Below are 1,149,699 nucleotides of genomic sequence, written 5' to 3'. Positions count from 1 at the left end.
TCCTTCATTCGGAAGAGCACCCAGGACAATTAAGACCCAGATGCCTCTCCTGCGCCTCACCTGAGGTGACCACGCTGGTGCAGCACGACCATCAGCCAAACAGGTACCTAACACTATGTTCAAACCTGATGGGCGGAGGGGTGGTTAGGGATAAGCCGGAGGGCCTTCCCATCGTAGAGGGTGAAAGTGCTCCCCCTCTTCAGCCCAGGCCAAGTGAAAAAGGAATGAGTCAACAAGAATCTCTCACAGAGGATGAGCTTGCCCATCAGCAACTCACCACAGATACTTAAGTAGGTAGGAAAGAGAGAGAAAGAGGCTGTGAGTGTGTGTGTGTGTGAGAGAGAGAGAGAGAGAGAGAGGGAGAGGGAGAGAGATTAGCAGCCTACATCATATTTTCTTGTGTCAAAAATGTGTGAGATCCCCATGGATGAAAAGAATATGGTGGTAGGTCACGTCCATTGAGCCATTCTGGCGTCCAAGAGCCAAGCCACCAGGAGACGAGGCTGCAGCCTTGAGAAGCTATGGGGTAGACTCCAAGATGGGAACTGATCGGGTTCCAGAAGCAATTGAGCAGGAGGAATCAAAAATGACTGAGTGAGGGCAGAGCTTTCAGAACACAACACACTGCACTGGGAAGCCCCCTCATGCCACCTCCACTAACATTGTCTCTAGATATAATTCCCGTGTGTGTCCTAGGAGAAAGAGCATTTATCTGGGAGCCACTCACAGGACATCAGAGACGGATAGATCTTGAACAGAGAAAGAGCAACCGAGGAGACAGGACCACACCTGCGTCTGCGAAGTTAGGGATATTTGCAGCTGTTCTCCATCTTGGATCCCAATTCTTTGGAGGAGTAAAGGTCTCAAAAGAAAGGGAGGAGAGAGGGTGAGAAGTGGATTCCATTTCTTTCCCCATTCAAATCCCGTAGGTGGAAACTTTGCTGAACAGGGAAAAGGGGAAGAGATGAGACTTCAGGCAGATATGAGGTGACCTTTTAAAATGGGTTAAATTGGACTGAACTTATATTTTAATAGCTGGGAGTGATCAGGAAGTTATGATCAAGCTGTCATTAAGGTCTGGGAGGGGACTCAGCGGAGCACAGGCAGGAGCAGTAACTAGAGAAAAATGGAACTGTTTTGTCTGTACCTCGACCCAGACCCAATTGCAGAATGTTAAACAAACCAGTTATTTAATAATAATAAAAAATAATAGGGGCATCTGGGAGGCTCAGTTGGTTACGCGTCCGCCTTCGGTTCAGGTCATGATCCCAGGGTTCTGGGATCGAGCCCTGCATTGGGCTTCCTGCACAGCAGGGAGTCTGCTTCTCCCTCTCCCTCTGCCCCTCCCCCCTGCTTGTGTTCTCTCTCTCTCAAATAAATAAAATCTTAAAAAATTACAAAAATTAAAAAAAAAATTAAAAATAATAATATCCTATCAAGTCTTCCAATCTTCCCAGCAACACTGTGGAAAGAAAAGCAGGGATTTCGTTACTTTATAACACATGAGAAAATGTGAAGTTGGATAACTGGAACAACTGGATAATAATGAGAGGTCAGGTCTTCTGCCAGCTTGTGTTAAGCTACCCCAGTGATTTCAAACTGGGGTGCACCTGTGACCTGAGCCCATGGAGCTGGGCCAGGAAACTGGAGTAGAAACTTCTATGTCCTATTGGAGAACAACAATGTTAGTTGATGGTAAGAAATTAAAAGATGAAGCTATATATGGGTACAACAGACATTTCTGCGGGACTTAAAAAAGAAAAAACGTAAGACTTCAAAGAAATTTGTTTTGGTCTGCATCTTCAGCCTTTTCCCCACCCAATCTCCATCAATGTCAACCCTCCTCTCCAGCTAAGGGGTCATTTGGTAGACTTGCTGAAAAGCTCATCACTAACATTCTTGAGCCAGATTCTCTTCACTACTCACGGTAGTGAAAGGGAGAAAGACAATATCTAAAGGGAAGAATGCCCTACTTCCACAAAGCGCTCCAAGGGTTTGGAGAAGATTAAATTTATCTCCCTAATTATGCGTTGAAGTCGTTGTCATTTCAATATGGTGAAGGAAGTTCTCAGGAAAGCTGACTTGAGTATTCTTACTTCAGATGTAAATGGTTGGGTGTTTAGCTGTGAGGTCCTGTAGTGTGATAACAGGATGTTAGTGTAGTCTATAAATTGTTACAAATTTTTATCGTAAAAGGATGAATGTCCCAGACAAGAGTTGATCACAAGGTAAGAAGCAGTGTTTTGTTTTGTTTTGTTTTTTCTTAACTTTTGGCTAAAAATCTGCAATGTCAACATTGACTGGATTATCCTGACATTAGCCAGAAATATGTAATCTCCCAAAAATCAGGAATAGCAAATTCCAGTAAATTAGAGAACATGTCTATTTTGTTCATTACTATACTCCTAGGACCTAGAAGAGTGTCTTGAGTAAATTTGTAGCAGAGGCTCAAGAAATTCTCGTTAAATAAATAAAGCCAAATTTACAACGACGTTAGAATTGTATTTGCACCAGTGATAGATAGTAATAGAGACATGAGTCTTGCGTGTATAGAAGACAAAGGTGAATCCATAATTTGGCGCAGATTAAGAAATGTAGCTACGAGACTGTCTTTTCAGATTGTACCAACCACTATCTGATGCATTAGGAAACACTTTGCAGTCTATTTGATTTCAGAAACTTGCTAACAAAATGAGAAGAAGTGATTTATTGGACTAGAGGAGAAAAGAAAGATTTATGGTGATACTTTCGGAAAAACTTGAAGGTTAAGATGTTCTATAAGCAGATGATTTTACAGGGATATGGGGGATGAGAGTGAGTAGGTTAACCTTGAAAAATGTGATTATTGTACAAGGGTCCAGAAGAGAAAGAGGAAAAACTGAAGGAAAGAAAAGGAAAAAAGAGAAATAAAACACGAAACTTGTATATTTCATCAGCATTCTCACTGGCAGTGCTACAGAAATCTGATAAACAAAGAGCATTCCTTCATCAGGGAGTGAGAAGGATACTTAAAATGACAAAGAAAGAAATATTTTAAAAATCTCAACTTTTGCAGAATTTAAACCAAGGCTCGGAGATGCAATGAGAAGTATCTTCCAAATAAGTTTGCAACAGTATGCATTCATCAGCCATTTCTGATAATTCTTACTTAGATAACATTTGCATCGTACCAAGATATGGGATGTTATACTTTTGTCCACCATCCAGACAATGTTTACTCACAAACCAATTTCTGTTCTCTCCATCAAGGAATATGAACACACCAAAATGAAATCTATTCAGCAGGATAAAGACAAAAAGACATTGTATTACTTGTTCATTATTCTTTTCTCGTTGGGAATTGTAACACTATTTTGATACGTTGCATCCCAAATCCTTATTTAGATTAACAACTCACTATGTTAATAGCACAAGTGCCGACAAAGTACAATCTATTAATGAAATTCCATGAGACAGGGACTTTGGTTGTTCAACTCGCTATCCCCAGGGTCTAGAAGAGTAGTCGGCACACAACAGGCATTCGATAAATACTCCTTGCACAAATGGGCAAAACTATGATGGATTTTAGCTCGTAGATGGACTTGAAACCTGACCTCACGTGATCTATTTGACTAATATCCTCTATTATAAAGAAAAATGTAAAAATATTAAACATTTTCTTGGAATATTCATGTGTTCAAAATAAAACGTTATATTATTTTTTTAGATTTGGCCAGCGGCTCTCTACCTTTGTCAAACTCTTAAGCTTCCGTTTTTTAAATGTAGACATCAAAAGTCTTCAAGGACTTTCTCCTATTTCATAATTGGACCAATACAGAACCAAACACACCATCAGATCTCCAGGGGTTTCTTTAAATTTCAAATATCCAAATTCACATCACTGTCTATCTTGGAAAGTTTCCCACTGAATTTAATCAGAAGGCTTAAATAAATTTATCATTTATCTACGTTCCGTCAAATTCAGTGGTGATTTTTTTAAGATTAAAGTAAGTTTTTAAGATTTAGGAAAAGGGATCGGATACTCCACTTTCCTTCCTTTTAAAAAGCATTCAATGGTATAACAAATGCGTTGCAATGGACCCAATTATTGCCCTACCCAAAGAGTTAACTTAACCACTTCTGAGACGAGAGCCTACGGAGTGCTCATCTTACACAAATGCTGGGTTTCTTTTCTTCTTGTCCTTTCCCTAAAGCGTTTCTGCTAGATCAATTAACTTTCTCCCGACCCAGCCTGGTTCTCATGAGTATGGGTGCCCCATGTTATCATTTTGATATGAAAAGGTAGAATTCATAGCAGTTCCTTGAATGCATTAACTTCAAATCCATTGAAAACAAACAACGTACTTCAGTCTGGTACCAGGAGCAAGACAAAATTATTCTATATGTTTTTGTCTCCCAGTCCTCTCAGATCAAGGTCGGCTCTATCCAAAGATAATAAGTATCCAGACATGTTACTCACTTTGGTTAAAATTTCACTCATCGAGATATTTTGTGTACAGGTCCTACCCCCGAAAGAAAGTCTTTGTATTAAACTGTTTTCAATATTTGTAAATAGAACCCCTCGAACAGGCTCAGGTTAGCTGTTTGGACCCTATCAGATAGAGCTTTCCAGATTGAAGTCTCAAACATGAACCTCCACACATAAAAAAAAAAAAAAAAAAAATAGAGCTAATTTAATACATTCCCCCCTTAATTTAAGGGTTTTCTCATTCAGCATTGCTCTTTCTTTTTCCTACTTTTTCGTGTCAGCAAAACAGAAATCCATTTAAGTCTAGATGGTCAATATTCAGCCAGCCTGAATACTTTATTTCCTCTGTGGCCACATGCTATTAGGATGTGTAGGAATGTACGAATCTAGCAAATTAAATATAAGTAAATAATGGAGGATGAATGCCAAAGTGCCCGTGAATCTGTAGTCTGAAACATAGATACTGCTGAGTTTAATGGAGAAAAAAAGCAGAAAAACCTCAAAATAAGCATCTTTGAAGGGCGGAAGATTTCCTATTGAAATGGAGCTCGGCATTTCCACAACTATTCTGGTACCTAAGTAATCTTCAGAAACATACACTTTCAATGCACTTATGTTTCTTCTAGAAAAGAATCCTGTAGGTTACCTGGCATCTGGGTTTGGTTTTTTTTTGTTTTTGTTTTTATTTTTGTTGTTTTTCTTTTGTTTTATCACCTGTCCTTCCCACGCACTTAAGGATACTGATTTCTTTTCTTTTCTTCTTTCTTTTCTTTTCTTTTCTTTTCTTTTCTTTTCTTTTCTTTTCTTTTCTTCTTTCTTTTCTTTTCTTTTCTTTTCTTTTCTTTTTTTTAAAGATTTTATTTATTTATTCGACAGAGATAGAGACAGCCAGCGAGAGAGGGAACACAAGCAGGGGGAGTGGGAGAGGAAGAAGCAGGCTCCCAGTAGAGGAGCCTGATGCGGGGCTTGATCCCATAACGCCGGGATCACGCCCTGAGCCGAAGGCAGACGCTTAACGACTGCGCCACCCAGGCGCCCCAAAGGTACTGATTTCTTAGACTCACAAGTTTTGAAATGATTTCACCAAAGAGGGAAGAAGGTGAGTTTTTTTTAAGTTGGCCTGCTTTTATTTTTAGAGTTTTAATTTGTTATTTTAAAATATTTCAATAAACTTAGAGGATTGAATGAATGATCTGAAAAGACATCACCTTAAAAAAACATAAGGCTTATTTTGTGATACTGTAAATGGTTATTGAAATCTCTCTTCAGTGTAATTCAACTTCATGATCTGATACATGAATTATTCACAAAGAAATGTATCTTAATCACTTACCGGCACCGATATTTTAAGATTAGATCTCAAGGACATTATAGGTAAAGCATAGTTTAAGCACAAATCCTGTTATTGAGATTTGTTTCATGATCATCGGCATTTTGTGATGCTAAAGCCCTCATTTCTTATAACCAACCGTATTATTATGCTGTATTTAAAGGAAACGTTTAGTATTAATATTTAAGATGCTATTTAAGGGGATTAACTTAAATCGATAGTTAGAGACTAAAGCAGCTTCTCTTTCCCTATTCATTCCAATCTATAAAGTGAAACTCAGTTCACACTAGAATCATGAGCCTGTATTTTGAGGAATTCTTCAATATTACGTACATCGTATCAGTATTAGGATGCTTTCAGCTGTAAGGATGGAGAAGTTTACCCCCACTGGTTACAGACTAAGGGAATGGTTGCCGCTGGGGCTTTAGCGGCAGGGGGGGTGTCAGGCTGGGGGTGGTCCCTGTGTGTGTGTTCTTCAATTAGAATTGTTTCATTTTCTTGTCTGCTTCCTTCACTGGGGAGAGCCTGAAATTGTCCCCGGCTTCCCGGCTGCACAAAATGCCTTTCAGAGAATGAACTTGTCTCTTCTGGGGGCTTTCTCCTAACGATAAGGAAATTTCTTTCCAACCCGCTGAAGTCCATTGGCTCACCTTGACCACTGCTCATTCCTGAGCAATCCCGTGGCTGGGGAAACGCCACGGCTGATTGCCCAGGCCCTATTCCTAAACCAGTCACTGTGGCAAGGGTTTGAGATTATCTTTAAATCAACCAGGCCTAGCTCTGAGGCTGGAAAAGAAGTCACCTTTCCCTGAAGCACGTGGGTTTTGGAGACATGACAGAAAAAGACACAGTGAGGAAGGGTGAAGGGAGAATGCTCACAGTATTTAGCAGAAGACAGCAAAGCTTTTTTTTTTAATAGGTGATGTTGATCTAATAAATATACAATAAAAGGCAACAAAATACTAGAGAGCAGTAATTCTCGGGGGAGGGGGGAGATATCAGAAGCAACTAGAAATAATTTTATCCAAGGAGAATCACTCCACGCTGTGATTTACAAACATTATGAGGCTCCCTTGCCTGCCTTGTGGAAAATTAGTTACACTTTGGATCCATGTTGGGTCTGCTGGATGATAGGGGTTCAAAAGATTGAGAACCGTTGCCACGGAAAGACCTTTATGATGTGGGAGGCCAAAACAAATGGTCCATAAAGAAACAAAATAAAGTATCTGGTTATTGATACTCTATCTATGTGCCTGCCTCTATTCACTTGTTCTTTTGGCTTCACAAATCCTGTGATAAAAGCTAGGACTGTTTTTTCATCTGTTGGGGGGGAAAAAAAAAGAGTTCACCTATCCTAGTGCTAAGAAAGTCAGCCAAATGTGTTTTGTTTTGTTGACCCTGTATCTTAGCTAAGACCATGCTTCTTGGTAGAAAATGGTTCAGGACTGGCCAAAGCATTCCCATCCCTTTCTCAGCAGAGGGCAAAAGAAATTTCTCAGAGAGCCTGGCCAGCAGTGGCTCCGTTGCCTTGAATGGTAGAGGCTTCGACCTGGAAACATTTGAATAGAAGTGTTTGTTTGCTTCCCCGCCTGAGGTCTGTTTTAAATTTAACAATATTTTGAAAATTTTAGGGGCACCTGGGTAGCACAGTCGTTAAGCGTCTGCCTTCGGCTCAGGGCGTGATCCCGGCGTTATGGGATCAAGCCCCGCATCAGGCTCCTCTACTGGGAGCCTGCTTCTTCCTCTCCCACTCCCCCTGCTTGTGTTCCCTCTCTCGCTGGCTGTCTCTGTCAAATAAATAAATAAAATCTTTAAAAAAAAAACAAAAACAAAACAAAAAACCCAATATTTTGAAAACTTTAAACAAAATAAAAATTAAATGTAGAAAACTGAGAACATGTAGGAAACTATAAAGAATAAAATTAAAAACCCTTATACTCTCTTCAGCAAAAGAACCATTACTAACATTATGGCATAGTTTTCCAATTACCTATGAATCAATTGTTATATATAATATATGTATACATAGAATGCTTCGAAAAAAGTAATACTTTACCAGAAATGCTGTTTTGTAAACAGTTCTCTTTGTTTAAAATACATTTCCCCCATGGATGCATAATTCTTCTAAAACCATCATATAAATAAGACTGTTTCACCAACCTCAACTGGGGAAAGTATCTGACTCTTGCAGATAAAACAGTTTACAAAACCAGAAGGTCTCAAACACAAACATAGGCCAAGCTCCTTTTTGAGCTACCTGAGTCCGAAAATTAGTGTGAAATCAGAAATCCGGTAGGGAAGCGAGGAACGAAACCACAATTGATAGAAGTGTGACGAAGAGACAGAACAAGCTTGGAAAAGAACTATGAATCCAATATAGGCTGGGATTTCCTGGAAGTTTCCAGATCCAAGCCAGAAATGGTGCTTTTTCTACCCACGTCTGCACTCAGCTTCTGTTATGAGCCGCTCCTTTATGAAGACGAGGGCCTTACTGATGTCAATGCTGGAACTGAAGTAGGGAAAGGATCCAGAGGGGGGACCTGTGCCCTACGGGTGGATCCTGGGTAGGGGAGTTTTCAGGAGAACAGCTGGGGAAGACAGCTGTGACCCACTATCTCCGTCACTCTGGGGAGGGGAGCAGGACCCTGGAAACGAGTATTGACCACACTACTGACAGTGATGGCTCAGGTTGGCTCTAGAAGTGCCTTTGCTCTTAGGGAGCATCCCCTCGTGGACAACTCAAAAACCGGAAGACCGATATTTCTGCTTATCTTACATGTGAAAACAGTATCTCTAAGATTTTCAATCCTTGGTAAACAGCCTTTCTGATCCTTCCATTTGTGTCTATCATAAGCATGATCATTAATACTTTTCTTTCAACTGAGTCACTTTTTTTAACTTGAGGACTTCATGTAACATAAAAAAGAAATCATGAATTTAATGGGAAAACAGAATTGCCACGAATGGAATGGTGGGTGACCTCATCAATTCAATGAAAACGAACGCACAACAAAAATAGTATTTAGTTAGGGATGGGCGCTGTGGCTTGCCAAAGGCTCTTGAGCCTGGGACCTGATTTCTCTTTGTTTAAGGAAAAGGGGGTGGGTGGGGGAAGCAATGGGTAGGGAGGAATTTGCAAGTGTTAAAAACATTACCAAGAAACTCAAGACGGCCAGATGACTTCCTCAGAGCTGCAAGGGAATTCGGTCACTTTCACTATGTGATTTAACGTTATTTATACCACCTAGCTTCCTGTCCAGCGGCATACAATCCTCTCTAGCAAACACTGTGCTGGAGGAAGCTGCCCTCCTCTGTAAAGACTACCTCTTTGGGAGGATATCGCAATGCCACCTCTAGGCCAACCTTAGCAGGTATTAGGAGTTGAGGACTTAACATAAAATCCTATATACTCTGTAACTGAAAAACAGATTGGATAGGGAATGCTCTCATATCTTGTCAATGCTCCTGTTCGTCCCTGTAATTTGCGCTCACCCCACCCACCCGCAAATTCATCTGGCAGAAGCCCTAACTCCCAGTATTTCAGAATGTGACCGAATTTGGAGATAGGGCTTATAAAGGGGTAATTAAGTTAAATGAGGTCATTACAGTGGGCCCTACTCCAGTATAACTGGTTTCCTTATAAGAAGAGAAAATAGGGACCCACACAGACCCAAACACAGAGGCCCATGTGCATGGAAGACCGCGTGAAAACAGAGACCACAGCCACTTACCAGCCAGGAAAGAGGCCTCGGAAGAAACCGGCCATGCCAACACCTGGCTCTTGCACTTCTCGCCTCCAGGACCGTGAGAAAGTAACCTCCTGCTGTTCAAGCCACCTAGCCTGTGGTACTTCGATATGGCAGCCCCGGCACACTGAGGCATCTTCCAAGCAGGACGAAGGTTAAAAGAGATTTTATACAACCGCTGTGGCTTGTTTCCTGGACTATTACAAAGGTCGTAATGTCTAGAGCACATGTGGAGACCATTTGGATTGGGTTCTCCGGGTGGTAATGGGTATTTTGAAGGCTACTAATGCGAATTAGGCATTGGGGGGCCATCTAGGGACGTATGGACAAGGTACCTGTCAAGTGATTAAAAGCAATCCAATAGGGGCGCCTGGGTGGCTCAGGCGGTTAAGCCTCTGCCTTCGGCTCTGGTCCTGATCTCAGGGTCCTGGAATGGAGCCCCGCATCCAGCTCCTGCTCGGTGGGGAACTTGCTTCTCCCTCTGCCCCTCCTCCCCACTTGTGTGTGCTCTCTCTCTCAAATAAATAAATAAATAAATAAATAAATAAATAAATACAATCTTAAAAAAAAAAAGCGAGCCTGAATGTTGTTGATGTCATGAGGTGTGCCCTTCAAGGGAGGAAACAGTCTTAGGTTAAAAGGGAGCCCTGAGTCTGACTGACGTGTTCTCAGAGGTGTGGCCCTTGACGTAAGAAGTAATTGGAACTTATTCCAAAATATGGCCCCTGTAAAATCATAGAATAATCCATAAACGAGATAGGCATTGTCTCTGTCAACTGATAACCATCTGTTCCGGTGTACACATTTTAAAAGTCTGACTGTCCACCAGGTGGATCCGAGACCCCGTCTGGACACGTGGAGGGAAGCTTGACTCCTGAGGTGGGCAGGGAGCCTCTGATATGGAATGTGGATCTTCCCTCCAGACACGTTCCATATGTGTCCTTCATGGTGGAAGGGACGGGACGAGCCAGATGATAGATTGGCCAGTAATACGAATCAAAGATTTTTCTGTATTTGTTACTTCAACCTGCTTTAGAACTGCAAGGGTGCTGGGGCGCCTGGGTGGCTCAGTCGTTAAGCGTCTGCCTTCAGCCCAGGGCGTGATCCCGGCGTTCTGGGATCGAGCCCCACATCAGGCTCCTCTGCTGGGAGCCTGCTTCTTCCTCTCCCACTCCCCCTGCTTGTGTTCCCTCTCTTGCTGGCTGTCTCTCTCTCTGTCAAATAAATAAATAAATAAAATATTAAAAAAAAAAAAAAAGAACTGCAAGGGTGCAGTAGACTATCAATGAGCTGCTCCCGCATGAACTCGACGAGCCGGTGTTATTACGGAGAAAGATCGGACTCAGCAATGCCACCTCCCAGGAGGCAGAGATCCCTGGGCTAGAGCACTTCACACGGAGGTGATTATTTTCACCATTTGTCTTTTTAACTTTTTGTTTTCATCCCTCTTGCTAATCCCCATTGAGATCCAGAATTTTTTAGTTGACTACGTTATCCTCCGCATCTAGCAGAGGGCTTGACACATAGTCTATGCTCAATTAGTACTTAGTGAAGCAATGATAAGAGCCAAGGGCAGAGACTGCGAAGCGAAGCGAGAACAGCTAGATGGAAATCTCAGCCAGGTCGTTCAGATCGCTCTGTGACCTCGGGCGAGTTACTGACTCTTCTTAAGCCACAGTTTCTGTATCTGTAAAATGGCTGAAGTAATACCTACTTCACGGTGCTGTTTTAAGGGATCAGTATAGCACAGCACAGAGCACGGAAGTGCCTAATAAATAGTAATGTCATTATAATTATTCTAAAATAACAGGAAAACCGAATCTGTTTAATTGACAGAGAATAGAGTGTTAGGGAAAAGGAGATCATACAAATCATTGGTTTCATTACTTTTTGTTTTCCCGTGTGCCTTGTACAATTTTATTTTTGAAAAATCCTGAATTCCTGGGGTGCCTCGGTGGCTCAGTTGGTTAAGTGTCTGCCTTCGGCTCAGGTCATAATTCCTGGGATCGAGTCCTGCTTTGGGCTCCTTGCTCAGTGGGGAGTCAGCTTCTCCCTCTCCCTCTAGCCTTCCTCCCCACTTCGTGATCACCCTCTCTCTCTCTCTCTCAAATAAAACATAAAAATCTTTTTAAAAGTCCTGAAATCCTGGCAGCCAAAACATGTTTGGAAATTCTCACAATATTATACTGTAGTAATTATAAGAATCAGTCTATTTTTTTTTATTTTAGAATTCTGGTGTTCAAATCTAGTTGGCATATTTTGTTTATAATTAATGCACAATTCAATATATAGGCTATTGCATATATTTGTCGAAAAAAGTCTATTATAGCACACAATGTATTTCAATGTTTTTACAATTATTTTGTATTTAGTGGAACATTCCACATCTTTATCTATCATGAAATGTCCTTAAGGGATAATGACGTTAACACAATTGTTACAAAAACTTCAGATTATAACCGATTTATATAAGCGTCTGAAGGAAACCCTCTGTAACAGAAATGCATGCAGTAAATGTCTTGTAATCGGCTCTTATCTAGAAGCAAGTGTGGGCGTGTGGGTGTATATTTCAGGAACATAAGACACTCTTGGGTCCTCTGAATATAAAGGGCTGTACTTACAAAGGGAGGCTAACAAAACTAGAAGTTCCAGTTTAGCTTTAGAGATATGTCTAATGACAGCCTTTCATGCAAGAACAAATCGCTGATGGTCAACTGGCCGTTCGGTTGCTGTTTTTGCAGAAAAAATAAAGGTTTTTCATAATGTGTTCTTACCCGGGATTCAAACTGTTACAAAATGGTGTTTATATTGTTGATTATTTTTCATATCTGGGACCAGAACTGATTTTCCACCATGGTAGTTTCGTAAAGCAGACAGATGCGTGCGCACACACACGATACACACAAAATGCATAATGGCCTATTTTTAGGAGATTCACTATACTCTCTGAAAATTATTAAATGCAACTTGATTCAATTCTTTTGTAATCCAACCTGTCTGGCAGAATTCTTTGATGGAGTTTATAATATATTCTTCAAGGCATAATTATAAGTAAACTGTGTCACACAACTGTAGATCCTTTTAGCTCATTTGCCCAAAGCCTTATAAAGCAATCTATAAAGAAATACTTGTTTTATATGTTGTGAGAGAATACAAGACAATTATGAGATAAATCCCCGCCCAAAAGGAGCTGTCAATCTAATTAGGAAATAAGATATCCTTATAAAACCAGCAGTGACCCTGTGAACAAGACAGGATTTTGTACGCATGCACATTTTGCATTTTATTCTGATTTTATACGCACGTTTGGTCCCCCTCCCCATCCTTTCTCTAAAAGACAGAGTGAAAGGCAGAAGAAAATCACCCTTTCATTTTTCATCTTGCATTATTGTGGCTTTACCACGTGAATGATCCCATGCCTTTCAAGGATCTGTCTTTGAACCTGTATTGTGTCAAGCCATACCGTGGAGTGAAGAGCTCATTCTTTCCACTGAAAGGGGTGAAAACAGAGCTAAATTAAGTAACATGCTTCCTCTCTCCTCGAGATGTGGCCTAAGAAACTCTCTCGTGGATCTGTTTCTCGGTGACCTAGAATTTAAACCCGAGTCTCCACTCACTGTTTCTATATAAGAAATCTGCATACATTGTATTACATCCCACATATTTTGTTCTTCCATTTTTTGACTCTCATCTGCAAAGCCTGGAAGGGTGATTTCTAAGGCTCAGAGAGAATAAGAAAACCTTTCGTCTGCCTCTACATCGCGTTCTTTAGAGACCCTGGCACAACGCAGACCCTCGAGACTTAGCGGGCGTCTGAATTTACTGTGTTCCTCGGGAAACAGCGGAGCAGCAGTCATTCAGGGTGGCTTGGTCTCCCGACATGATGTGATGTGATCCCCTAATTAAAGTCTAAGTGGGGACACAGGCGGCTACAGGATTTTCACAAAGGCGGCATCCCGTTGTCCTCATTTACCTCTTGAGTTTCAGGTTCTTTTGTGTAAATGAGACAGAGAGAGATACTACATCCTGCCATTTTAGAGACCTAGGCAAGACTTCACAGGGACCATAGCCTGAAAGCGGGCGGATGCGGACCTAGATTGGTTCTGTGTTCTTTGGTTTGCCTTGCTTTTCACTGCTAGGGACTCACCGAGTTCCTTCCATAACGACTATTAGATATTATTCTTTGCTGCTGTCATTTGAACTCTCTCCCGAATGGAGAAAACAAAGCCTTTTAAAGCATTTTGTCCTAGCAACGTGCTTTTTCTTCTTCTTCTTTGTTTTTTTAACTCTTAGCAGAATTCTAGTGGTTTGCCTGTACATGTAGGGATAACATTTTACATTTGAAGCTTCCAAACAGAAATGTAGAAAAAGCAGCTCCTTTAGAAATTCAATACGTTCATTTTGCTTAGGCTAATATATAGTGAGATTTTCAGTCAGTAAGAGAAATATTCTCTAATAGAAATACGGGTGAAGGATAAAATGAATACGAATGCCCAATAGGCATATGAAAACAGCCTTTGCTTCAAACTTAAAGACATGTAAGGAGATACAACACTGACACAGAATTTTTCACCTACAAGAACCTTTAAAAAATCTTTCAAATGTCCACGGTTCGTCGGCTGGAGAGAAAAATGCCAACTCTTTTGTAATGTCGATAGGATTTAGATAGATACAAACCTCTTGGAAGGCAGTCTGGCAAAACACAACAACCTCGAAAAACTGCATAGGCTTTAACTTGATATCTCAGGAAGCTAATAAAGTAAATCCTCAAGATTATTTTTGGGGACTATCACACCAAGTCCTTAGAATAGTCTAATGGTTCATCAGTAAGAGGTTTGTAAAATAAATTAGCCTATAGTCATACATCAGAATATCACGCAGCCATAAAAAAACAACAACGATGAATTGCATGTGTGTTGAACATGGAAGATTTACAGAACACGATGCAGATTTTAAACAACAGATTACAGCACAATCTGTATGGTATTCTCCTAATTTTGTAAGCCTCTATATCAAAAGATACTTGGAAGTATGTTACTCAAAATATGCACAGCAATTACCTGGAGGTGCTGAAATCTGGCATGGTTTTTGTCATATTCTTAATATTTTTCTGCATTCTTAAAATTATTACACTGAACATACTTGACTTTTATAATTTGAACAAGAAAGCAGATGATCTCTCCTCACTTTCAGGAAAAATCTTTTTTTTTTTTTTTATTAATGACAATAGTACTTTTTTAACAATGGAAAACACCTCAGTCCCTCGCACTGTGTAGAGGCACATGCATTTTATAATTATGTAGCTATTTTTAGTAAATCAGTGTGAGTCTTTTATGTCTGAAGCTTTGTCTAAGAGTAACCAGTAAAACAGGTGTGCTAGGTGGGGTAGCCCATCTGTTTCTCTTCATAGGGATTTTTTTTTCAGAGGCTGGAAAAGGATTTAAAATATATCCTCACTGGCTGAAAAGCTAGAAAAAGAAAATTAATACCTTTCTTACAATCCAGCATCACCTTCTGTTGCTTTTTTCAGGGAACGTGTATTTAGAAACAACCAACAATGCCATTCGAGAAGTTTTGCAAATGCAGGCTTTGATTCAGGCCAGAGTCTCAAAGTTTACTTGCCAAAAAGATGTTAATTAATAGCTTAGGGTAAAGTGAAAACAGCTATAAATGACTCGGTTCTTTCCAGAAAGTCCCACTTGTGATTAAAGGCTTGTTTTGTACTAGAAAGATTTGGGGGTCTGGAATGGAGCAGCGAAAATCTCTGTTTGAACTCCCTACTTTATCGTTTCCTTCCACTGCCTCAAGAGAAAATCACAGCAGGTGATTCACAGAGGGATTATTTTTGTCTTTTAAAGGGGGTCACACGATAGCTCTCTTATTTGGGGGGAAAAAAGTCATTAATGTGTACAACCATTTTGGAAGACAGATTGGCAATTTCACCCAAAACTAAACATACTCTTAACCATGTAACCCCGCAAACATACTCCTTGGTATTTATATGAATGGTTTAAACCCTTAAACTTAATGGTATTTACCCAAATGAGTTAAAAACTGCCGCATGAATGTTTACAGCAGCTTTATTCATTACTGCCAAAATATGGAAGCCACCAAGATGTCCTTCAGTAGGTGAATGGATAAAGAGACTGTGGTTGCGTTCACACAATGACAAAAATAAATGAGCTTTCAAGATATGAAGAATTTTAAGCACACATTGCTAAGTGGAAGAAACCGATGTGAAAAGGCTACCCACTATATAATTCCCACTATGTGAGAATTTTCTAGAAAAATGAAAATAATGGAGATCGTAAAACAGTCGGTGGTTGCTGGAGGTTTGTTGGGAAAAGAATGGAAGAAGGGCCAAAGAAGTGGGTGGAGCGCAGGGTTTTTTTATAGCAGTGAAGCTCTTCTGTATGTTACTATGATGGTCAACACATGTCACTGGACGTTTGTCAAAACCCATGGAATGCACAACACAGAGAAGTGAGCCCAAATGTGAACTATGGACATTAGTTAATAATAATAATGTATCAGGACTGGCTCATCACCTGTACCACACTAATGCCAGACACTAATAATGGGGGAAACCATGGAGGTGGGAAGCAAGGAGAAGTGGTACTTGTGAATTCTTTGTACTTTCCACTCAAATTTTCCACAAACCGATAACTTCTCTAAAACAGGAAGTCTATTATTTTTTTTTAAAAGTCATTAACGACGTTCATGTGAACTTCTGGGTCCACCCGAGAGCTCTGCAAAGTAGAGCTCTGAAAGGCACTGCCTGACCGGGGTTGTGGCTTTTTGTCCTATAGTGTACAGCACACCATATGAATGGTGGAATGAGAATGACAATGCGTGCAACCCATGCACTGAATATGTGCAAGCTATTACACCCATTGTTTCACGTGATATATTACAATATTCTGGGATCCACCCATATTTTCCAAAACTTCAGCCCTCAATTACTTTACAAATACCTTAGTCACCATTTTTTGTATTCATCTCCGAGATTTCCAAGTATGAGAAAGACGACGTCGCAGATCTGAGGTGTGATGCCACTACGTCTAGATGACTATGTAGCTTGACAGAAGGGGCATATACTGGTTTCGCAGTTATGCATTTTGTGCTTTTGAAACGACTTGGCTGAAAACTCCAGTAGCCATGAAAATGCACCGGTCAGTTGTCCTGCTGCAGGGTGCAGACCTGATGGACAGCCCCGCATTCTGGATGGACCTCAGTGTATGAGCTGAGGACACACTTGCCCTGGGCTGTCCCCAGCCAGTGACTAAGCACAGAGGGCTTCCTAGGGCACCTCGCTTGCTGCCAGACGTGAGAAATTTATTACAACTGCAACTTCTAGGACTCTGGCCCAAACCTAGTGAATTCAAAATTTTAGAGACACCCTGGGATGCCAGGGTGGCTCAGTCGTTAAGTGTCTATCTTTGGCTCAGGTCATGATCCCAGGGTCCTGGGATCGAGCCCTGCGTTGGGCTACCCTGCTTCTCCCTCTCCCACTCCCCCTACTGGTGTTCCCTCTCTTGCTGTGTCTCTCCCTGTCCAATGAATAAATAAAATCTTAAAAAATTTGGAGAAGCCCAGTAGTCTTTGTTTAAATGTGCTCTCCAGGTGATTCTGGTGTACGTTCAAACACATTAGCTAAATCCCAATGGGTAGTTAGGGCGAATTCCAGAGGGTTGTTAAAATTATTGAAAAATATCCATTTTGCTTCATGAAAAATAAATTTCCAGCGGATGCCGGATGGTGGTGATGGCGGCCCATGCACCTCTCTCTGAGAACCAAAGGGTGAAAACCACAACGACCACAGCTAACTCCGTGTGTTTAGAAAGTAAGGTGGAACAGCTCTGAGCTCTCTGAGAGTGAAAACACAGCTGGTGAAACTAGTTGGTTTTTTTTTTTTATCTGTCAATGTGTAACAGACAAGATGGGGAAACAACCAAGTCCAGCCAATGTGCAAAGGTTGTTCTTTTCAATGAAATGGAATTACTAGAAAGTGATATTGACATAGAAAGTTGAAACCTGATTAGCTGAATTGCAATATGTCCAAGGGAAAAAAAAAAAAAGCCATCCACAGAGAAGAAGTGGTCTGGATAGATTCTGGAAAAAGCCAATCCTTCAGAATAACATTTGCAGTGTTTAGCATTACCCGGAAGAGAGAGACCTTGACTAATGGAAATGAATGGTCAACATGGTATCAAACGTAAAGTGCTCATGCATGTATCAGACTTGACCACACTGACCCTTGAGAACACTTTATTATCTCTGTAATTATTACACCTGATGTGTATATAGAAGGGACATGGCACTTCTTTTCCAGCAAACTTTAGATCTGCTTGGAAATATGTTTTATATCAATGAACAAATCAGCCTTATGGACTATATCTCAGACTCAAAGGAGTTTGGTTAGTCCCTAACCTGCATCGACTCCACGGACCCAGACAGCATAGAATTTCTGAATCTGCAAGAGCCTATTGGCTTGGTCAGTCCGATTTTATTCAGACACCTGTATCTCGTCCGCATGCTACACATCCTGAAAAATCATCCATTTTAAACACATGAAATTTTTCATTACCTACCAGAACTCCAGAGAAGAGACCACTACGTTTCCAAGGTAATTACCGATGTGAGTACTGTCAAGAACTGTGAGGGTTCTGAGATTTGTACTCCACTTGCTAGCTCACAAGTTAGGTGCCGCATTGTCACGGATGCTGGCAGAAACCACCAGAGTTCCGTATCAGAGCTTAAGAACAGCAATAGCCATAGCCAGGGTATCGGCATTTCTGGGCGGGTTCCCCGAGCCCCATCTCTCACAGGAAACATAAAGAGGGCCAGGTGACAGCTGTCATACACAGGTGACTGCACTGTAGGAGAAAGACCCTGAGCCTAGAGAGGCAGCATCTTTTATAATGAGTAGTAAGCATGCCTGGCCTTCGCTCTAGAGGGAGACGTCATCTTTGTTATACTGGATATGACGTGTGCCCGCCCATTGCTCCAGCGGCTGATACTATCTCTCTTCTGGGCTATAAGGAAATCTGCCCTTTGCTCCAAAGGGCAACACTGTCTCTATTTTCCAAGTGTGTTCACTCCACAAATATCTTTGAGATTGACCAGAACAAAAGGCAATCAGTACCTCGCTTATAGTATGTGCAGAAATGTGAAAGACCCACAGAGGATTGTCTCCCAACAAGTATATATAAAAAAATTCCCCATCCTGAAAATATTAGCCCATAGATAAATGGTTTCTTCTAGAAATCTTGTCCTTCCATAATGCTATTCATATAAATTAGAGCTAGGTAAAAGTTATTATCCAGGCTAGTCTACTTCGAGATAAAGACAGATTTGTTATAATATGTAATATAAAATGGCAGAAGCTATAAATTTTTTTTAGGTCGTGCCCTTTCAAATACCAGCTCTTTTTCCCTTGATATTTTTAATATTTCTATCATTGCAAGTTTTCATAATTTGTTTTACTTGCCTTTAGAATTGTTAGGAAATACTGATTCTGATCTTACCCAGCAAAATGACTCACTAGCTTAGAGCCACTCCTGAATCTTGGACACTTTGAAAGGTTAGTAAAATGTTACGTTGTTTCATTATTGCTGTTGTGGTTACAGTTTTCTTCTCCCTTCTGCTTGCCGAGCTTTTGTTTATGTCATGCTGCAAAATACTTCTGATGCTCCCTTGATAACTTGTCCCAGACATAATGTCTCCTATCAGAGATCTGAGAGGGCAGTTGAAAAGAAAATCTCTTTATGCTAATGGGAACATATGGTCTTGTTCTCTTTTTCTCAATGAGATGTAGAAAATGAGAATTTTATCTTGTTCAATTTTTTTCCAAAAAAAAAAAAAAGCATTTAACATTTTATACAGAAGCAGTGTAATCCTTTAAAATACAGTGGGTAACCTTGAAGAAACTCCCTGTCACAAATGGTTAAACTCTAAGGGCAAAATTATGACAATCATTTCTAATTTTTGCAACTCTAATTGTCTATGGCAGATTCATTTGATGTGGATATTAGCTTTGACTCCTAACTTGAAGTCAGTTATCCTTTCATTCTAAGCAGGCTGCTCACTGTAAGAATAAAAACAGTTTTAGCCTCTTCAAAAGCTCATTATTTTGAGGGGCAGGCTTTGGCTTGATCACTCGAACCAATTCGGGCTCATGGCCAGCTTTGTCTCCTTCTGCACAAACATGGAGCAGTTGACTTGACAGAACTGTGATGGGGAAGACACATTCGGGAGTCCGGAGGTTCTCGACATAAGCTTCAGGGTCCCACCGTCATAAGAACCACAGAAACAAAAGCAAAATACAAAATTTTCTTGAGGGGAGGTTTTGTACTTTCTGTCTGTATGATAATGTCTTAGAACGTGTTCAGAAGATGCAGGCAGGGGCGCCTGAGTGGCTCAGTCTTGGGTGTCTGCCTTGGGCTCAGGGCGTGATCCCAGGGTCCTGGGATCGAGCCCCGCATGGGGCTCCTTGCTCTGCTGGGAGCCTGCTTCTTCCTCTCCCACTCCCCCTGCTTGTGTTCCCTCTCTCACTGGCTCTCTCTCTCTCTGTCATATAAATAAATAAAATCTTAAAAAAAAAAAAAAAAAGGAGATGCAGGCAGGCCCCGTCTACTACGTTGAGAGCCACTTGGTTGAGAGCCACTGCTAGTTTCAAGATTAGGGAATAAGCCTCGATGGGCCAAGGTCATGCAGCTGGCTGGTGGCAGGGTCAGGAGTAGGAGACACTTCTCTTCCCTCTCAGAGGTGTTTTTCAGTATCTTCCCTCCTGGGGCACTTGGCTCCTGCAGTGATCTGCCCTTCTGGTCGTGTCTGTGGGTGGGACAGAACTTCGTCTGAGCAGTGAGTTAGCCTCAGGCATAAATGAGGCAGTTTTCATTAATGCTTAAAGGTCATTAGGGTGCCATTAGCAAATTAGAGTTTTAGTTTAACTAAAGGCCTCCTGGTAGCTTGAAAGAATTTACCTTCCTCATAGTATATTAAACAGGAAGTGAGTAATTTAATTCAGTACTTTAAGAAATAATCCAAAACTTTTGTCCCCCTCTAAATTACTTAAGAACCTACACTTTTCATTTGAGGAAAATTCTATTGTATTTGCTTCTCATATTCACCTTGGTGTCTATTAATGAACCACTGATTGATTGCATCATCATTCATCTGTGTCACATACTTCTATTGAGTGACATGATTTGAGAGTAAAGATAAATCCAATATTCCCTGAACTCAAGACTCTCAAAATCTAAGAAAGAATAAAAAAATACATGAATAGAAAGGTACCTGGCTTGACTAGGAATGTAGAGAGTCAAAATGTTGTAAGACCTTTACTTTCTAAAATACGTTTGAAAACCCCTACTTTTGCTACTAAGATAGCATCCTATTACATAAATATAATCAAGATTAGAGGGGTCCTGGGTGGCTCAGTCAGTTAAGCGTCTGCCTTCGGCTCAGGTCATGATCTTGGGTTCCTGGGACCGAGCCCCACATCCCGGCTCCCTGCTCAGTGGCGAGTCTGCTTCTCCTGCTCCGTCTGCCCCTCCCCCCAATTCACACTCTCTCTTGCTCACACACTCTCTCTCTCTCAAATGAATAAATCTTAAAAAAAAAAGATAATCAAGATTATTAATTAATAAAATCATATATTTGAATAACTGCTTTTAAAAACAAAAGATTGTTGTAGTTTTCTAAGAACTTACATGTACGTTGTCTCATTTAATCTTCAAAACAACTCTGGGAGGTAGGATAGATGATTCTGTCATCATTTAATATGTGGGGCACTCCGAACTCAGAAATTTGGCATCTAGCATATTGCAACAGATTAATACACTGTGAACTTAGTGGTATTTATCTCCCCTCTGATCTCTGCCCCTGTTCAAGGTCCTCTGAGCTGAGGCTCAAACTTAATGCAGATTTCAGTCGCAGACCAGGTTTTTGGTCCCTGAATCCTTTGCCTATATCATGGGCAGCCGGAAAGCAATGTAAACTCACTTAAGCCTGCAGTAAAACTTAGAAAGTAGCCCATTGTATGTTCCTGGCACGCTTGCCGAAGATCAGTTGACTGTATGTGTGTGGGCTTATTTCTGGGCTCTCTATTCTGTTCCACTAGGCTGTCTTTATGCCAGTACCACGCTGCCTTTGACAGATGAATAGACAAAGAAATGTGACATATACATACAATGGAATATTATTCAGCCTTAAAAAAAAAAAAAGGAGGAAATCCTGTCATTTGTGACAATGTGGACCAACCTGGAGGACATACTGTTGGGTGAAATAAGGCCCGATGCCACGTATAGGAAGCATCTAAAGTAGTCAAACTCATAGAAGCAGAAACTGCGATAGCGGTTGTGAGAGGCTGGAGGGTAGGGGAAAGGAGGAGCTGATATTCAAAGGACGTAAAGTTTCAGCGACGCTAAATGAGTAAGTTCCAGAGATCAGCTGTGCAACATAGCACCTATAACTAACAGTATTGTGCTGGGCACTTCAAGGTTTGTGAAGAGAATCGCTCTCATGTTAAGTGTGCTATTTTTTTTTTTTTAAGATTTTATTCATATATTTGACAGAGAGAGAGAGACAGCCAGTGAGAGAGGAAACACAAGCAGGGGGAGTGGGAGAGGAAGAAGCAGGCTCCCAGCGGAGCAGGGAGCCCCATGCGGGGCTCGATCCCAGGACCCCGGGATCACGCCCTGGGCCGAAGGCAGACGCTTAACGACTGAGCCACCCAGGCGCCCCTCATATTAAGTGTTCTTAACACAATCACGAAATGTAGCCTTGATGAGAAGGCTGAAGAAGATGGTCTTCACCCAACAGGCTAAATTCTCGAAGACCAGAATGAAAAAGAAAAACAAAAACAAAAGCAAAACACAAAACACAACAACAAAAACTGTGTCTAAAAGACATCTCCAGCATTCCTAATGATCAGGCAGAACTTTCTCTCATCAGATGCACATCCCATCCTCGAGGTGCAATCCTTCTTTCCAAAGGCAGAATGATTCGAAGGGAACAAGGTTGGCCTTCCTCGTCCCCAGAGTTTGGCCTTCTTCTATGTTCTCTCCATCTTCTCCTAGCTCACTGCTATCCACACTGCTTAGAGGGTTCTGGTGATCTGGGGCAGGGGGAGGTGCTTCTTTCCTTTCTTGTCTTGGACGAGGACCTCTCAGAGAGGAAATTCAAGTGAAAATGGTAAAAAAGTGTGGCCAAAAAAATCAGTATGTGACTTGTTTTGTCTCTCTTCAGGCTCATTCCATGCATTAAGCTTCCCCATCGAACCTCTTTATATTTCAAATTTCACTTCAGTGATTTGAGGCTTGTTCGTGAGTATTTAGATAAACTGCTCAATTAAGGAGTAAGTAATACCAGCGTTTTTATATACTGATTAGCCACCCCTGAGTTAAAGAATCATTTATCTTTCAAATCAAATTATATTTATAAATCTTTCAACACTAAGTAATTTATGGTAATAGAAGTCTCTAAAAAATTAGAGAATTTTTTAAATTTTTTAAAAATAAATTTTTTCCAGGGTGCCTGGATGGCACAGAGGTTAAGCGTCTGCCTTCGGCTCAGGGCATGATCCCGGCGTTATGGGATCGAGCCCCACATCAGGCTCTTCCGCTATGAGCTTCTTCTTTCTCTCCCACTCCCCCTGCTTGTGTTCCCTCTCTCGCTGGCTGTCTCTACTTCTGTCGAATAAATAAATAAAATCTTTAAAAAAAATAAAATAAAATTTTTCCTTAGAATTATAAGGGCTAGAGGATGTTCCTAAAATAAAATAGAAAATTACATACATAAATTGACTGTTTTTGGACTGTGGGCTAATATGGTAAGACAGTGGGATAAAGGGCTCAAGAGTGGGATCTGGGGTCCAGCTACCTCGGTGGGTCTGATCTGGGACCTCCCACTTATTCACTGTGTGATCTTAGGCAAGTCATTCACGTTCTGTGTGCCTCAGTTTGCTCATCTAAAAGAAATCATGGATAACAATAGTATCTATCTTACAAGTTTGATGATTGAGGACATGTAAGGTGTTCAGAAGAAATGTCTTTGGTGATGCTTGCACAACGAGCTAATATTCATGTGAGTACATTGGCTTATTCCCCCTGTCTGTTGTTGTAGGAATTCTCGCACCACCTAAAGTCTCACCAGTTTATTTCTGGAATTTTCCAATAATGGTTCCCATGAGCTCACGAAAAACTCATGTTCTTCCACTTTGGCCTAAGCCACCCAAGGGCATCATTTGACTTGTGTGATCTTGGCCTTGTGGTAACCTGATTAACCACACCCAGGGTGCCATCTCTAGATGCTTCCAATCTTGGACTCCCACTGCACCAAAGCTGAGGTCTGTTCCACCTGGAAAGGAATACCTCTCCAGCCTTCTGATGTCATGTTCTGCCCTCAGGAAGGTATGCCTCAGGGAATTTGCTTTTATGCCTCATGCCTTCTGCCTCTTTCTCCATAAGCTCCACACTTCGGGCCCTGGCTGGGTGGGATAGTGATAACTGAAGCCCAAATCCCCTTGTGTTCCTACACCCTCTTTCGTCTTCAATGAGAAGCTCTCCTGCAAATGGACCCAGGAAGTGCCGCCCAGTAGTGCCTCACGTGAGCTTGGTGGGCTCAAACCTTCCCTCAGGCTCCATCCAGGACTCTGATTCCCCCTACATGATTGCACAAAGAAGCTCGTGAAATCCTGACACCCTCTTTCAGCAACCAGTAGAGAAAATTTCTTTTTAATGCTCCCTTTTGTGCAATTCCTGCACTATTTTCAGTAACTACATTTTCTAAACAAAGAGAAGTTTTCCATATGCTTTTGTGATTTCACTCAGGCTGCTGAGTGAGGACAGTAAAAGTCTGAAATGTGTGCACTGCTGCTAAGACAGTCCCACATGTGTCTACTTCCTTAAACAACTTTCCATCAAAAGTACTAAATTTCTCCATAATATCAACTATTAACAACATTCTCAGTTCCATGTTTTTATCAGTTGAGGCAATCAACTCATTTAATGTTACCTAGGAGGCTTCTTCTTTGAGATTCAAAATGGCAAACAGAAAGGGAATTTCTACGCAACCGATGAATTACTGAAATCTACATCTGAAACTGATGACGTTCTATACATTGGTTGATTGAATTTAAATTAAAAAAAAAGAAAGGGAATTTAACATGCATAAAGCTCTGGGAAAAAGATATGAAGGCTTTCATGGTAGTGGGGAGTAGTAAACTTTTTTTCTTCAGAACATTCCTGACGGATAATGTTTATGTGTGTGAATATATATATCCACTGTTTCTACGAGCCCAGCAGAGGCACACTTGGCTGCAGGCTGTGCGCGGTACTCCGAAGGCTAGCTGTAAGCCCCCCTCTTCACCCCCGACTAACCTGCCACACACTGGTGATTAGGAATTCTGGCTCCCACCCTTAGTCCTTTCTACCATGAACATACTGCCATACAACTTATGGCTGCAGTTGCTACTATATCCCGAAGTATAGCTAACCTTCAGTTGCTGTCCCATCTGGTGGTGTTTCCAGTTTTGCGAGTTTTATCTCTGAATCAGCTTTAATAGAAAATGGCAATGTCCCGAAGCATTCCTAATCACTTGGGTCTGGAACTCTATTTACCGCCGAATTTCAATAATGTACATTTCCCCTTGAACTTCAGTGATCTGGGGATGTTGAAAGAATGCTTTGTATAGTGTTTCCCTAATATCTGTAGAGAGGTTCTCTAAGCCTCTAACTTTGTGCCGTTCAAGTGTATTGTCAGATAAGGGGATGGGTTAACCTGGCATGGAGCAATTGGAAACAAGGCAGCTTGCCTGAAATGAGGGCTCAGGAAAGATAATTAAGACGAGAGACACCTGCTTACCATCAAGGCCAGGCAGTACAAGTAAGCAGCAGTGCAAGCCTGAAACCAAAAATTGACACGTACGAGTGAAAAGGGCTATCATTCCTGCGCAAAGCTTTTCAAAACTGCGATGATTACACTAACACCATCTTGCAAACATTTCTATTCTAAAAATGACTCGCAGAGTTTGACTTCTTCTTTGCCATTTCAGATGCCTTTTTTTTCTTTTTATTGTCTGACTGCTGAGGCTAGGACACCTAGTACTATGTTGAACAGCAGTGCAGAGAAAAATCAGGAAGCTTGTTTAAACATACAATGAGATTTTATGATATAGTAAAGGATATATTATTTATAAGCTGTAAAAGGAAGAAGAAAGCCCATAAAGGAACTACCCCAGTCATTCAGAGATCACTAATGTTCCTCTTTGGGTTATCCATCCTCTCTAATTCAGCTCCCAGGATGACTGGAAACTTCGAGCAGTTTTTCTGTGGCTAGGAACTACAGCACATAAGCCAACATTCACTTAGTCTCCTACAGATGACTGAGCTAACAGTTTGAACTTTCACAATTTTAGAAGAGGCGGTCACCACCCTGGGACACTGTAGTGCATCTGAACATGTGCAAGACATACAAATTATCTTTTCTTCCCATCTTGTGCAGCTAGAGACAGAGACACTGCACCAGACCTCCAAACTTCGTTACGGTGCCACTAGGCTGTCCATCACTGTCAAATTCCTATTGGTATTTCCATTAAAGAGGGAAGAGGGGGAGAGGAAAAGGGATGTGAAAGGGGAAAAAAAATCCTAGTCCTTGAAAGTCGGCTCACATACTTGCACTAAATATATTCTACGCGTTGATGATTGGGCAGGTGCAGCGGTAGAGACTAATGCCCGACTTTGGCATTTATCTCCACTTATCCTCTAGACCCAGACCCAGAGTCAGCTGGAAGCACCATGCGAAGTGTTCCATGATGGAAATACCTTCGACCAATGGGCTATTTTGTCTATGAAGCTGTCCTGCCAAATGAATCATTTCTTATTTCTTGAGTGGGATTTTTCCCCCTAAAGGAGTAATAGATTTTCACCTCACCATCTGTATGCACTCACTCAGTTCCTGCTGGTGCCAAAGTCCAGTCTTTTATCAAGCGATTACCTAAGGCATGCTGTATAACGTATGACCACATCGACGGGGATCATTCTCCGTGGAGTGGGAGGAGAGCCATATAGTGAGCCCTTGACCTGGGACTCATAAAGACAACGTGCTCACCAACTGAACTCTCTGGTTAAAGAAAAAGAAAGTATTTCAAGTTAGGAAACAAACCTGGTTGCCCAATATTTTCTACTGAATAGTAAGTATCCTCAGCACTTTTGCCTCAGGTTAAATAATTCAATCACTTCTATTCTTTACTCAGAAAGCTCTCATTTCCAGACACCTAACAACCAAATACACCTGTGAACTTGGATTGGATCCTGATTTGAAAAAAAAACATAGAGAAGATATCTTTAGGGTAGTTGGAGAAATTTGAAAATGATTATATTAGGGAATTACTGTTGATTTTCTTTCTTTTTTTTTTTTTTTAAAGATTTTACTTATTTATTTGGCAAAGAGAGAGATAGCCAGCGAGAGAGGGAACACAAGCAGAGGGAGTGGGAGAGGAAGAAGCAGGCCAGTGGAAGAGCCTGATGTGGGGCTCGATCCCAGAATGCTGGGATCATGCCCTGAGCCGAAGGCAGATGCTTAACACCTGCACCACCCAGGCGCCCCTACTGTTGATTTTCTTAGAAGCAATATGCTATTATAGTTTTACATGAAAATATCTTTACTTTTAGAAGTTACAGCTGAAATATTTAGGTGTAAAATATGATGTCTGCAACTTTCAAATGTTATTCCCATGCACATACACACACACAAACAGAAGAAATAATGAAATTATTAACAAGGTGGTATTGGATTATTCATTGTACCATTCTTTCCACTTTTCCACATTTTTGAAAATTTTCACATTAAAAATTGAGGAATAATAATTTCTCTTTCACAAGTTGGGATAGCTTGATGAACACTCCAGGCAGGGCCAACGGTTAAAATTCAATACAATAAAATAGAGAGAATTCTTTTCCCCAGTTAGGTTGCAAAGCAAAACAAGTTTGAATTTGTTTCACTCATTCATCTACTCAACAAATTTTTATTGCATACTTACTCTGTGCTACATAATATGGGATAAAGTGACAATCAGAAATTCCTTCAGGAACTTGTAATTCAATAGAGAAAATCAACAGTAAGTATTGTTAATTTCGCCTCTTACAGCTTTCCATCCCCTTCAAGAACACTGTTCAACCGTCATCTAATGCAGGTACAAGCACTGCTGAGTATTGTCATCAACTCTCGCTTGAATCACTGCAATTGCTGTGGACTTGGTCATGCTGTTCCCCTGCTGAAGGTCCTGCCTCTCCATGGACCTCATACCTCTATGATTAATTGGGTCTCCAGGCTTATCCATCATCTCTTCATACCTCAAAATCTACACTCAATATAAATTAAATTGCTTTCCATTCTCCAGATTACTGTGCTCTCTCTCCCTTTAAGGGTATGCACATGACATTCCCTTTCCTTGAACCATGTTCTCTACTCCCTGCCTCCTCTACCTTTGCCTGTCCACCTCTCATCCTTTAGGTCTCATCTTACATGTCGCTTCCTGCAGGAAGCTTTCTTTGACCTCCAACGTCAGCACCTTGACAGTACCACCATCTACTTTCCATATCATTCCTCTTAGCACAGCATATCGTAATGGCCTGTTGAATAAACCACTCAGTGCTTAAAAATTAGGATGGTACACTTCTCACTATGAATTCTGGCCTCACTGATAAGAATAATAATATTGGCTGGAAACATCAAAGGGATATTGGAAGAGTTTTCAGCTCTTTGCATATGGGTACCCTGAAAGTAATGGTTATTATCATATATCACCAGGGACAAAAAGTCTGTGGATGAATACAGACCAGATGGCAGTATTTTAGCTGCTTTTTGTTTGAAGTGATAATATCTTTAGGAACCTAAAGGAAGTCAGAACTTGACCGCATTATACACGCCCAGTATGATACCATGTGCCTTTAAATGGTGCCCATGTGCACATACACATACGCACTTAAATTGGAATGGAATAAATGAAAAACTCACAATCTGACAATATGCTGATCAATTCTCCTAGTTATTTGTTGAGCTTGTCACTAGAAAGCCTTTCCTGAGTAATCTGGTAATGTGAATAATCCTTACGATGGTACACTTTGTGCTTTGTTGAATATCTTGTTACTGAGGGCTTTCTCCTACCTTTCCTTCTCTTTCTTTTCTTTCCCTTTCCCCTTCTGTCACGGATTATTAATGATGGCGGGCTGTGATTTATTAGCCTTCTTGCACAGTGTCCCTTAAGTGCATGGTTGACATTAGCAAGATGCCAAGGCCATAACCCTGCCATAATCCCTGTTGTGCTGTTTTCCACCGAAACACTTGCTGTTTTGCCCAAACTTCATTCATCACTGATATCTTTCTAAACAACAAACAAGTATAATGCTGTCTACTAAGCTTTATTTTTAGTAATGCTTTGATTCGGCATATTTTAATTTTGAAAGTTGGCTTAAAGGCAGCTCAAATACAACTTGGCGCATTATCACGCATGTATCTTTAAGTATTCCCTGTATAGCTTTAAAAACCAACTAATTCACATAACATACCAGTTACTAGACCGAAGTGATAACTCAGCCTCTTTGACAAATAAGGAATCACCCTGATTTATATGTATCACAAAAGCATATCTACCCAGCTTTCTATTATCTGACACTTTCAAATACGTACAGTAGAGGATGCTCATCGTGGTGAACTTGAAGAGTCTACAAGATCAGGAACATTAAATTACGGGTGGTGTATTTTTAGTGTTGAGTGCTTTTAATCTTTCATCCCTTTTGAAATGCAACGCGCGTGTTGTGTAGGTAATCCAGGCAGGTGTGTATTTTTAACTGCTAAGTGTCATTAGTCTCTTTTCCTTAATAGAGCGCCCTGCGTGCACAAAGTTGTTAAACACTCCAGGTATTTTTTCGATTCTCATTCACATGCTTTTTTCCTTTTCTTTCTTTTTTCTAAAAGATTTTATTTATTTGACAGAGAAAGAGACAGCCAGCGAGAGAGGGAACACAAGCAGGGGGAGTGGGAGAGGGAGAATCAGGCTTCCCACTGAGCAAGAAGCCCAATGCAGGGCTCAATCCTAGGACCGCAGGATCATGACCTGAGCTGATGGCAGACGCTTAACGACTGAGACACCCGGGCACCCCCCATGCTTTTTTCATGTACAGCAATGTTAAGTAGGTCATTTCAGAACTCAGAAAGGAAAAGTTATCATACATAGTTATGAAAGTTATCTCTCTACAGTTACTAGCAGGAAGAGTCTGACATTAAATTTTCCACCAACTATCCTTTAATTGTGTGGTTTAATGGCAATAAATGTGAGCATTGATTGCAGTAACTTTAAACAGATTCCAGACCTACCTGTATATGGTTCTGTGCTCCATCCCAGTCTCTGCTTTCTTCCTTTGAGAAACTGAGGTAGAAAGTGTTCATAATTCTATATAAGCAGAGCATAAAACTTGGCCTTGAATCTTTGGGTTTCCTAATTCATGCTTATTTTGGTAGGCCAGCCATGAATCTTTTCTTTAACCCAAGTGCTCTTAGAATTCTCAGGAATAGAAAAAAAAAAAAATCAGCATCTGTCGTTGACTAATCCAGGAAAAAAAAACATGTGACGTGTCTTAGTTTATATTTTAATGTGTTTTAAAATAATCTTTACATTTCTGAAGTTGTTGATTAGAAGAGATGAAGCAGACCCAAAATGCTTTGTTTGACTTTTTGCACTCAATGAACTTTGTGTCCTTTCTGGTAGCACAAGGCTTGTTCTAAATACAAAGTTTGAAAAGTAAAAAGAGCATATGGGAACAAATAGAAAATCATCCGTAATCTTTCTTCATTTCCAGAAAAAACACTGTATTAATACGGTGACTTGTGCTCCTCCTCTGTTGCATATTCCCAGAGCACCAGATATTGTCCCCTTTATAAGAGTCATCATGCTTGTATAGTTTAAGGCTTGCTCTTCCCTAAATGCTGCAATCTTCTGGAAGCAGCATTGTCTCTGCCCTAGGCACTGTCCTATCTAGAGTGCCTAGTGTGGGGTGTGTCTTAGAGCCGGCACTTAACAGATACTGGCTGTGGAAAGAGGACTGTTCTCTGTGCATTTTTATACATATATTTTTTGCTTCCAAAAAATAGTACTATATAGTCCAGGTTGAATGTGTTTTTTTTTTTTTAAGATTTTTTTCTATTTATTTGAGAGAAAAAAAGAGAGAGACAGAGAGAGGGAGAGCATGAGCGGGGGTGGGGGGACAGAGAAAGAGGGACAAGCAGACTCCCTGCTGAGCAGGGAGCCCAACGCCCGGCTGGATCCCACGACCCTCAGATCGTGATCTGAGCTGAAGGCAGACACTTAACCGAATGAGCCACCCGGGCACCCCAGATAGTATGTGTTTTCAAGTAAAAAGCCTTTTTATATACAATTTAAAAGATTATCTCAGGTGATACAATGGTTGATACCTTACTCTACTTCTAGTATGAAAAATATATATACGTAATACCTCAAGTAACTACTTCACAACGTACAACATGTTCCCAGCCAGATCACGCTCGCACAGCAAGAAATCAATAGAGCCAAGCATAGATACCCAGCAAAAGATATTTATCTAAATAGTGATAATGCTATAGTGGCTTTTCCAAATTTATAGTACCACATCTTTTTAATTTGTGACAATTTCTCAATAGGAAAGCTGTTGCATTTCAGTGCTCTCATGAGAATAGCCTAAGCTTTGACAAAAAGGAGGCTACAGGGACTGGGACAGAACAAATCACTAGCCTTATGCAGAGGAGATGGAACCTTCCAAGAAATTTTATTTTATTTTATTTATTTTTTAAAGATTTTATTTATTTATTTGACAGAGAGAGACAGCGAGAGAGGGAACACAAGCAGGGGGAGTGGGAGAGGAAGAAGGAGGCTTCCCGCTAAGCAGGGAGCCCGATGCAGGGCTTGATCCCAGAATGCCAGGATCATGACCTGGGCCAAACGCAGACGCTTAATGACTGAGCCACCCAGGCGCCCCCAAGAAATGTTAAAACCAATAACCAATGTATAATTATAATGGTGACAGGTGCTTTAATGTGGAAAAAAATGGATAGAACCTTTCATCTGATGCCTCATAACTATATTTCTCAGAAGATCTGAAACAAAATCTACAATTAAAATATTGGGTTTGATGCTTATACTCACTGTACAACTCCCTATGGGTACCAAGAACTCATTAATCACCAAATATAATCATTAGCTCTTTTCAACCATCGATTTCATTGATCTCTTTTATTTTTTTTCTTTCTTTTTAATCTATGCAAGGCACATCCCCACTGCTGTCACTTTCTTTACCTTCAATACTTTGTATTGGTTTTCCTCTTCCCTATCTGGCCATGATTTCCCATTCTGTTAATGTACCGGGCTTCCTTTCCTTGCTCTGTAAATATTGACTTTTCATTTTCTTGTTTTCTGAACTCTCCTCAGGCAATTTCATATACTTTCATAGATTCAACTATAGGACCCTCCAGAGCCATATTTCCAACAGCCTTGTCATTTCCCCTCCATTCTCTGAAATTTTTGGCACCTCGCTCCCTCTTCCTCTCCACCACGAGCTAGGTTTCCATCCGAGGTGAGTCAGTATCCTGGATGGCCCATCACCCGCCTCCCACGTCTTCCATGACCTACCCATACCACCTCAGCCACCCACTCCTGTGGTCATTCCTTGCAACTTTTTATGAACTGAAAACACTCTGCCATCAGAATGACTAATTTAAATATTTCTGCTGTGACCAAAGCTTCCTCTTTTTCTAGTTTCATCTTGAATTATATTCTCACCATGATTTTTCTAAAACCTCATTAGATCTCTAGTCTTTTGAGCTTTTTTTTTTTTAAAGATTTTATTTATTTATTTATTTGACAGAGATAGAGACAGCCAGCGAGAGAGGGAACACAAGCAGGGGGAGTGGGAGAGGAAGAAGCAGGCTCATAGCAGAGGAGCCCAATGTGGGGCTCGATCCCATAACATCGGGATCACGCCCTGAGCCGAAGGCAGACACCTAACCGCTGTGCCACCCAGGAGCCCCTAGTCTTTTGAGCTTTTATCTTTCCCTGACAATCAACACTTGGACTTGACTTCTTTTCCTATACAGCTTAGTTACTATAATCCAACACTTCCAACATTCTCTTCCTGATATCCTAAAAACTTCCTTCACTCGACTATTCTTCTGTCTTGCCTCCTTACCAAGCCCTTCAGGCTGCAACGCAATGGTACCGTCCTACACTCCCGTGCTCCTACACTAGACAGGTTAACATTGCCATATAGTCATGACTGTTAACCTTAATTCTCACAAGGCCTGAAAAGATACTTATGTTACTTAACCAACTCTCCAGTTCTTCATATATTATTCCAATATATTTCCCATTATCCTCAAAATTCTGATACTCTCTCTTTCGCTTACAAATTCTTAGTCACCCACAGATTTTCTCATTTCCTTCTTCATGGAGAAGAGCATAATCACAAAAGCAATCTCCTCAACTTGTCATTTGAAGACCAAAGACTTACTTACAGCTGCATTCACTCTTCCTTCCTTCCGTCTTACTGCAATCCATTTAACAGATATTTATTGAAGGTCTTCTTTGGGCCAGTCACTGTGCTAGGTGCTGGAATTACAAAGAAGATTAAGATCGACATAATCTCTTACTTCATGGACCTTAAAGTGTGGTGGAGAAGAGATCCATTAAATAACTATCCTAATAATGAATTAATTTCATTTGCGATAGGTATTGTTATGAGAGCAGGATGCTGTAAGATCATGCATCAAGAGGACTTGACCTATATCTAAGTAAGACTTCAAGGTAAGTAGGCTTTGTTCAGGCTAAGGTACATATATGTAGAAGGAGTTTCAGTCGAGAGAATGGATAGGAAATGTCATGTCCAAGGAAATAAGAAATGGTTGACGTGTCAGTAATACAGAGAAATAAGTATAAGGTGAGATTGAAGACAGATAGGTCCTTGTTAATCACGCTGAAGATTTTGGCCATTTTTCTAACAACAGAGGGACATTTTGAGCTGGGGAGTATACAGTTGAATTTCTTTTTGTTTTGTTTTGTAACACACCTAATTCTGGCATTTAAAAGAGATTGCTCAAAATTGGGTAGGGGTCAGTAGAGCAGAAGTCTGATTCGATTGTACTGAGGAGTGAGTATGAGAACATGGATCAGGAAGAGCCTATTCCACTTTCTAATTTGGTTACAAAGAAAAAGATGGTTACTGCAGTGGGCTATGAAATCATAGGGTGGTTTGCTTTCACGTGCAACACATTGGAGTATGGTTATTGTAGAGAGTGCAAGAGTGAAGGTAAGAAAGATGTTGCATTTGCAAAGATTCAGAGAAAACTAAGAAATCAGATTTCTTTCAGGGAGCTGACACTATAACTAGTATACTTGCACTTGAAAAGATCCTTCCTAGAACACATGTGACAATATGGTGCATATAATAAATTACAGATAGATTAGCATGAGGAAAAGATGGGGAGGGGGAGTTAGGGAGGATGTGGTATATAAACTGAGCCTTGGATAAAATGGGTAAAATAAAGATGTGGTCAACTATGATGATGGAAGCTTAGATGCAAGAGACATTTCAAGAGTCTATTTTACTCTGTGATTACATCAGTATAGACGCTAGGACTGAGGGAAAGTCCAAGGTTTCAAACCTAGGTGTGTGTGAGCTGGTGGTACTAATTTGGGAAATAAAAGCACTGCTGCTCTGCTTCTGTCTCAGAGAGGAATCTTTTTTCTTCCTCATTAGAGGAAGCACAGAACAAAAATAGGGAAATGTAGGGCGAGGAACAAAACGGAGAAATTGACCAATATCCAGAAAATACCAAACTCAGTCTCCATTTTGTGGCTCCTTTTCTTTTCAAGGGTCCCAGAATGGCAAATCTACACACATTCAAGTGTAAATTCAACATTATTATCTATTTTTGTCTGTCAGGTGGCAGAAAAAAAAAAAAGAGGGCAATAATGCCTCATACTGATGAGGGTATAGAAAAATCTGCACTCTTATGTAATTGGAGTCAGAGAGTAAAACAGAACAAACTCTATACAGTCTGACTATAAGCAGAGAAACTATACGCTTGGGAAAAATTCCATGTCTAGATATTTAGTTCAGAGGATGAATTGCAAAAAGGATAGGTATGAGGATGTTTACGGCAGAGTTATTTAAAAAGAGTGAAAAATTTAGAAAAAACCGACATGTACATTTTTTGAGTAATAATTAAACATGTTATATGTGTACAAGGAGATACCATAAGTTGTTACCCAGAGATACGGATCTATACGTATTAACATAAAAAGTGCTTCACAATCCAGAAAAAAAATAGCAAGTGACCGACTATGGCGTGTCTGTTTGCATCTATGAAAAAACCTATTTCGTGACACATAACAAATGTTTGAAAAGAGACACAACCAGAGAACCAATTATTTTGGAAAGACGTGTAGCTAAATGGTATACGTGGATGAGAATGGAGAGGTGGCTGCTGCCTAGTTGATTCTTGCTTGTTTATATTCTGTTGTATTTTGGGGGTTTTTTGATTTTTGATTTTTATTTATTTATTTATGTATTTATTTATTAATGATTTTATTTATTTATTTGACAGAGAGAGACAGCGAGAGAGGGAACACAAGCAAGGGGAGCGTGAAAGGGAAAAGCAGGCTTCCCGCCAAGCAGGGAGCCCTATGCGGGACTTGATCCCAGGACCCTGGGATCATGACCTAAGCTGAAGGCAGACGCTTAATGGCTGAGCCACCCAGGCGCCCTGATTTTTTATTTTTATTTAAATGATAAGAGTCGTGGTATTTCACCTGTGGCCCACAAGGCTGGCAGACCCCACCCCGCCCCCTCATGGGGATGGAGGGGCTCCGGGGTCCCCCCACTTATTCTACACCTCTCATGTCTCCTCACTGTGCCAGACTAGAGTCAAGCTCAACATCGTCTTCTTTCCCTGATGATTCCTCCAAGCCCGTTCCCTTGGCTGTGGTTTTGCTGGATAGTAGGTAGGGACAGTGGGAATCTTGTTCATCCATTCATGCAGGTCGCTAATTAGATGACGAGGCATTTGGCTGCCTTAAGAGAGTCATACTTACTCCCTGCATTTACCCACACTTCATTGAATTTCTTCACTTTCATCTCTTGTATTTTCTAATGATTCAGTAATTGATACGGACTGTTCCTATAAGGAAATGTGGTTTTTAAGCTTAAAAATCCAAATCTAAGTAATTTGGCACGATATATAAGTATCAACATTCTTATCCATCTACATGTTTCATGGGCTATCCACTATCAAGGGGGAAATAAATAGAAATTTTGGGGTTAAGATAAGTAAATGAAAAGCCTTTTCATACTTACGATACCACAGACTATTTTCTCCTCATGTGATACTACCCTGAATGGTTCTCTAGAAACCTGACAGTGTTACATCACCTAAGTATTCAATGAAAAGTAAGATGCAGTGAATAAAACTGGCCTTTCCAAATTGGACAAATGCCCATGTAAAATGCAATTCCTCCAGAGTGGAGACCAAGAACCCATTTTCCTTAGAGTGGTCCCTGCTCCAGATCAGAGATCATTCTGTTGGGAATTCAGGTCCCTCCATGATGGACCCAGCTCACTTTAGGATTCTTGGGAATCTTAATGCATAAAGTAACTATGAAAATGCCTTTCACTTGGAAGGCTCACCAAAATGAATGAATGAAGGAAAGAATAATCTGATAAATAATCTTATGGCCAACAGGCCAGCCAGAGCGTCCGAAATTTTAAGAAGCTAAAAGTGACAAAATGATAATCAGGCCGCTATGAAGTAAGGCAAATACATTGCTCTTAGCCTCTACTGAAAATGACACCGATAAATGATATCAGAAACATGCTGTCTCAGTTAGTTCTGACTGCTACAGCAAGTACCGCACGCTGGATGGCTTAAACAGCAAACATTTCTTTCTCACTGTTCTGGAGGCTGGAAGTCCGAAACCAGGATGCCTGCGAGGTCAGATTCTTGGAGAGGGTCCTCTTCCTGGTTTTGTCCTCGCCTGGGTGCACACACTCAGAGATCCCGTGTCTCTTTCTCTCTTCCTAAGGGTCTTGATCACATCCTGGAGACCCCCCTCCGAATGCCATCACAAAGGGGAATAAGACTACAACATGTAATTTTGGGGGAGACACAAACATTCAGCCCAAAGCAAATGCCAACCTAATTTCCAGAAGCAGAATGTCTCCATCCTATTGTTACCAGTTATCCATCAATCAATGCTATTGTTTTTCTACTGGAAGAAAGGAGTCAACAAAAGTTGGGTAGTCAGCATGAGTGCTTAGAAAAAAAAGAGATGTCAGAGGAAAAAAAAAAACAAAAACTTGGCTGTACCCACTCAGCATGTCCAGTGAGGAGGGGATAGTCTAGCCCTACAACTGCTCGACCCAATCCCTGTGGCAAGTGCCCACAGCTCAGAGGCTGAAAAATCAGGTTATTATAGGGTGATGTCATTAAGCATTTAGACATTACAATTGTCTCTCCTCCCCTCTCAACCACCACGGCCCTCTCATTCCATGTTCACTAAATAGCTTCTGATTGTAATGTGCTTTCCCGTACAGATTGTGCACAGGGAAGGAATGTGCTGCTCTTGCAGACTTGCAAAGTCCATGGGATGCCCACATCTCCCCTCTCAGCTAGCTGTCATTCTCATCTACCCAAGCCCCTTCCATGAGCTCACTTGGTGCATGCTGGATGTCTAGAGATTAAACACAGTCTAGGAATGCTGATTGAAAAAGATACCATCTCTTAACTATTTGCTCACTCATAGACTTTGACCCCTGGCTCACAGTCTTCCTCTTGATTTCACGCTCTGCCAGCCTCATGGGTGATTGACACATCCAGATGGATGTCGTTCCAACATTCTGGCTTCTTGGTTCTTTGACATGCAAATGTTCCCATGAGTTTTTCCATCACTCCACCTCACCCACCTGCTTGCTCCCAGGGCCAGATCCTAGACCTCATCCCTATCACCTGAAACTGTTTTACATTCCAAATCATTAACTCATATTTCTTGTTCTCGGATCACAACAGCTTTCTAGCTTGCTCGTTCACTGCTATCAGGTCAACTGCTTCCTAAGTTCCTTTAAGGATCCAGAGCCGTTCAGAGTTTTCTCCCAAATTTTTGGGACCATTTGCTAAAGGTATTTTCTCATTAGCTTTCTTTTTCTTTCTTTCTTTCTTTCTTTCTTTCTTTCTTTCTTTCTTTCTTTCTTTCTTTCTTTCTTTCTTTCTTTCTTTCTTTTACTGGGATAAAATAGCACAACATAAAAGTTACCGTCCTGACCATTTTAAAGCATACGATTTGGTGGCATTAGGTACATTCTCGCTGTTGTGCAACCATCCACTTCCAGAACTCTTTTCATCTTGCAAAACTGAAACTCTGTACCTATTAAACACTAACTCTCGGTTCCCTCTACGTCTCCCTGCCTCCAGTCCCTGGCAGCCACCAGTCTACTCTCTGTCTCTTTGAATTTGACTATTCTAGGTACTTCATATGTCATATAGTAGTTGCCTTTTTAGGACTGGCTGATTTCACTTAGCGCGATGTCCTCATCCATGTTCATCCAGGAGTTCATGCGAGGTTCATCTGTGTTGTAACACGTGTCAGGATTTCCCTGCCTTTTTAAGGCTGAATAATACCCTATTGTATGAATAGACCATATCTTGTTTACCCATTCATCTGTTGATGGACACTTAGGTTGCTTCCACACTTTGCCTATTGTGAAGGATGCTGTTACAAACATGGGTATACTCATTCATCTTTCTTATTGCTGTCAATCTCTGAAAGGCTTTGTAATTTACTCAATTATGAACCAAACCACTATTAAAATGATTCTTCAAACACTTGCCACTTATTTTCTCCCTTTGCCTTCTCTGAAAAATGTAGTGATAACGTAACGATGATTGTGATGGTGTCATTGACTAAACCATTTTACACTTGCAAAACGCTGTTCATCGATTGGCTCTGCGATCAATGGATTTGAGTACTCCATTAAAGCTGGCTAGCTAACATTTATTTCTTAAACATGAAAGGTATGTGAAGTACTTCCTTAAGAGGGTTCAGACCAATCACATGGTGGTCAAATATAGTTTTTCAAAGAACCTGTAGTTAATTGCATGGACAGCGCTCCTCTCCGGCAGGTGGGAGAATTTTACTTCCTTACTGTCATCGCAGTGATGCGAGGCCATGAGATAAATTCTGGAGAATCGATGGCATGAAGAGTGTGTGCATCTGTTTTAGGCTGAAGCAATGGAGGTTTACTTCTGGGCCAAAACTCTCTCTTCTGCTGCGGCATCAACTAAGGAGGCCACTTGACCCAGATGGTACAGCTATAGGACGGTGGAAACGCGAACAAATGATTGCTGAGTAGCCATATGGAAAGGCATTTGCCCTGGACAGTTGCCCAGAACCTCAACAGACATTCTGTAAGCAAGAAATAAACCACTGAGATTTGTGGGATTATTTGTTTCTGTAATATAACCTAGTCTATCCTGACTAATACAATAGTGGACTACTTAAGCAAATTGTGAGTTGGTATCTGTCCATTAACCATACAATTAAAAAAAATGAGGCTAGTATGGTTAATATAGAAAGAACCTCCAAATATATTAACTTTAAAAACCAACATATAGAATTGAGTACATATCATGTTACCGTTTGTATAAAACACAAATAAATAGAAACATATGTATTGAATATCTATACAGATATACAAAAAAACTGGTAAGAGGGGTTGCCTCTGGGAAAAGGGAGGGAGGACAGACAAGTGTGGGAGAGACATTTTTCACTGCCGGAATACTTTTTAATGTTTACTATTTAACGATACTTTAAAATAATAAATGTACGGATTACGTGGTCATAAACATTAAAAGCTGTTATGAAAGTTTAAATCAAACCAGTGGTTAGGGGGAAAGAAAAAAAAGAATATATTTGAGAAATCATGCATTAATCAGTATGGCACAGTTTGAGAGCTTGTAAATTTTAGGAATACAGGGAAGGAAGAAGTCAGAGATAATCATAACGTAAGTTCCATGTGGGCAAAAATTGTAGTCTCTTTTGTTCATTGACAGTACATATGAACTGACTATAAAGTATCAATTATTGTTATGTTGAAAAAATGTTTTTGTCCTTTGCCGTTTACATTATGTTTAAAAGTTGGTAATGTCTTTCCTTTTTCATGAAATGACATTTCAATAAAGGGCTCCTTTATTTCTAATTTGGCCTACTTGTTACCTTCAACTGCAGGTAACTTTTTAACGAGAACATGTTAACAAAATATAAAACCACTCCATGGAAATACAGAATTAAACATAATGCTTTTATCAAACATTAAATGGTTGGGTCTTAAAGGTTTTTATGAATTGGGGTGCCTGGGTGGCTCAGTCCGTTAAGTGTCTGACTCTTGGTTTCGGCTCAGGTCATGATCTTGGGGTGGTGGGATCGAGTCTGGGTATCAGGCTCTGAGCTCAGTGCTCTCTCCCTTTCCCTCTGGCCCTCCTGCTTGTTCTCTCTCTCTCTCTCTTTTTCTCTCAAATAAATAAATAAATACATACATAAAATCTTTTTTAAAGAAAGGTCTTTATGAATCTATGGCAAACTAGAAAAATGTAAGCTGTTTTAGAATTCAGAAATCACTTTACAGAAAATAACTTTGGCTTTAAGGTCTGATACCATTTGTATAAAGCTATTCCCAAATTTTTTTTAAATTTTATTTTTAAGTAATCTCTACACCCAACATGGGGCTTGAACCCACAACCTTGAGATCAAGAATTGCATGCTCTACCAACTGAGCCAGCCAGGTGCCCTATTCTTGAATTCTGCTTAAACAATTTTGTTTAGGAGCGTCTTGGTGGCTCGGTGGGTTAAGCAACCGACTCTTGTTTCAGCTCAGGTCATGGTCTCAGGGTTGTGAGCTCGAGCCCCACACAGGGCTCCATGCTCAGCAGAGAGTCTGCTTAAGATTTTCTCTCTCCCCCCTCTCTCCCCCTTTCTCTGCCTCTCCCCTCCACTCACTCTCTTTCTCTCAAATTAAATAATCTTTTAGAAAATAAAAAAATAAATACTTTTGTTTAGAACCTTCCAAAACAATAGCACTCATTTATTTCAAGTTACTACACATTTTGCCTACCTGGTCTGAATTTGGGATCCTTACTCTTCTCCTGTAAACTGTTGGAATTTCACATTGATGCACCATAAATAGCATTGCCCAGCAGAACTATTGTGCTTTCACTTGAGAATTTTGAAGCTATTTCAACCATGTAAAGCCAACAACGTCATATGTCATAGAACAATTTCTAATCTGTCAAACATGTAAGAGGAAGATGAATTGCTAGGTGTGGAGGGAACCCCGTGACGTGTAAGCAGCCCGGTTCTTTTTCCAAATAAAGGTGGAAGGAGTGCTGAGAGTTCTCATGTTACTTGAAGAGGCGGGGGATCACCTTTCTTCTTCACAGGCATAGGTAGCCCAGTGACCCAGAAAGGGATATGGGAGGCATCCCCCAGTGACAGAGTTCTGCCTCCCAGCGACTGTGTTATGGGCACTGGAGCAGGTGAAAGTGTATCTGACTCCCCCTGGTTTGTTAATTCCTATGCCCAGGCTGAGCTCAAGAGGCTTTACCATGCTAAGCTGCCACCTGAAATTCAGCCTCTCTGCTCTGCCCCAGAAGATTCCTGACTAGTACCTGGTCCTACGTGGCCTCAACATTTTCTGGGCTGTACCCATATCACACAGCAACGTTGGCATCTTGTATGAACTCTAGGCAGAAAGCTTTCCCCCTAAACCTTCTGCTTTCAGATTTATTTCCACTTTCCCAACAGCTGACCTCATTCATAACTTTTTCCTTGTTGTTGGCACCCCTCCTCCATCATGATTGACAGTCACCCCCTTGATTATGCTGCTTCTGGCTGCTTAAGGGAAGCATCTTACCTTGCCCCGCTCAGCCTCCTCGTCCTCTCAGGCTTCTGCAGGCAAGACCTTGCCCTGTATCCTGAGTCCCCCAGTGGAATCTAGACAAATAAACAGGAGATTTCCTGGGATTATATTCAAGAACAACTCACATAATTGGTCACCTCCAGTATCATAAGGAAATAGGACAGTCAACTTGTCACTGCATTTGTTAGCGTTACATGATGTTCTGACCCCCAAGAGTTAAATCTCATTTCAGTCAACTATAAGGAGTTGTCAAAATTCTTTTGCACTGTAGGAACTGTGTTGTCTTGAAACAAACTTGTTTTAAATATAAATTGCTTTTCCAGCACCATAGATTTGTTTTAAACAATCTTTCTATTTATTTTACTTGTAGGTTGATTTAATCTTGTTATACACATGCCAGATACTTATTAGAGGAGTGTTAGATAGTTGAGTTTTTATTGCCTTTTTGCGGGGTTAAAGAAGGGCTGCCGGCACCTCAGTCCCCTTATTATTTGGATAGACTCCTCCCCTGCATAATCCCTTCTGGTACAGAAGTCACCATAGTCAAGTAAGCCATCTTCCTCTTCCTGGAGGTTTCCATTCAGGCACGTGACCAAGACTCTCTTGGATGTATCTCTTGAGAAATGGGAGTCATCTGAAAATCATTCACGGTAATTTATCTGAGGAATTTATCTTATATATTTTTAAAGATCTATTTATTTATTTATTTGATGAAGGAAGGGCAGAGGGAGAGAGAGAATCTCAAGCAGACTCCCTGCTGAGCGCGGAGCCCAACATGGAGCTTGATCACTCTTGATAGATTTGATCCCGTGACCATCACGGTAAGCAGGGCTACCTCCTCTATGTGTAAATTAGGAAAAGATGATCCGTCTTCCAGGTGTTTTATGGACATCTGTCAGAAAATTGTTATAACACACTGATTTTATTAGAACAAGACATTGGGCTACCTTAAGCCCAGAAATATTTGACATGACATGTATATGATTCCATAATGAAAAGAGCATACGTTCTATGTGGCAGACACGATTATAACCTTCTTCTGAGTTTGCTTCCCAATGGCATGAGGAGACCCAAGTGGCTAAGTGGAGGTAGTTGTTTCTGGTTTCATGGAACCATAATTGTTTACCTGGCAGAAGAAATCTTGGAGTACTCAGCAGAACCCCATGAAGGAAGGAAAAGTGGATCATTAGATTTAAAAGTGAGAGGTGCCATTGGGTTTAATAGTGAGAGGATCCACCCATTTGTTCTCAGACCCATATATGACTATTTCTCTCTGGTTCAGAGAACATACCATATCTACCCATTACCACCCCAGACTGGCACGATGTTGTTCCCTGACTACATAACTGAATAGTCAATAGGCATTCTGCTGGTGTCTAAGGCAAACTGCTTTCAAGTGATGGCACACATGTGACCAGTGATCCCATGGGCATCAGTACAATGCCTTATCTCACTAAAAAATAAAATATTAAAAGCAATGTTTTGAAAGAGAAGTTGTGAATGAGTCAAGTGTTCAGGAAATTTATAGACTGTGCTGCTTGCGGGTGTATGGCAGTCAGGAAAAGCCAATCCAAATCCAAAGTAAGTGCCTATTCCGTGAAGAAATGTAATCGGTTTGCCGCCAAGCACCATTTTGGTCTCGCGAGAGTTGGGTCCCACACTGGAGGCTCAGGCCTGCTTCCTGCAAATGTCAAGTTGGACGCTGAGCAGCAACAGGCCAGCCTTGGTGAGGGGAGGTCTGAATAGCTGAGCCCGTGCACAGGTTCTATTTAGTCTCAGGGTCACCACTTGGTTTATGAGCTCATCGCAGGCACAGAGGATCTCAAGGGGTGTCCTGTTTTATTACAAACATCTCATTTACAATGGGAGGTTCATTAATGGAGTTCTCAGGACCGGTATTCAACCCCTACCAGGAACTGAATGCAAGCCAAAAGCTGTTTCTCAAAAGGAGAATTATTACTCATCAAAGAGGATGTGCTTATGCTCAAATATCCTATGGGCCTCTACTGTGATTTGTTTATTGGAACTTTCTTTTTTTTTTTTCTTTTCTTTTCTTCTCAGAATTTATTATTTTTTTTTTTTAAAGATTTTATTTATTTATTCGACAGAGAGAGAGACAGCCAGCGAGAGAGGGAACACAAGCAGGGGAAGTGGGAGAGGAAGAAGCAGGCTCACAGCGGAGGAACCTGATGTGGGGCTCGATCCCGGATCGCCAGGATCACGCCCTGAGCCGAAGGCAGACGCTTAACCGCTGTGCCACCCAGGCGCCCCTCAGAATTTATTTTTTATTTGAGAGACAGAGAGAGTGAAAGAGAGAGTGCATGAGCAGGGGCAGGGCGGGGGGAGAGGAAGAGGGAGAAGCAGACTTCCCATCAAGGAGGGAAACTGACGTGGGGCTCCATCCCAGGACCCTGAGATCATGACCTGAACCCCCTGTTTATTGGAATTCTCATTGGGTTTAGACAGTGTTCCAATCTGCGGTGGGACTTTTGAGTTCTGTTGGATTCACTAGGTCATAAAGGTCAAATAGCAGAGCTGCCTGACGTGAAGCTTTCATTTCCCAGCCTTCTCAGATCCCTGGTCTCACTCAAAATTTGCAGCCATTTGGGCCACCCTTTAAGTGAATCAAAGAAGCACACCTATAGTATATGTTACTTCCAAAATTCAATGAGGCTCATCGAGTGTTATGCCTTTTTTCTCTATCGCTGTCAGGTACAAGATATATTAACTTTCCTTCATATTGACAAGGATAACCCCACGGACTTCAGACAGTTGAGAAGTCATTGCTACTTTCTGTTACTGGGTATGTTCAGCAGGAAACAATAATGTATTAGATTAGCTTGAAGCCCCATGAAATGATGAAACTATCAGGTACCCTTTGGCCAAATTGTGGCCCACGTTTCAAGAGCTACTGTATTCCTGAGACCAGATAAGTAAACGAGTGCTCCTGTCAAGTGAAAAGAACCTTCTGAGATTCTTTATTGAAATAGCATTGGTGAGGCCAACAGATGTAAACCGAAAACTGTTCTTTTTTACTCCAGTATAGAAATTATATCTGGATCGGCTACTAGAATTTGGAAAATGGATTCAGCTAATGATAATCAACTGGATAAGGGTGTTTGTGAAACATGTGGGAGACTCTGGTGATTTCTGCATAGGTCAAGCCAGCTACCTCTGCATCTTCTAAGTCTTGGAAGGTAGAATTTAACGCTGTATTTCCACCCCACCTTTCCCAGCCTCCTCCTGAGGATATGGTGTGGCTTTCGATTTATTTTCTGATGGGGAGAGGGAGCTATAAGGGTTTTCCTTGGTCCTTTCTACCATAATAGCAGGGTAACCATGTAATATATCATTAAAACCAATACATTTTTAAAAATATTTAATTAATTAATTAATTAATTTCAGAGAGAGACAGGAGAGAGAGAGAGAGCATGAGCAGGGGTGAGAGTCAGAGGGAGAGGGAGAAGCAGACTATAGAGCCCCAATGCGGGGCTCTATTCCAGGACCCTGGGATCATGACCCTAGCCGAAGGCAGACACTTAACCGACTGAGCCACCCAAGTGCCCCTAAAACCAGTACATTTTTGAGAATGAAGAGGAGGACTGTTAATAATTATGCTGGAAAGACAGACACAAGCTTGTGCTTCAGGGGGTCAGGCATCCAGTGTGGGGATTTGGTATTTGCTGAGGTCATCTGTACTGGTAATGCACCCAGGAACCAGGAAAGTCATCATCAGATATGATCCGGAACCCACTGAGCCTCCATAAGCTGGACTGGGTTCACGACTCTAGTCACTACGGGATCTCTTCCTGCCTCCACTTTAACCGCTGAACCCCACTGATGACAGTCTCTCGGCATTCCCGGAAATCAGTGTTAAGCTCAGAGCCAACGTCCAACAATCCCTCGGAGGTCTGGGTATTTGCCTTTCCCCACTGCACTGTCAATCTGGTAAATGAACCTTTTCCCTGGTGGAAAGCTGGAAAGAAAATCACAGAACATGCTAGCATATTACAGGATGCTTTCTTCAGCGTATCCTGCCTCTTCCCAATGTGCTAGGGATGCGTGTGTACAGACTCTGGTCTGAGAATAAGGTGAAAAGCTGTGATCGTTGTGGGAACTGAAAACAGGCCTCTCCAAGCCCAGAGGGGTGTTGCTGTTGTTACAGAAATCAAACAGAACTTCCATGGGCTCTTCTCCAGAGACTCTAATTATAGGCCTGGAGATTATCAGGGCCGGTGGAGGTCAGGTACACAGACTCAAATTTCCCTGGCTTGATAACTTCCTCAGGTAAGGCTCTTAACAGGCGCTTCAAGCAAAGCAGCTGCAGACTTCTCCAAAGAGGAAAGAGACGACCCTTTGAGACATTCTATTCCTTCCAAATATCTTTATTCCTATGCTTATAGATCCAGTCTTTCTCAATCACTGCTCTAATTTTCACACGAGAGACCGAGAAGAGCTGTGGATTCCACTGATACTACTCAGTAATCCACTGGATCAAATTCTATACTTTATTTTGGCCAGAAACTTAAAGAGATAAAAGGTTTTGTGTGTTTGTTTGTTTGTTTATTTTTGGTAAGCACTGCTATAGGCATTTGTTGTCCTTCACTAACTTCGAGCTTTTTGGAACCAACTGAAACTATTCCATCCAATTTCCCTCAATCTCCTTATCCTAGGTTGAGCCTGAGATTCATGGTCCACACTGGGACACTTTGGAGCGTGACATGGGTATGCCAAAGAAAATTATGCTGGGGTAAGAAGCATAAAACATCTAGGAGACACTGGATATGTAATCCCTCAACTCATGCCCTGCATATTGTCTTATGGTATTAGCCGTGTGGTTGTCCAAAGTCTTATCTTTAATGGGTATTTCATTCCAGATGATAATTTGATTCAATCTGAATGAAAAGGTTGCCAGAGCAGCATGCCTTAATACTTGCTTCCTCTTAAGTCCAAGCATACCAGATAACCAGTCCCAGACTCTCCACATTCCCATCAGGATCTATGGATAGAAATTTCCCTGTGGGCGTGATCCCGGCATGGTGGGATCGAGCCCCACATCAGGCTCCTCTGCTATGAGCCTGCTTCTTCCTCTCCCACTCCCCCTGCTTGTGTTCCCTCTCTCGCTGGCTGTCACTGTCTCTGTCGAATAAATAAATAAAATCTTTAGGGAAAAAAAAAGAAATTTCCCTGCAGTCACTCATCTTGCCAATTTCTTCTCAGTTAGAGTATTAGTATCAAATGATGCCTAACAAAGAGTGTTGGAGTGCCTGGATTCCCATTAAGTAACTGTTTAACTTCAAAGGATGGTATATTCTGGGGTGCCTGGAAGATTTGACATCTAATTATTATCATGTGTTCTAATGGACCATAGCCTAATTTAAAAAAAATTGACACAAGGCATTTGCTTTGTACATTAATGAGGGTCTACTACTTAGTCATTCAAATGTGTTTTGGACAAGCAATACATCTGTGGAATTTGCAGACTCAATTGTACGGTTTTGAGCTAAAGCTTTTGTTTTTTTTGTTTTATTCTCTACCCAGACAAAAAGACTGATTCCAGCGTGTACAATGAGACAATAAGATCAATGCCAATGGAATCACAAATGTGGCAAAAAGGAATGAATCATTTTGGAGGAGAAGGGAATCACAACCAATCCTCTGGCTCCAGGGCAGAATTTCCTCATCAATAAACGAAGAATTGGATTCGGTGAATTATTAAGTAACTTCCAGCTCCATTAATTCCATGAATTTATAAAACTCCAGCATGGAAAAATATCTGAATAACTAGCTATCACTCAATGTTAGAAAAGGAGAGTTATTGTAATTCATTAAAATGTATGTGCCTACAAAGCTTAGGGTGTTTTTTGTTTTTGTTTTTCATGCATGCAGGAGAGGCGGGCTGGAGGGAAAAGAACTGTCAGGCTTATTCCACGCTTTGGCAGAAGGAAGTCAATGTAGGCGTAGTTCAGGAAATCATTCTGTCACCAGTCTGGAAGGTTCTGAAAAGAGGTGCTTGACAAGAGGGTGAGCATGCTGGAATAGAGGGAACCACCCATATGGATACGGCAGATTTCTGTTTGGGTGTGGTGCTGTTGGCCTTTTCCTTTTTGACATGGATTACACCCTTTCCAGGCCAAGTTGGATCTCAAGCCTTTCCTACGTTGGCTTTCCTACCATTTGCAACAAGATATACATTTCCTATGTGGTTACAAGAAACTTTGCTTTGGGAAAATGAACCATGACTCATGTTCCAAATGTTGCACTCCAGAAAATTGAATGATCTTTTCATGTTTCTGTTTTGAAAAGTTCTTTGACGATTATTTAAATGGTCCATCTTAGTACCTTTGATGTCAAATAATTGTGGCCTCTTTTGGATGTAAGCCTTGATACACAGTAAATGTTTCCCAGAAACTGTGTTTTATAAAAGAAACTAAAGAAAAGAAGTATTTAAAAGCAGATGTCTCACAACTGCTTTGGTGATTTAGAGGCAGACAAAGTTCATCTTCCGCCATGCTGGCTCCGTGTATATGTGTGTGCGCGCGCACGCGCTCTTGGATTTGATTAACAATGATGAAAAACAATATTATAAGATCAAGAAAACAAACATAGATGTGTCCTTGGAAAGTCATTTTTATTGAATTGCTCGAAAACTACTGAACTTACACTTAACCAAGCAAAGCTCTATGATTTGGTGTTCCTTTATTTTGAATCCAGGTTTCCCAGTTGAAAATGTGGGCTTTGATCTTTATCTGTGAGTTGCTCAACGTAGGCCTCAACATGTTCCATTTTGTAAGAAATTACTGTGCTCCACTTCTGGAATGAATTTCCCCAGGGCTTCTTAAATGCTTTGTGCTTTAATGCATGATAGCTTAAAATTTTTCCAATTTGATCAATTCCTTTTAAATTTGAATGAGATTCTGCTTTTCCTCTTGTCCTCATAATGCTATTGACTCATGGTCAGTGGGGCATGAACTTGGAGTAGATTTTGTAGGAGTGGTGATGTGAATCCATCCAGACCTGGGCACTCTCAATCACTTCCCCTTGGGACTAAACATGCTCCCATTAGGATACTGGTGTAGTCTTTCGCTGTAGATCAGCGTGAAACCTGGAAGTTCACACGAGTCTTACTCTTAGCCTGGGTCACCTTGGCACCGTTTCCTGACCAGCAGAATTAACTGATAGCAGACTGTTATTTTCATCTCTGAAGTAGATCCGGCTTTTGCTGTCTTGTTTTCTCTTTCCATTTCCTTAGGTTGGAGTTGCTTGATTTGCTGATATTTCCTAACTTAGGTTGAGTTTCAAGCCAAGGACATGACTGCAAGAGTAGCAAGAATAGAAAATCAATACCGTATTGATTGCCTCTGAGAATGATTATGAATAACTTCAGTTTCCTCTTTGTAGTTCTAGGCTCATTGTTTTATCTTCCCCATTTGTGGCTTTCCGAGTTTTTGTAATAAAAATGTTGTGATTGAATCAAAGACGTGGAAGAAAATTATCTTGTCTGTATGAGTCTGTAAATTCTTAAATGGCGTGCTTTAAAAAAAATCTTCCATTATGGACGTAAAAAGAATAATTTTCCTCTTCATTTTTTTCATAAGTGTCATTTTCCTGGTCACATTTATAATAAAATGGCCATGTTTAGCCTGATCTAATTTAAGGTAAAAATCTTTACCTGTTCACAATAATTTTCACTCCATTTCAATATTAGAAAAAAATGTATGATAATGCATTTATTTTCGATCTGGCGTTCCTTTCAAACTTTGAGCGTGAAAAAAAAATATTTAGCAAACCTATGAACTTAGAAATGTTTTAAATTTTAAAGAAATCATAGAGAACTAGGTCAAGCCTTAAGCATTTTTGGACTTAGGAGAATGTATTCTTTAGCTGTCAGAAAGGGGGGAGGGAGGAGGTGAGATGGGGAGTCCGCCGGCCTTGGTAAGCTCCTAAAGAAATATCATTCTGCAGATAGAGGGCAGCTTTGGGGGCTCTTTAAACTGCAGGGACATTGATCTGGACTCTACCTTTGGGAAAGCTGATTCGGAAAAGAACCGGAATCTTGCTGTCATCTTCAGTGCTCCATCACTTATGCTACTTCGGTTGCAGGCAACAGAAATGACGTTAGCTAATATAAATGGAAGTAATTCACTAGAGGGACATAGATATTTCCAAAACCCAGGAAGTGCTGAAGACACAGACCTCAGCAAGGACTGGAATCAGAACACTGTTGGTGATCTGGGTGTTCACTGAAGTCCAGACTCAGGACTGAAACAGTATCAATTATTTGTTGTCCCATCTGTCTTTCCTTTGAGATTCAAATGCTGAGAGAGAGAGAGACCGAGAGAGTACCATTTGCCTAGCTGGACCTAGAGTGGGCAAGGCTCTTTGATGGACATACAGCTATGACTTTATTCATGGGGCATGGGGAGGGGTCTCAAAAGGAAATAGGAAACTATTACCAGAAGGGCAGGGAAAAACCCAACAGATCCCCTATGGGCAGTATCATTCTCCCCCTCACATTTTAGGACGTGTCATAATCATTGTCTGTCCCCATACCCTCATAGCCCTAGACTCTTGACACAGTCCTCAATTCTTCCCCACCCTTTCCACTACAGGATTACCCACCCCCCAAAAAAAGGATTTTAAAATTCTAGTTCAGCTCTGAGAGGACTGTGCATTGAGTTCTTACTTGGGTTAAGCTATGCCGTGTGGCTGAGTTCTAGCATAGGCTCTGCCTGCTCCTGAGGTCCACCATCTTGTTTCTGAGATCCCAGTTCTAACGACTGTGACCTTATCTTATTTCTTGGATCTGAGAAGAAATAAAACCCAGATGTGCTTTTCGATAGGCTTGCGTGTTTTTCTCCACGTCCGGTGGGGTGCCTGCTGCCCTGTTCTCTACCAGAAAATTCCCTGGAGCTCTCAGTCTGATTGCTTCTAGATTTTCCAGCACCATGCCTCTCGTGCTGCTTCCATCAGAACACTTCTGATATTCCTGGCAGGATCCTGCTCATGCCAACTGACTATCTGCCAAATGTTCTCTCTTTTTTTTTAAATACAGAAACACCTCTTTATACAGTTCTGGCTTATCCACTGTTCCCATTTAATTCTACCTTTTAAATTCATCTTAGTAAATATTGACTAGCTATAAAATCCTAAGGGTAATTTATGTTAAGTTTTAAGAAATATCAAATAATGACCTCCAATGTACCTGCCGTTCAGTTTAAGAAACAGGATGCAATGTTATTCTCGCTTTTTTTCCTCATTAGATATTAGTGTTTTATTTATTATTTTTATTTTTTAAAGTTTTTATTTAAATTCCAGTTAGTAAACATACAGTGTAATATTAGGTTCAGGTGTACAATATACTGATTCCACACTTCTCTACAACATACAAGGCTCATCACAACAAATGCCCTCCTTACACGTATTGCATGGTGCATTGGGTGTTATACGCAAACAAGGAATCATGGAACACTACATCAAAAACTAGTGATGTACTGTATGGTGACTAACATAAAAAAACAAAACAAAACAAAAACCCCAAATGCCCTCCTTAATACCCATGACCTATTTTCCCCATCCCCCTGCCCACCTCCCCGCTGGTAACCATCAGTTTGTTCTCTAGAGTTAAGAGTGTCTTTCTTGGTTTGCTTCTCTCTCTCTTTTCCCCCCTTTGCTCAGTTGCTTTGTTCCTTAAATTCCACATACGAGTGAAATCATATGGGATTTGTCTTTCTCTGATTGACTTATTTCACTTAGCATAATACTCTCTAGCTCCATCCCTGTCATTGTAAATGGCAAGATATCGTTAATGTTTATGGCTGAGTAATATTCCGTTGTTTGTATATATACCACATCTTCTTTGTCCATTCATCAAAGCAAGAAAGAATATCCAATGGGTAAAAGAACGTCTCTTCAACAGACGGTGTTGGGATAACTGGACAGCAACATGCCAAAGAATGAAAATGGACTAGTTTCTTACACCATACACAAAAATAAATTCAAAATGGATTAAAGAGCTCAACGTGAGACCTGAAACCATACAAATCCTGGAAAAGAACACAGGCAGTAACCTCTTTGACATTGGCCTCCACAACTTCTTTCTAGATGTCTCCTCAGGCAAAAATAAACTATTGGGATGACATCAAAATAAAAAACCCCTGAACAGCGGAGGAAACAATGAATAAAATGACAAAAATGTCATTCTCTCTTCAAGTAACTCTCTGCCTGACTGGTTAGAATGGGCCCACTGCACCTTTGAGGTCCCAGAAACTGTTAGAACCTCAGCTCTAACGTTGCCAGTGTGATTTTAGGTTACTGCACCTCCCTGAGGCTTCACTTAAACCTATAAGTTTAAATTAGATGACAGCAGAGTTAGCACTCCACAGATAGAAATGTTCTTTTCTCTGAGTGCTCTCAATGAGGGTCTAGCTCTCTGCCCCTCCTCTTAGACTTGCTTCCCATTGCTATAACCAACCTGTTTAAGTCCACTTTGCCCTGAAGTAGGATGTTCACAGGTAGCTGGATTGGAAATCTTTAAATCCTTTTCAAATGAATACAAGATTGGCCTTAGAGCAGAGCCCCGTGGGGACCCAGGGGTCTTGATATGGGAAAGAAAGATACACAGAGGGCCACATTATTTGAGGATTCATTATCCTCACCCCTATATTACAAGATTACATACAGAATTCAAGGTATCATAACAGGACATTATCCATCCTTAACCTGACCCCTGAAACACTGATCCCCTTTAAACACCCCTCCCATCTTGCCACCAGTGTTCACTCCAGCCTACTGAATCATCTTTGCTGTGGGTCAGTCTTCGCTGGAGCACACGTCTCAGTTGTAAAATTTATTACAGTAGATGTTTATTATTTGCTGAATTGTCTTCCTTCACACTAGACAGATCTCCTCAAATATAGGGATCTTTCTTGCTTTTCTAATGTTGTTATCTCCCTGAACACAGCACTGTGACTGACTCTTAGAAGGTGCTCAATACATGTTTGTTTCATGAAAGATGGAGAGTCAGGGTTCAGCCACCCAGGCTTTCTCAACATCACTTCGATCTAAAAAGAGCAATTAAGTATTACATGTGCAAAAAAACCAGCTCTAGGATTGCTGCCTTGATACTAAAAAGAATCAATAATCAAATTTCACACCAGTCACGCAAACAAACAAGGGTGTCAAATTACCTTTTTTGTATCAATTTTAAAACTCTTAGCCTGTATTCCAAACTTCTGCCTTGTTATTCCAACATTAACTACAACCCAGTTGCAATTCTCTGTTTCAGGCTGGCCTTGTCTGTTTTTGAGTGGGCAGGGAGAATACTTTATATTCAGCCAGTAGCAGTGAGCAGGAGCTCTTAATGGGAACACCGAATCTCCCCCCACGGCTACCACCTACACCCCACGTTCCCCACCCCCGGTGTGCGGTCACATTATGAGTGTGGGGAATGCTCTCCAATGTTGGCAGACAGAACCACAGCCAGAAGTTAGTTAATTTCAGTTTAAATGGTTATGTCCAAGTGAATTGCCACCCATAAGCTGAAATTCCCTGGCTTATATAATACCACTTGTTTTGTTTTTGTCTTAAAAGAAACCCCATTCTGCTAGCAACCAGAATTACTCAAAATTCTAACAATTGTGACATTGTCTTGCAAAGATCATTAAGGGTCTTTAAAAATCCAATTTAGGCAAAAGGTCTGTAAATATGTAGAATGTTGTGTTCAATTAGGGAAAAAAACAGAATTTAACATATCAGATTCTAAGGAGGACATAATAAGTACTTTAACAGCTACTGTGTGTGGGTTGATTCTGAAGTGGCTGAACAGCTCAGAATATTGAAAGAGCAGTATTTCTATGCGTGGGTAGTGGGCGGGAAGGGATGTCCTATATGCAGGCAGCCAAGCGACAAACATGCTTGTGATTGCAGGGCAAGGGAAAACATTCGTAAAGCTTATGAGGGTGAAACAATTAAATATAGACTTCTTGTCATCCCATATGCATTAAAGCCAGGGTCAGTAACCTAAAACCCATACTCTAATTCTGGCTTGCTTAAAAGAGTCCTAAAGAATTGTTGGTCCAGCTCTCACCAGCCCAAACCAGATCTGGCCAGACACACGTTGCTGGTTTGAGATACTGTCACTTCCCTTTTCCCCCAAAGCCACTGGGACCTAAACAAAATTGTACCAATCAACTCCATTCCAGGTTCCTGAATTCAGAATTCAACTGTGGTTGGCTTTATGTGACTAAGAGATAACTAGATGACATTTTAATAGCTAAATTCCAAAATGTATCATTCTTAAAAAGCTGAATTTCCAGGCTTTTTAGGCATACTGTGCTTTCAGTCAGTCTTCTCATATCGGTTCCTGTGTGTTTAAATGCCTTAAGAAAGTGAAACCTATTTGTTTTGGAGGGGTGGGGAGGATAAAATCATATTCGAAGGCAATTTGAATCTGGAAGTCTTTTCTAAGTGAGGATAATTATTATTAAGGTAAGTGCGGTAGAGAAAAGAACCATCGAAAATGAAACCGCCATCACACACACAAAAACATCAATCAAATAACAATTTTTAAATATACAGAAGTGCTTGAAAATGTATGGGAGTGGGACAAGAAGAGGTTCCAGTGGGAGTACTTTGGGAAGAACACAAGATTAATGGGGAAAAGGCTATACTTCTGGAGAAGAGACAATTTGGCATGCCAGGAAACTCATTCATGGAGGTAAGGGAAACAATCACTTCCAGAGTTTAAGCCCAGGGATTCTGGGAAGGTTTGTCTGCAACGAAATTCTCACCCACGTTTTGGCATCTCTTCCCCTTGAAATTGCTCCTGGAGAGATTCTTGGGGGCAAGGAGTGTGAGGGGCTGTATCCACCAAGTATCATGATAGATGTTGCAAATATCCCCTGAAAGTGGTAATGCATTGTTATTATTAATGTTGAATTGTTTCCTCTAACACCTAAAGACATAGATGGTTAATGAAAATTGAGAGAGGGACATCATTTTGGAGCATGGACCACTGCCTTGAAAGTATGAGAGCACTTGGCTGGGGTTGGAAAGACAGGAAAGATTCCAATGTACTGGGGAAGGTGGAAGTAGAATGGTGGGAATTAGGGGACGGGGTGGAAAAGACATTCAATTTAAATCATATTTCTTTTTAGGATTTTAGAACTGTTTTAGTTTTAGGGGTGCCTGGGTAGCTCGGTCAGGTAAGTGGCTCGGTCAGGTAAGTGGCTGACTCTTGATTTTGGCTCTCATGATCTCAGGGTCATGAGATTGAGGCCCGCGTCAAGCTCCACGCTCAGTGGGGAGCCTGCTTGAGATTCTCTGTCTCCCTCTGCCCTTCCCCCACTCTCTCTCTCTCTCAAATAAATAAACCCTTTTTAGAAAAAGAACTATTTTAGTTTTAGTTTTCCAAAGTTAGGACAAGGACAATGTTTTATGCTGTCTGGTAGCTTCTCCAAATACTTGATGAAATTTGAAGTGAGAAGAACAGAAGCTTCAGAATTAGAATCCAATTCTAAACCACTCTCCCCCTCACACAAGGCTTAAACTCTCTGAGACTAACTGGGGCTAACAAGAAGTCTAGTGGTCATGGGTTGATTACCTATCCAACATTCAGTTCTGTTGTCTGCTGTCTCAGGAAAATCCTGTATTTCCCAGCTAGTGGAAGTTTGGCAAGGATTAAACCCAATCTTAACACTAAGAGTTGACTTTAATGGGAGCAAGCCAATCATTTCATCTGATGTAGGCTAAAGTTGTATGGAGAGACATTTGGCGGGGGCGGGGGGGGGGGGTTCTGGGATATGTGCTAACCCTTCTGCTCAAAGAGATACTCTCTATCCTGATACACGGTGCCATGTGTTGACGTGAGTCTTGGGATGACTGTAGCCATTATACTACCAGAAGGAAGTCAGCCAAAATTGAATTTGACACACAAAGCAGAACTAAGAGAACTATAGAGAAATTCAGCCAGAGCAGTCTTGAAACTATATTTAAAACCTCACCTACCTCCGGACTCTTTAGTTATATAAGCTGGTAAATTCTTTTTGTTACCTAAGCTGGGCTTGGTTTATGTTCTGTTACTTGCCACCAAAAGATTGCTGACCAACACATGAATTTCTTGTGGGTTTTGTGAAGATTATGGTCTAGTGCAATGCTGGGTATATAAATATTACTTCAAGAAATGATAGTTCCTTTACAAAAATTAATTTAGCAAATACATGGTGAATACCCATTATGCTGTTATATTTAAGACATGGAAACAAGTTTTAGGTCTATGCATATAAGTAAGACTGGATCCCTGCTCTCAATGAGTTCACAAACTACTAACTGGTATATGTTAGTCTTTCAGTAAGTCCTTGGCTATCACTAAAAAAATGTAAGCAAACAGACTGGGTTCTTTCTTCTGGAATAATAAGTTAGGTTACCCAGAATTTAAAAAGTTTACTCATGAATATAGAAATTTGACTATAATGCTAAGTTACCTGAATATAGTAATGTGTACTATAATAAATAAAGCAGTATAATAATTACTTTAGAAACTTACAAACTGGGGCACCTCGGTGCCTCAGTCAGTTTAACATCAGGCTCTTGGTTTTGGCTCAGGTCATGATCTCAGGGTCGTGAGATCAAGCTCTGTATCAGGCTCCATGCTCAGTGAGAAGTCTGCTTGAGATTCTCTTCCTCTCCCTCTGCCCCTCTCCCCACCTCTCTCTAATATACAAATCGTAAAAAAAGAAAAAAGAAAGAAAAAAGAAAGAAACTTACAAATAGCAAAGAATCAATGTTAGATAGGTTTTAACTGTGCTTTTCAATTATTCACGATTCCTATAACTGTGAGGATTTCTCTTGGTATCATTTAAAAATATAAACATTCTTCTCTTCTGTGATTAAGATGAATTCTGAAGTAAGTACAGCACAACTTCAAACATATTCTATTTAAGTAAATTTAACACAGTTCTAAAGAATCTGTAGATATTCCGTAACACAGAAGCATTCTTTTCAAGATTTCCAGTTGCAACTCTGCTGCTGCTAGTGTTTTTGGAATGGAAGAGTACTATTTTTAGAGCCCAAATACAGTTGCTATTATAAGCATTTTCTTAAGAGTAGTAATACTCATCAGTAAATATTACTTAAAATTCAGTTGGCTTTTGTAGTGAGTTAGATTTTTTCCTTGATAGTTTGGGGAATACTACCTAGTATATTGTTATGATTCTATCTAAAGTACTTCCTACACTAGCATTACACTGAATTGGGTATTATAACAACTATGTGCATCGTGTAACTTTGCAAAGTTGATCATAGTCATTTTCTTCTGCTATGTCATTCTTTGCGCTTGGGGCACCAACCCTAAAGTAGGTGGATCGTCCTTAAAAGTTAGACTGCAGGACGCCTGGATGGCTCAGATGGTTACATCTCAGGTCATGATCCCAGGGTCGTGAGATCAAGCCCTGAATCAGGCTCCGTGCTTAGTAGGGAGTCTGCTTGAGATCGTCTCCCCCTCTCCCTCTGCCCCGTGCCCCCCACATGACTGCTCTTTCTCTCAAATAAATAAATAAATCTTTAAGTTAGAATGCATCAATAAAGAATTTAGAAAATATCACCAACGTGGTAATTAGGCTGGTTTCAAAATCAACAAACACAGGACACAAGCTGTACCTAAACTAACTTTCTGTTATTTCAATGCAAGCCACTTGAGCAAAAGGATGTGTGACACTCTTTCAGGATCTCCAGTGTTGGCCTACTCAAAAAGGAGTTTCAATAAATAGTATGTGGTTTCACTTTCACAGGCAGAAGTTAATCAATAATGAGTGTGTGGAATTAAAATAGCTTCTCTACCAGGTTGGAAATAATATCCATGTAACGCTTCTTAAGGAAGCAAGATGGTTTTTCAACAAATGATAATTGAAAAAGAAAAGAAGGAAGATAAGGTAATAACAGAAGGAATAAATACATGTTCCTGCTGATCACCATCCTCATATCTTATTTAATTTATGGCTGATGGATGTTAAAATGCTCTGTGCTTGCCCAAGAGTCTGAGCTAAACTTTTGGGATCTCCGGTTTGATTGAACACTATTTCTGCCCTGCAAGTTTCACAAATTTTTCACAGTCCACATCATACAACATCAGACATAAACAACTTTGCTTTACGTTGAAAACATGAAGCAGAGAGGTAAATACCAAGAAAAGACAAGCTGGCCAGCAGCTATTACAAAGAAAAGACCTTTGTTCCCTGTTTCATGTTGTTGGTTTGTTTTTTCCTCTTTGTTCATTTGCGCTGTATCAGCTGGAGGTCAATTCCAATGATGAATGGTTCTGTCTCCTCGTCTTCCTTGTCTTCATAGTAAATCCTTGTCCGCTTATGCAGAATTCAAGTAATTCAAGACCTTTTGGAACTGAGTCAGTCCTTGTGTATCTATGATTAAAAGTGAAGGTCATTTCCAAACAAGTCAAGATGGTGTAGACCTCTTTTTCCCTGCTCCTTCCTGCTAAGTATAACTATAAACCTTGGAAATGGTGAAAAAGACAAAGGAGAAATGTAAAATGTGTTAAGAAGAAAGGTGGTTTGGGACCCCAGGACTGTAGGAACAACAATAATCTCAAGGAGTCTCATGTACTTCTACCCAACAGAGGAAAGCCACCCAGACCCAGGGTTTCTTAACTTTCAACCTAGCAATTGAAGGCCCCTCGAGTGGGCTCATTCCTTTCCCTAGATTACACTGGAGTCCCTCTAACAACATCAAATGAACCTGATACCACCAGTAAAGGGGGATGGATTGGGAACATTGCCGGAAATAAGAAACCAGAGGGGATACTGTTTTTCTCTGCTGGGTCTGAGACTCTCCTTTTCAATTCTTTTCCATTGACAGATACTGAGATAGATAGGCAAAGCTAGCAGGAGTGACCCAGTAGCCTGATCTAGTGGACCGCCTTGTCCCCACAGGCCTGTAACTCTCCTCCCTCATTCAGAAACACCCAGGGCCGCAGGAGGACGTCAGGTGGGGAGTGACCAGTATGGGTACCCTTTTAAAGATGAATTAATGCCAATTTTACACAATCTCTTCCAGATAATAAAAGAGGAGATGATGCTTCCCAACTTATTTTATGAGGCTAGTATTGCCCTGATACCAAAACCAAAGTCAGCACTAAAAACCAAGGACGCAGCAAATGTACAGACTAATATTTCCTATGATGCAAAAATCTTCAATACAAATATTAGCAAACCAATTCTAACAATGTGTTTAAAAATTATATACCACGATCAAGAGGCATTTATTCCAGTTTTACAGGGCTGGTAAAATATTCCAAAAATCAATCCATGTAATCTACCATATCAATAGGCTAAAGAAGAAAAATCATAACATCATAGCAGTTGATGCAGAAAAAGCAATTGTCTGCAAAATCTAGTACCTGTGTATGATCAAAACCTCCAGCAAATTAGGAAGAGCAGGTAATTAACACAACCTGATAAAGAGTATCTATAGAAAACCTGTAATTAATATCATACCTTAATGGTGGAAGACGAATGTCCAGGTAAGGACATCCACTCTCACCATCTTAATATAGCACTGGAAGTTCTAACCACTGTGATAAGGCAAGAAAAAGAAATAAAAGGCATACATTTTGGAAAGGAAGAAATAAAATGATCTCTATTGGCAGGTGACATGATTGTCCTACACAGAAAATCCCAAGAAATCTACAAAATAAACCCCCACAAACAATTAAGGGAGTTCAGCAAGATCTAAGAGTATAAGACCAACACACAAAAATCAAACACATTCTATATACTAACAATGAATATGCAGAAAACACAATTATTAATGCAATTACCATTAATAATTGCTCCAAAGAAAAGGGAATTCTTAGATATGCACATAAGAAGTCATGTACAGAATCTGTATGCTGAAAATTCTAAAATGCTAAAAATTCTAAAATGCACACAAAAAAAATCAAAGAAGACACAACCAACTGGAGAGACATATCATATTCATAGAATGGAAGTCTCAATTGAGTAAAGATGTCAATTCTCCTCAAATTGTTCTGACACTTGATTTTGGCTTAAGTCATGATGTCAGGGTCCTGGAATTGAGTGCCCCCTCCCACTCCCATCAGGCATTGCATTCAGCAGGGAGTCAGCTTGGGAATTCTCTCTCCCTCCCCCTCTACCCCTTCCCCTGTTCTCTCTCTCTCTCAAAAAAAGAAATAAGTAAATCTTTGAAAAAAATAAAATAAAAAGAAAGGAGGGATCCTTGTAGTGTAGTTATCACAAGTGTGGTGGATATATGAACCTACACAAGTGACAATATTGTATAGAAATTCACATATGCACCCAACTGAGTACAAATAAAACTGGGGAAATCTGAATAAAATTGGTGGGTTGTATTAATGCCAATATTCTGGTTGTGATACTATCCTGTAATTTAGCAAAATGTTATCATTGGGGTAAACTGTGTGCAAGGGATCTCTCTGTATTATATCTTATAAATGCATGTGAATCTATAATTATTTCAATAGAAATTTCAATTAGAAGGACCAAAAGTCAGCTTTATATACTGAAGCTTAGAGTTTGTAAATTTAGGACAATTAAAAGGAAGTTGGTTACAAGTGTATACACCTTATTGCTCTAATTTCAGACACTGAAAAATGTGTACAGAATAAAATAATCTGAGATAATTTTATACAAATGATCCATCCAGGGATGCTTACATGGCTCAGTCGGTTAAGCATCTGCCTTCGGCTCAGGTCATGATCCCAGGGTCCTGGGATGGAGCCATGGGATTGTGCTTAACCAACTGAACCACCCAGGTGTCCCAAGAAAATATAATTTTTAATAAAAACATAAATTATAAGAAGACCTTGGCCATCCACATCTATTTTCCATGTTTGTGCTGAACCAAATCGTGGTACAATATACTGGGACGTTAAGTTTTCTACACTGCCAACTGTATCCTTTTTACAATAATTAAGGTCATTGTGAGGAAGGTAAAATATAAATCATTCCAAGATACGTTAAATATCACCTGTCCAATGCTCCTTTCAGCACAGTTTCAAAAGGCTTCCTATAAGCAACCTTCAAACATGAATTTTTTTTGGTATGATGATTTATAAGATACCTTAATCTCTGTTGTCCCCCTTGGTGTAGACTGGAAGAGAGCCAAAAGGAAATAAATGAAAATATCAATTTGTGTTCACATTCTTTTTTCTGTATAAGATGAATATGTAGAACAGCTCAGACCATAAATAGATAAACCTATGTCTGATGGTATGCCAAAAGGCTCAGTGTATCAATACGGTTTTCATTGCAATGTGGCAATATGATTTCCATTTGAACTTAGTTCTGAGGTTGTAATCTTCCCTAGTTCATCCATTGTCTATAGAAAGTTCTTTAAGGGTTTAAGTCTAATCAAGGGGTAGGTCTAAAATGGCAGTAAGGATCCCAAGACAATAACATCAATAATAAATTAATGTATGAGAATGCAGTGAAGTTAATTCAAACATGCAAGCAGACCAGAAATTACATGCCTAACAGCCCTTCAATTTGGAAATGGTCTGAGTCAGCCAGAATTCCCCTGGCACTCCCACCTCCAAGAGTCAGTGGAAACCACATCAATTCTCAGAAGCATGTGTGCATTTGGAGTGGTGGGCATATTGCCAATGCAATCTCTCCATGGTGATCATCTTGTTATAACATCAACCATCAGAGAACCGTCAGCCCGTGAAAGACAAAGCAAACGCAAAGGGATACTTCAATATCCAGTATCTAAAATGCAGAGACCATAGTTAATATTTAAAAAATACATATCATTAGGAAATATTTTGTAGTTGGTACTAATTTTATAGGTATGGTAAGTGTGATTATGATTTCAACTTTTTCACAGTCATTGTGTTATCTGTTAATTTTTCAAAACGTACTCCATGGTCTTTAAACCCTTGAGAGTTAATTAAATTAAAATGAAATGGTATCCTGAGCATCAAAGAACAATTTTGCTAATGAGGAAAATAAAGGAGGTCTTTATTTGCAAGAGTTTCGCTATCAAACAGGATATTATTATAGAGAAGTGTATTTTGTGATTTCTAAGTGATAAAGAATAAAGGAAAAAAGCTACTCTTGGCGAGCATCAATATTCAGAATTTTTTTTTTTGGTAGGACCTCTGTTGTTACCAAGAGGTATTCTTAGTATGGTAACCAGGCAGATTGAAACAGTGTTGTGCTAGACAGCCAATTGCCCAACAACAAGGAATTTTGTAAGATGGTTGATACCACATTGGTAGCTTGACATTGGCCATGGTGGGAATATTTACACCATGGAAATGAACCAATTCTGCAAATCACAGCTCCCTTCTCCTCTTCAGAGAGCCAGTAGTTAAACACTGACCGCCATACCACTGGATTTAACTCACATTGGTGGAGTAAGTGGTCTCTTACATTTGTGATTTGAGAGGAGGAACTGAGGAAGGTCCTACCTCTTTTAAATTAACTTCTTAACTAGTCTGCTACAATCATCATTAGGCCACTGTGAGATAGAGAAATGTACCCAGAAAGTCTGTGTGATAATGAGGATTGCCTATGTATAGTTGTGTGTAGTTTACAGACCTCTCAACGTGGCTGGTGCTGTTTGATCTTTACAAAAGTCCTGGAAAGTAGGTTTTAGTACCAGTCTCATTTTACAGGTGTGGTAACTGAGGCTCAAATGAATTTAGTGTCTTGTCCAAGGTTACACACCAATGATGGAATGCGTAAACTTAGGTCTTCCGTTGCTAACTTCAGGAAACTTCTACTATGTCATGTTTCAGAAGTAAAAGTACACTGAGTTGGGCATACAAGCTAATTTGGTTTGCATTGGGAAATCTGGGTTGGAGAAGGGTGTAGAGCGTGAACTGCTGCTCGAGTAATGGGTAAAGCAGTCCCAAGCAACCAGAGAACAATAAAATAGGACCAGATACTTAGGTGGTGAATAGCTCAGGAGAAACTATAATATCAAAAGAAGGCTAGGAATTGTGTCAAAGGCAAAGCTGCCTTGAAACACAGGTGATTTACTGAAGGCATTAAAAAAAAATTAAAGTATTGTAAGATCTGGCAGGTAAGATAGGGAAGGTGATGTCTAGAGATTGGTAATTGCAGGAAGCTGTTCTTACTCCTAACCTCGAAGATATTTAGAGAACTAACTTTGGTCAAGGGTCACCTGAGAAGCTCACATCATTCTGGTTAATGGGGTGGCTTGTGTGTGTATTGAAGTGGGTTGGTGTGGGGAACAGGAAAGGTAACTAAAAAGGTTTGGGAGAAATGATCATAGGGACTTTGTTCTAACGTAGAGAGGCCCAAGATGAAGGTGATTTGAAACAAAGAGTGACCTTGAGATTAGCTCAGGTTCTAGAAGTGGGATTAAAGTGGAATTTATTTCATGACACTCAGATCTGACCTCCCTTCCAAAAACAGAGGTACCCTTCACTTCCTGCACTTTACTTCCAATGATTTTATGAAGCCAGTCCTCATAATCCAATCTGAGATCTGTTTAAAATGATCTGGGAGTCTATAGTTTGTAAAAAGGGAAGGAATTAAAGGTAGAAAAAACCATTTACTTCACCAGAGAGCAACAAAACTTTACTCTGAAAAGGACATGCGTCCAGGAGGTTTTTGGAGGTTAATGTGGTTCAATTTGTTTGCTCACATATGGAGTTAATGTCACCAAAAGTATGTATGGGTTGACGGGTAATATGAAAACAACCATACTCCACAACAAAACACCTACCTATCTTTCCATTATATGTAATATACATAAACACATTTATATATTATACACATATATATGCCATATAACACGTATTATATGTATACATTGTAAAGGCATATTATATCACACACACATATGTTTAGAATGTGGACAGCTACAAACTTTGAGTGACACCCTTTGTGACTGCCCACCCCCTCCTGAATCGTGTTAGGGCTTGCCCAATGACACAGTGGCAGTCTCACACCACATTAGAGAATCCATAAAACATATAATCTCCTTGCAGACAGTAGAGAGATATATGGGAAACTCATATTAGTGAGACCACAATGGAGAGATCATAAAGGGAGGAAATACGTTTGAAGCAAGAAGAGGGTAAGAATTAGAACTTTGGCAGAGCTGGAGTGTCTACGACACCCTGCTAGATCATTCGGAGACACATCTTGTCTTTCAACAGCATAGATTTGGTCACCCACGAGAAACTCATTTGAGTCACGTTCCTTCGGCTGAGATGTGACAAAGATTAAAGCTGTTTCTCACGTTTTCACCTCAGACTTTCCAGGCTGTTAGAGTCCCTGCTGCATGGTTTACGTTAAGTGGGAAAACTGTATTCGGGGGGAGGGGTGGTGGGAGGCAGGGAGAAAGGAAAAGTCAAGAAATCACCAAGAGGTTTTGGATCTTAGGCTGTTTCTGAGTTTTGGTCTCGCTAACATTTGCTCCCCTGTGTTCCTCAACACAGTGGTTATGATGGTTTATTCAGTGGAGAACTGACGTGGCATCTGCCAAAAAGGAACAGAGTAAGGATGGAGGCAGTTGTCCCTCATTCTCCCCACGACAAAATCACAACCCTTCGTTGGAAGGCAGCCCACAAGGGTGGCATGAAATCATCAGGAACAGAAGGCCCTGGCTTCACCCTCAGCATGGACTGGCATGACAGGGGCACTTCGGATTCTGAACACTTGACATGAGATAACCTTCAGTTAGCCTAATGAAAGGCTATTGGCTTTGAGAAAGAAAAATGGTGTGCCGTAACACACACACACACACACACACACACACACACACACACACGTTAATTATATTCTGAATCCAATACCTCTCTGTCCCCCCATTATTACCTCTCTGGTCCTGGCCAGCACACCGTGCATACATTGTTAGAATCATCTCCTAAATGGCTGACTGTACAGTCTTGTCCCATCAGACCCACGGGAGGGATCTTCTTCAAATGGAAATTGGTTTCTGTCAGGCCTTTTCTAGTATTCTCCAGTGGCTTGCCTTTACATACCTCGCTTGCAAAATGGACTTAACAGAAGTCCATACTTACTGGGGTTCTGAAAATTAAGTAAGTACTTGGCCTATGGTAGGCACTCAATAAATGTTCAGTGCTATCTGTGCTATTATTAGTATTTGTATTATAGTTATTCAATGTGTAATGAGTTGAGAGTTATTTTGCACTTAACGCTACCTGTTTTTCAATCACTAGTGATGGTTCTAGTGATAGTTGTTGGGAGAATCATTAGCCACCGCCAAATAAATAAGTTCCAGCTATTACACATTTTGAGGCAATATATAAAGAATGCCCATGTGAAGAGCATCTTCTTATGCAAATGCCTACCTGCCTGCCCTTGCTTCTTTGTCTGGGACTAGATTTGAAAATACTGTTTTATCTGTGAAAAATAATTTAAGAGCACATTTGTCTTGACAGTCGTACAGGTTTCCCTGTACCTCGGTTTCGGCTGCTTCAAAAGATGTGAATGTGTGTCTCCTTGAGGTACTCTCTGGAACTCCTAGTGTGAAATTTAGGAGTGGCATATCTAGGTCAGACTAGCCCAGATACACTCTCCACATTTGGAAAAGGATAAAAACTGATCATTTTCATGGAATGTGCCACATCAACAAATAGAACATTTGTTCATGTGTATTCAACACTCTGCTTCATTATTACTCTGCAGTTCATGCAAATACTTACAGTATAACAAGATAAAAGTAAGGGGCGGGGAGGAGTAAGAATTTATAAAACAAGATTATTCCAGAGTTGGTTAACCCACATGCATGTCATAAGGTACATGAACTATTTAGAAACAGGTTACAAAGCTGGTTCTAGGCTTCCTAGAAATTAGCATCAGAAGTAGACATGTCAATTAAATGATTTATGACATCCGAAGATGAAACCAAACTAGCTGTTGAAAAGAAGCATGGCTCCACCTGAGTTTGTAACTAAGAAATTTGTTCCTTGGGTCCTCATGGGGAAGACATGATATGATATAGCAAATGTCATCCCTAAACATATTCTTATAGTAATTCCTATAATGAGTTTCATAGGGCTGTTCCTTATAAGGTCCCTCGATGTAAGCCACATCGGCACAGAAAGGAAGGGTTTGGTAAAGCAAGTCTATGAATGTGTGTTTTGGGGGGCAGCGGAGGAACCACCAAAAAAAAAAAAATATATATATATATATATATAATCTGCCTATATATATATATATATATATATATCTGCCTAAATACAATGATACATTAGAGAGTATCTCTAGTAATTGGACTGAATATATTTTAGAAAATCCTCCAAAAATATTTTTTGGATTCATTTTCAGTAAGTATCATGTAACGAGGCAGTTTAAAGTTATACTCCCAAACAAATAACCTCTCTTGCTAATTAATGGCAGGCCCTTTAATACACTGACATCCTCTTACAAAGCCAAGTCTAACCAGGGCATGTTCGAACAAACACTAATTTCAAATACTGTAACTTCCTATGGAGTCCTTGAGGATAAACTAGTTGAAAAGAGTACCTGGTATATAGAATTTTAAGCAGTTGAAAGTTGGAGAATGTTGACAAAAATTAATTCATAACTATTGTATACATACGTGGCTGAAAAGAGCAATGTACTATACCATGAAGCCAATTGTACACAAGTAATATTGATTCTTTGGTTTGAGGAACCTATCATTCTTTGGGACTTGACATTTGGAAGAAGAGTTGATTAAGCACTGTGACTACAAACCACAGCAAGTTCTCTGACTGGTGCTGTTTCCTGGAAGTGTGCTACATGCGACAATTCTCTAAGCTTTGCATAGAAAAAGGTCTTACTTTTCCCTCTGCCTGTCCTTCTCCGACCCTCTCCCCGATACACACTTAGAGTTGCTCTAAATCAGCTTGGTATAAATTACTAATTTAGGATCCCTCTTTCCTTTCCTATCTTCTTCCTTCCCTCCTTCTTCATTCCTTTGCCAGTTTCGATCTGGAGGAGTAGTGTTTTCATAAGTAATTCCTAAGTCTGGATGGCATGCACCGGGTCTCCTTATTTACCTCTCCTATCACATCAGGAGCCGCAGCATAAATACATGGACTCTGGAGTCAGACCTCCCTGTATTCAAATCCTAGCTCTGCCATTTACTAGCAGAGTCACCTGAACACTCTTCTTAAACTCTCTCCAAGTCTTAACTTTTCTCATCTATGAAAAGAACAAAATGATACCTATCTATGATAATTAAAAGAGCTGTGTTCTAGCAAGTACCTGACTTTCTTTAGGCACTCAGTAGTTGTTAATTTCACTCTATCCTAGTTACTATGACATAAGGCTTGCAAGCGATAGTGACAAAATTATTCTAAGAGTGATGTTCATAAGTATTGGGTGCTTACCTCCAGCAACTGGCGTTAGGATCTACCTTTTAAAAACAAATACTTGCGGTGTCTGGGTGGCTCAGTTGCTTAAGCATCTGTCTTCAGCTCAGGTCATGATCCCACGGTCCTGGGTTCAAGTCCTACATCGGGCTCTCTGCTTAGCGGGGAGCCTGCTTCTCCCTCTCCCTCTGCCCCTCCCCCTGCCTGTGTTCTCTCTCTTCTTCTTTCTGTCAAATAAATAAATAAAATCTTAAAAAAACCCACAAATACTCAAACTCAATGAAACAAATGAATAAGCAAACAAAAAGCAGAATCAGGCCTAATATAGAGAGAACAAACTGATGGATGTCAGAGAAGAGCGTTGGGCAAATGGGTGAGAGGGAGTGGGATGTATAGAAGCTTCTGGTTGTGGAATGAATAAGTCACAGGAATAAAAGGAACAGCAGAGGGTGCATAGCCAATAATATTACAATAATAATATTACAATGATATTGTAATAGTACTATATGCTGCCAGATATTACACCTGTGATGAGCACAGCATAACGTACAGAGGAGCTGAATTACAACACAGTGAACTAATGGAACATTGTGTGTCACCTATCCTCAAATTTAAAAAAAATTTAAAAACATAAGAAATGCTCAAGCCCTTCTACTTCACTTGGTCCCAGTGGAAGGCAGAATAATGTCCCCTGAAGATATCCATACATTAATCCCCAGAACCTGTGACTATATGATCTCATATGACAAAAGGGGCTTTGCTTTAAGATTAAGTTAAGAATTTTGAGACAGGGAGATTATCCTGGATTATCCCCGGCAGACTCAATGCAATCACAGGAGTTCTTCTGAGTGAAAGAGGAAGACAGGAGAGCGAGAAGCAGAGGAGTGTGAGGGGAGAAGCAGAATTCAGTGTGGTGATGCTGGCCTTAAAAATGAAAAGGGGCCTAACCAAAGAATGCAGGAAGCCTCTAGAATCTGGGAAACACAAAGAAAGGAATTCTCCTTGAAAGCCTTCAGAAGAAACACAGCCCTGCCAACACTGAGATTTTAGTTCCGTGAGAACCATTTTGGAGTTCCAACCTCCAGACCTGTAACGTGAAAATGTGTGTTTTCTGAAGCCTCTAAATTTCTGGTAATTTGTCATAGCATCAGTTGGAAACTAATAGCACGCCGTTTTCTGCTTGTCTTTCTTCCAAAGGTTCCGCTATTTGTAAAGCATGGGGGCCCAAGGTGTTCATTACAACTGAGCTGGGCTTGTTTCAGAGTCTACGCAGTGCACTGAGCTAAAAAGCATCTATAGAAAATACACGTGAGTTCATGATGATTTTTGTGTGTGCATGGCCTTGGTCAAGTATATTTGAATTTCCAATTCAAATTCAGGATACAAGACTGTTTAGTGGTCTTTTTTTTTTTTTTCCATCTGTATCAACACCAGGGATGGGAGGATTAAAATACGTCACAATTACTCATTTTGCCTTATCCCACGGCACGTATATAACCGTCTCAGAAAAACAACATCAACACTGCTACCAGCAACATGATTACTCAAAAATCAAAATAACACAAAACAAAACCATATCTCTTTTTTTTTTTGTAATTTTTTTCCTTACGATATATCCCATGAGGAATATATGGTCCAATTACTGTATTTTAAAGTCACTTAGAATTACAATCTTTTTTAAAAAATCATTTAACATGCGCAGGATAAAAATCATACTTCTTTCCCTCTACTGACCAATCATCTTAATATCTGCCAGATAATTATTTCTATTGCTGTGAACAATGTTTTCGTCTATTGAGTTCAGTACTAACAACAACAATTATTATTATTATTATTGTTATTATTATGAAGTTACCATAACAATCACATACAATTGGGTTGTCTGTTATCTGGATATTATTCTAAAGACAGCTTCTATTCTCTTTTCTGCAACCTTGATCATGACTCGGTAGCCTACTCAACATCATCGATAGATTTCCGGTAAGATATTAATGTCAGGTTTAAAGGCATGCAGGAGGAAACTGAGGACTGCAGCCCCGGACTGTAGCCCAAACACTGAACACATCAATTCTCTTTAATATTCCAAGATCAGAACAAAGTTGATAAGGCAGCTTGCAAAAACAAGGGCCACTCCATCACTAAGTACCGAAATAGCTGTAGTAACTTCATAAGACAGAATGTGTTCCACTGTAAAGAGACCAAGCTGATTTGTCTTTGCCGATTTGAGTCAACAAGATCAAAAGAACAGAGGTAATATATGGAAAGGAAAGGAGATACAGAAAGAGATTGGCTTTATGATCATGAATATAAATTGACAAATACACACTAATACGAATGAGAGTCACAGTTCTAGAAAGCAGCAAGTATTGGCATTTGATTGAAGTTTCTTCTCAGTTATATCTGGCGGAACATAAAGCATGAAGTCACAGCCCAAAGGGTCAGTTAGGTCTGCAACTGGCAGGGTTTCTGCCAGAAGCTGAAGTAGAGCTCTTGGTGACTGAAGAAGGCAGCTGCCTTGAAATACAAAGCTTCAGCAGGGTGTGGCTTTGTCCAGCAGGAGAATATGAGCCTAAAGCCGGGGAACCTCACAACAGCAGCAAGACAGAGATTATATATATTAGGGAGAAGCCAAAGAAGCGAAGCAGGACTGAACCACAGCTTGGAATTCAAGTGTTCCTGTGGACACAGAACCAGGCCACACAAGAAAGGAGACAAGTAGGAGATGGCACTGAGCTGAGCCAAAAGCCAGCATGAAAGCCTAGTGATCAAGGTTTTTCAGTTGCAAACAACAGAAATGTACACTGGGGAATGCAGGCAAAACAGAATTGTGTGAAGGGCAATTGGGGGTGGGAGATCGTGCAGAATTGACAGGAAAGGAGGTCCTAGTTGGGGCTCCAAAGGGTAAAATCTTAAACCCAAAAAACCAAAAACAAAATCAAATGCTCCAAAGGCTAGGATATGATCCTATATCCTAGGTTAAGTGTGTGCTGCTCTCGGAATGGGGTGCCATTCCAAATGTTTTTAGATTCCATGTCCCTCTGCTCAAGATTCAAACCCATGGAGAGGATCCATTTGGCATTGTTTAGGCAATGTGTTCCCCATTACTCCTCTCCCACCTAAAACTAGACTTATAGGAAGGCAGAGCCCCTGGTCAGGGACAACAGGGAGAGGGAGAAAATTCATCAAAAGTAAATCTGGAGGATAAACAGGTGCTGGATAGCCACTATACCATAAACGACCAACTACGCATGGTAGAAGCAAGTGAAATAGGGCCCGAGGCAAATTTAGATAATGTTTTGCCTCCAGACACAAATCCCATTGATGATATGTCTTAGACTTTTATTTAAAAAAAAAAAAATTTATGGGGCGCCTGGGTGGCACAGCGGTTAAGCGTCTGCCTTCGGCTCAGGGCGTGATCCCGGCATTGTGGGATCGAGCCCCACATCAGGCTCTTCCGCTATGAGCCTGCTTCTTCCTCTCCCACTCCCCCTGCTTGTGTTCCCTATCTTGCTGGCTATCTCTCTTTCTGTCGAATAAATAAAATCTTTAAAAAAATTTTTTTTTATAATACTTTTTTATTATACTATGTTAGTCACCATACAGTACATCCCTAGTTTTTGATGTGAAGTTCCATAATTCATTACTTGCGTATAACGCCCAGTGCACCAAGCAATTCGTGCCCTCCTTAATACCCATCACCGGCCTATCCCATTCCCCCACCCCCTCCCCTCTGAAGCCCTCAGTTTGTTTCCCAGAGTCCATAGTCTCTCATGGTTCATGCCCCCTTCTATTTACCCCCCCCCCCTTCTTCCCTTTCTTCTCCTACTGATCTTCCTACTTCTTATGTTCCATAAATGAGTGAAACCATATGGTAATTGTTTTTCTCTGTTTGACTTATCTCGCTCAGCATTATCTCCTCCAGTCCCGTCCATGTTGCTACAAATGTTGAGAGATCATTCTTTTGATGGCTGAGTAATAGTTCATTGTATATATGGACTGAATTAAGAAGATGTCTTAGACTTTTAAAGCTAGGGAAGAGGGACGCCTGGGTGGCTCAGCTGGTTAAGCCTCTGACTCTTGATTTCAGCTCAGGTCATGAACTCAGGGTTGTGGGATCAAACTCCATGTCGGGATCCCCCATCAGCAGGGGGGTGGGGGTGGGGGAGTCTTCTTGTGATTCTCTCCTTCTCTCTCTCTCTGCCCCTCCTCCATACCCCCAAGTAAATAAATAAGATCTTAAAAAAAATAAAGCTAGGGACCAGCCTGGGACCTGATATTTTCCACTTTGTATTACAGTTCATGTTGGTTTAGAAAATGCAGGTGCCTAAGGGTCACGTGATAGCTAACAACATACATGTATTTACTGCTTCCACTACACCAGACACTGGGGTAAGCGCATTACAGATATAACATTGCATTTAATCTTCCTGATATCACTGTGATGTAGGAAATACTGACTCATTTTACAGATGAGCCAACTGAGGTTCAGAAGGTTTAAATTGCGCAAGGAAGGAAGATAGGAGGAAACTGAACAGCAGTCTAATCCTGTGATTATACTAGAAAGGCGGATGAGCAGTACAAGGAAGTGAGGCTCTAAGTAAGGTATCCTCCCACATCAGTTTTGACCTCTGTGGACCCAGCGATCTTGTTCAGTCGGACATGGCAACAATAGCATAATAGGAACAGGTGGGAGGATGAAGACATGTCAGGAATTCGCAGTACTGCTTGGCGAAGAGAGGGATGAAATTAAGACCAAGCATGACAGAGACTAAAGAAACATCATTAGACACAGATGTTGACCGCAAGAAGGTAGTCCTCTGTCCCCTGTCCAGAGGGCACATGAAGGTCAGACATGACTTAGACAACTTTGGTAGCAATGTGGTCTTGTCCAGAAGAAGGTTATAGTAATCCAGTAAGCCCACTCAGTGTGTGGTATTTGGAGAAGTTCCATCCTAGCAAGACCCTGGCCAGGGACCTAGGGTGTAGTCAGAACTGGGACTGGAGAATAATTTTCCACCTTGGATGGGGTTCTGGGAAAGCCTATAGCTTCAACCAGAAGACACCAGAGGAGGAGTTCAGGGCTATAAACCGGGAAAACATTATTGGGGGGGGGCAGACAGGGAAGTGGCACAGTTGGAAATCTATACTCTTAGCCAGAGTGGCACTCTGAATCTTCAGCTGGAGGACTGCGTAATTCCCATAGGTGAAGGCTGATGAGACACTCAGTCTTGGTCAGATTTGGCTCATGTACTGGGATGGGCTGCTGAGATAGTTATCGGAAAATATAACTGTAGGGAGCAAAAGAATACCAAGCTATGGAAAGTGGAGCAGGGGCCAATCATTACAACCATCTCAACCATCTCTAAACCTTAGATTCACATATTACCCAGAATTCAAGCTGTTCTTAAAACCAACACCAAAAAAAAAAAAAAAAGGAAAAAAAATCACAGCTTTAGCTAACTCTACCTCTCCCATTTATCATAAAACATTCTTCAGATAGCCAAATTTGTTTAAAAGCTGCCAAAATTCAGGCCTCCTAATGGAAAAAAACAAAAATTAAATTGCCTAACTAGACATTTAGCCTTTTTTTTTTTTTTTTTTGGCAAGACTCTTTTACACTTTTCATGGTGTTTATAGCTTGCCTCTATAGGCAGTTTTCTTTATTGAAGTTCTTTCTCTTAAGAATATATTCTTTTCCTGTATGAAGTTTTAAGATTATTTGTCCACAAGTTGTCTTCCCTAATAAATATCCTGTCTAACCTTTAACATCTCTTTCATTTATAGATGGTATATTATACATAGAAATTATTCCTTCAAGGACTGATATAGACCGAATTGTGTCCCCCTCCCCCCAACCAAATTCATATGGGGATCATGACCTGAGCCAAAGGCAGATGCTTAACTAACTGAGCCACCCAGGCGCCCCAAACATTACTTAAGATTATTATTATAAAATACAATAAAGCCTTTTAGAAAAGTTTTGTGATTCTTGTACCTGGCTGTTGTCTTTGACTCCCTTTCTCCTGGCATCCTTCCTTTCCCTCCCCTTGACTGCAGGCTTGACTGGGTAAGAGGTTATCTTCCCACTCTTAGTAAAATACTTTGCTCTGCTCCCAGGCTCTGGCTACTATTATACAATTTTGTATCCTTCCTTCTTCTATTTGAGCATTTACTTTTTCTTAATTATATCTTTCTTCCGGGTAGTTTACCTTAAGGATAATATTGAAAAAGGAACAAGTGGTTTGCCAATGCCTTGGGCCCTACCCTCTGTCAATAAGTAAATCACCATCCTGGGTTTACCATTATGGTTAAATAAAATACTTGGAAGAAGAGAATGAATGTTTCCTTTTTTTTTTTTTTTTGAAAGGTTTTGCAAATAATTTTAATCTCATAATTTTGTATTTTATATTTAACAGGTTATCAATTGTTGCGTGATCTTGGGCAAGTGAATTAACCTTTATGAGCCCATCATCCCTCATTCCTAACAGGGAAAAATGGTAACAGCTACTATATTACTTCACAGGATTGTCAGACTCAGATGGAATAATATAAATGGAACTTGTTCGAGCGTTGGTGGTTACATTGTTAGTTGGAAAATATCTGCCTGTTATTTAACCCAGCCAGATTGGCCACATAGTTGATACACTGCACCAAAGTAGAAGGCTAGGTTCATCTTTGCTGCCTGTTTGTATTTGGGGGTTATTTCTTGATCAATTTGTGCAAAACAAGTTTGGCTTATTTTAATAGTATGAACGAGGTGTAGGGACTAAATGACTATAGCACAAACCTGTGTGTCAGTGCTCTCATAATCTTTAAGGATACACTAGGAATTTGGACATCAAAAATTTTTGGCAAAATGCTTTTAAAAAAAAAGATTTTATTTATTTCAGATATAGAGAGTGTTTGAGAAAGAGTGCATGCATGGAAGAGGGGTAGAGGCAGAGGGAGAGAGAGAATCTCAAGCAGACTCCCTGCTGAGCACGGATCCCCAATCTAAGGACCCTGAGATCATGCCCTGAGTGGAAATCAGAAGTTGGATGCTTAACTGACTGATGCACCCAGGTGCCCCAACAATATGCTTTCTTTTCATGCCCTACAAGTGCTTTGCTTGAGAGAGAATGTGGGTTATTTTGTGGAGAGTAAAGCTGGACATTTTCCCTTTTTTTTTAAATAAGCAGTAAAACTTCAAGTGTGATAAAGAAGGACATGGAATACTTTTCCTACTTAAAATTTTAATTGAAGGCTTTAATTCTACACTCTCTCCATGGGTGTGTGCGTGTGTGTGTGTGTTGTGTAGGTGGGGCTAGGTACCAAAGTGAGCATGCGAAGAGTGAGAGGAAGAGAAAGAGAAGAATCAAAACATGTAAGGGAGACACTGGGATATTTATACTGTTTCAGATGTGAAATCAAGGCCCCCAGAAATTTTACTTTCTTTTTTTCCCTCAAACTCAATTCCTGATTTTTTTTCTAAGAAATTTATGGTAGTCTTAGACTGAAGTCATTTTGAAGTAACCCCCCTCATTTTAATAGAAATATATGGGCAAAACTTTTGTTGGCTGTTTCATCCTGTTTTTCATGGAAATCATTATAGTTGTTGCATGTCTAAATATTGGAACAAATATTTACTTGTATAAACAGAGATCTACATTGAACAGAATAAAGTTCTGGGGGGGGGAATGTGACACTGTTTTGAAAAAATGAAAAATATTAATAGAATATAAATACTTGAAGAGTGGCAATGATAGGAAACAAAAATTAGCTGTATTTGATGTATAATATACATCAAATTTGTGATTGTCTGCTTATGTTGAGACATTATGTTGCAAAACAACGAGTTCTGGTTGAGATGCCTGCGGCTTTTCCTTAACGTAAGCGATTTTCATATCGCCATATTTTTCTTACAAAAGAATAATATGAAAATCTCATTGGCCTCCTACCTAGGTTACTTGCCAGTTTTAATCTATAGCAATTTCTAGGCCTAAGTTTAACAAGAATCTTAAGTGTTAAAAATGTAAACCTTGGGGCGCCTGGGTGGCACAGCGGTTAAGCGTCTGCCTTCGGCTCAGGGCGTGATCCCGGCGTTAGGGGATTGAGCCCCACATCAGGCTCCTCTGCTATGAGCCTGCTTCTTCCTCTCCCACTCCCCCTGCTTGTGTTCCCTCTCTCGCTGGCTGTCTCTATCCTGTCGAATAAATAAATAAAATCTTAAAAAAAAAAAAAAAGTAAACCTTTATTCCTATCCCTATCTGAACATGTGATTTGATCATATATTTATATACCTACATTTCTTAAACATTTATTGGACTTGGAGAGATGGGTACGAGGTGTTCTTAATCTAAACTTTGTTTTTTTGAGGCAGAGAGTATAAAATGGTTTGCTGGTTGTCAATGACAGTTTTTATAGTTCCCTGTATTGCAGACATTTCTTTCATTTATTGAGATAGGATTAACTTTGTTTCCTGTCTGGTATTAGACCCTGGGATAGATGAGAAACTTTGGGATATGTAATTTGAATAGGCAAATTATTCTCTAGTCTGAGCAGGCAAAAATCTTAGTTGCTTCTAATAAAATGATGGTGGTGTGGCAAACACAGAAGCAGTACTCTTATTATCTGTACCAAGTAATAGCAGTCACTTCACCTCCAGTTTAGGAAAGAGCGTGAAAAGAGAGTTAAAAAAAAATGTTAAAAACATATTGTAATTAAAACAAACAAAACCAAAAACAGCATCTTTCCATATAACTACACCTCTGAAGTTTACACATGAACCTTATCATCAGTCTGGTACAGTATGGAGGGAGAAAAAGATAAATCCTCCATGATTTTAAAGTGCATTTGTTTCATTGGAGACTTTTAAGTTTTTCCTGAGTGAGAGAGAGAGGCGGAGAGCTCATCTTTCTTGATACAGTGTATCAAAACATAAAAATGTTTGATAAATGAATTTTTAACAGCGCTGGGCTGTGATTTTTCTTCATGCACATCTTAATGTCTGACTTTTGAAAGATCTTTAGACATAAGTAATATTAGGTAATAATTAACAATTAAAAAACATATTTTCAGAGTCCTCTACAAACGCCTTCATGGCGGATCGACTTCCACAGCGGTTTTTCACAGTGCCATATCTTCATCCTACTTAACCATCTGTAAAGACAGAGTATGGGGCAGATGGGACTGCAAACTGGAGTGAGAAAACACCGGTTCCACTTTGTGCTCTACAACTTGATAACCTGAGTGATGTTTGGCCTCTCGAAACTTCAGGAGGTTCATTTACAACACTGAATAATAACTATCACGTTATACAGTTCCAAGGATTGATTACCTGAGCTCACAAACGGAGTTCTCGATAGACCGTAAATGAGATGCAAACGTGAGCCACAACTCATAGTTCCAAGCAGCTGCATCCTTGCTGTAGCACTGAGGTCAGAAAAAAGTGGGGGAAAATGTTAACCAGGTGAGGTCACTCCCTTAGGCCAGGGCCCTAAAATTCTGCACCTGGAGGGCTGTGCTCGGCAATGCCTCGAGAACCTGACTTGGCACAATGGCGCTCTTAGGCTCTTTGCTCACCCGAGCCGCGGAATTTTTAGTAGCTGTCCTTCATAATAGGATCGTTTTCTCCCAGTTCTCCCCCAGAGACCTGGCCAAGCCTCTCCTCTCCTAACCTCGCCCAGAGAAACGTACCCGTATCCACTATTACTCCACGCTCCCCCTCACGCACCACTTGTGCGGAGGTGGGGATGGAGGCGTGGCTTGGCTTTTATAGGCCTTGCCAGCCAATGAACGTGCCGCCTTTCTTCCGGTCGGCGAGCCGGCCAATCCGAGCAAGTCGCTGTAATCTTCGGCTCTACTCGGCTCTTTTCGCTGATGCGGGAGCTTGGGGGCCGCCGCCGCTAGAGAGACGCTTTCCTTTTTTATTTTTTTTCCATGCGTTCACTTCCGGGTCCGGCGCCGATCCGGATGCCCGAGGCAGAAGGATGTTTGACCTCCGGATAAGCGAGGCGCCGCTGTGCATTCATTCCCGGCTGCATCGGTGGCGACAGCAGCGGCCCGGGCGGCGACTCTCCGGCCAGAGGCGGCGGTAGAAGGCACCGGCAGGAGTGCAGGGAGCGAGTCCGAGCCGAGCTGCGTTCCCTCCCTCGCTCGTTCCTTCCCCCCCTACCTCGCTCGCTCCCTCCCTGCGTGGCTTGCTTTCGTCCTCCGGTCGCCGGCGGGTGTGATGTGCCGCCGCCGCCGCCCCCGCCGCCGCTGACTGACGGAGCAGGGGGCGCCGCCCGCGCCCGGGACCGACCCAGCAGCTCGCGGCCGCGCCTCTGAGGTAAAGCCCCCCTCCGCGGTGGCGCGCGGCCGGCTGGCCCCGGCCCGGCGGCAGCCTCTGCTCGGCTCCCTCCTTCCCGGGTGGGGCTGGGTGGGCTGGGGTCCCGGGCTGGGAGGGCTGGGGTGCGGCGGGGGCGGCGCCGCAGGCGGGGGCCGCGGAAGAGGGGTGGGCGAGGACCCGGGAGAGCAGGCGGCGCGGAGGGAGGGAGAACGGGCGGGAGGGGCCGCGGCCGGGGGTGAGGGCGCCGAGGGCTGGGCGGCAGAGGAGGGGGCCGCGGGCGGCGGGCCGGGCGGGTGCAGAAGTTGCCGAGCGGTGCGGCGCGAGTGGGGACGCGGGGGAGGTGGGCGAGCCGGGAGAAGGCGGGGGCTTCTGCGGGGAGGGGTTTTGAGGTCGGGAGCGCAGCCCCGGCGCTCTTGATTGTGTCCAGACAATTATCCTCGGAGTGGGGGTTTGGACAGGAGGGAGGGAGGCATCGGGCTGCTGGAAGGAGGTGTCAGGGGCCAGCCTTCATTTCAGGGGTAAACTTCCCGCTGGGGTGTCTGTTGGGGGTGGGGGGCAGGGATTTACCTATTTGATAGAGCTTTTGACTTAGCTCAAAACTTAACCAAGGCATTAGTCGGGGGTAACACAATTTCTGTGCTGGCTACTGTTAAGGTTCTGGTTTGTTTGTTTATCCCACATGCAGAGGAAGTGACACACCGAAGCGTCGGTGCTCTTGGTCCCTTGCTCCTACGTTTCTTTTCTTTGGGGTGGTGGTGGAGATGTGTGTGTGTGCTCATAGGGTGGGGGTAGTTAGGCCTGTGTTAGGATCATTCCAGGTTTCCCAGGGAAGGAGGAAAAGTTAATGGGTGGGAGAGAGAAAGAGAGAGAGAGAGAGAGAGAGAGAGAGAGTGTGTGTGTGTATGTGTGTGTGTGTGTGTGTGTGTGTGTGTGTGTGTGTGATGGCTACTGTTGCTACACTGTGCGAATTAGTTGTAACTCTGTTGTAATGAGTACGGAGGCTGGCCAATAAGTGACCCCTTTTTAACCTTTTGTTTTAGAAGGTCGACTTTAATTGGAAAATGAAAAACCTTCTGATTTTTAATAAGTTAGGAAAATAAGTCAATATTTATTTCTTGTGCAGTTACTAGTGAATGACATTTGCTCACAGTAAAAGATGTTGAACTACATCTGAGTTGGAATACTTTTTAAAATTAAAAACATTTAATTTCTAAAGCTGTGGATGTATTTTTGAAGAACATTTGCTTTCCCTATAAATAAAAAGTGGAGGAAAATAGCACAAATTATATGAGTTAGGGTTAGAAAGATAGGAAGCCAGTTTAAGAAACCATTTTCCACCAAAAATCAGTTACAGTTGGTGACATTCTTAGTAACATTTTTCGGGGTGGGGTGGAGAGTTCTGCTTAGTGTTATTTCATAACTCTTTCCAAACTTTGCTCTGGCTGTATTCTGAGCTAAGATAAAGTATATTTTGTATATATTAGCTCTTATCATTGCACATAAGGTGAAAATCGTATTTATTGGCATTGAAAGAAAGATATTATCAAATAAACTGCATGGCTTTGGTATAGATTCTCTGGAATGTACACACTTTGGCTTCCAGTGAGCTTGCATTTATGCATATGCATCTGGTATTAGTACTTCTCTTTAGAATGGGGACAGAAAGGTTAATTTTAATGTTGATATATATGAGACTTTTTGGGGAGAATCTTAGAAAATTATAATCTTCAGTGATGATTTACTGTGCTCAGTGACCTCTTCTGCCATTCATCCACTCAGAAATTAATGCGTTATGTAATTATTGACATTTTCATTGTTAGATTTACAAAGCGTTAACTCTTAACAAAATCTTCAACACGTGGTATTCATTTATTCCTTCAAATACAAAGACTGGAATTAAAATCAAGGAATAGTTCTGTTCAACCCAGACCTTTACCATGTGCAAAGGACCTTTACTCTGTGGTGAGGATGGAAGAGAGGTTATAATATGAAGATGAGTCAGATCCAGTAGCAGTCTTCAAGGGAGAAGCAGACATGCACAGAAATAATGGCAACACAGGACACCTGTGGGATTTGTTAGAGGTGCATGGAAGCGTGGTGTGTGTGTGTGTGTGTGTGTGTGTGTGAGAGAGAGAGAGAGAGAGAGAGAGAGAGAGGTACTAATTTTTGACTGTGGAATTATGAATGACTTTAGAGCTGTTAACACTCCATTTGGGGATTCAGATATTTTAATGGGCAACATGGAGGCTTGGTGTGTGTGTGTGTCTGTATGTATGTGTGTGGGGGGGTAGTTTTCTAGGCGAAGAGAACAGCTGGGGCACAGGCATGTTGGTTGGGTACTACGGGGCTGTTGAGCTGCTGTGCCAGGTGGTCTTTGTGGGAGAGGAAGCTGTGAAAATAGGTGGAGATCTGGCCGTGGGAGTCAGAATGCCTTGTATTTAGAAATGAGTCAGTTTGAGGTATAAAGGTCCAAATGTCCAGATTTTATGCTTCTAGGAAGTAGTTAGGCAAATAAGGATAGTAAGTTCAAGGAAACAAACTATAACAGAATAATCAACTTGTTATCATTTATGCTAATGGAGGAAAGCAGAGAAGTATATAATGTACAACACTCCATACCTGGCTTTGTCATATGTCTGTACTTGAATTTGAATATGGGTGTGTCTGGTAATCTGGTTATTGGTTGTATGTGAAATGAATTCAGGCTATAAAAATGAGCCTCCAGAAGAAATGGGAAGCTCTCTGTTTATTTCTCTGTCCCCTCTGTAATCCCCTCTATACTGGCAATAGGCTGGTTTTCTGGTGTAGTGTATTGATTCAGAGTTTTTCAGAAGGGAACAAGTGGTTAAGTTTCAGAGGGTTTCCCAAAAGGATATTTCAAACTAAATTGAGGGAATGCTGTAATATTAAACAACAAAACGAAGCACAGTTCATTGGATAGTTATATTATTGTTAATATATTTGAAGCTGAGATTCACAATGGTTAAAGTGAAATGTAAGGAATCTACAGACAGGGAGAATTGACCATAACAGTGGGATGATAAAATGGGAAATGTTCACTGTTCTGGATAATATGTGTAAGGTTTTTAGTTATCTTAAATAGTAAATGACCCTAAAATAATTTAACCCCAAACTTTATCTCAATCAAAGAATGCTTAGAAAAATACCACACTCACAATGACAGTGTTTAAGTCTATGTAGACTCACCTTTTGGGGAAGATTGTTTGATGGATTTTACTAACTATTCCCCTCTAGGTGTCCGAGAAGTATATATATATCGTAACTGAATTTGTGAACCTGAATATAACTAAATTATCATGAACCTCCCATTTAAAACACTAATACCTGTTAAAATTTATTAAGTGCCTACTTTGTAGAGGGCCCATAGATGATACTGTCAAGACAACTCTTTTTGTTAAATGATGTATAACCCTTGCTTTTGACAGTAGGAAACAGTTATCCAGAGTTTAAGCAACCTTTTTAGGATATAACAGAGTGCTTATTTAAATCATTTTTTTCCTGACTTCAGAGTCTTAAACCACCGATGATCTGTTTTTTCCCTAGTCTTCCATCCTCTTCCTTTTTTATGTTTTCTCGAGAGGTTGGCACTTAGTGGTATTGATTGGTGTTGTTAGTGTATGTTTGGGTGTTGGTTCTTCAAGATGGTACTTTTTTGGAAATGGCAGTTTTGTGGGGCATCTGTAGTTCTTTAATTGTAGAGATTCCTTAGGAATGGACAGTCTGGTTCTAGTGACTAAAGCTACCTCAGGGTATCCTTTTGTGATGATCTATAGGTCAGAACTATATTTAGGATTCTTAATGTGTAAAATTCAAGTGTGTATTATCCATGAATGTGAAGTGATTTGGGAGACGCTCTGCATTATTCAGAAAATAAGGAAAGAGAGAGAGATATAAGGACAGATAAGTTTTACAGACACATTAGAGGCTGCTGTTAGCCATGTTTTTTTCTAGCTCCCTTCTGAAAGCTGGGATTTAGAAACCGTAAATGTTTCCTAAACCATAGGGTTTCCTCCTATTATGGGACCTTGGGAAGGTGTGTAGTGATTTGTTCTTAAACTATAGTAAGTGATTAGTTATATTCTCTCCTCCCACTCCCTGCCCATCATCTTTGTTATGAGAAATAATTCTTAAGAATGATCTTGAAGTGTTTATGTATTTGGTAGAGAGGACACACACTTTGGTCATTTTCTTGACTAATGATAGATCACAGAGTTATAAGTTAATTTAATGAAAGTCTATAGTTGAGTTATATCCACATATGCCTAAATCACATCTACATTTTTTATAGCTTTCACTGGAAGTAAGTAAAATCTCATGATACTCTTTTTCTTAAGATACTTATGAGTTGTTAGAAGGTTGACTGGTGGGTAGAATAAGCAAAGACTCTTGGGAACAGCCTATTTCAGGAGACTCTGTTTTAACTCACCTGTTCAACCCACTTAAAAGATTGATACTCTTCATCCATTTACTGCTTGATGCCCATGCTATATTAAAAGGCAGTAGACTACTCTCCAGTTCGTTTTTGAATTTTTAATCCCACTAGTTGTTTTATACTTACAAAGAATTATTGGTAACAACAAATTGTTGATGACACTTGTACTTGATGTTGTAATTACACCATTTAATGAAACATTATTTAGTGAAATATGGAGGCAACAAGTCATTTGTATAAGAACTTCTGGCTCCTTTGAAAACAGGTGAGTAGCTAAAATAATTATAGTTAAAATAGGTGTGGGTGAGATAACTTTAAACAGTGAGGGGAACCCTCATTAGACCCTAAAAATCTAAAAAGAATCTGCAGTAAGATTGCTTTTAAGTTTTGCAGGATATCTATCCATGTTTAAACTCACAGGAGGCCTGGTTTTTGCAAGACAGAATAGAACTGTGATCTGTAGACCCATAATTGAAGAAAAGGCCTTGGCCTTGCATTGAAAGATTGTCTTGGGAGTGTACATTTTTTATGTTTTCATTGCAATAAAATGTTCAAGATATGTAGATTTTTCTATGATTCCCATTTCATGTTTTTTAAATTTTTTTTTAAAGATTTTAAAATTTATTTGAGAGTGAGGGAGAGCAAGAGAGAGAGCATGAGTGTGGGGGGGCTGCAGAGAGAGAAAGAGAATCTCAAGCAGACTCAGTGCTGAGTGCAGAGGCCTATGTGGGGCTCGATCTCACAGCCCTGAGATCATGAGCTGAGCTGAAACCAGGAGTCAGAGGCTTAACTGACGGAGCCACCCAGGCACCCCATGATGCCCCTTTTAAACTAACTTAGGAACTCTTGGTTGATAATATATTAAAGAGAGTATCTGCTTCTAAAATATCATCTGTTTTATACCCTGTCTTAGAGATTGATTTAATAGCATTCTCTTATAAAAAAGAAATAAATTCTGGTATTTCTGACTGTGTTCATTCATACCTGAGGGTGAATTGTTTAATTATCTAGTCAGGTGATCAACCTAGGGTTTTCACATATTTCTCTCTAAGGTCCTTGATCTGATTTTGTATTCTGCCTTTCAGCTTTTATACAGAGAGGAGCCTTTCTAGAATCCCAGCATCTCCTCAGCCTCAGTAGGGACTGCTGAAGTGAATTGGGAAAGGAAATTGTCCCTTGGAAAAGGAAATGCCATACCCTTAGTGTGTACCAGGAGCTTTTGAGCTTGGTGCAAAGCATGCTGGTCTAGCAGCTCTTACAGGAGCTGCCCTCCTGTCTTGCCTAGCACAGCTCAAGTGAAAACGAAAACTGTTAGGTTATAGGAAAGGAGCTGCAGGTTGGGGAAAGAAATATAGATAGGTTATGCTATATTATCTTGGTGTCGCTGCATTTTAATGCCTGAAATGCAGTAGTTTCTGGTATGGAACACTGAAGTATTGAGGTAGGACTAGTTTTTCAGAGCTTTGGTCTGCCTCTCTGTGATTTTTTTTGGCTCTGCTCTCCTCTTTGTGTTGGATTCATCTACAGGCTGGTAGCAAGATCACATCTAGACATGCACTGGCCAGGAAATGTTTTGCACAAGCTTACCAGCATACTTTTCCTTTCATGTTTTATTGACCAGAATTAGGTCATGTGTATTTCCTAACCAGTCACGACAAGGGGAGTAGGGTTATCATGGTTGATTTCTGTTAATCAGGATATATTCCCTGCCGTTGGGAATGGGGTCACATTTTCCTGAGTTACATTGTGGAGGGAGGATATTTTAAAAAATTGTGGGAAGGAAGAATATGGGGGAAATGGATGTTAGAGGGGCAATCAATAGTGACCACTGCATCTGCTTGTTTTGAGAATGAAAATAAATAATGCATATAAATGCACTTTGAACTTTAAAGGGTTGTACAGATGTAACGGATGAAAGATTGGAAAGCTGCTTCTATGTTGCTATCTTAAATATGCTCCGGTATGAATATTTTAGGAGCTTGAAACAGTGTCAGTTTTTTTATTGACTGACTTTGCATCAATAAAATCAGTTACTCAAATTGTAAGATTATATCTTTTTTCCATGAAACTCATAAAGCTGTTATAACTTTCAATCAAAAATCTGTACCTGTAGGGGCGCCTGGGTGGCGCTTCAGGTTCGAGCCCCACATTGGGTTTCTCCACTAGGAGCCTGCTTCTTCCTCTCCCACTCCCCCTGCTTGTGCTCCCTCTCTCTCGCTGGCTGTCTCTGTCAAATAAATAAATAAAATCTTAAAAAAAAAAATCTGTACCTGTAAACTTACTTAAATTTTTTAGAGTTGCTGACCTCCCTCCTTTCCATAAATTGCCCACGCCTTTGATCTCGTCAGATTTCTTTTTTTCTTCACATTTAGAGGACAATAAGTGAGTTGAGGAAATGGGAATTTGTCAGTCAGGAAAGGTTTATTTTGAGTCACAGAATCCTAGTGAGATAGGAGGAAAGAACAGTTTTTACGTATCTTGAGGGAAGCAAAAAAATTGGTGGGGGATTGGGGAGATTAGGGGAGAATCACAGAATTTTGCAATTGAAGTGAAATGAATCACGGGAAGGTTGAGTGAAATGCTCACGTCACGCACCTGGTGGGTAGACTCTCCTATCCTAATTGCTAGTATGGTGTTCTTTCTGACCTAAGAGGTGGGAAGCCATGAAAAGATTTGTCTGCTTTGCAGTTTTGCTTGGGACCGGGGGTAGTTCTGTAAAGCAGTCAGCCAACTGCTGTTAGAACAGATATATATTTCCAGGTTTTGGAAAATTTTAGCTAGAGACTGGGTCTTTTTTTTCTTTTTCTTTGTAAGTAAAGCAAACAAACTGACAGATTTTTTAATCTTTCCTCAAGCACAGCAACACACACACAGACGCGCACACACACACACACACACGCACACAGAGAAGTAACCTCAAACCTGGCCTGCTTAAATGAAAATGCAGAAGCAGAATGAGTGCTTGGAACAATTTACGTATGTTCAAATTCAAGAAAAGTTATCTTAGATTTCTGTGCCTGTAGTATATGTAAAAGAATGCATGTGTGTGTGTATTGTACATATATATTGAGATACATGCATATATATGTGTGTATATATATATATGCACACACACACATAGACACACACACAGGATTTCAGTTGTTGTAATTCTTCTCATTGTAATTGTGGCACTTGTAAATATACAGAGCAAATCCGTCCATCCTCTGCAAGGGTATTTATGTTAATGACAGTTATTTATAAATAGTGAGATTTGGGGTGATTTTTATTTTTACACTTTTTATACTTCTCTATATTGTTTGGATTTTCCGCTGTAATTAATCATTATTATTTACCATCAGGAGAAATAGCAAGATTTTTTTTTTAGGGAGGAAGAAAAAAATAGAATCCTGGGGTAGGATGTTTTTTACCAACTTAGATTTTAACATACTTCTGGTTTTGTTTGTATATTACCTTGAATAAAGTATGCCTGGAATGCAGGGCTTCTTGTAATTGTCTTTACTTTTAGAATTGTACTTTTTAAAATTATTTACCCTAAAATTTTAAGTTGAAATTGGCCATATGATACCTTTTGATACAAGTGTACTGTGTAGAAGTAATGGATGTCTGAATATTTTGTAGTTATTAATTGTGTCACTTATTTTTAAAACTTGTTTGTTTTTGATTTCAGGTGGTACACTTGGCAGTGTATTAGAGGATGCTGTATTAGAGTCAAAGTTATAGTCAGAGTTTCCTTTGGTAAAAAGGGAAGTGAAAAGATTTTTTTTTTCCCTTACAGCCAGTCTGTGTCATGTTTATTTTCTGTTTTTGTGAAATACTTATTTTATTTTCTAGCAATGAATACTTTCAAATGGCAGGCAAATATAGTAGGTAATGTCATAGGTAGAGAATAAAGAACATACCTGGTATTTCTCTAGTTTTATGGTGTGCGAATATATGGCTACAAGGCCTTCTAATAAAATCCTGATTTGAAGTGCAAACATAACCTAGTCTTGTTCTGGAGGTGAAACTAGTACATGTCATTGTTCGTGACATTTTTAGAAACTGGTGTTTGTAGGTGCATATTTTTATAAGACATTATTTTATATTCTTTTATTCTAGAGATCTGAAAACAGTGTGAATCAAAAAAAGTATACATCTTAAAGATGTGGAATCTTGTGATGTCAGTTTTCATTTAAAAATGGTAGATTATTTACTGAGTTCTTTTTTCTGTCATATGAATGTCTGGGTATATTGTGGCTCATATTCTTTTATACATTTGAGGTTCTGAAAATATTTGTAGTTAATGAAATATCAAAATGTAATCAACTCTTTAAAATCACTCCTTTGAGTATTTTCTGATAATCTGTTAAATGTGGGTAACTGAGTATGTATCATATGTATGTTCATTGTATGTTCTGCTGATACATATTTTAGTTACCAACTACTGATGAAGTTTTTTATGAAGACCAATTGAAAAATAAAATCCTGAGGATTGGGAATGAGAATGTGAGATAAGTCAAAATGTCTTTTACTGTAGGCACTTGTTTAAAATATTCCAATTCAAAATTAGTAAATTTTTTTCTCTGACGGAGTAAGTGAGAACAAAAAGGGGTAGTTTAAAGATAATCCCTACAGTCCTTGCTGTAGGGCTAGGAGTACTGCTACTGACTAGACATAAGAGAAAAGTGTTTGTGGAGGAGGCTGTGTGTACCATTGGTTCTTAGCCCTGACTTCACGTTAACACTTTTAGGGGGCCTTAAAAAACATGACGGATAATGGGATTCTACCCCTGCTAACTGATATTTGGATTTGGGGGTGGGGCTGGGGCACTGATATATTTTAGGGTTTCTATAGGTGATCCCGGTGTGTTGCAGGGTTGAAAATGACTGATTTCTCCTTCTCTTTTTACACATCTCTTAGCTCTTAACTTTCAAGTTCTCTTTTTAATTGGGGTAGGGGTATAAAAGTGAGACAAGAAATGCATAGGAAACATTTGCAAGAGGATCAGGTTAGTGAAGTGACTTCTCTCCCTGGTTTTGTACCCAGAATCCTTAGTGATGCCACTATATTCATTGCTTATTAGCAGTTTTTGCTACACACAGTGCCAAAATTGGAGGATTTTTAACGTTTGGAATATTTGTTAAAGGGAAATTTATCAAGAATAAATTAAAGCATCATCACAGATGCCCCTGAAAATCTTAAGAAACATAAGTGATACAAACAGTTGTATCTTTAAAGTTCTTTAAACTATAAGAAGGCAAGAATTGTTGCTAATCAAAAGTTTATTAGTCATAGCATATATTTATCATATTTATAATATCATTGAGTTGTATTTTTCCTGGAACATAAGGTTGAAAGAGGCCTTAATAGTTTAGTTTAACTGCACGTGTACTGCTTTATTCTCTTTTATACCACTGTTGATGAGGAATATCTCTGTTTTCCCCTAAGTGGAAATAGTTTACTTCGGTTATAGTACGTTGTATATATAGTATGTTGTCCATATCCTATGTAGTCATTGTATACATGTAAATGCACTATGATAATAGGGTTTTGTGGTCACTGTATCTTGTTATTTATGACAAATCAGGATCATGTTTTGTGCCATATTTGGTGTAGTTTCCTAGGTCACAAACACCCTTACCAGTTATAGTCTTTTGTGATACAATGAGAACAAGCCATTTTATGATGAATTCAGTATGTTAGATTCCACTCAAGGAACATTGTTTGCGTGGTGGCAAAATTGGGTTTGGCAGTTCCTCTGTCATTTTCAAGGGTTAGACTTTCGTAAACTGCCCTAAAAGGACAGTTTGTGGTAAAGAAATTTAAGAGTGGAGACAGTGTAGAGGGCATGTTCTGTGTGAACCTGGAGAGGACTTTTAGAATTCTTTTCCATTCACCAAAATTCCACAAGAAAATCAGCATGTGATAACAAGGCTCCCAGTAATACTTTACACACACAGTTAGTGATTGAGTGATGGCTTCTGTTCTATAGGACCATAATTCCTTATCAACAATTTTAACATCCAGAATGCTCTGAAAACCAAAAATATTTTCTTGTATGTTTGGCATGAATTGGTTTTTTTCATAAAACTTTTGTTGAACTGTCATGTCTTTATTTCATGGATTTGTTGGTTTCACTGTAGAAATAGTAAATGTTTGATTGTAATGTACTGTTCCAGACTTCTCTGTGTCATCCCAGCCTTTTTATAAAATACGTGGTGCACACACACTGTATCACCTGTCAAAAGTCCCCTATAATTCAGGATTCCAAAACATGCTTGGCTGCAAGAACTTTGGAAAAGGGGCTGTGGAAACTGCCTTAATTTGCTTCTACTTCTTGTTTCTTCATAGAAACTACTCAGCATCTTATTCTTCTGAAATGGAGTTTCATTAAGATGCTGGTAAATTTCTAGGGGTTTTTTTCTCTTGTAAATACATACATACCAAGAGGCACTTTATTTTAATCTGTGTTTGCTTAACAGTTGTTGAAAGCTTTTCTGTTTTTTTGGCACTGAGTTATTAACCCCGGTCCTGTGGGCCCCAGTGTGGTCCCAGGAGCATTGTGTAATTAGGATGCCCGGGATGGAAAATGTTTCGGGTAACTGGCATAGCTGAGTATTCATCACACACTCTGTTCAGTCCTTGGGGTTATATAATTTTACCTCCGCACATGGTAACTTCATGCCAAAACACCTGCAAGCAGTCCTCTTTTTACGTATCTTGGCTTCCTTTTTCATAACAGAAAGAAGCAGGGGTGTGGTTGTAATGCCTCTGTTTTAGTTTCCTTAAACTTCCTTAATTTGTTTTTAAGACCTCACTGCAAAAATCTATATACTTAATTCTGGCTTTTTTCCCCTGACCATCTTTCCTGTTTTGTTTTTTCCTCCCTCTCCTTTTCTTTATTACTCCACCCTCCCCTCCTTTAAAATAATATTTCCCAACAAGAGAAGTCCATGATTGTGGTATTCTGAATCAGAAAAAAATGCCACCTGCGGGTGGAAAAGTGACAAATAAATCTGCATATTCTGGTATTTCCCTGAAGAGGACCTTACTATAGGGGAGTGATTATTGTACTTGCTTGGTTGTGTTCTGTGTACCTGGTCTTTGCTTTCTTTCCCTCCCTAAACCCTGAGGGGTGATGGGGTGCTGAGCACTGTGCTGTATGCTTTTTCAGTTGTGGTTTTGAATTCACCAAGATAGTAGGCATTTTACTGCGTAGTTACTAATGGAAGATTTAGAGCTTAAATAGATTATGTGCACTTGTGTGTGCTCTGAGAGTACTGTAATTCTCTTGTACATGTCATACTTTATATTATTGTTTGTTTAAGCTGTGTGATGTCAGGGATTGTGATTGTCTTGTGTGCCATTTCATTTCCTATGTTTGGCACATGATAGGCCTCTCATGATTACTTGTTTGTTGACTGAATGGATTAATCATTTCATCTTTTTTATTAGGGAGAATTAACATGGAAGAGCCTTGATTAAATGCCTCCTGAGGCACCGAGCTCACTCCAAACCAATTTAGTGTGGATCATCATAGTTGTATGAGAGATCTCAAACAAATAAATTGGCCCTACTTTAAATACGCTCATACACACAAGCATCTGACATAGTTACTCAGGCTTGAAAGTAGAGAAATACTTTATAGAATGATTTTCTTTGTTTAAATGGCAGAAGTTGAAATTAAATGCATTTATGGGCTAGCCAGAAAATTTAAAGGAAGTATTAAATTTTTTGGACATTTCACTTAATTATGATTTTGTCGCAAGGTATTTTTTTATATTAGATTAAGATTTTTTTCTTTTTCGTGTTTTTAATTTTTTGCACACTAAAGTTCATTCGCCCTACTATCAGTGCACAAAACAATTCCATTAGCTCCAGATATTTCTCTCCTGCTGCACCTTTGTAGTCAACCGCTTCTCCCATTCCCAGCCCCTAGCAACGCCTGATCTGTTCTCAGTTTCTGTAATTTTGCCTTTTTCAGAGTAGCATATCAGCGGCACCATGTGGTATGCAGCCTCTTGAAGCTAGCTCCTTCCCTTTGCATAGGGTATTTGCGATTTATCCATGGTGAAGCATTTGTCAGTCATTTCTTTTTGCTGCTGAGCAGTATTGCATTATATGGATGTACCTCAGCATGCTTATCTATTCACCATTTGAAGCATTTGCTTCCATTTTTTGGCAATTAGGGATAAAGCTGCCCCGAACATTTGTGTGCAGTTTTTTTTTTTTTTCCTTTTTGGTGAATTGAAGTTTTCATTTCACTTGATAAGTTCCTAGGATTAGAATTGTTGGTCATACAAGAATCCATCAAAATTCTAGAGGAGAACATAGGCAGCAACCTCTACGACATCGGCCAAAGCAACCTTTTTCATGATACATCCCCAAAGGCAAGAGAAACAAAAGATAAAATGAATTTATGGGACTTCATCAAGATTAAAAGTTTCTGCACAGCCAAGGGAACAGTCAGAAAAACTAAGAGGCAGCCCACGGAATGGGAGAAGATATTTGCAAATGACACTACAGATAAAGGACTGGTATCCAAGATCTACAAAGAACTTCTCAAACTCAATACACGAGAAACAAATAAACAAATCAAAAAATGGGCAGAAGAAATGAACAGACACTTTTCCAATGAAGACATACAAATGGCTAACAGACACATGAAAAAATGTTCAAAATCATTAGCCATCAAGGAAATTCAAATCAAAACCACACTGAGATACCACCTTACGCCAGTTAGAATGGCAAAAATAGACAAGGCAAGAAACAACAATTGTTGGGGAGGATGTGGAGAAAGGGGATCCCTCCTACATTGTTGGTGGGAATGCAAGTTGGTACAGCCACTCTGGAAAACAGTGTGGAGGTCCCTTAAAAAGTTAAAAATTGAGCTACCCTATGATCCAGCCATTGCACTACTGGGTGTTTACCCCAAAGATACAGAGGTAGTGAAGAGAAGGGCCATATGCACCCCAATGTTCATAGCAGCAATGTCCACAATAGCTAAATCGTGGAAGGAGCCGAGATGCCCTTCAACAGATGACTGGATTAAGAAGTTGTGGTCCATATATACAATGGAATATTACTCAGCTATCAGAAAGAACGAGTTCTCAACATTTGCTACAACATGGACGGCACTGGAGGAGATAATGCTAAGTGAAATAAGTCAAGCAGAGAAAGACAACTATCATATGATTTCTCTCATCTATGGAACATAAGAACTAGAATGATCAGTAGGGGAAGAAAGGGATAAAGAAAGGGGGGGTAATCAGAAGGGGGAATGAAACATGAGAGACTATGGACTATGAGAAACAAACTGAGGGCTACAGAGGGGAGGGGGGTGGGGGAATGGGATAGGCTGGTGATGGGTAGTAAGGAGGGCACATATTGCATGGTGCACTGGGTGTTATACACAACTAATGAATCATCGAGCCTTACATCGAAAACCGGGGATGTACTGTATGGTGACTAACATAATATAATAAAAAATCATTATAAAAAAAAAAAAGAATTGTTGGTCATAAGATAAGTGTATGTTTAACTTTCTGAGAAATTGCCATTCTTTTCCTAAGCTGCTGTATACTGTTTTGCATTCCCACCAGCGATGTCGAGGAGTTCTAGTAATAAGCAGTTCCTGAAATTTAAATTTGCTATATTGAATTACTTTTTAATAATTAGTTTGTTAATTTGGTTGCGCACCAAAATGTCATGACAATAATATTCGTTCTGAACATGACATTTTCATTGCTGTAGACCTATGGGATAGGTAGTGATTTAGGGGAACTTCAGTTTTTAGGGAATGCAGTCTTCATGATGTTTTGGAGCTTTTCTTTCTGGCTCAGGTGAGCCAGCCCTGATCTCTGTAAAAAAAAAAAAAACTAGGCCTTCAGGCTCCTGGGTGGTGTAGTCCGTTAAGCTTCTGACTCTTGGTTTTGGTTCAGGTCCTGCTCTCAGGGTTGTGAGATTGATCCCCACATCAGTTGGGTTCTGCACTCAGCGTGGAGTCTGCTTAAGACTCTCTCTCCTTTTCTCTCTGCTCCTCCACCATACTCTCTTTCTCAAATAAATAAATCTTAAAGAAAAAAAAAAAAAGAGAAGAAAAGAAAAATTAGGCCTTAACCCTGGTGCCCATATTGGGACTTAAACTATCTTTCAGTTCTGTGTCTCTGTCTTCTGGCTACACTTATTTGGAGAAGGATTCTCGTGGTTTGGTCTGGGCAGAAAAATACTTCGTCTGGGGAAGTGGTAGTTTAAGCTTTTCTATCACTTGTTGCATGTTACATTCGAGAATCTTGTAGAAGTCAACTTGGTTATTCATGATTTATTGTCACTTACAATATTAAGTTCTTTCTATGATAAGAATTGACAATATTAGCTTCCTAAGTAAAGTTCTCAAATGTCGATACTCTTTTCCTTTCAAAGGTTTATTTATTTATTTGGTAGAGAGAGAGAGCGCGCGCACGCTCACGAGCGGGGAAAGGAGTAGAGGGAGAAGCAGGCTCCCCGCAGAGCAAGTAGCCCGGTTCGGGACTCCATCCCAAGACTCTGGAATTATGACCTGAGCTGAAGGCAGACGTTTAACCAACTGAGCCACCCAGGCATCCCTCAAATGTCGATTCTCTTGAGTGAACCTTATAGTTTTGTGACCTTTGCCTACATTTGACGGTTATTTGTAAATATGTATTTTTACAAATTTAGGGAATTAGCACTGTAGTTAAGAAGAATTTCATTATGAGAATTGTGTATGAAGCAGCTACTGACTTTTTTGAAGTACTTCCTCATTTACCTGGCCTTATCAGTCCGCGACCTGTTAGATAAATTAGAAGATTGAATTTATACTAAAATATTTTATTTTAGCATTTTTTTTAAATGATCAACTTTATGAGGTAGTACTCTTCTCAGTGTTTTCTAAACATATTCAGATCTTGCTTAGCCAGGGCTCTCATTCTGCACATCAGTTATAAAGTGTGCTGTGATGCATAGATTGTCTGAATTTATCGAGGTATATAAAGTTGTCTTTGTTCTCTGTTGTATTTTTACTGGTCACTTCAATTGTTCCTTCTGTGTTTGATTTTCTAATAATAAACTCACTAGAATCATTTTAAGATTAAAGTAAAATATAGTTTAGGGGCTTTTTTTGTTTAATGAGCAAAATAGGCATTTTGTGACCTCTTTTAGTACATTTTTTTTCCTTCCGGTTCATAGCTACATTTTGGAGATTTGAAACTACAGTATAAATGACCTTTGATTCATGAGGTGTTATTCCACTTGTAGTATCTCTTAGAGCTGTAAATTGCCTGCCTGTCCATACCTTTTTCTTTCCTTTTTTCCTTGAAAAAGACATGATCTTATAAATTAACATTCCTAAACTTCTGAGAGGTAGTTTGTATGTTCACTCGTTCATTCATTCACTCATTTATTCAGCAAACTTTTAATAAACGTCTGCTATGTATTACGTATTATAATAGATAATGGGGAGATAGAGTTCAGTAAAATGTCCCTGCCCTTCAGGACATCAGATAAAATAAATGGGCTATCCTAAGGTTGAAAAGTAAAAACGCTGTACCTTGTTTTTCCTGTAAATTGCTTGTAAAATGTAGAGGTTTCATCAGGTTCACTTTAATTTTTTTTCTTCCATCAGGAAGCTCAGAGATTTTTTTTTTTGTTTTTTTTTTGTGAAGTTAGCAGTAAGTGTGATACTTGCCTACTTCTGTTAGTTCATTAGGAGTTGCATAATGATGATCTTTGAATTCTGTCATTTCTTACTTACTAGATGGGAATATATTTAGAGAGAAAATTCCCCTCATCAATTGGGGTTGATCCTCATTATTGACAGATTCTATATTTGCAGATTTCTCTGCTTGCTGAAATTTATTTGTAACCCCCAAATCAACGTTCTTGGTGCTTTCTCAGGCATTCATGATATGCACATGTGCAGAGAGGCAAAAAAATGTGAAATACCCGATATGCATGTTCCCACCCAAAGCTGAACAAGGTGATGCTCTGCCTTCTTGTTTTGCTTTTTGGGGCCTATTTAATTCTTTTTTGGGGTGATTTTGCTGTTTAAAATGACCCCCGAATGTAGTACGGAAGTGCTGTGTAGTGTTCCTGAACTTTTTAAAAAAGCCTGTGTGATATGCTTTATTGAGAAAATGTGTGTTATATGGACTTAGTTCAGGCATGAGTTTTAGTGCCGTTGGCTGTGAGTTCAATATTAATGACTCAATAATACATATTAAATAAGGCATCTTTAAACAGGAATATCTGTGAACAAGGTTGTATATTAATCATTTGATGAAAATGTTGTGACCAGAGGCTTGCAGGAACTGAACCCTTTATCTTCCCTAGGAGCATTGGTCCCTTGTTCCTGTTTCAGAGTTTACTGCAACTTTATAGAACATAACTCCTGGAAGCCAACTGTTTTTAGTTTTGTGCTGGTACAGAGGATATCCTTTTTAATCAATATAAAAAATATACTATAGCGCCATGGGAGTCATGAAGGAGATAGGCTTGAAAGGGCATGGTGAGACCTGTTCTGGGACAAGTTCATTGCTATATCCCCAGACCCTTGGACTGTGCTTGCCTTGGTACAGTAAGTATTTGTTGAATGCAACTGAGTGCACCAAAACAGAACATGGCTTTCCTTGACAGCTTGGAGTTTAAATTTAATACTGTTTCTGTGACTGGGATTTGCAGCCATGTTTGTATTTTTATAGTGAGATGACCTGCTCTTAGAGATTGATATTGTGAATTTTTCATTAATAGAAATTTGCTGTGACCTCTGCTTGATTTTTCATTCCCATCATGCTTAAAGGGGCAGGAGATTGAGGGGGATGTATGCTTCTCTGGCTGCACATATAATAAATGTTTAGGGGGCTGGGCATTTTCAAATTAAACATTCCTTCCCGTTGCAACCATTGAGACTCCTTAGCTGTGTTAAGGGGTATTACCAATGAGAGTATAAATTCACCTGTGAAAATGAAAAGAGGAGGCACAAAAGATACTTTGAAGACCTATGATATAGTTGTATCCTAGTTACTAGAAAAGAGTCAGATCTGGATAGTTAGAAAATTTATTTAATTAGATATTCAGTAGTGTTTATGTATGTTAAGAAAATTTCTCTTTAAAAATGTAATAATCAGTTATAACTGATTATAATTTAGCATGTTTTGATACTCCTATGCAGTTTTGTATTTATTACATCTTTCAAGCTTAGAAATACTTTTTGACCATAACTCATAGAAATCTGTTTATCACAACCTATAAAAATTTATTTTACATTGTGGCCCATGGATACATATATATTGATATAAAGAACAAAAACAAAATCTTATTGAATAAAACTGTTCTTTATGACATAGGTGTATTCCATTTTCTTTTCTATATAATACTATTTCATTTAATAAGTGGTGCTTGAGACCTCTTACATTAGGTTAACAACCCACTAATTTAGGGTCATGATCCACACTTTGGAGAACCCTGCTCTAATAGAACTGGTGGCAATTTTTAAAGACTAGAGTTTCCTGGATCTTGATAGGAATATAACAGGGGGCATCACTGAAGTCAGGTTTCAAAGATGTAACGTGTTGTTGACGATGGTTACTAAATGTTTCTGAAACAAAATACGTTTCTGTAGTATGTAATTAGAGAAATCAATCTCCATTTTTGACATTACAGTTAATGATTTAGCTTTTAAAAATAAGTGTTTAGTCTTTTCTTAGACAACCACAGTTGAGCTCATGCCAGAAACCAGTAACTGGGACGCTTGCTGCTAATAGAAGCATGTGATGTACCGGCTAGCCATCACATCACAAATATCCTTACTCATTCAAATTTCAGAGAAGCCTGGAGACATGTATTGTAATGTAATTTTTAGAGACTGAATAAGGCATTTGAAACACTGAATGGGTCATTTCATATACTAAATATGGCCTTTTTCATTTGAGTTATAAAGCAGTGAGAAATCAATGCCGTGACATGTAACATGTGAAAAACAAGTAATTTTAAAATTTCCATTAATTCTAATTTTGTATTTGCAGAAAACATTGACTAACATGTTGAACATGAAAAGATAACCATAGAAAATTTTCATGCTTAATATTATAGTTACATGAAACAGTTCTGTATGTATTACAGCAATATTTTAGAAGCTAGATGGAGTATTAATAAGCATTTTAAAAAATTTAGCACTGCTCATTAATATTTGAAAGCTTTCGCTAACTCTGGGTGGTTTTTTATGAGGTAGAACATACTATACTGATATGTTCTCAGAGTACTTTATTTTACGTTGCGATCTAAAGACGGTCTGTTGGCTCTGTAATGTATTAAATTATTGGCCCATGAAGATTAGAGAATCTCATTTTCTATTTTATGTTTTGAAGATTCATCATTGATCATCAAATTAGAGATATGCAGTGGCCTACATTTCTGTTCATCAAATCCGATTATGTCTAATGTTTTCTGTATTTAGCAGCTCTTTTTAAAATCTGTATTAGTGGGTGTTACTACATCAAAATTGTATTTGTTTATGAAAGCAAAACAATTGATTATTTGTATTTGTTTAACAATTCTTGAGGATGATTTAAAAATACATCCCTTTAATAAATTCTGTCTTTTAAATGCAGGTATATAAGTCAGTATGCTGAGAATAGTGATAGAATCAAACACAATTTGTAAATATTTTGTTACAGTTTATGCACATTCATGTAGTTTTATGCACATTAACTATAAATCCATGTCCATTCTTTTGGTTCTAGACAGTTTAGAGTTTTAGTTAAAAGGGTAATATCTGTTAAATAAAAGTTAAAATATCCTTAAGCCATGATTTATAGATCATTATTTAATTTGCGTTATCAGGTGTATGCTAGGCCTATTTGTATGATACTTGGTTCTCCCAGTAGCTTTTATTTCTCTGGATGCCTGATTTTTGTTTTCAAGCTGTGTTTTTTCCATTCTCTTGCTTGTAGCTTTGAATTTAAAACTTCTGACAGAAATTTTCTCTTACTACTATTGACTCCATCTATAGGTACAATACAGTACTAGGATTATTTGTGGGCTCTTAGCAACATGGGTAGGTTTAATGGACATTCTGAATCTTGTATCTGCTTGTATTTCTGTTTTTGCTTGACTATTAGAAATCAGAAAAATAAATTTGTTAAGTATGGATACTGAACTCCATGGTATCCATTTTGTATTTAGTATTACACAGTTACATTTCTTTTTTTTTTTTTTTTTTAAGATTTTATTTATTTATTTGACAGAGATAGAGACAGCCAGCGAGAGAGGGAACACAAGCAGGGGGAGTGGGAGAGGAAGAAGCAGGCTCATAGCAGAGGAGCCCGATGTGGGACTTGATCCCATAACACCAGGATCACGCCCTGAGCCGAAGGCAGACGCTTAAACGCTGTGCCACCCAGGCGTCCCCACAGTTACATTTCTAACATGACCTAGCTTCTTGCCTGATTTCCTTACTTGAAATTTTTCTCAGTTGTTTTGTGGTGTGTATATTGTAAACTGCCCTAAATACTTTTCTCTAACAAGGTTGGCTTTTAAATAAAGTACAGATGTTATTTAGTTTTTAGGATAGATTGTTGCTAAAAATGTATCTATAATTTAGTGAGAAAATGATACACTTTTCAGTGGTTCTTAACTTTTTTAGGGTCATATAATCTTTTTACAGTCTGTTGAAAGTGGCGGATTCTGTCTTAAGAAAATGCACAGGAGGTCCATGGATTTCAGGATAAGAATTCCACAGCTGTTTCCAGTATTAGTGGACTCTATTTTCATTTGAAGTAAAGTAAACCAAACCAAAACAAAACCTGTGATTTGTAAAGGCACATACTACTTTACTTTTCAATAACTTGAAATATTCTTATTGGGTTTTGATGGTGTTTTTTAGTAATTTTAGCATGAAGGCTACTTATTTATTCATAGTAGAATTAACATTTTTATTAAATTAATGACTGCTAGAATATTAAAATAATAGAGAAAGATGTAAAACTAATAGTGTCTCGCCTCATATCTCTAGTATTTGATTTTTTTTCCCTTGAGGAAGAATTAAAAGCCTGTCATTAGGTCATAAAAGGAGAAAAAAGATTGCTTTGTAAAGGATTGTTTAATTAGGATCATAGATAAAAGAAAATTTGGTATTTAAAGGATGGGTCATTTTGATATTTTTCACGAAGGAATACTGGGAAACTGAAAAGCACGTTTTAGTAAGTTTTCACAGACTTTATTATTTAAGTATATAGATTATAAACTTTCCCATGTCTGCTTCTAGAGTCCTTTCTCCCAAACTCCTTATGTAAACTATCTCAGAATCTGAGGATGTTTAAAATAACTTTTAATTATTTCAGGTTTAAATGCTTTAGGTAGTTACTTCTGTAATTTAAAATAATATGCATATACTATTCTCTTTGATTCTATGCCAAACTATTTTATTTTAAGAAGCCTCCATGCCCAGCGTGGAGCTCCATGCAAGGCTTGAACTCACTACCCTGAGATCGAGACCTGAGCTAGATCAAGAGTCAGATGCTCAACCGACTGAACTACCCAGGTGCCCCTTATGTCAAATTAAAATTTTTTTTCTATTTTTAATTTTATTTTTTTCCAGCTTTACTGAGGCATAATTGATAAAATTGTATGTAAAGTGTACATATGATGTTTTGTGCACATTGTAAAGTGATTATCACAATCAAGTTAATTAACAAATCCATTACACAGTTACCTTTCTTTTGTGTGTGTGTTTAGTGAGGACAGTTATCTACTCCCAGCAAATTTTAAATATATAATACAGCATTATTAAAATACAATACAATGTAGTCACCCTGCTGTATGTTAGATCCTCAGAACTTACCGATCTTATAGCTGAACATTTGCCCTGTGACCTACATCTCTCCATTTCTCCTAGCCCTTGGCATCTGCTGTTCTCTATTTCTATGAGTTTGACCTTTTTTTTTTTTTTTCAGATTCTACAAATTAGTGATTCCCTGTAGTGTTTTCTGGTATATTTCACTTAGCATAATGTCCTCAAGGTTCATCTATGGTGTCTCAGTGGCAGAACTTACTTCTTTTTTTATGGCTGAATAATGTTCCATTGAGTATAGACTATTTTCTTTTTCCATTCATCTGTGACAGACATTTAGTTTGTTTCCGTATCTTGGCTATTAGGAAATAGTGCTTCAGTGAACATGGCCGTGCAGATATCTCTCTAAGATACTTATTTTAGTTTCCTTTGGATATATACCCAGAAGCGGGATTACTGGATCATATGGTAGTTCTATTTTTGATTTTTTGAGGAACCTCCCTACTATTTTCCATAATGACTGTACTAATTTATATTCCCATTAACAGTGCACAAGGGTTTGCTTTTCTTCATATCCTTGCCAACATTGGCTAATTCTTATCTTTTTGATAATAGCCATCCTAACAGATATAAAGTAATATCTGATTGTGGTTTTGATTTGCACTTGCATGATAACTAGGGATGTCAAGGAGCTTTTTTGTATACCTGTTAGCTCTTTGTATATCTTCTTTGGAAAAATGGCTATTCAGATTCTTTGCCTATTTCTTAATCACATTACTTACTATTGAGCTGTATGTGTTCCTTATGTATTTAAGACTTTAACCCTTTATCAGACATATGATCTGCAAATATTTTTTCCCGTCCCATAGGTTGTCATTTTATTTCATTGATAGTTTCTTTTTGCTACAGAAGGCTTTTAGTTTGATGTAGTCCTACCTGTTCATTTTACTTTTGTTATCTGTGCTTTTGGTATCATATCCAAAACAATCATTGCCAAGACTAGTGTCAGGAAGATTTTTTTGGTTTTGTTTTCTCCTAGGAGTTCTGGTTTCAGGTGTTATATTTAAGTCTTTGGCCCATTATGAATTAATTTTTGTGAATGATGTGAGATAGGGATCCCATTTCATTCTTTTGCATGTGGATATCTAGTTGCCCTACCACCATTTATTGAAGAGACTGTCCTTTCCCCATTTTATGTTTTTGGTGCCCTTGTCAAAGATTAGTTGACCATACATATATGGATTGATTATTGATTTCTGGGTTCTCCATCCTGTTTTATTGATTCTTGTGTCTTTTTTTGTTTTTTTTTTTTTAATGCCAATACCATGTTGTTTTGATTACTGTAGTTGTGTAATACAGACTGAAGTCAGGAAGTGTGATGCCTTCAACCTTGTTCTTCCTCAGGATTGGTTTGGTATTTGGAGTCTTTCATGGTTCTCTGAATTTTAGGATTGTTTTTTCTGTTCTGTGAAAAAAGCCCTTGGAAATTTGATAAGGATTGCATTGAATATGTAGATCACTTTGGGTTATTTAATAATTATAACAATACTAATTCTACCAATTTAAGAACATAGCCTATCTTTGTTGTATTTGTGCCGCTTCAATATTTTCCATTAATGTCTTACACATTTCAGTGTATAGGTCTTTCACCTCCTTGGTTTAAATTTATTTCTAAGTAGTTAATTCTTTTTGATCCTATTGTAAACAGGATTGCTTTCATAATTTCTTTTTCAGAGCATTAGTTGTTAGTATATGGAAGTTCAACTGATTTTTGTATGTTGATTTTTGTGTCCTGTAACTTTACTAAATTTGTTTATTATAGCTAACAGTTTTTGGTAGAATTGTCAGAAATACATCATACCAAAACTGATGGCATATAGCAAAAACAGTTCTTAGAAGGAAATTTGTAGTGATACGTGCCTATATTAAGAATAAAAACCTCAAATAAAGGAACCTAAGTTTATACTTCAAGGTAAAAGAAAAAGAACTAGAAAAAGAACAAACTAAGTTCAAAGTTAGCAGAAGGAAGGAAATAATGAGATCAGAGCAGAACTAAGTGAAGTAGAAACTAGAAGAACAACAGAAAAGATCACAAAACGAAGAGCTGTTTTTTTAAGGATAAAATTGATAAAGTCTTAGCTAGACTAAGAAAAAAAGAGAAGACTCAAAATTAGAAATAAAAGAGGAGATACTGCAGCTAATACCTCAGAAATACAAGGGCTCATAAAAGACTCTTGTAGGCAATTATATGCCAACAAATTATGTAATCTGAAGAAATAAAGTCGTAGAAACAAACAACCTACCAAGACTGATTCAGAAATAGAAATAGAAAATCCAAATAGGCTTGTAACTACTAAGGAGATTGAATTAGCAATCAAAAATCTCCCAACAGCAGCAACAATAAAAACGCAGGACCCAGTGGCTTTACTGGTGAGTTCTACTAAACATCTAAAGAAGAATTAATACCAGTTCTTCTGAAACTCTTCTAAAAAATTGAAGAGGAAGTAATACTCCTAAAGTCATTTCATGAGTCCAACACTATCCTGATGCCAAAGCCAGATAAGGGCACCACAATAAAAGAATATTACAGACCAGTATCCCTAATAAATATAAATGCAAAAATCCTCAACACAATACTAGCAAACTGAATTTACCAGAACATTTAAAAGATCATACACTATGGTCAAGTGGGATTTAACCCTGAAATGCAAGGATACTTCAACATTTGCTAATCAATAAATGTAATACACCACATTAACAGAATAAAGAATAAAAATTGTATGAGCACCTTAATAGGTTCAGGAAAAGCCTTTCACAAAATTCAACATCCATTCATGATAAAAGTCTTGAGAAATCATGTGTAGAAAGAATGTACCCCAACATAATAAAGGCCACATGTGACAAGCCCATAGGTAACATCATATTCAATGGTGAAAGGTTGAAAGCTTTTCCTGTAAGATCAAAAACAAGACAGGGATACCCCCCTCACCACTTGTATTCCACATAGTACTGAAAGTCCTACCCACAGCAGCCAGACAAGAAAAGTCAATAAAAGGTATTCAAATTAGAAGGGAAGAAGCAAAATTGTCTTTTTTTTGGAAATGCATTATCTTAGAATTTTCTATTAACAGTGATGAAAATTTAGCTCACAAATTTCCAGTTACCCTTCTGTCTTTAAATGTTTGAATAGTTACTATGTTTACTTCCTCTCTTGCTTACCTTTGATACTTTAAATAACATTCTTACATCTCTGTTTTATTCTAGCACGTTTTACATTATTTCTTTACTCTTTACTTTGTAAGGCGCAGATATTCTTACTTCTCTTGTTTCTTTTAGCACTTCTACTTCCCCTTAACAGCTGATCATTTGTCAGTTGTATCAAGGCTGGAAAAATTTATATTCTCTTCTGTAACATTTATCTTGCATTTTTTTTGGATAAGATTGATTCTAAAAGCTGAAAATCAATTAACCATGTTTGCACTGTTAGGACATGCAAGAGAACCAAGTTGTATGCTAGGGTTAATGATCTTTTTTAAAAAATTTTATTGTTTTTTATTTTAATTCCAATAGAGTTCACATACAGTTTTTTAAAAAAGATTTTTTAAAAAAAGATTTATTTGAGATAGAACAACAGTGAGAGAGTGAGTGAGAGAGAGCATGAGCCCAAGCAGGGGGAGCGAGGAGGGAGAAGCAGGCTCCCTGCTGAGCAGGGAGACCGGATGCGATATGATGCCATGCTGGGGCTGGATCCCAGGACCCTGGGAACATGACCTGAGCCGAAGGCAGACTCTTCACCGACTGAGCCCCCCAGGCGCCCCAGTTAATATACAGTTTTATATTAGTTTCAGGATACAATATAGTGATTCAACAGTTCCGTACTCTACCCAGTGCTCGTCGTGGTACGTGTAGTCTTTCATCCGTATCACCTATTTCACTCATCCTTCCACCTACCTTCTGTCTGGTAACTATCAGTTTGCTATAGTTTAAGAAACCGTTGCTTGGTTGGTATTTGTCTTTCTCTGACTAACTTATTTCGCTGAGCCTTAAACTTTCTCGCTTCATCTGTGTTATTGCAAATGGCAAGATTTCATTTTTTTAGGCTGAATAGCATTCCATTGTATACATATACCATATCTTCTTTATCCATTCATCCATTGATAGACACTTGGGCTACTTCCATAATTTGACTGTTTTAAATAAAGAATGGTGCCAGAAACAGAGGGTATCTTTCCTGATTAGTGTTCTATGGGCCCTTTTTGCTCTAGCTCAGGAAAATTTTCTTTGAAAATTTTTCTTAATTTTCTCTGTCTTCTGCATTACTTAAAATTATTAGTTGGAGGTGGTGGATTGCTTCATCCTATGTGTTTTCCTTTATTTGTTTTCTTTTTTTTTGTTTTACATATTAAGATTGTTTTCCCACTTGGCCTTTGCTTATTCCATTTAATGTAGCGTTATCATTCTCCCTCTATGTTACTGTTCTTCTCAAAAGCCTTTGAGGATCTCATTTTTTTTTATTTTTTGTAGTTTTTCTCTTCTTTTGTGTGAGTGATCTTCTTTCCCCAGATTTTTTATTTGCTTTTTTTTGTTTGTACTTTTCTTTCGTCTAATTAGTTTTCTTGACAAATTTGGTAATTCTGGATTGTCGGTTCATGAGTCTCTTGGTGTCATGTACACACGATGGTGCTTATTGACTGTTAGTTTCCACATTAGAATGAGTGCTCAGGGAACCAGTCTTGAGGCAAGGAATTATTCAGAATGCCAAGTGGGGTAGGTTTTATTCTGTAATGCCAGAGTATAATTTCCCCTCTCCCATTCTCCTTTGGATCCTCCTTTGGCTTCTTTAGAGGTTTGTTTTTATTTTGTTTTGTTTTACATAGGAAATAGTAATAGTAGTAACAATTTTCCCATTCCCCCATTTTGCCCCTGCCTCCCTTCCCTTTTTCATTCCTACTTACTATTTCACCTCACTTCCTTTAGGAAGCCGTTGTGGACTTCTTTCTGGCAGATGACCTCCTTACTCACCTGTTGTATTTTCTGGTACTTAGTTTGGGACTTTACTTCCTTTGTTGTTTCATCTGTAGTGTATGCATTTCTTCCCATCTTCCAAAAGTTTATCAATATTTCATGGCTCCAAGTGTTTTTATTGATGTGGATATACATAGTTACAGTTGTTAACTCTTAAAAAAATAAAATATTTCAACAGAAAGGTATATATATCATAGGAAGACAGCATGTTGCAATTTTGTAAGTTAATGACTTGTTTCTTCTGTGTGTGCGTGCACGCGCGTGTGTGTGTGTGTATGGTCTTTTTATTCATAAATGTCTTGGAGCCCTGTGTACATGAATGGGGCTTGTTAAATGGTGTGTTCCCCCCCCCCAATACTCCAGGTTGGTTCAGACTAGGATCTGGCAACATCGAGGTGTTGTAGATATTGAGAATATAGTCTGGCAGAAGGGGGAGGTCCCAGGCTGCAGATCCAGCTAGAAAGGTACAGTCGGTGTTTTGAGAGGTCAGACAGTTAGCAAGAACAACACTAGGAGGTAAAATGGGTAAGAATATGAACTCAGGAATTCTACTTTTTGTTAATCATATTCTCACTGTACCACTTACTAACTTCATGATGCTGGTCATGCACTGTAATTTCTTTAAATTTTAGTTTCCTCGGTAAAAATAGAGATTCATTGTAATAGTATCTTAAAGTTGTGAGAATTGATGAATTAATCTATTAAAAGTACTTAGCATAGTAAGTGCTCCGCAAATAGCAACTACAGAGATTTAAAAAAAAAAAAAAAGTCTTCTGTATTTTCTTGAAAAGTTAGAACGTCTAGATTCCTGAATGGCAATGATACTGTTTACAACTGAGTAATAGCTGCCCCTTTCAGGTGGGGTATTTGGTTTCTAGTTTGCTGTAGTCCACAGTATTCCTTATGGTCTTATTCTCTGCTTGATTCATTCACACATATTACCTGCCTTACTTGTTTGGGCATTTGGATTTGTGACTCATGGTCTGTTGGTGTTAGGTATAGCTGAAAGATTATCTTCAGTTTTCAGAACTGATTTTTCTTTGGTGCTAGGATGAATCACTACAGAAGGCAGAAATACAAACTGTATTAACAGAGTAATTCAGGCGAGGGAATGCCATCTCATCCAGGAGATTCTTGGGAGCCCTGGTAGCACACTGGTTAGCATATGTGAATAACGGCTCACTGAGGTGTTTCAGGTGAATGAAGAGCCTGATGTTAGGGGGCCTGGTGATAAGTAGCTGGGAGGCCTCTAAGTAGGAATCATACACCTAAAACCTGGAAATGTTTAGAGATAGAGAGAACTCATTTATTGATCCATAATATCTGTTGACTGCCCTACATGCCCAGTATGTACTAGGTTCAAAGATCACAAAATTACATATAATAAGAGTCATTGTCATCAAAGTGGACAGGCAATTTTAATACTGTGTGTAATGTAAGAGTATCCTTAGAAATCTCCTAGTCTAATCCTGTTTTATAATTTCTAAAATAAGCGTAGACAAATTAAGCATTGCCCAAGTCTTTGCTACTAGTTGGTGTTCCAAGAGTTCTTTTTTCTAATCCTCCATGGGCAGGTAGCATCAAAAAGGTCTGGAAGCATGTAGTGAGGATCCCCAGACCTGGGAGAACTGTTGTAATAGAGCAGGGTACAAAGATTGGAACTTAGATATGAGAGAAGGTCATATTACCTTACATAAAACTCATTCTTAGAAAATTGGAGTTAGAGATTCTTTTCGGGGACTCAAAGAAGTAAGTGGCTATGTTGGAGAAGCCCACATGGCAATGAACTGTAGGCAGTTTCTAGGAACTATAAGGCATCATATAGGACCTGAGGGTGGCCTCCATCTGAGAGCCAGCAGAAAGTAGGGGCCCTTACTTTTATGTGGCAAAAAATGTGAATTCTGCCCATAATCTGAAAGGGCTTGGAAGATAATTCTTTCCTGCTTTAGCCTCCTAATGAGAATGCAGCCTAGCTGATACCTTGAATGAAGCTGTGAAGCCCTGAGCAAATGACTCAGTTGAGCTGTGCCCAGACTTCTGATCCACGGAAACTGAACTAATAAGTGTGTATTGCTCTAAGCCTTTAAGTTTTTGCTAATTTGTTACACAGCACTAGAAAGTGAGTGCTTTTGGTCGTGTCCAAGTATACTGTGTTCTTTAGTATAGTGTTATAATGAACACAGTGCTTACCATCTAATTTGAAGTACCTAGTCCACGCTGTCCTTTGCTTTAAAAGCATGACAGCCATAGCAATTTGTGGTGCGCTGTGCAGCAGTGGGAAATGACAAGTGTGCCACATATGGTCTCTCACAACTACTCAGCTCATGTAGCATGAAGCAGCCATAAAAATATGTAAATGAATTAACATGGAATCATTCTTAGAAAAATTTATTTATGAACAATAAGATTTGAATTTCATATGATTCTCATGTGTTACAAAATGTTATTATTCTTTTAATTTTTTTCCCCAACCATGTAAAAATGTAAAGACCATTTTTAGTTTGCAGTGTACGAAACAAGCCACAGGCTGGATTTAGCCTGTAGGCTGGAATTTGTGGCTATAGCTAATAGCCAAACTTGTAAGCGATACAAGCACTGCTAGATAGTTGCTGTTAATAGGGAAAGTACTAGCGCTGCTTGAGATCCTTAGTAAGAAAGTATTTTTATAAAAAAATCTAGTTTGTAAAAATATTTTAAAAGACTAAAAAGTCTATTATTACAGGTTTATGAAGAGTTTCTTGAGTGTGGTGAACTGGATGGACTAAAACGGAAAACAGCTTCATTTCTCACTAGCCAGTGTTATCATGTACCTACTTTGATTATTCTCCTTTCGCCACTCATAGATGATATCTTAGTCAGTTTCCATTGATTTCATGTCACATATTTATAAGAATAAGTTCACTTCTGGCAGTGGGCTTATTTTCAGCTATCAAAAATACCCATTCCACTTTTGAGGTTCAATTTTAAGCTAATTCATTGCATCTTTCAACCACTGTCTCCCCACCTCTCATTTTCAGGCCTGGCTCTTGGCTCTGGAACTTTGGGGAAAGGATTTGGTTGTCTCCTGACTCTTTCTCCCCCCCAATTCATCATGCTGGCCCTTGTTCCTCTACAGTTCGGATTGGGTAGCGGGGTATGAAAGCAAAAGGGTGAAAGTCCTTTCATGGATGAAATGCTTTCATATGCTATTTCTTTTGTGACGAACTTTTGGTTCTTCAGAGGCTTCATGAGGACTTCTGTAAAACAAACAAGCAAACCCATAAATATTGCTGTACAAAAGTAGGTGTATGCGTTACAAAAAAGGTCTGGAGCACGCACGCCAAACTGAAAGTAATGGTTATTACCTCTGCATAGGCAAGTGGAATGGAAGACAAGGGGTGTGGATATCTCAAGGGGTATTTTTACTTTATTATTTGAATTCTTATTACATGTAGATTGTGTTTTGGGTATTTGATTAAATATAAACAAAAAGCTTTGTATTGAAAATAACATGAAAGATTGCAAAAGGAAAATTACTTCTAGAAGTAATAGAAGTATAGAAGTATAGAAAGGTGCTTTAAGCATCTAAAGTACTGATATATTCATAAACTTTAAGAAAAGTAGCATTTTCAGATAACTTTTATGGTAATGTTATAGGATGGAAAAACATGATCTTTCAGATATAGCATTAATTTTTTGGAATGTGGGTTATCTCTAAAAGTCGCATTTTGAAGTGTCGTTGACATATAATACAATGTGTAGGTTTTAAGTATCATTTTATGAGTTTGGACAAATGTATACACCTGTGTAATCCTTTCCCAGTTAAGATGTAGAACATGTCCTTCCCCCAGAAAGTCTCCTCATGCTACTCCTCACTCAGATATCCCAACACCCTAGGCAACGCTGATGTGATTTCTATCACCACAGCTTATTTTAGCTGATTCTAGAACTTCACATAACTAGAATCATTTAAAATATACTCATTTGTTCCTGACTTCTTTCACTCAAATATCTGAGAGATTTTGCTAAAAAAAAAAAAAAAGTTCTTTTAATATATACAGAACTATTGATATTTTTTGTTTCATCTTGTCATTTTATATTGGATTTTTTCAAGAAGTTTGTTCATTTCCTTTTTTTTTTCTTTTTTTAAGATTTTATATATTTGAGAGAGAGAGAGAGAGAGTATAAAAGCGGTGGGGGGGGATGGAGAAAGACAAGCAGACTCTACACGCTGAGCTTGGAGCCCTCGGGCTGAGTCTCATGACACCAAGATTATGACCTGAGCCGAAATCAAGAGTCAGTTGCTTAACCAACTAAGCCACCCAGACATCCTAAGAAATTTGTCCATTTCATCTGAGTTATCAAATTATTGGCATAAAGTTGCTCGTAATTGTCCTTTTCCTTTTAAAATTTGAGAGATCTTCAGTGATGTTCCTTCTTTCAGTATTGTTATCGGTTATTTGTATATTTTCTTTCTTTTTTTTTTTTAATATTTTATTTATTTATTTGACAGAGAGAGACAGCCAGAGAGAGAGAGGGAGCACAAGCAGGGGGAGTGGGAGAGGAAGAAGCAGGCTCCCAGCAGAGGAGCCTGATGTGGGGCTCGATCCCAGAACGCCGGGATCACGCACTGAGCCGAAGGCAGACGCTTAACGACTGAGCCACCCAGGCGCCCCTGTATATTTTCTCTTTCTATTTTTGCTAGGAGTCATCAGTTTTATTGTCCATTTTCAGAGAATGAATATTTTGGCTTTATTGACTTTCTCTATTGTTTATTTTCTATTTTATTTATTTTGTTCCCTGGATAGTTTCTTTGGATTTCCTTGCATGTTCGTTGACACTTTATTCTGCTTTATCCAATCTACTTTTAAGTGTCTCCAGTGAAGCTTTTCATTTCAGATATGAGTCTTTTTATTCTAGAGTTTCCATTTTTTGGTATGATATTTTTGGCATTTATCTGCCAAGACTCCTGTTTTCAGTCATTAAGGCTATATTTTCATATAAGTCCATGGGATAGTAATAATAGCTCTATGAAAGTACTTCTTAAAGTGATACCTAATTTGCTCTTTTCTAGCTTTTTAAGAAGAAAACCTAGATCATTGCCTAAAAAACATTTTTAAATGTAGGCATTTATAGCTTCTGATTTTGTTCTAAACATTGATCTAGATACAGCTTACAAAATTTAATGTTTCATTATTATTTTGTTAGTTTTTTTCTAATTTCTTATGTGATTTATTTTTCAACTCATTATTTAAGTGTATTTAATTTTCAACTGAGGATTTTCTAGACATCATGTAATTTTTGATTGCTTTTTAAATTCTATTTTGATCAGAGAATGTGCTCTATAATATTTCAGTTACGTGAGACTTAAATTATGGCACAGCATATGATCTTTCTTGGTGAACATTTAAAAGAAATACTATTCTGTAGTTTTTGGATGTTGTATTTTATAAATGTCAATTAAGTGCAGGGTATTGATGGTATTATTTAGATCTATATCAGCATACATCCTGATATTTTTGCCTCCTTTTAAATTATTTTAAAGATTTATTTATTTTAGAGAGAGAGAACATGCGAGAGCAGGGGGAGGGGCAAAGGGAGAGGAAGAGAAAATCTCAAGCAGACTCCCTGCTGAGCATGGAGCCTGATGTGGTGGGGCTTGATCTCATGACCCTGAGATCATGACCTGAGCCAAAATCCAGAGTCAGTCCTTCAACCAACTGAGCCACCCAGGTGCCCCTTGATTTTTTTGTCTTCTATTTTGTCATTTATTGAAACATTGTTAACATTTTCAACTTTGATGGTCTGTTTTCCTTTAGTTTTCTTAGTTTTAGTTTTGTTAATTTTAGTTTTTTATTTTGCTCATACGTATTTATGATTTTTATGTTTTTCAGCTTAATTGATATTTTTGGCATTATGAAATGGACATCTGTGTCTTTGGAGATTTTCCTTTGTTTTGCTGTTTTCTTTGTATGATAATATTATAGTTTCTCAAGCTTTCTTATACTTGCAATTTGCATAGTGTATCTTTGTCTCTGAAAGAGACTTTCAGTCTCTTTGTGTCTTTGTGTTTGAAATTGTTTATAGAGATGAATATAGTTGGATGTTTCTTTTTTATACAGTCTGACAATTTTTCCCTTTTGAGTATATGGTCCATTTTCTTAGTCCTTTGTGTGTTTTTGACTGTAGTGTCTTGCTCTTTGTTTTCTTTTTGTCCCATATGTCTTCTTTCTCTCTTGTAATCAGGTGTCGTTTATTATTTTTATGTTTTGTCTTAGCTGTTCAGTTATTCCTATTGCAATTAATTTTTTTATTTGGCCTAAGTGTTAAAATATACATTCTTTACTTGTCATTGGCTACTTAATATTGAACCACATCATCCCCCACAAATATAAAAATCTTAAAATAATGCAATTATGTTTACTACCCCCCATTTTTGTTGTCATATATTTTACTTCCATTTTTGTTATAAATGACACTAAAAAATTATTTGTGATTTAATCAGTAATTTATCTTTTAAGGAAATGAATACCTATGCATTTCTGATTTCCAGTGCTCTTGATTTCTATTTGATGTTTCACATTTCCTCAATTTGTAGGTTAATGTTTTTCACTGAATTTGGGACAGTTTGAACCATTATTTATTCCAATATTTTTTTCTGCCCCATTCTGTTTATTCAATTTAATAGGACTTTAACAACTAGTTAGTAGTTTCAAAGTCCTGTTTTCTAATTCTATCAGGATCATCTTGGGGTCTGTTTCCTTTGACAGCTTGGTTTCCTGGCTGTGGGTCACATTTCTGCTTTTTTGCATGTCTGGTAATTTTTAATTGTATGCTAGACATTATAAATTCAACATTGTTAAGAGTCTGAGTCTTTTGTCTTTTTTAAGTATGTTGAGTTTCATTGTGGAATGGAGTGAGTTTAGTTGATGCTTTTCTTTATCCTATCTAGGCTTGGTTTTAGGCTTTAGTTGAGCCACTGTAGCGTAGTCTTTACTCTAGAGTATGGTCCTTACTCTGAAGACTTGGTCTTTGTGGTGTCTCAGCTGAATTCCTGGGATATTAATGAGTTTCCTCCACCATGACTACTTATGAACTTAAAGCTCTCACAGCACTGTGCAGCCTTTAATATGTTCATTACTCATTTAACCCCATAGTAGCCATTGTCTACTAGGTATTTCAGAATATTGTCACCCACACAATATTCTGCCTACCACTACCGACCCCCAGCACTGTACCACCGCCTCACCTTGTGTAACAAATCCTACAAATTTCACTTGTTTCAACAGTGACTGATCTCTGATCACTGTGTACTACCTGTGTTTCATGAACTCCCTGTACCATAGCCAGAAAATTATCCCTCCCTAGAGAGCTTGGGTAAAGGTGGGACTCACCTTATGTGTTTGCTTTTTCTCGAAGATCACAGACCATGCTGCCTATTATTCAGTACCTGAAAACAGGTGCTTCGTAAGTTTTATCCAGTTGTATAGTTATTTACAGCAGGATGGGAAGTTCAGTATCAGTTATTCTGTTATATTTGGAAACAGAATAAACAGTATATGTGGAACTCATTCAGTTTTACAAATACCAAACAGAGGCTTACAGTTTTATCTGCAAAATATGAGTATGGCAGAATTAATATGAAACACCTTAAACACATTGGGTGTTAGGACTAATTGCCTATTTGGGGGATTGCTGGGAAATAATTAGAAAGTACTATTTGTTTCAACTCTTGTTATGATTGCATTCTATAATCAGTTTCAGAAATAAGAATAAGAAGTCCTTGATATTGATCCTGGTTTCCTTATTAGTGACTATGCTTTGAAGTCACTTCTTTAATTGCAAAGAACAGGAATGTACTCATATTGTTCAAACAAAGTAGGAGAATTGCTTAAGCTTGCAGAATTGAGGTATGTTAGATGGGTGAAATTCCTAGAGAAAGTGAATGGGGAAGACTCCAAAAGCCTTTTTTTTGAGCTTTAGTGTTTTCATGTATATATTAGAAAATATAAAAACTAATCTTCTCCACCTTATAAGGTGGGTACCAGTATTTCTTAACCTTATGAAATTATGTTTTTTTTTTAAAGGCCTAGTTCAAATGTTATATAAGAATTGTTTCCCATAATGGGTGGCAAGAATGTTCTTTGTGTTACCACTTCTGAAGGCCATTTCCATATATAGTTGTAAATAATAATAAATATTTGTTATTAATAGTGTTTTAATTCTAATAAATATTTGAAGTTCAAATGAGAATGTATATTGAAAAGATTTTGAAAATTTGTATGTGTGTGTGTATGGACATGTGGAAGACATTTTTATTAGAATCTTTTACTCATTTGCAAAATGTATTCTCTTTTTCTGCTTTTAAGTGGAAAATCTTATATTGACTTACTGGTAAAAACTGAAATGGTTTTAAGTTATAAGGTCTAGGTTAGTGAATGGATATTGGCTTATGAAATAGCACATTTTTGATATATTTTTTATTTTTAATATCTCTTTGGTATTAAAGTGTAGGAAAGACACTAATGGTTACTTTAAGTCTACTGTGGTTTGATTATTTAAGTGGGAATCAACAAATAGCAATAATCCACTGCTTGAACTTATTAATATCCCCAAAATATGTTTTTTAATTCTTTAAGTTGACTAATTTTCTTTTCTTAATATTCTAGCTCTCTATCAATATCAGCTTACATCACCGAAAAGATAATTTTGAAGACATGTTTTGCTGAAAAGACAACTGAGAAAAATTTTACGAATGGGATGAACACGCTCCAGTTAACTGACTACCTGCTGCAATTTGAATGTTAACAATTACCCACCTGGTACAGTTAACCTAGTGATGTACCTATTCTCACAATATCCTATTTCATTGTGCTTGTCTTGATTAAAGAATTCAAAGTGGAGTACCGCAAACTTGATATGGATAATAAAAAGAAAGACAAGGACAAATCAGATGATAGAATGGCACGACCTAGTGGTCGGTCGGGACACAACACTCGAGGAACTGGGTCTTCGTCCTCTGGAGTTTTAATGGTTGGACCTAACTTTAGAGTTGGAAAAAAAATTGGATGTGGCAATTTTGGAGAATTACGATTAGGTAAGACTATTTTATTTATTCCATTGTGTTGGAAGCGTTTTTTTTTTTTTAAACTGAAAGTACTTTCTAATGAAAATGATATTGTTTAGTTTAATTGTTGTGGTAATTTTAAAGAATATAAATGTTGGAAATTTCTTTCATACTTGTATTTTCATTTGTAAGGAGTTCCCCAGTATATGAATGTCTCTTTACTTGAGATCACCCATCTGGAATATGAGAAAAAGAAAGGAAATTAAAAGCCCCAATAAACTGAAAAAAAAAAAAAAAAAAAAAAAAAAAGGACCCATACGGAGCTATTTGCGGTGTATTATTAAAGAATGATTATTTAAGCTACTTTTTCAAATTTGAAAACATGTAGTAACTGATCACTTTAAGAGGGTATGTGTGGCTTAAAGTCAAGGTAATATACTGAAACTGCATAAAAATCAGTGAAATTGGGGAGCCTGGGTGGCTCAGTCGGTTAAGCATCCAACTCTTGGTTTCTGCTCAGGTCATGATGTCGGGGTTGTGATATCGAGCCCCAGCGTTGGGCTCCGCATCCATCGTGGAGTCTGCTTAAGACTTCTTCTCCCACTGCCTCTCCCCCCTTCTCTCTCTCTTTCAAATAAATAAACCTAATAAAAAAAAAATACTCCACGAAATTTACATTGTAATTCCATCACTACCCCCTCCCTAACCAAGTACATCCAGGGTGGGGCTCCGAAATCTGTATTCTTTTTTTTTTTTTAGAGAGCCAGTGGGAGTGGTGGGGATAGGGGCAAAGGGAGAGGGACAGAGAGAATCTTAAGCAGGTTCCATGCCCAGCTTGGAGCCCTAGGTGAGTCTCGATCACACGACCCTGAGATCATGACCTACACTGAAATCAGTGTCTGATGCTTAACTCACTGAGCTACCCAGGCGCCCCAAGAAATCTGTATTCTTAACAAGGGACGCAAAGTACTGATTCAGTTTATTTTTGTAATCAGGCCGATTTGGTAAACATTGGTGTAATTAAACCTCCTAAGTCTGCAGTTAAGGCAATTGAAACTCAGTGAGGGAAGGTTGCCTGCCAGATGTCACACAGCAATTTAATGACGGATTCGGGACCAAAATCTAGGCTTTTAACTGCTAGTGCAGTAGAGATACGGCTATCTTAAATGAAGGGAAATAAGAACAGAGAAGCATGGTTATATGGGTGTCAGTACTGAAGTCCTTGAGGGCTGTGGTCATGGACCACCAGTAATGGAAACTTCGTTGTAAAAAGGAAAAACTTGGCTTTACAATTTTCCTTAGATACAGCCCCACTTATTAGAACTAAATCCAATTGTATGTTTATCTACTCAATTACTTCTCCTTTTCATCTTGTAAAACACCCTAATTTGTAGTTAGTTGTTCATTTTAATACTATTTTGTGTTGCTAATGTGCATTAAATCTTTTCATGGAGCAAGCCAATAAAAGGCAATGACATACTTTGTAAAGAGCTGTGATTGATGTGTCTGGCAGACTCTTGCACTTCAGTAGGGACTCACATATTTGAAAGGGTGAATGTTTTACCCCTCATATTTTGAAATTCTTAAACTGTTTCTGATTTTGAAATTAGAAAAACGAGGTTATTTACTTGTGTACCTTTGAGCACCCTTCATCCATCCAAAATGTACTGCATGTCTGTCATTTGGGGGCATGATTCGGCACTGGTAATACTGGAAAAATATAAAAATTGTCCCCGCTATTATGGAAAATACAAGTCAAGTAACCACTTGGGGCCTCAAACTCCTCAACTTTAAAATGGAATTATTTCTACTTCCTAGTTTATTGTGGAGATGGAATTTAGATGATAATGTAAAAGGACCAGCACTGTACCCGCGTATTTTAGGAAAACAATGATTGTTCCGCTTCCTTAAAAGATATATCAAGATATCTGTTCTGTTTTACAATTAAATTGATGTCACGTTGTATGTATTTTTATTTAAATTTATATGTATAAATTAACTCTACAGGTATATATTATTTTATATGTATGTATTTGTATTCTTCCTCTTTGTGGATATGACTGTAGTACGTTGGCCATTTTTATTTAAAAGTGATTTCATGTAATTTATTCCAAAATAACTACATATATACATGTTTACACACACATTTATGTGTATGTATACCTCCGTGTGTGTGTGTGTGTGTGTGTTTGTATACACACAAAATGAATCTAGCTGACCCTTTTCACTGTGGCAATATGAAAACTATGTGTACCATATACTGAAACTGTATATGCTACATATAGTGAAAAAGCAGTAAAATACCCCTTTCTTTTGCAGTCTGTGAATAATCAGGGATAGGAATAAAATGATTTATTTGTCCGTCCGTCCATCCATCCATCCATCCATCCATCATCCACCTGGCTGTGTATCTGTATCTAATCTGTCTATGGTTATTTATTGTATATTTGTATATATTTATTTATTTAAATGTATGATCTGTACTCTGTATTTGTGTTCTATGCATATTTATATATAACATCTATACTTATATAGCTAATTTATTCATTTCATTCCTTTTTATTGATAGGATACTGAAGAAAGCAGCATTTTACTCCTTTTTTAAAGGCCCCAGATAATTTCTCTGTATAAAAAAATTTGTTCAAAGCATCATTCTTTATATACCTGGATAAACATGCTAATGTTATAAGCTGGTTTGGATTCTAAAAGTGCTTTCTTTAAAACAACATTAATAGACAAATCTTGAATATTTGATTCCTGGCCCTAAAATTTTTGTGATTAATATTGTGTCAGAAAGAATATAAGGTATACATGTTATAGGTAAGTAACTTTCAACAGAGATACTATTGGCATTTTGGGCTAGACAGGTTTTTTTTTTTTTTTTTTTTTTTTTTGGTAGAGGATTGTTCCAAATACTTCATGTTGTTTAGAACTTCCTTCTTGGGCACTAAATAAAAGTTGTACCTCCACATATAACCCCAAATACCTTTCCCTTGCCATTTTCGAATGCTGCAGGTATTATGCACTGTTGAAACTGCTCTTACAGGTAATTATTTAGAAAAAAAAAAGTTGGACATAAAGCTATCCAAATGCTTTGAGATTTAAAAAAATAGGTAAACATTGTAAAAAACCTAAATTACATGCAAGTAATTGATAGTACATTTCTATTTGTTTTTTTAATTGTAAAATGATGAATTAATGTATTTTCAGTATTATTTTATCTTTATATGTATTGGTGGTAAGGCTTGCCTTTTTCCTATTTGTAGATCTGTGTCTAGCTTAGACAGTCAACTGAAACCCCTAGAAATACTGATAGGCACTGAATGAGAACAAACAGAGCTAGCTAAAATACAGTGTTCTATTGTATATATTTTTCCATTTTTCTTCTATTATGTTTTGACATCTTAAAAAAATCTTTCTGCCTGGGGAGAGACTACTCCTGCTGGGGCTAGCAAGTTCTTAGAGATAGCAGAGGACTCAGTTAGGAGCGTGCCTTTGATCTGCAGAGTAACTGGTCCAGAGCCATACCTCCTCTGTCTGGCCTGTGTATTCTAGGAGGCAGTCTTCATTAATCATCCCATGGCTAGGTACGACATGAGAGACCATCTATATAGCCCAAAGACCCTGGAATTATTTGCCACCAGAATTATTCAAACTAGGTAATCCTGAACTGTTGATACTGCCTTGCCTTGGCTTTTTGCAGAAACTCCAATAAAGGCTTTGGCACAAGCTCCCTTTCCTTTGTTTCTGTCTCCCATCACTTGATCAAAACATGATACTTCTCCTGTGACTCCCTGTCTAGGATCTGTGAGGATAATAAACTTTGTTTTCCTGAGCCTCTTCTATGTCCCCTCTCGTGGCTACCCCTGACTGACCATCACATAACACAGAACAAGGTTGTTGTATATAGCTTTATGAGATACTGTATCTGACGTGAGTTATTGTAACTTTAGACATAATGACGTATACCACAGGAGTTTCAATAACTTTTTGGTTTTGTTTCTTTTCTTCTATATAGTTCATAATTCTTCTTGTTTGATTGCTTTTATTTAAGAATTGTTTTATTGAAAATTCTGCAGGCCTTACAATATATATCAAATAAATATGCAGATTTGAGTGCACGCATCATTTTTATGCTTATTGATTTTCTCCTGCTACTCGCTGAACCATATTATGGTGCTTAACTGAGAAATGTTAAAGAACAGATTGTGATGCTGTAACAAAGAGATTCTAGAATATAGTGGTATTAAGCAAAATCGGTGGTGGTTGTTTTTTGTTTTTTCACATAACACAAACCAGAGGGAGAGCCCTCTGGGCTGTCAGGGCACCTCGGCATCCTCAGTATATGGCTTCAGTCTCTGTGTATGAGGAGATTGCTCCTTTGGTTGCTGTCTCCCAGCCGGCCGGCCAGCCAGCCAGCCAGCCAGAAGGGGAAAATGGGCGAGAAGAGTACACGTTCATTTCTGGAAGTGAGGAGTGACGAAACTTACGTGCGCTCATATCTGGAACTTAATCCCACGGCCACACCAAGCTGAAAGAGAGGCTGGAAATGTAGTCTCTAGCTGGACAGCCACTTAAAAATTGAGTCATTCTCTTATTATAGAATGGGGGCTTTGCTATTGGTGGGCAACTAGTAATTCCTGCTGGAAACATATACATAGTTTCTGTAGAACATACTTGTCTTAATAATTACCACCCAAATATCACCAAGTTGGTAAAACCATCTTTTCAAGTTCATAGCACAAAGCTTTACCAGGAATGTCCTTTGAAATTGGATTAAAACATCAGTTAATTGGAACCAGTCTGCTTGGAGCCCTGTCTTAACTGGATTCCCTCTACACATGCACTCCCTCCCTCCCACTCACATTATACACGCAAAGAGATACTTTGTGCGTCATTTGTTTGTTCATGCATAAAACAAACATTGATTAAAAGCCAAGTGTGTGAGTCTGTGCCTGTGTTAGGTCACACAAATGTATTGGTAGTATTGTTTCATCATTGTTCATGTTTAAAAAGATAATCCTCAGAGTTCAGCAAAATCTTTAATGTTCAAAAAAAGAGGATGCTTTAAGGATTTAGTGCTTTCTGCTCTGACCTAAAAGTAGACATTTGAGCCTATGAATGCCAGTAAAAACAGTACTCATAGAAGAATTTGGTATAGTTTGGTTCTGTGGACTTTGTGCTTAACCTCATTTCTTGTCCTGTGGATATTATTCCTTGGGTACCTGTGACTAAGCATCATATGTATAGTAGTTGTGAAAAGATGATAATGTCTTGAGGAAATACAAATTCTGTCTTTGAGCTCAAAACAGAATTATTCCTTTGTGAGACACCAGTTCCTGAAGATGAAGTTCCTCATGGTATCATTAAATGATTCACTCTGTGCTTACTCGAGGAAGCCTGCAGTTTCATGCATACTGCATTCTTGAAAGTGTAAATGAAAGCACATCTAAGTGTTGAACAAATTGACTAAAAATATGATATGTTTTCTGGTACGATTTTTACGGTTTTGTTTTTTGTTTTCGTTTTTTTTTGGGTATTTATGGGATCAACGAATACCTAAATGTACACTGCTATGAATTTCATCCCTGTGCTAGCTCTAATGGTTTTTTAAATCTTTTTTGCCATTCATTTTTATAAAATAAGGGCAAAATTCAGAAGAGTATTACTGTATTTGTATGAATAAACACTGCTGTGTGTATCTGACAGTGAAATTTTGCCTAGTTTTACGGCCATTCATTAACTACTGTAGAAAAGGAAGTTAGGGGTATTATGGTAAAAAATCAAATCCTTTATCTTTATATGTATTGGTGGTAAGGCTTGCCTTTTTCCTATTTGTAGATCTGTGTCTAGCTTATATATAACACATTAATTTATGTATCAAAGATATTAAGTCTTTTTTTTTGCTTTTGGTTTGTTATTTACCTGTTCTTTGTATGTGGTAAATTTTTCAACATACAGAGGTTTAACATATTTTATGCTTTCCAGTCTGTATAAAATCTTAACTTTTTCCACCTTTTTAAAATGCTCAGAAAGCCTTCTACATATTGGGTGATATTTTTTCTTGTTTTATGGTGTATATCTACATTTTAAAATACTCACAATTTAATTTGGTTATAAGGTAAGGTGTTAATAACCCTTGTTCCCCTCAAAGTATTTAACTAGTTTGTCAGAGCCAAGTATTGAATGTTTCTTTATTTTTAATATATTCCAAATTTTTTCTGTGTGTTAATATATTTACTAGCTTACACATGAGCTCTAATGAGATTATATCTCATAATAATGAAGGCTTTAAAATGAGGCAGTGACTGGGAAAGGAGTTTTGTATTTCTGTTTTTGTATAGGAGTTCTGTTTTTGAGATTTATTTTAGCATGTGTTTGTTGATTTACTTTCTGAGTTGTGTGCAGTATTCCAGCAAAATAATCTTTCCATTTTTGTAAGTGGGCTCATGTATTTATTAGTATCACCTTCTACTCCGAATCCAGGTGAAATGCTAAGTATGTCATTGAATTGCTGTATTTTAAAGATTTCCTTGTCATTGAGGTTTTTGCTACATTGTTGGAAGCAAAGACCTTCGCTTTATTTAAAGATTTATTTGAGAGAGAGAGCGAGAGAAAGAGCATGCGTGTGCATGCACGGGAGGAGGTGCAGAGGGGGAGGGAGAGGGAGAATCTCAAGGAGACCCCCGCTGAGCAAGGAGCCCAAGGCAGAGCAAGATCACAGGACCCTCAAGAGTTGGATGCTTCACCAACTAAGCCACCCAGGTTCCCCCCCCCCGCCTTTGCTTTATTTAAATATATTCTATGCTTTATTTTTTTCCACCCAGAGTAGAGTTTTAAATAATATATCTTTAAAAATTAATTATTGGTAGAATCTGACATTTTTTCTTTCTTTTTCAAGGGAAAAATTTATATACAAATGAATATGTGGCAATTAAACTGGTAAGTTCATGTTTCTAATTTTCCTTATTTTCCTGTTTTGTCTTTGGTGATTAGCTTCTATTTTAATTACTTGTCTGTTTTCATATCATTGATAATTTGAGTGTTTATTGGGAAGGTGATATGTATAACTGGGTTTTTTGTTGTTAAGCTGTGAGCATCAGCACACCCCTCAAGTATGTGATAATGTGTAGATGTCTGTGTCTTTCTGTGCCACTAAAACTCCATCCCTTTGATAGCATTACAGAATTTCATTTTTGAGTTTTGGCACAATTTTTCATTTAAAGAAGCTGGCACATTGGCATTTTTAACTACTGAAAAACTAGAAAGCAAAATTTCTCTTAATGATTCCAGCATTTGGACAAAAGTGTCCTTAGTATCTAGGATTACGTTCTTGGAAAATATATTTCCAGGTAGCTTCCAAAATCTCTTTTTCTACTGATATTTTTTATGTGGTAATGCTGGCTCTTGTTTGACCTTCAGGGATTCAGAAATTATTGATGTGAGTGGAGGATAGCAGGGAAAGCAAACTCCCATGGGACCTTTCTGTAGTCCTCACTGTGCCAACAATGACAGCTGGAAGGCGGCTCTTATCTGGAGGAATTGGGATCTGGGAATTTTTATGAGACCTAACTTTCTTCAGGCACAACTTTTCTCTCTGGTTTGCCAGCCAGGTTTCCCTGAGGTTAAGCATGGCTTGGTTTTTCCAGTCTGCTTGCCATTGTCAATCTTGCTTCTGCCAAAATAACCACTGTTATTAGGATAATGTGAGATTAATATATAAGGAGAGACTATTAGGAGAAGAGGCAACAGAAAGAAATAGAAAAATTTTCAGGATGAGATAGAAAACTGTACTACTTAATTTTAAGTGTCTTTGTGATTGCAGACCAAGTTTCGCTGTTTGTTTTCACCGGGAAGTAAAGATACACAGTAGGGTGTGACTCCAGCAGGAGAGACTGGCTGGCTGACCTGTAGTTTGGGACTGGCTTTTGCCTGGATGAGTTCCCCTTAGTTTTAAGGTCTGCTCCTTGGCTTTACCCTGGCAGATCTGGTTAGGTCATGTCTTAAGATTGTCACTGGCAATTAAAGGTGCATTTACAGTAACCATTCAGTTCACATAATCAGTCAAGCTCTCAGAGATGTAAATATTTGGAAGCATTAACTTCTAATTTAAAATGAGATATTTTACTATTACATGTCCCGAATGCCCGAATCAGTATAAACATGTAAACATGTTTGCTTTCTGTAGGCTGATCGGCACAGAAAGCAAGTTAAAATGACAAGGTTCTCTCCTGAGCATGAAATCAGAGCAAGGGGCGGTAGTTTGTATGAGTCACTATAGGAGAGCTGAGGTTGCAGGCATTGGACAGTGTCTGAAAGGGCATTGCTGACTTTCATTTCTTTGGAATTCTTCCTTTTTCCATGTTCTAGGCCAGCGGTCTAGGATCTAGACATTGCATGGTGTTGGGAGTGGGGGTGGCACGCAGGGAGGACTGTGGCAATGCCCCCATTCTGTGTTACTGCTCTAGCAGCCCGCAGTGAGCAGCTCCACTCATGGGAGCCCGGGAGTGATGTTGAACTGACAGGCTGAGGCATATCAACCACGGGGTCAAAGCAAGAGCCACTGCTTTAGGCTGACCTGGCCGTGTCTGTTTCAGTTATTAATTGGTGACCCTTAGGTCTTGTTCTCAGATTTGGGCCTTGATTACCCTGCTGGCACCATTGATGCCTTAGTAAATGTTTAGTATGTTATCTTTCAGTCTTATATATACACACACGTGTGTACAACTCTTTTTAGTTTATCTTCATGCCATATCACTCTCCCCTTAGTTACTGTTTTCCTTCTGTTTTTTGGGACAGTCTCCCTCTGCTCTGATTTGCCCCTTCTTACAAAGCACAGTGATCAGTACTACATTTAATAATTGTGTTTTTTTGGTGAAACTGCCAAATTTTTTTGATCTGTGTCTAGTATTTTGAGGTTTAAGTATGGGGGAGTCACCTTTGCCTTGAATTCATCCAAAGATAGATTGGTAGGACAGAAGACTTTCACACAAACTATTGGACCATAGCTTGGTACTTAGTTTATTAAATATTTTTGTATATAAAATATGTATAAAATTTCCTTATATATTTTCTTGTTTGTATGTATTGTATGTTTTTAACATATAATTTTGTTCAGCACCTGCCTGAAAAGTATTCTCTTGAAAATGTTATGTCTGTCTACTTTCAGTGCCATCTGATTTCTATATTTTGGTACAAATAGGGGCATTTTGATAACATGGTTGTTCACAGAGCAGATTTCAGTGACTACTTTCAGTTCTGCTCTTAGAAAGGTTTTCCCATTTAATGTTATCCTAGTGCAGATTGATAGTTTCTTTCTGGGTAATTTATTAATCTGACCTCAGCTGGTACCCTCATCTGTTGTTGTTTGCACTTATCTAATAACCTGGTGTTCATGAATAATGAAAATGTCAGCCTGTTAGACTTTTGTTATATGGTGGTGTAATAAAATTTTACTGCAAGTAAAGTACTGGAATCAAACTGAACTGACTCACCTAAATTAGATCTGAGTTTCTGTTTTTATCTAGGGAGTTCTAGTGAGTGAATAAGTTATGTATTTAATTTCACTGGTGATTGCATAAGTGGGCATCTTTCATTACATTTTATGGTTATGTACTTCTTTAGAGTTAAGTGAAGAATTTATAGATGTTATAGCACTTACTGTATGGAAGGCACTGTTTTAAGTCATATGTATCAATGTGTGTGTGTGTGTGTATATATATATGTAATAGAAATATATATATATGTAATAGAAATACATATGTAATAGAAATAATTATATGCATATATGCGTAATGAGAAGGATGACGTTTTATTCCTCTTTTATAGAGGAGGAAACTGAGAAGTACAAAAAGGTTAAGTAATTTGCCAAAGCCACTCAGCTAGTACATAGTAGATTTAGGATTCAAACTCAAAACAGTGTAGTTTTAGTGTCTGTGCTTTTAACTAGTCTATCCTGCCTCTCAAGACCTAAGCTCATTGTTTTCTCTTGCAATAATGTTTATGACTGTAATTGTTCCCCTGGGATTTCACTCATTCCTTATCTGAAGTCTTTGTCATGGGTTATAGTTTTCATTATGATATGTCTTGGTATAGATTTGTTGTTAGTTCTTTCGTTTGGGATCCTCATTCCTCCTCAGTCTGTGGTTTGTTGTCTTTCATCAGTTGTCGAAGATTCATAGCAATTACTTTTTCAGTCGTTACTTCTGCTCACTTCTTTCCCTCCTGTCCTCCTGAGACTCTTATCAGATGTCTGTTGGACTTTCTCATTGTATTGTCTAGGTCTCTGATCTTTTTTTTTTTCTGTATTTTCCATTTTTCTTCTTTCATAATGCATTCCATATAATTTCTATGGAAGCATTCTACATCATTTTCTAGTTCTGTAGACATTTTCCCATATATCTTCCAGTTTCCAAAGTCTCTTCTATTGTGTTATTTTCCTGGCAGACTGAGTTTGCAAGTTCAGTTATTGAAGTCTTAAAGTTTTGAAGTTCTATTGGTTTTGTTTAAATATTGTTACTTTGTTATACTTTCCTACTGGATCTTGTACAGATTTCCTATTACTTTGTTAATAGTTTCCTGTTTTCTGCAGATATTTTCACACATTATTTATTTCTTATATCTAGAGTCTCTGATGCTTTGGTTTATGTTGTTTTCTTTGTGTGTGTATATAAATCTTAAAAACATTATGTTGAGTGAAAAAAGCTGGACACACACATATAAAACCTATAGTGTATAATGTCATTTATATGAAATCCACCAACCGATGAAACTCATCCAAAGGTGTTAGAAGTCAACAAGTGACTGCCTCTGAGGGACGGATGATGGAAATGTTCTAAAGGGTTTTTGAAGTGATAATTGTGGAAGTATATGTCGTTAACTAAGCTCATGGATGTAATGCTATGAACTATGTATTTTATTGTAAGCTATACCCTAGTTAAAAAAATTTGAAAAACATCTTGCTCCTGTCAAAATTTTCGTATTTTCATCTTTGTTCTTTCTCACTTGTCTGTGACTTCCTTTAACCTAGAACCTTTACATCAGAAATACACAGTTCAGAGGTGAATTCCTTGGGAGCGGAAGAGAAAGAGTAAGGGCCACTGTTTTCCCTAGTCATGAATGTTCGGAGTATAATTTTCTTCAGGGTCAAAGAGTCAAACATATAGATTTCCTCACTGCTTCTTCTAATAGGCATTTAACCTTATGTACATTTATGGCATCAGTTGATTTCAATTAAATGTAAAGTTGATTTTTATTTGGATCTAACCTTAGAGAAAGATGCCTAGTAGAATATTAAATTATATAAGAGGTGACACCAAGATTTATAACATTTGGGATTGGGGCCTAGTGATGTTTTAATAATTTAAATATTTTTTTGTTATTTTTGTTTATTTTTTAATTAGGAGCCCATGAAATCCAGAGCACCACAGCTACATTTGGAATACAGATTCTACAAGCAGTTAGGATCTGGAGGTAAAGTCTTATATTAATTTTTAAATTTGTAATAAAATAAATTGTTATAATAACTCTTTGGTTTCAAAGAATAGTATTTTAAATTTGGTTGGAACGAATCACTTCTTAAGGCTATGCTGACAAGACATTTCCTTACCAGAGTCTTAATGTTCTTATTTTATTTTATTTTTAAAAAATTTTAAAAAGATTTTATTTATTTATGTGTCAGAGAGGGAGAGAGAGAGAGAGGAGGGCAGGCAGAGGGAGAAGCAGGCTCCCTCCTGAGCAAGAAGCCCTATGGCAGGACTTGATCCCAGTACTGTGGGATCATGACCTGAGCCAAAGGCAGATGCTTAACCGACTAAAGCCACCCAAGTATTCCTCTTTTTATATTAATGATGACAGTTTTTGGAGCTTACTGTGTTGGTGCTAATATGAATAGAGAACATTGTGAAAAAAATTCAATTTGAGTATACAAGATGCAAATGACTTCTATAGTTAGCCTTTTGGGATATTATAGTTACTGAAATGACTTATGACATAATGGTAGGCTGAAGAATGGTCCCGTAAAAGATATCCATATCATAATCCTTGGAACCTGTAAATTTACCTTTGCAGGTATGATGAAGTTAAGGATGTTGCAATGGGTAGATTATTCTTGGTTATCTGAGTATCTCCTAAACACAGTCACAAATATCTTTGTAAAGACAGGCAGAGGGATATTTTATATACACAGAAGAAGAGAAGGCAAAGTGGCTACAAAGGCAGAGATTGGAGTGATAGAGCCATACCCAGGGAATGCTGGCAGTCACGAAAATCTGAAAGAGGCTTCTAGGATTCTCCCTTAGAACCTTCAGGGGAAACATGCCCCTGCCAACACCTTGATTCAATTTAATGAGACTGACTTCAGATTTCTGGCCTCCAGATCTGTGACAAAATAAATTGCTGTTTTAAGCTACTAGTATGCAGTAATTACATTGGCTGTAGGAAGTTAATACAGGTGAATTTTTTTTTTTTAGTGCAGGTGTATTTTTATGTAAACTCTAAAGTTAGTGAGAATGGATATTTTTTACCATTGGAAAAAACTAACGAGAAAATTTCCTATAGTATGTTGCATTGCCTTTACGTGGAAGCCTCTCACAGCTATACTTTTTCTGTTTACTTCTGTTCTGCTAACTGTAATGATTTTGTATGTGTAGTTTCTTATCAGATAGGGATATTTTGTTTCCCTGGATTTAATAAAATGAAATTTTTTCATGTATCTTTTTGGAAGCACATGTTTACATTCTAGATGATAGAGCTGAGCACTTCTTAACGCATTATTAATTTTGCACATTCTTTTTTTCTAATAGCATACTTTCCAAATGAGTGGTCACTGTGGGGACAATATGTTGACATTTTATATTACTGTAGGCTTTTTTTTTTTTATCACTGTAGGCTTCTTATAATGCATATCTAAGTCTGATACAGACAGCCCTCTAGGAGTTATCAAAATTATCACTGACAACTGAGATTTAAAGGATAGGGGAATAGAACTAATTATATGTGAAACCGTACATATTAGTTAGGACTAGCAAGTGATAGAAAGCCCTAAGAAACTAAGTGGAAAAAAAAAAAAAGTTTATTGGCTCATCTACTGGAAATTCAGAGAAAGGACCTATTTATAAGACGTTGTATCCAGGATTTCAAATACTGCCATCAGGGACATTCTTGAATTTGTTTCTATGCTTTGCCTTTGTGTGTCTGTGTGTGTGCAGGCTTCATTTTCTGATTTGCCATTTTTATGAGATGGCAGAGGTGGTTACCAGTAGCCTAACTCAGCAATTATAATGTCATTTCTTTCCTGAAAATTCTAGCAAAAGTTCTAGGAGTGAATCATACTGTCTTATTTTGTGTCCCATGCCTTTCCTTGTTTTAATTGCTATGAATTTGATTGCACAGACTTAGATCTTTTGCTCATCTCAGAAGCTACCTGAAACTCGGACTGAGAATGGGGCGAGGTGGTTGCCTGTAGGGAAACAGAGGTGTTAATCAGAAGGAAGATTGGATGCTGGGGAGATACAGACAACAGATCGATCATTACTTACATAGTAAAGCTATCATTTGGAAAAATAGAATTGAGCACTTTAATTAGAGAAGAATGAATAAGTCAGTTTAGAGTTTAGGGAGTCATTGAATTGAATACCAGAGGTACACTTAATTTTATTATTAGATTCTTTGCCTTTTTTAACTTTTAAAATTATGTCAGAGTAGTAATAAAAATGAAGCCTATGTCTTTACCACTTGAATGACTTAGGGCTGCAGTGTTCCACAGTGACAGGGCCCACCATGTAGAGGACAATCTGTATATGTCAGAGTGCTCCCCCGTGCTCCATGGCATAGCATTTACATAGATCGAAATATGAATGGTATTGCATGAAGCTGACAAAAGTGTGAATGTTTTTGAATATTTTATGTGAATCATGTGAATGTAGGTTACTACATAGTTTTTTTTATCAATCATGAATTTTAAAAACATTTTTGAGTGCCCATGTGAGCTTTGTAGAAAAGCAAGAGTTTAGTTGTTTGGGGAGGGACTGATGATTTTAAAATAGTTTGATTTTGGGGGTGCTGGCTGGCTCAGTCAGTACAGCATGTGACTCTAGATCTCAGGGTCCAGAGTTCAAGCCCCACAGTGGGCGCGGAGCCTACCAAAAAAAAGAAAAGTTTGATTTTGGAATTGATGCTTGAGAGGATTGTATTTTCAAACTGCTCTTAATCATAAATGAGCCGTTCAAAGTAATTTAACTTATAACTCTCTTAAGGTACTTTAAGTTTTATTTAAGTAGCAGTTTGCTTGTTAGTGTTCTCTTTAAAAATAGGTAAAATTAATCAATATCCAGACTATTTAGTGAATTCAAACTTGACCACAAGAATACAGGCAGTCCATTTCAAAAGTGGGGAGAGGGCTTGCATAGAAGTGGGGAAAGGGCTTGAATAGACGTTTCTCCAAATATATACAGATGGCCCATAAGCACCTGAAAAGATGCTCAGTGTCAGTAATCATTAGGGAAATGTAAATCAAAACTACAAAGCTATACCACTTCATACCCATAGAATGGCTGATATCAAACAAATGAAAAACAAACCAGCAACCAATAAACAAGTGTTGGTATGAATGTGGAAAAATATAGATCTTTGTGCATTGCTGGTGGGAATGTAAAATGGTACAGCTGCAGACATTATGGAAAACAGTTTCTCAAAAAAAATTAAACATAGAATTATCATTTGATCCAGCAATCCCACCTCTTGTTATCTGTCCCAAAGATTGCACGCTAACAGATATTTGTACACCCGTGTTCAGAGCAGCAGGATTTGCAGTAGCCAGAGGTCGAAACAACCTAAGTGTCCGTCAGTGGATGGATGGATAAACGTGATCTATACATACAATGAAATATTAATCAGCCTTTTTTTCTTTTTTAAGATTTTGTTTATTTGAGAGAGAGAGAAAGAGAGTGCACGAGCAGGGGCAGGGTCAGAGGGAGAAGCAGACTCCCTGCTTAGCTGGGAGCCTGATGTGGGACTCGATCCTGGGACTCTAGGATCGTGACCTGAGCTGAAGGCAGATGCTTAACTGACTGAGCCACCCAGGTGCCCTGTAATATTATTCAGTCTTAGAAAAGAAGGAAAGTTTGGACACATGCTACAATATACATGAGCCTCGAGGACATTTTGCTAACTAAAATAAGCCTGTCACAAAAGGACAAATACTACGTGATTCCACTTATTTGAGGCATCTAGAGTAGTCAGATTCATAGAGACAGGCAGCAGAATGGGGGTTGCCAGGGCATGAGGGGTAGGGAAATGGAAAAATATTATTTCATGGGTATGGAGTTTCTGTATGAAGTGATGAAAGAGTTCTGGAGATGGGTCGTGGTGACGGTTGCACTGCATTGTGAATATTTACCTCATGTCACTGACCTGTATACTTACAAATGGTTAAAATAACACATTTTATGTCATGTATGCCTGACCATAATAAAAACAAAAATTAAAAGGTGGATTTATTCAGAATTATTTATTTATTGAGCTGTCTGTGAAAACGTATGTAATTTCTCTAGTTCTGCCTGTCTGGGTTTTGAACCTCCTGTAAATCCGTAAGTCTCTCGTTCTCTTTCTCTAACTGCCTTGAGAATATCCCTGTTTTCTCTCTCATTTGTTCACTGAATCCGTTCTATACAGACAGTGGGACTGTACAACTTTAGTACATGGATGAGGGGCTGCTTCTCTCTTACTGTTTAGCTTTCCATAGGATTCGAATACTGTTTTATACCACGATCACTTTCTGTGGTAGCGAAAATGTAATGTATTGAATAGTCTTGTTTTGTCACATCTAGTCAGCACATTTACTGAGTCAAACGAAGATCTAGATTTGGGAGTCATCAGCGCATAGGTGGTTTCTACAGCTAAGGGAATGGCTGAGATCCCCCAGGGGAGAGTACAGAGCGTGACAGGGGAAGAGGAACAGAGACAAAACCACGCTGACCACGGCGTTGGGCACGAATGACTTTGTCAGTAATAAAAGCCATGACAGCAGTAGTTTACACAAGTGAAGGATGTTTTGTTAGGAAAAATAAACAAGGAGTTCTCAGACAATTGTAGGGTTGATACAGCTGCTCCAGAGTAAGGTATCGGCTCTCTTTAGCTTCCTGCTTCTGTTTTTAGTATGTGGCTTTCATCGTAAGATCCAGAATTTTTTGAAACCAGAGGGATGGGGAAAAAGATGAAATTGGTGTCTAAAAAAGGATTACTTCCAATTCTTTATCTCTTTCCTCCATTCTTAAAATTTAGTCATGCATGTATGTATGTCCCTAGTGGAATGAGAAATTCTTTATACCTAGCATTTCGCTCCCTCCATTCTTTTCTCCTTACTTTTCCAGTGATTTTTCTCTCTTCCCAAAGACCTGTTTGTTCTTTTGGATTATCTTGTGCCATCAGTGGCTCACCCATTCCAGCTGAAAATGTTAGTTGCCTTTGATTTCTGCCAACTGGGATGATCACAAAGTTCTGTCATACCGTTTAGCATAAAATCCAAATTTCTTTCTCTTTCTACTAATCCACTTTTTGGTTGCTCTCAACTTACTGTTCCTTGAAACGATCTCATTATTTTCATCTGTCTGTATTCTCCTTTGTGGAGTGTCTTTCTCTCTCAGTGAATTCCTTTTCTTCAGGCCCTAAGTAAATGTCACCTCTTTTGCAATGCGTTTCCTGACACTGTTTTGTTTCTCTCCAGAAATGCTTCTTCTTTGACCTGACATTATTTTGAATATATCTTTAGTTTTCTTGTATCATATTATATTACATTATTATTTGCTTATGTCTGTCTTCTCCACTAACATTTGAATTCTTTGAGGGCGGTGAAATGATATATTTGCCTTTTTATCCTTGAAACTGAGCAGAATGCTTGACAATTGTAGTTCCTTTGTAGATGGTTGAAATGGTAAATTCTTAAATGAGCAAGACTGTTTTCTCTTAGTGGATGTGCAGTTGTGATATATAATTCCCAAAATTTCCTATAGTTTTTCTTTTAACTTCTGTGATTGGTGTTGGAAGTTTGATATGTCAGTATTATAAAGATTGTTATGTTATTAAATTTTTAGTTCATTTCATTTCTGACATAGAAGCATAGCCATACCATTTCAAAAATTTTATTTGTTTTAACTTATTTCATTGGTATTATTCTCTAATTGGGCAAATTTAATTCCTCATTTTAGGGATCTGGAAGTAGAAGGAAAAAATAATACGTATTTTTTAAAATAATGGAAATGATAAAGTGAGAAGATAGCCAGATAATTATCTAATTAACTGAACTGTAAAGTTCAGCCATCTAAAAATAATCACTTTCTAGAGAAGCATAGGTTTTAATTATTAGAATAATCCATTTTTTAATTTACTTGAAATAAGTTTAGTTGAATTATTGATACTTGATGAGAATGCATGGACTATGTTTTGAAATTTATGGGGTATTTTTCTCTGAAGATCAGTGATTCTGCATATTGCTTCTTTATGTTAATTCTTCACATCACATGGTTTTCATGGGCTCTCTCGGGGAAAACTTTGCCTTATTTATTCCTCAGAATTTCTTTATTAGCTGATAATCTTTCTAACAGAAAGTAAAATAACCTTTTTGTCATAAATTCTTACCGAAGGAAGTAGAATAATCTTTTTTCTGTTATAAATTACTGTTGTTGGCAATCTGCAACTAAGTGCTGTTAAACACCATTTGAGACCATGTGTATGTTAAATCATTGTTTGTAAGTGAGTGCCTTGGCTTTTTGATGTGCCCTGAACTATGTAGTTCTAAACAGTAATTTGGTGATAGCAGCAGTGGCTCTTTCTAAAATGATACCTCTCCATAGTATTGCCTTTCAGGAGCTGTTAAAAGAGCTCCTCTCCCTGCCTTGTTCTGACCCCTCTGCCTTCTTGGTTTGTGCCTTGTTAAAAAGTCAGGATTTAGGTGTTGCCTCTGTGTTTTGCTCTGGTTTACAGATGCCTCCATTTTCACATCCTTTTCAAGACAAATTAGTCTGTCTGCTAGCTAAATGTGTGTTGGTGATTCCATAATGTATGGAAATTTGATCATACTGTTTACTTTAAAGAAAGGTTGTGAGTAATAGTACAAAGCTTTTAAACCTGGCTATATCCATTTATTAACATCTAAATTTCCTTTTGTTCATTGAGAAGCCTGATTAGAGTTTTTCTGTGTTGAAGAAATTTAAGAAACTCCATTCTTTCTGTGTCCATTTTTAAAGTGTCTATTTGAGAAAACTGAAAGAAAATATTATAAAAACCATGAAAGTGAAGTGAATAAACTAATTAGAATATCACCTGTTGTATTTTGGTATTAACAAACATAATAAAGAAAAGTATATGGGTGAGCCAGTGGTGAGTGTAGACTTAATCTCAGCTCGGATAACCAACAGTTGATGAAGCAGCTTCCGAGAGTTCCCTTTTCTGTCTTAGCTGAATTGCATTTAGAAGACCTCTTAAGTATACGTACGAGTTCTCATTCCTTACAGAGGCCTCTCTGTATGGGAATTTCTGTCAGTTATGCATTGCTGAACTTTTACTGATTTATACGTGAGTATGTATGTATATTGCTGCTTTTGATAGAAGCATACAAAGTTTTTGTGTTAAAGTCCTTACAGTTGATGGAGAATGTATACATTTAAAGAATGGTATGTGTTACCAATCTAAGAAGCAAGGGCTAACTGTTAGTGGTTTTAGTTTGGTTTATATGGAATAGTTGTATGTGATGTGGTAATTATAGTATTTTTAGTGAGAAATTAATCACATAAGCATCTTAAATTTAAAAAACCAGACCTTTGAATAGGGTAGGACTAAATGGTGATCGATTTAATTTTCTAAAATGCAGCATCGTTTTTAAATTTCTCTGTGTAATAATATGAAGATTAAAAGTGTAAAGCCATTAAAAACAGTTTGATGATTTCATATTTCATTTTTATTTTTGATTTAAATATTAAAGTAGCTCATTTTAAGAAAATCTGTAAACTAGAAGCTTGGGGGTAAAAATGATACAGAGAACTTATTTTTTCCTTAATTAATTAGGCCCAGAGGATAATAACTGAATAATGACTAATGTAACATTACATAACAAATATAATTTTATTCAGTATTCATGCAGTATATATATTTTTTAATATATTTTTTTAAGCATTTTATTTATTTATTTGACAGAGATAGAGACAGCCAGCGAGAGAGGGAACACAAGCAGGGGGAGCGGGAGAGGAAGAAGCAGGCTCATAGTGGAGGAGCCTGATGTGGGGCTCGATCCCAGAACGCCGGGATCACGCCCTGAGCCGAAGGCAGGCGCTTAACCGCTGTGCCACCCAGGCGCCCCTCATGCAATATTTTTTTATTCATGTAGTATTCAGTATAATGAACAATACTTGTTTGTAGGTATTGTTATTTTTTTAATGTTCTCTGAGATTTAGAATAATCTCAGTGTGTAAATAGAATTACCACAGAAAGGACTGTTTTTTTTTCTTCTTTTTACAGTGGGGTGGCTTTATTTTATTTGGGGTTAATTGGTAGAATTTTCTTACTAAATGTGGGTGCTGGAATTTAATGGAGCCGCTGTTGGCCAAGTGTGGAACTCAGTGCACCTGCTTTTTCACATCGGAACTTGCTGTTCAGCTGGGTCATCAATTCTCAAACTTTTGGGTCTCAGGATCCTTTTTTACCCTTCAAACTTTGAAGATCCCAGAGACTTTTTGTTGTTGTGAGTTATAGCTACCGATATTTATTTACCATATGAGAAATTAAAACAAATATAAAAATGTTGCTATATTAATTCATTTTAAAATAACACTAATGTTTTAAAATCACAACTAACCCATATTTTCCAAATCAAAAAATGTGAGAAAAGCATCTTTATTTTACAAATTTGCCCAGTTCTTTAATGTCTGGCTTACTAGAAAACAGCTAGATTCTCCTTATCTTCTTCTTTGTTCAGTCCGTTGCCATGTCATATGTCACGTAACCTCTGGAAAATTTGTTTGCTTGTGAGAGAAGGAGAGTGAAAAAGGTAAATGACATCTTAGTGTTATTTTACAAATAATTTTGATGTCATTGACCTCCTGAAAGGGTCTCATGGGCCCCTCCCTATGTGTCTCCAGGTCAGGTGTTGAGCACTGCTGAGCTAAGAGTGTGAGCATTTATGTTAAAGGTTAAGAACACCTTAAAGTAAAACTTCCTTGGAAAAGAATATAGCCTATGTGATAATTCTGTATAGTATTTCTAATCAGATTTTATGTTTTCTTGAGCACATCTGTAGAGTTCAAATAACCTAATCAGAATGTTAATGCTTTTGTTCTAGTTCTTCCCATAAGAACAATACCAGACCTGAAAACGGAAAGAAACATCACGATATTATTTCTTTTAATGATAATGTTTAACTATCGCCCAACTCTAAGGAACTGAGGTACTTCAGTACCTGGCACAAAGTACTAAGCAGTCTTTTAAGAGTGTTTGTTAGACCTCCTAATGTTGTCCTGTGACTTAAATTAATGTTTTGTCACTTAAATGGAAGGCTGAAATATAAAATAAAGTGTTTAATAAAATCAGTTTTAGGAGACTAAGGGTGAGATTGTATTTTCAAATAACATATGAAATTTTGTATTTTTGCCCATTCTTCAGCTTTCCTTGGGGAAAGATATACTTGTCTTGAAGATTGGTATGAATAAGCAGCCCTGAAAATAGTGATATTGGAAATTATCAGAACTAACTTCCATAAATTCACAGGGGATGGCTTTTTATAGTAGTCTCACAAAGAATTTTAGAACAATTCAAATTGGGTGCAGTGTAAGGTTATAGTTGAAACTTCACTGGTTTAAGACCAAATGCAAAGCTTTCTTCTGCCTCTGAGTTGGTTTGCCTTCGTGCAATTCAGTAGCCAGGTACTTTGATCAAGAGGCATGGGTAATAATGTAACACCTCATTACTCTTCCTTCTAAGCCTTCTTTCTGCTTTTCTCTCTCGCCCTCTTTTCCTTCATCTCTCCTTCCATAAATCCGGTTCCTGATGGTCTCGCCTCCCGTATTCATATTGGCTGTGATTGTTCTGTTTTGTTTTTGCTTAGGGTACTCCCCAGCTCCTGTTCATTAGTTGCAATGTTTCCTAACTCCTAACAATTTAATTTTGTTTGCTCAGCGTTAGAAAACCGCCCAGACTTGTCCTGGGAAATGAAATTCTAGTTTGACCTTTACAGTGTTTGCTTTACGTTCTTGATTTTTTAAGAAAAATGATAACTCTTGATTTTATACTTCAGTGACATGAAATTTAATACTTCAGTGACATTATTAATACCTAAGAAGTTTGTACACTCATTGATTCATAGAACAGTATGTATCTTAAAGAGTCATTTAGAGTTATCTTTTTTTATTCCCCAAAGATTTATACTGAGTCATATTTTAAGGTAAAATTATGTTGCATGATAAAGCTGAAGTATTTTCATTCAAATTGTAGACTAAGTGTTAAATTTACTCGGTAAAGTGTAATGCTATTTATGGAATTTAGCCATCATGAGTAAGGTAGGGATACGTAATTTTGAGACACTTTGAAGCCATTAAAGAAAGGAAGTTTTTGAGAAAACCGAAAGAGTGTTTGTCCCTTTGCTGATCTTTCTCATGATGTTCTTTGAGAAACTCCAATGTATGTTATGTAAATAGCTTGATTGAATGTGCACGTTAGGTACACGGTAATTCTCCTGGCAACGAGCTGGCTTATATGAGGGAGAGCAGAGCAGATTTACTTACGCATGCCTTTCCTTATCTATGAGAAATTGTGTGTGAAAAATTATAAAGTTCGTTCATGCTTAATAGAGATAGCTTGATAAGAGGAGATTTGAAGGTTGGGTAAAAATAAAAGTTGGCAGTTTGGATGGCAGAACTACAGTAGAAATTTTTGAAATGCAGGTTTAGAAGAGATCAAAATGAGGCAGAAAAAATCTGAGCCTTTGAATAGGTCTGTTCCTTGTGTTAGTGAGGTGCGCTGGCAAGGCCGGGGAAGCCACACACTAAATTATAAGGCGACAGAGTCCGAGCAGTGTATACCTACCTTTGTTCCTAGGAGCAATGAGTGAAGCTAATAGTTAATAAGAGTAGAGGTACAGCTGTATAATTTTCAATATTTGGGTGAATGTTTAAGAAATACTTGCTCAGTGAGGTAAGACATGGATTAAATATACGTAGTTGCCATCATTTTCCAGTTCAAGACTTTCTTTTGTGGTCCTACAAGAATTTAAAAAATGAGCATTTTATTCCTGATTGTAAAAATAGCATGTGTTCTTCATAACAATTTGGAAAGGTTTAAAAAGTATAAAAATGGAAGGAGAAATTACTTGTGCTTCCAGTAACCTGTTCGCTTTCTAGTTTTTCCTTCCAGTATCTTTTCGTATGTGTGTTTAATGACTCATTAGAACCATTTTGTTTTAAAAGTAACATACGGTTGTTATAAACAACAAAATTGATCACTTCAGACTTGTACGAAGTAAAAAGCAGAAGTTTGTCTTTCACAATTTATTTCCATAGGTAGTTAAAGGCTATGTTATTTTCCACAGTGTGGGTATGACATAATTGGTTTAATTAGTCTGGAGCTGATGAATGTTTTAGGTGGTTCCCATTTGGTTGTTTCTTCTTCTTCTTCTTTTTTATTTTATTTTTTATTTTTAAATTTTTTTTACTGTTACCAACAACACAGCTTCAATATAGTTGTATTCCTGTTTTTGCTTATTTTGAAAAGGTTAGGGTAATTTTCCTCCAAAAATGTCCCAATTCATATTTCTCCAACAAGATTTTAACTCACAGCTTTGTTAGTCTAGGCTAATTAATTAACCTTTAAATTATAAATATCCTTTTGGCACTACACTAAAACTTGACCAGTGGTAGTTTCTTAAAGTTGCAGTATAGAGTTAGAAGCCATATAGAAAAACCTTTTCCTATTCTCTCTTACATTAAAATCCATTATACTTTAGATTATTTACCTGTACATGGTTTTATAAACACATGCATTGGTCACTTGGAAAATACTGGTTTACTGAAATAGATTTTCAATTCTCATATTTGTTACCTAAAATTAAGTCATAATAGTTAATGTCACCATGGTTTCATCAGAAAAGGTATTGTATTTTTCTCTTTTTAGTACTGGGAAGCTTTCAAAGGTCATCCTGACAGATACGAAGACAAAATCTGATTTTTATGTGAAAGCTTTTATTTTATTATTTTATTATTGGTAACAAATAGGAACAAGTAAATTATTTCCCTTTTTTCTTAGAGTAACGGACTGTCCTCGTTCATTTTCGAGAATGCCTTTTATTTATTTATTTATTTTTGCTTCATTGTGCTGTTGAATAGAAGAGGTAAAAGTGGACATCCTTGTCTTGTTCCAAGTCATAAATGGAAAGCATTCATTCTTTCACCATTAAGTATGATGTTAGTTGTGAGTTTCTCATAGAAGCCCTTTACCAGGTTGAAGAAGTTACCTTCAATTCCAGATTTGCTGAGAGTTCATGTCAGATGCTTTTTCAGTATGTATTAAGATGATGTCATGGTTTTTCGTATTTATTCTGTTACTGTGGTGAGTTGCATTGGTGAATATTTGAATGTTAACGTAAACTTGCATTCCTGGGTTAAATTATCCTTGATCATGGTGTCTTGTCCACCCTTAATCCATAGTGTCCCACCCTGTGCATAAGAATATAGCAAATGTTCTGTAAGCATTCATTGAATTACTTAGGACAGTGAGATTTCTTAAATGACTTTCTGTTTTTGGAAACCTTTGAAAACATTTGAATAAATCAGTCATTTATTTTTAATTTTTAAAAAAGATTTTATTTATTTATCAGAGAGAGAGAGAGCACACACAAGCGGGGGGAGGTGCAGAGGGAGAAGCACACTCCCTGCTGAGCAGGGAGCCCGAAGTGGGACTCCATTCCTGGACCCCGGGATCATGACCTGAGCCGAAGGCAGAAGCACTTAACCGACTGAGCCACCCAGGCGTCCCTAAATCAGTCATTTAATCAACCAAAGTATATTGCTACCTTATTGAGAGGTCATTTCACAACAACTTCAATTATTAGGAATACGGATGGTGACTCAGAAGGAAGTCAGAAAGCCCTTTGACAGTCCTTTCATGGAAGAACCTCAGAACCTGTTTATTTTTACATTCCATATATAGTTCTAACAAGCTTGATGATCTGGTTTGCTTGCATCCTGCAGATCAGAAGCAGTAAACTAGAGTAGACGTGAGTTATTAGAGATTGCTAAATTATCAGCATGAAAATTAACTTTTGGTGGTAGAGTGGGGGAAAAAAAGGCATTGTGGAAATAATGTAAAAACGTAGTAGCTGAGAAGTTTTAATGTCTTAATTGCAGGTCCAGGCTCTTAATAGCATAATAAAAGCAGTGTATAGCACATTAAAAGTAGTATTTCAGAGTTGAAATAAACTTTAGTGAACTTCTCATTCACTACTTCCGAACTTTTTTTTCTGCTTTTACATGTGTGAGGGGTAGATTTGACACATGGATGCAAGACAGGATCTGATAAGAGTGCCTTACACTAAAGTAGTGATACCCTGTGATGAAGGGAAGTGCAAGTGTGTGTGTGTGTGTGTGTGTGTGTGTGTGTGTGTGTGGCGGGGGGTACTACATGTACACATGGAGGGGTTGGATGCGAATCTCATTTTGGGGAGGGGTTCACGTATGGAGTTTGAACTTGTCCCCTTTTCCCCACCCCCGCCATGCCTTCCTATCCCCAGATGTCCTGCTGCCTTGCTCATTCACATTTGAGAAAAACGGGTCTTATCCAAACTAGTAATGTTATGGAGAAGCAAACTGAAATGTATTTAAAAAAGAATAGGACAGTTTAAAAAAAAATAGGAAAGTTTTATCCTGAGAGAGTCTTTTTCCCTTCTAAAATTACTAAAGACAAACTAACAAGCAGAAAAAAAAAATCACTTGGAAGTAAACGTGAGACATTGAACATGGAAGAAGTTTACTTTGTACAAATGAATAAATAAATATATTGTTAAGATAAATTGAGCACTGATGATATGTTAGTTTATTGTGAAACTCTTAGTTCTAAAAATCAAATACAGATGATTTCTGTGCATTTAGACTTCATATTTGGAGTTTGTTTTATTTTATATTGTCATATAATAAATTACTTAGTATTTGGTGGCATAGTGTAAGAGACTTCCTTATTTCCCAATTTCCATGGGCCAGGACTCCAAGGATGGCTGAACTGGGTCCTCTGTTGAGGGTTTTACCAGGCCGAAATCAAGGTGTAAGCCTGAACTAGAGTCTGGTCTGAGACTCAGAGTCCTTCTCAAGCTCACTGGTTATTTCCAGGGTTCACGTCCTCGTGGCTGTGGGACTGAGGCCTTCAGTTCCTAGCGCCTGCTCACCATTCCAGGGCATGTGGCATCTTCTACAACATGACAGTTTGCTTCTTAAAAATCAACAAGAGAGCTTCTCTGCTGCTTTGAGTATCTTTGACTTTTAGACCCTCTTTTTTAAAGGGCTTACCTGATTAGGTCAGGCCCACTGATGGGACCTTAATTCCATTACCTTTGTCACATAACATAACCTAATCACAAGAGCTAAATACGGGGTCTTACCTGCACTCACGGGGAGGGAGTTGTACGGCATGTGTGCACCAGAGGATGGGAATCTTGGAGGGTGATGCTAGCATCACTCCTCCCTCAGAGTTACACAAGATAGCAGTGATGTCTTTGTTTAAAAAAAAAAAAAAGGCATCTTTGCTGTGTGGCAAGTATTTCTCTAGACCCTGGAGATATGAGGCTACAAGGCCGCGTTCCTGTCCCTGGGGAGGTGTTGGAGATCAGCACGGAAGCACTGTCTGTGATGTAGTTCCGTATCGCAGCTATTGCGGCTGCAGGACACGTGTAACCAGGCTGCCCGGTGAACACGAAGAAGGTATAGGGAGGGAGAACGTTGGCTCAGAAAAAGTTCATTGTGTGTATGGAAACAGTGCAAATACTGCCGCAGTTCTTAAAAATACAAAAATATGTTTAAAGTTGCTTAATAATTTTTTAGGAAGAAAAGGTTGATATTTAACTTGAGGAAATGATTAAAATCCTTTTTCTTTCCCCCCAGATGGTATACCTCAAGTTTACTATTTTGGCCCTTGTGGTAAATACAACGCCATGGTGCTCGAACTGCTGGGACCTAGTTTGGAAGATTTGTTTGATTTATGTGACAGGACGTTTTCTCTTAAGACAGTTCTCATGATTGCTATCCAGCTGGTAAGTCAAGCAGGAGGTTCTGAAGCTGTTTGAACGGTTGTACGGTTCTTTTGGTCACACATGTATATTGAAAGTTTCAAGTTTCGTGACATTATCTTTACAGAACATTTGATCTAATGAAGTTTCTAGTTTCCATCTCACTGTCTTTTTAGGATGCATAGAACTTAAAATAGCTGAGCCAACTGTGTTTTATTTGTGTGAAAGAATTAATAACTTACTGCTTTAAGATCAGAATGTTCTCAACCTTGAGAATTGTTTCTAGCCCTGTTTTCATATAGAATATGAATGCTTAGAAAAGAGAACCCTCAGAAACGTGGATTTATAATGTTAGTAATAAATTCTAATGGCCTAGAAAAAGAAGAAACAATGAGGAAGTCTTATAAAATATTTAAATTTTAGGGAACCTATGGGGAAACAACTTAGAGGATGATTTAAGGCCATTTTGAAATCCGTACCAGTAATACGTCGCAAAATCTTAAAGTTGTTTTTCTCCATTGACTCATTAATTCCACCTCTACAAATATATCCGGTGAAACTGTTCATGTATACTTAAAGCTTTTTGTGCAAGGATGCTTATCGTAACGTGGGAAACACCCCAAATGTAGAGAGATTATAGGATTAGTTGAGTAAATTATTAATAGCCATAAAATAATATGTAGCCATAAAAATTGCGTATTAAAAGTATGTCTTATAACCTGGAAAATGCTCAACATGTATCATTAATGAAAAGTATGGGTCATAGAAATATTGTATATTATGATTCATAATTTGTTAACAACGAAAATGGCCCAAGTGACTCAGTGTTTACATTGTGTTGTCAACCATTATCACTAAATGAAGCAATTTTGTTTTCTTGTTTGTAATATCCTACCTTGTGACAGTTTGTACAATGAACATTATTTGAGAATGTGTAAAAACATTGGTGAAAATGTACTATAGTATCATTAGAGTGGTCTTCCAAAATTTTCTGGTTTCAAGATCTTTTAAAACGTTTAATATCTAAGGAAAGACATAAGTAAGTTATAAAGGAAAGATTTCCTAAAGGGTACTGTGTTGTTTTTATTTAACAGTTTAGACTCTAAGTTTCTTTAATAGAACAGTAACAGTTGCTCAATGATTGGGTTGTTAAGGAAGAACAAGTGCCAGCTTTTGAATATGCCTCTTTCCTTGTCTCGGTTCAAGACTTGGTATTAGTAAAGCTTTTTGATTGTCTGAGGTGGCATCGTCTGTAAGTGCTGATGGAATCCGGCTCAACGGTATGAAAGGAATTAATGAGATTCAAATACTTTCATTTATAAATGACCATTATAGTGAAAGCAAAGACTTTTGGTCATAATTGGATATATTTTTGAGAAACTATAGACTGATATTATGTTACTTCTAAAGGGTTGAAACAGTGTCTGATAGTTTTCTTCTTTGTGTTGTTTTCATTGTAAGAATTTTGTCCTTCTCTATTATGCTTTTTTATGCTAGTCAATGCCTAAAATAAAACTTTCTTTCTTTCTTTCTTTTCTTTTTTTTTTTTTTTTTTTTTTTTGTCACTCAAGATTTCTCGCATGGAATATGTCCACTCAAAGAACTTGATATACAGAGATGTAAAGCCTGAGAACTTCTTAATAGGACGACCAGGAAACAAAACCCAGCAAGTTATTCATATTATAGATTTTGGTTTGGCAAAGGAATATATTGATCCAGAGACAAAGAAACACATACCATACAGAGAACACAAGAGCCTTACAGGAACAGCTAGATATATGAGCATAAACACACATTTAGGAAAAGGTATGTGTACCTTTCATAAATGCAGAAATTTGAATTCAGTAACTATGCTAACAGTGTGAATTTTTGTTTGTTATTATGGTTCAATTTTGGGGGGATTACAGTTGCTTCTGTCGTAATTTTTATTTATCACATCTAGCTAGAGTTTACTTTGATTTATATTTCATACAATTCTTTTAAAGGAAGTTGCTCTAGAGTAAATAAATGACAGATATCCTTACTTTCACTCTGTCTTGCTTTCATATGACAACTTAGAAATATTCAACTTTGATACAGTTGAATATCTGTATATGATTATTTTTATTAAAGACTATGAGAGAATACTTAATTTTATTTATTTATTTATTTATTTATTTATTTATTTATTTATTTATTTATTAAAGATTTTATTTATTTATTTGACAGAGATAGAGACAGCCAGCGAGAGAGGGAACACAAGCAGGGGGAGTGGGAGAGGAAGAAGCAGGCTCATAGCTGAAGAGCCTGATGTGGGGCTCGATCCCATAACGCCGGGATCACGCCCTGAGCCGAAGGCAGGCACTTAACCGCTGTGCCACCCAGGCGCCCCAGAATACTTAATTTTAGCTGCATTTAGTGTGTGTGAAGATTTTTGGTTGAGACTATGGCTTTCTGATACAGCCAGCCAAGGAGATGGCATCCTGCCCAATACATTTAATCCTGAGCGTGCATACCTTACTGGTTTTGTTTACAGTGTAGTAACTATATGACTTGGGGCAAATGATTTAACTTTTTAAAGGGGGTTCCTTATAAAATAATATCAACCTCACAGAGTTTCTTGCAGCTTTTTTTTTTCCCCCCTGTCCAGGATCCATTTCAGGAACATATATTTCATTTATTTGTCACCTCTCTTTAGTCTGCTTTTATCTGGAACACTCCTTCACCTTTCTTCACGGTTCATGACCTTCATATTTTTGTGGAGTACCTATAGGCTATCTTGTAGAATGTCTTCAATTTGAGTCTGTCTCATCATTCCTTCATGATTATATTCGAGTGCGTTTGTAGCACAAAAGCACAAGTGATGTGTTGTTAGTGCATCACGTCAGGAGACGTATGTTGTCGTTGGTTAGTTCCAATCCCTTGCTTAGTGTCGTGTCTGCTAAGTTCCTCCACCTGCAAGTTTCTTATTTTCCATTTGAAATTCAAAAGTATTTTGTAGGTGAATTTGTGAGATTATGTGAATATAAATACGTTGTTCCTCATCAGATTTTACGCACTTGATTTAGCATCCATTGATGATTTTCTAATTCATTGTTCCTTGTGTATTTATTGATAATCTAATGTAAGCTGAAGCTTTTTCTTCTTTTCCCATTTATTGACTAGTCAGTATGGACTCATGGGTTTTTACTGAAAGTAGTATAGGGCATTACTGTCATTATTTATATTGATACTCCCATTGCCCCAGGTTTGGCCATTTGTTGCTCCATCAAGCTGGCTGCTCTGTTCTTTTGGCTTTTTCTCATGATTCTTTGAGAACTTAACTTTCTGAAGCTACAAGTTGTTCCAGATTCATCTTGTAGTTTCTCTGCTCTAGCCCAGAAACAGACATTTGTCCAGGTTTCCCTGGGTCCTTTTATTGGATAATGTTATATAGAAAGCAAGATTTGGGCACTGGGTGTACTCATTGCTACTGGTGTGTTATTGCTTCTAGGCCCTTTCAGCAGAACTACAAAATGCATATGTGTATGTGAATCAGTATCCACACATACATACACACGCAAATATGCATATGTACGCATATATTAATACCTATCTACTAAGATCATGAGTTGATATTGATACTTTTTTTTTTTAATTATTTTTTTATTTATTCGACAGAGATAGAGACAGCCAGCGAGAGAGGGAACACAAGCAGGGGGAGTGGGAGAGAAAGATGCAGGCTCATAGCGGAGGAGCCTGATGTGGGGCTCGATCCCACAATGCCGGGATCACGCCCTGAGCCGAAGGCAGACGTTTAACCGCTGTGCCACCCAGGCGCCCCGATATTGATACTTTTAATTTCAGTCCAAGACCACAAAGTAGTATCCCTGTTTTCCATATGTGTAATTCCCTTCTATTTTCTCTATTTCTGTCTTCCTCTGCCAACAGTGAGAAATCTGGCTACCACTACTCTGTTTACTCATTGTTAGAAGCCTAGGATCCTCAGAATGTCGTTTCAGAATTGGTAACTAATAGCATATGTAAAGCAAGCTTACTAGAATTGACAGTATTTGTAATTCTTATTTTATTGAAAAGTTCATTTTTTAAAATGAAATAAAATTTACACTAAAGTTTATAATATTTGAGTAAATAATTTGTGATTTTTGACATATGTACACATGTGGGTAGCCCACAACCCTGTCAAGATTTATGATATTATTATCATCCCCTAGACTTCATTCTTGCTCTCTCCCCACTTTCTCCAAAAGTAACCAGTGATGTGATTTCTGTCACCATAGATTAGTTTTGCTGAGTCTGTTACTTCATATAAATGGAATCAACTGGCTTCTTTTGCTGAGTATGAGATTAATGTTTGTTTTTTAAGTATCAGTAATTTGTTTTGTTTTGGTTTTTTTTTAGAGAAGGGGGAGGGGCAGTGGAAGAGGGAGAGAGTGAGAGAATCTTAAGCAGGTTCCACACCCAGCATGGAGCCTGACGTGGTGGGGCTTGATATCATGACCCCGAAATTATGACCTGAGCTGAGATCATGACCTGAGCCAAGATCAAGAGTTGGACACTCAACTGACTGAGCCACCCAGGGACCCCAGTAATTTGTTTCTTTTTAAGGCTCAGTAGTATTCCATTGCACAAATATACCACACTTATTGTTTATGTATTCTACTGTTGATGAACATTTTGATTATTAACAGTGTTTTACTATTAGGAATTTTTAAATCTTTCGGTGGGCATATGTTTTCAGTTCTTTTGGGTAAATACCTAAAATTGGAATTGCTGTTGGGTCATATGGTAGGTATTGTTTAACTTTATAGGAAACTGCCCATCAGTACGCCAAAGCCTTCCTACCATTTTCTTTTTCCACCAGCAGCGAAGGAGGGTTCTGTTTGTTTCAGTCTTGACAACATTTGGAGTTGTCATTCTTTTTCATTCTGGCTGTTATAGTGGATGTGTAGTTGTATTTTATTTCTCCCTGACTCATGCTTCTGAGCACCGTTACTTGTGCTTTTTGACCATTTGCGTATCTTCTTTTATGACATGTGTGTCATTTAATTGTTGACTTATAGAAATTCTTTATATATTCTGGATATAAGTTCTTTCCCAAATATATGTACTGTGAATAGATTCTTCTAGTCTGTGGCTTACCTACTCATTTTCTTAGTGGTTCAGTGTTTTGGTTTTATGATTATTGCTTTTTGAATTCTAAGAAATCTTTGTCCCCAGGAGATGAATACATTTTATATTTTCTTCTGTCTACAATTAATTTTTGTAAGGTGTGAAGTAGGGGTTGAGGTTCTTTTTATGATACCATATTCTTTCCCATTGAGTTACCTCTTTGCCTTTCTAAAAAAATCGGTTCTAGGTTATATTTATAGTAGTTTATTCCTAAGTCTTCAACCAGGGTCAGTTTTCATATCAGAGAAAGTCAGACTTTATTTTCTGCTTTTAGATTCCATCCCTGCCATCTCACTCACAAGGAAGAATAGACAGAAATGTAAACCAATCAGTATTTACCCATCATCACCGCTTAAACGTACCCTGCAGTATACAGTCACTTTTTGTTCAGGACCTTAGCAGTCATCTGACGCAGGCTTCAACTCCTGCTCATAGCTTCTTCTCTGACCATTCTTCCCAGACTTATCTGCTATATAGGCATGTCCCTGCTTCTTCCTCTTACTCAGAACTAATAGCATTTGCTCACTAACAGCCTCCTGAAAGTAGAGCCATGGTATTTTTTCTCTTCAGCTGTCTGAAATGCCTGAAAAATGTAAATCTGCCTTACTTGAAGAAAAGTAAGTGTCAGATATTTAAAATTAGTTGCATTTAGGTAGTGTTTGTCTTTGTGTGGGAGATGCCTTTCAATAGCAAACTTTCGTGATAGGTTTAAAATAAGATTGAGATACACAACTTTCAGGATCATGTCTTCCATTAAAATCAGGCACACCTGTGTTTATATGAACAGTGTCTGTGAGAGATTTTCATTTCATGGTAGTCGTTAACAGATTATTTCAGAACAACTAACAAAGGTTCACCACCATTTTATTGTGAGACATGAAGTCACAACTTCCGTATGGCCCGATGTTTTTTTATCTGAACAATGGTAAATGTAACAGCATTCTATTTGTAGAAATGGCAAAGCGAATCTGATACGTTTGTCCTTGTTAGGAAAAGCCTTTGGAGCTTGGGAAACGGCATTTAACTATTACAGTAATCTCTTTTTACTCCTTTTTCAGGAAGAAAACAAACAAAATATTTCTTTGGCAAGTATTACAAAGAATAAAAGCTTTAATCCTTACTTTCTCTTATTTACAAAAGCCCTGCTTCTCAATTTTTATGTAGTACTTGGGAAGTAGATGGGCAGTATTAACAGAGAGAAAATTTGTTTCCCAGATTACATGATTTCCTGTTTTTTAAGAAATAAGAGCAAGCTAAAGTCACGTGAGTTTAAGTGCTGAATAGTTAAAGCATTTTTATAAGTGAGATGGCTGTGAACATTGGGATTATTAGTGATGTTTTGAGTTTAAAGCACCAGCTTTGTGAGGAGTCAGGAACAGATAGAAAAGAAAAAGTAGTGAAAATGGGATCTTTTAGTGGTGATTTTAATTTGTGTATATGTTTTTTCCTTTCTGCTTTGCCTGGACTTTGGTGATTCCTCTTTTAAGAGGAATTAAAGCTTTCTTATTCATTCATTTACTCTTGTGCATTCAGGGACTTTCTACACACATGAGCATTTCAAAAGAGAGAATTTGGCCAGACTGACCTTTGTGCAGACTTACAAGTATTTTTTCCTTTGTGGAGATTGGTGCACTGTATCAGATATAAAAAAGAAAAAGCTGGAAGAAAAGTGTAAAATCACAGTGTGGATTTTAGCCTCTTTATTCCTGTGAGATATCTATATATCTATATCTGTATCTATCTATATTTATATATTTATTGATCTTCGCTGGACAATTAATGTTAAGAAGGCAGATGTCGTGATTCACTTGTGTACCTTCTTATACCTTCTTAAGTCACTGTTTAAGATGGAGTCAACTAAAGCCGTTTGTGACACGTGGATTTCTGTGGTCTGCTCTGGTGGAAGCTTTATTATTATGTTGAAATGTTTTTTAAAATTGTGTCTGCTTGAGTGTCTTTATTTTTAATATCTTTTTCAAGACTTTTTTTTTTTTTTTTTTTTTTTTTTGGTCAACTACTTTGAACCTCATTTTATAATCTTACTTTGGATCACTTTTTTTTTTCTTTTCATGAAAAAACTGTTCTTGTTGAAGTCATTTGAAATAAAGTAAATACTCTTTGTTTCTCTTTACCAAGTAACATTAGAATTGTCTTGTTTTTATTAATATTGAGTATTCATGAAATAAGAGACTAGGATTTGAGGAATAAACTGCCAGTTGCTTTGTGTTAATAAAAATCAGTGTTGATAGAAGAATAACATTCCAAGCCTGTAAGTGGTAAGCTCTCTGAATAGGAGTGAAGGAATCACAGAATTTATGGTTTTACAAAAATGCTTTCTTTCTGTGTTGTCATCTTATGATGTGATTCATATAATGTCTAGGTTAATTGCCCACATTCCTGAGGATACCTCTTAGGCTCCCAAACAGCTTCTTAGCAGTTTAAAAACATGTATTTACATTTTATAATTACATTTTAACAGTTTAAAAATGAATTGCACAATTCCTTGCTTTCTTAAACAAAATATGATGAGCATAATTTACATTGTCTGGATGATTCAGCTTCATTAAGTTTTGTATGATTACTATTATATAGTGATACCCTCAAGTTGAGTTGGAGAATATTAGGATGTATACCTTGATCTACATAAATTTAGAGAAAATGCATTTAAATAGTAGTGCTTTTTTTAAATGTATTTTTTTAGAACAGATTTTTTTTTTAAGAACATTTTTTGATTCATGCAAAATTAGGCAGAAGGTTGAGAGATTTCCCTTATACTCCCTGCCCCCACACAGGCAGCACCACTCCCACTCTCAATGTCCCTCACCAGAGTGGCACCTTTGGTACAAGTGATGAACCTGCACTGACACATCACTATCATCTAGAGTCCATAGTTTACTTCATGGCTTACTCTTGGTCTTGCACATTCTGTGGGTTTGGGTACATTTATACTGACATGTATCAGCCATTGTAGTATTATACAGGAGAGTTTCGCTTCCTCTATTCCCTACCTAATCAGCCCTCCCTTCCCACTCCCTCCCTCCAGACTCCTGGCAACCACTGGTCTTTTTATTGTCTCCATAGTTTTGCCTTTTCCAAATGCCATATAGTTTGAAATAAATAATATTAGCCTTTTCAGACTGACTTCTTTTACTTGGTTATATGCATTTAATGTTTCTCCATGTTTTTCCATGGCTTGACAGCTCATTTCTTTTTAGTGCTGCATAATATTCCATTGTCTGGATGTACCACAGTTGATCTACCGATTCACCTACTGAAGGGCATTTTGGTTGTCTCCAAGTTTTGGCAATTATGAATAAAGCTGCTATGAACATCCATGTGCAGATTTTTGTGGGACCTAAGTTTTCAACTCCTTTGGGTGAATACCAATGACAATGCTGGATCATATGTTAAAATTATGTTGTAAGAAGCCCCTAAACTGTCTTCCAGAGTGGCTGTACCATTTTGCATTCCCACCACCAAGGAATGAGACTCCTCTTGCTCCACATTCTTCCCAGCATTTGGGATTGTTAATGTTTTAGATTTCCACCACCCCAATAGTTGTGTAGTTCTTTTAGGATTCCTGGGACAAACTACTCTGTAGAGAAGGACTTTTCCCCTCCACAACAACAAGCACTTCTCAGACACCAGCAGCATGTCTGAAAATTCAACTTAAATTCTGACACTGTCTACCTGGAGATACCATCAAATCCCAAGGTTAAGGATTCCGTCCCACAAGACTGCTCTCCACCCCCAATTTCAGATAACACTTGCAAGCTCTAGATTGTTACCTGTGCTTCTGACTGATCATGTACAGATTAGAGACTCCAGCTACCTCCTCTTAAAGTTTAGTTTATTTGCTAGAGTGGTTTCTTAGACGCAGGGAAGCACTTACTTAGGTTTACGAGTTTATTACAGGACATGATGAAGGATACAAATCAATAGTCAGATGTAGGATGAGATCCCAAACAAAGGACCTTCTGTCCTTGTGCAGCTTGGGCCCTGGCTTGGTGACACGTGCAAGTGTTCTGGTTCCCCAACTGTGGAAGCTCTCCCAGAAGGGCCAAAAAGCTGTCTTCTTGGGTTTTTATGGGAGCTTCATTACATCGTCATGATTGACTAATGCATTGGCCATTGGCTAATTCAACCTCCAGCCTCTCTTCCCTCCCTGTAGGTTGTGGGGTGGGACTGAAAGTTCCAACCCTCCAATCATATGGTTAGTTTCCCTGGCAGCTAGCCCCTGACCTTGGGTAGGTTCAAGGTTCACCTTCATAAGTAACAAGACACCCATTTCACCGTTAGGGCTCAGAAGTGTTTTTAAGAACTGTGGCCAAAGACTGAGTATATCTTGAGAAATATATTCTGGTCGTCTGAATGACCAAATATATATTTCTTATAAATCATTATGTCATAGTAGTGTTATATCATTGTTTTAATTTGTGTTTCCTGATGACATACAATGTGTAGCATCTTTTCATATGCTTACTTGTCATCTATGTATCTTCTTTTGTGAGGCGTTTTTTTAAGGTCTTTGGCCCATTTTTAATCAGGTTGTTTGTTTTATTGTTGATATTAAGAGTTCTTTGTGTATTTTGGATAATAGTTCTTTATGAGGTGTGTCTTCTGCAAATATTTTCTCCCAGTCTGTGACTTACCTTTTTATTCTCTTGAAAGTGTCTTTAGCAGAGCAGAAGTTTTAATTTTAATGAAGTGCAGCTCATCAATTATTTCTTTCAAAGGTCATGCCTGTGGTGTTGTATCTAAACAGTTATCTCAAAACCCATGGTCATCTAGATTTTCTTCTATGTTATATTCCAGGAATTTTATAATTTTGCATTTGACAGGTCTTTGATCCATTTTGGTTTATTTTTGTAAAGGGTGTAAGATTTATTTTTTTACATATTGATGATATCCAGTTGTTTGAGTACTGTTTGTTGAAAAAACGTAACTTTGCTCCGTTGTTTTGCTTATGCTTGTTTGTCAAGGTGAATGTATTTATGTGGGTCTATTTCTTGGCTTTCTATTCTGTTCACTGAGCTATTTGTCTATTTTTTTTTCCACAAATACTACAGTGTGTTGATTATTGTAGGTTTATAGTTAGTCTGAGAGTAGTTATTTTTTAATAGTTTTTTTGGTATGTAAATATCTTGTAGCATACTATTTGTTATCATGTGTAGTACTGTTGCTGACAGTACTTTGCTATTGTCTTCTGATTTGCTTCTCTTGATAGACAAATTTATTGGATTTTATCTAAATTAACAGAACTGGATTTCAAGAGGACTTCTTTAGGAATCAGATGAATGCATGTGCTGTGTTCCGTTGCTCAGAAACCTTTTTTTTTTTTTTCTTTATGCGTTCTTGTTATTGCTAGATTGGGTATCTGGTGTGGTGAGTTGTTGCTGCACATTGTCTGCATAATTGTGCCTCTTCTTTTCCTAAAGAGGTTTGTGTTTTCATTTAACAAAAACCATCTTAATTATGTCATTTTGAAAAATGTTAATGAGCTCAGTGAATCTTGAAGAAGAAGAGTGTTTTGGTTTTTTTTGGTGGGGTGTTAGGGAAAAAGAATTTTCAACATTTTAGGAGGAAATATAAAGTGAAACCTTGACCTGTAGTAATTTTTTATTGTTGTTGTTGCTTATATATAAAGAATGATTTAAATTTTCTTCATGGAGACTTTTTTTTTGTTGGGTTTTTTGAGCTCTCTTGTCTTGCCTGTATTTAGTTAAAACTAACATGTCTTTTGGCCTCATTGTTTTTCATTTCTGTAGGAAAATGCAGTAATGAGCTTATTTTGTGTAAATACATATGTGTATTTTAGAAAGTTTTCTGCTTCTAAGCATTTGGGATGGATATATATATATTATGTATACATATATTTTGATAAAGGTAAATTTGAATTAATAAAGGAAATATTTTCTGTTGCTAAAAGTTGAATTGAAATTCAGTCAAAATAGAAACAGTTCTAGGCATGTGAGGAATTAAATCAGTTTAATAAAAGAGGAAAATAATGTTGAGATAAGGAGTAGAACTTTTAAGTAGAAAAGTGTTGCAGAAGGTGTAAAATCAATATTTGGTTAATTGATTAGTTCTACTTTGCTTTTGCTTTCTGAAATGAAAAAAGTGCAGACATGTAGTTTAGAATTCTGCCTTTCTCTTTTAGGTGCATAGTTTTAGGCTAGTCTCTTAAGCTTTCTGAGTCTTTCTTTTCTTATTTGGGATTACTGTTGCTTTAAGTGTAGCTAGAATTTTAAATGATCATCAATATGGTACACTGACCCATACTAGGCTCTTAATATGTTGGTTGTGTGTAGTTTATATGATACATATATTCTTAAAAAGCGAAATTTTAATTGACTCTTTACATAACTTTGCACTTTTTGGAAAACCTATTTAAAAGATTCTTTAATGATACCTATTGTAAAGTAAATCATCACTTTCTCATTTCTTAGTTGCTCATAGTAAGGGTGCCTGTAAGGATTCTTGGCTTCCAGGGAAACATCCATTTTCAAACAGGCCTTTGTAGTTAAGTGCTTTTATAAAATGTGAACGGGGTTTAATAAGGGCCAGAGTACCTTTGGGAAATTTTTTTCCCCATGAAACAGAACTGTTAAAGACCTGAGGAGGTATTCTTTAGTTACTGTGTTTCAAAGATAAAACCTTCCCCTTGACTTCTGTTACTCACTACATGGTGAAATTTACTTCCAGATTTGTCAGTTGATGAAAGAACACAAAGAAAAGAATTATGAGGGTAAGGATATTTGAGGCTGAGTTACAGAAGTGGTTTATTTTACTAGCTTATATTTATGACTTGAGTTTTTAAATACTGTGTAGTATTTGGGGCACCTGGGTGGCTCAGTTGTTAAGCATCTGCCTTCAGGTCAGGTCATGATCCCAGCGTTCTGGGATGGAGCCCCGCATCGGGCTCCCTGCTCGGCAGGAAGTCTGCTTCTCCCTCTCCCACTCCCCCTGCTTCTGTTCCCTCTCTCGCTGCCTCTCTCTCTGTCAAATAAATATATAAAATCTTAAAAAATAAATAAATAAATACTGTGTAGGTTTTGAGACTAATACTGCTTTCTGAGACAACCATATAGGCAAGATACCCTTACGATCATGGCTTGTTGGCACTGTGGTAACTAAAGCCCCACACCTTGAATTCAGAGGGAAATGGCCTTTTATAATGTGTTCCTCTCCTTAACAAAGAATGCTACTTGGAAGGGGTCAGTATTTAGGTATCGTTCAGTCTTTTAAATTTATCTCTACAGTATTTCATATTTTTTGATGCTGCTGAAAATGGTATTATTTTTTAAATTTGTTTTCCAGTTGTTGATTGCTTTCTTAGAAGTACAATTGATTTTTATATATTGATCTTGTATTCTGTAACCTTGCTAAAACTCATGTACTAGTTCTAATACAGCTTTTTTGTAGATTACTTAGGGTTTTCCACATATATGGTCATATGGTCTGCAGAAAAAACTAGTTTCACTTCTTTATTTCCAATCTGTATACCTTTTAAATATTTTCTTGCATCCCCCACCCCTTTTTTTGTCCTAACAAGGGCTTCTAGTACAACACTGAATAGATAATGTAAGAGGGAACATCCTTGTTTTGTTCCTGATTGTAGGGGTGCCTTTTGCCATGTCAGAATTATGTTAGTTGTAGGTTTTTTGTAGAAGTTCTTTGTCTGAATGAAAAGGTTTTTTTTTTGCCTGTTCCTTTTTTTACAAGTGTTTTTTTTTTTTTTTTAAGATTTTATTTATTTGACAAAGACAGAGACAGCCAGTGAGAGAGGGAACACAGGCAGTGGGAGAGGAAGAAGCAGGCCTCCAGCGGAGGAGCCTGATGCGGGGCTCGATCCCAGGACTCTGGGATCACGCCCTGAGCCAAAGGCAGACGCTTAACGACTGAGCCACCCAGGTGCCCCTACAAGTGTTTTTTTTTTTTTTAAATCATAATTGGTTGTTATGTTTTATTAAGTACTTTTTCTGTATCTTTTGAGGTGGTCATATGATTTATATCTTTTATTAACATGGTGAATTACATTGATTGGTTTTTAAAAGTTAAACCAACCTTAAATTCATAGGATGAACTAGTCATTTTGTATTAGCCTTTGAAGAATTTTGCAACTGTGTTGATAGGAGACATTTCCTGTACTTTACTTTTCTTGTAAATGCCTTTGACTGGTAACATCAGTAATGAAAAGAGTTGGCAAAGATTTCCTTCTCTTCTGCTTTCTGAAAGAGTTTGTGTAGAGCTAGTATTATTCCTTAACTGTTTAATAGAATTCACCAGTGATAATAGAATTCACCAGTGATGCCATCTGGGCTTTTGGTTATATTTTGGGAAGATTTTAAATTATAAATTAAGTTTCTTTAATTGGTATAGAACTTTATTCACATCTTTGTAATTTGTCTTTCAGGACATTTGTTCATTTCTTCTGAGTTGTTGAATTTACTGATATAGTGTTAGTTCATAATACTCTTTTGCCATTCTTTTAATGTCTGTAGGATCTGTCCTGTTGCCCCCTCGTTGCTCCTGATGCTAGTAATTTGTGTTTTCCTTCTTTTAGCCTAGTGAGATGATTATTTTATTGAATTTTTCATGTAACCAGCTTCTGATTTTGTGGTTTTCTCAATTGATTGTCTATTTTGTCATCATTGGTTTCCTCGTTTATCATTAATTTTTCCTTTCTTCTTATATTCGGTGCTATTGGCCTATACATAGATAAATTGGTCACATTACAGAGTCCTGAAATGGACCCCTACACAGATGCTCAAATGGTTTTTGAGAAGGTTCAAAATTAATTCAAGGGGGGGAGAGGATTGTACTGTAATGAAACTATATGATAATAACTATGTATTGGTATTGAAGAACATGACTTTAAACCCTTACCCCACCTGGAGCAAAAAGAAGAAAAATTACTTCAAATGAATCTTAGATTTAAATTTAAGAACCAAAAGTGTAGAATTTCTTGAAGAAAAAAATGGAAAATCTTTGCAACCTTAGACTAGTCCAAGATTTTCAGATAGGACATAAAAAAGCATAAGCGAACAACCACAAAACCCTGATAAGTTGGGCCTCATCAAAATGTGAACTTCTGTTCTTTGAAAGACACTGTTAAGAAACCAAAGCAAGCTACAGTGTGGGAGAATGTGTCTGCAAAACTTGTATCTGACAACTACTTGTAGCCAGGATACACAAACAACTCTTACAACTTTTTAACGAGACACATAGTACAATTTAAAAAAAAAAGTCAAATATTTAAATAGACACTTCATAAAAAGATGTATGAATAAGCAGTAACACGGTTGAAACAATGTTCAAAAATATTAGTCACTGGTGAAAATGAAATTCAAATTAAATCACAGTGAGCTAACACCTCCGAGCCATTAGCAGGGCTGAAATATAAGAGTGACCATGCTAAATGTGGGATAGGCACTGCACCAAGCGAAATTCTCATACGCTGCTGGTGGAAAACAGTGTAGAAGTGTCTTAAAAAGTAAAATCTACACTTTCCATGTGAAGCAGTAATCCTGCTCCTAAAATTTACACAAGAGAAATGGAAACATGTTCACACAAAGACTTCTACAAGAATGTTTGTAAAAGCTTTATTCACAGTAGCCCCAAACTGGAAGTTACTCATGGCCCATCATTGGTGAATATATAAATATATTGTAGTATACTACTCAGCAATAAAAAGTAATGAAGTACCAATGCACACAACAACATAAAAAGATATGTTGAGTGAAAGAATTTGGACCCAAGGGTCTATGTTTATGATGCTTTTCATATGAAACCCTATAAAAAAATCAAATTTAATGTAGCCTGACAGAAAGCAGATAAGTGGTTGTTTTGAGGCCAGGGGAGGGGCGAATAATAGGATAACAGGCAGTGGACCTAAGGGAACTTTTTGGAGTGTTGGAAATAGTTGTTGATTGTGGTGGTACTTAGGTAATTTTTTTCGAAAATTTTTCAAACTATACCCTTACAATGAGTATTTTAGTATGTGGAAAGTATACATCAATAAAAGGAGTTTCCTTTTTAGTGCTTATCAACTCTGGCTGTATTTCAGAGTCATCTGCTAAGCTTTTTAAAATGCACATTCTTCTAGTATATGTCATACCCAAGGAATCAGTCTCCAGCATTAGGCCTGCTCATTTGAGGCATCTAAAAGTTTCAGAGGTGATTCTGATTCTCAGCGGGACTTCAGAAATATTTTTTTTTCTTTGCATGACTCTTTATTCCTAAGGTTCCCAGGATCTAATAAAGGCAGATTGTATATATAAAATATATTACTCATTTTTCTCATGTTATTCATATACCCACTTTTATTACTGGGTTTTAAAAGACCTTGAGTCTATTTTATTTATTTTGAAAGTTTTCTATTTTTAATAGCATATGTTTACATTGTTATAATAGAAAATAGAAGCAAAAAAGAAAAATTTGCCATTATACTTCAGTTTGAGTATATAAAATGAGAAGGTGGAATTCTCTAATCTCATAACTCTCTAATTCTCTAATCTCATAACTCTAATTACTAACAACTTGATGCATTTTCTTCTGGATATCGTTGTTTGCTTGTAGAAAAGGGACACATATCTAGTATTATATATTTTTCAAGGTTCATTTTTCTATTTAAGTTGTCTGTGTTGCGTGCCTCCTCTCTGGCAGCCGTTATACTCGGTCCTGAGGGTAATGAGCCAAGAGACATCTGCTGTCCTATAATCTGCTGTCTGGTGGGAGGCTAGATCATGACTAGATAATAACACGACATATATATACATATACTGTAGCAAGTGTTACAGAAGACAATTGTGGAATGAGATTACATAGAAATTAAAACCTTTTCTGTCCTATTCATGCTAGTTCAGAGCCATGCTTTGAAAAGTTTGCTTTTTCAAAAGCATTCAGTGCTGCTTAGGTAGTATGATGACTCATTTGGATAAAACATCTTACACATTTATAATTAAAGAACTATTTTTCCTCTTATTGTTAGAGTTTTTGTATTGTTTTACAATAGTAAGAAATAAGCATTTAACTTCAGTGACAAAAAAATGAAAAAAATTTCCCTTAGCAAATATAAGTACCTTTCCAAGTATTCCTCTGTAATTGTCATGAGTTATGTGCTATACAACATTTTGTTACCAAAACAACAGTAGCAATTTGAAAATGGCAGTTTGTTCTAGCAGCATATTTTTGGTGGTGGCAGAGGGGTTATTAATGTTGGGATGTGTCAAATACAAGTGTTTTAAAGAATATATTACATAAAATTCTAATTGCATTTAATATTAATGGAGACTCTATAGGATGGACATTTTGTGCTCATATAAGTTCAGGAAATGCAGGGTTCAATGAAGTTAAACATTTTTATCTCTGGGGTTTTTCTTAAATCTTTTATATGTTACATCCTGGATCTTTAAGATGGAGTGACACAGTGACTCTGTCTTTGACCATGGAACCCTTTCTGACTTGCTTATATACCTCCATGAATAGATATCTAAGGAGAGAAATGAGTGCCCAGTAGAATCTTAAAAAACAAAACAACCCCCCCCCAAACCCGTAGTGGCATATTTTCAAGATGCACAATAATTTTAATGTGAAAACATTGTTTAACTGGACATGATTTGTTGCTTATAAGCGCCAGATATTTTATATTTACAAACTGAACTTTGGGGATTAATTTATCTGTAACAAAAGAGTCAATTCTCCGTTCTTGAATCCTTAACTGGGAGAGGAAAGTGAAATCGATGTTTCTCTTGTATTTCAGAACAGAGTAGAAGAGATGACTTAGAAGCTTTAGGCCATATGTTCATGTATTTTCTGAGAGGCAGTCTTCCTTGGCAAGGTTTAAAGGTAATTGTTTTTGTTTCCTTTTGAATTTTATAAATCGTTAATATGTTAAGGTTCTGTCTGCCAAGTAGTTAATTTTAAAATTACCGGCTTCTCAAGATTTTTTTCCTTTCTGTTTTAGGCTGACACCTTAAAAGAGAGGTATCAGAAAATTGGAGATACAAAACGAGCCACACCAATAGAAGTGTTATGTGAAAATTTTCCAGGTAATGAATAACACCACACTGGTACCTGTGCTTATACACAGAAAACTAGAGCAGTTAACTTCCGTTGCTCAGGTTTATAATGACTGGTTTTCATGCGTAAAAAAAATGTGTTCAAAGTATGATTTAAAAGATGTCAGCATTTGATGTGTAGACCAAAAGGACAATTGGTATATTTGCTCTGTTAAGATGGAATTAATATAAGAAAATCCCCCTTTTTGGTAGTGTTGACCAATAGTAGCTAAAATATCAGTGACATACTTTTGATAAGTTAAAATGCTTGCTGAGAAATGCCAGCTTATAGTTTTGGTGCACAGTGTTAGTCATTTGAGCCTCATTGTCAAGCTCAAAGGAGGTGTGTGATGTATGATTTAGTCTTCAAAGTACATTAAGATCTTACAAACCTTAGTACTTCTAGGCTAATGTTACATTGGGGAGCTTTATAAAAATAGTTTTACTTCCACGTGGAGTTCTGGCAACTCAGATTAAGCCAACAAAAATTTACTTAAGATTCCTAAATAATTAAGGAATAAGAATAATGTGTTGCTAATGTAGTTAAGCAGAAAGTGAACCGAACCTGAAGGTCCAAGACTGAGTTCATGCCTCACTTCAGTATCGCACGTCCTCCTGTACCATGCTGGCGTCACTGCTGTGCTATCAGCAAGCAGCGTGGTCTCAGGTAGCCCTTCCTCACGTTCGCTTACGTTATTCCTTGACAGCAAACTTTAATTGTATATTTTTCGTCTTTGCTGTAACATCTAGAACTGGAAGATTAAAAAAAAATAAACACTAGCAGAGTAGCTGTAGGCAGACTGGCTATGTGTTATTATGAAGCACATACACATTTCTGCAGGATAAAACGGGGGCGTCAGAGTCCCTTAACCAGGTAATTAGCTAGAACACGGAATAGTGAGAGTCATCCTGGGAGGAAGGTCACTGGGTGCCACTCTCATTGCCCGTCGGGCTGTGCACAATCCTGTTCTCACTGGCCACTGTCAGTGAATTGAATCAGAAAAATGCCTGAGAGTAATCTTCCATCTCTCACTACAGTGATTTTCTGTGCCGTGATGGTGAAACCCTCTTTTACGAATTGCTCACCATTTCTACCTGTTGATTTCTGTGGCTTTGTCTTTCTTTTCCTTTAGGAAAGTAGGATCTTTAAGAAAAATACTTATCTCTAAAACTTTTGGGAATTACAGCGGCACAGAGAAATTTATATATTACCAAATAATTGTTGTATGACCAGAAATTAAAAGTAAAATTAAACCCTGCTGCTGTGTCTTATTTCTGAGATCTCTTAGCTTTATTTTGTTTGGTTAGAATTCTGCTCATGGCCCAGGTTAGGAGTTTGAATCCTCTGTTGGTCAGTTAGTGAATGTGCCTGATGGTAAAAGAAATCCATCAAGGTAGTGCAGATGCTTTCATTTATATATAAATCAATTCCCATCAATATTTTAAATAAATTTTTAAGTTTATGAGCAGAGTACGGTGCTTGTGTTTAAGTAATTATGTGTTATTAAGTTGCTTTCAAATCTTTAGTACTATCCAAGGTTTCTATTCAAAATAACAACGTAAAATAAAAATCTTAGCCTTTCCTAATGAAATGAAGCAAACATATTTGTTAAATAAAACCTCTCGTTTCTCTTTTGACCCTATTTTTTTCTTCTCTTCTCTTCTCCTTTTTAATTTCATTGTGATTAAATTCCTAAAATTTTAAATTGCAGTAGAATTTTGTTACCTTTTCATGTTTTTATAACATGTTTTAGTTTTTAGACATTTAAATAATTTTAATGAGTATATAGAAAAGTATAATCAGAATAATTTTTATTCCTTTCTAGAAGAAATGGCAACTTATCTTCGTTATGTAAGAAGGCTAGATTTTTTTGAAAAACCAGACTATGACTACCTAAGAAAGCTTTTTACTGACTTGTTTGATCGAAAAGGATATATGTTTGATTATGAGTATGACTGGATTGGTAAACAGTTGGTGAGTACTCTGTGCTATATAACGAAAGATTATTTGTAGTACTTTTTTCCCCACAGTACACCTTCTTCAGTGGAAAGAGTTGAGTACAAATAATTTTTTTAAAGGATTCATTTTATTTCATCTTCATGGGCATTTTAGGCAGCATTATACTAAAATTATTCTTTGAATTTTATAAAAACCCTATATTTGGACCCCCTGCTTTTTAAAGTAATGAGTTATTTTCATCTTTTCATTCGTGATTTATTTCTTACTGTCAGATATAATTTTTTGGTATAATATCCTGTTACATTAAATGATCAGTTAGTCTTGTGTGTATTTCAGCCATTTCTCAAAACATTTGTAATTTAAAAATATAGGTTTTTGTTTATACTAGCAGTTTTAGGTTATGTCTTGAATAGACTGGTACTTAAAAATTGGAGCATGTTTTGGGTTTTTAAAACTGTTATAAGTTTTTTAACTTAAAAAAATTAGTCTTGACTATAACTGCAGGATTGGTGCTCATCACTTAAAGGGACATGTCATAAAATTCTTTCTTTGAAGAGACAACTTTCAAAATATTTATTCTCACTAGTTTCTTTTTTCTAATAAGTAAGAAAGTCTTACAAAACTTTTTTAATTGTGGTTTGCAGTTGGTGAATTTTTATCCATATGTGGAACCACCAAACTCTCAGATTTAGGTATTTTTGAACAATTGACTTATTTAAGTGTTTAGGTTATATTTCTCTTAGATCCACAGTGATTTGACTGTATATGGTATCTGTGATGCAAATCTGAATAAACTGTGCTTAAACTGTTTATATTGAATTGGAAACATATTTGAAAAGTAAAAATTTTTGTAAGTCTCTCCTGAGAATATTGACAATAAGCCATTTTATTAGCTTATTTTAAAAATCATGTCCTTATTTTCTTAAAATGATTTATTCTGTTTATATATTAGCTTTGCAAATGAGACATAAATACACTTTCATCTTTCTGATATGAAAAAGTAACCTGAAAGTAAAGACAGCATTAGAAAGTCTTTTATTGATACAAAAGTGAACACTTTATAAAGTATTTAAACATTTTTGAAAACAATGTAAAAAGTAGCTCTATTCTCGTTTTAACTTGGTATTTTTAGTGACATGTTTCGAGAATGATATCATTTTGCACGGCTTTACTCTACGTGTCTTATTATTTCCTTGATTCCATGAAGCAGCTGAATAATTTCGAATACGACTTCTGAAACAGAATGAACTGATGCTAATTCTTGTATTGTAGCCTACTCCAGTGGGTGCAGTTCAGCAAGATCCTGCTCTGTCATCAAACAGAGAAGCACATCAACACAGAGATAAGATGCAACAATCCAAAAACCAGGTTTGCTGCCCTTTCAGATATGGAATGTCTTGATTTGCTTCTGTGTTACATTCTGACAGTTGAAAAATAAATTTGGTTTTTTTCCATGCCCACATGATAGCTTTACAGGTGTGCCTATGCGCATGTGTGTATGGGAGCATATATCTACACAGGTAGATAGATATTGAAGGACTGAAATACATTTTTTTCTTCAATAGATAAGACAGATGCTAGACACATGCATATTAAGGATTGAAAATGCATAGGCTTGCAACAAATAAACCAATTCCCCCTAACGTTATCTCTTTACTAGTTTAAAAATCACGTGAAAATGTTTAATGATAAATTTCTAATTAGTGGTATAAATTAGTATAAACTTTGAGCAATATTTGATACTCTATTAGAGTGGAAGTGTTTGGATACCTTGTTGGAATAAATTATAATGGCAGTTGATCTTTCTAACTACAGTCTAGTTTAGCTCAATAAATTATTTGCTGAGTTTCTGCTATTTGAAAGCTACTATTCGGCATGTTGCAGAAATGCACAAGTAAGGAAAACAGCCTAACCTATAAGAAATTATTTTGTAATGAGTGGCTAAGAGCTCACTCAGTCTCTGGAATCAGACAGACCTGGATATGACTTGATCTTAGACAAATTACTCTGTCTTCCCAGGCCTTACTTCTCTTATCTGCAAAACAGAATAATGCTTGTTAATTCCTATAGGCATTCAGTAAATCTCAACTCTCATGGCTGGTGTTACTGTTATCATGATTATTACGATGAACTCATAACTATATTGCCAAACAGTGTAACCTCTGTCACATGAAATATATTAATAAAGTGCCGCAGAAGATCATTGAAATATGGGGGATCTGTAAAGATTTTATGGAGAAGATGGTGTTTGAGATGAACCTGAAGGATGAATGGAATTTTTTTAAAGGCAAATGAAGGAATAAGGGTATTTTGGGGAGAGTGAACAGTGTAAAATAGGAAGCAGAAGTTTAAAAATGTAGTTTGAGGATTAGTGAGCATTTCAGTTTGCTTTGAGCAGAGAATAGGTTCTAGGCAAGGCATAGCAGAGAAATAGAGAGTGAAGAGTTTGTATTTCCTGGGTAAGGTAATTGAAAGCTGTTGAAATTTTTGAGTGATGCTTCCACCTTTCTCTTTTTTGTAAAAAGAAGCTTGATTTTAATCCATCTTTGACCTACATTTTGCTAATTGGGAGTTAAATAGTGTCTTTAGAATTTTCACTTATAACCCTTTCTGGGAAAGGATAATGTGCTATATCCTTTCTTACTCTTATATCTTTTATCCACCGGAGTTCAAGTGAGTTAAACAAGAGACGAAAATCAAAGGAAAGAACACAGCACAATAAAAATCAGAGCAAATAAAATGTTCCATTTAGGGGATAGTTAACAATATTATGCTTTAAAGTACAGCCAATTAAAACAGAGTAGTTTTAGAATTTTGCCTTAGAAAAATTGGGGCAATAAAGGATCTTATATATAAATTTCTTCAGACATAAATTACTAGTTGATAGTTTTGAATACTCTGGTAAGATGTTGTGTATAGAAAGAAATGGTTCCAAAGTCAAGACTTTGGAGTTCGTGTTTTATACATCAGAATTAATTTCTCAGTGGGATGACTATCAATAATTCATGTTCTCTGGAGATGACCTCTTGAGCTGTTAGGTTATTGTAATAAGTGAAACTCTTCTTTTAATGTTGAATTCAATTATAATTCAAATATCTTCAAGTTTAACTTTCTCCGTGTTTCAGGCTTGTCTTCCGAGCTAGATGGGACCTATGTTTTATTTGTGTAGTCCTTGTTGCACTAAATGTAGGGAGTCGATGTTTCTTTTTGTTTCTTTTTTGTTTTGTGTTTTTTCAGGAAACCCTTTAGGGTAGCTAATGTATTAAATTTGAAACCTGTGTATTCAGACTGTCATCATAATAGAAAAGTTGTATATCCCAAAAAGTTTTCCTAAACATCAGGGAAGCAGTAAATATTTTAGGTATATGAGAAACTCAAAATTGACAATTGCAAAAGAAGAACATTTAGTTAAATGACTGAAATGTTGCAGTGACCCCAGAGAAGCAGTTTGTCACCTAGAGTTGATGGTTGAAGTTCAGGATCTCCTGACATTTTAAAGTGTTAGATGCATGTTGGTTCTGAGGAGAGGCTGGAGGGCTGTTCCTGTCTTCTTAAAGAAGTCCGTGACCCTTACGTGTTACCTGTTGTTCTAGGCAGTATTTAGGTGTTTGTCTCCATTTTAGCATCCTTTTCATTCTTTCTTCCTCTTTAGATTTAATCTCATCTAATTTATCTTAGTTTAAGCTACACACCTGCTAAATTCTGGTCATGAGCGCAGAGGGTTTAATGAAAAGGACCTAGAACTGTCGTAATTGCTTTGATGATAGACTTCATGCCTTTTCATACTTCTTATGTAATTTTGCATTGTACAGTTTAATTTGGGAAGCATGGTGCCAGAACATTTCTTCATTGTGCCTATTTGGACTTAGCATCTCTTCTCCCATAGGCCTGCTCTGGCCACTGATGGGCTCACGCTCCCAACAGCCCAATATACTTGGCACTTTGTGGCAAGTGTCTTTTTGTTGTTGTTGTTGTCGGCAAGTTTTTCTTGACTTAGGTTGAAAAGGAAGAGAAGAAAAGAGCACCGAAGACTTTAAACGTTTGTCATTGTATTAAGGAGCTAGTTAGTACTACTGGCAGAGCAGTGGGCTCTTGAGCTTGAATCCCTGCTGTGCTTCTTGCAATGTCTTTGACCTTAGTCAAGTATTTAAAGTCTCGGTCTCTTTATCACTGAAGTGAGGATGATACTGTCTGTCTCAGAATGGGATAACACACGCAAAGCAGCTAAAGCATTCCTTCCTCATCTTTTTATTAGTGCTGTCCACATTTTCCTGAAACATAAAAACTGACCCCTATTAAGCAGCTACTCCTAATTCTACTAGTAGATTATTTTCAGTTTCTGGTTATTGCCATGCCAATTTGCCAAGTCATGTAAAAGCTTCAGGAATTATCAGCCTATCATGGGAATGGGTTCCTTAATTTGAACCAGATAAAAAGAGGCCAGGGAAGCAAAGGGATTCATATGAAGTAGGATTGTCACTTAATAAAAAAAAAAAAAGTTGCTTTTCATAGCCTCATAGTGTTCTTCTGTATAACACTTGTCACTTTTCAAAGAACTTTTCTCTTTTCTCATAGTAACCTCACAATCGGAAACATGGTACTGAGCAAGAGGGAGAAGTTTTCTAGGATCAAAGTACAGCTCTTTAAAGATTATTTTTTTAAAACCTTGCTAGAAGTTGTTCCTCATCAGGAAACCAAGGGGGACCTCTACTGTAAGAAAATATAGTGGATGGCATTTTAGTACTTAGAAGATTTATTTGGAATGCTTTCCTGGGCACATCGTTTTTACCTCCCTGGTTCTTTGTTAACTTCGTTTATAAAATTGGAGGGTGGAGCATATGATATCTAAAGCCCTTTGACTTCTAAAATCTATGCAAACAATGAGTCATGGAACACTACATCAAAAAAAAAATGTTACATAGACTTTATTACTAAAAAAAATAACTTAAAAGCAAAAAAACCAAAATCTATGGTTCTGTTTTATTTTTGTGGTTGATCATTACCTAATGGTAGCCATGTGACAAATTCCTCTCCACATCCAGTATGCAAAGATAATTGCATCTGTGACTCAGAATAGCAAGGGTATTTTAAATTTCCTTTTATACGTTTGTTTTCTATATTATAAGGATGAGATGTTTAACATATTGGGTTTTTCTTCTTCCACGCATGCCACATAAATTAAATAAATGGCAGTCGGCAGACCACAGGGCAGCTTGGGACTCCCAGCAGGCAAATCCCCACCATTTGAGAGCTCACCTTGCAGCAGACAGACATGGTGGCTCGGTACAGGTATTTTCTGATTTTTGCATGAGTGATTATTTCCCAAATTTATACGACTAACCCTTTTTTGGAACTCATGGCATGACTTCATATCCTAATGAAAAACTTGTTGCTGAACTCTCCATAATTCTCTTCCTTTGTATTTAACCAAAAAGCAAAATTAACATGGTCTAGAAAGACCACCACGGATACTACGATTTTGCCTTTGTTCATTTTTGCAAGTATATGCAATAATACTTAAGTAAATCATACAACAGGTTAGAAAATCAAACTGTATTACTTGAAATACGTGTTAAGCTTGATTTTTCAGTAATAGGTTCAGACTTTTTAAATGCTGTAAGTAACTATAACTTTTTCCCTTTCATCGATTTTCCTTCTTTAAACTCCAGTCAGTTAAATAGATAGGAAATTTTTTATCCTTAATACTCAGCATATACTTTCTGATTAATTGGTCAAATAAACATGACCACAACTGCTAAAATGGTATATTTTGTTTCTAGAAAATATCAGATGGAGAAAATAATTTCAAGAATGAGTATTTATTAAATACTCCCCTCAATTTTCTGGATATTTCTAAAAATTTAAAGCAGTCCTTTATTTTTTTGCAGTGTTCATCCCCCCCCTCTGTGCCGTTAGAATACCTTATCTTGCCCTCCCATGCCCCCTAAATTTTCATCTTTTATGTTACTTATAGAAAGGGAAAGGTTACCAAGTCTCCAATTTCTTTTAAAATGCTAGCTTGAGGTAATTTAAATGCTGGTTTAAAGTAATTGAGATAATATATGTTATCTCCGTCCATTTCAATTTAGAACTTCCTTTAAAAGTTTTGATTTTTTTCCTCCACATATTTCCACTTGAATAATTTTCCATCATGTTTTACCAAATTTGCATTTTTCTTAGTATGTATATATATTTAGTCTGTTGGATCTCTGCTCTGGATTTTATTCTTTCTTGATTTGAATTCTAAAAGTTAGTTCTTGATTAAATCTTTTAAGTTCTCATGTTTTTCTCACCATGAAATATTAGAGGTAATTTGAAGTATGTAACCAAATATTTTTATAGAACTTTGTAGTCTGTGGACCCTTCAGTCCTGTGTAACAGGGGTATTTGAAGAGGTCTTAGAGGCAAGGATGCCTGAATTGTAAAAAATTTTTATGACCCCAATTCATATCTTTGGAAAAGTTAATAGAGCAAATAATATTTAGTTTCATAACACAAACTGGATGGTGTGTGTGTCTGTATACGTTTACACGTTTCTAAGTGTTGTATGTTACGATAGCAGGTGTCTTGTCCAGTGTTCAGGGATATCTGCCACAGTTACGACACTATTAGAAAGCTTTCCGGCCATTTCGGCACCCTTACGACAAATGTGTTATTTTCTTAATTTTTTCTTACTCTGTGGGATTCCCAGAGGTGGCTCATGGGGTCTTCAGACTATCACAGGGTAGGTGAGTTTGATTATTGGCTCATCACTCGAGTATTGTATGTTCTCTTTTTTTCATCTGTTCCCCAAGAGACATTTCCACTCTCTTCCTTTCTCACCATCTCTTTAAAGCCTCTCTGCCTGCGGAGACTACGTATCTGGCTTCATCCTAATATTCAATACATGATCAGTTTTACTTACTAGAATTTTAGTAATACATAAGTAAAACAAAACATTTTACACTATTTTCATTGACTTCCTAAATATATTTCACACCATTAACTAACCTGACATGATGGACATTAAGCAAGCTTAACTTGTGAAAAATTTACTGACAGCCTAGGTAGGCTCATGCCTGAATCTTGTTCTGTCCTAAAATATTGACTTCATTTATGCTTTATATCTGGCGCATATAAAAAGTTTGTAAAGTCACAATATGACACTTGTATAATTGGGCTAATGAAATTGTAATTTAAAGCTAGTAATAAGAGGAGAGCAAAGTGCCTAAAATCTAAGCTAATGTGATCATTATAATAAATGAATAGTACATTTGATTCTGAACAAAGGAAGGGAAACAACGTATTCAGTCATTCTCATTGTCTGATAAAGGGAAGAGATAAAGGGAAGAGATAGAGATTTATTAATAGAAAAGTGTGAGAATAATTTGCCTTGAGATTCTTTGTGTGATGATCATTACACTACCTATTGGACAATTTCCAGTGTTGACTTTATAGGAGATGCAAAGACTTTATATGGCAATTAAAAAAAATAGCCTTCAGCAAATGCTAAGATCCTATCATTGAATAGTTTCTCAGGAAAGACATTCCCATGATAAGTTGATAGCTGTCTGGTGAGAAATAAATATGGTACAGATTTAGGATATTTGGAAGCAGAATTAGAAGTTACCCCAAATAAGCGAGTTGGGGCCCTTGGCATTCGTCCCTCATCTATCACTGCAGTGTTTTCCTGGAGCTCAGATCGGCTCTCAGTGCGGCACCACAAAGCATTCCGGGCTGCTTCCAGGTGACCTGAGAAATGAGACCTCTTGCTGTTTTGACTTGCAGAAGGATCCTCGGATATTCATTATTTCAGGTGTGCTTTCAAAAGGAACTGAATGGTGGAGTCTAAATTTGAACTCCTTGTTTTTCCAGAATTACTATATGTATTACCGGTCAGACATCTGGATTGCCAAGTTGATGTCATTGTATTTAAGAGCACAAGCCCCAGAGTCAAATTCGAGTTTAAAATCTTATGCCACAGATTATTTTTCAGTAAATTGGAATTTTTTTTCAGATTTTTAAAGATTATTTATTTATTTGAGAGAGAGAAGGAGAGAGAGAGCAGAGTGTGCAAGAACGCGAGGATCAGAAGGAGAAGCAGGCTCCCTGGTGAGCACGGAGTCGGATGAGGGACTCGATCCCAGGATCCTGGGATCATGACCTGAGCCAAAGGCAGACACTTAATTGACTGAGCCACCCAGGTGCCCTGGTAAAATGGAAATATTAATAATACTTCTACCTCATGATTTCGTTGTGAGAACTTAGTTTAAAAAGTATTTAGCATAGAAGGTGGGCCTTATGAAGTACTAAATACTAGAATATCTATTGCTTTTTCAGATAAAGAAACTTGATTAGTCTCTGGGAAGTGAAGTCTAGTCGTACGGCCCCAAAAAAGCATTGTCAAATTGGAATTTATCTAATTTTATTCTTTATCTTTAGTGTAATCATGTTAATCCACTGACCAGAAGGCTCCAGCTACACGTTTGATAAACTTTTCCCACACAAGAAATTAAAAATTATATTCAAATATCTGAAGACTATATTTTGAATTTGTTCTTGGCTTTTATGTGTTTTGGAAAAGCTCACAGGGCAATCGGGTGTCTTCCTCTCTGCTCTCTTTCGAATCCTTGGTAATAAACGTGGCTGAGAAACTTAGACCTAGCACTTTCAGTTTCGTGGCCAGTCATTATTCAGCAAATATATATACATGTCTACAGGAGGTACTAGGCATTGTACTGGAGTCTTTGAATAAAAGGAAGAATACAAAGATAGGGTGCCTGTCCCCGTGCAGCTTTCGGCCAGTGGGAAGGTTTATTAAGCAGGTGGTGTGGTAAGCGGAGAACGTATAGCGAAGCATCTAACATGGGTTTGGTGGGGTAAGGTTTCCTGGTAAAAGCGAAACCTTTTTGTATTCTGTTTTTTCACCTGTTTCTAAAGTAAAGCATCAGTAGGAGGAGTTAGCTGATGGAAGGGATCTAGAGAGGACCGTGCGAGGCCAGAAAGCAGCACACATTAAGGTGGTGGAGAAGAGAGAGACATCGTGAGCAGTTGACTACAGTCCAGTCCCGTCAAGCTGGTGTGTGTATTGAGAAATGAGGCTGAGAGGTAGGCAGGAGGCAAGTCATGAAGGACCTAATAGGTCTCGTTATTACATTTGGACTTCATTTGAGGATATTGGGTAGCCGTAAAGAGAATTAGATAAGCAAGGTAACTCTATTAGTGTTTTTTCTAAGGATGACTTTTGTTGGAGACTAGACTGAAGGGAGAACACGTCTAAGGCAGGGACACAGCTCTGAGAAGGCCAACTGAGGGAAAGTGATGGGCAGCCGAGATGAGAACTGAGAGGATTTGCAAGATAATTAGAAGGTTGAATTTAGTGTGTCAGGGCTGAGGGGGAAGGTCATGTCACTTGCCCCTTTTTGATGTGTCTCTGCCTGGCAAACCAGAGCTCCAAAATGACATGGTTTCACATGGACCCCTGACGGCAGGCAGTCTCATTTGGAACCCCATGGGAACTGTGCCTTTCGCCGGAGCACGGCTCCTCTGAGCTCAAGGTCAACCGAAAGCCCGGTCCTGGGAGGCGGAGCAGCAATTTCGAGCTGAGGGAGGAAGACACATGTTAAGGGCGCCACCGGAAAACAACTTCACGTGCGGTGGAGGTCCCGGTCGTTGGGAGATCTCCGCTAGTCGCACAGCCGGTGCTTGCAGTTCAAGGACACGGTTGAGCGAGAGCCCCCGCGGGGAGCCGCCGTGTTGTGCGGCCAGGCTCCGTGTGTGGAAGCGAAGGACGAACATCCCCTGTGGTGCTGGGCACCCTGGGATTTTCGTCCGTGTAACTTGAGACGTACACACGCAGGGGAGGGTAGCAGACGAGAGTGAGACCAACGTATCTGGCAATGGTAGGAAACGTGTGGTTACAGGTCAGAGGAGCAGCGGGGGCCACGCCTCAGCCCGGCCTCCATCGTGCTCGTCGTTCATACTCCTCTTTCTCTTCCCGTGACCACGTTCACTTTGCGCGCTCACAGCTTTCAAAACACACGGGTACTAACAAGGGGGAGAGTTGAGTGATGAGTGCAGTCGTATCTTTCTGTTCCATTTTCCAGGGCGCTGCAATCCGTGAAAGAGCGTTTGTGTCAGGAGAGTAGTTGGGTGCGGTTTGGAGATAGGTAGTGTCCAGCTCAGCTCTGTCAGTTTAGCTTAAGAAATTTACTGGGGTAAATCAGCATTACAGGTTTATTTTCATATCCTTTTACCATAACATTTACAGTAACGGCTCCGAAGGCTGAAATACTCAGAGTATAGTGCTCTGCTTAGTACTTCTGTAAGTGAAAGTTAGATTGAAAATCCACTTGGTTTATCTTTGCTGAAAGTCGGTGAGAATCTCACTGTGCCTTCAGGTCATCAGTTGGAATATCAAGAAGATCACTTATAAGTCTAGCTCTGGGTTTTAGAATATGTAAGAAAGTTGGTTTCATGTAGTATATGTGAACCCTAGCACGGGTCCAGAAAACTCTTTGGAAATTACTCTTAACTATATCTCATTTATTACTGTACTTTCGTATAGATGGCGTTTAGAAAAAGCTTAAGGCGTAAGTAAGATATATAACATTTTAGTCTTTCCGATGTATTTATTGGCTAGAAGGAGATCTGGTTAAGATAGTGAGCCTCTACTCTGCACTTGGTAGCATGCTTACACTAACTCAAATAGAAATTAGGAAGGTGGCACTGTAACTAATTTGTATGAACTCATTGTGTTTGGGAAGTAAATTAATTGGCCTTATAAAGTCATTGACTACAAGGATACCCTGTGTTATCTTTGTACTCAAAAGTCTATGCGAATGACTTCTTTTGGAATTAGATGTGGCAGGCAGCCATCAAGTGGACCATCATTTCTCTCCCATCCTTTCCACACCCACTCCCCTTAAACTATGGTACACTAAAAGTAACCCTGCACCTGGATGCCTTTTTATTTACTTTATTTTTTGGTAACATCTTAAAATAAGAACTGTACTAAGTTTCTTATCAAAGTGGGACTATCAGAAAAAATTTCTTTAAGAACAACAAGCACAAAAGCCCTGTAAAACACCTGAATTATTTTTTTATTTTTTTTATTTTTTTTTTTTAAGATTTTATTTACTTATTTGACAGAGATAGAGACAGCCAGCGAGAGAGGGAACACAAGCAGGGGGAGTGGGAGAGGAAGAAGCAGGCTCATAGCGGAGGAGCCTGATGTGGGGCTCGATCCCATCACGCTGGGATCACGCCCTGAGCCGAAGGCAGACGCTTAACCGCTGTGCCACCCAGGCGCCCCTGAATTATTTTTTTAAATGTCAAACCTCAAAGCAGCTGTCATTTTTAGCTAGGCTTTCTTTAGAAAAATCAGCTGATGAGCACCAATATTTCAGAGACTCCTATGTTCTACTTCAAGTTATAATTCTAGAAATTTTACCTAAGTGGAATCATTCTTAAGCATTTGGTTTATAAAAATAATTTGTGCATATTTGTTTGGTTGATTTAGGTTTCTAGGAATATAATGACATGCTATTTATAATATTGTGTCTTTGTTTTTTCTGTGTAAAATCCCTTGGCTAAAAGATACTAGTTTTCTTAAGTGAAAACAATTTTAATGCCCTGATATACTCTTCACGTCACCAGTATTTAAGCCACTTTTATAGGAAGACTCTGTTACCACGTTGATTTTGTTCTTAGCCCAGTATATTAGCCTTTACTCAGAGAGTTAGGGAAACTGGGAAACCAAAGAGAAATTACATTTAAAAAAATACATAAATGAAGATTTTATTTCCTTCCGGTATGGTCAACCAGGTGGAATGAGATTTGAAACATTTCACTAAAATAAAGCTTATTAAAATCAGGTATGACTTTCTGTGAATTGAAGTAAGTCAGATTATATAATTACCGTGTTCATACGTTGCTCTTGCTGGAAATTTAGAACACTTGGGTTATGAATTTTCAATTATGCCGCTTAAAGTCAGAGAAGGCATGTTCAAGGAGCTACCTGTAGTTTGAAATGGGGTCCCTCCTGCTCTCTCGGGCCATTGAACGCAAAGGAGGAAAAGAAACCCATGAATATCACGTTGAGGGAAGAGCAATGGAAATTGTTCAGTGAGCTGTTTATCTTCTGCATGCAAAGCATTCTGCTAATTACAGATAATGATGAATACAAAAGTGTAAGGTAAGAATCCTGCTTTTTAGCTCCTTTCCAATTCAGCGTAGGAGCTCTGACGTTTTAAAAATGAAGAATAAAGAATTTTTATGTTTGATAATTAGAACAAAAATGATTGTTAAATGTTTTCAGAAAGAGTAAGAAATAAAGAGAAAAATTGACATGGAACTCACTAGAATGCCAGAAAGGAGGAAGCAGGTGCCCCAAAGCAGAGCAGCGGACTGAGACCCAGGGGTATTCCTTTCCTTGGTTTGGTTGTCTCTAACAGCGATCAGGGCAGTTCTGTGTGCTTCCCGCTGTGGGCACAAGTGCAGTGTTCATTTCTAAGTACTTGTTCTGCGTAGGGTGCAGGTAACTCAGCCTCCGTAATCCTGCATTCATCTAGATTCGTTGGTTGACTTCTAGTGACTTTTCTCGGAGTTGTGGGGTGAGAGGCCTGTTTCTGTGTACTGGAATGTCAGGTCCACAAGGGCAGGGGTGTTTTTCTTGTGGTTTTCCAGGTTCTTGGAACGGTACCTGGCACATTGTGTGGTCTCTGGTAAGAACATGAGAATTAGTTAAGTTTCAGTAAAATGGGGCTCTGTAAATGGACCTGTTAAGTCTAGTAGTCAGCTGTGAATCTGCTGTCCAGGCCTTTGATATATTAGCATTTTTTTCTCTTATGATGAGCTGAGGTAGGGAAAGCAGCAGAGGTGATTGTTAGGTTTTGAGCCTGGAGCTCTGGAAAGATGGTAGGGTTTACTAGAAATTGGAACCACAAATAGGAGGAATGACACATTTGAGAGGAGTATGAGAGATTCAGTTTTGGAAGTACTGAGTTTCAGGTACCCCATGTGGTCTAGGTAAGCATGTGGGTGAGTGGTTGGGCTCAGCAAGTCCTTCACATCGAGGTTGTAGCTGAAGCCACGAATGCAGGCAAAACTGGCTGAGGAGCAAGGGCCACCATTCCTGGAGCTCTTAGAATATCCCTGTCATTGCCCTTTACACAGTGATTCCATTTCCTCCTGTCAGTCTTGGTAAATGGATGATACTACTGTTTCCCATTTCATAGTTGAGAACACAGGTTTAGCACGATGAGGTATCTTTCCCGGGTCAAATAGCGGGTGAGTGTTAGAGCTAGGCTTTGTTTCTAGACCTGTCTACTCCAGAGTATCAGCTGGTGCTAAGTGATACAGAAATGTACAGGAAAATGAGGACCGAGCAAAGGCCACTGAATACATTTTTCTAGGTATCGTCGGTAACCTGCAAGAATACTCTTACTAGAAATCTGATGTAGCCACAGAGTACAGATTGCAAAGAATTAGGGGAGAAATGAGTGGAAATTTTTATAAAAATGGAAATGATAAGTTAAGATTATTGTTTTGAAGAAGTTGTGCGGAAAGCGAGAAACAGGACGGTAAGGTGACTTTATAGGACAAAGAGGATTTGGGAGAATGTGGGAATTTTGCTATGATTTTTATTTTGTTTTAGGATTTTCTTCATGCATGCATTCATTTATTTCAACGAATATTTAGTGATTGCCTGTTCTGTGCCAGGTTTAGTGGGGAAATATAGCAGGGGAACAGTCCAAAGTTCTTGCTGTCATGGAGCAGGAGAAGGCGAGAGTGGGTGTCAAGAAGCACAACCCGGAAAATATCTCTCTGGATAAATGCTATACAAAGAGTTAACAGTAGAGTGTGACATGACATCGTGTGTCTGTATGGAAGTCTTAGCTTGTATGATAGAAAAGGGCTGCTTTCGAAATGTTCTCTGAGAATCTGAAAGATAAGAATATAGCCAATCAGTGGAAAGAGAGTTTGTTCAGGCATCGAGAATAGATAATGCCAAAGCCTTAAGGTGGGAACAAGTTTGACATACTGGTTGGAGGCTAGTGAACACAGAGGAAGGTAGTATGAGATCAGAGGGGTAGGCAGGATTCAGATGGGGGCTTTGTCAATTGGGGTAAAGAATATGGATCTTTATTTTAAGTGAAATGGGAAGTTGGTACTTGAAGAGATTTAAGCAGGTTAATTATACATGATCTCATTTCTATCTTAAAATGAGCGCTGTGGTTGTTGTGTGGACAATACATTAATGGAGGGTGGGGGCAGATGAAAGCAGAAGACCAGTTCATAGGTTGTTGCTCTTACTCACATAAGAGATCATGGTGGCTTGAACTAAAGTTCTGGGAGTAATAGAGGTGAGGACAACTGATTAGACTGGGGATGTGTTTTGGGGGGGGGATTTAACTGGCCCCACTGATGGATGAGATGTGAGGTTTCAGTCAAAGAGAGGAATCACCGTGATTTTAGGATCTGGGCATGAACAACTGGGTAGATGAATGTGCAGTATGTGAGGGAGATGTAAGTGTGGTTACACACTGGGACGAAGGATCCGTTGGAAGGAGCAGGATTGAAGTTTGCAAGGGAAATCATTAGTGACGTAGCAAGGTGCCATTGGAGATGGGCACACCTCGGGGAGCTGATTGAGACCGAAGTATAGGAGTGAGCTTACACAGCACAGGGAAAGAGACAAGACAGAAATTTCAAGATGAGAAGGAAGTTGAAAGGCAAATGTTGGATGGCCTTGAATTTTAACAAACTATTAGACCTATTACTATATTCAGTTATAAACAGCCCAACTACATACTAATTGTTTTATGTTCTGCATATTAACTTTCTAATTTAACCTTAATTTTTACCTTAATTTTTATCATTGTATAACCTGTTACTTTGTGTATATATAATTTTTTTTTTTCCTTTTTGGCAGGTTGTAAGCTCGACAAATGGAGAGTTGAACACAGATGACCCTACTGCAGGACGTTCCAATGCGCCCATTACAGCCCCTACGGAAGTGGAAGTGATGGATGAAACGAAGTATGTATTTGTATGACTTCTTTTGGTAGCTTTTTGTGCTTCAAATGTGCATGTTTGAGATTTATAGTCATGTACAATTATACCAGGAAATTTTTTTCAGGGAATAGGTGCATGCAAAACAAGTGATATTTTTAGTTATTTCAATCACTCAGTTTAAAATAGTGCTATTTCAGTAAATATTTTATAATACAAAAATAATTAGTTAAGGACTATGCTCAATTTCTTAGAATTAATAGTGCATTTTTGGCTTTTTATTTTTAGGAGTATTGATGCATGAAAATTATTTCTGTAGGGTAGATGCTCAGTTTTTTTCTGTAAGCATAAGTATTAATTTTATAGTACGGTGCATGCATTCATATTAGTTTTAAAGTAGTTTTTCTGTGAATATAAATGATAATGCTGCTTGGAAAAAAAAGTAAGCATGAAAAGCAATGTGATAATTTCAATGTGGGCTATTTCTGATGATCTCTCTCCCTCTCTCTCCCTCCCTCCCACCCCCTCCCGCCCTTCCCCCCTCTTTCTCTCTCTCTTTTTCCTTGTATTTTTTTTTTTTGTGTATAGCTGCCAGAAAGTGTTGAACATGTGGTGAGTTTTCAAGTGTAGGCAGGCAGAAATAGCTCCCTTGACTGTAATTTCAAAGATTTAGCATCATTTTTCATTAAAAAAAACCAAAAACCTTTCAACATAGAAATTACAATTGGTCAAAGTTGTTCAAAAATATTTGGTGTCATTTGCATTAGGTCTGAAAAGCAAGAAATAATTGTTTGAGGAGCTCTTTTGCCTGCTGCAACTTTTTTTTTTTTTTTTTGTTCAAGTGACGATAGATTTGGAGGCACTTTTTAATTGAGTCGTTGATAACACCCACTCTGCTTGTGCTTGTGCGTTTGTCCTGCAACGCTGAGGCTTCATCTGCGATTTGAAATAGAAAGACAGGATTTTGAGTTTCAAGCTCTCTTTTTTCCTGTTGGAAAAATTATCAAATACACATAACAGATCCTTCACCTTCACCCACCCCAATGACTATTTCGTTGACTAATTGTATTGCCATTGAGTACACACAGGATACACTGAGAAATTTATGATTAACTATAGTTAGAGAGTGTTAGGGCAGTCCTCATCTAAATAGTTCCTGCTCATTGCAGATATCATGTAAAAATATTCCTATTAAGTTGAGTTAATGTCAGATTTAAACTCTTCTCTGATATTTGCCTCTAGTCGTGATGCCACATTTCATATGTTCTTCCCAGTTTCAGGGCTAATCTTGAGAGAGCCTGGGAGTGAATAAAGAAAGTTGCTTAGAGTAGCAAATTTTGGAACATTCTACTCCTATCCAAAAGGAACCTTACATAAATTCCAACATAATGCTCATTTGCTGGCTGCAAGATGAGGAGACTCTCTTTGGGGATATTTCTTTTTATAGAGCAGTGATCAAGTATCCCTGTGTATCACTTTTGGCTGTCGACTTTATTGACAGTATGACCTAGCGGCTTTGAGGATGTAACGAATCAGCTACGTACTTGTGCATTTTTACAGTAGAACAAATAGCGTCGTTGATGTTTGCTCGTGCAGTCGTAAGCGCGGTTCCGAAAGTGGTGTGGCCGAGTGGGGCACGCATGTCCTGTGCGGCCGGCATGGGTCGTAGAATCCTGCTTCTGCCACTTAGAGTGACCTTCTTCAAGCATGTTTCCTTCTCTGTGAACTGAAGCTCATAATGTCTGCTTTGTAGGTCGCTGAGGAAGTTAGCTGTGATAAAGCACTGCCTTTTGGTCCGGCCCATGGCCTGTACCCGGGAGCTGTTCCCACCCTGTTTCCTTCCCTGCTGCCAGCTGCCAGCGACCTCTCCCATCTTCATTCTCTTCAGCCTTGTCCTTCCAGCAAGTGTCCCCGGTTTTTACTTCCACACCCACCCTCTTCGCCGAGACTGGCTGTTCTGTGTCCACTTCATCCTAGACACCTGCTTTGAGCCACATCGAGTCCCCTTTCCCATGTTTTCAGCGACCACTTACACGGCTTGGATTTCAGCAGTAATCTGCACCCGGCCCGGCCCTTAAGTAGATGGCACGCCAGTAGGGAAGATGGCGGTGTGTTAGCACACCTTTGTTGTTTGAGACCTTCTGAGGAACAAGGTTACTGATGGGCAGGCTGGTCAGGGAATGCTTTGTGGAGGTGCCTTTGCAGAATGGCGTAGTAATTTATTTAGTTGGCATGGGCGTGGGTGAATAGATGTTTGTGGGTTTAGGTTTCTAGTCATAGGTGTTAGAAGATGAGAAAAAAGCAAGTATGGTGGGAAAGCTGTTCCTGAAGGAGAGGTCCTCCACAGCCTCGAGTCCAGCTTCCTTGGCATGGCTCACGGCCTTCGTACCTCTCATAGTCTGACTCCTGTCTCTCTTGACCTGCCCCGTTTACCATTCCCAATGCTGTATTCCATGGGTTCCCTAAGTCTGCTGTTGGTATTTTATTCTCTCTCTCCTGCTCTGTGAAACTTCTTGAATTTCATGAAAGTAAGTCCTTTTTCATCTTAAGATCCCCGGTGCCTGAAACAGTAGGCCTCAATGACTTAGTACTAAATGGTTACGACTGAATAATGTGGTGTGTCAGTGCAGTGGAGTATTACTCGACAGTGTAAAATAATGAAATGGAAAACATGCTAGGTGAAAGAAGCCAGGCACAAAAGGCCACGTGTTTTATGACTCCGTTTATGTGAAATGTCCAGAATAGGCCAACATAGAAAAATACAGTGATTGCCTAGAGCAGGGGAGAGGAGGATGGGAGGGGCTGCTAGTAGGTTAGGTTCTGTGGTTTCTTTGGGGGTCAGTGGAAGTGGTTTCAGGTTTGATAGTGGTGATGAACGCAAAACTGTTTGAATGTGTTAAAAACCACTGAATTGTATACTTTAAAAGCATTAATTTTATGATAATCGAATTATATTTTAACAGAGCTGTTATTTTTTTTAAACATGGAGAGCAACCCATGCTTTTGGTAAAGCCTGACTCTAGATGGGTTACAGAAATCCTCTGACCTTCCCTGCCTCCCCACTGATTAAACACTTTCAGCATTTCACGTTTGGTTTCCTTTCATCAGGGTGACTCTCACATTCCCGCAAGGTTGTCACTGCACTCCTCGTACCTTCTTAGTCTGCGGTGAGGGACTGTGACTGTGGTTTTTTCCTAAACTGCCTCTCATGCTTGCTTCTCTTCTTTCTCCCACCATTTTATAGGTCTCTAGGAACCTGCTGAGAATTCCCTTTCAAACTGTGTTTCCAACTCTCTTTCTTCGTTTTCACCTGTGATTGGCGGAGGCCCCTCTCACCCCACCCCATTAATTATAATGTATTTCACATTGGACATTTTAGAGGCTCAGGGTTCCTAGAATAGTACCTTATAGGGCTTGATAGATCATTTCCAAGTGATGAAAAATAGTCTGTTGTCCTGCATATAAAATGGCTCATTCATTAGTAATGAGATTTTGCCTTCTTTATTGTGGCTAAGAATTTTCTTTTTCTCAAGACAGGTGATACAAGTGATATCACCCTCATCATTCCTTCCAGGAATCTAGGAAAACAAGGCTTCCTTTGATTTAGTTACTGAGTTTTTAAGTAGTATGTAATTATCTTTCTTCACCTTTATTTCTCTTTGTGTCCCCTTTCCAACATTTACTGAACAGTTACTGTGTATTTGGTAACATCGTGATTACAGAGATAAGTCAAGGCCCCTATGCTCCCTCAGAAAAGATAGCAAGTACACCAGTAACTTTCACGTAGTGGTCCTCAGTGCTGGCTTCGAATCACAAGCATCTGGGGAGTTTCAGACATACGCTAACACTTAGGCTGCGCTATCGGAGTTTCCAATTTAATTGTTCTGTGGTGGGGGTCTGGTTGACAGTATTTTTTTTTTAAGATTTTATTTGTTTGTCAGAGAGAGAGAGTATGAGCAGGGGGAGCGACAGGCAGAGGGAGAAGCAGGCTCCCTGCTGAGCAGGGAGCTCGACATGGGGCTCAGTCCCAGGACCCTGGGATCATGACCTGAGCTGAAGGCAGACGCTTCACTGACTGATCCACCCAGGCGCCCCTGGTTGACAGTATTTTTAAAAAGCTTGTAAGCTGATTCTGAGGAGCACCCAGGATTGAGAATCTTTGGTCTAATACCAGCTATTACAGGATTCGCTCCTAGGATACAGTGTGACTGGATTGAAGAGACTGGAATGTGCTCTTCCAGCTGGGAGATCAGAGGCATCTTCACGGGTAAGGGCACGTTTGCCCTGGTTCTGGAAGATGAGTAGACTTGGCAGAGGAGGTGGGTGCAGGCGTCTGAGGGACGTGGCTGAGCAGCTTGTGGCGCAAAGACAGAGTGAGGCGGTCTGAGAAGTGACCCATTTGTGTCTAGCGTGTGCGAATGCATCCCAGTGGGAGCGAAGGTAGTCCGAGTGCCCGATCTCAAAGGGCCTTAGTAGGCAGGTTAAAAAAAAAAAAAAAAAAAAAAAAGACATGATCCTTTCTCAACACAAGAAAGCAAGCTGTGGGTTTTAAGCCAAGAAATGGTATAATCAGATTGAGCCTTGAGACAGTTTGGTAGCACTTTTGAGGCTTATGTCATTTCCTGGGGTTCATTAGATTACGTAAAATCAATCCATCCCCCCTCCTTCTCTCCCTTCTGTAGAACAGACTGCCTGGAGAGGCAGCTTGATGCAGGACAAGACTAAAAGGAGAGGGAAATAGATTGGAACCGAATTATAAGAGCTGTGTGGCCCTAATGCCTTAGACCGTGGAGAACCAGTAGTGAGATTTAAAAGGCAGAGGGCGAGGCCCTCTCTCTGCAGAGGCAAGTTTGGATGGCACATTGGAGAGAGGAAGACCTTTAGCCCGGACGTCTGTTAAAAGGCCCTTAGCAGTGGGGGAGGCAAGCCGTCCTGCAGTAAGCCAGCGTGAGAGGATGGGACAGCTTTGCAAGTCATTCAGACTTGAGGGACTAATTGCGTGTGGATGGAGAGGAAGAAATTGAAGACGAGGATGGACTGCAGGTTCCCAGCTGGAGCATTTATGTGGATGGTCTTGGGCTTCTAGCTGAACTCTTCCTGCATGACTGATGAGTTCTGCATTTTTTACACCAAGAGGTCCAGAGATATGAAATTACATTTTCATGTCTAGATTTGAAGGGGGCAAATCCTTTGTCAGAGTTAAAGACAGATAGCTTAAAAGCTGTTTTTTGTATACTCGTCAACCTCGATAAGGAGAGGCCAGGCTCGGGAGTCCTCAGTGGGAGGGCCCAGCAGGCATCAAGCAGTCTCTCCACCGGAGGTGGAGCCAGTGAGTCATTGCAGAAAGGACAGATGGGAAATTCTGATCCAGACAGAGACAGCTTCAGGTAGATATGAGAGGAGGGAGTCTCTGACATGAATCCAGGAAGACAGTCAAATCCTAGAGGCAGGAAAAGGCCACGACTGAAGAGAAGTGGTGCAGTGTCACTCGCAAAGCCTCCGCCCTTCTCCTGTATGTTTTCTACACAGTGGAGGACTTTGATCCATTATGATTTCCTGTTTACCACCTTAAGAGTATTTACAGCAATAGCCCTCAAGTTCATCAGAAGCAGGATTTACCATTTATTTCGAAAGAGTTGAGAGTAGAGCTGTGGCGGGGTCCCTGGGTGGCTCGTTCGGTTAAGCGTCTCAGGTCATGATCCCAGGGTCCTGGGATCGAGTCCTGCATCGCATCGGGCTCCCTGCTCAGTGCAGGGCCTGCTTCTCCCTCTCCCTCTGCCCCTCCCCTCTGCTTGTGCTCTCTCTCACTCTCTTTTTCAAATAATTAAATAAAATCTTAAAAAAAAAAGAAAGCTGTGGCTTCAAAGCTTTTATGCTAGCTACGGAATCATGTCAGAAGCGTGAACCTGACTTGAGAGAGCGTAACTGGTTTACTGGAACCACGTAGGCATAATCAAGAAAGAGCCAAGCAGAGAGAAGCATTGACAAGAACATGATTTAAATGTCTGGTAAGCCTAATCAGTTTCCCCAGGGTTGTCAGTAGTCTGGGTCTGAAGAGACCCCAGATGAGGCCTGGACTAACGAATAAGGAAATGTTACTGCTGAGCAGCTTGGAGAAGAATGCGTTTAAAAATTTTAAAGGTGTGGATAATTTTCTAAGACCAGCTAGTTGAATGTAGTGATCGAAGTAACCTGTGGGTTACTTCACCTCACCTGTGGGAACTTCCGTCTGTGCTCATTCCTGCACTATTTGCTATTATTTGCGGTTATTGTTATCAATAACTTTTTCCCCCATTTGCCTTGTGCCAAGTGTTAGAATTACATTGTTTCCTATTACACGTTGGCCACACTCGCGTAAGTGGATGGCGTGGTGGCCACTCAGTATCTGCAGTGCTCAGCTCACAGCTTCTGGAAATGGAGAAGCCGGAGGGCAGGCCTGGCAGGTGCACGCAGGCAGAGCAGGGCTTCTTGGGTTTAGACTCCTGTAAGAATCTGAGGCACACTGATTTTCCACAGGCACTCAGATCTGCATTTTGTGAGGTTTTACTGGGACTTGTGGGCCCGGGGTAAGGACTCCAGCTTTAGAACATGGTGTAGAGGTTTGACTCGGTTCTTACTCCAGGAGTCGCACTTACGAGGCAAGTCACCCATTTATTCAGTAAATATTAAATGAGTGCCAGGTGTGTGCCCGTTTATGGGATGTAGCCTGTGGACAAGCCCTTACAAAGCTTACATCCTATGTGGAGGCAGATAAGCAGTAAATAAATAAGATAAATTCAGATTAGTCTGAGGACTGGGATGAGCGTAAAATGGTCATGGGACAGTGACCATATGGGAGCTGCACTGTTTTAGATGGAGGGCAATTGATACGAGACCTGATTTCTTAATCACAGAGAGTAAATCAGCTGTTTTGGTAATGAGTTTTAAGAAACCAGACACCGGTTAAATATCAATTTTCTTCTTGTTATAACTATATTCTATTTTGAGGGCATCTCTCCTTTAGATGGATGCATTTGTATTGCCTGGAGCAATGCTGTCCTCTGGTGGTAGTCAGTTTAATAGCATGCCAGCTTCATGGCAAATCTATTTCAAGGGTGTACTTTTATTTGGTGGGATTTGTTTCTAACAAATAGATGTCTTTTTTTAGATTACCTTTTAATTTAAAAGATCTCTACAGTTATGATTCATTTGAAAGTTGTACTTAGTCTCAAGTAAATGCTTAGACTGGTTTTCTGTGTTAAATAATACATAATTGAAGGAAAGATGACCTAAGAAATAGGAGGGACTCCGCTGTCTCAGTTGGAAAGCAGATTGATGATGCTAGAAAAATAAGTCAGACAAGGTGAATTGCTAATACAAGTGTGGAAAATCTGGAACTTATTGACCAAAACATGTATTATATTAAATTCCCCATTCCAAAAGGCTTATAATACTTATTAAAACACCTTTTCAGGAGAAAAGTCTTAAAAGATTGTAGTTTGGAATTTGAAGAGACAAATGACAATATTTGGAAACAGTGAACATTATTAATATAACTTTATATTAAATAATAAATTTCCATTGAAATGTGATCATATTTTCTAAATATTTGGTCTGTTTCTTCTAAATACCAATTAAAATTTTTTTACAATATGAGCATTTTATGACTTTTCTAAGTCCTTTATTGAAAGGTTTTCTTTCTTTTTTTTTTGAATAATGGTTTTCATCTCTTAGAATCTGAGTTAAATAATTTTTTGTTTCATTTTTTTATTTTAGAAGACTCATATAACAGATTTGAGAAGGTGTTTAGGTAGCTGACAGTTACAAATAAAGTTGACTTATTTTTATAAATCCAGGAAAAATCTGTTGTACACAGAGTCCTCTTTTACAGAGGTAGCTCTTTTCAAGGCCCTTGGTTGGGTGATTTGTTTCTGGTTGCTCTGGTGGTCACCTCAGTAAGAGTAAAATTCATGAAGATTGATAACTGCACAGATTTTCAGTTGAGTCTGTAGCAGCTGATATGTACAGGTTTGAATTAGTCACACTCCATGGTCTAATCATTAGATGCTGTTTGAATGGAGTTAAAAAATCCAGTCGTGTAATTTGCTTTTGAATGCCCCATAGTGATTTCATATTCATGGCATAAATCACAATAAATGGTCTGAAATTATTTTTGACTAATGATAACGTGGGTGGAGAGATTGTGTAATTTAGCTGGACAGGATGGGTTTCTGTTTACATTTCTTTCACAGAAAGACATAAAAGACATCTAGCAATTATTTCATCTTCCCCAATCTTTTGCCAGAGAGGACACTTGAAGCTAGGTGGTCTCCATTAAGCTTAGCTTGAAATGACTCATTTACTATCCTTCTTTACAGGCGGGCTGGTAAGCATTAGAGGAACATCGTTAAAAGGTCACATTCTGTACGAGCTTTGAATTGGCAGCATTTTGTTGGGTGAATCACCATATAGATAGATATTTCTTTAATCACAGAACAGGATTTACATATCTACGTACGCACACACACTAGACTTCGATGGACAAGAAACAAGAGCTTCTCTGTGTCCTCTGTCTCCTTGGTATCCTGTTAGATGGGCTTTCCTGTAAGTGTGGAGGGGAAGAGCCAGACCTGTGTTTGGAGGAATGCCAGACCTTCAGAGTAGATACATGCATGTGTGTATACGTGTTGTTTGTGAGTTTCTCCTCTGACAGTGAGTTGGCACCAGCCTCAGCGTCGCGCCCCACATGCTACGTGTGCTTCGTCTTCTCATGACTAGGAGAACTTCCCGTGGAAAACACCAGGTCTCTTAGGCATCGTCTCTCGATTTTTTTTTTACTTAGGAATGAAACTCCGTCTGCTTTTCCCTCGTACGCTGCAAAACTGAATCACCTTGATTATGCTATTTTAAATGTTAAGCACAGTTTTTACCTTAATTAACTTAGGATCAGTTTGCCCTTAACCCTTAAAGAATTAAAAAGTGCCAGTCTTGACATGCTAATTAATGCCTTTTCTTTCCAATTTGTAAATGTGGTGGAAAGTGTTCGTTGAAGAGTCTGTTTAGGCTTTCTCTTTTTCTTTTTGGAATCTCAGATCCTCAGTGTTTGGATCATTATTGCTTTTCTAACAATGACTTTAACAATCATATGTAAATATCAGGAAGAAAGGGAGAGAATGCATAAGGTGAATTTTATAAAACCATGCCCCTGCTAGCGGTTAATGAATATTCAAAATAAAATACGATGGGTATTTTAGAATTCCACAGCTCCTCAGTTAGTCTTGGTGCAAAGCCTTTTCAATTTAGTGGCTCCTTGTAACGTTGTGTAGAATGTCTGGCTGTCTCCCTAAAAGGCACGTTGATGAAACAGTAGTAATAACTCTGCCCTAGGTTCACTAATATATATGCTTCCCTGGCATGTTCTCCATGTATCTTGCATTAGCCTGTTGCTTTTTACGACCGTTGATATTAATATGCTAAACTCAGCCTTTATTTTGTGACCCTTTATTACCTTTATAATACAAGAAGTGTTTCCCTCCATCTGCAGGTGCTGCTGTTTTTTCAAACGAAGGAAAAGGAAAACCATACAGCGTCACAAATGACTCTGGACACAGACAGATCATGGGGAGTTACTTACGTGTTCATCTGCTGTCTTGTGATTAAAATCATCTCTGTAGTGACCACACATGTTTTCAAGGACTCACTCTTAGAAACAAAATGTCATACTTTCATACTTCATTTTGTGGTTGTCTTACATTCATATTTTTTTCTAATTTAACTTTTATGGAAGCTTTAAAGTTCTGTCCAAACATGAGTGCTTTGCCCATCGATGAATGGAATGGACCAAGGAGGTGGAACTGACGGATACAGTTCTAAGGACATTTTTCAGAAGCTCTCCTCCTGTTGTAGAAAGCAGTACAGTCTCTTCAGTGTCAAACAGTTACATGCCTAATCTGGTTTTTTTTTTTTTTTTTTTTTTTTGTAACTTCTGTAAGAGCATAATCCAGCAGGAATTTTCTCCCCAGTGGATAATGCAAGAGAAGACGCAGTTGCCCAAATATGTAAAAGAAGTTCTTTTGTGAGAAGTTCATTTCCTGTGTGGCATCCGCATTGATCTCAGTGTTACTGATGGTACTGCTGTTCATACGTCCTGTTAACATTCTCTCTGTGAAATCATGGTACAGTCACTGCCCAGAGGTACTGACGGTTTGGCAGACGGTAGCGGTCAATCGAATCACAAGTAGCGCGCTAGATAGGAGCCCTGCTCTCGTGGCATCACGACGTGAAGTACGGTGTTGCTGAAGTGGCAAAAGCGCTTTTTTAAAAAAAAAAAAAAGCAAAATATTTGTATAATGTAACTTTATGCTTCCAAATAATAATGTATGTTAGACAGCAAGAAATGAATACTTTGAGAAATGAAATATGTTGGAGTTTGTTTGTTTGTTTGTTTGTTTGTTTTTTAAATACACTAAGGAGAAGAAATAAATGTGAATCTCATTGCAACGTGTAAGGTTGAAGTCTGAGGAGACCCCACGGAAACCTACTGCTGAATGATTACATTCTCCCCGAAGCAGACAATTTTGGATGTGCCATGCAGTGGTCTGTTTATTAATTATTTGCTCTTTGATAAGAAAAAAAAGGCCCCCAGCAATAAAAACTGGGTCACTCTATTGCCCTCTGTGCACATTAGTCTCTTGTATTCAACTTTGCTGGTTCTCTGGAATTTTCCTACTTTTTAGTATGATTTTGATGATCGAAAACTATTTTGGAAAGGATGGGTCAGGTGCTTTGCCTCCATAGTCTTTTGAAGTGCCTGCATATGAACAAAGTCACAGGTCTGTAAAAAAGGAAACCCATTCCACTTTTTAAGTATGCTTTGTTTTAAGCCATAAAGACACAGGTGTACTTTGGTCGCATTCTACTAGCCAGATTCTTCAAGAAGAGTTAAGACAGAAAGACTGGCTAGAAAGAGAATGATGTTTTTCAGATCTCACATTCACCTTTCATTTGTAAGATCGTTACTCACTCCTCCCATGCAGCCCTTTCTTTGTCTTTCAGCGCATGCCTTCCGGTGTGCTTATTTATTTTTATTGTCTCAAGGTAACATTTGAAATGTGTAATTAAAGTAAATAAATTACATTTTTGACTTCATTATTACATTTACAGGGATTTAATTGTACTTTGTAATTTATTTTTCTTATTAGCCAAAAGTTCAGTGTGCTGTTTTTTGATGAATTAGGCGCCCATATGAATACTGCAAATCAGGACATTGTTTCTCATTGTCGCTCTGAATCTTCCGAGTGATCTTCTCGAGTTCTTGGTTTTAAAGGCCCACGCTCAGCCTAGAAGACATTTGCTGTATAATTTGGTCAACAGTTTCCATTCTATTTGTATACTGTCATGATGTCTTAAACGACAGGAGTTACATACTGAGTTTTTATTTTTGTTCGCCTTGAGCAAGGTAGATGGATGTTTTGGCCATTATAATGTGAAACCACTTTTTTCTTTACAGTATTTGACCAAATTTGTGTGTCTATGATATTTGTAAATACATGCGCTATCTGTATTTCTTATCATAAGCCTATTTAGTTTTATTCTCAGTAGGGTTTTTGGACTGTACAGTGTTTATATGATCTGAACTCCTTATACATAAGAAGGTGTGTATATTAATCCAATTATGGACTTAAAATATTTTAAAAGTATAAATACCCTTATTTGCTGCAAAGACCAGTGTGTAGACATTTGCTTTTTAGCAATATTTTTAAGTGCTCCATTTTAATGCCAAGGAATAAGTCTTTTGGCGACACAAACTGGTCAATAATAGGTAATGCAGGTATGTTCAGGTTAAGCCAACAATGTTTTGCATTTTTATGCTTCTTTTCTGTCAACACTAATGAAGTCAACATTGCCTGAATGTCTGAATAATGAAACACATCCCTGTTTAAAAGTATGTAACTGAAAAAGAAATAAAAAATAAAGGTAGTTTTTTTAAACTCGCTTTTTCCCCCTTCCTCTAATCACGGGTGAAGTGATGCAGCTCGTAATAAGCTGAGATAGGCATTTTAAAAATCCGGTTCGTTTACTTTTGTGTCTGTGAGAAGCCGAGCTAGAGGAATACGCTTTTGTGTTTTGTGTTTCTGTTTGGGTTTTGCTTTCCGATGGAGCCCCATCGGAAAGAGTGCATACGAGGAAGTATCTGAGCTTTCTTTCATCAGAGTTCGAGAAAAAGCCTTTTACACTTCCCTGAACCATTTAATAGAGCAATTAATTAAAACTAATGCCGCTAATAAAGCAAGGAAAAGAAACAGAATCCTTTCATTCCTTTTAAAAAATGAAGTCCTCCTGGGGTGTGCACAGAAGTGAAACACGATGAATCCACTTTTCAGTGAATGGCTTTATCATTGCAGATGGAGAGCATGTATCTGGGACAGCGTCGCACAGCTCAGCCTGTGCAGGTGCTCTCAGAGGAGTTTTCCAAAACGGTATTAATGGTGCTGGGCTTACTGAAAGACGCTCCAGGTAAGATAAGGCAAAGCCGCGCACGCCGAGCACCCGCGTTTCAGAGACCCTAGAAAGATCTGGAGATGAAACAGGATGGTCCCAAGGCCCCATGTAGAAAAATCTGATGTCAGACGGGGAATCGGTCTGAAGGACCATGTGGCTGCATCAGCCAGCACCCTCACAAGAGCAAGTCACTCACACAGTAGGGCTGTCCGTGGCGGCGCCTCCCCGAAACGCCCAGTGGAAGCCCTGGCTTCCGACGTGCGTGGTCCTGGCATGGAGTCGGGGTCTCTCTGTGTCTCCGTTTTGCTTCCTCCTGTGCTGTTTTCATGGCCAAGGGACACTTCTGCGAGCTAGTGATGTGGCCAGCCGGCAGCTGCAGCCAAAACAAAGAGCAGTGTCTGTCAGCCGTGCTAACAGAGTTCTGAGCCTGACATTTATTACTTCATCGGTTCACAGGCCCACTCCTGAGCCAGTTACTGTGGCCAAGGGAAGGCCAGGGTCCTCCCTCAGAGGACCCACTGGACCGAGAGATGAGGTACAGGGGTGTTAGCCAGAGGAAGTGAGGGCATTACTATCAGAAGTCAGAGCGCACAGACACTGTGGAGGCAGAATCCATAGGCCATTGTCTTGGTGAGAAAAACAAAGAGAGCTGAGAGGCAAACCTCATCATTTTAAATTCGAAAATGTTATTATTACCGGACTTTCACTAATCTGAACATGTTATTAGAAATCATATATAGGAAGCAAATACATTTGAAAAATATTCTAGACTCAGGTAAAAAAACAGAGGCCCTAAGTACCTTCTTTGGTGTGCTTTTGTTTTTTCTTGAGTGTTTAAGGTGTTTGTGATAGAGTTGGATTCGTAGAGTAAAAAGCTGATTTTTCTGCAGGGGTACAAAGAAGGGGAGTTATAAAGCTTTGCTGACATTCAGGATAACTAGTGTCCTCTCTGCCTATGTCTTATGCAGACCCACATGTTATTTTCTTCTTTTTTTTTTAATTTATTTATTCGACAGAGATAGAGACAGCCAGCGAGAGAGGGAACACAAGCAGGGGGAGTGGGAGAGGAAGAAGCAGGCTCATAGCAGAGGAGCCTGATATGGGGCTCGATCCCATAACGCCGGGATCACACCCTGAGCCAAAGGCAGACACTTAACCGCTGTGCCACCCAGGCGCCCCCACATGTTACTTTCTTAGGAAATTTACTTAATACACGGAATTATAACCAAGGGAAGAACTACGTATTATCAAGTAGTATTGCCGGGATATAAAAATGCTTTTGCTAGAAAGAGCAGTTGTTCACAGGCAGTTTCGCCATTTTATTGAAATTGTATTTAAATGTAAAGACACTCCTGCACTGGTCTAGACTGAGGGTTGGCAAACTTTTTTTGTGGACCAAGAGGCAAAATTGAGGCTCTTGAATACTTGTGAAAACAAATTTCCACTAATTCTCTATTAATGAAATCCAAATTATATATTAACACCTGAGTACAATTTTTTTTAAATACAAGTCTAGTAATGACAAGAATTGAATTATTTTGAGGGGATAGTATTTCACTTAATTGGGGTTTGAAATCGTGGCAAATGTTCATCTGTTCTACTGATTCGTAATGCGACTTTACATATTTCATCTTTGAAAAGTGTCTTCCCGCAGATAGATACTACCAAATACTCTTATCAGTCCTCACATGTATGATTTTAATTGAACATATTTATCATTTGGAAGGTACTTAGAGAATTCCATTAGATTCCACTCTTGGTATTTGCCCTTTGGTATATCATTCCTTTGCAGGTATAATCACTTCCAATTGAAGGCTAAGTAAATACTCCTCAGTTGTATAATTACATGGATTTTGAGATCCAAAAGTCCAGCTGGAACTGTGGTTCAGTTTGGAAAATAGATGCACTGCACATTTGTGTGGGAATGGAGCTCTTCCATTTGAACTTAACCACGTGGGAAGTTGTATAAAGCAGCTTGACATTACTCGTGATTTAAGCATGGGTTGTTACCGTATTGACTTTGCCGCAGTGTAAGTTTCACACATAAGTGCTGTTCTACCTTGTAATTTTAAGTGAAGTTTATTAAGCAACATGATCAAATCTGCAGCACAAGCAGAATTCAGTGTTCATGTATAATAGGCACAGGTGATTCTCATCCGGCAAATTTGCAGTGTTGGTCCTGAGCTGAAAAAAATCGCAGTAACACTTGACCGCTGCCCTCAGACTGCTGTATGGTTGGGCAAGTCAGGATCCTCAGTTTTATTTCTGATACAACTTAACGGAAGTGATGATGGCTAAGAGCACAAGGGTGAATGAAATACACCATTGGCTGCTAGGTCAATAACCTGACAGAGTCAGGTATATTCCACCAAATACCTTCTGAGGAGTGACATAAAGTATGAACATTGACTTTAAACATCTTACATTTTGACAAGCTTTGTGAATTTGTCCCGTATACCTTTTTCTGCTCCACACATTTTTACCACCCTCTGGTGCAACGCATCTTAGCAGATTCCACTTCATTCTGCACTGAATTGGTGTTTTCTCAAGTTCCTTAAAAATGTCCCGTGAAATACTTGCTCTAGAGAGGCTCTTCCTAAAGGCTAATTCTTGAGTCAGTTTGAGCTCAGCACTGACTTCTCCAGTGAACAAAAGCTGGGCAGTATTGCTAATGTCTGTGTGCCCAGCAAAAGCTAAGGAGAGTTGCTTGGGATCCTTCACTTTGCTTTTTAGTTGACTGTTGGTGTTGTCGCATCTTCAAGCACCTGTCCTTGCTAAAAAGCTAGTCTTTGACAAATTTATTTTCTCTGCGCATACTTTCTAGCTGCTGTAATCAAATACGATTAACCTTAACTTACATCAGTAAATAGCTCTGCCTGGCGAACAGCGAGCCCCTTGGGAAGTAACTGGTCAGTCGCCCCCTTTTCCCCTTTTTTTGTGTGTGAGAAAGAATTCTACCGTGGTGAGATACTCTGTTCTAAGTTTTCTAACCGTTCTGACTGTTGCTTTCCTGTGAGCTGGGGATATTGTGATGAGTGCTTAGTCTGGAAATGTCACAATAAATTGTATTCTTTTCGCTTAGCTGAAGTGTCATTGCATAATAAACACGATGCTTTGCTATATAATTGTATAACAAATAATCCACATTCCACTGTGCCTTAAAAGTGCTACACTTAACGTTCACTTTTCTTTACTTTTTTTTACATGATTAATATGCACTAGTAATATAAAATAGTAAAATGTCTATGTGACAATATGTGTGGCACTTGAAATGCTGTTGAATTATAAGTGCATCACTGAGATTTGGAGTGTGTTGAATGGCAGCGTGTAGCAGTGAGAATGCCACAGATGGTCTCTGTCACAATTATTCACCTCTGCTTTTTGTAGCATGGGAGCAGCCATAGACACTGTGTAAATGAATGAGCTTGGCTGTGTTACAATAAAACTTTATCCATGGACACTGAAATTTGATTTTCATACAATTCTTATGTGTCATGAAATACTCTTCTGGGTTTTTTTTTTTTCCCAGCCTTTTATTAACGTGAATATCATTCTTAGCTTGTGGACCAAAAGAAAGCAGGAGATGGGCTGGATTTGACTTGCTGACCATAGTTGGCCAACCTCAGTTCTAGTCCACATTGGACGGATTTGGATATTTGAAGTAAATTATTTTGGTACCTGATGGAATGTCACTACGTACCAGAAGATAACCTATCCTCCCTTTATAAAAGGAAGGGCCATTTTAAAATAGCATCAGGAATTATGTTAATAGTAAAGGAAATACACCACAGTGCATATGGGAGTTGGAAATAAAGCCAGTGAGGTGTCCGACTCCCGTACAAAGTTAGATGTTGAAGCAGGAGAGAGCCTGCATTTTGAGATCAGACTAATTTGATTCTCACTTCTTCACTTCTTTTGACTTCTTAGTGTCAGTGTCCTCCCCTCAAATTGTGGATAATGCCTTCCCTGCAGCATGACTCTGAAGATTAGCGGTAATATTTATAATCGCTCTTAATTCAAGGTGCCTTTTGCCATTACCTTTATAATAAAGCAGAGTTTAAACCTGAGCAGCACCTTGACTTCTCATGCAGGGAGTGTGCCTCTGCTCCGAGACAAGAATAGGCCTGGTCTTTATCAAACTTTGTCTTGGATGGAAGCCGTCATTCCTATCTGTTGAGAAATATTTGTACCCTAATCCTGTCACATTGCACCATTAGCTGTTTTACCTCACTTGATGGCATTGATAAATTCAAAGCCATCAAGTCTATAGCTTTATTGATAAAAATGTCAAACTGCGGAGAGCCAGGGCCAGACTCTGTGTCGAGTCCCTGTAATCCCAGCTGAAGGTCAGTATCAATTCATTGAACCGATACCACAATCTCCAAGCGTCTAATGTGTGATAACCCTCCATCACGTTCTTACCATCAGCTGCTTACAGATGCCTTGTGGAAATCCAGGGGAACAATCTAGTTCATTTCTTTGGCCATTTCCATTATCCCATCAAAAAAAAAGAAAAAAAAAAGAAAAGAAAAAGAAAACAGAGAAAAGGGAACTGGATTTAGTCTGATAGGACTTCTAGTGATTCCTTGTATATTGCTAACAATCACCATTTCTATTTCTAATATTACAAACTGCCTTTTAACTGATTCAGTCTAATCTTACTTACAATCAACATTATCAATCTGTAAGCTACATAATCCATCTTTTTCTTTTTAAATAAAAGTTTCATTTCCCGTCTTTCTTCTCTCTTGCTCTATTTACCACCCACACGAGTCTCTGTATGAAATCTGTCCAGCTGTGGATACTCAGTTTTCCTATTTAAATATCTGTACCTGTGATAGGCTTCATTTCCTTCTTGCCCTATCTTCTTCCTTAACTCTCCTGGCTGAAGGTTATTCTTGATTTAAAAAAACCCAAAAAACAAAAAGAGATACCAGAAAAAAACTGTAATAAGAAACTAAGCCTTATATTCTCTTTGTCATCACCCTGCAGTCCTTTTTCTTCATCTGGCTCGACACACGGTTTATAAACCCTTTTTTGTTGGCTTTAGTATTTTTTTAAAAGAAATCTTCAATTCCATAAACCTCAATTGAGATTTTACCTTTTTTCATATTCGTTGGCTATGCACACTGTTTAAGCTTTTGTATGTATGCTTTTAAAAGTTGAGCTTGCAGCACCTGAGTGGCTCAGATGGTTAAGCGTCTGCCTTTGGCTCAGGTCGTGATCTCAGAGTGTTGGCATCTAGTCCCGCATCGGGCTCCCGGCTCAGCGGGGAGTCTGCTTCTCCCCCTGCCTTTCCCCCTGGTGTGCGCTCTTGTTCACTCTCTCTGTCTCAAATAAATAAATAATTAATTTAAAAAAAAAAGTGGAGCTTGTCTGAAGAGATGCCTTTTGGGCGGGGGGGGAGCGGGCAAGCTTACTCCTTTTTTCCTTATCAGGATCATTTTTAATAGCAGAGCTGGAATCACAGTCTTGAGCTCCCTTCACGAGGTAGCAGAGATCTTCACATGAGTCGCTAACATTCTCTCCAAGTGTTTGGCATTTCCACTTTATCACTCAACTCCCTCTTGCTGGTCGTATTTGTGGTCTAGAGTAGATTTTTGCTATCTCGACTCCCAGGGAGATTAACTTTCTGGCATAGAGAAAATTGTCAGATGCTCTGCTTTTAGAAAAAAAAAGAAGAGATATTCTTTGGACATTTGGGGTTCTCTATCAACTACTAAATTCTATGTTTCTATATTTTGTGTTCTTTTAACTAAAGTGAATGTATTTAACGGTTTTTTTTTTTCTCCCCCCACACTTAGTGCCCAATCTGATTTTTCTTTCTCTGTCCTGGCATTCTGTAATATATTTTCGTAACTGTGTCCCAGTTTTTCCTCTCTTCTTTGCCCCAGTATTTTCCACAGTGCATTTCACCTTGCGTGTCCTTGACTTCACTGCAGGTGCATGTCATCTCAGGTGACTGCCCTGTGACTCGCTTCTCGTGTGAGTGGTCCAGTCAGAAATCTTCTACCCAGTGGCAGTGACTTCTGGGTTATATTTATGGTGCTCTGTTTTTACCCGAGTCTTCCTGTTCGTAGCTCCTGTCTGTGCACTACTGTGAAGACGGCTGCGTACTGTTTTCAGGATTACTGCTAAGTTCTCTGCTTGAGTGAGTGACTTGGCCATCTCTAACCTGCTGGTGTAGACAACAGCTGCTTCCGTGGCTTTTCTCTGCTCTTTTCACCTTCATCCTCATTCAGTGTAAAAATTACATTAACAAGTCAAGTAGGCGCTTCCCTGGATCTCATGAGGTAACACTCTAAGCCATCTTAAATCGTGCTTTGGAAATGAAATTCTCATTTTATAACATCGTATGAGTAGGAAAAGCACTCACTTCATTCTTACATTTGTATTGTGTCCTGCATTCCATATTGACTTCGTCGGGATGCTCTCGGTATTCTATATGCAGCTTTGTTTTCAAAGGATAAAAATTACAAGTTACAAATGGATGTGATACATCAACATATATATAATGAATTATCAAAGTTTGGCAATTAGAGCTCTTTCTTCCTCCACAGTCATTGGTGCGCAAATCACGTCAGTGACGTCACCAGTTGAAAATCATACCTCCACAAATCAGCATCTGGATGATCCCTTAGGGTCCGTCCTACAGGTTTGACTGAGGGAAGACCAGAAGCGGGGACTAAGACTTGGATGTACCTGTTTTTCATATTCCAGAAAGGAAAAGAGTCTTCTTTAGCCAAAGTCCCAAGTTGGGCACCAGTAACCACAGTTAATTCAAGATGCCTTCCGATTAATTCACCAGCTCTGCCGAATCAGTGACATCACTCCCGTGGCCGGTGCTTCTGAAAAGGAGCTGGTGGACGGCAGCCTCACCCCAGCCCTCTGAAGGCGAGCAACTCCGTGACAGCCCCACGCTTGCAGCCGACAGCTAGGCAGCGAGTGCCACAGTCCTGCGGCCACACTCCCACAGGCAGCCGGCCACCCACAGCCTGCCCGCAGGGACAACGCCCCAGGTATTGTTTTCAGCTCCTTCTGCTCTCCCTCACCCCCGCCGCACCCCTGTAAAGAGTCCACGTAGGACACTCCTCCACCACCCGTTGGTGCCACCCCCTGCCTTCTGTGAAGCTGACTGACACACTGCATTCTAGGAATAATTTTGTTTGAATGATGGGTCTGCTTTAAAAAAAAAAATGCTTGCTAAGTGCTTCCTTAAAGAACTGTGAACTGTTTATTCCTTATGTGGTGCTTAAGGAAACGGACAACCGCATATCCGACATAGTCAATAGCATGTAGAAAGGTTTCTCTCCGAAGGCGGGAAACAGGTCTGACACCTGCGCTGACGGCGCTTTCGTGGCTCAGACCCCCAGCCGTTCCGAGTCCTGATTCCTCGAGCCGGTCTGTCTGGCACAGCGGGCGAAGCTTCCTTCATCCTCATCTTAGAAGACAAACAGCTCGAGGTGTGTCACAGGAGGATGCACTGTCATCCGTGGGGGTGGGTGGCGGTCTCAGCTGCGGGGGGAGCACGGGGCCGAGCAGGACCTCGGGACAGGACGGGGGGCCCTGGGCACCAGGGTAGAGGCGGCTGTGGGGGACGGTCTGCGCTTCGCGGTTGGCTAGACCTGCTCCGTGGCTCTCAGGCTCGCTGGCTCTCCGACTGTGGCCAGCTCTTTCACCTCGCTGAGCCTCAGTTTCCTTGTTTCAAGGAAGAAATGACTAGAACTCGTTTCGTGGAGTTTCCGCGAGGAAGATGTGGTAAGTTCATTGTGCTGCACAGTTTGGCTCCCAGTAGGGACTCCATGAATGGAAGTCGTTATTGGCCATTATTTTAAGCGGCACAGGAGAGGACAGCTGTGGGGGCGGGGGGGGGGGGGATGAAATGGCGGAGGCCCCAACTACACGCTTAGTCTGCAACTGAGGCAAACGTTTGGAGTCATCCAAATATCGGCAAGTGAGGGTGTTTTTGGCAAGCAACAGATCAGTGGGAAACTTCAGTTATTTTGGAGAAAACAAGAAAAAACAAAAGACTGCTGAGAGCAAGGGTAGTGATTCCACGAAGTGAGTGTCAAATGTTCCTTCTCTCTCTGTTCTTCTCTTCCACCTCATCAGTGACACAGTGGCCTCAGAGAAAGAGAACCGGAATAGGAAATCGGAAGTGTGTTCTATTTGGGGTTCAGCTATGACCCAGCTTCATCACTCAATCTTTCTGGACTTCTCTTTCATCTCTGTGAGGGAACAGTTCTGGACTGAATGTTTGTGCCCCCCCCCCAAGATCATTCTTGAAGCCCTAACTCTCAGTGCAGTGGTATTTGGAGGTGGGGCTTTTGGGAAGTAGCTAGGTTTCGATGAGGTCATGAGGGTAGGGCTCCCATGGTGGGATTAGAGCTTCTGAGGAGAGGAAGAGAGACCAGAGCTCTTGCTCTCTCTGCCATTGAGGGCACCGTGAGAAGGCAGCTGTCTGCAATCCAAGAAGAGGACCCTCACCAGGAACCAAATCTCCTGGCACCTTGATCCTGGACTTCCCAGTCTCCAGTACTGTTACTTAAGCCACCAGTCTATGGTATACTTTTCTGTCAGCTTGAGCAGACTGATTCAGGTTTTGGTACCCAAAATGGAATGCTGCTGTAACAAGGATCTGAAAATGAGGTAGCTTCTTTAGAACTGGTAGTGGGTGGAGGCAAGAGCAATTCTGAGGGGTGTGCTAGAAGAGGCTGAGATGGCCATGAAGGAAGGACGAAGGGCTGTCTAGGGAGCACTCAGAAGAGGAGCGCTCTGGAGAAAGCGTCCATCTTCTTAGAAAATACATAAATAGCCATCAATGAAATGTTGGAAGAAACACAGGTGGCAAAGTCCATTCTGGGAATGCCTGGCTGAAGTGAGGACCGTGCTGTTGGACAATGAAGAAAAGGTAACCATGTTATAAGGTAGCAAAGAACGTGGCTGAACTATGTTCTAGTGTTTGCGGGAGGTAGAGCTTGCAAGGGATGAAATTGGATATTTATTTATTATTTATTTTTTTAAGATTTATTTATTTGAGAGCGGGGGAGGGGCTGAGGGGAGGGAGAGAATCTTAAGCAGATTCTTGGCTGAGCGTGGAGCCTGACAGTGGGCTCGATTTTACAACCCTGAGACTGTGACCTGAGCTGAAAGCAAGAGTCTGAAACCAAGAGTCTGATGCTCAACCAACTGAGCCACCCAGGCGCCCATGAAATTGGATCTTTAGCTGAGAATATTTCTAAGCTAAGTGTTGAAGGAGCATCTTGGTTCCTCCTGACGGATTATAGTAAAATGTGAAAGGGGAGAGACGGATTGAGACGGGAATAGTTAAGGCAAAAAGAAACCAGAGCCCAAAGATTGGGAAGATGCTTAGCCTATGCACATGGCAAAAATTTAAAAAGTTTGTTCTGAAGAGAACACAAAAGACATGAGCAAACAACTGTTTGTTGAGACTAGTCTGGGTGTGAACCACAGGCCTCATTAGCTGGTCCCAGTAGAACCTCAGGGGACAGAGACAGGATGAAATGACAGAAGGTTGTCGGACTTCTGAAGTTGTAAGTCTAGATGCCAGAAAAAAAATGAACAACTGTTAGAACTCAGAGATGTGATATTTAGGGAGATTATTGGCGAAAATGCTCCTCCTGACCAAGCCCCAAGTCCATCAGTTCTTTTTATAAGACAGTGAATAAAAGTTTCAGAACACCAAGGGACAGGAAGGCTCTTCAACAGAAACCCTTTGATTTCCCACTTAGGATAATATCAAGTGATGATTAGATCATACCCTCACTAGTTTCTCAGTTCTCTACTGGTGTGACTGTTTTCCTTGAAATAATTTGAAAACCTGTAGAATTAAGATGTCCAGCAAGAGGTTTGTTGGTGATAAAGCTTCTGGATACAGTCTGGTCACTGCTGTCCTTTTTAGATAGCCGAGATCATCAGTAGTGAGGACGAGCATGTCCAGCTTTTCCTTTCACATTGAGGACACCGAGAAGTAGATTTCCTGTATTCTCTACTAGAAAAGTTCAAAGCCTGCTTCAGCGCTCATGCTGCAGAGAAAGCTGAAGTGATTGAAAAGGGTTGCTTGCTTTTGTTGCCTCCCCTGGCAACAAAAAATCTAAATTAGCCCTGGGGAACAAAAGCTCACACTGGATCCATCCAGAAGATGTCTCATCCAGTGGAAGGAAGATGGCTTATCCCAGAGGAAGGAAGGATGGCCATTCGGCCAGAGGTCAAGGAGCCTTGGCAGAGTTTTCTTAGAGCCCCCCGACAGAAATAGGCATGGATGGAGAAAGGGAGATTTTGTTTATTAATTGAAATAGCTCTTCTAAAAAAGTGAGATCATGAATGCATTTTATGTTTTAGACTTTTTAAAAAGTGTTTTACAAATGAAAGATTAAAACCAGTGAAAGGAGTGAAGAGACGAGGAAACAGACTTTGGGAGGCTTGGCTAGGAGGAAAGGTGATGAGGAAATGACTGGATGGAGGAGCAGCGTTGAGGGAGGGGAGTGATTTGCTTGTGGCTTTAGGATAGGAGGAGCTTGGATGGGTTTGTCTACTGGGGGAGGGATCTATCCATCCATGGGATGAGGTGGAAGCCACTGGTGAGGAAGAATGACTTGGAGGAAAGGAAATCTCTGGGGAGATGAGCTAGGAATTCAAAGAAAGGGGCAAGTGAGGGAGAAGGGGCTGATCAGATTAAGCTTTGTAGAGATGACTTGCCTGTGGGGTGGAGGGAGCTGAGAAAGTCATTCGAAGGAATGGCTCTACTGTCCTCGTTGGATTGAGCTATAAGTGAGCCAGAGAGGAGGCTGCTTCTGGGTTGCTTTTTATCTGGAAGAAAAATGGAGCCATCAGGAGACTGGGGGTTGGTTCTCAAAAATCAAAGACCAAACGTAATTATTTCGAACTTCATTTTGTTACAATATTTGCTACCCCGACCTTCACTTTTCCTTTAGGCAATGTATAAAGTTGCTGACATAAGCATTATTGAATTACAAACTTGTAGTTATAATGAAAGAAATCTTTCCCATGCTGTTACAATGATAACCCACTTTTTAAAAAGAGCTTTTTATATAAGAAGTGTTTTGCAAGCAAGTTGCTCTTTTTTTAGAAGAGTCCTTGGTGATATGAGTTGTATTATGTATCTTGCTGACATTTTATGAATGTTTCATATTAATCATCTTCCATTATTTTTGGCATGGGTATAGAAATCTAGTGAGCTCAAGATTGAAAAATTCAGTGCCAATACAGCATAGTGTTTTGCTTTCAGATATGTGTAGACCATAAATGGTGATCGTCATGTATTTACATTGTGAGTATTATACACGAAGGATAAAGTTTTCCTAAATCTGATGTTAACCAAAATGAAAACAAGGGAAATGCACAAAATTCTTTTGCTTCTGATTTTGCTAATGGAAGAAAATGGAAAATAAGTAGGACAGGAAATTAACTTGATTACTCTGTTGTCTATTTACAAGTGATTAAAATATACATTTAAAATTTCATTTTATCTCAGAAAAAATCAAATTTTATGTTTTAACGAGCTAAAGTCTGAGCCACAGAGACAAATAATTTTGTATATATGTCAATTTACACGAAAAATTTCCTCCTTTTGGGGGAGAATTAGATTTTACTTACCCCTTTCCATCTTTTGTGCTTCAATAATATATTTGGAGTGAATAACACAGTGTGTGATGCTAAATAAAGATAATACATTTAGGGGCCAAAAAGAATATGAACGCAGATCAGTAGTGCTCTCAATTGTTAATCTAAAAGTGTTCTTCCTACTAGACATTTTGTCATTGGAAGGATGATATTCCCTGATTTTAAAAAAATCCTGAAAATAGGCAGACTCTTGTAGGTTTCTTCTATATGCAACACAGATGTATAATTCTATCTATCTATCTATCTATCTATCATCTATCATTGAGAGCAAATTCATATTGCAAAAATTCCTAATTTTGAACTTTTTAAATTGTACAGTTTTGTGGAATTAAGTACATTCACAGTGTTGTGCAACTGACACCACTAAATTCCAGGACATTTTCATCACCCTAAAAAGAAACCCCATACCCACTAAGCCATCACTTTCCATGTCCCCTGATACCAGCCTCTGGCAACCTCTCCCCTACTTGCTGTTTCTGTTGACTCAACTACTGCAAACATTTCATCTAAGTGAAATCACACAACCTTTTGAAAATGGATGTTATACCCAACTAATGAATCATTGACGACTACCTCAAAAACTAATGATGTTGGCTATTGCATTTAAATTAAAAAAATGGTCCTTTCCCTCAGCATCATGGCTTCAAGGTTTATCCATGTGGTAGCATGTATCAATACTTCATTCCTAGTTTAGGCCTAGAAATGTTTCATCCTGTGGTCACTTCTGTGGATTTTATTGCGTCTCACCCCTGGAATTCCTACACTACATGTGTTTCTGTAAGGGTAGACTCCTTAGGAGATGACAGGTTGTTAACTTGTGGAAAGTTCTCAAGAGCCTTCTTCTTGGATTTCTGCACCCAAACAGCAATGATTGTCCTACACTCCTCTTTACTTGCCTTCACCAAGTTGAAGGTACCATCATCATATGCTTTAAAATGCAGTCTTCTTCTGCAAAATGCTTTCAGAACACAAAGGCATAAGTGAATGGGTATGTCATTTTCATGTGAGCTACTCTATAGGCCTTAATTTCTTTCTGGCTCAGATTAAGTTCATGTGAAATTATGGCTTCAAGTTTACTTTGGGAGTCCTGACACCTAAGGAAGTATCACTAAGGATATGGCAAAGCTCTGCCTTGTGAATGGGATCTGTTCTCATTAAGCACCTGTAAATCAATTAGAAAAATTAAATGTTTGTGTTAAATTGGGCCTCACAAGAGTTATTTTGGCTGTGATACTTGTATTTGGGGGCCTCAGTTATACCAAATATTTTTCACAGTTTATCCTAATTGTGTCTTGAAATCACAGCATCTACCTTAAGTAAAGGAGATCAGATTGGATACTGAAGTGAATTCTGTAATTCCGTAATTTCCTAAGCCATATTTTGTTTTTTAGAGTATATGTAATGAATATAATCCTTCTGTTTTCACAACCTGGTATTAAGATATTAGGCCACGGACTCTAAAATTAACTCTTTGGAAAATGATATATTAGACCAGTAGAATATCACTCTGACTCCAGGCATCTTTTATAACTTACCAAGTATTTAATGACTTAAGTTAACAAGTCCATTGTTACTGCAGTCCTTGGGTTCCAAGAGGTTCAGCTCAGCACCCAGCTTGTCTGGCCCCTGTGCTCTTTGGAGCTTCTAAGTATCCTTTTATTAATTCAAATAGCAATATATGCCAGTGATGGAAACCTGATAGTACAGATGTTTGTACAGGGAAAGGGAAGTCTCCTTCTAGATGCCCAATGAGCGGTTCACCAGGCTTCCTCTCCAGAGACAACCAGTGTTAAGTTTCTTGCCTATCTTGAATAGAAATGTTCTATGCATGTGTAAACTTTGTACATATTATATATATTACATATATATAATGTATATATATGTATGTATGCACATTTACACAAACATATATCATATATCTCATATTTCTCTATAAGTAAAACATAGTAGACATACTGTTTTGTAACTTGCTCTTTTCTTTAAAAATAGATCCTAGAAATTATTTCATATTAGCATAAGAACTACTTATTAGCATCTGTGTAAGTTGGACAGATTTCTAGAATTGGAATTGCTGGGTCAAAGAATAGGGGCGCCTGAGTGGCTCAGTTGGTTAAGTGTCCGACTCTTAGTTTCGGCTCAGGTCCTGATTTCATGGATCGTGGGATCACGTCCCATGTCAGGTTCCACGTTCAGTGGGGAGTCTGCTTGAAGATTTTCTCCCTCTGCTTCTCCCTTACTCATGCACATTTACTCTCTTTCTCTTTCTCTCTCAAATAAATAAATCTTTAAAAAACCCAACTGTGTATATTTATAATTTTTAAAAACTTTTGATCTACTTGAATTTATTCTGATAGGAGTGAAGTAGGCATATAGCCTGATCCATTTCCAGATGGGTACTGGTTTCCCCCAACACTCTCTTATTGGGGAAATCTTTTTCTACTGCTCCAAAGTATATGGTTTTTATCATATATTAAATTTATATATATATATATATATATATATATATATATATATATATTTATAATTTCTTCAGCTTTTCAATTACCATAGCTTTGTAATACATTTTAATGTCAAATTAGGTTAGTTACCTACATTTACATGTTTAACTTTTCTTTTTAATGGTTGAATATTTTTTAGCAAGGTAAAATTTGTTGAGGTATATAACGTTATACTAGCTTCAGATGTTCAACATAGTAATTCGCTATCTGTATACACTACAAAGTGATTACTACAAGAAGTCTACTTACTATTCATCACCATACAATTGACCCTTGCATGTGTACTTTTTGACCTTAAAATTCTTTTTTATTTTAGTGTAAAAAAATTATCCTTTATGAGGTTTCTTTTTCTGGACTCACAATTTATGGGTTGATCTGATGGAGATTTAAAATGAGAGTCCTCTTACGTAATAACAGGTGCATATTATTTTAATTTACCTGGTCGCATCATTTTTTGTTTCATCTTTAAAGTGTTTCCCTTTATATTCTAAAATAAGATTATCTCCACTGCCCCATTTGTCAGCTTTAAACAATATCTAGTGATAATCTTGCAAAATTATAAAATATCTATGTGCTTATATTCTGCATACCATATTCTTTCCTTCCTTCCTCCTCTCCGTATTCATTAGATTTTTTTCAACATGCTCACGATGTGTAACATCTCTATTCTTTTCTTTGACCAAAGTTTCCACAGTTTTAAAATTCAAATGGAATCAATTTACTCCACTAGTCCTTCGGCTATTATTTTTCTCAGTTATTCTTGAGTCCCCTCACGTTTGGGAATTTACGTTGTTTTTATTTGTGAAAAATAGCTTGGCAGGGAATAAAATTTCTGCATCAGCCTTTTGCTGCTGGGCCGTCTAGCCCTGCCTCACTGTCTTCTGGTGACGGAGGAAGCTCCAGGGAAAGTGGGCTCTGTTCCTCCTGCACCCCGCCCCCTACAGGAGACTTCATGGATTTGGTTGCCTGGTACTCACAGTATCTTTTGAGTTCATCTTTGACATCTTGGGGTTGATTTTTCTATGTCAGTTTGGGAGGAGCAAAATACACCTTTCTTTCTTTTTTTTTAGTGAGAGAGAATGGTGTAGGGGAAGGGGAGAAGGAGACAGCAAATCTCAAGCAGCCTCCATGCCCAGCATGGAGTCTGACGTGGGGTTTGATCTCACCACCCTGAGATCATGACCTGAGCTGAAATCAAGAGTTGGAGGCTCAACTGACTGAGCCACCCAGGCGCCCCCAAAATACAACTTTTCAAACTTTTATTTCAGGAAAAAATTTTTCTTTTTTTTTGTCTTTAACAAACTTCTGTCTTACTTGTTTTGTTTCATTTTTCAGCAACATCGATTTTTCCTGCCTTGGAACTCTTTTGTCTGTTTGTCATATTCTTCCATCTTCTGTTTCTGATTTGTGCATTGTTTTCTCTTTTTCATTTTATTTTGCTCAGTGTTATCAGCGTGGTTCTCCCTATTCATGACTTTCTTTTCAGTTGCCTTAGGGATATTTTTTGGTGCTTCTCGTGTTTGATACATTTAAATCACAATTTTATTTTTTTCTGTTTATTTTATTTCATTAATTTTATATAAAAGCTCCCTATAACCTTCATCTGTTTTTTTTAATTTGCTTGTTTTGTGACATATATGTGTGTGTGTGTGTGTATATATATATATATATATATATATATATATATATATGGTGACATACGTGTGTGTGTGTGTGTGTGTGTGTGTGTGTAGTACCATGGCGTAAATACGCTTTGTTGTATGGTGTTTCTGGTATAGTATTTGGTTGTCTTTTAAGTTTTCTTCTTGAAGTGTTTTTTAATATAGTTTAGCATTTTTTTCTTGGACTATCTCTTTATTTAATGTTGGCTTATTTCTAGTAATTATCTTGGAATTAAGGCTTTTGAAAATAAGGGGAGGGAAAACTGAGTCATTTGGCAAAATAAAGAAATATGGGCCTTTGAAATAGAAGTGTTGCAAGAAGATGAAAAAGCACAAAGGCAAAATGATAAAACAGCAGAAAGAGATGAATGGTGAACTGGTAGAGCTCAAAAAGAAATGGGAGAGAAAAATAAAACCCTAAGAGAAATCAAGACAACATTAGACGCTGCGGAGAGTAGAGTAGACAGCATGAAAATACAGTCAGTGATGAATAGAATAGGCTTGGGATTCCATTTTTTTTAGTGGGCCGTCTATTTCTTTGAAGATAAAGTAGAGTGGAAGGGCCACAAGAGTGAGCTGGATTAATTAATTGTCTCTGTGGGCTTTGCAGATGAAAGACCAACACCCCTCGTGGGTTGGATTCCGCCATCATCTAGCAGGACTTCTTGATGGCTCTTACGAGATTTCCTGTGCCACGGGAGTCCTTGCATATGGACTTCCTGTGTACAACTCATCTCACCAGCAACTGGTTCGTGTCTTCCATCTCTCTTGTCTTCTCTCACCCCAGCAGCCAGATTTTTCTTTCAATATGTCACGTTTTCCTTACTAAGCTCCATCCCCCTTGCCACGGCTGGTTGTCAGGTGGCTGTAGGGACTCTCAAGCGTTCTGTCATGGCCCCAGATCTTGCCTTTGCAAAGAAGGAGTTGTTGATTTCACTCCTCATCTGATGACGTCTCTGTAATGCTGGAGATTTGCAAGCTCCTGTGGCTGCCAGTCAGCCTTCTCTCTCACTGAGGTCTGACACTCACTGTCCTTGTCAACTCCTAGAAGGGAGATACTGAGTTAATGACATGATGGCCCTTTAAGTCAGAAACATTGGAGTCTGAATTTATGTTTACCACATTTCGTTGGCCATGGAAAAGTGCCAGCGAAGCGTGAGAGGCAACTGCCTGCAGGGGAAGAAGTATTGCCTTGTTGCTCCAGGCATGGACTCTCCCAGTGAAAGACCTGGGTGTCCTCCTAATGGCGCTGTACTTCTGTGTTTCCTGACACGATCCTGAGCACGGTGAGACGCGAACAGTCTCAGATCTCTTGGTTGGCAAGACCTGGAGTTAGGAGTGCTGTCCAAGATATTCAGGTGGCAGACAAATCACAGAAACAGCTTCCTACTCCCCACCTTAGATGAAATGATTGGACCATACCCATCACATGTGGCCCTCCATAAAAGAGCTGCCGAATAAAGGAGTAGTTTAATCCCCTTCTAGGACTAGAGTCAGGCTTCCAACCTCACTGCTCCTCTGGGATGCTGTAACCGTGCCTCCTGTCTCATGGCCTTCCACACCATGTCTGTGTCTTCTTTTCTGGCTGTAACAACGACATTGTCATTGCATTTAGGGCCCACCTGTTCAATAAGCATGATCTCCTCTTGAGATCTTGAACTACAACTGCAAAAACTCTTTTTTTTCAAATAAGGTCACATCCACAGATTTTGGGTAGATAGATATTTTGGGAGCCACAATTCGCCCCATTGTGGAAAACACATATTGGAGAGCATTCTCATGTCTGTATGTAACAGGATGATGTATGGGAGAGTTAGAAGCTGGGTGTATGTGAAATTCTTGAGGAGTTAGTTACAAGCCCCAGCTGCTTCTTGCCCTCTGATCTCTAACCTGACGGTGAATTGTTACAGTTTTGGTTGGAAGCCAATGGACTATTGTGCCTTAAATGCCTGTCTTTGAAGATCACCAGGATCTTACTTGTTGCTTTGCCTCACAGGCAAGGTTGGAGCCACCCGATTTTGATCCTGTCCCAAATCCATCTAGGCTTGCTGTGTTCTTTTTGCATTTTCTTTTGCCAACCCTGTGTGTGGGCACAAACTTTGACACACTGCCTGGTCCTAGAGAACATCCCTTCTCATATTCTAAGGGTCCTGACCAGATTTCAGAGTGAAGTGCATTTTCAGTGCAGAAAATATTTGCAAATTCTGCAATTGTACTGAGGTTTATTTTGCCACAATTCCATAAGCAAGGGGGTAATAATAATCAAACAGTGGGCATTCATTTTGTTGAATGCCGCACCAAGAAGGTTAGACAGCCTGTGTTCGCACAGCAATTAACTGACTAGAACTAAATTTGGGTCTTTCTGAGCCCAAGTGTTGAGCCACAGTGCTGGAATGCTTCATTGGAAAGCAGCCACTTAAATTGGGGGTGGGCTTACATCACCATTGTGTACAAGTTTAATTGGAAACCCACAGGAGGCAGTGTGCGAGATCATCTGAGTCCTCAAAACAGTATAGAGAATGAAATAACTTATTTCATTGAAGGGATTAACTCCTTGACGAGGGAACTTTGCAGAAGTGTTTCATGCACCTAATTCTTGCTTTCTGGTAACAAAGGCTGTTTTTAACTTAAATTTTTGGCGCTGTGCATGTTCCCTAACTCCTATAGATGGGAAGGCATTAGAAGTCATCTTGCACAGTTAAAAAGGGACTGGGGAGAGGGCAGAGGAGAACAACAGAGAACACAGTAGAATGAGGACCGGGTGAAGGCGCTCCCATCAACAGCAAGAAAAGCATCGAAATTATACCGCACAGCCTAAAGACACAAAACATTTCATTTCCCTTTGCATGAAACTGGTCTGACCTTCACCATTCTGAAATAACAGGAAATATTATTTTTCTGGTAGCTGTACTGCATTTTAGGCGAGTAGTTAAGCAGAATGCTCAGCATGAATAAATACAGTTAGGAATTGTTAGGGCAGGTTTCTATGAAGAGTGCATGTTAAGCAGTAATATAAATGTAAGAGCTTGCAGCAAAATGAAATTCATAATGTAAAGGTCAAACCTGCCTAAGAGAGACTTTTAGGTAAACTATCGGCTGAAAAAACGATTCCCATTTTGTTTTAATAGTTAGCAACGTATGGTGGCAGAGGTGATGTGTTTCAGTTGAGTGGATCTTGTAGCATTATCTTGTGCTTGATTCAGCAGAAATGTGCATGACTTCTGCGGGGCTATGAAAAATGGCTGAATTCCCTCTTCCTGAACCTGAAATTAATGACTAGAAATATTATCAACCAGGTAGGTTGTCAAAAAAATAGCGTAAGCACTTTATCTAGAGATGGTATATTCTCCCTTAGATAAATGCGGGGGATTTTATGGGATCGTGTAGGAGGACCAATTGATGTCACGTTGAAGTTAGCCACCGTTATTAGCTAAAAACAACTGGAGATAAGAATCAGAGATACTTATTTTATTTATTTACTTTAAAAAGATTTGTTTATTTTGGGGGGTAGGGTCAGAGGGAGAGGAAGAGAGAGAATCTCAGGCTGACTCCCTGCTGAGCGCAGAGCCCAATGCAAGGCTCAGAATCCTGAGATCAGAAATCTGGAGCCGAAATCAAGAGTCGGATGCTTAACTGACTGAGCCACACGGGCGCCCCCCTATGTATTTACTTTTTTATCTCCTGCCTAATTTTTGAGTTCGAAGTATATTGTCTGGACTTGTTCCTAAGTGAGAAGGCTGGTGGAAGCCCTCAGCACTTGGAGGAGAGCCAGAAGATCGTTAATATCCTATCTGGAAAGGCGGATGAGCCATCAAAGGTTGTTCTTATCCTTTGGGGAATTTTGTACTTACTTATTTAATCCTTACATTTGTAACACATTTATTAAACCCCAACCAAATACCAGCCATTCTTCTAGAGATAGAGAGATAAATGGAGCATAGTTATTGTCTTCAAGGCTGCGTAGAGGGAGAGAGTAGGCACAGTGAATGAGCAGGGTGCTCGTTAAAAATCAGAGTGCTCAGGGAATGCTGCAGTGAGGGTTTGGGGGAGCCCAGCTAGTGCCACCCAATCCTCAGAGAGAGGACAGGCATTCAGGAAAAGCTTTTTGGCAGGTGTGTGGTTTGAGGGGAATGTAGATGTTACTCAATCTCTGGCCTGTTTACTCCCCTGTAAAATATTGAGAAAGTAGCACCTACCTTTCAGGGGTTTAGCAAGGATCCCGTAAAGCAGTATGTGTGAGAAAGCCCGGCACAGGTAGGAACTCCACGTTTTCATGACGATCATTGTGGATGGATTTCTGCTCTCTCTCGCTCTAGTCCTGAAATGCTTGACTCCCAAAGGATAATTTAATCTCAGTATTAGAGCGGTTTAACTCGTACGCCAGCCATGTAAAAGCACAATGTAAATTATTAGGCACCATAAACTCATGATTCATTACTCTGAATGAATATGGAAAAGAAGAGATACGTATTAGTTTCTTACTGCAGTTGTAACAGATTATGAAACTTAGTGGCTGAAAATGACACAAATTTATTGCCATACTTTTCTGGAGGACAGAATTCTGAAATCAATTTCACGAGGTAAAATCAGGTTGTTGACAGGGCTGGTTTCTTCTGGAAGCTCTAGGAGAGAATCCATTCCTTACTTTTTCCGGGTTCCAGAGGCCCCCTTGGCTGGTGGCTACATTTCTCCCCTCTTTGCTTCCATAGTCACATTAACTTCTCTGCCTTCTGATTTCCTAACTCCCTTTCATAAGGACACTTATGATTACATAGGGTCTACCTGGGTAACCCAGGTAATCCCATCTCAAGATCCTCCAATGATTATCCACAAGGTCCCTTGTGTCATATAAAATAACATTTATAGGTTCTGGGGATATTTCACAGGGATGCTTTTCAGCCTGCCACAAGATAAAAAGATCAGAAGACACTGTCCTTGCTTGCAGCGTTACCATGCTGTGCCCCTGACACATTTTAACTGGTGCCAACATGTGTGTGAGCCCCTGGACAGAGACAGGGCTGGCTTGTAGAGGAAGGTGTCAACCAGTGGCGTTGAGCTGTTCACACCCACCGTAGTGATAGTCGATCTCAGCAAGTCCATAGCAGTCCTAGTGATTCACCTTGAATTCAGAATTCTGTCCCACTCCCACATAGATTCCATCTCACTGCTAGTAGATCACCACGTTTCTTAACATTTGAATTTGGACAGTGTCCGAATAGAATGGTGGTACGCTAAGGGGCGCCTGGGTGGCACAGCGGTTAAGCGTCTGCCTTCGGCTCAGGGCGTGATCCCGGCGTTATGGAATCGAGCCCCACATCAGGCTCTTCTGCTGTGAGCCTGCTTCTTCCTCTCGCACTCCCCCTGCTTGTGTTCCCTCTCTCACTGGCTGTCTCTATCTCTGTCAAATAAATAAATAAAATCTTAAAAAAAAAAAAAAAAAAGAATGGTGGTACGCTAAGACCGTGGGGGTAACAGTTAAGTTAAATACAGTGATGCTCTTTGACCATAACACATTTTTGCTGAAGAAAAGGTTGCGTTGACTGTATGACTGAGAAAGCCAAATGAGGCAGAGATGTATTTGTTCTATAAAACTCATGTGCAAGGTATTAAAATATATTAAGTTTTATTAAAATTTTATTAAGTAGAAGATAATAAAATATCCTATTGCTTTATTTTCCTAAATCAAATTAAATCTGAGCCCCTGCTTACAAAGGTTGGCAAGATTTTCCACTATCAGTCATGAGCAGAAGGCCCTTCCCGACTCTGGGGTGGAAAAAGTGCTTGGTAGTGTTATCAGGCCAGGAATCTGGGGTAAGGGCTATGGTCTTCTGCGAAGCATAGTTGATCAGACACTGCTCATAGTTTCAGGCCAGTTGGGACATTTAAAAGGGAGTTCGTATGGTATTCCAAACGTCCATTTCCCCTATGAACAACTAAGCCAGTACATTTTTTTTCTGTGGTCCCCTAAGGCCATAGCTCCCAGCGTTTGTTGTTCCCGTGCTCTGTTCCACCGAGGTACTGTGTTGGAGGAAGATTCTGGTCTCTTCTCTTCAAGAAGACCATCCTCCCTAGCCTTCCAATCATTCCCCAGCCCATCCTCAACCTTAGAACTCCTTAGAACAAAACCCCATTTCCTTTTCAAGCCCTTGAACTGGCTCACTGTGGATTATATGCGGTAGCCTGTGTGAGGCCGACCACACGGAGGTACTCCAGGTTTTCGCTATGATCATCGTTTGCCACTTGTCTTAGTATTTACAAATTAAAGCTCCTGAACTCTCCTTTGAGGAAAGGGAAACCCTAAAACTTGAGAACATGAAATCCAGCTCGGCTTCTCTTTTTTTGTGTGATGAGCTGTGTGAAATGAAGGCATAGGCAATTTCTCAAGCAGGTGATTCTGATAAAAGTGTTCATGGCTTAGGGGCGCCTGGGTGGCACAGCGGTTGGGCGTCTGCCTTTGGCTCAGGGCGTGATCCCGGCGTTATGGGATCGAGCCCCACATCAGGCTCCTCTGCTAGGAGACTGCTTCTTCCTCTCCCACTCCCCCTGCTTGTGTTCCCTCTCTCGCTGGCTGTCTCTATCTCTGTCAAATAAATAAAATAAAATAATCTTAAAAAAAAAGAAAAGTGTTCATGGCTTAGAAGTGAGTGGTTGGCTCCATGCTCATCTAGCTGGTCAGGAAAAGTCAAGCCTTAGTTCACTGTTGAGACTGTCGTTTTTTGATGTCTCTCCCTTTACTCTTTCTGTGGCCGCCTTCCCCTTTAAGTATGCCTCTTGGGTCCCTTGTGCCAGAGACAGCAAGAGACGTAATGTTCCCAGCTAATCTCACACAGGGTAACACCAAGTGATGCATTTGCAAAGTTCATTTAGATATGATCCATTAGCTCCTGAAAGTAGTGTGAATATTGTGTCATGACTTTATTAGAGGATCATAAGAGATCAGCTTTTCCTGGTGATTCATCTCTGTTTTATGGGCTCCAGTAGTCACTCAAAACCTGTTGGATCCATTTTAGTGGAAAGGTTGAGGTGAATCCACTTTCAAATGTTACAGCTTAACTAGAAGGAATTTTAAGAGCTTATGGTTAGGTCTACATAAGTGCTGCTATTTACTTAGTTATTTAAACCAAGTGAGACCATTTACTCCTCTCTTTGGGTACATACCATATGTACTAGAATTTTCTGCCAAGGTTTTCTTGCTTTACTAGTATGCCCAGCTTTGTGATGTTTGTGGTTTCTTTTGAACTTGCTATCTCCCCGGGAAAACTTCCCTCACTCATATCCTAGTGGCTTCCTGTTCCAGCTCCAACTTGTGACCTAGATTGTCACTTGTAGCCATCACTTCCTCAGGAAAAGACCCATCACCCCCAGGTTAGTGGAGAATGAGGTCGCTGTCGCTGGGGGTCCTGTGGTTCTCCTAGTGTCAGGACACCTCATAGTTTCCACAACTCTTCCAGTTCTTCGAGGCTGCTTGGAATGAAATCAGGACATCCTTTCCCAGAGGTCTATACCACAGTTTTCCAGGGGCTGTCCACCCACTCCAACTCTTTGCGAGCAATCATTGAAACAAGTTATGAAAATCATGCAAAGGTGAGAGGAAGGATGTCAAACTCAACCAGGTACCATCACCTCTCAGATGAACTCCTTTCTCCTCTCCTCTCTCTTGACCCTTGTGCCAGCAAAATGAAAGAGAGTTAAAAAAAAAAAAACACGATTGCATAAAAAAAGGGTAGTATTTTTATAGAAGCCATGCTGAAAGGCAACTGCTGAAAGAAATAATCTTTAAAAAAGTTCTGAATAGACTCATCTACATTCACAGTTGAAATTGTCTTATTCATACAATTATAGTGAAAAGTGTTTTTTGTTTTCTTTGACACTTAATTCTGTTGTATAAATGTCGAATGAGGTAATGGGGTGTATTGAAATGGGGCTATGATTTATTATAATTGTTTAATTTTGGTTTCCCAGTCTGGATGATGTACCTTCTGCAGGAGGGAATGGGCTTCATCGTCCTCACCAGGGAGGACGGAAGAGGAAAGCCTCCCGTCTCTCCAGGGACATTTGCTGGATTTGGCCCCTCCTTGACCAGCACTTTCAGGTCTGTCTGTTTACTGTTCTTTCTTTGTCTTTTCTTTTTCTTTGGTCTTTGTGGAATCACTCTATTCCATAGCAGATGATTTTTCCTTTTTGATCAATATGAGGACATTAGATATAGAAATATAGAGGGTAATTTTTGCTTTTTCCCACTTAGTGTCTTGACAATCATGTTTTACTTTTGAACCTATCATTTTTTATGATCTGTTTTTTTTTTTTTAAAGTGGGCTCCATGGTGGAACTCGAACTCACTACCCTGAGATCAAGACCCTGAGCTGAGATCAAGAGTCAGGTGCTCAACTGACTGAGGCACCCAGGTGCCCCAGCTGCTTTTAATCATTTGTATTTGCCACATGGTTTGAGGTGTTCATATTTTTTCCAAGCGTTTATATATTTAAATCACGATTTAATGAGGTGTCCCTTTAAGACTCAATATCTATTTGACTCCTTCAAAGAGATAGAGAGATGAATATGTTTTCTCTTTCTTCCAACTTCCCCTGCTACTTCTCCTTACCTTTTATCACCTGAGGTAGATTATAGTAGTATTTCTAGGTTGTTGTGGTCTATTTCATTTATATTCTGTTCTACATATAATTCTTAAAGTCTTTATAACAATTTCTCCATTTATCTCTAAATTTATGGGATATCATACTACAGGAATTGTTTTAAAGAAGAGCTCAAAGGAGATGTGTCCCTGATTTCTTGTATGTTTCTTATTAGCTGTTGATGATTTTATACTTGAAATGAAAACTTGTTTAGATTGATCATTCTTGGTTTCTTTTTTCCCTTCTCTGAGAAGTTGGTAGATACCCCTCTGTTGCCCTCTATAGTGACCTCTTTTTAGTTGGAGGCCAGCCAAATTTTATTCTTTCTTATAGGAAAAATTGATTCTTTCTTGTTCCCTACAGAATACCCTAGCATTAAATTCCAGTAAGTTTCGGGTTATGGGCTGATCATTCTTCAGAAACTGTTTTTCTCAAATGCAGCGTCCACATTCTTATCAACATGTTTGATTCTTCCTTTATTTCAGGAATTTTTCTTTCATTATATCTTTGAATATTTATTGTTATGTTTCTTATTTAGGAATGTCAATTATATACGTGTTGGATCTCCTTTGGCTCCAGAACAGTAATTTTCTTTCAAATATGAAAAAAAAAAATCTATGCTCTTCTCTATTTCTGTGATTTTAGAAATGGCTTGTTTTTTTCCTTTTAATGCCTTTATTGTAACCTTCATTTATGTAAAAGTTGCATTTTTCTCTTCTTCTTTTTTTTTTTTTTTGACTCTGACACATCACTTTTCATTACATTTATTTTGTGATTTTTCCCCCCTTGAGTTCTAGTATGTCTTGTCTGAGTTCTTGTTTCAGAGGGTTGGGATTTTAAAAATAACATATTTAAAGAGTATGGTGTTTATCATTTTTGGCCTGACATGTGTTATAGTTTTGTGAATTTTTATGTGCCTTCTGCTTGCCATATTCTTTTTCTCAGGCTTTTGGTACTACTTTTATATAAGCTCCAGGTGATTTTTTCCTACTATTCATCTGTAACGCACTCCTGAATCAGCTCTTTGATGATGGATAGTATAGAGAAGGCTTAGGTAGAGTGCAGCAATATGTTTGAATTTTATATAGACCCTGGCTCTGAGCACATTCCCACTAATGTTCTACCCTTGGTATTTAAATCAACTCTCTTTGAGTTAGCCAGAAGTCTCTTGGCACGCTGTGAAGCCACACACGTGTTTCTTCTTCCTCCTCTTCTTCTTCTTCTTCTTCTCCTTCCTTCCTTCCTTCCTTCCTTCCTTCCTTCCTTCCTTCCTTCCTTCTTTCTTTTTCTTTCTTCTTTCTCTTCTTTTTTTCATGGTGATTTCCCCTGCTTCTCTGCAGGACTCCTTATCAATGATAGTGTCTCTGTCATCCTGTTCACTTGTAGCAGCTCTTGGAAAGATGGCATGTCTGTGTGCTTTCTTATTTAGCTGGGTCGTATCTGCTACCCTGTCATATAAAGTAAGGTTTATTGAGGGTCCAATAGCTTCTGCATAAACCCAGCTGGCCATTCAGGTGAAGAGTGATTCTTTCTGTCTTGGTATATTCCACCCAGCCAGTGGTGACATATGCCTCACTCTGCTCAGGGCCTGTGGTGGCTCGTGTCTCTCCCGGAGCCCTCCCCTGTGTTTGTATTACTTTCATTGTACTTGGCAGCCGTTGTGGTTCAACATTGTGATTGTTTCTTCATATGTTGTGGTTTGGGGTTATGGTTGTTCCTTAGTGTATTAATTATCTGTTGTTATGTAACAACCACCCCAAAACTTAGTGGCTTAAATCAACCACAAGTTATTACGTCTTCTAATTCTGTTGGTTGCCTGGGCAGTTCTGCTGGTCTCACCTGGGTTCATTTATGTGGCTGCGGTAAGCTGGAGAGTCCATCGTGACCGCTGAGAGAGCTGGCTTGTCTGGGCCTCTCCACATGGGTTTCATCCTCACTCTCTCCATTGCGGGGTGCCCTCTGTGTTCCGAGGGGGTGAGGAGCTTCAAGACCTCTCATGGCTGAGCCCAGGAAGTCTCAAAGCAACCCTTGTTCAGTATTCTTCTGGTCAAAGCAAGTTAGAAGACCAGTCCAGTTTCAAGGGTTAGTGAAGTCACAGTATGTCTGGTCTCCAGTTTCAGAAGGAATTACTGTTCCTTTCTTTGGGCAAACAGTCCGACACATGGAAGTTCATCTTTGGATTTATGTTTCTTGACCTTGTTTTTGTTTGGCTTCATAGTAAACAAAGGAGTGGGGACCATTTTACACTGTTGTCTTCACAGAAATATCAGCTATTATTAGTTTTAATGGTGATGAATGATGAGAAAGGAAAACTCACACTGTTTAAACCTCGTTAATAATGTAGCTCCTTTTTAAAATTTTTTTTACTTGTTAAAAAGCATAAGACATACTTATGAAGTGTCTCTTCTGTATGTAGTCAATAGTTCACTATCATAGTGCAAAGAATTTGAGGTCTGATATGGTAAATTATTTCCCAGTTTATATAGTATAGGATAATGAATTTTGGACTGGAGGGTGGAAGACTGGCTTCTGTTTCTGATTCTAATCCTAACTTTGTGATCTTAAGAAAATCAGTTCATTTTGGTCTCTCATTTACTCAAATGAGGAGGTTCTTAAACTTTAAGGTCATAAAAGTAATTTAAGGGATTTGTTAAAAATTCAAATTCCATCCCTTTCTTCCTTGGAATTCTGACTCAATAGGTCCAAGATAAGGTCTAAGAATCCCATTTTTTAAAAAAAGATTTTATTTACTTATTTGAGAGAGAGAGAGGGAGAGGGTGAGCATGAGCAGGGGGAGGGGCAGAGGGAGAAGCAGACTCCCTGCTGAGCAGGGTACCTGATGCAAGTCTTTGCACCCAGGACCCTGGGATCATGACCTAAGCTGAAGGCAGACGCCTAACCTTTATCTGAGCCACCCAGGTGCCCCTAAGAATCCCAGTTTTTAATGAGGATTTGATGTGATTCCTTTGCAAGTGGTCTCTCGACCACAATTTGAGAACTACTTTACACCATAGGCATTATAGAACTTTGAAAACCTCAGAACCAGCTCTTCCAAAATTCTGTTGATTCTGAAATGTATATTTAAAATGTGTTTGTTAATTGAGCAGTGATGAAGTAATTGCCTGCATCACTTAGAAGGTCTTTGAGAATAACCATGCCCACTTGGGCTCAGTGCTTTCACATACACCATTATGTAAATGAAAAAAAAAATTGAGTTTCTCATGAACATCGTTAAACTCTGTTGATTCGAAAAAATTGCACGTTTTTGTAATTTTCATCTCTATTTTGTGCTTTTCTTCCCCACCACGCGAAACGAAAATAAGTTAACATTACAATTAATCACAAGAGATATGGGAGCCCATCTTTAATATGTTAAAACTTATACCTCCCATCACCTACTATGGGCATATATCAGGCTGAGTTCCAAGGAAGCTGTTTCTCATCACTCAGATATCCAATTGCTTCAAAGTTAATTATAGGTGACGAGCAATGAAAGTTCTTAAAACCGTTTGGCCATATTAGGTGTTAAGATTATTAAAACAATTTCTTTATTAACATCGGAAGATAAGAGTTCAATGCCTTTTAACGTTTAATAGTTTAAGTTCAATGCCACCAACATGTAACGTTGCCTTAAACTGGTTTTGGGGTGAGGGCATATGATTTAGTAATAAGCTACTAATGCTAATACCCTAAAGAATATTCACTTGTCGAGTATTATTGTAGTTTTTTGTTTTCGCTTTGTGGACCACATTTTTAGCCTGAGGGCTGTACAAAAACAGGCCATGGGACACCTTTTACCCAGCGGTCATAGTTTTAAGGCCCCCGTTTATGATACAAATGCTCGTCGAACTCTGAGTAAGATTGATTCCAGGTTTGGAACGTTGTGTTCGCAATTTGGTTGACAACTTTATTTTTTTGTTAGGGCAACGCTCTATTTGGCCACTTGATGGCAGCATTTACTATGTGCTAACCTTGAACGTTATTATTTTTTTCCCCCTAGGTTGTTCAGCCTCGTTTAACATTGGTAGTGGAAAAGATTGATAGCAATGCAAATGTATTTATAACCACAAGAGATAGTCACCTTCCACCCCGATTAGCCTTTGCATTGATTTACTGAGGAAAAACATCTATTACCGAAAAAAGTCTCAGAGATTAGTGTTGCATTATTTTTGTTACAGTTGAGATATGTAGGAGAAGTGATCTCAGAGAAGATACGCTTTAATCTAACCAAAAATGTACTTTCCCAATAATTAAAAAAAAGATACATCATTGCGAATGCAACTCGTGTTCACAACACTGTCCCACAATTTCCCCCCTTAAAGCTATATACTTAGTTATTTGAATATTTTCTAATAATGAGCTTGTGTCACATTTTAGATCTTTAAAAAAGAGATTTATTCATGAGCTGTTGCTTGGATAAAGCCATTGATCTACCAAAAAAAGAAAATCCCATTTCTCAATTTCTTTGTGAGAATATAATTATGGTTGGAACTAGAGTCTTTTTTTTTTTCCTTAATGAAAAGGCTCCCTGCCTCCTGAAATACATTTTTGTATCTCCTAAAGAATGGAACCACAGCCATGACTTTTTTTTTTCTTGCAGAGAAAAATGCACCAGTAATGATTCTAGAAACATCCTGCCAGGCACTTTCTAGGGGAGGGTTCAGTAAGAGAACTCCTGTTGGAGATTTACATGGAACACAACTTGGTAGAGATTTACAAGGCAGTTACGGTTTAGTGCTTTTGGCTCGAGAGAAGGGAATGGTGTTTTTGTTGTTTTTGTTTTAAACCATCTCGTCTTTTCCCTTGGTCCCTTATTTCTCTGACAAAAAAAAAAAAAAAAAATCGTGGCATTTGGAAAAGTTGGGTGAGTGCGTATGTTCTGAGCTGTCACCAGAGAGGACTCCCCGTATTATAATTTATTGCCGTTTGAATTTATCTGCCAGGGCGAGGTGAAGGTGCTCAGTGTAGGGTTGTAAAGGAGACTGGCTGGAGCGTCAGGGCTGCGTAAATGGCAAGACAGTAACATGAGAAATCTCAGATGGCGAGTTTGTATAAATATCGTTGTGGGTGTGTATAAAAATATTCTGGGGAGGTGATTCCAGCTCTGCTGGGTTTCACAAGCTCAGATCTATTTTCCTGAGCTCCGTGTATGTTTATTTACATACAATTGTACATTTCCTTCTGTTTATATGCACTTGGCTCTTCCGGGTCTGGAAGGAGACCTCCATTCCTGCAGCTCATCTCATGCTAGTTTAAAACTTTTCCGTTATTTTGTAACAAGAGCAATGCGAGATTCCTATAGAAACCTCGGAAAACACAGGTGTGTGAAAAGTACATAAAACATTTCTTTTTAAAGATTTATTTATTTATTTTAGGGAGAGAGAGCAGGTGGGGGAGGGGCAGAGGGAGAAGGAGAGAGAGAATCTCAAGCAGATGCTTCGATGAGCGCAGTCCCCGATTAGGGCTTGATCCCAAGACCCCGAAATCATGATCTGAGCCAAAATCAAGAATCCAAAGCTGAACTGACTGAGCCACCCAGGCGCCCCTAATAACATAACTCTTACCATGCCTTTGTTAGAGTTTTATAGTCCTCTAGTTGCATATATATATAATAGATACACAAATATTGTAAAAGTTGGATCACACCTTAGTTTTGTACAAGTGTTCCCAATCCAGCCGAATACAACTTTTATGGCCACACAGTTTACTGATCTTCCTTTTTCTTTGTTACATAAGCACGTAATTCTCATTTTCGTATTTATCGTTATGAGAGAGGCTACCTGGCTTGCACCCTTGGAGGAGCAACCCTGAAACGAGACCACTGTAGCCCCCCGCCAGGTCTGATTGTGTCCATATGGGGATTGGTAAAGAAGACCCAACTCCAGATGGCCTGGTGTCAACAGGGGATACTTTGAAAATTGTATAGGAAGTTTCAGTCTGGATTTGACAGGCATAATTGCTGATATGTTCAGTCTCAGATGAAATCAACGTGGAAAAGAAGAAGGAAATAATAGCCCTGACAGCTTCCCCGATCTGTAGCATGTGCTGTAGAAGTGCTGTACATTCCAGCCATCAGCGTAGACAGGAAGGAAGAGCTTAAGTGCATGCACTCAAGAGGCGGTGGTAGTTTTTCCCAGAGAGCCTGGTTTTCTTCCTGCCAGCTCTGAAACCCCGCGCGCCCCCGGGATGGTGCTGGCTCCCTCCCTGCGGATGCAAGGTGCTGTAAGCCACCTGCCCATAAATACCCGCCGGAAGTCAGCACAATCACAACCCCGTCACCAGTGACGTAAAGGGGTGTGTATGCGTGTGCGTGCACGTGCGCGTGGACGCAGGTACGCGTGTGTGGACGCATAGACGTGTGTTCATGCGCATATTCCGTGCATGCCGAGTTTGCCGCTTGCATCGTTCAAAGCCTGGCTGCTGGAACCTGAGTCTGTATTTGGGGGGTAACGCACCTCAAACAGTGTGCCGCCTTGGGATACAGGTAAATCCCCATCAGGCTAGAGCGAGGACTGCTCCCTTGTGCTCGGCCGGGCCTCAGCTAGAGCAGGACAGAAGCGTCTCCGAAAGGAGAACGAAGCGGAGACGGTGCTGGTGGTTTATCTGAGGGGGGAGGGGAGAACCAGTGGAAGTGATTGAGGGGCCCTCACCCGTCGTAACATTTGGGAAATCTCCCTGTAGACCGAAGCACGCTCAGATCTGGCAAGCTTGCTCCGTGGGTTTGGTAAGCCCTGTAGCCAAAAGCTCCTTTCTGGGTTTCGTACAGTCAGTGGCGTTCTGGGTCAGATCTCGATTTTGTTTTATTTGTCGTTTGGCCATTTGCAAATGTTCAGCACCTGTGAAATTTTTGTCGGTTCAGTAAAAAAAAAAACAAAAACAAACAAACCCAGAGAGTTGAAGTTGGCATTGATTTTTAATTTATACAGAAGTTATTACAAATATATATCAGTGTCAATTAAAACAGTTTCAGTGCCTACAACATATAGGAAATCAAATCTCATAATTGCATTTACCATGTGGGCCGTAGCCCTGGTTTCAGAGTGTAAAGGTCATTGACGATTAGGCTCTGAGTTTAAATTAAATTGCATTACATATTTTCCTTTCCCTCCTAGAGTGCGAATGTGACAGCCGGGAAATATTGGCTATCATTAGCATTTTCTAGTAAAAGAAATGTGATGCCTGTTTTCTGTTTGCCTTTTTTCTGGCGTCCCACCCTCCATAATTGCAAAGATAACTTGCAGGTAAAGATATCATTGTTTGAACAATGAGCGCGATAATTCCACTTTGTGTAATAAAGTACAAATGGGACCTTTGGCTTTGATTTATAAAAGCGGCGTGCAGAAAAAGGCCGATTCTCATTTATTATCATGTGGTAATTTAAGTAGTGTTCTCAAATTTATGTGTCCCCAATAAATTGCTTTGTAGGGTTCGTCCCTAAGTTCTGTTACCCCTCTCACACCCCTCATTCTCCATCCTCCCTTGGTCACTACCAAGTCCTTAGCGTCTAGGAATTTTTTTTTTTTTATGATTTATTTATTTATTTGGAAGAGAGCTTGTGTGCGTGGTGGGGGGGGAGGGGTAAAGGGAGAGAGAGAATCTCAAGCAGACTCCCCACTGAGCACAGAGACAGGCTTGATCTCATGGCTTTGAGCTCATGACCTGAGCCAAAATCAAGAGTCGGTTGCCTAACCGACTGAACCACCCAGGTGCCCCCAGAATTTTGTTCTTTTTCTAGCATGTTCCAATAAGGGAAAAAAAACAACTCAGTCTCTTACCAGTTTGTAATCAGTGATCTAGTGAGTTCTGGTTCTCAGGGGTCATCCAGGGCATGCCAGTTTTCCAGGCCAACCCTTGAAGTGCAAAAAATGAGGGTGATGAACTATTTGACATCTTTGGTCACTTTTAATTTTAAAATCCACTTTTAATTTAATTTAATTTAATTTATTTATTTATTTTTAAAGATTTTATTTATTTATTTGACAGAGATAGAGAGAGCCAGCGAGAGAGGGAACACAAGCAGGGGGAGTGGGAGAGGAATTAGCAGGCTTCCAGCGGAGGAGCCTGATGTGGGGCTCGATCCCAGAACGCTGGAATCACGCCCTGAGCCAAAGGCAGACGCTTAACGACTGAGCCACCCAGGTGCCCCTAAAATCCACTTTTAATTTTAAAAACCCTAATTTAATTTTAAAATTCCCCTGTAAAGACGTTCAGAAGGAGCTCACTTTGCTTTCTGTCTTTTTTTTTTTAAGAAAGTATGTACAGGGAGGTCTCCCCCAGCCTGCATTTTTTATCAATGGAAATAGAAATGACTTTTTTTGTTTTCTGAGGGAACGTAATTTATATTGTGGAAAATGCTATTCATCATGATGTGGTAACTGCTGGAATAAAGCTGTTGCAAGAGCAACTCAGATGCTTTAATGTTCTAGTGGTTTCTTTATCATAACAATGGGTAATACATTTGGCATGATTGAGGTGATTAGTGGGTGTGAGAGGGCTAGACTCGTAAAAATACTGGCCTTAATAGTGAAGAGAACCCATTGATCTCAAGCACTATCTAGATTTAAATAAGGTTTTGACTTGCTTTATGATATATTGAATTTATAGTTGTACAAAACATTTTTATAAGAAAAATGTCTGGAAGACATTAACTTTATTATCGTGTCTAAAGGTCTTTACAGAACAAAATCAAAAGCTGGTTGGAAGCAATTTATGAGACAAACCTCCATCAAGAGTGATCTAAACTAGACAAGAAGGGAGAAGACAGAATACAAAAAAAAAAAAAACCTTTCAAATAATCACAGATAGCAGAGATTTAAAATAATAGAAATATTGTGAAGAAACATATGCATACAGTTCAAAAAGGGGGAATAAGTGATTTCTGAAAATGCCGAAATTGATATGAGGAAGGATCATATGAATAGGTCAATAATCATTTCATAAAAAAACAAAAAAATAAACCCATCAAAGACCTCCTACCGTTAAAGTCTCATACCCAGAATACTTAGTAAGAGAATTTTACCAAGAAATTGAGTAATAGAATCTCTATGTTATACAGTTTGTTCTAGAAAATAGAAAGACATTAAAGCCACCCAACTCACTTAGAAGCTACTGCAGTCTCGGTTGCAAAGCCAAATAAAATTACAATCCTATTTCACTTATGAGGCTGGATGGTAAATTCTAAGTAAAATATTAATTAAGAGAATTTAATAGTATAATCAAAACAATAATAGCTGACATTACATCTATCTTAATAGAATTAAAGTGTTCATATTACAAAAAATCCGGACATTGGGAAAAGTATAACAAATCTCCCTAAATGTGTAACTGAGCTCTAAGAAAGTAAAGGAAATCATTAGTAATACACAATGGAAGTGGGTGATGGTGCTAAAACCAGAGAAACAAATATGAGCTGATGTTGCAGTTGCCTTAGACGTGGGTCTAGTCTCATTAACCGAAGGACTTGGTCTTCATGGTCAAACCAAACATGCCAAATGAGGTAGACAATTTCAGTTTGGAGGTGCTTAAGGTTTAAACCCTTCAAGAGCTACACCCTGAGTGCAAAATGGGCTAGAAACATTGTGGCATTTTCTAGTCTTTTGTTAACCCACCAGCATAGAAGGAAACATTTTTTCTCGTAGAAGAAAAATTCTTCTCAAATAATTTTTAATTATGAGTGTGCTATAATGCATGTGTACATTTTTAATTAACATAAAAATCAGTCCCAGGACAATACTACCCCTGAAGTGCTTTAGAAGAAAATATAAAATGACACAAACAGCATAAATCGGGTTATACTGAGTTCCTGCCAGTAATGTATCACTAAAGTGGAGATCACAACTTCCAAAACATAAAACATACGTGGAAATAACCAATCATCTGTAAAAGTCAGTGGCCAGTGGAAATAGACGTTTAAGAATTCAGATATAATTTTTTATGATATTTATATTATAGAAGTAATATATTTTAGATTCTTAAGGACTTCAATGTTCAAAAAATGAGAAAAAGAATGAGAATAAAAAAGTAAAATAGAAGACCTGAAAACTGAGTTCAGCAAGGTGGCAGGATATAAGATAAACATATAAAATCAATTTTTTTAAAAGATTTTATTTATTTATGTGACAGAGAAACAACCAGTGAGAGAGGGAACACAAGCAGGGGGAGTGAGAGAGGAAGAAGCAGGCTCCCAGCGGAGGAGCCTGATGTGGGGCTCGATCCCACAATGCCGGGATCGTGCCCTGAGCTGAAGGCAGATGCTTAACCGCTGAGCCACCCAGGCGCCCCAAACATATAAAATCAATTATATGTCTATATACCAGCAATGAACACGTGGACACTGAAATTAAAATACCATGTACACTCGCTCAAAAAAATCAGTGCTTCAGTGGAGCTCTGACAAAACTTGTACAGGACTTGTATGCTGACAAGTACACAATACTGGTGAAAGAAATTAAAGATCTATCTAGATGGAGAAAAATCTGTGTTTCTGTATTGGAAGGCTCAACAGAATAATGTCAGTTCTTTCTGAATTGATGAACAGCTTTAATACAAATCCTATCTAAATACCAGCGAGATAGATATATATCGATATATATCGATATATATCTCTATATATATAGATATATATCGATATATATCTCTCTCTATATAGATATATATATATCGATATATATCTCTCTCTATATAGATATATATATATCTATATATATATATTCTATCTATGTATCTATCTATCTATATCTCCAGATCTGAAAAAATAAATATATATCTAAAAATATATATATCCAGATCTAAAAATATACATATATTTTATTATTTATTGTATATGTATATATTTTTAGATCTGGACAAGATTATATAAAGCTTATATGGAAAGAAAAAAGAACTACATTAACTAGAATGATTTTGAGAAAAATAGAGTGGCAGGACTCCATCTACCCAATCTCGAGTTATTATATAGTTACAATAATCATTATTATGTGCTATTAGTGGTGGGATAGGCATGTAGATCATGGAAACAGAATAGAGAACCCAGACATATGCACAAACATGCCTGACGGAGTTTTTGCAAACACACGAGAGCAGTTTAATAGACTTAGATAGAATTTTCAACAAATAGTGCTGGAACAATTGAACATCTGTGGGTTAAAAAAAATAAACCTCGAACCTAAACCTCACACTTTATAAAAAAAAAAAGTTAAAATGAATCACAGATTTACATGTAAAAGATAAAACTAAGACACTTTTAGAAGAACACATAAGAGAAAGATTTCAGGATCCAGGGCCAGGCAAATGTTTTTAGATTTGACACCAAAACACAACCTGTAAAAGGAAAAAATGGATAAATGGGTCTTTATGAAAATTTAAAAATATGCTCTGGGAAAGACTCTGTTAGAAAAGTGAAAAGACAAGCTCGGGAATGAGAGAAAACCCACGTATGTGACAAAGGCCTAGCAAACATGAGACAAAAGACTAGTACCGAGGGTCTATAAAGGACTCTCAAAACTCAACAGTAAAAAAGCAAACAGTCCAATTATCACATGGGTGAAAGGCCTAGACATTTCACTGAAGACACACAGATGGCAAATTAAGCCCCTGAAAAGAGACTTGACATCAGCAGACGACAGGGGAATTCAAATGAAAACCACTATGATATTATCACTACACACCTGTCAGAAGGGCTCAAATATACACTAGTGGCAACAGCAAATCCTGGTGAGAAAGTGGAGAAACTGGGTCACTTGAATATTGTTTATGGGCATGGACCTCGGTACTCTGGACCTCGGTACTCTGGAAAACGGTTTGGCAGTTTCTTTAAAAAACTAACCCCCCAACTGCCACGTATGCAGAGTCATTGCACGCAGGTTCGTGTAAGCCATGTAAATGAAGACTTATGTTCACCTGTGCCCAGGTGCGTATGGCAGCTGTACTCGAACAGCCCCAGCCTGTAAATAACAGGTGAATGGTTAATGAACTGTGGGATGGCCATAGCGTGGAATACTACTCTGCAGTAACAAGGCAAGAACTATTGATACACAATGACCCGGATGAATTTCCAGAGAATTCTGCTGAGTGAAAAAAGCTAATCCCAATAGGTTGCTGAATGTGTGATTCCATTTATAGAACATAATCAAAATGACAAAACTGTAGAAATAAAGAATGGTATTGGTGGCACCAGGGGTTGAGACTGGAGGGAAGTAAATGTATTTATAAAAGTCAACGTGAGGGCACCTGGGTGGCTCAGGTGGTTAAACATCTGCCTTCGGCTCAGGTCGTGATCCCCGGGATCGAGTCCCGCATCGGGCTCCCTGCTCCAGTAGGGAGTCTGCTTCTGCACCCCCCACCCCCGCTGCCCCCACTCATGTTCTCTCTCTTGCTCTCTCAAATAAATAAAATCTTTTAAAAAAAATCAATGTGAGAGATTCTTGTGATGTTGGAAATGTTCTTTTTTTCTTTTTAGATTTTGTTTATTTGTCAGAGAGAGGGCACAAGCAGGGGGGCAGCAGGCAGAGGAGAAGCTGGCTCCCTGGTGGGGGGAGCCCAAGGCAGGGCTCGATCCAAGGACCCTGAGATCATGACCTGAGCCGAAGGCAGATGCTTAACTGACTGAGCCACCCAGGTGTTCTTCATCTTGATTGTATCACCATCAGTACCCTGGTCGTGATATCGTACTACAGTTTTACAAAATATTACCATTGGAGGAAACTGGGTAAAGGATTCATGAGATATTGCTATAGTATTTCTTATAATTGCATGCTAATTCAAAGTTAGAGTTGACCCTTGAACAGCATGGGTTTTAACTGCACTGGTCCACTTATACATAAATTTTTTTGTGTGTGTGATGAATGCTGTACTGTGAATGTGTTTTCTCTTGTGATTTTTTTTAAGGTTTTATTTATTTATTTGAGAGAGAGCACAAGAGCACACTAGAGAGCACAAGTAGGGGAAGGGGCAGAGGGAGAAGCAGACTTCCCGTTGAGGAGGGATCCTTACGCCAGGCTCGATCCCAGGACCCCAGGATCAGGGCCTGAGCCAAAGGCAGATGCTTAACCGACTGAGCCACCTAGGCGCCCCTCTCTTATGATTTTCTAAATAACATTTTCTTTTCTCTAGCTTGCTGTAGTGTAAAAATGTAGTATATAATATATATAAAATACAAAATATCTGTTAATCAACTGTTTCTTGGTAAGACTTCTAGCTAACGGAAGGCTATTAGTAGTTAAGTTTTGGGGGAGTTGAAAGTTATACATGGATTTCTTTTCTTTTTTTTAATGTAGGCTCCATGCCTGGTGTGGAGCTTACTGTGGGACTTGAATTCATGATCCTGAGATCAAGACCTGAGCTGGGATCGAGTTGGACACTTAACTGACTGAGCCACCCAGGTGCCCCAAAAGTTATACATAGATTTTTAACTGCATTGGGCTAGCACCCCTGAATCCCACGTTGTGCAGATGTCAACTGCACATCAAAATAAAAAGCTTAATTAAAAAAAAAAACAGGAAAAATGAAACAGAGAGCTCTCTAGTGCTCTCTAGTGCCCCCAAACTGGGGCAGATAAAAAGAAAAAGTGGTTACCCTGGGTCAGGTGGTAGATACGATCAGCAAGTGGATAGGAGTCAGTAGTAATAGAGATACTTTTTAGTGTATACCTTTTCCTTAACATACTCATAGGAAAATGCACAGATCATAAGCTTATATCTTGATGAATCATGACAAAATGGACCCACCCATGTAACTACCACTCAGATTAAGAAGTAGGATATGACCCAACTCCAGAAACTCCCTTTGTGCTTGTAATTTCTTCCTGCACACTTACAAATGTAACCAATGAGTTTAAGGACCATAGATCAGTTGTGACTTTTCAAATTTTATAAAAATGGAATCATTCAGAAATTATTCTTTTGTGTCTGGCTATATAACTCAACATTACATTTATGAGATTCCTCTGTGATGCTGCGTCTCGCGATGATTTGTTCATTTTTATTGCTGTATGTTATCCTGTTATGTAAACTGTCATATATTCATTCTATTCTTCATTGACATTTGAGTTTTTTTCCCCTAAGTTTTGACCATTATTAATCATGTTGCTGTAAAAATTCTTTTTTTCTATGACTTTTGGTGCCCATAGGTACACATTTTTCTTGGATGGGTAAATGAGGATGTAATTGTAGTTCTTAAAAGACTGGTGATGATGAATTCCCTCAGCTTTATTTCTCCTTCATTTTTAAGTATAGTTTTGCTGGATATAGTATTTTTGGTTGGTGGGGTTTTTTGTTGTTGTTGTTGTTCAGCATCGAGGCAGAATTTTGGACACATTTTCCCATCTTCTCTTTCCCCAAGGGAGAGCTCCTGGAGCTGTATCACCCTGTCTCCTGTAGGAACGGTCCTCAGCAGCATGGTTAAGCTGCCAGCTCTTGCAGCACTCAGTATTGCCCAGGCATCTAGGGTACATTACGTCCTATCAGTGCTCTGACCCAGGAGGCAGATACAGGTCCCTCAGGAAGCCCCCAGAAAAGACAGTATGTGGGACATATGTTCCAACTCTTTCCCTTTCCAGAAGTTGGGAATTGGGTTTTCTCCCGCATTCCACACTGAGCTATGGAAGGGAATATGGCAAGTGAGTGCTCCCAACCCTTGTTCTCCTTGGTTCCCATTCTCGCTCTTTTCTGTCAGTGCTCAAACTGAGGAAACCAGTCCCTCAGGCAGCCCCCTCGAAAATCTGAATGTTAGACATGTTTCAGTCTTCTCTTTTCCTCCCCAGGAAGAAGCTGGGAGCTGGGAGTTTTCTCCCAATCGTGCCATGTTGAGAAGAGGGAAGAATTAAGGTAAGTAAGTGCCGTGAATTCTCCTACTGGCTTCGTTGTGACTGTTTTTGTGCTCTTGGGGGGTACAGGAGTTTCTTAGTTGGTTTCTAGGTTTCTCACAAATGAGAATTGGTCCACGTATTGTTGTTGAGTTAATGTCCCTGTTGGGGGAAAAGAGGGTCTGGGGCTTCGTATTCTGCCATCTTGCTGTGGACTGTAGTCTTACATTGGTTTCTTTTTGCATCAATACATCATGTCTTAATTAAAGTAGCTTTATATCTAGGAGTAGAAGTTTTCCAGGTTGTTTTTTTCAAGAAGTCCTGGCTATTACTGATCCTTTTAATTTCCATTTAACATTTAAGCCAGCCAGTTTCCACACACACACACACACACACACACACACACCCTCCCCCTTGCTGGGATTTATTTGGAATTTCACTGAATCTATAAATCAGGAATGCAAATGGCTGTCTTTACAGCATTAACTCCCAAAACATGAATATACTCCATCTCACTATTTTCTTAGGTCTTCTTTAATTTCTGTCAGTAGGATTTTGTAGCGTTTTTGTGTAGTTCTTGTTAGATTTACTCCAAGCTATTAGGTGTTTTTCACGTCTGATTATAAATGCTCTTTCAGTTTTAAGAATTTAACTTCTGTTTGTTTGTTAGTATTTAGACATAGAACAGATTTTGAATATTGTGATGGCTCTGAATTTTTGTGTTAATTCTAATAGCTTATAGAGTTTTTTGGATTTTTAAAAAATATCCTTATTATGTCATGTAGAAACAAAAATAACTGTTTTAGTTTTTTTCTTCCAGTCTTTTTCTTAAGTTTTTCTTGCCTTGCCTTATTGTAGTAGCTAAGACAGTGAGGCTTAGAAGTGGTGACAGCAGGGGCGCCTGGGTGGCACAGCGGTTAAGTGTCTGCCTTTGGCTCAGGGCGTGATCCCGGCGTTGTGGGATCGAGCCCCACATCAGGCTCCTCCGCTATGAGCCTGCTTCTTCCTCTCCCACTCCCCCTGCTTGTGTTCCCTCTCTCTCTGCCTGTCTCTATCTCTGTCGAATGAATAAATAAATAAAATCTTAAAAAAAAAAAAAAAGAAGTGGTGACAGCAGACGTCCATATCTTGTCTTCATTCTCAGAGGTAAAGCTTTCAGTGTTTTATCATTCTGTATAATTTTTGCAGTAGAATTCACAGATAGCTTTTTACACAGTAAGCTCTTCCCCTCTATTTCTAGTACAGTAGCATTTTTATTTTATCATGAATAGATGTTTAATTTAATAAAATCATTTTCCTGCATCTACGGAGATGATCATGAGATTTTTCTAATTTAATCTTTTGATGTAGTGAATTACATTGATTTTCAAAGGTTCAATCAGCAGCCTGTATTACTAGAATAAACCAGATTTTATCTTGATATGTTGTCATTTCATATACCTTGTTACTTTGTTAATATTTTATATGGGATTTTTACATCTCGAATCCTTACCTGAGGGACTGCTTCTGGGAAAACCTATAATAAAACAAAGTGTATAATTTAGGATTCAGCTTCAAGTCGAAAAACTTAGCCACCCTTAAACAAATAATGGTTTACTTTTCTCCCATAATAAAATGATAGTGCTTCAGGTTGGTAGAATCGATTCACTTACTTACTGATGCCATTAGAAACCTAGTTTCTTTCTCACCTTCCTTTACCAACTTTATTACTGCCTTTTTATCTTCATGGTGGTTACCTCCTACTGTAACTTCTAGCCTTACAGCCTTACACTTTGCAAGGAAAGAAACAGGTAGGGTGAGGCTTTCCCCAGGTGAGGCCATTTATACAGGAAGAAAGGAGGGTCCCAAGCACACCTCCTATTATATCTCTTGGCCAAAAATGGATCACACACCGATACCCAGAGAAATCACTGGTGGAGAGAGTGAAATTCCTTTGATTGGATTGAATCAATCATTCATCCTCTAGGGTCAGAGAGACTTATTTTCTCTCGAAATCAAGGGATCTATCTCTGTGACAGTCTATGTTCTGTTAGCCAGAAATAAGTCGGGGAATCACGTCTGCTACAAATAGCTCAAGGAAGAATAATTTTGTGTGGTTCTCACATATGAGTACAGATGCAGACGTTCTTACTCAAATGTCAGTAAATCGAATCTAGCAGCTAAAAAAAGTCAAAATGTAGTTGAGTTTATTTCAGAAAAATGTAAGTAAATCCTGGAGGAGGATCACTACAAAGTTGTAGAAATGAGACAGTGTGGTGCAGAAACATGCCGATAGATCTGGGGAGTAGAATGAAATGCTCAAAAACAAGTCCAGGTTTGCATGGGAATCTGATATGTGTAGGACCGGAATTAAGAGAAAAGAATGATTTTTTTGTTGTTGTTGTTACATGAAAGTGAGAAAACAGGCCACGATTAGAGAAAGATAAAATTAGTTCTCAAAAATATAGTTTAGATTAATTCCAGGCTTAAGAATGAAAGGCAAAACTATAAACTGAATAAAAAGTACATCAGGAAATATATCTCTGTAATTCTGAGTTTTGGAAGAATTATTAAATAAGACCCCAAAAGTACAAGGGATAAGATTAAAGAAATGATAAATTTGACTACATAAAAAATTATAAATTTCTATTTAATGAACGGCACCATCAATAAAGTCAGTCGACAGGGAATTGGCTAGGAGAGGTGATCTGAGAAGTCAAAAACTGACAAGGAATAATACCTATCATATTTTTTAAAATGTTACAAAAAAGAGAAATCCAGAACAATGGAGAAAGCAGAGACTGTAGACTCAAAAAGCTAACCTGGAGAATGACCTGGAGATAACTGAGTTTAATTTAGTATGCATGGGTCTTAAGACACACTCATTCCATTCCCGTGGAACTTGTGTTCTGGTCCATGAGGAGGCATGTGTAAGAATGGTCGATGAAGCATTGTTTGTGGTGCAGGGTGTGGTTGATAACCTAGGTATCTAACTCTAGGGAAGAGATGGGTTAAATATTGTGGATACTTACAGAGGTAACAAATTAGAAATAGTATTAGGAAATCTTTCTAGAGAAATCTTTCAAACATGGTGCTGAGAGGAAAAAGTGAGGTAACAGGCCCTATCACATGGTTTACTTAGGCAAATTTAAAGCCAGTACACAACAAAACAGTACCGTGTTTCAAATACACATCAGTGGTCCAGGAAAAATGTTAAACACTAATTAGAGTAATTTCCTACAGATGGAGGAGTGGATTGGAGTGGAGATTGAAGTTTAGGAAGAAAAAGAAAGTGACACAAGATGAAGGCCTCACATGGCCAGTTGATGATGATTATGTCAGGAACTTGGGAGTTATACCAGCTCAGTTTTCTGTATTTCAGGTTTTATGTTTATTAGCTAAGTTATGTTAGGATTCTCGCTTGCACACCAGGTCCAAATTAGATAACTGGCCATGATTTTACATAATGTGGCCAGGAAATAAAGTAGAGATTGTCCTGTAATTATTTAATTTCTAGATGCCACTGTATACCAGAATTCTGGTGTCGCTGTTAAACAAATGGGTATCTTCTTCCAAAATGATGGTTTTTTTAAGAGAAGATTTATTTATTTATATGAGAGAGGGGGATGGAGAGAATCTTCAAGCAGACTCCCTGCTGAATGTGGAGCCCCACTTGAGGGTCCATCCCAGGACCCATGAGATCATGACCTGAGTTGAAACCAAGAGTCAGTCAGACGCTCAACTGACTGAGCCACCCAGACGCCGTCAAAATCATGCTTTTAAATTATCGGTGGAAGTACGTTGTCTTTTCCATTCTTTCTCGGAGGTGTTGGTTTCTGGAGAACCATAATCAGCTTCATGTGTGATTTTACTCAATTGAAGTTCATTTTGCGTAGTACTTTCTTACTTATCATTGACCAAGGTTAACATTTTAAAACTCTTCTGCGCTAATGATCAGGTTTGCACTCCTTTTCCATTTTCTTGAAAATGAAGTTCACGAAGAAGTTTAAAAAAAAAATTATACCTTGGTCTGAAGATATTTTAAAACTGACGGTTTGCCTGGAAATTTAACTTGGCTCAAAGCTGACCACCCTGTGCTCATTTGATACAAAGTTCTGAAATTCAGTTTAAGGCCTAGGAATGAGGAGATTTTTCATGTAAACGCTCCTCTTGAAATTACTAGGTCCATTTCCTTGTCCTTTCTATAAACCGAATTTACTGTCTTCCTGATGAAATTCTGATTTAATTTTTTTTTATTGATTGCTTATTGTGTGCCAAGACACATATGTTATATTATTAATCATAGGTAAGTTGGCCTTGCTGGAGAAGTTCAGTAAGATTTTAATGATGGTAAGACCAACTAGTTGATGCTGATAGGATATTGCCACTCCAAATGTGGTCTGAGCCAGTAGAATCACCTGGGAGATTTTCAGACATGCAGAGACTCACGCACAATCATAGACCTGGTGAATCAAAAGTTGTATTCTATAATAAGATCTTTAGGTGATTCCTAGATAATTGCACGTTTGGGAAGCCCTGGGCATCATTCCTTGGCATCTGGACAGTGATGTCAGGTTGAAGAAAAGCTATTTTTAAACTAAATCTACTTTTACGTGGTTGTGCTTGCTTTTCTGATTCATTCTATCTTTCTTTCTTTCTTTCTTTCTTTCTTTCTTTCTTTCTTTCTTTCTTTCATTCATTCATTCATTCATTCAAATAAGCACCGTTTGAGTGCCTATTATATCTCAGGCTCTATATTAGGGATGCTACAACAAAAGATGCTTAGGAATTCCTGGTTTTTTGAATGCTAAAATAAATGCAGAAAAAAGCACAGAAGCTGGGTGAAATGTGCTTTTGGTCCTCTGGGAAAGGTTCCCAGCTCAGCAGTCTGACGGTAGCAACCCAAGTTATGGAGACAACCATCCAGACCCTGTTCAGTGGCATTGGCTGTGCTCTCAGCAGAGCATTCAGGCCGAAATCAGGCCCTGCTTGGCTGGAGAAGCTTGGTGTCTGGGCTCCCAGTTGGGCCTGAGCCAACCCCAGCTCTCCAACTCAGAGCTGGCAGTTAGCACCCAGGCCTGCCTCCCGAGCTCCAGGGATGGCTTGGTGAGCAAAGAACGAGAGAATAGAATCTGGAAGATAGGGTGGGGTAAGACGTGTCCAGTATGGGCCACCTTTTGTAGGCCTGTGTGGTCTGATGCCAGTGCTGTGAGCAATGATTTTCAGAATTGTGAAGGAACAGGAATGATTGAGTGCGTTCCAGTGGAGAACACTGGAAAACATTGCATCTGGGCCTAGTCCCAAAGGGCAGCAGGAAAAGGAAATGCCACAGGTAAGTTCTTTTATATTAAGTTTTATGGCACGCGAAAATCACGTTCCGTTAGAATTTTAAAAGTAACATGTACATTGATGTCATAAATCTTGCTTCAGAACTAAGAGTTGAAGAATATCTGATAGCCAGTCTCTTTTATGTGAATTAGCCGCATAGTGAATTGGTCCAGAAGGAGACATAAGAAATGTCTAATAGCACCTGCCATGTGTCCAGATCCAAATACCTGCATTTTTGGTCTTTTTTCTTTTTCTATTTAGTGTCTGTTTCTACTAAGTTGGAAATATGGTTAAGAAAAGGGCCAGGAAAGCAAACTCCAGTTGTGGGAAGAAAATAGCTTTGGTGACATGAATTTTCTTCTTCCTTTCCAACCCATGATGCAGAGAGCAACCCTTAGGGTCTGTCTACATGGTGTCTCGTGGCCAGGTGGAAGAGGAAGGAAGAAAACATTTGAGGTATCTGACTGCTCACTGGGGTAATGCATGAAATACTGTAGATTTGGCTGTAGAATTGGCTATAGATATGTCTTTATCAAATCTTTGTCATGTATATAATTTTGTTCATCCTTGGATAAGCTATTTAATATTTCCGAGAGCCAGTTTCCTTCCCTGTAAAGGGAAGGTAGTTAGGCTACACCAAGAGTAAATGAAATAATGTTTATGGCATTTAATTAGGGCAGGGACTGACACTTGGCAACCGCTCAGTAAATTCGAGCTATTAGAGTAGGGTCAAAATTTACACATAATGGCGATGGGTTTGTCCACAAAAAAATTCTGTTTTCTGTAATTCAGCACACTTTGTCCTTGAGTCTCCCAGTCTGCCTTGACCTGACAACTTATTCTTTTCCTATTCAGGTATTTTCAGTACAATCCATGACTTCTCAGCTAAATTCAAATATCATCTTGATCAGCGTCCAGTTTCTACCTTACCTACCCTTCTGTATATTCTCAGTTTGCCATGTTGTCTTTATGCCTCCTTTTTGTCCTTCTTTGCTACTCATGGGTGATCTATGTTCACAAAAGAGCTTATGTACTACTCTGGCATTAAGAAAGTACTATATGGTCTCATTGGCCTCTGCTTGCGTTTTCTTGTACCACTTGGACTTGGGGCATCAGTTCCTGTCACGGTGCCACCTGAAGTGATATTCCTTAGTGAGTCTGTTCCCTGAACTTCCTGCCTGGCACCACTGAGGTGTTGTTGGCCTAGCTGGTCTTGGGGTGGCATGGTGGCAGTTGGCCTTGGCCTCACATTGGCAGCTATCCCTCTTTTGACCTCAGACATCTTCCTGCTTACCTGCTGCCTCCCAACCTCCATAGTACTCTTTTTCCCTCATGGGGGGCAGGGTCAAGAACTCCTAATGGCTTTCTCTGCATCACTCTAGAGTAGAACATACATAGTTGTCCTTACGCCCACCTGCCCTCACCTGCCCTCAGCTATTCCCACTTGAACTCTTTCATGTTGAACGTGGGACTTTTCTAAGAAGCTTGCTTGTCTTCCCAGGTTAGGAGAGGAGAGGCATCAGCCCTGATATTTATCAATTCAGACCTGAGCTCTCTGGGTAGTTCCTCCTTCCACAGGCTTTTGTTGTTGTTTTACCTTCTGAATAGTGAATGAGGAACCTTGAGTCTGGATACTTTCTGTCTTGCCTTCTGCTCGCTCCGCCTCTCCTGGTCACTGGAGAGGCTCACTGGGTCCCTTGTAGCAGGAACTCCTTTACGTCACACCCCCATCTTTCATGTTGTAGGAGTCATTGTAAAAATTCTGTGCTACACGAGGGCCTGGGTGGCTCAGTCGGTTAAGCCTCTGCCTTCGGCTCAGGTCATGATCCCAGGGTCCTGGGGTCGAGCCCCGCATCAGGTTTCCTGCTCAGCGGGTCAGCGGGGAGCCTGCTTCTCCCTCTCCTCCCCACTTGTGTGCTCTCGCTATCTCTGTCACAATCTCTGTCTCTCTCTCTTTCTCTCTCTTTCAAATAAATAATATTAAAAAAAATTCTGTGCTACAGTTGTCTGTGCTTAGATCTTGACATATAATGCTTAGATTTCTTAGAAAAATGTTTTTCCCCCTTAGCTTGCCTGATTGTTGCAAATCAAAGAAAAAGTAGAAGGAAAACAATATGAGGAGAGCTGTTATAAATAGCTAGTTCGGCAGAGAATGCTTAATTAGGTGCTTACAAGCTAGTCAGAGGGCCAGGAAGAAACTCTGGGCTGAGCTTCCAGGGATAAATCAGAGGAGTACCAGGAACTGCCCATCACTGAACCTGATCTGCACCAGGACGGGGAGTCTGCGATGCAGATGTTTGTTTCTGGACCGGACCACCTCAGACGTGATCCAAACCATGAAAATGGAGGCTCTGGTCCTGCCTTTTCACATTCACAATGTCAATCACCAGACACTGGGTTCCTTATTGCTTCTGCTACAGAAAAATCAAAACCTTCCATGGCTGTGCATGTCCAAGCTCAGACCCTGCCTCCTGTCCTCCTCCTGCATCACCCAGGGCATCTACTGGGTAGAGATCATCCGTGGATGAAACCCAAGCTCCCAGGGCCTGGGGCGTCCTTAGGTCTCCCTTCTCTAGTGGACAATACAGGACACTTCAAGAGTCCTGGGTTGTGGGAGAAAATCCACACTCAGTGCTGCAGGGAGGGAAGTTTACAAAGCGAGTTAGAATTGTGAGATAGAGTCTGTGTTGGAGATTGTGGGTGGAGGGAAGGGTAAGGTTTTTGAGAGCACCTGCCATCTGTTCTCCTTGTGGATTTTTTTCCCTTGTAAGTGGCATGTATATAAATATTCATGACTACAACCATCTTTGGACTACAGCAGGAGCAAAGCTCCTTCAAAGTCAAACAATGGATATGGCCTGGATCCTGATGAATAACTTTTACATTTTTTTGCCTCAAACAGACGTTAAGTTCAATTCCATGAGTGTTTATGGGACATGTACTCTATATTTGAGGCGTTTCAATTAGTAAGGAGGAGGTTTACATTTATCGATTTATTCTTATCAAGCTATTAGGTTTTGCTACCATATAAGAAACTTAAGAGGCTATCTACATTATCAAAACTGCCCAGAAGAGGAAAAAAGATCCCCAAAGCAAATAACACGCTGAAAGAGCTACCATGAAGGATTTGCAGTACTGCCATTCCAAGTCTTCATTGTTGTTCCTGTTGTGTTGTGTGAACTCCACGGCCATGGCCCTTGAAACCGCCCCCCCCCCCAGTGACCCATCATGAAAATAGGAAATCTTTCCATTCTCTCGCATTGACTTCATGAAATTGGAATTTTATGACCTTATTTGTGGCTCTCCTTCTCTGTCAGGAAAGAGTCAGCCAGGTTCTTGCGGGCTTTTCACATATATCTAAATCACCTGGTTTTCCACCCCTTAGGAAAAGCATCCTTTTTCTTCCTTGAAATGCTGACCCTGTAAACCATTTACCCCACAGCATAGTCTCCCTTGGAGGAGGAAAGACCTTATTTCACTGAACGAAATGGCTTGGCTGCCCTTCGCGTCTTGGCGTGCAGAGGCACGTAGTCTGGTGTTGAATTATCCCGCCTCCTGAAATGCCGCCATTGTGCTTGGTTGGACCTCCTTGATCCCACTAGTGTCAGCTCCTGTATGGTTGCATTGCACTTAGTTTCTTTGCCATTACAGCGTGGGAAGGGGAGCCTGGTTAGCAATACTGTTTAGGGAGAGAGAACTGACGATGACGTAGAGTGATTCACAAGTCCATTTGTCCTTAAACATTATGAGCGTAGCATTTTCCAGACATAATACATAGTTTTCAGTGGGCAGTCTCTCCATGTCATGGACACCCTTCAGGGAGTCTGCTGTCCTACAACAAAGAGGTGCTTTCTATACTACAAAAGTTCCAAAATTGATAAATAGAAAATACTTTTGTTTGGTATTTTATTATGAACGTAGAACTCTCCTAAAGAGAGGAAAGTAACAAAATGCATCTGTCAAAGTTCTGATTTATCAGTCCCGAGAACCTATACATCTTAATGACACAGACGACACCTGATGCTTTCTTGCCCATTATAGAATTTTGCAACCCAGTTCTATCCTTTTGATTTGTCAGGTGGGTTATTCTGGTGTGTGGAAATGCCCTGAAGGACAAAGTTTTACTATATAGAAGGACTCTCTGGCTTTATAATTGCTTACTGATGATGTGTTCTGGAAATCCAGGGAATGGATAGCAAAGGTTTTGTTTGTTATTTTTTGTCAGGGATTTTTTTTTTTTTTTTTTTGGTGCTTGTTTTTGGTTGTTTACTTAGGGTGCTTTTCCTGATGCTTGAATTTCAAGTTATATCCCTTTAGTGTGTTTGCATCAATACCATTCTATTTGAAACCAAATCTGGCAAAGTAAAAATAAGTGAAGAGTTGGAATTATGATCTTGGTAATTCAGTCAACAGAAAAAATTGTTTAACCTTTTAAAGTAAAGAGGTGGTTTCAAGGATACGTGATTATTTCTGGCTAGTTGTGTATATTGCTTTTTGTTTCTTTTGCTTACATCTCCATTTTAGGGGTTGACCTATAGTCATTCTAGCTTTCTGGCATTACAGTCATGTCTAAGGAACTCTTAATGAAATTCCAAGGCACGGAGTGAAGTGAGGTGTTAAAGATTGTGGGTTAGAATTGCAGACTGAGTAATTTGTAATCAGAATCCAGACTATCTATTAATCTCCAGGTAGAAAGAGATTCACTTAGCATACACATGAGTTCAGTCTTCAGTATCTTAATGGACTTAATGTCACCTGGATAAGGAACTTTTTGCTCAGAGCCTTGATTTTTCCACTCAGATACTGATATACTCTGGGCTATTACCTGAATATTCTGAGGATTAGTCCTTAAGTGATAGTTTACTTACCCAGGATTCACGTATTGGTATTATGCCGGAAAACCAGATAGAACCAAGAATTTGATAAATAACCAAATAAAGTAACAGCCCCTTGTACTTTTCATATAGGGTCATCTTTCACAGTCTCCTGGAGGTCAGTACACTACAACTTACATTAAGGTGGCTTTTGTTTTCTAAGCGATGGTCACTTAGGAAGGTGTAGATTTCTGCCTGGTAGAAGAACTCCTCTAATCAGACACAGTGTGCACAAGGACTTTCATAACAAGAGAAGCCTATAGTGTTGGAGCTCTGGGGAGACAAGGGGCAAGAACAGGTAGAAGGTAAATGTGAACTCAAGAGTAACAGGGAGCGGGGGTGAATACAGACATTGATAGTCTCCATGATTGTGCTGATTTGATCAAGAAGATGTCCGGTTACCTTTGATACCGTTTGGTTAAGAACATGAAATCCATTTTGGAATGTTTGCCAACCCCATAACTTAAATAAATGAAAATTAAAACCTTTTGATATGCAAAGGGTTATACTCTGCATTATCTGTAAAACTTGGCTTCCTGAGCAGCTAAAAGAGACCGGAAACTAGCTCATACTGGCTATATTTGATCTACAGATGTGTGGATTCGGTGGAATGGAAGCTTTCCGTATGTCACTCAACCCAGCTCCAGCCCAGACCTGTGCCATTTGCTTTAGGAACTCACCTGTAAATGTGAACAGGAGATTTCCATATATTCACAAACAAATAATAAGAAAAAAAACAAAAAAACCCAAACAAACAAACAAGAAAATCAAACTCTGTCCTCCCCCCATTTCCTCCCCTTCTTTGATTACTAGGATTTCATTTTCTGTAAAAACTTACAGAAATTATTAGCTTTTAGTTTTGATTTTATTCAAAACATTTATTCAAAACTAAAACAGCTACATCTTCTCAAGTACAAAATGGGTAGAAAATAGCAAAAAGAATTGAAAGCATGTAGATTTGAAATAACCCAAAGATTACTTTTTAAAGGATTGCTTTTAATGATTATGGAGAATTAGAAGCATGGAAAATTCCAGAACTAAAAAAAAAAAAAGAAAAAAAAAGATCTATGTCCTCAATTTAGCTGGTCTGAAAGAAACATGATACTCAGAAGTTCTTGACCAAAGAAGTTCCTTCTTCCTCTGGGACTTGTGTATCTTCGACCAGGTGAGCAATGTGGGGAGAATGTGCATGACAAATATGGGAGAGGGAGCTGGTGCAGCCAGCTGCACAGAACTCATCTTGTAGATCCTTGGGGTGGAAGACATTATGGCTTATTCTCTTTCTGTTTGGAATAAGAAAGTGGGCAGATTGTTAAACATTTTATTTAAAAACAGATTTTGTAAGAAGTGAACAATATTCCAGGTTTATTAACTGTGTGCTATAAATTCTTTCTGAGTAAATGGCTTCATGTCCCTAAGAGAGGGATATTTACTGTCCAAGGCTCTGCAACTTCTAGCCCTCCACTTCGCATTTCGTATTGATCTGCTCCCCACTGAGTGAGCTGCTGTTTTCTGGTGCTTTCTCCACTTTCTGTAATTAAAAGTGCTCTCTGAAAGGGAGCTGGAAGCCATTTATGTGAAGGGCTAAAACTAAGGAAGTGAAAAGAAATTTGGGCATCACCTAGAAAGTGGAGGAAGGACCTGGAGCTTTCTAACTATCTCATCCTTACTTTATATGATATAGACTCATAAAGACCAATTGTTTTCAAAGTGAGGGAGGGGAGCATGAGTATCCCAGAAGGGGCTCAAGATAATCCATGTTAGAATACATATGCATGAAGGGCGCCTTGGTGGCTCAGTCAGTTAAGGATCTGCCTTCGGCTCAGGTCACAATCCTGGGGTCCTGGGATTGAGCCCCCAGTTGGGCTCCCTGCTAAGTGGAGGGTCTACGTCTCCCTTTCCCTCTGCCCTTCCCCTCTGCTCATGCTCTCTCTCTGTCTCTCAAATAAATAAAATCTTTTGAAAAAAAAGAGTACGTACACGTGTACATGTAGACACACATCCAAACTCATGTTTTAAATTTGCATTTCTGGGTATTGTTTTACATAGATGATTTGTTAGCACTGAGTACATGTATATGATATATAAATAAACACAGGAGCTGTAATGGTTACTTGTATTTGTCGACTTGACTGGGCTGGGGATTCCCACATAACTGATAAAATACTACTTTTGGCTATGTCTGTGAGGGTGTTTCCAGAAGATATTAACCTTTGAATTGGTAGAATGAGTCAAGAAGATAGCTCTCCCCAGGGTGGGTGGGCACTGTCAATTCTCTGGGGTCTCGGTAGCATGAGGTGGTGGGGGAAGGGGAAATTGTCTCTCTACTTGAGCTGGCATCTCCACCTTCTCCTGCTCTAAGACAGCTGCAGGTCTAGTGGTTGGGCCTTCAGACACACCCAGGGACTTACACGGGTGGCCTCCCTGTTCTCAGGTCTTGGGCTTTGGCCTGAAACTATACCACTAGCTTTCCTGGGCTTCAGCTTGCAGAAGGTGGGTCCCAGGAATCTTCAGCCTCCACAGCTGTTTGACCCAATGTCTCATAATAAATCTTTCTCTCTATGTGTATGTATATGAATACATATGTATTTGTATATGTGTATATATAGGCATACGCATATCTATATCTGTATCTTTGTGTCTATAGCTATATCTGTCCTCTGGTTCCGTTGTCTTGGAGAACGCTGACATTTACCAAGGTCATGATCCATGATTGTTTTTTCTTAATCAAACTGTAATTTCAAATATTTTAGAGATTATTTAGATGATCGTCTGTGCACTTGCCCATAAAGCTTATTTGTTATAATACTTATTTAATGAAATCATTTGTCTTTATAGTTACTCCTTTTGGTGTCTCTGTTCTCACACTTGACCATTGGTCACATGTGTTCTACTCTGTCAGGCGGCGAGGGCTCTCAGGTGGTTCTTATTTGGGCTCTGGAAGTTTGACTTCTGCAGACTACCCTTACCTTTTTCATATATCAACTATGCCTATGGGATGATGTTAGCTATATTTAATCCAGTATTTCTGCGTGCTTTTAAAAGATATATACACCATAATTCCAGAAATGGAGCATATTAAATTTCAATCAGGGTCTATGCTTCCTTACTAGCTTTCTATTTTGTTTTAACATGTAGCTGAGTAAATTCCTTGTCATTACTTTGATTTTTTTTTTTTTTCAAATTCCTAACTATTATTACCTGGTTATTCTTTCAGGAAAATTTAGTGTTAATTTTTTCAAGTTCAAAAAGAAATTGCCATCGAGAATTTCCTTAATGTGTCGATTAATACTGTGATTGCAACCCACTTGGAGGGCATGTCCTCTAGCTATTTCCTCCTACTTCTAGTCAGAGAGCTACTCTGTCTCATAGAAATAGAAATTTTGAAACCATCATTTCCTCCAGGTCTGACATATATATTAGTAAGATAGGGCTGTTTTGAACATTTTCAAATTTACAGAAAAGTTGAAAAAATTTGCAGGTGTGAACTCCCAAGTACCCACTCCTTGTCTCTAACAGTCTATCGTACTTGCTTTACCATATCTCGGTCTTTCTGTCCATCTGTATTTTATCTTTGGTGTGCTGCAAGGTAAATTGCAGATATCAGTATCCTGCCCAATGTATCAGACTTCAGTGTGCATATCATTAAACGGAGTTCAACATTTGTTTACAGCTTTTATTCTCTTCATTAAAATTTAGATGCAATTCTCTGTGAATCCTAAATGCACATTTACTGCCTTTGAAAATTGCACACTTGAACCTCTATCAAGGTATTGAACATTTTCACCCCATCAAGATATTGAACATTACTGTCACCCTATAAATTTTCCCTATGCTAGAGGCAGCTCTTTTCATATGTCTGATTTGCAGACTTGCGGTGCATGAAGTGACTCTATAGGTAGGAAATGCTTTTAGCTGCAAGTAACAGAAAACCGAACATACAGTGAATATCAAGTAGAATTAAATTTTGTCATATAACAACAGGGTGGGAGGCAGCTGTTGGTACTAATTCAGTGGCACAGTGATGTCAAACATGATATCCCTGTGATTCACCTGACTTTTCTCTCTGTATTTTAAATAGCTGGTGTAACTGCTGGCATTGTTCGACAATATTTATGTATTTAAAAAATATCTATGTATATTCTAGGTACTTTCTCATGCTTGGAACAGAGCAGTAAACAAACAAAAAAGCTCTCGTTCTCTAAGTAGGAATACAAGGGAAGACACAACCTAGGTCTGACTGTCCATTTATCATGAAGGCAAAAGCTTTCGCAGAACACCATTGATCCCTTTGGCAGACTTCTTATTTCTCACTGAATGGTGTAAAAAAAAAAAAAAGAGAGAGAGCATTTGTATTTTCTAACCTCTTTTCTGTGAGGAGATTTGGGATAACTATCACGGTGTCAGCTAATCGCCATTGTTTGCCAGAGGAATGTTGGGAATGAATTTATGATCTACTCAATCTCCTTGCACCTATAAATTGTTTCAGCACTTTCCCTAGCGTTGAGATGAAAGGGGGATGGGTTTTTATCACACCGGAGGGAATGGCATCATTTTCATTTTCAAGAGCGATGGGTTCTGTACTCAAACTTCTCCCTAATGGCAACAGAAGGAAAGTTATTGAAGACCCTCAGTCACTGCATGTGGCCTTGGATAGGACAGGAACCTTGAATGGCGAATCAGGAGACCGGGTTTCTAAGGCTGTCTCTGGCTTGCTTAATGTGAAATTCGTCTCACCTCTTTGGACCCCTGTTTCTTTATCTGTGACATGAATGGCTTTTATGCTTTCACATTGGAGTCGCTTGGAGCAGCTTTTGCAGTCTAGTCAACAGACGAAGCACCTCCCTATTGTAGAAATGTGGACACTCCTAAGGGCATTCCATGTGCAAAGACAGCGGGCCTCAGCCACCCATGCATAGGAGAGGGGAACTGACCATTACAAATTACATATTTTAGTTTTGTAATGACAATAGGTCATGACTTTTTTGGGAACAAATGGACGTGTAAAAATGTTCTACATCTTTGGTCTTTCCTAGCTGTTATTCCCTCCCCTTCTGCAGTAGGCGGGATAATGGCCCTCCTCTAATGTCCACATCCTCATCCCTGGAATTTATGAATGTGTTCTGTTATATGGCAAAGGGCGATAAAGGTTCTGATCAGCTGACTTTGAATTGGGCAGATTATCTCGGTTTATCCTTGTGGACCCAGCCTAATTACAAGGATCCTTACAAGTGAAAGAAGCAGGCCGGAGAGTCACTATCAGAGTGATACGAGGTGTGAGAGACCTGGTGGTCATTGATGGCTTTGAGGATGGATGAGCTGAGTGGGGCATGTGGCCTGTAGAAGTTGAAAACAGTAAAGAACAATTCTCCCCTAGAGCCTCCAGAAGGAATTCGGCCATGCTGACACCACAGTCTTAGCCCAGTGAGACCAATTCAGACTTCTAATGTCCAGAACTGTGTGAAAATAAATTTGTGTTGTTTTAAGCTACTAAATTTATGGTAATCTGTTACAGCTGCAGTAGGAAAATGGTATACTTTCCCATATGTCTATGTCTGATAAACTAAGTTTAACAAAGCTAAGCAGAAGTTAGCCCAAGTGGAATTGTGTAAGCCAAGGCAGACAGAATGCTGCATTTCAGAAGGATAGGGAAAGTCATATTAGAATTTATGGGATTTTTTAAAAAAGATTTTATTTATTGGTCAGGAAGAGAGAGAGAGCACAAGCAGGGGAGTGGCAGGCAGAGGGAGAGCAAGGAGCCTGATGAGGGACTCAATCCCAGGACCTTGGGATTATGACCGGAGCCGAAGGCAGACATATAACCGACTGAGCCACCTAGGTGTCCCTAGAATGTATGTTTTTATACATCAAGATATAAAGGGAAGTGAAGCGATCACCTCTAGAGAATCAAATAAGAATTTTTTTCTCCTCAAAGAGGCACTATGTTATGGAGTAAATTTGTTATAAGGCCAGGGTTTCAGGAGGAAAAAGGATACTTTTCCTTAGTGCTAGAAAACGGGTGATTTAGACATATGCGAACAGTCCAGAAGAACTTGGCTGACTCTTCCCTGGCAGAGGAAAGCCACAAATAAGGTAATACGATCCCCGATTCATGAAGCCAGAATGGAACCATGTCCCCTGTTGGTCATGGGTCATTGTGGAGGTGGCTTCACGCTGGGTTCACATGCTACTAAAAGGACAACAGGTGGAGACAGGGAATTCAGGATTTTCATTTTCTAATCTTGCAACTTTATGTTACACTGTTATATCCCTGCTCTTTGCTTTGGGTCCCCCAGCCCCAGCCCCCGCTCCATGCAATCTTGAAAAATACAAATTTCCTTATAACAGGTTTTCTTTTAGACTGTTGACTGTTTTGAGAAGAACAAGTGGAGACCTAGGAAACCCTTCATTGCACTGCAGAGTGCCGTAGATAGAGGACGCACTCCATAGTATTTGTTGACTCCAACTATGTTTCATCAACATGAGTTTAAGGTAAATCCATGGAAAACAATTTTCACTCATGTCCAGCACACTTCCTTTGTTTGTCTTTGAATGAGAGAACCTCATCGTGCGGTCTGAAGAAGAGATTATGTTCAAGAATAATGTTATATTGCAGGTCTTTACCTTAAAGGGAAGAGAATCTCTGAGGAGATACTCACATTAATTCAGCATTTCCGAATGTTAAGACAAATGCTGGATTATGAGATGTATTTGGGTTTATGAAGCCATTCCTTCTTTTTTGTTGAGTTTGAAGATATGAATTCCAGGGTTTGGGCTGCACGTTCAGGAGTGTGCTGGGGCCCCCTCGCATCAGCTGGCGAGCATCACTGGTGCGCATCTATCCCCGAATCTGTGTTCAGTGATGGCGTATCGGTAGCTTGACCTAGGTCATGGTGGGAGTATGTGCACAACAGAAATGGGCAAAAGCTACCAATGAGGATTTACTGCCCTTGGAGAGCTGGTTGTGAAACTTTTACCTGCACATGGCTGACAATAGACCAAACCAAAATAGACTGAGAGCTAAAAAGTAAATCAAAGTGGCTTAAATTGTTTTACAGGGAGATGGGTATAGCAGATCACTTTGTTCCTATAAATGGCCTTTGTGAGGGCTCAGGTTTTTTTCCTTACTCCTGGGTGTCCTCCTTAGACCTTGGGTGCAGCCCTCTAACTACACAGAAATTCTAGCCCTTCTCGTTTGGCTTGGGCCTGGAACTCTAACACCTGTCTCCCAGCACCGGGAGGCTGTTCGGCTGTGTGCTTAACTTTGTAGACTTGTAGCTGCTGTGTTCTGCTGTGTGTGCCCGTGTGTGTGTGTGTGTGTGTGCGTGTTATAATTCTATACACATGAAGCCTACAGGCTGACTACAAAAGGGAGATTGGTTGGGAAATTTTGAGGTTCTCTTCTCTGTAGTTCCCTGGTCTCTGACACCTTGCCCTTATATTTTAGCCTCTGTGGCTGCCCTGGCTTGGGTTTCTGCCTTGTCAGCCCAGCAAGACCACTGTTTTAGCCTGAGCAGATTCCTTCCTCACCTTAGGGAAAAAAAGCCAAAGTGAGCATAGCATTCATTTTCTACGTTTTCCTTTTCTTAAGGAGAGCAAAGCCCCTTAAATAGAGCCTGCATTGACTGTCTATAATGCCTTCAACCAATTTTAAATTATGTCGCCCTGCTTCCATAACTACGTTCTGTAGGAGGATTAGTCCAGTACCATCTATGTTGTCACAGCCAGAGCTAAAATCTGAGGGAAAGCTTTTACATGTAAAAGCATAGAGTCTTCAGCAAAACTAATTTCAAAAGCCAATCGAATCATCGAACTTTACATCAAAAACCAGGGATGTACTGTATGGTGGCTAACATAATATAATAAAAAAATACTATTATAAAAAAAAGCCATTCAGTATTGGATGATCATGGTTGGAGGTAGTTCCTGTCATTCAGAAAAGTTTCAGTCTTGGCCTTGAGCTCAAAAAACAGAAATGACGTTTCTCCAAAGAAGACATTCAAATGGCTGCCAGACACTATGAGAAAATGCTCAACATCACTCACCATCAGAGAAATAAATCAGAACCACGATGAGATACCACCTCACCGGAGTCAGAATGGCTAAAATGAACAACTCAGGGAACAACAGATGTTGGGGAGGTTGCGGAGAAAGGGGAACCTTCCTACACTGTTGGTGGGGATGCAGGCTGGTGCAGCCGCTCTGGAAAACAGTACGGTGGTTCCTCAAAAAGTTGAAAACAGAGCTACCGTATGACCCAGCAATTGCACTACTAGGTGTTTACCCCAACGGTTACAAAAATAGTGATTCAAAGGGGCACCTGCACCCCAGTGTTTATAGCGGAAATGCCCACAATAGCCAAACTGTGGCAAGAGCCCAGATGTCTATTGACAAATGAATGGATAAAGAAGATGTGGTGTGTATGTGTGTGTGTGTGTGTGTGTGTGTGTGTGTGTGTGTGTATATATATGTGTGTGTGTATATATATATTATATGCATATACATCTCTCTACACACACACACACACACACACACACACACACACACACACACACACACTGGAATATCACTCAGCCATCAAAAGAATTGAAATCTTGCTATTTGCCATGACGTGGATGGAACTAGAGGGTATTATGCTAAGGGAAGTAAGTCAATCAGAGAAAGACAAATACCATGTGATCTCATTCATGTTAATTTAAGAAACAAAACAGATGAACATAGGGGAAGGGAAGGAAAAACAAAACAAGATAAAAACAGAGGGAGACAAATCATAAGAGACTCTTAACTATAAGAAACAAAGTGAGAGTTGCTGGAGGGAAGGTGGGTGGGGGGAATGGGGTAACTGGGTGAGGGGCATTAAGGAGGGCACTTGATATAATGAGCGCTGGGTGTTATATGCAACTGATGACACACTAATTTCAACCCCCACATTAATAATACACTATATGTTTACTAATTTGAATTTAAATAAAACAAAAAAAATGGAAATGAAACTTCTTTTCTACCAAACCTTGGAACTGCTATATTGGTATGACATATGAGAATTTTCAGCTTTGATTCTGACGAAATGCACAGAACTGACCATGGTTTAATATAACGTTCGTGTGTCGTGAAATGTTCTTCGTATTTTTTTTAACCATTAAAAAATTTAAGAACTATTCTTAGCTCATGGGTCTTAACAAAAACAGGCCAGGGGCCAATGTTTGCCAAGTCCTAGTATACAATATGAATTTTAAACATTCATTTTGAAAGTCAGAAGCCAAGAATTGTGCCTCTAAGTTCATCCTGTCTCTAGATGCTAGACTTCCTAAATTTCATTCCCCATCTCTCATTTATAAGACCATATTCTATGGTCTTAGACCAATTGGCTAACTTCTGTATGCCTTGATTCCCTTACTGGTGAAATTAAGATACTTTAAGAATAATGTTTGTTTTAAAGTATATCGTGTGTGATGTTATTATTGCCATTCTCATTCTCTTTTTTTTAAAATTTTTATTATGTTAGTCACCATACAGTACATCCTTAGTTTTTGATGTAGTGTTCCATGATTCATTGTTTGCGTATAACACCCAGCGCTCCATGCAACACGTGCCCTCCTTACTACCCATCACCGGGCTAGCCCATCCCCCACCCCCCTCTCCTCTGAAACCCTCAGTTTGTTCCCCAGAATCCATAGTCTCTCATGGTTCATTCCCCCTTCTCATCCTCTTTTGATTCCTGCTTGCATGATGTTGTTTTCTACTCTTTTACTTTCAATTTTCCAGTCTCTGAGTTTAAAGTATGTTTTATATAGTTGGATCATATTTTTAAAAAACCTGTTCTTCCCTCTCTCTCTCTCTCATATATATATATATATATATATATATATATATATATATATATATATATATATATATATGTTATTTTCTTTGTGATTGCTCTAGGATTAAAATTAACATCCCCATGCTATTAAGTGTGTAGTGGTGTCTCACTGTTGTTTTGATTTGCAGTTCCCTAATGACATATGTCACGGAGCATCTTTCATTTGTTTATTTGCCATCTGTATACCTTCTTTGGTAAGACAGCTGTTTAGATCTTTTGCTGATTTTTCAGTTGGGTTGTCCGTTTTCTTATTGTTGACTTTTAAATGCTCCTCGTATATATTTTGGATAACGGTCTTTTTTTGGGGGGGGAGGGTAACAAAAAGCTGTGCTTTTTGCAAATATTTCCTCCTGGTCTATGGTTTGTCTTCTCATTTTCTTGGTCCCTTAATTCTTTGTGTATGGTTTTCCTTGTTTCTTTGAATATATTTATACTAGCTAATTTAAAAGTTTTACTGAGTAAGTCTAATTTTAGGGTCCTTTCAGATCAGTTTCTGATGACTGTTATTTCCCCTGTGTATTGGCCATACTTTTCTTTTTCAATGTACAGGGAATGAGGATGGGAGTAAGTCAAGTTAAAATTCCTGAAAATCTTACTGTGATTTTGCAGTATTTCTTGAATATTTTGTGAACATTCCTGAGATTGTTGCAAGCCTTTGATTAAATTTTTGTTTTATGGAAAGTTAATTTTGACAACTTGTGCTAGGGTTTTCACTGCTTTTATGCAGAAGCAGATTTATAGAGGTTCTCATGCCATCATTCTGTCCACCGTTTTCTGAGTTTTAGTTTCACTTCCCTTAGTAGGAGTTGATTCTGTGATTGGCATTTTTAACATTTGAATGTGGTTATGATACTAATGAAATAAAATAACAAATCTATTATCTATTTTAAGGAGCAGAACATTTAAGAACTTTAAATATACTGTGTATTCATTTCCCCCAGAAGTAGATAGTATACTGAATTGTGTTGTCTTCCTCTTTTGTTTGTTTTTCCTTACTATTTACTATATATATGTGTGTGTGTGTGTTTGTGTAGCATATATGTACATATATGGTATATATGTATATATAGTAAGTATGCTATACTATATACATACAAGTATATACATGCATACATATATACACATATACTACTATATATATGTATGTAGTAAATATACCGTATATAGTATGTTCACCATATGTATATTTTTACATATGTATTTTACTATATATTTACAGTAAATTTACTATATATAGTATATATGTATATAGTATGTATATGTATATATGTGTGTATATATATGTATAGTTCCTAACGTATCATTTAGTTTTGCTTATTTTTATGAAAATAGTTTTATAGTGAAGCTCCTTTTCTTATGAAATGCCTCCCCCCTCCTCAACCTTGTTTCTAAAATTCATTGGTATTGGCAAGTATAGCCATACATCTTTCATTTTCATTTTTGATGTAGTAACATATTTTGTTGTAAGAATGTATAACATTACATTGTATAAAAGTCGGTTACATCGAGTTGGTTGATACTGTCTTTCTGTCTCGTTCTCTTAATTAGTGAAAGTAAGGTATTAAAATCTCCAACTACAATTGATGAAATCAATAGGGATGAAGAATAGAGGAGATGATCCAATTTAAGGAAAATAATCGATAAATTGATAAATATAAAAAATATAGGGCACATGGCTTCATCAGGGATGAAGAAAAATTTTTTTTCATAAGCTTGAAAAAATTTCAAATTAAAAATGCTCACTGTGCTCTTCACCAAGTGAAATGAAAGTAGCAACACATCTAGATTTATTATGGCAAAATTTTGAATTCTCGTGATATAAGAAAACCTCTTGCAAGTTTCCAGGCAGGAAAAAAAGTGCTGTGTTTCAGTGGGCTCAAGTAAGGTGAGCCTCAGTATTTCCTGCAATGCCGAACACTGAAAGATAACAGAGCACCTACCAAAGAGATGTGTAAGAGCGGTCTGTGCTTCACGTATACTGTTGTTAGTGAAAATGTTATTCACACGTATAAAGAATAGAAAGACATTCTGAAATATGCAAAGGTGCAAAAAACACCCTCCTTATATATCGTCGAAACATTTACTGGAGCTCCTTGCCGATCAAAAGGGATGCGTCAGCATCACCTGGGAGCTTGTTAGTCGTGCAGGATACCACGCCCCTCCCGGCCCTGCCGAAATTAGAACCTGCATTTTAACAAGATCCCAGGGCGATTCTACGTACATTAAAGTTTGGAAAGCACAGCTCCTAATGATCAAAAAGTCAAAAATAAGAAGTAAAAATTGAGGAAGGCTGGGTAAAAAAAGACTATCTTATTCTTTGATACAAGTTAAACATACAGAACTGTCTAGATAATTCTTGAGCATTAAAAATTATCCTTGGAAGACACTATATATAATATAAAAGTGTAGTAAAATGGTAATTTGTGTTTAAATCCCATTATTTTGGCCAAGATCAGCATAGTGTGGAAAATAAGATTGTGCTAAATTCCTCACCTTTGTAAGAGTGGGATCATTTTTCAAAGGAAGCCGTGTGAAGTGCTTAAGACAAGTTGACACGTGAACTTATTAGCTATAGAAATTAAAGTGAATAGATAAAACCTTTGTAGAAAAATATACCTTAAGTAGGAGTGAAAGACATGTCTGGAAGGAAGAAGATGGGGGAGCAATGATTTAGTCTTATTATTTTGTGTTTCTAGTCCATGGCCTGCCAAAAATGATCACAATGTTTATTTTCTCGAGCTGAGATCATGCTCTGAGTCTCTCTTTTTTTTTTAAGATTTTGGTTACTTATTTGAGAGACAGCATGAGTTGGGGAAAGGGCAGAGCAAGAGGGGGAAGGAGAAGCCAAATCCCTGAGGAGTGGGAGCCCAAAGTGGGGCTGGATACCAGGACCCTGAGATCATCAACTGAAGAAAAGACACTTAACCAACTGAGCCACGAAGGCGCCCCTCTTTCTTTTCTTTTCTAATTTCGACAAGGTAGGAGTTAAAAAGATACCGAATGACAGAATGCTCAATTAAATTTGTATTTCCTATTAATTACAAGGTTGAGTATTAGCGGACCATTTCCTGTCTTCTTCCACACTCTTCCTGAAGGTGGGCTTCTCCATTGGTCACAGTCCTTGGGCTGATGGGTCACTAGCAAAGGCATTTTGTGTCTAGCCAGCCACCAGCAGGCAATCACTGCAGGGATAACCAGGTGACAGTGATACTCTGAGAGTGAGGGCACGGGGAAGCGGACGGTAGAAAGAGCATGGCCCAATTCTTTTAATTTGTTTTGTTTCCTAACGGACAGTGTGAGCCCATGGTCTCAATTTTTTTTTTTTTTGCCTTATTTCAGAGACAAAAGGAGCAAATTTCATCTAATTTTATTTTCTATTCCCTCTTCTTTAAAAACCAGTCATGTTACTAGGAAATATTTCACATCTGTAGACAAATATAGACAAGTACAGGCTACAGTTGGGAGCACATACATATCTACCAATCAGATTTATTAAATCTTAAGATTTTTGTGATCTTCACTTGAGATATTTTTAAAGAAACAGAACATTGCAATTAGAGTGGAGCACTGCAGTATGCTGTTCGTTAACTTTATTTCTCGACTCCCATTCCAGAAAGAACCACCACTAGGAATTTAATGTCTTTTATAGTAATGGTTTTCAGAAATCTTTTTTGAGGGGAGAGGGGCAGACAGAGAGGGAGGGAATGAATCTTAAGCAGGCTCTATGCCCAGTGCAGAGCCTGACTTGGGGCTTGATCCCAGAACCCTGAGATCATGACCTGAGCCGAAATCAAGAGTCAGAGGCTTAACCAACTGAACCACTGAACCAGATGCCCATTTTACAAATACTTTTATACAACTCTAAACCTCTATAAGTATTTAGCTCTTTTTTGTAGATTTTGAAAGGATATGTTATCGTACTCTGTGTTTCCTTCTGCAATTCATTTTCTTTGACTCTTGTGTTTCTGAGGACTCTCCATGTTAATTAAATGTGGCCCCGGTTTATTCATTTTAACAGCTGCAGGTTTGCGTTGCTGAATATGGTATAATCTCTGTAGTTCCCTGCTCATGGGGATTTAATATGCTTCCCAAGTTTTGCTCAGAATACACAGGGGTGCGAATGGAAGAACATTCTCAAGCAGGTCTCCCTGAGCCCTCAAGCAAGCTGTTTCCTAGATGTTACCAAATTGCTCCAAAATGTATCTTCACCATCTCCTCTGTCCTCAGCAGTGACTGAGAAGTCCTGTTGCTCTTCATCCTCATCCACACTCGGTACTGTCTGACTTTAAAATGTTTGCCTATTTGGGGCACCTGGGTGGCTCAGTCGGTGAAGCGTCTGCCTTCCGCTCAGGTCGTAATGTTGGGGTCCTGGGATTGAGCCCCACCTCGGGCTCCCTGCTCGGTGAGGAGTCTGCTTTCCTTCTCCCTCTCCCCTGTTCATCCTCGCTCGCTCTCTTACTCTCTCTCTCAAATAAATAAATAAAATCTTTAAAAAAATGTTTGCCAATTTAAGGGGTGTAAAATGACTTCTTCTTGCTGCCTTAATTTGTGTTTTCCCTGTAACTTAAGGGGCTGATCACTTTTTCATAAGTTCATTGGCTCCTCTGATTTTCTCCTTTATGAATATACTGCACATGTTGTTTTCCCATTTTAAAAAGTAGGCTTTTAATCTTTGTTTCCCTTCGATTTGAAGGAATGCTCTATGTATTCTGGATACAGATTCTTTCCTGGTTATGTATGTGCATTCTTCCAACCAGTGGCTTGATTTTTGTTGCTGTTGTTTTTTTGCAGAAGCTTTGAATTACTGTGTAATCAAATAGAACAATATGGATTTTGCTTTGTCTCCTGTTTAAGAAACTTTTTCCTACTTTAAGTTCCTACAAAGAGTATATTTTGCATCTTAGTCTGAAACTTTGTTACTTGTTTTTATGTCCAGTGTGAGGTAGGGATCTAATTTTATTTTATTTTGAGTGGATGAACAGTGGTTCCAACACTGGTTATTCATGGGTTTATCATTTCTTTTCTTTGTAATGCCACTTCTGACCTAGACCCAGGGTCGTTTTGCTAGAATGTGAGATCTTTACTGGCAGAGATCTTGGTCTGTCCCAAGCATCTGGGTCAGGCCTGGTACATAATAGCTATTTAATTTTATTAATGAATGAATCAAAGTGTGAATGGTGTTTCTGGTATAGAACATGAGTAAGCATGATTTCTAAGCAAGAGATTTTAATCAGGGGGTTAAAGGGCGTTCATTATTCTTTTCTTTCTGAAAGGCACCTCATGTCTCTGAAAGTTCACAGATACCTTATAATACTTTATATGGGAACAAAAACCACACCAACCACATCTTTTCTTGTGAAAAGGAAAAAATTGTATCACTTCAGTAATGGATGTCATAGGACCCATTACCATGGGCCTTACAAATAGATCTTAGTGATAATATCCTGATCTGAACGGGAGAGGGTAAATGGTGACATTTGATTGGTTGGGTTTATCACATGACTTTTAGCCCCACCCCCTGTTTCTTTTTTTTTAGGGCTTATAATTGAGTATATTATTACAGTGGTTGTCCTGAAAGGGGATGATTGGCCGATAGGGAAGGAGGTATAGGGTGACGAGTGTGCTCTATGACAACAGCCATAATCTTAGAGGAAATCGCCATAGCTTTTTTCCTGCAGGACTTCATTCAGATCTAAAATTGAGATTTTCTTGAGTTTACTCTGTATTGCTCATGACTTGATGCGGGCTTCCTTGGTGGTAATAAAATTGTAGGAAGAAAGAAGAAACAGGGATGGGTTCCTACAATGAAGTTCATTGAGGAAAATCAGCGAGTTTTGTCATCAGTCACTTAAACGAAGACTTCAGTTGGAAAGAGTTGCTTTAATCAAACATTTCTATCTGGTGAGATCACTGCCATGATGTCTGAGAAATTAGCACCACAAGGAGCTAGAGTCTGATCTTTGCAGCGTCATAGTCTAAAGGACATTTTGGGTTGGCCGATGGAATCTCTCTGATTCGCGTGGGTGCACATAGATGCACATCCTATCAGGTACCTTGTGACATAAAAGAGGCACCTCACTGTGCTTTGGCCAAACCTGATGATGCGCCTGTTTCAAGGGGCCTGGTAGAGAAGGGTGGATTGAGGAGTGCAGAACCCTGAGCTCCTAGCCTGTTCCCAGGAAGTCTGATCGCATTACTGTGGTCACAGGTTTTAAGTCCACAATGAGGTATTTGTTCATCCATTGCTACAAACGACATCATCTGATCCCCTTATCACTTTTCTGAGGCAGAATCTTTATTTATCTTATGACATGAGAGGTGTGAGTTCCTCTGTGCTTGAGCCTTGGTTAAATCTTCATACCCTTCCAGTGTCTTTTGGAATAAGAGGCAGGTTTCCCTCCTGTCTCCATCCTTAACTACTCAGATTCTCTTCTCTTAATACCTTTCTCATGAGTTATGCAAAGGTTTGCATTTTATCTCCTCTCTCTTAGTAAATGGAGAGGTTTTTGGAAGCCGGAGTTATTCAAATATGTATCCATGGGACTAGGACAGGATCTGGATCCTAAAGGGAACAGAGTATGTGAAGTGAAATGAAGTAGAAACTTGTTTCAGTCTACTGGATCTTTCATTTGGGCTCTACCAACTTTCTTGTGACCCAGACCAGAGTTCTATGATTAATCAGCTTCCTTTAGCTTCAATTCGTGTGTGTAGTTTTTCATTTTTGTCTGTTTTTACCTGCTTCACATTTTTAAATGTTTGTAGAAATTAGTAGAGTAGGTGTCTATGTCAGATTCAAGGAGTGACAATGTATTTAAGGCTCCTTCTTCTTGTAGGTGGTCTGAGTCATTGGCTAAGAGTATCAGGACAATTTATAACATTAAAACAACTGTTGAATTCCAGGTGATAATATCAAAAGACATGGCGAACATTTTAAGTTAACCAGTATATCGGTATTTGGATATCAGAGCTAAAGCCCGCCCATCTGAACAACTTGAATTTTTATATCCAGCTCTTTTAGTGCATTTGTCTTAGATCCATTTTCTAAGTACAAACTGTCCAGGGGTGAACTCTGTCGTGAGGCTGGTTATCAGAATTGGAACAATCTGGGATCCCAATTCAGCAACATTTTATTGAGTCGTTGCACTGCATTTGGCAAGAATGGTCCCACGAAGTAATGATCTTGTCTTGGATGGACGGCTGGATCTTAGTCATACATCAATGTGTAGGACACCGAAAAGAAAACAGTAAATAGGCAGACATTTAATTCTCCTTTTTTTTTCTTTTTTTCTGATGTGCTATTTTTGTTGATGGATTATATTTCTGGGAGAAAAGAGGTTTCTAGATAAGTAGTACCATTCTTTCAAATTGAAAAATATGAAATGTGTTAAGAGTTCCTGGGGACTTGGCTGAATAATCAGTTCTCGGAGCTTTGTCTGTCTACAAGACCCAAATTTGCTTCCCTGCGAGAGTGTATTGGTCCTCAGGGCCCCCAGGAAGCAAATGTTGACAGGAGCGCTTAAATCAGTGTGTCATTCTTTACTGCTGGCGTTTTCGCCTCGTAGAGGCTCATGGTCATGCTGTTGTACACTTTTCCCCCACCTCACTGTAGATTACATTTTCCAGGTGAATAGAACTTGCCGCCCTCAGATGATATAGCATCCTTGTGAGAAATTATGTAGCTGGCATAGAGACCTATCCCCAAACAATTACCAAATAAAGCAGCCTTCAGAGCCTGCCATTAAACCACTGTTACACTCAGTCGGGGACGGCCGTGCATATCATTTCCGAGGCAGGAGGCACGTCATTTCAAGTGGCATATGCTGTGGCCCCTTGTGTCAGAGAGACTTTGGGTGCCGGGCCTGAAAAGGTCTTATTTGCTCCTTTGGCAGGAACTCGTCTTGCCCGCGCCAAACGGCTTTTAACGAGGGGGGTGTGATTGGTTAATGCAGACTCGCTCTCCTTTCTTTCAGTATTTATAAAGCCAGGAGCCCTGCAAAAGTTTCCTTTTGTGTGTGCTCATTGGGATACATATTTTGCTAAGTGCTGACACGTATTTTTTTGCAGGGCGATCAGCTGTCTCTTTTTTGCTTACCTTGCTACGCTTTTATTTTTAATACCCCGGTCACTCTTTCGAATGCCTCGGGGAAGGCAGTTGACAGTTCAGTGGGAACAGGGAGAGGGAGAGATTTACAGAAATGTTTCCTGGTTTGTATTATTTATGAATTCCGTGGTGGTATTTGTTACCTTCCCAGTGAATGGGGAGTTTCAATATGGTAACTGTCATTTTGATATTTTGTTCTAAGCAGCAGGCTAAACTCGGAATTGTCTAAAGAAGGACCACTTGGGAAAGAGTCCCCAAAAAGGAACATTAAGGAACCTAGCAGCAATCCACTGACGTGTATATTTTTGCAAAAATCACAGAAGCTTAGCTCATTTGATCGAAATCATATTTGTTTAATAGCAATTTCTTTTCTTTCAACATTCCCCAACACTTTATCCACTGAGTTACCTAGTTGGGACAGATAAAGATTTTTAAAAAGATCTTTGGTATTTGTAGCTCATCAATTTAGTGCTCTGAGATGCTGCCTGATATTTCTGAAACTTCCCCAGCCTGGCACACAGTGCTGGTGCCCTGGGTATGAAGAAATACGCCATGTTGTGGAAGGACAGAATCACAGGAAAGGAAAACAAGAGGAAGAAGTGAGTGCCAGTGTACTTTACTGTGTGGATGTCTCATCGGAGCCTCAAATGTTGTAAGGGAGGCCTCACTGCTCCATTTTACAGATGACGAATCTGAGGCTTCACGGAAGTGAATAATTGGTTGAAGAATAGGAAGCCGAGAAGCAAAAAAAAAAAAAAAAAGCCCCCATATTTTTCTGATGCCAAAGTCCTTACTCGTTCTTTGCTACATCATGTTTCCAGAACGAATTCCGTGTACAGGGAGGTAGAAGTGCTGTTCGAGAAGCATGTTCTTTTGCATCTAGTATTTGTTTCTGGTAACATGAGAAATGTCACTCCTTACTCCCCAGGACATAAATTGAGGGTTTTTTAGGGAGGGAGGGAAGGAGGTTTTGGACGCGTTCTCCGGGCTGTTTTCTTTACAAACCTATTAAGTTTACTGTCTTACCGATGAGTAGAGAGCTTCAATAACCTGAATAGTTACTTTGAATCATCTAGGGAAAGAGACACTTGAAACAACCCTTAGCCCTAAAGTCGAGCCCGAGCCTTATTTGCATCTTCTCCTAGAAAACACAGTGCATCCAAAACATGGCCTTTCAACCTTTTTGTTTGCTAAGTACGGGTTTCTCCAGTTTGTGACCTGATCTGGTACTTCTTTCTAGCCTGATTATGCTCTGAATCTTATTCAAGTGAACCAGAATTTCTCTGAGTGACACTGGGTCTCAGGATTCCAAACAGCATTGGGCCCTGACTGGTAAACAGTACGTTAGATGCGATCTGTTCTCTTTGTGCTTTTATGACCATATTGACTTATCTGCACTGTCAGTGACCTTTCAGGAAAAGAAATGTAAAAGGTACAAAGGAATTTTGGTTACTTGAAAAATAGTAAGTACCGTGATGACAGATGGATAACGAATAAATGGTCGGTGCCAAGGGACACTTTTTCCTTAAAAAATGTTTTGAAGCATCTTTATTTCATTGTAAATCAGAAAATTGTGACTGTTCTTTTTTTCCTGTCCTAAGTATCTGTGTTAATCTTACCATGTTTGCAGTTGTATCACGTTTATTTTTAATAGGAGCATTAAATAAAGATGATTAGTTTTAGCTGGAATTTAAAATGAGGTTTTAGGGGCGCCTGGGTGGCACAGCGGTTAAGCGTCTGCCTTCGGCTCAGGGCGTGATCCCGGCGTTGTGGGATCGAGCCCCACATCAGGCTCCTCCGCTATGAGCCTGCTTCTTCCTCTCCCACTCCCCCTGCTTGTGTTCCCTCTCTCGCTGGCTGTCTCTATCGAATAAATAAATAAAATCCTTAAAAAAAAAATAAAATGAGCTTTTAAGATTTATAACTATCAGATCCCCCACCTCTTTTTTCCAGTATACTCTTCCTCCTCCCCATCCTTCCATACAAAGTTTAGAATCCAAATGTTGGGCAGTCAATCTGTAGATGAGAAGATTGTCTAAGTCTGAATGCAAGCATGGGAACAGCGACATTTGAAAGGTAACTGATCTCCAGATTTATTGCAGTGACAACAGGTAACGTTATAGTGAAACTGATTTACCTTGAATCTCTGCATTCAGAGATTTAAACTCATGTCGGGACCTGCTCCACTCCCTTCAGGCTGTATACAAACATATGTCAACTTGGAAGAAATAGGTCACAATGTAATTCAATTTAGGGAGAAGCTGGGAGAAATTTACAAAGGGAAGCATAAAGGTAAAGCTCCATGGCCTTGGTTCTTTGGAGGCCACGTGGTAATTTTCTCTTCTCAAAATCTTCGCAGACCTGGCTACTAGTGTCAACCCATTCACACCCCCTGGGAGCTCCAGGGTCTCAGGGATCATGCTGAACTACCTCCAGAGTCAGAAATTAGAAGAAAGGTGAAGACAGCTCATGAAAAATCTATCATCGTTTATTGTTGTTGCTTTAATCGGGCTCAATACTTTTAGGAAAAATTTTACAGATAAAAGAGATTGTTTGATGCCATATTTGATTGCATGTTATATCCTAAGGTGTGTCTCTTAAAGCTTGGCATTAGGTTGGTATCCCATGATATTGTATTAGTTTTAGTGTAAGTGCTATTGGTGCATAGAAACTTCTCTGGGAAGGTAACCTGCAGAATTATGTAAGGATGGCTTGTACTTGTTTTTATAACTTTGGTTCAGCTAAGTACTCACTGTCATTTCTTGTGTGTACAGAAAGAAAAATCGCACAGTAACACATTAGTGGACAATATACAAATAGAATGATCAAGACCCCCATGGCCTTGCTTTTCTCAGGTAATCAGTACAGTGCTGGGTAGAATAGTATTGAACTGCATGATTGGAAAGACATTATTGGAAAGAGCCCTCAGCCTCAGACTCAGTGGAATTTTCAATCTGATGGCGAGACAGAACCCACAGATGTGAATCACTTGACCTTACAGTGCGTCCTGCAAACGAGTGGAGGCCTCTTACTCCATGCTGGGAGACTCACAGTGTGGAGGTGTTCGATCATCTTCCATTGAGGAAGACTCCCTGAAGGTAGTAAGCCTTTCTGAATTTTTAAAAAAACTTTAAAAAGTACTGCGCACACTCTTTGAAAGTTTAAACAATTCAGAACTCCGTATACTGCTGGATATCACTTTCCCTTCCCATCCTTCTTCATTCACAATTCCACCCAACTAAAGGTAACCTCTGCGAGCACTTACTGTATACCACCTATGTATCTATTCAGATATCTGTCTTTCTGTGTATGTATCTGTCTGTCGTGTCATGCTATAGGTATTATTCTGCAATTTGCTTTTTCACTTGTCAGTATGTCTCAGAGCTCTTCTCATGTTAGCATACGTGAGTAGTGTGGGCAGATCTTGTCAGTTTTCTATGAAAAATTTATACAACAGAGGTCTGTCGTCATTGAAATTCTCCTTTCTTGATTGATTTTTTTCTGTTACAAAGAGCAATGCAGTGAAAACGCTTGCAGTCACTTCATTCGGTTATTTGCTTGTTATTTTACTGAACATTTACTATATGTCAGGCTTTGCCTTAGGTGTGGTAAAAATGAACACAAAACAAACCAAGAATAATAAAAAATAGATGGTTCCTGTCAGAATTGGGACCAGGGTGAGAGGAAGTGAGGTAATGTTCATAAATGTTCATAAAATATGAACATTTTAAACAAGCAGAATCTCTCCTTAGCTTACAGTCTAGTCAAGGAGATATTACATTACCACAAACTTATTGTTACTATTATTCACAAATTATGAAGGGAAAAGTAGGGTATTACAAGAGAGGCTCTTCCGCTAATTTAGATTGAGCTGTCACACGCTATCACGAGGTTGGGTTAGTTGGAAAAGCCTGATCTGAGACGAGAATTTAGAGGATTTATTAAGGCGCGTGCATGGGGTCAACTCCTGAGAAGCAGGGTTTGCTAGAGCGAGAGCTCGAGCTGCAGTATTGTCTCATTGGAAACCTCAGGTGTCCCCTTGGGGAGGTTCAAAGATGGCGTGATGGCTCTACTAAATTAGGATGGGAGGTCTAGGCTTGTCAGTAAGTCACTTGATGTGGATTGCCCAGGGGCGGGGGATGTGCCTCTGGACCAGGTGGCTCTCTTCAGTTCAGGACGTTCCAGCTCGGGGACATCTAGAGTGGAGTGCAGACTGCTGGTTGCACTCCCAACAGTTGGGATAACGAGTCTCGTTCTCGAAGGGGGTTGCTGAGTGACACATCAGAGAGATGACAGCGTCCACCACAGACATGATTTCACCCAGGAAATGTGGCCTGCGGGAGAACTAACAATAGGAAATTCACTCAACAAATATTTATGAAGCTCCTGCTATATGCTGGGCACTGTTCTCAGTTCTGGGAAATACAGCAGGGAATGAAGTAAAGGTTTTTTATTAAAAGACTTATGACGTGCCATGCCCTGTGTTAAGCCCTTCACATGAATTATTTGGTTCTTTCTTTGCTGTGAACTTGTAAACTAGGTCCTACTGCTATTCCCGCTTTACAGATAAGAGAAGTGAGGTTGAGAGATATTGTATCTTTCCCAGGGTCCCACTGCTGACTAGAGTTGGAAGTGGGATTTGAACATAAAGTTTTCATACGTGGATTCCTCAGTTTAATATTGCCTTATGGTTGCGTGCATGTTAGAGCATTTCTGTATTACAGATTCTTAGAAGTACGATTGTTGGGTCAAAGTGCATACGCATTTCTGGATGTTGGTAGATATGACCAAACTGAGCTTCAAACAGTACCGATCTATATACTCACTCAGGTTCTGTGGGATTGCACATTTGCTCACAGTCTTGTCAACTGTGGATATTAGTAATTCTTTTAATTGCTGTCAAAACTAATGGGTGAAAATAAAACATAACTTATTTTAATTTGATTTCCCCTCCTCAGCTATGTGGTTAAGTTTTTCTCATGTTTATTGGCCATTTGAAGTTTTTATTTCCTGTCAATTGTCTGTTTATACTTTTGTGCACTTTTTATTAGGTTATCTTATTTCTCAATAGTTGGCAGAAGACCTTTGCCTGTTATAGATGTTTCAAACATTTTTCTCAATGTCTTTCTTGCCTCTCAAATTCATTTATCCGTCTTTCCTAATATAAGCTTTTTTTTTAAAAAAAAATTAAGTAGTCAAACTTGTCCATCTTTCCTTAACGTTTCTAGAGTTAATGTCTTGTGTAGAGAAGCTTTTTCTAGCACAAGACTATTAAAAACATTTTGTATTTTCATACATATATTCATGTCATTAAATATGTTATATGTTATTTTATACGAATTCATTGTATTATTTATAATATACAATATATTTCCTATAACTACTTATAATATCAGAATTTTATGAATATTATGTTGATGTAAGTAATTCAGTATATTCTATCTCATATATGAATTCATTATATTATTTTCATATCTCTGTATTTATCATAAATATGATATATTTGGAATTTATTTTTATGAATGACCTGAGATAGAAATGGAACTTTTTCAAGGGGATGGCTTTTTGGCTTCTCCACCCATATAGTGATTTTTTATTAGATGTTAGACATTTTGATGAAGATCTTGGTTTTCTAGTTTTCCCTTCAAAGGTATGGGATTTTGTTTTCACCTTGATCTTTTCCAGGCTATTTATTTATTTATTTATTTATTTTGATTTTGTTAACATATAATGTATTATTTATTTCAGGGGTACAGGTCTGTGATTCATCAATCTTGCACAACACACAGCACTTACCACAATGCATACCCTCCCTAGTGTCCATCACCCAGCCTCCCCATCCTCCCACCCCCCTCCCCTCCAGCAACCCTCAGTTTGTTTCCTGACATTAAGAGTCTCTGATGGTTTGTCTCTCTCTTGGATTTCATCTTGTTTCATTTTTTCCTCTTCTGCCCTATGATCCTCTGCCTTGTTTCTCAAATTCCACGTATCAGTGAGATCATATGATAATTATCTTTCTCTGATTGACTTATTTTGCTTAGCATATACCCTCTAGTTCCATCCATGTTGTTGCAAATGGCAAGATTTCATTTTTTGATGACTGCATAATATTCCCTTGTATGTATATACCACCTCTTCTCTATCCATTCATCTCTCGGTGACCTACAGTAGCCTTTACTTAGCTAGTTCAGTCCTGCTATTCACGCATACCCCCTTGGTGACCTTTCCTCAGTGTGTTGGGAGATGCTCAGTGAGGTCTCTTCACTGTGACACATCAGAACATTTCTCAGCTCTGTGTGGGCTTGGAGATTGTTTAGGTTTGAATTTCTCTACATTTCTTTGCTTCCTAGCTTGGTAGAGGTTTACCTTACTCATCAAGTGTGATTTGCTTAGAGTCCCACTCTATGTTCTATGCTCCAAAGAGTGCCTGCAGGCAGAAAGACAGAGTGACCTCAGTGTTTCCCTCTCCTTAGAGATCACATCCATGTGCTCCCTGTTACCCAGTGTCTGAAGACACTTGCTTCTTGGAATTTTTCCAGTTTTCTGTTTATTGTGAGAGAGCAGGTCTATTACCAATTATGCTTTCCCTGCAGAAGTGGAAGTTTACTTCCTGGTTTTTAATTCTATTTATGTACTGAATTCCATTGCTAATAATCACATTGATATTTGAAATCCTACTTTTTATGATCTGTTACTCATTTAAGACTTTTTTTTGGATAATTGTACTAGTATTTTAGTGAGGATTTTTGTGTTTGCTTTCATAAGTGAGATTGGTTTATAGTATTTTTAAAACCAATTTTTCTTTGACTGCAGTATTACTTCTGGTAATTTGTAAATTTACATAGGACGGTTAAAAGTTTTTAACATGCTCTGGAATAGTTTTTAAAAAAATAGTTTTAATAGTTTTAAAAATAGATTTATATATTGTGTATTAGGTTTCCCATGAAAATATCTGCATCAGATGTTTTAGGAGGTGACGAGGTTTGATATTTTCACTTGCCTTTGAAATAGTTTTTATTATTCCTAATACATTTGGATTTTCTATCTGTCCTTTTCAACCTTTTTTTGCTAAATTTTTTTGCATTTCATCTGTGTTTTAAAATTTACTGCTATGTATTTAAATATATAATTCCCTCATTATTTAGAAAATCTTCACTTCTTTTCTACGTAGGATCCTTTCTCATTTCTAATGTTTTCAGGTCTGTTTTTCTTCTCTGCCTTTTCCACAGTTTTTCCTATTTTATTTGTCCTCCCAAATCATACCGTTTGATATTTTCAAAGTGGATGAGTGCTTTTAGTGAAGGTCAGGCAAACGGCAGGGCTGAAGAGAGAAGACGGCATTCTGTGCAGAGTCAACACCCACACAGGCTTGTGGGCAAGGGAGGAGAGCTGGGGAGAATAATGACACAAAAGAAGGGGGTGAGGTGAAGAATTCTGAGAAGTGTCTTAAAAGTTAGGGAAGAGGGGCGCCTGGGCTCGTACAATTGGTTGGGCTTCCGTCTCTTGATTTCGGCTCAGATTGTGACCTCGAGGTCGTGGGCTGGAGCCCTACGCTGGGCTCCGCGCTCACTGGGGAGTTTGCTTGAGGAGTCTCTCTCCCTCTCCCTCTGCCCCTTAGAATGCAATGTTTGTAAGCTTCAGAAGTGTATAGCAGAACAAGACTTTGGAGATATTGACAAGCTTTGAGTGTATCAACCTGTGCAGCTTTTGAAGGTGGAGATGTCTTCTTAGAGTGCTGGTGCACAAGGTAAAGGGAGAACATGGATTGGTTTCGATGAGTCATTTGGAAAATGGAGCAACAGACCCAAAAATATGTTAGTGATGAGTACGTGGTGTATATTGACTCTGAATATGGTGTGTGTGGTTAGGGGTGGGGAAAAGGGAAATTTTAAAAAGAAGCCCACTGCAAAGTGGCAAGAGTTTGGGGATCGAGAAGTGGCGTCATTAATAGGGATGAAGAATTTGGGTAGAGATACCTGATGAAGATGGAAGTTGGTGCAGGGCTAGCTGCGGTTGGCTCAGGAAGTGTAGTTGATGTGAGACACTTATGTACAATTCTATAGATATTCCTGAGACATGATGCAAATGCTAGACCATGATCAGGGTCACCAGGGACCTCAAGGGTCTGGTGACCCCAGGCTTCAGAAAGCACTTCCGGGTAATGGTTTTCTCTTCTTGGCTGTTTCTACCCTGAAATTAGAGTGGGTTATGACGTTTGCAGGTGCCTTTTACCGTGTGAACAGGAGAAAGGTCAGGTAAATTAAATTTTTAAAGAAGAACGCGCTCTCCAGCAGCTTTCACGAAGGGTATTTGAGAATAAAGGCGGTCTTTATGAAAGAAAGCTCAGGGCAAGAGCATGCATGGTACAGCTCTTCATTTCTTTTTTGTCTTTTTTTTTTTTTTTTAAAGATTTTATTTATTTATTTGACAGAGAGAGACAGCCAGCGAGAGAGGGAACACAAGCAGGGGGAGTGGGAGAGGAAGAAGCAGGCTCATAGTGGAGGAGCCTGATGTGGGGCTCGATCCCGTAACGCCGGGATCACGCCCTGAGCCGAAGGCAGGCGCTTAACCGCTGTGCCACCCAGGCGCCCCCATTTCTTTGTTGTCTTCTGATGACCAACGGGAACGTTCACTTTTGAAAGGAGGTCACCAGGCTGTGATGGTCCTTTCCTTTATTCCCTGCATTCGCTTTCCCTAGGAGGACCAGCGACTGTCATCATAGCACCTGCAAATGCAAACATTAAGGACCAGACTGAGAACGTGAGGCCGTAACCCTTGACCTTACTGCTTTAGGCCCTCATAATACCTGTTGTTTTTAAAACGCAGCATTTGACAGCCCGTGTTTTCCCAATACCGTAGTATGTTTTCCCCTCCTCTAATAACTTATTTAAAGAGCCATTTTCCCCAGTCACCCATGGATGTTGGAAATAATTTCTGCATTTCCCCTGGCTTGTATTCTAGTTTTCAAAAAGTCAAAACACAAACACTAGCTGAACAGACTCAGTTACATCTCAACACGGTAATTGTTAAATCACTCAGTGAGAGGAAAACCAAAAAGGAAAAAAAAAGTCACACAAGGAGTTATTATTATGCATATGCATTTTTAATGTCTGAATCTCTGTATAACCTTAAATTACAATGCAGGTTAAATTTCCCTTGCTGATTTATAAGCATAATGTAAACTCTAGACACAGTTAATGATATTGCGATGTAAAACCGTTCTGTTGCAAACTAAAGACCTTGCTTAGCGCTGCAAAGCTCCGGGTTCATTTCAATGTGATCATTGAGGCACTATGCGGAGATTATGCATTTATTGTATTTTTTTCATGAATACATGAATGAATAATAAGTTCAACAAACAAGAGTTTCCTACTGGGAATGTCAAACAAATCATTCTGCAAAGTGCTCTGAATTTCAATCAATCACTCTCCGTAACACTCGGCCCGGTGAGGTCTTCGGCTTCCGCAGAGTCAGCTCTTGGAAACACTACCGTCTTGGTGGAAGATCTGGGGTGCATAAGTTGGGGTGCCAGCAGGCAGGGTGTCCCTGCCGGGGCCCCTCCAGGTTGCCCCTGGGCTGGTGGAGAGGAAGGGTCCTGGTGCCTCATATTCCCATCGTCTTGCTTCAGCCACACCCCTGCTGTGACTCAGGAGCTGGAATCCAGAAGCTTTAGGGGATGTTGCTGGGGAGGGGAAGTCCACGCGAGGAGCGTGGAGAGGGCGGAGCTTCAGCAGGAAACAGACCGCATGCGTCGTGCTAACTTGTCCCAGGCCTGGGTCAGGGGGGTGATTGGGGTGTGTGAAGGCGCCGTGGGAAATTTGTGCAGAGAACCTGGAGTCTTTGTTGTAGGAAGTATCACTCGAAGTGCTGAAGCCGTATGTTGGTGTCTGGGTCTTAGAGAATCCTTCTCAGCTTAGAAAATGTAGTGCTCGGGTATGGACCTGATGTATATGGAGGCGGGGAAGGAGAGGCTTCAGGAAGAACGTAATCCTTGATTTGGAATTGCTTCTCCCAAGGAGGTTTGAGGACAGACAGCTCTTTAGATGGAACTGTTTCCTCTTTTTGTCCCTTTGCCTACATCGTGACCGGAGGGAAATGGTCCCCCGGAGTTGAGAGCCTCCTGTGGGGGTGGGGCGGGTGCCAGTCTGAGGTACAGCTCCTGGGGCTTGAATGCGCACGCTCGGTCTGCAGAGACTCGGCCCTGTACCGAGGAAGCTTCGCCTTTGTCACCTACCCAGTCAACGAACAGCCACGGATTTTGAGTGAATTCCAAAGGCTGTGATAACCAGCTTTCCACTTCAGCAGAAATGGTTGTCTTAGCTCCCCCCAGCCAACCAAATGTAACCAAACAATACAGTGGCTGATGGTTTTATTTGTAGCCTCTGGAAGAAGGATCTGACTGTTACGAACTCTTACTAGACCCTTCCGCCACAGGATCTTTCCTTATCTGTGAGGCTCAGTGCCCAGAGTGCCGAGCTCGGTGATAGCTTAATACAAGTTGGTTCCTTTCCTCTCTTCCTCTTCTTTTAGATTAAGCATAAGACCAAATACCTACCAGTTGCAAATCCGTCGTGTTTTGTGACTAAGATACCTTCCCCACTATGAATCTGATATGAATAAATAACGTGACTTACTGCATTTTCTGCAGAGGAAAGTGACTGGATCAAATGTGACAAGCGTGTCTGCCTTCAGGGCGGACCCTGGATTATTCACTGGGGGCTGGGGAGTGTTTCCGATTGAACCAGGCAGTCGGGTTTTTGCGATGGGCTGATTGTCCTGACCATCTGCGTGGTAGAGAAGACATACAGCACCAACGAAAGCCTCAGTTTCCTCTTCTGCAAAATGCAGAAGTTGAACAGATTTGCTCCAAGGACCGTTCTGATAACACAGCATCATTTTTGGAGCACAGACGTGAGTGCTGAATTGTTGGAGGCTCGAATTCGTGGAAGTGTTGTTTAAGCTCTCTGTGTCTCAAAGTCCTCAACGTGAAACAAGGAAGACGAGGCTGGGCGCCAAGTGCGTTACCCAAGGTCCCACAGTTAGTTAGGAAGTAGACAGGCAGGACTCCAAATCTAGGTCTCTATGCAGACCCTCCTTCCCACATAGGGTCCGCCCCCCGCAGCTGGCCATGGGGACCACGGAGCAAGGAGGAAGTCTCCTCTGTTGCCGTTGCTTAGCTTCATGTCAGGCTGAAAACCAGTCTGTGTGGAGTTGATTTCCACCGGTTCTGTTGTTGACTTCAGAACCTGGTTTCATATTTAGTCAGTGTGGGTCTGCACGAGTTCAAGCTACTTGTTTTTTTTGCCACTAAACCCATAATGATCACTTGCTTCTGAACTAGTGAGGGGTTCAATGTGCTGCTGTTGGCACGTCTGCTTCTTTGTCCCCCACTTGCCTTCATGGTCCTGTTGCCTTTCCCCCCTGCTTTTCATCTCTCCTCCTTCCTCCTCCCTGTCCATTCCTTCCCCCAAATAAAAGGCAAAAGCAACTAACTCCAGCTCACACGGCGCCCTTAGAATTTCTCATGGTTGCCATTCCTCTTTACTGTGTGTGTGTGTGTGTGTGTGTGTGTGTGTGTGTGTGTGTGATAGTAGGGGTGGGGAGGGGAGAGAGACTGCACTCACCCACCAGAATTACACTCAGTACTTGCGATGGGTTTTGGTGGTGGATGGCAAGACAGCCATTTCTTCCCTAGGAGTCCAGGCAGGCTTCTAAAGCTGGTAAGCAAGAGATAAAACCGCGGCATATTTCTCTAAGGCCACTTAAGCTATTTATTGCCCCCAAGTCTCTGAATCAGAATTTGATGTCCCGGGAGAGTGCCTGACAGTCTCTCTCTGAGGACAGATGAGCTGATGCTTCTTCAACCAGAGGCAAGTGTATTTACGTAGTGGATTCACACGGGAGGATACACTTGGTTACTGACTATGGTGCTAATTTTAAATACAATTCTGCATGTAATGCTTCATCAGATCTGATTTTCTGCAATTCTTTTAATTGGTCACCCTAAGATTGTAAATCCAGAAGCAGGTTGCAGCTGGAAAGAACATCAGGTTATCCTAAGTGGGTTTACCTTTGAATCTCTACATTGACTAGGCAAAGGATTCTAACATTGTCCCCCGCGTCCTAGCTACACAGTAAGGGACAGTGAAGGAGAGAAGTCCATGTCTAGGCCAGGAATTGGAACAGATGATCTCCCTCTGCAGTTCTCGCTCCCATTTTTCCTTTAGTCATTGGTATTCAGTGAGGTCCATGTGCGTTTAGCATTCAGACGACACGTAGACAGCAATATAGCGAGAGCTAATAGACAGGGTGCCTTATTGGGAAATGGGGGGTATTGGGCATTCGGAGCATGTTTCGTCATTTGTTGAGAGAGGAAAACATCCAACACTCTGTGACTCCACACAGATGTAAAGGTGAGTCACATTGCAATTATTACCTCTCGAGTCTAGAAATTACAAAAACACCAGTCATTATTCCACAGAATACAGATAGAAGAAACGCTTTCTATCAACCCCTCTTTATGTCCGTGGAACACATCTGTGTGCTGTTGCCGTGGGAGGAGTGGTTACTCGCTGCTGCTCCTCTTGTCTCTATCACTCTGATTTTGTTTCTCTCGCTCCTGTCTTCAACCTGCGTCCTTTCCTTAGAGCGGAAAGAATCCCTGCTACCTTGTACTTCTTGCTGTTCTTACACACACACACTATCCTTGGAAGTCTTCCCTTGCACATCTTTGTTCTTCAGAATGTCAGCACATTTCCCCTTTGATTCTAGGGGTTTGGTGTATAGTTTGCCAAGGAGCAAAGGCTGATTCCGTCCTGTCTATTGACGTCACCCCTGAAATATCCTCAGGCCTGTCAAAGCCTGTGGACTCCCTGATTGATGATCTCTGTCCTTTCCTTTCTTGCTCCAGAACCCATTCCTCCTACCGTGGTCTCTCTCCTGGTTAACAACCTCGTTATTCTTTTCAATTGGTGCTAAAAGTTTCTCCTGGAAACTTTTGGTCTTATCTACACCTCTTCCTTCTTCTGCTCATCACCCTCAGCCCCCCATTGCTACCCCCACCGCTGCACACACACTTGCCTTAGGTTTGAAGTCCTACTAATTGCATACGGGCCACTTCTTCCCTTTTAGGTTCTTACTTTCTCTTCACCGGTTTACTTCTGTATCCTCCTAACCGGATATCCTGGTTTCAGCTTCTTCTCTCTTAAATGGATCCTTCCAGGCAGTGCCGGGAAAATCACTCTAAAATTCAAGTTGTTCTCACCTCATTCCTATTCTCAGACTCGAGCGATGGCTCCCCCATTGCCTGAGACCAAACTTCTGAACAAATCACACAACTCTTCTCGTGCCAGGTTATCCCCCCGGAATATCTACCATATATCCTGCACCACACTAAACAATTGCTTACTGTTCTTTGAACTTATCACGGCATGTTTTATCTGTGCTCACGTTTGCCTCAAATCCTCTTGCGTTTTTGTTTGAAAAACTGAAGCAAGGAGACCATGTGTGTCCTGTCCAGTCTTGAATCCCAGGAACCCTGCACAGTATCAAGCACGGAATGGATGCAGAAAGGGAAACTGATTTACCCAAAGACACACACATACTGGCAAGAGAGAGCTAGTGTTTGGATCTGTTGGTTCTCAGCTTTACATTTTCTGTTTGAAAATATTTGAATGGTTTGAGGAAACAGGTTTCTCTAATGGTGTCAGGGAGATCCTTTGGCTTTTACTTGTTCAGCCCTGGGACTTTATACAATATATATCAAATGCAAGTTGACATTTTCCATGGGCTACAAGAAAGAAAGAAAGATAATGCGTTGGGTTCAATTCTTCTCTTTGGTTCTAACGTCATAAACACAACTACATCAGTGCTTTTCACAATTCAGTGTCCACATAAATCACCTGGGGATCTTGTTAAAAAGTGGATTCTGCTTTACGAGGTCTGGTGGTGTCTGAAATTCTGCATTTCTGACGTTCTCAGGTGAGGGCTGCAGTGCTGATCCACTTCAAGTAGCAGGGAGATAGATAATTATATACAGACTACTCAGGTTAACTAGTTTGTTTCTCTTCTCCAAGAAATTTGGTGAATTTAAAAAAGTCTCTTTTCTGTATCCCATGATAGCAAAAGTTAATAATTATTTCAATATTGAGAACAAATCATCTCAATGCAATGTTTTATCAGTCAAACCCCAGTACAGTTATATGAAAAACAAGTAGGTGGTGGGAATCAATGTTTATCTATAACATGTCTCTTCCTGGACCCTATTTCAGAGATGTTTTCTAAACCACCATTTCTCCATGCCAAGGCAATGCTTATTGGTCAATAGTTCTTTGAGGAAATTGTCAGTATAATTAATCTGAAGGTGTATCAAAACTGATCTGGAGAATGCCCTGGGAAGATATTTGTGAGAGCATGGTTCCTTTCCATATCCAGGTGCCTGAATCCACATAGTAACTCTAACAGGATTGACGTCGTCTATCCTTGCTTGAGCTGCTGTCTTCGAAATAGCTAAATGCACACCTGTGATCTCACTATTGCCCTGTGGACTTTGACTTTAAGGAATCTAGAGTAGTAACTGCATACCATGTTGAAAAGAGATACAACAGCTCTCACTGGGCAGGGAAATCTCAGGGCCTAGATGGCAGTGCCGTTGTTATGTAAGCTGGTCAATGTCCCATTACTGATGATTAATATTAAACTTGGTTTGTGTAGCTATTGCATTGTGTTAGCAGATAAGGCGTGTACATACTTTGGGCATATAATTGCTACGCTTTCAAGTATATTGATTTTTTTTTGCAAAGTGACAACGTACAACATCATGGATGGTACATAGCTTGGTTCCTATAGATGTTTCTGTGTACTACGTTTAATCTATTAAAAATGTCTTATTGAAAGTTAAAGTAACAGGATAATTTCCACTATAATTGGCTCGATGGAAGAGTGGGGTTTACTGAGCCAGGGAAGGAATTAGAGTAATTAGTCTGGGAGCAGAGTCCTTTTGTATATCTGGCTAATGACAGCACTCAGAACCTTATGAACAGTATTAGATATTGAATTATTAGACGGTTGGGAAATGATTTTATAACCTAATAAGAAGTTCTCATAAGCCACAATCCATAGAAGACCCAGTACTTCTGTAATAAACATAAAAATGGTCTGTTTTAGTAATGTTTTAAAAAATTACCTTTCTCCTTCCCCCCCAGATCCCGAACTGGGGCTCTCTGGCACAATTGTTCAAGCATGTTCAGTTTGAACCCACTGAATTCCTATTATAATCCTGGTTTTGAGGGAATGTTCTAGGCTGGAGCTCTATTTGTCTTGAAATGAAAACGATGTTCAAAAGGAAGCAGTTACTGTCCTGATTTAATTTAATAAGAATCGGTCTGGATAGTTGACATTTCAGTGTTAAGAAAGTTCCTAAGTTTCCGTGGGGGGGGGGAAATGCATTTTGAGTGATTGGCCAGGTTTCCTTAAAGTTGATATTTTCTATCTGGGTATATGTCTGGAATTTCACTTGAGTGATTTGGTTGAACACTTTTCAGGGGTGGTGGGTCCGGGGGGAAGCTCTTCTTGTTTATGCTGGAGGCAGATGGGCTGGAAGGGAGGAGGGATGGAGAGTTACATAATGTTGAAGTGTGCACTTGAGAGCCATACATTTTGCTGTAATTTTCAGGCTTTTTCTCTTTGCCTTCTAGTTACGGCTGCTGGTGGTGGTAGTGGCAGCAGGAGGGAGGGGGCTTCGGCCTATGTGAACTCTGTCTCTGAAAGTGCTCTGGAGGAAGAACAAACCATCCTTTTTAAGGCATTTTCCATGGAGCCCATTTCAGGATTAAACACTTTTAGGCTCTGTTATGACTTTCATGGAGCCATGTCTGTTTTTCTGTTGAGGTCAGCCTCTCCTTCTGTTCCCCAGTGAATCCAGGGGAAGTGTGAGTCATTGTCAGTGAAATCACACTGGGAAAGGAGCGGTGTCATTACCCTGTCAGGCCCAGAACTGGGTGTTTCCGCAGATGATGTGCTGGACAACCGATGAGCTTATGAAGACTTAAAAATATATATGTGTTTTGAGTAAATATGAGCAAATTAGGGTAGCTTTAATTTGGGGGCTGGTCCGGGAACCAGGAGACCTGGGACTCTGCCACGAATGGACTTTGTAATCTTGGGCAAGCATCTTGACATTTCGGGGCTTTAATTTTTCCATTTTAATATAAGACCACGTGGGGCGCCTGGGTGGCGCAGTCGTTAAGCGTCTGCCTTCGGCTCAGGGCGTGATCCCGGCGTTACGGGATCGAGCCCCACATCGGGCTCCTCTGCTGGGAGCCTGCTTCTTCCTCTCCCACTCCCCCTGCTTGTGTTCCCTCTCTCGCTGGCTGTCTCTATCTCTTCAAATAAATTAAAAAAAAAAAATCTTAAAATAAGACCACGTGATCTCAAAGGTCCCTTTTGGCAAGACGGTTCTATAATTTTCCTTTAATTTACCACAGAGAGAGCCGGGCCAGAAAATTCTCTGAAAACTTGTTTTTAACATAAGATCAACCTCATGAATATCACCAATGTAAACAATAACTCATTAACAGGTGCATATGGTATTTGTAGTGTTATGTGTTTCTTAAATGCTAATCTTCAGTAAATTGCTTGATCATTTGGTACGCAACATGCTGTAAATGTATTAAATACTGTATTCGTAGTTTGTATTTGGAAGTGCCATTGAGCATTACATATGGTGGTTCTGAATTTGTCAATAATATTCCCTGTGTAATCCATATGGGAACAGCCATGCGATCCTTATATGGTAGTATCCTGTTTACTTGTATCTAGAGTGTAATTAATGTTTCGTACAATTACTGCATGTATAGTCTTACACTTTCCCAAATTATACTTTTGAGATGGAAGTGGTGATTAGAGCAGTTCTGTATAGCAAAGGGGCTAACTTACCTATCGATCGATCGATCAGTCTATTTAAATAACAAATTGACTCTAAGAATATTATTTTCTGGAGGAAAAGCTATAATAATGTTAACTTTCAGGAATGTTTTTGGCTAGCACTATCATATGTATTCAACTCACACATTATCAAATCTTAATTATGACTTTTCAAATCTTATTTCAAGTCTTCCAATCTCGTATTTTGATAAGGGCAAACTTGTAGAGTTGTGACTATATCTCTTTATGCATCTTGCATGTTAATGCCCTTTGTATTGTGAAGGCTTAAAAAGATTGATAATTCATATCCTTTTGGCTTAAATGTGTATGCTTTAATTTATGGGGAACATAGGAAGTGCTTTTGTGTGAGGAAGTGTCAATTTCTATTGTTATGAATTAACTATGAAGTGGTCTCATTTCCAAAGAGATATGCGGGACATATGCTTGCACATTCTGTTACCAGCTAGGGATCCAAATGGAGAAAACCATTTCCATGAGAAAAGTGAGTCATCGATTGAGAAGGATCCTAATAATCCAGAGGAGACTATTAAAAACATTCCAGATTGTCCACGTTGATGATACGCACTATGAAATGTTTTAAATCCAAAGTCTTCACTTGGCCATTGCTCACTGGATTTAGTTAACGACCTAATGATTCCCCCAGGTTATTGCCTTGGGTCAAATCCTCCCCTGTTCTGAAAAGCATGTTTATTTAAGACAAAGAGGTCCTCCATCGCTGTTGGGTAGAGCACGGACCATGTACACTCCGCTGTTCCATTCATTTTCCTGATTAAAAATTACATATTTGTTTGGCTGTTTGCAAAACCCTGACAGTTTTTTTTTTGTTTTGTTTTGTTTTTGCTCACGTCCGAAATGGTTCCCATTAAAGCTTTCATAATACCCTTCAGTTTCTGTATTAAATTGATGTTTAAGTTGGAAAGAAAGTGGGAACTTTGGCCGTTAAGATAATTCCCTTCATCTGGTGGCCAGCTATGTGAATGGTCCCTTCATCTGCGAGCCCTCAGCGGAGATGAAAGGAGCCCTCGGGGCCCCAAAGCGACATTTGAGGAGCAAAGAGAAAATACAGTTAGAATTCTTTGTTTCATCATTTTATTCGATAAAATGGGGAATTATTTTGACCGGAATTTGAAAGTGCGAAGAGAGCCATTTAAAGGTTATGCGGCGGGCTTAGCTGTGCGAGCTGAATGCGGATCGTTGATCAGTATGCTGGATGGCAAGCGTGGAGCCCCATGTCAGCAAATGATGTCTTTTATTCCCTGTGTATTGAGTGCTGCGAGGAAATGCTGATATTGTTAGCATATGAATAACATCAAAGCCCTACGCTGGAAGATGAACCTCCATCCTCTGAAACAGAGTGCATAGCCTCCCCTCCAGTACTGAAGTGTCTCTCTTTCCAGCCGTGTGCTCTGGCCAAGCCCAGAGCGGTTTCTTCCAGAACAGGCGAGTTGATATTCAGCGCCGGGTTGCTGGTCCATGACCGCACATTCCGTCACTTAGGAGAACACATTTTCACATCAGATTGCCTTTTTACATGAAGGGTGGGAAGACTATTAGGTTTATTTATTTATTTATTTTGTTTGTTTGTTTGTTTGTTTACATTTATTTCAGGGCGAGGGGTTGGAAGTGGCATTTTCTTTAGAGCTACCCTAAGAGGCTCACAATTTTTATGATTATTTGTCCTAAAAATGAGAGACTGATCCAGCCAGGTGACAAGAAACAGAGTGGATGACTGCCCCTTCATCTGTGAATGCAGACGTGACTCTTCTCTGCCGCTGGATTCTTCAATCAATACTGACGTGCTAGCTGGACACAATTTAAGGAATGCACCAGGCCCCTTCTTCTGTTCTGTGCATATTATTGAAGCGTGATACGTAGTTTTGTTCAAGTCCTTTCTCTTTCCACCTGTCCTGATGGTCCACCCATGCTGCTTTTGCTCCAAATGGAATTTTAGGTTAGCCGTAGAATTACTGGGGCTTTTAAGAGCACCAGCCACGTCCAGTTGGCTGTGGGATGATAAACTGTATGACAGCCCATAACAGAGCAAGTAATTCCAGATGCTTTGGATGGTTCGTCTATTAGCTCATGGGGACATGTAAGGAATAGTCAGTTTCCATTAATGTTCAATTTCTTATTGGCCCAGATGCGTAGGGTATGACGCCGCTAGGCATTTTCTATAACAACTTTATTTATACAGGAAATCTTTTTCTGAAAGGTACATGGCTGGAACTTCATTTCTGAGCTCATATGTTATGCTGACCAAAAACGTCTGTCAAAACTTAGATCAATGTCATGGGCTATATTTTTGTTTTCATTACTCTCAGAGTCCGTTTTTTTTTTTTTTTTTTTTTTTAAATTCCCGTTGCCAGCTGTTACATGAACATTCTGTCAAGTTTAGGCTAGCTGAGTTCCAGCCCACGGTTTAGAAATAAGCCGAGCATAATGTTGACATGATTGATTTCCAGTTACTCCGTGTGGTTTCTCTTGCATGTTTAAAGACATATCTGTGTACAAAAACAAAGGAGCAACACATTTGTTTCAGAAAGAGCCGAATGTACTCTTGGCGGGGAGCCGTTTTACCGCATACCTTTTCTTACTTTCTGTCTCTTACCCGGTTCACCAAGTCATTGTGCTCATGTCCTCACTGAGTGATACACATTGAGAAAGTAAATCTTGGTGAGTCGAGCTTGTCTAATTGTGAGATTCTGGATCGCTTCCAAATGGGAGGTTGGAATCGAAAGAACTCACACAAAGGCTTCCGGGACATGTTAGGAATACCAAGTACTATCTCCAGATTTTCTAATTAGTTTTCAAGACAAATGCTCAAGGAAGTTGCAGCTACGTACTTGATTCAGCTCCAATTTCAAAACGAGTAGATTTTAATAAGAATTCCTAGTCCTGCCTTTAGATGATTCCATTGTAGGCTTCAGGTTATTTAGGTCTTATATTTTAAGTCTCAGGGGGTTTCGTTGGTTTGTTTGTTTTTGTTTTTAACCCCTGTATTGATCAGCCAGTGTCATTGTTCTGAACTGGCTCTTCCTCTCCGAAGAAGAGGCAGCCTCATGTAGACCGTTCCGGGAAGGTGAAAGGAACACGATATTTAATTCAATAACGGGAAGTTTGTGTGCATGGCAAAGCATCAGGATTTGCTTGTTACTGTTGTAATTATCTTTCAGAAAATCTCCACACGTTTTGAAGAACACTTTAGGGCGAATGTGGGAGGGCAGACGTTGGAAGGTACCAAGTGATTTCACTGATACAAAGAATAGTGTTACTTAATGACGTCAGAGTTGGAGGAACTCATGGCTTTGTATGTCAGAGATTTCAAGGCATCCAATTTACTCTGTTATTGCCAGCTATGCTGATTTTTTGGGATAGCTAATCCCCCCTCCTGGCAAAAAGGATGGTCGGAGTGGCCTGTAAAAATAAGAAACATCATACTAACAGATAAAAAAAAAAAAAACACCTGGCCACGTATTGTTTTGAAGCTAAATAGAGTATGGAAAATGTAAAGCCTTTGACTCCTTTTACTGTAATGATGATTCAGTAAGGTTATAGTTCTGTCCTGGAATCAGGACTTGCGATTTGAGAATTGGCCAGCAAGTCTAGTGACTAAGTTTGTAGCCCGGCGAAGCTCGGAAAGCACCTCGACGTGTTTCATTCCGTGAGTGATACGAATAATCTCAATTCCCCAAATCCAACCCTTTTGAGAATTCTTAAGGTCATAGGGAAGTTCCAAATGTCAAATTATGAACCTCAAAAAGTTAGAAATAGAGGAAGAGAAAGAGAGACAGAGAGAAAGAGAGAAAGATGGTTCGTGTGATCTGCTCCTGCAGGGATGAGCAGAATTTCATGGAATAATAATTTCTAAGCCACCTTCAAAGTCTGTTTTTATTCAGAAGTCTGCTGAGTTATTTCTACTCCTCTTACAAAGTAATTCCACTCGTTTGGTAGGAAACATTACTATTTAGCCGGGATTTAGAAATCATTTTATTTCAAAGCAAGATAACAGCCTGTGAGGCAGCATACTCTAAATCTTCAGGCAGCTGTTTGATTCATCTCAACACTTAAGAAATTGGTTAGATATATATTTTTTCCCTTTACTCACATTATATATTAATCGGTCAAATGAATTATTTGGGGGAGTTAGTGAGGAAGAAAAGAGTACAGAAATATCTATGTACTTAAGTAAATAATTTAATGACATGTATAAGGCTTGAAAATATGCTAACACGATTTAAAATATGTATATTACCGATTAAGTAGAAATTTCCCTTCATAGTAGAAAAACAAAGTCTAGAGAACTGAAGAAATGCTTTATAATGAAAATTACTTTTCTTGATTGAATAACTAGGAGGATCACGAGGCTGGAGAGTCCCAAATAGATTTTAATGAATGCAAGTCAATAGCCGTTCGCTCTTTTGTTCATTCAGTGCCATTGGGGGGTGGCAGATACAGAGCTGGGGACAAGGCGTGGAATGGCAAACAGCCCATTGATGAAGGTGAGAAATGATAAAGGCTTGAGGGTTAATAGGGGTAGAGGGGATAATAAATAGAGGACTTTGAGATCAATCTAGAAGGAAGCGCACCAGCCCTGCGCAGACTGAATGTCAGAACACTCATCTGAGATGTGTCCCCGAGCTGTTTATGAGGCCAGGATATAATGCCATATGTGCTCAGGAAGAGGCACCTTGGCGCTTTGCTTGGACCTATTCATCATACCTGCATGACCTCCCCTGTGGTTGGTATCTCTTGAGAAGTCACCATTCCAGCCGAGCACTGGAGTTGTTTGCCAGTGCCCACCACCACCGCCATCTTCCTGATATGGAAGAGATCCTCTTTGCTCAAAGTATGGGCACGCGTATTTTCCCAATTCCCCATGGTACAAAAGCCTTAGTTAAAGTATTAAAAGGGGCGCCTGGGTGGCTCTGTCGGTTAAGTGTCCGACTCTTGATTTCGGCTCAGGTCATGGCCTCAGGGCTGTGAGATAAGGGTCCTGTATCAGGTTCCATGCTCAGCGGGGAGTCTGCTTCTCTCCCTCTCCCTCTGCCCCTCCCCCTGCTCATGTGCGCTCTCTCTTTCTGTGAAATAAATAAATAAATCTTAAAAAACTAAAGTATTAAAGTAATGCATATTTCGAAGCACAAAAAAAATTCCAACTGTATATTCCCCCATTGTTTCTTGCTGCCCCCAGCCAGACTTCCAGAGGTAGCGATTAAAGCTCAAGAAAGTATTTTAGGTTCTCAAGGGAGTATATGCATATGAGAGAGGTTTATATTTTGAAATATATTAATATTCTCTCCCATTTTACAGTTCTGTGTCTATGGCCCTTCCTCTGGTTAACTTGTATCAAATTGCCTAGGGGAGTAGGATTAGAATCTTTACAATAGAAATGCAGACAGACAAAAATGAATCTCTGTTCAGCTTCTGAAATCTAACAAGGGATTGTTGAAGTCAAAGCAAAGTGAGAAGCTTGAAATCTACCAATCTCTGAGAAAGATAGAAACTTTCTAAGTTCCTTTACTTAACTTCTCTCACACATAAAAAGGCAGGCTTGGTGGATAAGACCATAGAGAGTTATATGCCTCAAACACAGCAAACGGGGGTCCAGCTAGAAAGAGGGAACGCCCAGACCTGTTCCTTTGGTTCCTATCGGTTGAAACCTGAATGCAGGAGACAGTAGGAGATGTGGCATTTTCTGGGCAATTCACTGCAGCGGGGAGATCATGTTAAATAATTGAGGTGAATGCTTGTTCCTTGATTGGGGCAGTAGAACAAGGCGTCCCATAAACTTCAGAGCCAATACGGGGTTCACAACACTAAAGTGAGCTCAGTGTCCCAACACAGTTGGGAGGAAGTAGCCAGGGTTTATTTTCTGAGCAATCCTGAGTTCCCATAGGAGATATGGAAGTTGGTAGAGTTGCAGGCCTGGCATGCTGTGGCAAGGAGTGAGGGGCTCCAGCAGCAGAAACCATGGGGTCCAGAAACTATGAGGACCGCGATCCAAGTGGGGCACCAAGAAGAGGCTAAGGGAGTTCCATATGCCTTCGAGAACTAGTGAGGCCACACTAGCCAGGGAGCATCAGCAGGCCTGGCCCTCACTTAGCCAAAAGAGACCAGAAACGGATGATAGCAGATTCTAGAATACCCGGAGACAAATAAGGTCAACTGTTAAAACGAGCAGTCCCAGGATCCCCCAGTCCTGGTACGCTGCAGTAGAGATGAACAAGAGTCTAGGGGGCGCTCGCGGAGGTAAGGAAAGGAGGTAAGGTCTTGTCCAGTCTCATGCTGCCTTTGGGCCACACAGTTACATCATACTCTTCCTTCCCCAGCTGCCATCTTGGGGGGAGCAGAGGGAAGGAGAGGAAATTAAAAGGACAGAGTTTTACCCGAGGAACTTTTAAGATGATTGCACTGGATTGAATTTACTGATTTGGCCTAAAATACAGGTTTCTGCAACTGATGAGGTGGTGTTGCGTGAGGATGATCACATTATGTATCTATAAAGAAATAAAGAAGTCACTTAGGGCATCTGAATTTGAGTAAATTAATTGGATGTTGGTCTTCCTGAATCGATCATGTCTGTCTCCTAACTGCTTTTTCTCATATATCCCATTTCCTCCTTTTTATTCTGCATTCTGGGAAATTTACTCAAATTTTCCTCCCAGAATTTCTATTAAATTTTTAATTTTGATACTAATACTTCTCATTTTGAGGAATGTTTTCTTGTTCTCTGATTGTTCCTGTCATAGCACCTTCTGCTTTTAATTGGCTTTATATATACTCTCAAAGACTTGATGATATCAATGAGAATTTTTAAGGCACTTCTCTTTTTCACTATGAATTATCTTTGGTCCTTCTGTGGTCACTCGTTCTGTTAGTTCATTCTGGCCCCTCCCTCTTAATGTTTATAGATGCATGTAGATGATATCCGCAACTTAAGTCTAGATTTGGCTTCTGAAGCTCCAGCTGGGTCCCTTTTATTCACTCCTCACCAAGGCTTAGGGAGTCTTGAGTCCTGCTTAACCATGGTTATGTTCTTAGAGTTTCACAAGAAGTAGGTAAATACAGGAGAGACTCAATCATTATATTCATGCCTCCTTATTTTCTCTACTCTCATGATTTCTAAAATTATATCCTAGTCCAAATACCTGTCCTGAGATTCTGATGCACGTATCCATTGCCTACCAGACATTTCCACTTGGGGGGAGGGATCTTAAATGTAACATGCCCAGACATAATTAATCATAAGCCCACCTCTCCAAATCTCTGCCTCCTCCCATATATGTTATCTCGGCAGGTAGCCTGAGTATCCGCTTGGCTACCCTCAGCCAGAAGTCAGAATCTTGAGTGTGTTGTCTAGTCTTTTCTCTTTATTCAGTCAGCCACCCAGTTCTGCCAGTTCTTTTTTCAGAATACCTCTGGAGTCTGTCCACTTTTTAATCTTCATTACCCCTAGGGTGTATGTACGTCCTGACCACTGTTGCATTATGGCAACATTTCTTTCCCTGGTCTTCCTACCTCTGGTCTTTATACACTCAGTACTTTCTCTAGAGTGACCTTCTAAAATAAGAAGTCTCATTATTTGACTGCATAGTTATCATCGCCTATTGCAATGGCTGCCCACTGACTTTAGGGTAAAACCTGAGTGTCTTAGTCCAGTTTATAACACCTTTCAGGGTCTGACCTCTGCTAACCCACCTGGCTGGTCTTTCATGAAGCCCTGTTTCACCTTCTGTAATCTCCACTTGCTGAGCAGGAGGAGCTGATGAAGTTGAAAAGAAGAAGCTAAGATGATTAGAGCCTGTAGAAGAGAGAGGTGTTATGGTGGAAAATTTGGGTCACGGTGAATATGGTTAGGTGATAAATCATATTGGCTCTCTTGCAGAGTTTTCTGATAACAGAGGATGAGGAAGCAGAGGGGTAGAATAACAGCTCCCCATACCTGTGGGCTTCTCGCCGTGCTGGAAACGTACCTTTCCCTGGACAAGGCCGATGGAAACATAAGATGAGGTGAATTTGGTCAAACGACTGGCTCTCTCTATGGGAGGACAGTTCATGCGGGGCATGATATTTTTAGACACACTGGAAACAGAATCTTAGAAACAATAATAAATAGCAGTGTGTATAAATTAACCATCTTTATGACTTACGATCTGACCAAGAGGAAAGTTACGCAGTTTTGTCTAACTTCTCTTATTTAGTCGAAAATGGAGGCTTCCCTTTCCATCCAGGTGCTTGGTACTTGGAATTGAATGAACTCTGAGAAGTTTCAATGTAACACATTGATTCTGAGTAAATATTATAAATGATCCTGTCAAAAGAGTATCAAAGTACACTTTGGCATGGAGTGTATCATTTTTAAACACCTTTATATTGATATTTATTTTTAAAGGGACATGTCTTTGGCAGCTTTCTTGAATTGTTACAAATCTCTTCACATAGGTAGATGTTCTATAGATATGTTGATTAAGTGTGTTCTAAGGTTTCCTGAACTGCTCCTGGCTAAGTTTTCAATTTGTTGATTACATATTGCCATTTTATTCTTCGTGTGTGTGTGTGTGTGTGTGTGTGTGTGTGTGTGTGTGTGTTTTGTTTTGTTTTGGTTTTGGTTTTCTGAGTGGAGTCGACACACAGTGTTACATTGGTTTTGGGTGTACGATGTAGTAATTTGACAGGTTTCTCCATTATGCTGCAGTCACCAAAGTGTAGCTACCATCTGATTGAGGTATCATGATTACAATCTGATTACATGATTACAGTATCCTTGACTGTGTGGCCACTTTATTCTTGGTATGGTTCTAACACCTTTATTTTCTCAGTTTGACTCATGTTGTCTGAGCCTGGAAATGTCAGAGGAAAGCAAAGGAGTGAAGGCACTCTGAGCCGAGCATCTCTTCAAACACTGCCCGCCTCGCCTTCCAACCATTTTTCCAGAAAAGGGAATTTATTGCTATTACAGTCACTACTAAAGATAAGTTGGGATATTGGATGTTTTGGTATCCACATGTCTAAATGATAGTAATTATTTTGCTTCTAGCTTTCTCTAATGTAATTTGGTTGTGAGAGCTAATGGTATTTCTGTTTTATTCCACAGTAAATATCACTTTCACTAAATCACTAGGGTTGGGTCCTATAGTTATAAGAGTATCGATTTTTATGTAAACCAGCAGAAAATGCTAACACATCATATAAAATGTTTGATAGTTTATGGGGGCTTTTCTGATGGCCACTTAGCTTTCCGTCAGGCAGCATAAAGATTGGAGATATTGAATCAGGGGTGGGTTGAACGGGCAGCTGGAGAGGGAAGGGGTTATGACAAATGCCTTGACGTTCATTCTCGCTAAATAAAAAGCTAGGTCATATTCACAATTGGAAAGAGTGACAGAAATACTGTGCAGATTAAATGATTAGGTTAGGGGCTTGTGTTTCGAGATTATATGATTTAGTAGCTGTGCATTGGGTTTTATTATACACAATGTACTCAGAAAAGTCAACTGATAAAAAGAAAACATAGAATAACTTATTCTATGTTTGTCTGTGGCTTCTGTTTCATTTTGCCTAGTAACTTTAAAAACACAGAGGTACGAGTGTTCAAATGAAGAAATTAATACATATGGGGAACGCTGAAATAGTCCTACTATTTTGGAAAATTAAGTTCAGGGTTTCTATTGTGGGAATTCAATAAAACTTTTGGCTTTCAATGTAAGATAGACCATAAATCAATAAAGTTTAAATAGTTCTGCTCTCTTGAACACCTGCTTATCTGTCTTGAGAAAATTCTGTAGTGTTTTAACCATCATTTTATGACATTAAAAAGTAATGCTCACTATTGCAGTACTTGGAAAGGCTATTAAAGTTAAGGGTCTGTCAGCCATTCCATTATAAACCCTGATTTCCAGGAGTTTAATATAACCCAGACATTACGTGTAATAAACCCTAATGCAGGATTCTGAAACTTGGATCATTATTTTCTCTATTTAAAGGCCAATTGCCCCACAAAGACTATCTCTAGCCACGGCAAATATCTTTAGGATAAGTTATAATTTTAAAAATTTACCAAATGCTATTTTTTCCTTCCTGTGATATTTTATCTCTAAATTAAGAGAAGCCCTCTGCAAGGCAGGCTATGTGTAAAAGAGCCTTTGAATGAATTTAATCTACATCTTTTCAGAGCTTCCCCCAACCCCAACGTGAACAGAATTTAATGTTCCTTTGCATAGAGAAGAAGCTTTGGGTCCATAAATATGGCGGTATTAGTTTTCTGTTGTTGCCGTAATGAATGACCACAAACTTAGTGGCTTAGAGCACCATAGATTTATTTTCTTGAGGTTGTGGAAGTCAGAAGTCTGAAATCAGTCTCACTGGCTCAAGTCAGAGGTGTCAAAAGGCTGGTTCCTTCTGGAAGCTGTGAGGGGATAGGTCTCCCTGTCTTTTTCAGCTTCCAGTAGCTGCCTCCATTCCTTGGTTTAAGGTCCCTCCTTCCATCCTCGAAGTGCATCAGTCCATTCTCTGCTTCCATTGGAGTCATGAGCGGGGAAACTATCTTGTCTAGTCTATGAACTCGTGGGAGTCCTGAGTGCTGCTGTTAAAGGGGAATGAAAGGGAAACTTGAGGAGTTGGCATTTGATGGCCTTCGAGAACTTCCTACATGCCTCATGAGCTAGACATGAACTTCAGTTTTCTTTAGGATTGTGGATTAATCACAAGAAAAGCCCTCAGAGGCCATTGATATGAATTACCTAATTTGAAATTAAGGTGAGTTTGAGATGCGGTTCAATGTAAAACTGAGTTTCATGTATGTGACCTGCGCATGAAATGTGCATATCAAGATGGCCGATCTAGACCCACCCAGAACTGGGGAGAAGGGAGTATGTTTAGGAGGCATAAAGAAGACAGATGTGGCGAAGCAGTTCTGTTTCTTGCTCACTGACGATCTTTACCACTGGGCGGGCTAAGACCTGGTGGTCCACAGCGTCGGGGGCTGGCATCACAGACCTGCACCCAAAGCACGACAGTGGCTTTTTGATGGGTGCCGGGTAACTAGTAGTAACTAACCAGTACTGGGAGGAGGTGTTTGGAGGTAGGAGTTCCTTGACCTGTTGTATTCCTTTCTCCTTGTCTGGTACAGAATGTATTTTCCCCAAGAAATCATGTTATAAATAAGATTAAAAAAAGAAGCTTAGGGTCCCAGACCAGCTTGCCAACATAGCTTTGTTCATCCTTGGTGTGGTCAAAATACTTTTTTTTTTTTTCTTGTAAGGAATCAGCGTAAGGAGTGTGAGAACACGAGGCAGAGTCAGCAGTGGTTATGGTCAAATGGGTCAATCAAGGAAATAAGCCTGTTCTCAATCGATTTCTACTTCGTGATGATTTAAATGAACGCTGGTTTTGTTAGCTACTGAGAGACCAGCCACTCTGGATCGTTGTTTCTCTGAGTCAAGTATTTTCTAAGAAATGAATAACCGGCTAAAGAACAAACATTCGGAGGGCCGCCTGGCTGAAAGGAGGGGTATCTTTATGTCCCTCTGTCAGAGGTTCTCAGGACAAATCTCAGGCTTCATGATTCATGAGAAGGACCCAGAGAACTCAGAAAGGCACTTGTGCTCCCATTTATGGTGTATTACAGGGAAAGGATGCTGTTCAAAACCATCAAAGGAAAAAGGCCAACGGGTGAAGTTCGGGAAAACCAGGCACTAGCTTCCAGGGGTGCCCTCCATGTGGAGGGGTACGGGGAGCAGCTTAGCCCTCCCAGCAATGACGTGTGACAACATGTGCCAAGGGTTGCCCTGCAGGCAGCCTTACCTGAGCCCTGGTGTCCACGTGTTTTATTAGGGGCCAGTCGTAGAGCGTATGGCACCTGGTTAGGATATGACTTGGCAACTGGTATTTAAAATTGTTTCTCAGGTGACTTAGAATGTGCAGAGGCTGAAGACCACACAATTGATCAAAGGGGAGAGAATTAGGAAACCCGTGATCTTCACAAGCCAGTGACCCCCAGCCCTGGTTGCGTGTTCAACCTGCCTAAAAGACTGACTCCCTTTCTCTACTCTCAGAGATCCTGATTCAGTTGGTCTGGGGGGATGTTGCATCCAGGGCACAGTCAGGGTTGCGAGCTACTGCTCCCAGCAATTCATGTTCCTCTGTCCTCTCTTTATCCTAGTCACTTGAATACAGTATCATCTGATCCAGTTACAAAAAACAAGTCACGACCTTTAGGAATCTCAGGGAAGAAATGATGCACACATTAGGTACACATGGTCTCCGTGGAGGTGATATCTGATCTAAAATCGGAAAGATACAGTGAAGTCAGTTATGGGAAGACCTATGAGAGGGCCAACCACGCAGAATCTATGGCTGATGCAAAGGAGGTGAGAGAGATTGTTGCCATCAATGGATAGAAAAGACATTGTGGTTCAAGCGTGACAAGTGAGGTTAAGAGGTGGAACACGCTGAAGTTGGGAAAGAAATTAGTCGCTAGATCATGCAGGGTCCTGTAGGCCATTTTAAGGATTTCAGAATTTATTCTCGGGTTAATGGGAAGCATTGAAAGATTAAGGGTGTGAAGTAACATGATTTGTATTTTGAAAAGATCTGTCTATCTGCGATGTGGATAGTAGATAGATTGTAGAGGGCAAGAGTGAAAGTCAGAACACAAGTCAGAGAGCCTTTGTCATGGTGTGAGCAGGAATAAGTGTGGCTTGGACCAGGATGGGGGTGAAGGTATGGAAGGAAGCGAAGGGACTCTAGACGGATTCTGGAAACACAGGACCGAAGTTACAGAGGTGATGAGCATTGGCTATATCAGAAGGGAAGGAGCAAGCCTGTTTAAGAACTTCTGGGGCTTGTGCAACTGGAGATAATGGCGGACGGAGGGTGAATAGAGTCTGGGACCAGGGAATCAAGAATTTCTTCTTTTGACCTGTTAAAATTAAGACACCTACTAGATATCAAGTAGAAACTTAAAGTCTACAGTTCCACATGAACAAATATGGAAGAGAAAATCTTGGACTGAAAATAAACGTTGGGCATTATCAGCATACAGGGCGGGGGTGTTTTAACATACCAGACTGAATGAGACTTTTGCGGGGAGAATGGGGCCAGGGAAGGTTGGTATGATAGAGACACAGAAGTGTTCAATGAGGTTAGCAACGAGAACATTCAAGGGGCAGGTGAAGGATGAGTCATTGGAGTCAGGGATGAGTGAATAGGAGGTGAGAAGGTAGAGACAGTTAAGCTCAGAAAAGCTTAAAACAGCTATGAGAGGAAGAGAGAAATGGGGCCAGTTGGCAGAGGGCCAGTGGGAGTCAAGGGAGGATTTTTTGAAAGGAGGACTCACAAGAATGTTTGTGGGTTGACAGAAATGATCCCTGTAGGGTGTTGAGATTAATTATGGAGGACAGAAGAGGAGAAGGAGAAACAGAAAGTTCCTTGAGAACATGAAAGGGGAGAGAACCTTGAGCCCTAGGGGATGAACTGGGATTTATAGCAGATTTTCCACTGTATCCAGAGGGAACGTAGGTATATGCTTCTAAATATACCTCATTGAAGCCAGATAGTGTGTATTTTTTTTTTCTCCTTTATTCATACTTGTAAAAAAATCCATACTTTCTGTCCAGGTTAGGATCATACTCTGGCTCTCGATCTAAACTGTTCTCAAAACCGATTGAATAACGTCATGAATTCTTATCCCAAAATGATTCCGGGTTTTTTTTTCTTCCTTGTTTTCATTATAAGTTGCCTTATATGGCTTTCGCTTTTGAAGATTTTTTTTAAATGGAAGGGAATACAGATATAATAAATATATATTCACACAACGAACCAAGAATTAGTAACTGTTGACATTTTCATCCTCTTTCTCTTTTTTTTAAAGAAAAGAAATATCACAGAGAGAGCTGGAGCTCTCCTAACCCACACTCGTTGCCTTTCCCAGACCTCCCCGAAGCACCCACCGTCATGAGGTCGGTGCTTTTCTCCTCTCTTGCTTATGCTTTCACATACATGCCTGTCATTTCTGAACTGTAAACAGTAGGATTTTTGTAACTTTAAATTTATATAAATGAGGCCATACTTCCTGTAGCGTGCTACACATTTTATTTGAAAATCATACTGTGTTTTTAAAAAATCCAATCTTGCTGGTATACGTAGATCTCGTCATTTGAACTGTTATACTGAATTCTATCATATAATTATATGCCACGTTTTTAAAAAGCTTTATTTGAGAGGGAGAGAGTGAGCGAGCACATGCACGGGAGAGTGGGGGTAGGAGTGGAGGGAGAGGGAGAGAGAGAATCCTCAAGCAGACTCCCCATCGAGTACAGAGCCCACACACTCGATCCTAGGACCCCGAGACCATGACCCCAGCTGAAATCAAGAGTCAGGCGCGCGGGGCACCTGGGTGGTACAGTGGGTTAAGCGTCTGCCTTCAGCTCAGGTCATGATCCCAGGGTGCTGGGATCGAGTCCTGCATCAGGTTCCCTGCTCATTGGGGAGCCTGCTATCCCTCTTCTCCCCACTTGTGCTCTCTCTCACTATCTTTGTCTCTCTCAGATAAATAAATAAAATCTTAAAAAAAAAAAAAAAAGAATCAGGCGTCCAACTGACTGAACCATCCAGGAACCCTTCTACACCATATTTTATTTTTATATTTAGTTCTCGATGGACATTTATGTCATTTCCCATTTTCCACTATTACAAGCTATACAGCAAAGTACATCTTTGTACAAGCCACATATATGATTCTGTTTTGCGAGGCGTCTCTAGACTGCATCATTCCATAGCCTTGAGCACAGATGGAAGAACTTCTCTCAGCTGTATTAGTAAATGGATTCCCTGAGTTTTGGAACATGGGTATTTGCACTCTCACTGGATTCTGCCCGTGGCTCTCTAGTGTGGCTGTACAGCTCTACCCCCCGCCCCAAGCAATATGGGAAAGGACTGCCCTCTCCACTTTCTCACCAGTGCTTGATAGTGTCAGTACTTTAACATAATTGCCCGTCTGACAAGTGGAAAACAAAACATTGTTTGTTGTTTTGATTTGATCTCCATGGATATGAGCGTGTTTCTTGGCCTTGGAACTTTCCTTCTCGAAGGCAAGGGTACGCAGAGAGAAGTATCATTTTCCATTCCTCGGATTCCTTTCTGCTCTTTAACCTCATCTGAGACTTAGTAGCTTTTCGAAGGAGTTGTTCATTTATTAATGTGTTTTCATTTCTGAAATATTTAAACTCATTCCTGCCATGCCCCCTCTTCTTAATAGGAAATTTACTGAAGTGCTCGGAGTTATACTTGCCCCATCTTTCTTGGCTGATTTTAATCTGTTGGCTTTAAAACTTAACCTTCTTTGACTCATCTATTCTCCAGACCTCCCTCTGCCTTCTTGACCTCTATGGGCAACTTTATCACCTGGGACTTGCCTTCCACTTCTCTGGAAATTACTCACCTAGGCTCTTCCCTCTGAACCACCTGTTCAGTCTTGTGACTCATACCATCATTTTCTCTCAATACGGTCATGACTCTGATCTATATCTAATTGCACTACTTTGATGGTTACTAAGAAAGCTTGTTTTTGTCACTTTTTGTTAGCTTTTAAATTTGATTGCCTCAATGAACACCTACTTGTTAAGCTGTATGTACTGGACACTGTATCAGGCCATGGGTCCCAGTTATTTCTCTCAGAACAGTAAATCTTGAGTTCTTTTAAACAGTTATTTGCATCTTTCCTTTCTCTCCATGAGACTTCTGGAATTTATTATTTGAGTTCTCGAGTCTGATGCTTCCTGTTTTGTCTAGTGTTTGATTTGTGGCAGGTCGGTGGTATCAAAAATCCAGAAATAGCAACATTCAAGCAATACTGTTTAATAGATACATAGTTTAATAGATAACTAGTGTTTAATAAATAAGTCAATAAATAGTATTTAGTAAGAGTCTATTGTGCATATAAGGATAGTTTCCACAATGGGAGCTTTCAGATTCATAGACTGATTAGACATGAAGCTCTGAGGCATGAACTTCAGGATGGCTTGAAATTACAAATGAGGAATGGTTTACCCTTTACAGTGATTGGTTATTGCAATGGGGGTTTCCAGACAACAGGGGATTGGTTAAAAGTGATTATCTCATACCATTTTTATGAGGATGACACTCTTTTTTTTTTTATGATTGTCAGAGACGTTTACAAGAAATAACCTAAGTGAAGTTTTATGTTCACTAAGTAAGATAGACTTAGTTTTGTTGATGTGGCTTACATGTTTTTTTTTTTTTCTGCTCAGGGAATTCTCAAGCTCAGCCTCCATTTTGGATTTAATTTTAACAACTCCCCCCCTTTTGGTCATTCTCTCAATAGGCGAAGAGTATGACTAGTTTGTACGGTGTTACTCTCTGTTCCCACTGTTGATGCCAAAGAGTCTTGTGTTCCTTGTTTCTTCTAGTTGAGTCCTTAGGACAGGGGGTCATGTAGTTGCTGCTACCAACAGAGGTACCATTATCATGGACACGGGTGGTCAGACCATTGATTTTTTCCAGGTCGTCTAATCCTGATGGGTATCATTTGATGTGTGAGTGGCTGCCAAAAGGCATTTAAAACCCTTGAAAGGATACAATACACTAGAGAGGCTAATATGACGATTATAATGAGAATAATTCTCCAGAGCAGAGATTTCCAGGGGCTAGGATTGAACCAACTAAATAACTCAAATGGGTTAAAATCAAAATGAGCTTTTGCCCTTTCAAGTCAATCTGGTTTGTTGTTGTTGTAGTTTTGGTTTTTTGTTTTGAATTGTTTTATCTTTTACTTACATAGGAACAACTTGATGTGTTAGCATTCACTTATCCTTATGATTACTTAGGACAGGATGAACGGGAGGATGCTTTATTTGATGAATCAGTGTTGCAGGTAAGCTCTCACCTAAATAAGACCTCTGTATGATGTGAGCACTCAGATAATGTAATGAGAATTTTCTATGACAGTGAAAGTAAAACAGAAGTTAATAGTTGGAGTAAATTCTAAACTCAGTTTTTCAGTTCAGAGAGCATCCAGTTGAGAAAATTCCTAGATTTGAGTTCAAGGCATCTTTAGATGGTGGAATGAGGATGACAGTTTTCATATGATGGAATTTTCCTCGTTTGTAGTTTGACTGTCTTTGATATCATCTGGTGTTCTGTTGAACTTTCTTGATCAGCCCATCCAGCAAAAGGCATGAAACTTGTCCATATGTGAGCTGTTGTGGTGATTTCTCCAAAGGTTTTAAGGAGATAGCAGAACTTTAAAAGACACTTAACAAAGCTAGAATTTGATAATGGATATACTATAGTTTTCCATTGCTACACAATTTTGCTTTCAGTCATCCCATTTTTTAATCGTTTCAAATGAAACTAATTTGTAAAATAAGTCTATTTTGATTAAAGTTGGCTTGATTATTTACATAAATGTAGTTAAGAATCATGATTCTATGCATATCTTCAAGTATGACATTTCAGGCAAGGCTTTGGTAATAACCAAGGGGTTTTATTGGCTTCATAGAGTCAACCTTAGTGTTTTAAAATTGTGTGGTAATAAGAAATCTGAGGTTAAACCTTTAAAGTCTCTTTAAGCTATGAAGCCATCCAGAGACTTAATCTAATTGTGTCTGGTTACCAGGAGAACAGATTCTTACTGAACTTATGTAAATACATATATTATCATGAGAAACAAGAATATTTAATAAGAGTCTCCGAATTCTGGAGAGATTCAGTAGGGAGAGAAAGGTAAATGTTCCAACTTTTGTTTACAAAAGCATACTTTATCAAATTGTCATTAAGTTATAGATAGTTTAAAGGGAGGAGAAAAAGGCATCCATTCAATCTGGAAAAAAAAAAAAACCTTTTAAGAACCAGCAGCGATTTAAATGAAATCACAGTTATAATCATCTTCATCAGTTTACTCAATGTCATATGATTAATTTTTGTTTTGCTAGATCATGGCTTAGCAGTCTTACGAGTCAATTCAGCAGTCCATCAGAGTTTGAGAAATTCTCACCCGGTACAGCGTTACTCTCTTAAGGTTATCAGAGCCCTATATTCTAGAGTACTTCTCAGAGTCTTTTCCACGAATCTCTTTGAAGATGACGCATGTCTGCCTGAAGTTGAGTATAAATGCTTTTAGACAAAAATCAAGAGTAAGCCAGTAACTGTGAGTGACAAAAGACTTCACAGTGTCCTGTTAAGGAGGTGGTGTGGCTCACCAAGAAAATGATGCCACTGAGAAGCAAACAGTGTTTTTGTTTTTTAAAGATTTTATTTATTTATTCGACAGAGATAGAGACAGCCAGCGAGAGAGGGAACACAAGCAGGGGGAGTGGGAGAGGAAGAAGCAGGCTCATAGTGGAGGAGCCTGATGTGGGGCTCGATCCCACAACGCTGGGATCACGCCCTGAGCCGAAGGCAGACGACCGCTGTGCCACCCAGGCGCCCCAGCAAACAATGTTTTAGTGATATACAATATTGTAGAATAATAACCGGCATTATAATTGATATTATACTAGGACATACCAGATTATTGGGGTCGTCATATAATTTCCAGAACATTTACATTAACAGTATACACCCATGTAGGTATAATTGAAGAAGGTTGAACATTACTTTTCATTTGACATTGTTTCCCATAAAATTTAACATATCAAATAAGCCCAAATCAATTAACATTTCTCTTTTATAAGGTGAAAGAAAAACTCTTTTGAGATCTTCCAGAAACCCTCTGGAAAATTCCAGTTAGTTTAAGGTCAAAAATACTTTGTTCAGAATTTGATTTGGGAAAGTTTGTTAAAAATGTCAAAAGATTTAAAATACTGGACCAAATAGGATCACGGGTCATTGTGAAACAGTACTTGGTCATCCACTCAACCAAAGTGGCAACTGAACGATTTCACAGGCAAATACAGAAATTTACCTAGTTGTAAAACACCTTAGTTCTTTTTAAAATAGAAAAGGCTCGGTGTTTCTAAGGAATCTAAGACCTGACGAAGGCAATGGTGACACACAGGAAATATTTTCATAAGACAAAGAATCCTTGTTTCCTAGGCAGATTACATTAAATATAAAGAAAAATCTTTTATCATCTTTTAAAAAGAGTGGACCAATAATCTAAGAAGTTTTGTGGCTTTAACAGAGAAGAAATGAAACTCTTTTATTGGCACATCACCGACCTCATTAAAAACAATCCTTTTAAATATATCAATTAAATTTAGCCAGCTTTGATCTCATAACATAACATTGCTTTCCTGCAAACTTTCTGCAATTTTATATCCATATAGGTCTTGTCTTAGTCTTTTCCTTTCTTAATCTGGAACAACCAGATTTTATGTTAAACAACATTACTCTCTTTTTCCTTCACAAAAACACATCCTCTTCCTTGCATATTCTTTGTATAAAGATACATCCCATTTTCTTCCCATAGTTTGTATACAGAGTGGGTTCCCTTTGCTCTAAACAAAGCAGTTTCTGGTAGTTTTCCGTATTGATTATTAATTTTAACCGTCAATAACATTTACAGTGAAAACTAGGAGCAGGCAATTGTGAACTATCACATATTTGCATCCTGTATAGGTTAACAAATTTCCAAATATCTAATTATAAAATGTATAATTCTTAGAGATACATGTTTTTCATAGTACATTTTTTTTATTTGACCTAACACACATTTGTTGATAGACCCAAGTATCTTTTGTCTCTCTGTACAAAATTAAGAAGTCAAAAGTAAATGAATCTATATTTAGCAGTTGTCTCTGTGTATTATCTTTCTGGGAAATGATCTAGATATTCAATGAATATCCATTATTTAGTTTAAGTTGGCATCAACTTATCTTATTTACATCTATTTGCATTGGTTTTTAAAAAATTATGCTTGGATTAGACATCAAACAGCTAACCGTCAAGTTATTTTTCTTGTTGGCCAATTTTTTTGAATAATATTTTTTATTATATTATGTTAGTCACCATACAGTACATCCCCGGTTTCCGATGTAAAGTTCCATGATTCATTAGTTGCGTATAACACCCAGTGCACCATGCAATACGTGCCCTCCTTACTACCCATCACTGGGCTAGCCCAACCCCCCACCCCCTCCCCTCTGAGGCCCTCAGTTCGCTGTTGGCCAATTTTATAACACAGAGATAACAGGAGCTTATTTGACTGCTAAGCCCCGGAAGAAAGAGCTGTATATTTGCATTACACTTAATGTTGACGACTCTGAGGACTCGCCTGCTTTTCTTAAACCAACAAACTGAAACTAGCTTTTATGTCTCAAAGGTGATCTCAGATCATGTGAACTTGCAAAACACTCGGGTTACTTTCCGTATTTCTGAGAGTTTTAGGAATGCCCCGTCAATATAAGCCAGTTTTTCTTTACGACAATTAAATAGAACTCTTTAAAAATACCACATATACATAATATATTTACCTACGGAGATGTACATAAACACATAGACACAAACAGATCTTAGAGCTTCCGTTGAAAAATTTTAGCCATGTTTCAGGTACAATAATACACATTTCAAAAGAACAGCTGAATCCATATTGTGTTTCTGACAGATGGACTAGGTCAAGGACACCTGAATTACTTAAGGATTCTTGTAGGGAAGCTAGTTGTGGAGTCCTTTTGTCTTTCAGAAGCTTCTGCAACCCAATCAAAGTATGTATTCCAGCATCTCACAGAGGTTTGAGATTCTCTCTTTTCAAGATTCTCCTTAAGGTGGATTGTCTTGCCTGAAGTTTAAGGTTCCCCAAGGTGGCCTCCACGGTTTTAAATTATCCGAAAGTTCACCCATTTTCCAAAAAGGCAGAAGATCCTGGTCCACGGTGGTCACACATGTAGGAAGCAGCTTTTGAGGAAAGTGGAGAAAGAATTGCAGACCAGGTGGAACCCCTCTTTGCCTTTTCGTTCCCTAAGACACCTTAACATGAGGGACCCTCTTTCTTAATAGCTTTTACAGAACACAGGGAATCATGTGTTTTCCTGTCTTTTGAACAAAATAGGGCGACTTCCCCAAAAGCCTCAACAAACAAGATAGAAGAATGCACCATAAAAGTGGAGAATTCATGGGCGCCTGGGTGGCTCTGTGGTTAGGCATCTGCCTTCAGCTCAGGTCCTGATCCCAGGGTGCTGGGATCGAGCCCCATGTTGAGCTCCCTGCTCAGCGGGAGCCTCCTTCTCCCTCTCCTTCTGCCTGCCTCTCTGCCTGCTTGTGCTCTCTCTCTTTGTCCTTCATATAAATAAATAAATAAAATCTTAAAAATAAATAAATAAAAGTGGAGAATTCAAAACAAAGGAAGCCGAGATTGGATCCAAAAGAAATCCTCAAACGCTAATGTGGGTAAGAAAGCAGGGGACCCAGTGGACTCTGAACCAGCACTTGCTTGCTCACTGGCCTCAGAATTATTATTATTGTTATTATTATTTAAGATTTTATTTATTTATTGACAGACAGGGGAAGGGGCGGGGGGGGGTAGGAAGCAGGTTCCCCGCTGAGCAGGGAGCCCAACATGGCGCTCTATCCCGGACCCCGAGATCATGATCTGAGCTGAAGGCAGATGCTTAACCAGCTGAGCCACCCAGGCGCCCGTGGCCTCAGAATTGTTGGGGGAGGGGGGTCTTCTTTGGGTCCCACTATTCAGAAATAGCAAAATTAAAATCACCAAATCAATAAATAGTATTTGGAAAGTTTGTTGTGCATAGAAGATCAAATTGCAAACCGGGAGCCTTCAAAGTCAAAGAAGGACATGAAGCTCAGGGGCATGAAGTCACAGGTTGGCCTATAAAGTGAAAATGAAGAGGCTGTTTACCCTTGACAATGATTGGTCATTACAATGGGGGTTTCCAGAAGGCAGGGGCTCGGTTAAAACGGATTATTTAATTTTTAGGAAGATGACTTAAATTTCTTTTATGATTGTCAGACATTTACAAGAAATAACTTAAGTTTTGCTTTATGTTCATGAAATAAGATAGATTTAGTTTTGCTTACCATGGTTTAAATGGTCTTTTCTGCTCTGGGAATTCTCAAGTCTAGTCTCCATTCTGTATTTAACAGAAGGTAAATCTGCTCCCCGTTACGCCATGTTGGCCAAAAGCAGTAGTGCCAACAATGTTTTAAAGCATGTAAATGCTTCCATTTGAATGGTTATTACATACAGTTCATTTATTGTAATTTATTCTTTTTCATAACTTATACTCTCTTAACCAACCTCCTCATACTTCCATCTGAGAAGACATTGTATGGAAAGACTTTTCCAAAGACTCCCCTCAGGATTCAAGGGAGATATAAAATAAGGGAACAGTTCACAGTGTGAAAAACAAAAAAACGATTAGGAACAACAATTTTTAAAAATTTTTAGTTTATTTGACAGAGAGAGATAGCAAGAGAGGGTTGACAAGCAGGGGGAGTGGAAGAGGGAGAAGCAGGCTCGCCACTGAGCAGGGAGCCCGATGTGGAACTCGATCCCAGGACCCTGGGATCAGGGCCTGAGCCGAATGTAGATGCTTAACGACTGAGCCACCCAGGTGGCCCTATGAGCAATAACTTAGATGATACATACAAACTGTACCTAACTGTTTACGAACAGGACAGTCTCCTTCGGCGGGAAGCTCTTAGAGGATAAAGAATGAAAAACAAGGAAGGGACAAATAGAAAACACCTGATTGGCCGGAGCCAGTAGTCAACCTTGTTGAGGTGATTAGGCCCAGGTTGGCTTGCCGTTTGGTGATTGGCTGACTCCCCATGATGTGTTTCTCATCAAGCAGAGCATTTACAGGAACTGGGAAACCTGTTTCGGTTTGGCCCACGTGGCATCACGGGCAGAAGCGGCTCCATCTTGGGCCTGGAAAGTTACTTAAGGGACAGAGAAAGGATTTGCTCATTGCCGTTCCTCGTTCTTCCTGACTTCTTTTCCTCCTCCCCCTCGGTGCTTAATGCCTGGGAAAGCAAGGTTGTGAAGAGCCAGCAGAGCCCTGCGTGAAGGACCATCCCCTGTTCTGTCACGGAACCTGGAGAAAAAGTACGTGAAATCTTAAGCATGTATTTATCAGGCGTGTGAATTGGAATGTTTCGGTTTGGTAAGGGAAGTAAGTGGATTAAACTTTGTGGCCCTGAAAAGAGGCTGTTCGAGGGAAGACTCTCTGTTCTTAACTTGAAATTGGCTTGTTTTGGTGGGTAATGCAATCCCTCTAGCTTATGTTAGCATGACAGGATTGGGTGAGTGTGTTCCAGGGTGAGCCGAAGGGGTTCGGTGTGTGATTGTACCATTATGTCATGAGTTGAGAGTCGTTTGAAGTTGACTGCTGCCTTTATTAGAAAAATACCTGGGCTTTTGGGAGAAAGCCAGCGTTGTCTCAAGTTCCATGTATGGTTGGAAGGGATCCATTTTCTCCCTTGTAAATAGAAGCAGCATCGATTTTATTGGTATTCCCCAAATTTTCATTCGAGAGAGCCATAGATGCAGGACAGATGTCTGGTTCTTGTCCTTCGTTCGAGGAGAAGACAATACCTGTGACGCTGGGTGAGCCTTTCATACCTCAGCCCAGGAGGCGTCTTGGCGACTATAGTCTCAAAGTCTTCGAGCTACTGCATCTGGCGCTCGTGACGTCCTGTGGGCCTTTCCTTCCTGTCGCCAGGGAATTTGGCACTCGCGTCGTTTCCATTCCAAGCAAGACAGGAAAACACATCATTTTGGATCAAAATAACCTCTCTCAAGATTTTTTTTTTCCCCCTAAATCACAAACATCTGTCAGCAGTATGAGACCCGCAGGATTTATAAAAGGCATTTCCTTAAGGGCCTCCTTCTTACTGGTCCGGTACAATCGAACCTCTGCGTCTCTCGACCTTTGTTTGCCTTGAAGTCTCCCTGAATGGTTTGTGGGCTATATTTGGAGCCAGTGGCAGGAACCTGGCCGTATGTCATGCGTTTCTCGGGAAGACCGTGTGTTTGCAGTTGGTGAATCAAAGCCTTGCAACGGGGGCTAATGGGGAAGAAAGCCGTGTCCCTGTGTCCCCGTGTCCCTCCCGTCCCCCTCCCTGGCTCCTCTCCTCGTACCCTGAGCCAGGGAGACAGCTGTTTTCTCCCACACGCTGGAGGAGAGGCTGAACTCTCGGCGGCGGTATCTGGCTGCCTGTCAGAACAATGGTAAACTGCACACCTGTCGGCTCTTGGCACGCGGGGATGGTAAAATGACTAACGTTGTTTTCCTAGCTCTCCCTTCTGGAAGAGCGCGGCTCCGCTCCCCGCTCTCTCCGTTGACAAAGGCTCGGGTTTCTCCCTTGAGGCGCTGAGGGAATTAAGCAGTTTTACTACTGCTTCTAATAAACAGTTTCCTTTAGAGAAGGTGGATTTTCTCGCAGGACATGGTTTATTGCCACCTGCTCCCCCCTTCCCACCCTGGCCCCCTCGCTCTCCCAGGAGCACCGATACAAGAGTTCTTTCTCCCTTTTTCTAATCACTGGTTTGCATCTGTAAGCATTTTTCTCCTGCAGGCCACTCTGGCTTCCTAGAGGCAGTCTGAAAGCCCCTTCAGCCTAATGGCTCATTTAGCGATCAATTTGTCAAATAATGTTCACAGATGTTTTTCTGATGGAGCAGCGTGCCGTGCAGGTAATGACTGAGTGAGTGATCGCTTTTGATAGGTGACAGGATCAAGGCATGGCCTGACCAGGCGGCTCCGAAGCTGGGGGTTCCTGGGCAGCACAAGAGAGGCACATGCTCCTTTTTAATTGTAAAGCATCACAACAGCCTCGTGATTCTAAAGTGCGATGGAGTCATGGGCTTGCAGCCTGAGTCGTTCTTTATATGTACCCTAGAAGAGTCACTGTGGTGGGACAGCGAGGGGACTGTGAGAGCCGCCGGGTCCCTTAACTCTGTGCCTCCCAGTTCTCGAGCTTGGATAATTCTGTGGTTGTACGTGTAAAAAAACAAAAAAAAAAACAAAAAACAGAACAAAACAAAAACACAAAAAACACAAAAATCTACAAAAATACACGCAATAATATCACAGTGGCTGGAAACCATCTTCCTACCTGTTGACATTGCCCCAGCCTCCCCCTCCCCCCGACTCAGAATCAGTCCAAAGAAACACCACCTCTGCCTGAAATGGGGGAAAACTTTGTAGCCCATTAATCTGCAATGATTTGTCAAGGATCTAGAAGAATGGAATCCAGCTGAACTGTAACCACCAACAGCCAGGACAGGACTGCTGAGCTGAGCAGCCCCAGATTCCCACAGCTGCGCCAGCTCTCCTTTCTTTCATGGTCCTGAATTGTTTCCATTGCCCTGAAAAGGGTTATAAAACCTACAATCAATTGAGTTTCTGGGGCATTGTGTTTTGAATACCGTTTAATAGGGTGTGACAAAAACACATAATTTCTCCACATGTTCTTACATTGCAAGCAGATCTTACGTGGGGCTCGGCAGTGCACCAGGGAACGTGAGCGGGCACGGAAGCTGGGGAGTTGGAAGTCAAGAGCAGCAGCCCTCGTGTTGGGGGGAATGTGGGGGGGGGGGATGGGAGAGCTTGAAGCTTACTCATTGCCGGCAAGGCAGTAACCCGCAGTTTTCTCCTCTGCTTTGAACTCACCGTGGCATTAGCCGGAGATAAACAAATGTAATTATTTCCTACATGAGAAGTGAAATGGTGTTTCAGAAGGGGAAAAAAAAAGATGAGTTTGAATACAGATGGCAGAATACATTTAATAAGAACATTAATAAGGAGAGATGGGCTGAGTGTGATGTGCAGCTGTGGGTGTTAAGGAGAAGGATTTCGGCTCCTTTTGATGAGCGGGAATGAACTGCTCTTCCAACTCGATGCCCCAAACCTTTTTTTTTTTTTTTATTCTTCTGAAATGAGCAGGCTCATTTATTTTAATGAGAGTTTTTAACTAAGGAGAGAGACCAGGGTAGCTCTGCAAATGCTCCTAATCCATTTAGGCGCTGTCTGAATTTGTCTTTCATGGTGATGTAGTCTTCTCACATGGCATCGGGTTACTAGGGAATGGGGTCTGCCGGTGCTTGTTAAAACTGTGCAATTTACATACTCTGGAAATTTCATGATTTGGCACACTCGGGATATGGGTATGTTCGTGGACTTAGAGCAGACAGGAGCCCAGGTTGCACCGGTGTAGTAGGCAGCACATGGAAACAGGTGAGCCAAGGGCTTTCAGAGAGGGTTCCTCCGCGGCTCCCCGCAAGGGGGCGCTGTTTCAGGACAAGCGTGCTGTGCCTGTCTTCGTTTATCATGAGCCGCACGTGGAGATCTTAAACGCCTGGGGGGAGACCGAGCTGGGCCCGTGTTTCCTTGACTGGACCTTCGTATGGAGAGTCCATGATGTTGGAAGATTTTTACAGTTCGCCGCTCACGTTTGGTTGGGAAGCTTGACAAGGATGTGCGAAAAGCTTTTCCAGGCAAACTGATTCACCATTTATTGAACTCCTTGAGTGAACACTGTAGGAGCATTTTATGGATATTATTTAAATTTTTTCTCACTGGGTTTTTGTGTGAGGTGTTATTATCTCTATCTTATAAGTAAGGAATCTGAAGATGAGAGAGATTTTAAAAACTTGCCAACACAGGCTGTGGTAGGAATGAAATCTTATTGCAAAATCCATGCTGTGACGGGCTTTAATTAAAAGTACGGTGTAAAAAATTTTAAACCAAAGATTTCAAGGAAAGTTGATCACTTACGTTCACGTTAATAAAATTTTGGTGGATATGTTTTCAAACATCTCACCTTATCTACATATATGCGTATAGACGTCTGCACTATAGGTCTGGAATTTCATGTAAATGAGATCATAATAAATTTGCTTAGGAATTTGTTTTTATAAGAAATGGTTTTGAATATATCTTTCAATAAATATCTTTACCATCATTTGAAAAAGCTTTATGATACTGGAATGTATATTTCAACCAAATCTATTTAATCGGTCCCATACTGATGGACATGTAAGATGTTTTCAGGTTTCACTATAATCAGCATCCTGGTGCATATCTTTTACCTTTTTCAGTTATGCTTAATTTTTTTTTTTAAATTGGGTTAAAAAAACAGGGGAGCATAGGGGGAGGGAGGGGAGCATTTGGGGAGGGAGGGAAACAGACAAAACCAGATAGGGAGACAAACCATAAGAGACTCTTGGTCATAGGAAACTGAGGGTTGCTGGAGGGGAGGGGGCTAGGGGCTGGGATAATTTGGTGTTGGGCATTAAGGAGGGCACATGATGTGATGAGCACTGGGTGTTATATGCAACTGATGAATCCCTGACCTCTACCTCTGAAACTAATAATATACTATATGTTAAATAATTGATTAAAAAAAAATAGTAAAACAAAAACAAAACTGGGTTAAAGACTACTCGGGTTTAAATGTGAGGTAGGATAAAAGTATATAATTAACGAAGATCATAGACACTGGAATTAGTTTGCCTGCACTTGAATTCCTCCCCTTAGTCTGTGTTGATTCTGGAAAGTTCCTTAATGTTTCATCTCAGTTATGTCATTTGGAAAATCGGGATGAAAATAAAACCCATCCTCTAGGTTTGTGGTGGGGACAAGACAGGATGGTGGATGCAGGACACTTCACGTCACAGTGTCACACGACTGATGCATAGTAAATTATAACTGATAGCTACGTTGTTGTTGTTGGGTCTATGCCGTGAAACTTATTTCCTAGAAAAGTTGTACCATTTTATATCCCCATCAACAGTTCTAAGACGGGCCATTTTTACACACCTGGCCGGTCACTGGGCTTAGTTAGGCCTTTCAAATCTTTACTGCAATAATACCGCCTCCTTCCCTCTCCCTTAAAAAAAAAAATAAAAGGACAATAGCTTTTTTCCATTTATTTCACTGTTACTGAGGTTGGTATCTTTAAAAATGTATGTTGGTCCTTTTTTAAAAAGCGTGTTCTTGCTCATTTTATGAGATGCAATATTCTCGGTTTTGTTTAAAGAGTTTCTTGTGGATTGACGGAAGTAAGCAGTGCAAATATATTATGTTCAAGTGTCCTTCAGCTTTTTTCAACTAGACTTTGTGTGTGTGTGTGTGTACATGCCATTCAAGACCTTGACCTTTTTATGTAATTTGAATGGATTATTTTGTGGTGGTTTTGCTTTCAATTTAATCCTTTAGTAAGGGCTTTTTCACACCTAACTCATTCACCCACATTTTATTTCAGTATTTTCCATGGTTTTACTTTCATTTGCAACAATATTAAATCTGTAATTACTTCTTTACAACACAGATCCTTGAAGTTTAAAAAATAGCTGAGTAACTTTTTTGTATTTTTTTCTTCATGGATACATTATGGAGGAAAGCCTTCAGTACTGTGTCTAGAAATGTGGTTTTAATGTAGGTTTTGGCGGATGTGCTTTACTGGGTTGAGGAATCTCCCCTCAGTTCCTGTTGACTGAAAATTTTTATCACAAGTGGATGTTGAATTTTTTTTTCTCTTTTCAAATTTTTATTTAAATTCTAGGTAGCTAACATATACGGTGCAATATTAGTTTCAGGAGTAGAATTCTGTGGTTCATCACTTAAATACAACACCCTTCATAATCCTTCATAACAAGTGCCCTTTCTTAATGTCCATCACCCATCCACCCACCTCCCTCCATTAACCCTCAGTTTGTTCTCTACCTTTAAGAGTCTCTTACCTTTTGTTTCCCTCTCTCTTTTCTTCTCCCCCTGCCCCTGTGTTCATCTGTTTTGTTAAATTCCACATGTAAGTAAAATCATATGGTATTTTGTCTTTTTCTGAATGACTTATTTTGCTTAGCATAGTACACTCTATCTAGCTCCCATCCATGTCGTTGCAAATGGCAAGATTTCATTCTTTTTTGATGGGTGAGTTAATAGTCCATTATATATACGTGTGTATATATACACATATGTGTGTGTATATACATACACACGTATATATACCTATATACGTATATGTGCGTATATACACATGTGTATATATACACACACATTGTATATATACACACATATATATATACACACACACACATATGTATATATATTATACATACATGACATATATACCACCTCTTCCTTACCCGTTCATCAGTTGATGAACACTGGGGCACTTTCCAAGTTTGGCTCTTGTTAATAATGCTGCTGTAAACCTTGGGGTGTGTGTACCCCTTCGAATCTGTATTTTTTAATCCTTTGGATTTTTTAGTCCTTTGGATAAAGACCTAGTAGGGAAATTGCTGGGTTGTAGGGTAGCTCTATTTTTAATTTTTTGAGGAAGCTCCACACTGTCTTCCAGGGTGGCTGCGCCAGTTTGCATTCCCACCAACAGTGCAAGAGGATTCCCATTTTTCTGCATCCTCGCCAACACCTGTTGTTTCTTGTGTTGTTAATTGTAACCACTCTGACCCGGTGTGAGGTGGTATCTCATTGTGGTTTTGATTTGTAGCTCCCTGATTAGTGATGAGTGATGTTGAACATCTTTTCGTTGGTCTCTTAGCCATCTGGATGTCGTCTTTGGAAAAGTATCTGTTCATGTCTTCTGCCCATTTCTCAACTGGATTATTTGGTTTTTGGATGTTGAGTTTGGTAAGTTCTTTATAGATTTTGGATACTAACCCTTTGTTAGATACGTCATTTGCAAATATCTTCTCCCATTCCCTAGGCTGCCTTTTAGTTTTGTTGACTGTTTCCTCTGCTGTGCAGAAGCTTTTTATCTTGATGAAGTCCCAGTAGTTCATGTTTGTCTTTGTTTCCCTTGCCTCTGGCAGTGTGTCCAGTAAGAAGTTGCTATGGCCGAAGTCACAGAAGTTGCTGCCTGTGTTCTCCTCTAGGATTTTGATGGTTTCCTGTCTCACATTTAGGTCTTTTACCCATTTTTGGATTTATTTTTGTGTATGGTGTAAGAGAGTCATCCAGTTTCATTCTTCCTCACGTTTGCTGTCCAGTTTCCCCAACACTGTTTGTTGAAGAGACTGTCTTTATTTCACTGGATATTCTTTCCTACTTTGTCAAGGATGAGTTGACCCTGTATACAAGTGTGGGTCCATTTCTGGATTTTCAGTTCTGTTCCATTGAGGTGTGTGTCTGTTTTGGTGCCAGTACCATACTTTCTGGATGACTGCAGCTTTGTAATATAGCTTGAAATCTGAAATTGTGGTGTCTCCTGTTTTGTTTTTCTTTTTCATGATTGCTTTGGCTGTTCGGGGTCTTTGGTGGTTCCATACACATTTTAGGATTGTTTGTTCTAGCTCTCTGAAAAATGCTGCTGGTATTTTGATAGTGATTGCATTAAATGTGTAGATATCTTTGGGTAGTACAGACATTTTAACGTTTGTTCTTCCAATCTGTGAGCATGGAACGTTTTCCCACTAATTTGTGTCTTCCTCAATTTTTTTTTTTTTAATGATTTTTTATTATGTTAGTAACCATACAGTACATCCCCGGTTTCCGATGTAAAGCTCGATGATTAATTAGTTGCGTATAACACCCAGTGCACCATGCAATACATGCCCTCCTTACTACCCATCACCGGTCTATCCCATTCCCCCACCCCCCTCCCCTCTGAAGCCCTCAGTTTGTTTCTCATAGTCCATAGTCTCTCATGCTTCATTCCCCCTTCTGATTAGCCCCCTTTCTTTATCCCTTTCTTCCCCTACCGATCATCCTAGTTCTTATGTTCCATAGATGAGAGAAATCATATGATAGTTGTCTTTCTCTGCTTGACTTATTTCACTTAGTATTATCTCCTCCAGTGACGTCCATGTTGCAGCAAATGTTGAGAATTCGTTCTTTCTGACAGCTGAGTAATATTCCATTGTATATATGGACCACAACTTTTTAATCCATTCATCTGTTGAAGGGCATCTCGGCTCCTTCCATGATTTAGCTATTGTGGCCATTGCTGCTATGAACATTGGGGTGCATATGGCCCTTCTCTTCACTACGTCTGTATCTTTGGGGTAAACACCCAGTAGTGCAATGGCTGGATCATAGGGTAGCTCAGTTTTACCTTTTTAAGGGACCTCCACACTGTTCTCCAGAGTGGCTGTACCAACTTGCATTCCCACCAACAATGTAGTAGGAGGGATCCCCTTTCTCCACATCCTCTCCAGCAATTGTTGTTTCTTGCCTTGTCTATTTTTGCCATTCTAACTGGCGTGAGGTGGTATCTCAGTGTGGTTTTGATTTGAATTTCCCTGATGGCTCATGATTTTGAACATTTTTTCATGTGTCTGTTAGCCATTTGTATGTCTTCATTGGAAAAGTGTCTGTTCATATCTTCTGCCCATTTTTTGATTTGTTTATTTGTTTCTTGTGTATTGAGTTTGAGAAGTTCTTTGTAGATCTTGGATACCAGTCCTTTATCTGTAGTGTCATTTGCAAATATATTCTCCCATTCCGTGGGCTGCCTCTTAGTTTTTTTGACTGTTTCCTTGGCTGTGCAGAAGCTTTTTATCTTGATGAAGTCCCGTAAGTTCATTTTGTCTTTTGTTTCTCTTGCCTTTGGGGATGTGTCATGAAAAAGGTTGCTTTGGCCGATGTCGTAGAGGTTGCTGCCTATGTTCTCCTCTAGAATTTTGATGGATTCCTGTCTCACATCGAGGTCTTTCATCCATTTGGAGTTTATTTTTGTGTATGGTGTGAGATAGTGGTCGAGTTTCATTCTTTTGCATGTAGCTGTCCGATTTTCCCAGCACCATTTATTGAAGAGACTGTCTTTTTCCCACCAGATGCTTTTTCCTGCTTTGTCAAAGATTAGTTGCCCAAAGAGCTGAGGGTCCATTTCTGGGTTCTCTATTCTGTTCCATTGGTCTATGTGTCTGTTTTTGTGCCAGTACCATGCTGTCTTTGTGATCACAGCTTTGTAGTACAGCTCGAAATCCGGCATTGTGATGCCCCCAGCTTTGTTTTTCCTTTTCAACAGTTCCTTGGCGATTCGGAGCCTTTTCTGTTTCCATACAAATTTAAGGACTGTTTGTTCCAGTTCTTTGAAAAATGTCCTCGGTATTTTGATCGGGATAGCATTGAGTGTAGATTGCTCTGGGTAGCATGGACATTTTAACTATGTTAATTCTTCCGATCCATGAGCATGGAATATTTTTCCATCTTTTTATGTCTTCCTCAATGTCTTTCAAGAGTGATTTATAGTTTCTAGAATATAGGTCCTTTACGTCTCTGGTTAAGTTAATTCCAAGGTAATGTATGGTTTTTGGTGCTATTGTAAATGGGATGGATTCCCTAATTTTTCTTTCTTCAGTCTCGTTATTTGTGTATAGAAATGCAACTGATTTCTGAGCATTGATTTTGTATCCCACCACGTTACTGAATTGCTCTATAACTTCTAATAGTTTGGGAGTGGATTCTTTTGGGTTTTCCATATAGAGTATCATGTCATCTGCAAAGAGAGACATTTTGACTTCTTCTCTGCCGATTTGGATACCTTTGATCCCTTTTTGTTGTCTGATTGCTGTTGCAAGGACTTCTAGTACTATGTTGAATAATAGTGGCGAGAGTGGGCATCCTTGTCGTGTTCCTGATCTTAAGGGAAAGGCTTCTAGCTTTTCCCCATTGAGAATAATATTTGCTGTAGGCTTTTCATAGATGGCTTTTATGAGATTGAGAAATGTACCCTCTATTCCTACACTCTGAAGGGTTTTAATCAGGAAAGGATGCTGTATTTTGTCAAATGCTTTTTCTGCATCAGTTGAGAGGATCATATGGTTCCTGAGTCTTTTCTTGTTGATATGATGTATCACGCTGATCGAGTTGCAAATGTTGAACCACGCTTGCATCCCAGGTATGAATCCCACTTGGTCATGATGGATAATCCTTTTAAGGTACTGTTGGATTCTATTAGCCAGGATCTTGTTGAGGATTTTGGCGTCCATATTCATTAGGGAAATCGGTCTGTAATTCTCCTTTTTGGTGGGGTCTTTGCCTGGTTTGGGGATCAAGGTAATATTGGCCTCATAGAATGAGTTTGGTAGCTTTCCTTCTGTTTCTATTTTTTGAAATAGCTTTAGGAGAATAGGTATTATTTCTTCTTTGAATGTTTGGTAGAATTCCCCAGGAAAACCGTCTGGGCCTGGAGTTTTGTTATTTGGAAGGTTGTTTATCACTGTTTCAATCTCTTCATAATTAATTGGCCTATTTAAAAAATCAATTTCTTCCTGTTTCAGTCTTGGTAGTTTATAGGTTTCCAGGAAGGCCTCCATCTCTTCCAGATTAATTTATTGGCATAAAGCTGTTGATAAAAGTTTCTAATAATCCTTCCAATTTCATTGGTGTTGGTTGTGACCTCTACTTTTTCATTCATAATTTTATTAACTTGGATCCTTTCTCTATTCTTTTGGATAAGTCTTGACCGGTTTGTCAGTTTTATTGATTCTCTCAACGAACCAGCTTCTAGTCCTGTTGATTTGCTCTACTGTACTTCTGGTTTCTAATTCATTGATTTCTGCTCTCATCTTGGTCAACTGCTTCCTCGTGAGTGGATTAGGCCTGTCCCTCTGTTGCTGTTCCAGCTTCTTGAGGTGAGAATATAAAAACTACATTTTAGATTATTCTTTTGAGTGAGGCTTGGATGGCTATGTATTTCCCCCTTAGGACTGCTTTTGCAGTATCCCATAGCTTTTGGACCTTTGTGTTTTCATTCTTGTTGGTCTCCATAAATTGTTTAAATTGATTTTTGATTTCCTGGTTTATTGAGTCATTCCTGAGCAGGATGGTTCTTAGTCTCCAAGTGTTTGAGTTTCTTCCAAATTTTTCCTTGTGGTTGAGTTCCAATTTCAGAGCATTGTGGTCTGAGATATTATGCAGGGGATAATTTCAATCTTTTGGTATCGGTTGAGACCTGTTTTGTGTCCCAGAACATGGTCTATTCTTGAGAATGTTCCATGGGCATTAGAATAGAATGAGTATTCTTTGGTTCTGGGGTGTAGTGTTCTATATATATCTATGAGGTCCAACTTGTCGAGTATGGCATTCAAAGCCTTTGATTCTTTGCTTAGTTTTTGCCAGGGTGTTCTGTCTATTTCTGATAGTGGAGTGTTGAGGTCCCCTACTATTAATGTATTTTTATCTATATGTCTCTCTATCCTGGTTAAGAGTTGGCTTGTGTATCTTGCTGCTCCCCTGTTGGGGGCATATATATTTATAATTGTCATATCCACTTGTTGAATACTTCCCTTAAGAATAATATAGTGCCCTTCTGCATCTCTAACTATATTCTCCAGTTTAAAATCCAATCTATCTGATATGAGAATTGCTACCCCAGCTTTCTTTTGAGGTCCATTTGCTGAAAGATGGTACTCCATCCCCTTACTCTCAGTCTGAATGCATCTTTGGGTTCGAAATGAGTCTCTTGTAGACAGCAAATGGATGGATCATTTCTTTTTATCCAATCTGCAACCCTGTGGCATTATGGGAGCATTTAAACCATTTACATTGACGCTAAGAACTGGGAGAGAGAATTTTAATGATGCCATGTTGCCAGTAAAGTCTTTGTATCGGTTGTGACTTTCTGTTCTGTATCACTCTTGGGGCCTTTTTACCTTTATAGAACCCCCCTTAATATCTCCTGTAGGGCTGGTTTCGTGGTTACAAAATTGGTTAATGCCTGGCGATTCTGAAATGTCTTTATTTCTCCATCAATTCTGAATGACAGCCTTGCTGGATAAAGGATCCTTGGTTGCATGTTTTTCTCTGAAAGAACTTTAAAAATGCCCCCCCCCCCAACCCTTTCTCTCATTCCAGGTCTGTGTAGACAGGTCTGACGTAATTCTGATGCCTTTGCCTTGGTATGTGAGAAATTTCTTTGCCCTGGCCGCTTTCAATACTGTATCCTTGGATCTAATGTTTGCGAATTGCACTATGACGTGACGTGGCGTAGGTTTGTCGTGGTTGAGCTTGGGAGGGATCCTCTCTGCCTCTTGGACACGAATGTTTGTTTCCCTCGCTAGATTAGGGAAGTTTTCAGCTACAATTTGTTCAAATATCTCTTCTAAACCTCTGTTTTTCTCCACCCCCTCGGGGATGCCAATGATTCTGACATTGGATCGTTTCATTCAGTCAGTAATCTCCCGTAACCTATATTCGTGGGCGTGGATTTTTTAAAGACCAGCTTCTGTTTTCGTTTTTTCTTCTATTAACCCATTCTCAATTCACTAACCCGTTCCTCTGCTTCTGTGACCCTGGCCATCAGAGCCTCTAGTTTTGCCTGCATTTGGCTCATAGAATTTTTAATTTCTGTCAGATTTGCTCTCATTTCTGTCCTTAGGGATTCTATATTCTCAGTAACCTTTTCGTTAACACTTTTTTCAATTCTACTCATCATTTTGACCATCGTTACTCTGAATTCCATTTCTGATAATTTGGTTACATCCATATCCATTATTTCTGTGGCAGAGGCCACAGTCTCATTGTCTTTTCTTTGCTGGGGGGGGGGGGATTTCTCTTTCTCGTCATTCTGATGAGGAGAGGTTGCGGGGTTGTCCAGAGCCCAAATTATTGACTGGGTCCCAGGCCGTGCCCCTTGTTTTATAGGGATCTTAGGGATGTGGGCTTCTTCTTTAAAGATTTTATTTATTTATCTGAGAGAGAGAGAGAGAGTCAGCAAGAACGGGAACACAAGCAGGTGAGTGGGAGAGGAAGAAGCAGGCTCCCAGCGGAGGAGCCCGATGAGGGACTCCTTTCCGGAACGCTGGGATCACGCCCTAAGCCGAAGACAGGCGCTCAATGACTGCGCCACCCAGGCGCCTCGGTTGTGGGCTTCTTGATTTTTCAGCCTGCCTTCTGTGTTCTGGGGGAGGGGCCTGCCGCGCCGATACTCAGGCAACCCTGTTTGGGTAGAGTCTCCGTGTCCCCTGCGAGGGGGGATGGGGACGGGCACTCTCTGAGCCGGTATTTCCAGGCTTTTGTTCTCTGGCGGCTTTCCCTGGCGGTTTGCTGTGCCTCTTCTGAGAGTCAGAGCAGCAGCGGCCGAATCTCAGCCTCTGTCACAGAACAGAGGGATCGCGGACCGTTCTCCACTGATGTTCTGGCCACTTTAACTCTGTTTCTGTTGGTGCTGCTCAACCCTGCAGCGTCCCGGGATGTGCGCCCCACACCCGGCGTCCCAGCCCTCACTTCCAGGGCCGGCGCGTCTCTGTCCTTTGTGTTTCTAATGCTGCCAGCCGCCCCTCGCGCGCTCCCGGATCTCCCGGTCTCAGTCTGGATCCAGTGAGCGCACCAGGATTCCGGGGTTCCGCGAGATGCCTGGTGGCGCGCGCACCCGGCTCACGGTCTCAGTCTGCTGTTTTGCGGGTGCCGTCCGCGAGCCCCGCCCGCTCCCCCGTGCAAGTGGCTACCGCTTCCCGGCGCCCGAACGCGGCGGCTCCCTCCCCCTTCCGTTTATCTTCCGATATCTGTGCGTGGTTTCATGGCTCCCCGCTTCGTACCTCAATCCTCAGCGCTGGAGATGTTCATTTGTAGAGATCAAGATGCATCATCCTGCGTCTCAGGCCGGTTCTGTGGTTGTTTAGGCTGGTCTGGTTCCTATCCAGCTCGACTCGGGGGACCGGCTGAAAAAGGGGTCCCCTAGTCCTCCGCCATCTTCGTCTTCCTCAATTTCTTTCATAAGTGTCTTATAGTTTTCCCAGTACAGATCTTTTTATTCTTTGGTTAGGTTTATGCCTAGATATCTTACTTTTTTGTGGTGCAGTTGTAAATGGGATTGATTCTTTGAATTCTTTTTCTGCTGCTTCATTAGTGGTGTATAGAAATGCAACAGATTTCTGTGTGTTTATTTTGTGTCCTGTGACTTTGCTGGCTTCTTATATCCGTTCTGGCAATTTTTTGGTGGAGTCTCCCGGGATTTCTAATTTTAGTATCATGTCACCTGCAAATAGTGAAAGTTTGACTTCTTCCTTGCCGATTTGGATGCCTTTTATTTCTTTTTGTTGTCTGACTGCTGAGGCTAAGACTTCCAGTACTCTGTTAAATACTAATGGTGAGAGTGGACCTTCCTGTCTTTTTCCTGACTATAGAGAAAAAGCTGCCAGTTTTTCCCCATTGAGGATGATAGTAGCTGTGGATTTTTCATATATGGTCTTAGTGATATTGAGGTATGTTCCATCTGTCCTTACTTTGTTGAGGGTCTTTTTTCAAGAATGGATGCTGTACTTTGTCAAACGCTTTTTCTGTATCTGTTGGGAGGATCAAATGGTTCTTATCCTTTCTTTTATTAATGTGGTATATCATGTTGATTGCCTTGCAGATATTATACAAATCTTTCAGAAAATAAAGGCAAGAATATATTCACTTACCAATATTCATAATGCCAGCATTAGTTTGATACCAAAATCAGACAAATACATTTCTAAGTAGAGGAAACAAGACCAAACTACCTCAGGAGCATAGATGTAAAAATCCTTAATATGAGCAAATTTGCCTCGAGAATAAAGAAAAATCTCAAGACAACCTAACCTTATACCTAAATGGATACATAATGTTTTCATTATTAATCATTTTAAAATATATTGCAATTTCTTTTGTGATTTCTTCATTGACCCATAGATTATTTACAAATATGTACCTTAATTTCCACATATTTGGGACTGTGCTAGAATCCCATTGGTATTATTTTCTTTTCTTTTTTTTTTTTAATGAGGAAAAAGGATTTTTTTTTAAATTTTTAATTAATTAATTTATTTTTTTATAATGATTTTTTTATTATATTATGTTAGTCACCATACAGTACATCCCCGGTTTTCGATGTTAAGGCTCGATGATTCATTAGTTGTGTATAACACCCAGTGCACCATTGGTATTATTTTCTAATTCACTTTTATTGTTGTTGGAGGTCATCATACTCTGCCAGATTTCAAATGGTGTTGATTGGATTTTGTATGCCCAGCACATGTTTTAACTTAATGAGTCTTCCATGCGCACTTGAAAAGAATGTTGTAAGTAGTGTGACACAAATGTCAATTAAGGTTATTAATAGTTTTATTTAAATCTTTTATATCTTCTGTACCTTTTCTGATTTTTTTTTGATTGGTTACTCAGTAGAATGGTTTTAAATATCCAACTATAATCGTGGATTTTCCTATGTCTCTCTATATTTTTGTCATTTTTTTTGCTTCATGTAGTTAGAGTATCTGTTAGTAGGTGCATATGCACTTAGATTTATTATGTTTTCTGGATATATTGATAATCATCAGTGAAATACTGTCACTATCAAATATCTCTCTCTTCTTTTTTTTAAGATTTATTTATTTATTCATTTGACAGAGATAGAGACAGCCAGCGAGAGAGGGAACACAAGCAGGGGGAGTGGGAGAGGAAGAAGCAGGCTCATAGCGGAGGAGCCTGATGTGGGGCTCGATCCCATAACGCCGGGATCACGCCTTGAGCCGAAGGCAGATGCTTAACCGCTGTGCCACCCAGGCACCCCCAAATATCTCTTTTTCTTAAGTCTACTTTATCAATATTAATATAATCACTCTAGTTCTATTATGCTTCCTATTTGTATGGAGTATCCTTCCCGTCATTTCATTTAACAACTTTGTCTTTTAAGAATGTCCACCATAAGAAGGATACTAGCTGGATCTTGTTTACTTTTTACCCATTTTGACATTCTCTACCTGTAATTGGAACATTTAATTCAGATACATTTGAGATAATTATTGATCTGTATGATTTTAAATCTATTTGATTCTTGTTACATCTGTGTTTTGTTTTTGATTTGTTTCCTTATTTATTCCTAATAACCACTATTCCTTATTGGTTAATTGACTACATTTTATTTCCTCTAACTTTTTAGCTACACTTCTTTGTGGGTTTTTATTGCTTGCTTTCACGATTAACATATGTATAATTATTATGATTTACCTAGAATTAATATTATTTTACTTAAATAAGAACCATAAAATAGTATAATTCTGTTTATGTCTATCCATTGAGCAATTAATGACATTTATTTTAATTCTACATCTATTATGATATCTGACAATACAGTGTTATTTTTTTTTCAAACCTTTACCTTTAATACAATCCAGAAATGAAAAAAGAGCCAATCTTTTATATTTTCCTATATTTTAAATTTGCGGTGCTCTTGTTCCCTTCCTGGGATCTGAATTTCAGCCTGACATCATTTCCCTTCAGCCTGAAGAGGTTTCTTTGCTTTTCTTGTGGTTTAAGTCTACTGATAACAAATTTTCTGTTTTTGTTTAGAAACAGTCTTGTCTTACCTTTACTTTTGAAGGTTATTTTTGGTACATATTTTTGAGTTAATAACCTTTTTTTTTTTCCCAGCATTTCAAAATTGTTATACTATTTTTTTCACCTCCATCATTTTGATGACAAATAGAATTCATTTGTGAAATAATTCGTCTGCAAGTAATGTCTTTGATCTTCTTAGCTTTTAATATTTTATCTTAAAAGATAAAATATGTGCTTACGTCTTATTTGTTTCTATTGTTGGAGGCTTGATGAGTTTCTTCAGTCTGAAAGTTGACTTTTTTATTGAACTTTGTACATTCTCAGTTACATTTTTCTCACGAGATTTTTTTCTATTTCACTTTTGTCTTTCTGGGATTCCTATTAAACGTGTACCGGACTACTTGTTACTTGCCACAGAGTGTTGATTGTCTTCAATCCTTTTGCCTCTGTTCTTCATATTGAATTATTTTTAGTGATCTGTCTTCAAATTATTGACACTTTAATGTACAGTTTCTTATCCTCTGTTACCCTATTTAATTTTCACATCCATTGAAGTCTTTGTCATTTCCATTTTTCTACTGATATTTCCCATCTATTAGCTCTTTGTGCCTTTTACTTGAACTCTTTGACAATAATAGGTATTAAAACCTTTTCTACTAACTTTAACCTCTGTGTCATCTTGGAGTCTGTTTCTATAGACTCTTTTCCCCCTGTAATGTAAACTCTTTTTTTTTTTTTTTTTTTTTAGAGTTGTTTTAAGATTACAGAAAAATTGAGAGGAAAGTGTGGGGAGTTTCCACAGATCCGTGCCCCACAGTTTTACAGCCTCCATCACTATGCGTTCTTGAATCAAAGTATTGCATTTGTTGTGGTTGATGCACCTATGTTGACAGATTACTATTGCCTGAAGGTCATTAGGGTTCATTCCTGGCATTCTACACTTTGGGGGTTTGAACAAATGTGTCATGATGTGTATCCATTATTATAGTTTTATACTGCCCTAGAAATCTTCTGTGTGCCACCTGTTCATCCTTTCCCCGAACCCCAGCTCCTAGAAATCACTAAACATTTTTACTGTCTCCGTGGTCTGAGTTTTTTTAGAATGTCACATTGTTGAAATTAGATGGTATATAGCCTTTTCAGACTGGCTTCTTTTCCTTAGTAATACGCATTTAAGTTTCCTTCATGTGTTTTCATGGCTCGATCATTCATTTCTTTTTGGAGATGAATAGTCCATTGTCTTGATGAAGTATAGTTTAGCCAGTCACCTACCGAAGAGCGTTTTTGGTTGTGTCCAAGTTTTGAGAATTATAAATGAAACTGGTATAAACATTTATGGGAAGGCTTCCCGGGGTCATAAGTTTTCACCTCATTTTGGTGAATACCAAGGAGCCCAATTGCTAGATCATATGGTATGAATAGGTTTAGTTTTATAAGAAACCACCAAAGTGTATTCCAAAGGGTCTTAGCATTTTGCAATCCCACCAGCAATAAATGAGAGTATCTGTTGCTCCATATCTTTGCTAGCATTTGGTGGTGTCAGCAGTGTGATTTTGGCTGTCGTAATAAGTATAGTGGTATCTCATTTTAATGTCCATTTTCCTTATCACTTAGGATGTGGAGCACTTTTCCTATACTTATTTGCCATCTGTATATCTTTGAAGTGGTATCTGTTAAGGTTTTGGTCGATTTTTTAATTAGATTTTATATTCTCATTGTTTTAAAAATTCTTGGTATATTTTGCGTAATAGTCCTTTATCAGATGGTTTCTTTACAACTATTTTTCTCTGGTATGTGGCTTCTCTTCTCATTCTCTTGAGATTGTCTTCACAGAGAAGTTCAAATTTTAATGAAATCAAGCTGAATAGTTCTTTGATGGAACATGTCTTTGGTGTTGTATATAAAAAGTCATTGCTAAACCCAGGGTTATCTAGATTTTCTCCTAAGTTATCTTCTAGAAGTTTTATAGTTTTGCATTTAAATTGAGGTCTAAGATCCGTTTTGAGCTCATTTTTCCAAAATGTCTAAGGTCTTTGTCTAAACTGATAATTTTTAAAAAAAAATTTTTGTGGGTCTCCAGTCAGTTGAGCATCATGTGTTGAAAATACTATCTTTGCTCCATTGTACGGCCTTTGCTCCTTTGTCAGAGAACAGTTGACTATATTTACGTGGGTCTGTTTCTGGGCTCTTTATTTCAGTCCCATTGATTTGTTTTTCTATTCTTTTGCCAATACCACATCACATTAATTACTATAACTATATAGTAAATGTTGGGTGTTGTTGATGTTTTGCCTTTCTGTGTAAACTTCAAAAATGATTTGTTGATATCCATAAAATGACTTGATGGAATTTTGATTTAGATTGCATTGAACTTATAGATCAACTTAGGAAGAACAGACAACTTGACAATTTGAGTCTTCCTATCTAGGTAATCCATGATATTCCACAAGATGGAATATTTTTTCCATTTGTTTAGTTCTTATTGATTTTTCTCATCAGGGTTTTGTGGCTTTCCTTACATAGACCTTGTACATGTTTCGTTAGATTTATACTTCAGTATCAATTTTTTTGGGGGGGGGGGTGTTAATGTAAACAGTATTGTTTTTTTATTTTAAACTCCACTTGTTCATTGTTGGTATAGGAAAGTGAATGACTTTTGTGTACTAATCTTTTATCCTGAAACCTTGCTATAATCACTTAATTCCCACAGGTTTTTTTTTTTCTTAATTCTTTAGTATTTTCTGCATGTATGATCATTGTCATCTGCAAATAAACACAGTTTTATTTCTTCCTTACTTGTGTGCCTTTAATTTCCTGTTCTTGTCTGATTGCATCAGCTAGGATTTTAGGTACAGTGTTGAAATGATGTAATGAGAGGGATATCTTTGCCTTGGTCCTCATATGAGTAGGAAACCTTCTATTTTCTTGCCATTAAGTATGATGTTAGCTGTAGGGTTTTTGTACATGTTATTGATGTAGTTGAGGAAGTTCTCTTTTATACTTAGTTTGAAGAGTTTTAATAATGGGTGTTGGACTTAGTCAAATGCTATATCTGCATCTGTTGATAGTATCATGCAGTTTTTCTTCTTTAGCCTGTTGATGTGAAGAATTACATTGGGGCACCTGAGTGGCTCAGTCAGTTACACAAGTCTGCCTTCAGCTCAGGTCATGATCATGGGGTCCTGGGATTGAGCCCCACATTGGGCTCTTTGCTCAGTGGGGAGTCTGCTTCTCTCTTTCACTCTGCCCCTCCCTCCTGCTCATGTTCTTTCTGTCTCAAATAAATAAAATCATAAAAAAAAAAGGAATTAATTTATTTTTTTTTTAGTTTTGAGCCAGGCTTGCATATATGGGATATTCTCACTTGGTTGTGGTGTATAATTTTTTAATACATTGTTGGATTTGATTTGCCAATATTTTTTAAGGATTTTTATATTGATGTTCATTAGGTATATTAATACGTAGGTTTTTCTTTTTAAGATTTTATTTATTTGAGAGAGAGAGAGAGAGCGTGCATGAGTGGAGAGAGGAGCAGAGGGAGAGGGAGAAGCAGAATCCCTGCTGAGCAGGGAGACTGACACAGGGCTCAATCCCAGGATCCTGAGATCAAGATTTGAGCCAAAGGCAGATGCTTAACTGAGCCACTCAGGAGTCCCCACTATGTGGTTTTTTTTAGTGTCTTTGGTTTGGTATTAAGATGATACCAATTAAGATGATACTTACAGAATGACTTAGGAAGTATTTCCTCTGCTTCAGTCTCTAAAACAGATTGTAGAGAAGTGGTATAATTTCTTAAATATTTTGTCATTTTCACCATTGAACCCATTTGGACCCAGTGCTTTCTCTTTTGAAAGACTATTATTGATTCAATTTCTTTAGTAGATATAGGCCTATTTATATTGTCTTCTTCTTGTGTCAGTTTTGGCAGATTCTATCTTTCAAGGAATCCATTTCATCTAGGTTACAAATTTGTGGACATAGATTTGCTGATAGTATTCTTTTGTTCTCTTTTTAATGTCAATGAGATCTGTAGTGATGTCCCCTCCTTCATTTTTGATTTTAGAAATTTGTGTGCTCTTTTTTTTCTTACTTAACCTTGCTGTAGGGTGATCAATTTTACTGATTTTTGCAAAGAACTAGCTTTTGTTTTCATTGATTTTTTTCCCCCTATTGATCTTTTGTTTGTTTTCAATGTCCTAGACTTCTCTAAAATTTTTATTATTTCTTCTTTTACTTTGGATTTAATCTGTTTTTCTTTTGCTAGTTTCCTAAGATGGAAGCTTAGAGTATTGATTTTTAAATCTTTCTTCTTTTCTAATCTGTGCTTTCAATGCCATAGCTTTTCCACTATGCATTGCTTTCACAGAATCCCACAAATTTTGGTAAGTTGTATTATTATCACATATTTTAGTTTATAAATTTTCCCTTGAAGTTTCTTTGACCCATTTTTTTTAAAGATTGTATTTATTTAAGATAGAGAAAAAGAGTGAGAGAGAGCATGAGCAGGGGGCAGAAGAAGAGGGAGAAACAGACTCCCCACTGAGCAGGGAGTCTGACACGGGGCTGGATCCCAGGACCCTGAGATCTTGACCTGAGTCAAAGGCAGATGCTTAACCGACTAAGCTACCCAGGCACCCCTTTGACCCATGTTTTATTTAGAAGTGTATTGTTTAGTTTCCAAGCATTTGGGGATTTTTCACCTATCTCTCTGTTACTAATTTCTGGTTTAATTCTGTTGTGCTTTGAAAGCAGACATAGTATAGTTTATTTCCTTTTAAAGTTGTTCAGGTCAGTTTTATGGCCAGAATATGGCTTATCCTGGTGAATGTTCCAGCTGAGCTTGAGAAGGTGTATTCTGCTGCTTTTTGGGTGGAACAGTATATAGATGACAGCTACATCCAGTGATTGATCGTGCTGTTAAGTTCAACTATGTCCTTACTGATTTTCTGCCCACTGCATCTGTCCATTTCTGATAGAGTGGTATTGAAGTCTCCAACAATCATAGTGAACTCATTTATTTTTCCTTGCAGTTCTATCAGTTTTTGCCTCATGTATTTTGACACTCTATTGTTAGGCACATACACATTTAGGATTGATCCGTCCTCTTGGAGAATTGAGCCCTTTATCATTATGTAATGCCATCTTTATTCCATAAAACTTGCCTTGCTTTGAAATCTGCTGCCTGAAATTAACTTAGCTACTCCTGCTTTCTTTTAATGAGTGTTAGCATGGTACATTTTGTTCCGTCTCTGCTTTTAGTGTATGTGTACCTTTCAATTTAAAATGGATTTCTTGTAGATAGCATGTAGTTAGGTCTTATTATTTAATCCATCTGATAATCTGTCTCCTCTTAATTGGTATATTTATTCCATTGACATTTGAAGTGATTATGGATATTGTTGCATATTATGCTAACCGAAAGGAGCATTTATATGTAGGCTTTTAGTAATTCTCTTGTGCTATGACATTGTCTAGGGCTTTCAGTGAGCCAGTGGTCCTGGGTTGTGGACTTGCCAGGTGCCTCTTGGGTTTTTTCCAGTCTAAAATGGAACCAAATGACTAGAGGGTGCTGGAGTTTGGTAATTCCCTTCCTCCATGTGGAAGGCTACAGGGATTTCAGTGGTGTATTTTCTTTAACCTGTGTTGAAGGCTAGAGCTGGCTGGAGTTGAGTATTTCCTTCCCCTAGGTTAGTTAGCCTCTGATAAAACCCCAGCAGGTTCTGCTCTGGTTGGATAGTTTATTTTAAGGGAAGGTCTTGTTAAGAGTTACAGAAAGCTCTGGCATATTTCAAAATGGCTACTTTCTCCTTCCTCCTGCCAGAAACACGACACGATTTTTCTTCAGTATTTACTGTGAAAACCTGGTAGGTTCTGGGATGTAAAACTCAGTGTGGGAGCTCCCCCTAGATTTTAAAAAAATCTTTAGACTTGTCTACACTGAGCCACTGGAGATCCACCAGTTATAGTTCAGTTATTCCTGTCCCAGCACTGGTTCCCATGGAGATTTCTGCTTGTGGGTTTCTGCTCTAGTAAGTTGTGATTCTGTGTATCCTTGTTTGTCCAGTATTGAGGACAGCATTTTGTCCTGTGACCTCACTTTTATGATGGATCTGGGAAGAGTTGCTGATTTTTCAGTTTGTTCAGCAGCTTCTTACTTGTTGGGATGGAGTAGAGCCTTTAAGTTCTGTACATGCTGGACTGGAAACAGGAAGTCCTCCATTAGCTATTTTATTTATTTTTTGGTCTTAACTTTCTTTTGTCTTCATGTCTAGTAGTTTTTTATTTTCTGCTGGAAATTATAATTGTACATTTAAGGGAAGGAGGTTGAGTTTTATTCAGGCAAATTCCTAGCAGATCTTGTTCATCTTTTTCGGCCTTGTTTTGTGATAGGCTTATGTGTATCCATTTTGGTTTTGCTCTTAAGCCTAAATCATGGTCCTACTGTCGAGTGTGGTCATTACTCACGTATGACCTTTTGTGGTCTCAGATGAGTGCCTAATGTGATCAGGGAGGTCTTTCTACTTGATGTTGCCTGTTGTATACCTAAGAGCAGTGGCCTCATAGACTTTGTCCGGTTTTAGGCGTATTCAGTGGGAGGGCATGGCTGATACTTTCTATTCTGTCTTAGCTGAAAGCAGAAGACTAGCATAATAGCTTTACCAGGTTCTAGTATCTGTCACAAAGACACTTCTATGTCTTCTCCCAACATTGTCATCTTTTTTGTGTGTGGCTATTCTCTCATAGGTGTTACTCTGGGTAACTTAGCCAAGTTAGGACACATTCTATTGGGATTTGATTGGGACAGCATTAAATTTCAGCTTGATTTAGGGAGGGATAACCCACATTTTTTCCAATATGAACTCTTCATATTTAAAAAAAAAAGATATAAATTAAAGTTTATTAAGTAAAGTTTCCTTTTTTGCCCCTCAGTTACTTTTAATAAATGTGCAAATATAAGTTCTACCCCCATAAATTCATTACAAAATTATTGTTTCTGTTGGTGCTTTGGTTAAGCTTTATTCTGCTTTGCAAATCTCCATTATCTGTATGAAATAAGTAGATTTTGTATTTTAACTCTAAGCAATTTTTTTGATCATATTTTTCCGGTTTTCTAGCTGATAATCTTGTGTTTTCTCCCTTAACCATCTAGGTATAAATAATACTTTTAACTCCACCTTTCCAATATACTTCTGTTTTATTTATATTGTCTAATAATAGTTGATGGTACTTCCAGAATATAGTTATCTAAAAGCATTCTTCCTGTCACTAAATTTAATGGTATTTCAAAAATAAGTATCATGATACCTTAAAAAGTTAAGTTATATATACCCTTTCTACTAATTTTTTTTTGAAGATTTTTATTTATTTGTCAGCACAAGCAGGGGCAATGGCAGGCAGAGGGAGAAGCAGGCTCCCCGCTGAGCAAGGAGCCTGATGTGGGACTCAGTCTGAGGACCCTGTGATCATGACCCAAGCTGAAGGGAGATGCTTAATTGACTGAGCCACCCAGGGATCCCATCTTCTACTAATATTTTAAGTTAAATTTTGACAAATGTTACATCTGAGACTTTTTTAGTCTCCATAAATATTGTCCTCAAGTTTTTTTTTATTGAATGATTAATTTGGTGGTGAATATAATTAGACTTTCTAACATTTCATGTCTCTTGCATTTTTAGTGAATCTCACTAGCTTATGCTGAATTTTTTTTTTTTTCCTGGTTTTATTTGCTACGTATTTATTCCTAAGTAAATTTTTGGTCAACAATATACAAGTAAGTTTAATTGGTTACATTTTTGTTGGCTAACTTTTTCAGATTTTAGATTAGTGTTAGACTGATTGATTTTCTGAAACAGTTATAGTAACACGGGCAGTTTTTCTTTTGATGGATTGACACAAATCAACTTCTAGATCATTCAGCCTCTTTGGTGGTGGTGGCGGTGGTAGGGAATGGAGAAGAGGACTCTGACAACTGACAATTTGTCCCTTGTTTATTATTGTTTCAGCTTTCTAACCTTTCTTAAGTTTTTGAAATTCATAGTTTCCTGAAAATGATCCATTTTACCCAGGATTTGAATACATTAGCATATGCTTATGCAATATAATACCTTAGGGGGCTATGTTTAATAATTTTTTTTTAAATGGAAAGAAGCAAATGACATTCATTGTAGGTAAAGAATCAGAAAATACAGAGTATACAGAATCGTGTTGATACTAATTCTTAATTTCATGACCCAGGAATGACCTCTGTTGATATTTTAGGAATATTTCCTTCCAAGTTTTATTGTTTAAAGTCTGTACTGTTTGCCTGTGTAGTTGGTGCTGCTTCTAGGAAAGGGTGATACGTTGAACAGAGATCATTGCGTTTGCTCTGTTCTGGAGTTCTGAGAGCTGGCGATGGATGTGCAGACCTAGCCCACAGTAGGAGGAGCCCAGGAAAATTGAAAACGATGTTCTGCACATGGTGTGGAGAAATAGATGGACAGTGGGGAGTTTTACGTCTACGGGGGTGAGCTCAGAGACAAGATCTTGTTCAGGAAAAAGGCTCTGTTGTACAGGATAGAAAACACAAGGCAAATGAATTCAAGAGGTAGAACCACTGTATGACGAAGAGGGGAGGCGTTGTTGAATGGTGTCTGAATTCTGACGGTGAAAGAGTTGATTCACGTTTGGAGTTGACTCAGATGGAAAAGTCAGATTCTTGGGCTTTATCGTAGTGTTTTGGGTTTTGTACATGGAGATGCTCTTGGAAGCAGCAACAGAGCTGCTTTTGTTCAAGTTTTCCAAGTAAATACATAGACGTGATCTTGGAGATTAAGGCCAGCTTTGGGACTTCGAGTCACTTGCCTATTTTTAGCTCTTTGATTTATAGTGTCTTTATATCTCCAAGTATGGGGTCAAGTGCATCCATGTACTACCGTTTGCTGTTTTAATGACTACAGCTGGATTTCCCCTTCTTGAGTTTGATACATTTTCTTTAATATACTGAGAGTCAGTGAGCTGCCGTACTGAGGAGGGAGAAACAGATGCGTGAGTCTCAGCAGTAATCATACTAGCCAAAGCTAAGAGGAAACAGGGTTGGCAAAGATGTTTTTCAGGATATGTGAACAAGGAGAAGTAAGTGGAGGGTCAGCGGTACTGAAATGCATGTAGCACGGGCTTTGAAGGTGAGAGGACCTCTGTGGTGGAAAACGGGTTGGTATTTCTATTCGAATATGAACTACCTGAGTGATCTTTTACAATCCCTTAGTTTCTTTAAGACCTGATTCTTCCTGAGTAACTGAGGATACTCAGTCCTCTGTCTTAGGATTTAAGCTTCAACTTAGATAAAGAGTATGAGCTAAATTTCTGTGCCGTACTGTTTATTGAGTACCTTCTGTGTTTGGGCAACACCTGGACTGACCCTTGATGCAAGAGTAATAAGAGACAAAAATGCCTGGGTTTAAGGGGAAAGAGACCATAGGGTTCATAATTTACTAGCAATTGAGGACAAGAAAAGACAGCCTTCCATTTCAGCAAGTATCGAAATAATACATGTTCTTAAGAAGATAGGGTAGCACAGAGAAGTAGAAAGAAAAAAGGGGAAAAATTCTAAAACTTTACCACTCTGAAGTAACTGTTTTTACCATGAAGTAACCATGTCTCCCTGAATTTCTCTGTGAATACACAAAATAGAAAGTAGGATAGGTAGACACAGGCCGATAAATAGGCCCAACTAATGTGAAAATGGTATCTTTTAAATGGTAATAAATTAAATAAATAAATAAATAAATAAATAAATAAATAAATAAATTACAGAACTTGATTTGATTTGATTGTAAAATGTAAAACTAAAATGACACCAGAGGAATTGATGAAACTTGAAGAAATTTTTTTCCATTGCAAATGATCGTAGCGTTCCAACAGATCTCACTAGGGGTACGATGCAAGATTCTGTAAGTTCAGAAATTCGAGTCAGTTTTTCCACCCTCTGTATATTTCAGATTTCGTCAGTAAGAGTTGATGTTTACATTACGAAAATTGGAGCCTTTCATTATGAAACCTCTTCTACTTTTTTGTACCTTCTCTTTCTCTACTCCTGACTTGTGGTTTATTTTACAATTATACGGCCAACGTCACCCTCTCTTCTATAATTATAAATGCCGCAGATGTTAAGTCTTAGTGTTCTATTGAATGCCGACCGAAATCTATATTGATGCCCACCTGTCTGTATAGAATGCTGTATTGGTGCTCGTGATCAGTCCTTGTATCATTTCCAGTTTCTCTGTTGTATCTCTTGGGTAAATGGATACAAAGCCCACAGAAACTCCCGTTTGAAGGCATCAGAGAGCTCCTGAGCAGCCAAGACATGTAGAGCTATGAGGCTAGAGAGAATGAGGTGCGGAAAAGGAAGACCTACACTCAGTCGTTTTCCTGTTGAGGCATTCGCTAAGTTCTTTTTTTTTTTTTTTTTTAAGATTTTATTTATTTATGTGACAGAGAGACAGCCAGTGAGAGAGGGAACACAGCAGGGGGAGTGGGAGAGGAAGAAGCAGGCTCCCAGCGGAGGAGCCTGATGTGGGGCTCGATCCCGGTACGCCAGGATCACGCCCTGAGCCGAAGGCAGACGCCTTAACGACTGCGCCACCCAGGCGCCCCGGCATTCGCTAAGTTCTTAAGGTACAGGAGGTGAGAGGCTGAGTTGAACTAAATTTTTGGCATTCTCACTGTGCCAAGAGAAGAAAACCAAACTGGAGAGCGTGACCTGATTAGGAAGCAGAACCCTAGTAAACACTCCCAGTCATGGTTGAGATGCCTAAAGAGCCAAATTCTAGAAATGAAGGCAAGCCAGAGGTCAAAAGATGTGATGCAGTCTAGTTAGCTCACTTCCTGATTATATTAACATGCCCCATTTCACCTGTGCAGGAGATGTTAGGGGGAGCTCAGTCGGGAGCAAGATATTTTCTAGGGCTATTGGTTTTCATTTGTATTTCATGTATGTTTCATATATAATGTTAGTCTGTTAACAAAAGATGGCCACGTGTACCAGAAACCTAGAACACAAATTATAAAAATAGGTTTATAGATGTCCCAGGTAACAGAATTCTCAAGCACAGACATTATTGTAACTGTGATTAGTATGTTCAGAAAAATGTATGACAAGGTGGAGAATTTTACTAGAGAGAGGAATGTATTTTAAAAAAGACCAAATGGAAATTCTAACACTACAAATGTCTCAAAGGAACAATCTATAATCTCAGAATTTGAGATCTGAATCACTCCTCTCTTGCCTTCAGTGGAAAACCCTTTTATTCCTTTTTAACTTATTTTCTGTTTCTTTTTCAAAGCGGTCATTCTCACCCTTCTCTATGGAAAAGAATGTCCGTATTCTGGAGTATATTTCAAGGCTGGCACAGTTCAGTACCAAGCATATCAGATTGGTGAAAGTTCATTCTGTTACGGAAGGAAATTAAAAATTTTGCGTGATGTGATTGAACATATGGTTGAGAGATATTTTTTTTTTTAAATCGCGTTTAACATTCTTGAACTAAATGCGAACATTTGGAAGACTTTGCTTTTCCAAAAAAAAAAAAAAAAGGCCATCTTTCATTTGAACAATTATATATTTTCTTTCTTTTTTTTTCTTTTTAAAGATTTTATTTATTTATTCGACAGAGATAGAGACAGCCAGCGAGAGAGGGAACACAAGCAGGGGGAGTGGGAGAGGAAGAAGGAGGCTCCTAGCAGAGGAGCCTGATGTGGGGCTCGATCCCATAACGCCGGGATCATGCCCTGAGCCGAAGGCAGACGCCCAACCACTGTGCCATCCAGGCGCCCCTATATATTTTATTTCTTAAAACCCTAATTTTGAATATAAACATTACTAAGGTGACATAGTACCACATTTAGGAATATTGCCAAGACCTGGGGACTATAAATTGTAAATTTGTTGAAAATCATATATAGTTCTTTCTGGTGTCTGAATTATTCTCTGTGAAGACAAAAATAGGAGGTGATAACACTGGAACATCTGACTATTGATAATGTTGGTATCTATAGTTGTCATCCAAAAGTTTCTTTGACTACTTATTTGTGGTTTATTAAGCCAACGTTTACTGAGTATCCAGTGATGATACTGTCCTTGCTTTTGAGAAATTTGAAATCTAGTGGTGGAGACAGACATTTTTAACTTTAGAAAGGACAGCAGAGGTATCAAGTGAATATGAGCAGGAATGCCTCGTCTTAGCGAGGTTCAGCGTGGATGAGGGGAAGGAGTCTTCCAAGAAGTCTTCACAGTGGAGGAATGGTTGAAGGAGTCTAATGCGAGTCCCCCTCGCAGAAAAGGGCTGAGAACATGAGCAAAGAACAGAGCAGTGGTGGTTTGCTTTAGTCTTTGTGAAGATGGCTGGATACAGTCGCTCCTCCCTTCTAGGAAGTGACCCTTTCAGGGACTCGCGGGGTTCCTCAGGGTTCCCTCAACTTGGCCTGCGCTTGTTTCATAAAGATGGGGCTCAGGTCCACATCCGTGGACCAACTGAGCTCTGTCCTCTATGCTGCTGCTTCCATCATACGGTCGCAGAGTCTGTGCACTGACTTCACTCAGTATTCCCGGGGGCTGCTTCCCCATGAAGTTCAACTCAGGGATGATGAGGTTTTTGGGGCAGATGCTTTCCTCCCACCTCAAAGCCCCCTGCACTGAATCAGGTATTCCTAGAAGTTAGGACGACCTGATGAAATACTGCCCGTGGGAAAGAAAGAATGAGGGACTACAAACACAAGAGCTTCCGTTCTCAAACTTGAGAAACACCTGGAGGGGTTAGGAAACCAGACAGCCAGAGTCTCTGTTATGGTCGTTGGGGAGCAAGGCTGACGATGTGTCCCCAGGTGATGCTGACGCCGGTCTAGGGAGCACACTGTGAGAACTGCCGCCTTAGTGAAAGTAAGATTTCCTTACCTGAAAAAAGAAGAGACTGGACTAAAAAATAACAACAGTCCTCTGATAGTTCTCTTCTAGACTGATAGGAAATCTTTGGTAATGCCTAAAATGTCTATGATATCATTATGGCTCCACTTGGTAAAGTGATGTGTCAGAGAATGGTAAGCCTTTAACATTTTTCTTTTTTTTATTAAGAGAGGGAGAGCGAGGTGGGAGGGGCCCAGGGAAAAGGAGAGAGGGGCTCCACCCAGCGTGGAGCCCCATGTGGGGCTTTAATTTTTCTCATCTGATCAGTCTGTTCCTAAAACATAAGAATTTAGAAGCACACTCCCATGGGATAGGTAGCTCTGGCCATTCTTGGACGACTGACCTCACTCAGTCAAGCTTCTGTGAAACAAAGAATTAGACGTTTATATAATGTATGTGGCTGTGGTTTTCAGCTCTTGCGGAACCCTAGAAGCAATGGAGGGGATCTGGATATGACGCATTTGTGATCCAGGCATTAGTATTCTTTTTTTTTTTTTTTACCCCCCCCCCCCCCAGGTAATTCTAAAGGGTCCCCAGGGTTGAGAAGGACTGGTGTAGTCACTGAGCTCGGTGTCACCTCTCTTTGATTAGTGGCGCCATTACTCATTGTTTTGCCATGAAGCCCACAACAGCTAATGTCTGGATGAGGGCTTTACATTTTACATATGTCTCAATGAGCCCAAATCCCCCAACTTTGGTAAACAACACTTTGCAATAATGCTGCACTCCATTTATTGCCAGTTGGTACAGAGATCATATTTATCTTTCTAATGAGTATCATTACATATGCAGACTAGGAAGAAATTTTTTAAGTGACAAGTCACGGCAATGAGGAAACCAGACCGAGCATGTTCCAGCAACATGACAGAGATGATGGAAGTTTTCAGAAACTTGCTGGCAGCACTTTCACTGCCAAAGAGCCACAGATCGTGTTAATGCCTTGTTGGCTGTCATCCTGTTAGTGAAAGTGAAGGGAGCTTTTGATGGAGGGCACAATCCAACCTAGCTCCAAGTGGAAATGACTCTTGACACTTGGGTTTTGTTTAAGAAGGAGGAATCTGATGAGTCCCTCATAGACTTGACTGACCACCTAGAAGGATGTAAATTACTCAGTAAAATAGCTTCCCGTTTAGAATCCTACAGATCACAAGAGAAATATCACCAATTAATGGTTTGTGCTGGTTGCTAAATTCAGGATTTATTTTACTCGGGTCCCCAGATTGAGCTAATCAAAGTATAGGGTGTCCAATTAAATGTGAACTTAACCTAGACAATAAAGGATTTTTAATACAGTTAAATATGTCACAGGGCTTACTTCTTCTAAAAAGTGACTTAATTTTTTCATTTGAAATTCACATTTAGCTGGGCATCCTGTTTTGTTTTGTTTTTTTTTAAAGATTTTATTTATTCATTTGACAGCCAGCGAGAGAGGGAACACAAGCAGGGGGAGTGGGAGAGGAAGAAGCAGGCTTCCAGAGGAGGAGCCCGATGCGGGGCTCGATCCCAGAACCCCGGGATCACACCCTGAACCTAAGGCAGACGCTTAACGACTCAGCCACCCAGGCGCCCCTGGGCATCCTGTGTTTTATCTTGCAAGTTGAACTCTAGAAACCCCTGTCTTAGAAACATTAGCTCTGACCAGCACTCACCTCTTCTTCCTCCTGTATGTTTGCATTACTGCAAAATACACACCTCTGCTTTACTATCGTAAAGTGAGGAAAATAATAGTAAGGGAGACTTGGCTCTGTTCATTGGGTGTATTGGGTGTGTCTAAGTAGAAATCTCTTCATAATTGTCCAGTGAGTTTGTCCTCCACATTTCTCAAGCTCTCCCAAAACTTGACCTTCCCCTAGTCTCTGAGTTTGTAAACCCTTTGTGATTGCGTTCTCTCTTTTTCTCAACCTGGATCCCATGACTCCTCTTTTATACCTCATTGTCACCAGTCGTCTGGAATCGTTCATTCTCGTGGTCCATCTACTCAAGGACTCTCCCTGGCAAAGGAAAGGAGTTGGAGTATTAGAATGACCTGGGCAACTTTTTGTGAGTAGACTTGCCCGCTCTCCTTTGGTGCCTCTGCACAGGAAAGCACTGGTCTAGAGTCAGTGGGTGAGAAGCCACGTTCCTCCTCTCAAGTCCTCCTAGGAAAAAACCCAATCATGTATCCAATTTGCCTTTTTGGAAGTTGTGGTTTGCAAGAAGAAGGAGTAAACTGTTCTACCAGGACACATGTAGTTCTTTAGTTGTCCCTTCTTGGCTCTCATGACTTCCACTAAACAGGGGTCTTACTGTACACTTGAAATGAATATATTATATGTCAGGTAAGAAGGGTGGGGGGTAGTTTTGCCTTCTGTTATCTGAGTGGCCCCACTTACCTGTATTCAGAGCACTTGGCACAAATTATGGGATGCTCCCCGTCATCTGGGAGCTGGCTGAGTACCTCCCCTAAGTGTGGGGTTGCTCTTGTGGTGGTCACCCCAGAACCTGCCATGAAACAGGTTTAAAGTACTTAACGGTGTATGATAACTGGTTCCAAATCGTGGCCACAGAATCAGAATCGGAGACTCCATTTCACAGCCCTTCTCTGGCACAAACTCAGATTATCACATGTTTTCCGTTTGGGCACATAATTTACAAGGAAAAATTCACTCCTAGCTTTTATTGTCAGGATTTTTTTTTTTTTTAAACACTGTAATGGTAGAATTTTTGGTCAATACTGAGGAGGTAAAACATCCTAAAAAATAAGGTAGCCTTTCCAACCATGCATTTTATGGGCTGTTTTCTTTACTTGTAGCTGTTGTAGGTAATCCTTCCTGTCTCATGACGTGTGAAACCTGATTGACTCTCAGTTGTGCTAAACGCAGTTTGAAGCCCCAAAGAATGGTGTTTGGTTGTACTTGTCAGACAAGCTGGTTGATGTAAAAACGCGTAGTTGGAATGCAGTGCTTTCTCCTTGGGGGGCGCGAAAAGGAATGGTTGAAGTCACTGTCACGTTTCAGTCACGGAGCCGGTCATTCGGACGTAGACGCGCTGTCAGCGGTGTCGGAGCAGGAGTGGGCAGCGCCCGGCGTGGAGCCGTGCACGGTGGCCACCGGGATGGGCTAGGCCCTGGCACCGGGAACGGTGGCTGGAACGCTTCAGCAAGTGCTCCCAGCCCGCTGCACTTCCCTCCTTGGAAAGCGCGCTTACGTCGGGTGGAGGCTGACTGCACGCCAGACACACCTCATTATTGTGGTGTGATTGGGGTCATGCCCTCGAGTCACTTCATTCTAGTCTCCGGTTGGAACTGAGAGGAAAGCACCCAGAGTGAGTTGTCTTGAGGACGAAAAAGCATGTTTCGGCTCTCTGTCGCACAGAGCCCGTGACGGCCCGGCCTGCGTGCCAAGGTCATTGTCCGTGTGTCACTGCTTGTCCCAGCGCAGGTGGTAATGTGCGGACACGGGAGGTCAGAGCTTGCTGTCCGGGTGTGTTGCACAATCTGGCACAGAAACAGCAGCTCCGTGCGAGAGGGCGGGGCCTCGCAGGTCCGTCTGGTCCGGGGGCCTCCGGACCCTCGGGCTGTGTGCGGAGTTGAGCGGTGAGCTTGCTGGACGAGGCGGGGAGGAAGTTATGTCCCCTTCGGGCTCTGCGGTTCCCGAGCCGCTGTGCAAAGCTGCGGGAGTGGAAGTAAGTGCCCCTGTAGCTGAGTGGTCCTCGTGCCCAGCAGGATACCACTGAGTGCTCCTAAAGGGCCCAAGAATATTTGTCGTGGGTGCCAGGGAGGGGGTGGGCTGGTCAGGATCATGGCAGGGGGTTGCTGGGAACAAAGGCTAAGACAGAAAGCTGCACGTGTGTGCGTGTTTCCAAAATGGGTCCTACCCTCAGGTGGTGATCTCAGGGTCGTGGGATCGAGCCCCCACATCAGGCTCTGTGCTGAGCATGGAGTCAGCTCAAGTTTCTCTCCCTCTGCCCCTCCCTGCCCCCCCCCCCAAAATCTTAAAAAAAAAGGAAAGAAAAGGTCCTACCAAGAATGGATCTTTGAGAACCGATCTGGGTCTGTGAAAAAAAATATTTTTAGTACAATAAGACAGTTGAGGCTAATTTGATTTAGTTACTTGAGGTAGGTAAGGGCAACAGTATTGCCAGAAAAATGAATGGAAGGAAGTTTCACTTAAATACCTGTGAGCCAAGGAGTGGCTTCAAGTCTCTAATCTAGGGGTGTGGGAGTATGAGTATAAAGTGGGACTACAGAATTCTTTATCTCCTGGAAAAGATTTCTGTTTCTCATGTATATATGCCCTTTTATATTTACATGCCATTATATATGATTAACGTATGTATTTAGCATTATGCCTATGAACAACGTTGGGAACTAAGAAGGAATCTTTGTTGCTGATAGAAAGTAAGTTTTAAAAGAAAGCAATGAGGGTCAGGTGTGTTAGTTTGCCCTCAGAAGCCAAGATAGAGGTCATATTATGTAACTAATGGTTTAGGACAGCATTCTTTAATGTGGAATTATGTGTTCTTCTGTCTTCCAGGGAAGCTTTACAATGTATAATCATAAATCCTCCTGAAATCTACAGATGCACGCTCACACAAACGAGTTTGTGCACACACGTGTGCGTATGTATACACACACACACACAAATGGCTGTGTCTGCACTGGAGTTGCAGCTTATGTTGGCATCAAGTTCAAAAGTCAACAAGCAAAGCAGAAGTCCTGTATTACAAGCTTATCCTTAGAAGGGCTGAAGTCACGCATAAAAACAGTATGCCCGTTTTTGTTTTTATGGCAACACTCGTGCATTCTGAAGTTGCAATGTGCACAAAATGAGCTAGACTGAAGAAGGAATATAAACTCTTCAGCTGATGTTGGGGTGTTCACACCATTCCCCTTGGCATGGACAGCAGGCCTGAAAAACCGCTTTCAAGTCCCCAGCAAGGTGACGGGTGATGACAGGAAGGGATTTCTGCCCTCTGTCACAGTTGGCTCTGTTTTGCCGTAAAAGTAGGCTTCTGTCCTTCTAATATCTTTTTTTTTTTTTTTTTTTTTGGTGATGTTTAGCCTTAAAAGAGACGATGGTATCTCTCAACTCTTTGGGGTAAGGTCTTTGCAAAAGGTCAACGTGTATGGGGTGCAGTTACACTTTATTTTGAGGAAAATGAACTTTGAGTGAAGGGGGTTTCTCTTCGGAAGTAGTTTTCTCCTCATTGTGTGCACCTGCTCGTACCCTTTGCTGGCGTATTTGGCCAGCAGGTGGGTTTCATCTCCTTCAGTAAGTCGCCTTTGATGGGCTGTTGTATCTTCTTTACCATACAACCGATCGTAATTTTTTAAATTAATTTATTTGTCAAGATTTTATTTATTTGAGAAAGAGAGCACAAGCAGGGGGAGCGGCAGGCAGAGGGAGAAGCAGGCTCCCCGCTGAGCAGGGAGCCCGATGCGGGGCTCGATCCCAGGACCCTGGGATCATGACCTGAGCCGAAGGCAGACGCTCAACGACTGAGCCACCCAGGTGCCCCCACAACTGATTTTTAAAGACAGCGATAGCCATATCGGTCTCATCGTACAGGTCATTCAGCGTGTGTGGTGTGTGTTGCGGTGAGTGTGTATGTGCGGGGTGTGAGAGTGTATCAAGATGTCTCGTGCACTCCTCTCTCAGAGCTGGAGTGTGAGGAGGATACAGACATGGCTGGAATTTCCTAGGCACTGTGGGAGCAGGCCCAGCGAAAAAGAAGCCTCAGGAGAGGAAGACAGAGGAACTCCGTGTGACAATTCAGCCTGAGGGAGGAGGGAGTCTGGCACAGGGAGGTTGGCTCGGTACGAAAGGCTTGGTTGAGGTGGTACGGAGGACACATCAGAGCGCAGCGTGGTACTTTCCCACAGCTGTGTCTCAGAGCCCAGCACTTCGTGGATTCTTTCCTGGTGACTTTAGAGAGCAGGGTGGGCTCTTTTACCAGAAATTCTGTAAGAGGCCGTGGCCCACATGGCACTACCTTGGTAACCCTCTGATAGGGGATGACTCAAAAGATAGAAGGGGACAGAAGCTGTGACCATTTAGCCCTGTGATGCCGGACACAACAGCCAAGCAACAGGTTAAGTATCTCTTAGAAGCACACGTGAGGCCCGGTCCGCGGATCTGAGAGATTGGTGAGCGCACAAAGCAGAGAAATTTGAATTATTACTGTTACTGTGACCACATGGTACCCACAGGCTGGTGAGGCCGAGAGAGAAATTCAGTTTTCACCTCTGTTATTACACTGCTCGTGGAACAGTCGTTACTTGTTTACCCTTCTGCTCCCCTCCGAGGCCCTGCAGGTCAGAGGCTGTGTTCCAGTCATCGCTGTTTTTCCAGAATCTGGCCTTTGTTTCCAGTGCCTAGTAGGTGCTCACTAAAGGGTAGGGCTTTTTTTGTTTTGTTTTTGTTGTTTTTTTCCAGATGAAAGAGTGATTTCTGTTTGTATTTGCTGATGATTACAGACCCAACCGTCTGGAATAGAAACGTAGTTGGTAAGGTAGAAGAGAGCCTGGGTTCTGACTCTCCTTCCACATTTGGAGCCTCTTCCTCCAGGCAGGCGGTCACCACAAACACACAACAGAGCTGCCCACCCGACGTGTGGGGTGGGGGGAGAGAAGTTCTGTTGTGCCTTCAAATTTGGGGCAGGACCCCCCACCCCTGCCCTCCGATGAGAGCAGTCACGTGTCATTGCCCCAAGGTCTTTCAAAGAGAGGAGCACTTCAGCGGGAGGCTTTGCACAGGGGCCCATGAGAGCGGCACAATGTGAGCCTCCGTTCATTGTGCGTTGGTGAAAGCCTCGCATTTCTAGACTGTAACCTGCACCATCTGCCCGACGGGGGGAGGGGCGCGCAGGAGCCAGAGAGGGGGATTAGGGCTGTAAAAATAGAGCGAGTGTGAGAGACCTGGAGAGCGGGCTGTTAGTGACCCGGACGCAGCTCTGCCACATTCCTCAGAACAAACAGCTATTAAAACCCACGCACACAAAGCCCGCAGCAGGCTTAGTAGTGACAAGCACTGTCAGCACGCTGTAATTAACACGGGTGGTATAATTTATAAGGAATGCACTCTGCAGTTTAACGCCAGCCGGGTGGGGGGGGGGTATCTTTTGGTAGCCCCGCGGCATCAGAAGTAACCCTAGCCCTTGCTGCAAGCATCTTGCTTTCCCAATGTGCTTTCATTAATTTTTTTTTAACTTACGAAAGCCTTTGTCACACTGAGCGAGTCCTGTGCGAGGCACGAGGAAGCCTCGGAGGTGACCCTTCACCCCCCTCCCCCTCCCATCTTAATCAAGAAGGCAAGTGTCTGCAGACTGTCTTTACTGTACATAATTAAGCAGTTCTGAATGCTCCGTGCAACTCAGATGGGATGGCACGGAGCCTGGTAATATGACAGTTAATGGGATGAGACCAGCACTTACTCTGCCTCTATAATAAGCAAAGGGGTTTTTTTGCTTGCCAACTGAGGACAGGAAGAGAAGGACACAGTCACACAAGCAACAATGACAACACGGGGTTCTCAGGCACCTCTGTCTGCCTTTCATGATCGGCTCCTAAAAGGAAAGTGCACCCTAACTGGAAGAAATTACCTCTTAATTATCCTTGTTCGGGTCCTGTAATAAGCAAAGGCTTTTACTTCTGCAGAGCTGCGGACTGGGAGGAGAGGCATGCCCAGAAAATAGCTCTAATGGGAAGGTTTATACCTCTCTCTCCTCTCCTCTTCTGCCTCCTGCAAGCCTTTAAGCGAGCTGAAATATCGCCTTAATCCCCCTTCTTTGGTGATGAGGATGTTCAAGAAAATGATGTGTTGTTTGGCTTTTAGAGGATGGTCGACCTAAGAAGGTGTCATAAAGGGCCATTTGCTGGGTCTGTGGCTTGCCTCCGCCCCCCCACCCCGAACACACACACACACACTCACACACACACACCGTCTCTTTCCGTCCCTTAAAGAAAGAAACTGGGTAAAATTACCTTTGCAGCAAGACAAATACGGTGACAGAAATCAATGGCTATTTTTAGCCACATGATCTTTGTGTCCCAAATTAAAAATACTCGTTGGCTTTGTCCATGGAACAACTTGGTCACAAACCAAAACGAAACGACCCCCTTGGTGCTGTCTGAGCTGTGGGGATAACTGGCATGATGCAGTCGTCAAATGATCCTGCCAAAGAGGGAACAGAGCACACGTTCATCTGAGAGGCAGGGGGGCTGCACCGGGAGGCTCTCCGGTGAGGAGCCTTCCCGGGGAATCCAGAACCAAACCCAGCACCATGGTTCAGGAACTGTCCGAGGGGAGGGACTCATCTGAATCCCTTCACTGTCGTTGTCTATACAGAGATACCGAAAAGGGTTGTCTTACTGTTCGTGTTTCCAGAAGGGAAGCCGGGCGCTGGCCCAACAGACGAGGATTTGCAGAAAGCTGACGTGGGGAGTTGGGGTTTGTGTGTTGGGCTCTGCTGCCTTTAGCAGGCGCCTTGATTTCCTGAAGAAGAAAAGGCAAACCCTTGCAGTGATCTGAGCCTTTCAAATGCAGGGGAGTCATCTGAAGGCTGCCTGATCAGCATCCAGAATTCCCTTTCTTTGGGGATTGTGTTCTAAGATTAGAGATAGCGCTTGGCTCCTGAGAGTGTGTTCTCCGGGTTTGATGGGTAATGCAGGTGTTTTGCTTCAGACACTGGGGCTGGAAGCAGTGAGAAACCCTGTGTTTCGGAAAGGTAACAATTTGGAGAACTGAAAACCTCCCCTTCCTTTCCATAAGGCTGAACAGAAGCCCTTTCATTTATATCCATCATATTTTATTTCAGATTCAGAAACCTTTTAATTTCAGCAGAAATCTCAGCATATGTTATCTTGCTCCCAAACAGCAAACGGTGGCTGAAAATACATTCACGCATTTCAAATGCTTGTTCTCCAAACAATATATATGTATTTCTTACTCAGACGGCCCACATCTCAGCAAATTTGTAGGTTTTTTTTTTTTTCTTTTTCTCCTCCTCTTCTTCCCGTTGCTTCAAACCGCGCAGGCACAAAGCAAAGGTAAAGAGCATCCAAGAGCATTTTGTAATTCTTGAAAGGTTAATTGCACTATTTATAGACCAAACTGTAAAGCAAAAACCCTCCGTGTGACCCTTCAGGGTCACCGTCGTAATAGCAACCTCACCGGAGCCCTGACCAGGCATGAATTACTGTCTGTGATCCTGCGAACACTGACAGTTCAATCACAGCACTGTTTCAATAGAGAACTCCATATATTTAAAGCGCTGATACTGTTTTCCCTCTAAATGACAGCCTTGACAGATGGGCCAAAAGCACCGCAGACGTTTGAACAAGGAAATAGAGCGGGAGCCTGCTGGAAGCTGGGCCTCATGCAGCCAGCCGAGAATGATGAATAGAGTGTGATTGTGTCTGACAGGTAGTAATATAACTATTCATTCACCACCCAACACCTGGAGCACACTATATTAAACGGTACAAGATGGAGAGATGCTGGGACAAGAACAGGAAGTGTGACTCCCAGGCTGAGTGGGGGGACGGCAATATACAAGGTCAGGGGTCAGGCAATACGCACTGCCCCGGAGAAGGCTGTAATTAAATTATTTGCTTACCAAAGTGTTTCTAATGTTTTGCTAACATGTTGCCAGGATCATTACTTCGGCACGTCTGAACACTTCAAAGGAAAGCTGCTTCCCCGGGCTCTGTCGGTGACTCCCTCTCCCTCCTGGCCGACTCCAGTTTTTCCAGTTATTTCCTATCTCCTCTGACGCCTCTTGCTATTTTTTTTTTTTCCCTTTCTTTCTCTGCTGCTGTTGCTCTGGCCCCAAATAATGGTACGAGAAAACTCAAGGAAAGGAGGATGACCCAGAGGGTCCTCGTCAGGGCACCATGGTAAAAGGTCCCCGTGCTGACTGCAGGGCATGGAGGCCAAGTCAGTGTCAACCCCATCACGGGGTGGGCCGGGGGGCTCCTCCCGGGTGCCGGGCCGACCTCATGGAGGGAGAAGCCTGTGTCTGCACCTGGTGGTGCCTTTTGTCTCTGACGTCAGTGAGAACCCTGAGATGCCCCTGCCCAGTGGCACTGTTGGCAGAGCAAAGGGAGAGGAGGGAGTCACAGGATTGTGTTCAGAGCACGTGACCTCTCCTGCAACCACACGGTGCACACATGGCTCAGTGTTCCTGCACCTGCTTTGCTATGACTTTCTCGGACCCGGTCTGACTGTCGCATTCTGAAAGCTTGATTCCCGGCGAAGTGTCGCATCACACGACGTGATGGAGGGGACTCTCACACGTGGCATTTTAGCTTCGGTGTGAGGCTGCTCTGTGAAACTAGACGTACACAGAAGGAACGTAACCTGTCCACGTTTGCACAGTGCTGGCCTTCACGCTGTGCGTGCGAGCGCGTACCCACACATTCTGGGATGAGTGTCCCCCTTTGCCAACAGGGAGCCTCTACAGGAGCCTCGCTTGTTCCCAAGAGCTTGGAGAAAGGAGTCGCTCGCTGGTGGCTCGTCCATGGACGCCTCCTCATCCACTGCCACCACCAATTAGTTTTGCTTGTCACTTTGCTTATTCACAGGCCCCCGTGATGGCCTGGAAGGTGACAGTCCTGCTATCGTGGGCTCTTTGGAGGGTCCCTCCGGGAGCGGGGATGCTGGTCACTTTTGTCTCTGCACATTCCAGTTTCCCTTCTTGTCTTTGTGGCTGCTGTGGCTGCTAGGACGATGACTCCCTGACAGCGGGGTCACTGCCCGTGTAGAAAGCCCTGTGTACCCGACTTGACCATTTCAGATTTTCCTTTCTCATGAAAATCACACGTTTAATAGGTGCAGCTCTCTTTCCCAGCCTACTGCAGTGTGACAGCAGGAGTGTAACCCTCGGAGAAGGATTTTTGCATGTGACCTCTCTGATGAGCTTTGGAAGACAAGAAAACAAAGTCCAGTGAGCCGCCCTCCCCCTCCCTCCAGACGCCCCCCCTGCCCCAACCCTGCTCCTTCCCTCCTTCCCACCCTCCTTTTCCAACTGATCTTGCTCAGCTATTTTGAAATATCATTGGTTATTGATTTCTGGGCATGTGCATTTCTATGTTTTCATCTGTAGCTGCACATCCATATATATTTTATCTGACTCATCTCGTGAAAAAAAAATTTAACAGCCATTGAGCTCTGTTCCGGCCTCCAAAGAATGAGTTTTGGGAATTGGGCAAACTTGCAAAATCCTATTTGGCAAGTCTGTTAAGAGAGCCCCAAATGAAAAATTAAAGTAAAATCTCTCATTTTTTTCTACCTCTTGGTAAGATTTCTCCTCCCTCTTCGTCTTCATTGTGGACGTTTAGTGCATATGCCTCTTATGAGCATAAAACGAAATGCTGCTCCCAATGTTGCCTGACTGCGTTCTTTTATCAGTGAGCCCTGCCGCGTGAGCTAAATGGCGCACGGTCATTGTGCGGCCCTGTAGCTAATGCATATCCTTTTCCACCCCAGTTGAGAGCCTGCACAATGCTTAGTGCTGCCAATCAGGGGAAAGAAACTGTTTTTGCAAAATAAGCAAATTGGATTATCCAGTGCATCAATAGGCACTCTGTCTCTCTGCCCCCCCCCCCCATGTAAATCAGGAAAAGCAATTTACTTGTGCAGAAGAAACCCACACCACTGGTCGCCCCACCCCTGTCTTGGCCGGCACTGGGAGTTCATTATAGGTGAAGAAAAGGAATTTGTGAGCACCCATACCATTGGAGACAGTAGTTAACTAATTTGCTTCCACTTTTTTGCAGCTAAAATATAGGTTTCATGAAAAACACTCTTGAATAACCCCAATTGTTTTACGTTATTTTTGTATGAAGACAATAAAATGAACAGCTGGGTATCTCGATTCTTCAAGCTTTGTTAAAGAAAAAGTGATAGGCCAGTTTGCCCAGTAATTTAGAATTCGTAGTTAGAGTCAGACGTGCGTAGCCCAAAGACAGATTCAACGTGGTTTCTTTTAAGAAACAGTGGGTCAAGCTTGCCATAGTGGAGATTGGGCCTGATGTGCAGTGGGAAGCCACGTCACTTCTTCTGTGCATTGCAGAAGCAGGCTAATTTTTAAGAACCGTTTCCATCCTACTAGATAGAGTAAACCTGAAATGCAGTCTGTATTAACAGTAGCAATTTAACGGTCTTAGACACCATGTGGGTTAGGGCTCTTTATTCATGGCTGGGGCAGAGTTACAGAATAGCAGAGCTAGAAGCCTAGCAGTGACTTTGTCCTGTTCTGACTCAGTGCAAGTGGCAGAGCCGGAAACTCAAGCTCTGCAGGGTGGCTGGATGGAGCGAGCATCCAGGTCTGTTCCTGTCTGTCGAAGGCCTGTTCCCCTCCCTGCAGCAAGATAGAGGGGGAGGCAGAAATACCAACTTGTGCAGGGACACGTTACCCAGAGCTGCTGGAGATGGCAGGACGGAGGCTTAGCCTGTCTAGTTGGGAGTCGATTTAAAATGTATAACAGGCGTCTGCAGTTGATGATTCATGCTTCTTCTCACCTGTTTTGTTTTTTTCTTTGAGCTGGGTCAAAGGTGGGCATTTGTTTTTCATTCTGTCTTTTTGTCCATTCTGTTGGTCTAGTTGTCAGTCCTGGGAAGCTCCATGTAGAAAAACGAGAAGAAAAATGCTCAAAACTCTTTCAGGAGGAAAGCTCAAGTGTCTAAACAGGTGATCTTAAAGGACGAGCTGGGGGAGCAGAAGTACAAAATAGCACTCATCCTTGTATCCTTGTGGGGGGCACGCAGCTAACTGGGGTAGGTTTCTGATCTTCGCTGCAGACCTGAGCGCAGACACCGCCCACGGCAGCTCAAGCTAGGGACCGCGTGTGCGAGCGCGATGGTGAAAGATTCTTGGCCGCCTCCAGCACCCTGCTGAGCCTTGTGTTGGACGTGGGGAGCAGTGTTTCTAAGCACAGATTCTGACTGGTGCACACATGTACTAAGAAGTGGTGTCTGTAGTCCTGTGTCTCCGAGACAAGCCGCCGTGTCCCCAGGCAAAATGAAGTCAGGACGATAAAAACAAACCGAGCAGACAGCCAATAAAAAGCCGAGAATCTCATCGTCCCATAGTTTTAATTTATGGAGGCAAATGGTAAGGGATAAACTAAAAAAAAAAAAAAAAAAAAAAGGCAAAACAAAACACAACAGACTTAATGAGGCATTCTGCTTAATACTCTTATTTTGAAGCACAAATGGCATGCTTGTAATGGAGAGAGGCAGAAAAATAATAATAAAAAGAACCCCCCCCCCCCGCCAAAAAAAACCCCCACAACCCTGGTGAAAGAGCATTGTGCTGAAGCCCGCAGGTAAATATTAGGCTTGGAAATGAAAAGCTGCATTTTGGGAAAGTGTTATTGATTGGAATTTTCCCTGCGAGTACCGTTTGAGGCCACATCTATAGGATTTCTTCCATACAATAGAGGCTTGCATTCCCTGTGTCAGGATCTGCCTGGCTCGGGCATCAGACTTCAATTAGATAATGACCACGGCAGGGAGTGACTAGCTGGAGAGCCATTCATCTTCCTCTGTACATGACACAGTGTAACGGGTGTTTCTGACGATCCGTGCACACTGAATTAGGTCATTGCCGAGTTTGTCGGCCTTTGAGAGAGTCCGGGCATTTACATGTGATGATTGTACTGCACCCCCTTTCTCTTCCCAGTCCATCCTCTCGAACAGCGTCCATTGTTCCGGAGCCCATACCGGAGGGGGGAGTGGGATTTAGGTCCATGGATTATAAGCGAGGGACACCACCGCAGTCCATAATCAGCTCATTAGCATTCTGCTCATGGGAGCCAGTGTGAGTACAATTTTCAATGGCCTAATGTGACAGGTAATCATAAATTAGTATTTGCTTTAAAACAACAGCAGAGTCCACAGGCTGCGAGCTTAAGGAGAATGACTCCGTGCGCAGTACGGCTCCGTAATGAAGTGGGAGCTCATTAAGCAGATGCTCCGTACTTCACTGAGCCGCGCAAGCAGCAAACAAACCAAATGGAAATGTTTCAACGGCACACGGCAGTCAACCAGGACAAGTTCAGGTTCATTAGCCATGGCACCATCTACAGGAATTAGTCACAGTAATAATTAAATAGTTGCTTGCTAATGTATCATTTTACATTTGTTGCTACATTTGCATAATGTGTTGGGTTGTGTTTTTTTTCCCCCCCTCTGCATCTCTAGTTACATTATAACGCCCTCATCTGTGGGTGAAGACTGAAAACTGATGGGGGGTGGGGAAGAAGACATGGGACGTGGCCTGTGTTTGGTCGTTGGTCATTGGTTGGTGATAACCTTGTCGTTTGCTTCTGCTGCAGACGCTGTGCCTCCGTTATGATATTGGTATTGTGTCATTTTCATGGTCTTCACTTAGGAGGCCATCCTGGGAGGAGCTAAAGACCCAGGCTTGTCTTAAAGCCTCGAGGGGGCGAGCTGGGTGAAGGAGGAACTCAGCAGCCGGTATTGCTAAATTAACCTGCTGTTAGAAAGAGCTTGGCATGTGACTTTGTAATTTCGGTGTCCAAAAATAACAAAGCCATGGAGAGAGACTGAATGCCATACAGAGGTCAGGAATAGCATCTCCGTGGGTTCTCCGGGGCTGTTATGGGATGATGTGTCCTTCCTGAGAAACAAAGTCCTGTGGTCTCTTTTATGTGGTTCCTGGTCACTTAAAGCCCATGGAAAGGGACCGCATTTCACTAGTTAGGAACCATTTAAATTTTTTAAAGAGAACTAAAAACCATTGATGAGCGCTAAGATGACCAAGAGGCCACAGGATTGAGGGGGGCGGGGGGAGGCGGTGAGAGGGTGAGGGGTGGGGAAAGCCGCATCAAAACCGAGGGGAGAGGCACTGCTCCTTCTGTACTGTCCCTGTGTTGGGGTTGGGCGATGATGCGGTGATAAATTATTCAGTGGAACAACATGCAACAAGGACAATTTCTCAAGGTTTTAATTAATTATCCCTTATTGTTATTGATATGAGGTCTATTTATAATGTAAAACAAATCACTGAAGGAGTTCTTTGTATTTCCCTTCTCTTCTTTCCCAGGGAACTTTGGCTCCAGTGGCAGCCTAGAAAGTGTGTTTTGGGAAGTGAGGGTGATTCTGAACACGCTTGGGGCTCCAGGGACCCCGAGAGGCAGAAACCAGTAGTGAGGCCGACACCAAAGGCCAATGTTACTCGCTGTGTTCGGTGGAAGGAACAGTATAGCCAGAGAACATACACTTGTCTCCCCTCTTCATGTCCGTCGTGACTGTTGGGAAACCTAATGGTCTTAGCAGTGCCCACCGCTAACTGGTAATTCTGAGACGGTAGAATCTTTACAGGAGCGTGTGTGGGTAAAATCCCCCTACTTGGTGCACCCTGAGAGGAGGTAAAGACGTTGGGAAGACACGAGTGGTCAGTTAGAAATGGACATGTGCAAGCTGAGGACAGACGAGAAGCACGTCACGTTCGTGACAGAACAAACAGGCCGTGCAAACTGCCGTTCAGTGTGTTGGCGAGGGCCACTCGAGCTTTCTCAAGAAATCCGAACACCCGCCTGGTTGTAGAGGGTCTCGGAATCTGCACATTGCTTGTGTTCTGTCAGCAAATTTCGGGTAGGAGAACCTTTATTTTTAAAAATGTTGTATTCAGTATAGTGGTCATGCAAACACCTTTTCGTTTGGTGGCATCTGTTCCTTCCAGAAATTGTCTCTCCTTTGTCTGGGGAGGCTGCAAGCCCGTGGCCCCGTGGCAGAGGCCCCAGGAGTGGACATGCTCCTTGAGCGGGTCCCCAGAGGGTTCTGTGCTTCTGGCAGCAGTGATTGGCTCCCGTATGGCCACAGGAACCAGTTAGAGGCCAATCAGAACCTTTCCTGAGAATTTTGCTGGACTCGAGGAAAGAACACTCTATTTCCGTGGGCACGGCTAACTACGAAGTTTTAAGCTGCCACGGGCTATTGTTGATACTGTCTAGCAAAAGCTCCTTTAGGAATGAAACCAGTGTGGTGAAAAACCAAAAGGAGAGAGAAATAAGAGCGAACCACTGTTTTCCCTTCTTGCTTACGACATTTGGTGACTATTGTCGAGGACCTGTAACTGGAAGAATCGTGAATAACGCACTTAAACCTTCTTTTGAAGGCCGTAACCGAGGCACATTTTGTGGAAATGCGTAGTCTAATAACTTGCAGCCCTGTTCCTTCTCCTCTTGCACCCAAATGAACATAGTTTAGGTGAGTTCTGTGATCTCAGTGAGTCCTCGTAAGTAATAGTAGCGAGTGAGAAGATCTATGATAATACTAAAGAAGCTGTCGTATTTGAAGAAATACTTCCTTGGGCTCATTTTCAGAAAAGCAAATCTTCCCCTGTGCTTAGCTCAACCTCATCTTCAATGCCTCCACACTGGCTTGTAGCCTGTCAGGCCCTCTCTGTGTCCTTAACCTCTTGGTCTGATGCACTCAGCTCAGAGCTGTCTTCCTAAGGAAAACTTGCCCAGCGCCACAGTCTTTGGGGAGCCAATCCAGCTACTGTGTGGCCCATCATTTTCTTCAGAGCTCTTACTGTATACTTGGTGCTTAATGTGTCTTTCCACTGTGCTTATTTGACTAATGTCCGTTCCCTCTGCCGTTGGAATTCAGCAGTTGGGGGGCAGTCATCGTATTGTTTTTATTCACCAAAGTATCCCCACACCTAACACACACAGTGTGTTAGAAAAATCGGGATTCATTTAATAAGTCTCTCTCTGTATATATGGTTAGTCTATTCATTTAGTAGAGTCAATAGTTACTAAGTGAATAGCTGTGGAGGATAAGAAATAAAAATAAATGAAGTCTCTGTCCCTGGCACAGACATTCTAGAATCTTTGGAATTTTCTGTGTTAGAAATATCTTCTGTTATTCATAAGGAGGCATTTTTGATCACGTTTGAGCTTACATTAATGAGATGACTGAGGGTGGGGTCCCTGGGTCATCTCAGGATGGGGCTGGACACGTGACAGTCCAAGTGACGAGAAGGTTGGAACTTTCAGCCCCATCCACCCACCTCCAGGAGGCAGGGAGGGGAATCTGGATTAAGCTCTGCAGAAAACTTCGGAGTGAGATTTTATGAGCTTCTGGATTGACCAACACATCCATGTGCCAAAAGAGGGGTGCACCCCAGCTCCGCAGAGACAGAAGCTCCTGGATTTGGGACCTTTCCAGACCTCCATCTATGAATCTCTTCACCTGGCTCTTCCTTTGTACCCTTTATGATAAACCAGTAAGCCTAAGTAAAAGGTCTTCCTGAGTTTTGTACGTTGGTCTAGCCAAGTATTGAACTTGAGAACAAGGTCCTGGGAACAACCAGTGGGTCAGCAGGTGGTCCTGGACTTTTGACTGGCACCCGAAGTGGCAACAGCCTTGTGGGACTTAGTCCTTAACCAGTCAGGTCTGTGTTGACTGTGAGGCGTTTCCTCATTGAATTGAATTGTTGGGTTACCCTCTTGGTGTCTGTGAATGGAAGAATTGGCTGGTATCAGAGAAAACACCCCCACAAGCCTGATCACGTAGAATTTCTAGATAAAACGGAAGAAGCTGCAATTAATGTTTCATTAAACAAGTTTTACATTTCTCAAAGTGCTTCAAATTTGGCTAATAATTGCACTGTGATAATGTTGATCTATGAATGCCAACGTTTTCATCAATTTGCAACATTGGAGATAGTGACGGGCAATGCCAGTGATAGTTAACTAATGATCATCGCTGTGAGATGGACCCACGATCATCTCCGAAGCAAGAAAGCTTGAGTAATGCTACAAGCTCCGCCTGGGGCTCGGAGAATATTCTAGGAAATAGACTTGGCATTGATCTGAGTGTTTAATCAGTGAATTTTTTAAAAGGCCAGTTCGAATAATTCATCTTTGCTCCCTAAGAACGTACATAAAGTTACTTGACACAATGCCAAAGGATAACTTACTTGGACGGCTGGGTTGAAAGACCAGGCAGGGGGTTTGGAAGGCCCGAAATGTGTTTTCAATTGCAGCTGAATTCCACCATCGCTGTCATTTTTAGTTTCACAGTCATAAAATTTGGCTTAATATCGCCTTCATGGAGGGTGGGGACATAAGGTGGCTTTTAGCAAAAAATGATGACTCCAAATTAAAGAGACTCAGGGGTGATAGAGTGTTGGATCCTCCTTGTGTCTTTCTCCACCACTGGAGGGGAACTAGGCACTAGCAGAACAGAATTAGCCATTGTGCCTAGATTGAAAAGGCATAAAATCCCTTCTTTACCTCGCTTGAAATGTTGCTTCTCCGGACCCTCCAGTGACTGTCAAATTCAGCCCACACCTTGGTTAAGTCTTTGATCTTTCCCTCGGTCCAGGACCCTTCAATCGTAAGATGGGATGGGATACATTGAGGGGAGTTGTAGTGTGGTAGGTGTCAAGATGGGGCTAGTGAGTTAGCATCTGAGAGATAAAGCATTGATGGCCAGGAAGCTCAGGACCACTTGCATGGAGAGAATCAAGTATTATTTTACCCGAAAGGTCAGGGTCTCCAGTCCCTGCCACCTTTCCTTAGCGCTCATTTAGAGCCCATATGAGCGCAAAGGAGAACAATGGTCCATGGTTGCAACAATACCTTGGATAGTTACAGAGGACTAAGGATAAAGGTAGTCCTCATTCTTGGTCTGGTTATATGTTTTCATTTTTAATCATCTCCAAATGCTTCCCCCCCCCATACAAACTACACTTACTGGTCTCATAAAAACTGTATCACATGGCAATAACCACCAGTCTGACAGATCTAAACTTTACATAGCTGACATTTACTCTTTAGGCTGTGAATGCAGCTATCGTTGTCTGATAGAAATTAGTAAATGGAAGGAAGGCCGTGCTTGTTTAACTGGTTAGTGGCTCTGACCCAGAGCCATCATTTCATCCTAATTTGTTAGGGAAAAATGGGTTCAGTGGACAATGTAATGTGCGTGAGTACTGGCTATACTTTTCTAGACCAGGAATGTTGGAAGAAGACAACCACACGACTTCATTAAACACATTTGTTAACTGGTCGAATATTTTATAGGTCTGAAGCTATGTCCTATTTGGAAACCTTGTTCTCCTTTAAAACAGAAACTCACAAGAAGGTCTGCATAGACAGTGTGCTGGTTTATGGCTAGTTTTTAAAAGATTTATTTATTTGAGAGACAGAGAATGCGAGTGTCTGGGGAGAGGGAGAGGGAGAGAGAAACTCAAGCATTGACTCCATGCTCAGCAGGGAGCCCGACACGGGGCTTGATCTCAAGACCCTGAGATCATGACCCGATCCGGAACCAGGAGTCGGATGCTCAACCGACTTTGGCACCCAGGTGCCCCACTAGTAATGCATTTCAATACATGAATGCACCCATGTGTAAGATAAGCCATTATTGACGACAGTTTCCTCTCTGCAATCTCTGGTATTTTCCTGAAGCTCTAACACAGCAATTGTGTCCACCCGCGTTTTGACTTAGCCCTTGTATATTTATTTCTGAGTGCCACAGGTGCCTAGCAACCTGGTGATACACTGGCCTCTTTTTCCAAGTACTGAACTTATTTTTAATACTCTGAGAAGTTTGTGGCCACGATGACTTGGATGGGATCAATTTTCTATTAAGTAGATACGATGTCTTTGCAAGTGGTTTGAATTCCTGATTCTCTTTTACACTCATTATAGATTATGGATTTGCTGCATTGGATAATCGTACTTTCAGACCATGTTGACAAATAAGTAGGACAACTCATTCGGTTTGACACCCACCCCATACTGAATTATTAGAAGGGGATGGCAATAATAATTCTGAAAATACCTAAGGTGATTGTGTTTCTTAAAGTCCTCTTTGTCCTCACCTTAAAACAAAGCAGCAAAACACCTCCCTTGTTCGGAGTTGACATTTTGCTCCATGTGAAATACCTTGTGTGTGTACACACACATTTTACACACACACACACACACACACACACACACACACACACACACACGGACAACTGCATTATTGACCTAGGCAGCAATATAGAGCCTCTTTGTTTTGATACCATATTACTGCTCTCTGCTTACTTTTGGAGGGTGACTTATATGCGAATACGTTCCACAGGAAAATCAATGTCACCATTTCTTTGACCAAGTTTTTTTATCGTCGATTCTTGTTCCTAAAAAAGCCACGAATTACCTGATGTCCTAAGAAAGCACATGGAGCTTTTGGTCTTACGGTGTCATCTCAGAGACCCGAGCCAATCAATTTTGTGCAACCCAATTTATCTGCCTTCAAAGGGTGAAGGACTGAGTTGAAGCTTCTGAGATTGGAATCTCTGGTTCCAGGGAAACTTGAGTATTTTGACCCCGGGGTCTCTACTACTAAGCCAGTCCTCTAGCATCTGACAGTTCATATTTGTTGAATTCCATAACCTTGATCCTGGTCCTGTTCCCCTGTGAAATGTGTCATCATTTTTGTTGGCTCCTGAAATGCACAGCACACGAGGCAAAATATATCTCCTTCTCAGTGGTGAAGCCACAGGAATTGTGCAACGCGTGTGACAGTAATGGCATCTGCCAGGAGTTGAATGGGTCCACATTAGCAGCTTTCACAAGGACAAGTCGGCCTCCCCTCCGAGTATCTACATGGGAGCTGTTAACAGTTCTTGGTGATTTCCATATCAACGTCCATTAAGGTGACCTTTCCGAATACCCTGTCTCTTAGCTCCTTAACCTCCTTTCTTCCAATGATGTGGCCCACCGTTACCCTAGTTCACTCCAGGGGGGATACCCAAGAGCTTGTCATGATCAGTCTCCTCTGCTTTTCCAAATTCACAATTTCAGGTGTCTCCCTCCCCAGCTACAACCACTATTTTTTAACTTCACTCCTTCTAGGACCACAACTTTAAAAACATATGTTCTTCCCTCTCGGACACACAATACCCACCATTCTTACAGCCTTTTCATTATCCCCCACTTCCCCTTCTCTGTCCAAATTTGCATCCTCACTCAACTTTTGTCTGCCTCTGCTCCCCTCCCTTCCTCTTACCTCGGTGTATAATCACCTAGCAAACCTTCCCTGGTTAAATCCCACTCTAACCCCAGCCTGTGCCTCTTCAGTTCTGCGCGGCTGGGAAAAAATGTACAACTGTGCATACTGTCGTCTCTTAAAATCCATGCTGCTCTCTGTTTGGCTCCGAGTACTAACTGGCAATTTGACTGCATTTTCCTCTCCCACTGCCTGGATAGCTGTTTCTGTCTTTTTTTCTTCAAAGCTCCAACCTCTTCTGCCCCGTGATCGCTTTCTGCAGTCGGTTATGCATTCTATTTATCTGGGAAAACAGAAGCCCCGACACTGAGAATTCTGACTACGTCTTCCCACCTACCAGCACCTGTGCACATAGACCATTCTTTCCATGCTCTTAGTAGGGGTGGATTGGCCATGGTCCCCCCCAAGATTCCGTTCCTTGTTCACCATTTCAGGACCCTCCCTGTCTTTCTTTAATGAAGTACCATTCCTTCTCCTCTTCATTGGCTCATCTACATTGGCACTTTGTAAACTTGCCCATCTTCAAACACTTGCTCTGTTATTAATAATAATAATAATAATATTATTATTATTATAATATGTGGTTCACCATACAGCACATCCTTAGTGTTTGATGTCGTGTTCCATGATTCATTGTTTGTGTATAACACCCAGTGCTCCATGCAATACGTGCCCTCCTTAATACCCATCACCGGGCTAGCCCATCCCCCACCCCCCCAAGCCCTCAGTTTGTTTCCCGGAGTCCATAGTCTCTCATGGTTCATTACCCACCCTTCATTTTTCCCCTCCAAAAAAAAAAAATGGTTTAAATTATATAAAGATTGTACAAATTTCAGAAATATATTTTTCCAGGGAAAAGTGAAAGAGGCCAGCCTCTAGAAATTTGCCCCATGGATATACTCACAAAAGTTACCCTGAATCTTCGTTGAAAAATATAAACATAAAATTGAAAAAAAACAAAACACTTGCTCTTACCCCTCTATCCCCTTGAGTTTTGCCCTTTGTTGACTCCTTTTTTGCAGAAAAATTCCTAAAAAGCTATGTCTCCAGTCAGGGTGTCTAGTTCCCTTTTTTCCATTTCTCTTAAGATCATAGGATTAGGGCTAGGCCCCCTCACATTCCCCCAAACTTCACTACTCAAGGTGAATGACCTTCACTTTGCTAAATGCCCTGGAGAGGTCTTCATCATACTAGTTCGTCTGTCTGCCATGACTCATCACTCCCTCCTCCTGGCAACACTTTCTTTACTCCCAGGACATCGTGTTCTCTTTCTTCTCAGTTCACTGGCCTCTCCTGCACGCTCTCCTTTGCTAGTGCCTTCTCATCTCTTCAAACTTCAGACAATGTAGTATGCCAGGATATCCTTTGAACCTCTTTTTGTCTTTATCATTGGTCCCTCCCTTGGTATTTTGTGTTGTTCATTTTTTACAATTGCTAGGTTTCATTTTCTTAAGTACAATTTTAGATTTATAGGATGATTGAGCAGATAGTAAATAACAATCCATATACCCATCTCTGACCTCACCAGTCCAAAAGTTTGCCCTCTATTAACATCTTACACTAGTGTAATATATTATTTGTTACAGGTAATGAACCAATACATTTTTTTTAAGATTTTATTTATTTGACAGAGAGAGACAGCCAGCGAGACAGGGAACACAAGCAGGGGGGGTGGGAGAGGAAGAAGCAGGCCCCCAGCGGAGCAGGGAGCCTGACGCGGGGCTTGATTCCAGGACCCTGGGATCAGGCTCTGAGCCGAAAGCAGATGTTTAACGACTGAGCCACCCAGGTGCCCCTGAACCAATACATTTTTAACTACATTCCAGTGGTTGCATTAAGGTTCACCGTTTGTGTTTTATTGTTGTCTGAGTTTTGGTGAATGCGTAATGACATGGGCCCACCATTACAGTTCTGTACAGGATAGCTTCAATGCCTTACAGACCCCTGTGCTCACCTGTTCACCTGCCACTTTCTCCAAATCCCTGAAAACCACTACTGTTTTTATGACCAATATAGTTTTGCTTTTTTTCAGAATGTCATGTATTTGGAGTCCTAGAGCCTTTTCAGCCTGGTTTCTTTCACTTAGAAATATGCATTTAAGCCATGTCTTCTCATGGCTTGAAAGCACATTTCTTTTTAATACTGAATAAAATTTCATCGGGTAGGTATACTGGCTTATCCGTTTACCTCCTGAACTTGTCTTGGTTGTTTCTGGTTTGGGGTGACTGTGAATACATCTGCCATAAACATTTGTGTGCAGGTTGTTGTGTGGACATAACCTTTCAACTCAATTGCACAAATGCTTAGGCACTTGATTGCTTAGATTTGTAGAAACTGTCAAAGTGTATTCCAAAATGTACCCTTTTGCCTTCCCACCAGTAGTGTTTCTGTGGTTCCATATCCTCGCCAGCATTTTGTATTAGCAGTCGTGATGGATTTTAGCCATTCTAATAAGTGTGTAGTTTTATCTCCTTGTTGTTTCCATTTGCAATTATCCAGTGACATAAGATGTTGACCACCTTTTCATATGCTTATTTGCCATTTGTATATCTTCTTTGGTGAGGTGTTCCGATTTTTCCACCCATTTTGTAATTGGCTTGCCGGTTTACGTATTGTCGAGTTTAAAGAGCTCTTTGTATATTTTCTATACCACTCCTTTATCAGGTAGGTGGCTTGTAAATATTTTCTCCCAGTCTATGCATATTTTATTATCCTTACAGGTGTTTTCCCCAGATGATGCGTGCTTAGTGTTGATGAAGTGCAACACACTAATTTTTCCCGTGGATCGGCTTTTGGTGTTGTATCCGATAGCTTAGTGCCAAACCAAGGTCACCTAGATTGTTTTCATGTGCTATCCTCTAGAATTTTTATAGTTTGACATTTTATATTTAGGTCTATTCTCTGATCCATTTTGAATTACACTTTGTGAAATGTACGAGGGCTGTTTCTAAATTCTTCTCTTTTTCGCCTGCATATAGACGTGTGATTGTTCTAGCACCATTTGTTGAAAAGACTAGCCTTCCTCCAGTGGATTGCGTTAGCTTGTTTGTTAAAGATCAGTTGCTTATACTTGTGTGGATCCGTTTCTAGGCGTTTGGTTTTAGCCCACTGATCAGCTTCTCTACGATTGCACTGATGCCATCGTGTCTTGATTAATGTAGCCGTACAGTAAGTCTTGACGTCAGGCAGCGTCAGTCCTCTGACTTTTGTTCCTTTTCTGCAATATTACATTGACTGTACTGCCCCCCCCCATATAGACTTCAGCATCAGTTTGATGATATCCACAAAATAACGTGCTGGGATTTCGATGGCCAGTACGCTGAATCTGTATGTTTATTCAGAGAGGATTGGCATCTTAACAATGTCGAGCCTTTCTACACATGCACATGGACTATCTCACCATTTATTTCATTCTTCGATTTCTTTCATCAGAGTTTTATATTTTTCCTCATATAGATTTTGTACATATTTTCTTAAATTTATACCTAAATATTTAATTTTGTAGTGCTAATGTAAATGATACTGTGTTTTTAATTTTATATTTCGACTATTCATCACTGATATATGGGAAAGCTGTGTACACATAAGTATTTATAATATAATTTCGCACACTGGGCCTGTACCCTGCAACTTTGCTACAATTAATATTTCCATGAGGTTTATATTTGCTTTTGTGTTGTTGTCATTGATTTCTTTGTTTTCTTATATAGACAGTCATGTCATCTGTGAACAAAGACACTTTTATTTCTTCCTTCCCAATCTGTATCCTTTTTATTTCCTTTTCTTGTTTTACTACATTGGCTCGAACCTCCATTATGATGAATAGGAGTGATGAGAAGAGGCAGTCTTCATTTGTTCCCAATTTTAGGGGAAAAGCACCTAGTCTCTCAGCATTAAGTATAATGTTATATGTGAACTTTTTTTTTTTTTTTGGTAGATGTTCTTTATAAAGTTGAGGAAGCTCCCCTCTATTCTGAGTCTACTGAGAGTTTTTATCATGGGGGTTGGATTTTGCCATATGCTTTTTTTGCATTTATTTATATGACCATAGGATTTTTCTTCTTTAGCCTACTGATGTGATGGATTACATTTATCAATTTTTGCGTGCTGAACCAGCCTTACATATTGTCCAGTATTGGTATGACTTTAAAAACCCTCCATGTCTTGGTGACTCCCAAGCTTAGATTTATATGCTGTCAGTCATCTGTCATTTCCTAAACTAAACTCTGATCTTTGTTATCAAAAAATGCATCTTCTGTAGTCCTTCTCATGTCATTAATTGTAAACCCTATTCTTCCACTGCCTCTTCCAGAAAGGACAGTTCTTGATTCTTCTACAATGGAACTCACGACTATAGTCACCAATATTTCTGTGCTTTTGCAACATGCTTCCATGGTGGAATTGCTACTCTGGGACAGGGCAGAGACATAGAAAAGGCAGAGGATATCAAGACCATTCTATGATGGCATGAATGATCAAAAAAGGAATTGTGGAGATAGAAAGATTGTGGTTAATTAGAGTCCCCGAGGGAGCACAAAGTTCAAATATAGAAGTTTAACTAGGGAGCCAGGATTTTTCTTTAATTTATGAACCACTCAGGCTGATCACAACAAATTTTCAGCATGAGGCCACAATTGAAGTTAGCCCATGGTAAGAAAGTTATAATTCAGGAGACCATATGTCTCTTAGGACAGTTCCAGTTTACGCTTGTCGTCTATCAGTTATTTATTTTCAATGCCATATTTCATTTTTCATAGGGTTCCAATTTTGATGATGTATTATTTGGTTACTTAATATCCAGGGGACAGTAGAAAGTTGGATAGCTTCTGGAGATGGAAACTTCATACAAAAGATGTTTGGGAAGATCCAAACCATCTTCTTGTTCACACTGGATCCTTGGGTCGGTAGCTTGGAGGAAGCATTGGGACCAGCTTGTATTTGAAGCTTTGTGGTACTGGAACCTCATGGGCACTTTGGGTGGAGGGTTGTGGAGACGTCACTAGGGGAAAAAGAAAATGACCTGTAGTATCAGTGACGCACATGTCCATGATGGGATTATTTCTGAATCTGAGAATCCATCCATATTATAGAGAGCTTAATCTGGAGAGGCCAGCCAGGAGGACCCTCAGGCACTGCCAAGGAGTCTCTAACTTAGGAGTCTGTCTGAGGAGCAATAAGAAGGGAGGGACAGAGAGAAGGAATTGCTGATGCTGGTGGACCAACTAATCAGTACATCTCTGCCGACTTTCGTAGCCTCGGCAAGCCCACAAACTGTACATACACAAATACCAGTTTAGAAGACATGAGGACCCCAGGAATTTGAGAGAAAGAAGCCGTGGTCTCTGTTAATTAAGTCACTTCGAGAGTGGGATCATCTACTCCATTTTCAAACCTGGGTTTTTAGTGCTTATATGGTTTTAGGAGTATGTATATTGTTTACATATGGTGTATATATATATATATATATGCAATATACATATGTATACAGTACACAAATGTGTATAGTACACATACAAAACAAATATATACAATATATACCAATATAATACAGAATACAAAATATAAAAATACAAACGTACAAATGCAATATCCATACAATAGACAGATGTATGTGTATTGTACATATATTGACGGAGTGTCCTCTTAAATTTATCTGATAAAACCTCTGGAGTATCTTTACATCTATGAATAGATGCCACACGCAACAGGATAGCTCTGGTTATATTAGAGGAACAGAATATCAGAATTTATTTCTGATGGAGGTTAAGAAACAGAGCTACATTGGGAAAGTCAATGAAAAATAAAAAATAAGAATAAAAATTTAATTTTAAAAAATGGGAGTAGTTCAGGGAAGACAGAATCCTTGTCCCTCCCAGCAGTCTGACCCTTTGAGGAGGGGAGAATGGGTGGATAATGATTGGGAGGAACCGTGGGAAACACCCAGAGGATGGGACTCAATGGCTTCCCAACTTCTCATGGGGTTGATGTCCCTCCACCCACCATTCAGGATGCCCAAGAACAATCCTCCCCAAAAACCTTTCCACCAGAAGCCTCAGATTTGTGCCTTTGGGATCGAGGGACTATGTCCAGGAGGAGGAAGCACGGAACAGCCTCACAAAGCAAGGGGAGCGCCTTCAGAAGCAGGGAATGATCTCATAGTTAAATCGGCAGAATGGTCCTTGCGGAGGGGAAGAAATGGATGATCCGAGGCAGGAAGCAGCAGCTAGAGACAAACAAGAAAGGCTGGATATAAATAAACTAAAAAGAGGGGCTCTGCTAGGCAGGATGGTCGAGCAAAACTTCTGTTCTTCCACGCTTATCCCTGCCTGCTGAGCCCCGGGGATCACAGCCTGGGAGGCTCCAGCCAGCTCTGGCTGCTGGGAGCTGTCGGGGCACATCTCTTCCCAGCTCCACAGTCAGTGAGGTCACCCAGGGAGCCTGAAATCGTAGAAGTACTGAGGATTTATGCCATAGAAATAGACGAACAATGTAAAATCCGAGCTTTTTTTTTTTTTTTTTTTTTTTAATGAATTCTTCTAAGAGGACCGGATGTCGAGTATTAACCAGCAAGCACACCCCCGGTCCTAGACTGTTTGGTAGCAGAAGTCAGAAATTCACATGCTGAATTGTGTCATGTTTTATAGTGCGCTCCTTCCCATCTGTCAGCTTGCTTTGTTGACACAGAGACCCGTGTGACCTGACGCCGTAGTGACTGAAGGAGGTCTGTCTCATTAGACTACCATGGCCTGGGATTTGATCCCGAGTCTCCATCAGGCATTTCTGCTCTGGGGATGTGCTCTGACTCCAAAATAACCCTGTCGTGAAATTGGTGCCCTGGGCTTTTTGTTGCTTTGGAACTGCCGGATTGTAGATCTGGGGGTGAGAAGGTTGGAGAAAAACAATAGCGTTGCCCTTCCTGACCTGCATGGCAAGCCAGGAAGTCTGTGGTTGGTAGTCGGCCGCCTTATCCCAGTCTTTCGGGGGATCCTTTCTAAATCAGAAGTATTTCTAGAAACTGCAGTCCCTAACAATTGCATATGGTTTTGATAAGCGATGTGACTCTGATCAGATTTTGTCAGGACCTCAGCCTGTGATTATGCACGCGGCCATTAACTGTGCTTTTGAGCCTGTTGCTTAAATAATGGGGCAAAAATGACTGCTATTTGTAAATGAAAGACTCCAGTGGACACTAAAAAGAAACATTTAACTTTCTTAGAGTAAGTCTGTGGCACCCAGAATAAGTCTGATATTTTCACACAATGGGGAACCATATGTGTTTGAAAGAAGAAGAAAATAGCTTCCCCTGTTTATGGCGAGGTGACGTGACTTGTTGACAGTATGTTTATCTGAATGACACTTGAAAGAGGCAGTTAGCGGGTGGTGGGCAATATGGCCGCATCGGGCTGAATGGATGCGGGATAGCGTAGGTCGTATTTCGGAATGAGAAAAAAGAAGGTGGCTGGTTGACTTACGGACCCCACAAAATTTGAGAGCACGTTGGTAAGGAATCCTTTCAGGTCATTTGCTTTTAAATGTAGTCATTGGAACACATCATCATCGTTACTGGAGGCTCCTGGAGTTCTGGGATTTGTCCGTGATTTTACTGTCATATGTGTCCTTGGAGTGGCCTGGGAGTCACCAAGCTTTTTCTGAGATTTCTTGCACCAAGACTTCCCCAGCCTTGGACAGGGGGTGGTGTCCCGGTTGGCAACCCTCAGTGACTTCAGCCTGCCATGAAGCCATGTGCAGTTCCCCCAAACTCAGCCGGCATGAGGGAATATGGGGTAGAAGCACGTGGAAGCGAAGCTCTGTGGGAAGGAACTGATGCACTTTGCTATTCAGGCATTTCTCTTCTTCCTTGAGAAACGTGTTTTAAGGAAGTTAAAAAAATATATATATAAGCTTCAGTGCACTGAAAATGAGAAAGTGATGATGCAGTGAGAACCCTAAGGCGAGGGAGTCTTGCTAGGTCACAGCTCATGTTGGAGTTCCCAGTGCTCACCAGAGACGGAGCGTGCCGTAACTCGAAGCTTCTGGGAACCGGCGTCCGCGGCCAGACAGGATTGGTTCCATGTTAGATTGTCTTTAAGAGGGACGCCAACCAGTTACACAAGGGTGGAGGTTGCTGGGGGAGCAAAAGTCTTCCTGCCTCTAAGAAAGATTTCTCCTCTGGGTCCCCTTACAGAGAGGGTACTTTCTAGAATACCAAGCAGAATCCTCAACGGCATCTTCAGAGAAAATTGCTGGAAGGTTTCAGCAGGGATCTCACTCGCGGTATTGGTCCGCGTGAGCTCGTGGCCCTGCACCGCAGTGGAACAGACACAAACACACAGGGGCCAGGCCGCTGTGATGGCAGCCGGCCTAGAGCTTTCTGGCACTGTAGCGTCATGCAGGAGCAGACTTCCGAGGTTTTAGCGAAGGGACAGACTTCTGTCTAGGTAGACAGACTATCCTTTAGGTGATTCTGCATAAATAATATATCACGCAGATGAAAGTTTGTTATAGTGGGATAGTGAATTCAACATTAGCTTGTCTGATGGATGTCTGGGTTAGATTTTAAATGCAGTACTGGTTTTCAATTTTACCTTGCTAATTGCACTTGGAGTGACGTTTTATTATCCCCATTTTATAGAAGAGCAAATTGAGATGCAAATTTGATCCTTTGCTCAAATTCACTCTGCTAATAAGAGCAAATGACATTGAGTTTAGGTCTTTTTACTCCAGTGCCCTTTTCTTTTCTTTTCTTTTCTTTTTTTAGTGTTTTTAAATAAATTCCAGTGTGGTTAGCATACAGTGTTATGTTTGTTTCAGGTGTACAATATAGTGATTCAACAGTTGCATACATCAACTTGTGCTCATCAGGACAAGTGTCCTCCTTAGTCCCCATCACCTATGTCACCCATCCCCCTGCCCACCTCCCCTCTGGTAACCATCAGTGTGCTCTCTAGAGTTAAGAGTCTGTTTCTTGGTTTGTCTCTCTTTCTCTTTTTTCCTTTGCTCCTTTGTTTTCCTTAAATTCCACATATGAGTGCAGTCATAGGGTAGTTGTCTTTCTCTGACTGATTTACTTGGATTAGCATAATACTCTCTCTAGATCCAACCATGTCCTTGCAAATGGGAAGATTTCCCTCTTTTTTGTGGTTTACTACTATTCATTGTATATATATACCACCTCTTCTTTATCCGTTCATCTATGGACAGACACCTGGGCTGATTCCATCATTTGGCTCTTGTAAATAATGCTGCTCTAACCATCAGGGTGCACGTGTCCCTTTGAATTAGTGTTTTTGTATTGTTAGGGTAAAATACCCAGTAGTGCAATCGCTGGGTCTCAGGGTAGCTCTATTTTTAACTTTTTGAGGAATCTTCACGCTAGTTTCCACAGTGGCTGTACCAGCTTGTGTTCCCACCAACAGCGTTAAGAGGGTTCCCCTTGCTCCACTTCCTTGTCAGCACTTGTTTTTTGTGTTTTTGAGTTCAGCCATTCTGACAGCTGTGTCTCAATAACTCACTGTAGTGTGAATTTACATATCCTTCATCATGAGTGATGTTGAGCATCTTTTCAAGTGTCTGTTGGCCACCTGGATGTCTTCCTTGGAGAAATGTCTGTTCATGTCTGCTGCTTATTCTTTAATTGTATTATTTGTTTTTTGAGTGTTGAGTTGTAGAAGTTCTTTATGTATTTTGCATACTAACCCTTTATAGGATATGTCGTTTGCAAATACCTGCTCTTTTTCAGTTTTATTGATCGTTTCCGTCACTGTGCAGAAGCTTTTTATTTTACTATAGTCCCAATAGTTCATTTTTGCTTTTTGTTTCCCTTGCCTCAGGAGATAAATCTAGAATGTTGCTATGGCTGGCATCAGAGACATTTCTGCCTGCGCTTTCTTCTGGGATTTTTATGGTTTTGGGTTTCATGTTTAGGTTTTTAAAAACCTTTTTGAATTTATTTTTGTGTATGGTGTAAGAAAGTGCTCCAGTCACTTTTTTTGCATGTAGCTGACCAATTTTCCCAACTCCATTTATTCAAGAGACCATCTTTTCCCACTGGTTATTCTTTCCTGCTTTGCTGAAGGTTAATTGATCGTATAATTGTGAGTTTATTTCTGGGTTGTCTTTTCTGTTCCAGTGATCTATGTGTCTGTTTTTGTGCCAGTACCATACTGTTTTGATTATGACAGCTGTGTAATGTATCTTGAAGTCTGAAATTGTGATGCTTCCAGCTTTGATTTTCAAAATTGCTTTGACAATTCGAGGTCTTTTCTGGTTCCATATAAATTTTAGGATGTTTTCTAGTTTTATGAAAAATGCTGCTGGCATTATGATGGGGATTGCATTAAATGTGTAGATTGCTTTGGGTAGTATAGATATTTTAACCCTATTTGTTCTTCCAATCCATGAGCATGGGATGTCTTTCGGCTTTGTTGCATCATCTTCAGCTTCTTTCATCTGTATTTGATAGTTTGCAGGGTACAGGTCTTTCACCTGTTCGTTAGGTTTATTCCTGGGTACCTTATTATTTTTGATGCAATTATAAAGGGGATTGTTTTCATGATTTCTCTTTCTGTTGCTTCATTATTAATGTACAGAAAGGCAACAGATTTTTGCACATTGATTTTGTATCCTGTGACTCTACTGAATTTATCAGTTATAGTAGGGTTTTTTTTGGTGGAGTGTTTAGGGGTTTCTGTATATAGCATCATGTCATCTGCAAAGAGAGAAAGTTTTACTTCTTCCTTAGCAGTTTGGATGCCTTTTATTTGTCTCTGTTGTCTAATTGCTGTGTCTAGGACTTCCAGTACTATGTTCATGAACAGTGGTGAGAGTGGGGATTCCTGTCTGGTTCCTGACTGTAGGGGAAAAACTCTGTTTTTTCTCATTAAGGATGATACTAGGTGTGGGTTTTTCATAGATGGCCTTTGTTATGGTGAGGTATGTTTCCTCTGGACATACTTCGTTGAAGGCTTTTATCATGAATAGATGTTGTGCTTTGTCAAATGCTTTTTCCGTGCCTATTGAAATGATCGTGTGGTTTTTATCCTTTTTCTTGTTGATGTGATTTCTTGTGAATATGGAACCACCCCTTGTATCCTGGAAATAAACCCCATTTGATCATGGTGAATGATTTTTTTTTTAAGGTATTGTTGGATTTGGTTGGCTAGTATTTTGCCGAGGATTTTTGCATCTTTGTTCATGAGAGATATTGGTCTATTGTTTTCCTTGTTTGGAGTGTCATTATCTGGTTTTGGCCTCAAGGTAATGCTGGCCTCTTAGAATGAATTTGGAAGTTTTCCTTCCTCTGTGATTTTTTTTTTTTTTTTTTAGAATAGTTTGAGAAGAATAAGCATTCACTCTAAATGTTTGGTAGACTTCACCTGAGAAGCTCTCCGGTCCTAGACTTCTGTTTGTTGGGAGTTTTTTGATGACTGATTCGATCTCGGTGGTGGTAATTGGTCTGTTAAAATTTTCTGTTCCTTCCTGCTTTAGTTTTGATAGTTTATATGTTTCTGGGATTTTATTCATGTCTTCTAGATAGTCCAATTTGTTTCCATACAGTTTTTGTAATATTCTCTTAAAACTGTATTTCTGTGGTGTTGGTTGTTACTTCTCTTTCCTTTGTGATTTTATTTGACTCCTTTTTCCCTCTCTCCCTTCTCTCCCTCTCTTTTTTATGGGTCCGGCTAGAGGTTTACCAATTTTGTTGATCTTTTCAAAGAACCAGGTCCTAGTTTCATTGATGTGTTTTGTTTTCTTTTCTAGTTTCTACATCATTTATTTCTACTATAATCTTTACTACATACTTCTTTCTGCTGATCTTGAGTTTTGTTTGTTGTTTTTTTTTTTCAGCTCCTTAAGGTGTAAGGTTTGGTTGTTTGAGATTTTTCTTGCTTCTTGAGGTTGGCTATAAACTTCCCTCTTGGAACTGCTTTTGCTGCATCCCAGAGGATTTGGACTGCTGTGTTTTTATTTTCATTTGTTTCCACATATCTTTTGCTTTGTTCTTTGATTACTTGGTTGACCCCTTCATCGTTTAGTGGCATGTTATTTAACCTCTATGGATCTGTGGTTTTCCCAGATTTTTTCTTGTGGTTGATTTCTAGTTTCATAGTGCTGTGGTCAGTAAAGATGCATGGTATGCTTTCGATCTTTTAAAATGTGTTGAGGCTTGTTTTTTGGCCTAATATGTGATCTATTCTGGAGAATGTTCCCTGTGCCCTTGCAAAGAATGTGCATTCTGCTGTTTCTAGATGGGACGTTCTGACTATATCTGTTAAATCCATCTGGTCCAGTGTATCATTCAAAGCTATTTTTTCCATGTTGATTTTCTGTTTGGATGATCTGCCCATTCATGTAATTGGGGTGTTAAAGTCCCCTACTATTATAGTATTACTACTGATTAGTTCCTTTATGTATGTTATTAATTGTTTTTATCTGTTTGAGTACTCACATGTTAGGTGCATAAATATATTTAACTGTTACAACTTCCTGTTGGATCGTCCCCTTTATTATCATATAGTGTCCTTCTTTGTCTCTTTTTACAGACTTTGTGTTAAAGTCTATTTTTTCTGATATAAATATTGCTACTCTGGCTTTCCCCCACCCCCACATCTGTTTGCATGATAAATGTTTCTCCATCATTGACTTAAAACCTGCATGTGTCTTTAGGTCTAAAATGAGTCTCTGTAGGCAGTATGTAGATGGGTCTTGTTTTTTTATCTACTAACACTTTGTTTTTTGATTGCAGCATTTAATCCATTGACATTCATAGTAACTATTGATAGATACATATTTATTGACATTTTCTTACTTGTTTTGTGGTTGTTTTGATAGTTTTTTTCTGATCCTTCCTTCTCTTTCTCTCTTTTATGGTTTGCTGGCTTTCTTCAGTGATACACTTGGATTTCCTACTCTTTTTTTTTATTTTTTAGATTTTATTTGTTCATTTGACAGAGAGAGAGACAGCCAGCGAGAGAGGGAACACAAGCAGGGGGAGTGGGAGAGGAAGAAGCAGGCTCCCAGCAGAGCAGGGAGCCTGATGTGGGGCTCGATCCCAGAACCCTGGGATCATGCTCTGAGCCGAAGGCAGACGCCTAACAACTGAGCCACCCAGGCGCCCCCCTACTCTTTATTTTTTGTATTTCTATTACTGTTCTTTGATTTGTGGTTACCATTTGGTTTATATATAACACCTTCTGCACAGAGCAATCTATATTAAGCTGACGGTTGCTTAATTTTAAATTTCATTCTTTACTCCTATCCCCTCCATGATTCTTATAGTTGGTATCATATTTTATATTATTTTGTGCTTTTCTTTTTATAAGCACATTTAAGTTTTTTGCTTTTGTGCTTCCTATCTTTTTAAACTGTTACTTATGGTTTTTGTTTTCTATCACAGAGTCCCCCTTAATGTTTCCTGTAGGGTTGGTTTAGTGATCATGAATCCTTTTACCTCTGTATGTCTGGGAAACTGTTTTCCTTTCATTCTGTTGTAAATGTTAGTGCTGCTGTGTAGAGTATCCTTGGCTGCAGATTATTTCCCTTCAGAACTTTGAATATATTTTCCCACACCCTTCTAGCCGGCAAAGTTTCTGCTGAAAAATCAGCTGATAGCTTTATGGGGTTTCTTTCATATATAACTGTCTTCTTTTCTGTTTCAATCTTTAAAATTCTTTTATATGACTTTTTTTTTTTTTTTGCCATTTTAATTGCTATGTGTCTTGGCGTGGACCTCCTTGGGTTGAACTTGTTGGGGTATCTCTGTGCCTCCTAAATTTGGATCTCTGTTTCCCTTCCCAGATTCAGGAAGTTTTCACCTATTATTTCTTCAAATATGTTTCTATCCCTTTTCTCTCTCCTCCTTCTGGGATCCATTTATTGTGAATGCTGTTATGCTCAATGGAGTCATTAAGCGTATTCTTATTATGCAGTATCTGTCTCCCACCTGTTCAGCTTAGTTCCTTTCTGTTACTCTGTCCTCCAGGTCATTGATACTTACTATATAGCTTACTACTTACTTCAGCTATTGTATTTTTAATTTATTGGATTCTTTGTCTCTCTTATGGTATTATTTTATCTGTGTTTCAAGGTCTCATGATGTCCTTCACCCTCACCTAAAGTCCAGTGAGTATTTTTATGATCATTATTTTATATTCTGTATCAGGTATATGACGTATTTCTGTTTTGCTTAGATCTCCTGCTTGATTCTGTCCTGTTGTTTCATTTGGGATATATTCTATTTCCTCATTTTATCCACCTCTCTGTGTTGGGCTCTGTGAGTTAGGAAAGTCAGCTATGTCCTCTACTTTAGAAAGGAGTGGCTTCACGAAGAAGAGGCTCTACCGTGCGCTGTAGTGCAGTGTCTCCTGTTTACCTGCACCTGGCGCTGCGGGGAATCTCCTGTGTGTATTGCTTGTCTCCTGCTGTTGTGTCTGGGTCACTTTTTCTTGCAGTCCAGATGTCTGCACTGATTCTGTGCTTGTTTTGGGTGATGCGTGATCTCTGTGGGGTTAGACACAGGCAGGTGAGCTCCGAGGGGAGTGACTGCAGAAGGGCTCAGGAGTGGGGCAGCAGTGTTAGCAAAATTTGTACATGGCTGCTAGTCCGATGCTGGATCCCTGAAGCACCGCGGTCGCCTGGGGTGCAGTGTGGGGCAGTGCCAGTGACCGGGCTCCTGGCGCCTTTGTGCATGCGTGGGCTGGTAAAATTTGCACTGAGCCCAGGGCTGAGGCCAAAGGAGTGGACAAGTCTTCAGGAGGACGAATGGGTGGGGCGCGTTATTAGCAGGAGAGGTAGCGAGGGTGCAGGGCCGCCTCTCATAGGTGGCTGTGTGTTTATGCATCGGGAGAAAAATGGTGCCTGTCTACTTTTTTTGTTCCCAGAGAAGTCCACCAACATACTCCGAAATCGGACTAAACAGATCTTCCTCCAGTTGGCATCAGGCTTTGTGCAAACCTTTGTTTCTACATTGACTTTCCATGCGGTGCTGTCTCTTTAAGGGCAGGGCCGCAGCTATCACTCTCCCCTCCAGGCTCACCCTGTGCTGAGTCAGCTGACTTTTAAAGCTCCAGGCTCTAAGTTTGCAAAGCCAGATTTTATGGGGATGCATCTTCCCTGCGTGGGCTCCTGGTGCTTTCCCCTCTGGGCACCAGCAGTTTCCTCCCCGCGGGGGGCAACTCCTGGCTGCCATTTCTCTCCTTCCTAACTTCACATAGGCAGCTTTTTCTCTGCATTTAGTTGCGGAGTTGGCTTTGCCAGGCTTCAGATGGCTTTCCGGTTTATTTACATGGACGTGAGTGATACCCAGTGGTAAACATGGGACAGGGTGAGTTCAGGGTCCTCCCATTCTGCCATCTTCCCAAGCTCTGCCCAGTGCCCAGTTCTTGACAAGTGACCCTTCTGCTCCTGCTTCCCTAGGATGTGGCGACTGAGGGAGATGACCCCAAAAGCAGCATGGCTGGAGCCATGAGACCCTGCCCACTCTGAGCTCCTCCAGTCCCGGTACTGGACCCACTATGCCTCTAGAAAAGCACATCCAGCAAAGTCTGGGCTTCTCACTACCCCTGGAGCTACAGTAGGTCTCAAGCATTTTTGTTAGGTAACCGTTATTACAAACCCGTGCACCTGTGTATGTGAGAATTGAGTATTTTCAGACTTGCTCGGGATGCCCTTTGGGGAAGGCAGTGGGTAGGAGAAACTGGTAAGCAAAAGCTAACAGCTGGACAACCTCTGCTCGAGGCAGCTTTGTTCAGGGTGAGGTTACTCGCCATGGTCATCGCAGACCAACAGAGAAAGGCGGTTTCTTTTCTGCCTAGCTTCTCAGAGCATTAGAAGGCTGCTGCATTTGTGAGAGGCCATGAGCGCGTGCACCACAAGGAACTCCCTCAATACACTGTGCCCAGGGCTTTCTTTGCAGAGGACCCTGCAGCACCAACAAACACTGCGCTCGGTTTCTCTGGGGAACGCAGTCCTACAAGTGGGGTTCTCGATGGGAGCTGCCAAGGAAATCTTGAAACCTACTGGTATTTGAGCTCCAAACCAGAGAAATTGCATTAGAATCTTGGTCGTGAGAGAGCATTGGTTGTTTTTTTTTTTTTGTTTTTGTTTTAGAAATTCTTCCAATGATTGTACTGCCCAGCGGTGTTGAGTACGTAGTCTGGAGGCACTAGGTCTTCAGTAATTTGAAGACCTATTTAGCCCTGGATCTTAAAGAATTTTTGCCGCTTTGTTAAGAGTGGCCAGGTAGAAAACTGATGTCAGTATCTTGAGCAATACGACTCTTTTAAACTCTATCTACCTTGTCTTTTTGAGCTACCGCTGCCCCTGCCTTCCAGCCCACATCTGCAAAGATGAGTCTATAACGACGTGTCTTACACAGCTCCCATTCACTCCCAGGTCAAGTGAACTCTGGCTGGTGTCCACTCTGTTCCTAAACTCACTGCTCATTAATAAGCAGCTAATAACCACCTCATCCAGGGCGAGTCCAGATTGCTACAACTCTGGGCTGTTCTAATCCGAGATTTATATTGCCCATGTTGACTCTGATTGATATTATATACATCACTTTCCCCCTTCCTTAGTCTCTTGCCCCTGATTTGGACATTAGTGCAATACAATTTTTTGCCTTTTTTTCATAATATGTTTATTGCATTATGTTAGTTACCAAACAGTACATTCCTGGTTTTTGATGTAAAGTTCAATGATTCATTAGTTGCGTATAACACCCAGTGCACCACGCAATACGTGGGTAGTAAGGAGGCACATATTGCCTTTTTTTTTTTTTAGATGTCTGGAAATGGACATTATATGTAGCTATCATTGACTCAGGGTCTGTTATTTTACCTTGACTAGACACGTTTGACAGTTTTCACTACTATATTATTAGTTACCTACTTCTGAGCCATTGCTTTTCACTAAGAGCGTCAAGAAGTTGATGGAACAATAAAATACATTTTCAGGAGAAATTTTTGTTTTCAAATGCTGCTAATGGTCATCTTTAATTGAAATCTGGACCACAAAGGCATAACATTGAGGGAAACATGGATTTTTAATACACTCATGGACTTACGTGGCAGAAAACTCCACACAGGACCTAATTTGAATCTGAATGCCATGAAAGAAAAGAACAAAGATTATGAAGCCATTCGAATTTCTCTTCCACATAATCCGATGTATCTTGGGCATTTTAGGTTTTGAGGCATTCACTATAACAGCAGCTCATGAAATACCCTCTAAAACCCAAAAATGCTTCTCAGCTATGTTTGGGTTACACCTGGGATAATGAGAGCCCCCAGAAGTCATCACGTGCACCGTCTGAGATCATTGAGCTCACACACGATCTCCATGACATACAGGAAGATGGAAGTTGGAACTCCTCAATGTGTGGGCAACGAGAAGGAGAACAGAGGAATGGATCACTGTGTGTGTTAGATTTACTTTGTGACAAGAGCCTTAGAAGAAATAGAGTGAGTTCTTGGGGTGTGTAATCCTGTCCACCATAGAGGTTGGAGTGATTTTGGCTTATACTGTGTCCAAGAACTCTGGCATCAGAACAATGGAGAGAAGCAATAAAGAAGCAGAAGGAACATGATAGGAGAGGGGCCATGTCTACCCTGTGCCGAGAATAGAAGCCCTGCACAAGAAAGCTGGGAAGGGGAGATTGGACTCGTGATCTGGCTGAGAAACCTCCCAAACAAGGATTGAAAAGGAACTTAAAAGGCCAATTGAGAGACAGATCATTGAATCATCAGTTGAAGGCAAACTGGATTGAACTGATAAAGGCCCAAAGGGCACAAAGTTCTTCCTGAAAAGAATCCCTAAGCGGGCTGACGTGGAGAAAGGACTGTATAAAATGACACATGAAGCCTAAGTTCAGAGGAGAGCAGACATCTCCTGGCTACCCCTGTCGGCCGGCACCAGAAAGATGGGACAAGGAGTGGGAAGTATGTGGGGGATGAGCAGTATGTGACGGCTCGGGCTTGCGGACTGAGGAGGAGTTACTGGAATGTTACACGTGCAAGCACAGGGACGGGCTCTCCCATCGATGCTGAAGGAGTTGAACCACACTGGGACTTGCGTGTTCTGGCATTCTGCTGTGGGGAGCATTGTGTCTTCCAAATTCATACGTTGAACACACAACGTCCAGAGTCTCAGCATGTGACCTAATGGGACAACAGGGTTGTTGCAAGGGTAGTTAAGGCGAGGCCGTACTGGAGTAGGATGGGCCCCAATCCCATTGGATTGCTGTCCTTAGGAAAAAAGGATAGTTGGACGGAGATGCTTAGGGAGAAGGCCATTTGGAGACTGGAGTTGTCCTGCGACAAGCCTCGCAACTACCAGAAGCTGGGAGAGGGGCCTGGCACAGACCTGGCCCCGGAGCCTTCAGAGGGAGCATGACCCTGTCAACATCCTGCTGTCGGACTTCTGGCCCCCAGAGTAGTCAGATGATAAATCCCTGTAGTGAGAGCTCTTCACTTTGTGGCTCCTTAATGCAGCAGCCCTAGGGAGTCACTATGGGCTCTCGTGGCATCTTGTCCGTGAGAGCTTTCTGCCTCTCTGAGCCGGTCCAGAAGACAGCAGAGGTCTGAGAGGAGGGCGTGTTGGTCAGGGAGCTTCCAGGCAGCGTGGGCAGAACATGCCTGGGTAGCAGGATGCTAGTTTGGGCAAAGGCTGGGGAGGCTTTGTGTGATGGGGGTCAGTCACCGAGAATGTGAAAGGCTAATCTGTGGAAGTGGGAAGCAGGTTCTCTGTAGCAAAGCCTGGGACTAGAACAAGGGGTAGAATGTTGGAGAAGACAGCCCCACTGTGCACTGAACTGCCTCAGAGATGCTGAATGAGAGGAAGGGAGAACCCGTGGCAGAAGACGGGGGAGGCGAGTCCTCTGGACTTGAAGTGGATGTGAGCTGGGGCAGTCCTGGGGCTCTGTGCGCAGGGGTGCTGTGGCTGCAGGGCCGAAGCTGAAGTTCGTACCAGCCAGGGGACCCTGGGGCTCTGTACACAGGGGGCGCTTGGCAAGGCAGCTAAATGCTGAGGCAGGTGCATCGGGTGTCCCAGGGCGCTCTGTGCTGGGGGTGCACTGGCAGATTGTCTGGAGCTGGAGTGCAAGCCTGGAGTGCTTTCTGTCCATGTCCCCTTGGGGAGACAGATGGAGCTGGACAGAGCTCTGAGCAAGGGTATCCTGGTGTGTGCTGTGCCGGGGGGCATGACCCATTGTGGTGGGACCAGTGACCTGGTACAGTTGGTTGGCCTGGGGCTCGCTGAGATGGCAGGTGCTCTGGGTGCCTGGGTCCTGTGTCCACCTACCAGAAGGTAAACGGTGACATTCACCAGACCCCTCAACGTGGAGAGAAATTCAGCCCCTCTCCCGCTCTTGGCGGAGGGCTGGGGCCAGACACTGTCCATCCTGGTTGGTCTTTACAACCACAGGGTGGTTTCCCCTGTGCCCCAGGGCCTCCTTGGCCGGTGTGGACGGGAGTCCTGGGCAGGGGGAGGCTCCAGGCCCGCTGCGGCAGCTGCTCCGATCCAGAGAGAGTTGCAGCAGTAATTTGGCAGGATTGGAGGGCTGGTTCCTTTATGTCCTAGTTGCCCCTTTACATCTTTTTCTGTGTCCGCATAGACGACGCTGCTCACTGACCCTCGGCACTGGCCCTCCTCATGGCAGTTTGCGGCACCAGGGGTGGGCGTTCCCTTCCTCACCGCGTCTCCATCTCTCTGGGTCCTGTCTGTGAGCTCGGTCTTCGGTCGTGCAGCCCTCAGGCCCTCAGGAGGGACGGTCCTGTAAATACACGGGTGGGTGGGTGTGTGTGTGTGTGTGTGTGTGTAGCAGGTGAATTCAGGGTCTGTCTTTGCTCGGGTGCCTCTGGCTGTGTCTTTAGATGTGAGGCGAGTCTCTCACAGGCAGCATGTAGATAGGTAGGTCGTCTTTTTTAAGGAAGTGGTTAAGTTTCAGCACCAGAATATGTATTTTTTAGGGTAAATGATACAATGTGCCATTTCAGCATGGCTGCAAAAATTGAACTGCAAAATATAAGAAGGAAAGAAATGGGCAATTGGACAATTAAATCTAGTGTGAATGCAAGTCTAGTTTAGGAGTCTTGATACATTGGAAAATTACACATACTGAAGATGACGATAAAAGAATAAAGAGATTACGTGGAACTCTTTCCCCTGAGATGGAAAAAAAAAGTCAATAGGTTGAAGATAAAAGAAGTAAGAATAAAGACCTGTTGAAATGAAAGAAAAACGACTAGACGGCACAGACAAAACCTAATCTTGACTTTTATTTTGTATTATTTTTTATAATAATTTTTTATGTTATGTTAGTCACCATACAGTACATCCTTAGTTTTTGATGTATGGACTTTTAATATGGTTGTCAGTCATCTTATTTCTATCACATGTATTATCCCTAAATTTGAAGGAATTATCAACCAAACATGCATTTCTAGCACAAACTTCAACAGCAATTTTTAAATACCCACAGTATAAGGCAAAGCCTTAAGCAGTGTGAATTTGCTTCTAAGAGGACAGGTTAAGGGGACGAGATGGAAAGAGTTTCTGAGTGTGTGTGAATCAAAACTACAGTAAGATATCATCTCAAACCTGTCAGAATAGCTATAGTCAACACCACCAGAAACGACAGGTGTTGGTGAGGATGTGAAGAAAGAGGAACTCTCCTGTACTGGTGGGAATGCCCCCTGCTGCAGCCACCCTGGAGAACAGTCTGGAGGTTCATCAAAAAGTTAAGAATAGAACTACCCTGTGATCCAGCAATTGCACTACTAGGTATTTACCCAAAGATACAAAAGTACTAATTCAAAGGGATACATGCACCCCAATGCGTATAGCACACTGTCCGCAATAGCCAGTTTATGGATAGAGCCTAAATGTCTGTAGACCAATGAATGGATAAAGAAGATGTGTGTGTGTATGTGTGTGTGTGTGTGTGTACACACACACACACACACCCACCCACACACACCCACTGGAATATTACTCAGCCATCAAACAGAATGAAATGGGGTGATGAATGTTATGTAGACACTATAAAAAAATACTTGCAGTGATGTGGATGGACCTAGAAGGTATTGTGCTAAGTGAAAGAAGTCAATCAGAAAGATAGACTGTATGATTTCACTCATATGTGGGATTTAAAAACCAAACAAATGAGCATAGAGAAAAAGACAAACCAAGAAAACAGACTCTTGACTCTAGAGAACAAGCTGATGGTGACCAGAGGGGAGGTGGGTAGGGGGATGGGGGAAATAGATGATGGGGATTAAGGAGGGCACTTGCTGTGCCCCAGCTGACTTATGCCAATGTCAAATCACTCTATTGTACCCCGGAAACTAATAGTATTACACTGTATGTTAACTGGAATTGAAATAAAAACTTGGAAAAAAAAAAAGGTGACCTTGAGAAATTAGCTTCTATTACCGTCGGCTACAAAATTGGGGTAGTAATTGGTATTTCACAAGGTAGTTGTAAGGACTGAATGAGGTTGTGTATATACTGACTTGGTGCACAGGTGCACAAATCATGGTTATCACGGTCAACCTGTTTACCCCAGTGTTATGTGATAAGATCAATTTTAAAATTTCAAAGGATGAAAACTCTAAACGTTAACATCAGCTATCAGATCATCCCACTTTTCTTCTTTTTTTTAATATTAAGTAAAACTTACTTTTTTTTTTTATTACGTTGTTAGTCATCATACAGTACATCCCTAGTTTTTGATGTAAAGTTCCATGATTCATTACTTGTGTATAACACCCAGTGCACCATGCAATACGTGCCCTCCTTACTACCCATCACTGGCCTATTTCAGTCCCCCTGCCCCCCTCCCCTCTGAAGCCCTCAGTTTGTTTCCCAGAGTCCACAGTCTCGTGGTTCATTCTCCCTTCTGTTTACTCCCCCTTTCTTCTCCTACTGACCTTCCTACTTCTTATGTTCCATAAATGAGTGAAACCATATGATAATTGTCTTTCTCTGCTTGACTTATTTCACTTAGCATTATCTCCTCCAGTCGCATACATGTTACTGCAAATGTTGGGTAATCGTTCTTTCTGATGGCTGAGTAATATTCGATTGTATGTATGGACCACAGCTTCTTAATCCAGTCATCTGTTGAAGGGCATCTCGGTTCTTTCCACGATTTAGCTATTGTGGACAATGCTGCTATGAACTTTGGGGTGCATATGGCCCTTCTCTTCACTGTGTCTGTATCTTTGTGGTAAATACCCAGTAGTGCAATTGCTGGGTCATAGGGTAGCTCAATTTTTAACTTTTTAAGGGACCTCCACACTGTTTTCCAGAGTGGCTGTACCAACTTGCATTCCCACCAACAGTGTAAGAGGGATCCCCTTTCTCCACATCCTCTCCAACATTTGTTGTTTCCTGTCTTGTCAGTTTTTGCCATTCTAACTGGTGTAAGGTAGATCATCCCACTTTTCTTTTCTTGGTCTTTGGTCTTAGTTCTGGTCACAGAGCTTTCTTTAAAGTTGTGTTTCGTTAAAGCAATAAAGAACTATGGATGGAAGGAAAGCCAGAGTCGTGTCTATCAGAGTTGCACACGAGAGTCACGAAAAGACAGAATCTCTGAACGTGGGACCCCCAAGGTTTTAGGTGGGATAATGTTTATTATTGGTGGTGGTCCGGTGAGCTGTTTAGCCACATCCTGGCTAGATGCCAGTAGCATATCTCTCCTCCTCAGTTGTGACAATCAAAAATACATTCAGATATTGCCAAATGTCTTCCGTAGGGAACAGAATTACCTCCAGTTGAGAAAGAGGGACTAAGGAGAAAGTCGTGATTTAAATGCTTTGGGTCAGGGCACAGGGATCCATATTTTTAGACATTCCCTGGATGATTTCGTTGTGGAACCAGAATCACATTTGCAGTCAGCTTTAGAGCAAGTGGGCAGGGAGTCTATATGTTATTTATTTTTATTGAGATACAATTGACCTATAACCTTACATTAGTTTCAGGCGTACAACATAATGATTGGATTTAAGTACAGATAGTAAAATGACCACAGTGAGTCTAGGTAACATCCGTCACCACACATGGTTAGTTTTCTTCCTTGCGATGGGAACTTTTAAAATGTATTCTCTTACCTACGTGTAAATATTTCAAATTTGAAAAAGTTAAAATGTTTCAGTGTTACTATCTCTAGTTACCATGCTATCTATACATTATGTCCCCAGGATTTGTTTTAAGAACTGGAAGTTTGTACTTTTTGATCCCCTTCATTTTGCCCACCCCCCAGCCCCTGCCTCTGGCAACCGCCAATCCGTTCTCTGTGGTTACGGTCGTTTGTCACGAGATCATACGGTATTCATCTTTCTCAGACTGACTTCATGTAGCATAATGCCTTCAGTATCCATCCATGTTGCCACAAATGGCCAGATTTCATTCCTTTTTTATGGCTCGGTAACACTGCGTGGTGTGTGTACGTATGACAGACACATCCTTCCGCAGTCATCCGTAGAGGGACACCCAGGCTCTTTGCTTCTGTAGCTACGGTACATGATGCTGCAGTGAACACGGGGCGCAGATAGATTTTTGAGTTCGTGTTTTCATTTCCTTCAGAGAACTACCCCAAAGTGGAATGGCTGGATCATACGGTGCTTCTGTTAGTAATTATTTTGACGGCCCTCCATGCTGTTGACGTAGTCATCACAACAGTTACCATTCCCACCAAGGGAGTGTAATGTGCATGAGGGCTCCCTTTCGCCACATCATCCCCAACACTTGTTATGTCTTGTCTTTCTGATAATAGCCCTTATGTTTTTTTCATAATAGTGTGAGGTGACAGCTCATTATGATTTACCCATGTTTTGAATTTGGTTTGTTTTCTTGTGTTCTGTTTTCTGTTTTGTTGTTGTTGGTTTGTTTTTTGGGTTTTTTTTGCTACTGAGTTGTATAAATGGTTGGTATATTTTGGATATTAGTGCCCTATCAGATAGATGACTTGAAAATATTTCCTCCCATTTGGAAGGTTGCCTTTTCATTTTGTTGATGGTTTCCTTTGCTGTGCAGAAGCTTTTTAGTTTAATATAGTCCCATTTATTTCTGCTTTTGTCGCTTTTATTTTTGGTGTTAGATAAAAAAAAAAAATCACTGCCAAGGAGCTTACCAGTTATGTTTTCTTTTATGAGTTCTATGGTTTCTGGTCTTAAGTTCAAGTCTTTCATTTCGAGTTAATTTTTGTGCATGGTATAAGATAGTGGTCTAGTTTCTTTCTTTTGTATTGTGGCTGTCCAGTTTCCCCCACATCCATTTGTGGAAGAGACGGCCTTGTTCCACTGTATATTTTGAGGAAATTTATATTTTAACTAACTTGGTGGCTGACTCTTCTAAAATTCAGAATACCAGTTATTTAATAAGTGAGGGATATTCTGAGGATTTAACAAAAGCTATTTAAGGTCATAGTGATGAAGTATTATAACACTGCCTCTCCTGTTTCGATAGAAATTTTTTGGGGAAAATTCATATGAATTATAAAACAACTAGGACAGAGATAGTTAAGTATATGGCAGTCACTCTCTATGTAAGGGTAGTTTTAATTACTATTTTGGTCAGCTAAGGCTGCCATAACAAAAAAGGATAGTATGTGGCTTATATAGTGGAAATTGGGTCCCACCCCCAAATACGGTCACATGGGGGGTTAAGGCTTTAATATATAATTTTTTCTATGGGGGCACAATTCAGTCCCTAGCAATTACCAAGGATTTTGCATTTCTCTATAAGTGTAGAACTCAGTGTGGTAGGCAGAATATCTCTCTCAAAGGTAAGAAATCTTCATCTCCAGGTACTGTGAATGTTACCTTCCGTGGCAAAAGAGATGGGGCAGATACGACTGAGTTACAATTCTTGATAAGGGGAAATTATCTGGGTGCTTGCACTGTGATCACATGGGTCCTTACAAATGAGAAGGAGGCAAAAAAAAAAGTCAATAGTGTACATGAAGAGTGATCTCAGTATTTATAACCATATTTTCACTTCCCATGTATTGCATTTAAAATAAGAGATCAGGTGTCACTTAACGTTTTCTTGGATTTTTCTCTACTGTCATGACATCTTACCTACAAATATCCTTTACTATTTTTCCTAAAGCGTCGTAAATCCTCCCGTCATTGATTTTTTTACTTCAGTCCTGACTTCTCCAGTAGCACCCTCTCTCTCTGTCTTGTCGTTGGGCCTGCAGAGAGTCTGGGTCAACTACAGAGTTGAGAGGGACCATAGTCCTCACTACAGATCAGTATTGTAGAACAAATACCGTGAGGCCAAGTCCTGAACGGTGACAGAGGCTCCACCTGGCACCTTGAGACACTCACTCTTAGAACTCAGACATCGTGACACGGGGAAGCCAGACAAGCATGAAGAGGCCACCTCTTCCAGCCTCAGTCCCAGCTAAGGGCCAGCCAGTACGTGGCACCCACTAGCAGACATGTCCGCGAGCGAGCCTTGAGATTGTCTCAGTCCCCAGTCTTTGCTTCACCCCTCCTGAAACCAAATGGCCCTGAAATGACCTGCCATCGCTTTAGGCAACTCATGTGTTGTGGTTACACACACTTGGCAATAGAAAACTGCAGGAACCTCCACACTCGTACCACACCCCACACACATTCTTTTATCCTCAGTTCTCACTGACACCTCGCTTTAACCTCGCTTCCCAGCGTGATTTTTTTTGCCCTGTCACTCATGTGCTGCTTCCTTCCATTCCTCTCAGTAAAGAGCCTTGCAGTGGTGTTCTGTTCCACTCATGCTCGTCTGAATCTTCCCCGTTCTTCGAGGTCCATAATTCAGGCCACGCCATTGCCTATCCATTGTGTGGGTTTGGCCATATCCAAGCACACTGGAAAATTAGCAGCCTCGTTTTCTTTGGGGGAACCATCTCTTCTGAACACCCTATCCAGAAGCTTTAGGTATGATGGACTTGCGCTTCCCGTCTGAGGTGGAGAAGGGGCCCAGACTCACCCAGCTGCCATTTGCTGTCTTCCTAGTCACGGGACTAGCTGGAGAGTGAGCACACGCCCCGAGGTGGTCCAATGAGATGGAACCCTGGACTTTTCCCAGGACGATCGTTTAGTAGTGCCTGCTGAACCATGAGGCCACGAGCCCAGGACTCAAGAGGCCAACAGAGCGAAAGGCCACCTGAGGCTGAAGCCAACCCAGAGGAAAGCAGGGCCAAGTGTCCGCTTTCTCACGGCAGTACTGGACCCTGTGGATTCCGTCATGCCTGAAGATTGAGCCTCGCTCCACCCACTGCTTCTCAGTTTTCTGAACCAAGCAATTTCATTTTTGGCTAAAAGCCAGACCGAGTTAGATTCCTGTCACCAGGTATATATATCTTGAGTCAGTCTTCGTCATCAATAGGGCAATAACTGAATGTCTCTTTCAGATGTGATTCTGTACTTGGAGTTGAGACGTGAGCATTAGTAAGACACGGTCCACGAGGCTTCTGCTTATTCACCACTCCTTCTATCCCTTCAGTGGAATTCCTCATGATGGCATTTGGGTGCAGCACTTCTCACAGACGTTGCGAAGTGTAATTAGTTGCACGCGTGCCATGCGATGCTTTGTGAAGACCGCAGTCTTTCACTTTCTCTGACGATGTAAAAATAGACAGAGGAGAGGGTGGGCACAGGCTACGTACTCCCTAGCTATTACTTGCTCTTTTTTCCCTATTGCACTGAGCATGGGTGCTGTCCCTAGTTGTTCAGCGACATGTATAAATTGTTCATTGTCTCTAAGTAACACTGCATAACATTACAGAACAATTATCACACGCCAGACTCAAGGGCCACCTCTGACTTCTCAGGGTAACGTGAGGAGATGGATGCTATTCTTCCCTTTGTAGAGCTGGGGGAACCTCAACACCTTAAAACTTGGAGACCTAACAATCTCGTCCATAGTCTCAGCTCGTACCTAGCAGAGTGAGGACTCCCAACTCATGTCTCTTTGACACCCCACACCTCCAAGCCACTGCATTGTGTAAAATGCATGGGATTTGCTGCTTGGAAAATGTTCTAAATACCTGTTTGGAATCCAGGGAAATTGGCTGCGTGAAAAAGCCTTGAAAGCCTGAGAAATCAGCCCTCTGATGAGTGCGGCGGTGCTGCCCAGGCGAGAGAAGCCACTTAGCGACGTTCTGGGAGGTTGGGTAGGGTGAGCAGAAATTTGGAAGGCATTGCTACAAGCCAGAGAGCGGGAGCAAATTGCTGGAGCTTTGTTTTTCCCACATCAGCCGCAGATGTGAAGAAAATGACAAGAGTAAAAATTGCAAAAGCCTTCTCTAAAAAGTGTTGCAAATTCCATGGCTGGCAGCCAGGAAAGTGTAGTGTCCCTGGTTGTCACAAAAGCCTAACAGAACAAAGAATCTCAGGCTGCCGGGAAAGATGATGGGGTTGGAAATGAAGAGCTTATGAGGAAGCAAAATAGAAAAATCTAACCAAGGGTAAATGGGGATAATAGGTCCTTGAAGGTTTCAGGAAGACTTGTACAGAGTTCCAAGGCGTACGTGCCGAGAAATAGGCTCTTCGTCGTAAGTTTCCCACCCACCCTTCCAGGAATACAACAGGGTCACTATTAAAATTCTGGTCATTTTTTGGGGGAGAACGAAATGCATTCACAGGCAAATTGAAAAAGATGACCACAGAATCTGTTTTTTTCTTAGAGTGTAATGAAAAATTAAATATGTATTATAAAAACAGTCTTGAAAAAGGCAGAGTTTTTTTATCTTAATTTCCTGGTGTGTGTTTTGCAGACCCCCATTGCAGGACTGCTCCCCTGAGTCGTGGCGCCTCCCCAGTCAGTCCTGTGGCCGGAGTGGGTCCTGGAGACAAGGCGAAGATGTGAGGCTCATCAGTGCACCTCGAGCTGCAGGAACGGCAGTGAGGTAGGAATTTCTGAACTTGGGTTACGTTCGCGTCTTGGATCCTCAGCTTTGACATCTGAACTCAGGTCATGAAAACACCATTTGTGCTCGGTTATTTGTCCGATGAGATGGATAATCTCATTCACATGGGCACTTCCCACCCCACCCCCCCCCAGTCCGAGAACCCCCACGAAGGTAGAGAGCAGGTCTCTCTTGATCACTCCTGTGCCGCCAGTGCCTGGCACAGAGTCTCTGCTACGTAGGCATTGACTAAACTGATGCTTATTGGTGTTTAGGAAGATGCGACGTCGGTTTTCTGTTTATTCTAAAGCAGCTTGGGTCAAGCAAATGCTCTTCTAAGAATACTGAATTTGCCTTGAAGTCATCTGAAAGGTCCTGATGATGGGTTAAAATTACCAATCACATTTAATGACAGAGATGTATTGCGCGGTTGGGGGAGGGGGAGAGCAGTGAAAGAGAACTTCCTCTCACAAACGGTAGTCCGAATGAACGTGCCCTGTCTAGGGAGCATTGTCTTAATCAAGATGCACCTTAAGTGACCAGTTACATGGGGTCTTTGAAGGATGATGCCAAGTGGTAAGAACAAATCCTTTGAATGTTATTTATTTATTTATTGCATCTGTCCCCAGAAGAAATGAAAATGACATTGGGAAATTTGCTAGGCTTTGCTTAAAACCAGGGCACTTTTGCTAAATGGCATTCCAGTTTCAGCTTACGGATACCTCTTCCCCAGATCCTTCCCTGGCGTGAGTGATACGTAAATACAGTGGAGAGGCACAGTGGGAACAGATGAGATTTGTTGAGGGCTATGGTAGCAGACTGGACAGGTGGCTGGTGGGGATCCAGCCAGAACCTGGCTGATGGGTGAGTTACCTCGTCCATCGGATTTAGTCCAAAGCCCGGGATTGAAACTATGGTTCTTATAAGACCCTAAAGCTTTTTGAGAGTAAGTTCCTCTCCAAAACTCCTGTTCTTTTTTGTTGTGCCAGCACTTTACAATTTTTTTGTGTTTTGGGTCTCTTTCTTTGACCAGATTAAATACTTGTGAGCCGATTAGGATTCTTGTAAGCATTCTTTCTTCTTTTTGCGTAGTGGAAAACATTCTCAACTCTCTTTTATTAGGTGAGTATATTAATGGCCATCTTAGAGTGTTATTTTCATACTCTTGGACTGTATAATGTGTAATTTTGATTTCATAAACACTGCACACTATTCGAGTACCGACAGTATAAGAAAAAAAATCACGATTTGGTCACAAATCTGTAAGTATTATACTACTTTTTATTTAGAGATTGAAACCATAATACAGTGCAGACTTGGTATAACTAACTAAACTATGGATTTTGACACCCAGTGGACAAAAATTGTCTTCATTTACTGTTTGGACATTCTCAATTTTCCACGGAAAAATCTGTTAATTTTCGTGTTTTACGTATACATACAGAACACGCTAGAAGGCATCGGGCTGCTATTTGCAATAATTCACCCACGAGCAAGACATTCCAGATGTTGGTATCTTTAATTCCCAATAAATAAAAAGCTAAATCAGTTATAATGTTTTCTTTATTATCAGGAACTTTCTGCTGGCCTCTATGAGGAGCATATGCGTCTGCCTACAGAGCTGATGGGGAGCCTCTCCGCGCACGGTCCGAGCTTGGGCTGCCGTGACCAAGTAGCACAGACTGGCTGGCTTACACACACTGGGGTGTATTGCTCACGGTGCTGGAGGCTGGAAGTCGAGAGCAAGGGGCCAGCATCCTGTCCCAGGTAGGGGCCCCCTTCCTGACTTTGAGATGGGTGCCTTCTTCATGGCAGAGAGAAAAAGCTCTGTTCTTTTTTTTTTTTTTCTAAAGATTTATTTAACAGAGATAGAGACAGCCAGCGAGAGAGGGAACACAAGCAGGGGGAGTGGGAGAGGAAGAAGCAGGCTCCCAGCGGAGGAGCCCGATGTGGGGCTCGATCCCATAACGCCGGGATCACGCCCTGAGCCGAAGGCAGACGCTTAACCGCTGTGCCACCCAGGCGCCCCTGTTCTCTTTCTCTTCTTAGAAGGATGTTCATGCCGTCATGGGATGGGGGGGGTCCCACCCTCATGACTGCATCTAAACCTAAGTCCTGCCCAGTGGCTCCATCACCAGAGATCTTCATATTTGGGGTTAGGGTTTCAATATATGAATGGGGCAGGAATAGAAACCCCCAGGCCCTAACAGAGTTGTAGAAGTGCTTTGGCGTAGACAAGAGGGGCCCCGCCTCGCTCTGGGGGACCTGCCGCGGCCTTCCTAGTAATAGGGGGAGGGTTCTACAGGTCTCAGAGCTCACACCCTCCCTTCCAGGTGCTACTGAGTGCTTGGTACCCAGGACCAGCCTGCGGCTGCTTCTGGGGCCTGTGTGGCCCTTTCCCTGGGCCACCCCTCCTGACGGTGAACTGCACCACCACAATGGAATCTTCTAGGCAAGAGAAGGCCAAGGGGTGGCTGTTTGGGTTGAGGGGAAGAAGTGGCTGTAACTCTCCAGGCACTGGCTGCAGGCAATGGGCACAAACACAAGATGGAATTGAGGACACAGAGAGAAGGGAGAGCTGCCTCAAGGTCCCCGTGTTTGAGACCAAACTCTGAAAAGCACCAGAACTCTCCATGCACACCTCAGTTAGTTATTAAGAAGGTACAAGGGGGAAGGTGGGAGGATAAAATGGATTTTATGTCAAAGGGTTGGGTTGATGGGTGTGTGGGCTTCTCTTTGTACTCTGGCTCTTTCTCTACAGGTGTTAGGAGTGGATCTCTGACTCCGTTATCTTCATGAATTTGTATTTTACGATCAGTAATTTTGATGCATCTTGTCTGATGTTACACAGATTAAACCATACATGCCTGGGGGGGGGGGACAACTGTAAAGTGATACCGTGAATACTGGTCCGAAGGGTCCTGGTGGCTGGTGGTGCTGAGCTGAGTGATGGGCCAGCCGAGTGCTGTGAGCAGAGACCGCTGTTCGCTTAGGACGGAAAATAAATACGTGATAGTAATTTCATTAGTAATTCTACAGAGAGAGCAAGAAGCAGACTCCCCTCTGAGCGGGGAGCTCCCATCCCAGGACCCCGAGATCATGACCTGAGCTGAGGGCAGATGCTTACCCAACTGAGCCACCCAGGTGCCTCAGTAATTTCACTGATTTAAACAAATTTTTCTTTCTTTCCTGGTGCAACTTGTGTTCCCCTCATGGGTCACACTGTGATGTCCTTGTTATAGGAACATAACAATTTGCAGTACACTTTGTGTATTGGTTTGTATGCATATTTAAAAAAAAAGTTATGCATGTTTTCCTTGGGTGTTTGTTTGTTTTTAAGATCTGTTACTATTGCTCTCGGGATGGAGTTGATTGCTTCTAACTCCTGCGTAGTGTCCACGGAACACATCCATCGTCTTTCAGTTACCCACTCCCCTGGTGGTGGGCATCTGGGTCGCTTCCAGATCTCTCTTACCACAAACAGAGTGTGACCCTCACGAACGTATTCTGTGTGATCCTTACCAAGCGGAGAATTTCGCTGAGGTATTGACCCAAGAGTTAGGTATTGCTGACAGGGCTTACTCTAACTTCATTAAATACCGTGCGAGCGTTTCCTAGAACTGCTGAATCGACTGTAACTTCCGGGAGTGGTTTGCCTGAGTCCTCTCCTGTCAGTATTGCCTCCGGTTCAAAATTCTGCCATTCTCATGCACTCGAGCGGTCCCTGTGTTGCTCTTCACAGTCCTTGTTGACAGGAAAAAAGAATTACTAAGTGTTAGAAAAGTACACTTTCCTTTCCCAAGTCATTCTGTTGTTTTCTCTTCTGTAGTATTGTTTTCAGCGGCTACTGTAAAGCCTTCGACCTATCTAATATTTTTTGTATATATGGCTGCTATGGGCCCGGTACATAAAAAGTCATTAGACGGTGTTATAATGGGAAGTGCTGGCCATGGTGGTGTCGGGGATGACTGTTTCATCTCCAAACAGGGCACTGAGCTCTAACCACTGTTTGTTTCTTCTTACTACCGTTCTTCCATCCTTTCTCTCTTTATATTTTCCTAAAGAAATACCCATGTTACCATATGTACAAATTCACCCTCTTCATTTTTCGGTGTTTCCCTGACTTAAGCATTTATTTGTTGAGCTTTGCTACCAGAAGATTCCACGACATCATTCCTCAGGGAGAAGCGGAGTTAAGGTAAGAGGTGAAACAAACACTTCTGGGACAATTTGCCTTTAAAGAGAAAATAATCTTTAAAGAGAAAATAATCTTAGGGCATGAAGGGGAAAAAAATGTGTCTAGAACCTAGTCATTCACTTTTCAGACATAGGTAAGTGCTTGGCTATAACAGCACGAACAGCATGATGGGTACCAAGAAGCTGAAGGTTGCCTTAGCATCTTTCCATCTCATTGGGGGTGAGACAGCCCCAGCATGTTCGCCAGGAAGAGGTTTGACTTGGAGCCGGAGAACTTGATGATGCGGCCAAATTGCCCATTTATGGTCAACTCTGGTTTTTCTGTCCATGCCATGGGCTTTTACTTTGGATGAGAAATATGCATGGCTTTCTTCTGGGCTCTCTGCCTTTTGTGCTACTGCTTCCACGGTTGGCTTGCAAGCTGTTCTCGTCCCAGAAGCAAGGCAGGGTTCTGAGGGTGGGTCGAGAAAACAGCGTTCTGCCAGGTGGTTAGTTAGCAACGTGTGGGCGGCCATGGTTTTGAAACGTGCGAGGACGCTGGAAGGCAAGAACCCCAGCTGGGGGTACTTAGGAGTTTGTGGAAGAATTCTTCAAAAAAATGTGAAAGGGTACCGGTATAATGAAATTTGTTCTCTGGAGGTTGATGGAGCTGCGTGACCTTGTGAACAAGGCTCGTTAAATTGAAAGTATTGTCTCCATCTTTTTACCGTGGAGGCAAACATCCATTTCACCGTGGCGGGTCTTCTAGGCATTCCAGAGATGGACTCCTGTTCCCTATTAATGCGCAGGAAAGAGCCGCTCCAAGTGCTTTGGGCGCCAGGATTCCGAATCGCATCTGTGCTGAGCCCGTTTGTCACCATGACTCACGTGGTAGGTGATCTGCGACTTCCCTTATTGCTAAATGATAGTTCTCCACTAATACAGAGGTTTCCCCTTTTGACCAGTACGGTAACATAGAACGGGGCAGCAAAATCTAGAAAAAGAAAAGCAGTTCTTCTAGGCAGATAGGAATGATCAACTATAGATCATACCTCACACTGGGGTAAGCATCGTGTTTTCATAGCTCAGGAAAAGTCATTTTGTCGCTCACAAGCTGGGAGAAAATCAACGTCCAGTAAAAAGCTATAAAGCTCTGCTCAGCAAGAAGTACTTCTACAAAAGAAGCACAACGTATTGTCAGCGTAGAATCTTCTTCAATCCATTTTCAGATGGTCTGTGGGCTTTCTGTCGTGAAAGAAAAAAAGCTTTCTCTCTGTTGCTCAATCAGAGTTGCATGGGTGTCTGAATGAAGGAGACGGGGTTTGCCTTACATGGCCTGAGGCGGGGACTTGGTTTCAGGGTGAGGGGTGGGCTTCCTCCTCAGCTGGGTGGTTACTATGCTCTGCCCCCATCTTGATTGATTGATAGATGTTTCTGGAGATGGAGCAATCCCAGTCTTCCTTTAGTATGAATGTGTGGAGCAGGTCTTTCCTGGAGCCGGCACTAGACCAACCTGGTTGCTCTGCTTCTTGCCCAAGGTTGGCGTGGTGCTGCCGCACGTGGGCGCAGAACCCTCAAGTCCTGGACTCAAGTGTGGGTTTCCATCTCACCTGGTGTTTCACCTTCTAGGCAAGGAAAAGAGCCCTCATTACCTCCCAGTGTGATGCAAGGTACTACTACTATTAGCAAACCCACACAAATACTCCTTTGTGACCTTTTCTCTTGGAAAGGATTGTATTCTCCGCACACCCGTGCAGAGCATTCCCTGTTCTGGCCGGTTGAGGACAAGCCCACCCTTTACCCACTTGTTGGGGCTTTGACGTTTTGACGTATCTGGTTTGGTGCCTGACTGCTTGGAGAACTTGCTCGTTACCGCTCCAGCGATGGTTGCTGCTTGTCATGTTTGAGGACGTAGTTTCTGGTCCCTATTAACTTGGGTGTGTTACTAGCTAGAAATGGATTTGAAGACAGGTTCTTTCCTTAGAGGAGAACTATTCTGGTGACATTCCAGGCACATAGGAGGAAGCTGGTCTTTTTTTTCTATCCACCTGGAATTGATTTTTTTATAAAGGTTTTACTTCTTTTTGCGAGAGAGAGAACATAAGCAGGGGGAGGGGCAGCGAGATAGATAGGGGGAGAAGCAGACTCCCCACTGAGCAGGAAGCCACATGTGGGGCTCGGTCCCACGACTCCGGGAGCATGACCTGAGCTGAAGGCAGATGCGTCAGCGACTGAGCCCCCCAGGTGTCCTCCAGTTGGAATTTCTAAAGCGCATCCATAATGCAAGAATTCAAGGGCCTTAAGTCCAGCCAACGTCCTCTAACAAACAAACGAACAGCCCCTGAGGCATAGCTGGGGTTGTAAACATCCAGAATTCTACTACTGCTTTTCTGAAAAGACACTGTATCATCTTCTTAAATAGGGAGGTTTACTTTTCTAAGCAATCCATCAATACTGTGCTAACTCAGAGTGTGGATTTGGGAACATCATTCTTAGGACTGTCTGATATAACTAGAAGTGGTTAGCAGCAATCAGGTTTCCTAAAATACGGACTTCCCTTCAGTTAATGAAACATTTATATGCTACCACCTGCATCAGATTAAAGCCTGGCATGCCTTAGTCTCTGTCTATACAGTGTGGTCCAGGACCCACAGCAGCACCTGGGTGCTTGTTAGAAATGCTGCTTCCCAGGCCCACCCCAGACCTAAAGGTCAGAGTCCAGATTTTAAGAAGACGGCTGCTGGCGATTTGAACGCCCACTTCTAATCCACATTGTCCCAGTACACCTTACCCACCGTTCTGAAAGGAGATGAAGCAGGCAAGAATTATTTGGGGCTCTTGTCACAGAAGAATAATGACAATCAGCAAAGCAGCCTAATTAGTAACTTGCTCATCGGTGTAGACCCGCACTCGCCAAAAGAAATAATGAGAGCTACGTGTGTAGTTTTAAGTGGATACTCAGCTCGTTAAAAAAGAGGAGCAGATTAATGTAACCAAAATCAAACATGAAAAACTATTGAGACGTTCTCCATGGTTTTGCATGAGAAAGCTTAGGTGCGTATTAGACTTACAGCAACATCTCAGTTCGTCCGAGCCACGGGTCCAGGGCTCGGGAGCTGCCATACTGATGGGGCGCTCACAGAGGAGGACGTCTCCTTTCCCTCCTACTCCAGGGTGCACTGAATGGCCCGGGAAAGGGGACAGCATGAGGCTTATACACCTGCACACTGGAGACAACAGACCCAGACTCTCAACCCTCTGGGCTCTCCGAAGGCTCTCAAAATGACCAAACGTTCTCATGCAATTGGACATAACGTATGTGCAACGAAGTATACTCTGTTGATTGACAGTTGTTATTAAAAGGTCGGTACTGGTACGTTACATGATTACTGATGAGCGCTCTTACACAGGCTTATCAGGCAGGGTCCACCGATTCCGAGAGTTTGCCTTCCTCTCTCTCTACACACACGCACATGCTTTTCCTGAACAGTCACCAAGCTCATTTGTGCCAAAACACGCCAGGATTGAGTCCCTGAGAACATTTTCCTATATAATGAGGATGTAATTATGAATTTATGGACTTAAAACACAATGTTCTTTTCTAATCCACAGTCCAAGTGAACATTTTGCCAATTGCACAATATGGGTGTTCCTTCCTTCTCATTCCCGGATTCAAGGAGGATCATATGTCACATTCAATTATTGTATTCTTTTCTCCTGAAATCTAGAAAGGCTTCTCAGACTTTTCTTTGGAAATAGAGGGGATGGGTGAGTGAAAAGAGCTCGACTTTTTTTTTTTTTGTAGAGCGAACAGGCTAGTTAAATCATAGAAGTATACCCCTCACCTTGGTTTTCTCTGGTGTTTCCTGAGGACTGCCTTTGGGTTATATATTTGGGAAGGTTAGCCATACAGTTTTAATGAAGGTACTGGTAAATAGCAGGAAAACAGCACTACAAGGATTGAAGGTATCTTCCTACCCCTGGATCTCTTACAGGTGCTCGCAGTGGCTGAACTTAGCTTCACAAGAAATGGACAAGCAAAGCAGTGGACAAAGCAGTACAGGTGAGGGAGTTCTTAGCAGTCAGCAGAGGGCAGTCCGACAGCACATAGAGCGGATGGTGGTGGAGCCGGGGGAAATCCCAGCCAGTACAGAAATCAGGGCGTAGAATAAGCAGAGGCAGTGGGCTATCCAAGGACAAAACGTATCGAAGACCAGTGGGGCTAAGAAGCGGGACTCAGCCCATTCTGTGCATGCGTATGTATCAAACTAAGGACTTGGAGCGTGACACGATCAGATTCGTGTTTGAGAAACTAGCTCTTGGGGGCCAGGGAGTGGAAATGCAATCGAAGTCCGGGATTTAGGGCAAAGCTCAGGTAGAGAAGAGACCGTGGGGACTTTTAAAAATTACAGGAGAGGGTCCAAGATGCATGGGGTTTAATTAATAAGTAGTGTTATTGGTAATGGCAGCTGCCAGACAGTGGGTCCCCACTCTTTGACAGATGAGAGATCTCCTCAATCGTCAGAGTGGCTCCTTGAGGCAGGTGCTACCATCACAGTGGTAATTATAAGAAATACAAACGTTTGAGTGGATGATGATAGTACCAGGAATCTAGGCAGAAAGTATGAAGTTGCCAGCGGGCCACAGAATGAACCTTTACCAGTAAGGCTTTGGAGACATCACATTGTTGACGTAAGAGCTGCAATCATATTGTATCTGAGACTGACTAGGGTAGTATTTAACAGGAACAAACACTACCATATGCTAAGCAATGTTCCAAAAAATGTCCGCTATTAAATGGAAAGAAGAATACCCTATGTGGCCATTTTTGGTGTCAATATAATTGGCCTCTCCCAAGATAGTCTCACGGTCATTGTCACTTTCCAGCTGGGCCGGACTTGTCCAGGACACACAGGTTAGTACTTTGAAAATAGCAGTTCTGGTTCAACACGGCAACACTGGAAGATCCCGTGTGCCCACGGAACCGACAGACGCATATGGAATACTTTCCTCTGAAAAAAACCTAGAAACTAGCTGTGTGACGCCTACACATGAGGTGGTGAAGAAGAAGAAAAAAACCACATCGAAGTAGGTAAGACCGGCTGAGACACCGTTTAGCCCTGTGACTCACCATCAGAAGCGAATTCAATGCCCACAGCTTTTTCCTGAGGAGCTAAGGGTTTTACATCCCCCATCAGGCACCCCAACTTTAAACACCAATGTGGCTTGCATCCAGGAGGTCCATGAGGCTATGGAAATAGGACTTGAAGGGCGCCTGTGCCTGTACTCACCTGCCTCAGGGCCCAGGACAGCAGCAGACTCGTCTTGAGGTGGGGGCAGAGGCTCAAGTTTCATGCTCACTGGCCACTGTGCTCGCAGGGCACCAGTATCTACCCCTGGAGGTCTTTTACATGCATCTGGCACCCCAGTTTTTATGCCTGCCAGCCAGGAGGTGCCAGCCTCTGCTAGCCCGGGGAGGCCGAGTTTGCAGTCCGGTAGGACTGTAACAATCAATCAAAGGCAGTTCTTGGCAGGTGACCAGCCCCAGGGTACTGCACAGACAGATGAAGACACACCCTTTTTGTGTGAAAGAGGCCTGTCATGCAGTTTTGGCACATCTCTAGGGGTCTGCAGAGGCCAGTGGATGCCAACTTTGCGCTTGCCCTCAGCCATGATCCGCCTCGTTGGTATCTCCCAGAAAGGACCTTGTACACTTGTCTGGTACCTCAATTTTTGCAATGCCACCAGGGGACACCTCCAGGTAGCCTGGCTATGGTGGCCAGCAGTGCTTATGCCCCATGAGACCATGAGTGGAGGGAGAGAGAGAAGCTTAAGCAGGCTCCACACTCAGCATGGAGCCTGGCACAGGGCTGGATCTGATGACACGATCCGAAACCAAGAATCAAACAAACACTCAACCGACTGAGCCACCCGGGCACCAGCTGACCATCAGCCCCCGTCCAGGTGCTGAGATCCTCCACGTCTGAATAATGACAGGTGCGGGCACGCCCTCTCTGACTGAGAGCCACTAAAAACAAAATCAGCTGTTTGCCTGGAAAATCTCAAAGGTTTGAGAGAGAACCAAGAGCTAAAGCAAGGTGGAAAGCTGAGGTTCGTCTCCTACCCGAGGCCACTGCTGCCAGACTGGGAGAGGTGGCTGTCTTATGTAGTGCGTGAAAAGAAAAACAGATTCAAAACCTCAGGAGAAAAGTCCTTAATGAAATGGGGATGGATAATATTCCTGATAAGGAGTTCGAAATAGCGGTCAACCAGTAAATCCCAAAATCAGGAACTTCAAGGAGATCGAAAATGAAGTACCAAACAGGAGTCCCCGAGCTGAAGACTACAAAAGTGCAATGAAAATCACCCTAGACTGAATGAAGCAGAAGGCGGTGGCAGTGAACTCAGCCCATTGGAACACAGCCAAAAAGTAAAAAGGAACTTCCGGGACAACACAGGCAGACCAGCGCTCAACACGCACATTGTAGGACGGCCCGAAGGGGAAGAGAGAAAGAGGTAGAAAACTGACTTGAAAAAATTAGTCTGAAAACACCCCAACTTCGGGGAGGAACCAGACATCCAGATCTGGGAAGCCCAGAGCATTTCAAATAAGATGAAGCCAAAAGAGAAAAATCGTGTTAAGAACCAGGAACCCCCAAAAGACTCTCAGATCTTTGTAGGCCACAGATGAGTGGCAGGGTATCTTAAAAATCTTTAAACCAAGAACACTGTCATCAGAATCGGAGGACAGAGTTCCCAGACGAGCAAAAGCTGAAGGAGTTCATCACTATTAACAAGCCTACAAGAAATGTTAAACTAAGTCATTATCAGACTGTGCTTACAATGAGGCTTACATACAAGCAAAAACCTGTGCACAGGTGTCCCTTGAACAACATGGGTTGGACCTGAGCAGATCCACGCATACTTGGATTTTTTTTGTGTATCTATGAAGTGTATTTTCCATATGATTGTTTTCTTTATGTAAGAAAGGTGTTAATCAACTATGTATGTATGTTATTGGTAACACTTCCAGTCAGCAGTAGGCTATGGGTAGTTAAAAGTTATATGCAGACTTGGAACTGCATGAGAGCAGGGGTCAGTGTTCAACTGTAGGTAAACAAAAGATGAACATAATCTATGAATACCACTACCGGAACTCACGAAAAGAGAACAAAAAAGTAAACGAGAAACAGAACTAAGTAAGTACATACCGTTCTTAAATTCTTCAAATAAAGACACAGGCTTCACAGGGGAGGGGGGTGGCGATTGGGATAGGCCGGTGATGGGTAGTAAGGAGGGCACGTATTGCATGGAGCACTGGGTGTTTACGCAAATAAGGAAACATGGAAATGTTACATCAAAAACGAAGGATATACTGTATGGTGACTAACATAACATAATAAAAATTATTATAAAAAAAAACAATGACTAGAAAGAAAGAACAAGACCCGTCTCTATTCTAACTATGGAACACTCACTTCAGATATGAGGACACACACAGACTGAAAGTAAAGGAACCAGACAGAACCAACCTCTTAAGACATGGATCCAGTTCTGTCAACAAGTCTGTGAGGCAACACTAAACCCATTTTACAGATGAGGGAACGAAAGCACAAGTTTATGCAGCCAGTGAGTGAGTGACATCCAAGACTTCAAATTTTTCTATATTTATATAAAAATAAGGAAATGAGCAAATATTTGTAAAGTGACAAAAGATAAAGAAGGGCATTACGTAATGCAAAAGGGGTCAATCCAACAAGAGGAAAGAACATTTGTAAAAATATATTGGACCCAACATAGGAGCAGCTAAATATGTAAAGCAAATATTAACAAATCAAGAAGGAGAAATAGCAATATAATAATATGGAACTTGAACACCCCTCCCTAACTGATGGAGATAGATCATCTACACAGAAAATCAATAAGCAATAGGGGACTTAATTGACACATGAGACGACTTTCCATCCGAAAGCAGTAAAATGCACATAGTTCTCAAGTGCATAGGAAACAACCGCTGAGATCATATTTTGATTTTCCAGAATGGTATAGGATAAGTCAACTAGCGGGAGAAAACTGGGAAATTCACAAATATGGGGATACTAAACACCATGCTACTGAATAACCAATGGGCCAATGAAGAAATCAAAGGAAAAATTAGGGGATACAGAAAAGAAGTTCAAAGAGGGAAGTTCATAGCAATAAAATTGCCTACATCAAGAAATGAAAAATTCAGGCTGTGTACCTCAAGAAACTACAAAAAGATTAAAGCCCAAAGTTAGTAGAAATAAATGCAATAGAGACTAAAAGGAAAACTGAAAAGAAGTGAAACTGACAAACCTTTAGCTAGACTCATTAAGAAAAAGGAGAAGTCACTCACCCATAGAAATGAAAAAACGAGAAATTACAACTTATACCACAGAAACACAAAACACCATAAGAGGCTGTGAGGAAAAATACCTGGAAGATACAAATTTCTGGACACATCCAACCTACTGAGACTGAGTCATGAAAAAATTACTAGGAACAGAATTTGTTCAAAGTCCAGGGCAGGGTATCTTAACTGGTGAATCCTAACAAAGATTATTAACACCAATCCTTCTCAATCGGGGGAACATTTCTGAACTTACTTACTTTACAAAGCCAGTTTTATCCTGACACTAAAACCACACAAACATACCAAATGGTAAGAAAACACAGGCCAATATCCCTGGTGAACACAGACACAAAAATAACATATTAGCTAAGCGAATTCAACAATGCATTGCAAAGACAAAGATGATGCACCATGATCAAGTGGGATTTATTCCAGTGATACAAGGAGGGTTCGACATCCATAAATCAACAGGATACATCATATTAACAAAATGAAGGCTGAAAGTCATGATCATGGCAATAGTCGCAAAAAAAAAAATCAATTGATAAAATGTAACAGCCATTTATGATAAAAACTCTCAACAAAGTCTCTAAGAACTGTGCCTCAAAGGCCATATATGGCAACACTACAGCTAACAGTACATTACAGCAACAGTACAAAGCTGAAAGCTTTTCCTCTAAAGATCAGGAATAAGACAAGGGTGCCGTCTTGCCACTTTTATTCAACATAGTAATTGGCGTCCTATCCAGAGCAAATTAAAGATATCCAACTGGGAAGGATGAAAAGTGTCACTGTTTGCACATGACACATTAAAAAAACTCCCCAAAAAACTTTAGTCCTAACAAATCTGGTCAAGTTGGAAGACACAAAATCTATATACCAAAATATGTTTTCTATATACTAATAATGAAATTCAGAAAGAGAAATTAATAAACTGGTCCAATTTATAACTGCAGCAAAAACAATAAAATGCCCAGGAACAATTTAACCAAGTAGGAGAAAGACTTGTACTCTGAAAACCGTAAGACCATGGTAAACAAATCCAGGGAAAGCTATGGAGTGTTCCTGGATGGTAACCATTTCGGTGAAATGTCCATACTACCCTATCTACAGATTCAGTACAATTACTGTCAAAATTCTAATGGCCCATTTCATAGGAACAGAGAAACCCATTCTCAACTTTGTAATGAATCACCAAAGCTCCCCAATACCAAAGCAGTCTTGAGAAGAATAGAGCCTGAGCCATCACACTTCCTGACTTCAAACTTTATCACAAAGTTATATTAGAATCAAAACACTAGGGTATGGGCATAAAAACAGACACATAGATCACTGGAACAGAGATCCCCAAAATAAATCCATTACTTATATAAAATTAATATGGGGAAAGGACTGTCTCTTCAATAAATGGTATTGGGCAAGCTCAACCACTCTTTTATATCATATAAAAAAAAACACCTCAAAATGGATTAAAGACCTGAAACAATCAAGTTCCTAGAAGAAAACATAGGCAGCGCACTATTTGACACTGGTCTTGGTGATGATTTTTTGGATTTCACACCAAAAGCAAAGGCAACACAAAGAAAAACACACAAGCAGCAATACAAAGGATCTGAACGGATTTTTTTCAAAAAAAGAAAAGATACAGATGGCCAACAGGTACATGAAAAAATGCTCAACATCACTCATTAGCAGAAACCTGCAAATCCAAACCACAGTGAGCTATCTCCTCGTACCTATTACGGAAACTATTATCACAAAGACAAGAAATAAGCAATGGCAAGATATCGGGAAAAGGGAACCTTGTGTGCTGTTGTTTGAAGTGTAAACTGTTGTAGCCTCAAGGAAAACAGTATGGCAGTTCCTCAAAAAATTAAAATTAGATCCACCATATGATCCAACAATTCCACTTCTGTGTATTCATCCAAAGAAAATGAAAACACTAATTTGAAAAGATACATGCCCCCCTATGTTTACTGCAGCATGATTTACAATAGCCCAGATATGGAAACAGCCACATGTCCGTGACGGATGAATGGATCTAGAACATGTGCGCGCACACACACACACACACACTGGAGTATCACTCAGCCATAAAAAGCAAGCAGTGTTGCAACCCAGAGCAATCTACACTTTCAATGCCATCCCGATCAAAATGCCGAGGACATTTTTCAAAGAACTGGAACAAACAGTCCTTACATTTGTATGGAACCAGAAAAGGCCCCGAATCGCCAAGGAACTGTTGAAAAGGAAAAACAAAGCTGGGGGCATCACAATGCCGGACTTCGAGCTGTACTACAAAGCTGTGATCACAAAGACAGCATGGTACTGGCACAAAAACAGACCAATGGAACAGAATAGAGAACCCAGAAATGGACCCTCGGCTCTTTGGGCAACTCATCTTTGATAAAGCAGGAAAAAACATCCGGTGGAAAAAGGGCAGTCTCTTCAATAAATGGTGCTGGGAAAACTGGACAGCTACATGCAAAAGAATGAAACTTGACCACTCTCTCACACCATACACAAAGAGAAACTCCAAATGGATGAAAGACCTCAATGTGGGACAGGAATCCATCAAAATCCTAGAGGAGAACAGAGGCAGCAACCTCTGCAACATCGGCCAAAGCAACCTTTTTCATGACACATCCCCAAAGGCAAGAGAAACAAAAGCTAAATTGAACTTGTGGGACTTCATCAAGATAAAAAGCTTCTGCACAGCCAAGGAAACAGTCAAAAAAACTAAGAGGCAGCCCACAGAATGGGAGAATATATTTGCAAATGATGCTACAGATAAAAGACTGGTACCCAAGATCTACAAAGAACTTCTCAAACTCAATATGCGAGAAACAAATAAAAAAATGGACAGAAGATATGAACAGACACTTTTCCAATGATGACATACAAATGGCTAACAGACACATGAAAAAAGGTTCAAAATCATGAGCCATCAGGGAAATTCAAATCAAAACCACACTGAGATACCACCTTCCGCCAGTTAGAATGGCAAAAATAGACAAGGCAAGTAACAACGATTGCTGGAGAGGATGTGGAGAAAGGGGATCCCTCCTACATTGTTGGTGGGAATGCAAGTTGGTACAGCCACTCTGGAAAACCGTGTGGAGGTCCCTTAAAAAGTTAAAAATTGAGCTACCCTATGATCCAGCCATTGCACTACTGGGTGTTTACCCTAAAGATACAGACGTAGTGAAGAGAAAGGCCATATGCACCCCAATGTTCATAGCAGCAATGTCCACCATAGCCAAATCGTGGAAGGAGCCGAGATGCCCTTCAACAGATGACTGGATTAAGAAGTTGTGGTCCATATATACAATGGAATATTACTCAGCTATCAGAAAGAATGAGTTCTCAACATTTGCTACAACATGGACGGCACTGGAGGAGATAATGCTAAGTGAAATAAGTCAAGCAGAGAAAGACAACTATCATATGATTTCTCTCATCTATGGAACATAAGAACTAGGAAGATCGGTAGGAGAAGATAGGGATAAAGAAAGGGGGGTAATCAGAAGGGGGAATGAAGCATGAGAGACTATGGACTCTGGGAAACAAACTGAGGGCTTCAGAGGGGAGGGGAGTGGGGGAATGGGATAGACCGGTGATGGGTAGTAAGGAGGGCACATATTGCATGGTGCACTGGGTGTTATACGCAACTAATGAATCATCGAACTTTACATCGGAAACCAGGGATGTACTGTATGGTGACTAACATAATATAATAAAAAATCATTTAAAAAAAAAAGAACATGTGCACACACACAAACACACTGGAGTATTATTCAGCCATAAAAAGAAAGCAGTGTTGCTATTTGCAGTCACATAGATGGACCGCTGAGAGCATTATGCTAAGTGGTGTAAGTCAGAGAAAGACAAACCCCAGATAATCTCACTTACGTGGGAAATCCAAAAAAAAAAAAAAACCCCCCAGCAACCACCAAGCTCATAAATACAGAGATCAGGGGTGGGTGGAGGGTGGGCAAAATAGGTGAAGGGTCAAAGGTTCAAACTTCCAGTTGTAAAATACGTCATGGGAATGTAAGAACAGCACGGTGACTACAGGTAATAATACTGTATCATGTATTTGAAAGTTGCTAAGAGAGTAGGTCTTAAAAGTTTCCATCACACACACAGAAGTTTTCTAACTACACGTGGTGAGGAATGTTAACTAGACTTATTACGGGGATCATTTCTCAACATACTCAAATATCGAATCATGTTGCACATGACAACTCCAGCTCATTAAGGAAGCTGGAACTTATCCTGAATAGAAGTATACCGGGTTTCTTCTAGACTCCGCTCGTATTTTGTTACATAAACTTTCATATACCATTAACTTCTGCCGGGAAATTTGCACTTTTTGAGATCCTGAACAGAGAACGCTGTTTTCTTGCAAATTATTTCCGCAAAATATTTAAGTCTTTGATTCCAAGAGAGAGATTGTTTAGATGTTAGTTTTATCTAGCTAAGATTATAGCTAGATCTTGATCAAAATCCAAAGGTCTCTTCCATTACATAGATGCCTACATTAGTGTTTCTTAATAGTTTGAAATAGTTGTATTATATATTTTTCATTTTGAGGAACCAAATTGAAAATATTTTGCATTGCACGGATCCTACATTAGTGTTTCTTAAGAGCCTTGAAATAGTTGTATTATATACTTTTCATTTTGAGGAACCAAACTGAAGATATTTTGCATGTGGAATAGGAATCATTTAAGGAAATATGGAAACCACTCATCTCGCTTAATGTTTTCTATTACCTTGGAAACATTTATTTCATCCCTTGGTTACTGGCAGGTCTATTACGGTTTAGAGACAACAATGGAAGATTTCATGGTTTATGCTTCATTGGAAGAAAAAATAGTCTTCAGATATTTGACCTCAGATACCTGTGAACCCCCCAGGGGGGCACTACGTATTTGTAGCGATGATAGGTTTTTTTACCCACAAGGAAGTGCACACCACCCTTTATCCTGGGAGCTTTCCTTGAGCTACAGTAGCTTTTTGTGGATTTTTAATATATACTGTAGACGGTTGTATTGTATATTCTATCTCTTATTAACTCTAGTGCCATCACTAATGTTTTAATATATAACTGTATGTGCCTCAAGGGAGCAGTTTGTGTGTTTTACTGGGAAAGAGCACACACAAAAATTCTCCCTCCTGTTCCCTTCTATTATAAATTAATATCCACTACCAGGGGACCTCTTACGATATAAAATTGTCATCCTGTGAGTGGTATGGATGAAATTACCATGGAGGGAAGCTGAGCCAGAATATGACGAAGACAGCACCTCGTCTGCTGCACGTGGGACCCCCTGGTAGCGTCTAGTAATTTATGATAAATAATTTACATTGCTAATTTTCAGAGTGTAATCGTCGGCATTATATTTTCCGTCCCTAGTCTTCTCTTAATGGAAGTGCATTTTCTGTACTGCAGAAGAATATTCTAATAACGTGGACTCGTTTTTGCCACCTCCAGAGTATTCTGCAGTTGCCACGGGAGAAGATTGTAGCCACTCCGAGTGCCTGGAGGATGTAGGCTTTTAAGTGACATCACTGCCTGCATGGCTTTTTAGGTTGGCAGGAAAGGAGTTACAGGGAGAAGCAGGTTGATCCAGAGTGACAGTCCTGTGTATCGTCGTGTGATGGTTGCCTGGCAACTCTACCAGCAGAAAGGAAATATTGGACTTGTATCTGTATTAATCCCCCCTCGTCAACTTTTGTAGGTATTTAATACATTAAGCTCAGGCAACACTTGAGAGCAAAAAAAGCTTTGCTCAGTTGCTGGTCCTCCGCCACGGGAGAAGGTTGCCGGAGGTCGACAAGTCAGTGGTACACAATGCTGTGAGCAGGCCTGGCAAGTGTGTGAACATCTCGTCAATGAGTCTGAGCCTCACCTTACTTCCGTCCCTTACTTGTGTCTCTTCCAAGGACAGATCTCTTCACGAGAAGCACACTTACTGCCTTTCACACGTGAGCTTCTGCGCTCGGTAGGGGCTAGGGTAAAATGGGAGGAAGCCCAAACCCCCAGTCTTTCTTTCTGTGGGGTGCCGAGTGTGTCAGCTGGAGAGGAATATTCTCACTTGTCCACTCAGCACACACATACCCGTCCATTAGCATGTCTTCTTTCTACACCTGTTCAGGGATCAAAGCAAGCTGTGCCCAGCCCACGGCTTGTGGCTCCAGTCTGGGGCCAGGAGCTTCTCCGCCTGGCCTCGTGGTCCCAAAAGCTTCAAGTCTCTTGCTCAGGACCCAGCAGTACAGCTTACCTTCACCCCATCACTGATCCTCTCTACTTCAATCAGGGCCGCACAGAAAAGCTGTGTGGGGAAGTTGGCTAGAAGACAGCCCATTTTACTAATGAGAAAACCATCCTTAGGGATAGGGGAATATCTCCAAATTCTAGAAATGGACCAGGTCTTGAGGTGAAATATATTAAAGTGTGTTTCCAATGCATGGGTTAAGAACCTACATTGCTAATGAGAGGAAGAAACACTTTTTATCATTCCAGCTGTTCCGCCGGCTGTCACCTGGTCATTAATCTTCAAATACAGACCTTATTTTAGTTGGCTGAGGAGGTTGAAAAGTACTCACTCCTTTGATCTTGGCTGGAATCATATGAATGAAAAGCCTTTTTAGTGGCCACCGAAACACTCATGACTTCCATCCGTTGATTTTACCCCAAACCCATATATCTGGTCAGAAGGAACGAAGGGGTGAGGGGACAGAGCTGAATCAAAATGACCTATCTCCCTGCCTCTGTCACTCGCTCAGACGGCACGGTGTCAGCTGCCACAGCGCAAGAAGGGGCACGTTTAGATGTGTTGCTGAATCCGCTGGCATGCAGTAGGGGAAGCTGTGCTGGTGTGTTACGGGAAAAAGACCCCTTACAGGAATGAGACCTTCTATAATTGTCAGAGAAGCTAGGGAAGTCAGGATGAAGAAGCGAGAAACGAAGAACCAGAGAAAGTCACCAACAGCTTTCCGGAAGCCCTGGGGCTGTTGGGCAAATCAGAGCTTGCAGGGGGCATTGGGAAGTGGGCACGGCCAGTTACCAGGGGAGGCCGGCCATGAAGGGAAGCTGGGGAAGAGCTGCTGGAAAGCGACCTCCTGTGCTGGCAAGTGCTTCTGTAGGTATTCAGCCAGATGTGTGGTGGTGAGCCTGGGGCTGCGACGGGTCAGCGGTGCTGCCATTCATGAGGAAGAGCTGGACACCAAGCTGGGGCCAGTGGGGACAAGCGGGTTCCCACTGGCCCCTCTGCATTGGTTTCCGTTAACCACAGAGAGCAGCAGAGAGTAATGGCTGCTTCACTTCTGTCTCCCCAACTCAGACCAATTCCTAGCCCGGGACCATACAGGGAAGAGGATTTCAGAGATAGACATACATTGCTTGCTTTTAAGGGAGCTGCAATCAAATAGGGGAAGGATGACAAAGGCAGAGAAGGTTAAATATTAACAGTGAGAGAAAATAAAAATGAGATTTTCACAGATGCCATGTTTACAGGAGGATTTTCCTCCTGTGAATCAGCTCCAGGAGCGAAGGGTTCTTGGAGGAGGTAGGAAATGAGAAAAGCCTGCAGAAGAGCAGGGACAAAATAAGCTCACCGCCTGCCTTCAGTGTCAGCCGGCCTTGGAAATCAAGGGAGCACAGGGGACCACAGAGGTCTAAGTAACCAAATCGTTTAATTCTGCACAAGGGAAAAAGTCCTTATGAAAAAAACCTACGGGCGAATATCAGAGTAACTCATACGTCAGGAAGGAAAAGGAGTTCAAAAATTATTTGATGACAAAATGGAGATAGAAAAATAAACACCTATTCTTGAATCTTTAATGACAACCACATATGTGCCTGAAAGTGGCAGTGTCTTGTGGTAGGAATCCTGTTTTTCCTGTGTTTCAGACTTTTTGTCTTTAAATGATTAATGTGTCCGGTTGTGAGTTAACCCTCAGCATCAGCATACAGTTTTTTTGGATCAGAACATAATTCGGGTCACAATGATAATTTCAAAAGATCCAGTAGTTTAATTACCAATTCAGAACAAGAAACTCGAAAAATGACCCAGGAGAACAAAGGAAGACACGGATTATAGGGAGATTCAAAGCCATGAAGTGGGTCATCCTTTGAGAGTAACAGTTCCTCTCTTTCAATAGCATTTCTTTTACCTTGTCTTTAATTTCTCCCCTATTTTTACTCTTCCTCTCCCTGTGAGAAGGCCTGGATCATTTCCACAGCGGATCAGCCCCCTGACTATGATGCTCTCTCCAAAAGCAGACATGCTAAGTGCTCCACTCTTCTGTGGCAGAACTCAGTTTGGACTGTAGTTTAAATCCACATGAAGCCTGCCTACTGCTATGGGCTGAACTGTGTCCCCCTGCCCCCCAAATTCACGTTTCAGTCCTAACCCCCAGCACCTCAGAATATGACCGACAGTATTTGGCTTGCCAGTTTTGCAGATAGGGCCTTTAAAAAGGCAATTAAATTAAAATGACGCCATTCGAATGTCCTCTAATCCAGTATGACTGGTGTCCTTATAAGAAGAGATTGGGACATAGACACACACGTGACAGCCATCTGTAAGGCAACGAGAGAGGTCTCAGAAGAAACCAATCTTCCTGACACCTTGATCTTAGAATTCTGTCCTTCAGAAATGTGAGAAAATAAACTTTGATGGTTTAAGCCACCTGTCATGGCAGCCCTAGAAAATTAATACAGCTCCTACCCTCAAATTGGAAGCAGTGGATATACCACAATTACTTAGAACCACTTCATTCTATCCTCTGAGTTAAACAAAATGGATTCAAGGTTAAAGGTCTATCATTTTTGTTCTTAAAATAAAAACAGCAGCACAGGATCTGATGATAGCATAACCCCATTCGGGAGCTGAGACCACTGTCGGAGTCAGGGTGGTTTAATAAAACATTGAGGACATTGAGAGCCCAAGTTTTGTCTTTGAAACTCCTCCCTCTGCAACTTAATTCTACTTGCGTGATCCAACTATTAAGATTGACTTCCTCTCTTGTGAAATGTAAGAATCCTCTGATAGGTTCAAGATGTCAGCGTGGTAAGATCCTGAACTCCCCCTCCTTCCGTGGACACACCAAAGAGATATGTAATTGTTTCCTTTGGGGGGGGGGAACCCCAAACTAGCCAAGCAACTCCTATACAATGGGTGAACAAAAAAACCCCGTGTCGAAGCACGTAGCAGACATTGACAAAATCACATCATAAACCCTACTTGTGGCATGCCACCCACCATCGGGGGGAGGTCAAAATCCTGAGCTACTCCTTCAGGAGCCAAGGGTTTGAATCACACCTTGGGTCCTACAACTTTTAAGATTTGCACCTGAGAAGTGAGCCCCAAAACCTCTAACTTTGAGCGTCAAGAGCACTTCTGTCTTAGACCCACAAGAGAACAGCAAACCGAGCAACAGTTCTTGAAGTGCTTGTGCATGGACTCACCTGCCGCAGAGCAGAGCGCAGAGGCAGCAGACCAAAAACCCTCCGCTTTCTGTGACAGAGGCTAGTGTATCTTGGTGCGTCGACCTAAGGGGCAGGCATCTGTTTACCACCTATCTAGAAGCCTACAGAAATACTCTCTGGGGCCAGAGACCAGCAGGCACCATATTTACACTCTCCCCTCTGTCTTCCTCCAGATCACAAGCATCTCCCAGAAAGGAGCTTCCAGCCTAGTCTGGCACCTGATTTTGGCAGCTGCAGCCCAGGGAACACTTACAGGTGTTCCCTGCACCACTAGCCGGGGAGGTCTTACCCTCCTTGAATCCCGCAGGACTGTAACAAATGGAGAAGGAGTTAAGTGGCTATTCTTCCTACTGCACAGTGAGAGGCAGCAAACACAAATGCCCTGTCTTTCCATGAAAGGAGCCTATCAGTTTGTCTTCCGAGCTGGGGCCTTAGAGGCAGGCTTCTAAATAAACACCCATTTGAGGGTAGACTATACTCCTCTCCAGAGACCTTAGAAGGTGGGTACTATCTTCCTATTCTCTGTCCACCATGTGTCAGAGTTCCAGCGTCTCCCAATGCGGGGTTCTCACAAGTCTAATACCCTCGCTTTTATGTCTGATACTCCAGTTGTTATCACTGCGGCCCAAGGAACTGGCCTTAATCACCTAGCTCTGGTAGCCAGCAGGGCTTGCAATTATGGGTCTCATGGGAACATAACAAACAGTTATTGCTTGCCTACCACCTGCAGGGCAGAGCACAGACAATGAACTGAAACACGCCCCCAGTCTTTCTGTGAAGGCGGCCTATTTTCTTATCTTGGAACTTTGGCCTAAAGGGGGATCCTGATCCAGCATTTATCTAGAATACTGAGATGCTCTCTGGGGATGGAGGCCGGTGAATGCCATCTTTATGTCGCCCTCTGCCTTGCTCTAGGTCATTGGCATCTCCCAGAAAGGAGCTTGTACACTTGCCTGCCACCCCAATATTTGCACTTGCCATTTGGGGATACCGTTTAGATTGCCAGACTCTGGTGACCAATGGGGGTTACACCTGCAGTTCCACAGAACTATATATGTTTTAAACTTTTATTTGTCAGAGAGAGAAAGATAGTGCACAAGCAGGGGGAGCAGCAGGCAGAGGGAGAAGCAAGCTCCCTGCTGAGCAGGGAGCCCAATGATGCAGGACTCGATCCCAGGACCCTGAGATCATGACCTGAGCCAAAGGCAGACGCTTAACCCACTGAGCCATCCAGGCATCCCTATCTTTGCATTCTTTAAAAGATGCTGGTAAAGGTCTAGTTTTCAATCAGGTGTTGACTGAGATCCTCCCCTTTAGGACACTGACAGGTCATACCTTCAACTACTGAGGACCGTGAACAATAAAATCAGCTCCTGGGACAATCCCAAAAGTTTGAGAGACAACCAAAAGCGATGGCAGGTTAAACAATTAGATTCATTGCCTACATGAGGCCACTCCCTCAAAACTAGGAGTAGTGGCTGTTTTATCTAGTGCATAGAAACAAGCAAAGTCAAGCAAAATGAAGAAACAGAAATATGTTTCAAATGAAAGAACAAGAGAAAACCTCAGAAAAAAATCTTAATGGAATAAAGAGAAGTCATTTACCTGCTGAAGAGTTCAAAATAATGTTCCTAAAAATAATGTACTAAACTAGCTTGCTGTACTTGGGGGAATAATAGATAAACACACTGAGAACTTCAGTAATGAGAGAGCACCAGCTACAACTCAGTGAGCTGAAGAATAAAATAAGTGAACTGAAAAACACACTAGAGGGGTTTAACAGTAGACTAGATGAAGCAGAACAGATCAGTGAACTTGAAGAAAGGGCAGTGGAAGTCATCCAATTAGGGCAGCAGAAAGAAAACAGAACAGATGAGGACAGCTTACGGGACTTAGGGGACACAATGAAGCAGACCAACATTCACATAATAAAGGTTGCAGATGGAGAAGAGAAAGGAGCAGAAAACTTACACTGGCTGACAACTTTCTTAACCTGGAGCAGGAAAAGACCTCCAGATCCAAGAAGTCCAAAGACTTTCAACTGATAAGAACACAAAGAGACCCACACCAAGACACAGTATAAATAAAGCATAAAAATGTAAAGACAAGGACAGAATCTTAAAAGCAGCAAGGGAAAATCACTTTGGAATGTATAGGGGAACGGCCATAAGCAGACTTTCAGCAGGAACTATCAGCAGAAGCTTTGCAGGAGAGAAGGTAATATATTTTAAGTGCTAAAAGAAAAAAAAAAAAAAAACTTTCACCAAGGATATTCCACCTGGCAAAATGGTCATTCAGAGTTAAAGAAGAGATACTGAATTTACGAGACAAGCAAAAGCTAAAAGAATTCATCTACAAGAAATGTTAAAGGGACTTCTTGAAGCAGAAATGAAAGCATGCTAATTAATAAGAGGAAAACATATGAAAGCATAAATTGCATGGATAAAGGTAATATATATTAAAATTGAGAATAATATAATGTAAAAGTGGTGGGTTAATCACTTCTAAAACTAGGACAAAGGTTAAAAGACAAAAGTAGTAAAAATACATTAACTGACAAGGGATACCCAAGAAGATTTAAATTGTGATGTCAAAGTCATAAATCAGTGGGGGTAAAAATGTAGAACCTTAGAATGAGTTCAAAATCAGTTGTCAACGTAAAATAGACTATGTAAGTTGTTTTATGTAAGCCTCTTGGTAACCACAGAGAAAAAAAAAACACCTATGGTAGATAGACAAAAGATGAAGAGAGAGGTATCTAAGCATACCTCTCAAGAAAACCATTGAACCACAAAAAGGGCAAGAAGAAAGGAACAGAGTAACTACAAATCACCCAGAAAACAATAATATCGCAATAAGTACACACCTATCATACTTAAATATAAATGGACTAATTTCTCTACCAAAAAAGTAACCAAAGAGATTTTTAAAAGCCATCTATACGTATGCTGCCTACAAAGGACTCTTTTTGGATGTAAGGAAAGACTGAAAGTAAAAGGATAGAAAAAGATACTACATACAAATGGAAAACAATAGAAATCTAGCTATACTTAGACAAAATAGACTTTGACAAAATTTATAATAATAGAAAAAAAAACTATTACATCTGACAAAAGGGTCAATCAAAAAAGAAGATTTAACATTTGCTAATATTTACGCATGCTACTTAGGAGCACCTAAATATATACAACAAATATTAACAGACCTAAAGGGAGAAATAGGAATACTAACACAGTAGGGAATTTTAATACCCCACCTTCACCAATGAACAGATCATCCAGACAGAAGAAGAGTGAGGAAACATTGGCCTTAAATGGAACATCGGACTAGGCGGGCTCAATAGACATATACAAAACATTCCATCCAAAAGCAACAGAATACAGACTTTTCTCAAGGGCACTGGGAACATTCTCCAGGAAAGGCTGTATGTTCGGCTACAAAACGAGCATCAATAAGTTTAAGAATACTGAAACCACACCAAGCATCTTTTCCAAACACAATGGTATGAAACTAAAGTTGCAAGAAGAACACCAGTAAAATCTCAAATAGATTGAGAAAAACAACATGCTCCTGAACAATGGATCAAAAGCACCAATAAAAAGAGAATTAAAAAATGACGCAAATAAAAATGAATACACATATACCAAAACTAATGGAATACAGCACAAAGCAAATCAAAGAGGGAAGTTCATAGCAATAAATGCCTATATTGAGATAGAAAAATAATCTCAAACAACCTAAATTTATACCTCAAAAAATGGAAAAAGAAAAACTAACAAAGCTCCAAATTAGTGGGAGGAAGGAAATAAAGATCACAGCAGAAATGAATGAAATAGAAACCAAAGAGAAACTAAGAACGACTTTTTTGAGCAGATAAAACTGACAAACCTTATTAGCTAAACTCACCAAAAAAAAAAAAAAAAAAAAAGATGTCTCACATAAAATCAGAAATAACAGAAGAGTTGTTAAAACTGAACCCACAGAAATATGAAGTGTCATAAGAGACTACTAAGAACAATTATACACCAGCAAATTGGACACCCTAGAAGAAATGGAAAATTTTTTAGAAACATAAAACTTAGCGAGACTGAAGTATGAAGAAATAGGAAATCCGACAGACTAATTACTATTTAGGAGACTGAATCAGTAACCAAAAACCTTCCAATTAAGAAATGTGCAGGACCAGATGATAAGTTCTACTCAACAGAGAAGAATTAATACCATTTCTTTTCAAACTCTTCCAAAAACTAGAGAATGAGGGAACAATGCCAAACTAATTTTGTGAGGCCAGCATTACCCTGGGCAAAACCAGAGGAGAATACACCAGGAAGAAAATAATAGGCAATATCCCTAATGAACATCTGTGCAAAAATCCCCAATAAGATCTTAGCATGCAGAATTCAACAACATTAGAAGGATCATGCACCACATTAGGTGGGATTTAATCCAGGGATGCAAGGATGGTAAACATCTGCAAATCAATCAATGTGATATACCACCTTAACAAGATGAAGGGTGAAAATTATATGATCACCACAATGTATGCAGAAAAACACTGGCAAAATTCAGCCTCCATTCCTCATAAAAATTCTCAACACATTGGATACAGAAAGGAGGTACCTCAACATAATAAAGGTCATACATGACAGGCCCACAGCTAACATCATACTCAATGGTGAATGCCTGAAAACTTTACTTCTAATAGAAATAAGACAAGGATGCCCACTCTAGCCACTCTTACCCAACAAAGTACTAGAAGCCAGAACTATCAGGAAAGAAAAAGAAAAAAAGGGGGGGGGATCCAAATAAGAGGAAAAGAAGGAAAATGATGGCATGATACTATATAAGAAAACCTTGAGGACTCCACTAAAAACTGTTACAACTAATAAACGAATCAGTGAAGTTGCAGGATACAAAGCTAACAATAATCAGTTTCCATACACTAGCAATGAACATTTGAAAACAGAAATAAATAAAATAATACCATTTACACTGGCATTAAAACCAGTAAATACCTGGGTATAAATCTAACCAAAGAGGTGTAAGACCCTGTACACTCAAAACTATAAAACACTGATTAAAGAAACAGGAGAAAACAGAAACAAATGATAAGACAGCCCATGTTCATAGATTGGAAAAAATTCGTACTGTTAAAATGTCTTTTCTATATAAAGCCATCTATAGCTTCAATGCAATCCCTATGAAAGTTCCATGGCATCTCTTAGAGAAGTAGGAAAAATACTACTAAAGCTAGTATGGAAGTACAAAACGTCCAAATAGGCAAAGCAACCCTGCAAAAGTAAAACATTGCTGGAGGCATCATACCTCTTGATTTCAAACTCTATGACAAAGAGTTTGAAATTAATATTATGGTATAAGAACAAACACATAAACCAGTGCAACGGTACTGAGAGCCAAGATATAAACTCTCACATATACAGTCAACTAATATTCAATAAAGGAACCCAGATACTCAAGGGGAAAAGAAAGCCTCTTCAATAAATGGTGCTGGGAGAACTGGATACCTGTCTGACACTTCTCACAAATATACACTTGAAATTCAAAAGACTGAAATGGATAATCTTAAACTTAGAAAACCCCTATAAAATGTGTAGAAAAAAACAGGGAAAAATCTCTTTGACATTGCCCTTTTGGAGTTGGCACCAAAAGCAAAATAAACAAGTGAGACTACACCAAACTAAAACACTTATTTACAGTAAAGGAAACCACCAACAAAATGAAAACACAACCTACTAAATGGGAGAAAATATGTGGAAATCATGTATCTGAAAAAGGGTTAATATGCAAAATATATGAAGAACTCCTACAACTCAAGAGCAAAAAAATTCAATCCATTTAAATAATGGGCACAGCATCTGAATAGACATTTTCCCAAAGAAGACATAGACATGGCAAACAAGTATGGGAAAAGATGGTCAGCATCACTGATAATCAGGGAACTGCAAATCAAACCTGCCTCACACCTGTTAGAATGTTATAAAAAAGACAAGAAATATGGAGAAGGATATGGAAAAAAGGGAACCTTGTGCAGTGCTGTTTGGAGTATAAATTGTTGTGGCCTCAAGAAAAATAGTATGGCAGTTTCCCCAAAAAGTAAAAGTAGGAACACCATATGATAGAACAATTCCTCTTTTGTGTATCCAAAAAACAGAAAAATACTAACTTGAAAAGATACATCAACCCCCCTCCTATTCAATGCAGCCTATGTACAACAGCCAAGATATGGAAGAGTACTGGATGCTTGCTGATGGATGGATAAAAAAAATGTGTTAGAGATACACAGTGGAGTACTATTCAGTCTAAAAATGAAAGTAATCTTGCTATATGCGACAACAGAGAGAGATCTGGAGCCTATTATGGTAAGTGAAATAAATCAAATAGAGAAAGACAAACACCACAGGATCTCACTTACATGTGGAATCTGAAAAACGAAAGAAACTGAGGTCACAGATAGAACAGATTGCTAGTTGTCAGAATGCGTGAAGTAAGTCAAGTGGGTCAAAAGGTACAACCTGCTAGTTGTGAAATAAAGAAGTCATTCCAGGGAAGCAACGATGATTCACTATCTAAAAATCAATCAACGTGATACACCACATTAACAAAATGAAGGCTGAAAATTATATGGTCATCCCGACAGGCAGAGAAAAAGTGTTTGACAAAATTCAACATCGATTCATGGTAAAATCTCTCAACAAAGTGGGTTTAAATAAAGAGAACATACCTCAACGTAATAAAGACCACATATGACAAATCCACAGCAAATATCATACTCAATGGTGAAAAACTGAGAGCTTTTCCTCTAAGATCAGGAGCAAGACAAGGATGTATATTCTCACCACTCTTATTCAACATAGTACTGGGGGGAGCCTCGGTGGCTCAGTCGTTAGGGGTCTCCCTTTGGCTCAGGTCATGATCTGAGGGTCCTGAGATCAAGTCCAGCATCGGGCGCTGTGCTCAGCGGGGAGTCTGCTTCCTCCTCACACTCTCCCTCTGTGTTCTCTCTCTCTCTCTCGCAAATAAATACATAAAATCTTTAAAAACAAAACAAAGAAAACATAGTACTGGAAATCCGTGTCCCAGCCATTAGGGAAAAGAAATAAAAAGCATCCAAATTGGTAAAGAAGTCACAATACCACTCTTTGCAGATGACAGAAAACCCCAATGATTCTACCAAAAAAAAAAAACTATTACAAGTAATAAATGAATCCATTAAGGTTGTAGGATATGAAAATCTTATACAGAACTCTGTTGCATCTCTGTACACTAATAACAAAGTACCAGAAAGAGACATTAAGCAAACAGTTCCATTTACAACTGCATCAAGAGGAATAAAACACCCAGGAAAATAAGCTTAATCGTGGAAGTAGAAGAACAGTACTCTGAAAACAAACACTGATGAAAGAAATTAAAGAGGACACAAATGGAAATATATACCATGCTCATGAATTGGAAGAATATTGTTAAAATGTGCTTATTATCCAAAGCAACTTACTGATTCAATGCAATCCCTATCCAAATACCAACAATATTTTTCAGAGAACTAGAACAAATAATACAAAAATTTGTAGAGAACCACAAATGACCCCAAATAGCCAAAACAATTTTGAGAAAGAAGAACAAAGCTGGCAGTATCATAGTCTCAGATTTCAAGATATCTTTCAAAGCTATAATAATTAAAACAGGATGGTACTGGTACAAAAACAGACACACAGATCAACGGAATAGAATGGAGAGCCCCAAAATAAGCCTATACTATATGGCCAGTTAATTTATGACAAAGGAGCCAAGCATATACAAAAGACAATAAATGGTGTTGTGGAAAACTGGACAGCTACATACAAAAAAATCAAACTACTTTTTTTCATCATACACAAAAATAAACTCAAAATGGATCAAAGACCTAAATATGAGACCTAAAAACACAGAACTCCTAGAAGAAAACCTAAGCAGTAATTTCTTGGACATGGGCTGTAGCAACACTTTTCTAGATATGTATCCTCAGGCCGGGTAAACTAAAGCAAAAATAAATTATTGGGACCAGACCAAAATAAAAAGCTTTTGTACAGCAAAGGAAACCATCAACAAAATCAAAGACATCCTACTGAATGGGACCACATTGGCAAATAATATATTCAGTAAGGGGCTGATACCCAAAATATACAGAGAGCTCATACAACTCAACACCAACCCCCCCCCAAATAATCCAACTAAAAATGATCAGAAGACCTGAACACACATTTTTCCAAAGAAAACATACAGATGGCCAACAGACACAGGAAAAGATGTTCAACACCACTAATCATCAGGGAAATGCAAATCAAAACCACAATGAGATCTCACATCGTACCTGCCAGAATGACTAGTATGAAAAAAACAAGACATAATAAGTGTTGACAAGGACGTGGAGACAAAGGAAACCTCTTCCCAGTGGGAATGTAAATTGGTGCATCCACTTTGGAAAACAATATGGAGGTTCCTCAAAAAATTATTAATAGAAACACCATATAATCCAGTAATTCCAGTATTGAGTATTTATCCAAAGAAAATGAGTATCATAATTGAAAAACCTATGGTGCACCTCGGTGGATCAGTCAGATAAGTGTCCAACTCTTGACCTGAGCTCAAGTCTTGATCTCAGGGTTGTGAGTTCAAGCCCCAATTTGGGCTCCACATTGGCCATGAAGCCTACTTGAAAAAATATATATATATATTTAAACATACACATATGTCTATGTTCATTGCAACATTTACAATAGCCAAATTACGGAAATGACTGATGTGTCCATTGATAGAGGAGTGAATAAAAGAATGCTGTGTATGTATACAATGGAATATTATTCAGGCATAAAAAGAATGAAATCTTGCCATTTGCAGCAATTCGGAGGGGCCCAGAGAGTATTACGCTAAGTGAAATAAGTCAGAATGAGAAAAGTACAGTATGTTTTCACATATGTGGGAAATGTAAAAAGCAAACGAACAAACATATTTTATACACAAACACTATAAAAACAGAGAACAAACTGATGGTTTGGATAGGGGAGGGGAATGAGAGGAATGGACAAGGGCAGTGGGAGGTACAGGCTTACAGTTATGGAATGAGTAAGTCTCGAGGAGGAAATGTACAGCATAGGAAATACCGTCAAAGGTACTGCAATAGTGTTCTATGGTGACAGATGGTAACTACAGTTGTGGTGAGCACAGCCTAGCATGGAGTTGTCAACTATGTTGTACACGTCAAACTAATTTAACATAGCTTGTCTACTGTCCGTCAATAAACAGTAGATAAGAAGTAATGGGGATGTAATGTACAGCATGGTGTTTGTAACGATACCACACTGTGTACTTAAGAGTTGCTCAGAGAGTACATCTTACAAGTTTTCACCACACACACAAAATTTCTATGTGAGGTGATGGATGTGCTTTAGATTTATTGTGGTGACCATTTTGCAATATATACAAGTATTGAACCATGATGCTGTAAACCCAAAACTGGCATAATGTGACATGTCAATCATGTAATTTTAAAAAATTATAAAAAAATTAAAAAGATGCATCGGAGAGAATCCAAGTGAGATAATGTTAATGAAAAGCACTTTGTAAACAGTAACACTCAACACCAATTAGTCATTAACGTGAGTGACAACCCCAAATGCTACATGGTGGTATCAGATAAGCACTACATTGATAACTGGATACAAGAAATCTCAGTAAATATCCATTAATTAATAATATTTAGATAGTCACAGTAGAATCATAGTAGCTAATGGTGACAGTGTTGTACAATCTTGCTGGTTCAAAATTCCAAAATTTGTACCAGAAATGGCGGCCTAAATGTCTACCCAGTGTCGGAAGCTCCGTGATTATTAGTCAGCCAAGCGTCTATTTCCTTTGTTCCTTCGAGGTTGTTTTCCTCCTCGTCTTTGTGTTTTTCAGCTCACAAGCATGACTTCTGACTTTCTGAGCAGCTGACTAGGCGCTTCTAAGATCAATGAGTGGAAACCATCATGAGGGACCGCAAGTGGCTGAGATGGGGGTGCCAGAATAAATGACAGCTAGTCATTCCGGCAGAAACACTCCTCCTCCTTTCTTTTTCTGGTTTTTTTTTTTTTTTTTTTTTTTTTTTACTTTGTGATAAGAGATGGTGATAGAAAACTGTGGGTAGAGCAGGGTGCAGAGACCCCCAGTATTTCCTCTGTGTGTCACGAACAGTGATCGCAGAGGACTGTGTTAGTAGGGCAAGCAAGCTTCTAACCACTGCTTTGACCACAGAGGCCAGAGATGTTTGTGTTTGTTTCAAGACACGGAGTCCAGAGTCGGGGTCTGGTGTTTTGCTGGTGACTACTGGAAGAGGAGGGATTTGGCTTCTGGCAGAACATAAAGCCAGGCTGACAACAGAGCTTTCCTTTCAAGCTATCCAAGTGAACACATTTCTAATCTGAAATTCAAATACTTGACAACAGAGAGCCTGCGAGCCGGGCTTTGAACAGGAAATTGCTTCATGGTTTTAGCATAATGAATTAGGCAGTTAGACTAAATCCATTTACTAGGAAAAGAATGCTTTCACATGCTCTCTGAAAGAAAGGAAGGGGCGGGGGGAAAGCCTTCTTAATTTCCCAAATTTCTCAGGACTTAGAGCCACATATGCTCCATGTAAATTTTCTGTTGTGTTCTACGGTTGGTATGTAAAAAGGCATCTGAGCTCAGTATTCTTTGTTAGAAAATGCTGGACCTTTTCATGTTGGGGAATGGAAGGTGAGGAACACAGGTGAGAAGGGCCTCATCCTTCTCTGTGTCCTGTATTTTCCCTGACAATGGTGAACACATTCTAATTCTGAAGGCCCGTCTTAGTCACTGGCAGTGTTAAGTTCAACAGATGCGGCACGGCGCGCTCTAAGGAATGGGTGGATATGGAAGGAGGGAAAGGGTAGATACGGAGGAAAAGAGCGAGCCCTGACAGCAGAAGCAGATGGAGACCAATGCCTTCCACAGCACAGGCTTTCCCACATTCCTAGTCCTTGTGGTCAGATCCACACCTCTAGCTCTCAGTCCTGAGCACAAAAGTGGCCACTCCATCAGCTGGGTTTGTGACCACAGGGGCGGCAGGGAGACCTCCAGCAGGGCGGGGGGAAGGCTGCGGAAGGAGAGGTGAAGTTTGCTTGTGTCAGGTGCATGTACCAAGGCTGACCTAGAGAGGGTCTGTTGACAGACATCCCTTGGGAAAGGCACAACTAGGGGGAAAAATCAAAAGGAAAAGCACGAGTAAGGATAGAGTAAACAAAAAGGACAAAAAGAACCTGGACGGAGAGGTGGTTCAATCCCATCCTGGGCAAGTTTGCCAGAGGAGGGCTGATTTGTAACCAAGCCACAGCAGCATTTCCTAGCAGCGCTGACTCTCGACGCAGTTGTGTGGGGCACCGCCTCCGAGCTGGAGCCCAAGACAGCCAAGTCACCAGCGTTCTGCGTAATGATTCTTACACCAGAGCAAATATGTAACTAGGTCTGACATCTCTGCCTTCACAATTTGCAAGTTAATATGTCCAAACCGTTTCCTGCTCCCCTCCGCTATGGTAACAAAATGTCAGTAAATATGCTTTCTTTTTAGCCATTGTTTTCAACTTTCCTATCAGAGGGAACAATAAAGTCCTTCCAGTTGGCATGGTGATGGAGACACGATGACAGATTCCATTACGAAGAGACGTTTTAAAAATCATTACTGTGTGCCAAGCATCTAATTCAAGTTTACAGTTAGAAATAAAAAAAAAAAAAAGGAGCATGTCCCAATTTCCTCATTGTTAAGGACTCGCCCCTCCTGGCAGGGGAGGGGAGACCTTGGCATATACACGGACTGGCTCTATGACTGCCTACCTGAATGGGCCCACGGTGAATTAAAGCTGAGCAATACTGACGTTTCAGTGCATTGGAACAGTTCTGATCTGGAATAGTAATGATCACCCCAGGATCAGAATATGAATATTTAATGGACACTGTGCCTCATGAGTTCTGCTGAGGCACCAACTAGAATGAGTCAAGTCCATTCGGCACAGCCTTTCAACCCAAGGAGTGAGAGATGGGCAGAGAGGAGAGTCTGAGGGTCAAGAAGTTTGCACTGACCTTGGTCAAGCAGGCCAGAATTCCAAATTCGAGCCTGCCACTTAACAATGAGCTTTCCTTCAGAGGAATGTTTGGGAGTCTAGGGGTAGGGAGTGCCAGCAAAGGCGATATTTGGGCCATGGGCTATGTGCAGCAGTGGTTCCTCTCTCTTGCCTGTGGAAGCCAAAATCCTTTTTATTTGGGGCAAACGCTTCCCTTCTTTGATCAAGGATAAAGCAGACAACGTATGTAAGTGAGCCTGGAGAGCAAAAGAGACTTAAATTCATGTTGAAGAGGACCGAGAGGACTGTTATCTGAGCTTTGTTATGGGGTGGAGAGAAAGCTCCAAGGAAGTGTTTCTTAAATAAAGGTTCTTGCAGATGCTGAGGACATCTTTGTGGACACCCCCCACACCCCCCGCCAAGGTTTTGCAAATCCTGGTTCAAGGCCAAGTGCACCAGGCTGCAAGGAGCTGAACGGACCAGGGAAAGGAAGTACGTGGATGAGAAGGGGTCAGAAGCACCAGGGACAGCCAAAGGGCTCCTCAAATGTTTCCACTCAAGTCCTTGTGAGCAGAAAGAAGAGAGGGGGTATGTGTGCCCCCCCCCACCCAGGGAACTTAGAGTGGTGGGGGGAAAAAGCCTAAAGAGACCTGTTAAAAGCTCACTATTTCTTTCAGATGTGGTGATTGATCTTAAAAAACCTTGAGTAATTTATTTTCAGTTCCAGGATCTGCTCATGTTTACTCTGATATAAAAATGGTTTAAGATGGCTACCATGCTAATCTGAGCTTCAGCAAGAGGTACCATGCTTATTTTAGGATGTTGCCTAGCTCCCCACGCCTGGGCCGTGTCCATCTTGAGGAACACGGACCTGGGGCCAGCTCTTGACAAAATTGTTACGAAGCGAGTTGCTCTAAAGTCCAGCTCTGACTGGTGTCTTCTTATTCAGTCCTAACTCAAAATAGACAAAGTAATCTAAGGGGAGTGTCCCCCTCCTTCCGGCTCTCCCTCACTGCCTTTAAGGGATTAAAGGAAAGCATAACTTGGTGACTTCCTCCTTTGTCTGTACCTCATCCGCCAGTGAGTTAGCCTCTCCTTTGGGATGATCTCCCCTCCCCCCGCAACCTTCTACTATGAAAATACAGTTAGAAACAAATCGCTAGTAAGAAATCCAAATTGATGGCAAATGGAAATTTATCCAACCCACTGGAATTAGCTTTCTCTTCTCACCCTTGTGGAAATAAGAGATCTTAATTAAGTATCAGCAGAGGCACAGGGCAAGCCTTACAAGTATTGAGGAAAACCCTCTAATGTTTCCATGTCTGTTAAAGGCCATTTTTCTGCTGGGTTTTACCACGTGGTCCCTTAGCATGGGGACTACAGAGTACTCTCGGGCCTGTGTGACCCACCCCTGCTTGGTAGGGCTGACAGAGCTTTTCCAACACTGCAACAAATCATTCCCCTTTAAAAATGAAAACAAAACCTAACCAAAAAAAAAAAAAAAAAAAAAAAACAAGTTCGGAGAAACAGGAGCCATTCATCTGTATCATTTCATTAATGTTCATTAACATTTTTTTAATGAAACAGCTAATATTTAATGTTTATATGTGGGCATTCCTAGAAATCACTTCTTCCTTTCTTTAATCAATTTATTCAGTTACAATATAGGCAGAATGATACCCTTGGTCTTAGGCATAATCTTGTGTCGACCGAAGAGTCAGGATAGGACAACAGCCTTGAACATCATATCTGTGTACTATCTTCATATACCATCTACATCTATTTTTCTTTGTATAACTTTAACTTACTTTTTGTTTTCTTGGGCTTTTTCTAGGCAAAAATACCTAAGAAATGATGGTTTCGATATCATAGAAACACACTTAGGTGTGTATTAAAGTAAGTAAGTACACAACTATTAAAATACAAGACAGAAAACTACATTTTCATCTGCCATCAAAATCATCCTGGGAAACCCCAGTAACACTCATAAAATAGCTAACACCAGATCACATCGTGTCCTACCGTGGCCACTAAGGGATTAAACACAGAGGGAGGAGGTTGGAGGGATGGCCCATATCTGCAGGTGCTGGTAACTTCTGAGGATGAAGCTGGGCACAGAGTTCCGAGGAAGAATTTGGGCCACGGGCAGGCCAGGAGGAGAGTGAATTGGGCCTTCTTTTGGAATTCCAGGGGGAGGCTGAGGGCTGAAGAAAGTGCTTTACTGAATCCATATGTGTGCAGAGCTGACACTGAGGCATGGTGGTCCAGTGTTCCTCTTATTTGTCCTGGATCACTAATATTGCAGGAATGGGGAGGGATAATCAATCACTTCTGAAGGAAGAAGCAAACAGTGCCTATTAAAGAGGAGCAGAATATGCCACTTTGACCTAGGATTTGGGAACATTTCCCCAAAATATGGCACTTTGGACATGAGGATTATTTTGAACTGTAGGCGATGGAAAAGAAGTGGCTAAAAGAAGAGGTTTCTGCCCTTCCCTTATTTGTGTAAAATGATGACATAAATTTGTAAAGGTGTGTCCTGTACTCCCCTCTCTACCAGTAATAACAGAAGTTAGTCACTGGAGACAACTCTGGACCTCTATCAGCGCAGAGATGGCACCAGAGAAATCTACGTAACAAACCTTGTTAAAACTCTCATCTATCATGTTTCCTCTGTACATTTGCCTTCCTACAATTTGCTACCCCTAGAAGCTCAAAGTCCTTTTCCTGTATATTATCACTTCTCTATACATTTATTGTTTCCTTGTTGATTTGTTAAATTGCTCTATAAGTTGAAGTTCTAACCACACCGTTGAGTTACTACTCATCACTAGGTACTCCCATGAGTATATGTGATACACATGCGAATACACTTCTATTTGTTTTTCTCCAGGTAACTTGTCTTTTGCCACTCTAAGAGAACCTGAGATGGGTAGAGGAAAAGATTTTTTCCTTACCCATACTACCTCTTAGTTTCCTCCACATGTGTGAGTGCCTATAGATGATTTTCTTCTCACCATAATAGTTGTAACAGAACGAGATCTGTTGATTAAAAAAAAATCAATGTTTTTTTCTTTGGAGGCAAACCTGTACTGAGGGCTAGCTAAACGACTGCTACTTTTGTGCCTGCGGTCCATGAGCATGGCAAAAGAGATGGACATTTTCCTTGGAGAGTGTGCAGATTCTGCAAAAGTTTTCAGCTGAAGCATAATGTTCCTGTGAAAGGGCCCGGGAACTGGCCCAAGAGTGGCCAGCAAGATTGCATGCTGCCATGGCACTGACTGGGGGAGCATCATGTCCAGAGTGATCCTTGAAGGGCCTGGGAAATGGGTTGCTCTAGGCCAACTTCTTGTTCAGAATCATCTTTATTTTCAGCCATGCTTCCTTTGGGGGTACGAGTATCATTTGGGAAAATTAAAATAAATGAGAGCGTGGGATCAAGGAATAGGTCTTGTTACTGTTCTTGTTAGTTATTCAGCAAATCACTAAGTACACCAAAGTTATATGACTATTTGCATGGACTATTGTCTAAGGGCTACCATCGTGCCCCAGGATACTGTTCTATTACTAATAGTTATGACAATAGTGACAAGTATCCTCTGCTTACCATGTAAGGGCCACTCTTCTGAGTTCTTTGCCTCTACTAATTTATTTTCTTAATCTATTTAATCCTCACTATAAATGATCTTTAATATAGATATATGAGTCCCATTTTACAGATGGAGAAACTGAGCTCAGAGTGGTTGACTGGCCTACATGATGGAGCTAGAGTGAAGCAAGGCTTTGAGAATCCCAGCAGCTGGGTTTCAGAGTCCGTGCTCACAACTTCTATGCTATGCTGCTTTGTTTACTAAATATGGGAGGGAGGGAGGGGAAGATGGATGGATGGAGGATGGAAAGGAGAGAGGGGATAGCAGCTTATGTGACTTAGTGAGACCCATGTATGGGACCAGAACCTTAGTGGCTCTGACTCTTCTGCCTGTAAGAGAAAGATTATGGTTTTCCTTTCCCCTTAAAAACACAACTAAATAAATGAATGGAAGGTAGACTCAGGACTGCCTATGAAGTATTGAGGGAAAATTTTACCAGGTCCACAAACCCACTCTGGGTGAAAAAATACTGTATGTACCCTAACATTGATATTTGTCTTTAAGGCATTAGTGGTGAATCAGAGAATTCAGAATCATGTGTTGTTTGTTTGCTTTCAAAGAGCAGACAGGATGTAAGTTATTTGATCCTTCATCTGTTTTTCTTATTGTATCTCCTGGTGAAAATCCATTCAGAATGGTCAAGTTCCTTGAAATATTTAGTATGTGCACATGAAATTTCTTTAATATTATAATCGGGTTAGAGTTACTTTGAATTTTAACAACACTTGTCACAATGGCATCTTCAAATTAAAGCTCTGGGCCAGTCTTTAGATATGAAAATGCTAAAAGCATAATAGGGTCTGATCATCCTTCTTTTAATGGCATTCAGTATCCATTACCGAAATATATCCCATAGGGTGTTACCCAGGGGCTAGGCTATCGAGTTCTGGAATCATACACCCAAAGCTAGAAATCCACTTGCAGGCTGTGTGACCCAAGGCTAATTACGTAGCCTCTCTGGGCCTCTGTCTCTTCTTGTGTAAGATGCTCTAATATTACCCCAAGACCATGAGATGGTCTGTGTAATTAGTTCTCAACACCATGACTGATACCTTGTAAATACTTAATAAATGTTAGGTAGGAATGAATAAACACATGTGCAATTTTCATCTATGTTATAATAAATAAAGATTTCATTCAATAAAAATATTTGTATTAGAAAAAGGGTCTGGGCTCTAGGTCTTTCACAGAACGTGTGCTCACCAGGTGCTAAATGTGTGTCTTAATTATCCAACTGCTGGCCTCCTGGTGCATGCTTTTTCTGACATGCTATATGTAGAATAATCCCCCCGGAGGCGTTCCAGTGAATAAAGCAGGCAAATAATCTGACTGTGTCTCCTCTACAATAAGCACAATTGTGGTTTGAAAATAGCCTTTCAGGAATGTAACATCATTTTTTCTTAGCTGTTTCCCTCCTGTACTTATCTCATAACTTTGAGGCAAATTAATCCATTAAAGGGTGTACTCCTAGTGTTTAGTAATTGCCAGTAAAGTCTAATCAGATAGCAAGTGCTACAGAAGAGCCTTCAAGAAATACTATAAGATAATTAAAACATAAAGGTTACGCAAAAGTAGCAAATCGATAGAGACAGTAAACACGGTTTATCAACAGTCCTGAGAACATTTTTTCAATTCTAAAATGTAAATGGACTTGGGGCAGGACACGCGGCTAGGATGACAGATAGGATCCCGGTAACAGTTTAATTAACTCCAGTTTCCTGCATGTTAAAGGTTGCCTCAGCCCACTGGCTCATGTAACAAACCCTCTTAGGATTTCGTTAGCTGGTGTCTGATATGAAGACCAGGCAGCCTTTCCTTCTCCCAGGGTTACATTTTGCCCTCCTCCTCCAGAGGCCTTATCAAAACACGGTCCTCTGTTTTCTCTATAAATATACAGATATTTTTAATTTCAGCTAAAATGGTTTGACTTTGTAATCAAGGTAAAGGAAACACACACACACTGCCTAAGTAATGAGAAGGGTTCACTGGTTCAAGAATTGCGTAATTAAAATTATATATTAAAATTCACATGTAGTGTGTGTAGAATTTTAGAACTACCATGGCAGCTCTCCAGATGATTCATTTGCTGTTTTTAATTCTTCTATAATGTAGGCTATTTTATAATTAGCTGCAGAACTGTGTCACTTGGTTAGTTCAACCGATGAAAGGGATAATACGGAATGTTTACTATTCATGGATCCTGCAGTGCTACTCTGAGCACCCCCGGTAAAGAACAGTTATTGACTGTTCTTAGCCATTTTACATGGAATATATCCTCCAGCGGGTTTTGTGTTTTTGCTTTTGTTATTTATGTATTTATTTTTTCCAATCATGAATTAGTAAAAAAAAAAAAAGAGTATAGGAGACGATGACGGTAAACATCATTTGAAGAATTGCAATATTTAAAAAAAAAAAAAAATCACCGTGAGGGCCAAGAGTTAGTTAAAAGACAAATTCTTTTTCTAGCCTGGCAGAATTAGGTTTCACACAATTAACTTTATCATTAGTAAATAAAGGAGTTACTTAACCTCTGCCCTTGCAGAAAGAAGTTCTTGATATTTTGCTTAGTAAAGGGCGAGAAACCTATTACGGCTTATTTATTCACGTTGTTAAAAGGTTATTCTTGAAGACTGGGATAGAGAAGCACATAATACGTAATCTTTGTTAATAAAGATCTATTTACTCCACCATTTAGAGGAGCTGGTTATTATCGGATGCTCATGAGTGCCGTGAACAGGAGACTTCGTTCTGCTGTTCCCACGGGAAAGATTATCAAGCTGTCGGTAAAGGACTCATTTTCTTTAAATTAGAAGTCAGCGAGGTATCCTATGTAGAGGATATTAAAAGCGAGCGTAGTCCTGCCATCTTACCGCAAGATGAGCTAGAGGTTAGTACAGCGCTAAGGTTCTGAAATGACGTGTCGAAAATGCCAACCACCTGTGCTTTAAAAAATTTCTCTTGCAACACTTAGGGCAGAAATCTAAGCTTGTCCTTTTAAACAATGATTTAGAAGAAGAAATTCAACACCCCCTGCTTGCAACGGCTATTTTTCAGTAAATCTATACTTTCTCTGCCCTCCGCCATGTTATCAGTCATCCGCATCCCAGAGGAAATGCTTCAGGCTCGGGGTTAAATTAAGGTCCTATCTCTAGCGATTGTCTAGAAAGCTGTCTACATTCTCAAACAAACTTATCTGCATCATATACAGCCATAATGCTTCCTGTCAGGCAGACACACTTTTTTCCTCCATTAATGTCAGTGGTAAGATTACTACTTGCTAGTTGAAAATTAAAAGAAAAGCCACAATTACATTTCATTATAAATTGCAAATAGGTTGAACTCAAATCAATTTAGTTGGGATGCCGAAATCAACATGGGATACGGGATGGCCCGTTAAAAAAAAAAAAAAAAAAAAAAAAAAAAAAAAAAAAAAAAAGAAAGGAAAGAAAAGAAAGCAAGAAAGAAAAGAAAAACAGGTCTAAGGAGATTCACTGTCTTCCTAGTTCTCAAAATAACATTCCGTAAGTTATACTATGTCATACCATCTTTCTTTAACAGTTCGGTGATATCTCTTCTGCTCAGGTGGGTTAAGCATAGCATCTGACAAGACCCCTTGTTTTACAATTTCTTGCTTAACAATTAAAAATTATAAAAACCTATGTAATATACATTAGTTTTTTACTAAACAGAATTATCTCAGACATCAGGGTTAGTCCAGGTCAAAGGTAACTAAACTTTCTGGTAAAAACATTAAGCATGTCTCACACACACACACACACACACACACACACACACACACACACACACACACACACACAGTTTCCCCCCAACTTAAACCAAACCTATTTAAAGGCTCTGTGTACATACAGACTGTAAAATACATATGATTTTTTCACCTTCCATGAAAGAGAATTAACGAGCCACTATGTTTTGGAGCTCAACAAAGCCCAGGTCACAAAGTAAGGGTGGCTGCACAGTAATTTGCCATAAAATCTCTGTGAGGAGTAGCAGTAGGCATCACAGAAAAATACCTGAGCAGGATGGGAGGAGCTTATCCTGCCTCACTAGCAAACCACATGGAGGAAGGAATGCTTTGCCACTAAATTCATTAACTCATTCGTTCAATACATATACACCGAGGACCTACTAGGCACAGTTTTCCAGCCTTAGGGATATGGGAGTAACACAACAGATGAACTCCATGCACTCACGGAGCTTATATTCTAATGGGAGAAGACAGATAAACAAATATAAATACGCACATATACACACACTTGACAAAGGTTAGTGCTAGAGAGAAAAATTGGGTGGGGGAGGACACTGTTTTGTATAAGGGGCTCAGAAAAAGTCTCACAAGTAAGGTGACTTTGAGCAGCTATCTTTATAGAGTGAGCGACTATGTGTAGGCTGTGTGTGTGTGTGTGTGTGTGTAGAGAGAGAGAGAGCACCACAAGCAGAGAAAACAGCAAGCACAAAGGCCCTGGGGTACTCATAAGAGCAGGGAAGGCAGTGTGGCTGGGTTAGAGGAAGAGCAGTAGGGGGTGAGGGCAGAAAGTTGGTGGTGGGCTCCACAATGATCTGTGAGTAAGCTTGAGATTGAGCGTGGAGCACCTTGAAAGCCACTGTGAGTACTTTGAGTGCCATGAAAGGAAGTATGGTGGTCTAACAAAGGTTTTTAGAGCATAACTGTGTCTGCTGTGTGCAGAACAGACTAAGGGGATGGAGGTGGAAGCAGGAAGAATAGTTAGGGCACTATTAAACAACCATCTAAAGCAGAGATAATGGTGGCTTGGACCACAGCATTGAAAAGAGAGGAGGTGAGAAGTGGTCAACTTTTAGATACACTGTGAAAGCGCCTAAAGAATGTACTGTCAGATTGGACACAGGGTAGGGATAAGGATGACTACTAGTTTTTTGGGGAGTAAAATTGGAAAAATGCAATTGACATTTACAGAGATGGGGGTGACTTCAGGGGAGCAAGATGTAGGGACAGAAGCGGCTGGCATAAGAGCTTGATAGGTGGACTCAAGCTTGAGATGCCTAGGAGACATCCAATTGGAGATGTCAACAGGAGAATGTGATACATGAGCCTGGAATGGAAGGAGGAGGTGCAGGCTGGAGACACAAATTTAATGTCATCCCAATATGTATCAATATAGCACTTCAATCCATGAGATTGGATCAGCTCACTGAAGAAGCACATGAAGAAGAATTCAGATTGCTGAGCTTGGCAAACTCAGAGGTTGAGAGAGCTGATAGGTGGAGGAGAATGTGCAGAGAAAACCAAGAAAGGTAGATGGGGAGCTAGGGGAGGGTTATCAAGCAAGACTGTTGTTCTGGAAGTCAGGTGGAAATGCTTCGAAGAAGGTGTAATGAATTATGTCAATTCTGCTGATAGAGAAAGTAAGAGGAGGACAGAGACATGATCAATGAGTTAGACTGTGAAGGTCATTAGGGATCTTGGCTAGAGCCCCATCAGTGGAGTGATGAGGACAAGACTGCAGGAAGGAAAAGAGGTAGCACGTGTCTTGTAGTTTTACTGTCAAGAGGAGTAGAAAAATGGGCCAATACCTACAGAGGGGTCTGGGTGGGGTTATTTTTAAGGGGGGAGACATCACACTACATTTGTACAATGATGAAAGTGATGTAGAAGAAAGGAAATCCTTCAGCTCACACGAGAGAGAGGAAATAATAGCGCACATGTGTTTTGGGTAAGCACCAAAATCTATTAATAAATTGCCCTTTACAGCCTGCAAATCCCGTGTGGCCTTACAAGTTCACGTCAGCTTACATAAAGAGAAATGGGTCAGGGGTCGGACTAGATGACATCAAAGCTCCTTAACTAGCTGACCCTAGGATTGTGTATTTTCACAAAGCTAAATGAGTGTTCGAAACTAGGGGTGACAGTCACTTTGTAAAGCAGAACCATGAATATGTCAGAAGCAACCAAAGTTCAGTTCTCCTTCTTTCTGCTGATAAAAGTCATGTCCAAGTAACAAAGAGATGGTAGGGTTGGTCTTACAACAAAAACATAGGTGAAAAAAGGTAAACATACATTTGTCCTGGGTAGTGTTGGTTCAGATTGAATTCAGAACCCGGACACAAGAAGAAAACCATTCTACCACAGCACTACCGGAGCTTACGACGTGTTCCATGCTATCTTTGTGAGAATGACACAGCCTGAGGTTGCAGACAGAGCATTTGAATGAACACAATTTTAGGGAACAATGTCGTACGTCCCATCATGAATGCCACAAGCTCAGTCCCCTCCCATGTGCCTCCCACTTCCACCTCTGAATATCTAGCCCACACGGGAAGGTATGTCCCGTTTTTACGACCATCTATTGAGAACATTTGATATAATCCAGTAGCCCGAGTGTCTGATCCACATTAAGATTCTATCCTCTTAGGAGGTTCTTTCATAGTTTTTGTAGGTGGATTTTTAAAAATTCAACTAGACAACAGACGAGAGGAAGAACAATTTCCTGTAGTTCTGCACCACGAGGAGAGCTACCCCTTGGTTCTATGAAGCATATGCTTTCTACGTGCGCTAGTCAGGTGCTTTCGTGTTGTGAGAAAATAGATACTTTGGATAACTTCAATGGAACGGTATTTACTGCAAGGCAACACAGGAGAGTAAGGAAGACAAGAAATAATTTCACCTGTTACATGTCCAGATATTGAGGGACGGCAGTGCTATTCAAGAAATAGCACATTATTTAAAAGACTTTATATCCCCAGTGAAGGTAGCATGCATTTGCTGCCCTGGTGTTTGGGAGACATTACCCCTGTCTTTGTTTAAGTCATTACCCACAAAAGCCTCTCTGTACTCCCCTCCCCTTTAAAGCTTGTGCTTATGCATGGTTTTCCAGCCTGGGAGATCGCCTATTTCGTAATCCCTGTATTTTGGCCTCTCACGGTGGCAACGACTATTCACCCTCCTCAAGAGAAAGGCTAAGATCGATTTAGTCATTTTCCTGCTTTTCCGTCAACATCACTGGCCGCTGCTGCTTTGTGGACTCATTTCCAGATTCGAAATCTTCCCCATCATTAAATGTTGTGGTTTCATGAACATCAGTCCTGATCTCTCATTTCCTGCTCTACTGTCCCGCAGGTGATGTCATGCAGCCATGCTCTCGACTAATCTCCACGCCCCTGTAATTCCAACTGCTCAGCTGCTTCTCTCCCTCACCTACCAGCTCAAGTGTCACTTTTCCAGAAGTCACATTTGCTTCATCCTGCCTCTCGCTAGGACTCCATCCTCCTTAAAATCTGTTGTGACAAGGACACATTTCGACATATACGTAGCACACTTGACTACTATTTATTTCTCTTGCTAAACTGTAAGACGCATGAGGGTGAAGCCTGGGTCTCTTTGGATTAAGCACTGTGTGTCACCAGTTCCCTGCAGAGCATTTGGCCCTTCGTAGGAGTTCAAAAATTAGTAAAGTATCAAATGAAACCACCTCTGATTTAGATTTTTCCCAGTGAACAGAGTTCCTGTGCTAAACAGTGTCACAGGCAGGCCCCCGTGTCTGATGTAACAGCAGCAATCTGACCAGGGGAGTCACACTGAACAAAACAAAGAATCTTCTCCATCCGTTTTCTCTGGGAGGAAGTTTGGGGAGTGGTAGACCTGCAGGCTAATTTCTTATATCATCTCTATTTACAGCTTATTAACAACATCCAGGTTTTCCGTATAGGACTGAGTCAGCAGCTAAGAGTCTAATATATATTCATCACTGTAACTCCCAGTAACGTACCCCTGGGAGATTAATGTATGTCAATGACTCACTATACTCTATAAATATTTATTGACAAGATACACCAGGATGTTATGGAAAAAACACACAACAAAGAACACTGTTTGGGTGTGCTTTGATTCTCAAAATTTGGAGGTGCTGAGACAAAGAATGTTTTCTTTCTTTCATTTAAAGATATTACACTGGAGGAAGTATGTCAATCGTTTAAGATTTAATGACCTTTTTGTTCTCAGAGCTACAAATAATCGGATCCCAGATCACTGGGCTCTACACTATTTTTTTTTAAATCAAGACAATCATTTAAAATTTTTATTAGTTTTGTTTTGAACTCTATCAACACTTGTAAATTAATTAGAATAAGAACTGTTTATTAAGTTATTAGCCATAACTAATTCATAGTTGATAATTAGAAACAAGCCTTTCTCTTGCATTGGTGTGCTCTGTTATTGATTTAACTTTCATTTTCCTGGTCATTTTTTCCCTATAAAATCTGTGGAGTCCCTTAGTTAAATATCCTGCATTACATCAAAAAATTAAAAAAGATAGTTGAAATCCAAATGTGACTAATTTTAACAATTTTTTTGAAGTGAATAATGTTACTATTACTAAAAAAAAAAAAAAAAAAAGATTGGTGACATATCCAAAACAATATATACTATACCTGGCAGGGATAAAACAAAGGGCTAAAACTAATTACTATTCTTGTTTCCATATAAAAATAATGACTTTATTAATGACAGTATTAAATAGTAGAGAAAATAAATAAATTAAAAATTTTAAATAAACCCAAATGCAATTATCCAAATATTACAAATGGAGAAATCTGATGAACATGGATACAGGCCAACAAAAGGATATACAAAGAGAGAGAATTTTATGAAAACTATGCTATGTTTTGAAAAGCATGAGATTAATTTTTCTAAATGAATGAAAAGAAGAAAGAAATGTAAATTACTGCATCACAAGTACATGTTGCACTTCAAGAAAAAAGATTATGAAAAACCTAAAGAGAATGGAGTTCTTCTTAAAAGTCCAATTCTTGGGGTAACCTGGGTGGCTCAGTTGGTTGAGTCTGACCCCAGATTTTGGCTCAGGTCATGATCTTGGGGTCCTGAGATCGAGACCAGCATTGAGCTTCATACTAGGCATGGAGCCTGTTTAAGATCCTTTCTCTCTCCCCCCTCTGCCCCCTCAAGCTGCTTGCACATCATTCTCTCAAAAAAAAAAAAAAAAAGAAAAGAAAAGAAATCAAGTTTTCTAACTTTAGTCAGTACTGATCCAGGGCCGGCTATGAAAGATGTTGACATCTACACATGAGGGCCTCCAAAAATTTCCCTCATTCTTTCCTCTTTATCTCCTGGTTTTTGGCAGTTGTTAAGGGTTATAACATTTACATTGTATTCTGTAATCATATTTCCCTAGTTTTTACAGTCCCAATGGGCTATTGGTCTACTTGTATATATCCATTTCCCTATTCTTAAGTTCTTTGCTTTTATTTATTTAGGAAAAAACCTTTTTATTCCATTAGGTTTTAAAAGGTGGGCTCACGGATGATGAGGTCTTGAGGTTGTGCGTGTGCTGTAATGCCCGTTCTGTATGCATTCAATCAAGGTCCGCTGGGGAATTGGGACAAGCATTCCAGGCGTTTCAAGAAGGGTGGAATTTGACAGAAGGAGTTAGATGTTGACTAAACTGCATAAAGAGATCAGTGCAAGACAAGGAAGCTGATGGTTAGGAAATTGGGAAGGACAAAAGCCCGAGGAGGCCACCACTGATGACTTCACTGGCCTCTTGCACCGACATCCCTAATCTGCAAGAGGATGCCGAGACATTGCCACGGGCCAGAGCCCATGTGCTTGTCTGTTGCCAGCACCAAGCCATGGTGGCTTCTGTGTCTATTCTGCCTTCTAAATCTCATGCAAGTTCTTCTCATTGGCAGAGTCCAATCTGGAACACTGTTGGCTGGGATGGGAGAAAATAGCATCCCCAGTCTCCATACTTTAAAATATGAGGGGGTGGGATGGGTACATAAAAGGGTCAAATTACTCCTGGTTGCCAACCAGACAATTGTGACTTATTTTAACATTCTGGAAACATATTCTTTTCTATAGAAATCTTCACCTTACAACTAATAACTACTGACAATGAGTATGGCTGGCGAGCCTGGTTAATTTCTTCCCACCCTCTTACTTTATTTAATCTATTTAATCTTTTTAAAACCTAGAGAGCAAAGAGCTTTATTTTTGAACTCCAAATCACTCAGACTCTTGCCATTTGTATCTAATTATATTATTATTCCCAAATGTGTGCTAATTCGGCTCTAAGAAGAATATATTTTTTCTAAGCTCTTACCAAAGTTAGCCATATGGTTTGCACAGACCAATGGAATTTGAGGAGAAATGGCATGGTAGCATGGAGAATAAACATGCCTAACATTTTTAAGGTCTAATCTATCAAAATGTATAGTGGATGTTTCATTCTGATATCTGTTCTAAGGCAACGTTCAACTATGAGCACAGAGGTGTACACAGGTGTTCATGCACCACTGCTCATTTCTAGCAGCGGACCATGGGATAATGGAGTAATGATCAAATAAATTATAGGACTATCCAGAATTCAGACTACTAAACGTGTTGGCATAGGTCTATATTTAGAGGCTGGAGAGATCTTCAAGAGATTGTTAGAATATTGTTAAATTGAAAAAGCAAGTTGCATGGTTAAAATTACATATTAAAATTGCAGGTATGTGAAACACCAAATTTATGTATTATATACATATGTACAGGGCCAGGAAAAGGTAAAAGAACACATTTATTCATGCTAAATATGGTTACTTCCGGAGTGGTGATGGTTTTGGGAGTCTGAGGAATGGGGCAGGAAGACATTTTATACTATGTCATTCTGTAGTTATTTTCACAATGTATTTGTGTTACTATATAATAAACTAAAAGCTGTTGTTTAATGGATAATCCTTAACACTGTTTTATAGGTGATGTGAGGAGAGAATTGGGATGAAAGCAGCAAAGGAAACCATCATTTACTGAGTAAATATGTTTGTTGCTGTGTCATGCATTCTACTTAGCGATGTTCATGCCAGTCTCTGAGATACAATAGTGTAACCCACCTGTCAGCGATGAGGATACCTAATTCCATGATCTTTACTTAATCCAATATCATGCTACTGGTAAATGGCAGAGCCAAAATCACGACCCAAAACCTCTCTCTAAGCACCATATTGTTGCAGTTCATAAGACAAGGCAGTGGTGGTTACATAGGTTTCATTTATTTTGTAACAACCACAGTAAGCTATGTGTTTGGAAGTGAGTGACAAAAATATTGGGCAGCATGGATAGGATTTCCAAATTAACCTTGCACTTCTCTAAGCTTTTATGCTCTTTTTTCTTCCCCTGCTTCTTCCATACTTGTTTATTCTTCTTTCCTAGATTCCTGCACCTAGATATTCTTTGACTTTGAGTTATTAATTTTTCAAAAAAGACTTATTCTCCTCATATTCTCTGGGCCCAGCAGAAATTAAATGTCTTTATGTGGGCTAAACTTAAAATGTATGAACCAAGAGCATTTGATATTTTAATAATAGATCTCATTCTAGATGATCATAAAGGTTATTTTAAAATTACCAAAGGTAAAATTAGCTAGTCCAGATACTATCCCAAGAGAATTTTATTAAGTTTTTCTACCTAATTTTAGCTGCTTTATTAACTTGGACCATCAAACCAAAATAATTCTTCCCGTATATACTCAGCAAGTTAACATTGAGCTGGGATTTTCAGGAAGACATGAGTTCATAACTTTGTTATCTGTCTAAATAGCCTCATAAAATCATACCAAGAATATTAGTAGTGATATAAATTGTATGGATACCATAAATGAAAGCATCCTACTCTACTTCATAACTATTGAGGGATGGCTTCTGGTAATTTACATAAAGGCTTTCCTAGTTTTCCTTAGTTACTGGAATGTAATAACCAATATTTTTATTTTTTAGTCTCAGAAACTTAAAGAGGAACAAAGGCCCTTCTACTGGTGTGTACAAAGAAAGGACATGAGATAAATACCAACAACTCTCAATGCTCATCTTTTCAGGGGTAACACTGTCTAGGTTTTAGAATCCTTTCCCCCTCAGAATGAAAAGTATTAGAATACATATGGGACTGATATTTCCCCGAGGCAATGAATGCCAACTATACCTTCTCTCCACCCAAGTCCATAAAGCTTTTCACTGACCCAAGCTTCAGTCCACCAGAGAGAGACCATGTCTTGCAATTCTCTCATTCAAAATTGTTATACTGACCTTGAGAGACTGATCTCTCTGGTGTATAGCCTCCTACCTCCCAGTCACAGAAAAGGGGCTCTAACTATGTTTGGCCAAACTGTTTCATGTGACCCAGAGAGACAAAATAATCCAAATTAGTCTCTGGCTATGACACTGTCAGACACTTCCAACTAAAAAATTCTCACCATCAGAGCCCTGGAACTGTGTGTGTTTTCCATGACAGAAAAACTAGAGCAACATTTTGAAGGAAAATGACTGATACAAAGGCTCTGATCTCGTTTTACCCTTTTCATCTCAATCCACCAGGTTAGGTAAGTGACAGAACTTTAAAGAAAACCACATTCCAGAATGAAGCACATAAATATCTATGAAGTAGTCTGAATTGGTCAAACAGAACAGAAAATCCTAAGGAATCTTGAAAAGGTGGCACTAATTAGGATTTCAGAGATTATGTGATTCAAATCCCTGATTTTCCAGACGTGGAAGCAGCATCTCAGAAGAGGAAGGAAATAATGCAAGCCCAAAACGGATAATTCAAAGCGAACTGTGACCTGATTTAGTTACCTGACTCCTGACATAATTCTATTCCTAAACTGCGTAATGAATCACCAATAAAGAGTTTGATGACACTGAACGGGAATTTTGAACGTGGGCAAGTATACTTGTGGAATAAGTATGTTGTGCTGAATGGGTACAATAATTGCTGTTATATCAATGTAATGTCCATATTTTAATATATAAAATATTGTCGGTGTCCTTGGATATTTACATTATAAATTTATACAGGTTTATAATTTCCTATCTTGCTTCGGACTTTGACACCATCTATCATTCCATGTATGCAGTTCTTAATATTACAATCACACTCTCTTACATTACTTCACTGGAACTTCTCAGCTTTAAAAATTTACATTAACCACATGAATGTATTTTTTTCCATCTTGCAAAGGATGAAATTGAGTCTCATAAAGGTTAAGCAATTGGAACCAGGATCCATATCTTCACACTTTCTCTTCTAGCTTGATAATCAGGTTTATCAGTGCCATAAAGGGTCATAAAAATTTAAAACAATCACTTTGGCTAGCCAAGGTATCTTTTCAGCCCATCATTTTTTCTGTCTCCTCATTTTCAGATGACTGAGGAAGAGGACCAGTCTTGAGGCAGAGGCTCCACGTTGGTTTAGCCAACGCTTAAGTTTCATGGTTGTCTCCCTTTTCAATCGTTTTTTAAAAGACCATTTATTGTTAAATTAAAAATATTCCTTGCTGCTATGACTTATGACAATTCCTTTTTTACCAGGAAGGCTAACTTGGAGGACATTAAAAGGGTAACACTTATCTCATGGATGCCTTGACGTCAACGGTTTTGACAATACTCTGACATTTGTCAAGACTCACTAAAATTACAGGATTCTTTCATTGTTTTTGAATACTATGATATAGGAGATTCACGTGTGGTTCTGAGTAACAAAAAATACTTGATGAATTTAGGAATGTTATAGGCTAAATCTTGAATGCAAGCGAAGTAACTATCACATGTAATTTCTGAGACTACTTGACTACCTCCTAGCTATTTAATAGCAATGACTACATGTAGCCATTTTTAACCCGATTTAACTTTGAACCTATACATGATAACCAAGTAAAAAAAGGCCAAATAATACTAAAGAATATAGAATTTGGTATACTGTCATTGGATTAAAGGCTAAGAATTTCATGTACGAGAGATAACCTCTATATCATCTGAAATTACTTGTTTCTTTGAAAAATCAAAGATAAAAATTGATTATACTAATAAGCTGTTAATCATTAATATTTATTTTGATACTAATAATGGTCAAATTAGGTAAAAGAGAGGAAGTATTCCATTCTTGGTATAAATATGTTCCTTCTTACTTTTCTATTCTAATTTTCAGATATTCGCCATGATACAGGTTTGGTGCCCCCCCCCACTACATCTCCTTGTGTGACAGAATTGTAATTTGTTCTTAAACTTGATGCAAATCAACAAATTCCTTACTAGCTTCCATGACTAAAGGTAGAAGATGCTTCTTCAACTTTCTCATCAAACCAAGTTGTAAATGATGGCTACAGTCTTGTAAAGCATAAAGATTTGGAAAGAATCTTGAAAAAAACAGAAGAAAACAGTAAAACTATTGGGTAGAAATATAGTAAATGAATTATCCACTGAAGAGCCACCTGAGTTAATGCTAGAGGTTTTACAATAATTTTTTTATGTACAATTTTCCTCAGTTAGAAAACTCCAGTAGCCATTTCCAGTTCCTTAAAATAATAAAAAGTTTAAAGAATTGTCTTCTCTAATCTGCTCAACTGAGAAAATTTAAAGACATATTAAAATCAGTTTCACTTAAAAAATTCAGTTTTCAAATGAAAGGCTGATTGTAATAATTGACATTAAGTGCTGTTTTGAGTAGCAAACCAGTGACTTCTTAATTGACATTAAATAGAAAAAGTTTGTGAAATGATATTAAATTAACATTTACATTAAATTAATAAAAAATAGTTTGGAGTATGAAAAAAGAACTTTCCCATTAGTGGGAATTTCCATTAATAGAGTTGATATTAAATGAACTTGATAATAGGAGGCATGGGGGAAAAGATGTCTGGCTGCCTGGAAATGAAAAGAAACTCAGTGAGCAGGGAAGAAACCGCTAGAAATGGCATCAGCTTCAAGAGAAAAGACTTGATTTTTGTTAATGAGCTAGTTAAAGAAATAGCATGAACTGCTTAGCAAAGAAATAAAAATGGAGGGTCTGTTCAATTGCCCAGAGAATATATATATATTTTTAATAAATACAGCTTTCAAAAGCTGATTATCATCATGTTTTGGAAAAAAAGTAGTTTGGAGAAAAGTTCCTTCAAGAGGAAAACAGAAATGGGATATTATTTTCAACAGGCATGATTTAAGAGAACCATTTTAATGACTGTCAGTTTTGTGATATTTGTTTCTCAGGTTTTATGAGCATCAAGCTAAAAAAATAAAGCCTCAGATGTTTATCGACTAAGATATTGAAGTACTGAATGTTTAATCTATGCTTAGAGAATCATCCTGTAAATTTATGTAGGTAGTTTTACCTCAATGAGAAAAAAGTAGGGGGAAATTTCCGTAACCACTGATCGTCCAGATGTGTCCTGTTACAGCCTTACTATGAAGATTAAGTCCAAAAAGGCTTTGCAGAGCTCCTATAATTATGCTTCAAAATGCTCCTTTCCTATTAGCACCATCAGGATTATCATATGATAGAAATGATAGATCGTCACAATGACTGCTGGTTTTAGCACACTCCCTATTTCCAAAAACAGAGGCTACAAAATACCCAATGCTCATTTCAGTAGGACTCAGCTACTCGGATATAGCACCCCTCATTTTACTTCTGGAACTAAAGACGTCGGCAGGGATGGGTAGGACAAAATGTTTCGGTTCGTGTTGGTGAAGGCATCAACACCCATTCTCTGGGATGGCAATATCCAGGTGGAGTGAGCTATGGTGTGCAACATCTTGTCACTGGTGTTGGTGGCACAAATTACAGAGAACAGTAGCCATTCGTGGTGTTCTCATTACACTGGGTCAGTGGCGTGTTTGGCTGTGGTACTGGCTATATGGCTTTCCCTCTATTCTGAGCCAGTTTGGCCCATACTCTCAGTGAGTCTGTGACCACTTTTTTCAAGTTCAGCCATTTCCTTTTCTCCAGAATAAGTCTGAACTAGTCCCTCTTGGTTGCAAGTAAGAACCTTACTGATACAAGTAACTTGCACTGAATTACAGGGGAATATAATAATATATACTGGGTATTCAATAAATATTTGTTGAATGAATCGAAAACGTGAGTAAGGCTCTTGATTCGCAAATATAAATTTACCTTATCTTGACACTAGTGTCACTGCTAATAAATGAAATGTCTCACGGAAATGTATAAGCTGTCCTTGAAATACCTTTACCAATGACAGGCAGACAGCTGTGAGCACTCTCAGGGAGAATGGCCTGGAAAGCTGTACTAACACTCCAATGAGAAGCTTGAAACTCTTGTGATCTGCATCACAGGGACATGTGTAAAAAACCAACGTGAGGATAAGAGAAGCTCATGGTCCGCCATCTCACAATCAACATATACGTTGTTACAAGTAATTTCGGTACTTCTGCTTCAAAGAATGCCTCATCTACTAACCTTAATTTTTCCTTTGTGCAAAACATACCCGATGCAGATGAAATGATCTATTAGCAATGAAATGCATATGACAAGGAGTTTCTTTTGTCCTCTTTCTTGTGGTTTGCATTGTCACGAGAAAGCGATCGCTAAAATTACCACCTCTTATTAAGTATTGACTGTTAATATTTTCTGCTTCAAGTACAGTTTTTTCCAGCATAGGCATTCCATCCTTTTGTTATTAAAACAAACCAAAACAAAACTAGTTTTTACATTTGTTCCCCTGGTTACTTTTAGTTACTATTCCTCAAAGGAAAGAAGACCATTGTCCTCAGAGTTTTTTGCACTGTTTCTACAGAGGGCATGCAATGAGTCTATGCGAGAAGCTGGTAACTTCCTTTAGAACATGTTCGCTCATTACCAATGACTCTCCTTTGTTTTGGTGAAGTACCACTTCATTAGGCCATCTAGTAATCCATCTCAAAACTGGAAAGGACAGAGAGTGTCATCCAAGAACTTAGAATAAACTTGCAAATCAGGGAAATAAAAATCAAAACCACAATGAGATACCACCTCACACCAGTAAGAATGGCTAAAATTAACAAGTCAGGAAACAACACATGTTGCTGAGGATGCAGAGAAAGGGGAACGCTCGTACACTCTTGGTGGAAATGCAAGGTGGTACAGGCTGGTACAAGTACAGTATGGAGGTTCCTCAAGAAGTTAAAAATAGAGCCAGCAATTGCACTACTAGGTATTTACCCAAAGGATACAAACATTGAGATCCGAAGGGGCACCTGCACCCCAATGTTTATAGCAGCAATGTCCACAAGAGCTAAACTATGGAAAGAGACGAGATGTCCATCGACAGATGAATGGATAAAGAAGATGTGGTGTGTGTATACACACACACACACACACACACACACACACACACACACACACAGTGGAATATTACTGAGCCATCAAAAGGATAGAATCTTACCTTTCGCAATGACATGGATGGAACTGGAGGGTATTATGTTAAGCAAAATAAGTCAATCACAGAAAGACAATTATCATATGGTTTCAATCATATGTGGAATTTAAGAAACAGAACAGAGGATCATAGGGAAGGGAAGGAAAAGTAAGACGAAATCAGAGGGAGACAAACCATAAGAGATTCAACTATAGGAAACAAACACGGTTGTTGGAGGGGATATGGGGGGGGATGGGGTAACTGGGTGATGGGCATTGAGGAGGGCAAGTGATGTGATGAACACTGGGTGTTACACGCAATGGATGAATGACTGAACTCTACATGTGAAACTAATGATATCCTGTATGTTGACTAATTGAATTTAAATAAGTTTAAAAAAAGAAAAAAAGAATGAACTTGCACAGCCAGTAGCTAATGATACAATAATTAGAATATGTCAAATTAGTGTTGTAGACTATAACTGTGGGTTTAAGGAGAAGTCAAGGAATACTAGAGCAAATGGGAGTTGAGCTCAACAGAGTGAGAAATACAGTACATAAAGTCCCTTAACAGGTGGACTCTGGCCCATGGATGTGTGGTATTGGGGGCAGGATGGGAAGACGCCGAGAGGTGGGGATGTTTGGCTCTTCAAAATTTCAGCGAAATATTTCTCCTGTACTTGGGCCACACATTGGGTTAAAGGGAAGTCCTGATTGGAGAGGTTTCTCCAGTTATAAAATTAGGGTAAAATGTCAATGTGATTTTAAATTTCATCTGGTCCTATTCCATTTGCTGTACAGAGGATCATGCAAATTGGACATTTTTTTAAATGTTTTACTTAAAGTCTAATTTTATAAAAGAATAAGGAACTGAAGAAAATATTTGAAATTCCAGGAAACAATGCAGAACCCCCAAGTGCCCATGATTAGAAGGAACTCAACAGAGTTCACCGTATGGTAGACGTCAACTAAACAGAGCTACAGTTGTGAGTTGGTTTGACTTGACAGCTACGGGGTTGATCTCCAGCCACTTTACATTGGAGAGTCAGCCAACCACAGTAATTAGGAATTCTTCCCTATTAGTCTTATGCAGCATGGCAAGACCAGTAAATAGTAACAACTTCCAAAGTACAGTTTCCACACAGAGACAATCCTAACCTGGGGGTTTTATGACATGGAAGTCATCTTTAGGTTTTGAGTCCTAAATACACTTATCCTCACCTGCACTATAGAGACTGATTTTATAATAACGTTTTGGATAGTCGCTGTTAGCAAAAAGAAAGCCCCAGAAACCCAGATAACCTACAATGGATGAATCATGTTAAATATGAACGCTCCAAGATGACAATCCTTGGGAAACTCAAGCATTTCAGACGCTGTTTGGGAAAATGCACGGTGAATCTTACTTTCTAATCAACATCAGCCTAAATGATAGCAATTCTTTGCTGAAGGCAATTTTCTGCTGAGTTTATATGTATATGTATGTCTGTTTAGCAAAACCACAAATTGCAAGATCTTATTTTTTGCAGGAAAAAAAGCCAGCTGTTGAGAAACCTGAATAGCTCCAGATTGAGGGTAGATAAAAGGAGCAATGTGGGCTTGAGGAGCTCCTGACTGGCAAACCCAGGGGCTCGGCTCTTGCTCTCCTCTTATTCAGGATATTGCTCATGTTATCCTCTCTCAACTTCTGTTCATTGGCTTTATCACCATGTGTGATTCTATGTGTCATTTAATCACAGTCTCTCCCAAATGGAGGTCAGAGATGTTTGTTCTGTTCAATGTTTAATCCCCAAACCTAGAAGGACTGTGACACACAGTAGGAGCTCAATAAATACTTACTGAATCAGAGAGAAGGAAGAAACTGCTGACTTTCCCTTCAAGAGATGTCTGGCCCCAAATACTCAAGCTGCTATGGTATCTACTGATCTTAGAAGTGGAAGTGTGAACATAGAGGCAGAGTTTTTATGGTTTCATCTGAAGCCACAGGAACGAGGGGGAAGTTGGTGGGCCTGCTAAGTCGGGAACAACCCATGATACAGAAGGTGTTTGAATTATGAAGTGAGAGGGGAAATATCGGGCCACCGTCTAGGAGTATTGAGAACTACCAATAGCTGATAGTGTGGAGCAGAAATCCTCTGAGTTTGATGACTTCCCCCTCCTCTCCTGAACCCTTGAGCCTTAACATAGGCAGGAGCTCTTCTCTGCTTACATTTCTGTCTCACGCTCTATACTCTTGATTCCTTTGCTTCTCTGATCCCTATGATAGGTAACATGCCACTAACGTATTCAAGTTCCACAACCTAAAACAGATTTGATTTTTTGTCTTTTTAGTTGTGATTTCAATATTCCTAGGGAAGAACTCTGGTCAGCTTAACTTGGACCAACTGGCTACCTGGGGAGGGGTAGACAGAGTCACACTGTATCATCGTTAGGATGATCAAATATCCTCCCAGACAGGGGCTAAAGTAACTATCTAGTTTTTGAAATACTGTTTACTGAGCCACCAATGGGTTTTATTATAATGACACCCTCTTAAAAATAATCTTACTCAGAACTATCCCAAGAAAATATTCATTACAAAAGAATAAGATGATTTAAACCCATCTATAATAAAGCAAAACAAAAAATAACTTCTTTATGTCAATTACCAGAACGTTCAAAAACAACAGAAGCTTTTAGTACCACATGAAGAGTAGGCACTCAGTAAATATTTGACAGATAAAGAGAGGAAGAAGACTTGAACTAAAAGTCAATGACCTTTTATTGCTCTGAGCTGCTAACAGGAGAAATTCAACAACTGTCCTTAAATCCTCTATTTGAATAAGTCTGGATTCCGACACCTGCTCAGCTATAATGTCTACCTGGAGATTCTGCGACCATTTCCGAGATCCTTGGAGGAGAGATGACGCCTGTTTGAAACATTCCCTATAACCAACGTGTGAGACAGCACTTCTGGTCACCATAGCTAGCCACACCTCTCTTGCCTGCAGCGTTTCCTCCAGGACTTCCATCCCGCAATCTACTGGTTTAAATAACCTTTCTCAAAGGTCAGTCACCACCACATTCCCCACTGCTGAACTGTTTGGTTCTACAGAGTACCACCCTGGACTCTAACTTCTCTACTCATGAGCTCCAATTCTTTCCTTCTAGATGTGTCTCTTTAGTTTGTACACTTGGGGATCTTGCATTTGTAAACTTCCACAGTATATGTTTAATAGGTTTTGTATCTTTCTTCCCCCCAAATGACCAGAAGTGTCCTTTCTACATATTCATGTACTTTAATAATTTCTTAGGTTAGATTAAGAAATAATCTTGGTTAAGATATCTGGCTCTGAAGTCTCTTTCTATAAAACTTATTTTGATATGTTCTCTTAAATTTTTTATGAGTTGCCTGCAATTTGTGTCAAAAGTGTATTTAGTGGTTAATAAATTTGAAATTGCTGGCAGCTTTAGTTGACTCTACCTTATAGAGCACAATATTTCTGATTGAGAAAATATTCACTCTATAGATCTTGAAGCAGAGAAAGAATATTCTGCTAAATCAGGGTTATCACTTTAGATATTCTTAGTTCAATTTTTTGTGTTGACAAATAATAATATTTCAGATAAAATACTTTCAGAGGTCCTATCTTTTTGCTTCCATTTCAAACTCTCTTACCCTGAGAAATGATTCGAAAACATAAAATTCCATAAAGATACCGCTATGATCTCTTGAAGATTTTTCCAAATTTAGATGTCATAACATAATGGGCCTTCTTAATTCCATTCTATTTTAGTATACGGTATGTATTTATTCAATTAAAAAGAGATCCCTTAAAATGCTCTTCCCAATACTGGATTAAAATGAAAGAACAGAAGGGAGACTAGATTCTTAAAAAAAAAAAAAAAAAGAAAAAAGAAAAAACAAAAAACCCTCAATGTTGTCAAACAAAAAAAGCTGTGAAAATGTCTAATGTTGCAGATTAAAGGAGACTAAAGGGACAAGACCACTGACCATGAAGTGTAACATATGACCGCAGAGAGGGATCCCGTACTCGGTGAGCAAATTGTTCTCAAGAACATTATTAGATCAACTGACGAACGTCGAACACGACAGGGGATTAAAGTATTCTACCAGTAGAAATTTATACTAGTGGTAACTGGACTGTGGTTATACAAGACAGTATTACTGATATCAGGAAATACGGGCTGTAATATTTAGGGTGAAGGGTCACCAGGTACGTAATAAACTTTCAAATGCGTTAAGATAGGAGAAGGGGACAGGGACAAGGAGAATGAGAAATCACTGAGGCAAAATGGGAACAACAATGCGAGGAAAGGGAATATGGGTGTTTTTTGTGCCAGTTTTATTTTAGCAACTTTTCTAAGTTTGAAGCCTTTTCCAAATTAAAACTTCAAAGAAATAGATTTTAGGGGTGCTTGGGTGGCTCAGATGGTTAAGTGTCTGCCTTTGGCTCAGGTCATGATCTCAGGGTCCTGGAATCCAGCCCCACTTCAGGCTCTGAGCTCAGTGGGAAGTCTGTTTCTCCCTCTCCCTCTGCCTCTCCCCATTGCTCCTGCTCTCTCTCTCCCTCTCAAATGCATAAATAAAAATCTTTAAAAAAAAATCTATTTTGCTCCAATCAACATATTCCAAAACATAGGTACAGCACTTGAAAATGAGATGTTTTATGCTCTCATCCCAGTTTACGGTTTCTCTTTTCCTTTGTAGAAGTAACTGTCAATTCTGATCATCTGATTTAGTCACGTGCCCAGGGCTGAGAAATCTATGTCCACGCCTCTCACAGGCTGCTGGATATGGCGAGGGCAGAAGTCCACGTGTCTAGTGGAGCCCACCAAACCCAACTTGACTTATTTCAATCTAACTCTTGATCATGATACCTCAAAACAAGTGGGAAATCCTGCACAAAGGCAGAACTGGAAGACCCAACAGTGGTGCACAGGACTGTCTCAAACCGACTGGGTGTGTGGGTACTGTAATTAAAAGGGAGACCCCCGTGAAAGCCATGTAGAAAGATCCAGAGTGAAGCGACTCCTGGAATAGGGATGAGGGTCAAACAAACCCCGTGACTTCACTACTGGTGATAGAGGCACGGAAGAAATAAAAGGTCAAAACATCAATGTTAACTAGTCACACTGAAGAAAAGAGTTTGAAAACAGAGTTATGCTATTTTGACAGCTGGGGGTCAGCGGTGCTTGATATTTGAAACAATTGTTGGCAGTTCATATGCATTCTTTTTCAAAATATAAAAACACTGTGTTTGCCCTGTCAGAAACAGATGAAAGATGACAATTTATAGTTGGTTGCTACCAAGAGTGTAAGTCCTTTATATTTCTATCTTAGTGACATTCAGTTTCATTTCTTTGTGTGTGTGCATGCACGCGTGTGTGTGTGTGTGTGAGAGAGAGAGAGAGAGAGATTATACAAGCTCAATAAGCTGCCAGGTGTCAAATGTAGAAAAATCTCTATTTCTTCTTCTGGCAAGAAGAAAGATTACTTAGAATATGGCCTCAATTATACATGGACAAATGTTATGTATTTGCCTTCGATCACACCATGGTTAGAAGAGTGCCTGACATAAACTTTGTTCCCAGTCATGTAAGAGAATTTTTTTAATAATTTTTATTTCGTTATATAAGTCCCCAGTTTTGATCCAATATTCCATGCATGGAAGAGAATTTTAAAGCAGGTGTATCCTAGTAGGAATGGTCAGTCTGTTTTGGATGATGTCATCTGTCTAAAGAAGAATTGGTAATATGGAAACACATCAGAAACTTCGAGGATGATCAGTATCAGAGCCTTTTTCCTTCTTTCGTTCTCTGCTACTTTCAATGATTTTTGGTGTTTTCCCTGTGCCAGACACTGCAATGTTTTTACCTGTATTTTCTCATTTTATCCTTATTCCTATTTAATAGATGAGAAAAATGACAATGGTGAAACATTTACTTCCTTCCAAGTCCGTTTGATGAAAAATGGTGTTGGCAGACCGAGGACTGGTTTCAAGTTGGGGGACTCTAAATCCTAGGCTCAAAACCACCATAGAATTCTGCCTTTCAATGAATAATGGCCTTTATTCCTATGTCAGCCATTTTCCTTTTGAAAAATACATTTAAGGGACTTCATTTACCCTTTTCCAGTCATCAGGCATACATTCTGACTCCTCTACAGGCATCTTTCACATGTTTGTAACTGTATTTAACTTCAGCAAGTCAGCCTGGTCTGTGGATTTGAATAATAACTCAAGAGCCTTACGTCATTACAAATGAGTATTTCTAATGCATTCTGCTTTTGAAGAATCTAAGTGTAAGACAACGATTTTATGTATTCAGTTGAAAGCTATCTTTATAACCAATTTCTAAAATCTGTCTATACCTATCTTTCGGAAATTAATAGAAGTCCAATTCTTCTTCTGTTTGTAAGTTTTCCAACATTTTAAGGCAGTTATATTTTGTGCTATTTTTTGTTCTTTTCTATTAAAAAAACCAAACTTTTCAGATCATTGGTTGTCTACCTGGCTCCAATGAACAAACCTGATTCCTCCCCCCACCCCCACCCCCCCAGAAAGGCAGAGATGAGGCCAACACTTTCAAAGTGTTCCCCTTTCTAAGATCAGACTTGTGGTTTCCTTTGAACTCCAGCCATCCCCAGATTTCACCCCAAGTTGATCTCACTGGCTCTCTGCCTCATGAGTTAGAATATCACCAGCAGATGCCTAGAAGTCAGGGTGCTGCCTTGGTCCTTTTCCTCAGGAGACATTCCAACCACCGTGAGTGGATGATTCTGGGTGGCCGGGGAGGGGGGAGCTGCTGGACCTGAGTGGAAGGCCCTTCATTCATGCATCTTCTCCTTTATTTCTTGCAACAATCCTCTCAAGTAGATGTTATCACTCCCGTTAAATAAGAAAATGGCCTAAATAAGCCCTTCATAAAAGTTCCTCCCCTTTCTTTTTCCCATTCTAACCTGCAGTTTAGAGTGATTATGTAAATGTCCAACACCACGGAATCCGAGATTCAACACCAGCTCTTTGGATTCTAAAACCTCTTCACTTTCTACTAGATTCATTCTGTTCTTAAGCTCTGAATCATTTTCTTGAATGAAGTCATATGTGGAACTCAAGGTCTAAAAAAGGTGAAGGTGCCATTTAACAGAAATAATGTTGAGTTTCTGAGTTAAATTGAAAACATTTACTCACTCCAAAATCAATTAATCAGAACAATGAGGCTTCTTGGATGCTGAACACAAGCTTTCAGTTTGTGGCTCTAAGTATTACTTACAGTCACAGCATATCAAATTTCTTTTCTTATGATTTACATATGTACCTGTAGATAACGTTTTAATTAAACTGATTCGGTAGCTTCAAAGTGGAACGACAGCACTATTTTGTTGAAAGTGCAGTCATTAAGACTGAGAGGGGTTCACATTCCTTATCCTTGAGAGACGGGAGGGGTCAGAAGGGTTCTGCAGTCTACTGCGGGTCTTTAAATATTAACTCTTCTGAGAGACTAGCCTTGGGCCAATCACTTAAACCTCACTTTCTTATCAGTAAAATAGACACACTCTTAGGGCTTCACAAATATTAGCTATTATTTTTAGATATAAATATCACAAAATATATTCCAAACTACAAGCTGTACAAACAGTAAATAATACATAAAAGTATCCAGAGTATCATGATGAGTAAACACTGAAACATTCTTGGGCTTGCCTGCAGACTATTATATAGAATGGGCTTGTTCTCCAGGCAGATCTTACTGGAACCTTTGTGGGCATTATTTGAGTAGCATGAAGAATGGGAGCGGAGGATGGGATATCCAATTTTATTAGCACAAACGTTCCTTGAACTGAAATTTCAAAAGGGCCAGTCCTGAGCTATAAACTGCTCAATAAATGACACATTTATAACAAGTCCAAACATGTTGCCAGTATGAAGTTTTTTTTTTCCAAAAATGAGTTAAAAATCAAGGTGCAAGTCAACCCCTATGTTAATATACACTGTGTCATCAACTATGCTTTTTACAGTTTTAATATGGATTCATATGTAACATACAGAGGTTTAAATCAAGTGCTTTGTGGGACATCTTAAGTGCCAGCAGAAAACAGTTTGAAAATTTCTGATCATGATATATCTTGAGGTCGGACAGTTTCCTTATTAGTTGATCAGTATTCCTTTCAAAATTGACATGTGCTTGTCTTTTATTTTTTTCTTTTTCTCACAACAGGCTCTATCTACTTTAACCAGATATGTCATCAAACTTCCCTAAACCTATTTCCTTACATAAAAACAGATTCTAACGGTGCTCTAAAGACTAAGTGAAATAATATTTATCATGTACTTATAAGTAAACAGAACATGGTTAAGTATTTATTAAGTAACACCTATGGGCATTACCGCTTCGGCTTTTTTCTTATATTAGGTATGTTTATGTGTTTTGAAGTCTACACATTAGAAACATTATTCTAAGAAGGAAATTAGAAAGGTCTCCACAACTCTGTTGCTTCTCCAGAAGCAAATATAATCGATTTTACTAGCTTCAAACTCAACTTTCACCTATTAAGGGAGCCAATTGTGGGAAACTGGCTTCAATTATATGTATGCAGATGGTTTTATAATTCCGAATATTGCCCATGTGGGAAAATTTGGTAGGTGAATAAAATAAGAACTTTAATGACACGATTGCTTTTTATGTGACCACAGATATAACTAATTTAAAATGCTTGGCGCTTGGTAGATTGAAGAGAGTGCCTGGTTTGAGTCTGAATCAATTTTGCTGCAATGAAAAAGCATGGAGCAAACAACCTCCAAGGAGAAATATAAAATCCTCCACGAAATTTATTTTTACCTGTTACACAAGTAACCTTTACTGGTAATAGGATCTTCTTTCTCTTATAAACCAGGTTATTTCAAATACTTCAAGATCACTCTTGGTCTGCTAAAAACCAGAGCTCAAAAATAGATTCCTAAATAATAGCCTAGAAAATAATTCAATTACAACATACTTTAATATAATCAGTTTATACAAAAACACATATTAAAATAGACAATCTGTCTCATTAACATTCAGCAGACATCTCGCTCAGCTGGAACTGAACTTATTTCAGACTCACACATACAGAAATCTCAGATAGATTACAAATATATGGGCATGCACAAAATTAATTAAAATACACTTTATAAGTGGTTAAGGTGCTAAGATTATTTCGGTGGGTGCGTCTGCATATTTTTATGTCATACTGTGTCACTGCCTTTTCAAATTTGAGTAAATTATAGTTTTGCAAACCATAATTACATTGGCTCATGCTTGATGGCTATGCTTTGTAATACTGGGCCAATATTAATCAAGATTCCCTAAATTTATATCTCATTCCCTGTATGTCATGTTACTGCTTATGTGCTTTGGATAATTATACTCATCTATTGCTTTTATTATGAGGCTGGTTACCACTCCCTTAGTCCCATAGCCCTTATCCAATTTATAGTATTCAGACCAGAGTTTAAAATACCCTTTCTTTTTTTCCTTTTGGCCAATACTTGTTACTGAGTGATACTTTAACCTTTCTGTCCACCATCCTACATACTCATCAAAACCAGATTGCATTTCGTTGCAGCAGAAAGATGTGTTCAATACAACTTCGCCAAGAAGATGGTTATTGATATGTCTTTGAAGGGTAGCTGGATTGCTTATGTACCACTGGGGACTGGAGAAGCGAGACCTAAATTGCTTGCAGTACCACACAAAAGCAAAGGGGTTTCTTTGCAATTTAAAAATCTGAAATAAAGTCGTCTCTATGCCTTTTGCACATTTCAAAAAAGAGCTGTGAGTAAAGAAGTGGTCCTTGGAAACAGCCTCAAGAATGAGACTATCATTATGGAAAATGCTATCCATAGGTGCCCTGAAATAGGTTATGGTCATAGTCCTAAGGATGTCATTAGATTTAAAGCTAACATAGTAAAATAATTTACAGTTGATTTGTAAGTCTCTCTAAAATTCCTGTAGAGTTATCTTTGCAAAAGCCAATGCATATTTAAAATCTTTAGAAAGGCTACAGTAGCTCTCTGTGAAATGTTTTATTTCAGAGAGATTTCATTTGATGGCTTTTACTAACTTGGGCATGGCGTGTTTGATATCTAAGGAAGCCATGTGAAAGTCTCTGATTAATGCAAAGGAAAGTGCGTGACTTGTACACATAGTAGGAACTTATAAAATAAGTTCACTGAAAACATACATACATACATCTATCACTTACATACAAACGAGGTTTCAAATGGGAGGCGATTTAAATCCAAGAACTTGCCCCTTTATGCTGTCCAGTGAGACATGTCAACTTTAAAATATGCTTTGCCAAGGGCGGTTAGAAAAGATTCTCTTTTTGTGGTACAGTCTGAGGTATAAATACAGTTTTTTAAGGCTTTCCTAAACAGCTTCCTTGTTAAGGTTGAAAAACATTCTTGGCATTTTTTTATTTCTTCATAATCCCTAATTAAAGAATTGCCACCTCAAATTACAGTGTGTTCAGTGTGAACCAATTCAAACTGTTTATTTCCAACATTAAAGATTTGTTTTCCTTTCTTATTCTTTTCTTCTAAACAAAGTTCTTCTCTTAACTTAGCACGATGCATCTGGGAATTTTCACATTATTTTCATCATGTTATCAATGAGAACATAAATGTTTACGGAGAAGCTATCTATCTTCACATTTTATTCTCCTGTGCTACATACATGAGGAGATAGCAAGTGTGATGCTTGGGCCCTGAGGGAGTTTCCCCTCTCACGAGAGGGTGGGAGGGCTATGTTCTTACATGCTACTTTTGCCTCCAGAGTTTTCTCCTCTCATTCCATCTTCTAGAATATCAACAGGTACAAAAATGCAAATTTCCAGGTAATCTGACAAAATGATATATATTTATAAATCTCTCTTCAATTCCCTTTCTGTATCTCAATTCAGACACAGAGGAAATGCAAAAGGACCCAGCAGGGAATAAAATCAAGGCAATCTTGAAGACTGAACTTTTAACGTGCTGCCCTGCAGATGATCATTATCCACTGGGAGATAACTGAAGCCTTACTAGCTTAAAGTGCTTGCAAACCACCTCAATCCACTCAGCGGATGACAACTAAGCTATGCAAAAAAAACAAAAAGGCAACCCCTAGGAGGCCAAACACAAAAATAAAAACAAAATTTTAAAACTCAAGGAGAGAGGTCACTGACCACACAGAACAAGTGAGATCTCAAGTTTAGACCAAATAAGTTATAAAACAAACAAATTAAAAATATAAACAACCAGCAACAATATTAACTTCAGGGACGAATTCAGAATCTGTAGTTGGTACTATGTTTTCTCTTAAATGCATAATTTTCAACAAAAACAATTATAACCTATGCAGACAACAAGTGAAGTGTGACTCAGAAACAAACAAGCAAGTAAAATGAGGTCACTCTGATTGTCCAAAGATGTGGGATTTAGCAAAGACTTCAAGGTGGCTATTACAAAAGTGTGCAAATAACTCAAGGAAATCATGTTTAAAAAATTAAAGGAAAGCATGACAATAATGAATCAACAGAGAATGTCAGTAAGAAGATATCAAGTATTTTGAAAAACAGAACCAAACAAAATTGACATTGAAAAGAGCAATTAATAAATTTAAAAATAAAGTAGAGGGGATCCATAGCAGATGGAAGATGGACGAAAAGAGAAGCCATGAACTAGGAAATAAACAGAAATCAGTTTGAAGAACACAAAGAACTAAGATTGAAAAAAATGAGCAGAGCCTCAAGATGTGAGGGACCACATCAAGTGTACCAATATATATATATTTACAGACCAGAAGGAGAGGGGAGAGAGGAAGGAATAGAATTTTTTTTTTGAAAAATAATGGCTAACTTCCCAACTTGATGAAAAAAAAATTAATCCAAATATTCAAAAAATTCAACAAGGTGAAGGGAGAATAAATGAAAGAAATCTATAATCAGGCACATCACAGTGTTGAAAATCAAAGACCAAGAAAAAAAATGGAACTGTCAAGTAGTCCATGTAATAGTCACGCCTGTATTTCAGGAGACAGTGAATCTAGGCTGGAGATAAAAATTAGGGTGTTACCAGCATTTCATTGGTATTTAAATCCATCAGAGTGGGTGACATTATAAAGAGGCCAAGGATTGCTCTGGAACACTACAGTATGCAGAAAATAAAACAACGAATAGGAGCCAGCAAGATGGATTAAGAAGAAGCTGCCAAAGAAGTAGGTGGAAAATCAGGAGAGTATGTATCCTTGCACCCCAAGGATACCCAAGAGGAGGGTGTGATTAGTTGGGTAAAGAATCCTATGGCATAAGAACTGAGAACTGTTGTTAGGTTTAATGATATGGAGATCTTTGGCAAAATAAGAGCAGTATGATGGTTTGGTGGGGGGAAAAGTTTATAGCATGGGCTTAAGAGAGACTAGAATAAAAGAAATTGTATATATCCAGTATAAAGAAATATTACATGTCTCATTGTGAAGGTAAGAAGAGAAATGGAATAAACATACAGAACTTCATAGTGTGTTCAAACTTAAGCTGTTAGCAACTTAAAATAAAATGTTACCGATACAGATTGTTGCATGTACGCCTCATGGCAACCACAAAGCAAACACCTGTACTAGATACACAAAAGAGAATGAGAAAGGAATCTAAAGATACCACTAAAGAAAGTCATCAAACCACAAAGGAAGAAAGGAAGAGAAGAAGAAAGGAACAGAGGTGAAGTGCCCAACAGCCAGAAGACAATTAACAAACTGGCAATAACTAACTATCAGTAAGTACTTAATATCAAGAAACCAAGTGGCCAAATGGATGAGAAAAAAAGACCCACCTACATGCTGCCTACAAGACTCATTTCAGATCTAAAGGCACACCCATCTGAAATGAAGGCATGTAAAAGATGTTCCACACAAATGGAAACCAAAAGATAGCTGGGGTAGCAATATTGCTACCACACAAAATAGACTTTAAAACAAAGGCTCTATTAAGAGACAGAGAAAGGCATTACATAATGATAAGGGTGTCGAATCCAACAAAAGGGTTTAAAATTTGTAAATAGTTATGCCCTTGAAACAGGAGCCCCTAAATATATAAGCAACCACTAACAGACTAAAGGGAGAAACAGACAGCAACAGTACAAAAGTAGGGGACTTTAAAACCCCTTGTTAAATCAATGGATCAATCATCCAGACAGAAACTCAATAGGGAAATAGAAGCCTTAAATGACCCATTACACCAGATGGACTTAACAGACATATACTGACCATTCCATCAAAAAGCAGAATACACATTCTTCACAAGTTCACCTGAAACATCTTGAAGACAGATCACATGTTAGGCCACAGAGCAAGTCTTCATAAATTAAAGAAGATTTGAATTCTATCAAGCATCTTTTTCAACCACAATGATATGAAACCAAGTATCATTTACAAGAAGAAAATTGGAAAATTCACAAATATGTACACGGTAAACAACATGCTACTGAGCAACTAATGTGTCAAGGAAGAAATCAAAAGAGAAATTTTAAAAATACCTTGAAATACATGAAAATGGAAATAGAACATACCAAAATTTATAGAATACAGTAAGAACAGATCTAAGAGGGAAGTTCATAGTGATAAATATCTACATCAAGAAAAAAGAAAAATCTCAAACCTGACTTTACAACTCAAGTAACTAAAAATAACAACAAAAATCCAAACGTAGCAGAAATAAGGAAATAACGAAGACCAGAACAGAAATAAATGAAACAGAGACTAAAAAGCCAATAGAAAAGATGAATGGAACCAAGAGTGTGTTTGGGAAAATAAACAAAATTGACAAGCCTTTCACTGAACTCACCAAGAACAAAACAAAACTCAATAAAATAATCAATGCAAATGGAGATACTACAACATATACCATGGAAATACAAAGGATCATAAGACACTACTATCAACAATTATACACCAACAAATTGGATAACCTAGAGGAAATGGATAAATTCCTAGAAATATATAATTTTCCAAGACTGAATCATAAGAAATAGACCAATTAGTAGTAAGGAGATGGAATCAGTAATAAAAAAATTTTCCAGCAAACAAGTCCAGGACCAGATGGCTTCACTGGAAAATTCTAGCAAACATTCAATGAAGTAATTCCAACCTTCTTCAACTCTTCCAAAAATATAGAAAAGGAGAGAACACTTCCAAATTCATTTTACAATGCCACAATTACTCTGATACCAAAATTTGAGAAAGATATCACACAAAAAAAAACAATTACAGCCCAACAACCCTGAACATAGATGCAAAAATCTTCACCAAAATACTGGCAAAGTGAATTGAATAAAACGCTGAAAAGATCTTACACCATAATCAAGTAGGATTTATTCCAGGGAGGCAAGGATGGTTCAACATCCCTAAATCAATCACTGTGATATACCACATTAACAAAATGTAGGATAAGAATCATATGATCATTCCATCAGATGAAGAAAAAGGACTGGACAAAATTCAACATACATTTTTGATAAAAAAAAAAATCTCATCAAAACAGGTATAGATAAAGATCGTAAGTGACAAGCCCACAGGTAATATCATCCTCAAAGCTGAAAGGCTGAAAACTTTTAAGACCAGAAACAGGACAAGGATGTCCACTCTGGCCACTTCTATTAAACACAGTATTGTAAATGCTAACCCGAGCAATTAGGTAGGAAAAAGAAATAAAAGGAAACCAAATTGGGACGTGAGAAGTAAATCTGTCACTAATTGCAGATGATGTATTATATATAGGAAACCCTGAAGGTTGCACTAAAAATCTGTCGGAACTAATACAGAAATAAAGTTGTAAAATACACTATCGATATATATAAGTTTCTGTACACTAATAATGAATATCAGAAAGAGAAATTAAGACAACAAACCCATGTACAGGTACATCAAAAAGAATAAAATATCCAGGAATAAATTTAGCCAGGAAGTAAAAGACCTGTACCCTGAAAATTATATAACTGATAAAAAGAATGAACAAATAAATGCAAAGATATTCTATGCTCGTAGAAGTATTGGTATTGTTATAATGGCCATATTATCTACAGCAATCCACAGATTCAATGCAAGCCTTATGAAATATGAATGGCATTTTTCACAGAACTAGAACAAACAATCCTAAAATGTATGTGGAACCACAAAAGACCATGAAAAACAAAAGCAATCTTAACAACAAAGCTGGAGGCATCCCACTTCATGATTTCAAACTGTATTTCGAAGCTATAGTCCTCAAACCAGTATGATGTTGCCCTAAGAACAGACACATAGATCAGTGAAATAGAACAGAGAGTCCAGTAATAAATCCATGGTTATCTGGTTGATTAATTTATGACAAAGGAGTCAAGAATATACAATGGGAATAGGTCATCTTCAATAAATGGTGTTGGGAAAACTGGATAGCCCCAGGCAAAAGAATGAAACTGGACCACTAACCTGTACTACACACAAAAACTAATTCAAAATTGATTAAACACTTGAATTTAAGACTTAAAACCTTAAAATTCCTAGAGAAAAGCATAGGGAGTGAGCTCCTTGACATCTGTCTTGGCCATGATCTTTACGATCTGATTCCAAAAACAAAGGCAACAAAAGCAAAAATAAGCAAGTGGGACTGCACCAAACTAAAAATCTTCTGCACAGAGAAGGAAACCACAAACAAAATGAAGAGGCAACCTACTGAATAAGAGAAAATATTTGGAAGTCATATATGTGATAAGGGGCTAATACCCAAAATGTATGAACTCCTACAACTCAATAGCAAAAAAAAAAAAAATCGATTTAATAAAATGTGAAGAACGGAATAGACCTTTTTCCAAAGACAATCTACAGATGGCCAACAAGCCCATGGAAAGATGCTCAACATCACTAATCCTCAGGGAAATGCAGATTAACATCACAATGAGAGATCACCTCACACCTGTCAGAATGGCTAGTATCAAAAAGACGAAATAACAAGTGCTGCCACGGATCCTTGTGCACTGATTGTGGGAATGTAAATTGGTGCAGCCACTATGGAAAACAATATGGAGGTTCCTCAAAAATTAAAAATAGAACTACCATGTGATTCACCAATTCCATTTCTGGGTATTTGTCCAAAGAAAATGAAAATAGTAAACCAAAAGATATATTCACCCCCATGTTAATTCCAACATTATTTATAACAGCAGAGATAGGGAAACAGCCTAAGTGTCCAATGATGGATGAATGGATAAAAAAGATGTTGGTTAGGTATATGAAGGACTATTTTCATCCACATAAAGAAATAAAATCTTGCCTTTTGTGACCACATGGACAGACTTTGAGGACATTATGCTAAATGAAGTCAGAGAATGACAAATTACCACATGGCCTCATTTTTATGTGAAATCTAAAACAAACACAAAAACCAAGCTCAGAGTACAGAGATCAGAATGGTGGTCACCAGAGGTGGGGGGGGGCGGTATGGGGAGGGTGTGAAATGGGTACAGAGGATAACACATACAACTTTCAGCTGCAAAATAAAGAATGAAATATAAAATCCATAAAATAAAGAATTTTCTGTATGGCACATTGAAAAATTGCTAGGAGAGTAGATCATAAAAGTCCGCACAAGAGAAAAAATTTTTTGCAACAAGTATGGTGATAGATGTTAACTAGACTTACTGTGGTGACCATTTCACAATGTATACAAATAATGAATCATGTTGTAGTCATGTCCAAACAGGTTATATGTCAATTTTACCTCAAAAAAGAAGGAAGAAAAGAAAAAATTGGAGATATGCAGCACAAAAATAATTTCAAATTTTATTTTGAAGGTAAGGAGACACATGAAGTGAGTGATAGCTGGCGGGGAGTGGGGAGGGAGCTTTACAGACAAATTGTTTTTTTAAATAGGAAAACCAATTATGTATTTGGTTGCTATTGGCAGCAATTTCATGGAAAGACAGAAAAAAAATCTAGTAATTGCTGCAGTCATCCTCTTGAACTGCAGAGAGGGGATGGGAGGTGCACAAGTTTTGGAACGGTGTGAGCAAGGAGTATAGACACTTGACCCACATTTGTGGGAGTGACCATAAAGTGGGTACAAATGTCAGCAGGTTGGAGACTACTTCTGTCCCCATCCTCTGGGATAACCATCATTTTCACAGGTCATGAAAATCCTGATTCTACATCTGCTCTCTTAATCAATATTACCAGAATTATCCTTAGAAACCAGATGAATTATACAAGTCATCCTCTTTTTTTCAGCAGACTCTGGGTGTACCCACATTTCTCTGAGCCAAATGCACATCTTTGATGGTATTTTCCTTGATATAGAGAGACCCTCCCCTGCTTTGTCTTTGTGGACAGGTGTGTTACAATTTCCAGAAGGTTTGGTTGGCCAGAATAGAACCATCTAGTAAGTAAGATATTAAATGCCAATATACTAGTAATTAGTATTTGTACAATGCTGTGTGATTCCCACAACATTTCCTATACTTTACCTTATTTAATCTTCAAAAATATCTGAACCGTAGTTTTTTTTTACTGTTATCATTTCATAGATTAGGACACTAAAATAAAGTGGCAGATCCAAGATAAAAACCTATAAAGTGGTGGATCTAGGATTCAAACTCAGATACTCTGATTTCAAGAATATTGGAATCGTTATTTACCTGTGGAAGCACTGGAATTTAAAAGTTCTTCAACTTAAGGGAGGAAACAGACAATTTCTTTGTTGGAGTGTTAGCCTTTAACAAGTTTACCAAAAACATGGGAAATAAGAGCAACCCTGACAGAGGGGGGGCTACATGGGGTGTCAGAGCGGGAACTATGGGAAATTGTGGTAGGTTTTCTGCCCAGATAGATTGTAATGTATTTCCGAAACTTTTGTTATTATCGTCATAACACAATCATTTTAAGATAATTATCCATTCTAGCAGTCCTCAGTAATGCTATCATACTATTGCATATTTTATTACTGTATGTGTAAGAATGTATTTCTATGCATATTGCATATTACTGTAAATCCTAGCAGTATTCTGATGACAGAGATGGTTTTCATTTGACTTGAACAAGATCAAGAGTAGATGTGAAGTAACCCCGTGGTAGGTGAAATTTACAACTGCAGTCCTAGTGGTACATGGCTCTGATTCTCACCACTGAAAAGGAAGCATGTTTTGTTGAAACTGCTGCTGAAATTAGGAATTTCACACACCAGCATGTGCTCCCTACAGAACCAGAGGAAAGAGACCAGAATCAATAGCAAGAGCGCTCCAAGCAAAGTTTGCAGGATACAGATTTTGCGTCACCGTCTTTTTCTAACTTCCTCCAGCCCTGAGCTGTGGGCATGGCCATCTAATTACTTGCAACTGGATATTTGACTCTTTGAGGCCAAAAGAAAAATATAAAATTTACGGTAATTTTTTCCCAGTAAAATTAAGGGAAGTACCTGATTTATTAGGTAAGAGCTAATTTAACATGCATATTTAAACAACCTATCATTTGCACTTAATTTTTTAAGGTGTTTCCCAACAGGGCAGAGCTGGCAGATGATCTGTCCTCCTTGTTTTTAAACGTGGGGATAGTCATTCTTTATTTCTCTTTAAGTCATTGGGAAGCCGGGCACTCCTGGCTCCTACTGCCTTTCCCTTTGCCACAGGTGTGCAGCACTGGTGTGGTATAGATCATTTTCGCTGCAGAAAGGAACTGAGGAGCCAGTGAATTGTAGTGGCTTTTAAAAAAGAGTTGGAAAAAAAATCAATAATAAATTATCTTCCTATACAGCAGTTAAGGTTCTTTGCACGTCCCCTCTGACGTGTAGATGTACTAATAAATTGATTTAGTTGGGGACCGTAAAGAATCCTACTTGCTCCTGGACTGCCTCGTGAATGTGCATTAGCAAAATAAAAATAACCCACCTTGTCGGAGAGCCTTTCTAGGAGCTGTGAAACCCACCAAGTTTGTGTGGTTTTTTCTTTTTTTATAGTTTAATGAGCTAGGCCCTGGCTTCCATGGGGAGACAGAGCAAGTGGAGTGCTTCGTAATTTACTGCTGTAAAATGATCAGGATTCATGTTGTCTATAAAACATGAAAAACATTCTTCATTCCTTACCAATTAGATCATAGTTACAACTCACAGCTCCTTTGAGCTTAAAAGAAAAAACTTAACTGCGAGACATAAATGAAGGCTGTGGTTAAATTAAACCCTTCAACAGCCCAAACAGGCTTGAAAGAAATGCCTTCTGGATGTTATTAACACGCATATTTAAGTGCTATTTTTAAATTTTAACTGCAAGCCATAGCTAGCACAAATGTTTAGAATAGCTATCCTGGCATCTCAGCGTTGCTCTCACATTTTTTCATCTTTACTAATTCTTTCCGATAATTCTTTCACCTTTTATTGTTTGAAAAATTTTTGCAGAGATAAGGAACTTGCTCTTTCGTGGTAAACGTATTTGAGGAAGCCGAAAGTCATTTATGGCAATGTCCCTTTGTAGTAAGAAGTTCAATGATCCCAACAACAGGATCACGTTTCCTTCTCCATGAGAGTTCTAAAATGTGCAACAACTGAGAAGTTGAAGTCAATACTAAGTTTTAAATGTTTCATTTGTTTCTAAATATTGAAAACGATCTATTCATTGTAGAAAAATTTAAGTATAACTCGAAGAAAGACAATAAAAGCCACCCCCTAGCACACAATGTAAAATTTGGGTATAAATCTCTTCTCTCTGTGTGTGTGTGTGTGTGTGTGCATGCATTAAAGAGAGAGGGAGAGAATTTGGTTTTCCATATTGTCTATATCACCGCAAATCCATTTTCTTACGACATTACATACTTCTAGAAACATGATCTATTAGTTTGCCAGGACTGCCACAGAATACTTCTTAAAATTATGAATGGGTGTTCAAATTTCTCCAACCATTTTTTCCCTGTCTACTGAGATATTCTAATCATATACTCTTTCTTTTTTATGCTGATAATATGGTGAACTGCACCAAGTGATTTTCTAATGTTAAGTCCAATTGCTATGCTGGCATAAATGCCTCTTAGGCATGACACATTATCCTTTTTATGTATGTCTGCATTTGATCTGCTTCTATTTTGTTCAGGATTTTTGTATCTGTTTATGAGGGATATCAGTCTATAATTTTTTCTTTCATAATGTTTTCATTAGATTTTACAGTTCAAGTTGTACTGTCCTCAAAAATGAGTTGGGAAATACTTTGTGTTTCTCTAAATTCTGAAAATAAGTTGCAGTTTGGTATTTTTATTTCTTAAAATTTTAACAGAATTTGGTTTTCAATTATGGGATTTCTTCATGAGAAGGTGTTTCATTTCCTTATAAGATACAGAGCCTTTTAGTTTCTTTCTTCTTGTGTCAGTTTTTATAAGTTGTATTTTTTAAGGAAGTTGTCCATTTCATCTAAGCTGTTAAATTTATTGGCATGGCATTGCTTAAAATGTCCCCTTATTATACTTTGAAAGCATGAAGGATCTGTAATCATATGCTTCTTTCTGTTGTAGATATTAATACTTTGTGTATTTTTTTTCTTTAGCCTTGCTAGAGTTTATACATTTAAGAAGCAACTTTCAACTTTGTTGATTTTGCTAGTTTTCTAGTTTATTGCCTTTTAGTCCTGTTCTTATTTTTTTGTTTCTTATACTTACTACAAGTTTAACTTTCTCTCAATTTTTCTAGCTTCTGTCAAAGAAGCTTAGATCATTGATTTTATGTCTTCTCTTCAAACACAGTTATCACAATTTTTACTCTAAGTGCTATTTTATCTGCATCTGATGAATTTTATGCGTGTGTTTTCATTATTACTCACTCTGAAATATTTCCTAATTTCTGTTGTGAGTTCCTCAATGGGTTATTTAGAAGTATCTTAATTTCAAAAATTTTAGGGTTTTCTATATATTTTTATTACTTTCAAATTTAGTAACACCGAGGATTAAAAACACATGTTTTAGTCCTTCAAAATTTATTGTGGTCTATCATGGTGAATATTCCACATGCTCATGAGAAGAATGTATATTTTGCTGTTGGTGGCTGCAGTGTCCTACTAAAGAAGAATGGTCTACTGAAGTATTCTAGTAAATCAAGTTCATTGATCGTGTTTCAAATATGCTATAGTTATACTACTTTTTATCTCTTTATTCTATCAGTTACTCAGAGGGGCTGGCAGGATCCACAGCTATGATTGGACATGTGTTTCTCCCTTTTTTCTTTTTGTTTGTTTCAGGTAGTTTGGAGCTCAACTGTAAGACAGTTACATTTTATTGGTGAACTGGGCTTTTATCATTATGGGATGTTCATTATCTCTGATAATCATTTTGTCTGGAAACCTACACTACTATCAGGATTAAATTATCAATACTACCTTTGCTATGCTTTGAGTCCACACAGTCTATCCTTTTACTGTTTTACTTTCAAACTTTGTGTCTTTAAATGTTATTTTAGATACTTGTAAATAATTGCTGATATTTGAAATATGCAGCTAATGGTGAATTTTAATCATATACTAGTTAGTAAATATTTTCAGCCTCTAGAAAAGAGCATCCCCCTTCTTTTGTCATGCTGCTAATAGAGACAGATAAATTCATCTAACCTGCAGCTGAATTTGGTGGGGGATGTGTGAGAGCTTTACATAAATTTAGTATATCAATGACCGCAAATGGTTTGAAGGTGAAACTAAAACTTTTACTTTAACAATGCTTGGGATCTGGGCACTAGCTGGATTTTAGATATGTCTTAATGTTTTACATCCTAAATGCCAGATTTTTCTCTCTTTTAGAACCTGGTTGACAGCTTTGTGGCTCACCAGGGAGTTTCTTTTTTCCTCTCCAGCTCTTCCTGGCTTTTTAGGACTTTAAAGACTTGTCTCAGCCCTGCTAGCACTTCTGCCCCCAGCATTCAGTATGTGCTGCCTTCCCCATCAATGAAGGCTCAGTCTACCTATGAGGGGTTTTATTCCTTCTTTTGCCCTGATCTCAACCTTTGGCAGGCCACTGCTTTGCACTTGTGAACATCGGAGGAGCCTGGTCAGTGGGGATTTCTCTCCGTTTCTCCTGTCCTGTGTCCTACCTTCAGCAAGCCATATAGCAATGAATCCCCCAAGTGATATGGAAGAATTTTCTCAACTCTCCTTTTCTCCTACCAAGCTTCAACATACCATTCCCATGCACTCATGTAGGCCTTTAGGAAATAGTTACTGGATAGATGCAGATTTGTTCTATGGCTGGGAATCCTTAGTACCGTAATCCATCTTGTCTGCCCCCAAGACCATTAAAAGTTAATTAAAATTTCAGCAGGTTTATTCCTTTGTCTGTGGTGGATTTCTTCTCTCCGCACCACCTCAGCAACGTAAAATATCCATAGGTCTTTATCCTGTGGATGAGCCCACTGCTTTTAAAATTTAGTTCATTTAGTTCTCTTTGTGCCTTCAGCTCTGATTTTTTTTTTTTAAACAAAACCGAATCTTGTCACTTATCCAGCTTGTGTTCTCATTGTTAGGAGAGAAGCAACAGTCTTTTGTGGCTTTCCCTACCTTAATTGGCAATGGAAGGTCCTCACTGGAATTCTTGAAAAATGTAGTTCAGCTAATGAATCGTTTGGCAAAAGCCAGTAACTCGACTAAATTTACCACCCTGAAACATACCTTATTTCTCTATTTAATGTTTATATACTTTTATACAGTTCCCACTTTCAACTATGTATCCTGAGAAGAAAATTTTAACTGTGCTTAAAGTTGAGAACATTTAAATACATGAGAAACTGTTAGCCAGACTAAGGGGAAAAAAAGACTCAAAATCAGAAATAAAAGGAGGGACATTACAACAAATGCCCCAGGGGGAAAAAAAAAGATCATAAAAGACTACTATGAATAATTATATGCCAGCTAACTGGATAACTTAATGGGTAGATCCCAAGAAACATACAACCTATCAAGACTCAAACAGGAAGAAATTATTAGTCTGAATAGACCTATAACTGATACGGTGAATGAACCAAAACCTCCCAACTTACAACAAAACAAAACGAAACAAAAACCAAAAACCAAAAACCAAAGAACCCAGGACCAGCTGGCTTCACTGGTGACTTCTACCAAACATTTAAATAAGAGTTAACACCAATTTTACTCTAATTCTTAAAAAAAAAATTGAACACTTCCAATGTAATTTTAAGTCATGTTAACCTGACACAAAAGCCATCCAAAGATACCAGAAAAGCAAAAAACTACAGGATAATGCCCTTGATGAATACAGATGTAAAAATCCTCAACAAAATACTAGCAAACAAATTCAACAGCCCACTAAAAGGATCAGATACCATGGCCAACTGGCATTTATCTCTGGGATGTAAAATGGCTCAACATACAAAAATCAACTAGTGTGATACTCCATATTAATAGAATGAAGGATTGAAATCGTATGATCATTTCAAAAGATGTAGAAAAATGATTTTGGTAAAATTCAACACCTTTCATAATAAAAACTCTCCAACTCAGAAGAGAAGAAAATTAACTCAAACATAATAAATATGATATCTTACCACTAACACTGCACTCTTGATGAGAACTGAAAACATTTGCTCACAGATCAGGAACAAGGCTAGAATGTCCCGTCTCACCATTTCTATTCAACACAGTACTGGAACCCCTAGCCAGATCAATTAGGAAAAAAGAAAGAAAGAAAGAAAGAAAATGCATATCCAAATTGAAGTGGAAGAAGAAAAATTGTCCCTATTTGCAGATGACATGATCTTTATATGGAAAATCCTCAACATTCTATCTAAAAACTGTTAGAACTAATAAAAAAATTCAGTAAAGTTGCAGGGTACAAAAATCAACATACCAAAATAAGTTGTGTTTCTATACACTGACAATGAACTGTCTGAAAAGGAAATTAGGAAGACAATTCCATTTATAATAGCACCAATAAATAAATAAATAAAATATGTAGGAGCAAATTTAACCAAGGAGGTCAAAGACATACACTGACAACTACAAAATACTGATTCAAGAAATTAAACAAGGCAAGGGTGCCTGGGTGGCTCAGTCAGTTAAGTGTCTGCCTTCGGCTCAGGTCATGATCCCAGAGTCCTGGGATTGAGCCCCACGTTGGGCTCTCTGTTCAGCAGGGAATCTGCTTCTCCCTCTCCCTCTGTCTCCCTGCCCCTGGCTTGTGCTCTCTCTCACTCACACTCGTTCTCTATCAAATAAATAAAATCTTAAAAAAGAAAAAAGAAATTAAATAAGGCAGACCCCAAATCCTAAAAATCTTCAAAGGGAGCAAAGGCAGTAATTTTCTGACATTGGTTATAACAACATTTTTCTAGATGCAAGGGAAATATAAGCAAAAATAAACTATTGGGACTTCATCAAAATAAAAAGATTCTGCATAGCAAAGGAAACAATTAACAGGACTATTCCTACAAGACAACCTACTGAATGGAAGAAGATATCTGTAAAAGACTTATCCAATAAAGGGTTAGTATCCAAAGTATATAAAGAACGTATACAACTCAACACCCCAAAAATAAATAATCCAATTAAAGAATGGGAAGAAGAAATGAACAGACATTTCTCCAAAGAAGATGTCTAACAGACACATGAAAAGAGGCTCAACACCACTCATCATCAGGGAAATGCACATCAAAACTACAATGAGATACCACCTCACACTTGTCAGAATGCCTAAAATCAACAACACAAGAACAACAAGTGTTGATGAGGATACAGCGAAAGGGTAACCCTCCTACACTGTTAGTGGTATGGAGATTCCTCAAAAAGCTAAAAATATAACTACTCTATGATCCAGGAATGGTACTACTGGGTATTTACCCTAAGAATATAAAAACAGTAATTCAAAGGAATACACGCACCCTATGTTTATAGCAACATTGTTTACAATAGTCAAATTATGGAAGTAGCCCAAGTATCCATCAAGAGATGAATGGATAAAAAAGATATAGTATATATACACAATGGAATATTACCCATAGGGGCACCTGGGTGGCTCAGTTCGTTAAGTGTCTGTCTGTGGGTCAGGTCATGATCCCAGGGTCCTGGGATTGAGCCCTGCATCGGGCTCCCTCCTAGGTGAGGAGCTTGCTTCTCCTTCTTCCTCTGCCTGCCCCCGATCCCTGTACTCTCTCTCTCACTCTTTCTTGCTCTTTCAAATAAATAAAATCTTTAAGGAAAAAAAAAAGGAATGTTACCCATAAAAAGATGGTATCTTGCCATTTACAACAACATATATAGATATAGAGAGTACAATGTTAAGTGAAATAAGTCAGTCAGAGAAAGACAAGTACCATATGATATCACTCAGATGTGGAATTTAAGAAACAAAATAAATAAGCAAAGGAAAGAGACAGAGAGAGACACAGACCAAAAAGCAGATTCTTAACTACAGGGAACAAACTGGTGGTTACCAAAGGGGAGGTGGGTGGGGGAGAATGGGTGAAGTAAATGACGGGGATTAAAGAATCACTTATCATGGTGAGCAGAGTAATGTATAACATTGTTGAATCACTATACTGTACACATGAAACTAATATAACACTGTATGTTAACTAGATGGAATTAAAAAGAATACCAAATATGAAACAAAACAAGGCTAAGAATGGGAATTCACTTTCAGAACCAAGTAAGATTAAAATGGAAGTAAAAGAAAATAGATATATTAACCTGATAGGTCAACTAAATACAGCAATTGAATTCAGGAAACAATTTTTACTTGTTAATCCAAATGCATACATATTATAATGTAATAAATTAAATTACATAACTGCATCTTTAAAAAAGGTACGAAATAAGAAACAAACAAATGGAAAGACACCTCCTGTTTCTGGACTGGAAGAACTAATATTATTGAAGTGTCCCCACTTCTGAAAATAATTTACAGATTCAATGTAATCCCCATGAAAATCCTAATGCCATAGTTTACAAAAGTAGAAAAACAAATTCTGGAAGTCACATGAGTCTCTGACACACACACAAAATGTAAGGAGTTAAATCAATCTTGAGAAAGGAGAATAAAGCTAAAGACATCACAATTCCTTTCAACATATGTTACAAAGCTAGAGACATCACACTTCCTGATTTCAAACTATATTACAAAGCTACAGTAATCAAAACAGTTTGGTACTAGCATAAAGATATAAAGACCAATGGAACACAACTAAGAGTCCAGACACAAATCTAAGCATCTATGGTCAACGGAGCTCTGACAAGGGAGCCAAAACGGCACAATGAGGAAAGAATAGTATTCAACAAATAGTGTTGGGAAAATCAGACAGCCGCGAGCAGAAGAAGGACACTGGATCTTATATCATATACAAACATCAACTCAAAACGGATTAAAGACTTAAACATATGACCCAAAACTGTTAAAATTCTGAAACCCCAACATAACAGAAAAGATTCATGACAGTGGTCTTGCCAATGCTTTCAAGTATAGGACGCCAAAACAACAAATTAAAGCACAAAACAAAACCAGACAACCAAGACAAAATCAGACAAGTAAGACTACATCCAACTAAAAAATTCTGCACAGCAAAGGAAATGTAACAGTGAAAAGGCAATTTACAGGATGAAAGAATCTATTTGCCAAGCATTTATCTCATAAGAGGTTAACCTCCAAAAAATACAAGGAACTCCTACAACTGAATAGAGGAACACTAATAACCTCATTTAAAAATGTGCTGAAGGCTTGAATAGACATTTCTCCAAAAAAGACCTGCAAACGGCCAAAAGTTCTATGAAAAATGCTAAACACCGTTAACCATCAGGGAAAGGTAAACCAAAACCGCCATGAGGTATCACCTCGCCCCTGTCAAGATGGCTAATATAAAACCAGAGACAACAGTATCGGTGAGGATACGGAGAAAGTGGAACCCCTGTGCCCTTTTCAAAGGAAAGCAAAATGGTGCACGGAAATTTTTCTCAAAGAATTAAAAATTTACAACTACCCTATGACCTAGCAATCCCGCTTCTGCGTATTTATCCAAAGGAAGACAGCTCGGTGCTTTGAAGAGATATGAACACGCCTATATTAATTGCAGCACTATTCACAATAGCCAAGATGGGAAAACAACCTGAGTGTCCACAACAGATAAAACGTATAAGCAACATCAGAGAAAATGTGGCATGGCATATACGTACAATGGGATATTATTCAGTCTTTAAAGAAAAAAAGTTACGCAACAACATGATGAACCCTAAGGACACTAAGCTAAGGTAAATAGATCAGACACAGAAGGTAAAGTTCTACGCTACTCTCCTAGGAGATATTGAAAAGAGCCTCACTGAAGTGGTTGCCAGGTGGTGGGGGAAGGAAGAAGTGGGCAGTAACTAATCAATCAGCATACATTTTCAGCTAAAATGAATTAAATACTAGAGATCGGAAGAGCAACATTGTCCCGAGAGTTATCAATATGGTACTGCACACTTAAAAACTTCAGAGGGTAGATCTCCTATTAAATGTGTTAACAATAAAATTAAACGTTAAAAGATTAAAAAAAAAACAACAAATACATTAGCATGTTAATGAAAGACTTACAAAAACTAAATATTTAATGATAATGAATGATTAGATCTATTGTTCTTCATTCCTATGTTGAAATATATTGCAGCAAAGAAAAAGATCACATTTTTGAAGCCTCTGTAGTACCAAAAAATGTTCAGGTTTTCTCAAAAGGTATTTTTTGAGGACCCGATAGATATCAAATAGAGTACTAGGGGCTGATTATGCGTAAATAAATGAAGTATGCATGGCTTCTGCCTGAATAGAGCTTATAATGTTGTAGAAAAGACAAGATCGTAAACAACTGTGTGATCACAAATTCTGGTGTGATGGGAAGTGAATGCAAAGGTGCAGATCTCTAGTATCAGCAAGTCCAAAAGCCTCTCTTAGCAAAGTTAAGACCTAATGAGAAAGATGCAGTCCCAGGAGTGGCGGGAACGTCATTCAGGCAGTGGGAACAGCATGCATAAAGAACCTAGGAGCAGACAGACTTAGCATGGTTTGCAAGCTAATGAAGTACCGCATAACCAATGCATACTCTGCAAAGAGGGAGTCACGATGCACAAGGTTGAGTAAGGTGGCCAGGGACCTGGTCGTTCACAGCTTTAAAGGCGTTACAGAGTTTTAATAGTAAGGGGTTTAGAATTGTTTCTTAGTACATGTTTCTTGCCTAACTGTTCAAACTGATTTGAAACACGGGGTAGTTTATGTTATTAAACAAGTACATCTTTCCTGAGTAGAGAGTTAATTAAACAGAAGTGTAACAAGAGACCAGAGAGCAGGCTCCGTAGCAGTCAAGGTGAAAAAGAAAGGTGGTGTATAGTCTGCAATCTGTTTTATAAGCAGGATGCTCAGCAGGAAGTTGGATTTGAAGCTGGTGGGGCGGTCTGGGCTGATGCTACCTCGAAAAGTTGTCAGAACATATTTTAAGTTAGAAAAAACCAAGTACAATGAAGGCTGTATTCTGTGAGCTCAATTATAGTGAAGAAATATGCAATTAACTTCCCAAATAGAATGTTATTGGCAGTTGTCTCTGGGTGGTGGGATGATGACTGGGTTTATTTCCCTTCTCGTGACCTTAAATATTTATTGAGCATTTTAACAAATCTTGCTTTTTAAAGGGATTTTATGGAAAAATATTCAGAAGAACAGTCTCTGAGGCTCTGGGAATATCTGATCTCCCCATCTCTTTTTCTCCTGGTTCTCTTGATCCCCACTGCAAACTCTCTCACACTCCACGCGTTACATTTTAATTAGAAAAAAATAAATGCCACTTCCAATACTCTTAAGAGTCTGCTGTCTTTTGGTGTTTGGCGCTGCGGGAGAGAATTCGGAAGGCTTTGTACTTTCCGTTATTTGGATATAACTCCCCTCCTCCTCAGATGTGCAGAGAATGATTTTCCATCTACAAACATATGCATCATAGTTCTTGACCTTTCTTCATTATTTTACTGAATCTCTTCAGTATGTATAGCCAGGCCTTTTAAGTTTTTTTTCCAATAAAATTCTCTAGATTTTCTTTAGTACTTCAAGCCAAATGATCCATTTATCACACACACACACACACACACACACACACACACACACGCCCCTTCTTGATCTTTCCTATCTTTTCTCTGTATTTCATTCCCTTTTCCTTCTGTGGCTTTTGAATCCGGGTTCCCTTTTACTGCATGAATTCATTTTTCTTCCCTCCTGCAAGCTATTCACTACATTCATCACTTTTTGAAATTGGCAAATTTTTATTATCCGTGGGATCTTTTGTGATCACAGGTGATTTCTTCCTTCTAATTTATTCTTCTAAACGCACATGCGCTTTATGGACTTGTGAGGAAATGAATCAAATTAAAAGGATTATTTTTTTAAAAGTGGTTCCTGTATATTTTTCAAAGGCCCCCAATTTTTTTTTCTCGTGTTTGCCTATTGTGGAGGAAGCCCTGCTCACAGGCTAACTGACGGCTCTGCCCCCACCTTGCCTTTTCTACTCCGAGAAGAATCCCCACTAGTCCAGCTCTTTGCAAGTGAAGTTATCCTGCCCCTCAAAGAGAGGGAGCCGAAAGCACATCTCCATTTGCCTCACATACAGTCTCAACCACAGGAAGGTCCTTACAGAAAGTCAGGGGGCATGCCCCCTTTTTGAGAGAGGCTGGTATCACCATCAGTTCTCCACACCACCTCCTTCCCACCTCGTCTGTCCTGCGGCATAAATTCCAAGTTTCTGGAGTGTTCATGGCACCTGTATGAGTCTCCTATTGCTGCTGTGACAAATGACAGCAAAATAAATAATCGAGAAATACTAATTTACTATCTTCACCTCCTGCCCAATACTTATTATCCCACATCTTCTGGAAATCAGAAATTTGGTGGGACTGGCTTGAGCCTCTGTTCTGGGCCTCACAAACCTGAAATGTCAGCTGGGTTAGGCTCTCTCCTGGAGGCCTTGCAGGACAGAAGGCCCCATTTTCTTGCTGGTTGTCAGCCACGCTCTGTTGTCTGCTCCTAGATGCTGCATGTATTTCTTCCTATCTGGCCCCTCTGTCACCAAAGGCCCAGTGACACAATGAACCCCCCTCACCCCTCCAATCTCTCTGGCTTTTTCCCCCTTACTTCCCTCTTTTGCTTTGAAAAGTCCATGTGATAATTAAGTTGAGCCAAAAGTACATATAACCCAGATAACCTCCTTATCTTAAGATCAACTGATTCTTAGCCTTCCACGAATCTTCCAAGTGTCCTTTTCTATATAAGGTAACATAACCAACAGGAGGCAGAGATCATTGATGCATTGTCATCCCCACCATTACATGCTTCCCCAAATGCATGGAAGGGAATGAGAGAACAGAAACGTAACAGGACAATGTATGTGTGTTAGAGAAGTCAGTCCCTTTTCATCAGAAAACAAGCATAAGCTATCTACTCTTACTCTAATTTAACTCCCAATAAATCATGAAACAACTAAGATAGACCAGGATAATGCATATAAATATGCCCTAAACATGAAATGTTATGCAAAGAACCAGGAATCTTAAAATTCCAACAAGCTTATAAAGCAGCCACTTGGGGGTCTTTCAAGCAGAACTCTAAAGGTTAGAAAGCTATTTTGGGGAAATGGCATTCTGGATAGTCTCTTCAAAATTAGAGAGGGAAGTAGAAAGTATTTGTTTACTTTTAATTAATAGTCATTAAATGAAGTGTTTAGGTAAATTTGATTTGGTAAAAGAAAGAGGAAAAGGAGAAAGGAAAAAAAAACAATTTATTCAGTGAATACATTTCTGGGAGCCAATGACTATAGCAAGACTGTAAGATACAAGGCTAATACACAAAAGTCAGTTCCTTTCCTATGTAACACAATGAACAAGTGGAATTTGACATTAAAAATACATTACCATTTACCTTAGCACACCCAAAAAGAAGTACTTAGGTATAAATACAACCAAGTACGTATAAGACATCTATGAAGACAACACAGATGAAAAATATCGAGGAAGAACTACACAGAGAGATACTCTATGTTCAGGTGTAGACTCAATTCGGTCAAGGTAGTTGATTCTTTCCAACTGGACTTACAGATACAACTCAATCCCAATCAAAACCCTAGCAAGTTATTTTGTGGATATTGACAAACTAATTCTAAATTTTCTATGTAGAGACCTAAGACCCAGAACAATGAACACAATACTGAAGGAGAGGCACAGAATTGGAGGACGGACACTACCTTGCTTGAAGACTTACCATAAAGCTACACTGTCTTGATTGTATAGCTTTACAGTTAGTCTTGAAGTAGTGTACTTTTTAATACAACTTTGCATTTTTGCTTACTTTTTTATTGCGTCTTATACCCACCTCTCGCACTACAGTATGGTATTGGTGAAAGGATAAATAGATCAATGAACAGATTAGAGAGCCCACAAGTAGACCCACATAAATAATAGTCAACTTTCCTTTAACAAAGGAGCAAAGGCAATGCAATGGGGCAAAGAAAGACCCTTTAACAAACAGTGCTGGGCAAACTGGACACACGCACACAAAGAAATCAATCCAGACACAGACCTTACACCATTCACAAGAAAGGGCTCAAAATGAATGAGGGACCTAAATGTAAAAAGAAGAAACTATAAAACTCTGATGAGATACCATAGGAGAAAATCTTGGTGACCTTGGGTATGGCTATAACTTTTTAAATATAATACCAAAGGCACAATCCATGTAAGAAATATCCAACAATATGGACTTCATCAAAAACTTCTGCTTTGCTAAATACGGTATCAAGAGTATGCAAAGAGAGGCTACAGACTGACAGAAAATATTTTTAGAGGCATGTATGATAAAGCATTGTTATGCAAACTATACAAAGATTCTTAAAACTCAACAATAAAAAAAAGACCCAATTTTAAAAGTAGGCCAAAGACCTGAACAGACACCAAAGAAGATATACAAATGTCAAGTGAGCATATGAAAGCATGTTTATCATCATATGTTGTTAGAAAATTACAAATTTAAACGACAATGAGGTACCACTCTATCTACCTGTGAAACTGACCAAAATCCAAAACGCTGACAACACCCACTGCTGGCGAGGATGGGGAGCAATAAGGACTCTCATTCATTGCTGGTGCAATTGCAAAATAGTGCAGCCGCTCTGGAGGATTGTGAAGCCATTTTGGTGGTTTCTTAGAAAACTGAGCATGCTTTTACCATAGGATTTAGCAATAATACTCCTTGGAATTGACCCAAATGAAAACTTACATCCACACAGAAACCTGCCCACACATATTTATAGCATTGTTATTCCTAATTGCCAAAACCTGGGAGCAACCAGGATGTCCTTCAGGAGGTAAATGGGTAAATAAACTATGATACATCCAGACACTAGTATATTTCTCAGTGCTCAAGAGAAATGAGCTATCAAGCTATGAAAAGACATTCAGGAAACTTAAGTACTTACTACCGTATGAAAGGAACCAACCAGAAAACTCATCAAACTGTATGATGACATTGTAGAAAAGGCACGAGAATGGAAACAATAAAAAGTTCACCAGTTACCAACACTTAGGGTAGAGGGTGGAATGAACAGACAGAGCACAGAAGAGCAGTAGGACCATTCTGTGTGTGATTACAACAGGAGATACATTTGTCAAAATTCATAAGATGTACAATATCAAGGATGAACACCTATATAAACTACCGACTTTGGGTATAATTCCATGCCAATGTGGGTTCACTGAGTGTAACAAATGTACAGTCTGCTGGGGGGGATACTGGTAATCAGGAAGGTTATATGTATGTAAGGAGAGGGGGTGGAGAGAATTCTCTGTACTTCCATTCAAGTTTGAGATAAATCTAAAATTGCTCTAAAAAGAGTTTAATTAAAAAGTCAACTGCCATTATTTCACTAGAGTATTAACTGTGCAAAGATGGTGCTCATTTTTTAAAGACATAAATATAACAGAATTAAACATAAAGAGTAGCTAGGGTAGAGGAATAAAAATGTCAATGTGTCACAGAAAATTATAAGAAAAAATTAAATGAGTCAAAAAGTATTCCAAAAAAGAAAACCAAAAAAATGATAAGCATAAATATAACTTATTATGTGGTATAATCAGTATAAGTGAATTCAGATATTTGAAAGAAAAACATAAGATACTTCATTTGATTCAGAATCCAACTGCTGTTCATACTAGCTGTTACATAAACACTTAAGAGAAAGTACCTCAGAAAATGGGTAAAATGCTCGAGGAAAATGCAAAGAAATAAAGAACCCAGGGTGACCATATTAATAACAGATCCTGTGAAATTCAAAATAAAAACCATTCAAGAGGATAATTTTTTGAAGTATAGTTGACATATAATATTCTATTAGTTTCAGATGTATGTCACAGTCATTCAATACTCTTATACATTATGAAATGATCCCCACAGGAAGTCTAGTTACGATCTGTCACCATAAAAAGTTCTCACAATATTATTGACTATATTCCCTATGCAGTATATTACATTCCCATGACTTACTTTATAACGGAAAGTTTGTTATTCTTAATGCCCTTCACCTATTTCACGGGCCCCTAAAACTTCCCCCATCTGGTAACCACCAGTTTGTTCCTCCCTCTGTGAGTCTGTTTCTGCTTTGTTTTCTTCCTTTGTTTTTTAAAGCTCACCAGTAAGTGAAATCATACAGTATTTGTCTGCGTCTATCAGACTTAATTCATTTAGCATGATACCCTCTAGGTCCATCCACACGCTGTCATGAATACCAAGATTTCATTCTTTTTTATAACTGATATTCCATATAATACGCATACAAATATTCCGTACACACACACACACACACACACTACACAAAGCACAACTTCTTTATCCATCCATTCCCAGATGGCCAACAGGTTGCTTCAGTATCTATAGCCCCCTAAAAACTACAGTGAACATACAGTTGCAAATATTGGTGTTTTCATTTTCTTTGGATAAATATCCTGAAGCTGAATCACTGGATCACATGGTAGTGCTACTTTCAATTTTTGAGAAACGTCCATACTGGCTATTCACAGTGCCTGCACCAAATTACATGCCCACCAGAAGCGCATGAGGAGTCCTCTTCCCCACATCCTCACCAACACTAGTTATTACTAAGAAAAACAAAAGTAACAAATCTAACGGGTGTGAGCTAGTATCTCATTGTGGCTTTGATTTGCGTTTCTCTGATGATTAGGAATATTTAGCACCTTCCATGTGCCTGTTGGCCATCGGTAGGTGTTCTTTGGAAAAATGTCTATTCAGTTCCTCTGCCTATTTTTTAAATTGTTTTTTAAAAACATTAAATCGTGGGGCACCTGGGTGGCTCACTCAGTTAAGTGTCTGACTCTTGATTTCAGCCCAGGACATGGTCTTGGGGTGAGCTTGAGCCCAGCGTGGGCCTCTCCACTGGGCCGGAAGTCAGCTTGGGAGCCTCTCTTTCCCTCTCCCTCTGGCCCTCCCCCTGCTTGCATGCTCCCTCTCTCTCTCCCTCTCCCTCTCTCTCAAATACATAAATAAATATTACCCAAAAAACCCACAAAACACATTAGAGGTGGCTGGGTGCTCAGCTGGTTAAGCATGTGACTTCAGCTCAGGTCATGATCTTGGGGTCCTGGGATCTGGCCCACATCAGGCTCTGCACTCAGCAGGGAGTCTCTTTCTCCCTCTGCCCCCCCCCGCCCCCACTCATGCTCCTGTGTGCCCTCTTCTCTTTCAAATAAATAAATTCTTTAAGACAAAACGAAACAAAACAAAAACCATTAAGTCCTGTGAGCTCTCTCTATATATGAGCTCCACACCCTTTATCAGATGTTTGATTTGTACCTATCCTTGCACATTCACTAAGCTGCATTTTCATTTTGTTGATGGTTTCTTTCAGCATGCAAAGCTTTTCAGTTTAATGTGATTTCATTTACTTTAGCTCTTGCTGCACGTGCCTGAAGAGACTAGTTCCAGACTGTATTGCTAAAACCAAGGTCAAAAGACCCTCCTGCCTGTGTTTTCTCCTAGACGTTTTATGCTTTCAGGTGTTACATTCAGGTCTTGAAACTATTTTGAAATTATTTTTGTATATGGTGCAACATGTGCTCCAGTCTTACCAACACCATTATTTTGAAGAGACTGTCTTTTCCCCATTGTCTATTCTTGACTCCTCTGTCATAGATCTTATGATCATATATAGGGTGGATTTATTTCTGGGCTCTCTATTTCATTTCACTGATCTAGGTGTCTGTTTTTGTGCCAGTACCATGTTATTTTGGTTACTAGAGCTTTGTAGCACACTTCGAAATCAGGGACCGTGAAATCTCCACCTTTGTTGTATTGTTAAAGAGCCTAACTTTTTGAGGAAAGATACTGCCTAAAACTAGGGCATGTTACAAAACTTTGTTCAAAATTGAAGAATATTAAAATTTAAAGCAAAAAATGAAAACCTAAGATTATCTTACAGAACCACAGAGTAGTAAAAAATACAGAGTATTTGAACACAGAACCAGGAAGGTCATTCTCATTAGTGTTTTATGTCAAGCTCCAATTTTTGAAAACAGAAAATGCATCGTTTTTTCAAGTAGCATTCATGGAATATTTAGTAGAATTGAGCATACATTAGGAAGTGGTTAAAATCAATTTTCACAGTATGTATAACATAATGCATGTCATGTATGCATAGTATTATATGCAATGCATGCATGTATAACGAAGCATTAAGTATGGACAGCACAATAGTAATACCTATTTGTATTTAAATCTTGTGAATCTGACTTGGTTTTCTTTTTCCTTTTTACACACTTCAGTATAATGCTAAGGTTTTACAATGAACTTGCATGAACCTTATTGAAATGGTCATGTTTTTACTATCAAAATTAAATTTAACTATTGAATAAATTTTCAAATTACAGTTTTGTTTTGTTTTTTTCCCAAAACAAGAGGAAGCGCCCTTCTCTTAGGAAAACAGAAAACATTAGGGTGAGAATCACAAAGATGTGAGACTTTGTTAAGCGAGGAGTGCCTTGGGATGTAATCATTCTGATATGGACGCCTCCTGCATTTTTCTCTTCTTTTCCCAAGTAGGCATATTCTAAACCCACACATGATACTTGATCCTGTCAAACAATGTTGATTACTGGTCCCCAGTGACTTCAGCTGTGGCTAGGAGTTGACTTTGTAAATACGCTCAGATACATCTGCTAAAAAGAAGATGTCAACATTCAAAAAAGATCACTTTGTTACCAAAACCTAAGACACATGACCACCCAAAAAACTTTCAATTATAGGAGAGCTAAGAACAAGAAGAGCTCACCCCTTTGTCAAGAAAAAATATTAATGGAAAACCAAAACTTAATATTAGGCAAAAATACTATGGTTTGTTTTTAAAATGTACTGCGTTTATTTGTTAAACAATACAATATTGTACCCTAAATATACGATCCCTTTGATTCTTGGTTTAAAGCAAAAATCACAAAAAGAATAAATTTTTCAGACCAAATGCACTTGTTCAGTTCTTCTTTTGGGGGCCAAGGGAGGCCTGAGGTAGAAGACCACTCTCTCGCACCCAGGTCTGAGCACTTTGAGAGGAAACTAAGATGGCACTTGAGATCAGGTTGAAGGACAAGGCTTCATTCAAGTTGATTAGCCAACTAGTGTTGCGAAGGCTGAACAACAGAACATGGGGGAACTCCCCAGGCCGACCCAGGCAGGTGTGGGAACCGTCCCCCAGAGGACGAGCAATGGACCCTGTCCGAAGACATACTTCACCCCACTTAGCGCTCTTCTCCCAGTCTCCTCTGTTGCTCATTCCTTTGTTTTCAGTTCTAAATGTCAAAGTGTCCACGGATTACACCTTGCACCACATTTATTTTTCTGACCATATTCACCTTCTAGAATGATCTCATGCAGGTCCATGCCTTTAAATCCCCCCTCCAAGCTGATGTCAGGTTTGGGCTTCTCCTCTGAAGCACCAAACCACATCTCTAATCCCCTGATTACTATCGCCACCTGGATGTCTAATAAGCATCTTCTACTCAATCAATGTATCTAAGACTGAACTCCCGATTTTTACTCCCAGCCCCACCCCAAACAGGTCCTATCCGTCTTTCCACTTCACTTCATTGCAAATCCTTTCTTCAGTTATTCACTTCAAAATCGTTTTTGATGCGTATCTCCATTCTTGATGCTTACCTTTCCTCACACTGCATGCCATCTGTCAGCAAGTTTTGCCATCCATACTTCAAATATGCTCAGAACCCCGTTTCTCCTCACCACCTTCCCTGCTTCCATAACGTCACTTCTAGATGTGTGCAATGACCTCTTCTCACACCCTCCCCTCTCCTCTAGCTGAGGCTTAGGACAGGAGCCGAGTGATTTTATTAAAACACAAGTCAAATTTGGTTAATTCTGGGCTCCAGCCAATCTGGTTCCTTGCTCTTTGTCAAACCCTGCAGGAATTCTCTGGTTTAGCCTCTGTCCTTCCCTTCTAAAATTTCGGCACCCATCCCTTGATATTTCTTCTCTCTGCCCCACAGTTTTTCCTTCAACACTTGCCACCTTGTTTTTTGTATTAAGTGTTTCATCTTATTTCCAGTAGAACTAACACAGTGTTATATTAGTTTCAGGTGTAGGATAGAGTGATTCAACAATGCTAGACTCGGCTCAGTGCACATCATGGTAACACTTGCCACTTTAAAAGCACTTATGTTTCTCATGTTTATTGTCTGTACTTCCTATTAGGTGTTCTTTGTCTATTTCATTCACATGCATCTATTTTATTTGCTTTAATACCAGTGGCTACAAAGGTATGTGATAATACGGAAGTCCTTGATACCAGCTGTTGGCTGATGTCTACGAGGAAGAAGGGGTGGACTGAGCCCAGCGTGCTCAGCTGTTTTGCCCAAAGTCACCGTCTTACCAGAACTGCCCTTCCCTAGAGCAGAGTGAGGAAAGGAGCAAAAGGGAGTCCATGTGTGTTGTACCGCGTGGAGCTCCAAGAACACAGGAGGAAACACAAGGACTAGGGAATAAGGTGCCCTGTAAACACATTCTTTGTTTTCATACTCTCAATGAAAACCTAAGGTAATATTGCAGTCATGATCCCAGGCAATCTAAAACCGAAGTCTTCTTACTACAGTCTGAGAGCCCAGTCTGGCTGGCAAAGGGTTTTCTGTACAGCTCTTGACTTAAGAATTCCCTTTCAATTTTGCAAAGATTGTAAGGAAGAGCAGGAGGGTAGCCTCCTACTCAAATGCGTCACCTTCTAAGCAAGAGAACATTTGAGTTTCATTATGTTTAATTTTCCATATGTGATCTCGCTTGTGCAATCACTGCTACACTAAGAACTACCCCCACCACCACACACACACACACACACACTACTGACTTCAGAAAACACTGGAAGACTCTGAAATTCAAACGTTCTGCATTTACCCCCATCTCAGTGGGAAAAACAGTGCTTCCTCCTGACATATTCTCAGGCCCTGAGTGAAGAGCAGCAGGGTGGTGTCTGTCCTTAGCTTTTTCTTCCAGCTGGAGACATCAGGTGCTCTCTGTAAGGGCACTTTGAAGAAGAGGCTGACACTGCAGTGCATTTGGGAAATGGTGTCTGAGAGACAATAAAAGGGGCCCTGGCTTAAAGTATATTAAGGGATCACAGGAGTACATCTTGACTGCACGCTCAGATCTTTTGATTCAAAGACACACATCTTCTCATCTCCCAAGGGGTGAGGGCAACTTAGCACAGAATATAGACGAAGCCTCACAAACAGGGTTGCCAACTGCATGTCAGAGATAATTAGTGAGAACACGGCGAGAGGCTGCCCTCAGTGCAGAGGAAAAACGGATTAGGGAGGAAACTCCAGGTGTGTGCGTGGGGAGCCACTAGCCTAGATGTGCAAGGCACACACGCACCGAGGTGGCACTCATGGGTTCCCTGTTTCCCTGGGGCTATGCTGGGGAGGAGACGTAGAATATGCTGGCACTTTCGGGTGGCTTTGCTGGTCCATGACTTTGCTTATTTCACGGACATCCTTTTTCCAAGAGTAACAGGAGGCCAGACGGTGGGAGTGGGCGCAAGCAAGGAGAATGCCAAATGTCATATTCACAAATCAGATTCAGGCTACACCCTAGTTAAGATTCGAACCAACCCAGTCCCATTTTATGTCCATTTGTATAATGTATTTATATACATTGTAGTATACATTGTATTAGTATTAATGTGTTCCATTATATGCTTTCTATTTGTAGAAATACAAAAAATTGTATTTGTATAATTGTATACAATTTATTTGTCTCATTTCCCAAGAGGATTTGAAATTAACCATCAAAGGCAGGCCTACCATAAAATGCAAATATTGGAAGTTGTGAGAAGAGAAAGAACGCAGGAATGGGAAATCTGTGGCCTATGAACAGCTGTTGTGATCAACTTCCAAATTTTTTTCAGTTTGCCATCAGCCAACTCCTGTTTCCTGGTTAAATGACAGGGGTCTCACAGCTCATCAATCCCTGCGAGCCACTGATGAACCACCATAAGACAGTCTCGTCGTTCCTTTCTATAGCAAATTGCCCAGGAAACTCATGGAACAAAACCCCTAGCTTTGTAATTCAAGATGCTTCTCTGAATTCAACGTTGCTTACATTTTATCTGGAAATGCAGCAAACGGAAGCATATCTTATCAACCACTGCCAATTAATAAACAGAGAAATGGTCAGGGAGGAAAACTGACAGAGCTGGTGAACTGCTTTTTTTTTTTTTTTTTTTTTTTTCATTTTTTTCCAATTCTTTTTAAGCTTATTTGCTTACCAGAGATACTGTGGTTTGATTTTGTTTCGTTTTGTTTTTCTTTTTTTTACAAAATTTCATTTACCTCTATCATCCCACTGAAATTTAAGTGGGCTGTTTTTCCACCTTCCACATCCTATTCACTCACTCGGCGGCTCCTGCCTCCTCTCCTGCAGAAATGAAGATGGGTGAAGGTTTCTTTGAAGTCATTTCAGCTCCCACGAGAGAGTACATGCTACCTCATTATCCAAAAAAAAAAAAAAAATCACTGGAGTACAACTACAGACATAGCCAAGCATGTTCACCACAACTCCAAGAGCTCCCAGCCTTATCTAGATTCTTTAAAATCATGTTTTATTTAATGAATAGAAGACACCAGCAGGACAGATGCCAATAATCCTGATATTTAACTATACTCTTCAAAGGCTAAAGCCGTTATTCAAGGATTCTTTCTGGGGCATTTTTTTCTTAATGGGACACCCTGCCGTGGTAGGAACCATGCTATCTTGCCTGTCTGCAGACCTCCAGACTGAAATATTCTACGGCTTATTCAACGAGTCCATTTTGATATCAAAAATGCACCTCCCATCTCAACATATTTAAGAATGAATCAAAATGTCTTCACTACGTGATGTTCGCTTCAATGGCTCTATCCCAATGAATCACACTTCCCAGCATGCACATGCACAAGCCCCCAAAACAGACATGTGTGAGAACACCTCAAACCTTAACCCTCAACCCAACTCAATTCCATCACCAAGTCCTCTTTATGGTACATCTGAAATGGTTCTCAGACATATTATTTTCCCTTTAATGCCACAGCATCCTGGCCTGTAATTCAGCCATTTGTAACATTCGCTCCAGTGCACTACTCATCTACTTTCTACAGAGAAGCTGGGATTTTAACAATGCAACTATGATCAGGACATGTAGTAGTCACACTCCACTCACACAGAATGCATGTAACCCAGCAGTGATTTTTCCTTTGCTTTTATGATCAAGGCCAAAATCCTCAACTCATTATTCACGGCTCCTACATGGCTGGGTCTCATCATCAGCCATACTCAGCTTTCTCTTCCTCTGGTTCTTCTAACACTCCACTCTCATTCTGCCATAGCACCTTTGTACGTGCTGTGGTCTTGCTGAGTAACCAGCACTCTTGCCTTCCAGGTCTCAGCTAAGTGTCCCTTTCTCAGTGAAGCCACCTCTAGGCGCTCAGGCTACATCACATGAATTTCTTATACTCTCCTCTATTTTTTCCCTCAGATCACTGATCTGAGAGTTTGTGATTTCATTTTTTATATCAACAGTGTGATTTCTGAATCACTATTTTTATCTCCCATGAGACTGCCAACTCCACGAAAGCAAGAGCTGTTAAGTTCAGGAACCACTCTACCCCAGTGTCCAACAGAGTTGCTGAAATGAGCAATCAGCTGGTTGCCTGAATGATTACCAATTTTAAAACACAAATTTATGGACTCTCCCTTAGATTTACAGAAGTAGAGTCTACAGATTAGGTTTCTAGACTCCCTCTTTTTAAAGTATCTCAATGTGCTTTTGATCTAACCATGGCTGGGAACCACTGTTTAAACAATTGTTTCTTTACTCACAACAACTGACAGCAATGCGTGTGGGTTTTCTTCTCCAAGTGTCTGGACACCAACTGGGTGTCCTATAATCCAATTCTGACACTACCTGGAGTTAGTGTCAGACTCCACAGATTCAAGGGCTCATTCCTACAAGACTGGCCTCACTTTAGATGACAGTCTCAAGTCATGGAACCCCAGAGTAACCACAATTCTGTTCAACTTGGCTACAAAGTCATGGGGTCCCATAACCACCACCCATCACTCCAAGGTTTGATAATTTACTGGGACAGTTCATGAAACTCAAGGAAATATTTATTACACCCAATTTATTATAAAAAAAATACAGGTGAACAGACAGATGAAGAGGTATGTAGTATAAGGTCTGGAAATGTCTCAAGCACAAGAACTTCTGTGAAGTTGGAGGATACCACCCTTCTGTTACATGGAGGTGTTCCCCAAAACCACAAATCTGCTGAAGCGTGCAGTCGAGGGATTTTTCTGGAGGTTTCATCATATAGGTAGGTACGATCAATTAATAACTCAATCTCCAGGCTCTCTCCCCTCCCTTGAGTATGGGGCTGAAAGTTTCAAGCTTCTGGTCATGCCATATTCTTTGTGGTGACCTGCCCTCATCATGAAGCTACCCAGGAGCCCACAAGAGTAACCTATTAAAACAAAAGATTATCTTACTAGCCCAAAAATTCCAAGAGATTTAGGAACTCTGAGAATGAGCCTCCTATCACCCCTACCACTCAGGAAATTAAAAGGTTTCTAGAGGCTCTGTGTGAGGAACTGGGGGTAGAGACCAAATCTCTTTCTTATTATATCACAAGTGTCTCAGAAAATATCCACACAATACAGTACAATGTTGTATTTCATACAACTTCAAGAGGTGATGATCTTAACTCTGAGTAGGCATTTTCAAAGTGTGTGAGGGGGTTGGTGCTACTAACGAGTGACAACTTAAAAAGCTGTTTATTTCATTTTGGAAGAGCACTCATTGTTATAATTTGAATTGCAGTTCCTCCAATATATACAGGTGTGTGATACTCAAGAATTCACGTGACCTTTCTGAGGCTCGGTTTTCTCATTTAAAATTGTGCTCATTTCAAAGCATCACTGAACAAATAAAGGATTCTATATACAAGTGCTATGAGACAAATATGCTATACTAATGTAAGTCATTCATGTTAAGAAAAAAATGCTAGGATGTAAACTTTAGGGATATGTAAGAAACATTTGAGTTTCCAGAGAAAGATGGTGGTTGCTTATATTCATCTCTCTCCATCTACTATATGGCAATAAAAACAAAACAAACACAACTTCAGATCAACAAGTATGGCAAACAAAGCATTTCAGAGCCCACACTTAGAGCCTGAGTAGGATCAGTTACTACTGTAGACTTCTGATTCTGCTTAAGAAGGGAAATCAAAACCTTGAAGCAGCAGACAAAGCTCCAGAGCTCAGTGCACAGAGCATGTGGGCAGCAATGATACGGGGCAAGAGGGGATCAGGGGCCTAATGATAGAAAGTGGGTAAAAACAATCTCCCAAGAGGAAAGACTCACATCCTAAATGCCAAATTGGAACAGTGCTGAGCCACAGAGGTTCTGTGCACTGGATGCTGAAGAATCCACAGGCAGAAATTTGAGAATGCAGGGCACAGATCAGAATCTCAAGAAGACGTTACACTGGGGAACAAGAGTTGGAAGGGTTTTGTCTAGGATTGGTGGTGAAAGGGAAGAAGGAACAAATATTGGAAATTAAAGGGTCTACAGAATTTTTAGCAATAATAATAAAACGAGGAGACATAAAGTACCTCTCCCCACCAAAACCAAGCAGTATTAATTTTTAAAGACAGCAATGCAATGAACACAGATAAGAGGGCACCCACAGACTAGGAACGGGGTCAAACACATGTTCATCTCTGCCTATGTACCCCATTACTGTTCATACAGAAAAAGAAGCCATTTCAAAATGAGCATGCATTGGCAAACAATATCCACAAAGGTATTATTAACAGAAAAAAGAATCTGAAGAGGTTAGCTGAAAAAAATTCTCCAGTAGAGATAAAGCAGGTGAAATCTTAACAGCACAACCTGAACTAAACATTCTCACACAACTATTTGCAGAAGTAAGTATGTCAAATCAGATTCAGCTAAAAAAAAAAATACAGGACATTGAAGAAAAAGATACAATAGGCACAAGATGGAAAATATAGAGACAAAGATTCATAGAGACATGGATAAAAAAGAGAAGACCAAACAGATAACTAGAGAGTTTAAAGAAAAGCAAAGCAATGCAATGCAACGAAATATTTAAATTTAAAGATGCAATCTAAGAAAACTTTCTAGAAAGAAAACAATGTTGTTAGGCATTCCCAGAGTCCACTATATACCTAGAGTAATGCAACCAGGCTCATGAGTTCTAAGATATAACCTGGTAAAATTGTTAAATATTAAGGATAAGGAAAAAAAAAATCCCCTGAACCTCCAAGTAAAAAAGCGAAGTTACTTTAAAAAAACAATCAGGTCGGTATCAGACTTTTACACAGAGATATATAAACACAACGGAGAGCACCATTTTAAAGAAACTTCAAAGACAAAGCATGAGCCCGGAATCTTACATCCAGCCAAGCTCTTCTTCACACGACAAGGCTTCAAACAATGGAAATGTACTAACATCTCAGGAACACTGCCCCCACGAACAACTCCTCAGGATCTGAGGACACAAGCTTAATCCCACCGGGAGAGAATAGGGCAAACTCCGGAGTAGGACTAATCATAAGCATTAAATATGTGTAAGCACAGATTCAAGGTTAAAGGAAATGTAGACAGTCAAGGTAAAAGAACAGGACACCCAGGTTACGTACTCTGACCTAGTAGAAGTAATTCAACAAAAAATAATTCAACAAAGGAGAAAGAAACACTAAGAGAAGTTAGGTTAGCTCACTGATTATCACATAGGTGGAAGTAGGTCAAAACCAACAGGAGGTAGCTAAGTAAGGGAAAGAGGACTAAGGGTAGCATACAAAGTATTACCATAAACATAACCACTAGCACAGAAAAAAACAAAACAATTCTTCCTAATAAACAAGGGCACTCTGGACAAAGAGGCCAAGAAAATGGAACACAGAGAAAAAGAAAAGCAGTAATTATAGCTTCTTATGATTCAGCAGAGAGCAAATGTATCATTTAAGTAATGGACATATACATGATTCAAAGTATCAGCAGTTTAATATTAAAGAAAGATCTTCTACTTTACTTCTCACTGGTCACTCTGGAATGCTTGGAATACCAGAATCAGCCGGAGCCAGAACCTTCCCAGCAGCTGTACCCTGTTAAGTTGTGATGCCACCGTCATGGTAACCATCGATCCTAGGAACTAGACCAGAAACTCAGTTCAAATTTCCTAAGGCAGGGCAGTGGTTGGTAGGTTGATTCCTTTAGCTTTGCCTGGTCACATCCTTTTCAAAATCTGTCCCAGCACTAATTTTCATAATCAGCTGGAGTTTAGACTTCAAAGAGGACTCCCCTCCCTGCAAGACACAAACAGTCTGCACTTGGGGTTCTTCGAGCTTTCTGGTAAGCTGCTGTATTAATTACCACATGGAGAGCCGTACTCCCTTTTCCCTGCCCTCAGGGGATCAGGAGCTTGCAAAGAACTCAGGGGCTCTGCCCCAGACTGCAGCACACACCTACATAATACTGAATGTAATAATGCATGTATATGTGATCATATATGACATATTCTCAAAACAATATAAAATAGCCTTATTTTGCCTACTTTAAAAATCCAGAGTCACACAACAAAACCCTACGACACACTAAATGCAAAAAACACAGTTAAAAGCACATGATTCATAAAAGCTAAAAACAAAAGAAAACAAAACAGGGCTGAGGAACTATATACCATGAGAATACTTGTGCTGAGCCCCGGGTGTTGTACATAAGCAATGAATCACTAAATCCTACGCTTGAAACTAATATTATACTTTATGTTAACTAAGTGGAATTGAAATAAAAACTTGGATGGGGGAAAAAAGAAAGAAAGAAAAGAAACCAGGGACAGCAATTCTGAGAGCAAACAAGGTAGATTCCAGACCAAAAAGCAGTCAGTGTGACAAAGACCTTTGAACTTTTACAAATACAAGAACCAAATACAAGCATATCACTAATACTAGGAACTTTAAAACACTATCAAGGCTCCAAAGGATGCTTCTCCCTCCACCCCCCAATACATCAGGGGTTCTCAGCTGTTACTGTGCGTTGCCATCACTGAGGAGCTTCATATACCCTGACTGTGCTCTGTGTTCTGTCGCTCAGACACACTGAGCCAGTGTGGGAGACAGCTGAGCCCTAAGACTGAGAGGTTTGCCAGTTATTTCTAAGGTGCTTAGCAGAATGAAAACCACTGGGAAAGATGCACAATGACCAGAAAAGTAGTAAAATGTTCTTTCTACATTGAGCATATTCACAATAGCAAGTAGATCACATTTTTAAAATCCCAAAGATAAAATATAAATTTAATGCAGTCCCAGTAAACATGCCAATGAGTTTTCTGGGGGCTACAACAGGCACTTCTAACATTCATATAAAATGAGAACACAGCTAGGAAACTCCAAAGAAAAGCATGCAAGTTTGACTAGACCTAGGATTTAATACATTATCAAAACTGTAATTAATTAAAATAGTGTGGTGTTGGTGCAAGTGTAGACTGATCAACAGAACAGAATGTGAAATCCAGAAACAGACGTCAAAATGTGGAAATTTAGTGAGTGATACTGATGGCATACCGAATGGCTGGGGGGGAAAGGTGGACTTGACAACAATGTTTTGAGGCAACTGTTGAATGGTAATTTTGGACTCGCACCTTACACCAAACGGAGAGGAGATCTAAATATACCGGAAAAAAACATGGGTGAATTTCTTTACATCTGTGATGTAAGTCGAACTCAAAATCCAGTTGCAATTAAAAAAATGATTTCACATAAAAGAAGTTTGCATTGCAAAACAATATCAATGAACGAATAGCAATTTGGAAGAAAACAATTTTAACACATTTATCAACTCGAAGGCTAATTTCTCTACTACATCAACAACTCCCAGTGAGGGGGAAAAAAAACCCAAGCTGATAGAAAATGGGCAAAATACATGAATGGTTCACAGAAAAAGTTATAACAAAGGTCTACAAAACTACAGAAAGATGTTCCAGCACATACTAAAACCAAAAGTAAACTAAGACATCAAAGTCACAATAAAAATCAGTCCTCCTTCCCCCATTAAATGAAACTGGGGCTCCTTGGGAAAATGGTGGCGTCCAGGTTTGGTGTAAAAAAAGGGGGGGGGCTTAGGTTAACCCCAAATACTGAACTCTAGAAAGTAAAAAAGAGCTAAAAAACTACTGAGGTTATGCCAGGTGGGCACAGGAGTGTGCTAGAGGTGGCTACCATTGGTCAAATTTAGGAGAAGCAAAGGATCAAAAACATAATGAGAGGAGTAAGTTACAGAACTCTGAATTTTAAAAAGGAGTCTATGCGTTCATAATAGTATTCAAGAGACCAAGGGGGAGAGACAACAAAGAAGAAGTCTTAAGTTCTTCTCTCACAAGAATGCTAGCTACCAAATAAGGAAAAAGCAATACAGTAAACACCATTTTCAAGTCCCCAAATCAGAAATGATTCAGGCAAAGATCATCGAGAAATGCTAAAATGAATAGATCCAATTTTAGGGGGTGTATTAGTTTTCTTTTTTTTTTTTTGTGACATACTACCAAAAATTTAGGAGTTGAAAACAAAACACATTTGTGAACTTACAGTTCTGGAAGGGAGAAGCCAGACGTGGACTCACTGTGTTAACAACACGGAATCAGCAGGTGTGTGTTCCTTTCTCGAAGCCCTAGCGGCGAATGTGGTTCCTGGCCTCGTCCAGCTTCTAGAAGATGCTTGCACTCTTGATTTGTGGTTCCTTTTCTCCACCTTCAAAGCAAGCATATTTTAGATTCCTGGTCATTCTACCTTCATCACATCTCCCTCTGACTCCTCTAGCCGTTTTCACCTCCAAAGATGCTTGTGATGATACCGGATCCAGCTGGATAACTACAGGCTAACTTCCCTCAATTCGGGTCAGTTGGGTGGCGGCCTTAATTCTGACTGCTACCTTCACTGCCCTTACCCACCATTTAAGCTCACAGATTCACAAGTTCCAGGGATTAGGGCGTGGACATCTTCAGGGATGTGGGCATGGAGGTGGCATTATCCTGTCTACCATGGTAGGGGAGAAATTTGCATGTTCTCCAAGTTTTATGCCCCAGATTACTATTTTTTCTTAAGATTTTATTTATTTGACACAGAGAGAGAGCACACAAGCAGGCAGAGCAGCAGGCAGAAGGAGAGAGAGAAGCAGGCTCTCTGCTGAGCAAGGAGCCCGACTTGGGGCTCAATCCCAGGACCCCAGGATCATGACCTGAGCTGAAGACAGACGCTTAACCGACTGAGGCACTCAGGTGCTGCCCCCTCCCCCCAGATTACTACTGATTCTCATAAAGGGATGAAAAGTGCCTTTCCAAAACAGAGTTCCAGCTTAATGAAGGACTCAAAAGTAGCTTCCCCAGGAATGGGACAAATGAGCCTCTGGATATAAAGCAATAGGAAGAATATCGACTCACCCATGTAATATTTTTGTCTAATATATGTAATCTTAATTAAAGCATGAGGAAAGAAACCCACAAATTCCGACTGTGACATATTCGACAAACAACTGGCCTGGATTCTTCAAAAATTTTCAATGGCATGAAAGGAAAAGTGCCAAGTGAACTGTTTGAGATTTAAAGAGCCAAAGAGATGTGACAGGGAAATGCCATGAGTGATCCTTGATTAGACTGCGAGTGAAAGGGGAAAATCAGCAAGAAAAATATTTCTAGAGAATTAGAGAATTTTAAAGCTTGTCTGTTTAATGCACACAATTTATCCGTATTAAACGCTTATACATGACCACAATATTGTGCTCATGTGAGACAATGCCCTTGCTGTGAAGAGACGGCATTTTGGGGGGAGATACCATGATGTCTTCCCTGTGCTTTCCAACAGTTCACCAGGAAGAAAGGGGCAGTGCATAAGATTTGTGTGGGAGGACACACAGAGAAAAAGCAAAAGTGAGTATGACAAAAATAGTAACATTTGGTGAAATTAACCAAAAGGGGAACTTCATGGCTCAAATTTTTTGCTTGTGCTTGCCATGTGCATGGTCTATTTCACCCCAGGGCACCAGCTATCACCTCATTTGTCTCAAACCTTCGACCAAATACGCCAAATACCGAGCCCTCAGTCTTCTGAAAAGCTAAAACTTTTCCTTCTACGTATTGTTGAATTGTGTCTTGTCAGATTTTTGAACTTGGCTTAAATGCTTCACCACTGAGCCTTGAAATCATCTGGCTAAAATGAACTTCTCCAGCTAGAAAACTTGTCTCTTCGCTTCTTTCAAGACTTCGTGGAAGTTGTGCTCCCTTCAGGAACAGATGGTTAAGATGAACACAGCAAGAGAGCTCCTGTCTTTCAGATCTAAGGAAATGTCTTCCTTCCTCTGTCCAGGTCAAGAAAAAAAATGGCAATTTCTCTCTTGGCTCCAACTGGACAGGTTTGAAGACTTGTTTGTTTGCAAACAATTCCGTAACAGAAGAGATTCTTATTTGATCTAAACAGCTTCTACCACACTACAGACATTTCGCATGCTAAGAGATACATAAGGGAGATATTTCTAAGTCGCATTTTCACACATTCTTTAGAACGGAAACCTTTCAAACCCACGCCACCCTATTTTAAGGGTGTAACTTTGATTTCTAAACAGCAGACGTGTGGATAACCAGAAGGGACACGACACAGGAGCGTGTCCCCCTTACAAAGCTGGTATCAGTGTTTCAAAAGCTATTCTCTCTAACGTTTAGGGGGATTTTTTTTTTTTTCCTCACAGAAGTTTCCTTATGATTCCAGTATCATATCACCTGATGAGCTACACAGTTCCTTACTATTCCAGATGATACGCAACTGGGTTTTGGAGAACTCTTTATTAAAATGCCCTTAAGTCATAAAAGCGTACTTTGAAGAAGAACAGTAGGCAGCTGCTTCAGTAAGTTGAAGATCAAAGATGTTGCTATCCCCATGGCCAACGAGAATGAAAACTTGATTTTAGTGCAGAAGTGTTTGGGGAGAAGAAATGATTTCTTGCTGATGAAAGAATCCTGGAAACAGAGCAAGGAGGCTGTGGACCTATCTTCCTTACTACGCGCACGGTTCATGTATTTCCCCAAGAGCCTATCAGACCTTCTTTCAATCAGTCTTTTCAAATTTCAAACCTTTTCTTCACTTCACCATTTTGTCGCTTCTCAACAGCTGGCCCCTTATCTTTGCCCTTAAAAGCGAACACACTGGCCTGCCCCCCTACAGACGGGCCCTCTGAGGCGGCTGTGCGCCATGTCTTATTCTCAGCGCCCTTGTTCTGATACGAGCCATGCCACATTAGACTACTTTTCTTCCTCATTATTTTCCCATTCGTGCTTTGTGAAAGCCAGCAACGGGACCGCAGAACAAAACCGCTCACAGCAGCCACTGCGAGAAGCTGTGTGGTATCAAATTTTGAGACAGACTGTTGACTAGCCATTTGCTTTGTACGTTAGCGGTTACTGGCTAGTGAGTGAAATGGAGCCAGTTCAATATCTCTTGATCATAGAGCTCCCGGGGCTTTCCTGAATTCTGAAGCAAAATGGTCAGTTAATCTCAGCACATGCTGTGAAAGAAGGTGGAAGTGGGGTGGGGAAGCCAGACTGACCAGAACCCAGTCCTATACCAACGGGTCGGCGTCTCTGTCCTAGAGCCCAGAAGACCTTCTGGGGTGACCTGAGAGAGGATGCCTGCGTCGAGCCAAGCTCAGTCTTGAGGCTTCCAGTGAAATCTCAGTTTGTGTTAAATAATGTACTCATCACACTATTTGATATTTGATTCACATTCAAGGATGGTTACCAAACCAGGAGAGGTAGAGTTTTAGATCTGAGGATAACCCATGTTGTATTCTCTCAGAACTAATGGAGGTCGTAGCTTAAGGAGCCATTCCTTTTGAAATTTCAAGAATTCCCACAACTACACAAAGATCACATGGGGATGCCCCAAAGAGCTCAGCAGAGCCCAAAGCTGGTATCACACAGCCCATGCCAAGTGGATGGATGGATATATGTGTGTATATCAGAACAGAGAACTAAGTATGGGACTGAAGACAGTTCTGCCCTCAAACCTCCCTACAAAATCAGAGCGCTGTCTAAGAATTTATGACTATTTCCTAGGACTTAATTCTGCACCTAAACACTCCCAGTACACAGAGAGACTACAGATATCAACACATAACATGAATCTCTACAGTAAGTAGATTTTTCCCTTTTTATGTAATTTTTTTCGAATGCTTTAAATTTTAAAAAAGGAATGGCATGGAGTCAACGAAGTCACAAAGATACATGCAGTCATATAAATATTTCCAACTGCATATTGATATACATATGGATGTATTTTGATATGCTTTTATATATGATCTTCCATATTTAAAAGCTCATTTTCTCTGGGCATTTCCTCCTGCCCCTACCTCAAGTAAACAAATGTGTTTGAGGACAAAGAGTTCTAGCTGAAATATGCTTTCATAAAATTGGCTTAAACTTTCTAAAATTTTATTTTTTATTCAAGTATAGTTAACATACAGTGTTACAGTAGTTTCAAGGGTACAATTTAGTGACTCAGTAATTCTACATGCGACTCAGTGCTCATTCTGATAAGTGTACTCTTAATCCCCTTCACCCATTTCTTCCATCCCCTAACCATCCTCCTCTCTGGCAACCACCAATTTGTTTTCTACATTGAAGAGTCTAGAGTCTTTTTTTGTTGTTGTTTTTGTTTTGTTTCTTTCTTGAGAGAGCGTGAGAGTGAGTGAGTGCACATGCAAGCTGCGGGGGAGAGGCACAGACTCTCAAGCAGACGCCATGCAGAGAGCAGAGCCTGACACGGGGCTCAATCCCACGGCCCTGAGATCATGACCTGAGCTGAAGTCAAGGGTCGCCGCTCAACCAGCTGAGCCTCCCAGGCGCCCCCAGCGTCTGGTTGTTTCTTTTTTCATTCATTCATTTGTTCTGTCCTTAAATTCCACACGAGTGAAATCATATGGTATTTGTCTTTCTCTCACTTATTTCTCTTAGCATCATACCTTCTAAATCCCTTCTTGTTGCAAATGACAAGGTTTCATTCTTTTTTATGGCTGAGTAATATGTTGAAGCAAACTGTGCCACCAGGACTGAAGACTGTGAGTCTCAGCTTATTCTAGAGTGAACAGTTTGGATCAAACTGGGAATCTGTTGGCAACCCCACTAATTCATTGGTCCACCTTCATTCTTCCTTGCCTCACTCTACCACAATTACTTCTTGTTTTTGAAAGATTTATTTATTTATTTATTTATTTATTTATTTATTTAGTGGGGGAGGGGCAGAGGGAGAGAGAAACTCCAAGCAGACTCCACGCTGAGTGCAGAGCCCCATGCCTGGCTCAAACTCAGGACCCCGAGATGACCCAGGCACTCTCCTCCACCACGATTACTTCTATGTAATAAAACAGCAGCTCCATGTTCAAGGGCTTAATCAGGGAAAGTATTTTGAATATCTAGTTCAGGGAAAGGGTGATGTGAGCCTCTTAAAAAAAGAAAAGTTGGAAACATTTAAATTTAGAATCCACTTTTGGGGGAGAGGAAATGAGAAGACCTCGTGATCATGATATGATGCTTCCTTCTTTTGTTTCCCTGTGAGGTTGATAATGATAGTCCTACATCCTGCTTCCAAGAAGTCAGCCACAGGAATGAGCAAGGCAATGAGGAATCCTGTCAGTGTTGCTGCTGCTTCTTCATTTTAATAAAGAGACTACTTTAAAAGCAGTTTTAGGTTCACAGAAAAACTGGGTAGAAAGTACAACGATTTTTCACTTATCATAACCTCCTGATTTCCATGCACAGCCTTCCCCACCATTACAGTATTATCACCCAAAGTCCATAGTTGATACTGTGGCTCACTCTCAATGTTGTGCATTCTGTGGTTTTTGACGAATGCATAATGACATATATTCACCACTGTAGTGTCGTACAGAATTGCTTCACTGACATAAAAATCCTCTGTGCTCTCTGCCTATTCATCCCTCTCTCCCCACCAAACCCTGGCAACCACAGTCATTTTACTGTCTCTAGAGTTACACCTTTTCCAGAACGTCAAAGAGTTGGAAGCATACAGTTTGTAACCCTTTCATATTCACTTATTTTACTGAGCAATACGCATTTACATTTCTTCCACATCTTATCATGGCTTGATAGCTTATTTCCTTAGAGAGCTAAATAATATTCTACTGCATAGGTGTTCAATCTACTGTCCTAATGAGGGATATCTTGTAGTGTCCAAGTTTTGGCAATTTGGAATAAAGCTTCTAGAAACATTTTAGTACAGGTTTTTGTGTGGATCTAAGTTTAGGACTTATTTGTGAAAATATGAAGAAGCATGACTGATGGATCGAATGGTATGTTCACCTCTGTCAGAAAGGGTCAAATTGTCTTCCACAGTGGCTGTTCTATTTTTCACTCCCCCCAATATGAGTTTCTGTTGTCCTATAGCATGTCCATCATTTGGTGGGTGTATTTCAAATGTTCTGAATTTTAACCATCTTAACAGACATATCGTGGTATCTCGTTGTTTTAATTTCTAATTCCCTAGTAACATACTGGACATCTTTTCATATAGTGTGTGCCCTTTGTGTATCACTGTTGCTGGCGCACCTGCTCAGATCTCCTGCCCCCACTTTTCTTTTAAGATTTTATTCATTTATTTGAGGGGGGGGGAAGCACAGAGGGAGAGGGAGAAGAAGACTCCCTGCTGAGCAGAGAGCCCGATGTGGGGCTCAATCCCAGGACCCTGGGATCACGACCTCTGCTGAAGGCAGATGCTTAACCGACTGAGCCACCCAGGGACCCCTCCTGCCCACTTTTAAACAGGACTATTCAGTTTCTTACTATTCAGTGTTAAGAGTTCTTTGTGTAGGGAGGTAAGATGGACCCCTTTTTCAGCCGGTCCCCTGAGTCAAGCTGGACAGGTACCAGACCAGCCTGAACATCCACGGAATCAGCCTGAGACGAAGGAAGATACATCTGGATCTCTACAAATGAACATCTACAGCACTGAGTATTGAGGTATGAAGCGGGGAGCCGTGAAACCGCACACAGATATCAGAAGATAAACGGAAGGGGGAGGGAGCCGCCGCGTTCAGGCGCTGGGAAGCGGTAGCCACCTGCACAGGGGAGCGGGAAGACTCACGGATAGCACCCGCCAGACAGCAGACTGAGACCGTGAGCTGGGGAACGCGCACGCCACCAGACTTCCCACGGAGCTCCGGTGCGCTCACTGGAACCATACTGAGACCGGGAGCTCCGGGAGCGCTAGGGGGGCGGCTGGCGGCTGGTGGTGTTAGAAACACAAAGGGCAGAGACTTGCCGGCCCTGGAAGTGAGGGCTGGGACGCCGGGTGTGGGGCGCACATCCCAGGACACCGCAGGGTTGAGCAGCACCAACAGAAACAGAGTTAAAGTGGCCAGAACATCAGTGGAAAACAGTCCGCGATCCCTCTGTTCTGAGACAGAGGCTGAGATTCGGCCACTGCTGCTCTGACTCTCAGAAGAGGCACAGCAAACCACCAGGGAAAGCCGCCAGAGAAGAAAAGCCTGGAAATACTGGCTCACAGTGTGCCCATCCCCATCCCCCTCGCAGGGGACACGGAGACCCTACCGAAACAGGGTTGCCTGAGTATCGGCGCGGCAGGCCCCTCCCCCAGAAGGCAGGCTGAAAAATCAAGAAGCCCACATCCCTAAGATCCCTATAAAACAAGGGCGCACAGCCTGGGTCCCGGTCAATAATTTGGGCTCTGGACAACCCCGCAACCTCTCCTCATCAGAATGACGAGAAGAAGTCCCCCCAGCAAAGAAAAGACAATGAGTCTGTGGCCTCTGCCCCAGAACTAATGGATATGGATATAACTAAATTATCAGAAATGGAATTCAGAGTAACAATGGTCAAGATGATGTGCAGACGTGAAAAAAGTATTAATGAAAATGTTAATGAGAATATAGAATCTCTAAGGACGGAAATGAGAGTGAATTTGGCAAAAATTAAAAATTCTATGAGCCAAATGCAGTCAAAACTAGAGGCTCTGACGGCCAGGATCAATGAGGCAGAAGAACAAATCGGCAAATTGGAGGATGGGTTAGTAGAAGAAAAAACTAAAATAGAATCTGGGCTCAAAAAAATCAACGCACAGGAATGTAGGTTACAGGAGATTACTGACTCAATGAAACGTTCCAATGTCAGAATCATTGGCATCCCCGAGGGGGTGGAGAAAAACAGAGGTCTAGAAGAGATATTTGAACAAATTGTAGCTGAAAACTTCCCTAATCTAGCGAGGGAAACAAACATTCCTATCCAAGAGGCAGAGAAGACCCCTCCCAAGCTCAACCACGACAAACCTATGCTACGTCACGTCATAGTGCAATTCGCAAATATCAGATCCAAGGATACAGTATTGAAAGCGGACAGGGCAAAGAAATTTCTCACGTACCAAGGCAAAGGTATCAGAATTACGTCAGACCTGTCTATACAGACCTGGAATGAGAGAAAGGGTTGGGGGGGGGGGGGCATTTTTAAAGCTCTTTCAGAGAAAAACATGCAGCCAAGGATCCTTTATCCAGCAAGGCTGTCATTCAGAATGGATGGAGAAATAAAGACGTTCCAGTATCGCCTGTCACTGACCAATTTCATAACCACGAAACCAGCCTTACAGGAGATATTAAGGGAGGTTCTATAAAAGTAAAAAGGCCCCAAGAGTGATACAGAACAGAAAGTCACAATCTATAGAAACAAAGACTTTACTGGCAACATGGCATCATTAAAATCATATCTCTCAATAATCACTCTCAATGTAAATGGCCTAAATGCTCCCATAATGCCACAGGGTTGCAGATTGGATAAAAAGACATGACCCATCCATTTGCTGTCTAAAAGAGACTCATTTTGAACCTAAAGATACTTTCAGACTGAAAGTAAAGGGATGGAATACCATCTTTCACGCCAATGGACCTCAAAAGAAAGCTGGGGTAGCAATTCTCATATCAGACAGATTGGATTTTAAACTAAAGACTATAGTTAGAGACACAGAAGGGCACTATATTATTCTTAAAGGATGTATCCAACAAGTGGATATGACAATTATAAATATATATGCCCCCACCAGGGGAGCAGCAAGATACACAAGCCAACTCTTCAACACAATAAAGAGACAGATAGATAAAAATACGCTAATAGTAGGGGACCTCAACACTCCACTATCAGCAATAGACAGATCACCTAAGCAAGAAATCAGCAAAGAAACAAGAGCTTTGAATGCCATACTCGACAAGCTGGACCTCATAGATATATATAGAACACTACACCCCAGAACCAAAGAATACTCATTCTATTCTAATGCCCATGGAACATTCTCAAGAATAGACCATGTTCTGGGACACAAAACAGGTCTCAACTGATACCAAAGACTGAAATTATTCCCTGCATATTCTCAGACCACAATGCTTCGAAATTGGAACTCAACCACAAGGAAAAATTTGGAAGAAACTCAAACACTTGGAGACTAAGAACCATCCTGCTCAGGAATGACTCGATAAACCAGGAAATCAAAAATCAATTTAAACAATTTATGGAGACCAATGAGAATGAAGACACAACAGTCCAAAACCTGTGGGATACTGCAAAGGCAGTCCTAAGGGGGAAATACATAGCCATCCAAGCCTCACTCAAAAGAATAGAAAAATCTAAAATGTAGTTTTTATATTCTCACCTCAAGAAGCTGGAACAGCAACAGAGGGACAGGCCTAATCCACGCACGAGGAAGCAGCTGACCAAGATTAGAGCAGAAATCAATGAATTAGAAACTAGGAGTACAGTAGAGCAGATCAACAGAACTAGAAGCTGGTTCTTTGAAAGAATTAATAAAATTGACAAACCACTGGCAAGACTTATCCAAAAGAATAGAGAAAGGACCCAAATTAATAAAATTATGAATGAAAAAGTAGAGGTCACAACCAACACCAATGAAATTGAAAGGATTATTAGAAACTTTTATCAACAGCTTTATGCCAATAAATTAAGCAATCTGGAAGAGATGGAGGCCTTCAAGGAAACCTATAAACTACCAAGACTGAAACAGGAAGAAATTGATTTTGTAAATAGGCCAATTAATTATGAAGAGATTGAAACAGTGATAAACAACCTTCCAAAAAACAAAACTCCAAATGCTAAGTGAAATAAGTCAAGCAGAGAAAGACAATTATCATATGGTTTCTTTCATCTATGGAACATAAGAACTAGGAAGATCGGTAGGAGAAGAAAGGGATAAAGAAAGGGGGCTAATCAGAAGGGGGAATGAAGCATGAGAGACTATGGACTATGAGAAACAAACTGAGGGCTTCAGAGGGGAGGGGGTGGGGGAATGGGATAGACCGGTGATGGGTAGTAAGGAGGGCACGTATTGCATGGTGCACTGGGTGTTATACGTAACTAATGAATCATCGAACTTTATATCAGAAACCAGGGATGCACTGTATGGTGACTAACATAATATAATAAAAAAACATTAAAATAAAAAAAAATTAAAATCTAAACAGAAAAAGAAAGAAAGAGAAACCCCTGGGAGATGCAGGCATTAGTTATGAAAAGTAGAAAGGAAGAGTTCAGCATGAACATTCATCTGCTTTTTCATTTAATTTTTTTAAAGACTTATTATCTGAGAGAGAGAGAGCACGTGCATGCTCATATGGGGGACAGGGAGGGGCAGAGGGAGAGAGAGAATCTCAAACAGACTCTCCACTGAGCACGGAGCCTGGTACAAGTCTTGATCCCATGACCCTGAGATCATGACCTGAGCCAAAATCAAGAGTTGGACGCTTAACTGACTGAACGACCCAGGCGCCCCACTCTTTCATTTAATAAATACTTAATGATTAAAAAAAAACAAAAACAAAAACAAAAACAAAACAAAACAAAACAAAACTCCAGGCCCGGACGGTTTTCCTGGGGAATTCTACCAAACATTCAAAGAAGAAATAATACCTACTGTCCTAAAGCTATTTCAAGAAATAGCAACAGAAGGAAAGCTACCAAACTCATTCTATGAGGCCAATATTACCTTGATCCCCAAACCAGGCAAAGACCCCATCAAAAAGGAGAATTACAGACCAATTTTGCTAATGAATATGGATGCCAAAATCCTCAACAAGATCCTGGCTAATAGAATCCAACAGTACCTTAAAAGGATTATCCATCATGACCAAGTGGGATTCATCCCTGGGATGCAAGCGTGGTTCAACATTCGCAAATCGATCGGTGTCTTAGATTTTATCGAGAAGGAAAAAGCCAAAAATCATATGATTCTCTCAATAGATGCAGAAAAAGCATTTGACAAAATACAGCATCCTTTCCTGATTAAAACCCTTCAGAGTGTAGGTATAGAGGGGACATTCCTCAATCTCATAAAAACCATCTATGAAAAGCCTACAGCAAATATCATTCTCAATGGGGAAAAGCTGGAAGCCTTTCCCTTAAGATCAGGAACACGACAAGGATGCCCACTCTCGCCACTATTATTCAACATAGTCCTAGAAGTCCTTGCAACAGCAATCAGAAAACAAAAAGGGATAAAAGGTATTCAAATCGGCAAAGAAGAAGTCAAACTGTCTCTCTTCGCAGATGACAAGATACTCTATATGGAAAACCCAAAAGAATCCACTCCCAAACTATTAGAAGTTATAGAGCAATTCAGTAATGTGGCGGGATACAAAATCAATGCTCAGAAATCAGTTGCATGTCTATACACGAATAATGAGACTGAAGAAAGAGAAATTAGGGAATCCATCCCATTTACAATACACCAAAAATCATACGTTACCTTGGAATTAACTTAACCAGAGACGTAAAGGACCTATATTCTAGAAACTATAAATCACTCTTGAAAGACATTGAGGAAGACATAAAAAGATGGAAAGATATTCCATGCTCATGGATCGGAAGAATTAACATAGTTAAAATGTCCATGCTACCCAGAGCAATCTACACTTTCAATGCTATCCCGATCAAAATACTGATGACATTTTTCAAAGAACTGGAACAAATAGTCCTTAAATTGGTATGGAACCAGAAAAGGCCCCGAATCGCCAAGGAACTGTTGAAAAGGAAAAACAAAGCTGAGGGCATCACAATGCTGGATTTCGAGCTATACTACAAAGCTGTGATCACAAAGACAGCATGGCACTGGCACAAAAACAGACACATAGACCAATGGAACAGAATAGAGAACCCAGAAATGGACCCTCGGCTCTTTGGGCAACTAATCTTTGATAAAGCAGGAAAAAACATCCGGTGGAAAAAAGACAGTCTCTTCAATAAATGGTGCTGGGAAAACTGGACAGCTACATGCAAAAGAATGAAACTTGACCACTATCTCACACCATACAGAAAGAGAAACTCCAAATGGATGAAAGATCTCGATGTGAGACAGGAATCCATCAAAATGCTAGAGGAGAACATAGGCAGCAACCTCTACGACATCGGCCAAAGCAACCTTTTTCATGACACATCCCCAAAGGCAAAAGATAAAATGAACTTGTGGGACTTCATCAAGATAAAAAGCTTCTGCACAGTCAAGGAAACAGTCAAAAAAACTAAGAGGCAGCCCACGGAATGGGAGAAGATATTTGCAAATGACGCCACAGATAAAAGACTGGTATCCAAGATCTACAAAGAACTTCTCAAACTCAATACGCGAGAAACAAATAAACAAATCATAAAATGGGCAGAAGATATGAACAGACACTTTTCCAATGATGACATACAAATGGCTAACAGACACATGAAAAAAGGTTCAAAATCATGAGCCATCAGGGAAATTCAAATCAAAACCACACTAAGATACCACCTTACGCCCGTTAGAATGGCAAAAATAGACAAGGCAAGAAACATCGATTGCTGGAGAGGATGTGGAGAAAGGGGATCCCTCCTACATTGTTGGTGGGAATGCAGGTTGGTACAGCCACTCTGGAGAACAGTGTGGAAGTCCCTTAAAAAGTTAAAAATTGAGCTACCCTGTGATCCAGCCATTGCACTACTGGGTATTTACCCCAAAGATACAGACGTAGTGAAGAGAAGGCCCATATGCACCCCAATGTTCATAGCAGCATTGTCCACAATAGCTAAATCGTGGAAGGAGCCGAGATGCGCTTCAACAGATGACTGGATTAAGAAGCTGTGGTCCATATATACAATGGAATATTACTCAGCTATCAGAAAGAACGAGTTCTCAACATTTGCTGCAACATGGACGGCACTGGAGGAGATAATGCTAAGTGAAATAAGTCAAGCAGAGAAAGACAACTATCATATGATTTCTCTCATCTATGGAACATAAGAACTAGGAAGATTGGTAGGGGAAGAAAGGGATAAAGAAAGGGGGGTAAACAGAAGGGGGAATGAAGCATGAGAGACTATGGACTATGAGAAACAAACTGAGGGCTTCAGAGGGGAGGGGGTGGGGGAATGGGATAGGCTGGTAATGGGTAGTAAGGAGGGCACGTATTGCATGGTGCACTGGGTATTATATGCAACTCATGATTCATCGAACTTTACATAAAAAACCAGGGATGTACTGTATGGTGACTAACATAATTTTTTTAAAAAAGAGTTCTTTGTGTATTTTCATTAACAGTCCTTTATTAGAGATTTTTTTTCAAATACTTTCTATTCTTTGGCTTGTCTTTTCATTCGCCTAATGACCACTTCTGTTTAAAGTTTTTCTTCTTTTTTTCATTCTTCATTTGACCATGGGTACTAGAAAGAACAATTAACATGAATAATGCCAGTTCACTGGAGTGATTTTACGTGAACAACATATGAAGGTCTCAACCATCTGTCATTTGGTCACTGAGTAACACTGAAATGTTTTGCTTGCATAATCTATTGGAACAATGTGCTCAAAAGTTCTTCTGTAATTTATTAAACTCTTCCTGGAAGGAATGAAGGGAGTAGATAAGCATTTTTTCCATCTGACAGATGGGAACCTGGATATTCAGAAGATAAAGAGATCTCCTGACCTTTACTTAGTAAGTAAGCAGCCAAACTCATCAGCAGCCACTTTCCTTTATCAGGTTATTCAAGTCTGTGGAGTTTTCTGGTGTGCATGGATTGCAGCCGTTTCAGGGAGGAGTTAAGTCTGTATACACCATGATTAGTGGTCCTATGTAGCACTTTGTAACGTGCTTTTATGCCACATAATAAAAAGAAAAATGACAAACAAAAAATCATCCTGATGGGAAGGGATTCAACGTGTACATGAAATAAGAAAATGATGTTTTAAATACTGGTCTGCTTCTCCCTTAGCAGTTCTATTGATATATAAGTGATATACGAAAAAAACCCCTGCACATTTAATGTACACAATTTGGACATATGCATATACCTGTGATCCTATCACCAATAAGGTTTATTATCAAGATAATGTTTATAATAAACATATCCATCACCCCCAAAAGTTTCCTTGTGTCTCCCTCACCCTATGTTTTGAGTTTTTAATGATTTGGATCAATAGCCAAAAAAAAAAAAAAAAAAAAAAATCTGCTATGACATGTTCTAGTTTAACAGGTCCAGCGCTTAACTGTTCTATGAAAAGGTATTAGATAATTCGTTTCTTCGACACAAACTCTCTGACTTCCCATATTTTGTCCTTTGGACACTAAACGTGTGAACTGATTTTTCCAGAGGGAAGAGGTAGAACAGAATTACATCTGTGTCTCAAAAATGTGTCTTGAATGTGTTTTTGTGTTTCCTTTTCAATCACATACACCATACACACACACACCTACCTCCTACACACACACCCTACCAACACACACATGCACACACACTGTCACACTTGGAAAAGAAAAGAAAAAGAACTCTTTGTGCTATCTAGTTTTCTTTTTTCCCTCTGTGCTTTGAAACAGCAAGTTCTACCACCTCAGAAGAGCAGACTATCCTTTTTCTCCCTGCTTAGGAAAGGGGAAAAAAAAAAAAAACACCTCTTTTTTTCTGGCTGAGCTGAGAAGTGGCAAAAGACTACCTAGCATGTTCTCTTCTACCAGTGTCCAGGTGCGCAGTTTGAGTATATTTTACAGTGCTAGGAGTGTAATCTGAACTCAGACATTGTCATAGGCTGAATGTGGGTTTCCCCTGCAAATCTGAAAGTTGAACTCCCAGGGTGGCTGTACTTGGAGAAGGTATCTCTAAGGAAATAATTAAGGTTAATTAAGGAAGTCATAAGGATGTTTCTCTCTCTCTCTCCCTGTCTCTTTTTCTCCCCCTTTTCCCTTCTTATTCTCTCCGCCTCCCCCATCATGCACACATACTGAGAAAAGGCCATGTGAGGATGGACTGAGAAGGCGGCCATGTGCAAGCTGGGAAGAGAGCCCTCACCTGGCACCAAATTAGCCAGGAACTTAATCTTGGACTTCTAGCCTCCAACACTGTGAGAAAATAAATTTCCGTCATTTAAGCCAGCCAATCTGTGCTGGTTTTTATGGCAGTCTGAGCTGACTGACGTAGCCTTCTTCCACTTAACTACTGCCACATAATGAATCATTTTAAAACCTAGTGTCTTAAAACAATAACATTTTCTAATCTCTCGTGACTTCTGTGGATCCGAAACTCTCGAAGGGTTAAGCTGGGCATTTCTGGCTTGGTTGCTGTTCTCATGGTGATAGACAAAGTTTGGCTAGATGTAGAAGAGCTGAGGTCTAGCATCCCCCTCTTCTCAAGTAGGCTCAGGGCCTTCCCCATGGGGTTTTTCTGCAGAAGCTGCTGGATTCCTTAAGAGCATGAAACCTCAAGGTTGTCAGATTGTTTCCATGATGCAAGGAAGGGTCAAGAATTAGTATTCTGACAGACAAGGCAGAAGCACCACCATCTTCTATGACCCAACCTCAGAAACCATTGTGTCCCTTTCATCCATTCTGTTGGTTATAAGCAAGTCACAGCCTGATGAGTTTGAAGAAGACAGTAGCTAGGCTCCACCTCCTTAGGGTTTCAGAAGAGCATGAGGGATGGGAGCTCTTTTTGTGGCCACAGATATGTTCAGTTTCAAGGACCATCATTTTCCCATAATAATTTTATGATACTAAAATGAAAACCCTTTCCCTCCTTCAGGAATTAAAATATGGAGGTAAGGAAATAAGAGATGAGTCATTATGAGTTGTTTAGGATGAAGTGAACAGTGCCCTACTGTACTTTGTTAAAAGACCTAGGGTCACAGAAGTCATGTTCAAAAGACATCTTTTTAACTTTCTTACCCAAATTCTCTGGAGAAGGCTTGGGGTCTACTTGGTCAAGTGCAAAGATGACTCAAATTCTCATTAAGGGTGAACTACAGAGCCCTGAGCATCAGCTCAGGGGACGTGACCCAGGACTGAGCCATCAGGAACTTTGGTTGGACCCCATATTCCCTCCCAAGGCAGAGGCACCATCAGTGGGAGATGGGGGAGTACAGAAGTAGTGGTAGTGATGGTCGTGTGTGAGGGAGGTGGGTACCAGGAAGTCCACAGAATGGCAGGACTACATGGGGTTGGAGCTGCTGAACCAAAGTGCCCCGCAAAGACACTGAGAAACCAAATCCTACAGCAGCACCACTTAGCAAAGACAGAAAAGAGAAAATTCTGCTTAATGGCAGTAAAGCCTTAGTTGTTCAGACTGGAGGAAAAATCAGAAAACCCTATGAGATGATCCAAAGGCACTATCTTATCCACACTTCCTGTCTGGAAAGGGATTGTCTCCTAGAATGGAGTCCTAGGTACACAATTTTTCTCCTCTTATCCCTGGAAGAAATTTGCTAGAAAAGAGATCATGTAAGTTTCATAGTCACAGTACCTTCCCCAGTCCTAAAAGTATCAAAAAGTGAAAAGAATGAAAAAAAAATGCACTCTCAAAAAATCTAGACTTAGTTCACAAAGAAAGAACAGATATCGCTCAAGGCTCCCGAAGCCAGTATTATTCAAGACCCTGAAATGTTAATTGCAGGTCCTGATGCTCCCTCTGTCCACGGTTTCCCCAGTCCAGGTCACAGGCTAAGAGTAAGAGGGCTAGCTGCCAATTAAAGGTAAATCAAGATGATATTAACTCAAAACTGTTTTGAAAGGCAGAAAGGTTCTTCAGAAATGCATATTTTAAAACTGAGTCTGACTGCACTGTGGACAATCAACACGGCTGGGATCCACTGGTATAAAATGTGTATAATTGAGTTGACTTTCCAGCGCCCGTTACCTCTTTTGCACAACCAGCTGTAATTTCATTTTTTTTTTCCTTTTAAATGATGAATCTCCCTGAGCAATACTATATACTATGGAGGACTAGTCTCAGCCTAAAGCAGACTGAGGTACAAGAGTTCACAGAAGGAAACATGTTTTAGAGTGTTGTCACTTCTTTTCCACTTTCTTTCCCAATTTCAAGAAGATATTCTACTGTTCGCAACAGATTAGCATGAAATCTCTCCAACCTGATTTTCCTCCCTGTGCCTAAACTGGTAACTGAAACTGGGAGGGCAGCACATTCATACAGAGGAACAGAAGATAGGCACTGAAGCCCTGGAGAATAAATTCTAACTTTTATTGAATATTTGGAAGAGTGTAAGAAGATGATCTATCTAGTGATATATTTTCCTTCCAAGCTTAGCATATTCCATCTTGATCATCTTTCGTCATAGAAATTCGTGTCTAACCTCTCATTCTTGGGGTGTCTGGGTGGCTCAGTCAGTTAAGCATCTGACTCTTGAATTTGGCTCAGGTCATGATCTCAGGGTCCTGGGACTGAGCCCCACATCAGGCTCCATGCTCAGTGGGGAGTCTGCTTGAAGAATCTGTCTCTCCCTCTGCCCCTCCCCCTACTCACTCACTCTCTCTCTCTCTATATATATATATTAAATAAATAAATCTAAAAAACAACAACAGGGGGCGCCTGGGTGGCGCAGTCGTTAAGTGTCTGCCTTCGGCTCAGGGTGTGATCCCGGCGTTCTGGGATCGAGCCCCACATCGGGCTCCTCTGCTATGAGCCTGCTTCTTCCTCTCCCACTCCCCGTGCTTCTGTTCCCTCTCTCGCTGGCTGTCTCTATCAAATAAATAAATAAAATCTTTTAAATAAATAAGTAAATACATACATACATACATACATACAACAACAACGACAACAAAAATCCTTCTCATTCTTACACCCAACCACCTCAGCAACACTAAGCGGTCCCAGGAAACACTGCCAACCTAAGTGTGCACGGCCAGAAGAATGAGGAACGTTCTTCTTCCATTTGGGAAGATTTGCAACTCAGCTACTCAGCTTTGGGAGAAAGAGAGAAAACACCACGGATTCAGGGGGATTCCATCTCAGTGCTCAGTGGAGGGGCAACCGACCCAGCCTAATTACTGAGCTCACCATAAAAGTCACTGCCTCTCCAATGCCTTCCTGCCAATTAACCCACAGTACTGTTTGATCACCCAATGGCAGGAATTTCCTGTGAAGTGTTATCTTCAGAATTGCTTTCCCTAGAAGAGTCACATCCCTGGAATATTTTTTTCATCCTGTTTCAGCAACCCACAGATTTTGGAGTAGAATTCAAAGCCAAATGAATGGGAAGGCACGCTGGGTATCCACTGAGGCTGTAGATGGAGAAGGGAACTGAGATAACACTGGAATAAATTGGCTAAATGTAAATTGGTTTAACTCCTCACTGGTGTCAAGCTGTCTGTTGAGTACTTTTTTTGTGACTCTCACATGAGCTTGCTGTCAGCTGAGTTCAAAAATCAATAATGCATGTTGTTTTGCTTACCAAAAATAAGTGATTTAGTCGAATTATCTAAATGTCAAATCCCTTAATTTGCCTCCCAAGATATTGTCTCATCTAGAAAATTGAAAAAAAAAAAAAAAAAAAAAAAAGAAGGGAACTACAGAAAATGGGGAAATATATTTTGGGGTTTTTGTTTTTTTTTTTTGGTCTTATTTTTCTTTTGGCTACCTTTCTGCAGCCAGTGAAATGAGTAAGTGACTATTTATATAGTTTCTGTTAATGAAAAAAAAAATCAGTTTGTCTTACCTTCCCTAAAACAAGGATGTACACGTAAAGAAAATATGATATAAGAGGTGCCAATTTATTAGTCTCTCACCACATGTCTCATGTCGACCTTGAGACACACAAGATCCATTTGGTGAGCTTTTCAGCATCTTAGTTGTGGGAGGCAATCCATAAACGGAAAGTATTGAAAAGTAGGGTTGACCTTGAATGGCCACTTCCTAGGTATGTTTTTATTAAATAATCCACTCCTTTAGCTTTAGTGAATCATGCTTTTGCCTGTTCCCCACCCCCAGCTCTTTACTAATAACTTCTCTGAGCTTGTAGATCGATTTCTTTGCTTTTATTTTAGGACATTTTTTGTTGTTTGGCTAACCTCCAATTCATCATCAATTATGAATTATCTCTGTCATTTATAATTCACTAGGAAACATCATGAAAATTTTACATCAAGTTAATTTGGTTTCATTCAGTCGTTTGAAGGCTACCCATAGTTTTTAAGGACTGACTTACTCAGGGACTAGGTTAAGAACTCCATACGTTTATATAATATACATTTTATCCTCACAGTCACCTTCTAAAAGAGACACTGCCTCCATTCAGGACAAGAAACTGAAGCTAAAACACCCCGCATTTATTTTTTTTGCCCGTCTCATAGACACTAAGAAGCAAAACTAGATGTGACCCTTGCTATATTAACGTTTGAAGCCAAAACCTAAGCCCTAAGCCTCTGCACTGTCATTCATATCTACCATTTATTGACCAAGTGAGAGGTACTGAGCCTTGAACTGTGTGCGCTCTGCATTCACTCCAGAAGGACTCGCCAAGATTCAGGGCCACTAAGTAACTTTCTCTGTGGTCTCATAGCCTGTGAGTGGTAATGCTATAAGTCAGATGAGTGCTTAGGCTGTGTCAGACACTACGCTATGATCTTTAGGATTATATTACATTAACACTCAACATCTTTTATTATTATTATTATTATTATTATTATTATTATTATTATTATTATTACCCGTCTGTGTTTTCCAATTCACAGATGGGAAAGTGGAGCTTTAGGGAGGTGATGTGACTGGCTCATGGTCATAGTAAGAAGTGAAATGAGGCTAGAAATCTGAATCCAGACCCTATGTCTCCCGAGGTCATACTCGCACACTGTAAAGTATAAAGAAAAAGAATTTCTTAAAAGACTCACCTTTTGAGGAGTAGCTTAAGGTTCACAGCAAAAATGAGAGGAAAGTACAGAAATTGCCCCCAGGTCCCCAACCTCTACACATGCATAGCTTTCCACACATGGAACACCCCCCTCTCCCACAGGTGCACGTCTGTGATGAATGATGAACCTACAATGAAACATCACAGTCACCTCAAAATCTGGAGTTTCCATTAGGGTTCATTCTTGGTGTACACTGTAAGGGTTTGCATAAATGTATACTGATAGGCAACCACCAGGATAGTTTCATACAGAATGTTTTTCCTGCTTTAAAAACCCTCTGTGTTCATCCATCCTCCATCCCTAACCCCTGAAAAGAAAATCTAAAGTATTAAAAAAGTCATTTAAGCCATCACAAATCTACAAATAACTTACGTTAACACAACGACCTATTTATTTGGCTTGTGTCCTAGTTTCTCTTCCTACATATATATGTAAATATGTATTTTATGGGGTATGTAATTCTGCTTTTTCCATTTAAAATTGTATTGTGAGTGTTTTCTTACGGTATATTTTAGAAAACATGATTTCTATCATGGAACATTGCATCAAAAAACTGGGGATGTACTGTATGGTGACTAATATAACAAAATAAAAATTAAAAAAAAAAAAGAAAACATGATTTCTAAATCATACAAAATATTCCAGCATATTACATATTTTAATTTTTAAATCATTAGGTTATTGTTGGACATGTCTCCGAATTTCTCCTAATGAATAATGCTGCAATATTCTTGAACATGAAGATTTATATTAAAGAATATAATCTTTAAATGCATACTTAGTGCTTGATTATTTTCTTAGCATAAATTCATGGAAGTGGAAACACAAGGTCAAATGCACATCTTTAAGGCTCTTGGTATATATCGACCAAATGATTTTCAGGCAAGGAAAACCAAGTCACACTCCCTTAAACCATTTAAGTGCTTGCATGCTTGCCAGACCTTTCCCAGTGCTGTTATTTCAAATTTTCCAATTGCCAAAAAAATTCATCTTGAAATTATTTTTTACTGAGTGTGAAAAAAAATTACCCAAAGGCTCATTCATTTATTCCTAACTTGATTAATTTAGTCCTGTGTTTACAGAGGAGGGACAGGAGGTGAGGGTGTGAGGAGCAGAGGAAACAAGTGGTGACGAGGCACAGAGATAGGAGAAGGCAAGACTTGAAGACAAGTGAGAACAATTACAGACTGTATGGAAATGACAGGACGAGAATGATATTTTCCTGAGATTGCTCTGGAGACCAGGTACAGAAAAAACTTGCAGAAACTGGAATAGAAGGCATGGGGAACTATCATGGCACAACGTCACTTAGAAGCGAGTTTGGTAAGCGCCACAAGAAAACGGGAGTCAAGGCAAAACGAAGGCAGTAGCCATCGAACTGGAGATCAGGGGACAGGTTCAGGTGACGTTTAGGATATGGAACCCAGATGGGCCTGGAGGCTTCTTGGATGTGGGAAGAGAAGGAGAAACGTGAGGTGACTGCCGTGTTTCTGGCCGGTCACAGCTGAGAGGTGGTACCTCTGTGGATTCAGGATTTGAGGAGTGTTGGGACAATCCATGAAGACACCCAGGGGCCAGTCAGTTGTCTAGATTTATCACGTGGCAGAGAAGTGGGAATTAGACACAGAGGTTAGAAAGTTCCAGGTGGGACCTGAGCTGCTAAGCCTCTGTGTTATCACTGAGAGTGTGGAAAATAATTCTGAATTTGTGGGGCTGTGGAAAAGATCGAGGGAATTAACGTTTATCAAGTTTTCAGGTTAGTGCCTGGAGCTTAGTAAACGCTAAATAATGAGAGCTGCCTTACTGTTAGTAGAAAGAAGGCAGGCATGGTCACCAAGGTACCACCCTTACACATGAAGGATGATAAGCCCTAAAATGCATCAGGTTAATACTGCAGTGGGGAGAACCTAGGTGACCTTGCAAAGGGCAGTTTCTGAGAAGAAATAGTTGTGGTTGGGAGAGTCGAGGCCAAAAGCCACACTGAAAGCAAGAGATTGGATGAGGTTGAGTATCAAACCAGAAACGGAAAAAGAAATCATGGTGTTGGGGCACCTGGGTGGCTCAATCGGTTAAGCATCTGCCTTCAGCTCAGGTCAGGATCCCAGGATGCTGGGATCGAGCCCCCGCATCGGGCTCCCTGCAAAGTGGGGTGTCTGCTTCTCTCTGTCACTCTCCCTCTGTGCTCTAATAATAAATAAAATCTTAAAAAAAAAAAAAAAGAGAGAGAGAGAGAAATCACGGTGTTTAGTCCCTGGTGTAAACAGAATAGTGACCCCTCATTATCGCCCGTGGTCTGATCTTTGTGAGCTTGTGAATATGTTACTGTGTGCGGCAAAAGGGATTTTCCAGATAGGATTAAGTTAAGGAACTCAAAACCGGAAGATTATCTTAGATCACAGAGGTGAGTGCCATGTCATCACAAGTGTCACTAGAAGAGGGAGGCAGAAGGGTCAGAGAAAGAAGAGAGGTGCCCACAGAAGCAAAGGTCAGAGCAGTGCAGCCAGAAGCCAAGGGATGTGAGCAGCCTTTCTGCAGTCTCCAGAAGGGACGTAGCTTTGGGGACATTTCGATTTGAGCCCCTAAGATCCATTCTGACCCCAACCTGCAGAACTGTAAGAAAACTGTGTGGGTTGTAGTCCTGAGTTAGAGCAGCCACAGGCAACTGATACAGTCCCTGAAGAGGGTGCTGGGGGGTGAGGGCAGTGAGATCCAGGGTGGGTGTAGAGGGCTCAGCCTTGGCTTGGACAGACACCTGAACTGCCCATGGAGGGTCAACAGTTGCCCAGATAATCACCAGGTAGGTGGCTGATCAGCATAGCTAGGACTGGACTCTAGAACCATACCTGATGCATGGGAGGTGCTCAACGAATAGGTACTGAATAAATTAATAATTCAGAGCATTTTCGGTTTTTTTAATACACTCTGATCTCACTTCTGTCTTTCCAGCCTCCTCAGGTGCTCATATAAAAGCTCCAAATTTTATTTTTTAAATTTTATCTTTTTTATTTAAAGATTTTATTTATTTGAGAGTGAGCGAGTGTGTGTGCGACCAAGGGGAGGGGCAGAGAGAGAGGGAGAGAGAGAGAATTCCCAAACAGACCCCCCTCTGAGTGTGGAGCCCAATATGGGACTTGATTTCATGACCCCGAGATCATGACCTGAGCCAAAATCAGGAATCGGATGCTCAACCCACCGATCCCCCCAGGCACCCCAAAACCTCCATATTTTAAAGGGTGCCTTATCTGCTTTGGAAATTGTTCTCATCTCCCGTGCTTTGCTGAAGGGAATACAAAAGGGGACACATCACCTGAAGGTTGCCGTGCCAACTACAACTTGACGAAGCTCCGCTCCTCCCTACTGAAGAACTGATTCGAACCCACATTCTCTCCTTTCTCTCTTCCTCGAATGAAACACTGATCTGAACAATTCACTCTCCATTGAGACGAATTAGAAATTAGAAGCCTTCTCTGCAGGTTTAAGCAGCTCCGGGATTTGTCATGACGCTTTTACCCAATTCTTTAGAGGGAGAGAACAATAAAGATGAAAAGCAATAACCCTGCAAAGCACATATTGTAGCTGGATTTGAAAGGGCACAACAAGCTCCTACTCGCAAAGAAAAGTGCCCGCAGCTGAGGTTCTGGTCTTGCGTGTGTTCATTTCTTGCTCCCACTGACATGCTTTGAAAGCAGCAGCTGCGTCGCTTAATTCGGTGTTCAAAGAAACCACCGTTACCCTTGCTGTCCACGGTGAGAAAACCAAAACGTGGGCGAGCTCTCCCCCAGGAGCATTGCAAGGGCCTGGCAGCATCTACCTCCTTTCCAGAGACTGGTCATTTGAATCTAGTCACGTGATGTGCTTCCCTTCCACTAGGGCCCCGGACACCTGTCTCACCCGCCTAAAGAGGGCTGTTTGAAGTCGCTTGATCTCTCGCCAACTGTGAGTTCACATCATCTTTCCTCCCCCAAGCATTTTATCCTCTATTTTAGAAGATTACATGTTTAAAATACAATTCACAGTCCCTGTCTCCTTCCTACCTCTCCTGACCTTCTTTACCTTCCTTTGTTTCTATCTGCCTCCAGTCAGTAAGAATAAGAATCTGACCTTAATCCTGATGGGAAATTCAAGCCAATATTGGGAGGAGAGGGTAGGGAGTGTTCTGGGAAATACAGATGAACAGAAGAGTAGAGAGGGAGGGAGGGAGGGAGGGAGGGAGGTAGACAGGTTTATGGGGAAATGAAAATTACTTTAAATATTATTATCAGGTATCAAAAATTGCACCTGTGAGTGACTTCTTCCCTGCCCATTTCCTCCACCATCCAGGATTGCCCAGATGATTCCCATGGCAACTCTCCTTAATTGTTATTATGCCAGTGTAGTAATTATCACATCCACAAAGTAAGAGTGGTCATTTTCTCAGTAGGGAAAGGAAAGAACTATGGTATACGGAGGATCCAAGGAGACGAATCATTTATAGTCCTCCCACCTAAGTACATCCCGAAGCATTCCTTATCACTTCTGCAAAAACCATTAGTTGTAAGGGTGTTAATTTTGGAAGGAGAAGGCACCCTTTCAGGCTACCAAGGCACCCTGCAACAATTCATCATCTACCATGAGCCTACATAAATAGGGCTTACAATGTTGGCTTTTACTGGCTTGTTTGCAAATGGACAGAAGTAGGATATAAGGGAAATTTACAGGCCTATGGATGGTAACTAGGGAGAGGCTTGAAGGTGCAGTGATACACACACACACACACACACACACACACACACACACACCCCCTCCTCCAACCTTAGAAGACTCCTGAGTTATGATTATCTGGCTCTAGTATGTAGATAAGAGCTTCAGAACTTCTCGGCATCTCCCATAATGTTTGTCAATAAACCTTGGTTACTCTATGTTTGAGAACGACGGTCAATACGGCAAGGGAATCCATAAAACAAAACAGCCTAAAGCCTTCCCACAGTATAATTTTCAAATGCTTCAGTGGACAAGCTGGGCTACAAACAAGCAGTAATTTGTGTGTAATATTCTCTCCTCTTCAAAAAATAATGATGTACTGTATGGTGACTAACATATCATAATAAAAAAAATATTCTCTCCTCAGCCTTCGTTAGAAGGTGAGAACAGAGAAATGCCTACTGGGTTTCAGGGAGATTTTCAGCTTCAGTGCCTCAAAAGCATCATCCTGTCTGTCTGTTCTAGGGTGGAAGATTCTCTACCACTTGACAGACACTCAGCTTTGGAGCCCCTACTATGAGGCAGCCAGGCACCATCCTAGCCCTAATGAAGACTGCAGGGGAGGGAACACCCACACTCCTGTACCCACTGAACTCACATTCTGGCTTGGAGAAATAGTCAACCAATCAATAAATATACCCTATGGCAGCTGATGATAGGTGTGGTTAAAAAAAAATAATAAAGTCAGACAAAGAGGACAGATAGTAATAGGAGCGAGGTTTATTTTATGCGGGGTGGTCAAAAGAAGGCCTCTCCGAGGAGGTGACATTTGACATCTGGGGAGGGTCTTAAAAGAAATGGCATTTTGGTATTGCTAAACGCTCTCAGATCTCCAACACGGCTTTCAGTGAAGCTGAAGATGAAATAAACATCTGCCAGACAGAAGAAGAAAGAAGGGAAAGACAGGAAACTTGACTGATAAATCCACACCGATCCAGTTCAGGGACTAATTTATGTTTCCTAAGCATGTTCAGAAAAAAGTGAGAAAGAGATCCCCACCGTGGGACCCCGTGATGAATCACCAGTAGCTAATTGTTGCCGAGCACCCCCCTCAAGAATGACATATCATTTGAAATCTGGGCGGATTTCAGAAGAGAAATGTTATTGCATTTAAACAATACCATTAGCCAATCTGATTTCACTTACTGGTATGCACTCTGTTCCAGCTATCTAGTCTAAAGATGAATTGCCCAATGGTTCTATTGTCAAAATGACAGCGTGAAAAGAGAAGCATGTGGGTTGTAATAATAATGTGGTACATGTGTAGAAGGTCAGAGAAGCAACAGATTAACATTCCAGTGAAAGATTTCCCCTGGGACATCTCTTGAAAGTATCAAAGGCCAAAGATCAGGACACTGATAATGTGTCTGGCATTGGTGGTGAAATTGTTGTATGTATTTAGCTCTGTGGAGGACAGAGATGTGTTCTTTTCAATTAGTTGATGAAATCTCCCCTGAACAATGCAGAAAGCCAACCGTGGAGACCGGCTTCAATGCAGCCGAATGAATGGAAATGAGGTTGGATGAAAATATGAGTTGCTTACATCAGATTAATGAAATAAATTTGAACATGTTCCCTCGAGAAGACGACTATATTACCCCCCCCCTGCAGACTGAAGGCTACCATATATTGCATGACGTTTCTTCATTGCATTTTAAACCAAATTCTCAAGGCTGCAGTCTTTCCACAAGATGAGCCTGGGATTACTGGGTGGGGGAGTGTCTGGGGTCCTGTCTAGCTTCTGGCAATGTGGAGCTATAGGGAGAGGGGGCTGTGTAGACTGCCGGCAGACAGACTCTGCAGGGTTAGAAACTGGATTCCAGAATTTACAGCTGGGTAAAAGTCAACTTCGCTTTCCTTAGTTTTGGGATGACCAAAACACATACAGCACCAACATTTGTAGGGCATATTTAAAAAGATAATGTTGATGGAACATTTTAGTAAAGTCACAACGAATGAGAGCTATTGATCAATTTCATGGTCTGTTTGTCCTTTCTTTGATATTCCTCCTGCCTGACCTCTCCTAGTGGATAAACCCCGGGGTGACTCCGGGCACATTAAGAGGGAATGGCAACTTTTGTTTCTGTTTCTAAATACAAGCACCCTTTAACTTCAGGCAGATACTTTGTGTGAAAGGACACTGAGGAGTTTACTATCAAAAAGGAAGATGTGAAAAAAGGAAGGAGGTATTTATTAGGAAATTTCAGAAAATGAGTAAAATATGGTAAGTGATTTATTAAGTACAAACAAATTATCACAATAACCATGTGAGAGGAGTGTATGTGATGTTTAGAGTGTAGTCACTGGATCCGGGGAACGGGTTTAAATTCCCACTCTGCGGGGCCCCTGGGTGGCTCAGTCGCTAAGTGTCTGCCTTTAGCTCAGGTTATGATCCCAGGGTCTTGGGAACAAGCCTGCATCAGGCTCCAGGCTCAGTGGGAAGCCTGCTTCTCCCTCTCCCACTCCCCCTGCTGGTGTTCTCTCTCTCGCTGTGTCTCTCTCTGTCCAATAAATAAATAAAATCTTTACAAAAGTAAAAATTTAAATTAAAAAAATAAATTTCCACTCTGCTACTACTAGCTGGGTAGCCCCCAGCAAGTTCCTTAACTTCTCTGGGTCTTACCTCTTTATCTGTAAAAATGGACAAACAATAATACGGACATCATGGGGTCAGTGGAAGATAAACTACATTTGCAAAAAGCTCAAAAGAGTGCATGAGACTCTTCACAATTCGCAATTACTTAAACTGTCGGTAAGTGTAATTCCATCCATAAAAGTGTTTTAAGGAAACGTAAAAATGTTTTTCCGATGGAAACTTTGATGGTGATTCCTATTTTTATTACTAATGTGGGCGGTTGTTGGTGTTATTACCTCTTTGCCATAAGGTTTTCTGTTAGATAAACATGAGTGCCCTATGTTGCAATAAAGGAGGCTTAGGCTGAGCTGGCTTGACTTGGAACCATTTCGAGAAAGCAGGGTTGTCCTCTTCACAGAAGATCCCTGGAGATTGTCAGAGTGGCCCCCTGAAGCAGACAGAGCCTCTGCCTGCCCCCCGCCCCACCCCCCGCCCCGGAGAGCTGCTACTCACAACGCCATTCTCAATTCCTACCTTCAGAGCAAACCGGGAAGACCTGAGTGGGTGACCCTCTCAAAACAGGTTAAGACTACAGGACTCCGAAAGAAAAAGTTCCATGAAAATATACTATCTCAAGGTGGGAAGGGCAAATCTCCTCTTAAGAAACATTTCCAGCCTCTTTTACGACTTGGACAGCCAATGTTTGGGTAAGGAGTTCAAAACCAACGGACAGAGTTCCTCATCTTTTTAAGGTTCCCGGACAATGGTGTCAACTCCTCTTCTCGGGCTCTTGACAATTATCGCTTGATAGCCTTTGAATCAACAATGAAATGAAAATGGAAGAGATTCTCTGACCTGAACCTTACGAGGAAGCTGTCGAGGGCTTACAATGATTACCTGGGGAAGACGCGAGCTGATGGGCACTAAAGCAAGGATTAATACATTCAACAGCCGCCTGATGAATTTCTCTGACAAGAGAGGCCTGAAGGACCCTGCCAGAAAGAAACGGGAGAAAACATAAATGCCCCGTGAGAAAGAGCCAAATGGCCTTTTCCTGTTTCCTAAGAGACTGACTCTCCTGTGCTATCGAATGTGCTGTTTCTTATAAAAGCTTCTGAAAATGCACTTTCTTACCCAAATTCAAAGCAGGGCCACCAATCATTTATAGGAGACAAAAAACAATAAGGAGTGTCAGCACAGAGGAATATATTTTACTTTGCTCTGCCATGAGGAATTATGGTGGGTTGTGATGAGTGGAATATCAAGTAACATAAGTTGCCTGTTGACAACAGAGTTTGAAATTATAAAATGTAAAACCAATATATTTCCTACACGCTATGAAACAGCTGGGGTGTTTTTATGGCTTCTAGCAGGATACCATGCCATCTCTCAAAACCCTATAATTCTGTAAGCACGTTAAGTGCAGCCTGTTATTTATTCTGTTTTGTTTATTTGAGCTTCAAGGATTTCACGGGCGGCTTTGCATAGAATCAGATGTAAAGAAGTGAGCCACAGTGCATTGTGCTATCTTTAAGAATGTCCAGCCCTGGCTCTATTATAGGGTGGCTTGGTCATTCCGTTCAACGTGCCAGTGTAGCTGGGCAGAATGCCATCTTTTTCTTGTAGGAAGGCCAAAAAAAAAAAAAAAAAAAAGGCTCCATCAAAAATGCCTCAGGAATGTTTCCTCCCATGGTCCGTCCAGAATCTAAGTATAAAAATTAAGTCTTTTATGAGGTTGACAGCCGTGGAGTTGATAGAAGATCTCTTTAAATGACAGATGGCGATACGCGAGTCCACACTTGTGATGTGCTAGACGTTAGTGGTGTCGTAACGACTGACCCGCATTAATGCAGCACGCCGCACGAACAAAAGGCAGAAAGAACACTCCAGGCCGAGCAGCCTACCCCAAACAAGGACTCGTTTCTATCATCTTCGTTCTGGTTGCTGAGTCTAACCCAGGCCCATCAATCGGTACGAAATACTTTGCTTAAATGTTGCCGCTGTGAAATGTTGGGCTTTTATGTTTTAATCGAATATCGCCCTCTTCAATTATTACTTATAGGCTGAACTCCTGGGATGTAGAATTGACTGGAAACTCGTGGGGACGTGGGGAGCGCAAGGGGTTAGTGATTTCCAGCGTCTAAGGGGCCAGGGTTGAGCAGAGGGCTGGGAGGGGTCCACGGTGGGGACAAGATAATGCTGTGCGTGGGGACGGATGGAACCACCCTCCCCCCGACACATACCAGCTGCAAGAAAGCAGCAGAGAATTGAGGCAAACATACTCTTCCTGTTTTAGACAGAGGCCTTTTTTTTGCCTCGCAGGCTCAGAAATTTGGCGGGGAGAAGCATCCCCCTTCACACAGCAGTCTGTCAGCTGTCAGCAGCTCCTGACATGACAAAATCCCAAAGCTGGGGTACCGGGGAGGCGTAATACAGAAGGGCCCAGTTGTGTGAGTTGAAAAGAGAGGAAACATCAGATGTTGCTTTTCAAACAAAGACCCAGTTTCATGCTTAACACCACAAAGATAACTTGGTTTTCTGTTCTTAGGATTAAAAAAAAAGAAAGAAAGAAAGAAAGAAAGAAAGAAAGAAAGAAAGAGAAAGAAAGAAAAGAAAACCTTTGTTCCTTTGAAGTAAGAGCAAGCTATGTGAAATGAATTTTAACCAGGTTCTGCCAATATCTATCAGCGCACAGCATTTCATATTGCAGATAATAAGAGTCTGGAGAAAATGACAGGCAGGACAAAGGGAAATGTGAAGGCCAGGGCTGGAGTTGGCAGGATCCAGGGCACTCAAGGGTTTAGGAGCCCTTTTGGGAGGAGAGTGATGGGTGCATTCCTGCTTGCAGAGGTTTTTTAACAAAAAAAAAAATAATTCAACCAACAAGGTGGGGGATTAATCCTCCTTTTTAAGATGCCCACCCATAAGAAAGAGATAGTCTATTGATGCAGAAAGGACTTAGTCATTAATGAATGGGGGATGGAACCCATCATTCATGGTAATAAATAAATATCATTTATTAATAAGTTTTATGAAGACCTTCTCCTTTAGGTAAGACAAAGATGTGAGGATTCCTTTTCATTTAAAGAAAGAGGCCAATATAAAAAAGATGACCTGTCCTCTAAAAGACAGGACATGATAAAGGACATGATAAGATTTAGTGGGTGTGATGCCCAGAGATGGAAGGATAGACACTGAAAAATAAAGAGCAATATAACCATGAGGGGGTGGTGAAAGGGTTAGGTTTAGGCATCCTTCTTAAAATAATGTTTTTAGATTGCTTTAGAGCACTAGAGAATTTTTTTTTTAATGTGAAAGGAAAATGCCTTAACCACAGCTGGTGGGAATGAATGATGAATGAATGAATGAATGAATGAACGAACGAACGGGAGAGAAAGCCTGAGATCCCATTATTAATGCTGGTAGCTGTTTCTTGGATCCTGAAAAGAGAAGCCAGAAAGCCAGAAGCAAGTTCAAGGAATATCTCTAATACAAGGCTTTTCTGTAGGTAAATTCTCCACTAAGGGAAACGGGGGTCAGCAATCAGATTGCACTGAGATTTCAAGCTAGCACGTAAACGTGTATTTCCCTATGGTTTATCTTTTTTTATTCAGTACCATTTTTTTCTCCTTCTCGTGTGTGTGTGTGCGTGTGTGTGTGTGCATGCGTGTGTGCAGGCGTGTGTGTTTTGTTGGGTTTAGATGTGGCTGTGCAAAGATAAAAACAAGTAAATTTAGTTAAAGTTAGGAAAGGGGATGTGGTGACAAGGGCATGAGACAGTTGTGGAAGACTGAAGGGCAAACCAAAGCACTAACTCGTCACATAATGGCAGCCCCACAATGAACTTCCCTGGGCCTCTCTCCCTCACCTGCACTGGGAAGATTCTGCATGAGGCTACCCTGAGACTCTTTCTAGGGTTTCCAATTTGAATGTTCTCCCCATTATCCCAGGGGCAAAATCATCAATGGTGCACACCTAACAGTGGGTGGGTTTCTAATAGCACAATGCACAGAGTGATAATTTTAATTGCATGCCGTTGTATTTCCTATTCATCTTAGAACAGAACTGCTGTGTGTCAAGGCAAGTGTGGAGGATGAAGCAACTTTGAAAATAATTATTGGGCAAGAAAAATGTGATGTATTCTGAAATTCTGCATGCATCGCACACTAAGTAAAAGGGTACTACACGGAGGCTTAGCATTTCTGAGTCTCAATTTTGCTCTCTGAGACACCTGGGCAAAGCTTCCATTTTCCATTACTTCGAAGTGAAGGGAGGATTTGGGGTAAACGATTTCTTAGATGACTTCACAATTCCCTTTTCATGATGTCCTGAGAGAGAGTGCGGAGTAATGGAAAAATCTGGACTTTTCAATCAGCGAGACCTGGACTTGAATCCCAGCTCAACAACTCACCGTGCTATGATGTTAGACAGGTTGGCTCTCTGAATCCCTCTTGGCTTTTGGGATTATGTCAAGCACAAGGCTGCATATAAAGTGTGTGTGCATGTGGGCATCTGTGTGTGTGTGTATGTGTGCGTATGTGTGTGAGAGAGAGAGAGAGAGAGGGATGTAACTGGAATTGAAGGAATGTTAGTGATGATTATGGAGCTTGATCTGATTTCCCTTGGACTCTGGGCTTGCCGACCCACGGTCATTTTCACAGTTTACAGACAATGATCTGTCGGCAAAGAATCATCTTAATGTTCATCACACGGCAAAAAGCCCTCTTGATTTGTATGTTAGCATGTAAGTTTAAGTTGAAACCCCTATTGAATCCTTCCAGGACCTCAGAGTCCTCCGAGACTGTCCCTGCAATCTTGTTCACAGCAGAAAGCAAAGCCTGAGATACTGGAACTCGTACAGAGTAAACCCAAAGGACACAGTTCCACCTTAGCGGGGAATCCATATAAGCCCAGATTGACTCCTGAATAAACTCAGGAAAATGAAAGGTGTCCAGTGAAAGGGCTCATAAGGAACCCCCCTGGAGGGAAATCAGATGAGCCCACGTCCACCGGGCTGTCTAGAAGGTCCGTTTTATTCAAAGTCTGCAACAGATTTACCCCAGAGGCAGGGCCTCTCCCACAGCAATTCTGCACTGTTAACTGGAAAAAGAAAATGAGTTTTTAGAGGAAAAAAATAATAGAGCAAATAATTACATTTCTTAATAGCAAAACGTGTTTGCATGCATAGTCCATTTCTAGGGAGGAAACATAAAGAAGATACTGATTTTTACTTCTCAGAGATAACATCTATATGAAATGGTTTGACTTGAATTCTCTATTTCTGGAAAGAGGGACACCCTGTGTATTCGAAGTTCAGAAATTCAGACATGGCCGACACACTGAGATCATTGAGTCAAATATCAACAATCATTTTTAGAGGAGGAAGCTACTTTAACAATACTTCCCTGCACTTCCCTCCCTAAAGTTCCCCGTGTCCCTTGACTTACGTCCAATGTAATATTTTACATATAACTTGGTCACTGGAGTCAATGTTCCCCAAGTAGTGAAGTGATAGATGCACTCACCCAGGGACCCTTTCTAATGTCATTTCCAAGAGACTGCACATTGAACACATGTTGTTTGTGGCTAAGAACCTTAAAGAAACACCGAAGGATGAAATTCAAAGCACTCTAGATGTAAACTATGCTTTTCCAGACTCTGCTTGACTACCAAGTCCTGGATTCTCAACTGCCCTGCACAAGAAACTCTCTATCTCACACAATGCAACTTGTACCTCAATCTAGGGTCTTCCATGCTTATTTCTTTTTCCAGTGTCCAGGTCACCTCCTAGAATAGAAAATAGTCTCTCAAAAGAAGAATTTTCTTGGTCAGCCGAAATTGCTTCCTGCAGCAGGTCAAGCAACTGAGGCATTTACTCCCCCAACCCAGGAAACACTGATACAAGGTGAGTCGTACAACAGGTTTCCTGCCACCACAGGCAAATATGGAAGCTGATCGAATCAAAGGGCGTAGAATAAAATATCGAAATGCAGCCTAATCCCATGCACGTCATGCAGTTAGCAGTTTTAGGAACATTTCCACTAAGTGAAAGTCCATAAATAAACATCTTAGTTTCTAGAGTTTCTGGAAAATGAATAGGCTTCTGAGCACCCAGGGCACACATGGAAGGCCTGGGAAGACAGAATCCACTCTCTGCTGGCTTCTTTTACTCTAAACAGAGGAAATTCTCATATTCTGCTGAGCCATCTGAATGCTGGTAGAATGGAGTTTGGATTGAATCATGCCTTTCTTTCTGCATGGTATCATCTTCTACTCTTGCATTTTCAGATTTCTGGGAGGAAGTTAGCCAGAGGGGTCAAATGGTAAAATTAATTTTCTAGAGTATATTTAATTATTTTTAAAGATTTTTAAATTTATTTGAGAGACAGATGGAGTAGACAAGCAGGGGAAGGGGAAGTGGGAGAGGGAGACAAGCAGACTCCCCACTGAGCAGGGAGCTCAATGCGGGCCTCCATCCCAGAGTCCTGGGATCATGACCTGAGCCAAAATCAAGAGTCAAGTCAAATGCTTAAGCAACTAAGCCACCCAGGTGCCCCTTGGGTATACTTATTAGTACAGTAAGTGATGCATTATTATCTTACTAACATCACTGAGCTTAATTTGTTCATACTCTATTATCAACTCTGGATTTCCTCATAATTAAACATAATATGTAAAAAAGGTGAAAACCTGATTCGCCTAACTTACAAACAAAACTATTGATAAAGTATTGAGGCACAAGAGGATACAAGATTTTCTTGAAATGTATAGGAAACGCTAACCAGATCTGCCCCAGATAGTCAAGATTCAGAGCTAGGATTGTTTTTCAAAATTTAATTAGCTCTAAACTATGTCCAGGTATCAGGAAGCTTTATTTACTGAAGTCAAAAAAAGGTATCAGTATGTCCATAATGTTCTTTCCAGCTATTTATAATGTTTTCATAGGAGAGAGAAACCCAGATTACCTAAAAATGTGGTACGCACACATCTTATTCTGCCCAAGAGGGTCTCACTTTTTGTCTGTTACCTGAGAATAATTATTCATCGTGTCTACCTTCATTTTCAAAGGTGTCAATAAGTTATGGCAATAAATTATGTAGTCCGTTTACCAAAAAAAAAAAAAAAAAAAAAAGCGATTCATTCTAAGGATATGACAAGGAAAGAAAACGCAAGCAACTGGATCGGCCATCAAATGGCCAGGCAAGATGGAAAGCTGGAAGTTTGATGAGAATACCACCGCACTCCAGAGACCCATAGAGACTCCCTAGAGTCTGACTGTAAACATTAGCAGGGGCAGAAATAACAGTAATGAAATTGTCAGTGATGGTTATAAAAACGGCAAGGAAACTGTTAGCAAAGGCCAGAAAAATGTGGAGAAGATATTTATTGAAAGTTGGAAAAATGGTGCTCCATATTACTCCGTAAGCAAACAAGCAGAAAACTGATTCTGGTGGAAAGGTGGAACGAAGAAAGTAAACTGAATGTACTTTGGGGCCATGGAAAGACAATTTTCAGGTAGAACATGAGAAGGGTCAGATGGCTTCTTTTAGTTGAAAAGGTGTGGGAGAGACCAGATATGTGAGAAAAATCTGAAGGGACCACAGAGAGACGAAGAATTGCTGGGTTGGAAAATCTGTTTCTCATTTCCATTCCCATCAATTCAAGTGTGTGGCTGGAAGACTTTGTTAACATTGCGAACAGATTTAAGGCAGTATTGAAGAGACACCGTCTCAGGTGTGTATACACACACACACACACACACACACACACACACACACGGACTTAATCCCATCAGTATGCCATTTTATTTGTTAAAAGTTTCATTTCTCTATTGGGAACTTGTCTTGATATTACAATATGATTTCCATAGGATTACATACATCCTACAGGGTCCCTCAAACATCTCTGACCATGGGATCCTTCTTAACACAGAACACTAATCTTGAGAACTAGTGCTTTGGAGAGCAGAGTTTGGAAAATATGACCTTACATTAAAAAGAAAGAAAGAAAGAAATTCCTCTTTGACCTCTTCCAGACTGGGAAAACTATTTGTCAGGTGTTGCATTAGCTGCATTTGGTTTAATATCCAATATAAACAAGTTAAAAGAAATTCTATTACTGATTAGTGAGGAGACACACAGTAAAGCATGTGGCGAAGATAGAAAATACGCAAATGCACTATCTAATCCAAGGCAAGGGAAATGATGGATCTGGTGATGTTCCGCAGTTACTGATCCGGGCTTTTTGTGTTCTTGTTTAAATAGAAAGCTACCTTATTTCTCTGTAACGACCACCTCGATGCTTTATGCTCACATACTCACATCAGGAATTTCAATTTGTCTTTATCATTGGTGAATCAGGGGTGCTACGTTAGCACTGTGATGTGAATCATTTGAGCTAGGTCAAAATTAGGAAATGGACAAAGTTGTGATACGTAACATGCAGGACAATTATGTCAAACAAATTTATAGAGTAGATGATTCTATTAACTGGCTAACATGTGTTTCACTTTTTAATTATTGTAAGTACACCTTTAGGAATGTGTTACTGATTTTTCACTTCCCTCATAGGGTCATTTCTTTAAATCCAAAATTCTATGTGGATGAACTCTGAGTAATGGATAGAAATGTTGAATCACTATATTGTACACCTGAAGCTAACAGAACACTGCATTTTTTTCAAGATTTTATTTATTTGAGAGAGAGAGAGAGCATGAGCAGAGGGGAGGGCCAGAAGGAGAGGGAGAAGCAGACTCCCTGCTGAGCCCGGAGCCCAACATGGGACTCTGATCCCAGGACCCTGAGATCATGACCTGAGCCGAAGGCAGACGCTTAACCAACTGAGCCACCCAGGCACCCAGAATATTGCATGTTAACTAAACTGGACCTTAAAAAGAAAAAATTCCTTCTGACAAAGACAGAATAAATAAGCTCCATGTGGGGAGCAATCTTTGTTTAGTGCATTGTCCCAGCTGCCTAATCTCTGGCACAAATATTTATTCAAATAAATAAAAAATCTTTGTTTGAATAAAAATTTGTTGAATTAAAAAAAAACCTCTATGCGTGAACTAGACTGGAGAAAGTCAATTCTTCTTTTAAATTATTTAAGGCTTAATGAAGGACTATACTTAATAAATGTCCAGCTGTGTTGTTGACCTTGCTTCCTTTGCTTTTGTAACGTGTTAGAAGATAAAAGATGTAATCGTTTTTAACATTAAAAATTAAGTATGGAAATGACTTAGCTCTTCAAGGATGGATCTTTTACTAGTCATTTAAGATCCTTACAAAATGTACTACATTGATGCATTGTAGCCAATGTCCAAATCTAGAGATGAAGAATACATCATAGTTATTAAACACAATTAGTTTACCTTCATTTAAACATGAGATGTGGTATGTGATTTCTAAAGAAAAGTTCCTAATGATATTAGATTGATTTATCCTAGCAAACAAGGCTTTATTATTTGGAACAAATGATTAATCTTTCTCTACCAAAGTTCCTGTTGTGCTTTCTCAACTAGGCATTTTAATTTCTACGCTGACAACCAGTCAGAAAGAATCTATTATAAATGATCAAAGCATATGCTTGATAGGCTGGTTTCTTGAAATGACAAGTAGGACAGTTTTGTGATAGAGAAAAATTGATGAGCGCTTTAATCTCCATATTTTGATGCGTGGCACACCATGGTGGCTTCGCTGAAATGCATTTTGTTCTTTAAGCTTTCACTAAGTGTTTCCTCTTTAAACACTTTGTCAGGTAGAGCGGTGCTCTGGATGGAATCTCTGACTAATGGCATAATAACTGTTTTTACTACTTAACATGCAGAAAACTGGTTTGCCTTTCTAATATCTGACCCTAAACTCTAGCTCATAAACTGAAAGAGAAATGAAAACAGAAAAAAGGACAGAAAAAAAAATCGATATTTTTCTTTTGACTATTTTAATAGTCAGGGGCTCATTGTAACAAAGAAAGTTGTTAACAGCAACAACAACAACAACTAATAGTATTTGGAGTTGTCCAGAAATGGAAAGGCCTGGCCTGGAGATATCAGAGCACAAAACACTAGATGACCAGACAAACCACCCACCTTAGGAGGCTGAATGGCGTAGGAATTTTCCTCTGCCATTTTAGGTACATAAAATGTAGCATCTCTTCTTATTTCTAAAGTATATCTTATCTGTCTCCAAGCTCCAATGGCCAAGGTTCATGCAAAGGTTAATATTTTATTGCTTCCATATCCTTCCTAATGGAATACCAGGATGTCTAGGGCTTGTGAGGTTCAGGAAAATTCTGGAGAGGCTTCTGACGGCAGTTCTTCTTGGTTGAGCTGCTCACTGTTTAGTCTTATGTGGTCCTCACAAGAGCAAGCGACTGCTGGTGTCATGGCAGGTTCAGCCACAAGGGCTTGATCCCAGCTTCCAGGGCCATGACATATGCTGGTCAGAGAGATGTGAATGAGGGTACGAACCCACCCCTTAGACAGCAGCAGATCAACACAACTCCTGGGACCAGTCATGTGTCCCTACAAATCAGCCCACAGAAATGCAATTCACTCTGCCTTGGAGTCATAACACCCCTTTCCTCTGACTCCCAGGGTCCAGCCTTTTTATCCTCAGAAAAGCCACTTTGATGCTCCCAGTCTTCCCATCACCTTCGAAAACAAAACTTGCCTGCAGTTATTCTGTAAGTACCTAGTAACATGACTTTTTGTACTCTTGAAGCAAAAAGATGTCATTCCTTCCTGACACAAGGAAGCAAGAAACCTATGAGCCACACCCCTGTCTACATCTCCTGGATGAGAGGATCATCTTGTAATTCTTTGAAAACATGGAGCAAAATAGAAAAGGCATTACTGATCCTCTTCATCACTAACTCCGTTTCATTTCATATCAAGGCATTTCACACAGGGTATAAACTTGAGGAAGAAGAAGAAGACCTAGTAGAAATCAGTAGATACCCGAACAGGGGAAAAAAGGTTAAGAATTAAAATGTGAGGTCCAGCGGCACGTGAGAAAGTCCTAAATACTTTCCTACTGCAAGTAGGGTAAAAGTCGCTAAGAGATTAGATCTTGCTCAAATCCTGTTCCTCTTCCGGGATCCCCTCCCCCAAAACAAAGAGAAATTGACATTTGCCCAGATTTCTTTGCTGGGAGAAAAAGAGCAACAGCTACGTTTAATTGAGAACTTCCTGTGCACTATGCACTACAGAAAGCTAAGTGCTTTACATGTATTGTTTCTTCTAATCCCTACAAAAAACTTGATGAGGTAAATTTATTGTTTCTGCCCTTATTACTGAACTTTTTGCCGCAAGTCAAATGGAGTCTGTAATGAGCAGAAGTCTACAGAGAGGAAAGGTTTCAGGTTAATCAGTTCCTCAAGGGTATCATTAAAGAGCTGTCAGCGTCTCCATCCTCCCTGGACATGTTGGCTTCATCCTAACGCTCATCACCCTCATGCTCATGAGATATCTGCCACCAGCAACGGAGCATAATTCCTTGTCCACATCCAACAGCACCAGCCACTCCTCTGTATCTTGTTGACCCCAAGTAGCACAGGCTTGTTCATCCATGAAATAATGACTAGCAAGGAGCCCGCATGGCAACAAATATCTTGGATGAACCAACAAAAGTGGAAGGTGACTACTGTGTGCTGTATTTTACACACGAGGGGAATAAAGAGCTAGGAAGTTAAATGATTTGCCCAAGATCACATAGCTGTCAAAGGCAGATGCAGGTCTGCTCAGCCCCAAAGTGCATGCTCTTAACTTTTGTTTTAGAACACGCGAGTGCTTTCTGAAGGTTCTGAGAACCCAACTTTAGATGCTTATTTATACAACAAATAAGAGAGATCTACCCAAATCACCTTGTTTTTTCAAATACAAGAAACCAAACAGATAAAATTACTTAGGTGAGGGAACACTGTGATACTGTATTGTGAGACTTGGGACGCTTTTGAGTTTTTGTATTTGCTTATTACAACAAGAAGCAAGAAAAGCATGGAAAGAAGAGGGTATGTAATGATCAAAGCAAAATACAACAGTTGGTTACCCAGCTTTATTTCAAGCCAAGAAGATTGTCTGAAGACTCACTTGTTTCTCTTCCATGACTGTGTTTTAACTACTTCTCGACTCATCCATGTCATGTGAATTGCACTCCAAGTTAAAAAAAAAAAAAAAATTATTCACTTTAACAAAATGTTTTCCTTCCCTACATCAAAAAAAATTCAAAGTGGCCAAATAAAATTCATCATTCAAATATAAATCATTTTTAACAGGTCGTATAAATGACTGATTCTATTAACTACGGAATCAATAAAGTAGAATCTCCTTCAGCGCCCTGGGAATTGTATGATGGATCTTTCCTTTTCATCAATAACTCTGAATAGCTCTGTGTTAATAAATACTTCATATTTCTCTTCACAGATTATTTGTCAAGTAGTAGATTATTTCTAAGTAGCAAGACGAGAGGAACTTCCCAATCTCTGATGTGATTCACTGTCTATGTGAACTTAGGGATAAAGACTAAGAGGTCCTGCCCCCAAACGATGAGAATGAGACTCATTAGGAGAAACAGAATTATTCTGAATAAATGAAAATCAAAGTCTTCCATTTTTTATCTTCTTTCATTCCATCTTTACCTTCATCATGGAAACACTATGTTCTTAATGATTTTTAATTTTTTTTTCTGATTTTCTTCTTTGACGCCATAATGGAATTAATACTACTTTTCCTCTCCCATTTTATTCAGCTATTCCTCTTCCTTGTCTGATGGGGGCTGATGATGAGTTAAAATTCATGGATTTTTTTTCCCCCCACAAATAGGTCATATGGACAAAATAATTCTAAATGACCTCCAGTAAAATTATTCTGTAATGTTTTAAAACTCAACTTTCATATTTGACTAAGTGTACATATTTGAACCTCCAGATAAAATGAGAGCATTTTTTGTTGTTGTTGAGATGGTTTCCTTTTGTGTGTGTGCATGATCTCAACAGTTAAAACACATGACAAAATATCTTCCAGTAACTTTTAACTGGGCCTGTTTATCAGTGATAAGAAATCTGAGGTTGATGAAGGGGGAATTCTAAAAAATCTGCCTGAGTACAGAGATGAGCAATTTATTTTTTAATGAACCTAAAGATAAAAACAAAAAGATTTAATTTAGTTTTAATGACCAATATTTAGAGATGTCAATCTCTTTTTCCATTTTGGTCATTCTTGTGACTATGAATGGCATTCCATTGTGTATGTGTATGTTTTGAAGATCTAATTGGCTTTATTAAATGATTCATGAGTTGGACAGCATTCCATTTACCAAGAAGAGAGCTCCAAAGTATTATATACAATGGAAGGATGGAAGATTTTTACAAGGCGAGTGGAGCAAAAAAGGTTACTAGCAAAAGAAAAGGATTGTTTCAGCCAAGGTTGATTTCCCTGGGGGTGGCACGGGGGAAGAGGGTCTTAGAATGCAGATCACCTCATCTTCCTTTGGGGTAAGAAGAGGGTCCATGTGGCAGACTCAGTGGCACCCACTATAAAATTCCTGACTGACTATTAAGACTAAATTTCTAGGGGATGTCAAAAGGGTAATCAGATGAGGTATTAAACCTCACTTTACTGACTTGGGACCTTAACCTAAGTGGCCTGTGGTTACTGTTTAACAACTGACCCTTTTGGATCAGACTCTCAGGTTAACTGAGAGATGTGATCAAAATTTAAGGTATTAGAGCCACTCTCACCTACCGCTCTATAGTTGTAGAAGCCTTTGTTGCTCCTTTGTGTGATATCTCATTATGGTTTTAATGGCATAGCCCTGATGACTGACGATGTTGAGTGCCTTATTCATGAGTTTTGTGACTATTCACATATACTTCCATCAGGTCCCTAAGCTCTTCTCTCACTTTTTTGGGAAGTGAGGGTATTTGTCTTCCTATTATTGATTTGCAGGTGCTTGGTAGGTATTCTAGGTGTATTTTGATACTCACATAATTTTGCTGCAATACTTTTTTTCCCCAGTCTGTGGCTTGCCTATGCATTTTTTAATGATGTCTTTTGATGAGCAAATATTCTTAATTTTGGGGAGGCCCAATCTATCAATTTTGTCCTCATGATTAGTACTCTATCTCAAGGCAATGAAGATATTCTCCTATTGTCTTCTTCAGGGAATTTTATGATTCTGGTTTCATATTTGCACCTATGACCAACTCAAATTAATGCTTATAAATGGAATGAGAATTGGATTACAGTTCATTTCCAATTGTCCAAACAACATCTGTTCAAAATGTCTTGGCCATCCATTTAGGCTTGACTTGATACCTCAATCAAAACTCAATTTGACATGTGTGTGTTTGTCTATTTCTGGAATTCCAGGTCTTCTCCACTAAACACTGTCTAACAGTGTGTCAATGTACACAGTCTTGATTGTCATAGCTTCATAAAATCTTAAAATCAGGTAGGATGAGTTTCTGGAATTATCTTCTCAGTGTTGTTTTGGTTATCTTAGATCCTTTGCACCCCACATGAATTTTAGAATCAGTTTATTAATTTCTTCCAAAAACAATTGGTCTGCTGGAATTCTGACATTGTTTTCAATCTATATATCAGCTATGGAAAATGAATGTTGTTCCTACCCATCCAAAAACATTTTGTATCTTTCCATTTAAGTAAGTTTTCTTTAATTTCATTCAGCCATGCCTTCTAATTTCAATGAAGAGGACTTCTCCGTATTTTGTAGCTTTCTACAGATTTGATTTATGTTACTATAAATGCAATTGTTACTTACATCTTATTATCAATTTTACAGAATAATTTTTACCAATTATATAGAAATATATACTGATTTTTATCCTGAAAACTTAGGTCTTCTTGACAAATTGATCTTTTTGTCAATAGAGAATGTCTTTATCTCTAGTAATTTTGTCTTGATATTAATATAGCTACTAACTTTATATTTAATATTTACATAGTATATACATTTACGTTCCCTTTTACTTTTAACCTGTGTTTTCTGTAGACAGTTTATAGTTGGGTCTTCCTTTTCATTCTAGAATTTTGCCTTTTAAGTGAAGGATTTGGTCCATTTGTATATAATGTTATTACTAATATTGTGCTCTTATTTCCCCAATTGGTGTTTTTTCTTTTTTAAAGATTTTCTTTATTTATTTGGGGGGGGGGGAGAGAGAGAATATGACTGAGCACAAGCAGGGGGAGAGGGAGAAGCAGCCTCTCTACTGAGCAGGGAGTCCGAGGTGGGGCTCCATCCCAGAACCCTGGCATCATGACCTGAGCCAAAGGCAGTAGTTCAACCTACAGAGTCACCCAGGCACCCCTGATGTTCAGTTTCTATTTACTCCATTTGTACTTTGCATCTCTGCAACTCTTTTCTTGTCATTTTGGGGAAGAAGTGGGTATTACTGAGAATTCTATTTTGTGTATTAATTGTTAAGCTATACATTTTATGCAAAATTTTAATAGTGGATCTGAATATAATGAGCATCTGTATTTCTTTCAAATAGTAGTATACTAATTCATAAACAGTATAAAAACTGTATAGTAGTATTCCATGTATCCCTTCAACCATCACTTTTTCTACTTTACTTCTGTATTTGTCTTCGTCTTTACTTTGATATATGTTAAAAACCTCACAATGCATCACTACTGTTTTTGCATTAAATGCTTGGTCTTTTAAAGAAACAGATACATTTAACTGTAACATAAAAGGATTAAAAAAAAAAAAAAAGCTCGAGTTCCATTTGATATTATGTGCTTCAGCCTGAAGAATTTCTTTCTGCATTTCAATGGTGAAGGTCCCCTGAAAATAAATCATTTCAGCTTCCTTCCATTTGAAAATATAATTATATTGTCTTCCTTTTTTTGAAGGATATTTTTGCTAGATATAAAATGCTAGGTTGACAGATATATTTTGTTCTTTCAGCATTTTCAAGGTGTCTTCCCTTTGTCTCCTGGCTTCCACTATTTCTAGTGAGAACATAACCATCCTGTCTCCTGCTGTTCTCTTAGACACATGAGTCTTTTTTCTCCAGCTACTTTTAAGCACTGCTTTTTAATTTTGGTTTTCAGTAACTAACTACAATGTGGTTTTCTTTGTATTTATCCTCTTTAGATTTGCTAAGTGGCTTGGATCTTTCATCAATTTTACAAAGTTCTTAACTATTATTTCATCAAATACTATCGCTGCCCCATTGTCCTTCTCCTCTCCTTCTTGAGCTATTTGCTATTTTCCCACAGATCTCAGGTGGTCTTTGTTTTTCTTTTTACTATTTTTTTTTCCATTTAGGTATTTTCTATTGTCTATTTCAAATTTATTGAAATCTTCCTCTACTCTGTGCTATATTCTCTCAACTTTATCTAATGAAGTCTTCCTGATGTTACATTTGTCATTTCTAGCATTTCTATTTAGTTTGATTTTAAAAATGGTTTTTGTCCTTCTGCCAACATTGCCCGTTTCTCCATGACTGCTGTGCACCATTTCTACTATATCTTTCATCTTCTCTATAGTATATATTTTAAAGCCATCTCTGATGATTCCAACATTTAGTCTATCTCTGGACCTGTTTCTATTGCCTACTTCCTCTCTTAATCATGGATGCCATTTTCTGGGGCGCCTGGGTGGCGCAGTCGTTAAGCATCTGCCTCTGGCATGCCAGGATCAAGCCCCGCATCAGGCTCCTCCGCTGGGAGCCTGCTTCTTCCTCTCCCACTCCCCCTGCTTGTGTTCTCTCTCTCGCTGGCTGGCTGTCTCTGTCAAATAAATAAATAAAATCTTAAAAAAAAATGGATGCCATTTTCTTGCCTTGTTGTGTGTCTTGTAACCTTGAAGTATGTGCCGGACATTTTACAGAAGAGATAAGAAGAATCTAAAACAGTATTTACTCTCAGAAGGTGCAGGCTCCTTTCTCTGTCAATCTACTAGAGGTGGGCTAAGTATGTTTCTTGGGTCTGGACTTTGCTGCTGTTTTAGTCTGACTCAGTTCACCACTGGCTTGAAATATTTTGAGGGTGGGATTACAACTTTCATATCAGCAGGAACTGAGATCTGGACACTGACAATATTCCAGAAATATGTCTGTGCTTCATATCCAAGCCACCAGCTTTCAGAACTGTTGCATGTATCACCATATTGTACTACCCAGTTACAAGATTTGGGGGATTACTGTGTAGAGTCTCTTTCCTTTCTAGTCTTACCACCAACTGCTTTGTGTACCTCAGGAGATATTTTGCAATCTTTCCTCCACCTTTTCTCTTCTTTAGAAAGCAGATGGACTTAAACTTACGAAGGGCCTCAGTGCCTCAGAGCAGTTCTCTTAGTTCTTTGACCCGCTGTCAATCTTTGGTAATTAAAACCTAGAGCTCCTGGGCAGCGAGAGTAGAGTGTCCTCTGAGTTCTCCTGCAAGCCCCACAATCTTCCTAATGTAAAAGTCTAGATTGCCTCAAGAGGTTTCTCTTAGCTTTTTAAGTAAATATTTATCCTAAGAGGATGTGTCTCAGAGCCATTATTTAGAGATACTATCACATTACTACTTCAGAAGACATCTGTTTTTAAAAATCATGCAATCCGCACAAAGATGGTTTGAGAGTACACAGGCTAGTTGACATTAGTTCTATCAGGTAGAGAATGTATTAAAATATCATTATTTTAAACACTCTAACTATATTGCTTAGAAAGCTTTTTGGTCTAGTGGAACTCTGTCACAAGGTGATTCTTGATTATACTCTTTGCTTCTTCATTGCTTACTAATGAAGCTTGGGAGCACCATGTGACTTCATTGCTTCAATTTTCTCAGTCTGTTCATTATGCACTCCAGGGAGAAATGTGAGAATTAATAAGTCTCTAAAGTACCCTGAAAACTTTTAAACAGGAACTACGTAAATCGAAGCCGTCATTACCACAGACACCTTCTATTTTAAAAATTATTTTTATAATTAAACAAATCATAATAGTCTTTTCAATGGTATAGTATTCACCATCAAGCAGATGAGAATGAGCTAATGATTCGTCGATCTAGCTTCTAAGTTTCTAAACAAAATCCTAACAAAATACAAAACTGGTTCACTTTAATTTTAAACTATAATGATATCTACGCATGGGAGCCCTCACAGAGCTTTTAAATCTTGGAAGGAAAGAGAGTTTACAGAATTCCGGTTGGGTATAATAGTCCACTTGAATCACTGGTAGTCCATGAATTGCATCTGTGATTATGCCCCCATGATAACTAATGGGAAGATAGCAATCTCTCATGTCATCCTGGAAAACAAAGTGTGCCTGGTGGTCTTGGTAAGGGCTCTGTTCCCTCTGGGGACAAAATTATTAGAGTGTTTGTCACCCAGCACAGCAGGACCATTGAGAAGACTCCTTCTGATAGTGTTCCAAGGAGAAAACTGAAGTTGCAAATGGGCATATCTATTACTGAAGCAACTAAAAATGCTACTTTCAAATTAGGACATTTAAACATTGGTAGAAGTGAAATTAAATTCCCGAAGAGTGTTCATCATTCCTTCTCTCAAGGCCCACATTCTGCAGTGGATACTTGGACATACTATGATATGCAGAGCAAACAGGAACCCAACCTATAAATCAGTGCCTGTGCTATGTGGCAGTTCACCAGAATGTCCGTCTATATCCTTGGGGCATAGGTCAATAAGGAAACTTTTGAATTTTGCTGTGTATTAGTTTAAGGAGAGATAAGTATATTTTTAAAAACCTTGAAAATCTTCTATTCTCAAAGCTACATTTTAATGTTGTAGGGACCTTACTGCTTTATCATTTCATGAAAACAAAACAAACTACTCCTATTCTCCAATTAAAAATGCACTAGATCAGAGGTCTCCGAACTGTTACGGTATACTATTAGCAACATGATGTTGAACAAAAATCTCCCACTACATGCATATTTATTTATTTATAAATTATTTGCATGTAGTTATTATTAACTGGGATCTAAGGGCATGATATACAGTTGAGTTTATAACCATTTCTAATACTGCTACGCATAAAACAATAGTCGCCACAGTCTTCTTAATAATTTCAATTTTGTTGACTAAGTACATGTCCGATCTTCTTACAGCTTGAGTGTTTGGTTTTTTTCTTAAATGAATATTGGCTGATGTTAAGCTCGCTTGAAAAGTAACAGTGACAACTCTGCCAATGTCTAGCTGTTTGCCCGTGCTCGCATCACAAGTATAACCTTGACTCCATGGTTTTTCTGTCATAACCTTTTAAAGTCACTTGCGCTTTTTAATGAAGAATGGTCTTTCATTAAAGTGGGTGGTAAAAGGCACAGACTTCCTAAACCTGGCACACATCAACAGCAATCTGCCCCAGGACACTGAACATTTGTAGAGCACATGTGATAGAGGATACTGTGACCTATGGACTAGGTAAGAAGGTCTGGGTCATTCCAAAGACTAAGTATTAGGAAAAGTTAATTGACTTCCTATTTTTCAATAGGAAAGAGGGACATAATAATACTTCCCTTCTGTATTCCATCTTTCTCATCCACTGGGCCCTGTGCCTCCACGCTGGAGCCCATTGGCTTAAATGACTCACATTTGAAAATGGAAAAAAAAAAACAGAACATGATGAAAGGAAAGAAAAGTGCTACTATTAATCCTCAAATACATCATGCTCCAAGGAAAAATCACATTGAAAATCAAGAAAGAATGACAACACAGGCAAGAATCAAATGCCGTTAATTTCTGGTGATACTTATCCAAAGAGACAAGACGATTCCTCTCCCTGATGAGAAGAAACCAGAGTAACACAGGATAGGGAAAGGTGACTCTGAGGGGCCGGGGCGGGGGGTGTATGGGCAGCATGTGGGACACTGATGTGGCTGGCTGGGCAAGCATATAAAAATGAAGAGGAAGAATAAGACAGCTGATGAGAAGCAATTTTGGTAAGGACGAGAGTTAGAAATTCCAGGGTGCCTGGGTGGCTCAGTCGGTTAAGCATCTGCCTTCAGCTCAGGTCATGATCTCAGGGTCTTAGGACTGAGCCCCGTGTAGGGCTGTCTGCTCAGTGGGGAGCCTGCTTCTCCCTCTGCAGCTCCCCCTGCTTGTGCGCGCTCTCTCTCTCCCCCTAATAAATACATACAATCTTTAAAAAAAAAAAAAAAAAAGATAGAAATTCAGTGGAAATCAAACTGGGGAAGACGAAATATATTTTAATTATGGGCGGGCCTAAGAATATGCTTCTGTCGTTATGATACAGTGGTAATAAAAAAGGGCGTTACTATCCCCCTCAGATACTGCCGTTAGCATTTATGCCCCTGGCAAGATCAAGCCACCATCTGCAGGAGCATTTAGCCACTGTGACTCAGGGACAGGACTTTCTCACTTCTTATCCTCGTCTCTATCTCAAGAAACAAGTCTTCTCTAAAGCTCAGAGCGCCTTTTTGTGCCCTGCTGCTCCTCTCTTCCCAGGCCTGCCAAGACCCTATTTCTCAATTTCTGCCCGCCCACCCCTCTCAGGCACCTTCAAACCGTCTCCACAGCTATCTCTCTATGCCTTAAAACACGTGCAGTTCTCTCCTCTCCTAGAAAATATTCTCTTGACCCGGCTGCCCTCTCCAGCTACTGCTGTAAATTTCATTCCTTTTGCTGCTGAACTTCTCAGATAAGCAGACTACATCTGTTGCCTCCATTTTCCCCTGACATACCCTGGAACCAGACTTCTGTTCTTACTACTTTGCGGAAAAGAATTCTCCATTGTTTTCACGCAATTGTTGCTATGGCCTACTTATGTTTCATAGCTGTCTCCTGTCACCGCTCTGCTTCCCTCTCCTTTATACCCCCCAGCCTGGTTTTTTCCATTTCCTGCCCTGAATCCAGACGCTCTCCTTCCTCTCTAGGTTCGTCACTGCTCCTCTAGGATACCTCTCTGTTCAGAGTATTAACATTCCTGGTATGAAGACACAGAATTTTGAATTCCTCATCCTTACTTTTAAGTGTCTCCTATTTTTCCCATCCCCACTTAGCAAATCATTACTTGGTGCAAGAGGAGGGCTGGCATAAAAATGTGTTGAGTGAATGAAGAAATGAATGGACCTGCAGTCTACGCTCAGGTCAAGAAGGATCCTTGTCCTTCTACCAAATCCAGAGTTACTTTCTATCTTTATTATGTTAATAAATTATAGCCATTTGGTTGTGGCGGGTCACTGAGTCGCTTTATATAATTAAATGTGCCAAGACACTTAAATTCATGTTAACTAGCCACGAAACCTTAAACTGCAGTATGTGATCACTACCAGTACGCAGCGGGGTTGAGTCGAGCAGTTTTTCATGGTTGCATTCTTGGGTAAACTACACGGCAACTACTCTCCGGGACCATCTGCATTCTATCTTTAAAGCACGGTGAACTACAAAAAAATGTTGCTTACAAGGCAAAAGTCATAAAACAGAGGCAAAGGGGGATGATCTTGACTTTCTTCTCTTTCCACCTTTGATAAATTTCAACCAGTTTTGTCCTTGGGTCGCTTGAAGCTTGGCATGTGTTGAAGCCTTTCAATTAAGTCACTAATATATTGAAGCTTTTCTCTGGGAGTGACATTCACTACTTTCTCTTTGAAAGCACTTGCCAATCGATACCAGTAGAGATGAAGTCAAAGTGATGCATATGGTGATTATGTGGCTTTTGTGCTTGCCTGACTAAGCTGCTGCCCTCCAAGGAAAACTTGACATGCCTCAAGTTCCTACATCCCATGCCACATGATATCGCTGAGTCTCAATGTGGTTGATTTAGTACAGAATGAAAATCACATACACCCTTTCTCCTTCTCCCCAACAGCTTATTCGGGAGGTAGGCAACCTTAGCAGAATGTGATATCCGTGAACAAGCCTTCCTTTCTGGTTAGAGGCCTGCATCAGCCAGTTTGGAAGCTAATGTCATAGGTTCCTTTGATGAAAAATCAAAATTCCATAAAACCACCAAGTGAATCAATGTAATACATGACAGAGCCTTATAAAAACAATGATATAATGTACTATGTTATTCAATTTTAAAATCGTTTTTTGTCCTAGGAGCCTTGTATCATGATACCCACCATTACTGATGTCTTTTGCCTCTGAACCCTTACAGAAAGTAACATTTTGCATTGAACGGTACAGTGCACATGCCATGGCTTTGTTTGGTGTTGTCAACCACCTGTCTCTCTTTCTAGTTGGGAACCCTATCTTTTAATTTAGATCTCCACCACACTGCACACTGTAAAATACAGAGTTGTGAATTAGCATTCACCTGTCTCCTAAACAATTCATGTTGGCTAGGAGGGAGGGAGGAGTGAAGAAAGCAATGACCAAACTGGTGACAGAATGTGTAAGTCAGGAATTTCCAAATTACAAGTAACACAGGTCCGACCCAAATTCGTACTGATTCCTTCTTTCATTCAACTAACATTTATTCAGCACCTACCACATGCAGACGCTGCCCTAGATGCTTAGAATCTATCAGTGCACCGCACACAGCAAGAGTCCTTCCTCCTCCTGGGGAACTTGTACTGAAATAGCGTGAGAAAGACATTATGCGATAAACTTAATAAATCATTAGAAAATATAACAGAGGAGCCCCTGGGTAGCTGAGTCATTAAGCATCTGCCTTCGGCTCAGGTCATGATCCCAGGGTCCTGGGACTGAGTCCCATGTTGGTCTCCCTGCTCAGCAGGGAGCCTGCTTCTCCCTCTCCCTCTGCTGTTCCCCATTTGTGCTCTCTTGCTCTGTCAAATAAATAAATAAAATCTTAAAAAAAAAAAGAAAATATAATAGAAGATTATGGAGGAGAAAAGACAAAAGAACAGGGTCAATGGTACTGAAGAGTTGGTGGCAGGAGATTTTAGGTCAGGGTGGCTTCATTGTGAAGGTAAGTTTGGTAAAGACCTGAAATAGATGAGAGTGAGCCATGCTGGCCTGAGTGTGTTCTAGGCAGATATGGCCACCAGTGCAAAGCCCCTGGAGTATACTCATGCCTGACATGTTAAGGTCAAGGCCAGGGTGACTACAGCAGAGTGAGAAAAAGGGGAGAATAGTAGAAGAAGAGATCAGAGAACTGATAAGGGGTATGTGTGCATGCACGCATGTAGTTGGGTAGAGTATTATCACATGGGTTTTTTAGGTAATTGAAGAAATGAAATTTTACAGAAAGAAATGAAATTTTAGTCACATGAAATGGAAAGCCAATGTTAATGGAGGGTTCTGAGCAGAAGAATGATATAATGTGACTTTCAGTTTAAAAGATTCCCTCTGCAGGGGCACCTGGGTGGCTCCGCCGGTTAAGCATCCAACTCTGGATTTCAGCTCAAGTCATGATCTGAGGGTGGTAGGATCAAGCCCCACCATGGCCTCTGCACTCACCGTGGAGTCTGCTTGGGATTCTCTCTCTCTCTCTCTCTCTCCCTCCACTCCTTCCCTGCTTGCACTCTGCCTCTCTCTAAAACAAATAAATAAATCTTTAAAATAAGTAAATAAAAGATTCACTCTGATTTATGTGAGACAAAAGCAGGGAGACCAATGAACAGGCTATTGTAAAAATAAAGGTGAGAGAGGGGAGTGGCTTGAAGCCCAGTGATGGCACTGAGATCATGAGTTTATAGTTTAGATTCTAGATATGCCCAGGGAGTAGAATCAAGAAAATGTTCTGACAGGTGAGAGCTGGGGTTGGAGAAAAGGAAGGAAATGAGGATAACTTCAAGGGTTTTGGCTTGAGCAGGTGGAAGGTGGCAGGGGCCATTTAATTAAGATGGGGAACACTGTAGGTAGAACCAAGAGTGGAAGAAGGGTTAGGAGTTCCATTTGGGGCATTTCAATTAAAATTTTCTATTACGTATCTAAACAGACATCGAGTAAGCAATTAGATATGCAAGTCTGAAGTCTGGATGTGAGATGCAAGCCGGAGCATTGTTATGGCTTTCAACCAGAATGGCCAACAACAACCCACTCTGGACTGCTAAGTAGTTAGATGGTATATGACAGCTCAGATGTCCACATTAATTTGTGTGAAATCATCCAGGTGCTGATAATAAGGGGAGATAGCTCGTAGATCTGCTTTCACCACCTTCTACTTGCATTCTGAATATCTGTTAAATAGAAAAATCTACTTCTTACACTGACCCCCACCCCCCAATTTCTATTTTTCTCCAAAGCAATAAGTTCTGTAAAATGAAGCATCATAGAAAGATACTTCCCTGAAAATTTAACTGGTAGGTCCCCTGAGATGAATTTGGATGAAAAAGAGCCATCCATCACTCCTGGATTTTCCTATAAGCATGCATATACACACACACACACGTGTATGTGTGTGTATATATGTGTGTTAAACGTATATAACAAATGTATGTTTTAGAGACAATAACTTACATGCTAATTTATTACCACTGAATCAGTTCCACTGATTCAAAAGTAAAATGGCCGATCAAAGTAAAACACTGCTCTCACTCACACTTATGGGAATATGAGTTAGGGATGCATATTCTCCAAGAGTGACTTTTCTAAAATGTACACGTTCACTTTGCTAGCTCAAACACAGGTACTGCAAAATTTAAGCCAGTGTTAAGCTGTGCTAATTTTAAGTACCTGTAGTCTCACAGTGTGGTACAAAACAACACATTCTCATTGTCAACAGTTCTCATTCTAACTCTGCAGCACAGGAAGCTGGAGCCAAATTTATCTTGAAATAATTAGGACTTGCAGAAAGTGTTCCTAAACAACACACAATGGAGCAACAAATCTCTACTGTCCTGGGATGGCAAAATAAAAAATAGGAAACTACTACAGCAGGTTCAGAAAACCAACACCAGGAAGCAAATACAACATTTGACGATATGCAAGAATTGTTTGCTGTGAAGCTGACCTAGCATTTTAAGAGAAGCACCCCAAAAATCTTCTCATACGCATGTTCAGCCTAAGACCTATGAAATTTCTCTGCAATTTCTCCCTCTGGAAAATAACATTTCCCCTGAAAAGTGGGAGTGAAAAGAGAAATCATATGAAAGACCCCAATAAAATATACTTCCCTAAAATGCCATGCAATGCCAAGAATAATTTTATTAATTATAATAATCTCATTTCCCAATATTAATTTCATACTCAACAGAGATAATATTTAACTGAATTCCTGTATCAGGAAATCCTGACAAAGGTCCATCAATAATTCTATTTAATGTGTATAACACTGGTCTCTGCAAAAACTTGATACAAACGTATACATCAAAGTCTTTCCTTTCGGCAACATAAAAGCTGTTTTATGACCAATTCATTGGCCTTCAAGTGCCTGATTTTGCAGAGCATGGATCTTAAGAGGACGAGGTACAAAAATTTCAAAATATATAACCTTCCTGAGCTAACTTGGGTGCTGACAGAGAAACCTTAGACTATAATTATTCTAACAATAGCATCAGGTTACAAACTCCCTCACCACGTGGGGTCAAACGTTTCCCCTAGAAAGGCAAAGGTTTCTCAGAGAACAGTCGGCAACGTGGCTCATAAAAAATTCATTATATTGCCCTTCTCCTCCAGTGGTAAGACAGATGTAAAATCAGGAATTTTCCCAGTAGATCCTTCTCACAGCACTGAGAAAATGAACTTGGAAACACACACACACACACACACACACACACACACTGACAGAGTGTGTTGGGTTTGATGAGGGAGTTGTAGGTAAAGCATGTCACATGCCTCAGATCAAAGGTGCCATGCATTCAATGGCAGTCTCTCAATGCCAAGGCCCACCATATGCATTGCTAGGAACCGCCACTGCAGACAGAGTTATGGGAAAGGCGGGTGGAATGTCGAACATGTAGAGAATAGGCCTATAATTATTCGCAAAACTTCAGGAAATAAACATTCACTTTCAAAAAATTGTTTTCAGCTGCTTTAAAGCCAAGTGACAGCTAAATTACAGTTCGGGGAAAGAAAAGTTTCCATTTTCTAATTTGATGCATTTTGTTGCATCGTCCTACATTATCCAGAGTCAGGCCTGCCACATCCTGTCAGGCTTCAAACCACAGGCTGAAAGCCCCACGCCGCTCAAAGAGCTGTTTGTCCAGCCACACAGTGTGCTAAGTGTTCTGGGAGAAAAGTGTTTGGGGACTCAGGGCAATTCTTTTGGCTAACATTCCTAGGATTTCCACAAGTGCTTTTGGCTGTACATGTTGTGGCTTCTCCTTCAGCATCTTCTTTGTGCCAAGCAGTGATATGTTTATGGAAACTCTGTTGGCCCTGCCAGGGAACAGCCCCAGACTCACGTTCTCCCAGCTAGGACAGGAGGATGGGGAGGTGGGAAGAAGAAATGGTGGGAATCAGAATAGCAAGTCTTCAGGGCTCGCAAGCTGGCCGGTAGCTGTCAGAAAAATAAATAACAGGCTGATATCTGACAGTCTAAGAAGGAAGAAAGGAAATTAAGTTTTTATTAAAAGAGATAACAGAAATGCTATCAGCCAGGCAGTTTCCTATGGCCCGCTGAGTCGAGCGATGAGGATTCCTGGTCCTGTGAATGATGGACTGTCAGAAACGGTCTATGGATGCACACTACGAGATTCCTAGAAGCTCTGTTCCACTGCAGGTCCTACTCTCATTAAACACTGAAGATACTCAAACCAATTAGATATGAAAAAATTAAAAATCCTATATACTTTCCTCACTCCAGAGCCTTGAGCTAGATTTTCCTTCAATAAATCCTAGGCCATGATCAATCAGAAATACATATTCCGAAAGAAAAATATTCAACACAATCATCTTACACACAAAAGAATGAAACCAAAAGTATGGGCTGGAATGAATGTTTATTACAAGAAACTCAAGGTAATATTCCCTGACTCTCTCTTAAAATTTTATGTTTCCATTTATCATGACTTTGAGCAACTTCAAAAACAAATTTTTTAAATGACACCTTAACTTCGAGTATTAAAAAAAAAAAAAAAAGGGAAGTACTCATCCCTCCCTTCAGATCAATGCATTCGCCCATCAAAGTCAGCTACACAAGCAACTGCTGATGTAGCCATTTTTCTTTAGCCCCAAATAATACCCATGCCTTGAAAACTGTTGACCTTTTTAAAATTGTGAACAGCTCAAATAATTTAGGATAGGAAAAATAAAGATGAAGCAGAGGACTCGTTCCAAATGAGGTAGACATCTTTATAGGCACAAACTAAAGGTGTTCCTATGTACCTGCTCCTTTCAGGACACTGAAATGGGAATAACCAAGAGGTCCCAAAGAGCACCTCTTCACCCTTCCCCAATTTCCCACGAAAAATTCCTGGGATGCAGTGAAAATCTTTTTTTGTTGTTTTATTTTGTTTCTAAATACGTTTTCAAACTCAGATATTATGAACCATGTTTGGCTGGTTACACGATTCATGGCAGTGAATCCTTTAGTACTGGTGAAGTAGAAGACTGGAAGACTTCAGTGTAGTCAGGTTACAAGCACAGACATTCCAATTAGCAATTTAAAGGGTTATTTTGGCAGGGAAAGGGCTGAAGCTTCAATGACGAACGAGAAAATAATTGTCTGGGCATGAGAGCAATGTAGTGTGGCTTTGGATTTTAAATAAAGTTATTTTTATAGAACCAAAAAAAACCATACTACATTTTCTGCCAAAAAGCATGGCTAATATCTGACTTTATTTTTTAATAATAATTTTTTATTATGTTATGTTAGCCACCATACAGTACACCCTTAGTTTTTGATGTAATGAATTTAGTTTTAAAAAATATTTAATTCATTTATTTATTCGAGAGAGAAATTGTGCTGAGTGTAGAGTCTGATGCAGGGCTTGATGCCAAGGGTCTTCGACCTGAGCCAAAATCAAAAGTTGGACACTTAAGCAACTGAGCCACCTAAGTGACCCCTGAATTTATTTTTTTTAATTATAAGAAAGAAATGCAACATAAGTCACATTTAAATTACATGTAAAATCTCTGGGAGAACAAAGCATGATAAAAATACACAAACTTAGTTACTACATGTGTATTCTTTATTGAAATAAAGGAGTTAAAATCAAGCTTCTCCCAGAATATGTGTAGCTCAGTTTATACATTCAACAGGAAACCTGAGAACATGAATTACTAAAATCTCTGAAGAAAGAGATGAATTATGGAAACATAAGACATCTAAATAAGTTTTAATAAGATGTCTCATTAAGACGACTCTGTAAATTCACAAACACATAGTTCTTTTCCAAAAAAATAAGGCAATGGCAGATAAAATCAATGAGAAATAACTCAGCTCAAAGAACAATATAAATATATCCATGTACTACAAGTACAGAAATGCAAAGGAATATTAGAGCTGAAACTCAGTGCTTTCTGGGTTCTGGGACAGGCTGGCCAGAATTGTGGCTTCAGAATTGTGGCAAGGTGAGTAGGATCTAGAAATACTTCATGTGAGATGGCAGATGGAAGCCAATCTTACTATCTAAGCCAGAAGCTGAAGCAAGGACTCTCTCCAAACCCAACATGAAAAAAGGCCAAAGAAAACCGCTGTTGACAACCCAGAAAAATCAACAACTAAAACACTGATTTATTACAAATAAAATTAATTTGGGGGAGCTCAATTGGCAGTCTTTAAAATGAGGATACTTATGATGCTCAGTCCATCTTTTTCAACATGGAAAAGAAATTACAAAATAAAATGTGGAGAACTAAAGAATGAAAAAACTGCTACGTACAAAGCTTATTAGAAACCTTAGGGATAAAAAAAACAAACAAACATGATCTTAGAAGCCTCAATAAATTGTAGAAACACTGAAAAAATCACAAAGCCAGAACTAAAGATTTTTTTTTTTAAAGATTTGATTTATTTGAGGGGGCGAGTAGGGGCAAAGGGATAAAGAATCTTCAAGCTGAGCACAGAGCCCGACACAGGGCTTGATTCCAGGACCCTGAGATCGTGACCTGAGCTGAAGCTGGATGTTTAAACAGAGCCACCCAGGTGCCCCAGAACTAGAGAATTTTAAGAACTGATGAGTTCACTTAAAGTGCATCACAGAGAGATAAATAAAATGAAGAGCAGTTAAGAGGCAGAGGATAATTTGAGAGGCTCTAATGGAAGTCCAAATTTATTTCTAAATGAAAGGAAGGGAGGGAACAGTAATTTGAACATTCAATAACTGAAGAAACCCACAAATCTTCATACCAGAAATGTATTCTGAATGCCAAAAAAGATACATAACAATAAATTTCACATCTAGAAACATACCGTAAAATTCGATCATTAGGGAAAAAAGAAAAATCTTAAGCTACCAAAGAGAAAAGATTGTGTATCTATCAGGAATAATCTTTAAGCTGGGAAAATCTTCATGCAGCAATAGCTGAAGCTAGAAAACAATCTAATAATGTTCAATACTATCTTCCTAGCGCCGAGAGAAACTAACTAGTAACCTAAACTTTTATACCCAGCTAACCTATCACTTAAGAAAAAAAATTAATAACAACAACAAGAATAGCTAACTTAAGAGAGTATAAAAAATGTATTTTAGGAAGAAGAAAAATAAAGTGAAAAATTACTGGGTGAAAAAGAAAATGTTAAGCAGAAGTTGATAAAAATCCATCAGTAAATTTGTTATTGACAGTTAAAATGAGAACTACTTTTAAAATGTAAAAACTAAGCTCTAACATGTAAAACAAATCCCTCCCCAATAAGAAATAAACTACAAAAAATACATACTTATTTATGTATTCTCCAAAGAGAATATAAATATCTCCAGCAAAAATTCCTAATATTTCTTACTTCTGGCTGTGATGCTACTAACACTCCATGTTCATACTCAGGACCTTTGTACTTGTTCTTCTCCTTGTTTGGAAATGCTTCCCCATAATTTTCCTCATAGCTTTTGTTTCTCACTTTCGTTCAAGTCTCTGCTCAAATGTTGCCTTTTCCAAAGTTAGAGGCCAGAGAGAAGGTGTCAAGTCTATCTGAAATAGCCCCTCTTTTATTTGTCACCACAGGACAGTGTATCCTCTTTGATTCATGCCTCATAAAGAGATTCACCTAATTTTTGAAGAATGAATCAAAGAATAAATGAAAGAAAAACAACTAAAATAATTGTAGTATTGACCTTTGCAACCAAGTATTTTCTGAAGTGTTTATTCAAATAGTACTGTACACTAATACAGTATTTGAATAGCCTTTGTAAATGTTATTTTAAGTACTGCGATATTGCCAACTATCTGGAAAAGCAATGGACCATGTTTACACAGCAAAATCAAGCTGCATTCCATACGTTATCTCATGTAGTCCTCATAAAAGTGTAACCAATGGAAAAAATGAAACTTAAAAAGATATAGCCAGTTGTTCAAAGCTCTTGAGGTACTGAGTAGTAAAATAAACATAGTAACAGAGGCCTATTTGACTCTAAATTCTGTGCCTTTCTTACCGCACTGATCTTCCTACTCAAATGCCTCCCAAGTACCTATTTTGTGGGTGGTAAAATGCCTAACATTAGCCATGCTTAATTCAGCATCATCATTACTCTTCGCAAGTTCTCCACTTCACAGAGGAGGAGCTACATTTCCCAGAATTCCTTTCCTTCCATGATTCCAAGTTACCATTTGCCAGTGAGTGAATTTCACATGAAATTGGGAGAGTGGGAGAGGGAAGGATGGGCATTGTTGCCTTAGACACTTGCAACCAGACATATAGACAGTAATAAGATTCACAGCAGCTTACCAGGGAGCTGTTGAGAACCAACTACCTTATAACTTCAGCCTGAGATCAGAGGTGGCTCTTCTGATCTTTGCTTACCCAGTTCTCCCAATGTAAACCTGCAACTGTTGTATTAAAGCCCTTTATACCTGGGGCACATAGAGGGGGGTCTGAGTTCCTGACCTAATCCTGAATACATGCATTTTGCATGTAATATTTAATTTTATGACTACCTCTCTTAATCTTGTCCCAGATGAAAAAACCGAGGCATAAAAAATTGTGGCTCTAGATCAAAATAAATGACCAGGAGTTGATCCCTCAAGCCTCCGCTGATTCTGCTTAAACTGGGGGAGCACTGGGAGGGAAAATTCTGAGGCAGTTGTGCTCAGTGAGAAACAAGGTCATAATCTCCTAGCAGTGTCATTAACGGTGTGAGGGAACAGAAGTAGGAGGTGATGACAAATGTATTTATCAGTCATGTACTAAAATATCAAGGAAATGATAAAATGACAACTCTGGGTTAGCCCTCAGTGACCCAGGCTGGTCCTCTAGAAAGTCACACTTCCATTGGACAACTGTTTAGCCCTCTGCACAAACCACGATCAAAGATGTCGTCTCTTGTGTTAGACACTGTAAATTAGCTATATCATTATGTTTTACTTTCATATTTTTAAAGGTCTCCCAATCATTTTTTATGGCCCATTCAATTACAATAAACCCTTAGTGGGTAAATAACCCTTCTTCTAAAAGGTATTTATAGTAATGTGTTCTTTCCTGGGCTTACTCAGACAAAACAGAGGCTTTTACAAAAAGTCCTTGGTCACTCAGTCAAATGTGTCATTCATTCCACGGTGCTGAGTAACCTTGCAGAGAATTCTGCCTCATACATAAGATCAATAAGAGCTGTAATGTACTCTGTACAGGCAAGATTGGGTATTTCCTTCGTGAAAGACTAAAGGACTGTAAAAAGAATAGTGTTACTGTTTCCCAGCACTTTTATTCTTGTTTTACAAGCAATACGCAATTTAATTTGGATTTAACTTCCCCATTCAGTAATCTGTAGTTCTTTCAGACCGCCGATATGAAGGAAACAGAAAATCAGAAGAGTCTGGTAAATGTGCATTTTTAAACATAAGGCAGGCTTTATGAGATCTACCATGTGTCCGATCTCTGTTCTTGGTTCATCGGGCCACGATTCATGTCAAATCATTTATCTTATTTTTATTTCAAGACTACAATTGATACATGATGCAGCTTAGCCGTTAGAGAAAATGATTAATAGGCCTCCTTAGCTTCTGATGAATGGGTGGGAATACAAAAATAGAACAAAACCAACAACCACCACAGAATACACAACTAGCGACCCAGAAGCAGAGGCAGTCATTCGCCTGTTTCTGGGAAAGAAGGCAACAATGTGATGAGAACCTGTAGTTTTCCGCTTGGGGCTTCTGATTTACAAGTCAATTTATATTCTTAATTTACTTTCTGATAATGCAGTCGATCAGTACTATATTTTAACCAGATTGTGTCGCAGAGGTTTTTAAAACTGCTTTCGCTATGTGTCTAATTTGAGGTTAATGGGTGCTTTGGTTCCGCGAGGGGGGTCTAATGTCTCCTGTTCCCATTTCCCAAGCAGAACGTTTGGCCCACAATTTGTCAGGTGATTATAATCTGCTTATATCCATTCAGGTGGCCACTGAATTGCCCGCAATCTGCACCATTAATCAACTTGCCTACGTGGTTGTTAAGGGAACTGAAAACATCAGCTCAGCTATTTTTTCCAATCTGGTGTTTTTCATGTTTTCCCCACTTTATCGTGCTAGTTACTTAATTTCTCTGTTTTGCATTCACTTTTCCACTCACAGTGGAAAAATACATCAGTGTTTCAGTGTTATCGTGATCTTTTTTTCAGCTTGCATTAAAACCTGGCAATGCCTTTTCACCTGACCTTGATAAGCAGACTACTAAAATTTTCACAGTGAGAGATGTAGGAAGACTCAAACAAACAAACAAAAAACCAAAAAAGCAAAAACAAAACCACCCAAAACCAAAAACAGGTTAGTTCAGAGGCATGAGAAATAATGAAAGCAGAATCAGTTTTCTATTTACCAACCAAAACTATGCCCATGTATTTCCACTACCACTGTCTATGTCATACTTACTGGAAAGACTTAAGCAAATATTATAATCACTATTCCTGAGGACTTCAGCTCTGTCTTCACAGATAAAATTAAGGAGAAATCTGGGAAATTATCCACGGTTTCATTCACAAAGACAAGCGTGTGTAATAATATGGTCAAAGCCTTATAGCCTTGTTTTCAATTAAAAAAAATTCTTTGTTTAAATGTTTTCAACCCATTTTTTTTAAAACAATAATTCAACATATATTTGATGGGTACTTAATGTGTTACAGGCTTTTACATAGTCAAAAGATAAAAACACTCGTAAGAAGTTCTGGAAATGGAGACTCACAGTGTGAATTCAATCCCTTGCCCCTCCTCATCCCCTATCCACTCCCCAAACTGTACCACTGAAACGGTGATACCTCTATGAAAAATAGAGGAAGCTACATAAATCATGAAATACACTCATGATATCTTCAGCTAAGTATAAAGCTGTGTACACCTTGCAAGAGAGAAAAACAGATTCAAAGTATATTTCTACAGGGATGCCTGGGTGGCTCAGTTGGTTAAGCGTCTGCCTTGGGCTCAGGTCATGATCCTGGGGTCCTGGGATCAAGTCCTACATCGGGCTCCCTGCTCAGCAGAAGTCTGTTTCTCCCTCTTCCTCTGACCTCTGCTCATGTGTGCTCTCGATCTCTCTCTTGCAAATGAAAAAATAAAATATCTTTAAAAAATGAGTTTTGACCATAGTCTTTAGGAGAGATGGGCTACTATACCATCCAGGTTGTATGTACTATACCCCATTCCAAGCTATTCCTCCCTGTATATTCCAGTAAAGACAGAGAAGCTAAACAGCCTTGATAAAGACATTGACAGAGTGCGTGTACAAAAGCACCAGCTAAACAACAAGTCTATCCGAGACTCCTTGCTTCAAGTAGGAATGAATGTCCTCCATGCAATGTGTCGTTTCCTCTTTTCCCTGATCAAGAAACTGGATCTCTAGGAGACAGCAGCAAGAAATAAGCTGCAGGCACTCACTTACTAAATGTTTGCTTGTCGTCTATTATTCATTAGACATATGTTCAATAAATATTTCCTGAGTATCTATCATGTGCAAGGCATATGGCGTTTACCAAGAATCCCTTACGTGCCAGGTATTGCCTTAGCATCAGTGACGCTTCTATGTCCTTCGGAAGGAAACTGAAAATTCTAGAAAGAATTTTCTAGAAAATTTTTCTAGAAAAAAATCTATTAAGAAAGAATTCAAATCCATTCTTTTCCCCCCAACCCATTGACGACCCGAAGTCTTCTAACCTCTGTTTAGGAAAGCCACACCCATCTTCTTGGGGTAAGTTTCCCAGACATTTTGTGGGGTTAAAAACCTTCCCATTATGAAAATCATACATTAAATAACTTCAACTAGTTCTTTCTAGCTTGTAAGCCACTGTGAAAGAGAAAAAGAACACCCCAAGCCTAGAGCAAATCCTAGATGACACCTAAAAACAGAAATACTTCTGGCAGGGGGATATGGAGAAGACACCACAGAAAAGTAATTCTTTGATCACCTTTGTTTCTACAGTCCTGGAAATTGTAGAAGACTGCCCTTTTAAAAAAAAAGAAAAAGAAAAAGAAAAAAAGTTACACTGTGGGCCGTTTTGCTTAAATGAAATGCACCTTTACCTGAAAGGACTCTTTTCTTCTTTCAGGAATTTAATTGTGGAGACTGTTAACCCCTGAAATGTCAGATATATAAATCATATTAAAACCACCTTGAAATTTGTGGGGAGCAATGAAATAGGTCCCAAGACCAGGAAAAGAGTTCAGCTCAGTAACTAATCTAAAATGTACGGCAGGTAAGAAAGAAGAAGATCCAGGCTTAATTAAAGGCAAATACCCAGTTTCCTTTTCCTACTTTTCTATATTTGTCTCTTTACTCAGATAGAGTTTCAAAGTAATTTTCTGATTCTTCCCATAGAGATTTCTTCTTTTTTTTTTTTTCTTTCTCCCTCTTTTTCAGACAGGTTGTCACGAGTTTAGAATCTACTGCAAAGAGCCTAGCTTCATTAAAAAAATCAACCAACCTGCTTCTCAAATATTTGATAAGAAATTCTGCCTGTCTTAAGTCTACAACATACTATTTTTTGGAGGATTATATTATACTGATGATATTGTTCCCAATTAAAATTTTAAAATGTTTTGGGGCCACTACATTCACGTTTCATAGAAAAGGAAATAGGTTTACGACTCAAATTTAACAGGTACTTTGAACAACACATTAAAGGAATCATTCCTTGTGATTCAAAATCATATCTTATTTTTTTAATGGAATTCATTTAAAGTTCTATAAATAGCACCTATTTCATGTTATATAAAGCAATGCAATATTGCATAACCTTTCTATCAACTGCCTATATTGAATTTTTGCTATTTATCACTAGTAATGACATCTTTGCTAACAGAGTAAAACAATTTTTAGAAATGTTCACTGAATTGACACAGCCACTAGACATCTGCTTTTCCTCATCCTGCTGTCCTACATCGTTACCAATCTCTGAAATACATTTCAGCCAGTACTACTGTTTGTTGTGAACCGGAAAAAGGTCATGGCCCGCCTGGGGGGAGGCACTGAACTGTCTCCATTATCAGCATGTCAATAGTCAAAGGGTGCTTCCTCATTTTGCTTCTTCCAGAGCGGACCCTACTTCAGGACAGCACACACACTAACCCAAGAGAATCTTCCCAGTATTGGGGTTTCTCCTGCTTGCAAAATCTACAACTGTAGGAAAAGCGCAGACCCGTTTGGGTGGGCAGACTTTGCATGCACGTCTATGTCTTTATGAGACTTCTCTATGCAGGCTCGGGGTCTCCACAGAAGGGGGCCTACAGCCAGCTCCTGATCTCAGTTATGCAAAGAGAATGCACTCGTTTACCAGAAACACTTGTACTGCTTCTAAAAGGTCCTCTGTGAGAAACGGGTACTGGGGAGACTCTTAAAAGTGAAGATGAGTTAGTTCACGGAGGGACAGAATTGAAAGAATTAGATATAGAGGCATATTTTAGCTTTGGTTCAATCCCAGAGCAAAGGAACAAAAGCAAAGGGGTGGGGTGGGGAGTAAGACAGGAATGGAGGGAAGGCCTGAGGGGTGGAAGAGTTACCCTTCTACCCTTATAACAGGTGCAAGTGACTTCCCAAACACGACAGAGGTTCTCAGAGAGGCCTTACACACTACTGTGTCTCAAGAGTGTCTGTGGTAGGAAGACAAAGAATAAATCTGATAGCTCCTTTTCATTCAATGAATCTCTCATCCAAGTCTGCCTTAGGAATGTTAATATCCTTGCATTCATCTATTTGTCTCTGGGCGGCTCTGGGTAACAACCATACAAGCTAGAGGCCCCAGGTCGCTAGTTTGGCCAGTGTGCATGTGCCATGACCAACACTACGTGTGACATTTCTAAACCTGCATCAGATCTGCACAAGCAAACCATCAGTAGGGCTGCACGAGCAAGCCAAGCAAATGTGTGCATCTCAAATAGTGCAGAAATCGACCCTGTACAAAGAGTAAGTCTAGATGGAGAAAGCTGATCACCCCAGGGAGGATTAGTCACTTCCTCCCTTGTATTTCCGTAGCACCTGATATATGCCAATATTCTTATTTTAACCCAATGAATCATAATTAGTTACTTATACGTCTGTCTCTCCCCAAAAGACAGTGAACTCCTGAAGTAGGGTGACCTCACTTCCAGATTTGACTGAGTATTGCTTTCACTCCAGTTCAGATCAGTTAACACTGGATAATTATTTTAATTCTCTCTTTCACAGCCAAAGGGTCCTGGTTTGGATAATGAATTACAGGATTACCATAGTCATACACGACATGGGCCATGTCTTGTTTGATAGTGAAAGTACATTAGTACCTAGTGTAATGTATGGATCATCACACGTGTTCAAATAAGGACATGAAAATTTTTTTCAGGGAACAGTGACAAGACTGAACACCTTGAATAATTTGGAATGCTAAAATGAAAAGGCGAAGATCTCAACAGTATTTGCTACATTAAGAAACATAATTGGGGGGCGCCTGGGTGGCACAGCGGTTAAAGCGTCTGCCTTCGGCTCAGGGCGTGATCCCGGCGTTATGGGATCGAGCCCCACATCAGGCTCCTCCGCTATGAGCCTGCTTCTTTCTCTCCCACTCCCCCTGCTTGTGTTCCCTCTCTCGCTGGCTGTCTCTATCTCTGTCGAATAAATAAATAAAATCTTTAAAAAAAAAAAAAAAAAAAAGAAACATAATTGGTTTCACAGAATTTCATGGACAGGAGGCAAAAATGTTAAAATTTAAACACCTCTCTCTATGTAGACTTCCATTTTTGGTTATCAAGAGAGTTGCAAGAAGGAAATAAAATTAGTTGACAAATAAGCAGGAAGAGCTAGAATTTATTCTGTGGTGACTCTGAAGCAGACATCAGCATTTCACACGCTGGTGCACATTTCTCGTGCCCACCCAGCAAGTATTCTCTGAGTTTGTTTGGAGTGGAAATGTGTCCAACCAAAAATCCCCTCATGTTTTAGCTTCCACTGCAGCAAGCGGTGGCCATGAGATGCAGTAACTAGTCTCAGAGACATAGTAGGAACCTACTCAAAAGATTTTTGAAGAAGGAGAGGCTACCTCCTTCTCATTCAACTAGCCGAAGTGACAGCAACCTCACAACCATAAACACGAAGAACACCTTGGTATATGCCCCGATCCTGTTCTGCCAAATTTCACGCTTATCATGTTGTGAGAAATGAATCCCTAACTGTTCAAGCCACCATTACTTGAATTTCTATTACCTACCCAATTTCCAACTGATAGATTATTGAATTCCTCCAATACCCCTACGGAGTGGCATCATATGAAATTCTGACCTACAAAAATGCCAAGTGCCTTCATTCATTTTTCAAGATTCATTTACCAAATATTTATTGAATGCCTCCTATGGGCCAAACAGTAACACATAATAGTCAGCTGGAAAAACAGCACCCCTTATTACCAAAATATTATTATTTAGCACCCCATTTCATAAACTAAATTACTAAACTAGTGAACCACATGCAAAGGATAATTACTTGAGCAGAGTCAGACATGACAAGATGAAAATTATATAGAGGAATTAATTTAAACCAAACAGATCATTTCCTTGTAACATCAATATGGGAACACTTTGAAATTCAGTGTCCTATACAGAGACAAGGGCAATTCTTCCAACAGGCTCCAGTTTCGAAAGGAAATGCTACGACTCAGGATCGACTGGTGGGGTGTTTTCGTTCCTCTACAATTTATCTTTCAGATGCAGGCCATGGACCTGGGACACCAGCTTCAATCTGAATTCACATCCATGTGATTTTGGTTTGTTTGCTTTATTGCCAAGAACAACTAGACTTGGCAGAAAGCTCTGACTCCCAAGTATTCGTTCCCGAACGTGTCTCGGAAGAAGAACTGTGGTCAGACATTCTAATAAGGTTCTTATGGAGGAAAATAACCACCTTTGACTTAAGATCTCAAGAACAACACAGCAACAACAACGAAAAAGAGTTACTTTAGTTGACTTTTAAATACTTTTATAAAATTGGAGGAATTTCTCTTTATTGTTTAATTTTTAAAATTTTTCTTCATACTCTTCTACAAATTCTTGATTTGGGAAACCAAGTATATACTTTCCACACATCTACACAGAAAGAATATTCTAATGGTTCAGGGGGTGAAGCAATAATTTTGAGATTTAAGGACTGCAACATCAAACTTGAAAAATGGAGAGAAAATTCAGCTTTGCTTTGTGAAATTTTGAGAGAGATTATGAAGACTACTTAACAAGACCACATGTTATTTTGTCTTTGCAACTAGAAGGACAAAAAAAACAAAAAACAAAAAACAAAACCTGTCAGTGAAAACAGTGAAGATTTTCACTAAATAAATATTTAGTAACATTTGAATAAAAATGTCATATTATATATTTATGGCTCACGTGCTTTAGTTAATACCAAACACTAGCAGATGATAAGAGTCTACTGCAAACATCATGGATGTTGAAATACCTCTTTCTCCAGGACACAATGTTTGTTTGGGTGCTTTCTGGCTTTATTGAGATTATTAGCTTATCAGAAAAGTACTGGGGCACCTAGGTGGCTCTGATGATTAAGTGTCCAACTCTTGGTTTCGGCTCAGGTCATGATCTTGGGGTTGTGGAATTGAGCCCTGCACCCGGCTCTGCATTCGGTGGGGAGTCTGCTTGAGATTCTCTCCCTTTCCCTCTCCCACCCCATCTGCCTCTCTCCCTGCTTGCTCACTCTCTCTCTCTCTCAAATAAATAAAATCTTGGGGAAAAAAAAAAGGTATTGATCTTTTCTGAGAGAAGCTAAATAAAGGTGACTTGGGGCTCCGGTCTGCCTGACACCATCTCCTCCAAAGCAAAACTTAGGTCCCACGCGCAGGGACCTAAGGAACCCCTGACCCTGTCTGTGCAGGGCAGCATTACTGTTTTAAGGATGAAAGCCCCAAAGGAATAAGAGATAACAGCAACCACAAATAATCATATATTAAAGAAAGTAATTTCTTCTAAAAAATTGTTTCTTAACATTCTTAAAAAAAAAAGTTAACCACAAATAAAGGCTTCTAGATCCGAGAATGAACCAGCTCCAGTTCACGGAAGAACGACATTGCAGCCCTCAAGCAAGCATCCCCCTTGGAAGGAGTACTTGCATTTCATCACAGACTAAAAAAAACAAAACTTCTAAAAACAAGTAAAAATCTTGGCCCATTTTGATAATGAAAATAAGGATAATTTGTAATGAAATGAACTTACTTTTGAATTCTCAAAATCATGAGTTTAAATATAATCTATGTCCTACAGAGAAATTTATGTGGACTGTGGATAAGTTAGAACACACTGAAACGTCTGAGTGCCTATAAACCAGTAATCAACAACGTCTGTTAGGAGTTTTTGCTCTGTATGCGTGTCTATTTTCTTTTTTCTTGTATTTTTTTATATACTTAATAAAAGTTGGGACTTTATTTAACGTAAGAGCTCATGCTACTTTTTTGGTCTGTTTTTCAACCTCATGTCCTACATGGAGCAATTTCTCACCTCTAAACCCATGTTTTCGAAAGCCTAATTTTCATGTTGCAGAGTATGGTGAAGTGACTCGAAGGGTAGCCCACCTTATCCTCCTCTCATGGGGCTCACACTCCAGGTGCCCTCTGAGTTTGTGTGGGACCTGGAACTTGCTTCTAATCCACAAAATATAGTGAAGTTGACAGCGTGTATGAGGGTTACTCGTATTGTAAGCTATTATGCTTTCTAAATTGGTAGCTCCCATTATTCCGGGGTCTCTCACCCTTGTTAGCTTTGAGGGGGTACCTGGCCACATTGGGGGTCCTAGGTGGAACAGCAGGTGGACACTGGTTGCTGAGGATGGAATTCTAGGTGACAGCCAGCAAGAACCTGAGGCTCTTAGTATTACAGCTGGATTTCTGCCAACAGCCGGAGCGAGCTTGGAAGCGGATTGTTGCCCAATCAAGCCTCAGATGACACTGCAGACCTCGGTGACACCTTGCCTGCAGCCTTGCGCTCACCCAAGCAAAAGACACAGCCAAGCCCTTCCAAGACTCCTGATTCACATACACTGTGAAACACATGCTGCTTTAAGTCACTAAGTTTGTGGTACTATTTCTACGTAGCAACAGATATACACAAAGTATTTCACCTTATGAATACAGTATGATTTATGGGGATAAACCCTTATTGCATGGGTAGCTTGTTTTGTAATTTTAAAATTGTTATAAATAAGTCTGGAATGACTTGCTTGAATATGCAAATATTTGATTAAAAAGTGATCAACATGGGGTACATTTATTTTACTTTTTTAAAGGTATAACTGCATTCTGATATGATCACTCAGGTACATGTTTCCTGGTTGCTGATGGGCACTCTTCAGGACTTACAAACTGGTAAAAAAAAAAATAATAATAACAGAAGCGCAACGTACTGGCTAAAGTCAATAGGACTACCTAAGGATTATTAACGTGGGTAAGGGCTGGCGAGCCAGATGAAGGTTTGCTGAATGAACTGGGGATATGCGAGTACAAAATTATTGATGCTCAGTAGGCTCTCTAGCAACTTATTATCCAAAGCAAACAGATGTATTTTGTCAAGCAGTCCACATGAAACACACTTGAGATTCAGTTTAACAGGGAATAGGGATTTTTTTTTTTTCCTAGAGGCCCACAGGCTAGATTCGACCCACCTGATTATTATGTTTTACAGGCTTCTAATATTCTCTTGAAAGATCCGAAAAAGTTGTAAAGCTTTTTGCACACCCCATCCTACAAGACTGCTTTCCAATTGTAGGGAGCAGATGTGTAAAATATGGCTCTGAACACCATGTATTTATGAATACTGGTAAAGCAAATCCCTAATGGCAAGTCATGTTTTTTAAACTTTTGGTCAGAGAATTGTAGGTACTGACTGTAATTACGAAGCCAAATGAAGATCCCAATCAGCACTGTCTTAGTGGGAAAGGCTGGACTATTTTAAAAGATCAGGATTTACCTTGCGGGGACTTCCACCCAAGCCTCTTGCAGTATTCAAAATCAAAACTCGGTTTACGCTAAGCCTGCAGGGGGACTGATGGGCCAATAATGACTGGGGAGGCCAGGGCTAAGGCTCCTGAGGGTCAGGGAAGAATCCTGTCTTTCTTTCTCTGTTGCAGGCACTTGTGAATCAGCATGCATGAGAGGTAGGGAGAGTGATGACAGACCTTTGGATTTTTCAAGACAAAGCGGGGAGACTTCCGGTTTTAAATGTGTTACAAACCAAATCAAACCTATCTGCTGGATTCAGCCAACCAGCTTCCAGTTTGAGACCTGCAGTTTCAGTATTTACTTCTTAAATACGACAACTGCACACCTACTGAGCAACTAGGGGAAAAGAATGTAAATTAAGTGCAACTGGGAATTAATAGGATCTAATTTGCAGAATGCGATTGCTAGTCAGGCATAAAATCAATCAATCAATATATGTCCTTAGATTCATGCACTCTCCATGGGAGAACAGAACACCACCAAAGGAGTGTGTCCTGAAATTCACACTCCTTAAAATTTTAGGATACATGCTTGTGAAGACTTTCATCAACACATTTTTTTTGGTGGAATACATATTATAGGTAAATATGCAGAGAATTAATTATTCAAAAAGGGGAAATGAAAGCAACAAATCACATGGAAAAAAAAAGGTTCTGCTCCTGCTCTATCTAGTTGTCATGAATGTAGGCAAACAATTAGCAGACTCTCAGTTCTGCTTTCCAAATACGCAGTGTTTGATCACTGAACTAGATAGGGCTCTATTTGGCAAAGCTCGCTCTGCCTCTTGAATTTCAAAAGCACTGAGGTAACCTTAGGAGCCAGCTTTCTTGAAAGAGTTCCCCCATGGTAGACATAAAAAATGCAAAGTGTTCTATGAAAATATACTCTCAGAGCCACCCGATACTACATCCAGCCAAACTCCAACTCTTCTGATAGAAGCAGGTCAGGTTGGAATGTTCTTTTAATTTTAGCAGAGACCTGTTTTTTTCTAACTCGCTATGGCTCCCTCCTTGTAAATTCACATCTTAATTTTAAGCAGTCTAGGGCATCAGACAATTGCTTATGCAGTTACAGATATAGGACAGCACACTCAGAAGAGATTTTTTTTCTCCCCCAATTTAGGTTGCACCTCGACAGGTCAAATACCGTCCACCTCAGTAATGATTCCCTCTGCTTACAGAAAAGTGTGCAGTGTTTTTGCAAGGCTATTGAGATTCACACCGAAGAGGAAAAAGAAGACACGTACAAGGACTCGAAGTGGGAAAACATTCTGCTTTCCAAAGATGAGTAGACAAGGGGCGGGGGGGGGGGGGGTCTGGAAGAATGTGCAAGGGGGTCTGACGCATAGGTCAGAAGCTGACGAGCAGGGAGAGGCCGACAGCAGGGCAGGAAACCAAAGAGGCTAAAAGAAGCCCCAGTAAGAGACAGCAGACAAGAGAACAGGAGCCTTCTGAACAGCAGATGTGAAAAGTTACAGAACGGATCCTAGAATGTCCTGCCTTCTTGCCATCGTTTTATATGTCAAAGAGTAGGAGGTAAATGGAAGGTTCTGCCTACAAATTCTTCTTTGAATTTAGATTTCAGGAAAAACTAAGTTCCAAAACACATTCTGTTTTTGTTTTTTTCCTCCTAAGCTTCTAAGTCAGGATGCTAGCGACAAATATGGACAATTTTAAATTGCCCATATCCTACAATCTGGTTACATAACTATGTTTTTGGATACGCCTTTTAAAGACACAAGTCTTTTCTGACATTACTGCATTCCCTATGTTTCTGACTACTTTATTTCAGAGAAAACTACTGCAAGTTACTGAGTTTGAATACAACTTCCAAAACTTACATTTATTTTTTAAAGATTTTATTTATTCGACAGAGATAAAGACAGCCAGCGAGAGAGGGAACACAAGCAGGGGGAGTGGGAGAGGAAGAAGCAGGCTCATAGTGGAGGAGCCTGATGTGGGGCTCGATCCCATAACGCCGGGATCACACCCTGAGCCGAAGGCAGATGCTTAACTGCTGTGCCACCCAGGCGCCCCCAAAACTTACATTTAAATGATCAGGAGCCTATTTTTAAAAGGGAGGAGTCAAACCTGCGTTGAGCTTGGAATCCAATGGATCAAATAACCCAGAAAGTCAAAATGCTGAGACACAGGTGGTGCCATATATGTTGTATGCAGATAAAATTAGCCCACCAGCACCCCCTTCTCTGAAAATTGCTTGCTGAGGGATAAAAGGTCTTGATCAAGCCATCTATATCTGAGGGAAGAGAAAGAGAGATGAGGCAGAGTGAGCATAGTCAGGGGTACAGTTATTTTGGGTTGTCCAAAGTACTCGGAAAAATCTCAACAAAGAATCACACTTTTCTAAATCAGACCCCAAATTAAGATTCTTGCAAACTGGAGGCAAACTAACGTCAGAGGCTTAAAGACGTTGAAGTGTTCTTATCTTTGGCTAATTCAACTTTGACAAAGAATCCAAAAAGAAAGTAAATATCTTAGTAAAAGACGCTCATGATAGTGGCTTTTTTTTAAATCAGAGTAAAAACTATCTGATTTCCTAAGAACAGGAGGGGAAGATAATTCAATTAAATTTTACAGACTATTTAAGAGCAGGTCAATTATAAAATATTCTTTGAAAATCAGGCAGGAGGCAGACCTAAAAAGAAAGATTCTTTTTACATGAGAGAAAATGCTGTTTTGCTATATTTCTAGGTTTTCCCTAACAAATTTTTTTCTAACAAAAAATTAACATTAAGATAAAAAGATATTTTTAAAAAATACTCCCGAGGGGCACCTGGGTGGCGCAGTCGTTAAGTGTCTGCCTTCGGCTCAGGGAGTGGTCCCGGCGTTATGGGATGGAGCCCCACATCAGGCTCCTCGGCTGGGAGCCTGCTTCTTCCTCTCCCACTCCCCCCTGCTTGTGTTCCCTTTCTCGCTGGCTGTCTGTCAAATAAATAAATAAAATCTTAAGAAAGTTGCCTGCCAAAAGTAAGCACTTTCCTCCTCCTCCTGTTTAAACATTAATGCATTTTGTATGTTTCCTGTTGACATTTTAGAGAGTCCGGCTCACTGTTGTCTATCATTTGACAATAATCCCATTGTGTTCTTAAATTACAGATTTGTTTCCTTCCAATGCCTTATATTATTATTCGTGTATTTCAAATGAGAGTCACTAGACAAGACAGCCCCGTGGATTCCCAAAGACAAGGGTCTGATACATTTGCAGACGTCAGCAGACTTCTCTGAACGCCTGTCCAAGCGCCCCAAACAGTCTGAGTTGCTCCCTTGTTTCCTGAGTTTTGCATTCCAACATCTTTTTGTTCCCTGCCTAGATGTGAGTAAACCTCCGATTTTCTGTGAATTAAAAAAAGAATTACTTGGCAAGATTTTTACTAACTGCTTGTTTACTTTGTAGTCGCAAGTCTCTGAATTCATAAATTTTCAAAGTTCCAAATATTTTAGCTTCATTTTAATAGTGTTTGATTAAATCCAACAAGTTCCTTTCCCATTTTTTTTTTCCTATCAAACTCTAATGACTCTACCTTTTTGATAGTCCATGGGACCCTTTACTCCAATTTAAATAAAAATTAGTAGTTCTTCTTTCTTTGTCATTTCTATCATTTCATGTTTCCTTCTTCCTTTTAGTCCCCCTTCCTGTCTTTTGACCCATTTATTCTTTTCTTGTCTCTTTCCCAGAAGCCTTTAGGAACTCTGATGCATTGCTCTGTACCACATCATTCTTTTCTTACAAAGCAATGCTTAAAAAAATCATCTACGACAGGACAAAAATGCCATTCAGGCATATACATGTTCACTTTTCTTTATATAGAACTGCAGTGTCTCCCATGATCAAAGACTTTTTCCAACAAATATTCTACACTTTCTCTTCCATTTACACTTCACTAACCTCGTCAGAGAAGTGGTTTCTATTAACCATGCAGAGATAGTGACCACATCTGACCTGTATCTTAATGGAAAGCCAGGGTTGGAACAAGCAGAATGTGGGGGGAAACACACTTGTGACCTAAAATGAAAACAAGGCAGTTTAAAAGCAAGGAAGGTAACTTGAAAGGCATATGGGAAACCATCCCTGAAGTCTTGTAAACTTCAAGATAAATCGTTTTCTATTGATGATTGAGAAAATCTACAGAGAAAGCCACTGCAAGTACAGGGCTCCCGTCTTTTGCGTGTTTTCTGGGGTCATTACCAGCAGTTGAACAAAATAAAGAACAAATACCAATGGTAGGTGCACATTTAACAGTGCCTGAAGACGCTATGTGGGTATCCTCTACAAAGAGCACTAGTGAATAGGGCTAAAATCTATGTGAGTCAGAGAGGCACTTTCAAGTCTTCCAGGGTAAAGAAGAATCATGTCAAGGGCTAGCTTTCTGGCACCGTTCTGTTTAATGTCACTATTATGAGATTGCTGATCAACTAAAGCACAGTTAAATTCAGGCTCATCTACCTCCCTAAGATGTTATCTCCTTAAAGAATGGACCACATTGAGCAAAGACCTAATAGGTACTTCCTGACTGACACAACCAGGCTGTGGCTCCGAGAGCAATGTATTGGGAAATCTTCTCAGCTCTCCAAGACTGAAGTCCACAAGGAATGATGGCTCTCCAGGTGTAAGAAAGATGTCCAACCGGATTTTTTTCTATTGTATTTTTCATTGGGAGTGAGGCTCAAAGGTGCAAGAAAAGATGTTTCTTATCTCACAATCTCAGTTGGAGGGACACCAGGGAGCCCCCAGCAGTGAGGACCAGCTATCCACCTGTGGGTCCTTTGGTGAGGGGACTGCTGTGCGCCCACTACCAGCACGATGGCCTTCACCCCCACCTCAGTTTATATAAGGCTAGCAGGCATGTGGTTGGACTTTGAGTTGCATGTCTGTGAAGAAAGTGCTTTCCTCTGTCAAACTAGGTGTGGGTTGGGGAAGGCCTCCCTAAGAGTCACTCATAAAGAGAGGAGAAAAGCTGAAAGGAGGGGGATGCTGGCCCCTCGCGCCCTGGATGAGTGCTTGCTGAGCTGCAGAACCCACACATCTACACTGGGGTGGCCGTCAGAAGGCAGTGTGAAGACAACCATTTTAGGAAAGATACATAGAGGCCTCAGTTTCTATAACCTGTCATTTCAAGTAACCGCCATGCCCTCTGCCCCATGGGAAAGACGAAGAGAGGCACGAAATTATGTCATAACATTTTGGGGAATTATTGAACACAGAACCGGGCCCAGGAAGGTCTACAGTATGACACCAGCTGGAGTAGCTCACTCTAGAAGGGTTTGGAAGAACCATAATACCAGGTGCCTGATAAAAGACGGCATCTTCCCAGTTTTCGGTGGGCTCAGAAGAACACAGAGAGGAACCCAAATACCTCCAAGGTGTCCTTACGTTGGAGAGCTGAGGGTGACAGAGCACAGGAACTATGCCACATCTAGATGGTCACTGGGTCCCGCAAAGGGACACCCAACCCAGGAAATGGACTGGGTAATATAGTAACTGGCTTTGGCAGAGACAAAAGAGGTAGCGCCTTGCCCCTCTGGTTCTTCAGCAACAAAGCAGCCAAGAGAAAAGGATATTGTTCCGTGAACTGGGACTACAACTCAACCGTGGCCACCAGTACCAAACAGACGAGGCTGAACTCAAGCAAGCCAGAGACACTTTCTGTAGGTGACGGGCTGTGGCTTCATAAGCGGGGTCTTCTATTACTCACTGATGGGAGACAAGAAGGTGATGCCAGAAAGATCGAGTCCCAAGGAAGGAGGGAAATGAGGTCTACTAGAGAAAGTACGGAGGAATCGGGTAAGGAAGAGATCATGCCTCTCCCCTGTACCCTAATTCCAGCCACTGTATCCACAGCCAATGCTGGCTCTCGTGGAATACGAGAGAAGGCGGGCGGAGAGGGGAAGAAGGCAAGCTTGGAATTGAGTCTGAGACCTGTCTTAGAAAATGAACAAGACTGAATTTTCAACAGCAATTGAGAATGTCTGAAGCCAAAAATGTCTGGAAGGTTAAGAAATCTGACCAAGATTTCATTACAAAACAGCAGAACTGTCACTCCAGCACAACTGGGGGAAGATGCAATTAAAACATGTAATCAATGAACTTATAAGACATTCAAGTGAATTGGAAAAGGCGCTTCCATTCTTCATTCTTCATTCCACAGCTAAAGAAGAGTGGGATGACCTTGAAGGAACTACTTAATTGTCACATCTCCCCATCAGGCCACAACTATGTTGATGTGTTTAAAAATAAAAGTATGAGCCAAGGTCTACTCTTGAGTATGGCATGAATGGTTGAAAGGATGAGCTTTGGAGTCACAAGGTCATGGGCTGGAATTCTGTTAGAAGCCAGGTCACTTTCATCTAGTGGAGCTCCATATTCTTTAGCCGAAACAATGGAGAGAGTTCTACTAACTTCAGACAGTTGATACAAATATAGATTGGAATAATTTACGAAAAACACTAAGTCCTTAGGAAGCACACCATAAATACTGTCATTGTTGATATAAATAAAACATTTCTCTGCCTCTCCACCTGGACGGGAGCTGTGATCATAGTGAAATTTGATTATTGCCAATGTACCAATTCTCTGCCTTGTTCCAATGAAAAGTGTCAAGGCCAAGTTGACACGAGTTCACAATGGTACCCTGTAGCACTACTGATGGACAAAATGTCCTGCTGAGATATTTAGAAAAAAAAAAGAAAATACTGGAAGTGCTTGCTAGCAGACTAACACTTTGAGACTGTAATTAAAACTAATCATTGTTTACTTATGATTTAAGACGTACATGAGACATTAAATATGACTCTTCTAATACTTACACAGCTCTTTCCTTGAACACTCTTTCTTCCTCTTCCCCTCATTTGATTTATTCTCGATTTTAATTTAGCTCCATGTCTAAGGAACTCTGCCAAGGTTGGAAAGACTGAAATGTGATCTACTTTTAAATACTTTTCATCAAACTCCAGTGTTTTTCCAAGTCAGCATTTCGGTGCACTCAACTCCCTACCCCCTGAAGGCTGATGCCAGCAGCCCAGGAAGCAAGAGTAGTCCTCGACTATCTAACCAGGCTGTTGGAACAGCAAAGAAAAACATCTCACTATGCAAACGCCCTCAAGTCTCAAAAACTGGGGGGAAAAAATGAAAAAAATAAAAAAGAATGATTTGAAAAATTATTCAGAAATAATCTGGCAAAGAATTTCTGTAGCCATCATAAGACTCTTCCTAGAATGAATCATTTTTTGCCACTTCATCTTGTTCCGTGTCTTCTAATGGTGACTTCCTCCTCCTTTTCCTCTAGCTATGATTGTTAAAAATCGCCACCCCTTTCGTTTCCCATTAACAGTAACACTTACTCTGGGTTTCATTCAAAGTCAGGGTCTAAGGTTTTGCTAGGTGCCTGCCCTGCCAACAGATGATTTTCAGGAATATTCTTGGCTACCACCTTTCCCACACCAATGTGCTCAAAATAATACTGTCACAAGAATATTTTTTTAATTTTCAGAATCTCAATTCCAGCAGGTCTAATATCACCCACCACCATCATCAAACACACACCAACACACACCCTTCATTTCTCCTTGAGGCAAAATGAGATGAGGTCACAAGCACAGGTGCCAGTGACAAGCCCGAAAATGTGACTGGAAGAAAAGTCACAACAAGAAAAATGCCAAAAAAGATGTTGCAGAGGAGAAGAAGGGAAAAACTTTGGGTGCCGAACTAAAAGAAGGAAAGACAGAGCTGAGAGTGGGCGTTGTGTTGAAGTCTACCCCAGGAGCCAATCTGTTCCATTAATTGCTTTTAATTCTTTTGCTCAAGATAAGCTGATTACAGAACCTTTCTGAATTCCCATTATGGTTCATTTTTTTTTCTTCTTCTGAACTCTCTTCATCATTTCAATTTCAACTAAAAATTATCCTCTACTGTCACTTCAATTTGCCAAAATTTCACTTCCAATCAGTTCTATTCATTCTCTTTAGGACAGGTTGATTACACACAAATGCTAAACCAAGACGATGTTGGCCATCTTTAGATAAGACTATCTAAGACAAATCCCCTAATAGCTCATCATTTTAAAAATGCATCTAAGATTTTTTTTTTCTAAAATCCATTCCTGTCCTAACACAGTGTGCGCCAAAGCCTGAGAATATTTAGTTAACTACTTATATAGACCAATCCCAGCTGATCTGACCAGAAAGAGTCTGAACTTCTGAGGCTAGACCTCCCAGAAAGACATTCATTGAGAAAGGAAGGCAAAGATGTGGGAGAGTCAGAGTTGAGAGGTATAGTTCAGATCTCTTCCAAGCCAGTACTATTAGAAGCATGTCAACAAGAGCAACAACCATTCACTGAATTCCTACTGTCCTCCTTGGGCTTTATAAGTACACAAGAAATTCTGATAACCACCCTGTGAGTCCAGCACTACAATCACCACACAGCGGACATCTGCTTTTACCTCCCTAGCATCAATTACCCCTTTGTGGATGAGCAGAAGCCAAAATTTCACAGGATATCTTTCCATTTCCTATGCTCAGTCCATCTGTTTGGATAAGGCTCCATGCTCACGTCCAGGAAATAGACAGTGTAGCCAAGCCCTGCTCTGCTAAACACTTCATGCCACAGGGGCATGGGCAAAGTGACTGAGAACAGGCAGGACTGGGGAGAGCAGAAGTGTCCTCTTTAAATGACCTTTAACCTGATGGGTTGTATATGGAAGCTTCCAGTAATGGATCGCCACCAGCATGGGAGAACCACATAAGAAGGAAACTAACACAGAGCAAAGGGAGCTGAGATCTGTGAGAGATAAACACAATCTGAGTCACCATGACACATCACATTTGGGCTGGACCAAACTGAATCCCAAATTCATGTCAACTCAAATCTGCAGTCACCAGAACCAATCCATTCTCCCTTTCTCAAGTGTGAGTAGACTGGGTTTTCTGCAATTTGCAATAGAAAGAATCTTAATTGAAATGCATGATTTTATAAGTAAAATTATAAAATTTTATTGTACACTTGCTCAAGGACATACAGTAAGTGTCAGATCTGGATTTTGAATCCAAGTCTCTCTCACTCAAAATACCATATTCTTCCAATACAACATGAAGCATAAACACTACAGTTTTTTGTTTGTTTGTTTCTTTGTTTTTCAAAGGCTGTGATGGTAACTTGTCTGTGTCAGTTTGGCTAGGCTAGGCTATGAGGTTATGGTACTAGTCTAAATGTTGCTGTGAAGGTATTTTGTAAATATGATTAACCTTTACAGTCAGGTGACCTGAAGTAACGTAAACAGTCCTGCATAATGTATATAGTGGGCCTCATCTAATCAATTGAAGGCCTTAGAACCAAAAACTGAGGTTTCCCAGAGAAGAATGAACTTTGTCTCAAGACTGTTACACAGAAATACTGCCTGAGTTTTCAACCTGCTGGTCTGCTCGATGGATTTTGGACTTGCCAGCCCCTATAATCAGATGAGCCAATTACTTTAAATCTCTCTCTTTCTGTGTGTGACAGAGAAAGAAACATAGGGATATATTCTGCATATCTGTATATACTCTATATATCTCTGCATATATATATTCTCTGTATCTACATAGACATTCAGTGTATCTATTTATCTCTGTCTTTGTACTGTTTCTCTGGAGAACCCTCACTGATAGAAAAGTAACTCAAGGCCACCCAGAAAACCCGGGAAAGGACCCAAGTCAATTTCTTCTTCCCTTCAACAGATCATTTCCTAGGTGACTTTCCAGAATAAGGCAAGAAGGACAAATCTCCAGGATCAAGGTCATAAAGGTACTTTTTCTGTCAGAAGCCTCATGAGAAATTTTGTTGGCTCCCTTTTTTTCCCCAAAGTGAAAAGGGCGTGTGGATATTTACAAGTAATTCGTGTCCAACTGTCCCTGTGATACACTTTTTTAAATGCAGACTGACTTTGACAAAAGGCAACAAAGAAGCACTGGTTTGCACAGGTATGAGAGGATTTTCACGTTCTTTCCAAGAGCTTCATGGCAACTAAGTGCACAGGTGGAGTCTCCAAGAAAAACGGACTGGTTCCACCTTGATTCACACTTGATTTCTCGTATCATTCCTTCCTATAGTCATAGAATCCACTCAAAAGATGCAGCGTTTTTCAATATAACATAGAGGGAAACTGAATGATCAGCTTGGCTCCACTGCAAGTGTGCTGACGTTCGCTAAAATGCTCAAATCCAATGGGATAAATAATTCAGTTTCCCTGAAGAATGGGAGGGAAGGGCTCTCCCGGGCGGATACAGAAGAATGCTGCGATCCTCACCGGCTTTCAAAGGCGGCGAAGGATTGTCAACTGTAGCCTACTTCTCAAATAAACCATGAAATTCACAACCCCAAATTGAGATTCTCATTTTCAGCCAGAGCCATTCTTAATTTCTGTTCCACCAGCACGAGAGGCAGTGAGAGACGAGTCAGATGATTTGCAGCTCAAACGATAAAAGAAGTTTCAGAGAAACAATAGGAGAAAAAGAAGGTTTGGTGCGTTTAGAAAATTCTTTTTCTTTTAATACGCTATAAAATGTGAAGCAGACCCACAATGGCTTAATGAGTTTCTGTCTCTGTACTGTGACAAATCTACAATTTGGCCATTGTAAAAGTAATGATATGTTTCATTAATTTCATATGTTCTTTTAATCGACTATTTGGAGGGAAGGCATTTTTGCTTTAGAAATTAGAGCAAAGAAAAGCTGATAAAAGCTTCAAGTTGGTGTTCACCACTTCCTGGAATACATTAATAATGTTCAACTGCCTTTTCAAACACAAAGACAAATCTCAAAGCGCAGCTTTGTCTTCCCCGTCGTGACGCTAATAGTGGAAGACTAGAAATCCTTACCTAGTCTCCCCCCAGGAAGCCCCCCGCCCCTGTGTGCACATGAACACACACACACACACACACACACACACACTACGCTTTTTATTAGCACGTTTGGATTTGGAAATGAACATTCTACAAGCCGCCACCCGTGGGTTTGGACGCTCCTGGGCCACATCCTCTGTGCCATTTCCAAATCTACTAGGAGGATCACTGTTCTCAAGCCAGGCACCTAGTTCCCATGGTCTCACCTCATCCTTTCACCAATATCCTCGTGTTGGGTTTTCATAGGTTGGGATGCTGCAGAAGCTGACCAGAGACAAGGGTTTGAGGACCAGAACTTTATTTGTGAGGGGATCCCTGAAGCAGGGTAGGGGAAATGAGACCGGGAAGGCAGAGAAACCATTCAAGGGCGCACAACAGAGCAAGTTACTGTTGTGGGCAACGGGGATGCTTTCCCACCAGGGCCTGTCGGGAGCATGTATAAAACTGATCCTGGTTATCCACACTTGGGGCGCTTACCCTCCAACTCCCATGAGCCAGAGGCCAAAGGCTGCTCCCCTGGGATGTCATTCATCCTATTTGTGGATCAAGGGAAGCTGTGAGGCAGACAGACAGGAGGGCTTGCAGTAGAACCCCATCAGCAGGTGCAGGATATGAGAGCTGACAGGATGGGGAAGAGCACATGGGGCTGTTAACGGTGTTGGAGGACATGTCTGCCCCCTGCGGCATTCACTCAACAAGCTCCTTGGACCTCAACTGTCCAAATGCGACTGTCCAGGAGTCATTTGACAGATTTGTCACTGAATCACTTTTATCTGCTGCATTTCCTCTGGCCTTCCGAAGTTTGACCTTGGTGGGTTTTACTTGACTCCATCTTTATTATTTTAAATATTTTATTTATTTGACAGAGAGAGAGAGAGAGAGAACACGCTCACAAGCAGGGGGAGCAGCAGGCAGAGGGAGAAGCAGGCTCCCCGCAGAGCAGGGAACCTGATGTGGGGTTCGATTCCAGGACCTTGGGATCATGACCTGAGCCGAAAGCAGACGCTTAACCGACAGAGCCACCTAGGCACCCTTTTCTAACCCAGGCATTAGAAAACATCTTGGGCTTATTCTGTAACTCTCTAACAAAGAAAGCTAGACTCTACAAACCCACTGTGAAATGTAGACGGGATCAATGCATTTATCCCCTAGGAATATTATTTCCCTTAGTGAGATTTCTATCCCAATCCCACGAACAGAAAAATGAAGCATGGTGGGGTTGTGGGAGCGGGATAAGGGGAATTTTATATCCTAGAGAAAGTCTGTATCTAGAAAACATTAGCAGGAGTAGGGTAAATCTCAAAGTTGGTGGTGGTTTTCCAAAGGAAGGAAAGTAGACTTTTTTGGTTGGCTGCTGTTTTTCTTAGAAATACCCATGACCCTGGAGGCCTGGAGAATTCAGTGCTGTCCTAGCAGCCCCTCGGACATGGACATCCTGATTGTGGATTCTGTTGGCATTCTGCAGTTTCGGCAGAGGCATTTTCTTTTCTTTTAAGATTTTATTTATTTGACAGAGAGAGAGAGAGCACAAGCAAGTGGAGCGGCAGGCAGAGGGAGAGGGAGAAGCAGGCTCCCCACTGAGCAGGGATCATGCAGAGACATTTTCAGTGGATGCTGCTCTTAGCCAGGGAGACCGATTATAAGAGACTCACTCACTGCCAGGCCTCTCTTTACTTTTATAAAAGCATAAGCCCTGCCCAGAGAAAGCTCTAATTAATACTGGATTGCTAATTACAACCTAGTTCTCATTATCATCTCACCTGAATGTACCCTGAGAGCAGGGATAGTGAGGAGGAAGGGGATGGAGAGAGACTGAGGCGAGACCCAGGGGACTGCCCACCAGTGGGCTAGAAATTCAAATACCTCTAAAAACTAAAGCAAAGAAACTAATTTGCAAGCTAGGTATTCCTGGACCCACGGACCCACCCACGTGAGCTCCCTCCAGCACATTCACGGTCTGCAGTCCTGAGCCTCTGCAGGAAATCTTCAGGCTCATCCTTGGCCTTCACCTTCATGGGTCTAATAAATGAGCAGGTATCTCTCTCCAAGGACTTGCACATCTAGGTCTGATTTCCTTATGTTTAAAGTGATGAGATTTCTTACTTGAAGTCCTAGTATTCCTGAACCTGGCAGGACAGTGGGCGGCACTCCAGGGCCCCGAAGCACCCATCCAGAGAAGCGCTTTTCTCACTGTGTTCACACTAGTTAAGGGCACCGTTCACTCAGGTCCTTGAAGACCCACAAACACACACTCAAATGGAGACTGGGCAGATCTGTGTATGTGTGTGTGTGTGTGTGTGTGTGTACGTGCATGTGCCCTCTGCATAAGCGCACACACATTTGTGTGAGCTGAAGGGGAGCATAATAATTCCCCAGCATGCCACAAATAAGAGAACAGCTGCTTGTTTCAGATATTAAAAGAACGTAAATTGGGTTGAGTTTGCTTTTGGCACAAGAACAAGGAATGCGTAAGTTTCCCACTTGCACTTAATTTATTTTTAGGTTTATTCACCACCATTTGTCAGGTTTCTTGAGCTTGACCTGAAACTAACCTCTAGATAAACGTGAAGGCAAACAGAGCCCTGAAACTCTATCTGTATGTTCTTTTGTCTTGGGAACTGTAAATCGGGGCATTAGGTGAATAACACAGCTTGGCTTTGTGTCATGAAAAGTAATTCGGGGCTGCAGTAAGGGCAGGATTTATGAAGCTGTCTGGCCAAGCTTGGGCAGCATGCCAACTTACACCTGCTCCGCAGACACAGATGTGTGTACTTGGACACAATGCTGAAGGAGCCGAATTTCCTCTGCCCGGATGGCGGCATTGCAAAGCCAACAGCAGGTAAGGGAGGAGCCTAGGCTGGGGAGGGCTGAGGGAAGGGGGGGAGCAGATCGGTCTTTAGGAAGCCAATCAGTGACAAACTTCCCTTTTCTCATACGCGAGCAAAAGTCCCTCAAAAAGAAAAAAAAAAATCCAAGTCTATTTTCTAACTGCTGTAACTCAGTAATCTAGCGGGGTTGGCAAGAAAACAAAAGTAAAGCAGTTTGTAAAGTTTTAAAGCTTTTAAAAAAAATAAAGGGCTGTGTCCTAAGTCAGGTTGCTCTATGACTTATCACCCAAATAGGGACAGTGATGAGGGGGAGGGCTGTAGTTATTAGGCAGAGACAACACCTGTAAACAGGGACAGTTGGGGCAAACGGGACGAACGGTGACCGTAGTCAGGCACATTTACACTGCCAGACAATGAACCCGTGAAATGGCTGTCGTGTTACAAGGATGCTTTTCTAAGAAGTCGACAGAAATGATATTGTCTCTTTGATGGAGCTGGGCTACCTCCACCAAGCAGATGGCCAAATTGTCACAATGCCAGAGCGCACTGCAGAATACCCATAGTAAAATCACCATGCTCCCTTTTACTGGATTGTTTCCCCTTCTCAGCAAAGCGCAAAAAGCCCAGCGAATCTCTGCTTTTCCTGACAGGGAATGGCCAGCGGGTAACAGACAAGGCTCGTCAGTAACTGACTCATGAGGCTGAAAGGCACGAGATAGAACGTATATGGGGAAGAGCACCGTTCTTTGGGATCTCAGCACTAATGAAATTTGACATAAACCCCTGCCTCTCTAGCGAAGCCACCTCTGAGCACTTTCAACCTTCTTCCCGCTTTCCCGTACTTAGAGGTTCATTAGAGCACCTGCTTCCTATATATGCCGTAACAAATTACCAAAAACTTGGGGTCTTCAAACGATAGCCGTATATTATCTGCGTACTGGAGGCCACAAGTTCAAAATCCAGGTGTGGGTAGGGCCGTGCTTCTTCTGGAAGCTGTGGGCGAGAATCCTTCATTGTTTCTTCCAACTCCTGGTGGCTCTGGGCGTTCCTCGGCTTGTGGCAGCATCTCTCCAGTATCTGCCTCTGTCTTCATGCAGCCCTCTCCCCGGGTCTCTGCATCCTCTCGTCTCTTACAAGGACACCAGCCATCAGATTTAGAGGCCAACGAAATCCAGGATGATTTCATCTTGAGGGTCGTCATTACTTCTACCAAGACCTCATTTCTAAATAAGGTCACATTCTGAGGTTCCAAAGGTGGCATGAACTTGGGAGGAGTAGCCATTCAACCCACTACAATTAGTAAACATGTTTATCCCTAAAGAGGAGTCCTTGAACTCCTTCTGTCTCCTCCACCCCACACATCCAGGTGACCGACTACTTACATTCCACCACGACCACCACCCTCTTTATTTTCTGCAATGCTTGTGGTTCTCTGCCTTTCATGTTTTTGCTTCCAGATAGTTTGTATAGGACCTGAGGATGCCTTCTTCATCCAGTGATGGCTTACCCTTTCCATGTATCCTCAACCAACTGGCTCACTACACTGCAGAGAATGGCCTCAACGCTAATCTTCCAAGACTCTAGGTTGTAGATTTTAGGACTTATACACACACAAAATAACTGAGCAGGGGAACATACGCTGGACACCTCAGGAGTTGTACCAAGAGGTGAAAGACCAGAAGAGTCCATGAACCTGAATTCAGCCTTACGAGGAGCTTAACAGACGTTTGGAAGAGGTGGAGGAAGGGTAAGGACATTTGAGGTAAGAGCTTTAAATCTCCCTTTTAATCTATAGCTACAGTGGGAACCAGAATGTTCTCCCTTGGCTGAGAAATTAGTGAGAGCCAGGAACTTAAACAGGTTAAGTACAAACGGACTGATCTATCAGTTCCAGTAAAGGGAAAAACCACGTGTAAGCCCAGGAATGACTTAATGTTGCTTCTCTAAGAATGCTTCCAGAAATAGACCTTTCTCCTCCTCTTGGCTTGGGCTTCCTCTCCTCTGATTTGATTCTCTGATAAATGGCCACCAGTGGGTCCAGGCTGATCTCATATCAGGTCAGTACATCCAGCAGAATGTGCAAGTCTCTTTTGTAGGATTTCCAGTAAAATCATGTGGGGTGATGCGAAATGGCTGTGACTGTCACACATCCACTCCCGAATTATCATTCTGGCAGGAGGCCACTGTGCTCCTGCTCTGGTCTGAGTTACCTGCCCAACTCGGTGACGTGCAGGGGGGTCAGCCACACCCACACCAACTCAGTGTGGACTCAGAGTGAGGGAGGAGCCATTCCTCATGGGGAAGCCATGGTGGGGTGATCAGGGAAGGAAGAGTGAACGTGAGCAAGCGAAAACTAGAGCTGTCCACTCAGCCTACTGTGACAACATTTACAGATGCTTCGGACGCTCTCAGAAGAATTTCCAGCTGGGTCCTAGAGCTGTGTCTGCTCCCAGATGTTTCACGGTGATACGAGACGGCCATTTTGGTACCACAGAGACTTAAACACATTTGTGTCGACCCAAAGTGCCCAAGCTCCTATTCTGAAGGAACTAGACAAAGGGTGTGTTAGTCTGATTAGTCTGCTAAGGGCTGTCAGGACAAAATAATAACAGACTGTGTGGTGTAACTAAGAGAAATTTATGTTCTCACCGTTCTGGAGGCTAGAAGGCCAAGATCAGGTGTTGGCTGGGTTGGGTTCTCCTGAGGCTTCCCCCCTTGGCTTGCACATGTGTGTCTCCTCCCTCTGTCCCCAAAAGGACTGTTCTCTGTGTGTTCCTCCCTAGCAGCTCTTTTTTTCTTAGGAGGACACCAGTTTTATTGGAATAGGGCCCCACCCTCATGACCTCATTTAACCATAATTACCTTCTTAAAGGCCCTATCTCTACTCAGTATCACACTGGCAGTTTGGGTTCTAGCAATGCTGGGGTGGATGGCTGCTGGGGGATACAACCCCCTCTGTAACAAGAGACCAGACTTATTTTCATTCCTTTACCTCTTACCTCTAAGAGTAAGATGTGGAATAATACGTTTTGATGCTGATTAACTGTGGCATGTCGGGCTGCTTCAAACATTTTTTCAAGTGCAAGAACTAAAATGTTTTCCAGTTTCCAATTCCTGATGTCTCAGAGGTCACATTGTGACCCCCAGCACAGCCAGAATCCTATTAGTCTTCCCCTATCAATTAACCCTACAATTTTTTCCATTTAATTGCCAGATGTTTTTCCTTAGGTCAGCAGGCCCCAGCTAGACAGCTGCACAAAAAGAACACTTTCAGATATGAACTATACGCATGCACACACACAGTACACACAAATATTTTACGGCATGTTCTATGATTAGACCCCAAACATGCACTGATGTGACAGCAAAGTGCGACTTATGCCTACAATCTCACAGGATCACCGTGTTTTCTTATTTGGCATTCCTTTTCCCCCTAAGCAACGTCAGCATACAGAAAAGACCAAAGACCAAAAAAACACGTGATACCTGTTAAGTATAACATGAAACATGACACTTAAGAGCAAATTGGTGACTAATTCCTGGGGCTGTTTGTTCACTCCCGTTGAAACCAAGTTACCTGCTCGAAGGAAACACTCAGAAATCAAAATCCAGAAAACAAAAGCAAAATTGGACTCTGACTCCACGCTGCCTTAATAAAATCCATTCTGACTCATTTCTTCAGCTCCCTATGGTGCTAGATCCTTCCAGCACTTGTAACACAATCCTCAGTTAAGCTGCCGAGACACTCATTACCCGTGATGGCCAACGCACCAAGTCAACAAGTCCTGTTTTTGCCAAATAGACTTCCAAGTCATATGCTAGAATTCATAGGCCAAATACTGAACTATCCCTTGGTTCCTAGTGTGCAATTAGAAAAGAATTTACAAGTAAAAAAGGAATAGTATAGAAGTCACCTCTAAAATGTTTCCATTTGGGGAAAAAAAAATAGTATCCACATAACCCATGAGATACTTTTGACAAGCCTTCGCTTTGGATGATTTGAGTTTGGTATGCCATTCCTGGCATGACTTTCTCACTGGAACGGTGACAACATCAACACCTCCATTTTTGTAAAGACTAACACTGGAGTTATTGCAAATCTTGGATTAAATGTATCTCATTATTTATGCCCACAAGTTGCCCCTGTCTCACAGCCTCCTTTTGAGAAAAGGCACAAAAAGCAGGGTAAGGATTCACAGAAGTTCAATCTCTGAAGACTGTATATATACACTACACCAAACAGAGGCGTCCACATTGATGTGGTGGTTCCATTTCAAGGGGTACAATTAAAAGCTGTTTTGTATTGATGAGACCAATTTTTAAGAAGATTGCATATCTATCTTTTGCGCTGTAGAATACAACATCAATGGAGACTAGCCATCCACTGTGGGGTTGGACTTCGGTGTTACTGACATTAGCGGGGTTAACAAAAGGAAAATAGTACTGGCAGGTAATGAGCATACCCTACCTTCACAAGGACGATTTTGAAAAAAAAAAAAAAAATTTTTTTTTCTCAACTGAAAATGAAGAGGAGGACGTTGACAGATTCTATTATGGATTCTGTCACCTTTTAGTATATTTGCTAACTGGGCATCCTATAGAAAAGGGCAAGGAATTAATCAGTTTGCCGAAAGAGCTGGGTTACACAGCATGCAGAGAGCACTTCAGCTACATTATTTGCACAATTTCTGTAGGGAGTTGGGCAATAGAGGCCTTAAATTTAATATGTCTGGCCCCCTTCCACCTGGACTCAGTTCAAACCCACCGCCTGAAGCTCGCTGAATCTGGAGTGGGAAATCAGTCATTACATTACGGACGGATGGCAAATGATTCCAATTCACATTTTTCAGCGGGTATGTTTTTTAACCTGGAGCAACACCAAATTGGAAAATTCTGCTCTTCTGCAAGCTGGGCATTAGATCTATATTGCCGCCTAAATGCATTTCTCGTTTGAGGACGTTGACAAGATGATTTTTCTTTAGAATTTCCTTAGTGGCTGTGCCATAGACAGAAATTTCAAGGTTTACCACCTCCTCACCTTCCTGTTGGTCTTTCGGTTTCTCCCTGGGGGTGGAAGGAGGGTGTCAGTGCAATTCAACTGCACTGATCTATACACACATTGACCTGATTCCTTCATGCTTCTGGACACATTATGTAGACTGAAGGGCCATATTCAACAAAGATCAAAGTCTCTCGGAGATCGTGTTTATGCAAAAAGGCAAGTAAAGCTATTAAAAAAAAAAGGCACAGGAAATGAAGAAACAAGTGATACAAAAAGAAATGTCAGCTGGCTCTTCACCACATGGAAATGTGGTCAGTCATTTTAGCAGCAAAGAAATTCAAAATATAAGGTAAACAAGAGCTCATTTGTTGATGTTCAAATGTTTCAATGAAACACTGAAACCAACATCCAGTGCTGGTGAGGATATGGGGCAACATCCCCTGCTGGCAAAACAAGAAATTGCTATAACCTTCGTAAAAGTAATCCATAAATGTAAATGTAAATTATCCATTCTAATGACTTACACTTGGCTGTTGTCGCCCAACGGCCTTCATCTGACAGGTTAAGGAGCCACGGTGGGGACTCTGCCTTGCTAAGTATGTCTTTTCCAATTAGGCATTCCAGAACTGAGGAAATAACTACAAGATGGGCTCATAAGGACCCACTGGACCCACTGTGAGACGGACCTAAACCAAAACTCCAAAACCTGACCTTCATAAACCCCTACTCTGTCTGGTAGACCACAGTGACATTTTTGGTCTCCTGGAATTAGTGTCCATACAGAGCCACTGTCTAGTAATACCTCAAAGTCTTGATTATTTCCTTTTCCCCAGGACACAGTCAGTCTTAAAAGGCCTTTGCGAAGGCTGGGATAAAGATTTTTGCCAGTGCACGAAGAGCCTTCCTCAAGGGGACCTGCCTTGATCTTCATTCAACGGGCTCTGGATCTGAGAACTGGCTTCAGTCTGAAGATCGGCTGAGGAGCCCTGACTTGGTTTTTGTGATTCAAGTGAGACTTTTGGTCCCTTGACCTAGAACTCTTCCACTGATACAGATCAAGTAAGAATTGAGTAGGCTTGCTATCTATCTCACTTCTAGGCATACCATGATCAACTAGCCAATGCCATAGGTCTTTGTCAGACTATTCTAAATGCTGCTTTGACTCTGCCATCCAGTATAGAAACTATCCCTACCTTGCCCCGGGCTACCAAATGTTGCCACTTGGCCCCATCACCCTGGGATACAATTATACTTGCTGCATAGGCTTCCCAAATCAAATGCAGCAGCTCCCACTGTAATCTCCTACATAAAGAGTGATCACACAGTACTTCAAGGACATTGAGCTACCCTCACAAATTTATTCCTCACAGATGTAGTGAAAGGCGTGTCCTCTGGACCCTCCCATGGCAATGGGGCAGGTCTAAAATGATAAATCCAGGGATGCCTGGGTAGCTCAGTCGGTTAAGCATCTGCCTTTGTCTCAGGTCATGATCCCAAAGCCCTGGATCGAGTCCCACTTCGGGCTCCTTGTTCAGTGGGGAGCCTGCTTCTCCCTCTGCCTGCCCTTCCCCCTACTTGTTCTCGCTCAATCTCTCTGACAAATAAATAAAATCTTTAAAAATAATAATAAAGTAAAATAAAATAAAATGATAAATCCACTCTAACATTCATTCATAAGCCTTTGGATCCCTTCCTCTATGGTATACCAAGACAGGTCAGTGTTTCAACTCCACTTACCATAGGCCACTTTTTGGTGCATATTTTAGCCAACCAACCAACCAATTAGAGGCCTAATACCGAATCCCCAAGCTGCGACATTAAACCCCCAATCTCTGCCTCATGCTCCCACAGCAACCAGGTCAGCCTGATCCAACCTCGTGTTCCTTCCACCATTATCCCACACCCTTCAGATCCATTCCCACATATGTTCCCCAGATTTCTGTCTGGATATAGTGGAACATGCAGTTCTTCTGGAATGCAGTGTACCCCATCATGGGCTACTCTTTGTACCCCCCCCCTTTGAGACCTCCTGAGACTTCAATCAAATTATAAGTCTAAGGGGAAGGGGGTGTCATGGAGATGGGTCCTGAGGAGATCAGCAGTCACCTACCACCTTGCCTTTTATGAGTGTTTGGTTAGGAGTGTCTAATCGCGGTATTTTGTGTATCTTTACTTCCACATTACACCATGGACATTCAGTGTCCTCTTTACCTCTTTATTTGTCCCCTTTACCTCTTTCCCAGAAAGAGTCACTACACTCTTCGAATCTAATTGAATTAGAGAACCAATTCCAGAAACTGCAGAACCATTACAGAAAACTTCTAACATTCTGTTCTTCTAGAACCACTCTTAGTACCAAACTTTTACAAGTCAATGTTTCCAGAGAGATAGAACCAATACGATAGGTAGGTAGATAGGTAAGTAGGTAGGCAGGCAGGTAGGTAGATGTTAACCAAATCTACAAAATACCTTCACAGAAATACCTAGAGTAGTATTTGATTACATAACTGGCTGTTATAGCCTCGCCAAGCTGACACCTAAAAATTAACCATCGCAACAGGTGACAACCAATAGTAGCCTTTATGAGAACATTATGCTTGAGTCTGGCCAAGGGTGAACTTTCCTGAAGTCGTCCTGATTATTCTAAAAACATTTCATCCCAATCTAATGTGGACATTTCAAGCAGGAGATCTAAATTGAATTACATATAAGATTCTGTAAAAGCAAGTAGTGAAGTTGTGAGATCACCCAGGTTTGTGCACTTGCTAGTTGAGGGGCTAACATATATTGTGCCCTCATCAACAGTCATCACTGTTGGACACTCTAACCCTTCTGGGCTGCTCAAGCGGAGCTCAGAACACCTGGCGTCATCTTCTCGCACAACGTTGTTCCTCAGGCAGATTACTTCACCTCTACAACCCCAGAGTTAAGACTCTCATCTCCGCATTTCTGTTACTCCAATTCTAACATCAAAATAATGTTCAAACCTTGAAATAACAACATAAATGTATGGAGATGCTACAAAACGTTGCTTTATTTCCAAAGAGTTTCCTTGTTTTCACACAACATGCTTTTGGAATCCTGAGTAACAACAACAACAAAATGTATACTCCCATTGGAAGAGGGTTCATGGGATTTTCCCGGCGCCATGTTCTGCATTCTGCAGCAGAAGCTGTCCTAATGGGTACTGTGCGCCCTTGTGTTGAGGCAGTAGCCATGACACTGGTATGGAAACGGTGGACTTTGCTAAATGAAAGTGTTTGATCTACTGGCTGCAAAGCTTCTACTCTGAATTAGCTCCCAGGATTACACAGCCTACCTTCCTTTTTTTTTTTTTTTTTTTTTAAGTTAAGAAACAAATTTATAAAGTACCTGAAAAGTCGAGACAACTGCTTGGGTAAGAGAGGTCTTCTTGGCACAAAACTAGTCCACTAACTGGCCTGAGGCATCTTTTACTTTTTCTCTAATACCCTGAACATTCTGCTGGAAACCTTAGAGCACTTGCTATAACTACTTCTGGAGGCCTTGATAAAACAAACAAAACCACTTTATATCCAAATAGAATGTAGCAGAGTATCTTCAAATATCATCTCTTACAGTAAATGAGTGCTTGTAACAAAACAAAACAAAAAAGGGACATCAGAGTTGGTAGTGAATTTAAGACCTGAGATGAAATTTTCTAGCTGCATGACATTGGACAGTTCACTTAGACTCTCTGAATCTCAGCTGCCTCATATAACTGGTAATACTAATGTCTACCATTAATTATTATGGAGATCATCAATAACCTACTAGTGAACATGAGAGAGATTTATAAACATCACAATGCTGACAATTTTCATTGTTCTCCGACCATGTTACACTCTTGTAAAGTCAGAAAAGAAGCAGATGCTATTTGAAAGTAACCACAAAAATATCTTCTTAAAATGAAATCGGGATATCTCAAACACAGCAACATAAATCCACAAGTGTTGGTCTCTACAATGAGGGAAACGTTAGCAGTCTTTTGTGCGAAGAAAGCGTGGTTCTAAGTTCAGAACAGTGCTGCACCGTGAGTTTCACTTCTCTGTTCCTACCAGGCAGAAAGAGACAAGCCAGGAGATAAAAGACAGAGGGCTTGAGAGCACATAGCTACCCTTTCTGGAGAGAGCCTGGGGACAGCCTCTTTGGGGGAAGTCTGCAGATGGGAGCTGTGTAGACCACTCTAACAGGCGGACTGTCAGTAAATGTCATGACTTGCAACAGAAACCTCTCAATACAGACAGCATCTGTTTCTCCAGCTGGTTCTCAGCCTGAAGTTAGCAGAAAAACAACGTGGAGGCAGGAAAGGATCAGTTTGGGAAAGATTAGATTCTACTCCAGGAGCCACAGAAGCAACAGGAAGTTCTTGTGTGTGATCTGTATTCAAAACCAGAAGGGGAATCCAGTAGAGAATTTGTTCAGAGGTAACTTTAGTTTGGAACTGACTCCTCGCCCCACTCCTTAGGGATCTGACTACTACTACTACTACTAATTTTTCGTAACTGGTCTCCTGAACTTTTTAGTAACGAAAGAACTTAGACATTATTCTTGACGCTCCCTCTCAAATAGTTCTTACATGTACCTCTCTTCATTTCCACCTCTCCTTTCTAGCCCTCCGTGAGACCAGGCCCTCTTGACTGTAGGCTTGCCACTTCGCACCTGGCATCCAGAATCATCTTGTTAAAACCTCAATATGCATTCCTGCTTCACAAGGTCAGTGGTTTCCCACTGTACTTAAAATCCATGCTTCTTCCCATGGCTGCTAGACAGTATATTTCAAATTCTTCCCCTTCCTCTAGCCTCTGTTTCAGCCACTCACCTGACATGGACCTTGCTCTGCCGAGTATGGCCATCCTTAAATGTTCTTTACTACATCTATACCTTCTCCACACACCCTCATCCCTTTAAGTGGAACATTGTGTCCCCCTACCCCCAACCCCTGCTCAGCCCTCCACTGGCTCCTTTCTACTTAGTCTTCAGCTCACAGCCTGAAAAGTGATTCTGGGAGAACTGGTGACCCCCACATATTGATGGGCCCCCTGGTATTCTCCATCACTGCCCTCAGATATCCTCCCTCTAGGCAGCTCCCATAGCATATCCTATTACAAAGTTGGCTCTGTTTTCATATAGTAGCCTCTGCCTCCAAGAGAGGTGCCATGAAGGTAATGACCCTGTCAACTGTGTTCAAATACCCAATGCCTAGCACAGGGCCAGAAATAGTTGTTGAATGGAAAAATGACTTGGTGTTAAGTATAGGTTTTTAATAATTATTCATTCATTGGAAATAGTAAAAGCATCTTAAATCTTGGTTGTTATTGCTCGAAACCTGCCCCCCCAAAAAAGCTAAAACCAACTACCTTCCTCAAATTTTAAGAATGATCCTGAAGGATGTTGAATTTGTATATAATTCTGTCTCCTTAACAAGCAACTTCAGACTGCAGACTGTTTTGTTCTTCTGTAGACACGTAACATTTGACAGCGAATAAAGTCTACACAATGTTTTTAACCTTTAAACTCAAATTTGTGAGTTGGGGAAATTAAAAATATGGAAAACATCTTAATTTTTCAAAACGCATGTGTAGATCTCTCTCATCTGCTCAATTGTCACATTTTCCAAAGTGTAGCCCAGACACGAACAAAACACCATAATACTGAGAAATCCCCACGTCCTCATAAAGGAAATCAGGGCAAACAAGATTCCAAACATAACACTGATTTCTCCATGTTTTCATGTGTTTGATGATGATGTGGGATATGGAAGCATTAATGTTCCCACCTTATTTGAAAAAGGCAAGAGAGCGCAGTTAGGAAGAAGGACTATATGGATCCAGAATGCCTGAGGAGAATCCAACCTTGGGCACTAATAACAACGTGACCTTGACCAAGTTCCTTAATTCTCTCTGCATTTCAGTGTTGTCATCTATAAAATGAGAATGCTAACGATCTTGACTTCACAAGTTTGTGAAGTAAGAGAACAGGCATCAGCAAGATCAATGGGGGCGATAGGAAGGAAATCCAAAGTCAAAAAAGGATGGAAATGTTTTAAACTAGAGCTTAGTATGCAAGAGGCGGTGTGATAAGAAATAAAGTGGGATGGTCAAAACCTTGAGTGCCACACGCAGACTCTGGATTTTATGCAAGAAGTAAAAAGGATCATTTGGATGATCTAAGAATGGCTTCGGCAGGATCAGAAATACAGGACAGGTATAGTGAGTCAGTGTGACTTTTGCTGCCAGTGGACCATCTGCTGGTAACAACACACTAGTTTTCCTCTATATAAATATTCCTTACCCCTATCCTAGGCTTTTGCGTCAGGTGGAATTCAGGGGCAACTCTGTGACTGGGATGTGACACCCAAAGGATTACTTTCCTCAGCCACCAAGACTGGTTCAGATTGTGGATGTGGTCCCTACAGCCAATGGCAGAAAATGGGACTCTTGCTGATACTGACGAGAGAAAGGTAAACCATCTTTCTTGGTACACCCAGATCTAGGAGGATGTGCACCTAGATTTGCTGGCAGCTATTTTTGCCACCATGGGAAGCCTGAGAATGAAGCCGGCATGGAGAACAGAGTTGACAAAGGCAGAGAGCCTGGGTCCTGGTAACATTATGTGAGCTGCACTTGAACCACCCTGCCCTTGGACTTCACCTGTGTACCCAAGTCAGGAAATGCTCTTTCCTTACGTTGAATGTTCTGCCCCTTGCAGCACAAAGAATCTTGACTTATTGTGAATTGACAAAGATACGCATATGGCCAAAGGTGTCAAAACAGAAATAACGAAGGGACGAAATAAGTTATACATATGAGGGAGGGGAACTTAAATGAGGGTGGCAAGTTTTCATTTGGCTAGAAAAATTCTATTTTTATTTCTCTTTCCCTCCCAAATTATTATCAGATATGATATTATTTTGAGGACAGGCTACCCCATTTGTTATACATACTTTAAACATTTACTTAAAACATTACAATGCTTAAATGAGACAAGGCATGGTTATCATGACTGAAAGGAGACCCACTGTGACTTCTAAAGACTCTGTTTGCCAGGAAATGTATATCATTGGTACACAGTAAATCCTCATCGATGAGTAATAACAGGCAACACTTCCCAAACACGATGCTCCAAGAGCCATACATATGTTAGCCAGTTTAATTTTAACTGTAACTTTTTCAGGAATGTACTTTTGATTTCTATTTACAGTTGAAAACTGCAACACAGATAGGATAAATACTTGCCTTGGCTCCAAATGGTGCCAGGACGCAAAGCTGGAGAGTTTAGCTGGAGAGCCATACGGTTCGGTGCTACACTTGGAGGAAGTGAAGAAACGAGTGAAGATAGAGGGAGCTCCCTTCTTGTCCCCTGGGGGGGGGGGGGGAAACCAGGGCAGGTGGCCCGGGGTCCTCTGACAACCCGGTTATGTTGCTCTTCAGTAAATTCACATTATATGATGTCTCGGTTCCTACCTGATGATCAACGAGACATTTCGAGGAAGCTCTCTTCAGCATTTCCAATCTCCCAGATACAATTCAGTCCACTGAAAAGGCAATTTGCTCAGATGAAAACCTCACTAAATGCCAGCATGGTAAACTGGATGACTAAGTGCTGTTTCCCTGTATTGTCTACCAGTGGCAAGGGAGTGACTGAGTCATTGAGAGAATATGGCTTATTACCAGCCTGATACCTAGTACCTGCATTTCCTGCCCATGACAAAATGGACACTGTGCACCACCTGGGTGTTTCAGATGCGAGCCTTGCCCAGACGCCAGTGACAGTTTGCTCCCCCCATATTTATAGTCTGTAGTATTAGGTGGGATGGGTGGCACTGTAATCACTAATCTGACATGAATCAACACTTACCATAATGGCACAGCATTTTCCACTTGAATTTGCACCTGAGTTGGTGCCTCTCAGCTTGCAAAGAAGTGCTAATCATATCTCATACAGACAGCAATTTAAAAATCAATCTCTGTGTTCGTGGAAATATGACATTTACTTTAGGGCTGATGTCACCATCATGGGAGGGGTAAGATCCGCCTCTATTTAAAAAATCAGGCAGTTCATTCATTTAATTGTGGACGATCTCACGGTCACAGAATGCCTACTCTCCGTCTGGAGGATGTATCTTTGTGAGTTCATAATCATTCTTCCTGCAGCCTTTGATATGGGCAACCAGTGGCTTCTTCACCTTGAGGCATACGATCTTAAAGGCTTTCCTTCAAAGCATCAGAAGAGACGTTGGCTTTGTTTATTTCTTTAGATGAAAGTAATTCCATACTGGTGAGTGAAATAGGAGTTCTTTCCACCCACCTGAAGCTCATGTTTCTGTTGTTGCTCAGATATGGGCCGCCATCAGTTATGCCAGGACTTACAGCAAGGCTGTATGAGCCAGAGAATTACTTCTTGGGCATCTGTTTTGCCCCCAGTCAAGGTTTATAAACATTTTGATTGTCTCCTATGGGTGTGATTTCCAGAGGCTCAAATTACTATCTGTTGCCTCCTTTGCCAAAGGATACAGAGCTACATTGAATGACTCCTCCCCCAATATGGTTTATACCTAATGGAAATTTAAAATAAGATTTTCCTTTTCTCTTCTTCTTTTTTTCATTGTGCCACGCACGTGCAGATCTGTGTCAACGTTAAAATTTACCAAGCACAGTACTGTTTGTGGGGGAGTTCTTCTAACTTTAATTCCTAGAAGCCATGTACTTACTCTGAAAAGTAATGAGCTCCTAATATTTAGGACTTTTTTCTCTCTCGACTCTCTGGTATTGTTCTCGTTTGAGTATTAAGAACTTACATGTCTATTTATACATAAATGGGGTCGTTTACTTCTGACATTCTCACTTGAGTTGATTTGGTCAAGAGATGCTTGAATTTTCTTCACACTGAATCCATTTAGCAAATCTCACTCTATGTCCCAGTAGCTCGGACAGTTCTGCTCAGGACTTGTGTTTTGAAAGAAGGCTGATGGAAATGGATTCCTATACCTGACACGTACTGTCTTGGAAGGTTTGTAGAGTTGATGTTCCCCACCTATATTTCTGGTCTATTACCTTGATGAGTTTCTCAATCAAAATTTTCAGATATGTGGTGATTTAGACAAAGTTCCTCTGTATTTTTTTCCCTCCACCATTTTACTCCATCAACTCCTGACTAATTCATTCACTCTCTCCTTATGGTCCTGAACTAGAGTTCAAGTTTCTTGAATAACTTGGCCTAACCTATTCCTTTTTCTCAATACCTAGTAGAAAGTGCTTCTTCATTTATCTCCTGGCAATACCAACCACTTTTCTATTTTATTTAGGACTTTTCTCTGTTGTATATGTATTTAATGTTTATTATTACTTCTGAGAAAGCTGTGCCCAGGAATTTCCAGGGGCTTAGACAACGTCTACTCGGACTCTTTCTAAAGTGGGAAAGTCAAAAGTTGACTGTTGTTTCAGGATGAAAAGAGGCAAGGCAAAGAAAAATATGGAGGCTGGGGGATAGGGTGGGGAATTAAGTCTAAATGACAGGCAAGCCCCAGCCAATCTCCTCCCTCTTTCTGCAGAATCCCAATCAGTAGGCCATCAAAGACTCATCTTCCAGTGATATCCCCCTTTCCTTTTAAACTGACCAACTTGAATCCCGGCACTACTATCCATCCCACCTTCCTGAGTCAATGATGATGTTAAGGCCTCTTTCTCCTACTCCACTAGCTAATGATGTGTACCTAAGTTGATATTTTATTCATTTAATTTGTCTGTTGACTGAGTTCTTCATGCTTGTGCCCAAATAGTTCACGTGTCTACTGAAACTACTGAGCAAAGGGGAGAAAAAGTAATCAAAGCTCCAGTAATCAAAGCTCCAGGCTGATGTTTACAATGAGGAGCTGAGTGAGGATCTGAGCAAAGGGGAACAGTGTCTGCCTGCTCTGCTCACCATCTACATTAAAGAGTAAGATAAATAGGACAGTGAGAAGTTAGAGATGCCTATTTTACACTATGAGCTTTTGAGGGAATGGAGAGTAACTCTTCAAAATATGTTGCCCAGCTTTTAGAATGATAATTCTAAATGCTTAATGGCACTAATTTGATTCAAACACAGAGGTTTTACTATAGCAGTGATCTCTAAACCTTCTTAATTGTGCATCATTAGTAAAAATTTAACATACAATCCCAGCAAACATACGTTAATATGGATTATTCACACGTGTTACTTTTCTATATCACATGCATAATCAAGCATTGACAGCAAAAATAAAAAAGGAACGATGCTAAAACAATTTTTAATGAAATTATTTTTCCCGTAACCTGCTGCACTTATACCCAACAAAGAAGGCAATGGTATTGGACTCTCCATTTTCTGTCAAATTTCTTACATGAACAATGACTAAATCCTGTCCATTTGCTCTCTAAATTTATCTCAATTACCATTTCTTCTCCATTCCCAACACAGCCTTTGGGTAGAATCTCATGAACTTTCATCTGGACTCCCCCGCTAGTTTCCTGATGCTCGTTAGCTTTTTCTCTCCTATGACAGCTTTACTTGGTGGCTGGGTGCTCCTTCCAGAACTCGGTACTGGTCACGTATCTCCCGTGCCCAAGTCCTTCAGTGGCTACAGGACAGAGTTGAAACTCCCAAGCAAAATATAGATCTGTCCTTGTTCATCTTTCTGGTTTTCCTTCTTCCTTCCCACCCGACTCTAGTTATGTCAAACCAATAACCTTCTCTTATTTTCACCTTTGTATGTGATATTTATCAGAAATGGCCTTTTCTTCTTGTCTACCTGGCGAGCCTCAGCCTTCAGTTTAAATATCACTTCCCTTGGAAGGTTCACTTTACTTCCCATTGCAGAATTAAGCACCTGCCTTTCTGTGCTCCCTAACCACTGTGTATTGACTCATTTACTCAAATAATTTCCTTCCATGTCTCTGAGTTGCTCAATGATAGAAACTATGCTGCATTTTTTGTATTATCATGGTCTATCACAGGTTGGGCATGGAATAAACGCTTGCTCTTTCTTAATAAATGGAGATGGATAAATATTAATTGAACAAATGGTTTATTTTGGTACCAGTCAAGTAAACCTTCAAGTGGGAAGTCCACAATAAACAATGAAACAAAAACACTTCCATAATATATGTAAAAAAAAAAAAAATGCCACCTACCTAGAGTTTTTAATATTTGCTTACAGCTCAACAGCTTGAAGGTCATTTTGAAAATCATGCCTCCTTTATTACCCCATCAACATAATTAATGATGACAGTAATAAATAACATTTATAAGTGACTACTCTGCATGTGATACGGTGGTAGGCAACTCACAGCAATGTCTAATTTAACCATCACACTAGTCTATGAACTATGTACTAGCACTTCCTCCCTCTACCTTACATGGGAGAGAGCCAGTGAGGTTCTAAAGGGTACAGAAAGACTGCCTGCATGTGAGTGAAACAACAGATCTCCAACTGTAGGCTCTTAACCCAAACACTCTGCTGCCTTCAGGTCAAAGATCCCCAAATCTCTCTCAGAATGTCCACCTGACATTTAGTTCCTTCTACTGCCAGACTGGAACATTTCCAGTGTTCTTATAATAGCTGCAAGTATGTATAATAGATATGATGGTTTTACAAACTGTACGCCCCATAAAGTTCCCAAGACCCAACAACTCTTTGGAAGTCTCCAGACCAGGCTGTTTATCTGTAAGTCAAATGATTTGTTTCACTGAATGGTTTGGCTCCATTGAATTTTACTTCTTCCAGCACCGTCTCTTGAGGGGCATTATCTACTGCCATGGTTGAAATGCATATTCCTGCACGTGAAGTTTTTTATTTGTTTATATTTGCCCCGCCTAATTCTTACTACATCAACAACCTCAGCTGAAATTTTTACTAAATTCTTTACTGCCTTTTATCATTCTTCGTGGATACTATATTAGATTAGCCTTGCAAATAAGGAGGTGGGCAGGGAGACAGCTTAAAAATGATGTGTGCTTTGTATTATGTTGAAATGTCTGCTAATTTCTTCATGACAAAATTACAATCCATAGGATGTTCATTAGAAATACTCCTCGAAGAGGAGACGGGGCAGAACAAGGAGAAATGAACAGCATTTAATAAATTTAAAATGTGGGAAACATCTATCTGTTTGCTTAACTTCATAAAAATACACAGGTGTTACAATACTTTTTATTCTCCTGATTTGGAATAAGTCATTGCTCGATAAAGGATGCAAGTGACTGTTTTAGTAAGTAACCTAAAACAATTCTGTTCTTCCAACTGTGGGACTAAAAGACTTATTTTGCAAAATTTTAATAAAAACTATCAACAACTCAAAGTAAAAACATATTGAAAACAAACTGGATTTTACATTTGATAAAGGCAATATTTTGAAGGTCCTTTTGAAAAATGTAAGCTATTTATTCAGATTCATTTATCATTGTCTCTATTACATAATATTTATTATATTTCCTCACACACAAGACTGTACCAGTCTCCACAAAGGCAAGTAAACAGGTGTCTGCCTACTAGAATCAGACACGTACTGCAACAGAAAATATGCCCAGAGTGGGACATAAATACCCAAATGGAGCATCTTAAGACCTGATATGTGGATAATTACTGAGTATCATGTATCTAGACCTTACTGTCTTGGTATTTGATGGATGACTGGTGGCCACGTTGCCATCAAGACTTCAATGGGAGTTACCACTTGCACTTTGTTCCCATTTAAATCTAGGCAAAGCTTTACGAGCAAAAGGAATTTTCAGGAGGAATCTGAGTATAAATGGAGGAAGCCAGCCATGGGGTGAAGAGAAAATACACAGAATTGGTAAAGAGAAATCTTAAGAAGGATCTCATCTCCTATACTCCTATACACACACTTGTTAACTTGGCCTCTCCACTTAAGCGTCCAAGAGGGCTCTCAAATGTACATGTTCAAAATAAAAGTCTTGATCCTCCCCTCCATCCCCCAATCTGTTACTCCCACCCCGTGTTCCCCTCAGCAAATGGCACCACCATCCAACCAAACAGAAGTCATCTGAAAAGTGACTCCAAAACATGTCCACATGCATTCACTTTCTTTCCCTCTATGCTCCCACCACTTGCTGTCCAAGCCACCATCATCTCCTGCCCAGACTACTTCAACAGCCTGTCATCAGCCTGCAGTGTCTTGGTAGTCACTGCATTTTCCAAATTAATTCAGATCATAGCACATCTCTACTTAAAATGCTCCAATGGCTTTTCATTTCCACTGAAGTAGAACTCAAAACTCCTGAACAGGACTTCAAGGACAGACATCATCTGGTTCCTATTTCTTCCACCTCATTTTCTATTACTCTCCACTTAAAATCCTGCCTCAAAAGCCATCTATCTTTATTTCACTTCCAATTTTTCTTGCTTTAGGCTCTTTGCACATAGACATTTCCTACACCTAGACTCTTTCTTTTGATCTTCACTTGGTTTCCTTCTTCTAGCCATTCAGGTGTCATTTTTTCAAAGAGAAGTATCACTTCCTTAGCACAATCTGACCCTCCAATCGAAAGGAGCCCCTCCCCATTCCCACAAGTCCCTTTCTGAGACATCAGCTTATTTTATTTCTTCCCTGGCACTTCACAGTATCTGAAATTGCTGTATCCATTTCTAACCTTATTAGATCACAGCATGCCCTATGTTGTGAGCCACCTCAGGGGAGGGCACTGCTTCACTTCTGTAGCATGTGTACGGAAGAGTTCCTGGCCCCTGATAAAGCATCAATAAATGGCTAATACATAAACATGCAAGTCACAGAGTCAATGATTTTCCAGGTGTTAGAAGAGAAAAAGAAGTTTGGAAAACTTGATGTTCAATGGTGTGCAGTCTTAGAACATGGAAAGAAATAGCTGAGCCCGTTTGTGCATCAACTGGGGTTAAGCGTCCATTCTCACTCATTGACCAGATTCAATTTATACCTGTCCAAGGAATGCATATAATCAAATATGTTCTCAATAATAAAGTGATAGACATTCTATTTTCATACGCATTTTTCCGTCAGGACAGAGCTACAGAACTGGTGCTTGGATATTTCTGATTTCTTGCACAATTTATGAAAACAGGTAAAGCTGGAGTATGGCCTGCGACTTAGCCAGGGGACAAACCTAGCATGATTCCTCACTTAAGCACTGTCACAAGTTCCATAGTCTTTGCAATTCCTTCAGAGATGAGAGATGAGAGCATAAGACTAAACTGTTAAAGTGAGCCAACTACAGCTGGAGACCATTAAGAGCAAAATTGGGTATGCAGAAAAGAGCAGTGGGAGGCTGAAGTTATCACAACTGGAGAAGCCACATGGAGGTTAAAAAATTGCACTGAATCCTGATCCACAAAGAATACCAACAATGCTTTCGATGTTATTCTTTCTGCCTCCAGCTTCATAAAGTATTCCATTTATTATTTCATTTATTCTAACAGCTCTGAGTGTGTGTGTGTGTGTGTGTGTAAAGTGGAAAATATAAGGCACAATAGTGGGTGCCCTTGGAAGTGGAAACAAGATTTTAAGACACCTCTGAAACTGAAGCCAATGGACATCAACACATAGTGGTAAAGATGAGCCTTAGGCAAAGTAAATGAGGCTCATGGAGGGGCTTTGTGAATGTTTTTGCTGCTAGGACCAAGGCATCCCCAATATTTTATCAACACTGCAAGGTTTTGTAATTTCCCTCTGGGAAATACTTAAAGCTAAAATAAGATGTCACCAAACCCATGTAATGTCTACCAAGAAGCTGATTCCAGAACAGAAAGTTTCTGTGTGACGTGGGGGGGGGGGGGGGGGGGGGGCGGGGGGGGGGGGGGGGGATGGACACATGTGACTCCCTCAGCTTTCCTCTGAAATGCACACTGATCACATTACCAGCGGCCACGCTCTCCACCACATCCCTCCCACCTGCAAAATGTCATGTGAGATCCCACAGTACTTGTCTTTTTCTGACTTATTTGGCTTGGCATAATATGCTCAAGGTCCATCCGTGTTTGCACAAATGGTAGGATATCCTTCTTCCACAGGGCAGTCACATTACAATACATAAATGTATCGAATTCATATGTTGTACACCTTAAATGTACACGTTTATGTCAAATATATTTCCATTAAAAAAAAACCCACGTGATGGAAGCAAATACCCCTTCTTCTTACATGTTAGGGGCTAAAATCGTATTTCCTAAGAACAAAGAACACTATTCCCGTCGTATGCTCATTTAGGACACTCCCTTGATAAAATTGCAAGAACAATGACAATAATAAAAGGTATTTAGCCTTCTCTTGGGATGTTATTGATTTATACTTAATCATGTGTTCTTTTAATTAAACATTAAAACCTTGGATGAAACCATCCATCCCTCCCACACTCACAGAAGAAAAATGACCTTCCTCCTCCTTGGGTGAGCACAGCTGCCAAACAAAACTTAGAAATGCTGAGTCATGCCAGATTTTTATGTCCCCCCCCCCCCCCCCACACACACACATTTGGAAAGCCCAGCCTCGCCGTCGCCAGCTGTAACCAACAACTGAACATTTTGTTATCTGGTTACAGTCCATCTTTTCCAAAAACACAAGTGTTCAGAGACCAAAATACAACTGACATTTTCTATTACATCATAAGAGAAAATTATCATCCAAGTCAGATAATACTTCACTTATTTCAGTAAATAAATATTTTTTTTGGCCAGCAATAACCTTAGCAAAGGAACTTTTTATTATTTGTCATTTTGGAGGGGGTTTTAGGAAATCAATTACTCATGGCATCAATTTCATCCAACCCCCCCATGATATCATTATATGTAAATTAGAGCCACTTAACCTCTGCAGGAAGACTCATCCTTATAATAAAATCATTAGACCATAATGACAGATGAAAAGGAGAACGTGGCAGAAGGAAACAGGTGTGTGTGAAAGACATTCATGCAGTTCTTTGGAAAGATTGGTGGCAGTGGCGATGTTACTAGTAGCTGGAGGGTCTTATTATGCCTCTAGTCTGAGACCTAGTGATCTGTTTCTCTCCTTTGTGCACAAGCACAAATGCAGGGCAGCGGAACCTGGGAAGATGAGGAAATGGGTCCATCTGAAAGGCACAGCATGTGAATTTGACTGGGTGTGTGTGCCCTATGTGTCTGTCTGCTGGTGAAGGAGTGCTTCCGGTTTGGACAAATAGGACTCTGAGGCTTAATGGCCACATGTACATTAGGCTCTATGTTTTCGGAGCTGCAGCGTTCGCGCACACAAGACATGTACTTTAGTTCCTGTCCAGTGATGTCATCGAGGCTTTAAATAATTTCCTTTACATTTTTATTTGAAAGAAGAGGAGCACCAGTGACTTCACCACGAGATTTTAGGGATGTGAAAGCCATCATGCCACGTGCCCTTTTTCAAATAATGATTGTTTTTGTCCCTTCTTTTTACTTTGGTAGGTGCATCAACCTAGGGCTGCTTTATTGAAAGGGATTCATCTTTTTTTTTTTTTTTTTTAAGAAACATGACTTAGGGATGTAAGATTCACACAATGTGCGGCTGATTTCCCCTCAAGACAGAATGGCAATGAAATGAAAGAGAAACAGTGGTGATGTAGAGTCTAATCCTTCCTTAGAATAAAGAGCTCAAGTTAAAAGGGCAAAAGTAGCTCATGCTTCTTAAGAGGCAAGAGGTGGAGGGAGGGTGGCTATGTTGACCTAATGGGAACAGCAAAGAGAATAATGAGGTTACCTGACCCCATGCTAGTTTGTAAATGACTACTTTCTTAGCAAACATTTCCATTTTAACAGTTAGCTGCCTACCCACTGCATTCTCAACATCCCCCACACACACACACACCCACACCCACACCATGAGGGCTGTGCCTCTTCCTTTCTACATCCCCAAATACTTCATTTCCACCTCCACTGCTGTTTCCGTGGGTTTAGATCACATTCATTCAAAATAATCCTACATTATTCAGCTAGATGTTTTGCCTTTCCCTTTAATTATCCTTGTGCAAGCTTTTTTTTTTTTTTAAGCATGTTTCATGTAGGTACTTGTCTTTCCTTTGCTGCCTTATGCAAATTTTTAAAAGACATTTGGGTACGGACACTTGAGCCACGGCTGTGTCTCTTTAGGGACCCACTCAGAGAGAGAGAAAGATTCTTCCTGCATCACCAATGCCTGCCGACACGGATTTTAACCACGCAGCCCTGTCAGAGAGCCCTTCTACTTTTGCAAAGTAAATAGATTTCTGTCTTGCCTGTCACCGTTTGATCAATGTCTTTATGATAACACAATAGCATTATGAAAACAGTAAAAGGAAATATGAAGATGATTAACACAAATGCCAGTTCTGTAAACCGAAATGGGACTGCCGAGTGGGGGGAAGGGGAGAATGGAGGATGGGGTGGGGAGTAAGAAAGGAAACCAAGTGGCTGTAACTCCAGATGGGCTTCGATTGGCTTTATTGATTCCTTTACCCGCTCATCACTTCTACCTCCAAAACAGGCAGCCAACTCCAGACTTAATTATTTTCTTTCTAAGAAAAAGAGAGCGTGAGAGGGAGGAAAAAGCCAGAATTGTTCATAAGGGAAGCAGTCATCACTGCTCACTTTTTTTTTTTTTAAAGCACTTAAGGGTCATTAGTCTAACACTGCAGCAAATGTATTATTCATTTTGCCTGAGCCCAATTTCTCGGCTAAGACTTTTGCAAGAAAACGATACACAGTTCAGTAGGGAGGTGATTGATCAAGCCAGAAGGAAGAGAATTTGGGCATCCTGATAAAAAAAATTTTTTCTCAGTCTTCTCAGTTAGCATAAATCAATTTTATTTATGTAGTAACACTTGAATACTAACTACCCAATGCCATCCGTCAGAGCAAAATTGATGACTATACCTTTAGGTTAATATTACTTGAACATTTCATTCTGAATAATTTATACACATTTCTGTCTGAGTGTCAATTCGAGATTGTTTATTTGGTTTCAGCAAGTGCAGCTGAACCACGGCTTTTATTAGGAAAAGGTTCTCATCTCTGTTTATTCTGAGCATTAAAGGGGCTTGTCCTATTTGGGGGCCTTGGTGTTATTCCACAGGAATTGAAACATGCAGCAACAATGTTGCACCCAGACTGTGGTGGCTTATGCCTTTTTAAAGGGCCTTTTTCTAAATGCTTTGTACTCTTCTGTGGCAAAAAGAACCAGAGCTATACGCAACCAGATAAAAAAGGCGGCAAAATAGAAGCCAGCAGGTGTCTAATAACAACGCTTAAATGTTGTTTGTGAAGAGGATGCGAGCATATTGCATTAGGAGTGTCAAGTGTCATGTTCACTCTTCGGCAAATAATCGAATGTGTCCACCAAGACTAGTGCTACCATTACCCTTTCCTTTTGGGTGACTCTCCCTGTGCTGATTATTCTTCATCTTGTACAGAACGTGATAGGTTTTATAATCACTCTATCTGCTTCTACTTCGGTTTTACGGTGTAATCACCTTCCTCTGGGCACATCACACGAAAACCTGTGTGCATTCCGACTCCAGGCAGGAAGTGGGCGGTCAATTACTAAATGCTGGTAAGTTTCACAGAGTAAGAAAACAGAAGGGTTTTTTCATCTCAACTTCCTTATTTATGATCTTGACCCAAGTCATCCTTGTGTCAGACTGTGTTTCTTCTTGGCAGAAATGCAGCCGTAGTAACAGGCAAGTGCATACGTAGCTCAGAGGTCTTAGTACCTAACTGTGTATTTTTACATGGAGAAAAACAGTCTTCCATTTAATTGGAGAAATTCTGTCTCCTACGTGAGTTCCCTCTTCCTCTCCACCCTCCCCCCACTCTCCTTTACAAACACGCTGCTCTACTTTTGAGAAACTTTTTCTCCAGCAGTTATCAGAGTTGTCTCCTGAGAATGTCTGACAACCAAGAAGAGGAAGCAGCATCTTATACCAGGTAATGCCTTTCACATCAGAGGAAAGACTCAAAACAGGCATCAATTCCAAATAAATCACTCTCCGGTTGGATTTATAGAAACATTTCTTCTGTGTTCAGAGTCCTCATTAGCAGAAACCAGCAGAGGTGCTGGATTTTATAGATATGCACAGACCCACCATAACACACACACACTCTCTCATACACACACACACACACATACACACACTGTTGGAAATGAAATCAGGGCTGCCATTAGAAAGCACGCTTTCAGATCAGCCTCAGAGGTAATTACAATGTTAAAGGAATAAAGATAAAATCTGCCCATGAAAGACACAAGTATTTAGGCATTGATTAAAAAGTAGGCAGTGCTTAGCTCTGCTTTGACGGTCACACATACAGCTTCAGCTCTTAACTACTCTGAATCATTTATTCAACTCCAAAGATATTTACTGAACTCCAATTACGTGGAAGACACTGTTCGAGAAACCACACAGTTGCCAGGCTGAGTCAGTCATAATCCTTAAATAACCTTAGGGTTAAAAGAGGTTGAGAACACAATACAATAAGTATGTTATTATGTATGTATACATAGATATGCATAAACAAAACAAAAACAAATTTCATAAAAGCAGCATAAAAATACTTTTGAATTACTAGAGCATGGTATATTTTATTGGAAGCATTTGTTTTAGTTGTGTTATACCCATTATGCATAACGCTATGTGTTGATTAAAGTTTACATGACAAGATTTTAATTAAGAATTTTTTAAGTACTTTGTATACTCTGTATCACTATGCAAGGATTAGCAGTTAGTAGAGCAACAAAGCCTTACTGGCTAAGAGAAGGAAGGTACGGTGTATGTTTAAGGCTCAACTGTGAGATCAGACTCCTAAAGCATTAGGTAAAAAGTAGACAAGCTGTAGATTACATCCAGTAAATCTAAACACTCTGATATTATTGTTATAAAGGCCAATCTCATTATTATGTCGCCAATACCAAATTATGTGTAATCATGACATATTTAGTCCAACTCTCATTAACACTATAACATTTAACAGTGAATATCTATTGTCAGTATTAAGAATATTGCCCCATGACATTAATTTGCTTTTCTTATTAAATAAAACATGCCTAAAAATAAGCAATTGTTATAAACAGAAATTTAATCATATATTTATTGCTTGTATAATTGTACTTTATTAAGGAATAGCCTCATATATATTACTTATTAGGGTTCAATAAATATCCTTAATAATCAGTGCTCCTGAAGCAATCATTAGACCCCTTGACCATGTCTGTTATTATTAAGTCTCAATACAATACTCATTTTAAATACTCAGTTGTCTGTGTTCCTCAGCCACATGACTTCTGAAATCATTTTAATTCAGGGTTATTTCTTTCTTCATCTTAAGATTTGGCTTGGGACATATTTAAAAATCTATCCAGATGGATCAAAACAACTTGATGGATGTTTTTAAATGACTTAAGTGAGACACAAATGCCAACACTGTTACACCAAGTCAATGCCTGGATTCTTGTCTTTGATAAAACCTCTCTCTTCAAGCTTCCTGGACTGTTTCATTGAGCTCAAGTGACAGGTGTTTATTGAGTGCTCAGAACTAACATCTACTGCTGATACGTCATTAATGTTTTCAGATAAGTCTCAATACTGCATACATAAATGGGTTTGGTTATGGGCTGGTGGGTGCCAAGATAAACTCATGATGCAAGTAGCTCAGGTTGACCCTTTCCACAATTCCGATGGTGGGGCAGGCGTGGGGTGGTTCTGTCAGGAGGGCTGTTTGGTCACCGTGCATCCTTGCCACCAAAGCAGCGCTGAGAATAAGACGACCAGTCGTAAAACCTACACTCACAAGCCAAAGATCTTCAAAATTCCTTGGAGTTACGTAAATGCCCCCAGTAGTCTAGGAGATATGTGATACCATCTACATTATATAGGACAGGACAGTGAAGCTCAGAAGCTATGTACCTAATAGGAAGTAAGCCTTGAATTGGAATCTAGAGTGCTCTGAATAACAGAGCTTTTGGTCTATCTGCTACAGAGAGTTTCATTTTCCCTGAGAAAACAATCCACAGTTTTCAGGGGGGAGTCTAAGTTCATGACTGTTTCTCTGTTGGCCTCCCAGTACAATGAACACCCAAACATGGTTCCTTGAGGACAAAAATATCTGATTTTAAAAAGCATTTTATGTAGATGTTAATCTAATAAGCAATAATTGGCCTCCTGGTTGTACTGTCCATTAGGGGAAGTAGTCACATGGTCATAAAATGTTAAAGCCAGAAGTGGTTAGGGATGTAACAAAACTCGCCCCTTTTGCTCAACGTTTCCCACAGGTATCTTAAAATACAGCTATGAGAAATCATGTTTGTTTGCTTTCCCCATGTTTCCCTTTGCCAGTGCTGATTTAAGCAAGGAAAATAGGGTCTTGTTAAAATTTTTCAAGTGAGTAAGAAAACAGAAAGACAGAAAACAGAAAAATATCTGGTATATTAGATTAATCTGGGAGAACTTCATATTATGAAAATGTGAAATCTATGAAGTGTAAAGTCACCAAACTGAGGTCATTTGGAAGGTTTAACCATTCTGGGCAGTGAGGAGTACTGCTCACCTCGTCTGCTTACTCTAAGTATGAGAATTTGCCTTATACTTCTCCCTTTGATATGCCTGAGTGAGAAAGCAGTCTTTAACAATCCCTGAAGGAGTTCTTTAGCAGGTGATTTTTGAAGACAATAAATATGGAATAAACTATATATAGTTCACCTAACATAGTACACTATGTCCATAGTGATATATGAATATATAAGTTTATACAACTATATTCCACAAATACATTTTTTTAAGGTTCTGCCTCTCCTCATTTATCTAGTTTTTCATTAACACATATTCAACAAATATTTGTTGCGTATCTACCAGGCATAAGAAATAGAGCGTGAATAAGACATGTGATCTGAATTTTTTAAAAATCTATTATTGTAGAGGATTTTTGGAGTAAGTAGCACCACCAGGTAAAATCCTGAGACATTTGGAAATAGATCAGACCACAGAAGGGGATTCAAAATTCTTTTAAAAAAAATTTTTTTTTTAAAGATTTTATTTATTTGTCAGAGAGACAGAGAACGCGTGCACAAGCAGGGGGAGCAGCAGGCAGAGGGAGAAGCAGATTCCCCCCTGAGCAAGGAGCCCAATGTGGGACTTGATCCCAGGACCCTGGGATCATGACCTGAGCTAAAGGCAGACACTTAACCGACTGAGCCACCCAGGGACCCTGGGGAATCACACTTAAGTAAAACATACCTGAGTAATCTGCCCTTGGTAAGAGATAAGCTGCATCTTTGCACTGAGGAAAACCTTCAAACATCCAAAAAACAGCCCCTCTGTTGAGACATCCTTGCTTGACATTTTGGTGTGCATGTCTCTATAACTGAACTGGGTAGAAAATTTTTACTTGGTAGCCAGTAAGGCTAAAGAAAGTTATCAATGGATGTTAACACAAATTTCAGAATTTCTGCACCTAGGGAGTAGTTAGAAACAGACAACCTTCTCACTCCCTCCCCTCCACCACCTTGCTGGAAAGGTCTTAGCCTGACTAGATGCCATGGGAAAAATGTCTTTCATGCTAGCTTTAAAGTATAAAGGGCTTTGTGGAGAACATTTAGAAAGGTATATAAGGAATAAATTACAGAAATATCCTCTCCCCATGAGAGTTTTGAACATGATGGCCCCCTTCACACCTCTGCCCATCAACCTACTGCTTTCAATTGGCACCTCTTTTTAGAAGTCTCTTTTGTACAAAAGCAACGGGATTTTTTAAAAGAAACTTAAATAGAATCATGTTGCAGACATTTTGTCAATTAAATGTTACTGCCTTTGATATCTTTTCATATCAGCACATAGAGATCAATCTCATTATTTTAATGAAATATTTCAAATATAGAAATATAAGAATGTATTTAATCCCTACTGATATACTTTCACAATTTTTCCAATTCTTTGCCAATGCAAGCAATGGTTCTGAATATACAAATGACATCATCTGAGTAGCTCTGGGAATATATTTTTGGTGCATGGTTTTCCACAGAAGAGCTTGTTAGGAGAATTCTGAATCACAGTCTCCAACTATTGATAGATACCGCCGACTTCTTCCCAAGCAGATGTGCTTCTTAGATCAGTGGTGCTGTGGAGTGCTGTTGCCTTACATTAGCAGCAGCTCAGGATACGAATTAGTCAGTATGATGGGGTCATTAACTCATTATTGCTAATTTGCATTTCTGTGATTACGAATGTAGTTGAGAAAGATTTTTATGTTTGCCATTGCTTTGTAATTCTACTTCAAATTGCATTTTGAAACATTTGTCCATTTAAAAAAATTTTGCCTTTTTCTAGCTGGTAATTTTGGAGTTCTAGCATACTCCATAAATTCATCCAGTGTATATGAAATATGAAGTTATTTCTCTGTCAATGTCTCACTTGCCTTTTAAGTTGATGATATTACTTGTGGTAAAGAAATTCTAAAAGAATTTCTATCAGGTCAAATCTACCTTATTTTCTGATATGTTGCCTTACTTAGGAAGTTTTTACCATCTTTTACCATCTCAAGATGATATACATCTCAAGAAGTTTTTTTTTTTTTAATTCTTAATACTTCTGTATTTTTTTATTTTTTTCATGCTTTGCTCTTCTAGTCATCAGATATTTATTTGTGTGAAGTCTTAACTAAAGGTCTAATTTTATTATTCATTTGCCACAAATTACTGATTGGATATTTTATCTTGTCTCCATTGATATGAAATGCTACATTTATCAAAAAATTTTTTTCCATAATACAGTCTGCTTCCAGGCTGTTTATTCTGGTATGATCTGTGTTTTTACTCATGTACCAAGATCACGCTGTTATAATTACTATAATTTTTAAGTATGTTTTGATTGTTTCAAGGACAATTCCTCCTTTTATTTTCCTAAATATCATTCACTACAGAGTATGGATGAAATGGACAAAGGTGGTCAAAAGGCACAAAGTTTCACTGATAAGTCATAGCTACGTAATGTACAGCATGGCGACGTTAAAAATACCGTATATTTGAAAGTCGCTAAGAGAGTAAACCTTAAAAGTTTTAATCACAAGAAAAAAATTCTGTACTATGTATGGTGATGAATGTTAACTAGACTACTGTGGTGATCATTTTGCAATATATACAAATATTGATCATTATGTCGTACACCAAAAGCTAGTGTTACATGACAACTGTATCTCAATGTAAAAATATATTATTGACTATATATTTTCTCTAACATATAAACGTACCCATTTGCCAATATTCATTGTAGAAAGTGTTGGGACTTGGATTAGGTTTGCATTAAATATACAGAATTTTATGAGAATGAATATTTAAAAGGAAAAATGTTTCCATTTGTTCAAGTTTTCTTTTAGGCTCTTTGGTAAAGTATTATAATTTTCCTTATATATGTTACATCTTGTTAGGTTGATTTTCAGCTATTTTATGGAATTTAGGGGGTGGTTATTATAAATAGGCTCTTTTTTTCAGTACATTTTTAAGTTGATTATTTTTGATGTGCAAGAAAACTGTTGCGTATGCATATGCATCTTATATCCAGCAACTTACTGGCTTCACAAAATTTATGTCTGCAAATACTGAGAGTTTATTCTCTTCCTTTCTGGTATCATTACTTCTGTACTTTTTTCCTATTACTTTGGCTAGGGCCTTAAGGACAGTTTTCTTGTTTTGAGTTTTTTTTTTTTTTTTTTAAGATTTTATTTATTTTAGAGAGAGAAAAAGAGAGTGTTCTGGGGGAGGGGCAGAGAATCTGACTCCACACTGAGCACGGAAGCCCATCATGGGGCTCGATCTCCTGACCCTGAGATCATGACCTGAGATGAAACCAAGAGTCAGACGCTCAACCAACTGAGCCACCCAGGTGCCCCTGAGTACTGTGTTGAAGACTAATAGTGAGAAGAGAAATTTTTCTGTACATCTTGACTTTAGTGGGAAAAGTATTAATGATTTTCCATCGAATATTTTGTTTTCTATAGGTTTCTGGTAGATAGTTGTTGTCACTTTTTGGAAATGGTTTGTTTTACTCCTTAGGGAATAGTTTCTAAGAATGAGAAGTAAATTTTATCAAATGAAGTTTTTTAGGCATCCATTTAATCAAATTGATTTTTGCAGTTAACATTCTTTTTAATTTATTAATTAAGGAATCGCAATGATCAGTTTCCTGATGTTAAACCATCCTTACATTCCTGAAAAACCCATGCTGTGGTTACAATGTGATTCTTCAATTTGCTAGTAATTTATTTAGATATTTGCATCTTTCTTCCCAAGTGAGATTTCCCTACATTGCATGTATCATGACCCTCACAGAAAAGGGTAGAGAGGCTTTCCTTCAGCCTCCATGCCATGGAAGATTTTAACAAAGAAACATTCAGAGACTTGATTGTTAAATATAACTTGTCTATATCACCACTGGAGTTTGGTATCTTTTCTAGCATTAACATCTATATGACCATGGTATATTTGTTAAAACTAAAAACTTAACTATTAACTAACCTATAGACTTCTCTAACATACATGTTCAAACAACCTTCACAAATAATAGCTAGTGTTACTGGTATTTATACTCTTTTCCTCCCACCTCTTATTTCAACCACATTTCTTTAGTCCACACTAGCCTTCTTCCTAACATCCCATTGCAAAAAAAAAAAAAATCCATATGAAAGCTACAAAATAAAGACAATCTAAAGCATTAGTTCTAGTTATCTTCTTCTCCGGACGGACCTCTTCAATCTGAGTGTACTGCTCTCTGTCTCTGCACTGGGTTCTCTCTATTCTGAAAAGCCAGGAAGTGGTTTGGAGGAGGAAGACAAAGATAGAAGGAAAAGAAAGAATCAAAATCAACCACACTAAATGCAATGTGGTACACCCTGGATTGAATCCAGGAACAGAAAAAAGGAAATGAATGGAAAAACAGGTGAAATCCAAATGAAGTCCATAGTGTAATTAAGAGTATTGTACCAATATTATTTTTTTAGTCTTAACAAATACACCATGGTTATATAGGTGTTAATACTAAGGCAAATAGGAAAAGGGTATTAAGGAACTCTTTATGCAAGTTTTCCATACCTAAAATTTTTTCCAAAATAACATATTTACAGTTTTAGCCATAGATTTCAATAAGAAAACAGCAACTTTTAAGCTTAATAGACGTGAAAAGAGTCAGCTTCTCTGCCATGCATCATTCTACATCTTCCCCCACCAAGAGCCCGACGTTGCATTATTTATTTATTTTGTGCCTATGAGGCATGAGTTTTCCATGTTGATGGAAGAGGCTGTGGGTATGTGTGCATTCACATATGCATGTCTGAGTGGTTCTGTGGATACCTCTTCAGAGATAAAGTTGCAGGAAAAACAGTGATTCTAAAAATAAGATGATTAGCTACCAAGTACTCGGCATTATTTCTGTGTGAAATTCTATGCTGAAAAGTTGAGGTGTGTTATTTCTTTTCATGCTCACAACAGCCCTGGAACTTAGGTTTAGGAGTTTAAAAGTGAGGAACCAGCCTCACAAAAATAGGTCATGTGCCAAATTCACAGTGCCAGCAACCTCCACAGTTCAAACACTGATCTCTTTCAGACTTCAGAGATCATGTGTTAAAACGCCACTCAGTTCTGACCCTTACTTACAATATTAACAATGTGGTTGAAACTTAATTAAAAAAAAAAAAAAACGAAAGACTGATGCTTGATTTAATAATCTGGTTATTTAGGGTCATTCAATTCCAGTGCCACCCCTAACTCACTATGTGACTCTATGGAAGTCACAATGCCTCTATAGCTTCCATTTTTTTCATCTGCAAAAGGGTGTAATACTTACAATTCTACAGAATGATGAGGAGGATTAAATAAGACAACATAAGTGACCCATTAGTGACACATGAGTTTCTTTCCCATAGCCCCATGTTTTCGTGGCTTTAAAGGGGTATATCTAGAAACAGTGGCATTTTTCCAGCCTTATGTCTGTTTTTAGTTATACTTTAGAAACTAACAGAAACCTTCCATTTGGGGCACCTGGGTGGCTCAGTCAGTTAAGCGTCTGCCTTCAGCTCAAGTCATGATCCCAGGGTCCTGGGATCGAGCCCTGCATGGGGCTCTCTGCTCAATGGGCGAGCCAGCTTCTCCCTCTGCCTCTGCTCCCCCACCCCCGCTTGTGCTCTCTAATAAATAAAAATCTTTTAAAAAATTCAAAAAAAAGAAACCTTATATTTAGCAATAATTTATATAATATTGATAGAGCACTAGACACTGCTCTATATGTAGATAACATAAATTTAGATATATATATATATATATATACAAAGATACATATACATATAAACATAGAATATGGACTGTTATCTAATATGTAATATATACATATATGCAAACATATATCATAATGTACATATATATTCACATAATTATCAGAGTGGCTGGATGAAGTAGATATTGTTATCCCATTTTACAGTTGGGGAACTAAATCACAGGCTCCTAATCAAAAGCTGGTAAGAAGAAGGTCCAGAATTTGAACTCGGTCAGGCTGGCTGTTGAGTCCAAGCTAGTAGCCACTACTCACTGGTTTTAAATCGGCTCTCTTGATGATAACATTTGGTATGGATTTTAAAAGCTGTAACATTATTATACCTAAGATACCATGGCACCATGTGATAGAAAGGGAAGCCGGAAACTTAAGGACCAAAAACTTTCAAGCTGCATTTCCAATGAGATGTATAGAGCTTTCTATTCAGCTCAAGCTGAGAACATTTGGAATACCTAATTCCTTAAAGACGGTGGGACATATTCTTTAATTGATGTGATTAATGTAGGAAGTATTTATGAGTGTCTCACAGCTGAACTCTGTGTCCCTATTGACAGAATGCCAGTGGAAGTCATTACTGGCTAAGGAGTGACATCGCTGAGTGATGGTTAGAAAACCACATGATGTACCCTAGCCTTGCACTTGATTGAAATGACAGATGTTAAAATGACATTATTCTGATTGCTCTGGGAAATGCATATGAAAGAGGTCAGGAGTGCAGACAATTTTACCTTAGGTCATCATTAACTCAGGTTCATGGAGATAGTTTCAGACATAATCAAAAGAATTAACATGGTTTGGTCTGAATCCCCTCAACTTTGTATTTTATTGCCTTTGGCGGGGGGGTCTTTTGTCAGAAGATAGGAAGAATAGTGGGGGTGGGGTAGGAAATGCAATTCCAAATTCAGGTATAAAATACTTTAGATTTTAAATAAATCTTTAGCTTGCAAAGTGGCATCCTAGTATTTGTGGAGTACAAAGTCAGCACTTTAACCAGATGACACTCTAACCATTGTACAGGTGGTGTTGTGTTTTTTTAGTCAAGTGCACAGAATGGATAATTATCATTCCTGATTCACAGTATGTTCTTATTGTCCAAGTGTGTGGCTGCTTCATACTTATTTAGTTGGCCATTTATTTTAAACAAAAGAAACACCTGTAACTCCACTATTCAAGGGGGGAAAAAAGCAAAGTTCTTGACAAGAACCAAAAAAACAGCTCTGTGATCTCCCATCACCTCCCCCTGAATCCCCAAAACTAAACATCACCTTGAATTCCTTGATCACCAGTCCCTTTCTTGTGTGATTTTTATTCTCTATTTACTCCTTAAAAAATTAATATGTCCATATTACTGTTTTTCACTCTATGAGAAGGTATCACGGCATATATAATCTTCTGGAACTCTTTCTACTTCATATATTGCTAAGATATGCCTATATTTTTTGCATGACACTGCCATGCATCTATTTTGAGCTGCTACAGAGTTCTATGTCCGAAGTCTGTTCATCTACTCTTCCCCTGAAGGCAGTACGTTGCTTCCAGGCTGTTTTTAATCCCTGCTGCGAACACCAATACCACAAATATTACTTTGCTCTATATATGCAAGTGTTTCTCTGGAATATGTGCGGATTCCTACGTGTGGAATTGCCAGGTCACAAGTAACGAGAGTTCAACTTGAGGAATGCTCACTTTCCCAAATGATTATGTCAATCTTTATATTCGCTCAAAATGCACGAAAGATCCAGTTGTTCCAAGCCCCCCAACACTTGACATCTGTCAGATATTGTAATTGTGCCAACTGAATGGGTAAAATGGTCTCTTGATTTAAACTTAAATATTTTCCCTGATCATTAGTGATGATGAACATCTATTCACAAAGGAAGAAGTCACTTCTAAGTGACAGGACTAGCAATTTTAGGAACTTAACTTTTCTTAAAATTTATTTATGGACAGATCTCAGTTTGATATGAATTAACCATAAAAGGAAATCTGATACCCAAGGCAGGGTGGGGAGAGGAGAATGATTCCTACCTTCTTAACAGATCAATCAGGAAGGAACTCGAAGGTTCATAGAAACTCCTTTGCTAGATAAAACCTTTCCTGAATTCCCTTCTCTCTCACCTGTGGCATAAAAGGTTAGTAGCCTTTTGTGTATTTTTATTTTTCTCTGTATCTTGATTTTATATGTCTGTATGTGAAGAATTCTGAGGTTAAAAATCAGGGTCTCCACAGCTGGGTCAAGCCCCCATGCAGAATTCAAAGGCCCCTACATAGCTAGATCTCCTAAAGCAGTATCACTGTCCTGGGCATTTTAATCTTAAAATGTTTACAACCCACAAATTTTCTGAGCTAAGGAAACATTTCATTATACTTTATTAATTTAGATTAAGGGCCAGCAAAATGTTCTGAAAAAGAGTGAACATTTTAGGATCTGCAGGCCAGATGATCTTGGTTACAACTACTTAGCTCTCCTTTTCACAAGACAGGAGCCACAGGTAATACAGACACGAATGAATGAATGTGAGGATGTTTCAATAAAACTTTATGTGAACACACAGTGGACTAGCTTTGGCCTATGGGCCATAGTTTGCTGACTCTTACTTATTTCACCAGAGGCCCCCACAGCCCTGGAGATCCTGAATATGTTACTAGTCTCTCTCCTAACACAGTAGCCAGTCTTTTAAAATCATCACTCTGTAGTGAACGTACCCTTTCTGCTACCGTCTGTTGCAGTATATGATTGTATTATAATATGCATTTATGTCTCAGGCTATTTCTTTCTAAGTAGCAAGAAAGCTACATCTCAACTTTTCCTATGATAACTTCAAGTCCAACTAACAAATCAAAACTTGGCGACCACTCAGCGAGGTAGACACAATTCTGTCCAATGCACAGGGGAAGAAACTGAGGTTCATAGAATTTAAATATCTTGCTCACAGTCACACAGTGACTGAACAGCCAAGATGAGTATGTGAGCTTGGATTTTCCTTGTCCCGGTGCTAACCCATCCTTGAATCGAGTGTGCCCCCAGTGTGTCCACACAGAATGCGGAACCCGCGTGGTCTTTCTTTGTGGATCCTAACAGCTAGCATTACAGCATCTATTAGAAGTTGTTTTCCTTTCTTTCTTTCTTTCTTTTCTTTTTTTTTTTAAATATACCCAACACTGGTCCAAGCCTTTTGCATGCAGCAACTCATGTGATGCTTACTCAATTCTTTAATATTACTTTTTTAATATTGATGTTATACTATCCTATTGTAAATATGAAGAAACTAGAGCTTGGAGAGGTACAGGAAGTTGCTCATAATTTACTGAATCAAAAACCCCACAGGAGCACCAAAGCTGAAGCCCTTGGGCATCTGACCACATCAACACATAGTAGGTGAGGAACTCCTGAGGGAAAAACGAAGACATAGTCTTACAAATGCTGGCCATGTTGTTCTCTGGCTGTGAGCTATCATCATAGACCTTATCACCATTCATATTTTCTTGCAGTGCATACTTTTCCTCCAGAGCCATAAAATATCTTATACTCTAATGTCCTTCATTTCCATAACCCAGGGTACCTCTTTCTCAGAAATACTGTTACTGTTTACTTGGAAGGGCAGAAAGAAGGTACTTTTGGAGAGATTATAATTTCTGGCATGACTGTCAAAATACTGTGGAAAGGACTCTACAAAAATTTGCTTTTAGAGAAGGTATGTTTATTTGCCTGAACTAAGAGACATTTATAATAACTGCCTCCTTCCTTCCTCCCTTCCCACTCATCCATGCATCCAACCATCCATCCATCCATCCATCCATCCATCTGCCCTTCCTTCCTTCCTTCCTTCCTTCCTTCCTTCCTTCCTTCCTTCCTTCCTTCCTTCCTTCCATCCATCCATCTATCCATCCAACCATCCGTCTATCCATTCAACCATCCACCTATCCCTAATGCACTCAATCATTCATCATGTGGTTGTTCATACATGCAGCATTTAGTGAGTGACAGCTGACTGTCAGCAACTGAACTCAGATTTTGGCACTGTCCTTAGAAATTCTACAACAAAGCCAAGAGAGGTATAAAAACACTTGAATTCAGTAAAGCCTAAAGTTCACCTCCGAGCTTGTTAAAAGTTCAGAATGGCAGGACCCAGCCCAGATCTACTGAATCACAACTGGCATTTAAAAAATGTGCCTATGTGTACGTTAAAGCTTGAGAATCCCTGTAAGATAGTACTGTCACAGATGGTGGACAGCCAGTACACTCATGGGGCACAAGGGTAGCAGAGGTCACTTCTCCCCAGTTGGAGAAGGTATTTTTAGCAATGTTTCATAGGGGGTGATGCCTGAGCTCAGTTCTATGCCAGGTACAGATGTGTGCCAGGGACTAAGAAGTAATGGTAACCTAGGAAAAAGGGAAGCATGAGCCCTAACCTTGCTACAGCCCTGAAACAACCCAGTGCTCTTGGAAACCACAGGGAAGTCAGAGTGGATAAGAGATACGCCAAGACAATATAGGAATATGTGTGTGGGTAATAGTCTGGCCAACCACTGCGTCACTTGGGAACTGGGAATCTATTCTATGGGCCCATGTTTTACTCCTAGCTACAAATGAGAATCTCTGTGGGAACTTTAAAATCACAGATAGTACCCTCAGAGTGATTTAATTGGCCTGGGGTGAGATTTTTTTTTTTAGGTTCCTCAGATAATTCAGATGTGCAGAGTGGGTTTGGACCACTGTTTAGGGCATTGGGAAGGCCATGACAGGTATTATGTAAGACAGCAGGGTGATCTGATCATTCTGATGTCCTGAAGTCACCCAGGAGAGACAGTGGGGCTGTAAGGCAGGGCAAACCTAAAGCGACCAGGTAGATGGTGTAACTGCAAGAGAGTGGGCTGGGGTCATTCCACAAGGAGCGACGGGGCCAGGAGCAAGCTGAAGAACATATGCCCACGTGAAAGTGTCAAGGTATGGATTTGAAACTGCATAATAATGCAATAAGGAAATTAAAAGGTTAAGAAGACCGCATTAATGGACTTTGAAAGTTACCTAAAGTAGCAGATGAAAGAAGGGAAGTAAATTAATGCATGGTGCTCTCATTCAAAAAGTAGGGACCAAAACAAGGAAGGAAAAGGTTGTGGGAGAGATCAAAGTCTATTATAGGGCATGTTGAGTTTGAGTTGCTTGTGGGACTTGAAAAAAGACAGTTAAATATCCCCCTTATGCTTTGCTGGAGATTTGGGGTTGGAACTAGATTAAGGAGTTGCCAATGTGTAAAAGTTGGCTGACACCAGAGGAATGGCTGAGAATCTCTTGAAGGTTCAGGTATGCCTAACAGAGGGAAACATCAGCATTTCAGGGACTGAAAGAAGCCCACCAAAGGCTGAAGGAGACATGTCAGTGGGCTGAAGAGCAACAAGGGGGCTGTGTTGGAAGATGGGCCAAGAATGAAGAGGGAGATAGGGTTTACTTTACTCCACACGTACAAGGGCTTTGTCACGTGCTTTCTTAATATTGTTAATATGAGCGATACAGCCTAATTAATTGATTATAATATCCTCCAATCTGGAATACTCCAAGACCCACAGAATTTTAGAGCAGAAAAGACCAGGGGTTGACCGACCGTGAACTCCCCCCAATACACCCTCCATACTGTTCCTTACAAATGGATGCCAGATCCCAATTTAACATTACTGATGCCATGCTGTTTCCTCACAAAAGAGCTCTCTTATATTATGCAAAAATCTACAAACCTAAAAATTTTAATAGCTATAGAACACTAATGTACATACGACTCTAGACTCTGTGGATGACAAGCGAGGTTCATTTCAACACTTATCTAATCACTGCATGTATTAGACATTAGGGATATCAAGAAGAGTGAATCTGGGTTTCAGATCCTTAAGGAATGCATAACCTAATGGTGGATCACCAAGTGCCTTCCATATAATATGCCAAGTGCAGCAATGGCATGCACTTGTGTGATGAAAGCTGCCTGGCTTGACCTCACCTGACCTGGTCTGAGTTTCTGGCAGTAGCAAACATCAAAAGATTTCTGGAAGCCATTATACCTGAGCTGACTGATCAGGGGGAACTGGAACAAAGCAAAGAAAAGAGAGTAAGAGTTTTCCAGGCTGTGGGAATGAGATGAGCACTGAGCGCTGTGTGTGGAATGAAAGGCAGTCTGGTATCAATGGGAGGCTCATTTAGCCAACCAAGAGACAGGAGAAAGAGTCCACTGGACCAACTGATGTGTCAGCCCAAGAAGCTGGGATTATCAAATGCCTCAATCTTAGTACCCTTGTTCACACAAAAGCTAATGCAGAAACCGATTAAGGAAAGACAGAACTTTCAAGTTATTTCAAGTTAACACACCCATAGCGCAATGTTATAATTTGCATTATTGGTCAATCTCTGAGGTGCCTGTGGAAGATGAACTTGAAGGGGCAAGACCAGAAGCAGGGGAATCAACTAGGCTGTTGAAACTTTCCTGGAGACAAAGGATGAAGTTCTTAACTAAAAGAATCGTGAGAAGGCCAGGAGAGAGGGGAGGTCACCAAATAAAAATGGCAGGTGAGGAGGCAGGACTTTATGACTGAGTGGATATAGAAACTGGGAAGCAAAGAGGAGTCCCAGAAGACTTCCATGTTTGACTCAAGCAAATCAATATGAAACACTGCCTAGGAAAACTTTTAAGTGAGTCAGCAAGATAAATGTGCATATTGAAAGAACACAAAGCAGGGCACCAAGGGACGAGCGTGACAAAAGTGAGGAAGAAAATCATTTTCCTCCACAGAAAAAATAGAAATATGCTTGCGTTTGCTCAGAAGAGCTGAATGAAAGCAAAAAGGCAAAAAAACACCTGAAACGGGGTTCCCTCATTTTATTTTATAACCATGTAGTTTCAAACTCTACACTCTAATGAAGAGGGTGAAATAGGTTCAAAATACTCAGAGTATGGGCTTGAAAGTGTCATGTGCAAACTTTCATTCTGATTAATATAATTGAAGTGTTAAATGTGTATCTGCTAAATTGCAATCAAATCAGTAAAACGTTATTCAATTTTTGAAGCAATCTGTCAGAAGTTCTATGGGTAATCTGCCAACGGTGAATTGGATTGACACAGTTTAAGTGCACATATGACTGTTTAATAAACAGGTAAACTGAGACATTGAAAAATTCAATCCCTTGATGAGGGAGAGTCAATAGTTGACTATCAAATAGACCACCAAGGTCCCTAATAAACCAACCTGGTGTCGTCCCTGGTGACTCCTTTGTAAAGTGGAACAGATTTAATTAAGTTCTAAATCAACATATTGAGAGGCACCTAGGTAGGTTATAAAAAATTCACTAGTTCATTCTATCCTAATTCACCACAAACACAGATACAGACTCAAAAAATATCTTGAGACTCTCTATAGGGTTCGTTCTGCCCCATATAAAGCATAGTTTCCAGCAGAGTACCTTAATTAATGAAGAATTCCTGTCCTTGTGTTTATTTTTCCAAGCCAGACGTGTCAGTAGTAAAGCTCCACCCCTGCCCTCCAATTCTGCTTCCCCCAATCTCCTCTTCCCCATCCCACCCATGTCTCCAATGCCTCTTTGTTCTCCTTGGCAACTAGTCTTTAAAATAGGGACTCAGAGAAGTACCATGAGCCCTCTGAGAAATAGCACTTGCATCATTATTCAACAATAAATATCATTAAGTACTCCCTGAATTTCCCTTCCATGCCAGGAAGAAGATGATCAAAAATCCAGTCAGGACCCTGCCTTCGGGGAGCTTACAGCCTACTACGGGAAAAACCCATCTAAGTAAACGTATTAAATGCTATGAAAGGAGGAGTTCAGTGTCCCCGGAAAGCCTACAGCACAGGTGCCTGGCCCAGGCCTACTGGGAGGGGTGTGGGTGTGTGTGCGCATGAGAAACTTCTGAAAGGGACAGTGTTCCTTCAATTTCCTGGAAAGCAAGACATTAAAGAGAATGAACAATCACAAACATATGTGGCAGTGGATTCCCACCCTGGCCTCATACAAGAAACCTTTTGAAGAACTTGACAATTTTAAAATGTCCACCGTGCCATTTCTATCAGAAGTCCTAGGGATGGGACACACGAATCAGTGTGTTTCAAAAACTCCTTAGGCAATGCTACTGAGTAGCCAAGGTCAGCATCTACTGACAGACTGAGGCAAAGGCAAAGAAGAATTTCTAAATAAAGTATTGCCAGTTACTCACTCTAGGCATTAATTTTTCTCTTGAGAACACTGCTAGAATTCTCTAGAAGTTTTAAAACCTTAAGATATTTAAAATGAACAAGACAATATGCAAAAGCAATACAAAATGAGAGAAAGAACATAAGCCCAGATTCTACCTTATGTTGACCAACATATTTAAAGGTCACACACAAAAAAACAACCGAGATAAAAATGGCACTGTTTTAATGAAATAATGCATCTTTTCTTTAGGACTCATGCAAGTTTTTTACTCCACTGTCATGATCAGTTTCAGTTCGTACTTGAAGAGATTATACTACCAAACTTAAACACTTTCTGCACAGATCTGGTGATACTACTCACAAGAGAGGTTTGGGGTTTTGTTTGCTTTACAGTAATAATTATGATTATTTTCATTAAAGCCTCTTCACAAAAGAACCACAGTGTTAGGTGTAAGGGAAGCGCTGGAGGAGCTGGTTTGTTTCCTTGGGAGAGAGGAAAATCCCAACAGCACCTACTATGTGCCAGGAACTGCGGAGGGCCATTTTTAAAACATGACTGAAATCACGTTTGAAATATACATTATTATTTCCATTTGCAGATAAAGAAACCAAGGCTCGAAGAGTCAAGTGACCTGCCCTGTGTCTCACAGGGACTTGTTCGCAGAGCTGCCTGAGCCAAAGCCCACACTGTGCCCCCTGGTCGCAGCGGGCATGACGGGGTGGCCCTTCAATGGGGGTGCTGTCACTATTGCAGACAGGTGGAATTTACATGAAATGACAAGCTTCTCAAAAACCAACTTTGCTGCTCAATAAAGTAACTTTTTCATAACTTAACTTTTAACTGACAGCTCCTTAAACGCGAGGTAACACATGCCTAAAATTTGGAAACAATTGTCATCTTTATTTAACTTATAGAATTCTTGCAGGGGAAAGGTGATGTTAATCTATTAGACTTTCCGAACCCCCAAAGCAATCTAATACGAGAGACCCGAATGTCTGAGTCACATGAATGGACACTGGAACAACACATTTTAATTCACGATGTTTAAAGCTACTCCTAAGTACTACCATTAAATCATGAAAAAATGTTTTAGACAGCTGAAGATTATAGATAGAACTGGAAAACGTTCAGACAATGTTGAGGGCTGGTAGTTATTACCTATCTGGTAGTAGGGGAAAAGCAAACCAATTGTCTAGTCTATTTAAGAAATATCTATTACTTGAATCTTTAAATTGATTTTGGTAAGTTAATATGCCTATCACACTATGCTTTGTTCTACAAATGACTTGCAGAAACTCATGGCTCACTTCTAGTAAATGTAGGATTGCTTGGTGTATCATTTGTGTGCCAGTTTCATTGCTGTGTACGTTTTTCCTTAATCTCATTTTCCTTCTTTATTTTGATAAAGATTTTATTTGAGAGACAGCGAGATGGAGAGAGAGTGTACACACGTGTGTGCGCGAGCAGGGGGGAGGGGCAGAGGGAGAGTGAGAAGCAGACTCCCCGCTGAGCAGGGAACCCCATGTGGGGCTTAATCCCAGAACCCCAGGATCATGACCTGAGCCAAAGCAGACGCTTAACTGACTGAGCCACCCAGGCACCCCTGTTTTCTTTATTTTAAATTAATTTTGATTTTATGGAGTGTAAGCATCTTCTCTGTTGCAAGAGGAATATATGGAAATTAAATAATTTTTATATAGATTATCTACTTGGGTGCCATAGTACATAAGATACTATAGCTAATTTTCAGTAAATACTTTCTAACCAATCAACCCTTAAAAGCCAAATTATTTACTCTGAGTGACATCATGGGAGGGGAGAAGCAGGCTTGGTAGACGGCAGGAACTAAGGCAGCTGTGGAGGACCAAGAGGCAGGAGGTACTGAAAGGAACCTTTCAACAAGAATAGTCTGGCCAGGACAAAGAGACGTTGGCGTGGAAGGGTGGCTGCAGGATATCAGCCTCTACTGGACACTGTCCTCCCTGCACACTGACACTACTGATCACATGAATGCAAATCAGCCCTGTGCCTTTTTGTGATTCACTCAAAACAAGACATCCTCGGTAGGACCACCGCCATGTACTCACTTTCCAGTTGCCTTACATGGGAGAAATGGGTACCCTCTGCCCCAAGCAGGGACTTCTGCTGGTGAACACCGCCACCAAGGGTTCATTCCATTTGGGTGGTGTCAGGGCACTATGAGTTGGTTAGCATTTTGAATATTACCGCAGAATCACAGCTCCGTTCTGCTGGACGCAGACTTCTGAATTCCATCAAGATTCACACCTTCTGACATTCTCATGAACAGAAAAATGCTGGGCAGCCAGAAAGTTGACCAATCTCACTACAGGACTTGAATGAGATCAGCTCAAGAGTCCTCTTAGGTCCTAGGTATCTAAGCAGGATGGACAATTATGTACATTACTGGGGGGAATATGATGTAATTTGGGTAATAAAAACACATCTCTGCTGGACAGGAATCAAGGAATTGGAGGACCCGTGGCCTACAGATTCCATCAAATACTTACTAACAGTCATTTCAAAGCTTCGACTGGGGCTCTATGTATTTGAAGGAGAGGTCATTAATGACTAGGTGGCTTAGCAGTGGGCCCTTCTTTATGCCTGGCAGGCCTTTAGTTTCACAATTTGAAAGGAAGGGGAAGGAGAAAAGAGAAATAATATTGCTTTCCATAATTATGCAAAGTACCAGCTCCAGTGGATGGACAACCACCTCCTCCACTAACAGAGTTCAGGCTGCAGTGTCTCTGGGAATTCACGTTTGTCCTGGGGAGCTCCAGGTCTTGTCTGTGTGTTGAGTTTAACTGCCCCAATGGTGCCTGGTGTAATCACAAAGGAGATACCTAAGTAGGAGTAGCCCTAAAACGTCTGTCTCTTGCAGAGAGCTCTCAAGAACACTGGTCATTTACCAAGGTATCTTCAACACATGTGCCCTTAACAGAAGGTTCCCATACAGGGGTGCCCCCCTGGCCAAAGATTTCAGGAACAGAACTATCTCCAGTAACAACTGCTCTAGGTAACACTGGTAGCTGTCCTAGCAGTCCCACTGTAATCATGAGCACCGCAGATCCATCAAAAGCTGTTCAGAACTTCCTTTTCCTTTGCCTTCCTCTACCAAACAGGCTCAAGGATAAACATAATCACCTTCTCAGATGTCAGTGTAGCCAAAGGTCGCCATGAATCACAGTCCTGACCAAGGAGTACCTGCCAAGCCCTGGGGTGAACATTCCTTATCAAATAAAATGAAAATGTGTGCTCGATGACACCACTTCTTCTCTCACCTGTTCTCTTCCTTCCTGCCTGGAGCAAGGACTCAGTATCTTTAATCGCAGCAGCCATCTTGCATATTTGGGAACAAGAGTCACAAGATGTGCATGACTGAGTAGGAAGTTCTAATGAGACTAGTGCTCTCATTGCACCATTGGGCCACCGACCCACTCCTGGGCTATGTACCCTAAGATGTCACATTGCGTGAAGCATATTGACCCTGACACGTTTAAGCTTCTGAGTAGGGGATTTTGTTACTTGCAACAAAATGCCATCCTAACTGTGCAGCGTCTCTAGTTTTTTCTAACATGAGTGACTCCTATGACTGTAATGTCCCTGGCAACAGCTCAGGAGCACTGTCCTTACAGAGCCAACAATCTTGCTCTTACCATGAAAATGACACTTGCACTCATGCATTTAACAAATGTTATGTTGTGAACTATAAAAGTCTTTCTTCTGTGATCCGTAAGGTATTTGCGTGGCCATGCTTCTTTTTCTTCCTAACCATGTCAGTGGGTGTTGCAATGGAATCCCAGGTTCCACTGCTGTGATTATGTTATCATTGTATTTTTTTAAAGATTTCTTTATTTATTTTAGAGTGTGTGTGTGTGTGTGTGTGTGTATGCGTGAGTAGGGGGAGGAACAGAGGGATAGAATCTTTAAGCAGACTCCCTGCTGAACGCCCCTTAAGGATTCTGTTTTGTCTGGCTTGTTTTGAGCTGCTCCCAATTGTAAACTTGAAAACAAGGAATAAGAAAGTAAAAGCTAACAGGGCGCCTGGGGGGCTCAGTCAGTTAAGCATCTGACACTTGATTTCAGCTCAGGTCATGATCTCAAGGTGATGAGATCGAGCCTCACATTAGGCTCTACACTGGTGTGGAGTCTGCTTAAGATTCTCTCTCTGCCCTCCCCATCCCTGCACATATGCACGCTCTCTCTCTCCCTGAAAAAAAAAAAAAAGAGAGAGAGAGAGAGAACTTTATTTATACAAGTTATTTTTAATTACACAAATTATACAATTAAACAAAATATAGTGATAATAAATTTAGTTCCACTGATGGTGGAAATTTTTCAAATTGTTTTTCTTCATAACATTAATCATACTTTTTAGACTGCAACACATTACTACAAATAATTTCATTCTTTTTATATTATACCCTCTTAAAACTTCATTTTCTCCCTGAACTTGGTCAAAGTTATGATCAAAACTATTGGAGAAATCTGTTTTAACTTTAAAAATGGATTTTTTCCAACAACTGAGATACAGAAAGTATGACTCTAGCCTTGTCATTTAGAAAAAAATGAATGCATTTTAAAAATGTGTTTTTCAATTCCTGTACTTCTAGTTTTATTTGATCAAAATGTTTCCCCTTATAACACCGTGTAGTCTTTTTTTTTTTTTTTAATTTTTTTTATTTATTTGACAGAGATAGAGACAGCCAGCGAGAGAGGGAACACAAGCAGGGGAAGTGGGAGAGGAAAAAGCAGGCTCATAGCAGAAGAGCCTGATGTGGGGCTCGATCCCAGATCGCCGGGATCACGCCCTGAGCCGAAGGCAGACGCCCAACCGCTGTGCCACCCAGGTGCCCCAACACCGTGTAGTCTTAATGCCTGTTTGCAGTGGCTTTTAAATGGGAATATTCTGTGGTCTTCTCTTAGAACCACAAAAGACTTCTGTCAGTCTACAGACCTAAGGGCAGAATGGCTTCTCTGTCAGAGGCCGCTGTTCAATACTAGCAGCGTACGGTGAGAAAACGTATACAGGAATTAATCGTCCTTGGTTTTTTGTTTTCGTTTTTATTTGTAATGATGTGCTTGTTATTTCAGAACAATTTTATTTCATTAAACAGAGTGGCAAAAACTCAGTTTGTTGTGTGCCTAAACGGGTTATAGCTTACAGTCAATCAAGGCCAAGTCCAACATGGATATATAGTAGGACATATGTATAATTTCCTTCTAAGTTGAAATTTCTTAAACACTCACCACAAAGACGACTACCAGTCTCTGTTTGGAAGTTGAATTTGGTAGATACAGCTGCTAACATTTGCAATCAACAAAGGCCAGCTGTTAAGTATTAAATTTAAAAGGGTCATCCTGAATTTTTATCTCCAACTGTGCTGATGCATAAATTATTCATTTAACAGTGCCTTATTTGTTTCATCGAGGAAAAGAGAAAACAGGAAATACATCCCACTTTATTTCAGGTTTTAGGACTCAGGTGCAATTTCCAAATTTTGTAAAATTAGCTCCACATTATTAATGTCTCCTTCATCTTACAGAACACAGAGCCCTCTCGTGCTTAGAACACATAGAGGAAACAAAGGGCAAGAAACACATCTCGGCTGAAGGCATCGTACGAACAGGACAGATGTACCTGTCAGACCAAGCGCAACGGAGAGAGCTGAAATTCCTAGTTAGGAATTTGTTCCCCAAAATGACTCTGGCTTTCAAATTCCAAAAACTTATCTATTTTTAAATCTTCCAAGGCAGTTCACCTATAGGGATTGCATGAGAAAGAAATCCATTACCAATCGTGAAACAGTATTACGAAGTGTCCAAATGTAGTTGCTATTGACTCTCGAACTTCTCTACAAACTTAGTAACCCTAATCAAACATAAATAGGAAAAGACTACCATATGGGGGGGGGGGAATGAGTATGTTCATAAGGACAAGAATGGTAGTAAAACAAGAAAATATCAAGATTAGAGGTCTAGAAGTGAAATTTCCAGATCCAAATTCAGCTGTAATATAATGGTTCTCAACCGTGGTCAAGACCAAGTGCCTGAGCAACACAAGGGAACTTATTTAAAGTGTAAATTCTCAGGCCCAACCCCAAATCTACTTCCTTAGAAACTACAGATGGGGACCAGCAACCTGTCTTAACAAATCCTTCAGACAATTCTTGTCCTTGCTAGGGTTTAAGAAGCACTGATCTAGGGGTGCCTGGGTAGCGCAGTTGTTAACAATCTGCCTTCGGCTCAGGGCGTGATCCGACGTTCTGGGATCGAGCCCCACATCAGGCTCCTCCGCTGGGAGCCTGCTTCCTCCTCTCCTACTCCCTTGCTTGTGTTCCCTCTCTCGCTGGCTGTCTCTCTCTGTCAAATAAATAAATAAAATCTTAAAAAAAAAAAAAAAAGCACTGATCTAGTACTTACCATCTATACATGATCTTGACCCCGATAATAATTTTGAACCTTGGTTTTTTCATTTATAAAAGTGGAGGGGGAGCAGTACATAACGGTCTCTTTCTCTTTCTCTCTCCCACCTCCACCCCTCTCTAACACTAAGTAGTCAATGAGTCTTAGCTCTAGATAAGCCAACACTGGTTTAAAGGTAATATTTTTAAGTGATTACTTTGTGTAGACCAATGTGATGACATATTCCTTTTCTGTACACAGTGATTCACATACATTATGTCGTTCTACCCTCATTTATGCCCTTGAGATAGGAGAGGCAGGAATTAGAGTCTTCTTTCCACCTATACCCAATCAATATTTATTAGTTAGCCAGCCACCATGTGCCCCGCTGTGTGCTAGAGGCTGGGATAGGATGTGAATGAGATAAAGAAGACCCTACCCTCCAGGAGCTGACATTCTCTTTTAATTCAACTCAACCAATGAGACACATAGTTCCTCATAAAATGTGTAACAGCAGTGGAAGGGCTTACTGAAAATGAGATTCTTGGGCCAGACTTCCTAAGAATTAGATTCATTTGTATTAAGCTGGAGCCCTGGAATCCAAGGCACTGAAACCTTACCAGATGATACAGATATGTGGGGTCCAGGAAAAACATGGAGAAAAGTCAACCAAGCACATGTATCCACATGTGTAAGAACAAGTCCTTACAAAGCAGGATTAGTCTCATCATGGGAGGAATTCAGGATGATATGGGAGGAGACCATGCCTTGACCAACAGATCTCTATCAGGCTGATCTCCAAGGATTACACATCAGTGGTTTAAAAACAACCAAGACAGAAAAGCAGGAAGTAGTTTTTGTCTTTGTTACTTAGGGTTCCTGACTTACGAAGCAGCCACCATCTTGAATGCTGCCATCTGCTGTGACAAAAAGTAGAGACACCTCTGAGGGTGTTGCACCAACAATTAAAGGTGTGGGTAGGAAACAATGCGTGCCCCTTCCTTTCACAAACGCCCACTCAGAATTGGACATTTGACTCCTCTTACCTACACAGGGGCTGATAAATGCAATCATACCCACAGAATTAGACAAGAACTGGGAAATCCATGAACAGCATCATCTTGGAATCATTTCAGCCATGATGAAACTGAACTTCAGCAATAAATAACTTCCTCACAGTAAGAGGCAGTAAATACCTTGAGAAAGATCCATTCGCCAGTGTTTCCTATAGCATCTATTACAAATGAAACTAAAACTCCGGCCCATCTCTAAGGACTTGTTAGGAGCCTGAATGAATTTAATACATTTGCTTTTTGTGAACCCTGTTTCAGGTGCTGAGGGTTCAAAGATGAGTAAGACATCAATCCTATCTCCAAAGAATGCACACGCCACTGGAAGAGACGGTCATGGCACAGTAAATATAGGACACCACAGACTGGAATGAGTAATGGACCAGAAGGATGAATGTGAAAACCAAGTGCCATCCAACCACAATAGGGGAAATTAATTCTGCAGGGTGAGTAAGGGAAGGGTCACAGAAGACTCTGTATTTGACATGAGCCTGGAAAAATAAGCAGAGTTTTGCTTTAGGAAAGGAGAAGAACACTCCAGGCAGAGCTGAGAGGATGGATATACAGCTGAGGAGGGCCTTATTTTAGGAATTGGGAGGAGCCCAGGACAGTTTTCCGTAAGGGTTCCTAAAGTCAAGAGTGTCAGAAACATTCAACGTACTTTGGAATTTCAGAGTGAAGGACCCAGAACAATATGCCAAGGATTTTTTCCTTTTTTCCCCCCAAGTTGAGATGCTGATTAAAATTTTTGAGTAGCATAGTAATATTTGGGTTAGAGAGAAAATTGAGGCAATATGGAAAGAATGGGGCCAGGAAGAATTTCCAATGATGATTTCAGGCTAGACCAAGAAATCACAGTAAAGATGGGGACTCTGGTTATCTGGGCCAGTAATCCTAAAATCACAAATGATCTTCTATGATGGAAATTAACATCAACCAAAAAGACAATGAACATGGATAGAATGGGACATAAAAGGTCAATCCAAGAAGCAGCTGCACAAATGTTTGAGGACTCAGGTGATCAGACATGAGGGTAAAGGAGGGCAGGCAAGCTGGTCTACAATATCCATTAGCCCATTAGAATGTTTCAAATAACCTTCATATTCCAGGATTTGAACTGGACAACATCCAGACTAAGGGTCTTTGGAAATCTTTTGATTAAAAACCCATCATGTGATGAAAATGCAAGTGCAGAAATGCTTGTATAAGGACCCAATTCCTTCAGATTTTAGCAGACTCAGTTCTAAAATCCAAGTCCAATAATAATTTTATCATAGACTGGGTTCACTTTTTTTAGATGTGATCACTGAAGTCCTCTTCACAGCAATGGTTCTTTTATTGCCTTTGGCCTCCACTCATAGTCAACTCCCTATGACCAAGGAGGCTTTCCCTATTTCCTCCTCCAGAAAAATAGTTTAGAGAATTCTTATGGGCACTTTCACTTACTATATGTGTACAAAAGAATGTATGTATTGAAAAGTTCAAAGACTAAGAGTTTTGATGAGTAATGATGTAGAAAATCCTTAATATTTGCTTATACGCCACCTCTTGATTATCCTGTAATGGAAGATCTAATTTCCATGTTATCCATGCTCTCTGTGTCTGTTTTTCAAAAGAAGGTTTAAGCAGAGAGGAAAAGAAACACATTTTTGCAGTCAGTTCTTCAATTTGCTAACAGTTGGTGTATGTATGAAACAGGATCCTGGCATCTAACTAGCGTCTAAACTCTGTGTTTAAAAAAAAAATGACAGCTGTGGCATCTGTATGCTTCCTCTTGTTCCCTGAAATGGGAGACCAAAGTGTAAGAAATTTGATAAAATACATAATTTGATACTCTTCATAAAATAGAAGTCCATTAAGCTGGCATCACGTGGCACCAATTACTACAGCAAATGTTAAAATTCAACATGGAAACGTGTCAAACCCATGCAATGACCAGTACCTTTAAACAGTAAGGGTTAAAAGTTGGTGGTAATAAACTTGAAGAGAACAGTCTTCCTTACCATACTAGTCCCTTTCCACAGTCAATTTCAGCCATGCCACAGCAAGGATTACCACCTATTTATAGTTGATTTAAAATTTTGTCTCTTCTGAACTTCACATCTGATTTGCTGTTTGTTAAGAAAATCAGACTCAACTGAGAATTTAAATCTCAATTTAAATTAAGGGATATTGCCACCAGCCAAAAGTTCTACAAGTATCATATTGCAGTTTCTTCAAAATGACCGCTTCTCTTCCATTTTGTAAAATCATTACCTCTGAAAAATGCTTAGTCAGCAAAGAAGGATGGAGAGTTGAGAAACTCAAGTTGAGAATGGGAGTCTGATAATAACTCAGGAGGGAAGGAAAGGACAGACCTATATATTAGCAAATTTCCAAAGAGCTATGTGAAAAGAGAGCTGATATGCTTTTGAACACATCCAAATTATTACTCAAATTTCAAGATTTTTGTCTGCTGGAAAATTTTTCTTCATCAGTCCCCCAGGTTACATGGTGTATATAGTGTATAATTAGGCCCGCCATGCCTCAGTATTTTCCAACTGCCCCCCCGCCCCTTGGCATTTCCACTTGGATACTCAAGAGCTATCCATCCACATCCAAAATCAAAGTCAGGACCTTACTTTGAAAGCCTCCCATATTGTCTTCCATAAAGCTAATCAACCAGAAATCTGAGCATTTTTCCCTGAGATTGCTCTCTCCTTCCTCCCCCCTATTCAATCCATGACCCAGTCCTACCAAAATATGTGCCTCCTTCCCAGCCTAGGCTGAAATTCTTCCAATACTCTCCCATTGCTGTTAAAAGTCTGGTTTGGACTTGGCAGGATCTCCACCTTGCCTACTGCTCAGGCCTTACGTTTCCTCACTCTGCCTGAGACCCTTATTCCACTTGGCTTCCTTTCAGTCCTTTCAATACACCCTGCTACTTCCCCCTCCCAGTTTGCCACATAGGCTCTTCAGGGTCTTGGAATACTTCTACATAAGGATGGATGTCGCAAATCTATAGCAAAACCCAGAAGGAGCCTCGGACTGAGAACTTTATAAAGACAGCATCATCAATGGATAGTGATTAAACTGTATCTTGAAAAGACAGCTACCTACTAATATGAGCATGAACAGAGTCGAGAGCGTATATGGCACAGAATACGGCAGAGAACCGGCATTTATGGCACAATTACCAATGATGTATAGTCATCTTCCATCTGCTCAAAGTGTGACTAGTGGTGGTTTTGAGATGATGTACTTTTTACGTTTTGTACCAAAAATTTTTAAGGTGTGATTTGTTGTTGTATTTGCAAATACGTAAAAAGTGTTTTAGGTCGCCTAGAATATAAAGCTTGAGGGAGATCTGATCAAACAACACTGCTGTGGTTCCTGGAGAGCAAAGGAGAATGGAAAAGCAAAGAAGATTCACAGTGCTCTAAAGCCATTTAGTTTGGGAACTGGGTGACTTCCAGGACCTTTATGTGATTCTGTGTTTCCCCTTTATCTCCTAATTCTCTAGGATACCCTTGATCTTGTCAAGGTGACTCTGCCAACCAGAATACCTTTCAGGGATGTAACTTCTTGAACAGATGGATAGCTGGAGGGACTGGGACATCTTTTCCAGATGTAACACCATTTTTTTTTCTTCAAAAACAATGAAACACAAATATACAGATAGGACATTAAAACTGATGACAAAAATTATGACACAAAACAATAAAATACAGCACTGAAAGCTCAAATCTAAGATGGTTCAAAGGATGGTGTGTCTCTTGGTGTGCTGGCTCCTCCATAAATGTTAAGCAAATGATACTGGGCCCTGTCCCTGAAAGCCCATCACTCCATCTCCCCACTGCTCTTACTCCCCCGGATATGAAGACTAAGTTAAGTATCTTCTCTGGTTAGCAAGAGACTTTTGGTATCACTTTCTCATTAGGGAAAAGACTCCTTCCGCTTTGACTTTGGACAATGTCTCTGTCCCTCACCCTCTTCATCCATTCATCGTGAGACGCTGGCCCACACTGTCTGCCCTCCGTGCACCTGCTCCGCCTCACAAAGGCCTTGAAGACAAAGAATTCCCAGCCTCTCCAGGTACACTTGCTCTGAACTGACTCAAGGCTACAGTCGCAGGGACTATGCTTTTAAGTAATGGTTTCTGCCCAGATTTCTGCAATGAGAGCAGTTAAAAAGCTGAGTTTTCATTTATGCCCCTTAAGATGCTCACTGAGACTCCATGACCTGTGAAATGTCCCTCTCTGCAGTTTGAGCTCTTCTGGGCCCAGAGATCTGAGTGACACAGGATCTATAAGAGAATTTTATATTAAATTCTGGCTTTTAGATAGGGGTATTAGCTTCCTGATTGTTTATCCTGAATAAAACCACCCAATATCCCAGAATGGTGAACACGCTGTTTCTAATATACTTAAACATCTCCTTTTCTACTGATTCCCCTACTATAATAACCTCGAGTTTTGAATTTTAACTATTCATGCCAGATATTAACACTGCCACATTTAGCTCAGTGAAATAACTGGATTTATAATATTCAAGAGTCCACCACTTGCCCCGAAGCCATGTTTCCACCTGTGGCCATGGGAATTCATAACACAGCCGTGGTGAGCATCCCTGTCTCCTTGTTTGCACAGATGGCTAATTAGTCAGGAATTTCTGGGTAAAAAGGTAATTTTGTGCTGTCTGTGAATTTCGTTTACCTATCCCAGCTTGACTCCTCGGCATGGATCTCTAAAACCTAGCATCCTTTTTTTTCTCAAAAGAAAAAAAAAAGTATTTTTTATTCATTTGAGAAAGCAAGCAAGCATGAGAGAAAAAGAGATCACAAGCAGGGGTGAGGGGAAGAGGGAGACTCCCCACTGAGCAAGGAGCCTGATGAGGGACTTGATCACAGGACCCTGGGATCATGACCTGAGCTGAAAGCAGATGCTTAACCGACTAAGTCACCCAGGCATCCCAAACCTAGCATCCTTTCTTTGTAGGAGAGGGGACAACGGATATGGTGGTGATAAAGAAAGCGACTGGTAAAACACTCTTCATGGCAGCTGTCCTCCAAAACCATTTATTCACATTAAAGTTTAAGATGGACGATGCCATGTTCAAAGAAATAAAGCCAGTTTGGGCCATAGGAGTCTAAAGACAGCTTAAAAATCTTATTGCTGTTCATCCATAATTAGCATTAGTAAATGGTTCCCCCTCTTTTTTTTAAGCTTCTCAATTGAAACTCTGTTTGTGATGAGGCTCTGTGCCAAAGTGAACGACCATTCCTAGGGAAAAAAATAAAATAAAGCTTTATAACAGCACGTCAGGAAGATTCCTAATAACAGCCCAAGGAGTCACTCTGTGACAAATCTGGTCCCAGAAACTAGTAATCAACTTTGCCTCTGGAGTGATGACTGCAACTCGCCACCAAGACTATTAGACCAAGTCTCAGAATATCTGTATGAGGATCCTAAGATGATTGCTGAGTCAGAAGCGTGGGTCATCCTGCAGGAGGCCCTCTGTGTGTTTTCTTGGAATTATTCGTACCAGTCAGGGGAAAAATAGACACCAGCACTTCAAGCCGTGTTTAGCCTGAAGGGTCACAAAGGACTTTTTGTACTTGGTGTCTATTAGGCCTTGCTCTGAAAATCTTCGGCCATTACTGTGGGCAAATCCTGGCTCATGCCCGATGTCAGGCACATGTAATAACCTCCATGGCCCCTTGGTGTACCCTCCTCTATCCCCAGCCGGTGACACTACCCTGAGAGAATGTCTGGGCTCTCCTATTTGTAGAAAGACCCTCTGTTCAGAAAGCAGAGGGTTCACTTAATTTCAGCAACTCACTACTGCAGCTATATAAACACCTCTCTCTGGGTTTCCCAAATAAGCATGGCCCACATAGACCACTTCTTCCATTTGCCCAGGGCAGACAACGCGAGAGGCACAACAGAAAAGTAAAAGGCTAATGGCTTTCTAGGAGCACATAAGGAGATGTAACAGAATATATGTATAGACATACACATATATACATTCAGAAGCACATAACCACAGAAATGTTAGCCCTTCCCCTTTAGATGGTGGGAATATAAAATAAAGGATTCAGAAACGAGTGAAACTAGCTGGGAAAGCTGAAGGGCACGGAAAAGTTCCTACATGAAGTTGCTGGTCCCAGGTGGCCACGCATTCATGGAGCTGGGGGTCCCACCAGCCCTCATGGGGCTGGTAGGGCTCCCACACCACCCTCCCTGGGCTGAACGCAGCCCGCCAGGCAGCTCTCCCTGCGACCAACCAGAGGCTGCCTCGCTGCAGACTATAGCATGAGCGCCTTGTGGGTTTTGTGTTCCCCTGAGTTGATTCAGGTGTAAGTATAAAACTGATGGCAGTTGGAGAAGGTCAGCATTACATATTCATTTTATTTTAAATAATTGATGATGTTTCCTGTCTCTGCTTACATTAATTGCTCTCAGGTGTTAGAAAATGGCTCAGTGAGTTGCCTTTTAATGTGTTTCTTTAGAGAGACAGTGTGGCTGCTCTTTGGAATACTAAAAGCATCATGTACGGTGCAGGACTTTCTAACTGGAGGTTAATAAAGGGGGGCTGAACATATGCACTGATGCTCTCTGCCATGTGGTGGGGAAGGATGGATTTAACTACTCACCTAAGGATGTGAGCACTTTATCCAATCCCAGAATCGGGCTCATGTTTACCCAGATTCTCCCAGTTGGATATGGTAGTAGAAACCCCTTTGGTATTTTCTGAGATAGTGACAGTAATAATGGAGTATGAAATACAGAGTCATTTTTCACCATCAGTCCACAGGGAGAGGTTTTCTCTCAAGTACAAGGCACAAGTATTTTTTTCAAAGAATGCAAAGCCTTCCAAAGGAATGGGGGGTTATTTGTTTAAAAATCTCATCATACATATAAAGGAGCCGGGTTCTTGAAATAGTAGTGATTCTGCTACTTTTAAACATATGAATCGTCTTACTTAGAGCTATATATAAAAAAGTCTGTTCTTTTGCTTTAAACATTATTTTTAAGGATAAGTTGGGCAAACAGCATAGCTGATTCTAAAGTTCTGCTCCTCTTGGACATTCTGCACTGATACTTGAAGGAAGTAAATTTATTTTATTTTCTTTTAACATGTATTTATTTCAGACAGAGAGAGCGCATACATGCATGTGGGAGGGGAGGGACAAAGGGAGGGGAGAAAGAGAATCTCAAGCAAACTCTCCTCTGAGCAGGGAGCCCGTCAAAGGGCTCGATCCACGATTCTGAGATCATGATCTGAGCCCAAATCAAGAGTTGGACGCTTAACTGACTGAGCCACCCAGGTACCCCAGAGGAACTAAACTTATGCATATTTATTTACTTAGAGAGGTCCACGAAACTTAGTTTTAAAGACTATTCTGTGATGTACGCTTCCAGAATGAAACACTAATCCAACCTAAACTGAATTAACTCAGAGTCAAGCTAAAACTTAGAACAACTGGATTTCAAGAAAGAGCTGGTGGCTTTGGATACCTTCAGGGGGAAACACGCTGTACATGGGATGGCATCATCCAGTCATTCTATGGACAACTATGTGTATACTCAGCAGTCTCAGATCCCATTGTGAAGCAAGCATTCTGTGGCCATCCAGCTTCCTCTTGCTTCTCTTTTCAGTTATGTGTATTACACAGGAGGAAGACCAAGAGCGTTCTAAGTAACATTCGGATCTAGGGTCTACATTTTTAAATTTTCAGTAAGGCAGCCACAGTGACCAGAATAGCTCTGTTCTTGGCCAAATTTTGGTTAATTAGGAGACAAGATATTTTCTAACCATTATGATCCATAGCCTAATCATTGGATTAACTTTGCCAAGTAGATACGCAGTACTTTACATAATATGGACCTACACATGTGCACAAAATATGTGTGCAACATTCAGCAATGAAGCTAGAGGGGAGTGTGTGTGTGTGCACAGAAAGAGAGCAAGTCAATACAACAGCTGCTCAGCGTTATTTACAATATATTGGCATCACTGCTGACCTAAAGAGCTGAAGAAAATAACAGGCCATATTTTCAGCTTAATAAAATCCTGCAGTAGGGAGCCCTTTATGAACAATTACAAGCATTTGCTGGAAATACATTTGCTGATTTAACAAACTGGGTAGGACAAATGTTTAACATGCTGTCGTAATGATGTTCAGATGCTTTTCTTAGAATTCGTTGATCTGAGATAATGCGTTCTTGCCCAATCATGCTACAAAGAAGCAGCAGAAATAAATAAATAAATACATGTAATGTGATGCGCTCTCACAATAGCAGAGCTGCTGACTGCCCCTGACAGATGGGGAAAAAAAAAAGTCAATATGATGTCTGAGACAGCCCAGGCTCGGCACTGCAGAATAAATTACATGATTCGCTGAATGCCTGGGCTTTGCTCAGACATACAAAAAAATTGGAAAGATAAAAGCTTGCATTGGCTTCAGATGATATTTACTGCTTGATGGATTTACTAGCAGCCCCAGTACAGTCATACTGTATTGAATTATTGGCCTCTATTTAGCTGTGTGTCCGTCGGAGCTTGAGTGTCCATTTAAGCGTAAGTGAGCTGGAGGCCCGCCAAGCCTCTTGGAGGCTCTGGATACAGAGGAAGACGCGAGCTAATGGCCACCAGCTTGAAGAAGAGGGAGCTTGAGGACATTGGGGGAGGCAACAAAGCCCAGATACAAAGTACTTTCTTATCAATATTAATGCCAAAATAAATATTAATGGAGGCTGCCCGGCACACCATTTTTGAATATGCCTTGTTTTCTTTGTATTTTAACACAAATGGTTGGAAATGACTGTGTGATTTTTTTTTCCTCTCTCTCTTTTGCGCTTTCGTTCTTGCTCTGAATTTATGAAGGAATTTGGAAAAGACCATTAGCTTCACGACTACCCGTTGTCACAGCAGCAGGGTTTCTATCAGGCAATGGAGGCAAATGAAATGCCAGCTTTAAGAGGTATATGGCTTCCAATAAAATATATGATTAGAATAGTCATGTACAGTACAACAGCTCTTGTCATAGATTCTTTATTACATTGTGCTATGGGGGTTCCATTGAGAAGTAGCATCTCATGGACAATGAGCCTGTTAGCAAAGTTGCATTATCAGCTTCAAAAAAAAAAAGGGGTGATATGTGCGGACAAAGGGTGGATGGGAACTCTGTACTTTCTGCTCAATTCCGCTGTGATCCTATAAGTGCTCTAAAACATGAAGTTCATTAATTAAATGAACACACACATACACCGAGAAGGTGTGGGTGCGGTAGGGGAACAAAGAGAGCTTAGCGCAGGAGAACTGAGCTAGCCAGGGTCTCAAATGTGGGTCAACTCGAATTGTGCACAAAGTGTGCCTGATGGGGAACAGAGGGTAAGTGGGGAGACAGTGCAGTTGAAGAGAAGATCTGGGTCTGGTGATCATTCCCGGTTGACCGCTATTTACGGAAGCGATCAGGAGGATAACTGCACAGAGCTCCAGGGTGAGAGCTTGCAGACATCTGTGCAAGGGAACGGCTTCCATTAGCAGCACGGAGCAACCAAATGCTCTGGGAAAGTGCACATGGAGTATGCCAGACGACTAAGTGTACAAGGTCGGCATCAAGTGGATCTTCCTGCTCTCACAAGAGCACACGTCACACCTCCAGGGTCAGAAAACGGGCTTCAGGTTAAAGTATCCCTGCATTAACGTGCCATGTAACCACAAGCAACTGCTAAATTTCCTTTAGTCTCTATTTCATAGCCTGTAAAAAGCTGATGCTATCATAATAGTAACAGTTTACTACCTCACAAGATATTTAGGGGATCAGGTGCAGCAAGAACGATGGAAAGGGTTCAATATTACAGCAACTTATACTTACTGGGGTTTTCACACTCTCTTCGCAACAAAGTGATGTGGGTCTCACTGTACCCATTTTATAGAGAAGATAAGTTAAGGCACTGTGACTTACCCAGGTCACACAGCTAGATGCCAGAAATGCTGAGATTGGACCTGTGCCTCCCCACTCTGGTCTACTTCCCTGGCTAATAAGGTGATGAGTGACCAGCACCACCCTCTGTGGGTAGCACGATTAGCTGTGACTCACCTTGTGGACCCAGAAGTGCATCACAAACTTGAACTGGATTGCTGTGAAGCCTCTGATCAGGTCCTCCAAATCCCCCACCCCTCACTCCAACATGAACCCATTTCTGCTGAGAGGGTCCTGGATATGTGAGCAGGGGGACTCTGACACCCAAAACATCTCAGCTGGCCCTAGGCAAAGCAGGCTATCCAGGCTGAAGGGGCGCTGGGTGTTATCATGGGTCCCGCCCATTTGCTGCTGGGTGCTATACACCCCTGCACGTGGCTCACAAGCAGCAGTCCCGCCATGTATTTCAACCTCACCACACCTGCCAGCAGAACACTTACATCCATCCTTCGTATTGCCTTCTAAGGACAAAAGGATCCACATGGCAAATGGAAACGATCGTTGTAGCTCAGACTTAAAATAATGGAGAGTCATTGTTATTTTCGTCTGGGTGCTTGACACTCACTCAGCACCTCACCACCTTGTCAGAAGACTGCAGCCAAGCGGCTGGTGGTGTTTCCAGTTCCCATGGATAAGTCAACTGAAGTTCCAGGGGGTTAAATCCTTGCTCAGGCTCACTTGACTAGGTAGTCAGTAAGCTCTGCTTCGAAGCCTAGGTTCCCTGCCATGGGCGTGATGCTTTCCCTGGGGGTGATCCTGAGAAGTCTCTATTCAGTGATGGTATGTCCTACATTTGAGAACAATTTCTGTGAAACATTATTTCTTTTTCTAATGATACTTTTAAAAAGGAAGGAGACTATTACTTGCTGTATTATCACTTATATTGTCACTAGTTTTAACTCATCTATTCTCATGAGGATTTTTTTCAAAAAGCCCCACATGGTTTTGCCGAGTGTCACATACCTAGACTTAAAAATCAGACTGCCTGGAGTTCCAGGCCCAGCCCCACAGAGGACCCACTCTTGCAGACTTCGGACAAATCTTCCTGGGCTTCACTGTACTCAGGTTCTAGTAAAAGGAGTAACACTTTGTGGCACCTGCTTCCTCTCCTTCTTATTATTAACATAAGAGCAAACACTCCTGTCTGTAGAGCAGTGTAACTGTAAGGCCTGGGCCAACTGGTGTCATAAAATGAGCAGATGAGAAAAGTCGGAGTGCTTTATTACTCCTCATAACTACCAAAATTGATCATGTTAGTAGCTAAAATCATCTGAAGACTATAAATAGGTCAGAGCTGCAAACACAAACAGGACATGGATGTTCCTTTATGGGACACTATGCTTCAGAGAGGAAGGCAAGAAGGACCTTGAATTTGGCACTCTCTGACATCTGCTTGAGGAGGTGATGCTAAGAGACCCTTTGTTTTTTGGCCAGGGTGACAGTTTGTGATTTACATCTCTTCTCACGCAAGGACTCGGCAAGCAGGAGCCGCTCTGCAGGGAAACACACACAGCATTGCCATGACAGGAACCCAACTGTGCTTTCTGGTGACAACATAATTTCATGTGATGGCAAAAATGTATATATCATCTCAGGAATTAATAAGGGAAAAGTGATTTAAAAATTTTTTATTAATATATATGTTATACACAACTAATGAATCATCGAACTTTACATCGGAAACCGGGGATGTACTGTATGGTGACTAACATAATAAAAAAGAATTTGTTTTTAAAAAAATATATATATATATATATATATATATACACACACACACACACACATTTGGCCAGTCTAACACTAGGGTGCAAGTCTTCTTAAAAAAAAAACAAAAAACAAAAAAAAACAAAAAAAAAAACAAATTGAACCACTTTAATAAACACTGCTAAAAAGTATGACATATAAGTCCCACATTTTGACTTATCAAAAGCAGCAACAACAAAGGCTTCAATTCCGTGTTCTTCTATCACTAACATCCATACGTATTTTTAATCCATTAGCTTACAGCCTTCAGCTTTTTGTGAGGAGTTATGTGAAAGCTGACTGTGGATTAGCCCTCAGTATGTGTGATGTATGTCAAACTGAATATACTATCATTTGCCAACAGTCATTTGTAGACAGAAGAGCTCAGTTGAAATCTACCAGTAATTAGAGTTAACTCTAGATGTTAATGGGACCCAAGTTAATGGATGTGCTAATTATTCTTCTCCGTGACAGACAGTGGCACTTGTTTGGTTTCTACTTGGGACAAAGATAGATCATTGAATGTTAGAGTAATGAAGTCATCAGTGCAATGCCCGCATTACACACTATGGGCATGGTTTCACACTCGAAGATGCCTAAAAATTGTGGAAGTGCTGGACAGTTGTTTATGACAAATACCACGTGGTAAAAATCAGCTGTTATAGTATGAATATTTAAAACCCATACACAGAATGAATGGTAGTTAATGGGAGAACACAAAGAATAGATGGGTAATCTGGGCTGAAGTGATTAATAGAAAAGCTCCCTTGGGATCCATCGATACCAGGACCATGATCCTCTGGTATATTTATTAACAACCTGGAAGATGGATGAGATGAAAAGTAGTTGAATTTGTTGATGACAAAATGGAAAGATTAAGGAAGATAGTGAACTACTGTAGGAAAAAAAATGTAAGAAACCACATATTAAACTAAAATGAAAAAGAAAAGGGAAAAAAATAAGCAGCAGCAGCTTGGATGCCTTGAAGTCTCAGGAAACAAAAAAAAAAGGATGAGAGAAACCATGCATTATTCAGGAAGAATCTCTTCTAAATATGCAAGAGCAGACTAAATTTGATTAAGGACTCAGATAATTGCTGTGAATAATTCTGTTAATAAATAAGCAAAAACCGAACTAGTAGACATTCATTCCGTAGAAGACGAAAGTAAGTCAACTTCAGCCATACTGTGACTCTTCTTGAGGGCCCTGTTGTCTCCAGTCTTTGAGAACTCTTCCTTAACCTGACCACCCTATCAGACATTTTACCCCTCCAGCTTTGCTAATTTCTGCCCAAATATGACACCTAAAACCAAACAATCTTCAGAAGTGTGCCCCCAGGTATGCAATTCATATGCAAGACACTTCAAAGAAATTTGGAACCAAGAGACGACACCTGGTGTTTTCTGCATGATCAAGAGAGGAAAGCACACGTGAAGTATTTGGTGTAGTAGATGTGCACTGTGAAAACTGCCTTAGAAACCTGAAGTCGTGAATGAATATGGAGCCTCCTTAAATCGCTCATAGTCCCAGCAGTGGAGTTTGCCGTTCCTTCCTTTAACCTTGGGGACCACCGGGTCTGGAAGCCATCTTTCCCTTTTTGTCCCTGGTAACTGCTGTCACTGGTGACCCCAAGGATGGCTCCTAACATGGCACTGTGGCCTCTCACAGCTCTAAGAAAATGTGACAACATGAGAAGAGAGACAACAATAACATTCAGGAGTGAATGAGAATTTCCCCAGGTAACGTGTCCTGATTTGCAGGAAACCGTTGTGTCTCATGGAAGATTCATTTGACTCTGCCCCACCTCCCTTGCTTCCTCAGATTTAGTGGGGCCGGTGCTCCCACCTGATGTGCTGATGGCCCAGAGAGTCAGCTGAGGGATGGTTTCCACATTTTCTGGAGATTTCTTTGGAAATCTCTTCATTTCGTTGGATAGGAGCCCAAAAGATTAAGGTCCATTAAGAAGGAGTCAAAGGATAATAGAATTTTAATACCCTCAGGTACTAATCTTCTGGCCATTACAAATATCTGTGTGTTTGTGTGTGTGTGTGTGCACGCGAACGTGCATGCGTGCAGGAGGTGAGACCACTCCACTGAGAAACACGTTCAGAGGCAAACTTCTGTATATGCAGAGGATCCCATAAACTTGACCCCTCATAAGTAAGACTTATAAAATTTGGTTCTACTAAATGCCATCACAGAAAGTAATTAGAGTTGGAGTCTAAATTATTACAATAATCATTGAGCTTACAGGAATAATAATGAACCCTGAATGACAATATATAAAACTCATGGCCAAGTTGCAGCACTCAAGGCCATGTGGAAAATCCCTGCTGAGCACGATGTGCAGTTTATCACCCAGGGGCCAACTCTTCCACTAAACTAGGTGATAGTTAAAAGCAATCAAATAAAATCAACTACAAGATATTAGTCACACATACCCACATGACCTTATGGAACACCAAATAGACCACAGTCATGAAAATTCACACACATACTAAGAGACTCTCCAACTTCACATCATGGTGCCCGTAGCCATAATATGCATATGCATGTCCATAATTTTTTTTTTTAAATGAAGTATCTTCATGCCGCAGGTAGATGTTTCCTGATAGGATCCTAACTGGAAGCCTCCAGATAGAGGCAGATATTGACCGTGTTGAACAGTACCCAGAGTGGCTTTACCCCCTAACAACTTCTTTGATGTAACAAGTCATCTAACCTAAAGGAACTTGAAATTTCTACCTCTGTTAAATGAGCATAATTATGAGACTAAAATGGTAACACACAAATACTTTATGAATTCTAATATCCGACATATACATATAAATATTATTTCTGCATCCTGGAGAAAAATCTATGTGCCACAGTGGAGATTCTGTATAAACGTCGCATCTTTTTTTTTTTTTTTTTTTAAAGACTTTGAGAGAGAGAGAGCAAGCGAGCACAAGAGCAGGGTAAGGGGCAGAGGGAGAAGCAGATTCCCCACTTAGCAGGGAGCCCAATGAGGGGCTCGATCCCAGGACTCCGAAATCATGACTTGAGCTTAAGGCAGCCGATTAACTGACTAAGCCACCCAGACACTCCTAAATGTCACACTCTGTTGTGGAAATTTTATCTGAAGAACTGAAGGGATTTTGCTAGGCCAAAAAAAAAAAAAAAAAAAAAAAAAAAATCCTGAGTGGGAGAGCTCTTCCTTAGAAGAATCTCAAGAGTAACACTATAACCATGAGGCTCCAATGCGAAAGAGAGAACTATGATCATGTGTACGGCATACGTGTATTTTAAATGGGATATTGTAAAGGGAGAAATCTCCCCCAGTAGAATCATTCATACTTAAGGAACTAATGAGATCATCTGCCAAAGATAATGAATCCATTAGCTGAAGAAGAAATCAAATTGTAAATCTGTATCTTATATTTACACTGTTATACCTAAATATTGAATGAAATATGAACCAAAAATACCTCATCTTATCACCCCCGTGTCCAACTGAGCCATTTCCAAAGTAAATCAAAAATCTCATTGAAATTGTTTCTAGTTTTCATGATCTCACTGGGAAGAGAAAGGATTTTCTTCAATAGTCTGTGGTAACTCTGTCATTATGCTGGAGTGAGGTAATTTGCTAAAACAGCTGCCTCTAATGAGAAAACCTTTCCATCTGGCACATCCAATAGAGACACAAACAACCTCATCAGTTTAAAAAAAAAAAAAAAAAAAAAAAGGAAAGTAGAACTCCACGAAGAAGAATTCTATTTTAAGAAGCATCTCTTAGCACTACAGAAAAGTTAAGATGCATTTTGAAGGGATGACGATCTCTGTTTCTCCTAGTGGAACCATTCTGTTTGCTCCCAGGCTAAGGACATACACACTTGGCCCGAACTTCTGCCATGTTGATAATGGGTTGCTCTGGATGGATTACAGAAGAATTCAGAATTACATGTTCATAACAGAAGCATCCAGCCCCAAAAAAGGAGACAAAAGGAATGCTGTTATATCATGTTAACGCTGGACACTGGAATGAGGAGATACACATGTCTTTTTATATACTTCTATTTTTTAACTTCCTTTTCACTCTGAGAAATTATTAGGCTCTTAGTGTAAAGTCCATCCAGAAATCTTTGACACTTCCCGCTGCACTTCTGATAACAGATATTCAAAGAAAGCTTTGTTATTTGAATAACCTGTGGAAAACCGCTAAGCATTTTGGGTGAGTGCCTATAAAACATTAACTTTTTTTTTTCCCCTCGCCATGTATCTGTTACTGTTTTTCAGCAAATATCTGGGCTTAGATTTGAACATCCAAATTGCCTACTGTACTCCATTTTGAACTACAGACATTTTGGTGGGTGAATCAATGAACCAAAAGCTACGCAGTTTTTCTATTTCACAAAGCTGATTTATTTAGTCTTTGTCTTAGAAATTCAGTCACGTTTTCTCAATCTCCCAATACTATAGGATTCCTAGGTTGAAATTACAGCTAGACTTATGTGGAAATGTAGAAAAAGAAAAATCATATAGTGTAGGTTACAATCTGATTACATAGCTCTGACCTTACTGAAATGTTTCTAAACAAAGGCTAAATAAATGCTCATTAAAACGGAAGACAGAGAGGTGAATGTGTTAGGGATTTTCGGTCCAAGGGCTGGCATTCTGGTTAAGAGATCATTACATGATGGATGACACAGGCGCGGTCTTGGCCTGCCAGAAGGTTATCAGCCCTTTGGAGGAGATAATAGCAGGAGCTTTCATTCCACCCCCCCACTCCTGGGTATAACATAAAATTAACGTGCATCATGTCAAGGTTATGGCGAGGCGTTGTTATCTGGCAGAGAAACCGCTTGCTCCCCGCCCTCCACACACTTCCACAGACCATGAAAGTGCAGTATTCAAAAGCAAATTTCTTTGCATTGTCAAAACTGGCAAGCTGGTAAAGGATATTTTCCAGCACGAATCACGCAGGAGGAAGTTAGGAGACCTGTATAAGTCAGTCCGAAAACAAAGGAAAGTGTTTGTTCATGAAACAAAAACAGTTCTGCCTTGCCTGACCTTTATGTAATAAAAGGAAATTTAAAGAAAAACATATGTTCACAACTATCCTGTGCATACCACTGCTTCCTGTATGAATGTGCTGTAAGGAATAGTACAGAAACAGCACCTTCTGAGAATCTGAGTTTTGTTTTGTGTTTAAGATTTTATTTATTTATTTATTTATTTATTTATTTATTTATAGCAGGGGGAGGGGCAGAGGGACGGAGAGAATCTCAAGCAGACTCTGCACTGACTGTGGAGCCCCATGTGGGGCTCCATCTCATGACCCTGAGATCATGGCCTGCGCCAAAATCAAGAGTCAGACACCCAACTGACTAAGCCATCCAAGTGCCCCAGAATCTGCATTTTAAATCAGTGCTTCAACTCATGTGATCTGGCAGACTTCTGAATGGCCCAGAAATCTGTATGCTTATCAAGAACCTGTCAGATGATTTTAAAATAAATAGTTGGTAGAAATCACAGTTTTCTACCTGAAAAGATGGGCCGAGCTTAATACCAACAACATATCCCATATGCCATCACTGTCCAACCTTTCTGTTAAGTCTGACCTTCCATACAAACCCATAGGTGGAAGGAAACCCTAGTATTTGTATGATACAGTGATGTGTTCTTTTGGGACAGAATACAGGGTTAACCTTTTCCTAAGGTAAGTTATGTAAAAAGGCACTTTTTCCCCTAAGATAGAAGAAACCAAAAGAAAATAAATGTTTGCTTAGTAAATTTTAAAAGAACCAGAACTTAAGAAAGGGAGTTGTAAAGATAAAGTTAAGGCAAAAGAGTTAATACAAAACCGGTCCAAACTAGTATGTTCCTAGCAGAGAAGACGACAAAAGGACAATATGACCCGTTATTGGATTTAAAATGTTGAAAGATGAGTATGGATCTTTTTTCCCTCCAAAATATTAAATGCAAGTCCAAGTAGTCCTCCAAAGGTGAACTGATTTTAATGGTGTCCACGTTTGCTCTATTTCTCTCCTCAGTAACTATAACACATACTATTACACGTGAGTTAGGCATCATGCTACGGCTTTGTGCAGAAGTCAGACCCTTAGGAAGAGGACATGGAAGAGCCTGCTTGATGTTTATCTAGCTTTTGGGGAAAGCTAGAATAAAACAAGGAGGTACAAAATTGAGCTTAAATAATTAGAACAATGTATTAATAAGGAAAAGTGAAGATAATTTTTTTATTCCAATGTAATTAACATACAGTGTTTTGTGAGTTGCAGGTGTATCATATAGTGATTCAACACTTCTCTACATTTTTCAGTGCTCAGCACGGTAAGCGTACTCTTAATCCCCTTCATCTATTTCATCCATCCTCCACCCACCTCCTCTCTGGTAACCACCTGTTTGTTCTCTATAGCTAAGAGTCTGTTTTTTTTGTCTCTGTTTTTTGTTTTGTTTCTTAAATTCCACATGTGAGTGAAATCGTATGGTATTTATCTTTCCCTGACATTTCACGTAACATTATACCCTCTAGCTCCATCCACGTTGTTGCAGATGGCAAGATTTCATTCTTTTTTGTGGCTGAGTAATAGTCCATTGTGTATATGTGTTTATCCATAAACATCTTCTTTATCCATTCATATACGGATGGACACTTGGCCTGCTTCTGTATCTTGGCTACTGTAAATAACGCTGCAATAAACATAAAAGTGCATACTGCATATATCTTTCTGAATTAGTGTTTTCATTTTTCTTCAGGTAAATAGAACTGGAATTACTGGATCATCTGGTAATTCTATTTTTAATTTTTTGAGGAACCTCCATACTGTTTTCCACAGTAGCTACACCAGTATGCATTCCTACCAACAATGCATGAAGGTTCCTTCTTCTACACATCCTCACCAATAGCTGTTGTTTCTTGTGTTTTTTGGTTTCATCATTCTGACACGCGTGAAGCGTTATCTCCTTGCAGTTTTAATTTGCAGTTTCCTGCTGATGAGTGATGTTGAGCATCTTTTCATGTGTCTGTTGGCCATCAGTAGGTCTCCTTTGGAAAAAAATGTCTATTCAGGTCCCCTACCCATTTTTAATTACATTATTATTATTATTATTATTATTTTGATTTTGAGTCATATGGTTAATGATTTTGTTAATGGTTAAGTCAGGGTCATTTTTTATTTTTTTTTTTTGGTTTTTAAAGATTTTATTTATTTATTTGACAGAGAGAGAGACAGCCAGCAAGAGAGGGAACACAAGCAGGGGGAGTGGGAGAGGAAGAAGCAGGAAGAAGCAGGCTCATAGCAGAGGAGCCTGATGTGGGGCCCGATCCCATAATGCCGGGATCACGCTCTGAGCCGAAGGCAGACACATAACCGCTGTGCCACCCAGGCGCCCCAAGTCAGGGTCATTTTTAAGCACTACCTCAGCTTGCCACATTTATATATGGTTGGTACTTAGCCTGCAGATTTTTGGGGAGTCTTTTCTGGGGTCATTCTACGTTGCCTCCATATGGTAGGAGGGTTTATTATTCTCCTTAAGCTATAATAACAAAACACCACAGATTGAATGGCTTAAACAACAGACATTTATCTTCACAAAGCTCTGGATGCTCTAAGTCTTTGACCAGGGTGCCATCAAATTACATTTCTGGCGAGGACTTTTTTTCTGGTTTGTAGGTGGCTACCTTCTGGCTGTGTCCTCACATGGCCTTTCCTTGGAGAGCAAGGTCAGATGTCCCATCCTCATGTTGTAAAGACCCTACCTTTATGACTTCAGTTAATTACCTTCACAAAGGCCCTAACAGACAGTTAGGAAACCTTTGGGGCAGGATCCCATGTAGCCCATGGGCCACCTGTGCATGTATTGGAACAAGACACCTGTTCCTCTCCACAGATGTGGTACTAATGCCATGCATCGGGGTGGGCAGCCTCAAGATTTGTAATATGCCAGACTCCTTTCTGGCACCCAGTTACCCTCTTCGTCATGAGCTCTTTACAGGACACAACTTGTACAGGCAAAATGGATTTGAAGCGAAGCTCCTAAAAAGGAGCGTGGGACCACTTGAAACGTGATTATAAGAAACTGGGCCTTCAGCAAAGATAGTCAGAAGCCAACTTTTAAGTATGGATACAATGAAAACCCATCCTAAAATATTTGCCTTCCATGTTAGAGAACTACTAGATAATGTGGCATCCCAGACACAGAACTCAGGTGACATCAGTCTTGGGTTCAGATCAGAGTAGGCACCCAAACATCCTGATGTATACCTGAAGGATATGCAAGAGCTTCCGTAACACATGCAAGAGTCCACCCGGGATCTGAGCCCAGTATAAAGGTATATCCTTAGACCATGTGGCACAGAATGTGCCTCCTAGTTCAGATCACCTAGTGCCCAAGAAGCCCTCTGCCACGAAGACTACTGAAAGTCAGGCTTGACTTCCTGAAAGGCCCTAGGGGGATGCTCCTTGAGGAGGGGCAGTAAGACGTAATGGTTAAGAACTAGGATTCTGAGGCCAGGACACTGGATTTGAACCCTGGGTCTACCTTTTGCTGTCTCCGTGAGCTTGGGCAAGTTACTTAATTCCCTATGCTTTATTCCCCTCATTCGTAAAATGGTCATTAGTATACTGCCTGTTTTAAAGGATGATTTTGAGAACTACATGAGTTAATATATCATTCCTCCATCCAAAATTCTCAAACCAAATAGCTAAAAACCTTTAAAAAAATGACAAACTTAGTTGGCAGCAAATCTTGATCTAAACTGAAATTAGGCTATATATAATCCTTATTTATCCTTAGTGCTAATATTCATGGTTTTGCTACAGAAACATGAATGCATTTGATTACGGAGTGCTGCCTCAGACTCAACTTGGGGTATAAAGTTATATTTGGTACATGCACCTTTTTAAAATAGAAAAATACAAAACTGGCTCCCAAGGGGTGCAGATCAGGGATTGTGGCCTTAGAACAGTAACCAGCACTTAGCAAATCTATTTAAGTTAGTTTTTAAAAGTGTGTCCTATGATTAAGTGTTCCACATATAAGAAGTGAAAGCAATGACTTTATCCACTCCACAGACTTGAACTTCAAACTAGAGAATCATAGGATAAAGGAGCTAGAGGCAGGCTGCGAGCTCATTTATTCCAGTCACACACTTTGCGAACGTCATAAACAGATATTGAGCTTCTGGCCATAAAGGAGTAACAGGGACCAGATTGACCCTCCCACCTGAAATAATGAAAAAAACAAAACAAAACAAAACCCATATAAAACAAGTTTTCACTAGGACATTAGTCAATGAAAAACAGTGATCCCACAGAGATGGGGAAAAATAGAAGATGAGCCCTATGATTGCCACAGCTTATTGCCTTGAGAGTGTTTCCAGGCTTCAGTGCAGGGAGGGAAAACCAAGGGAGAGCCCAGCAGAAGCCTTGAATTGTGGATACAGAGCTGAGAGGTCAGAGTAACCAAAGTGGTTAGTTTGCAAGTCAGAATACCAGACAAAAGAAAGGTGTATAGAGACAGAACTCTGGAGATCAACAGAGGGTCCCTTGGAGTATTCAAATGAGTACGATCTATGCATGCATGTGAAGAAACTGCCCAAGGCTAGGGAAAGCAACACCCACAAGAGTAAGAAATTAGTACCCAGCACTTAACATGGTACTGGGAATGGTGCCTGTTTCTATAGCCAGAATGGGGGAAAAAAAAAAAAATCAAGATTTATGGGGCACTGGGTACACAGAAGGGTCTTTCTTCAACACTGGGGGATAATTAGCTCTAGACTGAGCACTGCTCTAGTCCTGTCTACAATCTCTTAAAAATAAGATCCAAACAGCTTAAGCTGTTTCCAAGTAACTTAAATGAGTCCCAGAACAAAATTCAAGAATATCTACTGGAATACAAAATATCCAGCAACCAATAAGTTGAAAATAAAGTCTGGCATCCAAAAAAAAAATTACCGGGTATACAAAAAAGCAGAAAAATAGACCCCTAATAATAATAAAAAGCACTCCATCAAAACAGATGCTGATTTTTCCTCATTTCTCCTGCTGCCTTCGACCACAAACCCTGGACAGTATACATGAAACAAACGTAAGACCCTGAAAGGCAAAAACCAGAAGGCAGACCAGCTGCAGAACTGATGACCCAAGGAACAACTGTGCCTCGGACTTGTTGCTGAACAGTGACAAGCCCAACATACCAACGTGTGCAAACAAACAAAAATGTTAACAAAATCTCCTCTTTCTAGCCAAAAGATCACAAAAGGGCAGCATAGCAAGACAGAAAATTTTCAACAACAGCCTCTCTACTCCAGAAAGAGATCACGGACAAAAACTATAGCCTCACTGAATCAACACTAGCAAGGGCCCAGTGCAAAGCCTAGGTCTCCAATGTTGTGAGGCACTACGACACCCTTGTTGGGGGCGGTATCAGAGAAGGCCAAGAAGGGAACCAGGTTTTTCATCCTGACCAACCAGGAACAAGTCTACCCCCTAAGGTGTCGTCAAAGATCAGGCACGAAGCTCAAACAGAGAGAACAAACAAAAACAAAATATAAAATGGCAGACTTGAACCATGACATACCAATAATCACATTAAATTTAAGTGGTTTAAACTCATTATTTAAAAGACAGAGACTGACAGAGTAGATTTTTATGCTGTCTACAGGAAACTCACTCCAAATATAATGATATAGTCAGGCTGGAAGTAAAAGGCTATTAAAATTATATCATGTAAATATTAATAAAAAGAAAGAGTGGTGACCTTAATATCAAATAAAGTAACTTTCAGAGAAAAAAAAAATCACCAGCCCCAAGGAGAAACATTACATAATTATAAAGGGGTCAAAGTACAAAGACGACTTATGTAACAAACAACAGAGCTGTGAAATACATGAAGCAAAACTGATCCAACTGAAAAATTAGACAAACCCACAATGAATACATCAACACTATGCTCTCAACAATGGATAGAGCAGCTACACAGAACTCAACACCAACCAACAGGATCAAATCAGTCTTTATAGAACACTGCACCCAAGAAGAGCAGATGACACATTTCAAGTGTCCATGGAATACATACCAAGATGCACCACCATATCTTGGTCCACAAATGTAGAAGAATTGAAATTATGCCAAGTGCATTACTCAACCATAATGGAACAAAACTAGAAATCCTCAACAGAAAGAGGGTCTTTTAACATATGTAAAAGTAAGCTACATGACAAGAACAACACGGGGTTGGGATAAGAGAAATCCAAGTATACTACCGCGTACAGATGACATAACCACCAACATGGATGAATTTGGAAATAACTCTGCAGAATAGGCGAAGTCAGACCAAAAAGTACATACCGTATGACTCCATTTACATAACATTTAGGAAACAAGTATTGTGTAGAGACTGAAGATAAATCAGTGTTTATGTGACGATGAACAGAGATGGAGAGAGAACAAAAGGGCACAAAGAAACTTAGGAAACTGATGGGTAAGTTCATTACTTTCACTGCAGTGGGGATGCACAAGTGTACCCTTTGTCAAAACTTACACAATTATACACTGTGATCTTGTGTAGTTAATTGCATGTCAGTTACACTCCAATAAAAATATTTAAGAATATAAAAATATAGAAATCACCGGAGGCTACATCATTTGATCTTCTAAAAGGATTTGCTTATCCACTTACTGCTTTTAAATTTGAGCAATCCTAACTTTTGTTCACTTTAAAAGATTTCGGCATTTGCAGGCAGAAATTTATGCTTTTCTACTTTTCTATAATTAGACTGTAGTCTGTGTGGCTCCTCTTAAGTATGTCCAAAGGATGCAGACATGATCATCGGCACAGCCAAGAGAGGGCATAAACAAACCAAACGCCGCCAGAGGTCAACATCAGCTGCACATTTTTGGGCTGTTATTTTTAAGTAAATAAAATTAACGTGAATATTGAAGTATCTCTGTCTTTGAATGTGGATCTCCAATGTGGATGTGAAACTTTTATCCAGTGCCAAATAATGAAGTGGAAACTGGCTTCCCAAAGTTGTTTTTACTTGTAAGATTTCAAGCAGATATATTTCCATGGTTGTTAAATATCAGTTTCTGGGCATTCTGCCATAATTTTGAGACAGCTGAGAAAAGTGATTTTTAAAGTGTGGTCCACAGCCTATTGGAAATCTTCAAAGGGCTTCTGGTTGGTTCGTAAAGTCAATGAAAGGACAAATCACAGGAAACTGTGGGCACTTAAGTGTTTTTCTCAATTGCAGATTTAGATCTGCATTACAAGTCACAAAAGAAACGCGCTCTTCCCCTATAGCTTTAGTTTAATAAAAAAAAAAAACCCTCAAATTGGATATAAAGGGGCTAATTATGAGTAGCCACTTTTGCATTTTTTCTCCAAAATATTCTGCAAACCAACTGTACCAAAACCATCTGATGAAGTTTTAAAAAAAACACAGATTCCTGCTTCCCACCCAAATCTACCACACTGGACACATTGGGGATGAGGCCAGAATCTGTATTTTTGACCAACATCCTAATGATTCTTACGGACATCAAGATTTGAGGGCTGTAAGTTTTCTGCGTCTGGATCCAGCCCCACCTGAGTCACAGAACGTACTCCATGAAACTAAGAACATGCTACTCCACTGTTCGATTGTGGACTGTTTTCTCGGCAGTAACTCCTTTTATTCTTCCATTTACCTTTGTCATTGGTGAACTGAGCTGCAAGTACAATTTTAAGATCACATTTAAAGATGACCAAGAAAATCAAGAAACTTCTGAGAGAAATGGTACGAAGGATGAATGAGGAAGCATTCAAGTTTGTGTCTTTATCAGTTTTGATGAAGCAAAGTATTATTTTTAGATGGCAATGACAAAATTCCCTTCTGGTGGTAAAAATAATTATGAAGGCATGACAGTGGGGGGGGAACGATTATAAGGCTGAAACCCTCTATTTTGTCACTGAAAACAATCATTTTTGTAATGTAATGTTTACTGTGAGAAATTTAATAACATAACTCTAACAGAACAGATTGTACAGAAAGATTGTTCTCAAAGATTCCTGAGCCTTTATGGACTTAAAATGATGAGAAATATAGGGCCAGGAGAGGATACTGACCACAGATAAAGAATCTGGCTGCAGCTGGCCAGCTTTCTAGAAATTACTTCAATTCAGATAGCGACAGTTTCTCATTCGTAACAAATTAAATTCAATTAGCACTGTAATAACCTAATGGGTATTTATAGTTGTAGGTTAACTATAAATGTTGTATTCCTTGGGATAAATAAGAGATGATGTGGTGTCTACAAAGGGCAAAGGGCATGTCTACCCAACATCTGAATTAAAATATAGCGATAAATGGAGCACAATCTCAGCACAAGGACAAAGTGATGGGTCCTCGTGGGTTCTGCCTCCAACACATTTTCATCTACGACTCACTAGCACACCACAACGTATGAAAGGAATAACCCTGGACTTGGAAGCCTGGGCTGTATCCAGCACTGGTCTCAACATGGGAGGGTCTCAAGGTGTGAGCCTCCAATTCTGGCCACTCTTGCAGTGCTAACATCTGAACATCTACAAATCGCCCCTGCCTTACTGAGTCAGGTCTGCAGGAACAGCAAGCCAGCCCCTAACAGGAAAAGAGTAAGGCCTAGGCTGTGAGTTGCTAAGGGTTGGCTGTTTCTGTGTGATACTTACTAAGTGTTTCACTATTTCATAAACCAGAACAGGAGGCTTAGAGACATTAGTGAGCCAAGTAAAATGGAGTGTATTTACTGTGATTTAAAGAAATCACAGAAAGAAGCCAAATAGTAGATGTGAGGATTAGAGTCACACAAATAGAAATTGCTGGGATGTGAGCCTCCTATGAGTCTGTACTCTTCCTGATCTTGATGCTCTGTGCCCCTTTCCTCATCCCCAAAAGGTCTCAGGAGTTGATGAGAAAAGATATGGCATTCATGGGACATCCTCACCACCACCTCTTCCCACGTCGAAACGTCTGTCTGCCTCAATTACTATTACTTCCTTGTAGCCACACTGCCTTCACTTCATCGGAAAAAAAAAAAAAAAAAATCACTCTCTGCTTCTGCTTTGTTCCTAACAGATCATGCACCTCTTTTATCACACACGTCCATTTCATGATTAACTTGCGCCCGTCTGCCCCCCCCTTCAGCAAACTCCTAAAGATAACATCTACGTTTGATGATCTTTGTACTGCCTGTAGCACCAAGCACATTATCTTGCATGGAACCGACATTTTATAATGTTGAGTCAACTCAAGTTAAAGGCGTTCTAAAATGATCGTGGCATTTTCAGAGTCAATACAGTTAGCCAGATAAAACAATGGATCTTTAGTCTGATTTTTTTTTTTTTTTTTTTTTTACAATCATAGAAAATAACCCCCAAAGTGGTTAGGAGAGTTACCCCAATCTCAACATGGATCTAGCCAGATTGGAACTGACTACACGGTGCTGCTCGTGTATTTAAATGCGTTTGCAAAGCATGATTCAAGAGTATCATCCTCTCCATCCTGAGAGCTCAGAATACATTACTTTATATTCATATACAGAGGCCATAACATCTTCTTACAATCACGGTCTTTTTTTACCCTTCTCCCATTTTGACTTACAGCTAGAAAGGGTTTGATGGAATAATTTAAGCTTAGATGAACAGTCTTAATTGATGTTTAATCTCCAAATGATCAGAGATCTATTCAAAGGCCTACTGTTCAGCCATATTTTATAGTGGAAATGCATAACTAAACATCTGTCCATAAACAGACACGCTAAGTAAGGAAAATAGAAATAGATATATTTTGGAAACTTGATAAAACTCTATTTATATAGGGAAACATTTGAATAATACCACTACTGGAGTCAACTTTACAATGGTCAAATCTTTTGATCCCTTCCCTCCGAGTTAGCTAAATACATAGACTTATATTCGAAGATATCCATACAGAGACAGGAGAATTGTTTTCCATGCTCTGGCCATCTTTGCATTAAATATATATACGAATGTATAAAGCATACCTGTCCTGCCTATAATCTACCTCTGGGGAAGTCATATTTATTACTTTTCTCAAATGTACAGATCAGCTAGACAATTTAGAGGTTAATAGTGAGCAGTTGGTAATTTAGGAATGATTAACAGTATTTCCAGCCATAATTTCAAAATCTGAACACTGCTAGGATCTAGGGAGCAATTTTATTGGCCATTAAAATGTTCTTAAGCTGTAAAATAACATGAAGTCTCTACTGATGAGCAGAGCTATTAGTGGTCAGCTTCATTTTAAACAAATTTAAATATATTAATTTTCCTAACAAATATTTAATTATGTATGCTAATGACAGTAAAGTAATTCTGCGGACTGGAGTTATCTTAAGGTCATCAAAGCCTCAGGAGAATGGAGGAATTTTGACTGTGGTTGCTTCTCATAACCTCAGGGTGAATTTATTTTTCTTAACACAAAAGGCCCGTCTTCTTGCTAGCCAAGCCACATGGTGAATGTGAAAACTTCAGTTCAGTTCAACAAATATTCATGAGGTGTCGTCTGCAAAAGGAGTCAGCTTCACACAGTGGTTAATGGGGGGCTTCAGGAGCTAAATGCTGGGCCAAATCCTTGTACTACCACTTCAAACCTGGGGGAATGCTAACTGCTAAAGTTATTTCATACTTCCGTGCCTTGGTTTCCACAACTGTAAAATGGGCATGACAGTAATAATACCTGTCTCACAGAACAAAATAAGTTTAAACAAAATCACGTGCATGAAGTTGTTTAAAAAGGCTTGATGCTGGAAGTACTTAATTAATTTAAGGATCCTCCACAAAAACAGAACTAAGAGGATAAATTATATGTAAAATGTATATAGTATATATCCCTATTACATATTATGCATAAGATATACGTATTCCATATACATCTGGGTAGATGTGTGTATATCATTATAGACATTTGTATAACATGTACATATTTTATATATAATACGTATTCTCTATATATGGTGATTCATTATGAAGAATTGGCTCATAGTATCATGGAGGGTAAGTCCCATGATGCGCCATCTGCAAGCCGGAAACGCAATAAAGCCAGTAGTGTAATTCAGCCCAAGTCCAAAGGCCTGAGAACCAGGGGAGCCAATGGTATCAATCCCAGTCTGAAGGTAAGAGAAAATAAGATGTCCAGGAGGAAGGCAGGAAAAAAGGGGGAAAATTCCTTCTCTTCTGCTTTTTTGTTCTATGAGGGCTCTCAGGAGACTGAGTGATGCACACATACTGGGAAGGATAATCTACTTTGTGGAGCCCATCATTCAGATGCTAATCTCATCCAGAAACATCTTCACAGACACACCCAGAAATCAAGTTTAATCTGGGCACCCCGTGGCTAGTCAAGTTGACATATAAAATTAACCATCACAGAAAAGTCAGCTGTGCTGGGGGCTACAATACACTGTCATTACAACACAACTCCCTCCCATAAAACAAGGCAGTTCTGCAAAACTTGGGCAAACAGCCATCATTTTGCCCTTTTCCATAATCCCAACTGGGAGCATTCTGTCGTGGACAACTAAAGGGTCGCAATGAGAGATATTCATTGTAGACTCCCCACATATCTGCATAGTGCCAGAGTTATTTAAAAAGTGAGAGAGTTTGGTCTTGAGAAAAGAGCTAATATGAATGAAAGTCCAAGGAGAAATAATTTCCCTTCTGTTGGTGCCCACCAGCTCTCCAGACACATTCCCCGGGCATTGTCTTTTCTGGTCTGTTGTTATAATTCGTTTCCAAGTGTGGTTGATCCCTCACCAGAAAGTGGCTGGAAAACATGAATTCATTTCTAGTTCCTTTCCCCTTGAGATAAAATTTAAATTTCTAAGTTGAAATGTAAAAGATCAATACACAATTCCAGGCCAGCACACCCTCTCATTTCAAAAAGGCTCTTTTTAGTTTTAAGAAGCAGACAGCTTAGGTGAGTGGACCCTATCATTTTCAGAGGGATAATGTGGATTTCAATAGTGTCATGGGGGGGGGGGGAGGGGGAAGAGGCTACAGCAGGCTCAGAAAGAGGGGGAGCATCCAGCATTACTTAGGAATCTTTAGAAATTCTGCTTTTTCCCCCTCTATCACTCAGTAACATTTCTTCCCTCCATAAGAGAAATCCAAACGCAATTGGCTTAAGCAAACAAAAGGAACCTTTTGTCTCACATTAAAGCAAAAAACAAAACATCCTGATGTAAATTGAATTTAGGGACAGCTAGACCACAATTCAATAAATATCATTAGAGTTTCACCTTCACGTGTGATGGGCATGCCGCTCCCTAGCAACCCGCGGCGGAAGCCCGCATGAGCACCTCTGCACCTGCACCATCGCGCTCCCACTGGGCGACGGACCCAAGCCTGAACTAACCTCTTTGTCCAGGAGGCTGAGACACAGCCCACCTGCCTGCGCTGAGAGCAATACTGGAGTGTGCCAGATAAAAGCACAAGTCTGAAGACACGGGACCCAGATCTGGATCTCAGTCCCACCCCTGACTAGTGTGCCATCCAGTGAATGGTTCAGCCAATCTGTGCCTCAGTATCTTCATCCGAAGAATGGAGGCAATCAATTGTACCTGTCTCATCATCTCGTTGCACAAGTAACTGAGCTAATACACTGAAGGCATTTACACCAGAGCCAGATGCCTAGTAACCACTGGCTCAGCGAGCATCAGCAGGACAGCCTAGTAGGAAGAAGAGGAGGACAAGGGGGAGGAGTAGGAGTCAGCGACTGACAATCCTTCCCCCGCCCCCAGAAGCACACGGAAGAGGAAAGAGACGAGGGATCCAGGGATCGTCCGAAATAGGAATCAGTTCCTGGCAAAACAAATAAAACAACAACAAAGCCCCCCCCCCCCCCCCCACCGACTAGCAGGTATTTGTCCCTGGCCCCTCCATCAAGCCCTACCCTCTGCTTTGTTCCCTAGTAGATTCCCACCTACTCTGGGAGCTAGAAAGAGAGCATCTGCAGTGAGTTCATCTTCCTGGATATCCTGACCGGCTCACATAAATATAAACGTGGAGTTTCTCTGCTTTGAAAATCAAAGCACTCTGGCATGGTCAAGGTACACAGTTCAAGGCTGCCCCCCACCCCCACCCCCACCCCAGCATCTTCCCATCTGTACATCAGGTGAGCAGGTGTAGGACAACAATCATGCTACTCTTGAGCGCGTTAGAGGGTGGGAAAAAACAAAAAACAACAAACAAAAACCCAAAACATGCCTAGGTCAGACATGCCCTGAAAAAAATGATGGTACTCCCTAAAACTTCTTTCCTCCAGAAAATAGATGGCACATTAGTCGTGCAGGCAGGGAGAAAGGAGGTGGGAGAGGCAAGGGAGCAAGCAAGGAAGGAGGGAAGCAAAGTCAGTCCACTTCACTCCCTGTTGGGCGGAGTGAGCCCTGGCAGGGGCGGAGCGCGGGGCTGGGGGTGTTCTCAGCTGCGCGGAGCTGATTATAGAAGATGAAAGGGCTTGGCAATTTATTCCATCTCACACCGAAGCACCGCTGACAACTCCAAGTGAGGACAGAAGGATTCATTTGTTCAACTTCTGTTGTAAAAAGCAGACTTCAAATGATACCACAGAGAAAAAGGCAGAAATGCCAAAGTGTAATAAAATGTCGATTTCTTTTCTTTTTTTAAATACACGAGCTGCAGCATCTGTATTTTGTAGATGGGCTTAGAAGGGGAAAGGATTGGCTTTTCGTGGTGGTTGTCAATTCCAGGGAGGGAAATGTGTGTCTGTAGGATCAATTACTCATCAGATGGGGCAGCCTCCCCTCCTCGGCCCCAAATGCTCACGTGCCTTCAAGCCCTGCGTCTAAAGACCAGAAAGGATGGGGGAAAAAAAAAAATCCCACCCTGCGGTGTTTAAAAGCTGCTCGGAAAACTGTGGAAAAGATTTCCTGCAGGATCTTTATGCTAACAGTGAATTAACAGACGCTACACAGCAGAGAAACTAGTTTAAATTTTATCATCCTGGCCTGTTAACATTAAGTTCACCAATCTAGAGGTGCCAAGTACATGTATATTGTGTGCACTTGGAATTCTAGAAGAAAATGTTCTACTTCCTTTTAAATAAAATGTGGTATTATTTTTCATTAACATATTTAGTGTTTGAGAATGAGGAATATTTCTCATTTCAAAGACTCACATAAATTATTTTGAAATCTAATCTACCTAACAAAGTGGTCTTATCCCAAAAGATTTATAAAGACGGGTAATATCCCATACTGGCAGCACATCAGTCATTAATGATTAAACACAAATACATACCCAAATGTTAATGGCAAAGATAAAGAAATACATTCTGCCCATAATCATTAATATTAAACTCAAGTATCAGTAACAAGAGCACATCATTCTTAAGCAATTCAGTTAAGTCACTGATTCTTTGTGATTTTTATTAGAAATTTGGTTAGTTTCACTGTGTATTCAATGTAGGGTTTGGTTTTTTATTGGCGGTGGTGGGGTTTTTTTGTATTTTGCTTTTTGGGTTTTGTTTTTTGTTTTTGTTTTTGCTTTTTGAAAGAAATCAGCACATGAACACAAATGGAAAAGCTCTGGCTGAAAAAAATTCACTAACTCCCTTAGCCGCTTGAAAGCATCAATTCAGGAGTTCATTTTTCAACAAATATTTTCGGAGAACCTGCTGTGTGCCAGGCACTGTTTTAGGGACTAAGAATAACAGCGTTTCGCAAGAGCTCTGGCTGTTATGGAGGGCCTCTGTGGGAGGCTGTGCACGTTTATCCAGCCCTGCTCTGGGGGGCACTGTTCACATAAAACCACAATGCAACAGGACCCCCTGGAGTTGTGCAATGCACAACGCTAGTTCAATAGAGGAAGACAGAAAATGTGCAAGCAAGCCAAGAGACAAATGCGGGAAGAGTTAGGAGTTTCACAAACACAACAATACAGGTAATGATACAAGTAACATTATAAAAAATGCCTGGAAGTAGAAAGAGGGCCATAACGCAAGGGGGGGTTCAGAGAAGGTTTCACTCACATACATACACACATACACACAATGATAACTATATGAGGTGCTGGATATGTTAAATCACCTTGACTGAGCTGCTCATTGCCATGATGTTTATGTATCTCAAAACATCACATTGTATACCTTCAATATTGGTGTGTGTTTGTAAATTATACTTCAATCAAGCGGAGAAAAGACAAAAAGAAGTAATATTTAAGATGAGGTTCAGGGATAAGAAATATCCAGCCTTGTGGATGGATTATCTGAGGAAGAATATTCTAAGTACCAGAACACAACGAGTTCGTCAGCCCCTAGGGTCAGAGAGAATATCTGAGCAACTGGAGTGGTGAGCAAAGGGGAGAGAAGCAGAAGCAAGGTCAGGGTACAGAAAGAGGCCATTCTTGGGGCGCCCGGGTGGCTCAGTCAGTTAAGCGTTCAACTCTTGATTTCGGCTCAGGTCACGATCTCAGGGTTTTGAGATTGAGCCCTGCGCCGGACTCCATGCTGGGTGTGGTATGTGGCTTAAGATTCTCTTTCTGCCCCTCTCCACCCTTAAAAAAAGAAAAGGAAAAAAAGGGCCATTCTTCAGAGGAGCCCATAAGCCAAGGGGTTTGAAAGTTTTCTAGGACCAAGGGAAGTAGGCTCCGCAGAGTTTCTTCTATTCAAAACAGTGATGCTGGATTTCCCAGTAGCATGAAAGTGTCACAGCACTGAGGGTCTTGGTCCCATCCTGAATGATTCAGAGAATCGGATGATGGAATTTTGAGGCAAGAAGAGTGGGTCTGGAGATAAATTACCACTAAATGGCGAGGATTGTCCTGAGTTTGAATTGTAAAGTCATAATGATCCAAACCCTACAGAAGCAAAACTCAAGCCAGGGGCACTATAGATTTGTCTGATTACTCTTCAAATACACTTGAATGCTAAACTGTACATTTTTTTTCTCTGTTGTTATGAATGGTATTTAAATGAAACAGCAGACTGAACATACTCGGAAAAGGGTCTGTTACAAGAGCTGGTCCAGGCACCAGCAGGTTCTGATAAAGCTGACACACTTGGCTTCACTTATATATACCTTAATATTGAGTATAACATTGAGCATATTCAGTAATATTCCCAGCTTAATTATATATAGCCTAATATAGTATGTTTCTTATGTATACCGAGTCACATATAGAATGTAACCGCTTTTCTACACAAACCAGTATTTATTATTAGAAAGACCACAGGTATCTGGGAGTAGGTAAAGCACAAAAAAATCTTGCACCTACTCTAAAAGAAAGTTAAGAAAACTTTGAATAAATGAATGCCCAAACTTCCATTAATTGCCATTCAATAAAAATATGCCAATTAGTTGGAATAGTATGAATGTCTTTTTTTTTTTTTTTTTTTTTTAAGATTTTTAAAAATTTTTTTGAGAGAGCACAAAAGTGAGAGAGATCACAGAGGGAGAGGGAGAAGCAGATGTGAGGCTCGATCCCAGGACCCGGAGATCATGACCTGAGGCGAAGGCAGAAGCTTAAGGGACTGAGCCACCCAGGCACCCTGTCTCTTCATTTTTATGACAAAATTTAAGGCACTCTGATGGAAGGGATGCAAGATACTTTATCACATTTTACTACTAAAGGAAAAAGTTATTGATATGGTGCCTCAACATTAGCAACTCCAACCTAATATATAACATATTGGGCATTATCAGAGATATACTAAGTTTCATTTCATTTCCATAGGAACAGCCCAGGAGAAGTAAGGACTGCTGTAGTGTTTTGATAAAGACTGTCATAAAATACACTTTTCTTAAATTTGCTTTCACAAAAGAGTAAAATCACAGGGAAATGCCTTAAAAATATGTCCAAAGATAGTACTTCTGGCTAACCAGAAAGGTGAAAAATAAATCTCAAACTCAAGCACACAAGATTATCAACAAACGAGGATGACAATTGGGCAGTGCCCCTGGTTATTTTTCCTTCCCTGCCTTTTTCCTTCTCTGGATATAGAAATTACACACAGTGAAATGCATCTATCTTAATACAGTCGAATGGGTTTTGACAAATGTGCACACCCTATAAACAGCAAGCACACTACAGAAACTTCCCTCGAGGCCCTTCCCAAGTCATGTCCTCACTCTTCTGCCAGAGGCAAACACCCTTCTAGCACCACACCCTAATTCTACTAGCTTCTAATAATTCATTAAAGAGAACTGTATTACTTAGCAATAAATAAGAACCAACTACCGACAGATACAACAACATAGGTCAGCCTCCAAAACATATGCGTAAAAGAAAAAAATCAAAAAAGAAGTACATACCATGGTTATTCCATGTATGGAAAATTCTAGAAAATGTAAACTCACCCTTAGTGACAGAACAGATCATTGGTTGCCTGGAACCAGGGAGAGGGACTAGGAAGAGAAATTACAAATGGGCAGAAGTGAATTTGGAGGGGTATCTTCACATATCAAATCTTACTGAATTGCATACTTAAAATATGCATACTTGTTTTGGTCAATTATATCTCAATAAAGTTTAAAAACCCACTTTCAAATGGCAAATCAGTTTGCTAGGTAAGAAAAGTTCACCCTGCAAATCATACTGAGATTTTATGTTCAATAAATAATTAAGCTTTCATAAATTTTTTTAATTTGGAAAATGTTTCACCCATTTTTCTCCAAATACTTTTCTCTAATGCAATCTCCCCCTCCCCCCAATCCTATGATTCCAAATACAGGTATGGCTGATGTCTTGATATTGTCCTATAATAAAGAGGTCAATAGTTTTTTTTGTTTTTTGTTGTTTTTTACTCTGGGCTTTGTTTTGGTTTATTTCTACTGACTTATCTGCAAGTTCACAGATCTTTCCTCATCGTCCAATCTGTTGCTGTGACCTTCAATTTCTCAAATTTCCATTTGACCTTTTTGCAGTTCCAGTTTATCTACTCGGAACCTCTATGTGTTCACAGATTGTATCCATCTTTACGTTTTTAAAAAATATTTACAGTATTTTCCTAAATTCGTTTCAGCTAGAAGGCTCTGGCTAAATTTTCTTTCAGTTCAAATTATGAAACAATTGTAAATACATATCATTTTGACCTGCATAAATGACTTCCTTGTTCTATGATATACTACTAAAAGCACAAACACTGTAATCTTTATACCCAAAGTCTCTACATCCTGTTTATTCAATAGTTTAGACACATATAAGGTTCTGATAAAACCCCCAAGTTTTCAATTTAACTCCAGAGGGACTACAGTCTAAGAGTGAAGTTAAACTAGAAATAGACCATCCTGATCTTTAACATCACTACTCGTTAAGGAAAACCAAATTAAAACTACAATGAGATACTACCTTGCACCTTATTAAAATGGCCATCAATAAGACAAGAGATAAAGGCTGGCATGGGTGTGGAGAAAAGGGAACCCCTGCACACTGTTTATACTGTTAGGCAATGTAAATTTGTACAGCCACTACGGGGGGAAACCGTATGGAGAATACTCTAAAGATTAGAAAGAACTACCATATGGTCTAGAAATTCCACAGGAATATATCTGAAGGAAATGAAAACACTAACTTGAAAAAAGTCCTTCACCCCTATGTTCACAGCAGCATTACTTACAATACCTTAGACATGGAAACAACCTGAGTGTCCATCAATGGATAAATTGTGATACACACACACAGAATATTATTCGCCCATATAAAAACAAGGAAATCCTACCATTTGTGACAACATGTGTAGACCCTGAAGTCATCACGCTAATTGAAAAAGTCAGACAAAAAAGGCAAATACTGTATGCTCTCACTTATACAGAATCTTTTAAAAAAATGTAACAGAGAAGAACAGATCAGACGTGGGGTTACCAAAGATGGAGAGCAGGGGGATTGGAGGAAGGTGGGAGGGTGATCGAAAGGTACAAACTTTCAGTTATAAAATAAACAAGTACTATGGGTGTAGCATTTAACATGATGACTGTAGCTCATACTGCTATATGTATACAGGAGAGCTGTTAAGAGAAAATCTTAAGAGCTCCTATTACAAGAATTTTGTCTTTATTTCTTATTTTATTTTCCTTGTATTCTATTTATACAAGAGGATAAATGTTAACTGAACCTATTGTGCTAATCATTTCATAATATATGTAAATCAAACCATCAGCTGTATGCCTTAAATTTATGCAGTGATGTAGGTCAATTATTTCTCAATAAAAGTGAGGGGAAAACTACTAAAAAAAAAAAAAAAGAAATCGACCAGCCTTACAAAGACTGAAACCCAGCTGTGAATCAGCTCAATCTGTTTGGATTTAAGTAATCCATGCCTACTCTAATTGCCTGCCAGAAGCTAAAGAAATCCTCTCTAGAGAAAGATACCATTTTCCCCCCAAACCTCTGTAATTTTTATACATAATTTCCATAACTCAATAAAAAAAATGTCCCAGGTATACGAAATAAAGGATAAGGGGAAAAAAGGCAATGGAAACTGACGCACAGGTGACCCAGATACTGGTTTTCAGAAATAGATTTTAACTGTGATTAGTTTATCACAAGTGATGACAAGATGGAAAAATTAACCAGAAAACTGGAATTCATATCAAAAGAACAAAATGGAAATTGTAAAACTTAGACTAAAAAAACAATACTATCTGGAACCGGGAACGCCATCGAGACCATCTCACACCAGCCAGAATAGGTAAAATTAAAACTACTCACAGCAGGTGGGGGTAGTAGCGGCTGCGGTTTCTGCAGGGATGGGAGCCTCAGGCGGGCGGAGGCTTCGGAGTTTCGGTGGGCACCGCTTACTCGGCTCTCCGCCGGCGTTTCCGTCCAGTCCAAGGGCGTGAGCGCGGCCTCCAGGGCCATGCTGGGCGTGACCGGGGGCTCCATCCAGGTTCACTATGCGCGGGGAGACCTAAGGGCCCAGTTCGCAGACGCTCACCCTGCTGGACACGGAGGAGGACGAGCTCCTCCGGTGCATGGCTCCGAGTTCAAGTGGGTGGACTTCCCCCTTCCCAGCCAGGCGCAGAGATTCCCAGGTCGGGGGTGGCTGCCACAGTCCCTCCCGCTCACACGGGCGGGTGCAGTGACCCTGACAGCTCCAGGCGCAGGTCGGAGCACTCAGGTCGTCCTGGGTCTCAGGTCCGTGGATAACAGCGCGGTCTAGACCAGCCAGTTTTTCACCGAGTTGAACTTCGAATATGTATCAGTCCTGCAGAATACACAGTAGTGCTAGCATGACTTACTGTAATACCAGCACGAAGTGGGTCTGTAACGCCCGTTACAGCCACACTGTAAGTCACCTCCTGGGGTGCAAAGAGGCGACTTGCCGCAAGGACGGGCCTCTCTGGGAACCGGCTCTGGAGGTTATAACTGTGGTGCCACGATGTCTTCCTCCACCGCTTCATGACTGCCAAGGCCAACTGGGTCGTGCTGTTGCTGCTGCTGCGTGGACCGCCCTGCGTCAGTCAGAAAAGCTTCAAGGACGTGAACGGGAACAGCGCGGAGCGGCAGCCCCCGAGGCAGGACGCCTGCTTCCTGTGCTGACTAGTCAAGATCCCGTCTGAGGAGGAGCAGCTGTGGGCGGGCACATTGCCACGCCGCAGATAAGCAACCACGGGGAGGTGCTGCGGCCGAGAAATCCTTCCGCCAGGGAAATCCTTCCGCCAGCTTGGAGGACCTGGAGTAGCCGGAGGTGGTGAAGAGCCACAGAGCATCCTCCTGCCATAGGACACTTACCAGCACCAGAGCAAAGTTGGTCCCCTTATCTAGGTGCAGGCCAACTAGCATAAGAAACCTAAAAGAGTCCCAGTCTCAGCATAACATCACAATCAGGTGGGACCGAGTCCTTAACGAGAAGACAAATGCCTACTTTACTTCGCCCAAGATTGAGTTATCAGCCCTCTAGTAATGAGGATTTAGTCCTAATTTGGTTGAGATATGCGGCTTACTCAAGGGAACAAGATACGCCTGCCTACAAAGGAAACCGTGGTTGGCATCCCCTGTGGAAAACAATCAGCCACGTCATCAAGGTCCCTGTTAATTGTGGGGATGACATCACCAATGAGCTGCACAACAGTTTGGGCGTGCCCGTGGAGGAGATCATAACTTGCAGGTGGGTTTCAGGTAGGAGTCAACCTCGTTCGACAGGATGCAGAGCGCACCGAAAATGTTTGCCCTGGAGGAGACCTCCATGTGGGGTTTACATCAGCCACCAGCTGGAGGACATTATCATCAGATCTCAGCTGCCCAAGAACTTCAGCGCACGAGGACGCCCCAACCTGAACCACTCTTCAGGTTTATACCATAAAGACTAAGCAACAAAGACCAATGAGCCTGATGCAGGAACCACCAGGCACCAGGAAGATGGCTACCTTGGCCCCCATCAGCTGCTACCTGACTGGGCAAAGTAATGCACCCCTGCTTTTCTGTGCTCCAACTGATACAGTCGTCCATCAGCTGACTGAGAAGATTTACCAGACCGGGCTGAGAGTCATGCTGTTCTGCTTCAGGACTCAGGATCCTATCTGTCCCTGTACAACCAGGTCAGGAACACGGATAGTATGCTGAGCTTCAGAAGCTGCAGCAACTGAAGGAGAAAGCTGGGGAGCTGTTGCCTGCAGAAGAGGAGCCATACCTGATGCTGAAGCTCGCCATGGAAAGGGAACTGCTCATGAACACAGATGTGTGTGGAGGTGTGGGCAACTGGGGCCCATTTTAATTGAAGGGAACACCCAGGCCACTGAGCTGGGGTGCATGGTCCCATGGTCCTCGGAGTCAACCAGCTCATCTTCATGGGTGACCACTGCCAGCTGGGCTCCATGGTGATGTGCAAAATGGCAGACCACGTTGGGCTATGCCAGTCACTCTTCAAGCAGCTCGAGGTGCTGGGCGTCTGTCCCATCCACCTCACCCACCTCCTGGTCCATCATGATGCACCCTACCCTCAGCGTCCTCCCGTCCGATATCTACAAATTCTCTCTTCAGAAAGGCATCGCTGCAGCAGACCTTAGGAAGAAGGGATATGACTTCCAGTGACCCCAACCTGATAAACTGATGTTCTAGATGACCCAGAGACCAGAGGAGATTGCCTGTGGAAGTACCTCCTCCCTGAACAGGAAGGAAGATCTACACACAGAGTAGATCATCACAGAGCTGCTGAAGGAAGGTGCCAAGCCAGACCAGATCGGCCTCATCATGCCCTTAGCCAGGGCTGACACTCTGACCTCATTTAATTCATGTAGCTCAGTGGCTCCCCTCACACCAAGCTCTACCAGGAGGTGGAGTTGGCCCACATGGACACATTCCAGGGGTGGGACAAGGACTTAATCTTAATCTCCTACATAGGGGCTAACGAGCATTGGATTTTTAAACAACCCCAGACAGCTTCACAATACCCTGACCGAAGCATGATATGAGGTCATTATCGTAGGCAACTCAAAGGCCCTGTCCTCACAGCTGTTCTGGAACCACCTGCTGAACTACTACAAAGAACAGAAGGTGCTGATGGAAGGGCCCCTGAACGATATGGGAGAGCCTCCCGATCTGTGGGAGAGCCTCACACAGTTCAGCAAGCCCCGGTCGCTGGTCACCGTCCTCTACCCAGGAGTTACGTATGACCCCAGGAGGCTATGATCCCAGGATCAGTCCATGATCAGAATAGCCAAAGCTGGCCCTGGAACGTGAACTTGCAGACCCATGACCAGATGGCATGACTGATGCCATCCCCGGCCACCCCCCCTTCGAACTTTCCCCACCCCCTCCTTCAACCTGCTTATGCACCCTATGCTGTCACTGGGGTATTTTGGACAAACAGACCCAGGAAACCCCCCAAAGCAAGACTGGTCCTGGAGGAATGCCAGAAGAACAGCTTTGGGCTTCCTGGGCTCAGCCAGAGGAATCTTCCTGGCAGCCAGGCCAGCCAGGAGGTGGCATTTCAGCTGTTCTCGCAGGACACCTTGGCTCAGGGCTGTATCTTCAGGAGCCAACCGTCCCAGGGGAGCCAGCCTGAGCTGTCCCAGGACAGTTACCTTGGTGATAAGTCACACATTGATGAGGCACTGTTCCAAGACCCCTCCCATCAGCACGGTGGAGTGATGGGGCTGTCCCAATACTAGAAGGGGACTTCGTTGGTCATTATCTTATTCTGAGCGATAGATAGATGATAGATAGATAATAGATAGATAGATAGATAGATAGATAGATAGATAGATAGATAGATACCTGTTTTCTGCTGCTAGAACTGAAGGACAACTGTCAGTAACAGGAGAACAGGAGCAAGTGAGGGACAGAAGAGCCGAAACAGAGGGAGCACCCACCACTGGCCAGCAGGGCAAGGAGAAAGGAGACTGAAGGTGGAGCCCGAGGGATCCATCCAGGGAACCCTCTGCCAGCCCTTGGTCAGGGAGGCCCCACGCCAACACAGCCACGTGTGAATCTGTGGCTAGGGCAGAGGGAAGAAGACCCTCATCTCCGTAGGCCTTTCCTCTGTTCTATTCTCTCTTCTCTTTTATTGAAAGGAGACTAGGTTTTAGAAGAAAACTTCTCATTTGAGTGCCCTGGCAGACTCCTTGCTGGTGGCCCTCTGTAGGTGGCCAGGCTCCGTGCTGGCTTGCTGTTTGCATTCTAAGAGAGTTTTCATTTAAAGCAAATACAGTTTTTTGGGTTTTTCTGTTTTTTTAAAGATTCTTTAAAGGAGTATGGAAAAATATCCTTACTGAGTTTGTCTGTCACATCTTAGTGGTGGACCTGGGAGATGCTAGAGGCTTCCATGAATGGAGTTTAAACAAACCAACACAACTGGACATTAGGATCAACACCTGTGACAAGATCTGGAGAAAGATTTCTGCTTTCAGTTTGAGCTGCCAGTGACTGCTGCTACATTCAGAGTGGTGAGGGGGCACATTTCCAGGCTGGGCAGCTCCCCATTCTCCCCTGCATTCTGAGAAGCAAAGCACTTACCATGTGTGGTAGCCTCCCCCCCCCCCCCCACCTCAAAGGGTCTTGGCGAGACTGGCCTTGAGGCCAGAGGCCCGGAAAGTGGCTATTCTCCAGCTAATGCCTTTTGCTCAGAATCGTTCCCAAGGATTTGGTGGAAGATAACAGCCAAGAAGGCCCATCCCCCTCCCCATGGAAATGCTCACAGACCCTGTGACTTGTTAGACAAGCCGAGGGCCCCACCCCTCCATTTTCTCCAAGCCCACCCCCAAGTTTAAAGCCCCTCCACCTGCAGACACAGGTTCAGTGAGGTGGGGGTTGTTTCTGATTTGCAGAGGGGAGGAATAAGTATCAGAAATAAGTTGGTTCTGGGGCGCCTGGGTGGCTCAGATGGTTAAGCATCCAACTTTTGGTTTTGGCTCAGGTCTTGATCTCAGGGTTGTGAAATGGACCCCCCCCACCCCATCGGGCTCTGTGCTCAGTGCGGAGTGATACACAAGCCAATTTCCTACTAGCCAGGGCTTGTATTTATTGCCACTGCTACAGGGTTCTTAGTTCGCCCTTTTTTTTTTTTTTTTGTAGGCTGCATAGAGAAATCGAGCTTGGACAGATTTCCACTGTCACCCATTGTATGAGGCACAGCTGTTTTAACACCAATAAAATCTTAATAAACAAAAAAACACATAAAACAATAATAATGTTGTAAGAGACAGTGACAAAGTAGAGCAACCAAAATTGTCACACGTTGTTAGATGGTATACAAAATGGTATAAAATCTTTGGAGAAAGATTTGACAGTTTTTTATAAAATTAAATCATATGTTTTTCCTATGATCCAGCAATTCCACACCCAAGTATTTAACTAAGACAAATGAACATTCAATCACCAAAAGACTCGAACAAGGGTACTTATAGCAGCTTCGTCATATCTCAAAACTGCAATGGGTTTAGTTGTCTGTCAACAGAACAAACTAAAAATAAACTATAAAATATTCATACAATGGAATACTATTCCATGATAAAAGGGAATGACCTACTCTTATGGGCTGAATTGTATCCTCCAAAAAAGATACGTTGAAGTCCTTATCCCCCATACCTTAGAATTTCACCCTACTTGGAAATGGGATTTTTAGGGAGATAATCAAGTTAAAAATAGAGTTAATGACCAATATGACTGGTGTCCTTATGAAAGGGGGAAAAATTTGGACCAAAGACAGAAACTCAGAGGGAAGAGGGTATGAAGATTCAAAGGGAGAAGACAGTCATGTGACTACAGTGATGCATCTACAAGCCAAGGAATGCTGCAGGTGGCTGGCAAACTCCAAATGTTAGAAGATGGAAGAAGGAACATACCCTAGAAGTATCAGGGAGCACGGCCCTGCCAATGCCTTGATTTCAGACTTCTGGTCTCCAGAACTCTGAGACAATAAACATCCATTGTTTCAAGCCACTCAGTTTGTGGTGTTTTTTGTGCCCACCCTAGGAAAGTAATAAAACTTCTAATACAAATGAACCTAAAAAGACTTTACATATGAATAGATGAATCTCAAAAGTATCATGTTGAGTGAAAATGAGTAAAAATGTCTTACGTGAAGGACACACTGTAGAATTCACTTTATAGAAAGCTCTAGAACAGGCCATTCTATGGTGGAAAAAACTCAACAGTGCTTGCTTATGGGTGTGGAAGTTGGGATTGACTGGTAAGGGGTATGAGGAAACTTCCTAGGGTGATGATAATGTTCTATATCTTGATAGGGGGTGGGTTAACACAAGCGTTTGCATTTATCAAAGTTCAGCAACTGAATAGTAACAATTTATGTGTTTCATTGTATGTAAAGTCTAACACCCACAAAATCCACACTAGAAACAAATGCTGAACTCCAATGGTGTGTGTGCTGAAATTCAGAAGGAAGTGTACTGATGTCTGAGTTTTAATTTGAAATGCATTAAAGAGTAAGATGGATTGATGAATGGAAACAGAGATGGGTAAGGAGATATGTGATAATGCAAGTAGAATACAATACTAATGATAGACTATAGTTGATGGATATATTAGTGTTCCACGTAAAAAATTTTTCATTCTTTTGTGTGTTTCAGTGTTTTCATAACAAAATGTTAGAGAAAAAAGAATGCAATATAGGAATTTACCAGCAAATTAGACATAACTAAAGAGAGGTTTAGTCAGGCTGAAGAATTAAGAACTGAAAATAGAGAAAGTGTATCACGTAAGTGATACTAGAATCAGTGCTAAAGACTAGCATAAACATAACCAGAATTTTAGAAGGGAAGGAGAAAGAGAAGGGGCTAGAAGCATTTTTTTTTTTAATAACTCAGAATTTTTCCAAGCAGATGAAAGACTTCAAGCCACATATTCAGTTAATGCAGTGAGCTACAAGCATTTCCTTCGAATACAAAGAGAAACACAGATTGTTGAAAAACGAAGAGAGAAACCTCTTCAAGCATTCAGAGCAGCTGTAGGACCGAGAAGTCACTTCTCAATGGAATGACATCTTTTAAGTGAGGCACATGGATAGAGCTAGCATTCCTTAGGCCAAACCCTTTACACACATCATCCCATGTAATCCTCATATCCACCCCCAGGCCCCTAATTGGGTTGAATTAATATCCCCATTTTCATAAAATGAAATTGAGGCTTGAAGAAGTTATGATGTACTTGAACGCAGACAGCTAGCCGGTGGTGAAGATTTTAATTTTGCTGTGACGCACTCCCAACACGTTCACTGTATATATTATGCTTCCTCCTGTGTAATACATGTTCTGCTTCTTTTCTCCATTCTCATCCATCCGCCTAGGCTCAAGGTCTCAATATTCCCTGATTTGGCAATCCCCCTGCCAAGTCTTGTAGCAGTTATGACAATATGCTTGGGGTTAATACTGAAAAAGGAAAGAGAGAAAGAGAAACTGTATGTGGTTGAACACGAGTATCTAATACTGGATAACAAGGCTACAGATCACATTATTGTATGGGATTGGAGCACTGACTGCACAGAGAATACATTTAATTGGCACCTTTTCTTTGAATACAGTATATCTAGTCTCCATTTTGACACTATAGTAAGATGACTGAAATGCTACCTTGTGTCTTGTTAACACTGGATTGTAAAGTGTATATTATTATAGAAAATTGACAAGGCGATGAGCTGTCACTTCAGCTGAGAGACTATCCTATTTTTAATGAATATTATTTCATAAGGAAATGTGCTGATGACAGCTTATTTCAGTGGAAACTGTTGATGCATAACCTTTTTGCTAGACAACATTATATCAGTAGTGACTGAACCTAAAAAAAAAAAAAACTATAGTAGATGCTAGAAAGGTGGGAGAATAATTTTTGAGAAATGAGTACCTAAGAGTGAGCAAAAATATGCTTAATGTATTGTGTCAGCATATATATTGGAGGAAATTTTGTGGGGGGTATACTTTTTTCCTGATAAGATAGTAATTTATATCCCAATAATATTGTTATTATATTCTTCATTTAAGCCTGTGATAAGATGTAAGGCTGTGTCTTCAGAATAAATGTGTCTGTGTTTGTACCTACCCAAATGCATGTGTGTACTGATAGGCACATAGGTAAAATTCCAAAGTCAATACCCATAGACATGCATCCAATCTGGCACATAAGCACTAACCGTCTACTGATTACTGGAATTAGGAGAACCAAGGTCAAGTCCTGGTTCTATCACTTTAAGTTTGTAATCTTGGGAAAGTCCCTTAGTCGCTCATTAAAGATGATTTTACTTCTCAAGGAGAAAATAATATTGCTCTATATACTTCACAAGGTGGTCAGGCATTTCAAAGACATAATGTGCATGAAATGAACTTGATATTGCAAAAAGATACTACAATTAGGTATATACTTGTGTATTGTTATATAGATAATATACATTAAATAGAATTACAAATATAAATACAAATATTATGATATGGCCTGGGTTTTCTAGGAGTCACCGACAGAGGAGTTCAAATAAGGTCAAATGATTCTCAACAATAATCCAATTTCACCATTTCGTTGCCCACATGCTAACGGAGGTACCTCAAACTCTGACCCAGCTTGTTTCAGGAGAAGGGGGAGCAGAGTTTGGGGAGCTTATGGAAGATCTTCTCATGTTTCAGGGTCTGCTCACTAATACTTCCATGAAGCCACCTGAGGGGCCCATACCACCTCTTCCCAACCTACCACCCAGATTGACATCCGCATCCAGGCACGACCCTCCCACACCCACGAAGTGGTGAACATCCAAAGGGCCAGAATGCTTCTGTGTTCCTGTTCCACACACGAATTGAGAAGAAACCCATTACACTGGCGCCATGTCCAAGTCACTCTTTGTCACACCGGCAACAAGCTGCATGTCCAAGTGCCCTCTGTTACCTCCTGCCACCCTCTCTGCCCACGGGACACTATCAGGAGTCCAGGCTTACAGCCCAAAGTCTTGAGCAGACAATGCTGTTTTTCCCATTCCTTCCAGGCTCTCCCTTTCCTTTCTCCCTATATATGAAAACCCCTGTCTCATTTTCCTCTAACCAAAAAAGTATTTTTTCAATCACATCCTGTCAGGCATATTTCGCCAGTTTCCCAGACTTGGCTAGAAATGTCTGAGATCTGGATGGGGACACTTAGCACTCCAGGTACTCATTGCTGGGTCACATACTACAGCACAATTCAGTGGCCTCAAGCAGAAATGATGTTTTGTTGTTCACCATTCTGTAGGCTGGCTGGGTGGTCTTTTGTTGGTCTTCCAGAGCTTGCTCATGGACTGGAATTCAGTGATGTTGACTGGCCGGGGGGGGGGTGCGGTGCTCAGCTAAAACACTGGGAGAGCTGTGCCCCTTCTCTCCACGCCGTCTCTCATCATTCAGGAGCCTGGGCTGGGATCCGTCATAGCAGCAAGTGTAGACCAAATAAAGACAGAAGCTGCCAGCTGCCCCTTAAAGCCCAGATTCTCGAATGCACAGCACCATTTCCATAGCATTGTTGGTCAAAGAAAGTCATAAAGCCAACCCAAGTCCAGGGAGAAAAGGATTGTACTTCTTGATGGACAAGGTATACAAATAGAGAGATGACAGGAATTGCTGCAGTCTCATCTTTGGAGACAAACAACTACGTTTCAGCCTCTGGCCACAATAGTGCAGGCCCCTGGCACATGTGAAACACACTGTCCCCCTCCCTAGACCCCCAGGTCTCATTCAATTACAGTATCAGCTCAAAGTCACGATGTCATCATTAAATCTGTTCCAGATAAGGACAAGCCTCCATAATTCCACTACTCACACACACCTGCGCAAGTACAGCTCTTCTTCATTTGTGAACTACAATGACCAGCTATCCTGCCTCCCCCCATCACCCCCCCACACACACACACACGCAGAAAGCAACAGTGACAGGCAGGGTAGGATCACCATAACAGACACTCCTGTTCAAGAAAGGGGACAATGGAAGGTATGTAGAGCCGATGCTCCATAGCAATTCTGAAATATGGTCAAGGACCTATTTTTAGGGCCCCCTACTCTGGGAACAGGGAATGTTACTTGATTAGGGACCAGCTCCGCCCTCTGGGAATAACTCCCCGATTCATTATTCTCTTGGCTCATGGCTTATGTACGGGGCTCTTGGCTCTGCCCCCGGAGTCATTACTTGCTCTCAGCACAAAGAAAGAAAGAGCCACCGTTTCACAATTAGTGTACCATTTTGGGTCTCTAACAATGCATTCTGCTTGCCAACGGCTGACCAGGCCTTATTAAAAGTTCAAGAGGCGGTGTGTAACCTTTCCATTTGTGTAAACATATCCGACTGTGTATGTGGCAATGCTTAAGTCATTTGTATAAACTCATCAGTGTAATTATATAATGAATACATGAATAATCTATATAATTTATGTACTAAATTGAGCTGTCTTCTACTGCAATTAAGCTGCAAAGAAATATTTCTTATGACCTAAGGAATGCAATCGTGTTTTAATGTCTCTTAAATCTGCTCTTTTCCTTAGTCCTAGAAAGGAAAGGAAGGTACGGCTTTATCCAGAAGCCAGAAGTGGAACTAGGTGCCATCACCGACTTCCAGAAGTATGTCCAAAGAAGAAAAGAGAAACAATAAATATTTTCTAGAATCTGTCTCTCTTTCCTGGATATCTGTGGTAGAGAAGTGAAACTTCCTAATTGGACACAGTCTAATACCTTTTGGGAATAATACTAACAATACTTCAGCTCTCTGGCTCTTCGATGCTTCTTCAAAGTTTCTCCCGCAAATTTTAGGTAGAAGTCCAGAATCTGAGAAACTCTGGTGCATATCTAAAATATTGCTAGGAACCCTTGTAGTGTACCTACGTTAACTGCTTGTCAACTGAATCGGGTTCCAATAATATAAATAGTAATTGGAATATTATTGATCCTTTTCACCTTCCTTCCTATAATTGCTTAAATAGCATATATTCTCTTCTAGACTGTCTTGAAAGGGCATACTGGAATATAAAGGTAGAAGGATTTCATTTTCTTTGGCATTTTTAGTCCTATCTAAATCACACATGCCTTGGCAAAGAAAGGCTTGAAAATCTGTAGGAGTTGTTGGTACTATGTCATCCTGGAAAAATCATTTGTTTTTAATATTATATGTATTTTTCAGTTCTATATATAGTGTATTTCTCCCAGACACCATGTTAGGCAGGCTACACTAGTTTTCCCCTTCATCCTGTTCGGACACCTTCAACATTGTTATCATTCACATTGAGCTCGGGGATCTTAGTTACCTCATGTATGGTCTTATGCCTAATGTCCCCTCTCTGTCACACTTCAGAGCCATAACCCTGTCCCACCCCTTCCTTACCTTACAGCTCTGCTACTTTCTCCTGCAGAATCTTTTACAGCTTCCTAATAACTAAAACTGACTACTACAAAGTTTTCCCTAGATAAAATGGCAAGTTCTTATCTGAAATAACCAAAACTCAAGTAACTAGTCGGGGAAAGCTGACTGAAAGATAATGTATTATTTTAAGGGCATCCCTCAGAGTTATAATGACAAATGAAATTATATTACATTTCTCAATAAAGAGGAAATGGTGTTCTCCAAAGCACATAAAATTCCAAAATTAAAAATTCAGAAGTTAGACTTAAATGAATGCCATCAATTAATTTTTATAAAAGAACTGGAGCCATTTTGAAAAAGTTCCATTGTCTTCTAAATGAAAATTAGATAAATAACTTCATTTTATTGAGAAAAATTATTATGATCTGAGAGAGAGAACTAGCAGGCTTTTAGCCTTCAATTAAAAATATCAATCCTCTGGTGGAATTCCCCCAAATTATTCATCCACAAATGAGCACAACTCAAAGGAGGGGCTCACCTCGAGAGCAAAGGAGCAGGAGCCAACAGAGATGCTTCTTTTTATTTGTGATTCTATTTTCATCAGTGCTCATGAGATTTCTTTTAAATACCCTTCCAATGGTTGAATAAATATTTAACTTGTTAAAAGCTCCAGTTACTGTCTTGGAAGTTGTACCCTATATTCTGAAGGGACCTGAAAACAATGAACACATCTGACTAGCGACATGGAAAGACACAAAATTTTGGCCTTTGGACAGTGTTGCACATTTTCACTGTCTCCATTCTTCTTTGAAGTACACATAAGAAAGGGGCGCCCAGGTGGCTCAGTCAGTTAAGCATCTGACTGTTGATTTCAGCTCAGGTCATGGTCTCAGGGTTGTGAGATCAAGCCCCACATCTGGCTCTACACTCAGTGGGGAGTCTGCTTGAGATTCTCTCCCCCTCTTCCTCTGCCCCTCCCCCTGGGCTCATGTGATCACTTGTGCTTGTTCTCTGTCTCTGAATGAATGAATGAATGAAGTACATAAAAGGAAGAAAACAAGTTATTTCTGAGTCCCTGGCTCTCCTGTTTATTGACACGGTTTTTTTTTTTTCCCCCACTCCTGGGAAAGCATTTGTCAGTGTGCGCTGAACTAATTTAAAGAACCAGAAATACCTATGAACTGTGTAGAAAATTTCAGGATAGAGCTAAAAGGGACCAACCCATTTGTTACCATCTTCCCAATGGCACAAATGGCCTAGATTCCAAATATCATAATCTAACTGAAACAAGATGAAATGGGCTATTTTTCTGTGCAGCACCACTGTTTCTTTTCTTTTTGTAAGGCATGGAAGCATTTGCTGAAATGTGATATCTGTAATAACAAGCCACAAGGGAAAAAAAAAAAAAAAGCAAGATACCCTTACACAGTGATGGTATACTATTACATGTAGCCTACCCACACAAATTGGTCCCAGCAGTTTTCTCTTTAATTCAGGATTTATGGAAACATCTGAGATTATAAAATTAACCAAACAAAAACAGATGCTATAATTGTGAGGGGCCCAATTCTTGGATGAATACCAGAGCTACACATGAGTATATGGAGTGGAAACATTTTAACTTAAGTTCTTATATATCAGTTTACAAGCTGATGTGAATATTCCACATGAAAATAACTATCTTAAACAGCGTGGAGAAATGAAATTATGTTCACATAAGTGGCCCATTTTTCTCCCTTTTTAAAGGAAGACAAGGGCTATTAAAATGATAATTTTCTCAAGTTTCTTAATTAATAATATAAAACGTCCCACCTATATTTATAATTGCAAGGAACGATCAGGGGAGAAGCACGTCTTCGATGCAGCTCCCAAATGATGCTTGTGTATTACCCTGGGGTGATACATACTAACTCCACTGTCATCCCATTTGTTTATTTATTGCAGAAGAGCAATTCTGAGCAACATGTATCATCTGGTCAGAGGCTGTGCCAACCAAAAGGAAAAAGAACATCTTTACATTTAAATAAGAGTAACTATTTTTTTTTTAATTTAAAGATTTTATTTATTTATTTATTTATTTGACAGAGAGAGAGCACAAGAAGGGGGAGCGGCAGGCAGAGGGAGAGGGAGAAGCACGCTTCCCCACAGAGCAGGGAGAGCCCGATGTGGGGCTCGATCCCAGGACCCTGGGATCATGACCTGAGCCGAAGGCAGTTGCTTAACCAACTGAGCCACCCAGGCGCCCAAAATAAGAGTAACTATTTAAAGGCAGTAGAAAATACCCTTCTGGTTTAGGCTACACTTAGACATTGTCGATGACATGGAAATTATCCCTAGGAAAGAGACATAAAAATGAAGTGTGGTTGTAGCAATTGACTCCTTGTGGCTATGCCTTTGCCAGGCGTGTTCTTAAGGTAAAAATACGAAGGAAATTAGAGACTTAAGATCAATCAAAAATGTGTTCTTTTTAGGAATGAAGCGCTTTTAAGTGATCTAAGATGTTTTTTCTGTAAACCAGTGGGTTTCTTTGAATTCAAGAACACATGGCAAAAGCTAGGGCTCTATGACTGGGTAAAAGAGCTTTATAAACACACTCAGAGAAATGTCAAGATAATACCTCCAAGGGACCTTGGCCAAGATTTGTTTATTGGATTTACACAATTGAACCAATCATGATTAAAATGCCTTGGGGCAAAAGTTCAAAGGGATAACAATCAGAATGCATAAAAACTAGAGCAACAACTGGCATATATTAAAATAAATAAGATGTCAACGTAAAGAGATGTGTCTTTCAGTTCTTTATAGTTCTGCTTATAGAAGGTCCCTAGAAAAGGATTTGACCAAACTATGGTGAAACAAAAAAATCCCACAAACAAGGGCCTTCCACAGAAATGCAATTCCTTCTTGAGCTCTTTATGGATGAAATGTGGTAAATGTTAGCTAGAGCCCTCGGCTGATTTATATTTCTATGAAGTTGAATCAGCAGTGTTTCCCACAGTGTATTCCAGGGAACACAGAACTCATGGAACGTTAGTAAGTATTAGCTAACTGTTCTCCTCTGCTACGAAGGTGAGCCATCTAGGAAACACGGATTTAAATCTGGTTTACCAGTTTGTCTGTTTTCCGGGAATCCGGGTTTCTCAAAACTTATGAGACTTCAGAGTTCCTTCTTCTGAGACAAATCTTACAGGAAGAGTGTTCTTCTGGAAAACACTTTGGGGAGCCCAAATCTAAGGTAACTAACATACAAGTTCTGTACATGGTTCTAGGTCCAAAGGTGAAGATACCTGGGCGGTTGGTCCAGTCTGACCCTGAGGCCCCCTCAGCCCTATGTTTCTTCCATAATAGGCAGCCTGTCTTCCCACTTAAGAGCTTAACCCGTTCATCTTCTCTATCAGATGGTGATCTGACGCTCCTTAAACGCAGGTAAAAATGCTTGATCAGAGCCTGTTTTCTTTCACAAATACATTTACGTGCAACAGAAATGAAACTTCGATGTGAAAGAACATAATACTTATTCAGATATGTTAGGCAAGCAAGTAAAAGCAATGTTTGGAAAATTAATGAAGGTTATCATCTGATTACAGAGTCACCATGATGTGATGACCTCAATGTCATTGAATCACTGACCCTGCACTAGATGTTTCCTGCTAGAAAGGAACCTGGCCCAAGAGCCACCTAAGCTGGCTAAGGCTCAGGTGATAGTGGATGCTCTGAGGTTTGTCTTGGCATCCAAGTGTAGCCCGCTCTTCAAGGGGTGTTCACACAAGGTGTTAGGACCACAACTCCACGAAGTAACAGTTCCCCAAGGTGTTCAGAAAGTCACCACTCAACACTCCAGGCAGAAAGGCATTGAGTGCCTTGACTCATTTCCCAGCACGGGGCTGATTCCTTCACTACACTGTTACTGAACAATGTTGTTCTACGTACTGGAGAGAGAATAAAGAACAAGACAAATAAGGCCCCCCAAATCACAGTCCTTACATTTTAGTTGGGGGGAGGGGGAGAGAGCCAAGAAACAAACAAATAAGAAAATAGCACGTGATGTTTAAGTACAACAAAGAAAATATAACTAAGTGCCGTGAAATAGAGTGGCAGGGCTATTGGACCATGTTCAGAGAGACGACTCAGGTATCCGGAGACAGAGTGACAGATGCAAGGCAGGGTCCGAGAAGGCAGCTGAGACATTGGGACAAAAGTAGACATACACGTAGGATCTTAGATATATGACCACAAGTGAGTGAGGGACCCGGGAAGTCAGGTACAAGAAGAACACTTCATGGAATGGGGGGTGTGTGGGATGCAACATGGCCACCACTCTTTGATCATCCTTGAGCACGTGATGATTCTAATTGCAAGTGAAAAATTTAAAGGTTAACGCTGGGACAGCAAATTCCCTGTAAAGAGTAAAAAGAGTGAACCAACCAATGTTCTTGCTCCAAAGGGTTGCTGTTTGATTTTCTCTCCCAATTACTATAGATCTTGGACCCGGAATAAAAATACCCCTACTGCTTGGGGAGATGAGTGGAGAACAGGGGACAGCATCTGGCATTTTACAGTTATCAAGTGATTATAGCCTGAAGATTCAGATACGAAAGACCCACACCCCATTTGCTTATAGTGATAGCAGCAGAACTCAGCTGCAAATTCGGTCCTGGCTCCACACATGTAAGTCATTTCCTGGGCTGGTGTGATGGTCAATTTGACGCGTCAACTCAGTGGGGCTACGGGATACTCAGAGAGCTGGCAAAACATTTTTTCTCAATGTGTCTATCAGTGTATTTCTGGGTAGTAAGGAGGGCACGTATTGCATGGTGCACTGGGTGTTATACGCAACTAATGAATCATCGAACTTTACATCAGAAACCAGGGATGTACTGTATGGTGACTAACATAATATAATAAAAAAACATTAAAAAAAAAAAAAAAAAGAATGGGACTTACACCACTGGCTCCCCTGTCTCTCAGGCCTTAGGCTTGAACTGGAACCACACCACCTATCCTGGTTCTCCAGCTTGCAGAGAACAAATTGTGAGACTTCTTGGCCTCTGTAACAATATAAGCCAATCCCTCCTTATAAATCCCTTTATATAGATTCTTCTATATCCTATGGGTTCTGTTTCTCTGGAGAATAAACCTAGTATAAGAAATGGCAATCCAGGGGGCGCCTGGGTGGCTCAGTCGTTAAGCGTCTGCCTTCAGCTCAGGGCGTGATCCTGGAGTTCTGGGATCGAGCCCCATGTCAGGCTCCTCTGCTGGGAGCCAGCTTCTTCCTTTCCCACTCCCCCTGCTTCTGTTCCCTCTCTTGCTGGTTGTCTGTCAAATAAATAAAATAAATCTTTAAAAAAAAAAAAAAAAAGAAATGGCATTCCCCTACACTAACTTCGGAAAATACTACATATGACAAGTTAGCTAGACAGATATTTGAAAGGATATGCTTTTTCTTTTGATGCAAATCCTTTATCTTTCAATCTGGCTAAGTTAGCAGTCACTAGTAATATTTGCATATAAGCTCTAGACTTTGTATCTCTTGTGAAAAACAGAAGGTCAACAGTAAATTTTCCACAAATAAAGATTTCATTAAAAAAAAATTCTTCACAGTCTCTTTGTTTCCCTGTCTGCCTATGTAACAAAAGGTGGTTCTGAAAACTTTGGGCATCCTGCCTAAGAAATTGTTGTCAGGGTCAGTTTTTATCAAGTCCTAAAATGAAAGAGATTGAGAAAGATAGAGAGAGAGATGGGGGCCCCGAGAAAGGCTATTTTTGGTTAAATTATAGAAAAAAAAAATAGAGGGACGCCTGGGTAGCGCAGTGGTTAAGCGTCTGCTTTTGGCTCAGGGCGTGATCCCGGCGTTCTGGGATCGAGTCCCACATCGGGCTCCTCCGCTGGGAGCCTGCTTCTTCCTCTCCCACTCCCCCTGCTTGTGTTCCCTTTCTCGCTGGCTGTCTCTCGTCACATAAATAAATAAAATCTTTAAAAAAAAAAAAAAAAAGAAAAAAAATAGAAAACAGATTTGAAATTCACTTGCCCAAAAATTTGATTGAGCTTAATGCCTTACACGAAAAACTGATGTTTTTGAACATTAATATTTTCAAAATGTGCTCAAAACTTATTTTCTATTTTCAGTAACCCTAAGTGAAAAGCATTACATTCTATTACATTCTATGAAGGATAAAAAGATAAAATTCATTTCAGTTCTAGAAAGGCCCTTTATGGAGGTTTTATAGGTTGTAAACCCTATGAGTTCACACTTGGTGCTACCAAAGGATGTCATGGAGGCACCTTTACCCTCTACATAACCTTCACTAATCCTAAAACCTTCACTGGACATTCACAACATCAGTAAGTGTCGCATGCTTGCTGCACAATTACAGTTTGTCTCTCTTCCAGTTTGCTACCTTTAAGCCCCTTCCTGTAGAAATCCTAAACCCTCCAACGGATCTTATGCTGTATAACGGAGGAAGAAAGATTGACCCCCTTCGGGAAGAAAGGACATGAAAAGAATGGGGGAAAATCTCAGAGAGGAGGCATGATTGAACTTTATGTGACTTGATGGCTCTATTCCATTTTCCCAAGTGGGATAAGAGCAGGCCAAATGGAGAGCACCCCACAGAAAAGGTCTGGACAGACACTGAAAAGTCAGGGGAACCATCAGGAAGGATCAGGAAGACCAGTGAGACTTCAGGTTTGGACTGATTCTGGGAGAAACCATTCGCAGGTACGTGGTATAGGGTTGTGCTTCAGAGGACCCCCGAAAGGTCACGGAACCTGGCCAGATAATAATACTGATTGTTCCCCCAGGAGTTTACATTTGAGAAAAAAAAAAAAAAGCTCTTTCTGATTAGAACGGACTCTGTAAAGACTTCATAATGGCAAAGCACTCTCCAGGTTGCACATAGTGCTGAGTGCTTTCTGACGTTCCTATCTTTCTTGGGGGACTGCTTACAGACACTTGGGTATATGTGTCTTTTTCCATGGCTTCATTTGTCTTTCCCTTTCTCCTGTAATAGGCCTGTCTCCAGTTCTCACTTCCACCTCTATCAGAAAAACGCCTCCCCAATACTGGGTCTGCTGTTCCCTTCCCGTAGATCTTTCCATCTCTGTGAGTCCATCTTGTTTAATTTCAAGCTCTCTACAGACCTTCCCTTCTTCTGTCATAGCTCTTACTTTGAAGAATCTATTGTGTTCTCTAGGTTCTCTCCTCAACCCTGCCCTGTCCACTGTGCTGACATCTCATTTCTTTCCCTGCTCTGCAATGTACGTCCGTCCGCTTTTATTTAACACTCCAGAAAGGGTGAACTGGGAAAGAGTGAGCTTATAAATTACAGCAAGAACCAATCTCTCTACTACTAAAATGGTGTTCTACTGATCTAATTTGTCAATAGATTGTTTAGTACCTCACAAAATCAGACATGCACAATTGGTAGTAAAAATTGACCATGGTGGGAGACGTAAATTCCCTCTGATTGCAGGTCCAAGAAGTGGAAATCCATACACTGGAGTAAAGAAGTATTGATGGAGCTACATTAGCTGAGGGCTTAAAATCATATTACTGACGTTTCACGAAAGTGTTGGGCTCCCAACTCCCCAGGTGCATTTCGCAGGACCTAGCAGTGTGTCTGTAAGGAGACACGAAACCTTTAAATACTCCTCCATATGTCCTTGTCTTCATGAGCATCTACCGAGTATTACGCGAGCGTGGGAGAGATCCAGACACTCACAAGGACAATATAAACCGGAAGTATCACAACGTCACAGGCTCCAGTACTTCTGACCGAAAATGTCATAAAGATGCAGGTGTTCTCCCTAGGAGTCGCGGAGAAGACGGTTGCTATGGCTTTGCCGGACGCCCCTCACTGATACCACATTCTTCTTAAGAGGCAAATGTGGGTCTTTCCCATACAACATCTTTTACCTAGCTTTTTCAGATAGTGAATGCCTTTACCATAAGAGAAAGGTATTAATGAGGAGCTCTGGAATGGATCAGGACCATTACCATAGCTGTTGTTTTAAAATAGCTCAATTTTTTTTTTTTTTTTAGGCTTTGATGACCCATACAAACTGCTTTCACCATGGCGAATGACTTTGGAAACTAGGGATTATTTGTAACCTGCCCCACACCAACAAAAGCAAACTACTGACGATGGCTTATGAGCCCAGACCTAACCTGTGCCTTTCTTCCAGTCTTTTCTTTCGTCCCTCTTGCCTCTCGTTTATTTCCTTTCTTCTTCCCACTGTTTTACACCAAGCGTCTTGATAAACTTTAACTGCACTGACTTATTTGTGACCAAAATTTCTAATTCTTAATCTTTGCTTGGAAGATATTTCGGGGAACTGTGTAAAACAATTGCTCGTTTCTCCTACAAAGCATGTTAGTAGCGTCTTCTAGCTCTGTGTTTACACAAGCTTTCCTCCCATCCATTACAACCAATCAATGGCTGATCAGATTCAGCTTGCTTGAAGCATGAGCTTTCCTGTTTCCACTAAATACTAAAATATGTCCTTTGGAATGATGTCATTGGGTCTGTGGAGCTAATCAAATTGCTGAAAACCAGAAAAGCCCTTACCGTTCAGATAGATAGGTAGATGGATGAACGGATGGATGGGTGGACAGGTAGGTAAGGAAAATAAAAGAGTACTTCTTGGAAAAATGCAAAGAACCAAACATAGAAAATAAAATATTCTTTCAAGTGCTGATTTTATTTTGTGTAACTTCCTGAGCTTCTAAGTTCCTGAAATCTGAGAATATAAGAAAAAATTGGACTTCAGTAGAGCGAAGATGAAGTGAGGGTATTGGACCTTCATGACTTCTGTATATAATAAAGCAGTTTCTGGGCAAAATTAGGACTGTTATCAGATACAGACGCACATGCACAGATGGGAGATAGATATATACGTGTATGTGTGTGTGTGTATATATATATATATATATATATATATATATATATATATATATATATATATATATATATATATATCTCACGGGGTGATTTTTATACACCCTGACTTTTCCAGTACTTGATTAAAAGACTAGACATTTCCCCTTGAGATGGGTTCCTCCACGTAATGTGCCGTAATTGCCACAGAGCGCTTGGTACAGCAGCAATGAGTACTCTTCTGTAATAAATTTGGGTCGTGGCAGAGTTCATCATGCAGTCCTTAGCAACGGGAGATAAAGCGCTGGTTAGTTCATCTCTAGCTTTTAGCTGTGGTGTCACTGGTTGTCCTACTTAATGATATTAATGGAGGTAAATGTACGCAAACTGTCCGTGTCCTAGGTCCTTCTCTTGCCATCGTCTACATAATATGTCATCTCTAGAAAATATTTCTCATAACAGTAATGCAGATCAGAGTGTGGAAGTGTGAGCTGCCCAGAAAAAGACAATTCCCCTTTTCTTTAGCTCATGCTTTTTTAGTAGCCTATATTTCTTCAAATCAATATTTTAAAAATCTTTTAGTTCATGTAAGTTGTCTCATCTATTTCTCCGGCGGAAAAATAAATAGGGCTTGGTGTAGGGTTTTCTAAAGTGCTGACTGCAAGAGCTAAGTGGTCAAATGAGTTTAGTGAGTGCTTTTCTTTAGAGAAATGTTTTTTTTCCCCTTGCTTCATTACCCTTACACTTCAGAGCTTCTTATTTACAGATTGCTGATCACAGGAATTAATTCCTGCCACCTCTAAACATATTTCACAAGGCCGCCAGTAAGATTTAACCCTCTGCTTTAGTCTGCACCACATTCCAGGCATCTCCTTCTAGATTCTTCTATGTCCACACCCACATCTCCCTCTCTTTCTTCCCCTCTCCCCTCACCAGGCACCGAAAAATCTAACATCCATTAATTCTCAAATTGTCTTCTGCCAAACTTTCAAAAATCATTATTGTAATATAAACCAGGGGGTGAGGGAGTCTAATAAAAGGAATTAAAGAAAGCAACAGAGCAGAAATCAGAACTCGGAGAATTAGAGAGACCGTGCGGCCCCCTTTCAACTCCAGCACACATACTGAAATCCGTGAGCCCCATGCAGTAGGCTTCAGACCGAGGGCTGAGACATGCGTTTTGCTTTTGAAGATCTTTGCCTTAAAACACTTTTGAAGCCTTTAATAAGTGAGTTAGGACTGTGTAAATCTTGTTAAAGCGAGTGAACATAAAGTGCACAGCCAAAAAGGCAGCCTGTTAATGCTTGGAGGGAAATAAGCGTCCTTATTCTGTTCTTACATCAACATCAGCGGTAGAGCAAGAACGTGCACTTGCCCTCACTTCTTGTCAATGAAAATTCTCCACCTTTTAAAGAGAGAAGAGGGGGCACCTGGGTGGCACAGCAGTTAAGCGTCTGCCTTCGGCTCAGGGCGTGATCCCGGTGTTCTGGGATGGAGCCCCACATCAGGCTCCTCCGCTGGGAGCCTGCTTCTTCCTCTCCCATTCCCCCTGCTTGTGTTCCCTCTCTCGCTGGCTGTCTCTCTGTCACATAAATAAATAAAATCTTTTAATTAAAAAAAAAAGAGAGAGAGAAGAGAGTCCCCCCCACACAGACACCCGTGTTTGCTATTTATTTACTTACTTTTACGGGAACTTTTTTTTTTTCTTTTTACATGATTTCTTTCATCCTATGTAAATGTGGAGGATAATCTTCCCCCGCTGTGACCAGTTACAGAGAAAATCCTCGAGACTCCAATTTGTTATGTATCAGTAAATCCCTCAAAATGGAGGGAGAGGCTCAAAACAGCAAAAGACTACCCCCAAGCGCTTTGCCCCAAGCACACACACACTCACACACAAAATGCCTCAAGGGTGTGGGTTCCCCCAAGAAACCAAGGACCAATGTCTGAAACATAGGGAAATTTTGGATGGTAGCAGAGAACCCAGTTCTCGAAGTCACATGTGCCATGGGATCTTCCCACAGAAAAAAAGATTCACTTGACCGTAATTCCAGTTGGCATCAAATATTCTGGAAAAGGCACAGATAAGTAATAATTTTCTACAGGCACACCAGCACGGTTTTGAATAATGAACCAGAGATTTTGCACACAAGAAATTTCTTATCTACAGGGGACCTTGAGCCTCTCACTGAACCTCTCCGGATCTCCCTTTATTCCTCCGGATTATGGACAATGTCTAGTCTTGCATGGTTGCTGAAAAAATTAGGTGAGCAAATAGAACCACGGCATGTGGCACGGTGTCCCCACTTCACAAAATTCACGCCCCTACTATCTCCACTCTGAAATACAAAAACCATGTCTTGTTACACAGAGAAAATGTATTTCAATAATATTGGTAGTAGACTTGGGATTTTATCAAAATATAGTCTACATTCAACCCACTGTAGACTGTTGGAGTGCTTACTGCAGTGAATTTCACTGTTTCCTTCCTTCCTTCCTTCCTCCCTTCCTTCCTTCCTTCCTTCCTTCCTTCCTTCCTTCCTTCCCTCTTTTCACCAAAAAGAATGCTGGAGTTATTTATTTCCTTTCAGGAGCCCTGTGGATGTCTTTGTAAGTCTGATAGCATTATCTGACAAATAATCAATGTTTGGCTACAACCCAAAGGCCTCCCAAGCTAGAGGACATTACTCAGCACCGTATCATGAGGAAGGAGGCAAAGCCAGCTCTATTGTTTTCTACATGGAAATTATCATGTGATTTTTGCCCGGGACTCTCCATCATAACACTTCCTATAGGCTTGGCTCTGGAGCGCAGAATTATTTTGATTATTCATCATGTCATCCTTTGTATCTAGACAGCTTTTCTTTCGCAAACTGACGGCAGCGCAAGGCCAGCTGAATGTTTACTGACGCGTATTGAAGTGACAGAAAAGCTGTCTGTCTTTATGCTCTTCACTTTGCGGAGAGGTTAAAGTGACCTTTTAACAGACCCACAATAAAATTGGAATCTGAAAAGAGTGCAGGGCCCAGGTATAAAACACTCTCCAACCTAGCTGACATAAATACTAATAGGATGGAATAATTTGAGTGGACACAGGAAAAATAAATCAAATTCACTCACACTTAAATATATAAAACTATTGTAGAGACACAGACCATGACTAAAGGTGTGATTTATTTCTGACAAAGCCCAGTAAAATTGAAATACCTAAAACCATATCCCAACCACCTTTAGAAAAGTACCCATGTTCAGAAATTTTTCCTTGCTTCCATAATATGTTCTTTCTCTGTTATCTGCTCCTGGTGAGGCATAAAGCATACAGGCTGATAAGAAAATTCCCCAGTATATCCTTTTGACCTGCATGAGGAGCGAGCACATAATTTACATATAAGGTCTTGCATCTTAAATATGTGATCTTCCCTCGTCTTAACTACCTGACTTTATCGAATATACTGCAAGTAGAGATGTGGAGTTAGGCAGGAAAGCCTTTAAACTTGAATGTGAAACGGACAGACACAAGCAATGCATGATGAGTTCTTTTAATTCCTTGTATGTATTAGCAGACAACTGTGAGAATCTGGGGCGCTTTGTGACTACAGCTACTTGTTATTATTTTGAGGGATCTGCAAAATCAGAGCCATTGCTGAAGAGCGAAGTGAAAAATACAATAGGACACCCCTACTGAGATACAAGAGTTAGGGAACAGCAGAAGAGCGGGGAGAGAACAGTTCAGGGCAGTATTGGGGTCACTGGACACCCTTGAGAAATTGGTCGTTATTAAGACTAACCACACCAGGAACGATGGTCCTGCTTACAACGGTATCCCAGACAACAGGCTTCAGAATTTAAGACTTTGACCTAAGACACAGAGGTCTGTGAAAGGAGCTACTCTTGGAATATTAACCATATAAATTAGGTTCTGAATTCCTACTGTCTCGTTGCTGCCAACCAGACAACAGCAACTGGCGCCCTGAGCACCTGGTTGCAGACTCCCATCCGGAGACTTGCTCCATGGCCCCCGCGTCCGCAATTCAAACCAGAGACGGTCCTTGGGACGACTAGAGTACAGCAACTGATCCTGGCATTTTAAGGGATGTTGAAAATGTTTTTACCATGAAAATTCTTTCATGGTTTGAACCTCAAAGACCATTCTGAAGAATACAGCAAGAGTGAAACAGGCCGTGCAGCAAATTCTAGGTCATGGAAGAGGCTTTTTGAAAGGTCTTAAATTCCAACATGGAGTGTCCAAAAGACCTGCGAAAAGGGGAGACTTCAACTTGCCATTTCCATTTTGAAAATGACGAAGAGGAAATTGACAAAAGCAGCAGCATAGTAGGGGCGCCTGGGTGGCGCAGCGGTTAAGCGTCTGCCTTCGGCTCAGAGCGTGATCCCAGCGTTCTGGGATCGAGCCCCACATCAGGCTCCTCCGCTGGGAGCCTGCTTCTTCCTCTCCCACTCCCCCTGCTTGTGTTCCCTCTCTCACTGGCTGTCTCTCTGTCAAATAAATAAATAAATAAATCTTAAAAAAAAAAAAAAAGCAGCAGCATAGTATCTCTTCATTTGGGGAGCGAAATCAAAAAAGGTGATTATTTAACAAAGACGACGGAACTGCAGATGCTCACGCCCCGAAGCTCATCTGCCATGACTCATTTGACTGCAAGCATTTGTGAAGCACCTACAGTAAATGCTTGTTGAGCATCTAACATTACAACGGAAGCAACAGTCTGTAGCCCGGCTCTTGTGAGAATCAGCTCACTGACAGATCGATGACTGCATATTCAAGGGTTCCTCCCTCCTGGCTTTAGATTTGAGGCTCGTGTTTGAATTCGTGCTTGGTCTTCTCTGTCCACAGCATCTTCATACGTACCCCATGGCCTCTCTGAGGCGGGCACACAGGTCTTTCCCTGTGCACCTCAGTTCGGCCATCCTGAGAAGATGCCGATCTGTGTGGGGTGCTCCCAGGGGCTCCTGAAATAAACTGAGCACAGGCCACACAGCCCATACTTTAACTGACCATTCTCGGTATACCTTTCAAACTGAGTAAAAATCCGTATCATGGTCCCAAGTGTTAAACGGCATGCAACAGAGACAGAAGATAATATTTCATTATATGAATATCTCCCATAAGGGTCATCATAGTTCACGTCTATTCACTGGTATGTCTTTCTTCCAAATGCAGGACAAAGTAAGATCAGGAGTGCTTTCACAAGGATTCCTGCATTGGTTGACTAGTTGGAAGAACAGAGAGGGTATCAACCCATATTTGAGCATTACCTGGGCAACTCTGGTTTTTTGTTTTGTTTTTTTAAAGATTTTACTTATTTATTTGAGAGTGAGCGAGAGAGAGAGAATACAAGTGGGGGAGGGGCAGAGGGAGAAGAAGACTCCCCACTGAATAAGGAGCACCACGTGGGACTCGATGCCAGGACCCTGAGATCAGGCCCCTGAGATCAGGCCCTGAGCCGAAGGCAGATGCTTAACCGACTGAGCCCCCCAGAAGAGATAGGGAATCAACCCAAATATGACCATTACCCGGGCAACTTTGTAAAAGCACAAAAGCCCAGACACTTCTCTGGAGATCTGGACTCAGGAGGTTTAAGGATGAGGCAGGGATATCTGATTTTTTTTTTTTTTTTCCTATTCTCTAATAACACTGAGGCACAGCCAGGGCTGAGAAACACAGACTGAGAATTCTTAAATCCCATTAGAACTCATCGTTCATAGCCCCACGCTGGGTGTGGGCGGGCATCAGAGCCACGTAGACTGCACAGCTTTGATGGAGGGCAGGGAAGAAGGAAAGCGAAACACACAAAACATGCAATTTGACCCCAAAGCAGCTGGGGTCCCCTTGGGACTTGGCAGCCGAGTTCCCTGGGTTTTCAGAGGGGTAAAAGGAAGTCAAAGCTGCCGTGGATGGTGTTAAAAGATACACTGAAATAAAAGGGTCTAGAGGCAGAAGAGTGGTCTGCCAATTAATTCTGAACGCTTGGCCATTCTGTTTAGTGCCTGTGTTGCTTAGGGAACACGAAAATGAGAGCAGAGTGAGCTTAGCAGGTGTGATATGGTTGCCCTAAAAGGAGTCAGCTCAGAGGAAATACGATTCTGTTGTGAACCTTGAGAACGTTTCCGGGTTTTATGAAAAAGACTAAAGGCTCCAGAAGCTTCTTGGCAGTGATCATGCTGTTTGGCTGTTACTTGCAGCGAGGGCCACGCGTGTTCCACCTTACAGAACACATACGCTCAGAGACCGTGACCCCGTCTTGCAGTGACAAAACTGAGGTCTAGGCGCCTTTGTTCCCCACCTGCACGCATCAGCCCCCGACGGCAGTGTCAGCAATGGGCCCCCGACATGGGGTCCCCACCGACTGTCACCCCGGGCACCACGTTTCCAATAAGGCCCAGCAGGCACAGTTTAGGGTCCACAGGAGTTTCAGGGCCGTGAAAATGCTTTAGTGTCTTTTAAAATCAGAAAACAAAAATTCGGTCCAAGAAGATGTTAATAATAGAGTCCTCTTTCTACCAGCGCAGCTGTAAAACCTAATTCTTAACATTTTTACAGGAGAAAGGGCTCATAAAGGCAAAAGCACCTAGGACCTGCGAAGGTCACACGACAGACCTGGTTCTCCCCGATCACGGCCAGCTACAGACTTCGCAGGGTCCTTCTTCAAAATGAAAAAGAGCAAGGCCCCTTACAGATTTCAGGGTGGCGACATCAGAGTGTTAGTTCAGGGCCCGGTACAATGGCCCTTGCTGGCTGGCTGAGGGCACCCTGACACCGTTAGGAGCTAGCCTCGCATGAGTCCAGACCAGCGTCCTCATCTCTGTTGTACCCTGTCTTTGCACGTTTCCAAACCCCGTCCTCCTTCATGCAACTCCTTCAACAGAGGTAACAAGGACACAGGCCCAGAGTGCTCAAGAAGGTTCCAGGTGCCCTGAACAGCCGACTGAGAAATTTCCCTCTCTCTGCATGACGATCATTACTTCAAGGATACTTTACGTGCCAGCCTGTCATTCTTTCCCTGTTCACCCGCAAAGCCCACGTTTAGCGACCTTGAAAAATAAGCATTAAAGACACCATACCTTATCTTACACATGTCACAATCGCCAGGGAAAGCCTCCCCCTTCTCACTGCTTTGAAACATGCGATGGTGGCTAAAGGAAGCTTCGCTGTGAAACCTACCTCAACACAAAGCCAGAGTTATTTATTTATGATGCTACATGAATCATCTGCACTTTCCCTGATAAGCCCTGGGTTGTGTGTCTTTCATTTCAGCTGACATTTTCCTGCCATTTGCCAGGCTAAGTAACTACTGTGCAATCACTCCGAGCTGATGCATGGTCATTGTTTTGCACAAAATGGATTTTTAAGTCAGCTGAAAGGCTTTGTGCAGAATATAATTTGACAAAGTAAATTTTTGCCCATATAACAGAAATCAGCCAGGGCTGCACCAAATGTATTTTTTAAGATAGCTAAAAGGATTTCTGTGCCGAGTTTGACAAAGTATTTTACTTTTGTGCACAAAGCAAAAATTGATTAGTTTTGAACAAAAAGGATTTCTCAGGGCGCTGAAAGGCTTTTTCTCTGGAATTAAATATATTCTTCTGCTTGTGGGATAAGATATTTGAAAGTAGTGTCTTTGATAAGACAAATAGTTGTCAGTGACATTTTTTTTTCAGGAACAAGTTAAAAGAATCTACTTAAATGACATTTTCAACCACCTCAGCCTGGTTTGGCTCCAGGTGTCTTACTCCTCTCTGAACGATGACCCATTTTCCAGCATATGAGTCTTATTGCCTGATTCATTCGCTTGTTTAATCCTGTTCCTCAATTGATACAATCACTGAGTAGACATTTCACAGAACATGTTCCCCCTTCGGTTTAACTACAGAAGACAAGACATCTGAACGAAGTGGAAGGCACGAGTTTTAACTGAAATTGTTTAGCTTCAGGGACGTTTTGCTGACAATTGTCCCAGTATCCACAGCGCTTCTATTTGAGGAGAGGAGGGGATTCGGAAACACGCAGCTTCTATAAAAACGGATTCAATTTATTCCAACACCATTGGGCTGCTGTTATGGAAAATTTCAAAGTTGGGAGATACGTACTGTGACCTGCTTAGCCAATGCGCTGCGAGAGTTTTCTGCGCACGTGTGCGTATATGTGTGTGTGTGTGTGTGCGCGCGCGCGCGTGTGTGTGTGTGTGTGTGTGTGTGTGTGTGCGTAAATGGGGCAAAAACAAAAGTATGTAGTGTGGCTATGACATCAATCAGACTTTTGAGTAGTGACTGTTTCTTAAATACAAAGAACCAAAGAAGTAATAATTTGGAGGGATATAGCTTGAATCTTTTTGTGTGCTTTTATAATTCACTGCTACAAATTTGGAACGCTCTGGGGCGCCTGGGTGGCTCAGTCAGTTGAGCGTCTACCTTCAGCTCAGGTCATGATCTCAGGGTCATGGGATCGAGTCCCGCATTGGGCTCCCTGCTCAGTGGGGAATCTGCTTCTCCCTCTGTGCTCCCCCTCCCTCCCTCTCTCTCTCCCTCAAATAAACAAATAAAGTCTTTTAAAAAAAATTTGCAGTGTCTTTTCTCAGCTCCATTTGTGGTCTCTGCATAAGATCATGACAGGACCGAGCCAAATCATTTCTGCTCCTCATTCTTTGCTTATGCCATTCAATTAAATATAAAAGCCAAAACTAGATTTTCTTTATTAAGAATAAATTGCTGAAGCTTCAGAAATTATGTCTCTTATTATACATTTCATAGCTACAAATTAAGGACCGCTTATTTTTAATACTCTCATTATTCAACAAGGCTGGATCCATATTTATGAAACAAGTCCCTGATTTGTTTACATTGACACAGAAGACTGTAATATGTAATCTCATTTTTGTCCTCTTCTCCTGTCCAACATCAAGGTAATTTAAGGTAAGTAGAATCCTCTTATCTGCAAGATGTTCCTTGTCATGTTTTTTTAAAGCCCCAATAGTCAAAGAAAGGAACTGGGAATCAGTGAGTCGGCTTCTTTTCATTTTATTATTCACCAGAAGGAGGAACACACGCGTATATCTGCTATCACACATACTATGATATTATGAGGACTAAAGCTTGACAATGAACAGCAAAAACAATTTCTTTATGGACCTAATTCTCTGGCTTACTAACAAAACAGAACAAGTACTGCAAACCTATAGGATTTTGATTACTCGCCTCTTTTTATAAAACACAACATGGCATGTCACCTCATGTCTGGACTAATGTCACAGTGGGCCTTACCCCTGTTGAGGCACCAGCAAGTCTAGGAGACCAGGATCTGCACCCATGGCTAAGCTTCCTAAGCCCGTTCACCGTGGACATCAAATCCAGGGAGGCCAGAGATGAGTGATTTGTCCTGGAGGGGAACTCTCTTGGCACGTGGTTCCTGGGTGTGTGAGGGTTCATGGCCCCGGGGACAAACCACAGAACAGCTATGACACACAGCAGGCATAACCAAGCTTCCAGAACGCTCTGAGAAGTGTTGGGGCGAGCATCTTGCAAAGCGACACCAAGCCATTAGATTCAAATGAGTAGGTGATGCTATACTAATTTTGAGAGGCAGCGGATAATACCAGCCCTTCAAATGGAAAAGGCAGGAAAAAACAGCCGTGTATCTTTAGATGTTTCAGAAACAACAGCGGAACAGCGACGTGAAAGCCAGATGAGCTCCTAAGAACCAATGAGGAGCTGAGTGCTGATAGAAACAGAGGAAAACGTAACTGTCCATGAGGGACTATTTCATGATGACAAATCATAGCATTTGCTTGGGAAATGGGAGAATATAAAGCGTCGGAGTTGCCAAGGAATAAATTGTCATAGAAATGCTCACTCATAACCATTGCTCACTCAGAAGTGGCAGCTAAAGTTAAGACAAGCACAGCACGGACACAGGGCTTCCTCCACTCACACCCACAACTATAAACTCCTTGAGAATCTGCAGCTACTTTTGAAGGTGCTTTTAGCGAGGTATTTTCTTGATAAGTCAGCTGAGTGATTTTTCATTGATGGTACAGTCCAGTCTGAGTGTGCATTGCTGCCTTTCCTAAAACTGACATTAACGCATATTTGCTCAAATTTCTAGGTGAGCCTTGCTCTATCTCTATCCCTGGGGCAAAGGAGAAAGAAATCCCAAGATAACAGGTAATGAATCTTCTGCCAAGCCATCAAAATATGGGCTAGAATCCGACTGAACCTGATTTGGGGGAAAAAATAAGTACTTGGATAGTTCTGGCAGCTGAGTATGGCTAATTCATACCTACGACACCTATGTCATTATGAGCCAGGCACCTGCTAGGCCCCATGACGAAAAAACTGAGACTTTGAGAAGTTAAGTACTTGGCAGGGCCAGGTTTCAACGCCGATTCTGGCTCAAGCCAAAGGTTCTGCTCCTAATGTCTACACCGTACCATGGCAATTCCAAGGCCAGCACCCATGAGCCACATAACCGTAGATGAGTTATTTATTACTTCTACAGGTCCGTTTACCCACCTAGGAGATGGTTACAGTAATGCCTACTACGTGGGATTTTTATTTAGAGAATTAAATGAGTAAATATTTACCTGCTGCCTGGCACACTGAAATGGTGTCTTCTCATTTGCCCAATTGTGGTTTCATGCCAGGCCAGGCGTTCCTGACCTAGATCCACGCATGACCTTCAGGGTGGCAGAAAAACCCATGAGGCTGAAATGGTTAAAGTGTGCAGATACGCAAAGGTGCGTGTTTATAGTACAGGGTCAGATCAAAGAGCTGGGCCATGGGGGGTAGGGGCTGGCTAAGGGAGCCCAGCCCCACCAGCAAAATGTGTGCCAAGATTTCACCAAGAAGAGAGGCCATCTACCCTTCGAGGAGCCCATGACAGTTAAAAAGACCCTTAGATCACTTTAAAACTCTTGTCAACGCCCAGAAAAACCTTCACAGAGCAGCCAGCGGTCAATTTCCCCAAGTGAAAACCTACTTCACTTAAAGACTACTTCAGTTAGAAGGAATTAAGGAAAAATCAGCTTCAGAGCTGATCCTTCACGTTCCCTGGATACGATATTAAGGCTCCGTTGGTGAGATTCCGGATGCCCGTTAAGCTTCACACCCTTCCCAAAGGGCCATTGTACAAAACGCCCATTTTGAAAGGGGAAAAACACATTCCAGGAAAGGTTCCAAGACAGGGATGAAAATCGTCCCGTGCTTTGTCAAAGTTCTACGAATACTAAATAACATTGAGGTAGCTTCTTGGCAGCTTAGGACATTGGTTTTTTTTTTTTTGTTTTTTTTTTTAAAGATTTTATTTATTTATTTGACAGAGATAGAGACAGCCAGCGAGAGAGGGAACCCAAGCAGGGGGAGTGGGAGAGGAAGAAGCAGGCTCATAGCAGAAGAGCCTGACATGGGGCTCGATCCCAGATCGCCGGGATCACGCCCTGAGCCGAAGGCAGACGCTTAACCGCTGTGCCACCCAGGCGCCGCTGTTTTTTATTGGGAAGTTGCAAAAGAGTCGTCTACTTTATTTTCCTTTCCCACTGTATTTTTAAAATCTGGAAATGGCACAGAAAACTCCAGATTTGCATCTTGCCTTGAAACACTTGAACGTCCGCCAATAGGCCAACAGTAGACCCTTTGTCAAGTGGCAGTAACTGGCGTGACCTTATGAGTACACATGCCCTCCAATTTTTACCACAGTCCCCACCATTCTCTTATGGCTAACACCGGCTCATTTTCTCATTGACGCTGCCTGCCTTTGAGTCTGCGAACCCTGATATGGAAATGGAGAAGGATGACAAAAGCAGCCATGCTCTTCGAATGTTGGAGTTTGGTTCATCTATCTACCTAATACTGCCTCATGAACTGGACTGTCATACACAGCACTTTAGGTGGTGTTCTATGGAGGTGATTTAGTGTCCAAATCTTGCTAGATTGACAGCCCAGGAAATAAGCAGCGGAATCTAGGCAGCAGTAGCAAGACAGGTTAGGGAAGTGTTGACAAATGAATCGGTTTTTCCTCGAGTTTCCCACATGTTTACCTAACAGCAATGTGGATGATCATTAGCTAAAGCATTTCACCACTGACAGTGGAAGATAAATCTTGGACTTGGGTTTTATGTGCTTCCTTCCATAAAACTGGACTCCGATGGCACTGAAGAGTGAATGAGCCTTTATCTTCCCAGCTCATTTATTTACTGAGCTCCCTTCACTCGGAGGTACTGGGAAGAAAGTAGGAATAGAAAGATAAGGAAGACGTGGCTTCTGCACTCTTACAACTGAATGTAATTTGGGGCAGATGAACATAGCACAACTGACTTGGAGTCATATGATGGGGGAGAGAAGACAGGCTGGATGCTGGAGTCTGGAAGCAGGAAGTGGGGGATGGGTTAAACCTAGGAGAACACTCCAGAAAAGTAGGTCAGAGAGGCTGAACTAGCCTAGAACAAGGCATTAGGAATGGACAGAAGGCTTCATGTATTTAACAACAGGCACTCAGGAGCTCACTGTTCAAAAGAAAGGCCAGTTCACCCCCATTCCCACAGGGCAACTCTGGTCAAATGTGAACGGTGGGGGTGAAAGTGTGACCCTTTAGGCCCCTTTAGACCGGATCAAATGCCCAGATACTACCCTTGCTCTCCTATTCACCACAGACCCCCACAATTCTCCAATGTCCAACACCAATCCATGTCACTCGCCATCCACGATTAAAATAACCAGATTTGGGGTACCTGGATGGTTCAGTCAGTTAAGGATCTGTCTTTGGCTCAGGTCATGATCTTGGGGTCCTGGGATCGAGCCCCACGTTGGGCTCCCTGCTCAGTGGGGAGTCTGCTTCTCCCTCTCCCAATGTGTGCTCTTTCTCTCTCTCATAAACGAATGAATAAATCAATCTTTAAAGAAAAAATAAAATAAATGGATTTATTTTTAAATATGATTTTTAACCATTTTTTAAGAGTCTTTTGTCAGGGCCTGGACTGACTCATCATATTTTGGCCTGGAATGTCATCCATCTACTGTACTGTGTTATAGTTTGTTATTTAAACCTCACTCACAGCAGCTCACGTTCAAAGTATCTGGAATGTAGAAGGGTAGCATACTGAATGAGGCCTTCCCCAATCCCTCCAAAATATATGTCCACCCAGAACCTTTGAAGGTGATCTTATTTGGAAAAAGGGGCTTTGAAGATGTAATTAAGTTAAGGATCTCCAGATGACATCATCCTGCGTTATTTGAGCGGGCCCTAAATCAAATGCTGTGTCCTTATAAGAGACAAAGGAAGAGAAGACACAGAGGAGAAGACCACACGAAGACAGAGACAGAGGTTGGAGCGTTAACAGCCATGACGCTGGAAGAGGCCAGGAGAGAGTCTCCCCTACAGCCTTGGGAAAGGGTGTGGCTCTGCCAGCATCCTCATTTCTCAACTCTGGCCTCCAGAGCCGCGAGAGAATAAATTTCCATGGTCATAAAACACCCAGTTTGTGGCAATTTGTTCTGGCAGCCCTAGGAAACTAACAGAAGGTGGTATTCAATGCATACTCTCTTAAATAGGTATTCATTTGATTAATAACTAATTTAAGGCTAGGATGATCCCCAGTCCAGTGAGTGCAAGCCAAGAGAGGAAGCAGTCAGCTTCTCAAAAATAAGATGGCAAAATTTAATTTTTTTTTGAGAGAGAGAGAGAGACAGAAACAGAATAAGTGTGTGAGTGGGGGGAGGGGGAGGAGAGCAAGAGAATCCTAAACAGGATCCAGGCTGGGCATGGAGCCTGATAGGCATGGAGCCTGATGCAGGGCTCGATCTCATGACCCTGAGATCATGACCTGAGCTGAAATGAAGAGTTGGATGTTTAACCCAGTGAGCTACCTAGGCGCCCTGGCAAAATCTAATGTCTTAACCACAAAACCATTGGTTGTCCCTGCAGTTATTAAAAACTAAAGTACTCCTACCTTCCCCCATCACCTTACAGAGTATGGAAATGGAAAAGTGAGTACAACAAAGGGAAGATTCCTCGATTGGCTCTGCCAGGTCTTGAGGTCACTATGCATTGGCTGGTGCCCCAATGTTGATACCCAAACTCGCAGCTACCTCCAGTCCCTATGAGGGCCAGAGGAGGCTCTCTCCACTTGCTTAAGCCTAAGAAAAGCCACACCTGCAGAAACCATAACCACAAAGGTTATAATACCTCTTTGTTCTCTGGGAAGAACCTCCTTCTTCCACCCCGACTCTGATAATGAGTCTACTATTAATGTTTGGGTTTTACACATTTTCCAGAAACACATCACTTACGAAACTGTGGAACTGTGTGCAGAATGTTAAGATAAAGGGGGGGAAATGAGTTAAAATAGTGTATTCATTTCAGTACCACTTATAAAAGGTTTCAAACTTAGATTAGATAGACCTAAATGAGGACCGGAGGATAAAGTCATAACTGTAAATATTTCCAGGTAGTGAGAATACTGGTTAGACATTTTTTGAACTCTTCTCTTTCTGTATTTTTTTAACTGACCACATTTTCTCTATTAGATAAAAACAACAACAACAACAACAACAACAACAAATACTTGAAAATTAGTAAACAAGTAGTAAAAACACTAAGTCAAGCATATAACGTCTTGAAGCACAGGTGAGCACTGATCCAGGAGATTAATATTTGCATGCAGGGTGTCCAGCTTTGAATACAGACTTACTAGAGAGTGTCATCCACATCAAGCCCATGAGGGAAGGGACAGAAAATGCAATACTGTGGTTAGAAACTCAGCTTGTGGAAAGCAGACCTGAGCTGGAGTTTCAGGGCTTCAATAACCACGTGACCTTGGGCAAATTCCCTAACCGTTCAAATTAAGGTAGTATACAAAAATCACTTAGCATAACATCTAATACATAATAAGCTTCAAGGAAGTATCAATAATCCATCAATTATCATCACATAGGTTATCCATAATTTAGACTCCCATAAAAATTAATTTCCGATTGATATTCCTTCATAGAATTAATAATTCATTTCATATGACATTAAGCAGAACAAAATTAAGAAGGTAAATAATTTGAAGTTGAATATTCTCCTATTATTTCAGGGTAAATTTGTGCTGTGACTAACTTATATCCTTACTCTGGTCCATGAGAGTAGATATTTTCCAGCTGACTATATATTTATGTAATATTATAATTAATTAATCTTCTTATTTATGAGGAGAGCCTCTGGTTAGGTCTCTTACAATATTTGGCAAGAACTGGGTTTTTTTCAGATGTAATGTCCACAAGATTGTTCGGCAGGTGAGAACCACTGAGGCTTTTTAATGTAATCTATTACCCAATTTTACAAAAGAAGAAATAAGACCTGGATGTCCCCACAGCTGCCCGGCTAGATACTAGTATGGAAGTCAGGAACTGCATTTCCTTGACCAGCCAAGAACTTTCCATTGGGCCATTCCAGTTCATCTCTAGCACAGAGGCAAGCATTGCACCCATTCTGTTTCCATAATACTGAAGGGGGTAGGGAGCTGTCAAAGCAGCTTACCGGGGACAAGTCATGCTCAGACAAGGGCATTACGTGAAGTCAAGCAAGACTCAGAAGACTAATTGGTGAGCAAGTGAATGGTGAATCCACAAGAGGATTAGGTGACTTTTCTGATGCTTGGCTGACTACCACTTGAGAGGATTACGTGAAATTAATTACAAAAAGCATCATGATACCACTTGTTTTGTTTTCATAGCATTGACAGATATATCTCCCTTAATCACTCACGATGTCTCTCTTTTCTTTCACCTATTCAGAACAGGCTTGCCTGTGGGATTTTGAAGATCTGTGAAATATGAAGGGTGGGGAGGATGGTTACAGCATGACAATACCTTTATCCACCCTCCCTCTTTGCATCAAAATTATTCTTCATGGGGTCAAATACCAAACCCTGGAAAAAAAATGTGAAAAAAATAGAACTTCATCAAAGGCATCATATGTCTCTAACCCCAAATGTAGGTAAGAGGATGGTGGGAAGAATTTTTCCTGTTGCCTCAGTATCAGGTTGTGGAGACCAGAGCTGAGGTCAAGAGAGTATTCAGACCCCACACTTTGAAGAGAGGATACCCAAAATGCAACTGGTTCATTTTTCTAAGGTTTACAAAGAAGGCAATAAAACTACTGTCAGTCCTAACAGCTACTACCCCAATTCCTCACTTCACCCTTCCTCTTCCTCAAGAGCTGAGGTATGAGATGGTGAGAGATTCATTGGAGTCTTCAGAGAGAGGGATTGGCGGTTATATCTTACTTCCCTCTTTCTTCCCAAAGTGAAGTATTTTGGGGGGGGGGGTGGGAGGAGGATAACCTCCAAGAAACTCACTCAGAGAGACAAGGGATACCAGGGAGATAGGGAAACTAGCATCTCATTCTCAGGTGGATCCCTGAAGAAATGCAAAAATTTGCACACTCACCCATGTCCTGAGCAACAAATAGTAAGGTTCATGGAGGTATGTGACATGTATCTATGGAATTGGGGGGTGGGGAGGAAGGAGGACCTCTAAAGACATAGACACCCTTGCTTCTCACTTGAAAATTTCTCAAAGGCAGCAAGTTTGCCAGAGCTGTCTGAGCAGAGCTTGAGTAGAGACCCCACTACCATGTGTCCAAGAAGAAACTAAGGGAGGATGCCACCACTCTAGGGTCCCACAACCGTTGAAAGGTGCCGTGAATGACCTCAGAGATTCTGGAAAGGCTCCCAGATGTTCTAGCTGAAAGAAGCCGCCATAATGCTGCCCAGGTGGTTTTCAGGTAAATCAAGCAGAGGAAGATCAAAGTCCTGCTTGGAGAAAGGGTTTGAGGTATGGACTACTTAGCAAGGCTAAAGCAATACACGGCTGCCTCTCTCTTTCTGAATTCTTGATATTGGAGGGGATTGCATATAAGGGGCAAACAAACACATCTTCAATGCTACGTCACCCTCACCAGCGGAGGAGAGCTGCAGACGTAGAACTGAACCAAACCAAAATATGACTGGTCAAACAGGATGCTGACCCGAGTTTTGCTGCTTCCCTGAAAGAGGCCCTCTTTAGAATGTACTAGACAACTGTGCTTTCCAAACAGGAACGATCTAAAGATAACACATTCTAAAGAGAGACACTTACATGGGAGGTTCAACACTTCCCCTAATGCTTATTAAAGTTGGGCACCCAGGGCCTGGCACTGACCGGTCCATACTCTAACTGCCCACCTGCACTCGCTCCCCAGTCGACACAAGACTGAAGAGAAGACAGAAGGGCCAACGGTCACCAGTCATGACTCCCATTAAGTCATGGGCCATATGGGGAGTACTGTGTTCACTGTGATACGCCACTCCTCCTGCACTCTGGAGCCAAGACACTGAGGGGGAGACTCCAAGAGTAACTCACCAAGACTACGGTGAGGAGAGGAAGAAGTGGCATCTACTCTTGATTGACTTCTGTTCAGTCAGCGTGCTCATTGATCCAGCCCTGCCTCTGTGTAACCAGAGAAGGTAGCTCCTGGAAAGAAAGGACAGAGAATGGCAAAGAATTGCCCTATACAATTGCTAAAATGGCAAGAATTCAGGTGTTTTCTGGAGATGAACTAGACTCTGCATCAGGGGGCTCATGTTTTGTCTTCCAGCCAGTATCCCGTAAAAGATGTGCCCACTGAGCAAGGCACCACAACAGCAAAGTCTACAGGGTGGAGTTAAGAGACAAAGGAAGATGTTGCCCAAAGCTGGATCTCCAAGGTCAAGGAACAAGGCAATGGGGAGGCACCATCGGGTCCTCCATGGAGTTCATACGTGCGTCCCATGAGAGAGCCAGCGCTTGGAAGCCTAACGGGAAGAACAGACAGCTGCAGTATCAGCCACCGAGTACAGAGACAACAGTCCCCTTTCTCTCTGTGCTCTTTGACCCAACCCACAGGAGGGGCTAGGCCTTGAAGAGGCAAGAAGGTGTCTCCAAGCAATATCACCCCCCTTCTCTACTCCATCCCACCTACTCAAGCTCTCAGGGTCCCAGGCTTCTGCCTATTCAAAGGGGAAGAGAGAAGAGATTTAAGTCAAGTTCCAGGCTGGTCCAGACTTCCTGTTAAGTTATGGAATACGACCTAGAGACTTGACAAAGTAGTTGAAGACAGCGAAGGAAGAAACCTGTTTCCCACATATGGCTCACAGAATCAGCCTCTTCAATATGACTCATTTTTTAAATATAAGCTTTATTTTTTAGAGCACTCGGGGATTCCCAGCAAAATTGGGTGGAAGGGGCAGAGAGTTCCCACATACCCTCCCCTTACATGTGCACAGCTCCCCCCCAGCAGCAGCCCACACCACGCTATGTTTGCTGCCGTGTAAGAGCCGACACCGATGCGTCGTTATCACCCAGAGCTCAGAGTTCACATTCAGTTCACTCTTGGTAGTGTAGGCTCTATGGCTTTTCACAAAGGTATAATGACATGGGCAGACCATTACAATCTCATACAGAATAGTTTTTCACTGCCCTAAAAATACCCAGGATTCCGCCCAGAACATACCTTTTCCATACGGATCTTGTGCGGAACAGGAATGGTCTCAAGTCAAGATGTTCATACCCTAACCTCTTCACAATGGTGAATAATAACCCTCTTTAAGGATATTCTTGGCATTTAATAGTTGATGAATAAGTGGTGGTTGGGTATTATTTTTATGACTCTTTATTCCTTTTTTTTTTTTTTGGTACGAAGTTCCTGTTCCTAGGATATTCTAATTTGCATGAATGGAGTCTACCAGCATCCATTAAAAGAAAACCAGAAAGCATTTCCGCATCTTCCCACAGAAGCATTTATTTATAACTCTGATGTAATCTTCCCTGGGAAGAAGGTGATATTAGCATCATTTTACAAATGAAGCAAAGAGAATTAACATGCCCTGAGTATTCAAGGTTCCACATTCAGCCCGCAGGAAAACTAAAATTAAGTAAATATCAGAGTCTCTTGCTTAACCCAAGTACTTCAGGCCTACAAAACAAAAGGACGTTTTTCCTAAAAATGCTGATCTGGAGCCTATTTTCTTTTCTTTTAAGTGGAAAAGAATTATAATCCATCATAGTTTAATACAAAGCCCCCTAGTGATTTCCTAAAAGGTAACTAAAATACAGCAAATTACCTACACACCTAAGTAACAAATTACCCTGTTAGGTTATAACATGATTAAAATACTGCTTCCTGGTTACCGAACAATGATTCCTGTTAACCGAGAATTGCTGGTAATTCAGCATGCTCTCCAAATGCCCTACACGACACTGCGATGTCCTCACAGCTGAATTTGGAATTGAAGAGACCGATCCAGTATTTCGTTTCAAAAGGTGTGCTAAGTTTTAGGTTCATAAATAAATTTTTTTTTAACAAACATGGGCTGAAACATATCTTGTTAAAAAAAACACACAAGGTCTGTGAAGTTTGGGTATTAAAAACAACAAGGCACGGTACCAGGAAATAAGCCAGGCGACATTCTGCAAGGGACGCGTCAATATCCTCTGAAAGCCAAGTCTAAAACAGCACTTGGGGCAGGTGCTCAACGGTGAACTATCAAGAAAGGCGTTTAGAAAAATCACATCCATACTGGATTTCTAAACAAACTGGAATTCCCAAGGACCGTATCACTCTCTGGGTACATGAATTTTAGTATCACATGCACCAAGCATGGAAAAGTGTATTTATTTGGAAGGCCTTGAAGGCAAGTAAAATGATCAGTTTCCCTACCTTCAGGGACTATCAGCCCTAATTAGGAGAAACCAGGCAACTGTTGTTGAAAAGCAGGGATGACGAGTCTAGTGACTTCCTTGGGCCTGGTCATGGCATTGTGCTTAGATGAGGCAATACCCTTTTGCTTAGGAAGTACACGGGGAAGTATTTACGGGTGAAGTGTCACGATGTCCGCGATGTATAAACAGTTCGTTGCAATATATACATAGTGTTCCATCTCTACGTTATATATATAGATGTTAGAGAGGAAGGGGAGATGTAGCACAGTAACTGCTAAATCTATCTAAAGAGTTTATAACTTGTCAGTGTCCTCCTCGTTCAACTTCTCCACAGGTTTGAATGTTTTCAAGGGGAAAAAAATTGGAAAAATATTTGTTGATGGCAATGCAGTCGAAAATAGTGACAAAGGATCAACACTTTTCTCTGTTAACATGTTACTATTTTATTGCAAATACATGGCATGTTTGTCATAAAAAAATGACAGAAAAGAAAATAAATTACTAGAAAATAATCAATTATCCCAAATGTAATTTAATCCAAACGGACTCTTGTCAGTATTTTGATTATAACAATCCAGATTATTTTAAAGTAGAAACACTGTAACAAAAGTGAGATTTACTCTTGGAGGCTTTTGCTTTCTATGATTTAATATATTAGGACAATATTCCATAAAAATAAGCACTCATCTACATAATTTTAATGGGTCTGTAGAAATTCATTATAAAGATACACTATAATTTGTTTAATCAATACTTTATTTTAGAACATTCAGTCCATCACCTACTACAAAAAACTTGCAGGGAGCAATAAATATAATGATCTATAATATATTTTTGTTCTTTTTAACTCCATTTTCTTACAAATACTTCAAGTATTCATTACAGCTGACCCTTGAACAATGGGAGTTAGAAATGCTGACTTCGTTCACACACTCTCTCTCTCTCAAATAAACAAAATCTTTAAAAAAATTATTTGACAGAGAGAGAGAGAGTGCGCATGAGCAGGGAGGAGGGGCAGAGGGAGAGGGAGAAGCAGACTCCCCACTGAGCAGGAAGCCTGATGCGGGACTCGATCCCAGGACCCTGAGAGCATGACCTGAGCCAAAGGCAGACGCTTAACCGACTGAGCCACCCAGGCACCCCAAAAGTTTTGAGTAATTTTGAAAACAAAATTTTAAAATTATACCTGTTTTACCTGAACACAGTTTCCTTTATGGCTTCTGTCCTTGGGTTCAGATTACACAGCCTTTCTCTCTCAAGACTATACTAATATTCACTGGAATATTCTATAGTTTTTTTTAACACTAAAATTTTCTTCATTGGCTAATCCCATTTTCCCTCAACTTCCCTCCTCATGATTCTTTACAGTTTCATTTCGGTCTATTTGGGGGGTTTTCACTTTGTACCACTGATCTAACTTGCTGTTTTCTGTGTCAGTACCACCCTCTGCTCTCATTACTACGTTCTCATGATTGATCTCTATGCAGGTTTTCCACTTAGTGTAGCTCACTTTCGGTCATTTATATTTCCTCAGGAAAGCATTCGTGTAATTCAAAGATTTTACGTTTGTTGTCCATCAAAACAGAATCATGACAATTCTTCTCTGCATATGGTTTTCTGTGTATAACATATTCCTCTCTCCCTTCCTCTTATCTAGCCTGGCCGACAGTTTGGTTCCATTACTCGGCTTTTCAAAGTTCTTAGATTCACTTCTTAAATCGCCCTTTTCATTCTTTTCTAGTTAATTATTTTATTCTCTTTTTAATTTGACAAAATACAGCATCCTTTCCTGATTAAAACCCTTCAGAGTGTAGGGATAGAGGGTACATTCCTCAATCTCATAAAAACCATCTATGAAAAGCCTACAGCAAATATCGTTCTCAATGGGGAAAAGCTGGAAGCCTTTCCCTTAAGATCAGGAACACGACAAGGATGCCCACTCTCGCCACTATTATTCAACATAGTACTAGAAGTCCTTGCAACAGCAATCAGACAACAAAAAGGGATAAAAGGTATCCAAATCGGCAAAGAAGAAGCCAAACTGTCTCTCTTCGCAGATGACATGATACTCTATATGGAAAACCCAAAAGAATCCACTCCCAAACTATTAGAAGTTATAGAGCAATTCAGTAACGTGGCGGGATACAAAATCAATACTCAGAAATCAGTTGCATTTCTATACACGAATAACGAGACTGAAGAAAGAGAAATTAGGGAATCCATCCCATTTACAATAGCCCCAAAAACCATACGTTACCTTGGAATTAACTTAACCAGAGACGTAAAGGACCTATATTCTAGAAACTATAAATCACTCTTGAAAGACATTGAGGAAGACATAAAAAGATGGAAAAATATTCCATGCTCATGGATCGGAAGAATTAACATAGTTAAAATGTCCATGCTACCCAGAGCAATCTACACTTTCAATGCTATCCCGATCAAAATACCAATGACATTTTTCAAAGAACTGGAACAAACAGCCCTTAAATTTGTATGGAACCGGAAAAGGCCCCGAATCACCAAGGAACTGTTGAAAAGGAAAAACAAAGCTGGGGGCATCACAATGCCAGATTTCGAGCTATACTACAAAGCTGTGATCACAAAGACAGCAGGGTACTGGCACAAAAACAGACACACAGACCAATGGAACAGAATAGAGAAGTATTTCTGTTTATTCTTTACCAGCGCAATTTACTTTTTTTTTTTTTTTACTTTTATTTATGCCTTTCTCCTTTTGGGCTTTAGTTGCTATTTGTCTGATTTCTTGAATCAGTATCTAGCTGATTTACTTTCATTCTTATTTAATAATAAAGGCCCTTAATGCTACGAATTTTCTCCTGAGTAGGGTTGGTTCTAGCCCAGACTTGTTTATGAGCAGGGCTTCAGTTGTGTTTATTTGTAAATAATCTTCAATTTTAATTGTGAGCCACTCTTTCATGCAAAAGTTGCTTAGGGAAGCAGCTAAACTGTAAGGAGGAAGGCAGGTTAACCCCCTGGGGAATATGAGAGTTGCCTTATGGCCTAGAGTATGGTCAGTTTCAATAACCCCTTCATGAGGATGAGAAGAAGGAATATTCCTTATTGTTTGGATGTAAAGTTTTAAATATTGCTTAAAAAAGAAAAGAATAATGACTTGTACCATTTACAGCCTCTACATCTTTATTCCTTTTTGATGTCTCAAAGACCAAGAGTGGTTTATCAAAGTTTCCTCATACTATTATTATGCTTGTCCCACTTTAATAAGAATGAAAGATGTCAAAGTGAAAATGGCAGAGAAAGATATAAAGTACTAGAAAACGTTACTGGAAAATACGTCCATAATTTTGGTTAAGGAACTGGTTTACAATCAAGACACCAAGTTCAGAGACCATTACAAATAGATGAACACATTTAAATACAGAATTTAAAAAACTTTTATGGTGACGGACACTGTCAATAAAACTGTTAAAGATAATAAAATCAGCAATAAATAAAGCAATATTCCAAGTTGACATAGTCTCTCTTCTTCTGAATATTTAGAAGGAATAACGTACAAAGAAACTAAAATGTTGAGAGAAATAAGTTTCAGCACCCTAAACTCTCCTCCTCATCTCTTTCATCCTCATTTATGAGTAGGCAGTCTGTAGAGCCCTGAGACAGCCATGCCCTTAAGCCACTTCTGGGCTCGGGGGTCAAAGCCTATTTCTTTCCATTGACTTCCATTCCTTGTGTAATGTCTCCTGCAATTTCTCCACAACTCAGTGTAATAACAATCAGTGTGTAGTGCAAAAAGACCCCCTGCAAAAAAAAGCAAGAGTAGGTCAGTGAAGTAACTCAGCGTGAAAACTTTCCCCAGTAGATACTCCTTATACCCATTAATGACTACCAGATCTGAGTAGTCAACTCAATTCCTCTCTCTCAGGGAGTTAAAAGTCAGATGTGGGACACAAGCACCGACCCCAGAGAAAAGCAAAAGATAAGAACCACATACAGAGAAATTAGCAAGCAGAACCCATGAGGTTGGAGAAGCCAAAGATCAAAAGAAACCATGAAGTAAGGAGGTGAGTAAAAAGGACAGAAATGATAGAAGAAAGAAACATGTAATACTGTTATAGTAGAAGAGAAAGTGAGAGAGAAACGCAGTAAGGAGTAGAGCAGAATAGATAAAGTATGACAAAGACGTCCTCTGAGATGACAAGAGCTCTTCTTTTCCCTGGACCAGAGGAGTAAGCTTAGGCATGCTTGGAGTCTGACTTTTCGTTTATAGAATATGGTCTCATGTTCCCTGCTTTTCAGGTATCCTTTGCAATACCTCACCAATATTGAGATATCCTAAGCTATTTCTCCATCCTTGAAACCAGCTAAGATCCCAACTAAAACAATTTCTTGGTATCATTGCGGTTGGTGTCATCCCAATGTCACAGTACATTTTCCAAGAATTACAGAAGCCTGTTGAGCAACTCTGTTCCACAGACAGACTTTCCCTCCCACGGAATGTGCCAAATAATTGATGACTTCTTTACTCCAGAACTGTTAACATTCCCTGCAATCATCAGTATAAATACTTTATTAATAATTTGTATTTATAGAACATCTGCCTCCCAAAGAGCTCAGAGCTGTTTACAAACATCATCTCATTAATCCTGATAGCAATCCCCCCCATTTTTTTTATAAGGTAGAAATGTGTAACAGCTAATGGATACTGTCATCTCCATTTGACTCATGGGAAGACTGAAATCCAGAGAAGAGTTACGTTTTCAAGTTCAACCAGAAATCTGAGAAATAGCACAAAAATATAATCTAGAACTTCTGCCTTCTTATACTTTTTGTTCTCCCCTAAAAACCTCTCATTTCAGGTCACACACATATTCACCGGAAGGCACGAGTACAAATTTTTAAATACAGCTTCCTCTATGAAGGGTAAAAAAAAAAAAAAAAAAAATCCCATAAACTCAAGTATAAACACTTAGTGGAGTTTGACTTGACTTTTCAAGAGGTTATCACTACAGTTGGAGTCATGAAGAATGATTACATTCTAGAACTTCAACAGCATTTTTACTAGCATTTTTAAGCTAGTTAGTTTCTGCTTGGCATCTGAATGTGCTTTTCCTCCATATTGGAAATGGAAGAAACAACCTCAGGATGACAGAAGTGAAAATAAAAAGGCTTTTCGAGGAGGATGTAAACAATGGCACCTCAAAAACATTATTGGTGTTGACTGTTGGGTGTTGAATAACTGTCGCATGCTAGGTATATCTGTGTGTTATGTCACTGCAACCCTATGAGGTTGACACTGTTACCTTTATTTCACTGGTAAGGAAACTGAGGATCACTGCAGTAAAACAAATGGGGAGCTGAACTTTAACCCCACTGTCTCTGCTTTTCTTACCTGTGCTCTTAGCCAACAACATCCAACTAGGACACGTAACGGTAATCACTCCTGCTGCCACTTTGGTTGTTTTGAATAATATAATCCTAGACTCAGACAGCCAGCCATCTCTAGCATGGTACGGCCGCCATAGTTTATGTTTCATGTCAGTTACAGGAAAAATCTAAGAAAGGTTCTTAAATAATAGTTGGGTGTTTTCATTTGTTTTGTTTGTTTGTTTAAGAGAGAGAGAGGACACAAGCTGAGGGAATCTTAAGCAGGCTCCACACCCAGCACAGAGCTTGATCTCATGACCCTGAGAACATGACCTGAGCAGAAACCAAGAGTCGGACGTTCAACCAACTGAGCCACCCAGCTGCCCCTACATGATAGTTTTTGATGTTGGGAATCCTTCAATGTTGTTTGCAATCTAGACCCTGAAATACAATTTAGTTGCCTAAGAGAGCTCATTATCAAGACAACTGTACACAAAGATGGTATGGTTAATAAAATCAAGACAAAAAGGAAACTTTTTCAAACTGATTACTTATCCCTAAGGGAGTAGAACTGGGTCCAAAGTTTCCTGTGACCACACAGATCCATAAGAAAATTCCACCAGACACCTAGGGCATATTAACGGAGAACATCTGTACATACCTATAAAAATTTTTCTGGGGTGCCTGGGTGGCGCAGTCATTAAGCGTCTGCCTTCGGCTCAGGGCGTGATCCGGGCGTTATGGGATCGAGGCCCACATCAGGCTCCTCCGCTATGAGCCTGCTTCTTCCTCTCCCACTCCCCCTGCTTGTGTTCCCTCTCTCGCTGGCTGTTTCTATCTCTGTTAAATAAATAAATAAAATCTTAAAAAATTTTTTTTTTTCTGATTCAACAAGCTATCCGCAACTCAAGCAAAGAAAGCAACTTAGCTCTTCCTCCACTTTTTCTTCTATTCAGCCTTCATCAGGTTGGGCAATACCCACCCACATTGGTGAGGGCAATCTTTACTCAGTCTACCAATTCAAATGCTCATCTCTTTCAGAAACACCTTCCCAGATATACCCAGAAATACTATTTTCCCACCTACCTGGGCACGCCTTTGCCCATCAAGTTGACACATCAAATTAACCACCACATTTAATTTTTCGAAGAAACACTGAACTATTTTTCACAGCAGCTGTACCATTTCACATTTCTGCCAACAATATGCAAGGGTTCCAATTCTCCGCATCCTCACCAATATTTTCCATTTTGTTTTTGAGATTTATCTAGATCAACACAGGTAGATCTAATTCATTCATTCTGCCTACTGTCCACCATTTCCTTCTAGGAATATGCCATAATTCATTATCCATCCCCTAAACAACCTAAACCCTTAGGTTGTTTCCTCTCTGGTTGTTATTATAATCAACAGCACCCTGAGCATTTCTAGTATCTCTCTGGTCACAGACGTGAGAGTTTCTCTGGGCTACGTATCTCGGAGTAGAATTTCTGAATCACAGGCACGAATAATTCAAAACCTCAATATACACTGCCAAAATTCTCATCAAAGAGAATTTACACTCCCACCAGCAGAATATGAGGGTTCTTGTAACTCCACACCCTTGAAAATAATTGCTATTCTCAGAATCTACATTGTCTTTCCCAGCATTTAGATAGAACGGGAAGGATTTCTGTGTCTGCTCTGTCTGCAAATTTACAGATTTTCTGTGCTTTTTTGTTTTCTTTTTCTCTCTTCCGTGCCCCACCTATACCTTATACCTGAAGATTCCCCCTTTCCTCTTTTAATGCCAACTTTGTTATGACACCAATCAAGGATTTTTTTCCCCACTTGTGAAACAGTCAGGAGCTCAGCCAATCAGCTCCCTTTTTACAGGAACTATCAAGTGAAATGACTTAAAGATCTTCTGGAATTTTCCTGGTAGTGAACTAACATCGATTCTGATGTTTCCCAGGCATCAGAATCAGCCTCTAAGTCATGCTGGGGCCATGAACCCATGGGCTACAGAAGCAGAAAAATAGTGCCAGGTATGACGAGAAACATGATTTGCCTATACATCCAGAAGCAGGACCGGGGTGGGGCACTCAAGGCACCCAAGAACAAAATGCAAAGGGACACAAAAAACTCAGTGACCAAAAAAAACAAAACAAAACAATACATTAACAACACACTTAAGGAAAATTAATGCAAAAAAACCCACGATAAACAAAATATCAAAATTATAAATACGGGACCAGTATTATGCTCACATCAATATTGACTATAACCTTTACAGTTTTAATCTAATAAACCCGATCTTCATATTAAGAGGGCTTTTGACATTTTTTAACAAGAACCAATTAAGGAAAACTAAAATTCACACACATGCCTCCTTTTAAAAAATCAAAATGAAATAGCTTGATAAATCCTCTTGAATAGAAGACTGCCAAGGAGAAAATGAGAGCAGATTTTTCGCCAATAAAATAAGGATACATTTGAAGATTAGCATCACAGAAGCAGTCCTCTCATTCATCAACTTGAAATTAACATTGACAGCCATTTGTAAAACTTAGTGAACTGTATGGATTACTCATCAGTATCCTATTAAGATTATGATCGTAATGGGGAGTTTCTGCAATCAAACAAAAGGTAGCCCAATACCATCCAACGGAGGTCTATCAGTTTGATAGGACTGCCATAGCAAAATACCACAGACCGAGGGCGGCGGGGGCGGGGGGGGGGGGGGGGCTTAAACAACAGAGATTTATTTTCTCACAGTTCAAAAGGCTAGAAGTACAAGATCTAAGTGCCCGTAGGGCTGGTTTCCTCTGAGGCTCCCCCACTGAGGTTGCAGACGGTCACCTTCTTGCTGATTCTTTACATGGCCTTTCCTCTGTGTGGGCTCATCTTTAGTCTCTCTGTGTGTTCAAATTTCCCCTTCTTATAAGGACACCAGTCATACCGGATTAGTCTTATAAGGACACCCTAAGAGCCTCAGTTTAACTGAAGTCTCTTTAAAGGCTCTGTCTCCAAATAGCCTCACATTGTGAGTTACTGGGGGTTACATCTTCAACATGTGAATGGTGGGGGAGGGGCACAGTTCAGCCTGTAACACAGGGAAGATAAGACATTTGCCATTCGTCTAAAATAGAAATTTCCTCAATCGTTCAACCTACCAAGACAACACTAACATAGCAACAAACTCTGGTTCAAAATGAACAGATATGAGCCCCGAGACCTGCAAAGTCCTTTCAGTTCCCACTCTGATCCTATCCAGGTCCTTGAGGAACCTATGAACCCTACTGGAGAGCCTCAAGGAGTAGGACAGGATCACCCAGGGCAAATTCATACAAGTCCAACCAGTCTAGCCAATAGTACAGGGTTCCCTACAACATCACAACTGTGCCGCAAATGAGGGGTTCAGCAGGATACCCCGGGGCTGGAGGGAAATCATCCAGCAAACACAGAACCAAAGCTTACAGCAACGCAGCCCATTTGGAAACGGCTGTGCAGATCCAGTACCTAACAGCTTAGCTTTGTATTTCTCCATGAAAAGTCTCCTTTTGAGTAAAAGTTCCATACTTTCTGTGAATCTAAGAGGGAGCGTCAGAAAGACTGGTGGACCTTTCATCCAGCCAGCGGACTTAGCACCCATAAGAGCTTGTATATCGTACTTAAGCAGCGTTGCCTGAGGGAAATAAAACAAAACAAGAGCAATATTAAAATTGCTTCCCAAGTCCCCCAGATGCGACAGAACAAGTAGTTATTTGAACAGTCTTATTCCTGTGTTCTTCTTGAAGGAGCTCTATAATCTTCACATCCGTGAGCCTTTACACTCAGAAAATAAGGAGTCCGACATCAGGGGTAATGATGAAATGTGTGGGTGGACTGCTCTTTTGTAAGCTTCTTAGATGCCTCAGAAAAAAAGGATTGTATAAATCTGAAATAACAGTTATAACAGCTCCCTTTAAATGGTGATAGGTTTCAGAAAGGCAATCGCACGTGAGTGATGACAAAAGCCACTGTCCATTGCACATTCACCTCCTGTAAGGTACTGGAATCCGGAAGTCCTCGGTGATGGGGTTTGAATTTAGACTTTGTTTGGGCAGGAAGGATGGTGATTGATGGTTGTTTCTAAAATAATGATATTTCTCCTTTGTGTAGTGGCTGGCATCTTAATAAATGTGAACATGGCTTAACAATCAGGCTGCAAATCCGTTCTAATGTCAGCATCTGGGGGATCTGAGTTACAGAAAACTGCTTTTCTCATTGCCATTCCTGCTTAATGCTTGGGGCGGGGGGGGGGGGGGGGAGAAAGAAACAAAACAAAACAACCACCTTGGAATAAGACCCCCTACTCATCTCACCTACTTGTTAATCTGGAGTCAGTTAAAGGAAGCATATTGTGGAAAGCATATTGTAATGGGTGAATAGCTGTTTTAAAAGAAAAGAATCAGGGGGAAGAAAAGGCATGACATTAAACAGTACAAATGATCCAGGCTTTTGCTCTACCAAACCTCGGGGCAATGTCTTTTCAATGTCATTCTTTAGAAAAAGTCTTTGAGACCATTCCTGTCTTTTTAAACAAGGCAGGCCAGGGGGAGAAAAGAAAAAGAAAAGAAACGACAAAAAAAAAAAAAGGTAAGGGAAGAAAAAAATGGGGTTAAAAAAAAAGCTTTTATTTTAAAAGCAAACAGCTAAGTGATTTGCTGCACACTTGTCATGAATAATAACGAGATTTGCGGTGTGTTCCTCTTTTTAATTAGCACGTCCCCTTCTGCAGCAGCACCCTGTCTTATCACAGAGCTCCTAGAGAGCCCCACTTGAAGCTCTGCACAAAACAAGATGGGCAAACCCCCGTGAGTAGCTTGGAGTCGATTTAGAAAACGTCCACTTTTTTCCCTCCACACCTCCGAGGTTGTTTGCTTTTTGGTTTTTTGGGGTTTTGTTTTGTTTTGTTTTTTTCCTGTTGAGATGAAGTGTCTAAAAGAATCCTGGCTAGACTTTTCATTTTGTTTTGCATGGAAAACACCATAGACATGCATGAAGCTCATCTCCGAATTATTTCTTTGCTGTTCCAAGCCCAGACCTACACCAATTCTGATCTGGGCAAGGTTGGAGATGGACCGCATGCTATCAAGATCAGAGGTGGGACAGAGCCCGCCATACAACCTTCTCTCAATAAAACGGCGTTAAAATGTTAACACAGGCGCTTCAACACCCAAACAACAACAGAGCTTGTGAAAGCCCTCTATTTGGGAGTCCTGATATTTGGAAAAGACTTAGTGGTCTGAAGTTAGGTGTCCATGTAGCATTGGCAAGAAAGTAATTTGGCTAACTTTTGACAACTTTATCATCTTCGGCCAGGGGAACTTGAAAGGCAAAAAAAAAAAAAAAAAAAAAAAAAAGGAAAAAAAGCACTTGGGAAAATGAAAACCCATCTTACAAATCATACTTCAGTCTGCAGTGAAAAAGCACATGGCTGTCAGCAAGCCCTAAAATGCAAGTCAAGATACCAACCAGCTCCTGTGCAGCTCTTAGATTTTTCTTTTGCACACACCTATCCCCGGTACAGAATGTTAATTTGTTTTCCATCACCAGGAATGTTGAGCATGCTGACACAGCTAGGTGAGGCAATCTAAAATTGTTCCAGGATTTGATTTTCATGTGAATACAGCCTACAGCTGCATTTGATAGTGCACCGCACTGATATGACACCTTTTCTACAAGGTCTTTGGTGGAATACATCTGGGGAGCAGAATGAAACAGAATATATGCCTTGACTCAAACTTGTGGCAGAGAGCTATCAAAGTGGCAACTTGCTCAAACTCATTTGCATAATATGCAGATGCAAATCTAATGAGAAAGGTATATTGACAGCCGTTGCCTTGTTATCTGGCAACGCTGTGCATAACAGTATGTGGTACTTAGACATAATCTCCTGTAATGTTATTTTGCAATTTAAATGTTTTTTTTTTCCTCCTCCGAAAAAAGACACACGTCAATAAGTGCCAGGCATTGGTAACTGACACGCGAGAGAAAATAAAGCGCACCAACCCATTCAGACAGAAGCTGCCCTGTTTATTTGGGGACACGGGTCTTCACGTTGGGGGCTAGTTGTTGGCGGAAGAAGATGGAAGAGCCGTAGCCCCAAACGCACACTGATGCCTCATTTTCACTTGGGTTCCAATGGCGGCTCTCTTAGCCCCGGTGCCGGTTCCCAGTATATTTCAAGGAACATTACTGAGAACAAAATCGAAGGCCATCAATATTAATGATCTGAACCAGGAAGATAGCTTTTAGTGTGCAAATTAATTACCCTAATCACAGGGTTTTTTGTATCCATTTTAATGAAATAACTATTTATTTCATTGAATCCTCCGCTTTTCTTTTGCAAATAAGGCACATTTACATGATAAATACATGAAATTTAAAAGGATGACTAAATTAAATTGGGGAAAAAAGACCTTTTTAAATACAATTTTCTTAGGAAAAACAGCTAGATTAATGGGTTGGTTAGCTGACTGGCATCTGTGATTAAATCTTTTTTAATGTACGTCAAATAGAATTTAATGGACCTTGAGAAATGTCTACACAGTCAGTAATATTCAGGGACCGGGAGAGATTCCAGTTGTCTCCTGTCATTTGTTGGTGAACTCCTGAAGCCCTGGCCTTGGGATTCTGCTTGACACATGGAATTCACACTTCCAGTCCCTGCTTTATCACTGGGGTTTTCTTCTTTGCCCTTGCATTCTCTTCTTTAGAGGAGGGGGTCCTTAACAATGTAACCAATACACTGACTTAACGGAAGTGTGGGCCAAAAAGTAACCATACCATCAATGAAACCATTAAAGGAGTTTATATATGTCTCATATTTAATCATCTAATTCACATTTGTTTCAAACTGAGCCTGCCTCGGTAATGAAAGAGGGAGAGAGATGGGGAGAGAAGGGGGGTGGGGAGCAAGGAAAGAGAGAGGCTGCTTAATTCAGAGGAAATTTCAATGAATCTTTGAGAGTCTATGGGTTTTGAAAACTTTATTTATTGTGGATAAGCTTTGAAGGGCTGCACATTCAACAGAAGAGAGATTTGAAACGCGCTCCGGCTCTTTTTTTTTTGATAACAGACCCAAAGAACAGAGCATCTTTCTCTGCTAGCTGCCCCCCCGCCCTTGTGCCACCAGAGACGTCTCCCTCTGCCTTTGATTGGGAAGGATCAATTGCAGCTGTGGCAGCCTGGGCAGGAGGCCCCAGGCACCAAGAACAGGCGCCCTCTCCCCACGCATTACAATTTACATTTCAATGGCTGCCACCATTTTAAAGATAATTATAACCTTTTGAGATTAATAATTTTCGGTGGCTTCTCTAATATTGGCACAACGTAAATATTAATTTAGCTGGTTTAAAGGAAACATCTCTCTCTCTCTCCCCTCGCCCCCCACCACTCCCCTCCGCTCCCTTGAAGAATGCAGAACAAAGGCTCCCAACCCCTATCTGTCTGGGGGCAGGATGGAGTTGGGAAGGTAGGACTGCTGAATCAACAGATAGGATTCAATACCCTGATCCTGACCTGGCCTCGATCTTAGATCTTACAGTAAAGCAAACATGGCCCACAGATGGCGTGAGCAAAAAAAAAAAAAGACAATGAAGCTACTTTCTGCGTTGGGAAGATGTTGAAAGCCATCATTTTTAAAAAGTAAATTGTTTTCGGTTTGATCTAACCCAGGAAGTCGACCTGCAAAAGCTGGCAGATGGGATTCATGTTTCTTCAGTCATATTCCAAGTGTGGAGGGAGATCTCAAAACGATGAAGCTGTCTTGATGAACTCAATAGTCTTGAAGAGAACAAGGGAAATTGCCCACAAAAGATATTGAGACCATAAAGAGGCTTATATTTCACTGTTACTGCAAACTTCCTTTCTGCTTATTATCATTCCAACACTTTATTTCCCACCAGCTGATCAGCTGGGAAAAACACAACATCGCACAAACAGATGTCGACTCACTTAGATTGCCTGACCACGCTCCGCGGACCGTGATCTATTTTTTGCTGCCCCACAAGTATTGAGCATGTTGTAGGCATGAGGACATGACTTTTTTTTTTCTTTTTACATTCATTAGATTGCTACAAGTATTCTCTTTAGGGCCGATTGCCTTCTATAGCTCAGCATCATTCAGACTATTTAAATCAGCCAAATAAAACCAAGGAACAGGTTTCTCATATCCAATGATAAATAAGAGGAATCACGTATCTTAAGAAAATTGATAACGGTTCCGGTCAGATGTTGCGAGCAGGTCATTCGGCTGCTCTCCTTGATAAAGTACAGAGCTACAATAATTGCTCTGAGATCTCTTTACGGACAAGACCTTTATCTCCTAGGCACCAAAGCCATGGGATTGAGCATTGCTTGAAAGTGACTCGGGGAATAAAAGTGCTCATGAAATATGCATGACTAACGCATAGGCTGCCAAGGGAACTTAGTGTATTATGTATGACCCTCCTGTAATTGTAAGGAAATGATATTCATTTAAGTGGATGTTTATCACAGTTAAAGGTGCACCTAATGAAACAAAGGTCAGAAGCCTAAAAACATAAGGTTATAACCCTTTTATTGCACCATTTCTCTCTCTGTTTGAAAAGACCTGGCCTTTATTAACAGCTGTTTTTCCTAACACCTGTGTGCTCTGTTTATGCAGCCTTAAAGAGTTCCTGTCACCCACATTTAAATGCCAAAAGGACTATTACATTAAATGCTCTTCTAATATTATATCCACACATCTGGGAAATATCAGACAGCACGCGGCAGTATATAACAATTTGGGCTTGAGTTTTTAGCTACTGACATTTGGTTGGCTGAAGAGCATTTCCCCCCCTGCTTCTCGCTATGGGAAATGCCTACCAGTACATTCAGAGGAGAAATGGGCTTTCATTCTGAGACCAGCAGTGATGTGATCCTTCTGGAGGAGTCCTGTGTCTGAGGCAAAAACTGCACGAGGCCACATTTCAGAGTAGACGGACAGCAGGACTCTCAGCAGTCAGACTCCCCAGACTGGACTCCAGCTCCGGTCCCCATGAGTCCTGTGACCTGGGGCAAGTGCCTTAACGGCTCTGGGCTTCGGAACAAATTTTCATCGCTAAAGTGACGTCCATCAAGGGTTGTGAGCTCATAGGTTGTCATGGGGGTAAATGAGTTAATATTTTAAAAGCACCTAGAATTGTTGCTGGCACGTAGTAAGTCCCGTGTATTTGTTAAACTAAGCAACACAGACCATTTGTGTGGTTGGTTTGGTCCGCCGTCCCCTCCCCCAAACTGTCATTCTCCTTTGCACCTAATTAACCTTCCTGAGTCACACGTCCATGTTTAGGTTTCCGATGGCTGTACCACACCTCATCTGCCATGGAAGCTTCCAGCTGAAGCCAAGTGCGTGCAGCACGCCTCGCCATGGTGGGGGTGGCAGTGAGCCATTCAAGGGGGGTTCGCTGGCTTAAAAACAATAAGCACCTTTGGACTGTGCCGCTCTCACTGACATTAAGCTAGGAAGTTCACAGAGCACTGGGAAGCAGGTGGGAAAAAAATTACTCTAGAAAAACATGCAGTGGAGAAAACCCCAAGAGTCTTCACGAGCTGAATCCAAATTAATCATGACTCACCAAATTGCTTTAATGTCATTTTGTTTTGCATCAGGTTGTGAGGCAGAAACAGAGGAGAACACAGACATGGCACCTTATGTGAGGAAGCATATATTAACTCGAGAGACTTTCCCAGATTTCGTAACGCTTTCATTCATGACTTCCTTCTGATCTCAGAATGGCCACCTGGGATGGATGAGGTGGTCCTCGCCACGCCCCCAAGGCTTTCAATGGCTTGGAACCCCCTGACTCTCCCTTCCAAAATGGAACTTGTTATGATTGGCCAAAGTTGCCTGACGTCAGATTAAACAGAAACTGTGAACCCACTGAGGAGGATGGGATTTTTACATAGACCACGAGAAAGATAGTCATAAAATAATCTGATAAGTAAAATCATCAAACTTGTTTTCTTAGATTGCAGAGAAAAATCACTGTAATGTGATCACATGGAACCCAAGTGTTCTGGAGCTGGTTTGCTTGCGTTTGAACCCTGGCTCTAGCCCTTACTGTGTGACCTAGGGGAAGTTACTTAACCACTCTGTACATAAGCTGAGGAGGCCTCTGTTTCATCTGCTAAACAGGGATAAGAGTAAGACCCGCCCTTAAGTGTGATGTGCATTTTAAGCAAGAGAACATCCATGAGGTGTCTGGAAGCTAAATACTCTGTTACTATAAGCTATTGTATTATTGTTACTTTCAAAATGAAAACCAGCATTTGAGGAAGTTTTGGCATCATTGTACCACCCCCAGTGTTTCACGGTGGGGAATTTGTTCACAACATCTTAGGTGGTGTTTAAATATGCCCACAGATTCTGTGACAGTCCTACCTTTGAACTCACTTCTCCCCTTGGCTGTGGATTGCACCAGTGACTCACTTCCAAAGATCAGAACAAAGTAGAAGCATGGTATGTGAACCCCAAGGCCAGCTCATAAAAGGCACTGCCATTCCTGCCATGTTGGCTTACCAGCTCTGAGTGGAAGCTGGCTGCCATGTTGTGAGGACCCTCGTAACCCTATGGAGAGCAGCCTAATAGAGAGGTCAGGGGACTGAGCCATCTTGGAAGGAGACCCCTTAGCTCTTCGGCAAATTCAGCCCTCCAGGCTTAGAGTCTTCCTTGGGGAGCAGATAGAAGGCCTCCCTGCTGTGCCCTGTCTGAATTCCCAACTGACTGGAAACAGAAGATAATAAATGATTATCATGGTTTTGGGGTCATTTGTTACACAGTGAGAGGTAACTAATGCAACATCCTTCAACGTAGAGGAGGAAGTTTCACTTGTTAAGCTGAGGACTTGTGTTGATAGAGATGGGAAGTAGGGAAGGGTTTTGAAGGAGGTCAGGCAGAGACCACAGTGCAAATGAGCCAACCTTTTTTTTTTTTTATATCTCAGAATGTATTAATTCACTTTTATGTATCAATTAACATGGGGATCTTTTGTTGATAGGTAAATAATTCTATCCAATGTATAGTTCTCATTTCTAGGATGACCAGACACCCAGTCGGCCCGGGACTGTCCCTATTTCCACAATGCAATTCCCATGTCCCAAGAAATCCCTCAGTCCTGGGCCAAAATGACTGGTCTCTTACTTGTATCATAGATTAAATGATTACTACTATCTCACCTGAGCTAGTCCCACAGGCAAAGAAGGGGTTCCCCATAAAGGTTTTTGTGTGAGCATACGTGTTGTGAGAGGAAAGGAGACATATCTCCTACAACCCCCACCTGGCCATATTACTCCAAACTTCTCCCTATGACCATGCGACTTTGCGTCCTTCTCTTGGGTGAGAATGGGTGGGAAAGGAGGGTATCAGGGCTCTCAGCTCATGCCCCCTTCTTGTGTCATGGGATCTAGAGATGCAGGGTAGACAGTTGATGGTTGTTAGCAGATAAGAAGGTGCCATGGAGGGAAAGCAGGCTTCTAGCAGAATCTCTGCAGCACTCAGCTAATTCTCTACTAACTGAATATAGAAGACAATGCTCAGAATCGGTTTTCTTCCCCTCTGTCCTTCAGATTATCTGCTTTGTTTCGTGATTCAGGAGATCATAAAGGGTGTTACTTGTTTATGTAATAAAAACTTTTAAATCTGGAATCAATGAATGAACGTATCACTTAAAAGTAGACCAAAGAACCAAAGACTCAGTTGCAACTCCACCCTGTCTTTTTCCTGCCTTGTCAATAACCGAAATAGCACAGAAGCGCCGAATCTTCCCGTGGAACTGTCATGTAAGCGAGAGAGAACTAGACAGAGTATTTATTGTTCAGAGTAGATGATGCAGAGACAAGTCACACCCACATGAACAAGTTTCAGCTGCTTAATTCCATGGCGGACCCATAAGAATAGCTTTACTCTAAATATATTGTTCAGATGGAAATTCACCTGGGTTGTGAATACAGACATTTATAAGCAAAGGAAGCGTTAGTAAAGGAAATGTTGGCTCAACATAAACGAGTAACGTTTCCAACCTAGCAATACACGTATACATTGTAAGTTGTTCTTACCGTTTGTTAAAGCCATCTTTTCCCTCCCCCATCGGAAGGGCTACTCTGTAACCTTAGAAGTAGCGATGATATTCCCAGGTAACAATGAGGGAGCAGTTACTGTCTGACAAGTACAAGAGAGCAAAATATATACTCATTTAATAGATACATATAACAAACCTAAAGAGGCAGATGTTCCCAAGTCCCTGTTTTATGGATACGGAATGTGAGGTCCAGAGTGGCAGACTAATGGCTCCAAGGTTGTATCTCAGGTAGGGACACCCTCCACACATGGGCTCTGTCTTTGATTAAGTCAGGCTCCGATGACTCCGTTGTATTCACACAAATCTGCCCCTCCTCCCCCAGTGAAAGTTAATTAACAAGTTCAACTGCCTCCCTGAACCCACTCTGAGAACAGGGATGCTAGACCAAGAAACGAAGATTAAGGGAGGACAATAAGATGAAGAAATGCAAGGGACAGGATGACAGCAGGAAAGTGAACCTTAAAGACACGGGATAGAATGATGGACAAGAGAAGGACAAGGGAAGGAGAGGAGAGAGAAGGAGAATGAAGGAAAAGAGGGCTGGCAGGGTCGGCATGGAGAAAATGTGGACACAAGCAAGGGTTCCAAGAGCAGGTGTCAGCCCGATTTTATATCTGATCTCTGATTCAAGTCTAAAATAAGGTCATGATCGAAGTCTTTTTAGGAAGACGGTTTCCTTTTAAAACAATCATTAAAGGTAATGGAGGAAGCTGCAGAATTTGCGTCAGAAGAAAAAATTTTCCTGGTACGCAACTTTGAGGTAAGTCAAGCTCCTCCCTGCAGAGGGCAAGCCACAGGAAACGAGGAACATCTAGAAAGTGCACAGCGATGCACTTAGAAGCAGAAGGCATAATCCTGAGAACAATCTACCAAAGCCATGACTTTTCAAATAAATTTTAAAGAAATGTATTGGCATTATAGTTGTTAAGATGGTGATGAACATGAGTGCACTGCTTTTCAACCTTGGTGATACAGGAGAATCCCTCTGGCGAGTCTCTCCCTCACACCCCAGCCCCCCAGCCTAACGATGGCAGAATTCTTGAAGGTGGAGAAGAAGGGTTGGTTCAACATTAGGATTTATCAAAAATTTTCTAAGATAAGTCACTCTGAGCAATTCCAGGTTAAAGAAGTAGCAGGAATATTCCTAGCAAGTTACTAGTAGATACTGACAAACTGATTCTGAAGCTTACATGGAGAAGGCAAAACACCCAGAATAGCCAATAAAATATCGAAGGAAAAGAACAAAGTTGGAGGATTGATACTCCCTGATTTCAAGACTTACTGTAAAGTTACGGCAATCAAGACAGTGTGGCAGTGGTCAAAGAATAGACAAATACATCAGTAGAAGAGAATAGAAAACCCAGAAATAGACCCCATGTGAATATAGTTAACTGATCTTTGCTAAAGGAGGAAAGGCAATATAATAAAGATAATCTTTACAAATAGATGGCAATAGGACAACTGGACATCCACATGCCAAAAAATATGGCTCTAGACACAGACCTTACACTCATCACAAAAATTAACTCAGGATGGATCATAGATAGCTTCATATTGTTTAAAAAAAAAAAAAAAAGAATGGATCATCGACCCAAATGGAAAACACAGAATTGTACAATTCCTGGAACATAACATAGGAGAAAGCCCAGATGACGCTGGGTATGGAGATGACTTTTTAGATACCACGCCAAAGACACAATCCATGAAATAAACAATCGCGTAGTCGAATTTGATTAAAATCCAAAACTTCTGCTCTGAGCAAGACACTGTCATGAGCATTAGAAATCAAGCCACAGACTGGAAGAAAGTATTGCAAAAGAAGCCGCAGGAATGTAAGATTATCAGAAGGATAGGATTTCTTTATGGTGAATTACATAATAAATAAAATCAGGATGCCTGGGTGGCTCAGTCGGTTAAGCATCTGCCTCCGGCTCAGGTCATGATCCCGGGGTCCTGGGATCAAGTCCCACATCGGGCTCTCTGCTCAGCGGGGATCCTGCTTCTCCCTCTGCCTCTGTAGCTCCCCTGCTCATGCTCGCTCTCTCTCTCTCTGACAAATAAACAAAATCTTTAAAAGAATATAATTAATTAATTAAAATGTCCTCTGCTCCCAAAGTTGCCTGCCTGGTGGTGTGATCTGGGCAGGACGGGGTGGGGATGGGTACGGTGGGGGAAGGCAGGGCAGGGCTCCTGATTTTTTGGAGATGTCATCGTCTTGCTGTTGCCATCACTAGTTATTCTCGTTTTCTTTTCCAATGCTGAATCTGAAAAGCCTCTTGATTACGAACAAAGCAACACAGCAAACCCAGCTGAGAGCACACTTCCATCTCGCTCCAGGAAAGCCAGCTAAGCGAACGTGGCTACAACTCTTGGTCCGTCCTCCTGTCATGGCCTCCCCGAAAAACTCCTCGGGGGAAGCTCAGCTCCCGTCCCAAACAAGTCAGCCCCAAAGTGCCCTTGTCATTTCCCTTTTTCCGACACCTGCTCTGGTGTGTGTGCCCTAAGCGGCTGGACCCTCGTGCAGTTTCATCTCATTTGCCCGCTGCCATAGGCTCCAGTGCATTACCAAGTTCACTTTCAAGTTCAATCCCACACAAAATGAAGAAGCAAGAAAATCATGAAAGGCAAAGCCGGCCAGAGCCATGAACACGGATCTCCCTGCCAAATTCTTCTGGTTTATCCATCAAACGTGAAGCAGAGGAATCCGCTCCCCCAAGCAGGTGCTGAAACTCTGACCTGGGTTACAGGGCCCTGTCAGTCAGAGGAAGGGCTCCAAAGACGGCCCAGAGGGAGCCCCGGTGCGGGTGTGAGCTGCCGACAGCCAGGCACACCAACGAGTAACACCCACAAGGGCCCTGGACCCCCTTTCTCTGATAACAGTAGCAGTCTCCAGGGGCCTTGCCTTTCAACAGCATGGTGGAAACCATCCAAAATTTATTTCAGACACCAAGTTCAGGATTAGGGAACCAGAGGAAATGACAGGGTTTCCATAGGGAAAGTATGCATTTTCTTTCAAAACAAAAAAATGTTTTACAACCCACACAGAATTCACATCTCTGCTTGAAACAAAGTGGCTAGTTCAGTATTCTTTAAATACATCAGCGGGTCCTGCTGAATTATACATGTGGTCGAAATTAGAGAGGCCTAGGTCCCATGTCTGGGTTGACTCGGACTTGCTGGGTTATCTTGGAAAAAATCAGGAATTCCCAGACAAAATGGAACTGGGGGTTTGGGTACCCACGTGTGGGTGCGTGTGCACACCTGCACACACACACACACACACACACACACACACACACACACACACACCCCATGTGCAAGATGAAAGCTTCCCTAGAGGGAGATGGGCTACAGTGGACATAGAGAGCATCCCATAATTTCATCCTGAGTACTCCTAGAATGAGGATGGCAGAAGTCCTTCACAGCAGACCCAGGGATGACCTGGCATCATGACTATAAAATCAGGCAACATGGTACTTTTTTGGTCCAAAACCTGTGAACGTCTCCTACTTCCTTCCCCCTCAGTTTGAAATGCTATGCGCTGGATGTACTCAGAATAAGTGAGTTTGCTCAATACTGAAGAGTTCTAGCCTTCTAGTTGTTTCCTACAGAAACGCTCTCCCCTCCCTGGCTTGGCGAGGCATTTCACAGTAAGAGGGCAGGACAGTGGCTGAAGTACGTGGCTCACGATCAATGCCAACGGGCGGGCAGCCCTTCTTCCAGGAATTCTACGTGATTGAGCCTCTTTAAATAAATCTGGCTAGCTAACGAAAAGCTTTCCCTTGCCAGCATTTTCTCAATATGGTCTCCAGACTCTTTATGGTTTAAAAAAAATTACCAAATAAAATTCATGAAAAGGCAACAAGAAACATATCTCACAAAATTTCTGTATGGAATTCAAACATTGTTCCTGTGCCAGAAACACACAGCTGTGGGCCTGACGTGGAGAACCATCTGCTTGTAAGCCCCACGCGATGGCTGCTTCAAAGAGCCAGAGCCGGGTAGGTACGTCCTTCGTTGGAAACACACAAACACCATAGCTATGGGAGCTTTCCCTCCCCCCGCCCCTTCATTGCCGTCTGTCCATTTGGACAGAATTGTCACTGGAGTGCTATACGCACAAGATGGCGTAGACAGTGTGAGCAAAATACAATTGCTTAAAGCAAACGGAGGTTTGTACCTTCCCGCCTAAGCGTGCCTGATTTCCACTGGGCTTGGGATCATCATACCTGCTGAAAAGAGGGGAACACGCAGAACATGAGCAGTGATGTGAGTGGTTGGCAACTGGGTAAACAGTTACGTCATCCCTGACCCAGAGCAGGTGTCCCGAGGATCACTTCTATACATCTGTTTCCTCTGAGAACATAATTATCAACATAATAAATTATTTTGTATTAACATGCTTTCGTTTTCCAGAGGACTCTCATCAGTTTGTATTACCGCCCAAGCTTATTAATAAAACTAACGAAGACACCCGCTTTGACAGTTAGAGGGAAGCCTTCCCTTCCCACGCACCTGCAGGATTTGGCCCCCACGCTCCCCGGAGAATGCCTATCTCAGGCACATCAGAGAAGAGACACTGTAAGTGTCTGTAAGTAAGCTGTAAGTAAGTGTCCTCAGACAGGGTGGGCTCACACGCCCTCAGAGCACGTGTGTTGTTCTAGCTAGAACGCTCTTTCTGCGCCTAAGGTAGGGAATCTTAGCAGGTGAAGCCCGTGGACCCCTTTTCACAACAATGTGCTTACATGCATCAAATATAGGAGAATACAAGGGAAATCAGTTCTACTTGAAAGTACTTATCAAAAGCTTTAAACAAATCCATTTGTGATACAGTAATGGATGTGCTTATTCATTCACCCATTAAATAACAGAACTGGGCAGAGGGTCGAACGTCTATCGTAATTCTGAGGTGAGTAATTGGCAGAAATGACATTCCTGCAGAAACTAGAGTATGATACAGAAGTATCGGTGAGTCTCATTGTAACAAAGTCACAAGTACCCGAGACACGAGTTAGTGTGAGGTTTTGCCTACACTCCTAATTGAAAGAAACATCAACTTTAGTTACAGGTTCGTCAAAATAAAGATGTTTGGCTTTCCCCCCACCCCCATCCAAGTTCATGGGCCTCTGATATCTCTGCACAGATCATGTAGGAGCCCTGGGTAAAGATCCCTATTTTTGTTCTGTTTTTCCTTTTAGACCATTCAATCTCTGGACAAGCGGACAAAGATCGAGCACCTGGGTGGTAAGTGAGTGTGTTGGATGAATATGGAAGATAACATGCTTTCAGATTTGTGGAACCTGAGATTTTTCTGTCAAAGAAAATCAGTGTGCTGCTGTTGAGACATCCCGGCATTGGCCTTTCAAAAGTCATTTGAGTTTCTCTTCTCAACTGAATGTTAGCTTTACTCCATCTTCTCCTGCCCTCCTGTCATTCTTACTTCTAGAGGCAATGTTTACCTCTGTGTGTCCTTCCTCCTTCCATAAATACTTCCATTCCTCTCCCACCTGAATGTTCCTTCCTCCCTAACTGTGGACAGGTGCACAGATCCTTTATGTATTATTAATCACCAACAAATACATTGATCCCCATTATTTATCTAGGAGTCACATCATGCTTTTCCAACGATGCTCTAAGAACTTCTGAAGACCCCCTTCTCCCTGCTTCCCCTCAAAATCCCCCCAGTGCTCCTGACCACACCACTACGAGAATTCACTTGAGAACCACCAGCAAACTTAAGTGCTTTCTGAACATATTCTCAGAGAGATTAGAAAGCCTGTTCTTTTCTCCGGAGAGTGCTGGCAGACTGTAAATTATCAGCACCTTGCTCCCTTCTCATTAAATATAAGCGCTTCATGCAGGAAGGGAATCAGGTACTAGGTGGGCAGTTGAATTAAATGACCTTACGAGTCTTGCCTATCCTTGGAATTCTAAGATCCCTGTAGGAGCAACTAAAAATTTCCTACCCAGATCCTCTATATGCAAATTGATTGTGATTGGTACCGTCACGGACTTTCTAATGAAACAGACAACAGAGATTAGAGCAACACTGACTATTCCTGTTTGGTGAATATGTGAGTTGTGTTTTTATGTGCTCGTCAGTGTCTTTCTTACTCCTGCTTTGTTTTGCTAAGGAAGGGTACGGTTAAGGTCCATCTAAATGACTCCTTGTCTGGCATCTAAAAATGCCTCAGTCACAAATGCACAGTGTGTCAATGCTTTCCGATACTGCCCAAGAGGGTGGAATTGCAAAGCTGCTCACTGAAAAAAATCAAGAGAAGAAATCTTTTATCAAAATGAAGGTAGCTTTACCTTCTCCTGCTACTAAATACGAGATTTTCTCACTCTGAGAAATTTTAAAATCACACACACACACACACACACACACACACACACACACACACACCTTATTAGGGAATAAAAGGTTTTCCAACTGTATTGAGATATGATTGGCATAAACCATTGTGTAATTTTAAGGTTTACAGTGTAATATCTGATATATGTACATATTGCAAAATCATTACCGCAGTAAGGTGAGTTAATATATCTGTCACTTCACACAGTTATAACGGGAAACAATTTTTAGTCATATCAAAATCTACCACCCAGAGATGACCAGACTTAATTTATGAATAACCTCCTAGATAGCTGTCTACACAAATAAATATATACGGATATAAAGAGCTATAATTTTACTTAAGTGGAATAATTTTATACATGCTATTGTGTCACGAGTATCTTTCCAGGTCAATAAATACAGTGCTCCCCCATCCTTTCCAGCAGGCGCTTGGTATTTTGCTGAATAAAAATACTATAATTTATTTAGCCAATTCATCTCTTATTATTAAAAATACACTTGCAGAAAAACCTAAGCTCATAGATACAGAGAACAAATTGGTGGTTGCCAGAGGAGGGGTAGGTGAAATGGGTGAAGGTGGTCAAACGGTACAAATTCCCAGTTATAAAATCAGTGCCATGGGAATGTAACACATGAGGACTACAGTGAATAATACTACGCTATTTGAAAATTGCTTCAGAGAGTAGATCTTACAAGTCCTCATCACAAGAAAAAAAGTTGTTTTGTAACTCTGTATGGCGATGGAGGTTAACTAGACTTCTTGCGGTAAACGTTTTGTAGTAGATACAAATATCGGCTCGTGTTGTACACCTGAAACTAACATAAAGTTACGACGTCATTTGTTCCTCAGTTTAAAACTATACTCTTTCAGAAGCTGAATGAATCTAGTGGTACGTGTGACACTTCTCAGCAGGCTCTGAGGTCATGTTTCACTCCAGACCATGTCAACATTAGCCTTGGAGTCACTTTATAAAAGAAGGAGCAAGTTCCTAGGTCGTCCTCTCAGGATATTAAAGACCAAACCAAAGCCACACGGAGAATTTAAAAGAATCACAAAGGCATTAATCAAGGAGCAAGCTCCCCCTTTAGACTCACTGCCGTCAGGACACCTGTCCCCTCCTCCTTCCCCTGGTGGGGACAGGACCTCTGGCTGAACAGGCAGGCTGTGGGCGGGTGGCCACTCTTGGTGCCACAAGGAGAGGGGAGCCAGTCCTCAGGCACACATGGTCAGCGGCTCCCTGGCAAGTCCGACACGTGGGGAAGGGCAGTCACTCTTTCCAGATGGCGCTTTCTGTCCTTTCTCATAGCCAAAGTAGGAAATGGCTGTGCCGGCATTGGCAAGAACATCTTGTGGTCGGCTCTGAGAATGAGAACGGCATCTGAGCTAGAGGATTCATCGTTTTCATGTAATCGTATCACTTATGTGGAAAAAGAAACGGGCCACAGGTGAACAAACCAGGACACAGGATCTCACAGAATGTGCCTTAGAAGTAACGCTGGAGAAGAGCACCAGAAGTCTGTGAAGAAAAGATCTAAAACTTGGCTAGACTCTGACTGGGTACACAGGTGGACTGAGAGAAAAGAAAGAAATTGCCAAGATGACAGCAATCATTTCACTCTCAGGAAATCCTGATGAGACACGTGGCTTTTGACACTGCAGGAGCAATGCAATTTTACTCAAGGCCTCTCTGAACTCTTGCTTCTACTAAAACTTAATGAGTGCTCTGATGAAGGCAAAGGCCAGCTTAGTGGGGAAGTTTCTGGGACCACTGACTATGGGTGTGTCCTTTGAGCCATTAGTACCTTCATGTGTAGACTGATATAAGAATAACTATCCTGTCTCATAAGACTCCTGTGAAAGTCCAACTTGGAAAGGGTTAAAAAGATAGAAAAATGCAAATTTTTTTTCCTACTCCTACATGACATACTTTGAGATGAAAATACTGCCCAGGTAAGACAGGAGGGCAAAGATGGCGGCCATGACTGTCTACAAGAGATGACTTGCCCTGGATCACATGCAGGTATGCACTTCCAAAAAGGTCTACGAGGCAGATACTCCCTTGAAAATGCTGGTCTAAGCAGAGGTAAATATGGAGACTTCTTTGAACTCTCTCACATGTCCCGAGAAGTGGTAGGTGCTGATTTAAATAGTCAAGAAACCCTGAATCCTAAGGGCCAGGGATATCATGACTATGAACCCAACCAGACAGCAAGAAAGTAATGTTGAGTAAGGGGTGGGAGGGGGTGGGGTGGGGGGAGAAATTCAGTCTTGTGTGCAGATAATGTTAATTTAAAAAAAAAAAGCATGTGTTTTGGCATGTCCCTTTAAATAGCCACACTAACTAGAGAGGAATCTGATTTGTTTATTCCACTCAAGCAGACCCTGGCATCCTGTCGCCAAAAATGCCCTTGCCTCCCCCTCCTGCCTTCCTGGCATTGTCTGCAGGTGTCTTCGCCCTGAAAATGAAGTCCTCTGCGTGAGGCTGGGACCGGCTCGCTGTGTTTGGCAGGGAGGGCGGCTTGGCCCAGTTCGCACACGCATTTGGGAGATTTCCAAACAGATGCATATATCTTCACTTTCTTGGCAGAAGGGCTGAGAATTTAAGAATTCTTGTGGGGAGCTGAGACTGCTCTGAAACCTTAACCCGTCGTGGAAACAACATGAAAGAGCTCCCATAAAAGACATGACCTTTTGCCTCCTTTTGGAGTCTGTTGGCTCGGTCTCCTGCGTCTCGGTCGCCTTTCATGAAAGCTCGGGCGACTTTCTTTGTGAATGGGTGATTTCCACTGTCCCGAGCTCTCAAGGGGTCTATTTTATTTCCGACAACTAGATTTCCATCTCATCGGAATCTATTGTCATGGCCAAGATGTGTTTCTTTATTCAGAAAGAACCATCACTAGGGATGGGGAAAAAAAATTGCTTGAAAGCCATGTGGGGGGAATTAAAAAAAAAACGGGCATAGATCAATTGGAGTCACCTATCATTTTATTATCTGGAGGTGCATGCTAACGAGGACAAAACAAGAGGGCCCAACAAAAACTTGGGTGAGCTCGAGATGCATCAGTGGCCTGATTGGCAAATACTAAACAATAACTCTTATTCCTCGGAGGCATTTAATCCCCAAATGATCAGGGAGAACAAAGGAAGCCCTGCAAATCAGGAAGATTTTATAATTTCGTATCTGCCTGTATTTGTCTGGGCTAAATACAGCCAAGAGCTTTTTAATATTCTCCCCGAAGGATACTTTGAAAACTCACCAAACAGGAATTACCCTGTAAAAAGGCAGAAATACAATGCTCTGCAAACAATATTTTCTTAGGCTGGGTAAACTGCAAATAAAATAAACACACGGAGAAAATTAAACAGTGGTTGAAAAGAATAAGAAACGAACCCAGCCTCCTTTCTTTGACATTGAGGATGACTTGAATCACGTCTCACCCCCCCCTTAAATACGCCAAGGGAATGACTTATTGGTATTTTTATGCCTGCCTCGATGGCCGGGGTCTTGTTTTAAATGTGCTCCGTGGGTTGTGATTTTGGCCCCCCCTGCAATTCCTTGCCATCTTTCCTGCCTCTTACCTGTGTAACCTGATTATACCCTGACACAGATACCTCCCAGGGCCTCTTCCCACTGCTCAGAGACTGGGACTAGAGCAGCAGGCATTTCAACACCTGCACTGACTCACAATCCATTCTTTTGCTCAGTAGGACGCCCCGAAGAAAGGTTCTCAAGCAGGGGCTAACAGGATCTTTATGAGTTGGGAGTTTATTTTTCCCTCTTTAGGGGAATCACTTTGCTAGGAGATAACAGAGGTGCTGAGACCCTGCATCAGCCTCCGTCCTGGCACCCAGCACCAGGGATTTCTGATTGGCCCAGACTAGGGAGCGCCCCAATGGAGACTGGCTTGTCAGGCCTTCTAAAACAAAGGAAGTTTCTTCAAGCGGCTTATCTGCATTAGCGGCACTTGATTCTAGATAGACTAGTGCACCAACAGTTCCTCCTGAAAGAGTAACAGTGGCTGAGGAGAACACACTTCCAACTGCGAGGCAATTAGAGAGCTGCTGAATGGCTGATTGCTTGCGTGTGGTCCCCTTCGTTCCCTGGTGGAGCGTGCTTATCAGTCTGCAATTGGATAAAATGGATTGGAATGAGCGCTGTCATATAGAACGGCCAGCTGTTCTGCTGTTAATAAAGACACTATTTAGCTATTAATACATCCCATTCTTCCACGTTGTGCCCATTCAGACAAAATATCTTTGTTTGCGGAGGGGGTGTGACTGCACCTGTTCCTGATTCGGGAATCTGTGGCCTAGGGAGGACCCCTTGTCACTCTCTGCAGCAACTGTGGTTTCCAGGCAGTGTGTGCTTGGAAAAGAAACAGAGCGACCAGACTGTAGGATTCAAACAAGAGCAGGCAAAGCTCCGGGTTCAACTGAGTTGCCGTGTCCGCACTTGGTTTCTATGTAATCAAGAGCCGGGTTTACGGGGCAAGTTAGAATGCACGGGTAAGCAAATTCCATGCGACTGATGATTCCCGCCCTTTCCCAGGGAGTTATTATGTTTTAAACATTCCTGGGGGTGAAGCAGGGCTCGCGATGGTGATCCCAGCAGGTGACAAATGCAACCGAAGGCAGAGGAACTCACATGAGATACCATTTCCCAGATAAGTCAAATAGCAAAGCTCTTTCTCCCCACCAGCAAGGACAATACCAGGCTCTTTAGAGCACGGGCTTCAAGGAATCGACAATGAGAACGGAGAGGTAAGGTTTACACACCCAGGTAGAAATAACCCACGCTAAGCAAGTTATGTTGTTTCCATTTCTATGTGGACAGACGGGAAACCCAAAGGATGTGGAGTGGGATTGATCCAAAAAGTGCAGTAAAGGCCCAAGGTAGAGCCCCCAGTTAACCACTGCCCCTCGGAGCAACTTCCTGGGGTTTATGAAGACAGCTCCGGTGCTGGCATGACTACACCACCATGGCCACCATCACCCGAGTTTGTAGAAGCGTAGGAGACAAGAGAATGGAGAAATGAAATTTAAAATAGTCATCATCAACCTGTGGGAATGAGGGTTCCTAGGCGTATGGGTCTGCTTGAGTCGCCAGAGCCAAACACTGCAGTCTGGGTGGCTTAGCCAACAGAAATTTCTCTCGCACAGTTCGGGAGGCTTGGAAGTCCAAGATTAAGAGGCCAAAAAGGTCGGCTCATTTTGAGGCATCTTCTCTTGGCTTGTAGGTGGCCTCCATCTTGTTGTGTCCTCACATGGCCTCTCTGTGCGCTTGGGGTAAGGAGGAAAGGAGAGGGAGAGCTCACTGGTGTCTCTTCTTAGAAGGACACCAACCCTAACATATGAGGTCCCCACCCTCAGGACCTCACTGAGCCTTAATTACCTTCTAATAGGTCCTATTGCCAAATGCAGTCACATTAGGGACTGAGGTCTCGACAGACCAATTTGGGGGAGTGGACAGTCTTTAGCACTAGGTGATGATTTTCCTTTTGTTCCTCCTGAGGGGTAACAGGTAGAAACACACCGCTCAATCCTATAGAAATAGTGAGCGTGATTTCAAAAAGAGGAGACAGCCTCTGGAAGGCTCAATGATCCTTGTGGCTCAGGTGTCTTTGGTGACTGGGGTGGCTGGATGTCAGCATCACCCCAAGGTCACTATATTCACCTACTCAAGCCCCACTACATCAGCAGAGGTTAACAGCAGCATATGGAACTAGATAAAACCAGAGACGCACAAGCCTGGGCCACTTCTTGCCATGGATGTTTTAACTAACCAGTAACAGACGGCCATCTTTGCCTCCCCCATCTATTCTCTTCATTCCTGCCGCAGGAGGAGATCAGAGGAGAAACAAGAGAGAAGGGAGCAGTGACGAGCCAGATCCATTTCACCTCCTCTCTTCTTCATGCTGACTCCTTCTAACTTTACATCTAAACTGTCCAGGACATATTTAAATTGGAGATCGGAGAATTAAACCTGCTGATCTGAGTTGGAATTTACGGACTGCAGTTACAACCAGAATGGCCTCTATTTTCACAACTGAAAGGATGGGGAAGTTGTAGAGTCCCTCCAATTTAAAAAAGAGAACTGCACAGAGTTAAAAGCAGGAGCAGGAAAAACAGTTGTAAACTTATGCCATCTTATGTTTTACTTATGTTTGTTAGCAGTCCAACTTCTGTATGAGGGAGAAGGTATAAGAATAAATAACTTGGGAAAAATTAAAAAACAAAGTACCTAGTATAGTACCTACCACAAAGTAGGCCCTCAAAATCAATTTGTTGAATGATCACTAAAATCTCCCCTTTTCTCTTTAGGAATTTCTACAAAGGGTCAGGGCAGAGTGTGTCTTTATAGATTGCTCATCTAGGAACCCCAAGCCACCAAAGATACTGAAAAGATGGCAACCAGAAGAATCTGATGGCATGTCTTTAGAGCAATTCTCTAGCCTGATAGCACATCAATTGAGAGCAATTTGTCCACTCCCAACTCGTAATCAGCTGCCCTGGCTCTGTGGCAGTTTGCTCATATGGATTACTTTTGGAGGACAACTGAACATGTGACTTCTCCACGGAGGCACTGCCTTTCAGCTTTAACCCAGTTTCCTGCTTCATCAAGCTTCCCATTGATTACCTCTGTACTGGTATTTGTAGGTCTGGATGTACCGGTGCCTCTTTTCTCAAAATTAGTCCTCATTGCCAGCTCCATTCTTCTGGATATTTCTTTCCCATCAATTCCTGTGGGCTCTTCACAACAGGGTGGCATGATTTGTCTTTTAAGACACATGTCAGACCAGGAATCAGGGGATCAGATTTGGTTCCAGTTCTGCCAGGACCATGGACAAGACCATTTTTTTGTCCCTCGGTCTGGGCACGGACTTCTTCATCAAACCTTTCTTGACCCTTGGGTAGAGGGATTGCTTTCCCTTGCTTTTGTTCTAATGTCTCTCACTCTACATTTACACCTACTTGTTTATGTATCTATTCCCTCTAATACAATGTGAGCTTTGCACAGTGAGGGTCCTATGCACAGCTGGGTTCCCAGTCTGTGCTACGTATTAGGAGCTCAATGGACGTTTGAAATAATGAATGGGCAATCAGCACAGGATGCCTGGTATTTGATCTAGTTCTTAATGTTCCTAGCTTCTATTGTCACTGCGACAACACTGTGCTAGGTGGAACAGTGTGGACTCGCTCTCCTGGGTCTACAACCATTATCATCGTTGGATGAATGTGGTCTCTGGCTCCAACACTACCCACACACAGCAAGTTTCCTTTTTTATTCCATCTCTCCTCCACTTTCCACTGTGACAGCTGGGCCTCACTGGATGCAAAGAGACAGTATTAAGAGAAGGATGATCCACATCAAATCTCTCTACTCTGACAAGATAAAAGGCTTTTCCTCTCCTAGAGATCAGTGAATCAAAGGAGACCTCGGGAGTGGTGCATTTGGCCCTAGACATCTTTTAATCCGAATGGTATGTAATTCTTCTCCTCAAATATATGAGTTCTAACACAGAAGGTCAGGCTACCCTGATGATCTCAACATCCAGAGCAGCAATGGGACCAAAAGAGAACAAAATGTCCCTAGTAAAAGAGGGGCGGAAGTGGGATAAATGGACTCTGTAGAACAAAAAATGAAGGTATAGTTTCTTTCTAGGAGAGATTTTACTTTTTTTTATTCCTTGATACATGTAATATACAACTTTGATATATAGTAGGTATTCAATACATTCTTACTGAGAAGAGGAAGGATATATCATGGAGAATACTTTCCATAGCAAGTAACTGAAAGTCCACCATAAACTGGCTTGCATATTAATATATTGGACCATACAAATGAAAAATTCACAAGGTAAGATTCAAAGGATTTGATCAGATCTACCCTCATTTCTCTCGGATTCTCTTAGGTCTGTCCTCCTCCAAAGCAGCTTTATCTTTGGGTTGGCTTTCTCCTTGGTAGTAAAATGACTTCCTCAGGGCCCGACATTCTATTTGCATAATCTCACCACCCAGGGGATAACAAAAGGCCAATTTAAACTTGAGGGACTGTCCCTTATTTGTGAACCATGACTGGGAAAAGGGGAATAAGATTATACTGACCGGCCTAAGCCAATAAAGATCCACGTGTGGACCAAGACGTGGCATCGACTCCATCATAACAACCAAGAGGGAAATATCTAGAAGTTGAAAGGAAAGAATGGATACTGACGAGGTATCCAGAAAATTCTACAAAAGGTAGAAAGTCAGAGAGGGAAGGAAGGAAGGAGGGGCTGAAAATAGAAACAAACCTGTTCTTATTCCCAGTCTTTAGGTTATTTATAGCAGAAAGGATGTGAGTCTATACTGGGCATGGTGGTTCACAATGGCAAGAAGAATGTCTATGAATTCTCAGGAAAAACTGCTGTCAAATATGCTGTCCTCCAAACCTTAGTTTCCCGCAACAAATATTTATTCAATATTTCTACACACTTATTGCCTGGCTTGAACAACTACTGCATTAGAAATTTAGGAAGGGGGGCGCCTGGGTGGGGCAGTCATTAAGCGTCTGCCTTCGGCTCAGGGCGTGATCCCAGCGTTCTGGGATGGAGCCCCACATCAGGCTCCTACACTAGGAGTCTGCTTCTTCCTCTCCCACTCCCCCTGCTTGTGTTCCCTCTCTCGCTGTCTGTCTCTGTCAAATAAATAAATAAAATCTTAAAAAAAAAAAAAAAAGAAATTTAGGAAGGCCTTCGTGTAGCTTTTTGTATATTACTAATGTGCCATTACAAAGTAACCGAATTCAGCCTTAACAAATGAAATCACAAAAACTGAAGAGCTGAGAAGGGGTAAATAGTGAAAATCAAAAGAACTGCATGTTCGTTTAGGCATGTGAAAAGATGCTAAAAACTAAATAGTAGGTAAATGGTAAGATTCTGCATTTAGCTTACCAATCAACAAAATTAAGACTGTTGGTAAAATCGAAAGACTTTCAAATTGGGAACTGTCGCTATTTCTAAAAGTGGCCCTAGAATATTCTGGAAGCATGGTGACTCATGGGCCTGGAAACGTCATTCTTCATTCAGTTTGGTGCATTTTGTTGGGGTTTAAACAATGAAAATTCTGACGTTTGGGAAGAGTGGAAAAAAAAAAAGCCAGAGCAGGACTATTTTTTGTGTATTTCACCAAGAGATTTACTACAAGGATTAGAAGACATTCACCTCTAATTGTGGGGATCAATCTGCTAAACAATTCAACCCACACACTATTCCTCTCTAGTAAAGCTCTACATGACGGCCTTCCTAAATTTCCAAGATATGGTAAGTACGTTATTTGTGTAGTTCACTTATTCATTGATCCACTTATAAAGATATGATGTTTAAATACGCTTCCAGATCTAAATTCAAGAAGAAAATGCAGTAGTAGACAGAAAGTCCAGTGTTCAGTTGTAATTTTCTCACTGAGAAAAAGAAACACTGGAACGTGTCTGTCTGATGAAGGATTTATGTATAAGATGGCATAGTATATAAGTCTTAAATTATTAATAAACTTGGTAACTCAATGGAAGTTATTCCAGACAAATATTATTCAAAACATAATTTTTTAAATGGCCAAAAAAAAAAAAAACCCCAAAACATAAACAACCCAGTTTCCTTCTAATCTCTAGCAAATGAATAATAAACCAAAAGTTGGTAAATGTTTTTCTTGGATCACCTCATTGAGAAGGTGAAGGAGAAAAATAAACAATATGCAAAATGCTTCAATTTCTTATTCTAAGGATTTAAAATGACTACTAATGGATAGGTCATTTGCAAACATCTTCTCCCATTCCACTGGTTGCCTTTTAGTTTTGTTGAGTGTTTCTTTTGCTGTGCAGAAACTTTTTATCTTGATGAGGTCCCAATTGTTCATTTTTGCTTTTGTTTCCCTTGCCTCTGGAGACATGTCTCGCAAGAAGTTGCTAAGGCCAAGGTCAAAGAGGTTGCTGTCTGTGTTCTCCTCTAGGATTTTGACGGTTTCCTGTTTCACATTTAGGTCTTTCATCCATTTTGAGTTTATTTTTGTGTCTGGTGTAAAAAAGTGGTCCAGTTTCATTCTTCTGCATGTCGCTCTCCAATTTTCCCAAAACCATTTGTTGAAGAGACTGTTTTTTCCATTGGATATTCTTTTCTGCTTTATCGAAGATTAGTTGAACATATAGTTATGGATCCATTTCTAGGTTTTCTCTTCTGTTCCGTTAATCTATGTGTCCATTTTGGTGCCAGTGTCATACTGTCTTGAGGACTACAGCTTTGTAATAGAGCTTTAAGTCCAAAATTGTGATCCTCCCAGCTTTGCTTTCCTTTTTCAATATTGCTTTGGCTATTTGGGGTCTTTTGTGGTTACATAAGAACATTAGGATGGTTTGTTCTAGCTCTATGAAAGATACTGGTGCTATTTTGATAGGGAGTGCATTAAATGTGTACATAGCTTTGGGTAGTATAGACATTTTAACAATATTTATTCTTCTGATCCAAGAGCATGCAATGTTTTTTCCATTTCTTTGTGTCCTCTTCCATTCCTAAGTGTTCTATATTTTGGGGCGCCTGGGTGGCTCAGTCGTTAAGCGTCTGCCTTTGGCTCAGGGTGTGATCCCAGCGTTCTGGGATTGAGCCCCACATCAGGCTCCTCCGCTATGAGCCTGCTTCTTCCTCTCCCACTCCCCCTGCTTGTGTTCTCTCTCTCACTGGCTGTCTCTGTCAAATAAATAAATAAAATCTTTAAAAAAAAAAGTGTTCTATATTTTTCAGAGTACAGGTCTTTTACTTTTTTCGTTAGGTTTATTCTCAGGCATCTTATGGTTTTTGGTGTAATTGTAAATGGGATCGATTCTTTGATTTTTCTTTTTGTGCCTTCATTATTAGTGTACAGAAATTTGATAGATTTCTGTACATTGAGTTTGTATCCTGCAACATTACTGAATTCTTGTGTCAGTTTTAGCAATTTTTTGATGGAGTCTTTTTGGGTTTTCTACATAGAATATCATGTCATCTGCAAAGAGTGAAAGTTTGACTACTTCTTTGCCAATTTGGAACGCTTTTTTTCTTTTTCTTTTTCTTTTTCTTTTCTCTTCTCCTTCCTCCCTCCCTCCCTTCTTTCCTTCCTTCCTTCCTTCCTGTCTGATTGCTGAAGCTAGGACTTCAAGGAGTGTGTTCAACAGCAATGGTGACAGTGGACATCACTGTCTTGTTCCTGACCGTAGGAGAAGGGCTTTCATTTGTTCCCCATTGAGGATGATATTAGCTGTGGGTCTTTCGTGTATGGCCTTTATGATGTTTGTTGAGGGTGTTTATCAAGAATGGATGCTGTCCTTTGTCAAATGCTTCTTCTGCATCTATTGAGAAGATCATATGGTTCTCATCCTTTCTTTTATTTATGTGGTGTGTCACATTGATTGATTTGCAAATACTGAACCACCCTTGCAAGCCCAGGAGTAAGTCCCACTTGATCATGGTGAATAATTCTTTTAATATGCTGTTGGATTCAATTTGCTAGTATCTTGGTGAGAATTTCTGCATCCACGTTTATCAGGGATGTTGGCCTGTAATTCTCCTTTTTACTGGGGTCTTTGTCTGGTTTTAAAATCAAGGTCATGCTGAGCCTCATAGAATGAGTTTGGGAGTTTTCCTTCCCTTTCCATTTTTTGGAGCAGTTTGAGAAAGATGGGTATTAACTCTTCTTTAAACGTCTGATAGAATTCCCCTGGGAAGCCATCTGGATCTAGACTTCTGCTTGTTGGGAGATTTTTTTATTAAGTGAGTGATGGGAATTAAAGAGGACATTTTTTGTGATGAGCATCGAGTGTTATATGTAAGTGAGGAATCACTCAATTCTACTCCTTAAACTAATATTACCCTGTGTGTTAACTGGAATTCAAATAAAAACTTGAAACATTAAAAAAAAAAAAAAAGACTGCTAGCAAATAAAGCCTCTGAGAAATCCTGCAGTTATAACAAATTAATAATAGTGATTGATTTAGTTTTTATTTCCTATGCTTGAATACTTTTTTCGGGTAATACTTGTTAACACCCAAAAGAACATCCTTCTTTTCCAGGAGACATCCAGGAGTTTTAGCAACAAAATGGAATGTCTTTTGAAGACCTAAGAAAAAACGGTCATCCTTATTGCCTTGAACAGATCCAAATAAATATTTGTAAATCTTGACACCCTTAAAGGTGATATAACCTTCCTCATTTATTACATCAACCATATTCTTAGCCACTTAGAACATTACTATGCACCTAATAAACTTGCAACAAAAGCTTATTTAGTGGAAAATACTTCTGAAATTCTAAGGATATTCAAATTTTTTTCAATTTTATATCTCACATAGAAATACTAATTTTTCTAGCGTTACCCCAATTTAAGTCAGTGGAGATACTGGAAAAAAGTATCTGAAATGAAGCAAGAATCAATAAAAAGTTTGGGAAAATATGGTAAATACTGAAGAGATACATTATTTTATCTTAGTGGTAACTCAGTAGTATTCTTCAAAACAGGAAGAATGATTACGTGACAAATATTGCAATCACGTATCTACTAAAACCTTTGGCAATTTTCTAGTAAATATGATCTCTCTCCTTTGCAATTTGTTCTATCCTCTTCACCTAAAACATACTACCTGTTTTATAGTCATTGCAACTGAATGTGGTCGAATACCCTGAAATTTCACAGACCATGAACTGACTGTTCCAGGTGGGAGGCTAGAGTAGGAAGTTGAAAGGAAGGTATCCAATCTCTGAAAAGGGAAAGAAAGACACATATCGGGAAGGCTGTGTGCCCGCATGGTTGACGGTGCAATCAGACGGCCTGAACTTGAATCCTGGCTTTGCTACTTAGAGATACACGATCTTGCACAGTTTACTGAACTCTCCAACATTAAGCTTCCCGTCTGTAAACAGAACCACTAATAAAAGCTGCTTTGCACGGAGTTTATGGGAAAGCTAAATGGCAGTGTACAAATATCAGTACTGTGTTACGCACTTCGCATGGCCAACGAATATTTGCGATGTTCATTAGGTGTTAAATGACTGGAAACAATAGCATACAAGAACGCGAGAGGAGAGGTGCGAACAAATTTCTCTGTGCGTGTGGCTAAAAGACCGATTTATTCTGCCTGGAGGGCACATGCTCAGGGAAGGTGTCCCAGAGTCTTTGCGAGGCCATGGAGTCAACGGGGGGGGGGGGGGGGGGGTTCAGGACACTGCAGATTAGAGGACATGAAGCGGCATGCCACATTCAAGAAAAAAACAAGTCAGAAGGCACATCCATTTCCTAAGGCAGCTGGAATAAAGAACCATGAACTGGGTGACTTAAAGCAATCGAGATGCATTGCCCTACCACACTGGAGGCCGCAAGTCCAAAAACAAGATGTCAGCAAGGAGGGCCATGCTCCCTCCCACACCTGTCGGGGAACCACTCCAGGCCTCTTCCTAGATGCTGGTGGTTGGTGGCAAGCTTTGCCTTTCCTTCGCTTTTAGATGATTTGCTACAAATCCACATCTTGTGATGATTTCTCCCTGTGTCTCTCTACATCCCCTTCCTTCCTTCCTTCCTTCCTTCCTTCCTTCCTTCCTTCCTCCCTCCCTCCCTCCCTTCCTTCCTTCTATGTCTGTCTCTATGTCCAAATTGCCCCTTTTTATCAGAGCCTCAGTCATACCGGAGGGCCTGTTCTAACAGACTTAATTTTACTTGTAAAGAAGTTATTTTCAAATAGGGTCATATTCGCAGGTATTGGGTTAAGACTCCAGCAATTCAACCCGTAACCGGTGCTACTACTTGAGGATAGGATTCAAAGAGAAAGAGGGTAGCTAACAGGCGGAGGGGGTCAAGGAGGCTGGGAGGACCGAACGTTGTGATACTGTGGAGCTTGCCCTTGATTTCAGAGGAAACAAAGAATCACTGATGCCTTTTCCCCAGAGGACCATGGGATCAGACCCAGGTTTTAGAAATTCCCTCAGCTGGCAGTGGTGAGGATGGTCTGGACCACAAGGAACCCGGGAAGAAGGACACTGGGGGCAGGTGTGACACAGTTCGGCATGACATGGGGATGACAATCATGCAGGGTCCATCTAGGGCAGAACCCAGGCTGGAACAGGAGGCAGCAGATACAGGAGAGATTTGGACAGCACAGCAGACCAAGTACCATTGTGCATACTTCTGTTTTCTCTAGAGAGACCTCCTTGAGGGCAGACTCCCCCGGTTATTCACTCTGAATCCTTTCACAACATCTCAACCATGGATTCTGTTTTAGTCAGCTCGGGTTGCCATAGACTGTGGGGCTTAACTGACAGAAATTTAGATGCTCACCGTTCTAGTTCTGGAAACTGGGAATCCAAGATCAGGGTGCCAGCATGGCTGGCTTCTATTCTGTAGGCCTCCTCCATTGGCTTATAGGTGGCCACCATCCTGCTATGTGCTTGTGTGACCTTTCCTTTGTGTTGCAAGGAGGGAGGCAGCGAGAGAGCAGGCACACGAGCTCTCTGGTGTCTCTTCTTACAAGGGCACTAATCCCATAGGTGGGGTCTCATTCTCATAATTTCATCTATCCCTAATCTCCTTCCACAAGCTCCATCTCCAAATTCCATCACATTGGGTGTTAGGGCTTCCTTATACAAATTTCGAGGGGGGGGGGGGGCTACACAAACATTCCGTCCATAACACCTTGTACATAACACTTTATACGGGATTCAAAAATAAGACAAAAGAATATACTCAGCATTGGGATTTAGGTTGCCACATTAAGGACAGGACACCCCATTCAATTTGAATTTCGAATAAACAACAAATAAATTTTAGTATAAGAATGCCTAATAACTAAAAAGTTATTTGTTATTATGCAAAATTCAAATTTAACTGGGGATTCTACATTTTTATTTGCTAAATTTGGCAACCCATAAGTATTTTTTTTAAAAAAGACATACTTCCTAATGCAGCGAGACTCCTATACATTTGAGATATGCGACATTTGGAACACATTAATACTAAAAAAACATTGTTTATCTGACATTGAAATGTAACTAGCCCTGTGTTTTTATTTGCTAAATCTGACAACCCTCATTGGGATGATTTGCGGATCAGTAAGATTGGAAGTAATAAAAAATAATAAAGAAAAATTCCAAAGAACATAAGCAAAACAAAACAACAACAACAACAAAAAGAATTCACTTTCATGTGCCAATAAAAACTGCAGGCTGTCTATTAGACCTGTCAGAGGAAACGGTATCTTGCCCTCTTTCCGTAGTATCTATAAACGCATTTGATAAATATCATCAAATAAACATTTATTGGCATTCCAAAGAACTCTCAATTATGAGAAGTTCCAACAGACAGGAAGAAGATCATACCTCTATTCAACTCCAACTTTCAAAGTTCTAGCCCACTTGAGACCTGCAAGCCGAATTTGATCCAAAGGGCCTGGGGGGTTGGGAACTAACACTGAAACATACACATCTGGAACCGTGGCGGCGCTCAGCGCTCCGGCGCATGCGCCTTGTGGAAGGCTGCTTGCTGCTGCGACTCCCCGGGTTTACTGAGGACGACATGGTCTGCCTTTGATTCTCCAGCTCTCCACAGAACCCGCTGTCCCATTTTACTCTCACCTGCGCTCTGGCCCTGGTGTCCTGGCTGCACGCTGTGATGGGTTTGTTAATGTCGCTGCCTACCTTGCACATGGGAAACTCCTTATGGGAAGCACCCCCAAGAGATTCCGCACCTCCAGCTGGAGGGCCAGGGCTCTGCTGGGGGGGGGGGGCGCGAACATGCCTGAATTTGACATGCACACAATTGCTTTCTCTCCCTTCCCCAGGCTGACCCTTCTCCTCTGTGCGCCCTGCCACACTGTCACCTGCCACATTTCCTACTTACCCTTAAGCCTCTGAGATCCAGTCAGATCCTAATCCTGGAGCTTAATGCATTCGATGCAATGTTTGTTTTGGACGAGATTTGAGATTTGAGTTGAAACCTTGAAAAAGCCAACAGAAACCTTTCCTTGCCCATTATTTACTTAAAGTGATTCTGCTCTGCATTGAGATTTCATACATTAAGATAAGTATCGATGCAGCTTTTAGGACTTAACTCTTAAAGCATTCACGCCCATGAAAATCTCAGAGGTGACCTAGATTTCTCATCCGCCTACTTCCACGCCTACAAACACAGGATGGTGAGGAGGGTCTAAGGTTAACAGTGTCCACTCCATCATTTGAGTTCCTGAATGCTATGTTTTCTCCCTTCCCCCACTGTATTCTCGTATTTTTAAGCAGAGCACTCTCTAAATACCTGCCACACAGATTTCCAGTTTTTGTTTCCTTCCTGGTAAGTGGTCCCTGATGGACGTATATTCAGATTTCATATGAATATCTCAGTTTCAAATGCGTTTAAAAATGCGGAGCCCCAAGAAGGGGCTGACCAGGATTCTTCTCATTCTAAGATTTCCATAAATTCTGGGAATTATTTTCTGAGGATAATGACCTGACCCCCCAAAATGACGTCACTGCTTAGTGAAGATGATGCATTTTATACCAAAGGGACAGCCCAGTGGTCGATAGGGTCACAGGACATACATGCACAATGTCGGTATACTCCCTAACTCAAGTAAGAATAGCATCTTCAAAGCAGGGTTACGAACATACAGATACCATTTTCCTAATGCATGGGGGGGTAAAGGTAACAGACTAAATCACTATGGGAACAATTATGGATTCCCTTCCTTGACTTTGTGTCTTTTTCATTGGGCTCTTCCTCTAAATAGAAATCTTAACAAGAGCCCTCCTTAAGACCAGAACCAGACCTGGAATGACCTTTAGAGGACTTCACCCAGGATCCTATGAAACTTTTCTATTCTTACATTCAACTCCTTCAGCTCACTCCTTATCACTGAGATTTTATTTTTATCTCATCCATTGGTAAATTCTTCACATAGGGCAAAAGCTTTTAAAAAGCTTTGATAAGACAACTTCTTTAGCAAAGCCATTAAGATACCTCCGCAGTGTTGGACGTTCCTGGGATCAGACACCAAGCCTTGCTGTATGAGCCATAGTTTTTCTCTTTTTCTCTCCCTTTCCACCTCACTTTTTTTGGTGTATGCATATAGATATATATAGAGAGAGATATATAGAGATATATATCTTGCTAAAAGTCATTCAGTGTAACAAGTCACCACTTTGCCACAAGTGCTGTAGATTTCTGGCAGTGTGCAAAGCTGTTTCATTTGCAGTGTTATAAAACATTGAACCTGGAGAGGTAGCCCGAGGAGAAAAACTCATTCGAAGTTCAGAGGGGATGTTAGAGACAGCTTATATCGCAGAGAACGTCTTTCTGGACACTTGGAGGACAGCAGGAACGGAAGGGTTAATAAGACGGGGTACAGTATGCATGTTTGCCCAAGAGGAACACATGAATGACATCCTCTAAAAGCACATATGTGCTTATTTAGACAATATTTCGTGGCTGCAGAATTTTCATGCTAACCAAAGACATATGTTCAAACTTCAGTTTACCAGCTGATGACCTCAAAACCCACTGTCAGTGTGAACACAGAAGCATCAACATAGTTTATCACGTGGGGTTTCTAGGCAATGAAGTTGAAGGAGCAATCGGAGTCAGGACAAGAGTGCATCAGCCAAGTTACGCCATCATTTAGGAAGCAGAACACGAAAGGGAACTGGAAGCTTCCAAGTTTCTGCCCAGCTGTTCAGAGCTTCTTCTCCGTATATAATTTATTAATTCAACTGCACACATAATTAGAGGCAATTTGCATTAAACCTGGTGTTAATGAGTCCACCAATGCTGACTGTACAACTTTGCACTCTCAATTTTGTTTATGAAACTGGAAAAGTAATCCAGGTTTGAGAAAATACCTCCTTTGTTCCTGACTCATCCGTTTTATCGGTACAGTCTCTTGAGTACGCGAATGTGTCAAAAACTGTCTTCACTCCCTAATGAAGAAAAAGATGCAGGATGTGGGAAGCTAAGGGAAGTTTTCCTGGATGACAGGATTTTCCTGTTTCAGTAAGAGCTCCGCTGAGGTGACCCTGTGCTGAGGACAAATGTAACAGACCCAGGTAGGGGGCAAACCGTGACCAGAAGGAGGAAGAAAAGGACCCATCGAGGCAAAAGTCAGGGTGTTCCTCAGTGGATCATGAAATGCACTTCTGGTTAGTTCATATCGCCACTCTCTCCAAGGAGAGGAGGCATTACGGCACCTGAAGATGGCATAACTGCTTTTCTTTTGTGACCTTTTACACCTTGGGAGATTTTAAACGCTCTTTACCTGGGGCGCCTGGGTGGCTCAGTTGGTTAAGCATCTGCCTTTGGCTCAGGTCCTGGTCTTGGGGGCCTGGGATCCAGCCCCCTATCAGGCTCCCCGCTCAGTGGAGAGTCTGCTTCTCCCTCTCCCTCAGCCTCTCTGCCCTGCTTGTGCTCTCTCTCTCTCTCATGCTCTCTTTCTCAAATACATAAATGAAATCTTTAAAAATAAATCAATAAATGCTATCTATCCAAAGGTCACAAAAAGTCAGGCCACAAGCCCAATATAACCTCACATATATTCTGCTGAGCTCATAAAACCAATTTTTCAGTATGTATTCACTGTGAACTTGAAAAATGATGTGATTTTATATACAAACATCAATGTCTGACTCCCTTTGAATATCTAGGGTAGGAGTAACACTTGAGGTGAAGCTATGATAGCCTTTTTAGATCTAGTTCATCAGTTTACGAAAAATTTCGATCCAGCCTGCAAACTGTTTGACTTTCTCTGCTTGAGTCCAGCCCAGTAATTTTTCAGATGAGAGCTCCAAGGTTCAGAGAAGTTGACTTGTCCAAAAATCAACAGCCAGCACCAGAGGCAGGCCTAGAACCTAGTTGTTTCCACTGTACCTCTGTACCTGTCCTTTTTGATGTCCTACCTGCTCGAGAGTCCAGAATACCAGTACAGTGGCGCATTGTAAGTACAGTAACCCTAGCTATGAAACACACCTTTTGCAATGCACTGATTCAAGGGGTTATAAAGGTATGAAATGCAGCACAGAAACAAGCCTCAAGATCAGTGACACTTACCGATGGGTGATTTTTAAGGTTTTCACAATATTTTTAGGCAACACAATGTGCTTGTGAAAGCCATATTTAGGGCCAATAAAGGTAGAAAACTGTAGCCACCCAATTATGGTATCCTTTAGTATGCAAGACTCAGAAGGAAACCAAGAACTTCAATGTTTCTACCCAGCTATTCAGAGCGTCCTCCTTCTCTATAAGTGTGCTCGTTAGAATTTGAAAAATATGGAAACCAGTTTTTGGGTTGAATCCAGTTTGCTTTTGGCAAATAGGGCAGATCGTGCCTCTGTCACACGTTTGGACTGGTTCCTGTGAACACGAGGTGTTAAACCAGAAGACTGTGAGAAATCCGTGATTCTTTGATTATTGGAATCTGATTAAATTTTTATTAGGCCACTGTAGTTGTTAGATGTAGATCACTGCTTACAGTGGACTGTTAAGAAATTCTTTGTAAAGCTGTGAATCCTTGGTTAGACCATCCCCAGCTGCACCTGCGCTCTCAACGCTTCCACAGCCCGAGGTAACCACAGACGGAATCAGAGCATGTGCCAGGTGTCTGAAGTCCAGGCCGATCAATGACCACTGAACCCTTCTAACTCCGAGAAGCCCCTTTCTGCTTTTATTTCCACACAGAGCATCGCCACAATGCGGTCGCCATGGGCACTGACTGACCAACAGATGGTACCAAGGCTCTGAGGCTCGAGCTCTCTGAATCCAAAATCCACAACCCACATTAAGTAAGAGTCTCCTGCTCTCTTCTGCAGCATCGTCCCAAACTGTCAGGAATGTGGTCGGATCACTACAGTGTTGCCATAAAATTCATGTTTTACTGCCTGCCTCCTCTCGCCAAGACCTGGGGGGCACAATCCCTTCTCTCTGAGCTGTCAACAGGGAATAAGGGAATGCAGGGGGAATAATGGGGATACAAGGACAGAGATTCAGAGGTAAGCAGGAGGTTGGCACAGACTCCACAGGGAGTGTCAGCCCTCACCAGATTGCTACGTTCCAATCCCAACCATCACAACCACCTGCACACAATCCCATCTTTCTGTTAACTCAGGATCTACACTCTTGCTTTGGAAATCATGAAGGTACTACAGCCCTGGATCCTGTCATCAGAATATCGTAATTTTCTAACATGAGGAGCTTGGACTTATCTCTGAGATCAAAAGACAAACATTCTAAGATCTTGTGAGTTACTTAGTGAAATCCTACTAATTCAGAAACCTAACACCTTGACATTGTGGAGAAGACACCGGTGCGTGGATAATACCCACCTGAAGAAAGGCTATGGATTCTTGTTTTGGCAGCAGGTTTCAGAGATCATGGCACCTTTTCAGATTAGCTTAACAAACATTTCTTTAGCTCTATTAGGCATGGAGGCCACAGATCTGCAATCGACCATTCCACAAATATTTGAGGAGATAACACTGAATCGACACACAGATATTGTGTCTAGGCAGAGAAAAGAGCAAATGCAAGGACACTAAGACTTAAGTTCGGCATGTTGCAAGAATACGAAGACCATCAAGTAGGCCAGTATTTGTCGGGAAGACAGTGGGAGGTGAGGACCACAGGAGCCCAGGATCCGAGTATACAGTCCAGGGAAAGACCAGGTTTCATTCTGAGTGCGCTGGAGATTTTATGCTCTGTGCTCCTAGAGAGCTAAAAAGAGCAGTGTCTTAACAAGACTGGTGAGGCAAAGCAGCTCGAATGCTCTGCAAAGTTTAGGGCTAAGCTGAGTCTTAACCTTTGGATTAACAAGTTTTGGCAGGAGAAAGGAGAGGAGGAAAAAAGGCTGCAAAGACAATGAAAAATAGGAAAAAGAGAAAAGACAGCAGAGGTTGAAGAAACACCACGTATGAAGACACACCATTTTCATGGTGTTTGGGGGAAGCCACGAGGGGTTGGGAGTTGCTGGCGCCTCAAGCAGCAGAGAGGACAGGAAGTATCTGAGACCGGGACAATGGGCAAGTGCCAGAAACAATGACAGAACAATCGTGACTACCGAGAGCTATACAGCACATTTGTGTTACGTACGCTAAGATTCGGTATTTTATTAGACTACACTTGTGGCCAAGGGCTTAGAATCTTATGCAACTTGCTTTTCCTCTCAGCATCTAGATATTCAATAAATACTTGTGGCTTGAGGACCATTAAGTAAACCTCACTGACAGTTTCTGCTCATTGCTGCCCAATATATCACCGGGGTTTTCACCAAGTCAGGGAGATCGAGAATACTTGTATGCGCTGGTAATTGCTGCTTGGAATTCGTGGCGAAACAATGTTCAAAGCAGCCCATCTCCTCCCGTATGCTGGCCTATGAAATTAACAAGGCATCCAATTTGTTAAGACGACTGGTCTTGCTTGAGTGATGCTTTATTACCTTACCTGAAGCATGAAGCACTTCCTCAGGGAAGAAGGGTTCATAGGAAATAATAATAATGCGCATCTAAGAGCTTTATCGCTTTTAAAATGCTTTTATATATATAATGTTTTAGCCTCATAGCAGCTCTTTGAGTTAGGCGAGATCGACATTATCATTTTTACCTAACTTTTATGAAAAGTGAGGCCTGGAGAGGTCACGCAGCTAACGGACTGGGTTAGAAATGAGGTTTTCGAGGCTCCTATTTTTGTCACTGCGTGCTTTCCAACAACTGACAGATGCATCATAATTTTATTATTCAGGCAGAAAAAGGGAAATCAGTTTGCCGTAAGCTAATCTTTTGTGTAAAAGATCTGCGTCTGTTCTTTCATTTCTTTTCTGAACAAATATGAACCCAGCGCCTACTAGGTACCAGATATTTTTCTAGTCACTGCAGCTATAACAAAAACAAAAATCCCTGACCTCGTGTCGTTTACACTATAGCGGGAGAAAGACAATAATTAAGTAAATTACGCAGACTGTCAGATGATAACAAGTGTTGTGGGGACTAATAAAGCAAGGAAGGGAGATGGAAGGGTAGGGTGAGTTTTTAATAGAAGGGTCATGAAAGGGATTACGGAGACGATGACATGTGAGCAAAGGTCTGAGGAAGGTGATGCAGGGAGCCAGGTGGATATGTGGGGAAGGACATTCCAGGCAGGTAGACAGCAACTGCCAAAGCCCTGATGTGGGGTCATGTCTGCTTAGTGCAGAATCACAAGAGGTTCCGCAAGGCTGGAGCAGGGGGGAGGGAAGACGGCATGAAGATGCAGGGGGAGTCAATGATATGTGTGTTGGGGCTGAGGAAGCCACTGGAGGATTTTGGAGCAGAAGACTGACATCAGCTGTCTTACCTGTGAAAAGGATTATTCTGGCTGCTATGGGGAAAACAGATTATGTGGAAAAGGTGGTAATGACAGACATAGCAAGACTCGTATATAGAGAAGGTTGCAAAAATCCAAGCAAGAGACGACATCAGCTGAGTCTGGGGTAGTAGCAGTGGAGGTGAGAAGTGGCTGGGTTGAGAACATATTTTGAACATGGGGCCATAAGGACTGGCCAAGGGATTAAATGTAAGTTGTGAGAGATGAATATTTTTGTGGAGTCCCCAGCATGTGCCAGGACCTCGGTTAAGCGATGGGGGTGCAATGATGCCCGTGTGTAGACAGACCGGGTTCTCGTCCTGTCGCGGAGCCATCTCCTGGTGTGCTAAGTGGCCATACCAATCCGAAGGGCCTCCCTGGCTTCTGTGTTTCCCGCTGACCACGTTCTTACCCATCACGATCATGCCAGGTCTGAGCACGTCCACTATTCACTGGGCCTCAATTCCTCATAGGGGGCTGATCGAACAAGAACTAGACTAAGTGCTTTTTAGCTTCAATACGCTTAGAGTGGGTGCATTGAAAAAAGAGGAGAAGGGTCTCTTTCATTTCCTGCTATGAGAAAGGACTGCATTTTGGAGGGGAGAACACAGAATGTCTCCCAAAACTGGACATATTGGGACCAGGGGCTGTGAGCAAACGTTCCCCAGACAGCATGAGATTGCCAACACATGTCACAGACTTTGAACTATGGTCAAGCACTTGCTAAAACACTGCCTCCGATGGACAGAAAAATGAGATCCAAGAGAGGTCTACCTTTGGGGAAACCCCTGCCTGCTCTCTTACGATGCCAGGGACAGCAATGAGGCAGGACACCTGGCTCTGTTCTTCTCCTAACGATGCTTAGAGAGCCAGCCCTGAATTCAACCTCTCTGTGCCCGAGCTTGCTCTCTCCAAGTTGGTGCAAGGCCCTATTTATATCTCAAAGGCTCAATACTGACCACTTCTCCTTCTTTGCCTCTGTTTCCCCAGGGGATCAAGCTATACACACTTTAGATGATACAGAGGACTGTCCAGTCACGCATTCCCTCTCACTACTGCAGCTGTCCAGCTGGGGAAACCTGGGCAGAACAAAGGCGCAGGTGGAGCCCAGGGGAGGACAGTGACTGGGTGACTTCCAAAACCAGAGCGACTTCCTCTCACAGAGGAGGACTCCGCCCGAGGAGATGCGTGGGAATGGAATGGCTTCCTCCACCTCCGACTTTGTTCCCCACCTCTCTCACTGCTTCCCTTCTCACAGCTGGGACCTCTCAGTCACTCGGGGCCCCTCCCTGCTCCCTCCAGAGTCATGGATGATTTCCCCTCTCTAAGGTTGGAGCTCACCCTCAGCTAACTGTCTCTCAGCCAGGGTAGCTTTTCTCTGCTCACCTGCTGACCAACTGCTCCTGAGACTCAGAACTTTAGAAAATAGTCCGAGCTAAGGAAAAAAAAAAAAATCACGCTTCAGTCAATTTCTGTATACAGAATGCTGTAATGTCAACCCACTTTGTTTCCAGGAAGATTCTTTTCTATGGGAAAAAATTGCCCCACGGTACAACACATCCCTGGACCAAGATCGGGGGGCTTGGTCCTGTTGTACCCCATCTCCTGTATTTCCAGAAGGTGTTGTTCTTTATTCCATTCCTTTGGCCTTTGTCTCATCTGGTTTCTGTCCCTATTTCCAGGTGTCCAGCAGTAATTTTTGCTCTTTCCTCTCCCCTCCAAATTCATAACTGCTTTGAACATCCACCTGTTATCCCTTCCTGAAGGTTCCGTGCTGAAAACGTGAGGATGTTTAGATGGAGCCCATGGTTACTTTCTACACGATCCTGTGTTTCTTCCAGGGCTTGGGAGGGTTCTTCTCGAGATGCTTAGAAATGTTTGTTTGTGTGTGGGAGGAGGCTGTTATTACTTTAAAAGCAAAATTCTTCCACGGCACTGTGTAGCCCTTGCCAGAGGAAGTCACAATCTGGCCGCCTCTCTTCTAGAAAAAACTCTATGCTGCCATTCCTTGAGCCGTGGCCAGAGTCAGCATGTGGCAGTGGCCTGAGGCCAGGAGGGCTCTGCTACTGGCAGGGAGGCGGCGACAGGCTGAGGGGGCTCCGAATCCTCTCATCACACTTTCTCAGGGAACCTGGTCCAAGTTCATTTCCCTGGTTCGTACATTCCATTAGAGTCCATGCCAGCAAACGCCACAGAGAATGGAGATTTGTAAATACACTAAAACTACAGGCTTGTGTTCTCACAATTGGGTTCAGTAAATGACAGGGGAGGCAAGGTCCTGGGAGCTTTCCTCGCGCACAGACATGCGGTCATGCCTTTGTGATTAGGAAATAAAATGAATGCCGGGAACCTGTCCGCCAGGTGGAGGAAGGGAAAGAGAGAGGCTTTAGGAGGTCCTTTGTCAAACAGCGGTGGGACCTGCCGAGTTCTTCTTCGAGTAACTCCCGCTTTCCCGAGGAGGTCCGGGATCCAAACGGCACCAGCCAGACACGGGACAACCCTTCAACCTGTCCACAGCCCCTCCTGTGGCTGGGAAGTGTAATGGCAGGTCCACCTGGCCCTGTGAAAACAAAGAGGTCCTTCTCTTCGCCTGGAGCTTTATGGGTTGGCAGCTCCGGGAAAAGCCTCCCTTTGATCTTCAGCTTTGAAGGGATCAAACAAGCTGCTTTAATGGGTGGGAATGCGGCTCTGAAAATCCTACCTTTTGTCAGTAAAGTATTTCTCCTTCTCCTCCTGGGGCAGGTGCAATGACAGGATCCAGTCTGCTTTCCAGGCTCTGAGCCAGATGTTCCTTCTCGCAACAAGTAGAACAAAGAAGTGAAAGTGAGATCAGGCAGCAACTGACAAGGCCTTGCCCACAAACGAGCTCTGCTGGGTTTGGGAGTTAGTGCTTGATGTGCTCCTTCCTGAAACCCCCGGTAAGTGCACCGCATTTTACAAAGGCCAGAAATCAGCTACTCTGGTGTTAACTGTGCTGATCGTGACTTCTCGGAGCTTTTAGATTTTGTTTGGAAGAGGGCTCACCTTTAAGCAATGGGATTTGGGCTAACATCCTTTGATTTATGAGATAGGTTTCAAACCCTTTTCGACCTAGGATTCCAGACTCCTTCCGAATGCCAAAACAGTCTTTAAATAACCACTTGTATTCCCTCAGCCTACGCTACTACTGTGACAGCAGAAACAGAAAAAGAAAAATTGCATCACCGTTTATTTCTTGAGGACCAGTCCAGCATGACTCTAAGGACACGCTGTTAAAATCTCACATCAGATAAATAATACATTTCTCAAGCTCCCCTGAAAATGAGCAAATTCAGCACACTCTCTAATGTCTGGATCTATGTGTCACTGTTTCCTTATAAATGTTTTCCAGAAACTGCCTTAAAATATCTTGAGAGAAGAGATATTGGTGATTATGCCTCCTAAATGATTCTATAAGTATTCAAGCTAGCAGCTGACGTTTTCTTGGTGACGCTTTTCTTTCATTAAGCATCCTTTGGACCTGGATCTCCCAGGTGACACTCTGCAAATCCCTAGTCCCAGGATGCTGCTCCTTGAAGAGAGAGATTCAGAGCCAAAGGACTGAGGCAAGCGAGTACCAGTTTCTCCTTAAAATTCTCACCAGGCATCACATTTGAAGTCTCTTAGAAGAAATTTGTTAACTGTCTCTTAATCCATATATCCCTAAATGATCTGACCAGGGAAACTCTTTTATCATGACTAATATCTCATGAGACGAATTCTTAGGGGAACACACTCGGAGATAGTCTGCTTAGAGAATGATCATAAAATCCACCTGGCGTACTTTCTGGACAGTTTTCCCAGCCCTTCCTCAGGGATCTCAGTAGGGAGATCTGGAGTAGGGCCCTGGGAACCTCACTGGTAACGAGGACCCTAGGTGATTCCGAGTGATGAGCTAAGCTTCAGCAATTCTGGTTGCCTGTAGACCCACTCTTCCAATGCCCCTGCCCCACCCCCACCCCCACACAAATATATGTGCGTTATGGAAGCAAACCATAGAACATGCCAGCCCCCGACCGTAAGAGAGCTGATTTCTTCTCGGAATACAAAGGCAGAGATATGTCAGCAGTGTCCTTGTGGCTCAAGTTGAGGCATAGAGTGTAGGTCTGCCTTTTTATTGCTAGACCATCTAAGAATAAGGAGCACATCACCTAGGAGCGTAGGAGGTGATACGGGATGATGGTTTAGCAGGCAGATGCGGAACAGGGCCACATGGGTTGGGATCCTTGCTCTACTGCCCTCCATGTTCCAAGCCTCAAATTCCTCATCCATAAAAATCAGAGACGGTAAAAATGACAGTACTCCCCCATACAAAGTGCTACAGAGACAGAGATAAATCGCTTACTATAATACCTGCCAGGCTTTAAGCGCTCAATGAGTAGCTATTATTTTTAAGCAAAGGTCTTAGGAGTCATGAAAACACCTGAAGGAGGGAAAAGAGAGAGTGGAAAGAAGGCGTCTTGGGATCCCTGGAAAATCAGCCCGGCGGAAGGCTCTTGGAAGTAAAACACAGAATAGGACAAGGGGAGTCTACTTGTCACCTTATCTGGGCAGCTATCAGCTGCCCCCAGGCTCCTGCGGCAGGGGTAGGTTGGCATTTCTGGATGCCTGCCCTGTTCGCTGGGCTCTGAAACCATCCCCGTTCCTGGCCACGGGCGCCCAGGGCGTCCTACCTCAGCGTCCCCCGTGAACAGATGCAAAGCAGCGCCAAAAGGGTTACAGCCATGTTTCTAAACAAATAAGAACTGCCAAGGCTTGGTGCTGATATGAAATTATAATCAACGCGTTCGCGGACTGGTAGTATTTATCATGTTGTTAGCATTGTAAATTTGTACCATTGTAGATAGGAGTCACACAGCTTGGGGCCCTGTACCTTCACCTATTGTTTTCCCTGTGTTATGATAAATTTCCAGCAACACTTGATTAAAACTGCCAATTTGTTGGGAATAAAAAGAATCTCTCGACACCACCAGGACTAATTACGTTGTCCTTGCCAAAGGGGTAGTTGAATAATTGCATGCGATTACTGCATAGGCACGGCGCCTTTCACTACGGTGGCAAAGCAATGAAGATTGATTCCCTTTAATTAATCATTCAAAAATAGCCCCCTTGTATCCCTCCCCAAATAGGAGGGAGCACGTTCCTACATCTTTCTTCCAAAAGGCGTCTGGATGCAATGGGTTCCCCAATGAGCTATCAAAATGTGTGTGCCTGTCCGAGATAGGAGGACCTCCTCTGTAATTGATTGTGGATCCTATTCTCCCGATTCTTTATCCCCAGCCCTGAACTCTCTTTGTAATCTTAACAGCCGGCAGCACATTTACATAGCTTTCATTAATTGTCCGCTGGCTTCTCATTAGAAAGGGAGGCAACCACTCTTATCTGATCCAATCTAGGCTTTATTTTGCATTTCTACCAACATGATCTATGGGGCTGAAGCATCCCCTGTGTTTGGTCTGAGGATCAAAGTCTCCCTAAGACAATACCTTATTAGAAGGCAGTGAGAGACACTATCATATATTATTGGCATTATCTGCTTCTTGCCTTTTACAACAATATCCAAATTCAGCCTTATCTCTGCTTTGACAACCCTGATGTCTACTTTCCCAATTCAACCCTTTCAGTGTTAAGATACAGTAAATCAGGATCTTCAAAGGTTGCTTGTTCTGTTTTTCATATACTCTTGTCATTAACGTGAGCAACAGTCTTTGCTCCGGAAAAAGATTCAATCAGCGAGGTTTGCTGATGAACTTCTGCAAGAGTTGTGCTGGATTTTTTTTCATGCGATGCCACAGGAGAAACGCACTGCTTCCTAACTGGGAAGCAAACTGTCAAACAGGAAATGTCCAGTTTGGGCACATGTCCCACTTCCCACATCCTGCTCTCACCAACTGTTCCTTTGTCTTCCATTTTCAAAAGGTACTAGACTAATATTCTTTTTTATACAATCTAGTGTTCAACTTTCGAAGTCACCAGAAGACTAAGAAAGGTGCCCAGCTGCTCTGTTTTTGCTCTGCACCTTCCTCTCTAAAGCTCCTTCTCCTTTGCCACCTGCTCCCTGCCCACATCCACTCCGTGCCCACACAAGCCCATCCAGCAGGGACAAAGGATGACAAGAAAATGGAGCTGTAGCATGTGGGAATTATATCAGGCTCCAGCCTGTGTGTACCTGGGTGCCCATCACGGTTATTTTTCTTTTAAAGATGTGGTCATTGAACCAACTTCAAGACTTAAGTGGCTGAATGTGGCTTGTGTGGGGTTGCCATTCATTCATTCATTCATTCATTCATTCATTTTTAGAGAGGGAGAGAGAGAGTGGGTGAAGGGACAGAGGGAGAGAGACAGAGAAAAGCTTAGCTCCACACCGAGCTTGAACTCCTGACCTGAGTTGAAACCAAGAGTTGGATGCTTAAGTGAATGAGCCAACCAGGTGCCCCAAGGCTTGCCCCAAGGATCCTCAAAGAGCATCCTTTCCAACAGACAGGGATGAGAAAACCGGAGCTCTGAAAGAAGTGGTTCTCAGTGCGGATGTACTGCGGGACATTCTCAGAGGAGGGAGAAAGAACGGCAGATGCACAGAAAGAGAGCTTAGGACAGACACTACAGTCTCTGCAATGCGCTCCATTAGAATCTCGCCTCTGGCACTGAACACATCAGCCCTTGAACTTCAGGTTCCCCCACCGAACATGCAAAAACGGCAACAACTACAGGGTTGTTGTAAGAGCACAAAGTCATACAAGCCAAGCAGTGGACACCAAAGAGATTCTGATTTGAAGAAAGTGAAGAGGAAAATGGCGGCACCCAAGTGCGGTGCCCGCCACCATGTTTTCCAGGCCTCAGTGTCTGGAGTTTTGGGGGGAAAAAAAAAACAAAACTTTAGTAATCAAATGCTCTTCATTTTCCTCCAAGGAGTTTCTTTTTACTCTGAGGTCAGTCAGGAATAAAACAATGTAAAGAAAGCATCCCCTGAGGCTCCAAGCTTCTCCTCCATGACTCATCGACCTCTCACACACCAGAGAGATCCAGAGAGTGGAGCTGGATGAGGAGATGTACACAGATGACCCTTGAACGATGCAGGGGTTAGGGTGCCGCCATCCCACGCAGTCAAAAATCCGCATATCACTTTTGACACACCCCAAAAACTTAACTAGTAATAGCCTACTGTTGCCCGGAAGCCTTATCAATAACAAAGAGTTGACAAACACCTATTCTCTATGTGGTATGTATTATATATTGTATTCTTACAATAAAGTAAGCTAGAGAAAAGAGGATTTATTAAGAAAATTATAAGGAAAATACATTTACAGTACTGTATTTATTGAAAAAAAAAATCACTTGTAAGTGGACCCATGCCATTCATTATCTATGTTGCTCAAGGGTCAACCGTGTATATAATGAATACATGGGAACTGGCAAATTTCAGTCCTTGCGGCTGTGAGCTCCTGGGAAGATGGGTGGATCACTAGAACACTCCAGAAACTCCTGGAAGGAAACTTCTGTTGACCCGCTCCATCTCGGAGAAACCTAGTAGTGACAAAAAGAAGCCTCAACTATGGGCCTGAGCTCTTGAACCCAGTACCTTAGATGGGACTTAGCTGTGCCAGCTGCCTTGTGAGACCCTCATATTCATCGTCTCCATACAATGGGATCCTTTCCTTGAGAGATGTTCCTTACTTGATACTATACATTAATAATGATCACATTTTCATCTGTATTACTCGGAGATTCTGTTAAAATGCAAATTCTGGTTCAGTAGTTCTCAGGTAGGGTCCAAGATTCTGCATTTTAAAAGAACTTCAAAGGGATGCTGATGCCACTGAGCTGGGGACAATGATAGGAGTGGCAAGGGTGTCTATACACCACTGTCTTCGGGGCACCATGTCAACATCCAATTTAAACCTCAATCTCAGATCAGTTTTAGGTAAGCGATCCCTCCATCTTCTTCATGGCTTTACAAGAGTGAACACACATTCTTCTGTCACATGTGTAATGACTGTACATTGTAATATGGTTATACCAATAGTCCATGATTTTCTCCCATAATCCACACTCCTAACCACCAGGTAGTAGATGGAAAGGGCAGAGGGAGATGTGGCTCCTAAGACAGTGAGAATATTCTCCTAAATCTTTCCATTCCCTAGCAATCCCTTGTATCACACGGATTGTGAGCTTCCTCCCATCCCCGAGCCAGTGCCTTCTCGCTACTGCCTAACTGTATTCCAGGCCCAAAAGAAAAAAAAAAAAAAAAAAAAGAAGATGGTCTTTAAAAGGATAATAGCAGTAGACACATAAAGGAGGGCTTATATATGAGAATCATAGAAGGTCCAACATCATATAATATATTAAGTTAATCTAAATATACTCTTGAAACTTACAGTACTGGTTTGCTAGGGCCACCATCATAACGTACCACAGGTTAGGTGCACTACTCAAGAAATATATTTTCTCAGAGTTCTGGAAGCCAGAAGTCAGTGATCAATGTGTCAGCAACACTGGTTTCTTCTGAGTCCTCTCTCCTTGGCTGGTGGGTGGCTGTCTTCTCCCAGTGGTCCCTCCCCTATGGCTATCTGTGCCGTCATTTCCTCTTCTTCTAAGGACATCAGTCAGATTGGATTAAGGCTGCCCATATGACCTCATTCTACCTTAATTACTTCTTTAAAGGCCTTATCTCCACATATAGTCACATTCTGAAGGACTGGAGGTTAGCACTTCAACACAGGAACTTTGAAGGGACACAACGGAGCCCATAAAACTACTGTTTTAGCCCCCACTGGTTCCGCACTCAACCTGCTGATCCCTTGGCAGTGGAAATGTGCTTTCAAATGCATATGCTGGCTTACAGCAGCAGGGTTAGAACCCCTGGAGCAGGGCACAGATGCCATTAGGTCCCCCATATAAAAAAAAAGGGGGGGGGAAATAAGGATATAAATAAAAACTTTCATATTTGTGCATTTCTGGAAGAAGAGCTCTTGTTTCTCCAAGAAAGGCTGGGCCTGCCACAGCAGGTGCACGCAGGCTGGACTGGAGATCTAACACTAGTGGCATCCCTGCAGCCAGAGAGAGGTACACAGGTTCCCTGGATAGATGGGTCAGAGCACGATGGACAGGCTGAAGACTTCCTTCCCTCGGTCTTCACTGTGTTTTTATAGACCAACCTCAATGGAAACCATTTTTACACATGCTGGCGTTTTTACTGAAGAAATGCAAAAAACTCCCTCTCTCTTCCTCTCCGCCCACCCCCGCCTTCCTGTCCCTCTCTCTGTCTCAGACACACACACACACACACACACACACACACACACCCCACCTGCATACACTATCAGGAAGCACCAGCCCTTTTCCCTCGCAGTAACGTGCCAGCAGGCGCCTGACTGCATTACCATGTTTTTAAGTCCTCAGGTAGCCACAGCGGATAATCAACATTCTAGATGTCATCTCAGATTCTGTGCTCTTTTCCAAAAGGGCGTCAGCCTTGAAGGCGTGCATTAGGCGGTGTAAAATTTCTTTTGATTTGTCAGCTACTCTCACCCCTAGGTCTCCTCCTGCCTTTCTGCTTGCCATGTTTCTCCCACCTGCAAGGTCTGGACAATGCTATGTCATGCTATAAAGGAAAATAAAGTACTTTCCAGCTTCCAAATTGTCTCTTCTGGGAGCCTATTTATCAGAAGACGCCATACAGAAGAGAGGAAGTGCTGTAGGTGGATATTATAAATTCCACTGGGGTTTCACAAGTTGAACCATCTATTTTATTCTAGCAGGAGATGTTTTCTATATATCTGCTGATTGCACATTCATTCTTTAATCTTTATACATGAAAAGCTAAAAGCAGAAAGCCACGGACTAAAATTTTCTCTGTAAATTGTTGAACATTTGCAACAGATATAGAAAATCACAGTGTGAAAGCTGTTAAAGCTCTGGAAAAATAAATTGGAGGCACCACAGGAAATGAAGGTTTTACATAAGGACAAGGAGCCAGCCAGAGTTTTCAAGTCCATTTTGTAATAAAGGAAATTAGGAGCCGCATAAAGCCCTCTTCGGGAAATTTACATTTTGATGGATAATGCGCTTTTAACAATTAGTATGAAATGTTTCTGGTTTACCTACGACATGGTTCTAATAGATAGTCCACATGCGTCTTTAGCAGAAGGTAACTGCTAATATTTGAAGTGCAGGTAATTCCTTGGTTCTCATTTAAAAAACCATAATGCTCTCCTTGCTCCAGGCAGGCGAAAATAAAATCTCAATTAAAATAAAAGCAGGCATGGTTCCAGGTAAGCAATGATCATTTAGAGAATTAATGCAATAAAGCTTTTTCCATAAAGTGCCTAGTCAGCATGACGTGGGAGCTGTAACGCCAGATTGGGACTCCAGGCAGTCCCCGGATCCAGAACGGTTTCGCTTTTACCAGGTTGTTTAATTTTGAATACCTCCCTCAACCTCTCTGGGCAGCGACTTCATCATTAAAACATGAAATGGTTGTGCCAATCATCTCTCAGGCCTCATCCAGCTTCCAAACGCTGAGCTCTAGGATCTAAGCAACCCGTGGAAATCCTTGCAATTTGGAGAAATAAGAGTGTTCCAAGGGGCGTGGCTTCATTCTCATCTCAAGTCACGAATTACAAAAATACGACAGTGACCAGGTACCAATATCACAGACAGGCTGCTCCGTGCCCCATGTAGCCTTCAGCACTTTGCCTAACACAGCATTTTAGGAAAAAGTAAAAGACAAGAAATAAAAAAACACCTACGCATAGCCTTTTTGATGTCCACGGTGCCTTGCTACTCTGTCGTCCTCCACCCTGCCTGACCACCCCCTGGCAGGAACCTGACTTTAGGACTTGGATCTGATGTTTGTTCCTTCATTCGTTCATTCATTCGTTCATTCATTCATTCATTCATTCTACAAATAATCTGTTGAGCTCCAACTCTGTGTGTCAAGCTCGGTTCTAAGTACCAGGATTATGACAGTAAATAAAAAAGACGAAATTGCTACGGCACTGACGTCTAGTTGGATCATCTACTTGGAATAGTCATCTTATCTGGAAGTCGAAGTAGGCAGATACGACTTTTCTAAGGCTCCCTTCGTTTCTAATGTACAGAACGTAGATGACTCAAGACACCATACCAGCCGTCATGGGACCTCCGAAAACGCAGAGCTGTGATGCTACCCTCTTCAGTTTTCTCAGGCACCCGAGCGCCATAAATCCATGCCCCTGCCTCCCTCTGCTCCTGGCTAACATTTCCCCCTCCCACATCTCCGGGTTGAAGAGGGCTTTACCACACTGGCAATGAGCAGAAGGAAGTGGATCCTTCTGGCCTAGGTTCTAGCTCTGCGGTCCCCTTGTCCTCATGTCTTGTTCCGTTTCTTCCCTCATCCGTTTCCCATCCCCCATCTCTTTTCAATCCACTGCCAATCTCTGAGAGGGAAAGGGAGGGCAGAGCTTCAAGAATCAATGAAAATTTGCAACAAATACTTAGCTTTCTAGGTCCGTCTGCTTATCTTTGTGGGTTGGGAGGAGGATGGGGAGGGGACAGTTACAGCAGGAAAAGGAACTAGGAAAAAAATGAATGTCACCATGAAGCCAACTGCCCACCAACGTGGGGTGAAGAGGAAGGCCTTCAAAACTAGGGAAACTGTCCTCAGGTCCTCTTGCCCATTGACCTCACAACAACAAGAAAAACTGAAGAGTTGGAGAAAGATAGCTGGACCAACTATCAGGATGCCAACTATCAGCATTTACCTAAGCTCCCATGTCCTGAGTCCCTGCCCAGCCTTTGCTTCTATTTCTAGAAATGAAAAAAAAAAAAAAATGGATTACACTGATTTTCAACTGTGGTTGCACAATAGGACCTGAGAATATATATTTTTAATACGGATGCATACACTTCACCCAGACCAATTAAATCAAAAGCCTTAGAAGGAAGGCCCAGCCAACAGAAAACTGGACTGTTCCCCAAGAGATTCTAATGTCTAGCCAAAGCTGAGAACCCCTGACTTCAAAGATCCATCAAAAGAACATCTGTGTAGCCAACAGTAAATTAATGTTGGTTAAATCAAACTCAATGAGCTCAAAATTTCTAACTCCAAAATTTTTCCATTCTTATTATCTTTTCTAGTAACTCCCATTTTGCTATACAACCTTTCTGAGCTAAAATAGCTTTTCAGTTTTCACTAAAACTTCAGAGTTTCAACAGAAGTGAAACCAAACCCAACCCAGCCAAAACAAAATGTACATTACTCTCTAACTTCAGGATATGGAATTGTCATTCTAAAGAAATGAATAAATAAAGCATAAGAGGAATCTAGACTAATAAATGATCAGAGATCTGAATACAGAAAATATAAAAATATTTTAAAAAGTAGGAATTCTGCATTCTGAAACTGGCAGAAATAGGTGTGCATGCACGAAATATAAAAGGTTGTTTTCCTTACGACATAAAATGTTCTCACAAGTTAATACATAAAATAAATAACCTAAGAGACAAATAAAAGTAAGATGTGAACAAACCACATACGATAGAAAAAGTAAAGAGTAGAGAAACACTAAATAGTTTAATCTTGGTCATCACTCTACTCTGTTAGAGAACCTTTCCAAAGAAATATAATGTGTAATAAGGTAGGATTTTTATCTAACAAATATAATGAATTTTTTTTATCTTTTAAGAAATAATCAAACAACATACTAAAGTGTCAGGGCTCCAGTCTTTGTCTTATAATCAGGACAACACTCTTGCTAAAATAATCACTCCCCAAGTTTGCAAATACACAATATGTGCATGCTTGCTTCTTAAATGTCTTTAAGAACCTCAAAAACTTGTTCTATGTGATGATTAACCATGTCATCTTGTTTTTTCAAATACTTAGGAAAAGGAAGAATTGAAGGTTGAAGCTTTCGCTGCAAGAACGGATAGAGCATGTGGAAGGAAATGAAGCCGGATCTCAAAATGGCACATCTGCAGGGAGAGGGGTCAAATACATGGACTTTGGGGCAAGAACAGTGAGGGCAGGGGATGGTCTGCCTGAGAAATCCCTACAAGGTACATAAAGATCACCAACGATTTCTTCATCTGCTAATCTTTCTGGATGAGGAGGGCGTCATGGCTTCCGGAAGACGAGAATCAAGAATCGTAAATGATAAAATTAGAACGGTACTGAACACGTTTATGAAAAATGAATCTGGGTATGGGGGGAGGAAGAAGTCCTCATATAATATACATTGCCTGCCAAGAAGAAAATATACTTGCAAACATCTCATTGAAACTACAAGGGGAAAAAATGCACTCACTGAATTAAGTTTAAAATAAAATTAACAACTTTGGCTTCTCGCTGTTGTGGTTATTGTTTGTTTAACTGTTGCTTTGTTTTGTTGGATATATAAGCAATTTGCTAACGTTATTTTTTTCCTTTAAAAGTTTTAGATTTGCCTGCCCTTGATTTTTCTACTCAACAGGCTTTCTTAAACAGCCGGCAAGGCAGGCAAGCCTTCTCCAGGAAGTTTACCAACCTCACACTGCTTCTGGGTCCATTCCAGGCCTTTGATTCCTGTTGTGAAGAGGAGAGACCCCTTCTGAGTCTTCCAGAACTATCAAGTCCCATTGATTCAGACTATATATTTTTCTCCAAACCACAACATGATGCTAGCCAAACTGAGACCAGTATCCTACCTAGAGACACTGACTGAGTAGAATGGCTACAGGACCCCTCCAATAATCATCTCCTTATGTAACAGTTTAAATATGTTGGGAGTTTTTGGTTTAAAATATGGTTTAACTGATAATATGATAGATGATAGATAGATAGATAGATAGATAGATACACAGATAAACAGAGGATAGACAGATATAGAGAATGTTGAGCACTGGCTCCCCAGGTACCATCCACAAACCCTCTGGGAGAACAAAGCTGAGTTTATTGCTTACCCCAGTCTGCCAGTGGGCGGCCTCGACAGGATTGGGTGAGAATCACGATATAACAGTTTAGGACTAGGGTATAAGAAGTAAATCTCTTTTCTTCTACTCTCTTAAGCTGAGGGAGGGGGCCTGTGAATTAAACTGACAAAAGATAGATGAACAGGAGAAAAAAAGTTCATTTGTTCGCACATGGAAGCCAGCGACAGAAGTAGCTGACTCACTAAATTAAAGGCTTATGTACCAAACTTAGCAGGGGAAAGGGAGAGAGGAGAAGAGGCTTCTTGTGGGAAAAACAGATACGTTTCTTTAGGAAAGACACAGGGGTTTTTTTAGGAAAACAATGGGGAGATAAGAAAGTTTGTAATAATGGCTATCTCTAAAGTAGGAGAGGTCTTCCTTTTTCCTTCAGGGCCATAAAATTGCCCCAGAGAAGGAATTTGGATTAGTTTTATTCACATTCTCCTTTGTAGGAGTAAATCTGCCCAAAAGAAGGAATTTATGGTAGTCTTATTTTCCAGAAGTTGCTGCTTTTAGTTAGATAAGGGAAGCTCTGCGATGGCTTCTCTCTGCTTCTGTTGATTCTCAATTATTTTCACTCAGAATAATCCTTATGCCAAAGTGGCATGTTTGGGGTGGCCTATTTTGATCTCCTTCAAGCGGAAACAGCAAGGCAAAGATCTCTGAGGCAAAGAATTCAAAGAATTTTGGGACTCTGTAAACCTTTGATCCTTTTCATTGAAGAGTTGATGAGCCTTCCTGGAAAGTTCCTACAATGAACAATCAAGTTATCTGCCTGTGCCAGACCCTCCTGGAAGAGCAGTTATGCTATTAAAGACAATAGAGAAGTCAAGTCCTGTCAATATAAGCTCTGTGGGGTTAGGTAGCTTAAGTCCTGTGTGTGTGTGTGTGTGTGTGTGTGTGTGTGCGCGTAGCTGAGAAGCAGAGGACACTCAACCAATGTTTTTTCACCTCCTCAAATCTGTAAACAGTACAGAAAACTTAGTAATTGCCTACTATTATATATTAGTCTGGATAAAGTTCAAAAAATGTTAAGCTTGCATTCAAGACTTTCACCCTGCCTACACTATCACACACCAGATTTTTCTGCCAACCTGGAATACTCAAGTCCTCCCTCCCCCCAATTTTCTTTCATTTTAAATTACTTTTCTTCATGTGTGTAAACCTTATTATTATTATTATTATTTTTTTTTTTTTTGCTTCATTATCGCCAGAGAATGTCATTAGACAAGTATGGGCAAAGCTGAGTAAAGTGATGGTTAGCAAATTTCTTTACTAAAGGACTTCTCAAGGCCTTTCGTGATTTTTTTAAGGTAAGTTTATAGTATAATGTATTCACCAAATTTACTTGATCACGAAACGCTTTTTCGAAGCCCATGACCTAGGAGTAATGCTCTAAGAAATAAGAGATATGGCTCTACAGCCACCCTTTCCATCAAGACCCAGCTCAGATACCTCCCCAGTGGGGTCTTCCTCCATCTCCCTCTGAGACAGGGGATGTGACACAGACCAATGATTCACAGCGATTTCCTTCCAATGATGACTGTAGTTTTTATTTCAAATTGAAGTCTTGCCCAGTATTAGGAAAACAAATTAATCTCCTTGCTGCCTAATGAGGATTATGGGTATTCTAGACCAGAAGATGAAGAGAACACTCAGAAAAGTCTGGGCGTTCCATGAGCTCTTGAATGTGTGTCTGGGGGCTACTAGAATTTACTGGGAGAACTATACCGTGGAGTCTACGGATGATGGCTCCATACCTCAGTACTGATGGATCTTGCACACACACCACCACCACAGCCATCAGATCAAAATCAACTGTACTGAAAATGAAAGTAAGCTGACACACCAAGAAATCAAGTATCAACCACAAATACCCACCATTCCTCTTCTATTCTCTTTGTTTCTTTAAAAAAGTGTTGCCTTCCTTTCCTTCCTTCCTTCCTTCCTTCCTTCCTTCCTTCCTTCCTTCCTTCCTTCCTTCCTTCCTTCCTTCCTTCCCTCCCTCCCTCCCTCCCTCCCTCCTTCTCTCCCCTCCTACCTCGAAAAGGCATTAGGCAAGCTTGAACAAGGAGGTCACCAGGGTATGCAGACCTGAGCCCCAACTGGGGTGGAGAGGGGCAGGGAAGGGCAGAGAATGGCTCCAGAAAAGTGCAGACTGACCAACTAAATATAAGATATTAAAATAACAGCCAGGATTCTCCCCGTTGGAAAAGAGAGATACAAGCACGGAAAGGAGGAGGCTACAGTGAATCTTGTGGTGGCGGCTTGGAATTGAAGGCACTGACATCAATTCAAGGTTTTCTATGTATAAAGATGGATAAATATAAAACAGACTTGCAAACATGCACATATACGTATATACGTGCACACAGTTGTATAGAGACACCAACTCTTTCCACTGAAAGGGGGAGGAGCTCTGACCATTTAGTGGCCCAAACCTTGGTTTCCAAAGACCACCCTAAAATGTGCCAGAGTCCCTTGGAAAAAAGATGATTGCTGTAACCCGGAGGGCTGTGGTATAAAAGAGCCTGGAATATCATGTGTTACCAAAATGTAAGGAAATACTCCAAGAATAATGAAGTCATATCAAGAAGACACAGAAGCAAGCTTGAAGGAGGCTCCATTGGCTAAAGTTGGGCATCCAGATAAATAATGGGAATGGATTCTAATCCACGGAGTAACAGAAATAAGAAATAGGAATCTACGTGTCAACACTGATATAAATAAATAAGGGAAAAGATAAATAAGAAGAGAAAACTCTTACTTGTAACACAAAGCCACCTAATAAGAATACATACTAAATATAAAGGGGAATAATGCCAGTAGAAAACCATCTTTGGGCCACCATGATAGTAAAAATTAACTGCGCCAGGTAACATCCAAGGACATTAAAACTAGTGAGGGAACATGGTGTGAGGAAGAGAATTTTACCTGGTCTCCAAGTACCTCCCCAGAAAATATTTATTAATCCACATTTTCTTTAAAAAAGTAGCTCACAGTGGAAAATCCTGGTGGATGATACATAAATCAAATGCCAACCTCACCACCACCACTACCAGTGGGAAGAAGGGACATCATGGGCCACCTAGTAGGATATAATAAAAAGAGCACAGTCTCTGTAATATCTCAACTAAGAATATATTACCAGGCTCTAATCATCAACAGGAAACACAGAATAATCCCAAATCAAGAGACAGCCTATAAAACGACTGACCCAGAATCTTCAAAAATGATAAACCTCATGAAAAATCAAAGATGTTGTGAAGAACTGCTCCACATCAAAGAGATTCCAGGGAGGTGACAACCGGGACTAACCCATGATCCTGAACTAGAGCCTTGGCCACTACGAAGATGTTGCTGGAATAAGTTGGCAGAATTGGAATCTGATCTCTGGGCACAGGGTGTGCAGAAGTTCTATATACCGTTCTTGCAATTTTTCTGTCATTTGAAAACACGTTCCTTTTCTCCCCTGGATTAGAGTTTACTTATATGTTGTCTTCCGGTCTGGTTCATCAGTTGCATTGGCTTCAGCATTCACAGCTGGCTCAGTCTGCTAGCCTTCCACAGTGCCTGGAGCAGAGTAAACCTTCATAAATGCTGGTGGAAGACAGGCGGGGAGGGAGAGTGAGAGAGGGAGAGGAGGAGGGAGGGAAGCCAAAAGTAGACATGCTGCCTCTTCTGCCAGACAGTTCGGTTGGGCTAGGTTCCTAGATGACACTGGGCTCGATAATGATGGTGGAAAATTCTATCCTTGCTTTACTTAAAGTGTCTCTGGAGGAAAGAAAAATCATTGAAGTGTGTTTTTGGACCAGCTTGTCATTAAGCTGGAAAAAGCTATTTTGTTGCCTTAATTAGTTTTATTGTTTTGACATTTTAGCTTTTTAAAGGCTTTGTGCTGGAATTCAAGTGCGGTATTTCATTGCCACAGAGCCTATTTTAATGAATGATTATTATACAAATGAACCTGCTAATAGGATCCTTTTTTTCCGGAAAACAAACAAAATCCACACAGAAATGCTCAAGGGCACCCACTTTATATAAAACCTGTTTGTTGCCATCTTCCTTAAAAACAAAACAAGACCACAAAAAAAAAAAAATTGCTTCTACTAGAAAAAACTAAATGGAGGTTATGGTAAATTGACACATTAGTAATGCAAAGTATTTAACGAGGAGGACTTCTCTACCTTATTTTTTTTTTTGTTCAGATTAGAAAAATGAGAAAATAATGCATTCACCTAGAAGCCTCAGTTTGTTCACTTTTGGGGACATAAATCCGCATCACTGCCCCACCCCACCCCCCAATCTGAAAACCTTGCCTTTTCTGTGTGAATGTGTCATCTGCCCTCGGTGGCCATGCCTTGAATAAGCTGCCAGCCCCATGAAACACAAGATCTTGCTCCTGAAAGACATGCCCCACCCATTTGCTCATAAACAATGATAGCATTTGTCGGAGCTAAACCTCCCCCGGGGCCGCGGACGTGGCATTACCGCGTCCTAGGGGATGCCGTGGCATATTACCCAGCAGGCTCCCAGTTACAAGCGCATGGTAAACAATTAGACCTCATTTACATTTTACAATTAGGCTTCACTTACATTTTACTGTGATTTTTACACGCATCAAAGGCTTTATTTCACATCTTTACTAAATCCACAAACCGTGAATTTAAGCATCCCATATTTTTGACATGTTATTCCACATGCTAAATGTCGGTCGTCTACATTTGGTTGAACAAAGGCTAAGAATTATACAAGAGTGTGCCCAAATTGAAATGAAATGACTCTGAAATCTAAAAGCTAAGCTAAATCATTTACAGCAGCTTCGTAAAAGCCTGAGAGATGAAATGCAAATTTCCTCTGGTGTTAAATAAAATATGTTTAACTCATGTCATGGATTCTAAAGGTCTCCCTGGATAGATTTCTGAAGGTCTGTCAGTTTATTAGGGCACAGATGATATCCATCAATTGGAAATCAATACTTACTGCTGAGTTCTAATTATAAATTATTGGGAAAATGCAGGTGGTAAATAGGCAGGGCATTGCTCTGCTAATAGTTTGAAATAAAATTAGTTTGATTTCTAGTATGTGAGTTGAGGAAGATTTTCTTGTGTGTGTGAACATGTATTTGCTTTTAATCCCAATTTTTTTTTCAAAGTTTGGCCACCAGAGGAAGAGTTTCTCTCTATGGATTGTTGCATTTTGAATTCCAGGAAAAGAGTGCTCCACAGATCCAATATGATGATGTTTGTAAGGAAATAACATGCACTTACATGTTATTAGTACAAATAGGAAGGAGTTTCTCTGTCTCTTTTCTTTCCTTTTCATGGTCACTCGACTCCCAAATACACAGCCGTGTGTAGGCATTCACCTTTTAAAACACTTTCTATACAGAATTTCAACCGCTTTTCTTTTTCAAAGTTCCTCATTCCGCATTTATGCCTATATAATAAAGCCAGCCTCCTTCCTTTGCGTTAAAGTATATAAAAGAATTTTACACTCAGCAAAATAAGCTGACACTTCACATAGGAAAAAAAGAGGCTCTTTTCCACATGGGCTGTCTCGCTTCTCCACGAAATTCTGCCACTAATGGTCTTTACAATGTAGTTCCTTAAAAAATTGGCTTTGCTTGCCTCATCCGCAGACGAGAAGGATTCCATGTCCAGGACTAATTCTCTATACTCGGCATTTGCATGAGATCCTGGGAGCTTTCCCAATGTTACCTGCTATTGATTCATCTGTGCCTTCCGGCCAGTATTTACTGGGTGGCCATGCACCATGCACCAAGTACAAATACGACTGCCCCAGTCCTTACGGTACCCAGAGGGTAGTAGAAAACATGACAACAAACAGCGATAGTCATTATGGCGAGTAGAGGAATGTCCTACAGGAAGCGCGATATTAGAGGAAAAGACTTTCCACCATGCAACTTGTGAAAATCAAGGGAAAATCCCAAGCATCTCCAATCCAATTTCCCCGCTGGTCTATTAAAAAGAGGCAAACACCAAACCAACCAATAAAAACGAACAAAAAAACCGAGAGACTCAGACTAAAGGGGCGGTGATGCACCAACTCATGAGAATTGAAGACACAGGGGTACGCCCTTGACTCAAGCTCTGTGGACTGAAAATCCTCAAGTCAGTGATTAGGCCAGAGCTAGAGCATCCTCCGCTGCAAGCAAGTTACCAAAGATCCCCCCCTCTTCTTTTTGGTAAAGACCTCACAGAAGACCCTAAGCCTCAGGAAGTTATTAATAATTTACTTTTAGTCGTGTGCAAATGACAACACTGCTCACAAAGTCCAATACTACAGAGATGTTTCACGTGCAAAAAATAAAAATATCAGGGGGCGCCTGGGTGGCTCAGTCGTTAAGCGTCTGCCTTCGGCTCAGGGCGTGATCCTGGCATTCTGGGATTGAGCCCCACATCAGGCTCCTCCACTGGGAGCCTGCTTCTTCCTCTCCCACTCCCCCTGCTTGTGTTCCCTCTCTCGCTGGCTGTCTCTATCTCTGTCAAATGAATAAATAAAAAATCTTTTAAAAAAATAAATAAATAAATAAATATCAGGAGAACAGTTCCAGCCATCGGTTCACAGCTCTAACCAATTTCCTGAACATTCTATCATACAACATACACTACCCACACATACTCATACGTGCACTACATACACCTGCCCAAGTGCATACATCAAACACACAGACAAGTACACAGACTCATCACACACAGAGACACAAGGAAACACATCAAGATGCAAACACAATACACTGACATAGAATATCATTTAAAAGTAATATCACAGTCATAACGTAACAAAAATGTATGCTCTCACTACTTGAATTTCAATACAGATTCACAAACACTTTTGCCAAAAAACTTTACCAACTTCCCTCTTGGTTGATGTCCTTGATATTAGTGACAGCCTGAAAGCAGTGTCTCCATCCTCAAAGTCCATGTTGGCTTTCTGACCCTAATGTCTGCTCTGATATTGGGTGACACTCCGTCACTATGACCAGAACCAAAAAGCAAATTAAGTAGGAAATAAAAACTGAGGGATAAGCAAAGGAACGCTAGAACACAAAGTACCACAATGGTCCAAAAACCCGAACCACAAAATGCCTCTTGGAACCATTTTAGACACATGTATTGTCCTGAAGACGAGCCACTGAAAGGCCCATGTAAGCCATCTTTGGTGAATGGACCATCTCTGCCAGCACCTCTGTAAGCCAGAGGCAGAGAAACTCCACCCTCAAAGCCCTCATATGAGTTCCCTGATGCTAAGTTGCGGATTTTGTCTGTGTAGAAAAGTGGGGTACAAAGACATGAAATGAGAAAACTTGGTAGCCATCCCAGACCCATTTGTTTCTGGCTGTGAAATACTGTATATGAATCTTATTGGCGTTTCCTCCTCTATAAATATCATGTCTATCCATCTTTGAGTTGTGTAATATGTGTATATGTACATCAAAATAATAATAATAATAATAATAATAATAATAATAATAATAATAATAGACATGAGCACTTTGTAGGGGAGGGAAAAAGTTTTCCTGTACCCATCTTAGGTTCGTTGGCTGGGGCCCTCCTCTGTTGGACTAATAAAAGACAGATGAATGAGAAAGACACAGTCACAAGTGCATTGACATGTGCCTCAGGCACACACATGGGACTACCCAGTGACGAATAGGTCAAAGTGGGAACCAAAACTTGGGCTGACACAGCAGCATGACAAAAAAAGATACATTTTTAGTGAATGAACAGGACAAAGGAAAAGGGCTTTGTGCTTTCCGAGTGAGCACATTTTTAGGAAGGCAAATGCATGGGGGGGCGGGGGGAGACTGAGAGTAGATGAGGGTCGTTTTGGCAAGGTTTGTTATGTAGATTCCTGGGATTCTGGGCTGACAAGGATCGAGAGCTGTCTCTGGGATCAACTTCTGTCCTTCCTGGTAGAAGGGAACCCTTTACAAATGCATATTCCGTTGGTAGTCAAACAGAGGGAAGGCAGAGAGCTTTACTTTCATCTGCTTCTCCTCGATTGACTCCAGCTCAAAATAGTCTTGCTAAAATGACATATTTTGGGCTGGCATATTGTGCTACACTCCAACTCCATTGGCTATAAGGTACTATAAAAATTCAAAATGTTATTATTGCTACCCCAATCATATTATCATCACACAGTAAAAACAGTGCCTAAATATGTATGATTCTATGCCAGATCTACACAGATAGAAATGAGCAGAGTCTTACTCTGTGCAGATTTCCATTCTAAAATATTTATACTTTGATCGGAGTAATTCCCTCATCCGTAATATATTTTACCTTTCTCTGACCCACTCTTTCAGCAGAGCCATGAAAAGCTCATTTAGCCACCGGTTTAGGGGTATAGCCATTTTGCGAAGTTGAGAAGTACTTTCTAGAGCACACCCAGCTTTGTTAAAATACAGCTTTTATGTTTACATGAATACACATTAACCGCGTCTGGCAAGATGTGGATTGTGTTGTCAGCTGACATGTCCCGCTTTTTTCCCCTTCCTTCATAAGTTCATCATTCGTGGATCATCACATGGTTCTTTCCATTCTTGGTCATGAGAATAATGATTTTTCCCCCCTCTGATCAGATATTCAAGCTTACAAATTGGATATGGTGGCAGTTTTCCTCCATCTGGCATGTAAGCAAGAGACTTGGCAAATGCAGGTTTCAGATTATTCAGTGGTGAGATTGACAGTCTTGCGGAGTCAGAAATGGATACAGTAGATTCAGCTGCCATGTCGAATCAGATGGAAAGTCTATCATTGTTTGTGATCTGATGAGGATGGAGGAGTCAGCATTGTGGTATTACATTCTCCAGCTGAAATCAAGTGATAGAAATTTATAACTTTCCCAAGCTATCATTTATCTAGCTGTGGTGGGATCCATGGAAAGAGTTACTCACCCTTAAAGTGTTGCATTTCTACAACGCCTAAAGCAATGAATCTCTAATCACGGTAACCACAACTTAACAACACTTCACATGGACCAACAGATCGGCTCTGTGCCTCTCATGTGTGGTTGATGAAGTTGAAGGAAGAATGACTTTTGTAAATTATGTAATATGCATTTGATACATTTGCTGGTGAATCATACAGCTAAAGCGAGAAATAAGGTTAAGAATCGGTCCAGGGAGAGCCCCACCTTTGGAACATACTGTATATACTCATTTGATAATCTTGTTTTACCCAAGGAGAGACATAATTTTTTAAAAAAGGTCTTCTGGATTAAAAAATAGTCAGAAATGTGAATAATGTTCTTAGTTCAAAGATCTCCATCGCAGATTAATAATAACAAAAACAAAGTAAATGTGCCACTGCACTGGAATGAATAAGTGCATTATAGATCCAGGAGTATGGTGAAATCGTGCCATTTAAAATGATTTTAATTTTACTGACAAAAATGCCTATCACTAAATTAAATAAGTCAGGATGTAAAATTCTATGTACATGATAGCTTTAACTATAGAAGGACTGTGTATGTGTCAAAAAACAATGGACACAAAATACATCTATGTATGATATGAAGTTATTACTGGTAGCAGAAATATCAGTGGTTTCTTTTCTTTCACACATTTTTTTCCAATTTTTTCTTCAATGGGAATGAATTACTTCTATATTGAGGAAAAAAAAATGAACAGAACTAAAAGTCCTTCACACTGACCTATTACGGTGATTGGCTGGTGGGACCTTGTGAATAAACTTGCACATTGCTATTTATCCTTCTTTTAAAAAAAAATCACACTCCAGGGCACCTGGGTGGCTTAGTGGGTTAAGCATCTGCCTTCGGCTCAGGTCATGATCCCAGGGTCCTGAGGTCAAGCCCCAAGTTGGGCTTCCTGCTCCTTGGGGAGTCTGCTTCTCCTTCTCCCTCTGCCCCTCCCCCTGCTTGTGCTCTCTCACTCTCTCTCTCTGTCAAATAAGTAAATAAATCTGAAAAAAAAAAATCACCCTTCCATGAATTTTAAAAAAGTAACCTGCTCTTTGAGGGAGTCAAATTTGTAGAAAGAATTGGACATGAACAAAAGAGGTATATATTTCTACTTTTTCCAGTGTTAAGGGCTGAAAAAGGTCCATTTCCCTTGCAGTGACCCGTATTTCCCTCTTCACCACGCATCTCCGGATGGTGGGCTCTGGCCTGGCCCCCAGGCAGAAGGCAATCCCGCTGTGCAATGATTGACCCTACTCTTCACTGACCTGAGGCGGCGAGGGAATTTCTGACTTGTTCTATTCATTTTATTCATCATCAAAACTTTGGCTTTAAGACATGTTGCTATTGAAATAATTTCACCTGTGGGGTTCATTTTGCTTTAATCATTCACTTCAGCTTTCAATCTCTTCCCCTCTATCCCCATCAGAAAACTGCTCAAGCCTCCAGTCTGGCATGGAGATTAGCGGTGAGGGCTGTTGGTTCAATCAGCCTCTGTGCTTCATTATGATCATGACATGATGACAGTATGTGATTTGCCCCAGTGGACTCTGAAGTGACTTGCTGTTGTGGTTCAGCAAGGCAGCAAGAATTTTTGAGAAGCTGCATTCTTGTTGATAGCACACTTTGTCAGACACCAGATTTCTCACCGATTTTTAGACAATTCAGGGGCTCCACCACTAGACAAATATACACCCTTGTACACACAGTCACGTTGGCTTAAACTGAAAATCTTAATTATCCTTTGATTCTGTAAGAATTGCTTAATAAATTTTTGGATGTATTTTTGTCTGTTTCAATAGCGTGTGTGTGTGTGTGTGCGCGCGCACGCACGCATGTGCCTTTGCGTGTCTGTGTAGGCGCCAAAGATAAAGAGGGCAGATGGCAAAATAATTTTTCAAAACGATGCTGAACTATGTGAACTGTATTTGTTTGCTTCTACTTTTTGTTGTCACATATGGCTACGTGGCTGTGAATTTCTTCACAGGAATTAGAGATATGCCTTCAGCACATAAGGTAAAACCACAGAATCTGACCTCGAGTTTCTGTTTCTATTGGTCACCTCCAGGCAGTGAAAGTTCACTCCGTTTTCAGCCCATATACTTTAACTTCAAAGAGATTCACTCATGACCTCCAAACAGATCTTAGAAAGCTGAGACCTTGCTTGATCTCAAGGATATGCCACCATTTATATGACTTTCTCTTGGATCTAATAGCACAGAGCTCTCTTCACGCCCGGCTCCAGACAGAGAATGGAAACAAATGACATCGAATTTTGCAGGACATCAGATCACTATTCTTTAGTTGTCTTTTTTTTCCCCCTATACTACCACTTCAAATCCAAGCATCTTTTCTTCAGTTGTTTTCTCTACTTTGTTGTGTATTTTTCATAAATGGTCACTGGCCAGACATAGCCGTACGAGCGTACAGATTTATGACTCTTCTTTCTGTGGTGACTTGTTCTTTACTTCTCATCTTGTAACATAAAGCTGGGTCTTCTCTGAACTGAAATTATTGGAGAAACAGAAAAAAACATGCCTACATCTTTTCTGTGCTGGTAACATACCATTTTTAGCATTGAAATGCTGGAAAACGAGTCACCATTTTGGGTAACAAACCTTTCTGTAGACATAGTAAGCACGGCATCCTTGTTGAAATTTAGTATCTTGCTAGTGGAGAACTCCTTTTTGGCCATGAGGAGGTTTCTTGTGTCCTGTACCATCTCAATCACCAAGAAACCTGATGCACTTTTGGAACACACCTGAGGGACATAATGCTGACAGTGAAGAAGGATAAAATGTGTGGACCAAGGGCACCTGGGTGGCTCAGTCGGTTAAGTGACCGACTCTTGATCTCAGCTCAGGTCTTGATCTCAGGGTCATGAATTCAAGCCCCACACTGGGTTCCACGTGGAGCCTACTTAAAAAGCATAGACCAGCCCATCCACTATCTGCCCAACAACAGAGCCAACTTTTAGATAAAAAATAATAATAATTTATATTAGGAGATGTTGGGACGGAACTCTATTGCAAAAACTTAGACCAAATGCTGAGAAACACGCCCAAATAAAGCTCATTATCTAAACTTTGCTGAAAGATGCACTACTTAATTCTAAATCAATTCAACTGAAAAGTTTCATGGAGCTGGATGTAATGCATTCGAAATCGATGCTAAGCAAAATGTGCCTTTAGAAAGTGACTAAGCTTGGAAAAGGAGAAAATCTGATGAAATGCTTAAGAATCAATGCATAGCTCTTCAGAGTAGTCACACAGTTTAGTGTTTGTGGCAGAGCTTAAAGCAGTGTCCTGGAGCTACACTGCTTGGATTCAAATCCTATCTTGTCTCCTATTCCAAGACTCTGGACAACTGGTTTACTCTCTCTTAGCCTTAGGTCATCATTGGTAGAATGGGACCAATCATCTCTCTTGCCTCCTAGGGCTGGGCAGATTAAATTAACACAGGTAAAGCCCCTAGACAATTACCTAATACATGTAAGTACCTCATAAATACCATTAACTATTCCAGACTGGATAAAATTCCATCACTAAAACAGATAATTGGTTTCAGTGTGAGTGGAAAAAATAAATTCTATGATTATTTTGATTTATAGCAAGTGTTGTTCTCTGCTTGACAAAACGGGAGAACCAGTTGATGTTTATTAGATATTTTATGCTATTAAAAGATGCAGTCATTTTGACCTTTGTAGTTGAAACCTCCCCCAAAGCAGGTGGGTTTTAAGATACTACTATGAGATACCAGATGTACAAGTGGTACTGAATCTGTAACTTAAATTTTCACTGGGGACAAACATCTCCCCCTAATTGGCAGACAATAGAAAGAAGCTTTTGTTTTTGGCTACCAGAACTAATCTGCTGATAGACTGAGTTTTGTGTATCTCAAAAGGAAAATCCTGTGGGGCAAGAGAAAGAGAGTATGACCAAGGAAATCATCAGAAACAACCTAGAAAGAAAAATTCAGTGACTGAAGTCGTTCAGCCCCCAAACAAAGAAACACAATTATTGTGAATAAATATATACAATAATAAAAGCACTTTCTTTTACCAGAGAAGATACTAAGGAAGAAGTTGAGGAGAAACTGCTCAGAGTGTAATGTGCCTCAAACAAAAATTCAAGAAAATTATAGAGCGCCCAGGTCATGGGTATTCTTTGACCTGTGTAAGGTCATGGGTACTCTTTGACCATGTAAAATTGTGTAACCAAAAATAAATACTTTAAAAACAAATGACCCATGAGAAATAATATGGATGGAAGAGTGCCAAGGGGTTTAAACCAACCTAAGAGATAGGACAAGAGATGATAGACTATATTCATGAAATGCTGTGTACATAGCATGACTACACAGCATGAGTGGAGGGATTGTTGGAAGGCCAAGTGCTCAGAAGCAACAGAACAGGATAGTTACAAGATGACTGCTGCAAACATGGAGGGTCTTCCCCCCAAGACTTCTGTAGGTTGAGGGCCCTCAAGCTTTCCTTTCTTGGTGGAGAAAGGAAGTCAACAATTAGACAGATCATCTTCTACTGGTGAATCTCACCTATGATCAGGCAGGTAATATAACAAAAGTTAACTTTGCAGTTCAGTGAACACAAACAAGGCACAAATGAGATACTTTAGAACAATGAGGTTGCTGAAGAACATTCATCATCAATGTAGCAGGAACAAATTTCATCACCATAAACTCTGGCGGGCAAAACTGCAGACTTTATTGATTGTCTACTACTCAACTTCTCTCTGCTCCTTCTCTTCTACTCAGGCAAAGAGCAAGAGACGTAATATTGCCAGTTCACGGCAATCTTAGTCAGTTCCTGGTTTTTTTTGAGGCAGGGGGGATAGAGAAAAATTCAATGATTTCTCCCAGTCACTCCTCTTTCCCTCCTTTATCTTTTCTCTCCAAGAGAAGGTTATAGGAGGAACTTCTAAGAGCATCTCGCCAGCAAAAAGACTTCCCTTCCAATATCACTGTCCACACTGGTTTTAACTGAGATACACAGTCTCCAGGGGGCAGGGCGTGTGCCACCTATTCTCACTGGGATATGTTGAGATGGCCGTAGGGCCAAAGCTGGTAAGTACATACACTCTAAATCCTAAACCCCCTGGGTTTACCTGCCTCCTGAGAGACAAATCTGTACCCTCCCGAAGGAATAAGTTTAGATTCCTCTTTTGCAGAATTCCTAGGTGACCACCCATCTCACCACACTTCCTTTCAATACTGTAATATTGGTATAACACACGCAGGTCTCCTCATTTAGACCTTAACAACTTAAAGAGTTATGCAGCCACACATTCATTTTAGAAATAATTTGAAAGCATACAATACTCCAAACACACTTTTAGCCAACTGCATGAACCAGAAATTTCCTATAGTTACATATGCATACATATAGCATCTCTACTCAACAATGCATGACATCTATGCAGCTCTACTCATGAATGTGGAACAGACATATCTATAAATATATGTATATGCAAATGGTACCATTTACTCTATTATGTTACCACTTCCAAAGTGCTGTTTAACCTGCATTCAAATATTAAATATTTAAATAAGATGTTTTTAATACCACAACCACATTTTATATAGAGTTGATTTTTGGAAATGGGTGCAAGTGGCAATGCACTGTGGTGGTGTAGACACTGCTCTAGAACCAGATGCTTGGATGTGAAACCCAGCTCCACCCCCTACTATCAGTGCAATACGGGCATACTACTTAACTCCTCTGTGCATAGTCTCCTGAATTAGAAATGAAGAAGAAGAAAAGTGCCTGTCTTGTAAGCTTGCTGTGTGCATTAAAAGGGATAACACACATGACATGGTTGGATCGGTGTCTGATCGGTATCTATAGACGAAGTTTACTGTTAGCGTTATTATGGAAGCACAAAAGACACACTGTGACTCAGGAAAAGTGTACATCCTGTATGACTAAACACAATCTTGTCCGGGTAAACACCACTTTGAGGTCTCCACTGCGGGGGATGTCTTAAAGGCAAATCAGTCGTCTCTTCTGGTAGGTTCCTAAGTGACGATTCTGCGTCACAAGGTATAAGCAAGCATGGGGTCCTCTTGATGTTCATGACCTATGTCTTTTTCAGCACAGCAACAAGAAAAAAAAAAAAGCTTTTGAAAGGATGGGAATTTTTCAAAGCCTTCTGTCGTTCTCAGTAGCAAAGTTAGAGAGATATCCTAATGGTAACTGCTTATGTTCGTACGCATCTTTCAATTTTATAAAGCACATACACCAGTTGCCTAGGGGTACTTAACAAAGCGCCACCAACTGGGCAGCTTAGAACAACACAGGTCTCTCCCCTCACATTTTGGGAGGCCAGATGTCCAAGATCAAGGTGCTGGCAGGGTTGGTTCCTTCTGAGACCTGAGGGAGAATCTGTCCATGACTCTCTCCTATCTTCTGCTGGGGACCGACAAGACTTGGCATTCCTCAGCTTGCAGGTAAGTCCCTCCAATCTCAGCCTCATGTTCACAAGCATTCTCTCTGTGTTTCCATGTATTCACATGGCCATCTCCTTGTAAGAAGGCCACTCATATCAGATTAAGGGCCCAGCTTACTCCAGTTTGATATCATCTGAACTTCTTCTATCTGCAGTGACCCTACATCCAAATAAAGCCACATTCTGAGGTACTGGGGGCTCAGACATCACCATATCTTTTTGGGGAAGACCCAATGCAACCCCTAATAGTAGCTTAACAGCCATTCATAAAGTAAGAACTATTATCCCCTTTTATATATAAGGGACCTCGGGCTTTAATAATGTACGTGCCTTGCACAGTATGACACAGCTATTTCTTGGGTTAAACTCAGGTCTTAGGATTCCAAGTGTAATGCCATCACCATCCCACAAGGGCTTTCATGTATTGTTTACCTACTATTTATTACAAACTTTATATATTGGGTTAAAATATTTTGGTTTGCAAGTAACAACAGACACAAACCAACCGACCCTCACATTGGCTGAAACCACAAAGATCAGTTGGCTCTTACAACTGAAAAATCAACAGGTATGGTGGGCTGGTAAGGTCTGATTCCTCTTCCTGTTCTTCTTTCTCTTCCTTATCACCTTCCCTTTCTTTCTTATTCCTTTTTTTCATTTCCTTTCCTCTCTGTTCCTAAAATAGTCAGTCCCAAATCAAGTTGGTGGGTTTTGGGCAAAGTAGGCATTGGTGTAAGGAGGGGAAGATGGGAGCTGTGGCAGGCCAGAGCAGAGCGTCAAAGCCTGAGCAGGGTAAGGAGGGTGTTGACGGTAGGGGATGGAGAGACTTGATGTGGGATGTGGAACTCGGTCGAGATAAGGGGGGGCATCTATGCAGACATCATGAACCCCTCGCAAGATACATCACGTTCTTGCCAAAGATGCGTAACCTAAATCCAATCGTGAGCAAATACCAGACAGACTCAGATGGAGGGATATTTCCCACAAAATAACTGCCACATCATCTTCTAAAGTGTCAAGAGGAAGAATGCAAAGAAGGACTGAAGGACTGTTCGAGATTGAAAGAGGCAGAAAGACATAAAAACTAAAAGCAAGGCAACATTCTGGACCAGACTGTTTTGCTTAAAAGTCGCTTATTAGACAACTGACAAAACTTGAACGCGATTTGAGAATAAGATGAAAGTAATGAATAAATGTCAATATCCTAATTTTGAGGGTTCGATTTTGCTTATTCAGGACAATATCCTTACACACAGATAATATATCCTCATTTGCAGAAAGTAAATTCTCAAGTATCAAGTTGCCATGCACATAAACTTCAGATGAAGGAGGTTTAAATAACTGAACGAAAATCTGGGTAGTTATCAAAAGATGGGAAGGGGTTGATGGGCAGGGAGTTACAATACCCACACTGATGGGCCATAAACCATTGACACGAAGAGCCCGGGGTTCCACAGTCGGACTGTTTAGGAAAACATCTTAGTTTTGTTTATTTCCAGCTATGTGACTTTGGGCAATTTCTTCACTCTCTTTTTGCCAAATACGCATATATATGCAGTGAAGATAACCTTACCACCGTCACAGGATGACTGGGAGAAATCAATAATCAGCACATAAGAAGTGCTCAGAATAGCACCTGGTGTACCGCGAGCATTCCAAAACCATTAACTATTATTATTATCTCATTTAATTTTTACAAACTCCAATTTTATAGATGTGCTGATTCAAGAGATACCTGCTGCTTGCTTGCTATATGCTTGTCATGGTCTGTTCTACAAGTCAAGAATATAAAAATGATCCGGACAGACCAGATCTTTCTACGATGCAGTTACATAAGCAGCTTGCTTAAGATCGGACAGCAATGGTCAGAGCTTGGACTTGAGGTCAGGCTTCTTACATTCTCACTTTCCTTTCCAGGACCAACTATGGTTTAAGTGGACAGGGTCAGAGTGCATACTGAAACCAAGCAGAATGTTCCAGAAATGATAATGCTTGAGGCGGCATTTTTTTCCCTCCAAATTTCACATATATTTGCCAGCTTTGTGAATCGCTAAAACTCTGATTGACAGTAGTTTCAAAGACTACATTGGAAAAGGAGAGTTTGATCTTGTGTTTAGCTAAGACTTAACTGAACACTGACCATGTCACATACTGTGTATCAACTCCTTTGGTCTTCAGGACAACCCTGGAGAGTCCCTGATATTATTCTGCCCACATTCCAGATAAAGAAAGGAAGGCTCCTAGAAATAAATTAACTTGCCCAAAGTCACAGAGCAGTGGCTGGTAGGCCAACAATTCAAATCCAAGTAAGTCTAACTGGTTTTTTTTTTCCTCTCCTCCAGTTAACTATGGTACTTGAAGCGACAGCAAAGAGTTAATACTTAATTCATTAGCATTTTTTGAGCAACTACCATTTCCTCAGACACTATCTTCAATACTCCAGGTGCTAGAAAGCTTGGCGATTCCTACCTTCAAAGCAGTCCTCCGCTGGTCTGGTGTATGCTATACATATGAAGTCTTCCTGACAACCAATCGTGAATGAAGAGTAAAGCCGTCCTTGGGCTGTCAAGGGTCAGGAAAGTCTCCCGAGGTTGCTATTCTGCTGCAGCACCTGAGGGCAGGCTCAGCCTGTGTGCCAAACAGAAGTGCAGGTTGATTTTTAATACAGAGCAGAATTCTATGTATCTACTCTAAGGACAATGGCAGGAGAGGCAATCATTCAAATGAGGGCAGCCGAGAACGTGAAACAGACCCAACAGTGGACTCTTCTGGGTTTTATCCCATCTCCCCAGGAGGCTCTCTGGCACAGTAGGAAAATGGTCTTTAGAGAATGTACCAAGCATGCAAGCTCTGCATCCACTCCCACCTCATATGCCTCCTCTCATTCTTTTGCTCTACCTCACGTCCTCTTTTTCTGTGCTCTTACGCATCCCCTTCCTGCCTCTGCTTGCTCCTTGTCTTTCTGCACCTTTCAATTCTTCTCTGCCTTTTCCTTAAGCCTGGCAGTGGCCCTTGAAGGCTCTGCCCATCCTACTGCTGACATCTGGAGCAAAGGGTTTGCTAAACCTGTGTTCTGGGTGATAGGGCCTCAGACGGAATCCCTGACTCATGGCGACTATTAGGGATCCCGTGGAACTTCTCACTGTGGTGTTAACGGAATGATCTGGGCCTGTGCCCTCTGAGCTATTGCTCTGGTCTCCTGCAGGCCCTCGTCTGCAGTTTCAATTCAAGAGTCATCTCTCACATCTTCAAAGTCTCTTCCTCCGATTTGCCCTGGTCAGGGCCATCGCTAGGCACACATTGGCTGTTGGCCTCTCTCCCTAACCACAGCCATTTCCAGCATTTCCCCCAGTGAATTCATGCCATCCCCTGGCCGCCTGAGCCTCTAACTTGAGAGGGACACCCAAACCTGTCTTCTGAGTGACATTACATGCTCTGAAACTGTTCTTTGCTCTGTTCCCCTTTTCCTACCCAACCATGCTAGTCCTCTATCCTATTTTCCTGGGCCTCCCTGTCTGTTAGGGGACAGCTATCTAGGCTGAGAAACTAACCCATTTTAAAGGGATACCACTTGCAAATGATGGAGAGTTTTCCTGAATTCTCTCCCCAAAATTTGACTTCTAAAGCACAGATAATAATCCTCTATTGAGCAATTAGCATGTGTCAAGCACTTATATGGGTGTTTTACATGTGGCTTATTTAATATTCATAACAAATCTGTAAGTGCTATTGGTGCTATTAATATCAGCCCCATTTTATGGACAAAGAAAGTGAGGCAAAAAGAGGTTACGTAACTCACCCCAAGTCCCCCGGAGAGTAAATGACAGAGCCAGGATTTGCTTCCAGGCATTTTGGTCCTTGAGCATCTGCTCTTCCCAAAACCCATGCTTCTTGGCAAGCCTACCTCATCCCCTCAGTGGGATCACGTTGCTCTGCTACTCGCCCTCAAGATACCCTCCAAGGCTAGATGATGCTGCTGGAACCAATGGATAGTAAACAAGCCCTACAGCATCTGGTCCCCACACTACCTTCGAGGAATTAGCCTGTATTTCTCTGCCTCACTTGCTGATGTTTGGAATGTCCCTTCTCTTCCTATAATTCATCGTCTCCTAAGTCGGCCTTCAATCACTCTATTACCCCTGCATGAACGTCTTTTCCCATGCTCTCTGACTGGAAAAACCTTGCTCACTCTTTGAAACCCATCTCAAAATCTTGTCCTCTTCGCAGCTATCCTCCAGGCAGGTAATTAAGTATTTATACTTTTTTGCTCCTAACTACTTCATCATGTATGCGACAGTGTGCAAACGAGCTTGGGGGGAAAAGATGACTTTACATAGCCTGGGGCTCCAAATATATAGCTGGGTTCCCGTTTGCTTGTTCGCTCTCTTTCTCTCTGCTACCACGAAAAGGTTCTCTGGGTATCGCGGAGTGGAGGCTATGGGCAGCCTGAGACGCACGGCCTATTGGTTTAGCAATTCTGGTAAAGAGAATGCTTTTTCTCCAATAGCCTTAAAAGAAAGGTCACAGAGAAGGTTCTAATTAGCCTGGCTTAGAACATCTGTCCAACCCTAAACCTGTTACTGTAACTGGGTAGGGGGGTGGGGAGGTGGAATTTAGTATTTAACACCTGCTTTCTATGACCATCCCATTTGCAGAAAGGGTACCAAGAGCAGACACAATGGTCAGCCTATACTAAATAAATGAAAAGTTGATGCCACTGGAAACTGGGTTATTTAAATGCAGGAGCAAAAGGTGCTGGGAAGATCAAAGATTTCCATGATATTCTACCCACAGGTTGGCTAACATTCATACTACTCTTCTTCATGCATACTATTTCCCAAACACTTTTACTATGAACTCTTCCACTAACGACCAAAGGCACATTATACAAAAAAGAAAAAATAAATTAAAAAAAAATCCCAACCAACCAAGAAAACCCCCCCACAATCAGAAAGTCTGTCTGATTGCCATGCCCACATCCATGTTCAGGACCTCTGCTCTCAGTCCAAGCAAGTGAGGCTCTTAATGCTACAGGAGCCTGTGAAATTAACCACTCAACACACTCCATATATAGTGCCGGGGTCAAACAAGTTAGACATGCCAGGAACTACTATTTAGAAATTACCTACGATGATTACTGCTCTCAAACATGTGTCATATCCTGCCAAGCAGAGATTGCAAAGATTCCTACCCATCAATAAACTAACTTCCTAGATCCCTTAATACAACCGTCCTGGTTCTGTCCTCTGGGAAGATTAGCCATGTCCATTGTCCTTCAATATCACATTTGAGAGAATATGGAATAATATTCTTTTCCTGGGACTTAACTGCCACAGGACCCCAATCCTTATTGATGAAATTTTAGGGGATAAGAAATTGCAGACCTAGACCTTGCAAAATGAGTACCTTAAAATTCTACTTGGCTACCACACAATAAACTTTCTAGAAAACCCACAGATCAGTCACTTAAGTCAGAGAATTTGTCAAGGTGTGGTTTCTGAATCTGGGTTAGGGTTACATTGCCTGTCTCTTAGTGAGAGGTCCCCTCACAGCCCTCAACTTAAAGTGTTCTCACAGGGGCACCTGGGTGGCTCAGTTTGTTAAGCATCAACTCTGGGTTTCAGTTCAGGTCATGATCTTGCAGTTGTGGGATCAAGCCCCAAGTTGGGCTCTATGCTCAACGGGTAGCCTGCTTGTGATTCTCTCTTTCTCTCCTTGTCTCTCTCCCCCCCCACAAAATAAATATTTAAAACCATTTTTTTTTCTCAAAGTGGAGCTCTCTCCTCTGTGCTCTGTGATGACCCAGCTGAAACCTAAGCTAAGACCTTTCTAACAACGCCCAGTTGAGAACTGTGAAAATTGATCAAGAGAGTGAGGTTGTAGGTATGTAGGGATAGGAGCATACGGAAACTCTCTTTACCTTTCATTCATTCTTGCTTTGAATCTAAAACTTTAAAAATTAAATTAAGCTTACTAATTTTTTAAAAGTAAAATATTCCAGATGCTCACATTTTCCCACAAAACCCTCCAAAATTACATTTTTTTTGTAGGAATATTCTCGTATCGGGAAACAACCAATGATATCATAAGAGGCTGCTCTGCTGCCACTCAAGTATTGTCAAGTTCTTGGTCAGAGGCGGGAGAATGTTCATGCCCGACCAGGACATGGCCAATTCCATCTTTTAGCTTTGGTTATCTGCTACGTCCTACTCCTGACACCAATTTCTGCATCAGTTGGGGTCTTTTGATTACAGGCACCAGAAGCAGACTTTAGCTAACAAAAAGCAATAAAAACTAACAACAAAACGACAACAAAAGAAACAATTATACAAGAGAAATTCATGGATGGACTCAATGTCTCTCATGGACTTGCAAGAGGAACTGGATCATCAGGCCTCAGGAAACACAGAAACATGGTAGTTCTCTGAATCTTGATGGTGGAGAGTAATGGGCCATCTCTCCAGAGGGTTGCCACTAGAGGGAAATAACTTCTGTTATCTGTCCTGTGCCATTTAGCTCATGACTCAAACCCCAGGCAAAGAATGGGATTGACTTGAGTCACATGCTCAGGCCTAAAGAAATCCAGGATGTGGCAAGAGATGGGGGAATGGACTACTTTCTCTCAGATTGGCTAAGTCTCATGCTTGGGCCCAAATGTGAGGTTGATAAAACGCAGGGTCATGGTCAGAATTGATTTCCTACTGCAAAGAAAATTTGTGACACCAGAGAAAATGGAAACGATGATGGGAAAGCCAACTTAATAAATTCCCACTAAGATATCAAGTAGAGTCCTTAATTCTTTGCCTTTCATTTTGTTGTTTATATGTCTAGCACTCTTACTAGACTTGATATTGTTTTAAACAATGTCCCAGTGTCTATTTGAAAATTAGATACATACTGCTTTCTCCATACATGTTTTGTAATTGCTAGCTTACAGTGTTATTCATTTAAGACATACTAACAGGGATTTTTTTTTTTTTAAAGATTTTATTTATTTGACAGGACAGAGACAGCCAGCGAGAGAGGGAACACAAGCAGGGGGAGTGGGAGAGGAAGAAGCAGGCTCATAGCGGAGGAGCCTGATGTGGGGCTCGATCCCATAACGCCAGGATCACGCTCTGAGCCGAAGGCAGACGCTTAACCGCTGTGCCACCCAGGCGCCCCAGGGATTTTTTTTTTTTTAAGATTTTATTTATTTATTTGACAGAGAGAGACACACCCAGCGAGAGAGGGAACACAAGCAGGGGGACAGGAAGAGGAAGAAGCAGGCTCCCAGTGGAGCAGGGAGCCTGATGCAGGGCTCAATCCCAGGATCCCAGGATCACGCCCTGGGCCGAAGGCAGATGCTTAACGATTGAGCCACCCAGGCTCAATCCCTCAATCCCCCTCAATCCCTAACAGGGATCTTCTAGTTACACTGCCACCCTCCACCCTTTTAAGAGGTGATATAAATGGCAGGTAACATTTTTGCATGAGTCATTCATCTAAGCACAACAAGTCACTCCAACTGGTAACTCTAAACTTAGAGTGGAAAGGACACTTAAGAGTTCCATTTCCAGGGGAGCCTGTGTAGCTCAGTTGGGTAAGTGCCCAACTCTTGATTTCGGCTCAGATCATCGTTTCAGGGTCTTGGGATCAAGCCCTGCCTTGGGCTCTGCGCTCACCAGGGAGTCTGCTTGTCCCTCTGCCCCTCCCCCTGCTTGTACACTCTCTCACTCTTGCTCAAATAAATAAGTAAAATCTTAAAAAAAAAAAAAAAAAAAAGGAGTTCCAGTTTCCAGTCCCTTTCCTCGTCTTCACATCTACCCCAGGCCCCCCTGTACATGTCACACTGAGAAAAGGACTTTCCCACAGTCTAGAGAGGAAGAATAGCCAAATAGCAGAGCCATTCAGTAGACAGGCTGTGGAGTCATAAACCCCAGGTCTACATATGGGCTACAGTCAGTGCATGAAATGGGAACAACATCATCTACTTCATGCTTGACGTGAAGACTAAATCCAATAATGTTTATAAGGTCTTAGCACAGTTTACCGCACATGGCAAAACCCAATAAATAGTATCGCTTTTATTAAATCTGGCCTGCCATTAGATTTGATATGTGAATACTTCCAGGGGATTTTTCTTTTTACAATAACCACAGATTATAAATAACCTAATAGAACAATCATGTTGGAATCTCTGCTACTTTGCTAGCTCTAATCCCATTAATGATGCATTATCGGTCTTATTAATGATCACCATGCTATCCCTTACACAAATATTAAGTTTTGCCTTTTAGCCCTAGGCCCTTTATTCCTGTGCTCATTAACTTTGTACTGTTATAAAGTCATTCTCTGTCACTCTTTATTCTTGCTCCTCTAGGTGATTTTATACTAATAAGAACTCCTTGCATTGAGCAAACTTGCCACGAATGTCACTTTATCTTTTGTCACAGGTTGGACGTGCTGCTCCCATTAGACTTTGAAAGAAAGCTCAAGATTGAAAGCATACAGTTTCCAGAACTCCTGGTATCACTGAATTTAGCTGTGCTCCCTTTCTATTTTCCTCTTTTCTTTTCCCGTTCTCTCTGTTCCCACATACCTGCGGGAGAAGCTGGACACCGTGCCCACGTAAGGTTAATTCCCTGAGTCTCTAGGTCTTGGGGCTAGAGAATAAGAAGGGCGGCACTTGCGTGGCCCTCCCTGGATTACGTCAACGCGGGACTCATTTGGGGCCCTCTGTAGACATTTGTAAGGATGCCAGGCCAACAAAGTCTTTAATCTCAATCTTCTATTATGCTATGTTCTAAAACACTCTGGAATGAAAGGATGACATTTAAACAAAACTTCTCTTACCTCTTTGAGTGTTAAGTGCATATTTTATTATTATTATTATTATTATTATTATTATTAGTTGAACATAAAATGTATACAATTCTTTTTCTAAACTTAAAAATATTCACTCATCTATTCAGTTAATACTGACTAAGCCTCTCCTTTGTCCTAAACAATAGAGACAGAGAGTGAACAATGCAGATCATGGTCTGGACCCTTACAGCCATACCATCTAGTGTCAAAAACTAATAATTAAATAAACAATTATAAAAGAAAGCAGTAAGCACTGCCATAGAAGAGAGTCAAGGCACCCTAGAAGCATGCAGCAGGAGCCTTTAATACGATGGATATCAGAGAAGACTGGGCTATTGAGTGAGATTTAGTTACATTAAAAGGAGCATGGAAAAAAGAATAAAGGCAGAGTCAACAGTGAAGGTACATACAAGGACCTACAAGTGATTATCTTGCACATAGTAAATGCTCAGTAAATACTCGTCGACTGAAAGAGACAGAAAAAGTATGGCATGTTGGTGGAAATGAAGTAAGTTTACTCTACGAAAGAGTACAAGTAGAGAAAACAGTCAGGATGAAGAAGAATGGATAGGGAGAGGCCAGACCATGTAATCCAAAGAAAAGCAATTAAAATATTGCTTTTTTTTTTTTTTTTACACAAAAGACATTGAGACTAAGAAATGTGAAACACGAGAAGGACTTGGATAGATTTTATTTTAGGATGATCACTTTGGCTGTGGTGTAGACAGTACAGTGGGAACACTACAGGACAAAAACAGACCCTTTAGAAGTATATGGAGTAATCTACGCATGAGAGAACAGTGGCTGGGACTAAGGTATATAGAAAACCGGGTAGATCCAAGCAGTATATAGAGTTGTGTGAAAATGTCTTTGAGACACCAGATAAGGACTGGCTAGGAAAAGGGATCGAGGAGGGATCTCAAGTTCCTAGCCTGGACTACGACGTCATTTGCTGACAAAAGTAACGTGGTGAGAAAGAGCAGGTTTGGAACAAAAGATAATTTGCTCTGTACTGAGTTGCAGATGCCTGTTTAACATCCAGACAGAGATGTCTAGTAGGCAGTTGGGTAAGTGGGAGTGAAGTCCAGCAAAGACACATATGTTGGAAATAAAGATTTGGAAGTTGTACGAATAGGGATGGAAAATTAAGCACACTGAAATGGATGGGCTCACATGTTGAGGGGAGAATCCAACCAGGACCAATCCTAAAGACCTAGGCAGATTTGAAGAAAAAAAAATGAGATTGCAAAAAAAAAAAAAAAAAAAAAAAATCCAAGAGGAAGTAGCCAGAGAATAATGGGGGAAACCAGGAGTCTATGATGCCAGGGACGTCAATGAGGAGAGTGTTTTAAGATAATCAAAGTTATCATCAGTATCAAATGCTGCCCCTGAGTTAAATATGATTATGCCTAGAAATTGTATAGCCAATGAATTTTGCAACAAGCCTATCTCTTGTGACCCAGAAGAGTAGGTTCAGAAGCGAGTGGGAGTAAAACAGATTACTTTAGGTGGAAGAATTAGGGGAGGGAGGGAAGGAGAGAGGGAGGGAAAGAGAGAGAGAGAGGAAAAGAAAGAAAGAAAGGAAGAAAGAAAGGAAGGAAGGGAGAAAGAAAGAAAAGAGGGAGAGAGAGAGAGGGAGAAAGGAAGAGAGAGAGACAGAGAGAGAGGGAGGGAGGGAAGGACCAGTAACGTAGACTTATTTCAGGAAGATTTATTGTTAAGAAAAAAGAAGGAAAGTCAGTCGTCAAAGGAAGGAATGGGTCCAGTGGGAGGGGCTCAAGGATAGATTGGAAAGAGATCGCCAAATGGGACAAAGTTGAAGACGTGGAAAGGAAGGAGCACAAAGAATGGATGGAGAGCTCTGGGAAAGTGAAAACTCTGGGAACAAAGGGAGGGGAATCTATTTGGGAGAAGGGACACACATTTCACCAAAATAGGGGGAGAACAAAATGGGCAGAGATGCAAGTGTGGGCATAGAGGTAGGTGGTTGTGGGAGACCGGGTTGATGGCCCAGTTTTCTCTGTAAAAGACACAGGAGGGGCCTCCAATGAGAGTCAACAGGAAGGTGGAGGGACAGGAAGTTGAAGGAGAATGGAAGCTTGAGGAAAAAGAACACGTGAGGAACACAGAGAAGGATAACGAGGTGACACAGGGAGCCCAGTAGAAGTGGTGGATCTTAAAGGTGTGTTTGACGGTCTTCATACCATCCAGCACTTAACCAATGCTAACAGCACAAACACAGAGAGGCACAGGGATGGACCCACTCGGATTACTCTCCTGGCTTCAGAAGACAAATAGCTTGCTCTCTCCTGGGCTTAAAGGAAGGAGTCAAATCTATTAATTTAGAGAGATTCATACAAAATGGACAAATTACTTAAAATTACTACGGCCCCCAACGCCATGAAAGAAGCAAGAGTAGAAGCAGCGGTGGGTGGGCTAACGCTTGAGACCTAAATTCTAAGCGTAACTCTGCCCCAAACCGCTATGCCTCCTTCATCCAATCACTGGGTCTCAGTTTCCTCATCTATAACCTGAAAGGACTGTATGCGACATTATCCTCCAAGTCAATGATCTAAGTTTCTGTGAAAACATTGCTGTTCCCTTACATCAGGTGGGAGGGTATCTCTACAACATCACCATAAAAAACCCATTTCACTAACAGCAACATGGAGGGAGAAACTTCTAGAAACTCTCTTTTATTAGAGAATAGAGATCCCCTGACTATCTCCAAACCCATATCCCAACCACCGTCAAAAACACCCCAGATTAGGCTTGCAGAATGAATGATCTAGAGAATCTGTGGAACGATCTAGAAAGCAGTTTGATTGGTTAGCCTATCGGAGAGAAAACACAGCACGTCCTGGCCAGGGTGAAGTGACTGATCTGTGATGTCACTTCCCAGATTCACAATAAAAGTCCTCCGCAGACAGGGAAAGACGTATTGGGGGACACAATGAACAAACCTTTGTGTAACTGCAAAACTGACACACAGTTTCAAGCCAAAAAAAAAAAAAAAAAAAAATTAAAATTTTTAAAAAACCCAAAAAACAAAAAAACACCTTTTAAAAAATAACTTTCCTAAAAACTCAGGCCAAAGAGCAGAAGCGGGATTTTTCTTTCATTTTCTTTCTCTGCCAGATGAGTAATTTCAGAACAACTGCTGAGTGCCGAACAATAAGACATTCAAGGACCAAAACGGGAGAGTCATTTTGTTCACAACACCCTGGGGTAGCTGTTCACTGTCTCTGGCAGACAAAATTATTTTCCAGCCGGCTCCTGGAGGGCCATCTATAAACAAATTAGAAATTTCAAAGGGTTTGTTTTCTGCCTTCTGGCTGCCAGTAGGGGCCGTTCCCTTTGTGTCCTTCATATGAAAAAGTAATTTAACAAAGAAAAAAGAGAGAGTGCACCTCAGTTCAAAACAGACAAGCTTGTACAGTCTCTCCCCCTCCCTCCCCGTCATCTCCCTCTGTCCATTGTCATGTTTGGTCAGTTTGCTGTCAAAACAACTTTTATTGTATGCAGCTTTCGGTCCTGTGGGGCTCCAGGAGCTTGAGAGACAAGCTGTTTTCCTACAGCAGTTCCATCAATAAGAAGAAAATGGAAAATGAGCACTGATTTACGGCCAATTCTCCTTAACACGCAGCAGCAGAAAACGCCCACCCGGCTATCAAGGGAGGCAAAGTGGCAAGGGGTGTCCATTCGCCACCCCATTCGGATGCAGACCCAAGAAGGCACAGCCTCAAAATAAGAGAGACCTCTGAACATTTTACAGGAGCTTGTCAAGCAAGGCACAAGGCTCTATTTCAACGGGAAGGAAAAAAATATCAAGTCTGCCTCCTATCAACTCTGAACAGAAGTTAAGCTTCCTATCTGGTACCACTAAAAATTAGCCCTCCCCTGCAAAATATCCTAGCTGATCGCAAGTCCCAGATATTTGGAGAGAAGCAGCACGTTATATTCCCCATGAGAAAACTAACTGAATTCGTCCTCCATTTACTCCTAAGGAGCCCGACCTAAGGAGTAGGGAAGCTCTATGTATAGGGACCCAGCAAACTTTCCCGGAGACGGGGCTGGCAGGCTACGGTCCCTGCTCCCGGTTTTATGTGGCCCGAAGTCACCATATGGAGAACATGATGCTTTCCTGAGTTTTGGCATGCCAAGTCCATTTTCTCGTTATTATCTGAGTTCTGATTCTTTGGGATTGATTTGGGGCTTGGCTGGCAATCAAGAGCTGAAGAATAGGAGGCCGGCAAATGCAGCTATTTCTAGCGTGCGGCTATGCTCCACTAATCATAGTTTAAGTGGCATGCCGAATCTAGCTGGCTTTCTAGAGCCCCGTTCGGAGGTCTGCCCTTGAAGGTGAAGAGGTCTTAAAAGCCTTCCTACCACGGTACATTTCATTTAAGGAAATTCTTGGCTCAGGAAAACCAATTTGAAGCTCCTGGGAGTATGCCAAGAGCCAGAAAAATACTGTGGGGCTTAATGTGAGTCTGTGCATTTTTTTTTCCCTCTATACTTTGCATGCCTCTATTTCCAGATCCCTGTGTGCAGAGTCTCTGGGTTCTGCAGGGAGATTTCCAGCAGCCATTCCTGCCTTGGGGTGCAAGAGGGAAGGAACACTGGCTTGTAGGAGCAAAAGTGTCAGGGCACTCAGAGCTCCAGTCCGAAGTGCGTGCACATGCATGTGCGTGTGGACGGGTGTGTTTGCTGCTGGGGGAGACAGAGGAGAGCGTGCAGGATGCTAGTGAATGAAATGGAGGTGCAGGACAGCAACGGGACACCCCAACTGGGCTGAGACTCAAGGACCACCCCATAGCCTCGGATAAGCAAAATTCTCAGAACAGCATTCAAGTTGGGAGAAGCAACACCCACTCACGGTTCCCCAACAATCCTTTCCCCTACCCCCAAATAGGATCTTCCGCACCTACCCCCGAATGCACGTGCGGCTGCCCATTAAGAAACCACCACCATTTTCAATTCATTTACTTTGAAAAATCCCTCCATGTGAGATGTATTCCTCGTGTGGCTCCCTTGAGCGAGAGGAAGTCATCCCTTGCTGCACACGTTAAAGAAAAGCCTCATCTTGGAAGTACAGAAAGGGAGTCCGATTTCAACGAGAATATTTATAGTCCTTGGGCTGAGATGGTTGACCTAAGTTCAAATGACTAATAGAGAACAGACAAGTACCCCTTCCCGTCCCCCCCCAACCAAGGAATACAGTATTGTGCTGAAGACAAGATTTCATAAGGGTAAACACACCCGTCATCTAAGGACGACGAAATGTAAACCACAGAGGGAGCCTAGCTAGTGTATTCCATACCGTACAGCAGTTTTACTAATTGTTTATTTCCTTCACCAGATGGGCCTTTTAAATTTTCCTCTCTGCATCCTTTAGTTCTAACAGCAAACCCCCTGCCCACCTGATTGGCTTTGGTGCCTGCATGGCCCATTCCTGGATCTTGGCCAGACATCATGTATGTAGGGGTAACGCCAGCCTCCAGCAGCCCTCTGCCCTGAGTCAGGATATTCAACAGGAACATTTGACTCATAATTGGTTCTCCTCGTGTTCAGTAGATTGCAATAACTCAGCTGTCCGGGATCTGTGTATCCACGCTCTTGGCTTTCAGCAGCAAATATTTCATAACCACAACGCTCAGACCACGCATCAAATGAAAATCTCCTGTACTCAGAGCTGGTTTTATCATCACAACCCACCAACTGGAAAGCCCTGGAAAGGTGGCAGCCCTGCCCCCAGAGCCTCTCGGGCTTAGCCAGATCCTCATCCAGGGGAATTCTCTGCCACTGAACGACTTGAATAGAAACTGGCCCACCCCCACAAGAGGCTCTAATGTTTCAGGGATTCTTCAGTGGCCTATCCTGTCCTAGTAAATTGCCAGTTTATCTAGGTTTACTGACTCCTTTACATGCATTCTAATGAAAGTGAAATGACGCGTATGGAATAAAGAGGGATGGAAATGAGAAAAGATGGGGATAAGAAGAAGGCAAAGGAAGGAAAGTCCTAAGGGAGAGAAAAGAGAGAAGAGATCAAGAAGGGAGAAGTGAAAAGAGAGAAAGGCTGAGAAAGAGATCTACTACAGTCTGCACTAAGTTGCCGCTGTATCCATAAAACTACACCATTTGAAACAAATCAAAGAAACTATTATTCCCACCAATATGTTTTCTTCATAATAATCTGGTTTTCATTAATAAGCTGCAGTGGTTCTGGTATTTCTCACTTAGCATACAGGATATTATCTCCAGAATGAAGGCATACAACCGTTCAACTGTCAGATACTGACACTGGCCGCTTGTCAAAGAATTAATAATGAAACTAGATCCATTGACCAAGTATGCCCATAAGGAACCTGTGAGATAATATAATGTTTAAAATAATGCAACAACTGAAAGTTAACATTCTTCCTTTTCATTAGTCAATGAAATGAAGCACGGTGAAAAAAAAATGCTTGTGATTCAATTTTTGAACCAAGCTCCTTAAATTTCTCAGATGCATACACAAATGAATTCCCCGCATTGGTTAAGCTTAAGTTGGGATACTGTTGTTGCAACTGAGGAGTATTGAATAATACCCATATTGTATTAGGAGTAGGGTACTGTGGTTGGCTCAGCCTAGATCACTTGCCCACCGAGAATAGGAGAGAGGTATGGCTCAGAGTCACTGTAGAATAATAGCCTCGGAGGTCTACCCAGAACCTGGGAGAATCATTTCTCCAAAGAAACGGGTCACTGATAGAAGATAAGAAAAGAAATGCAAAGCAGATGAAAGACAAGTACTGTCCTGAAAACCTTTCTCCTCCACTTCATCCCTATTTTCTGTGGGTTACAATAGGCACGTTAATTACAGAGTATTAATCTCATCACTATGACAACTACTGAGAATCTCACAGAGAAAATGATTTACAGTTGGAAGAGAAATAAAAAGATGATGAGAGGAAGTGTCTCATGAGCAAATGATTTTTAAGCTGACACTGAAAGGATAAATAGGAGTTAAACAAATTAGAGAGTGAAAGCCTTTGAAGGTGAAGAAACCCTAAATGTGAAGTCTCTTAATTCTAAAGAACTGGGAAACTACTACTCTAGTTCATATATAGAAAGGAACAAGAAGGGTGGCTCAGTCTGTTGAGTGTCTGCTGCTTGGTTTCGGCTCAGGTCATGATCTCATGGGTTGTGGAATTGAGCCCCAAGTCAGGCTCCATGCTCGGTGGGGAGTCTGCTTGAGATTCTCTCTTTCCTCTCCCTCTACCCCTCCCCCACTCATGCTATGTCTCTCTCTCTCTCAAATAAATTAAAAAAAAAAAAAAGGAGCAAGACACAGCAACTCTCATCCTAACAGCAACAAAAGGTTGAAAAAGCTCCAGAATCAGAGTTTTCAAAAAAAAAAAAAAACAAAAAAACCCATTAGAAGAGAACACAAAGAAATCCAAATGGACTCAAATCCAAAGTTAGGAAATTTTGGTAGGAGAAAAAAGATTTATTATTGCTCTCATACCTGGCAGAACCACAGCGGGAGGAGGAATCCACTTAGAGACTGAGTAGCCAAAATTCTAAAGAGCTTTTAATAGCCTCATGTAAGACAGATTACAATCCAAAGGAGCCTCAACAAGCCACAAAGGTCTCTAATCACTCGCCATGTCTTTTCCATATGTCTTCACTGAGTGTTCAGGAGTAGTGGACCTAAAGAGTAGAGGCAGGGAAGTAGATCAGAAAGAGATACCCCTTGAGATGGTATCTATCTATCTGCTATAGTTTTGTGTGTATACACACACATATATGTTTTATGTAATATGTACTATACACATAGATGATTTCTTATTACATGACATTATGTATTAAATTATTTATGTACACATACACAAACATAACTAGATGATTTTTAAATTTTTTTGGTATTTATTAGCGAAAATACTAACAACGATTATGGTATATGAAATGAGAAGGACACAGTGTGGGATGGGATCAAGGGAATTATTTTATTTTTAGGTTCTTACACTGTACATTGAAGTAGATGACAAATAATTCATATTGTACACTCTAAAGCAATAACTAAAAGCAAATTTAACGTAAGAGATTATACAGACAACACACACGGCAAAAGAGAATAAGATAAATGCAGTTCACTCAGGAGAAGACAGAAAAGAGGAAGAGCAGAAAAAAGAACAAATGGATTAAATAGAAAACATTCACATGGGAGATTCAAATCCAACTATACCAATAATTATATTAAATGTAAACGAACTAAACATACTTATTAAAAGGCAGAAATTATTAGATTAGATAAAAAAAAAAATCAAGACCCAACTGTATGTAGTTTATAAGAAACATGTTAATCACAAAGCACAGACAGGTTGGACTTAATTGGTGGGAAAAGGTAGAACGTGTATGGTAGAAAGTCTCCAGAGATGGTCGCCATCAATCCTACCTTGCCTAGACAAGCATGCTGCTTCTCACATCCAAAAATGCAATCTTATTTTCCTCCCCATGGAACCCAGGCTGGCTTTAGTGACTTGTTTTATGAATATAATATAACAGACATGACATTCTGGGACCTTGGAGGCTACTTTATCATAAACCTTGAAGCTCTGCCTGATGTTCTTGGAATGCTGACTTTTTGAATGCTCTTTTTGACAAACCAAGCCCCACACAGTGAGACACCTGGGTCCTCCTTTGTGGAATGAGCAAAAGGTGTGAAAGGGGGCAAGAATTATACTACAGGAGATCTCCCCCTACAGGGACAGAACATCTGGAATGGCAAAGAAAGATTTCTCCCTAAAATTCCTTACCACTGGGATTTTTCCTTAATACATTGTGCTTAACTATGAAGTATATGGTCAGTTGAAGGTAGAGAAGGGTGGGGGACTATCACACTGGGGGTGAAAAAAGGTACATATAACAATACCAGAATGATCTTCACAAGGTCATTCTCCCAATACCATTCACATTTGGGTAACCTCCTGGGATCATTGGGGAGCAATACTGATCCCCGCACAAGAACACTTTAAAATGAGTTTCAATAATATAGTAATTATCTTCAAAGCCCCGCTGCATCTGAAGTTGAAAAGCTCTTTACTGTTCTATTTCTCACCTTATATAATGTCTAGACACTGTCTAACATAATATATGAGAGTTAGTAATAACATTAAGTGATAACACAAAAATGTCCAATAAAAAATGCATAAACATACTCCAATAATAAAATGTCAACAATGTAGAGATGAGACAGATTTTAATATACACACCCTCCCATTATCACATTACAATTCAAAAGCATTACACTGCAAATAGATGAAAGTTCAAATCAAGTTATTTTGCCCCTGTGTGTAAAAATATTTGGCAGGTTGAAGTTCAAAGGCATGAAGGTTAAATATCAAGGTTCTTGGACCTAGTGAGTTAACGGTCCTATGTGTGAAATTCTTCAAGTTCAAATTCCATCCTCTCTAATTTAGGATTCTTTCCTCTTTCAGGTAGAGGAGTTCTTGGTGCCTCAGGAAAGTGGTTCCTTTAGCAGCTTCATCTTGGGACGTATCTCTTTGTATTGGATACAGTTTCTTCTATACATCAAAAGTGGCATTAGTTCAGTGCCAATTCTCTGACTCCATCCCACAGATTCTGAACCCAATTCTAAACACAGAGAGCACCAGCTAGGTGCCCTGCAACTCAACTCAATTCTGACACTTTCTACCAGGAGACAGCAACACATTCCACAGGTCTCATAAGACCACCCTCCTCTTCAGATGCCAACAGCAAGTCCAGGTGGTTACCTGCACTTCCGCCTGACCAGCTATAAATCACAGGTTCCTATGACCTCTCCTTGGGTTCAACTAATTTACTGGAGCAGTTCAAAGAACTCAAGAAATTCATTTACTCACTAGATTACTCATTTATTGTAAAGGATATTAAAGGGTGTCACTCAGGAACAGTCAGATGGAACAGACACATACAGCAAGGTAGGGGACAAGAACACAAAGCTTCCATGCTCTCTGTGCGCATGACACTCTCCCCAAATCTTCACAGGTTCACCAACCTGGAAGCTATCCCAACACCATCCTTTTGGTGTTTTATGGAGGCTTCATTACATAGGCAGGATCGATTAAATTATTGCCCAATGGGAACTGATTCAACCTCTAGCCCCTCTTCCCTCCCCAGAGGTCAGGGGGTGGGACTCAAAGTTCCAATCCTCTAATCATGTGGTTGGCTCCGCTGGCAACTGGCCCCTAGACTCTGGTGCTTTCCAAAGTCATCTCATTAATAGAACAGAAGACAACTTTATTGCTCTCTTCACTTAGGAAATTCCAAGAGTTTTATGAGCTCTGTGCCAAAAATAGGGATGAAGGTCAGACAGATATTTCTTACTATAAATTGAGGGATCACAATCCCTTTCCTAAGATACTGAACATTTAATGTGATACAGAAGATAATTATAGCCCTGGCTCCACAACCATCACATTGAGAAAACAAGATGATCTCTAGTCTTTAGAACAGTTACTGCAGGCAAAAGTATCATCTGACAACCCATTTTCAGAGTTACTGAAGGTCACAGAGGAAAAATTTGGCACTATTCATTCACCATCTCTGTGATGATCACTCTTAATGTCTCATTTCTCACAGGGCATCTGAGATACTGTTGCTTATTTACAAAGTTAGGGACTTTGAAATGACAGGAATCCAATCACCAGGTATTATTTTAGATGTCAATCTTTTGTACCCATTGTGTCTAACTACTTAGTTTCCCTTGTCCTTTTCCCTTCTGTCTGAGGGTCAGGTCTGTCTTGTCCTGCAGACTCCACATTTTCTTATTAGAAAACACTTCTGAGCTTGGACTGCTACCTTTGCCTCTTGTGCTAGAATTTCTTAGGGAAGAATTTCACCTCCGCACAGAATATGGTCAGCTAGAAAAGTACTCTTGGCTTGTCATCTACTTGCAAAAGAATCAAGTCAGACCCCTTACCTCACAACATCCACAAATGTTAACTCAAAATGGATCAAAGATCTAAATGTAAGAGCTAAAACTATGTGTCAAACAAAAGAAGCCAAACACAGAAGGCCACATATTATACGATTCCTTTATATGAAATGTTCAGAATAGGCAAATTCAGAAAGACCAGTAGTAGATGAGTGGTTCCTAGGGGTTGAGGGGAGAGAGGAATAGAGTGAGACTGCCAATGGGTATGACGTTCTTTCAGGGGTGATTAAAACGTTCTGGAATTAGATAGTGGTGGTGGTCGCACAACCCTATGAATATACTAAAATCCACTGCTTTGTACACTTTAAAAGGGTAAATTTTATGATATCTGAATTATATCTCATTTAAAAAAAAACACTTCAACATATTTTTGAACCAAAGCAGCTGCTCATACTTGAGAATCTTCAGCTCCTGGGGCCTAGGGAGCACCAATACCATAACTGTATCCTGAAGATGCTGTCTTTCCTCCTCCCATAAATTCACCTAACACTTCTCCTGAAACCAGCTGTACCCAAGTTTACAGAACAACTCCAAAACTAGTTACTTGACATGGTAACTACTTATTCAGCTCAAGATTCTGCACGTTGGCAAGGTGAACTAGGCTTAGCTGACTTCTTTTGGTTCCGGATGGTTTCTTGTACCTGTAGTCAACTTCTGGGTCATCTATGGACAACCTAGTCTAGAACAACCTCAGCAAGGTGGGTCATCTTTGTTCACAGGGTTGCACATTCTCCAACTACGCTGGGATTTTTGTCATGGGGGCAGCAGGGTTCCAAGAGCAAGAGATCAAATGTGCCTAGAGGAAGAAGCACACTGTCACTTCCATTGCATTCTACTGACCAAAGCAAGGCACAAAGCCAGCCGAGATTCAAGAGAAGGGACATAAATATCACTGCTGGATGAGCGAATCTGCAAAGACACATTGCAAGAGGAGTGGATTCAAGAAAGGGTAAAGGATACTGAGCAGGCTTGTAATTTATCACTTCCTAGAGCAGAAGTTCCAGGACAACAGCTGTGCAATGGATCAGAGAGGGATAACAGATAGTTTCAGGAGAGAATTTCTAAGAGGAAAAAAAAAAAAGGAATTGATAGACAACTTCATGTGTTAGAGTAAATGGAAAGGAGTTTCAGAGTTCTTTCAAAAATTACTAGTATGGGGGGTGCCTGGGTGGCTCAGTCGTTGAGCATCTGCCTGCAGCCCAGGGCGTGATCCCGGGGTCCTGGGATCGAGTCCCACATCAGGCTCCTCTGCTAGGAGCCTGCTTCTTCCTCTCCCACTCCCCCTGCTTGTGTTCCTTCTCTCGCTGGCTGCCTCCCTCTCTGTCAAATAAATAAATAAAATCTTTAAAAAAAATTACTAGTATGGATGACAGGACCACAAAAAACAATTTCTTTAAGGATTAGGTGGGTAATATAATAGTGTGGAGTGACCAAACGTAAGGAAACAAAGAACGGGCTGCAGAGGGCATGCCCAGCTTACAACATTCAAATGAGTATTTCAGGAAACATAAAAAGGATTTCAAAACCATTAAATATAACATGGAAGTCATTGCATATATGGTCATATTTACATACTTACCTACTTGTAGATTTACATGGTTATAATAATCCAAACACAACATTCATATAACCACCAAAAAATATAATGCAAGTACAATAAGAGAATAAGGTACAGAGAGGTACCAGTTTTGGAGTCAGGATATGGGGTAAAAGTTGGGGAATCAAAATCCAAGGATCAATTGAAAAGTCAGAACATCTCAAATGCTGCTGGAAGACATGGAGACATGTTTTTGATTCACTCAGAAAGTCCCAAGATGCAAGCTAAAAAGTTGGAATGTAAAAACGAAGCAGTAAATGTTAGCCACTTAGATTGTTTTATGTATTAGTATACTAGAGACGTCTAAAAATAAGTTTCCTTGAAGAAATCTGGGCAAAGTAGTACAAAATTCAATTCAAAACATGTGCTAATTACATTTAAATAAACATAGGGAAAACAGTTTTACGATTTCCAATTGCGCATGGTCAATCCTTATGGCTACCCTTAAAAATAGTGCTTAATGTAGCCACAGAATAAGAAATGATGTCGAAACCTCAAAGTTTATTGGAAAGAGTCCCACGATTTATCAGTATTTGCTTGAAATGACTCTTCCCCTTGAGCATGAGTTTAAAATCATTACAGGACAATTACCCTTCTCCTCCTTTAAGAGAAATCTGGTAACTTCGTGTTGAGTAGGGCCTTCTAATTTAAGGACAACCTTGGACTTCATACTGAGAAAACTAGTGTGTATAAATTCATATGAAGTCTAAAGCAGTTGAACGCGAATGGAAACAAATTCCTGAATGATGAAATAATCTCTTCATCCTTCAGTACAGGTCTAGGAACTTATTTTTAGTTCAGAGGCTTCATAATTTTTGTAAAATAAGATCACCCATAAATCTTCCCTGTCAGAAAACCAACAGTAATTGACAGAGCCTTCTGGATCTTGGCTTCCTCGGAGCGATTCTCTTTCATTTTCTGAAAACCACATACCAAAGTTGCTCCTCGAGGCCAATTAGATTGATGTATTGGCTGGTGGGGCTGGGCAACCTACAGAATGAGGAACCGGCCAGCGCCATTGTTCCCACAGGCTTCCTCATGAGGCACACGTCAGCTCCACACAAGGCTTCACTGTGTAATAACCTCATTTTAAACAGAGCTTGTGGATAATAAACAAAATACATTTCAGGGCTAAAACCACTGTGTCCTGTTGAACAGACCCTAAACTCAGAGCCACTGAGAAACCAAACATCTCTTTTGTGATTTTTGAGGCCAACAACAAGGAATCAGCCCAATCCATAACTTCTGGCCTTGGTGTCTTGACGCTCACTTCAAAATTCTAGAAGGGCAGCTGGGGGTTGGGAGGTGGGAACTTATTTTAACTAAACCTTTTAACAGTTTTAAATTACCTTCGTATAGATATACTTCTACAGAAACACAAGTAGAAGAAAACCAATTTAAAGATTAAAGACAAGTTTTTAATTTCTTCATTTAACTGAGTGGACTAGAAATCGACTATGTTTCTAATTAGTGAAGAGGCCTGGACAAGGTACTGAGAGTCTGCAATGATGAGTACTTTAAATGCCCAGCCATATAGATCTTAGTTTAGCCATGGAATCTGGTGTTTAACCAGGATTTACAAACTCACATCCTGAAAGCAAATTTGGTCTAAAGCCCCGCTGTGTTCGCTTGTTTCGTTGAGTCTAATTTGAATGCATCAAGCCCGGCGTGCACTGGCCAGCTCATTCTTTGCTTATTTACATTTGGCCACTCCACACAATTATCCTAACCACCCTGAGCCCTGACGGACGGGACTTGGCAACTCTGAGGTAAAAAACAAACTATACTGTACAGGAAATAAAATAAACAGGCGAACGATGTGTTGTAGAGAGAAACATAGGCCTTTCATCAGAAACAGACTCCTGCATGAACGCTGCTTCTCCTACTCGATACCTATGGGATCTTCGGCAAGTTCTCATACCTCTTTGACCCTTAGTTTTCTTTTTTTTTTTTAAAGATTTTATTTATTTATTTAACAGAGATAGCCAGCGAGAGAGGGAACACAAGCAGGGAGAGGAAGAAGCGGGCTCATAGTGGAGGAGCCTGATGTGGGGCTGGATCCCAGAACGCTGGGATCACGCCCTGAGCCGAAGGCAGATGCTTAACCGCTGTGCCACCCAGGAGCCCCTGACCCTTAGTTTTCTTACCTGCAGATGGAGGTAAAAAATACTGACAAGGTGGCTGTGAGGATTAAACAAGGTAGTATTTCTTATTCGCACATGATCCGTCACATTGTAACGTCTCTGTATAATTTGGGACCCATCCTCTCCCTCCCCTTCAGTAGTAGATGCCCATACACGCTCATAAGAGTGATCCATCGATTCTGGCTGGGTGTGAGGAAACACTTCACAAAAGCAAGTGGTCATGTGAACCGAGCTGGGAAGGATGGAAAGGGGATTATCTCCAGAGGGTAAGAAGAGAACCACTCTGGAATAGGAAGTGCTGCCCACCACTTGCTATCACACGTTCCTATCATGTGCTACAAAGCATCGTTGGCTCTATTTTTATAGTCCTGTCTGGGGTGGAGCAGAAAGCAATTCCCAGGGCCCCGGAGCTGAGATCCGGAGTGTGAGAGCTTCTAAGGCCTCTCATGACAGTCAGGAAAGGGAGTAATAGTTCTATAGCACTGGTCCCTAGTGCCTAAGTATGCATGGATACTTCTGGAGAATAAAGTTAGATGCCATACCTTATACAAATGATTTCTCCTAGGGCTCAGGGACAGGCAGATTATAATTTACACAGTTCTTAGGATTACTAGAATATGTCCCATAAATCCTCCTGAGTGGTCTGGGACTTCCACAGCTGATTACCTGAGATGAGAGAAGAGCTAGTTGCAAGACTGGTTGTACTATGGGTGGATGCGTAGGACTAGGGCATTCCTGAGGGACCAGTTGGCATTGTTCCATCAGGCTAGCAGTCTGTACCAAGTGATGATGAACATGTGTGTGGACATGAAGGTATTTGAACAGTGCATTCAACATCTAAGGAAGAAAGCTGGAACAAGTATCTGAGATTAAGAAGACTGGTCCTTCCAGGAAATGAAAATCCTCCTTCACAACAAGGGCTGCAAAAGTTATCCTGGACAAGGAGAGAACGGAGGGATGGTGAAGTTCAGAGCATGAAGTGTGACATTTAAGAAAGTCCATGCATCCTCAGGACTACAGGAGGAGAGAGGACGCAAGATCTAACATACAGTCCTGTAAGGACTAACCTGAAGGAGTACAGGGGTTAGCAGGAGGAGGCAGTTCCCCCACCAGTGGCGTTGGTTATTTTTCCAGTGGCCCACAGGGTATCTCTCAGACAGCTGACCCAAGCACTAGAGACCTGGCCTTTCCACACCACCGACACTTTTGCCCCTGCCTGGTGACCCATGCTGTTTTCAAGTACCCACAAAAGACCCAGCAGGCAGTTCTTTGTCTGGGCACATCACACGTACCCACACCAGGATGAGGATTAAGCACTGTGGTGTGAGTGTGGGCCAAACTCTAGCCTTGTAAAGGTCTATCAAGTCCAAGGAACTAGAAGATTCTAACGCTCTGCACAACTCATCACACAGTTCTCTAACATATTTTCTAATTCTCTAATCAAGGTGCTGATCCACTCTACTCCAGTGATCCTATGAGAACGCAGAATTCAGGGCAGAAAAATCTACATAATCCACCCCGTCAAGAGTTCATTCATAGCGCTGGAAACGCCGCAACTGATTAAGCTGCCAGACAGAGGGATCCAGTGTTCAGGAAGCTGGGGTCAGTCTTGCATCCAGGCTCATCCTGTTAGAAGCTCCAAATCACCCATCATGGCACTTTAGAGAAACAGCATTTCATTGCATTCTTCCTTGACCTACTAAACCCTGGGTCTCCACGAATAGTTGTTTTTGCCATCCTATGTTGGGAAAATGGGTGGCCTCCCCCAAATCTCTCAGGAGACAACAGTGTGAGCAGGCCTCCACTTCCAACATTTGAAATTCATCAGATGGCTACCCTGCTCCCCTCTTTTTTCCCGTACCATGTTGTTCTATTTTCAACATGCAGCACATGGGATGTGGCCACTGACCTCCCTGGATAATGAGCAGTCGGGTCTGGAACCTTCTGTTAGTACATGAAACATTCAAACTGTTCTTTTTAGGGGATCCCTGATATGCCTATCAAGGATTCCGTTGGACTGAAACTGTTAGAGTGGCTCTAATGGAAGTGGATCCTGGACACAAGATCAACTCACATGGTTGTTGGTGGGTTACAGATACACGCCTGGGAGCCTCATACAAAAATTCACATTTTCAGGTAGTCTTAAAAAATAAACATCTAAAAACAAAGGATCGGCAGTCCCACATGGCAACAATCCACAGGACCCGAATTAAACTAGGACCTTGACAGTGGCATGTTTGCTCCCATTACCAGGATCTTCTTCAATCCCTGTGCACTGTGTGAGCCATTTCCCTCATTTACACTGACATCTGCATGTCTGAATTTAAAGGAGAAGTGAAGACAGAGGGAGTAGCTTGATAAAAGGAAGGAAGGTACAAGGATGAATTACTTAAAAGGATATACACTAAGCTGTGAGGCTAGAAATGTAGGTTGGGATTATGACGGAATGGGCTATGGGTACCATCCTGAGCTCCTGGCCTTATTCTTCAGGTCATGTTAAGACACGGAAGGCTTTTACTTAAGAGTTTAACAAGACAAACACTGCTTTAGAAAGATAACTTGAGAAGCAGCGTGGAAGACATCACATAAAATTTAAAGACGAGAAGCAGGGAAGTTATTACCAAAGAGTACACGCCAGAAAAAAAAAAAATGGGAGTATGACCCGTGGCCTTGCCCAGAGTGATGGAAAGGAAGAAAGGAATATTGGAGAGAATTCAGATGTAATTTACAGAATTTGGTAGCCAAATGGCTGGGTAAGAGTGATGAAATAAAGATAAGTATGATGATTTTAGCCTAGAGTCTGGGAGGAGAACATTAACCCAGGATAGAGTTCAAGGAGAAGCCAAATGGGGGAAAGAGGAACTCCAGAGGAATGTGTTAAAATGGCAGCGGGGGGGGGGGGGGGGGGAGTCATTTAATATGGACACATCCAGCAAATGGAGCTTGGAAGAAAAGGAGAGATAGGGGCCTGAAAATTCTCAACACAGTGATACTGTTAGAAGCCAAGTACTAGGTCAGGTTGTCCATGACAAGGAGAAGAGGAGCAGGCAGAACGTTCAGGAACATTATACTTAACAGACATGGTGAAGGAAGAAGAGCCTGTAAGTGGTCCTAATAAGAAAACCTAAGAGAGATGGGGATGTAGTGGGGTTTGCCCTTCCAAAGCCACCTCCCACCCTGCTCCATGCCCGGAGGCTGACCTATATGAGCTGCCTCCGGGGGCTCCCTTATCTACCGGCAATGGGGCTGATTTGGCCCCTGGGAAGACTGGCCAAAATTACAGGTGGGAAGAAAGTGAAGTTGGAGTATTTATGCCCCTCAATCTCTCCCTACTGGGTTGCTGCGGGTTAGTTCTCTCTCTCTGAAGGCTACCACTTCTGTTGGGGGGTCCTTTCTCCCCACGTGGCAGTTCAGTGTTTCCCACCTCTCAGCCCTGCTGGTGCTCACAGCTCCCCCCATCCCTCTTCCCAGCATACTGGCCCATCCTTGCAGGCTTCCCCACCTTCGTCAAGAGCCCCTCGATTACACTCCCTTGGATTTCTCAGTATGGATATGCCATCTGTTTCCTGCTGGTATCCAGCCTGATCCAAGGGGTAAATCTGGGAGGAGGCAATATCCTGCAAGCCAGGATAGAAGGGTTTACATCAGTGTTGCAGACCACCTAGGGAGCTAAGAACTAAAAAGAAGCAGAGTTGGACTTTTGTTTTTCTGAACACCAAAACGGGGTGGGCAGGAGTCAGGATGTAAGCTGTGGTGGAAGAAATGAATAGTGAGGGAAAACAGAGGCATCAGAAATAGAAAATATGGCTTCAAAACGGCTGGTGGGCTAGGGAGGCATGGGGACTAGGACGCCAGGCTGAAACAGAACTGATCTATGCCTCTGAGGTCAGGGAGAGATGGAAATAGCACCAAACGACTGCCTTTTTTTTTTTTTTTTTTTTTTTTGGTCAATTGTTTCATTGTCACCTGATTCAAATGGATTCCTTAAATTAGCAAATCACCTTCTCTCTGGGATTTTCCTTTGACAGCAAGGTTTCAAAGAGGACCAGGAGACAAGATGAAATGTCTGGTTCAGGCTTACCTCTCTGAGTCATTCCGAAGGTTATTAATCATTTATAGGACACCGTAAGCCACCTCTAGGAAAATGATGATCCTTTATTGCTTGTTAAAAATATTTACATTTTCCTCTACCAGCTGTATATAAGGAATTGATATTTTCTGAATTGCTAAGTCAATAACATCTTCCTCGAGCCATCAAAGAATTTGACAAACCAGCAAAACATGAGCGCCTCTGCGGCAAATAAGTGGGAGGCACTCGGGCTGTCAAGCAATTAAGTGGACCTGAATAAGCTGATGTAATTAAGCCTCTTACTGCATAATTATCTTTATTTTAAATGTGTCTTTTGATAAAACATCTGTTCCCTGCTCCAGATATGAAAAGAGGGACCCATGCTCAGGAAGAAAGCAGAGCTTGTAAGGCCCTCACATGCTGCCTGGGCTGCTCAGATCCAAGGCAACAAATGTTGTCATTTGTTCCACCTTTGCATGCAAGAGGCAGGTGTCCTCAGGTCCGCGGCCCACATTCGCCTGACCTCTGAGCTCACAGCAGCTGCCTGGAGCCCTGGGACACAAAGCAGGCCCTGGGTGCTGTGGGGACCCCCAGAAACAAGGAGGCAATTAGCCGTAAGGGCTACTGTCTCGGCCATCTGCAAAGGACACCAATCAGATGTGGTCGCCAAGCGAAGGTGGGGTACTGGTCAGCAGGATGCCCTCGGGTCCCCATCTCTGGGCAGCAGGGCAGGACCTCATCTCCTAAAGTAAAGGTGCATGTGATTCCTTGAACCTGATAACGGCGGGGCAGCGGAACCTTGGTGTATTTCTGGATGAGCGTCTGTCCGTTCTGCCGCCCCTGGACTCCGGCTTGTCAATTTCCTACATTGTTCTGAAGCAAGGATTTGGGATCGCGCTAATAGATATGCAGGGGAGAAAGTCACAGGATTTAGAGGGAAATAGATCTGGTTTTCTATGCCGGTGCTGCCCCTTGTGGGCCAGGTGAACAGCCACTTACTCTCTTCCAGCCTCAAAGTACTCCACTCCCAACTAGAAATAACAATACCTATCTTACCGCAAGACTGTGAGAGTTACAAGGGAGGCAGAGAGCCTAATGCAGTGCCCGGAATACAGGAGCTAATCTGAATCAACATTAGCTCTCTCCCCTTTGTCTCACCCACCTCGTCCCACGGCCCGTGCAGGAGCCCAAATGTTTACTTCCTCCTGGTGAGAAGTGTGCCACCCACCCAGACCACTGAGCACAGTTCCTGTTCACACGGAAGGATCCTGAACTCCCCTCCTCCCATCAACACACCGAATCTACAGTGTCTGTGGAACCATGTCCTCAGGAAAAAATGTCACAAACTGGCTGGGTAACTTCCATGCATCAGGCCAATGAGACAAGGCCCACATCAAAGTGGGGAGGAGAGGCTGGTCCACGATCTCACTCTAACACCCCCACCCCCCACCCTGGGGCAGCCACCCACAGTTGGAAGGAAACTCAAAACCCAGAGCTTCTCCCTGAGTAAAGGGGTCCAGGGTTTGAAACCCAGCGTCCAAGACTTGAAGCCCAGAGACAAGCCTTTATAGCTATTATTCTCCTTCAACATCACAATATTCGTCCTAGATCAGCTTTTGACCTATTATGTTTAGCCAATGCCTTAGTCTCTCTTCTTTTTTAAGAGCTCCATTGAAAGATAATTCACATATCATACAATTTATCCCTTTAAATCGTCCAATTCAGGGGCTTTATTCTATTCACAGACTTGTGCATCCATCACCACAGTCAGCCGCAGAACTTTTCACCGTCCCCAAGAGAAACCCTACACCCTTCCGTCATCACCGCCCAACCACTCTGTTCCCCTACAGTCCGACTGTCTCTACGAATTTACCTATTCTGGACATTTCATATAAATGGAATCATACAATCAATGGCCTTTATATCTTTTTTCACTTAGCACAATGTTTGAAGGTTCAACCATGTGGTAGCATGTCTCTGCACTCCGTTCTTTTTCACTGCCGAGTAATATTCCACTGTATGGGCCTCCCCGCCCATTGCATTCCTCCATTCATCAGTGGATGAACATTTGGAATGCTTCTGTTTCTTCCGCTATTATGACAAACACTGCTGCGAACATCCGTGTACCAAGATTTTGCAGGAACACGTCATTTCAATTCTAAAAGTCAATTGTTGGGTTGTAGAATAACTATTTTTAGATTTGTGACCAGTGGCCAGTGTTTTTGAAGTGAAGGGGCTACCCTGTTTTAAATTTCCACCAGCAGTGTATGAGGGTTCTAATTTTTCCATATCTCACCAACACATTCTCTGTCCTTTCGATTATAGCCATCCTACTCGATGTGAAGTGGTCATCTCCTTGAGGCTTCACTTTATACTTCCTTGATGGTGATCACATCTTAGTCTTTTGCAGAAAACCTTTCAGGGACATGCACTCTAAGCCACTGCCTCTGGGAATATCTTGCCCTGACTCTTCTGTGCTTCCTAGAGGATGAAGAGTCAGTAGAGGCTTCACCACAGTAAGACAGCTGCCTAAGAAGACACTTACACTGCCCAGACCTCTGTGACAATATGCACCACGTCATTCTGCAACGGGTAAGAACATGAGAAGTTCACTGGGGATAACTCTTGTTCCTCTCAGAGCAAGGACGTCAGAGAATCAGACATCATGTTAATTCACAATACACTGAGGGAACATCACAGAGGCCAAGTCAAGAGGAAAACTTGAAAAAAATTATTAATTCACTAGTTAAAACCAAGCTTTAATACCCCATCCCTAATGATATCTATGATATTATATATTTACATGTCTCTTCAATAGAAGGAGCACAGAAATTTAAAATGGCATCAAAAGAGCCGTTTATGAGCCCCGATTCTAACCTCAGGTTCCCATGATTTTAAACAAGATACGACTACAGGTTAAATTATTCCATATTCTATAGAATGGAAAAAATAATTTCCCCGAGGGGTTATTTTGACATTTAATTAAGATAAAGTTGTTGAGCCTGCTTTATAAACTGTAAAACACCCTGTGAATTATTAGTGGATAATTATTAATAGCCAGAATAGGTCCCATTTACTGAAAATTTCTTTTGTGATAGGGCCGTCCTTCAAAAGCACCATGTAGGATGTCTTAATGGGACTTACAAAAGGGAACCCCAACCTCATGTATCATTTTTTTCTCTTAATTCAGTCTATTATTACACCATCCTTATAACCTTCAGTGGACAGCAGCTTTGGCTGAAGTTGTGAGGGAGCTGAAACCCTCACACGTAATGCAAGTGCCATGTCACCCCACCAGTAGCTCTCATACTTGGTGTCCCCAGTTGTGTAGATGGGAGAGGAGAGGTATAGGGCCTCTGAATGCAGCAAGCTGTCAAAAGAAACAGCCTCAGGAAAAACTGTGGGTGGGATGGGAACACGACTTCACAAACACCTGCGTGCCAAGAGAGTGTGTGTATGCCCTCCCAGGTGTGAGCGTGGCCATGCAGCAGGTGTGAATTTATCACCTGGGTTTTCACACGGGGCACAATTCAGCTGGTGGGTCCACGGGACTGGAAGAGCTGAGATGGCCTCACTCACATATCTGGCAGCTTGCCAGCCTGTTGGCTGGGGCAGATTCTCTCTCCTTTGTGTGGCCTTGCTTCCTTCAATAAGCTCAATCAGCTTCCTTTCATGGGGCAATCAGAACTGCTCTCCAACAAGGCAAAGACGGAAACTACATGGTCTCTGGAAGCCCGCGTCCCAGAACTCACACATCACTCCCGCCACGTTCAAAGTCAAAGCTGAGTCAGAGGCCAGCCTGCAGCCAATAAGGTGAAGGAACAGGACCTGCCTCTTGATGTTCTAGAACATTCTATTTCTTCACTTCTTTTCAGTTCTATTGAAAGCCTACACTGTGAGGATATATGGATACATGGTGAAAGGATTCCCACTGTCAAGTTAATTATCACATTCATCTCACATATTTACTGTGTGTGTGTGTGTGTGCGTGTGTGTGTGTAAGAGAGATCACTGAAGCTCTACCCTCTTAGCATATTTCAATTGGACAATGAAGTATTATCAACTATAGACGCCATGTTATACATTAGCTCCTTAGATCTTCCAAGCACAAGTTTACAAGCTTTCCCCAGACTCTCCCTATTTCTCCACCCCAAAGTTCCTGACAACCACATTTTACTCTGTTTCTAGAAGTTCAACTTTTTCAGTCACTTTTTTGAGATTCCACATATAAGTGAAACTATGCAATGTTTTCCTCTGTCTGGATTATTTCATTTAACATAATGTCCTCCAGTTTCATCCAAGTGGTCACAAAAGGCAAGATCTCCTTCTTCTGAAAAGCCAAATAATATTGCATTGTGTGTATGTGTGTGCACCCCACCATCTCTTTATCCATTCATTGGTTCAGAAGCACTTAGACTGTTTCCCTACCTTGGCTATTGTGAATACTGTTGAAATGAGTACAGGAATACAGATAGCGCTTCAAGATTGTTTTCTCTGTATACGTACTCCAAAGTGGAATTGCTGGATCATACAGTTCTATTTTTAATTTTTTGAGGAACCTCCATACTGTTTTTCAGTGCAGCTATCCCAATTTACATTCCTACCAACAGTGCACAAGTGTTCCCTTTTCTCCACATCCTCAACAGCATTTGTTATTTCTTCTCATTGTGGTTTTAATTTGCATTTCACTGATGATTAGTGATGTTCCGCACCGTTCTATGTACCTGTTGGCCATTTCTACGTCTTCTTTGGAAAAATGTCTACTCAGTTCCTCTGCCCATTTTTAAATGACGCTATTTGGGTTTTTTGTTTTGGGGTTGGTTTGTTGTTGTTGTTGTTTGGTTGGTTTTGGTTTTCTGTTTGTGCTATCGAGTTACAGGAGCTGACTGGGTCTTTTGGATATTAGCCCCTTACTGAACATGAGGCTTACAAATATTTGTTCCCTTTCCATACGTTGCCTTCTCATTTTGTTGATGGCTTCGTTTGCTGTGCAAAACCTCGTTAGCTTCAAGGAGTCACATTTGTTGTGTTTTTGTTTTGTTTTTGTTTTTGCTTTTGTTGCTTTTGCCTTTGGTAAAGTCCAAAAAAATCATTGCCAAGACCGATGTTGAGTATACCCCTGTTTTATTCTCGAGTTTCATGGTTTCAGGTTTTATGTCGAAGTCCTTCATCCATTTTGAGTTGACGTGTATGATGCAAGATAACAGTACAGTTTCAGTGTTTTGCATGTGGCTCTCCACCTTTCCCAACTCCATTTACTGAGAAGATGGTCCTTTCCTCCCTTGCATACTCTTGGCTCCTTTGCCATCAGTTAATTGACCAAAATGTGGGGATATATTTCTAGGTTCTATTCTGTTCCATTGATCCATGTTACTGTTTTTATGCTACTACCAGACTTTGGATCACTACAGCTTTGCAGTGTAGTTTGAAATCAGGGTGTGTTATGCCTCCAGCTTTGTTCTTCTATTTCAAAACTGCTTTGGCTATTCAAGGTCTCCTGCGGTTCCATACAAATTTTAGGATGGTTTTAGCTATTTCCTTGAAAAATGTCATTGGAATTTTAATACGTACTGCACTGAATCTGTAGATCACTTGGGGTAGGACAGATATTTTTACCATATTAACTTTTTCCATTCATCAACACAGTCCATCCATTTGAGTCTTCTTCACTGTCTTTCATCAATGTTTTCATCATTTTTGGTATACAGATCTTTCACCTCCTTGGTTAAATATGTTCCTATTTTATTCTTTTTGATACTCTTGTAAAAGGGATTGTTTGCTTAACTTTTCCTTCCAATAGTTTGTTGTTAGTGTATAAAACTAAAACTGATTTTTGCCATGAGCTTACTACAACGCCATAAGGTCAATTATCGTTTTACTCATTTTTTTGGAGAAGGAAAATAAGAACTAAGATTAAGAGCACCAGTTGTGTGACTCAGCCAGGTTTGAACCCAGGTGTGTGTGACACGTTTTAGTGATCTGAAAAAAGGTAATCTTGCTTGCTGTGCCCAGAGCTCCTGTGGAAATTCCTCTCTCCACCCCCTCAGTGTGCCACGACTCAAAGAAATGGTTTTAAGTATTTCTACCCGAGAGATTCAGCTTCCCCTTTGCAAGACTTCAATCCCTTCTCCTTGATCTTCCATTACACCTTTCTCTTAATGTGTACTGCCTTGTTACAGAAATGGGTTCTAAGCTAGGCCAAATTCAGTCTCAAAATCATGATGCAAACTTCAAAGAAACAAGAATTCTTCCTACTTACCGGAAGAGTCTATTTAATTTTTTTTGGCTAGGAGAGGAGATACAGAAGTTCTATATGCTGGCTAATAATTTGGCCTTGGTTTTACTTTTCATAGTCTTTCACTTGATATTCAGATACACTTTGGAATGGAAATATTTATCTGATATTCAGATATACTTAATACAATGGAAATATTTATCCAAAATCATCTTTTAAATATGAGGACAAGGACCATAGAGAGAGTGTATCACCATCTTTATGGAAAGGTAGAAAGAACAGGAGACAGAGATTATAAAGTCAGATTCAACTAAGCTCTGCAAATGACTAGTCATTTGATCTTGGGTAAACCATTTCACCAGGTTTGGTCCCCACGCTCTCATCATTTAAATGGGTATTAAGCTGGATGCTCTTCAGCTCTGACATTATTTGATTCTAGTGCCAGAGCATAATTTCATGATATACTGTGCACATTTTTTACTCCAAAACACATTGACATCATGTTAAATTAGACTGACTCATGTTCCCCCAAGTAAACAGTTGTGGCTATTGCCAAAATTTCCCTAACAAACAGAAAACAGGCATGGAGTGCTTCAAATTCTTTTTCCTTTAATGCTCTGAATATTTTCAATGTGCTGAGAAACAATGAGGTATTCCTGCATGCTGTTCTTGATGTGACTCATTAGATCGCACCAGAAATATTTCACAGAGCCTCTTTCATACCTCTTCTGGAACATCATCCGAAGTTGAGCAAAAATATTTGAACAAGATGTCTTGATTTAAAAAAGACAAAATACATCCGTGTCAGAGAATAAAGCAAATGCACAAACTAGATGTTAATCTGTTTGATAAACTAAAATATACTGATAAGACCCTGCCAAAAAAGTTGATATACTATCAACGAACATAACTTTTGTTGGCCAGCATGTTCACTGAGCTGTGGAACGTAGCCTGAAGGCGTTTATAGCTACATAGAGATACCAGAGGATATAGAGTTCTCAGGAAAAAAACAACAACATGACTGACATTGTGAAATGTTTTGGAAAGCAGGAATTTCAAATATCATCTTCCCAGAAGATGTGATTACACTCATGTGCTCTGATTTCATGGCAAACACTGATCCAGTTGACATTTGGGGAGGAAGTCTCCCAAACCAACTACTTGTGGCATCCTTGGAAATATGTCTGGATGATTATGCATTCTGGGAAGGCCTGGTATCGTTCTAAACTGAAGTTCATATCCACTGAGTTTTCTGATTAAAAGAAACTTTGAGTAAGGACACAAGCCCAGACTTCAATGTCCACTGCTTGCTGGCACCCAGATGGGTAACTACTTGACCTTCACAAGAAGTCCTGACATGGGGCAGCTTAACCTAAGGCACAGCGGGATAAAGCAGCTCTCAGTTCCTTTTTCTTCCTGACTGCCCCTCAGGGCTCATCGAATGCAGAGCTCCCTTCTTTCTTTCAAGGGACTTGGTATTTGAAAATAGCTTAAAAGGCCAAGAAGCACAAGAATAAATTGAGTCTTCTATGTCCTAACCTTGTCTCCATTCAAAAGCCACAAACAGCTTCTCTTATGATGGGAAGAGGAAAAGGACCTAAGCATATTTCTTCACTAGAATTTTCTCCTGGCCTCAACTCAGTGGCCTTGGGGGCCACCCTACACATAAGCTTTTTCTAATACCCACCAGTCTTTTTGTTCAAATTCACCTGTCTTTCCCCATACCTACCCCCCTTACTGCCAACTCAGGCATGATCATTTTTCTTCTTTACCCCTTTATACTAACCTGGGTTCCCATAGGGACCCACGGAAAAAAATAAGCTTTCTATCTCCAAATGAGCGAAGTAGGCAAACCCAGTGAAAAGAAGAGAAGGAACTGAGATTGGGGTAGGAGAAGAACAAGAAGACACATAGCTCTTGCCTCAGTGAACTGACATGTCACACTTCCCTAGTTGCATTTTGGTCCTTATTTTAACTGCCCTAATTTTCTCTGACTTGCTTTTCATTCAAACCATCTCCCATATGAAGGAGTGACTAAATGCACTAGTGTAAACACAACATTCTTGCACTTCCCTCTGAGTCTTTAAGAAAGATCCCACAGTGGTACCTGGTAAATAGCACCCAGGGACAGGAAGGGAGAGGGGGTTCCTTGACCTGCAGGCCAAGTGCTTACAGAACAGGAGAACGGAGTAATCCAAGCACAACATAGGATTGAGACAAGAAATCCTCTGGATGCAGGCACCCAATTCACAGCCAAGCCTTGAGGGATTTGGGGGACAGAAAGATTCCCTCTTTGACCGGCACATGCAAACAAAAAACCATGGACAGGATATGAGCTTGGCAACCTTCAATGAAGGATAATGGACAGTACATTTCTTCTGGGAAAGGCGCCCTGATTTACAGTGGTGCCCAGACAAGTCCCAACTTCAGGCAGAGGACAAGGAGGCCTGGTCCAGGCAAGTTGGACCATCTGGATTTCAACAGGGTTATGGCGGGTCAGCAACATCAATGTCCCCCAAAGAGGACGCCTCTGTAGGCTAAGCCGTCTCTCAGATTTCCTCTTCTGTGCCTGAGGCTGGGGTAATCAGAACTCATTCTTTGGTCTGAGCAATCATTACTGTTCTTCGGAGTTGTCAGGTGAAGCCCCAGGAAGGAAAAAAAATGATCCTGCCGTCTGGTTCAGGGAGCCAGGGGCTCAGAGTCATTGAATGGCAATGTGTCAATTTGATATCCCAAACTGAGCAAGTAAGGACTGCCAATTTTTCACTGTAGATTTTGAGATAGTTCGTATCTATACATTTTTGATCAGTATTCTGACTCCTTTTGAGAAATGACTTCTCCACCGGACATAGTCTGGTGGGAATATAATCAGGGGCCAAGCCCTTCCTAGCCAAGGGATCAGACCAAGATACAGACTGAGCCAACTGGATGCCCTTTCCCCAGTATTTAAATCTGAGCAGAAGGTCAAAGGGCCTGGAAGCAATTGAAGCTCCCCTCCATCCCCAAGGACGGTTCCTGCCGGGACTTCTAGAATGTCCTGCTTCTTTCCCTCTAGAGCTGCCCTATCTCCTGCCACATCCCAGCATGGTCTTGTAGGCTCCTGGTAATTCTGTGAGCCTCTGAGAGCCTTCCAATAAATTCCTTCTAACTTTAGTTAGCCAAGAGTCATTTCTATGACTTGTAACCAAGGATGGACAGGTAACTGGTTACATCGACATTTATACAAGGGTGACAGTATAGAACTCATTCATTCCTTTACTACCCCATTTTAGTCCCACAACATGGTGACATCGGTAGAGAATATTATTTATTCTCACTTGGTCCATGGAAAAATACACACGCAAAGGGCTTCAGCAATTTGCCCATCTTCTCACGGCAAGGAAGTATCCCCAAGCCAAGACTTTGGGCTTCATATCCAGTGCTCTTTACACTGCACTGCAGTGAAGTCTAAGTTCCTCGTCTGTTTCCATAAAGCAACAAAAGGAGAACAGATTTATTGGAAATACTCATGTTCTTTCATGATTCATGATGGTTACGAATATCAGGGGATTCATGATAGTCATGCGACCACTATCATGGGCCTCATTTTCAATTTTCCTTTTAATGCCCAAGGATCTAGATGGAAACTCATCCTTTCACGTATGGCTGGAATGTTAATGGAGCCAGACCACAACAGGGTGTCTTAGCTACCTTTGTAAAGATTGAAAGTTATGGCGAATTGGCTCTAATGTCACCTGTAATTGTTGCCTTTTAGAAAAGAGGTACCTAAGTCCACCGTCCCAGTGCAGAATAAAACAGACTTGCCTATTTTCCAAAAGGGTGCTGATGCCCATCCAGAAGGGCCTGAAAATGAGCCATGCACTGAGATTATTATTATTCCTCAAACCGTACAGAATTCCGGACTCTTTTCTTTAGCCACAGGACTAAATTATAAGTATCACTGAAACGTCATTGATCACTACAAAATATATCTGAAGCCAGTGACATTCTTCTAGAGTTTAAAAATCACTGTATAATTTGCCTGGTCACACTTCAGATCCCTGCCATTGTTGGTCCAGAGGTAAATCGATCAGTCTGGCATTATAGCATTGAGAAATTACCCCACAGGATTGGCCTGACGCCCCTCCACCCAACACTGTAACTAGACTATAAGCTTAGAGCTTCTACACCCAGCATCGCTGTTAGGCTCCTCTCTTTATAGAAGGGTTTCTCAGAAAAAGAAAAAATTCAGTTCCTGATATCACTTGCTTTACAATCCTATAATACTTCCCAATTTAGAAGACAGAGCCCTTCAAAAGAATGCTTGCAACATAAGCACTAAAAGAAACAAAACATGACAGGAACAAGTTCACGAACGTGTTCAATTCATGCGGGCTTTAAAATTTTTTATTTATATTTAAAAAATGCTGCTTGTCACCATCTGCTCCCTGTCAACATCTATTTTAGACCCTCTTATTTTAAAAGACAACACCATCTAGATAAAATGCATTTTATAAATAATAACCGTTTCATGACCTTATATGGAAAATCTGGAAGACAAAATTTTTCTTACAAGTTTCCAAGTGTGAAAAGCAGATATTCTTTTACAGCAGAGTTAATGTGGAAAAAAAAAAACACAAAAAAACCACAAAACTATTCCCTCTTAATATGTACACACGTACAAATTAGAGCATTTGACCTTACTGGTATCATTCAAGCCAGAGTCGATGCTATGTGACTCCACATTTGTTCTACTGGTTTGATTTGATTTGCTTCTTAATTTTTGCAAAATTGATTTATCGAACCAAAACTAAAACCTTTATGGCCCTAAAATATGTCAAAGTTTACAACCGACCAGTAAGCAGAAGAAACACATGGAGTAAAGCAGTGAATTATTTTCAATAATCACATCATTATGATACACCAGTAAGAATGTCTCCAAACAACTATGGAAAGGGATTCATGAAATAGGTTTTCATTCGCAGACTAAAGGCAGACCTAAAATACCGAACACAGTTCTGACAGTGATGATTGTGTAGCACCAAGGCCAATGTCAGGGCCGTGAGTCAGATTTGAGTACCCGCCTCAGCTCGGCCCTCCCTTACCGACTTCCTTCTTCCAGCTTGGTGACGTTAGTCATTTTCTTCTTCTTCTTCTTTTTAAATACATTGCTCCCTGTTGCAGGACAAGCACATGGGCAATATTTGCATGACTGACAATTACTCTTGATATATACATCAACTAGGGCCAAAAGCGAATCAAATGTTTCGGAAAATCAAGAAATAATTTGTAAGGTGTGATTTTGGAAAAGGGATGGGAGGAGAGGGATGTTGATATAGTTGTGGCGGTTTTGGGTTTTTGTTATTGTTGTTGTTGTTTTTTTTAACCTTAAGAGAAAAAAAAAAATTCTCCTGAAAGAAAAATGTTAGATTATTACAGAGAATAGATTCTTTTGCAGCCTTTCCGTTCTCTCTTTACTCCATTAAAAAAAAAAAAAAAGTTTTTTACATAATTACTTTTAGAGGATATAAATGTCTTTGGAGTGTAAGAGAACCCGACTTGATTTGGGGGGGAAGGGCAGGGAAGAGTTAGTGTTCACGATTTGCTTGCCTTCTTTGACCTTTCCACAGCTGTCTGCTGGCTACACATCTGACAGGCTCGATCTAGGAAGCTGAAGTAGATCAAATATCCTTTTTCCTTTCCCCAGGTTAATGACATTTGCTCGGAAGGCCAGGTGATTACTAGAGAATTTGGAACTGGAGACAAGGAGCCAGAAGGCTAGATCTCAAGAATAATACCCTCCATTTATCTGATGAGAGTATCGTCAAAGTTCCCAAGTTATTCGTCTGTATAAATAACATCGCCGCCCACCTGGCATTTCCTTAGAGAGGGGGGCCCCTGATGCCCATGCTGTCTTTCTATAGAGACAAATTTAAGTCCTATCTTGAGTCACCTTGGGGTGTTAAATACTTCATTTATTCCCAAATGTACATTGCTAAGAAGAGAAAAAAAAATTAGGATCATTTGGGTTTTGTTACTTCTCTAAATATTCTATTTCTCAGATTCATCACCAACCTACTTATTTATCAGGCTTGGCTCCAAATACATTTTGACAGTCTTCCAAATCCAAATACCCTCAAAGGATGCAAAATCACTGATGACATTCTTTTGAATGTTCAGAGTCTGAGGAAATGTGCCTGATAAAGCCACCCTAACAATAAGGGCTGGATGCTAGAGCCAGCTCTTGCCAGAATGATACTGATTATGCAAGAAGGACACTTCGAAGCTAATCAAGACACCTTTTCCTCCACACACACACACACGCACGCACGTGTGCACACACACCACCACCACCACCACCACCACCACCACCACCACCACCACCACCACCACCAAGCCCTCTCAAACAAAGTAAATATTATCCTAAGCTAGAAACACAGAGAAGAAGAAAAAAAACAAACCTTAAAAGTAATTCTTTTGGGAGAACTTATCTCCATCTCCTATCCACATTTCACACTGGCTACAAGTCAGAGCATCACTCACGTTAAAAAGTGTGTGCCTTCTGTTTGTGTTACATCCCTGGATCTTCATGCATACACACTCATCCACAGAATGAGAAACCCCTATCAATAGCCCTTGCCAATTTTCTCTGTGTGATGGTGTTATTTCAGGAACCAAAGTGTAAGCAATTCTTGTGCTTCTTCAAAATAGGAAAGTTTCACGCCATCTTTCTTATGGATTCCATGACAGATACGTGAATTAGTTCCAAATGGTTGGGTTTTCACTCCCCTTAAGGAACTCTAAGGCAATGCTCTGTGGATTCTTCAGCATGGGGAGTCACAGAAGTCTGAAGGGAAAATAAAGGGCAGAATATATGATCCTTGACTCTTGAATGAGCTGAGGTGCCTGAAGTCACTGACATCCTGGAACGAGGACTGAAGAATGGTACTTCTTAGGTAATTATGATCTCAGCTGGTTCTAATGGAGTGATAATAGTTTGGCAGATCCAGTGGGTGGTGTGCCTTTCAGAGCCCTCACAAGTTCCAGAGAAAGAAAGTTATTCTTTTACCTCAGGAAAAAAAGAATAATTGACCTATTGGGACAAAAGAGAAAATTGACTACAGTTCCTTTGGCACTAGGGTCCCTTGTCATTTAGAAAATGGTGATTGGATTACAGAGTGGATTAGCATAATTTAGTAGCAAAAGCACTTGTAACCATTTATCTTCTGGACAAATGGCTACTGAACCTCAGTTCTTCAATTCCTTCTCTTCTACCTCTCAGTTTGGTAGGGGAGAAAAAAGGATGGGGGCCTGAAGGAGTATAAAGTAACTCTAAAACAGTAAAAACACAAAACCACATGGCACAGTACATGTCGCCCTGTGAGGATGACCAGTACTGTGTAGCATTACCAGAAACAAGAGGTGGAAAGGACAGACTCTGCAGATCCATAGGTTACTTAGAGCTAAGGGTTGTCATTTTGAATCATTGTGATTCTTTGTATTGACCTAATTTAATAAATGATTTATCTTAGGGTTTTCATGAGTCTTCCTTTAAAAACCACAGTAATATATACATTGGTTTTAAAAAACATAAAGTACTGCAGAAGTCATTTTAAATTCTCAAAAATCGTCCTCGCCTTCACTCCTCTCCACCCCAACGTCCTGCTTCCCAAAGACAACTAGTGTAATCTTACTGTCTTTAGTTAATGCAAAATGTTAACAAAAATTACTGACTTTCTCTGGGCATCCTTTTTTAAACTTGAAGATGAGGATTTGGCTAGGCGAAGAGAGAACCAATCCAAGTGTTTGGATTAACCTGACAGGTAAATTGGTATTGACTTGCAAAGCTCAGCAGGCTGCCAGGATTATATTTCTTTATTCATAGGTCCAAAGTCATGAGCTTTGTTCCATTTAAAAGAGAAGGATCAAGAGAACTAAGTGCTCAGTCAAATAAATGACTTTTTCTTAAAAATCATTAATTAGAAGAAAGCACTTCTTATCTGAGTTTGTTCCATATTTGGACCATTATTCCCTTGTGTTTGTTTTGCTTTATTCTTTCCTCGGTTTTATAATTGCCTTTTTTTTAAGGGAAAACAAAAAACTCATACTTGTTATCCATAAAACATCACCTTCAGTGTTAAGTCTCCTTCAGTTCTTAATGAGAGGTCAGTAATTCCCACCTTTAAGATCCTATAGCAAGTCTTTTGTCTGTAGTTCTGGTTTAGTAAAAGACCAGCTAGAGGGGCGCCTGGGTGGCACAGCGGTTAAGCGTCTGCCTTCGGCTCAGGGCGTGATCCCGGCGTTGTGGGATCGAGCCCCACATCAGGCTCCTCTGCTATGAGCCTGCTTCCTCCTCTCCCACTTCCCCTGCTTGTGTTCCCTCTCTCGCTGGCTGTCTCTATCTCTGTCAAATAAATAAATAAAATCTTTAAAAAAAAAAAAAAAAAAAAAAAAAAAGACCAGCTAGAAACAGAGTATTTATTCTGCACTATAATTACATAGTTAGGTCTACAACTACTGAAGTAGACTGTGAATTCTTTAAAGAGAAAAAGATCCCATCTTTGCATGTGCTAATGCTCTCTCATGCCAACCTCTTATCTCCACCCTGCTTTTTTTCTAGGTTCGATCGGAAACACCTAAAATAGAGAATATAAGTTTTAAGCTGTTTTCTTAAAAATTCCAGGAGAATATATCCATATGCTATCCACTGACCTTCGAAATAAAACAAATACCATCACAAAGATGTTAACATTCTCCTATTCACCCTCCATATATATAAGTATCTCTCAAAAAAATAGACATTTCATTATGAACTTGAAGAAAACATCGGAAAAGTTTGAGTTCATTTAAATTGTTTTCTACTGCCTTTAAAGCCCAATTTAAAAAGCCAGAATATTAAATACATACACTTAAAGATTGAGAATATATAAAAAATAAAGACACAGATCAACTCCTATGCTAGGCAAATGAGACTGACTACCTCTCTGACATGATGATCAGATTTCTCCCTAAGTAACCTTTGACTACAAGTTTCTGAGGGACTTTTGAAAGTCTCTTTTATTTCATGTTATCACAATATTCCTGTTACAGCAGAGCATTTTAGGATAATATTTACAAAACTTGTATGACAGAGACTTTAAAAATGCCCTCACAATTTATTAGAAGTGGTTTGGTTTTAGTTTCAGGCTCAATGTCAGTTTAGGGAGACATGTTTTTTGAGCTACTATCAATCATCATGGCTGAAGTTTGCCTGACAACAGCAGAGTCATCTTAACCTCAGCCACCCATACCTAAAGATAAAAAAGGAAACTCTCAGGTGAACCATCACCTTGAGTGAGAGTTACCTTACTCCCAATGACAGAATTCACCACACTCCCCATTGTGGCCCCTCCAAATCTTCTCCAGACCATCAGAGTATGTGCTATGCTTGGTTACACCCAATTTGTGTGTGTGTGTGTGTGTGTGTGTGTGTGTGTGTGTCTTTATCATCCCCTTGAAGACATGGCTATGTGTTTCTATCCCAGCACCCCCATACCTTAGGCATCAAATACATTTTTTTGCAGAATAAATGAAGAAATCTTTTATATGGAAATCTTCCTTTAAAACAGTTACCAAAAAATTCCTTACATAAGTAATTCAAAATTAGTACTGTGAGTCTTAATCCTTTGCCTCTAATTAAACAATTTTATTAATAATTGTGTTTTCTAACAGCTCAAAGCATGAGATTTCGGGGAGCTGGAGAGATGGCAAGGCTTAAGAGCACAAACGATTTCTCTAAACTTTTAAACTTTTCTAAGCTCTAAACTTTTAGAGAAGCAGGATGCAGGAGACACTGCTGTGAGAGTCCTCTAATGAATGATGGAGATGGAATGAGCCAGTCCTCTTCTCCTGCTGCACTGGCTCAGACCACTGCACAGTCCTTGCCACACAGGCAGGGCATCCCGAGGGAGTCCCCGTGGTTGATGCTGCCACTGGAAAGGAAGCATATGCTTGGGGAGAGGAGCAGGGCCTGAAGTTGAGAGCAGCACCGAGGGGCAGCGTGAGCACTGAAAGTCACGACTCAACTAGCACGTGTGTGGGCATGTGCGACATGCACCTGGATGTACTCGGGGAGAGTTAATTTTACGAAGTTCAAGGACCTAGAGAAGTAGGTAGAGTCAGAAGTCAATGAAAGGTGCATTAGCTGTTTCATCATTATTTATTTAGTACCGAATATGTGCTAGTCATTGTGCTGGACATGGGTAACTGCAATTAAAGTGACCCCGTCGGCACCCCCAGATGGGATGGCTGGGAAAAATCCTGGCTGCAATAAAATTTAGAGCAGCTGCTCACGACAGCAAAATATAAAAATAGAATCGAAAGGTGGAAAATAGGACTATTGTGCCTATGAAGAAAGTGGGTTTAAACAATGGGACATCAAGTTTTCTCTCATCCGGTTGGCAAAAATTTTAAACATCGGTAACATCAAAAGTTGACAAGACAAAAGGGAAATATGTACTCTCACACAAGATGGATTTGAAATGGAAATGAGTGCCATGTGTGGAAATCAGCTCAGCAATATAAACTATATCAAGGCAGAAATCTCTGCTTCTCTTCTGTCATTGAGAAAGCACCCATACAGGTTCGTGAAAATACTAATACAAGGCTTTGCAGTAGGTATTTATGGTGAAAAACTGGTAACAACCAAAAAGTTGAGCAATGGGAAATGGCTAAATAGAATATGGCCCATCCCTAAAAGGAAGAAGTATATGATAATTTAGAAGAATAAAGTAGTCTAGAATGCAATGGTATAGAAGAAGCTCCCAGACACTTTGTTGTTGGTATAAAATATAATTCCTACCAAAGTTTATCATTAATGGCAGAGAAAAATCGAGCATAGAAGTTTTAAGTATTAACTTGGTCATGAATCCTGGCCGTGCCACGTGCTGACTGCAGAACCCTAAGCAAGTTACTTCACCTGTCTGGGTTCCTAGTTTTCTTATGAGTAAAATACAGATACAAATACTTATCTTCATAGTGTTGTTGAGAAGATCAAATGTAGCATGCTTAGAGCAGTGCCTGGAATATATGTATTCGAGAAATGCTAGCGATCATTAGAATTCTTTTAAAAATTCACAAATTGGGGGCGCCTGGGTGGCTCCATTGGTTGAACATCTGCCTTTGGCTCAGGTCATGATCTCAGGGTCCTGGGATCAAGCCCCGAGTGGGGCTCCCTGCTCAGCAGGGAGTCTTTGCTCTCTCCCTCTCCCTCTGCCCCTCCCCCTGCTCGCTCTCTCTCATATACATAAAATCTTAAAAAAAATTTTTTTAATTTCAAATTTACAAATTGAATATTCTCTTCATGCACACACTGTCAAACACCCACACATACACATTTTTTGCAAAGAAAGGGCTCCTGAAGACTATACAGCAGTCTAGAAAGACTGGTGATGAATGCAGAGGAAATATGGCTTCGAGATGACTCGTGGGAATTTTGACTTTTACTAGCAATCTTAAAATTTTTTTTGCATTATTATGAATTTAAATGTTAAAATGCACTGAACAAAAAGAAATAAACCACATAAGGAGGAGGAAAAGAAAAAGGAAAGAGAGAAAAAGGACAAAGACCCAGGGCCCTGAGCAGAGGCAGCCTGTTGAATATTGGGAGCAGCAAAGCATACCACCCAAAAATATGCCTCTGATTTAAGGATTATTTCAAGGGGGTTGTTTTGAGAAATAGGAGAAGCTCTGAAAACATAGGAGAAGTTAGCCTTTTGTAAGGGACATTTACATTTAGAAATGAAACATCCACTCACAAGGAAGAAGAGGACTCTGGATCACAAGAAAATTGAATTTATGGTGAATACATCTTAAATCTGCATAATGAACCCTACCCTTGCCTTTACTGGCAAATTTTCAGAACTACCTCTACACACACACACACACAGACACACACACACACAGAAACACACACACACACACACATCTTTTGGGGGAACTTTAACCAAGGATGGTATTGAGTCTGGTGGCTAAGGCCACCTCAGAGACTTACTCCTTCTTCCCTGGCTCTCTCCCATATATACAAGGTATGCACACGTTAATAATAAATAATCTGTTTTTCCCTTGTTAATCTGTCTTTTATTACAGAGGTCTCAGCCAAGAACTCAAAAGAACAGAGGAAAAAATGTTTTTTCCTCCCCTATAAATAGAATGAAACCCATGGCTAAAACCCTTCGGTGTCATTACCTGGACCCAATATAATGTTCTTGACTAATGTTACTTCCAGAATAAGAGAAGTAACGATTTTTGAATAAAAAACAGTAAGAATATGCTCCAGGAATTGCCCAGTGATTATCTAAAAAGTCCTTCAATCTTATTTAGAAAGAAGCGAGGCTTTATTCGTGTGTGCATGGGTGTGTATGTGCGTGCACGAATGTGCATGTGCGTGCATGAGTGTGTGTGTATGTGTGTGTGTGTGTGTGTGGCATTTCAGTTTTATATGCCTTCCTATCATTCCATGCCCGTTCCGATGTGCTTTTGTTTTCTTTTGCTTACGTTTCCTTTTCTTTTTTGTTAGAATGTTTTGAGCTTTGTAAAGCTCTGCGTAAATATTAAACATTGAACACTAATTACAAGCTTATAAACTTAGTTTTTGTTGGAAGAGTGATAGTAACTCCACGCTGTCAGCTCAGGGCTTGACAACAAAATGCCTGAGTACAAAGCGCCAAGGCTCTATCAAGAGAAGCAGCTCTCGGTGCCAAGAAGTTAGCCCCAACTGCCGCCTCCGCCGCCACGAGAGAACAATGGAACCTCAAAAACCAAACTTAGGAAAATGTATTTGTGAAAGAGCTGCAAGCAGAGGGAGTGACGGAGCCCTGCTACCTTAATCCCCAGCAGAGAGGAGGAGAGATGAGCAGAGGCAGGGCAGGCAGGGGTGGGGGTTGGGGGTGGGGGGCAGAGAAGCCGCACTGGCAGAAATCAGTGAGCTCTCTTCTTGGCCCTGCACCGCCTCACGCTCCGGTCCCTGGACTGCCCTGCATTGCACTCCCTGCCTCCTTGCCTCCTCCCTTCTCAATGGACCTCTCAGCCCCTTGACCACTGTCAGGGAGAGGAAACAGTCCTGCCAACAAAAGACACCCCCCCCCCCATGCCAACACAGATGAGAGAGGACACAATTCAGGAGTTGGTGACAGATACACACGCACGAACACATGGACAAAGTTTGGGCAGAATGGCACCCAAATGTACACACGAGAGTGGAAGATAGAACAGTTACAATGTTCCTTCCTGAGATTCCCTCCCGTATGACTACGCACAACTTCTCCATTCATCCTCGAAGCGTGTATGGACGGCTCTGAGCGTCAGAAGACCCAGGACCTTCCATTGTAGAATCAAAAAGTCTGAGCCTAGATTAAAAACAGGGCCTATTATGTGTTCAAGGAGACACCCTCAGGAGGAGAGGGTGGGGAGAGGCAGCTGCCCCCCTCCCCTGCGCAAGACACAGCTTGATCACCTTACCTTACAATGTGAAAGCTTACCTCGTAATACAAAGGGAAAATGTGATTCATGTGTCAAAACCTTAGATGATTCACTATTTGGGGCCTCTCTTGTCAAATGCAATTTCAGGGCTTTGTCTGTAATATCAAACAAAATCTTGCCTTTGGGGCTGGTAAGATGAGAATTGTCTTCATTCTTTCTGTGGATTTGACTCAAGAGGGCAAAGAAATGAAGTTTCTATCAGGCTACCTTGGAGCGGGGGTCATCTGCCTCAAGGTCAAACCCCTGGCTCCAGAGAGGCTCACAAGCACCCCCGCCCCTGTCTGCCCACTGCATTGTGGGGTTTGGGAGGGTGGGGGCTGGGACAGGCCCAGGCTCACGGGAGGCTGTTCCCTCCCCTGACCCCTCCCTTTCACGGCCCTTCCTTCCTCACATAAGGGCTGCGGCAAAGCCCGATCCTCTCATTCTTTTCAGTGCTTCAACTTTCCACCCCTATTAAAACAAAGCCGAGGTTCTGGGTTTTAAATGAAAGAATCTTCAGGACAATCCCTAATAAAGCAGCTGATTCTTAGAGAAAGTGCTAATAACACAGTCAATTTAACCCTGGCATTGCTCACCATTTTCCTCAATCCCCATTTATAGGCAACAAAGCTTTGCTGCCCAGCTCTGAGACTGCCAGAGAAAGCAGCTCCCGAATATTTAAGGTTTCTAATGAGGCTTCAAAGCCACAGCCCCCATGCTCTGTCCACCACATCCTTCCCCCCACCCACACCATCCCTTTGTTCTGTTCTGTTGACGGCTGCTTTTTCCCAATCTCCCTTTTCCCCAGTCTGGACAGCATTATCCCTTGTGATGCAGGGCAGCCCCCTAACAACTGGACTTGTAACAAGCAGATCGCAAAGCTGGTTTCTCCGGGCATTGTGTTTCTGCGGCTCCTTCTGCAGCCAAACCCTCGCAGCAGCAGGGACCACTAATTGCTCATCTGCGGCAATGACCTTTTCAACTGGACAGCGCCCCGGATCCGGTTCTGTGCTGATGTCTCTCTCTTCTGTAATTACAGTGCGCGGGCCTGGAAAGCAGCACCCAGTGGCACCGACCACACTAGGATCCAGGGTCTGGACCTGTCTCACTCTGCTTCCCAAAGCAAGAACTGGGGAGCAATGGCACCTTGTTTTGTTCACCTGCTTTTTACCCTTGGATTCTGGCAGGAATGTAAGGCACCAGGATCAGAAGGGCATTAGGAAATAATGGCAAGACGTTTAGCTGGGAATCATCTGTGTTCCAAAGAAAGCCGGACAAGCTGCCATCAGGCAGCCGGTAGAAGAGATTCAGAGAGATCCATTTTCATACTGAATACCCAGACCTTGTAGTTTCGGTAGAGGTCCTTGTCTGGGCTGGATCCGATGTGACGGCATCCCAGCCAACCAGCTCTGTTCCTTTGCTCACGGCCGCTTATGCCTGAAAATCCACTACGATATTTACCCGATGCAGAGAAGACTGAGCCTAGCATGTCAACAACAGTTCCTGGCAAGATGAGCGGGCTGCTGGCTCTTCTGCACACAAGACTTTGTAGGACCAGAACGAGCTTGACAAAAGTAAAGATAAAAATCTGAGTGGAACGTCTAGGTGAACAGATGTCCAAATCCTGGGAGACCACCAGCACGTGGAGGAGAAGGGACGAAGGCAGACAGCAGCAGTGCCACTCAGTGAAGGGACAGCAGAGCGACAGTGACGGGACCCACTTGATGTGGCTTATGGATTCCAGTTCCTCCATCAGGTTGAGCGAGAGCCCAACAATGCATCTCCCAGGAGTGTGGCAGATTGAAGAAGAGATGGGGCCCTTCCCTGCGCCCACCATCCAACCGAATTCCAGTGGAAAATTCACTGGACATTCAGTGATAAAGAAAATAGACCAAGGGGAGAAATAAAAGAGAAGTCTAAGAAGGAATTCTAAACCCCGAAGCATCCAGGGGCACCTAGGAGGTTCTGTCAGTTAAGCGTCTGCCTACAGCTCATGTCATGATCCCGGGGGGGCCTGGGATCGAGCCCCGAGTCGAGCTCCCTGCTCAGCGGGGAGTCTGCTGCTCCCTCTCCCTGAGCCCCTCCCCTCTCACAGGCGCATGCGCTCTCTCTCAAATAAATAAAATCATTTAAATAAATAAATAAAACCTGAAGCATCCAAGAAATAGTTCTTACCCTTTTCCAACATCTCACCTACCCTGTACCAATCAAAGCTGCTGTCTCAAAGATATAAAAAACGTGTTCATTCTAAGGTGTAAATGTGTTGGACATTTGGGGGCTTACATGTATGTATGTGACATATATGTAACAGATGTATAACATATGTAATACATATATTACACATATTTACCTCATCTTAAGTAACTACTAAAAGCCAACCATGGAAGTTGAAAGAGAAATTTAGCTCATCAAATACCTACGTTTTGAGGATAAGCCACAAAGTTAAGCCAGCGCCTTCACCACTTGAAGGAGGCCATCGTGCCTGTGTGTCGGGAAGGGAGGAAGAGGAAGAGCTTTTCCTATCTTCGGACCACATATTAGGAGCCTGGGTCTGGCTCTGGGTCTCTCCAATGACTTCCTGTCATTGTTCTGGTTTTCTCTCTCCTCTCTGGGAAGAACATTTGAGTCCCAGCTACCCCGTTCATTGCCATGATAACTCTATGCAAAAATCCTCAAAGAATTAAGTAGAGGGTATTATTTTTAAATCCCCATTGGGTACTTCACGCTGCTCTCAAATAGCCAGAACTCGGTGATAGAATGAGGTTCTTAATAGACTTTTGAGAAAGAAAAGAAAAGCAATTTTCCCTGTGGAATTCTATGAATAAGCCAGTTAAATCCATCCTTGGAAACAAATTGGTGGCTACCATGATACCAAGTAATGTGATGATGCACTTATAAGAGAAATTGTGCAATTTCCATAATTTCTTATACATGTCACTAAAATGTGCTCTGAATTGCTCAGCTAATCATTAATTCCATTGTCTTTACTTAAAGGAGCATATTTTATGCCCATTCTCAGTCTAAAACCCCCCACTGACTTCAGAGGGAGATTTTCCTGACTGAAGATGACAGGGTACAATTCCATGTGGGCTGAGTGACTGTCTGTCATTTTTACGACTTGGGGCTGGAAATGTTTTCCAGCAGTACAAACCCCAAGGGACCGCATGGTGCCTAAATTATCCATCTGTACTGCTGTTTGGATCCTTGTCCATCTGCCTCCACAAGGGACCCGAATCACTCACCTGCCACAAAGCACAAAGGCATCCTTTCTGTGCCTTACATTACTGACCAAGGGACGCATTTTCCAGCTGCGAAAAGGACAAACACAAAGGTTCTATGCCGAAGCAGAAGAAACACTGGTGTCTAGATGGAGCTAAGAGATCTTTATCAAGGCAAAGCATGTCTCTATACAACCCAAACTAAACTGAGACACACCCATTGTGTGATGAACTCAAAAGATCTTTCCAGAGTCTACGTCAATGACTGGTTGGGGGCCAGCAACAGGTGATAAAGGAAAATGAAACACTGGATCTCAGATTTTTAGTATCCTGGCTCTTCTTGAAATAACCAACTTTTTCACACTTAGATTTCTACTAAACCAAGGACTTAGCATATTCTTGAATATTCCACAAACAATAATTTCTGAGATGTTATTTTGACACTGTATCCTGGCTATGGTACTTCAAACAATCAGAGGGATAAAATAAGTCAGCATTTGTCAATAATTAGTATTTGGCTTCTTTCTCTAGAGTCTCCTCACCCAAAAACTTGAAAATTAGATGAACAGAAATGCTTTTGTCCCCGGGGAAAGAGGCAAAATGTCCAAGCCCATTCTAAGGGAGAATGATACCTAAAAAGCCAACTAGAAGACAACCTTAACATATTCTTCTTTTTCTTTTTTCCAAACATTGATTTGCTTCTTCATCTTTAAGTACTGAAAGAAACATGACAGAGAAACAAATGTCCTTCTATTGTTTATAGTTGAGGTTTACAGAGAGAGCAATCAGCAGATTTTCTCTAAGATCCATCTCTCTGTCACTGTGTTTTATTGGCTATGGCTGCAGCTGAATCTAAAAGGGAAGAAAGGAAAGAAGGGAGAGTGACAAAGATGGTTATAAAAATAGAAAAAAGGAGTGAAATCTCTGGAGTGTAAGAGTGGCCCAAATACAGCTGTGAGCAATGTTCCCTCTGCTTTCGTGAAGTGTGAGCATGTGCCCTTGCCACATGAAAAACAAATTATGAAGACCGAGCATGAAAGAGCATTTTCTGGTACGGTATTCAGACGGGAATCGTGATGAAATTTATCAGATGCATTTCACATCAGGTACAATCGTAGCTGTGCTACAGCAATTAGATAAGTACCACCCTCTTCCCTCCGACACATGCAAAATGAAGTGTCACTCAGTTCTCCTTGTCCAGAGATGAAAGACAAAATTCAATCTGCCTTCTAATAAACCCTACAATCTGCCTCCCAAATTGTTACCTAAATTCTCTGTTACGTAAAGTTGCCTTGCCCTATAAATGCCCTAACCAAAAGCATTCCTGTACTGATGATATCTATTTTCTTCTGCCACTTTCCACAGGATGACAACATCCCACCTTGACCGTCCTCCATTTTTCTTTCAAAAGTCTTCCCTACCACTTAGACAACACCATTCCCAACTCACCGACAGTAGTTTTATCTCACATTTAGACATCACTACCGAAAACACAAAATATTGTTAGCCAGGAAGCAATAAAATACTTGTAAGCAGTAACTTAGTGGCTTCAAAGATGAACAACTATTTGATCTTTTCTCGTGGGGTCTGCGGGTCAAGAATTCAACTGAATAGCTCCGACTCAAGGTCTCTCATTTGGTGGATTTGCAACAATGAAAGGCTGGGCTATCCAGAGTCTCGGAGCACTCTCTCTGGGCTGGTTTGGAATTCTTCACAGTAGCTCTGCTTATTTAGAGGCTAAAAGCTTAAAGAGTAAGTAGTGAAGAGTGAAATATTCCAGTATTCCAGCAAGGCAGAACTGAAATGGCTTTTTATGATTCAGCCTCGAATTCACAGAGAACCACGTCCACCACACGCCATCAGACCGGTCATCAAAGCCTGCCTGATGCCAAAGAGAAGCAATGTAGACCTCAACTATGGTTGGAAAGAATGGCAAAGTCACACTGCAGGAAAAGCATATGAGATATGAAAGGTATTTGTGGCCATCTTCAAAAAATACAATGGGTCAAAGGAGATTAATTTTGGGGGGGGGGGCAAAGAATGACTTTCTAGATCCTGCCATTTCTCTACCAAATAAACCAGAGTTACAAATAGCTACTCAACTATTAGGTTTTTACCCATTTTTTTTCATGAGGGATGCTTTTAAAAAGTAGTATTTTTATAAAGTAATATTTTTATATAGAAACCATCAACAAAACAAAAAGGCAACTTACTGAATGGCAGAAGGTATTTGCAAAATGGTATGTCCCATAAGGGTTTAATATCCAAAACATATAAAGAATTTCTATGACCCTACACCAAAAAAATAAATAATCCAGTTAAAAATGGGCAGACGAACGGAAGAGACATTTATCCGAAGAAGACATACAGATGGCCAACAGACACGCGAAGAGACGCTCACTATCGCTCATCATCAGGGAAATGCAAACCAAAACTACAGGCAGGTATCACCTGACACCTGTCAAAATGGCTAAAATGAAAAACACAAGAAGTAGCAAGCATTGGCCAGGATGTGGAGAAAAAGGAACCCTTGCGTGCTGTTGGTGGAAATGCAAACAGTACAGCCAGTACGGGAAACACTATGGAGGTTCTGCAAAAAATTAAAAATGAAACTACTCTATGACCCGGTAATTCCACTACTGGATATTTACCCAAAGAAAATGGAAACACTACTTCCAAAAGATACATGCACCCCTCTGTTTATTGCAGCGGTATTTATTATACTGAAGATATAGAAGCAAACCAAGTGTCTATCAACAGATGAATGGATAGAGAAGATGTGGTGTAGCTACAGACAGCGGAATATTATCAGCTGTAAAAAAGAATGAAATCTTACCATGTGCAACAACAACAACAGAACTAGGGTATCAGTCAGAGGAAAATAAATACCATCTGATATCACTCATTTGTGGAATTTTAATAACAAAACAAATGACCAAATAAAGAGAGACAAACAACCAAACAAAAAACACACTCTTACATACAGAGAACAGACTGATGGTTGCTTGTTGAATCATTACATTATACACCTCTGACTTATATAACGCTGTATATCAATTACACTTCAATTTTAAATGGAAAGTCACATTTTTAATCATTTGTTTACATGTTGGAAAACAGTCTTTCAAAAAAATCCTAAAATATGCTTAGTGATAAAATAAAAAAGGCGAGTCCAGTGCTACACTGTAGTGTTATGTAACTTACGAAACACAAGAAAAATTGGTCCTGAAGGTGTTGTGATAGGTATGATTGGCAGCAAGCGATCAAAGCACAAATGTATCCTTCTTCAGACTCCAGCAAACAGTAGGGGCGGGGGTGATGCAGTTACTGTAAACATGGACCTGGACCCTACCTACTGTCTTCATCACGGTCTGGTTTGCGCTCAGCTTCTCAACATGACCGACAACATCATGTTCCCCGGTGGTATAATTCATAGACTTTTACCAGTAACACAGTCTTGAATCTGCTAACGGTGTTTCTAAAGTGTAATCCTTCATAACTCTACTGAAGCTATTACTTCTGTAGTCAGATCCAAACTGGGTGCCACCGTCGAAACCCAGGGCCCACAAATCAAAACGTACTTTTGAAATAACTCACATGAGTAACTTGGACTTCTCTAACACCGTGAAGAGGTTACATAGTCCAAAGCTGGATTTCTAAGTCTTTCTTTTTCATTCACTTTGTCTATACCCCACAACACCCCCTAAGACCCTCTCCTCCAAACTCTGAAAATTCTTCTGCTTACGAATCTATCTCATCCTCACATTCAACTCTCTTTCCTCCAAATATACTACCATCTGGTAACAGCATACGCCTTCTCCATAGGGCAAAAATACCCACGTGAACAAAATCACAGCTCTCTTCAATATGAAAACTCATTGCTAATATTTCTTTCCTAAATTGTTCTTTCAAGGTTAGGTGTGCAAAGCAGTCTCCATGTCACCATGGAATTTTCCACTACGAAGAAAGTGTCCACAATTCATATGTAACTAGTGAGTAAGTATTGAGAGACAGGGTAGGACTTCTCAGACTTAGATATGTGAACGAATAACCTGGGAATCTTTTTACATTCTGATCCAGTGGACGTGGGCTGGGCCCAAGACCTTGCATTTCCAGTTCTCTGAAGATTTTGGTACGTAGAGGTAAACAAAGAAAGGCAAAAAGGAAAATCCGGTGACCTCAGTCAGCCAAAGCCATGTCTGTGGTGGTCACTGAAGAGAAAGGTGATAGATCACTACCAGGCTGAGGAGGAATAGGTGGGGCTGAGCAGACAGCGGCTGCAACGTCCTTCCCGAGAGTTCCCAACTCACCACTGATCTGCCCACGCCACTAGACACTTCTTTCTGTCTTGCACCTCGTATCTCATTGGAGTCCCTTTGTGTGTCATTATCTGTTCAAAGGTGAATGATTACTGAATGACTGAGCCGAGTTGCAAGCAAGTTGAGGAGAGAAACCGAACAGATGCCAAGGGGTTGGATGAAACGTGTGCGTGTTTATCTGGGAGGCAGGGAGCCAGGAGAAGCAGGGCGCTGACGGGATTGTGAGGAAGGAAGGGAAAAGCGCCCACAGAGAAACCAAGATGCTGAAAACAACCTTCCCTGATTTCCTGACTTGGCTCAGGGCTGGGCTCCTGGTCCCCTTCTTTCTTTTCTAATTAACTATGGCCGCATGCACAGAAGACATGTACTTAAGTCTCAGTGGGCCTGTTTAGGTCTGTTTATTTAGGTTTTATTTATAGTCCCAGATGAGATCATTTCCTCTTTAAAATGGTACGAGAAGCAAGAAGAGCCTTTATCTGATGGCTACTGGGGACACAGGTGTAACGAGAATTTTGTTTTTAAAAACTTCCAAGGACTATTGAGTTTGCACATTAAACAATGTGAACCTTTTAAAGTGACTACAGAGAAACCCACATTTTCACAGTCAGCCTCTAAAGCTACTGCGGTTTCTCGGTTTCTTTGTTTGAGCCTCAGAAAAACTCGGCGTTCCTAAGCCACTAGAGATGTAAACAGAGGAGAGGTGCTTATCAGATTTCTCCCATCCCACACTGCCCTTTGCTGTTGTCTCCACTTGCCCTTCTTGGGAAAGGATTAATGGATTTCCACAGAACCTTCTGTGGGCCTCAGAGGAGGGGGCTCCTAGCTTGATTTGTCCCCTGTGTGAGTGGTTGTGAAACACCATGACCAGATGACCCAGCGTGGCCAGTAACAGACCCTCCCCACACCATGTTGGATCTCGAGCCAACATGAGCACTGTTCCCTCTCCCTGGTCTCATGAGATGAGCGGCACAACAGTATTTTCTAGTGAAACGAATTCAGTAACTCGTGGCTCAGAGCCCACCATAAAGTCATGGTGACCATTTATAAACATTAAGATGTTAATCCTTTCCAAATAGGCCCTGATGAGAACGAGGCCGACTGCAGCAATGACCTGAAGTGGAGACACTGTTCTCCATTCAACTCCCTCATGGTGGTGGGACGTGTCTCGGGAAATGTTGCCCCCCTGCTGTGCACGGGTCTGATTGTAATAACAAGGCTCCTTATGGGCACTCCTGCTACAGGAGCTGATTTTCATCCAAGAGCAAAAAGGTAAAAAATAATTCTTATTTTGGGTAGTTACCATAATTTAACCGCTCTTCAAAGATGAAGGCTTCTTAAACATCCTTTATGATTCCCATTCCCGCATTCATTTTTGTTTTTGAACTACAGAAAACACTTCAGTTCAATCAAATATTTTAGTTTTTGTTCATCAGCGATTGTATATTTATGTAATATCCAAGCTTACTGCCATAGACACTTGGGCTATCCTATTTCACTTCGGTAACCTGCAAATGTATGTAACAGAGCTTTAAAAAAAAGTTATTTGTAACAGGAATGCAAAATTACCACCCTGGGAAGATTCGCTCTACTTCCCTCTTCTTCCTGTTTTTCCACCATCACCCTACAAGTGGACCTGGTTTGTTTTTGCTTTTGTTTGTTCAGATTTTACCCATTTATTTGAAAGACAGAGAGCACAAGCAGGGGTGGGTAGAGGGAGAAGCGACTCCCTGCTGAGCAGGGAGCCTGATGCAGGACTTGATCCCAGGACCCCAGGATCACACCTGAGCCAAAGGCAGACGCTTAACCGACTGAGCCACCCAGGTGTCCCTGGAACCTGGATTTTAAAGGGGATGAATTTTTACATTCTGGCTCACTAACAAGATTAGTTACTTCATTTGGAAAAGTAAATAAAGACCATCAATAAAATGCAAAGAAGATTAAAAACATCCTTGTCGAAGGTATTGTAACAGCATTGCTTGGTGACAGATGGGATCTACAGTTGCGGTGAGCAGAGCGTAACACATCGAGTTGCTGAATCACTGCACTGTACACCTGAACCACCGTGTATCAGCTATACCTCTATTAAAAATAGAACAAAGAGACACCTTATGAATAACTAAATTCAACTTTCGTTAAACACACACAGAGCCCTTCCATCACGTCTTGGTCATTGTGACAAGATTCAATTTTGTTTTCTTACAGTGATGATGATGATCATTGGTTTTTGATTGTTTACTAGAAAAATCAATTCCCTGAAATGGAGGACTTTGGGGTCTATTCACCTCTGTAATCCCTCACCTATAACAGCCGCTGGTCCGGAGTAGACAACCAACGTTTCCAGTGTAGGGGTGTGGTAACTGGTCAGACAACCTCGGATCCTGTCCTACCCTCATTCCCCATCTGTTCTTAGCCCAGCAACTTCCTGGCCAGCTCAGAACCCACGGCCGAGAACCCAGCAGTGGGCAAATCACAAAGGAACGGAGCGCTGCTGGGCTCACGGTCTATGCTGTCAGAGAAAGTGTGGAGATAAGTACCTCTGTAACTTAACATAGTGCTAAATTAACGTATCAGCTTATGAAGCATTTTAGCGGCTTCGTTAAAAATGTGACAAGAAGGACTTTTCAAAAACTCGTAAAGCACACCCGAAAATTATTTTTATTCAAAGTAGAACTCAAGGTTTTCTAATCTGAGAGGATTTTTCCTGAAGATATGTCTAAAGAAAATTAAATGTCAAATCATTCTACTTTTTTTCCCCAGGATCATGTAACTTATTACAAAAGCTGTCTAACATACTCAAGAGAAGTACAGAGATTAACTTTAAAACTTAGGTAGCCACAACCGACATTCAACAATTATTAATACTTTTTCCAAATTTCTTTGTTTAAAAGTAAAATAGGATGTCTTCATAATTGAAATTAAAAAGAGATTTCAGCCACCAGAAAGAACAGTTTGACTATTACTATAAAACAAAGGTAGGAAGAATTTCTGTTTAACATTTTTTTTTAAGTAATTTCTACACCCAACGTGGGGCTCAAACTCAGGACCCCGAGATTAAGACTTGTAGACTCTGCTGACAGAGCCACCCAGGAACCCCTCTGGTGAACAAATTTAAATATTACTAAAACAAATGGGTACAGGTTCCCTGGAAATAAATTTAAGCAGAATTCCTTCATTACAAATGTCTGAGTCTTTTCTGTTGTTGTTAATAACATTAAAATACTATTGAGGTTTCTATTTAGCTAGAAATCATACATCCAGAAGGTGGATCAGAGGTTTACCCATCTCCTTAGACTGAATTTTGAAATTAAAGATGTCCTCTTCCCTAAAACAGTAATCCTCCCCTAAAATTCTCGTCAACCCTCCTATTTATATATTTTCGTATGTAGATAGGGTAGGTATGCCTATCTAGGGTAGGGAAGGAGATAAAAGTGGGCTTGCCTAGTTGAAGGAAATATTTCAGTGGAGATCTGCATTTTTAAAAAGAAAAGAGAAAACCGAAGAGCATTCCTTTCTTAATTGAAGAACCAGGTAGTCAAAAACCTTTTGATCACTCTTCTTCCGCAAGCTTGCAAATACATATGCAATCAAGTAACGACTTTCTGGTACTGGAAACAGGAAACACCTGATAGACAAGATTCTCTTTCCTATAAACCATACTGTCAGGAACAGAGGTGAATTAAGGGCAGACCAGGCAGGCTTGCCTAGGGCACTCTTCTCTGAGAGGGACTCAAAGAGTCATGGAAATGTCACAAGATGGAGAAACTGGTATTTACCACGTCGCTTCTTATAGAGAAAGTATTATGTTTGGATGAAATGCTTGGGGAGGGGGTGCTGAGATTTCCCTACCACACCCCTCACCAACTGCCAAGAAGGATGGGCCAGGCAGCTGTAGGCTCAGTTCTGCTAAATGGATTATTCAAGGCTGGTAGAGCTGACTGACTTGTGACAGGAAATGGGACTCTCCCCTCCACCTTTTCCCTACCCAGAGCTCAGACTCTCTTCAAAGTAAATGTTCAAGTCTTTAAAGAGTATGATTTTTAAAGGACCAAATTATTAACAAGCCAAGATGTCCACAGTCCCTGTCTTACTTCATTCGGGCTGCTCTAACACGACAGCACACACTGGTTAATTAACACCACAAATGTCTCTCCCACAGCTCTAAGGGCCAGGAAGTCCAAGACTGAGGTGCCAGAATGGTCACATGCGCCGAGGGCCCTCTTCCTGGGTCATCACCAGCATCTTCTCTCTGTGTTCTGACATGGTGGATGGGGTTTGGGATGTCTCTGGAGTCTCTCTTCTAAGGCACTAAGGCTGCTCATGAGAGCTCCACCATCACGGTCTCAACAACCCCCTCCCAAGACCGCACTTTCAAACACCATCCCATAGGGCATTCGAATGTCTCAATGAATTTTAGGAGACACAAACGTTCAGACTATGGCAGTCTCCACCTGGGCCGGGTCACAAAACCTACCAGGCAGCAAAGCTGTGTTCTCATGCCATGCGTCCTCAGAAACATCTGAGTCCTTCTGAGAGCTTTGTTCTTGGTGATATTCACTGTAATGGAATGTTAAGTAAACATCCCATTCTTTATGGATAAAAAGTATAATTAATCATTTTTTTTCAATGTATGAACTGGTTGTTAGCCAAAGAGAAAAAGGATTTTAATTCCATTTTTAATTCCATTGTTTCCTCCCTTCCACGTCCATCCCATTTAATCTCAGAGGGTCTTTCATGGCAGGACTGGTCTCAGCTGCCCTGGGCACGAATGAGGGTGCCCATCCTGTCCCCCAGTCTGGAGAGGTTTGCTCTACCCTATATACTTTTCCCACTGGGAAAAAGCAAACTCACTCAATTGGCTTGGAGGAGACATATTAAGATTTTATTTATTTATTTATTTATTTATTTATTTATTTATTTATTTATTTATTTAAGCTCCAGGTCAGAAAATGACCATCAAAACATCAGCTCTAGGGGCACCTGGGTGGCTCAGTCATTAAGCGTCTGTCTTTGGCTCAGGGCGTGATCCCGGCGTTCTGGGATCGAGCCCCGCATTGGGCTCCCTGCTCTGCTGGGAGCCTGCTTCTTCCTCTCCCACTCCCCCCGCTTGTGTTACCTCTCTCGCTGCCTGTCTCTATGTCAAATAAATAAATAAAACCTTTAAAAAAAAAAAAACAAAAAAAACAACACATCAGCTCCAGGTAAAGAAGAGCTATTACTATAAGAGACGGCAGTCTGAGAAACCGTCACCTGTGAGGAGTGCATGTTGTCTTAGTGCGAGGCCAGGAATCTATGAGACCACGCTTTTCTATTTGTTTCTGACAATTTCGGAATTGACCCTAACAGGAGCATAGTGGAAAATGTAGGGAATTTCAAATGATCCACTCCTGATTCCTCGTTTGTGAAATGGAAGGAAGGATGAAAACTAGAATTATGTTGAGTGTTGCATGAGGTAACAGGAGATCTCATTCTTGGGAGCTAGAAATTGTCCTTGTCAGCTATTTTGTGAGGCATGGATGAGCCCACTGGTGGTAACAAACAGAGCTACGCACTTTTTTCCTGTTTTAAAAGTACATTTACTCAGTCTGAAAGAACATGCTTTGTGGTTGCTTCTAAACCCTCATTGTTTGCTTTTAGTTGGGACCTTAGGAAAGGCATTATGAATTACTGTGATCTCGACAATGTGCAGGATGAAGCTCTAGCCTAGACTTTCGCCCTTGACATTATTACTACCCCAGTGGCAGGTGGGGTAGGGGTACTTTGCAGAAATTAGGAATTCAGCCACAGCAGTGGCTCCTGTCATCTCTGCTGTCGTGGGAGGTACCAGAATAGCATCATTTCAGCCACCTTTACCAAATTAAATCAAGTAAGGCAGAATTACACCTCTGATGCAAGAATGGGTTAAATTCTTTTAGACTGCCTTCTTGGGTTTAAGGGAAAACATGTTCCATGATACAATCATGTTATTAAGGGGTTGCTCTGATAGGATCAAACATATTAAAATCACATATTTCATCATGTCTTTATGTTTGGTCTTTAATCTATCATGATGAGCTCATTGGGTCTAATGGTTCAGCTCGTTGAGTTTTGAGAATTAGAGTTAGGCTTTTACTGACCCTAATTTTTTAGGTTAATAGTAGTTTTTATGAGAGCTGGTCATCTGATGCATGGTGGGGATAAATGAATCCGCTTACTTTAGATTCTGCCACTCAGCACCAGTAACTTCTCGCAAAGGATAATGTTCATGATTTCTCCAACATGATGTATGAGCTGTAGCTCTGTGTGTATCTAATATGCATAATGCAGTTTTAATATATATATATACATATATATATACACTTAATATGAAAATATGTTTTCTTTCTGCCTTAGAAGTGCTTTCATCTTTGTGACAGCCACCTAAAGGCTTATCCCAGCAGATTTTTTTTCTTTTTTCTTTTTTTTTGGGGGGGGTGGGGGCGGAGGGAGAGGGAGAGAGAGAATCTTAAGCAGGCTCCATGCCCAGAGCAGTGCCTGTCACAGGGCTCAATCTCACAACCCTGACATCATAACCTGAGCCATAATCAAGAGTCAGACGCTTAACCCACTGACCACCCACGCATCCCTAACAGATTTCTTTTGTTGAAATAGAGCGTATATTAATTAACCTCACCTGGCTTATTTTTAAAACACAAAATCACAAAATACTAAAGCAGATTTCATTCCAACACCTTTAATGGTGAATGTCTATCTTATGACTTGCATAAAACACCTTCAAAGTCAATGAGTAGAGGTGAAGACAGCCATTAGCTATAATTCCTAGGTGTGACTGCACCCTAAATTCTCCGAGATGCCATAAGGCAAAATGTTCGTTAATCAAATAAACGTTGGTACACTCATTCTCTTATAACGAGCTCCACATCATATTCTATAGAATAGTAAATATTTATTTAAATACTAGTATAGACTTATAAAGGATTTTCACTAACGATAACCCTCCCAATATCCAACCAATGTTAATTGGGCCCAGCTTCACTTCTCACCATCCTCCTCCTCGTTATTTTTGCTTCTGGAATCAGGTTTCGATAGGCCAGACATAAATACTGAATAAGAAACTATTCAGAATTCAAGTCACTCAATCAACTGGTAAGAATTTATTGAGCACCTACCATGCACAAGGCACTTAAGAAATATTGCAAAATATAAAGCAATTCCTTTATAAGAGCAGCCAGGTATCTTTATAATTTCTTGCCTGCCAAAAAATGATTAACATCCATAAAGTTTAATAAATGGTGAACCCAACAAGAAATGAAGATGTAGGGTGTTCCAAAGTCCCTTTGGGCTCTAGGTAATTAGGTTTATTTTCATGGCTTCTATCACAAACCTGGGTATACCAAGTCCATCTGCAGATTCAAGTTCTTGGATAGCAGACCCATGGTCAAAGTCAGCCTGCCTAGCAAAGCACCAGGATTCTGCACGGAGGTGAACACGTTCTAATATCGAGGGGAATAAACCTGGAAGGGTGGCCAGAAGAGGGGATGATGACAAGACTAACATGATTTGGTTAAGAAATAGGTACTTAGACAATCGATGATGATACTCTTTCACTACCAAGCTGACTACAGGTTGTTTCAATCGCCTCTCTAAAGGTGATTTAACTAAAATCTACCCCTAGTAGAGTTGACCACCACTGAGGTGGCATTACTTATCAACATCACTAGGTCACCCCCGAAGCTCAGTCCAGCTCCTTCCTCTCCAGAGCTACGAGGTGTGGGAAGGCCAGGTGGACAATCCCGAGTGGAGCGCTGAGCTCGCTTATTAAGTGTTTTGGGGAAGCAGAATAATGGAGGGATGAAGATTAGGCAATAATGACCTACTTTTAACGCCAGCCACGAAGGCTCCTCAGTAGACTGTGAGCGCTGCACAGTAGAATGCTTTAGAACAAAGAGCGTGCAACGTGAATCTTGCACGCAGAGAGGCATTTGAAACTTTAAAAATACCCAAATATACAATGGCCTCTTGTTTAATTATAGTAATTATTCATCAGCCTCCAGATGTTAAGAAAGAAAAAAAACTTTATCTTTTTATGATTAGAAGCATGAATCCTTTCAAATGTGTGTGTCACGGAAATGGAATGTATCTAATCATCAACTTGCCGCTGAGAGAGCACTGAATAAATAACTGAAGCCAATCCAGAGCCTTATTAAAAGGATTTGTTTCCAAAGGGAGAGACAAATACCTTCCATTCGGAAGAAATGAGCCCTTCATTTCAGCCCTACCAACAACTCAGCCGTACACGGGGCATTTTGGCGGCATCAGGATGCATTTTATGATGTTCTGTCCAATTCTTGTCCAGAAGCCACTGATGGCTGTGCCAGTGAAGCCGCTGCATTCTTCCCATGGTAACTGAGTGGCCCAGGACCCAAAGCCCCCCGAGTCCAGCCTGCCTGAGGTTGGGGGAAGGGGTGGTAAAGAAGGCAAGATGGCCTCCCGCGAAGCCAAGGCTGGAATTCCATAGCTGACATCTAATCCCTCAGGCCTTACTGAATCCCACAAAATTAAAGAGAAGACAAGAAACTTCTTTCTGTCGGGACCCCAAAGATGTATAACAATTGGATGTTAATTACTGGAGTGTGGGAGACAGCCTCCAACATGGCCCCGCTGATTCTCACTTCCTGATATTCAGGCTCTTGTGGAGTCTCCTTCCATTCTGGACAGGGCCTACCATGCAACCAAGAGAATAGTGCAGAAATGACAGCATGTCTTCCCAGGCCAAGACATAAAAGGCATTCTACCTTCTTGTGCTTGCTCTTTCTCCGTGACCTTGCACTCTGGGGGAAGCCAGCCACAGTGGCAATTAATACTGGACATGCCCAATGAAGAAGACCATGTAGTGAGGGACTAAGGACCCCTGACCACAGTCAGCATGCATATGACTCCTGAAAGAGGCTCCTTGCTCCAGTCCCTCCAGCCTGAGTCTCCTCTTTAGTGACTGTAACCTCAGCCACCATCCTGACTGCAAGGTCATGACAGACCCTGAGCCAGAACCACCCCAGTTAGGCCACTCCCAGATGCCTGGCACAGAAAAGCTGTGTGGGATAATGGTGACTGTTGTAAGCCAGTGAGTTTGGGGTTAATTTGTTACACAGCAATAGCTAACTATTACATCAGGTTATCTTCAAATGTTTGACTTTAACCTTAAAGCTGCTCCATAAGTAAAGCCAAGCATTTCATTTCATGGCTCAAACAATTACATTCTGTGTGTGTGTGTGTGTGTGTGTGCGTGTGTGTGTGTGTGTGTGTGTTGGTAGAATCCAGTCAGCTATTAGCCTCTAACCCACAATGCAAAAAGGCTGCCAGGAAGGGAGAGGAGGCAAAGAGGGGAGAAGATGGTCATTTAAGTATAGATACACATCCAACCTCAGGCCTTCTACTAGGCCGTCGTCAGACTGCAGGTGAATGTCCTTTGGAAGTACAAATACTTTGATTTGCATTGGAAACTGTCATCCGAACTTGCAAATAAATTACAAAGCCATCCTACCGACAGATGCAAATATTTTTTATATCCATGGATAGAAATACTGAAAAACTCCAGTAGGCATCACACCCCCCAAAAAACCTGCCTTGCTTTTTTATTTTTATTTTTTGACAAATGAGGTTTCTCAACAACCCCAATCTGACTCCACCCCTAGCTCGCAGGTTTCTAAACAAACTCTTTGCTTGCCACACCTTGATGAAATGGCTCAAGAATATCATTACCTCACCTAGTATTCTAACCCCACCTTCCAGCAACTAAGAGAGGACAAACCTAGGCCTGTCTAACTCCCTGGCAGTCAGCTAATTGTGTGATATACCATGTTCCCGCTGATTTCAACGCACCGCTTCCCTTGCGTATCCGCAAAGCTATGCGCTTAGTATGAGCATTTCCCCACAGCTCAAAGACAGAGCTCTTTGTATCAATGCCAAGGCTTTTATGTAAAGGTAGAGTCTGAATCCAGATCTTCAAGTTAGACAAATAGAAACGCAGTAGCCTATGTATACACAAGGCAAACGTTTACCAAGTACAACTTTTTTTTGCAAATTTGAACTGACGCCGGCTCAAGCGACATAGAAAAATAATGTTAACGGCAACAGCAAATCAGGGACTTAGTGGCACCATTTTTGGCCCCACTGATATAGTAACTCACTTAAATCTTACAATAACACTAGGAGAGGCTGAAATCAACATCTCAAGAGCCAAGATTTAATCTCGGGCAGCCTCAGAGCCCGGGCTCCTGAGCACTGGGTCTGATCAGTTTTCCAGGTATCTTTTGCAGTCATCACCGTATCTGCTTCTAGGGCTGCTGCAGCAGACGACCGCAAACCAAGTTGTTGCAATGACCTAATACCGCATCTCTCTGGGTCTTCTTCCCTAGTGGCAGTTCCCTCGGACTCTGAGCAATTCTGCCTTCCCCCTGCTGCTTTTAAGGACCCCTGTGATATCAGGCCCACCAGGGAAATCCAGGATCATCTCCAATTTAAGGTCAGCTGATTAGCAGCCCTAAATCCCCTCTGCATGTAACCCGATATATACACGGGTCCCAGGGCTTAGGACACGCACAGTTTGCGGGGGCGGGGACTATTCTGTCTGTCACACCCACTAAAACGCTGTAAGTAAGGAATCTAAGAATTCAAGCAAATTTAAAATGCCGGAAATCAGAATGATAAAGCAAGGAGAGGTGAGTTGGGGGGAGTGATGAGAAGGAATTGTTGATGAAGTTCTCACGTGCGGATGAGTGAAGGCGGACTTGGCTCGGAGATCTGCCTCCCAATCCCCGACATTTGCCCATCCCCCCACAACTTCACCATCCGTTCGCTGAGAGTGAACACTAACTAGCTTCCTCTTACCACCTTCCTAGCTGCTCAGCCAGGCAAAAATCAAAACCTGTCTTACTCTTACCGCCCTGAGCCATCATTAGTCGTAGCCTGCGCGCGGCACACTTAACCCCTTAAAAGAGCATGCTCTCTGGGACTGTCAGAGCCAGGGAGCACTGCACAGGGCCCCAGCCGCTCAGACAGGGACATGCACAGAGCACCGACTGCAGTCAGGGAGACAGTGATCGTGGCTGGGCGGGTAGAGCAGGGACGGTCAAGAAAGACGCAAGGAGTGGATGGGGAGGAAGCACGAGGGGCTCATGCGTGAACAGGAGCCAGCTTCTCTGCACACCAGTGTGCGGTAGGCGGGAGCAGGGAAGGGTGAGAATTCAGGCCCTGGGGGCCCGTGCGGTCAGATCCCAAGGCGTGGTGGGCATGGGGAGTGGGGCTGCAAAAGGCCAGGAACTGAATGGTCCAGTCCCAAGGAGCTACTGGAGGCGGTTAAGCAGGAGCCAAGATCAACGTACTCTTGACCAGCTATGAGTTCGCGTGTCCGGCTCCTCCACTGTTAAACGGAGGTAACGGTGCTCAGAAAATGAGAAAGTATATATGTAACCAAGATGGCATTCATGCCACAGTTCCCAAAGTACCTAATGCTGCCCAGTCTGCTTACCTGGAGTCCCGAGCCATGTCTACGGCTTCTGCGAATGGCCGCCAACAGACTGTTCTCGAGGCCCGTGCTACTTCCAGCGCACCTGCTTCCCAGCACCGCAGTGTGCTCTGCCCGGCGTCTATCCAATTGAGAAACTCAGGTGAGCCTCTGAAGTGGGGAGGGGTGCAAGGCCCTGAGGGAGTCGCGGATGGGGCAGGTGATAGGCTCCCAGCGGAGCCAGGGCATCGGTGTACTCACGCGGCCCTGAGAACCCCACAGCAGGCTCTCCGCCGACTGCTGCTCTCATTCTCCTCTTTCCAAGGGGTCCTCTCTCCCGCCCCCCTCCTCTTCACTCACCCACCTCTCTCCCCGGAAGTGAAAACAGTTCGTCCTCTTGTCCGACGCGCAGGATCTCCTCCCTTCCCCTAACATCTTAGTACAGGCTTATCCAGGTGTTTCTTAAAGGCTGAGAAGAGGGACTCTGTCATCAATTAGGAGAGTGGCTCAGTGTTTTCACTCTCTGGGCAGCGAGGTCAATGGCATGTTGGGCTGGTCTTGGGAAATTAGACTCAGACCCTGTGGACCAAGGAAGGAGGCATTGCACTGATGCTGGAGGAGTTAGCACCCCTCCACTGGCAACTCCACCTAGAAAAGGAGCTGGAAGCCTCCTGGGAGAAAAGGGGCTGGCATCTGCCCCATCTTCCACGGAAATGGAAAGGTATGAAGATGGACCGTATCTGAAGTTGGCCAAAGAGGAAGCATTAGAGGATAGAGTCTCTACCCAGTACCACTGACACCAACTCCAAGTTCAGGAGACCCTCTGAAACACCCTCAGGTTGCATAACCCACGAGATGGACCCACAGGCCTCTCTGAGGGCTGCTATCCCCACAGCTACACCTGATGACAGGGCAAGGAGGCAGGTCGAAATCCGCCGAAAGAGGAAGCACAGAGCACAGTCAGTGGAAGGGACAGGGGTCTCAAACCTGAAGCTTCTGCTGTCCCTTCTCTGTGGGGTCAGGAGATGTTACCCTTGCGACACTGACAGGTGGCAATGAGCACAGAGTCATGCCAACCAGGAAAATCCAGGAAGGCTCGCCCAAGCTTTGGTGTCCAGGATTTTCACTGAGGCTCCAAGATGTAAGCCTGATTGACCGACTGTCCACACGACTGATGGCAGTCACCAGGTTGATGGCCAACTGCTATCACATGACCCAAAGCCTCCACCCAAAGTCACATGGTTGGCCTTGCTGGTGGGCCAGCCCCTGCCCTCTATCTGCCCCTGAGATCCGGTGAGGTTGGTTCCTTCCCTAAACAAAGACACTTCTACCAGGTATGATACAGATTACGTACCAGAAACTGAGGGCAAAGGCCAGACCCCTCTTTGGACAGAGCCCCGTTCTTCATGCCACAGACCCCATGAGCCTCATTTGTAAGAATGAACGAGCTCCCTCCACTCTCTGTCATCAACTTCAGGAAGGATGCAGGTGAGCAGACTATTGAGATCCACTGAGGAGAAGACCAAAATCATCAGAGGGCAGACGTGAGCAGCTCCCAGCCCAAGCACCTTACAAAAGCCAATGGCCAGAAAGCTGAGACACACTGTCTAGAGGCTTGGAGTTTCATGGGGGGGGGTGGGGGTGGGAGGGTGAATGCCAGAGAGCACAGAGGAGAAACAAGGAGAAAAAGACGGCTAATATATAAGCTGGGAACAGTCAGAGCACAAGAAATGCCAATGAAGAAAGGGCTAAAACACATCAACCCTAGAGGATCCAAGATCAGGGAGGGGGAGCATGGTCCTGCCTCTAGGATGGGATGGTACTTCTGAGCGTGAATGAAGATCCTACTTACAACTGTGTCAGAACAACAAGCATAAATCCGATTATCCCGGACAACCCAGCAAGGGTGTTCACCAAGTTTTAGGGGGTGACTAAGCATGACAAGAAGCAGAGGCTGGTGGCCAGTATCTCACATTTGGTACCCTTCATTCTGGTCCCAAGCTGGCCCTGTACCTTGAGCTGCATTTGGTCTCACCTTGGTAACAGAGGCACTCAGACTGGGTCGGGAGGCCCTGGTCCCAGTCAGCATCTCACCAATGGACGAATGTCACTGAAGGCTGGGGTCTCACGAGGGGCTGACCAGAATGTACAGACCAGTCCCCAGGGCCTTGGGTGAAAGGAGCCTGCATGGGAGCCTGACCCGTAGCCTGCGGGCCTGTGCGAAGGGCTGGTTCTCAGCCATCTTCCTGGATGTAATCTTTCAGAATTACAAAGTTAAGGCGACCTGTGTTGAATGAGGTCCTCTGGGGAATCAAGGTGGGTGACTGTTCCCTGCAAGTGTCTGACTGGCCTAAGGCATCTCTGTAGTGCAGGCATCAAGCGAACTGAAGAGAGTAACAGAAAACACAGTCTGCTCAACACAGCCAGAAAAAATGCATTTGGCACTGCGTACATAGCATGGGTGGAAAAATGCTTTGCAGCCACACTTAACAGAATCTTACAAGAAATGCTAAAAAAATGGAGTAGAGTGGGAAAATGAGAGAGGGGTAGCCAGAACCTTGGATAGGAGTTGGATTTTAGTGCTGGCCACGGCCCTCGGTTTTATCCAGGTACTGACCCGGATTTTAGTCTTTGTTCATTTGCCAGGAAATGCACAAAACTACAACAGTAATAACAAATATTACTGAGCACTTCCTATTAACCTGCTTAATCCTCCACAAAAACCTATGAAGCCAATACCCTTTTTTACTCCCATTTTACCGAAGAGGAAACAGACACAGAGAGGTTAAGTCATCTGCCCAGGGTGTCACAGCAATTTTATGCCAGAAGGTAAACCCAGCTCCTGAGTTTATCCTCTTACCTGTAGCACGTTTGTTTGTAAAATCAGGCCATTAGAATAGATTATGTCTAGGCCCTTTTTTATCTGTTACAGTCCAGGATTCTCCGGATTTAAGTTTAAGTAAAAAAATTCAGATATACATAAAGTATCTAGTTTCTACGGCCTTCTTTACATGTAATATTTAACACAAAACCTGGATATTTAACATATATTTCTCAAAATTCATTTTAGAAGAGGTTAAAAAAAGCCAAGAAGGTAATACTAAAATGGGTATGGAATGAAAAAAGACCCCAAAAACCCAAACAGCCTTGAGAAAGAAGAACAAAGCTGGAGGTATCACAGTCCCAGATTTCAAGCTATACCACAAAGCTATAGTCATCAAAACACTATGGTCCTGGCCCAAAAACACATAGATCAATGAAAGAGAAAACAGTGGGTTCTCCAGAAATAAACCCACACTTTTATGGCCAATACATCTATGACAAAAGAGGCAAGAATATACAATGGGAAGACAGTCTCTTCAACAAATAGTGTCGGAAAAACTAAACAGCTACATGCAAAAGAATGAAAATGAACCAGTTTCTTATACCATACACAAAAATAAAGCCAAAATGATCTAAAGACCTAAATCTGAGACCTGAAACTGTAAAAATCCTAGAAGAGAGCACAGGCAGTAATTTCCTGACATCAGCCATAGCAACATTTTTCTAGATAGGTCTCCTGAGCCAAGGGAACCAAAAGCAAAAATAAACTATTGGGACTATCTCAAAATCAAGGCTTCTGCACAGTGAAGGAAACAATCAACAAAACAAAAAGACAACGTACCAAATGGGAGAAGATATTTGCAAATAATCTGGCAAGAGATTCATATCCAAAGTATGTAAAGAACTGACATAACACCAGAAAAACAAATAATTTAAAACTGGGCAGAACACATAAATATTTTTCCAAAGACATCCAGATGGCCAACAGACACATGAAAAGATGCTAAACATCACTCAGCATCACTCACGGAAATGCAAATAGAAACCACAATGAGATATCGCCTTACACCAATCAGAAGTGGCTAGAATGAAAAAGACAAGAACTAATAAGTATTGGCAAGGATGTGAGGGAAAAACAACCCTCGTGCACTGTTGATCAGTATGCAAATGGTATAGTTACTGTAACGAACAGTTTAGAGTTTCCTCAAAAAGTTAAAAATAGAATTACCGTACGATCCAGTAATTCCACTATTGGGTATTTACCCTCCCAAAACCAAAAACACTAAATCAAGAAGATCGATGCACCCCTATGTTTATAGCAGCATTATGTACAACAGCCAAGACAAGGAAGCCACCCAAGTGTCCACCCACAGATAAACGGATAAAGAGTAGGCGGTAAACATGTACAATGGAATAACATTCAGTCCTGAGAATAAGATCTTGCCATTTGCAATAACACGAGGGTATCATGCTAAGTGAAACAAGCCAAACAGAGAAGAACAAATACCATATGATTTCATTCATATGCAGAATTTAAGAAACAACGTGAAGAAAAAAGACACAAATAATGAGACTGTGAAGTACAGAGAACAAACGGGTGGTTCCCGGAGGAGAGGCAGGTGGATGGGAGAAATAAATAAAGCAGATTAGGGTACGGTTGTCGTGATGAGCACTGAGTCATGTACAGAAATGTTTAATCACTATATTGTACACCTGAAACTAACACTGTATGTGAATCAGACTTCAATAATTATACTTCAATTTTTTTCTTAACGTAAAAATAAATACAAATAAAAAGGCAAGAAGTTTAGCTACTGAAGAAATACACTTTTTGTTAGTTTCCAATGGCAGTTCTCTTGAGTCAAGTGGACAAACACAGTGACATTCTAGTCGGATAGAGTCTTAAAACACACATACCTTCTAGAACATTAAAAAATTCAGGTTAATGTAAGCCTGTAGTTCAGGCAAGAGTGCCATGTTTCCAACCCAAAGGTAACCAATGGAAACGTCCTGGTTTCCCTTTGGTCTCCTTCCTTCTAGCAGAAGGGAGAGGAAGGCATAGGGACCGAGACACCTGCCCAGAATAGGTCAAGTGGGTCTCCGTCGGGCTCCACTTTCTCCTGGGCAACAACATCCAATTTGTGTTTATTGGTCACTTACCGAGGCATGGACGTGAGGGTTCCCTGACCAGAAGCTGGCTAACTGACAGAAGCTCAGAGATCACAGATCCTATGCATATTTAGGATGTAAAACGAAGGAGAATGTGTGATATGGCAGATGCAAATAGCAAAAACCAACCAACCAACGCAAGGATGGCCCTAGAGTTCCATCTCAGGTGAAAGGACTGTCAGATACTTATGCAGACCTCCAGCCTTCCACAGGGTCCCTAGAGCCCCTGTTCCTGACGCCCCGAGCCCCCAGAGGCTCACGTGTGCTAGGGTCCGACCCTACAGTATCTGGATGTGTATGCAGCTCTAGATTTACATTTCATTAGTCTGTATTTTGTATTTTTTTTCACTGCTTTACAACAAAGGTGTATTACTTTGCACTTTAAAAAGTTAGACATATGTTGAAAATGCTTTTACGAAAATGGTCTGAGAAGAATCCCAGCTTTTCAGAGCTTCTGCCATAAGCATCAATAGATTACACAGAGCCGTAACAATAGGAAGAAGACGCACGGCAGGTACTAACATACTTGAAGTACAGTCTACACAGTAAACTAAATCTCGATGCAATTTTTCTTACAGCTCAGGATATTCTGAATAGAAACATCAGTTTGGCGATGTTTGAATTATCTAGCAAACGTTTCTGGGCCATTATAGGAAAGTCAGCAAATCCTCAGCACTAGGACCAGACACTTGTCATATGGCCATTGGGAGATAAATGGCTTACAATAAAACAAACTGTATTTGGTAATTAAGCTGATGTGCATTGATTCCTGACGCTTATCTCTTTTGAAACATCCTTCTAAGAAAGATCAGAAAAATCAGAGAGCTGAGCTGTCAAAAGGGTGTGTGTGGGCTGGGAGGGAGGACAGCGGGGAGAAAGGGGAGAGGTGTTTTGTTTTGTTTTGTTTTTCCTTAAATGCTGCTAAAATTAATGGCGCTATTTTCACACTTGTGAGGTAGACCGTGTGATTATAGTACAAGCAAGGTTTCTTCCTCTTCCCAGAGACCCGGGCTTTGAACAAGGTATAAACAATCCCCATTTCCTCTTGTAGAAGAATGAGTGAACAGCCTTTTCTAGATGACAGTGGCCTGATGAATTAACGGAGGTATGCTCTCATTTGTGAGAAATGTCACGTTCAGATTGGAGCCTGCCCACGCAGAGATGTGATCCCGCTGGTACTATGTTTGGTTTGACCCCAAGGCAACAGGTTCCGAGGTGCCCCACGTGCGGTGCATGGCAACAGTGGAGGCAGGGGGGCTGACTTACTCATTATCTCTTTAATTCCTAACATCTATATTATTACATTGTCCAACTCACTAGAAGAAGAATTTGGGGTCCTGCTTAAATCTGGGCTTCGGAAGTTGTTTTTTTTTGTTTTGTTTTTTTTAAACTGAGGCTCTCAACATTGAAACATTACTTGGAACCCAAACACAGTTCCCAGATAGAGAGAAAGGGGATTATATCTGATTTCTGACGGTCCTATCTATTTCTATCTGAAGTCCAGAAATTCAAGCCCATTCATGCTTGCATTTCAAACGTGGATCTAAGACGCCTAGAAAACAAATGTTTTTCGGGACACCTGGGTGGCTCAGTCGGTGAAGCATCTGCCTTTGGCTCTGGTCATGATGCCAGGATCCTGGGATCCAGCCCTGAGTTGGGCTCCCTGCTCAGGGTGGAGTCTGCTTCTCCCTCTCCCTCTGCCTCGGTGCTCTCTCTCTCTCGCAAATAAGTAAATAAAATCCTAAAAAAGATGTTTTTCAATCTGAAGTGGAGTCACGATGAAATTTACTTAAGAATAGCAGGACTAGCCATCCCCAAAAGCAAGGGACCAAGGCATCAAACAGGAATGGTTGAATGACTCCCTTGCAGTGCCAGTGCAGTCGCCTGCCTGCCAGCCGATGTCGGGGCCCTCCGGCCTTAGCTGCTCCCTAAATGCTCATCTTTATACAGTATAAGGTCTTAAAGTCATTGAGAAAAATACGTGGAGAAGCCAAGACCTCACAGTGGCACAGGCTCAGATCAACGGAACAGGGAGAGTCACGTTCCTCACTGGATGAAAATTAACTAAATTCAAAATCAAGTCGACATTCAGAGGAGTATTTATTCCCTCCCCCTTCCGAATGCCTTCCTGTAAGCAGGGGGGTTTTCATTCACCTTGCTGATCTAGGCCAACCAATTCTTCCTGTCAGCAGCCTAAGAAGAGCAAATCCGTCTTTCTCCCCCTTCTTCCTAAACAAAAGCTCCTCGCTGCGTGGTGTTTTCGGGGGGGGGGGGGGCTCTTGCGTGGGAGAAGGTAAAGCTGGGGTGGATATTCTGGATAACCCGAGGGTATGGAATTTTACAGATGGTGAGCCCACCTCCAGCCACCAGGGCCCCCTTGTCCTGCAGCATCTCAGCCCTCACGGCTGTTACCCTTGTAGATCGTCAGATTACAAGTCTCCGAGAAACTCCTTTGATTCCCCGTCAAACACAGGCAATAAGAACAACAAATAAGCAGGCACTGACCACCATTGCACCGGGGCTGGTAAGAGAAAGCAGGGCGACTGTTCTGCGTGCCCAGGTAGCCGAGACACCTCGCTCCACCTGTCAGGGATCGCGAAGATTCCCTGTGGCCCCGGCCATCAGATTTAATGAAGGCTTGGGGCCCCGCTGAACACAACACAGCTGAAGGGCTTTGGCTACAGACTGTGCACCCAAGGAAAGATAAAGACGGGGATGGGGAGGCTCTCCCACGGACATAACTGGCTCCCACCGGGCAGCCCCGTGGTGCAAGGCCTGAGACACCAGGCCGACGATGACACCGCGATATGCCTTGCACGGTGCTGCGGACAGGGAACAGGGTCTGTCGCGTGAACACAGAGGACACGGAGCCCAACGCCTCACACAGATTCAAAATAGGAGAGATTTTTATCTGCCATGAATATTTAATTCTCCAGAAAGCTAACCATCTGCATATCACAATGCCCCATGCCTGCATGCGATTTTCTCTGTTGTCTTTCAAAAGAAAACAGACCATTTTGCTCTTCCTGTGATGCCTTGAAAGTTGCTTAAATGTGCATTGATCCCTTTGATCTCACGAGAGTGTGTGTATTTTAAAACAAAGTCAGCACTGCAGCTCTAATCTATTTGGTGGGGGGGTGGGGGGGGCAGCGCAGAACAATGGGGGTAAACCAAGTCGGTTTCCATTGTTTTCCTGGTGGCCCGTATCGCTATTCACTGACATTCTGAATGCTGTTTAATTTTTGTTCGTGTCTTTTTATCTTAGGCTTCACATGAATTTAAAAAAACTTCCACTGATAGGCAGCCTACTGTGTATTCCCATATCCTGCCCGCCCTGTTGCACCGGACCAGCCTACAGCTGCCGGGTGCTGAATTATGCATGCACGCGTGCAAAGCCCAGATGCTGGGCCAAGGGTGCCTCAAAACACTACGCCTTCTCTCTTGTGTCGGTGTAGATTATGACTGGGCAGATCTCTATTTCTGAACCCATTCTGCAGCTGAAGCACACACCTCTCGACCTCCATTGGACTCAGCTTCCTCAAGAAGGAGCCCGTTGCCAACCCGAAGTGCCTTGGAGAGCTCAGAAGGGTCCTTCCTGGGTTTGACTACTCTTTTTACCTCCGTGGCCACATTCAATGGTACAAAAATGACCTTATCCCCCATGAGTTTTCCTCCAGATGGTTGGGAGCGAAGGAGGAGGAAGGAGGAGAAGGAAGGAGGAGGAGGAGGGTGGAGAAGAAAGGAAGAAGGAGAAGGAGGAAGGAGAAGAAGAAGAAGAAGCACAAGCACAAGCAAGAATAGTTAACCAGAAGCCGGCATCTGGGTGGAAACAAAGAAGGCTTAGAGCCAGGCGCGTACAATGGGAAGGAGTATCCGGCAGAAAGCTTTGCACCTGCTGAAAGAAGGTCCAGGAGACTAATGAAAGCAGATTTGTTAAGCGTGCACATCAGAGCCTTTGGTGAAAGCTTTTCCAGCCTACCTAAAGGATCTCAGTCTTGAGGAGCAAAGCATCATGTGAGAGCACAGAACTCGGTAGGGCAGGCACTGCACTGAAAATAACCGAATTAGTGTTACCCTGAGTCACCCTTCATCAAGAGATGGGCAGACAGAGTAACCCTCTCCTACAGAATGGCAGCTGCTGGTCATACCTCCGTGGGAGGAGCTGTCAGACACACCGACATTGTTTTGTAAAGGGAACATAAATGCCCAGATTAATCTCGTGGGAAGTCATGGGCTAATTTGTACTCTTAAAGCTTAAAAAAGTTATAGAAATGTACTGAAACTTCAGAACTAAGCAGGAATCCATGAGGGGATGATGTACTGTGACAAGTTTTAGACATAAAAATCTCAGGGCACCTGGGTGGCTTAGTTGGTTCAGTGTCTCTTGGTTTTGGCTGAGGTCATGATCTCAGGGTCCTAGATCGAGCCCCGGGTCGGGCTCCACGCTCAGCTGGGAGTCCGCTTGAGATTCTCTGTCCCTCTCCTTTTGCCCCTCCCCCACTCACCCACTCACGCACGCGCTTGAGCACGCGCTTGTGTGCTCACTCCCGCACGTGCCCTCTCTCTCTCAAACAAATGAATCTTAAAAAAATAAAAACCTTTGGTGAGGATTTGGCATTCAATTAGATGATTTCTACTTGAAGACAATTCTTAACTAACATTTACATCAAACGCCCCCTACTTAGCGTGCACCATCCCCATTAACTTGAGGCAGATTCTGTTACTATTACCATTTTACAGATAACGACACAGAGACCTAAGGAAGGACACTTTCCCTAGACCAATGGCTTCCATGTGGCAGAGCTGGGATGTGAACTCAGTTGTCTCAGTCCAAAACCCATACACCCAACAGCAACTGTATTTTGCCCACCTACGAACCTTCAACTCAAATATTCTCCAGCACGTTATCTCTGTCTCTCAGATGTATACCAAGTGCCAAGCACTGTTAGAAGCTTTTCACAACTACCCTCTAAGGTAGGTGTATATATGTATTTTTTTACCCCATTTTCCAGATAAGGGTTCCACACTTTCCTGCTCTGCCAAAGAGTCCTCAAATCTCAGCAAGCTTCAGAATCACCTGGACGGCTTGCGCAAGCAGAAATTGCTGACCTCTACCCACACTGTTTCCGATTCAGAAGGTCTGCGTTGGAGCCCAAGCATTTACCTTTCTAGCATGCGGTGCCGAAGCTGCTGGGCTGGGGACCGCACATCGAGAACCACTGCACCAGGCGGTACTGGTGTTACTTATAACTGATCGGGGCAATTTATTATCTCGGATCCTTCACATATATGCTACACACTTCCATCCTCAGAAGGCACATATTATCCCCATTTTATAACTGAGAAAAATTGCATTCTGAAAAAAATGGGTAATCTGCACAGGATCATGCCAATGGTCAGCAGCAGAGCCAGGCTCAAATCAAGAGCTGATCCTCAATGCTCAGGCTTTTCTAAGTACATCCATCCACCCTTCCAGGCCAAATGGTCTACCAAACCAAGTATAGTGTTACCCCCAGGATGTGCCTTACACTCAATGCCAATGTCATATAATACACATTAGTAATCATGATTCCTGGGAATATACCCAACAGTGCCACTGTCTTAATACATAGCTTAGACAATAAAATCATTTTATGCATATTAGTGTGTGAAATGACTAGATACATCCCATCAGTAAAGAAAGGACTTTCAGGATCGAAGATGAAAAAAATTTAAGTCAACATACTAGAAACATCATTTACTCTCCTCGTGAGCAGTGATATGGAGAAGGGGTGGGTGCGGACTCCTATTTATGACTATATGGACGTGTCACCTGAAGTTTCTCAATCGGATAGATCTAATAATTAGAATGGATTCAAAGATCACACGCTTGCTCACCTCGCAGTATCAAGTTAGCAGCAATATTTAAATTATTGCTATTAATCCACCCAAAGATGAGCCAATGACCTATAGCCCAAAGACGACCACAAAGTCCATCTGCACAGTTCGTTTCCTTGTGTTTTATGCTGAAGAAGAGAAAAAAAGTCAAACTGCCTGCGAGAGATTTTTATGTACCATATCGCTAACGTCTTTTTCTCCCTCAATTGGAAATTAAACTCATAAGCGTCACTTTTTATCTGCCTCAAGTGTATCAGTGTAACGTGAATGCTAACTCATGATCCACTAATATCTGAAACAATCTCTCAAACCACATTTTTGCAATTGCCATTTTACGCCACTTTGCAGAAAAGAATGACCCAAGGAACACTCATTTCTTTGTAGAAATGCAAAGAGCTTGATTTCGGCTTCAAACCAATCTGCAATGGAATTTCCCCTTGGTGTCCACCTCCCTGAATAGGTTATTTGACCTCTCTCAAGGTCAATGGGGAAGATCTCAGAGATGCTAATATCTACCCCATAGAACTTGTCATGAGAACATCTGAGAATGTCCTAGGAAATAATGTTTGTGGACCTTTCCCACTTTCATGAAAATTTACATTTGGGTTATCAGTGCCCCTTTCTTCCTTTAAACACACACACACACACACACACACACACACACACACACGGATCTGGGGTTTGGACAAGGGATATGGATATAGAGATGTAACCTGTATTTCCTTATTGCATTAGGTTTTATACTTTTTCCACTTAGTACTTCTTCCCATACACATTTCTCTTATGATTTGCCTTTTCAGTAACCATCTGGTACATGATTACATTACTAGAAAATCACATACTTTTAATATCCCCAATTTGGAACGTTTGGGTTTTCCCCAGTTTTTCCTATAGGAAAACTAGGGAATGTCCTTTGTTTTTAGAGAGTACTTTTGTCGCATGTCTTGGGATCACTTCCTTGTCTAGGAAGTGGTGGAAGTAGAGGACCACATGCAAGGGAGGCATGGAAAGGAGAAGTAAATTTTCAAACCCAAGTACGAAACAGGATGGACTCTCAGAGCTTCTCAGCGAGTTATGGCATTGAGGATGGTGTCCTGTTTTGTGAATTCATGGGACATTGCCCTCCATCTACCTTTCCATTCTTCTCCAAGGAGGGTTCTTCCAAACCAGTCCCATGCTGGGCTCACATCAGATGCTGTTCCTTGTGAGGGCAGATGCTACTCCAGATCCCTGGGAAGGACGTCAGTCAGAAACAACCAGGTCAGAAACCAACCTGACCGAAAGATCGTGCTCGAAATGACAGACTCACTCTCCTACTCATTCTACTATACTCTGAATCACATTTATTCTAGGCCATCAGAAATGATCTATTAATAGAAGGTATGGAACAGAACCTAAAATAAGTAACAAATACTGGGCCCCCCAGGGGGTGGGTGAGCTCACTGCTGGATGCCCTTGAAGTGCCAAAGGTCTACTTTGGTCAAAACCAATTTCACTACTTCTGGAATGAATATCTACTAGCCGATGTCCAAGATTAACAAGGATGCCCAGATAAGATGGGCACTTTAAGAGACAAGGATGCCTAACAACCTCGTAATGAGATAAGCCTAGAATAAAGAACATGCATTGTTTGCTTCTTCTGGGAATAATGTATCATAAGCTGTTCTTTATGGGGAAGTTATTGCAAATGAGCATATTAAAAAGTAGCAATGCATTCATTCAACAGTTATTTGGTGGGAGCTTACTAGATGCTTACATGGTTCTAGAAGCTAGGGATATAGCCATGAACACAATGCCATGTTACCTATCTTCACGGAGCTTATATTCTGCTGAGGTTTTGGTGGGCTAGGAAGAAAAGAAAAATATTTTCAATTCCCCAGAAGAACATCTCAAATGTGTTGAGCCCTAATTTAGCTCATCGGCACTTTTCTAAAGGTCAGACCTGGTTGGGCACATGTATGATTTCATCCCCAACTCTCACCTGATGCAAATCACCCAGCCTGTTCTAACAACCAGGAGCTCCCTACTTCCCAGAGTAGGCCACTGCCTTTTGTATATGCCAAAGGAATCAGAAATTCCTCTTTTAAAACAAAAGATCAAAAATTTCCTTCACCCTAGATTCCCCTCCGTAGCTATATACTACCATCCAATGATCAAAGATGGAGGCGCCATGAGTTTACCCTCAGTGGTAAGATGTTAGCCTCACAAGGATAGCCGGACTCCATTGCTAAGGCAGTGGAAGACACAAGCCCATCTTTATCCAGTTAGGTGGGCAGCACAGCCCCCCACCAGGGCTGCTACATTCTATAGGCGATCCTCTTCCATTTGAAGTTTGATGTCTAAGAAGCTTGCCAACAAAAGCCCTTTCTGTCTTGCACCAATCTCAGTGACGTTAAAATACTGGGAAGAGCCATAGGGTAGGTACCCTCCTTCTGCAGGTAGTTTCCACGGTGTCTTTTTACGGCATCGAAGAGAATCATTTTTTATTGTATAATGTACTTCATGACAGTTTTGAAATGTAACCATTCAACGCTTGGATTTTAGGAGGGTGTATGGTAACAATAAAGAAACACCCCCCGCCACGTACACACATCATACAGACAGGGTCGATCAAGACTGAATTTCCCCCCTAGGATGAAAGGGGGGAGATTTGTGTGGAAGCAGGCAGGTCCCGGCCCCTAACGACTCCGCGGTTTGAACACTGAGAGCTTTATCTTTGCTTCAAAAGGGCTGCAGTTCATTACGGCATCGATGTCAGAGACCAATAAAAAAGCACCAGGGAGAGCGATTGTGGGCTCCTCAAACCCAAACACATTTGTTTTCCACTGAGGACGAACGCAAAGCTTTGTATCCATAAATGAAGCACATTACCGACGACCCTTTCTCGGGCCCCGTTTAGGAAGCAAAGAGCGAGCAGGCAATTATAGACACAACCTACGTATAATATATGTATCATTATTATTAGCCACTACACAGGAAGGTTAATTGTTGCCTCTCTGAACACTTAATCGGCAAGCAGTTGATAAATCCCACCCTGAATAGAAGAGGCTCGTATTTAGGTCACACAAAGTCATTGCCGTGTTTTAATTTAAACTGTGCACTAGATTAAAACACGAGAGTATTGCAGGAGGACCATTCCGAAGGAGCGGCAATAGGCAGGCATTCGGCATAGAAAGTTTCCCCAGTACACCCCAGGGACGTGTTAATCAAAGCTTTTTAATGGATTCAGTCTGATCTGTGACAGGCTTTGTTCCAGGGATGGCATTTGCTGGATGGAGCTCTAAGTTATCAATAAGACACAGTCACTGCAGGGAGCGAAGAAGCCACGTTTCTGGGGCCTCGCGCCGTCCCGCCCTTGTTAATTACTGGCTCAGGCAGGAGCATCTGCAGGCCAAGTCGAAAGGGGACTTGTTTCTTCCCGTCGCCTCCCCACGTACAACGAAGGGAAATTCAGCCACAAAAACCCTGACATGACTCCATTTAGGACAACAGGCACCTGCGACGCGCACCACCTTCTCCTGTTCCTCCACCTTGTGAAGTCTTTGTCTTCGACTCTGAAGCCAGGCTGGGCAGCACGGCTTTTCACCTGATCAGAAAAATCTCTTGTAACCAGAGCCAGGCGGGCGGAGCTCCTCGGTGGGCTTGGGCCGGTTCTGCGGGAGCTTCTTCACCAAGTTCTTTATGATCACTCCAAAATCAAAGCAGCCACCGGCTAAACTAAGGACAGAGGCTCACGCCGGTTGCCTACAGGGACAGCTAGCTTTTCTGCCACTTACGAAGGTTAACGCTCCCCATCTGATGGAGAACGTCTCGGTTGCCCGTTCAAAACCAGGCGTGCCACAGGGACCTAAGAGTTGTTTTCTTTAATAAGTCACAAACCTCACTCAGGAAGATCAAAATCATTCCCCTAGTAAGTAGATGTCAAGGTGGGCGAGCCGAGGTGCGGGGTGGGGGAGGAGAGTGTTCTAGAAGGAGCCAGCCTCATTTAAAGAGTTTCTGCATATCCACATGGCTGTCTGTAGCTCCCACATCCCCGAGCTAATATGTCACCACTAAAGATTCCCACACCCACACTGGATAGCCAGTGTCAACACCTTAGAAAGCAAGGGAGAAAAACGGCCGGACACCTGCAACTTGCCCTAGCCGGTCTCATCCTGTTTGCTTGTGTGTTAATATATACGCAGCTGTTAGCACGGCTCCCCCAGGCAAGGGCTCGGAGAGATTTATCAGCCTTACTCAGCTCAGCTCTGAATCTAGCTAGACACAAACGGCCTGGCTTTCCATGTCTTTGGCCAGGAAATAAAACTGCCGAGAGTTACCAACAGGTGATGTCACACTTCTTACTGTAGGACTCTCGGAGCATTGCCACGCTTTCCCGTCCATGACATGTCTCCTCAATCGAGTCCAGACCCCTTGGTGGGCTCCGCAGGACCCAAGACAAACTGTTCTCAGTCTCATTCCTTCTCCTCAGCCAACACCGTTCTACTTTTGTTGGTCATGTAACACGTCCTGTGATGTCATGCCTTATCTGTTTCGAACACTCCTTCAGCCTCAACTAGCCTTCCTCACTCGCCACTTACGGAATTCCTGCTTCCCCCTCAAGTGCCACTCAAATGCCCTGTCCCCAGTGCCGCCAGAATGAGCTAAGACAAGGGTCAGAGCCACAGAAGGTTGGGGCACGAGGGTCATGGTACCGTGGACTTCTGCTGTCACAAAGCTTTAGGGAGACGACTCTGCCCCGAGCCAACAGATCATTCGTTCTAAGAACTCCAAGCGATGGCTGGTGCTTCCAGGCAAAAGCAAACCTCTAACAGTGATTGAACAAGATGGAGAAAGGAAAGAAACTCACCTGGATTCTAGTGCTGTGAGGGCCAAGCACGAGTCCCTGCAGGAAGCATTCCGAGAAACCATATGCCTCGTTGCAGGCTAACGGCTAGGATACAACGCTACAAAAACTAAGACCTTGAAGCGTGCTGTCGGGTAGAGCGCTGGAGCACACACGGCTGAGCCTCCTGGCCCCTGTCTCCCTGTCTTTGCTTATCTGCCCCTTGATTACATTCGAGAACAGTCATGCTCAGACTTTAGGTCATTGGAATCATCTGGAGGGGTTGCCAAACAGACTGATGAGCACCTCCCCCCCCCCCCACACACACACAGCTCTCCTATCTAGTAGACCTAGGGTGGGGTGAGATAATTTGCATTTCTAACAAGTCCCAGGTGAAGCTGATACTGACGGTCTTGCCGGAGTACAGTCTGAGAACCACTGTCTTAGGAAGTCACCTGACCCCCCTTCTCTCCGTTCTGGGGGTTACAGATGGAAGGGCCATAGGAGAAGAGGCGAGAAGACCCTAAGACAACGAGAGTTCAAATGAGGAAAGTGGCTGGAGGAATGGAGAGAGAAAAGAGAAAGGGAGCATTGCCTGATTAACTAGATTTGGAAATGAGAGACAAAAAAAATCAAGTATGCCCCTACATCTCAGGCTTCAGAAACTAAAAGACATGTGTCCAAGAGAAGGTCTGTTTTATAAGTAGAAGGGACTTCTATTTGATAGCTGGTGACAGGAAGGAGACAGTGAAGCTGACAAGTTGGTACCAGAGGCAAAGGGATAAATGACAGAACAAGGTCTGCGAGGACTTGTGAGCCTGTGAGGTGGTAAGGGCTGGCTCACTGGATCAGAAGGGAACAGTCCCAGGGAAAGGCGGGAAAGGAAGAGAGACAGTGAAGATCATTTGTGGGCAGGAAGTTAGGAACTTGGGGAGTTCACACTTGTCTTTTTGTCGTCTTCTTTTTTCCTGAAATAGATGAAGTTTCAGGATTTGAAAGAAACTAGTAAGGGAAACAGAAGAGTCAAGTGACTAGGGATAAGGACTATTGCTGAGTAGCACTGATAGATGGCAGGACATCCCTCCCATCTGGAAGGTTCATGTAAGCTGTACAACAGCCCTACAAGCTTCCAAATGAACATGAGCTCAAGGTCTCACCGCTATTAAACGGGACAGCCAAGTTTGGAATCCAGGTCTATTGATTTTCACAACAGGTAAATAGTTTCCTTTCAAAGACAGAACCTGTCATTACCGAAGAAAAGAGAACACGCTTTTCGGATAGGAAGGGAAAGGACTGGGACTTTCTTCTGCCCTCTCTCCCCACAGGTGTTCAGAGCCTTCTGTGGTGTAAATGTTTGTGTCGCCTGCCAATTCAGACGCTGAAATTCTAACTCACAAAGGTGGGGACTTCGGAGGGTGAATTGGTCGTGAGGGTGGAACTCTGGTGAATAGGATTATGCCCCCCACACCTCGGCCTCCTCCTCTGTGTCAGGGACACAGTGAGAAGTCTGTGACCAGGAGGAAGGCCCTCACCCAACCGTAATGGTGCCCTGGTCTCAGACCTTCAGTCTCCAGAACGGTGAAGAGTGAATTTCCGGTGTTTATAAGTCTTTGTGTTATTTTCTTACAGCACCCCGAATGGAAAGGCAGAGCCCCCGTGAAGAAACTTTGTCCAAGGAGGTTTCCTGTAGCCCGCTCTGTGTGTACGACCCCCTACTTCAGAAGATGCATTAGCGAGGGCCTCGTCGTCTAAATTCTCAACAACCCACCGGCAGGGTGTGGCCCGTGGGCTCAACAGGTAGCATAAAAGTCTCCAAACAAAATGAATGTTAGCAACTATTTAAAGTCAAAGCAACAGAGCCTGTGTATGAAACCCTGTCCTTTCACAAAGAAGTTTCATCTCCCAAAAGGTGGGAATCATTTATTTCGCTGGTCGTTTCAGATTCATAGGGACCGCATGTCAAAGCTACGTCACATAAGGGCACTGCTGTCTCAAGTAAAGGCCCTTTCCCCACACACACGTTCTCGGGAGCGCGGATCTGCCTGCCACAGTGGAAACAGCGAATTAGAACCTCATTCAGAATCGGTTACGCAGCCCTGGTGTTCACTTTCCTGTGCAGGTAACCTGAGAACCTAACATAGTTTAAGAAACACTCCCCTGGGGGCGCCTAGGTGGCACAGCGGTTAAGCGCCTGCCTTCGGCTCAGGGCGTGATCCCGGCGTTCTGGGATCGAGCCCCACATCAGGCTCTTCAGCTATGAGCCTGCTTCTTCCTCTCCCACTCCCCCTGCTTGTGTTCCCTCTCTCGCTGGCTGTCTCTATCTCTGTCAAATAAATAAATAAAATCTTTAAAAAAAAAAAAGAAACACTCCCCTGTTTTCAGAACCAACTGGATCGATCTGGTTTTGTGCATCGGAGCAAAAGCACTGATCTAAAAACAGCTGCTTTCGATGCCCCCCCAAGTGAAAACAAGCACCCCCCGCACCCACACACACGTGCACGCGGGTGGGGACATACATCCATAGACCTCCACACACATCCTCTTAACCCTCGTCTAAGGGTGGCTAGCCAGTGTCAAGCAAATGGAAAGCAATGTTGGTCGGTTTGAGACAACCAGGTACGATCCCCAGTCTGGAGAGAAACTAGTATAGAAACAAACGATCTGGGGCATTTTTCCTTGAGGTCTTCAATCACGGTGGCCACGTTAGGAAATTCGGGCCACTTCAGGGACTGCTGCTAGAAGCACGTCTCTTCCGCACGCCGTCTGATTAGGCCGAAAACCATGAGCCCAGCCTTGCAGGGGCTCAGCCTCCCTCCCCAGTAGGCACTTGTCTCCAATCCCCGCTCAGGGTCGATTTCATTTCGCAAGTGGGTCTTAGAGCCATCTCACAAGAGGAAAGGAGAGCTGGCTCTTCCTCAGTCTTACGAGTAGCTCCCGTGAAGGCAACAGCCACCATTAGACCAGTAGATTCTTCCTTCTAATTCGATTCCTGAACTTAAAGTCCACAGGGATATCCTTACATTTACCCACTGGAGAAGATTTCCAACGGGACCAGATACCGCGGGAGAAAATGGTGCAATCAAATGTCACGCTCATATTTTAGATTCAGGTTCTCAAACCTCCAACGGGGACTCCCTACAACCAGCAGGCCTGTTCTTTTTTCTCCCATAGACTCTTGCCCACTTCTCAAGATGGCGATTTCAGACCTCCCCTAGCCTCACAACTCCCACAGCTCCTCTGCCCTCACTCCTAGCACACTGCTTTACCTCAGACTTCAGACAGATCCTTCATCTGCCCACTCGAAGCCCACATTCCCACTCCGCTGTTGTTTCTCCATGAGCATGAAAGACGCCCTCTCACTACCAACCAGCCTCTTTACTCTGGAGGTCGACCCCATCACTCTGCAAGGATTTCACTTCCTTAGTCATTCTCTGCCTCTCCCGCATCCTCCAACTCCCAATTTCTAATGGGAAACTTCCATTCTCGGTGCTCCCTTGTTGAGATTAAAAACAAAAAAAACCCACGACAAAAGATCTCCTCCCCCCGTGTCTACCCAGCCACCCCTCTTCAAGGCAAATCCTCTGCAGAAGGGTCTCCACGTGCTGTCTCACTTCCTCACCCCACTAGATCCTCAACACACCGCTCTGTCCTCCTAACCCCACGCCTGCTGACACTGTCCCTGTCAGGTGGTCACTGGTGTCCATGTCATCAAAGCCAAAGAATACCTTTCTAGACCTTTCAGCAGTGCTCCAAATACAGACGTTTACTCCCTTACTCATGCCTTCTTTCGCCTTATATTCTCTCAAGGTTTCCCTCCTCCCACTCCAGATGCTCTTCTCAGTCTGTTTTGCTGGCTTGTTCTCCTCTGGCTGAGCCCAGGGATTAGCCCTGGGTCTCGCCTCTCTCCTCACCACAGGGCTACCTTCTCACATGTGTTTCAAAACCAGCTTTATGCTGATGACTTGCAACCTCCTATCTTCAGCCTACACCTCCCCTCTGAGCTCCAGACTTGTCATTCCACCATCTAACTGATGTCTCCACTTGTATTTCCAATGGACAATTTCAACTGACTCTGTCAACAATGGAACTCTTGATGGTTCCCCTCAAGGCTGTACCCAACTCCTCACACCCCTACCCAGTCTTCCTGTTTAACACATACTATATGCCAGTAAGCAAGTCAGCTACTAATCACCTCATGTAAAGCTCACAGCATTCCTATGGAATAGATATTTTTATTATCCCTATTTTATAGAGGAGAAAACCAAGGCACAGAGATGTTAACTTTGCCAGGGTCAAACAGCTAATAACAATCTCAGATGGCATAAGGACCCCTTCTAGCTTAATGGCCAGTACACTGTACAGTACACAGTACACTTGCCAGAGATCTAAGAGTTGTATTGATGACTCTTTTTTCTCACAACCCCTACATCTAAATCCTCAGCAGGTCTGGTTAACTCCAGCTCTAAGCTCTATCATTGTGAACCTGTCCACTTCCCCCCATAGCCGCGACCGCCATTTTGGTCTTATGTAGCCCAGGTTACAGCCTTCTGACTTAACCCTCTGCCACTTCTTCCATCTGTGGGCCACTCACCATGGATGGGCAAACATAACTTAAAATGGGAAAGATATCGTATCACTCTCCAGTTTAAAACTGTCAAAGGCATCCCACTGCAGTTAGATGGAAACCCAATGTCTTCACCATGCCCTGCAGGGCCCTGCATTTCTGTCCAGCTTCATCACAAACCACTCTTCCCCAACTCATGGCTCGTCACCTGTGCTGGCCTCCTTTCCGTGCCACATATTCTCTCAGCTCTCTCCCCCTATCTCAGGGACTTGGCCCTTTTCCCTTGTCTGGAGTGTCTCACCCCACATGACTGCCTCCTGTCCACCCTATTCCCTCATCCTAGGATTCCCTCATAAATACTGCTTCTCAAGTAAGGCCCCAAGGGATGTGCTACCTTACACAACTTACAACTATTTGTTCTTCTTCTTTTCTTTTTTTTTTTTTTTGGTTTTTGGTTTTGTTTTTTCTAAACCTATCCTCCCTCAAGAAGCTCCATGAGGCCTAAACCAGGTCTTTTTCTTTATGTTACTGCCGCCAGTATCCAGGGTAGGGCTCAGCATAGTTGAGTCCCTCAATCAATCTTAAATCACAAAAAATTTAGAAGTACTCATTCCTGAAAGAGCTATAAGTAAAGGAGAAAAAAAAGAATTTCCCTAGACAAACAGAAGTGTAAATTATTGAAGGAAGCTTAGCTTGGCAGAAAAAAAAAAGGGGGGAACTTGTGGTCTCTGCATCTATCAGCAAATGGGGCACACAGGGTCCTCATGACCTGCAAAGTGAGTATGAAATTGAGTTTAATAAAAATATTCAAACCACTGGTCAGAAGAACCAAGATTATAAACTCTCTAATACAGGAACAATATGGACAGTTAAGTAGTATAGGATGAAAAAAGACAAACGCTCCACCTAAACTGTTAGACTTTCTCAAAAAAGCATGCAATTGACTTGGTCCCCGATGTTTCTGAGATTCTCACTGAAAACAAGAACATGTGTTGCCACCTATCAAGACGTCCAGCTAATCTGTCTCAAGAGGCACCAAGGGCAGCACAGGTGAAATGGTGGGTTCCACGATGGCTTTGTTCAGTGGAGTCCTGGGGCCAGTAAATTCAGCCAACATGGCACGAAGACGTAACGGGACGCTCTGTTAGCGAACACCACCTACCTCAGCCACAGCCCTGGGCTACCTCACCCATGTGCTGCCTTCTAACTTCTCGTTCATGACATTGGGCTTTATACTGCACACCCAAAACACTCCACTCATTCATTCATTCATTCATTCATTCATTGATTCAGCAACTCTACCTCCAGAGTCTCCTCTTTGCCAAGCACTGTTCCAGGAACTGGGGTTGGAGCAGGGAAGAAAATAGGTAAGTCTCAGCTCTTACTGAGCTTTCAGTGTTCTGGGGATGAAAAAGGTAAGCATGATAACGAGCTAAGAAACCAGGAGGTACTTGAAGGAAATGAAACAGGGGAACAAAAGAAGAGAGCGAGTAGGACCCACTTGGGGTGAAAATGGGTGGTGCCCAAGAGAGAGCTGAGGTCTCTCTGAAAAGACAGTCTTTGGGGCACCTGGATGGCTCAGTCAGTTAAGCGTCTCCTCAGGTCATGATCCCGGGGTCCTGGGATTGAGCTCCACATCAGGCTCCCTGCTCAGCGGGGAGTCTGCTTCTCCCTCTCCATCTGCCCCTCCCCTGTGCGCACTCGCTCTCTCTCCCTCTCTCTAAAATAAATAAATACATAAATAAATAAAAGGACAGTGTTTGACTTGAGGAAGAACAATACCAGGCAATGCCCCGTAGCACCCACACAGATTCGAATGTGCGCGGGACTCCTGAACCTTATTCAAGGCCCACGTGTGTATTTCCTTGTTAAATCCACTTTTACCAAGAACCCTAAGTCAGCTTAACCAGAACCCCCCACACACCAATATCTGACTACCCGCCGTATCTTACCACGTTCCGCTTCTCCCCACCGTCCCCCCAGGAGTTGTCTGACCACCTGGTCTGCCTTCAACAAGATTCCTTAGGTCAGTTTAGCCAGAATCCTTCTCACCGGTGAGGTTTCTTCATAGTGATTTTCCATCTGCCAAGCCCACCTGCTCCTTGGCTGTGAATTCTCATTTGTCCATGCCGACTGGAAAATCCCGTTGCAGGGGGCCCTGTACCTAATGCGATGGTTCTCGATCATCCTCCCTCACCACCCATACCAAGTGTCACTGAATGTTTTTTTTTCCTTAACAGCACGAATGGTCAATGGCCCAAGCTCAGTGTGGCTCAGCACAGTGTGCGGTGTGTGAAGATATCAGGTCAGACCACGGGGTTCTGGGAGGCCACAGTGAGCAAGGGCTGACCTGGATCTTCTTTCCACCTTCCTCCACCGTGGGTGCGCACGCACAGGCAGGCAGACATCGGTACTCTCTTGCCCTCTGGCTTCTGCCGAGTTAAGCTACTGCTCCCACCTCCTACTTTGTAGAGAGCAGAAGGTGGGTGTAGAATGAGGACATTCTATGGACAGCTATGGACAGCTGTGACCTTCCAATGAAGGTCAAAGCTCCCGTAAGGAGACCACCCCTACAATTCTCTCTGTGGGTTCCTGTAACTGCTCCTTCCACGTTACCCTTCATGCATGGGATAGTAACAGCCCTGCATTCTTAATATTCCTTGGGGTCCTGTGCCATCCTTCATTGCTTTTTCAAAACCCTGTCCAGGGCCACCTAGAAATTCCCATCAAACACTCAACGAGAGCGTGATGTTCTTGCCAGGACCTTGACTGATAGATTTTCATCTAAAAACACTACGCCAAGCCACACTCTCATCTGAGCAGTTACCTTTCGCTTTCTCCTTAGTCTTGATAAGCCACTTGCTAGAAGCTGTTTCCTGTGAGTGGCACCTAACTCCGCATAACATCGCCTTTGGAATTTTCAGAGGCTTTTGGGTCGATTAGATGTCATGCAGCTCCTCTGGTTGCCTTTCTTTGCACAAAGCTTCCCTGAGATCAGAGCACTCTTTAGCGTGATGCAAGCCATACCAATAAAATGACTCAGGACAGAATCTGGAAACTGAAAGGCAGTGTGGCACAGAAAGAACACTGGGTGTGCAGTTCAAGTTGAAATGTGTGACTTTTCGCCAGTCCATTTCTTCATCTTGAAGAGTGTGATGATAACAATGTGCAGTGATAAACTAATTCAACAACAATTACAGTAAGAAGAGGGGATGGACTCATCAGGCCAAAGTGAGCGACTCAGCTCCCTTCTCGGGAACAACGGCTCAATAACAGCATTAGTCAATCCACCATTCATTCCTTACTTCCTTGATTCTGAGCCACAGAATACCTACAAAATCCATGAAAATTCTTATTTTGATTCCTCCTTAAAATAAGAATGCCCCTACAAACGTTAAAATACAGAGGTTGTAGCAGCCAGCTCAGGTTGCCATCATGAAATATCACAGACATTTATTTCTCACAGTTGTGGAGGCTAGGAAGTCTAAGATCAAGGTATCAGCCAATTTGGTTCTTCGTGAATGTTCTATCCTGGCTTGCAGATGGCCGCCTTCTCATGGCGTCCTCAAGGGTAGAGGGAGAAAGCTCTGGTGTCTCTTCCTCTTTATAGAAGGATGCCACTCTATCAGCTTAAGGCACTACAGCTATGACCTCATCTAACCTTGAACATATCCTCCTCGGCCCTGTCTCCAAATACAGTCACATTGGTTAGAGCTTCAACATATAAATTTGGGAAGGGACACAAACATTCAGTCCATAACAATTACGTGCACCAACTTCATGTTAATCATTCCCTAAATATTATCTATGTCTCTCAGGAACAGGAACAGAGGGATGATTTGGAATTCTATTGGATTCTGAGTGTTTTTACTCTACAATACATAAAGATGTATGCTGAAAATAATTTAAAGCACTAAGTCAGTATAACTAATATCACTAAATTGCTTACTTAGAATAAAGGTGCAAAACTAAACCAAAAAGCCAGTCACCAATTTATGCACTGCGCGGTATCTAAAAACCTAAATACAAAGGGTTATCGTGACTTTCGTAAAATTTTAAGCAACCATTTTGACGAGGAGAGAAATATTTTTACCTCATTTTCTTCCAGACACATGCAGACTTTAATATGGAATTAAAAATGCTTAAATATTATAAAAAAGGCAAGAACCTTGAGGATTTATTTATACAACAGAATATTTCACGACCGTTTTTACGTTAACCACATCTACATGTTTCAACATAAATAAATCTTGAAAACAAATGTGGAATGAAAAAGAAAAAGATTTCAGACAGATCTGTTCTCCCTTTTCCTTCTTTGCTTTCTACCTTAGGAGAGCATGAACGAAGACAAATGTTCCAGCTTAACCTCTGTGGACCCTGAATGGCACCTTCCCAGAGCCTGTTACATTATTTTCTGAACTTGTATGAATTTTGGAAATATTCAAAACTACGCACAGAATATGTTAAGAATAACAGCAGTAATACAAACCAAGATGATCCCACACATTACACGAACAACAAAATAAAGAACTGAAAAAGAATTACATTTGGGGAAAATCCAAAATATCTCCTTACTACATCATTTCCAAAGGATTATAAACCAGAACACCAGTTCCTCCCCTAATAAGTTTGGAAAGAGAAGGGTGAGCAGGTTTCTTTCTTAAAGTTTTCAATATGTTCATGTGCTTTTGTAACTCCAAGGATGGTGAGAAACTGAGAATGGAATACTGGGCAAGATGACAGTATGACATCTCACAGTTCACACACATTCTAGAGCTAAATGACTTTGCCCAGGATGAATCAGACCATGGAGTAGCAGTTGTACTTGCAAGACTCAAATATTTCTGTTAATTTTTTCAACTCTTTGTAGGAAGACTCTCTAGCATAGCAGTTTTCAATCTTTTTGGTCTCAAAAAATTAAGGACCCTGGAGAGTTTTTGCTCATGTGGGTTATGCCTGTCAACATTTACCCTATTGGGAAGGAAATAACTATTGATACTTTTAAATAACAATTATATGCCCATTATATGTCAACCAATATGTTAAATGAAAATAATTTTATTTGCAAAAATAGTGAGAAGAGTGGCATTTCATACTTCAGCAAATCTCTTTCATGTCTGGTTTCATGGAAGACAGGTGTGTCCTCGTGGCTGTTGCTGCTTCACTGTGAGTTTTTGGTTAAAATATATGAAGAAAATCTGGCTTTACACAGATATGAAATTAGAAAAGGGAGGAATACTTTAATGGTCTTTTCAGATGATCTTAAGTATTCTGTAATACTACACCAAAACTCAACAAATGGTAGTTTGGACAGATTCAGATTGCAACAAGCAATCTAGAACTATTTTGATCCACTTTTTACACTTTGTTTCCTTAAAATCCATTGGCCTACCTTGTACTTTGAATGATCTTTAATGCACACATAAATTTTTAATGTGCATTGATTTGGAAATTTTTTATGCCCTCGCTTATGCAGATCTTCCAAAGGCTGACATATTTCATTACACAGCATCAAGTGATCCCATTTGTCAGTATCACCAGTGATCGCATCCGAAGCCCCTCTAAGTCTCTGGACGCTGTCAAGATCACCTTGGCAAAGACACATTTTACAGAGTTCCGATTTTTCTTAAAAGCTCACATATTTTCTCATTGGCACAAACACCATAAGTCGTTTTCCCTAAAGTAAAAAGATCACTTTGTTTTTTAGAAAACGTCTGCCAAAAGCCCAACTCTGAATGACCAGAGTTTGTCTGGTAGTCATTTTCTCAAATGAAAATGGTGCTCCAGGAGAAAAGCAGACAGGTCAGCCCACAATTCAAACAACCAAAACAACCACTGTACTTCCGTTTGCAAATGTGCTTTATGTATACATTTTTTTAGGATTTTATTTATTTGACAGAGAGTGAGAGAGAGAGAGCACAAGCAGGGGGAGCAGCAGGGGCAGAGAGAGAAGAAGGCTCCCCACTGAGTAGGGAGCCCGATGCGGGACTCGCTCCCAGGACCCCGGGATCATGACCTGAGCCAAAGGCAGAGGCTTAACCAGCTGAGCCACCCAGGCACCCTATATTTTTTGACATAAAGAACATGAAAAGGTATGTGCTCAGAGTCCAAATTTCATAAAAATGAATAATTTTACTGCTTCAGCAAGGGTATTCTCAAGAGAAATTGGGAGGAAAAGAAAGAGAAACTGGGGTTTTTTGGCTGTTTTATTTTGTTGATGACAATAGGCGGCAATGACGAGTACGTACCAGTACAATTTGGTGCCACTGTCATGATTTGTACCAAGACACTTTTACCCACCATTGTTTCCCGAGCATCTGAGCATCTGTAACACAGCGCAAAAGGCAAATAGTATTATTATTAAAATAATTTTAAAGCATTATTATTTCAACACAGGGAAGCAGGGAAGTAAAATATTAGCATCATTATAAAAGGAGTTTTGGGGACACCCAGGTGGCTCAGTGGGTTAAGCATCGGCCTTCAGCTCAGGTCATGATCTCAGGGTCCTGGGATCGAGTCCCACATCAGGCTCCTTGCCCAGTGGGGAGGCTGCTTCTCCCGCAGCCTCTGCCTGCCGCTCCCCCTGCTTGTGCTTCCTCTCTTTAACAAATGAATAAATAAAAACTTAAAAAAAGAAAAAAAGAAAGAGTTTTGACCTTGACAACATCCTAAAAGGGTGCTGGGGACTCCCAGGAATCTGAAGACCTCACTTTGAGAACCACTGATGTGGAACACTACAAAGATAAGTAATAGGCTGTCTTAAACTATGTGAAAGGTTAAAATTAAACAAAGGTCCATGCATTTGGTGACTGCTACTCCTTAAAAAACGAATTCACTTATTTCTGCCTTTCTGAATTGAAAGGGGGGCGGGGAGACAGGCTGCTTTGTCTGTCTATGACCGCAAAGCCTCATTTAGACTTGGTCTACATTTTGCCCTGCTCCTTCCATTCCAAAGGTGAAGACGGTAACATTGCATGTGTATAACGTTCATCCCAGAGAACTGCCAGCCATAAAAACAATAGCCTGCAACTTTCACAATAGAAAGTTCTCCATTTCCGTAGTCCATTATCAACATGGGTGGACTACCACCTATGTATAGATATTCTAACGTGTACTTCTGTTTTCAGTCTATATCTGCCTTTTACGATAGCTCATCAGATATCGGCACATTTCAGACCCAAGCAGGTTGAGACACATGCACAAGAAATCACTAAATAAATAAATAAATAAATAAATAAATAAATAAATAAATAAATAAAAATAATAAAAATAAAAAAATAAAAATTTACAAGGTCCACAGTTTTGGAAGCACCACGTTAAGTCTTCAAGTTGAAAGAGCCTTATTTTGGCCACTGCCCTCAAAACTGGGCTGAAGGCCGTAACTAATCCAGGGTCTTAGAAGAGCCCCATGAAACAGCCTCTCTCCTGCGCCCAACTTACCTTCCTGAGCTGAGAGCCACCACCCAGCAGGTAAAACAGCCAATTACACTAGTGCCTCGGGGTGCTATTCAACCACTGAACCCACAGACTCAACATTGAGCTGTTGTGCTCTGGACACAACAATGAGTCTGTGTCCAGAAACACTAGCCTGTCCAGGAGGACGGATTTCATATGAACACCAGAATCATTAGCTAAGGTAAAAAAAAAAATATATATATATATATATATAATAAAAATAAAGCCAACTTTGAATACTTGCTGGGGAGTAACAACAACATTTAAAAGTCACTCAAGTGGAGACTGTTTACCCTGTCACCTCTCTTTCGTGGAGAAAGGCTGGCCATTTGAGAACCTATGTCTACATCCATTTGCTACGTGAAAAGGAAGTCTTTTGTAATAAAACAGGCATTCTTGTCATCTTTTAACAAGACGTCCATTTTATTTTTAGAAATACACAAAGATAAATGAAGACAGGACAACTTCTAACAGGTCCTCTTCCGTTCGGTGAGGCCAGAAAATGAGGCTTAAAATGATGTCAGACACATCGGTCCCCTGCCGTTAAAGATCTACACGGTTGTTCTTAAGGTTTTTAAAAAACAGCATCGAGCAGCCCTACCACGAGTATTATTTCATACGAGACTTAGGGATAGGGAGATTCAGATTTTTTTTAATCCTCTGCTATTTAAGGAAGCATTTACAGTGACTGCTCTATGCAGCAGCTTGTTTTAATTCATTCATGCCGTTTTAAAAGCCACAGGAATATATCAGAAATGGCCAAATCATGAATAACTTATTTACTTTATTCTACATGTAACTAGACTGAGGGAGACTTTGCTAATTACTGGTATCGCAGCGAAGCAGAAATATGTTCATGTCTCATTCAAGCCCTGGATTAGATACAACATTAGTTCCGTGAAGCTGATCACTCTGGAGATTTACTCACTTGCCTTGATGCAGTAAATGTTGGCACATTAGGCCTTCTGGAATATCCTGAAGCTGGCCTAATAACACATCTGCTCTATTTATTTTTGAATGTAAATGGCACTCTGAAGTATGCTTTGAAAATTAATTTCAGCCAGAAAACAATAAACATTAATAAATACAGATTTTGTTTCTGCTAACAATTACTTCATGAAATTGTTAGATGTGGTGGAAAGCTCTAGTTTACAAATACAGTTTGCAGCAATTAAATCCCTTCCGAACCAAACTACTCCAGACTGGATGGATCCGTCCCTGGATGTCGTGAGGGCTATAAACACAGTCTTGCACGATTCTTATAACTTTGTGATACGCACAGAAAGAGCAAAGGCGCCCTGGAGGTCAAGGTCATGGTTGCCCTGAAAACAAGGGAAATTCGTTTCTAATCATTGGATCAAGACAAAAGAACAGCTGCACAATTATTTCATGAAAATGCATTCTCAGTTGACATGGGCAATGAAAACAACAAACATTTTCCCACTCCTAGGTTCTCAACATCTTCGGAACACAGCGAAAATGCAGAAGAGCATTTTTTGGCAAGTCCCCAGTCTAAAATGATCAAGCTGCCGAGCCAGTGCTCTGGCCTGTGGTCTAAATCAGAGATGGTCTCCCCGTCCTAACGGTGGAAGCGGACAAACTGGAGCATCCGGCCGCTTCCATGAACCACGGACCATCTGTTCACATCGTGTGCTAAAATCACAACAGTGGGAGCTCTAGGGGTTCCCTTAGCATGGCCTGCAAACAATCACTCTGGGAATGTTTAGTTCTGTCCAGTCCTTGAGGAGTGGGGAAAAAATCCTGGTGCGTGCATCCAGAACCCTCGTTAGTATCCAGCCATCAACCTTGGACCTCTCATCCGGGGCTCTCTGGTTGTGGCTTCCACGCTGGGATAAGGGGGTACCAACAGTCACCTTAGTTCTCGCAGAGGTGCTCATTGTACTTCTTCTAAGTTTTCACTCTTTTAAAAAGTGACTTTAAAATTGAAATAGCAGTCGATGCAGAAAATGCAGAAACAGGACAAAGGGTTATACCCAGGGAATCAAAAGATGGTTCTCCTTTAATACAAAAAACAAACCGAGTAACTTGAAGATACTGGAATATGGAATTTTACGTACAAGGAGACACTGAGCTAGAGAAAACCAGGGTTATTCCGTGTAGTTCTGACGCGACGATGTCTGGATTACAAGCAAGCTGAAGGACCAGGGTGAGTGTGGGGGATCTCTGTGCGTCTCACCGGCAACCAGAGCAAGCAAGAGACACTCAGGGTGTATTTGGTGACCGCAAAGCGGCTACATTACATTTTTAAAGACAAAGTGAAAAGCAGGTGCATGCATGGAAATGATGATATGTGTGCATTTACAAAGTTTGAGACGGTTCAGGGGACATCCCCTAAAGAACTGCAGGTTAAACCCTCCGGCGGTGCCCTGGTCAGAGTTAAAGCCGGTCCGTGTGGACGGAACTCACAGCACAGACGCAGAACGCAGCAGCACTCAGGGATCCTCTCCGGGGAAGATGGGCAGGGCCCGGAGACAAAGGAGACCCCGCTTTTCTGTTCCACTTGGATGGGCTACATTTCTATGCATTTTATTCACATTTCAGATAAACAAACAGGAAACAGTGTGGTGCGAGTTCTGCTTGGATCCACCTTTTCCCGAGAAAAATGAAATACATTATGGGCCAAGGGGAGAGTGCCCTGTAAAAACCGGAGTTAAAGCCAGAAAGCCAGAAAAGCCACATGCTGCCTTCTCGAATTTCATTCATATCAGACGCCCAAAGAGTTTAGAGAGAGAGAGAAAAAAAAAATCGGGTTCTCTGTTGCACTGTTTACAGTCCATCAGCAGTCCTGCCTTGGGTGTAGATCCGAGAGCTGGGTCAAGCCCAAGACCAGAATGCCCGATACGGTGTCAGTTCCCATTTCAGAAATTGGTTGGTTAATGACATCCTAATGTCGATCATCATATAGCAGGAACTATATTAATATTTTCTTCTCTCCGGCACTGTTACACAGATGTCAGCTCTAATCCCTATAGAAGGCAGCTACAAGTCAATCTTCATGGAAATATATTAGTGAAGCCTGTGAAGTTTCTAGAACTATAAGAGGTGTGAAAATTATAATTGGAAATAAAGAAACCTTTAAAAAAAATCTAAGCTTTGCTTGACATAGGTAAAAATTATTCCATTTGGACGACAATAACTGGCCTGCAAATCCTTCAAGACTATCTTGGCCTACTGAAACGAATAATACAGAGGTGAGAACTGTTCACGTTACCTAAATACATCCGCTGTTTACGACAAATCAAGCACAGCAAAGCTCTCTGTTTCTGCTGAGACGTAACGCCCAGCGCTAATATTTCACTATTATGAATTAAATGCACAAAAAATCAGTTTGTAAAATGTTATTGATGTTCCTCTTTCAACATAACCTTTATGCGGTGTTCAGAGAGCAGCAAGACAGATGTTTCCCAACCTGTGGGGCTGGGGCAAGCCTGCCTTTTAAAAGCTCAATTGTAAACCGATGAAAGGTGTGTAAACAGATGACAGGGGCAATTACAATGTGGAATTGATTAGGCTCTCAATTACTAAAAGCACACTGCCTGCATTATTCTTTTAATGCTGCTCTTTGATGACAAAACACATGAATAGCTCATCAGGACTACAATACGTTTGTATTTTCAATTTCTCGCCATAAGGGAACATCTCCAACCGCAGTTGAGGCTACAGAAAGAGAGTGAGCCGGCGCGATCTTTATAGGAAAAGGACTGACAATGATCCAAGCCCCGCAGGTTATCAGTCACTTCTTAATTTTTCTAAAGCCCACGAAGAGTAAGCGAGGCCCTGAAACAAAGGGACTGCCTTGAAGTCAAAGGGGGAGGAGTTGGGAAAGAGTCAGGAGGAAATCAAGCTGGGGACATATCCAAATTAAGTTAGGAACAGAAGCGTGAGCTGGAGCAGAGTCCGTCCATCAACCATTCTTGGTCATCGAGGATTGATTAACTGTGTCCGCCTCGATACATACATGTAACATGTACATCTTAGGACCTTTCTCCCAATTCATTCTTAGAGTTCTCAGCTTGTTACGGAGATAGAATCTTCCCAAATAATAACAGTGGGATTTTAGTAGTACATATCCCATGGAGGGCGAAATTCATTTGAGGCATCTCAGGACCCTCAGCCTGCCCTAGCATGGAACCAGAACTCTTGGGGTTCAACTCCAAAATGATCCAGCCTCCCGGGAGGTCCCCAGTATTTTCAATTGCACTGCCGTTCTCAGACTGCGTGCCTGGGCCTGGTGGGAATCCAGAGGCTTACACTGGAAAGCAGCCAGTCTTCGAAGTCGTAAGGGAAGGGTGTCATCCCTAAAGCTGACCACTCACCTTAAAAATATCTCTTCTCTGTGGGATGTTTTATGTGGGTGGCTTTCTGTCTTTTGGCTTTTCTTTCTTTCTTTCTTTCTTTCTTTCTTTCTTTCTTTCTTTCTTTCTTTCTTTTTCTTTCTTTCTCTTTCTTCTTTCTTTTTTTTTTTTTTTTTTTTTTAGGGCAACAAAAACAGAGAGCCTGTGACCAATACCAGAGCTATTAAAACAGAAGGATTAATTCTAGACTTGGCCTCAAGGGCTGGCAGATGTTTTTGAAACCAGAGTTGGGGGTGTGTTTAAGGACACGGAGAACTCGAGCTTGTCATGTGCAGATGTGGTGAAGCTGGAGTGAGTTCAGAGAAGTGACAGAGATGATTACAGGGACAAAGAATGGTTTCTGAGGGAAGGCTAAAGGGATTCTTTTTGCCTTTATCCCAAGAAATGAGAAAATAATGATTATTAACTTCAAAGTCTGTTTGCTCTTCGTGTCCGCAACAAGCCCAATGAATGGAACGGGCTTGAAATAAAAGCAGGAGAGAATTTGATGAAGGAAAAGGAAGAATTTCTTGCCCTTCAGAGGGAAAGACATGGTATTCTGATCCCCAGAGAGTCCACACTGGTGTGCTGTTTTTAAGAAAGGGACATACTACAAATTAAAAAAAAAATTTAAATTCATCGACTGATTTAGAAAAATTTTTTTCTTGATAGTCTAGACTTTGGGGAGCAAATACTGGAAATAGGTAAACATTTCATTTCCCCACCACGCTTGGGATCTCTCTGACCCGACAGCCCGATCTTACAAATGTTCCATAAAAGGAAATTCATGGCTAAATCTCCGTTCTCAGGCCACGATATTTTTCTCGATTTTTTTTTCTTTGCCATTTTCACCACTTTGCAGAGCACATGTGGGGAAAAGGAAATGGAGGATTAGGACTCGCCTGAGAGGCTTAAAGTAAAGAGAAATAGGCGCAGATCTGAAAGAGAGCATATGTCATTGATCTTGTCCACAAGCTAATTGAGAACATTCCCAGGCTTCGTGGGGCAATACTATTTCTAGACTCCCAGGATTTAAGAAGCGCTCGATGGTTCGACATAAGGCAGTGTGCCTGCTGGATACGGAGTCGAGCTAAGCAATAACTCAATCTGTCTTCTGAGCCCCCCCAATGCACGAAGACCTCAGGACGTGTGTCCTCTCCTTAAAGGCCCCTCCACACCTACCATGAAGGAAATAACAGAAATAATAATGAAGAGACACGTTCGCGACTTTGTTCTAAACAACGGAGCGCAGGCGGACTCCTTCATGCCCCTAATACTGCTTTAGCCACCGGTCTATCCCAGGGGGCCCGATGAGACTCCAACTGTAGGTAAAAAGAGCAAAGGCTGCATTGTGACCTCCAAGCTGGCTCCAGACCCAGCCGAAAGCTGTCACCATATGGCGTTTCCATTTTCCGGCGAGAAACCACAGGGGTACGGGTGTGGGGGCCGTGAATGGAGGTGCTCAGATGTAAAATGTGATTCACATGCAAGAGATCACGGTTATTGTTTCCTGTAATTATTCTGCCTAATAACAAAGGAAAATAACTGATTCTGACACCCAAGTTTTGCTGTAACTAGGCAGAATGTTGTCATAAATATGCAAAATATTATGATCATTGCCATACCTAACTAATTGCATTTGAAACATGCTGGCCATAAAATAATTAATTAGCAGTGCAGAAAGGCATCATGATACTAGCTATAAATACTAAACATAACTAATTATTTCCGTCATAAAATGGCCCTGCCAAGTAATTTATAACAAAAGCCAGCCTGGGCGGCCAAGCCTCGACTTCTCGTCGGGCACGGCGTTCCGGGGCTGCGTCACCGAAGGCTCTGCATTTTGTCCTACGGCCGGCCTGAGAGGCTACCCATTTGAACCTAAACTGAAATGAAACTAATCTAGGATTTTCAATGTTCTTTGAGCTGTCGGGTGATTGTTGTGGAAAATTCAGGCGGATCCCTTTTGTTGGTGACATCAAAAGTGGTAGGTCACTCCGGACCTGCGGACTACATTCTGAGCTCAAGCAAAAATTGATTTCCTTTTTTAAAAAAGCAGCTGGCATCCCAATGAATAGCCTTCTTTCGATTTTTCTTCTCCAGTGAAGCATTCAGTGAATGCAGCAGGCATAATAGGCTGAAGTAAACAGTGTCAGGTTCTGTTACATCAGGAGCTCTTTTAAACCAAGCAGACAAGCTATCATCAGTGCCCGAAACCCTGCAAATCACGGCGGAGTCGGAAAATGAGTTTGTTTCCTGACCAGTGTGTTGATGACATTTTGAAGAATGGAAGGAGGCGCTTTGCTAATCACTCCGGCTGCCGCATGCTCCATTATGATGCCATCTCGTTAATGAGCAAAAATAATGTGCTGGGATGAGGCGGGGAAAACAATTAGAGCCTCCGAGAGCCGGACTCGGGACTCGGCTTTGGCGTGAGACAGGCGAGAGAATGGCAGGCTGCAAGTCTCTTAGAATCATGCATCAGAATCCTTTGGCCTCATTTTTTTTTCCCCTGCCAGTTTGAAAATAGGAAATTGGCCTACATCTTCACAAAGTACCTTGCCCTAGTTTTGCGTCCTTAGGGTGAAGCCCTCGTGACCGACTGGAAGACAGCAAGTCTGTGTGTGGCTGGTTTTTGTTTCTTTGTTGTCTCCCCCGGTGACTCTGACCCAACAGGCTCTAAACCAGGATGGGGGGGGGGGATGGAAATGGTAACACACGTTCACTGCTGCCTGGCAGCACCCAGGCTGGCCAGGATTCAGCTGCGTACCAAAGGGCGTCAGGACACCAGCATTCGTCTTGTTCGGAAAAGTATTTCTCTCCTAAGCACCCAGCGCTCGCGCCTGCATAACAGTATCGGAGAGGCTAGGGCCCATTTAATCCATCTGCCTCTGCTGGGGGACAGGAGGCGAGCTCAGGGCCTTCAGTGAGCCATTCACATTCAGCCTAGGAAGGCTCCCCGCCAGAATCTCTCTCCACTGCTCTAGGGATAAGAGGCAGCCACTGGGAGGAGAGGGGCTCCCGAGGCACCCCGATGGGTAAGTGCCCAAGGGCAAAGCCGGGAAAAGAAATATGCTGCTGGTGTTTGGGACCCCTTCTTCCCCATCCCTGCCAGAATGACAAAGCCTCCTTGCCAGGAGGGTGCTTCTAAGCCACCGCACCTCTAAATAGAATGTAATTACGGAGGAAATTAACTTCACAGCTAAAGATTGTGTTGTCAGGATAATTTAGAAGAGTGGGAAGGATGTTTTCTGAGCAATCCCTGATCTTTTTTTTTTTTCCTTCTCTCTTTTTGGTTATCACTTAATGGTATTCATTAAAACCGATAACAGAAATTGCTTCTCTTTAAATTTCCTACTGGGTCTCGATTTAGTGGAGTTAGACTTTTCTTGAAACAATACATTAATGTCATGGCCAATTGACTTCTGTTGTAAAAGAAATAAATCTCCCATGTGCCTTTGTGGCTCGCATCTGGAAATGGTTAAAAATATGCACTCTGTCAGCCCATCGTGTAAGAACAACGCAGGTTTCCTTGTCTCCCAGTCTCCGTGCCCCATCGCTACTCTGTTCTCGGCTGTTGAGTCCTTCTTTTGGCTCCAAGCCGTGTTTACCTTTGGGGAGAATACCTGCTTGGAAGACACTAAGGGTTTACCTTCTGTCATTAGCCCACCCGTCACTGTTCCTTCAGTCAGGCTGTCCCTGTGTCCCGGCAAATCAACAGAGCAGTTTCCCAGAGAGGCCAAGGCCATTCTCCCCCTAGAAATATTCAGACTAAAATGTTGGCTCCAAGAGACCAAAAGACCGGGACTTGGATCCTGACATTCCCTAGAAATGTTCAGACCGAAGACACAGGAGGCACCAATAAAATGAGAGCAAGCACTGATGTCACTGAAAATCATTCTTCATCTTCAAGCAATTAATAGGGAAAACAGATCTTTCTTCACTCTTAGGATATGAAGCATAATTTGTAGGTTCGGGAAGCAGAGCCACCGGACATGTGACATGGTTTTTACCATTTACTCCGGCTGGGAGGTTGTATTCAAAACAGAAGGGACGTGAACTTGGAGGGAAAAATGTTAATAAATGCTATCATGGGTCTTGGCTGCATCTTTACCAATGCAGCTCAACTGTGACTGAATCACTGGGTTTCAGTCTTTGCTCTTCAAGGCTATAATTCAACGGGGGCGCCTGGCCAATAGGAAGCTTCTAGATACACTGCAGGGAGTGTGTATGAGCCTTTACTGTGTGCAAACCATTCCAAGCACTTGATACCCACATTACGTCATTTAATCTTTATAGCTCTTATGAGTGTTGCTACTAGAATTTCTCTTATTAGAATCTCTATAGATGAGTTAAGTTAAAGCTTAAAGAGGTCAAAGTCACCCAGCGAGAGTGTGGGAGGTGATATCGGGATGAGTTCCGGTCTTTTTTGGTCTCATGGAGCCAACACATACTTCAAGATGCCTTGGCCACTTCAATCCTCCTTCCAGGTGATCTGACCACCGAGCAGTCCGGCATTAATTTTGAAAAAGACACCACCATTGCTTTTCTACTAAATAATTTCAACAAACAGGAGAACTATCTCTACTTCAGAGTTGTGAAAAGCGTGACACAAAAAGTTGTTTTACCCTAAGAGCAAAGGAAAGTGGGGAGGGAAGGGACATTTGCGGAGTCTCTGTTTAGATGCGTGCACACAGACAACAAGCTTCCCACAGGAGCGTTTTTATCTGTATTTTGCATTTTACACATAAGGAAACTAATGTTCAGAGAGCGTAATGACTTGTTGATTTCAAACAACTCAGAAGTCATGGAGCCTGGCTCAGACCAAGATCTAATTTGCCCTAAATTGCACACTGAAACCTGGATTAGGATAACTTCAAATCTATGGAGTTTGATGATGTGAATGGATGAGAACTGTGCCAGATAAAATGGGTCCATTTAGAGACATCGCTCCTTAAAGCTTCAAATCCCAAGTCTTCCAAAGAAAAGAGAAGGAAGGCACCTTAAAACCACTGTTCTCCATTCCTCATGAGCGAAAGCAGAGTAAATACGCTGGGTTTCCCCCATGTGCTTGTTTGGGCTTTCATGTAAACCATGGCATATCTCTGCTGGATAATAAGGAATTTAAAGTGAAAATACACAAGCAAACCAGAAAGTACTGTGATAAGATCTGGCAGTCAACTCTGCTTTAATACCTTCCGTTGGGGGATTTCTCACTATTCAAGGTCAGTGTGCCCTCCGAAATCTCCCTGCCTTTTCAGCAATGTAAGCAAAACTGCAAGGGTTAGGTAGCTCCTCCTGGTAGCATTTTCTTTTTGCCTCTATTAGAACACTTTCCTAGAACAAAGTCAGTGTCAGATGCAAAAGTGATACACTGTGCGGTTTTGCAGAAACAAAAGGTGTGCTGTGGAATACATATCAGGCAAACACCAAAGTAAGCCAAGGAGCATTGCGTGAATACATGAGAGGAATAAATAGTGAATAGCATTTTGCATGTATAAGTTGCTTTTTACTGAAGCGGTAAACAGTCACATGACCTTGACTATAGCCCTTAGGAATGCAGGAGTGCCAGCTCTGACAGCAGTTCAAAAGTACTGCAGTTCTAGAGAGACAGAAAAGTGCTAAAATTGATCAATGCCCCAGGTAGAGTTGATGCAAATGTTACATAAGAGGAAATAACCATTTCAATCTGAAAATCGTAGGTAAAATTGCATGCCAACTGTCCAAACTAGCCGTATTACCAAAATGGGGAGTCGACTTAGCCATGAATCGTGTGCTTTGATCTCGCGATTAGTTGCAAGATACAACATCAGGTATTATTCTCCACAGAAAACTGAGGGAACAAACTCTCCAGAGTTAGAATGCCTGGTGGGGGGGGGGGGGCAAGGAACAAGGTTTTCCCATGTACACTTGGGCGGCTCATAGCAAATGATTTCACAAACGCCCTAGCTGTGAAAAGAAAAAAAAAAAAAAAACAGTCTAAACATAGTCACCTCCAGTTTGGAAAGTGTGCAACATTTTAAATACATTACGCTGTTGTGGTCCCATGTCTACCTGTCACAGAGCCAACGTGGCTGGAAGTTGAATTCTTGAACCAACGTGACATAAAAGTCTTCCAGCATTAGCAATTTCTGCCTTGTTCAAATAAATTTTATTAGCATAGATGCCCTCTAAAATGGCAGAAAAAATGTTACTGTGGCTGAACATTCTCTCTCGGATTAGCAAGACCGAATGGTTGACATCTTACCACTTAAGGAATAAAATGTCACATTTACTTTCTTATGCAATCTGCTTTTTTATTCATTTGTGCTAACCTAAGACCGCATGCGAGAAAATATATTCACAAAGGACTTACATTAGCTCTTATTCAGAGAGCTGAGTGGAGCCAATTTCTGGGGCAGAGCTGCTGCCTCTTAGAGAAAGCTCAATCTTATTTTAATTTTTAAAGAGTGGTCCTACTGGGCAGTGCGCTATTGAATCACCCTTGTGTGTGTGTGAATTTCATGCCTACAAAGATACACACTAGAGAGTCCTTGGGACTGAAGTTTGTTTATTTGCAGAACAAGTACTGCCTAGACAGCAGTAAATGCAACCCCACTGGGTCCTCCAAGTACTTGCTCCCCATCTCCCCTGTGTATGACCCCTACAGGGAAGAAAGGGGGTTAACCCCTTGGGCATTGTCCTGCTTCTCTAAACTCAACAGCCCATTTGGAATGCAAAGCTACAAATTCCAATCCCTGGATGCCCACTCAGAAAAGCTTTTGAAATGCAACTTTGTTTCTCTGGATTGATGCTTCTCTGCCTTTTATGATAGAGGTGATGGATAACGCTGACCTACAGAAATTAATTAGCATAATTCACTTGAAGGCTTATTGCTAACATCATTATAATTCATTCCCATAGGAGTCATTTGATTATTGCCTTTCTTGCCAATAAGAATTAAAATAGCTGGTTACTAGTTGCAGATCATTAACCCATTCATCTTTGACAGCACACAGCAATGCTGTGTGGAGGGTATCAGGATCCTGACATTCCCTTACGGTCCCTTCTCTCTTCCCGCATGGAAATGCATTCTGTAGTATCCAGGAACCCAACACCAAAGATACACAGGTCACAGAGGGAGGCTAACCAGATAGATGTCCTACAAATATGCAGAGCCATGGATTATTCAAGCGATACGTCCCTTATTACCTCACTAAGTATCTTAGGAGGGCTGCACAGAGTTGGGTAGGAAGACTGAGAAAGCTGGGAGTCCCAAATACTCTCAATACCATAGCAGGCGGGTTGTACGGAGCACAGCGTGCTCGCCGTGGGTAGTTTATAAACAAACAGCATAGGGGCCCCTGGCTCCTTCGTTTAACCGTCCGACTCTTGGTTTCAGCTCAGGTCACGATCTCAGGATCCTGAAACTGAACTCCGTGCTCAACGGGTGGGGAGTCTGCTCGAGATTCTCTCTCTCCCTCTCCCTCTCCCTCTGCCCCTCCCCCAGTTCATGCACACACACACTCTCTCTAAATAAATACTTTTTTTAAAAGATAAAGAAACATCTTAGTTCATTAATTAATTAATTAATCAATCTGACTTCCGAAACACACCACTTCCCAGGGGAAAGAGCTTCGGATCCACCCTTGAACTTGTTCTTTGCACAAAGTGTATTTCATATTCTATGGCCCATGTCACTGCAATTTTTCCGAAGTATGTCATAATCACAACTTAGGAACTATGTTTTTATAGGCTCCACCGTATTTGTACATGTGAGAAAGCTCTTTGTGTCTGTTGTGAATGAGAGTCCAAAGGGTGTTTTCCTGGATTAAACTGGATTTACTGATTCCACACATGCATGAAGAGTGAAGGAGAAAAGTTGAATTCAAGTAGTTGTTTAAGTTGGAAAAAATAACACATGATAGAAGCATGAACCATTAATAAGAGTTACTACTTCACGTTTATGTATTTGTCCTGAACTCTACGGGGCCCAGTTAGGTCACCAGTATTCACATGGCTTTCTTCAGCTCAGCGTTTTTCTAGAACCAGCCAGGGTAGAATTCATCTCGTAACCTTTATCGAAGTCCTTTATTTGGCTCTTCTTTAAGAGAGGTCTCTAAGTTTACGTACATCTCCCCTGAAGCATACATATCATAGCTGGACTTCCACGAACACGTTCTTATTTTTTTTTTCTTAAGATTTTATTTATTTGACAGAGAGAGACAGAGAGGTAACACAAGCAGGGGGAGTGGGAGAGGAAGAAGCAGGCTCCCAGCAGAGGAGCCTGATGTGGGGCTCGATCCCAGGACTCTGGGATCACGCCCTGAGCAGAAGGCAGACGCTTAATGACTGAGCCATCCAGGAGCCCCTGAACACATTCTTAACAGCGCATTTCATGGCACAGATCTTTCTCGCACAAAAAATCTAGTATAAACCACCTCTCGGATGACTCTCTAACTTGTATGCAGCCATGAGGTGTCAGAAATAATAAATTCAAATGAGCTAATGAAAGATGAATTGGGAAAAATGACACTAAAGTCTGTTTCTGGAAAACCTAAATGCTTCTTCACTCCTATAAATATCTGTATGTTTACCACCCCAGCATATCCAACAGTTCTAGATTCACAGAAGATGACCTTACAGGAAAAAAAATCAAGGACTGTCCTAGCAGAAATTGCAAAAGATTGAGACTTATGTGTAGTTTTCTTCTAAAATTGCAGTTGGTGGGGCACCTGGCTGGCTCAGTCAGTCTTGATCTCAGGGGTGTAAGTTCAAGCCCCGTGTTTGGTGTAGAGATTACTCAAAAATAAAATCGCTACTAAAACAAATTGCACTTAATTTCCAACTAAAACAAAACTAAAAAAAAAAAAAGAGGTGCTATTATTATTGTTATTGTTATTATTATGTGCTAGATCTAAAATACTTTTTTTTTTTAAGATTTTATTTATTTATTCGACAGAGAGAGACAGCCAGCGAGAGAGGGAACACAAGCAGGGGGAGTGGGAGAGGAAGAAGCAGGCTCCCAGCGGAGGAGCCTGATGTGGGGCTCGATCCCGTAACGCCGGGATCACGCCCTGAGCCGAAGGCAGACGATTAACCGCTGTGCCACCCAGGCACCCCTAAAATACTTTTTAAAAAAGGCATGAGCGTGTTGCAAAACCAGCGACACCTGGACACCAGCATTTCAGTCCTGATTCTGCTGTTAAGCAGGCCCACGCGCTATGGTCCTCATCGGACTGAGGATTAGTGGCCCACGCATGAAAAACAGAAAGGTGAATAAAAGCCTGAGCTACAGTAAGGGACTGGTGAAATCTACAGATCACAGTGCTCTTTCACTTTTTAAAACATAGAAGTGTGCTCTGAGACTCTTGGCAAGAAAAGAACTGGTTTTGTGTGTCTGATTCGGTCAAAGCAAGTATATACAATTTTACACTCTCACCGAGAAATCCATCGATTCTACAATTACATCTGAATCCCAAAGCTCTTCACAGTGGGTTTCTACTCTATTTGACCATCTGGTTCTTGTACGTTCATTACTTTTGTCAGTGGCAAAGCAGGAACAGCAATGGAAAAAAACAGCCCCCCAGCCACACGCTTGGTCCAAGAGAGGCCTCGGAGCCACAGCCAGAGCCCGCATGAGGTCAAGAGGAAGCCACTGGTGTGGCGGGACACCGTGCGCTCCCTGAAGGTTCGGACAAGGAGAAAGACCACTTCCTCAGATGTGAAAGGCTAGGGTCTGTGGAGTCTGGCCCAGTCTTCCCTCTTGCCTTGTGGGGTGGTGGGGGCTGTTTGGAGGGGACCTCTGGCTGTATGTCTGACCTCCCTACACCAGCTGCCCAGGCTCCGCCCTTCCCGCTCCTGCCATTGGTGAAGGGCCAGGGACAGGTGCGAATCCGAAATCTGCCACTTATATCATTTCAGTGACTCATTTTTCTCATCTGTCCAGTGAACATAATTAGTATTTGCTTCCCAGGAGTATATATGAGGATTTTTGTTTAAAGATTTATTTATCTATTTGAGACAGAAAGAAAGAAAGCACAAGCAGGAGGGGCAGGGGGAGAGGGAGAGAGAGAATCTCAAGCAGACTCTGCACTGAGCATGGAGACCAACGTGGGCCTCCATCTCATGACCCCGAGATCATGACCTGAGCCGAACCCAAGAGTCAGACGCCCAACTGACTGTGTCACACAGGCAGCCCTGTATGAAGAATTTTAAAAAATTATATACTCAAGGCACATTCATACAACGCAGCTGTGTAGTGCTCAGAAAAGACAGCTAACTATGAATAAACTAAGGCAAAGATTAAGTAAGGATTTAGTAAATAAAGACTAAATCAATTGTTACATTGACTTAAGACATGGAAAGACTTCTTCCCGAGTATGTGATGAATTTCACTTTGCAGGATCAGACTAAGGCTTTTTGACTGATAATGTTTCCATGAATATATTGAAGTGATAACATCTAGAAAACGGACTTTTTTACTAAGTATAAGCAAAGCTCTTTTAGGCAACTTAGCTTTAGAAGGGAGAAAGTAGAAAGGAGAAAGGAGAGAAAGGAGAAGGAAGGAAGGAAGGAAGGAAGGAAGGAAGGAAGGAAGGAAGGAAGGAAGGAAGGGAGGGGAGGGAGGGAGGGAGGAAGGGAGGGAGGGAAACATCTCCAGCTGGAGATGTTTCATGAGGTTGTAGGGAAGATGAGCCAGGACTGGGGGCATCCCAAGCTCCTACTGATGCTACAGGAACTGCCTCCCAGACGGCTCCTCTGACACCTGGCAAGTTGGTGCTGGTGGGGGGCTGGGAGGCTCAGCTCCCTGCGGCACATACACCGCTATGGGGTGTGTGACTTTTGGCTCTCCTCCAAGCACCTGATCCTGAAGAAAGCAAGCAGAAGTGGCAACGTCTTTCATGACCTGGTCTCCTAAGTCACACCCCGTCACTTCCACTGATTTCGTTGCTCGTGTGGCACAGCCCGGCTACATTGCGGGCAGGGACTAGTCAAGAGCATGGATGCCCAGAGCGGGATCATTGGGGCTGAACATCGCACTAGTACTTTCTTGGAACTGAACCCAAACCCCTCTTTTTGAGGAACTTGTAACCCCTCCTAATAAAAAGAAGGAATAAATGCCCTGAAATGTCCTTGCAGTGAAACATACTATTTCTCCAGAGATGCACTTCATGCGCAACTGACTTGTCTTGAGGGGATATATTGTACAGAAAGCACATATCTTTAAAATCTTGCTTAGGGTGGTGAGATGCTCACACTGCGGGAGGCCCTAGAGAAGTGAGTTCTCATCTTCCTATCTCCAGCTCTTGCTGGCAGGGTCACTCATGGCACTTGGGATGGTTCGTGCCATGTAAAAAACCACTCTCCTTTCTCTGTCCCTTCACACCTGCTACCCCGTCTGTTTAAATCTGTAGGGGATACTAAAGGGTCAGAAAAAATACAACTGAGGACCCAAGCTTAAAATGGAATTCATTCTTCAAGGCCAATCCAGCAACAGAACACAGAACTTTTGCCAATAGATTTCCATCACTCCTCTGCTAAAAAATATACAGAGAAAGGCATCTAAACATCAACTTGATCATAACCACTTGGGAGCTTCCAGACACAAAAAGAGAAGCCAATGGATTATTCGACAAACTTCTGACAGTCTGATCAGACTCCCTGCAGGGACATTTCCCACCAGGAAACAGGAGCTAGGGAATTCATCATTCAGGGTAACTCAAAGAAGGAATTTAATGTGATTTTAAATACCCAGCTTACTGAGGTGTCATTTAGCTGTAATACACTTCATCCATTTTAAGTATACAGTTGGATGCCATTTGTCAAACACACGCATACACGCACACATACACACACACACACACACACACATATCTCTATCGCCACCATAATCAAGACTCAAGACCTTTCTCTTACCCCCAAAATGTACCCTCAAACCCAGTGCAGTCAAGGTCTTCCCCATTCCCACACCTAGACAACCACTGCCTTGCTTTCTGTCACACACAAACAAGAGTTTGCGTTTTCTAGAATTTCACATAAATTGTCATCATTCCATATTGACTTCTTTCACTCAGCATAATGCGCTCGGGTTTCATCCACGTTGCTGTGTGCGTCACTAGCTCCTTCCTTTTCATACCTGAGTAGTAGCCCACTGTATGGGTGTACCACATCCTTTATCCATTCACCGGTCGTACACTTGGAGCTACAGTGCATAAAGTTGCTGTGAACATTCATGTGTGAGGAACATACTTATCCATTTCTCTTGATTAAATACCTACAAACGGAAATGACGGTCGATACTCCATATGTTTCATATTTAAGACACTGCCAAAAGCAGTTCCGAAGTGCTTCTGCAATCTTACACTCCTGTTGGCAGAGTACGACGATTTCATATCCAACGTAAGTTGTGGAACACTTTTTGAGACCTACAGTATGGGTTCTGTCAGTATTCAGTTGAGAAAGTCACTGGGGGGAAGAACAATGCCGCTATCAGAAATTCTAGACGTTATAAGATACATGAGCCTCGGGGCGCCTGGGTGGCACAGCAGTTAAGCATCTGCCTTCGGCTCACGGAGTGATCCCGGCATTCTGGGATCGAGCCCCACATCAGGCTCCTCCGCTATGAGCCTGCTTCTTCCTCTCCCACTCCCCCTGCCTATGTTCCTTCTCTCGCTGGCTGTCTCTGTCTCTGTCGAATAAATAAATAAAATCTTTAAAAAAAAAAAAGATACATGAGCCTCATTTCTTGGGTTTTGAAGACGGCCCATCTATCCCAACATGATCGCACAGGTGTGTCTGCCGTGTTCTGCGCAATGACAGCAAAAAACTGGGTCAGAGATGAATCTCGCTGCACTGTCAAGGTCCCGCGGCTCGAGAACTTCCAGGAAGGGAAATCGGGTAAAGAAGGGACTATCAGACTGACACAAACAGCTAAACTAAGCTCCACGGAACCAAACCGAGTCGTCTCCCTCTTTCTCTAGATGATTGTGGAGGTTTTCATTGAGCTGACGTGTTTCACAGCTCCCTAGGACACCCTCCTGTGAAGGATTAAACAATGTAGTTTAAAATGCTTTGCCTTCCTGGTCTGTGCCTGACATATGCTGCAGGAACCCAGAGGACCCATTCCTTCCAGCTTTCACTGACCCACAAGTTACAACCGTGACAGTGGCCTTAATGGAGGAAACGCTAAGGGTACCAGAGGGCTGGGAGCAATGCAAAATACACCCTCGCCCTATTTCCGTCACCCAAGTTTGAAATCACCTCCAAAGAAATTCACCTGAGCCTGCCAGCTGTCCTAGGGCCAGGTGTAAGCATGGAGACCATGAGCCCAGACGATGCTGAGCATCTCGGTTCCACTTCTTGAGCACCTGTTACTCTATTTACTAAAAGTGAACAATGAGAATGCAAGCCTGGTCAGGAAGAAGGAACGGCTCCAAGGGGGAGACAGATGTGAACTTACTCCGTAGTGCTGGCCAAGGCCCCGAACCCCTCTCAGCCTCCGCTTCCCCACGCATCCAACAGCAAGAGCGAGATCTGCTCTGTAAATGGGTTGTGAAGATAAGCACAAAATGTATCTAAACCAACCAGCAGATCACGAGGCCACAGCAAGAGCTCACCAATGGTGGTGAGGATCGCTCACAGCGTTTTTCCAAACATGACACGATGCAGTTGTACCGTACCGGCAAGGAAGGATATTTTTGTGAATAAATGAGAGTTTGGCCCTGCATGTGTTAGCAACAACCGTTAGTAGGGAATTTTGACAGAGGCGCCCGAACCTTCTGATGGCCTCCAGTTTCATCTAGATTAAGACTGCAAGTCTTGAACTTGACCTCCCAGGTCTATCTGATGCAGCCCCTGACCACCTCTTTCACTGACATGCATTTGCTCTCTGTGCTCCAGCCACAATGGCCTCTTTCATCCCTAAAGCACTCCAAGCCACATGACCTCAAAGCCTTTGCATTTTTTATGTCCTCTTCCAGAGCCAACTCCAGCCCCAGCTAGCTATATGGTACTCTCTGCTCGAACACATCCGTCAAAGTTGGCCTCTATTGTCCCCTACCTAATAAAGCACACTCATCCATCCCCTTGTGTTGCCTTACCCTCCTTTATTTTTTCTTCATACCATTTCTCACCATTTAGCCTTAAACGTTATGTCAATTAATTAACACAAGAATGTAGTTTTCATTTTTTTTTAAGATTTTATTTATTTATTTGCAAGAGAGAGGGACAACATAATTGGGTGGGGGGTGGGGGGTGGGGGGCAGAGTGAGAGGGAGAAGCAGACACCCCGCTGAGCAGGGAGCCCGATGTGGAGCTCGATCCCAGGACCCCGAGATCATGACCTGAGCCGAAGGTAGATGCTTGACCGACTGAGCCACCCAGGCGCCCCAGGAATGTATATTTCAAGAAAGCAGCAAATTTATTTGCTCACGACTCCCCAGAACAATGCCTGGTGTACAGTAAGACTTATCTACATTTGTACTGATCTATTTTGGAATATTTTCTTGTAAATAGCACAGCATGCTGTTGGTAGGAATGAGTTCACCCCCAAGAGCATCAGTTCCCGAGGACTACTTGATAATCATAAGGAATGTTAGAAATGCATCGGGATTTGGTGGAAATGGTGATGTTTAAGACACGGGATTGGCTGGGGCGCCTGGGTGGCTCAGTCGTTAAGCGTCTGCCTTCGGCTCAGGGCGTGATCCCGGTGTTCTGGGATCAAGCCCCACATCAGGCTCCTCCGCTGGGAGCCTGCTTCTTCCTCTCCCACTCCCCCTGCTTGTGTTCCCTCTCTCGGTGGCTGTCTCTGTCAAATAAATAAAATCTTAAAAAAAAAAAAAAAAGACATGGGATTGGCTGGGAGTGACTTGAGGACCCATTGCTCTTAAATGAACACAGGATAAATCCACCACCCTCATGGATGCTGGAAAGAGTTGCAACTCTGCCTCTTTCCATACTTCTCCAGGGAGGAGCCCTAGCTTTGCTGAACAAAAGCCTACAAACACCCCTGGAAGAAGGTTCTGTCCACTTCACTGTGATGTGAGCCTCCTTCATGCAAGGTGTTGATCTGGGGATCTAAGGACACAGAGAGAGAAAAAGAGAGAGAGAGAGAGAATGAACTCTTGCGGACTATACCCTGAGCCTGCTAATAAATGTCTGCATGATTGGTGGACCTTGCTCAGAAACACACTGTCACTACATGTACCACCGGGTAGCGTGTCGGCACGATGGATACGCACAAGCCTCGCTGGCTTCGAGCCTTGAAGGCTGCGCTAGTCCTTAGGAGAAACTGACACTCACTAATGTTTATCCACATCAACTAAATCAAAGGAAGTTCAGCTCCAACAGTAACAGCACTCAACAGAGAAAGGGGGGGGGGGGCAGGGAATGAATGACTATTCTTTCTTCACTCTTCCAGGATAAATTACAGTGAAGATTTGACACTATAGTCTTTATGTTGTATACTCAAAATCAGGCCTTTTTTTCTTTTTTTTTTAAGAGAAAACACAGTGACCTCATTTTCCTTCTGTGTCTTCATTGTTGCTCTGTTCTTTCTCCTGTGAAATAAAACTCGGTCACATTTGTCTAGCAGGTCTCCTGATCAGTCCACAGCTGGAACGAGGCCTTGGCTTTGCTTGTGTTGTGAACCTACTGTCAATCCTCTCCTTAACAGTCTCGTCATGTCTTGGTGGGGGGGGATGCATCTCAAGGCTTTATGTCAGGAAGCAATAACTTTCTGCTCTAACCCGTCACAAAAACCACAGTAAGGGAGTTCCACAAGTTTTGCCAAATTTACCTGTCACTGAACCAGTGACAGTGGAGAGAATTTCCTGAAAGCAATCTGTCAATGGTGGGGATTATAGGCAACAGCCTCTCTCCTCCTGATTTTATTCAGGAATTGTGCTTTATTCACAATATCCCCTGATGTTAATAGCATCTACATTTTTCGGAGGAGTCTTTTCCTTGTTATACATTCATTCATTGTCAAAGGGCTGTGTAAGCCCCAACAAGCCCCATCAGCAGCTTCAAAGTCGGGGACACACCTCGGTCACAAGTCGTACCCACTGCTCAGGGGCCTCTGGGAACCACAAATCAAATGAAGGAGACTGGCTTCCTTGGCAACCAGAGACCAGTTTCCAAGTGTCTTAAGCATTTAAGCACTGTCACTGGCCTGGTAATATGATAGACCCCTACAGAAAACTCTCGGTATCAACATTCTAGCTTTGTACAGAATGGTATCACAACCCATGAACCCATTCCTGATGAACAAAGTCCATGACCTGACTTAATATCCTACCAGGTTAACGAAACCATATCCCCAGATTTCCATGAGAATGAAGGTCATTTCTAGGGGAAAAAAAATCTCCAGACACAAAAGCCAGGAGTTCCCTCCAAAATTTGTTGGTAGCAGGTGATACTCACTAAATGCATCTGTTCAGGTGACCACTATTCCGATCCTACCCATCATTAGGCAAGGAGGGCTGTTGGCCATGACCCACATTTACCCAACAAGGACGATAATGTTAATACAACAATATCTGTTACATACAATCTGTGCTGTGGTTGAATTCCTTCTTAAAACCAGGTATGATGTCTGCACAACCTTCATCAACAGAATTCCCACCAAGACACTCAGCCAATAAGGTGTATTCTGTGGCCAAGCATCTAACTCATGCCTGAATATGGGTAACAGAGAGAGACTGAAACTTCTATGTGCTTAAGAAATTTTAAAAATAATGTCCAAGTAGAGATAGTGAATCAATACCCAATGACCTCCTCATTCAACCATGCAAATTATTTACATTTCTTTTAAAATAAATTATTTCTAAAAGCTTTTAAATTAGCATCTGAAGTCGTATTAGTCATTTTTTCCGTCAAGTGCTGTCATTTCTCATGACGAAGAAGGATTAGAACATTTGTTTATCATTACATCTGTACAACCTGGGGAAGGAGCCCTTGAAAATCATGAGTAAAGCTCTGCATTTGAATTAGATATAAAATCCTGACACTGAATTCTGCTTCTCTTTAAGAATTTTTTAAAGTCCATCTCTTATTATTTTAAGATGCATACAACAATGATCTGTCTACAGATCTTCTAATTATCAGAGACAGCCCCAATTCAGAATGGGCACATTTTATTGGAGACCCTTTGCTGAACACCCGTCTCTTGCAGCCTTAACAAATATCCAAGCAATTAGTTCTTTCTTTTACCCCCTTCTCACCAGTAACTATTCCACAGAACAATTTCTGATCAATATTAGGCTCAGGGAACTTGGTTAGGCACCCAACACAACACTTTCTAGCACTTACGACACGTTTCGCACTACTATAGGCATCTTAAATGTACTGACTTATTTAATCCTTTCAACAACTCTATACGTGGTACTCTTCCTCACTATCTCCATTTACCGACTAGGAACTTGAGGTAGAGAGAGGTTCAGGCACTTGCTGCTAAGGTCCCGTAACCAGCGGGACACGGGGCCAAGGGTTGAATCTAAGTACTCTAGCACCCAAACCTGTCCCCTCGGTCACTTTTTCAAACTGACTTTCTTCAACTGAGTTGCATACAAAGATGTACCAATGAAATAAAAATTCTAAGTATTTTATTTCAAAATGACTTTGAGAGATCCATCAACAGTACAATGAGTAAATAAAAATATCCATACCATAGAATACTACACTACAACAAATAAGGACAAACTCCTGAAACACACAGCAACATGGATAAGTCTCAAAGGCATAATGTTGAGTAAAAGAAGTCAGACACAAACAGAGCATACTTTATGATTTTATATATATCATACTTCTCAACTTTGACACTATTGACTTTTTGAGCCCGATACTTCTTTGATGTGGGCCGTTGCCCTGTGCATTGTGGGTTGTTTAATATTGAGGCCTTGTCTCCGCCTCCCAGCTGTCAGCAACACCACCGCATCCTCCCATCCCCCACCACTTGCCCATCATGAGAACCAAAAATGTTTCCACATACGGCCAAATGCCCCGTGGGGGGACAAAATCACCCTCAGGTAAGAGCCCTTCATTTCCGGGTAGATCAAAACGAGGCAAAACTAGTCTAATCAAAAGTTAGAAGAGTGTTCACCCTGAGAGAAAGCCCACGGACTTGAGTGAGGGGTGAGGAAGCCTGCTGGAAATATTCTAGACCCGAGAGATGATGTGGTTAAATGGAAAATGCATCTAACTACACACCTGAGATATGTGAGTTTTATTGTCTATGAGTCACACAACACTTAAAAAAATCAAAAACAAAAACAAAGGTGTTGGCGTGGCTATGGGAGGAAGAAAAGTACTTCGGGAACTGAGAGGAAGAAACCATTCTCGTGGGACAGGAAGGCTGCATGAAGGCTGCCCAGGAGGGCACGGTCCTGAGCAGTAAGGAAGCGAAGAGCAGAACAGGCGGAAGCAGGGGGGCATTCCAGCAAAAATGAAAGGCAGAGAGAGAGGATCCTTTTTTGCTAAGAACACTTCACCAGGGGCTGTATTCCTGTGAGTACGACCAAGGGAAATTCAACATGTATGCTGGCATAACACACTTCCAGGTGGTAGTACTTAGGACAGACTGGGCCCACAGGGGGACGTAAGAATCCCCATTTGGTGATGGTGGAAATTAAACCTTGGAAATTAAATAGAATTGAAAAGCTATGGGGCCTTTCAGCTCGTGAGCTCACTCGTGGAGAATCCCCCGCTATCATCCATTCTTGCTGTCTGTCCAGCCTCGCTCTACCCAAGGTGGATGACGCTTCCGTTACAGGTTTCACAGAGCTAGCCGAAACAGGAATCGAATTCTCCTGGGGAGTTCCCCCACTGTGTTTTTCAGCCGTGCTTTTCTTTCAGGCTACTCATCACTGTTAGCTGCATTATTCGCCATCATCCTTAATTGAGCATGAACAATGGCTCAACACGGTAAAGAAGAGGTTAGAAGGGAGTCATTTTACCGAAACCAGAGGACTGGGAGCTGACCTGAAGACAGAGAAGAATGAGAACCAGACATTCTACCAAGGCCAAGGTGGCCACTGTTAGAGCTCTCTGGAATGTGGATCTTCTCCACGCGGGTGAGAAAAAGCTCATGATGTGCCATGCAGCCCTGTGTGCAGAAGAACCACCGATGGCAGTGGAGACGGCCTTTGACATTATGTGTCTGGGAGGAGGTGGGGTTGGGGGGTGATCTAGAACGTGGAGGAGAAAGCAGCACTACTTTATGTCCTGCTGCGTGGTCTTTTATATTTTACAGGGAGATCTAAAGCGAGTGAAGAACCCGGAGGGCAAGATAATCACCGTTCAGACTTTGGGACCTTAAATGATCCCAGGCTATGTGTTCATTTTACCTGCATAAAGGGTTACAACTGAGGTTTCTTTGAATCATCGTCATGTCTCCCTTTCTCGAGTCCTCTGCATCAGGATAGTTTTTGCTGCAATTGAAAGAATGCCAGAGGAAGAACGCTTAAGGCACTAAAAACACTGATCATCTCCCTTATCAGGAAGTCTGTGGACAGGGGGTTCTGAGGTTGGTGAGTGTCCACACTGTCCCACGAGGATGTCAACCACTGCTGTGTTCCTGCTAGGGCATCCTCAGACGTTGGCAATGCTTTCTTTGTAGGTTCGAGTTGGTTGTTGCAGCTCCAAGAATCAAATCCCCAAGAAGCCATATCCAAAGCTGGAAGGAGGGCAAATGAAAAGGTTTTCCTGCACCACCCACTATTTTATGAGTGTAGAAAATTTTTCCCAGAAGCCTCCTTACATCACTGACTAGAACTGCCCTCGTGCAGTCACCGGGCAGAGAAGAATGAGATTTGCGTGACTGCCTTAAATGAATCATCATCCATTCAGGAGCTGGATGGGATTTATTATAGCATCATAAAATCAGAGATCTTTCACCAAGGAGGAAGGGCAAATGGCTGATGGGTGAGCAATCTGTCTTGTCCAAATCCTGACTTTGTATTTATTTTCCTTGAATAGCTTCCTTTCCACCTACAGTGATGATGTGTTCCACTATATAAACCTTGGTCCCCATTTTAGATTATTAATTCAACTAGTCGCGAAGTTCAGACCTCACAATAGAAGGGACTTAAATCTCTGAAATATTCAAGGCTATCTCAGGACCATTTGTACACTGAGTCGTTCACTCCACAAATGCCACGTTCTACACGCCAAGCACTTCTTTGGCTACTGAGGCTATGGCAATGGTCAAGTTCATCCGGGGCCTTCAAGGCTGAGGGAGGGATTTTGTCTTCTACTTTGAGTGACATGGGAAATAACTGGAGGATTTGGGGTAGAGGAGAAGAATCACTCTGCTTGCTTAAAGGGGAATAAACTGTACGTGGGTATGAGAGGAAACAGGTGAGGAGGCCAGTGAGACTAATGCAGGGAAGTTAGTAGTTTAGGCGAGGCTGTTGGGCAAGGCTGGGCTTGGCTGGTGGATTAGATGTGATGTGAGAAGAAGAGAAGGTTTAAGGATGAGTCAGGAATTGGAGCCTGAGCAAAGGAAAGGATGGAGTTCTTAGGCACTGAAATGAAAAGGTAGCAAGGAGCGGGCATGGGGAAAATCAGGCATTCGGCCTGGCATGTATTAAGCCTGAGATGCTCGTTAGATCTCCAGAGGTATGTAGTTGCACGTATGAGTCTACAGCTCAGGGAAGAAGCCAATGTAATTCACATACACATGGTATGTCAAGTTACAAAGTTCAGTGAGTCCATGAGATCGTTAGCACATGAAGTCACGGGGAGCATAAGTGGTTCCAGGACTAAGCCTCTGCACTCTGATGCTGAGATGCAACCAGAAAAGGAGATGGAAAAGGGGCAGTCAATGAGGCGAGAAGATTCTAGAAAAGGGTGGTGTCCTTGGACTATTTCAACAGGAGTGACTGGTAACTGCAAAAAATGCCACAGAGACATCAAACTATGAGTTGAGAATCTAAAAAGTTTGGCTTAACCAAGAGAGAAAACTGGGTCACCTGGCTGGCTTAGTCAGTAGAGCATGTGACTCCTGATTTTGGGGTTGTGAGTTTGAGCCCTGTGCTGGGCATAGAGATTACTTTTAAAAAAGAAAATCAGGGGCACCTGGGTGGCTCAGGCAGTTAAGCATCTGCCTTGGGCTCAGACATGATCCCAGGGTCCTGGGATCAAGCCCCGCATTGGGTTCCCTGCTCAGTGGAAAGCCTGCATCTCCCTCTGCTGCTCCCCCTGCTTGTTTTCTCGTTCTCAAATAAATAAATAAAATCTTTAAAAAGAAAAAAAGAAAATCATAAAAACACGTATAAATAAATAAATAAATAAATAAATAAATAAATAAATAAAAACAAACCCAGGAAGGAGAGAGAAATGAGAAGTGGTTGCCAATTATTGGAAAGGTCAAACACCCATAAGACGTTTAGATTTTATTGACTATGATGTGAACCATTCAGGATTTCCTCTAATTACCTTTTCTCTTGGTTATTCTAGTATTTTTACAGACATTTAAATTGCTTTCAACAATATTTTCATGCTTAACTCAAATAAAATCTGATTTAGAAAATCGAATCCATTGGGATTTGAGGTTGAAACATTGACATTACAAATGGACTCTTGGTTTTTACAAAATGATGTACCAACGATGACAAGCACACTGATTTAATTTACAAAAATTTTACTTCCCTGTTGCCTTTCAAAACTCATCTGCTGCATACATTGAAGCACAGGGGTCTTCCCAACAGATGACTTCGAAGTTGTAATGGGAACCTCTGCGATAACAAGTTCATCACGTCCAAAGCATGCCCTCGCGAGGGTTCATTTTGTTACTGGTTCTACTTTTCTAAGCTCAGTGTTGCTCTCAAAGGTAAATGGGTATCATTTTGCCTGAATCAAGACCTTTAAGTTTCCAAAGAAGAAAGAGAATGCCGAATGCCTGTTTCAAGTTAATCATCTATACCTATCGATTTGTTACTTCTGATGGATACTCTGTAATATTACTTATCATTCCTTTTTTGCTGAAACAGTCAACTTACTTCAAGTAACTACATACATCACTTAAAATTAAACTAATATCATTATACCACAATCAAAACACGTGTGTGTGTGTATACACACATATACATATACATACACACACATATATATATACGTATATATATACGTATATATGACATGTCATGCTCTGGGAATCACGAGAAATAATCTTTTTTACGTTATCCTCTTTTTCAAGTCTGGTCTCTGTGATGCAGCTATTTTTCTTCCGCAGCTGATAGAACATTTATGTGGGGGGAGATTTCTAATTTTACTTGGCTGGTGTATAAATGTGTCATTTCATACAACTAGCTGTTTTTCTTTGTTGTAACTTCTTTCTTTCTGTTTTAGCCTGAGGCTCTCCTCTTTATTTGATCAGTGGAGTTTATATCATATTCTAGGCAGCACTTCTTCCCAAGAGAAAAACAGGGTTTCAAATTGCTACTCGTGATTCCTAAGGCAAACTGAAAGGGCGCTGCCTGAATTAATGTTTTCTTTACTGTTTTCAGTGCTTATTGGTTTTATTTCCATTACCTGATGGATACATTTATTTTCCACCTTTTAATATCATTCTCTCCCTATGGCTGCCAATTCCTTCTTTTGTCTTGATTATTTATCGCGAGTAGTTGGATGGAAAAATAATCCATGGGATAACTTGGTGGCAAAATTTGAATTAAATTCCCAATAAATAACTGAAAGGTTCTTCGGGTGGGCTGAGTTCAATTTTCTTTTGGTTGGCTTCTGAGATGGATGCCGCATTTAAGGAAGGAGAGTTGGCGTCTATATTTTCTACCATTATTCACAGCTTATGTGGATTACATTTACCATTAAAATACAGGGTCTATTGTTAAGAACATTTCTGCACGTGGCTACCTGACAAAACAATGTATTAGCTACACTTAAATACTCCCTGTGCACGTTCATCCCCAAATCTAAAAGAAAATATCCACCACTGCAGAACACAGGAGAAACAGTCAAATACTTCTGATAGGACATTAGTTTCCCTTACACCAAAGGCAAAAGAGATACTCTAAAATACACTCTCTTATGATAATAATCTCTCCAAGAGAAAGAATTTTAAAAAATAAAATAGTATGTTCTTATCAAATGCGAACGGAAGCTCAAAGAGAAGCAGTATGGACATTTAGAGTCAAGAGTAGAGCCGAGAATAGGGGTTGGAGTCCAGGACCCTCTTCACAAGAAACAAGCAAAGCTCCTGCAGCCCAGTTCTGGGGAGATGGTGAATCCAGGTGGGATCGTTTCCAAAATGAGGATAAAGTCCATTTTCATGCCAGCCTTTGGTCAACCCAATTTTTAGTAGCAATTTTTTTTTAATGTTTTCAAGTCATCTCAGGAATTTACTTGTCACTAATCTACTATTGGATAAAAAGATCCCCAAAGTTCCCCCTGTTATGCTTGAATAATTGTTTCTAGCATATTCTAGAATTTAACTAAACCACTGCAGTTCAAACAAGACCTACTTGTCATAGCCATAAATCGCCAACAAAGTGTAAGGATATCTTTAGTTGCAATGCTAAGCTCCATACTATCTTCTCACGATAACCCATTTTTTGCAGTATGGATTTGAATGTAACTTGTCTCAGGACCAAATACCACCCATCCACAGGTTAGAAGGTCAGATGGATACCTGTTTCAAGAGAATCCATTTAACCCTACTTCCCATGTCAATTTAAGTCTAAATTTGGATGATGGATGAATGGGTCTTAACCTTTTCTCCTTAATACACCATAATTCATAACTACTCTGGGGAAGTGAGTACATTTACTCTTCTTCCGTTACCTTAAAATGAAGTACACTGGTAGGGAAGGGCCATTGTGTTTCACCGATTATAAATTAAAATAATAAAATTAATGTCAAATGTCATTTCAGCATATGCTTTATTACTATGGTAACCCATAGGTAACTGACTTGGTAAAAGTGCAAATTACATATTCAGCTATTTAAAGACATCAATGAAAGTCATTTAATCAAGCTTCTCATAGCTTGTGCTGTGTAATCAAGACGACCCGATTAAAGTCAAAGTCAGAAAGCCATAAGCTCCCCTCTGCTGTCTGGCATGTCTCAAGTTCAGCCTGGCTCACGGCTGTAGGTTATGTTTTGTAAGCATATTAATAGAATTTCTGTTTCCTCGAGGAGATGGTACAGAATTAATTTTACTCACAAAAATGTAAAACAGAGAAGGTTGATTTCTTCATTTAGACTTCCAATGCCAACACCACAAGACCCAGAACAAATCTGCATCCCACAAAGAGAGATGACGAGAGCCTTCTGACTGTATATCCCAGCCCCTGCCACAAGCCTGCATTCCAGACTACTCCATGGTCCGTTGGGAGTCAGGTGAGAATCGGACTCCTGCGCTTTATTCCCCTCCAGGCCGTGGACAGAGCACAGGGCGGCCTCCAGCTTCCCCCAGCCCCTAGCCCCTCCCCCAGTCTTCCATCCTGATGCGGAGGCAACTTTCTGAAGTCAACTTCATGGTCTCCTGGGGGCCCGTCCAACGATATACCCTTTTATGACCCCAATACCAGCCTATATACAACCAGGTACATGGGATGCTCTCCAGAATTCCAGATGGATCCATACTTCTCCAGGCCATCTTCAACAGCCACTTAAACCAAGCTGGACTGTGCTTTCAAACGACATGAAGCGAGTGAAGTGAATTAACCCATCTGTGTTTTGAGAGTGAGCTGTGGTAACGTAGGGGCAGCGCGATAGAGAATTCTATGTTTGGAAACACTAGAAGCACAAGCCCGAGAATTAGTTTGCCTGTGAGATTTACATGAGTAATGCTTATTAGTGTGATCTTAATAAGAAACAAATTGACATAAAGCCTCTCTCTTCTCCCCAAGCAGCTTCACCAGCAGATGGAGAGAGCTCTTCAGTCACTCCTGAAATACCTGGAAAAGCCACAGGCAGTGTTGCCCTGGCAACATTCTAGAAGAACAAATCTTGACCCAGATGAGAGGGGAAGGCAGGTAATGTGGAATTTACAAAGCAGAATGAAGCCTCTCCAGGAAAAGACGGCGTAACCGTGTGCAACTGTTAGACCCCTCATTCTGCACTCTGGGCATGACTTACATCAGCTCCCAAACCTGGGCTGAGTTGCTGTACTATTATCATAGCGCTGAGCTTCTTCCTCCACCCACCCTCCAGGGGCACAGAGATCCAAGCCAATTCAGCAAGATTTCCAGTATGGGGGGAGCAGAGCTCCTGGCTCCCCAGGCTCCAGGCATGAAGCACAAGGGGACCAGCATTAGCGCTGATGAGACATGAGGACGGGTGAGAGGTCTGGGCAGGGGTGAGGGGGGGAACGTGAGAGCTGCGGTCGAGGTGTATTCATCTCGCCCTCCTTCCACAGTGTGCAAATGGGCCCAGCGGGGGTGGCCAGGCAGGACCTGAAAATGCCACCTAGGAACTACGACACCTTGGAGGCCACCAACACAATGAGCAGGGCCTGCGGGCAAGGATCTAGAGACTTCTTCCAAACGCCGTGAGGTCAGGGGCACCCTCCAGATAGCTTCCAGGAGAAAAGTGAGAAGGGCACGGAACTCGGCCAGCCCGGATTGCACCCGAGTCAAAATCACCCCACCCTAGTTTATTCAGAGAAAATCTAACTTCAATTTTCTCTAACCGATCTCATCTCCCTCTCGAGACCTTAGACATGGCCTGTGAGAACAGAACCTCAATTTTAGTCGACTCGGATAAAAGTGGTCTGCTTTGATGCTGACATTTACAAATTCTCTTTGGATAAATCCCCTTGTGAATCTGGGTTTATGTAATTTTGTGATCTTGCTCGGCATGTGTCTGTGTGCATACAAGTATCTCTCTAACACACACACACGCACACACACACACACACTCATAATAACATAAAGAGAAAGGAAGATCTGACTACAAGGATACCAAAATTAAAAGTGATTTTTTGCAGAAAATAGGTTTCTAGAAATGCTGTTCCTTTTTTCTGCTGATTCATATTTTCTAAATTTAGCATGATAAACCTACTTTTTAATACTATATAATTCATCTAAAAAGAGAATTATTTAAAAACATAAGTTAAGGAGAATGCCCTGCTTCTCAGGGGGTGTCCCTCTTCAGATTCTATATCCGATCTCTTGCCTGATGTTTTCTGTAAAGCGTCAAAGATAGAAGGTCAACTCCTCTGGTTTGCCTGGACCCCTGGCCTGCAACTGACCACAACTGACCAAATGGTCCAAACCAAACTAAACTAAAGGCTCCAAACCAACACTGGTTCAGCTCATCCAAGCGTGACAATGACAGGTATGTCCATTTATCATGCCAAAGATTATTGCCCCTCAAATTACCAAACTCCGTCTAGGCGCAGTCTCCCACTGGGCACTACGTGGCCGTGCATCTTCTTGAAATTCTCTTTACTTCAAGAAATATCAGGGGAGAGATGGTTGCATTCTGACCATTCTCAAAAGACTCTCCCAAGCACAACTGGCCCAAAGGCTAATTGTCGTAAATGTGCACACTTAGTACCATGTTGGAGGTCAAGTGTGCAAGTGATCAAGATCATTTTGCACTGTTTCCACCATTCCGCATGGTCTAGGGCTTCACCAAGCTCCCACCCTTTCCCAGATACAGCCTTAAAATCTGACCAACCAAGAGACTGAAAGTGCCGTATTTCTGACATCCACAACTACACGTTTATGACATAATCATGACTGCCATTGCCTGTGTCAAGATTTCACCCCAACAGAATGGGTGAAGCAGAACATGAGAAAAAAATCACGTTTTTTTATATGATGGTCTTACTTTCATTTTTTCCATCGAGGCCACAGCCCAAATGACTGCAGAAAATATATATTTAAGATGAAATTCGAGCCAAGCACTCTCAATCCCTGAACATACAAACACTCCTAGAGATAACATGCAACACCTCATTCCACATAATTAAAGCTTATTGGAGCCTGCCTTGATTCTAGCAGTGGAGAATCCAATGCTCTTATCTGACAGGTTAATGAGGATATGAAATGAATAGTATTCCTAATGAGGGTCTTTTAGAAATTAATCATATCATATTATTATTAACAACTGCAAAAGCTAAACTTCCAGAGATTAGATTACATAGGATAATTTTAAAATGTGAGCAAGCCAATATTAAAGTGACAGAAGGCTATTTCCGAGTGGGAATAATAAGACATAAAGCATAGAATAAAAAATAAGAATGGGTAAAGCAATTAAGATATTCCTTCATCTCAACGTCTCTGTGTATATGAAAATGTAATATTTCATTTAATAACAGTTTGTGCTGTTGTTTTTATCCTCTGCCTTACAGACTACAAGAAAGAAGAAAAAGACGGAAGAGGGGAGAACGTTTTAATGGAGTGAAAAATGAAGTACAAAATGGAACGATCCTATTTACTCAGGAAATTTCTCTCTAACACAAGGCATCACATACCTTTCCCAATTCTTCAACTGGCTCCTTTTTCTTGGGTTCTCAAGACTGAGAATGCCAGCTGAGAACCAGAGCTGGCAACTTTTCAAAGGCAAAGCACCTACACAGTCCCCACCCCTATCTGAGTGCGTGATCAAGGACCAGCTGCCAAGCACTGACCATCAATCCCCTACAGAGTTTTGAAATATCCTCTTCTTGGGGCACATGGGTGGTGCAGCCGGTTAAGCATCCAACTCTTGATTTTGGCTCAGGTCATGACCTCAGGGTTGTGAGATCGAGCCCAGCATCAGCCTCTGCGCTGGGCATGGAGCCTGCTTAAGATTCTCTCTCTCCCTTTGCCCCTCCCACTCATGCTCACACGCTCTCTCCCTCTCTCGCTCTAAAACAAGGTATCTTTAAAAAAAAGAAAAAGAAATAAGTTCTTCCTTCCTAGCAGGGAAGAAAGAGGCAGATTTTTACTCAATACACATCGTCATTCATTTGGGATCAGTGAATGAGTGCCTAGTGTATGGCTGAACTGCTAGTGATGGGAACAACATGAACTAAGACAAAAATGAGTTTCAAGGAAGTGGAAGAAGGCAAAGAGCAGTAAAGACAGTATTTGCATGGTGGCCACATTTTGTCATCATGCGAAGATCACTGTGAAGCTATTTAAGGACTGTGGCAGGGGGTCATGTGTAACATAACCAAGTAGGCATTTTTAAAATATCCCTGCCTGTGACATGAACAGTGTGAGCAGTCCTGGAAGGACCAAGTGTAGGTACAGAACATGTAAGAGGCTCTAGCTGCAGCTCAGGAAGAAGGGCCTGGTACTTGTATCTTGACCTATAAGAGAAGGGATAAGATTGGGAAAAAAATGAACGAAATTCAAGAGATCTTGAAAAGGTAAACAAACGGGGCATGGGGATGAGTTGAAGATGATGCAAGAATGATGTTTCCTATCCACTCTGTAAAAGACTTTCCTGGACAGCCTTGTGGGGTTAAGATTAACGTCTTTGAGCTCAGATGTCCATTAACAGATGAATGGATAAAGATGTGATGTGTATGTATTCATACACACACACACACACACACACACACACACACACACACACACACACACTCTCTCTCTCTCTCCCTCTCTCTCTCTCTCTCTCTCTCCATACAATGGAATATTACTCAGCCATCAAAAAGGATGCAATCTTACCATTTACATCTATGTGGATGGAACTGGAGGGTATGATGCTGAGTGAAATAAGTCGATCAGAGAAAGACAATTATCATATGGTTTCACTCCTATGTAGAATATAAGAAATAATGCAGAGGATCACAGTGGAAGGGAGGGATAATTGGGAAGAAATCAAAAAGGGAAACAAACCATAAGAGACCCTTACCTCCAGGAAACAAACTGAGGGTTGCTGGAGGGGAGGTGGGTGGGGGGATGGGATAATTGGGTGACCTGCATTAAGGAGGTCACGTGATGTGATGAGCACTGGGTGTTATATGCAACTGATGAATTACTGAACTCTACATGTGAGACTAATGATGTACTATATATGTTGGCTAATTAAATTTAAATAAAAGAAAAAAGATCATTCTCTTTTTAAGTATAAAAACAAAGGCTCACAAAGGCAGGAAGTTGGCAGAGGACAAAAGTCAGATTTCCGACCCAGGTCTGTCTGAGTTGGAAGCCCCCGTATCTTTCCAGAGAACACGCTTCACGTGAAGCTGAACATGACCTTCACCACTGTCACCCCCGTACATGGGAACATTCTCTTGCTGTATCAGTCCTTCTCACTTCTCTGCTCCTATCTCACTCACAGAACTAACCCTTATTACTATACTCCCTACTCCATCAGGCAACATAAACCCTGTGACATCCAGGTTCCCACACCACTGCTCAAAAAGTAAACAAACAAAAAAATGAAAAGAAAAAAAGAAAACCACAAAACCAAAAACAAAACCAAGATCCCTCCGTTGGCTTTGTAAAGGATAACCAGGATCTTTTTTTCCCATTGTGCTTCATACAAGTACCTTATTCTTCTTCCTTCCGCATTAGCTAGACTAATTTTTTTTTGTAGTATCCATCCACTGGTTTGCTTTTTATACACAAGTGAAATTCAATGCCTCCCTCGCTCCCTTGCCTTAGTCTTTTACATTTTCTCCCCTCTTCTACTAATAACCGTCTCAGCAATCTGTTTCAGTTCTCTGGCATACTTCAAACCAATACAAATCAGGACAGCCGGTTAATTACGTGGCTTCTCCCACACACTCCACTTCTCTTCCTTATATTATTACCTGTTCCTATGTTCCTAAGATTTACTGATCTCATTCCTTGATCAGTCATGTCATGTGTAATATTTTTGTGTCTCTTTTAAATTTATGACCCAGCCAACTTTCTTCAGGGATTGAAATTTTTTTTTTTTTTTAAGCAATGGAACATGTTTCCGACTCTAGCGAACTGTGGCAGCTAATCTCCCCAAACACAGCCACATGACCCCTCAGATGACCATCCACCTTTCTGGGCCATGCTGACACATTAAACGTGCTAGGGTGAGTGAGGCTTGGCACCGGAGGGACTTCAGGGCTGGAATAAACCACAGTCTGGCCTCTGAGCTGAGAGTCTGCCCACTTTGTCCATCAGCATGTCTTTGGACCTAATAACATTTTTCAGGTTTTTAAAACTGCAAATTCAAATTCAAAGCTTCTAAGATGATTTTTCTCTTCCTCCCTTTGCGTATCTGCTCCACAAATTCTTCACGAGCAAAACAAACCACCTCGTGTCATCGCGTCACCCATTTCTCCAGGAGTCTGTTGGAAGGCACCCACCGAAGGTCACAGGGATCAGACTCCTTCCTTGGAAGTCCTTTTGCATCTACGTTCTAGATTAGGGTTTCTCAGACTTCCGTGGGCCCTTCAATCACTTGGGGATCTTGTTAAAACACAACCTGTTCAAGGAAGTCTAAGGTGAAGGCCAAGAGCCAGCACTTCTAACAAGTTCTCAGGGGATGCTGATATCGCTGGTCTAGGGACCACACTTTGAGTGGCAAAGTGTCCCATGCACAGAGTGTCTTCTGACTCTCACACGGCAAGGTAACGACAACACGTTTGAGAGCACATATGGCAATACTGCGCCTAGTACTAACCACCGACCACCACCACCCAACCAGCGCATATCCTTGCCCGAGGAATTCGATCTCTCTTCCCCAGCTTTTCTCATCTCTAATCACAAAATAAAAATATGACCTACTTCGGGTGGCTTGGTCGGTGAAGCGTCTGCCTTCAGCTCAGGTCGCCATCTCAGGGTCCTGGGATGGAGCCCCGTGTCGGGCTCCCTGCTCAGCGGGGAGCCTGCTTCTCCCTCTCCCTCTGCCTCTGTGTGCTCTTTCTTTCTCTCTCAAATAAACACATAAAATATTTTTTAAAAAATGACCTACCTGATAAATTAGGATTAAATGTATAAATACATAGAGAGAGAGTATCTTAGTGCCAGGCACACAATAAAGCCTCAGTAAATACCAGTTGCTACCATTGTCACCACGGTCTCCATTTATTAAGGTCAGAGGTTGTGTTTTCTATCTCGGTGAATCCTCAGAACGTGCCATATAATATCTCTTTATAGTGATGAGAGGGTATAGAGGGGTTGATGTCAACTTCGTTGGGTGATTTTTGAATTTCTTTTAATGTGAACAGTATTTTTCTATCAAGTCCTTCAATAGGTAATATCCTGTCTATGAGAACACACTCCACCTATTTTGGCCACCTAAAAAAGTGTGAAATATTGGGATGAGTGCACATTATCATACGTAAATATAGAAACAATGAATTTCTTTATATTGTTTAAAAAATACATGTATAATTTAACTTCACCTCTGTTAACAGTACTGGGTGTTAAGTAAACAGAGTAAGGATCAACTGGAATCAGAGACAGCCCTCGGAGGAAATCTATTTGTAACAGTAAGTTATGAACAGCTATGGAAACAAAGAGCCCAGAGTTATGGAGAAGATGAGTCGGGTGGTCCCAGGACAGGAGAGAGGATCTTCTCCCTGATCAGAGTGTCCAACAGATGAAAGACAGAGTCCAATCCTCAGGTCATCATTTCATTCCTGACAGCCATAACCAACCGAACAGATTCAAGTCCCCCCACCTTCACCGACCACTTCAGCCCCCATGGAACCAGCCACTCATCAGTTGATAAGCCCTGTTTCACTCATCTACTACGGCACAACAAACCATCACCAAACTCAGGGGCTTTAAGCAGCAGTTCATTATCATGTCTTACAGTTCTTGAGTTGACTAGACTCTGCCAAGCATTCTCCCACTTGGGTTTCCTCATCCCTCATGCATCCCTCATGCATGTCAGGTGGCAACTGGGGCCAGACTCATCTCAAGTCTATAGTGGCGCTGGCCACCTCATCCCTCACGTGCCTGATGCCTCAGGTGGCCGGAATAACTAGGGGGCCCTCAGACACCTCTCTCTTCCCGCAGCTTCTCCACATGGCTAGATTGGACTTCCTCACAAGGCGTCAGTGGTCCCAAGGCAGTACGACTTTGTACGTGGCTGCTCGCTCCCCCTGGAGCAACCATTCCAAGAGACCTGGGCATAAGCTACAAGAACTCTTATTGTACTTCCAAAGGCAGGCGGTGGCACTTCTACCTCATTCTATTAGCCGGCCCAGATTCAGAGGATGGGGACTACCCAAGGGCTCAATTCTGGGAGGTTTACACCATCAGGGAGGGAGCTATCTCGGGAGAGTAGCTACCACAAGCCCACAAGCTTCTAAGGTAAGGTAAGTCCCAGCCACAAGCATATGGAAGAAGGAGTAGGACGTACCACCTTTTGCCAACCCTGACTCCTGCCAAGATCCGATGGGCAAACAGCTGATCAACAAACACACTTTGTGAATGCTTCTGCAAGTGTTCAGCCTTCAAACTCTTTGGGCAAAACTGTCTATCGAGAAGGAAGAAAGTTACAACTTGGTGTTAGGATTTGGAAATTGACAACCAAAATGAAAGCCATTCTAAGGCCAGAGGGGGTATAAATCGATAATGACAGGTAAGAAGTTAAAATAAGCCATCACCTCACCTGCCTCCCCTGGTCTTAGCTGAACGGAGTCTGGACACCAGAATGTTCATTCCCTCCTAAATATTCTTCCTTAAAGAAATGTTTAGACAGCCAATACCGTGCAGAAGCATGTTATCTGTTTCCTGAATAATGAAGTTAAAATGAAAATACAAGTCTGTAAAGAAGTCTCATAGAAAAGGGAAAAACAAGGCTGCTCCTGACTTTATCTTCAAGACTCTTCCTACCCAACCCCCACTCCTCCTGCCATTTCCCAGAGAAACAAACCAAGAGCCACAGATTTTCAAGAGCACACCCAAGGGCTCCCAGGGACAGCCTGGGCTGGATGTGGGCTCTGAGTCACATTGCCAAGCCAGATGTTTTCTTTCTCAGCAATGATTTTGCATCCCTTATCTTTCCCTCCCATTCATAAGTAGGATAATTAAAACTGACTAAGCGTCCACTGGACATAAAGTAATATATTCAGCACTCTTTCCAAAAATCTCTTATCTTCTTTTTGCCATAAAGCAAAAACTAGAAATACAGAGTCGTCTCCACTGCTATTTATTTCTAAACCCTAAGCAGGTGTCAAAGGTAGTTAGGAAGGTTACAGATGTGCTCAGTGTAGACTGCTCACACGGCTCCTGTCTCCTACACACGGGGCCCTAGTGGATCATTTCTGCCTACAGCGACAAAATAGTTCCGATAATAGTTTAGAACTCATAAAGTGAGCATCTGTTACTTCCCATTACCTCTTTCTGTCCAGTAACATCTTCTCCTTCGAGAAATTACCCTTTTTGGATTTAGTGGAACTCTACTGGCCTTCCACACAGACATAGGCCTATCACGCAGGCAAATCAAAGAGAGAGCATTCTATCCCCTAACCTTTGAGATGCTACCTTCAGAATCTAGCTGCAAGAGTGTGGTTTCTTTTCCAGAATCAACAGGGAGTCTGGGGGGACGAAGCTCTCTCCCTTTAGGGCAGTGGAAGCTGGGAGTTTGCAGGGACCTCTCTGACCCAGGCACAAGAATCCAGCCAAGAAAAGAAGCCAACACAGAGGAAAGAGCAGAGTTGCTGAACAGGGACAGAACGACATAGAGTTCGGTGACAGCATCAGGACCTCTAGATCTCGCCATGTCTAAGCCACTATACCCCTAGACTCTAATTTCATGAACCAATAAATTCCCCTCCCTCCCCCATTTTTAGGGATTTTAGGGTGCATGTCTATCACCTGCACCTGTAAAGTTCCGATGAAGAGACAACTGCTCTAGGTCAAATGAAATCAAAGCATCTGACTTATGGTCACAGTACAATCAGCAAAGCCCTGGAAGCGTCCACCATTTGGGTGATACCAATGGGATGAGTTTGCCAAAATCTTACAGTCAGCAGCTGACCCAGAGCTCACACTGGGGCTACCGTGTGAATAAGGGGCTCAGGTGTTGAGGACGCTCTCTGTTCTTCTTCATTAACTTGATCGGTCAGAGTTGGTCCTGTGGACCCGCCCCACATGCTTTCAACAAATATATTTTACTAAAGGGATTACTCACAGAACGGTAAGCAGGATTAAGAAGGGATAGGGTACCTGGAGACTAGTTAACAACTGGGAAGGCTTTACCACCCCTACGTTACCAATGCCCAGAGAGCTAGACTATTCGAGGGGCCACTAACAGGAGCTGTGACCATGGAGGGAGAGAGGGAGAAAGGGAACCAGCCAAGTGCCTCGGTCCTTCTGCCCTCTCATCTCCTGCCAGTGCCTCTCATTGGCCAAACCCAACCGAAAGCCAACTGGCTCCAGAGCCCAATGATGCAGACAGAAAACAGCCAGCTCCCTCGGGAGGAGAGCCGTACAGAGAAAGAACCTGAAATAGGACAAAAGAGAATAACCAGGAAATAGAACCACCCTTATTTTGATGATATTATAAAACATCGTAAGAAATCATTCAGAAAAGAGGTGTAAGTACTTTGTGACCCTATGTGCTTCCCTGAATGACCATGTTCACCTTCCAGAATTTCTTTCCCACCTATGTTCACGGGACACTGTAGCATCTCTTTGGAGATGATGTTAAAGCTTAAAGTATCTCCTTCTCTCTCTTACCCTTACCACACAAAGCTTTTTGCTCTGGATTTTCTCGCTTGTTCCCTAGATAGCCTTCTATGCTAACAACACAGAAGGAAAAAGAAAAGGACCATGGTAGCTCAGCAGGCAGGGGGAGAATGACAAAGGACTCGAAGTGTTTGACGCTCCTCACACTTTCTGAGGAACAGACGCACCCAAGTGCCTGGTCTTTAACAAGATAAACGCACACGCTAGGATGTTCTGCTTTGTTTTCCTGCATTCTCAACATCAATCTTCGGGCAGACATTTCTCCTTAATGCATACAGTATACAGGAAATTGTTTCTTGGCTATAAAAATGTATTAACAGCTCCGAAGGAGCAATTACACCATGTATTGTAAACGCACATTAAGACTAATACACCACACTTAACGGAAACCTCAGTGAAATTCAGGGCTGCGGTATCTCGAGTCCAAAGGTGACTGAGATTAGCTCAAGAAATAAGACCCCCAGGGGGAGAGGGCTTTCCTCTGTTGTGTCCATTACAGTGACACAGGTATAAAGCAAGAGCCTGGATCCCATTTTGTGGCTTTTTAAAGCCTCGGCATCTAGAACGAGGCTGTATGCACAAAGGAGTGTTTATGCCAATACATTCCCCTGGTGAATTTCTGCAGCCCTCCGACGAGGGTAGCCTCTCGCATTCGGAAATCATTGTGTCTCATGCAGACAGCAAGTCAATTACTGAGGCTATATGCCCGGTTTTAGAGTAGACTTATTTATTACCCTTGTTATGGCCGGGATACGGAGGACCCTAACCATACTGTGTGAAATCAGATTCTTCTCCTGTTGCATTACAAACCTCATTGGATACAGTGAATTTGCTTTATTCGGGTCCATTCTGAATTAACGGGAAGGGAAATATGGATTTTTTTTCATCCATATAAACAATGAAGACTTGTTAGAGACTTGTTTCTGATGTTTATGGATTTCTCTTTAGTGCATACAGCCTACGGAAAATTGTTTTTAAGCAATAAACAATAATTGTATTTGGGGACAAAGAGGGGCTAGTACCACGTTGCATTCAGCCTGCTGATAAATTTCTCTGGCCTCTTTTTTTTTTTTTCTTACACAGACATAAAACTACACAGACAAACAATAAATTTCCCTCCCTCCGCGGCAACCTCTTCCTCTTCCACTTTATTTTCCACTACATTTCTCGATTGATATTACCTTTTTAAATTGCTAAATATAAATATTCCACAATGAATGTCTGTAATTAGGATGTCTGCTCCCCTTCAAGGACTTGTTAGGAAGAGAAAGGGCTTTCATCTAAAGCAAATGCACAGAGCTAGAAGTTAATTAGAAATTAACCATATATCCTGGCTAAATCATTTATGCTAAGCCATGTGTTACTGTAAAAATAATATACATTTACACTGACTATTGTAAACATAAAATAATTAACAATAAAAGGGAAGATATTATCCCTTAATAGAATCCTTTTGCAAAGACCAGTTTAATTTTCTCTCTCATAATACTGAATGATAACCTGGGGTCTCTGCTTTATATCGAAAGCACAAAGGTTCTTTTACAGTCCTCTCCACCCCCACCCCCACTCATTCCTCCCTTCTCCTCGCTCTCATTTTCTTCCTCCTCCGCACACAGACCTGTTCCCTGGTTTACCTATCTGTTTAACATGGCTTTTCCTTTTCCTTCCATTTTTCTCCTGTTTTCATCTTTTTCCCTCTTCCAATTTTTTTTCTTTTAATTAAAAAAACAAACTGGTTCCATACCTAAATCTCACAAAACGTTTTTATCCCCGACCTAGCCTGGCCCCCGGCCCCTCTCTCTCCTGTTTCCCCTCTGCCCTCTTGGCTTTTTACGAAATTTTGTTTGAGGTGCTCAAGAAAAAAAGCCCTGAGATACAGACAGAAAACACAGCGTATTTTCATTCTCTCTCCCTTCTCTTCCTATTCGATTAGCAAGGACATAAAGGTCAAGATGGGCCAACCCTGGAACGCTCACTCACCCTACTCAGGGCCCCTGAATTCAACTCCAACACTGAAACACAGGTTTGGCTCCTGGGGTGAACGCAGAGAGGTAGCAGAATTCTACAACAACCCTTTCGGGCCCAGGATCGCCTTGTTCATCCACTCCTGCATGCATAATCAGTATTAACTATAATCTAATGAAGTGTCTTTTGTGTCTAAAACGCAGTTACCTGAGGACTCTCCTTACAAAGCATTCATTGAATTTTCTTCCCATTCATGTCTGGCAGCCACAAATACTGCACGGCTTTTGCATGGCTGGTGTAGGTGTTGGTAATGTACTCTTCACATCCATTTAAATGCAAATCTCCATGCAAATAATCACTTGGAGGAGGGAAAAAAAAAAGAGAATGTGTTTAGCTCAAGACAAAGCTGGGGGGATAATTGAAAGCATGAATAGGGTGTCACTGGAGGACTCCACAATGAAACTCTGCGCGCAAATGAAAACACCTTAACGACAGCACCGAGGATTCCTCACTAGGTTCTTACTGTATTGTTGTATGTAAACTTGATGCCCAGCAGGTGAAACAAAATGAATGAATCCGGAGGAAATGCACCCCTGTGTCTGGGAGAAGTCAAACGTAGAAGGGGTGATACAGAACAGGCAGGGGATGGATGCCCAAAATACCAACCGTGGACAAAGACGAGGGCTTCCTTCAGAAATCTAAAATCTGGAACCAAACAGTTCATTGTCCAAATGACCTGATTATTAAATAATGCTGTGGGGCTGATGTTTCAACAGAAAAGTAGGAAATGAGCTGGGACTGAATGAATGTCATTCTTCTGGAGAACAGCAACTTTTGAGGCTGAATTTGGCTCTGGGGAGGGCTGGATTGTGATCCCAGGGAAATTTCCAATTTGCACTATTTGCAAAGAAAACGTTACACCAACAAAGGTTAAGTGCTGGCATGAAGAAACACAGAATGGCCTAGCGCTTCCCAGTTATTTCTATTTTAAGCGCTTCTCCAAGTTTCCCTTGGACGCAATCAAAGGAGTTGACGAGAAACCAAGGAAGTTGCAAAATAACAAGGCCAGAGGAGGGTAATGGAGTATGAAGGGAAAAAATGATCTGCTCATGTCATGTATTTCCAAACGAATAAACCTATTTGTGACACATGTTGTTATATCTGAAAAAAACACTTTAGTTCCCTTGTAAGTTCCCCGATTCGCAAATGCTCTGTTTGACAGTGCCAATAGAGCAATGGAACTTGGATCACTTAATCTGGGCATATTCTGGAAGGGTTTCAATAGACTTCAGGCAGTATTGTGTGCTCTTTGACTTGGAGTGATTTCACATTTCTTGGAGAGTACAACTGGCTAGAATTATCACTTCTGATTTCCTTGGCCGTATAGAGCCCAACAATCTCCCCATCGCCACGTTGCCAGAAGGAAAAAAGGAGTAAAAGGAAATAAAAAAAAAAAAACTTGGCAAAAGCTAACTCTATGAACTTTAATTTCTGCCCACAATGAAAATGTTTTATCACTTAAATGAATATTCTTTTCAACACCAGTTCCCTCGTTGTTTTCATTCATTCGTTCTTCCTCCATTCATTCAGACATTTCTTGTTCTCTGAGGCAGCATTAAGAATCCCGAGACTTTTCCCACATTCTCCACTCACTGCATCTGAATTTCCTCATTTGCATGCTTGGTACCCATCGATTTCAAACTCTTAAACTACAATCAGTGTTGGATGAATTCTGTAAAGGACTACGCTTTCTGCAAGAATATCAGGTGGTATTAGAAAGGGAAAAAATGTACAGTCATTTTTACTGAATGTACAGAAATAGTTAAGGTTACCAGAAGGACGTAAATGGAAACAACTGGGACTTTGAACAGATTCCTAGTTCTCTAAGCATTAAATTGCTCACTGTCATCAATAACACATGGCTACATATACACATGCACATATATATGTGTATCTATACAGGGATAAAAAGAGATGTATGTATTTAAATTATTAACTTGTATTTAAGCCATATATATTTAAATTATTTATTAAAATAATAAAATACTGTTTATATTATTAAATATATTTGTTATTAGATATATAATTATTGATATTTATACATTTACGTATATGGCATCTTTTCCATAAAGAATAGGCCAGGATGAAGATATATTAGTTAGTATATAATAGAGAATACCAAAACAAAAAGTCTAAAATTCTCAGTGACACAATCCAACAAAGCTTTATTCTTGCTCACAAAAATATCCACTGTGGGTCTGGGAGCGTTTCCAGGGCAAACGACCTCCATGCAGGGACTCAGTCATCCAGACTCGTGAATTCACTGACAACTGCTGGCCTCTCTGTCACCACAGGGGGAGAAGAGCTTCAAGTGCAGTTAAATGCTTTGCCTTGGTAATGGCACACACCGTTCCGACAGGTAGCCCGTGGGCCAGAACTACACCCATGGCTCCAAGAACAAGATGTGAGCTCCCACATGCTCAGGGAGCCTGGAGAACCAGAGATGAGAAAACAGCAGAAGTCTCCAGCACAAAAGAATATAGCGATATGAGATGTAGTTGTTCTTCTTAGAAGATTCATAGTTTATAATTCGTACCTTGTCTATTAGATTCAAAATCCATTTTGCATTGTATTTGTAGACTTGCCTATTATACTCTCACTGGTTTGGGAGACCTTCGAGATCAGGAAACACATTTTGCTCATTTTAATACCCAGCTGATTCTGCATACAGTGGGTACTCTAGAAATACAGACCTAATTAATTAAATGAAACCATTCTTTCTAAAATAATCATAAAAGTTTCCTTGCAATTTCTTGGTCCAGATATCAGGCCACAATCCTTGGAAAATTATCCAATGCCTAGACACACAGAAGATATGGGCAAGTGTAGGATTAAGCATCCGACTAGAATGCATCGGTAAAAAGAGCTGGGTGTATTTTCTACTTAAGATATTCCATATTTCTTTCTGTTTATACCAGAAAAAAAAGAAAGTCAATTTTAAATAAGAGATGTTGTCTGGTGCTATGAAAATAATACTAAACTCAAGCCCAGAAAATGGAGTTCTTGTCCTAACTCTGCCCTTAACTTGTATGTCATATCAACTCCCTCAGCCTTGGTTTCTTCACATGTACAGTGACAGATTTAGAGCTCTGAAGTCCTTTCCAACTCACACATACCACAATCTAAGAATTGTGCTACCCAAAGTAAGTTCTAGATAATTTTTTCAGAAATTATCCAATATTTGTGAAACAGATACAGTAATCTGTCGTATCCTCTTACCCCTCTTTGCTGAGCCTTCCTTAAGCTGTTCACTGTGACCCTTGCTTATTCAGTGTCCCTTCCTTCCCTTAGCTGGTATCCTGAATTCACACTAAAGCTTATTGTTCCTGTTTTCTCTTGATGCAGGTATGAGCTAAGTTCTAAATAAACAGATAAGACTAAAAAAGCTGTGATCGCTAATATATGGAGGCTTTTTGACAGTAGTTCCCCTGCATTCTTTTGTAGAAGCTAAAGGTACCAGATATCCCTCCCACTGAATAGGGGAAGCTAGCCTATTGAGTATGCAACCCAGAGATAGCAAATAAGATGCTCCTGCCCAAGGCTTTGAATCCTCTCCTCGTAGCAGCAAAGCACAAGAACTGTTCGGATTCATTTACAGCAACAGATATCATAAGAACATCCTCATTAATTGCAGGGGGTAGGGCACCTGTCACTTCAGTAGCAGAGCCTCTATCCCTTCGTACTAGTGACAGTTACATCTGGCCAGTCTGCTTCTGCCAAAACATGGAGGCAATGCTTCCTGAATCTTGACCCAATTCATTTATGTCCATTTTCCCGGGCCTGGTCCCTTCAATCTCCTATCAATTCTAAAACCTCAAGGAGCTTTGCAAGAAAATCTTCTGTCTGCTTAAGACCACTGGAGATCACTTTTGCTCTAACAATAAAAAGATTCCAAACTGACTCAGAGAGATCAAGAATGAAATAACGATGTCCCCTCTCCCCACTCCTTTTCCAAATCATACTAGAAGTCTTTGCTAATGCAATTAAACAAGAAAAGGAAATAAAAGGTATACAGAAATAAACATGTATTTATTCACAGATGATATGTCCGTGTAGAAAATCCAGAAGAGTCAACAATAAAAACAAAAACAACAAGAAAAACTCCTGAAATTACTAAGCAATTATAATAAGATTTCAGGATACAAGATTAATTTACCAAAGTTGATTGCTTACCTATCTATCAGCAATGAACAAGTAAAATTTCAAATTAAAAACATAATACTATTTATTTTAGCACCAAAAAAGAAAAAGGAAAAAGAAATACTGAGGTACTTAGGTATAAATCTAACAAAATATCTATAAGACCCATATAAGGAAAACCATAAAACTCTGATGGATTTGTACTTCTGATGGAGAGGCAATCCATGTTCATGGGTAGGGTAAACCAATATTGTCAAGATGTCAGTTCTTCCTAACTTGGTCAGTCTGATCCCAATCAAAATCCCAGCAAGTTATTTTGCAGATTTTGACAAAAGATTCTAAATACGGAGAGGTTAAAGACCTAGAATAACCAACACAATATTAAAGGAAAAGAATGGAGTTGGAGAACTAATATTCAACTTCAAGACTTACTGTAAAGCCATCTGGTACAGAGGTTATAGCTGAAAATGAGTTTGTTACTCTAACCAGAAAATACTGTTGCTGTTTTTTAACTGAGATTGTCTGATTTGACCAGCAATATGTTAAAGGATTTTGTTGTTTACATAGTGTCGACCAATATACTACCATGTCATTTGATCCTCCCATTAACCCCAGAAGGGCACTATATATAGAAACATAAATATTTCCAACTTAAGAGTAGTGAATCAAGGTTCCAACAGAGTAATTTATTTGACCAAGGTCAACACACTATTGAGTACTAGATCCGGATTCATCAACAGAAGTAACCATTCCAAATCCATGCTTTTTTTTTTTTTTTAAATTATACCCCCCGGTATTCCTTCCAAGAGTTACTTTAATTGCAATAGCCCAACATAAAGAGGTTTTTTTTTTTCTCATGAGGTAGAAGGGAGAGCCCCTGAAATTTCCCTCAAAGGATAGACCCTTGCTTGCATGGATTTATGTAACCACAAGCTTTATGCAATTCTAACTCTGTCACACGGCCACTGGATCTCTGGTAGTGTAAAGACAGAAGAAAAATAAGTTCATGATGATTAACAGAGGCTATGTGGTGTAGTCACAGCAACCAAATGGGTATACTAATTTTGTCTCCTTAAAGAGACGTAAAACTTCCTCTTATATTTTAGCCTGTAACTTCTTTGACATTGTCTTACCTCCTCCCTTTTCCCACTGTTTTGACTTCTGGGGAATCTGGACGGACTATGAATTCTAGGAGTATCAATTCTTCAAATGCAACCCAAGAGTCTTAATCTGTTTTCTAAATTTCCACCAGTCCAAAGGCTGCACGCACACCCTCTTCTGTTCTACACACTTGTTTGGAGCTTTGCTTCTTAAAAGAATGAACAGGCCTGAAGAATTCTAGTGTCTTGGGAAAGAGAGGGTAGATGAAAAGTTACCCAAATTATGCAACTCTGAGGGACCAGCTGGAAAGCCGGCACCTTACTTGCGAGCAGCTTGTAAGGAGCAGATCAAAGGTGGGACCAGAAAGCCAGTTAAGCTAGTCAGTGTCAACATGGCTGAAGATGACTGTGTTATAAGGCAGGAAGAAGGAGGCAGAGATGGCAACCACTACCCTCGGATTACATGCATTTTCCTGTACGTCTTTATACATAATCGAACCACTAGAATCCAAAAGCATGGGTGTAATTGTTGGAGCACTTCATTCACGAGTAAAAATAATCTTAAGAAGAATCGTCCTTAAGAATTAAAAAGGACGTAAGAGCTATGTGGGCCTCACTGAAGTATCTGGAAGAGACGTGTGGTGTGCAACTCTAGTTCTTGTTACTAGTTCACTGTGGCCAGAGGACAGCACCTGCAAACTCTCAGGAAGGAAATCTAACCTCTGTCAGCCACATGGTTTTGCGAGCCGCCCGCTTTGCTGTCTATCACAGCTAGTGACAAGAAACTTAGAATGGATATGAGTTGAGTGGGTCAAGGGGGTGTAAACGTTTATTCACACTCTTTTCTCACAGATGATGGTACAAGAATCAGACCCCAGAATTCAAAGGAAAGATAATGACATCCACAAAGTAAAAAGGTGTACAGGCCGCATGCCTCGTGCCAGCAGTCTGACTGGAAGAGAGACACAGGTAAGAACAAGAAGTGTGACCCTTTAAGAAGCCAGTAAGGATTCTTCCAGTAAGACTTTCCAAAAAGATTCCCTCTATCAGTCAATGTGTTGTGTTGCAGACCACAGAATCCATTACAGATAATATTTAAGAAAGGATTATTACAGGAAGTAACAGAGCTCATAAAATCAGTGGAGGATTTAAAAACACAGGCTCTAAAAGGAACTTTCAAGGAGTGGCTTCCAGAACAATTTCAGCGAAGGGGGATGTTACAGGATTTAGTTACAGGATGGGCCTCTGTTGAAATCCAGAAACACCGACCCAAGCAAGGGTCTGTCTTCACAGCCACCTGCCCTGGAACCACACTGCTCTGTCCTACCTGGTTAGATCCCCATGCACGGAGCCCCCACTTCCCTCTTTTCCTCCTTCCCACTCTCACGAGTGTGTTCACTAGCCAAATGGAGGACAGAGGCATGCCTCACCGAAAAGGAATGTGGCGGTTGTCGTTTCCAGCTTTCCAAGGTAACATGTCTGGGGAGGACATGCTAGGAGTAGGTCTCAAGTGAGGCAGTCAGCAGGCTCTGCCATCTTGACCTCTGTTACTCATGGTCACGGGGCTCTAAACCAAGGGTATGTGCTTGTCACAAAGTCATGTGCTCGTTCTTGGGAAACGGCAATCCAGATTTTATCTGAAACACATCCATCAAGCTCCCATTGGAACGCCCTTCCTCTTCAGGCAAAGAGCATCAGAAACACTGGCAAGAAATGTGTCTCTGGAAGAAAACAGGAAGCCTTACCCAGGAAGTGCCCTTCTTCTGAATTTTCTGGAGACGTGGACTGGCGTAAACAGAACAACAGAAAAATCTCTCAAGTTTGTAAAACGGACTTCTGTTAACTATAGAAGGCATCGCCAAAGCCCCGATCCCAGAGGCAGGACTTTTAACTAGGTGCTCTGAGCGTTTAGTAACAAAGCCACCTGACTGGCAAGATTCCTTTTAAATCCCTAAAAACGCATGTGGAATATCCCAGGTTTGCAAATGGGAGGAGAGCTTCGTGTCAGGGGAGCACGTAAGAGGAGGAAGGAAAGAAGCCGGGCTTATGTGACTGGTTCCTAATCTAGTCTCAGGTATCTGGCCTCTACTTTGTTGGAGATAGTCTTTGACGTACAAAACTGTCACGACACCGTACCAACACACGGCTAACTTGTTCTTTTACTTTCGCTCCACCACCTCACGTGCTCCAGTTTTCCCGTGATGAGCAGGACGTGATAAATTAAGGGCTTTCCCACATGAAGCTTCAAGAGCTATTTGCGTATTTTACTGCCATCATCAAAGACCTTCAGCAAAGACACAAATCCCAGCGTTAATTCTCATGAAAATTCATAACAACAGTGGATATTGTGATCGCGGAGGGAAGTAGGCCACGTGACTCTGAGCACCACCCTGCCCTTTCAAATACAGTTGTCCCTCTGCAAATCATGGTCGTTGGTCATTAAACCAGAGTTGTCGTAAAGTAATGTGTTTGTTAATTGGAAATTAGAATTCTAAACTAAAGCTGCCTTCATCTCCAAAATCGCGAGCATCGGATGTAAATCAAGCCCCCACCGAAGCTGCGGTGGGTAACCGTGAAATTCAAAATGACACTGCCATGCTAGAAACATCTCTGGCCCACTTTTTGCGATGAATGATCAGAAGAGGGCTAATTTCCCCGTTCGAAAGGGTGAGTTCTCCTGCTCACAGGAAGATTCCAGGAACCTAACTGCAGTTCGGAAATGAGATTCATCTATCGTTTGTCGTAATCATCTCCTCCTGGAGCGCAATTCATGGAAAACATTCGAGGAACCTGAGCCACAGAGATGGGGTAGGTGGGTCCCCCAAGGGCTGGAGAGGTCACGTGCATTGTTACAAGCTTCTCCTCATTTAACCTCAGGGTGACTTCTGGGCTTAGAAAAAGCACCAGGACTTTGATGTGGGCTGACCCTGAATCGCAGTCAGGTCCCGAAAGCCACACGCCATCACTGCTGTGACCTGTGAGACAGCATGTGCCTTTCCTTAGCGCAGGAATGCTGGGAGATCCCCCTCCTAACCACCAGCTTCACTCCTGCCACGACTCCTTCCCCAGGAGGCGACAGAGGCAGGCAGGATGAAAGAGCTGGTGACTCCCTGGGCAGGGCTGACACTGCCCTGGCTGAAAGGGGCTGCCTCCAGCTGGGGCCAGCGTGGCCTTCCTGTCGGAGCCTCTCCCGTGCGCTGTCCCTGAGCATCACTCTTGCATCCTTCATCTTAGTTCTTCAGTGTCTGTGGCTCTCGGTGCCGCTGACCACCTGCTCTGACTCTGCAATCACCTCGAAGCTTGGCCTGTGACATCTACTTCTTCCCAGTGCCAACCTGCTGGATTCTTCCCAAAGACCTTTGCTCCAAGCCTTGCTGCTGAGTTATAGTGATCTTCTCACCTGTAACTCTGGCCCTCCCGGTCTTTTTGGATGATAAGCCTTCTTCTCTCTGTTTCCTGCTCACCCCTAACTATCCCACCACCACACCAACTGTCTAACCCCTGCCAGGTCGGGGCGTCCTGACCTTGGTCTCTCACTGTAAATTAAAATCCTCATCTATCTGCACTATTTCTCAGAGCGGTTTTTCATCCATCTTCACCCCTACGCTTTTCAGTGACGTAAGAATATGATCATTCCTTAAAAAGAGTTTATACTATTCTAGACTGAGTACCTCGTGATGCATATAAGTAAAATCAAATAGAGTGATAAGCTGGATGCAAACCTCATCCACACATGATGTTATGTTTTGATAGATAAGACGGATTTCGAAGAACGCTTGTGTTTTTAAAGATTTAGTGATCGAAGGAAACGATAAGACTTCAGATTGCTTTTCCTTGTTTATGCTAGTACCAAAATAGAAAATCCATTCTGAGGTCCTGGCATGAGACTAAAAACAACTGCTTTAATGTTACCTGGCCTCATTTAACAGCAAGGAGAGCTGAGAAGGAGAATGCATCTGGACAGCCACTGTGCTGCTTCCAGAACTATGAAAGAGACAGAAAAGTGATTTGAATGGACGCCTAGCAGTGCTCTGCACAACTTCTTAACTAGCTGGTACCAAATGTGTCAGTAACTCTGACTTCCCCATACACCTTTCACAGGGTTATGAATTCCAAATCTTCTTGACTGAAATCAACCCCCTCCTTGTGCAGTTGTTAGGACCGAAATATTTTTTGATACCAGTTTTTTTTCTCCCAATGCCAATGGAATTTATATAGCCTCCCATCTTCCCTCCACAGCCTCCCATTTTCCACTGAAAAATGGCTTTCGAAACCAGTGTGATTTCAGGGTGGCCCACTGGCAGTAAGACTTTCCATTTTGACACAGGGGCAGGCAGCGTCCAAGATGGCGGCCCAAACTTACCCCAAGTGAGACGGTAACAGTCAACACCCAAAGCTCAGCTGGACGTCAGCGGACCAGACTTCAACGTCTACCTTCTGCATACACTTCAGTCTGTTTATCTCTGACTCTAAAAATAAAGCCTTCTGAAAGGAAATCTGGAGAATCAGGAAGGCGTTTTTGTCTTTCTCTCTCAGACCAGCCCGAGTGTTTTACAGCATCCCATGTGCTCACTCAGCCATCCAAGTACTGGAACAAGCTAAGGATTAAGAAATCAGGTGGGAGGCAATCTGTAGCACCGTGCAGTATTTACTGCCAGGCAGCTTAGGGCAAATGTGCCAGGAAAAAAAAAAAAAAGAGCCAGCACATCTATTATAGAAAACAAATCCTGGAAGAGAGACGTGGGGGGCAGGGAGGAACTGGGACATTGCCAAGATTTTAAATAGCTCTGCATGAGCCACCATGCCTTGCACCAAGAGAAAAGGAAAAATCATGAGGTTAGGTAAAAGCAGCAACATTCCAAAATGAGTCAGAAATGAAGGAACCGCTGGGGCAAAAATGGTCTCGTGGTGCTTTGGTCAAAACCCCAAGCACCCGTTCTAAGAAGGTCTCATGATGTAGTGGAGAATGCCCGTAGCCATCCCAGGAGAACATTGCTGTGGTAGCATCATCAACTCCCTGGAAACCCATCCTGAGTTGAATCAACGCTGGGAACAGGCAGCATTCTTCCTCACCACAAGTCGTAGAAGCAACACTACAGATTCAATAATCATTGATTTTGAAATTCAGTTTCTAGAACATTAGCAATTCACCTGTGACCAGGACAACGATACCATGATCTGCTCACCCCAAAACCCCTGGAACTTTCCCATGACCCTGACACAACACTGAATTAGACCTCAAGCAACAGCGGTACTGAATGTTCTGCTGGCCCAATGAGATAAGACCTCAGAGATACATTTAATTTAGGAAAGCAAGTTCAGGTGACATTTCTTACACATTCATGTTTAGAAATCAGGTTCATATTCATTAAGACAGAAGCCAAACAGTGGAATCTCACTGGTGCCTTTATGACTTCTCTTTGACTTGAATTTATTTAAGCTTTTAATATCTTCAAAAAAGGCAACTTTTCCATGTGACTGTGGCACAAGAATTTGCCCGAACATACCAAGCTAGACCTAAGAAGAAGCATGGCTGGCCTGAGGTGACCAAAGGCAATTTTTAAAACATACACCCAGGGGCACCTGGGTGGCTCAATCGGTTAAGCATCTGCCTTCAGCTCAGGTCATGATCCCAGGGTCTTGGGATCGAGCCCCACATCGGGTTCCCTGCTCAGTCTCCCTCTCCTTCTGCTGCTCCCCCTGCTTGGGCTCTCTTTCTCCGTCAAATAAATAAATAAAATATTTTATAAATAAATAAACAAACATACAAACATACACCCAGACAAGGATCACCGTGAGAACTGCTCATTCCAGACTGAAATGTGTATCTTCTATGATGTGGAACATCATGACCATCTTTTCTCCTCTTGGTTTTCAAAATATTCTAAGTAGCCCTATACATTCCACTAGTCGCCTTGGGGAAGGTGCTGGGGGCTTGGATGGGGCCCAGAGCTTGACTCCCCCCCCCCCCCACCCAGGCTCTAAGTGCCACAGCTCTGCTCGTCTCTGTTGGATTCTGGATATAGCTTGGAGTTTATGTGGTTTTATTTCAAAAAAAAAAAAAAAGTTGTGCCACTCCAACAGTATCATAAACCATTTTTAGAGACTGTTATTTTTGTTTTTTTAAAGTTTCTTCTGAACCCCTTCATCTCTGGTGGCCCACGGTGTGATACATCAAGTCGCCAAACAGTCACTTCTGAGCCTGCCAGTACGTGTGTTTACACGAAACGGTGTTAACTCTTTCAGCTTAACGCGGTTCATTTTTACTTGCCTTTACATTCCGATTTCCATTCTAGTTTCATACCCAAACGTCAAACAGCAATAAGGATCTCCTCTACAAAGATATATGGTTTGTTTGGAAATCCATACAATGCTTTGACAGCAGGGGAGTGCAGCATACGCCAATTTCATGAGAATCTAATGTGTTACATACATTTATCTCCAGCATGTGCCAAAGCTTTGAAAAGAAGAGAATCCCATCTGCCTGTCGGGCAGAGATTAGAGGAGATAGATTTAAATGCTGGTGTTCATCCTTCTTATTTAATAAGCAAGAACACACAACTGGAGACATCCAGGGCGCTTTCTATGTTATAGAGGGGTTAATGCTCTCTGTTTGAGCCACAAGACACTCGGCTTTAACTATGTCCTGAAACAAATCTGCTCAAATACAGTCACCTACCTCTAAATCCAGTTCTTGTTCGTTTTTGCCAATAATGTCAGGCTATTCTGCAAGGTTTCATTTAAGCACCAGGGGAGAAGAGAGTCTGTAAAAACTCCAGTTTACGAGAGCTTCAGCTTTCGAATTTTCTTAAAATAAAAAGTGAAAAGACAGGGAGTAAGCTGTTTCGCACTAGCTGAGAGCCAAAACGTCGTGCCGGGAAGGGACAGTCCCTTTCTGGACACAATGGCGTCAGGCACAAGGAGAAAGCGTCAGAGTTGTTCGGCACCCTCTTGGTCCCACGTGGTTGCTTCTGCATCTATCCGGTGACCTGAGATACGGCTCCCTCAAACACCGGATTTCTCAAGCTATGAGACTCGGCCTGCCTCATGTTCCACCCCTCTCACCTCCACCCCTTCACTCAGTTAGTCACCACGCCCTGCTCCATTTTCCTGCCCAAACATCTCTCCAATTATCTTACGCCCCAAGTTACCTGCGCCCCAGGGCCACTGCCCTCATTGAGGCTTGTGTCGTGTATTAAACGGACCAAGGGGACAGTTCCTTAGGAGTCTTTCCACCCTTCTGCCCCACTCCTTTCAATTCATAGGCCATGATCTTTCTAAATCACAAATCCAATCAGGCCTCTGCTTATAATTTTTCCTTGGTTGCCCACCAAAAAGGCAAAGTCTTTAATACCGCATACAAAGTAGGGTGACCCTTGCCTACCCTTCCAGTCTTATCTTCCATTACCCCCGCAGGTATATTCCCTGTGGCCAGCCTTCCCCTCACTCGGCTCCATGATTATGTCTCACCTTTCATACCTCTGGGCATGCTCACTCCTCTCCCATGAGGAAAGACCTTCCCTGCTCTGCCCACTTAGCAGAAAGTTTACTCACCCTCCAAGACTCACTTCTAACATCACCTCCCCTAAGAAATCCCTTTACATTCTGGCAGATACCTCTTTTTGGACTCTTGTCCCAACACACTTCAGTTGTTTGTTGACATGTCTGTCTTCTCACCACCTCATGAGTCCCTCCAGGACAGGCACTAGGACGTCACCAATATATCCGGCACAGTACAGTGTCTGGCATCAAACAATGACCCCCCAAATGCTGCCATACTGATGACTTAATTGTCTATAGAAAACTTCATTAATTGAAGAGCCAGGAGTTCAGCCTCCTATTCTCACTGTTGCAACATTCAACTCAACATCATCGAGGCCCAGAATCTTTAAAAATACAACTATGACACTAAATGATTAGATGGGTTAGTTTCTTTCCAGCTTTAAAATAAAACTCTACAGTTCTATGAACTCAAGGGCTGTAATGATGGCCATTCCTTCCTTTAAGGACTCCTGTGCAGCAAAAGTGTTGCTAGAGGGAAGTTCTGAGTGAACTTCAAGAAACATGGAAAATCTCAAATAAACAACCTAACTTTACACCTCAAGGAACTAGGAGAAAAAAGCAGAGTCCAAAGTTTGAAGAAAGGAAGTAACAAAGATAAAAGCAGACATAAATAAAATAGAAACTGAGCAGATAGTAGAAAAAAAATCAATGAAACCAAGAGCTGAAATAGAACAAACAATTCTAAAATTTGTATGGAACCATGAAAAACCTTCAAGAGCAAATGTAGTCTTGAGAAAGAACAGAGGCATCATACCCCCTTGATTCCAGCTATACTAAAAAGCTTAAATAATCAAAAGAGGGTCGTACTGGTGTAAACACAGACACATACATCAATGGAACAGATGAGAGTGCCAAGAAATAAACCCAAGCACAGGGTCGAATAATTGATGACAAAGGAGCCAAGAACATATAATGAGGAAATGACTGTCTCTTCAATAAATGGTGTTGGGAAAACTAGACAGTCACATGCAAAAGAATCTTACATCCTGGGATACCTGAGTGGCTCAGCTGGTGAGGGTCCAACTCTTAATTTCGGCTCAGAACATGATCTCGGGGTCGTAAGAATGAGTCCTGTGGCGGCCTCCATGCTTAGTGGGGAGTCAGTTTGTCTCTCTCCTTCTGTTCCTTCCCCCCAACTTATACGGACTCTCTCTCTCAAATAAAATCTTAAAAAAAAAATCATACATCTTACAACATATTCAAAATTGATTCAAATGGATTAAGGACTTGAATGTCAGACCCAACTCCATGAAATTACCAGAAGAAAAAAAAAGGGGTAGGTTCCTTGATTTCGATCTTGGTGATGATGTTCTGGATCTGAGTCCAGAAAGCAAAGACAACAAACCCCAAAATAAACAAGTAGGACCGCATCAAACTAAAAAGCTTCTGCACAATGAAGGAAACCATCAACAAAATGAAAATCAACCCGCTGGGTGGGAGAGAGTATTTGTAAATCATATGATCTGATAAAGGGTTAATATCATACCTATAAAATCACCAAAAAACTCCTGTCACTCAATAGCAAAAAACAAGCCAGCAAACCATTCAATTAAAAAAGGGGCAGAGAATCTGATTTTAGACATTTTTCTAGAGAAGACATACAGAGGGCCAACAGGTGCATGAAAAAATGCTTAACATCACTCATATCAGGAAAATGCAAATCAAAACCACAATGAGATATCACCTCACACCTATGAGAATGGCTAAAACGAAAAACTCAAGAAACAACAAGTGTTGGTGAGGGTGTGGAGAAAGGGGAACCCTCTTTCACTGTTGGTGGGAAAGCAAATGGTACAGCCACTGCAGAAAACAGGAAGGAGGTTCCTCAAAAAACTGAAAATTAGAACTACCATATGATCCAGGAATGCCACTTCTGGGTATTTATTCAAAGAAAATGAAAATACTAACTCAAAAAAAAAAAATATATATATATATATATATATATATATATGCCCCATGTTCATTGCAAAATTATTTATAATAGATGTATAAACAATCTAAGTGTCCATCAATTGATGAATGGATAAAAAATGTGGTGTATATATAAATGTGTATATATATAAATGTGTGTATACAAATATATGCATGTATACATATTATATACACACATATGCATACAATAGAATATTATTCAGCCAATAAAAAAGAATAAAATCTTGCCATGAGTGGACCTTGAGGACATCATGCTAAGTGAAATAAATCACACAGAAAAAGACAAATACCACTTACATGTGCAATCTTAAAAAGAAAAAAAGGAAAGAAAAAAGAAAAAAACCACGCTCATAGATACAGAGAACTGATTGGTGCTTGCCAGAGACAGGGGTTTAGGGGGTGAGCAAAATGGGTGAAGGGGGTCAAAAGGTAGAAACTTCCAGTTACAAAATAAATATCATGGGGATATAATACATAGCATAGCAACTATAGTTAATAATACTATATTTATAGCATATTTGAAAGTTGCTAAAAGAGTAGATCTTAAAAGTTCTCATAACAAGAGAAAATCTATTAACTAACTACAGTTACAGATGTTAACTAGACTTAACATGATAATCATTTTGCAATACATACAAATATGCAATCATTATGTTATATCCTTAAAATTGATAAAATATTTAATGTCAATTATACCTCAATTTTAAAAAAGAAAAAAATTTCAATTAAAAAAGAAAAAGACTCCTTAAGTTGTAAACACCAGAACACATACCTAATACCACTTGGGACCTCTAAGTTCCTTAGATGTCAAATTACCTAGGCCATTCCATGCCAGCGAAAATGGGATCCTTTAATGAATGAACATATAAATGTATCCAATATCTTTTTTTAATGCATTCTACTTTGGAATTTAATCTGGGGATTGCTTCTCTATTTCTAAAGACCTTCTTTGTTTTTTGGGGTTTTTTTTTTTTTTACCACCAAAGTAGATTGATTTAATGGGGAGAAGTTATTGTTAATTACACGCACATATACATCTCCCAGGAACAGAGCAGAAATTATATAGCAATATTGGAATCAGTCCAATGCATTCTTATTTTGACAATAGGAGAGGATTAGTTTCTAAAGACTCCAAAGCCAATGACACCTCCTTAATTTGACAGTTTCCGTTTTACTGATGTAAGAAAAACATGTCATTGGCACCCTGTTTTTAATGCTTAATCCTGCGCAACAGGTGACATGCAAAGCTAAAAGAGATCCTAGTTAGCCATGTCCAAAGTCAAATGTCTAATGGCACAGTACTGTCATAGCAGGGGGAAATTTAACATTAATTAGCCAGTTCTAGAGGAAATATCCCGAAGCACAATGGAAGAATACACATACAAGCATCGAACTTTACTGTGATGGCTTTAAAATGTGCACCCACACATGTGCAACTGGCTGTTTTTGCCAGAGATACGAAAGAGAGCGTGACAGTAATGAAGCTGTATAAGTATTTGATGCAGTTTTTCCCAGGCAGACCAATTAGTGATTGTAGCCTTGAAAAGAATCATTTTATAACTTTCTGTCAAGGGAAATACTGCCAAACTTAGCAGGAACGGGGAAAAAAAAAAAGCATTTTATTTGCCTCTGCTGTGACAGCTTTCCTTTTCTCTGAAAAAGATACTGGCCTTGCTCACACCACGGCCCTGAAAGCTTGGTTTGATGTTCCCCTCTTCAATACCTAATCCCGAGGGGCTGAGGTGCAGCATTCTCGCTGCTAAAGAAACCCACTCGAGCACCAGCAGATCCTGGAAAGCTGTATATTAGTGATGTGTTAATCAGCACCCTTTTCAGTTGCAAAAGAAATGCCACCTCACACTGCCTTCAAGCAAAAGGAGATTTGGAGGCTCAAAGCCATCAGGAACCTTGCCTGTTCATCTCCCAGGTCTGCCTTCCTCTACATCCCCTTCAATCTCTGGAAAGATATCCTGGCCCAGATGCCCTCCTATGGTTCCAGTTACACGAGATCAGCTAAAGAGCCCACCTACTACCTGGATCTCTTTCATGTTAACTCCAGGGAAAGGTCTCAGCCAAAACTGTCACTGTCCTAGCTCCGGTCACATGACCTTCACAGACTCGCCTCTGTAGCCAGCAAAGTCCAACGCTCTGATTGACAGGCTGCAGTGCCCCGGGGGCTCCTGGCGTGTGGTGATAGGGGGTGAGAACGGACAGGGTAATTCTACAACCAAAAATTGGGGTGCTATCATCAGAGGAGGCAAAGGGACAACTAAGAAGGCAAAAGTAACCAATGTTGCTTACAAAACGGAGTCTTACTTTTCCCCCGAAGGTATGTGCTTGCTTTCTACACCATTAAAAGAAGAAAGAACAAAAAGCATAAACAAAATGGGAAGCACATTGCTTTTCTGACCAAAAACACACTCCCGGGTTAGCGGCTCAATCATCCTCCCGGTATCACCTGAGAACCATTCCTGTGATAACCTCTCAGGATCTCCAAGGAAAATGGATGGATGGATGGATGGATGGATGGATGGATGGATGGATGGATGGATGGACGGACAGACGGATGGAGAGACGGATGGATGAAAAAGACAGAGGGAGGATGGGAGGAAGAGAAGAAGGAAGGAAAGAAGGGAGGGAGGGAAGAAGGAAGGGAGGAAGGAAAGAAGGAAAGAAGGGAGGGAGGAAGGGAGGAAGGAAGGAGCGAGCTTACTGGTCTTGTATACCTGTACGTGTCAACAACTGACCCCCTCATATTTCCATAGTCTCCGTTTCTGGAGGTGCCACTGCCATTGCCATCATCCTAGGGAGGCTAACACTACAAATCCCAGCCTGCTCCTGCTTTCTCACCATCTCCCGCCCTCAACGGTCCCCATGGCAGAGTCATCACCAAGCCCTGCCAATATTTCCTCCTAAATGTAAGGCTCTGTCTATCCCTGGCCGCCCCGTCAGGGACCACCCAGACTCTCACCCCGACTCCCACGGTGACTGCAAGCTGCCTGCTTCCCCGCCCCCCCTCCCCATTCTCGCTTCCTTGCGGAGCCACCGCTGGAGGGACGGGCCCCTCTCTCCCCACTCCACAACCTTCCCGTGCTTCTCCCTCGTCTATCAGCGCGGTTTCCTGAGGAAATCTTACGTGGAAGCCTAGCGTGTGTGCCTTGAACAATGTGTTGTATCCCTCACTGTCCTGCAGGCCAGAAGTCCAAAACCAACGTCGTGGGCTAACTTCTGGTGGCCCCAAAGAGTCTGGATGTTTCCCGACTTGTAGGTAGATCACTTGATTCTCTGTGCTGCCTTCTCCCCTGCTTCTCCGCAGGGTCTGTGCGTCTCCAATCTCTCTATCTTGTCTCTTATAAGGACATTATAACGTCATTGGATTCAAGACCCACCCAGTCAATCCACGGTGATCTCATTGTGAGACCCTTCATCCCATTACATCTGCAAAGACCTTGTTTCCAAATAAGGTCACCCCCACAGGTACCAGGGGTTAGGATTTAGACATCTGTTTGTCAAGGGCACAGTTCAACCCACTCCTCCAACTATACGCAAGCGTGGTTCCAAGATACAGCCCATGCCCTTAAAGGTCACGATCCCGTGATTATCATGAGTTGGGCCCCCTCCTCCCTGGAACAGAGTTCTCGCCATCGGCCACCTCTGCCGTCACCGGCTCCCATGCCTCCTCTGTGCTCCAGTCCTGCCCTTGGCAGCGCTCATGCCTCCGCCTGGGGCCCTCCTCCCTCACTCCCCTGTCACCTAGGACCGTCCAGAGCTCAGCCACCAAGGCACAGGTGCCACTGATATTCACAGGTAAAATTTAACACCACAGCTTTATTTGGCTTTGGCAACATTGAAGAAAGAAATTGACCCAACTGCCAACTTTCAACAATCAAGAGACTGAGGTCAAAATCCTTCCCCACAGCTTGTGCGAGCAGCACACGCCTGCCTTTGGTGCTGTACCAGGAGCCCGGCGCTGCGTGCTGGCGGGGCTGGCCCCCCTCAGTCCCTCAGTGCTTCCCTGATCACCCCCCGGCTGCGGCGGTCACCTCCATTTCTACTGGAGCCTGTAGCTCCTTCCCTGCCCTCCGACCTGCAGGGACATCTCAGCCGACCGCACCCAGCTCCCCCTCCCCGTTGTCCTGTTCCTGCCCCACCGCCCGTTGGGAGGAGGGGGCATGGCACGTGCACACCCGTCTTTGCGAGATGGGCGCTTCAACAACAGAAATGTGTTTCTCACAACTGTGGAGACTAACAAGTTGAAGATCAAGGTGTCAGCTGACTGAGACCCTGGGGAATCTCTTCCTGCCTTGCCCACAGCTGCCTTCTCCATGTGTCCTCACCTGGCAAGGAGGGCTCCTTCTGGAGTTTCTTCTTACAACGGCACTCATCTCAGGACCCGCCCCCATGACACTGCCAAACCTAATCACCTCCCACAGGCCCTTCGTCCAAATGCCGTCACACTGGGGGGACAGTGCTCCAACATATGGATTTGGAGATGGGGGATGCTTCAGTCCCTCACACACACAATCACACACACACACACACACAATCACACACACTCCCTAACTGCCACTCTTCCTTGTTCTCTACTTCTTTCACAATGTAGTGTACGTTTTATATACACATTTAATGCACAAGCCACAACACAAGATGAGAACAGAACAACACTGCTCCTGTCCAAATGCCTTCCTACCCAGCAAGCCATTAGTCGCAGCCATTTTGTACATACTTTCCCATTTCAAGAGTGTCTTATCTATTCACTGTAGCCTAGTGTTACTAATACCAAGATGGCGTTGACGTTGGAAAAAATGATGGGATGTGTCCTACCCCACATATCCCAAGAAGTGGTTCTTCTCTCTCTTTTTGAAAGATTTATTCATTTGAGAGCGCGCGCACATGGCCGTGCACACATTGGGGAGGGGCAGAGGGAGAGAGACACCCCCCCCCCGCCCCGACTGAGCATAGAGCCCGTCATGGGGCACCATCCCAGGACCCCAAGATCAGGACCTGAGCCTACATCAAGAGCCGGCGTCTTCCCTGAATGAGCCACCCAGGCGCCCCTGCTGATGTGGCCCCATGTTAATTTTACCACACACCTCCCCGCACCTCCCTCATCCCTCTTGGTCACCCCCCATTTGCTGTTCCCACGTTGCCTCAATCCATCTAACCATCTACCCATTCCTCACTGTGTCTCTCAATGACTGAAAAAAAGATCCAAACCAGCAGCTGGCCAGCCAGGCAAATTTTAATTTGCTTCTGCAAACCAGCTCCCTGGGAGCTCAAGAGACCTCCAGATTCTCTGGAGGGTGTTCAAGGTACAATGCTGGACGCTGGGCTGAAGGAAGCCCCGCCCCCACCCCGCCCCCACCCCAGACTCTCCTAGATCTGTCCTGTGCTTAAAAACGGCCAAACGAGAGCTCACCTGACGAGGAAGAAATGCTAAAACGCCACAGTGGAACAATGCGTTTTTTCCCAGCTCCCTACCTTGCCCTCATGTGCAATATATCAGGTATCTAAGAATCCCATTCATGTTTCCAGAATCGGGTCTCACGCATTCACAGAACCACTCAAACTTCCGGTCCCCACCAGTGTGGTCTTTACAGCCACACAGACAAGGGGAAACTGCTGGAAAGCCACCTCGGAATCCACGTCAACCAAGTGCCCGACGAAGAGGAAGTTAGTGTTGTTTCACTGCACGACGGGTCCTCTTTAAAACAACGGTGCCCAGAAAATAACTCGTCTCTCATTGTTTTATTGCTTTACTGTTGTGCTTCTATTTTTTAAATGACTGTGTTGGGCTTTTTGCCCCTCTGTTGCACTTTATTATACCCTCCAGGTGTCATTTAAGGGTATGTGTATTCTCATTTTCAGGCATATGGTTTGTAGTTTTGCAAGAACTGGAACAAGTGGAGTTGTAGTAAAGTAATTTGAGGCGAGGCCAGCCTTTGAAGCTTGTACTTTTAAGGGCTTTGAATTGGGAGGGGAAAAAAAAATTTTTTTTTTGTTTTACTTATTTACTGTGGTTTAAAGGCCAATTACATTTGCTTGTAAATCATTCATAATTTGAGAAAGGGCAGTTTCTTTAGAGCCTCAGAAAATGGCCCACTTGCCACCAGCACATTTTCCATCTTGGCGAGGTCATAAAACAGCATTCAGTAAATGAAAGACACTGGAATGTGTTTGGATTTCGTTCTTGAACTTTTTATATAAAACACTTCTGTTCCATTAGGATAATCCTATTTGACTTGCTTCTCTCAGTCAAAGAAAAGGAAAAAGCTATTATGAGAGACCCGGGAACAAAGGATTTCCCACCCCTGGTCGGGCTTTTGATCCCCACATGGTCCTAACAGGCCTCTGGCCGTAGCCAATAACTTCCGCCTTCAAAGGAGGGGAAACGGGCTTGGAATGAAAAGCACCTCCCAATGATGCCACGAGGTTTGTGGCCAACAGACCGCTCTCCTGACCCTGTGTACGATCTCCTTCTACCCTCAACTGATGGATACAATTACCACTGTTTTACCTACGGAGAAACCCCCACTATGATTTTATGGCCACGGATTTCGACGGCTTGCGCCTCATACAGTCATGGTGTTGAACCCCACCAACCGCACACTCCATTTGTGTTAAGAAATCAAAGAAGGTGAAGCACAGAGTCCTTCCACTTTTTGTGAAAAAGCCGGAGAAGAAACCAACAGTTTTACAAACAACTCACCATAGTACCATTTTTTTTAAGTGAGTCTTTTTTTTTTTTTTTTTTTGGCTGACGTAGCAACTGCTTTATGTAGAAGAAAGAGGATATAAATTTGATGCTGTGCTGGACCGACACAAATGAGAAAAAAAAAACACTCATGATTTTGTAAACTATCTGGTTCAGTAAGTCCATCAACTTACAATTAACCTCAGAATGTAAGGCCATTACTGTTGCCAGATTAGCTGAAAACTCTCTGGGATCCTGCAATTCTGCAAAGCAGACCTTTTCCTTAATTATTTGTCTGTTTATTCTCTCCCTCCCATATCCTTGTTCTCTCCTCTGTCCCCTCCCTTCCTTTGATCCTTCTCCATCTGCCACAGCTCAGGAGGGATGGTGGGCAGAAGTCATGGCGACCATTGTGTTATCAGCAGGACCAACAGCCAACCAGGGAAGTCAGGCAAAGGGAGGCAGCCTCCACCAAACACGGAAAAGACAGAATGGTTCTAGGCCATCATCCCTCCGCTGTGGGCACACCATCCACGTTCTTCTCCTTGTGGGTCCTTCTACTCACTTCCCCCCAAATATGTCTTTGCAGTTCTCGCTTTCTAAACCTTCATACAGACCATTCTTTATAAAGAAAGAATGTCTGCCCTGAGTGCCTTTATACCAATCTACTCTTCATTTCAAAATACAGCTCAATTCCTTCTCTTTCTCCAAGCATTCAAGGACCAAAAGAACAGGCCATGAACCTTCCTATCCTCGACTTCATGGAGAAGTCACCGTCCACAGCCAGTATTTTATTCACTCAGTAGAGCACACCTGAGCACCCACTGTATCCTTAACACAAGGCTAAACCCTGCACTGCAGGATATTTTTTTAAATGACTAAAATTTACTCTAGCAAGGAAGAAAAGATGACACATGACACAAATATCTGTATGACAATGTGAAATGGGATGAGTGTCATGAAAGATATATAAACTAATTTTATAATTCAAAAGAAAGAGACAGATGACTTTTCTCAGGGGAAACTGCTTCAAGGATTTGCTTGTTATGCCAGCCTCGGAGGAATGCCAATCTCTGTCATATCAGTATTTGTGGCCTGGAAGTCATCCCTCTGGCCTTCTACCACTCCTGGCCTTGCATTGTTCACTTACGTTTCCAAAGGCTTCTGCCTTGCCGCTCTAGATGCTGAGCTCAAAAGGGACTGAAATCTTACCTAATATTTTATACAGCCCCCTTTCTGCCTCATACATAATAGTTAAGCAGTGAATGTCTCGTTATTTCCATCCCCCCTCCAAAAAAAACCCAAACCCTACCTCTTACGTAACTCTTATCAGTTTTCAGGTTCTGGCCTGCATTGCAGGGTAGTTATGAAAAGAGAATATAATCATAAAATCTAGTTCCCACTTAAGGGAAATACACAAAGACTTGAGACATTTCCATGATAAGGTGTATGGTACATCAACAGAGAGACACATGAGAGTGAAAAGGATAGTAGCCAACTTCTACAGAGAAGAACCTGGCCAGGGACCGGTGGCCCTAAGGAAGTGAAGAATGAGCAGCGTTTCATAGGTGAGTGAAGGTTTACCAGATGGACAAGGATAGAAGCGGTATTCCTGGCACAGAAGGAACATGTGCAAAGGCCCAGGACACCCAAGGAAGAGTAGATAGACGCTGGCAGGGGGAGGCCTTTATTGGCCACATTAGTATCTCACCCCGGTGCTTCTCATATGCACAATGCAGAATTAACTCAACCACGCTTCTAATTCTTTATGCTAAAAGTTGTATTCATAAAACTGTATGGTAAATTTTAAGGCAAAAACAATTTTTTTGTTTTAGGCTTGTGGTTATCCCTTACTTTTAGTCTGATAGGATAGCCTCAATCTTATCTTCCTGAAATAAACAACTTAGTCAATTAGTCCATCCTTGGTTCACACTTCCCCAGATGAAGGAAGAATTCATTTTAACATGCAAATAATTTCCTTTCAAATACACAGTGTTCCCTTCCTGAAGAAACATTCCACTCAAGATTCCTTTGAGCAACTATGTAAGTTAGCACTGACATTTGCCTAAAGCAGGCAGCCCCAGGGATTATACAAGAAATTGTGGGTAAGTCAAAAAGCCTTTTTGGTAAGGGATCTAGCCAATGGCTGATCCCATGTGGCTTCTCTGAGATTTACCAGGATTCCCAGCAGGGAGCAAGCAACCGCAAGAAATTTGGTCTGAGCAGAACTTTCCACAGTTGGATTTCATCATCACTGGCCACTCTCTCCCCTCTGCTTCAATGCTGCTCTCTCCTGAAAATCAAAAATAACTTCTTCATCCCCAATCCTTCTGGGGATTCCTGACCTAGGAATTATAAAAATTTAATGTTATTGGGCAAGTAGGCATTTCATTTAAAATCTCCATCTCTGTTTTAATAAAGGTATCATTCCTAAGATAAATGCTCCATTTTCTGCACATTTGCATGGATCGGAGCTTATTTTTTCCCACAGGCTATATGCCGAGACACATTTAAAATATCAGTAGGCTTGGTTTCAGAAGATGAAGGGAATTTTGTTCTAAAAGATGACTAAGAAAGCTGTTAGTGGGACAATTCCAAAAATAGCTCCTTGGTAGAGATTTCTATATTATTATTGGGTGGAAATTGGACATAGGAAAGCATTTCATTGACAAATTGGGGGATAAAAATAAATGTGAATTTCATGCTCAGCTAATACGCATAAAAAATACATTACGTGGAAGTTCAGTTAAAGAATGGAAATTCATTTCAGGAGACTCTCTAAGAGATCTGAGGACATGCTGACACTGAAAAGTGGGAACTAACTGTGATGTGGGGCAGGACTGGTTCCCCCAGTGACTCTATGGGGTGAGACCTCACGCTACAGATTTGTCATTTTGCCCAAGAGTCCCACTCTCTAAGCTCCTACACGGAAGAAAGATGTTTGTCTGAAGTAGCAATAACCACGTTTCCATAAATTCTAAAACAATACTATCTGGTTCTACCCCTCGTGGGGGAGACTGCCTGCTGCCTACTCTCCCTTCCTGGTTTCCAGGCCAGGACTGGAAATATAAGACATCAGTTGACAACCTTCAAGCTACAGTTTCTAGAAAAATCTAACTCAGCCTACGCCATTTGTCTTCCAAGTGAGACCTACAGAAATCCTCACGACTCATCACTTCTGTTCTTCCCTGAGCAGCCCCTCCGGCCTCCGACTCCACTTCCCTCCTACACATCACACCCACTGGCATCTATCTATTCCTGACAAGGCTGTGCATGGCACGGCTGCCTTCCCCACCCACACAGCTCCCCTTTTGCTCATATCAACAGTCACTGAGCAGATATGCTCTGCCAGCAGCTGTGCAGGGAAAGGGCTGAGGACGAATCCAGCGATCCCAGACCCTTCAAGAAGACAAGTGAGACCAACATTTCTGTCCTGGGAGGGAGCAAGCACACTGAGAAAGGGAGACAAAGGGACTGAGGGAGAGGGGCTGAATCAGTCTGGGGCCCAAGCAGGCTGTACTTAGGGAGTACCAGTCCTGAAGTGACTGCATTTGCAAAGTCAGAGAAAAAATTAAAATGACACATCTTTATTTACTCCATCAAAAGAGAAGGCAGAAAATAGACACAGCTTTGCCAATGTGCTAAGGAAGTGTAGCCATTAACTGGGTTCCCCATGGCTTGGGTCTCAAAGAAACCTCATGGCCATGGCACTGGCAGCTGGGTCAAACATGGAGCTGGAGAGCAGGCCCTGGGGCTGTCTTCAGGGCAGTCATCGAGGATGCCATATTGGAAACAACAGGGCAGCCAGGGGTTGCTTCCACTGTGGTTTTCTTCCATGAACTGAACTACGGAAGCATAAAGAAATTTCCTCATCAATCGTGACACACTGTAGTAGGGTGATTTGCTGGAAAAGAGACATTTAAGGGCCTCTCTTTGTGTCCATTGGCCCCATTCTCACTATATCTGGGTAAGAGTCTCCATTCAGGAGAAGGAACTGACAACCAGACACTAAATGATCATACCCTTCAACTCACCAACACCTCTGTGATCAAATCCAGATAATTAAAACCACCCTTGACCTTTTGTCCCTATTATTAGCACCTCCTATTCAATTTACTACAAAATCCTATCACACTCACCTTCTATATATCTCTTGACTCCATCCACATCTCTTCTGACCAATGTCACACCCCCTAGCTCAGCCCACCATTATCGGCAGTCCATTCTCCACAAGCTAGACAGAGAGAGATTCCGATATGTCACCATCACTCAGATTAGAACCCATCAACACCTCCTAAGTGACTGCACTTAGAGTAAACTCCTAACTCCAGCAAGGTCTTCACCATCCAGCTCGAACCAGTTCTTCTCCTTCTCTTTTGTACATCATTCTACCCTACCTCCACTCGCCCCTCTACTATACGTGCATGCACACGCGCACACACACACACACACACACACACACACACATGCTCTGTGATACCGCCATATTGAATATTCAGGTCCTTCAATGAGCCACATTCTTTTCCTTAACCTTGATGTTCCCTATCTCGGGAACACTCTTCTTCCTGCTCATTTTTTAGTACTTACCTTACAAGTTAGTTCCTCTGGAAAGTTTTCCCTGAGCAATCTAGTTTGGGAATGCCATTAATATCCAATGTTTCCCCATTAATATCCAATGTTTCCCCATGTTGTTATCTATCTACCTGCATGCAGACCTGTCCCTAATAGATGTGGGGTCAGGACAGAGAGACAAATGGAAATACATCGAGTGGGGTGTACTCTCTCCTTTCTTTCCATTCATGGTTCTATCATAACTGAGAGAAGCCACACATATATTTGGATTCCAGAGCCCATATAGCCAAGTTCTGCCCCACCCCCTCTCTTAACCGCCCCAACCAATTCATGGGCCTGGCAGTTTATGGAGTCAGTGTTGTCTGCTCTTGGGGCTGGATCTGGATGAAACCAATCCATGTCTGAAAAGCTGTTTCAACTGCAGACGCAGGAATTCCCAGCTTGGACTTCTGGAGAAAAGGTAGGAGCAGTATGCTTCTGGTGGGAATTGTTGCCCTGGCCCCAGGAACCCTGCCCATAGAGTCGGCCTCATATAGTACAAAGCCTAGTGCAGGGGCCAGCATGCCTGCATCAGGGTTAGGGGGGGATGCTCCTGCCTCCAAATGAACTTAAACTTCTAATGAAGATGCACCATGATAGCTTGATCACCACATGTATCATGCAGTTCTTGTCAGAGCATGTAGCTGCCATTTAGTAAGTACTGACTAAATAAATTAATGACAGACTTGGGGGGAGGCAAAGAAGAACTGCATGAGAATTCATAAAAAAATATGTCAGATCAGCAAGTATTTACTGACCCTTTAGGGGTAAGACACCGTAAAATATGCAAAACGAACCAGTCGTGTCCCCTCCACTTAACTAGTTACAATCTATGATATATAACGATAGTTGTATTTATAACTGAGGTGCCTGGCAATTAGCTGTGCAAGCTCATGGTGAAATACGACTATGGACACTTGTTTCTTAAAGGAAAATATTTTAAGAAAGATACTGATCAACAGAGAGCTAACGCAGCTTCCCAGTTACTAGAGAATTTTGAGGCAAAATTTAATCAAGATGGCTGACTGCACCGCAAGTGAGACTTTCTGTACATTTCAGACACATTTCATTGTAGGAGCGCTCACCACGGGTTTGCATTCTTGCCCCGTTAGAAACCGTGGAACGCAAATGACCTTTTTGTTTTCCCTTGTCCTTTGTCCCCAGCATAATAATCCCTTAAATAATTGTAGCTTCCCGGGCAATGCGGTGCCCTGTGAACCACCCCAGACCGAGCTCCTTGCAGGGAGAGGACATCGTGCTGACACAAGGCTTATCACGCTGCCTGTACAAAACGCTTCTTGACTCCAGCTACAGAACACCTCACAAAAGGAGCAATACATATGCCAGATCATCAAAACCGCACTCCTTAAAAACTGGAAGATTTTTTTCATTATATATTTTCGTGGTTTTTAAAAGCCTCTTGGGTAAATACGGCCCCTGGCCCTGAGGTCCTCTCTCCCTCGTTCCATTTGATTGCAACTGTTCACCTTGGCGAGGAACTTCACCTGTACACGAGCATGTTCAAGAGAAAGCTTGGTGGGGGTTTCAAGGCAACATGCCGTGGCTTTCAGGCTGCAAATCAGAGATTCTAGCTGTTGATTTTGCTCCTTTCCAAGCGTTTTCTTTGGTTTGGCTACTTGAATTCATTGGGGGCCTTGGATCCCTCATGAAGGGAAGTTCCCAAGGTACTGTTTGATTGCTATCTTGGTGCCCCGATGGTCTCCATTTCAGTACACAGGTCACACCTTAACAGACTTCAAAGGCCCCCCAAGGAACAGAGATTTCCCATAACCTATCTTATTACCTGAAACAGATCACGCACTTACTGCGATGTGGAAACTTTTTGCTCTATATAGACTCAAAGTTATCAAGATGCACAGAAGAGACGTGTACTCAGGTTACCCTCAAAAGGTCATGGGATTTGTTGCCCACATTAAGTAGCCCGAGTTCTTTTATCCTCTCTTCATTACACTATAGGGTCCCCTATCCACACTGCCCTCCTGACTCGTCCTCAGCAAGCAGCGAGGCCCATGGCATTCGCTGCCTCCAGGAAGAGCTGCTGTTGCAAAAAGCAAAGAAGAAGGAAGTCTCCGACTGGATCAGGTCTTGAGGTTCTAGTGTCCTCCAGCAAGAGGAATAGACATGACTCAAAATATATCAAAAACATGAAGAATCCAAATTAGCACCTGTTCCTTGATGACTACACCAAGATAACCTCAGGTTTCCCAAGGCTGCGGGAGAGAGGGGTGGTGAGTAGTGAACCAAAGGAAGGGGACATATGCAGGCCTCCAATGAGGCAGGGCTCAGAGGGACCATGAGGCAGTAGAGACATCAGGTTCCCTGGCCTTCCCTGCGGTGACTGGGAATCGGTCAGCCTCCAAAGACGGACTGGTCCCCACCCTGAACAATGCAGCTCCCTGCTCCAGAGAGCTGTGCCACCTCTCCTTTGCAAGGTTCCCCACAAAAGCCTTGCTGTGACAGCAGACAGCACATCTTCAGGGACCCTCTGGGCAAATAATGCCAAGCTACCCCATGCTTTGTCAATCCCAGTAAGTTAACCTTAGTTCTGGTAACTCTGAACACTTATGGACCCTCAAAGAAGGACAGGCAACTGTGCCCCTCCTGGAAAACAGGTGAGCTGGAAAGGCCCTGCACCAGTATGTGAATGCAACTGGGCTCAACCTTCCCCCACCCCACCCCCACCCCTATCCTCAGCACTGAGCCAAGCAGTGGTAAAACACAACATGGCGTCAGAATTCACCAGAAAGCCAGGAAGTCAGGAAACATTTGGATTCTGCCCTGCCAACTCTCAGAGACTAGAATAGCAGCTGAGACTCACTGCGACACCAGCCTTCAAGCCATCTTGTCCCCTCAGCCGGTGATTTCCACTGTTCCCCGCTCCAGGGCCCTGAGGGGGCGGATGACGCAGCTACTCTCCCTGTGGCTGGGTCCCTGGTTCACCTGCTCCTACCACCACCAACTAATTCTGGGAGTCCGGAGTTCAAGCTACTCACGTGAGAGAGCCAGCTGGTTAGCTCGTGTGGAGCGGCTAAACTAAGCCCTCAGGCCACATCCCTGATAGGCCACAGGCCAGCCTACGAGCTGGCTGCCACTGGATAGGGGACCAAGCACTGGCCAAATCCGTAAGGCCAAACACAGAAGAGGGACTTGAGTATTCTGGAGACTTCACAACAAGGGACACAGTAACTGGCAAGTACTTCACATGCCAGGCCAGGAAAGGACATTGGGATGGGAAGACTATTTATTATCATTTGCAGTTTCTGGCTGCCAAATTACAGGGGACATCAGTGGACCAATGTCACAAAACTCATTACTGGCTGAGTTAGAACTAGAATCTGGTTCTCTCCCTATCGCAGAAGTCAAGATATAGAATATGAATATAAATTGAGGGGCATGCACACCACTTTCCATGTTGCCAAAATTTCAACATCTTTTTTTCTGATGCATCCAGGTAGAAATGGAGAACCATGCACAACACTATAGAGACGACTAAAGATCCCAAACAAAGCAGAGAGTGCGCTGAGGAATAAAGGCTGAGTTGCCTGGATTGGAAGATTCCTCAATCATCTTCAACACAGCCAGCAGCATCTCTGTCCCACAGGACGGGAAGGAGAATGGAGAGGCCACCAAAATCGCTAGTGAGCATTTGAGGCTCCCCGTACTGAGTGTCAGGGGCCCTCGGACTGACATCTCCATGCAGTGCTGTGTTGGGCTGCCCTTCCTGTGTTGGTGAAAGACTGGTTACAGTCATGCCCAAGAATAGTAGTTTAGGGGCACCTGGGTGGCTCAGTGAGTTAAGCGTCTGCCTTCGGCTCAGGTCATGATCCTGGGGTCCAGGGATCAAGTCCCCCATCGGGCTCCCTGCTCAGTGGGGAGTCTGCCTCTCCTTCTCCCTCTGCCCCTCCCCCTTGCTCCTTTTCTCTTTTGCTCGCTCACTTCCTCTCTCACAAATAAATAAAATCTTCTTTTTAAAAAAGGGATATTGATTTGAATTATTCAAGATGTTTTACAAGCATTTCTGTGATAACCATATGTCCACGTATCCCATAACCAGGCATTCTGTAAAACCACGCTAAAAATAACAGGGCTTTGAGGGAAAATAGTGTTGAGGACATCGAGACAAAATCTATGGAACTTTGTCACTGAAGACCTAACAAAAAGACTACCAACCTTCATAAATACATGGACACAGTTAACTTGCCACTGACATTAGCACCCAGCACCATAGTCGATGGATTATCTGGGGTCTGAAACCTGAAACCCTAGCTTCCTCCCTTCAGATCTAAGTCCCTCAAGCCATGTGCTTCCAGTAGAGACCAGTTTCATCAAAACTAAAAATAAGATCCTTTATTTTAATACAGTAGGAAATGTCTTTTTAGCTTCTTTCTCTGTGCTGGTGACCTCCTCAGATGGCTTAACACAGTGAAGAGTTAGCCATCCTTGAACCCCCATGCCAGACATTACTAGCACTAAAGGAGGTCGGTTCTACAAGATTTTTGGATTTTTTTCTTGAGGTCTTCATGTCTGGCCAAAGATTTCTCTTTGTAAGAAAACTTGCTTCTAATTATTTCCAAACGTTAATGTGCTTGGGAAAATTCTGTGCAAATCCACATGACTGCTGCATTCTACTGACATCCTTTCTGTTTACCAATTGTGTTTCAGCCAATTCACATTAAATAAACATGCACTGTAACAGAAGAGTCTATAGTGCTTTAATTGTCCTGTTTTTTAGGATAGAGGAAGCTATTAGAGCAATGCCATTTTTGCTGGCATGTTGGCATTTCTGTTATCAGTTGGAAATAGAAACCACAAATTATAGATAAGCAGCAATAGCTGAAAGCACATTTAAGAAAGTCAAAGTTACCCTCACTTTTTGGGAGGTGAGTTTGGTATTACTGAGCTGAATGATTCAACAGAAGCAAATGGTAAATGGTGGTGTCAAAAATAGAGCAAGGAGTAGAATAGAATTATCCTTTCATGCTCTCTATCAGGGTAGGCATTAGGTCTCTCAAATGAAAACCAGAGCTGAAATCCTTGAAAGCTAACAATCAGATATGCAAGTAAAATTTAGATCAAGGAATAAGCATACCTAGAACTTTCATCTCATTAAAATAAAGCGACAAGGAAGAGAGAGGTGGTAGGAGATGAGGTCACCTGGGTTCTTACAGACATATGAACACTGATGATAAGTACCGGAGAGGAGAACTCTCAAAGGAATAATGTTCTCGTCATGACTTCCAAGTTATTTAATGCCGTGTCCTTGTTCCTTGTAAAATAATCTCCACACTCTCATGCTCCACAACCCAGCATGGGACTTCCTGCCCGACGGCAACGCATCAGACACACTTAGATCCACAACATGTGGGGACCCTTCCCTCACGTACTATCTCAGCACCAAGGAGAGTTCCAAGTCAATCTGGAGATGAGGTCATTTTTCCATGCTTCTCTTCTGAGCAACTAAGGGAAATCTGGTCCAGCTGACTCCTCATCCAGCTTTTGTTGTATGTGTACTCCAGACAGATTCCAACTGCACATTCCAATGAGTTATTTTGTTCCCCTCCCCAATGAGACAGGCCCATTCCTGCCTCATTTCATCAGAACCCCTTGTTCTAGAATTTGTTCCAGACCTAACATCGGCTATAAATTTTTAAGAATTAAATTTAGGGAACAATGGGGCTCCTGGGTGGCTCAGTCAGTTGGGTGTCCAAACCCGTGATCTCAAGGTCCTGGGAGGAACCCCACATAGGGCTCTGTGCTCAGCACGGAAACTGAAATTCACTGCCACTCCCTCTTCCTCTGCCACTTCCCCACTTGTGCACACTTCCAGGCACGCTCTCTCTCTCTCTCTCAAATAAATAAATAAATAAAATCTTTAAAAAACTTTAGGGAACGATGAAAAAATGAAAGTGTAACTGAGAATGGAAACGATGGTGACCCACTAGGCCTTGTGTGTTTGTGCATGCATATGTAAAATCAAAGTCACTCCTCCACTCATTATAGCCATTCTATGGGTATAAAGCCCTTTCTCCTCTAACAACTTGGAAACTGAGATATTAAATATGCCCAGGTAAATTTTTTTCCTCAGCTGAAGACCTGAGTGCTGGAATTAAAATACAAACACATCCACATTGGTCTTCCACTGTACTTGAATCTGCTCCTATTTCTCCGTAAGACTTGTTTTTTTCCTCCCCTCAAAAAGAGAACCAGAAATAAAATAAGGGCATAAGAGAAAATGAGCTATGATTTAGGTTGCCTTTTTTCTTCTTTCATTTCAAAAGAATGATCTGGAACAAGGAATACTTTTGTGAGGGAAAACAGATGATCCTCTAAGAGGGCTGCACAATATGTGAGCATTATTGATTTTTCTTCCTAAGTCATTTCGGCGATACAATCTTGAGCCGAGTGACCATCGATAGTAAATGATTTCCAGCCAGACACTCAATTGTCAGACCTGCTTCTCTCAAAGGTTTAGCACTTCTGGTGAAAATACGTACATGGATTTTGAAGGACGAGTAGTATGTGATAGAAGATGTAAACTCCAGAGGATTTTTACTTATTATAATAAGCCCTATAGCCAGAATTAACAAAGGAGCACGTGAAAGAAAGGGAGCCAAAATTCCTGCTCGGTCTTTTTATTCCTGTATTTTTACTCAAGGCTTGAGAAGTTACATTGACTACATCTATTGCTTCCTAAACCTCAAAGCCAAAGTGAGACAACATTAAATCACCCAGGATGCAGATTGCTCATGTCAAAGGACCCTAAATAAGACAAAACTTTAATGCCTTAAGGAGAAGCCAGCCTCCTTAAAAGGTCAGCAGTGTCATGACGCATGGGCAATAGGGTCCAAGGGACTTTTTTTTTTTTTTTTTTTTTTTTTTACAATCCCTGGTGAGCCCCCTCTACAGCTCTAACTTCAACCATATTCAAACCGAAGTCCTAGGAGAATTCAAGACCATTGGTTCTCTTGAACTGTATAAAATGTTGATGACTTAACCACAAAATTCACATTTCAACACAGCTCTTCAATCAAACAACCCAAGCCTTCAGGTTCAATTCATAATCTTCCAACCATACATAGATTCTCTCCCTCTCCCCACCCTCCCTCTTATTACCTCCATTCTTAGGGCCAAGATGATTCCGGACAGGCTCATGTAAGTCCTTGGAAAATCAGAATGCCACTGGATTGCACTGGATTGATCTAATGAAAAAGAACATTCAACAAAGATAAAAATGTGGACACTCTAAGAACACACTGTAAGGTTCTAGTGGGTTCTCCCAAGATCTCCTGGGCAAAGAGTAGCATGTAAATGTTCAAAGTAGGAGAAATGTAATCGCAGGAGTGAGGGTCGGGGAAGCAGGGCCGAACTTACCACAATGTACCTGCACTGTCATTGTCCCTGAAAAACCCAGGGCTTTGTGTCACCTGCAGAAATGGCATTGCCATAGGTTCATGGGCTCGTGGGTTTGGCCAACCAGGTGGCCAGGCTTTATCTTTGTTTCTTGAAAGGCAAGTCTGCTCGCCAAGTGGATATTCATTAGATCTGCCAGTTCCAAACAACTCATCATCTGATATCCAGCTGATCAATTTAAATTACCACTAACGTCACTATAATTGCTTCTCTAATTACAATGATGCTGCAAGACTCTGGAAATTGTCTTGGCTTCTTCAGCACTTACTATAGCATGAACCACCCAAATGCCAACTGTGGGACTCTGTCCCCCCAAAAGAGAGGCCTGTGGAGAATAAAGACGAAGTAGAAACAACAAATGGGAGGACCTTTCTAAACTCAAGGATTAGTGGCATTTGGAAGGTCTGTTTTTCTCATATCAGAAACAGAGAAGAGTTAAAACCAGGGTGGGCAATTCGTCGTGTCCTGGAGGGGGTTTCAGGAAGGACAAAGCTACTTGGCTGGAATGGGGGACAACACAACAGGAGGGGTGCTCGGGGCCCCAGGCCATAGGTTACCTCCTGCTTCCATTTGGGCTAACTGTCACACAGTAGCTTAAGGGTCCTTGCCAGTCTTCACTGCAGCCTGTGAACTATTATCTCCTAGTTTCCATTAGAAACAATAAATCGTCGCTCAAATTCTTTTACTTTCCTTTGCCTCTCTTTCTCAGACGGCATCTCCATCAGCTTGACAGCAAGCAGAAAGTATGGTGGTAAGAGGGAGACACCAGCACGGACCTTTTAAGTCACCTCTGGGCTGGATCGCAAGGCACGCAGGGTAGGAGCATCTAGAAAATGTGCCATCAATAAACAGCAGCCAGTTCACCTGCCCCTCGGGGCCAAGTTCCCCATGACCTGGCTTCACCTCTTCCCTTTTCTCCTCCTACACAAAGGTGTCTGGGGGAAGGCAGTCTTGGCCATTTAAAAGTTCGTTTTCCAGAGTTTGTGCCAGACATGTCTTTCTGATTGCCTGTGGGCCTCAAGAAGCAAATGTTACAACCACTGAGGTCCTTCAGCTTGTTTCTCAAGTGAATCAAGAGCCGATCTCTCAGTCCACCGGGTAACATTCCCGTTGATTCCTTTGTACATCGTTCAGGCCCATAAATCACTCCAGCAGCGGCTCCTCCTCGCAGGAGATGTAAGGAAATGATACTGTTTTATGCGAGTAATTAATCCTGTAGCAGATGTGAAGTCTCCAAGACTGCCACCATTAGCACACTGACAGGCTTCCGAACGCATATTCCGACCCTGGTTAGTAATGATTTTAATATGCTAATACTACGTTACCCATAAACAAGACACATTCAGGCCTTAAGTTTTATATAAGTGCCATTATTTGCAGAGGCTTTTCGGAGAAGACTAGTGATGAGGTTTTTATATTCTTAATGCTGCTGTTGAATAAACAGTGGCCAATTAACATACCAGCTGGAAGTACACCATTCCTCAGTTCTCGTTTGGCCTGTAATATTCAACATTTGTAAAGTGAAGAAAATAATTCAGATTGAAACTAATGGCCACTGGGGGAAGAGAAAACAGGAGTTCTGTGGGGGATTACTTGCCTAGAGATGTGGCTTTTGGTCCTGGAAATGACAAAAATGACAAATAATGCTACAAAAGAAAATGGAAAAAAAAATACTGGCTGCATTGAATAATTTAACAAGATTTCCTAAAAATGCATAGCTGGAGTGCGCACCGTCCCGGCCCTGCCCTGTGGCTGCGTGGGGGGCGATCCCTGGATGAGCGTGTGTCGTGAGAGCAGCTATGTACCCAGAGCCGACATTCTGAAATGCATTTTATTATTTTCCCCTAGCTTAGGCAAGGTAATAATCCCTAGATAGTCCCGGCACCTTCTGTCTACCTTTCTTGTTGTCACATTTTCTCCTTAAATTGCGATAGTACAATAATAAATTGCTATCCGCGGTAAATGTGCTTCATCATAATTTTGCTACATTCGGAATTCGGAAAATGGCCACGGTCATTGACAGGCAGTCTGTAAAACTAACAGCAGCTACGGTGTTGCTGCGGGAACGAGCTCAAGGTCAAAGCCTCTGTGTTGGAAAGGATAAAGCCTGGGCTCTCCGAGAAGAGCGTTTTTTAGTGTTGCCTGTTTAACTTGATAAGAGAAAAGGACGCCTGTCACAATACAGATTTTGTAACAAGAAGTTATTTCCTAAAGAAAACATTCTAATCAAGCAATCTGGGCCAGCACTGGCCTGTGGGTTGAAACAGAATGCCAAACATGGAGTGGGGGGGATGGATACCAGCACGTTCCCCTGGCTGCGGTCAGCCATCACTCTTCGTTTTATGCCAGCATTGAGAAGCAAGAGTTTTACCAGAAACTTCTCTTGAGTCCAATGTACTGACTACCGCAGAGAGGGTTTTGTTTGTTTGGATCAGTCAGCTATGTTATGTGAATAACACGACCCTGCAGACCCATCATTTAGACAGACCACAGGACCATGCTCGGGCACGATGCAAATAACCTTGGTCATATCCCCCACGGAAGCAGCTAGGAGACAGTGCCCCTCGGGGGACAGAATCCCCTTCTGCAGTCACCTAGAAGACCCTTCTTTCTCTCACCTCTCTGTCCTTTGTGCTCTGGTCCAATGAAAAGGTGTGAACACTGTACGAGTGTCTAGGAGTTCATTCCTGAGCGGTCTCTAACCTTACTTAATCCTCGGAAGGCCCCTATGAGATAGAAATCGTTTTCTCATTTCGGATGAGCCAAAGCAAGGATAATTAAATTGTTCCTGGCCCTGAGATTCAAATCCAGTTTTGTCTGGCTCCAAATTCTGCTTTCCTCACTTCCACTTCTCTTCCTCCCAATCCCGACCCAATTCCCTGGGAATTGTTCTTTACACTCCAGGATGATAAAATCATCCCTCCCTTGGAGAATGGCAACTTTCCGCTAACAATGTACAAGCTTCTACCAACAGACAGGTTCACCTTACAGAATATATCCGAAAGAGTCCATTTACATGGAAAGCTTCATTGGTATCATCAAGAGTGCAAAACTACAGCCAACTCAAATGTTTGCCTTTTCTCACTCTGTTCTTAATATTTTTTCTCATGAACCAGCGAGACAGGAGATGTCAGTCTAATGAGATAACAAGGTGCCTTCCCCATAAACGGATGTAAATCTTCCAAACAAATTTATCAGGTTTAGTGCCTTAACTATAAGCATACCTCCAAGACCGAACTACTGCTAAATGTTCTGCACCCAGAAGGAAATAATATGCCTGAATAATGGTGAATTAGAACTGCATTAGACCCTATACACAGTTAATTCACGCCTTTTAAAAGTCTTTCCATTTCATCGCTCTCATGTAGATACCGGGGGCTTATGTGAGACCCGCAGCCCTCTTCCTTGATCAGTCTGGAAAAAGCAGGCATCCTTGTCTTTCCATTCCCCGGTCTTTACAAATGTATAGTCATGATTCCACTCTGTTATTTTAAATTCTCTCAATCATTCTCTCCATAGCAAACTCACATTTTCATAATATGTTGCTTCTGTAATTCAACAAATAATTCTTTTGCATCTGCAACGCACAAGGCAGGATGTCAGGCTTACGGTCATAAACAAGCTGACAAAATGCTTTCCTTGCTCTTGTAAAGCTTATATTCTAGATCAGGGGTCAGTTTTTTTTTTTTTTTTTTTTTTTGGTACAGGGCAAGGTAGTAAATATTTTGTGAGTCACTGAGTCCCCCTGGCAACGACTCTGGTTTGGCACTGTGGTACAAACACAGCCATGGACAGCAAGTACGTTACTGAGCATAGCCGTGTCTCAGGAAAAGGCGACTTACAAACACAGGCAGTGGTCCAGACTTGGCCTGTTGGTCAGAGCTTACCAGTCCCTGTTCCACAAGATGCCATGTTGTTACCATTCTTGCTTTTCATTATATGTCCTGTTCAAGTAAACATACTATTATTTTTAACTAGACTTTTTAGTCTTGTATAATTACAGATTGACATGAAGTTGTAAGAAATAATACAAAGTGGGGGATGGGGCAAATGGGTGAAGGGGGACAAAGGGTACCTAGCTTCACTTATAAGATAAATGAGGGGCGCCTGGGTAGCTCATTCGGTTGAGTATCCAACTCTTGGTTTGGGATCAAGTCATGATCTCATGGGTCATGAGATGGAGCTCCGTGTGGGGCTTGGTGCTCAGAGGGGAGTCTGCTTGAAGATTCTCTCCCTGTGCCCCTGCCCCCACTCTTGAGCTCTCACTCTCTAAAAAAAATAAATCAATCTAAAAAAATAAGAAGTAAAAAACAAATAAGACCAATAAGGTCTAGGGATATTATACCCAGCAGGGTGACTATATTTAACAATCCTGTACTGTATATTTGAAAGTTACTAAAGAGTAAAAATGAGAAGCGTTCACCCCACACATATAACTGACAACTGTGTAAGGTGAAATGCTAACTAACTTTATTCTGGTCATCATTTAGCCAGATATACATGTATCAAATCATCACATGATACAAAACTTATACAGTGTTACATCGTAAAAGATAAACTGGGGCATAGTAAACCTTTTAAAGTTTATTTGAGCAAAAAGCTATTTCAATTGGGCAGCACCAAACCATAAAGTGGTCAGGAGCTCTCCATCAGCAGGAGCTGGGAAAAAGACTTTTATAGAGAAGACGTGAAAGCAAAGCCGGAGAATTATCTGATTGGCTAGAGTGTAAATGGTAGCATTATTTGGGAAAGCCTAGTTGGCTTTTCGCAGCAAGTTGTCTTTTGATTTCAATTTCTTTATCTTGAGGCATTATAGGCTTAGGTTTTCGTTTGCTTATGTAAGCTACTAAGGCATTAAAGCCATCTCAGTCTAATGGCCTCCTTGTTTGATGAATCTAATAGTAATATATCAATTATATTTCATTAAGGCCAAAAAAAAAATAATTGCTTTTTGGGGCATTTGGCTGGCTCAGTCAGAAAAGCATGTGATTTAATCTCAGGGTCGTGAATTCAAGTCCTGTATTAGGGGTGGAGATTACTTAAATAAATACAACTTTTAAAAATTGCTTTTTTAGTAAAAAGAAATAATACAGAGAAATCCCATTCATCCTTTACCCAGTCCCCCCCCATGATAACATCTTCAAAAACTAGAGTACAAAGTCACAAGCAAAATATTGACAGTGATGCAGTCAAAATACAGAACATTTTCATCACCTCAAGAATCCCATGTCCTGCCATTTTATAGCCTCGCCCACTTTGTGCCCCCAGCCTCCTTCTTATACTCTGGGACCCCTAATCTGCTCTCCATTCCTCTCCATTCCTTCTCACCTCCTTGACTTTCAAGGTTACGAATAAAATGTTCTTCTCTGTTACCACAGCACAGAGAGTCACATCTTACTCAGTAGATTCTCCTTTTTTTTTTAAGATCTTATTTGAGAGAGAGAGAGTGAGTGAGAAAGAGAGAGAGAGAGCATAAGCTGGGGGAGAGGCAGAGGGACAAGCAGACTCCCCGCTGAGCAGGGAGCCTGACACGGGGCTTGATCCCAGGACCCTGAGATCATGACCTGAGCCAAAGGCAGCCGCTTAACTAACTAAGCCACTCAGATGCCCCTCAGCAGTTAGATTCTAAAGCTAGTAAACAAGTTGAATATTGCATATAATCAAATGTATCCTTAGCAGATTTTAAAAAGGCACCCCTTTGTAGATACGCACACTCACTCTAAATACAATAGAGCCCACAAGTCCTTCAGTGGTAGACCAGATGGCTTTCTCTTTGTTCAGGCAATTAAAGAGGCTGTTTTTGCATATCCAGGATTATGTCGCTGAATCACTAGAATTTCATTCAGCACTTCCAGAAAAGAATCATGGGGAAACTGAAGCCACCAAGAAAACAACATTTCAGCTTCTTATCTAAAGGTCTCACGTCCTTTGAGTGGAACATCCTTCTCTGTCCCCCTCTGTGTCTCCTTTTGTTCCCTAATGCCAAGCATATATTAATAGCAAATAATATTAATGCCTCCGATTATCACTCGGGGTTTTACAGTACAATCCACTCTCTTGGTAAAGTTCCTCTAACTCGGTAGAAATAACCAAACTACTGCCTACTTCTGGGCTAGTTCCACATACTGGGTTATGCTTCAGCGAGATGGTCTCTTAGAACTGCATCTGTTCTTAAAAAAATAAAAACACCCTTTTTCCTTTAGTAGACACTATATAGCTTCAGTACTATAATTTTGGATGCAGTGCATGAAGACTTCTTATCTAAAATTGGATATTTGTTTTGTACATTAAGGAGGGCATTAAGTCTGATTTTTTTTCTTCCATGCAGAAAAGACTGCAAACATCTATAAAAAGAATCAATTTTCTCCAATACTAAGGGCTTTGTTGTCTTCTTGTGACTTTCAAAGAGCTTGGCTAATGTAAACCAAATCAGGTTTAAAACAAAACAAAACAAAAAAGGTAGGCATTATTCCAAGGGAGTGCTCTGGCATGGCAAGTTTTCACCTAGAGAGAATTTTTACAGTCAAGTTACAACGGTCTTAAAATGGGGTTATAATGGAAAACACCAGTAGACAAACAGTAGTCACTTCAGAAATTCCCTTTAATATGATAAGCATTGGCTGCTTTTCTTTCCTGAGAAATATTTGGAATACCTAAATGTGTTCACCTTTTTTCAGCCGCGCACCTTCTAAATAATTTCCTAGGACAAGTGGAGGTCTGTGACTAGAAGAGCAGCATGGCTGTCTGGAATGTTCCCCCCGATTTCTGCAGTAAGCGCGTGCCCTCCCCATCTGTCACTCTTAACATGAAAGAGACTTGATTTAACTCCCGCCCGGCTGCACGCCCTTGCGTGGTTATGAAATGGAAGCTTATATTCAATGCAGGAGCTTGACGCTGAGAGCCTCACACGATTCACAGCTCTCCCCGGAGGGAGTGAAGCCCTCGCTCCTTAGCCTTTGCCGTGCACCATGGCTGTGCCTCTATTTGAACACATATTTCACGCTGCCTTGTAGAATCATTTGTGGTGTGCGTGTTCGTTTTTCCAACCAGATTCCCCGCTCTCAGGCATATTGCTCCCCGCAGCATCTAGGGCCGAGTCTGGCCCGGGGTGAGTACTCAGAAAGTGTGTGTGAGCCTGAATGTGTGCCGAAAAGCTATGCATACCGCTGGGAGTGAACCGGATCTGGCGTATGGGAGTTTGGCAATACAGAGGACTGGGGACACACTGATTCTAGATAGACGACAACACCTTTTCTCTGTAGTAGGGGAAGCGTGTAAGGGAATTCCAGAAGAGGGCAGAAAAGGTCAAAATGAAGCCAGAGGGGTGAACAATCAGAACAGAAATCTGGAGTCTACCTGAGGGTAAATTTCAACACTAGTACAGGGCTTGGGTGGCTAAGTTTTGTGAATGCTACCATCTGGGGGGGGGGGGGGCGGAATCTGGGAGCCATGCATTAGCCTACATCCTCCAAAAATGCCAGTGAGGTGTCTGTCTGTCAGGTCAGTGGCACCCCAGCCCCAGCTCCAAGAAGTACCAAACACAAATCCTCTCTGAAAAAAGTATCCCTAATTTAGGCTCATACAATCCCTGGAGATTAACCAGAACTAACAGTATCTCATAACAATAACAACAACAACACCAAAAAAAATCACCAGACACAAGGAAATAAGCAGCTACAAACGAATTCAGCAGAAACACAAACCCATGGATACAATGGCTTGATAGTTTCAATATTAGAATAATACTAAGAGAATAGAAAATACATATGAAATCACTGAATAGGTAATTTTTTAGAATGAGCCAGCAACAAGAGACTTAACAAAATTATCAGGAAGATTTAAATAAGAATCAAACCAAACTTGCAGAAATAAAAGAGAGAAGCATTTAAATTTCAAACTCAATCGAAATACTGAGCGGCAGAGTGTATAGAATGGAAGAAAAAATTAGGGAACTGTGGTCAATATTTAAAAGTCACAAAGCAGCGCACAGAGGGTGAAGCAGGAGGGTCAAACAGGAAGGTTACAAAATCATCCAAGTGCATTCTCAGAAGAGGACAGTGTTCAAGAGGACAATGTCTGATGGCTTTCCATAACTGACGAAAAGCAAACATCTTCAGAGAGAGGATGCAAAACTCGTATCAAATAGCACAGAAAGTGGGGTGCCTGGGTGGCTCAGTCGTTAAGCGTCTGCCTTCGGCTCAGGGCGTGATCCCAGCATTCTGGGATCGAGCCCCACATCAGGCTCCTCCACTGGGAGCCTGCTTCGTCCTCTCCCACTCCCCCTGCTTGTGTTCCCTCTCTCGCTGGCTGTCTCTCTCTCTGTCAAATAAATAAATAAAATTAAAAAAAAAAAAAAACAAATAGCACAGAAAGAAACAAACTCACACCTTGACATATTGCAGTCAACAAGCAAAATGCCAAAGACAAAATAAAAGATCCCAAAGTATACAGAATATAAGACAAATCACCTACAGAGAAACGATTAGATGTATAGCAAGATTCTCCACAGCAGTCATGAAGGCTGGAAGGCAGTGGAAGAACGCCATCGAAACACGAAGGACAACAGAGATCAGGCAAACCGGTGTCCCCAGCAAAATGCGCTTAACAAATAAGGATGAAAGAAGCACGTGTTTAAAGAAGTAAGTACAGGGGGCGCCTGGGTGGCTCAGTCATGAAGCGTCTGCCTTCAGCTCAGGGCGTGATCCCAGAGTCCTGGGACCGAGCCCCACATCAGGCTCCTCTGCTGGGAACCTGCTTCTTCCTCTCCCACTCCCCCTGCTTGTGTTCCCTCTCTTGTTGGCTGTCTCTCTCTCTGTCTAATAAATAAATAAAATCTTTAAAAAATAATAATAATAAAATAAAGAAGTACGAAGAGAGTGCACTCAGGAGACCTTCACTAAAGGAAGATGTATTTTAGGAAATGGAAAAAGCTGCCCCATACAGAAGATCTAAGATGTGAGAAGAAAATGAAAAATAAAACTGGAATATATGTAAATCTAAACAAATATCATATAAAATGATAATGATGCTTACATCTGAAATAATGGCCAAAAGATAACAAGAATTTCTAAGTTCCTGTAATGCTTGGAAAAGCATTTATGTAAGACTGATGTTGGACTCTGTTGAGATACATATACATGGTAAAATTTCAAGTGTAACCTCTAAAAAACTACACACAGTCCATATCCTCCAAGCAAATGGAAGGGAAAAAAGAGAGATGAAAATAAACGAATAAACTCAATTTGGAGAGAGAAAAGTCAAGATATAGGAAAACTACAAAGTAATATGATAGACATTAATCCAATTGATGAGTAAAACTAAACGTAAATGAATATGATTTTTCAACTAAGGAAGAGAGATTATCAGACTGCCTAGATGCTATTCACAAAACAGCGGTTTAAAATGAGGTCATGGGCGGCGCCTGGGTGTCTCAGTTGTTACGCAGTCAGCTCTTGGTTGCAGCTCAGGTCGTGATCTTGTGGGTCATGGGATCCGGCCCTTAGTCGGGCTCGTGCTGAGCCGGGAGTCTGCTCCAGGGTCTCTCCCTCTGCCTCCGCCCCTCCTCCCTCTCATACACTCCCTCCCTCTCTCTAAAATAAATAAAAATTTTTGAAAAAAGAATCAAAGTTGACAAAGTTGAAAATAAAAGGAGAAAAATATATGAGGTCAACATGAACCAAAGAAAGCAAAATGAGATGTATTAATACAGAAAGAAGGACTCAAGAAATACATATTTTTGTAACAAAGGGTGTCATTGTGGTAAAAAGGTTCATGGCAACAGAAATAGGTAAAATTCCAAAAATCACCTGTACCAAACAGAACTCAAAATATATCCAACAACGAAATGATTAAACCGCAGATGAAAATTAACAAATCCACCATCACAAGGGAGCACTTCAGTACGTGTATCTCACTTACTGAAAGGTTAAGTTGACAAAAACCCGGTAATTATATGACCTTTAAATCCACAATCAAATACTTGCCTTAAAGGATATAAGCAGAATGTGTACCTAACAACTTGAGAATATACAGTCCTCCCAAGCACACATGAAACATTTACCAACGAATGACCGCCCAGAAACCATAAAAAAAAAAAAGCACCAACAAATTTCCAATTTAACCGTAACACAATCACGTTAGAAATGACTAAGGTAGGAATGTTAGACTTTTCTCTAAACTCCTGGAAACATAAAACGGACTTCTAAATAACTCAGGGTTCAAAAAAATTCTAATGGATATTTTCAAATACGTACATATAAATGATAACTTCTGGAAAGCAAGCAGCAGAAGAGAAACAGAACCACGCACTAGAAATTTGGAGAACGTAGCTGCCACACATATAACCAAAAAGGGACTGGTGGTCAGAATGTATCAAGAAGGGCTGCTCATCAGTAAAGTAAGCACCCAAATGGAAAAAGTCGACAAAGACACCGAGAAGTGTTTTAGAGAAGAGGAAAAAAGATTCTCAAATAAACTCATGCAAAGAAGTTCAGCCTCGTTCACAATCAGGGAAATGCCGAAACACAATGAGATACCATTTTGTATCCACTGGATTAGCAGAAATTAAAAGACTTGATAATACCAAACATTTGCGACAGTATGGAAAAAGAATCTACCACTCAACCAACCAAAGTATGAATTATCAGTACTTCGGAATAAAATCTTGCATTATTTTGTAAAGTTGAGCTTGCAACCCAAACTGACAGTGGCAGGCACGAGCTGAAGAACGTCGTGCGTATGAGACACGCACAGGATCATTCGGAACAGAAGGACTGTAGCAGAAACTGAGAAACAGACCAAACTGGTAGGAAGGATGTGGATAAATAAAGTGTTTTAACTCAACAGTGAAATGACACTACTATAAAAATGAACGGACTCTATGCGCAAGAGCACGGATGAATTTTAGAAACATGCCGAGTGAAAAAGAGGACATCAAGTCTGAAGAAAATTATTCAGTTCAAATAAAATCGAAGATAAAGCATACAACTCTTGATCTCGGGGTTAGGAGTTCAAACCCCACATTGGGTATAGAGCTTACTTACAAACACACACACACACACACACACACACCAGGGAGGCTTGGAATTGGGGAAGAAAGGTTAGTAATTTTTTTTTTTTAAGATTTTATTTATTTGACAGAGAGACATATAGTGAGAGAGGAAACACCAGCAGGGGGAGTGGGAGAGAGAGAAGCAGACTTCCCACTGAGCAGGGAGCCCGACGTGGGGCTGGATCCAAGGACCCTGGGATCATGACCTGAGCCGAAGGCAGACGCTTAATGACTAAGCCACCCGGGCACCTTGAAAGGTTAGTAATTATTAATGGATACTGTGTTTCTTTGGGGATAATGAAAATGTTCTATAATTGATTATGGTGATGACCACACTACTGTGAATATTTGAAAAACACTAAATTGTACACGAAACTGTGAATGGTATGATACATCAATTATATCTCAATAAAGCTGATTAAAAAAAAAAGCAAAGCAATGATTAAACACAGAAGTTCGGGAGAGCAGTTGCCTTTGAAAATAGAATGAGATAAGGAGATAGACACGTAATTTCATGGATGTTTCTTCTATTTTTATTCAAGTTTATACGTATCTAGGTGTGTAATTCTTCCACAGGCATCAAATGTTATGCAAACAAAAAGGCTAGGAAAAATAAACAAGCAAATCTACATAATTCCCACAGGGAGGCCTTACTTAAAGCTTGCAGGAATGCAAATGAAGTCCTAACCGCAAAGTGTCCCACACCAGAATACTTATTTCTGGAATAAGTGAGTTTGTATGAGCAAAGTGAAATAAGTTCCGAACACTAGAAGCTTGTGGTATAAAAGTTTTCCCGTTGCAATTAAAAAGTCTAAACATACTTTAGGAATATAACAGAACACGGGACATTTATATCATCACTTTGCCCTTGGAAGCATTTTTAAAGTGAAGCTGACTTGCATGAAACCTCTCTACAAATGTTTCCACTGGTCTTGGAAAAGTAAGTACATGGCTTTAACTTGTATTTCCGATTTTTGCAGGTGGCCTCAAGGCATGAAAACCAGGACTGTACTAATGTGGCCAGAGTTAAGCTATCAATTTTACAATGTTTCACTCTTTTCTACTTTCTCAAACAAAATTAATTACTTCACAGAAAGAATAAAATTGCAGAGAGTGAGAATTATTATATCTCAATTGTATTAGACCAACATCAGCTTTAAAAATTACGTCATTCTTTGGTGCCTCTGATTTGTATGTCCAGATACTACAGAAAATGTCGCTTCTGAAGAGTGTCATATGGGGATCCCATGGATCTCAAACACACTCGTTTAGAAGAATATTGTACCTGTGGTATCATTCTTTCAGATGCGTATATATATATATAGAGAGAGAGAGACGGAGAGAGAGACAGAGAGAGAGGTATGAATGCCCTGGTTAGATAAACAAAATCACATGTCATTTCATCTATGGGGGCAGGAAGATAATATTTATATCTATAATATATATTATATCTGTACCCACCTACCTACCTACCTACCTACCTACATATCTATAGCTCAAACCTCCATCCCAGGCCTCCAAAATTAAATAAAACACCCCCCCAACACACACACACACCTCCAGCAATATCAAAGGTCAAGGAATAAAGCCCCTGAGACAACCCACCAGGTCCCATACCTTCATTGCCACTGCCATGCTGTATTTAAGGGCTTAGCCCTATCCGATCCCTCTCCTAAAGTAATTCCGCAATGGTACCCCATGTCTCTATGCATAAAGCACTAAAGCTATTTCAGACGCCATTTATATGCATTGTTCCATTTGATATTTACCAGAGCCCTAGGACGTATGAAGAGGAGAGGTGATTATCTCCATTTACAGATGATGACACAGAGTCACAGAGACCCTAATGAACTCACAAGGTTCTCTTTTGATCAAACCTATAAAGCTATGACATTGTATTAAGCCTCTCTAGGCCTTGATTTCCTCATCTAAAAAATGAAGATAAGAATAGTGCTTATCCTGGGGAGCCCTGCTGAATCAGGTGGTAGAACATGCAACTCTTGATCTCGGGGTCATGAGTTCGAACCTGACTGCTAGGCATAGAGCTTATTTTTAAAAATCAAGGGTAGTACCTAGCTTATGGGGTTGTTAGGAAAATTAAACGTTAGTATGCGTGAAGGGCTTGGAATGAAGCAGACATGTACTATAGGCTGTATGTTGGCTATGATTTTTATTATGCAGGTGTTAGGATCCCTGCTGTTTTCATCATACCTTGCTAACACCTACAGGTTGCCTGGTTCCCCTTCGCAATTGGCAGAAATGTGACCCAGACCCAGTTCTGAATAATAGAATGTTATTGCAGGGAAGACATCACGGAGTTCTTTATGGTCCAACCTCCCACTGCAGAGCCCCCGCCCCAGGAGAGATCCAAGAGCCCATGGTTAGTTAGCTAAAGAACTGCTTAACAACCCATCTCCCAGTTTTCAATCTTTAATCTTCTCCCACCAACTAAGGGAACTTGCCCACTGTTTCTAGAATCCCTTCCTTACTCCTGAAATTTGGTCTTGTCCTTATTACCCCTGGTTATATTCTCCATAAAACTATTTTGTTTCCTTTGATCTAGTAGCCTGGTCTTCAGGTGATCTAACTCATCTGGTCAAGCACTTCCTTGGCAGTTTTCACACCTACGCCAATGTAAATTTCCATAGTGCACACATTTGTTGGACTGTAAGGATGTCCAGGTAGAAGACTGAACAAGAGTGGATTTTCCCATCAGTGCTAGATTCATACCTTAAAGATATGGAAATAAACACGGACTTCATAAAATACTGACTCAGAAAGACATGACTACCAAATTCTTTCCATGTCCACATATTTTTTAAGTGCCAGGCCAAGTATTCTCAAATTGATTCATAATACTAAATTCTATGATGTCATTTGAGCACCTCCGGCAGAGTCTGTAAGCCCCAAGCCTTGACCTCTCTTACTTGTCAAGGTATCTTAAGTTCCACCCAAAAAGATTAAGCTGTTTTCTCAAAGGCAGTTCTGTCTTCCAGAGTCCCTGATTAAAGTACAAATGCCCTTCAAAAAGCAACTATCTCAAGCAGCAATTCAGCAAGACAAACTATCACCTGGGCTCAAGTTCATGGTCTGTAGGGATGTGATTCACGGTAGGGCTGGGGATGTCCCCACAAGTAGAAGAAGAAAAGCCACATATTCAGCTAGAGGACAGGATCCCTGGAGACATTGTGGGGAGGAGTATGATCAAGCAAAACCACATTTCTCCCACTTCCTATTTTGGAAGGAGAGGCGATAGAATTAGACGTGTTTATGGAGGCAGCAGCAGAAGACAACTTTGTGACAAGTCACCAAGAAACAGTCACAGGTCACCAACCCAAAAGGCTTCAGCACCATGATGTTGAGGCTGTCATCTAAAAAAATATGTGCTGAAGCAGAACAAAAGCCTTATGGCCTGTATTATTGGACACGATATTTCTAGAATAACCAATTCAATACCTCTGCGAGCTGCGAGAGGGAACCCTATGGATGAGAGATTCCCCACTGCTACTCGCTACATGCCTAGACTGCATGAAGCAACGTAAGGTACGTCTTAACAGTCAAGCTGAGAGATGTTTTAATATTTATCTTTCCTAATTATAAAGGTGATACACTTTCATCTTGGCAAATGGGGAAATGGAAAAATGACAATAAAATACCATTTCTTATGCATCAGGTAGGAAAAAAGCCAAAAAGCCCAATCATCTCCAAAGTTAGCCAGGATGCGGTGAAATAGAAACTTTTGTAGGCTGCCAAAAGGAATCAATTTTGGCAAGTCCTGGTAAAGCTACAGAGGCATGTAGCCTGTAATCCAGAAACTCTGCCAGCAGGTATCCATCCTAGAGAAACAATCACACTTTTACACCCCCAAACACGCACAATGGTATGCGTTGGAGCACTTTTTGCAATAGTAAAATAGTGAAAACAATCTATCTGTTTCTCAGTAAAGTGTGGAATGGTATATTACATTCAAAACATCTACAAGTATCAACACAGATAAATACCAAAAGTATCTCATCAAATTTTTTTAAAAGGCAAGTTATAAAAGGTTACGTACAGTACGATACCATCTAGTTTTAATATTGACACACAATGTATGCATTGTTTAGGATACAGACATATGTGGTAAAAAAAAAAAAATACAAGACATACGTGAGAAGGATACACAGTAGAGTAAATGGATTAACTTAAGCTTCCTGGGAAAGAAAAACTAAAATCATAGTGGCTTGAGGGGCACCTGGGTTTTAAAATGTAAATTTAAAAAAAATAAAAAATAAAAATAAAATAATAATGGCTTAAAGAAATTAGAATTTCATTTGTTTGTCAAACTGAAGTCCAGGCAAGCTGCTTAGAGCTGTAACGGCGACTCCATGAGCAGAAGAAATCAGGGATCTTCTAACTAACAGCTCCATCTTCCTTCCCTTTCCTTCTTTCCTTCCTTCCTTCCTTCCTTCCTTCCTTCCTTCCTTCCTTCCTTCCATCCCTTTCTTTCTTTCTCTCTCTCTCTCTCTCTCTCTCTCTTTCTTTCTTTTGTATTTATTTGACACAGAGAGAGCACAAGCAGGGCGAGCTGCAGAGGGAGATGGAGAACCAGGCTCCCTGCTGAGCAAGAAGCCCAACGCAAGGCTCGATCCCAGGACCCTGAGATCATGACCTGAGCCAAAGCCAGATGCCTAACCCACTGAGCCACCCAGGCGTCCAGCTCCACCTTTCTTAACACAAAACTCCTGTCATAATGGCCACATTCCAGGTAGCTTGAGAGGGTGGGGGGTGGCTGAGGGGGGAGAGGACATGTCTCCCCTTTCCCTTAAGGATTCTGCTGGGAAGTTGTGCTGGTAACTTCTGCTTTAATTCCACTGGCCAAAATTTAGTCACATGCCAATATCTGAGAAATGCAGTGTTTATTTTAGGCAAACACATGCCGAGCTAAAAATCAGGGGTTACTTCTGTAAAGGAGGGAAGGGGAAGAGACGGTGGAGGGACCTAGACTGTTATGTGTGATGTCGACTTCCTTGCATGTTTTAAGAAGAGATTCGAAGCAAGTACCACATATTGTTAGCATTTGCTTAACCTTGGTGATGAGTACGTGTCCGTTCCGTGATTGTCTTAACTTTTCTGTTTCTTTGAATCTTTCATGATTTAAAATGTTTTAAAGAAAACGTAGAAAATACAGAAAAAGCGTAAAGAAGAAAAACCATTGACCATAGTTCCCCAGAAACATCTATGTATCAATATATACTAAGTACCGGCAGGAACATTTTGGTGGCGGGCCCTTAGATCTCTCCCCCCTACATGTTTTTACACAACTGTGCCTTCAAACTTACGTAGCCTGCAACCTCCTTTCCAATTCATTGAGTCATAACCATTTTCTGTGTCTTTTTAAATTCTTATAAAATATAATATTTAATGACTGCCAGGTCATCTATCACGTGGATGTGTCATAATTTAATTAACCCCTTGTGTTGAACATAGGAAACTTCCAATGGATTTTATATTTACGGATTTTAAACGTACTCATTCTGACTTGTGTTGCCATGTCTCCAGGTATTGCTCATTTCAAGGTAAAAATAATTCACCACGGTCCCCTTCATTTACATTTCTAATTCACTGCAGAAGTGATTTTTGTTTTCCTAAGAGATTGCAGTTTCCCAGCGCTCCCGTTCAGGTCGTATCTATTCCAAAGTCTTTGGACCAAATTTCTGAGCATCAGATGAAATCCCCCAAGACCCAGCTCTTCCTGCATATTTTCCTGACTCTCAGAGAACTCCCACTGATTTCCTGAGAGTCTCATGTTCAAGAGAATCCACACTCATCAGAGGGGCGCACATCAAGGATGCTGGTCCCCTGGGACGAGTAAGAGCCCGCAGCACTCTGCGTCCCCATTTCCGCAAGACCTGGGCTTCCGCATTGGGCCAGCCTGACCCCACGAGACCCCCGCTGCGCATGAGACGGGCTCTGAAAGCCGTATTTTGGCACACTCGGTGACTGTGGTGAGGCGGTCCTTTTTTTAATGCTACCTTTGACTCTATCCTTGAGAAGAATGATTCTCTTCCTCCCTCATCCACTTTTAGTGAACTTTCATTTAGACCGTGCATAAAAGATACCTTCTGGAACCCCTCTAATGGATTCTGCTTTGTCCCACATGATTCCAAAGAGACTTTCAAACCCCATCTAGAGCCTTCTCACCATGAACCAGATTCTGGTGATGCAGTTTCAACACAAGTCCAGAAGATAGCATGACTACAAACCCTAAAACAATCTATTCAAGGACACACTTTCCAAGTGCCCCCCAAACTGATGAAGTCACTCATTCAAAAACCAGTTGTTGGGGACTCAGTGTGCTCCAGAAATGCACAGACTGAATGTGGGAGGTCGATTAGGTAAGTACATGATAAGACAGTGTAATACCTTGGTAAGCTGAAGAGAAGGCGTTAAGGGAGTATTAAATTGAGTGAGTGTGTGTGCGTGCGTGCATGTGTGTGTGTGTGTGTATAAAACACAGACCTGGCCCTTTTCTCTGGTGCATATGTCATTAATCAGTTCCACTAAAAGAAACACATTGACTCACAAGTTCTACCCAATAATTCCATGGGAGCCTGTATCCCACTCAGGAACCTCCCTTCTCCTTCTGGGTCCTTTCCCAAATATTCATAACTGGCATTCCATCCTCATCATCGTATTGTTGATTTGAAGGTAAAAACAATTTTTGGGGTCCCCATTCATTGGTAGTTATAACTGTGGGCGCCTATGTGGATTCTAACCACATGTCCCTCACAACCCCATTCTTGGGGGCTCGTCTTCCATGAGTCCCTCTCTTGGTCACGTAGCAGCCCAGATCTGCTCTGTCTTACCACGACTATTCCCCCAGCACTCACCCCGGAAGCTTCAAGAAGGATTCTACGATAAGATTTCTACACTAACAGATTGGATCAGTTCAGATCATGCTCAAATGACCTTTACCCAGGTGTTTTCTTTTTTTTTTTTTTGTAATGGACATTGTAGATGAAGCCCATGGTAAAGACTCAATAAATATTGTTGAGTGAAAGAATGAATAAATCAATTACTGTGCTTCTAGATTCCCTTTAGCAGAGGGCTGAGCACATAGTTTTCAATACATTGTCAATTGATTTCCTTCTGTGTTACAAAATTATAAATGTATCAACAGATTTTTTTTTAAACTAGGTGTCCTTTTTCTAGTGAGTTAGCTTGGCATTTTTTACTTAATTTATCTTCGATTAGATATAAAGTGTTTGGCAGCACTTTTTCAGAAGGGGTACTGGGATCCATCTCTCAATTTTGAGATAAGAGATATGAAAAAAATTTTTAAAGGATCTCTAGTCCAGTCCAAGGCTCTCAGATGGCTCGTTCAGGGCAGGACCCACACTACTGGAGCCCAGTCCCCCTAAAGCACGCAGAAAGATCCTTCAGTGTGTCCCCTGATGGTCACTTTCCTTAGGCACAGGTGCAGCATGTTACGAGGTACCTGAAGGATAAGATAACGTCCCCCAAGATGCATCCATACGAAGATCTACCGTCACACATTCTTCACTTCCTGATCTAACAGGCTGAATGCTGTCCCCTCAAAACTCATACACTGAAGTCCCAGCCCCCAATACCTGAGAATGTGACTGTATCTGGAGATAGTCTGCAATGTAATTCACTTAAAGTGAGGCCATTAAAGTGGATTCTAATCCAGTATGACTGGTGCCCTTATAAGAAGAAAGGAGGTTGCGACAGAGACAGGTGCACACAAGGGGAAACCACCACGGGAAGACCGAGGAAGAAGACAGCCGTCTACAATCCAAGACGAGAGCTCAGAAAAAAAACAAAACAAAACAAACAAAAACCCACTGCCAACACCAACAGAACGATGCAGCAAACGACTTTCTGCTGTTTAAGCCACCCAGCATGTGGTGCTTTGTGGGGGCTGCTCTACTGAACTAATGTCCCACGGAAACCCCCCCATCTGAACTTTGAGTACTTGGCCTGGCTATCCATGAGCTGCTGGACACTTGCCAATGGGGCTTAAAGATGGTATACCAGTGACCCAGAGATGGACATCCCCGCCCATCCCAGCTCAACTGCTCCCTGCCCGTGGAAAGCATCGCTGGACAGCGGCCCTCCCCGGACCCCGCCCCTCATTCTCGACCACTCCACCTTGCCGTTTAGGTCCGCAGGGTAAGATGTAACCTGTCATGACCTTGTTTATTGTCTGTCTTCCTTAGCAAGAATGGACGTTCCATCAGGGCAGGGGTCCTCTTTGTATCTCCAGTACCAAGCACAATGCCTGCCGCAGAGGAAAAGATATTTATGGAATGAGTCTATGATGTGTGGTTTTTATGAATCCCGTCAGTACGTACAAGCTCCATTTTTGACACATTAACCCCATTATAATTTGTTCCTTTTTTTTTTTTCTTTTTTATTTCAATTCACTGAGCTCTGGGATCTGGCTTTGAAACCTGGAACTGACTTCTGCAAAGGAAGTTGAAGTGCAAGCCAAAGCCTCGCTCAAGGTGCGCTCGACTGCCTGACTGCAACCGTTCACAGGCTTTTAAATGATGGAGGCCGGGCAATGTAGGTGAGCAGGAAGGGAAACCCATCGGAAGAATGATTTAGCATTCAGACGAGTGTTAAAAATGAAGCATGTGTTATAAATAATAAAACACACCCAACTACGCATATTAAGTTGTAATTCGATCTCTGGCTTCTTCTGACGTTGACAAACCACTCCAAGACTCCTTCTCGGGGCTTCTGACTCCACGAGTTACTAACCCCTCTCAATGGAATTTCTACCTTATTATTATCATAAGGTACCATCAGGTCTATATTCCGCACGTATGAAAAACAGGGGGCGGAATGAACTGGACAACTCCCAGATTTGGCTGGAAACGATGCTGAGCCAGTCACGAAGAGCAAAAACGTACTTGTAAATCGGGCACCCAGGGGGGCAGCTGGATCAAGTGAAGTTTCTGGGCTCTGGGTTCCATCTGTGAATTCCGTGAAATGCAACAGCGGAGTGAAGCGCTCCTATGGGCTGTCAAGCGTTGGGGTCCTGGAGCTCCAGCTGTCCCCACCCTGTGCTGACCTAGAGCAACACTCATTGTCCAGGCACAACAGCATATCCTCCAAGTGGCCCGAGGACAGGGGACCGCGGGCTGCTCTGCATGCCAGGGAACAGCATTCCCATCTTCAGCGGAAAACGATGCCCCCAGCACAAGTGACCCTTACTGTGTCTTGCCATCTGATGGAGAGGCTCCACTGAACTTCTCTTTGGAAAGCTAGCCTCGCTGCCACCTGCTCTTCTGCCATCAAGGCGTTCAGTTCCAGCTAAAGGCCATGCCTGGGATCTGATGTGGGCAGGACATCCCCAGGGGCTTGGAGAATAAACAGAAGCTCACTCCTGCACCTACTGACCACGTTAGAATTTGGCTCCGAAGTCCCCCCCCTCCTCTTCCAGATCTGGTTTATTCCCTTGGGGGCAATAGGGCGTCTGTGGAAGCTACTCAATGTGCTGAGCCCTCCTGCCCAGAGCACTTAGCTAAATCAGAGGAAAGGAATCTACACCGCCTAAAAATAGCAAGGGAGCATTGATTTTTTTTTTTTTTCTCACTTCTCTCTACACCCTCCTCCCCTCACCCTGCTAGTCACTTTCACTTCAGCACGTTTTCCCCTGAAATCAAGGGAAGGAAGGTCGAGGAGAAGAGGCGGGTCAGTGGTGAAAGCGGGGAAGGAGAGCGAGAGCAGAGAAGGGAAGGGGACGGAGAGACACAATCGAGGACAGGAATCCCCGACAGGGCGAAACACACACTTCCTATCACTCGGGCCAGCTGGGGGCGGCTGCTCACCGCCCCCCCCCCCCCCCCCCCGTGACTCCTGACACTCATACAGATGGTCTTGCTGGGGACAAAGCAGCCAGGGTATCCCCGAAACGGACATACCCGATATTCAAGGTCAGTCTGCGCCCATCGCACCCCAACCGCTGGGAAATCACTCACTGCTACCCTGGAGTTTATCTCCTTTTCAAAAATCATTCACCAAGAACAGGGTGTGGATGTGTATACACATACACACACACACACACACACACACACACACACACACACACACACACGACTGCTAACAACAGCTTATCCCCGAGGGGTGGGGTACGAGTTAGGAGGAGACACTCTGACTTTTGACGAGATCTTTTTATAAAACCATTCGGGTCATAAGCAGTTTTGACTTCCTTTGGCATTTTCCAAATTTTCCATAAGAAATCATGTGCTTACATAATTAAAAAAAAAAATGCCTTTAAAAGGAGAAGGATGCTTTCCCAGGCATGCTCATACTTAATATTCTCAACAGCCCCGTGAGGGGACCAGGGGGGACACGCCTTAGGATCGGGGGTCACTGGGACTTGGGTTATGAGCCCTCTTCTCCCAGCTGCTGGAGGTGGAAACTGATCAAGCAATGTGACCTACACCACAGACATAATTGGATAAGAAAGTCCAGTATGCCAGGTTCCTAGGAGAATTATAGCAAATGCAACATGCTAACCCTTATAATAATGCTTGGTCTATGATAAGCACCCAGTAATTAAAGGTTACTGTCATTATTATATAATAATAATTATTAAAGAAGTTAGGAGATAAACCCAGGACAAAGAGCAACACAGCTAACAGTGGCCTCTAAGCCAAAACCAGAACCGAGTCCGTTGAACCCACATACCAAGGGGTTCAACAGGACGATCCACGTCACCTATGCTCAGGAGAGTCAGAATAGCCCTGATTCTCTGGAATCCGCCTCAGAGGGAAAACTCTGTGAGATGTGTACGGCGGGGCACGTGGGTCTACCGAGCCCTGGACGCTTCCCAATCCAACCCACACGTGACTGAGAACACAGAATGCTACCAAAAGGAGGCCTGGAAGAAATACTATATGTGCCCGGTGGGCCTGGCCAGAGACGAAGTTTTGAAGGAAAGAATTCACGTTTATGTGGATAAACCTAAAACTGGCCTCCTCTTGCAGATTTTGAAAAGAATTTCTAGTTGCCCATCCAGGGAGACAATGCCCAAAAAGTAGGCTGAATATCCTCGAGCCTGGTCTCTGATTTGGTGTCAAAGCAATCCCAAAATTTACCAATATTTCAGTGTACTTAAGGGCCTCCCTTATCACTTTCGTTGTAGACGAAATGATTGATTTCCCATCTTTTTAAGCATCCCTTACACCATTTAGATGGAAGCCTGAACAATATTTCAGGTTCTCTAGGTGGTTCTGTTCTGGCCTGGAAAGGCCTGGAAAGAGGGGTCACTTGGATTTTCTGCCTGAAACCAGCAGGGACGCATCACGGAGACCCGGAGCCCATGGATGGGGAGGTAGGGTCTGGCTGCGTGGGGGTAAATATCACCCAGCGGTCTCATTCGTTGCTGCCAGTGACGACCCCTGATCTCGGCCTGGTGCTCTGCACTTTTGAAGTTCGTTCTGGTACACTCGTCCACCAGCCTCTCAACAATCTAATAAAAACCAAACGTTATTAGCCCCATTTTTCAGCCCCAGAAACCGAAGGCTCAGCCCACGGAAGCGCGGGTCTCAAGGCCATAGGGCGAGGAAGGAAAAACAAAGCCGGCACTCCGTATCTGGCCCCCTCTCCACTACCCCTCAAATGCCGCTTGCACCTCTCGCTCCAAAACGAAGAGCTTCCCATTCAACCTCTCCGCCGTCCCTGCCATTTGCCTAGACATTCTCCCCTCCGAAACTGCTAAGGCTCAGACCACAGCAAGCCACCGTGCGATCACCCGATGCTTGCTGGAGTCCTGACAACGTTGACAAAGTCCTTGGCAGGCCCTTCTATTTCTGTGATCAATGGCACTGTAGCCGGGAACAAGGGCGGCTGGTGCCGGTCTCTGCCGTGCACATGTGCTCACAGGGTACTCAGGCGTTGACATTCCAAGCACAGAGGATGAAATCATTCTGCACCGTGTCCGTTTTCGTGCTGTTAATGCATACAGTTGCTTTGCAAGCCACACAGTCGATCTTCCATTTGCTGGGGACATTCCACAAAGTGCTTCTAATTCAGCGTTAGCTTATCAGCCAGCCAATCGCCCACTCTAGGGAACGTGTCAGCCATCAAAGGGAGTGGAGGAGGAGAACAGCATGGTAATGGCTTTCATTTCATCAGACTTACTTTCTTAAGGGCATTTAATCAATGAGGACAAGGAGTAGGCAGATTTTTAAATAAATGTGTCACTTTAGGTTAATCCACAGAACGGCTGAACGTATTTGTTTATGCGACTCCCAGATATGTCTCTCCGTGGCTCAGCAGAATTGATAATCTGGAAATCAAAACACGTTACAAGTAGCGTTAAACTACCCCCTCAAGGAACAGCTTTCTCGGACCTGCTGCCACGGGCATGGCCAGAAGTTTCGGGGACGAGGGTGGTGAATGTCAGCGCTGCACGGCTTTCTTGACTCAGTTGCCACTGCCATTTACAACAAAGCTTCCAATTCTTTTCATTTTCCCTTCTTTCATTAACCAGGTGAATAATGTGCTAAGCAAAACAAAACAAAACAAAACTGCGTTTGGGATGACAAAGGAGCGGGCAAAAGGATGGTGAGATGGGAAGCAAAGAAGACTGCGGGAATTTTAATTTATTCTTGCGGCTATTATTAAATGCAGAAGTGACTACAAATTAAAAGGAGACCGGAACGCTACTGATGAGGCGTGCATTGCTACGCACTGATTATACCCAGATACCCGCTTCTGTTTATTCTCTCTGCGTTTTGCATCCTTAATGTGGCCCAGACAAACAGAGGAGCTGTAATTGCATCAACTCGGGTCCCGTGTCAAATAGAAATTCCTTTTGCCATCCATTATCAGCTATCTGAACTGTCAAAATAGGATTGTCACATCTGCTGGAAGTGTATTGGCCAGCTTGTGATGTGAATGCGGTTTCGGTATTTTACATTGATTTTCTTAATGCCGCCTGTAAGCGTGCCCGTGTGCAGCCTCGTGCATCTTTCCAGCGATTTCAACAAAGCTTGAACCGCGTTGACACTTGTCCCCAGGTAGCAGTGTCCATTCAGAGAAGGATCTCTGCTGAAGCTTTTGTTGGAAACACTTAAATCATCTCTTTCTTTCTTCTTTCTTTCTTTTTTTTTTTTTTTAAACAGAGTGTTTACCAGATAAGATTGAGACTGTAGGACCCTTTTGACACTGTAGCTAACAAAAGTTATTAATATGCTCTGGGCTTCAGAGCAAGGATCTACTGAATGGTTGCAGGAATCATTTGAATCCCAGGCACAGGCTTAACTACAGCTTTTTACAGCTAGAAAAGGATATCCAGATCAGTGTGTGTGTGTGTGTGTGTGTGTGTGTGTGTGTGTGTGTGTGTGTGTGTGACATTGCAGGGGACAGTGGAGGCTGATAAAAGCTCACTGTATTATGTCTTTTCCCCCATTTCTTTACAGACAGCCAAGGAGAAGCTGGCTTCCTTGAACTTGGGAAGTCATTAAGCTGCCAGCGCTTGTGAATGAACATCAGAAGATGCTGCTCTTCATTTCATTGTGTATTACGGAAAAATAGTGACATTTAAATAATGACGCATCATCTCTCTGCAGGCCCAGCGAGGGCTGCCTCTGCTACCACAGGGAGCCAGGACCTCGGAGTTTCTAAGACGCTCGGGGAGAGGACCCCAGCCCGAAGTGCACCTATAAACATACATAATGGCCAATTTACAACAGAGTCGAGTCAGAATGGATTTGCATGTGCCAGCTTGTAGTACAATTCAGCTCTCCATTCTGAGACAAATTAAATTCATTCTCGTGCATCCTGGTGGCGATGTACAATTAGCCTGCGGAAACGGGAATGTATTTTCCTATCGTACAGGAGACGTTGGAAATTTCCAGGATAAGCTCCTGCGCCCCCCCCCCCCCTTGAACGTAATCTTCAAGTGTATCTCTCCAAAGTCACATACAGCAAACCATTTGGTAAACTGTGTGGTAACCTTTTTAAATATAGCTCCCTGTTAGCTTTAACATCATTATATCCCATTGTGATGAGAATGGACTTTCTGTACCCAGTGATAATTCTGCATGCAATTATCCAGGCTTTTCTCAGACTCTAGAGAAATCTAAGCTAATTGCTTTGGGACTTTTCCTACATTTCCATAAATTCTTTGTTAATTTTTCATGAGAAACTGTTATTGCAGTCAGCCCTTAAAGTTCCCATTGTATTCAATAATGTAAAGAAGTCATTATAAAAACAGGGCGATTTGCCCGTGTCCCCGCCTGAGCTAGGATTCTTTTGATCCCTGTGTATTCTCAGGTGAGGTAGCGTTCTTTTTTTTTCTTTCTTTCTTTCTTTCTTTCTTTCTTTCTTTCTTTCTTTCTTTCTTTCTTTCTTTTTCTTTTTTTTTTCTTTTTTTGATACAAGCTTTTCTTCATCTGAGTTTACTCAAAGCCAATCTAAAAGAGTTCTATGAGGTACACGACCTTGTCATTATAGGACATGAATTGAGTTTGCTTTATCTGACAGTTGGCTCTGGAATTGCTTTTATACCTACTCATCAACCCCAGAGACAAAGAACTCTGTTTTAAGTGACAGAGGAGCGACGGAATGAGCCAAGTTTCCCAGGGAATGCTCTGAAATTACCTTAGATGTTACATTTGATTTATTGATTGCTTCAAACCCAGAGTCACAATTTCTGCAGCTTCCAATAAGCACTGCTTAAGGGACACCTCAAACACATCGCAGAGATTTTCAGGGATTTTTCAGCCTGATTGTCTCCTCTGAGCTCCCTTGGGTACAAGAGCACACCGTCTGCCACCACTAATGCGACGTGGGGATGCCAACCAGGCGCTCAGAACACCAGCGAAATGAGAACACGAGAAGCCAAGACACAGAGAACAGGAAAGAAAAGTTCCACTTTGGGTGATTTATCCAAAATGAACCCTCCAAACACCTAAAATGAAGCTCTTTTCACTTCAAAATACATGCAAGGTTTGTGTCTTAGAGTTCTGCACTCAATTTTTATGGTCAATTGCCGTGGATGTATTCAAAAATTCATTAACCAGTACTCAAGATCGGAGCAGCTTACAATATGCATGATGTATCTCAATAAAAAGGGGACTTGGAAAGGACCCCTCTTCGAAAGAAAGAAAGAAACAAATAAATAAATAAATTTCCCTAACCTTGTCATTTCCATGGGCCGTGAAAGCCGGGGTCTTTATGGGAAGGCAGTGAGCATCAGGGAAGTGAGTGTGCCAATCTCAGGCCCCCTTGAACTCTAGGTTGGAGGTTTTGCATGGCTGACTTCTAAGAAAAGCTGCTGAGCCCCTACAGTTCATAAAGTCTTCTGGAACGTTATGAAAACGAACTTGGCTATCTTTGAGGAAAACCAGAGAGAGGCTAGACTACGCCTTTTCTTCCGGCACGCCTGTGGTGAGCAGAGCCCCGGCCCTCCCACATGCAACCTCAGAGCTGACCTTCCATACGGCGCACTGACCTAACTCCCCTTGCCATGGGCTCTTGGGTACCCACAGGTAGTGTGGGGAGCCCCCGTGGGAAAACTGTCCATTTGCAAACACGCTCATTTATCAGCAAGTGACCAACCGGACCTTCTCCAAGCACCAAAACCCATTGGGAGTCACTCCAATCATCTCTCTAGGGAAACAGAATCAACACACTTGTAAAAGTAAATGTAATTAGGAGGCACCTGGGTGGCTCAGTGGGTTAAGCACCTGCCTTTGGCTCAGATCATGATCTTGGGGTCCTGGAATAGAGTCCGCGTTGGGCTCCCCCTGGCTCCGTGGAGAGTCTGCTTCCCCCTCTGCCTCTGCCTCCTCCCCCCTGCACATGCTCTCTCTCTCTCTCACTCAAAAAAATACATAAAATCTTTTTTTAAAAAATAAACTTCACAATATTAAACAAAACTAAACTTGTTGCCTTCCAAAGTCCTAAAAGGAAAGTTCTCAAAGCCAGATTGACGTCTCTCAGGAGCCTGACTGGGGGCTACTATTTACCTTAGAGGCAGTTCAGGAAATACATATTGAGTGGAATCTAAAGGAGCAGTGGCATTTGGAATATTCTAAGTGTGTTCTCAGGGTAGCTGAACACTTAACTGGGTACCGCGGAACCCTAAACACTGTACTTCCTGTGGAGACTGTCAAGTCACTGCTGCTACTGAAAGTGTTCTAGCTTCTCTCGATTGCCCAGTCACAGACAGTGCTTTAACCATGCTTCCTTCCAAATTGTAACCTGTGACTCAGTCCTCTCGTGGCCCTCAGTCATACTGGCATTTCAACTCATTCTAAGAGCTTTGTTAACTTTTTCTTTCAGGAATGGCTGTCATGGCTGCATAAATGGACATCCGCCATAGAACGCAACCATGAGAGCATTGGGTCATCTAAGGATGTGACCTCAAAGAGCAAAGCCAGGCTCAGAGGAAGTCACTATTCTTAGGGATTTATATTTGAAAACCCAAAATTAGATGAGTTTGGAAGTGCCCTAAATCAAAAATAAGGAAAGGTAGTTACTCAACACAAAGATTTTTTTTTTTTCCCCTAACAACAAAATTCATGTGGAGCTTGGGGCGCCTGGGTGGCACAGCAGTTAAGCGTCTGCCTTCGGCTCAGGGCGTGATCCCGGCATTCTGGGATCGAGCCCCAAGTCAGGCTCTTCCCCTGTGAGCCTGCTTCTTCCTCTCCCACTCCCCCTGCTTGTGTTCCCTCTCTCGCTGGCTGTCTGTATCTCTGTCGAATAAATAAATAAAATCTTTAAAAAAAAATTAAAAAAAAAAATTCATGTGGAGCAGTAGCTTGTCCGTCAGCATTCCCTCACATAATCCCCCGAACAAGGGAATTTAAGAAGCATAATCCCACTCAATTCCCTTCGAGGAGGAAGAAGAGATGCAGATCTTAGTGAAGACCCTGACCAGCGAGGCCATGACCCTCAAGGTCAAGCCCAAGGACACCATCGAGAAGGTCAAAGCCAAAACCCAAGACAAGGAGGGAATCCCACCTGATTGGCAGCACCTGATTTTTGCAGGCAACCACAGAAGGATGCTGAAACTCTCCCAGCTAACAACATCCCGGAATCCACCCTATCCTTGGGGCTTTGCCTGAGGGTGGGCTTCATGGCCCCTTCCCACCACCAGCTCAGCCAGAAACACAACTGCAACAAAATCATCAAGTGTAAGGATCCCCACGCTGTCAGCTGCCACTAGTAGTCACGCAAACAGCCTAAACCCCAAGAAGTTCAAATAAGGCCACTCTAGTGCCTTGGCTTCCCCTGCAAGACAGCCTCCTCCTGCAGCCCGTGGCCCTGGGGCCTCAAAGAAGGAAGAGGAGGAAGAGAAGATACAGCAGTATCTCTATTTTATAGGTAAAGCATCGGAAAAGGGAGGTCAGCGGTCAAATATACAATCTGCAATATACAAATTGGGAGGTCAAAGAAATTGCCCAAGAAAACGCGGGAAGTCACAGAATCAAGATTCCAACGCCTCTCTGTAAAGCCCTTTTATTTCTACCAGGCCGTGTTCAAGATTAGCTCTTCCGTGCCCTTGTGACCTGCAGCCCCGTCCCACGCTGGGAGACCTGCCCACGTGCTTCTCTGGACTGCCACGGTGTTCTCAAGCTTCTTCCATGGTCCCGGTAATATTTTACCACAGTGTTTTGTACATGTCTGATGGACGGTAAGGTACTTGAAGACAGGTGCCTTGCCCTGCTTGTGAGTGTATTTCTGGCACCTACTGACGAACCAGGTACAGGAGCACATTTATCACAAGATAATACAAATGCCCAAGACGCATATATAAAGATACGTGAGGGCTTCATCGAGAAATGCAAATCAAAGCACCAATGAAATGTTATTCACTTAGCTCCCAGATCAATCACTACGAGAATATTTTCTAACACTGTGTTTTCCAGGTTGGGGGTGGGGGGGGTTGCAAACAAGGACTCTCAGATTTCGTTGGCTGGTGTAAAACTTAACACCATTTTGAACAGCTTTTGGGAAAGAGCCACCGAAATCTGAAGTGTACCTTCATCTTTCAGACATTCGTCCTGCAGATATACCCACAAAAGGGAACAAATAGAATGTGTGCCTTAGTTTTATTTGTAATGGAGGAAAAAAAAGAAAATGTGTTTAATGTCCTTAAAAGGAAACTTTCAATGGTGTGATACATTCATGTATCAGAATATCACACAACTGAAGGAGCTGCAACTGTTAAAAAAAAAAAAAAAAAGATGATCTTTGTATATTGCAGCGGAAAGAAACCCCTAAAAAGTGATACAAGAAACAGGGAGTGGCGTTTGCCTCTGGGGAGTGGGGAGACCAGGGGACTGCAAAACTTTTCATGTTAAATTCACCAATATGAGAACAGTGTCACCACCACCGTGTTTTTTTAATAATAATTATGCAGAACTACATGGAATTCAATGAATGACATTATTTTTTTAAGTCGGTGAAGTGTCTGCCTCCCTCGAGCTCTGTCTGCTCTCCAGCTAAGTTAAGGGGAGCAAATCATTCTCAACTAAGGTGACCAGCTCACTGTGCTTTGGACACTGGGAGTCCCACACCCTCGGCTCCTCAGGTCCCAGGCAAACCAGCCAAGCCGGCAAGCCGGCCAGTCACCCTCTAAGGGTGTGAACTTGTGTGATAGTAACCTCCTCTCCCTGCCAGATCTGGCTTGACCTGGGCTAATTCAGGCTCTTTACCAGGCGCTTCTCCCCAAGTCACACCAGGCCCAGCTAGACACCATCCAGTCAAGCAGCCTCTCCCAGCCCAGCAGGCAGGCTTTTCAGAAGACTAGTACAGGCTGGGCCTCATTTGCATGCAGTGGGGATGGTGCTGCTGGGCTGATCTCGGTGCTCTGGGAACCGCCGGGCGAGGTTCATGGTGGCCGGTGAATGCACTCCTTTCTGGGCTTCGCTCTGCTCTCTCTGTCCCCTGAATGGTGAGCATTAAGCAAACAGTGCCCTTGAACCTTTAAGGAGAAACGACCCCTGCCGAAACAAGGCAGAATTAGACTCTCTCGCCTTGGGGAGAATGATAAAGACGGTGGACATGGGCCTGTGCCTCCAAATCCAATGTCTACAGGGAGACTGAACGGGAATTCACTTCTCCTTACAAGTGGCCACCAAATTCAGGGGATAACAGGCTCTGCGTAGACGGGGGTTCCTTTTCCAGCCCCGCCTAAGCCTTGCTGTCCTGCATTCTGGCTTGTCTGGTCTGTAACCAGAAACTGCCTCCCCCCACATCTGGCCGCAAGGAGGGCCTTACCGGCACACTGCTGGCCCACACATCGTCCATGCCCAACATCAGTCAGCATTCACGACAGACAATTGGTTCTTCGACAATCCACGGAAACTTCTAGCATTCCTGTGCCTCCAGTGGGGCGCGGGAAGGTGGGGGGGGGAGGAGGGAGAAGAGGGCAACTTTTAGGCTGTTAAAATACCCATCATGCAGTCCTTCGCTGTGATGGGCACCTCCGGGGAAAGCAAAGCAGCCAAAGCCAGGGTCTGAACAGCTCCCACTTGCTCAGGATTCTGGAGACCCTCTAAAAACTCTTCGGCTCCCGCCGCCAAGCCCCCAGCTGGCTGGAAATGAAGTGCCCCGTGCACCCACGTTGTTCTTCATGATTCCTGTCCCTCTCTCGCTCAAGCAGGAATTTTTCCATGCCACGGTGCAAAAATCGCACTTTACTTAAAGCTACTGCGTTGCTTGAAGCAGACAGCCTGTCGTGACTTAGCGGCCGCAGTATACTAGGGACGCAGTCCTGTTGTTTCTATGAAAGGGGCTGTCAGGATGTGTAATTCACACATCATTAGCTGCTTCATTAAGACAGCAGCCCTGTGGGTCTGAGAGTCGCAGCAGTTAGAAGACCACGCAAGTCAACGCTCTCCTTGCCTAAGCCAGCGAGGCGGCCCCCGGTCCAGGGGGAGTGTCTCCAGAAGGGCTGTTTTCTAGGAAACAGCTTTTGCTAACTCTGGAGCACAAATGTGTAAAACACATTCACTTAAAACTGATTTCAGTTAAAAGCATTACTTTGCAATGAGCTGCGCGCCATCCCACACCATCCGTCCACAGCCAGCCGTCTCAGGCCGCAGCATGGAGATACTTAAGCATTTTCATATGCCAGAGCCTTTCCACGGGAAGAAAGAGCGAGGCCATGCAACACATAGAAGGGAAAATGTCCAACAATCTGTACACAGCCCCTAACACTGGGATCCCTCTAACGTGGGGTGTTCTGGTTTCAGTGGAGCCAAATCCTCCATGTTTTCCCAGCAGCATTCAGCAGATCTTGAAATGCAATATGGGGGCTCTGGTTTCCCAGTGAAATCCTACAGTTGGTCTGTTTCCTCAACATAAATGGGCCATATGGAACCAGCCCCAGACCAGGCCCAGATCAAACAGAGCAGGGGCTCCAGGCCTCTCTGGACCAGCCAACACAGCCCGTGTAGAGACCATTGTTCTTCAAACTCAGCCCTGTCGGTTTCCTCAGATCCTTTCCAGTTGGTTCTATAAATTGGGATTCCTCTGAAGTTTTTGTTTGAAGAAAGCATTCTGGGACTCAAGTAAGTGGGAAACCCTATGACCGGACTTTCTGAAATTTTTTTGAGCGCATTAAAACTTTCCTTACTGCTGTTTTCCTTGGAGCTCTGCTAGCTATCGGTTACGTAAACTGTGCTGTAATACAGCTAACACGTAAGGGATGAAAACAGAATGGATTTATATTTGTTGGGTACCATCTGCATTTTCACTCAAGACTTCAATCTCCTAATCAAAAGGAGTTAAGCACTACTTACTCTATTTTTGCCAGAGGAAAGGGGCATGGAAGTGGCCTGCCCAGTGCTTATAATCAGTCAACCTTAGCAACTGGCTCGACACTAATCCTTCAGCTGTGGTGTCCAGACCAGGTACGTCAGCATTACCCAGGGCATCTGCTAGAAACACAAATTCTCAGGCCCCACCTCTACCCACTGAATCAGAAATTCTGAGACTGGGGCCCAGTAATCTGTGTTTTAACCAGCACTCGAGGTGATCTGATACATGCAAAAGTTCGAGAACCACTGACCTAGACTAGCATTCTAACGGGAGTGTCTAGAAGCAGAGCCTGAGACAGGGATTTGGATGAAAGTTGTATTAAAGACATGCTCTCAGGAGGAACTTGTAAAAAGGGAATGGAGTGAGATGAGGAAGGGGGAGAAGCCAGGAAAGCCTGTGGGCTCAGGGGAAAGTCCACCCATGAACCACAGAGCAGAGTTGACACCTCTCCGGGCAAGGGGCTGACCTCTGTTTGACCATTTGCTTAGTCACTGACTGCAGGGAAGAGGGTGGCCTCCCATTAGCTGAGAATAGTCCTCTAGAGAAGGGAAGCAGCTTGTCACTAGAAGCCAACAGTCACAGTAGCTAGAGAATGGGGAGTCTGGGTAAGACACCAGGAGCCGTCGACTACTACCGCCAACATATACAATCAGCCTCAGAAATCGCCAAGCTCTACTGCTTTCACTGTGGATCAGCTGGAGAACAACTTGGCCTCCTTACTCTCAGCAGCCAAGACAAGAGTGGGCCTGCAAACAGGAAGCAGGGAAGATCTTACACTTGGTCCAGCCCTGAACAGCCACCAGCAAGCGCATGCACCCCAGTCAGCATGACTAATACTAACACCGAAATCGAGTTGGTCAGGACACGGAGGCAGGAACCTCTAGGTTACATCAGAGGATCACTGCTTCCCTATAGAGTGGTTTTGAGGACCCCAAGTAAGGGTCCTCTAATATCCCTTGGGGTATGTATTCCTTCCCCTTGTTGTTCTGGTCTTGGCGAAGCTGCAGATCGCGATGCCTGATGTCCGCGAGACAAGGCGTGCGCATGGGGCCCAGTCCGGGATGACTGGTTGCTTTCCTTAAAATCACAATCTTGATCAGAGTCATTGACTATGGTCAGAGCATATTCACAGCAGTGACTGAATCTTGAGGCAAGCCTTTATCAGTTTCTGCTACCAAGGCCCCCAGAGGGTCTCTGTGAGCACAATTATTCAGAATTCCTTTAGATCCTTCCAGCTCCGCACTGTGCCAATAAATTCGCTTTTGCTCAAGTCAGAGTTGGCTTCTGTTTCTTGCAACCAAAGAACCCTGACATGGGTTCCTCAAATACCTTGAGTTTGAAGGTTCATTTTAAAAATATATATGGTTTCTATTCAGTTATTCAATCTTTTTACGTGACTTTTGGCCGCATTCAATTTTTCACGTCACCTCAAAACTTAGTGGTGTAAAATAGCCATTTTAATATACTCATAGGTGTATGGGTCAGGACATAGCAGGGATGGTTTGTCTACACTCCAAAATGTCTGGGAGTTCAGCTCAGAAGACCCAAATGCCTGAGGGAGGGGTGCAAGGGTCACTCAAGAGTTGGAGGAATCATCCAGAAGCATCTTCTCTGATGTGTCAGGGTCCTGAACATAGATGACTCAAAGGCTTAATTCAGTAGGGATGTCGACTTGATTACCTACATATGGCCTTTCCATGTACCCTGGCTTCCTCACAACATGGCGGCCTCAGCGTAGTGGAATCTGTTACAGAATAAGTCAGGACACCAAGGCAAGTATCTCGGCCATCAAAATGCAAGCTACCTTTTATGACTGGGTCTCAGAAATTACACAAACTTCAAATTTGAAGCATTCTACTAATTATAAATGAACTTTGTATCTAGTCCACATTCAAGGGGATAAGATTTGGATTCTACCTCTTGATGGGACAGAGTCTAAGAATTTGATGACATGTCTTAAATCAGCTATAAATACATAAAGTACATAGACCACTATCAGAATATTCCTCAGCAAACAAAAGGTTTGCCTCATGTCCTTTCCCACAGCCCCCTTAAGGAGCAATCATTATTCTGACTTCTGTGGCCATCACTTCTGCCTATCCTTAACCTCACTGAGTTTGAATCTTACAGTATACTCTTGACTCTGACTTTTTTTTTTTTTGGCTCAGCATCATGTCTGTGAAATTCATCCATGTTGAATATATCATTTATTCATTTTCAGTCCTGTGTAGTGTTCCCCTATGTGACTACACCACAATTCATGTATACATTATTTTGTTGATGGACATGTCAACTGTGCCCAGTTGGGGGGCAGTTATGAAAGAGCCATTAGCCTTGCATGTTTGAAGACCTATTTTTACTAACAAAAAATGTCAATGAACCTCCTCCATGTTCCAGTAGTTATCGATCTTCAAAATACATAATGCTCAAAGGCAACTTTTAAAGGCATTTCTACAATACTGTTTAAAAAGTATATACATGCATTTCAAGTAAGAACTACGTCTGCAACATTCTTCCTACTACGAATAACATATTGGGTACATGGATTCATGGGCCACTTTGCAACAACCCGTGCTCCCTGCCCCTCCCCCAGGGATATGCAGCTCTCAGATCAGGAATAAGTGCCATCATAGAGGATTAAACTCTAAAATTTGGATGCCCCTCTTCATTGGCTCTAGGGCCTCGAGCTCTCACTATCACACCGGAAAGCAGAGTTTGTACTCATCACCATTTGGTTTAGCTTTGTCACTCCCTGATGAAGTACAAGTTTCTACCCCCGTGGGTCCTGTAAGCCCAAGCTCTTCCCTGCCCAACAGAATCGTACTTGGCAAAAATGGCTACTTGCATAACTAGGATAATGAGACTGACTTTCATTTTGAATGACATTTGAATGCAACACATTTGAGCTGAAGTAAACCAAATTAGGAATAAAAATCCAAATCCACAGGAATCCATGTTGGAATTATTTTTTTAGAATGACCTTGCAGCTTTCAGAAAGGCTCTTGGAGTCACCTGACCACATCTTCCTCTGTTGTGCGGTCTTTTGCTGAGGTCAAATCCCACCAAACTGGTGGGGTCAAAGTTGAGTGTTCTGGGCTGTTGACTCGATCTCTCTGACATTTTTCCCCACCCTTCCACTTCTTACTGCCTTTCAGGCTTTCATCCTTGAATTGGGTTGTTTTGGAGACACCTTTCACCCAGAGACCAAAAAAAAGCTGTAGGAATGACCCCTGGTCACATCTCAGGTTTTGCTCCACTGCCGTGATAGTGGTCTGCCAAGGAGATCGCAGGAAAACTGCGTACGATATCTCACGGGACGGCACGAAGAATGCTAAAGAAGATGGACGATGTTGTCTTGTATACTTTGATATTAACCTAAGAGCGCCAGGAAGAACTTAATTGATTGATGATATGCCAAAGATCCATTTGAATTGTGCTAAGCTCATTTATTTTCGTTTTGCTGACAATTTAAACACCGTATTTGTTAATATCAAGTCAGTCTCTGGGTAAATGTACTGTCAGCAGTGATATTGTACAGTGTTTTGAGGTGTGATGTGACAACTTCTTTCAATAATTTTTTAAGTAAATAAATCTAAATTTAAAAAATTTAGAGCCCTTCCCCTCGGCTCCTATCGGCGTGTGTCAATGACTGAGCCAGCGATCTCTTTCTCTTTAATCACCGGGTGGCCACGCAATGATATCATGGGCTCTGTGGGAACCATTACTCTGAATATTTTTAAGTCTAGTGACTTCTTGGGGGCGGGGGACAGGGCTTTAATCAAGGGAAAAAATCTCTTGCTGACAATAAAATGCAGATAACTACCTCACTTTGACTCTTTTATATATAGGTCACAAATTATGGTACAGTCTAGCTATAATTCATCAAAATATGCATGCTACAAATTTTCAACTGGTACACAGCTATCATTAACCTTCATTTACAAACAATGCCTTGTATTCCCTTCTGCCCGAATCACCTCAAGTCATTCTATTTTCTTTTCATGCGTTAGCCCTTCATCTTCCAGGATATAGTTGTGTGATGTAAGCTCTGACAAGATGAAATTATGGAAAATCTTCTTATTTTTCTCTTAAAGAGCCTCCTGGATAATTGTTGTATTTGCCCATCAGAAAATGAACCATGAGGGCATTCTAATGTCTGCCACTCTAAGGGACTCATACAAAAAGATCGGGCTATTCCCCAACTTCCTAACTGCCCCCCAACCACCACCACCACCACCACCACACACACACACACACGATCTCCCCACCACCCTCAGGCTCATCCCTGGAAGAAAGACACCTCAGCTCTTGCAACGTTAGTTAGGAAACTCTTCACCTAGAAGGAATATCCAGGGAGCACGTTAACTCTGTTCACTAAAAGAATACTGATTCACCCATTTTTATGTGGTAAACCAAAGCTTGGACACTTTTTCCTAGTGGGGAAGGTGCAACTTGATATCCCTGAGTATCGGCTAGCAGCTCTGGGCTTAATTGCCACTGCTTTCACGCTCCCACAGAGTATCTAGTTCTGTTGATTAGGAAGTGCTTTCAAGATGCTCGGCAACAGCACAAAGACACTTGATTAGAAAAATCAAGGCCACTATTCCCAAACTATAAATAATAGTAAAACGGACCATCTCTGCCTTGTTAACAATGAGGTAGAGATTACCTGAGACAAGTTTGCACATTTCGATGATTCATAGAGCTTGCGACTTCAAAGGTTCATCCTTTCAGTGGGGCTATTTTTATACTTATTGTAATATAACTTTACAAGGCTTAGAAGGGGACTGTAAGAAACCAGTATTAAGCAGAGAATAGGAATACCTCTATCTTTTTCCTATGCGTCAGCTCTACTCTGAAACCGGAGAGCTCCTTGGCATCTTGGAGTTTCGATCCTAATATGTATTTTTATGTCGCATGAACTGGTTGCCCCAATGTTATATTCAAAACGAGTCCTCCTTGAGAAGGTCTTGATTGAGTGGAGGCTGGTTCTGATGCTTGTGACGCCAGATGGCATTTAGACCTTTTCTGCTACTTGACCTCCTTTCTTTATCTCCTTTTCTAGTTATTTTCAAATTCATCTCAGAAATTCAGCAGATACAGCCATAGGTAATATGAGTCATGGGCAGTATTTTCAGGTGATTGGATACAAAACAATTTCAAGGACCTAAAGATATGCTCATAGAATACCGTTGATCAGTAATATCATGATGAAATCAAGATGTAAAACTATTTCCTGGATAAGTCTGTTCATTTGCAAACCAGTCCCATTTTCTATCCCACTGGTACTGTCCCATGAAAACCCAGAGAATCAGCTCAGAGCTCTCTCTGCTGAGGGATTATCACTGACTGGCCCAAGGTTAGAGTCTGACTTAAGGGCATCGATTATATTTTCTCTGTCACTAATTTTTTTTTCTATTTCTATTTTTATTGTTTAAAAATTGTGATGTTTAGGGGCACCTGGATGGCTCTGTTGGTTCAGCATCCGACTCTTTGATTTTGGCTCAGGTCATGATCTTGGGGTGGTGAGATCGAGCCCCATGTAAGGCTCCAAGCTCAGTGGGGAGTCTGCTTGAGATTCTCTCTCTCTCTCTCTCTCTCTCTCTTCCCCCCCGACCCTCCCCCTGACCCTGTGCTCACTCTCTCTCAAATAAATAAGTCGTTCAAAACAATTCTTATGTTCACGTGTATATAGAATAAAATCTTTTTTTTTTAAATGTACAAGTCTATGAATGTTGACAAATGCATACAGCCTTATCACTGCAACCACAATCGGGACACAGAACATTTTCCTCATGCTACAAAAACTTGGTAGTACTACCCTTTTTATCCAAACGGTGTCCTCACCCCAAACTCCTGGCAACCACAGTCCTGCTTTTCATTCCTACAGCTTCACCTTTCTGAGCACGCTATAATAACTGGAATCATACACTACGTCACCTTTGAATAGGGCTTATTTTACTTAGCTTAATGCATTCAAGATTCATTCACCTTGTTGTATATATCAGTAGTTCACTCCTTTTTATTCCTAAGTAGTATTCCATTATGTGGACAGACCACCGTTTGTTTACACATTCCCAGCTGAAGGACATTTGGGTTGCTTCCAGTTTTGGGAAATTATGAATAAAGCTGCCATAAATACTTCAGTGGAGTTTGTTGTATTTTTTTTTTCACTTGGGGTTACGTAGAATTTTTACATCATACGGGAAGCGTAAATTTAACTTTATAAGAAACTGACCAACTGTTTTCCAGAGTAGGTGTGTCTTCAAAACTTTGGTCCATACTTTAATTAGGTTGGTTGTTTTCTTACTACTGAGTTTTAGGAAGTGGTTGTATAGTCCAGATACAAGTCTTTGTGGGTCTGTTTTTGCAGATACTTTCTCCAGTGTATGGCTGATCCTCTCAATCTCTTAAGAGTATCTTCTGCAGAGCAAACATTTTTCATATTGATGGAAGTCCCAATTTATCAACTCATTTTCTTTTATGGATTGTGCTTTTGGTGTCATAGCCAAGAAATCTTTGCCTAAGCCAAGAGCACAAAGATTTTCTCCCTGTCGGCTCTACATTGTTTGCCAAAGGCATCCTGCCCCCACTGTGGTCCCCTCAGGTAACAATCTCCGCCGTCAGCCCGAGCTACTTCGGGGTCCTGCTTTGCCATGGGGAACCAAGGACAGCTCCAGAGAGATCAACCTCAGGACCCCTCTTGGCCTGAGCACGCTGTGCCACAATTATTTTGCTGTGGCTTCCCCTCTGATGGGTCTGAGGCAGCCAGCCTGGCAACCTTCCCCCACACCCCCAAACGAGCATCAGGAGGAGGAGACTGGCCATAGCTCTGCCGTTGTTAACTTCACTTCTGTAACTCACCCCAGGGCAGACGTTTGATCCCTTCTCCGTCTTGCTTCTCCTTCCTTCTCCTTCCCCCTAAACCATGTAGGGCTGGAAGAGAGCCATGCTCTTGTTGTGTGGCCCTTCGTTGAGCAACTCCCTATGACCTATGACTGTCACTTGCAGTAAAATCCTATTTTTTGAATGTCAAAAGTTCAGTATGTTCTCACTTTTTCCTGTCTGCTTTTATGGCAGATGGATAGGTGGACGCCTCTGTACAAGGCCAAGGTTAAGCACTTACAGAAACAAAAGAAACCACATAAAACTGTCTTAAACAATTATCACCCCCACATCCTCCTTGGCCCCTGCCCTTGCCCCATACATATGTGCACAAACACAGTCTGCACAGACCCGCCCTTCTTACTACCAACTAAAAGCCTATCACAGCACAGACTTCCATCCCAAACCACAAATCCACTCCTACCAAAGCCTTGAAATTTTATGTCTTTGTTGAAAGTATCTTGAAAAGGAGACAAAGTGAGAATTACATTCCATGACACAAAAGAAAACTTCCTCAATCTCTTCATGGGCGCGTCTCTCAAGATTTGGCATCATGGCTACTCTTTCCTACCTCCCTTGTTCCTTAAATTGTAGCCAATGTTATGTTGCTTCAGGGCTTTCCTCTCACTTTTACCCCCATTGCACTCTTTGCAATGTCAGACCTCCCCTCCCCCGCCCCCACAGCGGGTTTAAAACTGTTTAAAGCATAACTCAGAATGCTCTCTCTCATGCAAATCCACACCACCATCCTCGGCTCCTCCCCATCCTCTTCTCCCACTAACCCCATTAACACATTCAGCGCCAGGAGCCCAACACAGGAGTCTTCTTTAGACAGTTGAGGAAGGACAGAAAGCTCACGTGTTACCATGTGAAAATATGTGCCCAGCTACACACATATACACACATGAGCAAATACACATACGGAAAATGCCTACAGAAAATACACGGAGGTATCGACTGTAGTCTTCTCCGGATGGTAGGATTAGAGCTGATTACTTTCTTCTTCATACTTAATGGAATTTTCATAAAAATTCAATGTTGTGTATTTATTTTCACAATAAGAAAAAAAGCACCAAAGCTATTATCTCTAAAACTTGGTCGAAGTCTTATTTCCTTCCAGAAACCTCATCTATTCACCTCCCCCACCAGAACCCCATAATTAATTTATTAAACACTCAACTACTATTGAATGAGTACTATTTATATAGCGGTCTCTGGGCTAGGTGTGTGGATACAATGCCCAAAAAGTTCAATACATAGCATATTTAAAATGTTTAGGAATCTTTATAACCCAGGTAATAACTACTGCTGACTCTTGAATAACACGGGTTTGAAATCCACAGCTCTTCCCACACGTTTTTTGTTTTTTTTTAACAGTGTAGTACTGTCAATGTATTCTCTTCCTTTTAATTTCCTCAATATTCTTTTCTCGAGCCCAATTTATTTTAAGAATACAGGATACAATACACATGAGACACAGACCATGTGTTAATGCAGTGTTTACGTTACTGGTAAGACTTCGGGTCCACGGGAAGCAGTGGCAGGGTGGGGAAGACGCCTCTAACTCCCTCATTGTTCAAGGGTCAACTGTATCCAGAAGGGACCCAACCAAAGTGCTGGAACATGTCTAGGGGTCCCTACTCTGCCTTTAGTTGCTGGTTCTGTGAGGAAAGGCCGAGGCATCTGGGGAAGAATGGACATTCTGAGGTCATTCAACAACTGGGACAGTAGTGTAAGAACTGGAACATTTGTCCCAGTGTGTGCTCACTGCTTTTCAGCCCTGCTCCCATGGCCTGTTCTTACAGTGAGGTAGTAACTACTATACAGGGTGGCCATGGTGACAAAACGACAATGATGGAGACGTAAGAACGCTCAACATTTAGATACCACTTCTCCTTATTCCCAGAGGTCCCTGAGTAGATGTACCACAGTCCTTATCCTAGCACGAAGTCATCATCCATTAACTTGCCTATCTCTTCCCACCAAATCCCAAGATTCCTAAGAGTGCCGAATATGCATTTTTCATTTATAAATAAATTTACTAATAATGTACATTTAATAAGTAAATATTTAATATTTATATATTAAATTAAAATTATTTATTTATAAAGAAGTTATTATATTTAATAAATACAAATAATTTCTTATGTTTAATATAAATATTTTTCTGAAATTTATTTTTATTTATTAAAAATAATAAATAAGTTACTTACTTAGGTACCTAGCTGGCACAACTAGGCACTCAAACATTTGTTGAATAAATGAGTGAACTTTTAAGATTACGATTCCCCAACCGTGAAAAGGCAAACAGTTCTGCCCAATGGGGTCCTCTGAGGAATAACCCCAAAGAGTTCTGGAAAAAACATTTGTTGGGGAACCTGGGTATCTCAGTCGGTTTAAGCATCCAACTCTTGATTTTGGCTCAGGTCATGATTTCAGGGTCCTGAGATCAAGCCCCACATTGGGTCCATGCTCAGCATGGAGTCTGCTTATCCCTCTTCCTTTGTTCCTTCCGCCACTCTCTCTCTCTCAAATAAATAAATAAATAAAAATTTTTAAAAAAAGAAACATTTACTAAGATACAGTATTCTGTTTGGTACTTCCTTGGGAATGAGAAATGGTGCTAAGATATGGTCTATCGGAAGATCACAAGTACAGGGGCGCCTGGGTAGTGCAGTCGTTAAGCGTCTGCCTTCAGCTCAGGGCGTGATCCCGGCATTCCAGGATCGAGTCCCACATCAGGCTCCTCCACTGGGAGCCTGCTTCTTCCTCTCCCACTCCTCCTGCTGTGTTCCCTCTCTTGCTGGCTGTCTCTCTGACACATAAATAAATAAAATCTTTAAAAAAAAAAAAAAAAGAAGAAGATCACAAGTACAGCAGAGAGAGAATTGGGAAAGAAGTCAGGGGAGCAGGGAAGGGGGATACAAAGTAAAAGAACTGCTGATTATCATGGACGGAACCACCATTCCACTTCAAAGCCAGAGCCAAGATCCACGGGCGACCCTGTCGGAACACACGCAGGCATGCACACGTGTCCCCAAGACAGAGAAGCTGAGTTTGAACTTCTCAGTACAATACTGAAGGCTCGGGCTACTCAACTGGATGGGGTAAAAGCAGATCTGACACAAACAGGAAGCCCGGCTGCCCACGTGACCTTTCGACGTCACTCAGGGCAGGGTGGGGGACAACTGAATGGAGGAGCTAACACAGCCCCACACTCCCGGGGTTGGTGCAAGAGCTCCCTATCTCTTCATGTGCTTTCTGTCCTCAATGTCCTGTGCAGCTCTGACATGTCTGTTTATGTGTCCTGCTTCCTGGAACCTTCCTCCTGGGAGGGGAGCGCCCTCATTAAAATGGATGAAAACTGCTGGATTCCATGATGGGAAGCCCTTCCCACGAAGGTCCTGGCATTTCTCAGTGTGTATTTAAGAAGTGTTCTTGAGAAAGTCTGCCTATTCTGGTTTCCAATTCAGATGGCTATGTTCCATCTGTTAGAAGGCTAATGCTGCCATCAGGCTTGGATCACAACCTCCCTGAAATGAGTTGAAACCAGTCGATGGACCACTCTTGTGAGCCACTTGGCACCCCTTCACTCACATGGATTTTCATTCAGAGCACTTTGAAGTTTCAAAAGAAAATCAACATTTTTTGTTTCTTATGGGCGGGGAGGAAGGGAGTAAAAGCAAAAAGACCAGTCACGTCTCTAAATCTAGTATCACTTTACCGTCCAAGATCACCAAGTCCAATTAAGTGGGCACTCCCGAGTTGTTTTAATCAATATCTAATTCCCTAAAGGATTTGCAGTGGGGAAAAAAACATAGCTACGCATAAAAATAGATGGTAAGACACGGGAGCAAAGCGCCTTCTTGAAATTCTCTAACAGCTTCGCTAATGCTTCCCTCCTTCTCTTCCTCTCTTTTTGGACCCTGCTTCTGTCCTCTCTTCTCCTTCATCCTGACTCTATGCATGCATCCTTAAGACTCTGGAATCTTGGATTTATCATCGGTATGGGCTCTGTACCACCTTTTTCCAAAATCTCAGTGGGTCTCCCACACCACACAGCATGCGGAGTGGGAGTCTGATCAATGCTGCCATTTTCTTCCTGATTCCTTTCCTCCCCGTACACTGAGGAAGTGAGAAGTTCCTTTCTTCAGTATTCACCCTTATATAGAGGGGGGACTTCCATTTCTGGCTTTCCATAAAAAGGCCAAAACTAACTTCAGCTGCCATCAGCTAAAATGGCACAGAACACTTCAAACCCACATTTGAACAACAATACAAAAATCTCCCCTCTTCTTGAAAGAGACCCCTTTGCCCCAGTTCTCAAAAGGTGAAGAACTTATTTCACTTCCCATTCTCCTTGGGGCCTCCCCAAGCCCCAAGATTACATTTGGCACCCCAAATGTGGACTAGTCACAAGAATTTCTATCTCTGCTTCGCTCTCTATGACCATCATACATTTTTGAGGGCTACCTGTTTCCCAGACTCAACTGCCAAGTACACCGTCCTCACACCCTCAGACACGCTGACAGCAGCACAAGGCCAGAAATGTCTCCCTCCCACCAGAAACATCAAATCCCAAGCCAGCTTTTACAGCTGTCTTTTCTCATAAATCCCATGCCATTTTTGACGTCCCTATATCTACCCAGGGCTCTGTGGGTGCAATGCTTAACCCCACAGTAAAGCTTGGGCTTACCGCCATCTCTCTGGGAGCACCCTCCTTCCATTGGCCTATCCATCAGAACATTTCTGGTCTTCAAGCAACAAATTCCCATGAAACCTTTCCAAGGCAACCACATCTCAGACCATTTTCTTTTCTCGGAATCCCTTGATGCTCACCGCCCACGTCACACATCACCCTTGTTCATATTATGTCAATGCAGTCCTAGTCTCAAGTCTCAAATTATTAGATACGCAAGCACGCACATATTATATAGGTCTTCTAGCTCCAATCAGAGTCCCTATTGTGCCTACATAAATGATACACTCTGCGTTGACTCCCTGAGTCCACCACCAGCTCCTACAGGGTCCAGATGATCATTAAAAACAGTGCTTCTCAATACCCGAGACTCATCCTGTTGAAGCTGTAGGAGATGAAATGGTTCAGAAACCCTAGCGTTAGATGACACTAACTCACATAGTGAGAAAGTTATTCTGTGTTCAATCGTCTCTCAATCCTTCCAAATCAATCAAAGAGAAATTTTTAGTTTGGTTCCAGAAAGCCCTTCCCACTTTTCTAAAACCAACATCTCCCTTTTGAGAAAAAAAGAATAGGCCTGACACTCAGATCCTTTGTAGCCCTGAGAGTCTAAAAAACCATAGTGTTGTCTTCATTTTTTGTGTTGAGCCTCCTACTTAAGACATGTGCTATCCTGTTTCCTTTTATAATATGTTTATTTTCAAATTAAAAAAAAATCAATCAACTCCCCTTTCTTTTTTTTAATTTAGCTAATTTTGGAAAGGTGAATCCACAGATGACTCAAGTATGGGAAATACTGTTCTAAGAGATACCCTGGCTAAATTTTTTGTATCTCTAAACCCCGGTGATCACCTTTGGCCCACAGCATCATCAGCAGCGGCTCAAAGCTGGGCAGGTTAGTACCAGCTCTGGAGAGGATGGGGGAGCAGGAAGGAGATGGTCTGGGCAGTGAACCTGAAAAAAAGACCCGACCATCATCAATACACAAGTCCCTCGTCATCCCCTCCAATGCCAAGGCAAGCTTCCCACGTGCTAGCCTCACTGCCTGCCTCCCTCTGACTTGTCTCCAAACATTACCCCAATTTCCCCCAAGACACTCAGTAGAAGAAGAGGCAGACCGTGAGACTCATTCCAGACCCAACAGCATCCAATGTCCTGAACCTCCTATTTCCTAAACATGACTCAACTTATCCAGGCTCTTGATTTCCATTTACCTTTGAGCTACCTAGAAGATAGGTATGACAGCCACAATTTGGCACGCTTCAACGTTAGCTGAAATTCAGGTACGTTCCTGGGCTGAGGAATTCCTGAGGAATTCACACCAGGGAAACCCCATGACACATTAACAAGAATGTACCTAAGAAATAATTGCACTGAAATTCCTTTGTTATCTATTAATATCAATTGCCAGGCGCTCTATCAGCGTGGGGATAAACAAGTGAGCCTGACCTTTCACTTCTTACGCACTAAAAGAGATAAGATACGACAACAGATTCCCACTTGGGCAGAGGCAAGCTCCTGGTTTTGTGGTCAACAAAATCGTGCAGTGGGTAAGTCGTGTTATCGTTCAACCAGGATCCAGGAGAGATTAATGGCTGAGGTTAGAATTCCAAGAGACTGATTCCAAACAGAACTTCTAGGAGGAAAACATAACAGAAGCAGAGCGAAAGACTGTTCCAAATGTGAGGAAAATGGCATTCCACAAGGGAGCAAGGTGAAATGCAGAAGTTAATGAGGAGGATTATGGCAAGAAGGCCAGAAAGGAAGCCATCCACGCTAAGTGGCTTCAGGTCAAGATTATAGGAGCTAAGACAAAACACCATAAATCACTTAAACAAATGCAAAATAAGGTGATTATATAATGGATTTCTGATGATCTCATAAATACGTAGATATTTATCAAAATTAGTGCAGACTTAATTCTTCAAACTGACCTCTTAGACTTTGCATTAGTGGAAGACTCCAGGTGGTCCCTGAGATAATAAGGCCAGGAGACCCCATGGCTCTAATCCTGTCCGGTGTGGTCTCCCAAAGACCTGGGTAACCCCAATGACACTGGTAAACAGCCAGGAGAGAAGTGGATTAACCAGCTACTGTGACAATTTCTATATTTTCAATAAAAACTGGACACTCATGTCTTTGGGGAAAAAAAAAAACAGTCACATGTCACACGTGAATATGTTGCAGATAAATCAAAATCTAACTTACTTAAGGCAATGGAAACTTTTCTTCGTTACCAATAAAGCTGCATTACCACAACTTCTAAATTCGGATTGACTGCACTCAGATATCACACATATTAGGGGGAAAAGTACATATAAATACTAATGAGTACAACAAAGAGGTAGATTGCAGTTGCTCACATGACTTACTGAGTATCTCCCCAAATCTTAAGATGTGCACTCTATTTTGAATGTCCTCCTTCAGAAGAGGTCAGAATCACACACGTCAGAGTTCTAAGCTCCCAAGATCGGATTTAGCAGCTATCATTTAGCAGCCCGTTAGAATGAGCCTGTTCTCTACTTCCATAAAGTTTGTAATTAAGAACTTCATATTCATACTCATGGCAATAACCACGCCACCAGGCGACAGACCTCCACACGTACCTATGATTACAACCCATCGAGGCTGAGCCTGTCAGACGTGTTTATAACACAACGCTGATGCGTTCAGAGTTCGCAATTGCTCAATTTCAAAGCTGAAATTTACCTTGAAGATGCCGTTGCCTGGGAAAGCCAAGATCCAATAAAGTCTGGGTTCACACGTCCTAGCTAAGTAGCCTACATGTTAACCTGTACGTAACTTTGAGCAAAGTCCTTAGCCTTCCAGAGCTTCCGTAGAAACAGCACAGCGAGCTGGGGCCCGCCCGCGGGGCTCTCGCGAGGACGGGAAGCTCTCGCGAGGACGGGAAGCTCTCGGGCGCCTGGCACGGAGCGCGGGCTTCACCCACGTGGGCCGCCCCAGCCGCCTGATCAAAAACAGGTGCGCTTAAGCCCCGGCGGGGAAAAAGCGCGCCTTGACCAACTTGGAACAGTTGGTAAGTGGGAGAGTCAGGGCTTCCATCAGCTTTCCTGCATTTTCATCCGGGGCTATTTCCACTTAACCACGGCGGCCCCTGAGGTGTCATCTGGTTTTTCGAGATCCCATTTGTACGAGACGAACGGACGTGCTAATCCGGAGCTTCGGCTCACCCTCCTCTCGACTTCGCAGGGAAGCCGCAGGACCCGCATGTGATAGGAAATGAAATGGCATTTGAACGGGGTCTTTAGAGAAATTCCTTCTGTGTTCCATGACTTTAATTATGACACAGCTAAAGAGACTGAGAAATTTCCAGCCTGGCAACATCTGCCTTCCGAGACTCACAGGGGGGCGGCGGCCTCGGATCACACCCGTGGTCAGGTGTCAGGCAGGGCACGGCCAGCGGCGTACAAGCCACTTTTGTTTAGGATACCCCAGAAAGCCAGCCCTGTGGCAAATGTGGACATCTGTGCTAGACTGTGGCTGTCCTGTTTTTTTCAGTCTAATCTGTCAAGATAACCATTTCCCCATTCTCTTAAACAAACACAGACTTCCTTGTTTAAACACTGTAACAGTTCTAACAGAACACACAGCTTTTAATCATTCTGTGCTAAGTACACTGGCAAGAGTCTGAGAAAGGAATCAAAACATCTTCAGTGTAAACTGGCTGATTTTGCTGCTTTGCAAATCCCAGGAAACAGGAGAGAGAAACCTGAAGTTGCAGATAAAAGGAGAGGAGCCACGGAGGAGAAGCGAGAGTGAGTTTTTAAATGATAATTGAATTAGAAATGCAATCCTGAATCCACTTCAGCTTCTAAAGAAAAAAAGAAATAGAAATCAGGGTCAGGCCTTAGTTTTTCTTCTGCAAAAAGCTTCAAGTTCAGCAAATATAAGTTCATGGCTCCAACTGTTCTGTATACATTTATAAAGGCAACAGCATATGCTTGGGCAGGATGTTGTTCTGGGGGCTGGGGGGGGGTATTTGAAAGGGGGGCAAGGTTGCCTCACCAGGGATTCAACTCTCTTTTGCAAGCCTGTTAGCCGAAAGCTCAGTCACAGCACAGTGCACATTCTTTTCATTGATGAAGTGTTCTAGGTCATTTCCTAATATTTGAGAACAGAAACGTCAAGGGTCGGGGGAGAGCTTCATGGTGGAATGAGCAAGAATATTGACAGTCACTTCAGCCTCACTACTCAGCATTTCACTTGCAAAATATCCCAACTCACTCTGAAATGAGAAGAGAAAACTCACACAGAACGCTGATTCGCTTCCCAGAAAAAAAATGGCGGCCAAATAAGGCAACCTTCCATTGCCCAAGGTTATGCGTGGTTCAAGGACAAGCATGGAGGTCTGGGGTCCACGTTCCGGTTCAGCAACTTAATCTCAGGACCTTAAACAAATTAATAGACCCTTCGGAGCCTTAGTTTTTTTTGTTTTCTGGGTTTTTTTTTTTTTTAACCTGTGAAATGGGGATAAATATTGCTTACAGAGTACTTCAGAAGATGAAAGGAGCTAGGTTTGCAATGGTCAGTGCTTAATAAAGTTAGCAATTGTCAAGTCAAGTGTCCACTAATACCTACCACAACTGGATAATGTTCTGACTGACGTAAAATTCAAGTTAATACAGCTCCCGTGGAGCATCTGGATTTCCAACTTTACAAAATTAGAAAATAATCTAACACTGAAATATTAAGCCTGTTTAAGAAACAGAATGCTCTGAGTATCGATCCCATGTACAATTCCTTATGGAGAAAGTGGCCGGAAGTTGTAGCAGTTGTCACAGCCATCCCACACAGTGGGCGGGGTGGGCCACATTCCGTGGCAGAAGTGGGACCCTGGTCTTGAAGCCCTGACACGTGTTGGCCTTGCAGACTGTGGCCCGACCCGTAGATGGCTGGAGAACACTAGAAGGTTGGGATTGGCTGACCCAGCACATCTTCTCCTTGAATGACAAAGCCAGTCTTGATAAGAATGGTGGTAGCAAAGGCCAACAGAAGCTGACTGATTGATGGTTATTTGACCGTGATAGAAAAATCCTGGGGGCGCCTGGGTGGCACAGTCGTTAAGCGTCTGCCTTCGGCTCAGGGTGTGATCCCGGTGTTCGGGGATGGAGCCCCACATCAGGCTTCTGCGCTAGAAGCCTGCTTCTTCCTCTCCCACTCCCCTTGCCTGTGTTGCCTCTCTCGCTGTCTCTCTCTGTCAAATATATAAATAAAATCTTAAAACAAAAAAAAGAAAAGAAAAATCCTGAACTTGGGGAGCAGTAGAGACCTGTGCCAAGGACACAAAGAGACTAAGCCATCAGAGATGAAAATTCTGGATCTCCACCAGCCCTGATTGTATGTAAAGGAGATTTTTTAAATAATTCCATATTTCCTCATGAATCCTTACAATACCCTAACTGAAATAACCTGAATATATATTGACTACTTTTCACCCTGAAAGTCTTTTTCTTTTTTTTTTAAGATTTTATTTATTTATTTGACAGAGAGAGAGACAGCCAGCGAGAGAGGGAACACAAGCAGGGGGAGTGGGAGAGGAAGAAGCAGGCTCCCAGTGGAGGAGCCTGATGTGGGGCTCGATCCCAGAACACTGGGATCACACCCTGAGCCGAGGGCAGACGCTTAACGACTGAGCCACCCAGGTGCCCCCCTGAAAGAGTCTTAACCGCATCATTATATCTTTGATGATTCAGGAGGCACCTAAAGGTCTCAAAACACTTGAGGGTCACAATGATTCACATCAGTTCCCATAGGAGCAGAGATATCCGGTTACTTCCTCTTGGGATTTTATTTCTGTATTCTGATAGCTGCTATCACATGGTGGATGACAATAATTAGGGCCTCTTAAGCTCAACCTACATAGCTTAATTAAACAAATATGAACGCTAAATGCAATACATGTACCACACACAGCTAAACATTGTAAGTGACTAACAAATGAATAAAAAGCTTTCCTGTCCTCAAAAATACTAGAACTTCACAGGATTTGACAAGCTCATACGCACTACAAGAGAGAATATGATAAATGCTTGAAGAGAAAAGAAACACTTTAACCGTGCTCCAGGAAACTCTGTAAGGTGTTCGTTCGCTTGGTGGCGGTAATCACTTCACCATGTACATAAATACCACGTCATCACACTGTATCCTTCAAAAATATGCAAGTTTTATTTATCAATTATATCTCAAGAAAGCTGAAAAAATGCAACTGAATAGGTAAAGTAAATCATTTGCTGAAATACATTGTTTTAAACATTCCTTCATTTTAGAGAGAGATAGAGTAGGGGGAGGGGCAGAGGGAGAGAATCTCATGCAGACTCCCCACTGAGCACAGAGCCCGACCTGGGGCTCGATCCCATGGCCCCGAGATCATCACCTGTGCCGAAATCAAGAATCGGATGCCTAACCAACCCTGCCACCCAGGCTCCCCTCACTGAAAGAAATTGTGAAAAGCAGCAGTAACAACAGAAATTTGACCATGGTCAAGTTGGAAGAAATGACAGGCACTCGGGAGAAGCATTCCAGGAATCGGCGAACACGGATGGAGGGCAAGACTGCAAACACCTTGAAATCCAAGTGTAATTTTCATGGGAAGTGGAAGCCGTGACGGGAACAGGAACAGGACGGAGATGATCTGGGTAGCAGCAAGCATCACCGAGTGACTGGTATGCAGAGAACTTGTAATAAGAGATAAACATGGAGGTAAGTTGGGGGCCAGGGAAGGAAGGTCTCGAAATGTCAGGATAAAGCACTCAGAATTTATTCTGTAAGCAATGCTGTCTAGAGAGGTTTTTGAGCAGGGAGCGATAGAATCAGCTGATGCAGAGTCTGACACATGCTTCCACACCTGAATAACTTTTCTATAAAAATACTTTATCAAAATATCTTTATGAATAAAATGGCGCATACCAAGAAAACGTGAATGAGCCACAGAAACACAATAAAGACTAAGAATTTAAATAGTATAACATCGAGGCATAATAGAGTCTCCAATTTGCCTTATCAGAGAGAGATGTCAATTCTCTCTCCTAATAATCACTTCAAGCTGATTCCTGCAACCACTATTCTTTTTCTCCCCTACAGATCATACACCAGACGGGTACTATTCATCAGGCTCTTTCCTGAGGCTGCAGCACGAGGCAGACATAAAGAATGTGCGCTCGTCGGCACAGAAACTGACATTTTCATCCGTAATTGCTACCGTATAAATTGGCACGGCCCTCTCGGAGAGCAATCTGGCATGTGTGCGAAGAGCTATGGTATGTTCATATCCACTGACCCAGTCTACCCACTCCTGGGTCTCTCGTCTAAGAACATTTTTAAAAATAAAGAGAGTCGTATGGATTAATATGATTATCATTGTGTTTCTTATACTTGTGAAAGAAAATAAAGAGAAACTTAAATTTTTTTTAAAAGGAGGAAGATTTCTTGGGGGCACCTGCATGACTCAGTTGGTGAAGCATCTGCCTTTGGTTCAGGTCATGATCCCGGGGTCCTGGAATCAAGCCCCACATTGGGCTCCAAGCTCAGTGCCGACCCCACTTCTCCCTCTCCCTCTGCTGCTCCCCCCCCCTCGTGCTTGCTCTCTCTCTTGCTCTATCTCAAATAAATACAATCTTTAAAAAAAAAGTAGGAAGAATTCTTAAATAAACAATAGACCGTGTGCTTCATGACTCTTTTTTTTTTTTTAAGATTTTATTTATTTATTTGACAGAGAGAGACAGCCAGCGAGAGAGGGAACACAAGCAGGGGGAGTGGGAGAGGAAGAAGCAGGCTCCCAGCGGAGGAGCCCGATGTGGGGCTCGATCCCAGAACGCCAGGATCACGCCCTGAGCCGAAGGCAGACGCTTAACCACTGTGCCACCCAGGCGCCCCTGCTTCATGAACTCTTATACACCTATTTTAAATCATAGTTATGAAGACTATGTAGGAACATGCAACAATGTTTCTGGGTTAAAAAAAAATCGGACCCAAAACATACACCACAGTGACAAATTATATAAAAAAAAAACTTTCTATAAAAGAGACTAGATAACAACAGATAAATAATAGAAGTAATAATAACACCAATCGTGTTAGGATAAGCTGGTTAAAGATGGATTTTTCCTGTTTTGTCTTCCAAAATGCTCATATGTTGTTATAATTACCAAAGAGTAAAGGAAGGAAAGGATTAAAAACAGATCTCTAAAAGGAAGCTAGCGGTACCTCTAAGGCGGCATGGGAAGAAACTGGCCCTGAGTGGTTTCCTCTCTGACAGATCCTATGGGGGCTCCGAGTGCGGGCCGGTGGTGGGGTTCCTGGAAGACCTTAGGCTGCCAGAGCCACATGGCAGAGAATGAGAAATGGATTCCTTGACGAATGTGTCCTCTTGGATTCCTGCATGATGGTGCAGGAAGAAGGGGACAGAGAATGGGAAGAAGGATGTATGACATTTCACTGAGCTGTAGCTCTAATATACACATCATCAAATAACACCCTCCACCTTCTGTCTCGAAGGCTTACAGAGAGAATGGTTTCCTTCTTCTTCCTCTCTTGGGAATGAGAAATGCGAGGTTCAGATAAAGAAAACTGTGAATACAACTGGAGCTTACCAGCTGAGAGTAGCACTGCACATTGCAAAACAGAGCTATTTCATTCTCTTTTGAAGCAAACCAGTAAAAATAAAATGGCTTTGATCACAACCGAGACCACAATAAAGACCTTCTTGAATGTGTTGGGAGTAGCAGAAGAGAATGTGTATTTAACTGTTAGCTACAAATAGTCAAATTATTGTCTCTATGTTTCTCAGAATAACCTATAGAATTATTCACAATTCTACAATATGTACAGCAACGAAGAGAATAGGAAAACAAAGCATTATCACATAAAAATGTAGCCAATTAAATCATTACTCCACAAGGATATAAATGTTACTTAATAATTAAAGTGCTGCTTGGATTAAAACTGTTTTAAAAGGAATGACTAATTCAAAGGCAATTAGTACCATGAAATGGAAGTTTTGCTTTGGGGACTTCTATTATTTACATGATAGCTTTATCATTAATGTAAATTAGACCACATTTAACTAGGTGTCTACGGTGCGGGTGGCATAGAGAAGAAGCCACCATTTCTCCCTGAACCCATTTCTCCGTGGAACCTCGTCCCATTTCTACGGAGGGGGCTGTTCAGACCTGGTCCCACGTGCTGGAGTTATTTTCTGGGTGTACGAACACCTTCAACCCTGCTCCCCCCGACCATCGTGAAGATACGCAGGAAGAATGTGGAATCCTGGCAGTATGTCACACTTCGTTCCAAGGAGGCGGCAAAGGTGAAGAATGAGTAAAATTAAGCAGACAACCATGGGTGGCTCGCTGTCCTGCAGAGGGAGGGTCCCCTGGCACAAACAGAAAAAAGACCCAGGAATGAGATCACGTCAATTCCTCTGCTCACGCAGTCATGCCAGGCCCCCTTTCCTTTTGGAAAAACAAGTCATCCGTGCACCAGAGCGCAGGGCTGCATTGTGAAATGTTTCTGAAGTCCCGGTGACAGCACACTCACATGGGTCCAGGGGACTGACCCAGGCTGGCTTTTCCAGGCCTGGTCTAAGGGCCCTACAAGGATCCAGAGTCCACTGCGTGTCAATGAAATCTGAACCCATCAGTACCCACTAGTCCATGAACCTCTGGAAACACACGCTAAGTGAATGGGTTTGACTTTGGAAAGAGAACGCTTTTCCAAGAACTTCAAGATGGTGGTGTTGGGCTGGCTTTGGGCTTGGTGACAAATTTTTCAATGCTAAAGGGAAGTGATTCTGGTTTTTGGCAGGGCCGGTGCTCCTAGAGGACGAGACTCGGTGAAATCGTTTCGCAGATGAACTCTTAAGTCAGAAAGAGTTTTCTAAATTATATTTTAATCCATGGATTAGTTCACTCAATTTCTTTTATGATTTTCTTTTCTCACTAAAATATTTTTGCTCTCCAGGAGTAAGTCTGGTTAGGAAATACGACATCAATTCCCAGAGTAGGCATTAACTCCTGGTAGATTGAAAGGCTCAAGATCATAATATTTTATATACGAACAAGGTTCCTATAATCTAAAGCTGAACATCACCCAATTGTTTTATGGGCAAGTCGGCCTCTAAGTTACTGTACATTAAACAATGAGTAATATGTTGCTATGGAAATTCTATATTAAAATCAGATGTGTATAAATGTCTTCATTTTGATTTTTTTTTTTTTGGTTGTTGCATACGTGAATATTTTTAAAGTCACTGTGAAAAAAAAAATTGTAAAGATCCTATAGCTGATGTCGGACTAGTAAGCATCCCAGCCAAGGCAGAAGGTAAAGGGGTATCACGCCAACAACACTGCCCCACGTGCAAGCAATGCTCGCTTGGAGAGGGCAGGTGTCCCTACACACTGTTAGCGGTATTCCTTAGGATTTCAGAAACTAAGATATCTCACTCCAGGTAATTTGCCAGTATAGCAGATGCTCTGTTAACTGACCCCCAAGTCCCCAAAGCCCAGGCCAGCGGATCTTTTCTAGCCATGATCCTGGCCACCCCACACACCCGTAGCTCCTCTCATCACTGCTGGGCTCGGCCCCAGACCCGACGTCTGAGCACCTCTGCTCCCATCGGTTGTACTGTCTACCTCCCAAGAGGAAGTTGTGTTTGCTTCTAACCCCGTCTACACAAACTGTCTTTGTTACTATGAGTAGGCCATTTATTTACTATTTAAAATAAACTGATAAAAGTGGAAGAAGATTTGTACTTTCTCTGAAAGGTTTTTTTAAAAAAATATTATCAAATCGGGAGTGGGTGAGAAAATTGTAAATGACTGGTGGGATAATAAAAAAATTTAGAAGAATTTTCTTTTCAGATTGCTTCAAAAATTTTTTAGTTCCTGTTCTACTTAGGTGGGGGGAAAAAAACCCAAACCAAAGAAACCACACAGTTGAAATGCTCGTGCAAAAAAAGATAACGCAGAACATGAATCAGTGGCCCAGAAAGTGTTAGATGAATGCACATATATTATGCTCCAAGTTAAAAGAAAATGGTTAAGGTATGTGTCTATCATCGCTCATGACTCCCTGTTTTAATGACATTCTTTTTATTAACCCACAAGCTACAGATATATATCGTACACATATATACACAGTACATAAATATACTGTAGCAGATTTCTACCACAGTATACAGATGTCTACTGTAGTCTAGAGATTTCTACTGTAGTCTAGAGATTTCTACTGGAGATTTCTACCATAGTATATAGATTTCTACTGTAGTATAGAGATTTCTACTGTAGTATATAGATTTCTACTGTAGTCTAGAGATTTCTATTGTAGTACAGAAAAATTCTACTGTAGTCTAGAGATTTCTACTAGAGATTTCTACCATAGTATATAGATGTCTACTGTAGTATAGAAATTTCTACTGTAGTCTAGAGATTGTTACTAGAGATTTCTACTATAGTATATAGATTTCTACTGTAGTCTAGAGATTGCTACTAGAGATTTCTACTACACTATATAGATTTCTACTGTAGTATACAGATTCCTATTGTAGTCTACAGATTTGTACTGCAGCACACAGATTTCTACTGTGCTATATGGAATGCCCAGATGTCAATGAACTAGAAAGATGATCCAGGAAGCCATTTGAGCACAAACAAGAAGGAATAAGAATCTGAACTACAGTGACAACAAGGAAGTAAGAGGTGTAGATCAGAGAAATTGCAAAGTAAAAGTAACCAATTCCTGAATACCTATGAGTTAACGTGACTCCAAGGCTTGAGTACGGGAGGCACCCTGGAAAGACACAGAGAGTCCTGGAAAAGAACCTGGTCTAGTAGGAGGAAAGAATTCGGGTTTCTGATTTACTAAGCTTAACTGACAATGACGTCTGGAGGGGGCTACCTGAGTATCACTGGGAGGCAACTGGAAATACGGGACAGGGGATGGGAATAGAAATATGGGTTTGCAAGTGGTAATACAGGTAAGTCCCGAGGATGGAAGAGATTCGAAGGAAAAATCTATGTTTCAGGGCAAAAGGGTGAGGAGAGCCACACAGGGGATTAGAAGGGTTCAAAAACCAAAGAAATCCAGGTCTCAGAAAACACGGGAGGAGAGAGTTGGGCACGTGGCAGGTGGCGAGGGCCATGGGCTCCAGGGAAGTGCCGTGTCTTCCGTCAATCGCCAGGCTCCTGTCAAGGAAGCACCCTCAGGAGAAAGGTGAGTGGATCCACCAGATTTCAAAATGAAATCAGTGAAGAACTGAGTGAGGAGGAAAGAACAAGAGTAACAGAAAGCTCAAGAAAAAGTCTGATGGCGAAGAGGAGAGAGACCCCAGTATGCCTTAGGGGGTAAGATGGTTGAGCCACTGAGATTCTTTAGGAGAATGAAATCTTGACGGGATCATATTGATGAGAGAAGGGAAGGCAGCGTGACAGAAGACAGAGCTGGCGTATTCAGCTAAAAGAGGGTAAGGGCTCTAAGGAAGTAGGAGAGAGGAGAGCCAGAAGAGCAAGAAAGAGTAAATTAGACAATGAGGAAAGGATCTTCTTTCTTAAAGATGGGAATAAGGAAAAAGAGGGGGTAAAGAGAAGACGAAAACTCACAGTATTGACCTCCACTAGCCTACGTTTTCCTTCTCAAGTCTTTCACAGTGTGGCCAAATCCGTGCTCAGTGTCTAAGAGGCTCTCACATCACCTACGTGTGACTGTCACGCATAGAGTCGGGGCCCGGAGTTGAGGCCCGCCAGGTAGGGGAATGCTCACCAAAGGAGACAACTGTTGACGGCATTCAGTGAAAGGAGTGCTCTCCACGTAGAGAAAATACAACAAAAACCTTTCTTGTTTTTGTTTTCCAACCTGAATGAACATGACCCAGATAATCACAGCCTCTGGGAGAATGAAGAGATGGCTGCATCCACAATTTCTGAAATTTCTCTTCATGTCCTCCAGTCATAACTGGGCAGAAAAGACACCCAAAGGCCTGCATTTGGGTATTACACGGTCTCTTGGAGAAGCCACTTTCCTGAGTCATTCCCTGTCTAATTCTCACGGCATCCGCTTCAACTCTTCCACACATAGATTTTCTATGGCTGGGGTTGTTCTTTTTTTGTTGTTTTTTTGTTTTTTAAGGTTTTATTTATTTGTTTGCCAGAGATAGAGAGAGAGCACAAGCAGGCGGAGGGAGAAGCAGGCTCCCTGAGGAGCTGGGAGCCTGATGTGAGACTCGATCCCAGGACCCTAGGATCATGACCTGAGCCAAAGGCTGACGCTTCACCGACTGAGCCACCCAGGTGTCCCTGGGGTTGGTATTTCTAAATGAGGTGCCATCACACGACTCGGGCTTGCTTTTCAAATAGCGAAGCCTTGCACGGACAGGGATGACAATTCCCAGCTCCCCCTGTCAGAGGGCTTCACCCAGCAGGCCGCCCCTACCTGTTCACCGCCACTTAAAAAGGTGCCAGATTTAAACATGAAGCAGCTGGACTAGCTTTTTCGTTTTAGAAAAACCCTGACAGCTGAAGCATTCAGAAGTGAATGCGATAGGGATCAGCCTTTTCTGGGTTATTTCAAGTTTACACGAAAGCGTTTCAATTGCACGGAGTACATGGTTTAAGTGGAAAGGGGCATTCTCTGTTCTGGGGTGCACAACCTCTAGTCTTCGCTGATCTAAGAGGCAGAAGGTAACTACCTCGTATGATTCCGAGTGGGGGCCTCTCAATGCCTCCCTGCCCCGATATATTTCCACCGTGAGGTTGCTCGAACCCCAGACAGCCCTATTTCATTCCTGCTGCCGAGGCCTCTCCAGCCTGACGAGTAACCCTTAGGGTCAACATAACCTCAAGAGAGGAGATAATTAACACTTTATAGAGTTGGTATAACAAATCAGTCAGTCGGCCCAGAACGATGATGGACAGAAAGGCAAGGGCAGCAAATGGTCTAGACTCTACATAGGCCAAGGAGAACAGGCCTGGGCAGGAAGCTACCCTGGGCTGAGGAGCCTAAGAAGCCAGCTGGTCCCCTGGAACAGGTACAGAAATAATTATACAGGGCAAGTCAAGAAAGGCTTCCATCACTTACCGTGGGACTCCAAAGGCTCGTAGATCAGGCCCATTCCAGAACAAACATATCTAATAAGGTCACCTGTGTGGTAGGCCAGCATTCTGCTCCACAGATGAAATTCCAGTCCACGGACCTCCTCCTGACCCAACCCCCAGGGGTGGTCTCTGTTTTGGTTCACAGGGGGCCACGTTACAAAGCAAAGGGTATCAGAACACTGGTTGAACCGTGAGACCCGATGATACTTAAAATCTCTTCTAACATCGAGATTTGGTGATTCTGGAAAACGTCACTAAAGTGTGCGGACTAAAACTTAGGATTTCAAAGGTGTTTTGTTTAGATAAAGACACTGTTGCAATAAAGATTGGGGCTTTTTAGATGAGAAACTGATCCCAGCTCCATTTTCGGTTTATTTCTTGACTGACGTGGAGTACAGAGAAGTCAGAGTTTATAAATACATTCCATCTCCGTCATGTACCTGTTATGTTGAGATGGGAAAGAGAATGAAAAAGAGACAAGTATGGGGACTAAGCCACTATTACATACTTGGAAATTCATTCTCTTGTTTCTCTATTATACCCATTGTGCTCTGTTGTCCCCACTTCATTGATGAGGGATTTGATACTCACTGAAGTTAAATAACTTGCCCAGGGACATAAAACCAAAGGGCACCGATTCAAGGTGTAAGCAGAAGCTTCTGATACCAAATCTCATGCTTCTGCTACCATGCATGATGGCCTCAGACTTTGCCAGATTCCAGCAGATCACCCCGCACTCAGCACTGAAAACCACATAGAATGTGAAACGTAGCTATAACCCTAAGAACATTCCTGGTCCAAGTATAACCTTTGCTAAGTAATCTCTTATCAAATAAGGAAATCTGTGTGCCCATTCTATTCATAGGAAGAATTTCAATTGATTGAATTGTGGTAAATCGTTAAAGCATTTTAAGTACCAAATATTGAAAGAGAGTATTGTGCGTTTTATAAGATAAGTTAAAGCAAAGACTCAAACACGAAAGTACACTGGGATCCTTCGGGAAAGAATCTGACACTCTACAGTACGCCCGATACGACTAATCTTGCATATCCAAATAGGGTGCTTGAGAAAAATAATAACTCTAGAGTAGTTTAAATTCCTTCTCATGTCACAGCTGTAGATCGTATTTTACTCCGGTGTTTAATTTAAATGTTTACTAAAGTCATAAATAGCTTCCCTTGAAATACGGTGACAGACGTGCTCGCAATTGTATGAGAGTATATATTCTTAAATCATAATTCTCTGACACACAGCAAACTAAGCAGGCCATGCCTTTCCTTTAAAATTAGTGAGAAAAATAAAACCCGATTGTACTCCCCACACGATTTGAAATTATTTCTAGGAAACCTATAGCAAAAAACTGATCTTTGTGAAGCTACGGCTTGGGCTATGTTCTCCATGAGGTTTGAGCATGCTTCTCCAAATGGATGATTCTTCTTGCAAGAATCAAGCAAAGACTGATCATGAGCTTTTTGAGGTTTTAACTGCGAAGCCTAAGAAGGCTCTGACCTTGCTTTAGTTCTCGGACCACGTGCTGCTGACCGTGAACTCCCTGGACAGTAATCGCAGCATTCGCACAGACCCACCTGGTGTGCCATACTGGGGTGTCCAGCTCCAGCTAGCCTTTACCAGTGAGCTCCATATGCTGAATTCTTAGATTAACAAAGGGATAAAGCCCCAAATTCTTCGATTTTCTACCCTGTCTTCTGAAATGGAAGGAACTGGAGTCCTTGGCACGCTAGACTACACCATCTATTAGCAACACGCACGATTACAACTCGGGTCCGTGGACTTTGTAAAGTGGAGAAGAAGAGTTGAGAAGGGGAACTTAGTTCTAAGAGCTTTTTTTTCAAAGATTCTTTTTAGTGAGTTTAGAGCCTTTTCCCCAAAGATAGGTTCCAGATGAATCCAGAATTGGGAACATTGTGCCAAATACTTCAAAATTCTGAACACACTTCAAAGTAACTGCTGTTGTCCTGTAACAATTTTTGATTTAGTATCTCGGGAAATTCTTTTCCATGGATATATATCTGATTTTATAATAGACATCAATAGGGAAATGGGATTTGCTTTGCAGAAATCCACTTTATAGCCGAATTTGCTAGTGTGCCTCTATTTCATAAACTGAGAGATGAATTTATTTATGTTCATAGCTATCATCTCTATAACCGCCTACCTCTCTGGGGCTTCCTTCGTGCAGAACCTGACAGGAGAAAATTGAGTCAAAGGAAAACGTGGCTAATTCAACAAATACGACAGAACGTGCTGGGGAGAGGTCAACGTAACGTTTGCAACCATCTCAGAGAACCCTTCTTACGGAATGCCTCCTCGCACTGCCCCTCGCTCTCAACCGTCTTCACCGAAAACACAGAACTACCTCAAAGGAGTGTTCTCATTGTGTTTTTCATCCCTGTTTTACAGATTTTAGGAGGTCAAGTTTTGGCGACATTACCTGATTTGCCCCAGGTCACAGAGTTAAGAAACGTGGCGTTAATGTCAAGACAGAGATTCTTTCCCGCCTTCTGTCCCCAAATTCTACTTTATATTGTTCACTACACCATACTGATTTGCTTGTTCTATCCACCAAGGGGGTGACCGTGTCTCCTTCTCTTTTAGCTCCGTTTTCCCTCTCTTCCTACCGGATTTCTTTTCTCCCTTCTTCACCTACCTGAACAGAAACAGGTGAATGAATTCCAAATGTTCAAAAGCATAACGCCTCTCCCATAACTGTCTCGTAAACTCTCCGATGAGAAATAAGACGCTGACCAAAGCTTTATGTCGGGTCAGGGCAGTCTTCCAGCCAAACTGCCAAACGAAGCCTGGGCGTGCGGCGGGGAGGCGAGGGAGCGAGGAGGCGGGAATCATCCAGAATCCGAGTGGAATCTTTAAGTCGGACTCAGCAATGCGTCGCGAGAGGCAGGAAGGGGCTCCCGAAGCAGGAAAGTCATTTATGTGAGCTTCGCATTATTCACTTTCCCAACTAATCAATAATTGTTATAATTAAAATTGATAGCTGCAAATAACGTGACAGAGGGCCACTGCCAGAATACTGATTGTGTCTTTGGCTTGGAAAGATAGGCAGCAGTGCGGGACACTTACTTTCCAATTTGCTTTTAGCTGTGTGCAAATTGCTTTAGCTGTATCCAGCTGATTTAGCCCTTGCCTAGAGGTGTGCTGGATTAATTGAGAGCCATACTTTCATTGCTTAGAGAATGGACTCTGTAATTGGCGAAATTTGTTAGTGCCAGTTCTAAAATAACTATATCGTTCTGCTCTTAGCTGTCCTCTCATTATTCTTGCCGTGAGAGGGGAGGGGAAACAATTAGGACCCGGCGGACGATTAAGATGGGCGTTTTTACATAAGGACTAGAAGCAATGTGTCCGCGGTCAATATTTTACGCAAGCAAACAGGAGGGGGAAGACGGTATCGATTTTTTTCAGAAACTGAAAAAGTACTTGAGCGCCTCTCGGAATTTTTCCGTCTTTGTTGTGACCGTACCTTTGATAAGAGAACCCACGATGTCGGCACCATGAGCAGATTTTTCAAAACGATTCTTTGTTTTCTCTCCTAACTTCACAGAGTCAATGATGACAGGCACCCTTTCTTATGGCCAAATGAAAGAGTAAGAACAATCCTGAGGCCACGGTTGGGTGTCCTCTTATTCATCTGATTTCTTCACTCCCTACTTGGGGGCTCAGGGTATGGGGGAGGGGGCACCCATACCACCTAGTGGAAATATCAGATGAAGCTCAATGAACTCGAAAGTCATTTTTGGCAGGAAAACATTTTCCTTTTTTCCCTCAGGAGCAAAACCTGATAGGCCAAGAAGAAAATATAAGCTACTCTACATGCTAGGAAAACAAAGAGTTGTCTTCTTAGCTTTTAATAAACCTCAACACAGGGACGCCTGGGTGGCTCAGTCGGTTAAGCATCTGCTTCCGGCTCAGGTCATCATCTCAGGGTCCTGGGATCGAGTCCTGCATCCGGCTCCCTGCTGGGTGGGGAGTCTGCTTCTCCCTCTGCCACTCCCCCTACTTGCACTGTCTCTCCCTGATAAATAAATAAAATCTTACAAAAAAAAAGCTCAACAGATTTAAATATGCAAAATGGTCAGTGATATTCATTACATAAATCTTGGTACATTGCCATGCACCGCAACTCGTACCGTACAAAGGCTATTCCCAGACGTATTCAGAAACGAGGTGTAAATACATATATACACATAAAGGAGAGACGTCAGACGAGACTCTTTGTCACTCAAGTGACAAATTCCCAACTCAAACTCATTTCACATCACAAACAAACAGAAGAGTGGGGGAGGGTGTTTCTTGGCTCAGAGAGCTGAAAAAGTACGGAAGGAGGACCACTTCAGACCCACGTCAGGAGCTCCACAAGGTATCATGAAGTTCTCCTGCCATGTTTTTGCTCAACGGTGTTTCCCGTTGGCTTCACGTTCAGGAAAGCCCTCCCCCAAGGGAGGAGCCATCAGACCCAGAGTACAGTCCATCTGCTCAGCAACCTCCCTGTAGTTCCAGCAAATTCTCCGACGGAAATTTCATGGGCCCATAGTGAGTCCCTGGCCTGCTCCTGAGCCACTCCCTGTGGCCAGGAGGACAGAATATGCTGGCCCACCACACCTGAGCCTGAGCGCCCCCAGAGCAGGGGTAGGGGCCCTGCCTGCAGCCCCTGGACTGAGAGCCAAGGACAGAGTCCTCCAGGGGACACGGGGAGAGCATGAGAAGGCAGGGAGATGGATGCCAGGTGGGAACACCAAAGGATCACAAGACAGACAAACAAAATGCTAGTCAACTGCTGGTATTACTTAGTCCTGTGTCTTAAACTTCATTCACTTCTATCCTTGGAATCTAACGAAAACTAAAGGTCTTTTGTTCCAGAAAAACCCCTATGTGATCATGTCCTGCAAAATGCTGCCGTTTCCTTTAGGACGGTTCGTGCACCTCCAGAGCCTTGCTGATAACACGGAAACTCAAAAATCTTTTTGCACTAAAAGACACATTTAGAAGTATCGGCGTTTCCGAAGGGCAACGATTTTAGGTTTTCATTTTCTTCCCCCCCCCCCTCCGCCCAGCAATTCCGTGGGTGAAGAATTCCCCTTTCGGAGCTATTCTTTATCCTTGTTGTGGATGAATAAACTCTGAAAACCCGAACTGTACCAAATGACGATTTTGTCCAAATGATAGATTGTCCAGGATCGGCCTTTCCATCGGATGACGAACAGAGTGGCCGCAAGAGTGATGTCTGTCCTTCTTTGTCTGGCACAAGAGATGAGTGTGCTGAGGTTAGGCCGTGTCCGTGAAGATAAAGACTGCCAAGAATACACCCTTTCCTAACCTTCTTACTTCACACAGGACCATACGTGACTCCCACGGAGGAAAAACTACACATAATAAGGCAAACTTTGTCATGGTTATCATCAGAAAGAGAAACTGTTTAAACACTGCGGTGGACACTCAAAACAAAACATGTCATGAAGTCCTATCTCAGAAATGTGAATTTGGATATTAAAATTACAATCATTGTCATACTTAAAAAAAAAAAAAAGTTAATTGCACATCAGGGGCAAAAAGACACGGTTAGGAAAAAACAAAATGTCATATTGCTCCCGAATCATCTTCCCAGAAAGAGGTCTTGTCCTGCACTTGTGAGAAATGATCTTAGAATCTGCTAGAAATACAGAAGGATGGAGAGAGAGAAAGGGTATGGGGGAGGAGCAGAATGTCAGGCGTTGCTTTCAGATTTTGGAAGAGTTTAAATGAAAGCTCAGATGAAAGAAGTGGCAAAATCACCACTATCATCATGGTCAACTTTTGTTGAATATTCTGTCATTAGAGGGAGAAGGACCTGCTGTATGTGAAGACCAATAAATAATTGTTCTAACAATTTATCAACAAGTTCTGTAGCCAAGGAGTAAGAACCAAGTTAATGGCAGCATGAGATAAGGGAACAGAAACCAGAAAAAAAAAAAAGAGCATTAACAAAGGTCAAGGTCAAACGTATGACTTTCATTTTTTTTTTAAAGAGACACAGAGCAGGCGCGTGAGTGCATGCACAAGCAGGCGTGTGTGCAAGGGGCGGGGGAGTGGCACAGAGGGGGAGAGAGAGAGAGGGAGAGAGAGAACCTTATGCAGGCTTCATGCCCAGCAAGGAGCCCGACACAGGGCTTGATCTCACAACCTTGACATCATGACCTGAGCCAAAATCAAGAGTCAGATGCTTTACTGACTAAGCCACAGAGGTGCCCCTAAACGTATGGATTTCAAAATATCTAATACCAATTTCATACATGCCGAGAAATATCCAGAAAGACCTATACTAACCAGTGACACAGAGTTGCTTTTTATAGGTTGAGAAGAGGTACTAAGGGAGACTTTATTTCCTTTATTCTTCTGTTTGGCTTAAAATACTTCTTAAAAATAATCATTTAGTTACCTATAATTTATGCAATGAAAAAATTACATAATAGAAATAAAAATGTTTAAAATCCAAGAATAAAATATGTTTCTGATATAAGCAAAGAGAGTTTGGTTCAGAATATTTCTTTGCTTCCTAGAAACTGGACTGAACAAGCAGCACTATGAAAAAAACATTACTTGTGTCAAACTTGGATTCCAAGCGCACTACAAACTTATTATTGCTCATGCTGCCTCCAACAGCTGAGATCAAGCTAGAGCCCCCAAAGGAGCTATTCTGGAAGCAGCAGAGAGCCGCCCAGGAAGGGGCGAAGGGAACCAGCAAGCAGCAGGTTCCGACAAGCGTAAGCACATATACACAGAGGCTGAAAGGGAGCCACAAAAAAGTGCAAGACGAAAGAGAAGCTTGGCTCCGAGACGACTGAGATTTAACAGAGCTGAGATCACACCGCGAGGCTCAGAGAGGAAAAGGAAGCGGTGATGGCACAGCACGAGACGCCACATTGGAGCAAAACGTCTCTGAGGCAGCGAAGGAAAGAATCTTCAGTTACGAAACCTAGAATTTCATCTCGCCCTACTCCCCACCCTTAACAAAATAGCCCATAAATAGCTGGTCCGGGAAAATCTAACCCCATCAATCATGTGACTCCTAATTAGCATGAGGCTGACAAAAAATTAAAGAATCAAAGCTGAGCAAGAGATTTTAAAAAAGCACTCAAAAATATTGCCATGGGGCACCAGGATGGCTCAGTCGGTGAAGCGTCTGCCTTCAGCTCAGGTCATGATCCCAGGGTCCTGGGATCGAGCCCCATGTTGGGCTCCCTGCTCAGCGGGGAGCCTGCTTCTCCCTCTCCCGCTTCCCCTGCTATGCTCTCTCTCTCTGTCAAATAAATAAATAAAATCTTTAAAAAGAAATATTGCCAGAGGGTAGATGAAATCTGTAATCACAAATTTTACCATATGTTAAAATTACTAATAAAACAATTATCTCCATAGAGGAAGGCTTGAAAAATAAAAATATAAGAACACAGAGCAGAGAAGACCAAACACCTAACAGAATAAAAGACGTGTGGCAGAACCTGGGAAAGAAATGCAAGAGAAAGAAATTAGGGAGATTAAAACTTTTTAAATGGAAGGAGCAAAGGAGAAAACCCAAAAAGGAATATTAAAGCTGGAAATGAAATCAGCAAATAAAATGAGATAGAAAAAATTTAAAAGAATGAGAAAGACAGTAACAATTATAAAAGATAAAATCTATCTTATAGATACAAAGTCAAAGAAATCCTCAAGAAGGGAAAATAAAACAGAGCAAGTATTTTTAAATAATCAGTGAGAAAGCTTCCCTGAAATAAATGAAGACTTGTATCTACCCATTCAAACGGAATATCGTGTATCGGGGCAAATTAAACCAGAACAACCAATTTTAACAGACACTCTAATAAATCTATGGGAATTTTAAGATAAAAAACAATCCTCTGGATAGCTAAGCAAAAAGATCAAATCATGTTCAATTCTCTTTAAGTACGGAAAATGTTTTCCTATAACATGTTTTTAGAAACTAATAAAATAAAAATTGAGAGGAGAAGGCAGGAGGTAGGAATTAAACGAGCACAGAAGAATGTTATTTAATATTGGCAAAACGACGGGCAGAAGGGAAAACATAATTAGCACTACAAAAATGACAATAAAAAAGACAATAAAGTTGAAGGAAGGAGTATATTGACGGAGAAAGAAGAGAACAGAAGCTAATTTTATCACTGATGATAGTATTTGAGGTTATTATACCATATATACCTTTGCATGAGGTAATTACACCTTTCTATAACACAGAAGAGTTGGATAAAATATTTACACAAAAATACAAAGTACTCGTACAGAAATACAAACCTTCTCAAATGTGAAAAGAATTGCAATGTTAAAACAAGCAAAAAGGAAACAGAAGATAATATGGCAGCACAGAACCAAACAAACCTTTCAGAGCCATAAATAAAAACGGGCTAAACTTGAGTAGGAAAAGAAAGAGATTTTCAGATCGGATTTTACAGAGAAATTTATCTCTACTCTGCATAAAAGAGACACATGTAAAACAAATGATTCAGAAAGCCTGACATCGAAGGATAGGCAAAGATTTCTCCAGGCATATGCACAACTTTAAAAATGGAGGCTCGCCTCTAGTGACACAGAACTACACATATGAGTACGTGAGTCTAGCGGAAACATGCCTGCAGCTCCTGGTCCTACTGGGTACTGCCTGTCGGCACATGCTAAGCAGGGGGGGAAATGAAGACTCTGCCACTCTGGGCGTTAACTAACCTTAACTCCTCACTACACCCCATTCCCGCTAAGCACCTGAACCACTATATGTAGCCTGACTCCAAGGTCTCCAAAGTGCCCTTTAAAAATGGCAGCCATTACGCAGATGAGTCCACCCCCCACCCCCAATGCCCATCACAACCGGGTTTCTTAAAACGATGCAACTCTCTATTGTTTTAAAATGAGATAAAACCTCTACTGAAAGAATTTGAGGCTTCTTCACAATTGGTATGTTCTATGTTCTGCTCCAAAATATTCAGCACCACAAGAGGGTTACCAAACCTGTTTTTTTTTTTTAAGATTTATTTATTTATTGTAGATAAAGAGAGGGATTGCAGGAGGGAGGGGCAGAGGGAGAAAGAGAGAGAATCTCAAGCAGACTCCCTGCTGAGCGCAGAGCCCACCAGGGCTCAATCTCACAACCCTGAGATCATGACCAGAGCCGAAACCAAGAGTTGGATGCTTAACCAACCGAGTCACCCAGGCGCCCCAACCTGCTCTTAATGAAGACATTTATTTGTCTGCTACTTCAATTGAGCGCTTTCCTCATTAAGCACGCGGGAGCATGCGTACGATGTGAGGCTAAAATAAAGTACTATATACAAATAGCCAAGGACACACTTCGCATAATAAATTCCACGGCAGTTCACATCACTATGAAAGATTCTAGAACTAGCTAATAAACATGCTCCCTTAATACAATGTATATTTATGAATTAAATCGAGATGAATTACAGAGAGATGGTGAAGCAGTAGCAAGAGAAACAGAGATAAGGCAGACACCCAGACAGACACATCGTGCCACATATTCACGGGGAGAGAAATGACAGTATATTCTGAAAGGGATCTGCATCCATCATTTTAAAAATCGAACAGTTCACGATGACAATAAAGACAAAGCCCCTTCCTCCTCTAGGCTCCTCCCCACTCCCCATTCATGACAGGTAAACAATTTGAGAACCTGGCTTTCCAGGATGTCTATCCAAATACAAACAGCATAAACACACAAGTCATACAGACAAAAAACACACGTTGTGGCCACCATACCGTGTGCGTCCATAAACACATCTCTCCAAGGCAGCATTCGTACAGTCTTTGGGTCATCGAGTGAGAAGAGCGCGGAGGCTAAAATCCTAAAAGGAAATGCCTATGTATGCTTATATATTTTTTAAAGATTTTATTTATTTATTTGAAAGAGAGCAAACGAGCGAGAGTATGAGCAGGGGGAAGGGGAGAAGCAGACTCCCCACTGAGCAGGGAGCCCAATGTGGGACTCGATCCCAGGACCCTGACATCACGATGTGAGCCGCTTAACCGACTGAGCCACCCAGGCGAACAGTGCCAGATCCGTCTCTCCCGTATTTCTCACTAACAGTGCCGGAACCTGAATCCACACCATCAACCACCATCTAACTTGGGTCCTGCTAACAGGTGAAAAGAAATCCACTGTCCTTTCCCCTCACTCTGTGACTACCTTTTTATATTCCTATCAGTTAGCGTGTTCCTTTTCTGTTCACTGGCTTGTGTATAGCCTTCTTCTTTCTTTTCTATGAGGCTGCTGGCACAATGCTTTTAAAAATAATTTCAGTATCAGAATTGGCCCTTTGCCTGTGGTAAATCTTGCGAGCATTTCCCCCCATTTCTTGTCTGTTATCGGACTTCATTTATGACGCTATTCCCCAAATGCAATCTTAAATTCTTTAACGGGGTCAAACTATCCATCTTTTTCTGAATCTGATGCTATGCACCAGAAACATTACTCTCACCCCAGAAATAAGAACACACCACCAGTGTTTTCTTCTAGCGCTATGATACTTCCACGAAATGGCTGATTCTTCTAGAATGTATCTAGCTTTTAAGGAGTTATGTTGGATTCCAGGCTATTTGCTCCCATATGGCCAACGAGGGTGTGAAAACGTGTTTAAGACCCTCACACAACATTTGCCGGTCAAGCAATGTTTCACTAGAAATAAAGCTTAAACGACGTGTATGTTTTCATGCATTAATTTTGTTTTTCAGAAATCTTAATAGTAGGCTATGGCCATGTCATAGCTTTTAGGATCTGTATTTCTTTAAGAAACATAATCTGCAGTTTAATGAACATGTAATTGTCAGTTCTGTGTTACAGGAACCTGAGAAAGGAATACCCCCAAATTCTTTCTCAACAAGACAGACTCCTAAGGAAGTAAAAATCAATGATATTCCACACATTTTAAAATCATTTCTTCGGTAGAGCTTAAATGGATTTTTTAGGGTTATGTATCCACTGAAATCGCTATACCCTTTTGCTTTATGAACAAACAGTGCAAAACTTTTATCAGAGAAGTTAATAGTGTTACTTCTCTGCCCCAGCTAACCCAGATCAGAGAAATGGAGTGATTAATATAATACTATATCATTTAAAATCCATTCTAATGGGGGGAAAATATAGAAGGAGTAACTGGAATAGGGCATCTTAGGAAGGCAGGTCAAGCTTATGGCAAGGATTGAATGATGGGTTAAAAACAGCAGTGCCTCCCAACCTTCAAGGTACTATGTTACCTCCCACCTTGCAAACCTCTCCCATGAACTTCCTTCCAGAACTGGCTGCACCTGTTCCCAAGGTTGACTCCCACCCACTCTGTGCCCCACCCCACCCTTCACATCGTGGAGTGATGGCCTCGTCCTGCACACGGCTGTGCCCTCGCCACCAGGACAAGATTAAAACAGTTGGTAGGGAAATGAGTAAAATTAATATCTATTCCTCAGTCTCGAGAACCCACATTATCAGCACCTTTTAGTAGTATATTCCTCTGCAAAGAATCTCCTGGCCCCTGCTTCCACAACTGTTCCCACCTCCTGCCTTTCTTAAAATCTCCCGTGCATGTGATGAAATCTTAGGCTCAACTACATGGACAGCACCTACGTCCCCTTCAGAGTAGAAATTAAGTCCTTACGATGGCTTGTAAGACTCTGATACCACGCCACCACTCTCCATCTAACTCCCAAGCCTCATGCAAAGTGCGCTGGCCACCGTGACAATAGTCAACTCGGCCATACAAGACAAAACAAAGGTGATTGATGCAAATCCCTGGATGTGTAAAGCACAGATAATTAAATTATTTACCTGGGAGACAGGTGAAGACAGATAAAGCAAAAAGAGCATCTATGTGTGAACCTCGATAGAAAGGAAATGGAAGAAGTAAGTAAATACTAAATATTCATGACCACTAAATATACATGAGACACACAAAGCACTGAATATTCATTATATCCTAAATACAGATGGGGATGAGCAGCAGCCAGGATCCAGGAGGCCTCACTTCAGCCGCTCATGCAACCCCCAACTCCCCCCTCTGCCTCCCATCCCAGACAGGCCAAGAAAGCCCACAGCTGCCCCCCCCCCCGCCCCCCGGCTCTCCATCAAGCCTGTGCTGACTCCGGGCATCTCCCATCATCCTCGTCCTCCTGTCTAGTCCTCCTAACCCCATGATCATGGGGCGGGGGGGCGGGGGGGGGGGCTGGTACACCATAGAGATGAACAAGACAAAAGCATTTGCACAACACAGAACTCTGGAGGTGTGGCCCTTCCAATGGCCTGTGTACCAGCCCAAGCGTATTAACCCACTCCCTTTCTTCCCACTGGCTTTAAACTCTATGCTTGAGTTTACGTTGCTTCAATGAACTGTGTGATTTCTGGCTCTCCAATCTGTGAGCTTTCCATCCCACAACTATGGGATAGTTTCCCTGGCTGGGCACTTGGAGGCTTCCACTGAAAGGCTGTGTTGACACACACCTTTATCTACCAATGGACTCCTCACCTGTGCTCTAGCCACATTCTTCTTCCTCTCCCTTAAATAATTTAGTCCAAACACATTCCTACCTCAGGACCTTTGCACTTGCTCTTCCCTCTGCCTGACACACTATTCTTCCAGGCATCTATACGACTTGCTCCCTCAACCCTTCAGGTGTCTGTTTCCTGAACCCCCTGTATAAAATTACATCATTTTCCAGCAGCAGTTCTCCAGTTCTCTGATGCCAAGTGAGAGAGGTGTCCTGTGATTCAGTTCAATTCTGACACTGCCCCGTGTGAGCACCGACCCCACAGGCTAAGGACTCCATCTCTTAAATGAAGAATGCCCCCTCCATTCCGATGCCAGCCACAAATAGGGTCCCCCAGGCTACCTGCATTTCTGCACAGGCAACAATAAATTCGGGGGTTCCCACAATCCCCATCAGGTTTGATAATTTGTTAGAACGACTCCTAGAACTTACGATTCTAGTTTTATCGCCAGGATAAAACCCAGGAAAACCAAATGGAAGCGACGCATAGCACAAGGTATGGGGTGGCTCAGAGCGTCCACGGCCTCTCCAGAAACGCCACGCTCCCGGCACAGGAAGGTGGTCACCAACCCAGGACTGCCTCCAACCTCACTGCTGAAGTATTTTTATCAACATTTCATTACATAGTCATGCTTTATCCCATCATTGGCCATCGGTGATTGAACCCCATCTCCAGTCCTCGTCCCTCTAAGAGTTCCAACTCTCATCATGTGGTTACCTCCTCTGCGACCAGCCCCAAGCTGAAGTTTTTGAGAAGCCTGCCAAGAGTCACGTCATTACCATAATTTGGGTAAGGCCAGAGAGGGGGCTCCTTATGAATAACAAAACGCACTCGTATCCCTTAGGCAAATCCACGAATCCAAGGGTTTTGTTTGTTTGCTCGATTATTTTAAAGAATTAGAGGGAGAGGGAGAGAGGGAATGCTCAAGTAGTCTCCCCGCTGAGCGCAGAGCCCCAGGCGGCGGTCGATCTCGCGACCCTGAGCCGAAATCAAGACTCGTGCTAAACCGACTGAGCCACCCAAGCGCCCCGCAATTCCAAGGGCTTCAGGAGCTCTAGTTACATGTATGGAACACCACAAAAATAGGCATTTCCTCTTCTACGTACGAGATGCTCCCTATCCTCCTGGCTCCACTTTGCCCGTCTCGATAGGGTTTACTGCCACCGGACAGGACACATATTTGCTTGCATGCTTCTTTGCGGTCACTGTCTCCAGGAGAATGTAAGCTCCATGAGGGCAGAGTTTGGTATCTTTTCCTTACTGTTCTACCTCCAGCATCGGGAACAGCTTTCAGTCGGAATCAGGCACTCCATAAATACTTGCCAGATGAGTGAGGGAAGGTCACGTCAGGATACAGGAGAGTTACCACCCAGTCAGCTCTGCTCTTGGAGAAGCTGCCTTACCGACACTTCTAGGAGGGACAGTCGTGAGTTCTAGGATTCTGTCCCACCTCTCCCAAATTTGGCCAGCCACATCAGGGTGTGACAGGGACAGAAATCCATTTCACCTTGGACATTAGGAGACTGACTCGTAAGCTTTCAACAGACCCTCTTTGGAACTAAGCTGGTGTGAATGGGCTTCTGTTCCTGGCCCTCGGTGCTCCCTGGATGCAGGGCATGGACGGCCGGGGCACAGGGCTGGTTCGAGGAAGCCAAACCTAGGATCCGGCTGAGCAGTCTGCTCCCATCCCGCTGCCTTCGCTCCCTCGGCAGGCAGGTTCATTCGGAGCTGCTATGCCTCCTGGCTCTGGGTACACCCGGTAGGCCACTGTCACCCTCTCTCCCAGGAATCTAGACTCAGAGCAGAGATGCTAGGAATGCTGCCAGTCAAGCCAGGCCATATGTTTGGAGAATCGGAGAGAGCCAGTGAGCAGAGAGAGCAAAGAGGCCATGATGAGGAGGAGAGGGGAGGGGAGAGGAGGATGGGAGAGGAGCTGGAAGGACAGAGGGGCTGCCAAAGTTCCTCGGGACCTCACAGGTCCCAGTGCCTGCCCCCTTGGAGCTCATCCGCACTTCCTGCCCTTGTCCCTGGAGGACCTCTCTGCCCTACACTGAATCAGCCTATTTTGCATAGATTAGTTTGAATAGGTTTCTGCTATTTACAACGGAAAAGTCCTTGACTAAGACATGGCGGCATGAGTAAGCAGGAAGTACCTGGGTGGGCCTGAGGGGCATTCAGAAGACCCAGAGGCCCCCAGAGCTGCCAACATGGAGTGGAGCAAGGCCAGAGACACTCGGCCTTCCAACACAGTACTTCACTCCTACTAGGAAGTCCCTCTTGGCTGATCTGAGGGGATGCTCCTTGGTCGTCTGGGTGCTCTGAGCCCACCTCAGCCCCCAGAGTCAGCCATGGGAATGTTCCTGGGCTCCCTGGACTGCCACATGGGGTGTCTAGGAGCTGCACTGCCCCAGCAAGAGGACTCTCAAGATAGAAACCATGTTCACGCTGGCCACTGAGAGGCACTGGGACTTCCCCCGGCCATGTGGCATTTTTTTTTTTTTTTTTTTTTGCCTCCGACGCTGCTGCTCACTGACAACAGAATCCAAGCAAGGGGCAGAAATGAGTCACTGAAGCTTCCTACCTCCGGGCCCGTCTGCCACTGCCCAGCGGCCTGGTGACGGAGCTCCCAGTGCCACCGGGCAGACGGCCTCCTGGAGCTGCCTGCTGGGGGCCTTTCCATGACTAATCCTGCTTCACCCCCAGACAGTCTGGTCACCAAGCTGCTGCCATAAAATACATCTTTTACTGTATGTCTCTGCGCATCTTATCACTGAGGGGTGGGAAGGGACTGGGGGCTGGGGGTGGCGGACACCCAGGCACCCGCGGATTTCTGAGGCTGCGCACATCAGGCTTGAAGGTCTCTGAGCTTGGGTCGCAGCATCCCCAGGGCGAATGCTCGCCTGCACGTCCATCTTCCCAGAAGATAGTAAGTCTGCAGACACGTGTGGCTGATGCACACAGAGGAGGGCCGTGCCCTCTGTCTAGAAGGGCTCCAAGCACAAGGTCTGGTGTCCCTAGGAAACCCCAGGCCCTTTAGTGGACACTCAGGAAATACTTCCTCAAAGGATTCTGCCTCCTGTCCTGTTGAACCACTTTCAAAATTCCTTCTTTGGAAGGACCTGGGGCCCACCCAAGTGTTTCCAGTCACCTGACCCGCTGGGTGGAGCACTGGGCCACCGCTCACCAACTCAGGGACCCCCCATGGAACCACTGAGCTTGCCATCCACCCCAGTAAGCGCCCCTCTTCACGCCGGAGCCAAGAGAGACTGAGAGAACGGCCCGGGAATTGGAGCCATTCCTTTACCTTCTTCCTACCAACTGCTGTGATCTCTGAGAGGGCAGAGGAAGTCAAAGGTTAAGAGGATTACGCCCTCTCTCCTCCCCAACTCCCCCACCATGGGGACTACCTAGGAACTACCCACCTACTTGTCTTCTTCAGCGATGGCAAGACTCCTTCGCGAGAACCACTCAAGGCTCTTTCTCCACCTAAAGCTTTTGATAATTCTGTCAATGACCGCAAGTGAAAGCCTGGTTTCTCTTTCCCTCAAGGAGATTCTCCCCCTGCCACTGGGCTAATCTGTTCTTTCTCTTGGTACACCAGTGCCTGACATGCCCCTCTTAACATTCCAGTCGCCTTACGGCTCCCCCCAGCTCCACGCCCTCTATTCCAGTACGGAATGGACCAGAGCTCCTCCTTTCTCTTCAGAGTACAGGCTACTTGCTTGCGGGAAAAGGTAGGTCCCTCTTATTTCTTATTAATTCTAGAGAGCTTCTGCAGGGGAAAAGAGCATATAACCCTGTGTGTGCGTGCATACTTTGGGGGGGGCAGTGGAGCCTGGTATCTTTCTTCCACCAGCAGAGTCCTGCCTGGTAATTCCTTTGTATTCTTTTGGCTGTTCAGTGCAGCCCATGACATGAATGCCTCACCACCCGAACTCTGCCCGCTCACTGGACTCTCTGAAGGACCATCAGTTAAGAGTTGGAAGGTCTCCTTGAGTTTTGCTTACGTGCGAACAGCTGCCTGCTTCCTACCCACACCCCACCCTGGATGCAGACATACCTCAAGAGAACCAGAGGACGTCAGGAGAATCTACCAAGGGCCACTGGGCTCCAGGAGAGGTTTATCCTCAGACAGCAGAACAGTCACCTCCTTTAGCTTCCTCCCTAACGGAAGGCTGGTCCTAAGCCGTCGTACCCCCCTCCCATGCAGGACCCAGGGGCAGCGTCTCACCCTTCTTAGCCCGAGGAAGTCACGGCAATCTCATCCTCTTGTCCGTGATAGTTCAGCAGTGAGCATGCGCCCTGATTCTGGCCAAGGAGACTTGAGGGGACTTCTGGCAGAGCCGAGAAAGGCTTCTTCCCTCCTAAGACAGAGACATAGAAAGACGTGGATGTCTCTGGACAGGGCCCCTGGACTCCTATGGCCATTAACACAAGGGATAAAGAGGATGGCGGAGCAGAAAGAATTCCTGAGAAGCTGACCCCGGGGCATGGAGAACTGCGTCTGGGGCTCACCCTGCTCTCAGCCTCACGCCATGGAACAGAATATATTTCCTTGGGGCTTAAGGCAGTTGGGAGTCAAGGTTTCGGTTACATGTGGTGGAAAACATTCAACCTATAGCCCTGCTATAGAATCCCTCCTGCTCCATGATCAGGTTGAAAAGCCACCCCTGCCAGGCTGGGGATTGCACCCCTCTTTCCCCACCTGCCAATCATCACCCTGCATATAAACCCCGGAAAATTCGGGGCCTGATCTAGGAGGGTGGGGTGGGTGGTTGAGCGACCTTCACCGGAGGGTGATGGGAAGAAGGGACCACCTTCTCTTTCCAACCTGGAGCCATGGCATCTGCCACCCCTCTTAGGAAGAATTTTTTAACCAATAGTATATCCTGCCTGCAGCAAATACTTTCTGGAACAAAGTTCTCTCAGAGGCCACGAAAAATCTAGGCCAGGGGCACCTGGGAGGCTCACTTGCTTAAGTGTCTGCCTTCGGCTCAGGTCATGATCCCAGGGTCCTGGCATCGAGCCCCACATCTGGCTCCCTGCTCAGTGGGGAGCCTGCTTCTCCCTCTCCTGCTCCGCTCCCCCTGCTTGTGCTCTCTCCCTCTCTCACTCCCTCTCTCAAATAAATAAATAAATAAAATCTTAAAAAAAAAAAGAAAGAAAGAAAGAAAGATCTAGGCCATTCATTTTCTTAAGGCTTTCACTAAATTAACCAAAAGAAGCAATTCCAATACAACTTCATAGACCCTGAGGTACGTTCAAATGTTTACATTTTGCAAGTAAATGTTTCACATATACTCCCTCTGCACACAAAATGCACCAGAAGAGGACGTGCTTACAGGAAATGAATTCAAAGTTGTGGTTTGAACCTCTTCCTTTTATAGTTGTCTTTTTTTCCCCCCCTTAGTAGGCTCTAGGCCCAGTGCGAGGCTTGCCCCACCCCGAGCCAGCCATGTGGCCACGGCTCCCTTCACTTTTTTTTCTTTGACTTATCAGAACCCATTTCACCCCGTCAGGCAAGCATGGCTTCCCACCAAACCTAACTCATATTCTGAGCTTCTAGCGCCCAGTTGCATGAGGCAGAGTAGTAAAGACAGCAGGGACCATCTTGACCACCAGGGAAAAAAAGCGAAACTTCCAGTAACTTAGGCCGGCAATGAGCTGAGGACCCACCAAACTCTCGGGGATCCCGGGCGTGGGTTCCCAGCTCCGGGAAAAGCTGTACCAGGGTTGTGTCTCAGAAAACTAGAGACGCCGCCGAGAGTTCTCCCGCTTGCCCCTCTGAACGTCACAAAGACTTCAGCAGAGAGCTGGCTCGGTCTGTTACTTGCGGATTTCACGACCCCTTCCCTGGAGGAGAGCACGGTGGTTATAAAGCCTGCCCCTGGACTTACAGCCGGGGGACCTCAAATTACTTTGCCTCTGTGCCTCAGTGTCCTGAACGCAGCAACGGGAACAGTAATTGGCTTTGATGAGGATTAAGCGCCCAGGCTGGGAGCCCTCCTTTAGAGAGCGCTTTTGTCAAGAAAAATCAAGATTCCAAGCCAGAGGCCTTGCATCCTGGGCTTCACTCCTCAAGCAAAGGCAAGTAAACAACACTTATGACTCAGGCTTGTGCAGGAAGCAGGGCAGGGGTGGCTGTGTTTGGTGACAAAAACAATAATAAATGGCTTTGCCTGTCTGTCTCTTTTTCAGAGTCAGAGAGGGAATGAAATGACCAGTCATTATCATTTAAACTGCTGTTTTATCCTGTATCAATCAGAGCTATTCATTCTGGTTACTCTCAGACCCTTGGGCCCAAACCACAGTAAATCCCGGGTCACAGCCAGTGTGAACAGTTAAGGACAGCCTTTATTTTAATATTTTTAAAGACTTAATTTATTTATTTGAGAGAGAGCAAGAGAGGGAGATCACGGGGGTGGGGGGTTAAGGGTAGAGGGAGAAGCAGCCTCCCCGCTGAGCAGGGAGCCCAATGGGGGACTCGATCCCAGGACCCTGGGATCATGACCTGAGCCGAAGGCACATGCTTAACCCACTGAGCCACCCGGGCGCCCCTAAGGCCAGCCTTTAACTCTGGGAGTGTTCGTGGCCAGTGCCAAACACCACTGCCAAGCTGCAATCTTCATCCAGGAACCAGCGGTTCTATGTGGGGCCTATTACCTTGTTTTTAAGACTCTGCCTTCGATGGGACCACGGCTGTAAACAAGTCTCCGCTCCCATTTCTCCGTGAAGTTAATTCGCACTGTGTCAGCACGGCGGGCTTTCTGCATATGTTCCAGGACAGGCTGATATGAGCAGGCCTGGAATGAATAATGTTTAGTAAAATCAATAAACCCTATTATTAGTCACTAAGGGGACTGATTTTATGTCTGTAAAAGTAAAACAATTAGAACCGTATTAATGGCAGATTCATCATAGTCATATAACGGAGCCAAGGAGGCTTGTCTTTTGGGAATCTTTAATTTACCACTCAGTCCTGACTATGTACTCAGCCAGAGAACCCGCACATGTAATATAAACAAATCCTGCCCTTTGGCAATTCGTGTTGTCATAAGCAAAGACAACACTCTCACAGTTCGGGCGAAGACACAAAACTTCATTTAGTGATTAATGTAAACCAGTCATGAATAATGTTCCCGTAAAAGCCTAGGGAGAGAGGCTCTTCGCATCGCCTTGTGCTTTTGGTCATGTACTTCTCTGCATTTCCCAGCACTCCTGTTTATCACAGGAGCAACGCACGGTCGGATGCACTTTATACTTAATCCACTCAGGCACCTCACTAGGAGTGAGCAAAGGGCAGCTGTGTCAGGAGCATGCATCCAGTCTTTTTGCGGCGGAAAGGCAAGACTGGCCTTCACAGAATTTTAACAAAGTGCTTATTACTAAAAGCAGGAAAATCATCCCGGAATCCGTAGCGAACGCGGCGATTCAGCGGAAGACGTGAGGTGACCTTAGTTCCGTTGCTGCGTCTTGAACAACTGAATTGTTCGGTCCGTTCTGGAACGACAGCAGCACGGACGCCATCAACAGACATACTTGAAGCCATATTCGGAACAGAGGAAACATACTTGTTCAAACGGCGTAAGAAAAATTACATCAACTTGTCAAGGACACATCAAGATGTGCTCTACGAACTGAAAGCACTGGATAACTTTACAAAAATAGTGAAACACACGTGAAATGTTCATGCGTGGGAAAAAACACCACCAATGACGTTTTTAGAAACAGGCACATGGATGAAATTCAAAACACAACCAAAGTGAAAATTCGGAGGAAAAATAACCTTCTAGAGAAATCTATTAAGAATATGGACAAACCTGCAAGGCTTTTCCGAAAGCAGAGAAAACACTTCGATCGCAGAAATCTATCCGTTTGCAAAGCAAAGGGCCCCAAGGAGGAGAGCTAACCAAATCAGGCCAAGACGAAGTCTGTCAACTTAAAGAACTTTTTAGAACACCAAGTCGGAAAACTGCCATCAGCAGTGACAGTAAAATGAAAAACTTACAGCTGGAATAAAGCACTGAGGTCAAGCAGCCCAAACACAGAAGGCACGCTCACACTGCGCGGTTTCTGCTTGGCTTTTGCGTGTGGCTGCAACGCCTTCCCCCAGGGCTCTGTGCGCGGACCACGTTCCCATCTCCTGTAGCCAGGCCTTCCCGACCGTCCTCTTTACAGTCACCGACGCCCACTCATGTTCTCCCAACGCCACCTGCCACGCTCTCCGTCCACAGTGGTTATCAACCATCGAACACACTCTGCATTGACTTTAGATGTTTTATCGTGCTTACCACACCTCCTAGAAAATGCCAGTTCTAGGAGGACAGGAATTTTATTCTGCTATGTTCATAGCTATATCCCAGTCCCTATACAGTGCCTGGGATGAAGTAGGTACTCATGTTGGTTGGAAGGGAGGGAGGCAAGGAAGGAAGCAATTCGGTATGTGCAGCATAAAATATGCTAGTGAAACAACTCAATGACAAGTCAAATAAAAGGCCAGCTGACTGACTTTGCTACTGTCCACATGTCACAAGACGCACATTTTGGAATATCATCCCCTATCGCAGAAACCTGGACCTATCAAATTCATACTGATATGATGCTCTGTGTTTGGAACGAATACCCAGTAAATTTGCACATGTCCACGGAATTAAATACACCGCGTGGATGTTACACCTGTGTCTCATACGAGAAACCTCAGTACGTGTGAACTTTATCTTTCGACGTGAACATTCATAATACGCAGCAACCTTTCTTTGAAAATAAGAATCACTATCAGCCATCGAGAAATAACACAAGACGGACAAGAAGCCGTTATAAAAAAAAAACCTTTTTAATTCTGATTGCCAAATTATTTAAGGCAGGTATAAAAAAGGAAAGCATTCAATATACATTTTACATAAAATAAACTAGATTACAGCATAAAACAAGTAACCAGGCAATGGCGTTAAAGTCTCTCTCTTCTAAAACTGGATAATTGTAAACATTAAAAAAAAAAAAAAAAAAGGACTGCAAGACTATTCAAGTAATAGAACCATCACAGATGTCTCTGGTACGCAGGCTATTGGGTTATTTGCCATTCAAGATTATCAAAAAAATGACACCTCATTATTCACAGATGCTCATTATTTCCCCATTGTAATCTTTACATTATGTACAACACAGTTTTTGTGGTATTGGCAACCCCATGCCTTCCAAAAGTCTTTTTTTTTTCCCACAACACACAAGTACAAACAGTGACTACGGGAGTATTTCACACTGATGTGTCTTTAACGGGAGCCACCAAATAGACATCTAAATTGTACCCAAGCGTCATCATCACAGCCAGCCTTTCTGAGGGCCTTACGGGATATCTAGGAAGGATATGCAAGGTTCAGGCACACGGATACTGAACGTCGTTTATTTACAATTGAAAAGGAAAAGGAAAAGAAAGTAAGCAGCCTTCTGCGGCCAACGCTTCTCGACATGACAAATACACTTTTTATTTCCTTTACTGAGTGGTTTGCGACGTGGCAGCAGACCCTGTGTGTGCGAGCCTGGTTACTGATACAAAAAGTAAAGAATATATATATATATATGTATATATACATATATGTATACGTATATATATATAAAACAGAAGTTTAATTACAGCAACATTTGTTACTCTGTGATAAAATCTGTAATTTACAAAAATGAAATGACTGGTTTTTGCCTGCCATTAAAGGCATTTCAAATTAACACCATGGAACTGATGTCTGTATAAAGCGCTTCCCCATGTGATCCAGTCACATGACAACGTACATTTCCAATCTTGTTATTCTCTGCAAAAGAAAATAAGAATTTAGCACAGAGTTCTTGCCACATGTGACACTGAAAGTATGAAACCCCCAAGACTGACAGGCTTATCTGAATTCTATTCCGTTCATGGAGTTCAATTCTACAGAAAGGGCATGAACCCGAGGGTAACGATACACACCGTGGAAGGAGAAATTATTTTCCTTTCTCAAACAACGGGAGGGGTAATTAAAAGTTTCAAAGAACAAACATGACCTTTAGCATTGTGAAAATAAGTATCTCCCTTTGCGACGTTATTTTTTGCACAGGATAAAACAAAGGGAGTCATGGCGAATTATTTTAACAAGGCTGTGAGGACAACTTGCGAGACTTTCCACTGTTTAAGAAAACACGGATTGGTGCATTGCTAACCGATGTTGCAGCTCAAGAAATGAGGGTCTGGGAAAGTAAGCCGCATGGGAAGCAACAGGGACAAAAAAAGGGCACTCATTACAATAATATAAAACCCCCGGGGGAGCCAAGTTTTTGGTCTAAAAAGCCTATACTTAACTCCCTCCCACCCGTCAGGCTGTCTCTATGTAGGAAACAGATTCGAAATGTACAGGATATTTACCTTCTTTGTGCAGGGAACATTCCTGATGCCGATGCCTGGGCAGCCACCTGCTGCGAGGCAACAAGGGCGGCGGAGGTCAAGCCTAATGGGGAAAAAATGTAGGGTTTTGGTGACATTTGGAAAGATAAGAGCAGGTACGGGGCCCCGGAGTAAAGGGCGACAGCGATCTGTCCTTTCCTAAACACACACACGGCATGTTTCATGCAGCAAGGACGGAGCACAAACGGCGTGGTCTAACCCACATCTACCCATTTACCCAAAACTCTGCAGTTGTCTTAATAGCTATTCAAAGAGAATACGGAGCTGTCCCTCTCTCGGATGCTGCATGGTGCTCAATGGTTTGCGCGCATTCCTGAACAGAAGCTCGGGAAAAATAGTAGGTACTGGGTCACAACCGGAATCAAGTCACAGTGAATGATGGAAGCAACACGCTATTTGCTCAGAACCCAAGACTTTCGTAATAACTTTGGTCACTTTAACATGTCCCCAGCGAAGGAACACAATGCACCCCGTAAGGAATTCACACGAAATCAACGAATCGAACTTAGAAATGGTCTTAACTTCTACCCTGCAAGAGAAAGATGGCAGGCAGTCCAGAGAACGGAAGGGCTCCAGATGGCATGAAGTTGCCTAATAGGAAGTGATTTTTCCTTCTACAGAAAACCACCCCGGAAAAGTGAGAATAAACAAGTGTAAACTTGGGGAAGAGGACTCTCCTGTGTCCTGTTTCTTCTTAACACCACTAGCTGACGGCGAGCAGCACAAGATGAATAAATAAAAATGACCCTTCACGTGTGCAGAGCACTGCCCACTTTGGGATGCACCTTTCTACAGGCTACCCTGTATTCACACAGCAGAAGAAGGGGCCATGTGGCAAGTACTATGAACTGAATGTGTCCCCCCCCAATTCCTATGTGGGTGCCCTACCCCCCAATGTAACTAACTATCTGAAGAGAGGACCTAAATAATTAAAGCTAAATGAGGTCATAAGGATGGTGCCCTAATCCAACAAGATCAGTGACCTTAAAGAAGAGATATCAGAAGGTAGCGTGTGCGCATTCTCTCTCTCTCTCTCTCACACACACACACACACACAAAGTATACACACACACACACACACACACACAGAAGTACACAACAAGATGGCAGCTTCCTTCAAGCCAGGAACAGAGCGCTCACCACCAAGCAGCCATGCTGGTACCCTGATCTCAGACTCCCAGCCTCCAGAACTATGGGAAAAACGTCTGCTGTTGAAAGCCAGAGAGTCTGTGACATTTCACCTGGCAGTCTGAGCTGACTCACACAGCAAGAACCCGGCAGGTGGATCTGTTGGCAGCGATGGGGCCGGTACCCCCCCACCCCCTGCCGCCACGAGGTGACTGAGCTGGGACCAATGGCACCAGCTCGGCTAGTAACACCACAAATCGAAGGCTCTCTCACGTCGATTCTATGGCTTTTTCAAAATGTTTCTTCTTCTTCAAAGTCACAGCCATGAACGGCCGCAAAGAGTGCCTGATTTAGAGGCGATTAAAAGTGTTAAACTGGATCGTGTCGCTCCCATGACTTCCGGGGGCTGGGGGGGAGAGCAACTGGAAAGGCCTGCAGAGATCACGGCGATTTCACCAAGGCCTCTCCCCACCCCTCCTTTCTTCCTCCGCAATTTCCCTCAGGAGCTATCTGATCTTCTGATTGTTATATTCGGTGCCCAAGACACTGGCCGCCACCCCGGTCTGCGAGATAACAGTAAGCTGCCGATAACATCAACCAGTGACAATTATTAAGTGGGAGCCATCTCACATCTCGACAGAACACAAAAGATGTGGGCAATCGCCTCCGTTGTGTCACTAGGAAATACTAAGAAATAAGAATTAAGAACTGATTTACTCCCCAGAGTTAACGTGAACTCAAAGCTCAATATATTTATTTTAAGACATGAAAGGTACTTTGGGCAAACAGTTTTCCCAGCACAATGAGCCACTCGATAACGACGGGAACTGCTGACCTTGGAAAGGGTCATATTGACCAGGGATGAGTGGGTACCCCATGCCAACGTGGGTGTGGTGGTGCGTGTGCAGGTGTCGCTGGCCAAAGGGGGAGTGGCGGTCCCTCTCCCTTTCTGCCTCCCGCTCCCGCTCTGCTGTCGCCTTCTCCACGGGCTGCAAAAGAAAAGAGAGATGGGCCCTTCTTAAAACTCTGAAAAACAACTGCTAGGAGCAGCAAACCACCTCTGTCCCTTGAGCAGTATTTGTCAATGATTAAAAAGCAAATGCGGAGATCCTTCACACGCCTTATTCACGGAAGACAACATCAAAAGGCATGCCTGAGTTTCGGCTGGAATTAAGCCAACACTAAAGAAATGCTCCCACCTAAAAGAAACCAAGTGGCATCAAGGTTTTTCTCAAATGGGGGAAATAAGAGAACTTTTCTTTATACCCAGTCATAATCGCAAGATTATAATCTACCCAATTTTTTCCCCCAGAAACAACTTTCATACTTTGATCGAGGGGCAAAAAAAGTAGTCGCAGAGATTTAAGTCAAGTTTTCCAATCATCCTTGTATTTTGTTTACATTGGGAGAATCTATTTCGTAACTTCAACTATTCCTGTCTCTGTTTTAAGCCATTGAAAATACGCATCTCAGCATTGTTCGTCAATGTCGAGTACAGGAAATCGTTGCCCTATGCCTCTGGAAGCATTCCAGAATCTTCCCGTTTTTGAAGGTGCCTAGAGAAGCTCCTGGTTCTCCCAAATCACAGTTCAGTTAAGGACTGTCTTTCCTATACATTTCTACCCACCACAACTTAACTCACCTAAAGGTTCTTTGTCCTCCCTTGAAAAATTCTCTGCCCTAGGAGTAGCCGCAGAAAGAGACCCATAAATCATCTTTTCTCACAGAGTCTCTGGTGGACGCATCCACACCACAGATCCTACATGCTATTCTAAACTTCTCTTTTCTAAGCAAGAACAACCACGTCCTTTGTCTGTCTTTTTCCTTGGGGGGTGGGGTGGGGAGGGGGGAGCAAGGGTGGAGCCATCTTTCACAAAGGCACCTGTTCCCGTGGCTTCAGGAAGCTACGGGGACACAAGGAGGGATCAAGGGCATAACAGAGCAGATGCCGCCGCCAACATCCGATGGGGCATCAAAAATACTTCGCACCCAAAGGTGGTTCCCACGAATTTCAGCGTGCCCGTCCCCAGCACGCTCCTGGCAGTCGGGGCGGTGCATTCTGCAACAGAGGAGCTCACTGGCACCACACGCGCGTGCTCGGACCACTATTGTGTGTGTGAAAGCATCTCACGTGTGAACATTCCATGCTTGATGTGTGAGGATAAAACAGCATCTTGAAATCACAGCTGGGCTCGAAAGCCATTTATATTTCAAGACCGTTTCCTGGCTTGTCCCCTTCTCTCCCCCCCAAACCACGGCACTTTGAAGCAACAACAAAAGGCTAAGGCTTACGGCGGGAGACTTGCTGCGGTACTGGCTGGCGTGCTGTTGCAACAAGTCCAGCGCTTTCGACTCCGTCGTCGTTTTCGTGTTGATGCTAGGGCTGCCGCTGACTTTCTCTGCCTCTTCTCTCCCCGACATCTTCCCATACACAGGATAATGAAATCCCGGAGAGAGGTAGGCCCCTGCAGGTGCACGACAAATACCACAGCAAGTTATGGGCTCCATCTTTTAAAAAACAAAACCAAGAGTCATCCGGGTTCCACGAATTTGGGACAAGAGTCGGAGATCTTAAAATAGGGGATGACATTAAGAGTGGGCTACATCATCGTTACACCGTACGCAGGCTCTCCGATTTTCTTCTCCCAGTTAATTCATCCTGATGAACGGAGGTTATAAACAGAATTGAGCTTATAGTCGTTTCATACATTTCTGTGTCCGCTTAAGTGAAAGGAACAGTAACTGTAATGATTATGACAGTAAGTGCTTAGAATATTTTCATAGGCAATAAAGTATGCGTCAGTCTACCGGCTAGAGCAGACCGTCAGGGTCTACGCAAACGAGAGCTGAGGACGCTTGACGTTTTATCTGAACAAAGCAGAACAAAACAAAACAACCCCCCCCCCCAAAAAAAACCCTCACATTAAGTAAGTTTAACCTTGAGGACTTGAAGCAGCCTAAAAACAAGCAAAATAAAGGGTTACTGGTGAAGCGTCTCATTTCTCCTAAGTTTCTTACATAGCTAATATTTGCACGCAGCCTGTTCCCTCCAATATAGCGAGAACCCGCGACACGTACCAGGGTAACTGTGCATTAGGACGGGAGAGACAGCCCGGTATGCAGGGTGGCTGGGGTCATACATCTGTGGGTAAGGATAAGCATGCAAGTACTGTATGTAGGACTGATGCTGACTCATGGGCGAGGACACCGCCACTCTCGCTCCCCGAGAGTCCTTCCAGTGCACAGGCGTCTTTCCATCCTCATTTTTCAGCTTGCTCTCCTCCAGGGACTGAGAATCAGGACGCTTGGCCTCTTTGGGCTCCTCTTTAATGCTCGTTAGTGATACGGGAAGGCTGGGCACCCCCCCCTCCTTAGTGGGGGTCTTCCTGGGACTATCCTCTTTTAATTTCTTCTCCCTATCAAGCTCTTCTGACTTTGGCTGATCCGGGTATTTGGGCTGGTAGACGTAGTGATGCCATGTCCTTGAGTCTGGGTCCTAATTTTTAAAGAAAAGAAAGAAAAAAAGAAAGAAAAGAAAAAGGAAACGAAAGAAAAAGGAAAGAATTTTGTTTTAAAATTTCAATTTGAAGCCAAACCCATGAATCACCAAGACAGCATTATTAAATCTCTTACTCCTAATCCCAAATTCACATGTACTCCTGCCCTTGCACTGTGCAAGAGCCTTACCCCCCCCCTCACAAAATCATGGCGTCTAACATAGGCAGCATGATCCACCTCTTTTACACCAGACAAAACCAAAGCTTTTAAAGCTCCAGGAACATGGGGGTCGCACTGCTGCCCAGGGTGGAGCTGGGCCGCAAACTGAGGTCTGCGGGAATCCGGAGCCGGGCCCTTTGTGGGATCCTTCGACATTAAAACAGCATGCTCAGACACAAGTTACTTGAAAACTCATTTTCCCTTTACTATCTCACGTACGCAAGAAGAATTTTAAAATTCCCAACTCCAGCTAGTTCAAAGTAAATTTAAATCATCATCGTATCAATTAACATCAGTTAGCGGGGGAAACTCTTGGTTTCCTAACATATTTTCTTCACCTACAGCAGCTGAGGCTTAATATAAGGGCTCACATCCCCTGTGCAGACATGTTAATCAAAACAAAGTTTCAAATTAATAGCACACATTATAGCTTTTCTATTAGAAAACAAAGGCACCTCTAACCCCCCTCCAAACTGCATGGCTCTAATGCAGCCCTGTGAAGCCAGGGCCCGGTTCAGGCCTCCAGAAGTGGGGGAACTGAAGACCCCAAAAGGCTCTGTGACTCCCATCCCATTCATGACAAAAACCCACGGGGTATTTAGGTCCCGAGAGAACATTCAGCCCTGGGGCTAAGTCTCAACTTGTAGGCAGTAGTGAGCATGGAGACGGGATCCCCTTGCTCTGAGATTCCCCAGGGATAAAAGCGTGGGAGTGGAGAGGGCGTCGGGACACTGGGAAACCCCAGAGTTAACTCTCAGGGGGCCACCGTGAGTGAGGATGCATGCGCCATCACAGAAAGTGTCAGCAGGTGCGTGATTTCATGGTGGCTGGTTTTTAGGTGCCTGCCCGTGGAACCTCAGGCTGGCTGACAGAGGGTGACGGGTGGACTGCAGGAGGCCCCATGCACCCCGACACCCCCCACCCCTTCACCTCACAGGCCAAGGGCACTGAGCCCCGCTCCAGGGCTCTTAACACCTAGGCATCTCAGACATCATGTGAAAGGCACCTGGACCCCAAGTTTTATGAGAGACGAGTGGGAAATGTGTATCGAAGGTGCCAGGAGGACTTTGGAAATACAACAGAACAAACATTATAGAGCCCAGACTCAGGGTCTCAGCGGCCACGTGGTAGAATTCCCTCACTCTGGACTCAGTAAGAAACTGGGGGACCTCGTCAGATTCCCAGTGAGTGAACGGCAGGGAACACCAGTCTGCAAAGCCCAGGTCCGAAGTTCCCTTCACTACCCAACACGACAAGGCCATCGTGAGTAACACAACGCTTGCGAGGTACGCAATAACTCCTGGGGGAACCTTTTCGAATATGTTTCAGGAGGAGAGGGATCAACCCTAATGAGCCCTTGGCTTATTTCCTGTGAAGACGTCTAACCAGATCAAGCCCAGACACGTCCACGTCTCAGACTCGCTCTCTCCCTGTGGGGGCCACGCTCCACAGTCTTACTTGTTTAAATCTCGAGGTTGGGTCTACACCTGTCTGCTTCATAGAGTCCATGACAGACTTCATTTCTACAGCCTCTTTAATAAGCTGGTGGTTTTCCATCTGCTTAGCTTTGAAGCTGTCGGCCTGAAGCTGCTGCTGGTGACTGGGGAGAAGCTGTGATTTACCTGTCTCCTCAGTTTTATTAGGCACTGGTGGCCCTAGTTTAGAATGGGTTTTGTTAGGCTCCGGGGTAGAGGGAGCTTTTGAGATTGTGGCAGACGGCAGGTTTTTCTGTTTACTGTCCTCCTTGCCCAGCTCTTTCAAGGGGAGCTCGTTTTTCCTGTCGCAGTCTCCTCTGCCAGCCTGGGCCATTTTCTGCTCTGCCAGCCTCTGGTCCTCATAGTACTTCTCGTACTGCTGTCTATAGGCAGGGCTGGTGGCCATCAGGGACTTCTGGTCCATATAGAGCCCATAGGCATACTGGCCGTAGTAAAGCGACTGCGCCAGGGCCGGGTGTCTCTGTGTGATCACCGACTGGTGCTGAGGCTGTAAGGATGCCGAGGTATGGTCCACCTTCTTGGCGTCGAGCTGCTCCGCCTTGTCTTTCTTTTCTGCGTCCTCCTCGGACTCCTTCTTGATCTTCAGGGCCTGCGTGCTCCCGCCGTTCCCAGCAGCAGGGGCTCCCACCTGCCCGGGGTGCATGTAACTTGGAGAATAGTAAGGATCGTAGCCGTGGTAGTAGGGAGAATGGGACTCTTTCATCTGAGATGATTGTGCTGTAGCCGAAGGATGCCCTTTGACAACACCCTCCTTACTAGAAATGATGTCTGATGGGGAACTGGCCTTGGACCGCATGCCCTCTGACCGGCTGTCGGAACCACCGTCGTCCGCCGCGTCGGAAATGTCCGAATAGGCTGGGCTGCTGGTCTTGGCCGCAGACGTCTCGGCACCGTTCTGGGTGAGCACGTGCAGTGGGGCCATGGGTGCCTGGCCGTTCACCAAAGTGCTGCATTCCATCCTCGAGGCACTGCCTATGGACGGGCTGGGGGCGTTGTCCGTGAAAGTGTAAACCTTATCCGCCTCGGCTTTGATGCTGGCCATTCGGCTCTCCTGAGATTCCGACAGTCCGTTAGCCAGCCCTTCACTCTTGCTGAGGTGGTCCTTTAAAAAATGCCCAGATAAATCTTTCCCTGCCCCCTTGGCATCTTCGAGTTTGCCCAGCTTGGCATCCAGCTTGGGGCTCCCCGACTCCTTCCCTTCTTTGTCCTTAAGCTTCCGCTTCTCCTTCTTCTTCTTGTCTTTGAGGGACACGAGAGCTGGGTTCACGGTGATGGGCTCCCCCATAATCGTGGGCTTTGGCTGAATGGGCTTCAACGGAGGGCTCTTTGGTGTGGCCTGCACGACAGTTGTGGTGAGGGAGGGCAGTCCGGGGATGGTCCCCGTTGTGGTGCTCGTAAAGGCTGCAGTCGGGATGGCGATGAGTTGCGGGGGTGCGGGAGCAGGCGCGGGGGCGGGGGCGATGGGCCGGGCAGTTTTAAGTTTAGAGAGATTTTTGTCCATTTTGCAGTTGTTGGCTTTCTTGCCCTTTTCTTTGTCGCCCGCACTCTTCTTGTCGATCAAGCCTTCCGCTTCGAGTTTGGGCATCTCGGCGGCCAAGCTGCCGTCTGCCGCCGGGCAACTGTCCAGGGCGGCCGTCATGTTGGAGATCACCGGGAGGTTGTTCAGCTCACTGTGAAGGCCCTTCTTTTTGCCAGAGTTCTTGCCTGCTTTAGAGCCAATGACAGAACCCGGACCATTGCTCATCAGCTCTCTCTTCCCCTTGGGAGTGCCAGGGGGGTGCCCAGAGCCAGGAGACGCGGGCGGCTTCACCTGCTCGTAGGCCGAGAGACTTGTGCTGGGCTCGCTGCACTCGAGCGCCACATGACTCAACGCCTCCTCGCAGTCTGAGATCTTGTCCTCGCTGTCGGGCTCGAACTCCAGCTTGTTCTCTGGGTCTAAGTGTGCGTGAGCTTGGTGGTACCTCAGCCCGTTGATGTGCTTGTACTTTTTGTTGCAGTTGGGGTGGGGGCAGTCGATTAACACTGGAGAGGAGCAGCCTTGGTCCAAAAAAGTAGTCTCTGGTTTCCCTTGAGGAGTGGTCGGAGTGCTTCTGGAATTTGTGCGGACACGCTTCCCGGGCTTATTGTCCTCGGAGCTGGAATTCAGGTCCAGCTCCATCGGGGGCTTGTTTTTCCTTTTGTTGGTGGAGGAGGGGCTGGCTTTGATGTCCTCGGCGGCGCAATTTGGGGGTGTCCTTCGCCCACTGGCGTTGAGGCTGCCCCGCCTCCCCTTCCCATTGGCCCCCCCTCTGTTCTTGTTGTGCAGCCCTCTGGACTCCGCGAAGCTGGCCTCTGAGCCCGGAGCCGCCGCGGCAGACCTGGCTCTCTTCCCTCGGCCCCGGCCCCCTCTCATCTCCAGGTCGCTGGTCGGGGACTCACAGAACCTAGGAAAGCAAGCAACAGACGTCAAAATGAGCACTCCCAAAAGAGCCAGGTGAAAACAGGAGGCACACAATGCAGGCAAGAGCGGCCAACAGCCCCGCAGCTTGAAGGCTGGGCCCAGAAAAGGAAACACACCCTGTCCTTCCGCTGACAGCGGCGTTCCCTGCAGAAGAACCGGCTAGGGAGGGTGTATATTCTTCAGAACACCAAAGAAAAATGGCTGGGATAGCTAGCTTCGAATCCAGTTCAAAGTCCCATTTTAAGAAGAGAAGGAAACAAAGGAGAGAGGGAGAAGGGGCAGGGAGGAGGGCTCTCTGTGACTGAGAAGAAATCCGGCATCTGCATTTCACTGTGTGCAAGCCTGAACTGATCGTTCCTCTTTTGCCTGGTTTCAATTACAGGCAGACTTTTATGCATTATTAATCTATCTCTCAGGTTTCTTTGCAAAGAGAGGACAGGGGGAAGGAGAAGGGAAGAGGAAGGTGGAGAGAAAACAGAGCTCTTGAAATAAAAGGCCCTGTGCATACCTGGGAGGGGCCCAGTCGTGCTTGGTGCAGTCCAGCAGGGTCCCTACGTAAGTCTTGTTCCTCCACGTGACATTGACCACTAGAACACCTGCAGGAATGGATAATGAAGAGAACCACGGTTAGCACTGATTCCTCTATTTCCAGATGATGATGATGACGGTGATGGCAATTATTTTACCAGCAAAGTTCTATTCTCATTTGCTTTCAAAAGCTGTGGTTTACATTCTTCCTCTTTCTGGTTTCAGTGACCTCAAGTGAAAACCCACAGGAAATTGTGTGTGTGTGTGTGTGTGTGTGTGTGTGTGTGTGTAATCATGCCTGTGCGCATGCGGTACAAAGGGTAATACCGTGTGTGAGAGTGTAATCAAGATACTGCTGACAGAAGGAAATGGTTTTTGCCATGTCCTGCCGTAAAACAGCAACACTCACCTCTTAATTTTTCTATTATTACACATAATTGCTTTCGCTTGGCAAGCAGCCAACAAAAACTAAGCGCCAGTTACCAGCGCTTTAACCAGAAGGTGACTGAAAGGCATCGGCTTTGTTTCCAATTCAACAATATAAAATCATGGTGATTTTTATTTAGAAAAACATTATGCGAGTGCACAAAAATAGGCGGAGAAGGGGAGAGCGGGGGGCTTAGAGTCCAGAGAGCAGACAATCAGCTATGACTTCTCTTTCATTCTAATCCTCCCCTCTCTGGCTTTGTGAGACAAGCATCAGCCACGGTATGGTATCTGTTTCACTGTTTGGTCTTGTTTCATATTAAGGACTCCTAAAATAGCCCTCTTAAGAAAATAAATGTGCACAATAGGTTTGCTCTTGGGGTTATCTTTAGAATCAACTTTAGTAAGCATTTGCCACAGAGGATTAGAAGAAAAATCTCAAAACCAACACACTTGTTTCCTGCAAGCCATTCTGCTTTTCCCAACTGCTTTGCAGACAGACAATTTAATTTAGCACTGCATCTGTGAATTACTAAACTTAAGTGCACTTAGTATACCAAATGTCACAGGAAAACAAAATAGAACATCCTCTTTATTTCTCTAGGGGACAAGCGCCATATATATTTTTTAATCACTCCTTAAAAACGTACAATAAAAGGACCTCGATTTTGAGACATACCTAAAATATTAGGGTAAATAAATGAAACATTTAAGTGAGCCTTTGTTTTCTCTGCTATACCTACAATCCATTCTATCTTGGAAACGCCAAGGGACAGTACTCAAAGCCTACTTCTAGCTGGTTTGCTCACTCACTCACTGCCATTTTGAATTGTCTAGAAAACCCGTATTGCACCCCTTTACCGTAAGGGACACCTCACAAGGTTAAGACTAATTTCCTTGGGAACGTTTTCACAGCAGGTAAAAATATTTGAATGGTTGGAACTCAGGTAGTGGGGAAGGAGGGATTTCTTTCAAAAGTCTCCGAAAGAGATTTAAAAATGGTTTCCCACATGCTCTCTGTTGCTATTAGGTGACAACTGAATTTACTCACTGCAGCGATGGTGGGGTGGTGGGAGGAGGTGGGAGGGGGACGGGAATGTAGCAAAGCAAGCATTTCCTCAAATCATGGTTGATTCCATTCTAATTCCCTGGGGAAATTTTTTTTAAAACCACTGAGTATAAAAATTCATATTGAGATGAGAATCAATGGTAATTAGGCATTTGGTCAAAATTTGCACAAGAAGAACAATTGGAGGAAAGGATTCTTTATGAGCACATCCCTCCAGGAAAAGGGAGGGGGTGGGCGGGGAGGCGAAGGGGAAGACGGAGCTGGTTTTCTCATCATGTGCTCTCTGGGGCACTGTGTGTGGTGTCAAAGACCTTTGCAGCTGCTTAAAATTCTTTAGCATGTCAGCTATATTTACAGTGCGGGAACATATCTGTATTGCCACAAGGTGACTGCATTTTAGCTTTAGACGCAATAGGGCTGAATCACTGCGTTCCCGAGTCCCTGATGTAGCACAAATGTATAATTAAAATTGCTTGAAAGGAAACATGAAAGAAACAACAAACCCTCCATTCTTGCAGTAATAAAATTAAAAACAGGAAAAGTCTGCACAGACACTTAACATTTGTCTGCAGTGAAAGGCTTTTGTTATTGCTTTTCCCCTAAGGGTTTCGCGTTTCCAGCAAACGCAGGCCGCCGATTGGCCGGCGCCTGCTGGGAACGCTCGCGTCTGATTGGCTGGGCCCAGGGCGGTCGCCCGGAGCCGCGAGGCGGCGGCCGTGGATAAAGGGGCTCCGCGGAGGACAGGGGCCGCCGCGGCGCTCGGGGCGCCGCGCACGCCCGCTCGCAGCCCCGCGCACGCCCGCTCGCAGCCCCCGGGACCGAATCTGTGCTTCCCCAGACAGGACCCAGGGAAACGTGGGGACCCCGAACAGGCAGTCAGCCGCTGCTACTGCTGTGGGGCTACCACGCTGGAAGCTGTCACAAAGACTGAGCTCACACTGCGGCTTGCACACCGTAAAACCAGTCCCACCGCCGGAGGCTGTGTTTCTAGAAGCCACACCGGCAGACCTCGTGGGGAAGCACTAGCGAGACTGCTAGCATCACCAGTATCCGCACTCCACGGGGAAGAAAAAAAAAGTCCCGTCAAGTCCATTCCCAACTTCAATAGGGCCTCAATCAGCCAGCGTGGTTTTTCTAGAAGCCCTCGGTATTCGAAATGCTCAAAATAAATGCTCTGCTCCCGGGGAGATTTTTTTGAAGAGTCTCCATCAAGCAGGGCTAATTAAATACGTGTGCCTTTATCTATTTTTCTTTCTGCCACAGAGTATTTCTATCTGCCTAGCATTCACGTGCGAGTATACACACGCACATGTTTGCACAGCCGAACTGGAAAGAAGGCTTAAAGAATGCTTCTCATATAAACTACAAAGTGTATTGTTTCTTTGTAAGGGAAGTCTGTGTTTACACAACATCCCATTGTGAGGGGCCAAGTAGAAAGGTGGTGTTTCAGCCCTCCAACATGCAAATGGTTTATCGTTTTTTGCTGAAGTCCCAACAGCGTGAACACTTTGTCACCCATGGGCATGTAAAGTGGACTCTACTTTTGAAATAACCAAAATGAAAATTAGTCCTTTAAAAGTTCTACTTTGAATTTCATAAATCTGGGTGCAGTTGTGTTTCTCATTTATCTTATATACACTGGAAATAAATATACATGTGTTCCAAACGGATTTGGTATTTCTTTTAATGCACATTTATTCTTCCAAACGCCTCGCCTGTGACCCAGGTGCTGGGGACACTCTACACCAGCCTTTTTCATCTTTATATTCTCCAGTATCCCTCTAGGTTTATTGTCTTCCTCTCCCACCCAGGGAATGGTCTTTCTCAAAGTGCTAATAATGCCTGCCCTGAAACGTTTTATATTTGAAAAAGATCTGAAGATTAGTGCCAATTAAGTATGACTACAGCTGAAAACAGCAATGGATGGTCTGTGTGTGCTCACCACACAGGGTTTTCTTATTTATATTAAGGTTTTGTACCGGATACTGACACAGAATCTAAGCTACTGTCCCATAAAACATGTATTATCTACAGGACACTTAAAAAGAACACGCTCTGTGTTCTACAATGTAGAGCCTGTGACCTCTACAAGCCAAAAGAGCCCTGAGATCACGTAAGGATTCCACAGTCCCAGGGTTCTAACTACTTGCTCTTGTCATACTTAGCAGTGAGGTGCTCCCAGGGAGGCGATCAGGCCCATTAAGCATTTAATGCGCAACCTGAGGGTATCCGCTAGGTACTTATTTGGTGCTATGGAATCAGCCACGGTCTAGCTGGACCTCCATCCAAACTCCATCCTGCAAGAGCTTGCAAACTGAGAACCAACACAGGCACACCCTGTCATCCAGAAAGGGAAGGGTAGCTTACGGATTACCCATACCTATGCAGCAGCTCCCTTAATCCATCACATTAAACTAGACCCTGGATGAGATGTTCCTCGGGCTTACCCTGCCCACAGTCCCTGCTCAGAGGGGAGTCTTCCGCGACTAGACTCCTAAAACGGTAATCCTCACCCTGGCTTCGTTGGATGGTTCCAGCGATGGGTGTCTAAAGCTGAGGCAGCCAAACAGGGACTTTTTTTGGGAATCGGAATTAGTCACAAGGAAAATTGATAATAGAAGTAGAAATCTCAAGGTCACAAGGTACTAAGGGCTGAGAGGACTACAGCAGGCCAAAGCCCTAAGGACACAAGAGCTAGGAGATGAGGAAGCCGATGGGTGCAAGGCCCTCGGTACCTGTGTTGTGTGTCCCTTCTTCCTCCTTTTCATCAGAGACAGGGGTTCACCAGCACCCAGGACTGCCCCATTTTTCTCCAGCCATCCTGTTAAAAAGTTGTTCCTGGTTCTCCACTGAAATCTGTTTTTGAATACCTTGCTCCCAGAGGGGCCTTCTGATACCCTGCAGGGAAAGTCTTCCCACCGTCCATGCACAGGCTTTCACCCAGGCAAGGACAACGACCATGGAAACATTCTCGCCTCCAGCTCACTCTCTTTTTTCTTCCCCCTCCAGCCGAAATGAGTTTCTTCAACCACTGTTTATGCCACAACTTTAATCCCCTTAAGATGTCCTAGTCCCAATCTCCAAGGGAAGTTCCTCATGAATTAGCACCAAAGAGAGACAAAGGCCAATGTTCCCTCTTCTCTGAATGCTCTCCGCTCCCACGCCGATGGTGTATGCCACCAAAACACGGCCACCCCCTCCCGAGGCCCCCACTGCGCTCCATACCCAGTCCTCTGACCAGTGGACGCTCACCAGGATCCGTGCTTGCCTCTGAGTCCACGGCTAGACACTCCCCAACCTCCCGCCCGGTTAGAGGCGGCTCTGTGGCACACTCAGGTCTGTGACGGCTAAGTGAGGGACTGCAGGTGTGCCACTTACGGGCCTGGCCCACAACAATGCCCCCGTGCATGTACTTCTAACCTCCTCCTCGTTCTGGCTGGCTGGCACGGAGACTACAGTGACCCTGAACGCCACCATAGGATGGCAGGGTCTCCTTCATCTGGGACCCTGAACGACAGGGAAAACCCACCAAACGCATACCAAACTCAGTCTATCAGGGAAGCATCAAAGAAGCTCCTCCCACATTTGAACACTACCAAGGCTCACTCTCTCAGCCTCGTACACAGCCCCTTCCTATGCCCCTCCTCCCACCAGAACACCCTCCCTGGAACACAGGAGCGGGGCTGCACCTGTCCCACCTGCGAGCACACGGCTCAGCGCACAGAGTGCACTCAACACCTGAGAACTAGGGCATGGTGACAGAAGCGACTAGATCTGAATCCTTCTTTTCACTGTCACCATACTTTTTCAATAAGTGTAATCTCCCACGAGCGCAGAGATGATAGAAATTCTCTATGGAGAGACTATACTCCAAAGAGGTGATAAATATGGTTTATGAATTACTGTTTCTGGGATTCGTGAAGATGTTTCCTCAAGAACTGGGTAAATGCCTGATTTCCCAGCGGGTCAGCATAACTCTGTTTGTATTACAGTTTAAAGACTGTTTCAGAGTCTTTAAAGCGCCTCATCCCTGGGACAGGCGTCTCTGCCAAGCATTGCAAATGCCGAATTTGGAATCAGACGTCTTTTTTTTTTTTTTTTGAACTCCTATTCAGACTACCACATCTGGATGGACTTGGCGTGCACTCATGCAGAAAACAGAAACCTCACTCTAATAACACCGAAATGGAACCCAGTTATGCCGCAAACCTTTTTTTTTTTTTTTGAAGTTTACACATTTCTTTCCTTTTATATATTTTTTCTAGTGGAAACATTAGTGACAATAAAAAGGCCACAATATGCTGGTTTCATGCGTTCGGGATAAAGTTCATACACTCTGAGTATCATATTACCCTACATTTTTACACAACATGACCATTGTACAAGGTATGAGTTATCACCACCGCTTGGGACTCCAACTCCCTCCCCTCCCACATTTTACTGTTGTGGTTTTGCTGTATCCAATGCTGGGACTTTCTTAAGAAGGTTGAGTCTTGTATATACATACTTGTTCATTTTTCTGGCTCCAGAGTACCTAACCTTCGGAAAGAGCTTTCTTCAAAGGACAAAACTGAGTTTCTAACTCTTTGGGGAAATGTTTAATTGACAACTAAGGCTGCCAATGGAATCTCCGAGGGCCAAAGAGCAGAGGGGACTTGCCTATCTCCCTATGCCAAGTATCCCTGGAGCCTTAGGACAGGAAAAGCATCGTCACATGACCAGAAAAATGCAGGGGGTTTTTTCTTTTTCTTTTTTTTTTAAAGAGCCCTACTGCTGAGCTGAATGTTTGAAGAGTCACTTTAACCACATCCTGTAATCAAACCATCTGGAACACAGCGCTGCGATTAGTCACCCTGAACATTGGGCTTTATCTGAACAAATAGTGTAAGGCAATGGAGCTCGGGAGATAGGGCAGCACTAACAAAGGGGAGTGTAATGAAACACTTTATGCCCTAGTGTGCCGCCACCCCAGCCATAAACCCCAGACGCACTCTGCTCTGGTGTTAATGTACTACTTTATGAAAGCACAGTGAGCTTAAAGATTAAAGGGCTGACGGGCTAAAAATTGCTGGTTTGGATAGATGTTCTCTGCTGGCGGCTGGACTATGTTGGCACCGCTCTATCTACGTTAATTATAACCTCTCAGATGACGATTCAGCATTCCTTTTAGGGTTCGGTGTTATTTTCAGGACATCAGGAACAAGGTGCATTTATGGGAGGATCATAATGATTCTTTACTTGCCAGAGGTTCATCTGAACACCGAGACACCGCTTTTTGGTTCCTCCAAACCCTATCCACCAATCACAAGAAAAACATATCCGCGAGAAGTCCAAACAAATTGGCTAAGCCAACCCCAGAGAGCAAAAGGCAATGGCAGAATGGTGTTCTAATCTCTATGTTAAAAGATGGTGCTCTTCCTGGACTGAGCTGATCTTTTTCAAAAGTACATTTGATCACTGGGATACCATCTATGGAAATCTTATTTAAAAAAACAAAAACAAAAAAACCTGAAAGGATTCCCCCCCTAAATACATTGAATAAGCCCTAAGAGGGGAGGAGGGAAAAAAAAAAAAAAAAACAACATAGCTAAAGAAACCTTGTTTCCCCATGGGTCTTATGGTTTAATACACAAAAGAACACACAGCCACTTCCATCACTGTCACTGCCCCCGCAGCCTTTGTTCTGAGGCCTGATGAGCTGTATTGATTTGGGAAAATCATTGAGCTTCTTGGAAAACTAGACTCTCGCTTATTCACTGCCATCTATTTCTTTCCCATGAAGACAGGTGGTCAATACCCAGTTGACTGGTCAGCTAAAAGAGGCTCTTGCTGCTTTTCTTTTCTCGCTTCCCTAGTAACATGATCCTTTCCCACTTCTAGAAAACACAATGGCCTGTTAAAGGGGAGGATGAGGGAACAGAAATAAGGCTTTTGTAAGGCACCTCGGGGGAACGCTGAAGTGCCATGCCAGACATTTGCATGGGGGCCTGCACGGGCGTCCGTGGCTGGTCACAAGATTTTCACTGACCCAAGCATGACGCGGGTGGAATCGTTCATGAAAACTTTGACAGCCCAAGATAGGACTTTCAAAAATACAACAAATCAAAACAGATCACTAGAACCTAGTGTTAATTTCAGAAAGAGATGCTTTCCTTTTTTTTTTTTAAATAATCGGTACGTAAGTTTCAATAAGGTTCATAATTATAAGATGTCCTAAGTGTCATTACAGACTTTTCAGGGAACAAGGAGCATAATGGGAAGAAAAAAAAAAATCCACAGGGAGATCTTTACAAAGCGATTTTAAACATGATGAGAACAAAAGACACTTGATTTTAAGTTACGCAGACATACGCATCCTAAGGAAACATTATCCTTGATGGCTTGAGGCTACTCTTGAAACACAGATAAACTGCAACCACTCACCCCACAATACTGCTTAGAGGCAGAAGGCCCTCCCACCTGGGGATAGGCAGGAGGACAGGTTTCAGGTGACACTGCTGGGAACAAGGGGGGGGGAGAACGAGCCCCCCTAAGCTTGCTTCGACAGGCAGCAAGTCACACTTAACACTTATGCAGACTGCATTAAAAGCTACCCCTGCACCCCAAGGGGATGCTCTGTAGCCTGTGGTCTATCAAGGCTCCGGCAACCACAGTAAAATGAAGTGATATGCTCAAGGAAAAGATAAAAGATGAAGGGTGGGGGGAGGCAGAGGGGAAAAAGAGGGGAGACAGGACAAAAAAACACAAAGTCTTCTGAGACAGACATTTGGAAGAATGTCAATGCACGAAGCCACCGTGTCCATATACGTAGCCTATGTATGTAGGTATACACTTGTATAAAGAGGTTTCATTTCTAGTCTTTGATCAAACTTTCCAGTAAGTAATGCCCTGCGGCTGGCTGGCATGGAGATAAGCTACAGAACCACTCCGATTTCTGGTGCAAAGTTCCAAGCCTGAATTTTCCCCTGCTCCTTTGCATTTATATCTCTGAAAGCGGATGAGTGTCAACGAATGATTTCTAGATCCTCAAACCCTCTCCTTTTTTAAGGTACAATTTCCTCACTGGAGTAGCAGAAGGATTTCTCATTCCCCCTCCTCCCTGTCTTCATGGGAAGACCAGGGTTCAGTGCCAACTGTAACAGAATGGACTCATCTCCCCCCCTCTGGTCTCACAAACTTTAATTATTAGCTCATTAGGAGATCTTTTTTTTTCTTCCTTAATATAAAAGCTTTCAAAAGTTGGGGAAAGGGATCTAATAAGTATTTTATTGAAGTAGGTTTACTCTGAGCCACGGTCACGATACGGTTCTTACCTATCTAGGACCTCCTACCACGTTGCTCCTTTAAGAGTGTTATTTTAGGAGGCAGGGGTGTACAAGGGGCTGATGAATAAACCAGCACGTAAACCAGGATTCCCCCTGCCCCGGGCCCCCCGCAACGGAAGGGACACAGCCTCAACACAATCCCACGATCAGACCCGCCTGCCACGGAAGATATGCCACTAAAAGAATGCAGGCCTTTCGTTTCCTGCAGTTAATATTAACCACTGCATCTTTTCCGCTTACAACCCCTACAGCCAGGATCTCTACAATGTCGTCAGTTCAACTTCAAAAACAGGTAAAGAAAATGGCAAGACCAGACCAAAAAAAAAAAAAATCAACCAAACCTCCAGGCTCCACACCACTGCCCCTGGAAGAGAGCATTCTCAGGCCGAAAGCGGGAGGAAGGGTGTGAGATGCTATGAATTCGGAAAGTCGCTTACCAAATATCTGCAACTCCCCCAGTTCCAGGTGCAGACAGAAGTCTGTTTCTGGCCCACCGCTGCCCCCCCCCCCCCCACCGCACGGCAGGAGCAGGGGAAGGAGCAACAGGCAGGGAGGCAAAGCCATCACTGAGACGAAGGAACTTGCAAGATGCCAGGGAAATAAAACCCAAGAATGGAAAAAACCTCATAGACTTTGGGGAAGGGGAGCAGACTCAGCAAAAAGGAAGAGGGAGGAATCTTTGTTCTCGCGCTCACGGACCTCTTGTGGATCAATTTAGGTGGGTGATTAGCAGAGTTTCAGGTTTAAACGCTAGTGAACTGCTTGTCAAAATACGTGTAATACCACCACAGATTACAGGACTGCGTTTTCAAGTAATTTCTTACCATCCCCGGTCCTTGAGATACAGGGAGACAGTAGGAACCAATCGACAATTATGCTCACATCAAAAAGCTGTTACTGATGCATACATCTCACCGGGACCCAAGAGCCAGGCTTCATATAAATTATGATGCTTATTTGCTTTTGTGCCAGCTCTAGGCCCTTTTCATCTCCAGCTCTCCCCGGCCCAGGAGAGCACACATTCCTACAGCTCTGCTGGTCACCAGCTGTGTCCCCCATAAATCATAAATCCTCTGAACAAGCCATTCTTTACAAAGACCAACAGCATTTACTGGAGATGATCACTCTGCTATTATTCCACTTGCTGAAATTTAAAATAGCAATTTACAACAGCAGTTGAAAACCAGGGAACTGAGCGTGTGTGTGTGTGTGTGTGTACAGCAAGGCTATGAGTGTCTATGACACACAGAGGGGCACATTTTGTGTGTCGCCTAAAAGTCAGCAACTCTGCAAATCTAAAACGGAAACAGGGGACGTGCCTGTCAGAGGAGCCAGCGTCAGCACCCCCACAATTAAAGGCAATGGGCTGAGTGAGGTCCACGGGGTTGGTAAACCTCCCGGCCCTCAACTGGAGACAGCCAAGCCCTGGGGACAGCGTGGGAGAGAGCTCGCACACTCTCCTACCGAGGCCACATCATTATGGCTCAGGTTCAGAATGTAATAAGGAAAGCTGAAGGAATTAACTCCAGTCAAGCTCAGTCTGCAGCCAATTCGATTCTGAAGACTAGGGAGGAAGACAGAATGCGAGGGTCTTTGGTAACCCCACGCAGCATCCCAAGCGCCCGAAAACACAGTCTCTGGAGACAGACCCACCTGGCTCCCTGCCCACTCTACAGCTGGGGTTTCACCTTGAATTAAATCCCTCTGCCCTTCTGTTTTCTCATCGATAAAACAAGGACAACACGGATGCCAGGTAAGGCGCGGTTTCTGTTAAGCACCGGAACACACAGGCACCGGCACCAAAGAGTCACCCAGCAAATGGACTTCGGCTTCCTCATCTTTCAACTCCCCTGGAACCCAGGTCCCAAGCTGAGAAATGGAGGGAGACGCCAAAATACAAGGCGTTGCACACTGAGAGAAACAGCCAGCAGCAAGCCCCACTGTGCTTCCTCCGGTAAAGCACCCTTGGACGGGGGCATCCATGCAAATTACCCCGGACTCCTGGGGACCAGGCTGTTGGACAAGCGGTACATCTGTCTGCCAGCATCTCATGAGCCGCAAATTTCAACATGAAGGACTTGTGCTATTTCTACACCTAGCACCGACTGCAACCCCCAGAAAGTTCTCCTTCCTGACATACCCACTGTGGAAAGCAAACCTCTCCTCCTCCTCCCCACCACTCTGGACACACAGTTCGAAATCCCTGAAGCCTCCTCTCCAGACGTGGGGTATGGAGACCTCACATCCACTTTTCAGGAACAGCGATCCGAACTGAATGAATGCCTGGCATCAGTCTAAGCGACAAAAGGCATAATTAAAGGTCCCTAGGACCTTGACGACAGAGATGACCCCTGCAGCAAGGCTCTGGGGATGCAGAGAGCGTTAAAGGCAAACTCATCTTTTCAATTACCATCTGAACAGACTAGATGTCTCGACAATGGTCAGAGGCCCCCTCCCCCGCCCCCACTCCACAGTCCCTATCTTTTCAGGGAAGAAAAAAGCCCAGCAGAGTTACAAGTATTTCAATAATGTGCTTAGAGACCAGCTCTTTTCTGTAAACAAGCCTAATGAAGCATGACTAATAGCGCTCTCCGTGAGCAGAGCAAGGGAAAAGGGCCTTTGTTAGCACTTACTAGAGCAAGTCATCGTTTTGCTGGAGCAGAACAAAACTTAGCTGGTTACTGATTGACCAGCCTTGCTTGGTGTCCCTGCTTTGCGTCTGTTTCTCTATACTGTGTGTATAAATACAGGTGTTTATGGAGACGCAGAGATGTTCTATACACACACACACACACACTCACACTCCCACATACACCATCACGTGCAGCCACCAAGCTAACTTGGGGTGACACTGCTCTGCAGAAAGGACCGCATCTTCAAGGCACTGCTCTCTGATCCTGGAGTCTCTTCTGGTCCTTGATAGGACCTAACACCTCTCTAAGCTGTCAGTACCGGGAACCTCAGGGTCAGAACCTGTGTTCACCGACGCTCCCTGTGGACACTTCATAGCTTCCGAAGTCATTACGATTGAATCCGACCTGGTTATTCCATTCGAGGGGTGATTTACTTTTGTTTTTTAATAAACTCCCAATGGTTGGTATTTCTTTTCCCATTTTACTTCTCAATTCTGAAACTCCTGCCACCGAGCTCCGCGTGCCTGCCAGACAGCCTTCCAGGATGGCTCTCATCCTCTCCTGTGGTTAACGTGTGTCTTCAACGCGCTGAATGCACGCAACGACGCTGCAAGCAGGAGCTTCCGAAGCGGACCGCACTTCTCTTTGCAACGGACGGGAGTTCGAGTCAAAACTTGGCTTTCCTTTGTGCCTCGAAGCACAAATTTCCGTATAAATTATTGACTGCACTTTGGCCTCATCTGAAACATTAGCCCCACAGGCTGAGAAGTTCTGACCCTAGGTGGCACATCCAGGCTCTCGGAAGAGGCTGGAACATTAGTGCTTTGCACTGGGGACTAAGGCATGAGGGCCCATCAATCAAGCCCCTGACAGCTTCCATGGCCTCTGACCATTGGGCCCAAGTCAACCTCCAAGATGCCTATTGTTTGCATGATCCCCTTCTTCTCTGCTGTGAGGAAGTTAGGGTTAAGTCCAAGGCTCCGGAGAGAGAGAAAGACTATTGTTCGTAACTCAGTCTTTATTGACTCTGACCTGCAGGGCAGCCAGCATGAAGTCTCTTCCAGAAAGTAATGCACTGTTAATTGGTGCCCATCATCACGGCGTTTTTTTATACACCTCTTTTCAATGAGAGAAGGAGGCCTGACTGAACATTTCAACATCTTTTCCAGGTTGCCTTGTAATTCAATCAAGAGTTAAACACACACACACACACACACACACACTCACACTCATGCACACTGGATAAAATTCTGATTTGTACCCATCACGGTCCCTGGTTGCTAAATTGAATACCAATGTGAACACGGAATGTGAGCTGCACAGTAGGAATTTTCGAGAGTTGGCATAGGGCGCGTTAACTATTGTCTTCATGGCAGTATCTGTGGGGATGAGCCCATGGGGCAGGAGAACGCCTGCTGGAGAAATGAGGTCGTATTTCCTTCTGAGGTCCTCTGCCTGAAATAACTAAAGACCTTCTCCCACCAAAACTGGTAGCTGGGTTTGTGAGGGGCCAGCCACCAACTGTGTGGCTGGGGCAGGGACAGGACACCATGGCCCACGGGCTTCGTCTGCAGAATGCAGCACTCTGATGGGGTTGTAGAATGACTGGGTCCAAAGGCTCTCCGGTTTCCTTTCAGAGAAAAACCAGACAAACCATTTTCTCTTCTTACCCAAACAGGCCTCTGAGAGGAGGGAAAGTGGGGAGGGTGGTGACCAGGCACAGATGAAGCATCGGAGTACCCAAGTCTGCTTCTCAACAGGCCTGGGCAGCGGGTGACCAGACAGGCCAGCCCCCCAGCAAGGGCCGCACAACACTTGTTGAAAGTACTGAACGACAGGCTACAAAGCTTTGAAGGAGAGATCACATGGTGACTTTTTAGAAGTCCTATTTCTTGGATATGGGGGAGAAAAAACACAAAAACCAAATGGCTTAGTTTCTCACTGCACTTTTTTGCTTAAGAAATTTTCAGCCATGGGACGCCTAGGTGGCTCAGTTGGTTAAGTGTGGCCTTCGGCTCAGGTCACGATCCCCGGGTCATGGATTAAGTCCCACATCAGGCTCCCTGCTCAGCAGGGAGTCGGCTTCTCCCGCTGCCTGCCCCTCCCCCTGCTTGTGCTCTGTCTCTGTCTGACAAATAAATAAAATCTTTAAAAAAAAAAGAAAAGAAATTTTCAGCTACAAAATCCTACCACATTTAGCCAAGAGATTGATTATGCTTTTTATTTAGTACATCCCCGTATCGGAATCAGTACATATAAATTAGTACATACTTTTCCAAGTGAGTGACTAGAAAGCCATTTCTCAATGAAATTCTGCTCCATTTGTGTGTCTGACGGTATACTAACTCCAAGATGTATGAACGTCATACTAGATTTGATCAGCTTTCCGAAAAGGTGGTAGTTAAGAGAGCAAACTGTGCTTTCAGTCCTGATAAAGTGTCTTGTGCAAAGGACTACATTTTCTGGTTTCATTCAGTTCAATTCAACTTTAATATTAAGGAAAATCAGAATTTTCTAATTCAATAAGAATGCACCGCCAAAGCACATTAAACTCATAAATGTCATGTACTATCAAGGCCAAAAAGTTGTGTGGACTATTCAAGACACAACTGAACGTGTAGCCTCTTCTTAAATAAAAGAACTTCCTCATGTATTCCTACTTTGTACAGCCCAGAAGTAAGTTCGGGAAAGACGCAGAGAAAACCAACTACAGTATTCAAGCAACTAATGGCTGTACATAAAGACCCATTACAAAGGGTAAGTCTCAAGCCGATGAAAATGGAACCTGCTAGAGGACAAGACAGACATCCAGGAAAACGTTTAAACCTATGGACAAAGTGAATGAATCCTCATAGAGAAGACAGGAGGTCCTCTCTAAAGTTTCAAAGAAGGCAATTCAAAACTAGTACGTTCTACACCACAGGTAATTAACATTTCTATTACTGACCCCAGGGAGCGAAGACAGAAAATAAATGTAAGGGATACTGAGTGCTTGATTTTCTCTCTCTCTTTTTAAAAAAAAAATGTTTATTTATTTACTTGACAGAGAAAGTGAGAAAGCACAAGCAGGGAGAAGGGGCAGAGGGAGAGGGAGAATCAGACTCCCCACTGAGCACGGAGCCCAACTCGGGGCTGGATCCCAAGACCCCGAGGATCATGACCTGAGTTGAAGGCAGATGCTTAACCGACTGAGCCACCCAGGCACCCCTGAGAGCATGATTTTCTGCAGGCCGCAAGCAGAGTATTTTGACACAGATGATCTCATTTACTTCTCGGCACCTGCCAGTAATTGTTGCTATTTTACTGATGAGCAAAGTACCTCCAAGATGGCTTAACTGACGGACTTGCCCCGGGTTGGAAAGTCAGAGATTTGAACGCAGGGGGTCTGACTTCCAAGTCTGTAATATGAAGGCACTGCATGTGTGTGGACGGGGCTCTTGAGTAAGCCAGGCCGTCCAGGGGAAGAACAGCGGTGTGTCTGGAGTTTTGTGCTGTGGATGACACACAGCTCTTCCTGGTACCACCTTCAGAAACCTCACACCGGAAGCTTGGAACGACCATGGTGAGAACACACATACCACAAAAAACAGCAAACACCACAAATCAGGGTCCCCCACCCCCAACAACCCCCACCCCAGAAGCGGGTGTTAACAATTTATCAGCACACCAATGGTTACAGACCTTAATTTGTGGAAATGTGATTCTTCTCTCCCATAATGTGATGTGTCAGAGAAAACGGGGGTCTGGGGAAAGCAGGGAACCTGGAATCCTTTCTGTATTTATGTTTACCTCCTTAGAAGGGATCTGAAGTACGAAACTGAGGGATAATTCTAGAACTCACTACAGACCACAGTTCTAACTAATCATTTTAGCTGCTGTTTCAAGGGAGTCACAATTCACAGTCCCAGACCTCTCCTCCTGTTTAAGCACTCACACCTGTTGGTCACCAAGTTGTGACTCTTTTGACTGCCACTAAAGTTCCTGGCTCCATCCCCTCCTCTTCATCCAGATCCCTGTCCACAGTCAGGCCTGGGTTATCTTTCCACTGCTACCACTCACCCCTCCTCTGCCTCACAACCCCTCAGAATGACTTTCAATGTGCCCTGCACTCAACAGGCTTCCTGCTTTCCTACTACCTTCTGCAGGGAGAACCTGGCCCGCCTTACGCTTTGGAGTCTGAGTCCTGGTGCACAGAACTCCAGGAAGCCCCGAGAAAGCCTGACTGCCCCTGTGGGTATTTCTACCGCAGGACTTCCGTGACGTTCAGGATGCCGGGTTTTTATCTGCCAACCTCTGTAGGAGACTCAGCACCCTGTCTTTCAAAGTGCCTGGCAAAGAGCAGGTGGCTCAATGAATGTGATTTTTTTAAGGCGAATATTGAAAGGAATAAAAGTGTGTAAGAGCCCCTGTGTCCTTATTATGTACACAAATCAAAAGACAGAAGTGAAAACTGCAACGGTGGTGATTATTTGTCACTTGATTCCGATCCCTCTCAAGCAAAAGAGCCCATCTCAGTTGATTCTTGCCTTTTTCTTTTTTTTTTAAGATTTTACTCATTTATTTGTAACAGAGAGAGAGACAGAGAGCACAAGCAGGGGGAGAGGCAGCAGAGCGAGAAGCAGATTCCCCGCTGAGCAGAGAGCCTGATGCAGGATTCGATCCCAGGACCCTGGGATCATGACCTGAGCCAAAGCAGATGCTTCACTGAGCACCCAGGTGTCCCGATTCTTGCCATTTTTCAAAATAACTGGTAATCATATAAATGTGAACAATTTGGTTTTGAGTTATCTTCTATTTTTTATTGGAACTTTTTGTGAAGTAAGCACTCTTACAAGTTAAAGAAGTCAAAGAAGCCCGGAACCTTCCTCTAGGATTTCAAAAGCCATCCACTTTCACTGAACAAAAGCAACTGATGAGGTACATTTGTCGCTCACCTGATGAAGACACTCTAAACACAGACCATAACCGCCGAGCCACGGCAGACGCGGGCCGTTGGCCTCTCCCACTACTCCTTGCAATTTAATGAACAGTCACATGCAACAAATCTCCTCCCAATGGGCCGCCAGTGGTGATTCTCCCAGGCTCTGGGGCCCCAAAGACAGATTTGTCATTGCTTAAATAAATTTTACAGATGTAACAGATAAAGGCAATAAAGAAAACAGAGCTTTTATAAAACAAAGTTGACAGAGCAGAAAGCTATCTCTCCATAATGGGCGCGTGCGTGCATGCGTCCCGGGCTGCGTGCGTGTGTGTACCAAAGGGAAATAGACAATGAAGTTTAGCAAGCATGAAATGACAGCCTTCTTTGCCTTTCAGGGAATGTAAATTTTATTTGCTGGATGTAAATCTTCAAAGCCACGGTTTTCCATCTGCATGTGTGATCACCAGAAATTGATTTCAAGGAGATAGAAAATTATTTCACTGATTGCCCAGCAGTGCAAATCCCACGTTACGCATGCATGACAATGAACAGCGGAAACCTCGGGTGATGTTCTCAGTGATGTTCTCCTGTTGCGATCCTTGCTGGTGTGGATTATTCCACCTGCCTTCTGGGTAGCATGCTACTACAAGTGGTGCTGGGACTGGAAACTAGTACTAACTGTAGGTCGGTGTTACTGGAAGCATGCACCGAGCATCACCGGTCCTCACTGTGTGGCCCATGACTTTTCACAGGGACTGTCTTGGTGCCAGGCGCTGAACTGTCTTTGCCAGTGTGCTTTTCGGTATCTCATGCTCTCCCCATAATACAAATAGATTAGTTTACTTTAAAAAGTGTCATAGATCTTCAAGCTAGTAGGCTCCTAATCCAGGGGAAAGACAGGAAAACGACACTATTTCAATACGGCTGCCTTCACAATGTAGTCAAGAGGCACCTTTTTCTCCCAGAAGACTGGTAACTCATTTTGACTTGTTTCTTCACAACTCAAATGATCCAACGCCACATAGGGTTTGTTGTAATGTGTCCTTTTTTTTTTTTTTTTTTTTTTTTTTTAGATTTTGTTTATTTATTTGACAGAGAGAGAGACAGCGCACAAGCAGAGGGAGCAGCAGAGGGAGAAGAAGGTTCTCCACTAAGCAGAGAGCCCAATGCAGGGCTCGACCCCAGGACCCTGGGATCATGACCTGAGCCAAAGGCAGACGCTTCACTGACTGAGCCACCCAGGCGCCCCGCGTAGTATGCGTTTTAATCTGCACAACAAACTGCAGTGTTTCATGTTTAATTCCAGTGAATTAGGTTAATCTAGTATTACGTTAAGGCCTATTTCTAAAAATAAACTTCGTAAATATGTGTAAGTCACAGTTTGCATATAAATATTCTATAAAGTAGAATAAAAGAACACACACAGACAAATTTTTTTTAAATAGTCATGCTAAGAAAACCAAAAAAACAAAAAAACAAACCCCAGGCCTTAATAGCAACAGTGTAAATGCCAGCCAGCCACACACGGGTAAATACGGTTAATACGGATGCAGCGTGTATCCTCCGGAATGGGAGATTATAAAGATGCAAATTTCCACTTACTTATTATAAATTAGCAATTCAACTGAAAGCAAAAATGAATTGCCTGATCCCTGAATGCACAAGGTATAGAGAGGATCAATCCTTCAAAATAACTTCTACTTAAAACGCACTTACAACCGCAGTCATTACATAAAGAAAATACAAGAGAGAAATTTACAAAGATGGGTTTAGGGGCTGGGGAGGAGGCAATAAATATTTTTCACAAGGCATTTACACATGAAGCACCGCTCCCCATCACCTCTTCCCGCTGTTTACATTCTAGGTGACCCCAGAGGAAGGCTGCTTCTGACCATCAGCAGGGAAACTGGGCTCCTAAGGGAGGAGGGCTTGCTCACTGCTGATCCCGAGACGTGGTCCCTGTCTGACCATGGCTTCCCTCTCCCTCATGTCACCTCTGTTGGAAGGACCGCCAGTCCAGACACCGGCTAGCCTGCCGTGGCTGTCAGAAAGGACGCACGGGGCAGGGTTGACACACGGTGAATAACTGCAGGGGTATGTACCAGCAGGAGGGTCTGCCCAACTTGGAGGCTGGAATCCCCAACGATAGAGAACATGTCAGCGCACTGAGGAGCATTCCTGTCTTTGCCTAGAAAAAAACACAACCCTGGGAATGGCACTTGGGTTTGTGTGTCCACTGAGAAGCGCGTTTAGCGCTGTGTGTTAGGCACTATTTGAAATGTCTTAGAGTAGGCTTTCTCACACCCCAATGAGGAGGGTCCTATATTTTCCCCGTTTTACAAATGATGGGCTGATGCATAAAAGGCAGTAAGTTACACCCCAAGGTCACAAGGGCAGTAAGCTGTGACACCGCAGCGGAAGCCAAGGGGCCTGGCTCCAGTGTGTGACAATTACCCAGCGTCCCCATGTAGAAGACACTCGGTCATACACACCGGGCCCTCAAGGCAAGGTCCTCTTGCACTAATTTGTCGAGGTGCCTGACTGAAATGACGAGGTACACAACGGACACAATAAACTTCATCACATCATGTCCTGAATTCCCTCCAAAACAAACAAACAAACAAATCATGTTATTTTCAGCACAAAAGAATCTTAGTGATCACTTAGTCAGAACTTGCTCTCTTCAGGAAGAAGTAACCGAGGCCCACAGATTAAATGGTGGACCCCAGGTCTCCTGACAAGGGAGGAGAGAGCCCAAAGCACAGCTCGGTCTCTCACGTTCTTCTCTTCCAGGGCTCCTGGGGGGCCAGACAGCAGCACCCAGCGTAGGTGGGTAGCAGCTAGCATAGCAGTCACGAGGAGCTCTCGGAGCTTCTCCAGCAAGCAAGAGGTTCCTTCCAAGCCAGTCACAGAGCCTGGGGCCACTGCAGGATTCTGCCCCAATGAGACTAACACACACCCAAGAGACAAAAAGCGACTCTGGAGAAGAGGGGGTGGCCAAGAAAAGGCTTCTTCGAGGTCTGGATAAAGAAGGAGCCAGAGCGCTGAGCAATAGGGAACCAGGGACTCGCCTTTTCATTCAACCAATCCTACAATTCTTGGCCCAATTGGGAAGGCAGCTGAAGATGAGCGTCTCAAATGTGTGGCACAGAAAAGGATTAAAAAGAATCGGAAGACTTCTTGTTGCTGCAAAGGGCCCGGGGCTAAAGCACCATTCATTAGTGCCACGTTTAGCGCGCTGAGAACGAGGAAGAGAAAAGTCAGATACAGCCATACCCACTCGCCCTCAGTAAACCTGACCACAGGCTTCCTGGGACAGCACCCTGCTGAGAAGAGAGGTACCAAGTGGCAGAGGAGGAGTCTGCTGACTCCTACACCCCCCGCACCCCCTCACTGCCGCCAACACACCGCCTGCCAATGGTACCCATCTCCGCGCTGTCGGAAACCACGTGACAAAGTGGGGTTCCTCTAAACTCGCACTGAGAGCCTCTTGTTCCACTTGCTTCGTTTTATCACAAAGCTCAGAAAGGAGCCGTGGATGCATGAAGGGCAGGGGCTACATCCCCAGGGGTTCGCTGTCTTTGCTTTGGAAGAGGAGGGGTTCTCAGGATGGCAACGGGTCATCACATCACACCCTTCCGGCCCAACGGGACAGGGTCCGTGGCCAAGGGGCCTGGCAGGAGTGAGCGGGTGTTGAGCAACACTCAGTCCAAACACAGCATTATGGACAGGAGAATCCACGGGCTTCGGGACTCTGGCGTTTTCTACATGTTAAGAATCAGGGTTCCACTTCTGAAAATGCAGAGCATGTTTCCAGATGTGAGTTCCCGGCTGAACTACAGAGAATCTGTGAATCTCTTCTCTCACACTCACTCACACACACACACACACACACACACACACACACAAACATACACACACATACACACACCACACCCCTAGAAGATGGCACATATGGGTTTCAAACCCAGACCAATCAGACTCTAATGTTTTCCCAAACTCCCTGGGTGATAAAAATCCTCTCGAGTGCTTATTAAAAATACTGATTCTTAGCTCTACTCCAAACATCGAAGGTGATTCTTATCAGAGCAACGAGGCTCACAGGCTTTAGAGGAAAACGTGCATCACACAAAAGAAGATATACAAACACCCTGTTGAGTTTTTCAAGGACACAAATGGGGAAGAAGGCTTTTGATTAATTACTTGCCAACATTCTGGGGGATGGGGCTGTAGGTGGGGACAGGAGGCATTAGGCTATTCCTTTAGGAAAAGTCACCAGGGAGCCTGGAATGACGCTGAGGACTTTTCCTCTGCCTAAGCCCTTGCACGGTAACATTAATACAACAGCTTAACTTGGTTTAAAGAAAGAATTATTTCACCATCCGCACTAATCTCTTCTGGCAAGAGGCAGGACTCTGCTATGGCCACTCATAGATGATGATAGACCCTTCTTCAGCGAGGGGAATTGGGGGCTTTTCACCATATTAATATAATCTCACTTATTAAGATAAAGCGATGTCCTAAAGCACTGGAAATTCTCGCAATGGAGCCGCTATATATTCTCCTCTCCTTTTTCCGCCCCTTCTTTTCACAGAACAGATCTATAAATAAAGAGTGTCCCTTTTCACATCACAGCCTAAAATATTAACATCTTGATACGCTATGTAATTGTGTGCTCTTTTACCAGAAGTCAAATAATTGGACAGGTCACTGGGCAAGATAAAACAAACTGTAGGTCAGAGCCAAGACTAATGGCGAGGCGAGCTTCTCCACTGTTCTAGGCCAGGAGTCTTCTGTCAGGGGACACGGGCCTCGGGGAAGGTGGGTGCACGCCTGAGGGTAACTTCTAGCCACCTCCTCCCCCTACAGGAGAATTAGAGGTAACCAGGGCTCTTCATCAGGCTCCTCTTCTTTTAAGAGGAGAAGAGAAAGAAAGACGGACAGACAGAAAGCCAGAACGGGAAGCAAAGAAGCCAGCCTTTTCCACACAGCTCTACCACAAAAGCCTCTTGGGAGGTCTTCAAAAATAACAATTCAGCAAAAAGTGAGAGCAGAGCGACCACGGAGTCAGCTCTTCTAAGCCCTCTTCAAAAAGCTGCTTTGGTGAATCCATTTTCAGCATTGTTGTTTCGGTGAGTCTTCGAGAGAAAACTTTCTACCCCCTCTTCCTTCTCCTTTGGAAATTTGGTAACCATAGTTTCTGTATCCTGCTGAGACTTGATATGTGGCGCTGTGCTCTACCTGCTATTAAGCTGCTGATAGCAGTGTTTCTGGTGCAATTTATGAGCAATGTCAGTGGAAGGCAGAGAGGATCGTACACACTGTATCTTCCCAGCTGGAGATCTCCGTGAATGGAAAGCAAAAACATGAATACACACGCACTGTGGGCTTGGCGGAATAAAAAGGCAGGCAAGAAAGTCAGCAGGCTAAAATCAGGTGGGTGGTCTTGATTATAAACCAAGTAGATAATAAAATATTCAAAGCAAGCGCTAACGAAAGGGTTGGTGGGGGTGGGGCGGAGAGAAACACAATATAAAGAGCAGCCCAGGAAAGTTCTTTTGCTGCCTGTATGTCTCCCCATCAACTCTGAGATTGGTGACCTGCCAGGATGCCCCTTGCCGCCTGGGGTTTTAAATAACTCGCCATAACCAGAGAGTCATTTGAAACCACAAAAACAAATCCCATTCCACATTAAGTTTCTAATAAGGGCTGCAGCACGCGGGGAACACAACACATCCCATTTCCAACCTTCTCTTCCCAGTGTCTCCACACAGAACCTCTAGAGTCCAATTTATCTCTTTTTCCTTAACCAAAAACATTTTATAAGGAGACAGAAATTGGGTTTACTTTTGCTGTTAAGAGACACATCTTATTGTCCCTGGGCCGTGCTGTCCGTGTCATCACGGAGCGCACAGAATAGGTAATGGTCTTCACAGGGACCCAATTCTATAGAGAAAGAATGGATCTGATGATCAGTCAAGAAATTACCCAGCAAAATTATTAAAAAGCCAAAGGACACTTTCTCTCCCTAAAAAAAACTCTATAGAGAAATACAACATAAATATTAATGGCATCTCGTTAAATAAATTCATTGATTTATGTATTTCTCTCCAAAATATAATGCAGAATTGGTCTGTGTCCGTGGTTCCCAATCCTGGTCCACGTCAGAAATTTGGGGAAAAGGCTTTTTCTTCTTTTAAATAACCGTGCCATGCCCTGACCCCTAAATATTGTGATTCTGTCTCCTAGCACTTTTTTAAAAACATGATTTTAATACTCTTCCTCCATGAAAATAATAACTCTTGAAAGAATGAATCAAACTGCGCTTCATTATATCAGTAGACTCTATTCACTGGGAAAATGGTCTCTAGGTACTAACGGAAACATGTGTGCAAACAGACAATAATAGAAAGCGAAAAGGATCATTCGCTTATTTAAAATGGAGCCTAGTTTATGATTTTTCCCAAGTAACCCTGGAACAGATGCGGTATTCGACTGTCCTCCTAATCAGAATTTAGTGGGTTCTTTTTTGATTCAGACTCTCATCTCATTGTACCAACAATATAAAATAAAAATACTTGAGCCTGTTAAATTTACCAAGCCCAGAGCTAACCCAGGAGAAAAGTAATTACCATTTAAATAGCAACATGAAGTTCTTTGAAGGAACAGCCTTTTGATGTTAGCATCTCCAATGCTAAAAGGCAAAAAAAAAAAAAAAGAAAGAAAGAAAAGAAAAAAGAAAAAGAAAAAGAAAGAAAGAAATCTCAGATCTTAAACATTGTTCATTGTTTGCCAACCCAGAGACAACAAACACATTTCCCAGAAGTTCTTTCATCAGAAAGAAGTAGGAACCCCAGCCGTTTATCATGGGCTTCTAGTTAGTACACGGAGACAGCAATGAGGTCCCACTAAATTTCGGTGCCTAAGAAAAAAACTAAGAAGAAAGGGGAAGTGTAATAAACTGCTTTCTCACAGACTTCTGGAAAAAAACAAAACATGAGAGAGTGGGCATATGCAACTAATAAATTTCTGGAGTCGTCATCCAGGGACGGGGCCCTGACCACCACCCCTGAACGTCACGACACCCCCCACCGTGCTCGCCGGGCATTGTGAGCACGCTTCATTCACCCTTTCAAGCTCATGCCAGTGGATTCGGCAGGAAGCTGGCCTTATTAAACTCCCAACTCTGAACTCACAGGAGGGGACAGGGATCTTTTGCCTACAAATGATGGAAACCCTCTTACAAAGGACTAGAAACACCGGCGAGCACAGGGTAGAATGTGACACTCAGCTGCCGCTCTTCACGATCGCAGGTAATGAAGCAGTTGGTAGCTTCCAAAGGTTGTACGTTATTCAGACCCTGCAAAAAACATGCCTGTTTATCCACAAACCACGATCTTGTACTTGACAATCTCTTTCCTAGTGGCTCACACCACGCTAGGCACATAATTGAATCCAATCAATACTGTCCAATGGCTCCTGTCTTTTCACCTTTGCTCATTTGTTTTTAATAGAATGCTACATTTGAGTTATCACCACAAGCCTACAATCTCAAAAACAGAGGAGAAACGCGAACCTGACAGTAGCCCCAAATGTTAAAAAGTCTGGGTGTGGGCAAGAGAGGAAGATCTTCAAGTACAAGAGGACTTTTTTCCCATTGGTTTTGGCTTTTAATTACCTATGATATCCCTACACGTTATAATAAATCGGTGAGGCTTTGCCGTACTCGTATCATCAAATGTTTCTCTCTGAACAGGCTTTGTATTTCAAGGATTTATGCAGCCTGTATTTTATTATCACTTAACTACAGGAAAAGAAGCAATTATAACTGTCCCCTGAAAATGTCATTAACTGATACATTTTGCTGCTTGTATATATTCTCCTAAATCTGAAAGGCTTTTGTTTTAACTGGCTTCTCGGCTCACAGGCAAACCAAGCACATTATGAGAATGTTCACCCCCAACCATAATGTAGGAAAAAGCAATACTGACTGGGCTCGGGCCAGGTCCCCTGAATGTGCACAATCATAAAAACCGATGGTGGAGTGTGGGGTTCCCCAACCATTCCTCTGGAGATTCTAGAGTGGGGTCTGGGAATCTGCATTTCAGAAAGCATTCCAGGTTAAGTCGTACCAACAGGCAAAACTGTGCAGGCCTTCCTGTGTAAGCTCTGGGTTCAAGGAGCCCACGGTTGAGTGCAGTGGTTCAAAACCTGGGGCACGTTAGCATCACGGGAGGAACCTTTTTAAAAATCTGAGGCCCACCCTACTTCCAATTCGAACCACTGAGACTGGGCCCCAAGCATGAGTGTGTCCTCACTTCCCAGGGTGATTCCTGGAGACAGCTATGTTTGTAAACGAATGATCTCTTCAAGGGGTTCTCAACTCTCCCTGCTGATCAGAATAACCTCAAGAGTCACAAAAAAACTAACACACACACAAAAAAACCAATGCTTGACTCCATCCTAAACCAAATGAATGGGAGTATTTGGTTGTGGGGCCTGAGCCATGGCATTTTCCCCCAAGTTCCTAAAATGATTTTAACGCGCAGTCTGGGTTGAGGAGAACGGGTCTAGTCAATTCTGAGGTTAATACAAAGTATTGAAACGACTCAGTAAGCTTTTATCCAAACACCCTTTCTCTGCCTGGCACATGACTCTGTTTGTCCAATAGAATCAACAAATCAACAAGAGAAGATTACGACGTATCAGCAGAGGTAAAATTTACAAAACTCTGAAAACCTACCTGTAGAGAGGAAAATAAAAATGCTTTTAGTAAGTTTCCAGTGCGTGTCAGCGAGGTGCATGGAGCATTCAAAAGTGTCCAGATTCCAGATGTGAAATTATTGAAGCTGACTTGGGAGTCATAGGTGGGAGAGAAATAAAGTCTTCTGGAGCCTTCCAACCTGACTGGTACTTTTATCTTTGAAGACTGTTGGTTTTCCTACAGGGAAATTCTGAAAGCTTTTCAAACCAGTTCCCTTCAATCACCTTTGGGGCAAGTACACAGTCAGTGGCAGTTTATATAATGTCACCAACACATCTTTCCCCTTGCTTGAAAAGGAATTTTATGTCTACTCATGTTTTATACTTAACTATATCCATAACCCCATCTCACAGATGAGAAAAATAACAAGGCCTTAAGAGTTTGATGACCTACTTAGGTCTCTAGCAACATACATATAAAGACTATAGCCATCTTTTACTTAGAAATATCCTTAATCTGGGGCATGTGGGTGGCTCAAGTCAGTTAAGCGTCTGCCTTCAGCTCAGGTCATGATCCTGGGGTCCTGGGATTGAGCCCCGTGTTGGGCTCCCTGCTCAGTGGGGAGTCTGCTTCTCCCCCTCCCTCTGCCCCTCCTCCCACTAGTGTTTGCTCTCTCTCTTTCAGATCAATAGATAAAATCTTTAAAAAGAAGAAGAATATCCTTCATCTCTCCATTATTTAAGAAAAAATCCTTTCCTCAATCCATTTTCCCCCTTTCTGTGCACTAGGCATCAGAGACAGACTCTGGGCCCATATGACACATGGGATAAGACAGGCAACAGCCAGGGGGCCTGGGTGGCTCAGTCAGTGAAGGGTCTGCCTTCGGCTCAGGTCATGATGCCAGGGTCCTAGGATCGACTCTAGTATCAGGCTCCCTGCTCAGTGGGGAGCCTGCTTCTTGCTCTCTTTCTCTCTCTCAAATAAATATACAGAATCTTTAAAAAAAAAAAAAAAAAAAAGAAGAAGACAGGTAACAGCCAAAGAAGGAACTATAATTTTAGGTACTAAGTCCTTGAAAAGATAAATTAAAAAAGCAGTGTAAAGGAAAAGGAAGTGACGGGAGAAAAGCTAGTCTGGGGATAGCAGTCAAAGACTGTCTTTCTGGGGACCTAAGAGCTGAGCCAAGGCAGCAAAGACGTGAGCACGTGGGAGCTCTGGGAGAAGAGGGCTCTGGGCGGAGAGACAAGCAATGCAAAGGCCCGCGGGCAGCAAGACAAGGCTACAGAAGACATGTTCGGTTCTACTTATTCAACACGCCTTCTCCTAGAAGACACGTTTGAAGACTGGTACTGCGTTCCAGAGAACCTAGTGTGTCCTCAACTTTACATGAAGTCAAAGACATGCCGTGCAAGGCTGTCTGGAGAAGCAACCAGAACACCTAGCGGCAAGTGCAAACCAGCAACACTCCACGGACTCAGGGAGGAGAGGTGAAGGCAGCACATGGAGACAAAGCAGGCACTTCTCGCTTATGTTCTCAATCTTAAAATTCCATTTGACTCTTGAAGTTGTCATTTTAACAAACATTAACGAAACGCATTTCGCAGCAGCCAGGACTTTTATCTGGACCACCACCAAGAGTGGAGACACAAATCTACTATTCCTTCACACTGCTGGGTAAATACGGGCCTTTCTTTGAAGTGGGTAATGAATGGTCATCTTACCATCGATGATACCTGAAATATTTTGCAGCATGCAGTCTTGGCAAAATAAATCTTAAAAAAAAAAAAAAAAAAAGCCAGCATAGTGTTTAAAGTAGATTTGTTTGTGTAAACGCTGCCTTAGATACCGGGAGACCCGTTACAAGAATGTTCACAGGGACAGTGTTTGAAATTGCAACAAGAACTGGCCACGATCCGAAAGTCCACGGCCACAAAAATGGATAAATCATCGTGGTATATCCAAACACCCTGACCCAGCAGTGAAAATTAACCAGAGCTCAGTGCTGAGGGAAAACACCCAGTTGAGAGAAGTACCGTATATGACCGCATTTATGTGAAGTTCAAAACATGCAAAACAAACTTACATCAGAACTTAGAGAAATGCAGTACAACTTGGAAATGAAAAACCCCACAAAATGCAGGTTAGTGGTTCCACAGAGAGAGTAAGCAGCAGAGTGGGGTGAAAGGAGGGGCACACCAGGGGTTTTCAAATGTCCTGAAATGGACATGTTCTATTTTCTAATGGAGGTGGTAGGAATTACACATTTGCTTTCACGGTGTCCTTTCTACCGTACACATTTTTGAAACAGCATTTTTGCATACGGTTGGTTTTTTTTTTTTTTTGCATTTTACATATATTTAATAAAACAAGTTTTTGGAATGGACTTTGAGGAGGAACCCAGACCTTCTTCACCCAAATGCTGCCCTGGCTTACTTCACGTCTGTATACAAATGCCTTTTTGGAAACAGAAGCTGAACACGCTTTCTTCTGTGTATTCAGTATGTTGGTGACTGCAGCCTGGAGAAAAAAGAAGCATCTGAAAATGCAAGGCAAAGTGCACGTGAAATCCGTTTTCGTTAAAGAGCTGTTGCTCTCCTCTTGCACCCAACGTGGAGTCTACGGGATCCCGATCTAACACACACAACACAGGGTCCGTGAGACGCCCTGCCGCAACGTCCGCTTATGCGGGGACATTTTACAGGAAACCAACGGTCCCTTTTCTCAAGGCTCATAGGCAAGAACTTCCAAAAAGGGGGGAGGATAAAACCATTACATATCCGTGAAAATCAAAATTCATAGAAGAGTGGCAGGCAGCCAACCCAACTAGCCCAGGCCTGCTCCCCCATCTGCTTGGCCTGTTAACTGTCGGAAAATACAAGCAAATCACTTCTTCTGCAACTAATTCTCAATAGGGCTCCTAAAAACCAGACTCCATGATGCAACTTTAATAAGACAGAACAGCTTATTATGATCAATAAAGCAAAGCCTTCCAGCAGTTGTGGAGCCAAAAGCTGGCTCAAATGCCTCTTGGATGGACACGGAGCATGAACACCAGCCTTCCCCAGCACCGCGGAAGGCCCCGGGGCCAGGAAACACTTCGATACTGGGAATCAGTGCTGTCCTGATTCCCCTCTACAGATGAACCCAAAGCCGTTCTCATCCTGCTAGATTTTATTAGCCCCACTATATGGTAATTAATTTACTGCAGGCTCTTTATTCATAAATGGATCAAATAAAGCCTTACATGGCTTTTGGCAGCTAACCCTTACTAAATTGCGGTGACTAGAAGTTTGTTCAAATGCTGCACATAAGTCAGCCCCTTCAGCTTGTAAAGTTCAATTAGAGAGTTCTTAGCCTATTGTGTGCCTTAAAGCTTCAAAGAAGGCATTATTCATGCATTTGCCATTGCCAAAAAGGAGGAAAGCTGGCAAAGAAGCAATTCCTAGAGTGTTGATCAAGGCATTACCAAGAAATTTTAAAACTCCAGCTCTCAGGACCCAAAGGCCTCCACTTTTGGGACAAAATCTCAGGGAACTGTAAAAGACGAAAATTAATCTGATTAACTGTGGAAATCTACATAATAATGAAAGTTTTGACCCAGAGCACACAAACCACCACCTACTAGAGTTTCTGTTTCTATATTCCCCCCAACAAGTGGCCACTGGCAAAGTTCCCCTAAATGAGGCCTAAACACGCTGGGGGCTTAACCAGAGGCCGGAAAGGAATCCTGGGCCCGCCATCCCCACCACGATGGGCCGCCATCTTGGTTCCCATGATCCTATCTCGAGCTGGTGGGCAGAGCCAGGGCTAGGGCCTGCTACCTGCGTGAACCCGACATTTTCAGAGGCTAGGCGCTGGGTGCCGTGTGCATTTTCTCTGTATGCAGTCTATCTCGGGCAGGGCTTTGCCCAGGAGGCCGGGCAAGAACTTTCGCTCTGACGATACCTTTCCTGGCATGGTTAAGTGACTGGCCTCCAGTTCACCTTCCCACGGGAGGCTCTGTGGTTGCCCTCAGATATGAAAAGGGGTTGGTGTATTTTCTCAAGGGCACCCCATTAAGTCAGAAAAGCCCCCGGCCACCAATCTCCATGCCCATCCGCAAAAGAAGAATCCTGGTGCTCCTAGCTCTGCAAACATCCAGCATTTTCCCCACTGTGGGGCAGGAGACGCAGAGAAAAGAGAGGGAAAACAATTCCACTGTGAGCCACTGCCAGGGAGGCCAGCGCTCTAAATCTCCTCGAAGCTGAAAACAAATTAGCAGCTTTGCCTGCCTCAAGCTGGCCATCTGAAAGAAGCTTCTTTTCACTCCCGCATTACGAACTGCTCCTCAAAGATAACACTTCTAAGGATATAAAAATGTTTCCTTCGGCTTACTGCCTGTCGCCTATTGACTCGACTGACAGAACAGCACGAAACCCACACATGGGGAGAGAGAAGGAAGGAGAGTGGGTGACTTTCAAAGTCAGACCTGACCTGACCACCTGTCTCCTCACCATTCGTTCATTCATTCATTCATTCATTCAGACAACAGTCTAGGTGCTGGGCAGCGGGGACATGTGAGTGAACCAGACAGGCAAATAAGAACACCTCGGAAGACAGCAATGTGATATCTACAATCATCTTTTACAGCCGTTCTACTCAACAAGGAAGGACCCTATACTCTGCTAAAGTAGGGGGGCTGGGATGCCTCGGGGGCTCAGTCGGTGAAGCCTCTGCCTTCGGCTCAGGTCATGATCCCAGGGTCCTGGGATGGATCCTTTGTTGGGATCCCTACTCAGCTGGGAGTCTGCTTCTCCCTCTGCCTCTGAGCCTCCCCCTGCTGCGTTCTCGCTCTCTCATTGATAAATAAATAAATAAATAAATAAATAAATAAATAAATAAATAAATAAAAAATATTAATGAAAAATAAAAAATGAAAATAAAGTAGGGGCGCTAAATGAAAAAAGCCCCTTTCTTGGCTGAGAAGAAAAACCTGAAATACAAGTCATTGCAAGGGCTTCGGAAAAGTGAGCAGTGTTCCCAGATACAGCCCGCCCCCAGGCCTGGGTCCACCGCAGAAGTCTGCCAAGGAAGGGACCTTGGTTTTAATGAGGTGTCTTCAATGCATCTGTCCTTTGTAGAAGGAAGAGCTAGGAGACCTCTCAATGTCAGTGTCTTAGAGGCGGAGGTGTTAAAGGGTTGGTCACCAACAAGGGAATGGGAATAAGACTTCTGCTACAACACGGAAAGGAATCTGTGAAAGACCAGTTTGGCGAACAAGCTGCGTTGCTAAATACAGATAAAAAGAACAGAGCTCAAGCCCACAGTAATGATCAGGCCAGGACCCAGGAGGGCAGCAGGAAGGGATGGGATTGGGAGAGTCTGTTTCAAAAGCTACTACATTTTTTTTTGTTTACATAACCAATGGGCAAATAACAACAAAAAAGGCAGTTTGTTGTTTCACTTATATGCCTCTGTTTTAAGTTCTCAAACTTATAGTCTGTCTGGAAATGACGCCTAACTAAAGCCACATGGGGGGGGGGGGCAAGTAATAAACTGAATGGTTTGATCTCCCCACAGAAGTTAAGTGACCATTATGATGGCACATTCCAAGTTGACTAAAACTATCTCAATTTCAGGTCATGAAATAAATGGTAGCTACCAAGAAAATTCAGCAAAGGAACTTAAAGCTCTTTAAGAGTTTTCTCATCTGTATAATGTGGCTAATACTATAGTTACTTAAAAAAAAAACCCAACCAACCAACAAACAGAAACAGTAAGATTCAGTTTTTACACAATGGGGAGTAAAACCTTCACCCTCTTTCCCGAAACTGGCACCAAAAAAGTCAGTGACCGGGAAATCAGAGAAGGCTTTTCTGGAGAAACTGATCAAAGCAAGAGAAAAGGCATACGGAAACCCCCAGCTGGGAGATCCCCTAGAGAAACGATCCACTCAGATCTTCCTATACCATCAAAATGCCCTCCCACACATGTGGGACTCCAAACCAGCTTCTGATCCACGCAGACAGCTAAGGATCATCAGGAGCCTGAGGAAAGGCTCCAAGAGGAAAGACTGAGGACAAAGGAGGATAACACACAAAGGAACTTAGAACCGGGGCTGGTGGAAGGAAGGAAGGAAGGAAGGAAGGAAGGAAGGAAGGAAGGAAGGAAGGGAGGGAGGGAGGGAGGGAGGGAGGGAGGGAGGGAGGGAGGGAGGGATGGATGGAGGGAGGGAGGGAGGGAGGGAGGGAGGGATGGAGGAACGGAAGGAGGGACGGAGGGAGGGACGGAGGGAAGAAAAGGAAGGAAGGTCAGTCCTCAGGGAACTGAGACACTGCATTCACGAAACTAGAACAGGGGCTTTTAATCCCCATAACAACAACAACCAAAAGGAGCTCTCAGAAATGAAAAATATATGAGAACAGCCTTTTTGTTCAATGAAACTATTTAAAGATAAAGAATGAGAAAACTCCCAAATCAGAAAATACGCTAAAAACTATTACGCCAGAGATTTGAAAAAGGAGAGAAAAGATCAGAAAAGTAGAAGACCAAGGGGCGCCTGGGTGGCACAGTCGCTCAAGCGTCCGATTCTGTTTCAGCTCAAGTTGTGATCTCAGGGTCATGGGATTGAGCCCCTTGGAGCCCCGGTCAGGGTCCATGCTCAGTGGGGAGTCTGCTTGAGATTTTCTCTCTCCCTCTCTCTCCCTCTACCCCTCCCCCCACTCACTCCCTCTTAAAATAAATAAATCTTTAAGAAAAAAAAAAAAAGGGAAAGTAGAAGACCAACACAAGAGGTTCAACATATCTAACTAAAAGCAGCGCCAGAGAGAACATGGAAATGGAAACTGCATCCCCTCCGAAGAAAGACATCTATAAAATTTCTAACATGACAGGGCCTGAGTTTCCAATGAGAAGACCAAGCTCAGCCCAAGAGTTTTAAAAAGACTCATGCCAAAGGATGTCACTGAGATGTATCAGAATGCTGGGGACAAAGAGATGAAGCCCTGGCAGACAAGGGGACAGCCATCACATTCAAGATCTCAAATCAGGATGGCGCTGAACTTCTGAAGGACAACACTGGGGAGGGCTCAGAGCAAAGGAGCAATGCCTTCAAGTCTGACAGAAAATGATTTTCACTAATTCCTCATCTAGCCCCTTCATTCGTCCAGTATGAGGGTTGGAGGAAAACATGTGCAAACATGCAAGATTTCAAAACTTTCACTCTCCACGAGCCCTTTCTTAGAAAGCTGCTGGAAGACGGGCTTCACCAAAATGAAGGACAGAAACAAGAGTGAAGCATACGTTGATGCAGGAAACAGGGTATCCAACCTAAGAATGGAATCTTCAGGATGGTGTCCAGACAGCTCAATTTTTATAACCATTTCATGAGGCCTCTGCCTAACCCCTAAAATACCAGTCCAAATTGGAGCAGATGGGAAGACTCTGGAGAGACTACTTCAAAAGATAAAATACATAGAATACCGGGGTGTTCCAACAAACTGAGAAGCAATTTATAATTCTGGCATGATGGTTCATGGTGAATTAGTGAGGGGTGCACAGAACACTAAGCAAATAAAAAAGAAGACAACTATTAACTCCAGGAAGACAGCTGGGTGAGAATAAAAAAGTAACCACAGTACACAGCTGTGCTGTGAATAATACATACATAGTCAAAGTAATATAAACACTGAATACTGACCTAAGGAAAAATTACTTGTAGTAGGCAGCCTCCAAGATGGTCCCACGTAATTCCTGCTTCTCGGTATTTAGACCCTTATGTGATACCCTGGCCTCCTGGAGCCTGGGCTGGACTTACTGACTTCTAAGGAACAGAGTAAGTGGCAAAAGCAACGAGTTGTTCTAACACAAAGTTATACAAACACTCTGGAGTCCATCTTGGGCTCAACGTCTCTTGGATCTTGCTACGGGAGCAACGTACAATGTTATGAGAAGCCCAGTGGAGTGATTCCTCTGATTCCTGACCCACAGAAAGTGTGAGATAATCAATGTTTGCTGTCTTAAGGTATTCTGTTTTAGAGTCATTTGTTACACAGCAATGGGTAACTCACACCCATACTGGGAAAATGGGTAGCAGTCAAATATAAACTATAAAATTACATCATGAAATAGCTATAGAAACATGTGTTCTCAAAATATAAAGAAAATACACAATACAAAAGTCTAAAGTAGTCAGCTGCCTCTGGCCAGCAGAACTGGGTAAGGGGAAAGATGGGGTTTTTCTACTGTTACAATCTTAGTAGAACTCTGGCTTTTTAAACTATAAAAACACTTGTAAACTGAGTAACAGTTAAAGAGAAAATTATACCACATTAACTGTTCACGCTTATGCATCCAAACAAATTTCTACTTTGCAGCCATCTTTTGGACACTGTAAGGATTCTTTTTTTTTTTTTTTTTTAAGATTTTATTTTTAAGTAATCTCTCCACCACCTAACGTGGGGCTCGAACTTACAAGCCCGAGATCAAGAGTGTCATACTCCAATGACAGAGCCAGTCAGGCCCCCCGGACACGCTGAGGATTCCTAACACAAGGTGTAGATGGAGTAACACAGGAGGAGGTAGAGCTCGTGTGGGCATTTTAGAGCAGGGGTTCGAAAATCTGCTAATGAAACTGATGATGGTACCTTTTAGGAATCTTTTCGGGTAATGTCTTCCATGTGCTCATTCTTCCATGGAATGTACCAGAGCATAAAATAAATGTCAGCCTACTCAGACCAGACTCCACTTTACCTGCACAACTGCTAATAGTTCAATAAATGGTTTCAGTAAATAAAGCGTTCCAGAAACAGATCCACTGTGGGACACTCAAGGCATGGCTACTCGCTCGCTATTCAGTAGGACTTGGCACGAACCCAGAGTGTGATTTAAAGGGAAACCCCATTGAGGCTGACTGTTTGCTAAGAGTTTTTCTTCAGAATCCTCTGTCTGAAATGATTCCGGCAAGAATATTCTATGGGAATCACACCCCCGTGCGCCCCAAAGCTCAGGTATCGTTAAGGGAACGTATTCTAAACCCTCCCATTTTACAGATGAGGAAAGTGAGGCCCAGAGCCAAAGAAATGCACCTGGCTTTCCCGGTGGGCAAGAAACAGCGTCTGCAAAAGCAGCCAGAGGAACACTCTCACATTATACATACATCTATTTTTATGACACACGGGGATGGTGGGAAGTGAGAGCGACCAACATTAGGTGACTGGCCACCTTCTCCCTTTTCCTTTCAACTAGCCTCCCTTGCCCCTGGAGACCAATACACTCTGATCACTGCAAAGTTAGAGCCATCACATCCTTCTGTCTTCGTTTGCTTTTTCTCCCGGTTTAGCCACTCGTCTTCCCTCGGTTTTGCTGGCAGCAGTTACAACTGCAGTATCGAGGATTCTGGAGGATTCTGCAACAGTCCATTTTTGTCTTGTTCTTTTTTGTTGTTGTTTTTTGTTTTTAATCTGCTAAATGGATAGATTTAGAACACTATAGCCAAAAAGATAAAGGAGAATTTTTAATCCAAAAATTATAGGTGCTCCTCACTGTAGGCACTCAGGGCCCTTCCAGAAGACCCGAATCAACACAGGATTTTGTATGAACCAAATGCTCCTCTTGTTGGCTTCTCATGGGGGATTACCAAGGCGTGTAGCTTCTCATGTGCTTTCTTAGTCAAGGGCTGTCATTCAAGAGGCTTTTCACTAATCAAGTAACCAAAACACAAGAAGAAGTTCGTGTGCACAGAAGAAAGGCTTCTGGGTTCTAATCAAGCATATGATGCTTAACCAACTGGCCTAGCACTCCTACTACCCTCTTTGTCACTTTTCATTAATTATGAGAATGAAATAAATAGGGCAATGACATCGAACACTGAACCATACAAGCTGAAGCTGCCAGAAGTTGTGGACAGAACACTAATTTAGACTCCCTGACAATCCCCTAATATTCCCTTGTAAACACGGGACGACAATTCCTACTTTCCAAAACGTGCAACAGTTTGCACTGAGCAAATATACGGTCCGTGGCAGAGTATCGGCATCTTTCTTGGGTAACGTGTAGCGTAAAAGCCCAGATCTACTGATCAGGAGTGTTCCAGGTGGGAGTCAGATGTGGGGGGGGGAAGAGCAGAACTTATCAGTGAGTCAGAACGCAGAGCCCAGGGCATGTGGGTTAGCTGCCAGGCCTGAATTATTCTCCAGAAGAGGAACCCAGTGTGGTCCAGCCCACCTTCTTCTGAAACCTTGACGTAAGCCTACGTGGCTCATTAGACCCTTCCCAAGCCATCACTGAAGCTCCTGGAGGCTCTGTGGTACTTGATTCTCCTTTAGACCCTGTCTTAATTTCCACTTGACTCATAAATTCCCCACACTTTATTTTCCTCCCTTTGGCAAAATGAAGACGGGGACGCTAACCACAGCCTCAAATACTTAGCAGTCACACTCAACATCTCATGCTTGGTTGAAATTCCACACTTGGAAATGTGCTACTGCAAGAACCTGCAATCTTGGGATGACTGGTAGGACGGATGATATTCATTTCAAGAAGATACCTAATTCACAAGTCAGATATAAAGGGAGATGTCCTAGAGGCCATACGCTTTGGATTCTCTAGTAACTGACCAAGGATTTTGTGGTCAATGCTTTCCTTCTGAATCACTCAAGATGAATATGCAGTCAATATAACAGTAAGTAGCTCACTGCATTCTGCTCCTTTGAAAGCTCACCCTCCATTCCCCTAATCCTCCTGGGGTCATTTGTCCCACTATCAACTTAGATCTTAACCCCCTCCCTTTTTTTTTTAGAACTCCCAGGAACATGATATAGCCTTCTGGTCACCCTACCAAGTAGATGTTTTATGGAAGAGACAAGTTCAATATAAGGAAGGCTGTCATCATTCCAGTCTACGGCCTCCAAACTTGTCTGCCCTTGGGTCTTCAAAGACTCATCCTTGAGCTCAAAGCGCTTCTCAGTGTGCCGTGACTGCAGCCAGCTTGGTTCCAGGCTCAGAGCCCAAAGCCAAGGCCTCCAACCCAATTTACAGTTCTTCTGTGCTTCCAGTATGTTTTGGTAAGAAATCATATTAGAGCAGCTCACTGTGAGGACTGCCTGGGCCTGGTTTGGCTTCTCATATTCCGAAAAGCTATGAGGTATTCTCCAGAAGTTGAGGAACACAGTGGAAAGCAGTCTTTGTTGGTTCTCTCTAAACAAATTGGTCTCTGTGGCTCCTCGAGCAAAGTAAGACATATTCAATGTGTCTCAGTCAGCTCTTTCAAAGTGACTGACTTCGAAAGTCGTCTGTTGACGTCGGTATCAAGAAGACATATACATGACACCATACACAGCGTGCAAATGTACAAGTGAGTCCCTGAAGAGCTGGCAGGAGACCAGTGGCCCACGGAGCCGAAGGAACATGTGGCATTGCCTCTGACGGACGGGAAGGGCTTGGCCATTTCTGCTCTTGTTATGAAATATGCAGTCAAAAACAACATTTTGGGTATTTGTGTAAAAATATTTGGTGAATATTAAATTCAAAAAAACATCTCACTCTATAAGCCGAATTAAGTTCCCACATTTCAGTCAAAACCTCAAACTGACAAGCAAATGTTTATTTGCCTTTTAGCATATTTTTAAAATAATTGGTTCTATTCATACACACCCGTGCGCACGCATGCACACACACACAGACTTAAAAACTAGGAAAGGCTGATCACGGGAGGTACACACTTACACACTGGAAACCCAGAAAGGACACACAGCCATTTTATTCAGGTTGCCTGTGCCTCAATTTCTCCACCAGAGTAACAGACTCATGATGGGAGTCTTCCACATAAACGAGAAGAGGCTAATTAGATGATGTTGGCAGAGCCACGTAGAGTTCCCCGGGCAAAAGCGTTCGATTGTTGAGACATGCCAGATGTGTCGTGTAAAGAAAGCCGCCGCACTTCTAACGCCCAAGGAATGAAAACACTACGATGAAAACACATACTCGAGTCAGAAGGCTTCATTTGAAATGAAGACCATACATGGGTGGGGCATGTTTATAACTGTCCCATTTCCTATTCACTTACAAGCAATTATCGAATGGGCGCCAAGGGGCCGGCCTAACCCCCATCACGTCTTGGGTCTTCTCTGATGGTGTTAAACCAGACTTGGCTCGATGCTCTGTAATTGTGCCCACGAGCCTAATTCCTCAACCTTCTTTGCTGAGAATGCTTTTTGCAACCTCTGACAGGCCTTCCCTGTGTCACAGCTTACTTTCCTTTTAGCCAATGGTATTTGAGGACAGAAGGGCTGGGGAAGGGTACATGTGAGAGCGCTTTAGTAGACACCATTTTCAAAAGGACCTGGACAGTCCCCGTGGTGGCAGCGACAGAGGGCAGCAGCGAGGGAAGAGGCTAGGGGAAAAGGGTGGACGCTTGGGGCGGGGACACCAAATGATACATTATCAACAAATCACAAGTGCAAAGGTTTTCTGTAAAGATCCCTCCTTAGTCTGTCCTTATTCTGAAGGAACAGAACCCAAAATATGTTTGCAGAGACAGAAACAGGAGTGGCTGAGACCGCTCCTCGTTCAGAATGGATGCCTGACAGACCAATTTTTGCCCCTGGGTGTTTGAATGCCTCATACCTGGAAGTCAAGTACAATTTACCAGTATTACATTTCGGGAAAGCAAGGAAGCAATCAACAGGTATTCCAGTGTGTTAAAAATGTTTGTGTCCTTTGGGGCGCCTGGGCGGCGCAGTCGTTAAGCGTCTGCCTTCAGCTCAGGGTGTGATCCCGGCGTTATGGGATCGAGCCCCACATCAGGCTCCTCCGCTATGAGCCTGCTTCTTCCTCTCCCACTCCCCCTGCTTGTGTTCCCTCTCTCGCTGGCTGTCTCTATCTCTGACGAATAAACAAAATCTTTAAAAAAAAAAAAAAAAAAGTTTGTGTCCTTTGACTGGGTGATTGTGTCTTGAAAGCTCACCCTAGAATAGTAACTGCAAATTCATAAAACAGTACAAACACTTCATGTAGTGTGATATTATTTAAGAAGCTGAAGGCAATGTAAATATCCAGCCTTAGAGGAATCTGAATCAAATTTGCATCCATTCCATAAAATGTTTTATATCAACAGAAAATGCATCTTTAGAAAATGTTTTAATAACATCAGAAATGCTTATGTTTTAATGTTACAATTAAAAGAAAAAGCAGTATTCAAAACCCTATCTACCAAATGCTGTCAACTACGTTTAAAAAAAATGTGTATTTAAAAAGCAAAAAAAAGAAGTAAACCAACAAATTAAAGTGGATGCCTGAATAGGGAGATTATAGATGATGGTTTTTTCTTCTACCTTTTAGGTGTTTTCTGCCCCGCGGATATCCTCAAATGGCCAGGTATTTCTTCTATCATCAGAAGATTAAAACCATATTGAGGATACCAATGACAGAAGGGAAAAAACAAACCAAATTATCGTTTCCCCGTTTTGGAGACTGGTCTAGGAAGAGCAAGGCTGGGAGGTGAATTTTAATACGGCGTCATCAGATTTTATAATGGCTCCCCCCCACACCAAAAAAAAAAAATCAGCAACAAAGTAGATTTCTGGAGCAGTATTTTCCAGATTGTCTAGGCCAAACTTAATTCAAAAGTAACATATTCTTGACTAGAAAGCTATACTACGCAAACTTAAACAGGTATCAAGACCATATCACTTTGTTCCGCAAATTTATTCAACATTCAACAAATATGTATGGCACACTGACGCTGTGCCAGGCACTGGGGATCCAACAGTGAACAAAACAGATGGGATCTGTGGACTAAGGAAGCTTCCAGCTTAGTGGGGCAGAAAGGGATGGTTTGTATACATCAACCCAGCTGAAGCTGATTCACTTACTCCTGCCAAAATCAGATGCGAGCACTATAAAGAATTTCCTATCATTCTGGGCTTAAAAATAAAATAAAGTAAAAACTCCAATTATTATGTCACATCGTACTCCCTCTTTCCAAAGCACGCCTCGTGAAATACACAGGACCTTGTGCGGAGTGGAAATTCCAGGACTAGGTGTGAAGAGTGAGGGCTCCGCACGCCCAACGAGGTGTGCCACCTTGCACAGGTAAATCCCTTTCTAAGTCTCCTTCGTAAAACTACGGACGGTAACAGTTTACTTTGGATTGTGTTCTAGGGATTAAAGGAAATTATTACCTGGCAAGCAAGTCCAGCACAAGGCCCGGTACAAACACTCAACAAATCAACCCTTTCTCTCATCCATAAAATACACATAAAAACCATGAAGAGTCGAAGACAAAGATGCATCAGGTCAATGAAATGGGGCTTGCGGTAAGTAAGCGGTAGTGACTACGAAGGGGTACAGGGTTTCTTTCGGATCATAAAAATGTTCTAAAATTTACTGTGATGATGGTTGGAGGACTCTTCACACATTAAAAGATACCCACTGAATTATATACTTTAAATGGGTAGACTGCATGCTGTGTGAATTATATCTCAATAAAGATGCTATAAAAAATCTATTTAAAAGTCAATGAAATACTTTTAATCAATATGCCCAGGTGGGCCAAAAGCTATTCTTTGTGGAGGGTATCTCCACCCTGTAATTAGAAAATATATCTTCAGTTCATGGTCACTGGAATAGTAAGACGTCTTCAAGATTTTCTTACCAACTTCTTTATAGGGAAAAGATAAGCAAGGGAGGACAATGCTATACACACGAATCTTGTATGACAACTTCTTAAATCTTTTACTATACTCAAGTCCAAAGAAAAGTTTAGCCCTACTCACAGAGTTCAGCTACAATGTCAACCAACCAAAAGGGGTAATGACAAAAGGCCTTACCAGAGTGAGTTTAAAGCTGACTGCTTCATTCCTTAACACCTAAGGTCACCACCAAACTACACACACAAATGACACAAAAGAAAATGTTTGGTCCAAAAACATGAAGCTGAACCCTACCTAAGAGCAGCTTATTTATTTCACACTGACAGGCAGTGATGTGACTATGGTATTGCTTTCCAGCAAACACACCATCACTCACCATATGCAAATGGTGGCCCCATCAGGAAAGCCTACAACCCGTAAGTCCAAGAGGAAAGCAAACCCAGGAAGACCACCCAGCCAAGCCCTCTCTTGGTCCCTTCCTCATACTCTCCCTTCATTCACAGATCTTTATGGACTACACATTATGAACACCTGGCCTCCATTTTTAATTTGTGATTTTTCTGTGAAACTGGTAACAGGAGTTTCCATAATCTTAAAAAACCAAATACTTTGATGTGTTTTATAATTATGTATAATATATATCCTTAAGCCAGGTTTATTTTATTAAAAACAAAAACAAAAAAAACAGAAACCCTTCACCATTGTACCCAGAATAATCAGCGGTAACCAAGATGGTATACGGTCCAGCAACTATACAAATATGGTTTTCTGCTTGGGCTGACTTCTTTTTTTTTTTTTTTTTTTTAAGATTTTTTATTTATTTATTCGACAGAGATAGAGACAGCCAGCAAGAGAGGGAACACAAGCAGGGAGAGTGGGAGAGGAAGAAGCAGGCTCATAGTGGAGGAGCCTGATGTGGGGCTCGATCCCATAACGCCAGGATCACGCCCTGAGCCGAAGTCAGACGCTTAACCGCTGTGCCACCCAGGCGCCCCTGCTTGGGTTGACTTCTGCATGTAAAAATAGGCGGTTTTTGTGCACTTTGGAAGGCCCATCCTTTGAGCTGCTCTGCCACCAATGGTGACAAATGTCAACTTTTCAGGGCAACCACCACTGCAAGACTGCCCAGGAGAGGGAGGGTCAAGTTTATGGCCAAAGCACAGAGTGGCACTAACCAGTAGTTCTTCCAGCCCTCTGAACCTCTGTGAGTTCACGCTGAAGATCAAGGCCGGATGCTCGTTCTTACTAGCACCCTGATTAACCGACTACGCTCACCTGCTCATAGACCGGGGAGGGGGGGCTGATTTACCTCCACTTAGCGCGTTACGGATAAGAGGGGCATGCTCGTTAGCAATCTTCAAGTTCCCCTGACTGCAGTTACAATCATCACTGCTGTGGCGGGTAACAAAATGCAGAAGCGAAAGTGGACATCTTACCTTGTGAGTCAAAGCTGAATTTATGAAATCACTGGGAAATACCTCAAGAAGTAATAACATTTCACTTAGTAAAAAAAAAGTATTGCACCAATTCCATGCTCAGACACCGAAAACACAAAGTGAGCCTGGATTCATATTTAATCTCTTCTCAAATCAAAATTGAAAATGAAAGCTCTATTTCCAGTAAGAAGTTAGGCAAGTCAATACCACAGCCAGGCTAACAATACCGTATGTCAGATCCGCCGTCAATTTATAGAGATCATTTGCCTTTTAATGAATGAACTTGAAACCCCCTCTACCGCACAGGAGAAGCAGAAGACTTCAAGAGCGTCTCCGGGGGTTGAAAGAGAATCATTTACTTCCCCCCTATTCATTCCCTTTAAAACATTAATTCCCAAGATCGCAGTTCTTGGAAAACACACAGAACCTCCGATGAAGAACCTCATACAAAGAACCATTCTTCCTCTTACACCAGGTGGTAAGTCGTCTCTAAAAAAACCACACTTACTTTCATAAGCTGCCATTTGCATTTTCACCGTCCCCTCTGAAACCTCCCAGTAATGCTGCGAGTACAATCCTTTTCATTTGCTACTTTATTAACTTTCTTTAATACTCTGCGTTTCTGAGCTGTTTCAAAAATAATTCAGCAGAGACCCCCAGGGAAATGAAGCTTCCATGCCTGGCTCAATGGAGAATCAGATAGTAAGGTGCACCCCGTCATATTAATAAATTAGGAAGAGTAGTACCAATTAGTTGTTCATTAAGCCCCAAACCCTCTGTGAAGTCCAGGTTCAGGATCGAACGCTGGACCGTCTTTCTCACCAGGACGGTGATTGAACAATGATGCTCACCTGCCACCCTAGAGCACTGGGACAGATACTACCTATCCCAGGAAGTAAACAGGGCAGGGGTGTCTGTCCATTTTACACCCAAGAAAATGAGACAACAGCACAGTGACTTCCTCAAAGGGAAAAGGTAAAGCAGCTTGCAGAGGGTTAGGACATCCCCTCTTTCCCCTGCGACTGGGGTTCTCAACCTTGTTTGCACATCAGAATCCCCTGGGGAGCTTTGGAAAAAAAAAAACACCAACGCCAGGTCACCCAACCAGACCAAACTGCCATCCCAGACCAAGTAAACGCCTGGAAGTGGTGCCTGGGCATGTTTTTTAAACTCTCCAGGTGATTCAAAGGCACAGAGCTGAGAACCCCAGTCCTATAACCTATACATGTTTTAAAGGCCAAAGTAAATGACAGCTGTAACAACGAAGTATGTCCTCAAGTAAATATGATTTAATAAAAACCCAAAGGAAAATACACTCGTAAGCTCTAAAATGCCAAGTTCAACATGTACGTATTTACACATTCTGCTGTACCCACCATGTTTTTTCTGGGTTTGTCTCCCTCACCCCCAACCCCCAAAAGAGCAAATTTCCAAACAAATAACTATACAAAGGCATGTGCGTCCCAAATGTCAGGAATGAGATGCTAAGGAAATTCCTTCCAACATCTGAGAGCAATTTTGCACAAGACGTCACTGCTCCTATGCACTCACCTTAAAGAAGAGAGAGCAGAGTAGAAGAGCTAAACATCCAAATGCGGTAATAGTTTTTCTCTCCTATGAAGCGCACTCCGAAACCCACTAATTATTTCCAGAGTGAACTTCTCTCGTAACATGTTACTCCTGAGGACACTCTGGTCCTCAGGCAACCAGGACTCCACGTCCTGGCAGCGACACTAAAGGCAAAGTCTTTTTGGACTTTTCTGGACTTTTTCCACATGAGGAATTCCAAGCACAAGAAGCAATTAGTATTTAGTGGGGATTTCATACTGCTGTCTTGCTGGTGCCCACTACCTTTCAAAACAAATCATGAGAACGCTCAATATTCCCCCAAAGACTGCAGAGAGGAGCTCCTGAAATTTCTGGGATCTTAACCCAGACACACACACCCCCCCATGAATGCACATAACAAATCAGGTTTGTGAAAACCACTACCAGGTATACAATCACCTCAAAATGAAAATACCAGGGAAGACATTTTTTTCAACTCCGTCTCCAGGAAGTTAATCACAAGCAACTGGTACTTCCTAAGGGCCCGATCTGAAGCTTGTCGTTAGCGCAACCCCACAGCAGAAAACGACTGCGGCTTCCCTTCCCCTCCCCTTCTTCCCAAACCCATCCCTTTGCGCTCCGCCACATAACTGGCTCCAAATGTGTTTGTTCTGCTTCTCTCTTTGTTTTTCCCCAAAGGGAAAAATTAATGGTCAAGTGGGTTTAATTTTTAAATTGGTACAAGAGCTTTAAACACACTGTACTGGAGGAAAAAAAATGCAAATGGAACACTCTTGAAAATGGTTGCACATGAAACACACATCTTACGACCCGCGCCTTTGCGAAGGCGGGTTCTCGAATTCTGTGGAGGTCGGGAGTTGAGTTTATTCAGCAAGAATAACTCTATTAAGAGCTCTGGCTCCTTCTTGTCACCACAGTCAACATCCACACATTCCAAGTCCTGGAAACTGTGAGGCGGTAAAAAGGCTGGAGCTGCAGAAGGCTCCAGTCCTGCGTCTGCAAAGCACCCAAAGCGGCCAGTGCACCCCACCCCATGGGGGTGGGGGACACACCCACGGGACTCGGGGATCACAGCACACGGAGGCAGGTACACGGACTCGGGAGGCGGACCACTCAGAGAACACGGCGCTACTCTCGAGATGGTACGTGCATCGGGACCAAACAAGGAAGAAAAGAACGTACCAGTGACCCTGATAATACCACTGAGCTCTTTCACTGACGGCCCCCAGTTACTACAGTTGCTGAATACAACATTTTCTTTTTCCTAAGTAACCCCGTCTTTCATTAGCAGCTCAGGTTCAAGTCAAAACCCAGCCGACTTTCAAGCCAAGTGAACGACTTACAGGCGTTCCAGAAAGTTTGTAGCTAATTTTACAACATCTGCCACCCAGTGAGGTTACACGGCAGGCACCCGGTCCTGTCTGACACAGGAATAAGTAAAATTGTGACAAGCAGTGAAGCGGAGGGCGCTAAGTCGTAGCTGAGACAGAAGTGCGAGGTGCCCCTTCACCCAGAAGAGCACAGGGTTCAAGTGCAAGAAAATCTTTCTTCTGAGCTGATGCAAATTCAATCTTAGCCTTTCCAAATCTTTTTCTGTTCTACCACCTTAGTAACGTCTTGATTCCGTCTCTATACTTTTCTCCCCAAGATACCAGTCGGACACCCTCAGCCACCACTTCTGCTCTCGGGAAAACCTGAGAAGGACCAAGTGTGGAGAACCCAAGGAGAGACAACAGGGCAGAAGACTGCGCCCCACGTGCGCCCCACCCCTTGCACTGGAGGGCATCTCAACAGACAAGCCAGAGACGAAAATGTGAATTCCAGCTCCTCTTCCCCCAATTCCTCCCAATCTGGCTGCATCGCGCTGTTAAAGGTACAAAGAGGACGCAAGACACCCCACCCCCCCCAACCCCAAACACCAGACATTTCTAAAGCCAAAAGCGAATGTGAACTATCACTTTGGGTTGAGACACAAAAGAGCTCTTCCTCTCTGCTCTTTTCATTCACCTTCTCTGGTTCCTTCTTCTGTAACGATTTTTCCTTACTGATGGTACCTATGAAATTTTGTTTCCAAATACAAAATATATCTTTCAACAGTATACTTAACGCAATATGCAGAATTCAAAGATTTTCCTATGGTTTTTTGCTTGTCTACCTTGGGACAGCGTGCGCTGTTTTCCGCCTTCTGACAATTACGCTGAGACGATCTGTCATCTGATTTTCATCTTTTTATGTATTTTGCTCTCCTGGGAGTTGCAGCCCTCCATTTCCCCCCTTGATACAGAGGGACCTAAACAGCAATTCTGAGTCTCAGCCCTTTCTAGTTACGCTCCTCCTTACCCTTACGCCTCTCCCAGCGGGCCATGATACCGACGCCTGTCCTCTTCCTTATCCTTGGCCAACCTCGCTTGGAGGGAAAGAAAGGGTTCTTCACTTTCCTTTGTTCGCCTGGGGCTCATTTCTTCCTCATTTTCTCTACTCCTCTCATTCCCCAGTGAGCAATGCAGGGCTCTCCTTGCTATTTGGTTTTTAATTACCCGTGGGCCTCTAAGGTCAATGACATCTGAAAGACACTGGACCAGGTAATCGTGCGCTATGAGATGTGGCCGGCCAGGGTTCGGATCCACGGTAGGTATGGTATACGCCACATTTACATTTCTAAGAGCAGTGGCAGATTAATCCTAACCCATTTCTCCTGTGACTGTTGGATTACCCTGGCCAGGTAGGCTGCTGAGCTAAGGGGCAGGGAAGGCGCCATGTCGCCAGTCACAGAAATGAGTGGTTCAGCTGGGGCTTAAGCTTCTGACCTTGGGCTTCGTTATTAGCTCAGAGCACCAAGCAGCCACAGCCATACCAGGGCCACGGCCCCCGCTAAATGCAAGAAACAGAGCTCAATTCAGCAGGTCAATTTAAACCTCAACAACCCATGTCAAGACAAATAAGACAACTATGTCCAGACAGACAGATCGGTTGGCACAACGAGAAGAAAGTGAACTTGAGATCCGTCTGTCTTCCTAATTTCCACGATCCCTCTCAGGGCCAAGGGGAACCATCACCCTGCTTCCCAGCCTTCCCACGCTAGCGCCTAAACGCAGAGCCATTCCACGGACACCTCATTCACCCTGAACGTAAAAGCACCCGTGAACAAGAAAAGAGAAACACCGTTCTTATTTCAACAGAAATCCAGACGGTCTAAAAAGCCCTCCTCTTCCTCTCCACGCGCCACCGGACAAAGTCCCCTCGCGGGGGGCGTACAGAAACACATACATCATGGGGAAGAGGGCACGGGGAAATAGAGAAAAGTAAAGTGTATTTACCTTCTTCTGTTTCATGCCACACGATCCCTTCCAAATTCACACTGGTCCCAGGTTCACAGGGCCCCAGGCACTCTGGCTCTGTCACTACTCCAACTTCACACGTATTGACACCCACGGAACGAGTCCGAACCAAAAGCTGTTCGACCGGTGCTGCAATATTGGATGAAGACGGGGGAAAGTAGGAGGGCAGAATCTGAGGCGTGAGGCTGCTGGAAATCGGTGGCGGCGGCGCTGGCACTGTAAACAGGGGGTCAACCTGAAAGACAGACAGGCTTACTGCAGTGGCGCTGCATTCTCGGAGCTGTTTGCAATGCAATCTGTTTACATCACTTCTAGAATACATCACCGTTCCAAATTCCATTTGCAATTATAATACACTTCCAGGGTTTGCATGGTGCCAAAAGATAAAGTTGAAGAGAAATGAGCATCTGATTTTTTTTTTTTTTTTCCCCATGCCAAACAAGGTCAACATCGGGGCTCTCGCTTCTGGAACGAGAGGCAGAACTTCAATGTCCTCATGTCACCGATGGACAATGGGTCAGCCTCAGGCAAGGTGCGTGAAATACGCTCTGCAAAATTAAGGCTCTTTCCCACCTGTAATGAAATCGTACCTCCAAAAGTACAATATTTTCCAAAGGAGGGGCTCCAATGAACACTGCAGATGCATCATTTGGACAGTTAAGCACAGGAGATGGACTAAAATTGTTTCCAAAGTACTTTATAAACCATAATGAATTAAATCACTGTGAAAATACATTAACTTACTCTGCTGAATATATAAAATACATAAACTTGATTATACACACTCAAACACATAAACTGGATATTATTAGCATGTATTAAGCATCAACTCTTAATTAAGTTTTCTACTGCAAAGTTTAGCAGAATTCATATAAATGGGGAAATAAACGCCATGTGCCCAACATCAACAGAAACAGAGTTTCTCCAACGCACAGGTCCTTTAGCGGCTCGACCTGGAAAGATCCGTGATGAATCTGCCCGAATCCTGGGATAACCCCCTCTAAATCCCGAGAAATAGGAATGACAGCCAATGTAAGAGCTTACAGTGCAGTGGTATCTCGTCTGCACCCCTATCCTGGAGAACAGGAAAGGAGATCTTCACCACGAAGTGTCCAGGAGCCTGGCCACAATGAAACCAAAGGCTATGCCCATACTACGCAGGTCGATCGCCAGCCCACCCAGTCCTTCGTCAGACCCATTTTAAGCACTATTATGACTGTTAGAGAAGAGCTGGGGCCCTGCTGACAGGTGGTCAAACGCAAAAGAGCCAAACACAAAGCCCATCCGCACTGTGACTCCACATTCGCTATGTCCCCTGTGGGACACACAGAGAGCGCCTACCTAGAAGGGAGGACTCCTTGCACACGCTAGCAGCTGGGCTAACGAGTCGTATGTGTGAAAAAGGACACATAGAAGTTTCTTCTGGCAAAACGCCACCTTAGTCTGTGGTTCCTGTATCCCAATTAACCTTCGTAAGAAATCAACACTTGGCTAGAACAGGGTCTTTGTTGTTTACACACACACACACACACACACACACACACACACACACACACACACAGAATGCATTTCAAGATAAACTGTAAGAGGAAGTGTGCTCCTGGTTCAACAGCTGAAGCAGTCATCTGTGTGGGCTCCTTGTTCATGTGACTGTAGGAACTATTTCTACAGTTTGCCTTTCACAAAAATGATAAACTGACTTCACTTGCCTGACTGATCCAAGACAGCGAGAACAGCCCTTCACCCATCTGCATGGTAAAGAAACTTAATTTCCTGCTCTCAGGGCTGCCATAAAACTTCTTTCGCTCCACCCTTTGTATTGTTCTGAATTCTTGATCACAGAGCCCAAGAAAGAAAAGCATGTAACGGCCCCAAAACCCCAGATCTGGTGATTTATGCTTTCGCGTAAATGCAGCTTAATGCGGATCAGAGTTCACCCTGATAGTTCCTATTTTAAAACTGAGCTGACAAATGGAGAAAGGGGTACTCAGGAAGGAAATTCAAGTGAGGGGGGAAAAAACCCATGCCACCTTGTAGTCTTTACTACAGCCATAAGATTGCGTGAGATAAGAACCACTTTCCAGAATTTAAAAAAAAGGGGAGGGGAGGGCAAGGAAAATGATAAACTGGTTACTGTAGGTTATTATTTTTTTTTCCATGTTTGCCATCTTCTTAATTTGTATAGTTAGCTGTAAATTGACTATAATTGCTTGCTACATATATAAACGGAAAAGACAAAACAGAACAATATTCTCGAAATACTCTTTATATCCCTTGATCGACAGCCTACGTTAATTCCAAGAGAATAAACACGGCTTCGGTTGGATAAACAACAAAATGGGATGAAAGAAAAGGAGGTAAAGCATCCAAGAGCGCATTAATTCCTCGATTTGCGAGATCGGGATACAATGAGGCAAAGCCTACGATACCAAGTTATAAGGACAGGGCGTTGGACACTAGGATTTTGGCTCCAACTCTGACACTAATTAGCTTGTGACTTTGGGGAGGCACCTAACCTCTGCTGAACACCATTTTCCTCAACTGCAAAATGTAATCTCCAGCCTTCTACTGATAACAAATCCTATCACAACAGAATCTCTGGACTAAATCTCTATTTCAATATAACTCCAACTCTGAATATCTGCAAAGGCACACATGCACAGACACACACACACACACACACACACACAGCCCTACTATTTGGGATATTTAAGAGAATCCAAACATCAAATTTCTAAAGAATCTAGAAGGCTTGAGGGGAGAGGCCATGGTACCCTGGGCCTACCACCAAGTGAACTGTGCTTATTTCTGTCCACACAATCCAAATGTGCAATGGTAAGAGCCTCGTCACAGCACTTACAGAGGGGACCTTGGAGCCTTGTCCCCACACGTGTTAAAACAAGAAGCTAAGGTTCAGAGAATTTGACTATAAATATGAACTAATCATAAACAGTCCCCCCAAAGCGATAATAGGCTAACACTCTTAAACTCGATAGGAAAACTCAATAGGTAATACAGTGAAGACGTTCAACTCTTTGACTTACATAATGAACTTCTGGTTTTCCCATGACACTGGCTTCCTCAAGAGAGCCCACAAGTTGCCATTCCTACAGGTACGTACAGAAATGTCACTACCAGTGAGAGAAGAAAGGGGAACTCTTTTCCCTTGGGATTTCAGAATTTGGAGTGAAGAACAAAGACCATCCATGGGGTCTCCCGGGAACCCCTCTTCCCCAGAGGTCGCCAATCACAGAGGAGGGTAGGCAATTACAGCCGCCCCCAAACATGTATTAGTTGGTAGGTTTGCTACTTCCTAAAACGTGACGATTTTCTGCCAACACAAAAATGAGGGAAAAGTCTGAATGCCTACTAGCTCTTAAAATAATAATTAGATAATGTGCTGGGCCAGGCCCACAAGCCTCATGGCATCAACCGACAGGGCTGAGCCTCCCTTCAGCCTGGCGGTGACCTGCCGGGCTGCAGGCCGCTGACTGTGCATTTCCAGCTGTTCCCCCCATCCCCTGAGACAATCACAGAATGTTCTACCTCGAAGACCTCCTAGCCCAACCTCCTCCTGTTAGAGAGAAAAGTGGCCCATATTTGCACGAGGGCAAGAAGCTATCTCTGGTGGCAGCCCAAATGAGTAGAAAGCAGCAGTGCCCTAGAAGCAGAAATGGGACAGCAGGAGTTCAAATACACACTAGGAGACAAGACAGAGGTGGAAGGGAGACAATTCAGTGTCGCTAATTCTGCCAGTGAACGCCCCCCTACAGGAGGTCTCAGTTCTCTTGTGAATCTTACGGCGTCCAACACAAAGCCACAAGCGCCATATGTGAAGCGGGGGCCTGGAGGGATTTTCAGTAGTGTTTTTACCTCTTACAAAAGATCAACTCCACTGCACCCTGATTTCCAGGTCACTGATCTGTAAGACGGAACCGTAACTCTTCAACCGATGAGGCTCGGTTGAACTCCCTAACAGTCCCTTGTACCTGGTAGTGGTGGATCTCAGGTTCAAATCCTGACCCCTCCCCGCCCCCCCCCCCGTACCTGCTGTGGGGGCCCCTGAGCAAGTCACCTAACTACTCTGAGGCTCAATGTTTGCATCTAAGAAATGGGAGTAGGATCAACAATTACGCCCAATGGGTCAGAGGGAAGACTCAGGGATATAACTCATACAGAGTGAAGGTTCAGCAAAGTGCTTAGCTCAGTAAATGCTGGCTTTGAGAAAGGGGGGGAAAAAAAGTCCCTGGTCTGATATTACAGTTCTCTAACCCTGCCTGCAACCTTACAAAGCTCCTTTTTATATCCTACTATATTTAACATAAATCTATAATCCCCTCCAAATACATGGTTAAGTGCAGTGAAAGTGTGTTCAAAGTAAGAAAAAGGGCTTAACCCTGAGCAGCTCAGCCCGGGGAAATTCTGCTCCTTTCATACATGGGCGTCTGGCAGCAGTCGACCTAGCTTAATACCCCCCCCCACTTACCCCCCCCAATTTTACAGCACATCCTGGTGAGTCCTACGCCTCTACAAAAGCTCCTTCTACCCATCTCTGGTTGCGCCTCTTTTTTCACGCACCGCTGCTCTCCCAAAAGCCACCTGTGAGTTGAGCACACATCCACCCCATAAACAGTTACTACGCACCTGCGGTGTGCCAGGCACGGGGCAGCGTGCTCGCGCCCCAAGAGCAGCTCAAAGCCAAGCAGCTCCCTGCTCTCCTGGCCTTCCTGCCTCATCAGCAAGACCGGGGCCCTCATCACATAATCCTACAAATACAGCCAAACTACACAAAGGGGCCTGAGTGGAAGACAGTGGGGTAGGGCGTCCGTCTTCCAAACTGGAATCCCAGCTCTACCTCAGGCGACACGACCTCTGGGCGAGTCACCTGATCTGCCTGGGCCGCCATGGCTTCATCTGTAGAATGGAAATAATGAGATCAGACAAACAACCTGAGCTCAGCTCCCCGTACAGAGTAACACTCCACAAATACGAGCGATTGCCACTGTCAATATGATTATTGGGATTACAAATCTACTTGAGACCTGAACTAAAAAGAAATCAATAGGTGGTCTGGCCCTTCAAGGCCAGATACCAGGATGTACTACATTTAAAGGCAATTCATGGGAGGCAATTATGAATACCCTTGGGGCGTGGGGGGTGGGCAAAGAACGCTCAAACAGTACTCATTAGATAGTCCACGTTAAAAAAAAAAATCAGCGGGGAATTATTAGTCTAGTACTACTAACATCTACAATACAAGATCGTCATAGAGAACTAGCCAGTCTGAGCAACGGTTCCTTTGTCAAAGCTCTTTTCTGTCATCTTGATGGGACACTGATGTAACCTATTACAGCCCCAGAAAAGAGAAGCAGGAAAGCAGCCATCTCCAGTGGGGGGGGTGGGGGGCATAAGTCTAACAGCTGGTGGTGGCAGCCTGTCAAACTGAGGAAAGTTAATGTCAGGAACAGACGCGCGGCAGTCTCTCACTGTTATTTTTGCATGATTATTCCCAGGTGTCGGTGCACGCTGAGCAGTAGCCCGGCTATTTATCACTCGAGAGCGAGCCTAAGAGCCCGGGAGTGGGGGGGAGCAGGGGCGGGAGAGAGAGGCGGGGAAGAAAAGGTTATTTACACAGATAGCGGCACTTAGTGCGTGTCATCAGAGGGCTGGGGGGCGGGGGGGAATCTGCGGAGAGAGAGTCTGGCAGTATTTTCTCAGTTCACCTTATTTCAAGGGCTTCCTGAGGGCTTTGGAAGGCTCCAAAGCTGGGAGTGGGCGCTTTGCTTCAGTCCAGCACCGCCGGTGTCAGCCAGTGATGGGTTCCAGGACTGGGGAAGTGACAGCCAACGAGGCAGGGTCGCCAGGGCAGGGCTGGGTCGCCAGGGCTCCTGCACCCCTGAGATCCAGCAAAGAGAGATGTGCAGCGGGATTCTGTGCAGCCAGAGAAAGGCCAGCCAAGGCCAGGGGGGCGCCGGCCTCGAGGGAAGATGGCCCTCCCACGCCCTGGGACCAGTCCCCACACCCTGATGGGGGAGCTTGCCCTGGGGTTTCCTCCAACCCTTGCAAAGATCGCCACGCTCATCTGGCTATTAACCCCCACCCCCCTCAATCCTGGGATTCTCAGATCAACAACCACTACAGTGGCCATGGTGTTTTATTCTGCTCAGTAAATATTTTTACCTTCTTGCGAGCGCCCTGGGGCACAATTACTTAATGCTCACGACATTGTCTCCGTATCGTGGTATTTGGCTGTTTTTACGAGATTGCCCACAGTTACCTCTTTCATTTCAAACGCATTAGACAGAGACTGTACTTCAAGTGGGGGAAATCACAGCTCTCTGAGGGCGACTACTGCCACAGTCCCAGTAGTCCGTCCCTTTGCATTTTCACCGCCCTTGGTGCCTGACATCGATGCTGCTTCGTTAGCAAAGCAAGGGAAGCTACAAAACTGTTTTTCCTTCGGCACAGATCTCTTCTCCAAAATGAACTGTCAAGGTTGAATTTCCACCCCTGATAGAGAAACCCGAACAGATGTACGTCCGTCCCTCCTAATTCTGGCTTTCCTAAACGTGGTAGAGAGTTTTCCTTTTGGAACCACGATCAAAGCAACTTCTCCCTTACAGTTTGTGTCTTAAACAACACAAGTGAGTTCTGGGTAATGGTCTACTGGGTCCGAGGCATCAGACACTCTTCATCTCCGTTACGGCTCCACATCCCCATTTTATGGGGGCGGACACCTCCATCTCTGAAATCTCGGAGGACAAACAATTTATTCAAGGCCAAACTTCTCCGATTTCAAAGTCCATGTAAAAATACAAATAGGGACAGCCACTGTTTAACCCCCTATTACATAAGGAGGGACTTAGACTGTAGGTTCTCTCTCAGTCCACTGTCGCAAGACTGTGAAGGCAAGTATTTACAGATGAGGAAAAGGAGACCTGGGGAAAGTAAGTAACTGCGGGAGGTCACTCGGGGTGGTGGCCAAGCCCAAACTGAAACCCACAGTAGGGTAAGAGGAAAAGCAAACTCTTCTAAACTGAAAATACAACACAAGATGGAAAGAGGCCTTCCTCCCAAGGTAATTCTGGACCCTTCTCTGTATGTTGGAAACCATACACCTGCATCACCTTTCATTGCCCACAGTTCAGAACGGTGCCTCTCAGGGCATCTAGGCAAATACTGCAATCCCTTCCAGAAAGTGCCTTGAACCCGAAGCTCAGGTTTGGTGTTGTTATTATTTGAAATCGTCCAATTCTAAAAGCAACCACATACAATGGCTGGGAATTATACCATTACTTTCACTCTCTCATTTCCAGATGTGAAGACCAGAGGCGGCCTAAATAAAAGGCCACAGGTTCACCTGCTGAAGTGCTTTCAAAGACTCAGCCCCGGACCTGGTAGGGTCTGACTGGGGGATGGACCAAGGCTCTGGTCTCTAGACAGCTGCTTCCATTTCCAACCATGCCAAAATCACCGAAGGCCAATCCAGGGTCTCTACATGGTGCTACCTGGGTGGTGCGGGGCAGCACCAGGAGGATATGACTGGGAGGGTGTCACCCCAGAAGTAGCCCTATGGGCAGATCACAAAGCAGAGAGACACAAAGGCCAGCAACACGTATAACACAGACTTCAAACAACAGCAAGGATTTTTCACTTCACTCTCTAGACACGACAGTTTTCAAAGCAAAACAGAAGGTACCAGAGTGCGCAAAGTATAATGAAACTACTCGATTCAGCATTTTAAATTTGTTCTTGTTTTGAAGCCAAATAGAATTTTCCCCCCACCCCCAGAAGGCCCTCAACTGTGTAGAGTTCCAGCACCATGGCGCCCGGGCAGGTGCAGGGGACACAAGGACTCCGTCCTGGAGGACGGACTCCACCAGACCATGTCAGGTGTCAACACACTGAACTTCCTCTGCGTTCTCTGCAAAAAACCTGTCTGACTGCTGAGCCAGATTCGTCTTCTGTTTTAAAAGTGCCGCTGACATTTTCCACTGCTCGGAGCGTGGGCTGTGCTTACAGCATGGCATGGCGCGACCAGTGTGTTCACATCTTGTCCATAAGGGTTCTCTGATTTTCTCTCATCCTGCCCATTTTCAGAGTTACTCGGATCACAAAAATAAGCCACAAAGAAAGGAGACCATCACAAAAGTACTAAAAAAAGAGAACGTCTATCTTCTTTTGTTAATTCTTTGCACGAGTTCCTTGCCTTTGCAGAAAACTGCATTCCTGAAGATTTCCACACAAATCCCATCCACATCGGTTAGACCTGGCTCCCAATCCCCTAGGAGTGGAAACAGCAGCTCAGTAATAAAACTCAGCATTTTTAACTGTGGATTTGGCTTACCATGGGTGCACCTACAGGACTAACCCAATCAATTTCAACACGCCTCAATAAGGAGTATTTTATCAGATAGTGACCGGCCTTACATGTCCACCTTTGCATGGTTCTAATTTCTCCTTGAAATTAGGTTGAAATTAGGGGAAGGTCACAGGCCTTTCGCTCTACTTGACACAGACATAATTTTAAGGGAAAAAAGAAGGGGTAAAAACGGAAAGAAAGGCTTATTTGGGGAAAAAATCACCTTATTCCTCTTCTCAACTAACAGCAATTCTTTTCTTTTGCCTTGTGTTAGGGAATCTCACCTGCAACCTGCTAAAACAGAGTATTTTCAATGAAAATTATAGGCATTTGAATTATAACTGCAATACACGCTCATCACAACAAATTCAAGAAAAAGGAAGTGCCTGAGTCACACTGGAGAGGTGAGATGCAGAGGGTCAAAATCCAGCTTCTCCAAAGCGTGGCGGGTCAGCCACAGAACGGGACAATTTTGACTCCCTGCCCAGGATACCCACCTTGGTACCAGTCACTCTCCTCTCCCCAAAATCAAACACTGCACATTTACATTCTTGTTTTTTTTTTCCTTAAAGATTTTTATTTAGAGTGAAAGCATGGGGGGGGGGAGCAGAGGGAGAGGGAGAAAGAAGCAGGGAGCGACCTGTTGGCTGAGTGGGGAGCCCGATGTGGGACTTGATCCCAGGACGCTGGGATCATGACCTGAGCAGAAGGCAGAGGCTTCACAGACTGAGCCGCCCAGGCGCCCTGCTCACTTCAATTCTTTATCACGGCTCTAAGAGGCACGGCATGAACATCTTGCCTCCCTTTCCTCCATATCTCCCAAATGCTGATCCAAAATACTGATCAATTTCAATAAATGAATGAAAGCTTTGAGATTTTAATTCCAGACTGAATCAAACTAGATGACTCAGGAAAGCTCTCCACGCTCTACCACAGAAATGGAAACATGAGAGAAATAACGAATCATAGAGCTCCTCCGGTCATCGACACACCCACCTCTCAAGGACACCTCAGAGATAGTCATATTCATTCTCATTTCGGTTCCACCTGCTCATTCCAAGTCTTAACAGGTAAGTTACTTCTCAGGGTCAGGAGCCAAACCAGAGGCTATTGGCTATCCCAGGGAGGGCCGCGCCGTGGCCTCTACCAAGTTCTGTACCCAAACTACAACTTTTCAAAGTTTCTTCTCACAAAGCCCCACACAAAAAGACCTGCTCCCAGGACCAGAATTCTGTTTCCCCTCCTGAGAACAAAGATTCTAGAAGCCAACAGATCATTCTCTAGGGAGACCTTTCTTCTACCAGGCTCTTATGCATCCTTCCAGAAATGTTATCCACATAAAAACATGTGGGGGGGGGATCACTTTTTATTTACTAGCCTTCTGCATGAATTTTAATATGAACAGGTAAATTCATAAATTTTTTTAAAAACCTAAACTTTTAATAAAAAGATGTTAAGCCATTCTACTTTATGATAAAAGTAAGCCAATGCCAGTGCAGAGGGCAGAGAGCATATGATTAAGACAATTATTTCAAGTCCTTGTGCAGAGGTCCTGAGATCAACAAGCCAAGGGTGGTATATGGTCTTCGTTTGCGTGACAGGAGGACCGTGTATTGAGCCCACGTCCTCCCCTTTATTAAGGCTGCTGCTTATTAAACCCACCTCCTTCTCAGAGAAGTCATTCCTTCATCGGACAAACTTTTGCCAGGGAACCACTGTGTACCCAGCACTGTGTACCCTAGCAGGGCTGCAGGAGCCCTGGAGGGCACCATGGCCACGGGGGAGACCAGCAGCAAGTGGACAGGGCTGAGGTGGCACACTGCGGCAGCCCCCCGGAAGGGGTGGAGCGCGTGATGATGGATCTTAAAGAAGTGCAGAGTGGAGCCTGGGGAGGGGACAGAAGAGGACAGAGCTGGGCCATTCTAGACACTACTGGCAGTGGGGTCAGAAAGACAGAAGTGAAGCAGGAAAAGCAGGCAGCTCATGAGGGCCCTGGATTAGGCTCAGAACTTGGGGGTTACTGTGGAGCTGGAAGCCAGTACTAAGGATGTAAATTATGGGCACGGGAGGCTCAGACTGCTCCCCTGCTAAAAAGCACATGGGTACTGTATGGTGACTAACATAATATAATAAAAAATCATTATTAAAAAAAAAAAAAAAAAGCACATGGGACATCGTGTAGGCAACAGAGGAGAGGGGAAGCTGGAGGAAGGAGGGCAGTTAGGAAGCCATGACAGTAGTCCAGGGAAGAGGTGGTGGCCGCGGTGGGGAGGGGAAGAGAGGACTGGAAGCACCCCCAAAAGTGAGAGCAGGGCATTAAGATCAGAGTGGTGGGGGAGGTATGGTGTCCAACATCCGGGAGCAGTCAAGAGAAGTCCGTGCCCACCCCTGAGGAGCTGGCCCTGGCCCACCCCCACCCCTCCCAGAAGAGCAAGACTACTAGCTTTTTAAAGGCGAGTGACTCTTAACCGAGCCCTTAATTTCAATTTAACAACAATTGGCCCGCACACAGTGTGACCCCAATGCCTCCTTGGAACCTTCTGTTTCAATCCAGCTGAAGAAAGTGAAAATTAATAAAGGGAAGTCCAGAAATTCAGCAGGGGGAGGTTCTCAGGCCCCATCACTTGTCATCAACCGCAGACCCAACAGGGAGACAGAACCTTGCAGGTGGATACTACTTTACTACCTAGGAAAGAAGAAAGGGTTTCCTCCGCCCCCAGCAACAGCCCAGCCAATCAGAGACAATCAGGACTCACCCAATGAGAAGGCACCATACTTCCAGCTCCCAGTGTACTCCAATGGACTCTTCGTTTACAACAGTCCTCCCACTTCCCCCATCTTCCCTAAAGGAGCTGGCCCCCCCTTCGTTCTCCAGAGGTGCCCATGATTTTTGCTGTAGCTTGCTTGTCCCAGATTGCAATTCTCTGCTATTCCCAAATAATCCCATTTTTCGCTGGTAAAATAACTGGCAGTTTTAGTTTTAAGGTTAAGAAAATAATGATTTAACACCATGGCTGCGGCCACCTCTTTTCCATTAGATGATTCCTCACCTTTGAGAACTCAGACTCCACCCCCAAATTCCATCTGCCTCCATCCTTCCACGTCCCTGGCAGCCAGGAAGGTAATGAGACCTTCACTTCAGGGGGCTTTATCACAAAACCAATGCATATCCCGAATATGCTTTTTCGAAATGCCCTCACCTAATCTGCCCCCCCCCCCCCCGTGATGCCCTGAAGTACGTGAGGCACCTCCCCTTGAGAATCACTGCCCCTCCCAGGACAGACAGAAACTCTCTTCCCACTCTTGGCACCTTATTAAAAATATGTTCCCTCGTTTCCTATGTTCTCACCCCCCAGCTACAAATCCCATTTTCTCCAATGCAAACACCTTCCCTTCTTGAAGCAGGGAGCCTCTGCAAGAAAGTACATCAAGGGCATTTTACACTGCTTGGGCCATCAGTACACCATCTACACAAGGGTCAGCAAATGAAGGCCAGTGGGTCAAACACAACCACTAATCCATTTTAGTTATTTCCTCTTTAGAGTCGAAAAGGAACAAGGGGTAATGGAGGGTAGGAGACAGGGTCACACTATCTTAGCATTCATATTTCCAGAATACTTAATCTCCCATGTGTCTTATTTCAGAACAGATTTTAGATGACTATAACAAATTATTAAGACCAATTGTAGGGTAACTGACCCAAACTCATACCTATCAAATAAAACCTGCTCTAAATCTTGGTCATATAAAACCTTAAGATTATCAGGTCCAAAATAAATGGATGACCACAACTTTTAGGGTGGACATTAAAACCTAAGATTTCTTAACCAATGAAGAAGACATTTTATGTAATGGTGGCCACCCTTCCCCCACAAGAGAGCAGAAAACAGTGGACAGATGCCATATACTAATATCAAACCCTGTGGGCGAATGCACCTTTCATATTTATATTAAAATGTATATTTGTATTATGCTCCCCCTTAATATTACAGTAATTTCCAGCTAGTCGATAAACACCTGCAGACAGTGTTAGCAGGAGACTAAGCTAAATTTAAATCAAGTTAATTTGAATCATGATTTAAATCATCAGTCAAGAAGAACTGGTATCTTTTTAAAATTAAAGAATGCATACTTATTTTTGCCATAATTGTAATACACTTCATAAAACTCATATATATACTACTTTTTTAAAGGAAACATTATTTAAAGATGGCAAAAAAAAAAACCTTTAAAATACTCCAATTACCTTTATCTTTAATATTACCATCCAGCCTTTACATATGGGTACGTATAATCAAAACCATACTCAATCTTTCAATAGATTTTTTCATATTTTACAGCTATATCAGGAACTCCAATACAGCCGTTTATGTATCGAAACTCAATGAAGAACCCACTTACATCACTGAAAGACTATCTTCTTCAAGTTAATAGTGAATATTTTCTCACAGTGTGTTAAAATCAAATTACCATAACCCAAAGAACTTATATTTACATTGTTTTCTTTAATAAAAAAAAGGAAGGTAGGGGCAATTTCCTTCAACTACAGATCAGTTCAAGATAAGGAGCCTAGTTAAGTATTTTTATTTTTCGATGCTAATCAATAAACATTATTTTTTTGACAACAGTGCTTATTTTAATTACAGGCCTAAAATTTACTAGGGCAAAGGAGTGCTCCGGTCAAAGCCACTCCCAGGCAGTTAAAGATTAAATATGGCCCCTAGAAGTGAGTGACCGAGTGAGAAACGAAATTGGAGAAAACAGCTTCATCTAGGTAAAAAGGCCAAGTAATATCAAAAAGGCACAAAGGCCAAATAGTATCAAAAAGGCACATCTGTCAGGCATTGAACTAACAATTTTAAATATCTTTAATAATAACTCTGAAGCACTTGGAGATCTTATCAAACTTCTGTACTGTTCTGTTTTGTTTTGTTTGGGTGGGCTATTATGGGAAATGTGTTTCAGGTAGCTTTGGTGTTAAGTATATTCTCTTGCATTCTCACATCCTAGAGCTCTAGTAACTCTTTACAATGTAAACGACTTTCTTAACAAAATCCTTACTCCCAATCTCTGCCACATAATTTTATTCTCAGGACAAGTTGGACGTTTTGATAAAATATTTAACTTTTGTCACATCTTAAAACAATATAGACATGCCTTAAATGCAATCTGCCTTTAAACTCTGTAAACAGAATTCTATTTGTTAAAATCAAATAATTATGACAGAACTACTTTGAAATCTAATATTTGATCTTAAAAAAAAATCAGTGAAGAATTCACTAATGTTAGCAAAAAGACTTTGAGGGGCTCTGGAATGACACAGCCCAAGGGTATGTAAAAGTACAGAAGGAGAAGAGCAAAAGGATCTTGACAATTATTTAGTTGCTTTTTGTGTTGTTTTTTTTTCTTTTTTAAGTTTTACAGATAAAGCTAGCTCAAAGACACACGAGTTTATAGTAGGATAAAGGCCCACGCTCTGCTACGGTTCCCGGTCAAAGCCCACCACGTGTAATGTGCAACCTGGCTGCATTTCTGCAGTGCCCAGACCTCTGGGCAGATGGGGGGGCTCTGGGTGTGTCCATGGGTAGCAAGGTATCCCCATCTGGGCAGGGAAGGAGAGCAACAGACACGACCTCTGTGGCTTTTGCCTCTTCCTCTCGTAACGCCCTCTTCCCTTTTCTTGCCCTTCTAAACAGCAGTCATACCACGGCGGCTAGGTTCAGTACCAATCATGGTAGCATGATTCAACAATGAGGACCATCTCACAATTCTGGACGGCCTACCCCGCCATGCCACAATCTGAGTACGGGCCCACGTTCTGAGAACTGCCTCCCCCGGGGGCATCTTATCTTCTACTGCCAGACAGGCATGGAACCCCAAAGGCAAAAAGGGACCCTGCCACCCCCACCTGTGCATCTTCCCAAGGAGAGCAGGTAATCCTTCTCTGCCTATCATTCTCCAAGTGCCTTGTTAGAAGAACAAAAAAGTCCCTTTCACATGCGTTAGGCGGTCTAATATTTTGTCAAACAGAAATGAAAAATAAACCTAATCTAAGCTGTCAGAGAATCACGAAATGCCTCTGGCAGTTCTATCAAAGTATGTAGACATGTACGGACTCTTTGAAGGAACGAAACTGCAGTTTATCAAGTGTGATTTATACGCAACACTGATGTAGCTGGTAGATAACACTGCTGTCTGATCATTAGTAGTCAGACAACAGCCATGTGAACACATCAATTATGGGCCACTGCCAAAAGCCCTTGAGATCCTGGAGATTAACAGCCAATCCTCTGTTTTACAAGCTCACATCAAAAAGAATATTAATAAGAGGAGGGGCAACGTGAAAGCTTGTCAGAGTAATTCAGCCACTAACACAAGGCCTTTTTTCCCCTCTCCTCTCTGTTGAATTGGCCCAAGGAGGAAACTGGCATCAGCTACAAAGTACGACGCTGCCAATTTCTTGGAAAATGTTTTTCACTAACATATGGGAACTTGTAAGGGTCTGCAAAACTGCTATTCGGTGAAGAAAGACAGGCAAGCCTTCTCCGTGTCCCTTTTTCTCATGCTGAAATAAAACTAGTGGGATCATTACTGACTCATTCCTAAATTAATATGCATGGTGGAAACACCCACGAGCGTCTTCTCTACCCTCCAAATCAAAGACTGCTGGCAAACCTCACGTACCTGCTAGACTTCCCACCATCCACCAAAACGTCATTCACTACAAGAAACAACTAGGACCAACCTGCACAGTCCTCGGGTCCCTCAAATGAACACGGTACTTCCCCAGGTAGGACAGAAAGCAAACGGTATGGCCTCTAACTTGGAGGACGCAAAGGTCTTCTTTCCAACTATCTCGGAAGACTGATCCAAATCCCACCGATATCTCTGCCATTAGCCTTAAACCAGCTCTTCCCGACCCAGACACCAAAAGCATTTGCAAAAATACACGCCACGGGCACAGTATTTATTTCTGTTATAACCGTATTTAACATACACACCAGTGAGGAGGGCTGCATTTTTGTAAATGATCAGATTAAACCGAACAGCTGGCAGCTCACAGTTTACTGGGGTTCCAGCAGGCTCCCTAATATATGAACATCAGCCACACTGCAAAATGCATGGCCTGGGTCTCCCTTGCCACGACGAAATCGGTCTGCTATTTTTATTTGCAGAACACTCTGCCTTCACGGAGTGTTTTTCCTAATATTTCCGTTGTCATTCATCATTTCAAAATCAGCATGGCCTAGTGGGAAACACATTAGGGGAGGAAAAAGAAGCGTGGGGTTTCGGTTGCTTCTCAGTAGTCAAGCTGTTTGGCCCCTAACTAAGTCATTTAATTCAAGGGCTTGCTGACAAGCCACTGTTCAATCAAAGACTCTTTACCTAGGGTTCAAGCACGTGGTGCAGTCTGAGCCGCTGTTAATAATAGAAGCGAAGGTTCGCGTGTTTACACACACTGGTGCACTTGCTTTTTTTTCCTTCCCCCAGGAGACAGAGCTCGTAGGTGCTCAATAAAACTGTAACCCCAAATAGACTTACAAAAGCACTGAGCTAGTGTTTGTCAAGTCAGGGGCAAGAGCAGCGCTTCCCTTTTCATGATACTGCACGCTCTACACACGTCTGCTTAAGGGTGTCAGTAATCGGCCTGGCTTCTTCACCTGCTCAACCAGAGCGCTACCAAGCTCTCTAACAACCTCGACGACCGTTGTAAAAACCCACAGGAAATGGCTTGAGAAGTACTTACACATCACTTAAGGCGCTACCGAATTCAACAAACATTCCTGGGGCACCTAGATGCTAGGGGCTGTCCAAAGATGAGTAATTATTGATTGCATTTTTGATTATTAGAAAGGATAGAGCCTTCCGAGTAAATAATTTATCTGGGAAACTTACTTGGTTGGGGGAGGGGGGTCTCAAAAGGAAACTACTCCCAGGCGTTGTTGAGGCTATACTAGAAACCCAATCCAAGGGCGCCTGGGTGGCTCAGTCGGTTAAGCGTCTGCCTTGGGCTCAGGTCATGATCTCAGGGTCCTGGGATCCAGCCCCGGTTGGGCTCCCTGCTCAGTGGGGAGTCTGCTTCTCCCGCTCCCTCTGCCTGCTGCTTCCCCTGCTTGTGCTCTCTCTCTCTCTCAAATAAATAAATGAAATCTTTTAAAAAAGAAACTCACTCCAAAAGATGCTGAGTTCTCACTAATGGGCATCGTCATCAACATCTTATAATACATCTGATTATAATTTCTTTTCTCACTACTTCTCCAGCAAAAGCTCTCCTGCTGTCAGAAGAGCACACAACTCAGCCGTCACTAGAAGAACCACAGGCTCGCCCTGGCCTCGGAACACAGCAACATCAGAACTCGTTCGGGTGAAAAAGACTCTCACAATAAACATGTGTAGTTTCAATCTATTAAATTATATTGGCAAGTGGATTTTTTTGAAAAAAAATCTTTTAATAACATGTTGAGTTTAAGTGGCCAACTTCAAGGTAAAAACCAAACCACTGCTCCATTTAACGAGTTACGACTATTAATGACCCATCATTGTCATCAATGATTACACACCAGAACTGTCCAAATGGGCCGTGATCCAAGTTCTTATATAAATTTCACCAAAGGTAAAGGGGCCAAATTCATCCCTGAGCTCCTAAGATCTTATTCCACTCCAAACTCCTGGGCTGGCCCCTTTTTTTAAATTAGATTGTTAACTTGGTTTAAACAATTTTCCCATGGTCACACCTAAACTTTTAGTTATAATTGGCACTTCTCTCTAACTTGAATAATGACCTTTTTTTCCCATAAGAGTAGCCTTCCATTGCAGCCCTGAGGGTTTTGTGGGTGACAAAAAAAAAAAATCATCAGACAAAAATCAACCAGCCAACAGGATGCTACTCAATCTGTTATCCTGACACAGCATAACCCTTCTGGGTGAAACATCTTTATCTTTATTCTTTAAAATTCAACAGACATGCTCTACCAGACCCAGGAAACCAGGTGCAGCAGAACCAACTTTACAGATGGCGGGCGCTTTAAAGAATTAAAAATGTTGCATGAATGTGAGCTATGAAAAGATCCAGATAATTCTCAGCATAAGGGTTTTGGCGAGGATCTCTACGTGGAAGAAAGACAAGGTAAGGACCCAGTGGAGCCAGCCCCAAGGTCCTCCTGGGTCTGCAACCCTACCAAAAGCAGACCCAGTCCAGCCAACATTAACTGAGCATTGCCTACAATCAGGCACAGGGCTAGGTGCTGCAGAGATCAAGGTGAGGAGATGGCACCCACCCGCTCAAGGTCTCGGGCGGGCAGGGAAACAGACATGCACACACGACAGCAACACACTGACAGCAGCTCAAGTTAGAGCCACGGACGGTATCGGGTCCAACAGCTAGGAGTGGGGGGACATGACGATTCTTGTTGGAACCGGAAGGACACTCGGAAGACATAATCCAAGAAGAAACTAAGGCCCAGGGATAGATATAGTGACATTTATCCAGGCTCATAAAAGTCAAAGTCAACGCATCAAGTGGGACCCAGTCTTGCAACTCCCATTCCAGAGCTTCTCCCCTCAGATGGGGACCCAGGCAGAAATGGGGGTCAAGGGCGCCGCTGCAGGCAATGCTCTACCTGAAAGCCACCTGTGGCCGCTACCAGCAGGATTTACTGCTGACCAAGAGGGCAAGAAAGCAAACTGGCCATTTTCTAAAGCTCAGCTGACCAGAGCGATGATCCCCAGAGATCAGATCTACACCAGTAATACCACTGCAGGCTTTATATGCTCCCAGAACATTTCCTCCCACCTGCATGGCAATTATCCACACGCTGCTAAACCAAAATGGCTAACGAAGCAAAACCAGGGTTTATCTTTCCTGCTTCAGCCGGGCACCGTGCACGATGTCTCGGCTCCAGGACGCAAGGAGATACTGGGGAGGGTATTTACCTGGCTGTGACTATTTCCAGGGCTGGTGCTGCAAATCCTTAGTCCTTTCTCCTCTACCTCCCCTTTGAACAAGTACACTAATTAACCACCTGCAAAAAACTTACTGAAGTTGTATTTAAAGCAATAGTGTACGGATTTTTTTATAAAGAACCATAAAAGAAAAGAAAAAAAAAACAAACAGGAGATTCTAACAGCCATTCTTAACATTTGCTTTTGAGAGAGAGAGAGAAAAAAAAAAAGGACATCTTCCAATAAGCTATCTGAAGCTTTTTCAAAATGCACATAGAGGAGCCCCCCCCCCCCCCCGGAGCTAGAGTCAGAACAGAGGTAGGGGACCTGGAACTGTGGGTTTGGGGAAAGGAAAAAAATTAAGCACTCTTTGGGTGATTAAGAAAGAGTGATTTAAATTAAAGGTTCAAGGATTCTGGATATTTGATCAAACATTATTTATCTTTTATTATTTATTATAGAGGATTAATAAACACTATTTATTATAAAAGCCAGTAAGATCCCAAAAGCCAGTAAGATAAAAATCATTGCTCACAGGGCGCCTGGGTGACTCAGTTGGTTAAGTGTCCGCCTTCGGCTCAGCTCATGATCTCAGGATCCTGGGATCGAGACCCATGTCAGGCTCCCTTCTTCTCCCTCTCCCTCTGCCCCTCAACCCTGCTCATGCTCGCGCTCTCTTGCTCTCTCAAATAAATAAAATCTTAAAAAAAAAAAAAAAAAATCAGGCTCACCTTCCAGATGAAGACTACAAAAATAGTCAACTACCAGTATGAGAAAAATTTTAACAATCTCAGAGAAAAAAAGGCCTTCTCACACCAATACAAAATCCAGAAGCCACGAAAGGAAATGAGTAATAAACCCGACCATACAATTTAAGATATTTACACAGAGGAAAAAGGAAAAAAAAAAAAAAAACCATAAACAGAATCAGAAGGCAAATGAAGAGATGGGGGGAAAAATCTGCAAGCACAGGAGAAAATCTGCAAAACGTTAAAAAAAAAGTGTATTTAATTAATATACACTGAAATACTTTAAATCAATAAAAAATGGCCAACAAATCACTACGAAAGGAGTCAGAGGTTATAAATTGTCAATATGTAGGAAAATAAAGAGATACAATGGCTTGTAAACATGGAAAGGGGAAATTAAAATAACAGGTCACTGGCAGATGAGCATAAATGAAGCCAAATAATTATAATTCACAGTATTTGTTAACTTGTAGAAATACAGATACCCATGTCCCATTGTTGGTGGGAATGCAAACCATGCCATCAAGTTGGGAGACAAACTTTGAAATACACGTGTATGAAGATGTCCACTAGAATATTCTGTGACTGAAAAAGACTGTAAACACCCACGTGCTATCAGCAGACACTCAGCAAAATAAATCATGGAACCAAGGTAGAAAGCGAACATAGGATATCCAAGATATCCTTAGTTATACAAAAAGAGCAAAGTGCAGATCCGTTTCTTTAACGTGCTAGGATCTGTATAAGGAGACAAGAAATATAAATATATACGCTTGAACATATTCAGACTATTTCAGGAAAGACACACAGAACTGTTCAAAGTAGTTGGTCTGGGGAGCAGGTCTAAGTGGGGGAGTAAAACTTACTTTCCATTATCTAATATTATTTTAGTACAGTTTAAACTTTTATAGATTCAGGTACTGCTTTCTTAATTAAAAAAAAAAGTCAATTAATAGACATCTGAATAAATGCAACTAGTGTCTCAAGGCTCTAGGCTGGTCTCCCAAATCAGAGGCACATATAATACCCAGCAGGGACGTAAGAGGTATCCATTGGGGCACAAGAAAGAAATACGAGGATTTCTATTTATACTCTTATCCCATCAGTTTAGAACTGTACTGTTTGTAATTTTGATTGACATTATATTAATACAATGACACATATGGGGGGCGACGCTGTGTGTGTGTGTACTGGAGACACCTGGAAAACATTCGCTCTGGGGAAAGTAACGGTTGCTTTTTAATGAGGAAGGCACGATTTTGTTCACTCCCTGAAGAAAAAAAAAAAAAAAAAGCAGCCAAACTTGGTGTTTACGATCTTGCCTCAGAAACGGAGGCAGAAATCAAGCTTAGGGTAGCTTCCCAAACCCTGAGAACGTTCTAGAACATACATCACAGCACAGCCCTCCCGCCACTCAAAATCCCCATCCCTCTCACTCTGAGTCCTACTTGGTTCCCCAGGGCTCCCTGGAGCCTGACCTCAGACTCCGTCTGGAACTTCACCTCCAAGCAGGCTCCTCTTTCCCTCACTCAGCTCTAGCTGCCCTCCAGTCTCCCTCCCCAGGGGGTCAAATGGCTCCTCCTCACTGTCTAACAGGTCTCTACTCAAACACAAAACAATAAAAACTCTCCTTTCCCACCGTCCCTCTCCACCACCTCCTCCCTCTCGATTCCTTCCGGAAGCATCTACCACCTACCGAAATACATTTATTTGTCCATAATAAACTAGAATATAAGCTTCATGAAAGCCGAAACTTTGCGTGTTCACTACCGTATCTCCAGGACCCAGACTGGGCTTGGCATACAATCGACATGCAAAAAGTGTTTGCTTGAGTGAAGGAATGAAGGAAGGAAAGAACGAAAGAATGAACAGAGAGCTGCATGCACGGATACTTCCCCCCTTTCTAATATTTCTACCAACAGTCAAGCCTTCCTGATTATAGGAGGGAGCAGGGCATGAAAATGCAACATTCAGCTGTTGTCCATATATCTGTATTTAAAAGAATTTCTTAACATAGCAACCATATCCTGCACAAATGCTAAAAAGGAAACCTTCCTAATTTTTGCCCCACGAAACCTACCAAACCTTACCTCCCTGCATCTGCCCGTATTTTCTGACTTTTGTCCCACTGGGAGTGGAGGATCTGTCCCGGCTCCAGGGGCCACGGATGCACCCAGACACCGGATCTTTCCCACTGCCGTCCCTACCCCGATTCCAGGGCACCTCATGCTCGCTCTGTCCAGGAGATCGGCTCTCCCAGTTCCCTTGGAGGTTCATTCCCATCGGCACGCAAAGAAGCTATTGAACAGAGTGCCCTACTCCTAAAAACAACAGATACAAATATTCCCTGACCATGCAGTCCCTTTCGTGTGCTATACTCACCATGCTGTTTTCCTCACCTCATACCCAAAATCCAAGCCCTCCGATCAGACTTGTATTCCCTCCACGCCCACCCCTGCATCTCTCACCCAGGGCAACCTGTATGAAGATCAACAACAACTGTATTCTTTCCGAAGGCAGCACTCACTTCTGCGTCTCATCTTAACCTGACTGCTTGGCGGCCTTTGACACATCTGATTACACCCTTCTTGCTAGAATGTCTTCATTGGCTTTGGGAAGAAGCACCAGACTGGACGGGTTCTCTTGCTCCCCAGTGGACAAAATGCCGGCTCCCCGATGCCTGCTCCATGGCTCGGCCCTGGCCTCATCTTTCCCAACTACGGTCGGTGGGTGACCTCTTCCAGGCCCCCTGTGGTTAGTCCACTTGTATACTGCCCGCTTCTCCCGATCTGTGCCGCCAGCACAGATTGAGTATCGTCACTTGGCAGCCACGCAGTACATCCAAAGTACGTCCCAACTCTTGACCCCGCCCACCCCCAAAACTCTGGATGTTATCCTTAAGTGTCATCCTCTCACACTCACATCCGAGTCCTTCCTCATTACCTTAGACATCGTGAGCGCTTCTCACCACCTCCACGACCAAGTCCATCCCCTCCTATCTCGCCAGGACCCCTGAAAAAGCCTTGCAATGGATTCCCCCCCTTTCTTTCTCTTCTTGCCTCTCTAGAGTCATTTTCCCCACGGCAGTCAACTGCAAGTTTTCAGAAACAAACCCAATCATGTCCCTCTCTCCCTTGCTCAAAATTGTATAAAGGCTTCTCATTGTATTCAAACCCAAATCCCAACTCTTCACCATGACCTCCAAAGCCCCACGTGATCTGGCCTGTGCCCAGCTCCCAGTCCAATCTGGGCATGGTCTGCCTGAAACGCATTCCGTGTGTTATTATCTGGGTGGATTTCGCAGCACGAGCCGTAGCCAAGAGCGAGACCAGGAAGCACATCCAAAAAAAAGTGCAAACATCCCATCACCGGGAGACCGGGCCTTGGTGCCCCTCAAGTCACCGTCAGGCGCCGAATCTGTTCTTTCTCTCCCACCTCAAGTGTGCACTTGACACAACACTCCACTCTGTAACTGGGCTGCAAACCAGAGCCACGTCACAGCTGCTTCAACCTCCCCTCTTAAATACACGGTGCCCACCGTCAAAGTCAAAGATCGTAAAGAGATGTCTACAGAAGAGGTTCTCCACAAGGAGGCAAATCTTCTACTCCATTTTTCCAGTGAAGCTCTTCTCCACCAGGTCCTACAGGATTTCCAGTAGCAAGAATACATAACTGTGTATTTCCAGGTCAAAGCTTCAGAGGAAATAAGAGGTACCACTCACTGCCTGCACAAACTATGAGGACCTCTGTCCTGTGTTGAATCGAGAGGAGTTGAGAGGTACACTGGTGAGTTTATGTCCCACTACCTTTCTGACCTGTGTCCCAAGAATCCCAGTACCCTTGACCTTGTACAGGTGCCCTCACAAACATCTTGAGTTATGCACATTATTTCTATTCCTTAAATCAAATTCATCAGCTATATTAGAAATATACAGACTAAGAAAATACATCTTATAAAAATGTATATATATAAAATATATTAATACAGAAAATAAAAATATGATATTTATCCTACTCTCAAGCCTGTATAACTTAATGGCAGTATCATTCCTTAGGATCTCCTATGTCTATCAGGTTCTTATTGGAAACACACTCCTTCCATAAGTTATAAAACTCCCTTTAAAAATATCCATTGTGAAATCAAGGTGTGGGGGTGGGGCAAGGAGTTATGTCAGACCCTGCTTCAACCTCATCATTTAAACCTTGCTTTTTAGCTTCAAATGTACTAAGAAACATCTACAGGAGAGGCACTGTCCAAAACCAGCTTTGTAAAAAACCAGTTTTGGGGGCAGAAAAGAAGATACTGGGCAAGTTCTCCTGCCTCTCCTCCTACCAGACATTCCCTGGCAGACATTCTCCTGCCTCTGCTCCTACCAGACATTCTCCCTGGAAAGAGAATTCCACCCCCTTGAGCCTTCAAAAGTCTACTCACAACGAGGTAGTGGCACTGTCTTAAAATCACCTTACGGGTCATTCAATGGACTGCTAGCAGAGTGCAAAACTATTGATAAATGGAGAAAAATGAGGCTCTAAGCAGATAGGGAGATAGGAGACGGTAAAACGAATTTTTTTTTAAAGATTTTATTTATTTATTTGAGAGAGAGAGAGAACATGAGCTAGGGGTGGGGGTATAGAGTAGAGGGAGAGGGAGAAGCAGATGCCCCCCTGATCAGGGAGCCTGATGCGGGGCTTGATCCCAGGCCCTGGGATCATGACCTGAGCTGATGGCAGATGCTTACTGACTGAGCCACCCAAGTACCCCCCAAAAAAGGCTATTTTTAGAAGGAACTTCGCCAAGAGGAACAAGGCAAAGACCACTTCTACTCTGAGGCAGCTGACCTTCTGTTTATCTTGCTTTCCATACGACCAATGATAACAGCCTCAAAGATCTACACTCACTCCTCCTTGGGAAACACTTTCTCTAGGCCTCTATTTCCTAGACCTTCCATGATCAAAATCACTGGCCCCACACAGCTGGTCTTCTGCTTATCTTCCTCACCATGGAAGACAACCTCATGCTCATTCCTTCCGCCATTTTGAAATGCTTTGGGCTCAATAATTAAAGGTTAGAACAACAGATATATGCTACACAAATAAATTTACCTAATTTCTCCAGGTTTTCTGAATATTATGAAATATTAGTTTATGTATAAATATGTGGACATATTTCCTTTCCTGTGACAGAAATGTGTCTACCTGCTTGGCCTTAGAGATCACCATGCCATAAATCCCAGGCATTCCACTGGAACAAAGCAGAACTTATCAGTAGCCCCATGGTCTAACCTTCTGTCCATGATACCTAAGTTTACTCTTCTTGCCTCTACCTGTCCTTACGATGCCAGGTAATATAAAGTTCGCCACAGAGCCCAAGCAGCCTACCAATTTCAAAGCTAATTTATTGACCCAAGATTTAGGTCAGTGGTATCCCAACAACAACAGAGGAAAGGGCCAATTTCTATCCTTTAAGCTTGGATCTGAGGCAACCAGGTCTCGAGTCACTTGGAAAGCATCCGCTCCAATTCTTGGACTCACTCGGGCACGTGAGCAACAGTGAAGGATAAATGGATGCAACCAAGAAGGCACGTCCTTCCACAGAACTGGGCTCCCTCCGTGAGCTTCATGGGGGCAGTTCTGAAAAAGCAGGCAGGCCCAGGCCTCAGAGAGCACCCCAGCGAGGGGACACCCACCAGGCAAGAGCGCCATTGCCCTCAGGTTTCATGAGGTAACTGCCAAGGCTCTTGAACCAAGCAAGAACCAAGGGTGACAGGGAAGCCACCTCTTGTCCACACACTTGAGAGGAAACCTATTTTGAGCCCAAGAAAGGCCAAACATACACAAATGAACAAACACCTGACCTAGACCATCCGAAGCCATTAAACATTAAAAACCCCTTCTTGACCCTCTCTGGGTACAGTGACTGCTACAATAAATTCTTCAAGCTCGCCCTGGACTGGAGACCCACAGGTACGTATGTATGCTTCAAAATCTAGAATAGACAAATATGCTATATTTAGGGACTCCCGGTTACTCTTCATTCTTTTTTGTTGTTCAGTTGTTGTTTCCTGTGCTCCCCCCAAAGGGTACTTTGAAATCTTTCCAGTTTTTACAATTAAACCTAACCATCTGGACTCAAATCTTCACATTCACTAAATTAGTCACAGATTTTGTGGGTAAGCTGAGAAAGTAAATGCCGCGCTCAGTGCTAGGATTTAAACTACATCCAGCACAGCAGAACAGTCTGCGATAATCTCTCCAATTACGCACACACATTCGGGCTCCGAGAGCACGGGGGCAACTACACCTCATTGCACAGAACGTTCGCACAGTCAGGATTACCCCGCAGCTCGCGAAGTGAGTTACAGCACGTCCAAAACGCAAGTCTCTAAAGACCTGTCACAATTTATTCTACAGACAAAAGATAACACAGTCCCTAGTTGGCCTCCGCCACTGAATTCCCTCCTGCTACAGCGGGCGCTGACACTCTGCGCGCCCAACTCAGAGGTGACCCGAAAAGCTCCGTAGAGCCCAGGAGGGGGAACTCCACTGGAAATGGGACCTGAGGACGCTGGGCATGTTCTGGATTTTTTTTCAAGAATGAAAGTCTTCGAACCGCTTCAGGTTTCACTGCAAGTGTCAGGAAAAGGAAAGCTGGACAGGTCTAAGATTCCATGCCCTTAGCTGCGATCCAAAAAACGCAAGCGATTCCGCGTTGTCATTCCATCCCCGGTAAACAGCTGTAGGTATGACCGAACCCCTGCCCATCTCACCCTGCACAGGACTGTCTGCCATTAGGAATTCTGGAGAGGGACTAGCTCCAGGGAAGTGGACAACACTGGCTTTTACAAGGAAATAAGACACATGAGTGAATGTGTAGAGTGGGCTTCTGGAAGCCTACGTTAGCCTTTCAAAGGAGACTTGAAGTGAGCTTTTAATATGAGCTAAGACAGAAAGGACTGGACTGTGGCATCAAAATCATTTTCAGAGCATCTTAAAAAGGTTAGCATTCTTCCTTTCACGTCTCAATGGGCAACAGAAAGCACCCCCTCCAACAACACACAGAACAGGTCAGCAAGGAGGAAGCAGAGACATGGGGAACTCTCATTACAATGCAGGAAGCTGCGTACTGACCCACTCCCCGTTCTTTATGTTCTGTATGCCCATGTGAACATGGGCCAAACTCCCTGAAATACCCAGGATGCTCAGGGGGTTTTTAAAACCCCCACAAGCATTCCCATTGGGCAGGCGCTGACAATTTGGTAAAAGTCTTTCTGTCCGGGAGGGATGAAAGCTGTAAAGAGACTTCAAGTTTGCCAAGCCTCTAAGCTACCATAAATATTCACATGAGCCACGTTTTTTCATCTTTGCACTTTTGTTTTGGTTTGCTAAGTAAACGCAGGCTGAGCACATAGTAACAGTCAAACAACACCCAAAGAAATGAAATTTAGGGGAGCATTTGCAGGGATTTACAGCTTTAGTAAAAGGTGATTTTTTTCTTTTTTGCATGATTGCTTTAAAAACACCTTCACACAAATGTAATCAACTTGGTGACCGTGAGAGTGCTACATTTCATGATTTCAAAGTTTAAAGTTTTGAAAACTACGCTGGGTGCTCAGAGAAGTAAAATCCAGGTTCGCTAATATAGAAAATATTAACAGAAAAGGATCCGGAATGAATAAGAATACAGTGAAAAGTCACCAGTTTGACAAGACGGAAACCACTTCGACCTTTTACCCTTTTTTCCTCCTGCTGCTCACCAACCCCTTGCCCAAAGGAGAAAGATTTGTAAAATGAAGCGATCAGCCATGATTTCGACTCGAGAATGAAGCCTTCTTTAAAGCGATCGTGATACCAAACTAGCAGGACCAGATCTTAGTAAGGAGAAAAATGAAAAAAAAACAAAAAACAAAAAACAAAACAAAAAAACAACCAAGATCACATGAAGCCAATTCAGTGCACTTAAAGTTCAATTTTTCATATAGGCATCAAATAACAAATAACTGTAACGTTCCAGAAGGAATGCGCTTTTTCATGGCCAAACAGAACACAAAGACATCATGTAGCAACAATACTTTTAAGTATCCTGAGTTGCTATTCCAGTGACAGTTTATACACAAAAGAGCACTTTGAGATAAAAGGGTTTCACTCCCAAGAAAATGAATGCAAAAATAAAAACAGTGAACCGAGGAGTGTTCAAAATGATACTTTTCGAAAACAACACTTTACTAGTGATTTCCTTAAGCCTGTGATTCATAAAAGGATTAGGAGGGCAATCTGCAACCACAATGGGAAGGAATGCCAGGATTTCTGGTCTTCCACTGTTGAATAGAATCTAGTCCTAAAAACGAAAGACACATCCTGAAACAGCGAACAGCGTGTCCCCCCCAAATTCCTGGACCCCTTCAATGCCGTTGCTGGAGAGTTCCCCTCTATTGAGTACCATGGCCACTAACTAAAGAAATAGTGGGGAATTTCTGTAACCGGTCCCAATTATTCCCCAGAAGGCATTGTCTAGGACTGTTCTCACAAAGGCTTCCCAATCACCACCCGCTTTCCCACATACCTTCTTTCCACTTTATACTCTCACCTCCTCCACCAGCGCCAAGACCACCACCATTCCCCCTCATCTGAACAAACGGGAAAATTCACCGAGAGCCATTGTCCCTCTCTCTCGGTTGAAAGAACCTTAAGTTTTTTAGCTTCTGAACAAGACAGCAAAGAAACAACCTGCCTCTGCCTTCCTCCCCTCCTCTCTCGCTACAGCTAAAAAGTACACTTGGCCAGGCAGTTCTCACCATTCAACAATTCCTTCTTCTTCTGAGAAAAACAGGGGTAAAAATAGCTGAGCAGGATCATGATACGGAACCCTGGGCATTCAAGCCCTATACCTTACAGCCTCCTTCTTTCACCTCCTGGTCCATAGGATTTGGTGACCTAATAAATCTTAATCTGTAAACAAATGGTTTGCTCTACAATTAAACCATTCATTCTTTTTTTTTTTTTTAACTGCTTGGCGGCTATCCAATCCAGAGACTTCTAGGTTCCTCCATTATTTGGTGCTCCCAATGGTTAAAAGGCAATAAGCTCATTTGGAGTTTATAAACCTATGCACCGTCAACAAAAGCATGTCATGCTTCCAAGACGCGCACTGGGTTCTACGTGCACAATGGAGAGCTGTGTGCAGTCTCCCCCAAAACAAAAATGCCCAGCCCCAATTAAGCGCCCTGGGGGCCTTCAAAGCATTTATGCTAAGTTGCAAATACAGCAAGATCCACTTGAACTCCAACTGTCTTGTGTGCTTTTCCTCCCAAGGTAGGGAAAAAGCCGGGGCAGACTGACCTCATTAATGGGTAATTAGTGAACCCCGGGACTTGAGGGCCTAGCACAATCGTGCCTATTGTGAGCATTTCACTATGGGGCCACTAATTTCTTTTCTTTCCTTTTTTTTTTAACCCAGGAGGTCTCTACAGTCTGAAAGGCCCACATTTTAAATTTTTAAGGATTTCAATCTGGCTGTGTTTTCTACAACCAGTCAGGGAGTAGGAAGAAAAGAAGCAGTACAAAGAGCGGTCCTACTTCTTTTGCGCAATTCTGCCACAGCTACAAAGTTTTTAAATAAAATAACTTACATATACTCCATATATAGCAAATATTAAAATGAACTTTGTTTTAGACAAAGTGAAATAAATGCCCCCATCACCTGATTACAGGGACTGAAACGAGTATGTACCAAAAAGAGTTGATAAATCAATGTAGGGCTTTTATGATTATATGTGATGATGGGGGGGGACAACTGATTTTTTGCATGTGAAGGTGTTATTTAAAACTAACACAAAGTAATGTGCTCAACATAACCACTCTAGCATCAGTAAAACTCTCCACACTTCAAAAATCATTATTATTGTTGACATCAATCTGCCAGGATGCTGAGAACTATAAAATACACCAGATTACATTGCTTAAGAATACCATCTTCCTGTAAATACAAAGCCAGCGATCCACTGCCTTGGTACTAATCACCCGCATACGAGAAAGTAGTGTGTAAGGCAAGTGAGAAATAAAGGTAAACTTGACCTCTCAGCAACCAAGATCTAAATACCTCTAATATTTACATATAATCAGATGAGTCTATATTTTCACTTAAAAAAAAGATCACTGAAAAGGAGTAAATGGGGTTGGGAGTAACGATCTCCCTCAAAGGAGAACCATCCCAGAGCCCCGAGTCCAGCGTGCGGTCTCACAGTGGATTATGTACAGGGAGAAGGGGTACTAAACCCACAAGACTTACTATGCCTACCGCAGCCCCCAAGATCCATGGGCTTCCAGGATAGGCTCGGGATTTGGGCACAAACTTGCGGGATAACATTCCCGCCCACAGTGGCATCTTTAATGCTGGCCCTGTATTTGCTAAGCCAATTAATTAATCAATCACCCAATTCGTTTACCTGGGGCTTATAGCTTTTGAATATCAAATGAAAAGCAATTTAAAGAGTGTAACAAGTCTTTAGTGTTTGGGCCAAATAGACTTAAGCTAAATTTAGAAGTGAATTTGTGTGTATCTGTGTTGTATTGAAACAATAAAACGTGACACCGGGACCCCTCCATTAAACTTAGGCCAACAACCTTGTTTTGTTTATTTTAGAAATGCTACACAATTTATTTGCATAACAAACATATGTAATACATTTGGAGAAATCTTGACAAGATGGAAAAGGCTTATTAAGAGGTGGGGAGACCCCACCACAGTTGTTGTGCTTTCTTTCTTTCTTTTCTTTTTTTTTTTTTAATAAACCCAATACAGGAGGCTTGGAAGGGGAAAAAGATGCAAATCCTGGAAGACATTCCAAACAGTTGGAAACTCTTCCTCTTAAAGTAAATCCAAGGGCTCAAAAAATAAATATTCAAGAGCATTAATTTGTTTCTAGATGTGTGCGTGCAAGTAAAACAGCAGTCATAATGTGGAAATTTCAGTCACATTTTGCAACTAATTGGAAGCAGATTAGAATTCCGCCTCGGGGGAACGTTGTCAAACTAGAAGCCGGAGCAAATGAAGAAAGAGGTGAGGGCGTCGCGAAGAGCTGACAGATTTACAGCGCTCAGAGCTATAAACGGGGGCTGGGCGGGAAGGAGGGCGCGCCCCCGGCTGCGCGTCCCCGCCACACACACCCCCACCGGGAGCGCGCGCGCGTGCGGGCAGCGGCGCGAGCAGCCACGCCCCCGGGCCCCGGCGCTCCCATCTGCCGCAGTCTTGAACAATAAACCGGCCTTCCTTCCGAGCAAAGCAGGGGCCCCGATAAGATAGAAAACCTGCAGCCTGATAAACCGAAGCATGCAAAAGTCGACGGGAGAGAAGGTTCCTTTCTTTTAAAAGTAGCGGGGGGGGGGGGGGGGGAGGGGAGAGAGAAAGCAAGCAGATTGCGGAGGATAATCCAGCAATGGAGTAATGGAAACAGCTGCTCGCTTTCTACTTCAGTGTCTGGCATCTGCTGCGGCATCACGGAAAGGCTGGTGAAGGATTTGGGCAAGGAATGTAAATGGAGACAAGTGGCCAAATGGAGTTTGATGCGGAAAAGCTCGATTGCTGTTTTTAAATCATGTTGTTCCCTTTGGGGAGCAGAAGCAAACCATATTACTTAACTCGGATTCCACCTTCAAAGCAGTGTGAAGGTTTGGGAATGTGAATCGCTTTTCAATCAGTTACTGAAGATGGGAAACAACACAGAGAGGTTAGCCCTCCATCTGTCAAATTGCTGGGCTCAGTGGCCAGAGATCTTCACGGAAAAGCGAAACTGAAGGACTTTTCTATACATTTCGCTTACTTAAATATATATATACATATATATATGTATATATAGGTATATTTTCTTCCATCACCACTGCTTACTTCTAAACTGGCTCACGGGACAACTTCTATTTGTTGTGCCTATTTTCCCCTTGGTTGCAAAGATTCAGTTCTAATTTCATTTCCATCACAAAAGAATTGGCAAGGAACGAAAACACAGAAAACAGAACTGAAGTGCTGTGCTAGTCATAAGCCTATAATAAAGCATAGATTTGATAGTATTATCCATGTACTGTGGTGAACCACACACAAATAAACAGTTCTCCATGAAGAATGAAAACCCAAGGCTTCAAGCCTTCCAATTCAAACATTATTGTTGCTTTTAACATGAGCCATCCCTAAACATCAGCCAAGGAGGTGACAGGAAATCCAAAAGTCATCTGGTCTGGCTTCCGACACTCTTGCAAAACAAAAGTGAGGAGATGCTCTCCAACTCACCCTGATGATGTCCCAGGAGAAGAATGGGTCAAACTGTAAAATCCAGGCAGAGAAATCAATGGTATTTTTAGGCCAAGTGAATTCCAACTGGGGGGGTGTGGTGGGGGGTGGAGCAACCCAAAGAAGGGAAAGCTTGCTAACCTAACTAGGAATGACTCAGACACGACCTTTGACCCTTCGGTGACTAAAGGCGCAAGAAAGCCAAAAAGGTGTACCTAAAAGAACCAGAGAGCCAGATGTGCTTTTCCTAAGAAACCAAACCAGTGTTCTTTAATCAAAAGGACGAACTGTGACTTCTAGAAGTTTATGAAAGTGTGACCAATTGGAACTTTGTCGTCTGTTGCTAATTGAAGCATATAAAAGAGTCCATTTCTTAAAACATACTACAAACACTTTTTTTTTTTTTTCCTTAATTCCCTGCCACACGACAAAAACCAGGATCAAGTTGACTGGGGGAAGAGGAGAGCAACCAAAGACCACGCTATTATTTCAAACTGTCAGGGGAAGGCAGTAAAATTGCTCCCAGGTCTCCTTAAGTTACCCTTCAATAAAAAGAAGCCATCAGGGAAATAAGAGGAAAAGAAAACACATCAAAACCTTAAAAGTCCCTTTAAGTAAAATTATACGTCTGTGGCACCACGCCGTCTGCTCTCTCGTTAACGTAATGAGCCAGTTCCACAACCTAGATACCTGCTTTCTAAAAATCATTATATACAACGCAAAATATAAGCGATACATTTGGAACCTGTAAAAGCTGCATTCGTATGGCGCTATTGGAAGAGGCCTACATGCCCCTGGAGGCACATTTTTCTTACGGTACTAGTGACAATGAGGATTCCCAGGAGCAAAGCAGCTCACTGGCTGAGCTACAATAGTCACAGTGAAGAAGCATCAGACTGAGGAGGAGGGGGATAAAAAGGAACAGCTCTGAGAAATCAGCAGTGCTATTTATTCACCACTTCAAACTCAATGGTTCCAACCGAAACATCATTCCCTTGGACTTCTCGCTTACAGCTATAATACGCATTTTTAAATCTTTATCTAGCTTCATTGTGGGGAAAAGCCTTCTGAATACCAAATGCGATCCAGGTACTTCAAGGCCCACTGACCTATCAAAACATATTTGCTTTGTGACCATGTCAGCTCTTTAGGCGAAACCCATCGTCTCTTTTAATTCGCGACCAAAGGTGTCTCTAACCAAAACTTAGCACATATGCAGAATTCAGCAAGAACAGCAACGAGCCAATCCCACCTTCAAGAGAAGATCCTTTGAGTTCTCAAAAAAAAACATTACAAACAGCCCAACTGCTGGTCAACAGACGATGAACAGTTTAACAACCTTCCATTCAGTTGCAAAAGCTTTGTTCCCCTTGCCAAAAACCTTTAGTTTAAATGAAAAAGAACTTGCAACAGACAGCAAGAAGGCATTTAGTGAAACCTCAGTGGGGACAGAGAATTGAGCGGGGGAGGGGCCAGGGCCCTGGGGACCCCATTTACCCTGCTGCCTAGTGGAACAAAAAAATCCACCATGACACTTATTTTAAAAGAAATAAAGCCCATACCAACTAGATATTTCCTGTCTACTCCCAACCCAACATCTATTTATGCAATTATAACATATTGCTAAAAAAGAAACAACAGACTCAAAATGGAGTCACTTATGTCAAGCCCCACGTCAGCAAAACAACCCTTAATACATTATCTAACTGAAGTTTTAACCTCTTCCAGGAATGTAATCTTTAACTAGGTGACCTGGGATTACCTGGTCAGCACAAGTGAGAAAATCTGTCTAAGAGACCCCTTCCGTCCCCCTTAGGAAGGCAACCCTGCCCGAAACAAAGCCCTGTGCTAATAAACTTCCTTTTCCTGCAACCTTTCCCTGCCTTTAAAAACCTTTCCTTAGGGTGCCTGGGTGGCTCAGCCGTTAAGCGTCTGCCTTCAGCTCAGGTCGCCCTGGGATGGAGCCCCGCATCGGGCTCCCTGCTCCGCGGGAAGCCTGTTTCTCCCTCTCACTCTCCTTGTGTTCCCTCTCTCGCTGTCTCTCTCTGTCAAATAAATAAATAAAATCTTTAAAAAATTAAAATTAAAAATAAAAACCTTTCCTTTTCTATGGCTCTCCAGAGCTCCTTTCCGTTTTCTAGACAGGATGCTGCCCAATTCACGAATCCTTCAATTCAGCCAATTTGATTTCTAAAGTTACTCAGTTGCATTTTGCTGTTTCAGAGATTCGGTGGCAGTGGCTGAGTCCAACTTAAAAAACCAGAGTGGGCCCAGGACTGGACTGGGTCCGATTTAAGCAGGACTGTGCCTGATAGTGTGAGGCCTTGGGTGAATAAAATTTTGTTTTAAGTCAAGGCTATACTGTTCATGGGAAGACCAAAAAATCAAAAACAAAAACAAAACACAACAGAAACACAAAAAGCCATAAAACCGATAGCACGGGTCAAGCACTTAAAAGCTGTTACAGCGCTCACCACCTAACTCAGAGACTTCCATGTTAGGGTAAGTTGATGGAAGAGGGTAAGATTGACACTAGGTCACCTGCCAACCTCAAGAAAAATTCCATGCAACAAGGTACAAGGCACAACAACACACGATCCCCAACCCAGTGACACATCCCTCTTAGGTATTAGTTGGCTCTAAGATAGTCAGACTTATCAAAAAAGAAAAAAAGAGAGAGAGAGAGAGAGATCCCTAAAACCCAAAGAGTTAAGTGTACCACCTTCTGGCATACCTACTTATTTGGGGTCTAGGAACTAGGGTACCAGAAGCTATAGATCAATGAAAAATGGCAAAAACCTTACTGAGCTTGTTTTCTGTCCTAAGAGCTTGGCTAGGTAACTGTAAGGTTTGGGGGCTCCAAACTATGGCCAGAGACAAATGTGGGTTAAGCTCCATTTGTGGCCAGGGTCCTACGGGGAACTCAGAATGGCCATTATTGGAATGCTCAAATTAGAGGAGATCATGGAAAAAGAAGGCTTAAAAGCAAGGGTTTCCAAATCCAGCAAATGGAATGGGTTATCCGTTTTAAGCCTCTGAAGTCTTCAAAATTCCAAAATAGCTACACTGAAAGATTCATTGCAAAGGGTCAATGAAAACTTAAAAGTTTGTTACAAAAGGTACCTCGAACAAAAAACCTGAAGCCCGAGGTAACTCCTACTGCTCTCCTCCACCCTTGACCCTTTATCTAAATCCACTTTTCACTCTGAAAAGACTAGTAAACAGTTTTAAATTAAGACCACCCAAGGCTCCAGGTGACCCTCTTCAGGTATCTTTCACTCCTTGGCCAAGGGCCAAACTAAGGGCCATAGTTTCAAAATGTCCTAAACCCAAGGGGACAGCCTCAAATGTTTCTGTGGACAGATTATCTTGTAAGATTAATGAATTAATAAAAAGGGAGAAGATGGAATGAGGTCATGACAATAGGTGAACACTTCGAAAAGACTACAGAACATGACAACAAACAAAATCTACCAAATGAGAGGTCTTACAGACAACCCTTTACTCTTGGAAGACCCGGTATAGGCCCTTCCCAGAGCTGAGGAGAATTATCTGGTAGACTGCTGTGTTACTCCTTTTAAAAGCCAAAGGGAAACCAAAGTTAAAATGAATGAAAAGCCGTGCCAAATTCTGGCGCACACTTTAAACCCAACTAGAATCCTACAGACGGGATCCTGGGAAAACTAACAAAAGCCAGCTAAGGATGAAAATTCTTCCCAGAGTCAGCTCCCCCAAATCTCTGTAGCACCCAGTAGAGAATAAAATATATTTTGCACCCTCTTTGGGGACACCTCTTGTGTCTAAGGGGTTGTTCAAGACTACCAGAAATATTTGCTGTTTGTCCCAGGTGAGAGTGACAAAATATTTCATAGGATTTTTTTTTTCAGTAGATGGCCAAACTGGACACTATTATTCAGAGCATGATAGGACGTTTTTCGGCCCTCCCCCTTAAACTAAAATAAAACCATACCCAGAGGGGAAGAACAGACTTCTAAAGTCTTTGTGGAAAGATTCCTAAAACTCTCAAAAAATATAGAAACCCCAACTCTTTTGTTCAAGGTCATGTGATCTAAAATAATCTTTTCTACAACTAGATTGAGGTTGTTGGTTTAATGAACACAGGTGTGTCTTCAGAGTTCTCAACAACGAATATAATGCAGACGTGCAACTTTTCCTCCTAATCAAGTAAGTTCATGTTATCTCTGCTACATCTGTCAACCAGAAAAATGACCCGGGGTGATGACTGACTGGGTCTACTATCTAATGAAATTTTCATAGGCAATTAAACATAATTGTTAAGAACAAATAATTTAAATAGATGCAAAGGAGATAAAGTTTCTCTGTCAGCTTTTCAGCAACCTGTCTCCAAAATTTTTTGGCTACTTGAAACAAACTTCTGCGAAGTTAAATGATAAATTAGGTCAGGGCCACTGAATAAATATCTAGATCCTCTCCAAACAAAACAAAACACGGAACATTACTCAAACTAGGTTTATCCACTTTGGGCTTCTTTTATAGAGGAACTAAAGATATTTGGGTCCAATAGTAAACATGTTTTGTGCCACAATGAATTTACGATGAGGAAACATTTATTTCTAGAAATTCTGGTATTTATAAACTTGCCAAGCCACAGAATGCTACTGAAAAAACAGTGCACGATTATTTACTTCTTAATCTTCACGAGAAGGTAAAGTTTTAGAGGGCTAAAAATTCTAATGTATGTAATTGAAGCTACTAGAAACAATAAGGGAAACGTCTCTGTATGCAAAGAAAGTAGGATGTGGTTTAAAAAAAAAAAAAAAAGCTATGAGGAATGGAGATGCATTTTGTTGAGAGAAAAGAAAAGTACTTTTGTCCTAAAGCAAGGGTGGCTATTTCTGGATGAAAAAGGAAAAACAGATGACAGTATCTGAATGGAAAAAAGAAAGTCTGCGAGATAAAAAATTGGGGGAAAAGAATTTTATGCATGATCAAGCTGAATAAGATTGAAATTTGTTAACGAGGCTTTTACAAATAAGCTTTAATGTAAGATGTGTATTTATATAGAACTAAACCTTAGTATTCTTTCACCTGCTGAGTTTTCTTAGATTACTGGACTATAAGACATTGTACAACTAATTAACGTTCTGTATTTGCCTGTGAAGTCTTTATTTTACTTATTTTTTTAAGTGAGCTCTATGCACAACGTGAGGCTTGAACTCATGAGCCTGAGATGAAGAGTCCCATGCTCTACTGAGCTAGCCAGGTGCCCCTGCCTGTGAACTCTTCTTCATCTGCCCCTATGGTTCCAGAGATGTTTAACCACACTGTTTCACAGCGACCTAAAATCTTACTTGACCGAGTATTTTAAAACCTTTGATATTTTTGACAAACTTCCCCAAATTAAATCCTAAATGAAGTCTAAGAACTAATTTTGAGATTTTTTAGAGGGTCCCTAAAACATCTGAAAAGATTTGTTTTCTCTCCTTGTAAAAAGGGAGATGTGAAACCAAGTAGGTTTATTTGCTATCCTGAATTACATGGGAAGCATTTTCAAAAAAAAAAAAAAAAAAAAAACCTAAGACTTCTTTTCCCCCTCCCCCAAACCAAGACTTCTTTATGTTATTTGTATAGGTATATAAGTGTTCCAGAAACTGTGTATAAAATTCCTAAAGTCCAGTATATCCTGGTATAACAATATTGTCATCATAATTCCAGGTATCATCTTAAAACGTGTGTGACAGAAATAACCAAATTTCCTTGTCAATCCCCTTACAATGAACTCTCATCTGTTCTTTAACAATGGACATTTTCCTTAAGTCTTTTCACTTTCAGATAGTTTCACCCAGATGTTTTCACAAATGTGTTCCTGCAAAGGCACATCATCTTCAAGGCTTCAAAATAAGGACTGTGGCAAACACGGGTTTCTGGTAACTTTAAGATCATAAAAATGAACTGGTTAAGAATTTCCAGAACTAATGGAAAATGTGGATTCAAGCAGAACAAAAATTAATAACATGGGACTGAATGAACTGAGGAGGATGATTATAATTTTTATGACTTCTTACGTGAAATACTGCTAGTTCTTTAATGTTATTTTTCCAGATTTGAGGAAACTTTTTCCCTTAAGCTATGTATGACTTACAATAATTTGGTAGAGTATACCTTCGTGAACAAAGATTAAACATTTACTTTCATCCTCCGATTTCTTCAGCATTTGGAAACTTGAGTATTGTTTTTATGGCAAAATAGTTATTTACATAAGTTCAATGAGAATCCATTCTCTTTGTAACAGGACACGATTGGAAATACCGGTTATATTATCAAGACTTTTACTGTAACTTTGTATTTGAGAGACATGTGCATAGGCTCAGGACTAGAGTGTTTTTAAAAACTGAGGTTGACTTTAAGGAGCCAATAAAGCCCTTGGGAAAAGCTGGCATGGTACCTTATTTACAAGGTTCCAGCAGAGCAGGCTGAAAAAGACCATTTTTGGTCAATCACTAATCTTGCTGCACTTATGCAAATAACCAGGCCAAGTTTAAAGCAAACAAATGACTTTTACTGTGACTGTTTTGGGTACAAAATGGAAATAACCGCAGAGACAAAATGTTTGCCTTTATCTCTACATTAGATTTACCTCTATATTAGATTCTAATCCCATTAATTGCCTCGGAGATTTTGTTATTTACCTGTAACTGAACTGGGCCCTGAATTCCTCCGGTTTCTTACAATATCTGGCTACAACTCCAACTAGTGTTTCCAATTTTCTCCTAACCCTACTGATTCGGAATCACTAAGAACAAAGACTGCCCGTAAGTATCCTTGGAAGGATGTACCAGGTTTCCCTCACTACCCGGATGGCAGCCAAACCTCAGAGATTTGAACCTCGGTTACACAACCTAGCTCATAGCTGAAGAAGTCTCCACCTGACAGGTCCTGAACTCCAGCTGGAAACCTCAAAATCAAATTGACTAGGAAAACAAGTAGCCAACATTGAGGTTCACTGCTTCTCTCCAAGATGCTGGACCAAGACTTCACACTTTAAACCTCAAAGTTCCTTCTTCTCTCTCCTTCCTTTATTCTGGCACTGGCCTGAAAAGATAAGACCATCATCCGTATCTCCCAGGCCACTGTGAAGGAGGGCATCCACCTCCAAACAACTGTTGGAACTGCCACTATGTTCCTGCCTCAGTTTCCCTCCCCTATTTGACCTGACTCCCTAACCATAAGGGTCTGTTTCCACATCTCTGGTTAATACCCCAAAACCCTGGGAACTCTACACTTCTTTGGGTGCAAAGAAAGGAATACAAGTCAAGAGTCACCGGAATAAAACCATCTGTATAATCAAGAAACCCTGAAATGTTATTGGCCTCCATGGCTGTACCAGGACACTTTCACGATTAAAATGAGCTCCCTTTGGCAGGTCTCGATTTCCCGGGTCAGGAATAAATATGAGGCTATGATCAGGAGCGCATCCTTAACTCTAGGAAATATTACAGAATCCACTGCTAATGCAAAACCTGTCCCCAAAACATCCTAGACTCTCCGGCCAAAGTTATTCTTGGTAAGAGGACAGCCCTTGCTTATCTTTTAGCTGAACAAGGAGGTGTCTACGTTGTAGCAAACACCACCTGCTGTGCCTGGATTAACGTGTCCCAGGAAGCTGAAACTCAATGACTGAAGATCACTGAGCAAGTTCCTTAGCTTATAGAGTGACCCCTTTAGCAGAGTCTTTCTCTGACTTACCTGACTTTGGTTTGGGTGTTGGGGAGCATGGCTTCAAAGTGCACTCCAGGCACTGGGAATTATCCTTCTTCTTATAATCACAGTCATCCCCCTGGCACGCTGCATGTATTCTCTCAGAAGCTTTCAAGGCATGTTCGCAACCGCTAACCACCAAGCAAATGAGCTCCCTAAGACTGGAATGCCAGAAAAGGAAGGAAGAAAATGACCCACTAAAAACTGGTGAGCCTGAGGTCGCGACCTGTGAATCCCACCCGAAGGATCAAGAACTGGGAGAACTTCAGACGGTTCGCGGGGAGTCGTGCTCATGCCTTAAAGTTTGATCACATCTCTCAGTTCAGCTAGGTCTGACCAAAGGGGAGCAACTGTTACAAAAATAATAAGAATAATAACAGGCCCAAAATGGAGTCACTTGTGCTCAGCCCCACATCAGCAAGGCAAGACTTAAATCTAATGGCGGTTTCAGCCTCTCCCAGGAATGTAGCCTTTAACCCGTCATTTACCTGATCAGCTCTAGTAAGAAAACCAACAGGTCCCTTCCGGCCCCCTTAGGAAGGTGCTCTGCTAATAAACTTCCTTCTCCCGCCCCCCCTTTCCACCTTTCAAAACCTTTCCTCTTTCCTACAGCTCTTCAGAGCTCCTTTCTACTTGCTAGATGAGATACTGCTCCATTCACGAATCCTTGATTAAAGCCAATTTGATCTATTAATTTACTCAGCTGAATTTCACTGCTTAACAATGATCCCCACACCTATGAAACCCGCGTTACAGGGCACCAACGTGATCCGTAATATTAGCCTCTAATGCCGACCTACGTCATTTCTGAGGCCAAGATTTCGCCTGTTCTCTTCCCCTCGCTCTAACCTTAACTGTACAGATTAAGAGAGTATTATTTACTGGTCAAGAATCCTGGGGAAGAAGGGTTATTTCCACCGTGGTATTGCTAGGGATTGCCCAGTATTTCCGCAGTTTCTGGCTTCTATGTTCTACAAGACTGTTACACGAGTAACTTAGGAATAAACTGTTTAGTATTCAAGCAGAACCTTTGATGTTCAGATCACTGGCAAGTTCAGAGCGCTGGCAATCAAAACTAGGTTGTGCTACAGTAATTACTATGAAAAACTTTCAGCGCTTCATATTAAAGAATAGAATAACATGATCCTTCCACCTCTTCTACACCTTAGAGTGTGTTCAACATGGCAATTATCTCCGTTCAAGAAGCAGAGTTTAAAACGCACTGAAACTCAATTATACCCATGACTTTTTAAACATACACTTCAAAAGGCAGGTTCAAATCGCTGAACAAAATCTTTTCCCCAACTTATAAAACATAGATTTTTATCCCTCTCCCACGAGACCCCTTCATGTATAAAAACGATTTCTTTTTAGCTCCTGGACCCACTTTTTTTTTTTTTTTTTTTTTTTTGCTTTATTAAAACAGAGGGAAGGCCGGAGCCAGGATGAAAGACAAAGAGAGATCCCATCTGATAAAGCCAGTTCCAAGGGCGGCTCTTCCAGACGTCCTGGGACGCCCAGCCTCGAACTGCCACCATTTTAAAAAACCAGATCACACACTTGTTAACTAAAAACACATTACTTTGCGACTTTTAAAAATGCAACGGAACTAGGAGTAGTAGATTTATGATTTAAGTGCTTGTGGCTAAAATAGCTTTCCAATTATCAGGGGCCTCTTAGGAAGAGCAAGAATGCATTATGTGTTAATGACCACAACCAGGGGTCCCTTCTTGACTCTTTTGTCAGAACCCGAACAGATCTTCCCCGCAGCTTCACCATTAACATGTCTGCTTCCTGTCAGCCCACTCAGAGATAATGTCATTTATCTCAGGGAAGCACAAGCCCAGTCATTAGCTTCTATAAAAGACCTCAAACAAAGGCCGGATACCGTTTCACCCAGGGCTCTCGGTAAGCCCAGAAACCAAGCTTAGTGTCTAAAAAGTCAAGGACTCAAAAGTTATCATTGTGAAAAGAATATTTTCCTCATTATCAACCATCCTAGATACAGCTCGGAAGGAGAGGAAGGGCTCTGCAGAGTCAACACCAGTCCAAAGTGCTATCACATGCAATTAGATTACCCGATAAACGCTGACCAGAGTGAGCCTGGGAGAGCCTTTGCCCCTCCTGCCTCCAGGGGGAAAATTGACAGAATAACTCAGGTACCGGCTAAATAGCGCGATCTTTGAAGAACTGACCCCTCATTGTGATTGCCTGCAGGAACTGAATAACCATTAGAAAGTGCTCAATGGCTGGGCTTCTGGAAATCTTTTAAAGAAAAGTGGAACTGGTTAAAATAAATGTAGGAACATGTGTTTTCACAGTGTTGCTCATATTACTGCAATTTCAAGTTTCTATGAAGTACCAGGTGAACTTTTTTAAATTAAAAAAACACACACACACGCACAGACACAGTCAAAATTGGAGCAAATCTCAGCCATTCAATCCTTGTTTTTCAAGCTGAAAACGAAGAACAGATGGTAGTTTCCACGTTGTTTGAATCTGGTTATTGAACACCTCTGCGGTTAGGGAGATTTCTGCTTAGCACTTTCGGCATACATTTCATTTACTAACTATAAAATGCTGCTTAGGAAAAATAAGTCTTTATAACACTCTAATTAAAACCATCTTGCAGGGCCAAGCAATTTCACTGGAAGAGCATTCTTAACCTGCTGACATTTGGACAATGACTCCGCGCCCCACTCCCTTTTTTTTTTTTCCAGACTATGTGCAAAGTTATTAAAAGTTGCTAAACATCACTTATCTCCTTTTAACGGAATCTTGATCTGTTGTGTGTATTTTTTCTTTTCTCCTCTCTCCAGCACACCCGCTACGTTTCAAATACTACTGATATGCTTGGCCACCCAAATCCTCCCAAGTTCCTGGGGTTCTCATGGAAAACTTGCTGGAGGGAAAGGAGGGCCTCTGCATCCACCTCAAAAAGCCCTGTCACCCTCTGAGGCAGTTTTCTTGAAAAGTAAGGAGCGGATCAACGCTGATGGGGAGCCAGCCTTAGTTTCCAACGTTTTTAACCGCTGAATCCCTTATGTAGCTTTCAAAACAGTTTGCTGTCCAACAACAATGGACTTTGTTCTTTAATTATAGCAAGTGACCTTTCTGCCCTTTTATTTCACAGTAGATAAACTGCACTCTCTAAGTGGGGACGCCAGATTTGGGGGGAGGGGGGCGGAGAGGGGAGAGGCAGGCATATTGTCCACAAAACTCATTAATCAAAATATGTTCTTAAACTGCTCACACTCACTCAGAAAATGTGCCAGAATTCCCTAGTGAAGTGTAAAAGGCTTCTCCAAGAGAATAAAAGAAAATGAATGATATCCCTTATAGACAGGTCCATTTGTAGACACCACCTTTAGGCTGTTAAGGACCGGCTTAATGAAAGCAATATGCTATCAGAGAAGGAATTCTCTTTCCCAAGTATGTACTGAGTAGTCAGAACCCTCAGACACGACTGTAAGCTCTCCTGCGCCTTTCATGTCTATTTAAGTATTAGGTGTTTTTAAGAATTCTCCAATGTAGTTGAGAATTTTCTGGCGATCAAATAAAACCACGTACCCTATTTAGCCCGGCCAAGTGCCTGTGTCTGATAAGTCAAACCTGTAAGACGCTAAGGAGAGCCTCCACACAAGCTTTTATGCTAGAAAAGAAAGGAGGGGGAAGGTGGAGAAGCAGGTTTTAACAACCCAAAGCCAACCCGTCAAATCTACTTATTCAGACATGTCACTGGTGGCTTAACCACAAAATGGGCTATAGAAATATAGCTCAAACATCTTAGAATTATGGCATGTTTTGATTTTGTTCACGTATTAAGGGAGTGGCGACTTTTACAACATACTTGTGGTTTCCACATAAAGGAGTAGAACACTCATTGATTTAATTAGGTTTCATAAGGTCCAATTTATCATGTTTTACATGACTTTGTGTAGTGTAGAAACCGAATAAACAGACCAAAAATAGACATTTAAGCATGCTGTGAAAATTAACCGGTGACAGCAAGTCTTACGAATCTCCTGTGAAACCTTTCAACGGGGGGGGGGGGGGAGAACCCCGAAGAAAAGCAAAGCGCTCGCACATCCACCCCCCACTTCCTTGGGTTTTCACGTTCGGCCCCTCCTGAGCCACGTCTGATCGCTGAAAATTAATCATCTTCACTTTGGAGACACTTACTCTCCACCGACCCAGAATATCAAGCAAGGCGGAAATTAACATGTTATACAAACGTCAAAAAACCTTTCTCAAAAGATGCCTCAGGGCAGAAACACTTCGTCAGGTGAAGCGCGTCCTGCCTGGACCTCCTAAAAAGGCAGCCCCTCTCGCTAGGAAGCGGTCCCTAAACTGAGGTCTCGCCTTCCCATCCACGAGTTAGTGGAACCGGAGTGACTTTCCCGGGGTGGCATGTGTGCGAGGGAGTGCCATCTCCGTGTGGCAAGGAGGCAAGCAAGCCTTCGGAGAAGTCGTTCTGGGGTGGGGGTGGGGGTGGGGTAGAGGTGGGGGAGGGCCGGGGAAGGGCGGGAAGGAGAGCCTAAGGAACAGCGTTCCCGAGCCAACACCCCCCCCCCCCCCCCCGCCGCTTGACGGAGAATGGCCAACGCGGCAGGATTCAAGCCCCTGGGAGCCAGCCCTGAGGGGCCCCTGTGCCAACACCCGCGGCTGGCCCACGGCTGGCGGAGGGCGGTGGGCTTGCATCTGAATGCGCTGCGCTGTCTCCCTGCCTCCCCTCCTCCACCCCGGCCCGGCCCCATCACGACTTGTTTGCTCTTCATTTCTGTAATTCGCATTATCGCATTTATACCGCTCTGACTGAAGATGAGTTGCATGTATATGAATAATTTAATTCTTCCATTCTTTATCCAGTTTCCTCTGTGACTGGAAAGTGAAAAGAACACAAAAACTGGAGAACCGACACCATGCTCTAATCTCAGTTGCCATGACAGCAGCCTTTGAGATACTGAAATGTTCCGATTGCCAGCTAAACAAAATTGTTGAATGTGAACATTTGGCTGGAAGATTAAAAGGCTAAGGGGAATGCAAGAGGGCAGTACCTCCCACATTCCAGGCAGCAGTGAATCCAATGAAATGCCTCTGACTCCTTAACCACAGCCATTGTGAGCGCTGGATTAGGGCAATTCATCAAGATAGTTAGAGCAGATTAGAAGTGCAATTTGAAGACTACTGGCAACAGAAGTAAATGCCCTACTGTACTAAGTAATAAGAAGATTTCAGAACGCCTTTTAGCAGAAATTATGTGCAACTACACGAGGAAATGTAAGACTCGAAACCTGGGATTTTTAAAACTGCATTTCGGTTCATCAGTGTACAAAGCTGTGTGACCCAAGGTATGTGAATAAAAGAAGCATCCGGAGGCTCTGGGGGATTTGGGCGTCGTCCGCCCTTTAATGTACCTTCTACGACTTCTAAAACCATAAAATCAGAACTTTCTTCCTGCCCTCCCACTTCAATCCTGAACCCACGACCACAAGAAAAGTGTGAAGACAGAGCAATGAGTAACTGGCCACGGAAATAATCACCCAAAGACATCTGACAGTTCTGATCAAGTTAGACATCAAAAAGAAACTGAGTTATTCCATAAGCAGATTTCCAAACAACCATGCCATAAACCACAGGATATGAGTTTTGCTTCTGCAAAGCACAACCTGCAGGATTAATCTAAAGGTTGATTTTATTTAAAAAAAAAAAAAAAAAAGCATTACTCACACCCCCAGCTCAGTCCCAAACTGCCCGGTGGACAGAGCCCCTTCCATCCTGGGACGCTATTCAACGCATGACCATCACCAGACCAGTAAGTCACAGGCCTCCAGGACCAAATGGCACAGCCCCCGGGGGCAGTTTTTCAAAGGCAGTCTCTAATGAGACTTTAAGACAATGACAGCGATGGCAGGAAGGGTCCACGTTGCTTAAATCAAGGATCCCCCGTGACTCAAATGCCACACAAAATTCTCATCCCCTCTGGCCCTTGCCCCACCTCAGGGACACCAATCCACCCAGTCTGTTTCACTTTTCTTACCAACCTTTCCACTCCCTAGGCAAGCCAGAAATCCAAGGGCTAACACGCTGAACTCTCCAGCTAAGAACGGGGCAAGGGAACCAGGGTAGAGTCCTAGAAACCACCAAAACCATTCCAGTCTTTCTACACAGTTAAGAAACCAATGACCCCAGGACGCCAAGCCTGGGGTTTTTAATTCAGGACCTGTAACAGGAACCCATCCAAGGAGGATACCCTTTGGCAGAACTATTTTGGAGAAAGTCACGAAAAGAGAGACAGGTTGAGGGAAGAGCGTAAATGAGAATCCTCAACATAACCTCTTCCAGGGAGGGAACGTGAACCCTGCACCTAAGGACACGTTAGTTACCAGAAATACTAGGGCGGGCAGATTAAAACTAAGACAGCTCTCCTTAGGGGAGGAACCAGGACACGAGTCAAGCGGGTCCAGGAGCAGGTTTGCTAATAAAAGCACACCACCACCGGCTGGCTGGCCAGGAGCCCCGGTTCAGGGCTGAAGGCACCTGGAACACCCAGGCCCTCCCAGGTGGGGCCCCGGACACTTTGCACCCGCCCGCGGCGGCGGCAGCAGCAGAAACCAGAGCTGAAGGGTGCACCCGAGTCAGCTCCCCCATTCCGAATTTCCACGGAAGGGAGGCACCCAACAGAAACCTCACAAAGAACCAGGAAGCACGAAGAAGTAAGCGTGAGGCACACAGAGGCACACCCCCCCCAACACACACCCACACAAATGCACACAAAGAGGAAAGTGGGAAATCTAGGAAGGCGACTTGATCCTACCTTCTCCGTTTTCAGTTTCTTGATTCGCCTGTGGCTCTCCTCCTCCTCCTCTTCCTTCTTTACCAACATAGAGTTTCCCATGAGCCCTGAATCCGGGGCACTTTTGCTAACTTCCCCAGCAGCCGCGACGCTGCCACTCCCAGAGCCCCCGCAGTGGAAGGGGCTCGCGCCACCTCCATTGCTCTTGGCCCCAAAGCCATAGAGGTGCCCCCCGGAAGGGGCCTGGCTGCCACTGCCATTCTGGTGGCCCTGAAGCAGGTCGTGCTTGTCCTTCCTGGATTTCCCCGCATCCTTATCCCGCTTGGCGCCTCGGCTGCTCTGGCTTTTACCTGGCTTCTCCTCTTTGCTTTTCCCACAGGAGGCCGCCCCCGCGGTGGCAGTGGAGGGGCCGGTGCCGGTACTACTGCCGTTGGGGTTGCCGCCGCCGCCGCCGCCGCTCACACTTTGACCCAGCGCTGAATTCATGCCAGTTGCCTCTCCAGGGCGCCCTTGGACTTCCTGCCTCTTGCCAGTGCCGCTGATCTCGGGAATCCCATACAAGGCAGCAGAAGGCAGAGATTTATTAGCATCCTTAGAAGTTTTACTCCTTTTCACTTTTGATTTGCTGGTCTCTTTGTGTGAATTCCCCTGGGGAGCGGAGGGCTGAACAGAAGCAAATTTTAGGCCATCAGCTAAGGCTGCGGTAGCACCGGCCCCACTGGAGGCCAGACCTCCACAATCCTTCGAGTTGCTGCTGCTAGTGGCGTTGGTGGAATTATTCATCTCAAATTTCTGTCTGTCCTTCTCCAAATCAGCGTCCAAATCAATTATTAAATTTCCAACCCCGATTTCCCAATCATCACCACTGTCATAAGTATCAACCGTATTTGGATCCACACCTTTGCCTGCAGTAGAAATGTTCACTGACATCCTGAAGATGGGCTCTCTAGAATAAAAATCCGATGAACTTTCCTTTGGAGATGAGGGGACATTCGTTTAGCTCCGCTGGGCTTTTTCTTAAAAAAAAAAAAAAAAAATCTTCTAATCTTCCTCTTCTTTTTCCTGCCCCAGGAATGTGTCCACAGATTTTACACCCTTCAGTCCAGGTCCACCTTTTCCTGTGAAGGGGGGAAAAGTCGAATATTTCTTGTCTGGGTGTTACCAGAATAAGAAACGATTAATACTGGGGAGTCAGTAAGGGGTACAGGGAAGGATGGACAGGAAGGTGGCTCATATATTGTCTCCACAGTCAGGTCTAAAGGAAAATAACCAAACCCAAAAAACTTACGACAGTAAGCATCTTAACAGTAGCTTTAAAAAAAAAAAATCCCTTTATCAACAACACAAGGATAAGCACTTTTTAAAAGGCATTAGGATATCTTAGAGATCTGTGTCAAGTCCAGGAAGGTTTAAAAAAAAAGTTTAGGATTTTTTTTTTCATACATGTGATATTTCAACCCCAGAAACACAGCCTAAACACTCAGACAAGAGGGAGGAACACAGCTTTAAACATCCCCAAACATGTCCTAGATCTTGCAATTTCAAAGACCAGACCCTGGAAGTTCTCTGAGGCTAGTTTCAGAATGATGTTTCTAAATTTTCCTTATTTCTAATTTTATTACTTCTTTTTACAAATCGTCTGGACAATCTGTTTTTTGTTCCCAGTAAGGAACAGGAAAAACAAGTAACTACCCACCCCCCACAAACACATACCCTCTCTTCCCCAACAGTTTATACAATTTTATTTTTGAAATACACACACACGTCTTTAAGAGCATTTCTCTATAGAAAACAGTCCTAAATAAAAGGCTGAATACCTGCCTTTTGAGGAAAAAAAAATACATATAAACAATTCTACCGTATTCCTAGGTCACAGACTTGCTCAATCTGTTAAATATGGTGCCACTGACTGTACGGGGGAAACTGATTAAGACATGCACTTTAAGTAGTCTGCCCAAGGTGGCCTCAATGACCACAAATGAGTGTGTGTTTGACAAAGATCAGTTAAAATGGTTTTTAAAGGGATCAGCCCCTTTTAACAGTTGATTGTCGAGAAAAATAAATAAATATACATACACACACACACACACACACACACACACACACACACACACACACTGCTTACCTTTAATCCTTTATCATTTTTTAATTAGGCCAGCAAATCAAAATGCCTTTCCCACTCCACTCGGCAAACAAGCCTGTGCCTCATTTTACTTAAACACCAAATGATCAAGAAGGAAGAAACCAAATAACACATCTCAGCCAGAATAATCACTCGATAACATTATTCCACCTCCCCACCCCCCTTTTGGCAAACGGATCAGGAGTCCTTTTCTCCTTAAAAAATGTGTCACTGTACGGCTGGAAGATAATGTTTCACATTCACAACAGAAGTACCAAAGGGGTTTTTTCCTCTTAACAAGCATCGAGAATAATAGTTAAAAAGAGAGAGAGAGAAGAGAGAGAAAGAGCTTAGAGAAAAAAGTTTTCCCAACTTCTCATTCCGCCTTCAGTTCCAGACTTCAGAGTCACGGTGATCAGTAAGTAATGATCCCATGTAGCAAACCTACAGGCGTCCGCTAGTAACAAGACAGAATGTGCTAACATCGGGATAAATTAGTGAAAGGGAAGAAAGAATAAGAAGAAACGACTGAAAATCTGGGCTGGATTCCGCCTGTTAGTCGGGAAGTGGCATTTTTCCGCCCGTCCTGACAGATTTGATTTCTTGAACTAACTTAAGAGGAAAGGAGGGGGAAGACAAGGGGGAGGGGGAGGAGTAGAGAGGAGGGGGAGGGGGAGGAAGAAAGGGTAGGATGAGAAGCCCAGCAAGAGGAGAAAAAGAAAGGTGTGGAGGGGGAGGGGAGCAGATGATTCAGTGAGCTGATAAACCAGTTACAACAGCATTCGCTCGGGGCGGGGGGCGGTGGGAGGTGGGGTGAGGAAAATAACGGCGTTTAAAATTGGTTCAGTCTTCGAAACCCAAAGGATGTGATGTTTTCCTGTTTTATGTTGTTTTAAGAAAAAGGAACCTAGTTCCTAGTATAGTCCCCCGGGGGGGGGGGGAATCCGCTGTCGCTCAAGCCAATCAGTCATGTGGTAATTCGATAATTAGAGTAAAAAAAAAAAAAAAAGATTTTTTTTTTTTTTTAAAGACGACCTTTTTCAGGACAGTTTTTCCCATTGATAGTCGCAGCAAACGGTGCGTCTCCCTTCTATTTATTTTTCTCTCCTCCTCTCTCGCCCACCCCCTCCTGTGTTTAGTCAGATGGCCCCGGAGCTTGGCTTAGTATTTTTAATTAGCTGGCGTTTGGAAGCTAAAAGCAGTAATGAATTGTTGATGGATTGGAAGTGGAGAGTCGCTTTGCTGGAAATGTCGGGGCTGGGAGAGGGGGATGGGCGAGTTAGCAACAACCAACCATCTAAAAGGAGCGATTTTGTTACAGTGCAAGCCTTTCACATCACGTGAGGATCAAGGGCTCAATTGGTTGTCGTGAGAACAAAAATGGTGACAAGCGTATCAAGAAAATACTGATCTGGTCTTTAAAAAAAAGCTGAAGGTCTCTCCCCTCCCCCTGCGCACACTCCCCCCCCCGCCGCCACCCCGCGCCCCCACCCCCCTGCAGTGGGCGCAGTTACAAGTTATGAATGTGAAACATTTCTCGCAGATCTAGGCTCTCGGAAGTTCGAAGGAGTGAAATGTAATGAGCACAAGAGCAAAGCAGATGTTTTAAAGAAACACCTTATAAACCTTTCCTCAACTTATCTCCAATTTGTCGGCTTTCCCGAGGGGCCAGGGATGGGGACGCCCAGAAGAGGGGGGAGGGCACCTCCAAGCTACTTGGGTTTTAGGGACCCCCTCATGTCTTAAACAAAGAAAAACATTTTGCTAGCTCCCAAGCCAGGTCCTGTAATAAACACACCATTGTTACTCTATTTGTGGGTTTGTTTGGGTTGGGTGGGGTTTTTTCCCCCCTTAACGGTGTTTTTGCTGCTTGCTTTTTTAAGGAGGTGGAAAATGGTAATTATAACCATTACATGTAATGGGTGACTATTCCCTTGTTTAATATTAAATTATTGGGCACTAGGATGTGGCAAGAGACAGAAATCGGTTTGTTCTGCCCTTGCCCCCATTTTCCTGGCTCGGTTTGGAAGAGGGTCTTGCCCAGCTAGGACAGGAGAGGGAGGGGGCGAGGCAGCTAGGGAATGGACACTGCAGATCAGGATATGTAACTGTGTCACTTTTATTCTCCTTGGGTTACAGCCCAAAAGGTAATTTACTCTAAGTTACCCCGAGTGCCCAGTCAAGCTTAATTTGTGTGAAGAAGTTACAAATGCTTCACCCTCCACTGAATAAAATTCACCCTTCTTGGGTTGTTGTTCTCAATGCAAAAGCCAAACCCTGTAACTAGTTCCTCATTTCAATGCATAAAACTCGCACATTCCCCTGCATGAAGTCCCCGCTAAGTGCTATATAGAGACACACCACGCAACCGTACTTACGGTCTGTATTGGATCGAGTTGACCTTTTCCTTCTAACTGCATTGAATGTGTTTGGTTGCAGCCGCTTTATTTTGGAAATTATAATCTCTTCAACAAATTTATTATTAAAGAAGATGGACCATCAAATGTCACAGACCGTCCTGTGTATTTTTTTATAAAAGCAAAAATTAAAATTAAAAAAAAAGAAAAGAAAAATCCCCCTGGTGCACACACACAAGCTTGTTCTGCAACACTGAAATCAGGACTGAAACACAACACACACACAGGGGGAGTGGAGCAAAAGGAGCTCTCAGCCTCTATACCTGAAAGGGACTTTTCTTTGTTCCCATTGCCCTTTCGCATCGGGCCAATCAGAGAGCAGCTTTTATGAAACTGGGCTCTCTCATTGGCTAGCTGCTTTCTCTTGGCTACTGTAGGGGGTTGAGATATACACACGTATAAAACACACAGAGAGCGGGTGGGGGTGCGGTGGGGGTGCAGTGGGGGGTGGTTGTGGAGACAAAGCGTTTTATTTTCCAACCAGATTGGGGTTGAGGAACCTCCTGCAGTAACGAAGGGGGAAAAAATGGTGCGCCCGTTTCAATGACTACATCATTCACATAAAACACTTATTTATTAAAACAAATCTCAAACAGGCTGCGAGGAAAGGATGTCGGTAAATACAAGTTTGATTGTGTTATCTTGGGGGAAATAATGTATGTGATCGCTCGGTGGCAGAGGGAAGCCAAATGAGCCGCTAGCGCGCAGCAAGGAGAAAAGGGGAGGCTGGCTGTGTGGAAATGACTGAGAGCGATTTTGCTGGCTTCCCTTCCTTGTGGCAAGGACTCGGCAGCGCAAACTCCCAAGACTGATTTTCCGTACTGCAGCTTCTGGCTTTCAACCCTCCCCCACCACTTTGCCCTTCTTCCAATTTTTCCCCCCGTTGTCTCTCTTTTTACTCGCTGATTAAATAAGAAAAATCGATCTGGGGGTAAAGGCGGTGGTGGGGAAACAAGTAACCCTTTTGTTTCCAGTCTTCTGGTCTACAAGCACTTCAGTGTGAACGCTGGCAACCATTTAACCACCACTACGTGAACAGTTCTTCCCCGGAATTTGTAACAAATCTTTTCCACCTGGTGCTAGGCTGCTCCAAAAAAAATTAAAAAATAAAAGAAGGTCCCAGCCAACCATATTTAACACCTCGGGCCAGCCTCATTTTTTACATAATCGATTCGTGGGAGATAAATATACTAGAAAGATTAACCCGTTAAGCAGTTCCAGTGTGCGTTTTTAAACAGAAAGATTGTCAGAGTTCCCCTTCCCCCAAATCTTTAACCCCATCTTGGGGAAAGGGGGGTGCCAGAGTCCTCTGACTGCTACTCGGTTCAATCCCCCAGGAATACAGAAATATTTGAGAGTTTATTATAGGACGAATGCCAGCAACCAAGTTAATGGGACTCTGAGGTCACAGGATAAGAGAGGTTATATAAAATAACAAGTTCAGTATTGTAACAGCTAATATACTTAATGTGTGTGTGTATATATATATATAGCCTTTAAAGCACTTTTATTTTTAATTTTTCACTGTTATTTGCCATTACTTTTAGAAGCTACAATGTGGAGATTTTAAAGTCAAAGTGTGATCTGAGTTTCATTGAAAGTATCATGATCCCAAGCATTAAAGATCCAGCACTACTGTAATTTCCACGTGACAACTGCAATGTGGGAATGTGTCTTCACTGAGTCAAATGGACATATAAAATGTATTAGTGCTAGCAAAAGACAGCTTATGGTGTAAATATTCAGTGATGACTTGGTGGGTCAATAAAAAATATTTATGTCACATATTTTAAGTAATGTCTATTGACTCATGTTTGAGCTTTCAATATATTCAGTTCTTAAAAAAAAAACAACTCCAATTAGTTGTTTCACTACCCAAGATTAACTCAATTTAATGCTGCAAACAGTAAGAAACAGCAGTTTCCACCCTTTCCTGAGGTCTATAACTAGAGGAACGCAATCTAGAATAGTCCTTAGATCTCCCTAAATAGATCTGTATGCAAATCAACACTGTATGTCAACAAATGAAACCGGGCAAAGTAGCCACCTGATAGCCACTTACCCTCCATTTTCGCTTTGATAGTTATTTCGTATTTTTACATATACAGATTTTACAGGTTTTTTTATGTCCCATTGATAATAACGCAGCACCATATGGTGATTTTTTTTTTTTTTTAACTTTTCTTTTGGAAGACTGGTTCCTCAAACCTCCAGATCGCTCTTGGGCACTCCCAGGGTCCCCGGGGTATCTACTCCATTTCAGGGTTTGGAAGACCATAGCTACCCCCTATATTATATCACCTTGGAAAAATCGATCGCCAGCTCTTACAACAACTAGACTTCAAAAAGCTCAGAAAATAAGATCTGAAGTTGGAAAGGATACAAGCACCCGTCCAACACACTCCCTCGGTAAAAAGCACATCATATGGCCTGCAGAATAGATTTGAGTATAACTAAAACTAAAGCTCAGGCTTCGTAGTACTCAAATAATCTGATCTAACCCTAACATTCACACCTAACCCTAAATCTTCAACTTTTTTGTTAAGTTAGGCCCACTGGCCAAAGATAGAGGCTTATGCCAAACTCAGTCAACATATTTAACCCAAACCATTTTCCTCCCATTCCAACAGCGCCGCACTCCCTTTGCACCCCACCCCCATCGCCTGCCCTCCACATTCTTCCTGAAGATTTGAATAAGCCGGAGTTGTTATGCTGGCTTTGCGTGTGTTTGTTTTGTTTTGTTTGACAAAGGGGGCAATCAAGAGACATCAGAGGGCTATCAGCTAATTGATGAGTGAAACTAAGATAATTAACTACCAGCTTTAGAAAATCAGAGCTACTCCCCTCACAAAATTGGGAAGTTCTCCATTTGGGAGAAGAAAATCTTTTTCTCTTCTGGGATAACAGAAACACACTAGTCTCTATACTAACGTCCACATGCACAAACTCGGTAATACTGGGGCACTATCGTATAGTATGCGCACTTCATACTTTCACATTTTAGTGCCTGCCTCTTCAGAGATGTGGTAGAGGGGAGGAGACCGCTGGAAAGGAGTCTAGAAGGAATGGAGGGTGTGGAAGCAAGCGAGAGGATAGTGCAAAAGGGGCTGTTAGAGAGTGTTATCCTCCAACCACCACCATCAACAGCCCTGCCCCAGGCCATTCTGCACTGATGCCTAGGCGATCAGAAGGTCCTGGCACAGAACTTTCCCTCCTTTTTAAGGGCAAAAGAGCCCAAGGCTGAGGAGGCCGAGGGCTTCAAGCAGTAACACAGAACAACAAAGTAGTCTGTCTTTGGCACCTCTTTCCTCTGAATGGCAGGATATGATTAGGGGATCAGAAAAAAATTCTTGAGCTGTTGTTTATTTGGAAAGGAGTACATACTTGGTCCTAGCTTTTCTAAGTCTCCGCCAACATGGACACTTGAGATGGACTCAGGACCAAGTGGAAAAAGTGGAAAGCAAAGTTATAAAAAAAATAAAACCTACCTGGAAATGGGCTTAATTTATGGGAAAGGGAATTAATTTAGACATAATGAGAAACTCTGTGGCTGCCCAAGAAGATTGTAGACAAAGATTCTTACCTGTTTGAGGTTGTTTATGAACAGACCTGCCTCAAGGCACTGGGCAGGTGACCTGCGCTGGTTTCTAGGGAATGCAGAGTTGATGATTTAAACACCCACACAAACACTAGAAGGTCTTCACTCTTTTTACCTCTGGGTAACATCCTAGCTTCCCACTTGGAAAAAGGTCTTTTAGAGAAAGCCCTTTCTCTGCCTTTTTATAAATGCTTACTAAATCCAACTCAACTTCCTCTGGAGTATTTTTAATAATATCCACCTCTAGACAATTGTCACCAAAAAGAGATGAGCAGTATTCTTGGTTAAAATTTTTTTTGCAATATCCTGAAATACTGCCAGACCAAAAGAAAGTGACAAGAAGCAGATGCCTAGTGGAGAGAGGTGATCTGTACACAGAAACATTGCAGGTCCTTCCCTGGGGGCAAGGGGCAGGGTGGAGTGGGGTGGGATTTACATAGGAAAGACAGTGATGGTGTGCACCCCGCTCCGGAAGACTTGGTGACGTTCTGATACATATTTGGTGAATATGGACATTTACACATATTGTGTAACACAGCTGTCTTAACTTTGCAGGTTCCATACACTTCCATACACGACGAGCTCACCTTCCATTTAAGGTCCTGAGAATATAACAAAGAGACCCTATGTTGAAGGGCAAGGGATGAATGGTTGAATTCACAAATCTTTCTAACAGTTTTGCTTAAACAAACTGAAATGATATAAAGCAAAACTTCCACGCTCTAAGACTACGATGAAATTTAATAGTAAAGAAATAGAAAGGTAAAGAAGATTCATATATATATATATATATATATATATATATATATATATATATATATCTGTTCCTTCTTCTCCCAATCCTCAAAAGAAAAAAGAAAAAAACAGCAAATCTTGTCCCTTTTATGCCCTGCAGTGCTAGAGAAACTAGCAAACATTGCAAAAACAGTGCATTCTTCTAAAGGAAAACATTTGTATACTGCTCACATTGAGAGAACGGCAATGTAGGTCAGTGTTAAGTGTCTGAAATCTTACCTCCACTTGGCACAGGCCCTGGCGGCGTGGGCCGCGCTACTACGTCGGAACCCGTGCCCAAGCAAGGTCTGCGGATCAGTTAGCAAAGGAAGGCAATTTACATCGCATGTAATGAAACCATTTCTGGAAAAGGATTTTTCTTTTATGCCAGTGGAGACCGGGTACATAAAGAAGATCAAAACACAAGCTACAGTTTTTTAAAACTACTTATTGGAGATTGCTGTTGCTGGTTTTATTACAATATGTATTTTACAGATTTAGGTAATAGCCCTGATTTTTCAAATCGACCTCTGTTTAGACACGTTTCACTTTGGGCTGTTTCTTGTCTGCAAAATTACAGTCATTTGCACGTTATTACAGTGAGTAGGAGACAGATTGTATTTAGCGTTGGGTGGGGGAAGGGTTATTATGGGAAGTGTTCTGCTACGGTCAGCACATAATTTCAGCCTGAAGAAAATTGCTTCTGAATGGCCGGTCTGTTAGCTAGCCAAGGAATGGTCACTGGGAGAGACTGAAAAATACTTCTGCTTAATCTGCATTATAGAATTATTCTCATTTCCAGAAAGATGGTCTGTGGAAAGAATGATGGTTAAGCTAAATGTAAAACCTTGTAGTTGAAATGTTGTGTCACTGCTCTATTTGAATCGAAAACAATTCCAACAAAAGACAATACCACCAAGCAGGAAAGGGCCAAAAGGGAGGGAGATATGGCCATTTTATTCTACTCCATCTTTTTTCCTTGCTTCACTTTCTCAGCTCCCCCTCCTGCCATTACTAAAAATCTCTAGGACTTAATGACAGTGGGTTTTTAATATACGTGTAACATTTTGTGAGAGTAATACAGAATACGTTGGCAAACGTCTCGTTACATTTCACACATACATGACTGCAAGAAAAAATTTTCCCAATACAGCTTCTTCTTGGAAACAGTAACAGAATCCCCTTAATTGTGAACGTATTTCATGTACTTTTGGCGCTAGAATTTAAAGATTTCTCCACACTTTACAGACTACGTTCCATTTGTGCATATTTCACAGAGCTGACAGATGAATAAAGCAAAGACGCTTCTCAGAACTAGTAACCCCTGTCTGATTTTAATTTAAACCAAACCCTTATGCATCTCCTAAGAAGTCTTTAATATATTGGGTTCGAAAAATCAGGAGACTAAAGTTGATTTTAAAGAAAAATCAAAGAGTACCATTATATTCGGCTCCTTTGGCTGCCGAGTATCACTTTTGTTGTGCACAACTGTGCCTCTTTTGTTTTCAAAACAAGCTTTCCTAAAGGATGAATCACTACAATCGTTTGGAGACGAGGCAATAAACAACAGCAAGCCAGAAAGTTGTTTTGCTATTTCCTTCAGCAGAGCATTTCCCACCCATCCTCACAGCTCAGCCGAGCCTCCAGTCCACCAGCCAATCATCATTATGGAAATGTGTTTCTCAGCCTCCTGATTGGCTGACTCCGGGGCCAGGATGTTCGGGTTTCTATAGCTCAATGTACACTGCATGCCAGCCTGCTCTGTGGACCCTCTTCTTCAAGAATATTTTAATCACTTTCTCTTTTACCAGCTTTTCTTTTTTTTTTTTTCTGCCCTTTTCCTTTCTTTTCTCTCCTTCTGTCTTCTTTTTTAAAGATTCTTCACATCATCCAGGGAATCACTTTTTTTTTTTTTTTAAACACCTTTAAAATGTAACGATCACACTGAGGACCTGCTAGGAATAGAATTAAAGGTACGAGAACATTCATTCTAATCATATTTTAATGTTTTCTGTTTCTTTAGGTTCTTATGGTGTTTCCTTGGATTGTGGAGGAACCCCACAAAAAAAAAAAAAAAAAAAAGAACACATGGTTCTAGCCTATTCTTTCATTTGTATATTCTTATCATTACCTGTCCTAACTAGAATTTTCTCTGACATCTGTAAAATTTGAAACATTAAATTAAAACACTGTTAACTGAATACTGAAAAGTAGTCATGTCAGACCATTTTTAGGAGCAAAGGAAACAATGTATTTTTCTTAATAACTAAGGCATTATCTATAACTTTAAAGTGTTCTAAAATTTTTCATTGCTATACCCAAAGACCCACAAATGTCCTAAGGATGCACAATGCTTTCAAACTTGAAAGAGATTTGTAATTTTAAAAAATGAATAATAATGGGAAACATGTGTGTGACTTACCATGGTCCAGAAACTTAATTTTTCATACATATTAATTCACTTAATCTATGTTCACAGCAGTGCCATGAGGTAAGTAGTATTATCATCAGATGAGATGGTAGGCAGAAAAGATAAGTAGTGTTTTTCACGTATCACAGCCAAATCCTGGCGGAGCTATGATTAAATGTAGAAAGTCTACCCTGAATCTGGATACTTCGCGACTATTCTAGACTCCCACCAAAACATGGCTTCCATCTATTTTCTTGAGCATGGAAATATTAGCAGGCAGCCAGCCAACAACTTCTCTTCCTAGAAGAATAATAAATTTAACTGCTTTTCAGTCAAAGAAAAGCCACTGTGGTCATTTTTCTACTAGGGATCAATATTACGCCAAGTAGCAGACATGGCACCTAGGACTCAGCATTTTAAAAAAATAAGTTTCTTGTTTTTACTTAACTGAAGAATTTTAAACATAAAAAAACATTACCATAATGGGTGGCAGAGTGAGGTTAAAAAATGACATAAGACTGGTCATTACTGAAATTGGTGGTACATACGTTGAGATCATAATATTATTCTTCACGTAATCTACATATATATCTGGACATTTCTGTGTTAAAAGTCAAGAGGAAAATAAGCTATATCTGGGAGAAGGAAGAAGCTATTCGGAAACAGTCTATCCCTTGGCTCTGGAACATTCTTGGCATTAATCCAGTAGGGTAAAACTGTCTCAAATGACATTGCTGAGTACACAAACGAACAGCAGATTATACTCGCTTCCTACCATTTGCTTCCTCAGGTTCTTGTTTATTTGTTTGCTTCTCTTAGGTCCAATTCACTTGCTGGGCCATCTATGGAGAAGACCTGTAATGTTCTATTTATACATGCACTCCGGAGACGAGACTCAGTTCACACTTTATAACTTTCTTAAACAGTAGTTCAATCAAGAAGGGAAAAAATCAATCCCATATAGAAACATATTCAACAGAAATTAAGGAGTGGAGATCGAATATTTCGCTACAGGCATATTACACATTGGAAGAAAGGAAAATTGGTAATTTCAATTTCTACAATGCTTCCCATCTTACTGAAATAGAATTGTAAAAATGAAACCAACAGTTCAGTCGTAGAATTTAACTCTTTAAATAAAACGGCAACATACAGTGAAAGAAAGTAAATAATACAAGCAACATTGAACAGAATTAGACTAAATGAAGAGAAAAACTGTTTAATCTTTTCACAGAGAAGACTATGACATTGAGATTAAAGAGAGCACTGAAGAAGATGAAATCATCGTAACAGTTCCTATTCTTAACAAATAGGATATAATTCTGTGAAATAATAAGATTATAACACAAGGAGTCGCTGATAAAACTATTACAGAAGAAAATGGATAAATCATTACATATAATGAGATTTAACCATCACTGCGAGAGAAATGATACGTAATTAGAAAAAGGAATAGAATATAAAAAGAAGGCAATGTTTCTATCCATGGTTCCACATTACTAAAAGCCTAGTGATAACGAAAGTATTTCTGGGTCTATTAATAAATTATGGACACAATTATCATTAATTATAATAACAATCATCCTCTCAAATCCAAACATGTGTCCTATCAACCTTTCATTTTATTTAACAAACACCTGTACGGCACCTCTACTTCACTCTGCGAAAGGCACTATGCTATGCGTGTTACAAATATAAACTCATTTCCTGTGATGAAGTTTGAGATAGTCATTCAAACAAACCTCTATTGTGTTACACAGGCTCACAGAAGATACAAAAAGGAATAAGACATCATCTCTGCTCTTACGATGCTTCAAATTTCATAGCTGAGATAAGACACTTGCCAAACTCCAAAGAGGATTTCTGATAAAAAGTACAAAATGTATCACTTTGGGCAAGAAGAAGAGCTAATTGACCTAAGGAACCAGAATAGGTGCTTGGGAAGAAGTCGGCCAAATCCTTATGCCACATTAGGGTGGTGATGGAGACGGAGGAACACGATGAGCAGAGGGGTGGAGGCGAAAAAGGGTAGCAGAGCCGTGTTGGTCCAGATCGTAGGGATCCTGAAGGGAAGCAATGGTGGTTAGGTTATAGGTTGAAGAGGTGTTTTGGTGAGGGAACAATGGAAGCTGACATCTAACTCGTGCTCTGCTCACCCCACTGTAGACCCTGGCTCTGTGCTGCGCCAACTTAAGAAAGGGCAGCCTCTTATAATGTATAAAAAGGTGCTCACGGCCAGACCGGGTTGGAAGAGTGCTTGCATCCTCTATGAAGAAGAGTGAGTTTATCACAAGGCAATGGATGGCCTAACTCTAGCAGGACTATGGAAAACCCATGAATCTCTTATAAATTAACTGAGAGTCATACAAATATAAAGGATTAGTAGTCAGAAAAGGTCCAGGAGGTAGTGAATGAATTACATCACTCAGGCCTGGCTAAGGTCTTGGAAAGTGCAATGTTCAAAAATGTTTTTTTTTTTTTTTAAACTAATGAACTTAGAATGAACTTCTATATGCAAGAATAGGAGAAAAGATTCCCCAGCAATGGAGGGGACGATAAAGGTGAACAAGCCGCCCAAGGTCTAGTCAGATAATATTTCAGTCAACAAGTATATTCAGTGGACAAACAAGAATGATAAATATGTAATAAGCCAGCTCTGAGTTTAGAAACGGACAGCTTAGAAACTACAAATTCTATAAGAATACTCTACAGTCACATTAAATGAACCAACCCGAGCAGGGAGGGTTCTGTATGAATGAAAAAGTGTTGAAAGATAGGTCTTTATGAATGAAAACATGTCGACTGAAGCCCAAGTTATGTCAACAAGAAGAACATAAGGTCAAAAATGGGATCTCTGGAGAATACCGACATCTAAATTTGGAGAAGAAAATATAACTGCTTGGATGATGAATGAGTGTGAGGGAGCAGAGAGATTAAAACACCCCCCCCCCCACACACACACACAAATCCAGCTAGGTAAGGGATACCTCTGAGAAGAGCATGACCCATAATTCCAAAGGCATCAGGGAAATCAGGTAAGGTTAAGATGTAAAGCCTCCACTGCCTTTTCTTTGGGGGAAGGACTTCGTGATCTTAGAAGCCACCATGTAAGTAAATCGGTAGCAAAAACCAATGGCTTCACAACAGAAACTGAGGGGACAAATGGAGAGATCAAATGAAGCCACTCTTTTCAGGAGCCTGCTGTTGAAAGGGAATAGAGAAGGAGTGTTTGCAGAAAGAGTCTGGGGGGGGAGACTTCGTTGTTGTTCTGTACTTTCCTAGGATGAAACAGCCTTCAACATCCATCTTAGGAGAGAAGAGTCAGTAGGGAGAATAACTGAAGTTTTAGACGTGCGCTGATGACCCTAGCTGAGGACGGAGAGGAAGGGAAGGAGACGACTCAGTTTTATCTACGGAGAGACAATTCAGCCATGCCCAAGCGAGCAAGGATTTCTAGCCCAGGAAACCGGAAATGGGGGGACAAAGTGGAGACGCTGGGAGCTCCTTCAACCAGGTGGCTGGCCCTCATGCACACAGTAGTGTAAGGACATCAGTGGAGCCCAGAACAGTCTCAGCAGGCAGCAGAAGTGAAAGAGCTAATATGAATAGACTCTGAGATAATTAGAATTTTTTTTTTATTTGGCCACCTAAAGCTCTTAATAATTCAGTATATCCAGTAACTTTCTGGGAAGCTGATGAGTTAAGGGGAAAAGAAACTTCACTTGGGATATTATAACAGATTTGTCTTGTCAAAGTATAAAAAATTTAACATGTATCGTCCTAAATTAGTCTCTCCATTTTTAACAGGGTTTCGCTGACAAAAATAAGAAGGAACTTTAGGGCTTTACTTTACACTCCAACTTTATATCCTACCGTCTAAAGGGAAGGGCCCTGTACTCACCTGGACAGCTACGGGAAAATCACAAGTGAAGTCTGTCATTGAGGCACATTTCAGGGACTCGCCTCGAAGCAGAGTGCAGCTGCCCACGTTACAGTCTCACCAGTTTATTTCATACTGTTCTCTCATTCATCTACTTAAATATCATTTATTAAGCACCAACTATATTCCATACGCTGTGCTAGACTTGATACAAAAAAACAAAACAAAATACTTTACAGGTGAATTCTTGAAAAGGACCCATTTTTTAAATATTTTATTTTCAAATACGTATGTTTTAAGTTGGATGGTCTTTTACGGGTGAACATAACTCTACAAAGTCCTGAGGCTTTGCACTCCAGAAACAAGAAATGAATGAGTGGGCTCCTTGCATTCCTTTGTGGAAGCAGAAGTCAGTATCAGAAAACAGGGCACAGGATGTGTAGTTCTAGAACTGAGCCTGTCAAAACTTCAAGTAAGACCCGGTCACAAACACAAACAATACAAAACAGAACACGAGGCTGTTTCAAGAAGAAAACAAAACCAAACCACCTGTAATCTCAGCCGGCACCTCAAATTCAGTAGAATAGGAGCACCTGGCTGGCTCAGTCGGTTGGGTGGCCAACTCTTGATTTCAGCTCAGGTCATGATCTCAGGGTCTTGAGATGAGCCCATGTTGGGCTCCGTGCTCAGCAGGGAGTCTCCTTGAGGATTCTCTCCCTCTGCCCCTTCCCCCACGTGTACACACTCTCTCTCAAAGAAATAAAGCTTTAAAAATATATAAATTCAAGAGGTGCCTAGGTCGCTCAGTTGGGTAAGTGTCTGCCTTCGGCTCAGGTCATGATCTCGGGGTCCTGGGATCCAGCCCCACAACAGGCTCCCTGCTCAGAAGGCAGTCTGCTTCTCCCTCTCCCTCTGTCACTACCCCCCTTGTGCTCTCCCTCTGTCAAATCAATAAATAAAATCTTTAAAAAATAAATGGGTAAATAAATAAATTCAGAGAATAGTTCTGAAAGAGCAAAGTTCCTAGAATGATAAATACCATTTTGAAGCCAATAGAATCAATGTATATAATTAAAGATGATTACACAAATATTCTAAAAATCTTTCCCCATACATTCAAATACACGCTAATGGAAAAAAATAATCGGTAATGGTATATCGTTCTCTAGAGGAATCAGAAAAGATTTATGGAAGTCATGAAATATTATCATTCTGGAAAAATATGATACAAAGGAAAAAAATATATGAACTGGATATGCATGTAATATCTGATAATAGTACTAAAACCATTAAATGAATTAGCCATGGAAAAACAGGTTACCTAGGGTTTTTCGTATCTTTAAATACATCTCACTTCTATTTTTTCATTCAAAAAATTTGGCATATAAGTAGTGTCTGATTATTTTTTAAAAACAACTTTATTTAGACATGATTTATGTGCCATAAGATTTACCATTTTAAGCATATAATTCAATGAATTTTACTATATTTACAGAATTTTGCAACCATCACATCTAATTTTGGAATATTCCCATCACCCTAAAGAGAAAACTTATGCCCTATTTATAGTCACTGATGGGTTCTGTTTTTGTTTTTTAAGATTTACTCATTTATTTATTTATTTGAAGGAGAGGAGGAGCAGGGGGAAGGGCAGAGGGACAGGGAGAAGCAGCCTCCCCACCGAGCAGGGAGCCCAATGGGGGACTCGATCCCAAGACACTGTAATCATGACCTGAGCTGAAGGCAGATGCTTAACCAACTGAGCCACCCAGGCACCCCACTAATGGGGTTTTTCGTAACAATTTCAGAAACCACATTTAATGATTTGGTACTCTACAGAATGGTATTCACATAAAAGTTGATTGGATAATGAGTTTGCTATGAAAACCTATGACCATTACCATCTAAAATATTCACCTTCTGGAAACATCTGGATAACCCTTTCCAGAACTTGATAGGAGAAGTTCAAGGTACGATAAAGTAAAACCTTGATGTAGAGCTCCTAATAATTATGACAGTTACCTTTTTTTTTTAAGGCCACTCAGCTCTGAATTCCTCCCTTCTGCCCACTTTGTGGAAGTAGATCTGAGCCCTTGAAATATTTTTGCTTGCCAATTGCACACTGTTCAGTCTTGTTAGTAGAAGGCACTAGACAGACTCCGCCGGTTCTAGGATATCCACTTGGCAGGCTCCCATGGCAGGAGTGGCTTCTCCAGCACCAGGATCCCGCAGAGTAACGCCCTGCTTCTGTGGTGTACAATGACCAGCAGCTTCCACGGCCCCCCCACGGCCAGTCTGGTAGCTACATGGCTCTTAAGAGACAACTTCCTGTGTAGAGCTTTCTCCAACCTCCTAGGGGGTGCATTTCCTGAAAGGTCTGCTGGCCTGGCTTCACCATGACTTCTTTGCCACCTAATGACCCAAGACCACGCTGTCTCCAAAAAGGACTGGATCTCACGCTCCAGGTGTGTGGGGAGAGAGAACTCTTCTTTGAGTGCTTTGTCTCTCTCAGTGCACTGAGGATGTGGCTATACTCTCTCTGTTGTATTACTTCTGATGTGATACGATGTTGTTATTCTTATATTCTTTAGAATTCTCCTAACTTCCTAACAGCCAGTCCCTTATTACTTAATAAGTTATACTTACTACAATCTCCTGTTACACTTAATGATCACTTATATTAAACTTTCCCTGTTCAAATGACTCTTTGGTTTCTCTCTCTGATTAGATGCAAACTGATAAAAAGTACAGCATGAGCCAGAAATACCTGCTCTTTAAAAGAACCTTTATTCCCATATCAACAGAGAACTTAACATCCACTTACTATGGACCAGTAAGTATGACTCATCGTTGGAAAGCGATGGCTCAAGAAAGAACCTACACTAATTTCCAAAGGAAAAAAAAAACACAAAACAAAACAAATCACAATGCTGAGTTAGAGCCGACCAAACACTGGACCAGAACTGAGAAGACCCGAGAATCTTGGTAACTTCAGCCGCTGTTCTAATTGTCTGAAGTGTAGCAAGCAATAGCCAAACCCAGTGGCTTAAAATAACGAGTTCTACGTATTTCCTCATTCTGAGGATTAGCAGTAAGGGCAGGACTGGATGACAACTCTTGCGCTCCGCGTGGCGTGGACAAGGTTCATGGGTGGCACTCAGCTAAGCGGGGGCTGCTCTAGAGGTCCATGACAGCTCCCCTCGCATTTCTCGCACCCTGAGAAGGAGTCTGGAGGGCTGAGCTCAGCTGGGACCGTCAACTTTAGTGCCTACGTATGGCCATTCCAGCCTGCTCATGTCAGGATAGTTATGTCCCTTACTTGGCACCTTAAAGCTCCAAGAGTAACTGTTCTAGTCAAAGAAGTGATGGCTGCCTGGGGTTTTATGATCCAACCGTGAAAGGTACATAGGTCACTTGTCTGGTGACGACCATCCTGGTTTGTCTGCTTGTGAGGACTTTCTTGGGACATCTGTGGTGCTGAAACCAAGTCCTAGGAAACCCAGACCATTTGGTCACCCTAGCACCGTACTGTATTAGTCAAGGGGTCACAGGACCAGCCAGATTTCAGGGGAGGGGACACAGACCCCTGAGGAGGTCTATGGAAGAGCGTCAAAGAATTTGAAACTATGTTTTTAAAAACACCCAGCCAGGGGCGCCTGGGTGGCTCAGTCGGTTAAGTGTGCAACTGCTGATTTCGGCTCAGGTCATGATCTTGGGGTCGTGAGATCGGGCTCTAGGCTGGGCAAGGAGCCTGCTTAAGATTCTCTCTCTCCCTCTCCCTCTGCCTCTGCCCCTCCACCACACCCTCTCTCCCCCTCTCCAAAAAATAAAAATAAAAAATTTAAAAAATACCCAGCCAGTGAATCCCTCTGACTCAACTTCCTTATTTCAAAGACATAAGAGATTTGTAGAAGGCAGCTTCTAAACTTTGATCCATCTTTAAACTTTGATTCCATGAATGGGAAACAGAAAAGGCCTGGAGAACTCTGCCTGGGGTGCACCGAACTCACTCTCGCTCCATCTGGGCTACATACAGTCGACTGTATTCAAAGAGAACATCGCATCACCTTTTCTTCTGATTCATTTATTAAATTTCAGTCTGTGTAGCTGTGGGTCATTTTTTAATGAAACTTGCTTAGCAAACTCGAAACTCTTTTAATTAGCAGACTTTTATTTTCTTCATTTCTGAGAATTTTTCTTGACTATTTTCCTCCTTTCTTTCTTCTTTTCCTTTTTTCTTCCCTTCCTTTCCCTCTCCTTCCCTTCCCTTCCTTCCTTCCTTTCTTTCCTTCCTTCCTTTTCTTTCTACTTATTTATTTTTTAATTTTATTTTTAAATAATTTCCACACCCAACATGGGGTTCGAACTCACATCTCTGACTTCAAGAGTCACATGCTCTACCAACCAAGCCACTCAGGTGCCCCCTCCCCCCCTTTTTAAAGTCTTCTTTAAGTAATCTCTACATCCAACATGGGGCTCAAACTCCTAACCCCAAGATCAAGCCTCACCTGCATCCCCTGAGCCAGCCAGCCATTATCTCTGTTCTACCCATCTGGCGGGCTTCTTGAATAAACGTTAAAAGTTCTGGGTATATCTTCTGTGTTTCGTAACTACTTTCTCTTGTACTTTCCATGCTTCTGTCCGGATTAGTCAGCTAGGGCTGCTGTGAGCAAATACCACAGACTGGGTGGCTTAACAAAAGAAATGTATTTTCTCACAGTTCTAGAGACTGGAAGTCCAAGATCAAGTCCTCTCTCCTTGGCCTGCAGATGGCTGCCTTCTCGCTGTGTCCCCGGATGGCTTTTGCTTCTGTGGGAATGTATCCCTGGTTTTCTGTTTGTGTGTCCCAATCTCCTCTTGTTAGGAAGACACCAATCAGTTTTCATTAGGGCCCCCTTCCATGACCTATTTAACCTTAATTACCTCGTTAGAGGCCCTTCCTCCAAAGAGAGTCACATTCTGAGGTACTGGGGGGGGGGTTAGAGGTAAACATGAATTTTGGGGGGGACACAGATCAGGCCCTAACACACCCGTTTTGCTCTGCGTTCTGATGGAAACCTTGGGCTCAATTTTCCTGCTTACTAATTGGATCATAGCACATCCATTCCGCTATCTCTCCTGCTGAGGGTTTTAATTTCAATAAATATCATTCTTATTTCCAAAAATCCTAATGTTTCTTCTTTGGATCTTCCTATTCTTCCACGGATACAACATTCTCTTGAATCTTGCACAATAGTTTTTTGTTTTTTTTAATATTTTATTTATTTGACAGAGAGAGACAGCCAGCAAGAGAGGAAACACAAGCAGGGGGAATGGGAGAGGAAGAAGCAGGCTCCCAGCAGAGGAGCCTGATGTGGGGCTCGATCCCAGACCGCTGGGATCACGCCCTGAGCCGAAGGCAGATGCTTAACGACTGCGCCACCCAGGCGCCCCTGTTTTTTTTTTCCTAGTTTAAAGACATGATTCTATTCTTTGAGAGTTTCCCTCAGGACTGAGCTCTGCTTCCTGAATTCGGAGCCTCTTTTTCGGTATTTTTCTTCGTGTGTTTGGTGTATCTCGCCATCTGAGTGTACTCCTAGCTTATCTTCTGGGTGGGGACCCCCTCTTGGCATCCATAAGTTCCCCGGGAAGCTGCCTCCAACGCTCACCTACCAGAACTCCCACTTCAGGGACCCCCGCTCAAGGTTTTCTCCTAAAAGCAAAGCTACCGAAAATGAAAGGAAGGCGAATGAACGCAGCATGTGTTTCCGCCTCAGTAGACCTTGTGTTACACAGGGCTCCTCTCCAGCTTGAACTCCTTGCCAGAAACCTTCACCAACCTTTTCTGACTCTGTTTCAAAAGCATTTAGGGTAATAATCTCGAAGTAGAAAGCCATTGTTTCCTACTGTCGAGTTCATGGGGCAAAGGAGCAAGGAATTGGACCCTACTTGTGCAGCTTTTTCAAATGTGGTTCTTCGGGTGCCCTGAGGATCATGCAGGGAGCCCCGTGGACCCTTGTGCATGTTAGGTCACTGTCGGGATCGATGCTACGCCCCCAACGATCGGACAGTTTTACTGGCTTTCTTCTATCCATGTTTTTCTCTCCTGGTTTCTATTTTCCAGAAACTTCTCGAAATCTGTGGCTCTCTCCTGGTAACTCTTGCTGTTTTGCGGCATTCTTAAAGGTGATTTTCTGTCATTTTAGGGGAGTTTTGGGTAAAAGGGGAGTGAAAGAGGTAGGTTTAGGCCACTGTCTTGATATAATCCCTGTTCAGTTTTAAATGGAAGAAATAAAAATAATCATGCTCATCTTAAAGGTTTTTTTTTTTAAAGGATAAAACACCTATGTATGTAAAGCAAAAAGGCATATGCTTCCTATCAATGTCCACCTGACCACATTCCCTTCTCCAGCAGAAACTCCTTTCGATACTTTACTATGTACACGTCTGCATACCTTTTCTCCACGCACTTATAAACATACCCATGATCTGCAGAGGGTTTTTTTTCTTGCTAACACTGGAACTGCACTGTTACAATCTTTCTACAATGACTCTTCCACTTTTTTTTTTTTTTTTTTAGGTTTTATTTATTTAAGTAATCTCTACACCGACCATGGGGCTCAAACTCATGACCCTGAGATCTAGAGTTGCTCGTTCTTCCTACTGAGCTGGCGGGACACCCCAATGACTTTTTCACTTAAAAATAAATGATAAACATTTGCCCAGGCCAGTAGGTATAAAAAACCTCATTCTTTTTATGGCTGCAAAACGCCTTTAGCATGAAAATACTGTCATTTATTATGTCAACGCTCCAACTGATGGATGCCATGGACTGAATATTTATGTCCCTTCAAAAACTCCTATGTCGAAATCCTAATGTCTAATGTGATGGTATTTGGAGATGAGACTTTTGGAAGGTACTTAGGTCAGGAGGGGGGAGCCCTCATGAATGGGACTGACGTCCTTGGAAGACAAACCCCAGAGTGCTAGCTTGTCCCTTCCTCCCTGCGAGGACGCAGTGAGAAGACAGCTATCGATGACTTCAGTGAAGACGTGGGCTCTCACCAGATACGGACTCAAGTGGTGCCTTTATCTTGGACCTGGCCTCCAGAACTGTGGGAAATAATTTCTCTTGTGTTAAAGCCACTCAGTCTATGAAACTTTGTGGTAGCAGCCTGAACAAAGTAAGAACAGATAGATCGTTTCCAAAGTGCTTATGGTTTGATTTCAACCCCTCCAAGAGTTAGCAAGGCATTATATGAAACAAGAGTGTCGAATAACATTTTCTATCACTATAGAAAATATTCTTAAACCACTATTAAACATGGAAAATGGACACCCTTCCAGCAAAAGCCATTTAGTTGTCTCTCTTGTGCTTGGGATTAAAATTATGAGACAGAATATACCAAGTTACAGTGGCCGTGGCTGAGCATGAAAGCAAACATCTCATCAAATATTTGCTTTACACGGGTCATTTGAAGTTCTATCAACTCTGAACACATTGCCTTAAACTGCTGGAATCCAAAAATCGTTGGGCTACTGTTCTCCTCATCATTCCTATTCATCCCAGATCAGTTTACTTTTGTGAGATGTTTTGTCCTAATATTTATTTAAGTGTTCTCTGGGTGCCAGGCATTCTACTAAAACCTTTCGCCAGAGGATTTCACTGAACCCACAGCACCCAGAAAATTATTACCCCCATTTTTAAATTGGACAGATTCTGTTCAAATACCAGTTTTATTCTTTGTTAGCTGTGTGGCTCTGTGCCAATAATATAACTTCTTTGAGCCTTGGTATCCTGGTAAAGAAACCAAGGAACATGCTGCAGCATTACATAATTAACAAACATTTATCAAGTTCTTCCTGTGCGCCAGGAAGGCTCTCCGGCACTGAGTAGCAAGGATGTTTGGAGGATTAAATGAAATCATGCATGTAACATGATATTTGGCACAAAAACGGGGCATTTAAATGATAACTACTATCGTAGAAAGATACCAAGTTTGAATTTGAATCAAAGTCTACACGAGGCCAAAGCCCCCCCCCACCCTTTTTAAAATGACTCCACAACTAACAACGTGAGACTATACCTATGATTCACTGTTTCTTTCTTCCTTCCTTCCTTCCTTCCTTCCTTCCTTCCTTCCTTCCTTCCTTTCTTTCTCTCTCTCTCTCTTTTTAGATTTTATTTATTTCTTTTGAGAGTGAGAGACAGAGAGAGCACAAACTGGGGGAATAGCAGGCTGAGGAAGAAGGAGAAATAGGCCTCCCACTGAGCAGGGAGCCCGACATGGGGCTCGATCCCAGAACCCTGGGATCATGACCCAAGCCAAAGACAGACACTTAACTGACTGAGCCACCCAGGCGCCCCTAATTCACTGTTTCTTTCACTGGTTTCCACAAGCCAAATCCTGTAATTCTTCCAAGGTTAAAAAAGAAAACCAAGGGGCATCTGACTGGCTCGGTCAGTACAGCGTGCAACTCTTGATCTCGGGATTGTGAGTGTGGGCCCCATGTTGGTTGTAGCAATTACTTAAAAATAAAATCTTAAAAAAAAAATTTTTTTTTAAAGTAAATTAAAACCCACCACGGTTTCTGCTCACAGAGGTATGCTGAATTGTAACTAATTGTTTCCTTCTCTGATTTCGTTATTTCTTTGCGCTGTGTGCTACGTGCTCTTGTTTTCCAAAGGTTGTCATCCATTTTTTTCTCTAGTGCCTTCTTAAATGTACCTCGTCTTTCCAGACTTCACGTGGACCGACAGTACTCTCTACTTCTTTCATGTTTCTTTTACAGGGCTTACGCTGTGACTAGACATGGGGTAGACTGAGCAATACACACATGAAACCTGATTTTATGAAATTTGCAAGTCAAAAGAAATGGAAGGACAACTGGGATACCTCACGGGGCGGGGGTGGGGAGGAGAATGTTAGAAGCTGGCAAGGGGCAACATTTGAACAGATTGACATCTGGGGCGCCTGGGTGGCTCAGTTAGTTAAACGACTCGGTTTCAGCTCAGGTCATGATCTCAGGGCCCTGGGAGCCCTGTGTCAGGCTCCACGCTCAGCGGGAGCGCTCCCTCTGCCCCTCCCCCAACTCGTGCAAGCACTCTCTCGAAAATAAATACAACTTAAAAAAACATAAATAAAAAATAAACATATTGAGGCTTTGTGAAGTTGAAAGAGACTCAAACCAAGGCCCCTGACGTTACAGCGATGAAGTTGGGAAGGTGAGTGCAAGTCAGCAAGAGGCAACATCCGACCTAACAGTTCATCCAGGGTCGTGAACAGAAACCACCTCACAGTTCAAGTGGTAAGCCTTCCTCACTGCTTCCCCCAACCAGCAATGCTGTTCCTTCTTTACTACAATCCTAGCATGTGCCTGTTATTTTTAGTTGATTATTCAATGATTTCTACCCCAGGGTCCATACCAGAAGAGGCAATAAGGCAAGACAGCCAAGCATAGCCAGCATTTTCATCTCAAGGAGCCTATCACATCTAAAATTGAAAACCAGAACTACCTACACCAGCTTTTCACATGTATGTAAGTGTAGCCATGTACTTTTCTATTTTTTGGCAATAATTCCTCGACGAATTCTACCCCCAAAAGCAACGTGGTTCGTGAGTAGGAGAGATCTCTTACAGCAGAAGAGGATTGGGGATTTTTTATTAGTGGAGTGGGTAAGCTGGCTGAGAACGGGGCCAGCCACCATGGAAAGAGTTAGAATCCTGGATTCAGAGTTAGAATCCTGAGTTCTCGTCCTAGATGTCACTAATCAACGGTGGAGCCTAGGGCAAGCACGTCAGGCTTCTGCAGTGCCCTAGTTCGGCTTGTTTAAATTGGGACAATAAGGCGTGCTCCACTTACCCCGTTAGTTTGTGGTGAGGGTCACAGGACTTAATGTGCATGAACGCACTTTTTAAAGATAAAGCCCTCTGTCAATGCCACGCATTTGCATGTTCCACGTTGACTACCTGTGGGTGGGTAATGCTCCATCATGACGGTCATGGGTCATACAAACAGGGAAAATACATCTACTATATTTGCAGTATTAAGCTCCTTTTCAGTATGAACTGACACGAAGTTTTATACATACAAGCTTAAGAGTACGTTAGAAACAGGTATGCTAGTGACTGACGGCTAGAGGAGACGCTGAGAAAAAGACGCAACAACAAACAGGCCATCTAGATAGGCTAGTTTAACACTCGATAAAGCAAGAGTGAGGTGGCGAGTTTTGCCAGAGTAGAAAGGATGTGAAAATGTAACGTGAACATGTATGAAAGTAAATACTACATAATTAGAATTGACTATTTTTAGTTGGAAAAGACCTTAGAGAATATTCTAATCCAACTCCCTTAGTTTCACAGCTGAAACATGGAAACTCAGCTTGCGTGTGTTGGGTCCAAGACCACACAGCTGAGATAGTGGCAAGATTATTCTAACGTTCCGGTTACTCAGAGCTCTCTCTACAACCATTTTCCAAGTCCAGAGTGAGAGGCTGGCTCAAAGGAGGAGCAGATTAAGAATCTGGGATTTCAGAAATGGTAAGACGGATATTGCCGGTGTGACTGGTCGAAGAGATGACATAAAGCGCATGGACAGCCAGGAGTAGAGGCAGGTTTGTTGAACGATTCATTCTAGTACAGAAGCGGAAGTGGGTCAAATTCCAGAGGCAAAACAGGCTATCCGAAGACAGACCCTGTGCTGGAGATGATGTAGACACGAGGACTAGATTCCACAAGTTAAGACTGGCTACCCAAAATGCATTTGGGAATACCGGCAATGAGAGAGTCATGATAACACTGTTGTCACTACCCTATTACTACAGTACTACTGCTACTTACAGCTAACTTTTATGCCTTTTTAAAAAAGATTTTATTTATTTATTTGAGAGAAAGAGCAGAGCAAAAGAGAGAGAGAGAGAGGGAGAGCCAGTGCACAGGTGGGGGTGGAGGGGCAGAGGGAGAGGGAGAAGCAGGCTCTCCACTGGGTAGGAAGCCCGATGCAGGGCTCCATTCCAGGACCCTGGGATCATGACTTGAGCGGAAGGCAGATGCTTACTGACTGAGCCACCCAGGCACCCTTAAGTTGTGTTGTTTTTTTAAACATAATTCTCTTCTTAAAATCTCACACGTATACACAAAATTGAGAAAGAAAACATTGTTCCATTTTGGGGAGGGGGAAATGGAGGCAGAGTGGGAGGGCTGGAGCCTGGCTTGCATAAGGCCAAAATCCACATGCTCACCCACGGTGGCCCCTGACCTCCAAACACAGAAGGACAGTGACAGAACACATGCTGGGTTCAGCAATACCAGTCCTGGACTCCTAAATTAGCTGGTGGGGCTGCAGTGCGCGACTACCAGGAAATATCAATGAATCCGACTACGATGAACTCCCCAGAACCTACACCAAAACTTTGGCTCGAAATCCTAATTTCACATCAGCATCCTGCATGGACGCGGTGTTATTCGTATGTCTGTGGTTTTTCATTTTAGCGTAGACAGGATAAAGCGGATGTGAAGTGTCGGGAGACGTCGGCTCGCAATTAATCCTAGTGGATTGAGGTTGACGCCAAACAACAATCAAAATCATCAGATCGTTTCTACACTAGTTAAATATTTATAGGATTATAGAACCAGAAATGTATCAATTGTTGATATATCTTTTTAGGAGAAGCTATTTCTGGGCACCTATCATATCAACCCGGTTTATTCACTCCTTCATTCTTTCAACAAATTCTTACCTATGGGGGACCAAGCTCTGTTATCGGCAGCAGACAGAACTTTCCCATACATACATCTGCTGTCACAGAATGTGTATTCTAGTGAAGCTGAGAAATAATAAGAAAGTAAACAGGTAAATATAGATGATAATTTCAGATAATAAGAACTTTTTTTTTAAGATTTCATTCTGAAGTAATCTCTACACTCACTGTGGGGCTCGAACCTACAACCCCCAGATCGAGAGTCGCATGTTCTACGGACTGAGCCAGCCAGGCGCCCTTCAGAGAGTAAGCAATGTTAAGAAGCAAACGATAGGAGGGAACGTGATGCCCCCCCCCACCCCTTCCTTAAAAATCAACAAAGATCTCCTTTCCTAAACATAGACGATGAATTGAGTTTAAAATCGGCACCAAGAATACGCTTGCACCGTCCATTTGAAGGGGAACCAGCCCCAGGAAAACCAGGTCTTGGTTCTGCGTGACCAGGGAGGCGGAGGAGTCGGGCTCCCTAAGCATTTCCCCTCCGTGACTTAGCCTCTTCGGGGTGACACAACATTGGAATTCCGGTCAGCGGTGAAAGAGAGAGGAGATACCTGACGCTGTGGACAGGTTAGCTCCCAATGAGCGCGGACGACATACATTTCCTTTGTCTTATCGTCCCCACCAGATAAAATGAGGCTACGCTGTTAAGAACGAGCTGGCATTCTGAAGTCAGCAAGAAACCCTCCACACTGGCTGGGTCATCTTCCCAAAGTTGTCACTTCCTTCCCATCAGCAATGAGGCCCCAGTGGGGGAAATAATGCCTGGTAGGCTGGGTCATGTGAATGCAAACCATCACTCCTGTTCAGAGGAATAACGCTACGAAACATGGAGACCTTGTTTTCACGAAGCCAGCCCCCCTCCCCCTTCATCCTTGTGGTCGATATGGAAACGACGAAGGCAAAATGATGGTTGGTGACTTGATGTGAAATAAGTTGCAATAAAAATTTGGGTTCAAGATACTGTTTCCATGGAAAAAAATACCCTTTAAAAAATCCACAGTGTGGGGCAATAGGATTGGGATGGGGAAAGACGGGATGAGATGGGGGGGCATGTGAAGAGGAGAAGTACAGCAGCAAGAGGGAGGGGAAGGGGAAGAATCCGGATTCTTCCAACTTGGGGCCTTGACCTCGTGCACCTGTGTTTCTCACAACAAGCGAAGTCCCTGTATCAGATCGACCCCAGCCTTCGCGGAAAGCCGCTCCTCTCACAATAACAGAAAGATCTCAGGGAGTTTGGACCCAGGCCACAGAGGCTCAGGCGGGAGAACCGTCCCTGGTATGTTTCTTCAGAAGTGGCCCAAGGAATGGATTTTCTTTCCGTCGGTCCAAAGCCCCTGGGGGACCCAGGCCCCATCAAAAGCACACTGACATCTATTTGTAGCACAAGGAGAAAAGGCAGTTTCATTCTGAATTATTTAACATGGCAACATTTTGCACATATAAATCATGTCCAGCTTTATTAGATTAGGCCAATTGAAGAAATATATACACCTGCCTGTCCTGTAAAGCCCTTCATCTTGGGGAGCAGACTCCCTAGGGGGACATCCCAGGAGGTAAATTGAATACTGAGTGGTTTATCTTGTGATGCGGCCTGCATTGGAAATGGAAATTCCTGCATGGACATCGCATTTCACATCAAAAATGAGAACCTAGTTCATCTCTCTTGGTTACCAGGGTACTAATCACTCTAAAAACGGAGATTTACATGACTATGGCCATTCTGTGCCCTTTATGTTGGAGCTGGGCCCCGTCAATGTGATAATGTTCCTAAAGCCCTTTGAGGTCCTCAGATGAAAGGCATTTTACAAACACAAACTATCACTTGCATAAATCAGCCAAGTAGCTTGATATTATTTCTCTCCGTCATAGGGTTTGCCAGAATGGCACAGGAGATAGCAAATGGCGTACACTGAGATGAAAGGACAGAGATTAATAGGGGACTGGCTGCTTTATAATCAGATAAGGCCTGATGATGTACAGTTGATAGGCCTGATTTTCTGTTACGAGAAAAAAAAAAAATACACCCGGGGTTGTTCTCATTGTACTTGAAATGCAGAGAAAAATCTCTTTCATAAAAACAGGCTGTATCTCAAATCTTCTTCCTCATTTAAGTTCAGGGGGGGAAAAATCACTTAGCGCCCCATAAGGGGACCGCACTGAGAAAATGGGATTGGATTCCTTCTCTCCCCCCTACCTCACCCGCCCTCCTCCCCCTACCTCCCCCTCCCTCCTCCCCCCCTTTTTTAAAACCTTGTTAAAGGGAGAAACTATGCATTTGAAAAGAAAAACAAGATGAGGAGACCCAGTGCCATTACTTTGGAGAGCTGAGAGGTGGAGAATGGAAAAGCTATTGGTCTCAGTTTTATGGCCACAATGGCCTTTTATGAGCGGGATTAGATACGGCTGCGAACTGGTGCGGCATTCCCTGGCGTCCCGACGACAATCTGGAAAAAGGACGATAAAAATCAGGTTGTCGTGAGGTTAAATCACCAAAGACTTCCTAAGATTGGGTTTTCAGATTGTTTTTTTCTTTTGGAAGGGAGATGAAAAAAGAAAGAAATATGGGCTAAAAGCTGATTCTCCCCCCCCATCCCTTTTTCTCCCCCCTCGGTCGGTGCAAGATGTTGCATTCGGAAGACATGTGGAGCCAGTGGAAGCATTAAAAAGATCAGTCTCTAGCTGGTGAATGAAAGGCTCCCGTGCGTGTGACTCACATACTAAATGGAAACCTGCCTTCAAAGCCTATTTTACTGCCTAATTATATATACACAAAATGTAGCTGTCTGTTTCAATCAAATCATAGGAAAAGGAATAAAAGTCCTCTAAAGATGCAATTTTCATGGTTTGTCATAACCTTAGAAACACTGCTAATGCAAACGGAGGAAGTACAGCTGCATGGTCCAGATAAGGTTCCAGTAATTGTTTTTCTTTTAATTATTACTTTATAAAGACATTATACCTCCTACTCCGAAGAAGGAAAATTAGTGTCCTCCGTTTCCCCTCCCCCCCTTCCCATTTTCACACCAGGCTTGTTGATATGCATTTCAGATGTGGCTAGAAGCCAGTGTAGCTATGGAAATAATATTTAAGTCACCGCCATAACTACAGGCTTTCAGAGGATTCCAGGGAGGAAGTCTTTTCCAAATTTATGTTTTGAATTGAGTAGAGCTTTCCAAAGCACAAAACAGAGTGCCAGGGACCAGGATAAAGTGCTTAGACCCAAACAACTGTTTGTACTCAGCTTGCATGGAAAGAGTTTCCATTTGCAAGAGCGGGTGTATTTCTTTTTGAAAATTATTAATTGCATGAACATTTTCATTGTTGTCATCCGCACTGAAGAATGATGTCATAAAATACACAAAAGGCTCCCCAACATTTCATACATACAGATCTTTCTCGTGCAATAACCCGAAACTGTAAAGTTTAATAAGCCATTACTAATTTACATATTTTCATAGATTCAAATCATTAAAATGCAATGATATTTTAATGGCTTAATATATATCTAATTGCAGATTAAAACTTTCAAACACTGGAGATGGCATTGAACGTACCACCAAGGGATTCCAAGTACCTAATTCAGAAAACATTGGCAGCTACTAACATTTCTGAGGGAAACAGAGTTCATTACTGGATGAATAAATTGATTATCTTGTAATGTGCGTCTTTTTAAAAAGTCATCATTGTAAGTACACCTACCCCTCTTCTCCTTAATCTCTTCCCACCTACCCCAGTGCTGTTAACTTGGAACCTTGCTGTATTAATCCATACAATAAACAATGTGATTAAGCAGAGATGATCGTAAAGCTACTCTCATTGACTCTGAGAAATCCTGCAGCATGAGAAATATGTAGAAAATCAGAACAGGCAGGAACTGAGTGAGGCTTAGGCTTTAGAAATCATTGCCTATATCCTAAATTCCAAAATGTCCTGGGTGGCTCAGTCGGTTGAGCGTCCCACTCTTGGTTGTGGCTCACGTCATGATCTTAGGGGGTCGTGGGATCGAGCCCCACATAGGGCTATGCGCTCCACATGGAGTCTGCTTGTCCCTCTCCCTCTCCCCTCTGCCCCTCCTCCCGTTCCTGCACACACTCTCTCAAATAAATAAATAAATGAAATCTTTAAAAACAAATAAAAACAAAGGTCTATGAATGTTCACAGCAGCATTATTCACATTAGCTAAAAAGTAGAAACAACCCAAACATCCATCAACAGATGAATGGATAAACAAATTGGATACACACACACACACACACACACACACACACAGAGGAATATTATTCAATCATAAAAGAACAAAGTACTGATCCATGTTACAATGTGAATAAATCTTAAGAACGAGCTAAGGGAAAGCAGCCAGACACGAAAGGTCACATACTTTATGACTCCATTTACATGAAATAGACAGGATAGGTCAATGCATAGACACAGAAAGCAAACAGGTGGTTGTGAGGGGCTGGGGGAGGAGAGGCTGGGATGTAACCGTTCAGTGGGTATGGGGACTGAATTTGGAGTGATGAAAATGTTTTGGAACTAGCTAGAGATGGTAGCTAAGCAACACTGTGAATGTACTACACGCCACTGCATTATTCACTTTAAAACTGTTAATTTTATGTTTTGTGCACTTTACCTCAGTGGAAAAAAAAAACGTGATTGCATTATTTACTCACTCCCTTGGCTCATTCATTTATGACTTCAAGGAACATCTATTTACCATCGATTACGTGTCAGGCAATGTAGTAGGGCCTGGGGACGTCATGTTGAATCAGCGAGGCGAGCCTCAGGGAGCTTGTGTTCGCTGAGGGCCAAAGAAAGCAAAGCAGGCAAACAATTGTTACGAACAGGGCTCCCTGACCAGGAGTGCCTAAGTAGGTGGTATGGGTGCGTTAGCTGGGGGGGCTGAATGAAGGCCTTTCTAAGCAGATCATATTTGAGTTCCGTGTTGAAAAACAAGCATGTATCAGGGGAAGCAAATTACTGGAGGAGAGAATAACATATACAAAGGCTTGAGTTTGTCATTTCCCAGGAACAGAAATGAATCCCACCGGTAACCAAAATGAGTGAGGGTAAATTTACAAGGTAAAATCAAATACGTAAGCAGGAACCGGTGTATGAAGGATCTTGTAGGTCATGTTCAGAAACTTAGATTTTACTCCAAACATGTTGGGGAGATGCTGAAGAGCGTTGGGCAGAGAAGGGACATGCATTTTTCCAAAAGATCATTATTCGTGACAAATGAACCAATGGGCGGGGGTGGGATAGAAACAAGGGGGCCGCTAGCAGGCTGCAGGAGATCCTGGTGGCCTGGACCAGGCTATGGGCGGAGGAGACGGAGTGAGACAGACAGATGCGGGATCTACCTTGAAGGCAGAACTGTCAGTACGTGTGCTGGATTAGGCGGGTAGGGAAGCTCGAGGATGACACCTATTTGACCTGGACAACTAGGTGGATTCTGGCATCACTTCCAGAGATGAGGACCGTGTTCTGTTTCTAATGCCGCTGTCACAAGCGATCACAAACATAGCAGCTTCCGACAACACAGATTTATTATCTTATAGTTCTACAGGTCAGACATCCGACCGGAGTCTCAGGGGCTAAAACCAAGTGCTGGCAGCACTGTGTCCCTTTTGAGAGACTCTAGGGGAAAATATATTTCCTTGCCATTTTTAGCCTCTAAAAGACCACCCACATTTCTTGGCTCATCTCATCCAATTTCTTCTGAATGTCCTCTCTTTGAGCTTTCTTCTATCATTTCATCTCCCTCTGTCCATAGCTGGGAAAAGTTCTCGAGTTTTAAGGATTAAATTGGGCCCGTGTGGTAATCACACGGCTGTTATCTCTAGTTTTCTTTTCCACTGTCACAGGTCCTCTCTTCTACCTCCTTCTTCTACTTTTAAGGACCCTTGTGATCACGTTGGGGCTCTCCAGATAATCCCAGATCATCTATCCATCTCCAGGTCCTTCATCTTAATCACATCTGCAAATTTCCTCTTGCCACAGAAGAGAACATAGCCACAGGTTCTAGGCATTCGTATGTGCACATTTTTTTTTTTTTTAAGATTTCATTTACCCAAGAGATAGACAAAGATAGCGAGAGAGAGAGAACACAGGCCACAAAGAGAAAGAGAAGCAGACTCCCCACTGAGCAGGGAGCCCAACGTGGGGCTCGATCCCAGGACCCTGAGATCAAGACCTGAGCCAAAGGTAGACGCTTAACCGACTAAGCCACCCAGGCACCCCATATGTGCACATCTCTGAGAGGGCCAGACTTCTTCCTACCACAGAGATAACTAGGAGAGGATAGGTTTAAGATGATAAATAGAGATTTAACTCTGAGATGATTGAAAGATACCCAATGTGGACAGTGGAACTCCACCTGCATTTATGTCTAAAGTCCAGGACAGAGGTCTTGGTTAATAGGTACACATGCGGAAATCATGGTAGGTTAAACCATGATACCAGGTAAGCACACCTAGAAAGAGAATGAGAAAATCTAAAACCAAGCCCCAAAGCACTCTGGAATCAAGAATTGGGGGGCAGGGGGCAGCAAAAGAGAATAAGGGGCAATCGGCAAATTCAGAGGCAAAGCATTAAAAGAGCATGGTACCTTGAAAACTAGCAGCAGAAAAAAAGCATTTTAAGAAGACATTCTTAACGTGGTAGAGAGATAGGAGAAGTTCAAGAAGTGAAATCCGGCAATAAGAAAACCATTGGTGAACTTGCCAAGAGAGGTTTCCATGGTGTCAGAGTGAACATGAGGTGAGAAAATGGAAATCATGAGATTAGATAATGTTCTGAGGAAGTCTGGCTCTGAAAGGCAAGAGGGAACTGCAGCACCATATTTGGAGGAGTTTGTAAAATCAAAGGGGAGTTGTTTGTTTGCTTGTTGTTTAAATAAGATGAGATATACTAGCCTGGTGGTTCTCAAAATGCGGTCCCCAGACCAGTAGCATCAGCGTCAGCTCGGAACTGGTTAGACATGCAAATGACTGGCTTCCACGCCAGACGGGTTGGATGAGAAGTTCTGGGGGTGAGGGGCGCCTGGGTGGCTCAGTCATTGGGCATCTGCCTTTGGCTCAGGGCGTGATCCCTGTGTTCTGGGATCGAGCCCCACATCGGGCTCCTCCGCTGGGAGCCTGCTTCTTCCTCTCCCACTCCCCCTGCTTGTGTTCCCTCTCTTGCTGGCTGTCTCTCTCTATCGGATAGATGAATAGAATCTTGAAGAAAAAAAAAAAAAGAAGTTCTGGGGGTGAGACACAGCTATCTCTGCTTTACTGAGCCCTTCCGGCGATTCTGACACAAAATCAGTTTTGAGCCCCAATACTGCAGTGGTGATGGCCAGAACCTAATGAAGAAGGAAAACTGATGTTATCCAAGAGGGGGGATGCTTGAAGACTGCAAAAAGACAGGTCCTGGTAGAGGGTGGGACATCCGTCGAATTAGGGATGTTCTCCCCTGGAAACACCCTCTTTTTAAGAGGTAAGGTAAAGAAGATGAATCCAGTTGGAGGTAAGGCTGCAGATCAATTAACAAGAAGAAGAAAACAAGCCATGACCCACCATTTCTTCTTATTTAAAAAAAATGGGATTGGCCAAATAGGCAGGTATAACATGGAGTGTTATACATGTCTGATACCCATATTTTCGGAAGACATATGATAAACCGCCAATGACATGCTCAGAAAGAAGAGAGACATGAAAATCGGGAACTAGGAGAGCTGAACGTGGCTGTGGAGCGCAGAGCGGGATTTCTAATGGTGGAGTAGTGGCAAGTCTCCCTATTAGGGCTTCCCCGCCCAACATTTCACCATCCGCTTGGCTGGAGACAAAGGAAGGGTGCTAATCAAATTTGAATTTGGTATAAAACTAGGGAGGTAAGTACTGGATTTGATGACATAATAGAGATTCAGAAAAATGTTGGCAAATGAGAACGATGAGCCAGAAACTGAGGATAAAAGTGAACAAGAACAACACATATATTTATGGTATTTTAAAGACTGTTTCTAGTGACAATTCTGGGATGGGTTAAGACTATGGTTTAAATTGACAGTAGTTTGTAGGAGAGATCTTAGGAATTTTAGTTACCTACTGTTCCAAAAGAGCCAAGAAACTCCACCTTAGCTTGTATTACTAAAAGTGAAGTAACCAGATCAAGAGAAACTTCTACTCTTCCGTAATGTCATCATCTACCAGGGGGATTGGGTACAGTACCAGAGGACTGGGAGGATGAGGGGACATCATGCATCAACATATGAATGCACTGAGAAATCTAGAAGTCCTACTGTGGGAGGAAGTCTGAAGTTACTTGAACTCCATTTAATCACAGAGCGAGTATTTCTTGAGCCAGACAAAGGTCTGTGCGAGGGAGAGAGAGTAGAAAACCGGACGACGTCCTTATTCTGTCTCATGGTCCTTATAATCTAGTGGACAGATGAAAACAGATCAAAAACCTGAAACTAAATAAATAAAGCAGATCATTTTAAATATGGATCATTCCCTAAACAAATTCAGATCACGTCATTCAATTTGTACGCGATGTGTCCGGAAGTCCCCACTGCTGGTTGAGACAAATACCAACCCATGTCTCAGCTGAGCATTCAGAACCCTGCATGATGAGATCTGAATTTACCTTACCCTACTGTCTTTCCATTCCTATGCCCTAGTGACCTAGCCGACAAAAAGGACTCAGTTCAGTTTTTACAATTATGTTATATTCCACGTATTACTGGCCCCATTTCATAGCAAGATGACCGCACCTATTTTCCTATTCCCATTCTCATGGTTTTTGCATTATGACTTTGAATTTCCTGTCATCAAAAGTAGTTTATTTCTCTCCCCACGCATCTAGGCTTGGCCGTGAGACTCACTTTGGCCAGTGGGCCATTACAAATATAAGCAGGAATTTCAAAGTGTTTCCATGTGGGTTTGCTTTCTTTTGCTTGTGGCTGCAACCCTGCGGCTAAGCCCAAGCTTAGTCTGAATAAACCCAAGCCAGCCTACTGGAATGGTTATAGGGACAAGGGAGGTGCCCAGGATAGACCGTCTTAGACCAGGAGGTCCCATTTAAGGCACTGTTTGACTTCATCTGCATGGCTTACCCCAAAACAGCCTGGACGAACTGCCCAACAGAGCCTAGTCCACACTGTTGACCCACACAGTAATAGTAATAAAAAAAAATAGTCTCACACCTACTAAATGTGGGGCTGCTTTGTTACACAGCAAAAAATCAATAATTGCTAGGGGCGCCTGGGTGGTTCAGTCCGTTAAGCAACTGCCTTGGGTTCAGGTCATGAACTCAGGGTCCTGGGATGGAGCCCCGCTCTGTCGGGCTCCCAGCTCAACAGGGAGATGGCTTCTCCCTCGCCTTCTGTCCCTCCCCGCCCCCATTCATCTGCACTCTCTCTCCCGCAAATAAATAAATAAAATCTTTGCTTTAAATAAATAAATAATTGCTAAAAGGAGGTTCAGAGAGTTGCTCACAACCTCACAGCAAGTCGTTGGAGGTGGGATTTCAACCCAGCTCTGCTCACTGCACTGTTTACTTGCCAGGATAGACACTAATTCTCCCGAAGTGCCCTACAAGAGCCACCAACGAGGTTAAGTGATATGTGAGTGAAGAATGCATGACTGCACACTTAGCAATGATCCAAACTCAGGGAAACAGTTCTCTTAGAACTGGATGTACGCAGTGCAGTTTGCTTGTTAAATTAAGCAAGGTCATAAAAAGTCCTTAACCCAAAAAATAGGTTCGTCCTAGATTTTGGGGAAAAAAAAACAAAAAAAACAAAAAAAAACTCTGACCCACTTTTTTGACGCTTCTAGAAAACAAAATACCTTTGTCAGATGTCTTTTCCCATCCTTTTCTGAAGCCTCCAGACAATCCCATAGGATTTTTTTTAAAGATTTTATTTATTTATCTGTTTGTCAGAGAGAGAGCACAAGCAGGGGGGGTGGCAGGCAGATAGAGAAGCAGGCTCCCCACTGAGCAGGGAGCCTGATTTGGGACTCGATCCCAGAACCCTGGGATCATGACCGGAGCCAAAGGCAGCCGCTTAACTGACTGAGCCACCCAGGTGGCCCAATCCCATAGGATTTGAGCTCCAAGAGCAGAGAGACCAGGGCCACTCTCCTCCTCAAATCCTATGGGACTGTCTGGAGGCTTCCTGCCTGTGGGGGTAGCTGAAATGGTAGCACAGAGGGCCAGGAAGAATGGGGAGCTCTGTAGTAATGACAAGCACTCTGAAAATCAGAGGTCCTTTTGCATCTGCTTATCTTCAATAGGGATAAGAAAACCGAACTTGAAGGGATTTCGGAGGGCAGAAAAAGCAGATGCAAACTCCATCATGCCGCTAAAATTTCCACCGGCTCTACAGGTTGTTGATGGAAGGTCATGGGAGTTATCAGCGTTCAAGTCGGAGGGAGTCTAGATCCTTTCTGACAATCCAAGGACATCGTGTGTTCAGTGCAAGCGTACTGAGCGCTTAGTGTGTGCAAAGCACAACAGGTGCTCAGACAAACGGCAATCTGTGTATGTGTGTGTCGGGTGTGCAGTGAGCTCTGGCTTGGCTGCAGAAAACCTGAGTCTCCAGGTGAGATCATCCCTCCATAGGTTTCTAGAGGGTAGCCTTGTGCCAAAGATTTACGTAAACCCAGCTAGCGTGAACTAGTTTTTGTATCAGCACCAAAAAAAAAAAGCCTAATTAGAAGGATAAATCTATTATCCCCGAAAATTTAAAGTTATTAAAAAAGACTAGAGACAGGCTCATGGTTAGCATCGGGAACATTACAACACAGAGAAATGGGAAAGGCATGGGCTCGGAGTCCAAGAGAACTAGGATTGTGTCCTAGTTAAAATACCATGTGATCTTGCAATTCTGAGTCTCTGGAAGTGACAGGACTGTGAGGACTATGAGGACTGCGAGCGGTCAATAATGTAATGTCTGTAAAAGGCTTGGTACATTGTCTGGTCCCTTGTGGGTCCAAACTATGTGTCAGGTCCTGAGAATGTTCCAATTTAAAAAAAAAAGTCAACTTAATATTTGTAGGTTATTTTTTGAAGTGCAGAAATTAAACACTCGGAGGGAAAAGCAGAGGTCTAGGCTACAACATGGATGAGCCATGAAAACATCACGCTAAATGAAATAAGACACAGAAAGACAAATATTGTGTGATTCCACTCCCGGGAGGCACCTAGAATAGGCAAATGCATAGAGACAGAAAGGAGAAGAGACGTTTCTGGGGTGGGGAGAATGGGCTGCACGAAGGAAGGGGAACTGGCGATTACTGGGCCCAGAGTCTCCGTCTGGGAGGATGAAAAATTCCTGGAGATGGAGAGTGGCAATGTTAGCGCATTGTGAAAGCACTTACGGCCACGAAACGGTACACTTCCAATTGTTCACATGGTCCACTTATGGTACGTATATTTTGCCACACACCGGTAACGAAAATTTCAAGCGCATGTGGATTCCGCGTCGCATAAATGCTAAGTCCTCTGCGATGTGTCACTGAGGCTGTCAAAGACAAAAAGCCTCCCCATCTCGGAGGACAGAGTCAAGTCAGCTGGGGAGGCTGGCTCTGACGGTTAACGGCTTCTTTTTAATATCCGTCCTCTTTGGCATCATCTCCACGGCAGGTCCGGCGAGCACTGATGGATCGGAGCGCGGCTGGCTCCAGGTCTGCGCTCCGCGGGCAAGCTCTCTAGAGGCTGAACCGCCGACCCCGCCGGATCCCGGCCCCGCAGCACACAGCTGCAGAACACCAGCACCCACCGGAGAGGCGCGAAAGCTACGGGCGGGGCAGGGGCAGCGTCCGGGCCTATGTCTGGAGTCTTGCAATTGCGGCAAGAAACCCCCTCACCACGCCTTCGGCAAGAAAAGGGAATTGAGGGGCGTGGGCAATGGAGTGAGTCCTGGCTTCGTAGAGGCTGGATGCACGGCTCCCATGACATCACCAAGGGATCTGGGGGCTCCCTCCCCCTGTTCTGTCCACCTCACTGCCGCCCTCGTCCTCAGGCCCCGCAGGATGGAACACAACAGCTCCAGGCTCTCAGCTCCCCCCTGGCAAAATATCTACAGCGGTGCCTGACCTCACGGCCTCACACCACATCATCCAGAAGAGAACAGGCCTCCTTGGGTAGATCTCAGAAGACAGGGACTTCTTTCTCCCAGAAGGTCCAGCAAACACTGCTTCATGTCTCATTGGCTCTGACTGGGTCACATGCCTATCCCTGCGCTAATCGCTGTCACCGGGGACGGGGGATGCCAAGTGGCTGAAGTCCAGTTTATGGCCGCTCCAGGGCTCCACTGTAGCCTAAATGTCAATGACTCTTTCTGGAAGTGTACAGAGCCCCGCAGGCACAGCCAATCATAACAGCAACCTGCACATTTATCTCATCTTTAATTCCTTGAACGCAAGGATGGTGCTACCGTCTTATATCCACGCACAGAATCTGACACAGTATGGCTAGTCAGTAAGGTCTTACTGAATGAATTATTGTGTGAATGAACAGAAAACTAGCTGGAATGCATAAACCTCTCAAAAATCGTGTTACTGAGTACTCCATATATTACTGACTTTTCCAGTACCTTCTAGCTACTGGACGAAAACCAATTCTTAAATGTTCACTATTAAGGGAAGGTGAGGTCAAGCGTCGATGAGTCCAATTTCAACGTTCTGATCTATTGGAAGGTGATACTTTTGGATCTCACATTTGTCATACCTAGGTTGTTCGGAAAACGGTAGGCTGTGAAATGCAAAGCTCCACCAGCAAGACCTAAACCCTTACCTGAGCCTTCTCTCCATATTCAACATGGGAAAGAAAGCCGCCAACTCTGATGGTTCTTCGGTGAGAGTGGTAGGTAGACCATAAACACTAACTTTGTGTGTATTTTTACGATTTAATTTCTCCTTTTTATGGGAATATAAAACGTATTTTTAAAAATAAATAAATCTTTAATGAAAGTGTATGATGGTGACATGGGAAGTATGTAAATCTGTCACATACGATATAAGAACATATTCAAATATGCATATTATGAACATTTAAAGCAGCAATAGTTCAAAATAATGTTAGCCTCTCACATGAAACATTATTCTCTAAATATGAGCCCACTAGCATCTTAAATACAGATTGCATTTTATAAATATAAGTAACCAGGGGTAAAGTATTTTTAATCTAATATTTATTCTTAAAGGTTCTCTCTCTTTAGAAATTACTATTCTACATGCCAAGGTTACTTTTTATTTCGACAGAGGAAAACATAAAAACCCCTCAAGGCTCTAAATGTTTCTTTCTGTATGTGAAAAGTATCACACAAATGAGAGAGCCTCCCCCAACTCCTTCCCTAGTCTGTCTTTCCTTCAATTTCTGCCCTCTCCCATGGAAACACTCACATTTTCCTCTGTGCCTAAAATAACCACATATAAGTTAATGACCCCAAAACAGTGTATCCAGTTCTACCGTCACTCATCAGTGCCATAATATTATGTCCAACAGAAATCACCATTATAATGTCCCTAGGATCTCGGGTGCCTTGGTGAATGACATCCATCATCTGCATATACCCCCCCAGCCAGATCCTTTGGCATCACCTTGGACTCCTTTTTCCCCATCATCTACTCTCTGGCTCCCCTCAGGAACTCACATCTGGTTCCGTGATATAGTCCATGGCCAGACTGAAGCTGCAATCACTTTTCTGGATGACTGTATTCTCCACCACTTTGAAGACAACCCTTCGAGTTTCTTAACAACTAACCCGTCATCCAACCTGCCCTCGCCCCACATTGTAATAAGCTTCTCATACATTCTGATTATTCACATTTTCCTCCTTCTCCTTGCTTTTAGAATCAAGTATGTGATCCGAGACTTTTGTAATTGGCCGCAACTTACAGTACCATCTCACCTTCTGCTGTTCCCTTCAGTTACAAGAGCCTTCTGCCCCGCGCGTCCAATCCCTGAACAGTCTGAGAACACTCCCTAGGTCTTTATGCCCATTCCTCTGCCTCGACTCCTTTGCTCACCTTTCTTCCCCTGTACAGTTAACTTAAGTCAAGTCTTTGCAGACTTCCCACCACCATTAATCATTCCCTCCTCTGTACTCCCACAAACCTCTGTTCAGATTGTGCACATCTGGTCCCGGTCTTCCTGGGTGCATCACACGCTCCGTGGAGGAGGCGGGGGAGGGAGGAATGGATCTCATTCATCTCTGCACGGACAGTTCCTAGCCGGTGCCTGGTGGTTAGCCTAGACTAAAAAAATGTTTACCGAATGAGTCTTCATTTTGAATCCCCGGCAAGACTGAACTTTGACCTATAAACTCCCCAAAATAGAAAAAAGGAAGCCTATGGGTTCCTAGTGGCTGTGGTTACCAAATGCTCTAAAAACAAGCAAGTTGTAAAGACAAGCTTTACTTATAGCAGAGTAAGCCCATTTCGCTACAGTCCCTTCTCTGTCTTTCAAGAAATGTCTAATTTGGGATCCCTTTCCCATGCTCCCCTTCCAAGGTTTAATGTACATGATTAATCTTGACTTGCCTTAATACCGCTAGGAATGTGGCATTGACCTCAGCTGAACACCGGCAAAGTGATTAATGTTACATGAACTGGACGAGATTTTTTTTTTTTTTTTACTCTAGATCCTGAATAAACACATTCATGCAAGATTCAGTTGCAGACCTTTGCTCAATAGAAAATGTACCGTGATTTCAAAGGGTAATGTTTCAGATGCAATAAACAACGTTAAAGGAAACATGGCTCTTGTTAAAGAAAATGCTGTTTCAGGCTAAAGTCCCAGGGATCATAAAAGATATACGAGGCACTGAACAAAATGAACCACAGGCAGGCAGGTCCATTCGGTGACTAACCACTGACCGAATTTTCCAACACTCTTGGACTTTCTGGGAGATCAACTGCTCACAAAAGGTCCATGTTAAATAAAGGCTGTCATTTCCTTTTTATGTTTCTAGTGAGGTCCAAGAACAGCAGACGGTCCCCTCCCCCCACTTCGCTGCTTCTTCCCCCCCCATTGGTTGTTTGTGTTTTTGAATTTTTTATGATGTGGGAAGACTGGCAAACACTGGCTATGATTGTCAAATGCCTTAAATCAAGAAGAGAAAATGCAATAAAACACTGTTTCCATGGCAACACATTGTAACCTAGTACCTCTGGATTATGAGCCAGCTTACATCTGTGATCATTACTTGTTGACAGGCATAAATTGAGCCTAAAAGCATTAATTTTAGAGATAAAACTGGAATGTGGAGCTAAGTTATAATAATGTTTAAATATTTCCAAGGTAGTGGCAGCAAATCAACACTGGTTATGTCACTATTTAAATAATGTTAATAAACTAAGCATAAACACTTAAAAAATTTACAAGCTTTTCTCTGAAGATGGCATAACACATTTGAACTCTGAGGCTGCACAAGGAGGTGCCCGACATGTTTTCGGTGGGGTTAAAAGAAAGCCAATGTCAGCAATTAAACGGTATGGCAGACTTTTTAATGAAGGGATGTTTTCAATACGGAAATGACTGAAAAGTGTTGGTAGCTTAGTTCCTAAAACCAGGTTAGGACATAAATGCATCATGTTTCTGGATGTTTCTGAGTAGACATAATTTCCTTTTTTTTTTTAATTATTAGAAGAATCTAAAATAAAATATAAACTATCACATTAGAATGTTTTCATACACGCTTTTCTACACATTCACTCCCCTGTTCTCCTTAAAAGCATTCACGCTGCTGTCAGACATTTTAAGGCTCAAAAAAAAGGGGTCGATTGTCTTGCATCTATGGCTGCCTCCAGCTGGCCTCCGTAGTTACCCATTAACCAACAGGATCAACAATCAAAAGACAATTTTTTTCCCCAGGCTATTTGTAATACGGCTAAATATATCCTTATGACTAATCAAGATCGTCCAATACGATACGATATGATTTAATATGATATGGTAATAAAGAAATGGCCTATTTTCTCAACATTTGGACTTTACATAAAAGTCCACTTTACTTCCCTGGTAACTTCTGAGTTCCACTTCCCTGCTAACACGTCCAGGGACAGTGGGAAAAGCAAAGACAAGACAGGAAGGTCTTCTTCCTCAAGGCTGGACATTACTGCTTTGAGTCTCAGGGGAGCAGGGTGGCCGGCGTACCCCAGGCCCCACTTCGTACAGTGGGGATTAGACCTACTACTGCCTGAAAGCGCTTCCTGACATGGGCACGTGTAGGGAGCTTAGGGCAGTATTTGGCGCGTGGTAAGCCCTGTGTAAGCCCTGTCGCCACGGTCGCCATCACACTATTCCCCGGGGCCTAACTCTGTGCACCCCCAGGGGTGCCTAGGAAATGTCTGTTACACTGAGGAAGCCCGCATGCTCAGCTGGGTCTCACAGGAGTTCACTGTTAACTGTAACTATTTTTGCTAGAATACATAGCAATTTCAGGAAATTGGACCACATTCTTTTCTTCATTTGCACTGTACCCCTCCAAGATTCACCAAAGCCCTGGTAAGACAGCTCACAGAGTTATGCAAGAATGCTAGGGCCCAGTGTCGCTGATTTGCAGGATTAAACCCTTGGGAACACGGCGGGGGAGCTGAACCAGTGTAACACAGACTGTGTTTAACCTATTGACCTGGGAAGGGTATGGATTTAAGAATCCTTCACACTTTGAAGCTGGAGCTCTGGAATATGCCAGCTACTTCTATCTTCTCAGCCTAGCTTTCCCCCCCCCCCCCCCAGCCTAGCTTTTCAAGAATATAACCATTTTAAGAAGGAAGAAAGCAATTTGCTTCCGTTGTAATTGCCCTAGACCCTGGATTCTGTCAACCCGGCATTTAGTTTGTCCAAAAATATGAAGACATTGCCTCATGCGTATCCAGCTCTCACTGCTCTGACGTACGATGTTGCACCCTTTTTAAAATCTTTAGTCATTTCTTTTCTCTTTCTTTTTTTTTAAAGATCATTTATTTACTTATTTATTTGAGACAGAGAGAGTGAGCGAGGGCACAAGCCAGGGGGAAAGGCAGGGGGAGAAGCAGGTTCCCTGCTGAGCAGGGAGCCCGATGCAGGACTCGATTCCAGGACCCTGAGATCATGACCTGAGCTGAAGGCAGACACTTAACCTTATCTGAGCCACCCAGCCTGCCCCTCTCTAGTCATTTTCTGTTCACGTTCCCCCATGCATACCCCCAAAGGTATCCATCTTTTTAGTCTGATCTCTTATTTATTTATTTTTTAAATCTTAGCCTGGGTCCTTGTCCTGTAGACACAGAAAATAAGGGCTGTCATACGATATCCCACTCTCTTTTCACGGCATCCGAATGAACACCAGAGAAAGTCTTTTAGCATCACCCAACATCTGGGCAAAGCCGTCAGTGAACGTCAGCTCCCTGGTTTAAAGTAAGGAACTTTCTAGTTCAGGGGAAGAGTGTCCCTCTTTCCTCTTTCTCAGGTTAACCCTTCCACCTATATGCTGAGTCGGTTCCCTTATTTTCTCTCCTCGGCACTCTGGTTCTATTCATTGTTCCCACTTCCCTATTTTTCGGGGGGTTCTCTTTTCTGAATCTTCTCATGGTGTCATGCCCTCCAGAACTAGCCTGCCTTGAGTCCCTACCTCAATAAAAGCACCTTCATTCCATTCAGAAATTTAGGGATTGTTCTCTTTGATACATTCTCTTCCATCACTGCCCCCAGTGCCCACAGCCCATCCATCTTTCCCGGGCTCTCTGTCTCCTCTGTTGCTGCCCTATTTTGGACTCAGTGGAATGAGCATTTGTGGTTGAAAACTGGCCAG

General features: G+C 41.8%; 2 protein-coding genes, 2 long non-coding RNA genes and 1 pseudogene across 19 annotated transcripts; 2 read left to right on the top strand and 3 right to left on the bottom strand.

Moving 5' to 3' along the window:
* Positions 1-32,632: 32,632 nt before the first annotated feature.
* On the bottom strand, positions 32,633-76,718 carry LOC123790415 (uncharacterized). 2 transcript variants are annotated; one of them, XR_006779080.2, is made up of 4 exons: positions 76,589-76,718; positions 76,230-76,324; positions 41,554-41,633; positions 32,633-33,203 (listed from the first exon to the last, which is right to left on the bottom strand). It is a non-coding gene; the product is annotated as an uncharacterized LOC123790415 (long non-coding RNA). The 2 variants fall into 2 exon arrangements; XR_006779079.2 differs by lacking the exons at positions 32,633-33,203; positions 41,554-41,633 and adding an exon at positions 48,078-48,874.
* A 129-nt stretch (positions 76,719-76,847) lies between these two features.
* CSNK1G3 (casein kinase 1 gamma 3) lies at positions 76,848-184,922 on the top strand. 10 transcript variants are annotated; one of them, XM_045794836.2, is made up of 14 exons: positions 76,848-77,222; positions 112,135-112,562; positions 119,434-119,474; positions 123,935-124,004; positions 138,659-138,807; positions 140,355-140,589; positions 155,699-155,784; positions 155,903-155,987; positions 157,823-157,971; positions 159,229-159,324; positions 163,150-163,239; positions 172,871-172,977; positions 173,539-173,562; positions 182,474-184,922. In XM_045794836.2, the coding sequence occupies exons 2-14, from the start codon at positions 112,385-112,387 to the stop codon at positions 182,526-182,528; spliced, it is 1,365 nt and encodes a 454-aa protein (XP_045650792.1). In that variant the 5' UTR covers positions 76,848-77,222; positions 112,135-112,384; the 3' UTR covers positions 182,529-184,922. The 10 variants fall into 10 exon arrangements, with proteins under 10 accessions (XP_045650792.1, XP_087718474.1, XP_045650791.1 ...); XM_087862348.1 differs by having other exon boundaries at positions 76,849-77,222; positions 157,826-157,971; XM_045794835.2 differs by having other exon boundaries at positions 76,849-77,222; positions 157,826-157,971; positions 163,150-163,245.
* A 187,211-nt stretch (positions 184,923-372,133) lies between these two features.
* On the bottom strand, positions 372,134-971,768 carry LOC123790412 (uncharacterized). Of its 2 annotated transcripts, XR_015724594.1 has the most exons (6): positions 969,354-971,768; positions 922,915-923,000; positions 771,075-771,259; positions 757,187-757,345; positions 473,032-473,193; positions 372,134-376,621 (listed from the first exon to the last, which is right to left on the bottom strand). It is a non-coding gene; the product is annotated as an uncharacterized LOC123790412 (long non-coding RNA). The 2 variants fall into 2 exon arrangements; XR_006779078.2 differs by lacking the exon at positions 771,075-771,259.
* LOC123790544 (regulator of nonsense transcripts 1 pseudogene) lies at positions 640,179-642,916 on the top strand (annotated as a pseudogene).
* A 2,570-nt stretch (positions 971,769-974,338) lies between the features above and the next one.
* ZNF608 (zinc finger protein 608) lies at positions 974,339-1,109,909 on the bottom strand. 5 transcript variants are annotated; one of them, XM_045794829.2, is made up of 10 exons: positions 1,107,099-1,107,731; positions 1,104,995-1,106,091; positions 1,059,087-1,059,342; positions 1,013,037-1,013,124; positions 1,010,051-1,012,511; positions 1,007,954-1,008,371; positions 1,007,168-1,007,340; positions 1,005,711-1,005,864; positions 1,003,709-1,003,790; positions 974,339-1,003,121 (listed from the first exon to the last, which is right to left on the bottom strand). In XM_045794829.2, the coding sequence occupies exons 2-10, from the start codon at positions 1,105,901-1,105,903 to the stop codon at positions 1,003,115-1,003,117; spliced, it is 4,548 nt and encodes a 1,515-aa protein (XP_045650785.2). In that variant the 5' UTR covers positions 1,105,904-1,106,091; positions 1,107,099-1,107,731; the 3' UTR covers positions 974,339-1,003,114. The 5 variants fall into 5 exon arrangements, with proteins under 5 accessions (XP_045650785.2, XP_045650786.2, XP_045650787.2 ...); XM_045794830.2 differs by lacking the exon at positions 1,107,099-1,107,731 and adding an exon at positions 1,109,474-1,109,909 and having other exon boundaries at positions 1,002,134-1,003,121; XM_045794831.2 differs by having other exon boundaries at positions 1,002,134-1,003,121; positions 1,107,469-1,107,731.
* Between the last annotated feature and the right edge of the window lie 39,790 nt (positions 1,109,910-1,149,699).

This window comes from Ursus americanus, chromosome 5 (genome assembly GCF_024610735.1).
Source record: "Ursus americanus isolate L20-20 chromosome 5, mUrsAme1.1.p, whole genome shotgun sequence".
Classification (NCBI taxonomy): domain Eukaryota; kingdom Metazoa; phylum Chordata; class Mammalia; order Carnivora; family Ursidae; genus Ursus; species Ursus americanus.
This window is presented reverse-complemented; position numbering and strand designations above follow the sequence as displayed.

Bases quoted from the DNA above. Each gene is read 5' to 3' on its own strand.
- CSNK1G3 (XM_045794834.2), top strand. From the start codon at position 112,385: ATGGATAATAAAAAGAAAGACAAGGACAAATCAGATGATAGAATGGCA. The intron at 112,563-119,433 runs GTAAGACTATTT...TTCTTTTTCAAG, and splicing joins TTTTGGAGAATTACGATTAG to GGAAAAATTTATATACAAAT. The intron at 159,325-163,149 runs GTTTGCTGCCCT...AATAAATGGCAG, and splicing joins TGCAACAATCCAAAAACCAG to TCGGCAGACCACAGGGCAGC.
- ZNF608 (XM_045794830.2), bottom strand. From the start codon at position 1,105,903: ATGTCAGTGAACATTTCTACTGCAGGCAAAGGTGTGGATCCAAATACG. The intron at 1,007,341-1,007,953 runs GTACGTGTCGCG...GTGCACCTGCAG, and splicing joins CCTAATGCACAGTTACCCTG to GGGCCTACCTCTCTCCGGGA. The intron at 1,003,791-1,005,710 runs GTCAGCAGTTCC...TTTCCCCATTAG, and splicing joins TCAATATGACCCTTTCCAAG to GCTTGACCTCCGCCGCCCTT.